The 1,086,491-nt window shown below is 44.3% G+C and overlaps 2 protein-coding genes, 5 long non-coding RNA genes, 1 other non-coding gene and 3 pseudogenes across 9 annotated transcripts in view; 8 read left to right on the forward strand and 3 right to left on the reverse strand.

The window, feature by feature from the left end:
• Nucleotides 1–33,574, forward strand: part of LRMDA (leucine rich melanocyte differentiation associated) — a 1,014,859-nt gene extending 981,285 nt beyond the window's left edge. For both annotated transcript variants that reach the window (XM_038534451.1, XM_038534450.1), the window contains one exon: nt 33,458–33,574. In XM_038534451.1, coding sequence (XP_038390379.1) covers nt 33,458–33,537 — 80 coding nt within the window. In that variant the 3' untranslated portion in view covers nt 33,538–33,574. The remainder of the gene's footprint in view (nt 1–33,457) is intronic.
• Nucleotides 33,575–69,399: 35,825 nt separating this feature from the next.
• On the forward strand, nt 69,400–69,484 carry LOC119876230 (annotated as a pseudogene).
• Nucleotides 69,485–122,641: 53,157 nt separating this feature from the next.
• Nucleotides 122,642–151,438, forward strand: LOC111095505. Its single transcript, XR_005357588.1, has 3 exons — nt 122,642–122,941; nt 141,410–141,503; nt 149,605–151,438. It is a non-coding gene; the product is annotated as an uncharacterized LOC111095505 (long non-coding RNA).
• A 51,818-nt stretch (nt 151,439–203,256) lies between these two features.
• Nucleotides 203,257–223,256, forward strand: LOC610258 (annotated as a pseudogene).
• A 22,016-nt stretch (nt 223,257–245,272) lies between these two features.
• KCNMA1 (potassium calcium-activated channel subfamily M alpha 1) lies at nt 245,273–956,755 on the reverse strand. The gene is given in 28 exon segments (NM_001003300.2): nt 245,273–246,028; nt 255,556–255,780; nt 257,479–257,597; nt 259,470–259,664; nt 278,770–278,900; nt 283,621–283,734; nt 313,036–313,228; nt 316,713–316,937; nt 321,161–321,284; nt 334,654–334,747; nt 373,267–373,343; nt 379,629–379,715; nt 389,110–389,178; nt 402,379–402,488; nt 435,133–435,288; nt 441,181–441,250; nt 445,033–445,115; nt 446,885–446,990; nt 449,524–449,634; nt 467,826–467,917; nt 469,522–469,692; nt 471,775–471,850; nt 480,611–480,686; nt 535,602–535,713; nt 536,520–536,613; nt 597,267–597,328; nt 739,614–739,775; nt 956,564–956,755. Coding segments are annotated over 28 exon segments (3,342 nt in total). The 5' UTR covers nt 956,747–956,755; the 3' UTR covers nt 245,273–246,003.
• Nucleotides 550,453–570,199, reverse strand: LOC119871486. Its single transcript, XR_005358006.1, has 3 exons — nt 570,142–570,199; nt 569,400–569,510; nt 550,453–553,463 (listed from the first exon to the last, which is right to left on the reverse strand). It is a non-coding gene; the product is annotated as an uncharacterized LOC119871486 (long non-coding RNA).
• LOC119871485 lies at nt 769,989–771,553 on the forward strand. The gene is made up of 3 exons (XR_005358005.1): nt 769,989–770,141; nt 770,524–770,566; nt 770,988–771,553. It is a non-coding gene; the product is annotated as an uncharacterized LOC119871485 (long non-coding RNA).
• A 30,156-nt stretch (nt 956,756–986,911) lies between the features above and the next one.
• Nucleotides 986,912–994,495, reverse strand: LOC106558686. Its single transcript, XR_005358007.1, has 3 exons — nt 994,190–994,495; nt 989,635–989,842; nt 986,912–987,200 (listed from the first exon to the last, which is right to left on the reverse strand). It is a non-coding gene; the product is annotated as an uncharacterized LOC106558686 (long non-coding RNA).
• A 15,677-nt stretch (nt 994,496–1,010,172) lies between these two features.
• LOC119871439 lies at nt 1,010,173–1,010,690 on the forward strand (annotated as a pseudogene).
• A 20,308-nt stretch (nt 1,010,691–1,030,998) lies between these two features.
• LOC119871657 lies at nt 1,030,999–1,031,105 on the forward strand. The gene has a single exon (XR_005358728.1). It is a non-coding gene; the product is annotated as a U6 spliceosomal RNA (small nuclear RNA).
• Nucleotides 1,031,106–1,061,481: 30,376 nt separating this feature from the next.
• LOC111095506 lies at nt 1,061,482–1,065,978 on the forward strand. The gene is made up of 2 exons (XR_005358008.1): nt 1,061,482–1,063,434; nt 1,064,521–1,065,978. It is a non-coding gene; the product is annotated as an uncharacterized LOC111095506 (long non-coding RNA).
• Nucleotides 1,065,979–1,086,491: the final 20,513 nt, after the last annotated feature.

A 1,086,491-nucleotide genomic window follows, 5' to 3' on the forward strand; every position in this document is an offset into this window, starting at 1 on the left:
AATGACCTTGAGGTCTCATCCAGTCTCTTTTTCTACAATTCATGTGCATTCTTTCTGACACTTCCATGTCACATCCACAAGCCAAATAACACTCCTCAAGCTGCATCTCCATGATGTGTGTTGACCTCACCCATTTCCCCCAAGGGCCTGAAAAGGAGTTGTGTGCTGTGGACTCTTACTTAGTGTTGGTAACTCCTGGGCTGGGAGGAGAAGGGCTCCAGATGGGGGCTTTTGTGGAGGGCTCCCTTTCATTCTTGGTTGTAAGCAGCCTGAGCAGTTATGTTAGGAATGAGTCATTTACAGCCTTCTCCCGAAGTCCTCTTCTGTCGGCTTTCATGGACTTGGTTACCAAAGGTTACCAGCGAGCCTGGTGCCTTTGATTTCTATGGACACTGTAGACCAGAGAAAAGAGTTGTTGCCTTGGGCATCTGCACATTGGCTTTCACACGTCCCACAAATGGGTACCTGCCAGCCCTCTTCCCCAGATGTCATTCTGACCATTGATTTTTTGCCTCTCACGATTACAGTTATTAGCCACAGTGAGGCCAGGACGCTCAGCTCTCCACTTTAATTATTCATCCTCATGAAGAAAAATTTCCCTCGTGTGCTTTCTTCTCCTCCTGCCCCGACCTGAGTGCACGTGGACTCCTTCTTCCTTGTCTTCCCAAGCGCCTTGTGTGTCGAAGGGCCTTTCACCAGGGTGCTCGCTCCGTTTATGCCTTTAATATGCATTTTGTGTTCTGCCAAGGGGGTCAGGGGGGCACGCGGAGAAGCCAGATGGCCTACCTCTTCCCTCAGGAAACAGGCCGCTCTTTAGCTGGGCACCTTCCCAGCTCAAGGCCGACTGAGATTCCACTGTTTTGGGAAGGGTTGGTTCAAACACCACCATCCCTGAGTACAAATCCAAGTTCCTGGGGCTATGCACTTTTCTACTCCACGGCCACTCTCTGTGGAGTTTTCTGCCAGAAACGGCATTTTAGGAGATACTAGAACAGGGTTGGGGTAGGAGTGGGGGTGGTGGTTGGAGGGGGAGAGATAGGAAAAAGCGACCTCTTTTATTTATGGCCTTTGCTCAGACACACATTTCTGTTATTTTAATCCAACTGAAATAAGAAACCATAATCCATGGATGAGAAGACAGTGGACAAACTCAGTTAAACCATGAGCACCCGAGGATGTATGATTTCCACCCCCCTCACCCCCACCCCATCCCCAGCTTTTAATGTCTCTTCCCTGCTGCTGTTTCCCCGACTTCAACTTTTGAAAAGCCAAGCAGTTTAACTGGCCAGGCCCAGGGAACTTATTTGTATGCAGCACAAATTTCAGAATCTGTTCTCAGCCTGTGCCGAGTGAAAAATGGCCTGCATCTTCTTGATAGCCCATGTGGTTGTAAAGAATAAATGGCTAATGAATTACAGATGAACATTGACGCAAATTAATCTTCCCGCTGTCCCTGGGTTATATGGCAGCCATTTAAAAGTTTAATCAATACACTAAAGTTGAAAACATGCAGGCACTGCAGTTGTTTGGATGTAATAAACATCAGAGGGAACCGGGAGGTTTGCACTCAGTCCATGTATCATAATGACAGCTATTTATGTTTAATGGACTAAATATTTTTTATTGGAAGGGAGCAAATGTCAGCTTAACTTTGTGAGCCCTGCATTCAACTTTCCTTTGAGGTTGGTGAAAGACGGCTGACGTGTCATTGGAAATGAAATGTTAAGGGGGACGTGGGGGGAGAGCACAAGGGAGACAAAGCGAGGATCAGGAGTCGTTGGGAGACGTGATGCAGCGCTAACATTCCGCAGCAATTCATTAACGAAAACGTAAACTCTGATATTTCTAATGTTGCTGTAAAATGGTTTACTAGGAACAACTTTAATGGTTATTAGGGAAAACAAGTGCCCAGATCTGCCAGATATCCCGTCCGGTACAGGCTTTTGTTTGAAAACTCCTTACCAGGTCATATTTGCTGGAGATTTATAATTAGTCCTTTTTCTTAATGTGAGAAGTGGGGGAGAACCGGCATGACGACTCTCAGCCCTTGTGTTCCATAGATCTTTCCATTTGAATGGTGTCCAACGACTCTAAATAACTATGTGCTCTCTTTTGGAATACTTATATCTTAATTACTTTTCAAGTCGATATTGTGTAGCCCTGCTGAGTCGGGTAGGACCACATTGGTGAAAAGGGAATGGCCTTTGCCAGCAGTGGTGCCATCTCACTGGACAGAAACAGGCCGAAATAAAAGGAGAGAAATAGCTTTGTCTGAGCAACAACAACAAAAATATATGCACAGTTCAGCTTTGCATTTTCTTTTTTTTTTCCTCCAAAAATAAAGCAAAGTATGCTATCCCTGTGGAGCATGGGATCTTGGAAAACAGCATCCCCTTTACTAAAATAATTAGAAACGTTTTACACAATGGAAGAGCATGTTTTTAATACCCTTTTGCAACCAGTTGTCTCAGGTTCTCTTCTGTGTCTGAGCCTCTGAGAAGTCCTCACATTTAATGCCAGAGTGTTGAAGAAAACAGTTGAATACCTATTGAGGTAGGGGCTGTACCAGGATGAGGAAAGGGGGCCAGGGTAGGATGTTTAGCTATCTAGTATTTGGACCTGTAAAAATATAGAATAACATCTGTGTATACATTAAATTTGTTTTGAATGACAAGAATTTGTATTCTGATTGGGTCTGAGATTCAGAAGAAATCACCCTACGTTAGTTCAACCAAACTCGTGGTTCTCTGGTCCTTTGTCTTCCCTTAAGCAAAATGAAGCAAAATGGGGGAGACACCTTTTGTTCTAAAGTCCAAAGGTTACTGTCTACTAACTGTGATGATTTCCCAGCCTTGACTTCTCATGCCTCATTCCCCTTGCAGTCCCTGGACCCTTCTTTATTTTTCTTCTGAGTTCTTCTCACTCTCTTAGGTAATTGATCGATTGATTTGTCATTTGTGCATTCTGTTTCTCCATGTTAATATCAGGTCTATGGTAGGGGCAGGTGGGTGGAAAGTAGAGAGGCAGGAACACAATTTTTTTCTTTGCTCTATGGCCCATAGTAGGTCCTTCAAATAGCAGTTAAGTGAATTCCAGACTACTATTTATGACTGTCTTTAATAGTCATCATTATAGCCATTTTGGGGGTTCACCTATTATGATTCCTAGTCATTGTGATAGTTGTCTTACAGATAATACATTATCTCAGCTTTAACCCAAGATGGTAAGAGCTATCTCCATTTTACAGAGGTAAACACTGAGGTCTCAAGCATTTAAGGTAATTATTCATGGTCACTGTTAGTGTAGCAATTCCAGAATTTGAATCTGGCCTGTCTGTCTCTCTTCCATTTATACAATACTCCCATGTTCCATAGTGGCTTGTGTTCTCACTGATGATTCAAATCTAACTAAGTCACCCTGAGTTTTTATTCTACTCCACAACTAGCTAGCTCTCCAACTAGCTGCTAATGGGCAGAAGGATTCATACCTTCTCACCTAAACCTTATGTCCTAAGGCCTACCTATGGAGAACATTGAGCCATTAACTCTAAAAAATTAGTTGTTGGCTTTTTGATGATGAGCAGTGTGACTATCTGATATGTGTCTTACATAATCTAGGGAAACACAAGAGGCTTTGGCAGATGGTGAGGAAAGTGTGTCAGATAAATGTATGTTCAGCTGCAAATGATAGAAATCCAACAAATAGTGACCTAAAATGTGTTTATTTTTTCACATAAAAGTAAGGATGGAAGTAGGCAATGCAGGGCTGTCGCAGCATCTAAAAGAGAGGTTGGTAAGCACCCAGGCTCTTTCTGTTCCACTATCTTTAGCATGTGGATTTCATCTTCATGTTCTCAGAATGGCTGCTATTCCTCTTGGCATCATTTCAGCATCCAGGCAGGACAAAGAGGGAAGGTTTTTTCCTTGCAAGGCATTCACTTTTCATCTGTGGATGGACAGTTTTCTAAAGGCATCTTCCTATTTCTCATTGCCTAGACCATGTCATTGGGAGGCTAAAAAATCAAGCATTTTACTCTTCATGTTCTCATAGTAGAGGAAGATAGGATAAAAGGAAGCCAATACACAGTGTCTACTATGTAAGATAAATCTCATTTGTTGCATTCTTACCAAAAGGCTTGAAATTTTGCTAGATGCCATATACACAGCAACTTACACAATCTTTATATTGACCTTATTACAGGAGAGTATTTATTCCCATTGCACTAGGAAGTGGTGGAGCTGGGATTTGAAAACCACATTTGTGTGCTTCCATTCTAGGCCTTTTCTCTGTTGCCGTATTTCTTTAGCTGCCATTTTGATTTCATAATGAAGGATAGTAGAGTTACTCCTAATTGTTCCAGATCCTGATATCTTCTGAATATGCTGTCTTCTGAATTCATTTGACACATTGGGTATACCTCTTTGATCGTTAAGCATGCACTGACCTGTGCCAATGTTTAGCCTTTCGTATTCAAAATGTAAAGTTGTATACAATGTGGTTAAGAAGGTGCGTTCTGAAGTCTTCTAGATTCAAATCCTGGCTCCATCAGTCACTACTTTTGTATGCTTGGACAAATTACATAATCTCTCTACTTCAGTTTCTTTATCTGTAAAATGAAAATAATAGTAGTGTCTACAGTGTGCATATTTTGAAAGGAGTAAATGCTTAGAACAGTGTCTCACCCTCAGTAAATGTTGGTTATGAATATCACCATTATTATCCACATTTACTGTGTTTCATTTTGTCTACACAAACAGATTGAACATTGGAAGACCAGGACCATGTTTTGTTTTTTTTTTTCCCTTCTTGACATCCCCAAAAGTTTCCATGCACATTGAAGAATCTGAATAGAAATTTATTCTAGAATTTCACTGTATAGGTTAAAATCCTTGTCCATTGATTTAACATCTCTCTGTCTCAACTTCTACATCCTAAAATAGAGAGGTTAATACTATCTACCTCACAGGGTTATTATGAAGGTGTAATGAAATAATGTACTTAAAGTTTTAGAACAATGTATAATAAATAGGAAAAGTTTGGTGTTAGCTGTAACTATTATAGTCCTCCATGGATCATCAGTATTCAAATACTAAAGCTCCACGGTACACAATCTAATTGGTAATAATTCCAAAAGCAATTTTTCTCAGGCCATCCCAGGTACAATGTTATCAAAAACAACCACATCTTTCTGGTGACACCGTATTGAGAATATCTTGTGATTCAGGATATACGGTAGATGTTGGAGGTACAAAGATGCATAAGACACTGTAGGAAACACAAGTGGTAGTGAGCATGAAGAGTGTTCACCATAGTAATGATCAAGTGCTTGAAAAGTAAAACAATCCTGGGATATAAATTTTCCACTTGTTATGGTAACTAGGATGATTATATAACCATATTTGGTGCTAATGAGAGGATTGAGTGCATACTGATATTTTGACCCTATGCATTGAAGCTAGAAAATATTTAGATCCTTTGACCTAATAATGATATACTTAGGAATCTGTCCAAAGGAAAGAATCTGAACTGCATAAACAAAGTATCTTTATACATTCAGATGTTCACCATGTTCGCCATAGTAATGTTTATGACATCAAAATGCAGAAAATAGTCACTATCCAACTAGATAGGAATGCTAAGTAAATTATGGCAAATTCATAGAATTTGCAATGTTATGTAGCATTTAAGAGATGTTTAAAATAATTTTTAATATGGCAGGCAAATATGCAACAAAACAAATGAAGAATGATGTATATGAACTCATCCATGTTTATAACATATGGATAGAAAAATGACTAGAAGGCAAAACATCAAAATGTCAGCTACATTTAGCCTGGGTGGTGGAATTGTGCATGATTTTCATTTTTCTTTGTATTTTTATTAGTTTTTACAATGAGGCTGTAGATATAATAAGAAATCAAAACAAACCTCAAAACAATAACATAGTGTTTTTGCAAATAGTTCCAGAAGGAAAAGTAGTGACAGTATGACAAAGGGTTTGCATGAGTTAGGAGTTGTGTTCAGTTGCAACTAACAAACGTCCCAAATAGCAGTGATTTCAACAAGATACTTTCTTATAACATGAACCCCATATATAGGCAGTCTGTAGCAGGTATGACACCATCGGGAGCCCAAGCTTCTTTTATTTTTGTTCTAACTTCCAAAAGACTAGCTCCCATCTTCAAGTTTGATTTATAGTCACAATATTGTTGCTGCAGCACCAGCCCTTATTTCCATGTTTCAACTAGCAGTAAGAAAGAAAAGCCAAGGTTGTAATGATACTCCCCCAAGCAAAGAGATTATATTTTAACAAGATGTTCCAGGAGCCCTTCATAACATTCCCTTTTATTTTATGGTGGCCATCAATGAGCTCAATGCCATGCTCCATAGCTTAGGGTGTCTGTGTGTAAGTTAAAGGGGGAACATGGATACTGACAGTCAACCCTGATTTTAATTCCAACTCTGCCACTCAATAGAAGGTTGATTTTAACAAAGTCTAGCACATTAGTGGCACCAAGAAAGTCTCAGAAACCTTATTCTGTTCTAGCCCGTCCTTGATCATCTCTGTCAGGGAGACTACATCCCATTTGAACAGATATTTTGGTAGCATGCCAATTGTTTGGGAGGCTTTGTCCTCTCACATGGTAAATGGGGCACTCATTTCTGAGATTATCCTTGGTATAGTAGTTTGGGAACCCTCAGAGATGAGAAGACTTTGTCCAAAAGGCTTGACTTTGTTGGTTGGATTTTTCATTCTTTTTCAAAAAGAAAATATTTGAAGCCAAGCATAAGGACTGACTGACCAAGGGGAGGTATATAGTTTTCAGAAGGATTTCCTGGTCCTATCTACATCTACCACCAGCCTTCCTTTGAGCTCTCCTCTTGGCCCACTAATAGGAGAGGTGCATGGAGGAGGTCTCTATGTCAATAGACAGGCTCCTCAAAAACAGAAGACAAAGAATGGGCCACTTAAAGCTCTCAGAAGACTTATTTCCAACTTGAATACAGGAAGAATGTGAGAGCAACTGAATTTTGTTCTTTTAAGACTGTTCTTTCTTACAGTAGATCAGAATGGTCAAATCAAATTATATGTTGTGGTAGATTTAAGGACTGAGGGATGCTGGGATAAAGAGAGAAAGGGAGAGAGAATGAATGCTATGGGCAAGGATTTTCATGAACTGCATTGTAAACTAATTTAGTGATCTTCAGGGAGAACACAAACATGACACCAAAAAGTAAGACTTGAATTTTGTTTGCATCCATTTTGTAGAAGAAAGAAAGGGCAAAAATAATATTAGTTATCTTATCAGTTTAGAGGATCAAGGGATCAGACAATCATGTAGAATGTTCACTAGAGTGCCTACACCTCAGAAGCTCAATGAACTTAGCTATCATGATGATGGTGGAGGAGGAAGAGAAAAAAGAGATGGAGGAGGGTAAGAAATCTGCTAAAGTCCATAAAATGTCTTTCAGTTGAAAATTCATATTAAAAAGGAGGAAGCTTTGTATTTATAACTGGAAAATTAATTTTGAAATTTTTATCCAGAACTTTTTGATAAAGAACTAAGTCACAGAAACATTGCTCATTTGCATTCTTCTTCCCAAAAGTGATCTTTTTTGTAATGAAAGAAACACTGAATCAGAAGACCTAACCACTCATGGTTAGGCTTCAATGGCTTCAATCATTTTCCTATAATAATTTTGTCTTTCCGAACACATTGTTTAATCTTTCTATTTGTCTTGTTTTTATTTCTATTTATTTATGTATTTATGTTTTTGTTTGTTTAAATATCTAAATTATATGCTTCATCTGTGGACTAGGGGTAATATAACCTACTTGTTCATGATGGGAGTTAAATGAATGATGAATTTAAAGCACCCAGTACAGTCTTGCACATAGAACGAGTAAGCAACTGATGCTGTAAAGGGCATGGATGTGCCATGTTTCTGCCTCCATCTCCAGGGACATGCCTGATACAGAAGACAGTTCTACCAAAATAAAACTCAAAACTGAGAATTTTTATTATGTTAATGGTTAGCTGGCCTAAGGACTTACTATGTGCAGAAGATATTTTGTTATGTCTTTCCCATATAATGTTAGAAATTCCCCCCCTCCAACCCCATTAGAATCACTCATTGTAGTGCTGCTCAACATGTCCCAAGTCCTTGTTGCCCTTGAGAATCTGCTCAGTGCTTCTTCTATAAGAGAAGGCCAGTCTCTATGCCATAGCTGTTAGGGACTGTAATTGCCTTTAATTTCCAAGAGTGATTGGTAGATATCATGGAACATGGTCCCTAGAATACATGGGCAGAGATAATTCAAGATGGGAAGATGAGATATGTAAATTGAATTGTAGAAGTGAGAGTGGATGTCCCATTTTGTTCCTAATGGAGGGAAAACACTCAGTCTTACCATTTTCAGTGATGTTAGCTGTGAGTTTTTGTAGGTGACATTTATCAGACTGAGGAACTTCCCTTTTCTTCCTATGTTGTTGAAAAAGTCCTTATCATGGAGGAATTTTGAATTTTGTCATCTTTTCCTGCATCAGTTGAGATGATTATGTTTTTCTCAATATGTTGATGTGGTATATTAAGTTTATTTTTAAATATTGAACCAACCTTGCATTTCTAGGATAACCCCTACTTGGTCATGATGTATTATACTTGTTACATATTGCTGGATCTGATCCTCTAATATTTTCTTACAGATTTTTGCATCCATGTACATGAGGAATATTGTTCTGTGTTTTTTTTTTCTTGTAATATGTTTACCTACTTTGGGTATCAGTATAATGCTGGAAGCATAAAATAAATTAGAATGTGTTCCCACCTCTTCAATATTTTGGAAAAGTTTGTAGAGAATTGACATTTTTCTTTGGTAAATCCTTGGTTGAATTTGCCATTAAAGCCATTTGTACCGGGGCAGCCCTGATGGCCCAATGGTTTGGCACCACCTTCAGCCCAGGGTATGATCCTGGAAACCCGGAATTGAGTCCCAAGTCGGGCTCCCTGCATGGAGCCCGCTTCTCCCTCTGCCTGTGTCTCTGCCTCTCTCTCTCTCATGAATAAATAAATTAAGTCTTTTTTTAAAAAAACCACTTGTACCTGGAATTATCTTCCTGGGTTGATACTAAACTATGAATTCACTTTATTTAAGAGACATGCAGTTCTTCTGGCGTTTTGTTTCTTCTTTAGTGCCTCAGCTTTTTTATGAAAGACAAATTGCACCCCATGAAGCCTCTACTTTTAATAATTGTGGCTATCAGATAATCATTCTGTTATTTATGGTGTGATTATGAATTCTACTCATCATCTCCTAGGCCTTCTATTTGGTAAACTGAGAAAGTCTGGCTCCCTTGTTCAATTCATTCATGCTTTCATTTGTTCATTTAGCAAACATTTTAACTACATTTTGAATTCCAAAACCCATGGTAGAGAATCCATAGATTCAAAGATAAATAAGATAGTGTCCCTGAATTTAAGTCAACTACATGTAAGTGGGAATAAAAATGACATGTTTGGCTATGATACAGTGGGGTATGTGTAATGGTTGTGTATCAATGGTACACTGGGAGACAAACAAGGAGCCACTAATTCTGCCTAAGGGAAATCAGTAGAAGCTTCCAAGAAGAAATGCCATTTGAACTGGGTCTTGAAAGATAAGGAGAAATTTATGTGGCACATGATATGTCATGGGATATTTGGGAAAAAGTCATCTCAGATTTTCTGAGGGTAGGAACATTTATTTCAGGAATTGTTTGGACCAAGGCAGTGAAAATATGAATGGCAAATGAAAAAGTTAAGTGCTTTATCCCAATTCTTCTATCTACGTGTTTTTAAAATACAGTTGGCATGCCTGATATAATATCACTATAGAGTGGATTTGGGTTGAATTGTTGCTCCATGGTGACTCACAGATCATCAGATTCTATTTTTATTTAAATTCTTATTTTCAAGGTTGCAATAATAAATTCACATTTTCTTCAAGGAAGATGTGGTCATTGGAATGGATCTAAATTTGGTGCTGATATTTTAGTAATGAAGGAAGAAAAACAAAATCATGTGTAGATAGAAGGGGAGAGGGAGGAAGCAGGGGAGATGAAAGAGGGAGAGAATACAAATATTTGTAAAGTGTGGACATTGTGGAATTTCTCCCCAAATCAGTTGATTGTGACTGTTTATAATTTTACCTTCAGTACGTTGATCATGTCAGGCCTACTTAAGCTGCTCTACCCAAATTCAACTGGATTCATTGGCCTCTGAATATATTATAAAAAACAAATTCTTTGTGTAAGTTTGATGAGGAACACCTCTTCCTGGCTGAGGTTATCTGCATCTAGATCTTCAAACAAGACCCGAGTTCCCATTTGTTGTTGCAGTTAAGGCTGGTTGTGTTGCCTCTGTAGAACCATGTTGGCTTCTGAGAACACCTCACTATCACCCAGGAGCTTGCAAATTCGTTGCTTTAATTAATTGATGGAGGCTTTTTGGAAGTTAGGGTCCCTTGTTTTTAATTTTCAGCTAAATGCACCTACTGATTTCCATTTAAAAAATAGATACTGTCTACTTGATTTGCTTATTACTCTTTGCTACTAAAATATAGCTATAATGGCTCTGTGGAATTGTCAGTTATTTAAGTATTCATGGGTATTTAGGTAAAGCCTGGATGATTTGGAATTATTCTGACATAACTAAATGTGTCATAAAAATATTTCCTCCAAGAGTATGCTATAACGGCATATGCTCAATTTGGGGAACAAAATAGAACTTTAGGTTTTAAGACAAATTCTTGGTATATATATCGCCCACTCTATGCCGAGCACAGTGCTAGGCACTCAAGAGACTGTAGTAAGCAAATCAGACACCCTACTCTCCTAGAGTTTGGCTTAGTGGATGTTCACTCATTCATTAACCTATGAATACACACTGAAATGTGCCAGGCACTGTGCCAGACTCGGTGATAGTACTGGGGTTTGCTGTACAGGTGAAACATCAGTATGGTGTTGTGCCTGGTACTTAGCCCAGAACAAATATTTAACTGACTGTAAAATTACCCTTTCTCTTCTCTTTACCATATTACATTATTCTACGTTAAGTAAGAATGTGGAAGGAAAAGCCATTTTAGTCATAATAGCAGAGATTGCTCTTTGTTCAATAAAATATACATTTCTTCCCTTTTTGGGACCATAAAGCTGGACTTCAGCTCAGTCTCCCTTGCAATTAGATGTGGTTACATGAGTGTGGCTTAGCCAAAGAAATGTCAGTGGAAGCGATACATGTCATTCCACAACCAAGACATTTGAAGAGTGCCTCTGCTTCCTTGGCCTTTCCCATTGCACTGGCCAAATGCAGATGGCAGGACTTACAGGAAAGGGCAGAACCACAGCAATTACATGTAGAGGAGGTTTCCTGCACTGATCATTGGTGTAAGGGATACATAAACTTCTGTTGTGTTAAGCCACTGAAATTATGGGGCTTTTTGTTATAGCAGCTTGCATCATCCTCACCAATACAGTAGTGGGACAGTTATATAGGACGGTTTATTATTATAAGAATTATGACAAATCATCACAAGATATGCTATCATTTGGCAATAATAAATATTATTCAGTAGCTGGAGTTCCTTATAGTCAGGTGATGGGGGAGTACATAGGCAAGGATTATGACTCCTATTTTAGAAATGAAATCAAGGTTCACATAAGTCATGTGACCTGCCAAAATTCACAAGCCTGAAATACAGAACAGTTGGTACTAACACCAAGGTATTCTCTTTCTTAGTTCTATCTTCTTACTCTTTAACACCTTCATTATATTTATATCTAAAATTATTCATTCACCTTAAATTTTGTCTACTTATTGCCTTCCTTCCATCACTGGGTTGTAGTGTCCAGGAGCTGAGACCTTATCCCCCTGCTGTATCACCATCTATAAGAGCACTGGTAGGCACATAGTAGGACCTCATGAAATAGCTGTGTAATGAAAGAAGACATGACTCAATAACTGAGTAAATAAATACTAGTCAGGCCCGTTGTGATGCAGATTAAACATGACCTTATACATTGTTGTGAAGGAAAAGATGGAAGGAAGGAATGAAAGGATGGAGTAGAGACTCCTGGGCAGCTCAGTTGATTAAGTAAGGTCATGATACCAGGGTCCTAGGATCAAGCCCCACATCGGGCTCCCTGTTCAGTGGGAGCCTGCTGCTCCCACTCCCTCTGCTCGCCGAACCCCCCACTGGTGCACACTCTCACTCTTTCTCTCAAATAAATTATCCAAAATTATCACTGTGAAAAATTTCAAGCCTATAGAAGTCAAAAGAATAGTACATTGAACACACATATAATCTTTACCTAAATTCACTAATATTTTGCCACATTTGTGCTCTCCCTCTGTAGGTCTATGAGTCTGCGTGTGTGTATACACTTCTTTCATGAGACATTTAGGTAAATTTCAGACATCATCATACTTCAGTCCTAAATATTTCAGCATGAATATCCTAAGATAAGGACTGTTACCTCCAAAACAACAAAGTGCTAAGAATATTAACATTAATTTAAGCCATTGCCTACTATACAGTCCGTATTTAAATTTCCTATTTTTCCAATGATGTCTCTTACAACTTCTTTGTTTTAATCTAATATCCAATTGAAGTTTTCATTTGGTTGTTATGTCTTTTATTTATTTTTCAGTCTAATATAGTACTTCTCAAGAGTCACTCCCCCACCCCACCTCACCCCACCCCACCCCAGACCAGCAGCATCAGGATCACTAGGGAAATTGTTAGAACAGGAAATGCTGGAGCTGCACTCCAGACCCACTACAAAGGAAACTCTGGGGGCTGACCCAGCAATTGTTTTGTAATAAGTGCTTCAGGTGATTCTCATGTATACTGGAGCACACCTCCTTCCTTTCCTGCTTTTCATGACATTTAGGTTTCTGTTTTTGCTTTTTCAAAAGCCAAGTAAGTCACTGTCACTGTGCAATTTCCCATATTCGAGATTTTTCTGATTGCTCACTCATAATTTGATTCAGGTTTAACATTTTGGCAAATGTAGGTGATGGTGAGTGTATTTCATGATGTTGAGAGACACATCATATTTAATGATCTCTTTTGTAGTAATGCTGATTGATCATTTGGTTAATGTGGTTACTACCATATTGATCCACTCTGAAGGTATATATTCCTCTTTATAATTAATAAGTACCCTAAAAAGTGGCAGTCTAAGGCTGTGTGAATATTTTCTTCTCCAATAAACTTTCACCCAATACTTATAGCATCTGTTGATAATACTTATTCGAATTATTGCATTGGAATATGGTGACTTTTCCAATGTTGGCATTCCTTCTTTATTAATTAGCTGGCATTCTTTAAATAAGGGCATTTTTCTCTATATTTATTTATGGACTTAAGTATTATTATCAACTCATAGTTTTTTCTCAGTTCATTCAATATGTCCGATTACTCTCATTATTCATTTTGATATCAAATAGTGCCAAATTTGGCTAGAGAGAGGATCTTCAAGCCACCTTCTGTGTTCTTGACCTGCTTTCCAATGCAAGAAGTTTCAGGCACATTGTACGTTTCCGTCCCACATCCTGGTTATTTTGGGTAGAAATATTTTGGGGAGAACCAGTATTGAGGTGCCAAATGTCCTATACACATATATGTATGCACACACATTCATACATATGTGAGTTTTAATAATTTCTTATAGATTCTTCTAGTTTAGACTTGCAGTTTTCATTACCATTATCATTGTCACCATCATCATCTTCTGTATTTAGTTTTCTAGGACTACCATAACAAATTACTACAAACCAAATGTTTTAAATAACACAGATTCATTATCTTTTAGTTCTATAGGTCAGAAGCCTAAAGAAGCTCTTTAATGAGCTAAAATCAAGGTGTTGGCAGAGTTATGCTCCTGTCTGGAGATTCACGGTGGAGATTCCATCTCCTTGCCTTCTCCAGCTCTGGAGGCCTCCCCCATTCCTTGGCTCCAGGCCCCTTCTACCACCTTCGGAGTGAGAGGTGTTGTTGCATCTCTCTGATCCTGGTCACATCTACCTCTGTGATCACAGCCTAGGGAGCTTCTTGCCTTTTTAAGGACTCCTGGGATTAGGTTGAGCCCAGAGAGACAGTCCAAAATAATGTCTCCAACCTAAGGTCCATACCATTTATCACTTCTGCAAAGTTCTTTTTATCATATAAAGTAATGTAGTACAAGTTATGGAGGTCAGAGTGTAGATGGACATCTTGGGAACCATTATTTTTCCTACTACATCTTTATTCATTCATTCTTTGATTTCCTTCTCTCACAGTGAAAACACCAACTGCCAATAACTTCAAGTATATTACATGTTTGCTCTACCTACAATACACAAAATAATTTGTGAATTATAACGGTAATAACACTAACAACAATAAGCCTACTAAGTAAAACTCAAGATTTCTTTGCTTTTTTTTCTTTCTCAGAATATATGTCACTCAGGTGTGCAGTTGAAGTACCATGTTCCAAAATTACTTGATTTTCTTTTCATGTGTCACTATGTTATTGATTTGCTATGCAATTAGGTTCATCTTTTCCCCAGTTGTATTTAGTTTGTAGGGTTTACTTTTTTCCATCCTTTTTTATTCACTTTTGAATATGTAAAATATATGAATAAAAAGAGATATATTCAGAGAAGTCTCAGCTCCATCCTGATGCCCTCCACCCTATTTTCACTCTCCTGCTACACATAGTCACGCTTCTAGTCTGTGGTTTATCCTTCACATTTTCCTATTCGAAAAACATAGATGAAGAGGTGTGTTTATTTATTTAATCTTATTTTTACTTCTTACTCAAAAGTAACTAAGTTTGTTTATTTTTTGGGTCCTTGCATTTTTACTTAGCAATATATCCTGCATCTACATCTATATCTATATAAATATCTATATAAATACATATATATATATCCACAAACCTGTGTCAGCATCTCTATCTCTATGTATCTGTATGCCTATGTCTACATCTACACTGTGTCTATAACTATATCTCTGTAGATCTATATATCTACATTAAAACCTACATCTTTATCATCTCTATAGCTCTATCTATATCTATCTTCACATTCTCCAGCAGTATATCCTGGGAATCACTGTATATCAGGTGATTATGGAAGCCTTAAGAGGAGTAATAAGTTTTTAAATATGCCTTCTGTAATGTTGAACTTATTAACAACAAATATATCTGTAGCTTAAGTAAAAAGAGAAATACATATAGAGAAAAAAAGTTATGCATTCTGTTCACCTCATCCCTCCCCAAGGTAGAGCTAATCTTTTTTCTGTGTTTGTGTAACATTTTATGCATATTATTATAGCAGATTTTATTGTAGCTATCTTTATTTGACAATCATCTCACTTATTGGCCTATCAGTACTTCAAATGTAAAAAGAATCTCTCCCTTCTTTTTCCTTTTCTTCTTAATTTTGGGTATTGTGAGTTGTTCCTGGCACATAGTGTTTACCCACTTACTTGTTTTGCCTGAAATTCCATTGAAGATTTATTCAGTTCATCTATTTTTTAATGTATCTGTATTTAAAAATAAAATATTTTATTGAAGTGATGAAACTCTGTTTCATCATCAACTGTTAATATCCTAACGTGAAGTAGTGATCAGAAAACTAGTTGATTCTTTGAAAAGTTGTGAAGGGACATGTATCTGAAAGAGGACAGTTATATTTTAATTCCGGAGTTGAAACCCCAAGAAAAGCAAGGGGGAGTATGAGGGTCATAGATATTCTAGGAGGGAAGGGGACAAACCAAGGAAAGGAAGAGAGGGACATGGAAAGAGAAAGGTCTCTATCTTTGGGTCCACCATATGAGCTATGTATAACATAGAAACATATTTATGGAGATGATAATAGGGATTATATTCATTGGAACAGAAGTAAGAAACATTTTCTCCAGACACTAAGAAACCAAGGTCCAGAAAAATTGAATAAGTTGCACAGGACACATACTACAGACACGGAGCTAGAACCTGATCTCTGGACTCCTCCACATTTCCCAGAGTTGAGATGACCTTTGTTGTATTTCTAAAAAGGGCCTTTCTAAAATCAGGCAAGTACTCCCACTGCCCTGAGGATGGGAGAGGGCCTGAGCCTTCTTTTCCTTTTAGAGTAGATGTTGGGCTACTAAGCTCAGTACTGAACACACATCTCTGTCTTTCTTGGCCTCCTTCAGTGAAGTCAGCTATATTTGTGGAGGTGCATTGTTCAGCCTCAGAGCATTGTTTAAATTTAAAATCAATAAAGAAAAGTGAGCCAGTAAGAGGCACAGACTGATTAAGTGCTGTCTGTATGAAGAGGTTTATCCTCGGCGATATTTCTGTTGCAATCCTAAGAAATGTGAAGAGGATGGAGTAAAGTGAAAACAGATTAAAAATTATGTCAGATACCAATTTGCAGTAAGGCAACTGCTTCTTTGGCAGGCAACTGAGAATTGGCAACTTTGAGTTGTGATCTGGCGTAATGATGTCAACATATTCACACTCACGTACACACCATGTGCACATATAAACAGCCATGCTCAAGACACACACAGACAAAAGTAATACATACAACATGTATAGCACAGTTTACTGCAAGACTACGACACACATATAACAGTGCACACACAAACACGCACATGTAACACATACACACAAAACACACCACACACATTTGTGTATGCCCATACATAACACACATAAACTTGCTCTTGACTGGTACTATGAAGATGTAACTCTTCCATCTGCCAACCTATCCCATATTTTTATTTTGATGAAAAAAAAATAGCAGTAGAGAGGAGAAAATCTCTTCATCAGAAAATTCAGTGAAAAAAAATTCCCAAGACATTGTCATGTATTACTGGTTATTTTTGGTGGTTAAGAGAATTATTTGAAAACAAAGGAGCCTTTCACAAAGCCTTTAAAATACAAAAGATCTAATAACATTTACATCTGTGTATCAGCCATGTCTGTAATGCAAGTCATGAATAACACATAAACCAGAGCACGGAAAGAACAGAAGTGCTCACACATCATTTAAAATCCAACCCACCCCATCGTCAGTGGAATCAAATACACAGCAGGAGCAGTTCCAGTTGATACACACACAATATAGTCATTGAAAATGAAAACATATTAATTATGTTCCTTAAGGTTAGAGGAATGGCAGGATTCACTAACCTGTTCAACTTCTCTGTTGAAATTCTGTACCAAAAAGTACATCACAGTTTGCTTTCTTATTTTTCTTAAAAAATTACAGAGTGAGCACTTGTATGCATTTGTCTTTTTTTTACTGTTCATGTACATCTGTACTTGGGGCTCAATCCTGCCTCCTTGCTGTGCTAAAAATGGGGAAACTTGGCTTAAGAAGATAGGTCCTTGTTATAAGTGAGTGACTTGCAAAAAAAGAAATTCATTGTTAAGCAATGATATTTTAAAGCGCCAATATGTGCACAACTCAGGGTGCCATATGTGGAAATCTACCCACTAGGAGAATGGCTGTGTGTTACCGAAACCTAGAGCTCACGTAGCAACGTGTTTGATAAAGAAACAGCAAAATACTTCCTCATTCTGATTCAGCTAACTCTCTGAGGCCCAAAATTGGAATTGTGCCTCTCTGGATCAGTTCATTTGGCTCCTTATAAATTTCCAGGGATCTCCTAGACTCTCCATATATGCTGTGAGCTCCTCCCACCCCGCCAGAGGAAAGCCTCTGGTGCCATGATGGAGAAGGACGGGTGTAGGGAGGTGATTTTCGTCTGGGCATTTGCATTTGACATCTGTTTGTATTGATCCTTTAAGTGTGGTTGTGTTTTATTTCCAAGAGTTAAGAGGATATTCAAACAATGTCAATATTTGATCATCACTTTTTGTTTGCTGGCTTTTGCTATGATATTTGTTTGTTTGTTTTCTGTTTGTTTAGCCTTCCCTCTTCTGGTCATCGTTTCCCCTTCTATCTTTTTTTGGTACCAGACTATTTTGCATGTGGGTCCTGAGCGTGAGCTCTGTAAATGTCAGAGAACCCCTTTCTCTTCTTCTACCATGTATCTCATTTCACTGTGAAATTCCAAGCCCTTCACAGTCCTCACTGCAGCAAAAGGTTAATAGTCATCTCTTTTATGTACTATAAATGCTCGATTCCTAAGGACAGTGTTTCAGGGCAAGTTGAGTGTAATTGCTAAATAATATAGTCATTCTCATTTTAAATGAGTGATACTTCCGTTGTTCCGGATGCTTCTACATGCGCGTGTGTATGTGTGAGCATGCATGTGTGTGTAGGCAGGCATGGGTGAGACCTCCACTTGGGGGAAGCCACAGCCATCCCATAGGAGTCTGCACATTCACGCATTTGGGTTTTAAATGTTGTGCCGCATCCCGGGCCTCTTAGGCTCTGCAGATTATGTATAATAGATGACCTGCATTTACAGAGATGTGTGCTATACAGATGTAAATGTTATTATAGCTTTTATATTTTATGTTCTTGTTGAAAGATCATTTTGTCTTTGAATAATATGGCCGTTCAATTTTTTTTGGAGGGGAGGGGGTTATCTTTAAAAGAGAATATGAAATGGATATTGCACATCATATATTTCTTAAAAGTAATTTGGAATTTTAGGGTCTGGGATTGGGGCTGACTGATACCACTGCCACGATGAGATATAACCCCTGGAAAATAACAGCACCCGCACATGCCTGCATCTGTCCAACCTCATAATTCACTTTCACATTGGATTATGGATGTCTGCGTTCAGTGAGTCTATCTTCCCTTTAGGTATTATTTCAGCCCTTTGAGATAATAAGGAAAGTTTAATTGCGTTGTTAATTGATTTTTTGCACAACATTATTACCTTGATTGATTGCAGAGTTGATGAAAATGTTAGACACAGGCAGCGTGGAGTATCAGCCCAGCAAGGAGTGGGAGCCTTGTGGAGAATAGATAACCTTGATGTTAAGAGCTATATCCTTCAGATATGTCTTCCCTTGACATATTGATGGCCCTTGAAAAGGGAAAAGCTGATTGTATGCAGAATGCAATCATTAAACCCACTTCAGCTCGCTGTTGATTAATTTGTTTTTTCCTGAAGGATCTAGTTATAGGGAAGGCCTCACTTGTACCAACAGCAGCCATTTCGTAGGCTCCAGCTTGTACTTAACCCTCTAGGTGAAGAGAAACACTGAGGCTGGTGTGGCTGAGGCAGGAAGACTGTCTTAGGGTGTTCTGAGTGCGCACCCGCTGCTCTCAGACGTCCTTGTGCTCAGCAGCTCCCTCTCTCCTCCACCATAGTGTTTATTTTCCCCCAAATACCAACTCTTTCAAAATTCCAAGGCCAAGAACCCTTTCACTGAGACATGGTATAGGATGCAGTGGAAACTTCTGGATGCCCAGGAAGATTTGTTAAGTAGGCTTTCAATCATTTCTAGAAAAGACCTGGCACTCAGAAGTTTTAGGATACTCCTGAGTATAATCAACGTAAAACCTGGCATACACATGCTCCCATAATTGGAGAATTTGGTTCTTATTGAGGTGTGTGTGGGGTGCAGGTGGAGACCTGTATGTGGTGGGATAAAAAGGAATTTCTGGAGACTGTTTATTGTATTTTCAATTACTACCTTCCCTGGCCCTCTTTAACTCTTTCTAAGAGATGTTTATTGATAGCTGTCAAGATTACTACAGTCCAAAACCATCCGCATGGTACCAAAACTCAGGTTAATTGATCAGCTATTTGATCTATTGGACTTCTGCCCTGTTTCCCTCTACCAAACCCAACTGTTTCATCCCTATCTGGCCAACCATGGACAGTGACTAAGAGGGCCAGCCTTATGGGACAAGAGGGCTGGCCTTGCTAGCTATAGAAGAATGGAAGCTCATAGAGGTGCAGTAATTCTTGAGAGGCTACATCTTCTGGGGAAATGGGTGGCTTCCCTCTTCCCCTCTCTCTATCCCAGCTTCTACTCTTATTACTCTGGAGCATCCTTACTTCTTTTGCCCTCTTTGTCCCTTTGTGACTGTCCTCATTATTCATTTAAACCAAATTTTAACTGTATAGCATTGTTGGAGGCCTACCAAGAATTACGTCAGCTTCCTGGAGTCCTGACCCCCCTGTCCCCCGCCCCCTGCCAGAGGTTCTGTGGACTTTAGGGCAGAAGAGAAACAGCTCACAGATCTCCCAGAAACACAGAGAACCCTGTGGATGGAATTCCTGCTCTGGTCCAAAGCAGTTTCTCCTCAGTCTGCCCCACCGCCCCCTCCATTCGGAGTCTTTCTTCTGCTGAACTAACGACTGGCGCTCGGGGAGTCTAATATCCACAGAGTCTTGGCCCTCAATTACCGTAATGGCTTATAATGAGATTTTGGCCAAGTAGCAGGTAGCAGGTTATTACTTCCTGCTCAGCGTGGGCAATGTCTACGCTGTTAATTTGTGTTGCCGAATGTGGCTCAGAGCTGGGCATCAAACTGTCAGAGCCAGATGTATTCTATTAGGTGCGAGGCTCACATTGGCCCATGGGCAATTTTTTTTCAATATGGAGCCATGTTAACTCACCACAGGGTGAATCCTGACGAATTCAAGCCAGCCAAATAAAAGGGGTAATATCCCAAGCCATCAAAGTAGTATGTTCCAGAGACAGATAACACCTGGTACCACCCACTGTCAGCAATGTCTCTCCAACACAGGCCATTCCACTGATAGGTAAAAAGCGCACCCCTCTTAATATTGTTGGAGAGGCTCTGGTGCCTTCATTAAGTTTTAATGAGTCTGACCCTAATGAAGGCCCTTATAATATGTTCTTCTGCTGTTTACTTTGTCTTTATCTTGGTTAAAAAAAAAAACGTGCAAGAGGTTCATATTGCTCTTATAAACTGCTTTCTACTATTAATTCTTACTTAACCTATTGTTTCTTTCATTAGCATTAGCATATATGTGATTTTTTTATTTTTCCAATGCAGGTTAGAGGATGGGAAGTTAAAGATCAGGAAATAATGAAAACATTTTGGCATTTGGCATTGAGATTTGCTGGTGCCCAAGAATTATGCTGTGCTTTCTGCAACAACATACTTTAAGTGGTTTGTTTTGTGTTTTGCTTTTTTTTTTTTTTAACACATAATGCAAACTTCTTTCAGTTAGCTCATATATCAGCAGATACCTTTTGGAGAAAGCAATTTAGAGTGTCCTGGAATTAGGAAAGATTATAGTAATATCAGGACAGGAAAGGTTTGTTTGGATTCTAATGAAGGGCAGATGGAGGCTGGACTGATGGGCCTGAGAAGGAAGGTCTTTCCCCCAGTGCTTACGGAGTTTGAATTATGACAAACCCAGTTGTTACTGGGTCTGTTTAATTTTATTTGAGAGGTGTTCTTTCTTTCTTTCTTTCTTTCTTTCTTTCTTTCTTTCTTTCTTTCTTTCTTTCTTTCCTTTTTTTTTTTTTTTTTTTTGTAGCTTGAAGGATTAAAAAAAAAAAAAAGCAACTTGTCTTTATTTTCATTGACTCTCTTGAGAAATTTTAGCCTGAAGAATTAGACAGAACTGTGGATGTTTTCCCCACTTTTGATGTGAGCTTTCTAATAGGAGCAGATCTGAAACCCAAAAGCAAATTTGTGCTTGAGAGCAAAGCCAAAATTCCCATTCAAACTCTGCAGGAGGACCCCCCACTGCTCTGATTTGTTCATTTAAGATTCTGTCCTTTTAGAGGAAAGCTAAAGACTCTCTGGGAAATATTTTTGGCAAGTTTTTTTTTCCCCTATACTTCATAAATTATGGTTTGCAGGTTCAGTTCCACTCATCCAAAAATCTCCTTTCTCCTTTTCTTCTGTTAATGTAGTCTACATGTCACCTAAGTTTAAACTTTTTTTTCTTCCTTATTAAAGAGCTGGAGCAACTATCATAATTATACTTATTAGTAGTATTATTATTAATTTTAGGGGCCACTGATTTTCAGACTGCTGTGTGGAGACAGTAATTGCATTTACTAAAACTCAATACACCAGGACCCTTAGTCAACTAGATTTCTGTTTTTGAATTTGAGTGATCTTAATTTTATAAGAATAAAAGCTAATATCAGGGATTTTATTTTTTAAAAAGGAAAAACGGGAGCCCCTTTGGGTTTAAGAAACAACTGTTTCTTAAAGTGGCACCCCCTAATCAGCAGTGTCCCTGTCACCTGGGAACTAACAAAAATGCAAATTCTTGGCCCTGTCTCAGACCTACTAATCAGAAATTCTGGGATGAGGTTTAGCAATTTGCTTTATCAAGCCTTCCAGGTGATTCTGGTGCAAGGGCAAGTTGTATTCTAGGATTCTTTCATTTTTTCCACACTAAAAAATAATCTATTGAGTACCTGCATGCCCTAGGCCTCATGAAGCAAGGATGAAAAGTTGTCATCTCTGCCCTTTTGGAACTCATATATAAAGGAGATCCTAAGACCTTGAGAAATGTTCAATGAACAGTCTTCCCACCCCAGCTAAGCTTCTAAACTGTATCATTCTCACTATAGATGCCCAGAGAAATCCTCATTTGTGGTCACTGTGATATACCTGGTAAGACAATGAAATTGACTTTGGTTTTACATAGTGTTGATGTGTGAGAGAAAACTCAGAAAGGTTTCTAGTTAGCCACGAGTTAATGAGATAATTTAATTAATTAACTGGAACCCAACATTCCCCTAGTGGCTAGTCAATCACATGACTGTTATATGAGGAAAGAAAGTATATGGGAAGAAAGCCTGTGAGAGCCATTTTATACTTGCTTCACTGACGATGTGAGAGGTCTCTCAGCTGAGATGGAGAGCCACACCTGCACTCAGCAATCCTTCCCCTAGTCTAGTTACACTGATTTTTGTTTACTCTCTTCTCTGATTGAATCTACTCATTGCTTTTAAATAGAAAATTCTAATTTAAAATGTCATGCCATAGAATGTCATATCTTTATTACTATTTGAAAAGTAATGATAAGCCTGAAATCCCTGGAAACCTCATTTCTCATTTCTCCTAAAGAGAGGTGATTATTTGATGTCAGGCATGGAAATACACATGGACCCAAGTACCAGAGACTAATGATGGGGGCCAATTAGTGGCCAAAGAGAAGCTGGAATTATTATTTTATTTTTATTTCAGTTGCTTCTGCCTCTCTTTTCTGATTAGTCTGGATCAGCTACACTAAGAGGGAAGATGATGGCTGGGTGAATTTTAGGCAGTTATGATTTGTGTGGATGGAGTGTACACACCTTTTGCATATTTTATTGATCCAGTTTTATTTTATCTTCTTTTTTTAGTTTTCTACTTTTTCTACTATCATAATGATTGGTAACTCCATACCATTGGGTAGCATATTTCCTTTTGAATTTCTGCAATAAAAATGATATTTTTCTAGGAAATGCAGGAATTTATCTTTGCTTATTAGTTTGCATACTTCTTTACATTTATGCAGCTATTATGTGAACATCCCCAACCCCTGAGCCTGGAAGATGAATTAGAGCAACTGATGGCAAAGAAAATCAGTCTTTGAAATCGAAGCTAAAGGAATCCAAAAGGGTGGTGGTGGTGTGGGTGGGTGTTTGGTAGCCCCATTTCCAGAAAGCCTTCAGCATATATTGAGCAAACGTGACATATTGATCATTACAGAACCTATAATTGGCGACCAAAAGCACAGTGTGGCTTTAATGGCCCTTCCTGAATAGTTGCCATCTTTTTTTTTTTTTTTTTTAAAGAAAGCTGCTGTTTTTCCTAAATTCATGCTGCCCTCTAGTGGCAATGCTCTTGACTTCAGATGGGAGATGGAAAAGATGAATATGGACCACATAATGGTGGAAATGGTGGAGGTGGTGAAGGGGTGAACTTTTTCTTTCTTTCTTTTCTCCTGTCTGAAATATTTCTGAGTTCTTCAGTGAAAAGAAAAAAAAGAACACTGAGAAAGAAAAATGAAGCCATACCACTTGACCGCTGCCCACTTTGATTGACAGCTTGGTTTATATGATGTCCATCAGTAAGCAGCACGAAAGGGAACTTCATGAATCTGAACAGATTTGCATTCCATCTTAGCATGCACTTTGGAATCGAGCCCATCTCAAATCCATTAAACCCCACTTAGAATACAGAGATGGGGAGTAGGGGAACATGCTCACACCAAACAGGCCTTGAAGATTCAATTTCTCCCAGTGGAAAAGTAGGTAAGAGTCGGCCTATGTCAGATGGATCTTTGAAGCGCTCCCCCATCTTAAAGGCAGTGTCCTATGATTCAGAGACTCGACAGGTACAGTTGCATGGATGTCTGGTCTGGCACTGTGACCTTGGGGAAACCACTTTGAACCTCATTTTCTACCATTATAAAACAAAAGATTTGACCTAAAATGAAGATGTTTGAATTGTGTCTCAATGAGAATTCTTCAGTACCATTAAGGAAATAATTTTAAAGAAAACTTTTCTATTCTGTGCTTAAGCTTGCTAGGAAGCATGGCAAAATAAAGTATTCTTGTAAGAGTTTATAAATAAAACATTGTTTAGGAACTCAAAATAAAAACTGTTTCTGGCTTCATTTTAACTGGCACACACACACACACACACACACAAATGTAACCTGAGAAGAAAACTCAAAATTTGGATTGCTGAGAAGATTTAGCAGGGTTTTTTTTTTTTTTTTTTTTTTTTTTTTTTTTTTTTAATGGGGGGATGTGGTTGGAGCGAGGAAATCTTTACTATGGCATTGACTTCTGATATATAGATAGATAGGTAGACAGATAGATAGATATGCATATATCTATCTCAGATATATATATGCATATATATCTATATATATTCTTATTTGATAGAAATACAGCATGTGTAGAGATAAGAGCCAATCATATTAATGGTGCTTAAAAAGGAGCCAGTAAGCCTACCCTCAGCCCTGGGACTCTTCCCATCAGTCTCTGTCTACCTGAACAACCCCTGGTACAACACGATTTAAAAAGCATTGACATCTGAGGAAAAGCACGTTGACTGTTTCCAGGATTCACATAATGGAAACATCTGCTGCCAGATAAATTTTAATTCCATCAGCCTAATATTTCCTCTATGTGGAGAGGACTCCGAATGGCCTGGTCAGGTCTGGGCAGGGCCCCGGAAGCTGCCACCAGAGGGCAAGGACCAGGGGCTCAAGGTGGGACAGTGGAGCTGGTTACTGAGGGGCCACTCAAAGGTGCAGTTATTTCTTGGAGTTGGACCAGCTTTTACATTTCCCACAAACAGATTCTGTGAGGGAAGAATGGGTCCTGCCTTTTTCTCCTCCTTTCCTACTTCCTTCCTTTCTTCTAAAATGACAAGCTTCATTTTCAGCTGCCCCGGGAGCCCAGAGCACATTTTCCACAGGCTCTGGCTTGTCACCCATCAACCTGTCTGCCCGGTCACATGATGGTTTGTGCAGCCTCCCCCAGGCCGGGAGGCTGGCGTCTCAGCCTTGCATTCCTACCACCTGCAGTGCCAAGATCCTTTCTCTGCTGACTGGTTTCCCTCCCTGGCTTTTTCTTCCCTGCAAACACGCAGGTGAGGCTTGACAAGGCCCAGCCTCTGTGTGGTAAGCAGGCTATGCAATGTGTCCTCTCTCAGTGCAACGTTTAACCTTCCAGGAGGCCTCCCAGACAGGACTGAGCACTGGGGCCAGGTGCCCTCTTCTCGAAGGGCTAGGTGGCCGGATACTTGGGGTCAGCTTTCTTTTGGGGTGTAGATGCATCCTAACCCTTGGATTGTGTGGCCCACACTGTGGTTTATACTGTTGACCAATGCTTGGTAGAAAGCAGCACATCATATAACCCCACCTTTCGGGTTCTCTCGTGCATCCAACGTATTGATCTTTGTCCTGCACACTGTTTGTGCTAAGAAATGAATAAAAACTATCATTTACTTTAACATATAACAAGCATTGCAAGTAGAAAGAGCCAATCCAAAATAAAACTGAGAGCAGCTAAAGCTGCACATAACATAATTTATTATGGATCAAAAAAAAAAAAAAAAAGAAAAGAAAGGAAAAGAAAAGAAAAGAAAGGAAAGAAAACTGACCAAGATTTATATCTTGTTGGTAGATTGAAAACTGTACATATTCATGGGGAGAAATTAGCCTTGGTGGAAATAGGGAAAACAAAATAAAACTGAAATGAGCCAAAACCACACACAATAAAGTGAGTTGACTAAACTTTAACAGAAGGCACAAGTCTTCCTGTCCCAATTCAGATCTGCAAAACTTTGCTCACGGTAATGTGACTTTGTGGAAATTGATGACTCTCAGATTTAGAAGCCATACCGGGTAAACTTTGATATCGGGCGAAAGCTGGAGAATTTTGCTTGATGTAAAAAATACACGGAAAAAGAACTGCTTCCATTGAAAATAAACTCGATAAAAGAGAAGTGAAATGTCAAAAGTAGCATATAGTTTCACTTTGCATTTAACAATTAAGGCATTAAATTGGCTAAATGGAGTTCGCTCTGAATAATTAGTGCTTTCTCAGAGAAAAAAACACCAGGCTCGTCTGCATGTTTATTATATTCATAAGCATGAAGCCAAAGCATCCTTGTGGTCAAAATGGGAGAATTCCAACGTCTCCGTCGCAGTGTATCAGGGGCAGCATAGCAGGGCACCCTACTCCCACGGCTCGTGGGGATGTTTGTGTAATAAAGGAGAAGAGGTCAGGAGTGTGCTCACTTGTGAGGCTAGGAGACGTCCCCCACACAGCTCTGTTGGAGGGGTGGCTGCAGCACTCAGCAAGGACCCTGTGCCCCGAGTCGATGCAGGAGGCAGCGAGGGCCCTTACAGGTGTTTGGGGGTTTAGCAAGCATCGCACAACCATGGCATCTGATTCCAACCCAAGAAGCAGATTATAATCCAAGACCCTTGCCTAAAATCACACTTAGCTAGTTTGGGAAGGAAGCCTCTCACTCTCTTCTTTGACTTCTCTCTGTTTTTTTTTTTTTTTTTTCTTTCCACATTTAATTGATCGTCTTACACATATTGCCAGGTGGTGCACTCCACCCTGGAGATTTTCAGGAGGTACAGTTAGTGTCATGACTTCTCCAGGGTCCCTCAGCTTAGTTTAAGAAGCTTCTCTCGCCCCTGAGCACAGATGAACAAAATAATGAAATATTGAGCCCAAGTATTAAAACAATTTCAACATGAAGGACAGTTTGGAGTAGTACAGAAAAGAAAAAGGAAATGCCAGTACAAAGATTAAATTTAGTGCAAAACCTGTAAAGTTTTGTTAACGGTATCTCCAAGTCCTTCTCTGACTCCTCTACCCTCTGCTGGGTGGAGCCTTCCCCCTTTCCTTCCCAGCCTGAGGCTCCTCCCAGGGGCCGCAGACAAAGGGAAGATCTGCAAGGCAGGGAGGATGGACTTTGTCCTCCTTCCACACAAACAGCTCCTAAGTGACCCCTTCCCTTGAGACCTTTTAAAATCTCTCTTCTTTTCATTTGGCCTTAGTATGTAAGTAGCTGACTGAAGGAGGATGTTGTGCTGGGGCCTGTAATCCTGCAAGCTCTGCTCAACCCAGGGTCATACCCACAGCAGAGCTGATAGCACGTCACACAGGCTGACCTCGAGGTTTGCTCCAGCCACTTCTCAAGATCATAAAACGTGGGCGTTTATTCCCTTCCAGCTCCCAGTTTACTCGCGGCCCACATGTAACAAAGACCCACAAATGTGCTTTCTGGGGGAATGTCCTTCCCCGTGTATGATGTTTACAGCTCTTAAGACTGGATGATAACATTCACTTCACTTCTCTCTTTCCAGCCAGATATTGTGATTGCTTTGTTTCTGTGGGAGGAGAGTGTTCAGCATAAAAACAACCCTGGTGCTCAGGAATTGAGACTGTTGCCTTCTGTTATTTTGCCCCCTTCTTGAAGAAGGCACATACTCAATGTGTACATAGTCTTAAGATGTTTCAGACATGTAGGCTTAGCAGAGGTGAAGGTATGAGCGTTCAGGAATTGAAATTCCTGACTTTGTGGATTCTGTTCAAATTGTGTATAGATAATAATTTCAGCAGTGCTAATTTATCCATTCAACAAGTATTTATTGAACACCTTCTCTGCACTGTTTCAGCGCCTGGGCATTAGAGATTGGGGAGGAAGGAGTATTGTAGAGGTGGCATATTCACAGGTATATATAGTGTCACTTGGAAGCATAGTTCTAGAATCTTCTGCAGTCGACCAGAATGACTCTCAAGATACTGTTTCTCTGTCCCTGGATCCACCTCTTTACAACACTGTCATCACTCCCCCCCTCCCGCCCCCCGCCGCAGAGGCCATGAACAGTCTAGTTCCTTTATTTGTACAGATTGGAAAATAGGAGTTCTGCAAGAACCTCTGTCCCTTGCCTGTGCTGTAGTGCTGCCTAATTGTAAGCTCCTAGTGATCACAAACAGATCAAAATCTGTTTGTCATTACACAGCTGTACTTACATTTGTGATAATAGCATTTTAAATGGTGATTACCAAAACTAATATTAATAATGATCATAGAGTTGATACTTTTTATTTTATTTAACAAATTTGAATTGATTGGTCCAACCTGTCCCCCATTATCAAATAAGTTTTTGTATTTGTATGTTTGTGTGTGTCTAGATCATTATTGTTTAACAACTAAGATACAAGTGGACAACCACTTACTCTGATATTTGGAGTTGAGCTTTGTTGAGTCAGAAGTTACTAAGTTAATGAGCTCCTATCAAAGCTAATGGGACATGGGCTAGTTTGCGGGACGTCCTTCCCAGCTCTGAGTGTGAAATACAGGTTGAACAAACTGTAGTAGAACTTTTCCTTGGGGATTTTGAGGTCCAGCAGAACTCCTCTTCTATGTATTATGGGAATGTTGGCTGGATGGATTTCAAGAACTAACTTAGTTGAAATCAAATTTTTGATTAACTGACCATTGGATTTGTCTTCTCCATCAGTCAGCATTGGATCTGACATCCCTGTCTTCATAAGGGAAGCATTTGAAAACACTAAATCACTTATTTCAGAGCTAGAATGAACTTCCAAGATCATCTGGCCCCCTTGCCTTCATTTTGCAAATGGGGAATGCAGCCCAGTAAGGAAGAGGGACATGTGCATGGTCCCATAACCATTAGGGTCAGAGCTGGATTTAAATGCAGGTCTACTCCCACCTCTCCTTAATAAATAGACAGCAGAAATGCAACTGGAAGTACAAGGCCATCTGGGAGATTGGGGAACCCAGGGGTCTTTGCTGGACTCCGGATGAGGGTGCAAGGAATTTCTACTCAGGACTCTCAGGGTCTTCCCCAGCAAAGTCTCTAGTACTGCCCCACCATCACAGCCTTGTATCAAAAGAAAAGAGGCTGCTTCTCACCCCTCAGGCAGCCCCAAGGTCATAACTTAACCTGCGTAATTAGAACATCCATTCCAGAGGGGGAAACATTTAAAAGATAAAGGACCTCTTTAAAACAGATTCTTCCCAATACATTTTTTTCATAATTATAGTTTTAAAAGCTTATGGTGATGGGAGAGCTGGCTACTTAAGAAAAATTAGGAGTCTCATTTGGCAGGAGAAGATTCCCCAGGGGACAGCACACTGTCATTTTTCAGGGCCCCTGAAAAGAAACCCCCACGCAGACAGATACACGTCGGCCTGATGCATGGCGAGGCTGCTTCACTTATTATGGCCAAAGCCAGATATTTTAATTAAAAACACTACATATGCCATTAAATGTGTTGTTCCCCCTGCAGTCCCAAGACGTTATAGTTCGAGGAGATACAAACAAGTGAATGCATTACAGATGTACACGGAAACCACCGCCTACTGAGTCACAACCAGCGGGTTCCCAAATTCTAGCCTCAGAGCGCCTCCCTGTCAAAATGTTCTTTGCAAGCAAACTGTTCCCTCTGTAATTTTCACAGTTTATGGCAGTTGCCGTGGCGGGAGAAAAGAGCCATGGGGAGGCAGGGAAGAGAGAAACACGATGCCACCTCACTTAATTTATAAGCAGATTCTATTATTTTATAAATAATCTTCATGATAAAGTCCTATGGTCACACATGAGATCATGAGGTTTGTTTTTTGTTTTTGTTTTTTTTTTTTAACCTTCCTTGTTAATGTTGGTTATTTATTTATTTACTTATTTATTTATTTATTTTGGACACTAAAGTCCCACGTGAGGGATAATCACCTCCTGCCTGTGAGCTGGGGTAGGATTCTCAACAGAGGCAATGCTTGCTTAATTTAAGCAGTTGTAGATGGTGTGAGTTCAAAACTTTCAGCCAATTTTAACTGTCGCTAGCCAGACTACCTTTCTCCCCAGGAGAACACCAGCAGCTGGATTTCATTTTTGGCTGCCAGGCTGTCTCTGTGCCTCCCAGGAGCAGCCCACAGACTGAGCGCCTTCCCTTTAAGGATTTTATTCAAGGTGACAGCTCCTCACACGTTGGCACTCTGATCACCTCAAGTAGCCGAGATATCAGGGGGATGAGTGCACTCCTCCTGCAAAGTCCAAATTTAGATTGACTGAGGTTATCCTTAGGCCCCTTAACCCCAAGTGCTCTGACCGAACGGGGCTGCCAGGAACTTAGAGGGTGAGTTTTGTAATGATGTCTGGGGAGAAATGCTCTGCAGGAGCGGACAGAGAAGACCCCAAGTGATAGGGAGTGATGTCAGCTTTCGTTAGAGCGGCAGACAGTGTTAGAATATCCTTGGCATAATATGGCACTGGTATCTCTGTCAGCATCTCTGTTTTCTGTCACTGCACACAATTCTGGGCCTGTCGCTAGCCCTGACAGTGTCTTTTCAGATCAGGTTATTGCCAGCACAGAGACTAGCTCCGCTCCCCACCACACAGCCCTTTGTTTGAAGTCTGCCCTTTTGTCATCAATGCACTTGATGCCTATTTAAATCTGACGGTGAGTGCAGTATCTGTGTTCCCGTCAAGAGATCATTGACAATATTAATACCTCATGTCCTTGCCTCATTCTCCAAGCTCTGACACCTTGCCAGTCTCCTGCATTCATCAAACAGCCCTCTCTCACCAGGACGTCTATAAACATTCTTGCTTCCAGGCCCGAAGGAACAGGGCAGGCCTTAAAAAGGACTTTCATCAGTGCCGACCAGAAAGGAACACTGGGAAACATGGCTCAGAACACTTCACCTCCCTCCACATTTGCAGCCCGTGTTCCAGGAGTAGCCAGCTTGTTTCCAGGATGGCATTTGCCATCCAGGTTGTGTCTAGGCAAGATCTGGAGTTGATGGTTACCAAGGAGAGAGGATGGAGTAAAGAAATTCAATCCCTGAACACACCGGAGGGTTTACTGGAGAGAATGCACCCACTAGTGGGTGGTGTGTGTGTGCACGTGTGTATGTGTGCGTGCATGTCTGCCTTTCATTCTTTCACTCAAGAGAAAGACTGTGTTCTTTATGATATCTGACAGCCCTATCCATTTCTTTTTATAAAAATTCATGCTGTCCTGGTGCTGTAGAAACAAATTAACATCCGTTGGCCTCATCCTTCCAGATTCTTGAGGGTTTATTGAGTCAATTATATTTAAGGAAGCCCTTTGTGGATTTTCAGAAACATCTGAGACCCTCCCACCCAGGCCTGTAGGAGATACTGTTCCTGGAATGGAACCTGACCAGCCAAGCCTGACCAACAGGCCAGTTCCCAGCATTGGTGACAATGTTTGTACAACAGCAGGTGCCACATTATACAGTGCAATAACGGGAGCAGCTCAGTGCCAACAGCCAGAGGAATAATTTTTAGCCCCAAGAAATGTTTCAAGGAGGTCTTATCCAAACTCAATGTTTCCAAGTGCCTAATTTCTGAAAAGCAGAGATTAGGGATTGGGGCCAAGGAGGAAGCATGGCTAAGTGGTCTGCAGTACCCTGGTTCATGGAAACATGACAAATAGTAGAAATGAGAGCAAGCCCAAGACCAGTTTGAGGCCATGAAACAATGTCACTCTCCCTCTCCCTTTTGCCAACTCTCAAAAGATTCTGTGACCCCAGTAATTCCCAACTTTGTCCCAAGCCATCCAAACTGGGGAGCCTCTGCCCTGTCCTTAAAAGTTTCTAAGAGTCATTTTTAATCCTTATTTAAGAATAATATCTAAAGTCCTGTAAATGGAGAGCCTTCTCTTGTACAATCACAAAAATATTTACTTAGAACTTCTGCTGTGAAGAACCTGGATAATTTCAAGTGCTAATTTACCCCAAATGAACAATAGATGGTGATTGTTGGTTCCACGCTAACAAACTGATAGAAAAAGTAATCATGCATATAGGTAGCTATTTTATAAGCAGATTTGTGGCCCGTGAATTAATGTTTTATGGATATTTCTTTGCTTTTTTTCTCGTTATGCACACTTCAGAGATGCAAGTACTTTTAGTAATAAGACAACTCTGTGAAGCTGGAGTTTAAGTTAGTTTTTCTAAAATTAGAGAGGGAAAAGCAATATGGCAAAAAGCAAACTGTCATCATAAATGTTTTCTTTGAGAAAAACTGATTTCCCTTAATGATCATACAAAGCTTTCATAATAACTGTGGCAGGTGATTTCTTAAAGATGTTTAGAATATATATGGAGTTGGTTAAAAGATTTGACCTTATTCTAGGGTTTTTTCTTACTTAAACTCTCCTACAATCTCCTTGAATGAAACAAAAACTGCACTTGGAGCTACAAAATTATTTAAAATAAAACCAAAGATGAAAATCAAAAACATTCCAACCTGAGAATTCATTTCAGGCAGCCTATAAAAAGAAGCCCTTTTGGGGTGCCTGGGTGGTTTGGTCAGTCAAGTCTCCAACTCTTGATAGCAGCTCAGGTCTTGATCTTAGGGTCATAGGTTCTACCCATGGGTTCAGGTTGGGTGTGGAACCAAGTGGGGAAAAAGAAAGGAGTGGGGGAAGAAGAAGCCCTTTAATGCTGGAGGCTCTTGTTAGTTTCCATGTGGCATTTTGTCACCACCACCACTGTTCCTTGATCATCCAGATGTGTTTGATGCCTCCTGGGATCTGGAAGCTTCTCCCTGGATGATAATAATCCTGATTCATGATAAAAGACTTGAAAAGAGTCACATTCTGGGAAAATTGTTTTACATCTTTTACTTGGGTGGGACCCATCTTGAAAGTCTTACTTTTCCATTTTTAGAAACTCTACTAAGGGAACCTAGAGAGAGAAAGGGTTATGCTTTATTTTGAGGATAATTTGGCCAAACTAGAAAAGTCTCTGAAATGTGAAAGAGAATTCATCCAGGAAACATGTTATTCCTAGGAGCCTATGCTCTGGTGACATTTTATTTGAATGCCAACTCTGAGGAGAGGAAAGTAGGGTCCTTCTCTCCTGGGGCTTAATCCATTTACTGCTACCCACTGGATCTGAGACCCTGTTGCATATGTTTTTCTAGGCCTGTGTTTCCTTGCTGTACCAATTGTGCCACTTCTAAAGATGTATTTCATTTTCTTTGCAGGTGTCCTGGGGAAATGTCGCTATGTTTACTACGGGAAAAACTCCGAGGGCAACAGGTTTATCCGAGATGACCAGCTCTGATGGCAAGTTCTGTATGCTTTAGCCTATGTCATGAGAATAAAAGAAAATGGGCAAGTAAAAATAAAGAAGAAACTGAAGGAAAAAAAAAAAAAAAAACAATGGTCCACATTGCATCTCTGTGGGAAGGCTATGACTTCAGCTTTTGGTACCTTCTGCTGACTTTGCCAGGCCTGTCAAGATCATCCTTCTGCCTTAGACTGAGTGGTCACATAGAGATTGACATGATTGCCCTTAAGCAGGTCTCATCCACTAGGGTGACAGACAGCGGCAGCGAAGCACCAGGGCTGACAGGAGGAACACCATGATAGATTGCCTGGTCCCTCCACTGCTCACAGGGGAGCAGAGGTCACACCTGGGGCCTCCCTGAGCATGCTCACTGGCCATAGTCAAGCGAGAGAGACTGTGTCTTCAACCTGCCTATTGAGTAGAGATCCTTCTGATGCCATTGTGCTGTGGGCTTATTTTTAGTGAAATAGTCACAGTTTAGAGGAAGGCTACGCTCCCTGATTCACCTTAAATTTTAATCCCTTCTCTTCTGCACAGCCCTTTCTCTCCCCCACCCCCACAACATACACCATCCTTTAGCAGCTTTGTTACAGGCAGTGCATTATGGTTTGCAGTTTTTCAGAGAAAAGGAGGTATCCATTCTCAGCCAGGTCATACATTTATGGCTGGCTTTGTGTTGTTACAGGTCCTGGATTGAAGTAAATAGCTTTCCCTAAATCCCTAACTGCAAAAGCGTGGACTCCCTCTTGTTTTGTATATTTCTAAATCCACTTCTTGCCCTGAATAGTAGGCAGTGTCAGGCATCTTTCCCAGCACCAAGCTCCGGTTGTACCAAGGACTCTGATTTAAGCATGTATGTATTTATTTATTTTTAACCACACACATGTCCAGCTATGCCTGTGGCTTGCTTCTGGGGGTGCTATTTAAAGATAGTGAGGGGATGAAAACAGAATGATAGGTCAGGAAGTTAAAGAAAGGACCGCAGAAAACACCCACCAGACCAAGCAGTTTTTATTTTTTATTTTTTTTTTTTAAGATTTTATTTATTTATTAGAGAGAGAGAGAGAGACAGAGACACAGGCAGAGGGAGAAGCAGGCTCCATGCGGGGAGCTCAACGTGGGACTCCATCCTGGGTCTCCAGGATCACGCCCTGGGCTGAAGGCGATGCTAAACCACTAAAGCATGGGGGCTGCCCCCAAGCAGTTTTTTTTTTAAAATAATAAATTGATTTTTTATTGGTGTTCAATTTGCCAACATACAGAATAACACCCAGTGCTCATCCCATCAAGTGCCCCCCTCAGTGCCCGTCACCTATTCACCCCCACCCCCCGCCCTCCTCCCCTTCCATCACCCCTAGTTCCCCAAGCAGTTTTTAATAGAAGGCATAGACCCTTTGAATTTTCCTCAAGACCTCTCAGAACAGAAATCCATAGCTCACGAGATGGTCTTTGTGTATCTTTGGCTAAATTCCAGCACTGATGTTACAAGGAAAAGAAGCAAAATCGTACCAGTTGGGTGGCTATAATTTCATTTAATGTACTGATACGCCAGTAAAATCACTCTAGGAGGCATTTGAAAGGTGAGTTGCTCTTGACACAACAGCATTTACTTTTTGCTTCTTCTGTTTTAGACCAGGTGTTCGTTGTCCAGGATCTCCCAGTACTAGGTTAGCTTGAGGACAGCAAAACCTGAAAAGAGAGTCCTTCCAAGTTATAGATAACACATAACTAGAGAGTTGCTACTGTAAAAGTCTTTAAGGACTCAAAATCCCTGAGGACTGAAAAAGAACCTACTTTCTCAGTTCTAGACCATTTACGTGGCCTCTGGCCTCTGAGTCAACACAGTCCTTGAATGACTTGCAGTGAGGCTGGCAGGAGGCCCTCTTGTAGATTATGCAAGTTAATCACTTATGGAGACAAATTTAGATCAAAATCCTCAAGGCCATTAATAATTAGGGGATATTAAATGTTTGCCTTTATCTCTCAAATCCATTAATAACCAGAGCTGAGTTTGATCTACAAAACAGCATTGGGGCAATGCTTTAAATTAGCTGCTTTAGGTCCCACCCTGGCTCTTTGTTTAGAAGCACCCACACATGTTTTGTCCATGGCATATTATGGGCAGCCAGATTTCTGTGCAAGGGCAGCTAGACGAGTCCAATGTCATATCCAATCTAGCAGCACATATATCCTTGTCTTTATAAAAGGCTTTAACCCTGCCTCAAACAATAAAAAAGCACTTGTGAACTGACCACAGAATTTTTCCATCTTTATTTTTCTTACTTGTTTACTTTTCTTAATGTCAGAACCATTTGTATCATGCGCAGGAATGTCTCCCTCAATGTGAGCTTTGGAGGCAAAAAATATTTTTGGAGTGAATTATTGACCACATTGCTTCCCTCTCTTTGGGTTGTTTATTTTCTTCCAAAATGGTGTAATAACTCTAATTAAGATTAGCTTTAATTATAATTTACGTAAAGGCCATCACTACGGTATATTCATCTTAATGATAGAATTATTACAAGTTTCGCTTCTCTTGAAAAGGGATAATGGTGATCACTTAGTGTTGGGTTGTTTACAGTTCCACTGTTTGTTAAGCAAGATTTGCTGTGTAGAATGAGTTGTTGATCTGAATCAGTAGAGCCAGAAATGACGTTGCATGCTTATCTTAAATCTGCAAGACTTTCCCAAACCTTGTTTTTTCAAAGTAGAAAATTAGAAGGTAATAAACTCAATCAAAGCTCAGAATTATTTCATATGTCCAATTGCCCCCTTGGTCTTTCTGCCTTTTACCCTCTTCCATTGAGCTTTTTCTTAGGAGGTCACAGTACTTGACAGCTTTGTATCATCTCTCCCAGGACACCAACCTGCCTTGAGAGCCCCTGCAATAGAAAGCCAACCGGAGTCCTCTGATGCCTCTGCAAAGTCAGGGCGGACTGTCTTTTTCCTAAGTAACACAATTTTATAGAACAATTTGTTCCTTGGGGAATAATGTTTTAGATTGTGGGGAATCCTATTAAAAGTACAACTATTACAATAATTTGCTTTTACTTTTACCAGCCTTGCTCATAAACCCTCCATCTGTTTGTTGCTTTAAATAGAGGCACATTATAAGAGATTATCACTCGATCAGACTGCAAGTCTGAGTGTTGTGCATTTTCACATATTCAGTATACGAAGGAATAAAAGAAAGCTAACCACAGATTCTGGATGAAAGGATTTTTCATTTGTTTTATTTTGTTTTGTTTTGTCTCTATGTGTGCGTGGCATGTGTGTGTGTGTGTGTGTGTGTGGTGTTCTAGCAGAGATGTATCTTGCACGTTTTTTTCAGGGAAAATCTTTCTTGCTGCTTCCAAGAAATAACCTGTCTTTTTCTTCTTTGTTAATATGCAGATCAAAAACAATCCACAGGGCTCTTTTCATCAAAAACAGTAACAGTGTTCAGTAGTTGCTACTCATAAAAGCGGCCTAAGTCAGACCTGCGTCACTGCCTAATGCCAAGGGTGGGCAGCACAGGGTCCATTGAGACTCTTCCATGGTGTCTATCCATTGCAGCTGATCCAATGTGACATTCACCATCTGCTTATCCCAATTCTGTTTCCAAGAAGCCTTTGCCGAATAAGGGTGTTACCATTACTTGTTCGGCTCTCTCTAACTTGTCCAAATACCATGTGGTAAACTACTATGACTAGGACCTGGAAAGAAAAATGAGATCAGAGGAGCACAAAACACATTGGTTACTTATTTGTATGACAAACAGACCATCAGCTCTTAGTGGAGTACTGTATATTACTTCCAATGCATCAGCAAACACTTAAGGGATTTGAAGAATATTAGAAGACATAGCCACTGTCCAAAGATTGTGTCTTCCTATATGCTTACTGGAAGTTTTCCAGCCTTATAAGTTCTTCTCTGGGGACTTATAATGTCCATATGTCACTTTGTGGGTGAAGTAGGTATTAAGTTAGTTATTTGGGACATATTCACATGTTAGCATGTGTTGATTTTTCGAAAGTGTCATGGAATGTGGCTTGGAGAACATACAACCTAGGAAAAGAGTTTTGCTAAGAGACACGAGAGGAAATTTAAGTGTAGAATGTGTCTGGGAGCGAGTTCCTAAAGTAGGGATGATGTAAACGGTAATGAAATTATGCCAAAGGGGAGCATGAGACAGAGCTGGAAGTAGGATTAAAGTGTGAGCTCGGGATCCCTGGGTGGCGCAGCGGTTTGGCGCCTGCCTTTGGCCCAGGGCGCGATCCTGGAGACCCGGGATCGAATCCCACATCAGGCTCCCGGTGCATGGAGCCTGCTTCTCCCTCTGCCTATGTCTCTGCGCCTCTCTCTCTCTCTGTGACTATCATAAATAAATAAAAAAAAAATTAAAAAAAAAAAGTGTGAGCTCACAGTGGACAGGGATTAACAGGGAGCTGAGGGAATGAGAAAGGAAGGGAAGATACCATTTTCTGCCCATTAGAAAGGCTGCTGATGTTCAGCTCTACAGTGATATTTAGTGACATCTTCTCCACAAAATGGAATTATCTTTAATATAAGAGAGGAGTGCCACTACTCAGTAATGTTTTATGACTTTTTCTGCCCAAGACAATGAAACAGTGAGGAAAAGATGGACTGCAAAGCACTGTGGGCATAAGCAGTCCTATACGTGATGGCTGCCTACGTGTAAAGATGACTATGGAGTGTGGTTAGTATTCAACAAAAACCAGCATCCTAAATTGCATTCCCTTGCTACACGGACTGGCTGAAAGGTAAGGGGAAAACTTCATGTATAAGCAGTTAGATCAGAGAGAGAAAATAGTTCCACACTCTTGCCAAACCTACAAATGTGCATGCAATTCAGAGGTAGAAGGATGCCTTGAGAATATGACACAAATGCCAGGATATTTAAGGAAAACAATGAAGACCTCTATGTAGGACTGAAGATGCTGGCCGTAGGATTTCACTGTCCCTGGGTTCAGGCTGTAAATGGTAACTCAACTCATAGGACTAGTAGATGATACCTAAGTTTAACTGGATAACCTTAATTAGCAAGTAGAACAATCTGGAAATCATTGATGTTTATGTTCTCTCACATCAATTACATTAAACCAATGTTTCCTTTTCCATGTTGGAATAATTCCTGCAAGCTTAGAAATAGAGATGAATTTGAGAGGTATCAGGAATAATTTCTTTAAACACCAACCTTTCGGGATCCCTGGGTGGCGCAGTGGTTTGGTGCCTGCCTTTGGCCCAGGGCGCGATCCTGGAGACCCGGGATTGAATCCCACGTCAGGCTCCCGGTGCATGGAGCCTGCTTCTCCCTCTGCCTGTGTCTCTGCCTCTCTCTCTCTCTGTATGACTATCATAAATTAAAAAAAAAAAAAAAGAAAAAAATTAAACACCAACCTTTCAACTTGACTCCTTGTCATGAGAGGGACAAAGGTGGCTCATGGTGGACTTACAATATTTAGACTATTAAGTTATGGAGTTTTGAAATAGGTAAGAATTAATACATGTTATCCAGTCAACAGAGATTATAGTTTAATGATACAGGCATACTTCATTTTATCATGCTTCACGTTATGGTGATTTACAAATTATACATATACAAATTGTGTTTTTTTTTTTACCATTGAACATTTGTAACAACTCAGCATCAAACAAATCCGTTGGTGCCATTTTTTCCAATAGCATTTGCTCACTTTGTGTCTCTGTATCACATTTTAGTAATTCTCACAATATTTCAAGCTTTCTCATTGCTATTATATTGACCTTGATGATCTGTGATCAGTGATTATGGCTCACTGAAAGCTCAGATGATGGTTGGAATTTTTCAGCAATAAAGTATTTTTTAACTAAGGTATGTACACTGCTTTTTGAGACATAATGATATCATATATTTAATAGACTATAGTGTAAAAATAATTTGTATGCGCTAGGAAACCAACAATTCCATTTGACTCACTTTCTCGCGATATTCCTTTTATCTGGAACTGAACCCATAATATCTCTGATGTGTGCTTGTGCTCACCTCTTCCGTTCTCTCCTTAAAGCATCAAAGCCCATGAACCCAGATTCTGTGCTGCATGCCCTCTGCTTAGTCCATACCTGTAAGTTAGGCCAGCATGTTTTCTCCAAATCCCCCTTGCCCATCTTGCTTCCGACTGATTTAATCTGTTCTTATCTCTCTGATCACATACTCCTTTCGATATGTCTGACTGTAGTGTCACTTCTCATTTTGGCCATTCATTCTCGTTTAGCTTTAGTAATTTTTCAGACATTCCTTCTGGCTTGACTCTTCCACCTTGGGCCTTTGCATTGCTACTCAGACCTTTCCTTTCCTCAATCCTTTGATGTCTCCAGTTGCCTTGGGTAAGAAATTCCATTTCAGGCTACTGTAATCCCAGCCCTGACTAGTTCACAACCCTTGGGGAAGATTGGAGGGAACTTGGACATTACTTGTTTGATGTATATTTTAAAATCCTTAGTCCTGTTAACACTCAACACTGGTTTAATTTCCAGCTAAAAATCCTAAACTGTGGCTTGTAGCTGGCTTCATTACTGAAGGCTAGGTTTTATCTGTGATGGTTTCTCTTATCTTTGCATTTTCCCCATTTAGCTATTAAAGCAATTCCCAGGGGTTTTTAGTTCTTCTCATGAAACGTGTGTTCATGTTCCTCTTCTGTACAGGTTGGCAGGAACTAGTAAGACTATGGCCTTCTGTTCATCAGTGCCTGTATTTGAGGAGAATGAAGCCCATGTTTGCCTCTTTCCTAGTTGTACAGCACTATTTCTCCCCACCTAACGGGAACTGAGAACTAGTATGTGTATAGATATATACATAATTTCATAATTTCTTCTTTTTATACAAATGGATCCATATGCAATGTCCTACACCTACTTTTTTTCATTTAACATCCCTTGAAGAACAAAGATGGATGATGTGATGGTTACTTCTTGGTGTCAACTTCATTGCCCGTGCCCCTTCATTATTTCTGGTGTCTCTGTAAGGGTGTTTCCAGATGAGCTCAGCATTGGACCGGAGGACTCAGTAGAATAGATTGCATTCCCCAATGTGTGTAGGCAGGATTGTAATCCCTTCAGGGCCTAAATAGCACCAAAGGTGGAGAAAGGATTTTTCCTTTTTTTCCTGCTTCACTACTTGAACTGAAAACTCCTCTTTTTCTTGGACTGAGATTTACACCATTGGTTCTCCTGGTTCTAAGGCCTTTGAATTCTGGCCTATGCCATTGATTCCCTGTGTCTCCAACTTGTGGATGGCAGATAGTGGATCTTGTCAGGCTCCATAATCACATGAACCAATTCCTCGTAATAAATGCCATATAATCCTGAGAAATACAGGCAGTATAATATTGCTAAAAGAAATGCTAAATCAAAAAAAAATAATAAAAAAAAAGAAATGCTAAATCAAAAAAGCTATTATTATCATGAGTATCTATACACATCGATACAGGCCCTCATATGTATAAAACAACATAGAGCAGTGTGGAGAGAAAAATAAGCAATTTTAGTTGGAAATTTGTAGGTCTTAGTGAAGTTTTATGCCTTAATGACTCTGGATGTTTAAATGCTGCAGTTACAAATATATCATTTGGCAGTGTACTTATTTATATTGCCCTTCTGCATATTTGCTTTTGTGGGTTTTAAAAGTAAATTTTTAATTTTAACTTATTTGGGTATAATAGTTTCTGAATGACACTTTCTTTGACAGTGGTTCAGTGGAGGAAATCTACTACTTGGCCATGTAGGTCATCTGATCTGTGTCCATTAGACTTTTCTTGGTGAGGTCATGTTCAAACTCTCTATCGTGTTTATCAAAACCTTCTTCTTGAGGATCTTGAGGCCAGCATTATAAACACAATTCTTTCTCTCACTGAGCAACAGCTGGGAAAAGTTTTTACAAGATTTGAAAATCGTCTAGAGTGATGTGTAGCACAAGACAGTAGTTATATTGAATTTTAATAAGAAACATATCAATATTTAAACATATACCTAGTTAACTTTTCCAATATTGTTAATGTAAATTAGTAGCACTCACACTTCTGAAAAGATTAAAGCTTAAAACTGAGCTAAGACTTTTGGGACTCCCTGAATAATCTAGATATAAAAACTTAGCTCTAATGTGTTAATAAATATCTCTGTGAGTCTATGGTTACCTTTTAATTTTGTTATCATTGCCATTCTGATGTGATCGAATTTCTTAATTTTTGTGATACACATATGAGAGAGGTCCAGGGGCTGTGATACGTCTGTGGACATTCTTTAGTACTTGACAAAGTTATTCTGCTCTATTTTCTTGTAAAAACTATAAAATCTTATACTTATATTTAGGATGCTTAATCCATCTGGAATTTGTAATGGTGTAATAAAGTAGAATTAGACTTTTTGACTACATGGCTGCCTTATTGTTCCACTTCAACTTTTCTCTTCTTTTTTTTTTTTTTCTTTTCTCTTCTTTTCAATGTCATCTCTGTCATTGCCAAGTTTGCATATTATACATGTGGAATTATTTTTGGGTTTTCCATTTTTCAGTGTGTGTAACTGGCTTTCCTTGTGCTGAGATTACCCTGTTTTTTATTTTTGTTTTTTTTTTAAGATTTTATTTATTTATTCATGAGGGACACACAGAAAATGGGGCAGACACATAGACAGAGGGAGAAGCAGGCTCCATGCAGGGGGCCTGATGTGGGGACTTGATTCCGGGACTCCAGGATCATGCCCTGAGCTGAAGGTAGCCGCTTCACCACTGAGCCATCCAGGCATTCCTGAGATTACCCTGTTCTAATTGGTACAGCTGTGCATTTTTTTCTTCCTCCCCTCTTTCCTTCAGTCCTATCATCTCTCCTTCTTTCCTTCCTTTCATCAACTTTATTGTATGTGTGATTTCCAGACAACAAGACACCAAATGCCTTCATTGGTAAGTCTGAAGTTCCGAATTGTACCAAATACAACTGTGAGTTGTAATTACCAAATACAACTGTGTAGTGACAATGCAGATCAAGATATGATTCATTCTCATCCCCCCTAATAGTTCCCTTATACTCCTTTACAGTCAGAGCCCCAAACCCTACTCAATGGCTAATTTATTTCTGTTACTACAGATTAGTTCTGATTTTTCCTGAACTTGATGTAAATGGAGTCATACAGCATATACTTATTTTGTGGTTGGGTTCATTTATTCAGTATTACAATTCTGAGATTTATTTGCATTATTGCTTCTTGCTACTAAATAGTATTGCAGCATATGAGGAGACCAGGATTTAGTTTTCTGTATTCCTTTGTGGGCATCTGCCTTCTTTCAAGTTTGGGGATAATTTTCCTTTTCTTTTATTGTGGTAAAATGCACATAACATCAAATTTACCAAGCGCCATTTTTAAGTGTCTAAGTCAGTGGCAGTAAGTATGTGCACAACATTATACAGCCCTACCACTTTCCATTTCTAGAACTTTTTCATCATCCTAAGCAGAAACCCCATACCAATTAAATAGTGACTCTCCCATTTCCCCTCCTCCTAGTCCCTGGTACATTCTGTCTCTATGAGGTTGTCGATTTCTAGGTGCTTCATATAAGGGGAATCATATCATAGTTCTCCTGTGTCTGGTTTATTTCATTTAGCATAATGTTTTCAAAGTTCATCCACGATATTGTGTGGAGCAGAATTTAATTTGTTTTTAAAGATGAATAACAATCCATTGTATGTATATATTATATTTTGTTTATTTATTCATCTTTGTGCATTTGGGGGCTATTTCAGCCTTTTGGCAATTGTGAATAACGCTGCCATGAACATAGGTGTACAAGTGTCTAAATCCCTACTTTCAGTTCTGTTGGGTGTATACCTAGGAGAGGAGCTGCTGGATTAATGGTAATTCTATGTTTAACTTTTGGAGGATCTGCCACACTGTGTCCCATAGTAGCTGCACCATTTCCAACCACAATACACAAGGGTTCCAATTTCTAGAATTTTGTTTGTTTGTTTTTGTTTTATACTCTCCATTTAGTGGTATGAAAGTGGTATTTTGTGGTTTTGATTTGCACTTCCTTATGACTGATGGTATCGAACATCACTTTTTGGCCATTTCAATATCTTCTTTGGAATAAAATGTCTTTTCAAATCCTTTGCCCATTTCATTTTTTTTTGTTCATTCTTTTATTTCTTTTTTTAATTATTTATTTAAATTATAGTTCATTCACATTCAGTGTATTCCAGTACCACACTTACTTTAATTACTATAGCTTGAAGTATTTTGAATAATGTTGCTATGAACATTCTGTTCATGTTTGGATATGTTTTTTATTACTTTGAAGTATCTACTTAGCTGTGTAATTTCTGAGTTATATGCTAGGACTGTTTTTTGGCTTTACTTAAAACCTCCATATTATTTCCAAGGAGGTTGTACCATTTCACACTCTTAATAGCATTGTATGAGAGTTCAGTTGCTCTACACACAAGCCAACACTGAGTGTTATCAGTCTTTTAAAATGTTTGCCATTATATCTTAAATGTTGTATTATTGTGATTTTATTTGCACTTCCCTGATGATGAGTAATTTTGAGCATGTTGTCATGTGCTTATTGCATATTCATCTATCTTTTTAGTGAAATTTTTTTGATTTTTCTTTTTTAAAAAAGATTTTATTTATTTACTTAGAGAGGGGGAGAGAGTACAAAGGGAGAGGGAGAAGCATACTCCTTGATGAACAGAGAGCCTGACCTGGGGTTTGATCCCAGGACTGTGAGATCATGACCTGAGCCAAAGGCAGACACTTAAACAACTGAGCCACCCAGGTGCCCTTTTTTTGTGAAATATCTATTCAAATCTTTCACTCATTTTTAACAGGCTTGTGTGTTTTCTCATGATTGAGTTGTAAGAACTCTTTATCTATTCCAAATATTTTCTCCTCATCAGTATCTTGACTTTTTGATTTCTTACAGTCTTACTTCTCCCTTCCTGGAAATTATCTTTTTTAAAAAAAATTGTTTCAGTGGCGCATAGGTGGCTCAGTTTGTTGAACATCTGATTCTTGATTTCAGCTCAGGTCAAGATCTCAGGGTTGTGAGATCAAGCCCCAGGTTGGGATCAATGCTGCTTGTGGAGCTTGCTTAAGATTCTTTCTTTCCCCTCCCCCTGCCCCTCCCCCCTTCTCTCTCCCTCTCTAAAAAAAATTAAAATTAAAAAAATAGTCACTTTGCAATAATTACAAAGTTGCAGAAGAGTCACCAAAAAAAGATGCAGAGTTTCTGTATATTTTTCATCCAGCTTCCCTAAATATTAACATCTTATATAACCATGAAACAATTATCAAAATTAGAAAATCAATGTTTGATACATTTAATCTACAGATTTCCATTTCATTGGTTGTCCCACTAATGTCTATTTGGCGATCTATGGTCCGAGAATTTATTAACAGTTAATTAGTTTTTCCTATATTTTCTGAGAACCAAGTTCAGTTTTGTTTATTTTTCTCTCTTGTGTGTATGTTTTCTGTTTCATTAATTTTCATTATTTTTTTTTAAATTTACTCCCTTTCACTTTAGTTATCTTTTCCTAGTTGGCTATTATGGAAACTTAGCTAATTGATTTTTAAAACTGTCCTATTTTCTAATATGAGACTTCAAAGCATTACATTTTTTTTCTAAATACTATTTTAGCTTCCTCCCGCACATTTTGATATGTAGTGATTTTTATGTCATTTAAAAAATATTTAATAAAATTCTTTGTGATGTCTACTTGATAGATTATTTAGAATTGCCTTAATTTCCAAATAGTTGAGTATTTTCCAGATAATTTTTGGTATTTATTTTCTGTTAAATTTGCATGTATATTTGAGAGATCAAACTCTCTATGACTTTGATCCTTCTAAATGAGCTTATCTTATAGGATAGCTTGTTGGATGTTTTATATACATTTGAAAAGAATGTGTCTACTGCTACTGCTAGTATATTGTCAACTAACACAAATTGATATACATTTTTAAGTCTTTTATGTCCTTACTGATTTTATATATACATTTTTACTAATTTCTAAGATGAATGTTGAAATCTCCAACTGTAATTGTGGTTTTTCTATATTTTCTTTTGGTCTTTAAGGTTTTGCTTTATGTGTTTTAAAGCTCTGTTATTGGATACTGCTTACCTATTCAGTTATTGTACATTCATGTTGAAATTGTTATTTTTAATGTCCTGCCATATTTCAGATAATATTCTTCAATCTAAAATCTACTTTGTCATTAATATTTCAGTGTTTGTATGATTTATCCTTTTCCACTTTTACTTTTAGCCTTTCATTTGAAATTATTTTTCCATTCATAGCATATAATTATTCCTCACTTTTAAAATAAGTTGAACAATCTCTGCCTTCTAATCGAGTGTTGTTTTTGTTTTTTAAGATTTTATTTATTTTTTCATGAGAGACACAGAGAGAGAGAGAGAGGTAGAGACACAGACAGAGGGTGAAGCAGCCTCCCTAGGGGAGCCTGATGTGGGACTTGATCCCAGGACCCCAGGATCACAAGCTAAACCAAAGGCAGAAGCTCAACCACTGAGCCACCCAGGAGTCCCAAAATAATTTACATGTAATGAAATTAACAGCATATTTGCTTTTAATTTTGCCCTCTGGCTATTTGCTTTATATTTGTACTTTTTTTTTTTTTAATTTGTACTTTTTGTTCTCTGTTCCTATGTGGTCTTTTCCTGTTTCTTTATCAATTAATTCAGTAGCTTTAGTGTTCCAGTTCACTCTTTATTATATATGTGATTGTTCTATTATTTACAATAAGCGTCTTCAACTTACACAGTATGTTTTTAATTTGTTTTTACTTCCCATGCAGTGTAGTACCTTACAACAAGTTATTTCAATTTCCCTACTCCGCTATTTTTTGTGCTATTTTTGTGGTATATTTTATTCATTCAAACATAAAATTCCAAATACATTTAGCATGTTTATTTAAACAATTAACTTTTAAAGAAAATTTTAAAATAAGGAAAAAGGTACACATGCACACACATTTTTCTAATTCCCATATTTACCACTTTTTGTCTTGTTTCTTTGTAGAAATCTGAGTTTCTATTTAGAAACATTCTTTAGCATAAAGAACTCCCTATAACATTTCTTATAGTATAGTATGAGTTTGCTTAGAATAAATTCTCTCTCGGCTTTTGCTTGTTTAGAAATGGCCTTATTTCACCTTCAGTTTTGAAGGATATTTTCACTGGATATAGAGTTGTAGGTTGACCCTTTTTCTTTCAGCACATTAAATGTCTCATTTTGCTGTGCACTGTCTTGTATCATTTCTGATCTGCAGTCATTCTAATTTTGTCCCTCTGTATATAATGTGGCTTTTTTTTTTTTCCTGGCAGCTTTTAAGATGTTCTCTTCATCACTGTTTTTCAGCAATTTGATTATTCTGTGGTGTGGTTTCTTTTTGTTTATTCTGTTTGGAGGTTGTTGAGCTTCTCAAATCCGTGAGTTTATAGTTTTCACAAAATTGGAAAATTTTAGGAATGTGTTTTATTTTTAGAAATTCATTTTTCCAGATTTTCCTACTTTTCTAATTAAAAAAAAAAGTTTCTTTCAATTTGGTTTATTACCTGTAGTTCTTGGGGTGTAACTTTCCTGTTTGTTGTACATGCTGAATCTGATTATGATATTTTTGTTTATAATTTTTCTTCTCCTCCTCATTCTCCTCCTTGTTCCTTTCTTCCTTGTCCTAGTTCTCCTCCCTCTTTTTATTGGTATTTGTTTGCCAAGATATCATTTGATTCTCTATGGTAAAGAATAGCTCTATTGAACAATTTCAAATTTGCCTTTGCTAAGACCCTGTGGGTATTACCAATTCCAGAACAGCTTTTAGGTTCATTTTCTGCTTATAATTCCTTCCTTATGAGTGGAGTGTGAATTTGAGCTCTAAATCTCTCATTGTACAGACTTGGATTTTCAGTTTAATGTGGATGAATCATTTACCACATATTTTTTATAGTAGTTAGTTCAGTCCTATTTCATGTTCTTCCAGGCTCTGAGCCTTGTTCATGAGCTCAAGTTCAGTTTACTATGCTTAACAGCCTGGATCTTTAAACCTCCTCTTCTATGTATTTAGCCTATATTCAAATCCAATGCCCCTGTGGGCCACTTGCCTTTTATTTTTATACTCGGATATGGTTTTGCATTTCTTTTTTATTTTTGAAATTTGCAAATTTTCAAGTTTATGTATGCATGTGTGTATTCTAACCCTTTATAATGTTTTAATGGTGGGACTTTTTTTTTCATGAGCTATTTTAACTGAAAGTCTTACATGTCTTTATTTTTAAATATGAATGAAAAAACAAGAATCACTAAATATTTTAACAATAAAGTATGACATAAGATTTATTATAAGGTAAACAAATAAAAGAAGGTTTCAAAGAAAATAGAGCTATTCAAGAGTAGAGAAAAAAAACACCCCCAAAAAACCCTTTTATTAATATGTCCAGAGACGTGGGAACTGACCTGTCATCCATAACCGTAACAGGATATTATGAAAAGGAAGATTCAGAGAATAAAAATGGTATCTTAATAATTAAAATATTATTGTCAAAACAAAACAAATATTCAGTAGAAGAACTGGGTGAAGGATTGAAGGGAGAAATTCCAAAGTACCTTCATCCATGAAGTAAAATAGAAAGGAAATAGAAACAAAAATTTAGCAGAAAAGATAAGTGACAGAGGACAGATCTAAAAGGTCTAACAGCCAAGTAACAGAAGTTGTAGAAAAATATATATAGAAATGAATGAAAGAAAATATTTAAAGAACTAACAGAATACAATGTTTAATAGCTCAAAGATATGAGAAATTAAAACAAGTGGAAAATCATGGTGAAATTTTCAAACTTTGAGGATAAATAACTAAAAGCTTGCTGATATTGAAAAAGTAAATCAGATAAATATGATTTAGTCCTTCAGACTAACCTACTATCATAATATCAAGTGCTAAATGATTGCAGAAAAATACTTTCAAAGTTCTGATGAAAATGGTTTTTAACTTGGAATTCTAGACTCTGACAAAATATGCAACAAATGTGAGATCAAAGTAAAGAGATTTTTAGATATGAGAGGGAGAATCTGTTTCCCACAATGACCCATTGTTTTTTTCTAGCTCATTAATAGAAAATAGTTTTTACTTAGACTTATTCCAGCTAAGCTTTATTTTTTTTTTAAGATTTTATTGACTTATTCATGAGAGACACACAGAGACAGGCAGAGAGGGAGAAGCAGGCTCCATGAGAGGGGCCGGTGTGGGACTCAATCCCAGGACTCCAGAATCATGCCCTGGGCCAAAGGCAGACCCTCAGTTGCTGAGCCACCCAGGCGTCCCTCCAGCTAAGCTTTAAAAACAAATATCAGGCAGGCCGGGTGGCTCAGCGGTTTAGCGCTGTCTTCAGCCCAGGGCATGATCCTGGAGACCGGGAATCGAGTCCTATGTCAGGCTCCCTGCATGGACACGGAACCTGCTTCTCCCTCTGCCTGTGTCTTTGTCTCTCTCTCTCTCTCTCTCTCTCCCTCCCTCCCTCTCTCTCTCAAATAAATAAATAAAATCTTAAAAAACAAATATCTTCTCCGCCTCCTTTGCACCTATGGATGGCTATATGACCACATTCTGCCAATAACTTATAGTGGATGTGTTGTGAGGGGAGTTTCATGGGAATATCTTTAAAAGAGAGAGAATGCTCCCCTCTTATTCTTATAATTTGTAGATAGAGTAGCTGGAGCCCTAACATTCATTTTTGTTTCTTTCACTTTCTTGAAAATGAAAGACACAGGTGAAAGGCAATGTCTCAGAGGACAATATGAACTCACCATAGCAGCTCTGTATTGCCTACCTCTAAAATCCTCTTTGTAATAGAGAAATAAAATTTTATCTTAATTTTCATTTAGCTTTGATTATTCTCTTATATGCAGCTACATCTAATCTAAGCTGACACAGAAAGAAAAAACTATTTGAGGATATATGTCAATTAATGAGGAATTGAATCTTATTTTGGCATCCTGTTGGCCATGTGACAATATTTTGGCAATGATCTGCAGGGGGAGTTTTGTGATGGGAGCTACAAAAAACTATTTGTATTTAACTCAAAAGAGTAATCAAAGAAAACACCAGGAGAATATCTGTGCAAAAGGCCTAAGGAAGATGAAAATAAAAACTTCAAGTATAAAATAAAGGCAACTAGAAACTCCAGGGAAAATATAAAGCATTTAAAAATGGCATTACTTTGTTCTATAATGAACTATAGTTACACAAGCAAAATCATTTAAACAATAATAAGTGCCTTTATGAGGGGAAGCTTTCTTCCAGAAATGATCACTATTTGCTTCTGCTAGGAATCTTTATTCAGACAATGACATTTACTAACAACTTAAATTTCTTTAGGATATTTAAATGTTGGCCTCTTTTCCTAAATTTACCTGATGTGGTGAGTCCTTTATAGGCACACTCTTATTCAGTTTGGGAAAGTTTTATTATGCATATGATTATTATTTATATTCCACTGATTCAGATAATTGATTCAGGAACACCAATTACAACATCTTGTAAATATCTCAATAATATTACTAATAAGCCTTTATTTTACTTGTTTGTCTAATTGCTGTCATTCCTACTAAACTGATTCTTTGATCATATAACAGTACTTTTAAGTTCTATATTTCCAGAACTTAGCCTAGCATAAGGCAAATCAGAAGTGCTCAATGTTATTAAATGAATTAACATGAGAAAACTTTATTTCATTATTACAAGAACAGGTTACTTTTGGGCTATTTCTTCAAGGAAGGAGAAAAAGACAACAGTGAGAGAAGATGTGATTGAAGGGGAAAGGAGAATACTGAACACATTTATTAGACGTCCCTTCTCCAAAGCACTTAAGCAGCAGCAAGCATACCCTCAGAGCATGTCTGATGATATTTCAAAGCTTCTCTTCACAGATCACCTTGCAATTCCAGGTCACAAGGTGGGAGCTGCCAGCAGTCCTGGTATTAAACCACAGCACCAGCTTCTAGTCCTCCTTTAAGTGAGGTGGCTTGCGATGGACTAGCCTAGGGTAACTGTGCCAACTTACAGCTGCCCTGTCCTGTCTCCCTGCCAAATGGACTCAGACTTCAAGCGAGTAGTTTCACAAGCCTGCAAGGAATGGATATTTATAAAGACAAGTTATGTCGTGGTCATATTCACATAGCATCACCATCAACTCAGCATCCAGGCAAACCAGAACCATATCTTCTATGAACAATTGGCTTTACTTACTGTAGGATGCTAGGAAGAGAAACACATGGGGAAAATGAGGAATAGGTAGGTCTGACCAACTTAACCAAATAGAGGCATGTAACGAAAACCTTTTTCGTTTTCTTTTCTTCTTGCTCTCTCTCTCTCTCTCTTTTACATAGGGCCTTTGTCAGAGGCATTTGACATATAGTGGAAAGAGCATACATCTTAGAATTAATGGACCTTATCCTTGGTTCAGTTTCTGCACTTACTGGCTTTGTGTCCTTGAGCAAGTCCCTTTCTATCTCTGGGCCCTGTTTCCTCATTTGGAAAATGTCAACTTCATTGAGTTATATGAGTTATATTGAGCATTATAAAGAAATAATGGATGTGAGCATCCTTTGTAAAATGTAAACTATATTGCTCTTTTTCAAACTCGGAGATGCCTCAAGGCTGTTCAGCATATTGTGTTCAACTCATATGTAAAGAATGTTAAAGAGAAATATTATCAAATCAGGAAGAATTGCTTGTGTTAATAAACAGTATGAGAAAAAGATTTGCTAATATTTAACATCCTTCTTTGTCTATTAATCCACTAGTCAAATTTTATTGAGCATAGCATCACCATCATCAAAAATATTTGAGTGTCTACCATTCATTTATTTGGTAGACATTTGTCAAGTGCAAGACACTAGGTTAGCCCCCATGAGTGAACTAGTAAGGAAAAAGCAGAAGAGAATCTACACTCAGAATTAGAAAGTTATAATAATTCAAGCCTATGCTGGTGAATAAGTGTTATATGAATAATTTCTAGAATCACAGCGTATCACACCTGGATATCTATATGATACCTCACCCCATTTAACTCTTACCTAATGCATGAGTTCTGTCTATACAATGATAACTAAGAACTCTGTAGAAGCCATTCTATTTCAATTAGATCTAGTTGTTAGAAAACTCTTCTTTATGGTTACCACTTGGGCCTCTTGCACCCATGCAACTAGCTTCCTCTTCCACATGATCATCACTTGGGTATTTAAAGATGGCCTTCATGCCTCCACTGGTGCCTCCTTTGTCCAGGAGATAGAGTGCTATTCTTCAGATCCCATCATCCCTTCCTTTCACCATCCTGCTTTGTCACCTGTGGGTCTGCCCAGGTTTCCTGTGTCCTACTCAGAGTGTCACATACAGCCTGGCCTCAGAATTCCAGAGCAGTTCCCACAGGACATAATAGAATGGGACTCAAAACTCTGTGTTTAAAGTTCTCATTGGTATTTACAATCCTTGAGATTATTAGCAAACCCTCATTTTGTTTATATATAGTATATCTCTCTTTACATGTAGCTACACGCTCTCATTGTGTATTTGTGAAGTTTGCTTTTTAGAACCACGTTCACAACTTCATGATTATATTTACTACGTTTTATTTGTTGATGTTGTCATAAACACCTGTCTCTAATACAGGTAATCCCTAATATAGTACAGTCCCTACTAGGATCATGAGAAAAATTACTCAAGGGTCAGTGCATAGTTTATAAGTCATGCATTGACTCTGAGAGTTTACCTGTGATTCATTTTTAGTCACTTCCCACAGTTGTATTTATGATGTCAATGTTCTCCCGCTTCCCACAGAAGTGGCCTGAAGAAAGAAAAAAAAATTGATTTATCCATAATCTTATTAAGATTTTGAATAACCCTTCCCTCTCGGAGTCAAGAAACAATAAAAAGTAGACATAGGAGTCAGATAGGGACAGGAATATTGGCTTTTATTGTTGATAAATTAAATTCAAGTATGGGGTATGGTGCCAGCCAAGACTATACAGCCTGTTTGCCAGTTGCACAGTAGAGGTGTTCTGCTCTCATGAGCTTACCTGTATCATGGCAACGGGAACAAAATATAAAATCAGTGTCCTATAGGCAAGCAAATGGGCAGCACACAAAAAGAGCCCAGAGGAGCAAATTTTCACATAGTAGGGCCAGAATCCAATTTCCCACATCAGATTCACTCCTCCCCTAGCGTAAGTAGAGGTGCTACTTCTCAAGAGTGACCTAGTCCATTTTCTGAGCCAAAGAGACACATGAAACAGAAGAGAGAATGGTTCCTGGACAAGTCCTTGCATTAACAAATAGGTGCTGAGTTCCACTACCCCTGTCCACTGCAGGATGAGCTGGCTTGTGTGAGTGCAGGTACCTCTTCCAGGGTGACCTACCCGTTCACACACAAGGTCCTGTGCCCAAACCTGTTTGTCCTTGGCCTTGTAAGTTTTTGTCTAAGGGGCTAATGGTCCAACCGTCAGCCTGGGAACAGCTCACATCCTTCCCATCACATCATTGCCTCTCCTTGGAATCTCACACTCTATAAGGGCTGGCGTTACTTGATATTAGACACCTGGATTTGGAGAGAAAGGTCATCCTTATGGGTTTGCTTTCCTCTCTCTGAAGTCCCTGTTCTCCAAGTCCTGCTGCACTGGATGTGAGCTGAGAGGAGCAAACTGCTGGCCAGAGAAGATGAGCATTGCTGTTGACATGCCCCTTAATCCCACCCCGGGGTGGAGGGTAGTGGGGAGGTTAAAGTTATATGTTCACATTCCTTTTTCCCCTGATTTCCTTATTACTCTTAAGATCATCTTCTTATCTCCTTGTTTCTGGGTACAAATAGTTCTCTGATCTTCTACAGGTTACCTGGAAGCTTTTGCAATCTCCTGTTCTAACTTAGAACAATGAAATATATAGAACATTTTTCACAATCACCCTACCCGAGCTGTGTATTCCTACTTCTTCACCTTCTAGAAATTAGTTGGCACTAACCCACACAAACATGGCTCCTGGGTTCATTTGCTTTTATGTGCAGTTGTTGAGGATAGGCCAGGTCCTAGAAGGCCATTGATAGTATTTGGAAGATGCATTTATACTAATTATCCAAACCCTTCCCATTTTTTATTCTAATAATACCCTTATTCTTTTCAAGTAATTCCATAACCATTATCTCACTTGGATTTTTAAAAGATCTCAGGAGTGAGGCAAATCATCAATTTGTCTTCCCATTCTATATCCAGGGATGGAGGCACAAAATGGTGGTTATTCGCTCAGGCTTAGAAGGGAGTTGGGGGCAGAAGTGGAATGATACCACATCTGTCCCCCAAGGCAACATACATTTTGCTGAATCTGCACAGGCTTTATAGGATTAGGATTTTCATATGGCTAACAAGATGCTGCCCCACAAGAAGCCAGCTCCGTCAGCTCTTGTTGAATGCCCAGCTTTGGCATAGTTTTTTGAGAAAGCCCATTCCCTGAGTCAGTGGAAAAAATTCTTTGTTGTGGGCAAAAATAAAAGTGTCACCACTGTCTGGTGACGGATGGTAACTACATTTATGGTGGTGACCATTGCATAATGTATAAAATTGTCACATCACTGTGTTGTACACCTGAAACTAATATAACACTGTGGGTCACCCCTACTTCAATAATAACAACTGAGGAAAAAAAAGAATCACAGAAGATTTGGGTGATAGTTGCAAAAGCCAGAGTTTAAGCACAGTAGAAACTAATGGGAGATGAAGCGGTTTCATGATACAGTCTACCTCTCTGCCACCCGTTTTGAGTGTTACAACAGCTCAGATGGACTAAAGGAAAAAGAAAACACTCATTTTGTCCTTATAGAAGGCACTTTTGTGCTATCTGTTAAAGCCACTGGAGGGAAAATTTGGATGGACGAGGAGAGCACTTTTGCGCCTACATATTTGTCCATATTATGATAATGAGAAGAGGGAATTACGGACATGCATCCATACAGAGCTTGCAGCACTGTGAAGTTTTGTCTTTAATTAAGATCCATAGTTTTGCCCCTCTCTCCTTTATTAAGATGAAAGCATTACTAAAAAGAAGAAGGAAAACAATAGACAACTGAAACCTCCCATCCAGAAAAATCTCTGCAATTTTAGATAACTCATACGCCAAATTATTCCACTTTAATGAAAAGCGAAAAAATGCAAAGGAATCCATGTGTATAGATGACTTGAGTGCATCCACCCATATCCCAAAGCAGCACGTTTCCAAAGGGCAGAGATAGCCTCATGCGATGCCTCTTTTCTTTGTTTAATTTCCTCACAACACATCCTTCTCAAAGGAGAAGTGCCCAAGTTCTCTCCCTCCCACGTTGTTTTCAAACCTGGTCACCACTGCATGCATTTCTAAATGACAAGGCGACTGGCTCTAAACTTTGATATGTTGAGAGAAAACCCAAACTGACAGGTGGAGGAGGCAGAAAGAGGAAGGCACTGCCCATTCCTCCCTCATCCCAAATGTCATCCCTTCCTTGTCCAGGCTAAGTAGGCAATGCTGATGAAGAAACAAGCAGACACTTGAAAGTTTCTGACAGGTGTCATGGGCTCAGGCACTGAGTGGCCAGGAGTGATGGAGCTTGACGTGACAGTGGCAGATCGATCGAGGCTGGCTCCAGGACATGCAGAGTTTGGTGTATGTCAATTCCAATTCTTGTCATGCCCCAACCCCAGAGTGGTAACTACAAATGGACAGAGCCAGTGGGAAGTGTTCAGAAAACTTAAAAACAGTCTTTCCTGACCAAGTCATATCACCAAGCTGCAATAAAGTAGAATCAGCCACCCAGTGTAGGTGTACTCCAGCTAGGGAGGGTCAGGAGGGGGGGGGGTGGAGCTGGTCACACTGGTTTGATGTGCTTTTCCCTGCCCTCTTTCTTTGTTCTCTGTGTTGCTCTCCAAGAAAAGAGTTTCAGTTATCCTAATACTTTCCCACATTTCTGCGTGTGACTTTTTGTGCTGCCAGCATTTTCCCCCACCAATATCTCCTGACGACTCTAATTCCTTTAATATAATGATCTTTGCAGCATTTCCTGTAGAATCTAAATATTTGCCAAACCTGCTCTTCTGACCCGGCTGGAGAGTGATTTATAATGGGAAAGGAGAACTAGCTTCTCGGTAAAACCGTGCAAATAGTTTCATAAATATTCCTCTGTTGCATTATTTTGAAATATTACTTCTTTTAACAGTCTGCCAAAGTCAAATATTTCTGCTAAATAAAAATCCATGGCTAGTCCTTTCGCCCAGCCAAAGTAACAGGTGGTAACCAAGCTCACCTGGTGGGAGAGCCCGGCTTGATTAACTCCAGCCCAGAAGTGATGGTTAACTGGCATTAAGGCATGATGGATGGCAGCAGATGTGTGTATAATCTTTAGCCCTGGCCTTCCAGCCTACTAACAGAGAATGTATTTACTTAATGGTTTTTAATTCAATACATTGGCCTGTCATTAAGCATTTTTAAATAACATAAGGACTTTGTAAGTACATTCATTTTTTTAAAAAATCCAACAAATAATTATTTGATAAAAAAAGTCTGTAGTACATGTAGGCTCTGAATTTGGTTTCCACTGAAAATCCCTTGGAGCCTCAGGCACAGTGATAAATCAACTGTGGTGTGACTGTCTGCCTCTACAAATGCCGACAGTCAATGCTGAAGTGAAAAGAGAATTCTGGTGTCACAGTGACCCAAGTAGAGCCTGAAATTTGAGAAAAGTAGGGCCCCCGAGTAGCTACTTTAATTGCAACCTGCCTGTGGAGACCCAAGGTAAGTTTGGGCCATATGTGCTGCTACATCTCAGTTTCAGCTACTTTCTGCTCTGGTTTTGTCCTTGGTGACTGGAGATGACCCATATAGCAGAGTAGCTCCTTCTGCCTGAAATCAGTGATGGCCAGTTTGTGTCAGGACCCCCAGGCCCTCCCTGTGCACACATCAGTCCTGGTGTCTCATCCTTTTCCATGATTCAAGCTCACATCTCTACAATGTTTACTTCTAAGTATGTTTTTCTCACTAATTCTGTCTTCCAGCCTCGCACCTTGCATCTCCATACTGACAATAACCCCTGGTATGCATACCTCCTAGGCTGAAGGAATCTAGATTGCTTCTACCAGTTATGTTTTCTGCTGGTTCCCTACTCTGCTGGTGGTTCTGCCATTGGTCAAGCCTCTAAATTTCAGTGGTACTTAAAATTCTCCTCTTCCTTTTCTCCCTGTAGTCAAGCAGTCGTTCAGACCTGTCAGTTCTCTTACATAAAACTTCCTCCATCTGCCCCCATTCTGATTTTTGAAATGTTTTTATAGCTTGCTTTTTAAATTATGTATTTTCATCATGAACTTTTCAAATAGTATAGTAAGACATAAGGGAAGAAAAATACAATCAGAACAAAAAAAAAAGTAATATTCAAAATCATACTGCCCATAAATATAAAATTAGATAACATTCTTCTAGACTATTTTTAATGCACATATATGAACAGATGGATGGAGAAAAACTAAAACAGGTTTATGCTACCAATGTTATTTTAATAAAATATAATATTAAGAGGAAAAAAAGAAAAATAATTAAAAATAAGGAAACTGCTTAATTTCAGCTATTTCTTTACCACAAGAGATATAAATGCCTAAATTATCTAAGGCTAAAAAAATATGAACTTCCAACTTTAAGAGATTATGGAAATATTACACTTCTTAAAATTCCACTTCAATTTTAATCAATAGTGACCAAATTCACACAATTAGGTAAGTGGGTGGCCTTTTTATACCTCCTGTCAAGACTCCTACCCCCACCTCCCAAATTTACTTACCAAGAATTATGATATTTATGTTCTACAATCACAATGTACAGGGTATGATCATCTTAGTTCTTTATTTGTATTAATTTCTTGCTCACTACCAGTCTTTTCTCTGGCGCTTCTCCATTCCTGAGTGTTTTGGTCTTGATTCCCTCCTGCTTGGTTAGATTTGATTGTGGAGTACTTTTCTCAAAAAGAACTTTTGTGCTGCATCCTCCAAGTTCTTTGTGTGCCACATCACACTATTATTCTATCAGCAAGATTTAGCTATTGTAGTACTGGTTTCTGGCATTGAACACCCCATGCTCCTTTTACAAGTCACTATTCTCTTGCATTAGGCTGGGTTTCATCATTGGGTGGTTGTATTCTCATCCCCCACCACCACCAAAAAGGGAAGGAAGGAAGAAAGGAAGGGAGTCAACTGACTTAAAGGGAAGGAAGGAAGGAAGGAAGGAAAAAGGACTGAAGCACCTAAAAGGTAATTGCCATATGATCAAGTTCTGTCACATTTGAAAATGTCTTCACTTTGCTTCTCTACTTGAGTGTTCTTTAGAATTTTCCATTCATTTTTTTCTCAATATACTTTAATTTCAGTTTCTATTTTATATTTGAAAAAAGAGATGCTTATGGGACTCTCTCATATTATTGTATTGTTACTAGTGCTATTTCATTGTAAGCATAATACATTTTTTGGTACTTTTAATTCTGAAGTTTATTGGGGACTTCCAAGTGATCTAATATATGGGCAAATTTTACAAATAGTCATACCTTGAAAACAAAGTATATTCTTATTCTTTTAAGATTTATTTATTTTAGAGAGAGAGAGAGATAGAGTGAGCAGGGGGAAGGGCAAAGGGAGAGAGAATCCTGAAGCGGACTTTCCGCTGAGCACAAAGCTCAACACAGGGCTCAATCCCAGGGCTCTGAGATCATGACCTGAGCCAAAATCAAGAGTGGACCACTCAACTATTGAGCCTCCCAGGCACCTCAAGAAGGTATATTCCTTATTTTCAGTGTTTGAAGCTCAAAATATATCAAGGAATAAATACGCCTTTTTTTTTTTACCTTTAAAAAAAAAGCGTATGAGGTGCAGGGGTAGGGCAGAGGTTGAGAGAGAATTTTAAGCAGGTTCTACTTTCAGTGCAGAGCCTGACAGAGGGCTCTATCTCATGACCCTGCAATCACAACCTGAGCCAAAATCAAAAGTCAGACACTTAGCCAACTGAGCCACCCTGGTGCCCTCCTTTTTAATTATGTTATTTGAGTCTTCTGTTTGTTTCCTTGTAAAGATAGAGGAATTAAAATCTTAGGCCAGCATCTTTTTGCTTATCCATATAACTATAGCATCCACATTCATAAATCAACATGATTTATGAATGTGGGTGCTATGTTATTGAATGCATATAATCACAACAGTTATGTATTCATTATACTATATATTATACTCTTTAGCCTATTATTTTGCCAGCATTATTTAAAGATCTGGGGCTGAATTCAATAAGATATATTATTAAGTTTGCTAATTCATTGTCTTCTTTATTTCATCTTCCTTGTTTATAGTTGCCTTTTTCTCCCCACATCTTCTGAGTCGTGATGTATTTAGGTATGTCTCCTATACAGAACATAGAGTTTTGTTTTTATATTTCTCTATCAATATTTATGCACAAACTTTTTTATGAAATTTTTCTAATGATTAGTTAGCAAAGTTGAAAGACTTTTAGAGAGGATTTTTTTTTTCATTCAACCTGAAATTCTTCATGTGTGTTTTTGTGGTGGTTAGCTTTATATTTGGCTAGTGTTAGTACCCAGTTATTTCATCATACACTAAGTTACTATGAAGATATATAGCAGATGTGATTAGCATCTATTGTCAACTGACTTTAAGTAAAGGATTATTCTTAATTATCTGGCTGGACCGATCCTGTCAGTTTCAAGTTCTTAAGAGCAAGAAACCTGAGGAAAAAGAAGTTCCATCTGTGCACTGCAGTGTTAGCTCTTAAGAGTCTCCAGCCTACTTTTCCTGATGGCCCGTACTACAGATTTTGAACTTGCCTAGCCAACCCCACCATCACATAAGCCAATTCTCTGCTATCAATCTCTTTATATATATAATCACTGGTTATGCTTCTCTGTTGGAACCTTGATTGAAATGGTGTCCTAAAATAGACAATAAATATGTTAGCTTAATTTTTATTTCTCACTCTCCTTTTCTACTACATTATTTTCTATTTCTATTCTTCCTAGTCTTATTAAAGTTTAGTGTGTGTGTATTCATGTGTGTGTGTTGCAAGTGTTGGATCTGCTGATGTCTGGAAACAAGGGACGAATACATAGTGATTGGAGAGTTATGTGCAATAATCCCTCAAAGATAGTGCACATGGAAAAAGTGATCCAAGAAAGAAAATATGGAACAGCTGTATGGTGTGTATAGTCCCATACTCTTCTGTGGCTTGCTACATTCAGCCATTATTTCCTGGTGGTTTAAAATATTGACATGGTGATAAATATCGTACATGAATTAATGATTTCCTCACTATACCAACACCATATCTACTAACTTCAAATCATGTATGGCCTAACTCATGTAACAGAAGTATGCGTTTTATAGGATAGATGATACTTGATTTGTGAACCTTGAATGGTATGCTTTGATTTCTAGCTGTTAAAGATGAGGAAATCAGTATACTTTTCTACCTCTTATCTTTTTCCTCTTTCATTGCTCAATTTATATATATATATTATATATAAATATACATAATATATATATAAACTATATATATATAGTTTCTGTATTATTAAAGTGTGTATTATTTTACTCTGTAAAACTTGACTCTGTTATCCTAATTGCCATTTTTGTTTATTTACATTTAGTTCCAAGTTTACAGTTTAATCCTTGTTATAGACTCAGTACTTAGTATCAGTATCACTATTTGACTCAGACAAAAAGTATACTTTAGCAGTCCCTGCACTGACCCTTTCCTCTGATTGTACCTTGCCATGGACTGAATGTTTATATCTCCCCAGATTCATTTGCTGAAGCCCTAACCCCACAGTAAGAGGAATTTGGAGGTTGGATCTTTGGGAGGTAATTAGGTTTACATAAGGTCATGAGAGTGGGGCCACTGTGGTGGGATTTGTGTCTTTATAAGAGGAAGGAGAGAAACCAAAGCTATCTCTATTACATGAGAACACAGCAGGAAGGCAGCCATCTACAAGCTAGGAAGAGTGTTCTCACCAAGAGCCAAATTTGCCAGCATCTCAGTCTTGGACTTCCCAACATCCAGAACTGTGAGAAATAAATATTTGTTGTTTAAATCACTCAATATATAGTATTTTGTTGTAGCATCTTGAGCAGACAACACAGTGCCCCTCCCCATGGGGTAAAGAATGTGTAAGAGCCAGTGGGATGGGGAAATACCCACCCAAAGCCCACATACTCTCATCCACACCATGTTTCTATCTAATACCCAAACCACTCTAAACTCAATTCTATGGCTTGAAAGCAACCAATATAAAGATGCATTACCTTTAAAAGGAACAATATTAGGATAGACAGCTAATATCCCAAGAGAAACAATAGTAGCTTGTGGACAACAGAATGGTATATTTAGAATACTGAAATTAAATGACTGCCACTTTGTAATTCCATACTCAGCAAAAATATCCTTTAATAGTGAAGACAAAAATAAGTTTCTATGGGATCCCTGGGTGGCGCAGCGGTTTGGCGCCTGCCTTTGGCCCAGGGCGCAATCCGGGAGACCCCTGGATCGAATCCCACGTTGGGCTCCCGGTGCATGGAGCCTGCTTCTCCCTCTGCCTGTGTCTCTGCCTCTCTCTCTCTCTGTGTGACTATCATAAATAAATAAAAATTAAAAAAAATAAGTTTCTAGACAAAGACAGAGAATTTGTTGCTTGCAAGAGTGAGCTAAATAAAGACTCAAGGGAGTTCTGGTACAATGAAAATTACTGATAGAATTAAGGGTATGCAGTAAGGAATAAAGACCACAGTAAGAGAGGGAAATATGTGGACAGCCAGAAAGGCATATTGACTATACAAAAAGAGCAATGTCTTCTGTAATTTAAAATACATATCCAAAATTAAAATGTATGGTAACAACTAACATGAAAAACATCAAAGATGCTAGAATAAATGGAGGTTAAATATTCTAAGGATTGTCTGGGAGGAGGTGAAAGTACTAACATATTAGATCCTAATAACTCAATAATCTATTTTTTAATATCTAGGAAAACCACTAAAAGAACAGGAAAAAACTTACAGAAAATAAAGAGAATATTAAAAATATTTGATGAATCAAAAAAACTTGAAGAAAGGAGAGGTAAAGGTACCAAAAGTAGGTAACAAATGAAAAACATTAAGATTGTAAATATAAACCCAAATAATATCAAATGTAAGTTGCCTGAATATTTCAAACAAAGACAAATATTCTTAGATGGATAAAACCTCAAAGTCATAGTTACAAGAGACAATTGAGATAAATTATAGAGAGGTTTGAATATTAAAGGATGGAGAAAAGATATGGAAACATTAACCATAAAAAACCTGATATAATATCAGATAAGGCACAAAACATTACTGGAGATGATTTCCTAACAAAAGGTCTATAGCCAAGAAGATAGAAAAATTTATATGGACCTAAAGATTACTTCAAAATACATAAATACAAAAACCAAAGAGAGATAAATCTATAAACAAAATGAGAGAATTTAACATGCCTCTCTTAGTAACTGGTAAACCAAGCAGACAAAAGATAGTAAGAATCTAGAATCTATTAACAACATGATGAATAAATCTGAGTCTAATAGAGGAAAATGAATTGAATATTGACAGAATCCCATTCTTTTCTAGTAGATACAGACCATTTATCAAAATTTGTGACAAGCTAGACTTTTTTTTTTTAAAGATTTTATTTAGTCATTCATGAGAGACACAGAGAGATCCAGAGACATAGGCAGAGGGAGAAGCAGGCTCCTCGCAGGGAGCCTGATGTGGGACTCGATCCCAGACCCCAGGATCATACTCTGAGATGAAGGCAGACACTCAACCGCTGAGCCACCCAGGTGTCCCACAAGCTAGACCGTATAGTCTCAACCTACTTCAGTGTCTCCCCCTTGATACTATTGACATTTTGGGCTTGATAAAATTCTTTGTTATGAGAGATTTTCTGTGCATCATAGGTTGCTTGGCAGTATTCCTGGCCTCTATCCACTGGATGCCAGTAACAGCTCCCCTCTCCTAGTTATAATAGCACTCATCTCCAGATATTGCCAGATGTCCTCTGGGGGGCAAACTCATGACTGATTTAGAGTTCTTCTAAAATTGTTTTATAGTTTAATGAAACCAGTAATCAATAACAAAAGATTATTAAAACTCCCCACAGTATGCAATTAGACAATACAGTTTAAATAACACAAGGCAAATAAATAATCAAAATGGAAATAAAAATATATTTTAAGTTGAATTGTGAGATAAGACTTATTAAAACTTACATGATGCAGCTCAAACTGTTCTTAAAATAAAATATATAGAATTAAATGCATAGGGATGCCTAGGTGGCTCAGTGGTTGAGTGTCTGCTTTTTGGCTCAGGGTGTGATCCTGAGATTCTGGGATCGAGTCCCACATGAGGATCCTGTGGGGAGCCTGCTTCTCCCTCTGCCTATGTCTCTGCCAATCTCTCTGGTCTCTCATAAATAAATAAATAAAATATTTTTTAAAAGAGAATTAAATGCATATATTAAAAAGAAGAAAATATAAATCCAAGATAGGAAGTCCAGGATTTATGGCCAAGAAGATTGGCAAATACTCTCCCCAAAAAGTAACTATAAAGCTGGACAAAATCAACAAGTAATATTATGCCACTACTCTAGAATTCTACCAAAGTCATAAATAACAATCTGGGATAAATTGTTGAATTCAGGATAAGAACAATGGGATTCTGTGGCATTCAGGCCTGGGGCTGTGGCTACTTCCATTACTACCTCCTCCAATAGGTGATGGGGAGATTCCACCAGGAGAAGGTAGGCCAGGAAGACCAGCAATTTTTCTGACACAGTTGAGGAGGACTCACTCCATTTGGGGCAGTAGGTATTGCCCATCTTCAGTGGAAATGACTTCTGTAAGGCAAACAAGTGGTAAGGTCAATGGCTTCATTCTAGTAGCTTGAGGGTATAGTCCTGATTGGGACAAACATATTTTTAGCTGAGTCTATACACATGGTCAGTGGAGACAGAGCACCTCCGAGCTATTCTCACACTCCTGGCTTACCCTGGAGATGCACACATAAAGTACAAGACTCAAAAGGAACTAGAGGACAATAAAACACAAGGCAGACTGAAAACATTCTGGATTTTTTTAATGCCTCCTATTTAGAATATGTGAAGAACTCCTAAAACTCAGTGATAAGACCAAAAATTCAAAAATACAGGTAAAGTATTTGAACAATCATTTCATCAAATGATATATAGAATTGGTTAATATGCACAAAAAAGTGCTTAATATAACACCATTAATTTCTAGAGAAATGCAGATTAAAATCATAATGAGATATCACTGTACACCCGCTAAAATGACTATACTCAAAACGAAAGATAATACAAACTATTAATGAGAATGTGGAGAAACTAGAAGCCTTACGCATTGCTGATGAGAATGTAAAATAGTACAGGAACTTCAGAAAACAATTTGGCAGTTTCTTTAAAAAATGAAGATAAATGTAGTATATGATCCATTATTTCTATTCTTTTTTTTTTTTTTTTTTTTTTTATTTTTTTTATTTATTTATGATAGTCACAGAGAGAGAGAGAGAGGCAGAGACACAGGCAGAGGGAGAAGCAGGCTCCATGCACCGGGAGCCCGACGTGGGATTCGATCCCGGGTCTCCAGGATCGTGCCCCGGGCCAAAGGCAGGCGCCAAACCGCTGCGCCACCCAGGGATCCCTATTATTTCTATTCCTAATAATCTACACAGAGAAATGAAAACATATGCCCACATGAAGACATGTACATTCATATTCAGAGCTGCACTAGTCATTTGTCCCTGATATTTGTAATTTGTGTCCTTTATCTTTTTCTTGATAAACCCTTAGGAAAATTGGTGAAGAAAAAAAAAAGATGGCATAGGTCACAAATAGCAGGAATAAATAAGGGAATGAAAATATAGAACCTAAACATTTGAAGGAAGATATCATGAATAATTTATGCCAATAAATTTTAAAAACTAGATGAAACCCTCAATTTTAAAAAAGAAACTCACTAAAATTGACAAAGGAAGAAATAGAAAGTCTGATTATCCATTTGTTGGATAAAAAAATGAATTTCCAGCAAGAGTAGCCTTTTTTTTTTTTAATTAAGAGTAGCCTTTAAGAATGAAGGTGAAATAAAAACATTCTTATATGAAGGAATACTATGAAATTTTGTTACCAGAAACAAGCCTGATCTAGAAGAATTGCTAAAGGAAGTTCTTCAGACAGAGGGACATAATAACAGAAGAAAACGTAAAACTCTGGAAGTAAAGGAAGAACAACAGAAATGCTAAATAACTAGGTAAATATAGGGGGCTATTCTTTCCCTACTGAGTTCTTTAAAAATGTATTTGTTCATTGAAATAAAAAATTAAAACATTGTCCCAAGGAGTTTTCATTTTATATAGATGTAATATATTAGACAACCATAACCAAAGAAGGGAGGATACAGGGACCTCTATTGTGGTACATTTCCTACATTACACACAATGTGGTAAAGTGTTGATTCTAAGTAGAATGCTAGAGATTAAGATTGTATTTTTTATTTTTTAGAAAGTATTTTTAAACTGAGGCATTCAACCACTGAGCCATCCAGGTACCCCAAGATTGTATTTTTTAATTCCTAGGGCAACAAATAGAAATTATATAAATATATTTAAAAACACAATATACAATTAAGTAGAATGCTGATAATATCTGAAAATCCCAAAAAGGGCAGGAAAGAAGAAACAGAGGAATAAAACCAGAAAACAATAAAATGGTAGATTTAAATCTAAACATATCAACATCACTAAATACTAGTGGTGTAAAGATACCAAGTAAAAGACAAAGATCATCAAAATTGATAAATATATAACTGAAAGAAACTATAGAAACCCTCTGGAACTATATAGAATATACATGGGTTAAGAGTAAAAAGCATAAAAGTCCAGCTTGCCAATACTATTTTTTTTAAAAACCTAGAACATTTATCATTTATATTAGTATCTGACAAAGTAGAATTTAGAGGAGAAAAAAAAGGATAAAGGTGGACAATGTATAATGACAAAATATCAATTTACCAAAAAGACATAATGATTGTAACTAGATATACAACTAACTACAGAGCTTTAAAACTGACTACTGTGGGTTGAATTGTATTCTTCCCAAAAATGTATTCAGTAAACTCTAATCCAATATAAATGGTGTCTTAAGAAGAGAAGAGGGATGCCTGGGTGGCTCAGCAGTTGAGCGTCTGCTTTTGGCTCAGGGCGTGATTCTGGGTCCAGGATCTAATCCCACATCGGGCTCCCCTGCAGGGAGCCTGCTTCTCCCTCTGCTTGTGTCTCTGCCTCTCTCTGTGTGTCTCTTAAGAATAAATAAATAAAATCTTAGGAGAAGAAGAAGAAGAAGAAGAAGAAGAAGAAGAAGAAGAACAGAAGAGACTCGAAGAGCAGAAGAGGAGGAGGAGAGAGGAGTAAGGAGGGAGGCGGTGATCTTCTTCCGGTCTTGTACTGCCTTCATCTTCGTCTCCTTCGCCCGTTCTTCTCCTACGTCCTTCGCCTTCCGTCTCTGTCTCGGGCTTCGTCTCCTTCTTCTTCCTTCTTGTCCTCCTTCTTCTTCCTTCTCCTTCGCTTCTCTCCTTCTTTCCTCCTTCTCCTTCCCTTCTCCTTCTCGCCTTCCTTCTCCATCCCGTCTCTTCTTGCTTTCCTCCTCTAAAACCCAATTGGAGGGGCACTGACTAGATCTGGGTGGTGGTATGGCTGTGTTCACTTTGTGGAAAATCCACTGAGCTCTACTATGTTGTACTTTGTGTATTTTGTGTTCTGCATATGTATCATATTTCAATAAAAATTCTATTTAAAATGTCTAAAAATAAATAATATGCCTGTTGTCATTATGCCCAAGTTGTATAGTCCTACAACACATTTTAGCTTCTATTCCAAACCAATAAATTGTATTCCAAACCAATAAATAAACAATAGGCATTTCGGTAGGTAGGTGGGTACGTAGGTGGATAGGTACCAGGTAGGTAGGCAGGTGTATGTGGGATAGGTATCCCCGGGACCCCCCTAGAGAATACTCATTACATGTTTGGGCAGGAGAAAATACCTTGGTATTGGCATATAGTAAAAATATCTTTAGCAGTTCCTGGGAATAGCATTAAAAATAATAGAGTGGTAGTCTGAAGAGAAGGATGACTAATTGTAGTAATATGGAGGCTTTATAAAATTTAAAAAGCTATTACTAGTTTGGAAGTGTTGAGTTACTGTATTGTACACCTGAAACTAATATAACGCTGCATGCTAACTAACTGGAACTAAAATAAAAAACTGTTTTTAAAAGTTATTATTTTAATTCTTTGAACTTATTAACCTCAAAAGGGACAGACAAAACATAAAATATACTCAGAACATAGACAAATTATTCGATTGATAATGTAATTGATTCATTTGATTGCTACCATACTTTACCTTTATTATGTAGTTCAAGTAATAATTGTATACTACACATAATAAAATAGAAGTTCAGAAAGATAAAACAACATAGAAACAAAATTAAAAACCTGAATGAACCAACCAAACCAAAAAGCTAAATCTACCGAAATGATACTGTGGGGATATTTAATGTTAGATCAGAGGGTTCATTTCAGGAATGGGCCTTATGCATGTTTGAAACATGGGCCCTACTGGAGTTCCCCATGCCCGGAAAATTAACCATTAATTCATTCATTTATGTAGTCCTGCAATAAAGAGAAATGTGCCAGGATATAAAGCATTTATATTTGCATCTGAAGAGAAAGCAGCACCACAGTCAGATACTTCACATCAGAAAGATGGGTGAGAGGAGAGGGAGACAAAAAGGTATTTTTAATAGTAGGACAATGACAAAATCAAGCTTCTTGCTACTGGTTGAATCTTCATTCCATGGAGTGTTTATCCACAGCAGCTGTTATGTTTTTGTTTTGTGTGTGTGTGGTGTGCGCGCGCGTGTGTGTGAGAGGGGCTTGGGAAAAGTGGAAGCCTCTCCCTGTATCCAGTACCTGGGTGTGAGCTGTCAACTCATGCTTTGTCAGAATATCATCTCTCATCCCTGATCATCAAAGAAACATCATATATCCTAATCATGTCTGTTGATGTCTTTCACTATTATTGTCCCACTGGCCAACCAGGCATATTGTTAAATTTTGCAGGATCTCATTGCCATTTTGAGGATGTTGTTCTTTATATTAAGTATAATGAGAGTTTATTGAATAATTTTATCTTACACTGACAGGATCATATTTGTATTTTGCAATGAGTACTCTAACTATTAGACGTACTCACTGATAAGGAATGTGGGGTTCTTTAGGAAGTTCTTAAAGAAGTCCAGTAAGAGATGGTTCTGGCATAAACTAGGAGAGCGGTCAGCAAACTATTTCTGTAAAGGACAAAGAGGTAAGTATTTTAAGCTTTGTCAGCCATATGGTCTCTAGCGAAACTACTCTACTCAAAATGGTCACGGACAGCATATTAACAAATGAGTGTGTCTGTGATCCCATAAAACTTGGTTTACAAAAACAGGAGGTGGGCTAGATTTGGCCTGCAGACCAAAGTTTGTTAATCCTGAACTAGAATGATAGTAAGGGAGGCACGTGGCTTTAAGACATGCTTAAGAAATAAATCAGATCTTTCTGAGAGATCTGATGTGGAGAAAAAAAGCAAGTGGGGTGGGTGATGACCCCTAGATATGAGTCAACTTTGTAGATTTAGTGGAGGCCCTTCTTACTCTATCCCCACTCTTCCTCCCATCCATATGTTGTCCTCATTAGTCGTTGTTTTTGTCTGTCCATCACATTTGAACACCTTTCCCATGCTTCCAGTGTTTCTACCTATGAATCCTCACTACCCTACAGTAAATGCCAAAAACTTGGTTTTCCAGTTCCCTGGCAGTGTAGGCATGTGACTTAGGCTCCACTGGTCAGATGTTTCTATGTAAGACTCTGATTTGGAACCTAGGGACTCAGTTAAGCATATACCAGCCAGACTCCACTCTGAAGGGATAGAAGGAGAGATGTCCCAAAGATAGCAGTGACTGAGACTAGTGACGTGTCCTAACTCAACATCAGGGCTGTGCATGAGCTGCCAGCCTGGGCCAGGTGGTAGTGATGCCCTCACTGACATAGCTCATGATGAAGGAGGCTATGTTTCCCTGAAGCACCTCCAAACCTGGCTCTCTGGCTCTCTCCCAGATACTCTGTGAGTCACATAACATGCTCTAATAAAACATGCTCTTTTCCCTCTTGAACTAGCTAGACTAGGTCCTGCTGTCTATAACTAAGAACATTCACTGGTTCCCTGCTTCAAGTCTCCCTCAACCCTCTCTCTGGGCAAGAGAGAATTCCATAGAAACTCCTGAACCAGGGGATCCCTGGGTGGCTCAGCGGTTTAGCGCCGCCTTCAGCCCAGGGCATGATCCTGGAGTCCCAGGATCGAGTCCTACATCAGGCTCCCTGCATGGAGTCTGCTTTTCCCTCTGCCTGTGTCTCTAACTCTCTCTCTCTCTCTCTCTCTCATGAATAAATAAATAAAATCTTTAAAAAAAAAAGTTCCTGAAGCATTCTTTCTATGAAGCATCTTTTCATCTCATCAGGGCTCTAATAGTTGCACAAGCAAAAAGATTTTAAAACCCAAATAAAAGAATCATTAATAATCAAGCCCTAAGTTGAGAGAAGAAAATAGTAAGCTTGAAATCAAGTTTTCAAGCTCTGTGCAGTGGCAGTATCGTCTCCAATGAGGTTTATCCTGAGGCGTGATTATTGCTAATTGAAATCAAGTTTTCAAAAATAAAGTTAATAAGGATGGCAGTGGATAAGAGAGGAGAAAGGCAAGCAGGCTGGAGGAAGTCCATAGTCAGGACCTCAGAGGCAAGGAGGAGACTGGTCTACTGTGTGTACAGTTTGGGTGGGGACACAGATCATGTGGCATACGGATGTGCAATGCCAGATCATGCTAGAGAAGCCTTGAAACGTATCTGTGCAAGGGAGGACTGTCCCAGTGCAGCACCCCCTATGACTGCTGACCTAAAATTACTTCCCACTGCTTCTCCTTCCTGGCCTTTGTACATGTTGTTCCCTTTACTTGGCTCATTGTAGGTGCTCAACCAATATTTGTTCAATGAATGAATGAGTGAATGAATACAAAAATGAAGAATCGATGCAAGAAAGCCTACATGGCTGACATTGGAGCAGAGCAGTGAGTCTGAGTGCAGCCTGGGCCAAGGAAGGAGGGGCCTGAATTACAGGCTCCCCTGATAACCCCCCAGAACTACAGAGAAAGAGATGACAATGAATGGGCTACCACAAGAGAGTGTGAGTCAACAACACACTGGACAAACCTATGTTTTATGGAAGACCTGCCACCTTTGATTTTGCTGACTGATGCTGAGGGACTCAAACCAATAGAGTTCAAAGCATGAACATTGACTGGAAGAACAATCATGAGATGCCTTGCAGAGGTTGGTGCCTCCCCAACACATCTCTAGAAGAATTTAGAGCAATTCTTGTCAAAAGATGGTTCCTTTCTCATATCATGGTGCTGACAAATGGCAAAATCAAATGTCAGCAAAACAACTTCCTTTGTGGGTGAATGGTTTCACGATCCATAATGCATGTTCACACGGCCATGATTAAGGGTAAGACTTAACATCAAGGCTAGGACCAGGTAATTAATCAAAACCCTGATACATTTCTACAAACCTGTGAACAGTGCATTGGACTGCACATTGTGGTTGATCCGGGACTTTCTATTCAAATGGGACAGGCCATATAGCTCATATATTTCAAGACAATATGCGGTGGGAGTGTAAAAATGTCATTAAGAGGAAAGTGACTTGAAGACTGAGGCCAGAGGTCTCATTTCACCCAAACTTGTGCTGCAAATTATAGATTCAGCCTCCTACTCAAGGATATGTTTAAGAAAAATATTTTAAAAATGTAAAACTTAACTAAGCTCATGGACAATATAAACACTTAGCTACGGTAAGTTTGAATATAAAATAAAGAATGAAGAAGGGATCTCTTATTGAGCTCACAGCTCAGAATTTGGAACTGTATTTGGAACAGTTTTGGACACCTGATTGAAGCCTTTCCATTAGAAACAGTGTCTGCAGAAGTTCGTCCTTTATATCCAGGACACACAGCATGGCGTTCCCCGCTCCCCCCTCCCCGACACCTTATCGGGTGTTTGTGTGTATAATCCTCAGGGACAATGCCTCTGATCCACTGAATCATCTTGGTGTCAAAAGAATAGGTCCTGGAAGCATAATCATATTCCTAAAAATTTACTTTTCTGTATGTTGATGTTCCAAGTATAGCTTTCCAATGAGAGGAACACAAGGCTGTGAACATCACAAGCTCTGGGAAAGAAACGGAGTGCTAAGGAAAAAGGAGAAATGTCTCAGTGAAAACTGGTGAAGTATCACTTTAGAGTTTTATGTGGCAGGTAATATAGCATCATGAAAGGAGCACAGGTTTTAGACTCAGATCCACCCAAGCTCCAATGCTGTGTGACCTTGGATGTATGATTTGTCCTCTCCAAGGCAGCTTCCTCATCAGTATGACAGAGTATTAAAACCAGCCTCAGAGAGACACACACAATGCCATGTACTTATCTTCATAATTATGATAGATACTGTTATGGTTGTTGTTATTACTCTTTCCACCATCTTGCCTACAATATAGGCAGTCTAGAAATGTGTTCCTCCCCTCAACAAGTCTCCCAGAAAATGAGATTTTTTTCAGGGTTCCTTAACCCTTTCACTCTCAGACTAACTTGTGGTGTCCTACCCTCATGGCTCAGTGGTGCTGCATCTGAATTTCCACAGGAAAATAGCTACCCTTGACAGACTATCCCCTTTGGGTCAGGTCTGTGCTTGACCCTCGAGGAATGGAGAGGAACAAGATTCCTGGGGCTCCTAGGCATTCAGGAAAGAGACAGGAAACAGATCTCTCACTGTGACATGTGGTAGAGAGGGGGTTCCAAGAATACCAGGATGTAGAGTCAGAGAACGCTTTCTGGAAAATGGCAGTCAGAAGAGTGTGCCTGTCTTAAAGGTTGGCACTGGCTCTGCTGTGCCTCAGTGTCCCAGGAAGTGCTTTATTCAGCCTCTCCTAGGCTCTTTCTCTCCTCAGAGTGTCTTCTTTAGGTCCCCGGTCACCTAGAACTCATCATGTCTTCAGGAGTCTTGCTCACATAATACTTACGAATTACATGAAAACTTGGGATGATTGAAACTTATGGCACTCTAATAAAGAGCAAGAGTGATGTGGGACTTGAGGGACTTTTCAAGATTAGATGTAGGGTCCAGGGGAGAGTCACCTGTTATGTAAGCAGGCTTTCTTGGTCTACCACACAGTGTCTTGGATACCTAGCCAACTGCTGGAACATATCATGGTCTCAGTGCTCTAGCTCTGGGTCAGCAGGAAGCCATAAGTTGCCTCAAAGAGAAAGTCCTTCCCCTACCATAGAGCCCTTGACTTGGATTTTGCCTAGAAGAATATTTACAGGGAATAGCACAGGTGCCACTTATGCAAATTCTACAGTGAATTCCCCAGAGATTCATTACCCCCTCAGCTAGACCTAAGACATCCTCCACATGCTATTTCCAGAGAGCAGGGCCTCAGAGTAGCCAGGACCCTTCCCACCCTAGGCCACCACTGCCTATTGATGGAAGGAGCTCATGACATACCCACATCTCTCATGTTTCTTGTCCCACCTTTTTATCTGGGATCTTTGCTCTACCTGTGTTTCTCATAACCTGGGATTCTGGTATCCCCCATGGTGAGTATATGGTTTCATGAAAATCAGAGTCTGGGAAATGAATCATCACCCCAGCTTTGAGTGTGGGAGGGAGTGGGGCAGGGCTGAGGATACAGCAAAAATCCCATTACTGGATCCAGAGGCAAAATATCTTGTTCTACACACCCTCAACATAGTCACGTTGGCCTCATATTATAAAATGATAGAGTACAACATGGTTAAATACATCACTGATTTGCCAATAATAGGTATTGGTGTATAAGTCTAACTGGTGGTGCAGCTGCCGGAGGTATTGATTTTACTGTCTAATGGTTGAGAGAGATGTTATCTTGATTAATTAGAAGTCAAAAACAAATGCATCTTCTATTAAATCTCTTGTGGCATTCACCTGAAAAAAATTCTACACGTGTCTTAAAAATGTCGGAAACCTAAAAGGACAGGGTGAGGAGAGAGCAAACCACCCCTTCCGCCACCTGTCCTGAGTGAAGATAATGTCTGTGAGTTCTGGGCAAGCTGATGTGAGTTTATCGACCCGAAGGAAAGGGGGGTGCCCATCCTTCTCTTCTTTCCAACTGCAGCCTTAAATTCAGAAATTAAAAAGAGAAAGTACCACTGAATATAACACTTTCCCTAGAGTTACATACTACAGTCTTTCGGGGTTTGGCTGGACGTAGACATTTCGCTTACCCTGCTATCCCAAAGACTGGCAGATTGTTGGGTGCAGGACTTCCTCCACAGGAAGAATTTTAGAAGCATCCAAGGGATAATTTCCGGAAGCCATGAATAGAGTGCTAACTAGTATTATTCTTAAAGATGAAAGACATATGCATATCACCTACATGATTGCTAAATTTTGCTCAAAGTATATGTTTACATTAAAAAATCGAATTTTAGAAACAAATATTACTTAGGTTTTTAGTGATCTTAAAAAAATATTTTTTGCCCTTACTATACCAATCCATATGGCATGATAAACCATAATATAACACAAAGATGTAATGAGGGTTGATCTTTTGGATTTGCAAGCTGATTTTTATAAAACAATCTACATTGGGTGGCTGTTGTTTTTCCACATTTTTCTTTAGGATCTCAAAGTTTCTTCTTTCTTCAACTTGAACATTGCCTCCATCAATGAAACTGAAGGTGAACCTACATGCCATTGTGGGTGTGGCAAGAAGCTGAGTTATGAGCACATTTGGAAAATATTCCTAACTACCTGTGCTGAAATGTAACTGCTCTGCCATTTATTAACTATTTGACATTGGGGAAATGATATGGCATTTCTAAGCCAGCATCCTATTTGTTGTCGTGATTTATACATCAAATATCTATTAACAACTATTTATTGAAGGGAGGAGAATACAGTGGTGAACAAGAGATGCCTGGTCCCTGCTCATATTGAAGATGTAGTTGTGCCATTCTGAATGGGATAATGTATGGAAAAGGACTTTGCAGTCTATGATCTGCTTACTAACTGTAAGATACTATTTCTATTTGCATTGCAATTGCTGGATGATTTCTCTCTTCAACAGGACTAAGCTTAAGCCATCCTATGTCATGTTGTAAAATGTTTATTTGAAAGTCTAAGCTACAGAATTTGAAAGACTGCCAAGTTCACTTTATTTTTTTTAAGGACATTTTTCTAGCTAGGAGAGAAATTTTTACCTGCAGAGCTCAGATTAAAGAACAGTCACTTGGGTCAAGGTCACCTTGCTACGGACCCCAAGAGGGATCCCTCCTCTACATTGACTCTGAATCTATTTTTCTTGCCAAGTGTCAGGATGCTACTCTTTCTCCAAATGCTTCTTCAATCTCCTTGCCATTCCTCAATTTCCACATGAGCCAGATCAGATCAAAGCAGATGTTGGCTTGAAGTTAATTTGTCCATTCAACTAGTTGACAATTCCTGAGGTCCCACTGTGGGCCCAGGCTCTGGGCCATGAGGTAGGGACACAGGAGATTCTTCTGCCCTCATGGGGCTCACTGGTTTAGATGAAGGTCTTCAGAAAAATCCTAATTTCCTCCTTTTTTGGCAATATTGAGAGAGAAGTACAGAAATGAAACCTTGGCTGCCTGGGGATGGTGAGGTAGGGGTGGGGGAGGGAACTTGCATAAAATCTTTCTCCTGATCCACCTATTTCAGCAACTTTATACAATCAGTGGGGAAAAAAAAATGGCCTAAGAAAGCTACCCTCAGCACCCCACACTTTATAAGCACAGAGTGATTTAAAGGATCCAATTTTTAGAGCTTCATGTTAGTTTTATGTGGAAGTTTCCAAGGAGTTTACCAGGAGAAAAAAAAAAAAAAGGTATAAAGTGTCCACAGTTTAGATGTTCAATTATCCCCTTCCTTCTAGTGGGGAAGCACTTCATAAGTGGGAAACTCCTTTTCTCTGACCAACTGAAATCATTCCCTGAAAATAAGAAGCACAAATTCCTCCTCAAGAAGCCAAGACATGTATGAGTCTTGCTCCTAGGCAGGCCTAATTTACACCCCATCATCTATTCACATCTGAGTAAATCTTCACTAAGGGAAGCTCTTAGTCCATTCAGTTAATGAGCAGTGACAATAGCAACCTGGGGAACCTACACGTTTTCTCCAATTCCCGTGGGATATTTGTTTGGCCATGGTTAATGGCAAGTGGCTTTTGATTCTTAAGTGTTCATCTTCTTGGGCATATTCAATTATATTAACATAATTCTTCCATGGGGATCATCCAGTCAAACCCATTATCTCATGGAAGAGGAAATTGAGGCCTGGCGATGAAAATAATTTTCCCAAGATCAGTAAAGATGTAAAAGGACCCATGACAGGAATTATTTCTCTGTGTCTATTGAAAACTCACTTCTTCTTCAAGACCCAATTTAGGGGCATCCAGGTGGCTCAGTGGTTGAGCGTCTGGGTTTGGCTCAGGTCTTGATCCTGGGGTCCTGGAATCAAGTCCCACATCGGGCTCCCCACGAGGAGCCTGCTTCTCCCTCCGCTTATGTCTCTGCCTCTCTCTCTGCATCTCTCATGAATAAATAAATAAAATCTTAAAAAAATAAAAGACCCAATTTAAGCCCTACCTCTTCCAAGACCCAATCCCTGAGCCCTGTTCCTCCCCCTGTGTATGGGCTGTACTTTCTTCTCCTTTTTTTGCCTGGCTGGCTCCTTCTCATCCTTCTGGACTCATTGTCCATGGCACTTCATCTGAGAACTCCTCTCTGATTACCCCAATCTAAATTAGATCTCTCCCCATATTTTCTCTGAGGACACTCAATTATTTTTCTCTCATAATACTCATTTTTGTGGTTGTGTTTTTTTTTTAATTTTTATTTATTTATGATAGTCACAGAGAGAGAGAGAGAGGCGCAGAGACACAGGCAGAGGGAGAAGCAGGCTCCATGCACCGGGAGCCCGACGTGGGATTCGATCCCGGGTCTCCAGGATCGCGCCCTGGGCCAAAGGCAGGCGCCAAACCGCTGCGCCACCCAGGGATCCCTGTGGTTGTGTTTGTATAACGTCTGACTCTCTCACAGATTCAAAGCCCCGTGAAGGTAAGAATTCATATCTACGTGCTTCATCAAATTAGACCTTCCACTTAGTCTTGTGCCTGCCCCAGAATAGAGTCTCCTTCAAATGAATGAATACAAGAACCTCCTGCCTTCATGTTGTATGTCTCCATGGGCCCTGGTAGTATGTGCTTTCTTCCTTACTTAATGCTTAATATTTGGTTATGTATGGATTTTTTTCTTATAATTTCACATTTTTGAGTATTACTCTTTCTGGTAATATTATTCGCTAGTTATTAGTAACTAAATATCTAGTATTTATTACTTGTCTTACCTTTATTAAAAAAATTTTATCCTCAAACAATTTTAGAGGTGGGGAAGCAGAGAGACCAAAAGCACTGGTAATGCTGGGCTGGCATGAAAAGTTGCCTCATACTTAAGGGAATCAGCCATCCCAGTTTGCCTAGAACTGTCTCTAAGTTGCCACTGAAGTTTCCATGACCCATGAAATCCCTCAGTCCTGAGTCAATTGGGACAGTCACCCTATTTACACTCCTTTGCAGATCAAGTTTCACAGTGTTAAGCCCTGGATCAGTCCTTATAATTGTAGATTATCAACCCTCTGCGTGAAAACGAAGTCCATTTTCTAGCTATACAAGTGTTTGGTATTTAAAGTCAAAATATTAGGTGGTGGTTAAGTATTTCGGGTTATAAAAATGGAGTTTAAATTTTACACAATTTTTCTTCTCTCGTTTGCCTTACACCAACATGAAAGTTGAATGGAGGGAGGCCTACTGATGACTATGTCTTTGTAGGCATAGTAGCCGATGCCCTCTTCCACATTTTGAGGAGTCTTCTACTGGAACCCTTCTCCCCTAGGGTTCTGGTCCTTGCACCAGCTGGGAAATAAGGAATTTTGAAGATATGGAGATCTATATCTATATAATAAAAGATATATATAATCATGAGATATATGGATATATATATATACAAACACACACATACATACACATATATATGTGTACCTACAAGGCTGAGTCTGAACTCAGGAGGAAAGTTGGGAATCCACACTGGTCTCTTATCTTCTATAGACTTCTGGCTTTGAAGGGGGGGGGTGGGCCGCAGGAGAAACTGGCCCCACATATCACGTTGGCACCTCTTCAAGGTGTTGGAAAAGCTGAAGCAGATGATTGAGCTGATGGAGATGCTGTAAGCTTGACATCTGTTCCATGCCAATCAGATATGCCAGCAGATAAGTGGCAATGTAGGACTGCCTCCCCTGACCCCTGGAGAGTAAAAGAATATAGCCACACCTCTAATGTCCCCTTCTAAATCTCATACAAAATGTCTCAAGTGGCATTAACTTGGGACTATGCAGGGAAGGGAATTCTAGGAAATGTGCAGCTTAGCTCAGCTGATACAATACGAATCCACCTCAGCCCACCCCTTGTCGACTTGGCTTCCATAGGTGGCCCTTTCAGCCATAAACGAAGACAATATCAAAATTACGTGGGAGATCACAATGCACCTAATACCATCCTAGGGATTGCACAATCTCAAAGGCCTTCTAAGATGTTTCTTGAAGCAAGCTGTCCCCAGTGACTTTTTGGCTCCAAAGCCCATACACAGTCCATCCTGTCCTTGTCACCGTACGTTTGCAGCAATCAGACAGGATTCTTGTTTATTCAGTGTCTTTATAATTTTTCTAAATTTTTCTTACCAAGCCTCGACTGGGAAGTAGCCTGGGGTTATTCAGTCCATGTTGCAGGTTTGGATTTGGGGAGTTTGTGTACTGTAAGGTCCAAGTGTAGGGACTTGAATTCTAGCTGCCTGACTTTCCTCCCAACTGAGCAACCGTGTACACGGGGGCCCTTCTTTTCTGAAGCTCTTTCTCTCTTAAAAAGGGAAGGGAGAAGAAATGTGTGGGAAGTATCAGAAAGGGAGACAGAACATAAAGACTCCTAACTCTGGGAAACGAACTAGGGGTGGTGGAAGGGGAGGTGGGTGGGGGGTGGGGGTGAATGGGTGACGGGCACTGAGGGGGGCACTTGACGGGATGAGCCGACGGGATGGGTGTTATTCTGTATGTTGGTAAATTGAACACCAATAAAAAATAAATTTATTTAAAAAAACAATACTGTAAAAAAAAAAGAGAGAATGAATTTTGCCAGTTTATTTCGGACAGCACAACATAGAGCAAAATACCTGTGGCGGAGAAGAAAAACCAGGTAGTATTTCCAAAGGAGAAGTGCTTCTTTCTGCCAGCACTTTCCATCCTTCTTTTAACTATAGGGCTTCCCCAGGGTTCCCAAATGCTTTGAGAAAAGGCTCCTCATGCCTGTTTGTGTGCATGCCTTGTCTTCCAAACTAGCCTGCCTGTCCCTAAAGCAGGAAGGACACCCCGTTTGCCCTCTTGCACCTGCCCCAAGTGTGCCACAGCGAGGGTCCCCACTCTCCAAAGCGATGCCCAGCAGAGGAGGTGTCGTGCCTGCACCGTGTTCTACGAAATCCACTTGCAAAATGAACTTTAGACATGAGAACAATTTACATGGTGAAATCACGAAGAGGCTTTGGGATAAGACACTCCACCTGGTCTTCCTAAAATGGGCCCTCACCGTGAGCCTCCCCCAAAGCCCCACAGCGGCCGTGTTTCCCCAGGCTCCGTGTCAGCCCCTGAGCTGGCCGTGGTGCTGCTTAAGGAGAGCTTGGCTAATTCAGCCAGCTCGGCTCTCTCTGCCCGGCTCTGACTGACAGCCCGGGCCCCTGCTCATCCCTGAAAACTAGCATCAGGGAATGACATACAGTTTGATAACATAAGATGCTTAGGTTTTTTGGCTCAAGTGAGATGTTCAGAGCTAATAGCCCTGTGAGCTGAGTTTTAGCTGCGATCTGCACCTTGAGATATCCGTTATGTCTGGCTCAGGAAAAAGGGAAAAGAATGAGAGCTTATTTCTAGAAAGGTTTCCGATGAGCAGCATTTGTCATTGAAGGGGAAGATGGGTATAATTAGCTTGTCAGTCTAGTTTGGGCTGAGCAGGCTGTCTCTGCTAAGAAAGATGGACTAACTGCCAGAGCCACTGACAGGCAGTCGATAGCGCAGCAATTAATGTCATAAATAATTCCAGAACCAATTACATCAAAATGGACTCAGAGCTTTAAAAAGGTACAGAATTCTCTTATTCTTCCTGCTAACAGCAAGAAACAGCTTTCATTTTTCTCTGTAATTACTTTTCATTGTATATAGCAATACAGCTGAGCTTTTCTGTCCATAGTTAAGCCTCGTCTCTTCCCCCACCGCCAGGCTCCCTCCTTCCCCCCACAGCACCGGCTGTTAAAGCAGTGGGGTGAATGTCTAATCTTTTAACTTGGCTGTTGCTGGAGAACTCCAGCTACACCTAAATGATTAAGAGCCAAGTTTTCGAAAATGTCATGGACAATGACAGCAGAGTGCCCCAAACAATGGCATTTGGAAATGAAGACATTTGTGAAATAAATGGATTTGTCTTATTATTTTAAAGGTTGCTGTGACTTTGCTTACACTGAATTTATTGATTTCCACCCCCCCCCCCTTTTTGCTTCTCCTTTTCCTTCTTCTTTTTCTTCCCCTCCTCTTTCTGTATAGTCGCGAGCACAGAAGGCAGGCCAGCCCATTCCCTCCACACAGGAAATGCGATTCAATACTGCCCATGTGGGCTAATGGGCATTTTTTTTTTTAAAGAAGGACGATCTGTCTCTTTAGCATAGCATTTTGCTTAAAAGCTATTCTCTTGAGCTGTCTCAACTCTGCAGCTCGTTCTCTATGCATTACAGTACATATGTAGATAACACAAAGGCTATTATACACATAATAGCAACGACATACCAGATACCACTGGTGCTAATAGTCTTTTTTTTTTTTTTTTTCTCCTTTTTGCTCTGTCCCCATCAGTTGCTTCCATGGCTGGTTTAGAGAAAGGAGAAGATTGTGAGAAAGCAAATTACTGTAGTATTCATTCACAGCTTTGTTCTGGGCCTGACAAACATTTCCAACTTTTCAACCATGGTGGCATTTACTCCAGAGGGACGAGGGTAAATGGCTCAGGAAGCTCCCACCGCTTCGAAACCAGAAACAGCTGCTGGTGTTGCTTGCAGTTTGCTGAGTGTGCTCTGGCTTTGAGCTTCCTGCAGCTTATGGCTCTCCCTTTAGCAGTAGGTGTCACTGCGGTGAGTGGTAATTACAGCGGAAGATTTTAGAGGACACGGGATAATTAGGCCAGCCTGCGCAGGCATAAACACTGACATTTACCATATTAAAAACTGGAGATGTCGGCATTTTCGTCCCTCCCAAGACCACAACAATAGCAACCTCCCCAACAAAGACAAGTTTTCAAGAGAACAAAGGGTCTTTGCGTTTGGGGGAGTTTGACTGGGTGCCTGGTGCTTTGCAGTTGGTCCTGGATGGGTTCTGCTGACCACTCAGAAAAGGACCCAGCTGAGGTTATGAGGCTCATGTTCTGCACTCCTGCTCCTGCCCCCTTGGATGTGCAGAATGTCATATCCTTGGTTTGAAAGGTGGAGGGGGAGGTGGTAGAGCATGATAAATGACACATGCAGAAAGCACCTCTCCCCTTCCACTTTGGGCTGGATGCAGGTAAACTCGCTCCTCTTCACCTGAGCCTGGCAATAACACCAGGTATGTTTCCTGGTTCTTTGGCAAGTGACATTCAGGCAGTAGGAAGGTAGATGACCTCAAATCCCAAACCATCCCTCTAAGGGCTGAGGTTGTTGGGATGTCCCTCAACCTCCATCCCAAATAGAAAGGGAACTAGTACCTAAAGACATGGTCAATAGTACCTGGGCTGCAGCTGAAACTTCAGTAAGGGAGTCCCTTCTGAAAGATACCAGGCTGCTTCAAGGGCAAAGTGGAAGAATCAGAAAAACCTGGTTTGAAGCCTGACTACTTTCCTATTAAAGGACCCTGGATAACTCAGACCTACAGTTTTCCCTTCCATAAAATGAAACAAACTGCCCAGCCAATAGGGTTGTTGTAAGGATAAAATAAATGCACACATATAAAGCATTGAGCACACAGGAAGAGTTTGAGAAAATGACCCATAAAAAAAGTAGGAAGCACTTGACCAAATGGTAAAATTCTTTATGTTTGCAAAAGTCCATTTGCCCCAAATTGGCAACAGTGCTTGAGGGTGATTCCCCAACAGAAGAGAGAAAGCTCAAGCCCAAACTGTCTCTGCTTGGGAAAAATGGCAACGATCAAATAAGGAACCCTAGGTACTCTCTTGACCCAAGACTCGGAGAGATGTTTGTACCAGATAAAGTGGTGTGAATTAGTTCTCACATTTGTTCCCTCACCAACCCTGCAGATAGAAGAGTGGACTTCCCTCAGGTTGAGACTACACACTAGCCTTTAGGATGGGAACTTCTCAATATGGTCCAGGTTTAAAATATCCTCCTAAATATGGAGGCCCTCGTGGTCTACACAAATTTCATTTTTCTTGAGGTGGGTTGTAGGGAACGGGCTCATGGAGCCTTGTGGTCCGGGAGAGTAAAACAGTGTGGAACTATGGAAAGACCTGGAAGCCTTGTTCCTTCCAGGTGACTATATGCTAACCCTGGGCAGATTATTCAACCATTTGAGCCTGAATATCTTCACTTATAAATGAGGGAAAATAATTTACCTCCGCCCACTAATGCTGTGGGAAGAGTAAATGAGATAGCTCAGAGTTCTCACAGGAGTTTGTGAGAACTGATGTCAGATGGTGTATAAATATGAAGTACTTTTTTATTGATAATATTCATGGCACCCCAGGGAGCTTTCTGGATGTGGCTATTCCCCTTTGCAAGACGTTGGGCTCTGAGTTCCTTGTTTTGACTCAAGCAACAATGCAATCCTGCAAGGTCAACAGCAACAAGTACTAGCAAGCTGAACTGGAGATGGGTCTTGCTCTGCCAGCTGTTTTTTCCAGATTAAAAATAAGCCCAATAAATTTATTTCAACTACTTGTAATAGTCAGCCGAGAAGTGTGTGGACACATAAAAATCAGAATTTCCAGAATATTTCAGTGACTTGTGAAAGAGTAGAACCACGAACTTTAAATGGTAACCATCTTGGACAATTTGGCCTCACTGGAAATACACATCTCCACAGCAGAATGGAGAGGTGGGTCCAACGGTCATCTGTACTAAGCAAAAGTTGACTTGTACAGGGAGGGTCAAGGCAAGATTTGTGGTTAAGAAAAAAACATATGACATATGAGCAGCCTTTGGGACTGGGGTGGTCTTTTTAGATAGTGTCTGAGATGGTCCCAGAGCCATGTTCCCTGTGGTCCTCCTTGCTCTGATAATATTTTCTTCTGTAATTTAGAACCGTAGGCAAACATACCACTTTCTCTCTTCCTTGGCTCTAAGGGAGCCAAATTCTTGTCCACTCTATAGGGATTATGGGTAATTGGGCAAGCACAAGGGTTTTGGAGTCAAACAAACTTGGATTCAAATTCTAGTCCCACTACTTCTGTGCTTTATAACTTTGGACAAACTAATAGATCTTAGTTTTGTTTTTCTTTTCTTTTTTCTTCCTTGTTTGTTTTTCTTGGTATAGTGTGTTTAGTAATACACACTTCATAAGGTTTTAGGGTAAATTATATAACATCCAACAAGGCAATCATGATAGTAGCTATACTAGTAGAAGTTATAGTTGTAGAGTGGTAGTAATAATAATAATAATAATGGTAGTAGAAGATACTGTTTTAGACTCTTAATAAAGTCATGGATAGAAGTGATCAGAGCTAGAATTCCAACCCATTTTCTGACTTTAAAGCCTCTTTTGAACATCTGGAACACAATAATCTATGATTATTGGTTTCCTTATTACTTGATTTGGATGCCAGTCCTAGGTCTTGTGATTGAATTTTGGAATTATTTGAGACATCTGGATCCTCTGTTGGGCTTTTCTTCCTCCCAGGGCTCTTCCAGGGGGACAGATGGAATTTCAACACCATTGCCAACTTCAGGCTCTCTCTACTTAGAGGATTAGGAAATGGGTCTGGTGGAGATGCTGGCCATGGTGTTGCTGAAGATGCATAGAGGTATGTGTAAAGCTCCAGGCCTGGACTCAGAGATACTGCAGAGTATTGGACATTCACATTTACTAAACTCTTTCATTTGTTTTACTTTCTGTATAATTCAGAAAGTCTCCAGAGCCTACTCCTATCCCCACCCCAGCCAGTCTCTCTCTCATTTTTCTCATCCTCCTGGTCTTTGTCTTCTTAATTCCCCAGCCATTAAAGGTGGGTACTTTTGGTATGATCCCAAGTGTGAAGGGAACATGGAAACCACCCAGCAAACATTTTTTGAGTGAATGAAAGATTTTGATTTAGCTAGAACATTTTGAAATATCACATGTTCAAAGATCTTCTTCTCTCGGGATGAGGAAACCCAACTTTTCCACGAGATAACACACCCCAACCTCTAAAGTTTCAGGTTAAATTTAATTCTCTTAAATCATCAAGATCTATTCCTACCAGAAGTAATTCAAATGTGTCTCCCTGTTGAGCTTGCGATAAGCTCTGGCTTCTGGTAGCTGATTAAAACTACATTTTTTTTGAGGGATAGAAAGGGGAGAAAAAAGGAGAGCTTACTATTCCCATTTACTTTTTGTTGTTTTGAAACCTGTTTTCACACTGTATGTCATATGTATTTTGGATTTTGAGGACTAATGGGAAAGCATTGTAGGGCTCTCTTTGAATATAGATTTCTTCATCAAAGCTTTGTGTCATCTATAGATTTAATAAGTGTGCCTTCATTGCCATCATTCAAGTCTTCAAAAAGAAGAATATCAACAAAAGCATTTTGAAAAGTTATCTTTTTGTATCACCTACGATACAATACTTATACATATAATTACACTGAGTATAAACATTGACTACTACCTATACATATTTTCTATGCTTCCCAACTAGGAAAAATCCAAATCTATGAGGCCTTGTTGTTGTTTTAAATAGTAACTTCTCCTCCTTTTTATTTTTTTAACCATCACTATCCAGGCACAATCTCATCATAATCAAGCATAAATAATTTATCTTCTAATAGAGTCAGCTTCTACAATGGCATCTCTCTGAATGGACACCTTAGAGTCGATACTTGAATTTTTAGCAAATGAAGATTGCAGCAGCAGCACCCAAGAACAGGAAGTATGATCCAAGCATCTCATGAACCTGTCATGGTGAGGAAGGGAGAACCCCATTTTGAGCCTATCAGTGATAAACAGAATACAGTTGAAATCTGGGCTTTCAAACAATTTATCTCCCAACTATTACTTGACTTTGCTGCTGCTTGTGAATTTCAGCTTGATTTGATCATATATTTTTAAGAATTAAGAAGACATCTCAAAAATTAAATTTAGAAATGTTATATTTCTTATACTGAACAAACTGTGTTCAGGTTTGAAAAGCGAAGAAGCAGTTAACAGGAAATGCTATGAAAAGGAAGGTAGACAGACATAGGGTAGAACAAAGTGCTCTTTCCTCTAGTCTCGAGGGGGCAGACATTCTAGATTCCTCATGACATTAGATGAGCCCTTAACCTAGCAATGTTGGAAGCCAATTATGTGAGCCAGTAAATGGACTTGAACTGGGTTTCTGTCTCTTGTGGCTGAAAATGACCCGATCTAGTATCAAATAACTCCCTTTCCTGTGTAACTTTCATCATCTTTCCTACTTCCTTTCTCTTTCTTTGCTCAAGACAATGTCTCACCCTTTTATGCCCTTAGGAAATCTGCAATTTCACTTACCACCATACTTTATATTATTGATAGTTTTGTGTCTACACTTGGTTTTTATCAATAAGTTGCAAGTTCATGGAAAGTAAGATTATATACTTGTTTGAATTACACATAGCATAATTTCCTTACATACAGTAGATGTTCACTGAGCATTTGGAAATGAGGATTAATGGCAGATTCAAGGAAAAGTTCCCATTGCCAAAGGGTTAGTGAAGTCTGCATTCGTTAGTTTATACATCAGATATTTATTAGATATTTACTATATATTTGGTATCATGATAATGAATTTAGCCTGAAGATATATGTGTTCTTCTTCAGAATTGTCACAGATTTCTGGAGTGATCACTTGGAGCAGGTAGGAGAAGGAGACTTTGGAAGAACTAGTTCTTGATATTATTTCACATTCAAATACAACATACAGCTCAGCCTATTGGAGGAAATACAGATGAGAATTCCCTATGTTTAATATCTGTCATTAAAATGACAGCAATAAAGCCTAAAACCCAAAAAGGGGGAATCAGCTGGGTCCTTATAGATTGTCGCAGCCAAGAGCAATAAAAGCTAAATCAATCACAGATCGTGGCAATAGATAATTTAGCTAGTACTGGAAATTAAATGAAAGGACATTTCCAGCACTCAGCCCCATTGTGGGAGAATGAACATGCCCTCAGAATTCAGATGGGCTCATTGAATAGTCTAGGGTGAAGATAGGGGGAAGAAAGGAAAATTATTTAAATGAGATTTAAATTGCTTTGTTTCCTTATTCCTCTGAAGGTTGCCTTTGTTATTACATTGCAATATTTAGCCATCAACATTTCTGACACACCATGGGTTTCTTGGCATTCCCACCTTTGTTCAAGACAAGGAAAGGTGGCTCTCCTGAGAGTGGGACTGCATCTGGGCAGCTGGAACCCAATCATCAGCTTGTTACTAGGGCCAATTTTGGAAAAGAGTTTTTTGAAACAGAAGCAAATGTGGAGAGGGGCAAAGAGCACCACCAGGAGCCAGGATAATCTCTGTTCCAGGTCTCTATCTGATACTATCAATCACAGGTCAATAAATCCGGGCTTCAGAATTCTCAGTGGCAGAGGGAAAATATCAGATTCAATGACCTCTCAGAAACTGTCTAGTGCTAAGACTCTATTATTCTATTATAAATGATCAGTGTGAAGAACAGAGTCCCAGTATCATGGCCTTGACCCTGAGGAGTCTGACTTTTGACACAGTGAATGCCCAGGATATAGGAGCTCCAATTTCTTCCCCCCTCCCAAGAAAACATTATATATAGAATTAATAGATGACTAGATGACCAGTGGGCAGTGTCACATTCGTTGTGGACTGTATCTACTTCACAGCCATGTTCTCAGTGAGGGATCGTTTTTCTTATTTCAAAAAGAATATTGTCTCATACTTTGGGCTGAGGTATGGGGAATCTCTGGATCTATTTCCAGTATTTGCTTTCTCTAAGGAAAACTGTCTTGTGTTTAATTCCTGGGTATGGGATTCCCACTGGATTTTAAGCCACCTTCCCTGACCCTTCTCCAATAAAGGCTATTCTTAATATCACATGTGAGAAAGAGGGTTCATACCCCTTTCAGGAGAAGTGAATGGGGCTCAGGGGTATTAAAGCCACCTGTGTAGAACATCAAAGGCAATATTTTTTTAAGGTTTATTTATTTATTCATGAGAGACAGAGAGAGAGAGGCAGAGACATAGGCAGAGGGAGAAGCAGGCTCCCTGCGGAGAGCCTGATGTGGGACTCGATCCTAGGACCCTGGGATCATGCCCTGAGCCAAAGGCAGATGCTCAACCACTGAGTCACTCAGGTGCCCCTCAAAGGCAATATTTTGAGGGACTAAACACCTGCCTGCTTCCTGTTGGTGTGATGAGTTGGAATAAGCCTGGTCATTTAAATCCAGATGAAAGCAATTACACGTACATAACATGTGTTGCTGCAAGTACACACAAGTACTACAAGTACTTCCTGCCCTTACAAAGGCGGGAAGCAAAAGACAGATTAGAGGACTAAATGAGAAGGCTCCTTGGAGAACGTCAGCTGATCATTGAGTCTTAAGACAATGTTTGAGGCAAATCTAAAAACCTAAAGAAACTTCTGTATATTCGAAAGTAAATGAAAATTAGTAAACTATCGATAAAAGGACATTGATAGTCCAAAGGGACTTAGTCTGACGAAGTCTAGGGGAGGAGCACAGTTTGGAAATAGAAAAGAAGTTAGGCTCTTAGACATCCTGACTTTCATTTCTAGCTTCAGGCTGGTGATATGTTTCTGGCAGCCAGCAGGCTTTCTGTTCTCCAGGATCCCCATTTTCTCCACCAGCCTGCTTTCTTTCTTTTCCACCTTAACTGCCATATCAGGTCTCTCCTCAGACATGAAGCCTTGCCGGCTGTTCTCAATGATATCTTCTCCATCTATTCACCGGATTTGGAATGATGGCAAACACTCAGAGAGAACATCAGCCCCCGTGCTAGGCACATTCCTTGTATTCTCAGTTGACCCTTCTCAACAGCCTCCAGAGGAAGCTACACTTCTTAAAAATAAGAAAGCTGAGGCTTGAAGAGGTTGAGCCAACTGCTCCATTGGGGCTAGGACCCAAACCTCTGAATGCTGAATCTGAGACCATGCCTTGAACCCACTGTCCTGTACTACATTACTGCTAGTGTAATGGCTAGAACTGGCCCTTTAGAAATGATGCTGGCTTTTGATCTACTATTTACTTGTGTATCACTGTAATGTTATTTAGAACTCTTCCAGCAGCCTGGCCCTAAGATCTAAAATCCAATGCTCATGACCCTTCCTTCCTCCCTACCTCCCTCCTGTTACCTCCAGCCTGCAACCACAACACCATGACGCCAGCAAGCCCACTCTCCCCTTGGGGCCCTGACTAATTGCTTATCCAAGACCAGCTTCCTTCAGAATTGTCCTTTTGTCCGCCTCCTCTCTGCCGAGCTGCATGGAGCCCAGGAGGCGATGTGAAGCGATTAGTCCCTGTGTGTACACACAGCCTCAGCACAGCTGGACAGCAAAGCCAGTTTATTATCTTAAGAAAGGATCTGGTTTAGCCTGAGTTTACATCTCCTGTGCCTCCCATTCATGAGATGGGCTCAGGGGCTCAGCTTACATTGCGTAAACTCAGCTGGTATGTATACAATGCCAGCAATATGGTGGCGGCTAACATGTGTTGAATACATCTACTGCATCTTAGGTCTCTGAAGGTCACTCACTAAAGTAATATATGGTGCTAGTGTTGGTGGCTGAAGGTCAAGTCATCTTGCTTTTCATAATGCATAAACCTGAAACTCACTCAGACACCAATCATATGACCTAAACCTTGGAACAAATATTTTACTAAGTAAATCAGTGAGCATGCTGGCATTTCTATTAACCTTCAATGCACTGCTGACAGAAAATGAATAATGATAAATAATAACTCAAGCCTGTAAATCATGCTTAGCATCAGAAGCAAGAAAAAAATGCTCATGTGTGCTACCATCTGTTAGGAGGAGAGCAGCAGGGACTTGAGGAGAGAGGTGGGAGAAGGAGAGCAGGCTGTCGCTGGCTCAGGTAAGCACCTTTTGGATTCAATAAACTGACTGACACAGGCTAGGCCACTCCTGGGCAGGATTGATGGAGCAATGAAAACCCCCCTTCCTCCTGTCTCCTGTCCGACGGGCATCAGTCTCTGACTTTGATCTGCCACCCTTGGGTGTTTCTTCTTTTCCCCACCTTTTGCCTCATTAACTCTGTTTCCACTGTACTCTCTGGGTTTCTGGGCCATTTGTAAAGGAGGCCTCTAACTCATCAAAACCCTCTTGGGAACACTTCTCTCCTGCCCCTCACCCCTCACTTACAGCACTTGGTTCTCATTGCCCTGCAGGCAGGGATAGGAGCTGGAACACTGCCCTGAAGTTCCTACACTCCTCGTAAACGTCTCTGCAGAGGGAGGTCCCAGGAAGAAGGACCTCCAGCCTTCCAGAACAAAATAATTCACTGCGATTCCGATTTCACAAAACAGAAATCTGACTCTCCTATCTTACAAGGTGTGTGAGACAGTGAGGTCTCCATTGAAACATTCCCGTTGGAGGGAAACCCTCAGTTTTTTTCAAGAAAGTCCTAGAAGTTGATGCTTCGCCTCTAGGTGCACCTCTTCCTGGGACTGTGAGTGTGCATTTGCTTTCCTCTCTCTCCTGTTTCTTCCAGCGGGGCTAACATGTGCCCAATTGGCATTGTCTTTAGATACCTTCTAGCCAAGAAACAGACAAAGGCATGTTCTATGGTCAAATTTCTTGGAATAAAAACCCATCCATACCATTTTTTGCTGATTCTGTGAACACTCCAGGTGCCAAGGCAGCTTTGGCTGCGGATTCAATGAGAAGTCAAACTTGAGGTCACACTGACCCTTTCTCATTTCCAGATGATTCCAGCCTACCCAGACAAAAGGCTGAAGGAAAGGAAGCCAGGACTGTCAACAGGCTTTTCATCTCAGACTCCGTGAAATGGGGAGCAACCGTTCCCGCAAGGATGCCAGCTCACTGGGTTGAAAGGAATGTTGCTGATTATAATGTGTGGCCCCTGGGACTCTGTCCACGCTGGCTACTTCACGAGTTAAATGTGTTTTCTTGGGAATTAAATAATCAAAGAGAGAATATATTTTTTTCTTTTTTGAAATGTGAGTCTTCTTTAAATGCTAGTAATTTAAAGTCATTCTGTACCCCTTGAGATCAGTTATGCTAAGTGAAGATAAACCAGATAGTGTAAATGGAAGAAAAGTAGTTCTAACTACTCACAGAAATTTTTGGCTTTTGCTTTTCCTTTATTTGCCACAGAAACCATTTCCCCATTTGGATTTGGGGCCTTGTCAAACGATTGGCCAGGAAATGCAGCCAAAGAGCATTGACTTTACAGTGGGAAACTTACTGGGAAATCCTCGCTAAACTGGGTAACCATGGGCATCGCTCTCTTGGCCTCAGTGTCCTCTCCCATAAAATTGTCAAACACTGTGAGTTTGTATAGCAGGTTTTCGCCTCATTGGCTTTCCTTCCCTTCCTTTCTCCTTATTTCTTTACCTTCCCCACTTTCTTAATTAGAGGGTAAAATAGATGAAAGAAAAAAATGAAAGGAAAAGCAGAAAATTAGCATTTTCTTGGCTGCACATTTCAGTTATTAATATTGCAATTTGAGGTAATGAAATTCACAAAATGCAAAAGGTTTAAGGTTTGCCTGGTGGGGTGAACTCTGCTGCATGGTATATGGCTTGAATTTCAAGGTGAGGTTCATTATGCAGAATGCACAATGTGGGCAAGCTAACAATGCCATAAACTCTTCACTTTTGCATTTCTTGACTTTAATGTTGCATTACTGTAGGTTTTGGGTTTTAATATGCTGTATAAATACGGAATACATATTTGTAAGTACAGGCGCTGTGAAAGAGAGGATTTTTCTTTTTTAAATCTCAGGCTTTGAAAGCCCAACACTGTTTGCTCTCTGGTTGACTTTGTTAGAAAGCTGGTGGGAGAAAGTAGGGCAGGGTGAGTTACCTAAGAACAATCCTCATTTATGCCCAAATCCATTATGAAAGGCACAGGCTTGCTTTTTGCCCTCACTGCAGTTTGCAGAGGATTTAGTAATGGAGCCCAAAGGCTCCTGGGAGGGGAAGCACCAGGATAAAGGAAAGATTTTGCTTGGCTCATCCCTGGCACCTGCCCAGGCCAGCACTTCCTCTGGCTCTGCTGATGGTCAGAGCCAGCTTTCTTCCTTGTTGTCTCTCCGATTAATGATGTTGCTCACACGAAGCAGAGGGTGGAAGTCTCTGGGCAACAGAAAAGATGAGAAGAACAGCACAGTTCATCTCTAACAGAGGATATGGTGAATTCCCTGCACCTAGCATGGACAGTGAGCAAGGGATGGATGCTCTACGAGGATAATGTTGAGTCCTCACTGCCAAGGACTTTTCAGGCCCCAGCCTATCTTTAAGGTGCTCTCCATGATCAGAGGCAGCAAAAGGACCACTCTTTTCTCCCTTAGGAGACATCATCACAGCCTCAGCACTCAGGGCTGTCCAATGGGAGATGGTTTGTTCACTGGCTGAGGTCATAGAGGTCTCTCCATTGAGCATGGACTGAAAGGGCTCGATTTGTAAGAGAGACTAATCTTGTTGGAAAGACAGGTTGGGGGAGGAAAGGCAAAACCAACTTATAAATTCAAAGAGAAGATGCCTTATACCCCAGGCATCATTCAAGCATGATGTTAAACTAAAGGTATATGTTAAACTCCAAATAGTTTAGCAGGTAAAGGTAATGTATTCTGATAAGAAAAGCTCAGACCTTTTCAGGACAACTGTCACCACCACAATCTTAACAGATCATACACAAGCATGCATCTCAGGGAGTCTAAGGCATCTAGAAAATACTAGGTCCATGCTTGGATGAAAGAAGCCCTCTTAAAGGGGATGGAATGGTGGCTCTAGAAGCAAAGATTGCTATTGTCCTGGCCTAGAGCATCCTACCACTTCTCAGAGTTCTTCTTCCCTGAGTCAGGACTGGGGACCTTCACTGAACCGCCCTGGGGAGCATGTTTGTGTGTATGTGTGCTAATAGGAAGGAAATTACACTCTCAGTGCTGGGATACAGAGGAGCTAGCTGATACATTAGCATCTTGATCTGACATGGCTGTCAGAAAAATTATCCATGACCCAGAAGGGGCCACACTAAAGGTGATTTATCCTCTTACTTGGCTTAGGCTGAGCTCTCCCCAGAGAAGGCCATGCCAATTAAGCAAAAAATAAGGCAAATAGTGTGTGTTGTGGTGCCTGGTGTTGACTACTCCCCTAGAGAGAGCTACAAATTAATTTTCTCATCGTATCCTTGTTCTGTAACCAGTTCCAAAATGGAAACCTCAGCAGTTTATCTCCTTAATCTCTTATTCCCTTCCTCATCCACTTTTTTCCAAAACAAAATTAAATCATTTAACAACGAATTTAATAAGCACTAAAAAGTGTAATGAACCAGATAATGAAGAAGAACTCATATTATTTTCTTTATCTACTTTGTACTTAATTTATTTTGTGTGTTTCCTTTGCTTGCCTCTTCCCTGAGAGTGTTTCCTACAACAGTAGGATTGTAGGTAAATGTTTCTTTTGGTTCATTGAAACCTGGTAAAAACTCTTATTTGAAACCTGCATGGACTCCTGTCCACCACCTGGGACAAGGCTTCAAAGCCCACGCCCAGGACCCCGCACCCTCTTTTGGGACTTGGCATCTCTCAGGTTCTAGTGAATTGCTTCTCAAGTCTCAGACGAAATGGATCCCTCCTGAGGCGAAGGAAGCCGTGCTGGTTTCCACTTTGAGTGTAGAGTACAGTCAGGATAGGAAGTGTGGCCTGGGCTGAACTGGACTTCTCCTTGTCTGGGGTTTTGATACTAGTGGGAAAGAGCCAATCTTACGGATACGGCCGAAGCAATGGGATCTAAAGCCCTAAGTCCAGGTACTTAGACCTCCTAGTGGTTCTGCTATGTGGTTGAGTATCATTTGCCCATCCTCTAGAAAATGTTCATAACTATTCCATAGCTTGTGATGCATATAGGTTGGGTACAGGGAATTAGTCAGGTATTCCTTTTTATAACCCTTCAGTGACTCCCTATAGTAATAGTCCAGGTGATGGAATAAGCAGAGTGAACAGATAAATGAAAGAAAACTCCCCTAAAGACACTGTCCCCATTCCTTATAGTGAGATAGGCTAATCAGCCTAGGGAACTTAGACAGGATAGATACTGGAGATTATGCACAAAAGCTGTCTTTCTCCCCCCTCCCCCGGAAGAATTTAATATTTATGTTTCCGTAAAAGGAAAATACAAGTGTATTTGTTAAATCCAATCTCTGGGGCTTAAAAAAAATATGAAGGAGGAGAGGAAGGCAGAAAAGAAGGGGAGAAGGAAGAAAAGGAGAGAGGTGGATTGAAGGGGTAGAGAGTAAGGTAATTCACAGATTTCGTTATATATTCAGACATTTTATAAAGGAAAACTAGCTATTAAATGACATCGACCATGACCCTTTCTGGAATAACCTTGAGGTTGGGATGAGGGCAAGGTTCCTGGAGAGTGTTCAGGTTGCAGGATTACCAGCAGCTCTGGAATAAACGTGAAAGAACAGGGAAAGGAGGCGCCAGGTGTTCGCCTCCCAGTGTTCGCCTCCCAGCGAGGGAGCACATCTGAATGGAGGAGGGGAATCTGCGTGGGAGGAGGATCCTGAGCTTGTGGCCTCTACGGGGAAGTGGACTGGTTGTGGGGACCTGTCCTTCAGCTGTCTCAGGGCCTTTCACGGGGGCCGCAGGTGGAGCACGGTGGGTCGCACAGGTGGGTCGCACAGGTGGGCTGGAAATCCTGGCTCTGCCTTTCCCTGCATGCTGCTCTCTCAGGGGCTCAGATTCCTCGTCTGCACAAGGGCGTGGTGAAAACCGGACCTATCACACGAGGTGGTGATGAGTGTCACATGACAGGTAAGCTGTGGCCCGAGACCATCCATGCCGCTGAGTCCTCAAGAGCCAAGGTGGAGCACCGCGTGGGTGCTCCCGGCCCCTGGGAGCCTGTCCCTCTCTCCCCCCTGCAAATCCTGCACGTCCTCAGCTCGGTGCTAACGAGGGGTTTTCTTCAGCGGGAATTGATTAAAATGTAGTGGCATACCCTCATTTGGCGTCACCATGTGTGTGACTAATAGCCACGGAATTCATGCCACAGATAAATAATTGGCCCTTCAGCTATCTTCCGTGTCTTCGGAGACGCGCACCCACGATCCATCACAGCCGCAGACATCTCAATGAGCATCATCTCCAGATCATAATAGATCATGTTACATTTGTATATGCTCAGGAACATAATTTACTATTAAACGGAGCCAAGATCAGCACCAAAGAAATTATCCTTCCGCGGGGGCGGACTCTTCGACTGCATTATATGCACGCGGTGGTTTTTAAAATATTAATTATATTGTAAACTAAAGGTTTACTTTATGTATCGTAAATCTGGATGTCCCTTCTTTCTGTGTGCCCAATAAATATAGTTCTCATCAACTTTTAATTATGCTGTTTGCATTATTCTGTCCTGAGGATGAGAGTGCATGCTAAATCATGGCCTTCTAATGTGGACTACAGCATAAGTTTAGTTAATTAAACCATATATTTTATTAGTTCTTGCACCTCCATCTTGTAAAACCATGCATTATTAGGTTGAAGTTGGGGGGGGGGCATAAAATCACATAGCGAGGGTCTTGTGTTTTTATTGTTATTGTTATTATTTATTCTGGAGATGCAGATAATGAAGGGAAAGTTGAACTCTTGTATCTCTGGGTAGTTCTGCTGTCCTATAGACTCTGGGCATAGTGTTGCTCCAAAAGCAGGGGAGGGGGAGACATGTTATCAAAGGGCCACCCCTCAACAGCTTTGAGACCATTTCCAGAGCCGATGAATGAAACGCAAGCACCTAGTAGGCAATAAGCCCCCCACCAAGTAAAGAGCAGACCGCCAGGCAGACCCACCCAACACAATGCTTTTCTTCCCTTTATTCTGAGCCTCTGAGCAAGTGGCCTTTGGTGTTTAGGCTCATTCATCTGCCCTTTAATTCAGGCACGAAGTAACAGGGGCTTTAAAATACGATAATTCTTGTTCCAAGTCTTAGAGTAGTTGACCATGGGTTCTAGAATGGAAGTCTGAGAAGTCCCTGAAGGCCAGAAGCTCAAGAAGAGGATGAAGTGATGGAGCAACTCAAAGCCCGATTGGGTGACATTGCAGGCCTGCCCCTGCCCTGCAGTTCACACTGCAGTGCTCACTAGGGAAATCTTTGGAGCCAAAGGACATTGAGAGTTGAAATCTTACTCTGCCACTTCGTAGCCATGTGACCGTGTGAAAAAGGGATGAATAAAACTACCCCTTTAAGCTATTGCGATGATTGAGACATAAGTCAAGGTCTTAACAAGGTACTGATACACAATAAATGTGTGACAGCGAGGTACCTGTTGCCCCCACTGCTGCCACTGTTGTTGTTGACATTCTCAGGATCTAGCAGGTCTGATGAGTGGACGCACAATGCTGACTTGTGCTGCAGTCCCAGGGGGCTGAATTTGAATTTGTGGGCCCACTCAATGGCAATACCACAACACAGCTTGACTCAAACTACTCTTGAGTAAAGCAGCTGACACTAATAGCTAAAACTATTGCTTCTGGCAAATTCCCTATGTTCTCTCATGTCCCATGTTGACCACTGAGTCATAGGTCCCAACTGCTCCATCAGCACATCCTGTGGCATTGTTTCTAGCCATTCCCCTGGATTTCCCATCTAGACACGCATGCCCAGGTTCCCGATGCCCTGTGCCTCCAGTTCCCTGCACAGGCAGAGAGAGGCCATGCACACAGGGGCAGGTGACTGATATGCCATCGCCATCCCGTTCGACAGCGAGAGGGTCCCTAAGCCATGATGGGACCCCTTCCGTTCCTGCTCCTTTGTAAACAACTCCCAAGGAATGTACTGGCTTTATCGGCTCCCTTGTTCTCTTCCCCTTCCCCCCGCCAAAAAAATAAATAAAGAGCAGAGGCAAGATCTGTTTTATTTCAACTTTTAAAGGCCTTTGAAGGCACAGCTATTTGAGAACAAAAAAAAAAAAAAAAAAGCATTTTGTTTCTTAACTGCTGCTCAGGTGGTGAAGCCCCCTTCGTCCTTTCCACAGGGTGGCGGGGGGTGAAGTGGTTGTGTTTTATGGTAGGCTCAGGCCCTTCTCCTGCACTCCCTTGGAAGGTCTTCATGTAAGCTGCCTTCCAGGACAGAGTCCGCAGCAGTTTGCAATAAACAAAGGCAGTGAGTCACAGCAACATGAACAGGGTTGACTGCAAGTGCTTTTGCTCGTGGCTCCCTACCCTGCGGGAGTGTGGGTGGGGACTGGGGAAGGAACTCCCAGAGGAAGACTTCTTGCCTATAATGGATCCCATATGCTATGGGCTGAGTTCTGATATTCTCCAGTCCTGAAGCACCTAGGCTTTGATTTTTATTTTATTTTGGATGGGTGGAGGGATAGAATCAGTATGCTTGGGCCTCAGATCTCAAGTTGACAGCTTGGCATTAAATAAAGCATTAAACACAAACGTTAATTTATTTTTTTCCCAGTGTGCTTGCGTGTGGTCTTACCTCCTCCTTCTGCCTTATGGCTCTCAACTCCCTTTCCTTAAGACTTTCTTTATCTCCCAGTTTTAAAAAATACAAAGAGGTTTATGCTCTTAACTACGAGAATGTTATTAGCCTCCCCTAATCTAAGGATATTGAAGGGAGGCTGACACTTTCCATTATTTATCTTCCTGTGGAGGAAGTAAAGCTGGAAAAGATAGGAGGATGGAAGGGAAGGGAAGAGACTTCATTGGAGGTCCCATATCCAAGTGTCGACATTGCTAGTCCAACTGACGAATTGACAGCATAAAAACCTAATTTGGGAATTTTCTGTGTCTTGAACTAAATGGTACATAGGATCCTCCCTTTTTTGTTGCTATTTTGTAGAAAGAAAAGCAAAAGAAGCTTTCAGCAAGATCTAGCCTGTTGACAAATAGAAATCCTCAACTATGTTCTAAAAGTTTCTAACTCCTACAGCCAAGCTCCCTTGGCTCTATTTTTACAACCTAATTTCAAACTCACACCCCTTCATGAATCCGAGGAATTTCAGTAATCAGGCTACAGGCAGAGAACTTCTGAGAGAATGTAAGCTTGAACCATCATAGACCGAAAAGCTCCCACAATCCATTCTTTGCTTGACGAATCCAAGAGGACCCGGATAGAGCACAGACCCGGAGTATTTTGTGTTTGATCTGATGGACTCTGCATCTCCCTCAAGACAAGGGGGCTTTGCAGGAAAGCAGAAGCCAAACTGAATTCCAGATGGAAAGGAAACCCAAGTGTCACCCTGGGATGCCGATGATCTGGTTTAGTCATTAAGGATGCCACAGCTAACAGAAAGCTTCAATCTGAGCCGTTAAGAATTTACTAGTTTTGTCTCTCAACCCCTACTGCGGGAGACCCCTGAACTTTTATTTTCCTTCGAGGCCATCCTGGGTTTTCTTCTTTAACATTGTCCCTGATTTATGGTATGTCCACATTTCCCTGGATAGTACCATCTTTTGAGTTATACATCATCAGAGTGACTCATTCTGATGATGTATGGCCCCAATACATCATCAAAGCTCCTTGCTCTGCCGTTGCACTAATGATATGTTAGTGTAATACATCACCGGGCTGAGCTGCAGCGGTGATGGATGGCACTGAGGGTGATGGGAGCCCATGGAGAGGGAAGCTAAGGAGCAGGCTCCGGGTATGAACAGGAGGAAAATCAGTCAATCCCAAGTCTACCTCCCTTCCTGGTTCCAATGCCCATATTGAATTAGTACTATGACATGAGTCTTGCAACCTTAAAGAAACACAGAAGCCTGCATTTTCCCCAAGGGAGTGTGAGCTCACAGCTCAGGCACAGATCATGGGTACCTTTGAGGTTATATACGTGTGGCTATAATTAAGAGGTAGAAGTCCATTGGATTAAACGGGGGCCATGAGGAGCAAAACAGAAGGTGGGCTCTGGACGAGGGCTTCCTGGGCAGGAGGAAAGAGAGTGCTTATAGAAAAATACAGGGATCAGGGATCCCTGGGTGGCGCAGCGGTTTGGCGCCTGCCTTTGGCCCAGGGCGTGATCCTGGAGACCCCGGATCGAATCCCACATCGGGCTCCCGGTGCATGGAGCCTGCTTCTCCCTCTGCCTGTGTCTCTGCCTCTCTCCCTCTGTGTGTCTACCATAAATGAATAAATAAAATCTTTAAAAAAAAAAAAAAAAAAAAAAAAAAAAAAAAAGAAAAATACAGGGATCAGAAATCTACTGCCTAGATTCATAACTGCCCAACAGGTTTTAGATGGGAACACTCCCAGGGTTTCTCAGCTGCCTTTCTCTTGAACCACCTTTCCATCTGCTTACCTCTGTCCAGAGCTATAAATGTTCATCTAAAGGGAACTTTGAGGTGTGAATATTTGTTGGTGGGGAGACCCAAGAGCTAGACTGAACCCATATCTACTGTTAAATGAGACTCAGTTTCCTTATCTGTACATGGGGATAATATATAATATAACCTACCTCACACAGATGGCCTGAAGATTATGGGAATTAATAGCTGTAAAGTACCCAAACAGATTATGAAACACTAATGTTAGTGATTACAACAGCTTCCCCGAGTTTACTACTGTTGCTACCGCGATTACCACCATCTGTGGCTGTCTAATTTAAAGGCGGATTTCCCACTACCACTGCCCCCTCTCCAAATGTCCATTTCTTCCATCTCTTACCTGAAAGGTGCCAGTATACATTAGCATATTATTATAGCTGAGGAATTCTTCTGTTAAAAAAAACCAAAATGCTCCTTCTAATTCCAGTGCAAAATGGACTAAGTACTCTGACAAATCCACCTGCGTTCTACACCTAGAACTGGCAAAATTACCACCAATGATTTTTTATTGAGCTGAAATTCACATTACATAAGATTAAACCGTTTATAGTACAATTCAGTGACATTTAGCATATTTCCAGTGTTGTGCAGCCATCTCGTCTTTCTAGTTCCAAATTTTCATCATCCCAAAAGAAAATCCTGTTCTCCTAAAGTGTTCATTCCTCTTTCTCCCCTCCCTCAACCCCTGGCAATCACCAATCTTCTTTCTGTCCTTGTGCATTTAATTATTCTGGATATTTCATATAACTTGAATCATAAGACCTTTTCTGTCTGGCTTCCTTCACATAGCATAATGTTTTTTAGTTTCAGCAATGCTAAATTTATTCATCCATGTTTTTGAGGTTCACCTATGTATTTTGTTTCTGTTTATTCATCAGTCCATTGATGGATGTTTGGGTGGCTTCTACCTTTTAGTTATTGTGAATAGTGCTGCTGTGAATATTGAATACAAGTATTTGTTTGAGTACCTGTTTTCTGTTCTTTGGGATACCCACCTAGGAGTAGAATTGCCAGGTCATATAGTAATTCTGTTTCTTTTTGAGACTCATCAGTTCTTTGAATTAATTGTCCATTGATGGAAATTGTCTAGAAATCTTTGTGTCATTTTCAACCTAGAAAGATGTTTTTTCTGGTTACATACTCAGCATTTTAAATCTATTACTCATCATCTTCAATTATTGGCTTCAATTATTGCTATTGCTTTCATCTTGTATCTTTTTAAAGTATCTGATTTTTCTCTGTTGTCATTTTTTTAAGTCTTTTTAGTTTTAGTGTAATGTAGACTATTATATTGTTACTTATTACTGTTAGTGTTATGTGTTCAAGTGTGAATTTCTACTATTTAGTAGCATATGTTATGTTCTTAGATATGTGAATTCCATTAAAGAAGATTAAATATATAATTATTGAACTAAATATATAATTATAAAATATAAAATTATTAAATTAAATGTATAATTATATTATACATTTAGAGAAAAATACTTGATTATGTTAATGGTTACAGAAAGATCATTTGATAAAATTAAACAACTATTAACAAAAAGGTAACAGAAACAATGAGCAAACAAAAAGTCATACAAATAGAAGTGCCCTTCCTATACTTTATGAAAGATGTTTAACAAAATACCCCATATAAATAGCATTCTAAATAATGAAGTCGGTTATTGCCTAAAAAGTGAGGGATGGGGAGAAATGAATCTGGTATCACTACTTCTATTAGTGTTCTAATAGTGTCTCCATGTTGTAATGGAGATCCTAGCTGGTACAGTAGAAAAAGGGTAAAAAGTAATAGTTATAAGGATGGAAATGAGAAAATAATATTGACAAGATGATATAATTGACTACATTGAAAAGACAAAAGAATTTGAAGATAAATTATAAAAACTAAGGAGAGCCTTCCAAAGTGGCTGGATATAAGATCAATATAAAAAAAAAACAGTCAATTGCATCCCCTTATAAGAAAAAAACAAACATTTAAAAGATGTAACTTTTAAAAAGTACAGTATTTATAATAACAAAAAATGAATACATAGGAATACCTTTAACAAAAGACTTGCAACTTCTTAATGTGGAAACATGAAAAATATAGTTGAAAGACATTAAAGAAACAAATAAATGGAGAATATTCCTTGGTTATGAATTGAAACACCTAAATCCCAAAGATGTCAGTTCTTCTAAGTTGACATGTAGATTTAATGTGATTCCAATAAAAATTCCAATTGAGATTTTAAAAGAATTGATAAGCTGTTTCTGAAAAAAAAAAAAAAAATGAAAGTTACAAATAGCCAAGGCATTCCTAAAGATAAATAGAATGAGAGGACATTCCCTACCAGATATTAGGACTAAGGCTAAATAATTAAGGTACTGTCACTATTGTGTAAAAAAAGTTACTTTGGAACAATGTAGAGTCCAGACATAATTACATATATGAAAGAATACTTGATATATGCCAGAGGAAACATGTCACATCATGGAGGAACTAGTAAATAATTGGTACAGGGACAGATGTCTTTACTCAAAAAAATGTTGAAAAAAATGAAATAAAGTTTTATACTTACCTCATACTGCACAATCAATTCTAGATAAATTAAATACTTAATTATGAATATTAAACTTTTAAAATTTGGAATGATATATAAGGGAATACTTTCATAAAATTGACCTAAGAGATTATTTCTTAAAACTTAAAAAGTACTAACCAAAATAGTTTAAATGAATATTTTTGTTCTACCAGAAAAAGAATAAATAAAAGAGAAATCATAATACTAGGAAAAGTATTTGTGTTGCATGTCACTAATAAAGTATCGGTATCTGAAAAACATAATGAACTTCTCCAAATAAAAAAAAAGATACATTTTTAAAAGGGTTGGAGGAAACCCTAAAGATTCCATGAAAAAAAGACTTAGGACAAAGAAGCAAATTCATCAAAGTTGCGGGATACAAAATCAACATGCAGAAAATTGGTTGTATTTCTATACACTACTGTAAACAATCAAATAGGAAATGAAGAAAATAATCCATTTACAGTAGCATCAAACAGAATAAACTTAGGAATAAACTTAACAATGGAGGCAAAAGACTTGTGCACTGAAAACTACAATATATTGCTGAAAGAAATTAAGACAGCACAAAGAAATGCAAAGACATCATGTTCATGGGTTAGGTGGCTTAATATTCTATGTCAATACTACCCAAAGTGATCTATAGATTTAATGTAATCATTATCAAAACCCCACTGGCAATTTTTTTTTTCAGAAATAGAAAAATCCATCATACAAATCAGATGGTATCTCAAAAGACCCCAAATAGCCAAAACAATCTTGAAAAACAAGAACAAAGTTGAGGGAGGAGGACCTGAGTGGTTCAATGGTTGAGCTTCTGCCTTTGGCTCAGGTCATGATTCCTGGGTCCTGGGATGAAGTCCTGCATCAGGCTCCCCATGGGGAGCCTGCTTCTCCCTTTGCCTATGTCTCTGCTTCTCTGTGTGTCTTTCATGAATAAATAATAATTTTTTTTTAAAAAAGAACAAAGTTGGGTCCCCTGCTTCCCAATTTCAAAACTGATTAAAAAGCTATAGTAATCAACAAAGTGGGGTACTGGCATAAAGACAGATATATAGATCAATTGAATGTAATAAAGAGCCCACAATAAGCTTTGCATATATATAGTCAAATGCTTTTCAGCAAGGATGCCAAGACCATTCAATGAGGAAAAGACAGTCTTCACCATATTGGTTTTCAATATAATTGTTGATTTTTTTTCAGCAAATTCAGTTGAGGAAACCAGATATAACATGCAAAAGAATGAAGTTAGACCCTTACTGCACACCATCAACAATTAGCTCAAAAGGGATCAAAGAAAAACCTAAAACTATAAAACTCCTAGAAAAACACAAAGAGGACGAGCTTCAAGACATTGGATTTAGCAATGATTTCTTGGTTATGACACTAAAAACCTGTGTATCAAAGGACACAATCAAAAGAGTGAAAAACAATCTACAGAATGGGAGAAAATATTTTCAAATTATGTATCTGGTAAGGGATTAATATTCAAACATGTGAAGAATTCCTACAGCTCAACAACAAAATAACTGGATTTAAAAATAGGCAAAGGACTTGAATAGATACTTCTTCAAAGAAGATATATAAATAGCCAGCAAGCTTATAAAAAGATACTCAACATCACTAATGATTAAGGTATTGCCAATCAAACTACAATGAGATATCACCTTACATCTATCAAAATTACTAGTACTAAACAATGAATTAAGTTAGCAAGGATTTGGATAAATTGGAACTCACATGCACCATTGGTAGAAATGTAAAATGCTGCAGCTTTTATGGAAAAAATATAGTGGTTTCTCAAAAAAATTAAAAGTAGAATTACTGTATGATCCAGAAATTAATTCTACTTTTGGACATATGCACAAAAAATCAAAAGCAAAATCTTGAAAAGATATTTGTACACCCATGCTTTAACAGCATTATTTACAATAGTCAAAATGTGGAAGCTACAAAATGTCTTGACAGATAGGCAAAATGTGGTAGAGCCATACAACGGAATATTATTCAGCCTTTAAAAGGAAGGACACGTGTTACAATTCTGACACATGAATCTGGAGGTCATTTTGCTAACTGGAATAAGTTAACATGAGAAGACAAATACTGTATTATTCTACTTATATGAGATAGGTAGAGTAGTCAAATTCATGTTAACAGGTATTAGAATGTTATCTACCAGGAGCAACAGGAAAGGGAAAATGAGAACATATTGATTAATGGATATAGAGTTTTGTTTTGCAAGATGAAAAATTTCTGGAGATTGGTCACACAACCAAGTATAGGCATATACTTGAAATGTTTAATAGAAGTGCCTGGGTGGCTCTGTCAGTTAAGAATCTGACTCTTGATTTCAGCTCAGGTCATGATCCCAGGGTTGAGAGATCGAGCTCCATGTCGGGCTCTACACTCAACGGGGAGTCTGCTTGTCCCCCTATCCCCTTACCCTGCCCCCCACTCATCCCCTCTCTTTAAAATAAATAAATAAGTCTTTTAAAAAATGTTTAAGATAGTAAATATTACAGTATATGTATTTGGTCACAATTTTAAAAAATAGTTAAAGGACTTCAAAAAGCACCTCATAGAAAAGTTATTGTAATGAAAATAAAAATATTTTTTAAAGATCAAGTTAATTAGTAATTAGGGATATGCAAATTGCCACCACAATGAGATCATTTCAAGAATGCTAGGTTGCAAAAATTGAGGAGTTTGACAGTACTAAGTGGTGATGGGATTGTGGAATACTGAGAAATTTTATACATGACCACTCCTAAAGTGTGTGGGCTTCTAAGCAAATCCATTTTTCAAAGGCTGTTTCTGTAAATAATTAGATCAACCCATCATTCTGGCAGTGCAGTCTAATATAATCCTGCAAATAAAGACTCCCTTAATCAGCAGAAGCAATGTGCTGGCCAGCCCAATCCTTGAAAGTGAGGCCGCCACCTTGGGGCCCCCGGACAGCCGCATAAATGGGAGTCTGGGAAGTTCTCGTGTATAGATGGGCAGGTATATTGGGGTGGGGGGTTAGAAGAGTAGAGAACACCCAGAAGAGGTAAACTAAAACTTGGAATGCCCTACCCTACCCAGACAGCATTCTTGGCCCAAGCCAGTCTTAGGTAGTATAGGAGAAGTTAGAAAATGTTCAGAAAGGTAGTCCAATGTGCACAACCACTGTGATACAGGCCAGGGCAGAGACTTCTTGCCTAGGTATAAAGGCAATATTATTCTTATATACTGCTGGTATATATTCTCTACTGCTGGTAGAGAATGCATCAACATAATCACTTCGGAAAACAATTGGCTTTTATCTTGTCAAGTTAAATATGCGCATTACTTGTGACTTAGTTCTACATGTGTATACTAGACAATTTCTTGCATATTTGTCATAAGAGTCATTTGTAAGATTTTTCATTCCACTACTGACAGTTCCATGATCTATACTTATATACAACAATATGGATGAATCTTAGACATATAATGATGAATGAAAAACCAAAGTCATTCAAGATTACATATAGTATGATTCAATTTTCATAAAATTACCAAAAATCAAAATTAAATGTCTAATACATACATATGTATGTATATATAGGTATATATACACACATATATACATATGTGGGGGGGAAATTGAGGGAAGCAGGGAAAATTCACAAGTAGATTCAGAGATACTGGCATTTTTTTTGTTTTTAAATTGGAGAAATATGTGGGTATTTATTTTACCATTAAGCTTCATAACTTATATATGCCATATATTCTTTTTGTGTATTAAATATATTTTTCACTTACTTTTAAAGAGAGAATAAGTAAACTTTTAAAAAATCATCTAACCAAGAATTTCCCAAACATGTGTGAAGACAGGATGTTCTTTCTGGGGGACCTTCATTAACATGCAGGACTAGTACCCTTGGAATGCTTTAAGTGCCTGATTTGAGAGTAAGCTGAGCTTTATTAATGTGGTTTCCCAAGAGAGCAGGCTGGGATAATGTGTGGTTTTATGTCTCCTCATTTCAATAGCAATGCCACCCAGGAGGGGACATATTCAGTCTTGTACCTTTTCAAAAATGGGAGAGGAGACTATTTGGGACTGTGATAAATAATCTAAGCTTGATTGTCCTTAGTACTTCACTCCTTTGCTTTACCTTCCTTGTGTGTATAAATTGTTTTCTATTCAGAGAAACATTAGTTCACTCTAAAACAATAAGCAGTTTTAGTGGCTGTCTGCCTAAATCTAATCCATCATGTCCTTGCCCCAAACCTATCTCATCTCAAAACCTAAACTGTGAGTGAGAAATTATGTGTAAATTGCCACCACACCTTCATGGTGAGCAGTGCTGGTGTTTGAAGACCCAATGATGTTAACCTAGTGCTGGATAAGAGGCTGTTTTGGCTCTTTGATCAAAATGTAACTTAAACTAGTTACACACAATCATACATCTCCCCCACATGAGAGAAGAAGACCTCCAGGGAATGTGGCAGTCATGTTCTCTTGGCTGAACAGTCTCAAAAATTTGGTTCTTGGCCGAACAACCGATGCTTACTCATTCCCAGTTGAAGTCAACAAATATTTATTGAGATTTATTGAGTGTTAGTTATAATTCTTGGACTGTGTGGCTGAAAATGAAAAAGATGAATTTGAAATTAGCCCCATCCTTAAGGAAGTTAAATGAAAGACAATGTTGAAAAAGAAAGAGGCCCTAGTTCTCATCTCAGCTCTGCCATTAACTCGCTGGGTGGGCTCAGGCAACTCACTTTGTCTGAGGCTCTATTTTCTCTTTCATAAATTAGAGTGTTGGGGCTGGATACTTTTGAAAGTTCCTTCCAAAGTTAAAAATTGACATTTCTGTGAATATGGTTGAGTAGATAAGATAATCACAGAACTATTTGATTACAAGCTGTAAAGATCATCAAGTGATCCAGTCCCTAACACTTGTGAATGTGGAAACTAAGGCCCAGAAAGATGATGGGACTTGTTCTATATCATGTAACTACAGTATGAGAGAGTACTGGAAGTGTGGGGAGGGGAGAGGAGATGTCAGTACTGGCTATATTTTGGATACTTTGAAATCATTATTTAGGTTGAACTATAGTCAATGTCAGAAAGCCAGTGGACAACAGGGGGATTGAGCTAACCCCCCGTCCCTCAGGTATCTCTGTTGTAGAAGGGGAGAGAAAATGTGAGCCCATAGGTAAAGGAATTACATGATGAATTGTGTCCAAAGGACCATGTTTCCAGACAGAGTTTGCTTTTAATATAGTGAAAGATCCTAAGGAAAATTAAAACAGAAAACAGACAGATATCAAAGCATTTACTGTCCCATTAACCATAGCCAGTGTGTCTGCCCCTCTTTTTGCCTTAGCAGCTCAATAGCATTTACATTCTATTATCATCTCATTTTGATTCTGCTAATGTCCTCTCCTGATATTAACCCGAGTTAAAAGAAGGCTTTCCTTCCCATGATGGATCCTGCCTACAATAATTTGTGAACAATAATCTTTGAACACGGGGCAAAGTAGGTCAGGTGAGCTCACCACAGGACACTTACAGAGCAATTCTGGAAGAAGGATTTATGGAGTTTTCACCAAGATTTATGTGCAGGACACACACAAAGAAAAAAGTAAGCAAAGATTGGGCCGGAAGCTATGCCTGCATTGATGAGTATCAGATCCCAAGGATCTTTCTAGAGATTTTAGAAGAGGCCATAAATTTCTCAAGTATTGGGAGTTGGATCAGTTAGCTATTGCTATGTAACAAACTATCCCAAATTCAGTGGCTTAGAACAATTCTTTATTATTATAGGTTGCATATGTGTGGGTCAGCTGGGTGCTCCTGATGAGGACTAAGTTTGCTTCATTTCACTGGGCTTACTCACGGTGTAAAGGTTGTTGGTGGGTAGCATAGGGGTGAGGGGGCTTTACCGTGAACTGGGCTTACAAGACACCTTGGTTGGGCCAGTTCAGGATTCCTTATCTTCTTGGGATCAGCAGGCTTATCCAGGCATGTCTTTCCAATGGCGATGACAGAAGCTAAGAGAACATGCTGAAGCACACAAGGTCTCTTAAGGCCTAAACTTGGGACTTACATATGAAATCTCCTCCTCATTATACTAACAAAAGCCAGTTATAGGGCTGAGCCCAGATTTAAGGAGTAGGGACATAGACTCCATTACTTTAGCAGCAAGAATTGCAAAATCATGTGGTCAAATACAGATGGGGGAAAGGTGGAACCTTTTTGTCATTAATGGAATCTACCATAGGAACCTAGGAAAAGCAATGCTTTCCAAACATTTTTTTTTTTAAATCAATAGACCATTTTGAGACTCAAATGAAAAAGAACACAGCCTCTCCCAAGACAAATCCGTGGTATGTAAACCGTATTTATGTCTCTGGGTTTATTAATCCTTTGAGGTCTATCCATGACTTCAACTTGCAAATTCCTGGCTAAGAGAGTCAAGATGGCTGACCAAGGGTCACACTATATTTCTATTATGGAGAGAAGGACAACTGCCCATGTGTGAATCCAGGAGGGTCCTCTGAGTATGAGATGTGCTGATCCATTAAGAGCAGAGATTTTTCTATCATAGGATTAAGAGGCTTGAGGATCAACAAGTATAAGATCCAGTCCCAAGCGTGTAGAGAAGAAAGAGCCCTGTGTGGGTGGCTGTTCTAGCATGTGCCACACTGAAATTGTATCTTGGCAATATTTTCATTAAATATGATACTTTATGAATTCCAACTTTATTGCTTCATTAGCATAGTGACAGGAAGTTATATTTCACTTTTCAAAATAAGATTATTTGTCTCTTTTTAATGGCCTACTGCTTCTGGAGAGGACATTAGCAGTGAAAGGCAGTTGAGCCTGTAGAACAGGTGGCAGAGCTGGCTTTTAAGAAACAATCACTGCTGTAGGCAGAGATTCTCTCTACCTCAACCCCCCCACCAAGCAAGGAAAATGTGGGCAGGCCCTACTCATCTGCCAATAATGCTGCTGTGTGCAGTTGACAAAGGAAGCTTATGTTATTCCAATGAACTTGTAAGGATCCCTGGTGAATGAATAGCTCCCCATAAATGCACGTTCGTTTGTCTATTTCAGCGAATTGACCTTCTGAGTAAAGTAAGTAAAATAACATCCATTTGATTTATTCATCTTTTCGTGGTTAATTAAGTCAACACAGATGGATTATTTATGAAGATGTCATTTTAAAAAGCAGGGAACCTAAACAAACAGATTTAGAGAAACAAAGTAGGAAAGACTAAGTGACAACATTCTGTTGTTTACCATCTTACATAGGAAGCTGCTTTATCTACAAAGCCAGAACTCAAGGTAGGAATGCTTGCTCCTTATAGCAGTCATCACGTTAGCAATTCTTTTATGTTTGTGTCCTCCCCTGGATCACAAGCATCATGAAGGGTTGAACCTGCACCTGCTTTTATTCCTCATTGTATTTCTAGAACGTACCACAGTGTCTAGCACACAGTGGGTACTCAAATCTGTCAAATGAACAAAAAGAATACTTTCCAAAGCTCTTGGAATTGTGCCTTCCATGCAGTAGGCATCTTATTGCATATTAGCTATTTCAACACTAATGAACCTGTATTTATAACCAAGATCAGTCTCCTTGGGCTTTGCTGTATTTTCAGAATTCCTTAGGGAAGATAAGGAACTTGAAAACTGTGGTATTATAATGGTATAATTCTGAGTCAAAAAATTTATAATGAAGCTGAATTCAATGAAGGATTTAAAATGCAAAATTTGAAAGCTGTTTTCCCACAGAGGCTTTATATGATGAAAATATTTTTTAGGAACTTTTTTCTTTTGACTCAGTGTTTAATCAGGAAATTTTAACGTGTTCCACTTTATATAAAAAGTTGAGCTTATTATTAACAATAAGAATATTAATTGATAGTCACTGTGAACCATAATACTGTCTTGCCTTTGGGATGAACAATTAATTATCATCACTTTTTTGTTTTTATTTTAATTAAGCACTTACGCAGCACTTTACATATTTGATGTATTTTATAACCATTAATTACAGAATTAATGCATAAACATAAATTATACATGTTCAGAAAAAAGAATCATCTTTAAATTACGAATAAAGGAGCTGTTAAGTTTGCATAGTTTTTTTCTCTTTGGGGAGAAAATTCTGCTCTTATATAATAGAAGGTTCAGAAAACATTTTCCTATAAAGAATGACTGGATTAATTAGCAAATGTTAACTAATAGTTTATAAGGGGGACTTGTGACGGATACCAAAATATGAATATGATTTCATTTTTTTAAAAAATCTGCTGTTTTAAGGAATACATATTTTTATGAGCTTAATGGTTGATAAGCATGCCCAGCTCCCCTTATGCAGCAGGGTTACTAAAGAAGAAGTGTTTTTGCATTTTTCCTCTTTATTGGAGCATTTTGGGGAAATGGAGGAGGAGAAAAGAGACATCCTTTCAGCTAAGGTGCATTGTGGCTTCAGAAACAGAGGAAAGACCTGGGTTTGGGATGCAGAGATGGGGCTTTATGAGGGTTCTGTGTATGAAACACCAAGAGTCAGGGCCAAGGGTTGCTGAGTTGAGGAGGATCTGAGTCCAGGCAGCCTGCTTATGGACCCAGGAAGGAAACGGAAGCTCTCAGCAGGGACCGGCCTTGGTTGTTGGAAAACAGTCCTCAGAGCTACCCTTTCTCCCTTCCTGAGCTGAGATAGAAAGTGTGGCCTCTAAAATAAGACCTTTGGAGGTCTGTCATCGGGATGACTTTGGGCAAGTTCCTCCACCTATCAGAAATTCAGTTTCCACATCTGTAAACTGGGAATAACAATTGTATGTACCCCCCAAGTTTGGTATGAAATGAAACGAGTCAATTCATGTGAAGCACTTTAAACAGTAGTATAGTAAATTCTCAATCAATGTTAGCTATTTTTATTTGTTGCTCTTCATCACAAAACAAGGAAATTTCTGGGACAGGATGTACCAGAGGTTACTGTCATTAGAGTACCTTTTTAAAGAAGTTGGTTCTGCACTACAGGCATCACAGCAGGTTTTAAATTGGTCTGCTGGCTACTGAGAACATTTAGTATAGGCAGAAGAGAGGGCGCAAGAAGAGAAAAGCAACAGAAACCATCCTAAAGAAGGCCTTTGGAGGAACTTGGGACATTTTGATTGAAGAACAAACTGAGCAGGTTCATCCTTGCTGTCTCCAGATATCTAAAGGAATTAGGGGCATTTGGGCATTTGGGCATTTGGGTGGCACAGTCGGTTGAATGTCCAACTCCTGGTTTCAGCTCAGGTTGTGATCTCAGAGTGGTGAGATCAAGCCCCCCATCCAGATCCAAATTCAACGCAGTCTGCTTGCGATTCCATCTCCCTCTCCATCTGCCCCTCCCATGCATTCATTCTCTCTCTCTCTCATAAATAAATAAATCTAGAATAGAATAGAATAGAATAGAATAGAATAGAATAGAATAGAATAGAATAGAATAGAAAGAATAGAATAGAATAGAGGAAATAGAGTTGCTGCATGACTCCAGATAGCAGATCTGGGAGCCCTGTGAATATGGATACATACAATCCAGTACTTGGAATGGAAAACCCATCATATGTTTGTTAGATGGAGGATGAATAAATGAGACAATAAATTTGTATGAGAAACAAGAGAACAGTGACGAATAGCTGGATTGTCTGCAGTCAGCCAGATTTGGGTTAAAAATTGCTATGTGACCCTGGGAATGTTACTAACCCTTCTCAGCTACAGTGTCTATCTAGAAATGTGACACTGGCTGTACCAACCTCACAGCATTGTTGTGAAGGTGGAATGAGAACGCGCACACAGTAAACACTTAGTTTATCATAATCATAATAGCATTAAGAGGAGCTGTTGTTTCCATCAGGCTGGGCAAATACAGGCCAGAGACATCATAGATAGACCTGAGGGATCAGATCAGAAAAGGGACCTAATGATTTTTAGGTTTTCCTTAAAATTGTAGGTCCTAGGCCTCTATTTTCACTAACTCTATACTCTATTTTAAGAAATTTTTGAGAGTATAAGTGTGTGTCTCTGTATTCAAAAAGGAGGGAGAAATCTTGCTTGTAGTAGAAAGGAGTGCAACCTGTAGCCAGGGAAAAATTGACAACAGTTGCATCTGAGAAGGGATGGGATCCAAGATGCTGTACTCTAACCACCATGCAACCGGCCACAGAACCGGTCACTAGAGATAAGAAGTAAAAGAAAGTGGTTTCCTGACAGCCATGAGCTTAGCTAACAAGGTCTGGGGCCCTCCAACTGTGGTCATTCTCCATCGTCTCTATTTCTAGCACAGGAGGGTCAACTAGAGACCCCGTCATTCTCTTACTGTTTTGCTCCAGGCTTCCGGGGTGCCAGACTCCAAACTGAAGCTTTTACTGCTGGAAGGAATCCCCTCATAGGACAGATCCAACTCAATGTAGGTGGTCTGAGATGGCATTACTCAGGTGCAGCTCACGAGGACACAGCAAGGTGATGTAAGGAAGGACTTTCTCACAGCCCTCCCAGGGCCACTGCATTGCATAATTCTGGGATGTGCCATAAATACTGTGGTTTTATATTGCAGCCTCCTGGGCTGGCATGGAAGTCTTCAAAGTAAATGCCTGCCTTGTCACCAGAGATGGCCCAGTCGAGGCTAGAAGACCAAGAAGTTGCAATGAGTAGATGGAATGTTGGCTCTCTTCAATCCAGAACTTTCGGATGCTAAAGCAATTTAAGACATAGCTCTTTCCCTCCTTCTGGGAACTTATGTCCTCTCTAGGGAGAGGACTCAGTTAAGACATAGAGCACATGACTACCTATGATTGAATGCCATCACAGTCGCACAGGGAGCGCCTTATGTATTATCACATTTGAAATAAAATATTTTCCTAATCTGACCAAGGCAGGAAATAGAGTTTGATAATGTAGTTTGTTTGGAGAGAAAAATGCTTATTAACAAAGTCCTATCCATGAAGAGAGAAAGAGGGAGAGTTCATCTTTCCACCTTTAAATATACACCTTTAAAATAGAGACTGATTAGACTGAAGCAAGTGCAATGTGGCACATACCACCTTCTGGTCACAATCTAAGGTAGTGGATAAAAATGAGAAGAGCAACAAGACAACTTTGTTCACTTTGGCATGTGTTAGCCTGGAGAGCCAGAATTGGGAGTGGAATCTCAATTATAAGAGGATAGTTACTTCTAACACAGCGGAGTTTATTTTGGAGAACTGTTGAGGCTTTCAGCAGACTATGGATTATTCTCCCTCAGAAAAAGAGCCTATATATGTGCGCATACCTTTACATGAAAATATCTCACACACACATGCACACATATGAACTATTACATACAGAATCCTGTTCCTGGACCCTGGAATTCCTGGGTTATATATAAAGAATGCATGCCTAGAATAGCCCTCATTTCTTCTTATTTATGCTCCTGCTATTTCTAGGGTGAAAATTTTGCTTCCGTAACTCATCTGGAATCTCCCCAGGAATAAGTAGGAACCTCATTTTCCTTTCTAGCTAATCGGTTGATACCTAGTGCAATGCCAGATGTAAGGGTATGTGTTTAATTACTTCAAGTCAAATAAGTAAACGTAGAAAGGCTAACTCCAAAGTTAAACCTAGAACCAGCATTTTCCCCAACCACTCTAAGCCTAAAGGAAAAAGTCATGTTTTAATATGCTTTTCTTCTCTTGTAGGAGGTATTCTCTGGACAAGAAAGACCTTTCAACACCTCTACTTGAAGAAGGACAGAAATTTCTTCCCTCTAAAAAGAATCTAAAACCTGCTTCCAAAAAGGAGTTTGTAAGCCAGGGAGAAACAGCCCCAAGCATGCAAACAAACATCCAAAATAGCAAAGTAAAATGACATTGAAAGGTGACCATGCCAGGAGTGCCAAGGAGCTTAAGAAAGTCGTCTTGGGGAGGCCTTGAAGCGAGGTCTCCTACCAAGTTCCCTGCAGTGCCTTGATCACATGGGTTGGATTTTGGAAATGTATCTGCCTCCTTGTTCCTGGCCAACCATCCCCTCAGCCAAAACCAACTGGGACACAGGAATGTCTTCCAAAGGAGTGTGAATGTTACAATTGGCCCCTTTATGAGCCTTCCTGGAAGTCCGGTGGTGCTCCAGCCCCCGGCTGGGATTCACAAGCTGCGATGAGCCTTTGACATGAACTAGTTGTTCTTCCAGGCCAGGACTCAGCCCCTGGAAAGTGGAAAAACACCCCTGAGACAGATGGGAGCAGTTCAAGAAGACAGGGTGGGATGCAGCCGTGGGCCAGATCCCTTCAGAGGAAGGACAAACATGGGGTCACTGATTTGGTGTGAAATAAGAGCAAAAGTACCTGCTGACTAGTTTCACAGAACAGTGAGCCTCTTGTGGTGGAGAGAAATGAGGAGAATTCAACTTCGCAGCTGCCCAGGTCTGGGTAAGACTTAGGCTGCCTGGGACCAAGAGGCTGACTTACTCGTTGGCATTTCTGCCATCACCGGGCTCTCGATAAACCCCTTGCAAAGCATATTTGGGATTATTTGAGTTCTCAGACTCTGAAAGACCAGTGTTTTGTGGCCCATACTAAGCATGACACTTTAGGCAAAGAATTGACTTAGCTATATATGGTTTATTCCCACTTGTGAATTGAATCATGGTTAATTTAGCTTATTGGCTTTTAACAAACATGAGTAAAACCCAGTTCTTTTCCTTTAGGTACGTACAGTCTGCGAAAGGTCGATGGATATGGACTCAAGCAATCAAAATGGCAGAACATGATGATGAACTCACAAAGGCCAATGGGGAACACAGGAGAATGGGTGCAAAATTCAATTTTTTTTTTTTTTTACAGTTTTATTTTTTTTTTATTGGTGTTCAATTTACTAACATACAGAATAACACCCAGTGCCCGTCACCCATTCACTCCCACCCCCCGCCCTCCTCCCCTTCCAACACCCCTAGTTCGTTTCCCAGAGTTAGCAGTCTTTACGTTCTGTCTCCCTTTCTGATATTTCCCACACATTTCTTCTCCCTTCCCTTAAAATCAAGAGAGCTTCACAGAGTTGGAGGTGTTTGAACTGAGATGCAAATTGTATCATGTGAGAGGGAAGCAGACAGCGCCTATCTCCCCCAACCTTCAGAGACTCCAAGAATGAATATACACATGATTATGTGGTTACAATGGTGGTGTTTACCTGGAAAATACATTTTACACATAAGACCTTGGTCTTTGATAATCACTTAATACCACGACAATGTCCAGGGATCTGATATATCTCAATAGTCTTGTGTTAGTCACTCATGAAAACCCAACTAAGGTGTGATAAACACTATGTTAACCTCTGCTAGAGAAAACACATAGACCGTAGACAGAAGTTAAAGGTGCTGGCATTGACTTTCAGACAGAAAACTTCCACAGCTTTGGAACAATTTTAACATCTTCAATATCCTCAAAACACAATGTTTTACAAAGGGATAGTCAGGCTGAACTGATTTCAGATCCTCATTCTGCCAATGTGGCATGTGTCCTCTGGAGTGGGCTACCAGATTCTCCAGACCTGCATTTCTTCAGATGGGAAATGGTGAAGTATTTACTCACCACACAGAGTTGTTATAAAGAGTAGACAGTGATGCTTGTAAAACCCCAGCACAATCAGGCCCACACTACAGGCTGGCACCCCTTCTAAAACATCAGAATTATGATTCATTTTTTTAAAGGTTTTAAGTATTTATTCAGGAGAGACACAGAGAGAGAGGCAGACACATAGACAGAGAGAGAAGCAGGCGCCCTGCGGGGAACCTGATACGGGACTCGATCCCAGGACCCCGGGATCACGCCCTGAGCCGAAGGCAGACACTCAACCACTAAGCCACCCAGGTGCCCCTTGACTCTTGATAGGCTTAATTCAAGCTATCGGTCCTGATCCCCTATCTGAGTGCTATTGTTCTTACTTCCTACCTCAACTTCCGCTTGTGTAGAAGTATAACCCAAACTCCCTGGATTTGTCTAAGTTTCTTGTAAGCTCTGGGCTATGGCTAACTGAGCCACACATGACTGTGTGGAGGCTGCAGCCACTAGGAAAATTAGCTTACTCCCTCCTTCACTCTCCTACCAGTTTCCCACTGGCAACTCCCCCAGATATTCTCTCCAGAAAGAGCTCTCATCTAGTTACTATAATACATTTTTATCACCTCTCATCACCAGAATTTGAGAGTAAAGAGAGCCAGAGCAGGTCAAAGGTTTTGATTTGTATAGGCCTAGATCAAGCTGTAGGAAAGTCCAGAATTTTATGGTATTGAGAGAGCCTACTCTCAGAAAGTTGGTCCCACAATGACTGTATCAGCCCACATCACCCTGTCAATAAATTTGTTAGTGCAGGCACTGCTGCCAGACACTGCTGCCAAGGAACAGGGACCTACTGGAGACAGCCTGACAAGAAGCATCTTTAATTTTTGAAGTGTGGACCACAAACACCCTTTTATCAAGCGTGAAAAGTCATTTGTGCTACTCAACAACAACAACAAAAAAAAAATGCAGATTCATGAGACTCATTGCAGACCTACTGGATAGGGTGGTGAATTGCTTTGTTTGACACATTCTCCAGTTGATTCTGATGTCACTATAGTTTGGTATTTGCCATTCAGACAAGAAGAACAGGGGCTTTCCGCCACCATTAAGTGATGGCCATCAATATGCTTAGTAGTTATGAAAAGACACAGTGGCTAGGCCTGAGGCAAGCTAGAGGGGCTGATGAGGTCATGGTTAGAAGAGAGCCAGAATTCTGGAAGAAAACGAGTAGTCTAGAGTGTGTTCTGTTTGGTGTGGAGGGGATGGCAGATACCTAAGGCCAGGACCAGACCAGAGGTCAGAATCATGCTGAGAAGACACCACAGAGCAAGCAGCAGTAAGAAGATAGGTAGTTAGACAAAAGCAATAAAACTATCCTGCCATTTCTAGAGGTGCCATGAGTCCTTTGGGTATTCTCGAAGGTGCTTGCTTCAGCTCCTAGAGGAAAAGAAAGCAAGATATAAGAAGCCCAACCAGAGAGGAATAAGATAACCCTTGGCCATTTGTTTACAAAATCCTCCAGACAATCCTGAATCTCAGTGTCCAGCTCCTGTTCTGTCACTTATCTGATCACGGGGCATTAAACACCAGCCACGGGTCACATCGGTGTAAGGAGCAGAGCCATACATCAGACAGTGTCCTCCACATTTTGGATATTAATCCTGACAGAAAAATCTTTAGCATTGTATGGATTAGTCAATGTAAATTCATTAACTACTTGTCATGACTATAATATAATCTGGCCTGACGGTAAAGACTCGACAGCACGGTTGTTAATCAAATCTCTGCAGAAAACAACGCATTTCTGTTTAGGCTCAACAAATGCTCCTCCTGCCAGATCAGAAGCTAGGGCCTTTAGGGGAGAAATGTTCTCCATCACACATCCCTGGTAGGGACCCTCCTGTCCTCAGAAGAGCTTCATGGCCACAAATAGTTGGAAGTCACCTTCCATTTCCTGTAAACCTCGCACCCTCCATGCAATGAAAGTCCGTCAATCTCCGGGCTTCATCAGTGAGAAGTTCACAGACAATAAAGCAGAATGTTTTCTGCAGGGTTGAACATTTTCTCCCAGGATGAGTCATTACCAGGTTTTAATCATGCTCATTAGGCAGCCATTAGAGTCCTGTCCAGCTTTTCACCGCCAGAGATGAGAGGAGAGAATGATTGTAGTAGGGGCTGCACCCTACTTGGTGAAATACTCACCATCTGTTCCCAGTTGTAACTCCCTGTGTGAAGCACCTTGGTTTATGGCCACAGCCGTCTTAGATCCCTAGCACCGAACCTATTGTTTCTCTAGAATGAGCCAGCCTGAGCCCACCAGAATTTGAAATGGCCAGATTTTGACATCCACTGAAATCAGGGGCAAGCCAGCACTGACTTACCAATCACGAGGCTTCCATTTCAGCAGAAAAATACATTTGAATTTCCACAGCTTGGAGCATGAAGGAGCCAGTGAGAATGTGGCTTTGAAACAAACAAGCTCAGTGGAAATTGCTATGAACCTGTTTCTTTTCTGTTCTGGAAGCAACTGCCACTGACACACAGGGTGAATATTCAAGATTTCTAATATCTTACCATCTGTATACTATTCTCCATCTCTCTCAGTTTGATTGTCTCTGATTGGACTGTTCTGTGTTCTTTTGTTCTCGTACAGATCGATGTTTCATTTGAGTGGAGTACCTGACAGAGGGCTTCATACAAAATAGGTGTTTTGTAAAGTTTTGTTGAATGATGGAACAGCACATGTATAGTTTCTTAGCTAAGCCTTGGAAGATAAAGTGATTTCATTTACTTCTAGCATGAGAGGTTTATTTTTTTGTCCCTATGTTTAATGCCCCAAAACATTTTACCTACAGTAACCTATTACCCTTCCTCAGCCTTTTCATTTATAACCTGCTCATTTAGAATTATGTCTCTACTGTAGAATAAAACAAAATTAAGGTTTTTACTGTCCTTCCTTGTTGGTTAGGTATTAAATCCAGGCTTCCACTTTTGTCTTTCTTTTCTTTTTTTTTTTTTTGTTATTTGTTTTTATTGAAGTTCGATTCGCCAACATATAACACCCAGTGCTCATCCCATTAAGTGCCCTCCTCAGTGCCCATCACCCAGTTACCCCAACCCCCTGCCCACCTCCCCTTCCGCAACCCTTTGTTTGCTTCCCGGAGTTAGGAGTCTCTCATGGTTTGTCTCCGTCTCTAATTTTTCCCACTCTTTCTTAAATTCGGACTCTAGTCCATGTCAATTTCAGTGTTCGATTTTCCTACCTTTCTTTCCTGCTCTTGCTTAAATAACTCCATTAGTGCTCAGTGCAGTAAGATAGGGCATCTGAGTAGGTCTTTGACCTCTAACTTGATGACCTCTTCTTCCAATGTGGGAAGTCCAGTCACCAGGTCTTTCACCTGTAGCTTCTTTTTGCCTCCATATCTGACTAACAAGACAAGGTTTATTACAGGATCAAGAGAGCATAGGAAAAAGGAAAAGAACCCACAGAGAGCTTCAATTCTGTGCCTGCCAGTTATTGGGTATTTGTACCATGTTCATACGTTTTGGAAGCTGTTGAGGGAGATAGGGAAAAGCCTGGGGAAGATTATCCAATTGAGGTATTGGATTCTTCGAGCAATGCATTTATTTATTTCTTTATTGATCCTCCATTCAGATAAGTGATAGAATCACAATATTCTAGGATGTCAAGGCCCTTCCTTTGGTTCGTAAGGAAACCAAGGCACAGTGAGTGAGAGGCAGAGGTAAGACTAGAACTCAGAACTCAGGTCTTCCGGCTCCTGCTCTGAGCCCTTTTTGCAACTGTTTTGTAAGGGCTTGTAGGCTTGTGAGGGCAGGCAGTACCAGAGATGATACCGTCTCTGTAGGGGCCAGCCCAGCCCTGGGCTCACAGAGATGCCAGACCTTGCCTTTTGGTAAGATGTTTGACTGGAATCTCTTCAATCATGTCTTCCCCATTTATTCCTAGCATTTCTACCCCAGCTTGGGCTACTCAAGTCACTTCCTCACTTCAGTTGTGTGGCTTCCCTTACAGCTCAATCCCTGCCACCATCAGAGACCTGGTCTCCCTTTTTGTGACCAGGTCTCTCTCACAAGCTTGTCTTTGTTTCTGTTGGGTGAACAGTATCAGGTAGTGACTAAGAGCTTGGGCCTTAGAATCAAGCTCACCTGGGGACACCTGGGTGGCTCAGTTGCTTAGGAGTCTGCCTTCAGATCAGGTCATGATCCTTGGGTCCTGGGATCGAGCCCCACATTGGGGCGGCGGCGGGGAGGGTGTCCACTGCTCAGCAGGAAGTCTGCTTCTCCCTCTCCCTCTGTGCTCTCTCTCTCAAAAAGAAAAAAAAAAAAAATCAAGTTCACCAGGATTCAAGTCTCACAGTTTAGTTCAGAGACCTCAGGCAAGTTATCAAACTACTCTCAGCATCAGTTTCTTCATCTATGAAATGAGCATAATAGTAACTTTGTGTTTATGGAACAGTGAGAATTATATCACATGAAATATCAACTTCTGTTAAATTGGATGAAGTATGAGGCATGTGTGGCTCATGACAGGTGCTCAAAATCTGATAGCTGTTCACTACAACATACATCCATACTCGACATGGGGGGGTGGGTAATGGACTCAGAGCCAGAAAGCTATATTTGAAGATGTCCTACTCTTTATCTAATCCTGTTTCCTGATATCAAGCATTCCGTATTTCCTATAATGTTTTCTCAAATCATCTTGTGCTCAGAGATGGAAATGTATCCTTCATTTTGTCCACATTTACCAATCACCTGCTCTGTCACTTAAGCTCATGGACAGTAGACACTCTGCCTCCAGCCCTATGTCCTCTATGGAGCTGACATTGAGGGTAGTTCACAGATTCTATGACCTGAGGGCTCCAGAGGTGAAATATGACATTTTTTAGTTATATGGAAGGTACATCATTCAGGGAGGGAATGTGTCTGTAGTCCTGTCTCCTGGGGACCCCATAGGCTCCCTTTGTCTCACTCTAGAGGGAGTTTCAGTCCAAGCAACAACACATTTACATCTCTTTTACTCTAGAGTCACCTATACTCACAACAAGAGTTGAAATAAAGGAGTTTCTCAGTGGTAAAAAGAGGGAAGCCCTCTGGTTACTGACCTTGCATTGCTATGACAACACCCCACTCCCTCAGTGGATCATCTATGCCTTAACCACTTGAGAGTCACTCCCATTCTCTAGTTAGACTCAGACTGGAGCCTTCATTGGGTGCAAAGCCCAGGGGATCAGGGTAGCTCTAATCAGAATAGGAAAGAAATCTGAATTGGGAGACATCTCCAAACCCAGGAAATAAGCCCATTTTTAAAAAGTAGTGACTTTTGCACTTTATATAATTTTGTATTTCCATTAGAATAAGGTGAGCTCCAAGGATCATCCCTGCCTTGTATTGATTTACATCCACATAGTAGACATTCAATAAATATTTGTTGAACAATTGATTCCCAGTGTCTAGAGGTTATCTTCCAAAAGGAAGGGATTATTATATGCTAGGTACCACTGTACACACCTTACACGAATTAACCTCTCTATGCCTCAGTTTCCTTATCTGTAACATGGATGAAATATTAGGAATAATATTTACTGTCACATATTACATGTTAAGTCACTGGTCCACGTGGTTAAAAATGATGAAGCCATGGCTTAAAATCAGGCAATCTGGATATGAAGTCTTGGGTCTGTACTAACAGGGCTGCAGAGCCACCTTAATGGAGAAGTAAGGCCTGGGCCATCTGTCCTTATGGGTGCTTATGTCTCCCTACCCCCGTATGGTATGTTCTGGTAAAATAACATCAAAATGACTATTTTGCTAGCTTCGTGGGGAAAGAATACACACCAAATTGCAAGCTTGAAGGAGGAAGTTAGTGCTAGTCTCTGCCATGTGACAGTCCTATGGAAAACTCTAGATTTGAAGTACTCCAGGGCTCTTCCCTACTCTCTCAAGTACTTCACTAAGTCATGAGCTAGACTAATCTCCACAAGCACAAGGACAAATTCTATCCCATTATCCTATAGCTTTGTTGCCCAGCCCAGTGCCTGGCAACAGCAAGGGCTAAAAAACAAACTTGCTGAATGAATGAATGAATGATGAGATTACTGTGTACTGGGTGGGGATTGTTTTAAAAGAAAGAGCACAAAGTGTAACAATTCAGGGTTCAGAGAGAACAAGCCAATAGATAGAGTGTTTGGTTTTTTTTGTTGTTTTTTTGAGACTCAAGTTTTGAATCAAATCCCAGATCTCCAATTCCAGAAGAGATGACAAAAATAATTATCTTTAAAACTCACATCAGGTAGTGTGACTTTTCTTTGGAAATTTTTGGTACACAGCTTTGAGAGTGCCAGTTGGGAGGGAAGATTTTTTTTTTTTTTTCCTAATAAAACAGTGCAGAGCACTTCAATTATCCCTGGGAAAAGGGCTGTCTGTACTTCCCTCCTCCAGCCTTTCACTGAACTCTGCCCGCCTCATGAGAAACTACGGGACAGAACAAGATGCATCTGCTTCTTTCTTTTTCCTCTAATAAAGTTTGTCATTAACTGAAAACTAAAATGCCATGCTCTTCCCTGAATGATTAATGCCCAGCTCGCCTCTCCAAGTTTTGGACTCCGAGCCCTCCCTGAGAAACGGAGCCCCGTTGCTCTCCCTTCCCAGGAATGCCACATCCAACACATGTGCAACCACACACACACAAGGCACGTGTGTGCAAGAGCACACCACACACACTCACAGCCATGGCAGTCTGCTCCATGCATGCTTCTATCAGCCTGGGCCAACATGCTCAGCTGAGGGAGGGGGATTTTGGCCTCTGCCTCTTTTAGGGCCTTCTGGATTGTGTTGTTGTTGTTGTTGTTGTTGTTGTTGTTGTTGTTGTTTTGGGGGGGTTTCAACCTGCAAGTGGCAACAGCGGAGATCAAAGTTACCCTTTCTCTTCTTTGGTGAATCTAGCAAAATGCAGAACATTGCAGAGCTAGCTATCTTTGATAAGAGAGCCATTCCAGCCTGCCTGGAAAGACATGGAGAGACAGGCTGCTCCATCCTATCCCTGAAGCGTAAGTAGCATCCCCGTGCACTCCACGAGGATGGGGATCTTTGCTCGTTTTGTTTATGGAGGCACCCTAAGTCCTTACAAGTATGCATGATACTTACTAGATGCTCAAGAAAGACATTTTTGAAAATTATGAATAATTCTGGGTAGTCGTTAGAAAAACACATCCTCTTCCCTCACATACACTGCCTGGAATATTCTTTGATTTCTACCCCTACAGAATGCCATGTGTATCTTGGAGCCAGCACACTCTCATCTCCTCTTTCCCATTTTGCATAGTTTCCACCCCAGGTGTAGGGAATACTCCCCCTTCCCAGTCCTCCTAGCACTTTACCTATTTGTCTTTTCTTAAAGAAATGAGCACACTTAGTTGTGTTTCTAACTTACATTTTTTTGTACCCTACTAGCAAAAAGGTTTTTCTAATGAGACATCCCATTTGTTCATTTTCATGTCCCCCCGCATTTACTAAAATTATTGCCAGTCACTATAGCCCAGTGACTGAAAAGCTCTGGAACCAAGTTACCTATTTGCTAACGAGGCAAACTTGGTCAATTTCTAACTTCATTCTTTGTTCCCTTTTTTTGTAACATGGTGATACTAACAGTATCTATCACATAGTACTTGTCAGGGCTTTAATGAATTAATACGCATAAAGCTCTTTGGACTTGGCTTTGAGTAAATTAAGCTCTCAATAAATATACACTTTTCATTTTTATTTAGAGTGGTGCTTATAGTTGGCATTTGCTCTGAATGTCTTTTTTAAATGGACTTGTCTTCAGTTGTTTAGTATTCAAACAATCTCTCCCAATAGTAAACCTTGATTTTTGTGAACCGATCTCACTCTCAATCAGAAGACCTTTCTGATAAAGTCAATCTGAGTTAGACTTTCCATCACTCATCACAGGAAGGATTCTAACTACACAAAGTTGATAAACATTTGTTGGACCGACAAGTTAATTGTTGAAAATCTGCTCTGCATTTTGTTCAGGGGGAGGAAAGCTAAATCTCATAGTGTAGGAAAGCCTAACAGTGGCAACCAAATAGATTCATTCAACTAATTAGCCTTGACGACCAGGTCATGCTCACTTCTGCAAAGCCTCAGCCCCGTAGCACCTGAGATGTATTTGCACAAACATTCTAGTTCTCGCGAAACACATTCATACCCTTGAAATTTCTTGGCCTGTCCTATCATGAGGGGCAGGTATTGTCAACTTTGAGTCACTTGACTGACTCAGGTAAAAGATTAACAAAGTTGATAGGTAGAGGGAAAAAATAACATTACTAAGTACTAGACTATAATGAATTTAATAGAAATTCTAAATAAAATGACCATATGTTCATACACATTTGGGAAAAGCCAGTATAAACCAAAATAAAACAAGAGATTTTTAAAATTTTAGTCCAGGATTTTCAATCCTTACTGTCATTCACCAGGGACTGTAGAATACAGACTATTTTGAGGTAATTGGACCACAGAATATTTTCTTCTAAAACCCTCTTTTCCATCCTGGTGTTCCTAGGAACACAATTTGAGAAATAATGATATTCCTAAGACAGATCTTGGAGGCAACAGTAAACCTTTTGTAATTTTTTTCCCCTATTTGTCTTTTTAAAAGTTTTTTTTTATTATTTTCTCTAGCCTATTAAATTTCATAGTTTTCATATAAACACTCCACAAATGGTGTCCATATGAGTATGACATCCTCTGATTCATTTGGGGGAATAACTGCTATCTTCCTGGGTGGGATAATGTCTTTCATCTGTAGAATGTGAAAGACCGTGGTGTGTGGAGCATTGACATGCCACTAGCAAGATAAGTCTTCCTGCCACCAAGAGAAGTGCCTTTTCCCAATTTAGGGGGGCTCTAATTCCTTTTGACAGACTCACGGGTGTGCTGTGTCTGGTATATATTTTCAAGCTCTGGAAATTGGATCCAATTCTTCAAGCCAAGACTTCCTTTTAAAGGCAACCTCATGAGCCAAAAAACAAATGGTGAGTATTCACTCTTCTTTACTAACAGCATTGCTTTGCTAATACTCATTTGTTGAGTTTCTTTACTTATACTTTGCTTGGAACTTGGCCATACTGTGATTGGTTATTCTAAGCAGAAAGGGAAGTAGAGCAGCTCTAGAAATGTTGACTTCATCACAATGTTCTTCATTTCCCAGTTAAATGCCCTGGTACTTGTTGCCCTATGTATTCTTATCAGGCCACTTCTCTGTGGTTTCACATGGTGTCTGGTACCTACTGCTATTAAATATTTACAGGCTGCCAGCACACAATGCATGACACATAACAGACCTACATTGGATTGAGCATCTACCCAGCAATTTACAATTCTCTTGTTGTGAGTTTCTGATGGAGAGAATATCACAAACAGCAGGAGGAAATCTTATCCACCAGAAGGATGATACAGAAGGAACACTCTCTTTCAAAGATCTCCCTCTTTAAGAGGAAATTCAGCCCAATAATACAGAGGTCATCGGTAAAGGGATTGTGATTCTTATTTAAATATATGGGCAATGATAAGAAAAGAGGGCAAAGTGCAAATGATGGGCAAAGAAGGTAGGTGCTTCCCTTTCTCCTCATCCCCCAAAACAGTTTTCTCTATTATTAACATCTTGCATTGTTTATTATTAACTGAAGTCCATAGTTTATATCAGAGTTCGCCTTTTGTGCTGTAGAGCTTTGTGGGTTTTGACAAATGCATAATGTCGTGTATCCACCATTAAGGTATCACACAGAACAATTTCAATTATTGTGCTTCAATTTCTAATCCCTCCCCCCCAGCCCCCAACCGCGGGCAACTACCTTTTCCAAAATGTCATTTACTTAGAGTCACACAGTAAATAACCTTTGCAGATTGACTTCTTCCACTTAGTAATATAAAGATTCCTTCCAGTCTTTCACTGCTCGGTAGTTCTTTTTATTGCTGAATATTATTCCACTGCATCAATGTACCACAGTTTGTTGATCCAATGACTTTTTGAAAGACATCTTGGCTCTTCTGGATTTTGTCAATTATGAATACAGCTGCTGTAAACATTCACATGCAGATTTCCCTGTGGATGTAAATTTTTAATTCATTTGGGTCAATGTCTAGAAGTGCAATTACTGGATCACACATTAAAAATACGATTAGCTTTGAAAGGAACTGCCAGACCATTTTCCAGAGTGTCTGCACCATTTTGCATTTTCAGGGGCAATAAAGGAAAGTTCCTATGCATTGACATTCCTGCCATCATTTGATGTTGTCAGTGTTTTAGATTTTAGCTATTCTAATAGGTACATAATAACATCTAGTTATTTTAATTTGCAATTCCCTAATAATATATACTGTTGAGCGTCTTTTTGTATTATTTGCCATTTGTATAATCTTTCTTGAAGTCTATTTAGACCTTTTACTCAATTTCAAAGTTGAGCTGTGTGTTTTCTTCTTAGGTTTTAAGAGCTCTTCGTATATTTTCTCCCAGTCTGTGATTTCCTTTTTTCATTTCTTAACAATGACTTTCATAAAGAAAGCCTTTTTACTTTTAAGTCAAGTCCACCTTATTAATTTTTCCTTCATGGATTATGTTTTTGGTGTTACATCCAAAACGTCATTGACAAACCCAAGGTCACGTAGATTTCTCCTGTATTATTTTTAGGAGGCATATATTTGCATTTTATATTTAGAACCATGATCCATTTTTATTTAATTTCTGTGAAAGGTATAATGTCTATGTTTAGATTCATCTTGTTGCATGTGAATTGTCCAGTTATCCTAGAACCATTGGTTGAAAAACTATAGTTTCTGCATGTAATTATATCTGCTCCTTTGTCAAAGATCAGTTGACTATATTTGTGCGGATCTATTTCTTGGATTTCTACACTATTCCACTGATCTATTTGTCTACTCTTGATAATACCACACTGCTTGATTATTGTATCTCTATAGTAAGTCTTGAGATTGGGTAGTAGGGTCATTCAGATTTGACTGGGATTGAATTGAATCTAAGATCAAGTTGGGAAAATCTGACAGCTCAACAATATTGAGTTTTCTTATCCATAAACATGGAATATCTTTCCACTTATTTAGATCTATGATTTCTTTTATTACTGTTGTGTCATTTTCTTCATATATTTTTGTATATATATTATTTACATTTTTATACTATATACAATTTATATATTTATTATGTATTATATATATATATAGTTGCTGTTCTTAAGTTTGAAATAGTTATTTCTCTATGTTTCTGGTGCCAATGTAAATGATGTTGAATTTATAAATTAAAATTCCAATTGTTCATTGGTGGCACATAGGAAAGTGATTGACTTTTTTTATATTACCATGTACTTGCTATAATTATTTATTTCCAAGAGGTTTTATTTTTCATGGATTCTTTGGGATTTTCTACATAAACTATAATACCAGCTTCAAAAGAATACAGTTTCATTTATTCCTTCCCAATTGTATACCTTTTATTTCCTTTCCTTGTCTCATTGCATTAGCTAGGATTTCTAGTACAGTGTTAAATAGGATTAAATAGGGTTGGTTAGAGGGGACAATCTTTCCTTGTTTCTGATATTACAGCAAAAACTTATACATATTAAATATATTGTTAGCTACAAGTTTTCTGTGGATGTGCATCAGTGGTGGAAGTTTCCCTTCATTCCTATCTTACTGAGAAATTTTATCATGAATAAAATGGATTCAGGATTGGATGAATTGGATTTTATTCAGTATTTTTTCTGCATCTATTGTTATGATCATCTGTTTCTTCTTTAGCCTAATGATGTTATGTATTACACAATTTGAGTTTTGTATGTTAAACTAGCCTTGCGTACCCGGGTACCTGGGATAATTCTCACTTGGTCATGCTCTATAGTGCTTTTTAGAGATTGATGGATTCAATTTGCTAATACCATGCTGAGAATTTTTGCATCTATGTTCATGAGAGATATTTGTTTATAGTTTGGGTTCTTGTACTGTCTCTGCCTGGTTTTGGTATTAGGGTAATGCTGACCTCATGAAAAGTGATAGGAAATGTTCCCTTTAATTCTATTTTTCTGGACAAGATTATTGTTTGTTTGTTTTTTTAAAAAGGCATAAATGTCTGGTAGAATTGACCAAAAATACCATTTGGGTCAGGTGCTTTCTATTTGGGGAAGGTTATTCACATCTTTCTGTTTTTTGTTGTTGTTTTTGTTGTTGTCTTGTTTTTTTCTGCTACCATCACCCATTTCACTGGCCACTCCCTACCCCCTGCCTCTGGCAACCACCAATCTGTATTTATGAGTGTGAGTTTGGTTTGGTTTGTTAGATTCCACATATAAGTGAAATCATATAGTATTTGTCTTTCTTGGTCTCACTTTTTCCACTTACCATAATGTCCTCAAAGTCCATCCACGTTGTTAGAAATAGCAGCATTTCCTTCTTTTAGATAAATGTAGACATAGCTATCACACAAATATATATACCGCATTTTTATTATCCACTCATTCATGTATCAATGAACACTTAGGTGTTTCTATGTCTTTGCTAATGTAATTAATGTAGCAATAAACATGGAGGAGCAGACACCTTTTTGAGATAATGATTTCATTTCCTTCAGATAAATACCCAGAAGTGGAACTACTGGATCATATGGTAGTTCTATCTCCAATTTTTTGAGAAGCCTCCATACTGTCTTTCATGGTGGTTATACCAATTTACATTTCCATCAGTGGTGCACAAGGTTTCCTTTTCTCTCCATCTTTGTGGAATAACATTTGTTATTTCTTGCTTTTTAAAAAAATAATAGCCATTCTAACAGGTGTGAGATGATATCTCATTGTGTTTTTATTTGCATTTCTCTGCATTTTCCATTGTTCATTCTTGATTCAATTTCTTAAATAGATATAGGCCTATTCAGGTTATCTATTTCCCCTTGTGTGAGTTTTGGTGGATTTGTGTCATTCAAAGAATTGGTTCATCTCAGTTATCACATTTGTGGGCATAGAGTTGTTAATAATAGAATTTCATTATCCTCTTAATGTCCATGGGATCAGTAGTGTTGGCCTTTCTTACATTTCTGATATCAATCATTTGAGTTTTTTTTTTTTTCTTCTCTCTCTCTCTCTTTTGTTTTTCTTCACTAGCCTGGCTAGCTGTTTATCAATTTTATTGATATTTGCAAAGAACTGGGTTTTGTTTTCATTGATTTTCCCCACAGATCTTCTTATTTTAATTTCATTGATTTCTGCTCTCATTTTTTTTTTCCTTCTCTTCTTACTTTAGATCAAATTGGCTCTTCTTTTGCTAGTTTCCTAAGTGGAAGCTTTGGTTATTGACTTTGATCTTTCTCCTTTTCTACCATGTGCATTCAATACTATAAATTCCCTTTCGACCATTGTCTTTGCTGCCTCCACACATTTTGGTAAGTTGTATTTTCATTTTCATTTGGTTCAAGATATTTTAAATTTTCTCTTGACACCTGTTTGAACCGTGCGTTATTTAGAAGTGTATTGTTTAATTTCCAAGTACTTTACTATTTTTCCAGCTATCTTTCTGTTATTGATTTTCAATTTAATTCTATTGTGGTCTGAGAGACTACTTTCTATTATTTCTATTCTCTTAAATATGTAATAGTATGTTTTATGGCCCAGAACGTGGTTTATCTTGGTAAATGTTCCACGTGTGCTTGAGAAAAATACATATTCTGCTGTTGTTGGATGAAATATTTTATAAATGTCAACTAGATTCAGTTGATTGACGGTGCTGTTCTGTTCAACTACACTGTCATATAGTTGACCCCCAGATCTGTTGATTATTTTAGAGTGGTATTGAAGTCTCCAACTATAATAATGAATTTTTCTACTTCTTGTAAGCCTATTAGGTTTTATCCAATGTATTAAAATACATACTCTCTGTTGTTAGATATATACACATTTATATATATTATATTCTTCTTGGAGAATTCACCCTTTTATCATTATGTAATGCCTCTCTTTATCCCAGATAAATTTCTTTGCTCTGATATTTGCTCTGGGTGAAATTAATGTAGCTGCTCCAATTTTGATTAGCTTTAGCATAGTAGTACATCTTTCTCTATCCCTTTACTTTTAATATAATACTATTTTTGTTATTTAAAGTTGGTTACTTGTAGACAACATAGAATTGGTACTTGTTTTTTTTTTTTTTTCAATTCACTCTCACCATCTTTCTTTTAATTGGTATTTTTAGATCACTCACATTTTAAATGAGCATTGATATAGTTGTCTTAATATCTACCATATTTGTAACTATTTTCAATCATTTGTTCTTATTGTTTCTTTTCTTGTCTTCCACTTTTCTCTGATTTTCATTGAACATTTTATATAATTCCATTTTCTCTCTATCTCAGCATATCAATTATAAATTTTAATAAATTTAGTGATTTCACTAGGGTTTTCAATATAAATTTACAATGAACCCAAGTCCACTTTCAAATAACACTTTACTACTTCATGACTAATATAGGTATTTTGTACGACAGTCTTTCCATTTCCTCTCTTCTGTCTCTTATAACCTGTTGCCAATTATTTCACCTATCTATAAATGACAGTTACTGAATACACTGCTGCAATTGTTGTGAACAAGCTGCCATCTGTTAGATCAATTAAAAATAAGAAAAATTTAAAATTTAAATTTGCTTCCTTTATTTCTTTTGTGGCAGTTTTTCTTTGATTATGCAGGACTGAATTTCTGCCCTATATCATTTTCCTTTTCTCTAAATAACTATCTTAACATTTCTTTCAAGGCAGGTCTTGTCGAGATGTTCCCTGAATATTTTTTTTTTTTTTTGAGAACATCTTTAGTTATTCTTCTCTACTTTTGAAGGATAATTTTGCAGGATACAGAATTCTAGGTTGGTGAGGGTTTTTCTTTTTCATTTCAACACTTTAAATGTTTCACTCCATTTTTCTTGTTTACATGGATTCTATAATTTTAACTTTGTTCCTTTATATGTAAGTTACCCCCATCCTCTTGCTTCCTTCAAGATTTTCACTATTTTGAAATTTTACTTTCTGTTGTTTGAATATGATATTCTTGGTTGTAGGTTTTGTAGTATTTACTCTTTTTCTTTTTTGCTAAGATTTCTGGATCTAAGGTTTAGTATATATCTTAATTTTAGAAATTACTCAGCCATTAGTATTCAAATATTTCTTCTGCTGTTTTTTTTTTCACTGGTTTCTCCTCTGGTATTCCCAATATGTACATGTTGTATCTTTTGTAATTGTCCCACAGTTCTTGGATGTTCTGTGCCCTTTTTTTTCACTCATAAAATGAATGAAAGACTTTATCTTTCACAAATTAAATCTTTGTGAAGTTTTGATGGATGTATCTGCAATTTACCAAGTCTTTTCTCAGCTGTGTCCAGTCTACAGATGACCCCTTCAAAGGCACTTTTAATTAGTGTTATAGTGTTTTTTAATTCTCACATTCCTTTTTGATTCTTTCTTATGGTTTCCATATTTCTGCTTACATTAGCCAGCTGCTCTGTAGTATATACCTTTTCCATCAGAACCATAGAGTATTAATCAAAATTATTTCAATTTTCTTGTCTGGTAATTATAAATCTCTACCATAGTGAGTTGGAATTCAGCAATTTCAGTTCCAATGCTTGCTTTGTCTCTTTAAACTGTGTTTTGCCTTTTAGCATGCCTTACCACTTCTTGTTGAAAATCAGACATGATATATTGGGTTAAAAAAACTGAGGTAAATAGGTCTCTAGGGTAGATTTTTATGTTTATCAGGCTGAAGTTAGGCTGCATTTGCTGTTTGCTGTAGCTATAGGCATCAGAGGCTGAAGTTGCTGTTTGTATCCTTGTTTTTGCCTTCCCTAATGTCTTTGAGTTTCCTGAGAGACTTCTTAAATAGAGTGTGAGCCTTGAATTACTTTTACCTATAAAGCACTCTTCTAGAGGAGCCTGACTAACATGGTGGTAAAGGAGATGGTGGAGTATTCTATAGTCCTGTAATTAGTTATCTTTGTTTCAGCGAACTGTGACCTCTAGAAGAGCTGCACATGGACATTTCTATTCTCCTATGTGAAAGGCTAGAGAGGCCTGGAGTTGGAATATTTCTTCTTTCAGGTCAGCTAGTTTCTGGTAATCTTAAATCATTAGGTTCTGGTAAAATAATTTCTTTTCTTTTTTAAATCTATTTTCTTTCTTTCTTTCTTCCTTTCTTATTGAGGTGTAATTATATTGAAGTACAATATAATTAAACATTATATTAGTTTCAAGTGTGCAGCATGATGATTTGATATTTGTATATTTTGTCAAATGATGACCACAGTAATCTAGTTAACATCTGTCACCATACATAATGGCTCTAAGGCCATTGTTCATGGCAGTACAAAATAGTTTACTTTTAGGGAAGGCCTTTGTTGAGGAGAATGGAATATTCTAGGGGCATTTCAATAACGCTTTCTTACTCACTCTCATTGCCAATTCCCACCAGAAGCTCAAGGACATTTTTCTCCAAAGTATATTCTGAGAATCTTGTGAGACTCCTGATAAAGTTCACAAAAGTACATGGTCTTCCACCTTCACTCTAAGACTTTGTCTTTCAAACTAGTCTGCACTAAGCCCCAGAAATTTTTAAATTATGGTTTGAGTGCTCCTACTAGAACTAGCTCCAGTGGCAACCTCTGCTCCAAGGCTTCTGTTCACAGTAAACTATGATTCTCTATAACCTCCTCTTTCTCCAGCTTTCAGGGCAGTGGTTTACCTTATAACTGCAATTCTCTGATGACCCAGGAAGAATTGCTGATTTTCACTTTAGTAGTTTTTTTTTTCCTTGTCATGAGCATGGGAGCGACAACTTCCAAGTTCTAACTTGACAGACTAGAAATTAGAACTCAATTTCATATACTTTGGAGGAAAGCATAAATATCACTGATACTTCCCGCATTTCATATGCTATCTATATGACTTAATTTCTATTCTACTAGAAATTCCTTCCCTACCTCCAATTAATTATGAAAGTCTTACCACTCAGTCAAGGCCCACCTCAAATGTTTTTCCATTACTCCACAGTGGTATTCTTGGCACCAAACTTTGTAGTACTTAGTCCCTATGCCATCTACCTGACTCAAACTTTTATTTTGCTTTGACCTTTTTCTGATCATTTTAGGACCTGAACTTTTTCAAGAAAGTGCATGGGAAAACCCTTGGGAGAACTAAAACAACCTGGGAGTTGATATCATTTCTTTCTTCCTGAGAGTCTCCTGAGACCTTGCAGAATAAGGTCAGAGACAAGAAAGTCCATGTCCTTTCTTCCTCTAAATTTTAAGCTTCCAGTCATCCATAAGGTCACTTTGTAAGAATAAGAAAAAGGCCGGTGTTCCTTCCGTAAGAACTTAAGCTCCATTTTTCATACACTAGCATAGTGATTTTGTGAGAACAAGTTATCTGTAGGGAAATCTTGTAATAATGCATACCTATGATCTTACATTGTCAATAGAATCCTCTTAGATATGTATGTGTAACCTATACATTCTGACTGAGATGCCCTGCTTCTAATTTCTTAAAGCATTTAAAAGTGATTCTCAGCCAGAACCATAAAATAAAAGATCTCTGAATCTCTTTTATTAAATTTAAAAGCTAACATTTAATTTCTTTAAATTTTGTCTTTTTTATGCCCATGTAAATCTTCTCTGTTCATTCAACTCTTATCTATTCTTTAAAACACTGCCTAAGTCCTACCTTCTCTAAGACTATTGCAGGAACTCCTACAACCCCCATTGATCTTCTACATCTCTTAAATTCTATACCACTGATCTATCCCACAGGGTTCATTATATATTGCCTTATCTTGTTCACTGTTATCTCAGAAATGTTAACTTTTCCATCTAAGGAGGTTGGGATGCCTTGAGTGCAGAGACAATGCCTTTATCTTTTCTTCTATTCTCCGTTACCTTTATTTGGGGGCACTGAGCAATCTTTTTTGTAAACACATTCTGGTTGGATGATAATATCTTCAGGAGACAAATGGACTGTAGATTGTCTTAAACTTTTATTTCCTCAACCTTGATGGTTGACTTCTTGAATATCAGCTATAACTAATTCTCTCCATTTTCTTTTTGCTAATTTTTAGCCTAGAAAAGACATAAGCAAATTCTGAACAAAGAATACTACCTTAGCTTGAGAGCTTGAATGAAACTTCTACAAAAATGTAAATATAAATAAAATGTAAAAATAAACAAAAAATAAACAAACTTATATATTTTAAAGTCTTAATTGTTTTATAATTCAAGACTACCTCTCACTGTCTGCCTTCTTAGACATCCAGAAACTGGTGTTTGTAAAATATGTGTTTTCAGGACACCTGGGTAACTCAGTCGGTTAAGTATTTACCTTTAGGTCAGGTCATGATCTCAAGGTCCTGGGATTGAGCCTGCAGGGTCCTGGGATCAGACTCCATGAGGGGCTCTGCACTTAGCAGGGAGCCTGCTTCTCCCTTTCCCTGCCTGCCACCCCACCTGCTTGTGCTCCCTTTCTCTCTCTCTCTCTCTCTCTTTCTCTCTCCCTTTCTTTCTTTCTCCCTAACAAATAAATAAATAAAATCTTTAAAAAATAAAATATGTGCTTTCTATCAATAAATCCATCAATCCCTCAGAACTGTTGAACCTTTCTGTACTAGGCCCTGATAGAGGCTATGTGCAAGAGATAAAACTGGATTGAATGTGGTATCTGCCCTCAGTGAGTCTCCAAGTCTTGTTAGTGAGTAAAGACAAGCTCACACAGCCCAGTGAACACAGGAAAGTGAAGGTAATTGAAGTGTTGTTCAAGAGTTCAGAGGACAGAGAGCAGAGGGGAGAGGGGAGCTAGACTAGACAGGCGGAGCTGGGCTTGGACCTGGATTAGAGACCCAGAAGAGAAACAAAGGAACTGTGTTATATTTGGCATAAAAAGGACACCAAAAAAGCAAAGACACAGAGAAAGGGAGTGGGAGTATGTGCTTGAATCCAGTGGAGGGTACATTTATAGTAACACTGAGAAATAGAAGGAGATGCAGGGAGGTGTCAAATTTGTAGAAGGCTTCTTACAGATGCTATGTATTAGAATATTTTTCATCTGATCCCTACTCAAATTTGTTTAAGCAAAAAAAAAAAAAAAATTAAAAAGGAAGTAAAAGGAATAGAGTGAGGGAGGGATACAAGAAGTAACTTAATAGGGTCTACATCTTCAGACATGCCTGGATCCAGGTGTTCAAAGGTAATGCCATCAGAAATATCCTTCTGCAATTTTAATTATATTCTCCTCTATATTAAACTCATCTCTACATGGTGGCAAATGGTTACCAGCACTCCACATTTCCATTTTGTTAACTCAGCAATCACAATGGAAAGGGAGCTTCTTTTTTGCGATGACCCCAGCAAATAATTCCGAGTGTCTCCGTGACACATAGACTTGTACCATGTGCCAATCCCTGTACCAGTTTGAGACCAGAGAGTTGCAGTGCTTTGCTTAGCCTGTTAGTGTGCACTCCTAGAGTCCCAGGATGGAGTCAGCTGTGCCCAAACCACTTGAATTATATGTAAGGAAAGAGAGAAGAGATGGTTCTCCAAAGAAAACTAGGAAGCTATTATGTTAAAGGAAATGGGTGCAGGATAGGAAACTCTAAAGGAAACACCGCAGAGGCTTTAGAAATCCAGGTAGAGGGCAGCTAATGGACTAGATTTGAGTCAACAATAGCTAGATTTCAATGGAAGCAATTCAAAGATCACTGGGAGGAGCGCAAGCCGGGCAGGAGCACCAAGAGAATTTGAAGCATGGAGTTAAGTAGCCTTATAGAAATGCAAGCTGAACCCCAATACTCTGAGAGCAGTGGACTTTGCTTTTACTGTGGTCTCTTTCCTGGGCTGTTCATTATAGTAGTCACTAGCTATACATGGCTACTTAAATTTAAATTAATTAAAATTAAATAAAATTAAAAATTAAGTTCTCACATACACTATCCACTTTCCAAGTGCTCAATAACCACATGTGACTAATAGCTACCATGTTCTAAAGCACAGAACAAGATATTTTCAGCATTGCAGAAAGTTCTATCAGGTAGCATTGGATTAAACTACCACTTCCATCATTTAGGTTAATTTTCCCAAGAAACGTATGCGCTCAGACATCACACTTTTCTTTTGCTGTTCAATTTAAAATAATGAGAAAATGAGAGTAGAATTATTCTGCTAATGATAGAGCCAATATAGAATCTCCAACAAGAGGCTTAAGCCCAAACCTGAAATCCAATTAAAAATGTTGATTATCTATCCATTGCTCCACCTTGCCCCCTGTGTGCTCTCTTTTACTTTTCCTCTAAGCATGTCTTGTGAAATTGTGATTATTGGAAGCCAAGCAGGTTGATTAACAGACACCAATTAAGTATCTAGTGAAAAGAGAGAAGAATATGCTGATTAATTCCGGCTTTGGGGCTTCATGGCCCTCGACTGGTATTATGCAGAGTTCCAGCGGGGTTTTAGGAAACAATTCTCCAATTGCTCTGTCAGCCACCCATCGTGCACCCTGGATGGCCTGAAGATTATGACGAGAAACTGGAGTCCAGGACTGAATCTTCCTGTAACTGATGGCAAATATTTACAACTGCCATGTCCCCAAATTGCACTGCTTCCTATTTTAAGGGAAATGTCATGCTTTATAGAAGACATCCTTTGGATTTTATAAATGTATTGGAGAGGAATTTGGAGTGTGTCTGAGCATCCATCAGGAGAGAAAAAAGAGGGCAATGGTATGGCAACCATAGTTTACTGAGCTCCTGCTGTAAGCAATCTCTGTGCCAGAGATATGACAACTAAGGCATTTAATTTAAGTACCACACAAATGTAGGGATTATGCCCATTGCTACTGATGGTGAAACTGAGGCTTAGAGAGGTCAAGCAATTGTATGAACATTTCAAATTTGTCACTAAGTGGCATAGGTGGGACATAAACCCATCACTGTCTGCTACTAATTTCAAGCTCCTCACCACCCTGCACAACCTGTAGTATTTGCTGTACAGATAATCAATCTTGGCCCTTTGGTTGGGACCACCTCCTTCACTTCATCAGAAGTCCACACAGACTCCCGTTGGCAAGTCCTATGACTTTGGGAAGTGCTAAAGTTGGAGGTTTGTTATCTTTGCCCAGGGTAGATATGCAAGGATCCTGGCCCACTTCCTGTCTGCATGAATTCATGGAGTCATTTTTCTTCCAGCAAACAGTTATTGAGAATCTACTATGCATCCGGTGTTGAAGATATAGAAGTGAATAAATAAAGCATGCACTCTGTCTTCAAACAGCTCACAGTATCCTGGGCTAAATAGATATTTCAATCAACAAAGCAGAGTGGCGGGTATAATGATAGAGGAAACACAGGATTCTATGCAGCAGGCAGTGTTCCAAAGGTGGGGTGGTGGGAGGAGCAGCCAGAACCAGCAATGAAGGGATAAAATTAAAAATAATAATAGGGATCCCTGGGTGGCGCAGTGGTTTGGCGCCTGCCTTTGGCCCAGGGCGTGATCCCGGAGACCCGGGATCGAATCCCACGTCGGGCTCTCGGTGCATGGAGCCTGCTTCTCCCTCTGCCTGTGTCTCTGCCTCTCTCTCTCTCTCTGTGACTATCATAAAAAAAAAAAAAAAAGTTAAAAATAATAATAGACTTGAGGCTCCTGAGTGGCTCAGTTGGTTAAGCACCCAGGTCATGATCTCAGAATTGTGAGATGGAGCCCTACTGCAGGCTCCACATTCAGCATGGGGTCTGCTTGAAATTCTCTCCCTCTGCTCTTCCCCTCTCCACTCACACTCTTGCTCTCTCTCTCTCTCAAATTAATGTTTAAAATAATAATAATAATAATAATAATAAAATCAACTAAAAGCTAGACTTCTTTGTATCATCACCATATGATAATAAATTCTAAACAATGTCACTGATAAAATTCTCCTTCCCCAAATCATTTCTTGGTCTAAGTTCTAAATGATTACTGGAGTCACCATTGAGTTTGAGTAATATATATATAAATAGGAAATCAGCATTTTTTTGTCCTTTAAGAAACATTCTGTTCTGTGTGAAAATTAATTCAGGATATCTTTGTTATACAGTCATCTTCCTGCCCCAACACAGACTGACAACACTCATGCACTTTGAGAGTTAAGGCCCTCCTGATCCAGACAAGCTCACTTCAGATGCAGCCTATCTCCAGCCTCTGCAGCACCACATATTACCAAATTTACAGTAGATTCACAATAAGCAATGATAGTGCAGCGATTAGAAAGATGAGAGGAGGGATCCTTGGGTGGCGCAGCGGGTTGGCGCCTGCCTTTGGCCCAGGGCGAGATCCTGAAGACCCGGGATCAAATCCCACATCGGGCTCCCGGTGCATGGAGCCTGCTTCTCCCCCTGCCTGCATCTCTGCCTCTCTCTCTCTCTCTCTCTATCTCTCTGACTATCATAAATAAATAAAAATTCATAAAAAAAAGAAAGATGAGGGGACTAGCGTTACTTATATAAACTACCCGTTGTAATAGTGTAAAGAAAGATTCTCATTTGTACGTGAAATATTTTACAGAATTTTGTAAATATCTTTTAAATTGACATTTAGTCTTTTAAAATGGCCAATTGCTTATTTTAAGCTAGGGAACAAATCAGGAAAAATAATGATGGCTATTAAGTCTTACGTGATTTCAGCTGAAGAGAATTTCATCATTTGGAAGAGGGAGGGGTTCAAGAAACCATCTGTTCTCGATGTCTGATGCACTAGGTTCAGCACTGGTGCTGGGAGCTCAAGAGGAGGCGCCCCACACCCATAGGCTTGAAAAAGACTGATGCATTCACAGAGTTCATGGTGACCATTAAGTCCATTGATAGGAGGTATGACCATTAGGCAGCAGGCTGCTGTTTCAACCACTTTATTATTTTTTTTTAACTTTACAGATTTTAACAACTTATCTTTTTAAAATAATTTCAGGCTTACATAAAATATGCAAAAAGATTTTTCAAATATCTTTCACCCAGAATCCACAGCAATTAAATCTAATCACAATTGATACAATATTATTGAGATACTACAATGATTATATCCATGTATCTTATTTAAGTATCACCAATTTCCCCACTGATAACCCTTTTCTTTGGTACAGGAGTCAATACAGGATCCCACACCATATTTAGATATTATTTCTCTAGTTGGTATCTCCTCCAGTTTGGGATACTTCCTCAGTCTCTGTTTTTCGTGACTTTAGCACTTTTGGAGGGCACTGGCCATTTATTTTGTACGCAGATGCTTAGTTTGAGTTTGTGCAATGTCTCCATGTGACTACATTCTGATTTAAATTTTTGCCAAAAATACTGAAAAGCTGATTTTGTGTCCTCTAAATACATATTAGGAAGCACATGGTTTATGCCATTCTGCTGATATTAACATCACTTTGTCAGGGGAATATGTGATAGGTGTCTTCACCGTGGTTATAATTTTTAATTGATAATTAACAAGTATACCATGTGGAGATATTTTGAAACCATATAAATATCCTGTTTCCCATCATACTTCCACTCACTAATTTTAGCATCCATGGATGATTCTCGTCTGAAATGATTATTACTGTGATGTTTCTCACATGGTGATTTTCCATTTCCACGGTTCCTTCTACATGTGTTAGCTGAACTTATGCTTTAAGGAAAAGCTGTTTCATTCACTCATTCATTCATTTATGTCAGTATATGTGTAAGTAGACATTTACAGAAATATTAGTATATAACTATCAGTGTAAAGCTATGAATTCTTATTTTAGTCAGTGGGTTATACTTATATTTATTTGGTTCCTCAAAGTTCCCTACATTCAGCTATTAGGAGCTGTTGGCTTCTGTGTCTTTCTAACATGTTCCTGTTTTTTGCTCTTGCTAGTGACATGTGTATTTGATTTTTAAGAAAACAGAATTTTGATATATTAATTAGATCTCATTTTCCTATTCTCAACATTAGATCATCTAACATTGGTTCATGGTCCTAGGATTCTGTGTTCCTTTCCCCCCACTCCCATTCACTTTTCCTCTTGTATTTCAGCTTGGGAAATTTCTATTGACCTACCTTCAGATTCACTGATTCTTTCCCCAACCATGTCTAGTCTACTGATAAGCCCTCAAGAGAACTATTTATATCTGTTCTCATATATTTTTTAAAAGAATTTATTTATTTATTTGACAGAGAAAGAAAGAGAGTGCAAGCAGGGAGAGCAACCAAAAGGAGAGGGAGAAGCAGATTTGCTGCTGAGCAGGGGACGCTGACAGAGGGCTCAATCCCAGGACTCTGAGATCATGACCTGAGCCGAAGGCAGACGCTTAACCTGTTGAGCCACCCAGGTGCTCCTGCTATGGATTTTTTTTTTTTTTTTTTTTTGTAGCTTCTTGCCTCAAAGGTCACCCAGCTGTTTATTATTTATAAATATTGTCCACCATTTTTCCTGGATCCCTTAATATATTGGCCATAGTTATGTTTAATTCCTGGTTTGATGTTTCCAACATTTGGTTCACTTTTGAGTCTGATTCTGCTGATTAGTTTGTCTCTTGCCAAGGTATGCATTTTCATGCTTTCCAACATCTTACTGTTTTTGACTGAGTGGCAGAGATTGTGTGTAGACCAGAGCAGCTGAGGTAAATAGTCTTTATGCCTGGCAATAGGTGAACTTTTTCTGTCGGGCCATTAGTGTAGAGGTTTAGTCAATCTAGGTAGGACTTGGGGTTGGGTTTTGTTTTTACTGTTTCTTGTATTACTTATAATGCATGCCAGCTTTAAATTCCTTAGCGCTGCCTTATGTTTATATTGGCGGCTCTGACATGGAATAGTGCTTCTCCATGCTCTTGCTCCACTCTCAACTGTCATCCCTCCCCCTGACACTGTGCCACAGGGTGGTTTCTTTCCATGCTCTTCCCCATTCTATACTTCAGTAACTTCTGTTTTTGTCTTTTTTTATTTTCTTCTTTGTGCTTTCTTGTATCTTTTTTATACTTTTGTCAAGCTGCACATTTAATTTCCTTATTTTCATTGTTTCATTTTTATGTATAAGATCACTTATGGTTATGCATGGTAACCTGGTGGCTATTTGGTTAAGTGTCCAACTCTTGGTGAAGTAGAGCCCCATCAGGCTCCACACTCAGCAGGGAATTTGCTTGAGATTCTCTCTCCCTCCCTCGGTCTGCCCCCCCACCTTTGCTCTCTCTAAAATAAAAACAAAATAAATCTTTTTTAAGAAAAAGATTCCTTATGGTTATGCAGTTCCCTGCAATCATTAATTTGTATGTATCCATAGATTCTGATAACCAGTGTTTTCATTATAATTAATTTTTTAAGATTCTACATTTCCAATTTATATTTTCTCTTATGCAAGGTTGTTTTTCGATTCCATGTAGAAGGACATTTGGGAGTTTTAATTTTCTTAATGATATCTAAGCATTTGTTTTTGTATTGTGATCAGTTTTATTTACATTTCTACTTTATGAGAATTATTGCCTATTTCTTTGTGACTGGTTATAGGTTAAATTTTGTGACAACCAATGAGTATTTTAGAAGAAGGCATAGTCTCTATTATCAGTGTGTTTTTCATGTAGAGTGTGTGTGTGTGTGTGTGTGTGTGTGTATACTGTTTATTCATGAAAGTTCACAGATTTTTCCTTTATTTCTGAGGTCACATAGTTTTATATGCTATGTCTCAGTGTTGATCATCCAAGGTTGATTTCCCAAGGATGAGCCCTTTCAATATATGGATTGTTTCTGGAAAAGAATATTGAATTAAAGTTTTAAATATTACGTATGTTCCATTAGTTTCCTTTTCTTGTTCTGAGCCTCCAATTATATGCATATTACTTCTTCTTTGCTATCTTCCATTACTAAAATTTCTTTCCTGACTTTTTTCTCCTTTCTTTACTTCATTTTCATTATCTTGGCTGTTTCCTACCTTTATTCAATACCATTTATTAAATTTTTGTTTGAACCTATTTCACTTGAGCATCTTATAATTTACACTTCTGAAATAATTTTGATTATTTTTGCTTCAACAAACCATCCGTTCCATTTTTTCCTGTTTTTTTTTTTTTACCTATTTCCATTTTTTTCTTTTTTGAATTTCTGATTCAAAGTGATTTGTTATGTTTTCAAATGTTCACCTGTGTATATTTAATTAACTTTGCAATGTTGTCTTGTGAGGTTTTTTCCTCATGATTTGTTTTTCTTTTTCTTTTTCTTTTTCTTTTTCTTTTTTTCTTTTTCTTTTTCTTTTCTTTCTTTCTTTCTTTCTTTTTTTTGAGGGACAATTTTCATCAAATGAAATGCTTTGGCTCTTGTTTTCTGATTTTTTAATAATAACTTTGGGTAGACTTTTTAAATGTCTTTCTTTGATTTTCAAAGTTTTGTTGATATTTAGAAGATTTCTAATTCAGTATGGCCCTCTTCTGCCAGTATAGCAATTCCTTAGTGGAGAGAAAGAGAGAGAGAGAGAGAAAACACATGATGTGGGAGATGTTCTGTGCCCATTATTTATTGGGTTTTTGTTTGTTTGTTCTCTGAAATAACCTTAAAATTTTCCATTCACCATTCAGTTGTTAAGGGGGTCCTCTCTCTTTTTGCATCTTCTTCTCCCTGAAGTCATGCCTCTCAAAAACTACCATTTCAAGTCATGTGCACTTTTAAGAATCTTTTTTGTTAATAATAATCAGATCTATCAATAAATATTTTTAGTATTTTTACACATAAGGTGAATTTTGTCTTTCTATGGTTTTAGAAAAATGTATGTCCAGCTTTAGCTCCCATCTTCTCTTTTTCTTATAGTCTTTCTCAAACTGCCTTTGCTTATGATAAACAGACTTTGGTGAGAATGTGAATGAGAGCTCACTGGGATTTTTTAATTTTTACTTCTGTAATTATTTTGAAGTTTGGTAAATCTCTGTGTATTAGCTATTCTGAGATTTTGAGTTTTGTGTACTATTATTTGTTCTTCCTGTTGTTCTGTATTATTTTTACAGATTATATGGCTTATATAGACCTAGGTAGCAGCTACTATTTTCAAGTACCCAGAAGCCCCCTATGTAATATTGTACAACACTACAGTTTTATTATCAAAGACAAAAAACTTGAGGGAATTTGAACAGTATATCCCAGCTCATACAGCTGGCACCTGACAAGCTGAGAACAATAGAGTGTAGTGATGGGAGCCCAAACTGTAGGGTAAAATAAATCTGGTTTTAAGTACTGGTTTTCTAGCTGTGTGATCATTCACCATTTATTTAACTGCTCTAAACTATCCATATCTGTGTTCAAAAAAACGGAGATTATAGTATTTACCCCTTGGTTCTTCAGTGCAAACTAAATGAGACAACTTTTTAAAATCTCAAATATAATGTGTCTCAATAGATATAAATAGAAGCCTCTCTTCCCCAAAATGTTCTCTTTACAACTTTTTTTCCAGAGTTCTACAATACCTGTTGCATGTCTAGTCAGAAAGCGCTTTGACCAACCCAATCTTGACTTGCTCCAGGGAAGAATTAAGTTCATCCCAGCATGTGAGTATTAAACATGGTTCTGATAGTTTTAAAACATCAAAAGTAATATGTCAGATTCAGAACGTAATTTGAGTATCTAATCTCCCATTGGATGCTTAAACTGCCCCAGAAGATCTCATCAATTGGTTATTCATTTCATTTTGGATCTCCAATTGCAAATAAAAATAATCACTGTTTCCTAAGCAGCTTATTTTTTTCTTATGTTAAAGTGACATCTTCCTCCCTTCAACTTCCAGTCACTGGATCCAGTTTTGCCAACTTAAAGTCACCACAATAATTCTACTTCTCAGTGATCCAAGGGCCTCCAAAATAGATCTGGCTCACTGGGGTTGTTATTTGAAACCAAGTGTTCTACTAAGCCTTTCTTCCAAGACCGTGGAGACTCCATTGTTTTAGTGGTTGATTCTGCTCTATTTGCAGAAATAAGTAGGCTTTTGCATGATTGTCCCTAGGATAGATTATAGGATGATGATGTTTTCTCCTTTCTACTAAGTGTACCAGACCTCTCTAAGAAATGCCTCCTTTGGATCTTTTCTAGTGTCCTGACCTTCCATACAGAGCACAGCATCTGTGGCAGTGGTTTCTCTTCTGGAGGCTTAAATGCATTATTTAATTATAGGATATAGACATGTCCCCAGCAGTACTCAGGACCAGTAACAAAATCTATTACTTATGATTTTCTCTAATGCTTCATCTTTTTAGACTTTTTTGGGAATAGATTTTCTTACTCTTTCTCTCATTCTCCCCATTCCTGGCAGCATTTTATTCTATTTGATTGAATAGGTCAGTTACATAAACTGATGGTGTTGTGCAGAAAAATGATACAAATATAAAGGAAGCTTTCAACAAGCAAGTTATATAATGCACCTAACTTTTAGATATCATTAGAAGTAGACATCATGGAACCCATTTTAGTAGTAAACATAACTACAAGACAGCAAAATAGTAGAGTTGTTAGCTCTAGCTTACCCATCATGATTTCATGCTTCACCACATCAGGCCACATGTTATATACATTTTTCATTTAGTCAACACAATCACCAAACCCATAAAGCATCTGATATTCAAATTTCCCCAAACCAGTGATTATCATCCACAAAACTTTGATATTGATAATATCAGTATTTTTTTTATTTCTTTTATTTTTATTTATTATTTATGATAGTCACACAGAGAGAGAGAGAGAGAGGCAGAGACACAGGCAGAGGGAGAAGCAGGCTCCATGCACCGGGAGCCTGACGTGGGATTCGATTCCGGGTCTCCAGGATTGCGCCCTGGGCCAAAGGCAGGCGCCAAACCACTGTGCCACCCAGGGATCCCGATAGATCAGTTTTAGTGAGGACTATGTGCCTTCTAGGTTAGATGTTTTGTACTCGTTTAATTTAATCATCACAAAAACCCTATAAGTATTCCATAGATCATGCCTTTTCCTAAATTTACCTTAAAATATCTCCTTCTCTTCACCCAGTTTCTTGGAAGAATCTCTACTCTAGGACTTTCTTTTGCAGCCCATTGAAATTTGGCTCCTGCCCTCACCATTCTGTTAAAAACTCATCACCAATAATCATTTTATTGACCAATTCTTGTCCTGTTGGAACTTTCCCAAAGACTGACATTGTTGACTACTGCCTTGTTCACATAATTTTCTCACAAGTATTATTACCCCCTTTTTACAGATGAAGAAATTGAGGCTTCCATGTGTTGAATAATTTGCCCAAGGTTACACAACTAGCAAGTCAAGGAGCCAGATTTGATAGACAGTTTATGCCCTTTGTCTCAACTAGGCAATCTCATATCTCAAAACTCAAACCATATAGTTCCTTAACCAACTTTAGTCCAAAGATATTCACTTCATTTCTGTGACTATTCTTTGAGATTGAGATTCCAAGATCTTAAACTAAAATTATGACTTACTACTCACAACAGTCTTCAGGTAAACCATGCCTTCTTAAATGATGTCATGTCTCCAGTTCCCTCAATCCTCTTTTCCCTGGTCACACTGCTATATTTTCCTGAAAACCCAGCACCAGATACAGAGTCAATTAGTCACTCTCCTTCTAAATAGTTGCCGTCTGCAGAAAAAGAGTATCATTTCAGCAACATCTTTCCGGCCCTTACAATTCATATTCCCATCCCTTCCCTTTAATTATTTCCATAAGTTCAATACTCCACCTCTGCCCCTTTACTTTCAACAGATGATGAAGCCTTTTTCAGTATAATGGAGGTCACAGAAGTATGAAATAAGCAAATTTACCTCTTTTTCCCCCAAAACTTATTTTCATTCATTTTCATCTTCCCATACCTACACTTCAAAATTAGTTGCATGTTAGAATCCCATCAGAAAATTATAAAATTCCCAATACCGAAGTAGAACTCTAGATCATATAAATCAGCATCTCTTGCAGGTGGGATCCAGACCTTGAGATAGATAGATAGATAGATAGATAGATAGATAGATAGATAGATAGATAGATAATTTAAGATTTTATTTATTCATGAGAGACACAGAAAGAGGCAGAGACACAGGCAGAGAGAAGCAGGCTCCCTGCGGGGACCCTGATGTGGGACTTGATCCCAGGACCCCAGGATCATGCTCTGAACCAAAGACAGATACTCAACCGCTAAGCCACCCAGGCATCCCACACATTGATATATTTTTAAAGCACCTCAGTTGATTCCAGTGAACAGCCAAATTTGTGGACCACTGCTCTAATTTCAAATATTCTTACAGCAATTTCCTAAACCAGCCTGATTATAAGGGTCACTTGTGATGCTTATTATATATTGACATCCCCTAGTCCCCCTGGTGGATCTTCTAAATTAGTAGATTTAGAAGATCTGAATTGGGGACAGTAATAGTTTTAACTAATACCCACAGGTAATTCTTGTTTATAGATTAATTTAGGAAATGCCACTCCAAATTTTTCTGTATTTCCTGTCTGATATATTTGCAATCTATCAGCTTCTCCTTTGAGTTAAAATATCTTTCAGTATTTTTCATTCTTAATCATCTTCCTTCTGCTATGTATCTTCTTAAAATTATAAATATGACTCTTATCTCTCTTTTTTTAAGATTTTATTTATTTATTCATGAGAGGATTGGCAGAGACACAGGCAGAGGGAGAAGCAGGCTCCCTGCAGGGAGCCTGATACAGGACTCAATCCCAGGACCCCGGGATCACTCCCTGAGCTAAAGGCAGATGCTCAACCACTAGCCACCCAGGTGCCCCACCTCTCATCTCGTTTTATCATCAAAAGTATTGACAGTGTCTCCCATTCAGTTTTCACCCAAGGATAATCTGGCTTCTATCCATACTGTTCTTCTAACTCAGGATTGCCAAGAATTACCCCAAAGGCTTTTCTGTTCTGTTTGGTTTTTAACTAAATTCACTTCCTTGTAGCATTTGCCATTAACCATCTCCCTATTCCAGAAACATTATTCTCCCCTGATCTTTCTCCTACTTCCTTGACCAGTCTTTCACTGTCTTTTTCAGTGATGCAGTTCTCTCTGTCCTCTCCATTAGTATTTTCTATAGGATTCCTACTTTTCTCCCTGTTCTCTTCTCAGCCACACTCTTTTTGGGTGTTCTCATCCATTCTGTGGCTTCAACCACAGCTACATACTGATTAGTTTCACAATTATATGTCCAGTTCTAAGCCCTGCATTATCAAATTCAACAAGCCACCAATTAACCTGTAGGTGTTTCCAGTTCATCATGTCCCAAAGTAAACTCAACATTACTCTGTCTATATCATCCTTGTCTCTGCTGCCTCTGTTAACATCACCCACTTTGAATCACCCAGCTAGAATTCTTGGAATAATTCCTGGTGTTATTGATTGCATCTGAGTTTACATGAGCCCATATATTATTAAATCTCTTCACACTGGCACCACACCAAACTGAGGAATGATCTCCTGCATACCTCGCCTCAACAATTTGCCCCAACCATATTTCCAGCTCTGTATTCTGACCTCCACCAACTTTCATGAGCTTCTCACCTCAGTGATCTGGTAGCTCACTCTTACCTTTGGATCATCTTCCATGCTTGGCTCTTACAGACTGTTTCCATGGTGATATTCTTGGCTATCCTCTTAGACTAAATTTCTCCCTTGGCTGTGCTACCTTAGTTGGCTCTGTGCAAATTTTTCTCAAAGTCCTACACTCCCCCAAGACCAACTTTCTTGGAACAGATGCCAAGGTAACCCTTCAGCCGTATTTGCCCTATCCCTAAGAGCAGGAGCTTGATCTATTATATTTATGAAACATTTCTCACATTTTTGTTCTTTTCTCTATTCCCTGATCAATCTTAATCCAAGATTTTATATTCTTTTTGCCTGGAACTATTATAATAGTCTCTGGCTAGTGTTTCCTTGTCTCCACATAGCCATCTGATTGCATTATTCCTCTGCTTAAAATAAGTAATTGCTTTTATTGCCTATAGATGAAAAAATCTGAATTCCTAAGCTTGCCATATAAATCTTTCCTTTGGTTCCCATGTAAATTTCTAGCCTTTTCTCCAACCAATTTGTCCCCTAAAGTCTCCTTCTGTATTCCTTGTCCTTCTCATTTCATTGATCTGGTCTGTTTCCAGACCTCTCTCTCTCTCTCTCTCTCTCTCTCTCTCTCTCTCTCTCTCACACACACACACACACACACACACACACACACACACACACCATACATTCTGGCTACACTGAATCTGTAATATCTTTACCCACCTTACCCACTTAAGGTTTCTTGAATGTGTAGCCCCAAACTTTCTTATTTTATCTGAACTTTTTTTGAACTTTTCTCTGAACTTTTTTGCCCTAGTAAGAATTTATTATGTTCATCTGTGTTTTTAACTATAGCACCTAACATACTATACTGCAGTCATGCACACAAATAGCTATCTTCTCTATTATACTGCAAATTCTTCAAATGCGAGGACTGTGCTTATTCCCTCTTTTTGCTCTAGCAGCTAGTTCTGTGCCTGACAAATAGAAAGCACTCCATGAATATTAGTTGGGTGAATGGAATTGCTACAGTCTTTTTGGCCAGGGGTTGCAAACTGCAGCTAGCAGGCCAAATCAGGTCCCCTGCCTGTTATTGTAAACAAAAGTTTTATTGGAACACAACCACTTCTACTCATTTACATATTGCCTGCAACTCTGTTCATGCTATAATGGTAGAGTTCAGTAGTTGCGACAGGGATGATAAGGTCTACAAAGCCTAAAATATTTACTATTTGACCTTTACAGAAAAGGATTTGATGACCCCAGCTTCTGGTCACTGAAGAGTATGCTCTGTAAATGTTAAATGCAATTTTATATGAAAAGTAAAATTTTTATCTCTGATATCATTGTTCCAATTTGCTGCTAATTTGTTCATGCTGGATCCCATGCCTTTAACTGCATCAAGGGTAGAATGTTCCTTACTGGAACAAAAAATATTTCTGTCCAAGAATCTCTCAAGCTTCTCATTTCCTTCTTTGGGAGTTCTGTTCATCTGCCATGAGGCCCTTCTCTTATTTTGCTGAACCACTGGATGGTTTGGAAAAAATTGCTCTGGAATCATAGGCTTAGAAGATTTAAAATAAGGCAAAATATTTCTCCTGGGAAATATATTAAAAACTTTGTGTATTTATGGCTTTCCCCAGCCCAGATTCATAAGTCTAAAATAATCAGCCAGCGCCACTGGGAAGAACAGGCTTCCCGGCTGATCCAGGAAGAGACGTATCCCATGAACGCCTTGTGTCCTTACACGTTGCTTTGGCAGGGTGTTAATGGGATTACCAACGCTTCATTTGGAGAAGGTTTGGCCCAGAATATATATCTGGATTGTACCTGAATACCAAAGGAGGGCTTCCTGCATCATAAACATCCCTGAGCCCTTGCATAGATGTTAAAACCTTGGGTGCCTTTGTTGTGGTCCTTAATTCTGTTAATCGCCCTAGGTAAAGATTAGCTGCTCTTGTCAATTTAATTCAGCTTCAAACAAAGCAACAAGGTCACTATTTTTTCCCCTTCTCTCTCTCTCTCTCTCCCTCTCTCTCTTTGCAGCACAGAGGATTGAGTTGTCATGTAGCTCTAATAGGCAGCGCGGGGAATCGTTAGCTCACCTCAACGCCCTGACTGATGGGCACTTCACTTCAATCATCTGCCTGAGCAGTAGTGGCCCAGTACTATTGACACTGTGTCAGCTGCGAGAGAAGATGCCTTAATCGGCCTCGACACCTTCTGCATTGATTTGACAAGTTGCTGTAATGACCTTCTTGTTTTTCTGAAGGATTACTGTTTACTCGGGAGGTGCTGCTGACTAAATATACTGCATCGTCATGGAAACGCTGATGGTGGAGGCTGCCTCCCCACCAGGCCCGGGGGGGGGGGGGGGGGGGGGCGGGGGGTGACATTGATAGCAGACCGAATATTTCCACGAATTGGTCTGTCCTGATAGGGCTAATCCCAGCCCCACTAATCGGACCTACTCCAAAGAGCCAACCGAAATTAGGGACCATCCTGGTCAGATCCCCTGTTAAAGATAGTTTGCTCCAAAACTCTTATTTTTCCAAAATTCATGTCTGAGCTCTCCTTTTAGAGAGAAGGCACTGTTTGCTGTGACCACCTCCTGAGTGCACCTGGAACTTATTACCATTTACATTTTATTGAAGGAGGCTGCCTCTTCCTGGACAGACGCACCCTTGCACTAGAAGAGGCCGTAGAATGGATACAAAGAGAAAACACTTTGAGCACCTGCCATGTACCTGGCAGTGGGTTCGCTCTGTTACGTTTATAAATAAGAGTTGCTCTATACATGTTAGTTATTATTATTATTATTATTATTATTATTATTATTATTATCCTATTTCATCAATTCCAAGGTACAAGATTTGCTCATCCTAATATTTCTGAAGTCGGAAATAGTTGTGATGTAGTTGGAAGAAAACATTCTATTGACACCTTCTGGTGAGAACAAAAAACAACAGCATTAGAGTGTCTTAGAGTCAATATTGCAGATTTTTGCAGTGAGCGTTTTATATGGATTACTTGTCTGAATCCTTACACAATCTTACACAGTTATCCATTGCATTTGGCTGCAAGTAACAGACACTTGACTACAGAGGACTAAGCACAACAGGATTTATTTGTCTCAAACAGCAAGAAGTCCAGAAGTAAGAAGTTGCTGGCCTTTTGCAACTCGATGTCAAAGCCAAGGTCCCAGCAATTCTCTTTGTCTTTCCTCAAGGCCCCCAGATAGCTGCTGAAGCTGAAGACATCACATCCTAATTGCAGATAGAAAGAAGGAATAAGGGGTATCTGGGTGGCTGAGGGGGTTAAGCATCTGCCATTGGCTCCAGGTCATGATCCCAGAATCCTGGGATCAAGCCCTGCATCTGGGCTCCCTGCTCAGTGGGGAGCCAGCTTCTCCCTCTTCTTCAGCTCCTCCTACCCCCATCTCTCACTCCCTCTTTCTCTCAAATAATAAAATCTTTTTTAAAAATGAAAGAAGAAAGGAAACCAAAAGAGTATCAGTTTAATCAGCCCCCTTCCTAAGGATTCCTCTACATTTCTCTCTTAAAATCTTTCCCTTTTCTTTTCTTTCTTTTTTTTTTTTTTTTTTTTTTTTATCTTTCCCTTTTCTTGACCACCCCTATATGCAAGGAAGGCCGGGTCTTTCTAAAATTATGCCATATTGCCACCTCTACCAAAACTGGCATTATGTTACTAAGGAAGAAGAGCAGAATGGATATTGAGTGTGTCTCTGACTTCCCCTATGAGTAAGTATTATACGTCCATTGTACATGAAATTGAAGCTTAAGAGGGGAAGTGATTGAAGCCTCACCCTTGTCTGATGAAATTCTTATTCTTATTCCTTTATTCTTATTCTTATTCTTGTTCTTATTCTTATTCTACAGATAAAAGATAAACCAAGCTTACAGAGATTAGGTAACTTGACCTCATTGTCTCACATTTAATTTACCCTTGAATTTTAGTACTATGTACTATATACCACAGGTCATTCTGGGGAAGGCTTATATTCAACGGCAAGATAATTTGGGGAGGAAAGGAGGAACTGGGCTAGGAAACATGATTGAGAGTATGTTTTTCTTCTTCTTCCAGGGATCCAGCCAGTGGTCATGGGTAGAACCCATCTTCACAGATGTCTGTGATTTGTTTGATGTTTATCAAGCGTGCACAGAATGTCTGGCTGCTTTTCCAAGAATCTTGGATGGAGACCATCTGCCCATCTTTTACTGCCTACTTTAAGACTTATTGGCCATGCAAGTGTTTTATCTCTTGGGCTTTTGTTGACTTCTGCTTTCCCTGGGAAAATCCTGAGCAACTGCAGCTGTGATTTAGAAGATGCTTGAGAAAAAAAGTGGTTGAGACCTGGGTAAAGGGTAATGGAGTGGAAAGTCCCAAGTGTGATAAAATTGGGAGAGATGATTAGCTGAGGTAATCTGAGTCAAGGTACCTAAGTAGGGAAGGTGGAGAGGTGGTTTCTACTTCTGATTCCCCTTTTCCCTCCCCACCCTACCTCTCAATACACACTACATTCCATGTGGTTATGATGAGGCATTAATCATGGAACCCCATTTAGCCCCTGGCCCTAAACTGGGCACAAGTCACTAGGCTAGACCCAAAGTGTGAACAGATCTAATGGTTATCCCAGTGATTTGGGGCGTGACCCAAGTAGAGCCAGTCAGAAACCTCCCTGAGCTTATACATGTTGACTGAAAGAATGGTTTTCTTTCTCTTCAATCATGGGCCATTAGTGTAAAGGCCTGAGGATGCTAAAAATCATCTTTATCACTACCTGGAAAGAGCCTATCTGAGAATGACACAATCATACAGTGGAAAGTGAATCCAGACATGGAAAGATAGCCAGAGAGCCCTGACAACATCATCAGAGCACCTGGATCTAGCAATGCCTGAAGCTATATATCTTATAACCCATTTCAAATTAGGTTAAACAAAGTAACAGCAACCGAACAACAAAGAAATTCACTGTCTGCTGTAACTGGAAACTTTCTATCATCTTTGATAAAAATGGTCCTGACTAATATCTAGGAATGAAGCAGCACTTCTAAATAAGCCCAAAACATAGCCAACTAAAAAGTTTAAAGGAACATCAACAAGGCAGTTGTGCAAGACTGTATGGAGAATAAGTAAAGAGTGAATTGGGAAGAATGGTTCAAAGTTGAGTTTGAGAACGTGGAAGATGAGATATAACTTTTTATTTTTGAGATATAACTTTACATAGTGACATATATATATACATATATACACATACACCTATATACACACACCTGTATATGCACCTGTATATACACACCTGTATATGCACACATGCGCATACATAAATATACACTGTATTATCTCAAGGATCTACATGTGTGTGTGTATGTGTATACCGTTATTTTTCAGATCTACTAGAGTACTGTTGCGATTGAATTAGTAGTGCTTGGAGACAAATATGAATTTTCTATACAATCCTTTTCATCATTTTCTAAAGCAACAAATATGAAGAAAAGATTCACACTACTTCACCAAAAGGTCAATGAACTTTTTTTTTTTGCTGTGGTCTGGTGGCTCACTGAAAACTCTCCCCATCTCTTTCTCCCAGAAGAAGCCTGAGACACGCAAAACCTGACGCTGTGTCCCTAGTTCGTAAAGCCACTTCTTTAAACTTTTTCCTTTAATGAGTTTAAAAATTCAATAATAACTATGCATATTGGTGCAGAATCAGCTGTGTCATCCTTGTTTGCGTTTTTCACTATTAAAATCATGTATTTATAAATATCTTCATGGAAGGACGCATGCATATTTCATATGCCGTCCTAGATGTGCTTTCTACCCAGGTTGTCAGGAAGCAAAATACAGGCATATATGAATTGTTCAACTAGATCATATGCGACTTAGTGAAATAAATACTAAGATGACAGACTCTTAACAGTGATTCACTGTAAAATTGCTAATAGACTGTACATTGTCTGTTATGCCCACATTGTGTTTCCACTGAGTCAAATTAAAGGGTGAGGAAAGTTAGATTTGTGTGTCACTCTAAATTGAAACATGCTTCAATATGCTACTTGAGCATAATAAAAGAATACCTATATACCACCGTATGTTGGCATGGTAATGTATTAAGCCAAGATAAATGGGGCAGTCATCTGAAGCAGAAAGTAATGATAGCCAAATCAGCAGTTAACAAGCTGGGTGCCTGACATCTATCAGGTTTTGAGAGAGAGAAAAAACAGGAACAGTCCTTCTGATCAACCTCTGATGAGGGGGGAAAAAGAAAGTCCATGGGATCTTGCTAACCCATTTCTAAAAAGAAGAGTCGCTTTTCTGAATGATTTAGAGGCAGCAACGGGTAGGAGGATTAGAACTCCCTACTCACACTCCTCCTCATGCCACCACCCCTGCGCCCCAACCGTGTCACCCCAGGATAACTGCCAGATGCCTCAAGGTACCCAGAGAACAGAAAAGAAAATTCAAACTGGAATTTATGTTTCAGAACTTAAGTGATATATATATATTTTTTTGCTTCCTGTGTTTTATTTGTTTGTTTGTTTGTTTCAGTGTGGTTTGGGTTTTGGTTTAGTTTCTATCTCAGTGAAAGATTTGCACTACTCTGGCATTCCAGACTAGAATGCTGTCTCACTTAGGGAGCACAGTAGTGATATTGTGCTTCTTTGGGGTTCACGACCGAGCTCACTGACCCTGCAGGGTCAGCCACTCTATCCACAAAGGAAGCAGAAGCAATTGTGCTTATGGTACCCCAGGGCTGCCCCATCTATTCTCTTTTCCCATCCCTCGGTGTCTCCCATCGCTCTTTGAGTTTACTCTACTGCTCTCATTTTCTTCATGCTGCATTTTTACTTGTTCCTAAGAGCTACCCACTTAGGTACCCATGCTCACAGGCTACCCCTTAGATGTGGCTCCTAGATTTTTGCTATCCATTTGTGATTGTGGCCATAAAACATTTCTGGAGACTGCATATGTCCACCTCTGTGAGCCCTGGGGCAACTTTCACACGGACCAGTCAATGAATGAACTGGTCAACAAAAATCACAATAAATATGTGCGTAGATTATGCCGGGCAGAGCTGTGGATGCATGTGTCTGTCGCAGTCCGGTGGTCAGAAAGAGCACAACCACTATGCAGGTGAAGACATTTTATCAGGGAATCCCAAGAGACCCCTCTGCTCCCCAAGTCCCAGGCCAGGTCATGGATAGAAAGTACGTATCCCCTTAAGCTCCTCCCTATGACTGTATTTATGAGGACCTATGATCACTATATATTATCTTTCCTGGGAAAACATTTGCATATTAATAGAAGTCTCATGATGATCCCATAGGTTAATAGGAATGCATATCATGGGATTTGGAACCTTCTGAGCAGCCAGTGGGATCATCTAGTTCTCAAGATCATTTGCAGAAACAGTCCCCTATGTGATTGCCATAAAGAGCTGGGTTTTATCATGGAGAAAGCCACACCATGGACTTGTGTGTGTTTATTATTCCCATGCAGCAAAAGAAACATGATGTCAATGCAACCTGGGACAAATTCCCCAAGAGAACATGGAAGAAGGCCCAATAAGTGATTGGAAATCCAACTTGCCTTTCATATCAAAAGATGACTTTACTTTTTGGAAACCACGAACCCCATGTGGTAGCTCTATGGAAGTTTTCTTGGCGGGGGAGTGATCCTTCCTGGAATGTGTGAGAGCTGCATTAAATTCACCTGGCCCCTCAGTATCACCTCCCATCCTTTGCTAGCCATACACTTCCGAGTTCTGACCATTACCTCCATTTCCCAAAGTGGCATCTGCCTGTTGCCTCCAGGCCTACAGACATTCTCTCCTCCTTCCTCTCACCCTGCAAACCTCTCAAAGAGAATCTAGATCTCAGTTTCTGTTCTTCTTATTTACAACACTATCTCTGAATCAGTGGTCCTCCAAGTGAGGTCCTCAGGCCACCAACACTGACATCATATGGGAGTGTAATCAAAACGCAAATTCTTGAGCCCCTGTCCTGTTTATCCCTTTCAGAGCATGAAGACAAAGAACCAAGCAGTTAACACTGATTGTGAGGCCTCACCCATCAGTCCAGTTGTCCTTCAGAGCAGAGAATGTGCCTGTTCTTGCTTGTATGCTTTGTGTCCAGGTGATGCTACTAGAGGACTGACACATAGTAGGGCCTCAATAAATATCTATGGGATGAATGAACAACTCAACAGTGAATGAGAGGCAGAAGCATCAGGTGGTGAGCTGTCCAGGCTCTGGAGCCACCTCAAACCCTTGCTCCTACATTCCTGATTGTGTAGCCCTAGACAGTTTACTCCAGCTCTGTGCAGCTTCCTAGAACAGGCACAGTAATGGCCCCAATTTCATAGGCTTGCCATGTAGCTGTGGTACATTAATACTGGTGAAGTACTTTGAACAATGCATGGCATCCAGTAAACATCTGCTATTACGAGTCTAAGAAAGGACTTTAACTCTCACATAGTCATGGTGTCAGAGGATTTCACTGGATTTCCCCCAAATACTTGGAATGAGAGTGTATAATCTATTGTCCTATTTCCTGATACTTTTCAACACAGCACCTGAAGAGCTTCTTCTAATGATGTACTTTTCCACCCAAATAATGGTTTTTTTCAATCTAAGGCTGACTTGAGGGGAGCAGGGATTTGCTGACCAGTCCCCCTCTCCTGGCCCTCTCACTTCCCTTTCCCCCAGCGCCTTTTTTTTTTCCCGTCCTTCCCCTCGTTTCTTTCTCGTCTTCTGTTCATTTCCTCTCTCGGCCTCCCCTTCTCTCTGTTCGCACGCTAATGACCCTCCTTGCTCTTCCTCTGTCTTCCCCTGTGCTCTGGAGCTCTCATAGCTGGTTTCTGTCAGAACTTTCACATGCCACAAAGAATCTGACATGTCCAACCAAGATATATAAATGACTCTTAACCGTTCATGGTTCCTAACCCAAATGAACATGATAAGAAAGTGTTGGGGGGAGGGGGACGGAATTAAGGCAAATGAAGTCCTCAAAGTGATTTTGCTCATCAAACCGGCAACTGAGCTTCTCTACCGTGATTTCAGCTGAGAGCATGTTGTTACAAAGCTGTCTGAACAGCAAAGGCAGGATGGGCTACCCAGGGACTGTCTCCGGGGTTCCCAGGACCCCAACCTACCACCTAGCCCACCACTTCCAGGCAGAAGGCCAGTCTCCCAGGGCGTGCAAAGCCAATGGGCTCCAGTTAGCTGGGCCGCTGCCTTGCATCAGATGATCCCACCACCCATGCAGCATGGGGGGAGCCTAGAATGGAAAATGCTGGTGATCTCCCTGTGTGCAGATACTGGGTCAGCCCCTCATGTGTCCTGAACAGATGATTCTCATGACCTCAGAGATTCCCTCAAAGTGGGAATTACATGACGAGGCTAATTCTTGACTCCCAACTCTTGTTGGAGGGACTTGGAATTCTGCTGTGCTCTAGGTCCCCCCACCTAATGCCTCTAACCAGGGAGGCCCTTCTCATTGGTCAGCCTCCTCTCAGCCTTCTGGCAGTCAGGCACGCCTCTTCTGGGTTCTACCTTGGGCCTGGACTCTATTTCCAGTATAAACAAGAAGCCAAAATGCCTGTCTTTGAAGTGGCTAAAAATGTGGGGTGTTGCTGACAGTGGGCTCAGATGGGGGTGTGGCTCAGCACAGGAGGGAAGTTATAGTGACAATGGGCCATGCCCTTCCTTGCCTTCCCTCTCAGCTGAGAAGCCCTCTCCTCCATCCCAGGATGCAGCCTCCTCCCTTAAAAGCAAAACCAGATCGGTGCCCCTTTCTCTCCCCCAAACAGGTGACTCCTGCCAGGGCAGAAAGAGGGAAAAAAAAAAAAAGAGCATTGTCTGCTTCTACCTCTGGCTCCCCTTCATTTCACTGAGCTTACACGTTCCCTCTTCATGTCACTGAAAATGTTATTTATCGATCCTGCTGACAGCAGCAGTAAATAGAGCCCGGGCTGTTTTACATCGCTGATGAGAAGGCAGCCTCCATAACTCATCAGGCCCAATCTGATTCCACATCAGTCCTCAGCCCTTTTTTCTCCCCTGTATCTCATTACAGAAACAGGAATTAATACACATGGACAGAAGAGAAATGAGTTCGGCGGCTCTTCAGGCTTTTGTGGGAAGGCAGGCATCCTCAGTGGCTCCTTAAGAAAAATTGACGGATGGGTCAGCCCGGTTGCGTGTGTAGACCCGCCCTCATCGAGGCCCATTAGCTTCGTCCTGATGATAATGGGCTGTGGGGGTCACCACGCATCCGGGCTGGAGCTGAGATTTGGGGATTACCATAGAGATAAAGAGCCCCCAACCATTCTTCTGAATCTCAGTGTGCAGCTGCGGGCCCTGGGTGCCCTGAACCATAAGATAAAATGGTGCATTTTCTTTCAATGCCTATTTCACTTCAAGATTTAAGCAGTAAATGTGTATTAAAATAAACACATATATTTTAATGTGGAGTTGACTCAAATGGATGTGAATTTTAATGGGAAACTTCAAAGAAATTTCCCTCTTATGATGAGCCTCTTGGAGCCGTGCTTCAGACCCTTGGTGACGGGCAATCACTTTACTCTGGCTTTGGGGCTTTCTCAAATAAAACATTCGAAGAAATGAGCCAGCCTATTTATCCTACTCTTCTGAAAGCACCGTACTGAAATAGGGGCCCTGCTTTGTGGAGTTCAACCCACAACAGATAGTGAGTCTCTACCGAGAGACAGGGTTTGGAGTGGGATCCCAGGTGGATATAGGATGGGAAGCTTGCAATTATCTTCCACACCCATCCTTTTGTTGCTGGATTGCGGGCACACAGCTCCCTTCCCCACTCCCAAAGCTCACTTTCCTCCTCTATTACATGCAGATGGTGGTAACTGCCCGCCTGGATCTTTGCGAGCATTAATTGAGACAATGAGGGGAACTTCGCACGTGGATATTCTTGTACGTGGGATTTTCTACAGTACAGAATCGGCACTGATTTCTGACGGCAGGTACATCAGCATTGTAGGGACGTGTGAAATCATAACTTGTCCCACTGTGTAAAACACAACTGGTAGCATTGTTGAGCACCTGCTAGTTAAATGAAGATCAGGCTCTGGGGATCACTAAAGTGGGACTAAACACGAAACTGATCTAAGGATCCCCACGTCCAACTGGGGACATTAGACGAGTGTCACCGATATGGGACAGCTTAGCAGGCAATAGCAAGAATGTCCACGTGAGCTGTATGCTCCGACTTTAAAATCCAGACAGTCACAGGGAAGCTTTGTGGAGACCTAATATATGCTGGGCTCCATCCCAAGGGCTTTACCTGTAGCTATCACCTCAAAACTCCTGACATCCAAAATTCATCTTTTTTTGTAAAACTGAAGAGTTGAGGCTTAGCAAGAAGAAGAGGCTTGCCTGCCATCCTCCAGTGTCCGCACCAGATTGTGTGACTTCAAATCTTTCCCAGGGAGCCATGCCATGTAGGGAGCTGGCACAGGAAGGTTACAAAGAAGGCTGGATTTCCTCTGCCCTCCACCCTCTGAGCATAGGGATACCAGACCCCTCATGGTGCCTCAGTTTCTTCATTTGCACAATGAAGGGATTGACTTAGATGACCTCAACTCTGAGATTCTACAGACACTGTGCAAAGGGAAACGAGGAGTATTTAAGCTCAGCCTAGAGAAACTTCTGGTATGACTTGAAGTCTTTATTCTAAATGGAATGAAGAAGGGCATGAGGCCACCCTAAACTAAGTCTCATTTATCCATCAGGAAATGATACCTTTATTTTGGACAAGTAGATGCAAAAAAAAGAAAGCAACCCTCAATGCATCCATTGTTTTGTTTTGTTTTGTTTTGTTTTTTTGCATCCATTGCTTTAAGTAAATGTTGAATATGGGCAGCCCAGATGGCTCAGCGGTTTAGTGCTGCCTTCGGCCCAGGGCATGATCCTGGAGACCGGGGATCGAGTCCCACGTCAGGCTCCCTGCTTGGAGCCTGCTTCTCCCTCTGCCTGTGTCTCTGCCTCTCTTTCTCTCTCTCTCTGTGTCTCTCATGAATAAATAAATAAAATTTTTATAAATAAATAAGTAATAAATGTTGAATATATGTATATTATGTATTAACATATATGAACATATAGGCATATATACACGTAATCAAATATGAAATCTAGATATTCATATATAATATATATGGTATATACATGCATAAGTCTGTGCACATGCCTACACACATGTATCATTATTATCCTTGTAATTTTTATTAACTTGCTTTAGTTTAGGGTGACTTCCTTCTCCTATACTTGGAGCTCGGAGCTCTGAGTGCAGAGACATCTGAAATTCCCAGCTTTTACTCCTTTCTTCGCCATCTTTAGAAGTTGTTGCTACTTGTTTTCCAGCTATTTCATAGTCCCTAACTTTGCTTAAAAGCATTTCTAATTCCTCACATTTAAAAGTGGATTGCAAATGAAGTTTAATACGGAATGTTTTGTACCACGAAAACTAATGCCCCGTTTTCCCCCCCTAATGAATGCCAAAATCATCACAGACTCAAGGCTCATGAATAATGTATATCATCCAATTAAGTGCAAATGCTGTTCCGTTCTTGCAACGGGTATGTGATGCCAGCTCTGGCCTTAGAATGGGCACTAGGCTGAGGAGGGGAGGAGGGGCTGGGGAGGGTGTGTGGTCGTGGGCATGTGTGTGTGTCTGACAGCTAAGCCCTCACAACTTGTAGCGTGCTCATTATGCCCTGGGAGTTAAACTTCCCATGCTCCAGTCCACAGAGACATGTTTTTTTCCGACCATAAATAGAACTCATCTTAAGTATCTAAATCCCCAATCCTTAGCAGCCTGGGAGCTCTGGCCTGGTCATGCTGTCCTCGGCCTGTAAAACCATCAACTCTAATTGGCCAGCTGACCCCTCTCCCCAGGCTGGACTGCTTCAGGAGGTCAGGTTTGGGAGGCCCCTTCTCCAAGGAAGCTACAGCCGTGCCTCTGTGGGTATCTCATTTGATTCTTTTGGCTCTGGATCAAGATGTCCTTCTTCACCAAGAGACCCTGGCAGCTTTTCGAGACTGCTGAATTGGGCGTGTTCTCAATCTTCCACCACCGAAAACACAGAGCCAGGAAGACATCACTTGTCATTACTTTCCCAAACCCAGGCAAGGTGGTCATACCACATTTCTGAGCCTCAGTTTTCTGATCAGAGATAGGAGACGGGAACAACAGTTGTTGTATCCCCAGGCGGGTGTATTAGATCTGGGCGGGTATTATCCGTCAATCCTGAAGCTTCGTGCAAATGTTTGTAATTACCCTCTTCGCTTTGAGTACGGAGACATCCTCACTTACAGCTTCATGACTGGACATGACAAATCTCCAGGACCTGGGCTGGCCTGAGCCTGATTAATGTTGTTCATAAAAACATTCATCCATCAAGATTTCCATTTGTAGCATTTAGTTGTGCCAAATAACAGAGCCAGCCACTGGTTTCTTAGAATTACACCATCTAATAATGAATGCTGGAGACAGATTTTTTTTTTTTTTCAGCCTGAAATCTCTTCGTATAACTCAGGGCTGATGAGTGCTGCCCTACATTTCTCGATGGATCCAATTTAACACCAGACGAAGCAGTGACTCACACTAACTTAAATATCTCAAGACGAGTTTCACCTTTTCCTCTGAGGCCGTATCAGTTCAATTGCATAAGTGCAAATTTATTGAAAGTGGTTTGGTGCTTAGCTTTTCTCTATTGGCAGTAATGGAGTTTAAATTTATAGCAGGCTGATGAATTTCAGATAAGAGAACCATTACCTTACAACAACATTAAGGAAAAATATATAACTCCGATTGCTGAACCTCGAATGCGTATTGTTTGAATGAGGGGAGATGGATGAGGTGGGCTGACATTTGCAAATGCAATTCCTTTCCATCCTCATGGTGCTAGTCTGGGAGTTTGAAAGCATGGCATATTCCAGAAAGGGCTTGGGATAGTTATGCATTACAAGTGCATTATAACAAAATAGCAGGAGTAGGATATCATCTAGAGGTGAGGGATTTTTCCTTCTCTTTAGTAATATAATTGGAGGTGTCTCTTGGCAATGCACCAAGGCTACTACAGGGCTTACGTCATTCATTTGGTACTTGTAATGTGCATCTCCCAGGTGTTATTTTCCTTTTACTACATGGCTTTGACTTGGAGATGAAATTGAAGGATGCCCAGGACAGATGAGTAAAGCCTCAGAGAGATTGAAAGAGGCCTGGGCTTCTCTGTTTTCTTAAAGCTCCTGGTATATGAAAAAAATATGAAAAAAATACTGGAATGGAGTTATGAAAATCACATTACATGTTTAATGGTTATGCTAAACAAATTAACTCTTTAAGTTAAAAAATATATATATTGTGCAGGGTGTGTAGGTGACTGAGTCAGTTAAGCATCAGACTCTTGATCTCAGATCAGGTCATGATCTTAGGGTCATAAGTTCGAGCCTTGCACTGGGCTCCATGCTGGGCATGGGGCCTACTTAAAAAAAAAAAAAGTGCTATGCCTAAGCTGATCACCAAATTGATAAAATGAGGGTTATGGACAATATTTTTCCAAAAAAGAACAGTAAGTTTCTGGTCATGGGATGAACTTTGTTTTTTCTCCAATTCCATCATGCATCTCGGCAGTTGCGTGAATAACCTCATTTGGAGACACAGTTGAAGTCTAAATACGAGATGCTTTATGGGTTTGTGTGTCACGTAGGCATTCCACTTTGCCATTTCCACCTCACTCCCCTACCAGGCCAGAGTTTTCCAAGAGGTGTCATTCTTGGGCAAGTTCTCCTTGGCTCTTGACCTCCTCGTGGATCAGGTGCATGTGTGTCAGTAGCAGGGGACGGTCAGCGCTGCAGTGGTACCAGTGAGACCCCAGACCCAAAGGCCTCCATCCATTTCCTCAAGGTTGGAGTGGGGGGTAGTTGCCCCCAGTCCCCAAGGAAGGTCATGGCTGGTGTATTTTCTGGACTCCATCTGAAGTCTGGGCAGTTTGCACTGCACAGGGCCGGCTAGCCACAGCCCATCCCGAGGAGGAGAAGAGATGAAGAAAAGGACATTTCATTTTCCCCATCTTCCTGAGGCTGGGACATGAAGCCAGAAAGGCTGCCTCTGTCCCAGATGGAGAAGCACAGGGGCCCGCATGGGGGCCTTTCTCTGTGGCTTGTACCCTCTGTTCTAGAACATCAGAGGAAGTCCAGCACTTAAAACGCAGTTAACTTTAAGGGAGAAACCTCAGCATTCTGTAAGTCATCCCAGGGGGATTTGTGTAGAATGAGACATTTGTTTTGTCGGTACACACACAGCAAATTCCAAAGACAAGGGACTGAATTCGGTTGGCTAGTTGTTTATTTTGAAAAGAACTGGCTATTAACTGAACTCAGCAAAGTTTGAATGAGGCTAAATAGGCAAACAACTTGATGTTTTGCCAGCAGTTTTCTCAGCGAACAGCTTTCGGTGGGGCCCAAGGCTTGGAAAGGTTCACACTGTCACTCGGGGCTGAGGCAATCAGCTGTAGCCCCTTGTTCTAACAGCCACAGAAAAGACCCAGACTAATGTGGGCATTCGTGGAAAATAGTATTTCAAATGCAAATTGCAGAACAGTGTCCAATGTTGCTCCAAGAACGTCAATTACAATCTTAATTTGGACTCTGTGCCTCTATCAATGACCCTACACTGTTTGTTTGGTTTTTGTTAACGTAAAGCCAATGGCACATATTGAAACTATAAAAATAAAAGGAACGACGATCACGTCCCATTTTGATTCACAGACTCCCATGATTTTAAAAGTGAAAGAAAAACGAGAGATCGCTTAGTTCATTTATCTATTTTACAGGTAGAGAAACTGAGGCCCACAGGGTGCCCCACGGTGCCGTCTCTGGGGTGCACATTCCAGCCCATTCTCCCCGCGTGTCTTGGCTCACAGAAACTGACATCACAGAGCTTCAGAATTAGGAAGGACACATTACTTTTTTTTTGGTCCCATTTTAATTTTTCTCCAAACTCATAAAATATCATTAGAGTGCTTTTTAATTTTTTCTGAAAAGCAGGAAATCGTAAGATTGATAAATAGTTTAATGTGAACCTGATGGCTTGATTAATTAATCACCAAGCTGAGGAACCACTACAATTCATATGTCAATTCAGACTATTTTCGGGAAATGATTTGAATCAATTGCTAATGAAATTGAGAAATTTAGGAGCCGCTTTCTGACTTCCAAATGACAGGGCTCATATTTAACTCAAGAGACATGACAGTTAATGACAACATAAAAAGTGCCATGAATTATTTTCCAGATCATGGGAAGATTACAGCATCTCTCCATTGAAACAGCTCTCAGCTCATCAGCATGAAAATAAACAGCCTTAATCACATGCTAACAAATCTTAGATGCTGTTTAAAATCTAGCTTCTTTTTGAAATAAACAAAGACCATAATCCTTAGGAATAATTGTAATATTTCATAACCTCTTCCTTAACACAGAGTGATAGATGAACCTAGTCTAACTGATATTACAGCTGAAGCCTATTGGGGAAAAAATTGGATCATCATTCTTAGATCTAATTACTTTAAACCCTTAAAATAGGTTGAGTTGAATTTTTCTTTTCTGCTTTAATTCATAGACTGAGCTTTCTAGTCCTGTTTGTGTTTTAAAAGGGATCTCTTTCCATAACTTTTCATTTACATCCAAAGTCTTTAATTAATTTAAAGTTTCATCTAGATATAACAAGACAGTTATTGTGTGGTAATGAAGTATCAATAAAAGTGCACTGATCAATATTTAATCTAATTAAGGTGTATACAAGGCAATATTATTATGTAATTAACTCAAAACAGCATAAGTAATGCGCACATGTTTAAATTTTTATTAATATATTTGTTAAGAATTTTTAGATCATGCTGTTTTATGGGCTTACTTGAGAGATATAAAATTAAAATGTTTGTCAAGATGCTACTGGAGCTACTATTAAATGTGGCTCTTAATCATCTTAACAGTCCTGAAGGTTCCCTTGCAGTTCTAATAGTCTCAACTAAGGATGAAAGATGATATTGCCACAAACAAGAGTCCACATGTAAAACCTTTCTGGAATTGTCTTTTGTTGTTTTTTTTTGTTGTTGTTTTGTTTTGTTTTGTTTTTTTAAGTTCCCATGCCACTTTGCAAGGACAGTATAGAATGGGTCTTGTAGATGCAAGAAAATTTGAAATATGTTAATATTTTTAAGAGCATTCTTTAAACAGCTCTATGTTGCTAGAGAGAAAAATATATTGGACGACAAATATCTTTGGATGACTATGTATGTCTCATGAGATTTTAATAACACAGTTTCACAAAAATTCCTATAGAATTGCAACTTGGAGGGGGGAACTTTGGTAGGACAGTGATCATCCTATACAAGGATCAGAATCAATTGCTATGACTTCCAGAGCTCCAAATACACACAGTTACGATATGGGAAAACATTTAAACAAGGGAGTCCTTAAACCAAATCCGGGAACAGGTCACTATGCGTAGACATTAACGTGAGTAGTGCTATAGAGTGTACATTTGTACTGAGTGAATTAGAGTAAAGAATGAGTCCAAAGTTACAACACTGAAGATCTTTTTTTTTTAGGATTGTTGCTCAGAAAATTTGCAGCATCTCGTCGTTCCCTAAATTCCATAAGCAAATCTAGCTCTCAAACCAGAACCTTCTGCTGAAATCTACCCATCTCATATACAAGTAGATGTGTTTAGAGACTCTCCCATTGGTCCCTTAGCTCCTGGAAAACCCAAAACACTGGGAGACTTTATCTAAATAAATATAAAGATCATATTTGATGGAATGATGATTTTATTCCAAAGGCTCCATTGCTTCTCTCAATCCTACCATTTTATTGTGGAAAGAATACAGGAGTTACTGGGACAATTTATTTTTTTCTGCCATTCTTAGTATGTATATCTTGCCTAAATGTTGGGATGGCATTTCTATGTTTTTATCTCTGTGAATGAGGGAGTGAGGGATAACTCATACCTTATGATCCCTCATCTCTCCTATGAGTGATGATAACAACAGGGTTGAGTCATCATATATTATATACACAACATATTTTTCTTCCTCTCTCTTGAGAAGGGCTGCAAATGCTGAAGATGACAGTTATGGAAGATGAAAAAGCCATAAAAGGTGTAGGATAAAGATGTTCCAAATAGAAGTAAACTTTTAAATACTTCCGTGTGACTGTGTTGGTAATGAAGCCATTGATACGTGCGTGGCAAGCTAACAAGGATGACTGAAAAAGATTACATTCACCTCTACGTTTTCATGGCGTTTTTAAACTACGGTTAGAAATACCTTGAATTCGCAATTCCTACTGTGTTACAAATCTCTAGCTAGACAGCTTTTGGGACTAAGCAGTTGTTAAGGAAAGTAAGGGAAAGATTCACAAAGCCCTTCATTCTATAGGCTCATGTCTGCTCCCAGCTTGATGGAGGGGACTATGGGTTCTGCAGGCAGTCTTGGAAGCAGCAGGCAGCCTGTGGGGGTGTATGGGGGAAGGAAGTTACCAGCCTCCCTCACACTGTCTCCTCACAGCAATGGTGAAATGGAAATAATGTGATTTGTTTACTCTTTGAATATCAAAGCTGAACTGTTAAAGGTTCTTTGCCAATAAAGGAAAAAACGATCTTTCAAGGAGAAGGTAACAATTGAAACCAGGAAAAAAAAATGAGAATTTTGGTCTGGAGCAAAGAACACAGCTAGGTTATTTGGGAGATTTTCCTCAGAGAGCCACTTCTGATTTAGACGGAATGAAAAAGTTTTCTGAGGGTTCTAGTATACTATCCTAAGCTTTTGTTTCTCAAAGAAAAAGTCTTCTTTATTTTCTCTGTCATTTCTGAGCCTTTCTTTTTTATTATCAGCTTTATTGAGATATATTTTACCTACAAAAATCACCAATTTAGGGACACCTGGGTAGCTCAGTGGTTGAGCATTTGCCTTTGGTTCAGGGGTCCTCGGATCAAATCCTGCATCAGGCTCCTTGCAGGGAGCCTGCTTCTGCCTCTGCCTATGTCTCTGCTTCTGTGTGTGTGTGTGTGTGTGTGTGTGTGTGTGTGTGTCTTTCATGAATAAATAAATAAAATCTTTTTAAAAAATCATCAATTTAAAACATAAAATTCTGAGTTTGGCAATTATCGGTTGTCAAGTAACAGTAACAGTCAACATCTGAATAATTTCACCACCTCCCAGTCCCTCCTATCCTAGCCCTGGGCAACCACTGGATTTCTTGGTGTCATTGTAGTTCTTTTCGCCTTTCCTAGAATTTTATTCCAGTGGCATAATATAATATGCAGTCTTTCATATCAGGCTTCTTTCACTTCGCATAATATTTTTAGGATTCATCACATCATTGATTATTTCAATAGTTGGTACTTTCTTTTTCTTTTTTTAAAGATTTTATTTATTTATTCATGAGAGACAGAGAGAGAGAGAGAGAGAGAGAGAGGCAGAGACACAGGCAGAGGGAGAAGCAGGCCCTATGCAGGGAGCCTGACGTGGGACTCGATCCTGGGTCTCCAGGATCAGGCCCTGAGCTGCAGGCAGCACTAAACCACTGAGCCACCCAGGCTGCCCAGTAGTTGGTACTTTCAAATCACTACATAATATTCCTCCAATGGACATGTCACAATATGTTAATGCATTCACCAATCTATATACCCTTGGGTTTTTCCAGTTTTTAGGTATGAAGAATAAAGCTGATGTGAACATTTCCATACAACTCTATCAAACATATGAAACAAACAGATGTATGTTTTCATCTTCCTTGAATAAATACTCAGAAATGGAGATGCCGGGTAGAATGGCAAAGTATGTTTAACTTCATTAGAAACTGCCAACACTCTTTTTAAAAATGGGCTGCATAACTTTGTGTTTATACCAGCAATGAGAGGTCACATCCTCACTGACACTCAGGTTGTTGTTCGTTTATTTTAGATTTTTCTACTGGATGTGTAATAACATTTCATCTGGTTTTAATTTCTCTTTCAATTTTGTAGGGATATTTAGCATCTTTTCATTCTTTATCTAGTCATGCATAGTCTTTGGGGAAGTAATTGTTCAAACCATTTTCTGTTTTTAAAACGTATTTTTTCCTACTATTTTATTGTAAGAGCTCTTTATTTATACTGAATACAAGTTCTTTATCAGATACGTTTTGCACATTTTCTCCCAGGATGTACTTGCTCTTTCATTTTCAAAATAGCATATTTCTAAATTTTGATGAAAATCATTTCATCATTATTTTTTCTTCCTAATGTTTTATGCTTTTTTGTGTCCTATCAAGAAAGCTTTGTTTAACTCAAAATCACAAAAATGTTCTCCATTAGATCTTTCTAGAAGTTGCATAGTTTTTGCTCTTTAGTTCTGTGATCCATGATGACTTATTTATTATATATGGTGTGAGATAACAGGGAAGGTTCATTTTTTCAGTATGAGGTTCAGTTGTTTCAGCAGCATTTGATAAAAAGAATTTTCTTTCTCCCTTTGAATTACCTGGCAGGTTTCTTGCAAATCAATTAACCATATAGGTGTGAGACTATTTCTAGATTGTCCATTTGATTACATTCAACCAACCATATGTCTATCACACTGTCTTAATTACTGTAGCTTAATAGTAAGTCTTACCAAAAGGTTACATACTCTTCACTTTCAAAATAGTCTTGACTATTCTTGCCTTTGCATTTTCATACAACTTGAAATCAAATCATCAATTTCCTTAAACATCCCATTGAGATTTTGATTGAGACCATTATTTCATTGAATCTCAAGATTAATTTTGTAAAATTTGATATTATTCGATTGCCAGATGCATAAACACTGTATAGTTCTCCCAGTAATAGCTGATAGTTTCAACACACAGCTCTTACACAATCTTACACAGATTGTTTTATATTTATCTCTAATGTTTATGATATTGCAAATGGTATTTTTTCTAATTGCAATTTCCAATTGTTGATTGCTACTATATAAAAACTCAATCAATTTTGTATATTGACATCATATCCTGGCATCCTACTTAAATCACTCCTTAGTTTGCTTAGGTTTTTGTAGATTCCTTGGATTTTCTACATATATGATCATATTGTCTGCAAATAAATATAGTTTTCTTATTCTTTCTAAATCTGTTCGCTTTTACTTCTTTTTCTTGCCATATTGCGCTGGTTAAGATCTCCCATACAATATTAAACAGAAACAGTGACAGCAGACATCTTTGTTTATTTCCTTTCATAATCATGAAGCATTCAGTGTTTTAAATGGATCGGCTGCAGGTTTTTTACCAAGCTGAGGAATTTCCTTCCTACAGCTGAAGAAATTTTAAATCATAAGTAAATGGAGAAGTATATCATATTCATGAACCTGAAGACTCACTATCATTTATGTATCGGTTCTTCCCAAATTGGGCCATAGATTCAACGCAATCAAATTTCCAAAATGCTTTTCAGTGGAAATTGAAAAGCTATTTCTAACATTGTCATGGAAATGTAAAATATCTAGAAATGCTAGAACTATGAAAAATTTATTTTAAAAAATTTCTTTAACGAAACATTCATTATAAAGGTGTAGTAATCAAAGAAGTGTGATATTAAAGTCAAGATAGATGAACAGTGGAACAGAAGAATAGAGAAACCAGAAGTAGAACCCCCCACAGATCTGATGCGTTGGTTCTCAAAAAAGAGGGAAAAGTTATTTTGTAGAGTAAAGAGCCATTTTAACGAATGATGCTAGAAAAAGTTGGCATCAGCATATAAAACAAAATAAAAACAAAACTCTAATTCATATCTTAAAATATTTACAAAAATTAAATCACACTGTATTTTTGACCTAAATATAACACCTGAAACTATAAAATTTCTGGAGGAAAATGTAGGAGAAAGTCTTTCTTAGATACAGTACAAAAAGAAGAAGCCATAAAAAAAAATGATAAATTAGACTATATCCAAATTAAGGACTTCTGCTCTTTGAATGATACTATTAAGAGAATGAAGAGGCAAGACACAGATTGGGAGAACATATTTGCAAATCACATATCTAATACAGGACTCATATCCAGAATATATAAAGAACTCCAAATATCTCATTGTAAGAAACAAATAATCTAATTCTAAATATCCACAGACAATTAAGAGGATAGAACAGAAGTCCTAACATGTAATAGATGTTATGGAGGAAGGAATAGGGACAATGAAGGGAAAACAATATTCAAAAAAATCACCGATAATTTCTAAAAACTAAAGAAAGACATGCATTTAAATTAAGAGGGATGAGAAAGTAAAACTAAAATACAAACAACAACAGTACCAACACTATGCTGACATATTATAGACTCACCTCAGGGCACTAGCAGTAAAGAGAAAAACTACTTATCCTAACAGTTTTGCCTCAGAAAATATTCTATTTTCTATATGGTTGCCACATGCACATTCTACTTTAAGAATTTGGGTAACGCTAGATTTGGTAACACAGCATTAACAATATTGGATACAAGAAGACAGTGGAGCATGTCCCAGTGCTCAGGAAAATACTTTAATTCTAGAAATCTATACCTATACACATTGTCATTTGAGGGTGAGTTTGGCCACCAAAGGTCTATAACTTGTAGATCCATTCTGAAAATAATGGCTTCTCAGAGGATGAACTACATCCAAAAAGAAAATGAATCCAGAAAAAAGCAGGAGTATGTGGGAAGACATTACAGAGAAGGGGGAACCACTGGTTATCAGGCCTAAGTATTTATTACGAAAAAAAAAAAAAAGAATCTTAACAATAATTACGAGCTAAAATTCCAGGCAGCTACCACATGGCTTGGTAGAAGCTAGCAGAAACACTAAGGAAAATGAAAGTGGTCTATGTTTTTTACATTGCTCAGGAGGAAGCAAAGTTACTAATTAATTGATTCAAGACGTTAAAATAAATAAAAACTATGACTAATTACAGAATTGCTTCTCATAGGGATTGCTCAGTTAATGATGTTTTGCCATAAGAGCTCTTGACAAAGTTTACCATTTTTTGGATATGATTTTTTTTGGTATAATGACTTTTTTCACCTAAAACACGCTAAGTATATATACTCTAAGATGTGACATTTCAATGTTATATTTTTAAGCAAAGACACATTGAGCAATTTATTAGACACACTTTCGAGTCAGAGAATATCATATGGAACAAATTTAAACTGCGGGTCATGGTTCGATGAACCAAAACATTTTTATTTGTGAATATATGCCAAGTGAGAAGGATAAAGAAGAGCTTCCTCTTCATCTCTTCAGTCTGTTGAGTATGTGTGCTTTTTCCATATGCTTCAATGTGCTTTTGGATTTAGCCTTCATTTTCTTAGATAGATGTTTTTCTGTCCTTTGATTTTACTTATAAGAGTTTTTAAGATAAAACATGAATTCCAAAATGTTAACTAAGAAGGAGGTACAGAATGATGAGTGCATCTTCCAAAAAGCAACTCCTTGCACCTCTCCTCTGCCATCCAGCACTCACTCTGGAATTTTCTCTTTATCATTTGGTCAGCACAACAAACCTGTATTATGTTATGTATCTTATTGGTTTTAATGATTGCTTCTATCTTATATAAAGTTACTTGACTTGTTCGATTTACATATCTATTTGTGCAGATGGTGTGCATCTCTAGGGTTAAAATAGAGCATATATATATATATATATATATATATATATATACATATTCCATTGAAAGAGGTAGACATGAGTCTTCCCTCTTTCAGCTCTGAAGCTTAAGGAGCTTGTGTGTCATCAGTCTCATCATTACAAGAAAAACTAGGCAAACTAAAAATCAACGACTGTTCTTAAACGTATCAGAGAACTGAGGTATTAGAGCAAACCACCACTCCAATCTCTGGAGAGACTGATGCATCCAGAGAGATACAGCACTAGAGATAATGCTTACCTGGAGCTGAAGCCACTGGAAGCCATACATTGTACAACTGCCTGCTTTACCAGTAGTTTTGACAGATTGTTTTAGTCCGAGTGCTAACTAGCTTGATCATGACAAATTCCTTGTGCTGCAATCAGAGAGCCCACACACTTTCTTGGGTTTTCCTTCCAGGAAAGATTCTTGCAATGAAGATCCAAAAAAAAAAAAAAAAAAAAAATCTCCTACGGTGCTGACAGGAGGAGGGGAAAAGCAGCAAGCGCAATCCTCTCCTTTCCTTTTCTATAACAAAAGCTTATTTAATCTCCGGGATAAAATACTTCACCACAGAGCAATACGGAAACTATCTCACCTGGGGAAAGAGATATCCTTCCCACTTCATTCCTTTCTGGTACTTGTATTTCACTCTGCAGGGAGAGGAAAAGTTAACAGGGACAGAGCTTCAAGAAAATGTCTTGGAAACTTGGTACAGGGAAGGTGGGAGATAGCTACACACCTTGAGGAGGGACAGAAACATTTGTGAAGGCCACACCCTGAGACAGAGTTCCACTAAATGACTGGGAAGACTTCCCTTTCCTATACCCAACTACCACACCAACAATTTTACCAATCCGGTATAACAGAATTACAGCGGAGAAAGCTGTAGGACGGGGACTGCCTCTGAGAAGTAATCCAAAGAGAAGGCTTAAGACCAAGGGAGGAAACAAAACCAACAGAGCTAGAGGGATCTGGTGTCTGTACTCCCTAGAGCTACAACAAACATTAAACACAGCCCAACTTGTAGCCAGATTAATATAAATCCTCCACCCGAAAGGTCTATTTGCTTCAGGAGTTACTATTGATACATGTCAACTTTCAGCAAAAAATCAAAAGGCCTATCAAAAGGCAAGAAAACACAGGTTAGGGAAACAATGCAATCATCATAACCATATTCAGGCGAATTAATAGATAAGGAATTTAAATTAACAGAAAAGGCGTTTTAAGTAACTATGATTAACTTGTGAAGGGTTCTAATGAAAAAAAATATATACATACCAAGATCAAATGGGTATTATTGGCAGAGTGGTAGAAACTATTTTTAAAAATCAGAAGAAAATGTTAGAAATAAAAAACACAGAAATAAAAAAATATCAGCTCCCAACTGGACTCAATACAGCCAAAGAACCAGTGAACCTAAAGATAGGTTAATAGAAACTTCCCAAGTGAAACACAAACAGCAAAAAAAGTTGAACAGAATATCTAAGAGCTGTGGGATCTAATTCTCACAAGCCAAGACTGAAAGAACATCCCAAACCTAGAGTCATATGTTTTGTGATCCAGTTAGGCTGAGCTGTTGGTTCCCAGACAAGTTTTCCATCCATAGACCTATGTGAAATCTTGAGTGCCAAGCTTTCTGAGATGGCTCTGGCCCTTCACTATCTCTGTTTGGTGCTCCCTGAAGATGTAGTCCCGGAGCTGATTCTAGAATCCATTTCAAAAATAAAGGAAGAGAGACAGAAGATGGACTCTAAGTGAAACATCCCTGAGGTTTCTTTAGGGCAAACTGCCTAGACAGAGAGGAAAACTCATTCCCAAGAGGCTGTTCTTATCACAAGGGGGAATCCAAGATTTTTGGAGTTGGAAGAGGCTATGGACAACATCCTTGGACAAGATGTGGAGACGAAGTCCCAGAGAGATTAAATGACTTGTCCAAGGTCATGGTTTGCTAGTCCCAGAGAGGAAACAATACATCTTTCCTAAATAGCATGCTTCTCACATTGTAGTCTTTCATCTCCTTAGCAAATTTAACCTTTTCCATACAGCTGTTGAGATAACCTACTGATCATACCAGCTAAATCAACACAAGGGACATATCTCAGAAAATGCCCCCAAACTGCTTCTCTTTTCATTGTTGAAAACTGTGAGATGAAAGTCTTTAATAACTCACTGCACAAGAGGACCATTACTGTCAGCATATACCACTCAGCCATATATTATAGCCTTTTACTTCTCCACACAAAATTGCTTTGAAATTTACATTTGCCATAAAGGATTCAAGTCCATCACTATTAATTTTCTTCTACAAATTATGTTTAATTATCACCTCTTTCCACCTAGGAAGAAACCTCTCTTGTACTCCTGTCTCCATGTAGCTCTCAAGAAGAGTTTCCTCAGCATGAATCTTTGATGCTGGTTTTTATATTCCTTACTTGCCCTTCCTCGTCAAACTCGCACAGCCTACTTAGAGATATGGAAATGAATGGTTTGCCCGGCTCCGCATTTCCTGCATACATATGAAATCTGGTCTCTCTAAGCAGGAAAAAAAGAAGGCTAACATTTTCTAGCTTTAGCCTATGGACAATTAAGCTACAAACATTCCATTTTAAGATTCAAAGCAGCTTTGAAAGTTGGTCCATGATTGATTGCCTAACAGCTCATATGCTGCTTCTACGAAAGAAACTTCTTAGAGATTCAGTTGTCTTTCTGATGCTGCAAAAATCACCTTTATTCTCACAGTCTTGGAGCCCTAATTGAAGCTACTTTAAAAGAAATTGAGAAATCCAAAAATTATATTTAATCCTTTTGTCATTTAATTTCTATGCTTCCTTACTACGTGGTATCATAAACAGCGTGGTGTTTGGAGTCAGAAACATCAACAGTCAAATCATAACTCGACCAAAAACTTATGTAACTTCAGGCAAATTGCTTAGCCGAGTCCCTGTCCTCTCAACCTTAAACATAAAACTATTTCAAGTTTAACTAAGTTTAACATGTATTAGGCACAGCACATTCGAGGAATTCAAATGGTAATTGTCCTCCCCTTTCAAATTCAATGAAGCAGTATTTTTGTTTAAAAACTTTTGTCTGCAACTGATCAAAACTCAACTCAAACTAGCTGAAGCAAGAGGGGGGAATTTACTGACTTACAGAACGAGAGTCCTGGCATTTCTCTGGCTTTCGACATCGCCTGCTTAAGCTTCCCAGACAATGTTGTCATGGCTCTTGATTCTGTTTATCTCTGCTTGCAGTTGTTCTGAACTGACCAAATGCCTGGCAAAACAGCCCCTGTAATTTATACAACTTGAGCCTCCTCTTAGCTGTCCCTTAGTCAAGAAAACTGTCTCCTACTATCTAGATATCAAGTGCAGGGAAGATTCTAATTGACCTGCTTGAATAGTGCACCCACCTCTAACCCACTCTCTGTGACCATGGGGAAGCAACTACTCAGTTTGGCGAACGTGGGTAAGGACCTGTCACTGTGACAGAGAGCAAAGTACCAGAATTTATAGTCTTACCAGGATTATGTGGAGTGAGGGGGTCCTGAAGCAATCAGAAGAATGACTATTGGAAACACTACAAGGAAAAAATAAATAAAAATAAATAAATAAGAAAACTTCCATTATGCATTGTTGTCAATCAACAGATGAGTATTTGACTTCTTTTTTCATGAACTGATTTTCTTTTCCTCCCTCTCGTCTTGTTCCAGGACCTATAGTTTATGTCAGGGATCAGCAAACTACAACCCACCAACCAAATATGGCCCCACTGCCTGATTTATAAACAAAGCTTTATTGAAACACAGCCACATCATTCCTTAACATATTGACTATGGTTCTTTTCTTTTCCCACTACAACATCCAGGTTGAGTGGTTGCAACAGAATTCATATAGACTGCAAAGCCTATAATATTTACTATCTGGCTCTTTTCAGAAAAATATTTACTGACCCCTGATCTATGTTATTAACAAAAAAGATAATGAGAGAGTCAGAAAAATGCTTACTTAGAATATTTGCTTGAAATAAAATAGAAATATTGATGACAATTAAATTTTTATGTGATTTGCCCTCACAGTCTGTTAGCAATAAAAATATTTTAGAAGTTAGAAGAATATATCTTGCCAGAAAAAGTGTTCTCTACATAGTAGATGCTTAGTACATATTTTTAATCCATATTTAACAGCACAACCATCCATTAAATGCACCCAAACTCCCAAATTAGGAGCCATCCTTGACTTATCCTTTTCCTTCATAATCTATCTCATCCATATTTTCAAATCCTCCTAGCTCTGCCTTCACAATATATCCTGAATGCCTCTACTTCTCTCAGCTTCCTCCCTAATACAAGCCAATATCATTTCTGTCTAGACTTATGCAGAAGTTTTGTTAACTGGTCTCCCTACTTTTGTTCTTACTCATCTATGTTCTACAATCCCCTCAACAGCCAAGAATGACCCTTTTAAAAACCAATCAGGTAAAATCCCTTCCTTCCCTAAATCCATCCAATGACTTCCCTCTTTGCTTAGACTGAAATTCATATCCCTATCCTTGTACTACTAGTCACTATGTGAACTGGCCCCCACTACCTCTCAACCCTGACCAGATTAACTATAACCACTTTGCTCCACTTCAGCTATGAAAGGCTTCTTGGAGCCTTCTAGAATATACCGTGCCCATTCTCATGATAGGACTTTTCCATTCCCTCCCTCTGCCTAGAACTTTCTGCTCCCATCCCTTACATGGCTGGCTGATTTGAACTAATAATAAAGGAATTGATTCAAAGGTCACTTCTTCGTTGGATTAAAAGATATTTTCCCATAACTTTTAAGGAACATATAATATTGTGGTATCAAAAGTGATATTCTATTTTCTATATGGTTGCCACATGCATTATGAGATTCACGTTATGTGAAAATACAAAGTAGTTGACATTCATAACTTTATTGTTTATGACTGTTTATGATTGTTAACAATTATTGGGTAAAATAGACTTGACACTGATGCGTGCTATCAAATACGAAACTCTACACTCTGTTTAGATCATTCAATGAAGTCGTGTATTTTAACCCAAGAGCTGTTGATTTCAGGTAACTCAGACAAAAAAAAAATCATCATCATTAAAATATTAAATCTCATGACTTTTTAAAAGATTGTGAGACAGGAAGCAGTTGCTGATTTTTCTGTTGCAGAACAGAGTTTTAATTAACCCTACATATGACCTTGGTCCATCAGAGTGTTAGCACTACATAACATAAGCTTTTATTGCACTATGACTGACCTCTGCTGGTTCATAGTTATTCTGAATATTCAGTTGAAATGAATATATTAATGCAGGTTAAAACTAATATATTGATTCATATACTTTGGATGCAATCCTTCAGCCACCTTCCAGAGTATGTCAACCCCTTATTTGTTTGCAAAGATATTTTGAGGACTTGGCCAAATGCTGTAAAAAATGAGTACATACGTTTGATCTGCAAACAATACCAAAAACAAGAAATGGAGTTTATCTGCATTGATTTTTTTTTAATGATCCTATCTCAGGTCCTGGTGGGAACAACTTTTTCTCCCCAGTACCCATAAAGCACCTTATAATTTTGATCAAAAATATCTCAGAAGTATAGCTTGTCATGTCTTTATTTTTTGGAAAACCAAAGGTCTTTCTGTCTTATCTATTACTGTTAGAAATCTTATTTGGAAGCTATATTCAGACCTTGGGATATAAATCCAGCTATTGAGGACCTAGGCTCTCACCTAGAACCACAACTCACTCTCCTACATTCTGGCTAATTAGAATCTCCATTGCCACACACCAGGAGCCACAGATTTTCGTCCAAAATAATTTCCTTTGACCAAAAAGACGAAAGGAAATGTGAGTTTATTATGGAAGAGTCAGAGAAAGAGTTCTAGATACTCAAAACAAACAAACAAAAAAACAAAAAATAAAAACAACTGTTGGCCTTGTTGCCACAGAATTTGTAGCATTTTCATGGAGTCTCATCAGGTAATTGTTACTCCCACTGGAGCTAAGATAAGCATGTCTACAACTCACTGATTAATTGTAGAAATTTAAAGACAAGCTTTAATTGTAGGCATTCCTGGAGCTTGAGTCATCTCCAAGAATTTCTTAGAAACATGTGGCCAGTTTTGGACAAAAAAGAAGAGAATCTCTCAATAGATATTGAATGTGGTTTCCATAAGTGGATTAAAGCAAAACTGAGAAATCTTTGGCAATTTTTCATCTCACCTTTACTTCCCCCTCCCTCACAAGTTTTTTGCCTTTCTTTTTCCCTAAGAGCTGGGTCATCTTGCTGCCCCAATCCCAAAGAGACACTTCCAAACCCTGTATATAAAACTTCATGTCTCTGATTTTTTAAATGATAGACTCCTAGAGCTGCTAGGAAATATTGTAAAAGCATTTTGAAGGACCTTAATATATATTGCCAGGATTGCATTCCTTTTTTCATCTCAGAATTGAGACTTTCTATAGCCACATAGCATAACTCTCAAGACTGAGAACTGAAGCCAGCTGTATCAATATGATTTTATTTTTTTCTTCCTGGCAATTATTGCTCATTAAGATAAGGCTATAAACCAATAAATAACTCAACTTTTAGCTTTAGAAATGTTTGAAAGCTACTTTATATGAAAAATTAATTTGTTCATCTGGATAAACAGATACCCTTGTCAAAACAATAGATTGTTCATGGGGCCAAGCACTCACATATCAAACTATTTTTATGTAGAAGACTTACTTAAAGGTCCTTATCTTGCTGTGTTCACCAATCTTAAACTATGACATCATACTTTGGCCATTCCCTATCAGCTCTTCACACTAAAACACCTGCCTTAAACCACTTGAGCCCAGATCCCTAAACCCTATGGATTTCTACCCATGACCATCCTCTTCTGAGACATGGCTAAGGTAGGTTCTCCTGCTATAAGCTTGATTAAATTAGCTTTACTTTGGCCTCAGTTCATTCTAGTGGTCTTTTAGGGAAGTCAGCCATTAAAACAGACAAAGAATATATATCAACTCTCTTATTTTCTGGCACCTTGCTGGATACTGGTGACTAAAGGTGACACAATTCATATAATCTTGGGAGGGAGAAATATACTAATAAAATAATGACAAATATATAAATCTCAATTGTGATTAGTGTATAAGAAAAAGTTACAAACTGCTTCTGAGAGCAAATAACCAGGTACTGTGATGCTTTTAGGGAGAATAAGGGGACTGTATTGAGTAAGTGATGTTTGATCTGAGATTTCAGGGATGAGAAAGTTTAGAAGCTGGAGAGGAAGGGAAAGAGGAAGAGAATGTATAAAAGGGAAAAGGGACAGGAGAAAGAAGGGGAGGAGCAAGGAAAATAAAGGGTGGGGAGGCTCAGGAAGGGGGAGGAAGCAGAAGAAGGAAGTGAGAGGGTGGGAAGAGAGGGGGATGTTTGAGAGCTTTCTCGGAATGTGGGAAATCTGCATGATAACAACTGAAAAGAAAACAAAACACAAATCCCCTTATTCTGAAACAGAGAGCAAAGGAGAAAGAATTGGAAAATAAGAGTAGAGAAGTCATATGGGACAACATGTAGGCATATAGATCAGAAAAGTTGTACAGTTCAACCATCATCCATAAGAGTATGATGGTCTCTGTTATATCATACTTTTGCTAGCGTTAAGTATTATGTTCATCTTTGCTAAATTGAGAGATGAAAAATAACCCCTTATCTTGATTTTTAATCTTTTGTTGACTGGTGAACTTATGAAAAAAAAAGTAATTTAATGTATTATATTCCTTCCACATAAATTCTCTCTTCAATCCTTGACCTCAATGTATCCGTTGAGATTCCTGTTTTTCTGATCTATTTGAATGAGACTTTATGTATTAAGTGATAGTGGTCCTTCACCTATAATTTTTGCAAATATTCCTCCTAATTTGTTTTTGGGTTTTAAAGTTTGTATTGTTTTGTAGATACAGAGAATTTATTTGTATGCATTAAATTCACCAATATTTCCATTCGCAGTGTTTCCTTTGCTTTTCTGTTTGCAGAGACTTTCTTAAGCTAAAGACTTAAGTAAAAACCTAAATGCTTTGAAGACTTTGATGCCTTGGATTTCCACATTTAAATCACAAAATATTTGGTATTTATTTGTAGTATGTCATATCTTCAGAATCTAAATATACTTTTATCCCCTTCACAATTTTCTGATTGTCAAGAGCTGTTTGTTTTCAAATCTTGCCATCCCCTCTCTTTAAGTTTTGGACAACTCCTTCGTCATATTTTGCTTTTTAAGACAACAGAGTCTGTTACAAAGCCACCTATTCTACTTCATTTGTCTGTTTGTTTATCCCTGGGGCCACACTGATCTAATTATTGGAGCTTCACACTAAGTTTTAATATCTGGTTGCAGCCTGTTCTGGCTCTCACCTGGTTATTCCTCCAATAGCACTTTAGAATAACAGTATCAAGTTCTGAAGCAACAAATCCTTTTGAAGTGTTAATTTGGAGTGTGTTAACAGACTCCTGCTCCTACAGTGGAATGCCTTTCCAGATACTTCATATAGTACACCTATTATTTGGCCTGCTAATTGAGGGTTCCAGAGCCGTCATTGGACATACTAAAATCCAAAGACCTGCATTTGAGGTCAGATATCACCCCTTTTGGCATCTACTTGGGGAGGTATCATGAGGGGAAGACAACATATGGAAGACTTTTCATGGGTAAGAGGCCAAAACTGGTCCTAGAGTCTGGAGGCCTCCACATTGGTGCTGTGACAGGGCCAGAGTCAAACCAGCTCTCCCATTTTATTTTCACGGCCCTCCACACCTCACCTCGTTTCTTCAGCCTAAAAGCTCCCAGTTTTCAGGATCAGGTGCTGTAATGACTATAGGAAAAGCAAATACCTCAATGTTTAAAAGATACCACAATATAATCCTGCTATAAAGCAGAGAACCTTAAAAGCAAACAAGACAAAATAATGGCCCTCTTTAACCCCAAAAAGCTTGGATCCCTTAACCCAAAAATCTCCCCTCCTTAGGAGCAAAGAGGAGAAAAATGAGTGAAGGAAGGGAGATAGCGAGGCCTGCCATTGGGTCAAGCAAACAGCTCACAGAAAAATGGAAAGAGAAACAAGAGTGGACCTTCTTAGAAATTCAGCAGGTCCTCTCACTAGAGAGTGGAGATGAATTTCAATGAGGATGAAAATCCTCATACTCACACTTTCCCTAGATGAGATCTCTTTTCTTCCAGCCTGTAAAAGCGGATCCCAGAGAGGCCTCCCTGAAGGCACAGCCGCCCCCCCCTCCTCTGAGGCTGGGCTCCAGGTTGTCACACACCCCAGCAAACCCCAACAAGTTAATTTGTAATCTTAGGGGGAAAATGATGGCCGCGCTGTGTCTGTCACTGAGCACTCTCCCTGCCAGTTTAAACAGCTGATTAGTTAGCGCCACTGGAATCGATCCGCATCAGTTCCACCTGCATGCACACACCAGGAACCACTTTATTGTAAATCAATCATTCTGAAAACATCTCACAAAGGGGCCAGGCTTTGCTAACAAGCCGTCAATTCCTGCTGCCTGTTGGCAGCACCCAGCAAATCAGGAGTGCAACCAACATTTACTCAAAAATTATCTCTTCAGGGTCTTTTGAGCCTGGACAGGAGGTGGAGAAGCAGGGATGGACTGGGGCTTCCTAAGGCTTGCCCATGCTCAAGGTTGTAGATTTGTCTCCCCAGAACAAGGGCCAAGGTTTGACCAGGCCCTCCCTTTAAAAAAAGGGGGGGGGGGTGCAAGAGAGTTGCATAGACATTTTACAGAAGATATGTGTATGCCCAAGGCCACAAGCATGTGACAAAGTGCTCAACATCATTAGTCATCTTGCAAATGTAAACGAACACCTCACTGACTTAAGTGCAGCACCACCCAAATGATTAAAATTAAAAAGACTGACAATGCCCAATGTTGGTGAGGATCTAGAGCAAACTGAATTTTCAAACAATGATGGCAAGAGTGTAACTCAAGATAACTACTTTGGAAGAAAGGTTTGCCATTTCTTATAAAAGTAAACATACCCTAGGGACTCCTAGGTGGCTCAGAAGTTGAACATCTGCCTTTGGCTCAGGTCATAATCATGGAGTCCTGGGATCAAGTCCCACATCAGACTCCCTACAAGGAGCCTGCTTCTCCCTCTGCCTGTGTCTCTGCCTCTCTCTGTATCTGTCATGAATAAATAAATAAAATATTTTTTAAAAATAAACATACCCTAGCTTATCACCCTAGCAATTCTACTCCAACATATTCACCTAAGAGAAATGAAAACATAGGGCATACAAAGACTTGTATACAAACATTCACAGCAGCTTTATTCACAGTAGCCAAAATCTGGAAATAGCACAGGTGTTCCTCAACAGGTGAATGGATAAATGAGGTGTGGTATATCCATACATAAGGCACACTACTCAGCAATTAAAAGGAATGGATTACTGGTACACATAACATGGGAGAATTTAAAAAACATGCTGAGGGAGGCAATTTACACAAAAGAGGACTCTGATTCCATATATGTGATTCTTAGAGGGCACAAACTAATCTATGGCAGAGAAGAAAATCATAATAGTAGTTGCTTCTGGGGAGGTGGGGTTGAGGGCTGATGGAGTGTGACATGAGGGAACTTTCTGGAACAATGGTCATGTTCTAAATCTTAACATACAGAATATGCATAGGTATATGCATATGTCAAAACTCAGTGAATGGTCCACTTAAGATTTCCACATCATATTGCACCTCCCAACTCAAAAGTCAGAGAGAAGCAGTATTTGGGGTGATGTGTATCCAAGGAAACTTACTTTAAATGCACTTTACTATAAGATGGATAACTGGATAGATATGGCATAAAGCAGGTATAATAAAAACTAAGTAGGGGTAGATGGGTGGTTCCCTGTAAAATCCTTTCGACTTTTCTGTGTGTTGGAAATTTTTCATAATACAGTGATGAGGGTGGGAAGAGACAAGATGGAGGGCCAGCCTTCTGGTCAGCATTATGCCCTGGACAGTTTTGTGCACTGTCTGAATGTCCCATGTGTCTTCAAATCAATCTTTACCCTTGTCCATTGGCTAGATAAAAGGATTCAATTTTGGCTCTCCAGAAGCAAATGTGCCAGATAACACAGGGAACACACCCCTCAGTGAAAGGATGTGCAGGGAATATTATAATTGGCTTCCAAGAGCTTTCTACAAAACACTGTTCAACTCTCTTTAGTTAAAGAGATAGGACAAAGGCATTTTGTCTTAAGATAATCTCCCCCTACCTTTGCGGCTGCTATTTGAATCTCAGTATGTGGGCAGGAAAGCCAAAGAACACTGTGCTCCCATTCTGGGTAATGGAGAGCTCTATTGTCTGCATTTGGTTAGAAGGCATGAAGGTAATAACCTGATTTTGCCAAGTGTGGTCCAGACAGCCTCACACAAGAATGGCTCAGCTCATTTGCTGACAGATGATTGCATTGTCAACGCTGCATGGTGGAGAGTAATTGTGTGATGATGACTCCCTTGTAAACCTTGCATCAGAAGGCAAAACTCCGGGAGTAGTTTGAGCAGTGGGGAGGAGTAAAATTGGACTGCAAGGGAGAGCAGCTGAATGCCTGTGGCCCATCCACTTCAGTGGGGGTTTGAGGAGGCACAGATGGGAGACCCAGCTTAAAGTCACTGGGGAGATGGTTATGGTAATGAAACATCACAAGGTAATGGTGACAAGATAACATGGTTAGAAGGAACCTTGGATGGATGACGACTTGGCAACCAAAGTAGCACAGGATTTAAGGATGCCAGAGGTACAGTGAAACCACTGTTTTTGGTGTAGGAGCTAAGTACCCAGCCACTAAATTAGCTTTGCCCAAGGTCAAGTCTCAGCTGGCCACTCAATAGCTCTGTGACCGTGGGCAAATGACTCCAACTCTCTAGGCCTTTTACCTTATCTGCAAAAATGGTTTAAGTAACGGTAGCCCACATATGGTCTCTACGAGGATTGAGAGTGGTATAGAAAGCTGAGAATAATGCCAGGCATGTGATGGCATCATGGAAATGTTCATTGTGACTGGAAGCAGACTGCCTTTCATCTGGGCCCTGCGTGGTCTTGAGTTACAGTAATACAGTATTAAGCTGGGAATATTATTCTCTGCTGCTTGGCTACTGTCTATCCTCCAGTCAGGGTAGAGATTCTTATTCTGGGCATGGGCCATCACTTATCACCATAAGCAGTATAAATGCAAGGTATGAGCTAGTTTGTTTTAGGCTGAGCAAGTACTTTTTGAGGATTCTTTCAGAGAATTAAGGCACAGAGTTCCTACACTTCCGGGGGGTTATAATTAACATTTCTAGTCCTTAGCTTCCTCTTCCTAGAATAGGAATAATAATGCCAGCTTCTGCAGGGTTATTGTGAGGATGAGGACAATATAAGTGAAGTGCCTGTGGCCATCCCTGGCACATAGTAGTTGCTCAACGAATGATATATGCTATTATATATGCTATTATATATGTGTTCACAATATCTATATCATACATATATATACACATGCATATATATGTGTGTGCACACATGTATGTGTATATGTGTATGTATATATATATGACACATACACATATACATATAGCTATATAATGTAGTCATATCTATAGTTAGAGTTGTAATAATAATATGATTCCAAACACTGTAACTACATGAATGAGCATTACAGATGAATACATATTTAAACATATGAGTCCCCCTTTTTTTTCAGGCAACTTAGAAAACACTGATCTAGCAAATGATCCACTCACCCACGTTTGGTAAATTCTATTTAATTCTACCTTATTCTATTTAAAAGTGAGATATACTATAGTAATAAATCTCCGAGCTGTTTAACACTCCATGTAGAGCAAGGGTTAAAATAACCATTTTCTGCGAAGCACTTACTAACAATAATCAACTGGTCATGATAGTAGCGATGTTGATGGTAACACTAAATATACAAAGTACTGCCAGTTTAACAGTTTATATTCATTTAAATCTTCCTTCTGAATACTTTAAAATCATCAAGAAAGCTAGCATGTAACCTAAACTCTACATTATCAGGGATGACCAAATTAGGAACCGGGAAACTAAGTAACTTCACTCATTCTTTCACTAAATGTGTTTGATGACATCACGTGCTCAGCTTAGTGCTTTATGTTGTGGGTTAAAAAAAGGGCTAAGACATTATAACTGTGTACAAGGAATTAAAATCTAGGTAAGGCAATATTTTTTAAGGTGCCACCTGAGGTGCTCTAGAAACAAAAGTTTCCAGTTGAAAAAAATTGTGTGAATTTCGACTTTCTGCTTACCCCTGGTGGAGATTCTCAGTGCACATGGGGTCTATTAAATGTTCTAAGAAGTCCTAGGAAAACTTCTTTATTCAAGTCTGTATTCCAACAATTATTTGACCACAGGATATCTCTGCCAAGAAGATACTAATTTATGTTATTTGGGAATCTGTAATAGAAGGGAACAGGCATGCAAATATGGTGATGGCCTGTGACAAAGGCTGGGACAGTTGAAAGCCTGAGCAGCCTAAGAACAGAGAGGACAGAGGGGTCAGATCTACCTTTGTGTGAACCAAGGATCAAGAAAGTCTCCCACATTTGAGCCAAGACCACTTAGCCAAATGATGGAAGCACCAGGTTTGTCCTAGACCACAATGCTTCTGAAAAGAAAAGACAGCCTTTCCACATTTATGCTTCCCATTCAGTAGAGGTCCTTCAAGAAGTGTGATGTTTTCAAGTCTTTTGTTCTCTTTGGGAAGTTCAGCACTGGCTTCTCAAAGTGTAAAACAAGGAGATTGAACTTGTCATTTCTAATTGCATGCTGGCCTTCCATGATTCTGTGCTTTAAACATAGAGTCTGCGTGGTCTGATTAAGCGTCAGTGGCCCACAGGACAGCATGGCAAGGTGTTTCTGTTGGAACCCCAACCTCAATGCAGTTGAAAGGCAAAGCTCTTCACAGAGGTTTATCTCATTAATGGCAAAATGTATTGATTGAGGTTGGAAAGGCTCACATACCACATCATAACAGATACCAAGGAAAAAGGAGCTTCTGGGTTAGGCTCAACTAAAATACAGCATTTGGAACTCAGAAAGCCATAGAGTAATTGCTTTGAAACTTCTACTTATGAAGGGCTTCATCATACCAATCTAGATTTCTAGATTACTCTAGAATTTAGAGTTTTGTCCAACAGAAATACAGAAAAGAGGTTTATGTGGGAGTGCCTATACCCCACTTTCATAGGCTGACCCAACCCTCTTACCTAGTCTTCACAGATATTATAAGCATATATGGGATACTCAAAGAGGGGTCTCTAACCCCATGGGTCTGAATCCATAATCCAAGGAGGTCATATGTTTAGGAGGAGATTAAAAAAAAATGACGGAGCCAGGGAATATTTTAGGGACGTGCTTACTCAGCTAAAGGATGAGGATAAGGAGATAGAAATCATGAATGGTCTTCAAATGTCTGACTTGAGCAACATTGTGATTTAGAGAACAATATCACGCAGGTTTCACTAATAATGTAATTTGACATTATCTTTAATTAAAATTGGCATTCCAGGACTATTCACTAGTATGGCATTGATAAAGAATGAGGTCTGATTGTCCTGACCTAGCAAACAAAGTGTTGATGGCATTCATAGAATTCTGAAAAGCTTACTTTGCATGCAGACTTCCTCTGTATTATTAAGTCAAAACACAGAAAAAAAAAATCACTGTGGAATAGATCTGATGCTAAATCTTTCTATAATTAACAACAACTTCTATGATTTAGTTTTAGCAAAAACATTATCTATCACGCTGAAGTAACAGTGTAAATTTGAATTGTATTTGTTTTATGGTTTTGTTTTCACTTCATTTTAAATTATTTTTCTTTATAGCTAATAGTTTTCAGATTGCTTTGTTTTATAGTTAAGTAGGAGCTATATACATAAAGAATTTTATTCCTAATTTTATGTTTATGCATTTATCAAAAATTGTATTTAACACTTATATAATATCTATTCTATGCCAGGGACCTGATATAAATGCTTTGCAAATATTAATGCATTTAACTCTCATAACAATATTATGAATATAGGTATTGCCATTATCCCCACTTTACAGATGAGAAGAATGAAGCAAAGGGAAATTTCAGTGATTTGACCAAGGTCACAGAACTAGTAAAAATCCAAGGTTCAAAGACTGGCGGTGCGGCTCTTAAGTGAGTCTATACTCTTAAATAACGTTAATAATTTAATGTAATATGAGGAAGGTCTGCGCATTTTTTATCCTTTTAAGTATATTACTCAGATTCCATTGTAATAGTCCATTGATTCCTTGATCAGAATTCAGAGAAGATTTAATTCAGTGTTTTTCTTTTTTATCTGTAAGGAAACATATGCCCAAGGGGAAGAAATGTGTATTTTGGGGGATGGTTCATGAATTTCTTTGACATGTTATTCCAGTTACTTCACCTGTATCTGATCTCCCAGTTCAGATTTGGACAGACAGGATTAGTGTCTTCAATCCTCCAAGGATCAAGGACAGCACTGTTCAGAATAGAGACCTACAGAATTCACCATGGCTCAAACAGGCTCAAATGAGATTAGATCAGTTAGGGATCTAATTGGCTGAAGACAACTGGACATATTTCTCTTTCCCAATTGTCACAGAAGGTCCTTAATATGAGGAGCACTGGCCTGCTGGGTTGATCCTAAATATCTAAAATGTCCATGCCTTTCCTGTCCTTCCCCATTGGCCTGGAGACCTCATGCTAAGACTGCAAGACCCAGAGCAAATACCATCTCCCTCCTGATGCCTTCTGTGAACTAGTTAAGCCGACTTGCCAATTTCGTTCTATGCCTTCCCTACATGCAGTATCTGCCTCTATCGTTACACTTCTTACAACTGCCATATAATCAACTTTATTCCTGTCTCAATCACTGGATCTTTGAAAGGCAGGGACTGTGTCCCATTTATTTTTATTGCCCTAGTACGAATGTTAGGTGCTAAATTGTGTCTCCCCAAATTCTTATATTGAAATTCCATCCCCCAAGGATCTCAGAATGTAACCATATTTGGAGACAAAGTCTGTAAAGAGGTGATTAAGTTGAAATGAGTCCATAATAGGAGGAGGAAGAGAAACCAGGGATGAGCACACTGAGGGTGAAAGCCATGTGTGTACAGAGCCACGTGCAAGAAAAGAAGAGAGCCTCAGAAGAAAATCACCCTGCCAACACCTTGCTCTTGCATGTAGTCTCCACAACTGTGAGAAAAGCAATGCCTGTTTTTTAAGTCCCCAGCCTGGAGTACAGGAGCTTGAGTAAACTAATGCACCTAGTATACTACATTCATATGTAGCTGGTACTAAAGATAGAGGTAGACACATATTTACATTTATAATGTTATTATTTATGCCTATATCTTAAAAATAAAAGTGACTTATCCAAAGCCATAGAGCAAATTTGTGAGAGACTATGATTACAAAAACAGCCTTCTGCTCATCTAGATCTCAACCTGCTTTCAACTTTAAATTTTATGTGATTATGCAATTCAATTATTTGTGATTTTCAACTTACACGCAGACTCTCCAAAAAGTACAGTGCATTGGCTTTGACATCATAAACCACATAAACAAATCCTTACACTTTGGGAGAAGATGCCTGATTGATTTAATTACATTAGGATCAATTAAAGTAAAGATTAAGGCAACAAAAGTGAAGTATGTGTGCTTGCAAGCATGTGCTAATGTGTGTGTTTGTGTAGGCACACAATAACACAATATGATTAAATTTATCAGAATTCCCTTGGGCTCTTGTTAGAACCAGGATCTCCTTCATACTTTTAGTATGTCCCAAATAAGTGCCTGTGCTTTGAACTACAACAGTCTAGGAGGCGGGGAAGGAAATGGTGGTTTTACAAGAACAGAATAAGAGACAGAAAATCAGCAAAGGCTAGGATTAGGACAACCAAATGCTGCCACTGGACTCATCTGGGGCACACAGGGAGAGAAAAGAGGGGAGAGAGTTGGTAGGAGCCATCAAAGCACATTGAGAGATCATCTACATGAGCACACCTGGATGAGTTCTCCGGCTACCCCTCCTCAGACTTCAACACAGTCTACGTCCTTCTCTGCAAGCTGTTGAGGCTCAACAAAGTGTTTGCTGAATGGATGAATGAATCTAAGGGCTGATTTCACTGGAACACACTTAAATGTTGATCATAGAAAAGGGAAGTGGGTTCACATTCTAGCAGGCAATAGAGAAAGCAATTCAGTTCCCCACACAAACAGACAGTAGACTCAGGCTGAAACATGGCAATTTTATGAGACTTCAGCCTGAGGCAACATTGTCTTTCTTTTCTTGGTCTCTCCTTTCCATTTCCACCCCCTATTGACTATTTGTAAGGACCACAGCATGGTAGCCTGGCTTTCTAATTTTTTCCTGAATCTCCTCATCACTGTGTGGGCCATGGGAAATCTCTATTGGCTGATTAGTCATTTGCTTTCCTCTTTTTTCTTTTTTCCCCACAGAGTTAAATAACTCATATGGTCCACAATCTGAAGAATTTGGCATGTGTGAACACCACACACACACAATGAATGGGAACCTTATTTGTTTGGGATGAGGAAATAGAGTGGGGAAGAAGTTTAAAGCACTGAAAAGGCCAGAATTTATCCTGACTCCCTGGTGGTTGAGGAGGTCAGAGAATAAATGTAACCTTGAGTTTCCTGGGTCCCAGCAAACCGGTCAAAAGCATTCAGATCAGGGGATTAGCTAGTCTGTTAGTTAACACATGAAAATGGCTTCAAATATTCCCCGCAGGAGATTGGTGAAGGGGTACAGAAGAGGGATTAGTTGGGAGGGTGGGGAAAAACTTAAGGAGAGAAGGATGCTGATTTTTGGAAGCAAAGAGAGAGGACAAAGTCAGATGCACATTGGAATCTGTCCTTCGGATGACTGAGGGTAGGATGGGGCTTTGATCTATATTTAGTCCCCAAAGCTCAGAGCTGCAAGGCAACCTTTGTTACGCCAGGGAGACTCATGTTGGAGACCAGAGCAAGGGCAAGAGAGGACAGTGGGAGAGAATTACAGAAGAGGGATGAGGGTACACAGGGAGGGGCTGCAGTGGGGGGAAGGGGAGCTCTCTCTTTCTCTTTCCCTCCTTTGTGAACATACAGACAAGTCCATCAAACCCGTGGCAGGCTGCTGTGATGAGAAAGATACATAATATGATAAAGCTTGGTAGCAGGCATGTGTGATTGAACAGACCAATGAAGAGATAACATTTGAAAGCTTTACTGCTTGGAAAGCTGTTAGCAAGCTGGTGTCCCCTTCATCATGTTTAATTTTACTTTTACTACCCTTCATTTGCTTTGACGGGTTGATGTTGCCATGGTGCGGTTGGAATTCTCATAAAAGTGCTGTTACCCTTTCAAGATGGCCATTTTTTTCTAGGGTTTATACCACATTTTATAGTTATGTCAGAAGGTTTACTTGGTTTATGAATTCTCCAAGCTGTAAGATTGCTCTCGAAAAACTCCGGGTTGCCTTCAGTTTTTGCCATTTAATTTGTGATCTTTTAACAACAGTCACATCTTTGGGTGATGTCCCGACATAATTAGAAATACATCTTTTGGTTCATGCAAGTAAACAAAGGGTACACAGAGAAACCAAACCCACTTTTCATAGGTTATAAGCCCCTGAATATATGTAACTGTCTATATGCTTCTGAATATTGCACTTGATGCATAAAATGGTAATAAATAAAATACTGTGACCAACTATGAAATCTAATGATTAATATCTAACCATATAACTTGATGACTCCTTTATTTCCTCTCTAACAATTCAAGGCTGGTAAACTGTGTAAGAGGAAAACATTCTTTATTAAATCCCTACAGAGAAGCCCAGTGAATAAGACTTTGAATGGGTCTTCAACTTCATTAAGTATTATAGTTTATTCACTTACTCAAAGAGATATAATTACTCGCTGAATATGTGTCTCAGAATTTTAAGAAAGCAGAGGAATTCAAGGCACTCTCCACCACTTTTCAAAAGTCATCCAAACTGAGATAGCCAAAGGCAGCATATAGCTGTGCTAAGGTCTCTTATAGAACATAATTTCAATGAATTGGAATGTGACTTTATGTTAAGATTTGAGGTCGGACGTCAGAAATGCATGCCCAAGTCTATCTTTCAATTTTATGCTGGTCAATAAATATTTACTGCATTCCTCCACATTGCCTTACAAGATCTGAAAAGTGAACATAGTTTTAAGAAGTGGCAAGCTACCCATCTGTATTGGTTTCCTATAGTTGCTCCAACCAATGACCACAGACTTAGTGACTTAATATGGATTTACTTTCATTGAGTTTTGGAGGTCAGAAGTCTAAAACTGGTCTCCCTGGGCTCACATCACAGTATCAGCAGGGCAGCATTCCTCTGGAGGCTTTAAGGGAGACTCCCTTTCCTCAACTTTGCCAGCTTCTAGAAGCTGCCTGTGTTCCTCGGTTTGTGAACCCCATCCTTCATCTACAAAGCCAGCAATGTCCCTCTGACCATAGTCACATCTCCCTCTGACTCTTGTATTTTCCTCTTTATTTTTAAGAACCCTGGTGATTAGAGTGGGCCCATCCAGATAATTCAAGAAAATCTCCCTGTTTTAAGGTCAGCCGATTAGAAGCCTCAATCTCATCTGCAATTTTAATTCCTCTTTGCAACATAAAATAATATCTTTACAGGTTTGTGGATTAGAAGGGGGACATCTCTGGGCGGGGGGCAGGGGGCATCTTTATTCCTCCTATCACTGCATCTATTGGAGGTGGCAAGCATGTGGGAGGACGCCTTGGAGCAGGCTACAGAAGTGTCGCCCTTAAACAAGAATGGGACCACATGACCAGAAGTCAGTTTTCCAGAATGGACATCTTATGACACTTTGATATTGTACAAGGAACTGAAAATCTCTAACTTTAGCTTCTCTGCTGGTATTATGGATGTGGCAATGTTTTACTACCTGCAAGCAAGTGGGTTTAAAGTTGCAGAGTATTAGATTATGTATACATACAGTGCTTATTAAACCTTTCTCTGACTATTTTATGCTTTAAAAACTTTGAATTTTGCTATTATAAGTAACCCTGCAATATATGTCACTAAATAGCACAGATTATTTCCCTGTGATAATGTCCAAGTTGTAGCCACCCTGGATCCAGAGGTATGAACACCTTTAAGGATATTGGCACTTTCCAAAGAGGATAATTGCAAGTGTATATCTTGGAGGAAGCACAGATGGGACAAATAAACCTGCTCATGCTCAGACCTTTTTGGTTTCTGAGGCCTGTCTCGAAATGTTTAATGATACATATTGTTATACATCATGACCACTAAATGCAAAGGAATCTTTTTTTTTTTTTTCCTGGCGCAAAGGAATCACTTTTTATGATGCTTAACCAAAGAAACTTCAGAAATAAAAATCCCTGTTGGAGTCGCTATGTAGAAACATGGTCTACAATGTCAAGGTTCAATGAAGCCTACAAAATCCCCCATGATATTCATTATGTGGTCATTTTTATGACACACAGCTCCCCTTACAAATTGACCTAAGAATCTAATATCTATGTGAGCTATGGTTTACTTGTCTCAATGTACAACTGTGCCAGCAATGTATATTCAATGCATTTACTTAACCAATATTTATTGAGGGTCAACTATGTGCCACATCCTGTTCTAGGCACTTGTGATGTAAGTCAAAGATACCTGCTTTTATAGGATATACATTCCAGTGGAATAGATGTGGCTACTATTAAGTACTACCGATTGGTAAAGGCATTCTTAGAACAAAATTAAGGTGAGTAATCTTGACATTGTCTTTGGCCTAACTTGACTGATTAATACACTATAGATGAATAACCATTATGACATATAACATAATCCTAGATTATGTTCCACAAATGTTCATTGTCCCAGCCACCCTTTTGGCTGAAGGTAGTGAGGTCTGTTGTTTTAATCTACTCAACATCACCTCTTTTAGGGAAATGCACCTCCCCCATCACATGTGGTTCTGATGGGACTGCCAATCATAATATTCTTTCCCCTTAACTACAAGGGTAGGATAATAATCCAACTACATGTGTCGTTGATAGTGGAAATCAGGGAGGTGCCTATAATTAATGATTGTATTCTTCTTAGAAGTATGATTTTGCTGTAAAAATTAGGAAGGTTGCTAACTGATTAGATCCTGGCTTCTAATTATCATATAGAGATTGGTCAAGTCTTGGAACCCCATCTGTCGTTGACTTATGATGACTCCCAATGATCCTCTTTATGTCTTGTTTTTCATACCCTGTGTAACCTGCTCCCCTTGAGTGACTAACCAATAGAATATGGGAAAGTAATATGGTTCAATTCATGACTAGACTACAAAAGTTTGTGAGTTTGCCTTGCTAGTACACTCTCTGGTTGGCTGGAGTTACTGAAACATGCTGCCATATTGGAGAAGCCATAGAGCAAAGAAGTAAGGGTGGCCTCTGGCCAACAGCCAGCAAGGAACTGAGTTCCTCAGTTCAATGGCCTTCAAGGCACTGAAGATTGACAACAACCAGAGTAAGTTAGGAAGCAGATCCTACTTTAGTTAAGCTTTGATTGGAACCTTATGAGAGATCATCGAGTCAATGACCCAACTAAGCCATGCCCAGATTCCTGGCCAAAAACCCATGAGATGATAATTCTGAATTTTTTAAAGCCACTAAGTTTTGTAGTTACACAGCAATAGATTGATTATAAAGTCCTTGAATACAATATTTTGCCTTCTTAGGAGACTAAGGCTTTTTTCTCATCATGATTACATAAGAAAGTAGGTTGGATCACTCTCAGGCTCCTGGCCCCAGTACATTAGTGGCTGGAAGTACACTATCTCATTCAGGCCAACCAGCTTTAGTGTAGGTAAGGATTGTGAAATGGGGAATTGGAATATGCCACCTTTCCATTGCCCACCTGCAGAATTCACTCCACCTTAGGGGAAATTTCTGCAAGAAAGAAAAATAAGAATCAAACGGCACTAGTAAGAGAGAGAGTTTTTGAGATATAGTCTCACTGGTGTCCTTAATTGCATATTTTTATTTAGTTTTAGCCAACTGGCATTTAAACACCATTTTAATTATGTTAGCACTAGGAAAAAGAAGAGTATTTGGTTTGAGTTTCTTGTTCCAACTTCCCTTCTTAATTGCCTTTTCATTCAAGCCAAAGACTTATGCTGGCAGCCACAGCCCAGTTGAAAAACAATTCATTGTATCAGTGACTGGGCCTCATAACAGAGCACCTTAATAAGACCAAGTTCTGCACTTCCTGACTCCCTAAGATGGATTATGTTCATAGTCCATTATTTGAACGAGGGTATCTGACTTATGGCAAATCTATCTGAAACAGCATTGTAGAACTGTATTTTATCTTTAAGAAATGTATTTTATAAAAGTAAGATATTTACTTCTGTTGCAGGAAGGAATTTAAGCAGAAAAATTTCTCTCTAATGTTTGTTGAATCATATGAGAATGATGAGGGGGAACAGGGTGATACATCAACCAACTAACTTGAAAAACTCAGTTGTATTTTTATTTCAGGAAGAAAGGCTGAGCTAAGGGTGCCCTGTGGTATTGCATGAAATACTTTTCTTCTTTTTCCAAGTCATGCATATCACCCAGGAATTCACAAGGGTAGCATCTCTGTTCTCTATTACTTAAATTTGCACAAGCATGCGATCAATTCTTCTTTCCTTTCCTTCCTCTTTAGGGCTTGTGAAAGGAGTTGAAATTTACGATCTTTGAGGATGGCAATCTTTGTTTGGAATCATAGAATCATAGACTGTAAGAACCAGAAGGGACCTCTGAGATTATCTGGTCCGACCCTCTCATTTTATAAGTGAGGTAACCAAGACCCTTTAGCAAATGTTCCTGTCTGTGACTAATGCTTTTAACGGCACCCGGAGCCCTGAACCCGAAGAGACCAGGGTCAGGATTCATAAGGAGCAAGGAAATCATGCACACAGGTGAGGAATTTTAAACTTCATTTTAGTACATTATTTGATGGAGGTTTGATCAAGGACAGAAGGCCAAAGGCACACAGACAATGATGGCAGAGCCCTGGGTTCTCAGCCTGGCTCCTGAGCTCTCTTAGTCTGTGACCTCAGGAAAATCTCCTGATCTCTCAATTTCTATATGGGTAACCATGGAGAAAAACAATAGGGACAAGCTCTTGGGTCGTGGTGAGTATGTCATGAGCAACTGCACGGAAAGCTCCCGGCCCGGGGCCCGACTCTTAACAAGTACTCATGAAACATGTGTGGTCATTATTACTGGTTCTTATGAGAATCATACCACCCGAACCTGCTAACCCTTGACAATGGCAAATAATCTTACCTTTTGGCCCTCAGTTCAGCCACATGTAAACTGAAGGAATTTTACCATTAGGACTCACTCAGTCTTGGGTTCTTCTCTTTGGCTTACCTGGTTTGGAAGCAATCTCCTCAACCTTCAATGACCTCCTCCATCAGCTTGCATCCTGTCTCTACACCCCTGGACCAAAAGTGCCATGAGGATAAAGCTCACAGTTGACTCTTCTGTACTTTTCCCTTGGACCTAAAACAGTATCTTCAACTACTAGGTCCCCATATTAAATCAACACTTTGCTATTTAACTTTTATTACTTCTAGAGACAAGGCCAGGTTGATAGGTTAATGCTGAAAAAGAAGAGCCTAGTTAAGTAACAGCTGAGGATAACATGTCAGAAAGCTCTCCAGAGAGCCCATGATTAGTGCCAATAGCTCAGGAACAGTGGGGCTGTCAGAGCACATGGGGCTGTGGGAAAGTTGATAGGAGGGATATGAAACAAGAGTTGAACCAAGACATCAATTTAAGAGTTGAAACTGAATAGAAAGATCAGTTTTAATGGAGAGGGAGTCTGAGGTGGGAGGTTAGGCTGGGTCTAGTGGTGGAGAGGGATACAGCAATATTTATTAGTTACTTTCAGTCACTTATCCCTGAGGCAAAAGAAGAAATGGTATTTTAGTTGGTTTTTAAAAGTACTTGAATTGTAGTTTTTCAGCGTAAAGCTCTTTAGTTACCAAGCACATGCTTTAAGGAGTGGCCCTGCCATTGTTTTTCACCCTTCTTGTCTGCCTTCCACAGAGCTTCCGTGACAGGCAAAGGCTTTAGAGAAAACAAAGTGCAGTGCTTTGCTCACTCAAATGGACTGTCCCCTGTTGTCAGGGCTTAAATTTTAAATCATTCTAGCCGCTCAATGTGGAACCCAGCAAAGAACCTCTGTCAGGAAAAGGTCAGATGCAGTTATTAACACAGAGTGACAGCCATACTTCAGAGAACAATTGCCCTCTCCCGTCCCTGCAACCTTCACGGAAGTCTTTGTTGACAATCTCTTCATTTCCTTACATTGTCAGCAAGATATTTAACGACACCTTGTTGTCCATCTTGGCTCTCTCAGAGGGGTGGGCCGGGAGAGTGCAGGGTAACTTGGGAGAATAAAGGATAGAAAGAATATTTTCATCTCTGGCCAGGTCAATTCAATGCCACTTCAGTGAATGCTTAACTTTTTTATACTGCTTTTTTGGCTTTGCTAACAAGGCTGAGGCAACTCTGAGGCACAGGTATGGCATTTTAGATCTGGGAAGCATTCTATCCATCTCCCCAGGAACCCTAAGGAACCCCAGAGTTTTTTGACCCCCGTGGCCAATACTGCACTCTATATGGGGCCATTCTCCATCCTTCTATCTGCCTGAGGTCTCAGTCACTACGGGGAGCTTTTGGTTTCAGGTGACCTTGGGCCAGGTCAACCAACACGCTACTGTGATTTGTCCACACTTTGCATCCTCGAGCAGGTTGTGGTTCTCTGTCATCATGAGATCAAATTGTACCTCTCCTCAATGGATGCATTACCACATTTCTCTAGACTTGCAGGACAGTGTCAAAATAGGCTAAGCTGTTAGGGAATTTTGCTTTACTGATGATGGAGAAGTGACAGGGTTAATCCTTCCTGAATAATACACGTGTGTAGGAGAAAGGCAGTAAAGCAAAATCTTGTAGCCATTCATGATTGTAAGAGTTATACATCTTGATCTTATGGGTAAGCAGGACTTTAGAAGCAGGACGGCAAACTGTACCGGCCATCACTTTTCTAAATATGCATGCATATGCGTGTATATATGTGCATACACATGTGAGCATGCTCATGTTTCCAAAGTCCATTATAGTTATGCATGTGGAGGGATGAAGAAGACCAAAAGCCATGGAAGGAGAAATGACATGTAGCCTATTGGCCACCAGCATTGTTTCATATAAGTACTCAAATCAAGTAATTGCTGTGAATTACCAGTTGCTGATCTAGATGCTAAGTATGGGTCAATCCACTGACTGCAGGTAGGTGGAGGGCCTCTAGGTCTTTCTGTTTTCTTTGTGTGCTACTACCATGGACCCTTGAACCAGCCCTGTCCTGGTTAGATTTTATAGAAAGCTCTTTCCCTGGAATGGAGGTGCCTGTGGAGGGAAAGGGAACTTCTCCAGAGAGCATGTTGAAACTGAGAGAAGCCGTGACATCTGATAAAATGATGAGCTCCCAGGGGAAATCTCCACAGGCCTGGCCCTAGCTCTGCGATTAGTCTTGTCCTCATTGGGGGATGCACATTGCCTTTTTCCAGCCTCTTGGAAGGAATAATATATGATTTGGATATTACTGTGCTATTGATGTGCTGGCATTTCTGCTTTAACAATTTTTAAAGAAACAAGTAGGAGTTTACAGTTCTGGGTACTTAATAATCCTGGAAGACAGCTGAGGATGGTTGCATGAATGTGTAGTACATTTCTCCCAGTCTTCCTTAGGTCCTTAAACATAGCCATAGGGATTCGCATCCCATCTAAGAAAATAGTTGTGGATGAGGGGGATTTTCAAGAAGATGGGGTTAGGGATTCCAAGTCAAATTCCCCCTGTACCCAATTTCCTCACGAAGACCAGAACTTTTTCATGGTTCGAGTGCGAGCTGATCTTTTTCATAATGGTTCAGTGTCAAGGACCATAATTGGATGTGAGCTTTCTCCAAATCTGTACAACAATAAGTCTTGACAAAAATGAGTCTACCTCTGCTTTACCCACTTAAGGGTAGACATAGGCACCACAGGCAGAGCTCAGAGCTTTTGAACCACTTTTTGGAGATGTTGTTGGGCATCACCTCTACTAATGTACTTATTCTGTAAATGAGTCTTCAGGTCAATGCCATGAATTTGTTTTGATTTCTAGTGTGGAGAGGTGCAGAATGAGAAAATATGACACTGAGTCAAGTAGAATAGAAAAGTAGACGCAAAGAAAGATTGTTTATAACATTTTCAATCATTTTTGACTTTTAAAAAAGATGGACTTGTTTATAAAGTTTAGGTTCTTACTTCTTACCCCCCAGTGATTATTTCTTTGCTTTTGTTAGGCGTAAATTCTAAAACAAAAACCAAACTCAAAACCAATCCAAACAAAACAAGCCCAACCTTATGGAAAGACCCACATAAAGGTAGAAAATATGGAGAGAACCAGTAGTCTAAGCTGATCTGTTGCCATACCGTCCATGTGGCATAGTTCTTTTCGTGGGGCTCAGTGTGAAGTGTTATATTAATATTTCAGAGGAGAAAAGGAAGATTCCAAAACTCCTAGGAAGTCCCCACTTGTGGGACAGAGGTATCTGGGAGTAACATGGGTGGAGAAGGAAATGGGATGCTCAAAGGCCATGCCCATGTACATACGACTTAGCTTCCCAAGAGAAAGTCAGAACAATCTTGAGTGAATAATGTGCCTCAAGGCTGAGACCTGGAAAAGGAGAGGAGAAGATGTGAAGATGAAAGATACTGTGTACCCTCACACACTGTTATGGGCTGAAACGAATCGCTCCCAACTTTGTGTGTTGAAGTCCTGCTCCCCAGTATTTCAGAACATGACCGTATTTGGAGATAGGCCTTTCTTTTAAAGAAGTAATTAAGGTTAAATGAGGTCATTAGGGTGGACTCAAATCCAATATGGCTGGTTTCCTTATAAAAAGAGGAAATTAAGGGGATCCCTAGGTGGCTCAGTGGTTTAGCGCCTGCCTTCAGCCCAGGTCATGATCCTGGAGTCCCAGGATCGAGTCCTGCATTGGGCTTCCTGCATGAAGCCCGCTTCTCCCTCTGCCTGTGTCTCTGCCTTTCTCTCTCTGTGTGTCTCTCATGAATAAATAAAATCTTAAAAAAAAAGAGAGAGAGATTAGGACAAAGACACACACAGAGGAAGACTATGAAAATACAGGGAATAGGTGGCCATCGACAAGCCAAGGAAAGAGTCCTCAGAAAGAAAAACTCTGCCAACACCTTGATCTCAGACACCTAGCTTCCAGAACTGTGTGATAGAATTTCTGTAGTTTAAGCCACTCAGTCTGTGATATTTACTATGAAAGTTCTAGCAAACCAATGCACACATGTGCAAATACACACACAGAGCCACTTTTTAAAGATTTTTAAACAAACGTGGGTCAGAGTATAAAGTTTTGCAATTCACTCTTGTTTTTCATTTTTTGTTGTTAATATGAAAATTTTAAGTATTCAGAAAAGTAGAAAGAAATAGTGTAAAGAACCTACTAATGTACCTACTCTCAAAATGTAACAAATCTTAACATTTTACTGCTTTTTGCTTTAAATCTTTTTGAAGCAAATAAAACAGGTACAATCGAAACTTCTTTTGTACCCCCACCCAAATCCTCGCCTCTCTCATTCCCAACCAGGAGAACACACTCAGGAAGTTTTGTCTATTGGTTCCAGGCATATTTTTGAAATTTTAATGCATCTGAGTATATCTGTAAAATTTATACTATTGTTTGATGTGTTTTAAAATATTAGATTTAGTGGCATCCCACTACAGTGATAATTCCGTAAGCTGTCTTGTAACTAAGCTTTTATGATTTCTCCATTTTGACACATTGATGGTAGCTGATTCATTTCATGCGCTAAGTAACGTGCCGTTGCAAGGATACACCAACGAATTTGGTTTATTCTAATTTGCTTACTGATGGACTTTTAGGACATCTTCAAACTGTGGTTATTACAAACAATGCTTCCATGATTATTGTCCAATATGTCTCAAGCACCATCTGTAACAGGTTATCTGGTAAGAGTACCTACAAGTGGAATTGCCAACATACCTTCCAGTCATTAAATTAATTTGGCTCCCAGTGGCAGTGTACCTGGGTTATCGATTTCTTTACTTCTTCCCAACATCTCCCTTTTGTTAAACTTCTAAGTCTGCAGATTGTGAAATATCTCAATTTTAAAATTTGCATTTTCTTTGTCTTTCTTGATAAGAGTGCCTATCTTTTCATAAGTATGGGTCACCTCGTCCATGCCTTCCCTTGAATCTGCCTCTTATCATTTCAAGAGTTATGAGTAGCTTTTTCTTATTGATGTATAGTAATTCTTTGTGTATTCTGAATTCTAAAACCTTGTCAGTCATATTTGTTGTGAGTGTCTTCTTGTTTGTGGCTTATCTTTTCCACTGTTTTATGGAGAGTGGTGAAACATAAGATTTTAAGTAACCTTTTTCTGTGTCTTATTAGGCTACTTCCCACAATCCTGTAAAGATACTCTTCATACACTTTTACCTTAAAGTTTTTAAAGTTTTGATTTTCATGCCTTTCATCTTCTAGGGTAAAAATATAAAGTGTGAGGTAAAGACCTGGTTTTGTTTCCATGCGGCTAAGCAGTTACCTCAATCTCATTTACTTAGTAATGAGTCCTTTCCCCCACTAACCTGTATTGGCACATCCATTACCCATGAAGCTTCTACATTTATTCGTGGCTTTAATGCTGGGCTCTTCTGAACTACTGCTTAATTTTTCTATCTATGCACAAATCCTGTAGTGTCTTAACAACTAATACTTTAATAAGACTTATTATTTGATAGGCAATCCCTCTCAATTTTTCCCTTAATCCCCTTTACATATTTTACCCATCTCCTCACCCATGTCCCCTCTGGCAACCAACTGTTCAGTTAAGAGTCTGGTTTTCATTTGTCTCTTTTGTCTCTTTGTTTGTTAGTTTTGTTTCTTAAATTCCATATATGAGTACAATCATAGGTATTTGTCTTTGACTCATTTCATTTAGTATTATACTCTTTAGATCCATCCGTGTTGTTGCAGATGGAAAGATTTCACTCTTTTTATGGCTGAGTGATGTTCATTGCACATGTATACACCACATTTTTATCTATTCATCTATGGATGGATACTTGGGTTGCTTCCATATCTTGGCTATTATTGTAAATAATACTGCAATAAACATAGGTGTGGATAGATCTTTTCGAGTTAGTGTTTTCATTTTCTTTGGGTAAATACCCAGTGGTGAAATTACTGGGTCATGTGATAATTCTATTATTTTTATGAAGAAACTTAATACCATTTTCTACAGTGGATGTACCAATCTACATTCCCACCAACAGGGTACAAAAGTTCCTTTTTCTCCACATCCTCCTCACCAACACTTATTATGTCTTGTGTTTTTTATTTTAGTCATTCTGACAGGTGGAATATGGTATCTCATTTTGGTTTTAATTTGCATTTCCCTGATAGTTAGTGAGGTCAAGCATCTTTTCAGGTGCCTGTTGGTCATCTGTATATCTTCTTTGGAAAAAAAATATCTATTCAGGTACTCTGCCCACTTTTTAATTTCTTTCTTTCTTTTTTTTTTTTTTTTGGTGTTAAGTTGTATGCATTTTTTTAAAATAAATTTTGGATATTAATCCCTTATTGGATATATCATTCACAAATATCTTCTCTCATTTAGTAGGTTCCTTGTTTTGTTGATGATTTACTTTGCTATGGAGAAGCTTTTTATTTTGGTGTTCCCTCTCATTATGTTCCCCTTCATTTTATTTTTTCAACTGACTTTTTAATCTTTTATCTTTTTAATTTTTTTATGTTTTTCTTTTTTACCTTTTCGTATGAATTTTAGAGTTACCTTGTTAAGTTCCATGACAGATCACTGCTTCAATTTTGCATTATTTTAGGAAGGGAGACCATACCCAGGAACTGTAAATCCCTGATTTGGTTATACAAAAATATCAAAATTTAACGGAAGTCAGGTGGCACTCAGCATATCATCAAAGTGACTCTCACTGACCCAATGACTCTGAGAAAGTGTGCAGTTGCAAGAGCTGCCAAACCCCCAAATCACTAAATTCTTGTTGCACTACCTTGCCTTTATGCTTAAAGATGTCATCACATGGCAAGCAAATGCAACACTTCCATCCAAGGCAGTATTTGTTGACACTGGCCTATCTTGGCACTTGAAAGCAGGTTCACAGCAAGCATCCTTGATCATTTTATTTGCCATCTGCTTTCCAGCATGAATAGAAGTTGTTTTCCCTCACACAGTTGGACTGAAATTACACGTAATTTATACATAAATTTTAGATAATATCAAAAATTTAAGAATATTGAAACTTCTAAAGAATAAACACAGTGTATCTCTCCATGCACTTAGGCATTTTCTGTCTCTACCAATAAAATTAAAAATTTTAAATCCATGATGTTCTAAACACTGTTGCTGTTGGGAATTATATTTTTTAAATTGTATTTTAATTGGTTATTGCTAACATATAAAGATATTACTAATTTTCATGTCGATTTTCTATCTAACAATCTTATTATTTCTAATACTTTTAGAGTCTCTTGGATTTTTATTGTAGAAAACAATACTTTTGCAACAGAATTTGCCCTTTTCTCTCCAATTCTTATACTTCTTGTTTCCTTTCTTCTGTTTATTGTGTTGGTTAGGAAGTCCAATAAAATGTTAAATAGAGACTGTGATAACAAGAATCCTAAATTTGCTTTTAACTTTAAAGGCTTCTAAAGTCTTACTATGAAGTTAGATATTTTCAGTAGATTTTAGAAAAATAATATTTTATCAGATTAAGGAAGGACTCCTTCATTTTTCACTTTGATAAGATCTTTCCCTTCTTGAAAAAATCCACAATGAGTGTTCAATTTCATTAAATTCCTTCTTAATATTTATTAAAGGCTTTATTTGCTGCTCTTCACTCTTATAATCTCATGATTTACATAGAGGGCTTTCCTGATATACAATTTTCCTTGCTTGGTTAAAATGGGTATAGATAAAGCAATATAGGTATCTTAATATATGTATTGATTTTATTTAATAAATATATAACACTATATGTTACATATTTCATACCTAAGTATAGTAGTTCTAGATACTTAATATATTCAATGATAATAGGGTAGATTATGTAGGACTTTCTTCTAATGACCTATACGTTCATGGTTTTCATAAGTAAATAAACAGGCAAGCCATATACATCACATATATCAATTTTCCTATACAAATATTTGTTGAAATACATGTATTTACTGTAAAAATTTGGTGTTATATATAATACAATACTGACATAAATAATATTATATATAGGATTCTTGCACCTATGATTATACATAAAACCAATCTATAAATTTATTTTAATTTATCCTTTTCTGGTTAGATTACCCATTATACTAACCTAATAGAGTGAGAAAGACATTTCCCCTCTTTTAGTATCTGAAACAATTTATAAGACATATGGTTTTTGAAAGCAAATTCCTCATAAAACTATTTTGTTGTTGTTTGGGAAAGAAAGTAAAATTAAAATCTTAAAATTGATTTGATTTTTGATGGTTACTGATTTACTCTGGTCCTCAAATTTTCTTAAGATAATTGTAGCAAATCTATAGTTTCCGTATCTGTTGTCCATTTCATCTATATTTTTCAAATTTATAATCATCATTATTCATCATACTTTGAAATGATTTCTTACTTTCAGGGTATCTAGACTTCAGTCTTATTTTACTTTCCTGATATCATTTATTTTGTTTTGTCCTGATCTATATAATCTAAGATTTGTCTGTTTGAGGCGCCTCAGTGTCTCAGTTGGTTAAGCATACAGACTCTTGATTTTGGCTCAGGTCATGATCTCAGGGTCCTGGAATCCAGATCCCTGATCAGCAGGGAGTCCATGATCAGCAGGGAGTCTGCTTGTCCCTCTCCCTCCCTGTCCCTTTCTCAGCACGTGCTCTCCCTCTCTCTTTCTCTCAAATAAATAAATAAAATCTTTTTTAAAATTTTGTTTATTTCATGATCAGTTTTTAAAAAGCTTTTCAGTGTATTATGTTTACTGTCACATCTTTTTAATTTTCTTTTTTTTTTAAAGATTTTATTTATTTATTTGAGAGAGAGAGAGAGAGCACAAGTAGAGGGAGTAGGAGAGGGAGAAGCAGGCTCCCCACTGAGCAGGGTGCCCAACATGGGACTCGATTCTAGGGTCCAGGGATCAGAACTTGAGCAGAAGACAGACGCTTAACCAACTGAGCCACCCAGGTGCCCCTGATTTTATTTTCCGCATCTATCTTTATTTCAGTTTCTATTTCACTTACTTCGACATATACTCATAATTTGTTTTATATTGTGTTTATTTTACAAAGTAGCAGGATTGCCTCTTTTATATTCAGTATCTTTTTATTTTAACATCTTCCTATATGCACATAAATTTACCTCTGAGTAATGCTTTAGCGGCACCTCGCAAGCTTTTACAGGCAATATTCCTACTGAGTTTCTAAACATGTCATAAGTTATTTGTGATTTCTTCTCTAATTCAAGTGTTAGTAAAGACAGGAATGCTCAGCTCCAAACTTATGTGTGCCCTTAATTATCTTTCTTTTTATTTCTAACTCTATTTTCCTGTGGTTAGAAAAGATAGTCTGTATAATATAGTTATTTTTAAATGTGTCGAGTTTTTCTTTCTGTGTTTATGGATTCCATTGGGTTGAGCTGAGAGTCTGAGAAAGGTGGGTAAGTGAAAATGGCAATGAATAGCAAAAGCATGAGGATTTGCTTTCATATTCAGGAAATAATTATAATTGTATTTCCATTCTTAAAATGTTAAAAGTAGGGGAACCTACTGGGTGGCTTGGTGGTTTAGCGCCTGCCTTCGGCCCAGGGTATGGTCCTAGAGACCTGGGATCAAGTCCCACGTTGGGCTCCCTGCATGGAGCCTGCTTCTCCCTCTGCCTGTGTCTCTGCCTCTCTCTGTGTCTCTCATGAATAAATGAATAGAATCTTAAAAAAAATGTTAAAAGTAAATACACATACACAATTATGATTTTTAAATAATTTATAATTTTTAGTGAGGAAAGAAAGATGAGCAGAGGCAGAGAACAATGTAAACAAGATGCAAAGGAAAGAGATAGGAAAAAGAAAGACAAAATGAGAAAGCAAACTAAGGACAAATACCTCAGAGTCAAGACAGTAGAGATAGATTAAATGTACTTATTTAAAGACTGACTATCTTGATAGGTGAAAAGAACCACTCAATTTTAAGCTAATGCCATTAAAAAAAAAAAAAGACACAGAAAAGTGAAATACAACTATTTGGAGAAAAAAATAAATCAGGAAAATATCACGAAAAGAAAACCAGTGCGGCTTTGTCAATATCAACAGCATATAATTTAACCTAAAAAGTTTGATTAAAAATATTACGAACTATAGAGAAGGGTGCTTGGGTGGCTCAGTCGGTTAACTGTCTGACTCCTGATTTTGGTTCAGATCACAATCTCAGGGTTGTGCGATCAAGTCCCACATCAGGCTCTGTGATGAGCATGGAGCCTGCTTAAGTTTCTCTCTCTCCCTCTCCCTCTGCCCACCCCCTGTTTGTGCACTCTCTCTCTTTCTTAAAAAAATAAAAAAGTTTAACAATTTAAGAAACTATAGAAATAAGCAGCAATTAATTAAGATGATATAAAAATCAGGAACATATAGGTATACAACATACACACATAGGTGGAGGTCGTTGGTGTCACCTGCCAGCTGCCAGGCTCCTTTGCCTGCTCTTCGGCTCCCCACCGCCCCAACCAACCATGCCCCAAGAAAACCAGGCATGACACGGGATGACCTGTTCAATACCAATGCCTCAATTGTGGCCACCCCGACTGCTGCCTGCGCCCAGCATTGCCCCGAGGCCATGATCTGCGTCATTTCAAATCCTGTCAACTCCACCATCCCAATTGCAACTGAGGTTTTCAAGAAACACAGAGCTTACGACCCCAATAAAATCTTCAGAGTGACGACCCTGGACATTGTCAGGGCCAACACTTTCATTGCAGAACTAAACGGTTTGGATCCCGTGTGAGTCAATGTTCCCGTCATTGGTGGTCATGCCGGGAAGACCATCACCCCCCTGATCTCTCAGTGCACTCCCAAGGTGGACCTTCCCCAGGACCAGCCATCACTGGGCTGATCCAGGAGGCCTGCACGGAGGTGGCCTCCTTTGAAGGCCAAAGCTGGAGCAGGCTCTGCCACCCTGTCCATGGCAGAGCTGGAGCCCGGTTTGTCTTCTCCCTTGTGGATGCAATGAACGGGAAGGAAGGAGATGTTGAATGTTCCTTTGTTAAATCCCAGGAAGCAGACTGTGCCTATTTCTCCACACCGTTACTGCTGGGGGAGAAGGGCATCGAGAAGAATCTAGGCATTGGCAAGATCTCCCCTTTTGAAGAGAAGATGATAGCAGAAGCCATCCCGAGCTGAAGGCCTCCATCAAAAAGGGAGAGGACCTGGAAAAAAAAAATAGGTACTGTATGTTTAGATTTCAGTATTAAAAGTTTCCTTTTCTACTGATAAATCACAAAATAAAGAATCTCAATCCTGGAAAAAAAAAAAAAAAAAAGGAGAGGAGTTTGTGAAGAACATGAAATGAAAGGGCAGCCAGCTAGCAGTCCGTTTCCCTAACTTATGAAGGCATCATGTCCCTGCAAAGCCATCTCCTGCCCTCATGTTTCTGTTGCGTTAACCACGAGTGTCATGTGAACCTCACTGCCCCTTCCAACCACAGGTCCCTCGATGTGTGCATCAATAAAAGCAGGCTTCCATTTTGTTAAAAAAAAAAAACAAAACATACACACATACAATCATAGTGGAAGATTTCCCACTGTATTCTCAGAAATTATTGGATAAAAAAGACAAAAAAGTAACATATCATGAACATTTTCTTATATCACTTAGATCTTTAATTTCATTTGTAATGCCTTTATGGTTTTCTTAAATAGATTGACAATGAAATTAAATGACGTCTTTTGTTGGACATTTACCACAATTCCAATTCCTTGCTTTGCAAGCAGCATTGTAATAGATACACATATTGCACTATTTTTAGACTCCTATAGGTTTGAATTTCTATCTGGTATCATTTTCTTTCAGTCTAAAGAACACTGTTGAGCATTTCTTATGGTGCAGGTCTGCTGTTGATAAATTCTTTCAGTTTTTGTTTGTCCAACAATTTTATATTCATTTTTGAAGGATATTTTTCACTGTATATATGTTTCTTGATTTCAGCACTTTAAATACAATATTGTATGGTTTCCTGGCCTTCATTATTTCTAAGAAGTCAATGTTAATTCATGTGTTTCCTTGTATGTGAAGATGTAAAATATTTATTTTTCTTTATGCATTCAAAATTTTTGTTGAAATTTTACCCAACAATTTTACTATGTTGTGCCTAGGGGTGTGTGTGTGTGTGTGTGTGTGTGTGTGTGTGTGTGTGTTTATCCTGCTTGGGGTTTTCTGAGTCTTCTGAATCTCATAAAAATACATGTTTGTTTGTTTTTTTTTAAACTACACTTGGGAAATGTTGGCTGTTACTCCTTCTAAATATTTTTCTGCCTCATTGTCACCATTTCCCGCCTCTGAGACTCCATTACACATAGTTGGGGCTGATATTATCCTACAGGATCCTGATGCACTGTCACTTTTCCTCAACTCTTTTTTCTCTTTTTTTAATGTTTGGATAATTTCTACTTATCTTTCTTGCTTTGTTTCTTTCTCTTGTCATTTCTAATTTGCTGTTAGAAATGCCCTTTTTTTTTTTTTTTCCATTTAGGTTTCTTTTTTTTTTCCACATCTAGAATTTCCAGTTGTGTTTTCTCTATAGTTTCTTTTTTCCTGGACTATGCGCCACAGCTTTCTGATTTCTTTTCATGTCTACGAGGCTTCATTCTCTACTAGATGTTGTTAATGATGAACTGGAGAGACTCTAGATTTCATTATATTCCTCTGGAGAAAGTAGATTTATGTTCAAGTATACCATTTAATCATTGTTATTCAACTTATATTTGTGTGGGCTTGGTTTATTACAATTTCTTAGGCAGACTTGTGAAAAGCCACACTTTTTCCTAAGTTTGTTGTTTTTGTTTAGCTTGAAAGGACTTACCTTTTAATCTCTGCCCTCTCTATAGGTCTTATCAGGTTTTTGTTTTAAGCTTGGTTAGGGAGACTCTATCGTAGGCTTTCTAGAATAGGTTTCTATTCTTAAGGTTTGGCCTGTTTGGCATATCAGTTGAATACCAGGGGTGTCAACAAGGAGTTAAGGATGCCTCCCCACTCCAGCCAGGCTGGACTTCCATTGTTCCCTCACACTGCTGAACCTTTTTCTGTTCTACTCTCATCTCTGGTCAACTTGCCTTTTGGAAATCCTGTTTTCTTGTCCTGTACAAGTATAGCCCAGGCATAGACATAGAGTTCCAGGGAATTCCCATAGATACTTCTGGGACCTTATCTCTGTACAACTTCCTTCTTTCTCATTCCAAACCACAGACTGTAGATTCTGTAGTGGCCCCGAACTCTATTCTCTACCTCTTCAAGTCATCAAGTTACGTGAACTGTTAGGACTTTTGCTTGCTGCACCATGACCTAAACATGGTTTTCATGCACACCTAGGACACTCATCCTTAAGTGGAACCTGCATCCTCCTGTTTCTTTTTCAGGAATCAGTTCTGTGCTCCCTACTGCCCAGGGCTTTATAAACTTTGTGTTTTCTATATTTATGAATAATGGGAGGGTTAGTTCAGTATCAGTTTCTCCATCATAGCTAAAAGCTAAATCCAGATAATCTATTTTTTATTCTAGAAATTTTACTTCATAGTTTGTATAGATTTTGATTCTCGGGATCCCTGGGTGGCACAGCGGTTTGGCGCCTGCCTTTGGCCCAGGGCGCGATCCTGGAGACCCGGGATCGAATCCCACATCGGGCTCCCGGTGCATGGAGCCTGCTTCTCCCTCTGCCTGTGTCTCTGCCTCTCTCTCTCTCTCTCTCTCTCTCTCTGTGACTATCATAAATAAATCAAAATTAAAAAAAATTAAAAAAAAGATTTTGATTCTCTAGCAAAAATCTCCATCTTCATCTCTATTGTCTTGAACAAATTAATTGCATTTACTGTAAAGACCTCACTACCCAAATCACAATGGGTTTGTTTCTATTTTTTGTATTATTTTTCTTTTAGGTTTTTTGATTAGATAGTCCTGTCTTTTTGTGTGACTAGTAGTGTTTTATTTTGTTTTGTTTTATTGAGGTATATAGGACACACCAAAAAATGGAAAAATCTTTAATTTACAATTTGATAAATTATTACATATGGATAATAAGTGTGGAAATCACCAAGATTAAGATATAGAATGTTTCAGAATCCTGAAAGGCTTGCTTGTACTTTCTTCCAGTCACTAGTTCCTAGAGGAAACCATTATTCTGGTTTCTATGTCTACATATTAGTTTTTAAACTTCATAGAAATGAAATAACATTTTATGTACTCTTCTGTGTCTAACATCATCCACTTTATGATGTCTCAAGGTTCATCCATGTCGTCCTGTGTATCAGTAGTGTGTTTTCTCCCATTTTGTGAATTATTCCATTGACTGAATCTGCCACATGTTATTTACCATTCTATTCTTGATAGACACAGAGGTTGCTTCCAGCTGAGGGTATTGAAGTACAGCTATGATTATTCTTGTTTATGATTTCTGAGACATTTAAGCTCTCGTTTCTATTGGGTTGAGAGTAGTGCACATAGAGTTTAGTTTTATAAGATATTTCCAAATAATCTACCAAATATTTTGTTCTTATCTCAGTGGAACTGCTCTTTGGAAGCTTTCCAATAACCTTGCCAGGTGTAAGGGCTGCCTGACTCTCACTCACAGATATTCAGGGCATCCCCAGATATAAGATATTCTAGTTTTTCAACCTCCTTTCCAATACCTGATATTATCAGTTCTAATTTTGCCACTCTCATGGGTATGTAATAGTATTTCATAACGGTTTTATTTGCCATCTCTCTAATGACTAATGATATTGAGTATACTCTTTTATGTTCATTCATTCTATTTATTTTATAAATATATAATGAAAGTAATGATGATGTAAACTGATACTAACTTTTTTCTGAAGAGGGTTCTTTTTCCTTCACAGGGAAGGTAGAATGGACTTTGAAGTGATAATGTCTCTTACAGATGTTGGGGGGCTCCCCTGACTGTAATCCTATGATGCAGAGAAGTGTACATCTTCCCCTAGGCTTTCCTTTCCTTAGTTTGTTGGAGACCTCCTCACAGATCTCTAGCTCTTAGAATCCTATCACCCCTCTAGGTGCTCCTCAGTGGCAAAATTTCACTTATATGTATGATACTTTTAAAAAGAGATATCTATTGCCTTTACTTATAATTAAATAAACTAAAAAGAGGGCAACCTGGGTGGTTCAGTGGTTGAATATCTGCCTTTGGCTCAGGTTATGATCCCAGGGTCCTGGGATCGAGCCCCACGTAGGGCTCCCTGCAGGGAGCCTGCCGTCCCTCTGCCTGTGTCTCTGCATCTCTCTCTCTCTCTGTCTCTTATGAATAAATAAATAAAATCTTAAAAAAAAAGAGTCATGAGACAAGCTCCATTATTTGCTTTGAAAATTTACATTTGGTGTGTCAACTCACTTTGAAATTTTATATCCATGGTACTATGGGAGGCTGATCAATTGTCCTGCAAACGTGTCCACATCTCCAGACCATGGTTGGTTATTACTGTCGCAAAAGGAAACTAGTATGGCTCTCTTGGTGCCTCAGGCAAAATTTCAAATTTTGCATTGTTACTGGAGCCCGAAATGCCCATAGAAGACTGGATTATTTGATTAGCTGGATTAATAGCACGTGCTGCTTCTAACTACAGGACAGACATGAAGTACTTAGGAAGGCTCCTAAATTCTAAGTTCTACACCCCCCGTGGGCCATGCTGGCACGGGTTAGCCTTTGGTTTTATTATACCTGGTGGCAAATACCAGCTCTCCCGGTTTCATTAGCCAAGTGACTTTGGGGATGTTACCGCACCCATTCTTATTTATCTATAGAAAAAGGGATAGCAATAATCTGCCTTTCCAGATTTGTCTGAGGACAGAAGTTAGCTAAAATTTGAAAACCTTTTAGTCAGTACCTGCCATGTAGCAACTGATTTTAAAAGCCATTGAACAATTAATAGTTAACAAATAATAAATACTTTTGACTGGTGACAAAATTGGTGATATTTGGATTCATGCTGAATTCAATTTGGAAGTGTTTATTGAGCATTTACTCAATGCTCAGAATAATCTTAGGTGCTGAGGAGCATTTAAAAATACTAACCCATAATGTGGTTACAAAAGCGCACCTTACCCTGACCAGCCCAGGATGTCAAGATGTCTCCCTGATTCCAGAAGACAGTGTCTTTGCAGAAGGTAGTCAGCTTTGAAATGTCAGTTTCCTCTTTGGTAAAAATAACTGCTCATCCAATATAAAATATATTTAGTAGGGCTATTGATGAATAAATCATAAAAGATACACACTTGAAAGGTTAATATTGACATCCTGTAAGACATAACTTTATGTGCAGCACAACTATTGATCAGGCTGTGGTGATAGGCTGGAATGTTCCAGTGCGGATTGTTTACAGGAGGAGCAAAGCCCGTGCTCAGAGGAACTGGGCTCTTTAAGAAGGTGAAACTGTTTAAGCCAGATTTTGGAATTTCCAGTCTAGCCCATCAGCTGATTAGTTTGTCTCTTGCAGCTATGATAACGAAAGCTACTCCCTGTGTCTAAGAAGAGATATCTGATGTACTTTGGGTAATTGTGACCCTCCCATTTACCCAGGTAAAGGAGTCAAGAGGAAGTTGCCATGGGCGTGAAAAACGCTCTTGAAGAAAGAATCTTGTGTTTGACTTGTTTAACCCACAAAAAACTAAGAAAAGCTTTTTGGTGATATATTGAGCCTTTACTAATTCCTCTCTGACTAATAGACATCAATGAGATTATTTTAAGAAAATAAGTCAACTAGGAGTAATGTTTCTTTCAATAATAAATTATTGGACCATAAATCAGTGAATGGCCAATAATTATCCCAGTAGAGGGTACAATGAGTATATTCGGCTTAGAGAGCTGAATGTACAGAGTACTTTTCATTTATTTTTTCTAACTGCTACATATCAAAAGAATGATTAAGGAACCACTGGCTAGATCTGGCTATTTCTGGCATAATTATGTAAATAAAAAGAAAAAATGTTATTGTATATACACACATATATAAGCATATGCTACTACTATACCCCCCAATTTTTTTATTTTACCCCCCAAAAATTTAATAATCAAATTTGTTTCTCTAACTTTTTGTTTCAAAATCATTTCAAACTTATATAAATGTTGCCAAAACAGTACAAAGAATTCTTGTACAAACTTTACCCAGATTCTGAAAATGTCAATAGTATAATTATCATAATGAAGAAATTAATGTTGATACAATATTATTACCTAAACTATAGATCTTATTAAAATTTCATCAATTGGCCCACTAATGTCCATTTTCTGGTCCAGGATCCAAGCCAGCATCACACATGACATTTAATTATGTCTCCTTAACAACCATTAATCTGAAACAGCTCCTCAGTGTTTGTCTTTCATGACTTGATGATTTAAAGAGTACTGGCCAGCTGTTTTATAGATTGTCCTTCAATTTGAGTTTGTTTGATATTTCTTTGATTCAATTGAAGTTATGTATTTTGGGCAAGGAAACAAAAAAGGGATGTCGTGTCCTTCCCAGTGCATAATTCAGAAGTTTTATCTCTTTCTCTTCTTTACCAATTCTTAGCAGTCAATTTGTCCCACAACTGGTAATACTGACTTTGATCACTTTGTTAAAACGATGTGGCCAATTATCTCACTTTTTCTTTTCTCTTTCTTTCTTCTTCTTCTTTTTTTTTTTTTTAGTCCTCTGGGGGAATTTTCTTCAAGAGTGCTTAAAATTCCTGTTTGTCAACCCACCTTTGTCCCCATCCCTAGTCTTAGTATTCATTGATGATACTTACCTGAAACGATCATTACTGTGGTGATTTTCTATTTCCATCATTCCTTTTATGTTTATTGCCTGGAATTCAACTGTAAGAAAAAAATATCCCCTTCTTCCCATTTTTAAAAATTTGTTCAACTAATTATTAATAATAATATGGACTAGTGACTTCTTATTTTACTCGCTATATTGTCAATGAGTTTCTGATTTATCCTTTCAGACTTTCCCATGCTTACCACGTATATTTTGTTATTTTCTCTGACAGCTTACTCAGAAGCTATCACAATATAGAAATTCTTTGGATCTGAATCCTGATACAAAGAAACACTTTGTGTAGCAGACATTCTTGTGTATGGCTGTTAAGTATGGATCTAATTTGACCTATTGTGGATGGGCTACTCAGCTGTCCCGGTGCCATGTATTACAAGTCCAAGTTGGCCCCATTGATTTGAGGTACCAGCTTTAGCACATACCTCAGCTACTCCCTCCCAGTGTCACACTCCCTAACTTGCAAGCATTAGTCTACTACCTTCAAATTCTGGATTTCTAATATTTCATTCTTAAGAAAACTTTCTATGCTTCCAGCTCTCACTTAAATAGTCCCTTAGTTCTCATCTGACCTCATCAAAACTTCAGGTTCCAATTAACAAATCCTACCCCTCTCTCATAATCCCTTACTTCTGTTTCCATTCTCTCTTCATCCAGGTAAGAGTCTGTCACCTACTATATCAGTGTTTGGGAATCTCAGAAGCTTACAGGAGCAGGCAAGAGACATTAATGATGGAAATTGGCAAACACAGCACATAAAGAACATGCAGGGGTGTGACGAACCAAATGGACTGTGCTCCATCTGAAAGCATTCAAATGCCTTGTTTTAATACAATGAGTGAACCCCCACCCCCACAATTGGTCTCCAGGTGAACTTTGTCCACTTGTCTCTCCCCTTATTTCTATTTATTGCTATCCTCTAAAACCTCAACTTTTGTTGAACCCACTGTCTGCTTTCCCCATCTCTGCACCCAGGTTACTTCACATTGCAAAAGGAAAAAAAAAAAAAATGTACTGTAGGGCTGCCCAGCTTCACTTTCAATTCCCTGTCACATCCTGAAGTGGGCGTTCCACACCCTTCAGCCACTCTTCCACATTTCCAGAAAGCTTTCTATTCCTCTCTCAGACACAACTATTTCATACTTTCTCCTCTTCATGTGCCTTCTTATTAGAATGCTTTTAGCTGTAGTAATAGAGTTGCCAACTAAAATGACTTCTATATCTAAGAAATCCACTCTCTAACTTTATTTATCCTGTTTATTTCTTCCTTAGCAATCATTACAATCTGCAATCATTTGGGGTTTTGTGTACTGTTTCATTTTTTTAATGTCCCTCAACCAAAACATAAACTCTCTGGGGACAAAGACCCTATGTCTTAGTATTCACCAAGTTCTCCAGGATCTGTAACAACATTAGGTCCTCAATACATTAGGTCCTCAATAAAACTTGTTAAATGGAGGGATTAATCGGGGCAAAGGTTCAGCACATGTGCAATTCCAAGAAATCCAGGACAAAGAGTTGCTGCAGGTAAAGTCTAGAGCAGAGCTTGGCAAACTTTTCCATAAAAGGCCAGAAAATAAATATGTTCAGCATCACAGGCTGTACAGTCTCTGTCATAACTATTCATTTCTGTTACGATACCAGGAAAGCAGCCCTGGGTAGTACATAATGAATGGAGGTGGCTGGATTTGGACCACAGTCATTGTTTGCAGACCCCTGGTCTAGATGAACATATCTTTGCACAAACCAGAATCCCCCCACTGCTACTTGTGGGTGCTCAGTAAACTATATATGAAAGTACATGTTCACATCTTTATTATTTCCTGAAAGGTAGCACATCAGAGTGGTTGAGAGTATGGACTCTAGAGCCAGATTACTTGGTTCAAGTCCAGGTCAGCCACTTATGTGATTTGTGACCATGAACAAGTCATGCCTCTCTGCCCTTCTGTTTTCTCATCCTTAAAACAGAGATAATTACAGTGTCCATGTCATAGGGGTGTATGAGGATTAAATGAGGTAATCTTCATGAAACACTTAGAGCAGAGCTTGGCACACAGGAAGTGCTTGACGTCTGTGTTGAGTAAATGTGGAGTAAGTCTTTGGTTAGTACTTTGCATATCTTGTCCCATTCTTTTCTCACAGAAGCTCAGAGAGGTCATATGTGTATTTTAAAGCCATGAAAAGGGATCCCTGGGTGGCGCAGCGGTTTGGCGCCTGCCTTTGGCCCAGGGTGCGATCCTGGAGACCCGGGATCGAAGCCCACGTCGGGCTCCCGGTGCATGGAGCCTGCTTCTCCCTCTGCCTATGTCTCTGCCTCTCATTCTCTCTCTCTCTCTCTGTGTGACTATCATAGATAAATTAAAAAAAAAATTTAAAGCCATGGAAAATAGGATTCAAAGAAACTAAGTAAGATTCCTATGGTCACACAGCTAGTAAGTGTTAGTAGTAGGGCCGAAGAAATACATTTAGAGATTAAGAGATCTGTGAAGAGATTAGAATGTTTTTCTCCTACTCAATATGAATTAAAAATAAAAGTAACTGATATGGATTCGCTTCTATGCTAGTTTTAAAAGACGGCCGCCAATCCTGTGACGTGTTTCTCCTCAAAAGCAATCCCTTTCTCTTGAAGCTGTGTGGATTTGAGACTGCTCTCACCAAGAGAGTTTGATGAAAGTGACACTATGTGACTTTCTTTCTTTCTTTCTTTCTTTCTTTCTTTCTTTCTTTCTTTTTTTTTTTACTATGTGACTTTCAAGGTTACATCATAAAGGGCCACTCAGCTTTGGAAGTGAGAGGAAGACAATCTCCTAGAACTCTGAGCTGTCATTTAAAAAGTCAAATTAGGGATCCCTGGGTGGCGCAGCGGTTTGGCGCCTGCCTCTGGCCCAGGGCGCGATCCTGGAGACCCAGGATCGAATCCCATGTCGGGCTCCCGGTGCATGGAGCCTGCTTCTCCCTCTGCCTGTGTCTCTGCCTCTCTCTCTCTCTCTCTGTGTGACTATCATAAATAAATAAAAAATAAAAAAAAAATAAAAAAAAATAAAAAGTCAAATTACCCTGAGGTTGCCATGTTGTGAGGAAGCCCAAGCCACATGGAGAATCCATTCATAGGTTCTCAAGCTTATAGTTCTATTTGAGCCTAGTCTTGAAGTCATCCCAGCCCAGGAGCCATACAAATGAGTGAAAGTCTTCACAAGAATCCAGCCTCTGGCCATGGAGTAACTCACAGACATTTAATTCTTCCTTTCTGAGACTCTAGATATCATCCATCCCCACTGTGGTCACCACAGAATCCTGAGCAAAAGAGTTGGTGTTTCATGCAACTAAGTTTTGGGGTGCTTTGTTAGCACAGTGATAAACAGGACATTTTTCCAGATTTTCCTAAACTACAATATAGTTCAGCTCATTAATGCTGGTCTTCCTTCATTCCTTAGTGGTCTTCCTTTGTACCTAAACTCTTCTGAGTCATCAAGCATTAGAAGGACTTAAGATTTAAACGCAGAAAGTCTTCTTTGAAGCAGGGCTGCTGACCCCCATGCTCTAATAGCAGATCACAAGCAAATCATTTCATGGGGGACGGGGGGGTTAGTTCTCTCTAAAATAGTGAGCAAAAACCTGTTTTGCAAGATTGCCATGAGAATCAAATGATGCCAGGGGTGTTAAACTGCTTTAAAGGAATTTGGACTGAGGCAGAGGGTAGTTTGAATCCCCCAGACTTCCAGCCCAAACAAATCAATAGTGTTGATGCCACAGCCATCAAAAGAGCAAGCACACTTCTCATCATTCATTGGGGGCTCCTAAAGGGTCTGTGTGTGTGCACGTGTGTGTAATTTAATAGTGGGCCAGCCTGGTGATTTTGAAACAACTCGAGTGTCTGACATGAAAGCGAGTGACAGTACTTGGAACGAAGGCCATGAAATGCAAGTATATTGCAAATCACTCAGTTGTGCTGTCGGGGGAATCATAGTCACCATATATATTTTCTTAAATGTAGCTTCCCAGCAAACCTTTCATAAAATTCATGACTATGACTGACCTCTGCTACATGCTTGCCTCCACAGCTTCCCCTATAACCCGGGCTTATAATGCATTGGTGGCAAATCACTGGTGATTGGCTGCTGAACAGCCATTCCCAGTGCCCTTCTCCCTTTCTTCCTCTTTCTATGGTGTCCTGAAGACCATTATTTGCCAACCAGGTTTCCACACAGCTAGGGGTAGCCCGTGTCCATGAGGAACAAGCAAAAGTCTTCTGGGAAAAGTCTTTTCATAAAATATTTCTCTTTCCTGATATAAGGACACATAATATTGGCACAGCTTTCCCCACTTAATCTTTCTATTGCCTTGGCTGTGTAATGGATGGAGTGATGGCAACCATCTTGTGACAATGAGGACAACTTCAAAAGAGGCACCTACTCTGAAATCTTTGAACCAACAACAACCTCTCTCTGTAAGGAAAATAGGTCCAAGTTTGTGTAAATCACTGAAGTTGTATTTTCTTTTACTTTGCAGATGCAGTCAATCCAGACATGACTTGTGCCATGTGTAGTTGAACACTTTCCACAAAGGACTAGGTAATAAATACTATTATATAATGCATGTATATATTCACATCTATAGTAACCATCGCTACACCATGTGGGCAGGTAACTTCTACTTTCCTATCCTTTATGAAGATGGTGGAAACAAAACTTCTTGAGTGTGAAGTCACTTAGAGGCCACACACTTCTCTTTCCCTCGACTGGTCCATGACTTCAGAGACACTCCTTCCACTTCTCCCTGTACTTTGTCACTCTGCTGGTTCAGGTCACGATCTTCTGCCTAGAACACTGCCACAGCCTCCCTGATTTTCTTTAGTCTTCCACTGTGGTGTCTCCCATTCTCTATTCTTGAGGCATCAAGGTCTTTCTAGAAGCAATGACTATTCATGTATTTCTGTGAACGCAGCATTCCAGTGCTCCTTTGTGAAAGTCTAAACTTCACTCTCCTGAGAAAACCTTCTATGACTTGGCCTTTATGTCCCCCTCCTGTGTTTCCTACAGCCAGTTCTTCTCTACTGCCCCCTTCTACAATGTCCTCAGCTCCTCACCTTCAGCCAGGCTGAACTGAAAAATCTCCTCTCACGCTATTTGAATCTCTCTGCCTGGGTCACTCCCTCTTCCCCCAGACCTCTCAGATGTAGGTACATATCCATGCTCCACTCTAGATTTGTTGTTCCTGTCATGTGCCCCCACAGTGATATACCCAATAGCTGGAGAAGCAAATATTCAAGATAAACAAATATTTTCCTACTAGATGGTAAATCTGTCTGAGAGTGAGGCTGGGGTTTGTCTTGCTCACTGTTGCAGAGTCAATGCCTAGAGAAGTACCTGGCATGTAGGTTTTGAGGGAGAAAAAAGGAAGGAATAGAAGGAAGGAAAGTAGGAGAGAAGAAAGGAAGGAAAAAATGAAGCAAACAAATGAACAAAAAGAAGGATATTTGTCTTTATAACTTGGCCTTACTCAATTCAGTGGTTTCTGTGATAGACTATTTCAAGCTCAGAAGGAAGACAGGGAGATTTTCAGTTACAATTTGGAGTACTCGTTGACTGGCTGACCCCAATCCCCATTTCCAACCTCCTTTTCTTTATCTACTTTCCAGGCAGGCCTGGTCATGGGTGAAAGTGTTGGCCAATGGGACACAAGCACAACTGTGTTGTGAGATTTCCAGGAAAGCTTTGCTTTGTTGTTTGAGGCAATACCCTTGCTTCCTTATTCCTGTCCCTTTGTTTCTGCTCTAATGTAGACTTGATGGCTAGAGCTACAGCCTCAGCCTCACTCTACCCAGGTGATGGTGAGCTTTTCTCTGCATTGATCTCTGTCTGGATTCAGTCCCCAGTTTATAATGTGGTCATGACCTGGAGTGTTTTGCAATGATATTCCTTCATGGGAAAAGCCAAAAGTAGGCGTTCACAGAATAATAGGCCAGCAAAGGACCACCGTGTAAATGTAAAAGTCAAGAACCAAACTTGACAAAACAGATCATGAGTACTAATTGCATTCAGGGAAGAAAAAATTAACATGAGCTATGTAAGACAGGGGAGGAGGTGACGGTGATGCCCGGTTTGGGCAGAGCCTTTAGGACACTTACATTCATAGAGCTTACTATGTGTTCAGCTCAGTCCTAAATATTTCACTACACAAGCTCGTTTAATCCTCACATATCCCAAGGGAAGCACTATTTTTGTGCTCACTTTGCAGATGAGGAAACAAGCTCAGAAACAGTAAGGAACTCACTCAATATCACAGAGTCAGTATTTGAACCCAGATCCATCTGACGCCAAAGCTTTTACCCCACTCCAGAACATGTGATTGGGAAGGCCTAACACATAGTAACTGCTCTGTCAGTATTCGATGAATGAATGAATGAATGAATGAATGAATGAAGCAACGATGTGAGGATGACAAGGCTCATACATCTTGGATTTGGATTATACATCCACAGTGGAGCAGGAAGCTTAAATGGAGGAGGTGTTTGTACAACCAACCACTGAATCACTGATATTTATTGAGTGCTTACTACGTGCAAAGTGCCTTAACACTTCATGACAATCCTCTTGAAGTTGACAGCAATATACTGAGCACTAAGACACTCTGCCTGGCTCTGCCCTGGGCCCTCAGGATGGCAAATTACTTGCAAGCATTCACAGCCCAAATGCAGTGAAAAGACCTGCAATGTTCTTCACGCCATAAATAGGGTTATCTCGAGCCTTAATTTACCTACTCTCCACTCACCCTCTACAACCATCAGGAGCTAGATTTCTTTGTCTCTGGGGATTTGGGAGTGATCAACAGGCTTGGATACTGTGGGAATCCACCCCCTCCTCCAGTTCTCACAAACTCCTCATAATAGGCTCCCATATAGTGTGAACAATTTACAATATAATGAATTTGTTTTATTCTGGTTCACCCTGGGCACCACAGCCCCTGCCTGCCTCCCTGTTGTTTTATTTATTCCTCGGCCATTCTCATTCTCATAGCTATTCCCTTTAGCTCTCCTTTTCTGTAAGGTCATTCTAAGGACAGGATGTTGCAATGGCCAAGATGAGTTGTGAACACGTGCAAGTCAGGTGTGTGCTGGTGATTCTCTCTCTTCTTTTGGGCTCTCTGAAATCTAGCCCATAAAGAAAAATATCACATGCTTAAGATTTAGGACCCAAATTCCGATTTTGAGGTCGGTGTCATTCAGATGAATGCCCCTGAGCAAGGCACAACAGAACAGTTACTAAGAGAGATAAGGTGATTCAGTGTCATACCTTAGTGAGCTGTAACTCACAAGGGGTGGGGGGAGACATTTTTGTAACCACTAAAATGTGTAAGGCCAGCCTCAGCCCTATATATTGCTGTTTTCCACAATGGTTGTTTCCTGGAAAATCCATCTCTTTCACCACAGGGTGCCAGGGGCATTGAAAATTAGTCAGTTTGCTCTACTGGCCTTGTTAACACTTGTGGCAGGACATTAATACAGGATAATAGTAATCACATTGGTGTTAAGTATCTGCAGTGTTAGGGCAATAGCTTTGAATCTCAACCCACTACTTCTGATTAATAGAGATACTGATGGTGGTACCAGGAAGATGGACTCCCTAGCCTTCTTGTCCAGACAGTATAAACACTCCAGAGTTAATGCTTCATTTATATGTGAATACAATCAAGATTGGTTTCTAATTATTTCTGGCACGTGCTCTTTGATGCTAGAACCTTTAAGTCACAGTGGTCAAAGGGTAATGCATCATAACAGGTTACAACATCCCCAAGGATTTCTTGATTGACATAAAAATGTTGTTTTTTTCCTCCAACTGATTGACATTATGGCAGGTGTGATGTGATGGCCAAGCTTTTAGCTGTCCATTAAAAGATATTAAATCGAGGGGATGTGGCTTCAATAATTAGCTTCCACATTGGCAAATGAGACCAGCTGGACTGTGGTTAGAGCTTTGGGGGGCTAGGGTACCTCAGGGATGTTGAAATAATTTTTCAGTTGAGTCAGAACAAACTACTTGAAAAATTTATTTCCAAATTTCTGGAGTGAGTATCTCTCTCTCTCTCTCTCTCTCTCCCTCTCTCTCTTGGTCCTAGAGGGACATAAATGGAAACCAAAGGTTTACAGTGAAGCAACAAGATAAACTCCAGCTAGAAGTAGGAAATCTGACAATGAGAAGAGTTTGTCTTTGCAAAAACGTTGTGCAAATAGGTAGGGAAATGTGTTTATTTTCAAAAATTGGACCATATGTTTCAAACATCCATTGGAAAAAGGAGCAGATGTGTCTCAAGAACTACGACACACTGTAACCAAATGAGTATGTTTGGGAAGGGTTGCAGAAGGACATCCCACTATGTTCTAAAATTTGGTGTGCCAGGAGGACAAGATTTCCTTGACCTTCTGTAACTAATCTCCCATAGTCCTGCTACTTGCGCCATAATGCTGCTTTGGTTTTACCAGAGGGTCCTCAAATACATATTTATTCATTGGAGTGTTTGAATTTTTGAAGGCAAGAAATCCATAGATTTATATCTTGCTCTCCCTTCAGGATTCCTGGGGAACAAAGACCTGGATTTTCCCCATGCCTGTGATTCAGGAGTCAATAGGAGGAAGGATGTATTACTAGATAAAGATGATTCTAAAATCCTAGAAAGGTAAACCACCGTGTTGTTGCTTAAAAATAAAACCCAGGCACACCTACTCAATGTGTTTGGTTGAGTTAACAGCTCTTCATCTTCTGGCCTTCAAGTTCACCACTCAACTAAACCAAACAAAAATTCAGTGTCTGCTATGCAGACTGATGCCAGAATCCAAAGAAAATCAGCTTTTTGAGGAGCTCACTTTGTAATGAGGGAATAGGACATAATACATATGCCAAATAACAAATCCGTAGTGCTAAAGCACTTGGAAACTGCCCTCACCAAATAGTGCAGAAGTACAAAAACCAATTCATTTGCCTGGGAAGGGAGAAATGATGTAGAGTGTCAACAAAGGCTTAAACGGAAGAGTTGATATTTAAGCTGAGCTTGAGAAATGAGTACTGTGGTGGAAGACAGAGTGGCTCGGGTGGGAAAGGGGCTTTCCGGGGCAGCAGTGTGCTTAAGGGAGGGTGTCACATGATTTCCACCCATCTTCACGTGATCTCCACCCATGATCTCACATGAACTCCCAGCAAGGCAGAGCAGCAAGGCCTTCCAGGGGATATTTATTTACTCAGGAATTGTGTATTGAGGATCTTCTCTACTCCAAGGACTGGACTATGTAATAAACATTATGATGATGAGGATAGGATATTAAGGTTAGCCTTTTTTATTTTTTTATTCTTCCTTTTTCACCTGCTGTGAATGCAACACTATTATAGAAACTCACTACTATATAATTTATTATATATCACATATATTATCCAATCATATTAAATACATTATACATAATATAGAAACTATTATATATAATATATAAGAAAGTAACTTATAAGAAAATAAGTTAAAGAAATCTGTATTCACAGTAATTTTTGTTTCTGTTGCCTGGTGGAAGAGGTGGGGAAAGGAAAGGATTGAGGTCTCTTGAAAGCAATTATAAATATATGCTATATATGCATTATATCATATAGATAATATGTATACTATATATTCACATAACATGACTTATGTATATAATATAGTATATATAATTATGCTTATATAATATATATTTGTGTAATTATGTAATTATATTTACCCAATTTTATATATACCCAAACCCTAACTTTTTTAGTAGTAATAAAGTTCTTGTGCCATGTCACAGTTGGCCATCCCCCCAAGCTTACTTTTATAAGATCACTGCTAAGCATTGATTTGAGATCAGAGGAGAGAGGGAAGGTCAGAGGAGAGAGGAGCAGTAGAGAGGAGGAAAGACGGATGTGAAGATTGGCACTAGATACTCAAGGCCTTTCAATGCCATTACCTGTTGGAAATAATGCAGCATCATAAATACTTAAGCTTGAGGTGACATAATCAAGTAAGTCAACTAAGTCAAGCAACTTACAACTAAGTATTAGAAATAGAATATTGTCAGCAGATGGCCTAAAGCAGGAAGGTAGGGGGCTGGTTCAGGCAGTTCAGGCATAAAATGTGAGGTATGATATTTTGAGGACCCCAGCTATACCAGTGGCTGTGAGAATTGATGAGAGGGTCAAAATGGAGAAATACTCATGGACTGGGAGCTGGTTAGAAGTGTCAGGTGTTAGCACAGAAGAAAGACACTGAGATTTGTGTGAAGGTTTTCCTCTTAAGCACGGTTGTGAATGTTGTGCTATTTCTGACTTAGGACATCCAAGAAGAAAAGAGAAATGGGAGGAGGTAACACCATGTACAGTTCTGGGCAAGAGGAGTATGAAATGTCTGTGGCTGTCCAGGAGGAACCACTAGATTTTAAAACAAAGGGATCTCTGGGTGGCACAGCGGTTTGGCGCCTGCCTTTGGCCCAGGGCGCGATCCTGGAGACACGGGATCGAATCCCACATCGGGCTCCCGGTGCATGGAGCCTGCTTCTCCCTCTGCCTGTGTCTCTGCCTCTCTCTCTCTCTCTCTCTCTCTGTGACTATCATAAATAAATAAATTTTTAAAAAATCTTAAAAAAAAGATTTTAAAACAAAGGTAGGAAAAATAATAACATAAAATAAAATAAAACAAAACAAAATAAAACAAAGGTAGGGAAAGGGTAGGAGGAGAAAAGCCATGGAGGAAAAGACACACAGTCAGAAAGCCAGGAGGAGCTAAGGGAAGGGAACCCATATTCATCTAGTATGTTTCAAATCAGACACCACTAGGACCTTAACCTGTGTGATGGAATGTAGTCCTCACATAAGCCTAAAAATAATCTTATCCCACTTTATATAGGCAGTTAAGATGTTTTGAAATATGAACTGACGTTTTTCCTGCAGTCTCTTTGTACCTATCAGTCTTTTCCCATGTGGCAAGTTAATTAATCCATAGGATGAATATTACAAAAGAAAGTAGGAGAAAAGGCATTTTGATTTTAAAGAGCCTAGGGCTTTAATTTTCAAAAGTAAATACCTTTAGAAGAGAATTTGAAAACCAAAAGAGTTGTGTCTCAGATTTATCGTTAGAGCCCTGGGAAGCAGAAAGGCCGGGCACAGGGGCTGTCCAGCAGGATGGGCCACAGCAGACTCACAGAGTTCCTCCTGTCTCAGCAAGAAGCAAGAGCAGAGGAAGGATGCAAGTTGAGAGTGGCAGGAAAGTGGGGAAAGGCCTTAAGGAGCCCCAAATGTCTTCCAGACCAATAGAGATGGGGATCAGCAGAGTGACCCCTGTATACTCACAAAGGGCATGAAACTAGCTCAGGTAGGGGTGAGCCTGATGAGGCTTTGGGTTCAGGAATGAGCTCTGGCACAGGGCAACCTGCAGGGACAGACAGAAAGGACCAGATGGGAATGGGCATCTCACAGGTGGGTCCTGACTAATCCAGGATCAGAAATCCTCAACCCAAATCTTAGAACTGTATTGAGTCCTTGAGACAAAGCAAGAATTTAGGGAAAAGAAAAAGGAAACCCTTGAAATGATGGAAATTGCCTCTTTGCCCCTAGCTAAATGGCAAGATCTAAACATTGGAGAAAAGTAAAGGAAATTCTGTTGCTTGCACTGCTGAATTTGTGGTCCAACATTCATAACTACAGTAATCAGTAAAATTGTATTTAGGAAAAAGGTTGAGGTGACCTCCAAAGGCCATGCAGGTAGACAATGATGGAGCTTGTATATAAGCTTGGGTTTGCGGCTCCAAGATCCTTGCTCCTGCTACAATTCCATTTGTAATGCGTATTCCCATTTTCAAGAGTCAAGATCATAATGATCAGCCATGTCAGGTTTTGAGGTCTGGGCAGGAGGAGGTCCCTAACCTTTCATGCTTTTGTTTCTCTGTAGTGGTGAGGGCAGATGATGGACTAAGTCAGCTGAAGACCAGACTCGGATCTTCGTCTGTAAACCTCCCATTGACCCATCTACTTCAAGAAGCCAGCAATGAAGCCACTACATCCTCTGACACATGAAGGTAGGAGTCGGAGTTGGGAAAGAACATAACTTTAGGAGGGAAAAGGTCAGTTAATTTTAGAGTTGTTTTTGTTGTTGTTGCCAAGTACAGGAGGTCTGTTGAAGTGGGGAAAGAAAAGCGTTGAGATCCTGTAAGGCAGTAATGGCATGAAAATGTACTATATGCCAGGGAGTGTCTATTAGTGCTTTGAAGGTGTGACCCATGGGCTAATATCATGAATGATATTCACCTGGAAGCTTGCTAGTTCTTAAGCTTTCCCCTCCCCATATCAACTAAATCAGAATCTCCAGACATGGGAGATTCTGGGCCTGGAGAATGTGTTTTGTAAGCCCCTCCACTGGCTATCACGTACACTGAACTTCATGAAGGGCTGCTATAGAAATATGGAAAGCAATGACCTGAGATGAGGAAATGGGTGATGGAGAAATATAGGCTCAAGTGAGACTGGAAATCCTAAGTATGTAAACGATCCCATCGCCATGGTTATCAGATTCTCAACGTGTGCTCTTGGCTGCTAGCTTGGAAATAGATTCAAAGAGAAAGGACCGGTGTGTTGACCCAGAATACATGAAAATTGCAGGTTACTTGAGCAAAAAGGTCAAGGAGAAGATGGAACTGAGGAGTCAAAGAGACTGTAGTTGATCTGATTAAGCCACATTAACCACACAGGTAGAGTGGAAATAATCCCAGGATGAAGACAACCGGTGGGGAGCCTTATCTGAGGATGCCATGATGTCTAAATAGTTACTTTCGTGCAGGGCGTGCCAGGAGAGGTGAAGGAGGTGGTCAGATAAAGGTGTGGTGGTACAAGGAGGTGGCTGACATGGAATGGAAATAAAAGGCAATGGAGCTTTTTCATCTGATTGATCCCGTGCCCTTTCTGATATCCCAAGCAGGCCCGTCATCAGCCATGTGGGGACAAATTACTTGGGGGAAAAAAAAACAGAAAAATAATTCCCTTTCTATAGCCTCTTGACTGGTTTTATGTCCCATCTCCCCTTGCCTTCCTGGGATTCCAGTGTTTTCGAAGGGTGAATAAATCCGCAATCCGGCTCCATCTTCCCCACCTGGGAATTAAAATGCAGCATCAGGATGTGTGCACACACAAGCCTTGCGGCTCCATGAGAGCTATTTTTTCTTTGGCCTATCTAGAGAAATCACTTGACTTCTGTGTATTGCGTTAGACCACTGTCATTAACAACAGTGGTGTCATTTTGATGTGCTCTGTGAGGCAGTGGGTGCTTTGAAGTTGAAAGATAGAACAGACATGGATAAATTGTACTCTGAGCAGCCTGCTCTTGCACCATTATTGCCAGCAATTATTTCACCGAGTGACACATCTGATAAAAAGTCAGCCACCTTCCTCCAGGAAGCATCTCAGTAGCTACAACTAGGGACTTCATTCTTTCATTCATTCTTTCACTCTTTCTTTCTTTCAACGGACAGAAGCTTGTTAATTTGCTGGCTGGAGCCTTCTGCTGCTTTTCGTCCTCCTCTGTTGGCTGTGTCTCCATTTCTGAGAGTGGGGGTTGAGGTTTTTGATGCCGGCTTCGTGGGAGCTAGCGCAGGTTAGAGCCTGTTTCCTGGGATGGGCAAGATAGTGGCCTTTTGAGGGATCCTCTCTGGGTTTCCTTTTTGCCCAATTCCTTCTCGGCCTGTCATTACCTTTGACAGTTTTCCTTTCCCGCTTTTGGAAATGCAGATGTGACTTCTTAGAAATTAAACAGCTGTGTCTAAAGAAGACCTAGCACTTGATGGGTAGTTATTTTGATCACTTACAGCGACTATGTGCAAGGCAGCGTCTTAGCACAGCTCCCAGTATTAACTCTCTCAGTCTTCGTTACAAGAAAGATCAGCATCCCCATTTTTTTTCCAACAGGGAAACAGAAGATTGGGGATGAAACAGAGGCCCCACAGCTATTAGTCAGCAGAGGAAGACCCAAACCCAGGCATTCTGGCTGCAGAGATGCCCCCAAGTGCCTTGTTGGCTGTGCCGTGCTCTGTGGAAGATGTGCCTGGCATTGGGATTTGGGTAGAGGACGTGGCATACGTCATGAATTAGAGGGGATGGAGTTGGGCTTTCTGAGGGTTGCCCTGGGACTTGTCCCTCAGTGCATGTTCCAGAAGGAGAGATGTTTCAAGTGGCTAACTCGAGGATCTTGACTGCTTGAATGGTGACTGCTACTCACACAGGATCCACTGTGTTAGGAGTCACTACAGCCAAGACTGGGACAACCAGCTTCTGGTTAGAAACTTGTATGTGGGAAGGACTAGATGCGCCCACTGATGGGGGGGCAGGTCCAGGGCCAGTGACGGACCACTGCCCCTGGACCTGCCACGCAGGTGAGTGGCCACGCAGGTGAGTCTATGCAACCAGGAGGTGCTCAGCAACATGAAGAATGTGGGCTGAGGCTTGGCTGGTCATACTGGGCCTGAGAAGATGGTTGCTGGCAGACATTCTTTGCAGTTGGCTGCCTAATGATTGGTCCTGTAGCCCTGACTCTAGTCTGGCTCAGTCTGAAGGGAAGAGTTTTCTAAAATCCCGACATCTCGGGATCCCTGGGTGGCGCAGCGGTTTGGCGCCTGCTTTTGCCCCAGGGCGTGATCCTGGAGACCCGGGATCGAATCCCACATCGGGCTCCCGGTGCATGGAGCCTGCTTCTCCCTCTGCCTGTGTCTCTGCCTCTCTCTCTCTCTGTATCTGTCATAAATAAATAAAAAAAAAAAAATATATAAAAAAAAAAAAAAAAAAAAAAAAAAAAAAAAAAATAAAATCCCGACATCTCTGTTTCCAAATTTGATGTCAAAGGAACTTGTAGTAGTCTATATCTGTGTGCGTTTCTTTTTCTTTTTGTCCCCCTGCAAAACTTATTATTTAGGAAGACTTCCTGCTTTAAGCAAGGATATCAGAACCTGCAAGTTTTGCCACTGCCTGATTCCTTGGTGTGACTTACAGACTATGTGGTTTAATCAGACGGTGTGTTGAAGGCAGTAACTATGGCTGTTATCTAGAATTGAAGAAGTGCATTTTTAAACAGCTTTGCACAATAAATATGGTAGAAACTGGTACCTCTTCACCTCCTTCTTTGCTTTCCCCATTTCTACTTCAAGTAGAGAATCAGGTTTTGGTAAAACTGGTGAAAGGGGTACATTACCATCCTAAGATGTTTTAATTCTGGTGAAAATACAATAAGGCAACGGCTTACCTGTCTTGTAGGGCTCCGAATGTCAGCCAGTTGCTGTGATGTGTGCCGTGATTCCCAGTAATTTCTACTATGGCTAGAAAAAAGAACAATCTAAAGAGTTGAACTTTCAAAAGCGTTATTGAGAAACCAAGGCAAAAAAAAGGTCACTGAGTCACAGGAAGATGGCAAATGTAATTTCAAGCTGCATCCTGAAACCAAAACAGAGACGATCAAGACATGTGGTACCCCAAGAAGTGAGCAGACCAGGAAGAGTAGAAGAATGTATTATACCTGAAGTGCAAGGAAAGTCAGTTTTAACACCAGCTTTGGGATCTTGAGGCAAAGGAGGGAGTGAAAATAAATAGCTGTTGGGTAAACAAAAATAGTGTCTACCATTGAGTGTTTTGGAACCATCTAAATTCATCCTTTCTTCTGTGGAACAGTCTTGAATTTTTTTTTTTTTTTTACACTTTTGGGCTCTGTTTTCCAAGGAGGTATAATACCCACCCCCAGATTTAGGGGTAGACACTTGATCCAAACCAGGAAATGGAATATGTATTCTCAGGCATTTCCTGAAACAGTCACGAATGGGAGGTTGCACAGCTGCCCAGTTATAAGCCTGGGGCTGCTGTTGGCCATCTTTTCCACCACAGTGAGAGAGTTTGCCTGAGAATGAAGTCAACACAGAGGAAAGCAGAGTCTAGGGACACAGAGACAAAATCCTTATGATAGCATGTTAGCACCTGGATCCTGCTGCACCTGAAGCCATTACCCTGGACTCTCAGACTTATAAACCAATATTTCACTCCTTTTGCTTAAAGGAATTTTAGTTATAATTCTTCCCTCTGCAATTAATATAAAATTGCATTTACTCCCTTGATACCATAAGAAGTTTCATAACTAAATGTGATTTTTTTTGTTTCTGAACCAGGATCACCCAGACTTACCAGGAAGCAAATGTTTAAAGTTCCAAGGACCAGCAAACTTTCTTTGAAAGTGCTGGATAGTAAATATTTTAAGTTTTGTGGGGAAAGAAAGAAAGAAAGAAGAAAGAAAGAAAGAAAGAAAGAAAGAAAGAAAGAAAGAAAGAAAGAAGAAAGAAAGGAAGGAAGATAGAGAGAGAGAGAGAGAGAGAGAGAAGAGAAGGAATGAAAAAAAAGAAAAAAGTCAGCTCCCTGAGTTAGCCTGAAGGCCCAGTAACAACAACAAAAATGACACATCTTACTTTGAACATTCTTTCTGTTTCTGTCTCTTAGAAGAAAGAGGTAATTTTATTTTCATCCTGCAAGACTCAGTACAAATATCCCCTCACCACAGAGCTACCTGTAACTTCCCAGGCTGGGTCTTTGCTCCCTCTTTTGTGCTCAGACTCCACCATGCTCGTAACCTTTATCTTATTCCTTCATACATTTTGACATTTAAAAATTCAGACATTACAAAATGATAGAAAAATATCAAAATGAGCACTTGTGTAAAACCAAGCACGTCAGTTGATGTATTACTAATATATTTGATGCCCATTTTAGACCCTTCCTCAAACCTATTACCGCTCTCCTCAGCAGGTACCAAAGCCTAGAGTTTGGCACCTGTCATTCTTTTGCTTTTCATTATAATTTTACACTATCTGCAATTATTCTTATACATATGTGAGTATAACATTGTTAAGTATGTTTAAAACTTTATATAAAATATATGGGTTCTTCTAAAATTGGCTTCTTTTCCCTTTCCTTTTTTCCACCTCAGGATTGTGTCTGTGAGAGTCATCAAAGTTGATTTATGTAGCTCTAGTTCATTAACTTTTACTGCTCTATTGAAATACATTTGATGAATATACCACAATCTGTCTATTTTCCTGTTGATGGACAGCTAGGTTGCTTCCAAATTTTTTCACATGCAAAAATGTGCTGCTCTGAAAACATTTTCCTACATCCTTTTATACATCTGTGAGGGTATCTATATAGTGTGTATATGTGTGTGTACATATATGTACATATACACACACATATATGCAGGAGAGGAAATTGGTTGCTTGTAGGTTATCCACATCTTCAAATGTTCTAGATTATTGTATTGCTCCCTAACGTATACAATTTCCCCTCCTACTAGCAGTCTATAAGAGTGCTATTCCTTATGAAAATTTGGTGTTGTCAAAAAATTTTATTTTTTAATGGAGAATTGCAAACACCTAAGTTGACAAAACAGTATAATAAACCCTATGTATCCATCATTCAGTTCCAAGAGTTATCATCTCACATCTAATATGGCTTCATTTGTTCTTTTATCCACCATATATCTCTATCATCTATCATTTTAAAGCAAACCTCAAGCCTAAGTATCACCACCATTTAATCTTTATTACATTAGAATTGTAAGAAGCATTTTAAAGAATAACGACAGTAGCATTACCACAGCTTAAAAAATACTTTCTTAATAGTACATTTCCAACAGTGCCATGAGGATGGCACAGGATTTTTTAATTGTTTTAACGACTATCAGATCAAATCAGCATATCACCATTGGTTGATACATCTCTTACATCTTTTTTAGCTAGAGATTCCATTTCCATTTTTTTTTGTTTCCCCTTCTGTGTTTGTTTTATTAAGAAAGTAGGTGGTTTGTCCTGTAGAATTTCCCATAGGCTAAATTTTGCTGATTGCCCCTTCATGATGTCTTGTGACACATTCCTGTAAATTGCTAGTTCATTCTATAGTCTAAAGGATTGGTGTTGTGTTTTTCCATCACAATGTCTGGTTGTCTCACTTTTTTTATTTTAGTAGTTGATGTTGAATCTCTAGATTCATTGATTCATTTGGTGTTGCAAAATACTGCATTCTGATTCTCTCATCCCTCCTTAATTGACTAGCTGGAATACTTTAAATGTATCCCTTCCTCTACTATTAACTTATTTAGTGATAGGGTTTGTATAGTAAAGATGAGATAAAGAGGACTCATTGCACCATTTACCAGTTCTTGAAAAATGACATGGTTTACAGCCATCCTTCAACGACAACTTGTAAATTTATTTTTTTTGTGTTATCTTTTATTTATAATGATAAAAAATGTATAAAAGCTCATGAATTCAAGTATATTTGATGGATTTCAATGCATTCTACTTCTTGTTCTTTATAATGCTCCAAGATTTCTCAATTTTGGGTGATGGGACCTTCTTGAATTGGATCCTAAGGGCCTTTGACAGTTTTGATATCTTCCTTGATACCTACTGTGACATGATATTCCATGTATTACCTTGTATTTATCTTTGTCCCCACCTGGAATCATCCATGTCCCCCAAGGTGTTCTGGCTTCTTTTAGTGGAAAGTGGTATTTGGAATCCAAAATTTGGGCATTGAAAATTAAGACATTTTAATTCTTATTAATCTGATGAGTATATAATGATGTTAATGTATAAAACCTCACTGTGGTTTTAATTGGTACTACCCAAATGATTATTTAGGTTAAGTGTTTCTATGAGTATTTTTACCACTTACGTTTCTTCTTCCACAAATTGTCGATTCATATCTATTGTTCATTTTGTTTCATCAGACTATAGTCTTTCTTATTCATTTTGGGAAGTTCTTTATATATTCTATATACCTGTACTTTGCTGGCTACATTTGTTTCAAAAAAACTTCTCCCGGGGTACCTTGGTGGCTCAGATGGTTAAGTGTCTGCCTTCGGTTCATTTCATGATCCTGGAATCCCAGGATCAAGCCCCTTTCCTGCTCCACAGGAAGTCTGCTTCTCCCTCTGCCCCTCACCCTACTCATGCTCTCTCACTCTCTATCTCAAATAAATAAATAAAATCTTAAAAAAAAAAAAAAGAAACGTGTCCCAACATGTACCCTATCTTTCTATTGTTGCTATACTCTCTTTAGTTAAGAGAATTTCTTAATTTTAATGCAGTTAAATATGTTTTTTGTTTCTCTTATGGTTTATACTTTTTTGTATCTTGAAGAAGTCCTTCTCGAAGAAGTCCTAAGTGGAGGTCTGAGAAGACTTGAAGACCCTCTCCTGAATGAAATAACTATAACTGGTAAAAATTATGAAAATAACGACGATTTAAAGTTTTCAGACATATGTTCCTAGTAAAGAAAGAAATATTTATTTCAGAAAGAATACAAAGTATTGATAAGAAAAGTAGGAATCTGTGGTACCAGAGGCATGGTTTTCTCTTCCTTCTCTCCTTTCTGAGCTTGACATGATGAAGCACTACTCTAGTTGGGTTTGGTCAAGAAGATAAGGGTCACTGTCCCACCAGTTCTCAGTGAAGGGCTACTGTGTTTCAGCAACAAGAGCAAGCAACCAGGGTTTGTTCTCCCCTTTCCACCTCCATGTAGCAGAGAACAATTTCCAGGTGAGTGTGACCAAGAGGTAAGGGCTCCCTTCCTTTAACCAGGCCCAAGTTGCAGGGCAGAGGGTTTAGGTCAAGAGTACTGATTGCTCTGATCACCCTTGCCTAAGCATGATTGTAAAGCAAAAGTTCCATGCTTGAGGAAGCAAGAAAATGCCAGGGGCAACTGCTTCCACCCAGCACCATGCTCATGAGGCAGAAGCGTCACTCAAGAGAGGCATAGCCACTGTCTCCATCCATACCCTCACAACAGTGGCTTTGGAATTTTGCTCAGTTGAAGAAGCAGATTGTAAGAACAAAGAACTAACTCCAAAGCTCTCCCCAAGGGAACTTACTTTATTTGGAACAGAATGTGGGAAAGTTCAAGACTAAGAGTACTCTTGATGATAAGCAATTAAGAGAGGGCTGGTGGCTCCATGAGAGCATCACCTAACTGTAGGCTAGCTGGTTCACTAGAAAAAAACAGAAAGAGATAGCTAAGTAGAGCCACCCTAGGGTTAAAACAAACCTCAACAACTTGCTTTCGAAAACCACTCCTATCAAAGGCTTTTATTTAATTAGATCAAACAATGGGGCAATTTAAACTCTAGGGTATATTAAAAAAACAATAGAGCAATTAGTGTGCAATTCAGGAAACCTAAACAGCTGGGTGTGATACCAAGAGAGACAGCTTAACAGAGAAACTGAGAAAGAGGCAGCCATAAAGCCCTGCTAAAATTGCCACAATCCCAGGGTGACATCAGCATGCATTAGGTTGAGTCCCCTGATGAGCAATATCCAAAGCTTCACACTTCAGGGAGCACTAAGGTCTACCAAAATAGTCTCTGCAAGTAGGTAAATGAATTAATGATCAAACAAAATTATCTAAGAAGGGACTGTATTCATAAGCCTCAAACTCTAAAAACTCTATCAATAAATACATTTGTTTTTCTTTCTTTTGGCTTCTTTCTAAGATATAAAATTATATAAAGTAATAATTATAGCAAGATATTGTTGGGAGGAAGAATTGGCACTCAGAGTTGCTACAATTTATTATCTAAAATGTCCAGTTTTCAACAAAAAGTATGAGGCATAAAAAGGAAGAAGAATGTGTGAACCATACAACAGAAGCGCCTGTGAGAGAGGGCCAAGATGTTGGACTTAGCAGACGAAGACTTCAAAGCAGTTATTAAAAATTCATAAAGGGGGGCACCTGGGTGGCTCAGTACTTAAGTGTCTGCCTTTTGCTCAGGTTGTGATCTCAGGGTCCTGGGATGGAGCCTCACATGGGGCTCCCTGCTCAGCAGGGAGTCTGTTTCTCCCTCTACATCTGTTCTCTCTCTCTCTCTCTCTCTCTCTCTCACTTTCTCTTTCTCTCATGCATGTGCATGCTCTCTCTCTCTCTCTCTCTCTCAAATAAATAAATAAAATCTTTTAAAATTTTTCAAAAAAGGGTATCTGAGTGGCTGTCAGTTAAGTGGCTGACTCTTGATTTTGGCTCAGGTCATGATCTCGGGTCCTGAGATGGAACCTTGCATCGGCCTCCACGTGGAGCCTGCTTTGGGATCCTCTCTCTCCCCTCCCCTCTACCCAATTTGTGCACTCTTTCTCTCTCTCTAAAAATTAATAAGTAAATCTTAAAAAAAAAAATTCAAAGAACTGAAAGAAACCATGCTTCCAGAAGTAAGGGAAGGTATGATGACAATATCTTGACAAATAGAGAATATTAATAAATATAAAGAAGTTATGTGTAAAAAAAAGGAGTGAACCATATGGAAATTCTGGAGTGGATAAGTACAATGACATAAATGAAATATTTACCAGAAGGACCCAAGAGTGTATTTGAATGGGGAGAATAGATATCAGGCCTGACAATTGTTAGAGACTTTGCAATATAAAGAAGAGAGAAAAATGAATGAAGAAAAATGAAGAGCATCTCAGAGAAATGTGGGACACCAGCAAGCTCACCAACATACATGGAATAAAACTACTGGACAAAGGAGAGAGAGGGAATGAGCCAAAAATACATCCAAATAAATAATGGTTGAAAACCTACCAGGGAAGTAAAGCATTCCAACTCTACCCAGCTCCTGTGGAAGTCCCATTAGCAATGTTTTAACTAATGTTTAACAAATATGTTCAGCTCATTTTATGTCTATTGATCTATTTCAGCTTCTTCCTACCACCTTAATTGTGCTGCTTTTAAAAAATTTTTCTTTTAAAAAATGTTTCTTTTAAAAAATTTTTCTGGCTGATTTCAGATTGATTTTTTTGTTGTTGCATTTTCTTCTCTTCTCAACTTCTCTACTCACTTCTATACACTGTTTCTTCTGTTAAATGGTTACTCCTAAATTTTACCATCACATACTAAGCTTAATAATGTCTAAGAACAGGAAATAATTCTGCCCTTCTTCTGAACAGTTTGAATATTTTAACTCTAATCACCACTCTGTATCTATTCCTCTTACATTGTTAACCTATTTTTTCTTAGCTTCTATTGCTTCCTTTAATAATAATAATTCCTTCCTTACAATAATTCCTTCCTTAAATTTACTCCTTTAGGGCAGCCGGGATGGCTCAGTGGTTTAGCGCTGCCTTCAGCCCAGAGCGTGATCCTGGAGTCCTGGAATCGAGTTCCACGTGGTGGGCTCCCTGCATGGAGCCTGCTTCTCCCTCTGCCTGTGTCTCTGCCTCTCTCTCTCTCTCTCTCTCTCTCTCTGTGTCTCTCATGAATAAATAAATGAAAAATCTTTTTAAAAAATTTACTCCTTTAGATTTATTTGCAACTGTATTTGTTCTCTGTATTTTACAATTTCCTTTTGGGATTATTATTCTCATTCCAGACCAAAAGTGGTTTCTTTGGAAAAAATTAATAAACTAATAACACTAACCATAAAAAATAAAAAAGTCACAAATTACCAATAACAAAATAAAAAAGGCATCTCTTCAGATTTTCCTGATATTAAAAAGAAAATAAGAGGATATGAATACATGTATCCTAAAAATTTTGAAATTTTACTTGAAAGATTCCACTCATTGTGACATTTCAGAACACCAAAGACAAAGATAATATCTTGTATGTATCCAGAAATAAAAGACAGATTACTTAAGAAGGAAACAATTAGATTAGTAAATCTGTCTAAACTAGACTAGAATTATATTCCTTACTAAATAATCATTGAAATTATCAGTGAAGGGGATCCCTGGGTGGCACAGCAGTTTGGCGCCTGCCTTTGGCCCAGGGCGCGATCCTGGAGACCCAGGATCAAATCCCACATCGAGCTCCCGGTGCATGGAGCCTGCTTCTCCCTCTGCCTGTGTCTCTGCCTCTCTCTCTCTCTCTGTGACTATCATAAATAAATAAAGAAAAAAATATTTAAAAAAAGAAATTATCAGTGAAAAATAAAGATCCTTTCAGACAAAGAAAAACTAAAAGAGTTCATCACCAATAGACTCTTCCTAATGGAAGTTTAAAAGGTGTTTATGTGAGGCTTAAAAACAAGACACCAATGACCAATTAGAAGGATTATAAAAAGAGGTACCTACTATTAGCAATACTGTGTTAGACTCTTAGAAATCTGTTAAGAGGATAGATCTCATATGAAGTGTTTTTATTGCAATAAAATATAAGTAAGTATGTAAGAAGAAGTAAGAAGAAAAAGTAATAGAAGAAAATATACCAGACATGAAAAGTAGTTCGCAGATTGGGAAAGGTATTTTAACTGACACGGTATTTAAAAGGCATTCCTATAAATAACTAAATCACTTAAAAACACTCACATCAAAGAGAAAATATCATGTATAACATCATAAATCTATTTGTCAAAAGACAAAGATGGTATATTTAATTCTGATCATCACTAACTGGTATATTGTTCCAAGAAGGCCATGGATGAAGTGCGACTGTTTAGCCACGAAACTCTAAGTCAAACACATAACTATCAGTCCTTTTCTGGTTATCATTCTGAGTGTGGCCATGGGATCCCATCCTGCCCTGTGGGATCTGAAGGGCAGTGTCCAGGGTGCCTCTAGAAAAGATTTCCTCTATTATAGGATGAGTCCCATCAGACTGAGAGCACAGTGGCCTTCAGTACGCTGAGGCAGTAGGGCACAAAAGGGAAAACACCCAGAGTCTCAGTAAAACAGCATCTACCAACCTGTGACCAAACTCTCCTCTGGACTGTGAATTTTATCAGATGGTAACCATGTAATGTCTTAGCCACCTTTAGTGGGGTACTCTGTTACTTACAGTCAAGAGTACCCTGGTTAATGTAACATCCCAATTGAAAAAGGTGTGGAAAACCAGGGACTCAGTGATGGGTGATAGGACATGATTTAAGGCATCCTCTTTAGGGAATAATTTGGCAATATAAAATGCAGTTAAAATATTTTCAGAAATGACAGAGCAATTCCAGTTCTGGGAATTTATCCCACTGTTGTATCTGTGCACAAAGATATGTACACAGATTGTTCACAGAGGCGGAGGTGGGGTGGTGGAAATAAAAGACACTGGAAACAACCTAAATGCTCGTGGGTAGGAGAAAGTTTATATAAATTACTCCTTGTACGGACTACTGAATAGCCCAAGAAAGACTGATGGACAGATAAAAAAACAACCTATATGTTATATTCCTTTTAAAAAGCTACACAGAAGGTATATAAAGTATATGTATAAAGCATGCTATGTTCGGAATATGCTCATACATGTGTGAACTATTTCTAGAAGGATAAAGAAGAAACTATTAAATATGATTGTCTGCAAGGAGGAGCTGGGTCACTAGATAGACCAGGTGAGAGGACTATTTGCACTGTTTACCTATCTCTTATCTTTAAAATGTGTGTGACTAGTATGCATGTTCTAGTATAATTGAGTTACTTCTCATTTTCATTAATTAATGGATAAAAGAGGCCTGAAAGGCATTATCTTTTCTTGGGAAGATGCCTGGATTAAAGAAGACTGTGCAACAGTAAAAGCCCATGATCCAGACCGGTGCTGCCCAGTTGAGGCCTATGAAGAAGGGCAGCCTTGGAGCTGGACTTGAGGAGCCTGGTCCTGCAGCTCCTCCTGCGAGTGTGCAGAGGGCACTGTGCTGGTGCTGGACAAGCAAGGTGGGAGAAAACGCATGCTTGCTAGCTGGGCAGGTCGAGAGCTCAACACTTGTGACAAACTCAGAGCAGCAGAGAAAATGTCTGAGTCTCACGCTTGCCCGCTGTACACAGGACACTTAGAAATGAGGAACAGTGAGATGCAGAGCCCTAGAAAGGCATTCCTATAAATAACTAAGTCCCTTAAAAAACATTCATATCAACGAGCAGAATGAGCAGAACTTCATTCCCATTCTGGTACAGTGACTTACATCCTTTGTGACCTTAGGTCCTTCATTATTCATTTTTTCCTAGAAAGAAGGATCCTAAGGATCATTTTTCTGATGATAATGATGCACGCCTAACCTACACAAACCTAAACAAAACAGACATGTAAAGTGAAAGCAAAAATTTCTCATACGTCTTGTAATATTTCCCCTCCACTCCTTGACAATTACTGTTTTTGATTTGACAAATTTTAATGAATCTAAGCATGCCTACTCATTTAACAGAAGTTGGATCCTAATATACATTGTATTTTTTCTCTGTGTGCAATATAGGCCAGAAGTCAGCAAACTTTTTCTGTGAAAGGTAAGATCATAAATATTTTAGGCTTTCTATACTATCCAGTCTCTTGTCATCACTCACCACAGCTGTTTCAGCAGGAAATCAGCTAAAGATGATATGTAATGAATGGACATAGTTGTGTTTCAATAAAACTTTATTTACAGTACAGGCAGTAGGTTACATGTGGCCTCAGAGACGAATTTGCCAACCCCAATATACCTACATAAATCTACCTCGTCCTTCTTCTTGGATGCCTAGTACTCCACCGAATGGATGAATAAATTCCCTTAACGCATCCCTCATTGATAGACACCTACAGGCGTTTCTGTTAGGAGGCCCCGTAATCAAGCATGACTCGTCCACTTGCTGGGTTAACTGATCCTCTCTCTCCGTCGCTCTGGGAACACGCTCACTGCTTCCTGTGGTGCACTGACATCTATGCCTGCTCCTTACTCTGCTGGTCTCCTTGTGCTTCCACCAGCCTAGTGACCAGCAGTCCCAAGCTGGTTTAAATGCCTGTACTTGTCCCCGGAGTAGGCAATTTAAGTAAATAGTATGCTAACCAAAGAAACAAGGACTTAAGACCTTGTCGCTGCTATAGAGTTGGTTATTTTTGAAAGACCAGATTACGGTAAATAGCTCTTAAGAAAATCAGTCAAATTAAGTAAGGGTGAAATAACTGGAACAGATAGAAAACCAAGGAGCATGAGGTGGGCAGTGGGTACAAAAGGCCCACGTCAGCAGTTTGGAAAGGGCAGGCCATGCCGCCAGGGTGGGTGTGGGCACAGACACTGCCCTGCTTCCTCTGGCATGGGCAGACGCTGGACCGGGCAGGGAAACTGCCTTCAGTGCAACGACACCCCCGCTCCCACCTTGCCCAGACATCTTTTCCAGGTCTTGGGGGACCTATTATCTCTGATTTTTAGCTTACGTTTCAGACTCTCTGACTGTGAAAGGTTAGTAAGCATGAGATCCTGTTTCTTCTCTAAAAGGCCCGGTCCATTAACATTTAAAATAGTGCCTATGCTTGTATTTACATTTTGATATCGTTCATGCTTTATTTCTTTTGCCCACTGTCTGTTCTGTTCCCCCCAGTTTTTCTCCCAGCCAGAATCTATCTTATCTGACATTGCAAAGCAGTTAACATTGATTCTGGTGAATGGTCTACTTTGATTTTTGCTACAGGGAGATTTTAGCACAAATTCACATATATTGTTTTTGCAACAAATAGAAAAATATGTTCCACGTTCATTGTGCTGCGTGTGCCGAGCCCGCTATTTTGTAACTCACTGTCTCATCACTTTTATTTGCTTTCTCTGTCACTGTCGATCTTTTCCTAATACTTCATCTTTTATGCAGACTCCTTCCTTGGAGCCGAATTTGGCAGTGGAGTTTGCCTAACTAATGGGGACCATATGCTCTGCAATTACACTCTTCCCAACAACATTCAGATTTGTTAGCAAATATTGGAGAAGGCAAGTCTAGAAACCGAAGCTCAAAGACTGGCAGGAACTGGCACATCCTAATAGGTAAACCTGCTCTTCCTGACCCCATGAATGAGTTCTGGTTTAGGTTGGTGTTGGCTTAGGTGGAACAGGGATTTGGTTTTGAAAGTAGCAATCCACTGGTAGATTGTTTTTCAAATGGCTGAGTGCCTCTTATGTGTTCCCAATGGCATATCGTGCTTACCCCTCTTGATCAATTTTTAATACAGGATTATTGCCTATTTATCTGTTGATTCCACACCTTCCCAGACTGGAGACCAGGATCATGGTGTTACTCACTGTTGTATCCCCAGCTCCCAGTAGAGGAATGTGAACATACTAGCTATTTGGTAGATATTTGACTGATGAACAATGAAATAATCCCTAGAATACATTAAGTGCCGATACGTGATATACATAAGTGGATATAATTTGGATGGCTCTTCAGCTCCTTCCCTTTCTCCAGTTAGACCAGCCTTAACCTTGGGAGTCCAGCCTCTCTCAATGAGTTCAAACTCACAGGATTCTGAAGAAGATTTAAATCATGGCCCTGAAACCACAGTGCTAATTTTTAAGAGGTCTCTTCTGTCTTGAGACAAAGTTCCATCTACTGCCCTATTGGGGGTGAGTGCGGGCAAGATGAGTCAAAACTTCAGGAGGTTGTCCTGGGCTTGGATCATCGAAATGCAGGAGGAATGAACATCACTTCACGGTGCAGATGTCAAAAAGGTGTAGCCAGCTTGGGAGCAGGTGGCTGAGGAGAGAAGGATTCAGCTGTCGAAGGGCCAGTTTGAAGGCTGCCTAGGTCCTTAGGGGCTTGCATGCAGGAGACCTCTGCAGGAGCATGTGGTCCCTCTGGCCATGGTGTGGCCCTGAAGGGTTCCCGGGCCCCACAGCTAATGACAGCAGTTCTCTCTCTCATCCACTGTCCATTGTAGACTTGAGCTAGTGCCCACTGACGGTCTCCTTGCACCTGTAGGGGTCTATTTGCACTTGGAGCTGGAAGGGCAATGGAAAGGCAAGCCCATGTCTCTGATGAACTTTGCCTTCATCAGAGAGAGCTCAGCTGTCCTACAGGGATGCAGGGACCTTGCCACCACCACCGCCCACCCCCCTCAAGCCCCCACCCCCACCCCTACCCCCCGCAAGACACGAGTACTACAGAAACACAAAGAACACCCGTTGTTTTAGAACACAAATACATAAATTTTTAATCTGCGAAAAATACAAAATGAAACCATGTACAAGTTATGTACAAACCCTTTTTACAAGACAAGAGAATTATCACTGGTTGTTACAGATGACGGAGTTGGGTAGATCATTTCAGAGCACCAGCATTTATCCTCCCCTCCCATCCCTGGTCAGTCAGAGTAATTAATCATAATCAGAATGCCGACAATCAAAAGTTTGAAAGACGGATGAATAAGCCACGCTCTTTTTCCTTCATGAACATGTAGGCTGACCTCTGTGTAAGTGTACTTTTTTTTTTCTTTGTCCCCTGAAGAAACACCGAGTGCAGGTCTGGGTGTAAAAGTGGGGAAAGGTTTCTTTTCAGCATCTGGGTGGTGGGATGTGGGCCAGAAGTCTTAGGCAGGATGCGATTGTGCCACCTGGGAATGGAACATTTTTAATTAGGAGTTCCAGGCCGAGTTTGGTTTATGTCTGAAATGTTGCAGTTCTGGTCAAATGTGTCTCAAGCCGTACTTAGCGGAAGGAAGGGAAAGGGAACACGCCGCTCTGGGGCAGCAGGGCTTTGGTTTAGCGTGGAAGTGGGGCTCTGTCAACCTTGTTGGCAGGGATCCCTTCTCTGCTGGCTGCCTCTCACTTTGACCCTGAATCCCGTGTGAGGAAAGCTCTGCTTTGCTCTGGCAGGCGTGTGTCAGTGCCGTGTGTACTTTCCCATCTACGATTCTGAACAGCCAGCCCAGTAATGCTTCCTAAGGCAGGCCCACTGGAGAGCTTTGGTGTCACGTTTGTCCCTGTTCTACTGAATAGCTGGGTGGAGGAGAAGAAGCACAGATGTCCTTCTGTTGGATAGAAGGGGATAAACAGGCCAAAGGAAACCTTTTTAAACTTAAAATCTACCTAGAAATTAGAGTCTGTTTTCAATGGGCCAAAAAAAAGCCTCTCTCCTCCTGCTGCCTGTCCAGAAAAGCCACCAAAGCAAAGTGATTGTCATATTTGTTTTAAGAATGCTGAAACTGAAGCTTCCAGTGTGTGCATTGTTTGGGGGGCGGGTAGGGGAAGACTAATGGGGTGACATGAACAGGTAGAGGAAAGAAGAGGCCCAGCACCTCTTTTGAATCCTTCTCCAGGAAGATGTCGGTAGCCTAGAAGTCCTGCCGACCCTGCATTTCCCATGGCATCCAAAGCAACACATAGCAGCCAACTGATTGCCCAGCCTGAGCCAGGACTCATGACAGGCCCGGGGGATAAAGACAAATAAGCAAAGTTCTTGCCCTTATCAAGTGAGTGCTTTTACTGAGGAGTCATCATCTCCGGTACCCTTCATCTCCAACCTCATAAATGCCTCATCCTTTCTTTCTCAGAGTTTCCCTCTCTTGCTTGACATTTTCCTAGTTCTGGAGTAACCTAGATCTCCTATACCAAGAGTATCTACTTACGGTGTTCCTTCTAGCACCGATAAATATGGCTGTAGCCTTCTAAGAGTCTTTTAGGCCAGATGGCCTTCCCGACCTATGCTTCCTCCTTTGGAAGACTCAGTCACGCTCCGTACTTCACAAGTACCTCTGTGGGCCTGACTTCCAAATCCACAGGGATTGCTGGAAGCCTCTTCCCAGATCTACTTGTGCGCTCCTTTTGCCTGCAAGGCCTTCACTTATGGAAAGCTCTCAGCTTCTTCTACTCTGAATGAATCTAATACAACATTGCTCTGGTGCCCGCATTTGCTGGCTCCCCTTCCTGTCTTCCTTTCTTCTTTCCCAATCCTCCACGTGGTTCTTCCCTTGGGGACCATAGTCACTGTTTCTTTCATAAGAGCAGTTTCCAGAACCAGTCATTGCCCCAACACCTAATCCACACACCAGTCCTTACAACTAAACTTCTATAACAAGTATGATCCATGACACGTATCTGAGGAAGATAGGTGCTTCCTATGCTATTTTAGACTTGGAAAGTGCACCCTTGAGAACTCCATGCTGCTAAGAAAAACGTCTAGCTTTGCACATGCGCTCCTGATGACTTCCAGGAGAAACTGACATCTCAAAACTTTCAACCTAAAAAATGCACAGGCACTGGTTTCATCACTCTGTTTAAAACTTTTAGTGGCTTTCCATGGCTTTCTAAATCAAGTCTCAACCTCTTGGCTTGCCTCTTAAGACGGTTTATTTCCTAAGGTCTCATCTTAGATTTCTTCAGCTCCCCTGCAGGATTGTGTCACCAGAGACAAAATGGCCTTATGTATTGAAATCACATTCCCACCAATGAGCCATGGCCCATTAAGTCGCCTCTTCCTGGAAAACCTTCATTCTCTATATTTTTCTATAGCCATCTATTTCCCATTGAAATACCTCCAAAGCCCATCAAGCACTATATCACTCTGTATTCTTCCCAACAGATATAATTCAATGCAACCTCTCCTTCTTTTCCACCCAAAGCACTAACTCTTGCCACCACATACTTGTACCTGGATGATGGTACTTGAAACTGCTGCTTATATCATTTTGTTTTTGTTCTTTCTTCCTAGCTCCTAGATGCATTCCTGGCTTGGCTTTTCTTTACATACTTAAGTCTCAGGTCCTTTCTCAAAAAATGAGGCAAAAAGGGAAGATTTGGTATAGAGAGTCTAACTCAACATTCCTCCCCTCAATCTAACCACATGAGGCTGTGGTATAATGCAGCCTCTAACTGGTGTTCTGCTAAAAGGTGGTTGTGTCAGGGCACACAGGCTCGTTTCCCTCATGTGTTCCAAGTGAGCTTGCCAGAGCAATGGCCAATTAGGCTCTGTAGTTCCTTGGGAAATAAAATTAAGGATAAAAGTATCCTCTGAACTGTCTTATTTTATGGCAATTAAAAAAAATAAAAAGAACAACTGGTATCGCATGGGCAACAAGCAACTACAGCAGGCTTCACTTAAGAAAACAATATGGCCATGCTCATACAAACTGGCTGGAAATTGTTTTTAATTACTACTCTCTCATTAATAAACCCAAAAGGTCGTATCACCACTTTATATGACCATGGATTAAAGTGCCATATCATCTCTGTTGGATAGAAAAATGAATGCACTTTGGGAACATAAAGTGAGTAGGGGAGGGGCAGAAAGGAAATTTGCCAGATAAGTTATAAGTGAAATCTCAGCTCCCTTTGCTTTTTAAAGAGGCTGAGGCAAGGCCTAAATAGTAAAGTCTCTTTGAAGGACCACAGTTGTTTTACCACCATTCCAAAAGCCACAAAGAGGAACAGGATAGAGAATAGGCAGACCACAGGGACAGAAGAGATAATGGACAGGTTCTGCAATGGAACACTATGTCCAAGTTGAATGGATTTGCTTGGTCTCCTAACAGTAGGCTCACATTCAAATCAATTGGTTTGGTATTCTTTTTTTCTCCCTCTTCATACCTCTCTTCCTCCTTTTGTTCTTTCCTTCCTTTCTTTCTTTACTGAGGTTTTCATTGAAAATGAAGAATGATAGATCAAAATTAGATAGGAATGTAAGTAATGAAGAAAGAGTGTACTAATGGAAGAAAGGAAATCAAATAAACAGGACAGGAAATGAAGTGAGAAGTTAGACAAGTTGCTTCCTAAAGCCCAGATCCACCTGTGGAAATAAAAATGAGGAAAAATGTCAGGAATCTGGGAGTCAGGAGACTCTAACTACATATTGAAAAGTGGAGATCTGGGTTAGAGATGAAGGGATTGACTGGAACTGAGCTTGGAGCCAAGAAAAAGGGCAGACAGGGCTGAGATGGAGACGTACACCATAGGAACACACAGAAAAATCTGACCCAATGTGACCCAAGAGAACCTGAATTTTGAAATTGCATTTTGAACCTAGGGAGACTCCAAAGTGCAAAGCAGAGGCATGAACCTAGCTTTCACGGGCCCAGGACAGAAACTGCACACCACTCTCAGGAGTATCACTTGGATGCTGCAGCAAGAGAACCATCATCCCAGCACAGGAGAAGATTGCTTCCAATGACTATTCCCACGCCCCTACTCCTAACCTAGCTTATGTCCTCCCAGATCTGAAAGACACCTTAGGACCATTTAGGTGAATCATTCTCATTTACAAATGAGGTCCTTGGGATTCCGAGGGTTTCAGGAACATTCTCAAAGTGCATAGCTAGTTATTTGCAGATATACCTCTTGAATGCTCATATTAAACCACCAGTAAGGAAGTTGCACTCTTTGACTTTCAGCATGAAAATAATCCCCAATTTTCTTCTGCTTTTTCAGTTTCCCCCTTTTTGTACCCTAACCAAATAGTTCTAATTCTCTGTTGTTTTAAGTCTTCAATTAAATTTTGTACAAAATACATCATAAGGTAACCCAAGCTTTGGAAGGAAAGAGCTCTGGGTGTTCCCCAACATGCCTTAGTCACATTTATATGTAAAGTATTTTATATTGGTTCAAGGTGATATTTTGAAATATATAATTGCCTGGATAAAAGTAAAAGTTTTCTTAATAAGAAAGATTATGGTGGTGATGATGTCTTTGTAAATAGGTGCTTTCTGATTTTTAAATACTGTCTTGATGAGTCTTTGATTCCCAAAGCACCCAAGAGTCTTTAGTTTGGATAAGGGCTTTCCTGGAACCCTAAAATGGGATAGGAGATCAGAGTCTTTCAAGACAGATGGTACCAATGATGACCATCATTGGTTTAAGTTTAATTTAGTCAGAAATATGGGTACTGGTCTATCACAGTGGGGTAAAATGATGACCTCTTCCCAGCCAGAGAGATCAACACATAGAAACTAATCAGGAAGCTCTAGGATTGGCTTGAGCCTTTCTGTGGTCTTACAACCTTGTTCTCACATCACTTTTAACTTACCCAGCACCAGTTTTTGCCAAAGGAGCTACCAACCAATCATTTTGCATACTTCGTCAAAAAAAAAAAAGCTTATTTTTATTTTCTGTCTCAGAACAATTTATTGTTGAATTGTTATTGAATTCGTTATCAAAACAGCATGAGCTCGGTCCTCTCCCATAGAGGAAAATAGATTCCTGCCAATTAGTTTTGGGGGTAGCACTTTGTTATAGGAAACCGTCTTAGTTGTTTGATCAAAAGAAAAAAAGAAGTTATCTATCAACAATACTGAAATGGAAAGGAGGAAAGAGAAAAGAAAAAAGAAAAGTTTAGATTTAAATCTCTGGCCATGGTGGTCATGGAGTTTATACTTCTGTTTCAGACTGACTTAGTATGGAAAGATGGGTTTGAGAGGCACAGGACACTGTTTATCTAAGGGAAGATCATTTAGGTGGCCACCATCGCCTGCCAAGGTTACTAAACAGTTCCAACAAATTTGGAAATGGTTATCGGGAAGAAGAGTGAAGAAGAGTCCACCAGGGTTCATGAAGGAAAGAAGAGCGTGGATTGATGTGAATGTACTAAGGTGACCCCAATGCAAAATCATTATGTAGAAGAAGGCCTAGCTTTCAAGAAAGTTGTGAAATCCTAACAAGGGATTCACCCCACAAACCCGATTTACTTCTGTTGGAAACCAGGAAATGTTCATAAGCCTGAATATAGACTGCTGACGTCATTTTAGTCTGCTGTGTAGACTAGTGATTGGTTATAAGTAGTTTTTAAACAATCCAATTGGACATACATTATATTCACAATACTTTTATAGAGCTACTTCTACAAAATGTGACAACAGGGTAACCACAGTCTGACAAGTCACTTCAGGACGGCGCCTACAAGGCGGAAGCACAACTACATTGGCTCTGCAGGAAGTAGACAGAGGTGGAAGCTCATTTTGCCTACACTGGTAATTGGAGTATTTAGTGGACGTATGTTTTCATGGTGATTTCATTGCGTGGCTCTGATTTGATTTGCACTAATATACTAAGTGCCACAGGGTCATGGCCTAAAGAATTAATGGAATAGATATCATGGGACTTTGAGGGGTATTTTGGTAAGTTTGGTTTCTTCAAGTGTCCACAGTTTACATTTTCAAAGAAAAGAAAAATCACTATCACATCCATGCTTCTCCATAGACCCTGATGACTGTATAAAAGATTGATCATTTTTGAAGTTGAAAGATTTGCTAAATCGTTTGGAACGTAACAGTTGCCGGGACGACTGTACACCGAGCATGCAAGCCACAGCAGAGCTCTGAGACTTGGTAATTGTGTCTGATGGCTAGAAAAATCTTTAAGCACAGTTGGAAGTGGCTGAGACATTTGATTTCACTGCTGGTCATTTTCAAAGGACTTTTCTAATAGTCTGTATTGAGGGCATTCATTGTTTTGCTGTTGTCGTTATTATGTTTTACACCGTTGCAGCAAGTTTGTGTGTTTTGTCCCAGCAACTAAAGGAAAGCCTGAAAAAAATAAAATCTGGGCAAAAGTAGTCTCCTTGACCGTGAAAATTTTCTGGCTTTTAAACAAAAACTCAGTGAGAAGAACGAATGCATTATCATATCCTATTGCTAAGTGAAACTATCCACTGGTGTTTACAAACTTTCAGGCTAAAAGCTCTGAGACCTGGGGAGTGGGGAGAAAAGTCCACCAGACCCTTACAGAGTTGAAATTACTGTGCTTGCGTGGGTGGTTTGGACATAGGAAATGAGAAGCATAACAGCATGGAGGAGTCCCCACCATTAGAACAACAAACAGAGCAGTATCTTGTGCGCATCTGGTCCTCAACTTTCACGTCCCAGGCGTGCTCACAACCCTCCTGGCATCGTTAGTTGGCTGGATAAACCTGATCTGGCAATTGTAGAAAAGCTGCAAGAAGGTCTTCCCTTTAAATATACGAACAAAAGGGTGAGAAAAACAGAATGAAAACTAAAACTACAAAAATATGACTTTCAACTGAGAAAATAAATAAGTTTCCATTTATTAAGAGCTGGTGTCGATGTAGCTAAAATACACACCCATCCAGGAAATTCACCTGCCCCCTTTTGTCTTCTTTTATGAATTTACTAAAATACATGTTTACATCATTGGACCATTTTAAAATTGTTTTAATAATCCATTTCCCTTCATTACAATTAACTGTGGTGGTGACCATCATTCTCCTCAAAGGAAAAGAGAAAAAGAAGAGAAATACGCATTAAGGAGTCTGGCCACTTACTCATTTTGATTTTGCATTGTTGAGATATAGGGAAGATATCTGACAATGAGAAAAAAAGAAAAAATATATTTTCTTTCTAATAAATAAAAATAATTTAAAATGCTAGAGGCTATACATGACTATTTTAGTACGTTCATTTATAAATGAAATCATTTTCTTTTCCAAAATACATGGAAGCAATATTCAAGGCAGACAAAGAGAAAGATCTGTCTACTTTATTTTTCTTGCAATTCTCGCTTATCCTAACGTTTCCACCAGTGATTCAGCATGTAAGAGGAAGAAAAGTCACATCACCATTTATGAAGTTTGTCAGGCTTTAAAAAAATAGTTCTGGTCTCCTGGGAGTCAACATTCATCTTCAACTTCTCTGATTGGTGGAATCAAGCTGCTTGTGGATTTATATTGGTTGATCTGGTTAGCCATGTGGGTACTCATGGGCTTGATTTGAATGTTTCTGGGATAGGCATTATCCGGTTCATCTGTAAACCATTTCTTTTCTGCTAAAGGGCAAAACGGATAGAGAACAAGAAGGAGAAATGAGAAGCTTAATTAGTCCTAGGGTAAAGCCTTTGGAAAGTTCATTGAAAAAAAAAAAAAAGCAAAAATGTAATCGATAGAAGCTGACAGTGAATAGTTGCTAAGAGATAGTGCAGTGTAGGGAGAACCACAGGACCTGGGGCAGCTCTGCTGCCTGTGACAAGTGATGACCAATGCACCCATGGGCCTTGGAAGCCCCGTAGGTGGACCTCTCAAAACAAAGAGTGGTTGGAAGAGGAACTCCAGCAATGCTCTCTGGGGTTCCTTTAGTGGCCTGGAAAGCTTTGGTAGGAAGGAGATGCTGAATATACCAAATATTAGGTGTGAACACTGTGCCTGAAGAGAGACTTGCGTGTTCACTGATTTGAGTGGAACGTGAGGGACATTGTCCCTGACACAGAGCCAGCGATCTAGCGTCTTATGCAGGATCTCCTCCTCCCAACCTGTACTTGGCTTTTTTTTTTTTCTTTTTTTTTTTTTTATAACAGACACACTTGGTTGTATCTCAATATACCACTCTTCTTTGTTTTTCTTTCTTTGTTTGTTTCTTTGTTTCTTTCTTTTCTTTTCTTTTTTTTTTTTTTGGCAGCCATTTTTGAGGGTCTTAAGCCCACAGATTTTGCTGGGCAATGAGACTAAAAATCAGAACAGTAACCAATATTTTAAGACGATTTTGAGATGGTTTTTATTTCAAGAAAGAAAACTCTGTGTTGGTAGAAAGTTATGAAAAGAATTCCCAGTGGCAGTATCTTAACCGACTATCATAACCCAAGCTGTTGACAAGGGAGCTCGACAAAGTCTTGGCATTTCATTTCCACCCTAAATACAGAGTTGCCTGAGAGAGAAGGCTGAGTCAGAGCGTTGGGGGGGGGGGGTGAGTTAAGGGGGGGCAAGGAAAGGGCCTAGCATCCTCTCTGCACTTAAGTGCTATTTTACAGGGCTCAGGCCTTGCCCCTGCCTTTTTTCTAGGATTGAAACTTTCTGGGTAATCGGCCTCGTATACAGACATGAATAGACTGGGCAAATAGGACATTCTAATTTGGGAATCGTATTAGTGGCTTAGGAAAAGGAGAGAAAAAGGGGAAAAGCTTCCAGGCACACCCACTGCTCTAGAGACAATGGCCTCTTTTCTGCTATCAGAACAAGTCACAACTGCCTTGTCAGCGGTCCTGGACTGATACGTTCACAAAAATTGCTCACCTGGCTTGACACCTGGCTTGTGTGTGTGTGTGTGTGTGTGTGCGCGCGCGCGCGCGTCTGTCTGTCTGTCTGTCTGATAGGCTAATGATCTATAAATTCAGCATCTGCGATCAGCTTCACAACCGCTCTGCTTGTGTCTCCTCGAGGCGTACTCCGTTGCCGTGTCAAGTCTGAGCCCTCAGCCTAAACACCGTCGGGGGAGCTGGGGTGTCCTTGGTGAGAGCTGCTGGCCCACTACCCTTTGTTCAGCAGCTCAGTTTACACCCAGGACACTACTGTCTCTCGGATCATTCTCCACTCCCCTTTCTCCTGCTCTGGCTCTCTCACCTATTATAATTAAGTTCACTTTGATTTGAACAGATTGGACGATAGGAATTCATAATGCTACATCCTCACAGTGAAGCTAACTGATTAAGTGCTTTAAATTATTCCCCCTGACAGAATGATAAAGTTACAATCTGTTCTGAGATGATCTACAGCTTGCCAGACTCGTACAGCTTCTTTCTACATTCATTTATCTTTTTGTCAAGCGGAGTTTTTTTTTTTTTCCTAAGCTTCAATTCCATAGATCTTTTAAAGTCATCAGCACATCTGAATTATTAATGAGGCTTTAGAGGCAAGGCTCCTGATGGACTGGTTAAAAAAGGTTGTATAGAAATCCAGGACTGTGTACACATCAAAATAATTTCAGCTCCATTTAAAAAACCATTTAGTTCAAGTGTGACATAGATGAACCATTATGCATTTGTGGAAACCAATTTTTTGTGATCTACGATTAAACTAACCTTTCAGAGAGGAGTAGCGTGTGATGGTTATCATGTTTTAAAAGCATTGCCAGGCCGCTGAAACAATTTCAAACTACGACTTTTTCCAATGGTTTATGTGTAAGGATGATTTTCAGAAGAGCTGAACCAGGCATCTGTGCTGTTTGCCTTAGCTGCCCTGGGTTTTGGCTGTGCCCCTGTGGGGACTGATTGTGCAAAGGGATTTAGTGCTAGGTTGGACATGCCAGGTTGGAAAGGAAACTGAACTCCGCTGATGGAAACGGGTAGGTCTTTTGGGCGAAAGACCTAAGACAGCTGCAATTTGCTGAAATTTTTACAACTGCTGCAGAGAATAATTGTTCAGAATTTAGTCTTTACAGTTCAATTCGAAGTTGGCATTTTGACCTTTCGCAGCAGAGAGAATATCAATTTCCTTCTGCTGTCGGTAAGAAAGAGAGCATTATTTCCCCGTTTAAGCTTCGTTCTCTCTTTCCTTCTATGCTTCTTGCCATAGAAGAAAATCTATGCAGAGTAGCACCTGTGTCTTGGCCATTCAGCTCCACACAAGAAGGAGCTGTGTTCAAGCACATCCTGGTGATGAGCTGAGGTTCTCGTTACGCCTGAGGAACAAGCTTTTTAATTTGGGCGCCTGGTCAGATATGAATATATATGTTGTTGGAGACTTGGTTGGGTAGGATGTCGAGGACGTGGAAATATGTTAATGCTCTGAGCACTCCGGTAAAATATCCAGGGGCAGAGGTATTTCACGGAGAGATTCTCCCAAAGGCCATCAGAGGAATGCACACTTTAACGGTCGTCAGCCACTTGTTTCAACAGAGAGTGTGCGGGGTATGATGAAGACACTTGGGTTTATGAATCTCACCTTCCAAAGAAGAAACTGGGCCAATGGGAGGCCACCCCATGGGCCATGAGGAAGAACACTCAGGGAAGGGATTCAAATGGATGCTGAAGTGGTCCAGAAAAAAATCCAGATCCCTGAGTTTATCTCCTCTCCCCACCTCATGCCACAGGCCAGAAAGAGATTTCCAGGAGCTTCGTTTTTGTCCCGAAGATGGGAAGGCGGGGGGATCTGGCTGTGAGGGCCTCCTTGCCGCCAGAGGAAAACCGCTCCAATGGGGGTCGTGTGTGACCCCCCGGATTCGGGAGGGGAGGCTTTGTGGTCTCTGGCAAGTGACTGGTAGGGCGAGATGCAACCTGGACGTGGAGCGCAAGATGCCTCTGAGGGACCTGGCACTGCCCGGGGGGGTGGGGGGCACGGATGGAGCCTGGCCGGGCCCTGAGCTGTGCGGCACTGGCCCACAGGGAGCTGGGGGCTGCCAATGGGGGCAGTGGCCTGGAGGGGGAGGTGGATCTGGGGACTCGCCTGGTGGCGGCTGGCTCCCAGCAGGCCACTACCTAACCAATCGCAGCTACGGATCTTCTGTCAAATGGGCTCGTGGGCAGATCTTCCTCCCGCTGTCACCTGGAGGGAAGGTGCTCAAGCAGGTGCAGCGCTAAGCACAGGCCCAGGCCCAGGTGCAGAAGTGCCCGCACTTTCAAAAGCCACTCTGCCACTTTCTGGCCGGTGGCTCTGAACAAATCTGTCCTGCAGATTCCTTGGAACAGAGGTGCAAGCTGCCCCATTCGGCGGAGCTGGGGGAGGACTGAATGAGTAGGTAAAGTGCTGGCAGGAGTCTGGCGCTAAGGAAGCGCTGGGTGTTAGCCTGTCCTATGACCTTAGCATTTACACGAGCACTCTCTGTACCCGAGGGCTACGTGTGGCTGCACACTGAGATCTAAGGAACATAAACCGGGGTGCTGGCCTGCAGAACGGGGAGCTTGGCATTAGAGATGACCCAGGAGGATTTGCTTGGGTTATCTGCATTGGAAGGAAAGGAGAGAAAGGGGTGGCCCTGCATTCTTTCTGAGGGGTCCAGGGTGGCTACCCTGCTGTGGGGCCTGTATCCTTACAGATACAGATATAGATAACGGCTTTGTGCTCAACAGGTGCCCTACCCCACCCATGGGCCCTCTGCGTCTTCCATCGCTACTTCCATTCCTGAGATAGAAGGGCCCAGGATAAGAGCTAGGACTTCCCCAAGCCACGAGGAGCCTGGAGGAGTGGGGCTGGGGGTGGGGGGGACGACCCCAGACCTGGGCTGTCCTGGCTGCCTGGGCACCTGCAAGCAGGGAAACAGGCTGCGCTGTGAAAACTGAGCCTCTCCGCTGGCTCTGTGGCTTGTCAGTACTGTGGGATTCAGCCTTTTCACGGAACTGCTCCCCAGAGAAGAGTGCATTAAAGGAGAGGCGAGAATACAGCAATGGTATTTGGAATAATTGGCCCTCCTCCTGCTGTCCCACAAGCTGAGGTTTAGAGAATGAAGGTTCCATTTGGAGAGACAACAGCTGAGGACAGGAAGCCCCAACCAGGAGCTGGAGCCTGCAAAGGTAATGCTGTCTGCTTTCCCAGCTCACCTTTCTGGGACGCAGTCTGGCGTTGGCCCTCTGCCCAGCAGACCCCAAGGCCCCCAGAGGGACCCCACCCGTGCATACTGCCGTCTTCCCCCTCCGTGGGCAACGGACGGCTATTTCATAGACATAAAAACCATTCGCACCAGCAGCAAAGCAGCTTCCATTTATGAAAACTGACACTTATTTGCAATCGTCCATCATGACTCAATTTGCCTCTTTTAACCGAAAGTCTAATGCTGCCATTCGCTGGGCAGAGCAAACTGCCCCCTGCTCTGGGCCTTTTCTGGGGCCTTTGCCCAGCTGACACCCCGAGGACAGACTCTTCACTCTTTCCTTTCGGGTGGCAGGGGATAATCCCTCTCACCTCCCTTTACAATAGGTGCCATCTCCTGGTGGGAGACAGGCCACCGGCTTAGTGACAGGTGCCCACAGCCGCTTCTTCGTCGTGTTATGACAAAGCAGGGATGGGTTAAAGAAGCTGGCTGAGACACTGATTTTTACCCTGTCTTGCCCTGAAGTTTCCATACTTTCCTCTTTATCCTTCAGGAGCCTGTTGCTATAGGAACCTGTCAGGTTGATTTAATTGTCTCTGTTGGGATGCACACACCTTTAGGCTTTTCCCATGCTGAAGAAGATCCAGTCAAAGGTTTTTTCTGGTCATCTGAGATCTTGACAATGCTGGAGGGAGGCACAGTCTGTACCTCCGTCTCACCGGACTTCTAAGGCTACCCCCCTCCTCAGGAGCCCTGAGCCTAGCTCGAGAGAGCGCCAATGGCACAGCAGCATAGGGAAGCACCTAGAGGCACTCTTGGATCTTTTTTAAAGATAAGCCAAGGGAGTAAAGATAATTGATAACATGATGAAAGGTCTGAAAATATTTAAGTTCAAGATATTTCAAAAGATTTACTGGGCATTTATTATAAGGTTCCGGGTCACAACCTGTAATATTCATACGGAATTTGAAACTTCTCCCAGTTGTGGTAGGACTCTATGTCCAAGGGTCCAGCTTTCTCTTTATCCATTTGAACTGGCTTCAGGAAGGCCCCTGGGTAGCAGTCCTTAGGGATGTTGATGATTTTACGATCATCCGAGCAAGTTGTTGAGGCTGAGAAGGCTTCACTACACCTCCTGGTCTACCCACTTACTTAAGGTTCAGCCCTTTCAAAACCTAAAGCAAATTGGATTGAATGGCTTACAAATTGCTTCTCTTCTAGAACGGTACAGATAATTGAGTTTCTAGCTGTTGCTCTTTTTAAATGCATATACTTTCTCTTCAAATAATTCTTTTGCTCTCAACCTTTACCTACTTCTTTCTTCTTTCTTTTTCTTTCTTCTTTCTTTCTTTCTCTTTTTTCTTTCTTGCTTTCTCTCTCTCTTTCCTTCTTTTTTCTTTCTCTTTCCATTTCCTTCCTATTCTTTTATTTTTTCAGGGGAGCAGGAAGGGGAGAGACATAATGCGAGAACTTTGTGTGCTTCCTTCCTAAAAGAGGCTGAAAGGGGAATGGGGAAGTTTGGAGTCACATGGAAAACAAGGGAGGAGACTTTGTTCTATTGAGGGCAAGTAAAACATAGTAGTTTCAGCTAATGGAATAGAGGTCATAATGATTACCTTTTCATCATTGAATGTATCATTAGCCAAATGCTACAGTCAACTCTCAGTTGTGTGCCTAAAGTCCCGGGAAAATCCCAAAGTTTCATCTCATGTCACAGTCTGTTCCCACCCTGTTCCTGTCACAACATCATCTCATCAGAGCTGCTGACAGATTGTATATAAAACGCGTTTTGGCATCACTTCTCTCTATCTGCCCAATCTCTGGTTGGGATGTAACAAATGCCTGAAAGGCAGGCGGCAGGAGAGACTTGGATGACGCAGAGCCTGAGTCGTGAGGCCCCGGATAACCGGGCTTGCTCTAGGAGTTGAGACACATAACTGAACAGTTTTAATTTGGGGGCCTATTGATCAAACATAAAGGAGACCAATGCTTTTGTCATTAATAAACCTCCTGGTCTACATTAAAAGGAGGATAAAATATGAACCGAGAAGCAGGTTTGCCAAATGGAATGGCTGCAAATGTTTTCCAGCAAAGTTTATCACCTGGCATCATACTCTGATTTAGTAGGTCTTGCCAAGATAAACACAGAAATGTGGACAGACTGATGGGGGACTGGGTTGGGGTGGTGGTAATGGGGAGGGGGAGTGGAGGAAGCTGGGTTTCTTGATGGGAAAATGCTTTTGGACTTGGAGCAAGGTACCAAGGTGGGCAGGGAGGCCACGTGCAGATTTAAAGGCAAGCCAGATGGAGAGAAGTTCCCCCCAAATTACCCAACCCCAAAACCAAGAACACCAAAACAAACTCTAAGGGATCTAGCAGTAGCAGCAGCACAGCCTCATCGCGCTGAGCAATTTAGAAAGTGAAGGAAGGAGGAGAAGTAGGGAAGGAAGAGGAGGGAAAAGGGGAGGAAAAAAAAAAAAGCAAAACAAACTAAATAAAACCACAAACAGAACAATATAAATAAAAATAAACAAACCAATAACAGAATAAAATTTGTAACTCCTTTTTTTTTAATTTCACAAAAGTTTTCACAAGGACAACGTTATAGAAGAAAACCCCCAGCAGTGGCTAGGTCATGCAGAACCATTAATTGTCATACCTTGGCCCATTCTATTCATCCTTGTTGCACTTTAGAGAGAGAAGTAAGCTATGTGAGTTTTACAATGCTTTTAAACTGTCATATTTCCTGTTGAGCACTTTAACTGGCACATTCTTATAGGTATAAATGTTCTATGGGCACAACTTGATAACCTCCTTTGCAAAGAATGCATGAAAAGCTCTTCATGATCCCAAACTGGGGTCTATGTGTGTGTATATATATATATATATACACACACACACATATATACATATAGTATACATATATATGTGTGTGTATATATATAGAGATATATATAGTTCTATATAAAAAGATAGATAATTATACATAATATAGAAATTGATATATAGGGACAAAAATAATTTGAAAAAATTCTTCCACTCATCGGGCTTTTTAATATACATGTATACATTTTTCCCCCACCCCATTCCTGGTCTGAATACTGCACTGCCCTGTCTTTGGTATGGGGGGCAGAGGTTCAGACTGAGCCTCACCACTCTGTCAGTAAAAGTGCTTGTCAACTCACACAGCAAGCAAACCTCCAAAACTATCATGCTTGGGGGGAGAGGGGATCCGAAATCTAAACTCAAAGCATTCACCATAAAAACACCTTTTTAGAGATGGTATAGCTGTGGCACCTTTCTCCTCCCCTCCACCCCTATTCGGCTCGATAGAATTTTTTAAAGGAGACATTTCAAATAGGTATACACCAGCCCAGGGCTAGTCCACAAGCACAAGAATTTGGTTGTGGTGGAGTCTGCCGATTTGTAGGAACTACTGCACTGCCTAAAGCCTGATTCGCATGCATAAGACATCTGACAACTGGATATTGAAAAAGGGATTCTTCTACCTTTCCTCTCATGCTTACTAACTTAAAAAAAGAAGAAGAAGAAGAAGAAGAAGAAGAAGAAGAAGAAGAAGAAGAAGAAGAAGAAGAAGAAGAAGAAGAAGAAGAAGGAAAACAGAAGAAAAAAATAATTGTACCAAAATGTGTTTGGCTTACTGTTGCACGCTTCTTCTCCCCACCCCGTGACGACAAGGAGCGGTTCGCCGTAGTTGTCATTCGCCTTCCTAAGTGAATTGGCTATGTTCAAGAAACTGGGGAGGAGGAATTTTTCCACCAGCTCTCAGCTTTGGGACAGCCAGCACCATGCAGCTGTGCCAGCAGTTTGGGGTGGTAGCTGGCTTTTGTCTTTGTTGAGTCAACTGTGGCTCGATCCCCCTACCTTCTGATTTATTTAGCATGTCGGCTCCTAGAAAAACATGCTCTGCTGCTGGGTTTATCTTCCTCACACTCTACCACGGCCCCAGCCCTTGCTCCTACCTGGCATTGGGGCCCTAGCTAATCAAACAAAGGGGAGTTAAAAAGGTCCCCTGAGAATGCATGGAAAAATACTCGCTCTTTCCTGAGCATTATTTATTCTGTACATAAGGTAAGTAATTCACCTTTTAAAAGATGTAAAAGTCCCAGGAAGGCAGTTTTTAATGACTTACATCTGATATTTATGATACATATGGCTTTTCATCCCAAATGTCAAAAGTGAAAGAAAAAAAATAGCTAGTCATATGGCATAAGGAGACAGAATAACAATTTAATATGCAATCAAACCTCTGTTCACTTAGATTAAATGACTAGAATTTGATACATCCACGAATAGGACACTATTCTTTCCTCCACAGTAAGGGTAGAAATGTTCATAGGAACTCCCAGAGGAAGCTAGCTAGCTCTGAGACAAAAAAGGCCTTGGTGAGTAAAAAAAAAATTGCGCATGTTCTGTTATAAAAGCAGGTGCTTAATAATCATCTACGCAAATGGCAAAAGCCTTTTAAATGCTTTGTGAGACTTCAGCCCAGAGAGTGGAAAAACAATCGATATGTTTTTGTTGCTTTTTGGTTGCTCGTTTCAAATACATGTGTATGTATATATGAGAAAAAAAAAAAGAAAGGAAGAAAGGAAAACAATAACAAAACCAAAACCCGGAGCACCCTGATAATCCTGATAAATCAGAACAAACTTTTCTTCTACATTAACTAAACTTGCTTTGCATAACTGACATCGATCACAAGGGCTCTCTCCTACTCTGCAAACTCCTTCCTGCAGTGAGCTATTTATGTCTGGAGCATGCCTTTGGGTTATTTTTCCCCTAGAATCATAAATAACTTTTGGTCCTTCTGCTTATTTGCTGTTGTGCTCAAGGGTTTTATGGTGGTGAAATAAAAATGACAACCACATGCACACTATCATACATATGCAAATATGTGTAAAAAAAAGGGAGGAGACTACAGGGGCAAAGGGGGAAAGTTACTGTTGGAAACACCCACTGGGGAACATGAGTGGCGGATACAGTTTCACACACGGTGGCAGTGGATACACATATCAGAGGCGCTCTTCCTGCACGTACTTCTGTTTGTCTCGGGACTCCCGGGACTTGGGTCGGTTCTGTCGGTTTGCCGTGGACGGGATGGAGTGCACGGAGGAGCTCTTCTTGCTGGAGGACTGGGACGAGTGGGAGGAATGGGAGAGGCTGGCCCGGGACTGGCCGGCGTTGTGGTCAAACTGCATCAAGCAGAAGATCAGGTCTGTCGGCACGAGCTCAAACTCGTAAGGGGGGTTGGTGATGACATACCTGGGCAGGAAAGCAAAGGGGTCACAGGTGAGGATAACTGCGGGCATAGTTCACCTGTCTCTGAACCTATAGGATCCTCTGGTCTTGCAGAGGACCTGGAAGATGGGCTTCTAGCTGGTTCAAGGCCCTAAGTATTATCTTCCAAGCTGATGCTCGGTTCAGGAGGCCAGACACGAGCCCCGGCAGAGATGCAGAATTAGTGCCGGTGATGGGAGAACAAAACCGCGCTTCCTATGGCCTATGAGCCCCTTTCCATTCACTATCAAGTTCACTTCTGATCCTGAGTAGCCCAAATGCATGCAGGAGGTTCATGGACTGTACTGCACCTTTCATTCTAGAGTGTTCTGAACAATCCCAGACACATATCGCAGGGTCTTTGTTTCCCATGATCTCACTTCTTAGTCCTTTCTCACTCTTTACCATTTAGAAAATCAACTCTGGTGGGGATTTTTCTAAATGAAAGAAGAAAAAGGACCTCCCTGCCTCTGTCTATGCTAGCCTTCCTTTAACTGTTCCCAATTCCATCCGGTTAACACCAGACACTTAAAAAAAAAAAAAAAATCACTGTTTCTTCCATAGTAGTACATGTCAAGGTGGGTCCTAAGCCAGACATACCAACATCACCTGGGAACTTAAAATGCAAATTCTTAAGCAACTTCACTCTAGATCTATGGAGTCAGATGCACTGGGGGTGGGGTCCAGTGATTTGTGTTTGGACAAACTGTGCAAGTGATTCTCCAGCCTCGCTAAACTTTGAGAACTCACTGGTTCTCAAAGCAATTCATCTCAACTCTGGCTATACCCTATATCTCTGTGCATTAAAAAATTATCTATGTTTTCAATCTAGACCAACTAAGTCAGAGAAATAAGAATATTTTTACAAAGCTGGTGATTCTGATGTGCAAACAGAGCTGAGAAATATTCAACTCTATAGCATTGTTTCTTGAGGTATATCATGCAAACACACTGGTTTTGGTAATTCTATAATGCACTTTTAATTTGCGGCTGCTATGAATTTATTTTAATGCAATTAGAAAAATATAACTAGTACACATAAACTGCTATTTTTTTCTGCTTAAGGTGATAATACATGATTTTCTCAAAGTAAATATATAAAAGTTTAAAAAGTAAGTCCAGGGATCCCTGGATGGCGCAGCAGTTTGGCGCCTGCCTTTGGCCCAGGGCGCGATCCTGGAGACCTGGGATCGAATCCCACGTCGGGCTCCCGGTGCATGGAGCCTGCTTCTCCCTCTGCCTGTGTCTCTGCCTCTCTCTCTCTCTCTCTCTCTCTGTGACTATCATAAATAAATAAAAATTAAAAAAATAAAAAGTAAGTCCATTAAAATATATTTAGTAAAAATATGGGCATCTAGGATATGGCAAAGGAACCATCTATCTTAAACACTAGCAATATGAAATATCTATTACTACCAACAGAATAATCCCTGCAGCTGGATTTTAGAGGAGACACTCCTATTCAGCAACTAATCTATAAAACTTGAATTCTTTACAGCTTCTATGGGTAATTAAAGAAAAACATCTCCCATGACCTCCAAACTCAGTGTTGGATTTAATGTGGGTAGAGTCATTTGCATGTTGAGAGCATATACATGGACCTCTGCCTGTACAGTGGGGGATAGGAGAGGATATTTCTGTCTCTGCATTTGGGTTGGGTTAGCAGCGTGGAAATATACTCACCTCTTCGTGCATTGGCTGGGGGTGCTGAGGTGAGCATCTCTCAGCCGGTAAATTCCAAAACAAAGCATATTATATGTTTTCAGAGCTTTGCAGAACAGATCACCATAACAACCACCATCCTGGGAGACAAGAAAAGAACAGAGAGCAACACTTTTATTTGTCTGGAAGTAGAGGTCCAGGGGGGAACAGAGCCTTCTCATGAAAGCTTGTTTTGGGGTCTCCTGAATTGGAGGGTCTGTTCCAAAGGACCAAGGATAAAGAAGTCACTGTGATTAACTGCCTCCATCCAATACTGGTAATTTTCAGGGATCAGATAATGATGGGGTTCTCCTCTGGTTCTCTCCAGTTTTCTATCTGTAGCAATGAGAACCCTAAAGAGAGTGTGACTCTCCCTCATTTGAAGTGAGGGTGTAAAGCCCGAAGGTCTCAGATACATGTTTGGCTGAGAAGAAACCAGCTTTGCGAAATGGTGATTATGTTTAGCCCCAGCTCGGCTGTAATCACTGTGATCTGACCGTGTTGTCAAAACTGCTCGAGTGATAATTAAAATCACTGCTAGGAGAAAAGACCCCACCAGGTACTATGGTGACAGACTCTTTCAGGGAAAGGACTGTGTGAAAAGCACAATTTACAGACCTCAGAGATGGCACTGGTGGAAGAGAATGTGTTTCCCCAGGAGGCTGAGAGCTGCAGGCTGAATAAGTGGGATTCACAGTCCCTAATCAGTTCACGGTCACCTTCCAAGGGTCTGGGGCCTGATGTGGAATGTGAAAGCAAATCCGTGCACTTGGAAATGCTGGTTTCATGCAGCCAGGTGAATTCAGGTGGGCGTTAGTACAGGAAGGGCCCTGAAGAATGGCTTCTTTGGGAATAAGAGGCTGCCTTTGTCCTTCCTGTCATTGGAATTTCCACATGTGCATCGTATGACAAAACACAAATGGGGCCAAATCTTACTGATATTTAAAGTCTTTATCCTTTTAAAGTGCATAAGTGCATAAGTCAATGATAGATGAAAGGGGACACTAGCTATGGAAGCCACCTTTCAAAAAAACCCAGTCTAACAAAGGTACTTGCCCATAACCACACCAAAGTATGGTGCAAGTCAACATCAGGGTTTCAGAAGAAATAGAGACAGTGACCCTTTCCCTGGGCAACACTACTGTTTGTGCAATAGCTTTATTGGTTCCCAAGACTTGTGGCTCTCCACCCCTTGAACAGATCTGTGGAGGTGGTAGGGCCATGAATAAGGGTCAAGAGTGCATACTTTTGCTAAAGTACGTGAACCCAGCTGGTGCATGGGGCCCAAAGGGAGGCACTGGTCATACCCTCTGTGGCAGGGAAAGCATGAGGAAGAGTGACTGGGTCCAGCCTCAGAAATGTGAGGGCCTAGATCTGGAATTAGGGACATTAAAGGATCCACATGAGATGCTATTTGTTTGACCAGTGGCTCTAGATGTATGTAACTACCAGTGGTGTTTAAAAACTTCCAAGGCCACAGTCATACCTAGATATAAAAACTTAGAATCCCGGGAATTGGGCATGGCCATCAATGGTTTTTAAAAGCTCCTCATGTGCTATGAACGTGCCTTTCGGGTGAAGTAGCCCTGAGGCATGCCAAGACTGTGTGGAAAGGGGATCCCCACCTTGGTTGCATGCTCTAATCACCTGATGCCTCCTAGCTCATGGTAGGAGTTTCCCAGGGGAGTAAGTCCACAGGCTCTGAAGCCAGCATTCCTGGTGCAAATTCCTGATTGGGACAATCCTCAGTCTTTCTGAGCCTCAGTTTCCTTAGAGTATGTCAAAGGATTGCCATTGGAATAAAAATGAATGACTAGGTAAAGCATAGTGCCTGCTATGCAATAAACCATAAACATCATAGTTATTTTACCACAGAAGACAGAAAAGACAGGTGCCTAGCTCCTCACTGTCCGGCACCCAGTTCACTCAGGCCAAGCTATTCCTAACCAGCGGGTTCTGCTCCATGGACTTACCCCCAAGTCCGCAAAGGGCCCATCCAGTAGCGCTAACTGGGCCACACGGCAGCGGTCCCTATTGGCCAGCGTCTGGGGGGTGCTGTAGCCCCCTCGAAGTGCATTCTCCTCAGCAATCAGAGCCTCCAGCTCTGGTGTGGCCCCTCCGGTCACCAGGGTCCGGATGAGGGTAAGGATATTGTCATTGAAGTATGTCTGGGGAGAGAGTTGGGGGAAAAAAGTCCTTTAAGCAAACACCCTAAAGTCACGACAACAGACATCCAAATTACAACTTTCCTTGGTATCTCCTGTTTAAAGTTTTGGCCTTTCTTTTCAAATAATTTTATGTGGGAAGTGAAAAGACAGCAGCCTCAATTATTCCATTCTTCTCTCTCCTACTTGGTTCTTCCAGGAGAGTCTGACTTTTAAAAACCAATTCAGGGAACTTTCATTAAAGGGCTGAAGTCTAAATGGCTGGTATTTACCATAATTGGTGTTAGTAGGGATGCAAATACTGCTTCCCCTCCTTAAGTCCCACATGTCTACTGAGAGACTTTGGACTTGTGACACAAAATGCAGCCTGCCCAGGCTGCTAATCCAAGTACGACTACCTCTGAGGTCCTGTCAGCCTCTGCCAGGATGCCGCCTTCCCCAAAATGGTAAAACTTCCTTCGGCATTGGAAAGGGATGCCGAGAGTGTCATTAAGGCCACATGTCACCAATTTATTTTATTACGTGCTTTAGATGATAATCTAACTCAGAAGTCTCTATCAATTAAATATGTCAGATAAAATAATGAGGAGGAGGATGTCCTGGTACGTACACTTTTGGTTTTATTTTTTTAAGTGATCTCAATATAGCATATTAGAAAAGTTTCCCTCTGAGGCAAATATAGCATATTAGAGAAGTTTCCCTCTATGTATACATTTGTCTCACACCTGAAACATAACAGACCTGTCAGGAACAAAACAATGGGAGTTTAAAAATATTAATAGGGTGTCAAATAAAAGAGCTCAAAAAGACACTTGTCACCCAGACTAATTTGAGAAAAATCTCAAGTAAGAGTCTATGTTCCATTTTCCAGGGTAAGAAGAAATCAAGCAGGCAAAATGAAATGAAACCAGAGTTTGCCTGTGGCTTCTGAGGGCGTATGGACTTTGGGGAGTCGGTTAGGAAACACAGCTGCATTTCACCCCAGCATTTTCTCAGATAGTTTACCTGGCAAAATGTAGTGGGGAATAAACCAGGTAAGGATGAGTTCTCTCATCCTGTGTAGCCATCACTAGTTCTTTGTCTCAGGGGTTGACTACTCAGTCTAGGCTTTGATCTTCTTAACCGTAAAATAAGCACAGTCATTAAGATCAAGTTCATATGCAAAGAATTCCATGAGAACTTCTGGGACACCTGGGTGGCTCAGTGGTTGAGCAGCTGCCCAAATTGGCTCAGGTTGTGACCCCTGGGTCCTGGGATTGAGTTCTGCATCAGGCTCTCCGCAGGGAGCCTGCTTCTCCCTCTCCCTGTGTCTTTGCCTCTCTCTCTGTGTGTGTCTCTCATAAATAAGTAAATAAAATCTTTAAAAAAAAGGAAAAAAAGAATTCCATGAGGACTTCAGAGTTCAGATGATAGCTGCTCATGGATGAGGCAAGATTCACTTTCCTCATTGAAATACTGGTGAAACACCCAAAGTGATAGAACATTCCAACAGCAAAGGAGACTAGGAATGTTACCGAGAAGGATTCAGACCCTAAGGAGAATGAAGGTATCCTCCACCAGAGCTCAGATGTGCCCTGAGGCACAGAAGCAGCACAAGGACAAGTACTGGACGAACTGCTGCTGGCCTGGACATGGATAAGACTGAGTCAGGCGGTGGATGTAATGCTGGCTTCACCTCTCAGAAGCTGTGTGACCCTGGAAAGTTATTTGTCATTTTTGTGCTTCAGTTTTGTTATCTGTAAAATGTAATAACAGAGTGGTTAAAAGGAAAACAGAACTAACACACTTGAGCCACGTAGAACAGTGCTTGGTGCACAGCAAGTGCTGACAGATACTTCCAGCCTGGTATCAGAGACTCAGAGCTTTTGCTAGGGAGAGGAACAGTCCTCTCATCCTCAGCCTTTCCTTTAAAAAAAAAAAAAAAATCCTTGATGTTTGGGGTGAAGGGTGGGCAAACCAAAGCCATGTATTTCACCCTTGAGTTTGTACTTCTCAGTCTGCCTCCATTGGAAGACCCTGTTTGGACTCAGGAATGACAGGGCAAAGGTCACCAGTACACTGTATCCTGGGATGGGGCAGGAGTAGCGAGAGGAGCCTCTGGAGGTATGTTCCTGTTCTGGGGCACATCTACAAGCATTTCCAACGTTTTCCATTTCCAGATCCTCTTCGCTACAGTCAGATAACACATCATGAGAAGCAGGAGACTCCTCCCTAGCCCTGTGGCACATTAAATATGTGAGTGCTGGGCATGGAAACGTGACAAGGACCTTTGTGCTCTAATTACCCATTTAGATCAAGACCAAGGGGAGGAATTTAACAGCTTGCCAAGTGGGCACAGAATAGTCATGACCTTGTACACTGAACTCTGTTTTTCAGTACAGAGAAATAAAAAGAGCCAGTATAAATATTTTTTATAAGGGAACCATAGTATTTAAGATATAAAGGAAAAGCATCATTTTGCATCATTTTGACTGATTAGTTACTGGAAGAAGTAGAAGAAAAAGTTAGAAGCATCTGTTTTGGAATCAAATAAAATTTTTCAAAATATTGTGTCTATAAGAAGTAAAAGATGAGACTATAAGAAAGCTGACTTCATACAACTCACCCATTTTTTATGCAAGATATTAAAATTAAAATGGATGTGATTAGAGATAACTAAAAGAATCCAATATGCTTTCATGATAAACACATTCAACAAACTAGGAATAAAGGGGAATTTCTTTAGCCTGATAAAGGGCATGTATCAAAAACCCAAAGTTAACAGCAGACTTAGTGAAAGACTGAATGCTTTCCCCTTAGAATCAGCAACAAAACAAGGAAGTCTGCTCTCACCATTTCTATTTCAACACAGCACTGAGGGCTCTAGCCAAGGCTAGAAAGAAATGACTATCCATATCAGAAAGAAAGAAGTACAGAGAACATGATGTTATATATAGAAAATTCTAAGTTATCTATTAAAATTCAATTATAGATATAAATGTGTTCAGCAAGTTTGCAAGTACAAAATCAATATACAAAAATATTATTTATATACCTACACACTTGCAATGAACAATACAAGAATAAAATTAAGAAATTCCTTTTATAATAGCATCACTAAGAAGAACTACTTAAGAAGAGATTTAACCAAGGAAGTACAAGACTGGTACACTTAAAACTACAAAATATTGTTGAAAGATATTAAAGAGAATCTAAATAATAGAAAGGTATCTCATCTTTATGGATTGGAAGTCTTAATATTATTAAGACAGTAGTATTCCCCCAAACAACATACAGATTCAGTACGATCTCTGTCAAAACCCCCAAAACCATATAGACATGGAAAAGCTAATTCCAAAATTCATATGAAGGGTGCCTGAGTGTCTCAGTTGGTTAAGTATCTGCCTTTAGCTCAGGTCATGATCTCAGGGTCCTGGGATCCAGCTCTGTGTTGCACTCCCTGCTGAGCAGAGAGTCTGCTTCTCCCTCTCCCTCCTCTCCTCCCTCTGCTTGTGCTCTCTCTCTCTTTCAAATAAATAAATAAAATCTCTTAAAAAATAAAAACAAAATAAAATTCATATAAAATTGCAAGCCCAGGGTAGCCCAGGTGGCTCAGTGGTTTAGTGCTGCCTTCAGTCCAGGGTGTGATCCTGGAGACCCGGGATCAAGTCCCATGTTGGGCTCCCTGCATGGGGCCTGCTTCTCTCTCTGCCTGTGTCTCTGCCTCTCTCTCTCTCTCTGTGTCTTTCATGAAAAAATAAAATCTAAAAAAAAATTGCAGGCACTCCAAATAACCCAGCAATCTAAAATAGATGAAGTTGGAGGACTCATACTTCTTGATGTCAAAACACACTACAATGCTACTATAATCAAGACAGTGTAATATTGACATAAGGACAGACATGGAACTGAACTGACAGTCCAGAAAGAAACTCATATGCATTTGGTCAATTGATTTTGGCAAGGGTGCCAAGATCATTCCATAGAGAAAGAAGATAGTCTCTTAAACAAATGAAGCTATAATTCTTAGACTTCTACATTCAGAAGAATAAAGTTGGACCCCTACCTCACACCATATGCAAAAATTAATTCAAAATAGATCAAAGATCTAAATGTAAGAGCTAAAACTATGAAACAGGAGAAAACATAGGGTAAATTGTCATAACCTTTGATTTGAAAATGGATTCTTAAATATGATACACAAAGCAACCCCCTTTATATCTGATAAAGTCTAGTATCCAGAATATATACGTATAATATACATATATAGTCTTCTTTTTATTTATTTATTCATGAGAGACACAGAGAGAGAGAGAGAGAGAGAGAGAGAAAGAGAGGCAGAGACACAGGCAGAGGGAGAAGCAGGCTCCATACCGAGAGCCCGATGTGAGACTCGATCCTGGGTCTCCAGGATCATGCTCCAGGCCAAAGGCAGTGCTAAACCGCTGAGCCACCCAGGCTGCCCCATATATAATCTTATGTAAGATTTTATATATATCTTTTATATACATATATAAAATCTTACAACCCAACAACATAAATACAAATAACCCAGTTTTAAAAATGGACAAAAAACTTAAATCAACATCTCTCAAAAAAAAAAGATATACAAATGGCCAACAAAATAAAAAGAAAATGAAAAGATGCCTGACATCACTAGTTATCAGGAAAATGCAAATTAAAAAACCATGATGAGATACCTCTTCACACTCACTAGGATGGCTACAATCAAAAAGACAAATCATAAGAGTTGATGAGGATGTAGAGAAATTGCACCATAACACTCTGCTGGTGGGAATATAAAATGATACCACCACTTCAAGAAACAGTTTAGCAGTTCCTTATACGGTTAGACAGAGATATATAACTCAGCAATTCTACTTCTATATATAGATCCAAGAAAAACTAAAAGAAATTATGTCCATATGAAAACTTCTATACAGATGTTTATAGCAACATTATTCATAATAGCTAAAAATGGAAATAGTCCAAATGTCTATCACCTAATGTATTCATAAATAAAATGTGCTATATCTATGCATGAATATTATTCAGCTATACAAATATTATTCATACCACAAAAAGGTATGAAGTACTAATATGTGTTCCAACATGAATGAACCTTGAAAACATTATGTTAAGTGAAATAAGTCAGTCACAAGAGACTACATATTGTATGATTCCACTTTTATGAAATGTCTAGAAGAGGCAAATCTATAAATATAGGTGGTAGATTAATAGTTGCATAAGGCTGAGGGAGGGAGATGGAGGTTAGTGGGAGTTGCCAAAAGGTATGGAAGGTTTTTTTTTTTTGAGGCAATAAGAATGTTCTAAAATTGACTGTGGTGATGGTTGTACATACTTGTGATCATGCTAAAAATTGCAGGATTGAACACTTCAAGTGGGAGAATTGCATGATTATTAATTATATCTCAGTAAATGTTTTAAAACAAAAGAGAAATCGTTAAAAGGTAACTAAACTTATAATGGCCAGACTTTTACCCATTAAGAAGCAATAGTTAACAATAGTGTATTGGACACTGAAAAATTTAGGTGGGTAGATCTCATGTGAAGTGTTCTTACCAAAACAACAAAAAAAAGGGGCACTATGTTATAGAACTAAAAATCACATATACACAAAATCAGTGATGTGGAAGTAAAAGTAAGAAGTTGGCTGAAACTACATGGAAAAATATGTAGAGTGGTTTCTTCCTTTCTTTCTTTCTTTCTTTCTTTCTTTCTTTCTTTCTTTCTTTCTTTCTTTCTTTCTTTCTTTTCTTTCTTTCTTTCTTTCTTTCTTTCTTCTTTCTTTCTGTCTTTTATGAGAAGGCTGGTAGATATTGAAGAAAGACAACAGAAGTCAAATTGATAAATAGCAAGTGTTCACAAGTTAATGCTATAAACAAAATTTGAGCAGGTAAAAATGAATAAGGAAGCAAGGAAACAAATGAGCACAACCTGCCCTGAGCTGAATGATGTACCAAGGATGTGGATTGAAATGGCTCACCAAGTAAGTGCTGCCAACATTTAAATCTGTACCAGGTGAATATTTAAATATAAAATATTAAATGAAGACAAAATATGGCCTAACACAAGGCTGTAAGGGAAAAAAAGTACAAGATCAGGTTAGCCAGAGACTTCTCTAGAAGATTTAAGAACAATATCAACTGAGTTTTGAGAGGACACATTTATTCCGATAATTCTAACGTGCATCTAGGTTACCAATCATTTGTGAAGGCAATAGAAATATTTTTAAAAAAACAGAAATATTTTTGAATCTCTGTGTACCTAAGTATTTATTGATTTACTTCATTAAAAAAAATACTCAGGAACAGAAATTGGTGTCCTTGAGGTCATTTTAAACTTTTAGAAATTAATAAATGAGCAAATTTTTAAAAATATTGGAGAAATATACCAAAACATGGAGTTTAAGAGATGGTTGTATATTTTACTACTAAACTAAATGCAAATGTCAGAAGTAATTCTTGAAATAAAAAAATGACACAAAATTATTTGTTAATAGTAATATTAATTTATTTTTAGAAGTCAGATAAATGAGGTAGGAGAGAGAAGGATGATATAAAGGCATGTAAATTCCTCCATCTTATAGAATGGCGACTCAAGAACTAAATTTTTCTAGATAATAATGCTTAAAAAATATACTTTCAAACATATTTATAGAATGGTAAACACTAAATGGAATAAAAAATAGAATATAGTTTACACATCACTAGAGAAAATAAGCATACAAAAATATAGCCTGTATACCCAAAGATGGATACTAAAAGACACAATTATAGAGGCATATATAAAGTGTAATGCAAAATTATAGCATTATATGTTAATAACTAAACATAAATGAGCTAAGGGATTTTATTCAATCGCAAAGGTTCTTAGACTTATTCAAAAGCCAAAATGAAACTCAGACTCTGATATTTTCAGAGAGAAATAGGAAAAAGCAAAACAAAACAGGCATAGAAAACTATATTTCAAGGGAAAAAATTTAAATATTACATTAAGCAAGTTAGCTTTGTATTGATAGTTAAAATTTACAATAAAGATATAACCTATTTATGCACAAAATAATACAACTGAAATATAGAAAGTAAAACTAATTAGCAATGAGCATAAAATAAATGTGCTGAGGGTGATATGTAAAATATCACTGTGTTTCTAGCTACCATAGCTTAAACAGACCAAACTATGCGAAAATTAAGGATATAATAAAAGAGATTTAGTAGATGTGTGCTAAACTTTGCAACATTTTTAGATAGCTTTCAAACAATAATTACCAAAAAATAATCAATGGCTCAAAGTATAAGCTCAAGGTATAAGCTCTAGAGTGCATTTAGAAAATTAAGATAATAGTAGAAATAGAATAAATATCCCAACATCTCTAAGTTTAAAAGAAGGGTATTCTAAAACCTAACTGCAGGTCAAGATGGAAATCAAACTTAGAATATAGAGTATTTAAGAATTAACTATTTGAAAAATGGCATATAAAAATGTCATGGATTGAGGCCAAAGCTACAGAAACAAATTCAGAGCCTTAAATGATTTTCTTATTAAGCACAAAAGAATCTCAATAAATAATGCTAAGCATTAAAAGAATTGTCTTTTATTGTTCTTTTTTATCTTAGAAAAGCAGAGGGATGCAATAATAAAGTATCAATTAATGAAATCACAAAAGGATATTTATTGAATTGACAAATACAAGAAATAATTCTTCAAAAAAAATGAACGAGATTGTGACAAACATAACTAAAAAATAAAATTAGAAATAAGAAAGAGAATATAGTGTCCTATGTGTTTAAGAATTAACACTCCTATTCTGGAAGCTCTCTTTAATATCATAGTTCCTGGTCATGCATAAGAACAGATACTGTTGTTCAAGGGAAAGCAAAGTAATCATTATCCACAGACATAGAAGATAATTAGGAAAAAATAAAAAAAGAAAAATGTCATGTTCCTTAACAGGTAAAGTGGATGTTATAATGTCATATTTTCTGGTAAAAGATTTTTATGTTTGATATATGCCTAATCACGGATGCAACTGGACTTTTGAATTTATTTTGTTATTTTATTTTAATTAATTAATTAATTAATTAATGTATAGCATGTTCAAGTGGGGGGTGGGGGTGGCAGATGGGCAGAGAGACTCTACACAAGCTCCATGCTTAGCCCAGAGCCAGACATGGGGCTCCACAAGGGGCTCTATCTCATGATCCTGAGACAAAGACCTGAACCAAAATCAAGTCAGGAAGCTTAACTGACTGAGCCACCCAGGTGCCCCTCAACTGGACCTTTTTTTTTTTTTTCTCAAGTGGACTTTTAAAAAACTTGATACAAATATGCTAAATTTCCTCCGTAAACAGTTTATGAAATTGTCCTTCCAGGCTCCCAGGTACTATCATAAATACTAGATATTTCATAACTAAACATTGTAGACAATAGTAAAAATGAGAGAAGCTCAACCAGAATAGATTCCTGAGAACAATAGTGGAGTAGTTCTTTGTAAAATACAGGACTTGGCAAATCTGGCCCTTGGGCCAAATCCAGCCTGCCACTTGCCATCTTAAATAAATTTTTATCGGGATGCAGACATACTCATTTGTTTATAAATAGGTTTTTGTGCTATAATGACGGAAGTTAAGTACTTTCAATGGAGTCTGTATGGCTCTCAAAAAACTAAAATATTCACCATTTGGCCCTTTACAAAAAAAGTTTGCTGATCTGTTCTTTCATATGATAAGGAAAGCATCATACACCATAGGGAAAAAAATGTTTATTCTACAAATGATTTAGGGGTAACTGGCTATCTGGAAAAAATTCTTCAACAATATGGTAATGATTAAATAAATCATGATACACTTATATTACTTACATTGTCCAGATATTAATATTATGTTTTCAGAGAATATTTAATGGCACTGTAACAATTATATGATATAATAAAATATGCAAAAAGGCAAGATCCAAAAAATAACATGATATAAAATTCATGTTAAAAGTGCAGAGCTAAAAAAAAGAAAAAGTGCAGAACTCAGCTGATATAGGTTTATTTTTGTGAAAATAATTATACTTAATACCCCAAAATTTTACTTGGTGATTAACTCTTGATGATAGACTTCTGATTGATTTCAATTTTTTCCTATAATTTTATTTATTTTCTATATTTTTTGACTGAAGATATATTTATATTAAATTTCTAAAAAAGGAAATGAATGAAATTCATATAATTCAGTAGCAAACACCACACACACCCAAGTACCATTCAAAATGGGCCAAGGAACTGAATAGACTTTTTTCCAAAGAAGATGATCAAATGGCCAACAGGTACATGAAAAGGTGCTCAACATCACTAATCATCGGGGAAATGCAAATCAAAACCACAATGAACTATTACCTCATACCTGCTAATTATGACCATTGTCAAAAAGGCAAGAAATAATACATGTTGATGGGGATGAGGAGAAAAGGAAACCACTGTGCACTGTGGTAGGGAATGTAAATTGGTGCAGCCACTATGGAAAACAGTATGATTGTTCCTCAAAAATTACAAATAGAACTACGATATCATCCAGTAATTCCCCTTCTTGGTATGTCTGAAGGACACAAAATCACTCTCTCAAAGATACAGCTGCACTCCCATGCTCACTGCAGAACTTTTTACAATAGCCAAGAGTTGCAAACAACTTAAGTGCCCATTGACAGAGGAGTGGATAAAGAAAATGTGGTATACATATACAATGGAATACTACCCAGCCATAAAAAGAAGGAAATCCTGCCATTTGCAACAACAGGGATGAATCCTGAAAGCATTCTGTTAAGTGAAATAAGTCCAGGAGAGAAATATGAATATTGTATAATCTCACTTATATGTGAAACCTAAAAGCAAACAAACAAACAAAACACACACACACACACAAAACAAAAAAACCCTGATCCTACAGTAACAGAGAAGAGATTGGTGGTTGCCAGGGGCTTGGATGTTGGGCATGGAGCAAACAAGTGGTTAAAGGATACCAGCTTCCAGTTATAAGATGAATCAGTTCTGAAGATGTAATGTATGGCAGGGTGAGTGCAGTTAACAATACTGCATTATATACTTAAAAGTTGCTAAGAGATTTTAAAAGTCCTCTCTCTCTCTCTCTCTCTCTCTCTCACACACACACACACACACACACACACACAAATGCAGCTATTTGAGGTGATGAATGTGCCAACTAACCCTACTGCGGCAATCATTTCTTAATATATACATATACCAAATCATTACACTATATACCTTAAATGTACATAGTGTTATAAGTCAATTATATCTCAATAAAACTCAGCCAAAGAAAGGAAGCAAGTGTTATAAAATAGTTAGAGGCAAAAAAATAAAATAAAATAAAATGTAGCCACAAAGAACCTGATGAGAATATAGCTGAATATTTAAGTGATCTCAGGATACCTGATAATTCTCTTGGTCAGCAGATACTTTTTAAGCATAAAAACTATAGAATAATTCACAAAACAAAATATGCATTTACATGATCACATACAAATTAAAAGGTTATATACTTTGAAACTATCATGAACACAATTAAACACAATTAAAGGGCCTCCTAGAGAAAATGATAATCGGTGCCTGCTAGAGCTCATGAGATGGCATTTACAAACCCGTGAGGGCAGCACGAAGTGCTGGAGATAATCCAGCAATATGCACCAAGAGCTTTAAAAATGTTCATATTTGTTAAAAACCCGGTAAGTTTGCCTCGAGATCATAAATTGCTTCTTGTTCAAAAATTATGTAAAATAATGTTTAACACAGGGTTAGTTATTGTTACACACACAAAAAAATATTTTTTTAAAACAAAAAATTTTTAAAACGAAATGCCCCATAATAGGTAGATAACACTTAAACAGGTTCTGGAATATCTATAGGTTAGAACCGCATGAAGTCCTATGGAGGCACTGCAAATCATAATACCCAATAATATGACATGATTAATGCTCTGGATAAAATACTAAGTGTTAAAAGGAAAACAAACAAACAAACAAAAAAAAAAACAAGATCTAAAACTGGGTGATCCATGTTTATTTATCCATCTGGGAAGAAATATACCAAAATATTAAGCATGCTTCTCTCTGGGTATTAGAAATACGGTTCACTTAAATGTTTTTCTTTATACCCTTCTGTGTTTTCAAAATATCCCACACTGAATAACTTTCCTAATGAAAGCAGTCAGTGATTTTTAAACAAAGAACAGTCTAAGTTGTGCTTTGCAATGATGATTCTAGAAGGTCAGCATGAAAGGTTATTGTTTTGTCCAATTTGTTCCAATCTCAAGGATTTGACCTTAACATGTTTCCCCTTCTGTGTTGAAATCAGTCACCTTGTAACAGCACAGACTTTTTGATCAATCCGTCGCTGACATTTATTGAGCATTTACTAATCCCTAGGTCTTGGTTTGGCTTGAAATTATATCCTTTTAAAAGAGTGTGTCACTTTCAAAACTTCCCATCAACTGGTATAATTTCAGGATAGGTCACAGGGTTTCATGGGTGCCTGACCAACTCTGGAACCATTCACAACCCTGGACACAAATCTCCACCCCCTGACCTGTACCCTAGATCTCTCTCCTTGATTCTCCCATGGGGGCGTCAAGGAGCAGCACTGCAGGCAGCAACACCTGCAAGGACAGAGACTAGTGATGTCTGTCTGTCAGCAGAGCTCTCTTGTTCCCATTTTGCTGCCTCAATATTCAGCTGCAGAGAAGTAACTTTGGGCATTTCGTGGGGGTGTGTTCTGAGCTCGTACCAAGGTTTCTTTGTGATCTGAGGGACGCGGTGCAAAGACAATGCTTTTCTTTGAAAAAGGATAACTAGCTGGTCATAATGGAAGGCACGGATTTCTTCACGTGGTTGGGATATCACTCACAGAACATAAACTGATTGGCCTGCAGCTAAGCACAAATCCAGAACTTTCTGCATTGGAAGTGGCTGTTTCAGTACCCTGCGGCAAACAGATGATGGGCCCTCAATACCAGTTATAGCAGACAACTCCTATGGAGAATGTGCCAGCTAGAACAAACTTCTGTACAACTCACCTGACCCAGAGGACATAGTTCTTTTCTGGATTAACAGAAACACTAGAATCGAAGGCAGACACGCAAACTTCTGAAGGTAGTATTGTAATATGGAAGTGCGGTCTTTGGCCTCCTGAACTATGCATGTAGGTGAAGGAATATGGGAGTCCATCTTCCCACTACCAAGGTCGGGGTTCCACCCCTCATCAGGGAAGACCTTCTTTCAGATAGGACACCATGGCACCCCGGGTTATGTGCACTGACCTCAGAATTCAGCTAGCATGGTTTTAAATCCCGGATTTGCCATTAGACAGCTCTGACAATGGGAAAGTTGCCTGACTCTTCTCTGCCTCGAGTTCCTCATCCATGTAATGGGAACAAAAGAAAAACCCCAGTGCAAGCCGGCTTATAGGATGGTGTTAAATGAGATGCTCTGTGTAACGTCTAATGTGCAATAAATAATAAATGATAGCTGATAAAAATAAAAACCAGCTAGCAATGCAACCAATGCAGAAAACCCCCTCTCCCTATGTTTCGGTGTTCTCATCTCTCATATCAGAGAGCTGGCCCAGATCACATGCGTGGCCTCCTCGGCCTCGGAACCTTGACGTTTCTCAGATCCCATATGTAGACGGAGTAACAGGCATCGTGCAAGCTGAGAGATGGTGGGCAGAGGACCTGACAGCACAGGGAAATCTGAGCCCGCACTGCCACCTAGCCTGCTCTGAGGACGCCCCTCTGCGCCTGTGTTTCTAACTGGTGCATCTTCCTCTTTTTATTTTTTTAAAGTATAATTACCAGAGCTTATGTTTCACAGTTAATGCTGTCAAGCCTTTTAAACTAATTGGTCTTTTATAGAAAATTTAACTGAAAATTAACACATCTTTTAATAACATTGCCTTAACTTTAATGGCACTTTGCCTTTCGTTTATAATTGCTCTAAAATTGTCATTTTCCATGCCATAGCTGCCATTTTTTAGATTTGCTAGTTTTCATGGTGTAGATTTTTATTTTTAGTATTTTTCTTTCATGAGGGATGAGAACGACTTGATTTTTTTTTTTTTTTTCTTAATGCCAGATCTGCTTGGCCTGATGTGACAGCAGGGGAATGTTCTGGGTGCAACAGAGCACACTGCCATTTGCCACATGGACACTGGCGCTAGCTCATCTGCCTCGGGATGGCCCACGGCCCGTCTCTCACCTTGTGAGCAGGAGAAATGAGGCTCTCGAGTGTAGTGCAAGGAAGAGGGCCATGAGGAGTCATTTGTTTATATAACACGGCACTGGATTAGCCTGGGCTGACTACGAACTTGGTCTGCTCCATAACACCCTCCCGGGGTTTAGCCAAAATGCAAGTACAATTAAGAGAGTGAATCATGTGAGTCCATCTTCCAGATGGTCACATTCTTCAGTTACAACATAAGCCTCACTCATTTCTGGCAAACAGAGACTAGCTCTGATATTAGAGAATAGAATATAGAAACATATAATACACACATACGCATATATATGTACATGCATGTATAATAAATCTACTTCTTTGTAGTTACATTGGATCTGAAGAAGTATTTGCTGATTCTGTGAAAGATTTTCATATACCTCTGTCTTTACCCAGTTACCCTAACATGATATCATTCCCATTGACAGTGGGACCCAACTTTCCCAGACAGTGGAAAAGACATGCACTGGCTGCTAGTGAGCTGGGACTGAGACCAGTCCTAATTCATGGCCTAATTCATGTCCTAATTCATGGGCCAGTGCCATATTGTGTCTCCTATAAGTCCTTGCCTTTGTTATGAAATATTAATTCATTGAACATGCAAATATCCACCCTGGGCATTGGAGTAGTGAGCAAAGCAAAGACAGGCCTGGCACAAAATGGTCATATTGAAATTTCTTTGGGCTCCTGGGGGAATTCAGTGGTAGGGGTCCCAAAAAAGGTGGAGGGTCCAAAGAAAGTGGACATCATGTGCTCATCCTCCCAATTCAAAGGACAGGCACATGGCCAGAAGTCCAAGGGTGTTGTTGGAACATAGTCATGCAGGTTCACAAAATTAGAAGCAGGAGGCCTGCAAGTCGGGTTCAGTGGGATGGACAGGCGGCGACCAGTGGGGTGAGTGAAGCAGGCCTGGGAGAATTTAACAGGAAACAGTGTGGGCTCCAGTTAAAGGAAGCACAGCTCAGCTCTAGCCGATGGGTGCTTTGTGGGTATCTGGGAATCTGCTTTGTCACTCCAATCAAAATAAGCTGGAAATCCATATTCTAAGGGTAATCTTAAAAGTTTAAAATATCGGCAACAATTCTAGTTAAAAATGAAAAACTTTGGGAAATACAGAACTGTCTACAGGATGGGTGTTGCCTGCAATGTGCCATTTTGAGACTTCTATGAGAGACGCTTCATTAGAAGCCAGATATCAATCCAGGTGCTCATGCCAACATATCATGCTGTTTCTGTTCCTTTTTTCTCTTAAAACGAGTGCACTAGGATGGAGTGTGGGACAGAAAAATAATTCAAGAGTCAACTCAGTGATGGGTTTGTCCTTCCAGCAACACACACAGGAAGCAGAGGCCTTAGGAGGATCCTGGTGGTATCCAAAGGAAGATGCATGCATTTTCTAACCAAGACTAAAGTGTTTAGCCCCAGACCTAGAACTTGACAGTACATGGTCTTTGTACTCAGAATACTCACAGTGTGGACGATAGCTCTGCCCGTCTGACTGCTTCTTGCATGTCCCTCACCTATATCTACAACATTCCAACCACGATGGCCTTCAGCTACCTCCTCAGGCCCATCAAAGTCAGCTCAGCACCACTGTTTAGCTTTAGCCCTGATCTTGCATCTGCCGTGGAAAGCTGATCACCCTTACCCCCAGGTGCTCTCTCCTGATTTTTCAGTGTCAGTTTCCAGGTCTTCAGCTAAGACAACTTCACTCTGATCACTGTGGCTAACACACGTCTCCACACCCTCAAATCAGTTTTGCCCATTTGATATTATTCATTGACTACTACTGATAAGTAGCTGTCATTACTGATTTACATAATCATTTACATAATTATTGCCCATGAGAATGAAAGTTCCAACAGCATGAGGGCCAAGGTCTCCCTCTTTCTTCTTCACTGCTAAATCCCTGGCATTGAAAGAGTGCCTGGCATTCAGTTCAGTGCCCAAGGAAGGCAACGATCAATAATGATAAATACAATATCGAGCTTGTCATGTGTGAAGCACTGCACTAATCACTTTACAGCCTTAACTCATTTGAGGATCTTCGACAATTCTGTGAGGTAGGTACTATTATTATTCCAATTTTAAAGATGATAAAACTGAGGCACAGAGAAGTTAAGTGTATCCCGCCCATAAATGCTGGTTCTGGAATCTGCATCCGAGCAGTCTGGCTCATAGTTCATGACTTTTCTGCCTAGGGAGGGGCCAGATACAACTCAAACTGAGGCTGCAGGTGGGAGAAGGTAGTGGTGTGGAAGTCAAGTCCAACACTTGAGCACCAGTTTCAGCTCTAAATTCAGAGAGGCTTCCTTTCATCTTTTTCGTGTGTGTGTGTGTGTGTGTGTGTGTGTGTGTGTTGGTGGTGGCGGGGGGGCTGGGGGCAGGCTGGTACCTTTTGCTGAATACACTGCTTAGTTGTGAGCCTCTTCCTAGAGGCAGATACCCACAAGCATAATTATTCCCTCTGATCATGTGTCTCTGCTGTTGATTAGCAGGAGAAAGCCACGAGGCCATGTCTGCAACATCCCTATCTGTTTAGGAATGCCTATGACGAATCAAAACACTGTTCTTTTAACAAATGAAGCAGCAAGCAGCAGGAGTTGAGTTATGAAGGACAATATTCAGGGGACGGTTAGACACATGATTAAGTGGCAATTTTGGGGCTAGAAAAAGCAGATCATGGACATCTGAGGAAGTGTGTGTGCGAACGTCGAGACGTTGCTTGTAAGCAACTGTCTGAGATGGAAGCTTACCTCTGGCTCCCGCTGCTTGGAGGAGTCTCAATTTCTCAATTTACATTCCTGCCAACGTTTTCAGTTCCTTCTAGTTACTGCCTTGGTTTTTGACTAATCTCTTGTTGTTGTTGTCGTTGTTTTTCATAAATTAGGGTTGGGGTGGAATGCAAAGAAATCACAGGTAACATTTTTGTCTGAAGGCCCAGATTCGAGTGAGTCTGTTGAACCAGATCCAATTCAAGACCTCACTGTGGGGGTGGGCCTGGGTGGCTCAGTCGGTTAGGCTTTGGCTCAGGTCATGATTCCAGGGTCCTGGGATCGAGCCCCGCATGGAGCTCCCTGCTCAGGGAGCCTGCTTCTCCCTCTCCCTCTGCCTCTGTCCCTGCTTGTGCTCTCTCTCTCTTTCTAGAGAAAGGGGAGGAGAAAAAAAAAAGACCTCACTGTGGAACTTGCTCATCCCAGACAAGGAAAACCAGGCCTGGAATAATCGGATGGGCTTTTTGACTAATGATTTGAAAAGTCCCCATCAGCGCATCGGTTAAATATGTGTTGCTTCAGGTTTATTCACATTATTGTCCAAAAGATCAGACACTGTAGCTGAAGTGCCTCGCAGAGTTCTGGGCCCTCAATAAATGAAGCCGATGATGATTACAATGACAGTTACTAGATTCTCGATACTCTTTTTTTTTTCCCAGGCTGGAATTCAGAAGGAATGCTGCTGGCAGACCCGTGGCATCCATACATGCTTTTAGGCACTCTCTCCCAGACACTTCAGTTTGCATTTCAAAGGAGATTAGAGATGGCTTTTTAAAAATTTCAAACCAACCCACTTTGATTTCTCATCTGAGTTTCCAAAAACTGACTCTGTGGTGGGGCTACAGACAAATAGCTGTGCAGCTCAGATCCAGATGTGCCCCCCTAGCCCCACCCCATAGCCACCGAGTGCCCCTTCTGTTGTGTAGGGGTGAAGTTCTTTGCTGCTTAAAATCCATTTTAGCGGCTCATTGGTACGAAGGGCTGGCTTCATGGGTGTGTAGACTGTGGGGTCACCCACGGTCCATGCTCAAAGGGGCCCTCGCTTGGCTTAAAGCTCTGCACTCAACATTTTGAAATTCTTAATCATGTATGAAAAAGTGGCCTTGCTAATTCCTGCCTGGAATATCCTGAATGTCTGATACATAGAAACAAATTTTTATAAGTTTGGATTTTATAAAATGTTAACAGAGTATTTTGCAGCTCTTGGAAAAAAAAAAAAACACAGTTTAATCATCTTTTAGGGAAATCAGTCTTCTGTAATCTCTGTAATTCTGATCCTGTAGTTAAGATCAGAAGTAAAATGAAATTTCTAAAAGAGATGAATTAAAGAAATCCCTTTGAAACCGAAGACCAGTACAGACAGTTTGGCACTGTATGAGCACATCCTGTAGCTTCTATCATTCCTTCTGGCTTGCTTAAGGAGTTGGCCCAAACTGGGCCCAACATCACTAGCAGGTAGAGAATGGTTGGGCCCAGAACCATCAGGCCATCAGAATGAAATCCCAAATTCTGGAAAACCAGGAGTGCCTTGTCTAGTGACCTTTTTTTCTCCTTCTTGACTAGGCATCATGCAAAGGTATGGCATGATGCCTAGTAGTCAACCTTCATTCAGATGAATAGGGTTTCATAATTATTTTTACATCCATAATTCTAATTTTTTAAATAAGATATGCTTAGAGTTGGACCACATTCAGGAAAACAGAGTAACCTAAATTAGTCTTTAAAAGCTTTATGTTTTTTCTTTCCTCAAATAGAAGTTCTTCTGGGATTAGTTTTAATGAATAGAGAAGAATAATGCATAATTAGCATATCAGTTGTTTAACACATTCAGGAGAATAGCCTTCTTAAGCACTTTAAGATATGTATGTGTATAAAAACTCTCTGAGCTATGTTTATGGCTTTAATGTGTTCAATAAAACTTTTTCATGGATTCCTCAAAGGTCAGTTTTTATCCAGCTTATGTATGTATTTTCATAAGTGGTGAATTTGAGAATTCCAAAATAAAGAGGCTTTTCTCTATGATAAATAAAGACACTCAGTGGGAGCACCTCACAATCCCCACTTATAACCTACTCAAGTGTCTGCTTTTTGCCTTTTTTCAGTTCAAGATAGCTCGATGAACTAGTGCCTACTTTTAATTGTTATTCATTTTTGGTCTTAAAAGTGAAAAAAAAACAAAACAAAACAATGCCTTGTTTGTTTGGTACCTATCAAATTATAAAAGAAATTAATGATGCCTTTGATCCCTCAGATAACCCACTTTCCTCTCTTTACCACCACGTCATTCCTTCCCGGCAGCAGAGAACTGGCCAGGCCTGATCCTCATGCATGGTCCTCTCCCAGGACTTATATTTCAGTGACCTGGCTATGACGTAAGAGTCACCCTTCACATTTTGTCCTCTTCCATCTTCTGCTTATATTTATCTATCCCCAAGTCCTATCAGTCTTCCTGACCAACACTACTTAGATGCTCCCATCTCCCTCTAGCCCTGCTAACCCTATCCTCATCCAAACTTTAGTAGCCTCAGACTTCCTGCTGCCATCTTGCCTCCAGAGCCATCCTCCACACACCAGCCAAGATGATCCTCTTAAAGCATACACCTGATCACATGACTTGCCAGCTTAAAACCATCCTTCAATGCCTCCTCATTGATCTTAAAAAAATGAAGCCATGAAAATGGGTTTCTTGGTCGTATAGGTCCAACCTTGCCTCATCCTCTCCTCTCCCTTTCTCACTATGGCCCAACTACAAAGTCTTTCTTTGGCCTCCTTAAGATGGTCAGTTTCCTTCACCACCAGGCCTTTGCATTTGCTTTCCTTCTTTGGGGGTAGGGGTGGGGTTACTCTTCCTCATAAAATCTCCCCTCTTCCTTTTCTTCCTCACAATTTCAAGAATTCATAATCCAACTTTTATTTGCACAAGAGTCTGACTAATGTTGGTATCTGCTTCTAGATTGCAAGCTCTGTGTGGTCATGCTCTTCCCTAGAGTTCATGCTCTAGTCTTGGACCACCGATGTTGGGGGTTGGAGGTGCTCTACTCCCACATCCCGCACCCACTCACCGCACTCATAAGCGAGTCCAGGACACTGACTGCAAATGCTGTCCCACATGCAAATGGCTGCGTGAGGTACAGTTCTGTGTCGGGGTCGTCATCATCGTCTTGGTCCAAAAACTGAACATTAGTATCATTCACTAGAAAAAGTGTAAAATGAGAATTAGCTCAAAAGACCACATACAAACAGTGAAGCCAGAGAAAGAGCAGGCCACTGGCTTAGCAACACTGAAGTCACTGAAAAGGAAAGAAAAGCATGGGAGAAGCTGTAGATGAATCTTGGGGGTGGGAGCCAGTGGACTCAATGGACTGCTCCTATGTGATTGTTCAAGCTTCCCAGGCCCAGAGAGCAATGAGTTCAAGCAGCCTTGCTCCATGGCAGACCTACTGGAGAACTGCTGGACAGTGCTGGTCAGTCCTTTGGTATAGTTTTAGAATCATGACCAAAAAACACCCTGAGGTGTTTTTCGGTAGCCAAGTCCTTTGAGACATGGACACATCTCAAGGATGAGTAGCCATGAGTAGCCATGCTGGGATGCTAAGTTTAGGCACAGGAAAAGAAAGCGACTTATTAAGACCGAAGAGCAGTAGACTAGGAGCACAGCAAAGGAGCATAGCAGGGAATTCACCTGTAGGCTGGACCTACAGGCTGCCCGGGGTTGGCTTGGGTAGGGCCTCGTGTCCCTAGCCTTGAATCCAGGCCCACGCTGACAGGTCCTGTTTGATAGAACAGTGACCCCAGGTGGGATGGATCCTGGCTGTCTCTGGCTGCTTGCTGACAAGGACTTGCTGTGCATTCCGAGTTGCATGGGGGACGCCCACGTTCTCCCTTTCCCCTTCTAAACAGCTCAATCTTTTATGTGCTGCAGCTCAAGTAGAAGGAGCATTTGATGCTGTAGTTCATTTCTATCTGAGGATTCCTCAAGGACTCCTCCGGCGGGCATGTGCAGACTGATTGGCTGTGTCACTGAGATGTCTTTAACTTATTAAAAATTAAATGACAAATTAATTTCCATTCCCATCTTGGCTTCAGAAATTATCAGTTTTGCAGAGCAAGTAATAGAAAAGAAAGTGTGTGGTGGGGGAGGAGATGAGTGCTCGCGATTTCTGGAATAATTATGGTGCTTTTAGGAAAAGAATAGATGAGGTTTCCTTTTTCTGATTCCTTTTTAAATGTATCAGGAGTGAATTCTCTTTCCTAGAGTTATTGTTTTAATTTTTTTTCCTGAAAGTAACTTTTTGGATAACTTTTTTCCCAACTTTTGGTTGTTTATTGTATAAAGCAGAATAAATGATAATAGGATAAAAGGCAAGGCATGGAATTAGTTCTAAATGACACCATCTTGTTTCCCCAGAGAAAAAATTTAATGGGGGAACATCTTTGCCTCAGCAACACTTGAATCACAGCTGGTGGGTAAAAGTGCAAAATGTGGGATCTGACAAGTAAGCTTTGAATCTAGGCTGTGTACAAACTCTGTACAGGCAATGCATCTCGTCATTCTGCACCTTAGCTCCTCTCTCTGTAAAATGGGAGAAATAATAGCAGCTCTCACAAGACTGTCAGGAAGCTCCTACGAGACTGTGCTTGGAGTGTGGCCCAGGGCCTTGGCAAGTGTAAGCTGCTCTCAGGATTGCCTTTCTGATTAAATGATCTGTCTACCCTACTACATTATGAAACTTCCCAGCTTCCTTCCGCCTCTCTCAGAAGCAAGGCTCTTGCTTGCTCAGGGACTCTATAGAGTCAAATGGTACCTCCATTTACCCAAAAGTATGTTGGATGCCACAGTTTAGGCTTCCTGCTTGGTGAATCAGAAAATATGAACTCTGGACAATACACAGAGGAGCATGGTTTTAATTACTTAGGCTAGCCAAGGATGGCGTGTGCATTGACACTCCGAAAGGTATAGCGTTGGTTACCCCTTCTCAAGACCACCGGGAAGGGCTGGTGGTAGACTTGGAGGGGAAGTGGCCACAAGGAGGGAGAGATGACACGACTGTCAGTGAGCCAGGCATTTCAGTCATTGGGAAGGCACCCCAAGGCAGGAACCAGGGGGCCAGTGAAAATCCTGTGTATTGTTCTGGGAGAGTCTCAGAGGGAGAACAGACAGTGTTACCCAAAGCCTGTATGTATCACAGAGCAGTCATTATGTGGATGCTAACAGGTGATTTTTAAATCCTTCTCCCCAAATGTTTTATGGTCATAGATGACTAGAAACCAGGTTAAGTAGGGCTTTAAGCAAATATCCTTCTTGGGGAACTTCTAGAAGCCTCTGACCCTCTAACATCAATTGAAACTCTCCAACGGGATGAAGACTGGAATATACCACACAGTTTTAAAAACCTGGTATCCTCTGCTTTTTAGAAGGCATTTTAATGGCTTGGCATAATGCAGAACACATCTCAGAACATGTAGGTAAATAGTAAATATTTGTGGGATGCAGGGAGGCGAAGTGGTCGGACGATGACGGCTTGCCAAAGGTGGTATGACCACCAGGAAAATAGGGCTTAATGCAGAAAGTAAGGGTGAGGTGAACACATGGAAGGTTCTCTGAGCTCACAGAAGAAATCTCGTGAGGGACAAAGGCTTCAGGGGATTCGGTTTTGCTAACTGAATGCCTGAATTGTTGCCTCAGATTTGGGGCACAAGCCTTCTCTTTTCTCTTCTCCTAATCACAAATCGAGATATCCTGGTTAGTTGGCAGCACATGAACTCCAAACAGAAAAACAAATTCCTGGCAGTAATGATTTTGAAATGCCTCTGAAGGTTTCTGAGATGGAGATATTTGGATGAATTTTCCAACCAGTGGTCTGGGCTGCATGAGCTCCCTGCGCCTCATACAACCCTAAGGTCCTGAAAAGAGCAATCCAGAAACCTAGGCTTTTAGCCAACTTCTCTAAACATGAAAAAGACACCTCTCCTACTGTTGGAAACAGAAAATAGTGCAATACTCCTTGACCTGAGTGAATTTGTCCTGATAAATAGCTATGTCTACAATAATGCAGTGCCGAATGGTGGACAATTTATTCCTTAGTTTCTAGACACCTCACAAGCAAGATTACTGTGTTAAAAGCCTGTTCTCTTATTTTGAAATATATTTTGGGGCCAAGAGAATGGCATGTTCGTTTCATTTGTGAGTCATTCGAAGGCAGGTGCTCCCCACCTCTCTATCCACCCCTCTGCAGAACAGCACTTTTGCTGTCTCTATTTAGAAGATCAATCCCCAGTTCTGAGACCTGCTGCTGATGGGTGCCTTTTACAGAGTTATTAACCAAGTCACGGGGAAGTGTGGAGGGCCTGACAAATGTAGTCATGACCAGAACCTTTCATCTTCCTGGTGAGTCCACTCTGAATCTCTGTGAGGCTCTGGGACAGCCGGGTGGGGGTCAGAGTGCAGGGCTGTGCCTCAGTGGCTGCTAACCTCATCTTTGGCACCCTTCTTGAAATCTGGCTTTTGTAGGAAAAGATCCCATAGGATCTGGCTGCTTTTATGGCTTCAGAACCAGAGCCTCTGAGAAGGGGGGGAAAAGGCAAATAAAGTCAGAATAAAGGAAAATAAACAGCTGGAGGAAAGGCTCCGTCTTAGGTTTCTTATCTTAAAATTTTTATATTTCTCCTTTGACTTCTCTGAGAGCTGTGAAGACATGTCAGTCAAACTGACAGTGTGTTGGAAAAGGAATATAAGGGAGAAGGCGGGAGAGCAGGGGGACACATGGAAAGGAGGGGGAAAAAAAGGCCCAGGCCAAAGAAAATGAATTAGAGCAAAGATGCTTTGGAAACAACTGCCAGGTCAGATGGGTGTGATCAAAGGTTTACTGATGCTGTGTGGGGAAAAAAATCATTAAAAAAGGCCAGAACAAGACAGTCGATTCCAACCAGAGCCACAAATAAAACACATTCAAAGCAGTGCCATGGGGTAGTCTTTCTATTACAGCCCGTGAAATAAAAAACAAGCCGATGATAGTTGGAAACACCAACAACAGAACAAAAGGAGATACTGATGTGAAGGAAAACAGTGCTTCTTACCCAGTTCAGTTATCATTAGAATGTGCGTCCCACTGTTTTTTTCCTGATTGACTGATACCAAAGGCAACTTGCCAGGTTTAGCTAATTGGATACAGCATTTAAGGGTTGGGGAAAGGGAGTGGAGGAAAGTACAGAAAAAGAAGAGCGTGAGGGAATAACAGAGAACACATTGTAAGGTAAGGGGACCCAGCACCAGAGATGGTTAGTATTGTCTTGGGGTTTAGGGAAGAGACCACTCAGCAGCTTTGCAAATTCACAAATAGTAGAAGGAGTGCCATGGCCGGGTTAAAAGTTGGGTTCCACTGGCTGGTAATCATGGCCCTTCAAAAACCATCATATTTTAGGTCAGAATAGCATTCGCTGAAAATGACCTTTAGCTGAGAAGTTCAGCTAGGATGGATTAAATGCCCATTGCCCATTCTCAGAATGGGTCTGGCTTAGACCTGAGGCTTTGTACCTCAGTGGAGGGCTCTGATTGCAAGAGCTGTCTGGAGGTGCTTCCAACGTAAATCACCAGAAGAGTCCATGGATTATGCCTTTCCTCCTTTCCTCCCGCTTCCTTAATTTATGCCCCAATCTCAAATCCATCATCTCAAGCTCCTTTGAGAACAGTTACCAGCATGAAGGAAACTGTCTATTCATGTCAAAGGAAAGATAGATCAGTTTTCCTTTTGGTAATCTGTCATACTACTACCCATACTTCTCTCCACCTCCACCCAAACCAACCCTACTAGAGCCGACTATGCTGAAAGAACTAAGAAACAGGGTAACCTCATATCCTACATGGTTGGAAGAGAGGACAACGAAATCTTCCCAAAGCTGACATTCATCCCTACCTAGTTCAGTAATGATGGGGATGTTGACTCCAGTTGTGATGGATGGCTGGCGTAACATCCCGTGCACTGGGCTGTTATCTGGAGAGGATCTGTCCATTCCTGGAGGTGTAAACCCTAGTACAAAAGAAAGAGAGAAGGGAGAAAAGTCAGAGACATGGAGAGCTTGGGAATAACATAATATACATACACACTCAAAGAAAGAGTTGTTTATGCATTATTTACAGATCAATAATTAGCACTCCCAGGATAAACTCTGTGTTGCTTTTGTGAATGACAAAGTAAGAGGCCAGGATAAATAATTCTAACCTGCCTTGATAGCTCCCTAAAAATGAGTCTCTGCATCAATTATTGATTTTGCTCATAGATTTTTTTGTTCCCCTCACCTTCCAGGCAGACAACAGGATTGTACCTCCGTGCCTCCATGTGGCATAGGAAATGCTTTGGCCCATGAAAAGTGAACAGAACAGTGTATTCCACTGCTTCTGGTACAAATATTTGACTTTCTGCTTCTCCTCCCAGACTGTGGCAACCATGAGAACATGAGTTACTATGGAGACGAAGGCTGGACAGCAGCCTTGTACAGTAACCCAGACCACAAAGCATTCTGAGTGAGTGAAGAGGTGATCTGTGCTGCTTTAAGACACTGGGGATTGCTTTGTTGTCGCCACAGCATAGCCTAACCTATCCTGACTATTACCATAAACCAATTGATTACTTCTTCTCTTGTCAGTGGGTGACTCAAGCCAGGGGTTTTGACAGATTCTGGCCAAAGGGAAGTGGGAGAAAGTTTGCTTGGAGACTTTTAGGAAGTGTTTCCTTGCTCTTAAAAAGAATCACATACGAAGAGATTTCTCTAATTCACTGGACATTGCTCTTGCACCTGTAGTGCCTGGAACTGTGGTAGCATCTTGCAACTACAGTGGCACCAGCTGAGACAAAGCCAGGTTAATGAGACTGGCTCAACTGAATACTGGAAAGACTTAATGATAGAAAGAACTATCCTTGAGAAGTGTCTGGGTTGCTCAGTCTTTTGAACATGCGGGTTTTGATTTTGGCCATGATCTCAGGGTCATGGGATCGAGCCTGCTTGATTCTCTCTCTTCCTCTTCCCCTCCTCTGCACTCTCTCTCTCTCTCTTTCTTTCTCTCCCTCTCTCTCCCTCTCAAAAAATAAGTAAATAAATAGATAAACAAATAAATAAAATAAAAGGAACTATCGTTGAGTTACTGAATTAGCCAGCCATAGAACCAAAACCAACTACCAACTAACCATTTCTCACTACATGAGATTTTATATACAGTATATACAAATAAGATTATAATATACAATATGATAATTATGTATATTTTACATATAATGATTATATATAATATATAAATATATATATATATATATATATATATATATATATATATATTTCTTATGGTAAAAACTCCTGAGGTTGGTTAGATTGGTTTTGTATACATACACACACTATATGTACACACACACACACACACACACAATTTTATATATACTCTTCCACACACAGGTTTGAACTATGCAAGTCACCTTATAAGCGAATTTTTTTTTGATAACTACAATGCAGTCCTTTCCTTATGATTTTCTAAATAACATTTTCTTCTCTCTACCTTACTGCATTGTAAGAATATAGTGTGCATTGTAAGAATACACACAACATACCAAATGTAGGCTTCATGACTGTTTATCAGTAGGGATTCCAGTCAACAGAAAGCCATCAGTAGTTAAGTTTTGGGAGACTCAAAAGTTATACATGGATTTTCAACTGTGCAGTGGGGGGTTGGCATCCCTCAACTCCTCCATTGTTCAAGGGCCAACTGTACATATTTTTCCTTTTGTGTAATCCCAAATGAAGAGTTTTGTTTTCTTTTCACATGCAGCTGACGTCATCCTGACTGCTGCATATGCCCCCTGCTTGTAGGGGTCCTAAAGCCCCCCCAGTGTGCCTAACACAGACCTCACATGGTAAACATGGGCATAGTAAATTGGAAAGTAGCTTACTTGGTTTCTGATTTTTGCCATTTGGGTGTTTCAGACCCAAATCCCAGCATATATTAGAACAAACTTGGCCTAACTATAACCTCAAGGCTGAATGGCTGCTTCTTTGAGGATGTGCATAGAAATCTATAAACATGAGACATTTATTGACCTCATATATTCATTTGGTGAAAATTAATTGTATCAAGTCAAGCACATGGCAAGGTCTACCATCAAATCTGATGGTTGCAAGACCCAATTTGCTCCTGACCCTAGAGGAGAGGCAGATAGAAGTTCACATTCACTTGGTTTCTCTTCTTTGCCCTTGGGGGATTGGCTACATGGGTTTATCAGTGAATTAAGGGCTTACCGATATAAAGTCACTTGCTAAATCTCCAAGGACAAAATTCCAAATAGACTGTGTGGCCAGATTCCTGACTTACTCTCCAGTAATGTGGCAATGTTGGATTGATTCTGGTTTATGGTATGTGTGAAGCTCTATCTATAAGGAATGAAATGACAGGTGCTTAATAATTGCTTGTTTTTTTGGAGGTGCATAATGCATGAAATGCCAGCAAAATATAAAAGGGTTTTCCTATTTTCTGCTCTCCTATGTATAAATTTCATACTACTGAATGCCATACTTTCAGAAAGAAAAGTTTTATTTACTATTCATTCTCTGATTGCACTTAATTTTATTCTTTGTGTTGATACACTGTGAATAGGGTAAGTAATTTCGAGTGACAGTGTAATGTCCATCTTTCTAAACTTTGGAATGTCTATTTTTCAGCCAACCACATAACCAAGAACATGCATTTTAAATGCTAGCTGTTTTCTTCCCCAGAATAGCGAAGGGGAAAACTAAACTGTTTTCATCAGAAGTTTCATTCAAAAGCATGAAAAACTGCAAGTGACAGCTGTGCAGATTCAGTGGAGGTGACGTTTTTGAATTTCTTCAACTTGACAAGTAAACACCTTAAATCGGTAATGCTATATGCATAATACATGGCCTGTATTTTGACATCCATCATCAAATGCTGACTTGAGAAAATACGGGTTTGTACGTCAAGGAATAGCACCCATAAAACAGGGAGAAATGCAGGTCACACGGTATTAGGAAAACTGTATTTCATTACAGAACCTGCAACAAGCCAAAGCATCCTTTTATTTTATCTTATTTAAAGATTCCATTTTCAGCTGTGAAAAGACTCAACTCCTTTGCATGAAACCTTCATTTAGAAATGACATGCTTGCCTCATAGGCCTATTTCATTTTGCTTTCATATTCCATTTTCCCCTTCAGTCGTCAAGCCTGGTTCCATTAGCATCTGCAACTGACAAACTATGGTGAGTGTCCAAAGACATCTCTCCATTAAAAGTCCCTTCTCTCTCCTAGGCATGACCCCAAGAACAGAGTGCTTTTGTTGGCAAGGAAACTTCAGCAAAGATAATCCCTCTTTTCCCTTTGCTACTTTTGTAGCTACATATTGTTAAAAGCAAAAGGCAAAGACAAAAGAAAAAGATTTTTTTTCTCTCCTCCTATAGAGTTGTGTTAAAGATGAACGGAATTCATTAACATTGTTCTCTTAGATGTCCTAATATGGGGAAGAACCTGTAGTTTGAAATGGCAGGGCTGATCCAGATTCCCTAAGTGACCTTGGAGATAGTTAGGATTTTCTTTGGGTACATTGAAAAGTGGGACCAGTTGTTAAGAAAGACTAAGAAAAGTTTCTTAATTCCTTATAGCAACTGAAGAATCTCTTTGGAGCTTTCTTTTTTCAGAGCTAATCTCCCACTATTCTTAATTATTTGGGGATATAAAAGTTCCCTCTCGAGTTCCAAGGCTCCTAAAACGGTTTTTACTACTCTCCGGATTCTTTTCCAGCATTTGTGTTCCTAATCATATGTGCCACTGTTGGGTTCAGGTGACAAAAATCGGCAGTGTCTGATGTTCTTTTCATGATACTGGTTATTCCAGGGGCTGATAGCACTCAGCCCCCACCAGGGAAGTTACCTTAAGTAGCTTATGGGTTGTTTAGTTAAATGAGACAAGGCCATTTCAGATAGGATGGCTTCAAGTTAAAGAATTGAACACAAGTATTTGGGCCATTCCTAAGAAGTTCAAGGAGAAGAGGTAGAAGGGGACACAGAGGAGATCACCAAGGTTTCATTTTTTTATTAGTTTTTTTTGAGTATCTGCTGTATGCATGCATCTATGTGCAGCACCCAAGAGGCATCATGTGGTTATAGGGGAGGAAAAAAGGCTATGGCTCAGACAAGATCTATACCATCGGGAATCCCTAGACTTCTAGATTTGGGTTGGGTTCCAGGGTAATGCAGAGGTGAGTGCATTAGAAAATGAGACTCAATATCACTGTCTGTATGGAACTCAAAACAAAGGCAAGAGTTTTCTAGACCCAGACTGATTAAGGTAATTGGGAATGAAGAAGATAGCTTTAAATAGAACCCCAAGAAAAAAATTAGCCAACATTTATTGAGTACTTATTATGTACTGAATTCTGTTCATATAATAACTTTAGTTCTCAGAACCATCCTATACAACTATTTGTAGATGAGAAAACTGCAACATGAAGTTAAGTAATCGGCCTCAGGGCACACACTTAGGGATTAGCAGATCTCATATTTGAACCCAGGCAAATTGGCCCCAGGTCCCCTCTAAACCACCATGTCACGGCTTTTATTATGTGTTAAAACTGCACTAGGGGCTTTTCATAGGCCACCTCATTTATTCCTCTGAACAACCTCATGAGTGTAGGCGCTGTTAATATCCCCATTTTGTAGATAAGGAAAGTAAGATTCAGAACAGTTGAAGAACTTCCTCAAGTACAACCAGTTGGTAAATGGCAGATCTGGGATTTGAGTCTGACATCAGAGCCCATGGCTAACCATGTCCATGCTACCCTCCACCTGTATGGGATGTTCTCTCCTTCTCAGGGGCTGACCCAGGTAGGCAAGTTGGAGGCCTGAGCCAGTCTTACTTTTTTGTTTTTGTGGTTAAGTCATGGGGCTTGAACTCATGACTCTGAGATCAAGACCCGAGTTGGTATCAAGAGTTGAATGCTTAACCGACTGAACCATGCAGGTGCCCTGAGCCAGTCCTCCTCTTTTGCTGTTTTCACTTTTAAACAATAGCAGATAACAACTGGGACCCATTGTAGTTATGCTTAACTTGCTTTGGTGCAATAGCATGCACAACTCAGTACATATAATAAATGCTTTATTACAGTACTTTTCCATGGGGGAAAACACAAAGTACTTTCTAAATCTTTCCTAGTTAAATCCCTAGGCCTTTCCAGGGAGAGAGATATGGAAATTCTTATCAGTCACCTCCCCCAGAATAGATGGAGAAATGAAGGTAAGTGCCTCTCCCACCCCCATAGATTTAACATAAAGGAATTGGTTCAAATGGTGGGCCAAATTATCTTTTATTGTGTGCATATAAATGATGGTTAGAAATCCATATGCTATGTTAAACTAGGGAAATAAATTAGGCCGAGTCATCTAGCTTTGCTGAGACAGGTATTCAATATGAAGTTGTAAAAGGAAAAGATCACCGTTAAAAATGATCTATAAAGACATGTTAAAATCAAGAGAAACATCTCATATTACATCATCTAGGAGATGAATTAAATTTCCTGTTAATGCCAGGAAAAAAAAATCCCAAAGTGAAATGTCACATGAAGTGAAGATCAATAAAAATATTTTGATGAGTAAATGCAACAATGCTATTTAACACATGATTGGCAACTGCTGAAACATAAATTATCCAAATTTCCCATTGCTGCTTATGGGAAAATTATGCAGATTAGAACTTGATTAGGCTTATATCATGAGACTCAATTTGGACTTTTAATCTATTAAGCTCCAATAAATGAGGCATCTGAATAGCTCCCCTGAGCAAGTACAGTAATAGCCACAGTAGTCATTTTGCAGTGTGTATTCCAACAAATTCTTCAGCAGCTGAAGTCAAGAAAATTCCATGTATAGAAGCATGACTGCTTTCTAACTTGTAACGGGAACATACACACACAGAGGCTTGCTTTGGAAGACAGATTTTTGGAAAAGTCTATATGAACGACCCAGTCAAGGGAAAATCTCATTTTAACCTTGTAATATTTTTTCATAGTAGTTTTTGGGGCCTCCCACAAAGTTGCAGTTCCAGAGTCATGAAGGCCAGGCAGCTGACCTGTGTTGATTCAGTAAAAAAAATGATGATTTACCAAGGCAGCATCTTCTGACAATGTCCAAAAGGCACTCAAAACCAACCCTTTCTGCTTAGGATCCGGAGGCGCACTAGCTGGAGACACGGTGCTGGAGGCAAAGTTTGAGGAGCTATGGGGGTAAGGGCGGGGGCAGGAATGCTCCTGCCAAACTCCACCAAATAGCTTATGTGCTGGGAGTCGATAACTGCTCCCAAGCCAGAGCCTAAAAACAGAACTTAGAAACCATATAAATTGACAATTCTGAGAAACCTAAACCACATCTTTGGGTCTCCTTTGCCTCCTTACCGATCACTCTATGTTAGAGACTCAAGGGCTTTGGAAATCCTCTAATCAATCTGTCCATTTTGCAGATGAAGAAACTGAGGCTCAGAGAAAAGAAGTTATGCATCCAAGGTCATGGAACCAGCTGGTGGCAGAAGCAGGACAGATGATTATTTGCCCCTGTCCAAGTCCTTCTCCATGCAAGGAACATATTCCACAGTGTTTGGTGGAGAGAGGGGGAGGGCAACCCTGACACAACCCAGACAGTGTGACTTCACAAGGTCAGCAAGATGGGCCCCTGATATCCTAGGCACATGACTGGTTTAAGATGAGCCTGTCCCCTAAGGTGGGGCCAACCTATGTTCCCCCAGGCCCTGGTGTAAAAAACTGTGGTTTTTTGCTGTGGCTGCAAAGCCAGAAGAAGGTAAGTATGGGGCTACAGGTGACCATTCAGCCCATCATGGGGCAAATGAGTCAAGACATGAAGAGAATTAAGACAGAGCTCTGACATCATTCAAGCTTGTGGGCTCACATGCATGAACCCACCAGAACCTCAGTTCCATGATTCCTTTTTTATTTAAGCCTTTTTGAGTTGAACTTCTATCTCTTACAACTAAAATGCCCCAAACAGAAAATCCATTTGCTTGGTGAAATAGCTCATGCATGTCTGATTTTGTATTAAAACAAATTACTGTATCTTCATTTAAGCTTTCCTTTTCACTTCCAGTAACCAGGCACAAGATCTGGGTCAGTGCAGCTTCCATTTCTTCTATTTACAGTATGTAACTTTGATATTGGTGACAGTACTTTTTTCTAAAGACCATATTTGATGAATGCCTTGGGAAGTTGGATCCACCCATTGTATAATATACCTAATTTCTTTTAGAATTTGTGTTTTGGGTCTAAATCAAACCAAAGCAAACCAAACCAACCAACCAACCAAAGTGCTCTATAGCTGTTTCCTCATTAAGTTTCATTAAAATTCATAAATCTTTCCTTAAAGTAAGCCTGAAGAGCTTACTGTTCCAATATCTATTTCTAGAAGGAAGGAAGGAAGGAAGGAAGGAAGGAAGGAAGGAAGGAAGGAAGGAAGGAAGGAAGGAAGGAAGGACTAAATTATCACAACTCAAACACAACTAAGACCACAGATTTGAAAAGCAATCTAATATTCATCTGGTCTAATGTCTTCATTTGCCCCTGAGCTCATAGTGTAACTTCTCAATTGCTTTTCTATCCCCTCTGCATTCATCTCACAACTTAAAAATAAGACAAACTTTGGCAATACAAATCAAATGACTTAAAATTGTATGTGCCCTTTGGCCTAAGCAATTTCACTTCTAAAAATATGTGTACAGCCATAATTTCCTTATGTTTAAGACTTGGTTATAATAGTCTTCATTTGTAGTTATTAAGTAACAATATTAAATTGAAACAACAGGAATGTTCTGTTTCAGGAAACTGATTCTGTCAAGTATAATCCACTAAACATATGGCAGAAAAATATTTAATGACATGGAAAAATATTTGTGGAAAAACACAGGTTATATACTAATACATACAATCCCTTTTTGAGGGGGAAATATTTATATCTAGAGAAGCAAGACTGAAATCATAAGACCAATGCTAATATGTCCGAGTGGTAAAAATATAGGGAATGCGTGTTTTCTTCTTTTTGCTTATATGTACTTGCTAAATTTTCTGAAATGAATATATTTTATTTGTGCAATGAGAAAAATTGTCAAAGTTATAAATCAATAAAAGAAAAAAGCTTGAAAGCTTGAAACCTCATGTGATCATTATGAGTTGAGATATGGTGGATGGACACACCTTGTTGAGCTCTAACAATACTAAATGTTATTTTGAGATCACACTTGATTGGGAAGTTGGTGGAACTAAGGTTCTAGGATGGAAGTAAAGTTTACACATTAAAAGGTAAGTCTTTAGGGCACCTGGATGGCTCAGTCCATTGAGTATCTGACTCTCTTGGTTTCAACTCAGGTTATGATTTCAGGGTTATGGGATTGAGCCTTGTGTGGGGCTCCACGTTTAGCAGGGAGTCTGCTTGAATTCTCTCTACCTCTCCCTCTGCCCTGCCCCTCCCAACTCTCTCTCTCTCTCTCTCTAAAACAAACAAACAAACAAACAAACAAACAAACAAATAAAACACCAAAGTGAGTCTTCGAGGTTCCCAGGTCTCTGCTACATCAACCTCCAATCACTTTGTAAGAGCCACTCAAGCTCAGAGAAAAGGATGCCAAATGCTCACGGCTATAAAGAGCACTGGGCACGTGGTGGGGAGAGGAGAAATCAGAGCTGGTTTCCAACACAGAGGAGTGGCACCTGCTGCTTCTCATCCCAAGGCTCCCCTACCTCAGAAATGTGGTTTCCTCTCTTCCCTCCAAATCCACATCCTACCCCTCCTTCACCTCCTCCAGGAAGCCTGCTTTGACTAACTTCTCTCCTCCATTCAGTTACTTCACAAAGATATCTTTTTCTGTACTTTTTCCTTGTCCTTATTATTTTAAACTCAACAAATAAATTACTACTAATTACATACTAATCACTACAGTCTAATGTTTAAATGTTTTCTCAGGGTCTTTTTTTTTTTTTTTTTATAAATTTATTTATTTATTTATGATAGTCACACAGAGAGAGAGAGAGAGAGGCAGAGACATAGGCAGAGGGAGAAGCAGGCTCCATGCACTGGGAGCCCGACGTGGGATTCGATCCCGGGTCTCCAGGATCGCGCCCTGGGCCAAAGGCAGGCGCCAAACCGCTGCGCCACCCAGGGATCCCTGTTTTCTCAGGGTCTTAATGTTTCCTTTCTTGGTATTCATACTTGTTAGGTTCTTCATGTCTTTCTTTTTTTTTAAAAAAAGATTTTATTTATTTATTCATGAGAGACACAGAGAGAGAAGCAGAGACATAGACAGAGGGAGAAGCAGGCTCCATGCAAGATCCTGATATGGGACTCAAACCTGGGTCTCACCCTGGGCTAAAGGCGATGCTAGACCGTTGAGCCACCGGGGCTGCCCTAGGTTCTTCATTTCAATATAGCATAGACTATGTCAGCCTTTTCTTTTATTATTATTATTATTATTATTATTATTATTATCATTAATTCCAAATTCCCGTTCTGGATCCTCCTTCTTTGCTGCCACTACAAGAGTATATTTTATTTGTGCAATATTGTCCCTAATATGGGGTCTCTTCTTTCATGCTGGATCACATTTCCAGTAAACTAGAGGCATGCTAGCTACGCCAGGGGAAAGGTAGACATATACATTGCAAGACAGTGAGATGCAGTGGATACTAATAAAACACACAGAAACCTCCCCTGTGCTGCCAAGACTATATAGCATTTTGTTTCCATTACATCAATTTTTTTCTCCCCCTTTTGTGAGCATTAATCAAAGAAATGCAAAGAGCTCATTAAAGTGATAGATTGACTGAAAACGTAACCACCTTTACATTATAAACAGTTTCTTTATGTTCTCAGTGCTATGGGCTTTGTTTTTCAGCATTTGTCATGTAGTTCAAATGTCCTTTTACTTTTAAAACACCAAATGCCAAATGGGCCCCAGTTGTTTGGTTTAATATGAACCAATGGCCAGCGTAGCAAAAACCAGAGCTATGAAATCCCAAGCAAACTAAAACATCCATATCTTAAGGGCACAGAAAATTAAGTAGCTGTAAGAGATGGATTTGCCAAGTGATCCAAGGCATTGCCATACAATTCAGGAAACGCAGAATCCCATCCCCGACAACTTTCAACCAGCTGTCTCTGAAAGTTTCTCGAGACAGGATGCCTGGCCTGAGACAGCAGCCCAGTTTCCAAACATTTGATAGTCCTTTAACAGAAAGCCCCGTAAATTCTTTCTTTTAAGTTTTAAAGGCTTTCCTGCATACATGTTTATCCTGGCAGATGAACATATAACTGGGATCAGATATTCCTCATGCCCACAAATCTTCACTAAGGAAGAGGTAGGTTGGTGCTAAGTTAATTTTGAAAAGTCATTTACACTATAATCAATATCCCTTGACCACAACCTGAAATGAACCATAACGCTGTGGTTAAAAATTTGAATTCTGGAGCTAGACTGCCTGAGTTTGAATGCTGCCTTGTTCAGTTTCTACTTTTGTGATTCGGGGAAAAGTTTCTTAAATTCTGTGTCTCAGTCTACATGTGTAAAATGGGAGAGTAATATGCCATGGAGAGTAGATAAGTTAAAAAATACAGGAAAAACGGTTACAACAGTGCCAGGAATAGAGTAAGCACTTCATACAAGTCCTAACCTATTTGATGATGATAATGATGGTGATGGTGATGTCAATAATAGACTGAACGGATAATCAAAAGATATGGGTGTTAAGCCCAGGTCAACCCTTAACTCCCTATTAGAACTTCGAAGGACTCAATGTCTCACCCAAACTCGGTTTTCTATACGTTTGAGGCAGATAAGGCAATGCCCAGTCCTTCCTAGTTCTCCAAAATCTATCATCCTAATTCTGAGGCATTATATATGAAAATGGAACCCTGATAGCTCTGGGTTTAATCACTTGCTATTCAGAAATGACCGCAGAACCATGCACGGGGTTGTTTTTTTAAGGAAGTGGAAGACATGAGCCCTTTCTTCCAGAATCCTAGCACATAGTCTATATCAACAGACACATCAATATATGGATACTAGAGGCACACACTAAATGCACTGTATCATGGCAACCATGTAGCTTGCACATCACAACTCTAAGCATGACATACTGTCTTTCAGGAGTAACCCATAAGGCATGATCCTCCTTTAGGAGCTTTGGATCCACTATACTCAGTAACAGTCAATCCAGGTTCATCTCTTACTCTGCTCTGACTATAGTTATGGCAACCCTTTGGTCCTTAGTTTCTTCATCTGAAAAATGGGATGACTCTAAGGTCCCTTTCAGCTCTGAAGTTTATGTCTCTTTCATGACCCCAAATTTTAATAGTAACCGTGTACACAATACACTAGTAAGGAGAATCAAGAGGATCTCTTTTCAGAGGCCCTAGTCCAGATCCTGCCTTCCAATTGTATTTTATATCTTTGCCCAGAGAATGAAATTGCAGTCCTCAAACCAATGAGAAGGATGTACTTTCTCCAAAGTTGCTATAATGGCCAAAAAGGCCATAAATAACCATTTATTAAACAAACAGTATGGGCTAAAGGAAGAGAAACCGCCAGAATTAGGCCCCTGGGGCCTGCAGGCATGGTACATAACAGTGGGACTCTCTCATAATCCCAGCAATATGTTACCAGTTGTTCCATTTTCTTGAAGTTATCTTCATAATCAAGATGCTATCCCAGCCATTGTGGGCTTTAGAACTATTTTTAATTTTAATTTAAAGAGCAATTAAAGAAAGACAATGGATACTCGGGATAATAAAGTAAGTGATTAGCAGCATGCAAATGACAAAGGCTTAATGATAATATGGTTCTAGTCTCCAAAGGGCTTGTCAAGAGAAAGCCCTTTCTACGTGTGGTTGTTCAGCTAATGTGTCTCAACCCACAATTACAACATTGCTGACACCATTAACCAGTGAAACAACATCACTTCGCGAAATCCTTGTTGTCTCATTAAAATGGAAAGGGTCAGGTAATTTCCCAGCGTTGTATGTCTAGTTTTGTTGTTGGTAATTAGCAAACATTACCCAGCATGGACTCCCACTGGGAACTGGAGAAACTTGGTGAAATATTAAAGAGGAAAGTCTTTATATTTCACTAGAAAATTGAAAAGAGATGCAGTAATATTGTCCCTGTCACTCCCTTGCATTAGGAAAAGTAAGGAGCAAGCTGGAACTCTTTAACTTAGGGAGAAAGGATCCGAAAGCACTAGGAAGTCACTGTTCAAATCAATACCCCGAATCAGGCTGTAGACTGGCCGACAGGGCATACAAGAGGCGGTAGGGTGGGGGGACAGGCAAATTGCAAACTACATCTTTACTGCGCTTGCTTAGGTTTTTTGAATTAATCTCCTTGAAATAGAAGAAAGGGGCTATAAAAAGTTCTCTCTTTGAAAGGCTTTGTAATTTAAATAAGCTCCAGAATTGTTTACTCGAAAAGTTATTAATATATATTTTTAAATGTAGACATTGAGGAACTATCTCCCAGTGCCCTGACTTCCTGCCTTTCTGCTTCTTAATGAAAGCCTCTACAGACATTGGACCCGAGACCCCGCCCGAAAATGCTGGCCAACACTTGGTGTGTGTTGTCAGGAAGCAGAATGGTATCTTATTCTTTAAATGGAACTTTTGGAACATAAAACACATTCCAATAAATGTGAACAGAAAATTATGAATTCATTAAACTACTTTGGTATCTTGCGCTATATATAATATTTATATTCCGACTACTGTAAAATATGCTTTAATATCTTTAGGCAACTATAAGGACTTAAATATTTATAAAATGGCTAAAGATAAAGTATGGCCCTTTTATTCCTACATACAGATGATGTAAGGCGTGCAATCAAAGACAATAACACTCTCTGCCCATTTGTCATCTTAAAGGAGCCGATCAGTGCGCCATCCCTCGTGTGCCATCTACATAAGAGTTGTTGCCGACATAGGCAACTCCAGAGGAGTTTGCGTCTTAAAAACTACCTAGAGTGCTATACTTCACAGAAAACAGGGCTTTCTGAAAATGGAGACAAAACAATAAATTTGCAGGCAAAACAGCTCCAAGAGGGGCTTCAAAATACTGCTGTATTTATCTCTGGGACATCTGGGAACAGGAAGCATTTTGATTTAATATTTCATAACATAGAGGCAATTGCTTCCTTGCATGGTATATAATTAATGCTCATAAAAAGAGGGTTTTTAAAAAATCTACAGTATCCTAAATGCAAATAAACAAACAAACAAACAACACACCTGGACTTCCTTTCGTGATGTGGAACAGCCTCATATAATTCAATAAAAAGAAAGCCACCATGAATTTATAATCACCTGGGGTCGTATTAAAAGTAGGTTTATAGATTAAGTGTGAAACTTCAACCATGACATTCCCGTTATTTACTGTCCTTCTTTGTCCTTGTACCCAGGGTTTGACTGGTTTTCAAAATTCCTCCATTTCCTACGCTGCTGATTAGGCATTCCGAGAACTACCTGCACCCACCTGCCTTGACCTCTCCCATGCACTCCCATGGTTGGGAACCACCTGGAAGTGCATGAGTCAAAGTTCATTTCTCATAGAACTTGCATTTTTATAGTGTGCATTACATGTCTTGCAAACTTCCCCACAAGCACCCTTGGGAGGCTGCTGCCAGTTCCCATGGAGATGTAAGCTTACTGAATCAGCAGCCCCAGAGGAGAGTCATAGACGGTTACCTTGAGTAAAGAAGAGGCTAGGTCTGTGCTTCTCAACTCAGGCTGCACCGTGGAATCTCTGTTGCCAGAGTCTGGTTTAATTGCTCGGAGATGTGGCTTGGGTGAGGTTTAAAAGTCCCCTGGTTGATTGCAATGTGTTCAGCTAAGGTGGAAAACCCATGGGCTAGGGCAAACTTGTTGAACCTGTATGCAAATATTTCTGCATACAACTAGAGGGAGCTAAGGGGAGGGGCTAAGAGAAGATCCATCATTTTATTAGGTACTTAAAGGGATCCAAGATCCCTTCCCTAATTAAAAACTGGAAGTTCCCCAGGTCTCCTGGTTTAGGGCCATAAAAAATTATTATTATTATTATTATTATTATTATTATTATTAGAAGAAGAAGAAGAAGAAGAAGAAGAAGAAGAAGAAGAAGAAGAAGAAGAAGACGGCAGCCAAGGTGGGAAGAGAGGTGTCACCTATCATTTAGCTGGAGCAGCATGGGCCCTTCTCTGCCAGTAGCAACCCAGGATAGTTTCAATGAGCTGTCTGAGGCCTAGCCTCTCTGCTTTTCAGAGAAGCCCCCCTGTGTGGTGCCACACTTGCCTGCCTATGGAGGGGCCATTTCAGTGGGCACTGTCAATCAGCAGGTTTTCCTCACCAACTCTGTAGACTTCTGTCAATCTACTATATCCAGTTTTTCCCCCCTCCCAAAGATGTTTTGGTTGCCACTATTATTTGTTTTCTATGCATGTCTACTGACAAGCAGAATCAACCTCCTGGCTGCTTGGTACACATGGATAACCCTATCTTGCTATTTGTTATTTTGGGGGACTGAGTGAAAGAAAATAGTAAAACTATCCGAAAAAAATAAAAACAAAATAGCTAACATTGCTTGATCTCTAACTACATCCCAGTTACTAAGTGCTTTACGTCTACTCATTCAGGGATGCCATCTGTGGTTGCGAAGGTCCTCTAAGTAGGCACCATTCATACCATGGACATGGTATATTTTCATATTTATTTTAATATTCTTTTCAAAGCAGATAGTAGACAAGTGTATTGTTCAAACACAATCATATTATGAACACTTTTCAACAGATGGAAGTAACGTGTCTTGGAAAGGAGTGACTTTCTCTGACACATGTAAAGATATTGGATGGAATACAGAAAACCCTATGTCCTATTGACTTCTCAGAGCAATCTGATAAGCCAGGTGCAATTTGTATTTTCAGAGAAAACTGAGGTACAGAGAGGTTAAGTAGTTTGCCCAGGCCTCGTAGGTGGCAGGTCTCACATTCAAATCCATGCTCCCTGCTACACACCAGCATTAAACTTGACAGCAAATCCTGTTTCTACAGCTGTTGATGTTTTACAAAACTCCTCTACAGCCATCATCTATTTAGATCCACACATGATCCCTCAGGGTACTTAGGTGGGGCCACTGGAACAGACCTTACTTTATAGATGAAGAAATGAAATCATAGAGTGTTCATCCAAAGTCAAATAACACATTGACAGCCACAAGGAGGATTTAGAACCTGGTTCCTGACCCTACATGATTGTGTCATCACTTTGACAGCCCCATATGTGATGCACCATCATAAATTAGAGCGACAAAACCCATCTGCTGAATTCTTGCTGCCCAGGTGTTCGGGTGCCACTGGCTAGTCTGCTGTAAGGGAAATGTCCATCTCCACATGGCCAAGAAAGCTCTCAGAAACCATTCTAAGCTCCCTGGAGCAGAAAGCAGAGATGGCTTCTGCCCTTCATTGAACTTTGGAGGTCTCAATCCCACAGCCTCCTCAGGCAAGAGCACCTGCAATGAGCCCAGTGAAAGGCTGAGGACTGGGAGCTATTAGCGAAGGTGAAAGGACTGGGGTAATTTACTAAAGAATGTCCGGATGAGTCTGACAAGTTCAATGTCCCGGATCTTTGTAGCCCTTGCCTGGTGCCCAACAGTCAAATGAATGGAGAGTGACTAGAGCCTGGAAGGAAAGGATGTGGTATTTAACAAAGTATCCAGCTGCTTTATCTCATTTGAGGTCAAACGAAGTCAGCACAGACTACAAACAACAGATATTGGGATTAAATCTTGCATTTGCTCACTCCACAAACTTCTACAAGCTTCCACCAGGTGTGAGGTGCTGTATATATTAAATATATTCATATGTATATGAATATATATTATATATTTATATATTATTTATTCATATATATGAATATGAATATATTCCTGATGGTTGGTGGGAGTGGGGAAATCAGTGAGATGATAGACCAGGCCGTTGTTTCGAGAGCCTATCCAGGTCAACAATGATCTCACCTATAATTCTTTCCTCTGAGACCTTTAAGGTCCCTCTGTTCTATCATCAGGAGACACATAGCCATGTGCCCCTCTGTTACACTACACTTGGCCCTTCTTGCTTACAAGCCTTCTCTCACTCAGCCTCAGCCTCTTCACCTGCCTACAACCCCTTTACTTATCGATAATCATTCCTAGATTCAAATTCAACTCCGCTTACTCTACAGCCCCTGCCCCCAACACCACAGCCCAAAGCAGTCTCTGCCTTCTCATGACACACTGTGTGGGGACATCCATGTGGCTCTTATATCTGGTAGAAACTCTTTACTGGAGCTATGCAACAAGAGGCTCAATGACTCCTACACTGCTTTCCTAGAATTTGGGGGATGACTTCCATCAGAACATTCCATGAAGTATAATTCAAATACGTAAGGACCACTCATACTATTAAATATTCTATAAATCCAGAACTGAATCACTTATAAATCAGTTGGTTTCTCTGCAGGGCACTTTTTAAGAAAAGAAATAAAGGTTGGAAGACTTTGTATGAGTTTTTGGTTATAAATAGATGGATAAAGACAGAAATCCATTGGATGATTGGTTAGGCTCGTTTGCTGGCTCTCGGCTCACATGTTAATCTTCACAACATGTGGATTAAACTCATGCCTCAGAAAATTACAAATGAGTTTTGTCACTCCATGCATTTTGCAAGGTACTCCGGAATGTTCCAGACCCTGTGTTGTTAAGTGTGTGTGTTCAAGTTGTGCCATATAATTTATTTTATATGTCTATGTCATTTCTGCCTGTGGATCCCATTAGCTCCAAGACAGCATGACCATGGAAAGAGTGGGAACGCGAACCTCAGCCATGGGGTATAAACCAAAGTAATGTTCAGGAAAAGAACACTTGATTGACTCATCCTTATCCAAAATCTCATCAGGAGCCTTAGAGAGCCCATAGGATGACAAGACTTCTTTTACTTTTCTTTGATTATAGAACCACACTTTGCTCCCAAAGGACAATTTATCTGGACCATTTTCCGAGGATAACACACCACCTGAAATCCTAGGCTTTGGGGGCTCGAGTGGTCTGTTTATTCTCACCTACTGCTTTTTATGGAAACTTCCACTTGGAGAGTGGGATGGATCAATAAAACCTGGAAATATTTTGTAAGTGTCTGGACAACAGAGAGTGATACCAGAGTCCCAAACTTTCCAACCTCATACTGACAGCTCCAAAAATCAAATCTATACTAACAGGGAAAAATTGCTCCAACAAATTAAGCTGCTCACAGAGGCAGGCAAAACAGAGCTCTTCATACGTCTCTCAACTCTACTCCTGTTTGTCTAGATCTTGTAGCAAGGAAGACTGGGACCAAGAGAATCCCAGTGTCTCTGACTGTTGGGGCAAGGAGGGCCAGGGACCTACAAAATGGGGATTCGTAGACCAAGAACATTAAAAAAAAAAAAAAAAAAAAACCCAAAACAAAAAACTTTAGTCCCTGAGTGCAAGAAGTTGAGCATACCCAGGGATGCTTCCAGGACTCTTAAAAGCAGATGTACAGATTCAGGCCTATTCTTGAAAGAATAATACTTGTCTCCTCTATAGAGCTGATTGATATGGTGAAGAAAGCACAGGCTTTGGAATCAACTCCATGTGCTCTTGACAAGCTATGAGACTTTGGGCAGGTTGCTGAATTTTCCTGAGCCTTAGTTTTCTCATCTGTAAAATGGAGATATATGACCTCTGTCCTAAACAGTCATTGGGAAGATTAAATGAGATATTGCATATGAAAGTGCCTGGTGCATGACTCACCTGAAAAAAAGCTTACAATTCTTAAAAAGAAGCATGAACACCACATGCAAGTTTTAAGGAGGAAAGCCTGATGTGAGGACAAGGAGCTGGGCCCAACACCAGCACCACCCCACATCTGTTTTCTGTCTCTAACTCTAAGATTTCCTTTCACTGCCATTGTCCCAAGCTGGGCACAGCCCGAGTGGGGAACTGAATCTGTTCTGCATGCAGTTGGAAGGAAAAGGTGATTTTTTGGGGGTGGGTGGTGTCCGTTTTTATTAAGATCCTCATTGACAGAAGGCCGAAAAACCTGCACAGGTTCAGCAAGGAGCTCAGGCTTTCCAGCCTCTTGTTACAATTATTCCTGGGTCTGTGTCTCCTTGTTCTCATCGCTGGGAATCTATTATCAGAATAGTGAAGGGCCGTCTTAAGAGGATCCTTCATGTGGTAAAATATGCTGTGTAGGAAAAATTCTCCCAAGTTGAAGTCATTTAGAAAGCAGCCGCACATGCTGCTGTGCCGACATACATGTGCACCCCTGTGCTGAGATTAGTCTTGTCATGTCCACCGAGGAGGTGCACCAGGGCCGGCCCCTCTCCGTACGGGAGACCTACTCCAGCCCTAAGCCAGATTTTCTTTATTGGTTAGTAAGCTCTTTTAATGAAATGTACTACTCTTATTATAGAGGACTCAAAATAAGATCTAAATCACAAACCAATAAAAGAAAATTATTGGGCTGGGTATCTAAAGTTACTACCTGGAGGCTACTCCAGCGTGGTATTTATAAATCTCTAAACAGTTAAGTATAATTGTCTTTCTGGTTTGGGGGACTGAAGCCAACAGCAGTTTCAGTTACAACTGAAGAAAAATATTTTAGCACAGAGCTTTGTTCATTTGGTGGGTAGAGAGAAATGACTTCTCCGCCACCACCCTTTCAGAATTAAGGGAGAATATTGTGGCAACGAGCGTTGTGTGGGAGCAGCTGAAAAAAAAAAAAGTGCTTCTCTGGTTTCAGGGAGGATGTGTGTGAGGATATGTGTATATAGGTACGTTTGTGGGGTGGGGGGCTGGAGGGCGGCCTGGGTGTGCAGGGGGGAGGCTGGGAGGGAGGACACAAAGGGGTAACACTGGGAAGGAGAGATGCTGAGGGTGACATGGGAGTTTCTGTTAAATTAACAGAAAAGCCAGATGTGCAGCTGCTCACCCACTGCCTCCTGGAGACAGTGTCATTCTGGAAGGACGTGAAAGCTTCCACTAAAAGACCCAGTTATAACCCCAATCCCACCAAACGTCATAGCGCTCCCTCTGGAGTAAGAATGTAGATCATTGAAAACACAGATCCCTGTGTAATAAAAGTAAGGAAAATACCAGACACCCTCAGTTATAAGGGACCAGAGAACTCATCTGACCCAATGTCCCTCTCATCACAAAGACCATGTCAGTAACTTTCCCTTGGTATATGGACACGTGGTAACAGAATGCTCACTACATTTTCAGGCAGTCCATTCTGTTCTGGAAATGTCTTCCTTATGTGGGGCTAAAATCTGGTTCTCCTTAATCGTTAGCCATCGGTCCTGGTTTTTCCAACGGAGCAGAAGACCAAAAGGCCCTTTCAGTCCACTACCCCCTGTTCTCTTAACTGCTTGGCAAGTGACAGCTTGTCCCAGCATTTTCCCATTCTGACCATCCCGTTGGTGGCAGCCTTGAGTTTGTTAGTTCTTCCTCTCAAACCTTTGTAGCTCCTAACATGCTTCCTCTCAGACCGACCAGGATGAAACAACCACTACTCAAAATAAATTATACTTCTATCAACAAGGTTTCGGCTGCCTGTCTTCACAGATGACTTGAAACCTAACGCCCAGGGGTCTTCATTACATTCCATCCTGTGGGTTTTGTCCTGAAGTGCCAGGTTGGGAAGGTCCTTTAGAATCCTGACTTCCGCCATCCAATAATTTCGAGGTCCTAATCCACAGCCTCCCCCAAAGATAAAAGAGAAGTCACATTTTCTTCTTTTGGAACAGTAAAAGAAATCTCAGACTTTAGGAGATGCCCTATGCCCGCAATTAATGCTGTCTCTCCAAGGACCATGGCCATTCCTCCAAAGAAAAATGTCATCCCCTACTTGAGGCTCTTAACCTTTGTTGAAATGCAGACAACAGAGAGCATCTGTTCATGTGTGGGTATCAGTTAGTGTCACTGTGGCTGAGGGTCACAGGGGGCTGGAGGAACGTGTGTGTGTGTGTGTGTGTGCCCACATGGAGGTGTGCTGGTATGCACACACATACATGCTTGCATACCTACTGGTGTGTTTGTGTAAGCCATTGTATAATTTTTTTTTAACTTGGTGGCTATAAAGAGGCCTAGGATATAGAAAAATAAACATAGAGCTGTGAAAAGCAGCCAGGGGACATTCACTCTGGGTTTGTGACATATGTTCCTCTGTCCCTTGGGAAATGGGGAGCCCAGCTTAGCTTGTGGTTTCTCTGCTTCTGCCAACATTTCCCTCTGCCCTTTCTAGGGTGCTCTTCATCTTTCTGCCTTTCACCTCTTTTTCCTCAGACCTCTCCTCAAGGCTCTACTCCACTCATAGGGCACAAGCAGGGGGGCGGACTTAGCTGTGACCCTCTCCCGGATGTAGGACTTCATCTCCACCCATCTCATCTGCCTTTCATGGCCACTGGGGTTTTCTGCCAAATGAGAAATGAGCTCTGGCGAGAACCCACCACTACCAACACCACTTTCTCCCATAGCCAGGCCCCCCATGCCGAGGCCTCTTCCCATGAAACATCTCTGAGAAGGAAGGTCACGCTCACACAATGTGTTATACGTCTACTACGTCTCCAGTTCAAGGCTCCTGGTCTCCCGGATAACCACCGTTCCTACCCAGACCCCTGCATCCTCTCCTCCGCTCTAAACAATCAATCACCCTGAAGCTCAGGTCCGATCCCATCACTCTCTTACACTGAAACCTGCTGTAGCTCCCCAGTGCCTGCTGAATTGTTTATAGCTTTATAGCTCAAAATTTTTAAAAAATCCCTCAATGCCTAATGTAAATTTCTGCCTCGGGTCTCCCAGATGCCTTACACATACCCTGTATTCCAGCCAAATTGTACTCATCACTGTCTCTTAAACACATCTCCGGGTACCCCTGCCCCCTTACTTCTATTCTTTTCTCTGACTGCATCGGCTCTATTTGTTTCCACCTGCTGAAATCCTATGCATTTTTCAAAGCGTCTCTCAAACCCACTCTCTCTTCCTGTCCCATGTTGGCCTCCATAGATAGTAATTCTTTCCTGGTGATGGACCGGCATTCGGAAGCAGAGCTACACATCTGCATAGGAGGTTGCAAGGACGGGGAATGTGGTTCATGCACCCCTGTCTCCCCAGCAATGCCTGCCAGGCACAGTCTGGGCACACAACAGGTGGTTAATAAGAGTTTGTGGAATTATATTGATACCTTCAGAACAGGTGGCATGAATCTGAGTTGTGTGGAGCATATGACAGGGAAGGGAATAACCACAGAGGAACCTGAACACCAACGTCCAAATTTAACCCCAAAGTTGAAATACACATGTCCCATCTTCTTAAAGGAACCCAAGCTCTTGAGGGGAGCACATGGCTGGCTCTGGGGGGTGAGCGATGTTGCTGTTTAGTGGCAGCGTGGTCCTGAATCTCTGCATGGCTCTTTCTCAAAAGCCGTGGCCAGGAAGAAGGCCTGTCCACTGGGCAATATCCTTCACTTATCATCATGACACATATGACAGAGATAAGACGGCAAATGCAAACAGTTGGCAGAAACCAGAGCCTGGTCTCCAGCACATCCCCTACCCCCTTTCTCTCCACGTAAGCCTCTTTACTCTGGGGAAGCTAATGAAAAGAGAAAATAGGAAAGAAAGAAGGCAGACCAACAAACTGAGCCAACAGCATTGTCCTAAAGATGTAAAATAGTTTAAAGTTTGGGATCTCTGAGAGACCAGGAGGCCCCAGTTTAACTATTATCTCACTCCTCAAAGCTTGGTTTTCTCTTCTTTCCGATTGAAATGGTAACCTCCTTACCACATACACCTCCTCTGAGGACCAGCTTGGGCAGTGGTTCCTAGCCCCGGCCACACATGGCAGCATCTGGTAGTTTATAAAACTTCTAATGTCCAGGTTGTACCCCAGACCAATTAAACCACAGCTGCTGAGCTGTGACTCAGCAATATTTTTTAGAAGTTTCTCAGATGAACACAGTGTGCAGCCAAGGGTGAAAACCAGTGATCTAAGAAATGCATATCATCTCATTTGGCAAAATGCCTACCACAGGATGGTGGCAAATGTTCATGAACATCAGCATCATTATTACAGCTCTTGTTGGTGCTGGTGCTACTGGTGGTGCTCGCCAGAGTCAGAAGATTTGGACTCAGAATCCTCATGCAGATGAACTGTTTTCAACATAATACCACCAAGCTCTGCTCTGGCTCTGCAAGAAATATTTTGTTCTCTGAGATCATCACATCTTCCTTTCTCAGATCAAACCTCCCACACCCAGCTCTCCCACGCCTTTGCTTCACATCTTGTTCTTTGACCTCATGGGGATTTATTTCCTGCTTTGTATGGCTTCTCAGTCTCTAAGCCCCAACACCAGTTTGCCTTGTCCATCTACCACCTTAGACCTGGTGCCCACTCATTATAATATTCTCTCAACAGCTCCACAGGATCCTTAACCTCCTCTGAATCTCCATCCCAAACTAAAGCCATTTTGTACATTTTCTGCTGTTTTTGTCCAGAACTGCAGAGAAAAATCACAGAGCTGTGTTGACCAGCATCATGGCACCTTTGTAATTCCAACCACAGCTGGCCCTTACTGATGCTCACTCATGCTCTCATCTCACTCCAGTCATCTCCCCTACATGTATACCATAATGTCTGCTCTGAACCTTTATCACCATTAATTCCCCATCCCAGCTGTCCCAGCTCCTTAGATCCTCAAGGAAAACCAACCTGGCTGCTTTATGAAGGAAGTAGAACCATCAGATTGAGCTTCCTCTGGCTTCATGAACTTCCTCATCTAGCCTTCCATCCCAGAGGGATGAGAGTCATTCCTTCTCCTTTTCAAGGCCATATCATCTTCTCCGGCTTGTCTCTGTTCTCCTCTTTATCATTTAACAACTCTCTCATAAAGCTTCAAACTTGACCTCTCAGTGGGGTTTCATCTCAGTCTACTGTACCCAATAAATATGGTATCTTTCTTGGCATTCTAAAAACACAAAGGAAATCTTTTCTTTGACAAGATCCTCTGAAATACTCTCTTTCTCTCCCTATCAGCACTTGAAGGAGTAATATATGGTTTCAAATTCTCACCTCCCATTAGTGCTTTAGACCCCTGAATGCCAGCTTCTACTGGCAACAAGTTACTCAACTGTTCTTGCCAAGTTCATTAACAACTTCCTAAGGGTCAAATGCACCATTGCCATTTTTAGGACCTAATCTATTTGACTTTTTTGTAGTATCTGACAGTGCTAATCAACGCTTCCTTTCACATCAGTCAGCCCAACAAATTCTTGTGGCATGTCACCTCTATGTCAGATCCCGTGCTAAAGGCACTGGGGACACAAAGATGAGCAAAAGGAGAGTCCTTGCCTCTCAAAGAGCTCATAGTCTGCTCAAGGAAACACAGGTATCAACAAATAGTTAGAATACAGTCTAAATTGCTACTTGGAATTTATTCAACTCTCTTCCCCTTTACCTTTGACAGCGTCCCCTCTTACTTCTTTTGGTTTTTGCCCTTGGCCCCTTTCGCTGGATTCTCTTCCTCCATTTGTCCCTTCAGTGTTGACATTTTTGAGGTTCCAGGTTTGGCCCTTTTCTCTTAGTTCTGCCTTTTCACCCTAGGAAATAACCACACTCAAGGCCTATACGCTGTCCATCACCAATGATTTCCAAGTCTGTAATTTTAAAGCTAACTTTATCCCTAAAGCTAGCTGTATGTTTGTATGTCTTGTTAGATATCTTGTTAAGTATCCTACTTTCAACTCAAATGGACCAGGACCAAATTCTTTACCATTGGCCACAAGCCTATTTCTCCTCCCGAGTCCTTGGCTTATTTCATCACTTTTATATCCACCCAGTAGCCATTACCAACTCCTCATCCTTGCTCATTCAAACCTCCTTCCCATCCAACTGGCCTTCAATGGGCCATCTTTTCTGTTTCAAATCCACCTCAATTTCTGCTTTGCCCTTGTGACTAACACCACTATAGCTGTCCTGTCAGTGCTCATCCATCCCGTGAAGTCTACTGCAGCTGTCTCCACACATAGCTTATGTTGCCATCTCCTTCTGCATCTAATCCATGCTCACATCCTTCCCTGTTATCTTTTTAAAAGATGGATTTAATCATCATCTTCCTGTCAACACAGCACTTAACAAGGCAACATGCCTAAGCTCTAGATCCGCCCTGTCCAATATGGTAGCCACTAGCCACATGCCTGTATTTATAATTTAGATTTATTAAACTAAATAGAAGGGGGAAAAAAGCAGTACCTTAGTCACACCAGCCACATTTCAAGTGCTCAATAGCCACATGCATTCAACTCATCCACAAACATCACCTCTTCTTGGAAGCTTTCTCAACTCCTCAAAACATATAAAATGAGGAGCCTTCCGTGCTTTTGTATTTCTAGCCTTGTCCTTGTCTCCTTGCACTGTAACTGTTTATGGGGGTACCTCCTCCATTCACCTGAACCCCTCAAGGATAGTGAGTGTCTGAATCCAAGTCATCTTTGTGTTCTGGGCTTTTAGAGTGCCCAATGTATAGTGGGCACTCATTTATTCTTCTTTCTTTCCCTGAATATTTATCCTCAGTAGAAGGCTAACCAGGAAGAAACTATAAAATGCTCATTTCATAATGTGATACAAAAGCACAAAGGGAAACTCAATCACATGCTCCCTCTTTTCAGGTACTGACTCAAGTGGCTCTCTGAGAATGGACCCTTTCTTCCTCTGCGCACCCTCCCTTTCAAGATCACACTCAGTTCTTGTCTTTTAGAACCACAGGGAAACAGTCTGGCAAGAGCCACTGTTGTACCAGTTGATTTAAATTGAAATGTTTTCCCCAGATAAATGCGTGCTAAATAATACACCAGCTCTCCAGCCAAAGGGAAGTGACAGGCGCTCTGTAAATAAAGGCACTTAGTTGCTGGTAAAGAGCTGTAAAGTGGTTCTGAGCTGATGTTTGCTGACCAGCAAGAAGCAGCTTCACCTGCTTTATATAATTGTCACCGCAGTCTTGCCTGCTGTATATTAAAACTGCATCTCATAGACCCAAGTGTCACATTGGATATACCATCCAGCATAGGGTATGCCACCTTTCTCCGTAATTGTTTTTGACAACTAGGCATCACATCTCAGATCTTTCAGAAAGTGTCTGGTCCAGAATCCCTAGGCTGGGTCAGTTCTGACACCATGTGGGCTAGAACAGTGACATAAAAGGCACTGTGAAGAGAGAAGAGGGAAAAGGGGGTTTTGTTGGTCTCAGAGACCAAGTAATGCACAGCAGCAAGTGTCTGAACACAAATTTCAACAAAGACTCTACCTCCCCAATGGTAAGACACAGTTTTCATGTTACACTGTATCATGTTAGAAAAACTTTCCCTAAAAATGCATGGATACTTTGGCTCCAAAGCACACAGGTTTGTCCTGAGTCCATATTTCTGTCCTGTCAAGCTCTGGAGAGATGGTAACACAGCTCTCAAGACAAAGCAAAGGATAACGTTTCATAAAGACTACAGAATAATACATCGTGATGAAAGGTGGGCAGCAGTAGCCAGAAATCTATGTCATTATCACTCGGGGGAAGTTAGATTTGCTTCCCCAATGAAAAGAGTAGCACGAAATCCATTTTGTGCTCTGTAATTCTGATCCACCTGGAGCGTGGTCATGACAAATGCGCAGATGAAGGGCAGTGAGAATATCTGAAGCCAATGAGCATTCCAGCTGGTCAAAAGGGTCTCAAGGAGAGACAGTGGCAGGGAAACCTAGTTTCTCCCTCTGGTCCCATGGGCTCGGACGAACCCAGGGAGGGGGCTCCATGATGAGCCGCCCAAGGTGAACACAGAGCACTCGCCTATCAGAGAGAAAGTCACTTCTTGTGCTTATGGCCACCACTTTGGAAAGTCAGAGTGTCCCCAGAGGAGAGTGTCAGAAACCAAGGACAAGAGAATAAGAGACAAAATAAGAAAACAAGAGGAAATGTGGGCTCGGTGTGCCTATGGTTCTGGCAGTCTCTCACTGAGAGCAGAAAAGACTGCTTGCTGGCTGCTGGCAGCCATGGGCTCTACTCCACCGCTGACCACGAGTCTGAAAATGGTCACTGGCCAGAGGATACATCCTCTGCCTTCTTTGGGGATGTGTGTGTGTGTGTGTGTGTTTGGGGGGGTGGTGGATGAAAGGAGTGCCCTTCTCTTTTCTTGCAAGAAAAACAAGCTCCCTTTCCTTTTTTCCTTTTCTCCCACCAAAACCTACTTTCCTTGCTTATTTCTATGCAAAAAATGTTAAAGAAGGCTTTGGAGAAATGGGTATGTGCAGAGGGGAGGGGAAGCATTTTTACCACTTTGGCCATCATATAGAATCTGAGAGGCTGGGATCTGGTCTATGAGACCTGGAAGGAACACCCGCATCACACGCAGATGTAACTCAATTATGCACTGAGACTCTGATCTGTGGACCTTGACAATCACAGTTACTGAATTGGGAGAAAATAGACATGTTGGGGAGAGGGAGTGTTTTCTTGCCCCTCCCGCTCAGTTCTATCTCCTCCGCCCCAAGGGAGTGCTTCTCCTGCTTCCATTTCTTTCCATTCCCCTTGCTAGCTCCTGCCACGAGAAGAGGAGCGTCTAATCGGGTTGGTCAGCGTGTTCACTGGACCAGGTTTTGTTAGCGTGCAGATTATTATGCCTTACAGCAGTGAACAAGAGTCACCTGGGGACTCTGTTAGAATGCAGATTCTGATCCAGTAGGTTTGAGGTGGGCATGAGAGTCTGCATTTCTAACGAGATCCTCAGGGGATGCCCATGCTGGGCCAGAGTCAGGAGACACACATGGAACAAGTACTGAAAGGCAGGAACCAAATGGTGGCTTGCCTCTTCTTCTTCCTAGAGGGTCAGCTTACTGTCTTCTCATATCCTTTGTCACCCACACTCCCGGAACAGGCAGGGTAGGAGGTAGGCTCTGGCTCCCTAGTACAGAGCTGTGTAGATAAGACTCTCATTCAGTTCCTTGACCTGTTGTTCTGGCCCGCGGCCCAGCTGAGCAAGTGGAGACCAAGATTTAGATGTAGGGGAGGGGCAGAGGATGGCAGAGTGGAGAGGTCAAACCCAGCTTCCGACTATTTCAGTCAGGGTCACATCAAGCCCATCTAACAGAACACATGAAAAAATGGTCAACATCACTCATCATCAAGGGAATACAAGTCAGTACTACAAAGAGATACCACCTCACACTGGTCAGAAAAGTGAAAATGAACAACTCGGGAAACAACAGATGTTGGTGAGGATGCAGAGAAAGAGGAACCCTCTTATGCTGCTGGTGGGAATGCAAGCTGGTGCAGTCACTCTGGATAACAGTATGGAGGTTCCTCAAGAAGTTACAAATAGAGTGACTCTACTACCCAGCAATTGCACTACTAGGTATTTACCCAAAGGATACAAAAGTGCTGATTGGAAGGGGCACATGCACCCCAATGTTTATAGATGCACTAGCAACAATAGCCAAACTATGGGAACAGCCCAAATGTCCATCGACTGATGAATAGATAAAGAATATATGGTATATACCTACAATGGACTATTACTCAGCCATCAAAAAGAATGAAATCTTGCCATTTGCAACAACATGGGTTGACCTAGAGTGTATTATGCTAAGTAAAATAAGTCAGTCAGAAAAAGACAAATATATGATTTCATTCATATGTGGAATTTAAGAAATGAAACAGATGAGCATAGGGTAAGGGAAGGAAAAATAAAGTAAGATAAAAACAGAGAGGGAAGCAAACCACAGAGACTCCATGGTTAAGAGAACAAACAGAGTTGCTGGAGGGGAAGTGGGGGGATGGGGTAACTGGGGGATGGGCATTAAGGAGGGCACTTATTGGGATGAGCACTGGGTATTATATGTAAAGTGATGAATCAGCACATTCTACTCCTGAAACCAATATGTTAACTTACTTGAACTATAAAAAAGAAAAGAAAGAAAAAAAAGAAAAGACTAGAAGCCACTCTATTCTAAGTATGAAGAAAATTAGACATTGATGCAACCCCTGGAAGGGCTACAAGAAAAAAATCAGAGGCCACCACTGGCCTGTTTCACTTGCAGCAGCAGGTGGAAATTTCCACAGGAGGCGCTGTAGACCTGAAGGCAACTTCAAGAAGTCCATACACACCCACATCAGTCCCTGGCAGCAAAGCCGGTGATGCTCAGAAAGCTCCCCTAAGAGCTGCTTTGAACCTCACATCTGCTCAGGGTCTGACTGTCACTGCCTCCAAAGAACCAGGGCCTCCTTCCCCTTCCAGATTCCAGATCGTCCCTGTGCCTCGCTCTCATTGGCAGACGCAGGCCAGAACTGTGTGGAGAAGAGGATTCCATGGGCCGTGCTCCCTACGCCTTTGGTCCTGGGCTGATGGGACTCAGGCCCCCATCAGGCCCCCAGTGCCACCCCTCCAGTAGAACACTTGTGGCAATGATCCTGGGATTCACAGCCAAGCCTGCACAAACGCCTCACACCCCATCCTCCCAGGGCCCTGATTAGTGAGGCTGTTTGTTACGATGTTTTGCTGTGCTGCCTCTCTGAGACTTCTGGATGACATCTCCACTAGCAGCTCTCTGCCCAGGATCCCAGAGTAAATGACAAGGAACATGGGGGCAGAGCGGAGAAAGCAGATGTGGATCATTTAGCTCCGTCATGCCTCCTGTAGAGAATGTGTGGGCTGATGAGCAACACCTCTTGCTGAATGATTTTCTGTGTCCTTGTCGTCCCCACTGTCCAAGGGTCACCATCCCATAGGTCAGCATATAACAAGGCAAAGCTTAACATCCCCACGCAGCTATAACAATGGCAAAGCTTAACATAGGTCAATGGCAAAAATATAAACTGGAGAGAAACATTAGGAATTGTTCAGCCAGCATCTCTCCAGTGCCTGACTTTTAGCAGGTAACCCTGGTCATAAAGCCACTGTTTGGGAAGACGAAGGGGATGGCAATTGAAAGACCGCTTTCCTCTCTGGGGTGGCAGCCTATTCTGAGTGTGGGTGTTCAGGTCTCAAGCCCGCTTCCCACGATGGTAAGAAGAGGCAGCAGATGCCCCTTTCAAAGCCATCCCAGCAACCGTGGGTTTCACTGCCAGGCAGGCTGATGTGAGCCTCTTTGAATTACTGAGTGAAGGATATCCCTCTTGCCAGCCCCTGTCCCCCGCAGGCACAGCAGAGAAGTATTACAGGCTGTCCTTACCTTGGGAATTAGCCTGCAAGACCCCGATGCTGTCATCAAACTGCATAGATTTGATGTTGAGTGACGCCAAGATGCATTCCTTGTCCTGCAGCGAAGTATCATCAATATTATTCTGATTGGCTGACAGGATAACGCACATGTCACAGAGGTTGATGTTGACGGCCCTTAAATCAGCCCGACTTAATGGCGTACCCTTTGGCATAGAGGAAAGAAAAAAAAAAAAAAGAAGAAGAAGAAGAAGAAAAGCAAAAGTGAGACCGAGGCACGAGAGGGAAAGAGGGGAAAAAAATAAAAACAAATTAAACATTGAGCCGGAGCTTTGGGAAATTATTTAACAAGTATCTTTTTTATGCCTTGACATTAAGCTGGCCTAACTACGTTCAAGGGAATAGGAGCTGTGTGCTAATCTAAAGGGTAGTCGGTGCTGATGGCGGCATTTCAGGCTTGCTCTCCCCACTCAATCAAGCCGTTGCTAACAAACGAGGGAGAGGAATAATGCCAGGGTTCTACATCTTTTTCTTGCCTGGAAATTGTCTTGATTTAAGAAACTGTCCTGTGGCAACCTCTGGCTTTCAGAACGTAACGAGGGGGTGGGTTTCAAATGCCTGTTTATTTAATAGCAGGTCACTTCTGTCTCGGGCAAAAACAGCAGCTCCAACTAGAATTTCCAATGCAGCCAAGGGGAAATAGCCAGTGAGCACTGTGTGATGAGATGGGGGTTGGGGGGTGGGAGGCTGATGGTGCTGCTCAACCTAGCGGATGTGGGAGGGTTGGAAGGAATGTGAATCTTGCAAAGCGAAGGGGAAAAGGAGTTCAGCTTCAAGTCATGTAATTTTATTGTATTTTTTCAGCAAGAAAAAACAAACACAAGAGGGACGCCTACGTGGCTTAGTCAGTTAAGCATCCGGCTCTTGGTTTCGGCTCAGGGCATGTTCTTGGGGTCGTGAGATTGTGTCCTGCGCTTGGCTCCACACTAGGCATGGAGCCTGTTTAAGATTCTCTCTCTCCCTCTCCTTCCAAGTACCCCCCCCTTTTCTCTCCCTCTCTAAAAAAACAACAAAAAAAATTTTTAATGAAAAAAAAAAAAAACAAGAAAATCACCTAATTGGCCAACACCTAGGAGTGGTTAAAAATACCACTGGACATACATTCAAGGGGAGTCTATGCAGCAGGTTGAGAGACCAAGACAGTTCTCCACGTAGGCATAGCCTTGGAAGGATCTCTAAAATAAGTGACAGGGATAAGTGACAGGAAAAAACATACACACACAAAAAACAAGTTCTAGATAACTCAAAAAAGTATGATTTCATTTATGTAAAAAGAAACTCACAAAATAAAACTGTATATTCGTGAATAAACTTATAAATGCATGTACATTCAGAGAGAGATTTCAGGGAAAATATACACAAACTGATAATAGTAATTGCCTCTAGGGAGGAGAATAAGATTGGGGGGTAAAGGAAGAAGTTTTTGAGTTTATATACCTCTATCTTGTTTGAATATTTTATAACAAGAATGTATTTGTATATTACTGGTATAATTAAAAATAAATAAGCCAGTAAACAGATTTTTTTAAAATTCCATAACAACAGAAAGCAGTGAGGGAGGAAAAAAAAAAAACAGAACAAGGAGGTGATGACAGAGAGGTGAAGAATGTAAGCTCAAGTGGAATAGAGGGATTAGTATTGGAGGGGAGGGGGTGACCTCCACATGCTCTGTGTCCCTAGGAGAGACCATAGCAGAACCCACCAGGCCATCCTATGTCAGGGCTCCCCAGGGGCCATAAGGCATCATTTTGGAGTCTACATACTTGGTTCTCCAGCCTGAACCCAGTGTATGCTTGGCCTACATGGAGATTTGAGTTGCCTTCAACTCACCGACTGTAGTGGGAGAAGGTCGGCCAACCACATCCATCCCTGGATACCTTCCTCTCATTCTCCCTCCTGGAGAAGGAAGGGGCCTTGGGATGATGGAATTTGGCTGCACATAATGAGACCATCGATCCCCTTTTATGACCCAACGAGAGTCATGATTCTGCTCTCAGCCCCCAAGATGCTGCTGCAAAGTGGTAGTATGGAGGAGGAGGCATTTAGTGCTATGGGGCTGGGAAGCTACTAGTTCCAGGCTCTGGAAGCAGTATCTTTTGAGAGGAGAAGAATCCCTCTTTTCCAGGGATCTCTTGGTACAAAATAAGTCAGACCAACTTCTTGAATCATTTTCCCAGTGCCTAAGCCTCAATTGCCTACATCTATATTCTTTTAATTTTCACCTTGTAAGGAATCCAGCAGTAATTGTGATGTAAGACAATCCATGCACAGTTATATACACATGATTTCAAAACTCAAGAAATACAATGACATGCTTAGAAACATCATGTTTCTTTGGGCTGGCTTCAGATGTAGGGCACTGTTTAAACCATGAAATATATGAAGACATAGATGAAGGCCCACGTTGTGTCAATATAGTGTGCTTGAGTGCACTAAATTTTGGAGGGTTTATAAAGGACCTGCAAACACGAGAGCTTATTTGTATACATACCAGCAGGTGAGTACACGTACACAAGGGCACACAGACAGAAACACACATATATATACACACAGCATGCACCCACACACCAAACATTACACACACACCCAACACTCCACACACACACACCACACACATGCACATGTACACACACACACACACACACACACACACACACACATAGACACACAGACTTGTGTAGCCCAGTAAAATAATAAGCTCTTTACAAAATACTTTTAGACCCCAGTCCGTGTGTCCCCAGGGGACCATGTGGAAAAGCACACATAGGAAGACAATTGTGGAAATACATAATCAAATCCATCATGACAGAAACTAGCAAGGTACATATCTGTTTATGTTCTTCTATGCATATGACTATTTTTTTTTTTCTTCAGGTGACTCTTCTTAACGACATGTGCTTACTAAATAAGTGTACTGAACCTAGAATTGTTTAAAAGTTTACGAAAAGCATATTGATTAATGGTTAGGAAGTAATTAAATGACTCCCAAGCCATACATCCCACATCCTTACTCTACATTGTGGAATGTCCTAAACTGTTCTTTTTAGATTTGGGTCCTAGCATTTTTTTAACTCAAGAATAGCACAAGCACATATGTGCATGCACACATGAAAACAGTGCTAGGCTTCTAAGTGAATGGGAGGCAGGGAGTGGCCAGCAGAAGGGGTTGGCCTTCTGTACAGCAAGAATGGAGAAAGAACTCTGTTAAATCCACTTAGTTAAAAACAGAAAGTGTTAGGTCCAAGATTTACAGAAGCACTAATAGTGTCATAAGTACAATGATAAAAGTAGTTCCATGAGTAAATTTTGCTATAAGCATCATAATATCTCAAAGCGCTAGGTTTAGGGTAGGCAGGACAGAGTATATAGACACTGATATGGTAATGCACTTGATACCAGCTAACTTCATGCTTGATGAGCAGCTGATCTTGGCTGCAAATTCCTTTTAATAAGGTCTCCCAGGGTTTAGATATTCCTAGACAGAGCACAGGGGAAGGGCTGAGTCCTCAGGCCCATAACCAGATGAAGAAGCAGATGCTTGATCAAAGCTACAACTATTATATCCATCTGGGATTTTCTTTTGTGAATGAAAAGAAGGAAAAAGCATCAATAACATGATCTTGGACTTACAGGCAATATGGACACTTTGGGGAAGTTGTGAAGCGTCTCCCATTCCCGCTTGAGGTACTCAATGGAGCCCACAAACACGATGTGCTTGAGCTCGTGGTAATGAAAGTTGCTGGCACGGAGCGGCATTACCAGGTTCCGGAGGCCAATCAGGGCTGAGCTGACGTCGCCAAAGATGCAGACCACCACGTGGCCGCTCAGGACGGTCATGGCGGCTTCACTGCGAGTCTGCAACAGGGAGAAGTGCACCAGCATTGAAGAAAAGACCTCAAGGTGGTGGTAATGATTTTTTAAAAATCACCTTCATAAAGATAAACATTTGTTGAGTGCTTTCTGCGTGCTTTTTAAAAATTTCATCCATGTTACAGACATGTCATATATATTTATAATTTGAGTATGTGTGTATGCATCGTACTGGTGTAATAAACATATATAAACATATGTCCACACATAACGATGTCTTCTTCGACAAAGATTTAAGAAAGTTATGCCATAATACATATGAGCTGGTGGTCTTTCCTGATGATTATTAGGAGGAAAAATAAGAAGGAATAGCAATATTTATGTTGTTTAGAAAGAGGAGTCTTCGTTTCCGTGAAATTGTCAATAAGCTAAGCTGCCTCTTTTGGCTCTCTTGCTGAAATGATGATAAAATGGTAAGATCTATGCCAGTCTCAGCTTGAGAAGTTTGAGTTTTGAGTTCTGGACTCACCAATGGGGTTTCATACTACATCATTACATCAGTAGGTAGACCAGGACATCCTAGGCCAGGAGCTGGCAAACTATGACCCACAGGCCAAACTTGGTCTATAATCTGCTACTGTATGTCCATGGTCAGTGAGGCAAGATTGGTTTTTACATTTTAAAATGGTTGGAAAAAAATGATAGAAGATTTCATAATATGTGAAAAATATATAAAATTCAAATTCTGATGAAATTTTATTGCAACATAGTCAATCTTATTCATTTAGGTATTGCCTATGGCTGTGGTTACATTACAGCAGCAGACCTGATTAGCAGACCTGATTAGCTTGACAATGACTGTATGGCCAGCAAGATCTAACTCATTTATTATATGACCCTTTCCAGAGTCTGCTGACCCCTGTCCACTGCTGCTTTGTGGTTTCCAGGGACATGCCTGGAGTGGCCCACTGTGTATGTCATCAGAGGAAGACTCCCAGAGAGTAACTAAAAGGATTGAGAGATTGGTCAGCAAGAGCAACAAGCCCATGGCTTCCCCCAACCCTAGGCTTGATTTCAAATGAATGAATAAAGTCACTCTAGTGAGTAGAGGACCCCAGCTTCCTATGCAAGCAGGAAGCCACTGCCTTTTGCTCACTATATTAGTGAAGAGAGCAACACAGGAGGAGGCCAGTTAGTGGGTCTTTCTCTGCTCCTCCTTCTGGACGCTTCTCCAATACCTCCCATTCTTGCCTTCCTTCCTCTCTATCCATCCACTGCATGCCTGGATGGCCCCATGTGACTTACAATGCTTTAGGTGGAGGCATATTAATGTCCACTGCACCTATCAGACTGCTTGATTTAATCCCTAGAATTGACTGGTGTATTGATTGTTTAAATGCCAATATTACAATTCACGACAATGTCAGGGTTATTACAGTAACCCCCAAGGAGGAGAAGCAGCTAGCTTTCACGCCCCGATCGTTAGAATAAAGCAGGGGCTGTCACCATGATCAGTTTCCCTCTGCAATAGTACAGAACACCTAAGACAGGGGCTGTAAGAATGTCTTAGAAATGGTGATCAAGGAGGACCCACTGGGAAGTCAACATCCCACATCCCTGCTTCATGGAGAAGAGTTAAAGTTAGTTAGTTGGCTGTTTGGAAGTCTGAATGCCTGGATACCACTAGTAGAGCATCAACTGGTCTACAGTATGCTGTGATGGGGTTTCTCATTACTTTTATTTTGTTTAAAGATTGTATTTATTTATTTGAGAGAGAGAGTACCAGAGCTAGCTGAGAGCACAAGTGGGGAGGGGGTGAGAGAGGGGCAGAGGGTGAGGGAGAAGTAAGCTCCCCTCTGAGCAGGGAGCCTGATTCAGGCTGGGATCATGACCCAAGCCCAAGGCAGACACTCAACGGACTGAGCCACCCAGGTGCCCTCTAATTCCTTTTAATTGGCCAGGTCACCAGGGAGTCAAGCTCTCTTCAGTGAGCCTGAGGAATACAAACTGGGTCCAGATTAGGGGCTGGAGTGTGACACTGGGAGGTGGGAAAGGCTCCAGCTAACAAAGTGGCTGACCATAGGAGCTTAGCTCTGGGGACCAATACATCAATCCTTAGACCAGCCATGGTAACGTCACCTACAGAATCCTGTCAAGATCCCAGTTCCTAGAGTCTGATTCTGTCAGGCTTAGGACCCAACGGAACAACTACTCACATGCACAATCCTCTGCTTCCTACACATCCTTGAAGGCCTAGCCCAAGCTGGGCCTTTGTGGCCTTAAACCCTTCAAAGCACAATCTGTGTGCATCCACTAAGACTCCCCTGGCCAGTCAGATGCATCCTAGTCCTTCTCCCCTAGATGTGAATAGCATTTTGTGCCTCATAACACGCAGCATTAAATATATTATTTCTTGGCTGCATTTTATGTCTTCTAATTAGATGACCATTTCCTCAAGATTGAGGCTACTTCATATTTTCTAGCCCCCAGGGCAGTTAGTTAGCCCCCAGTGGATGCATGCAACCCCAAAGCATCTTCACATGGCTGGCTCTTCTGAGCATTCTCATCTCTGCTCCAGTGTGACTTTGGAGGAGGCTTCTTGGACCACACTGTCTAAATAACACCTCCTGGGTCCCTTTCTGGCCCATGGCCCTCCTTGATTGTCTTCATAGCACTGTATCAGTGTCTGAACTGTTTTCCTATATTCAGTTGTTCACCTGCATATCTTCTCTTTGCCTTTCCTAGAACATAAGCTCTATGACAGCAGTCATTGTCAGGGGCTGTACCCCTAGTGACAAGAGCAGCACCTAGCACATAAATGGTCTATTATAAATGTTTTGTTAAACGATGTTATTTTTCAGATGACAGAAGCAGTAACTCACTTCCTTAAACTCTTTCATGCCAGAAGGGACTTTGTTTGGATGTCAATTAGCCATACACTCTTCAGGAATAGAGGTAAGCCATTAAAACTCTGGATTCCAGATTTGATACCAGCCCTTTACCGGCTCTAAATGGGTAGCGCCAGTCTGAGTTTGGATCAACAGGGCAAAAGTGCAGTGAATACATCAGGATGTAAATACACGGAGCACCTTTGTGATTAGAACCATTTGCGCTCTTGGAAAATTGGACAATAGCTGTTTCTTGAGAATTCTGACTCTCCGTGCTTTTGTCTGCAACATTCACACCTCCAAGACAGCCTCTAGAACAACCCTGTATTGGCTCTTAATTGCTTGATTATCATTAAACTGAGAACACACACACATAGACACATTCAGATAAAAACACAGGGAAAAAATCTAGTGGATTAGAGTATGAAGTCATTCTGAGGAACTGGGACAGCCCTTTTCTGAGAAGGGTGGCCATGACATCAGAAGTGATAGGATTTTCCTGGCTGACATAAAGAAGCAGGGCACAGCAATCTGCAATGAGAAGGCATAAAGGAAAAAGAACTCTTCCATTTGACCTTCCTGATTATTAATCCATTTTTCATGGATTAGCAGGACAATAAACTGTAGGGAAGCTGATGTGGGCATTAAAACCTAAAGCTGTTAACAGGACAAGTCCACAGAGTAGAATGGATTGTTATATAGGCTGACATTCCTAAGAGAGACCAGAAGCAGCCTACTGCTGCTACTGAGATGACCTAACCATGAAATAGGGCTCTCAGCCCCCACTTGTCTGAGGTGGACCCATGGCTCATCGCTGTCATCAGCAAATTCATTTTGCATCATGTGCTAAGAAGGATCCCAAATATGCAAGGCTATTATCTAGAAGAAGACAAGACATTGTTATAAACAAAAAATATTATTTATTATATTGGTAGCATTCATATCTCTTCAAAGCATTTAATAATAATAAGTAACTTTATTGAGTCCCCTGTGGGTTTTACTCTTCACTACCACCCTAGCAGTTAGGGTCATTCTCATCCCATCTTCTCACAGATAAGAGAACTGAAGTGTAAAGAGGTCAAGCACAGCCACATCCATAGGAATTACATACATACTGCCCCCCATGGTGCCTTCTACACAGCACATGACCACCCCATATTGTAACGAGCCAATAAATATTCAGAGATTAAAAATAACATCCTTGGCTCATATTCTGATAGGAGTTCCAGTTGCTTCAGTCTGTGTCCCAAATTTTCGTTATCAAAAATAATTAGGCCCAGGGACCCTATCATCCCACCAGCCAGTTAGAGAAACCTCATTCCTGGCCATGGTAGTTTGGGACAGAAGTGGATAGCACGGATTCTGTGGCCCGCCACTCACCAGAATGACTTTCTCTATCTCCTTGGGTGCACACCAGTGAAACATGCCAGTAGAATCGTACTTCTTCACGTTGGAGTCCATGTTGTCAATCTGATCATTGCCAGGAATTAACAAGGGGTCATGCCTGGGGAGAAAATGACAAGAAAACCTAAGTGGAAAATGTAATGAATTATAAATGGAAAGTGCCCCCTGTGTAATATCTCAGAGGAGTTGAAAGACACGTGGTAAGTGGCCGCCACTGAAGGCCATTCTTTGGTTTGCAGAACCCCTTCTTTAAAGGACAACTGGCCCAACCATCACAATCACCTGGAAATGCAGGCTACCTTTATCATCTAGTAATTCTCTAAAATGATCTTCATGTCATTTTGTGGACTTAGCCTCCTTTCATGGATACCTCTCCCTCCAATTCTCATTTTACCAACCATCCAGTCTCCCCAGTGTGTGCATGTGTGCGCGCGCATGCACACACACGTGAGTGGGCATGCACACGCATGCGCACGCACGCACACACACACACACACACTCAGACCAAAGGGTTGTTATTAGCATTGGCAATGAAGAGGAAGGAATAGGAATAGAGCCTCATGCTGACTGACTGGCATGAGGATGGAAAGCCAATTACTTGCTCTTTCTGACTACAACTTCTGACGTGATGCTCTTCGCAGTAAAAGCTTTAACAGGCTGCACTTTAAATATTTTAGCAATTTGCCCAATCAGATTTTGCTCTCCCCGGCTGAAGCCCTTTAAAGATTCAGCAACATGTCACTTCAGAGCAGATTGACTACCAAATGCCCACATCTGGAATACATGATTTCAATACTAAACAACACCCTCTCTCCTTGCCTTGACAACTGTATTTGCACTCACCATCCAATGACGGTCTCCCCCCACCCCCACTGCACCTCCCAACTATAGCCTTCCTTGGATGAGAGCTCAAGCTCAGACGCATCTTAATAAACCTGTCTTGAATTCATCCTCTTGCCTTGTTTACTGGTGGAGAGGAACGATGCTGCTGCAGAGGCCTCCCCTCCAGTGGGCTGGCAAAGCCTTACCAACAACCTTAGGAATTACAATAAAATCAGGCAGGTCTAACAGGTTCACAGCATAAGAAACATACTCCTACATCTTGGGTCATATTCATTGTCCTATTCCATCTCTGATAGCGATTCCATATCTCAATTGGGGGGAGGTCTTTTAGGTTTCTACAACATTGACCACATATAATTAGGACACTGTCACGGGCATATCTACCTGTCCTTGCAGGGGAATTATCTTTCCTAAGTAATATCACCAATTCAAGATAGAAAATATAAAAAGGTTCGAATTCCAAAAACTTATTATAAAGTGATTTTACCTTTATATGATTTATTTTAAGCATCAGTGGGTGACTACTTAGTTTTTAGTATTTTTCCCTCTGAAATTTCTCTGACACTTCTCATTTATATGTCCACTACATAGAAAGTGGGACAGAAATCTCTCCTACATGATCCACAGCCCTAGAACTAAGCTTTTGGGATATTAGGATACCTATCATGAACTGTTCCCCTGCCCCCGGTATTCACTCCACCCCGACTTAAGATGGGAAAATTCTCACTGCATTTATTTATTCCTGAGAATTTGCTTTTAGGCTATACCAAATGACAAATACCATGTGAGCAATTCTGCAAAGTTATCTTCAACAAACATGCTAGATTACTATAGGAACTGTCATATCTAATCTTCAAAAGAGAAAAACAATCCACCTTGGAATAGCATCTCAGTAGCTGAGCTGTTGGTAGATCTTTAGGTGTTGTAAACCACCAGGCCACCTTTCAAATACTGAACTCAGTCAAAAATGCTGGAATAAAAAAGGCAGTTGCTCCTAAGAACAGGTCACAGATCAGAGCAAGAGCAACTTTTGATTTTTTTTTTTTGTCCTTGAAGAATCTTTAATAGTTTTCATAGATATCCATCTGTGATAGGATATCTAACCATCTGTGATAGGTAGGTGGTTAGAAACCACCAAAGAGATTTCAGAAAATACCAGAATGAAGTCTTCCCAGCCCTAGAAGAATATATTTTAGTTGCAAGAGGATCTTAATACATTTTCTCTAAAGAAATAGACCCAGCTTCAAATTCTCTTGCCCAGTTTATTGGTTAGAGAGGGAGTATTATCTCAAAGGGGCTTGAAACTTGCCTATAATACCTCCAACCCTCATCTTAGAAAAGTAAATAAACAAGCCTGATGATCAGTCATCCCTCAATGAGAAGAGAAAAGACAGTTGTTTAATGTCAAGCCTCATTAACTGGGGTGAGGGTCTGGGGAAAGCAGGTATAATTTCTTCTTTAAAAAATCTTATTTATTCTTGAAGTGTAGTTGACATACAATGTTATAGTAGTTTCAGGTGTAATTTGACACTAGGGTTGCAAGCCATGATTGGCACTGTAATATCCAGAAGCACCTGAGAAGTCTCAGTGGTATGTCATGCTGCAGTCTGTACTCCCCACACACCTCTCACCCTGGCCTGGATAATTTAAATGTATTACCCAGGATTTCCCTCAAAGGGTCTGATCTTAGGACCATTAAAAAGTCTCCCCAAACAAAAATAGTTCCTTTTCTGACCAGTCATTGATACCTGGACTTTGAACTTTGATTTCTTGAATCATCAAAGCAGCCAATAAACATGAATTTTCTATTTTGATCCAGGAATGGAGACTACCCTGATGATTAGGATGCAGTCCCTAGTCAAAGAGAGGGTCATAATATAGCAAGAGAGAGAAAACGTCAATCAAGAGTTGTGATACACTGTGATGAGTGTTATAGCACACAAGGTGGCATGAGAATACCAACAAAGAAGCTGTTAATTGCCTGGTATTTGAGTAACATTAAGGAAGGCTGCCCAGAGAAGGTAACATTTTATCTGATCCCTAGAAATGAGGAGGAATCTCAGCTTATTTTAGTGTCCTGGAGGCCTATATGAGCCCAAGGATGGCACCCCAAACCATAGCTGATGATGTTGGCTGTGGTATTGTCCAATCTGAGGTATAGAAGACTCAGGCCAGGGGGATCCCTGGGTGGCGCAGCGGTTTGGCGCCTGCCTTTGGCCCAGGGCGCGATCCTGGAGACCCGGGATCGAATCCCACATCGGGCTCCCGGTGCATGGAGCCTGCTTCTCCCTCTGCCTGTGTCTCTGCCTCTCTCTCTCTCACTGTGTGCCTATCATAAATAAATAAAAAAAAAAAAATTAAAAAAAAAAAAAAAAAAAAAAAAAAAAAAAAAAAAAAAAAGAAGACTCAGGCCAGTCACAGTAGCCAGTCCTCTGATGTGCCATTGTGGTCCTCAAATGGAAGATGGACTCCATTGATTGCATATGACTGATTGGGAGCAGGTTAAGAACCATGTGTGGAATTTAGATAGAACAAAAATCAAGTTTCCAAACATGAAGAATGTTATAAAAATGGAAAGGGTTTTAAAAAAATGACATGAGTTGTTTCCCAAGAGAGTGGATTTCTCATCATTTGAGACATTCCAGAAAAGCTGGAATACAGAGATTTCATTGTAAATGTTAGTTGAACCTAGAAGACCTTCAAGCCTTGAGGTACTGTTCTCTCGCTGAGAAAGAGGTGGGTAGAAGGATTCTGGAAATCCTTCTGGGCCACTTCTGGGAATCCAAACGCCAGAGGTAACTGGCGTTACCTCTAGAATTAAGTAACTCTAGAAATGTCAGAGCAATAATGGGAGATCAGAAGAAATAAAGACTGATGACTTTAGAGTTCCATGAATGACCATGAGTGTTCCTCATTCACTGGGTTCTACCATCTGGAAGAAAGCTTAGGACATGGTTTATTCCAGTAACTACTTTGAACCGGACAGGGTGAATTTCTTTATGATATCTATTGCTGTAGTGATTTCAAGTGGCTTAGGTTGGCTTAAACTGCAGAGGTCTCTGACATAGGTGAATAGTGAAGAGCCAGTTGGCCATAGGAACTTGTGCTTCTAAATTGAGGTTGATGGAGTTTACATCAATAAAAGAAAGTCAGAGCATTTGCCACTGAGCACAACAACTAACATTGTTATGGTCAGGGGAGGCCCAGGAGAAGAACCAGACAGTCTGCTGTAACTAGAAAGGAAGTCCACCAGAAACATCCCGGAACAAATCATCCCAGCATCATTTGTTCATAAAATGATTAAGAGAACCACATTCAAATGTTCTGAGACAATTACCCAAAAGCCCCTTGGTTAGAATTAAGGAGAAATACTAGATATTGTCTTTCCTATCTTACTTATTTTATAATTTCCCTAACTCATGAAGTAATCTCAACTCCCCTAAAATACACCATAATTGATTCAAGGCTCACTTGTCATTTACCACTGAGCCGATGTACATGCATTATTTTAAAGTAACAGAATCTCTCTGAGGTGAGGTCTATCTGCTGCACAGCTGTTAAGTGAGCATCATTCTGTCCCCCACCAAGTCTGTATATCAAAGTCCGAACTCTCAGTACCTCAGGATGAGACTGTATGATAGAGTCTTTAAAGAGGAAATTAAATTAAAAAGAGGTAATTAGGATGGGCCCGAATTCAATATAGCTGCTGCACTTATAAGAAGAGGAAATGTAGACACAGACATGTACAGACACGTGAAGACACAGAGATAAGACAGCCATCTAGAAACTCAGCAGAGAGACGTGGAACAGAGCTCTCCTTCATCGACTCAGAAGAAATCAACCCTGCTGGCAGCTTGATCTTGGACTTCTAACATCCCCAACTGTGAGAAAATCAATTTCTATTGATCAAGACACCCAGTGTGTGCCACCTGGTTATGGCAGCCCCAGGAAACCCATACAACAGTCCACCTTGAAAAGTGGGCACAGTGTATCAGCTGTCGATCTCTAGAAGGGACCCTAGCTGCCCTTCTTGCCCTCGAGTCTCACCTGTTCATTTCAGGAAGAAATGCATCCTGCCACCTGTTTAGGAATCTACAAAATGATACCAGAAATACACAATATCTTATTCAAAGAGTTCAGGCCAAAGTACCTCCCTCCCTCAGCACCACCCTACCCCACCCCAACATACATATCTGCTCTGCCCCGAGAGGGCACTTCTCTTGAGCCTTTAACTCGCAACCACACTTTTGGGTTGATACCTATGACAACTAGTTCAAAGGAAAGAGGAAGCCTGGACACCTGCCACTTAATTGATTCATTTGACCCAAGAGCTGTCTCCAAAAGGGATGTTTTTGGGGGTAGAAATCACTGAGGGGGAAAAAAAAAAAAAAGAAATCACTGAGGGGAGGAAACCACCTATTTCCTAAGTGACAATATAGTATAGTGGCTCCACAACCAAAATATCTGTCTGCAAGTTTTGGCTTACCTCCTACTTGCTACATTGGACCTTGCCTCGATTTCTTCATCTGTACAATTAGAGCATGAATCACCACCATGACTTAATGGATTCCATTTAAGGATTACACGAGTAAAGCCCTGTCCTGCACTTAGCATAGAACATGACACAGAGCATGCCCTCAGTAAATGTTAACTACCATTATTATTATTATTCTTTATTGCTAAAAAGCCACTCATATATTTGTAGCTCTTATGAAAGGAGATGGTAAGGGTAGGGCAGTTTAATAATACACATATAGGATTACTATAGTTATTTCTACTAGTATCGCCATTATAAATGGTGAATTGCCATTTATAAGTATCGCCACCATGAGTTGAATTGTTATAAAATGTTTAGGGGTGGAACTGTTACCTAGGTTTTATGATTTACTCATGACTGTAACACTGGCAGGTAATTTCCACTATTATTACCCATTTGCATGGTTGGAAAAGAAAGTGGTTAAGTAACATGGCTAATATGGCACAGCCAGTGAGAGGAGAGGCAAGGTTTGAACAGGTCTTGACTGGGAGCCAATGCTGCTTGGCCCCCTCTTCCACCCCCTCCCATTTGTAGGAGGCAGCTGGATTTTGTTCATTCTCCCTGGCTGAGAATTTCTCTCACATTTTATCCAGCCTCCAATTTCCCAGGGAGACCACTGCAGGGTGGGCCTCAACCTAAATGGGGTGCTTGGAATGATAGGAGAAGCCTTAGGAAATGAGAAATGAGGCCCCAAAGCTCAAGCAAAGGACGCAATTAAAAAAACATGCTGTAACTTTCCTCTTTCACACTTTTTTTTTTTTTTTTTGGTTTGTTTACTTGTACTTTAATGTAAATTTCTGAAGGCCAGTGTTGAACCCACTGCCACAGAAAAACTGGGATTTGCTGTATTTGCCTGTAAGCGGAACTGTGCTCTTTAAAATATAATACTGGCTTCCCCACAGCAGGTTTGCTGGAAGAGGGATTTGTGGTTTTGCTTTAGGCACTTGTCTTCAAGGCAAGCTTTTTGTGTTTCTGCTCTAGCAGGGCATTTAGTTCACTTCCTCAGATTAATTGATGGCAAGTGGCATTCCTTGCTCTGCAGACCCTCAAAACAATGATCTTTTATTCTTTATTTGAAGTCAGGCATGCTTAATTTCTAGCTGTGGACTTTGGAGGTGTGAGCTAAGATGCAAGAAGCATAGATATGAAAAATTTAACTCACTGGGGCTCCTCGGTTGCTATAAAAATGTGGATGTTCCTGAACGGAGTCTTCAAATATTGGAACACGGCAAAAGCTTTCCCAGGCTTAATTGATTATTGAGGCTCTCCTTTGCACATTGTCCTGACAAAGGCCCATGGGGTAATTTCCTTTCCTACTGATTATTCATACAAGCTGTGCCTTCCATGAATGCCCACCGTGCTAGTCTGTCTGTCTTTGCAGCTCAGGGCACTGTGCTTCAGGGCTCTGCAGTGGAGAATGAACAAAATCCAGCTGCCTCCTACAAATGCAAATTATTATCTCTGAAGGAACATCTCTCACCTCTTCTGGTAGGAGTTCCTAAGAAGGGAGAAAGCGGCTCCTGTCTCTGGTTATGGAGGAGGATAGATTCAGGAGGAACATTTGAAACAAAGTGTGAGACCTCAAAAATATCCCCATAGCCCCACAGTGGTGCTTGACACAATGGATACACTCCACAGAACTAGTCTTTGCCACTGGGACTACAAGCAACTATTCAGTGATAAAGTGAGACACTAACGTCTCTTTCTTGCTGACCTCCATCCCATGAGCTAATTAGCAAATAAACATTAAACAGCCAATAAAATATTAGTTCTTGTAACGTACATTTAAAATTCCATTTTTTGTTTTTTGTTTTTTGCCCTCCTTTCTCTTCATTTCTTCTTCTACTCCATTTCTTCTTCTACTCCAAGGCAGTTAGTAACTAAATCCTTGAATGCAATGCTCAAGAGGGGCAAGCCAAGCAAGTGAGTCACAGGCTGTGCCGAAGAGGGTCTCAGGTGGTCTCTTCAAAAGGACTCATATTTGGGTTATTTGGGTTTTCGTACCATAAATAATCTATCTCATTCTGGGTTACATTTCATTTCAGGGTGAATACTATTTCCCGTTATGTTGCAAGGCTTTTGGTTCCGGCACCTACCTTCCCTCATCCTTCAGCACTGCCCCCACCCTCCTGTGTAATGAGCATCTCTCCTGAGACACAGCTGCCCGCATTGCCCCCCACACACACACCCACCTGCATCTCCCACCAGAAGGTCATCCCTGGAGCCACCTTGACAAAACCTTCAGGCCAGGCTCTGGCCACTCTACCAAGACCCGAGTCCTTTTCAACTTCTGTATCTATCTCCTTACATCTTTTTCCCTGCCTAACAAGTAAACAGTCAAGAACTACTGCCACCTCATATATCATCTCTTGTTAGGCAGCCACCACTCTAAAAGGAAGAAGGAAATTACTGCCTTTATGTCTGGGAGACAACCTGGGAGAACTGACATGTTCTTCAGTCCTAGAGAAGAGCATGCAAGATGCTCTTGAAAGGAGAGGACGGGATAATGACCCTCTGCTGAGCGTGCAACTTGTCCAGAGACCTGTGTCAAATCCACCCCAAGCCCTGGTATGATGAGCCCCACTATTTCTTTCTTCTCCAGTCCCGTCGGGGCCTGTCATTTGCTATTTGTTTGTGCATTCTGAGGTGAATTTACTTAGCTAAGCTGTCCCTGCCTTCCTTCTTTATTCTTCCCAGTTGGAAGGAATGGCGAGAGTGGCATTCCATCCCCAACTCTGACTGGGCTCAGGACATCTTGCCATTTCCTATTACTAGACTCTTTCAAGTTGGCAGTCCTAACAAAAAGACCCCATGGAAGGTATAAGTCAAAAGAGAAGAATGGGACTTAACAAGCAGATGAGTTTATTTCACTTAATGATCAGGAAATGGCCAAGAGGCTAATCAGTTTTCCTCAAATCCTCTTTCCTCTCCTATTCAGGCAACCAATCTCTAATATTTTCTGGGTCTTGTGACGTGAAGCTCCCTCACCATGCTCAATTTCTCTATTTTCACTATTGTCAATTATCCTTGCTAGCCTGGCTGGGGGCCATCTCTTTGGTAAATTGTCTCCCTGAAACATCCTCCATGAATCCTCATGGCTCATGGGCCCTCTATCTGACTCTAAGTTTCCCAGGTCCTGGAGAAACCGGTGTAACTTGGACTAATGTCAGGAATTCTGTGTGTTCTTCTTGGGAAGACTATGGCCCACTTCTGGTCCACTATTCTACAGCAGAACCTGAGTGGTTTGGCACCCAAAGGACCTTGGCAGAAGCTGGGGCTGGCTGGGCCTTCTCCTCACACTTATTTATGTAACATATGTTTCCAGAAGGCTGCCCTGATGGAAGGTTGGTTCTACACCTCTCCTTACACTGCCACCAGTGATCCTCCTAAAACACGGTCTCCTCAAGAACTTGCAAGCATTTCCCAGTGCCTATGATGGGCAAGGGCCTTCGTGGGTGGATACAAGAATATTCTCATATTTCCAGTTCCAGTTATCCTCCTCCAAGAACCCCTTGCTCCAGCCACATTGAGCCATTTACTATGGCCTGAGCACTCTCCTTATTTCCTCCAAATGGACAGAGCAGTAAAAGAGTTAATAATATGGGCTTGAAGCTAAACCACCGGGGTTCAGATCCTCCTAATTGGGTAAGACACATCAGATTCACTAGACTTTACATCTCTGCTACTCAGCTTCTTCATCTATAAAATGGAGGAAAGCATGATTCTTACTCATGCAGTTATAGTTAGGATTCAGGGAGTTCACAGGCATAATGTTCTTGTAATGATGCCTGGCACCCAGTAAGTAATGAACACGGGTAGGCTTGATATTACTAGAAAATTCTCCTCATCATCCAGGGCTAGGTTTAAATGAAACCTCTTTCACAAACTGGCCTCAGCCTCCCAAACCAGAAGTAATGGCAGCTCTTTCTGTTCTCTGTTCTCACAGCCCATGCTAGTACATCTCTGAGCTGTTTCTACTCTATTTTGCCATATACGCTTGCCTGTCTCCTACATTAAACTGTGATCGTTTTGAAGACAGAGACCTATTCTAACCCATCTTACTTTACACTCCTCAAAGACTTTCTATAACCCTGAATACAGTAGGCTTTCAAAAAACATTTGTTCAACGAGAATTAATCTGAGAAAAGGAATTGAAACAGACAGCTGAAATGCACCGCCTTTTTGGATCCTATTTGAGGATACAGTGTGAGAGCCCAGGCATTTACTCTCCACTATCTACCCGCTGGAGAAATATTCTTAGTATCCAACAGCATTTGTGAATACAGGTCCTTGAAGGTGGCCAAGGAAAGAACCAAATATGATTGTAAGCTGGGCAGGGTTTGAGGGAAATCCATGGATCTGCTTCAATTGTAGTCAAAATGGTGCCCAATGTGCTTTTTTTTCCCCCTAGAGAAACTTTCTAGAGAGCTTTCATTTGAAGTTCAGTGGAGTCTGTGAGCTCCCCCAAATTAAGAACACTTGACTCGGTTATCTAGAGACAATGTTCTTGCCCTCTGCAGCCCTGCAATGGAAGAAACACAGCCATCCTCTCAAGGTGTAGACTCACCAGCAGGGACAAGTGGGCAATGAGTGGTTGGTGACTTTAAAGGGAAACTAAGAGAGGTTCCTTAAATCATTCCATGTTAAGAGATCAACAAGGAAGGCAAATAACATGAGTCTGGGAAACTCCATGGCCTGCTCCTCCTGGGGGGTTTGTGAAGCCAAAGGTTATCTGTCATGACACAGGACTACCTGGCTTAGAGCACAGACGCTTGCCATTTGGCTCAATCTGGCTGTGAGAGTTGTTTTCTGTCAGGGCAACTAAAAAACATAGTGCATCAGGATCCAGACACACAAAACGAGGCTGTTCACCTAATGGCTGTGCAGAGAGCTAAGTGACACTGAAAAACCAGGGTGAGTCTGATACCAGAACAAAAGGGAGACAAAGACCATTAGTGCAGAGTCCCGGCAGCACTTGATGCTGGCAGATAGTTTGCAAGAAACCCTCGCGTAGGAGCCTGTTTTATTTGCAGAAGCCACAGTGGTAAATTAAAGCCCATCCTCTCCCATTCTGGGCTCTCTGGTTTCTCTTGGAGCTATTCCTATCACTGCCCATAGGCCACTAAAACCTTTCCACATTCGGAATGATTGATTCTGCTCAAACAAGCAAGCCACAAACTCATGTCGAAAAGCTCACTTCAAATAAGTCATTAGCTTCCTTTATGGATTTTTCAGGTCAGAAGGAATAGGACCTAAGAGTCCTATCTTCTGCAGAGTCGAAAGGGAGTGTTTGAAGAGGTAGGGTGACCTGAAGAAGCCACAAGATATGGCATGAGCCCCCGCTCTTTCTTCTCAATCAACAAGAGGAATATAACAAGAATAGGTCCCGGCAGCCTCACCATCAGTGCCAGATATTCAAACCAAACGAAGCTGCCCATGGGTTCTTCACTCACATGCTGGAAGTGAAGGGGGAAAGAGGGCTCAGCACCCGGTCTTTGCTTCCACATCAGAAGATGCTGCAGAGCATTTGGGGACATAGAGAGTCATGGTAAAGGAAGGGTGTCGAAGACTTTCCGACTTGTCATTGGACAGCCCGTTTCAGCTGAGCTGCAGTCCAGACCATTGCAGGCAGGTGGGGTGAAGCAGTAGTTGTGGCCATAGAGTAGCCCAAAGGCACCAACACCAGAAACCCAAGTTCTGTAGCTTGGCAAGCCTCAGCTCACACCGCCTGACCCCCGTTTAGCAATTCTGATGTACCACGGGGCAGACAGCTCCAGCCCAGGATGACTGCTCCCTCAGCCCCTCTCCAACAGGCAATGAAAGCAAGACCCACTTTGAAAATTCTCCCCCATCATGCAAACTGACATAGGCATGCTTTTCAAAAACCCACAGCCAATCTGTTGATCATTACTTATTTACAAAGGCCTTCGGGCAGAAAGTCCTGTAAAAACCATGCTTGATACGGTATACACTAGCTTTTTCTGCTTGTGGAAAAAAAGTCCCCCCAAGGCTACCTCAAACCATCACTTTCTATTGCACATAAAATGTAGCGTGTAACACTAAAGTATTTAATATATATGGTATAATATATCTACAGGAAAGGCATTTGTGTAGAAGTATGTTACCCTGGATTTGGTAATTTGATGTTTTGCTGAAGGCTACGACTTAAAAAAGCTTCCACCTCGTACAGAAGACCTGTCATCTTGGTACCCAAGAGCCAACAGAATAAAGAAGTACCCTTAAGCAGCAAAACTTTGACACAGCTTTGAAGCATATGAAAACAGTATAACGCCTCAGAATTATTATTACTCAAGATCAAAGAAATGAGCCATACTTTACATAGCAAACAGGGACAGGGAATTTGGCTCCAAAGGTTTCAGATTTTTCAGACTTCTCTTTATTTATTTATTTGCTTCTCTAAATTTAGGCAAAAGGAAGTGCCTGGGCTTTTCTCTACTTTAAATGGATAAAACTATTAGCATTAGATAAGGCGATTACCTAAAGATGAGTAAATAGGAAATGAATGCTAGCATGACAACTGGCATCATAAAAATGAGAAGCTTGGCAGTTGGTCCTTTTATTTCTCCTCATAAACTGTAAACAAGCATGTAAATCAGCAACACCCCAGCAAGACTGAGTGGAGGGGCAGACAGAGGACTGTTAAGGAAATATCCAACAGCAAGAGGTGATCATAATGGAGCAGGACATGGGGCTGGGGGAAGCTTCCATGGGAATCCCTGTCCTCCAGGGCAGGGAGAAGGATGGCCCCATCTGCATCCTAAAAGGGTGGCCTCGGAGGGCCTGGATGATGTGAATGTATGCAGAGAGGAAAGGGGTGGTAGGGGTGGGGTGGGGGTGGGGATGGCCATAATCTTATTTCAGTAATTAAAGAGAAGAAAGCAGCCAATGTCAAGAAAGAAAGAAAGAAAGAAAGAAAGAAAGAAAGAAAGAAAGAAAGAAAGAGAAAAAGAAAAAGAAAAAGAAAAAGAAAAAGAAAAAGAAAAAGAAAAAGAAACATCAAGCATCAAGATGGCAGGTGTTTCCATGGCAGTGATCATGTAGGGATCACTCCTATTTCATCCCTGAGGTGCTACAGAGTTAGGATGTTGGAGGAAATAAGCCCTGGGATTGGCAGATGAATCAAAAACAACCGGGGAAAATGAAAGATGAAGAGGCCCAGAAGAGAAACCTGCAGAACTCTGTTGGAATTTGGTTTCATTTACCATTTCCAAGAGGAAGCCATAGTCAAGATGGAAGGAAGGGAGGGAGGGAGGGAGGGAGGAAGGGAGGGAGGGAGGGAGGGAGGGAGGGAGGGAGGGAGGAAGGAAGGAAGGAAGGAAGGAAGGAAGGAAGGAAGGAAGGAAGGAAGGAAGGAAATGGGAAGGAAGGAAGGAAGGGGGAAGGAGAGAGAAGGAAGGGATGGAGGAAGGGAGGGAGGGAGGAAGGAAGGAGAGGGAGAAAGAGTACCCACTACGCTGTATTTCATAATTAATATTGCTTTTAGCCTGAGCAGAACTGGATTACTTTTGAACTTTGCTTTGGCAAGTCCGCAGATTATTAGACTTTTTTATCAGTCAAAATCAATTAACGGAAATTTGATTTCAATCGACAGGATAAAAGGAAGGTAATCTTCAGGTTCATTTTTGATTGTGATGATACATCTCACATATGGCCTTAAGTACAGCAAACAGTCCTCGGAGGGACTCCAGCAGAAAGAGACTCGCCGCAGGCAAACTAACCACACGAGTCCCTCTGATTGGTTGGCGCCGTCATTAGTGCCACTGCTGTTTAGGAACTACACAGAGACAGGACATGGTGACAGCTAAGACTTTAAAGCCTATGTATTTTTCAAACAGCTTTTCAAACTGTTTTTCATGACAGAATTTTTTCAGCTCTATCATTAACTGCTGACAAGCTGACAGAATAAATACTCCAGCCTTTAAGAAGCCACCTAACGATCGGTCCCCTCCCCCGCCTCGTGCTTGTAAGGTGGGGGGGTGGGGGGACTCTGGGCCCGGGCCTGGGCAGGGTGGGGAGTAGAGGATGGGGGGGGTGGCCCCCACGGGTGGCCCGCAGCCCCTCTTCTTACCTCATCAGCTTGGGCGAGGAGCTGGGTGAGTTCCGCATGCCTCCGTTCCGCTGCTTTTTTTTGGGGGACAGCGTCGATGGCTGCTCATCTTCAACTGGAAAGACAGGCAGCTCATGAGATTATGAACAGTTGGAGGGCAGGCTGCGAGATACAGGCAAGATATCAAAGGACACACACTCACGGCTCAGTCACTCACTAGGAACTCATGGCTGTCTTTTAGGACCCAGTGACAAAGACCAAATGTGTTAGTCAAAGAGGCCGCCTTAGAGAAGGTGAACTCATCACCTCTGAGCACTCCAGCTTTTGAACATGCACTCGAAACAGACTAGACCAGTTTGTAAGCGCCCTGCCGCAAGAAAGAAAAGAAATCATGATTCGTCTGTATATAAAATACATATATATGTATGTATATATGTGGGGGTTGGGGGGTGGGAACACTCAGTCGTTACTCTTAGAGTTGACTGTAGTTGCTTTGCCGAGTAATCGAATGGGGTTTTCCATAACCACAGTCAGAAATGAAGTCGTATGGGGAACAGCAGCAGAATCACGGCCAGCTCGCTGATTCCACGGAGGAACCACCTTAGCTGGTGCCTAATCCCTGCACGCCAGGGGAAGAGCCTTGCAGAGAGGCAGGGATCGGAGCCCCTAACAGCCAATGTTTCAATCAGTCGGGACTGGGAACATTGGTGCCGGTTGGCTCACGGATCTCCAGCCCAGCTCAGCTCTTGGCCCTGCACCTCACTAGAGGGAGAGCACGGGGATGGGGGGCGGGGGGCTGCATCCTTCTCAACTCATTCAGACTGGGCTGTGAGGTTGGAGGACCAGCCGGAGAAGAGCACCCGAATGAAGGAGGAGGTTGCCACTGAGTGATATCTCTGATGATGGGGGGAGGGTTGGCGAGAGGGGAGACAGCGAGGGTTGGAAACCAAGGCTGTTTTCCAAACGTCTAAACCACACAGATCGCTAAGCAATGTGAAGGTTCGCTCACAAACAACACAGCACACTTTACTGCTTTTGCCCAAAGACACCCACTAATAAGCTTTATAGATGTATTAGCTTGCATCATGCTTTTTTTTTTTTTTAAGAGAGCTGCTTCATAATTAGCAGATGCGCACCCAGCCTGTCACCCAAGGGCATCAGCGGCAAAATCCTAGCCCTCCTCTCCCCACCCCCCACAATTCAGGCTAAAGCTGTAATGTCAAGAAGGAAAAATATAGGATCCTTGGATTCTTAGAGTTGACTGCAACACAGACTGGGAGGAAGCACCCTTGAAACCCGGAATGCACGACAGTCACCTTAAAGCTAAGAAGAGAAATATTAGCAGTGATGACATCAAAAGAAGCTTGACATATGTTAATGGTGTACAAGTCTTAGGCAGGTGGGGGAGGATGCCATCTCAGCTACTCGACATTGCCCAGGAAGACCCATATCAGGACATGCATTATATGGTACTTCCCTGAAAACCCTAAATAAATTTAGTACGTTACAATACATGGTTCCAAGGGATTCTAATAATCCAACTATTTTCCAAACCTGCTTCAAAGTATCCCACTTGGTACATTCCCCTATCCCACTGTTAGTCGGAGGTGGTCTCTAGTCTTGTTGACACATGGAAAGGGAACAAGAATGCAGTTTGAGGTGAGAGTGTTTCCAGAAGTGATGAAGGCAAGAAAGCACCTACGAATGCCTACATCCCACTCACTCTACCAGCTGCTCTCTCGCCCCGTCCCCCCTGAGGCCCAGGCTCAGGCTGCGACCCTATCAGTCACTTAGGGCTCCAGGCCTAACTATGTGGCTGGGAGGATATCGCATCTTATCAGAAATGAGTATCCACAGCAAATCACACAGAGACTAAACAGCACTTAAAAGATTAAAGGAAATAAATACAAGCCACATAAATGGTATTGAAAAAAATCACTTAGAGTTGATATGCATCTCTCCGCAAGCAAACAGGCACTCTGGGCTTGACCTGAATTCATCTTCCTTTCACAGCACAGGGGGGCCAGGCATCCCAGGTTAATAATGGGGTAGAAAGGCAGTGAGCGAAAGAGAAAGGGAGAGAGAGACAGAGAGACAGAGACAGACGAGAGAGAGGTATGTGGATAAGTATCCTTTTGCATTTTCCCCATCTAAGGATTGGGGAGAAAATCCTGCATGGATTCTACCCGTAATACAAGGTCATCTTTTAATATGGACCACTTGCTATTGCTGTATTGTGTTCAGGGTGACCTAGATTAGTTGAGTCACATGACAGACTGAATAACATGTGTGCATGTGAGTGGGGCTAGTTGGGGTGAACATTCTCTTCTTCTCTGTCACACAGGCCTCCTTATGGTTAGAGTGACACACCCAGAAAGGTCTTTTACCTAACCTAGGCTACTATGCCTGACTTTATTCAAGGCCACCAGATGTTGCCATGGTTTCATCCGATTTATTCAGTGAGTCTATTTTAGTAAGGACCTGAACAGAAGTCCCACTCACTGGCACTTCTATTGGATTCTTTTGCTTACCTATTGTCTCCCCGTTTGCACTGGACCTATAATAAATAACCCTCTTTGGTTAAGTGCCCATTATCCTTGCACCTTGTCACTGTTTGTTTACCTGCGGTGATCTTCACATGGAAGATGTGTAAGTTAATACCTGTTACCCAGCTCCAGGGAGACACTTCATTCTAGTGCTAAAGTCGTGCCTCCTTCTATGCAAGGAAACTATTTATTTTCATTGCAACTCAGAAAGATCATCCATCATAATCATACTGCATTTAAACCAGGATTTGTTCTCTTAAATGAAACTCATGTTCAAAGGTTTCCTCCTGCACTCACAAGGCCTGGAAATGCAGATCTGTTCCCTGAAGAAATGGGGGGATGGGGGGGAATGTCTTCAGCTTAAATATATGAACATTGTGTAATGGAGACCATTACATATGGCTTAGATCCCACGAGAGAAGCAGCGATAACTTCTTTCTCTAAGTAGGTTATAAACCATATTTAATTATTATCCTTTATATGGATTCTATCAATTTCTGCATATTTAAAGAAAGCAGATCTAGAAAAACTTTTAGTTAAGCTATAAAATATAATTTTCATTTCATAGCTTCTGTGACTACATGAAAGGAATAAAAATTGAATTAAAAGGAAGACTTACTTACTTTCATGAAAGACAAATGTATTGAAGTAATTGGCCTCTACTTCATGCCAACGCACATTTACAGGCTCCTACTTAGCCTACTTTTTGGCTAATTACAATACACCTCTGTCTCCAGCATTTTCACTTGCATCATGCTGTGGAAGCACATGAAGATACGATCTTTGAAAGGAACCTGACTTACCGGCTTCTCTAAAACACAAATAAGTTCAGGAATCCAATGTGGAATTTTTATAGGAGCTGAACTCCATCCAGTCTCCAAGTACTCATAAAATTCAAGGGCTTGTTTTTGCACATCCCTAAGTATAACACTTAATGTGCTGTTGTAACTTCCCAGCGCTCACTTGTCTAATAGGCTCTGAATCTAACAGTTTTACAGTTGGGGAAGACTCAGTGCTAGAAAAATGTCAGGCAAGTCTAATGAGGCTTCAGATCCCTTGGTTTGCGCTAGAGTTTAATTTAAAGTTACAATGATGTTTTAACATGTTTGCTTATACTTGACTAAAGAGGATTCATTATTTCAATGACATAACCTCCAGACAATGTTCTGGGAATTGATTTAAGATGTGGTGGTAATTCCAACAGCCTTAATGCAGAGTCGAACATCTGTAACAACATTTTACTCGACTTTTCATCGGCATTCTGTTTTCAAGCAAAAGCTAGGCAACATCCACCAGAAACACTGGCCAGAACTCTGGGCTTATTTCAAGATGATCATATACTTTACTGTTTTTTTTTTTTTTTTAATAGAAATCCCTTTCTTTATTGTCCTAGCCAGCTTGCAAACACCGTGTCAGGGTTACCAATGCCTCTTTGTGGGCCTTTTGAATAAAATGGGGCAAGGATTCCAACTTTCAGCTTTCCCAAAATAGCTCAATGCTGAATGTGATGGACCCAGTGCTTGGGTCCAGCCGGGGGCACATCCCCCCTTCCTTATGTCCTCGACAGGGTTTAGGGGGATGAGGCCCTTTGACACTTAAAGGTGAATTTGTTGGCTGGAGTTAAAAAAAAAAAAAAAAAAAAAAAACGGTTCAAAGCAAATAAACTCGGAAACGCAATAAAAGGCAAACAACCTATAAACATGAGTCGACCGGCTATCTCCATTACGTTATGAATCACCACATCTGGAGAAACCCACATCTGCACACACTTAGCAGGTCATTAGTAATGTCATATTCACACTGGAATCACTCAGAGTGAGCAGCATGCAAAGTGGCTTGAACGCAAAGGCATCTAGCTAATAGGGCTTCCGACGAAAGTCTTGAGCAAGCTGCTAGTTTGGAGGCAGGGTCATTTTAATTGTTATTTCTTGTTGGCTATGGCATTTCTTATTGGAATTTTGCTGCCCAACAAGCTGAACGCATGCTGAAATCAACAACAGTACATCCTTCTTCTTCAACTGAGCTCAGCATGTTAGGAGAGAACACTGAGGGGTGCGGTTATTAAAAGAGGAACGGGCTCCCGAACTCCTTCACCTGGCTCGGCCACAAGCCGAGGATTGTGAGTTGTGTCCTTGAACTCAAATGGGTCTTTGGGATAGCGCGATCTAGCTGCAACCTTGACTGCCAAACAATAATGAGAAAAGAAAATGGAAATGAATCCTTTGCGAAATTTTTCATTAGGGAAGTTCCAAATGAGTTTTACCATCGAATGAAATTATAGCTTTACATGAAAAGGGGAGTTTCTTCCTCTCAGCTGAACTGCAGTTTTCTCTTACCCCGATGGCTTCTTGAAATTCTTTTTGCTGTGTTTTTGTCATCAATGTCAGAAGGGATAATATGTCAGAAAACAATCTTGTTTGTGCAATAATTTCCAAAAACCTACAGAGTACCCTTCTCCCTATGACATACACAGACCGAAAACTCAGTTTGGCAGCAAGACCAGACCCATTATTTCCTGAAGTCTGTTGAATGCATCCTACTGAATAATCATTATATTCCAAGTCATCAATCCTCAGTGTTAAACTATCATTTTCATCTCAAACAGCAGGCTTGGTCAGCTTGGTTTTGATTGCTGCCTAACTTGTATTAAATGCCATCGGGTTTGCCACTCCTAAGAGAGAAGGATATATGGCATCTCCTTGTATCATGAGTGTTAAAAAAAAAAAAAAAAGACAAGTGGGTATGTGTTTTCCATCTTTCAGAACAAAAATCTTGAGGGTAAGGAGAGAGGGTGAAGTTGCCAAGCTAGGGATGTAATAGTGCGCTTCCTATTCTCTGTGAGTTTACCAAACTTTCTCCTCAAGAAAAATCATGTAAGTCATAGTAATATAGTCTTTTCCCAATATGCAATTCACAATGGACAAAACTCCCAAGCTGACTCAACTTTTCTCTCTAATATGATGGAAAGCCTAAGACTTTCACCAGAAAATATGGGCTAGTTAACTCTTGAGGTCTTACAATGTGGCCACCAAAGAGCAATCCTTGGATGGGAGCACAGAATGGCACCTGTTTTCTGGAGGAACGTCTTCTGTCTTGTAACCATACAGTACCAGAACCTTAGCTGCCTGTCACACAAACCAGATGGGTGAGAAGGTGTAGATGCTTCTAGAAGCAATGAAGGAAAACAACAAGAACAACAGATGCCAGATAAATAATCCATACTGTGAGTTTGGTTTTGTAATTGCTATAAAGAAGCACCTGGATATTGGTTCAAGATGAATACCATAAGAGGGAAATGTCATGTGCTCATTAGCGAGGTTGAGCAGTTAAGAAGGCTAGGACATGGCAAGGCAGGCATCAGAGCCAAGTTCTATGCCTAGAGGGTCATAAGCAGCTCAATATCAGAACATGGGGACTTACAGTGGGTGATATCCTTGAAATGAGAGTTTCTGGTCTGAAAACCTTGGGATAGCATATATCCCCCCCTGAAGATTGGTGAACACTTTGCAGTATTATTGAGACTGTAATCGATAAACCTATAAAATCAATATTTTTGAAAGATCATAGAGAATATTAATGCACAGGTAATAAAAATATGAAGGATGTTGCCTCTCAAAAGCAATGCCAAGAATAATAATATTTCCAACATATAACATATATAACTTGTCTACAATTGAACAATTGCTTTATTATTTACATTATCAGGCAGGATAATTTCACAACTTCTAGCTGAGAAATAGGAAATACATTTATTTGAAAAACCTAGAGGTTGTGGGTTGAAAATAACACTAACCTGCCATTATGTAACATAGGATGGAAGGTATCTCTAAGTGGCTCTGTGGGCCAGAGCACAGGCACAGGGGTGCCTGTCCCCAGGTAGGCTGACGGGGCAGGGAGGGGAGGTTTGTTGCAGCTTTTTCATTTCTAGGCTTTTGTAGAGCTAATAGGAGAATGGGGAGGGAGACTTTAAGGAACAATAGGTTATGTAGAAGTTAATCACAGGGTGTATTTCTGGTTCTATTCACTGCCTGGGAAACCTGAATTGTGTAAGTTTGAGTCCATCAACACAGAGTAATGAAAGAATTCAGCTCCTACATGGGAGAGAGAAAAAAATACTATATAAATATACTAACAGAACCCACATGACCTGGATTGCAATGTTCTCTACGGAAACACTGCAGGCCTAATGGATCCTCTGAAATCAAACAGGGTGGATTAGATGTTACCTACTGACCCCCCCACATCCCCCCATCTCAAACTGTAAGCCTCATGTTCTATATGCATCCTGGTAGAAGTCCAACATTCATCAAAGTCCCCTGTATCTAGAATCTCAGCTCATATATCTTCACTAAAACCCTGACCTGCTAGAATAACTCGCCCAATGCTCTGCTCAGTATTGGGGAGGAAATTCCTTTTGGAGATCTGGTTGCCTTTAGCTCTTTATTTATTTATTTATTTTATTGGAACAGATTGTTTCTATCATCTCAAGGGCAAAGAAAAGTCTCAAGCTAAGACTAGATATTAGCTTCTCAGAGATGAGACACAAAGATAAAACAACGGAATTCTAAGAGCAAATACACGACTATAATGAGAAACGCAAGAATTTCCTTGAATTATTGCTATGGAGTGGAGATTGGGAAGGCAGTACAAGATGGAAGATAACTTTTACTGTGTATCAAACTGAGAAAAAAAAATGCAGGAGTCCAACAAAACTGCTCCTTTTCAACTTTTCTTTCCTTCTCTCCCTATTCTTTACTCCAACCAAGGAGATGCTAACTGCTCTGAAGCTAAAAAGTGAATCTGACTCCTTTTTTCTGTAGCCCTGGCATGTGCAGCACCTGTTTGTGGGGGACGAGTTGTAGTGGAGGGATGAGACTTGCCAACTCCCTGGCACCAAGAGCTGCTTTCTTTCTTCTTATACTTCTCAAGTTCCAGGGTCAGCAAACTATAGTCTGGAACATGTTTTTGTATACTCCATAAGCTTAAAATGTTTTTACATTTTTAAATGGCTGGTGAAAAAAGGAAGAAGAATATTTCATAACACATTAAAATGAGAGGAAACTCAAATTTCAACAGCTATAAATAAAGTTTTATTGGAAAAGGACCACAGTTGCTCATTTACCTATTGTCTGTGGCCATTTTCACTGTACGACAGACTTGAGTAGTTGCAACAGAGACCCAGGGGTCCACAAAGTCTGAGGTATTTACTAGGTGGCCCTTGATAGAAAATGTTTGCTGATCTCTGCTCTCGTTTATCTGTTTATCTTCTCACATTTTCCTAGCTGGCCAGTTTTTGAAAAGGACAATGTTCTTCCCAATTTGCCAAGATGGCCAATCAACAAGAGGAACACAGATGGAGCCCACATCAAGTGCACAGACTTGGGGAGGTAGGAAGGGGCAGAGGTAGCTTAGCGATCCAAACGACCCTATTTTCCAATCTGCTAGGAGTCCGGCAGGTGCCCTGGTATTGGGGGAAACCAGTTAGGTGAGTTTCCCATCTTCCAACTCAAGTGAAGTCAGATTCATCTACCTTGCACTTTGAGAATCAAGGCAAACCACATCTACCATGAACAATTCCTTGAAGCTGTCAGCGTGTGCCGCAAGTCCACCCTGAGAGAGCCCGCACAAGACAACAGATTAACCATTAGACTAGATATGTTGAAAATATACAGCTTCAACCTTTCCCCAGCTAGCTCAGAGCGATATATAGATGATTATTTCAACCGTCAGCTGCCGCATAGATTTAAACCCCTGCACAATAACTCCTGGATTCATCTGCCCCTTGTCAAACTTGCACGGCTTTAGTTGGAGGATACATGGTGTGGCAGTTTCACTGTGAATCCAGAATGATCCAGACGGCTGCTGTCTCTTTGTTAACAGGAAGCCAAACTGATGAGTTTGTAATGCATTTCTTATCAAAGGTAGTCTCAGAAAAGAAAATGTGCCCCATCAGTTTGGTTAGAATTTCACATATAGTAGATTAGGGGCTTAATCAGAATATCTCTGTTATTTTCATGTGGAAATAGAAAATTCTGCATCCCTCCCATTAAAATCACTTTAGGCTGATGAAGTAGGTATTTGGAAATTTATAATTATCTTTGATTTTTCTTCTCCTTCAGTATACTTCATAAAAATCATCAGCTAGAGCCCAGAAAACAATGGTGGTTCATAGATACAAGCATGCGAACATATTTTTTTAAGTTCATGCCAATCTTTCTGAGCCGTGCTTCTAAAATGATAATAGTGAATAAAAGGATTGTAATTTTCAACTCATATGTTTAACAAAGACAAAATGGACTGTAATGGAGTTTATGGAGCCTATAAAGGAACTCTTCCTCTGATATGGTTTATTATCAAATAGATTTGCATTTACCATTGGATAAATCAGGTCCCTCTGCACCGTATCAAGAGTGGCTGTATGCTACTGAACACCACTCCTGGCACGTGGAAAGTGCTGCCAATTTCTTGTTGTGCTGTTCAGTATGGAAATGCCAGCATTAAAATTGCTATTTGTCCTGTCTTTATTTAAAATTCTGACATTTTATTTATTATGGATTTGTTTTTGCATTTTGATTTTTAAAATACTGCATGAAACGCTCTCTTGATTCCTGAGGCTTTCAGTGTCCCCTTAAATTTGGTGCCCAAGGCAAGTGGCTCACTCTCCTTACTCAAGCCCTGGCCCAGCCCTGCCCATTTCTCCAGAGTGTTCTCAAGAACCTGCTGGTTCTGCCACCCTGCCTGTCATTACAAAGAAGTTATCTTACTTTGTATCTGCGTGTGTGTCTATATACTCCCTTGTTCGGAACTGGGCAAGGCAAATATAAAACAAGAGTTACTCTTTTGATCACTTCATGCTGTTTGCATGAGATTGTTAAGGAAGACCCTTGCAAGAAAGGTTTCCTTGTGGATTTACAAATTGTCAGACATCCAAAGGAGTGGAGAAAAGATCGGGCTGCCTCAGGAATCTGAGATTTGCCACCTGCCTGGGGTGAGAAACAGAACAGAGAGAAGGGGTCAGGTCTCTCATGGACTTAATTTCACACTTCACATCAAATTCTCCTGGTTAACACAATGTTGATTTACATTTTCACTTTGGGGTAAAAGTTTTTACTTGCTTGTGTGTTTTGATTCAGATGTTACCTCCCTTCTCTTTTTGGTTTTTCCTCCCCCCTAAACAGCTTCAAGCAAATATGACTGGCAGCAAATGTCCACATTTTCATTTCCATTTTCACTTTACTATGTACACTTTAAAATATCAATGTGTGCCCCCATAATTCTACTTGAAGACCAGCCTACTGTCTAACTGGGGGTACGTGTAATTGCTTTCTAAACCATAAGGTGTTATGCAGCTAAAGACCATCATTATTATTAATATTATTAATATTACTGGTTCATCCATAAATACCATATCTTCCTTCAAGCCTGTTGTGTCAAGAGCCACCTAGAATTCTAATATGTATTCCAGATGGTTGCACTGATACTTTCTCTGAAACTCAGATAAAGGTAAAATGCATGGGTTTTTAGTGCAAGCTAGGTACACTCCATGGCCCCATGAAGAATGTCCTGCCAAAACACTTTAGAAATACTGTATGTTTTTAACCTTGGGAGGTAAGGACCGGTCTGGATTGTGATTTTACACTAAACACAGCATTTAGTATATTTCTTAAGGGCATAGTCACCTTCTAAAGATGCTCTTGAACTATAAAATCATTATCTGTGTTCTACTATAATTTATCTTCAGACATATCCTGGGCAATATTTTAAAATGCTTGTGCATGGGAGGCCCCTTTCTGGTCAACACAGAGAACAAGGTATAAAATGCAGGAGCAGGGTTGGAAGGGGTTTAGAGATATTCTGGTCTCACTCTCTTTGGGCTCAAGTCTACAGTCCTATGCAGACAGAGAGCCAGGGCCCAGGTCTGCAGACTTCTAATCCAGACCAATTGCTGTCAGAATTCTGCTCATGAGAGTACCATGAGGATAAAGTTTCTAGTCAGGCCACCTGCCTAAGTCTCACCTCTGACTTTGTTAGAGCTCTGATCCCAGGCAAGTTACTCAACGCCTCGATGTCATAAGATCCCCTGTCATCCCTGCTAGACAGATGTAGACACTGGGATTTGGAGTCGCTGTGGGTTAAAAGAGATAATTAGGGGCCATATGCTGAAAGCCTGAGGAGTAAATACTGTCTCAATGTGCTCTGCTTGGCACTACTCTGCTACTCCATGGGATTTTATGTGTAGGGCAATCTTCAAGTCTGAAGCTTATCCATAAAAATGTGCATTTCTAAATCTGCAGAAGACTGGGCTCCCATTCCAGGAGGGTAAAGTGTCTCATGGGACATGAGTTCATCAGCTGGTCAAACACCCTGGTGCTGCCTACTGTACCCCAGCCACATGGCAGGCACCCGTCTTGTTCATCCTTTGCCCTGGCTCCCATGACACTCAAGTACACCATCCCTGAGAGAAGGATTGTAAGGTGTGGGAGATCCCTCGACATAAGTCAACTCATTGAGCTGCAAGAAGAACAACAGCTAACACAGGCCTTGTGGCCACCCTGCTGGGTCCAAACCCAGGTATTGACAACTTAGCTAACTTCAGTTTTCTCACTTGCAAAATGGGAATACTCAGAGTACCTTTCTCATAGGTACTCTGATTTTTATGATTAAAAATCTTTAAAATGCTTAGAAGAATTCTTGGCAAGCTCAGGATAAATTTTACCGATCATTATTACCTTGGCTTTGAGTAATCAAAGTAATTAGAGCTCTCGAGCATTGGTTCCTTCCCCACAATGCCACTCTGCTCTTTTGATTTTGTTCTGCTCAGATGGGTTCATGCTCTCTCCTCTGCCTGGAGCAACTGATCTAGTATCTTCATACTAGAACAAGGTGAGATTCAACACCCACCCCACATTGTCTGCTTTTGCTTGGTTGCCACCTTTGTCTTGTATTTCATATGGCCTCAATGAACTGCTAAGGTCAAAATAATTAGGCTATGCCAAGTGTCATAAAAACCAAACAAAACAAAAAGCCAGAAAATGTTTAAATGGGCCTCAATTGGAGGAGGCTGGGACTATTCAGAGCAATAACAAATGAAAGTCAGATGGAAACCTGGAGAAACCCCACTGTTCCCTCTAAATTACAGGAAATTTGTGCTGTCTGATTACAAGGGGCTCTTTCCTTTGAATTTCTGGTGGGAGGTCACAGGATGGGGGCATGCATGTGGACAATGGTGGGGATCAGGAGAGTGATGAGAGTCAGAGTGGCAGTGACTCTTCCACTCTTCCTTCCCACAGGTCTTCTTTTCATCCATCTACTCTGTCCATCCTTAAAGAAATAGGTTAGCTTGCCTCCTCCAGGAAGCCTTCCCAGGCAACTGTAATAAAACAGAATCCCTCCTACAAATCCCTTGGCATTTCTCATCTCACACCCCTCTGACATCTCCTTATTTTTTGCATTATAATTTGTTTTCCATTTCAATATGTCCTATTCCCCAACTAGATTCACAAGCGCCTTTACTGTAGTTTACAAATCTCTGAATCTCTCACAGTGCTGAGCCCCTGGTAAGGTTCCTAAGACATAGATTTTAGTTGCCAGGGAGGTGTTGCAGAGGGAAGAAGCATAAAGGGGAACCCAAGTTTGTCACAGTTTGGATCAAAGGCATGGCCTTGGAAAGACACTTCCCCTCCTAGAGGACTGGCATTCATTACATACAAGGGCCTTCTCAGCTCTGATTTGCAAGAGTTCTGGGCTTAATGCTCTCTTCTGTTACTTGACAAATATCACAGGAACCAGTCATGGATGGAAGGCCTCATAACTCTTCAGGCAAAAATAATGATCCAGCACTTCTTACCAGACTCAATCCCCCAAAGTGCTACAGAATAGGAAAGCAGAATTCCTGATCCAAGGAAAGTGTGGCCTAGCTCAGTGGTTCTCAAGCCTGCCTTTCAACAAAATGAACTGAAAAATTTTACACAACACCAATATATGTATATAATATACATGTTACATGAAATAATAGTACAAAGGTGCTGCATGGTAATGTCAGGGGAGGGCTAAAAGAAATGCCTCATACGGTGAGTGCTAGAATGTACAGGGTGGTCAAGTCAGACTTGAAAACAAGGGTGGGGTGGATAGAGCTGTTAATCTTGTTCAGCTACATACCCTCTGAGCCAAACACAGGGCCTTGGACACTGACAGCACGGAAGCCACAACATAGAAGCAGCTCGATGGTGGCAGTACCAGGTGGGAAGGGCGCTCTAGGTGGAGGGGACCCCTTGGCCAAAGGCAAGGAGATGGGAAGGTCGTAAGCTAGGAACTATAAGAAAATCGGTTTGGCCAAAGCAGGCAGATTTATCCGAGGGCATAGCTGGGGGTGTCTAAGGGACAGACAGTGTAAGGCTTTAAATTCCAAATGACAGAATTGTGATTATTAGATGCTAATCTGAGTCCTCTGCAAATTACTTTTTCTTCAGTTTAAAATACTCAGATTCCAAGAGGGCAGCAGGTGGTTTGCATCTAGGCAGGATCTATCGAAAGCCCCTCACTCAGCCTCCTTTCTTTCTGCCCGCTTAAGAATTATAAGGGTCCAAGCTAAGGTACACACGTGTGTGCATGAAACTAAACACGAGAAGGAGGCCCCTGGCAATAGTCCAGTTCCCTTGGAGGTCTCGTTTTTACTCTGGAGAGTGTATCTGACAGGAAAATAAAGTTATTTAATGCCTTGGAAAGGGGGCCTATGAAACTCACAGGGCTGCTTCCTCAGAGCCTGGCCAGGTCCATCCGACCTTTTACTCTGGGACAGTATCTCCCATCTTCAGCTATTTGAGATGATCCTGTCCCATCTTAAAGGAACTGGGAGGAAAATCATCAGGGTTTGACTGTAGTAAGAACACTGATCGCAGTCAACAGTTGGGAAAACATTTTCAACAAAACTCATGCTTTCAAGTGGATTCACTGAGAAGGAAATGTTTCTCTACTACTAGAGAAACTCTCTACTCCTTGGTTTTACTTAAACAATAATACTTCAGCGTTTTCTCTGTTAAAACCACAGAAGTGAATAAAAGAAGAATCTGGATCCCTGTCTGGATCCCTGACCTGCACCCCTTAGGCCAGTATACCAAAAATGTTTATAAACTCAAAAGATAAAATTCTTGGGGTGCCTGACTAGCTCTGTTGGTGGAGCGTGTGACTCTTGATCTCGAGGTCGTGAGTTCGAGCCCCGGGCTAGGGGTAGAGATTACTTTAAAAAGAGAGAGAGAAAAAAAAATACAATACAAAATTGGCCTTCCCGAATTAATGGTTTCAAAATTTTAAAAAAGAAAATAAGAAAAATACTTGCATTCAAAGTTCCCCATAGTCTGATAGGTAGTACTTAATAATGAATACGATGAGCAAATAAATGAGAGGTCCTGGGATGTATTTTAATTCTCGCCTTCCAACACCCCAATAAATCCACTGTCACCTATTCTCTCCTGTCCCTGTTCACAATCAAACACCCTGAATAAAAGAAATAGTGTAGGTTAAAAAAAAAAAAAAAGGAAAAAAGCATAGTTCTGTCTTTCAAAACAATGAAAATAGGCTGTGTGTGGACAAAAGAACCAAAAATATAGTTTTCCTTGTACATTTGTTGTTTTGCTTCATCAATGTCCAAACTGATGAACTGATCGGCCTTTGTGTGAACGACTGTTCTGGGAAGACAACCTAACACCTCTGATCCTGTTTGTCAGAGATTCAGCTTCAGCCCAGTGAGAAAGCAAAACTCTTTGGTTAACTTGTATTCTAAAGTAATTCTTGATGAAACGTTAAAATGATTTTTATATTGCACCCTCCGATCCAGTACCTAAGCCACCTTTATAAAAATGTCCCTCATTATCCTAGTGTGGAATAAAGCCTAGGGAATTAATCTGTATAAATAGGTATTAAATAAAAATGGGGCCTTGCCACATAATAATCAGATGGTGGAGGTAATCCAGTCTTAGGGGCAAGAATCTGACATAGAGTGGTTACCTTTTAAAAACGAAATAACATTTATTGAACTAGGATTTGTTCCACACTAGCATTAAATCAAGCTAGTTAGTTGTGGGACGCCTGGGTGGCTCAGCGGTTAAGCATCTGCCTTCGGCCCAGGGCGTGATCCTGGAATCCCAGGGTCGAGTCCCACTTTGGGCTCCTTGCACGGAGCCTGCTTCTCCCTCTGCCTGTGGCTCCTCCCTCTCTCTCTCTGTGTCTCTCAAGAATAAATAAGTAAAATCTTAATAAATAAATAAATAAATAAATAAATAAATAAATAAATAAAGCTAGTCGGATTTAAAGAAATCTTAGCAATGGAGAGGTGTTGTCTTAGTGGAGGTGTATCTCCTCAATAAATTGACAAACATACAAACTCAGTGTTAGAAAGTCATTCTGGAGAAATAAAGGAATATCTGGAAAAGAAAAATGCAGAGTGTATGGGGGGGTACCTTGAATACATCCAGGTAGAGGGTTTCATTTCTAGAAAAGCAGCGCCACCTGCTGGTCGATTGGCCCCTCCGGCCCCTCTGTGGTTTGCCGGCCAACATCTATCTTGTAATCTATGCATAAATATACAGCAGTATTTTTCAGCTGCTGTTATACATAAGAATTTTATTACCAGTCGGCAGATTTCTAACACACTGGTTGCAGTTTAATAATCCTCTATTACCTGAAGTATGGGTTATATAAAAACCTAGAATGTTAATTGTTGACAAACCAATTCTAATATGTAAAGCACTGTAAGTCACCCAGTAAATATCCAAATAAATCGAAAGGGATAGCTCTTTTTCCTCTAACAACGTGTTATTAAGCAACACAACTTGATCACTTACATAAAAATAATGTTCATGCATTTCGATGTACTAAGAAATCAGGAAAAATGCATTATAATCTTACTAACTGAGAGCTTTCCCTTCATTTACAATTTAGAGGAAAATATTTTTGCTGTGAATATTTTTCCCTTCCTTAAAAAAAAAATGGACCTAAACCCAGGTGTCATTTAGGAAATTTTCCCATATAACAAAACCTGAGTTATAAATAACTAAGATTACATCTATAAAATGCTATATTTTTTAAATGGCAATAGAGAAGTCATGGAGAATATAAGTCACTGATACAGTGAGCAGAGAAACACTACCTGTCATTTTTCAGAAAAAGATCACACAAACGCGATAGCAAAGGAACACAATAAAAGGAAGAAACAGGAATGTGATAGGTGACTCTGATTATATCTGCAAAGGAAACTGTGATATAAATTAACACCCAAGCACCCACGAAAGGCATATTGTATGTAGCTTCCCCGGAGTGATCGTTATGCAGCAGAGAAGACTGGTGATTTTGTACGAGCAGAAATAAAGTGTAGGCTGTGAAATCTGGTGGTGATAACTAATGACCACACAACTTACAACTCTGATTTGATCTCTAACAGAAAAAAATAAAAAAGTACTCTACAGGATAGATGTATGCAATAGGGGCCATATTTTTCACTTGAAACAAATAAACCCCAAATGGGATCAAAGGGCCCCAGCAAATGAAAAATGACAGTTCCTATGTTGCCCTGATTTGATCTCAAGCAAAACTACCATGCTGATAACATTCCAAAGCTTAGGAGGAAGGCAGGGCATGGGTAAAGCATTTGGGCCCCATTTGGCCCCAGTTCTCACACTAATCTCACTAATGAGAAAATCAGCAAGAAGCAGAGCCCGACTATTTATAAAGCAGTTTAGGGAAGGTGATGATGTGACGTCTCAACACCAACCAGACCTCAAAGATGGGTTGAGATCAAGATCATCATCAAGAAAAGAAATTCTGATAGAATTTGAAAGGAAAGAAAGGCCATCCTTCCCCACCATCTGTTCCCCTCTTGTTGGTCTCCAGCATTCCTTCTGTCTTCCAGGAATGCACTGTCCATGTCCATAGAAGAGATGGAAAAGTCATAAGACAGTTTCAATAAGAGAAGGAATGAAGAGACAAAGTCACAGGAGCTCTACGAGATAGATCCCATTCTTACCTCCTATTTTACAGATGGGGAAACTAAGAGACAGAGAAGTCCTGAAGCTTGTCCAAAGTCCCACAGTAGTAAGGGTTGATGTTTATTCTGGGTTCGTTTAGATGAAACGAGAAGAATAAAGATTCATACATGTGCAAACCATTACTCTTATTATAGCAATTGGCACGCACTGAGCACCCATTTGGTGAACATATCAAAACATGACTGCTCCAGGAATGGTTTCCAAAGTCCCCAGAAAACACAGAAATCCCACTTACTTCCCTCCCTTTCCCTGCTCTGAGGTTCCCTAGAACTTTGGGCTTGAATTGCCAAGGAGAATCACTGAGCTCACCGCCCAGTGAGATGAATGGCTTGGGAATCCCCAGCTAGATAGCTGAGAAAAGACAGGAGATGTCTGCCCACTGGATATCCATCCTCATCCTCAGTGAAGAAGTGGTCCTTCCAGCAACCAGACCCTTGCACATTTCACAACCTCCTCTCAAGACTTCCAGGCCACATGACCTGAGCCCCTTTCTCTACCCCACCTGCATGCCTAGCAAGCTTCATTCTGTCATTTTTGTGGGGTCTTTCTTTTCTGCGGGTCACCGTACCTCCTTTTCCAGTAACACCTGTTTAGGGCTTTGGCTTTGAAGCATCCCTGCTGGATGTGTTCTCTCGGTTGGATATGTTACAGGCCATATGTGGAAATTTACTCATCTGCACTGAAGAAATAGCCAGATCAACCTTGACAAAATGCAGAGAGCAATTCAAAGCCACTCAAAGGTAAGAGAATGAATGCTTGGTGCAGGCTGAGAGCTCTGCGAGCAATCTGGAAAGCTCTCTGCCCTCTCCTTGTCTCGAGCAGAATAAACAGAATAATGACACTTAATAGGAAATTGCCAGGAGACACAGTCAGCCTTTGGATACCTTGAGGTGGGAAGAATTGCCACTTGGGTGCTGTTGGATTCAGCCAGCCTACCTTAAGTCAGAGTCAATGATCCTAACAGTCATGAATGGCCTTAAATCTTTCTCCGCATTTGGGCAGGCCGACATGGCCATGCCCAAATGGTCACAGCACTCTGCAAACAGGTATCTCTCCTCACACTGGCCCTACCCGGTGCATTAGTATTTTTGTGCCACCCTCACTCACAGGACAATGATCAGGCTTTTTGAATGCCAAAGTCACAAGTCCTTGATTTTCTAGGACAAATGTCCTACATACACATGTATCCTCTGTGTGGTGATATTCCTCTCTCTCCTCATTTGATACTTTGGGGGGGGGGGTTGCCTACTGCAATTTAATTCTGTCTAGATCTTTTTAAATTGGGATCTGATTGAATTGCTTCTAGATTTTCTTTCCCCATAATCAACCTTCACAAAGAATATGGATTGTACCTACTATTTGATAATTTTCAAGAGCCATCAGTTATGTCCTTGATTTTCTTTGCTACATTTCCCTCTTTTAATCTTCTTGTGTCGTGTGTGTGTGTGTGTGTGTGTGTGTGTGTGCATGCATACACACGCATTGCTACAAGTTGTTTAGAGAGTTTTAGGAAACTTCATGGATGTGGGTGATCCTGCTTCTGACATACCATCTATTCCTTTAACTGATGGTTGAAATCCCTTCATTTATTCATTCTTTTTACTCTTCAAATATTTACTGAACTGGAATCCTGCAGGCCATTTCCTATCCGGGTATTCTTGCCAACACATGAAGCCCCGCCAAGGATGCCAGCATCCTGCATTTCTGACCTTGGAGGGAAGGAAGGCACCCCTATCTCCTTTCTTGACTGAGTACAATCCAACAGGCTCTGGCCCAGAAAGCTGCCATTGGCCAAAGTGGAAATCACTTTAATTCAAGCAGTCAGCTCCACTCCCAAAAGACGGCCCACACTCTGGTCTACAAATGCCCTTCTACGCACCGTTGATACATCTTGTGTGGCTCCAGCTCCAGGAAGCAGTCTTTCTTACTTCCCTCAAAAGTCTCTTAGTTAAGCTAACAGACCATCCCTAACATAGATCTGCTTCGGAAACTTCCACTTTGAGTTCGCCTAGAGTTTTCTCTAGGAACATTTAGAATATTCTCTAGGAATATGTGGTAGTATTCACCCTGCCATATTGCAGGGGATAGAATGGGGGCCTTCAGGTTCACCAGAAGAGGTCGAGGGAGTTTCTCTATTGCTGTTTCCCTTGTTTGTGGGGGGACAGCTCCTTCTGCAGATGACCAAGTGAGATGGTCTTAAGGAGACATGCCTCTGAGTCTCCAAACCCTTCACCCAGTTTTTCTGAGCTGGAGTTCAGAAGACTATCTCCCCAGAACAAGAATCTCTGGGCATGTCTAGAATCTCCCTCTAAACCAGGCACTAGCTATTTCTAAAAGCATCTCTTTAGTGCTCCCTGAGATTTTAAATGTGGGGGTCTGACAATGCTGGACTTGTTTCTGCACATTTGGTTTCCTTTTGGGAAAATGGTTGGCTGGGGAAGCAGAACCCTTATATGTAAATGTGGGGATGGAAGATTCCCTGATTATCTACAAAATTCAACATACTGGTTTGGGAGAAAGCCCCTGAGAGAAGAGAAACAACCCACAGCCAATGTGCTGGGTGCATTCTGCTTCATTCCATTTCCAGAAGTTGGCATGCTCAGCATGCATGTCCCAACACTGTCAGGGAGCCCAGGACTCTATGCCACTTTAATGGCCCTTTGAGGTCAATGCCACGTACAAATCCAATAGCCAAGGATGGCCAATATACGGTCACAATGAACACAAAGGTCTTGTGCACAGAGAAAAAGGAAAAGAAAACTATACCGTGGTACTTAGAAATGCCACATGACTTCCTCAGATTTTGTGTGGCAGTACTTCACAGGAAATGTGTTTTGTATTTCCACTGGAGTAGGATAAGTGGTTGGAAACTACAGTGGATTTTCAGTGAATGGGATGTGAAATACTTTATTATTTTTTTCCTCCATAGATGTAAGGAGACATGCTGTCTCCCTGAGAAAGATGGGAGGAGAAAAGTCTCCTTGCCAGACACAGGGATTTGAAAAATAATTTTCATGAGCTCTAGCTGAAGCTACCACATGCAGCTTGAGCCAACACCCTCAGGGCTGGTCACATGTCCCCGCTGGTGGTGCCCCCTTGTTGCTGCTGTCCAGCCTGGGCAATAGCATTCGTGGCAATTGGGAGCTGCCTGCCTCTGTCCCCGATCAACACACTCAAGATGTGAATCTTATTAGAAATGGATAGCATGATGAGGGAGGAAGAAGAAATTAGGGATAGAGAAAGAAAATAGATGGAGAAGACCCCAAGACTGGGTATAGTAGATACAGCCTGATAGGTCTCCAGTCCCAGCTGAGACTTTAAATTCCCCTCCAACTGAAGCAAACTCCACTGAGCCCCAACAGGAATCACAATGGCTGCTGGGTCAGCTGGGGAGAATTATGCTCAAGAAATCCAACTAATGCAACTCAACTGCTTCAGAGCCATTAATTAAACTTTCTTTAAAAAGATTTTAACTTCTCGGAGCTGCATGTGGATAATGTGGTTCAGCTGCAGTGTCCTGGTGGCCGTAGCTCACGCCTTCCTTCCTAGAGCCCCGCGGAGCAGCCTCCCCTCTGCAGGTCTTCTCCACCCTCAGGGAGAGCCTCCCAACTGCCCCACCAGGCCGGCCCCTTCTTCCACAGCCGCCCCGAAAGACTTCCTAGAACAAAGCCTGGGTGGTGGCAGTTCTTTTCCTGATCAGACACCTCGAATGCATTCGACCATATTGCAGATTAAGAACAAAACCCATTTACAGCTCTTCTCTCTGAGAAGAACAGGTTCCAAGGCTCTAGCCGGACAGGGTAACCAGCGGTTCAACTTGTAAGTACCTGAGTAACTCAACTTGCTCCACAGCCTGTGGAGCCATCCAGCTTGTTTCGGTATCTCAGGCCCACGATGACGCAGGCAAGGCCCAAGGCAAGTTCAGGAACCTTCTTTGTGCCTTAGTTGTCTCATCTCTAAATGGCACCACTTACAGCTGCCTAGGCTTATAGCTGCTTCCACTGCCAAGAACAGTTACCACCTCAAAATAAGGATTAAATTAGTATTTGCAATCATGTCTGTAATGTGGAAAATGCTATGTGTTAAATTTAACAATACACAACACACACAGCCTTGCTTTGTTGGCAGAGCACCTGGTTCACAGTAAGGGCAGACACTACACCAAGTCTAGTCTTCATGGCCTTCTAAGTTAAGCACTAGCCACCTAATACCACCACATTAAGAAGCCTGGAGTTCTGCGTGATGGAGGACAGATATAATAATAGATCTGCCTGGAGAATGGGCCTTTACTCATATAAAACAAAAACCGCAACCGCTCCTCAAAAAGGGAAAGGATCTTTCACCAAATCTTAGCAAGCCTCACCCTTCCCACCGATGCATCTGATCTGTTTATAATCTCTACCTCCACTCCATTCTGAAAAGGGTTCTCATCACGCTCATTGCTTCTAGGCTTACATGCGAGTCAAAGCTCTCGAACTCTAAGACCTTTCCTATGAGTGTGATGGCAAACGTCCTGAATTGGTTGGGCCAGATGACAAATGTCCATCTCAGATGAAGGAAGCATCCAAGTGAAGTGATGGGCACCATCCAAGGAGGGAGAACCCCAGGGCATGATGGAGACCAGGGAGGCTGCACATCAAGGGCTCATTTCCATCTGGATGGGACTTGAAGGCAGGATGCAGTAGGGCCCGTGCTGCCGCCCAACAAGACTCTCTCCAGTGACTTTACACCATTATTGGTCTGATACTCATTTGAGACGATGCCCAATCGCATCACAACAAATTAACCACAGACACGCGATGGCAATCAACTCAGGAGGCTATCCTGAAAGCCGGCTGGGGGATTCCCTGTCTCCACGAGCCGCACACTCCCACAGATGTTTCTAAAAGCCTCTTCCCAGAGGCCCATTTAGAGAGAAATTAAATGCAACTTTGACTTAATTAACGTTTTAAAATGATAATGAATACAATGTAGATTCATAGGAGGCATTTACGTTGTGTTGTAAAATTGATAAAAATTTAATAACTCTTTGTTAATAAGTTATGTCTCCCCAGACCCATAAAGCCTAAGGCACTGCAAAACTCCAGACCGGGTCTGATCCAGGCTCCTGGTGCAGGTGGAGGAGGGAGGCAGAGATGGACTTGACATTTGCTCCAAGCCTGCTCTAATTCAAACCTCGGCTTGTTCATCAGTACTTTATTTCATACAGTAAAGGTCAGGATTTGGGCTCAAGGCAGAGACTTGACAAGAGAGCTCAAGTGAAAGGCGGACTGGCCCTGGCATCTGTCGCCTGAGATAGTGGAGGAAGGGGGGAGATGGAGAGCTAACTGGCCACATCCGTCCTCCACCACGGAGGTAAGATGGGGAATCTGCTGCCCAGTGCTGGGAGCTGTCAGGCTGAGTATCGTGACAACCGGCCACTGTCCGGAGTAAAAATGCAAACATAATTTCCATGTCACCTTGCAGAAGGACCTCGGCTCAGCCTACTTGTGGCATGCTGACATCTTTCCTAGTTTGTCCTTGAAGAGCCGAGTCCCTTATTAAAGTGTCGTTCTCCTGGGAAGGGAGGTGTCCCAGTGAGAGGTACACTCGAGGGGCCCTTCCGTCTTTCCTCCTTCTGACCTTTCTACTTCTTGCCTCCTAACTCGGTTTCAAAGGATTTCTTTTGAAAAGCTGGTTGCCTTTTGCCCAGATGGTCCCTCTTCATCCTTACGAGGTGGCTCTTCATAGCATATTTATTGTAAAGAATTCAACAATACTTTGGGGGGGAGCATAACAAGGGCCCCAAGGACAAGTCAACTACTTCGCCTGACGCTAACCTGAAGAAAGCAGCTATTTACTACAAATGAAAACCTTTAGAGACAGGCATTTCAAGGGATCCTTTCCAAAGAACATTTTGGCTTTTTGCCCTAGGATCCCAACTTAACGAGGTGACCACTGTGTAAGCACGTGGAAGGTGTATTTCCAGTCAAGCCACTGCTAAATGTGCCCACCGCAGACCCGAAGGGGAGGCGGTGGCTTCTGTAACCTTGCCTGCTACCGACAAAAGTGCCCGAAGTTGCCCTCCCAGGTACACCGTTCCTTAGTCTCTCGGAATGATTAGATGGCTGTCTGGCCCTATTTGCCTTCCTGTTTTCACGTCCTGCAATGAAGTGCAAATGGCCAATTCAGGGAACGTGGGTCAGGGCTGGCGAAGAGCTACAGTGGGAATCCAAAGGCTGCTTGAGTATTTGCTGTCATGGATATAGAAAAGGAGAGAGGGAGAGGAAGAAGGAGAAAGATTCGGAGAGATCATACCAGCTTGCACACGAGAAATGGGAGAAATTGCAGACCTGGAATGAATGGGCTTCAAGAAAGCATGGAAAACTATGATTAAATTGATTTAAGCTGAGTTTCCTTTGGCTCTCCTTTTTCTATCTTTCTATCACTGATCATTGTGGTGGGAAGAGTCTTTGGTTTCAGGGCCCAGAAGTAAAATAAACAAATACAATTTGGGGGGGAGCTTGAGGAAGTCACCCCAAACTACACATAAAAGGAATCAGATAATGATAGGCTGTTGATTTTTAAATACAGCTTATTAACTCCAATGCCTCTCTAACAGGCAGTGGAGACTGTCAGTATAGGGTGTGTCCTATTATAGACATTTCCTAGAGCTATTTCCACCCCTTGCCCTCGTATCTGATTTTATGTACTTCAAAATGCCATTAGTTCACTCGAGTGACTTTCGTTCTATTGACAATGTTAATTCTCTGCCCGTACAAACCAGAGGCTACTCGGGATAAGCTGATTTTTGCTTATTATATGACAAGACTCAAGATTACACTAAACTGATTTGGGTATGTGTCCCTTCAACCTAATGGTATTGGACGTCTCCTCTCAACTTAACCATTGGAGTTGAATGCCTCCTCGCATTATATTTATACCCAAAATAAAAGTCATGCGCCATTTAAAATTAGCTACAGTAGTTTGCAAAAGGGTGTATGTAATTGTGCAGGTTTAAACTATTAGTAAATTGAAAGGTTGGTGTGAGTGATCGCACATGTACTTGAGCTAAAACTATTTCCAAGTGCAAGTCTAAAGATCTGTTTCTCTTCCAGCACATGATTAATTTGTTCATGCCAGGGCTGCTGACGGTTTGCGGCCGGCATCATGTCACACGGATCTCGGCAGGTTTGAATCAATAGGGTCCTATGTTGTCGCTGCTTCAAACTTTCACTGTCCCTTTCTATTAGACTGAGCAATTGGATACCAGGCAAGACTGAAATAACAAGAATAAATTCTGGACAGAGAAAAAGCACTATTTTATAAAATTATATGGAGGCAAAGTAGAACTGATTGGAACTTACACCTATATTTATGTGTGTGTGTGTGTGTGTGTGTGTGTGTGTGTGTGTGTGTTGCTAGACCTCATTTTTAAAATATTTGATGGTCCCAGAACATGGCTACTTGTAAAACGTCTGTGCCCATATCAACCTAGCGTCTTTTAGAAGAGCTGCTACCCGGGATCATCTGGAGTAGAAACAAAACCAGGACGATTGGAAAATGAAGCTTTTTTGTACACCGATTCCCGTCTACCATATGGAAAAATTCAGTCTTGCCAAAAACATAGTCTTTGATGAATCTTTACTGGTCACTATGTGCTTTACTTTCCTGACACTGTTTTTTTAAGTCTGTTGTAAAGGAGTCCTTCTTCTCTGAAGAGCTCTCTGTTGGCACCGTCTGACCTCACATCTCTTGAGTTCAAAAGGAGACAACTGTTAGAACGTGACTTTGCAAGGAGCAATCCTCAGTAACGGGCCACACCTCCAAGGAGAGGTGCCCTGGGGCGGGGGGGGGGGGCTGTTGCTGTAGGAAGGCAGATTTTTAAAACTGTTGTGAACACTTTTAATATATTACTACTCCTCCGGGAACTGGCTACTTTTCTTCCCACTTCAGAAAACACATAATGGGACTTTGTGTTTCAATTTAACGTCCCTTGAAAACGGAAATCTTTCCCCTTATGAGAAAAAAAAAAAAATAGCAAGGAGGGAGACTAAAGGCAAGAGAGAAATGAATTAGGCAGTCTCCAAAGCACACTGGCTCAACTGGAAAACTGCGACCAAAGCAAGCTCCATAATAATATAATGACCTTTAATGAGTGTCTTGGGAAACAATACGGCCCTAGCATAAAAGACAAAGGGCAAAACCCATCATGGCTCTGCTGACACTAATTCAAAATGATTTTCAGAACAACTAAAGAATGTACGAGAAGTAATCTGATCCGCCCATCTGACCTCACTTTGATTCAAGGGCCCTTCTCCTGCCATTTCTAATTGTCAAACCCTCTACATTTCACATCTGCTCATATTTAATGAAAAGCCCACTCTCACCACTGCTCTTTGAGTCAACCAGCTCTGTCAAATGGGCACCACCCAACCCACCACCAGCAAGGGAAGCCCAGGGATTGCTCTTGGAGCTCTGCCAGTGGAATTCTGCATAGAGATAGACATTTTTTAATTGGAGAAGAAGGGCTTACGTGGGTGCACGGAGGGGCTCAAATTGGAATGGATTTTTCTAACTTATTATTAATGGTCAAAGGTGAGAGGACTCACACAGGGGTGGATGAAATCTGCTTTCGTTTGATGGCGTGAGGACGGCAGGGAGACTGATGAAACAGAGGAGGCGACCCCCCCACCCCCAAGCTGTCAGTACCAGTTAAGGCTTCAACATACAGCCCAAAGCTCCATGTTTTCCACGGAGGGGCTGATTTGGAAGGGTAGGAAGGACAACAATCTCAGGGACAAGATGTTTCCGAAAGGATGGGACAATCCCACCCTAAGTTTTTTCTTCTCTTGGCCTCCATCAATGCTTGGATTAAATTGCAGAGCTGAGAAATCCCTCCAATTATGGTTTCTTCTGGATGAAATGGAAATCACACACACTGGGTATCACGGGCCTCACACAAGGGACACACATGTTACTGTGATTGGTATGGGCGGCTAATGCCAAGACACGACCACATACAGCCCAAATGGCTCCTTCCTTTTCTCCATTGAATCCCTGGCCAAAGTTTTAGAGCCCAGTGGTTATCTGTAAACAGAAGAAGTTGTGCCTTAGGCCGATGGGTAACCTCGGTGGCTGGTGGTTACATTCAATGCCATCAGTCAAAGATGTGGCCAGACTGTGCCACCATAGCTCACCATTTTGCTCTTTCCTCCTAGCTCCTATCTTTGAATCTACTGTCTTGTCATACATCTTAGACAAATTCGTCATGTGGTTACCACCAAGTTCACCTTATAGTGTCATAGGAAATAGCAAGAATTCTCGGGATAAGAATAAAGAGGTAAAGTTTCATACTGTGGCGGCAGCTGTACAAAAGATTTGAAAGGAACTTCCCCTTTCTAGGATTTTAGGCTAATGGGGTTGGGACAGTCCAAAATCCCTCAGTACAACCTCTACTAGGTATCACTTTTAAAAAACGAATCCTGTTTCTTGGCACTGTTCTGGGAGAACAGTGAATTGTGAATTAGAAAGGATGATTCTCTGGTCCCAGATAATAACTTTTCCAAATGACTCTAAAACAGTTCGATGCACAGATTGTGCCTCTGACCTGAACAGCAAATTCAAACATGAGCACCTGGCAAGGCACACCACTCCACTGCATACAGTGAAGTCAGGGCTCCCTCAGCCCTGAGAGCCTCTGTGGATCACTGTCCCACAAGCACCCCATGCTGGGACCACCTCCAGCACCAGCACAGGTGGGTCAGCAAGTTCTTCACAGGAATAGATGCTCGAGAGCAAGTGCTCTTCCTCTTCCCCTACACCCTCGTTACCAGTGTGAATTAACCCCTGCTGGTGAAAATTTAGTTCATCCAGCTCTGGGCACTGAGAAAGGGAGAGGCCAGATGGCAATATGGTTACCAATAAATGTGCCGGGTGCTTTCAAGAGGAAGGGATGAAGCACAGAACAAGGAACTGTCTTCTACCTTTTGTGTTACCAAAAATGTGACAATAAGGTTAGAGCTACACTTGAAGACATCCAGGTCTTCACATGGAAACACAACCTCATCTGCCATTAGAGGAGGAACTGCATCCCAGCACCTCAGCAAACACACTGGAGCTTTTAGTAACATCACCCGAGAACCATCAGTAAAATACCCACAAAGTCCACGCTGCAGACAAGGATGAGGGAGATCTCAGGAATCTGGTGTGTTTCAGCTTTGCCAGCTGCCAGCTGCTAGGCCTTGACTGGTTCTTTAACATTTCTGACCTTGTGGGTGACAAAGAAGACTGACCTCAAAGTCCTGTGCGGTGGAAATCATGGCAGTTTGTGGCTTATAGTTTTTGGAATCACAATTGCTAGTTAGATGGGAGATTCTATTTTGAGAAAAATAATGATTCTTTGAATTAGTTGTCTTTCTGAGGAAAGCCCAAGACTGCACCAGTCAATATAGGTTTACAGATTTAGAATACTCTTTTCCAGAACATAGGACACAACCTAGCACCGGAGGAATGAGACACAGGTTAAAAAGACAAGGTTAGAAAGAAAGAAAGAAAGAAAGAAAGAAAGAAAGAAAGAAAGAAAGAAAGAAAGAAAGAAAGAAATCCACATTCATCTTAACCCTGTTGTATTTTGGAAGGTATCTACACTCGCTACAAGCAATTTAATGGTAGTGTTGGCTTGTTCTCTCTCCTTCCTCCCTGCAACCCAATCCAATGTATAGCCTTTACCCGAACATTAAGATATGCATTTCCACACATCTTTGTATTAGCACAGCATTTGATATGCTGTCACATGAATTTCCATTTATGTTTATTTAAAGGAGAAAGAGGGAGGCTACCACTAGACTCCAATACCACAATCCCGCACGCCATCACCAGAAGCGCAACGAGTTAACAGAATGGGAAGAAAGGCCTTCCCCAGGAGGTGGACATGGACACAGGCAGCGAGGACAACATATCAACCACCACACACAAGGTCACACTGGGAAGAAAACATCAGCCCAACGGACTCACCAGGACCACAGGGTACACAACACAAGACGGGGATGGTACCACGGACAGCACAGACACGGAACTCCGTGTGTCGGGGGTAAACTTACAGGCACGGAAACTGGTGGAGCAATCATTAACAGAGACAGAAGAAAGTGGGAAGGTTCTCTCAAGGGTGTCCATGTTAGCACGCACACGGCCTGACATGCACGAGCAGTCACGCTCAGAACGGCCGCAATCAAAACAACATGCCCGTCTCATTCTCTTGTAGATGGACATCTTGGCTATCACCATGGGTTGGATGGGAGGAGAGGAAGAGCGGTAGTTAATGGCAAGGTCACACACAGCAAGGCAGCTAGAAGGCAGCTACAGGGATTTAACACAGGTCTTAGTTCACATTAACAGTCTTGACCCAGAAAAAAAAAAATGCAGAGTGACTGCTGGTAACAGTTTGGTTGTACATAAAAAAAATTAAAAAAATAAATTAAAAAAAAAGCAGTGAGAATATAAATTGCCTGTATATTCCCCAAAGGCTGTGGTGTATTATTTTTCTCCCCTAGGTAAAGCAGGTGACTACAGGAAGCGGGCATGGCTGATTACAATCGGGTTCTTGGATGAGAAGAAGAGCACGTTAGAGACAGCAAAAATGTAACCAACATTTGTCCCCTGGCGCAATTAATACGGGAGGTCAAAATATACACACAGCCAATCAATTAATTGCTGATTTGGTACGATAAATGGTTTTTGCGAGATGCAAAATATCTAATATGTAGGCTTTCTAATTTCCATCCATTTCTGAGCATTAGGCAGAGCCTAGGACAAGCTTTCATCAAATTAGATGTGAAACGATTACATGTTAATATAGAATCTGAGGATGCCTCTGCTGAACTTCCCCAGAGTGAGTTTACATGATGCCTACAGGAATTTAAATTTACTCTTGACAGAACAAATATCCAAATCTGTCCATATAAGAAATGCAGCTACTCAAGGCTAACGCTGCGTATTTGACATTAAAGGCAGTTCACAAATAAGAAATCACCAAAAGCATATGAGATGTTGGTCTATTGGAATGCATTTAGCTACTCATGGGTGTATTTTCTGCTTAAAGCTGGGAGAATCTGAAAATCGCATCTGCTTTTCTCTCCCCACCCACTGAAAATTCGGAAAGCCATCGGGGCTATTGGTTAATCATAATTTTTTTTCTTAAACAGAAAATACTGGCCAAAATAGATTAGAGATTCTAAAACATGAAGTAAGAGATTAGGTCCCATGTAAAATATCTTATTTATATTTGTGTGCAGTGTTGATAGCTCTTCTAAAGCTGATATCATAGGATCGGGACTGCCTGGGGATCCAACTTGAGGGCCGACCTACAAAACTTGCTGGGCATCACCACAGTGGCTCTCAATCTGCTTCTTTCTTATCCTTCAAGTTAATTTATATTTCAGCACAAGGAGCTTTTCTGTGCCCCATTTTGATGCTACAACAGGCAAACGTGTTTGCTTATCACTTAGCGTGAACCAGCCTGCTTCTCTCACAGGATTGGAGAAGAACTCGTATTTATTCCAGGCATCATAGCCAAATGATAAGCCGGGACTGGAGAGGTGTTATTCCCTGCGCCCACACCTTCCATTTTAAAAGTCATTTTTCCCCCTCTTTCTTTTTCTTTGTGGAGAATGGTTGCACTCTTAGTTTAAAATATGGCTTGTGGTTTTGCCCTCTTTGAATGTTACAGTCACCAGGAAGAGGGGTTTAAATCTCTCAAATGGGTCAAGTCCTGTTCTAAGACCTTTATGACTTGCCATACAGTATATTTGTCAAGCAGGGGTAACGTTAAGATTGTGAGAAACAGGCACTGGGGGAGATGGATGAGAGATCCATTCCTGTAAACTTGGCTCCCATTTTTAGTGACATGTTCTTTTAGCATCCTAGCTAGCTGGTTGTTCAGATCATCATCATCATGCAGCCCCAGCCCTCTTCAATGCGTGGTACATCATTCCTGAGCTGAACGTTGACCAAAAAAAAAAAAAAGTTCCACTATAGCATTTGAATTGGAAGACTTTAGAAGGCATGGTGTGAATGCCCGGACACCCCAAACAGTAGTAGTTGAAGTCAAGAAAGGGGAAAAAGTCTTCAGCTGAAGACACAAAAATGAAGTTATTTTACATGCACCCAGATCTGATGTATAACTTGTAGACTGCTCGCTTATTTTTGGCTCAGTTCTTTTGCTGGAAATACTGATTTGTTATTTACACAGAGGAGAGAAACAAAGATAATTTTTTTTTGTTTCACTGTAAATAAATTATTTTGAAGAAAAATTTAATCAAATGCTGTAGCAGAAGAGAAGCCCATCAAACTCTGAAATGCTATGCTTCTCATTAGCAACAGTCCCTGGTTTTCATTTCCATACTGCCATTTTGGGTTCATATACAATAATAGAATCTGACACATTTATAGGGAAAGAGAGTTTTTCTATGTATGCCGTCTTTAAGGACAAGGGGAGGGAGGATGAGCGGAATAACTTTTGAAACGATTCTGTCAGAGGTAAGCCCATCATAACGGGGGATTTTTAAACCTCGTAGTTGATGAGGCCTTCAGGAGGAAACACAACTTCAACCCAGTGCCTCTCAGGAACTGTTTGCAACTGTTATTGCTGGCTGTTCTGGAAACCATGCATTGTTCTAAAATTTCATATTGTTAGCATGCAGGAACAGGCTGAAACTGGTAATCGAAGCAGCAAAAAAAAAAAAAAAAAAAAACCATTTGCTATAAGAAGATTAAATGTTAATTATAAGCAGTCACATTCCAAAGCAGCATATGCATAAAAAAGCAAACATGCTATTACTCGTCATTCCTCCCCAGTCATCGTTTTTTACACTCACACCAAATACAAAATAGAAATCTTAAAAGACAAACAAGCACCACCACAAAAAAAAAAAAAAAAAAAAAAAAACAACACACAGCAAAAATGATCAATGAGAGGCTCAAAGACAAGACAGAAACAGTTAAAAATGATTGAGCCCCAAGTGTTGACAAACCTTTGTGAATTACAATGTCTAGACCAAGGTGCCACCGACTGGGAGGGTGGCTCTCTCACTCTACTTCTGGAAGAGTCCATTTTCATTGACAGCCCCCACCCCCAAGATGTCTTCACCTACGCCTCTGGGTCCACCTTCTTAAAAGGTGAGGCCCATCAGACCTCCTTTCTGGTGGGGAGAGTCATCAGGCTTGAAGGATGTGCGTCCCGGCCAAGAAGAGCCCTCCTCTGGGCCATGAAATGAATCATGAGCAAGCGCTCTAACTAAAAACGTCTGAGGATTTGCCCGTGTGGTGGTAGCTGTTCCAGAGGATGTGAATACTCCGTGTGTAAAATTATACTCTCAAGTTGTAAAACAAAATTATATCAAAATTAAGTCAATGGACCTCCTGATTTGGAAACCACCACCCCGGTCTCCTTCAACTCTCTCTGGCTTCCTAATCCTCTGGTTTTGTTTTAGCGAATCCCAGATATTCAGAACCGCTGGCGTTTTATTTCCATTTCCCCGTGACCGGCTCCTTTTTCTAGAGCTGATGTAGGTTAGAAGGTTAATTTTAGAGAGCAGAGTGCCACTTAAAAACTCCCAAGGTTAGGTTTCAAAGAGCAACTTTGAAAGTTTCAGTGTTTATTTAAAACAGAAATAAGGTTCTTAATCTACTCCCTGGACACCTAACGTGCCCTCTCATCTTTGGCGTTTGCTGAGCTTCTTTTTCACAGAGTCCCCCAACGCTCTCTTCCCAAATCCCAAGCCTCAGAAAAGGAAATTTTCCCCAGGATGTGGACGGTAATACAAAGTAGATCTGTGAGGACATCTAGTGGATCCATGTGGAAGAGCAGCTGGTCAACAGACCACCCCAACTAGCCGGCCTTTCTCTGAAGGGCAGCAGAAAGGGGACCCTGCGTGCCTTCAAGGATCGAAATCTGTGCAGTGTCATTTCACTTCAGTGGTTCTTAGGATTCACAGCCGATGTTTAGAGGGCAGTGGGGATGAAGCGGTGAATTCTAGGAGATGGTTCCAGAGTGGCGGACTTGCGGACACCGTGGCTCGGCCGCCAAGGCCAGCAAAGTGGGGCCACTTCAGCACCAGCTGCCTGGGCCTCCCTGAAGCCCTGCTGCAGCTTCCGGGGACAGGGAACAGACAAGAGTGTGTCTCTGGTAGGTGTGAATACTGTAGCTACTTGTCATTCCATCTTAGGGCTTTTGGAACTTTATGCTCAATTAATTGGCCCCATAGGCCAGCTTAACTCTGGGAAAGCAGAAATATAAGCCTGCGGGGACTCGGTTTTGTCTTTGGCCCACATGACAAGGTTCTTGTTCTTGGACCAGTGCCACTGATTCAAAGAGGTTATGTGGTTGCCAAGAATTAGACCCTGGGTCTCACCTTCCTCCAAAGAACTCTGCCTTAGCACTTTTACAATTTGAGAAAAAGCTTTCATCTGCCTTCCCTCACCACAATGAAGTGGATATTCATCCAATATTGCCATTATGACTTCCTAGCCCTATTTGTAGAAATAAAATAAAAGTATTTCCCTAATGGACATCATCAGAGCTACCGGTTTACTCTTCAGTGTTTAAAAATGGGGGATTCCTCAGACGTACTCTCGGACCACTTTTTCTCTACTTTCAAAGGTCGTGATCCCAAGAAAGGAAACCTAAAAAGAAGTGGCTGCTGTCGCTGTGGCTCCGTTACTGCGCTTTCCATGCGTCGGACTGACAGTCAGCTGTCAAACTCAGGTTCTCGGCCGGTTAGCCCTTCCAGCCAAGCCTGGAATGAAGAGGGAGTTGGACTCCATCCTGTTCTCAGCACCATCTGCCTCCTGCATCAGCAACCAAATTGCCAGCCAATTTCCAACTGCAGAATCTTAATTTCCAGGGTGGGTTTGGAAGGGGCAGGAAAGGCAGCGCTGGACTGAGAGGCTCAGGTGGAGTTTTCCAACTGCTGAAGAAAAAGTATTCTAGGTTCAAATGGAGCAAATTCAAAGGAAGACTAGTGTGGAAGAAGACAATATCTGCCTTTCAGTTGGTAGATACTTTTTAGATCGCAATGACCTGTCTAAAATCAATCCAGTGAAGGAAGGGTGAATTCCAAGCCTGAACTCTGAAGCTGCACGGCAGCAACTAAAATGATATGTAGGTGCATCCACAGAATGAAAAAGTTTCCACCAATGTATAGGGTTGAGACAACTGTTTGGCGTGACGGTGGGAATCAGAGAGCATTCTTTCCGGTCCTATAAATGAGGAATGATGTCTTCACTTAGCAAAATTCCTATTAGCTTCTGCAGGGAGAAGAAAGATCTTCCAGGTGGTTTTCCAAGAACAGAGAGAGGGGAAAGAAAAAGCTAGTTAATGTCAATCTCGTTAAGTACCCAGAATTAGTTGATCCTGCCCTCAACACCACACTGCGGTTGCAGAAGGTAGAGGAATTTGGCACCAGAGTTGTTTGTGGATTGACATCACCTTTTCTGTTTGAATCTGAAGGATCATGAGGTGCGGTAGGTGCCTCTGCAGGTATGAAAGTGGCACATGCCCTCGAGCCATCCTTCAAGTTGTTCTGCAGATAAAGGGGGCCACAGAGTCAATTTTGGCGGTGTTGTGTGATGAACTGAGGACGTCATTGATTTGTTTTGTTTGTACACTGAGCATTCTACAGCCTCAAACTCTGAAGACTAGCCAAAACCAGATGACCCACTTGCACGGTGTAAAGGCGATGAGAGTTCTGAGTGCTGAGATATCTCCAAATTCCAGGACCGCTGGACTGCACTGGTCTGCAGTCTCGCTTTCTATGGAGTCTCACGTACATGAGTAGAGACCTGACGATGCTCATCACTGGTGCCACCGAACGTGGCATTGCTGGGAGTCACGCACAGAAACACTGGCCCTTGGGGCACCTGGATGGCTCAGTGGTTGAGTGTCTGCCTTTGGCTCAGGTCATGATCGCGGGGTCCTGTGATAGAGTTCCGCAGCAGGCTCCCTTGCCTATGGCTCTGCCCTTTTCTGTGTCTCTCATGAATAACTAAATAAAATCTTTAAAAAAAAAAAGAAATAAAGAAACACTGGCCCTGAAATTGCCACATCTTGTTGGGTGAGAGGGCTCCTACTCTGTAAGTTAGGGGCTCAGAGGCTTAGTTGACTTGTTCCGACTTCTGCATAGCTCTCTAGCAAAATGGAACATCGTTCTTGAACCACCTTTTCTACCTTAAACAAGTAAATGGATCTTCCAAGATGCCTGACTAATGCCCAAGGCAGAACTGCCTATGTCCTAGTGGGTACTGACTGAAAGAGAAACTTTATTTAAAAGCAAGGGAACTTCATAGACTGTAGGAAATAATTACCACTGTTTCCACAGAAGACAAGTACTGGGTACTTGTCTCCAGTAAGGTGGCTTAAGATACTTACAATCCCAAAGTTTGGTGTCCAATTAATTCTCTAACAAGCACTTTCTCACATAGAGAGGTACGTATATTGTAATAAATGCATCACTCTCTCTATAAAATATCTCTATGCTTATATATAAAAATGTTCATTTTTACATATAAAGTACTGGTACATATCATATATATATCACAACACAGGAATATATATGTAGCATATGTGTTTCCTTCAGGATAGGAATTCAAGCTCAGTAGCAGACACCAGGTCTAATTTATCAAAGGCAAGCATGACAATGACTCCCAATTGACGAGGCATCTACAGCTATAGTGGTAATTACCTCAGCCTACTCAGCGTCCCCTAAAGGTCCTGAGACAAGGCCTTCAAGAGAAACACTGTGGTCAAGGTCTTATTTTCAAATGGAAAAATAAGACAGCGCCAGAAGCTGGCAAGAGGCTGGGAGATGGGAAGATGAACGGAGGTGGGGGTGGGTTCCCTGCTCTCAGGGGTCTCCAGCTCCAGGCTACTCTGCAGACTGTGCTGGATGAGGGAGTTGGGGCATGATGTCACTGCTACATGCAACATAAATACCAAAAGAAAAAAAGAAACTGAAACTGTACAGAAAATAAAAGAAGTATCTCTTCTAGAGAAAGACAGGGGGAACTGGACTCCGGGCTACTGGGAACCCGTTTTACTCACAATATATCACTACCAGTGTGCAGTTAAAATAGAGTAGGGGCCGTATTCCAAGGCAGCAAAGAGAAAAAAAAATAAATCAAAAATACATCAATGATTAGAAGTTCAAGAAAATTCCTTCAAATACATCAATTCAGACATGACTTGTCCCCTGGGAGTCCACCCTTTGGCAAACTTCTACAGGCTGGGGGAAAAAATGTAAATCATTAGACCAGGTTTGTTATACAAAAGAAGAAAATGGGTAAATAGTAGATTCTGAGAGCTTGCTCCTTGGCCAGACAGCTGAATTTGACTCTCTTCCTTGATGGAATGCTATGAAGAAATGGAAAGAAATGCAAAAGTTAAACTATACTACCACAGAATTTCCAGAAATGGAATGTCCACACTCAATATTTTCCCAGATAGTATGGCATGAAATGTTTGAGGTGAATGGGGAGGTGGGGATGGGGTTGGAAGGGGAAGAGCTAGGTTGGGAGGGGAGGGTTAGGAAGCTGCAGATAAAGACCAATGACTGTCATCAGCTCTGCCCTGGTGGAGATGTATCATTCTAGAGTGAATTATTAACACCTGGCCTAACATTTTGGACTAATGACCGTGTGAGTGAGCTGCCCTCTCCAACTTAGGGCACTAGGCAATGTGCATTCAAAGGCACAGGAACTCCCCAATGCATTATTTACAGTTCTAACTCCTTCTAATGAAAGTTTCTTTGCAACCAAAGCCCATCTTCCCCAATTTCCTGACTTGCCTGGTATGCACAGGGAAGTTCATGTTTAATAATTCACTTTATTCTGATCACCCCTTACACATACACATCTGCATCCTGCCCTCTGTAACACAGGCTGCTATGGCCTTTTAATTAGGAAGAACAATATTTGGACAATTTTGATTGTTATCAAACATTAACCTCACAGCCGGGGGCCTCTATGAGATGAAGAGCTCAAGAGGGAAGGAGGTACAAAGAGACAGGGGCAAGACCCCTGTCATGTTGGCTGGGCTTTGGGGGCATTCCTTCTGCGGCAATCCGTGCCATGCCGCGTGGTAAGAGATCACACACTTCCATAGCTGAACCAGCTTTAAGGGGAACGAAAAGAATAAAATTCTTTCAAACGATTATGTGCCTCTCCCTCTAGGATGAAGTTAAAGTTAGCTGCTGTTTGCTTGCCTGGAATCAGGGTGGAAAAATATCTTAGAGGCCAAATGCTCATTTCTAGGGACTTGAAAGCTTTCTGCTGAGTTCTGCTACATGCCTATGAGGAACATTCCAGTATCAGAACAGGGGTCAGAGACACTTTCTCTCCATCATTCTGCCTTCTACCCTTACCTTCCTAGAGTTTGTTCTCTGGCCAGGCACCATGGAGGTCATCTAATACAGGAATTGATGATGCTGTACCCTTGCTCAAAATCTCCCAACGGCTGTATCAGTTACAGGACTAAAACCTGGGCTTCTTACCATGGCCCCTGGTTTCCTCTCTGACCTCGTCCGGCCTTCCTTCCTTCCTTCAACATTTCAACTTTTCAACATTTCAAACTTATTCCTGCCTCTTGACCTCTGCCCTTGCTCTCCTACCAACCTGGACAGGGTCACAGCTTCAATGTCACCTTCCAAGGCAGGCCTTCCAGACCTTTCTGGCTAAAGCAGCATCCTTACAAGTTCCCCATACCCTCAGGCAGTCTCTTCTCTCTTCATAGCATTTGACTCTATCTGAATTTAATGGCTTCTATGATCATTGTTTGTCTTCATTCACTAAAGTGAAGGCTTCAAAAGAACAGTGGTTATCTTGTTCACCCTTCCATCCCAGGCAGCAAGAAAGTACCTGCAGAAATATGCAGATGCCTAGTCAATAAGTGAATTTCAGTGGTACCCCATGGGACCAGATTCTTTGTCAGATATCTGGCCATGGATTATTGGCCTCAACACTCTTGCATTTCTTAACCCCCTCCCGCTACAAGAGTTTCCTTATAAAGGAGTTAACCCTTTCATATTTGTAACTCTCGTTTACTTCCACCTTGGGATACTGTGTTCCTCTGATGGAAATGGTCTGGGGGGTGCCTGGTTAGCCAAGCTGTGTTTCTGTGTTCACAACCAACCAAGCAGGACTAGGGTGGATGCCCTGGTAAGAAGGGCCTTTGGCATCAATGAGTCCCAGGGATTGGAAGTGAAGTGGGTTTGTTGTTCCTTAGATGTTCCCCTTAGGTTGTCAGAATCAGAATTTTTAGACCTCAAGAACTTAGAGTATCTGGAGTGCCTGGGTGGCTCAGTCTATTCTGCATCTGCCTTTGACTTGGGTCATAATCCCGGGGTCCTGGGATGGAGCCCCGCACAGGGCTCCCGGCTTAGTGAGGAGCCTGCTTCTCTCTCTGCCTCTGCCCTTCCCTCCTACTCATGCTGTTTCTCCCCCTCAAATAAATAAATATAATCTTAAAAAAAAAAAAAAAAGAATTTAGACTCTCTTTGACTAAGTCATCGATAAATACTCACCTTACTTGGAGTAAGGTGTCAGAGCTGGGGGGAACAGGGCCATGTGTGTTGAGTCAGTGGAGAAAGCAAAAGCAATGGGCCTAAGTTGCCCCAAACTTGGGAACCAGCTTCAGAGGATTTTTACAGAAATTGCTCTGGACCAAGAGTGCTCCCATGGGTATTTGCCTAAGAGATCGAGCGTCTTCGTGCTCCAGCAGAGTGGTATTTATATCTTACTGGTTTTACATTACTGTGTCCCCCCCTTCAGGAATGCAGGGAAAAAAGCCCTTGCTTCAGTTGGCATATCCCAGGAATGTGCTCTTCTATCTGATTTCTGCTTAAGAAAAAGTATTTTGTGGGGCGATCTTTCATAATTGTGTTTCTACTCATCAGACCCAAGGTCATTGCCTTGCCCTCCTCTCTTGCAAAAATGATTAGAGCACTGAGTGCACAACATGGAAAGGCCTTTGGGTGAGCCTGAACCCCCGTCCGTTGGGTCTGTGTGACTCTTAGCAATCTCATCTTCCCACTAAACTTGGAGCCTTAGTTTCCTCTTTTTTGTAAAATGGAATTAATAACATCCCCTGCCAATTACCCAGGGTTAGGATGAGGATCAAAGAAAAAAAATGATCATAAATAAAGAGCTCAGAAAAACACTAAATCACCACAGGAAGGAAGGCATCATTATTATTGTTTTCTTTAAGGTCATGAACAATTTCTATTAGGCAATGCAACATAATTACTGCAAGAGGCGTGGCCTTCTCAAGGCAAGCCCACTTTAAGTCCTGGTTTCTCAGGAGCCCATGATACAAAGTCCCTGACTTACCATATCTTTCTCCAGAGGTCCCGTTGGCAAGCTGCTTTGGAAGAGATTTGAGACGGCATATGCCAGAAGCTACCGAGCCCGATCTAGTCTACCCCAAGGAGCAATGGTGTTTGAGGTTGGTTATTGGAGCAACGGCAAATAAAGGTGATTGGTGGTGGCCAAGTCCTCTTCCTGGACCAGTCTGAGGGTACCACAAGGGAAAACTCTGGACCTTGGTATCAAGGCAGCAGTCCCAAATAGAAAGAGAGTCAGCTCCCTTTTGGGTTACAGCATCCTCAGACTCAGTTTCCCTTTCAGCCCTAGTACAGCCATCTTCACATATGGCGGTCCCGCCTCCACTGGAAATGACTATGCAAAAATTCTCCCTCCTCTATGGTCTTAGCTGTCCTCCTTTTTGGACACCATACTGACTGTGTTCAAGTGGACACACCACCTCAGCATCCCTGCAGGGTCCAGAGATAGGGATTAGGCACTAGGTTCTTTCAAAGGTGTTGATGGTGGTGATTTTTCCTCCCCTGCTCTAGAAAGCGAGGACAGAGCATTTTTTCATGTCTCTTTAAACTGCTGGGTGAAACATAAACATATTCAAGAAACCTCTTGATGTTTAGTGTTTCTTTAATAGGAAAAGGAGAAGGGAAACAAATTTGGGGGAAAGGGTGGGAGGGGGGAAGGGGGAAAGAAACACTACTTACGCCGTTTGCAGCCGCATTTTTTTATTCTTTTGGGATCTGTGATGTCATCATGACAGGCCTTGCAGTAAAAAAATGCCCTGGAGAAAGAGAATGGAAAAACTGACACGTTTCATAATCCACCCGAATGAAATGAGTACCACATTTCCTCCACCGTGGTGCCAAATTAATGAAACACGCCAGCACTAATTTCCTTTAATCTTTTGAAAGGTTTAGACGTTTACAGACGGAAATGTTTGTTGCAAGACCTTTTATTTCAAACACAAGATTCTGCATTTTGAGTTAGTGCTTCTTTTAATAAACTTTCCTTTGAAAAGGAACTGGGGGAATGGCTGCCGATGTGACACCCTGGGTCTGCTTGCTCGTCTTTCGTTTTTGGGCACAGTATTCAGTGCCGCCCATCGGAACACGTAGGCAACCAGCCCCAGGCCCCTGGTGGGGAAGTTGAATGCATCTCCGAGACCCTTGCTGTCTGGTCAGATAGCTATCAAAGGGGCTGCAAGGATAGGGTTCCACAGTCAAATAAAAACATTAGCCTTGTCAGTCTGAAAGCACATTTCTTTCCAAAGTGAGGGAGATTAAGGAGGAAGGTGACAGGGAAAGACAAAAGTGGTGAGTCAAAGGGGTCCTCTGTCAAATTTCTTCTGGCATTTCGTAGCCCATATTTGTTTCCAAACTGGAAAGATCAACTCCCGTACTCTCCAGCCCCAAGAACACGTAATTAATGGATGTTTTCTTCTCATGGTGAAGCACAGCTCAGCTGAGCACTGCGATGAGGTGGGCAGAGGGCACTCTTGGGTTGGGTACCCAGTGGAAGAAGTCAACAAGAAGATCCCCTCAACTGACAAAAGTGTCAAGCTGTGGTCACAAAGCACATTGGCTGTGTCAAAGATATTCTGGATGAGACAAAACAAGATCATTCAAGCACAGAATGCATAAGACCTAGAAGAACAGCACTGGAGGCCTATATTCTTTTAGGACAGGGGATTACTGGGATAAAATTCCCTGGAACAACCTTACAAGCTCTGGAAATAGGGAATAACAAAATCCTTGGCTTTACCACTCCCAACATAATTGAATGCCAGGGATAAACATGGTCTTCCCTTCACCAAGACTATAAAGAAAGAAACACAATTCCTGACTACTCTATTCCTAGGCTCCTTTTTATATTTTCACAGGACTTGCACATGTGATTGGCACCGATTAGAACCAATGTTAAGACTTTGGGATCTGGAAGACATCTTAGAGGTCCCCAGGACTCTTCCCATCTGTAAATTGAGGGGGTTGTCACAACCTGTCCAAAGTCATCCTGTGCTGGGCTTGGCCGGCCCCAGGACTTCTAAAATCCAAGCTCTTTCTGCTCTAGTCACTATTTCTTCAAATAATAAATTTCTTTAAATGCCAGTGTTTATCCATGTTGCGAAAGAAAGAAAGAAAGAAAGAAAGAAAGAAAGAAAGAAAGAAAGAAAGAAAGAAAAGAAAAGAAAAGAAAAAAACAAAAGAAAAAAGGTAGCTGATTATTTGCCTTGCCTGGCAATGTGGCTATGAAAGGGGGAGGACAGGAATGGAGGAAGTCATCTTGTTTCCACTTCCCTTGGCCATCTTCTCTCCCACCTGATGCTGTTATACATGATAATAATGACAACAACTGCAGGGAACACTTATAGAGCATAGAGTATAGGCCAGGCGCTATTCTAAACATTTTATTAGTATTAATGTATTTGATCCTCAAACAATCCTTTGAAGGAGTAGTGATTATTATCTCTGTTTTACAGATAAGGAAACTGAAGCACAGGGAGGTTACATGACCTGCTCAAGGTCACACAGAGGCAGGATTCAACTGCACACAGTCTAAGAGCTCAAGGTCTTAAACACATCTCTAATGAAGAGATGATGGAACGGTAATGAGTCTGAGTAGACTATTGGGAAGATCAAGTGGATTACTTCATGAATTAAAGCTGATTCTGAAGATAAGGGTAAAGTTAATGAGTGAGATGCAGCTGGGGAGAGGGTGTCTCTGGTCTGCAGTCCTGGAGACACATCCCCAACCAGAGGGAGCTCAGTAGCTAAGCTCCAGCTGAGTTTTGCCAAGTGTCACTTTTTTGCAAGCACCATGCTCTTCCCCACCCATCTCTGCCTTTCTCATGCTCACCTGGCAAAGCCCTGACCTTACGGCACACTTGCACCTGAGCAGCTGAGCTCAGGAAAGGAAACACTGATCTCACTTCAAATCCAGGGCCATGGATTCCAGAGGACTTTTCACACACCTCAGGCCTACTCCATATCCCTTCCTTCTACTCCACACCCCTCAGGCCTACTCCATATCCTTCCTTCTGCTCTCCGCGACCTCTTCCTCTCCCGCCCACCGCAGCCCTTCCCTAAGTGGCCCTCAGCTGGTGACCTTGACACACACATCATCAAGAAGACCAGATCCATACCCCAGAAGGCTGGTCTTTAGGGTCTCCTTATCCTCTGGTTTCCTGTTGTGTTCAGCCAATGGGAGGAGCCAGCAGGAGACTGGAGGATGGGAAAGAGAGGGTTCTTCCTGCTGGGTCATGAAAAGGTGGTGGCCACATCTCTACCCTAAGAGGGCTCAGCTCCTGCCAGGCAGCCTTTCCTATGATACAAACTCTCTCTACAGGTTCCGATAGCTCTCCTTCCCTTTGACTGTAGATTCAGGGCTGAGAATGGCTCCCCTCTGTTGCTAGCTCTCGGATGCTTCACCATCCCTTATTGGCTCTCTTTAACTCTCTGCCCACAACTTTATGTGGTCTCTTCATAAAACTCTTCTCTCTTTTCCCATTTAGGTGTGTCATCTGTTTCTGGCCAGGGCCCTCCCATAAATGACACCTCCAGCTGTCATCTTTCCCCCAGACTCCAGAATCTTATATCTAACTGCCTTTATGATATCTCTATGTGTATGTTTAGTGCAAATCTCCTATTTTAACATGGCAAAATTGAATTCTTAATTTCCTACACCTCAAACTTGCTTCTCTTCCAGCTTTCCTTCTCCATCTCAGTAAGATGGAGAACCAACATCCACCCAACTGCACAAGCTCCATATCTAGGCTCTATTCTTGATTCCTCTTTTTTACCCTCACTTCCTATATGCAGTTCACCAGTGTGCTCTATAGACTCTCTAGTAAAATATATTCTGAATCAGTCTCCTTTCTCTGCACCTCCACTCACCAGCCTAGCCCATATTATTCTCTGTCACCTACACTATGCAGTCTCTCCACCTCTGAGCACCCTCTCCTGTTGCACTATATCCCATTCTTTATAATGGAGAGGAAAGACCTTTCAATAATATAAACCAGACTACATCACCCCCAGCTTAAAACCATCAATGACTCCATCTTCTAACAACCCAACCCCTGTATCAAAACCTCTGGGAGCCAGCCCTGCCTTTCTCTTTACCTTGTCTCCCCACACTACTCCCTCAGACATACTTTCCTTTCCTTGGCTCCCTGCACACGACAACACTGTCCTCACCTTGTCTCCTCTTCCCTTCCAATCTTTGTATGATGGACTCTTTCCCATCACCTCCATCTCTGTTCAAATGTGGCTCCTTCAGAACAGCCTTCACTTACACACAATCTAAATCAGTGACCCAGTTGCATTAAGACTTTGATTAATGTATTGTAAATAAACAAAACTGCTATTCTCTCCTCCCCAGAACTTGAGGCCCTGAAAGCAAGGACTTTGTTGTTCACCACTGCTTCCCTGGCACCTGGTACAGAGCGTTCTAGAAAGTGAGTGACCTGCAGACATCTGATGGATGAATGAGTGTGAGAATGCTACCCAGTAATGCTAGATCTGCAAGTTTTTCAGGAGAAACCAGAAATAAAGATTTTTAAATAAAACATGATGATGTCTTCCTCTTGGCGACTCATCTATTTGTTACAATTGTGAATCAAATGAATCCTGTCTGCAAGCCAAACTGAGCCAATGAGGCACCATTTTGTGGCTCCTACATCAAAGACTATATGGGCCAAGGTCATTTAAGAAGGAAAATATTTAGTGGCAAGGAATAGTGGACAAGTGACCAAATGTTCATCTAAAAAATTGACCTTTCAAAGACTGGAATGGATGGTTTCACTCCTCTTTTCCTAAAATGCCGCATCTGAGTTTCTGTGAGCTAAAATCCATTCATTTCTTTGGTTGCTTTTTTTGTAGGAGAGGTACAACCTCAATCCTGGATCATCATAATCAACTTTTCCATTTTTACAAAACTTGTTTAGTTTCATTCAAGTCCCCAAGGCCCTGTCTGTGGTTTTCTGCAGTCTTCATCTATTTGAAATCCTGTAACTGACAGCATTTGCTCCAACACATCACACACTACGGAAAATTACAGGCTGGTGTTGTAGCTGATTGTGTCAGCATGTATTTGTGAATACCATAAAGCACAGAAATGAGACATATTGCACTCCCTAATACAGGAGGTAATTTGTTTTTTGGACTGCCTGGTATTTGTGACATTCATTAGCGAGAGATGTAATAGGAAATAGAATTACACAAATGGGAGCTTCATGTTATATTTGCTATCTGGGAGGTACACGTGATCTATGGTGCCGCTGTGCTCCCCAGCCCCCCCCGTATGTGGTGCTGAGATGCTGCTTGTGCGTCTTACAGTCTGGATATGAGCACAACCTTTTATTCCAGGGGACCTGGAGTAGGCTTCAGTCCCATTCATGCCCACTTTCCGCTCAGGTGAACCCAGTTCTTGAGGTATTCCCGAAGAACAGCCAGGATCCATGAGCTGGATAAGGAGGTTATCTTGTCCCCATCTGAATAATGGCAATTCTTTCCCAATTTGTAGAAGTAAATTTAAGCCATTAGATAGCTCAGTTTAAAGAATTTTTCTTTTTTGTTGTAGTTTTGCTTTTTCGGGTTTTTTCTTGGTTTGTTTCCTGTTTTTCCCCTAAAAGCTTTTATAACTAGTATGGTTAGTTTGCAGGAGTGGGTGAAGAGGAAAAATGTAATAGGTATCAGTTGTCAAACATCATTGTTCTGTGCTCAGCACATCAGGCTTACTTCTTGGCAAATAATTAAGAACGTAAGCCCTGGAACTGGACTTCCTGATTTTAAATCCTGGCTTTACTACTCATTTAGCAGTGGGGCTTTGGGCAAGTTAGTTAATCAGTCTGCACCCAGTCTCCTCGTGTGTAAAACGAAAATAGTAATGCTACCTATCTCATAAGGTTGTTGAGAGGATGACGTGAGTTCATGGTACCTGATACTTAGAGCAATGCGGGCACATATTAAACTCTACATAAGAATTTGCTAGTGTTATTAAATTTGGTAGAAAGTGTGGGTTTGGGAAAAGGAAAGACCATTTCCAATCTGGGCTCTGCTACTCGCTTATGTGCTGTATATCCTTGGACAAATTATTTATCTCAACTTTACAGATGAGGAAACTAAAGCCCTTAAGGGTTTTAGAAGACTTACCTTATGAGGTTATTTTGAGGACTAGCAAGAAAGAATGTAGAACACCTAGCAAAGGCCTGGTTTGAATAAGAACTCATTAAATGAAAGCAATAGGCTTACATAAATAATTGGAGATCTTTCACAATTAATAATTTATTTGAAATATTTTAAGTAACATTATTGTTAAAGTGAGTGACCTGTCTGACTGTTTGAGCCACATTTTCTGCTAATAAATTTTTCATAGTTCCTAGGACAGAATAAAATATAACAATATTCCATGGTGTTCTCCAAAGAGCCCTATGATGCCTAGGCTGCTTAAACAGGTTTAAGGATACTAATAAAAGTGTCATAAAACATTGAGGTCAATGAAATCCAGGGCTGTACCTACACAGGCTTAAGAATTGAAACTGACAATTTCAACTACTTACCTAGAAGGCCACAAAGAGAAATATAGCCAATTTAGTATTTCATCTGAAATTAATCCAAACCTTTTGAGATTCCACTTGGCATTTAGATTAGAAAGCGGATAATACTAGAGTAAATTTGCCTGGATATTAGGTCAAGAGTACTAGACAAGGAACCAGTTGTCTTGTGTTATGTTGTTCTGAATCAGGATGACCCTGAACAATCACTTCAGCTCTCTGGGACTCAATTTCCTCCCTTGGAAAATGAAGGAGCAGTTAGCTAGGCCCTCCTAGTTCTAAAATGTTATTACTCTAGTTCAAAGATGTGGAATCAATTATGTGAAGAGGAGTTCACAGAAGCATTTGAAAGCATGCTCTCTTTTTCCTAAGACTCAGTACCATTGATACCTATGGACACATGGTTAAGCAGTTTTGGGGTTAGGGACCTATACATATTGAAAGCAGGCCCATCATGGTGGATCAAGATGTCTATGGCTGGGCCAGAAAGGAAGGCAGATATATATAAACACTTACCTTTTAACTTCTTTGGCATCACTTGCGATGAAAAATCCTAAAGTACCTTCTTGGATCTTAAGATGGTTTCCAGGATTAATTAATATACTGCTCAGTGAACAAAAACAAACAAAGAAGGCATATTTGTGAGGTCATGTTCTGAATAAAACCTTGAAGGCTACACTGTAATGTTAATTTTATAGGGGGCCCACTAGTCTAATGCTTTTCCCAAAGATGTTGTCTAGAGCTTGATGTCCACAGTCCCAGACATTTAAGTGGATAATGCCAACATAAAGCTCTACTGCTCAGTTCCCAGGTTGGCATACTCCCAGTTGCAGAAATCAAAGCACATCTAGGTTTCAAGGCTGAGGGTATATAATGGGGTTGCCATCATGGGCTTCTGATCTGATATGTAGCCCTTTGGAAACTTCTGTTGATGGTCAACATTGAATGTTACTCATCTAATAAAGCTATGCTATAACAATTTTCCACTAGATGACAGAGCATTAATGGGACCCCTATATACATCCAGAAACATACACATATACATATATTACTGCAGGGAATGGTACACGACACCTATAACCAATGCAGAAGCAAACGTAACATCTGCATGACATTGGTAAGTACATGTAAGTGGACTCCACGTGCAGCCTATGTAGAAGGAATTGGATCTACCCAAACAGTGAAAAAGAAAAATGCCAGCAGTTAGAAATGATTCCAGTCCACCTTTCCCAAAATGCATGGGACTGTTTGAATAATGTGTGTATCTGGTACATCCTGATCAGGGCAAACTGTAATCATAAAACAAATGTAAATTATCCCTAGAAAAACCTTCCCCTTGTAGGGAAGTATGGACCTAAATATACACTGTTCTGTTTCAAAGTGTTAAAAATGCATTAGCTGACCAAGTTGTGTTTGGACTGACAAAAGAGATACATGTATCTTAATCTAATAAATGGGTGAAATAAATAAGTTTAATATCTGCAGATCAAGAACAGAATGCAGGCATGTATTATAAAGAGATTGACAGGCTTTGGGCTTAATGAACAGGGTATTTAGGTACCCTGAATGCAGCAATAGATATAACAAAGGTGTTCTCTGATCTGAAAATCTGGCTTTAAAGTAATAGATGTTTGGAATTAGGCTAAAGGAAGTCCTCAAGTGTCTAAGGCAATCAAAATGGAGGATGCTAATTAACAAGTTGTGTTTTGTTTTGTTTTGTTTTGTTTTTTACTGCCGGCAAAACCATTTCAGGGAAGGGCTGTGGCCAACAGAGTGACATGTCTGTGGCAATACAGGAAGGACTCAGGTAAACTTTTGTTCTATCGGGAAGCCTCAGAGTGGATTAAAATGGCAAAATGGCAAAATTATGTCTGTTATGGCAAAATAATTGTCTGTGGTTGCAAGAACATCCACTATTACCCATAACGGGACCTGACAGAAGGAAACCAATCCTGTGTCGTCACTGTTATTAACACTTAAATAATAGCCACAGACCATGATGATTGGTCTGTTCTTCCCTAGAACCACAGGCAACAATGAGATTCTTCACAAATCGGAAGAAGCAGGCCACACTAAGAGCAACAGCTTGCAACTGGCAGCAGCACTGGACAGATACCTCCTAATTACCCCTCTGCCAATTCTTTACATTGGCTTAACTGCCCTCTGACTTCTCATGATCACGAGGGGAAAAAGGGTCAGAGCTCATACAGTTTAGATGGACTCCTTTTTCAAAGCCAATTAAATGTGATGGTCTAGAAGGGGAGAATTCTGGATTTTGCACATTTTCTTACCCCTTTGCTATCAGGCAGTACTTGTCTGCCCTAGCTCTGCAATCAGAAAATGCAGCATCACCATTTAGTAGCTGTCTGGCTTTGGGCAAATTACTAAATCTCCCTCCAACTCAATATCCTCACCTACAATGATGATGATAATCATAGTCTTTCTTCAGAGATAATGCAAGATAATGCACAGAAGGCTCACTGCATATTGGTTATGGTTACTCTTATTATTTATTAGTGCAAAAAAAAGCCAAAAGTGTATTTCATTTTCAATGGAATTATCATATTTTCTTTAGCTGGCCCCACGGAGTGGAACACAGGGCTCCTTATCAAAATATCCTGTTCATAATGAGATGAAGTTATAGGGTGAAGAACTGTACAGTCCACAATAATGTACAAGGACATACATGAAAAATTCTGGGTACTTATGGCATCTGACGAAGCTAATTCCTTAAAGTTGGAAAATCTACATTTTGATATGTATTTATATAAGAGTGTAAAAAAAGCTTCTGAGTGAAAAAAAAATCCAATCATGATTTCAACAGTGCATTTCAAAAGGGGAAATTTGACACTCATCAATGTCTTGGTGACATATATGTGCAAAACAAGCTTTGCACAGAACTCTTTTTTACATTATGTGCTTCTCTAATTGCACTCCAGTGATCAAGCCCACTGTGTCATGGTAGGAAGACAGTGATAGCAAGGTTCCTATCAATGAAAAGTTTCTTTTCATTTACTCTGTTCTTTATCAGCAGTGAACAAGAATTGGCTTACAATGAGAATTTGGGATTATCATTCCAGAGACTGCAGGTTGAGATCATTTATTACAGCCTTCAAGCCTACTTTAGTCAAGTTAGCGTGGTGGAGACGAAAGATCTGGGGCACTGATAGAAGGCAGATTTGTGTTCAAATCTGTTTCACTGCCAATGCTAGTTAAGCTAGCAGGTGCATGTGTCAGGCCTAGGAGTTCAGACTCTGGCCTGGAGCATGTGGGGGCCACTAAGCCTCACTCTCCTCATCTATGAAATGGAGTGAATAATCTCCAGCTTATAGTGTCACTAAGAGAGCTAAAGTATATACTAGGTGCTGAGTGACTGCCACATAGTAGATCCTTAATGCATGGTCACTATTAATAGTAAGCATGGTTATTAAAACAACTAAATAAGAAGCAAATAATCTGTCACAGGGGCTAGTTCTCCATTTTGTTCTTGGTGCTAATAAATCACCAGAAGGCCCCCTATTGGCATTTGAAAGACCTTTTTACTGACTACAGTATCTAAAATATTATATCCCTCTACAACATCTGGAGACGGGCTAATTTGGACTGCCTTCTGGCTGCAGAGTGGAGTGTCTCTGTGTTCCTCAAACCTTATGCACCTCCAAGGACATCAATGACTATGTGATTCCAGGGTGCCTTCTTGTTCTCTTTTAGAGAGGGCTTAACAAGGAGTAAGAGGCTTTGAGTCATCTCTTTAAAGCATGTGTGAGGCTTTATGCTCACATTAGCAGCTATCAAGCCAAGGCAGCTTTCTGGGTGGGAATTGAAAGAACAAGCCCAGATCTTGAGAATAATGAAGGAAAGAAGTCTAGATACATAAGAATGTTCGCTGTGCTGTATTCCATTCATATATTTAGCAGTTTGGTTAGAGAAGCATGTGGTCCTGATTCCATGGGCCCACTGCGTATAATACTCCCTATGTAAAGGTACAGGCTTCAAAGTCTCTTTGAGGAAATGCATTACTCTTTTTAATACTGTAGACATTAAGTCTTCTATCCACATTCCGTATCTAGAAAATTTAAATAAAATGTTAATCCTCCTCTTTTTGAAAAACAAATATATATATATAAAAAGTATCCTACACAGCAGTAATTTTTTTTCCCCAGCAAAATTCCTACTACCCTCAGAATATGTGATTGACCTCCTACTGGGAATATGTAAATCTTTCCAAAGGTCTTTGTTTGATCTCTTAAAAGAATATCCAATGTTAAGTTTGTTTTGTTCTTATGACTGCCAGACATCTCCCTCCCTATGCATCACGTTAAATCACTCCCTGGCTCCAATTGTGTCTAATTCACTTGCTTATCAGAGATAAACTTCAAGATGTGTCATGTGAAGAATCAAGAAAATCTCTAAGAAAAAGTCCATATATCAATTAGTAGAATTCCAATAGGGACATCTTCTTGGCAAGGGATGGACTTTCCCTCATTTCAAAGAACATATAAATTATCCTCTTTCCTCTATGACCTTGCTAATTTCAACAGAAAACATTCAGTGGCAGCTGGAGGCTAAGGGCTTATGTAGCTTCTTCCCTAAGGCTTCTTGCTCTCTCTTTCTTTGGCTCTCAGACTACTTTTGCATTTGGCTGATTCTCTGGCTCCTCGCCCACTCTCAGGAAACAAATATATATTTTCCATGGGGAACCCCTAGTTGAAAAAAGGGAGTGAAAAGCATGCTCATATTTTATTTGTTTTTGTAAATAAGTTTCCCATGGTAGCCCGCTTAGGGCCCTGTATGCAATAGGCACTTTTCAACTATTGGTGGAAGGAACGAAAAATATAAATCAATGGTCTCAGTTCCAAAAGTGTTCCTCTCCCTCTCCAGTGAGGAGAAAGGTAGACACAGCTGTTCTTTCAAAGATTGAGCCAAGTTCTTAACAATCAGGCCTACCAAAGGAGGGACCTCACCTTTTCTAGGGGGTTGGCACATAAGCTAACCATCTCCTGGATGCACTAAGTACAAAAATGTAAATACACAAATATATAAACAGCTAGCCACTTGGGGAGTAGCAGCAATTGATTTCAATATTGAAAGTACGACTCAGAGTTGAAACACAAGAACCTAGAACTGGCTAGCAGGGCTCACTTCAACAGAGAAACGTCCCAGACGGGTTCCTCCGGAAGGAGAGCTCCAGGCCTCAAGGTACAATGCATTTCATTGTGTATGTCACGCTGAATTTGAGTCAGGTTGGAGATTTGGGGCTTGATGGGGCAAAATGATTTATTCCTTTTCTCCACCACTTATGCATAACAACTAGGAAACATCTACTTATTCCTTCTTCCATCATCATAAACTTTACTTGTTTGCTGTTTTTGGAGACAACCAATGATGAATAGTTCAGCTGAACCATATTTTTTAAAGGAATCTTGTATCTATTATGGGTAAATTAACAGGTGTGTATTTCTCCTCCCACCCCCCTCAGTTTTTGGTAGGTGTAATGTACCATTCCCCGAACAATGACAAAATTATCAGTCACATGAGAATATAATTTGTACTTGAGAACATGATAATTATATCTGTGTCTAGCAAGCTAATGGGACTTCATTAACTAAAGCAAGGGAATTAGAACCATCTAAAACTTCAGTTCACGCCTTGCCCAGATGAATCACACCACTGGGAAGTGGCCTCTTTGAGCACCCATGGTCATATATGATTGCTATCAGGTGGAACTTGGTTTCAGCCAATTGTTTAGCATTTCAGGAGTACAACAGCCCTGCAGTTGATGGGCTAGATTAGGGCACAGCCTACAGGAGCCCCAAATCTCAAATATTATTGTCCTTCTGGAACTTTTTATTTTTTCTGGGCTTTCAATTATATGCTGCTGGAGTCCCACACAACTAGACACACACACTTTTGCTTATAGAATCTATGTAGGAGACACAGTGTGTATTCCATGCTTCAATATATTTGAGCCCAGTTCACTCACACAGAGACAGCATAGTAAAGATTGCTCCCAGTTGATCAGACTCAAATGCCTGCGACTGTGGTACGCCAATGATATGGGCAAGGAATTATTGGGCCTGAACCCATCACAATGATTTTAGAAATGTCATTTAAAAATATATTTTGCACATAAGGAAAACAGCAGCCATAAGGGATGGGGAAGAAATAGTTCATTTGGAAAGGAAAACAGTGGCTATTTGGCTCTGGGAGCAAGCCATGTCACTTTGTGGTACACTTTAGGACAAGTCATGCTATGTCACAACATGCCTCCACCACAAGATAAAAGGACTCAAAGGCCAAAAGCCAACAGCAGAGGTGCAACCACTGTGGACCTTTGAAGATGCAAAGTGTTGCAGTAACTTCTTGCAGTTGGATCATATCAATAATACCAAACTGACAGGAAGCCACCTCTATTGTCACACATCTACTCCAAAAATCACAGAGGAATCTGACTTTGGAAAGAGTTCCAGACAAATATCCCCACCACACACACACATACACACACACACACACACACACACACACACACAATTACAAACATGAACAAGTGACAAGTGATTCCAACCACGGAGAGAAACAACTCTTGAGAAGATGAACACAAAGGCATCTCAATAGTATGTTTTCAACAATACTGTTTTAGAGAACACATTATTGAAAAACTACACTGGAAATATTAACCAAAAAAGTTAAAAGAAAATGCTATCAATGAGGATTTGGTCATGCTTCATGCAACAGAGAACAGCAGCATAACAGGGTGATGCCACATGGTGAAAGCTGAGATACTTCACATTAAGAAATATGCCCAAACACACTGGGGAAAAAAATAAAGCCATGAGTTCATCTCAATAAATGGTACTCATTCACTAAATCAGATGTGATAATCTGGCAATTAGGTAGCAGTGTTCTAAGTCTGTACCGAGTATTGCCCAGGAAATAAAATATGCAAAATATTATCATCAAAATAAGTGTAAGGGAAAGAAAGTTGAATGTTAGTTGAGCTTGGTCTCTGTTTTGTGGATAAAAGGACACGAATCCTGCTCTACAAACTGGAAAGCAGACACGAGGAGGAGGAAGTCACTGGGAATGTGGATGTGGTATGCAGACAAATGGCACCACAGAGTCCGGTGGACACCAAGACACGTCAGGACAGGACAGAAACAGACACCAGGGGCTAGAGAGAAGCGTCCTCCTTCTCAACATTGTTGGCACTTGTTCCCATCATTGGTGCCATAACTGAAAACAGGGACTTGCACCTGTTGGTTTTTTAGGTCTCCTGCAAAGAAGTTAGTGCGTCATCCAAAAGAATCAACAAACTGAACAAGAAAAGCAATCTGCTACTTTTCAATGTTTATGTGCTCTAGTTGGAGAGGGGTTTAATTATAAATATACATATATATATATATTTACATATATATATATACTAGACAAGGGAACGAGATTATATGTATGTGTATACATATATATAATCTCTATCTTCCTGAATTCTTGGCAAATGGTTAGTCCTGTGGTTAGCAGTGAAGATAGCGGGTGGGGTTGGGAGGAAGGTTAACGAAGAGCGCATACCGCTTTCGGCTTCTGCAAAACGACAAGAAAAGAATTTAAAATCAAACAATTTGATAATAAATTGACTGACACCAGAGGGAAAGAAGGAACAAAACCTTTGTTTCAAATTATTTGAAGGATGCATGTGAAAACAAGGTTTTTCAGCAGAGCATGGAAACAGCGTCATGGGGTCAAACAACAGAGGAGGTAGTTCAACACAGGCTGGGGGGCAAAGGGGTGGAGGGAGAGGCTGGGTTCTTCTAATTGTAACGCCCAGCCACTTAGAAAATGGGAGAGGAAAGGAAATGGGAAATTCTTCAATGAAGGAAAAAAAACCAAAATTCTTAGCTCAGGAAGGGTCAAAAGTTCGATTCTTTTTAACATGGATATTGTGTTGGAGAAGTTAAGTGTTTTCTCAGAGGCATGATCCACATTCCATCCCACACACCTTTTTCCACAAGAACCAATGTGTTCCACACTGAGACCAAGCCACATGAGAGGATTAAAGTTGGCAAAGGCACACAGAAAGCCAATAACAAAGCCAAACAAGTTCTTTTCATTCTTTTCTGAAAGAAAAAAAAAACCTAAAAATCTGTATCTATAAATATGGCTTTGTTGAAAACATCTCAGCTTTGTGAGTTAATTGGAGGGTCCATCAAAGAAAAGACTTTGTCTTCAGGGAAAGCTCTTAGTTATTTTTCTTAGAATAGTGACAGCAGATTCACACTGAACCATTACCAGACTTTTTCTCTCCCTCCTTGTGACCAAAGGTGGCAGGTGGGAGATGACTGGTCAAGGTTCAGGGGGCAGACTCCTGCCATGAAATTATACAGGAATGGTCAAGAGACGCTATTCAGCGTTAGCGCCACCTACACCATCACACTTTTTTGAGAGATGCACCGAAGTGATAAAGAGAGAAGACTGAATTACACAGATTTACTGACGTGGCAACATGAAGAATGTCATTTGCAAAAACCCAGGACACATTTTCCCCCTCCACAGGCACAGGTGATACTAGCCACCATGTGGGAAAGCGGCAATCTCAGGAACACCGACTCTGTCTGTGGAACAGCAAATAGCCAGGGCTCTGGCTCCCCCTTCTTTGCACATGATATTCTTCAGTTTGCCATCACAAAAAGGAAAACTGTATCTATACATAATTACTAACTGCTATGGCCACGCTTTACATGTAGCTACCAAATCTACCATTTTTAGTTCCTCTTGGTTGATTTGGATTTTCCAAATAGCTTAGCCTTTGATCAGATTGACTTTGTGAAAGCAATCTGATCTGGTGGTTAAGGTAACAGGGAACATTGGATTGACTTGCTGACAATCCAGTGTTTTTTGGTTTTGGTTTGTTTTGTTTGCTTTTTGTTTTGCTTTTTGTCAGAGACGCTGACTGTATGTTTGGAATTCCAGTCTGGCTTTATGGCATTAATTACCCAGTGAGAGCGTCCATTTGGAAGCCCAGCTTTATTGAGTTATTCATCTAGATAATGAAAACTCCTTAGATGGTGATAGCGAGCACCTTCTAGTCCTGCCCTGCACTTAATGTACTGAGGCACACGTTGGAGGGTATCTGTCCTCTACACTTGGGCGGTCATGGGAAGACTTACTTCCTATCACTAGGAATACACCCAGATGTCATCCTAGAGGACGAAAGCCCACGCATTTCTCTGTAAGCTCTTTCTTCCAAAAACCATTGATAAAAATTGGGGCGAAAAAAAATCATCTCTATTTTATCGGTAATGCGTATGGTCCTTCATCAACAAACTCCCAGGTTAATGGGATGCTTCCTTCGTCCGGCGAGAACTCATGTATCGACTGGGCTGTTATCTATTTCAACCAGACCCCGTCCCTCCTCAGTCTGATGTGCACATAATTAAGTGCAAAATAAATAAATAAAGAGGGCTCCTGCCTCTGAGCCCTGCTCTCCTGGCTAATTTACATGAAGCTGACATTGTGCCACCTGGATTTCGGTTTCACCGGGAAAAGCACATATGGTACACAATAGGCTGCTTGTAATTTGGCCATCAAGAGGGCTGGTGCGTCCCGTCACGGCCCTGCCCTATCCTTGCTGTGGAGGGGGCCAGAATCCACCTGCTTCATGCTCACGGCAGTAAACAGGGTTTTGAGGACGGGGCCTGTCCCTGGTTTTGTGCAGAGAGGGTGAAAAGCCTAAATTGGCACAATCAGACCTCTGGATGCCTCATCGCCCTCCTCTGGAGACACACTTTCTGAATGTCCAACGGGGCTTGGGATGCCAGGGGTCCGCAGCGGAGGTGGCCGCATCTGGCTGGGCATGCCCTGAGATGTGCCGAGGCTCAGAGGCGCATCTACCAGGGGCCCGAGCATGTTAATCACGTGGAGGACAGAAGCAGGTGGGCCGAGCTCCCTGAGAGCACGCTCATTGCCTCGCAGGTGTCAGCAGGCCACTGGGTGGTGGCACGCTTACCGGCTCTCTCGGTTGGCGGACTTGTACTCAATGGCTATCATTAGGAGCTTGAGCTTCACGAAACATAGCCTGCAACGAGATGGAGAAACCTCCCCGTCAGTGCTTGTGGACGACCGGAGCCACACAGCAAACACCACTACGACCTCTCTATCACCCGATGCATTCATTATCCCAGGGACCCTTAGCCCACAGTCGCCGGGCCGAAGGGACGGGGTAGGGGCGACACCTCCCCATCTTCCCCATTAAACCTGATTTCTCATAAGCGATAAGGCACTGAATGTTCAAAGTGCAAATTGCACTCGGGTCTGGATGTCTAGACACAGACCCCAAGCAGGGATTTGTGCCTGGGGATTTAGGCTGGGCCAGATTCATTAGTTACTCGGTCGGGTAGTAAAATGTTAACTGCAGGGGGAGGGAGGTATTTGGAGCAGCTGGACCTGTTATTTGGATTCCATTTCGGTCTTTTGTACAAATGGCTCATATTGTTGTTCTGAGCAGACCCCTGTGCGCTCGGAATGATGGTAATAATCCTTAGCCTCCATGTAACTGCCCAGCACATGACTGTGGCACCATCACTTCTGGCCCCATCCAGACGGCCTCACCTCATCTGCCCGGTGCCCTCGCCTGCAGCCCAGGCTGCTCTGAGGCTGGCTTGTTCCAGCCTCCGTGCCTTCCCTGATGTGATTCCTATCCCAAATGCCTTCTCTTCTCCCAACCTTCCCTTCCAAGTGCCCGTCAAATCCAGCCTTTGTGCAGCTTTTCTGCCTCCACTGCCACCCTCTGGTTTTCTGTTCCCAAAACACCACCCCCAACCCCTGCCTGCAGCACCTTGTCTGCAACAGCCTCCTTCAGTTTTTAATCAACTGCATACTGTCTGTGGTTGCTCTCTATTGCATTCTATGTCTGAACTTTAGCTCCTCAACCAGCGTGACTTCTTTAACAGTTTGGGACTTATGGGAATTCCCCATAGTACTGTACAGGGAACCACTGGCACACAGAAATTCAGTAAATGCATGATTTCCACTTACTGGTGTTCTAAGAAAAGAATAAAAGGTCCAACAAGGCATTTATGCATAAAGATGTTCAAGTTAGTGAACTTTATACAGAGTAAAAAAAAAAAAAAAGGCAACCCAAATGTCCAATAATAAAGCAATGGTTCAGTAAAGTATGGTACAATATGTTTTAGCATTCAACATGACTCTGAGGAATATTTCAAGATATAAGATTAACAATGTTATATAGATACAAACGTGATACACTTGGGTGAAAATATATATTTAAATACTCATAGAAATGAAAGTACACACACAGAAGAATTACATAGATTATATATTACAAGTTTCCATAATGAGCATATGTTTTAAGGACTTTTTGGATATTAAGACACTAGCTGATGGATAGGTTGAGGAGTGAGTAGGTTATTGAGCTGCAACACTATAAAGAGGAAGATGCACTGGGTCACAAGTCGGGGCCATTCCTGGTGCTCTCATTTGATCCCCTCAAAGTCTCTGAGACAGAAAGATGGCTCCAGTTATTCTTTTATTGATATCTCTATGTTACTAAGGTGATGAACCTAGGCTCAGAAAGCCCATGTCCCCAGCTAGGACCTGGTAGGATATACATCTTTAACTCAGGGAGGTCTATTTTGTACTGGGACAGATAGATAATAAGCAAATATGCAAGTGAATAAATATTAAATTTCCAGATGAGGAAAAGTGCTATGCAGAAAACAAAACAACCCAAGAGGACAAAGAGTAACTGGGAAGGCCCATAAATACGGGAAAACAAACTGATGATTGCCAGAGGGGAGGGGGTGGGGGGAGGAGAAAAATGGGTAAAGGGGAATGGGAGGTCTGGGCTTCTAGTTATGGGCTGAATGAGTCTGGGAACGAAAGGCACAGCATAGCATGAATAGGCATGCTATTGTAATAGCAACGTATGGAGGCAGATGGAAGCTCCCCCTGGGGTGAACACAGCATAACATATATAATCATCAAATCACTATGTGTGCACCTGAAACTAACATTAGGTGTCAGCTATACTCCCATAAAAAACCAAAAATCCCAAACTGACCAAACAAAAGAGAGTAACTGGGAAGATGCGTTATCTGCAATGGTCCAGGAGGACCATTCTGAGAAAGGAAAGCTAGAGCACAGGAGGTGAGGGGAAGAGGCAAGCAATGAGAGGATCTGGAGAAAAATTCTTCCAGGGAGTGGAAGCAGCAAGTGCAAGGGTCCTGAGGCAGGAAGGAACTCCAGGTGTCTGAAGATCGGCAACAAAGGCAACTAGACTGCAGCCAAGTGAGCAAAGTCACATGTGACAGTAATTAGCTCAAGGGAGCTGGGCAGGAGCATATTTGTGAAGACCACTGGTCATGGCAGCAAGTCTGCCAGTCTGCCGTTTATTCTAAGTGAAATGGGAGGTTTTGGGATGGTTGCAAATAGAAAAGCAATGAGGTTGGTGAGGGCCTCATGCTCTCTAGCGGAAGTAAGACCAATTGCTCACTCCTACATATGAGGTCATGGTCTCCCGTGTTGCTTTCAACAGACAGTCAGATTTCAAAGGACCACTTCATCTCGGCGTATTTGGGCTCTCCTGGTGATTTGCAGGTTTGCTGATTCCTGCCAGCAGACTCTAATGACCTGGGCTTTGTGCTGATTATGCAGTTTGCTGAAACACCAACCCAAGTATCCAACTACAGCTGGAAAAATGCTCTTCTTAATTTATGTCCCATAGAGCACTGCTAACGCACCCTTTATGGGGCTGTTACTCCTGGAGCTTAAATTGTTTAAAATATCATATGGCTTATACAATATTTGTTGAACCAAATTACTAGATTAGGTAACTACTTTCTAATGTAAATAGCAACTAAATGCCAAAATCTCAAGGAGAAGGCCGATCTTAATTTAGCACAAATCATGAAGAGGCCAGTAGGCTGATATCCCCATGAGTGATTGGCCACTCTGATTTGGGACTCTGTGGTTCATGGGATCACAGATCTTTTTTTTTTTTTTTAAGATTTTATTTATTTATTCATGAGAGACACACACAGAGAGAAGCAGAGACATAGGCAGAAGGAGAAGCAGACTCCATGCAGGGAGCCTGATGTGGGACTTAATCCCGGGACCCTGAGCCAAAGGCAGACACTCAACCACTGTGCCACCCAGGCGTCCCGGGATAACGTATCTTAATTGCTCTAATGACCTGATCCTGTTGGTAGAAGCAGGAAATAGTCCATAGTAATGGTGAGTTACATCTTTCTAGGTACTATGACACCATTTACCAACTAGATATAAAAAGAGAGGAGCTCTCTAAGGCAGGAAAGCCAATAAAATCTACACAGCCTTGTGCACATTTCTTAACCTAGCAGGGTGGACCAGGAGATCTTTGAGTCTTCTTCCATAACTTCCAAATCCATATCTAAGATGACTACACTGCTTTATAGAAGCCTTTTTTAAGGAAGCTCTTTGATCCAAAGCCAGCCTTTACTCTCTGGCCAGAGGGGCAGAGAGGAGGACAGGGTGATGTCAACAAAGTGATAATATGCAAACAGCACCACAACCATGGATTATCAGATTTGGGCCTTCCAAGACTTGCTGGGCCTGCCCTCCTCATAAAGATGACAAACTGAGGTCCAAAGAGGTACAATTTGCTCAAGATCAAATGGCCTTTAGGAAGAAAGACCAAAAAAAAAAAAAAAAAAAAGAAGAAAGGCCAAAAGTGGAAATCAAATCTCAATGCAGTGTGCTGCAAAAATGCTTCTTATAACAGCAAAGCCATCGAAGTGGTGGCCAGAAGCCCAGCATGGAACATTGGTCAGGACAGCGTTTTTAAAACCCAGAACTAGATACTAACAGGTGATTTTGCAAAAAAAAAAAAAAAAAAAACTAGCCTTTCAGCTTTCCTTGATAAATCATAAACGGCCACAATGGAGCCACATTCTGCATGGCTAAAAGGGACTGGAGCTTTGAAGCACTTACCCCTCTGGTAGGGACATGTGCTCCCCAATATGCTATAGACCCCAGCACTCCCTAACTATCTATCCTGTCTCCTCATTCTTCACTCTTTGTGGCTCACTCCTGCCCCCTAGAGGCACCTAAGTTTTTAATTCCTGCTGTAACAAGTATCTTCTGAGCCAACCAAATTCAAATCTTGAACTATATCCCTTCCTCTTAAAAATCACAGTTTTTTTGTTAGATCCTGGCACAGAGTTAGCCAATGTCCAGACTGCTGAGCTTAAGGCCTCAGCAGAGGTACCAGGAGGTAAGAATAGACCAAGGCCAGGGAACAGAGGTGCCAGTGAGTGGTGTGCTGTGATAATCACTCGTTTACTTGTCTCCCTGCTCTCTGATTGAGCTTCTTTGGTGCAAGACACGTGCTTTGCCTCCCTGGCATTTTGCAAAGTGCAAGAAGTAAGCATTCAATACACGCTGATTAAATAAATATATGAATGAATGGAAAGCAAAATCTCATGAGTTGCTGGAAGCACACCTAAGAGATACAGTAGTAAACTAGGAAAATTGAAGTAGAGAAGGCTTGGGAGTTGGGTATAAAATCATGAAACAAGATGCCTCTTAACTTGTTCACAAGAAGCAGAGAGATTGGAAAAGAAGGGTGTCGAAAGAAATAATACCAGTGACACGCTTTGGGAATCTAACATTTGCCTCGAATCAATATGCCAAAATGCAAATGTAATTTTAAGATACAGACATCAGTTTGTCCTTGGGAGTCTCCACAGCTCCTGGTACAAGGGGTTCCCTCCCCGGAACATGTCTTCAGACTACTTAGAATGGATATCTTGAGTTTAAATATGTATTTGTATCATCAACACTATTGTTTTTGGTAAAGCAAAATAGGCTTTGCTCATCCAGTTCTTAGAGTCCCTTGTAGGGCTTTACTCAGTGTCTCTGCATATATAGGACTAGGGTAGGATAGGAAAGGGGCTTAGGGAGAGAGAGGGTGTAAGAAAGAAGCAAGAAAGCCTTCACAATGTGATAAACCTTTAGCAGGAATTTAATTCTTGGTTTCTAAAATAAAATGTCCCAATATGTCCAAAGCAGGAAGTTGTTGCTGGTTGTGAAAATAATTACAGAGGAATAGAAATGACTTTTTTCCAGAAAAAAAAAAATGCCACTTGTCACAAAAAGGTCTTAAACCAGCAATCTGCAATAAAACTGTTGTAATAACAAGTTAGATTGCTTTCTTGATAATTATTAAGTAGAGGTCTACCAAATTTGACAATGACATTATATAATGCCTTTTTTTTTTTTTTTTTTTACTGCTAGCATCATCTGTTAACTACAGTAGTTTCAACCCAGATGTTCCTGAACAAAGGCTCTTAAGAATTAGAGTCCAACTGTTTCTACCTACCCAGAGGGACATAAATTGTTCTTGCCATTAAATCAGCCCCCTTGACTACAAAGATTGCTTGCTGATGTGAATTAAGCAGAGAAACCCCTCGCAGAGCCTGCACCTTCACATGTGCTCAAGAAGGGTAAGTGAAGATGTGGTTTGGGGTTGTTGAAGATGAGTCACCCAAGAGTGAGAGGATGAGGAGAAAGGGGGCAGCCTGCATTGTGCCCTCCAAACCCAGTTCCTCCTCCAAGTGAGAGGCCCCTCTTCTGTTATCCAGAGGGACCCTGGCAATGTCAGGCGGATGCATGCAATCAGAATAGATGCAGATGTAAATACCATGCATTGGGAAACCAGATCTTTAGGATCTAGGGGCTAGAATGGAAAAGATTCACATTTAGGAGCTTTGATTTAAAATGATAGGCTCTTGAAATGGAAACATCCAGTTAAAGGAAATTTGAAACAGCAGGATTTATAAGACTCAGGAGCAAGAAAAAGGAAGTGATTTAAAATGTTCATGGAGATGTTGTTCAGATTTCATTTCCCAATAGCTTTGATAGAGGTGGAGTGGGGAAGGCTTCAGAACACCCTCAAACACACACACCCACACCTCACACTCACAGTATCTCCACTAGCACACCTAACACACTTGAATTTAGAAATAATTACATTCTCTGATATGAACAATTAGCATTTGCCCAAAATATGAATAAATGCGTTTTAGAAATCTTTGCTATCATTATTGGTCAGAAACAAAATGTAAACTCTGTGTTTGTTACGTGTAGCTCACGTGTGGCTAACATCAAGTCAAGCCCCTAGCATCCCATTTCAAACTGGACTGCCTCCTCGAGTCTCCTGCAGAGAATTTTAGACGTGCCACTGCCTCTGTAGCCTTTGGTTAAAAGTTTAAATAGATTTTAGGGTCATTTGTTTATTCACTAAGATGTAAAAAGATTACCGGTCATCTCTGGGTCCCTGTAGTAGAAATAATCATAAATATTGCATTCCTATCTGTGTTCATATACATTGTCTTTTTTTTTTTTTTAAAGAAAGATTTTATTTATTCATTCATGAGAGAGGTAGAGACCCAGGCAGAGGGAGATTCAGGCTCCCTGCGGGGAGCCCGATGTAGGACTCGATCCCAGGAATCCAAGATCACACCCTGGGCCGAAGGCAGATGCTCAACAGCTGAGCCACCCAGGCGTCCCCATATACATTGTCTTAATTATAATAACCCCCCTCAAGTAACTAGAGGAATAGGGCCAGTTCTTTGAGGAAAATATTTTTTAACGGTGAGACGAGTCCCTCCACAGATGGTCATAAAATGCTCATTCCTGCAGCCCGGCTAGGTAAACCCATCACATGACTATCAGGTTTGCCAGCTTCTCTCTGCTCCATGTTCACATTCAGAAGTCTTTCTCTAAAATCTAATGACTCTGTAGAACTCACGTTAAACTAGCTGTAGTTTCCAGTCTCTGTACAGGAGACTTGGGTTTTTCTAGGCCGTCTTAGATTTTCCTCAAGGGGCTTCACTGGAAAGATCTGTCCATGCAAAACAACACAGCATGAGAGCATGATTTTCTTCTTGTATCGGGGCCTTGAATGCAGGAGGATGAGGGGATGGAAAATCCCTCTCCAATCCCCACACTGTCTTAAACCAGCACAGAAGCATCCATGCTTACACCTGGGCTGAGGGGAGAGCCCCTGCCCTTTAGCACAGCAAAGATCTGATCAGAGTTCCCCAAGTTACCCAGGCATTAAATACTCCACATGGAACCTGAATTTTAACTGCTCCATCAGCTGCAGGGGGGACAGAGAGAGAAACACTGTATTTTAAATACATCTTTTGTCCTAATCCCCTCTGAGCTGTAAAGCCTGATACAATTAAGCTCTTATATTTGCAAGTGATGAATGGCTGACTAATAGCCTCAGGGTGAAATTCAGGGCCCTGGAAGGTGCTGTTCTGGCCACAACCCAACCTCTGAACTTGTGGGTTTCCCTCTGCTCCTCCTTCCTCACCTCTCACCTCTGACCTCACTTCCTTATCTGGAGGCAGAGGGAGGGGTGAAGCCTCTCGTTTACTAGTTCTTAGGATCAAAACACTATTGCTGTTTCCTCCCTGAAAATGTCACATGTCGAAAAGGACTCTGATTCGTCTCCTCCTCCCATCTAAAGGAGAAATCCAGTTGCTCTCCTTGGAAAATCTCAGAGACCTGGGCATGGAGAGAGGGTCCGCATGGCTCCCAGCCTCCTGACTGCCTACCACTTAGAATCCCCCCTTCCCTCTTTACTCCCTCTCTAATCCAGTATCCTTACAAGGCACAGCTCAAATGTCATCTCTTCCAGGAAGCCTCTCCTGGTCACCCCAGCCTACAGGGAGCTCTCTCCCCCTGTAACTCTCAGCTGCTGTCCTCTAGGATGTGCACTCATCAAACACTTATCCATCAAACACTCATCCACCATGCACTTATGGGTGTTTGGCTCTCCCTGAGGATGGATATTATTTTCCTTAGCCAGACTGCAAACTCTCTGAAGGCAGCTGCTGTAGGGAAACAGAATTCTTTATTTGTCATTATAAGTATTGTTATTAACCTTCTAACATGCATATACTTGATTAGACCTTGTTGCAGTTTCCTCTAGAGAGCCTGGCACCACGGTACAAATATCCTAAGCTTATTAGATATCAAGTTGATTGGCTGCTGACTGATGCAGGGCTCTTCTAAAGGGTAAGAGTAAATATAGCTTGGAAATACCACAATGGGTCCCTTTCTTTCCTGTAGCTTACATTGCATTGGATGGGACAGGACTGATGGTGGGAAAAGGAGAAGAGAAAAGGATGTTAACTAGTATTGAGAGATAAGTAATATTTCTATCTCAAGTCCAAAGCCAGGCAGCGGGTCACTATCAAAGGAAGGAGGCAGGCAAAAATCAAATATCTTGTCTCTGATGACATATTCACCAACCGGCTGACCTAGGGGTTTGAGCCTGGGCCTTTGCAATACCACAGGTCATACTGTGTGACATCATGCAGCGTCCTACTATGAAAACTGCAAAAACAAGACCCTTTAGTGGCAACATGACCTCATACCACAGCTCCTCGCTTCCTACAGGCCTGGCATTAGCCTTTCATACCCTCCATAGTCACTTGCCTCCCTGCGGAAGGTGAGGAGTGGGAGGCAAAGGGAGCAGGTGGTTTTCTAGTATTGAGAGAACAATGGATGGCACATTCTCTTTCAGATCCCAAAGCTCCTTTGCCTCGATCTTACTGTCACACAAACCCAGGGGTGAGCCAGCTATGCAAAATGAAGGGGGGATGCTCAGAAGTTGCTGGCTCTTAAAAGGAACATGCTAAGGGCATCCTGGGGCAGGTCCAAGACATACCCACCATGGTGGCCCACAAAGCCATGTGACATCTTCCAGGGTTGCATCCTGAATGGTAGGTACCTGTTTTCCCCTGTGCTTCTTGGTACTTAGCACTGATCTGTTTTCTCCAGCCTCAAGTTGCTTTCAGCATCACAGGGCTCAGTACCCAATGCCTTTTTCCTATACTGATTGGGATTAGGCAGGAAAGGGGGCAGAGCAGTCAGTGGTTTGCCTGCTGTAGTAATGTGTAGACTCATCCTACCTCCCCAGAGACTGTAGAAGGAAGGATGGCAAGGAAGCTCACCCAAAGGCCCCAATCTTAACATTAGCTTGTGAAATGTGGCCTACCTATACTTCTATACTTTGGCTAAAATCAGAGAGGAACATTCCAGTGACTGAGCCCAAAGTGGGGAATGAGGGGAGTTTATTCCAGCCTGTGATGAAGAAGGATGAGCTAAGAGGCAGGCGGGTGGGCCCGGTGGGGAGGGGGAGGGGTTTCCAGTCATCAGACTTTGTATCAGAATCACCTGCCTTGCTTATAAAAAGTACAAATTTGGGAGTTCCTCCTAGACACTGAAATCTAGAGATGGAGTCTAGAAATCTCTCCATTTAGTAAACTCCCCAGGAGATTCTTAATTAGCCGGCTTTCATCCAGCAGCTACTCCAAGCTGCTCTCAATTACACAGGCCCAGCAGCAGAACCCTGGCTCTGTCACTTGTGTGCTAGGTGCCTTTGGAGGGACACCAACATCCTCTGAGTGTCAGTGGCCTTGTTTGAAAGCCAGGGACAGTGATATTAATAGAAACCATAAGATTAGGGTGAGGATGAAATGAGAAAATGTAAATCAAAATTTTAGAGAGAATACTGCATTTTGTCTAAATTAGTTACTGGTTTTGGAACAAAGCTGCATCCTCTGGTGATACACACAGTGAAGCCAAAAGGCTGGTGCAGAGAAGTCCAGGGATAGAGCTGGTGTGAGTCTCACCTAGATAGGAGAGAGCATCTCTGCACTTGAAATTTGTAAAATAAAATAAAATAAGATAAAATAAAATAAAATAAAAATTTTTAAAAAGCTTGCCTTGCGGGGGCCTTCTTTCCCTCCTGCCTCTCCTTCTGCCCCATTCTGTTCTCTGGGGAAACCACTTCAAATTTCAACCAGGCATCCTGCTCCTTTATCTTTTCATAAAATGGCTCTCCTGGGGCGCCTGGGTGGCTCAGTCAGTTAAGCATCCGAGTCTTGGTTTCAGCTCAGGTCAAGATCTCAGGGTGGTGAGACCAAGCTCTGCACTGCATGGAACTGCTTTTAAGATTTTCTCTCTCCCTCTCCTTCTGCCCCTCCCCACCCCACTTATTCTCTCTCTTTCTCTCTCTAAAATAAATAGATAAATGAAATCTTTTCTAAAAAGAAAGAAAAAAAAAAGGCTCTCCCAGCTTCTGAGAAAACTCCAGGCTCTCCAACACAGTGATCCCACCCTGCAAGGGGGCACTCTGCAAGCCCAGGGGAAGAGCAAATTTATTTCTTCTCATGCTTTAAGACGTTATTGGCTGCATATTGTTTTAATGCAGTGCATAATTACAGAAACTGCTCTGAAAATCTGTATATTTTATCTGCGCTTTATTGTACCCAGAATATTCCCCAATTCTTTTTTCTTCTACATGAACCAGCTTAAAATATATTTTGGCGTCCTTTTTGTCATCTTGAAATTGAATAGCCAATTCGTACTGTAATGAAAATACTTATGCGCCAGCCTGGTGATATACAACACTACACTCTAATTACGGCTGTGCTTTAATTAACCTGAATTGAAGAGTGTTATCATTAAACTGCTGGTAACTTTGAGTTATGGCTTTTCTTTAATTTAAAGTAGAAAACACAGATAATTAAGCCTCCAGATAATCAAATGCTTGAGGAGAGCTTCAATGTTTTGGGATGTTCCTAAATCTCATTAAACGTCCTTTCTTTATTGATTATTCCTACCTCTGCTGTATCATTGTGCTGAACGAATAATAGCACTAAGTTGAACACATTCTCACTCACATCAGAAGTTTGTTTTTTTTTTTTTTTTTTTTGTATTCCAGAAGCTGTGCTGAACACATATTAAATTCTCTGACAACAAGGTATGTCTGAAAGATTCTCTCCTTGCAACTGTCCTAAACATGAAAATCAATCAAGGGAAATATCTATAGCAGGCACTAGTGTCCAGCTCTTGAGCTGGCTCCAAAGGGCAGTGAAATTTTCATATCACCCAGTGAGTCAGAGTTGACCAACTCACGTGTCTACAGGGCCAGGGCCAGGATATCAGTGCAAGTCTGGCCTGGTTTGAGACATCAGAGAGGGGAGGACCTATATCAAACCCTTCCTTATAAAAACTAGCGCCAGTTAGCATCTGGTAGAAATGCAAGTCCTGTGTTGCCTCATCAGATTTTCAAGAGATGCCAGAAATCTAGCTTTTATAGTGAAATATAAAATAGTGAAATCCCACTATTTTGAAATATTGGCAACTTATTTTTAAGAAATGAAATACTGCTTAGGGCAAACACATGAGTCAAATGTAGCTCATAGGTATCCCAACGGCAGCTTCTAGGGGACTGGTTCTAACCTTCCAGGTTAACACTCTTTTTTTTTTTTTTTTTTTTTAGATTTTATTTATTTATTCATGAGAGACACAGAGAGAGAGAGAGAGAGGCAGAGACACAGGCAGAGGGAGAAGCAGGCTCCATGCAGGGAGCCCGACGTGGGACTCGATCCCGGGTCTCCAGGATCACACCCTGGGCCGAAGGCAGTGCTAAACCGCTGAGCCACCCGGGCTGCCCCCAGGTTAACACTCTTAAGATGAACTGACTTAGTTCCCAGGAGCAGAATAAGAGAAGCAGTGGGAATGCAGGCTTCTGAGGAAGCACTTACAATAGACAAACACCAGTCAAGCCAGGAAAAATCAAAAGCCAAGGTGAGGGACGTCTTCACACACTCCCCTGCTAATGCCCCCAGTGCCATAGGACCCCTCTGGGTATTGGTGGCTTTGCAGTGAGCTCAGACCACCCCTACACTGTATAGGAGGCCTCAACTGTTTGTTTGTTTGTTTTTCATAGGATTAGCTTCTATTAAAAGTCCTGAATTCTCCTGGGCTTTCTATCGTAGGCAGGCCAAACTCCAAGGTGGAGAAAAATCCCCTGGGACAGGTTCAATGTTCCAGGACCCAATGCCTCTGAATGGTTAACTCCTTTCTGCAGCAGAAAGAGAAATAGCTCTCAAATAAAGGAGCACATGGGAGTTACAATAGGGCATCCATTTTCAGAAAATAACTCCTTCCGAATCAATTACCTATTCACTTTTCCAGTCCATTTAGCGTTTAAACTTTCGCTTAGAGACAGGGTGAGAAATTTCAGTAAACAGCCAGACCATTTTGGATTGCTTAGGGTCTGGGCCCAGAGACAGAACACACCTGCTGTGTTCACTGACAAGAGTCTCCAGGTAAACACCAAGCTCCCAGGCCCGTTGTCTGCTCTCCGTTGTGCATAGAACAGAAAGCTTATAAGACAGAGGAGCCCAAGGGCCCCCAGGACATTGTCTTTAGACTTCCCCTTCCAGAAGATAGGTTTTGTTTGTAGGCATCCAGATAACTCAAGGCAACAGCTTTTCTTCCGCAGCCCAATGGGCTCCCAGATTCCCCTATTTCCTCTCGGTCTTTATCAGTGAGACTGAGGTTATCAAATCTTTTGCTGAATAAATCAGGCTTAATGTTTCAGCATTCCCAGGGAGTCTGTGTTTTCATAGAGGACAAAGGGCCTGTGTGACTTACACCCAACATCTGGGATTCTAAGTGGGAAATGTGAGGCATCATCATGATGGAAGTTTTCAGGGCCAGGACCCTTGGAACTCTTGAGGTCATACCTCCTAAATGATCACCTGTTCTACTTGCAGTGGCCATAGCAGGCTGGGGCTGCCCTTTGCTCAAACCCCTACTGCTGAGCTCACAGAAGGAGAAGCTAAGACTTCTCATTGTCATAACACGCCAGTTATCCATATCGGGGACTAAACTGCTAAGGGCTTTCTCAAAGCCTGCTTCCATACACTCGGTTCCACATTTCCTCAGCAAATCATGAACGCATTTTGAATAATGGTTTCTCTGATGTCTCTATGATCTGACTTGACTGAAAAAATATTAAAATTCCTTTCATCAAGGAGATAGCAAGATTTATTTTCATCCTGGTAATATCAGAGACATGGGTTCCTACCACTCATCATAATTGTGTCTACACGGCAGGAGCATAATCCAGACATGCAGGAAAACTGTAGTTCATATTTTAGTGCAAATGATGGATCTAAGCATCAGGTTCTCAGAGCTGCAGGGAAAAGTAGGGCCAGCAGAAATCCCCAAGGTGGGGACCACATAATGACCCACCTTCCTGCTTTCTACACAAGACAGAGCACACAGGACACCCTCGGTAATTGTTGAGTACCTCAACTGTGCTGGGCAGAGGTGAGGTGTCTTTCCTAAGGGCCACAGAAAATATCCCTGAGGGCCAAAGAGCACAAGGTTAATGATCACTTACTCACAAACAGTAGGGAAGGACAGACCCACGAAGGCACTGGAGAGATATTCTGTATACATTTCATTTGAGACTCCTTCCAAGTAGTATTTCTGCCACGTGTCTTCCTCAATCTAGGAGAGAAGAACATAGGAGGTTCAATATATGACAGTAAACTATATAAAGGAAACCAGAGTTTACCAGCTGGCCAATAAATGAATGCTGTAGTTTTTGTGATGGTGACCATCTTCAGCAACCAGGAACACAAACACGCCGTCTACATGAAGCTTGCATCACCCTAAGCTCATAGAATGTTAGTACATCCCCTCTAAAGCAGCACTCTTTTCTACCCTGTGTGGTTTCTAAGGGTGTGGAGGCGTGGGCACTCACTCAAAATCCTGGTGGGCACATAAATAGATAAAACAGACCTAGAGAGCAATTTTGCAATCATTAACAAAAATTTTTAAAGTACGTGTTCCTTTACACAACAGTTCTATTTTAACTATTCATAGCAAAGAAACGGATAAACAAATGGTACATTCTTCAATGGAATACAAACAATTGAAAATTATAGTGAAAATTCGTATCTGTTCATATAGAAATTATATAAAAAGGCACATTGCTAAATAGTGTTTATAGTCGACCCTACTGAAAAAAATACCCTATAATTATCTGAATGCTTGTAACGCCATAGAAAAATCCAGAAAACTGAGATGCCTGGGTGGCTCAGTGGTTGAGCGTCTGCCTTTGCTCAGGGCATGATCCTGGAGTCCCAGGATAGAGTCCCACATCGGGCTTCCTGCATGGAGCTCACTTCTCCCTCTGTCTATGTCTCTGCCTCTCTCTGTGTCTCTCATGAATAAATACATAAAATGTTTTTTTAAAAGAAAAATCTAGAAAACTTTACACCAGAACACTAGCCATTATTTTAGTATAAACAATTTTTCTCTATAGATTTTTGTGTTTTCTGAAGACTTTTACAATGAGTGTGTGTGTGTGTGTGTGTATAACAATATATAAATATCTACTTTGGGGAAAAAAATATATTTTTTAACCACACCTTGAGTATCCCAAAAAGGAAAGTGTAGTTTCAGAGAAGTCTTACTCCAGATTTCATTAAAATGTGTAGTCTTTTTCCTAATTAATCAAGCTCAACTGGTTTTCCCAACAACCCTCTTCACACTAAGCACTTCTGGAAGGATTTTACATTGGAATTGATCTTTAAAAATTACAAAGTGAATAACAACAAGAATGCTGAGCCCCTCTGGGAGCTCAGGGATCTCAGGATTGCCAAGGCAGGCAGGCTGTGTGGTCCTTGGGAGCCTGCAGCCTCCCAAGTACACCTCTGCTGGAGGCTACAAAGGGGGGCATATGAGAAGCAGCTTTCCAGCCAACAGGAAGTGCCTTTTGACAATTTCTTGTGCTGGTGTTGAATTAAAGCCCATCTTGTCTATGGCCCACTAGTCAGTTAACTAGGGGAAACACAATGCTGGAAGAGACTTGGAAACAGTGGAAAATGGACACCGACCATCTACTTGGTGACACTCTGGAATACAAAAATGGCAGGAATCATTTAGAAATAGATGGAATGCTCCCTGCTTCTATGCTATTTGTCTGCTTTGTGCAAGTCTGGATGATTAGAGTATGTGGGTTAACCTCATTAGTTTGAGCTGCTTCTAACCTACTCCCACACTTTAGACATTAGTTACACAATGCTGCTGGGTATGGGTTGTTTATCGACAAATTGGTCTTCCCCAGAGTGGGGTCTTTAAAAAAAAAGTCACTCAACCATTTCTACTGCTAAACCGTATGATTTTAAAAATTAACTGCAATGTATCTAACTAAGCATAAACTTTTTTAATTTCCCTGAAGCTTAAGATTTCAACTTTCTCTTAAAATAAAAGATATTTTTGACTTTATAAGCAAAAGTCATTAATTCTAACTAATTTAAAGAAAGCCTAATCTGCATTAGTAAATAATCTGAAATGTAAAATATTTGGGGCATTAGAGTACCATAATTTGTTTTATTGGCAAATAGGATCCTATATGAGGAAGTGTCAATTCTAAATCCTCATGATAGAGCTTTATGGGAAAATTACATTTTTGAAGTGTAGGAAGTCAGCCCATTGTTTTAGCAGAGATATCCCGTTTATATACTTTGCTGTTTATGTTGTTAATTTAATTGCACTTGATTTTTAAAAAAATGAAAATATGAACCTTTATCTCATTTATTATTGTTGGTTGTATTCCTCAGTGAATATAGTTTTAATATGGTTCTTTTAGTTATGGTCAGTATTTTCCTGCCTGTGTGTCCTAATGGAACTACTCTTTGGACCAAATTTTATTGTCGGTTAATCATTAAACATTTTTACTAAGTAGAAACACATTTTTGCAAGATAACAATACTATTCATGTTTGTTTTGAACATGGTAGATATTCATTCATTCAGCAAATATTTATTGAGCATATGCAGTATCTCAGGATCGATTATAGCGGCTGATTAAATCTTACTTTAATCGGTATTTATTTTCCCATATTTTTCTCCTTGCTGGAAGAAGCACTACATATGTCTGGCTATGATATATCTGACCAGCTATATCTGACTTTTACTGATTTTTTTTCCATATTTTTTTTCCTGCAAGTTTTGTCTTTATGGCTAATCTAGAATGCCTAAGGAACTCAATGTCAAAATAACTGGAAAAATATACAGAGCTTTTCTGGAAAGTTCAATGCCTCTTCTACATCTGTATGTAGATTCTTAGGTGGCATCTACAACATTAGACATAGTAGCACCAAAGGGACGGTTGAAATACTGACTGGTTTCAATTCATTGTCGTAACCTTTTGTTTCAGTCATCAAAACCTTCTTTTAAAGATTTTATTTGTTTGAGAGAAAGAGCATGCATACAAGTGGGGGAAGCAGCAGAGAGAGAGAGAGAGACAGAAAGAAGCAAACTCCCTGCTGAGAGCAGAGCCCCACAAGGGGCTCGATCCCAGGACCCTGAGATCATGACCTGAGCCAAAGTCAGATGCTTAACTGACTGAGCCACACAGGTCCCCCAAGATTCCCACATTTTTAACGCAGTTTCCATCCGGATAAATCAACATGCTTTTGAGGTTTCTGATAAAGGTGTTACACAAACATATACACACAAACTTAAAAGGGATTAAAATGCTAAATTTTATGTTATATGTATTTTACCACAATTTAAAAAGTTAAATCCATATCTATAATTATAAGAGCAGAAGAATCAGTAGTTATAATTAATACTAAGACCTTTTAATTCCTAAGGGCAAGAATGAAAAGTTGGGACAGACTGATGACAAGAACAGGCCAATCACATCAGGAGAAGCAGGGAATGAGCCCCAGACTGTGACAGGGACACAGCAGCACACCACAGGCTCAGAGAGCAGAGCTTCGATCTTTATCCAAGGCAAGGCCTCAAACTGTCACTTCTTACCACGGTTTACCTTTCTAAGTCTCAAACATGGTATCTTTAACTTTGAAAAAGCAAAAATTAAAGTGCATATTATTTTTTCCTTTGTCAGCAGTAATGACATGCATTTTTTTTTTTTTTAAGTAGGCTCCATACCCAGTGTGGAGTCCAACATAGGGCCTGAACTCAGGACCCTGAGATCAAGACCTGAGCTGAAATCAAGAGTTGGACATTTAACCAACTGAGCCACCCAGGTGCCCCTGAAATGCATTCTTAAGAACAACAACAAAAAAAAGGTGTAAAATATGTGGAGTTGAAAACATTTATGCTTCACACAAGAGAAAACGGGAGTGAACAAAGAGATCTAAAAACGGTAGAGCAAGTTATTGTCACTATGATTTCTTTTTTACAGAGGATAAAACTGAGGCACAGACAGGTTAAGTTGGTGCTGTTAATCACCCATCATGTCACCTCTTGCTAGAGAGGACAAGGTAAATATATAAGGAAGGAATGGTACTAGGATTTGGGCAGGGGGAGTAGGAAGGGGCAGGGAGGATTTGCTGCACAATCAGTACCTAAGGGAGAAATAGTAGAATTGAAGCTCACTAAGGACTCATATAATGTTAAACCTTGGAGCCCATGATCTTGTGTGAAGTCAATGGGAAGTAACACTAATTTTAGTGCAAGCCTCCTCTCAGAGCATGGCGGCATCTTTTCTACGCTTCAAAATGGAACCATCCCAGCCTACAACTTCATTCCTAAAATGGTACATGCTATTCTCTACATTTGTGTTGTGTAGGTATTTTTAACTGTAAGGTAATATACACACTTCCCAGCAGAAAAATGAAGGAATGGGACCAAAATGACTTAAGCAAAGGTGCCAAAATTAATTTGCCAGCCATTCAGCAATCAGTCAAAGGCAAAGCATTTCCCGAGGCAGCAATCTCTCCTTTGGCTGTCACATCAAACTCCAGCTGTTTTAGAAGAGCAAAGATGAGCAGGTGATGTGCTATGTCTCCTGATTCATCAAATGCTCACAGAATCTTCAGTGAGAAAGGAAATTGAGCCATTGGGCTAGCTTGTCTACACTTCTTGTCTGCTTATTTATGCTCTCTCTGTTATCTAATTTTTCAACCAGTCTAGTCCAACCCCCAAGTAAATAGGTTGTACATCGATTCATGGGCAGCTGGCTCTACCATCAAAGGGTACCTTCCAACTGGAAACAAGAGCCTTGGCTCCAAAGGAAGTAACACCTTCTTGATCCTAGATTCTGCATGTGTTACTAATGGTGGGTCGGTAATGACACCTTTTATTTTTTATGCTTTCTCTGATTAGAGTGAAACTGTGTTTCTCTAATGCTAACAACCCAGTGAATGTGAAAAATCAAACATCCTGGCTGGAGTATGCTCCAACTGTGGTGATTTCTGTTCCCAGAAAAGAGTCTGAATAACTGTGGTGATTATAGTCAAATAATTTTGCTAATGTCTATTCCTACCTCTGGAGTCATGTAAATAATTTGAGAGATTATCATATGCCAATCCCTATTTAATTGAAAACAAGTACACTGTGTTAATCTAAATACTGTATATTATGCACATCAAAAGTAAGGAACTAAAAGGAAATTATAAAAACTGATGACCATTATGTTAATAGCTATAATAAGAAGGGGTAAGTCACTGGGGTGTCTAGGTGGCGTAGTTAGCTGAGCATCTGATCCTTCATTTTGGCTCAGGTTGTGATTTCATAAATCATGAGATCAAGCTCTACAATATGCTCTGCACTCAGTGGAAAATCTGCTTGAATTCTCTCTATCCCTCTCCTTTCACCCTTTCCCTTGCTCTTGTGCACACTCCTTCTCTCTCTCTCAATTAAATAAATAAATCTTAAAAACAACAACAACAACAAAAAAGAAGACAAAGAGATGAGTCGTAACATCTACACTAACATTGCCTAACATTGGTGATAGGAGACTAGTGGATTAGCAGGTATTTATTGCATTACTGTTTTTATAATCTATCCAAATTCTAAGTGAATATGTTTTCTGTAAAGGATGCACAATTTTATTTTTTATTTTTTATTTTTTTTAGGATGCACAATTTTAAACCATAAAACTGCTTGAACAAGAACTAACCAGCCACATCTGAATGAACATTTGTACATATAAATTACATAATGCATTGTCACTGTCCGTTATGATGTGACAATCTAAAACAGTACAGTGACATAAACTGACCGATGTGCCTTAGATCTCATAAAAAAAAAAAAAACAACATATTTATTCCTACAGAAAAAGAAAAAGAAAACACCCACAGGAAGTGTCAAGTCCTTGACTACAATAATAAACATGGGATCAGCATTTATGGTCCCTACGCTGATGAGTGTGTGAGTGGTTATTAAAATGTGTGGGGTCATTTATCCACATTCCTCAAGAGCATGCTCTGTCACTGGGGAAAATCTGATTTAATGTTGCATCTAATCATTTCTTGCTGGAAAGAACAATGTTAAGGACAATTGAGTGCTAAGGAGGCTTCATCATTGGGCTTTCTGGATTCTTTCTCTCCTCATTTCCTCTATGTTCCAATCTTAACCCACTTGCATCAGTTTTTATCAATGGGCCCACGGCTCTCTTTTGCCCTCCCTTTTTCAACATTCTTCAGTATGATGACAATTCCTAAAATCAACTCGTGGAATTAAAAGACAAAACGTTTGCACCTTGCTAGCTTGGAGGTGGCACCTCACAGGTGCCAGAACAGAGAATGCCTGGTTGCACAGCTTTTGGGGGATGGCGGTGGTGGTAACAAACTGGTGATAAAGTTGAAACCACCGGAGAGAAGCAAAGGAGATGGGGAATGAATGGTGATGTGCACCTTTTCAGAATGTATTTTCTCTCTGTGCCAAATTGCACTTCAACACTGTGCTTCTTGGACGTGGAGTCAGGTAGGTTGCCCTTCAGAGAGCAGCGTTGGATTTCAGGGACTGCATAACCATTTGGCATCCCACAATTATGGCCTATTTCAGATTGCATCCTCCTGAATGTGAGAACCGGACGAAAAGGATTTCAGACTCGTCCAAAGGCTTCAGGACAATGTCAATTAAAACAAATTATTTGGGGTTTGATGGAATGCCAGATAAATGGTTGCTTCAGCACTGAATGAATAAATAAACAACTCCAAAGATTAATTTTGGGTGGACTTGAGCCAAATCTCTTAGTCCCAGACTAGTGAGCTGCAGACTATCAAAAGAGATTTCTTCCATCAGGCATTATGAGAAAAAAAAAAATAGCCTACATGAAATACTCTGAGAGAGATTAACAGACCATACCACATGCAAAAGTGTAAGAATATATGGCATTTCCCCTACTGTGTTACCCCCCCAGCCCAGATTATTCTGAAGACACAGAGAGTGCCAGAGGGACTGAGGCTAAAGGAAAGGCTAGTGCAAAGAGTGACATGAGAACTTTTTAAAAGCATTATTATTGGGGCACCTGGGTGGCTCAGTGGTTGAGCATCTGCCTTGGACTCAGGTCCTGATCCCAGGGTCCTGGGATCGAGTCTCATATCAGGTTCCTTGCAGGGAGCCTGCTTCTCCCTCTGCCTCTCTCTGTGTCTTTCATGAATAAATAAATAAAATCTTTTTAAAGAAGAAAAGCATTCTTATTTAGAGAAGTGATTTAAGAAAGTATTGCTTATGTGGCTATAAATTGGTATTTTTTTTCAATATATAGAAGACTTCTCAACTCTCTCCATATTTTTCTCTCTAGTATAGAAAAGGTGTTTATGCTTAAGAGATGTCAGACCCTGTTACAGGCTGGCCTTTTCACTCTCTGTCCAAATAGGACTTTGGTTTTGCAATCTTGCTAAGGGTTAAGAACATCTTCATTTGTGCTTCAAATAATAAGGTTCTTAAAATATCACTAAGAGAACTCTAATCTGAGTGGAGCAAGCAGGAAGTAAATGTTCTCAAGCAGACGCCTGCTGAGCAATCCTCAGGAGGATGATTCAGCCCCCAGCATGCAGGATTATCCAGAATGGAGTTTCTCAATCCACTTGAGGTAGGAGAATGGGTTTTGCTTTTATTTCTAATATCCACTGTTTTGCAGACTCAAACTTCTGCAAAATCTAACAAAAATGAATTCTAAAAAAAAGAAAGAAAGATAAGAAAAGAAAAAAAAGAAAAAGAAAAAGAAAAAGAAAAAGAAAAGAAAGAGAAAAAGAAAAAGAAAAAGAAAAAGGGGATCCCTGGGTGGCGCAGCCGTTTGGCGCCTGCCTTTGGCCCAGGGCAAGATCCTGGAGACCCAGGATCGAATCCCACATCGGGCTCCCGGTGCATGGAGCCTGCTTCTCCCTCTGCCTGTGTCTCTGCCTCTCTCTCTCTCTCTGTGTGACTATCATAAAAAAAATAATAATAAATAAATAAATAAATAAATAAATAAATAAATAAATAAATAAAAATAAAAGATTTTTAAAAAAAGAAAAAAGAAAAAGAAAAAGAAAAGAAAAAAAAGACAAGACCTACAAAGTACAGGTCCAAAATATTTCTCATTAGATTCAACCAATATAAAAATTTTTTTTCAACCAATATAAAATTAATCTATCAAACTGCTCTAAAATTTCCTAAGAACTTACTCTCATTTTCTGTACTTCCTTCCTCACAGCAAAGTAGAAGTATTCTCAACCAAGATTTCCCATACTAAGCTCATCAGAACTAACAGGTGTTATGTCTCGAATATACAGAGTAGAGAGAGGGTCCCCATGAAAATGTAGGTTGAGAGCAGAAAATTCTATCTGAACCTCTAGTGCCTGAAACAGTACATGGTACAAAGCAGTAGCTCAATAATATTTGAATGGATGAAATAAATTTGAGATTTAACAAAGCCAAACTGGGCATATTCTTTTTTAGTACGATGGCTAGAATCTTAACATGTTCATAGGAGTTGTAAATCTCCAGGGGTGAAACACAGTATTTGGTCACACAACCCTTTATTTTAAGGAGCAGCTCATGGAGTTAGGCAATGCTAATTTTAAAACTTTCTCTCTTTCTGATTTCCCGTGATCCTTCTGTCACAAATATATATTATAGCTCCAAAATATCTATTTTTCAGTGGTCAAATCTAATTCTTTTAATAAAGGTCACATCAGATGCCCCCTCACTGATGAGGCTTTTCCTCATTTCCCCAGCTTGATGTGCTCCTCCACACCTTACTGGAAATACTAATCAAGTCCACCTCTAGGGGAGCTGGGAGGGCTGAGGTGATCAATATAGAATGATTAGAACACTACCTGGCTCGGGCACCTGGGTGGCTCAGTGGTTGAGCTGCTGCCTTCGGCTCAGGGCGTGATCCCGGGGTCCTGCAATTGAGTCCCACATTTAGCTCCGAAGGGAGTCTACTTCTCCCTTTGCTTGTGTGTCTCTCATGAATAAATAAATAAATAAAATCTTAAAAAAAAAAAAAAAAAAACACGACCTGGCCCATAGTAAGCACACAGCTCATGTTAACCATCATTAGCTACCATAATGGTATTGGAGTCTTCTGACATCTGATGAGAGCTACAGCAAAGTGGAATTGGGAACATGAGCCCCTCCCTTACACATTCAACTCTTTATCTTCCAGAAAAAGCAACACAGGTGCCTATATAAGAAGTGCTTAATTAATATTTGTTGAACTGAACTAAGTAAGACAAAACTGGAGAAAGAGACACAAAGAAACAAGCCATTTTCCCTGGGCACCTAATCCCAAGTAAGCACTGATCACTTCACAGCCTTTAGTGTTGCATCATGAAATGAACCAAATCCTGCCTCCAAATGCTGAAAAATTCTGTATTCTCGGGTTTTAATAGGGAGAAGGAAGAACTAGATCATTTTTAAACTTCCCAGAAAACTTCTTACTAGGAGCAATATTTTCCTGGAAAATGTTGTCATCGCGGAACATCTTGGGCTACTTAACAAGTGGCTTATGATTTTCTAAATTCTAAATCCAGTAACTTGGAGGCCTGAATTTAGAAGAAGAGATTCTCAAGAGGTGGTGTACTTCCACCAGTCTAACTCAAGTCTTTCCTCCTACTAGCTAAGCAATCCATTGCCATCCTAAGAAAAGTAGCTTCCCTTTCAACCTTGCCTCATGACTATGCTGTCTTCCCCATGGGACTTAGCCTTCTGTCTTCTCCTTGCCTTCATTTTTTTTCTTTTTTTTTTTTTTTTTTTTTTGGCTTCCAGTGTAGAGTCAAACAACAATTCAAAAGGACATGGACCAAGCCCCACAAAGGCTACATTTGGCAGTTCCATTTCTCCCCAATTCTAGATCTGAGGCAAAAACAACTGGGTTGGTTGGTTATTTATTTGTTTGTTTATTTCTGGATGAATAGGAAGAGAGTAGAAAAGCATTCAATTCAATACAGGAACTATGAGTTTGCTTTTGAAGAGACAAACCCCTAGAGCATCACCTATGCCTTTGCAGGATCCTCGGTATTTTAGGTAGTTTGGTGTGAATCTCACTACATTCACTGCTGCTATCACTCGAGAAAATTTCTTGCCAGTGGACACTTTGGAGGCATACTTAAGAAAAGTCTTCTGAGGCTCTGAGTCCAGTGCTTCCCAAACTGTGAGGTGCATGTAAATCATGCAAGGGTCTGGGTCAGATGTGGTTTCGGATGCCCTAGTCCTGGTAGGGGGCTAAGATTCTGTATTTCTAACAGGTTCCCAGACAATAATGATGCTGCCCAAACATGGACCACACTTTGAGTAGTAAAGAGCTATTCCCAAAGACAGTAAAGAACAGAAAACAAGTATTCTCCATTGTGCTTTTGAGGACCAGAGATTAAGGAGAATCAATCACAGTCCAAAGGATTTAAAGTAGGGATGAAAAAGAATGCTTTCCACAAGTATCCTAAATACTGGAGCCAGTTACAGAGAAAGCTAAAACATAACTAAGCACTGAGTATCCAAGTATTTGGGTTGTTGTGGCAATTAGTCTAAACACTATTTCAGGGGTCCAGATTTATCTACTTAGTCTCTCTCCAATGGTTCAGTGACCCCAACGATAGTTTAGTCTCCATTTCAATGTGGGCTGTATAAAGACAGAACAATGAGATGACTATATTAAGTCAATTAAAAATAAAGTTTCAAAAAATGCCCTGATTTGTATCCCTAATTCCTATTCAATGTCTGCATTTTAGGACACGGTGTTGAGTATGAGGACAAATACGCTTGCCAACTCAGTCCCGTTTTAGTGACAGCAGATTCTGGATACTTATGTCTCCTATCTCTGTACAATACGGCCTAATAAAGTTGAGCCAAAGAGACTAGATTTCATTTCAGAGCAAAGGGTTCGGCCATAAACTTTTGCTTTCTGGCTGAACAGAGCCATTCCAGCCACAAGCATAAATTCTGCTAGTTTTAGGTATCAGGGTGATTGGGAAGCCAAATGGGTTATTTGTGAGCCAGGTACCCAAGGCAGAGGCACCCGCTTTATTGTGTATTCATTGTTATCTGGAAAAGAGTGCCAGCTACAGAATATTTTCACAGGAAGTTAGAAATGACTTCGGAAATTCCCTTCTGAGGCTTCCTAGAGTGGATTTTAGGCCTCATCAAAAAGACATTTGGTTCAGAGCTTGAAAGTGGGCAGCCTATAAATTGCTGAGGTATTTAGCTAGGCTTAGCAGTTTCCTTTTAAGGGGGAGCCTGATCCTCAGTATGTAGCAGTGTAGAAAGTACCAAAGCACATGCAGACTCTGGGTTCAAATCCTAACTTCCACAAGTGCCCCTGAGCTAAGCTGTATAAGCTCTCTCCAAGCCTCAACCCCCTCACCTACACAATGAGGGCAACAATAGCACCTACCTCCTAGGAAGACAGCTGAAATGAAGTGATGCATATAAAGTGATTAACATAGTGCCTGGCAAATGTGTCAAGTGCTCTTGTGGTTTAATCATGCTGAAATATGGCACTTACTGGGGGTGTACCTTGTAGAGTTCTATAAATGTCAGCTTTTGTTATAAGTAACGAGTGACAATGATGATGGTGACAATGATGATGATGATGATGATGATGATGGTGATGGTAATGATGATGATGATGGTGATGATGGTGGTAATGAAGACATTCTCCTGCTCACACAACAGAACATAGGCCTGTTAGTTAGATGTTTGTTTTGTGAATCATGGCTTCCTATTGCTTAGCTGCTGCTAGAAAAGCCTGGAACATCACTGACTATCAAACGATCCTCTGGATTAAAGAGAAAAATGAAGCAGCTTGAATGTATCCCTAAAAGATAGCAGTGTTCTCTAGAGGTCATCCCAACCCCTCCACCTTTCCTAGTGGCTAGCAAGTACACTCTCAATAGATATGATGATGAGATAGAGGTAGGTGTTTGGAGGAAATGATGGTCTCCTAAAATAGGAGAAGGGTCATGTATCAATGTTACCATTAGCTGATGGAGGAAAACCCAGCCCGGCCTTCTGAAAGAAGTCCCAAGCCAGCACAATCCTGATGGGTAGACTGGGCTAGCTCCTTCCAGTCACTGGACTTGACTTTTGCCCACATCTTTCAACTGGGAAATACCTACAATCTATTCTTATTTCTTATCCTTCTTCCTAGCAAATAGCTTTACTCCTTATTTCCAGTCTCACCTCCCAGATTGATTTTGAACTGACCTGACACATCCTTGGTCCACAGGATGGGCATACTAATAAACTGGTGCTTGGTCAAATATTATTTTTTAAAGTACTTGTTCAACTTATATTTTGAGGAGATGCTGAGCACTGGTGGGGAGAAAGAAAGAAGAATGACTGCTGGCCAGAGCCTTCAGACTCTATTGGCCTCATAATTCAATCCTGGTCCCAATTTTGCATATTTCCCTCATCAAAGGAAAAAAAAAATGCCGTGTAGTTCTATGGATTCAACCTTTTCTCTTTTTTTCAGATTTATTTATTTATTTATTTATTTATTTATTTATTTATTTAATGAGAGAGAAAAAGAGAGAGAGAAAGAAAGAGAACAAGCAGGGAGAGGGAAAGGGACAAGCAGACTCTGCACTGAGTGTGGAGCCCGATGTGGGGCTCAACCCTATGACCCCAAGATCATGACCTGAGCTGAAACCAAGAGTCAGAAGCCCAACTGACTGAGTAACCCAGGCACCCCTGGATTCATCCTTTTTAGAAGGCAAGTTAGAAATATCCATTGTTTGAGCTCCATGCTGGGTATGGAGCCTACATAAAGAAAAAAACACAAACCAAAAAAAAAAATTAATTAATAAAAAATATATATATATCTGTTGTTATTTAGGGAAAGGAAGTTCATCCCTTCCTCTCCAAACAGTTTACTAAAGCATCCCTTCCAATTGCATACTTTATGATTCCTGTAATTGGAAGAGTTCTGGAAGGCATGTTTTTCCTTCTGGTAGTATTTCTAGGAAGATATTAGCATTTATTATATAGTTCATTATTTTCCAAAATACTGCCAGGCTGGCCCTTATCTTACAGTTGGAATGGCCTTGTGATGATCCTATTTGAACAAGGAGCAGTCACTGTTCCTCTATGTTCACTGGTCCCATGAGCAAGGTCAAATTGACAGTACATTTCAAGCCGCCAGGCATGAACTGGGAGGTTGCTACTCTCTGAGTTCTTCCCAGGTTACTCACTCTAGCACACAACTGTTCTTCTGTAGGTCACTCCACTGCAGGGCTTGCACTGACAGGGATGCACTAGCTAGATGGGCTTTCATTACACACATGGAAAAAGAGTTAGTAAATCTCCATCCAGTGCAGAGGCCTGGGAAAAGCCAGACAGATGCATCCAAATTTCATCTGTAAAATCTTCTAGCTCAGGGGGTTGGAAGGTAGAATTTTTGATGCCAAGGCTGAGAAGGTTAAGGGAAGCAATGTCATTTAGACTGATGAACAATGCTGCTGTCCTAGAAAAGGCATTCAGGCAGAAAATTCTGCTAACCCTGTATCTCACGACAAAGAGTTCCAGAGACCTCCCCCAGCATCAGTTATTTACAAAGATGTTGATAACACAAAAGTAGGAAGCAATATAGGAAGCAATATAGGAAGGAATACCTTTATTCCACTCTGGAGATTGGTTTTCTATCAGGCTCATCCCTCTATCTTCTCCTATCAGTGACTTAATCCTAACCCAGTCTCAAGTCTCATCACAAATAGAAACCAAATGGTATGATCCACTAAGAAGGAAGGAAGGGGTTAGGGGATTTAACACACTGGCAATAATTCCAATAATCCTCTACACTCTTCCACCTTTTATAGTGGGTAAATATGAAGCTCAGAGAAAGCTTGAGTAAGCAGTCCAAGGTCTTATAATCAGCTATGTCCTAAGTCAGAGTCTTACAGTTCTCTCCCTACACAGCCCTCTGCTCACTATACAGCTATACAAGTCCCTTCAAATTTCACAAGTGAGGGACAACAGGCAGAGTGAGGGCTGTGCTGGCAAATTTGGATAAGATAGTGGTCCATGGGTGTATCTGAATAGGGAGATACCATCCAACATCTTTAGCTGATCAAATCTAATACTTAATCTGAATTCTGTAAGGGTGCCAGATATTCTCCTTTCACGGGTTCTTTCCATACTAGCTTATGCAAAGAGAAGAAAAAAATATTCAACCACTGAAAGAAATGGTCTTCTCACTGCCAAACTCTAGCTAAAACAAGAAACCAACAAGAAATTCCTTTTTAAATGATACTTACTTTGTCACAGTCTAGAGAAAGGAGAAACTGATTAAATCCATTGTCCTCCAAAGCAATGCCATAAATATGAAGGCTAGGAATAAACATAGACTTCTCTTGGTAGAGTGTCAGCAAAGAGCTTTTACACACCAAGATCAGTGGGCACAGATACAGATGTTATTTATCAGTGGGCAGAGATACTCTACCTACTGAAACAATTTGGGGGAAAGGGAAGAGGTGCTATCTTTTATTCATATATGCCAATTAATTCTTCTACTTCCCACCCGACTTCCCATCCCCTATGGTACATAAAGTGCAACACTGAGGCTGGGCACCTGTATTTCTAAGAACTTCAAACCCTAATAAGTGGGACCTGAATCACTCTTATTACCATGAAATACATGTGGCATTAATGATAAAAACTAAAAAAATTACACCCAGTTGAAAAGTTTTATTGCACATCATTTTTCAAGATGGCAGATGGATGCCTAAATTGATCTCAGTGTCATTTTACTGTTGTCCCAAAGTTTCTCTAAATCAGCCAAATGAGCTAGAAGTTGAAATAGCCACCTCATATTGTTCTACCAGGAAAGGCACAGGATTTCACTGTAATGCAGCTTGCCATGCTAGGTTATTTACAGCCTCTGATGGAAAAGTGGATAATCTCAAACCATCCCCTCCCCCAAAGAGAGTCATTACTTCATACCTAAAGGACCTGATGATGACAACACTGTCATATAGCCAATAATCCCCTGGGTCTGGCTATAAAGGAAAATCTAAAGCAATATCTGGGTTTTTGGTTCTGGATCAGATGGAATAAGTTTACTCTACCCTGTTCATTTTACTAAATGCATCTATTAAACCTGGACAGAATGCATGGAATAGCCATTTGAAGACTGAGAAGTGAACAGAAGCAAACAGAATTGACCAGAATTGGAAGTACCCCCAAATCAGCATTGAGTTTACTGTTCTATTTCCTCTGTATCCTCTAGCTTGACATCAGAACCTGTAAGTGAGGACCAGGATATGGACAGAGAGAGCTCCAAGAGAAGCTCCTGTTCTGGCTCAAAGACCAGTAGGAAAAATTCTTAACACTCAGAAAGAACGGGAGAAATCATGTTTTCTCTTTTTTCTCTTTTTCTTTTCTACTCTTTTCTTGTACCTATACCCCTAAGGCAACAGTGGTAGTAGTAGTAGGGGTGGCAATAGGAGCTGGAAGGAGAGTAAGAGAAATAGGAGAACCTTCACTGGATGAAGGATCTGAGGTTCCAAGAGAGTGAGGTAAAGTCTTGTTGTTTTTTGTATTTGTTATCCCATTGGCTTGCCCCATGTGGGCACATAAGAGCAGGAAATATATAGTAAGCAGGGTAACTAAAGTCCCAGCTTTCTGGTCGGAGGATAAAAAGGAAGGCCCTATGGAAGCTGACAGTTCTTTGGTGATAACAGTGAAAGAAGACTTGGGAAAGTAGCCCCTTACAATTGTTTATAACTCCTGGGCCTACCCTGAGCTGTGCATGGATAAAGCTGACCCTACCCAGCATATATAGATTTTGAGAACAAACTATAATAAAGACTGAAGCTGATGTGGGACAGATCCAAACAGCACTGCCAATGCTTTAAAAACTCAACTAACACTATAATCAGAACCCCTAGAAGCCTGGTCAGAAGGCACAGCCCAAAATCAAAGAGGGTAATTACGTGTCAAAATTATAAAACTTTTGTAAGATTAAAACAAGACCTGAAGTTTCAAAATAAAATAATCAAGATATCAAGGATATAATAAAAAATTACTTGGCTTATGAAAAACCAGGAAAATCTGAAATTGCATCCAATGCCTAAAAGACACAGATATTAGAATTACCTAACAAGATCCATAAGGCAGCTATTTTAAAAACATTCCAACCACTAAGAGAGAACACTTAAATAAATAATTAAAAGACAAAAAAGCCTTAGTGAAGAAACAAGATAAAAATAAGAATCATATGAAAATTCTAGAATTGCTAAATGCAATAACTAACACACTCACCAGATGAGCTCAGTAGCAAAATGAAGATGGCAGAAGAAAGAATCAACAAACTTAAAGTTAGGACAATAGAAAGAGTGCAGTAGGAACAACAGGGAGAAAAAAAAGGAATGTTTTAAATGAATAGAGCCTCAGGGTCCTGCGGTCTACCAGAAAGAGGTCCAACATTTGTCTCCTAGGAATCCCAGAAGGAAAGTAGAAAGAGTATGATGCAGGAAAAATATCTGAAGAAATAATGAACAAAAACTTCCCAATTTCCACCAAAGACAAGCCTAGAGATACAAGAATCTCACGAGCCCCACAGAGTAAGTCCAAAGAAATCATGTTCAAACGCAGTATAGTTAAATGACAGAAAACCAAAGACAAAAAAAAATCTTAAAAGCAAACAGAGGAAAAGAACTTCTTACTTATAGGTTCATAACAATTCAAATGATTACAGAGTTCTCATCAGAAACAACAGAGGCAAGAAGGAAGTAGAATGACACTTTAAAGTACTGGAAGAACAGATTTGTCAACCCAGAATTCTGTGTCCACCAAAAATGTCTTTCAGGAATGAAGGTGAATTAAAGACATTCTCAGATGAAGGAAAATAGTATTTGTTCCCAGCAGGGTACTCTAAGAGAATTGCTAAAGAAAGCTGTTCAGACAGAATGAAAAACGATACCAAAGGGAAAACCGAACTATCAGGAATGAAGAAAGAACAGCAGAAAGGAGAAATATCAGGATAAATATAAAAGACGACACTTGTATTGAGTTCTTTAAAATATGTTTAGTGGTTGAAAGCAAAAACTTATAACACTGTCTGATGTGATTGCCAGTATATTTAGATATGATATGTTAATACAACTACAACAAAAAAATGGGGAGTGTGAAGAGACCTATAGGTTCATAAGATTTCTACATTCTACCTACAGGGGGTAAATCACTGAATCTAAGTAGTCTTGAAAAGTTAAGTATGTGCATTACAATCCCAAGGGCAATCAATTAAAAGACTACATAAAGATACGTAATAGGAAAACTAGAGATAAAATGGAATACTAAAAATGTTCAAAACAGTCCAATTGGAGAAAGTAAAGAGGTAAGAGAACTAAAACAGAGGAAATAGACAAAAAACAAAGAGCAAAATATTAGACCTACATTATAGTTAAATAGTCTAATGCACTTTTTAACAAACAGATTCACAGAATGGAATTTTTTTTTAAATGACCCAACTACAAGAAAATCACATAAAATTTTAAAATATGGTTTTGTTCAGACAGAAAATAATGAGAAAGATTTTTTTCCCATGAAAACACTGGTCAAAAGAAATTTTGAGGGGTGCCTGGGTGGTGCAGTTGGTTCAGCGTCCAATTTTTGGTTTCAGCTCAGGTCGTGATCTCAGGGTCATGAGACTGAACCCCATGTCATGCTCTGCACTCAGCAGATTCTGCTTAAGGTTCTCTCTCTCTCTTTCTGCCCCTCCTCACTGCTCTCTCTCTCTCTTTCTCTCTCAAATAAATAAGGCTTAAAAAAAAAAGAAAGAAAGAAAGCTTAAGTGAGTCTTTGAACATCAGAACTGAAGTCTACTAGACTTTAGAAAAAGAGAATTACCAAGAATATTAGGGACAATATATAATGATAAAAAAGGGTTGATTCACCAAAAAAAAAGAAAAAAAAAGTGCAAGAATCCAAATGTATATGCATTTAACAGAGTTTCAAAATACACAAAGCAAGTCCTGACAGAGCTAAAATAGACAAATCACTATTATATGTGGTGACTTCAGCATTCTTCTGACTATAATGGGTAGAACCAGCAGACATAAGATCTGCAAGAGTATATAGAAAGACTGAGCAACACCATTCACCAAGTGGCACTAATTAATGCTTGATGGTCATAGAACACTCTACACAAAAACAGCAGAATACACATTCTTTTTAAGCTCACATGGAACATTCACCAAGACAGAATATATATAAAACACACTTTAACAAATTTAGAGAAATGGAAGTCATACAAAGTACAAAGTAGGTTCTTTAACTGTAATGGAATCAGACCACAAATCAATAATATCAAAATAATAATATATCAAAACACTTGAAAATTAAGCAACACACATTTAAATAATACAGATCAAAGAAGTCTCAAGTGAAATTGAAAAATATTTCTAAATGAATGAAAATACCTATATCAAAATTTGTGGAATGCAGCTAAAGCAGTGCTTAGAAGGAACTCTATAGCATTAAATGTTCATATTTTGAAAAAAAAGAGTCTCAGATCAATAACTTAAGCTTCATCTTAAGAAGCTAGAAGAGTAAAATAAACCAAAATCAAACAGAAAGAAAATAGAAAATAAAGAAAATAATAAAGCCAAAAGCTGATTGCAAAGACCAGCAAAATTTACATGTAGTAAGATTGACAAATTAAAAAAAAAAAAAAAGATGCAAATTATAAAATCAGGAATGAGAGAAGGTATCACTACAGATCCCATAGATGTTAAATGGAAAACTATGAACAACTCTATGCATATAACTTGAGTAACTCAGATAAATTAGAGTAATTCCTCAAAAACCTCAAATTGCCACAACTCACCCAAGATTAAATAAATAACCTGAATAGAGCTATAACTATTAAAGAAATTGAATTAGTCTTTAAAACCCTTTGGAAAAAGAAATTCAGGCCCAGATGTTTTCACTAGTGAATTCTGCTGAACATTTAAAGAAAAAATTACACCAATTTCTATACCCTTCCAGAAAACAGAAGAAAGGGAAAGGCTACTCCACTCATTTTATGAAATCAACCATTACCCTGATACTAAGACCAGACAAAGATAGTATCAGAAAATCTATGGAACAGTATCTACTCATAACAATATACAAAATATCTTTATAAAAATATTAGCAAGTACATCACACTATGACCAAGTGGAGTTTGTCTTGAAATGCACAATGGCTGTTTCAATATTCTCAAATCAGTCAATGTAATTCACCATATTAAGAGCCCGAAGAAGAAAAATAACATGATTCTATCAATTGATGCAGAAAAAGCACACACACACACACACACACACACACACACACACAAAACAAAAACAAAAACAAAAACTCTCATCAAGTTATGAAGGGAAAGGAATTCCCACAGTCTCAAAATAAGGGCATCTACAAAACATCTACAACTAGCATTACACTTAATGGCAAAACACTGGATATATTCCCCCGTAGGACTGGGGAAAAATCAAAGCTGTCCACTCTCACTGCTCCTATTCAATATCCTGCAGGAAGTGTTAGCCAGTGCAATATGGTTGCAGGATACAAAGCTAACATAGCAAAATAATGTGTATTTCTACATACCACCACTGAACAATTGCAAACTTAACTTTTTAAGATGCCATTTATAGTAGCTCCAAAAAATTATAATTATGTATCAATCTAACAAAAATGTACAGAATCTATCTGTTGAAAATTACAAAACATTGATAAAAGAAGTTAAATATTATCTAATAATGGAGAGACAATGTTCATGGATTGGAATTCATGTTCATGGATGCCAGTGCTCCCCCAAATTGGTCTGTATGTTTAACATAATTCCAATCAAAATAGAAGTAGGATTTTTTTGTAGATATAGACAAATTGATCCTAAAATTTATATGAAAAGGCAAAAACACTAGAGTAGCCAAAGTGATTTTGAAAAGAAAATATTTGGAGGAATCACATTAGCTTAGTCTAATTTTAAGCCACAGAGGATTATTCCCAGATGTGAAACCTAATGGAACTTGTCTGATTGGATTTTGAAGGTAATTGGGGCTAGTAGAAGCTTTCTTTCTTCCATATTCTTCCCTTTGGAATGGGAATGCCTATAATTGTTATCCTATGGTTGTCCTATCAATATATTTTGGAGGCAGAATGCTTGCCTTCCAGTTTTACAGATCTGTAGGTGAAAAGGAATTTTCTCCCAGAATGGATCATATCCAGAATCTTACCCTATAGGGTTAAGACTTAAAAATATGGGGTGGGAGCACCTGAGTAGCTCAGTCAGTTGAGCATCTGACTCTTGACTGCTCTCAGGTCATGATCTCAGGGTCCTAGGATCAAGCCAGGCATGGGGCTCCCCACTGAGCAGGGAGTCTGTTTGTCTCCCTCTCCCTCTGCTCCTCCCCCCACTCATGCATCTCTCTCTCTCTAACAAATAAATAAACCTTTTCTAAAAATTAAAAAATAAATAAATCAAAATGTGGGATGAATGTATTTTGCATGTGGAATGGATGTGGATTTTTGAGGCTAATGGGCAGATTGTGGTAGATTGAATAATGGCCCCCAAAGTATACCTGGAACCTGTGAATGTTTTGTTGCATGGCAAAAAGGACTTTACAGATGCAATTAAGTTTAAGGATCTTGGGATGGGAGGTTATTCTATATTATCCAAGATGGCCCTAATTGTAATGCCAAGTGTTCTTATAAAAAGGAGGCAGGTGGGGATTTGATTAGGGAAGAGGAAGTAGGAAATGGGACATTGGAAGCAAATGCTAGAGGGATATGAGGAAGGAGTCACAAGCCAAGAAATGCAGGCAGTCTCCATAAACTAGAAAATGTAAGGAAACAGATGCTCCTCTAGAGCCTCCAGAAGGAACCAGCCTGGCCAAAACCTTGACTTTAGTCCAGTGAAACTAATTTCAGATTTTTGGCCTACAGAAAAGGAAGAGAAAAACATCTGTGCTGTTTTAAGCAACTTTTTTTTTTGGATAATTTATTATAGCAGCTATGGAAAATTAATATACATGGTTTCATTTCTCTTAGGTAGACACCTAGGAGTGGAATTGTTGGATCATATGGAAACTCCATATTTAACATTTAGAGAAAACCCCTAAAATCTTCAAAATTAAAAACTTACCCAGGAAAGGCAGGGTCAAGAAAATGCAAACTCAAGATACAGACTGGGAGAAAATACTTACAAATCTAATAAGATAACCAGAACATATAATAAACTCTTATATTCAACAGTATAAAAGCAAAACAGCCCCATTTTAAAAAACAGGCCAAACACATACAACACCCCATGCTGGCAAAGACGTGGAACAGGAGAAATTCTCATTCATTGCTGGGTGGAAATGCAAAATGGTACAGTCACTTTGGAAGATAGTTTGGTGGCTTCTTATAAAATTAAACATATTTCTGCCATACAATCCACCCTCCTTAATATTTACCAAGAGTTGAAAATGTATGTCTATGTAAAAACCTGCACATTGATGTTCATAGAAGTTTTATTTATAATTGCCAAAAACTTGGAAGCAACCAAGATGTCCCTCAGTAGGTGAATGGATAAATAAATGGTGGTCCATCCAGACAATGGAATATTATTCAGCACTAAAAAAAAATGAGCTATCAAGGCATGAAAAGCCATATAAGAATGTAGAAAGCATACTACTAAGTGAAAGAGGCCAATCTAAAAGGCTACATACTGTAGGATTCCAACTATGTAACACTCTGGAAAAGGCAAAACTATGGAGACAGGTCAAACATCCATGTTAGCCAGGGATCAACAGGGAGGAAGGTTGATCTGTGGAACCAATGTACCATGCTGGTGGGAGATGTCAGTAATGGGGGAATGCATGGGAACCTATGGGAAATCTCTGTACCTACACTCACTTTTCTTATAAACCTAAAACTGCCTTAAAAGTAAAGCCTATTTTTAAATATAGGCCAAACACTTCACCAAAAAGAAAAGAAAAATGATACATCAGCAGATGAATAGATGTTCAACATCATTAGTCATTAGGGAAATGCATATTAAAATCACAGTGAGACACTCTAACACACCCACTCGAATGGCTAAAATAAAAATACTGACAATACCAAGTGCAAACAAGGATACAGAGCAACAGAAAGTCTCATACAGGGCTGGCAAGAATGACAAATGATATAACCGTTCCGGAAAAACACTTTAGTGATTTCTTTTCAAGGTAAACATATGCTTACCCTCTAATCCAACAATCCTACTTCTTTCCTCTAGAGAGACTAGAAGAAACTTCTACACAAATGCTTAGATCAACTCTATTCATCATCTCTCCAAACTGGAAGCAACCTAAATGCCATTAAAGGAATGAATGGATAAATAGGGTCACCTGGGTAGCTCAGTCCATTAAGTGTCCAACTCTTGATGTCAGCTTGGGTCTTTTGTTTTTTTTTTTAAAGATTTTATTTATTTATTCATGAGACACACAGGGAGAGGCAGAGACACAGGCAGAGGGAGAAGCAGGCTCCATGCAGGGAGCCCAATGTGGGACTTGATCCCAGGACTCCGGGATCACGCCCTGAGCCAAAGGCAGACGCTCAACCACAAGACACCCAGGTGCCCCTCAGCTTGGGTCTTGATCTCAGGGTCGTGAGTTCAAGCCCCATGCTGGGCTCCATGCTGAGCATGAAGCCTACTTAAAAAAATTTTTTTAAATTAAAAAAAATAAAGGAATGAATGATAAACTGTGGCAAATCCATAAAATGCCAAGCTATTCAGAAAAAGAAAGGAATGGGGATGTGGGTGGCTCAGCGGTTAAGCGTCTGCCTTTGGCTCAGGGCGTGAGCCTGGAGTCCTGGGATCCAGTCCCATTTCGGGCTCCCTGCATGGAGCCTGCTTCTCCCTCTGCCTGTGTCTCTGCCTCTTTCTCTGTGTCTCTCATGAATAAATAAGTAAAATCTTTTTTAAAAAAGAGAGAAAGAAAGGACTGAAATATTGATACAATAACCTGGATGAATGAAGATATTGAATGAAAAGAGCCAGTCTCCAATGGTTAGATCCTTTATGATTCTATTCACAAGACATTCTGAAAATGACAAAACGATAGTCACAGAGGACAGCCCTGTGGTTGTCAGGGGCTAGGGGAACAGGAAAGATATGAGTGAATTTGGGGTATCTTGAAACCATTCTGTATCCTGATTCTGGTACTGGTGGCATGACTCAACATATGCGTTAAAATGTATAGAGCTGTGTACACGGGCATATACGCCCACCAATTTTACTGTAGGTTAATTTAAAGAATAAGATTAAAGAACAAGATAGGCAGACAATTAAAATTACTTCCACATCTTCGTGGGCCCACATACTTTAAGCATTTTTCCTGTAATGGAAAATGGCCAGAAGAAAGGCTAGGTAAATGCAGGTGGTTTTATGTACCAATCTCAAGGACATCAATTCAGAGCCCCACCACTGTGCCCAAATGGTTTGAGTTACTTAAATACTTTGATCAGAGGAGCCTTCAAGGATTAGGATTAACTATACTTTTTTGCCTTAGAAATTTTCCTTTCTTGCTTTTATCAGCACTTGTAAACCCTTCTAGACCTCACGCCCTCTTTACGGATACCCCCTCCGTGCTGGAAGTCGCCACACTGCATTCTGACCTACTCATTCATTCGTCCTCCAACAAATGGGGTCATCCTCTCCCTCTCCAGCTCAGCCGCAGCACTTGGACAACAAAGTCTCACCTAACAAGGCATTAAGGTCCAGGGAGGACACACTGTGGTGTGGTCTGAAAAGACCGACACACTGTGGAGAGAATGGGACAAACAGGTGTTTCCTACCTTTGAAAAATATCTAATTCTTAGATCACGTAGTTTGGCATGGCTGGGGAAACTGAGGATACGACTTCTACAAATATCACAAAGGGATTTCTGTTCTTAGAAGGTATTGATTTGAATACAAAACCAAGCAATGTCTCTATCAAAACATTTCTCTCAGGGAAGCCACGTGTGATAGATAGCAGGGAAAGCACTGAGCTGAGAACCCACCGATCTAGCGGAGTTCTGGCTCTTGCTCTACCATCTTCCATCCAGCTGTACAACTAGAAGTCAGCCATCCTTCTGTTTCCCCTTTTTCTATTTCTTCCTCCTCTACACACGAGGAAGGGTCCGAAATGCCAGCATCCTTCGAATTAGGCACAATTCCTGAATGATACTCAATAAAATGCTTGTGTATCTGGTCAAATAAAAAGTAATTTAAATAAAATATGTATACCTTGTAAACTGTAAAGAGCTATGCAAGTTTAGGATATTATTACAATCTTAAAGTTCTTGAAAAGATACCCACTGTATCAAATCAATGGTGGTGCTTTGCTCTGCCTCCCCTAGATATGTAGTCATTGCTTCAAAACGTTATGTTCCTCATCCTTATTCTGGGCATAGATTTATACTCGGTATCACTTAAGGGCAATGCTTACCAATAGATTTAACCAAGGAATCTGAGACTCATTCCTAATGGTTTAACGGCATTTTGAGACTTTTGCCTGAAAAAAATCACCAACAGTGGGTGGTGCCCATAATTAGAACAGTGAAAGTGGGAGAAGCCAGGAGGATGCAGCCTGTGGATGCCCAGGTGTATTCGGAAATGCATGCAGTAATTAAGGTCTGATAATCTCCAAAAGAGATCATTATGGTGTTTGCGACTTGGTCAAGAGGGCCTTACTTCACACGCTTGACAATATCCTGCCAGCTGATAAGGGCCAGGGTGAGTAGAGGCTTCTCCTGGCTTTCAGGGTGAGTCCTAGCCACTGCAGCTCTTAGGGCTCCATCAGCGCATGGGGCTCTGTCTGTAAGTTACATAATTTTTCTGTGCTGTCTTCCCCTTTTGTTCAGTCTGTGCCAAGAGCCAAATAAAAGAATCCATATGTGATTACGGCTATAAAACCGAAAGGAAAATATTAGACAAAAATTTAACATTTTGGGGTTTCTAAGTTTGTTTTACCTTTAATGCTAGGCAGACAGTTTACACAAATCATTTTGCTGCAAAGTAAAGAGTAATGAGTTAAATGTGTTCCCTGTCACCATCAATCATGTACGTTTGCCTTTGATTGACCAAACATATAAGACACATGAAATGACTTTCTAATCATGTTAGGGGGAGGGAGGGAGGGAAAAGGGGAGAAAATGGGGAGGGGAAGCATAAGCCTTTTTTATTTTATTCAGAAATTCCATTGACATTTTCTGGCAATCTTCTAACATGCTGTATGGGCTTCTCTTTGCTAATAATGTTTGCCTTGAGAATTTGTAAAGGTCTAAGAACTCTTTAATTCAATGTTCTAGAAATTACCAGGGCCAGAGGGGAACGAAATCCCTGTTAATAGTTCATGGATTAATTCTCTCTTCATTTGAAATCATTTTCGGGGAAGTTGCTCGGCTTTCAGGTGGGCGTTAGTCATCTCGAGCAGATTGGATGGCATTGGGGGAGGCAGGCTGGGCCGCCGATCTGATGAAATTCACGGAGGAAAAAAGAGGATGCACGATGATGTCGACCCAAATGGAATACTGAGGCTTAGCAAATTCATTTCAATGCATGGGTGTTTATTTTGATTTGTGAATTTAAGCCACACACTGACTGGATTTGCTGGCATTCGAAATGGTTTATAACCAAACGTAACCAGCCTCCACGCGTCCTCGCCAAGCTCTGTAGTTCGTTTCCACGTGGAGTCCTAGCCCTTTAATTTGGCAAGGGAACTATACACAGTAGCCACGGAAGAAGTTTTCAGCATCAAAATCACCCCAGATTGTAATTGCGGTCCTGGCCCTACCCAGCTGTCTCTGTAATAAAGGCTAGCCAGGCGAGGCTGAGACCAGTTTATTCATTTATTTGTTCAACAGGCATTTATTGAGTACCTATTGTGCATCATCAAGGGCTGCTCCAGGCACTAGGGATTCAGCGAGTAGCCCCAGGCTCCACGGTGTTTACACTGTCTTAGAGAAAAGAGGCAATAAATGAAGCCACGGAGGAAAACAAAGCCAGGAACACTGGGAAGGAATAGACACAGGGGGCTGTGGAGGGAAGGGTGGTATAAATCCTGAAAATGTCATTCTGACGTGTTTAGGTATGGAAACGTTACCCACCCCATGAAGCCAAAGAGAACCTTTAAATCCCTGCTGGAGAATGTGTTGAAGTGGGACTTCTCCTCCCTCTAGGGACCCTCAGAAGCCTCTGAGGGAAGGAAAGCCCCAGAGAAGTATAGGAGCTTAGTCACTTCCTTCTTGATTCTCCTGCATTTGCCAGGAAAACTGTTGAAGGGCAAAGCATGTCTTTCTCAGAGATATGCTACATGAGACTGGAGAACTCAACATCTTGGAGACGTCAGTTCTCCCCAAGACAGCCCTGAAACAGACCCACACATACACTGATATTTAAATCAACGGGCTCCTGGGGTACTGATAATGTATGGCTTCTCAGTCTAGGTCCTCAAGACATGGGAGTTCTAAGTCTGTGAATAAGTAATAAGTTGCCCATTTATTAGAGACACATTTTTATGTTTGTATATTATACTTCAATTAAAAATTTGTTTTTAAGCCTTTCTTAAAAATGCAATCCTAGTGTTTTAGAGAAAGGTCTCACTGAGAAATTAACACTAAGCAAAGACATGGAGGATCTGATAGAGGGAAGCCAGGAAGCTACTAGAGGGAGAGTGTTTCGGCCAGAGGAACAGCAAGTGCATAACCCCACAGACTAGCCAAAGACGGTGTGGCTGAGGGCAAGGAGCAGAAGAGCACTTATGAGATGAGGCCAGTGAGTATTGCTTAGGACCTATAGAACTTTGTAAGAACTTTATTTTGGTGAGATAGGATGCCATGTAAAGATTTATACAGAAGGGTGATAGGATCTGGTTCATGCTTGTGAAGGATTGTTCTGGATGCTTTACTGAGGACAGACTGGAGTGAGGGAGGGATAAAAGCAGAGCAAGGAGGCCAGTTAGGAGACTGGTGTAATGCTTGAGGAGACAGATGAGGTTGGTTTGGATCAGACAGGAAGGAGTACTCAGATCCTGGCCATATTTGGAAAGTCAAACTAAGAGGATTTCCTGCTGGATTGAACATAGTGTGTGAGAAAAAGAAGCTAGGGATAGTCCAAATAGTTCAGTTTGAGCAATGGGAAGAATGGCATCTCCATTAGTACAATGGAAGGACCAGGCTTCCTGGCAAAGAACAGGAATTCAATTCTGGGTATGCCAGGCCTCAGATGAGATGAGACACTCCGATAGAGATGCTGAGTGGCAGTTAGATGATATTGGGTTTGGGGAGAGGTTCTGAATGGAGATACAAATTTGAGGATCCTCTATACATCTAGGACTTATGAGAATAAACAAGATTATAGGAAGTGAGTATATTTGTATTGGGACCTGCTCTCCGCTGGTAAACATATCTGCAGAAGTCCACTGTCATGACACAATTTGTGACTAGGATGACATCACCCATGAGTGTGGAATAAGCAACAGCCTGCCTCTCACTATCTAACTTACTCTATGTAGATTGACCCCAACCTTATCAGTTGCAGCTCTAGACCCCTTTCAGAGGTCACCCACCTCCCTCCCACTCCACACAGGGCTGGGTCCTATTTCTAGTATGTCTCCCTCACCTGGATGAACACCTCAGGTCTGCAGAGCTTATACCCATCAGCCAGTAAGAACTGTTTATATTCTCCTAGGAGCATCTACCAAAGCCAATTAGCTTTACCCCCTGAATACACCAGTGAATTATGTCACTTCCTTCTGGAAAGCCTGGATCATATTTCCCTACCCTGACTCATCCCAGCCTAGGTTCACATGCATTAATGCAGTGACTTCTGCCTTTATAGAGCTGGCCAGAGAGAAAGGCCAACAAGACCCAGAGAATGGATGTGCCCACCCATCCCAGTCATAACAGAAGCTTCCTGAAGCTTCTGAGTGCCTCCTAGCCATGAGGATGACAGTGTGAGTAGCACCCTCTCTGGAATACAGTAGGTGCCCAGGGAGTCTCTATCAAAGCAACCATGTCTATAAACTACAGAAAGCTAAGATGCTAGCACTAGCTAAGGTTCCCCCTTATGATTTATCATATTTCCTCTTTTTAAAAAAGACTTTATTTATTTGAGAGCTAGCCAGAGAGAGAGAGAGAGAGAAAGAGAGAGAGAGAATGAGTGAGAGGTAGGGGCAGAGGGAAAGGGACAAGCAGACTCTCTGCTGAGTAGGAAGCCCAACGTGGGTCTCGCTCTCGGGACCCTAGGATCATGACCTGAGCCGAAGGCAGACACTTAACTGCCTCAGCCACCCAGGCACCTCTACCATATTTCCTCCTGGTATACTCAAAGACCTAGAGCCAGCTTGCTTGTTTTGAAACGTGCATTTGTCAATTCTAGGTGTTTTGTCCTCATGCAGGTTGCTGAACTTCTCATAACCCACAGTGTCTGCCACTGGAAAGTGGGTAATAATAGAGTCAGTGGTGGGTATGGCCACTGTGAGAATTACATGACCGATGTCTATAAAGCACTTAACACAGGGCTTGGCACAGTTAGAATCGCAGATAGTTCAGCTGTTAGTAGAGTCTTGATTTGTATTTCCAGCTCCTAAACCATAATTTTTTTAGACATGCATATAAAAAACACATAGATGCACATAAACATAAACCCAAAATAGAAGTATTAAAATGATTCCCTTGCCTACAAGTGCTAGGACTATGTATTGTTGAAAGTTTATCTTAATGCGGTAATATCAATAACGAACAGATGGTTTTCATGTCCAGCAAAGTCCACTTCAGCCAAGATACACTCTGAATAATACGGACCTGATTTTCCTATGGCTTCCTCACTCAGAAATAGAAAAGGTGACAGAGGAGGCCATGTTGTGATCAATATTAAGTAACATTTCACCCACAAGAAATAATTACAGAGTACATGCCACGCTCCAGGATGTGTGTGTATTTATGTATGAGTGTGTGCTTCGTAGCTTAGCAGGGTTAAAATAGTTGGCAATCCTGAGTATAATTTAAATCTGCTAAATTTTGAAGTCTCAGTACAGACTAAAATGAAATGTTAAGAGTTAATCACTCTCTAAATTATACACAACACCCCCACACACAATTTATCATGTCCAAGGACAGCTAATCCTAGTAAGAATAATAGCACAATTTACCAAGATGGCAGGTCAAGCCCCAACGTGAAACCACATATGCTGAAGAGAAACTTAAGTATTACATGCTAAAACTCTCAAACCAAAAAAAAAAAAAAAAAAAAAACTCAATGGATCTTAGAATACATCCAAAGGAGGAAGCCAAGTGGAGGGTAAGTGTGGCCACTTATTCAGGGACTCAGCTACGAGGCAATAGCAGATAGGCTAAATAAGTTTATTGTCTCGGTCTTTACAGGAGGCCTCAGGAAGATTCTCACTTGACCCTCACAGGCAGGTGGCAGGAGATCAGAGAGTGTAAATAAACAGGATGCTCCAGACCTGGTTGAGGATGTAGATACAGACAAGCCACAGGAACCAGGATGATCACCTTATCTTCTTAGAGGAATTCAGGGCAAAAACTGGGTACTCGCTGCAGAAAATGCTTAGCCTGCCATTAGCAATAGGCTTCTGGGTCCGAGGACCCGAGGGGCCAACCTGTGTCTCTTTCATGAAGTCATTGGCTATCAGGTTAGCATGGATCTGTTAAACACATCCCAGCACACCAGAAACTGCAGAGGGCATGCCTTAAATGTTGAGCAGACCAAATTCAATACAAATAGCCAAGAAAAAGTCTTTAACAGTAGTTAGCACACTTGAATTCATTACCCCCAAAGACGTGGGCTAAAAATATAGATTCTCGAAAAATTAAGACCAATTCGGAGATGATACATCCAACATGGGAGCGAGGCTTTCAGAGGGCAATGAAGGCCTATGGTAAGGGACTTTGAAAATGATATTGCTCAGGGGATAAACAGGTGCTCCCCATATTTTCCTGGTATCCCTGGGCTGGGTCTCTTTTGTAACCCCTGCATACCAGTAGCCCCTCGCTCTTGCTGAGCTTTGAAATCCTCACTTTCAGTCTTGGCTTTTGGTCTCATGGCCACTAAAGGCCTGGTGGGCAGCCACCGTGCTACTTCCGCCTGTGATATATTATCGCAGTGTCAGTCCTCCTTTCTTCTCTGCTCAGCAGAGACAGAGTACAGTGTATTCTGCAGAGCCAAGAAACAGACACTGTACCTGCCCAGGGCAAAGGAGAGGCTGAGCTCACACTCCACCTCTTGCTTCCAGAAATGCTAAGTGTCCTCAAGGGATGAAATCTACCAAAGCCCCATCTCACCTCCCTCCATCCTCAAGGCCTGCCTGTCCCTGTGGAAGTGCTGGTGAATTCTCTGCTGGAGGAAAATGGGGGATACTGGGGAAGGAAGCAATTTTTGTAAACAGTCATCCATTTCTAGATTCCCTTTTCCATCTGCCCCCGCAACACACACCAAATAAAAATAAGTGAAGGCTCTGTGACTTCTGGAATGGGAGATAATACACAAAACAGGTCAAGGAGAATATCATCATGGTGTTTATTGTGACCCAAAAGAGACAAGGATCAGGGATTTGGAGGGTAAGTGCACAATGATGACACTACAGAATGAGAGGCATATGCTTCAGGCTGTCCTTATTTTAAATGAAAAAATAATATTTGAAGGGAAATCTTGCTATTTCCAGGTCATGCACCTTAGCAAATTCCAACACAAAGACCACCTGAATGTCAGGAGGCCATGTTCAGAGAGCTACCTCCAAACACGGAGGAGCTGGCCCCGGGGCAGAAATAACATGGTAACATAACCCTAGGAGGGAAATGTGCTTTCAGTTACACCAGGGCCCAGCCCAGTCTCTTCCACAGGCTCTTCCTAAATAGGGACTTGGCAGTGGGATTAGTTGGGCTGGAGGGGACGTCCTTGGCTCCAGAGGTGAGGCCCTCCAGGGTCTTGAAGAAAGTTGGACAGAAGTTCTTTATCCCTGCTGGTAATAACACTGAGGAATCAGCGTCACATCCATTTTATTAATTTTCTTGACAGGCAGCTCTAGTTTCCATGCAGGCACCACAAAATCAAAACATACGCATGTCAAGTGCCCCATGTGCGGTAGGGCCCTGCCAAGACCGTGTTACATCAACATAAGGAAGCAGAGCCCAGGTCTCAGACCTTGTGCCTGGGCCTGTGGGTCATTCCCTGCTGGAGGAAACCACCAGAGCTTGGTTGAATGAGCCAGAGGAGCTCTCTTGGTGACAGTCCTTTATCCCAGGGTCTGGGTTCCTTGTGTTGAACACAAGAGCCGTGGGAGACACAAGACTACATCTGGCTTTGGGGCATGTCTCTAAGTCCAGCCACACAGAGCCCCCTGCCAACTCCATTTTGCCTGCATTCAGTTTCATCCAGGCAGGAGAATAGCAGCCTGGATTAAAGAAGCCATTAAAAAAAAAAAAAAAAAAAAAAAAAACCCACAACGTCCTTATTTGTGAGCTGGGTCTGAGCCTGGAGTTCTGTGGAGTTGGGGTCTTTGGGCACATAGTGAGTTGAAGGAATTTTTTGACCAAGCCATCCTTTGCTAAAGTGATTGAAGGGTCTCCAAAACAATTTGTTCTTTTACATAAAGGATTATTATCCATGAATTGCATAAGTAATGTAAATTAGGTGGGTTCAGAGGGTAAGAACCTAAAGAAGAGCAGAGCCCTGCTCTAACCACACGGCTGTGGGTGCCCAGGGTGAGCACTCACATGGAACCAGCCCATCACCTGTAACCTTACTCTTCTCACTCATCCTTCCCACGGCCTCCAGGGCCATTGCCTCGACTCCCCCGAACAACTGACCAACCACTGGTGCCACACACAGCAGTAATGGCAGCAAAAGGCTGGAGGTCTCACACTTTCAATTGCAGAGCTTCTAGCCCCACTTGTGAGACCTCCAGGTAACTCACAAATTTCCCACCTCTATCACTACTAATGCAGGAAGGGGAATGGAAGCCTAGATCCTGAGCTAATGGCCACCAATGCCAAGTCAGAAAGGCCCAAACTGGGCAGGTTTTACTGTCCTGATCTGCCTCCTTGACAGTCTAGGCTAAGAACAATCTAAGGATGGGGACTGGTATTATCATTATCCTGCACTCCAAAAGCCCTCTCAGTAGGGGCCTGGACTCTCAACCCAATGTCCTGGAAATGGGCCTGGCCTGGTCTGGAAAATGTGCTGACCCAGCCTGTGAGGACAGAGTTGGGTCCTTCATTGCCTGGGTTGGACCAGCAGGCAGGGGCCACTTTGGAGACTTTGGGGTGGCTGCCCAGTCAGCTCTGTGGGGTGAGCCGGCTGACGAGGAGATGAGCAGAGCCAGACTGCCCGTCTCACGGCATATGGGGCGCCGCTGCTGAGGGTTCGGTCCCTCATTTCACTCTCCATTCAAATAACCATGGCATGTCAGCCCTGCTGGCCTCCTTGATTGTGCAGAAATAAATAAATGAATTATGTTGTTGGGGTTTGGGCTTCAGCACAAACACATGGTCTGCATTTATCCGCACAGTGAGAGGTCCACCAGCCACTTGATGTAAAAGAGCAAAATGATAATTCTTTTCTTTAGGCGCTCTGGTGCCATATGGAATGCATATAAATCATATTTTTGTTTTAACAGCGGAGGCTTTGTTGATAGATAAACATGTGGTTTATCTAAAAAAAAGAGAGGATTGTTCTTTGAACAATCATTTAATGGCCGTGGATGTGCCAAATAAAAATAAAAACATAATTTTAAAAGAAGTTGGCCTCGTGCCCAAATCTGTAACAAGGAATCTCTCCTTAACCAAAGTGGTTAAAGCCCGTCGATCTGTTTTGAGTTTAAGCTGTGCTCTCTACTCAACCCCATGACAAACTGAATCTGGGGCTAATGTGCTCTAATAGGACAAGACGTTACCTTTATGAATGACCTCATGGAGAAGAGGTTGGCGAGCATGGTGGAGAGGCCTTGAGCCAGGCAACTCTGAGCTATGAACCCCAGCTTCAGCTCCGCGAGGCAGATTGCATCATCCCCCTCTTTCCAATTCCAGCTTGGGATGTTTAGCAGATGGGCCTGTGGAAGCAAAAGTGAGGTATGAGACCTTACGTTGCTAAATGTTCAATTGTTGCAAATCTCCTCTGGGAAATGCAGCATGGCCCAACTACTCAGAGGCATTCAGATTCATCCTTTCTTTCCCTCGCCCGAGCCTGGTGTTTGGTGTTTTATTTGACTCCTCTATTCGGTACACTTCAGTCTTCAACGTTCACTCTGGAACATCGCTTCTGTGCCTCCCAAACCCAGGTTCTCCCCTCAGCCCACACATCGGCCCACGCTCTTGGGATGTCTGGATAGGTCGCTCATAAATTGGCTCCTCAAACAGACCCAGAGTGTCAGATGCCTGCATGTTTTAGAATTCTCTTTTCTCTGCCTCCCCAATATTCCAGGCCAGTGGCCCCCAAGCCTAAGTGGGCATCGGAATCACCCAGAGAGTTGATAAACATACTGCTGGCCCTTCCTCCAGAGTTTCTGATCTAGTAGGGTGCGAGGTGAGGCTGGAGAATCCCCACTGCTAATAATTTCGAGGTGCTGCTGAGCTGCTGATCTGAGGAGCACATTTTGAGAAGCACTGATCTAAATCATCAGGCAAATCACAGTGTAGACATGTTACAATCTCTTGCAGATGGACTGACCCTATTCAATAGTTAGGTTCCACCCCCAGATAAGGACCCAGACATATGCTCATCCGATTAATTTTAAGTGGCCTGAAGCAAAGAGCCAGAGATCATACATCGGATGGAGGAATCAAGATTCAAAAACTACTCCAGGGTTGGAAAATGGGCAGAAAACCAGCCAGGAAAGATTTTAAAGGCCTTAATGTCAAGCACAGCATTTAGGTTGAAAAAAAAAAAAATCAATTGTATAAATTCAAAATGAGAAGACCTAACTTGGCAACAGAGCTGAGGAGAAAGGAAAAAAGAAAAAAGAAAAACCTTAAGTGTGTGGCTAACTCAAACCTCAGAAAGAGGCCAACCGTGTGACAGATTACAGAGAAAGCCAATGCTTGCTTGTTAGAAATGGTCTCCAGATCAAGGGAAACGAATGTTTCATTCTGTTGTGAACTGGTCAGGCTAGTTCCAGAGTACTTGATCCAGTTGTAACAGTCAGATTTAAAGAGGAAAACTGATCAATTGAATCACTTCCAGAAAAAAAAAAAAAAAATGACAAGCACAAGGAGAGGTGGGGCTTCTGAAAAACATCTTTTGGGAAACAGGTAAGAGAGCCAGCAGTGTTTGGCCTCCAGAAGGGCCACACCCTCACGGAGACAGGCTGGTTTACCTCTGAATACCTCAGGTGCTGTTGTGATGAAGAGAGATGGGCTTGTCTTGCTTTGTTCCAGGGGCCAGAATTAGGACTGACTCGTGTACATTACAAGAAAGCAGTTTTTTGGCTTGTTTCATAAAGGAACTTTCTAAGGATGTAATTTGTCTAATAAATGGAGAAAGCTACCTCCAAAAATGCAAGGTCTTTGTCCCAAAAACTCAGTAAGTGTTTTTCCAAGTCATAATAGAAAGACCTCTTGCTTTGCGTTTGAGGTTGAAGCGGTGAGCCCTGCCAAGGCCCCGCTGATGCCAAGGCTTTATGGCTCTGAAATTACTATTTCTCTGCACGTACCAGCAAACAGCAGGAGCACCCAGAATGCTTCCCTTCACTGTCAGGACAATACAACTACAGTGGTGCTACTAGAAAAGTAGAAGACACCATCATGGAAACGAAGAGCAAGTCCAATGGCTCCTTGCTCTGCTTTTGGAAATAACCACTCCTGCAAAGTCCTATGACAGTCTCACAAGTCCTAATCCAGCAGTGGTGACTCCTGGGAGAGAAGACTGTATCCTCTCTAATGATAACATGGTTAAAAAAGTCTAGGGTGAGGGCGCCTGGGTGGCTCAGTAGTTGAATATCTGCCTTCAGCTCAGGTTGTGATACTGGGGTCCAGGGATTGGGTCTCACATCAGGCTTCCTGCAGGGAGCCTGCTTCGCCCTCTGCTTGTGTCTCTGTCCCCCTCTCTCTATGTGTGTCTCTCATGAATAAATAAATAAAATCTTAAAAAAAAAAAAAAAAAGTCTGGTGTGTGGGCCACAGGGGATGGTAATTTCTCTCAAGCTGGGTATCAGAGACCTTCTCACATCACAGTCTTGATTCTAGCAAATAGTCTTGCCCTTTACCCTGTTTCTCTGCCTACTCTTCAGCGGCTTGCAAAGGCCACCTTCCCTCTTTACTGATACCAGAGGGAAGACACCAGTCTCAGGGGAGAAATTCTCATTTGTATTCATATCATCTGGGAAGAATAAGGAGAAAGGAGATCTAAGTGATGAGCAAATAAATCATTGAGTGTGAGAGGAGATTTGAAGGCCACATAACCCTTGTGGCATTTTCAAACAAACAAATAAAGCCTTTTCCAGAGTGTTCCATATCCCCATGTGCCAGATTTTTGAAGGTATGAAGTCCAGACCCTTGGGCTTTGGGTCCCCTATGTCCCCATCTGGTTTGAGTTCCTTAGACATACTTTACACGTGATTACATGGGAAACTCAAGTTTGTTTCATTTCTCAGGCTTCCATATGGCCTCTTTTTATTGGCCATCATATCTTCCCCAACTGTGGGGCAGGGAGCAGGCAGGGATGTACCAAAGGCTAGGAGGAACATCTGTGTGTGCGAAATTTCACCAGGAACTCGAATCCTCTGTCCTTCATTTGAGGGACATTTGGGCCCAGAAGAAAATGCCAGTATTTCTGCCCAGGAGTCTAGAGGCAAATCCTCTCTAGAGAATGAGGCGTGATAAAGCTGGTGTAGCAGGACCAGAGTCTCCCTCTGATCAGCCACAGGATCATTCCCCATCCCAAGAAGGAATGTGAAAATAGGCTCTCCTGGAAAACCAGGAGAGATCAACTCCAGTCCCAGTTCCAGCTCTCCCCTCTACACACAACGTTGAGGAAGCCACCATAATGAACAAAAGTCATTTCAGAGAAAACACTTTAACACGACTGCCCAAGTGTGTAAGGGGTTTTAGTGAGAAAGCTCAAAGAACTTGCACCTCCATTGGGCCTTTGGGACTTGGCTTCCAGGTCCCAGACAAAGAACTCTTGTTCTAGAATCTGTTTGGAAAATAAAAAAAAAACAAAAACATTAATAGCTAAGTCAGTAGAAGTGAAACTGAAAGAACAGGCAACTGTTCTTTCCTTGAAAAGCTTCAAGACATTTGCACTCAAATAAAAAATGCCCTGTACCATCTTCTTCCCGTGTTCAGAGATGGCTGGGCCGAGTGTTTCTCTCCATGAATTCAGATCTACTTTACAGAACATCAGTCCTACTATATAAAGCCTGCTGTGAGGAACCACAGTTTGGTTCAGTGGGGTGTGGCTCTATTTAAAGAGAAGGTGACAGTTGGCAGTTCTGTCCTTAGCACTGCCTGCCAAGTGACCATGAGTTGTACACACCAGAGCTGCTCTGTCTGAGACAGCGGAGACTCCCAGTATGAAGTCACACTGGGATGCTAGCATGCACAGATGGTCAAATGAGGACTAAATGTGATAATGGATGTCAGGCTCTTTAAAAACCATAAAATATGACACAAACGTCTGAGATTACTACAATGACAAACTTAGGACCAGTTTCACACAGAGAGAAAGTAGGCAGCTTGCCTACATCCCTCTAGGCCCTGGAATACCAGGATCATTAGAGCACAGGGAATTGCAATTCTTTATATTTTAAGTCCAGTATCCAATTATGGAATTAACCATCTTGTAGTTGCAGTACTTTGTACTGTAGTACATTGACTGTAACATAAGTTTACACACACATACCAGGGTCTTTGAAGAAAGCAAGTTTTAATGCGTGGAGCTCTCTGGGCATTTAGTCATGGTGAAGAGGAAGTACAGAGAGAGGAAGAAAAATAATATTGTAAGCAATGGGAAGAAAAACATATTTAAGGGAGGGTGGGAGCATCTCATGAAATAGCACAATTATAAAGCAGGGTGGCAAGTGTTCATTTGCAATTCCATGAGGAATGAGATGACAAGACCAGTGGACTTTTTGCTCTCTCGATAGAAGAGAGAAATGAAATGGTAGAGAAAAATGTCTTGGGCCAAAGTCACTCCATCGCTTGTACCCTTACTAATCTTACAGGAGCGAAGTCTCACACATAATATTGCCTGACCCTGAAACCCCCCTGAAATTGGGGTGGTTCTACATAAATATGTTTTCAGTAAATTATCATGGATCAGTTGATTTCTTCATCGTTGTTTCTGAATAAGTACCATGAAAAGGTTTATAAAAGACATTTGGCTTGCTATGGTCATGTGAGCACTGACCAGGTTCCATCTGGATCCTAGGTCCATGGAGCTACTTCAGAGTTTGACAGGAATCACAGCTGAAACCCTCCTGAATTTCTTGAAGATGTGGTATCGGTACTCATTGGAAGGAGAAAAAAAGGAACTGACAACCTCTTCTAAACATACAACATTCATTTTCCTATTCAATCTAAATTCAGCCAAAAAACCTAAACAACAGCTTAAAGCATTCCCACACTAAATGAAATTTCAAATCATAAATGAAAGAAGAGTTTATTGCCTTAGGAGCTGTCACCAGCCACAGCCTTGCTAGTAAAATTTACCTCCATCTACAGAGGCTGCTGTCAAAAAACTCCAGTCCGATGCTTCTGAGTACCCAAAATCCTCACTTTATCTCTTCAGGGTCCTTGGGTTTTCCAGAGACGAACAGGACAATGAGACCTTGGGTGCCCACCAGCAAGCCCACTGGCTGGAGTGCAACATGTTCTGCAGTGGAACCACCTGCCGAGGGCTGGGCAGTGGGCAGCAGACCCAAGTGGTAAGGCCAGTCACCGACAGCAGGCTCCACTCAACAGCGGCCTCTGATGGGCCTCCACGCAGCAAAATGGGGCAGCACTTGCCAGCAATTAAGAAATAATGGCATGGCACTGGTGCATTTGGCAGAACAGGGTCTTCTCTGGGTCACCTGACTGCCTATTTCGTTGGGAATATGGCCTATAAGATGGGACACACACTCACTCACAACCCAGCAGGGAGTTATTGTGTTCAGACAGGACACCTGGTTCCAGGTACTGAGCAGCCTCTGTTCTCTGAGCCTCATTATGGGGAATAACCAGTTCCATATCAAACAGAGAAAGGTGCCACCTTCCCTCCCCCAAAGCTGTTTCCCGGGGAGTTTAGTGACAGGCCAAGTGGAGGAGCAGTGCCTTTGAGTGAGAGACTGAGAAGTCATTGCAAGGGCAACAGCACAGACTCCTGTGCTTGTTTTCTTCCCAATCCCCTTGTAAACTAGAAGACTGGGAAGACTCCTTCCTGTTTAATCTCTGGAGAGCAACTCTTTTCCTGACTTCGACCAAGCCAGTTCTCATCTTGAATTTGAGACTGCCCGTGTTGCACATTCTCCACCTGCCACATGTTCTGCTTCTCTGGGTCACCTGGTTTCTGGTAGGAAAGCCCTGCCTCTTGCCTGGGACACTCTCTACCCCTTGTCCCTGAAGGCACGAAGTAGGACTCCTCACTTATCCCTGTGTGGGTGTTGGGGAGGCCAGCTGACATGCCAACCACAGGGCAGGATGTCAGTAAATACTGACAGAAGTGAGTGGGGCACATAAAAGGGGAAGTTGTTGAACCAGGATCAAAGATTATATCGGTATTTCTGATCCTGGGGGTCCAACAGATGCCTCTTCCCAGTGACTAATGGTAAATGGGATGTTTGCACTCAAGAAAGGCCCTGGGGGGCGGGGAGGATTTTACCCAGCACCCCCTTTTCCAGGCCTTTGGGTTGCAGCAGCAGGTGTATGTGCGTGTGCGCATAGGCAGCTGTGCAGCGAGAGGAAAGAGACCTCGCACACTCGTGCACCTTTGAGCCTGGGACGGGCTCGGGCTGTGGCTGGCCTACCTTGTTGTGATACTGCAGCATCTGAGTGATGATTCTTATCTTCGGATGGTAGTTCTTTATGGAGATTACTCTGTGGAAGAAAGAACCAAAGCTGAGACAGGGTCCGCCTTACTCTTGGAGTCTGATGGGAACGTGAATTTGATTGTGCCCAAATGGAGTGAGTTTGGCATCCTGAGGGCTTGCGGGCACAGACCCAAGTGAAACTGTGTGTCCATCACCCTGCCCCATGGCAGTGTGAAAAAGACATCAACGAAAAGGTCACAGACCGTGTCCTGGGCATAAGAGGAGAGCGGAGAGCAGTCCTGTCCTGTGGTGCCTTGGTGTGGGCATGTGAACATGTGTGTACTGGAGCAGGGGCTCCTGAGCAGGGGTCACAGGCTTACAGCCTACATAGGCATCTAAATAAAGCAAGCCTAACTCATGGGGCCGAAGGAGGATTGCAATCTCACATACCCTAGGGACGAGCCTAGAAATAATTTGCTCTGAGTCCAATTCCCCAAGTTAACAACTTGAGACAACAATGACAAATCAAACAAGCAGCCTGACAAATGATACTAATTGGCACACACACATGGCCACTCACAAAAAGGATTTCTGAGCAGGGCTCTTATGATGCGATCAATGACTCAGCCTTCGCTAGATAATAGTGTCTAAGTGATGACTTTAATGCTGGTTGGAAATGAGCACCAAGGCCTGGAGGGGGCCACAGTCTGGTGGAAATTCCACTCCCTCTCCCGGCTACCCACCAGCAGACTGCCCTCAGCCATACCCCCTATGAACCACTGCCCTCCCCCACCCCACCCCACGATTTGGCTCCCTGACACAGTCACTAGGCTACAAGGGGAGAAACAGAAACACCTGGATTCCAGTTCCAGTCTTGTACTAAGGAACTGGGTGACCTTCAGGAAATCCCTGGGCTCTTTGTGACTGTTTCCTCATCTGGACGCTGGGGGCAATGGTACCTGCTTTATTTATTTCACAGGCTTTGGTATGAGTAGCAAATGAAAGACCAGATGTGGAAATGCTTTGAAATCATTAAAAGCTCTCTCCACGTGTAAGTTATGGTTTTTGTCATTACCGACTCTGTCAGAGGTGACATTGCACATTTCCTTCTGTGACAAGGAAGGCTAAAGAACGGAATTCCACAGAAGGGCCCACCTCCTAAGCCTAATCAGAAATGCAAGTGCGTTTATTATGACTACCCCCACACACTTTGCACCAAAAAGTGCAAAAATGGAGAGAAGGCAGCCAGGGAGCTGTTTTGTCTGAGAAGGTACAACTTGTAAATTTAGGAAACGGATCACACAGAAGCCTCTTCCTGCACAAATTCAGCCTGGGCTTTTGCACTTGAAGGAATTCATTTTATTTTTGAAAAAGTGTGGTGTTGGCCTGTGCTTGTAACTCAAGGACTTTGAGCCATGGTTCAGCCCTCAGAATTCAGTTCACAGCCCGGGCCAGCTTTCTGCATTAGCTCATTTCAAATGGGTCTTTGACATTTTAATTTCAAAAGGGGCAGATTGGTCTCATTAAACTAAGGAGAAAGGAGGATTATACAAATAAGGGAAAGACGGAGCCCAATTTTTAACCCTGAACTTCCCGTTGTTGCCTTTTGCTGCCTGGGCCTTAGTTCTGATTCTGGTTAATGCGTGGCTCAACTTCATTTCTGAAGCTACCTGGGCCCTGTAATTTTTATGCCGTGGCTTCATTCCAAACACTCTGGTCACTTCCATGTCTTCGTATTAGCCCTATCGCAGCCAGGGCTTAAATGAAATATTGCTAGTAAGAGAAATGCCCATTTCAAAACTATTACTCATTTTTCAATTACTCGCTTTTGGGGAAATAAAAAGACACTAGCCCCAAAGTTCTCTGGGGGTCAAAATATTAAACTTCTTCTTTTGTTTTTTTATGTTTGAAAAATCCAAAGATGAGGACGCCTAGGTCCTTAAAGGCTACATTTTTATCACCTCAAATGATACAAAAACCTGGTGAAGGATAGAAATCCTAGTTAAGGAAAGGGTCACTGAAGCCCTCTCCTCCACCCCCCATGCTGAGCTGTTATAGTCACTTTCCAGCTGTGACTAGTTAGGGGGTGGGCCCAGGTGTGGACACATGTCCCCATGCCACCACTTCCCTGCAGGCTGGCAAGCCCCCTGCGTACAAGAGTTCATGCATCAACTTCCTTAAAACAACGGCACTAAGCATGTTGCTGAAGAAAAGCGAGAGGAAAGAACACTGTGCCAGATGTCGCTTGCCAGACACAGGGACCAGATGGTGAGGGGAAGACGTGCTCATCCCCAGTGCATGGGAAGAGACCCCCCACCTCGGAGATGTCACTTGAGACCACTGATTAGAAGCAAATGAAGGGAGATGGGAGCATCCTGAGGAAGCAACTTCCCAAGCCCTCACCCCAGGTAAATTTCGGAGCCTTGTGGAGCAAACCAAGCTGTGAGGAGAGGCTGGTCTGTCTGGACCAAGGGTGGCTGCTCACAATTAGGCAAGAGTTCTTAGGAACGCAGTGGGAGGGAAATGTCTTCTCTTCCTTCATCTCTTCTCCAGAAGCATCTCTTTATTATTCCCTTCCAGCTCTCTTGACTACTCTGCAATGTACTTAGGAGGGGAGAAGAACCCCAAGGGGCTTTAACTCTCCGGAGCCAAATATCTTAACTTTTTTGTCATTAAGTTGTCACAGAACAGTTTTCTTCTGACATGAGAAAAGAGTGAAGAGTGGGGGGGGCGGGGGGCGTCGGGCACTTCAGGGCAGGCCAAGCCATGGCCTTTCAGAGGCCTAGCAGGTTTACAGGAGGGCATTGGATGGTGTGCTCCCCACCTTCCCAGAGATGTTCTGTAAAAAACTGGGGGGTTGGGGGATCCCTGGGTGGCTCAGCGGTTTAGCACCTGCCTTTGGCCCAGGGTGTGATCCTGGAGTCCCAGGATGGAGTCCCACATCGGGCTCCCTGAATGGAGCCTGCTTCTGCCTCTGCCTGTGTCTCTGCCTCTCTGTCTCTCTATCATGAATAAATAAATAAATATTAAAGAAAAAAAACCATGAACCTTTAAAAAAAAAGGGTGGGGGTTTGAAGACAAATAGGTGTGATAACTTCTCTGTAGAACATTACCTTAGAAAGTTCTCTGTAGAACATTATCTTAGAAATGCATTTTAGTATTAAAAGCACTGAGAAGGCTTTCAGTGAAGACACTGCTTCATCCTGGGAAACTGGCTGAAACAAGCTCATCAGTCCACCAACTCCTCTTTGTGGGGGCTATTAATCAACATGTTTACAGACACAGTCAGAAAGCTCCAACACGGAGCTTCTCAAGCTTGGCACTATTGACATTTGGGGCCCGATAATTCTCTGCTGTGGGGAACTGTCCCGTACGTCGTCGGATATCGAACAGCAACCCCTGGCCTCTACTTTCCGGGATGTGAGCAGCATCATCCCCCCATTATGACAACCAAGAACATCTCCAGTTATTTCTAAATGTCCTCTGGGGGACAAAATCACCCACAGTGAAGTCAATTCAGGTCCACTCCCTCTTAGGGAAAATAGTACTTTACTTTAGGCCTACACCCAATCTCAATCTGTCTTTCCTAGTCCTGTCTGAAATATCTCAAACCCAAGACCAGTTGTGAGCCCCAGGGCTCCCATGTGCCAAGGATAAGCCTTGTGTCCTTGCCCTCCACAGCCACCAGTGCCTCAGCTCCCCCTGGACCTATGATTGTGGCAAGGTGGTAGGGTACATATGGGGGAGAGAAGGTCCCACAGAGATGATGCTCTGCAGGAAACTCAAGAGGGCACCCAATGGACTGCAGAGCACCAAGCCTAGAGCCTCCCCTGGCCTCCCTAGTGTTACCTCATTATGTTGGAGGCGTCTTCAGCATCAGGGTCAGCGCAGTACTTGTTGGCAAGGATTAGGCACGCATCTGCTGACTCTATCTAAGACACCAAAAGGAAAATCACAAAACACAAACATATAAATAACCATGCTTGGTTGCAGTCTTTCTCTGTTGACGGCTTTTGGAGAATCTGGTGCTTTGCAAGGAAAGAAAAAATAATCCTGAGAGATTATAGTTTTTGTCAAAAGTGTAAGTTGCAAGTTCTTGTTATGGTATAAACATTTTATCTTGTTGTTGTTAGAGGGTACAACCTGTACCTTGGTAATCAGACTTTTCATTTTGCATAGTCACTTTGATGTAATCTTTCCAGATTTCTTTAAATAACAATTAATGAAGCCTTTCAGTCCCCTCCCCGCCTCCTTTCCCAACCAACGGATCCACACCATCATCCTAATTTTTTTAGTCGGGAAATGGTATTAGGTGAGCTAAATCACTTCTCTCAGGTTACCAAGTTAACTGAATTGTTGGGGATTCAGAAATTGAGACTCCAAAGTCCTTCATCTGACCTTTTTCACATCTTAACTTTGGAACAGAAGGAAAATAAGAGCCCTAAATCAGATAACAACTCAGTATTCTTTAGTATTAAATTAGCATTCAGATATTCAAAAGACAACAAATCTATGTGTATGAAATGATGTGTTACAGATGACCTCAAAACCTACTGACTTATCTAAACATGAGCCAAAATAAGATTTAGGCCTTTGAGGGAATGATGAGTTATGCTAATAATTGCTTGCATCTAAATTAGGTCCTTGAACAGTAACTATTTTCTCCAAGTTCTCATTAGATTTCACATTAGTCATAACTTGGATCATGTCTGGATAATATTAAGATTAACTGGACTCTATAAGCATAAGAATTCTTGTGCTGGCTCAGGTCTGCAATCTGTCCCGTTCGATATGTTGTACTTAATAGACCATTCCTGCATTTTGGTGGGAGGCCATGGTTTCCTCCATGGTATGTCACAAATTGTCTCTACTTTTCTTTAATAATCCAAAGAATTTACCCAGATCCTTCTGGCTTATTCATGTTTGCCAGTGACATTATTGACTAAATTATGTAGTGACCACAGTTAACATTTAGATGTCAGTGGATTCACAATATTAATCTATACCCAATATTTGTAGTGAACATGCTTACAAATATTGAACGTGCTTACAAAATCTATATAAAACGAGCCAAGTAGCAGATGCCACTTTGCTGTATCCCTTTCCTTTATAAGCCTCAGGTCTGTTTTATAAGAAGATTCTAACTTAATAGATTTTGGAATGAAAGATTACCCTATTACCCAGTGATATCAGATATCTGCATGTTTAGTTTTGTGCTTTTAGTCTTTGGTGGTGAATAAAAAGGAAGCTCAAGATGTTTTACGGCCTGGTAGAATTTTATTTATACTTTATCCTTCATGTTCCTTTCCAATGTAAATAATAGATTTCAGAGCTACACTGAATCCAATTTAAGTATTTAAGATAGGAATTATCTTAAATATTATCTTGATTATTATGTTATATATGCATCTACTGAATCCATACAACTGGTCTACTTCCTTGAGGAGTGCTGATATTGAAGGAACTGGCAAAATAACTTTCATTTTATGACTAGTCCAAGTGAGGGAAGTGGTCTGGCAAGTGCCAGCAGAATGAAGCTCTGGGGTCAGTGGAAGGGTGATGTCAAGGCTGGTGGCATCAGACTTATCTTATTAGGGGTGTGCAGGTGATGCTTGGCCTTCCTAGGAGGCATATGCCCTCACCACAGAGTCAATCCCCCTCTCAGTTGGAGTAAAAACAGAAGTCACCTCTTCCTTCTTACCTTGACTCTTGCAAGATCATGTGGGTTGAGGACTGAACCCTGATAAAATTCCACCTGAGTAAAATGTCGTTTGAATAGAGCCTCAAGCTCCAGGTTAGGGGAAATGCTGGCAGGGAGAGAAAGAACAACCATTAATAAAACAGACTCAGGTATTTCTGCTTCCATGGCCTTCTTTCTCTCTGACTTCCAAAGAGAAAGACCTAGGAAAAGGCTTTCACCTTCAAGACAGACCCCTTTCTTGCCAGACATAAAAGTTTCAAACTTGAGAAAAATAAAACCCCTACCCACTGAAAACCAAAACCAGCACCAAGAGATTCACGGTCTTCACAAAGTCTGAGGCCTATGAGATAAAATGTCTTCGACTTTGTTAAAAGTGGAATCCCCATCTGATGAATAGAGACACTGGGCTGTGACATCAGAGATTAGCCAAAAATGCCCCTGGTAGAGCCTCCTGTCATTCCCTCCCTCAAAGCCTCTTCTCTGCTTCTCAGCCACGTGAACTTTTCATCCCCCTGGGCCTGGATCAAAACATGTCCACCTGTGAGCGGCCACAGACAGAGTTAATTTACTCTTGGTACTATTCTTGATCCACACATGTGTACACCATTCATCATTCTTAGTGTTGAGCTGTACAGACATCTTTCCCATTGGACGACAAGGATTAAAACACTGATTGACCTATTCATTCATTTATTACTTCTGCAGAGATGAAAAATATCTTCTCTCTATAAGGTATTATGGCTAGGCCCTGGGAGATGATATTTCGTTCAATCTGCTAGGTACCAAGAACTGTGTTAGTCAATGCTTGCCTAACATTCATTAAGCACTTAGAGCAAATTGTTAATGTTTTTGAGCATTTCCTATGTGGCAGACACCATTCCAAGCACTTGACAAGTATTAACTCATTTAAACCTCAAAACAACCCTAGAGGAAGGGATGCTATTAACCCAAAGCTGCAAGAGGTTAATTAACCAGGCCATCTACTACGATGCTGATGCTGACAGATGCTGGGGACACAAAAGTGAATCCCAGTAAGTGAAGTATGAGCTGCCAGCTTGTTGATTCAGACTCAAGCGGTGGGTGAGAGAGAAACAGAGCCTGTGCAAATTGGACCAGTTTTTGAGATCCATTACTGGTCAGGCCCCTTGGGAAGTCGGCCGCGGTCTCTCCCTGATGCAAATGCTCTGTGCAATTGTGCCTCTCGACTAAATAGACTTCAGTCAGTGAATACAGGCTAGATGTTGAGCTCTAATTATTGCACATGTGCTCATCTTGAAATGCCCAACCAATATGAGGGCAGAACCTACGCACTCTACTTCTCTGGAACCTTCCAGAATGCTCTGCAGAGGACAGGCCCCTCAGATGGTAATGAGAGGCCAAGCCCTGCATTGGATCTGTGAGCTCTGCTCCTGTGCTCACGACCCGGCTGGTCTTTTCAGAACTTGGAGAATTCAGTGCTGAGAAGCAAAACGCTAGCACTCAAACATGGCGGGCAGTTTGGTATTCTGTGAATAAGTGTCAAACGAAGGAGATGCACAGAACAGAAGCTTATAGGGAAATCAGCTTTCATGGGATCTCAGAGCAGGATTGAGTCCTGAGCCATCAACCCCCTCTGGAGCCACACCAATTCACAAGCTTTGTCCTTTGGTAACTTGGGGCTAGTGAAGGCCCTATGATGGCCCCATTTCCATCAAAATATAAGATGGTGCCATGCCCGAGTCCCTGGACTCTCTATCCCTGTGGCAGGCTAACTTTTTCCTTAAAAGGGGATCAGGCAAAGCTTAAAATCCCAACAACATTGAGCAGAGGGAGAGATCTTGCTTTCCTCCACTGTCCAACAAACATGATAAGACCTATCTTCTAAGTTGCTTATCTAGCCTAATATATTTTATCTTTCACCATAATAGCTAACATTTGTTGTGCACTTCCTGTGTGCCTGACTCTGCTCTGTATACTTGACGTGGACTATTTCTTTTCATTCTCTCTACATGGTAGAATGAAACCATTGTGATCTCCCCATCTTAGGAATATGAAAACTGAGGCCCAGGGAGGCTAAGTAACTTACTCAGCAAGATTCATAAGGAATCCTCTGAGTTCACAGCATGTACATTGACTCCCTGTGTTGATTAGAGATGGGACCAGCACAGGGTCCTACACTGAGGTTTCTAGAAATAGTAATTGCTGTTGCAGCTGTTGCGAGCACTTTATACCCTGCTTCCTCTTATGTTTGGGTCTTGCCTGGCCACTATGTCACTCCTTCAGTTGTAAAGAATCCATCCACACCATACAGCTCATTCTGCACCAGACACTGCAAACACACCTAGATCCAATAGATCCAGACAGCTGATGAGACAGTAATGACATGTTTGCCCCATAATAAACTTCACTCGCATGTGCCTGAATTGCCTCCATGGGGGCAGGTGCCGTGCTCACCACTGAACTAATGTGTCGGTTCCCTTTCCATTAGCTCCATGGTGTCCTCTCTAAGGAGGCCACTGGTGGGGGGAGGGTCATGGCCAATTCAACTCTGCACTCCCCCCAACATGGCCCCTTCACCACCACTCCTATGGACACTCAGGGAGTCCTTCTCGGGGTGCCTGGTTCGCATGGAGGGTCTTGAAACAGCAGGGGCCCCTTACTTGTGAAGAAAGACGATCTCCACATTGACATCGTCCCGGTCCTTGTGCAGGAAGTCCTTCAGGAAGTTGGAAACACTCTCCAGAGTGATGTGTCCGCAGACCACAATGTGCCTGAACAGGAGAAGCCAGTCAGATGGGGCCAGCTTGGCACTGACCCAGCACCCACCCCACGCAAGACAGAGGAAGCGCACAGCTGCAGGGAAGCATTCATCTCCTCCCGAGGCCTCAATTAAAGCCCAGCTCCCATCCCCAGAGGGCTGTGAGGCAAAGCAGCGGTGCTGGCAGGTGTTCAGAGACTCCTCGGCAGAAAAGGCATATGGCTTCTCACCTGATGCTGCACAAAATCCTATTAAAAGCCCAACCGTTTGGCCAAGTGGTTTTATGCATTTAACAATAAGTGACATTATGCTTGTGCTTAAATGCTGCATTATCAAGTCCCTTGCAGATTCATATCTTTCCCTTTCTGCCCACAAAGCGTCCTCTTGAGAGATTTACCGAATGAGTCTTGGTTTATGACATAGAGCTTATCAGGTAATGAGATAACAAATCTTGCTGAAACGATGATTTTGTGTGTAAGAAAGCGGACTTTTATCAGGGTGGCTAATGTGCGGCTTGACACGTTATGGGCTCTGCTGGCCATAAGCAGTAAAAAGGAAATTTTGCATTTTTCCACCATAACTCCTCCGACAATGGGGGCATGTAACACTTTACAGTAAGTGAGCATTACTCAGGGCTAAATGAGGATGGGACGCCTATGGAATCGGAGATCATGCCGCAGGCTGTGTATCCCCAGATAGCTGCTTCCCTAGGGTGTCTGAGATTTCCACGAGGGCCAAAGCATTTTACTTCAAGATGGGGAGAAGCTAGAAAGGAATGAGGCTGGAATTGTCTGCCTTGATCCAGGGAGCTTTGGACTCCTGTTTCTGGAGATGGTGGTTTCCCTCTTTTCCAGAACCTCTAGGACAACAGTCCCCCCAACATCTTTGTGCTCCTGGACCAGTCTGATGAATCTGAACCAATCTGGCTACCCCGTGGTAGCCAGACATTTGCTATCTGATGCTCCATCAGGAGTAAGCCCTTTCGTGCAAGGGTTAGCCCCACAACCCAAAGCCGAGGCCTGGCTGTGGGGAGGAAACCTGCTGGCTTCTAATAAGAAGACTGTGGCAAGGGGCTCAGCCCGTGTCTCTGTGCCTCTCAGACTGCTAGTAACAGAGGCCGAATCCCTGGCTGGGCTCTGAGGCATGGGCAGGTGGTGAACACTGAAGCACGGTAATTTCGTGGGAAAAAATTTAGAATGGCTAGGCCCCTTGCACCTCATAATTGCTCTGTGCACATTCCAATAAGGCAGAAAGCTCATTGGCTGGAGGCAGCTCATAATGGGAGGAAGTGATGATCACTTATGCAATGTTCCATTAGATGCCATTACAAGAGCCTGCCCTTTCGTTGTAATTTGGTGCTTGACTAAGTATGTGAGAATAAGGCAGTAAACTCATTGGTGAAAGGATAATGATGCAGAACAAAGAGTAAATCAATAATATGCACAATGCAGTTAATAATATCACTATTATGGACTGTTATTGTTACGGTGCTGCACTTAGTGGCCGGGCAAGCGCCAGGCCATCACAAGGAGGAAAGACCGTCAGGGGGCTGCCTCAGAAGGGACGTTCCAACACGATCACTTTGTTCTCTAGCCAGTACCAGCCAGGTTCAGGTTCTCTAGCCTTCACCACCCATCCAAATGCTCCAAACCCATATGAGTAGCTCCCTCCAGAAGTACGCATTGTCAGGACGTGGGACATGAACAGAATGCTTGGGTTATATACATTTTTATCATGTCATATTTTAAAATATTTCTTGTAGCACAAGTGCATTTATATGGACAAAACAGGCTGCAAATGAATTTGCACGTTTTGAATAAGATTTCTGATTTTGAATTTGCCAAGTGTATTCAGAAAGTGACGGAGAAATGGATCTCCCTCCTGAACTGACATCTGGAGCTGCATGGGGCAATTCTCACACTTTCTGCCTGCAGACTTCCATGACTAAGAACAAGGCCAGCATGAATCCAACGTAGGGTTCCTCCACAGGACATATGTGTGGTTGGGGCCCTCCCTCTCACCTGGATGTGAAAATAAGCCAGACTGGATTCTTTGCTCTGCCAACCAAGGCTGTGTGTGATCCTAGGCAAGCTCCTTATCCCCATTCAAAGATGAGGGAGCTGAGAGGTTAATACCACCCAGCCAGCTCCCACCCCAGGCACTGCAAAGCTCAAAGTTCTATACTAGTAGAAGCCTGGTGATTATTCAAAGCTGGACTCAAATCAATGATAGGTCCAGGGAAATGCCTGAACATTCATCCTTCCCATCCTGTACGCAAAGGACTGAATGAACATCTGCCAGCATTCCCTCTCCCTGTTCTGAAATCATTCATTTCTAGGACAGATGTGTGAGAAGTGGAAGGGAAGGAGATGAGTTCACCCTCTCACCCTTGAATCAAAGGCCCCGCCAGCTGATTTATTCAGCCTTAGAAAGAGTCAGGGTTCTCTTAGTTGAAAATGTGCTGGGTACATATAAAATATATTCCAATGCAATCAATATTATCCCTTAAGCCTTTAATTAGCTTTCACTTCTCTTAAGAAGTAGACAAATGCAGGCAGGAGAGGAGAGACAAAAAAGGATTGACTTTCCTCATTTGAAGCTAGCTGTCCAATACCATTCTAGACAATTGAGAATATATATCTTTTAGCTACAGCATGATTTCTGGGGTGGAGAGCAGCCTTTATCAAAAAGGAAGAAAAAAAAATCTTCCTTCAACATAATTGGTATTTTTGCTCAGAAAAAGCGAGATTGATTGAAAGCAGATTGCCTTTTTGCCCAAGGAGAGTTATTAGGTACATTATCATGGCAACCTTGGAGAACCCATATTGTTCCAATCTGTCCTATATCTGATTTGAAGATTTATGACTTCCCCCTTTTGTGCCAATAATCATTTCCCTCCATTTTGTTTTCCATACAGTGGAAGTTATCAAGAAGCCCACATATTGAACATGTTTGAATGCAGTTAGAGTTGATGGATGGGGAGAAGTCACCTCTCTAACTCAGCATCTGCATTAGAAGATCTGCTCCCATCAGCCTGTGTCTGAGGGAACCGGGAGGGGGTGGGGATGGGGCCTGCAGGAGCACAAGGGATGGATGGTGAAAGGGGAAAATTTAATTTCCAGAAATATTATCAGGACTTTTGAAAATTCCAGGGATGGTAGTTGGGGGAAGGATGTTATTGCAGGGAAAAGAGAAGCAGAATTTCTTATATCCTCAGTGATTGAAAATACAATTGAAAATATTCTAAGACTGCGAGCAGAGTGTGCCCTCCTTGGATGCAGAGTGATGGTTATTCACAGTGTACGATTTGAAGGATGCCAGAAAGATCCTCATCCAAAATTATCTCTGCCAGATTCCATGACACCTACAAATCTACCATGTGAGATTCGTACTTTGATAGCCTCAGACACTAAATAACTAAATAGTCTTAGGTAAGGTACCAATTCTGCATTTTACAACCATAACGTCAGAGTCTCAGAGGGGCTGGAGCTAGTACCTGATTCATGAGGTTATCTTGAGGATTTATTTAAATAGATAATATATGTGAAGGGCCCAGTGAAGGGTTGGGCCATTGTAAGCATTATTAAATGGTAGGACTCAAGTGTTATCTATAAATCAGTAGGTAAACAGATGTAAAGTGCTCTAGGGCCCCTGGAATCTCACCTAATCCTCAAACAACCCCATGTTCCTACAATCTGCATCTTTGCAGATAACCTCCCTTAACCTCAATTTCCTTAAGTCGCATGCCTGACATCCCAAAGCAAGAAAGTGACTTGTTCAGGATGTGACCCAGGTCCCCGGCTCTAATGCTCACTAAGATGAAAGTGATGGAGTGTAGAGAGCAGAGGCTGGAGGATTGTAGCTTCCACTCCTCTATGGCGGGCAGGGCTGGGCCAACAGGATGTCCTCCTGGTCACTCAGTGGAGGGGATGCTGGAGGGGTCTAACAGGAGAGACGCTTAGCCTGGGGACTAGGATAGAAAGAGATGATTCTCACTTAAAACATCCCAATGTTGTGGCATCACTAGATGCTGGCTGCATGTGGTCGAGAAAGAAAAGGCCGAGTGATGGCCGAAACTCTAAACCAAGTTTTTTACACTGAAGTCACAATGATTTGTCAAGCCAAGGGATGACAAAGTGATGCAAATATCCATGTTAGACATTATATGCTATGTCCAGCCCAGGACTACCTCACCAGCCCAAGGATCCAGATGATAAATGATCCATTTATGATGGAGAATATTTAGGAAAGTTTACACTATGAAGGTAACTAACACTGTTCCCAGAGTGGCTCTAGATTAAACTTCTTTAAACTGTTGGCAATCTTAATGAGAGATTTCTATGGGGCCTGGCCATGTGGTTTGTGAAGATGGCCAACAAACCTAAATCAATAACCATTTCTGATCCAATGGGACTTCTTTGTTTTTAAAATTTTGTCGAGTTCTGTAAATAAATCTTTCTTGGGATAAACCAACATTAATGACTGGATTAAAAGATTCTTCTCAGATGCATGAAGAAGCATCTTAAATGCCAGAATAGTAGCAGATGGCATTCTGTGTAAAAGAGTTACTCATCCAGTGTAAGCAAGTATGCAGGGCTCCATAAACATAGACTGGACTGAATTAGGGGTGGGTAACACTGAATTGAGGGTGGATAACACTGAATTAGGGGTGTCATGGAGCAAGCCTGGCGTCAGTAGATGAGTGTGACAACCAGAATAAGAATAATGCTTGACTATTACAAACTCTAGCAGGATTCACCAGAAAACTGCCAAGTGCTTTTATCATGGGTACATCTTCACTAAATGAATATGGATGTGCCTCCCCCATCATTAAGCATCTTCACCTCCAGAAGGAAATCCCATGCACTCTCCTCAATCACTCTACTTCCTTCCTGGAGATGGTGGAGGGAAGCCAGGATGGCCCAGTTGAGTTGGGATCTGCTTCAGAGCTCAGTTCCACTGCTGCCTTTCAGAATGGACAACTTAGGGGAGGTGACTTAAGGCAGCAGGCATAAGAGAATGATGTTGAGGGGGCCCCCAAACTCTGAAAGGCTCCAGAGGATGCGGCCTCCAGAGACGCACTGATGTTGAGTTGAGCTGAATGAGAACAAAAGCATACATGCTTTTAAGAAGACTCGGGTAGCATTGCTTCAAGTCAGTAGCCTTGAAAAAGGGAACCATGACGGGGATGGGCTCCACTCCATAGACTCATGTTCATCTTAGTATCAGAATGGCCCTTGGGGAATGTTTGGTCTAGTGCCTGCATTATTTTGACGTGGAAACTGAGGGCCAGAGATTTAGGACATGCGGAGTAGCACAGCAAGAGCAGTCCTACCTCCTGGCTTTGATGACTTCTATCTAGAGAGAAGAAAGGCTGATGCTGCTGAAAGGAGCCTGAGCAGGGAATCGGGAGACTGGGGCCAGTCACTACAAAATGAAAATGAAGGGGCCCAGACTGAGTGGGCTGCACCCACAGACACTGATGGATCCCCGCTGCCCCCCGGCAGAGTTCCAGCTCAATGTGCCTTCTAGTTCACGCCACCATCCTATCTTGTCTAGACGTCTGCAGTGCTTCCTAATTCAGCTCTCTCTGCTCACCCTCTCCGCCACCCCCACCATCCTCGAAACAGCTAAAGAGCAGAACTGAGGCAAATCTGACTGCATCAGTTTCTTCCCCACTACCCGGCCCCCCACCTCCCGGGGCAGGGAGGTCTCAGATCTCTCTTTAGCAGAGCCTCATTCTAGGAAGACAATGTAAAATGCACAGCTCTGGGCTGTTTATTTTTAAAGATACTATATCCATTTTTACTGGAACAAGTATAAAGAACTTAAAAAACCCATAGCTATCCTGTCACAATAAATCACACAGAGTAAATTGAAAATCCTATACAGCTTTCCCTGAATACATTGTGCTCACTTTGTCAGAGAGGTAGATGAAATGTGGCATATATTGATCTAGATGTCTCTGTAAAACTATAATATTTATATCAAATACATATGCTAGAATCTCTTCTGTCTTTCTGCTGAGACTTCTAATCATGCTCTTTCCATCCCACCTCCCCACAGCAACCCCCACCACGGGTAGCCAACTACTTGATGGGGATGAATTTTAAGAAGGACTTGTCCAGGGCATTCAGCGGCATTGTATCATGTAGAAAGCAAGGTTTGGGTGGCAAGAGACCCCACAACCCAAATCACACAGTGGTCAGCACTACAAGTTCATGCTGTCCCTCCAAGGTTGAATTTGAACCGTTCAGTGTCTAATAAGTATCTTTCCAAGACTCTTATGCAAGCTGAGGTTTGGGCAGACTCTGGGCTTGACATTCCATTGTCACCTGGTAGGGCTTTCTTTGGCTGCTTTGTTACACAGCTTCCCCTGGTTTGGGTCATGTCTTTCAGGGTGGCCATTACCCAGGTTTTCCCCTGAGGTGCACAACCCCACTGCCCAAAAGGAAGGAGGCTGATCCAACTCCCGCCTTCCCACTTCCTCCAGTGCTGAGAGATTGTCCCAAAGGAACTGACTTCCACGTAAGGGAGTTCACTTTTGGTCAACAAAAGCTAGCTCCAGGCTGAATAGATCCCATCCTTCTACCCTATCTTGGGACCTGGCTCAGGACTCCCAAAGCACTAGACTTTCCAGAACTATCTGCTGCCCAGTAGACCGGTTGGTAAGACATGCTTGTCTTGGCCAACAAACCATTAATCGTGAGACTGTCAGATAGATCATTGGCTGACTCTGTTGCCTCAGATCTACTATCATGTTTCAAGCTTGTGAGAGAACAAGACATGTAAGGAGGACAAAAATCAAAACAAAACAATGAATGTGTATTGAGGTCACAGTCTCAAACCCTGGCTGTAGCCATTTCCGGTTAAAACTAATGAAAAAACAAAGCCAACAAAAGAAAAGCCCAAGGAGGTTTAGAGATAAGAAAATCTCCTACACGGGGCCACAGCTAGTACTTTGCTAATTACAAAGAAAGGAAATGCCTTCTCCCTCCTAGTGAGGAAGAGAATAAAGTAATCATCTCATCCAGCTGTCAATAGAGCTATTCTGGAAAGAGACAGGCTGTTTTGCTGTTTCCCTAAACAGGGGCAGAAGGCTGAGCAAATAGATCCCAACAGTGCAGCAAAGGCACCTCTGTAAACAGAGCCCCAAGGTCACAGGACAGACTACTGGTGGCGCCAACAGTGAATACTGAGATGTCCTGACCAGACTAGAACTTTCTGCACAAAGTGGGTACATCTTACCATATACAAATAGTCAGGACCTAAACTGTGGCCTGTATCTGTACCTTCACTATCCCAAATCACAATTAGATCTCCATAATTAGATCACACACATGGAGTGATCACACATCTTTTGTAGCTTATTGCCTAAAAGGTGCCTCCATCCAGGCCTTAAAAATAAATTCTGAAGGGTGCCTGGGTGGCCCAGTTGGTTAAGTGTTTAACTTTTGGTTTCACCTCAGATTGTGATCTTGGGGTCATGTGATCACACCCTTCCTGTCCGCCCCCCATCAGGCTCCGAGCTCACACAGACTCTGCTTGAGACTCTCTCCTTCACCCCTCCCCCAACTCTCTCTCTCTCAAATAAATAAATAAATATTTAAAAATCAATCAATCAATCCTAAGAACTGCAGTGTAGGAAGCATTGGTTGTATCGACCTATCCAGCAAGCATCCTCTCTTCTGTCGATGGCACTTCATTTTTAATTTGGGAAAATTAAAATGCCCTCCTCAGTCAGATATAGTCTTGGGACCTTGAATCAAGGTTCCCTGCCTGAGCTAGGCCAATCAATTCTTGTCAGTCTTGAATGGAGTGATCCTGATGGCAAAACCCTGTAATGACTGTCCCTGAGTGCCAGATCCCAGGGTGGCTTGGCTGGCTCAACAGTGTCCTTTCTGAGATCTTGCTCTTCAGCTTTCCTCTGAATTTCTTAAGGTACCCTAACTTTCAAAAAAATTACTTTTCTGCTTAAATTAGCAAGAATCAGTTTCTGTTGCCTGTAACCAGAGAGCTCCTGACTGGAAGAGTTGTTTACCCTCACCTTAGTTTCTCATTTAATTTTCACATGGACCCAGCATGCTCATGTTGTTTTGGTTTCTTTCTCTCCCCTCCTTCTTTCCTTCCTTCCTAGAAGAGGACCTGTATGGCAATTCTTAAGTAGGCAATTCCATAACTGCCCAACTCAGAAATTACACTGTGTCTCTCCCCAACCCTATGCCCCTCCACATTTTATTCATTCCCTTACTTTGGGTTTGGTGGCCTTTGGCCATTTTCAAGCACATCAATCTTCCTTTGACTTGATTCTTCCGATCCTAGAAGGTGCTCCACTCTTACAGAGAAATCAGGGCACTGAACATCACTTTCCTCTATGCAGATCAAAGTAGATTTGCCTGTCTCTTCTGGGTGGTGCTGCTTCTGAACAGGAGGCACCAAGAGTAGGGAAGACTAAGGCAATGGTCAACCACACCCTTCGGGGATGAAGGTGGAATAGAGGGAAAATGAGTCCAAGTAAAGAATTGGTTCTTACTTTTGCCCTTGTAGAGGGGAGGTATGTTAGCATTGATCTGCAAAGTGAGGCCCACCTCCCCACTAACACCCATGGAAAATCATGCCTCATGACCCTAGAGCATATCTTGTTGGGACTGCGTTCCCATACAATCAGGTTAACACATCCTGGCCTTGTTCCCCAGTCATACAAGGGTATTGGCCCAGTTGGCATACACTGCTAGCTATCCAATCCACTCTGAGTAGACCCAACATAGTAGCCAGCCTCCATCATCCATTACACACATAAGAACTAGGAGGAGTCCACAGGTTCCAGGGCTTGCTGAGGCATAACATACCACCAGGGGACACTATAAGGGATGACAAAGAGGGGGCTTGGGGTTGCATCAGCAGCTCTACCACCCTCCCAAGTCTCTCTGTATGCCTGTTTACTGGGTCCATCATTAGAACCATGGATTGTTAGGTGTACAAGTCACCCTGCTGTTACTTTTGCCCCAAACTACTGCAATGGGTACATTTTAACAATATGAATTAATCAACTGCTTTTAGAAGCACTCCCCTGAAAGTGCTTACAGCCGTCATGATTTCATTGAACAAAATTCTTGCCAAAAAGCATTTCACTGGGATGATGCTCCTACATAATCAAGCTTTTGTTTAGCTTGATCCTTGGATCGTTCTGTTGGTCAACGTCTCAGGTAAGCTCCAGGAGATCAGAATCACAAGTTCTTGCTTGTCCTTCAACCACAGCACTTAGCACAGTGACTGGAACATGGAAGGGGCTCCCAAACTTATTAGCTGAGCAAACATGTTGGGATGGGAACTTTCCTAAATCTGTTCTACAGACTAGCTGGCATTTGCCTTTGAGGTCAGAGGCTAAGATCACTAAACCTCTCGCAGAGATGGGCATGAATCTATCTCTGAACTGCCTCCACGTCCCCTAATTAAGAAGGTATACAGAGGGGAGATGAGATTGCTTTTACTAACAATCGGTATCCCATATCTGGAGCAGTCCCCATGGTTCTGCAGTGGGAGCAGGTCATTGTTATGCAGCACTCATACTAGATGTGAGACCGCGAACCCTGAGAGACACAGAATCAGGTTTCCATGAGTCTCATGTTGCAACAGCATCTAAAGTTCTTTTTAAAGAATCTCTTTTTAAAGAGATGATAGGTTTGGACAGTTAGAAAGTTTCCTGGTGTATGATGGCAGCATCAGTGGGACAAACCCCAAGTCTAATAGGAATGACTTTGCACAGTTCTGGAAAGACTTCTATCGCAATGAATGACATAGCAGGAAGACAGAAAACACAGTGCAACTCATTCTCGGATGATGGCATTTGTTCTTTAGATTTGGAACCTACCCAGCAAGGATTCACCCAATCAAACGTGAGGTTGTGCTGAAAGACTTTTCAGGGATTATAATTAGAAAAGTCATATTTGGAATTCTTTTTTTTATGGAAGAAAGACTTCTCTGAGAGCAAAAGTCTAGGTTTGAATATGACTTTTTATTTTTTTAGGTATACAGTTCATCTCCCACCTACATTTCTATTCTTGTTTTCAGAACAATAGCTGGAACATTTTGATAAGTATGTGGAAGAGAAGAGAGATGGCAGGAAAGTAGAAGGGGGAGGGAGGGACAAGCCTTCATTCCATTAGTATTATCAGGAAATTGATTTAATATGCATCCAAGTCTCTTTAAATAGAGCTTCAAGTTTGAAAGGGACTGAAGATGTGGCTTACAAGAATCCAAAGCAGATGCAAAGAAAGAAGCGCCCACATCCACACCCACCAAGACCCCTCTCATCAGAAAGGAATACCTAGCATGTTACATTATACGATACAGCATCTAATGACACTTGCTTTTGGTATCTGCGCCTCAGTTCTGAATTTCAGAAGTAGTCAAGGGGTCATTTTTCCAAAGTATTAGGGCAATCTCAATTCTTTTTTCCTCCCCCAAAAGTTTAATGGTAATCAAAGCAGAATGTCTAATCAGTCCAAGATGATCTGTCAACTTGAATTATCTGTTTGTCTTCCTATTTACTGTATCTGTCTGTCTACAGTTCTTCATATCTTTGCGAAGATCAGTTATTGGGGCCTGTGTTTCCTTCTGACTAGAATGGCTACCAGATGATCCTTCCTGGTGATATGTTGATGATTTGCTAATTTATGGCTTTTAAAATCTAGGCATCTGAAAACATTGCTGGGAGTTCAGGCTGGGAATCACGTGGTTCATGCAAGGAGAGGGCTGAGTGGCTTCCTGTCAAGGGATGGAAGTTTGTGTGAAATGCAAAGCCTCAGTCACATTTCAACCAGAGTGATGTCTGTGATACAGAAATCATAAATGGCATCCTATAGGAAATGCTCCCCACAGGAGTAGCCCCAACCCCCCTGCCCTACCGGACACATCAGGTTGTGCCAAAGGGAGAGGTAGTGTTGCCTGAGCTGTGCATAGAGGTGAAAAGAAAGATGGCCTAAGACAACACCATGAATTAACCCCACATCCTATTCCCAAGTGCTGGAGTCAGCCCTTATCAGAAAAAATCAAGATGGAAATGTTATTGTAGGAAGACGGTCACCTCTGGGAACCAAGAGGGAAGGTTTAATAAGCTCTGAGTTTGAACTCCCTGACCACGTTGGTGGCCAAATATTATAATGAGTAGGTCAAGAGAGATGTAGTACATTTGGAAGTCTCTCTGGGTGTGAATCAATTTATCCCCAGTGCCTGTGTGTGGCAAGTCCTCAATAATCATGTGTGGACTGGATGGTGATGAAGGCATGACTCAAGCTAGCTCTCCTCAGGGAGGGGGTAGACTCTGGGGTAGATCCAGTAAGTCTTTGTAAGGAAATACAGTTGACCTGTGAACACCTGGGTTTGGGGCACCAACCCTGGTGCAGTCAAAAATCCACATGTAACTCTGGAGACCCCAAAAATGTAACTACTAATAGCCTACTGTTGACCTAAGTCTCACCAATGACATAGTCAATTGACACCTACTTCATTTGTTACATATATTACAGATTGTATTCTTACAATAAAGTGAGAGAAAAGAAAATGGGATTAAGAAAATCATAACAAAGAGAAAACACATTTACTGTACTGTATTTATCCAAACAATCCACCTGTTCAAGCCCATTGTGCTCAAGGGTCAACTGCAATGCCAGCTCTGGCACCATAATTCATTTAAGATTCCAAATCTTTAAACAACAAAATGTAGTCTAGAAACACAGCGGGCAAAAGTTGAGTGTGGTAGAAAAAATGGAGCGGCATTTCAAGACAGCTCGGCAAGAGGGAATAGAAAGTGGTCTCAGAAAGGAACAAAGGACACACAGAGAGAGATGAGGAAAGAATGTCTGATATGAGAAGAGGTATGGAATTAAATAATATCCCAATAATAAGAGGTCAGGGAAGGATGGCCTCTCCTGATAAGTCAGTAGAGGCTACTGTACAGGCAAGTAGGGACTGAGAGGAAAATAAGATTTCAAGACTGAGTCCCATGGAGGTAGAACCAAAGATGGCTGCTTATAAAAGAGGCTCATGTGATATGAATTTTATTTATTTATTTAAAGATTTTACTTACTTAGTGACAGAGAGAGAGAAAGAAAGAGAGAGAATTAAGCAGGGAGAGCAGAGGCAAACAGAGGGAGAGGGAGGAGCAGGTTGCCCGATGCAGAACTCGATCTCAGGACCCTGGGATCATGACCTGAGCCAAAGGCAGACACTTAACTGACTAAGCCATCTGGGTGCCCCATAATGTGAATTTTAAAACTGGGGTGTTAGCTCTCCTCAGCTTAGAAGTAACAGAACTGGGGTCAGCAGCCATGGAACAGGCTGTAACATGCCCTCCTCTGAAATGCTGCCTCCCAGGACTTCATTCCAGTAAGTCATCTCGTTTGGCTCTATAACAGAATTTTAGTCTTTCTTTTTTTCATTTTTGCCACACGCACATTAAAGCTTGTACTTGGTATTGTCGTCAGTCATAGCCTGGCTCGTAGCCTGTAACTGCCTGGCGACTGCAACCTCCATGAGGACAGGTCCCACGGAGATAGCTGGCTCGCCACCGAATCCCTGGCACCCAACACAACCCGCATCGTGCCGGGCGTGGGGGGCATGCGGTAAACATCCACAGACTGAAAATGAGCCAGTGGACATGGGAACAGGAATGGAGAGGGAGGCAGGAAACTAATTGTGCTCTAGTACTTCTTAGCTCCTGAAATTCTTGTCTTTATTATTGAATGTTCCTTAAAATATGCCCGCTACATTAGCGAACGTATTAAAGTTATCTGTTTTCAGTAGATAAATGGAAAAACGTGATAAATGCTGCCGACTTCTGTGGCTTCAGGGACCTCTTTTACAATCCCAAGGCCACCCCTCATGTTGAAGGCAGACTGCCCTAACTCCCTCCCGGAAGACCCAAGCCTCCTGAGGCTTAATGCTGCCAACCCAAAACTCCGAGATGAACCCAGAGAGGGTATCTAATAGAGGACTTTCCAGGAGGGGCTCCTGCTACGCTAATCCTCATGACAGTTAAGAAAACCAGCACCAGAGAAGTGCTCTGAGCTGGGCTGCAGACCAGCCAGGAAATCGAAGGGAACAGGTGGCTATGTCTGCCAAGGCAGGGGACGCTCTTCTTAAGATGCTACTCAGGCAGGCCCTGCCTGGGGTGGAGATGCCTGCATCTGGCAGGTCACTACAAGTCACCATGTCTGGTAGCCTCGAAAATGAATTCCCCAGGAAGGGGTTGGAAGTGTGGAGACCCACAAATAAGGCACAAATCATATTTCCGTCATTAATACCTCGGTCCATCCTTGCGAGCCTCTCACTGCTGCAAGGGTCCAAGAGGTAAATACATTTCCAGTCTAACCGAATGAGCAAAATCCAGGAAGAAATGGTTTGTCCCCTCTCCAGATTTTTTTGTCCTGGACCCTGGGGGGGGGGGGGAGGGCATGACCCTTAGAAGCAATAGGCAAGCGTACAGAAGAGACAGGCCCACAGTGATACTCATCCATTTCCTCTTCTTCTCATGTGCACAGTGGTGTGGCCCCACTTATGGGTCCACATGAATAAAAACATACAACCACGGGATGATCATGGGGTTCAGAACAGAAAGGGATTCTAGAAGATGATCTCTAGGTGATCTCTATGGCCCAGTGAAGCAGATTGCCCCAGGGTTCAAACCCCAAATCCACCCTGTGTTCACCGTGTGATGTCAGGCAAGTTGCGCAACCTCTCTGTTCCTTAGTTTCCTCACCCACTGCAAAGGGAGATAACACCTTCCTTGTGGGGTTGCTGTGAGGATTAAGAAGCATGCAAGTCCGTAGGTATTACTACTGTCAGAGACAGCAGTCTTAGAGCTTTGAGCCGTACTGATTCGCTTCTCATCTGCAAATACGTGGACTCCTCTGTCTACATAAAGAAGAGTTCTAAGAGGAGCCATAGCATTTAAGTTCCACAGACAGCTTTCTTGCATTGGGACCAGAGACAGGTTAGTCTGTGACAACTCTTCCCCCAACCACAAGGGGGGCCCCAGTCTCCTCCTCCAGATATGGGACCTTTCCTTCACTCTCCTTTCGCCTTCTTCTTGGCCTCCATTATTAATTCTCCTCTCTCTGTGTCTCTCAGCATTTGGCTCCCAGAAATTAGGAGAATAATCTAAACTCATCCCATTCTCCCCTCTCCCATTCATCTGGCCTAGGACCACCTCAGTCCTAGAAGCCCATTATGGGAAACACAAGGTCTAGATGGCTCCCCTAGCCTGGCCACCTCTAGCAAGGGGGTTACAGCAGATGGATTCCTCTCTGTAGCTGATTATTTTCCATGGCCCTTGGCCATGTGACCTCGGAGCATGATCTTGTCAGTTCTCATAAACTGAGGAGGAGTGGCTGAGTCACACGCAGAGAAGAAATCTCTGGGGGAAAAGGCAGGGGCTGTGGGAGGAAGGAGAGCAAGCCGGGATTCCAAAGGCCATGGGAGCCTCACCCTGCTTCTCTCCCACCTCTGAGCAGCTTTGATTTTACATGAAGGGAAGGAGGAGGAGGAGACAGTGCCCCAAGGGGGCAGGCTGGCTGCAGGCAGGCTACTCTTTTGAATAAGATCTGGAGTCTCAGCCCAAGAGGCCAATTGTCCCCAAGACCTCCAACCCACAGAGACTGCCTGCGTAGGCCATTCATGGAACCCCTGGTTACTGACACCCAATTCCTATTCTTAGGAGCCCTGATACATCATAATAAGATAAAGCAGAGAACAGCTGACACTCACACACATCCCCTCATCTATGGTTGGCTCTGGATGTCCTGTGGGAGGTCAAGTGATGAATACCCATAGGAGCGCTGGAGGAAGTCACTCCAGGCGCTTGATCCCAGGTTGGTGGTGACAATGTTCTGGGGATGCTGTGTGGAGTATTTACTTCATGCCAAACACACAGATGAAAACCGAAAATGACGTGCCAGCAAAATCTTCATGTTCTCCAATATCCTGAAACTGGGTGTCATGTAAACAAAACCCTAAACTTCTCTGCCTGGTTTTTGTGTTTTTGTTTGTGTGTGTGTGTGTGTGTGTGTGTGTGTGTGTGTGTGTGTGTTTACTTTAAATTACCTTTAGATTTTGAAGTTGTGTGCATCTATAGCTTTGGGTCACAAGTTACCTAAAATTCTCTGACAAGTTAATGCATTGTTAGAGAGGTTATTTCGGAGTAAAATATGCACATGTAAACAATCCCCTTAACGATGTATATGTTTTAATTACATTCTGGGCATTCACTTGATGAAATCCTAGGGAGAAGAGTATAGGTACGCACGTGTGCCCCTGAGTCTAGTGCGTATATTTTTGCATACACAAGAACACGGGGCAAAGCATGCTATTTAAAGAGTCTGAACTCTATCTTTCAACAAAGTTTAGCTGCTTTCCTTTTGCAAATGCATTTAATTTTATCTGGAAACTTTTTGACGTTAGAAATAGAACAACTGTAGTTTCTCATTATGTTTGCTGCCAAAATCCATGCTTGGTTGCTCAACTAAAGACCTTATATTGCTAATTACTACCACATGCCCATATCCCAAGCGAAAGAAAACTTATTGATTCTGACAGCCCATTCTCTCAACACTGAATTCCAAATGAAAACTCAAATTTTGGCCAAACATAACATTTCATCAATCTTGTTCTACTGACTGGAAAACAACATCAAACAAAGGGTGCTAATGGCCCTTTATTACCGTTCCTTTCCCGAGCTTATATTTTCTGATGAAAGATCTAAGTGACCAAAGGGCTTCTTTAAACTACTTAGTAATTAGCTTTTGAACCAGGAAACAATGCGTAAAGTAAAGTGAGTGGTCCCAGTGTTGATGACAGGACCTACTCTCCGTCCTCAGGGTCGGGGGACATTGGAGACCCAAAGAGAACATTAAAAGCAAAGTGTGTATTTTCATAAAGGGAGAAGAAAAAATAGAGAAAGAGAGAAAAACCTAGGCTAAAAGGCCGTGATAAAAGATGACAGAGATGGATCCAGAACAAAAGCCGCTGGAAGTCTGTGATCTGAAGTCATCAGCACTCAAGGGTTTGAGTGGAAGTGCCAAGGCAACAAAGATGACCAGATCAGACCCGGGGTGGGTGAGCAACTGCAGCTCTGAGGCCCTATCTGGGTCACCCACCGACAAAAGCCACCAGCCACCCGGCCCACCCGCAGTGGACTAGGGAGTCTAGAGGAAAAAGAACATTTTTTACCTGGAGTGAGAGTCAAGAAATATTTTCAATATAGACTTCAGGGCAATTGACTTTATGTGCTTCTTCAGGGACAGTGATAAGGAAACCCCGGCTGAGCAAGTGGGGTGGGAGGCCATAAAGAGAGCCCAGGCTCTCAGAATGCCTTCTGCTTTATGGCGACCTGTTCACACCTTAAAGGCAAAATGGACAGAGGAGCTGTTTTCCTCTTGGCAATGGAATAAATGACCAGTGGGAATCTCTGGACTTATCTGGCCTTTTGGATCCAACCAATGGCCCAGAAATCAGAACAGCTTGGTTTTCATCTCATCCAGGGCTGTTAAGGTAATAGGAAGAGGAGGGCTCCATTTAGAGGGAAGGTGGAGGAATGTGCTGCCTCCACGGAAGAGACGCCAACTGGCCTCCTCTCGCCCACTGTCCTTTGTTCCTTTGAAAGGAAACTGGTGTCCTGTGGGTAGTTCAAGAAAATGAGTCCTTTTTTTTCTACCTCCTCATTTTCTGAACGAAGGACTGGACACCTGAGCTCAGGATGCACCCGAATGACCAACAGAAGATGAGGTTTGTTCCGTCCAACAGAACTGTCAGGCAAGGAGGAGGCGAGAGGGGAAGGGTAGTGCTATTGTTTTATCTTCTCTTAAAAAACAAAACAGCCTATTCAAGAGTTCATCTGAAAAATGTATTAGGGGAGGGGGACCCAGTTCTGTGATAGGAGCTTCTAGCACTGAGAAGGGGCCTGAGTGATAAAAATATTCTCATCTCGATCTGGATGGTAATCACTGGCTGTGTATGTAGGTACCAACAAACTCCTTGAGCTGTACATTAAGGCTGTGAACCTGTTACTCTATGGAAGTTAAAACAAACACAAAACGTCAGAAACAAAAACAACAAAGCTAAGGACCCAAGAAAAAGCATTTAAAAAAATAAAGAAAAGAAGAGAATGGTTGCCACCGGCCCTGCCTCCCCTGCAACATTCTCCTCCCAAGATGGTAGTCTGGCAGAGGACAGAGATGGTAAGGCCCTGCTGTTCACATAGGAGTCAGACTTCTGGTTGATAACAAAGCCATCCATTGATACTGATATTGATAAAAAATGATCTGAGCATGGAACGAAATAGTCCCCAAAAAGAAAGCACTGATGTTCGGAAAGCCAAACCCAAGACTCCTCAGGAATAGCATGCAGTGCCCTGACACACCATAAATGGAATATATGTTGCCCAGAAGGAATCTCAACTGAGGAATGAGTCCCTTTGAGGACATGCTCGGTGCCTCCTGGCTGAAGAGAACTGGTTTCCGGGTTGCCACAAGGCCCTGACGGTAGGCAAGGTGACCTTGCCCTTGCTCTACCTAAGACTTCCCCGCTGGAGGACAATCCCATGTCACAGCTGCACAGAATCCCCCCCCATAGGGTGGCATCACAGTAGTCTGGGGGACCAGAATGTAATCCCTGAGCCAGTTGATGTAAAGAATGAATGAACTTTGTTTACTGGGTAGGGATGAGAACACAACATACAGGCCCCATGATCTAGGGACCCCTTCCAGGAGAGATGCAGGGGGTCTCTCGGGAAGGTGGGGGGCGGGGAAAGCCACGAAGGGGCACAGATCTGCGTGGTCCATCCTCGGGTGACAATTTACTGTGGTAATTCTGACGTTGGGCCCCACACAGAGCGTGGCCCTTGCCTCACGGAGGTTTCTGGGTGGGTGAGAGGGGTGAGGGGCGGGATTCAGGTGTCACTGCCAGACGGGCTCTTGAAAGTCACTCAACCACATCTTTTCTGATGCAACTGACTTACTTTCTGCCTCCATGTTTGTTAAAAGTCCCGCCGAATTTATTCCGATTCAGGATGAGAGCGGCAATTTCGGGCACGTAGCGGGCAAACATTGCCTACATGCATGAAACAAAGAAACAAGAGCCAAAAAAAAAAATGGCATGCAGAGAGGATTCGACCCCAGTGGAGGCAGCACAACCTCTTGGCATACTTACTTTCTTCCACTAACCGCACTATAGGAGCCCCCGTATTTCTTGCGGTTTCCTATTAATTCTATGATTTCAGGGACGTAGCTGGCAAACATGGCCTGAGGAGAAGACAGGAGACAGAAGAGAGACTGAAAAGACAGGCCAAAGAAAGGGGGTGACCTTTTCAGAAGTGGGGGGGTGCTAAGATTCGAAAACACAAAGGGGTTCGAACCGCCAAGGTGTATACTACTATGGGGGGAGATTATAAAAAATAAAAGCACAAAAAGGGCAAGCTCTTGAAAATACATGGGACAAAACAAACATCAGCCAACCTGGACAACGGAAAAAAAAAAAAGAAAAAAATCACAGTCAAGAAAAATACAAAGGAGACAGGAATACATAAGTCGACATCCTGTGCTTCCTGTTGAAGGGAAATCAGTAAAGGGGGTGCATGCTGGTGAAACACACACACACAACTGCAAGAGAAGACCTTTCTTTCTGGTTAAAATTCACAGGAGAATCACTGCCTTTGTGAGTGATGAAAGACAACCAACACCAAAAGATCAAAATAATATAAACTTTCTCCACTTAAAAAAAAAAATCACTAAAAAGCACAAAAGGTGAATTTAGGAAATCAGATGGGAGGAAAGAATAGCAAGGAGGAACACAAATCTGCCATGTTTTGTCCAACAAACATTGTGCTTGTGGCTGGATGAGTGGGTGTCCTTACCTACAGGGACCTCCCCGATGCCCAGGAAACACTCGCATCAATGGACACACGCACATGTACATTTATACACATTTTCGAAATGTATATATGCCGTATGCATACAGAACAGAGAGATGTATATGCATCATATAAATGTATGCGCGGTGTACATATGTGAAAGCTGCTTGTGAAGTAGGATCCTAATCACTTCTACTGCACATGTGGCAAAAAAAAAATCTTAAAATGAGCTACTTTGAAAGACAAAATGCAGCAACCGCCCATGGGTTGCCAGAAATCCCCCTCGAAAATTACATCATGACCGACCGTTATGATCTGCAAAGACCAGAAAAGCAAATAGCCAAACTTTCTGACTTACAAAGGGGAAGGAAATCTATCCCCCGGGGTCGCTGCTTCGGGGGGGGGGGGGGGGGGGGGGGAGTTGGTCAGCTGTGTACAAACCCACACTCGGCTCACATACCGATGTCCACCTGCGTGAGACTAGGAGCCTTTCTGTCCTCTGTGGGGACCCTACTCTTCAGGGCAGGCCCCAGCCACAGTGTTTGTTGGAAGTTAGGGGGGGATCATGAAGGGTGTTGGGGGGGAAGCTCTTGAAACCGCAAACTGTCTACAGAGGATCCACAGCATCTACGGGGTCAGGTGACAGCAGCTGTCCTTGCGGAGTATCAGCTGCTGAATCACATTACTAAGGGGCAGACACTTCACGTAATAAGTGAGCATCACTTTCTTAAGACAATTAGGTTTCCTCCGGGCGGCAAGGCTGACCCTGACAAGGGCAGTGTGCCTGGGTCTCTGGGAAGCCAGTCTAACATACCGAAGAGATACGCACAAAAATCTACCTTTGCGTTTGGGTCTCCTTAGCCTGATTGTAACTCTAGGGCCATATCCCCTGCTTGTAATGCAGAAACACAGAATCAAAATACAAAGCTTTAAAGAAATGGATAATAGAAAATATTAATGACCATAAAAATCAACATCGTAATAAAGAGTTTTTACCAGTCCCCCGAGGATGAAGAAGACCATGAAGAGGCGCCCAAGCGTGGTTTTTGCATAAACGTCCCCATAGCCAACGGTGGACATGGTGACCATGAGTAGATAGACACATTCCCAGTAGGTCAGAGCCTGGTTGTTTTGGAAATTTTCCCACGGGTCCCCTGAATTCTCCACCTAAAGCAAGGGAACAGGGAAGAGAAGAGATGACATATATACGTAGGGTAAACCCAGACACAAGAGCTCAAGCAGGCTGGTGCCACCTGCACCGGCGCCTCAACACGAGCTGCCTGTTGCCCCCGGGTGAGTCCAGCCAAGACTCAGAGCCTCCCGGAGAAAGTGGGGAGGTAGTAGCACAAACACGCCTTCCTCGCCTTCCTCGCTGACTGCGGAAGAAACGGGAAGAAACAGAGACAAACACCCCTAGTGTGGCTTTCTTCTCACTGTTAAGGAGTGGAAGCCAGCTGAATTTTAAGGCATTGCCCCTGGCCATGTTTTACAGCTTTGTCTTCCAAGGAAAGAGCCAGAGAGCCCTGCCCTGACCTTTCTCTGCTAGGGCCTGGCTCATGTGCTCCCCAAAGGAATTCTAGACTCTCCCACAAAGGGCTTCCTCTTTTCATCATTTTGACCAAGGGGATGCCTGGTGGGTGTCGCCCATTCAGACCTTACACCCGAACCCCCAAACAGTATCTCCTGGGAGTCTGCTTCTGCTCTGCGGGCTTTGCAGAATGTCGAGGGTGGCTCTACCCTGCAAAGGGCAGGCAGGCGTTTCCCCGAGTGCACGACAACTGAGCTCAGGAGAGCAACTTGCTTTTGTGTAACTCCTCAGACCGAGGGTCAGCAAGCTTTTTCCATAAAGGACCAGATAGTAGATATTTTCAGCTTTGCACGACATACGCTTTCAGATCTCTGTAGCCACGACTCCACGGTGCGGCTGGTGAATCAGCCAGAGGCCACACTTCAATGGAAAGGAGAATGGGTGAACTGGGAACCCTCTGTCCCCGAGGGGTGCAGGGTGCCCATCTCTTTTCTTTAGACTTTACAAAACACTTTCCGTCTTCCCATCGAATTCGAGCCACAACAAAGCTGTGAGGTAGGCAGGAGAGACCCTTCAGATACTACTCTCAAGAGAGAGGGAGGGATGTGGGCTGGATCTCCAGGCCTACCCCAGATCCCGGCCCTGCAGCCTGCGACGTGGGCAGTGCCTGTCACCCACCAGCGCGGCCCACTTGGGCAGCCAGCCTCCAGGCCCCCAATCACCACGCCTCTGGCTCTTCGTCCGCAGGAAGTTTCCAAAACCTGGCATCTTTCGCACATCCCTTCTTGGCCTCAACGTGCCATTTTCATGGAGGTTTCCCGGTGGAATAGAAGCTAGTTCACAAAATGTAAGGTGAGCTCATATTCGTGATTAGGATGATTACCCAGAAGGAGTGATTTCACCCAAGAATTCCATCCGCAAAGGGGGTGGGTAGATCTAGTGGGGGAATGAAAGCCCAGGCTTCCAGCCCGGGGCACCTTCCTTTGCAATGATAAATCCCCCTGACAATGGGAGGTAATGAAATGCACCCTCCACCCCTTAACCCAAACAGAGGCTCAGCCTGGGAAAGGCGCCCTTACTCAAAGCTTCAGAGTTAGAGGAGGCTCCTTCTGGTTTTAACACTTTGTGTTTGCAGGAAGCACGCTTTCTGACAAAAGCTGTGGTCCCTAAAAGCAGGAATAAAGGTCGGCCTCCAGGAGGTGAGACTAGCTTGACTTAACAACGTCAGCCTTTCAAAGAGTCATTAATTTGAAAGAATTAACGTGCTGGAGATACAAGATAACTTGCCATGTCATCAGGCGAGAGAATCAAAGGTGGCTTTTTGTAAGGGGGAAGCGGAGAGAGATGGAGGGATCTGAATTTGTTGTTTATTAAGAGACGTGGGTCAAACTTCCAACCTGGTAGCCTAGAGCTTTGCAAGTGTTAGCTGGGGACGCATTGCCATCTCGTGGCTCGCTCGGGATACTGCAGACAGAATGGAAACCCCACCAAACCAGCGAGCAGAACAACCCAGGTTAACGAAGCGAGCATTATTCACCATCCGAGCTAGTTTGGGGTGAAAAGGTTGGAAACCCAGACCATCGTGCAGTTGCTTCTCCTCCTACATTCCGCTGCGGGGCTGAGGTTTCTCTTCAGGGAGAGAAATCTCAAGTAATGAAATGACACAGGGACAGACTTGGGGCAGAAAAGCCAGAGGCCGGAGCATCTTCAAGGATACTCACCAAATGGATAAACCCGGCTGCTGTTAGCCACGTGCTGATAAATATGGAGAGCAGATTCACCAGCTTGATGGAATTACTGTACAAAGAGACAACAAGCAAAATCCCCAAGTTACAAAAGCAGAGCATGTTGGGCTGCCTTCCAGACTGGCGGCAATCTTTGGGGGACACGCAGCCCACCTCTACCCCCCATGTATCCTCCATCCTAAGGGAAGGTCCTGGAAGACAGCATCAGTACGTAGGGCCAGAGCCTAGAGAAAAATAACAGCTGGGCCACTGAACGTGACCCCTAAATTAATCCTTCCATTGGGTTTAAATTTTTTTAGTCAGATTTTATTTTGAAAATTTTTATATCTATAGAAATATGGAAAGAACAGTATAATAAACACGTATATGCCCTTCATCTAGATTGATCAGTTAATATTTTGGACATTTTTCTTTGTATTCTTTTCCTTTTCTCTTTTTCTATTCTTTTAGTTTGCTTTTTGGCCAAACCATTTATAAGTACATCGTCATCTTCATGACACAACCCTTAAATACTTTAGCATTTAACACCTAAGAAGGAAACCGTGCAGCACAATCATGCTACAGTTGTCATGCCCAAGAAAATTCACATGAATTCAGGAATGTCATGTAAATTTCTCTAATTTATGTCCCTTTAAATTTCTCTAACTTGCCCTGAAATTGCTTATTGATGTTTTCTTTCTTTCTTTTTTTTTTTTTTTAACCTTGATGCAGGAACCAGTCAGGATTCAGGCATTACATTTGCTTATTATGTTGCTTTCTTTATTCAGGGGTCAGGAATGTGGACACATCTGTGTTCCAATAAAACTTTATTCACAAAAAACAGGCAATGGGCCAGATTAGCCCTTGGACTATATAGTTTGCAAATCCCTGCTCTGTTCTCCTTTAAACTGCTCCTCTGCCCTTTCTTTTTGTTTCGTTTTCCATGACATTTAATTTTCTGTGCATTCAGTTCAGCTGTCTTTATAGAGTACCCCACATTCTGAATTTGTCTGATTTTCCCCCCATGATTAGATCCTGTTTAAATGCTTCTGTTAAGAATATCTGCCTGGGTTGGCATATATCAGGAAATCTCAAGTCAATTACCCTAGGTCCGGTCGGTTAAGGTGGGAATGGGAAATCTTGCCACTAAAAGGAGCCCACTCCCCTCTGTAATTAATATGTCATCTACAGTGTGAGAATCTGAGACTATTTGTGTATCCTCTTCCTTCACAACCTCATGCCTAATAATTTCAGCATCCATAAGTGTTCCTTGAATGAATCAGTACATTTTAAATAGCCCAGAGGTTGGAGGAAGAGTCCCTCAGTGGAGGTCAGATCAGCAGTTCTAGAATAGGCATGAGGCCAGAGTCCAGCTTGCCTTTTATATCAATCTTCTTTTCTTTATGTAATTGAGCAGAGGAACCGTGGTCTTAGTTTTCTAGAGCTGGGTTTGACAGTTCCAGGAAAGAAGAGCCAAATATTTAAAAATTTTGTTTGATACTGATCTTTTGAAATATATGGAAAGATCTCTTTCTGGTTCAAAAACAGAAAAACAATGAGAATGTCCACTCTGTCATTCTTGGTCATCTCTTGGGTTGCCAGAATAGGAGTTGCCTATAAAAATTGCCAATATTTACTGAGTCCCTATTATGTGTGAGGCATCGTGTTGACTTCTTGATTTTCTTCAGATTTTTACCATTCTAACCTTTTGATTCAGGTACTATCATTGTTCCCAGTAACCAAATAAGGAAACTGAGGCTTAGTGTACTTAAGCAGCTTGCCCAAGAAGATGTGATCGGTAAGTGATGGGGTTAATATTCTAACCAGGCCTGTCTGATCCAAGCCCTACTTAACACAGTAATTTGGAGAAGTAGTACAGAGCTCTGTTTCTATTGGGTGGGTCCGACATCCCTTCCTCAAGGACAGCTCCATCCTCAGCCTCTAACCTGGGTGGGATGTCACTCACAAGCTCCCACCTCTCCCTCTGTCTGGGTAGCCTGAGCCACACTGGCTGCTGGAGGAACTCTTGGCTCTAAAGGACTATGAAGTTGGGCTTATCAGAGACATTGCTTGGGAACTGAGTGGGAGAGAAAGAATCTATCTCCTCCTGAGATTTGGGTGCAAAAAAATATAAGTCTAGAAGGCCATCTGCCCTGGAGAAAGCCTGCCTGAGAATGGAACCTAAAAGAGATGAAGAGAGAAGCAGAATCCTGATGAAAGAATCTGAACCCCTGGATCCAGACATGTCCGATTCTGTCTTAAATCCCAGTCATTACCAAGGCTGGTTCAAAGTACACTCTGTCACTCAATATTAAAGCCATCTGCCTGCAGCAGAAGGGGTTGATTATCAAAAATGATCTCGGAGAATCTAGCAATTGATCAGGTCTATAAGGTAAGTCTGGGACGATCTCCATCTAAGAAAAGAGGGCAGATCCTGTACCACCACCAACTGTGCACGACAGGATGATTAGTTCCATGGCTTTGCAAGTTCTGGATGGATGGACCTGGCATTTACAAAGGCAAGTACAGATCTGCTAAATCCTGGCCTTTGTCCCTTTTTCCAGATGCTACCTTGGGTCATGTAACCACCTCTAAGTAGTTTCTATAGCTGTACATGGAGATCACCAGCTGACCAAAATAATGTTTAAAATCTTCTCTTTACGCCCCTCCTGAGAGAAGAAAGATACTATAACTCTTGCCTTTCTGTTTCCTGGAGCAGCCTGTCAGCCCCAGAGGCCTACACCCTGGACTTCCAGAGTGTTCTCCCCACACACAACCAGAGACTGTCAGAGCAGAAATAAAACTCATAGATATAAGACATCCACCCAACAAGCCATTAGGAGAAGCAACTCTGGGGATCAGTGAACTGAACATTGTTATGGCTGGAACATCACTATGTCCTACTCCCAACTAGTGTCTCAGTGGGAAGCTGAACTACAGCAAAACCTCCAAGCCTCTGCCTTGTGGGTCCTCCAAGGTGTGAGAGTAAGAAGCAGATGAGGAACAGGGAGCTGGTCACCAAGGGAGAGATCTCAGAGAAGCATGTACATACAGTCCCTGACTTAACAGTAGTTCAACTTACAATTTTTGGACTTTACAATGGTGTGAAAACCACACGCATTCAGAGAAACTAGATTTTGAGTTCTGGATTTTGTTCTTTTCTCGGGCTAGTGATATACAGCATGATTTCTCTTGTGATCCTGGGCAGTGGCAGTGAGCTGCAGCCCCCGGCTGGCCACGTGATCATGAGAACAAACAACCGATATGCAACCACTCTGGTTTTCACTGGCAGTAGAGAATTCAACAAATTACATGAGATATTCAGCACTTTATTATAAAATAGGCTTTGTGTTAGATGATTTTGGCCAGGTGTAGGCTAATTTAAATGTTCTGAGCACATTTAAGGTGGGGTAGGCTAAGCTATGATGTTCAAGAGGTCAGGTGTATTGAATGCATCTTTGACTTAAAATATTTTCGACTTACAGTGGGTTCCTCCAGCCGTAACTCCATTGTAAGTCGAGGAAAATATGCATTATTCATTTTTTGAAAGGATAATTAAATATCAAGCTGATTCACTTACATACTCCCAGATCCTTGGAATCTGAACAAAGCAGTGCCCCACCAAACACCATGGGAAGCCCTATTGAGTATTAAAACTATTGCAGCCTTTGAGCCTCTTGGTGCTTTGGAAAAACAACCAAAAATGATGATTATTAATTTCCAAATGATTGTCATAATGATATTAATAGTGCTTAAGGGAGTTCTCACTGTACATAGAACAGTTCATCATTGTTGCTGAAAGAGTCCATATTCAGCACTGAAATCTGATTATTTTTATGGCATTAGCATGATTACAGATTGCTAGTATTAGGAATTTGCTTTCCAAATTAAACTGTACAACCAGGCAATCACCTAAAAGCTCTGTGGAAAAGATGCAAGATTAACTCTTAGTGGACTTTCTCCATACTCTGAAATTTGAACCTCACCAGGTTGCACAGGGCTCCTTGAGAGGAGGGAATGGGTAGCAGGGGTGAGTTTGCATCCTTGGCACAGCAAAAAGGGCCACTGGAAATAGGCATAGGTTCACAGCCAAGGCCATGGGTCTGAGCCAAATGTGACCTTCCCCATGGTTAGAATGATTGGAACCATTCAGATTCATGCCCCTTTCCCATGCCTTGAGGGAGGGATGGAGTGGGACTCTATCATGAGAACCTAACTCCTCCAAAGAGAATCATTTTCATGTTGTCCGTTATCATTTCTGGGTCCCCAGCTCATGAGTTCTCAATAGCCACTAGAGAAATTTCCATTACTGGATACAGTGAATTATCCAAGGGCAGGCACAGATGTCTTTCTGTCCCTGTAGATCAGAGACCTTTCCGGGACCATGCAAATACTGGAAGAGAGAAAATCTGTCTCTTTCTGAAAGTATAGCTACAAACCTAGAGCCAGTGCAAGCCATCTTTGCTCTCATCGTATTTAACAAGACATGTTTGGGTTCACACTGGAAAATGTCATCCATCATCTACAAAAAAAGGGGGGGGGGGCAAATCTGTCCCTGTCCGGCTTATCCACTATTTTCCTCCTTTATGGCTGAGGGTATAGCCAGATGTCCGTGCCTTTATTTTGTTTTATTGTTACCTTTGCTGGATAGATGTAAGACAGCCACCCCTGAAAAGTCAATTAGATGATACCACATTGAGATGAATGGTCTGAACTGTGAGGAAAATCAGGTTCTGTCAATCTACCCCTGAAAAACCTCTGCACCCCTCCTGCTCCACCCTGACCTGCACAGCTCAAGGCCATTTCCTGATACCGCCTTCCTGGGCAGCTGCCCTCACTGGTCTCCAGTCTTAGATGCATCAAACCCATCGCACAATTGGTGGACTAGCAGATCTTTCTAAAAAGCAAATCTGACCACATTCCTGTCCTACTTAAACACTTCAGGGAGTCCCTCTCGCTCCCTGAGTTAAATCCATGATGGATAAGTTAAATCCATAATGGATAAATCGGGTGTGGCCTCCACCTGGACACTCCCTTGCCATCTCCATAATGAACACTCTTTTTAAAGAACTTAACATGAGAGCCATTTCTGAGGTCATATTTGTAGTAGAGTGTCTTTAGCTCTCCACTCGTCCCCCCAAAATGTGTGGGTTAGGTACATGATGGTGCACACGTGTCATGGAATACTATGCAGGGAATAAAAGTGACACAGGAGAATATTAGTCATGTTTGTCTCAACTGTAGGTGGGGTTGGGGAAGTTTTACTTTATCCTTTGTGCTTTTTCTATATTGTTGAAATGTTTACAATGAGCATAGTCTATCTTACTATAATTATTTTGTTTTAGGGAGACAGAGAGCACATCATTTAAATGGCTATTGCCAGTTAAAGCAAATTATTGGATGACCCACGTTTGCATCATCAACATGTATATAACCAATGAGATGTGGAATGATGGCCTTGAAAACCAAGCTGCTCATTTTGCTCTGAGTGTAGGGTAAGTGTCCTCTCAACTGTGAGTCTGCCTGCCAGTTTGTAGGGCCACTGAGGCACCACCAGAAGTTCAGACAATGACATGGAAGGGACCCTGTCCCCTCTAATAGGCCATCTTCCAGACATGGTAGGTCCCCCTGTGGGCTGAGAGTTTAAGGAATGACTCTGGTGCTGTCCCATCTGCAAGATGACTTATTTCTTTCATCTGTTTTCTGTGTCATCTTGTCCACTCTGGTTTTCTTTTACTGCCCACTTAATTCTCCCCCCCCCCATATATGTCTCTGCTCTGCTACTTCCAGCTTTTTGCCAAGCAAAGCAGCCAGAGGACAGAAAATGAAACTGCAATTTCAAATCATTATTTCAAATCACATTTGCAACGTCTCTATCCCTGTGTAATGCCACAGATTGATGGGGGATTGGCCACCCGAGAAAGCCAGACAAAATCCCCCCTAAAGATGATTACAGGGCTGTACCCAGCCTCCTGGAAGGTCTCTGTGAACACAGCAGAGAACAGAGGAGTCACTGGAAAGTTGCTTTGCATCCAAAGCCCTACAAAAACCAAGGCTTCCAATTCTCTGCATCAGAGGATTCAGGATCTGGGCTCAGAGGTGCACAAAGGAAAAGCATCCAGAGAATAGGCTCAGACAGTTGTTCTAAAGCCTCTAGAGTTCTTAGAATTAAGTCGATTCTTCTGTGCCTGGGATCTGGGCCTAGCCTGACCTCCTAATGTCGTCTTTGCTTCCCAGCACAAAGCCCCCAGTATCCAGGAGCACAGGATTACTCAGAGCTCCCCCAAGGAGCATGTTCTCTCACCTGCGTGCATTTGCAACTTCGTGATCGGAGGTCGGCACCACCCTCCCTGACCCTCACAGGCCCAAGCCAGCCCCACATGGACAACACCTAGTTTTCTAGGAAACTTCCCTAAGACAAACCCTTTTCTTTGAAGAGTCCTGACTAACCGGCATTCACATCAAGCTTGGTTTCATTCCTCTCCTCCATGCCTCACCTCCCCCACCCAGCAGCACCCCTCCCCCGAAGGTACCTGTGCCCCAGCACCAGCACCAAGCACACGGGTTCTGCTGGCTGGCCCCCTTCCTCTTGTGCTCTCTGGTAGCAGGATGCTACCCCAGCACCCACCCAGCTGCTGGTAGGAATGGACACTCAAGTCAGGCTTGTTGAATTAACTCAGTCACCCACATAAGCAAGAGGAACTGGGACAATCCAAGTTGTGGGGTTGTGATGAAAACCCCCTCTACCATAGAAAGCATTGAACTGAGTGAGAAGTGGGGTGCTGGGCAAATGCTGTTTGGGCCTCAGGACAGCAGACACCCAGCAGCCTGCCACCCCACGACTCCTCCCTAAGGCTACTCTCTCCTGATTTCTAGTCACCTCTTTCCCCAGCTGGCTGCTTTGACTCTCTCCCCTGTGCACTGGGAGAATGAACCACTCTAACTAGACCTAGCAGGTGGACAGTTCACCAGGGATGTGAGTGCTATTTCCTGCACCTAAAGGAAAGGAATCTTCTCCAAGGAATGGGGAATTGGTAGGTCTCTTCATAAAAGCCCAGGAAAAGATTTTTTATCTACTTGGCTTATCGTTCTCCCAAGTCCAAAAAGGATCCATATGGAATGCAAGTAAAATAGAACACAGTTTTCTTTCCACATTATTCTTTGGACTAGTGGCACATTCTTAAAACACTGGTGTCAGAGGATTCAAATCCCCCAAATTTATGATGTAAACACAAAAGAGGGAATGAGGAGCCCTATACCATGTTCGAGAGTATTGACTCCACATAACACCTTCCCCCACTAGAAAAAAACATGTGTCTCTTAAATACACTCCCTCTGCTTGGCCCCTGGGTACAAACCAGTTCTACCCTCAAAAATATCTTTGAGTGGAGCAATTATGACATGGGTAAATATGGAGAGTTGCTAGCTTATTGATCATTTTAATTTCAAGAGTAATATGAGTCCATTGCACAGAAGAGCTATTAAAAAGGTAGAAAGAGTCAAAAGAAAAAAAAGAAACTATCACTCAGAAGAATACAGGGTTACTGTCACTCAGAAGAATACAAAGAATAATAATATTCACTCTATATTAATAATATTACATACTATTAAATGGAACATTCATAAATGCTGACCCCAGGCTAATGAAAGTGCAGGGCAGTGAGACACACTAGACGGGACTCCTGCTGAGTAGAGAGATGCTCATTGGGTTTTTAACTTGGTTAACAGAAAGCAAAGTTATCCCACAAGCACACAAATGAGTAGTTAGCGAGGAGAAAGCAAGATGGAATTAAAACAAACCAAAATAAAAGAAATAAATAAAACGTAAAACACGAACCCCAAAGAGGGAGGCCAATAGCTTGTCACATTTGTTAGGTGTGACAGGTTCGGGAAGCTGAGTCCCAGCTCAAAAAATGTGGAACCCAAGGCCCCACAAATGCAGGTGTATTAATTATAAATCACAAAATCCAGAAGTGTCCTGTTTTTAATCATTTATCAAACACGTCAACCTCAGAGGAAATGGAACATTAGCAGTGAGCTTCTTAAAGTGTAATTTCCTATAAGAGAAATTTATGGCCTGTACTTATTCTCCATTAGAGGACGTCTAACCTCTTTTATTAGTTTATTCATCAAGGCAGCCTGGTTTCAGGCCAGCTCTGCAAACCCGCAGGTCATCAGGAAAGGCATCTCGGGGGGATTTTTCCTCCTGGTCCAGTAGTGTTTTCCAGATCATAACACAGTTAACAGAAGTAGTCATGGTGCGTTCGGCAGGAGGTTTTTAGGTATTCCCCAAAAGGCAATTCACAGAGCAAGCCCCAGGGACTACACTGGCTATAAAGTGAACATCTAAAATGTACTTTGAAATGAAATGATTTTCTGTTTGCCGTATGAGGTCTGTGATTGCCTCTCAAAGAGCACCGCTTCCATTGCTTTTACGTTCAGGTTCAATTTCTTATTTAGTGATGTAATAAAGGGGCGATTTAGAACCTGGGAGCAAGGATTTCCCAATCAATGAGCTGCTCGATCCCTCATCCACCAGGCACCATCTCTCCAGGATGCTGCCACTGATTTCCAAGCACCCCAAAACTGTCTACTTTTCCACATGCGCAGCTCTTTCTCTGCTTAGCAAAGTGTCCCCAGTCCTGCAGAAGAGAGCGACCCAAGCCCTACTTTGGGCTTTCTCCAGATCTCGGTGTTAGATCCCTCTTTCTGAGACTAACAGAACTCTCACTCTACAGTGATGAAAACAAAGACACAAAGACATCTGATATTTACAACTTGGCATTGAGGGGGGGCGTGGAACGTGTTAAAAATGTGAATAAGAACATCTTACCTTGTTTTAAGGATATTCAGAAACTGCAAAATTTCTGAAAACTGTATCAGTCTGAGAGCTCTTAAAAATCTCAAACCTGGAAAGAGAAATGAAATAGAGACACATTATTCTCACTGCGTGGTTTTAATGTTCACACTCTGCCATTTGATCTACAGCTGCCAGGGTTGAAGGGATATGAAGTTCTTGCAGAAGATTAAACCATCCAGTACCTTTGACATAGTCCTTCATTCTGATTCTTGACTGGTTCAATCTCCACTGGTAAACTTTCTCATTAAAAGGAGGCCTGTTTTGAGCCACTACAGAGGAAGGTCTGGTGGGGAAAGCCTTTGCCCATTCCAGATTTAAAGCTCTGTTTCTAAGTTACCTACTTTTTTGAGAGGATTTTTGTCTCTGAAAAACACTGGGAATAGGGCAGGGTAACCTTTATGCTAAGAGCAGATTAGGAACAAATCGGATAACCTGATGTCTTATGAGTTTTGTTTTTTATTTCAACTTTATCTTCAGCTGATAAAATGAAGAGTATAGTCCACGGTGTTATCTGTTTTCTAGAAAACTTCTATATTTTTCTCCCAACCAAAAAAAAAAAAAAAAAATTCAGATCAGTAAGATCTCACACTCCATAACCTCAGAAGCCAAAGCATATATATTTCCACTTTTACTAAGTGTCAAGATAAATGTTTGTCCTTTCTAAATTGGCAACCTCTGCTGAATAGAAACCAAAAGCCAGCATTTCTAGACAGCAGAAGAGAGATGGGTACCAGGAAGGAAGATACAATCAAGGACTAGAGAAAACACAAATTACTGTTTTGTTTTAATAGCCCAGGGTAAAATAGATTTCTGTTGAGATCAAATTTATGAGCCAAAAAACATTCTGAGTCACTCATGGGGCTTTCATGCTTGGCCATCAGTAAGAGAATTACTTACAAAATACCAATCATCACAGCTTTGAGATATTTTCAATATTACACCCTTTGCTAAGGGGATTTTCTCTTACAGATTTTCTGGAAGCATTTTGTCAATGCCCCCTCCCCCCTTGCTGTGCCACTTAGTGGAATACTACGCACAGAGCCAGCTATGTTGTTGATAGGCCGCTCTTAGCCAGTGGGTAAGACTCTACTCAGGCCCCTGTACATGAGGTAGAAGTGATGGGGAAAAGGTGGTGGAGTCACTGCAATGGACCAAGGAAAGGAGATAGACGGGTAGCTTTCACTGTACAGCTCCACATCGGGCCTGGCTAGATTTCGCCTTGTTCAAGCATTAAGGGGGACAATGAGGGACTAACGCAAAGCCCAAGAGGGGAACACAAATCCCACTGCACAAGAAGGAGAAAGGGATAATAGCTTGAAAGGGAAATTTCTTATCTAAAAGGGATTTACCTTCATGAACAGAAGATTTTCTCAGAAGACGTTGGCCTTCTATGCCAAATGATATTTATATTACTTTTATTAAACCAGAAAGTACAGAGATGAGAAGGGATATTGATGAACTGAAGGCCCAGGAGCCAAAATATAGTCCTAACAGAACTGATGAAAGGTTCACTTAGCGCAGCCAAATGCCACAGAGAACAAAACTGAGGAGTAATCCCAGAAGCCAGAGAACGTAAAGAAAAGGGAGAAAAAAAGGATGAAATCTAAAAAAATGGAAATGGAGGGGAGATCACAGAAATCCAACCTATGAATAAAACATGTTCCAAGGGAAGTACAAACAATCTGTAGGTCATAAGTAATGGCCGGGACAAAATCAAAAAGAACTTTCTAGAAAGGAAAAAAGGACTCAAGATTAAGTAGCAAAACGAACGACGAGCTCTTAGAAACTCATGCCAAGAAGTATCTGCCTTTGTTTTTCTTCAAATATTAAGTATTAATATAAATTAAAAAACAAAGTGTCAGGCTGGGGAGAGGGTCACCATGAACACCACGAAGACCCCATGATGTGACAGTATGTGTGGATGACAATGAGCAACACTCAGAAATGTTAGACAAGGAGAATCTGGCCCACAACTTTGATGCCCATCAAGCACTTGTGCAACAATAGAGACAACAAAAAAGGTCTTCAAAAACCCAGGATCCTGGGAAATATATTGTGTATGCAAAATATTTTCAAAGTTCTCTAACTGTATTAAATCAAAATGAGGGGCACCTGAGTGGCTCAGTCAGTTAAGCATGTGCCTTTGGTTCAGGTCATGATCCTGGGGTCCTGGGATCGAGCCCCATGTCATCATTATAGGGCTCCCTCTCAGCTTCTCCCTCTCTCTCTGCCTGCCACTCCCCCTCCTTGTGCTCTTTCTCTCTCAGTATCAAATAAATAAGTAAAATCTTAAAAGAAAAATCAGAATGAGTAGCAGGGGCTGGGAGGCATATTTTTAATAAACTCCATTGTTAGTCCTAAGCATCCAGTCCACCCTGGATGGCTGGTCTCAGCCCAGGACCATTAGCACACACTGCTGGGAGATAAAAGTAACACATTTAGAAACTCAAAGAAGAAGACTGGCGACACTGAAAGGAGTCAGGATACATAAGGATGCTTTAGTGATGTATTAGCTGCTGTTTTAGCCTGAAAATCCTGGGAATCCAATCCAATGTGTGTGTATGTGTGTGTGTGTGTATATATATATATATATATACATATATATACATATACATATACATACATATATGTAGTTTTTCACTTGTGGAAACAAAGCTGGAATACAAATGACCCAAACTTTGAGCTGGATTTCTTTCTTTTTTCTTTCTTTCTTTTTACTGTAGGTGATATTGTGTACATGTTACTTGTCTGTAGCTTCCCAGATTTTAAAGTGACTCAGAAAAATAGAAAAAAAGCTTCTCTTTTAATGGGTCTGTTTGAAAATAAGGGTGGGAAACACAGTGAATGCAGGCGCCATAGGTCCTGTACTCTTGCTGGAGGTAAACTGTAGACCTAGCTCTGAGCACTTAGTCAACAAAAAAGCAGGGAGACATTAGAAGATTAATAACGTACAGGAGAGAAAAGCTGGTTCTTAGGAAAACAGTTTTTCCAGGATGGAGACAAGAAAGAGCTATGTCTCCCCAGCAAAAGCGACCCTAGCTGAGGCAGGAACGACTTTCCGCGACAGTGACCTTTATTTGACTGCCTTGTGCGTGTCATTTTCATGGCATTGTCTTTCACTAATGCAAGTGGCTAAACAGGTTTGTGTGGGTTAAAAAGAAAAAAAAAAGCAGTCTACATTTTATCCTTAGATCAAGCCAAACTGACTGGAGAAATGGTCATCTGAACCATGTGCCCTGCAGCTCCCTAACTGCTTCCTGCCTGGACTCTGCTGGCCTATTCTCAGCACAGCAGACAGTTTTTTAACCTTTCAAAAGGTAAAATAGATCACGCCTCTCCTCTGCTCAAAATCCTCCAATGTCCCCATTTCACACAGAGTAAAAGTCAAAGTATTCCAAAGACCTAAAGCACCACCCCATTCCTTTTGGATCTGATGGCCTCCTCCTGCTCCTGATATTATTCTCCTTCCTTCCTGGCTGCCTCCCTCCGTGGTCCATCTCTGCTGGGACAGGCATGCTCCTGCCTCGGGATCTTGCACCTGCTCTCGGCCCAGAGTGCTCTTCCTCACATGGCCACGGGATGTGCTCCCATACCTCCTGCAGGTGTGTCCTGAATGCAGCCACCTCAGTGAGACCTGCCCTGGCTTCTCCACCCAAACTTCAAGCTCTCTTCTTCTCCGCCTCCCAAACTCCTACTCCTTGTACCCACTTTACTTTTCCCCACGGCATGAGAAAACACTCAGGTCTTACTTACTCAAGTGATTTACTTTCTGACTCCTAATCTATACCATCAGCTCAAAGAGGGGAGGAACTAGTGTCTTCGTTGTTCATGGCTTTATTTCATATAACTTAATTAATGCCCAGCATAAGGTGAGTGCTCTATAAATACCCACTTGAACTGAATCAATGAATCATCCTTTTGAAAAAGAATGAGCAGATAGTTAAAGGGTACATGTTCTGCATTCAGAACTCTGAGACCATCCAGGGCTTCTTAAAGAGAAAAGCCACGAGCACTGAGGGGGCTCACCTAAGAGGTGAGGACTGACACCCACAGGAAATCTAAAGCATCCTAACCAGGGAAGAGCCTTAACCAATGGTCCCTCTTCCAGAGAATTCCTAAAGAAGAACAGATGGAAACTCAAACTACATAAAGGAGACCAGGGAAAGGGAGAGGTGGGATGGGCAATGTCTAACTGAAAAATCATTCATCTTCTTTGCTTCATAATACTGTATTCTTATCATTTATTCCCTATAACTTAAAATCTCTGAAATAAAATGATATTCTAGGAAAATTTAAAATGACTATAACAAAGTTGTAAAGAAGAAAATGTGTGTGTACCAAAACCATGAATTATGCCCCCACAAAGATCCAGGTGAGTTCAGGTGAGTTCCTTTAAATATTAAGAAATAATAAACCTCTCTATTATATAGTCAACTAATTAAAATGGACTGTCCCCTCATTTTCCATACTCTGCGTTGGTTTTGAAAGCTGGAATTATATTGGTGGAACAAAGATAAGCTCACACACTAACTATAAGAATCCTAAATAAAACACATCTAAATGATATTTGAGACTACACTGAATGAATAACACACATGATCTATAGTGGATGTTGTGAGGCACAGACAGGTCCCTTCTTCAGAGATCTTTATGCTTCCCTGACTCCTGAAGAGGTCTCACCTAAGGTTATGCCCTGGCCAGGGATGGTCCCCAGTGACCAGTACATGTGGTAACAAACACTTGCTGCCCTGCCTCCATCTGGGAACAATCCTAAAGAGCCATCCAGCTGTAGAGCTCTACAAGACATTGGCTAAGCCTCTGTTGCAACTGTACCAGAGCTCTCCACCTAGTCTTAGTACCTTCATCTCTCAGGTCATACCTTGAAGACACAAAGGTTCAAAATCTTTGGGATGCAGCAAAAGCAGCTCTAAGAAGGAAGTGTATAGCCATACAGGCATATCTCAAGAAACAAGAAATATCTCTAATAAACAATCTAACCTTACACCTAAAGGAACTAGAAGAAGAAAAACAAAAAAGCCCAAAATTAGTAGAGGAAGAAAATAATAAAGATCAGAGTGTAAATTAATGAAATAAGAGACTAAATAGAAAAATAGAAAAGATCAATGAAACTAAGAGCTAGTTCTTTGAAAAAATATACAAAATTGATAAACTTTATCCAAATTCATGGAGAAAGACGGGGGTGGGGGTGGGGGAAGGAGGCGAGAAAGAGAGAGAATGCAAATAAATGAAATAAAAAATGAAGAGGGGGGGCACTTAGCTGGCTCAGTCAGAAGAGCATGCAACTCTTGACCTTGGTGTCATGAGTTTGAAACCCCCATTGGGTGTAGAGATTACTAAAAAATAAGCAAACTTTAACTAAAAAAAAAAAAAAAAGGAAGTGTTGAAGTTTCAACCGATACTACAGAAATACAAAGAATATTACTATGAAAAATTATATGCCAACAAACTGGACCACCTAAGAGAAATGGATAAATTCCTAGAAACATATAGTCTTCTAAGACTAAATAGGGAAGAAATAGAAAATCAGAATACACCGATTACTAGTAACAAAATTCAAGCAGTAATGAAAAAACTTCCAACAAAAAATCCAGGACCAGATGGCTTCACAGGTGAATTCTACCAAACATTGAAAGAAAAGTTAATGACTATCCTTCTCAAACTATTCCAAAAAAATAGAAGAGGAAAGAATGGTTCCAAGTTCATTCTTCAAGGTTAGCATTACCCTGATAACAAAATCAAAGATAATACAAAAAAAGAAAATTACATACCAATATCCTTGATGAACCTAGATGCAAAAGACCTCAACAAAATATTAGCAAACCGTATTTAAAAATACAAAAAGGATTATTTACCATGATCAGCTGGGATTTATTCCAAGGATAGTTCACTGTCCATAAATCAATCAACATGATATATCACATTAACAAAATGAAAGATAAAAATGATATAATCATCTCAATAGATGCAGAAAAACCATTAAATTCAACATCCATTCATGATAAAAACTCTCCACAAAGCAGGTATAGAGAGAAATACCTCATTATAATAAAGGCTATATATGACAAACCCACAGCTAACATGATACTCAACCATGAAAAGCTGAAAGCTTTTCCCCTAAGATCAGAAAGATGACAAGGATGTCTACTTCCATCACTTTTATTTAATATAGTACTAGAAGTCCTAGCCATAGCAATAAGGAAAGAAAAGGAAATAAAAGGCACCTAAATTGGTAAGGAGAAAGTAAAACTATCACTACTTACAGATGACCTACTACTATACATAGAAAACACTAAAGACTTCATTAAAAATCTGTTAGAACTAATATATGAATTCAGTAAAGTTATAGAATACAAAATCAATATACAGACATCTATTGTGTCTCCATATTTTACTGAAATTGCAGAAAGAGAAATTAACAATCCCATTTACAATTGCATCAAAAAGAATAAATGTTTAACCAAGGATGCGAAAGACCTCTACTCTGAAAACTATTATATATTAATGAAAGGAACTGAAGACAACACAAATAAATGGAAAGATATTCCATGCTCATGGACTGGAAAAATTAATATCATTAAAATGCCCATCCTACCCAAAGCAATTCACAGATTCAGTGCAATTTCTATCAAAACATCAGTAGTATTTTTCACAGAACTAGAACAAATAATCCTAAAATTTGTATGGAACCACAAGAGACCCTGAATAGTCACAACAATCTTGAGAAAGAAGAACAAAGCTTGAGGTACCACAATATCAGATTTCAACATATACTACAAGGTTCTAGTAATCACAAGAGTATGATACCAGCATAAAAACAGACAGAGATTAATGGAAAAGGATAGAGAGCTCAGAAATAAACATATGCATATATGGTCAATTAATCTATAACAAAGGAGGTAAGAATATACAATGGGGAAAAGACAGTCTCCACAATAAATGGTGCATGGGAAATCTGGACTGCTACACGAAAAGAAATAAAACTGGACCACTTTCTTACACCATACACAAAAATAAATTCAAAACTGATTAAAGACCAAAATGTAAAACTTGAAACCATGAAACTCCTATAAGAAAACATAGGTAGTAATGTCTTAGACATCAGTCTTGGCAATATTTTTCTGGATATGTCTTCCCAGACAAGGGAAACAAAAGCAAAAAAAAAAAACCAATTGGGACAATATCAAACTAAAAAGCTCTTTACACAGCTAAGGAAACCATCATCATCATCAACAACAACAACAACAACAAAAACCTCCTGAAAGGGAGAAGATATTTGCAGATGATATATCTGAAAGGGGTTAATATCCAAAATACATAAAGAATTCATATAACTCAACACCCAAGAAAACAAATAATCTTACTTAAAAAATGAACAGAGGACCTAAATAGATATTTTTCCAAAGAAGACATAGAGATAAAAAGACACTCAACGTCACTGATCATTAGGGAAATGTAAATCGAAACCATAATGAGATATCATCTCACCCTACCAGAATGGCTAGAATAAAAAATACAAGAAATAACAAGCACTAGCAAGGATGTGGGAAAAAAGGAACCCTCATGCCCTGTTGATGGAAATGTAAAATGGTGTAGCTACTGTGGAAAACAGTATGGAGTTTCCTCAAAAATAAAAATACCACAAAATCCAGTAATTCCATTTCTAGGTATTTATCCAAAGAAAATGAAAACACTAATTTGAAAAGATACATGTACCTCTATGTTCATTGCAGGACGATTTACAATAGCCAACATATGGATGCAACTGAAATATCCATTAATATATGAATAAATATATATATGTATATGTATATATACATATATATCACATTTCACATTATATATATAATTATATAATATATAATATATATAAATATATATATAATTCAGCCAAGGAAAATAATGAAATCTTGCCATTCATGACAACAGATGGAGAGTATTATGCTAAGTGAAATAAGCCAGAAAGAAAAAGACAAATACAACATAATTTCACTTATACACAGAACCTACAAAACAAAGCAAACAAACAGAAACAGACTCACAAATACAGAGAACAAACTGATAATTGGCAGAGGGGAATTGGTGTGGGGATTGGAGAAATAGGTGAAGGAGATTAAGAAGTATAAACTTCTAGTTATAAAATAAGTCACAGGGATGAAAAGTACAGTGTAATAACTTTGTAGGATGACAGATGGTAACTACACTTATCGTGGTGAACATTTCATGATGTATATAATCGTCAAGTCATTATGTTGTACACCTGAAACTAATATATTATATGTTAGCTATACTTCAATTAAAAAAAGAAAAGTACCCTGGAGATTATGTACCAGAAGAATAAGTATTCTGATAGTACAATGCAGGCACATCGGAGGTACTCGATAAATGGTAATTTCATCATATGAAACCATAGAATTAAAAAGTATAGGATTGTATACAACTCAGCAGAAAAGTCAACAAGAAAAATAGAAAGTCCAGAAAGACACACACATACACACACACACACACACACACACACACACACACACACGGTATACATTATTGATATTTAAATTATGGGTGAAATGATGATGTTGACAATGATACAACCTATAATTATTGATTGTCAACTATTCTTAATTACTTCTTGCACACCAAAACCTTTAATTATTGTTTACAAGGACAACAGAAGAAAATAGCTAACGATAAACAGACTAGACAGTGTGTCCAGCAGATAGTTTGTAAGCAACAGAGCCAGGTCCCAAACCAGATTTGTCTCCCTGCGGAAAGCCCCAAGCTTGTAAGCGATTCCCTGGCACAGACTTTTCAGGTGGTGGTCAGTTCCAATTGCAAACATCAGTGCTCAAGTCAGCACTTTCAACACTGAGATTCTCTTGCCAAAGTCTGCTAGCAATTTGCATTTCTACCAGTATGTAAATGGTCATCTGCCCACATCCCCACCAGGTTGAGCACTGTGATAAAAGAAAGAAGGCAAGGGGGAAGGGTGGGTGGGAGGGAAAGTGAGCCTCACCTTTGGAAAGGCCCAAGTAGAAGTTCATCACTATTTCAGGTTTCTTTTCTTTTTTTTTTTTTTCTTTAAGATTTTATTTTTATGTATTTATTCATGAGAGACAGAGACAGAGAGAGGGGGAGAGAGAGAGAGAGAGAGAGGCAGAGACACAGGCAGAGGGAGAAGCAGGCTCCATGCAGGGAGCCCGATGTGGGACTCGATCTCTGGTCTCCAGGGTCACGCCTTGGGCTGAAGGCAGCGCTAAACCACTGGGCCATGGGGGCTGCCCCTCAGGTTTCTTTTCTAATTCAACAAATGAATTTAAGTGTTTTCACATAATTATTAGTCATTTTATTTTCTACTTTAAAGTGCTTTATAGCGGCATTTGCCAGATGACCTGTGTCTTCATCTTATTAATATATGTAGGCTTTGTTGGGGTACCTCAGTGGCTCAGTCAGTTAAGTGGATGGCTCTTGATTTTAGCTGCGGTCATTATCTCAGGGTCCTGGGATCAAGCCCCGTGACAGACTCTGTCAGTGGGGAGTCTGCTTGAGGACTTACTCTCCCTCTCCCTGTGCCCCTCTCCCTACTCATGCTATCTCTCAATCTCCCTCTTTCTCTCTCTCTAAAATAAATAAATGATGTGTGTGTGTGTGTGTGTGTGTGTGTGTGTGTGTGTGTGTGTGTCTGGGCTCTATTGTACTAAGGACATTACGCTCTCTATTATCTCCCATAGTTCATCATTCTTCTTTCAATGTTAAAGGATTTTTCTAAATCTATAATTTTGTTTAAGATGGGTTTTTTTCCTTTTTTTCTTTTCAGATTCTAAAGTTGTTTACATGGTCTGATACATCAGTCTTCTATCACTGTTTCTTTTTGTTAATATTCAACAATGGCCACCTCCAACATAAAAACAGATTTTTTTTAATGCAGTAACATTTCCTCTTTAAGGTAGTCGTTCTAAACCTTGGCTGCACATTTCAAACACCATAACTGCATCTATTCTGACTTCATGGGCCTGGGTACAGCCAGGCGGGGGAGTTCTAAGAGCTGAGATGATTCTAAGGAGTCATCCACACTGAGAAGCACTGCAAACTTTTTCTGAAAATGGGCAGATAGTAAATATTTTAGGATCTCTCACAACTTTCCACTCTACTGTAAATGTATGCAAATGAATGGGCATGGCTATATTCCAATAAAGTTTTATTCATATAAATAGTCCAAGGGGCCTAGTTTGCTACACCTGCATTAGACATTCACTATTCGAAATGTCAGAAAGGGAGACGGAACATGAGAACTCGTAACTCTGGGAAACGAACTAGGGGGGGTGGAAGGGGAGGTGGGCGGGGGGTGGGGGTGACTGGGTGATGGGCACTGAGGGGGGCACTTGATGGGATGAGCACTGGGTGTTATTCTATATGTTGGCAAATTGAACACCAATAAAAAATAAATTTATATTAAAAAAAAGGAAACACTTAAGTTCATGTTAAACACTAAAAAAAAAAAAAAGACACTATTCAAATTCCACGTGCAAATGAATCACCTAGATTTTGTTAATATTCAGGTTCTGATTCAGTGGGTCTGATATGGGACCTGATACTCTGCATCCGGCTCTAACATGGTGCAGATGCTCTTGATCAGAGACCACACTTTGAGAAAACAAGGCTGCAGGGCAGTGGTTCCCTGACTCTGCTGCCAATGCAATCAGCCAGGGATTTTAAAACAATACTGATACCGGCCTCCCACTCCCAAAAAATTCAGATTTAATTGGTCTGGGGTACAATGTGTCAGAATGTTTTAAACTCCCCAGATGATTCTGAAGTGCAGCCAACTTTGGGAACCACGGGTTTAGGATTGTTTCTTCTTTTAACCTTGTTAATCCATCTTGATGTATTTACTTATTTTGGTCAATAGTATGCCAATGGAATGAAGCTTTATTTTTTTCCTCAAATAGTTAGCAAATTTCCCCTTCCTAAGTAATCACTTGAGTAATCTAAAATCATTAATATACCCACTAAGCATGCTGCCTCTCTACTTATATTAAATTAATTTTAAAGAGCATACTTGTTAACTAGAAGTTGGAAGAAAACTATAGAATAATAAGAGATTACCTATAAAAATTGCATTCAGCATAGGGTTCCAAGGCGGCTCAGTCGTTTGAGCATTCAACTCCTGATTTTGGCTCAGGTCAAGATCTCAGGGTTATGAGATCAAGCCTGCTTATCAGAGACTCTGCTTAAGATTTTCTCTCTCTCCCTCTTCCTCTGCCTCTCCACCCAACTCCATGAGCATGCAAATACTCTCTCTCTCTAAAAATAAACACATAAATCTTTTTAAAAATGCATTCACCTTAAGATCTTGAGGAAAAAGTCATCTTAACAGCATGAGGAGGTAGATGATTTCTATTTCAGTGTTTATAACTGAAGAATCAGAAAACCAATAAAGAGTAAAAGTGATAACAAATTTATCAGGTCAAACAACAACAATAAAACAAAATAAAATAAAGTACTGGCTTAACCAATAAAGAAGCAAATATAAAAAAAAAAATCACACACATTCCTATACTAATAAAACTGAAAAACTCAATAATAGGGGACAACTTTCCAAAAAAAGTAAACCTTGAAAGTTGATATGACCAAAACAGGAAAATTGTTACCGAATCATAATTGATATGTAAATAGAAAAATTTACTAAATGTTCCCCTCAAAGACTTTGCAATCATGTAATTTATTATTAAATTCCATAAAACATTTATATTTTGTTGAAATTATAAACTATCCCATAATAGGAAAAAGACAGAAAACTACTAAAGTTGTTTTATAAAGCAAATCAACCTAGTACCAACCTGGCTTTTCAAAGCACAAAAATAAAATAATCTCACTAATGTTAGAGATGCCAAATTCCACATAAAATACCAATATACACAAAATATCAATATATATATAATTCATCAGTAGATTAAAATAATAATCTAGATTATTATTTTATAATAATCTGGTTCTGGTTAAACCTATAACAGTTCTGGTTAAACATAGCTTTATCGCAAAACCTCACTAAAGTAATACAAAAGGGGGAAATGGTAAAATCCCCCAAGGACCAAAAGAATAGAAGAGAGACAATAGCACATAAGAGAAAAGCACAAAATGTTGGTAGATGAAAAGTGGATATTTGGTTGGACATTAACTTGGCAGAGCTAAGAAACCTAATTTCACATTTGCATAGCACATAAAGTAATGGAGTGTGTGTGTGTGTGTGTGTGTGTGTGTGTGTGTGTATAAAATTACATAATATTAAATGAATTTCCAGAAGGGGAAAGTAAAGGTAACTGGAAGCAGGAAAATTTCAAAATAATATTAGAATCAGTTTCCTCGGACCAAAAGAATGACCTGCATCCTCAGATTGGGAAGGTCTGTTAAGTGTCCAGCAGGTTGAGTTTTCAAGGACCCAACTGTAGACATATCATGGTGACATTTCAGAACATCAATGTAAAGATATAATCCCCTCAAAGCAGTGGGAATCAAATTATTCTCAGAATTCCCCTGGCTGCACTGGATGACAGGAGATATCATTTTGAACCAAGAAAGATATACTTAGCCAGCTGGAAGGAAAATAAATCCAAAAGAAGTGAGACACAAGAACCAATGGGGGAAAAGAGTTAAAAGTAGTTGATTGGTTTATGTGTTGACTGAATACTATAAAACATAATAAATAATAGCAATGACCCCAAATTTAAAATTTCTGAATGATACTACATGGAAGGTAGATATGGAGGGGAGGCAGCAGTGGAGGTAAGAAAGGTATGCTAAAGTTCTCATCCTGCTTCTAGGAAAGATTGATTATTTTTAAGTTTATTTATTTTAAGTAATTTCTATACCCGACATGGGGCTCAATCAACCCTAAGATCAAGAATTGTGTGCTCTTAAAAATGAGCCAGCCAGGTACTCAAAGGGGAAGATACTATTAATTAACAGAAAAATTTAAGGTTGTGTATCAAAAACTTAAGAATATATTTAGAATTATAAATCCAAAATCTGAGAGGGGAAAAAAAAAAAACAAAAAATTGGATCCGTCTAACCAAAGGAAAAGAATTGTGAAAAAAAAGAAACCAAAGAAAAGCATATTAATTAGAAAATACTATTGTTACAGCAAAAACAACTGAATTATATTAGTCATCACAAGAAAATAAAATGAGTTAAGTTTATCTATTGAAAGACAAAGACTCTCAGATAGTATAAAACCATCAATAACACATTCCAGATGCATGCTGTTTGTAAGAAACACATCAAAAACAAAGTATAAAGAAAAGTTAGAAATGAAAAGCTGAAAAATATGCACTAAATACTGACCAAAAAGAGAAGCAAACAAAGTGATAACGGTATGAAATAAAGTGGCAGCTACTGTGAAAAATTATGAAACAAATAAAGGATAATACCTATAAAACTATACACACCTAAGAATATACCTTTGAGATAGAACAGAAAATGACACAAATACATCAAACAAAAAAATGGCAATGCCACAGCACAATGGGAGACATTAATGGTCCTTTTCCAGAAACTAGCCAAAAAATAAGCGCAAATAAAGAATATTTGTATAGCATTTAATTCCTTGGGATATATTTGGATGCTATATACCGGAATGGATGGACAGACACATCTATTACTTGCTAAACTAGGAACACACATTCTTTAATAACAACTACTGAATAGTTACAAAAACTGACTATGTATTAGGGCACAAAGAAACTTTACCAAATCCCAAAATGCAGAAATCATAGAAGCCATTTACCACAAGTCAATAGAATAAGAAAGTCATAAAAAGAAGCAAAATAGGAGCGCCTGGGTGGCTCAGACAGTTAAGTGTCTGCATTCTGTTTAGGTCATGATCCCAAGGTCCTAGGATTCTTGCTTAGTGGGGATCCTGCTTCTTCCCTGGCCCTCCCTGCTGTTGTGCTTTCTTGCTTTCTCAAATAAAATCTTAAGAAAAAAGATAGGCAAAATAGACTGCATTATATAGAGAAGAATTTAATATAGGAAAAGGGAGTGATCACAAATTAAAAGAACATGAGCATTACGCATTCATGATGGAACAATTGGCAAAAAGCAGCAATCAATATAAACAGCCATCTCATACCATAATTTAAATTAATTTGAGGTGAATTAAAATGAAATATAAATAATAAACCATAGAAAGGCTAAGGAAAATGTAATTATGTATTTATTACCTCTCTGCAGAGAGGAAGAATTTCTAAATTCAGATGTGAAAGGAATCATAAAAATTTTTAAGTATCAGATCAGCCACCATAAAAATATCAAAATTCTGTATGTCAAAAAAAAAACGGTACTGAAGATGATAACCTACAAGAAAAATAATTTAATAGGCTATAACAAGGATATGATATAATAAGGATGAACTCTTTGTAATGTTAAAAGTATGTATGGAAAATATCCTGTCCCTAGTTCACAAATAGGTAAAAAATCATAAAGAGACACCTCATGAAATAATAAACAACCATTAGAAATCATTAGACTTGGTTGAAATAAGAGAAATGCAAGTTAACAAAAAATACAGTAATATTGTTTATTCTATTTAAATACCAGTATATCTGAGCTTCACCTCCTAGAGATGACTCTACAATGAGATGATCTTATAATTTAATGGTGGAATTGTCAATTGATTCAACATTTTCAGAAAGTTATTCTGCATTATGAAGTAAACTAATTCCATTTCTGGAAATATAGCCTAAGGAAATATTTTTTAAAATATGGGAAAATGCCACAGAAACAAAGATGTTAATTGCAAAATGACTCATTAAACAAGAAAAGCAAATGGAAGCTTAATACCTAAACATAGGTTTTCTTCAATATCATCCATCTTCTCCATGAGGCATTTATGATACAAATTTGAGAATAATGTAACCAGGAAATGCTTATGACATGGTGTTAAATTAAAGTAGGCTATGGAAAGCAGAATGGTAGTTACCAGAGCCTGAGGAGTGAGGGGAAGGGGAGTTATTTAATCGGTAACAAGTTGCAGATTTACAAGGTGACACGTTCTGGAGATCTGTTTTGGTTTTTTTTTTAAGATTGTATTTATTTATTCATGAGAAACAGAGAGAGAGAGGCAGAGACACCAGCAGAGGGAGAAGCAGGCTCCATGCAGGGAGCCCAATGCGGGACTTGATCACGGACCCCAGGATCACGCCCTGAGCTGAAGGCAGATGCTCAACTGCTGAGCTACCCAGGTGTCCCTGGAGATCTGTTTTTACAACAATGCTGATATACCTAACACTACTGAACTGTGCACTTAAAAATGGTTAGGATGGAAAGTTGTATGTTCTGTTGTTGTTGTTTTTTTACTATGATTTTTTAAAAAAGCAAACAGGATACATTTTTTTAAAAAGCTATAGTATATAAAAATACATGTTCTCTATGACAAGACTAAAAAAACTACAGGTATATGAAAAACAACAATTAGAAGAAAAGCATAAAATGACAGTGGTTGTGTTACAGAGGCAGGATTTTGATATTTCTTTGATTTCTCTAGAGTTTTTTTTAAAAAATTGTAGTAGGTATATGTACATTTTTTAATTCATAATTTTTAGTTGTTATTATAAAGTTGGTGGCAAGTTCAGGACTGAGCTCAGGTCCTCTGGCCCTGAGCCCTGTGTCCCTGTCAAAGAATCAGGACCCTGAAGCCAGCAGCTCCTAGTGGGAAGGACTCCCAACCCTGATGTCCCTTCAGAGGGTCAGACTTGGAGCCCAGGACCTGAGCAACCAGGTTAGGGTAGTCTTGAGAATAGGTGCCCTGGCATCCCTGCTTCGGCCAGCTAACCAGTGGAGCGATAAGCACCTCTTCCTCAGTTGGAAGCAGCATTGCTATTCCAACAGACTTTGAGGGACATGGAGGCAAATGATAAATGATTCACCGCTCAGGGTTCCCATGAACCCTGGGCAGAAAGGACTCGGGAGTTTCCTGCAAGCAAGGTCCCAACTGAGTAGAAGACCCAGGAAACACACAAAACACACAACCCAGCCTGTGGAGGAAAGCCTGCCTGCGTATTCCAATTTGCTATTGTCCATTCTCTTTAACGCCTTAATCCTTAAATGCAAAAAGTTGAAAGTTTCTAACAAACCTCTGTCCTTTCCAATCCTTCCACCCCCATGTACATCCTAGAGAGCAATTATCTTCATAGGGTCTGACAAGGTCATAATCATCTGGCCTTGCCACCTGAGAGCTCACACTGAGGCCAGGGGTCCTCCGGGTACCAGTGGGGCAGACACGGGCGCAGGGAGGCTTCTCCAGGGTGCTCCCCTTCTCAGGGTACTCCCCTTCTCCAGGATGCTCCTCTTCTCAGGCTGCTTCTCTTCTCCAAGTTGCTCCCTTCTCCAGGCTGTTCCCCTTCTCCGGAGTGGTCACCCAGCCGCTGCCACCCAGGTCTCACTTCCCATCCTCAGCTCTAGGCCCACGTGCTTCTCAGACCCAGCAGACTGAACCAAGCCTCTTCTTTCTAGCTGGAGGGAGGGGACCATCTTTCTTGCTGTCAAATGCCCCTAAGCTTTTGTTCCTCTAGGCAGAGGCTGGTGTTTTATAAACAGTGCTGCCTTGTCTGACCTTTTCAAACCTTTTCCCTTGGTAATTGTTCCAGCTGTTTTGTTATCTACCTTATCCAGTCCTGCTTCTTTTGTCTGAGAGACATTAAACATCAGTTGATATTCAAACTGGGATTGTCATTCATTCATTCATTCATTCATGCCAGACATGTGCAGCGAATGCCTCTCTGTACCAATCTCTCACTGTTCTAAACACTGAAGGCACCAGGGGTGATGCTCCTGCTTCAAGAGTCTCCCATTTGAAAAGGGGAGCCAGAAAGTAGAGAAACACGTTTTTTGAGTAAACACGTACATCTTATTGATTTTATCTCTTGAATACATACATATATATATATATATATATATACATATATATATAGAAACAAACTCATCCTTTCCCTCTCCACTGCCAGAACCATGGTCCCAGCCAGTGTTATCTCGAGCTAGGCTGACAGCCCTAAGCTGGTCATCCTGCTTCACTTTCATTCTTTCGGCCCATCCTGCCCCTGACCATTTCCAGACATCAGTCAGGTCACATCACCTCTGGCTAAGAGCCGTCTCACGAGAAATAAATTCCAGATTCCTTACCTTGCTCCAGAAGGCTTTACATGATCTGGTCTGTATTTGTGTCACTTCCACTCTCCCCGTCCTCACATCTCCCACACTGTGCCTCTACTTCTTGAACATTTCCCACTTCACTCTCAGCTTCCATTCCTCTCTAGGATGTCCTTTCCGTAAATCATGGCAAGGCAGGCTCAACTGGACACTGCCTTAGAAAGAAGTCTTTTTTGGCCACCTAATCTGTAGCCTCCTTACCCCTTACCCTGTTCTTCTTCAGAGTACTTATCACTATCTACTATGATCATATTTGCTTGTTTATGTGCCCATTTTCCCTCCATAGAATGTCAGCTCCAGTGTAATAGGAGCCTCACGCATTTGCTCACCACCATGTTCATTATCTTCCAGAATAGCGAGGATTGGCACATAGTAAGCACTCACTGCTGAAAATGAATGAATTTATGAGAAATCTTTCCAAAGGAAAGTAAGATGATTGGATACTAAGTTAAACCTGCGGTACTACTCAGTTACTGAACTCTTACTCAGGAAATGGTCTATTTCTCTTAGCTTATGATCCCATCATTCCTGCTCATCTCTCTAGTTGCTTTCATGGTGGTCCTTGCCAATACTGGAAATTTTAAAGCATGAAGCAGCTCTTTCCTGAAGTGAAGGGCGAGGGAAGGTAACAATCTGGTTGCAGATGTAGGGTCCCACACAGGGGGCATGAATATTTAGATTCCAGGTGAAGTCCATGCAGATGTTTCAGCCCTAAGGAGCCTTTTAGGCCAGTTCTAATGAGAAGAATTGACCAGGATTCACCCATCCTTTGCTTGCTAGTTGGAATTTCACTCTACATAATTATATAATATAGAGGTAGTCTGAGCAGTGCCTATCTGCATAAGAATCCTAAACTTGGCTCCAAAGGGACAATACTTCATTTTAAAGAAGCTCCTGGTACCACTAGCCTCTCTGGAAATAAATGATATCTCTTCCTAAGTCTGGGATCCTTAGGTCCGGAAATGTAAATTTAAGTCATTAATTTCAAACTCCTATACATTATGGATGACCAAATAAAGCCAAATCCCTCTCAGAAAACTGTTGAGAGAGAAGATTCTTCCCAGAGGATGCCTCTTTGATATCTGCTGGGTAAGAAGAATGAAGTACCACCCAAGACAGGAAAGATAGCATCCCCATGGCCTGCTATGAGGACATAAGAAAGGAAACAGAAATGGGATTATTGTCCCTGAAAAAAAAAAAAAAATACTGTTCATAGCTTCAAAAGCCTCTTCTGAAAATGCTGACTCACTGGAAATTGTTACCACTTAATAAATAAGAAGGAGGCTATTGCTGCCATTTGCCAAGCTTTCCCCAACATTTCTGAAATATATTCTTTAATAGCCCAAAAACATTTGGGAGCACTAGAGACCAGCCACATTCATCCAAAAAGGAAAGCCAGGATTCCTGCCTGGCCTGAAACATCTGAGGTCAGGGGTATGCCAAGCAAAGGGGGATGGAGAAGGCTATCGCCTGGCCGCTGGACAGTACCCTAAATCCAGCCTGTAAGAAGGGCACTTCTTTCCTGGGCAGCCTCCAGGAACACGGGATATGTGTTGGGGGATAAATGCTGGGGCTGGGAGGGACCTTACCCCAAGAGGTGCAAACCCTGCTGCAGGACACCAACGACTGCCAGAAGCTCTGCTGTTCTTCCTTCTCAGGGGTGGCGAGCCCAGACCTTACCCGGTAGCCATTATGGAACAAGTCCCCCAGGGACTTTCGGCGGCGCCTGGGGGGTTTATAAGCCACTGTGCTGGTGCTGTTGGGTGGGTGATGGTAGACCAGAATCTTACTGGGGATCATGGTGGAGGCAGAGAGCTGGGCTGGGCTCCGGGTTCCCTTCAATTTGCGTCTTGCCCAAGCTAATGTTCTGCAAGGATCTGGAGGAGCCTATGCTCCTTGGGTTCGTGCTGCCAATGAGTCCTCCTGTCTAGCACAGTGTGGCTCACCAGCATTTATGTCCTGGTGGAGCTTCCCTCCTCCCTCCCTCATCAGCACCCTTGCAAAAATCCCAGCACACTCCAGGCAGCAGCAGCAGCATGAACCCTCCTCTGAGAGGCAGCTGGGAAGGGAGGGGAGCACTCTGATCCATTATGTCCTACAAGCTGATCAATCAGCTTCACTCTGTAAATTACCACATAAGCTCCTTTGGACATGGTTTAGGGGGATGGAAGAAGAAAAGGCTATAATTCCTCAAATGAAGGAGTACAGAAGAGGCTGTGGGGAGGGGGCGGGGGGGAGCTGCAGTTTGCATCCTACTGGGCCATTTCATTTATTTTGTTGATCCAGTCTGATGATTGAGGGTTCTTAGGGAAGACTCCTTCACAGGATAGGATACCCTACTAGTGAGAAGAATTCAATGGCCCTACTCTATCCGTCCACCTCCCACCACCAACATAATACAGCCATGTAAATCCTCTGCTCATCTTATATGTACAACTAAGGTAGAGGGGGATCTCTAGGCTTTCCAGAGGACAAGAGGAGACACTCCATTGGAGCTCCTGCCCCTACATTTCCTTATTCTGTGCTTCTCAGCATTTCCTCTCATTACCAACACCAATCCCCTCTTTCCCTGAAGGCAATGAGTGCAAACAAAAATATAGCAGGGACAGAGAAAGTATTAAAAATATAGACAGGGGGATCCCAGGGTGGCTCAGTGGTTTGGCGCCTGCCTTTGGCCCAGGGTGTGATCCTGGAGTCCCAGGATCCAGTCCCACATCGGGCTCCTTGCATGGAGCCTGCTTCTCCCTCTTCCTGTGTCTCTCATGAATAAACAAAATCTTAAAAAAAAAAATAAAAAGAAATAAAAATATAGAGAAATACCTATATTCATAAATTGTTAGTCAAGGCTTCTCATAATCTGGCCCCCACCTCTTTTTCCAGCCTTTACACTGCCTTCTATCAGAGTTAAAACAATCAAATGGAATTTTTAGGGAGAGGAACTTATTTTTCCTCACTGTAGATTAGTCTATTTCCCCAACCATGACATATTAAGCACCTATCACGTGCCAAGCATTGTGATGAGTACTGGGTGTTTAGCAATTAACAGGAACAATACAAGTTCAGCCATGATGGAATTAAAGTAATATAAAATTAGTAATATAAATATAAGTATAAATAGTGAGAGAGAGAAGAAATATAAAATTCCTATCAGAAATCTATCTAGGGGCACCTAGGTAGCTCAGTGGTTGTTGTCTGCCTTGGCTCAGGTCGTGATCCCAGGATTCTGGGATCGAGGCCCACATCCAGTTCCCCTCAGGGAGCCTGCTTCTCCCTCTGCCAATGTCTCTGCCTCTCTTTCTATGTCTCTTGTGAATAAATAAATAAAATCTTAAAAAAAAAGAAATTTTTCTAATTAATACTTTGAATAAAGTGCTCTGAAGGAAAAGCATAAGTAGTTATCTGTATGAGTGTATGTGTGGGTATGTGTGTGTGCATCTGCACATGTGTAGTGCATACTTGTGCATCTGGAGGAGTATGTGTGGATAATGTTGTGATCTGTATATCAGAAAGGGCTTCACACTGATTATGAGTCCTAACAGTTGAGTAGCAGACAGTCAGCTGAGAAGAGAACAGTTGTGATGAGGGGATTTTTTGTTTGTTTGTTTGTTTTGGCTGAGGAAGCAGCATGACAAATATCCCAAAGAAGGAAGAAAATGGCCTGATCCTGACTTGAAAGGAACTCAGTGTGTCTAAAATGAAACAACTGATAAGAGACTTTTTCAAACTTACAGTTCTCCGGAAATGATCAATGTAACTATAGGTCCTAAAGACAGACATCAAGAGGATAGTGAAAGAATATTTTAAATAATATTATGTCTACAAATTTGAAAAGTAAACGAAATAAGCAAATTTTGATACAAATACAACTTTTCCAAAATGACACAAGAAGAAATGAAAAATCTAAACAGCCATGTATCTGTTAAAGAAATTGAAACTTCAATGAATAGCACTCCACAAAGAAAATTTCAAGTCTCAATGATTTCCACTGGACAATTCCACTAATCATTTAAGAAGGCAATAATATCTAGCTTATAGAGGAAAAGGAAACATTTCCCAAATTATTTTTATGATGTCAGCCTAACAATGACACCAAAATCTGACAAAAGCATTACAAGAAGAAAGAGGAGGTGGAAGAGGAAGGGGCAGGGAGGAAGAGGAAGAGGGGGAGGAAGAGAATAAGAAGGAGGAAGGGGAGGAAGGAGAGTGAAAGGAGAAGGAGAAAAAGTCACTAAATGCCTTTGGATGAAAAGTTTTTAATGTTAATTATATTCAATTTAGCTAGGTTTTAACAGGCAGTGCCTTTTGTGTCAAAAGAACACAGTGTCCTCAAGATACTTTCTAGTGTTCCTTTTTAGAAGCTTTATGTTTAGCTTCTACATTTAAGTCCATGATCCCTTTCAAACTGATTTTGTATATAGTGTTAGGTGAGAGTTGAGGTTTATTTTTTTCTGTTACAGAGATCTGGTTTTTCCATCAGCATTTGTCAAGAATTTCTTCCTTTGCATTGCTGCTTTTGTTGTCAATCAATGAAATTTCTTTCTCCTCTGGCCCCATATCTATGTATATCACCCCATATGTATATATGGGTCTATTTCTGGAGTCTGTTTTCTTTCATTCATCAGTTTGTCTTTGTTTAGGCCATAGCATACTGTCTTATCACAAGTAGCTTTATAGTCTTTATCATAAAGCGGGTGTTGTATTTTGTCAAAGTTTATTCTGATGTCTGTTTAAATCGTCATATGATGTTTCTCTTTTACTTTGTTAATGTGGTGAATAACATCATTGGTTTTCATTTCTTAAGCTAATCTTGTACTCTGAGAATAAACTCCTTTGGTCATGATGTATTATTCCAGATTGATTTTACTCTAAGGGTTGCTGTGCTTACGTTGATAAGGTATATTGGTCTATAATTCCTCCTCTCCTCCTCCTCCTTCTTCCTCTTCCTCTTCTTCTTCTCCTTCCTCTTCCTCCTCCTCCTCCTCCTCTTCCTCTTCCTCCTCTTCTTCTCTTCTTCTTCTTCTTCTTCTTCTTCTTCTTCTTCTTCTTCTTCTTCTTCTTTTCTTCTCCTTCTCCTTCTCCCCACCTCCTCTCCTCCTCCACCTCTTCCTCCTTCTCCTTCTCTTCCCCTACCTCATAGGGTAATTGTAAGGAAAAAAAAATCACTGATCTATAACAGTTAAAATTGTCCTCAGTACATAGTAAGTTCCACTGAGTGTTTGCTGTTATTATTACTATGAGCCAGATATTGAGCTAGGCATACTGGGGATACAAATGTGATGAGTTACAAGTCCATCCTCAAGGAATTAATGGCATTATGGAGCAGCTTACAATCTATACTTGTATTTAGTTAGATAGGAAAGATGACTCCCTACATCATTGTATTTTAGGAGAAAACCCCCAAATTAGCACTTTTCTCTCACTTGCTCCTTGATGCCTGAACATCCACTGGAAGACCTGTGCTTCTGGTATCAGATAGGTGTGGCTTTGAATGCTGGCTCCCTTCCTTATGCAATGTGAGAACTTGGGCTGGTTATTTGAACCCTGCTAACCTACCACCGCATATCCCCATAAAGTAGTAATTATGCCTCTTAGGGTGCATCCAAAATGTGCTACAAAAACACTCATTCCCAGTTTCCTCCAAAGCCTCTGCTCTTTGGTCCCACTTCCTAGGATCTGAAGGTCTGGTCCCTATTAAAATGCACATTTGCCTAGAAGTCATTGATCCCCCAGTCAGGAAGAAGGGGTTGATGGCACTCTTGGTTGCAAGGAAACTATGAAGCCAGCTGGGCATGGGGAAGGGGAGCAGGTGTGGAGAAGGGGTGGAAAGGGGCAAACTGTGGACCAAATTGAGAACTGAATCAACTCCACTCGCTGTCAAGTCATGGCCCTGTTTTTGGCTGACAAAAGAGTACTCCAAATGTCTGTGATTCGAAATAGGAAAGATAAAATGTTAAGGCTGAGGCTATGACCAGGCATATACTACTGTTTATTTCCCCCAAATCCCAGACCATTTGAATTAAGTGCCTCAGGTCACCTACCCACACTCAACTCTTTTTAAAATTGGAGACCAGAAGCCTGCCAGTTTTGCACAGGGCTTGAGGCACAGGGGGAATGGATGCTTTGGTTTGGTCCCTGGTTTGTCTATTCAAGAAAATATTGCCTCATCTCCAGTTAATCTGCCTCCTCCAACCCCACTCCATCTTCTTCCCTCCTAAGAACTAACTGTCTGAAGGGCAGAGTCTGTAACTCGCCCATCTCCCTCTCCCCCTCATCACCAGCTAACGCTGAACCTCACTAACTTCTTGGGCCCTATATTTTCCTCTCATTTCCAAAGTAACAGCCTCTGCCTGTCCTGACACACCATATGTGATGCTGGAGACAAATGAATCCAACTACATTCAATATCCTCTCCTTTTCCCCCAAATGAAAACCTGAGCTCCATGATGAGAACTGGAATAATTCTCCCTAATCCCACTTCCCACGCTGAGCCCCAGCTGGAAAGCTGACGCATGGCCCCGAGCTTCCCTCCTGCCTGACATTTGGACCCACAGGAGACAGATGGCAGTCCCCAGTCACTGAAGTGCCCACAGGTTGGATGATTGAGATTTGTCCCTCCATCTATTGCAGGGAGGACCTGAATCAGTTTACATGGTCAAGAAATCAAAACAAAACAAAACAAAACGCATACCTAGGGATAAATGAGGACAGGGCTCCTGCCAACTGGAAAAATAGGGGATGAATGTTACCAGGCACCTGCGAGCCACAGGACATGAGTGAGGCAAGAGAGGCACCTAGTGCACGGATTTTAAGGAGGCAAACTTTTCTAAGGACAGCTTTGCCCTTGTGCTGCCCCAGGAGTAGGTCATTAAATTTGCACCCCACGTCCCTTTCCTGCCTCACCCTAGTCCCCTCCCTGGCACCTGCAATGAGTCTATTACTAAGTTCACCTCTGAAAATGGTTCTGCATTTTGTCACCAATGGCAGAGAGAAACAAACTGGGTTACGACAGTTATGAGCTGGGCAAACCTATAGAGTCGATTCAGAGATCAATGTTATCCTAAAATTAATCTCAAGCAGAATTTTTGTGCCAGCGGCTTTGAATAAAGACTGAGGAACACAGTGAATTATATCTTCAATTATAGTTTACAAAGAACAGAGGCACTTCTTCCAAATGGGTGCTCTTGATTTAGCTCTCCATAAAGGCAGAAAGCAGAACACTGAATCTCAGGTCAGTAAAAACATTTTCACAAGGGCCTCAAGGTGCCACAGGATTTTAGCTATGCTTAATTCCAATGCTCAAAATTAATTTAAGGTAAACCCAGACGATGGAAATGAAGTGTTTGTTTTGGGGAGCTTAATCTACCACCAAGTGCGCCTCAGTTACATTTTGTTCTAACGCTCTAAACTAACACCAGGATAAACTTGGATAACTGACATTAGGGGTCAGCAAATTTTTTTCCTGTAGAGGGCCAAGAATAAATAGCTCAGGGTCTGGGAGCCATATAATCTTGTTGAAACCATTGATCTTGGCCACTATAGTGTGAAAGCTGGCCAGAGACAATATGTAAGAAAATGAGCTTGGCTACATTCAATAAAACTTTATTTCCAAAAATAGGTGGTAGACCAGATTTAGCGTGCAGGCCAACTTGCCAACCTCTGACCTACTGACACTTTGGAGGAGGAGGGAATGCTTAATTTGCCAACAGGTGCTTTTTCCAGTTAGTAACCCTTGGCTGTTCCTTCCGTTGCCTGTAACACTCATTTTAACTCTCAAGATGCTGTTTCTCTTTTCCTAGCTTAATTCAGGTATTTAGAAACCATTTTGGACTAGGAACTCCTTGAGGTCAAGGTCTCTATCCATCCTCTTCTTTGTGTATAATCTGTAACATCTAGCACAGCCAGGAATGTTGCGCCTGCTTAAGATTTTTCTCTTGGGGGACAAGGGCGATTCATATCTCTGATTTTGAAATGTGAGGACTTGGAGATATTTTTAACCTACCAAATGAAATAGTTTCATCTAAAGGACAGATGATCACCCCTCCCCAACTGCACCCTTTTTCTAATAAGTCCTGAATAAAGCTATGTTAAAGGCATAAACTAGTTTGTTCTGACCAAAAACAAGTTTGCAAGTCCCATTTTGTGATTCCTAAATCCTCGGCTCAGGTGCTGATTTCAGCCTTTTGCCCTATAAATAAATGGTGATAAACCTTCTGTCTCCTTCTGTCCATGTCCCCGATGTCCAGCACATAGTAGTGGTCAATAAACACGTGTTGAAGAAAAGAGGAAGTGAGTTGGATTCGGGTTTAGCTCAGAAACCCCTTGTGATGTGAGAGGTTTTTGACTTTGCCAACTAGTTGAAGGCAACAATATCTGCGAGGCAAGACTTTGTGCTGTTGTGCTGCCTAGTTGAGACCCACGTTAGCACTGCTTAGTGAACTAATCCAGCTCCGATCTCAGTCTGCATCCCTAACCCCAATTCATCCCTGAGTACAAGGAGGTCACTGATCAGAATCTGAATGGCAGGCCTCCCAGACCTGCCAGTTCCGCTAGCCTCATCCATTTCTGCATCTCACTCTGAGTGACAGAGGATGAGCTCTAAAATCCCTACCCTTTCACAGAACCAGAGCAGGAGGGACAAAAACTATCCTCTTATTGGTCACGTGGCAACAGATAATGTCTGGAAAGTCCTCACAGCATATTACTTCACTGATGAAGATGGATCACATTTAAGCAGTGATTCTTGATCTCTACGAAATAGCTCCTACGGCACAGGAGCAATCTCACAGATAAGACAAAACAGTGGCAAGCTAGTCTCAGGCTACGAAAATGCCTGCCAAGATGTGATTTATGTGAAAATAAATAAGGTGGGTCATTGCTTTATCATTAGCAATAAGTGGATTCTTTCTTCCTGCCACAAAGTGCGGATGTAAATGAACAACACACTCATATTGTTGCTTAGGCTGTTTTTCTTTACCAACTGCTTGATGTGTGGGTTTGCAAATGAAATCACCCTGCCATTATTTTGGACTGATTTTTTAATTAGGGGGCAAAATAGGCCAGCTCTTTCCTCTTCTGCCATCGGATGCCGTCCTTGTGGCCATTTCACGAACTGCATGAGGGGATGGGAGAGGAGAGAAATGGGCACAAGTTGCAAACCCAACAAACAAAGGGGAAGAATATACATAAAAGGAATGAATTAATCAGCGGCATGTCACTGCATCCCTACTGCATGTTTGGTCCTTTTCCAGGAGCTGTTAGGGCTGGAAACACTAGGAGACATGGTCTCTACTCTAAAGAAACACAAAGAATAACAAAAACTAAAACCCAAAATCAAAAAATAGCATGTAACTAATCACAATGATTTATTGGAACAGACTGAGATTTTAAGAGTACTGAGAGCATGGTCCGCAGGCAGACATCCGCAGATAACGCGAAATCTATATTGGTTGGCAAATTAAACTTCCTTTCATGATTCTTATACCAAAACTGCTGAGAGGGACAAAAAGGACCACAAAAATAAAAATTAAAAAAAACAAACAAACAAGATTTCTTGTGGCTTTGAAAAGAATATCTATATGACCGTTTGAAAAACTAAGTGGGTTCTAGTTTCAGGAGTACTCTAACACACTGCATTACCTTAGACAAGTCCTGCTTCCATCTTTGTGCCCTAATGGGTTCATCATGGGAAGAATGGAGGTAAGGAAGGAGGGAGGGAGGGAGGGAAGGTAGGAAGGAAGGAAGGAAGGAAGGAAGGAAGGAAGGAAGGAAGGAAGGAAGGAAGGAAGGAAGGAGAGAAAGGAGGAAATGTGTTTACTAGCAGATAATCTTTAATGTCCCTTTCAAATCAAATTTCTATAACTGTGTGGCTCTGTGTTTCTAGAGGTCACTTGTGAACATAGAAATAATACTTTAAAAATAGCCCAAAGAGAAAAAATAAAAATTATTCTCATAAATCTGCAATTTCTGTAGCTACTTTGCAATGAGTAACAAATGCTACCACATATGGAGGCCTGACTCAACCCATTAAACTCCCCAAACCTTCCGCAGGCCCCGCTTGCCCAGCTGGACCACATGCATTTAAATGCTGGAGTGCTGGGCTTATTGAGATGCTAATTTCTGAATGATCCCACTCACACCAGGAGGACAGCTTTGGAACAAGATGTTACATCTCAGTGGCCTCACCTTGCAGAATGATTTCTTTTTATAAATGCTAATTGCAACTCATTAATTAAGAGAGATGTTATACTGGGCAGGGAAATCACAGAGTCAGCAAATCCTGCAATTCTCTCCAGCATTTATCATGAACCAAAAGCCTCTATCTGATGCATTTCTGTATGGCCTGGAGGGCAGTACAGAAGCTGAATATTACAGCTTCTGACTGGGAGGTCATCATGGGTCTGGAATAGAAAGGATGTCTCAGTTTAGAAGGGGTCAAGCATCTGACCTCAGTGCATTTGTCGAGTACTGTAGGTAAAGTCAGAGTCCTGGAAGACAGGCCTGGACTAATTTATTTCTGTCTATTGTTCAAGACAAAGAGGGTTTTGTTGTTGTTGTTGTTGTTGTTTTTCATCTTGTCATCTCATCACTTAGGATAGTGCTGGACATACAGTGGGTGCTCAGTAAAAGTGTTGATTAAATTTAAATCCTGGCTTTACCATTTGTGAACTATGTTTGGGGTGCCTTCTGTAGCCTCTTGGAGACTGAGGGATCTTCTGTTTGTTTTTTGTTTGGGTTTTGTGTGTGTGTGTGTGAAATGAAATCTCTCAGTGTAAATTCCCTAGGAAGCAGAATGTGAGCAAAAGATTCAATTGTGAACAGTTTCTTTGCGAGGTGATCTCAGGGAATACCAGTAGGGAAGTGGTGACATAAGAAAGGGATAGGAAAGAAGGGAGGAATAAACAGTTCATCAAGCAAGTATTACTGTGGATGACTGGAGCAGAAGCCCACTGGAGGACTGGGTAGCCAGTGTGGAAGGTCCGAGTAGTGGACTCTCATTGAGGGTTGGAGGACCAGAGGATGGACCCATCACCTTCTGTAGGTCACTGGTTGAGGGGAGCATTAAGGTCCCAGCACAGGTGCCCTGGAGGCAGGCCAGCAAGCAGTCTTCAGTGAGTGGAGAGGAGCCTCAGGCAAGGAAATGCTGAAGCTGGTGACTCAAAATCAAGCCACCTGCACAAAGGTGAGGGCGAGGGGATACAGATGGGGCACCAGAAAGGCCTGCCTCACCAGAATAATAAAACCTACCTCTTGGGTTGTCAGGAGGCTTAAATGAAACAGTATTGGGAAGGTCTTGTCATTATGACTACTCTCTGCAGCTGAGGACTTACTGCTGGGAGGTCCTGGCCAGTGGAAAAACATTGCCCCAGGCATGTCTGAAGACACTACAGGTTCAAAGCGATGCCACATCCTGACCTAAGGACACTGGCAATGTGTGCCAGCATCCTAAAGCCTCTGAGAATTCTTGCAGTTAAGAAACCCTCTATTTAAACTAGGATTTCAATTGAACACCAATAAAAACTAATTTATTTAAAAAATAATAAAAGGAATCTAGAGTAATAACAAAAAATAAAAATAAAAATAAAAATAAAATAAACTAGGATTTCCCAAACTTACTTGACCATAGAGCTCTCTTTCTAGAATGCCTACTAACTTTCTGTGTAATCCACAATTGCATAAAACACATTTTAGAAAAAGGAGGCCTGAGGCTGGTGGATTTCACCGAGGAAAGCATTCCATAATTTCCAGCTCACTACCCCCACCCCAAATCCTGCTCCTAAATATGTTTTCTTAGGGCCACCTAAATCTTTTGCTGTCACCTCCTTTCTTAATGAACTCAGACCCACACTGGTGATTCCCTCACTGTTCATTTCTCAGACTCATGGCTGGTACTCGCTTGCAATCCAAAATTTCTCTTTCTGGGAGGGATGCATACGTATAGCTCATACCCCTAAAGGAAGGACTCCTTGCTGTCTGTCTGGAGTTGGTTAGCAGCTACCATGTCACACTTCTTTAATAGGCAAGTGTTCCCTGATGGAGGGGAGTCTGCAGTCCCGACTCTACCACTTACTAACTTTGACAGATCAAATAACTTCCCCAGCATCATTTGTAAAAGGGGAAAATGAGTTCAGCTCACAGGTTGCTAAGAAGTTTGAGTAAAATAAAGCACAAAGGATCCAGTACTGTGCAGCACCCAGCTGGCACTCAGTGAATGCACTTGCCCCTCAAATCTCTTCCTCTAGCCACTCCCACGAGAACCCGGACTCAAGTTCTTACTGACTTAGAGAATTGTCACGTGAAGAGAGAATGAAATGATGAGAGTAATGTGCCAGTAGAATTCAAGCCCCTTAGAGAGTACATCGGTATCAAGTCTGCCTGCTACTTTCTGATCTCCAAAATGTGTGTGTGTGTGTATATGTGTGTGTGTGTATATGTGTGTATATGTGTGTGTGTGTCCCTCTGTACCTATAGATAGGTCACTATATGGGGAGAGAGAGAAATTGATAGATCAATCTACCAATACCCATATAGCTACCTATCTACAGGTATATAGATTAATTAATAACCCATTCCATCCCCACAAAACCCCAAAGGAGGTGGCTCAAGTTGTATTCGTGTTACAGATACAGCAGTTGAGGCACAGAGAGGTTACCCAGTTTGCCCAAGCTCACTTAGCCCCCAGGGAACAGAGCTGGGCTTCTAGTGGCCGGAAAGCCGTCTCTCCATTGTTACTCTCTGAGCCGACACTGAACCTAAGCAAATAAAGGACCTGGGTGAGGACTTCACAATTCAAAATACTTAACTAAAGGGAGAACTAAGGGGCACCTGAGTGGCTCAGGTGGTTAAGCATCTACCTTTGGCTCAGGTCATGATCCCAGGGTCCTGGGATCGAGCCCCACATCAGGCTCCCTGCTCAGCGGGGAGCCTGCTTCTCCCTCTGCCTACCCCCACCCTCATATGCTCTCTCTCTCTCTCTCAAATAAATAAATAAAACATTTTAAAAACTACCTAAGACTAAACAAAAACTCTAGGAGTGCCTGGGTGGCTCAGTGGTTGAGTGTCTGCCTTCGGGTCAGGGTATGATCCCAGGGTCCTGGGATCGAGTCCCACATCGGGCTCCCCAGAGGGAGCCTGCTTCTCCCTCTGACTGTGTCTCTGCTTCTCTCTGTATGTCTCTCATGAATAAATAAATAAAATCTTAAAAAAAATGAAAACTCTAGTTCCAAAAGAGAGTGTTATGAAACCATGATGAAATGAAAATAAGAAATAATTCATGGGGTGGAAAGGATGTAGCAGAAACATACACGTGGTCATTTTCTTTCTCCGAATCAGACCAGTGCATCCTAGGAAATGGAAGTCGCAAAGTTTAGCAATTCCTGCATTTTTCTTCAAAGTTGTTCCTGTTACCTTCAAATAAATTTTATTTAACATTTTAATTTTAAAAACTATGGATAGTATTAACTCATTTTATATGAATTTCTGTTTATCTAACATTCATACATGTAAGGCAGAGAGAGATGGCTAACACAATCTTTTTTCTTTTTTTAAGATTTTATTTATTTATTCATGAGAGACACACACACAGAGGGAGGCAGAGACACAGGCAGAAGGAGAAGCAGGCTCCATGCAGGGAGCCCGATGTGGGACTCGATCCTGAGTCTCCAGGATCACGCTCTGGGCCGAAGGTGGTGCTAAACCGCTGAACCACCAGGGCTGCCCGGCTAACACCATCTTTATGATCTTTATCTAGTTACCAAAATTTGTATGCTGTCTGTTTTAGTTTGTTTGACGGATTTCTCTTTGCATTTTCTGTGTTGCTCCACTTCTTTTAAAATGAGAATGTGTCATTTTTGTGAAAAGTATGAAAGAATTACTTTGAAACTAAGATGTTCTGACTTCTTTGACTCTGTCCCATAAAATAGAATCTTTTTGTGTTGGAATAAATTCAGAACTTCCTTATCCTGGAGGGACTGGAAGCATCTTTATGGGTTTTGGGATACAACATAGGACATGAGAAACAAATCCCCTCCTCCCGCCTTGGGGCTTGGCAAAGTTCCTCCATGTGGCCAAAGTCAGGGAGGTTCTGCGTATATATAGGGCTGTAGTGTCCTCTAAGCCTCACTGACTTTAATGGGAACAGAGTCCTGGCACCTTCTTGGGGACCACTGCAGTGAGCTCTGGCCTCTGGTCACCTGCATCACACATGCCCCAGCAAGGTCCCTCTGTTCAGCACTGAGATGCCTTCCTTCTGTGGCTTCTGGTGCCCTCTGGGTCTCGGCCAGGCCGGAAATGAACCAGGAGCATTAAGACTCTGATCTAGAGAAGTATGTGGTCACATCAAAGAAAGAGTATAAACAGGTCCTACACAGGGAAGTGATTAGATTTCTAACAGGCTCAGAGAAATCAATCAGGAAAAACTGGAAAGACAGAAATGAGACTGAACAAAAGAAAATACATTTAGAGAGAAGGAAGTCTCAGGTCATCATCCTCAAGAGTCTTCTTTGAGGTAAGAGGGTTGTACGCAATGAGGGGGAAATGAAACGGGCAGAGCAAGGGAAAAATAAGGACCTTGGCCATTGGCTTAGGATTAAAAGATATAATATTTCCTTTGATCTTCACAATAACTCACCGAGGAGTCGCCAAAGCAAGAGCTCATCTCTTTTTTACAGTTGAGTTGTTCAAGGTCAATCAGAACCAGACTGGTGGGGCTCCTGCCTGGACCACAGAGGGGTCTCTGGACTCACAGCTGGGGCTTTTCTCGCCTGATCACTGGGCTGTGGGGTGTCCTCTCTTTCTCCCTCCACCTTCTCACAGAAGTGAGAGTTGTAGGAATCTAGTATTCCCCATAGTTCAGTATCACCATCCCCCAGCCTGCCCCAGCCCCTCCCCTCACTAGCTCTGTAACAGGGCTCAAAACCATGCTGACTTGAAAAGCTTGGTGGAAATCCCATTTAGGGCTTTCTAAGAAGCTGTCCTGCAGAGCTCCTTCAATTTCCAAGGAAGGGAGGACTCCTTTCTTGCTCAGGTTGAATGTGATTCAAGATAATGCAAGTCGAGCTTTGGTAGATGCCCAGGTATAATTTCAAGGGAAGAAGGGGTTCAAGGTGACCGCTCTCTTTTGGCGAGAGGTGGGGCAGGATTGCGCAGCCTGAGTATCACAGCCTGGCCAGCCCGTGTGGGGGTGTAATCATACCTTGCACACCCCAGCCCGCTGCAAGAACTGGACGGTAACCTTGACCGACAGCACACCACCCATCCTATCAGTGCGGATTTAAGCAAAAGGCATTATACATTAAAAATAACAACATTTTATAAACTTCCTGTTGTGTGAGTTTTTTTCTCTGTGCTTTTTCAAAGCAACTGGCTTGGTATATAAATCACACGGTGTGCTGGAGAATATATGACACAGCTGTGAATTACAAGGTCATAATTTTACCAGCAATTTTAGATGCTGCCATAAACCATCCAAGGTCTGAAGAGAGCTCTAATACATTTTGATTTTTTTTCCTGAGCCCCTAGACTGGCATTCTAGGCCAGCCATTAACAGACACTTCATTTCTCGCTTTTGTTTTAGGGAAAAAAATAGTCTAGTACCACCATCCTCTCCCTTCATTTCTTTTCTTCTACAGCGTATCACTGCCTTTTCTCTTTCTTCTTCAATTGCTGGACCTCTAGCCTCAGACAGATGTTCCCTTGGCCTTCTTAGGAGAAAGATGAGTTTAGCGTCAAGCTATGACCTAGTAAACTTCCCAGAGCAGTACTATTTTTGCCGAGGGCTTGCCTAAGGGGATGCGGATGTGCCCTTGGACCAGTGGTCCTGTTCGGTGTGATACAGAGACATTTTCCTGCCATGACCTTCCTCCTCTCTTCACCTTGGGTTACACCACTTTCCTCAAATGTTTAGGTCTTTGTTCATTTGCAGACAGAACTTGGTTTGGCCTGCCTCTCCTCCTTCTCTAGCTGACACAGCCCAACATCAAGCTCCTAACACCACCCATAATGCCACTTGTTTCGAGAGCCTTCCCTGGCCCCACGAATCGTTGCTTCTCTACTTGCTCCAAGTAGCACACTGTCACGCTTAGCCCAACACATTGGAACCCAATTTACCTCTCTCTCCCTTACGAATGAGCTTGCCAGCCCAAGTCCCATTTCTTTTGTTCATGTACCAATTCATTAAGCATTGAGGGTTCCTTTCAGTCACTTTGCTAAGACTTTATGCAGTGCCTGGAACACAGCAGGTGCATAATAAATGTCTGTTGAACAAAACAAGAGGAAGTGAAATGAAGGAATGGGTGGATGCATATGTGGCTGAGTTCCATCTACTGTGAGGCTGGAAGGTGGTCAAAGAGAAGGACTGGAAGGGGATAACAAGTAGGCTCTCCTCCCATTCCTCGAACTTCCCTAAAGAGCTTCAACTACCCTGCCTTCCCCAAGATAAATCAACTCCAGTTATTTTTACCACCAGCACAGATCCACTAGCTACCTCCACACAAACACTAAAATATCCACACTAGTCTACTTACTGGTTCCCCAAAGCAGCATCCAAATTCCTCCCCCTGCTTACCTTCCTCTCTTGTCTGCAAAATCCTTTCTCCACTCAGTTTAATCCAACCCTACCCACGCTTGAAACCTCAACTAAAATCCTATTCCCCCAGCCAGGCCCTCTGGCACAGCATCTCCCTGCCTGCAACTCACAGTGCTGCACAGACCTTACATGTGGCTCCCAACCAGAGAATAATTCACCCCATCTGAGCATATACCTAAATTAACTGATCAGCACCGAGAAGGCAGGGCCTGTCATAGCCTCTCGTATCCTAGTGGGAACATGACGGATGGAAAGACCCCTAATTCTAGACCCGGCCATGCTACTTATTAATGGTGTGACATTGAACCCATCACAGACCTCTTGAAAAACCCTTGTCCACATCTGCCAAAATGGAGTGAATAATAACACCTACCGCACAGAATTGATTCAATACAATAATGTTCACATAATGTTTTCACAGAACTGGAACAGCTGTAGAAATGTTGTATGTCTTATAAATATATGTAAATAAACTCAAGCAGCCCCGACAGGCCCTGGTTTATTTTCGGCACCAAGGCCACTCCTTTTCTATGTTACACTCCCTTGGCAGTGAGCTTCCTTTCAAATTAAGAATTGAACATCCAAGCAGGAGACTCAACAACTCATGATTTAGGTCTGCTTTCACTCTCACCATGAAATACACACAGGGAGCCGACACCCTGCTCTTGACTTACAAGCCTACCTGTCTAGGAGGGCCCATCCCTCCAAGGCTCGCTCTTCCACTCAATATGGTCAGCCCATTGATGGAAACATCGTCTACATGTTCCGCAGCCCTTGCCCACGTGATGGCTTTCAAGGACAGATGTTGGATAGGGAAATAAATAACCACTATTCTACAGATGCCTACATTCATTCATTGAGGGCCAGGTGAGCAGAACAGGGGGGATTTTACAATTAGACTTACGGGCATGTTCCACTGGTTCTAGTATTAGTTGCTGCAATGTGCCAACAAGATACCCAGTCTGAGAAAGTCAGGCACACCGGCCTCTATCATTCAATTACTATCCTACTGTGTTGAATTCCCCTAGAGATCATGTGTATAGGTAAGTGTATGTCTCATGTCATTAACACGTGGACAATGTGTGAATTATGTTCAATGTAAAGAGTGCATTTGCATGCCTTCCAATGCATATCTTCTTATTTTTTTACTCTTTAGTTTAACTACTTACTCATGCCTCTGTTCTGTTTACCTATCAAGGACTTCAAAGTCCCGTTGTAGACACAGTATTTTGAATTCCAATATCCATAAGTAGGTTAAGCTACTCTAGGTGTGGGTACCTGGGTGGCTCAGCCCAGATTGAGCATCTGCCTTTGGCTCAAGTCATGATCCCAGGGTCCTGGGATCGAGTCCTTCATCGGGCTCCCCAGAGGGAGCCTGCTTCTCCCTCTGCCTATGTCTCTGCCTCTCTCTGTGTGTGTCTCTCATGAATAAAGAAATAAAATCTTAAAAAAAAAAAAATACTCTAGGCTGAAATTGTCTTAACTTTCACAGTGTACCTCTCATGACAAACAGAGTGCTATAATCAAAACATTATCTATTGAATGAATCATTTATTAATCTCAAATTGCTCTTTTCTCTCTCTGCCGTTTTTTTTCCAGGCCTCAAGAGACGCACTGATTCTGCTCAAATTGTTATTACCGTGGGCCTAGTTACACGGACCCAAAATCAGTACTCTGGGTGTCCCAGTTCCAAGCATCCTTTTATGCAAAAGGAACTATAATCCTATGGGCAAGGAACAGTAAAACTGACATGCAACTAAAGGAATTATTCCCCAATGCAGATAATGCTGTGGTCCCAACAGTTCTCAATAAGCAAATAAAATCTCTCAGACAATTAAACTGCTGTTTAAGGCTATTTGCTCTGGAATCCCCAAAAGTATTCTGAAAGACTGCACAATGTTGGTGATGAAGAAATAAACTTCATCAGTGGAGCTGAAGAACACAGTGGAACCTAATAGATTATGGAATTAAAACAGGCCAGAAACAAATAAATGAGAAAAGTACTATGCAAAATCTGTCAAAGTTTTCAAGGTTCTAATTTTATCTTGTTTCTATGTTCATTAATATTTTCCTGGGCCACTTTCTATTGTCAGGAAATAAAACAGACACAGGGTTTTATTGTTTTCTGACTACAATGTAGAGATCACATCTTTGCCTCTAGTTTTGATTAAGATAAAAATGGGGAAGATCCAACCCAAATGGGAAAAGTTTGGAATGTTTTTTTCTAAGGTTTTCTTTCTAATTTGTAAGGAAGTTATCTAAAAATCCACGGGCACTCTCCAATGGGCAAAAAATGAGAGAGAAAAAGAGGGGGGGGGGACTAGCAGAAAGTTTCTGAGCACTAGATAGGCAAATTGACCCAGAGATAGTGGGGCAATCACTCCATCTACATTGACTTACTTTCCAATCTCTAAATAGGGGATATCTGAAAGAAGCTTGTGACGTTGGAAGGCATAGTCTAGAAACCTCCAATTACTTTTAGTGCTTCACATACATTAACTAAATGAACCGTGGGGTTCTCATTTACTACACAGTCATGACTCACCCTTCAAAGATCAGACCAGCTGAGCATAATGATCTTGTCTTTGTACAGGTGACTAATCATCATTATGACTGCCAAGAGAGGTGAGCCATACCAATTCTGTCTCCCAAAAGTACAGAAATAATTATTCCTGTCTTATAGATTGAGGGATTAAGTCTCAGAAGGAGAACTCTTTAAAAATCACCAAGGAAGGAAGCTCCAGAGATCCAATTACCCTCTTCTAAAGTATGCTCTCCTTTACTATTCTCTGTGTGAAGGATGGTACCATTCATGAAGAGAGAGCCAAGCCGAAAGCTAGTCATTCTAGACTTTTCCTATTCCTTCATCTTTCACATATCCATCAATCACAAAGTGATCTCTTAGGATCTTCTTCCTTGCCATTTCTCTTGATTTTCACCTCGGTCTCCATAACTCTGCTGCTGTCTTAATGACCATAAGCCCTCATGACTTCTTCCCTAGATTCTGAAGTGGTCTCAGGTAGTTCTATCCCCTGTCTCAACCCAATTCCCCCATGATTTCTCCTACAGGATGCTCTCCACACTCTTTCCTGAAGACTACAGCATTCCAGAGGATTCTCAAGGAGACAATTCCAAGATCAGACTTGCACATTTCGAACTCCCTCACGTAATACCAAAGTCCTGGCAGACATGCCCCTGCCTCCTGGGGTCACCTTTGCAGGGCCTTGTCCCCATCACATTTGGGTTTCATAGAAAAAACTGCTTCTGCACCTTTCCACAGGTGGCTCCTTCCCTAGCTTTTCCCGGCCACTGCTTATGCAGCATTCGGGCCTTGATGCAACCAACACCATCTCCATGAAGGTCTCTCATGCTTCTAGAACAGAGCTGACCATTCCCTCCCTGCCAAACTTAGATCACTTCACTGTATTTTTATTACACTTATTTTTTTTTTTTTACATGTGTCTTCTTCAGTAAGGTGCTAAACCAACTGAGGACAGATACTGTATCTTATTTCTGCTGTATGTCTAGTGCTGATACAGAGCCTGGCTCAGAGCATGTACTTAATGTTTAAATTAATCAATCAATTAAAAATCTCACAATTAATCTACTCCTATAGCAGGGATGACTCCTGGCCTGTTATCTCTTTCTTTACACCCTGCAAGCTAAGAATGCTTATTTTTTCCTTTTTTAAATAATTGAGAGCTATTGTAATAATATTTCATGGAACAGGAACATTGTATGAAATGCAAATTTCAGTATACATGAATAAAGTTCTGTTGGGATACAGCCATACACATTCTCTCACGTATTGTCCGTGGCTGCTTTTGTGCTCCAAATGTAGATCTGAGTAGTTGTGCTAGAGACCGTATGGCCCCTAGAGCCCAAACATTTACTCACTGACTTTTTACTGATGTTGGCTGATCCCCATCCTATAAAATGGAACGTGGGTAGCCAAATTCAATTTTGTCATTCGTTCCATTGTTCATTCCATGGATATTTACTGAGCATCTATCATGTGTCAAGGGTTTGGGCAGGTTTGGTGGATAAAACGTAGAGCCAAGAAAGGTATCTGCATGATGGAACTTGCAGGCTGGGTCTGCAGCAGGAGAAAAAGACTAATCAAATCATCTTACAAGTACCTTTGCAATTACAGCACTGATGGGTGTCAAGGAATGGTACCGGGGTAACCTCCCATTATGCACTGAGAGTTAGTGTAATTATCAAAGACTGTTAAATCAGTGTTCACACTTACAGCACTAAGGTGGTTCTCTTTTCTCTCTTCTGTCTGTTTCTGCCTCAAGAATGCTTCGTCCTCAACCAGGTTTTCCTTCAACAGTGACTTGTGACACATTTCTGCTCCCTCTTTGACCCTCATCCTATCACCCCAGCACCAGAACAATGCCTGACATGTGAGAGACATTCAGGCATGATCACTGAATAAATAAATGAAAGAATCAATTAATTAGTGGAAGAAATATAAGCAAATTCCTTGGCATCCCTGGGTCTCAGTTTTTTTCATAAATGAAGTAAAGGACAAGATGTTCCCAAGCTCTTCCAGTTTTGTGCTCTGCAATTCCTCATGTCCTCAGAGCGGGGCCCCCATCTGGCTTTCTGATTCACTCATCTCCATGGACATAAGGCAGCCTCCCTCTGTCTCTGCAGCCTGATGCATCGTCTCCTGAATGACCCATGAACCCTGCCCAAGGCAACACAGCCCACACCAATCGATGCCACAGATCACTGCTGACGGTGACCAGGGAGTACACCTTGGGGTTTTGGCCAAGGTCCGCTCAAGGTCTTTGGCACGAAGGGTGGCCAGCTGAACACACACCAGCAGAGAAGAGAGATGACACTGGCGTCATAAAGTGGCCTATTTGATCTAAAAATCATGAAGCTCTTCTTTCCACACCCATGTTTATATTGCAGTTTCAAGAGGGGTGGACATTGCAAAGCACAGACAGACACATTTACACACAAATCACTCCCTGTGTTGCCCGTTCCCTACCCCCAACATACATTGACTTGCTAATGATAATTTTTTAAGGCTCCTGGAACACAAGGAGCTCTGAAAACCCAATTCCAGGATTACTTGGTAGCTCTTCCCCCGCCCCGCACCCCCCCCCCCTCCCCTGCGCTGGAAGCAGTTGCTTTCCTTTGGTATCTAAATCCCATGGAAGTGGTATGAACAAAGCACATTTGCTCCCATGGGTCATCTGTTTTTCTTGCCCTGTTGGTATGGTTCTACAGCTGCCACTGTTAGATAATTGAAGCGCTCCTTGACTAACCACAAATGCTTCCTAGATTCCTGTTAGCCCTAGAATAACAGAACCAACCATTTGAACATGTTTCCTCCTTGAAAACCCTAAACTTTCCATATGGCCACAGGACATCCAGACTTCTGCTTCTCCTTGTGTTGTGGCTGTCTCCCTTCTTCTGGTTCCTTCCCATCATTTTTCCCCATAACTAAAATATTTTTTTTGCAACTTTGCTGAGATAAAGTCCAGCCAGAGAGTCCAAAAAAAAAAAAAAAAAAAAAAAGAGAGAGAGAGAGAGAGAGAAATGTCATAACATTTAAAAAAAAAAGGCTTTCTCTTCCCTAAAAATGAGTTGATACAAGGAATGACAACTCAGGATAAAAATATACACTACTTTTTTTGGTCCCTTTTCAGATTATTCTGCATCTGCTAGGCGGCTGAAAGTATATCATATTAAAAGCTCTATTATCTTCCCCAGAAATGACCTTTGGGACCCACCTGAAGGCAGTCAATGGTAATATTATGCTAACTCACCTCCCAGGAGGAAAGACTGAAGTATGAACACAACGCTAACTCAGTGCAGTCCTTCCTTAAACACTGCCTTTCTGGCTCGTAGATCAGAGCTGCCTTATTGGGATACATGTATTATATGATCACACTCAAGCTTATTAATAAAGCTCCCATTTCTGTGTAGGCTTGACAAACAGATTTATTCAGGATCTGCACATTCTTCCATTTTTCAAAGCTGGCCAGCTTTGACATGCAAGAAGGAAAGTGACAGATCCTTCACTATTTCTTCCAAAACCAAAACCAATTCAGTCAAAGGACAGAAGGAACATACCCTACTGGGCTTAAAAGGATTATATAAACAATTGAGGGCAGGCCTTCATTTTAGGGAAATGGGTAATATCTTCCCTCTGGAGTCAAGTTAGGGCTCCACTCTCCTTGGCCTGCCTGGGAAGCCCACCGAGGTTTGGCTTTGTATGGGCAGTGGTTTCAGTGCACGCTTAACCTGAATACATACGCCTCCTTTTCAAAACCCTAGCTATTGGTCTTTTCCAGGCTTTTCCATATTGTCGGGGGACCTTATGAGGGGTATGTTATCTCTAAGAGTTAAGAACAGAGCCTATTTCAATGGAGGTTAATTCACTAGAATTGAAGGAAACACAATCCTGAGAAGGGCTACTGTCTGTTTCATTCCCACTTTCTCCCACTAGGGAGCAGAACTACACAACAAATCCTTTCAGAACGGTGGCCTGGAAAATGCAGTCATGTTCAAGTGTGGGACTGGGAGGGCCTCCGAGGGCCAGGGAAGAGGACAGACATTTGGGGCAGGTCACTGCAGGGAAAATAGCCTGTGACACCTGAGTGTCCCCCTGGGCTCCCTTGTGCTTGCGCTGGAGCTCGGATCCCTCTTCTTCACCAGACTAGAAGCACTTTTACTAAGGGGTGAGGGTGGGGGTGAGCAAAGGCCACTGCCCAAAATGCATAAAAACCAAAAATAAGAATAAGAAGTCCTGAGACAACGTGCATCTTGCTCCAGACGCCGTCACATTTGAAAAAGGATTTTGTCCCAGTTCGCAAATTCAAGTGGAGTATTTTAAGTCACCTAAGATACTGACCTACGACATGAAGAAAATTTATTGGTTAATCTGCTGTAACCTGTTTAGTGCTGTCCAAGTCATAGCCTTTGTAAGGATGCTGGCCACTATTGTGGTAAGTAGGAAAACAGTCTAGTAGGACTATTTCTTATAGAGGAGACGCCAGAATTTCTGTATTCCAAGCAGAGAAAGAATATAGCGCCTAGACCAGTTTTTAAAGGACAAGTCACAGTAGCCAAAAATAATTGTTCTCAAGGAGGAGGAGAAGGAAAAGGATGAGGAGGGAGTAGAGAGACCCTCGTGGACACTGAGGAGGTATCCACCCAGCAAGAATCAGCCAAACGGGATCAACAACAACCCTTTTAAGAGGGGCATTGGCTCCGCAGCTAGAGACAGCCTTCACCTGGCATGCTTCCCTCATCTGTTACCTTCCTGTCCCTGTAAACATTCGGGTTTGCAACTTGTGAACATCTGGATTTACAACCTGGGCTTTATTGACTTGCCTTTCCCACAGCAGGGGAAAAATGCCTCCCTCACAGTTGAAATGCCAAGCCCTGCACAGCAACTAATACCTGGGACTGGTTTTAAGGTTTGTGGAATGAATGAGTGAGGACGGTAATAGTGGTAACAATCATTTAATAGTCTCCCCTAACTGGAGCTCAGACTCAGGACCAAGCACCTAGAAGGGCTAGGACTGAAGCGGGAGGACCTAGCAGTAATAAAAAGCTCAGGCTCTGAGATCAGAGAGACCTGAGTTCCAATCCTTGCTGAAGTCACACAGCAAAGAAGACAGCTCACCTCTCTAAGCTCCAGGGTCTTCTATCTGGGGCTGTTAGGAGGACTGAATGAGAAACATCAAGAGCACAGTCCACTACCTGCTACATAATACTTGGGTAGCCATAATAATAATAGCAATAACAGCAGCAAAGATAAGATGTTATTTTATTACTGGTACATTTCTTACTGATTTCAGAGAAGAGTTCATGCCCTGTTTATCAAAACTAATTAGTAGTTTGGTGCAAAATTCCATGGCAAACATTTAAAAGAATGGAAAGGGATCTATAACATAGCTGCTATTCTAGGGCAGGAAATCAGATCCCACACTTCCTACAAAGAGCTAGATGGTAAAAATGTTAGGCTTTGTGGGCCATAGATCTCTGTCTCATTGCCAAAGATAAATACATGGGTGTGGCTGTGTTCTAATAAAACTTTATTTACAAAAATAGGCAATGGGCCAGTTTTGCCAATTCCTGATCTAGTCAATCAACCAGGACATGTACTTACAAGAATATTTTATACATTACTTATAAAAATACAGCCAACATCAGCAGAGAGGCCATGAATGATTCGGATGATCATAGTTTTAGAAGAGGCAAGATCATAACTGGTTGAGTTCAGGGGAGTAGAGAGGACGGGTGAGCACCTGCTAGACCGCAGAGCTATCAGAATCACAAAGCTGGGATATATCTACAGCTGGGGCTGGGGATGGCTGGTAGGTAGGCTGCTTGGTGACAACAGGGAAGAAATTCACAGAAAATAGGTAGAAAGGGAGATGGCGTGAGACTATAAAGGACAAAGACTGTGAGATTGAGTTTTGACAAAAAGGAAGAGTTTGCTCTGCCCCTTGTCTGGTCAGGGGGGGGCTTTGCAATCCACCCAGGAAATAATAAATGAATGGTACCCTTTGTGAGATGGGTTGCTAAATTCTTGTCTGGCCTTAAAGAGAAAAGTTGAATTTAGCAATTGTCATATGGGAGCAAAGTGTCATCCTACTGGAATTTGGTATTTATTTCTAGTGATACGATGTTGTTTCTTAAAAAATAGAGCTCTGCTCATCATCCATCATCTGCCCCAGCAGCTGGCCCAGGTCCAGGCTGGGGCATCTCAGTGTCTCCAGATAGGATAACTGGGAAGGAATGTTTGTCAAAATAAATTATCCTGGGGGTGGAGAGGGGTCAGGCGTATCCTTCCCGGGAGGGTTGGGGTGGGGGGTGGTTAGTGGCTCTGGCCCAAGGGGAGGGAGGAGGTCAGGCTCCAGAAAAGGGATAGGAATTGGGTCTGGGATCTCTCTCTCTCTCCCTCCTCTCCCCAAATTTCCAACATACCCTCCTCCTATTTTTCCTAATAAGGCAACTCTACTCCAATTCCAAGGGGGTTTAGAAAGAGATATCAACCCCAAATGACTCTGGAGGAAATATTAGTGCCTAACAAACACAAGCAAAGGTCCTCCCTCTCGGCGTACCCCAGGACTTGGAATGTCTTACAAAAGGACTACATATGTGAGATCAGAAGTCTTTCTAAAGAGAGCTCCTCTGTTCCAGTTGAAATTATAACATAGAATATCACATGCCGGGTATCTCTCAAGATGTAAATGACTCTCATTTTAATTTCAAAAACATACTAAAATAAGGGATTACATCAATAAATATATTGGAAGTTTGGTACACAAAAACGGTAAGGTTTACTGGAATATGAGAATCCTGGAAACTGGCCAAAAAGCTACTACTAGAATTCAAGGGGAGCCTCATGTGAGGTGAGACCAGCTGTTCTCAAAGTGTGGCCCCAGTCCAGTCTGACAGCATCAGCCATTGCCTGGGAACTTGGTAGGGATGCAAATCCTCAGGCTCCCCCCACCAGGTATACTGAATCAGAAACACAGTTCTCTGTGGTCTCACCAGCCTCTCAAGTGATTCAATGCAGCTCAAGTGGGAGAATGAGTGGATCTTTCTAGAATGCTTTAGTGTTTTGTTCCTACTTTTTTTTTTTTTTTTTTTAAAGTTTCTCTGGTATTCAGGTGTGTTCCTGAGTTAAGAAACACCACTGCAGGGCTTCTCAATCCTGGCTGCACACTGAAATTACCCAAGGAACTTTAAAACATTCTGATGGCTGAGTTCCACCTGGCAATCCTAATGTTCTTGGTCTGAAGCATAATCTGGCCAAGGAGACATTTCAAAGCCACTCAGATAATCCTAATGTACTGCCAAGGGTATTATAATTTACATTCATATATTAGTGTAGCTAGTATATACTTTAGCATGTATCAGAATCACCTGGATAATTTATCAAACCCAATCCCTTAGCCCTACCCCAAAGAGACTATAGGTTTGGGGTTGGGCTTGAGAGTTTTCATTTCTAATGAGCTCCCAGATGATGTGCTGGCCTGCAGACCACACCATAGTGGTGTTGCCCTCGGAGGAATAGGCTAACTTTTTAGATACCTACCATCTACCTTGGGTTGGGATGACCAACTTTCCTCCTTCTGTTCCTCCTCTGAATTCCTATACGTGGATTATGCTTCCGTATAAAGTACCCACCCAATTAAATTATCAACATCTTAAAGGCAAGATCTAGGTTTCCCCATTAGTGAGCCACTCTTAGGAATCGGTGGCTTGCACACAGTAGGTGTTCAGTCGAGTAGCAGTGTCTCAGAGCTGCTCCCCAGTGTTCATTTTCTCCCTACCCAGTTTGCTAGCCAAGTCAATCCATCACGGCCCTATCTCATCGAGAAGAATCAAGGCGTCTATTTTTTGAAGATGATGCAAAGGTAAATATACGTCCAGTCCTAGAGATTTAGGTTGCTTGAGCAGGCTGTTCCAATAATACCCCAGATGAAGTACAGCCATCTGGAGAGGTTTTGGCATCTACGAAAACCTACTGCTGAATTTGTTCCTTGAAGACATTCATTTTGAGATGTTATTTCCAATTTGGCACATAACAGAGCTGTACACGTCAATGAGGATTTAGAATCCCTGCTACCTGCAGAGGGCATCTTATTTAAAGCATGTCCTGACAAAGCAATATCAAGGGAATACAACCGGAAATCTCTTTCAGAGGAATAATTTCTCTAGAAGCAGTTTCAGCCACAGCAGCTACCAGGGCAGCAATTAGCTCCCTGAAAAACAGCTAAACTTCCAGCGAGCCACTTTGCTGGGGCTGCCTTTCTTCAGAGCTCAGTCAGAGGGATGGGCTCAATGAGTTTATTTCTCTTGCCACACTATAGAAATCTGGTCCCGGTGCTATTCCCAAGGAACATGAAGCCACTGAGGACCACCCACCCTCGCTGCCCCAAAATAAGCTCAGGCAAAGAGCAAAGCCCATAGTCTCCACCATGACACTACTTCAAGATGGACTAATGATGGTAACATTGGTTTTATTTATCTGGTACTTGTAGGGAAGAAACCAAGAGACTCAGAAAAGGGGGGACTGGGGAAAAAGGGGAAAATGCTTTAAGGTTAAAAAAAAAAAGTAGTTTGAAGGCTAGTAAGTTATAGAAATTATATCAACTCAATTGTTCCAAAACATAGATTGAGTTGTTTTTCTTCTTAATTTGCTTTTCTTACCCAGGAGTACCAAAGAAATTCTGTTTGGCATTGGGGGAGGGGGTCACTCACCTTTTGTCAGGGGATGGGAACAAGGAGGAAGCTGCATTCAGTATTTGATCTGATTAGATGGGGCTGTTGGACTGATTTTTTATAAGTGTAACTATAACGGCTAGTTAGTTTTAAAGCTTGAGAGCCAGTATAATAAGACCCTGAGGACCATAAACTGCCTGGGTCCAAAGCTGGCTCACTATGTGAGTCTTGGTGAGTTACAGAACCTCTCTAGACCTCGGTTTCTCCAACTGTAAAATGGGGCTACAAAGGATCCCTATTTCATAGGATCGTTTGGAAGATTACCTGGGATCATTATAAATTGTACCTGTATATGCGCATACACACATATACACACGTAAACGTGTGCTGTGAACACATCCAAAACTATCCTGCTAATGGAAGCACTTTCTCTTTTAGAGCACACATCTTCTCTCTCCCTCTCCCCATCTCCAAAGACATTTGGCTCCCAAAAGGGAAGCCACATTTTTTTTTTCTTTCATTGTTATTATGTTAAATTAAACCACTGACTATAGGGAGGAGTTACTTGAAAGGCTTTGGGCTTTAGAGCATCTAAGTCCGGCCACCTCAGGTCATGTCTGGGGGCTCTCTAAGGCCCTTCCTTCCAGACCCTGGGCAGTGGGACCAGCAACCCTCTTGGGGTGGTGGGCAGGATGGGGAGTTCACGGTCACAGCAATTGACTCAAGTCAAATTATTAGATGCCAAATACCTTATGGGAATGCAAAGTGAGCCTGTCTTTACCTCTACCAGCCACCGACTACCCACTGAGTTTGAGCCAGTTTGTCTCCCTTCCCTTCTCCGGCCTACTTAATCTCACACTGATCCAGCAAAGTCCAAGACAGTCCTGTAGGGGGAACCAGAGACCTTTCCTTTCAGAGCCCAAAAGGCCATTTCAAAATCAGCAGTAGAGTCCTGGAGGAGAAGCTAGGGCTGGAGCCAGTCCCAGGGCCCCGTTTGTGGTTTGTCTGTCTGTCCATCTGTCTGTCTGTTTGTTTGCCTACAGAGACTTTAAATAATTAAATCTGGATAGGGTGGTGGGGAGTTTCCCTTCGATGGTGTATTAGTGATTTCTCTACAACTGTACATTGGTCCTTTCACTGGAAATCGCTTCAGTAAACATTTATTAAGCTTCCACCGTTTACAAGAGTGTCCCAGACATACAAAAAGTAAAAATTCATGGTACGTTCTATCACAAGCCACATTCTAGAGCAGCGCAGTCCAGCAAAACTTCTGCGATGGTGGAAATGTTCTATATTTGTGCTGTCCAACACCACAGCCACTAACCACACAGTGCTAATGAGTGCTTGAAATGTGGCTGGTGTGACTGAGAAGCTGAGCTTTTATTTCATTTAATTTTGATTAATTTACATTTAAATAGCCCAGTGTTGCTAGTGGCTACCTTATTGGACAGCACAGTCTTGCTACTAAAAATACAGTCTCCAGACCAGAAGATGAGCATCACCTGGGAACTTGGAGAAATGCATAATCTCTGATCCCACCCACACGTCCTGAATCAGAAGCTGCATTCTATCAAGATCTCCTGGTGCTTCCCTGCACAAAGATGAGGAATTAACTCAACATTCATAGTCAGAATGTTGTATAGATGTATATACATGGTTCTCAACCTTATTGCATTTTAGCTGGAACCTGAGAGCACTAAAAAATGCTGAGCCCAGGTCCTCTACCCCAATCCAGAGACTCTGATTTAATTGGTTGGAGGTTTGGTCTGAACATCATGAGTTTTAAGTTTTAATTCTCTCTGGAGAATTCTCGTGAACGGCCAAATTTATAACCATCCCAGAATAGCCTCGGACAGTGGTTCTCCAAATTGGGTGAACATCAGGACCACCAGAAAGCCATGTAAAACATAGATTATCAGATTAAACTCTGGGAGTTTCTGATTCATTGGGTCTAGGCTGGGTTCTAAGAACTTGCACTTCTAACACATTTTCAGGTGATGCTTGATGCTGCCAGACTGGGAAGTACGCCTTGAAAAATGACTGGTCTAGTAATTTTAAAAGCATGGGCTCCAGAATCAGGTTGAACTGGGCTGAGTCCTGGATCCACATTTCCTACATGGAAAAGTTACCTAACGCTCCAAACCTTAGCTCCCTAAATTGTAAAACTGGACCAAGAGTATTTACTCCTTGGGCTACTGTGAATATTAAATCAGATAATGCCTATGAGATGCTGAGCCCTGTGCCTGCTTTTAGTAAACATTCAATAATTTTTCATTATTATCCTTACTGTAAGAAAACATATTCATTCTTTTAACAAGGACTAATTATGTGCCAGAAACTGTTCTAGGCACCAGGACAGAGCACAAAAAAAAGATAGTCAATGTCCCTACACAAGACCATCGTGAAACTTGCATTCTAACTCATAATATAACACAGATTATATATATAAAAGAGTAAAAGAAACAAAAGTCAGGGAATCCATTCCAATTGGAAGAATGTGAAGGCTTCACATGGAAGGTGGAGTAAGAGCTGTGCCTTAATGGGGGGCGGGGGATGCCAACCAGCGGGCAGAAACTGACTCTTGGCTCAGCACAAGGTGACACTCAGCAGGGCAGATCCAACTTGCAGCCTAGTGGGCCTGGGGCAGGAATTTTAGGGGGGAACGTGGAGGTTGGGAGTCGAGGCTGCATGCCTGGGGTTCCCCACAAGGGCTACCTCCCCTGTCTGCCCAAATCACATCCTGTTTTGATGTTTTTGGTTTTGTTTTGTTTTTTTAAATTTCAATGTATGGAAAATCCCTGATGTCCGGAAACAGAAACCAGTCAAACGCCTTCACCACTGAGTATTCTTATCAAATGCAGAGGCTGGTCAACAGAGGCTGGATATTAACCTCACCTCACCTGCAGTGGGACTCCTCAAGCAAAGGAGTGGCCCTGGGGCCAGACACCCTGTGATGGAGAGGGCAACAGAAGGCTCCTGAGATTGCAGCTGAGCCCTGAGAGAATGACCATTCGCAGAGGAAGGCCGTGTTGTGACTCCACACGCTGCCTTCCCTGGGAAGACGGTGACATACGTCACAACTCGTCACCTCGGATGGCATTCAAAAATTCCAGTTTCTCGCCACTTTTTAGATTAAGAAAAGCAAGAAAGGGATCCCTGGGTGGTGCAGCGGTTTGGCGCCTGCCTTTGGCCCAGGGCGCGATCCTGGAGACCCGGGATCGAATCCCACATCGGGCTCCCGGTGCATGGAGCCTGCTTCTCCCTCTGTCTGTGTCTCTGCCTCTCTCTCTTTCTCTCTGTGTGACTATCATAAATAAATAAAAATTAAAAAAAAAGAAAAAAAAAGAAAAGCAAGAAAGAGTGAATTCTAACGAAAGGATGCTTTTAAGCAGGGGCCATTGCAGACCTGACATGTTCCCTTCCGGTGCTGCAGCCACACAGGAAGGGGCACCCAGACTCAATGCTTAGGAATGGTGAAGGGCAGGCGTGTCTGCCTAGTAGCTCACCTGGTCCCAGAAAAAGATGAAGAAAAGGAAAAAAATCACTACATGGAAGTGAGGAGAGGGAGAAGGTCTCAGGCTCTAAGTGAGATCTCCCTAAGTGTCTCTTCCCCATGACACACTGGAAAAGTATGACAAGGCAAGGGCGCAGAGGGCCCAGAACACCTGCCAGAGCTTTTGGATTCTAGAAGACTGTGCAGAGCCACGAGCTCTATGATTTGGGGCAAGTTACTTAACTCCTCTGGGCCTGTTTCCTTTTTGGTGAAATGGGAATATTAATACCCCTTTGGGTAGGCAAACAATGGCCCCCCAAAACAGTCCTGGCAATGCTCAGGACCTGGGAATACGGTAATGGCAAAAGGCAATCAAAGTAGTAGACAAATCAAGGTTGCTGACCTGCTGGCCTTCATATGGGGAGATTAACTTGGATGATCCAAGTGAGACCCCAATGTAATCACAAGGGTCTTTAGAAGTAGAAGAGGGAGACAGGAGGCAGAGTCCAAGATTAACTTGGATGATCCAAGTGAGACCCCAATGTAATCACAAGGGTCTTTAGAAGTAGAAGAGGGAGACAGGAGGCAGAGTCCAAGAAAGGTAATGACAGACAGCAACAACAGGGAGACATAATTCGAGGACCCATCCCACGGCCAGAGGGAGAGGCCTGGGGCTGAGAAATGTAGGTGGCTTTGGAAGCTGAGAGAGGCAAGGCAACAGACCCTTCTTCCGAGCTTCCAGAAGGGAGCACGACCCTGAAGACACTTGCACCTTAGCCCAGAGAGACCTATGTTCATTTCTAACCTACACAACCGTAAGAGGTGAACCTGTGTTGCATCAAGGCACTGCATTTGGGGCACTCGTTTGTTACTGCAGCAAGAGGAAGCACACACATCCCTCCTGCAGGGTTGGGGCTGATGCCCAGCACGGGAAAGGTCTTTCTTATCTCGCATGGCAGTATCATTGATGGGCACCTGCCATCTTCCACACAGGGTAGGCTGAGTTCCTCTCCCCCAAGAAGCACACACTGCTCCCTGCTCCAGCCGTCTCACCCACTACAGCAAGCCTGGGCCAGGCCAGCGTCTTCCAGAAGCCTCCTCACGTTCCTCCGCCCACATAAGCTCTTTCTCCTGTGAACTCCCAAGGCCCTGACAGCCTGTACCTGGCAATTTGGGACTTAATTATACAGCGGGCAGTGTTATCTGCTGTTGCTGCATGCGCGTTTATTTTGGTTCCAAATCTAGATTGAAACCTCAGTCTCAAACAGGAACTACGTTTTGTCCTTTTGTTGTTGTTTTTAAGGACCTGTACTTTTTTTTTAACAGTCCTGTTTTTATCACCTTTTGACACAAAAAAGGAACTGCCTGGCATATATTTATAAGCAGATATCCTCAATCATTTTAATTGCCCTGTGGCTGGCCATTTTTCTATTTTTTAGGAGCGTTTCTATTTTGTAGCACTGTTTGCCGAAGGCACTGAAGTCTAACATGGGCTAGAGGAGCAGGTAGGTTTACAGTTTATAGTTTTTCCACCCTGGGTTCAAGGCCTGGGGCTCCTTACCATCCCATGATTTCATTAGTCAGAGAAGAGGGACAAGGTTGGAAATCATAGCAAGACTAGGAAAGAGGGTGGCCAGACACACTCCCTTTGTCTCAGTGCTGAGCACACAGTAAGTGCTCAATAAAAGCTGGTGAGATGACTGGCCAGGAAGCACATCATTATTTTTTTCTCTACTCTCTTCTTTTAACCACACAAAATGACCCTTGATGAAACCATATAAATAAATACACAAAGGAGGCACTGCCCGTTGACCTACCTTGGGGATACAGTTCCCCAAAGAAGGAGACAGACAGAAGAGTTCTCCCCAGAGAATGTTATTCTAGTCTCAAAATAAAATACATCTCTCATTTCAAGGTACATTTATTTTAGTTAGGTAGGATAAGGATTTTGTGAGAGAAACAAAAATGAATAAGCTGGTGTGTGGGAACAGGAATTAAAATAAGCAGCAACTTGCCGCCTGCCAACGTGGATGTCCTCACATCCCACTGCCTTATTTTTGGTTCCATTCTGGTTTGTTTTCTTCCTTGGCGCTTTAAAATATGATAGGTAGGTTAGAAAGAGAAGCCCAGGATAATCACGAAGCTCGTCTTATGTACGTGGTGCTTTACTTCCTCTTCCTCCCTGAATCCCCTCAACAACCTGAGGAGGTGAATAAACAACCTGGCTCAAAATGACCCACTGGCCAAGTCAAGACGTGAATTGAGGTGGTAACCCAGAACTTGGCTCTGACCCACTCTGCTCTACTGACAGCATGTGTGGAAGTCCCTAGTCTCTCCCTCCCTCCAGGTAGAGCAGATCTGACCCCCAAGGTACTACGAGACCTTGGGACTCAGGAGACACCACACAAGCTCTGCATATTTCCCAGGTCCTAATGGCAACTCTAGATACTGGAGGTGGACAAGGAGTGGGAAGGAGAGAAGGAGGCATGAGGATGTGTGTTCTGAAGTAAGATTGTATTAACTGTTGTTTCTCTCTCTCTTTTTTTTTTTTTTTTTTTTTTTTTAGTGTGAAGAGGTGGGGGGTGGAGAAAATCTTAAGCAGACTGCATGCCCAAAGGGGAGCCCAACACAGGGCTTGATCCTATGACCCTGAGATCCCTGCCTGCCTGAAGTGAAGCTTTCTGAGTAAGGAGAGATGGAGAATGGCCAGCAGAAATGGGCAAAACCAGCTCAGTCACCCTAACCCCGTCCTCAAAATCCCCAATCTTTTAAGGGTAAGGACAGAGGCAGAAGAACAGCATGTATATGGGCATAAAGTTAAATCGGAGGTACATCACCCCTCCAACACTCCCAGGCTATGCGACCTAAGACAGGAATTAACGTATCTGAGTCTGTTTTGCAAAATGGGGAGAGGCCATTCCCAGCTCACAGGTTTGCTCTGAGCATTAAGTGAGTTCAGGTGTGTTGGGGGCCTATCAGAGTGCCCAGCACACAGCAGAACCAGAATTAGCTGTTAGTAACTAGTAACACGCTGTCCAAAGCACTAAGGTAATGCATACAGTAAAGTAAATGAGTACTATCCCCTATACAACCATACTCAATGATAAGGAGTCAAGCCCAGTGTATGCTATGCCCTGGGAAATGTACAGGTGGGGGTCACGGTGCTCATCCTGTGTTGCACCTGCATGGATCCAGTTCCAGCACAGCCCCCTGGGTGGCAGGCCTCAGCGGGCATGGGGGGGGGGGGCGGGGGGCGGGCAGGAAACAGAACAGACTGAAGTTTCCTCATCTTTACCAAACTTCTGCCGGGAAGGGTAGCACCTTTTCATTTTCCAGGAGGAAGGGAGCTCCTCCTGAAATGCCTCCACTGAATGGGATTATTCTTTCTACTTTATAAGCCCTACCTCACGAAAGTGTTCATTTTATCTCTGGCAGCTCATCGGCACGGTAATTGTTTCATGAGGTGATAACCCATGTGTTAAATCAGACGTGGGAGCCTCCCTGAAATATTATTATACTGAATTCTCCTCCATAACAGGCAGACCAGTTGCAGATCTCGCCCAAGAGGTTTAGTTACCAAAGAGCCAACTGTATTTCAGGGACAGTGCCTTCTGCTATAAGAGAAGAAAGATTATTTGTTGTGGTTATTTTTATTATTATTTCATAGCCCAAAAGTTTGTTGGTCTGTTTCCAGTTTCAAAATATTTCTGCTTCCTAACATACTACATAATTTGCTTATTTATTAGGCTCATTTCTTCCTATTCCTTCCCCACTGCAATGTCACAGGATAGGACACTGTCTATTGTATTAACTGTTGTTTCTCTCTCTCTCTCTCTCTTTTTTTTTAGTGTGAAGAAGTGGGGAGGGGGAGAAAATCTTAAGCAGGCTCCATGTCCAACGGGTAGCCCAACACAGGGCTTGATCCTATGACCCTGAGATCATGACTGAGCCAAAATCAAAAGTAAAATGCCCAAACAACTGAGCCACCCAGGCACCCCATTATTCACTGTTGTTCCTTAACCATCTGGAAAAGTGCCTGGCACATAGTAGGTGCTTAATAAACAAATCAAAGCAAATTTTAGAGCTGCTTCTTCTTCTTCTTCTTCATCATCATCTTCTTCTTCTTTTTGAAGAGCAACCACAGTTGATACAAAAGTGTATCTCATTTCTCTTCCTTTCTCTTTTTCTTCTTTTTGTACTCATTCTGGTGGATTTTCACTAGATGAGAACACAACTCCAAAAATCAGGATTAAATCAGTCACAAAAAGACGCCAATTTTTAGCATCCAAGTTCTGCTGACACTCCTTTTAGCCTCACAAGGAGGCTCAGCTCCACATCCTTAACCTGGTCTCTTTCCTTGCCTATCTGTATTTCTGGAGTTTTGCAGGGTGCATGCATGCATGCACCCATCAACGGGCATCCAGCACAGGATGCTCTAGGACGAGACCTAGACGAGCATTCGGGGTTAGCAGCCCGAATGTTACTTTGACTCAGGACTGTTGGTGATTTGACTTCATTAACCCTCCATTCCTTCCCACAACCTAGATCCCAAATTTCCCATTAACAATGCAAGAGTCTTAGAGACATTTTGAGCTGAAAGTATGTGAGAAATCAAATAATCTAACCTAACATTTATTTTACAGATGAAAAACAACAGGCTGAGTGAAGCAATGTGAGCTCCCCAAGTCACAAACCCAGTTAACAGCCAAGCTGAGGTAGCTGGGACCTTCAACACCAGAGCACGTTCAGGTCACAGCTAGGACACTTCTCAGATTGGTGAGTGGCTCTGACAGTCCCGTCTTACTGGCTGGGAAACCCAATCTAAGCAAACATGTCTTGGATCAAGGATAAAAACTTTTCCATTGAGCAAGTGAACACAATTCTAATGAGAAAACTAGTAGAAAATAGAATCTTTATGGGATACACACACACACACACACATAGATACACACAGATATGTGCATATATGATTACTGCATGCATCATATAAAAAGGGGGCTTCTTTTTTAAATAGTTGATATTAGGCATGTAATAAATTCACAAAGCTAGCAAGGACATCAAAAACATATTGCTAGTGGAAGCATATCTTGGCACAACATTTTTGAAAAATGAGCCATCGATATCTGTATAAACTAAAATATACACATTGTTTGATCCAGCAATTCCTCTTCTAGGAACCTGGAACCATCTAGAGAAATAGAACTATATAGATATGTGGATGAGGGTGTTTACTAAACCACTGTTTACAGCACAAAAAGAAAATAATCAAATGTCCATCCTTAGGGTTATGGCCCCATGAACCATAATACAACCATTTATAGAATTTTGTGTAGCTAATAAAATGAATTATTACAGAGCTGAAGGGATACTCATTATTTATTAGTTAGTAAGAAAACCAAACTGCAGTGCAATGTGATGGACACACTCATTTGCACGAAGACCACCACCTTTACAATACTTGTATGTGCATCCATGTTTGGGGCAATGGGACATGAAGGAAAGATGGAAGTTTCTTAACACGGGGCATCCCAGGGAGAATGCAGTGATGGGTGCAGGGGGAAGACATGATTGCTGTTTTCTTCATACATCTTTAAATGTTTATGCTGACTACAACAATATATATTATTTTGAAAAATGTTAAGACAAAAAATTTCTAAAAATAAAGATGGAAGGAACCCAGAAATAGTCCTCTGAGCCCCGTTTCAGCCTCCCTTTTCCCCTGTAGACCCACAGTAGCAGGAACATTCTGAGAGAATTATTCAGTGCAACCAAAAGAAGCTCAAAGCTGTCTGTCTATGCCTCTGGCTGCCATGACCATCCTCTGAGCTAGTTACTTCTCTCACCAAAGTGTCCTGGTTCCTGATGCAGGAAGTGGCCTGCCAGGGACAGACAGGAAGTGACATGTTGGGCAGATACAGAAAGTGAGATGTGAACACAGCAGCAGAGAAAGCTCCTCCTTTAACGCAGGAAGGAGGTCCCATCTCCTTCAAGAAGACGGTGGCTCGAGATGTTTGACCCCTCCCTGCCCCACAGACGAACCCATAGCCATAAACAAGCCAGGCAGGACCCACTCTTCATAAAACTAAGAAGCAGACAGAAGCTACATTTGGCAGGCAGAGATCTAAGGCACCTGAAGCAGCTCCTCAGAAAGTTGGCCTCATCCCCATGGGTTTCTTTGTCCAGTCTTCCCAGCAGGTTGAATGAAAATGAGAGAACCATGAAGGCAGAGGTCCTGGCTGTGACAGTGTGACTAGTAGGCTTCAACAATAATAAAATCACCTTACCTGAAGCCCCAACTGGGCACATCCTGCCAGGACAGGACTCCAAAGAGAACTGTCATCACTAACTCCCCAAATGCCAAGAGTTGTGCCCATAAATCCATAAAACTCCGCTTCTGTCGGGACAGTTCAGGCCTCTGACCCCCACAGCTCAGAAACCAGTAGGAAGAAAGGAAGAGATGAACTCACCAAGCCAACTTCTGTTTAAGTACACAGACACAAACACGGGGGGCACCGTGAAGAAATCCACCACGGAGTTCACTTCCAGCCAGAACCACAGCTTATCGTTGGCTGCAATAAACTGAGGAAAGAGAAAACGAGAAAAACATGAGAAGCGTGATGCCGGCATTCTAACTATACTCTTCCACCAAAGGCTATGTTTTGTTTTTTTTCCACAGGGGCCTAGAGGGAGATGGTATGTCCTTCTCAGGTCTATACCAATCACAGGCTGTTTCTGCCTTAGAATTTGGTTATACAGCCTTTTCTAGAGAGTGACCGAAGACTGTGTTAACCTTCGAGAAACATCAGGCCAGCTATTTTCCTGTGGTTTTCAATTGCACCATGGGGACAGTCTGAGTGGTCTCACCTTCATTAGAATCTAACAGAAATATAACTGGAAGTACAGCATATGTGTTCGCATCCACTCATGCACACACAATCTCTGAATACACATTCTGTTCGGCTCCCTTATAGACAGGCTCTACTATAAATCCTCCAAGCCCCAAATTCTACCAAGCTACTGTGCCTCAATTCAATCCTCACAACCACTCTCTCAGGATTCAACTAAGTGACCCCCGATAAACATAAATTTTAAGAGAAGGGTTTTTTTTTTCTCTATTTAAGACAATAGCGCATTAGTATTTAGAGAGATGAGAAACAGTTGGCCATAACGATTATTTCAATCCCTGTGTCTCCTCCTTGGGAAAAGATTTTAACAAACACTTCTGAAAATGCTAAGTTAAGGAAAGAGCTGAAAATCGGAATGTGGGTCTCTTGTCTGCCCTGGAAGCACTGGGCTTCACCTGTGCAAGAGCAGATGCTGCTGGGGCTCGGCCTGTGGGCACAAGAAGCCCCATCATGATACCGCGTAGTGGGGATGAGACTTACCCGCAGGCCAAAGTAGAGAAGGAAGAACACGTTGAAAGCCATGTCGATCTGTAATGTGAAATCTTTGTAGAAATTCTGGCAGGATTCTATTGGGCTATTAGACAGGAAGAAGAAAAAAGCAAGAGGTAAATGAAAAGCATCATCAAGGCTTTCCGCATACTGTGTAGTAGTGGTACTCGGGGTAGAGGACAAAATGAATATTCGTTGACTGAAACATTTGGTCTTTCTACCCTCTGTGATAATCGAGCAAGCATCGCCAAGGGGTCTTTCCATTCAACCATTCAGTCTTTTGTTCTTTTATTCATTTTTGTACTTATATGTTTATATATACATTATTCTTATCATTCAACAGTTGAGCTAAGAATCTAAAAAAGGATCATGCAGACACCTTGGAGGAAGGACAAGCAGGAGAGACCATCAAATTCCTTAATTTCATATTAACCCTTAAAGAACTGACTTCTTTCTTTCAGAGGACACATACCAAAGCTAAAACAATCCCTCATACCCTCTAGCATGTTGGAAAAAGAGCCCGTTTTCAGTTAAACCCATGGTTGCATTTTAGACCTCTGTAAAGCCATTGGTTGATTAGGAATAAAAGACCCAGGAGCATCTCAGGAAAGCTGTGGAGGAGAGGATCCTGGTTGATGTTCCGGCTAGACTATGTATGGACTTTATGTACAGCACTCTGATCTGGAGAAAGAAGCGTTGCCCAACTGGTAAAGTTCAAGACCATTAAACCAAAATGTTGAAGCAGTACTCTAAGGGTTAATTTTTTTTTTTTTTTTTGGCATGCAAGTTTACTGGTTTTGTGTGTGTCAAGCAGCCAATGCGAACCCCCAGCAGACTCTACTTTGTTCAAGAGTAGACAGTTCAAAAGGGTACTACTATACAAACTGGTACATGGCTTCCATGTGCTTTCCCGCGTCAAACTGATCAGAGGATCAGTGTGTGAAAAGTCCCAAGTTTGGGGCTGGGTGGGAAGCAGGAAAGCCTCATAAGCATCTCAAAGCTGTGAATGGAAATTCATAGTATACTGTTATCAGTAAGCAAATGGTAACTCTCAGGCCAGAAACATAAAGAAGGTGAGGTGAGGGAAAGGATGGGGAGTTTGAGGAGAAGCAAAATACTTCCCCTGGATGGAAAGCAACGTGGACCTCTGGACCAGGAGACGGCTAGCTTGAGAAGTACAGGATGGAGGATTTCCGAGTACCTCACTTTGGAAATCGCTGTACGCAATACCAGTTAGTATAGTTGTACTTGGGCAAGGACAATGCTTGGTTATTCAACAGGCAGGAATCTGTGCAGTTTGGGAATGCAGGGCCCACATAGAGGCATGATGGGGCAGTCTATGGGACTCTCCAATCATATGACATGCACTGGATTTATCCATTCTTGATCTCTATTACAAGCCAAACATGCCCTTTGTCATCTCCCAAATCACAAATAGGTGGGAAAACCTCCAGACAAGCATTGGGGGTGGGGGTGGGGGTTAATCTGTATTTGCATTTACCAACTAGGCAGACTGAAGAAAAAGCAAACACTGAAAAAACATTTCTTTTATAAAGGAAATGACAACTTATTGGTTTTCACTAAGGTGGGCAAGTGGGAGGGAAGATGGCATGGAATTTGCTTAGTTCAGTGCTGAAAGGAGGCAGGAGCAGAAAAAGCTAAGCCACTGATCTTTACCTCCTCCCCTACACGGGTATTAACTTAAATGAAAAAAAGGAAAATCCAGGCCTAGAGTTAATAAGTGACACTTCAGCAATCCCCAAGCCAGGATGGTGTTTTGTTTCATGTTAAAAACAAGACCCACAAGGTCTGCAGGCGTCAGGGCTCTTAGCTGCTCTAGTCACAGTGAAAAGAAGTACATGAACTAGGTTGACATAAATCCACTATAGATTGCAAGGGTTGAAGAGACAATGCATCTCTAGGCTATGTAAGCCACTGGTACGATATGCTACTGAAGAATGAATGGTGTGTGTATATGCGTGTGTAAGAGAGTGAGGATGGGAAGCTCTGCTGGTAAATACTGCACTCATGGTTTTACTTGTATGAGTAGTGACTTAGATGTACATTTAAATTCATATTCATCAAGACTGACAGCCATAATCAAAGGGACAGAGAGAAAGTTTTGGCTCCCAAGTCTATCACGGAAAACCCACTATCACTTCACCAAGGTCAAACAATAACCTTACTATGGCCCACACAACAGGTATTGGTTATATATTTGGGGGTCCCCTGAATTTCCTAGCTCCCATTAATTCCATGGCCTTTGTGGTTTATTTGGTAGTAACATTAAAATGTAGCTAATAGGTAAAACATTCGCTAGGTGTCCAAGAGAATGGGATAATTGGGGGGCAAGGTGTCAGCTCAATGCCACTGAGGATGTTTTGGTTCCACATAAACAGAAGCAGATGTTCAAAAGAGCATAAGGAATCAGGCTGTAGCAACTTCTTCCCATTGATCCTTTCCCTCCTTGTCATTTCTGCTGTTCCCTCCTATATTCCCCATACCCGATGGCAGCAATGAGAGGGCTCTCTGCTAAAGGGCCTGTGTTGAGAAATACACCTCAACAGCACTCCTGATTTAGACACAATGCTAAAACCTATCAAACCTTTCCTTTAGTACTTCTTTCAAAAATTTTGAGCTGATTTTAATCACTGTTTCATAGTATCCCTGAATCCTAAACTTTGGACTGAAAAAAGAAAAGGAGTACATTATGCTGCTGGTGCTAGCAGCTTTTCTTCTGGCAGAAGTTCACCAATGTTATGAGCATGCTCTGCTAGGATGGAAGAGTTGAAGAGAAGCAGGAAACCCTGAAATAATAAAGGGCCAGCCTCTGGCCCTACTTGGGACCCAGGTAGGACCTGAGTGATCAAGGAAGTCTGTTTTTTTGTCCCTTTTAGCTCTTTGCTGCTTGCCATAAGGGCCTAAGGAGAAAGGTCCTGCCTAGTTTTCTCAAGTGGCAGGAACTGTTTATCAGGATGCCCTCTGAGATAAATCCTCTGAGTGCCTGCAGTCCACAAACTCACACAATCAGAGACCACAGAGCAGAGATTCTAAAGCCCCATCATTTCATTCCCCAAATGGAAACAACCCATGGAGAAGTTCATTGATCTTATAAAAAGAAAATATATAATTCAACAATAAAAGGGTTGGCCATATCAGCCAGGATTTATTTTCCTCCCAAAGAGATTTTTATCTTAATGATTAATGCTCATTGTAGAACAGAAAATGAAATACAAAGCCCTCTTCCTTCTCATGTAAAATTAGAGACTTTCTTGTCTAGATACACAGAACTTTCAAGAGCTAGAAATCACTTTTTTTTTTAATACAAAAGAAAGTGACTCCGAATTACACAGTTAAATTTTGATTGTCATTCTGGTGAGGCATGCCCACATCAGAATGGCCTTTATGTGGATATATGTTGCCAGTAGAGAGAAAAAAAAAAGAGAGAGAGAGAGAGAGATGGAGTTTTGAGAACTGAAATAGGGATACTAGTTCTGGTCCTGAAAGAAGTAAATGGACTTTCCCTAAATTGTTCCTGGTTAACTAGTGACCTAGCAATTAGGGGACACAAGATAGTTGGTAAGCTGAGGGACTCTTCATTCTTAGACTCCCACAGTCCATGGGTCAAAGGTGAGATTAAAACCTTAGGCAAATTTAGTGTTTTCACTAGGACTCTAGGATTGAGACACTTCCAAAAGAACCTCAATAAAAAGTTGCTTGTGGTTTAAATGTCCAGTGTAGGAGAGAGGTCTTATTTCCTCTTGATCATCCAATAGGCATATCGTCAGTATTTAGATGTCTATAGAAGAAAAGAAGATTTACCCAGAATGGCAAATATATCTTTCTTCATTCAATTAACATTGTAATATGCAGTGAAAACCCTTGAGCAGGAAGATCCAATAGTCCTTCCCGAAACTGACTTAAGACCTTGTCTTTCCAAAGCACAGGGCAAGCAATGGCTGGCCACGTTTTCTTTCAAGGGGCAGGGACTAGGGACCAAAACAATCTCACTTCCAGTAGTTGTTCCTCTGGAAATCTGTATCATCTCCAAGAGGATGGCAATCACCCTCTGTTCTCAGCCTCTAAATTCCCCTGGTGTTTTCCAAAGTCTGTTTTCCTAACTCCCTGAATCTGGCTGCCCAACCTTATGAAGATATTTCTCCAGGACAGCGGTTCTCAAACTTTAGCTTGTACCTAGAAGGCTTACTAAAACATTGGCGGGCCCCTCTCAGAGTTTCTGACTTAGTAGGGCTGGGCTGGGGCCCTGGGAATCTGCATTTCTAACAGTTTCCCCGGATACTACTGCCTGTCTGGGGACCACAGTTTGAGAACCACTGTTCCAGAAGAACTTTCTTGCAATGACACACTAATTACGGGTTTTGCTGCTCGGGAAGATTCCCATTCAAACCTGAATAGAGATGATGAAACATTTGAACCCATCCCCAGATAACCAGCTGCATACCACTTAACTAATTGCTGAGATCAAGAGGGTGAACAGATATTTTCACTTTCAGGTGGGAACAAGGGTGGGGGGGAATTAAGACGATACAGAGAAGTAATTACAACACCACAATGCGAGCTTCACCGACATTCTAATTAACAGAGTGCCTTAGGAGCACATTTTTAGTTTAAGATTAAAAGCAAAAATGAAGTATAGATGGGGAGAGGTTATGGAGACCATCGTTTATGAAAGATAACAAAATGTTAAGCGGTTTTGGGACGTGAACAACAGCAGCAAATATCTGAGATGATTTAATAAATAACCACATGAGAGGGAAGGGACTAACTGAGGAACAAAATAGCACTTTGTGAAATAATTTCCAACACTTAAATTTTCCTTGCTCTTGCGTCTAGTCCCTTTTTAAATTGCATGGAGCCTTCTCAATTCCCACCAGGATTATGGACCACCAGAGTGCAGGCCCACAGCACCATAGACATGAATCAATACAATGAATTTAATGATTCCACACTCTTCTCTTAGTCTCACCTCTGCAATGTTGCCAGATTAATTTAATTAAAAGATGTCATTCATCTACCATCATGGCTCCCTCCTGCCTCATATATCAGCTCTAACCCCAGCTGTGAAGAATCTCTGAAACCCAACCTCACTACATGCCCCATTTTATTTTCCACCATATGCTCCAGGCCAAGCCCTTTGCTACCATGAGCTGGTACCTTCCTTATGTCATGAATGTGACCCACGTATTCCTAATTCTGAATCATTGCTTTTGCTGTGGCTTCTTCAAATGCTCTTCTCTCTTTGTGTTCAAACCTTTGGCAGCCTTCAAAGCTGAAAGAAAGGCTCAGCTCAGTAAGTTACTTGTACCCTCACTGACCTCTCCCATCTCTGAATTCCTATAGCATTAGGAGTGATGAATTCTAAACTGTCTTATAATGTTGATTCTTATCTAATCCAACATAATAATACCTGGCAATTGTATGGAGCTTGCACATACTGTCATATTTGGTCCTTACAACTTGGCAAAATAGATAGTTTGCTATAATCACCATTTTGCAGACTTCTGAGAAGTAGAGGCTCAGAAACTTAGGCAAGATCATGTAGCTAAGTGGAAGGGTTAGGACAGGGTTATTAGGACAGACCCAATATCCTTTTTGCCATACCACCTTACTTCTCCAGAAGAATTGCAACATCCTTGGAGAGGTAAGAGAAACATGATGTAGCATCTACTATCCACAGACCCTGGCATGGAGTTTTTTTGAAACAATGATGGTTGACTGATTTATAGACGAGGTAAAACTGCCTGAGAAAAATTGAATGTGTTTGTCAAATGGTCTGGAAAAATTGAGAGGAAGCATACCTATCCAACTTGTATCTAACCCTGCTCTGTAAAGACGGTCATACAGGATGTTACTAATACCCAGAAGTGCTTCCAGGGCACCTGGGGGGCTAGTGGCCTCATGAAGACTGACCCATCTGCTGAGGGTAAGTTCTTCTGCTTATGGAGAAATAACTCCTAGCTATCCATCTGCTTAAAGATGGATGACCCTCAAGATGCCCTGTTTTCTCTTACCCTCTCTTATTCTAGAAGAACAAGAATGTATGAGGTTTAGATACTTTAAACACTTTCAGTTATGGACTAAACAGTAAGTTTTTCATCCCATTCCATTCGATTGAAATAAAGAAAAATGATAACATCATATAGTCATGGATACTATGGAACTTATCTGCAACCAAGAGGGAGGAAATCTAAATGATTTGAGATTTTTCTAATAATGTCTGGATATATTGGGTAAGCAAAGTGCCTACAAAACAGAAATAAAAGTACCTAGCTGGTCAGAATATTATGAGAGCAAACTATTTTTAAAAGGAGGTAATTCTTTGCAATATACTCCAAGTTATCGATATTATTATTCAGATAATTTTAGGTTTCAGAAAAATACCTTCTAAGTTAATAGTAATAGTGGATTTAGTGCAAATGACACAATAGTAATTAACCACTGAGAAAGTAATAACCTTTATTTAGAACATTGTCTTCTAACCTAGACAGCACCCTAGGTCTCGAATAGATCCAAGGATAGAAAGCTTTCTATCCTTTAGCTTTCATTGGTGCCTCCATTGTACCTTGGCAGAGTTATCCACTTAAGAGCTTAACTTTCTGATGTTGGTACTTCTAGTATTTATACTCAGTGGAGCATACATATATTCAATAACTTGTGTAGGTTTTATTACTTTTATCAAACAAAAAGCAGCCTCTTCTTTTGCTCATCATTTTGACATTATCCCAGAACACCTGAGTAGCTATCTTCTAAGATGTTATTTTTGTTGATGGGGGAGTTTGTGTTCAGTCGTCAATCAATACTAAGGACAATGACCTCAAAAGGCACCTTTTCTAAATCTTAAAACACTTGTTTTGGACCTTGCAATGGTTCTAATGTGAACAGAAAACATTTTTGTTACTTGATCCCAAGGCAGTTGGTTAAATGGCTTTGTTGGGAAATCTTCAGTTATGGGTTTGTATCAACAGGTCTATTAATCTTTCTGACAGCATCAGGCTTCCAATTACGCCTCCACTCAATTGACAAGATGTGGTCCAATAGCCACAAACATATGCCTCATTAGGGTTGTGTTGCAATGAATGGGAACAAATGAAAAGGTGGCATATAAATCCTTACTATTCTGGGATCCCATGTGCTCTGTCTTCTTGAGCTCTGACTGTTATGGAGAATCCTGGAACAATGAGAGCTGTAGACTTCAGAGCAGTTGTATGGCTCAGGATATCTACCTGAATAATTGGTCCTAATAACTAAACATTCTTCAAGGAGACAAACAAAATTACATAGATCGCTGATGAAGAGAACAAAATATGTCAGTTGCTTACACCCTGGATTTCTCAGTGAAACACACTGATAATCTGTTTTCATAAAACTCGATGGTGAAATCTCTATCACTATCTGATGGAATTCCTCTAAATTTTCTCACAAGATTTCAAGATGCTATCTAAGCTTAAGGTCCCCTTCTCATTTTCATTCTATATCTTTTTATCCACTTAGGCACCCAAATAAGTAAAATAAGAGCAAAATGTGGGTATTACAGGATATTACTAACCCCCAGAAGTGCTTCTGGGGTCTCTGAGGGGTACTGGCATCATGGAACCTGACCCCATCCACTGAGGAGGTAAGCTCCTCTGCTTGTGTTATCCATTTGCTTAAAGATGGATGGCCCTCAAGATGCCCCAATTTTCTCTGTTGAAGTTGAGAAGTTGACCATAAGCATGGATAGCAGTTAGGTAGTTTTGGAATTCAATGGAAGAATTAAAATCCCAGCTCTAGGGCAGCCTGGGTGGCTCAGCGGTTTAGCACCACCTTTAGCCCGGGGTGTGATCCTGGAGACCCAGGATCGAGTCCCATGTCAGGCTCCCTGCATGGAATGGAGCCTACTTCTCCCTCTGCCTGTGTCTGTGCCTCTCTCTCTCTGTGTCTCTCATAAATAAATAAATAAAATCTTAAAAAAAAATCCGGCTCTATCATTATTAACTGTATATTCTTAGGCAAATAATTTGACCACCACGCCTTGATTTTCTCATTTGTAAACTGGAGATAAGGATACAACCCTCAAAGGCTGTTGCAAGAATGAAATCAGATATTGAGTAAAGACTAAGTGCTGAACAGGTGATAGTTATTTTTAAAACTCAGTTAATAACAATAGTGATAAATAAGAACTATTTATAGAAAAATGCCAAAAAAGGCAATTATCCAAAGGAACAAAAACTGATAGAATCAATTATTTCACACTTAATTTTCCATTTGTACCTGCTTTATTGCCTCCTTATTGAGTGTTGTAACACAGTTCAAATGTCCAATAAGTTGTGCAGTGAGCTAACATCTGCTGTCATTCTATATATTACAGTATTACATTTGGGTAATACTAAAGAGGAAACACCAGGGAAATTATATTTCCATGAAGGCAGCCACATAGTCTCATAAATACTAAATAATTAACCAAGATTTCCTGACAGAGAAAGCCATGAGTCACTTTAATGAGTGGTCACAGGAGGTTGTGTATTCTTTTCCTGGGTCTTTAGCAGAAGAGAGAGTTTCATTTGCCTGGTTGGCTTACCATGAATTTGGAGTAGAGGCAGGGGATGAACTGGTCATATGTCTTCTAAATATCTCTTCCAATTCTACGTCTGTAAGATCATGTATTTCTTCACTGTTGGACTCTTGGAATGATGTCCAAGACAACCTGCCCACTAATGTTTGTTTTTTCCAATTTGTCTACAGACTACAATTATTTCAATCACAGTTGTTACCAGACTAGAATTAGTGTTCATATTTGCCAGCAACTTTTATGTAATAAATCAGAGTTAAGCTACTACATAAAACAGAGTCTTGCCAAATGAGTGCTGCTTTGGTTCTCACTGAACTGTCTGAGAACCCATGACTGATTGCTCCTTACTCTTATTTCTCTACCTCCACTGACTCCAGCCTTCTCTTCTTTAGTAAATTTATTTATCTAGTAGAGGGATGTGATGAGTAGAGAATTCAAATATACACACACACATACAAATACTACAGAGCAGACTAAGAATTTTTCAAGGGCAGGATCAATGAGCATGTACAGTTGTAGAGTGGTACATGTGGGTGGTACATGTGCACACACATGTGCACATACCCACAGCCTACCAGCACAAGTGTATGCTCTCTACTCCAACCTCACCCTGGGGCCATCCACAAAATAGGATCACTTGGGTAAGGTGATTAGAAATAGGGAGAAGATGGAGGTTTCAGGTCTGAATGAAGAGCAGGGAACCAGACACAATGCCTGGTATGGGGAGTGGGGGGCTGCAGGAGCTCTGAGCCCTGGAGCCAAACTACTCTCTGCCTACAAAAAAGGAGACCTGAAGAAGCAAGAAAAGCAGATTCATCCTAACACCACTGGATATCAAATGTTGTCACACATGTGCCAAGAGGCCCATAGACAATCATCTCTTGCCAGTAATAACCACTAGTCAGCTCTTAGGCACTGGGGGGCAATTGCCTGCTGTCACCATTTCTTAAGGAGAGAGCAACCATGAGGAAGCAGCCTAGGGGCACAGTTTCAAGGTACTTTGGGCTCAAGGCTTCCTAAGTAAATTATGAAGGTCTCATAATTGCATAGAGAATGGTAGGGGCTCCTAAGGTAGAGCAGGTGGGTTGGGATTCCCACAGTATAACAGTCTTTCACATCACTATGGGGCCTCTTTAAACTGTTATTGGGTGCAGGCTTCAAAACTCCCATGTTTGAGCCTTCTTCTCCTGATGTCTGTCTTGGATTCTTCTGGGTATTCCCTGGTCATCCTACTAGTCTCCTACTTAGCTTATGCCCTATGCTCCCACCCCGTCCAGCTCCGTGGCTTTACTGTAATCCTGACACACCTAAATAGCCTGACCTTGGCAATGCCTCCTTGCTATGGGTCTACCTACAAGGATTTAGAGTGGGAAAGCCAAAACTACTTAACCTATACAGCCAAACCCAGCCTGCTCTGGGACCCAGACTGACAGCCTAATCAGATGGGGGTAATGAAGATGCAGGAGACAGATCCCTTTCCTATTCCCTTCATGGAACTCCAATTTCCTGACAGCAGGCTAAGGCACGTAGATCTGCTAAAGTTTCAATCCTGCAATCTGCCAGCCACATCTGACTAAGCAGAATGGCACACATCTCCTCGGTGGTCTCATCTGAAGAGCTTCAATGACAAAGAGCACCAATGCTAGAGGCCTGCCTGGTACTGATCTGGGGAAGCTCAAAAGCATTAGGGGAAAAAATTACATAAAGAAACAATGGTTCTGTTTATCTGCTTTGTTTCACTTTGCAGAATAGAAAACACTGTCACATAACATATATATACTCACCACCAGGACACTGGCATTTGTTAAAGGCGCCCCACGAATTTATATGTGATGCTAAAGGATAATTATGATAGTTTTGTTTCTGACATCCTGAGGTTGGGTTTTTTTTGTTGAGAATTTTTTTCTAAGAAGATACTGAGAAAGACCCGGTACAAGTTCTTCTGATATCTGGCATAGAAAACAATTATACCTTTATGTTACACAAGAAAATAAAATAGCTGTGTCTTAGCTCTGTCTTTGGCTGACAGCTGAGGCGTGGAAGTTTTGTAAGTATTCCTATTTAGGAGTTTTGTTGGGAGCCCAGCAGCCTCACAGCCAAAAAGGAGAGCCTGAGATGTTGCTGATTAGAAGCCATGAGTCTGCTGAGTCCAAAGCAGGAGTCATGCCTTAGGAATGCCATAAAGTGACCTGAGCAGTGGGGACCAACATCACCACGGAAAATCAGATGTGACAAATTACCTTTAGAGACAAATTGTCATCATTAACACGGAAAATCGTAATGGCTTGTTAAACCCTATGATTATACAATCATAACTTCAAGTGTATATTCTTCTAATTTCCTCTTTAACTACTTCATGAAAATAACTTCTTACCTCCAGGAACATTTCCTTCATTTTTTTCTTTCCCATTTGCTTCTGGTTAGCACTGGAAATCACTTATCAAAACTGTCCTGCTCATAGCTCAGAAATAATAGCACTTTCCACCATATTAATGGTGTCCACCTGACTTCTGGATTCACAGTCAGAAAGTAACAAATTGTACACTCATCAGGGTAAAGTTTCTTTTTCCCTGCTTCCTTCTGCAGTTCCCCTTCTTAATTCTGTTGCCATATCTTTGATTTTCTCTAGAGTTGTTTCCCCCCTTACTGTAAAAATAAAAGCTCTCTGAGGGAACCAGGATGTCCCTAGGCAGCTGATTTCTTAGGATTCTCTTTCGTCTCCATAAATGAATCCATCTATTCCACCCCCCACCCGATGTCGGGTTTCAGAAATCCTTTCATTTTATCTGGAAGCACTGTGTTTTTCTCAGAACAAGGGGTGGGTCCCTTTACTAAAGAATCCCAAAGAAGAGAATTAGTTGTTTCCTTCACCAAACCCCCAGATGAAGGAAAGCTCTGGTAAAGTGAGAGCATGTCATCGTGCTGGTCAGGATCACCTGCTCTGCATAGGTCTACACTATAATTCCATCTAAGCTCCTGTCAAAAAGGAAAATGGTTCCATTCAAAGGGGCTTTGTACTGGTTACCAAAAGAACAGGTTATTAAATTCTAAGTGAAGTCTATCTCTATAGGGTGAATAGGATATGTTTAGCAGACTAGGAAGAAAAACATTGTGGAAAGAACTTTAATCTACTAAATCCCTTGGATATGAGAAAATCAGGATTCATGAAGAAAAATGAAACACAAGATATGAAGCTTTCAATTTTGTGTCATTATGACTGCTTAGTGCAGAGTTTTAATCTAAGAGGCTCTAGCAAGCTGGTTCCACCAAGAATTCTCTAGGAACTCTCATTCCTGCCATAGGATTATCAGAGTTTGGGAACGCCCATCTGTCATTATTCTCAAATGACAGCCAAGGTATGTATAAAATGTAAAGCATCTATTTATGGGAAATAGTAAAATATCCAGTTCAAAAAAAGATCTTAACAATTATTTTTTATTAAAGTTTATTCTGAGGATAAAACAGAGCAAAAAAAAAGAGAAAAAAAAGAAAAAAGAAAACCAGTCCTAAAAGGAATCATTAGACACCGCTAAGGCAAAAATATATCTTAATGAGAGAAAATGATCACAATTACTAATCAGTAATACTGAATGCAATGCCAACATGTTCCAATGAATATGGTATTCCTTTATAGTACTACCGCTTTACATCTTTTAAAGTTGAATTAGTGGCACTCCTGTTTGCACAATGAATAAACACAAAGGCCACCGATTGTATTTCTCAGGACATTTAGCCTAAGAGGTTTTTGGCTTTTCTTTTAAGGATATACATTTAGATTTTTATTAATCTCATTAAATCTAAGCAAAACCAAATGAGGGAACAGTGTTCAGAAAAATGTGATAAGGTACCATAATTCGTCATTTGGAGCACATCCATGCAGAGTTGGGAATTTGTAGGGCTGATCATCAGCTTAGTGGTTACTTGGAAAACCGACCCTTGCTTCTAAATTCCATGGTAGCCTTTGCTCAGCATACATCTAAAAACAGGATATTTATTTTTCTGTTTCCCATTGTTTTAGTCTTGAGTCTTCAAGGGACAGAGTGGCCTTCGTGGTATCACAGCAAACTGAGGACCCATGAAGATGTCCAAAGAAAACACTAAATCCCAGCGCTTTAGTGTATTGGAATGCTCACCGCATCAATTCCACACATGCGCCCAGTGCTCACTACATTCAGGTCCGGGCCTTGGTGGGGAAGCTTGCAGCATGCATGGGCAGTGCAGGAAAAGGATTTGGTTAACCTGGAGGCGACAACCGAAAGGGCAAGGTTGCATCATGCAATGAAAACCACAGCTTGGCCTTAGCTGCCATGCAGAAAAGACCTACATCAAAGAGTCTGCAGTGCGGCTCCTGGGTAAGAGTCGATATGAGAGAGGTGAGTTACTTTAGCAATGAAAGACACGGGCAGAAAAATGTTCAAACCACTCTAAACAGAACACTGTACAGAGCACTGGCATTACACGCGAGAAGAGGCAGCGTAGGGGACAGGAAGGGGAGAGACAGAGGAGGAAAGGTGAGGACAGAACTGGTCATCACGCTGATGAGATGGTTTCCCTGGCCATCCTTTCGAATGCATGTCTTGTTATAATGTATGTTGCTTCAACAAACAACCTCATTAGAGTCTTTAACATCAACCATAATTTTTAAGATGTTCTGAAAATTCTGAAAATTCAGGAGAAGCAAGGCATCAGTTACATAAAAATACACACCATGATTTCCTGTGGTTACAGTTTGTTATACAAGCAGAGCTCAGCTGGTCAGATAAATAAGAGACAGTTAAGTGCCAACATCCTTAACACTTTGGTTACAGAACTCGTGGTGACTCTCGAGGTGTAACAAGGCAGCGGAGCAACCCAACCAGGTCATGAAAGCTCGGGGCAGCGCAAACTAGGTAACTCTATGCCACTACAGCCCCAGGAAGGCACTTACGACCCTTAATTTAAACGCACTCCCAAGGGGTGCCATCTTTTCTTCATGCCAGCATGGATGGCTGGTCAGAAGTGAGTTCTTCCACACATACCTTAACCATTTCACAAAACCTTAGTTACAGGTAAGACTCCCCAAACACACCTTTTATCAACATTGATCAGAAAAAAAAAAAATTAAAGTTTTTCCTAAACAAAGAAAAATAGTACCGATTCAGCAGGAGCCCATCAAGTGCCCCTCTGATGTCAAGGCCACATGGGGTATCTGAGAACTGCCTTCCTGGGAACTGCCTCCTTCACATCTGCTTTCCTTTCTCCTCCCCCTTTGTCTCTTGTGATCTCTGACACGTTGAACACAATGCAGAGGATGGTGTGGTCTAGCCCTAAGTGACGATTTTCCCCCCTGGTTCTGATTGGAAATAGTGGGAGGAAAACAGGCACTCATCTCAAAATGGCTCCTGGAGCTCAGTCTTCTCCTCTATAGGTATGATCACAGCCCCAGGGTGGGGATTGGGGGGGACATGGGCTCCTCGTGAAGGAGCAGGGTGCTGTCTCGGCCTCACATGCTCCCTGAGAGCTGACCATCCATCAAGACTCGAGCACCACTGCAACATGTGAATGGATGCAGGTAGGGAAGGAGTACAGGGCTGCTCCCTGCACCAGCCTCCCCGCGCCTGAAGGTGCAGCTGTTTCCACTTGGTCACAACTCATTCTCTCTGCTTAAAAACCTATAGGCTTAAGTTGAATGACATGTTTTCAAAAAGATTATAGTTTGAAACAAGACTATAATAGTCCATACATTCATTCAATAAATTTCTCCAAGGTTCTTTTTTTTTTTTTTTTTTGGCCATATTTTTATTTACTACATATTTTTTTTTTTTTTGGCCATATTTTTATTTACTACATATTTTTTTTTTTTTGGCCATATTTTTATTTACTACATATTTTTTTTTTTTTTCCAAGGTTCTTTTGAGATAGGCACTATGCTAGTTTGGGGGACACAAAATTCAATCAAACATGGTTCCTGTTCTTCGGTCCTTTTCCATGTAGTAGAAGAGCCTACCTAGATTTTAATTTCTGGAAGCATATATATGCAACAGTGCGTTGCTTCAAAAATCTACCGAAGAACCGTAGGCATGTTGTTTAATCTCTCTGGACCTCAGCCTCCTCGTGTATAAAATGCAAAGAATATCCACCTCCTCAGATTGTTGAGAGGAATAAATGAGTTAGTCAATGCTAACTGTTCTGTTAGTCGCTGGCACATGGAGAATGCTGTGTCATTTTAGCTATTACGATCATTAGTAGTCAAATACAGATAAGAAACCAAGGGCTCTGGAAAAGGTGGCCTCTGCCAAACTTTTGAGGTGGATTATGAGTCATGAGTAAAATCTGTCAGAGACAGAAGGCAGGATAATATACTGAAGCAGAGGGATAAGTGTGGGCAGAAACGTGGAGGCAAGAGAGCACACAGTGCATCCTGGGAATGGAGGGAGGGGCCTCCATATGACGGGAGACTAAGTAGACTGTAGGATCAGCAAGAAATGGGGTCAGACAGAGACTGCAAATGTACCTTGGTGGTAGCATGTCTAGGCTTCATCTTATCCTACAGAAGCTTAAATGCAGGAGAATAAGGCCATGACCTTTCATAGGAAGTCAACCCCGGTAATGATGCGGAGAAGGAATCAGAAGCAGGAGCACATGGGGGCGGGGGCAAAGAGGTTAATTAGTCAAATTAAATTCCAAAGGAATAAAGGTCACCTATGGAGATAATAAGATAAAAACTGTTGCTGCAGTGCAAAGCATCCTAAGATCCTGGAAAATGCCCCTTCTTCAGGGGAGGATGCTATCAGGTGTCCTGAGGGAAAGGGGTTTTACCCCCAGTCTTACTATGGCAGGCACCTAACCACGTGGCTACGTCTCCTTCTGTGGCCCTCCCCGCCATTACAGTCTGTGTCACAGGGCATGTGTCTCTTCATTTTTGGAAAGGACCTACCCTATTAAGAAGCCATTCTCTCAGCTTCTTTGGAGAGCAGTCTCTGAATTAGGCTTCAAATCTATATACACTGGACAGATTTCAGTACCTTGAATGCAGGAAGGCACGTGAACATCCTAGACCCTTGTCAAAGATTCTAGACAACTTACATGTGAGCACACCTAGGCAAGAGTTACAGCTAACATCTCTTCTGCCTTCACCTCCTCTGCTCATTGTCTAAAGACCTTGGTTAGCGATACCACCACGCATCCTACCCCACTGTCTTCTAAATGTTCTATCAAACCCTTTGTGCATCTAGGCTTCTAGGAGCATCATGATCCAGTCTTTCTTTAGAGACCTAAATTCCCTCAGATCTCAGACGGCTGCTGAGAACATGAGGGTTGAGGGGTGCGGCTTTCTTTCAGTTGGAGTCAAGACAGCAAGAGGGAGAGAGCCATGTGTGAGCATGTGCTCTCCCTTTAGAAGTTATTAAGTGTGGTGCTTTGTTAGCCCAACTTTCAAGGACAAATGTGGTGGGACGTTGTACCCTCAGCCGATGAGGCAGACACAGAACTGGTCTGCTTGTATACTGTTGTGACCCTGTGGCCCTACTTCCTTGGTGGGTTCTCATTTGTTCCAAGTGCATTCCAGTTGGAAGCCAGGACCAGAGTACAAATGCTGACCTGGGGGGACGTGAGCCCTCTGCACTGGGAACTTGAGAAGAAGAAAACATGATGAGCTGAACTCAAGGCAGAAGGCCCGACTGGGACCGTCTAAAGTGACTGCTGCTGCGTAATTAGCAGACACTCAAGGAAATGGGCAGCTCAGCAGGAAGGCATCTTTGTGGGGCAGCTGCTGCCGCAGGGACAGATTCCAAAGAAGACTGTAATAGGTCTTAACTAAAGCTAAGATAAAAGGTCCCACCTAGGGGTCTGTTGCCTCTGAAGAACGGAGGAAGGAGTAAGTATGTCTTGTCTGGGAAGAGGGTGAATGTTTCTCAGCTACCTAATGCCTCTCCTTTTCTCTCCCAGCTGAGTAAAAAGATGATTACCCAACACAAGCTGTTCTCCCCCTACTGCCGCCCCAGTAGGTAAAAAAACATACACACACCCAACTCCACAAAATGGTGACAGCATCAAGCAGCATCAGGGAGTCATCACCTCTGCCCCATTACTCTCCCTGTTGTCTATCAGACAGAAACCGAATGGGAATTTGCAAGAGCTCAGGGTGCCTGTTCACGTCCCCGCCGTCTTTCCTAGCGACTCAGGAAGTTGATCTGCTTCACCTGCTCCTTTCAAGGTCTGGGCTTCTGCCAAGAACAGGGATGACTGTGTGCACCTCCGTATGTATGCATCTGGGTGCGATTTCAGATGAGCATCAGAGTGAGAGTAACTTTTTCAGTAGGTAGCACATTTACAGTGTGATCAACAGAACTGACCAAGGCTCTGGAGGATGCTTGTATTTGGAGAAGCTAAAAAAAGAAAACATGATTTTTTTAAAAAAAACCCACACATACAGTATTTACAAGTAGTTTGCTGAATAACAGTTGGTTTTTAGTGGATTTTAAACCTCGGTCTAAGTCATTCTGAAATTAATGCCATTTTAAAAATTGATTCAATGTGACCTTGTGTAAATTCGGGGGTATGTTTTTCCATTTGTTCATTTCTCTTCTAAAAAATTAGTTTTTCACAAGGGAGTTTCTTAGCGCTGATGGGAGATAACTATCTTCTGATCGGGAAGGAAAATGATAAATCCCAAATGATAGGATGTCCTCAAACAATACAGAAAATAGGGGGCTTCTAAAAATGGGCAAAACCCTAAAAAAGGTCCACACCTGAGTACAGTGTTGTGGTGAAGTCAATTTCCTGGTTTCGACAATGTGCTGTGGCTATGTAACATGCTACTGTATGTTGGAATAAGGGTACGCAGAAACTCTGCATTGTTTCTGCAACTTCTTGAGAACCTTAAACCATTTCAAAATAAAGTTATAAAAACAAAACAATCAGTTACTTTGCCTGCTTGGTGTTACTTTAGTCAGGTGTCAGGTTAGTAGCCCATCAGTGGTGATTACGAGCCTCCAAAAAATATATGAACGGATTTCTTTAAAAAATATTTATTTGGCACGTTACACGCACAGTACCATGTCCAATCCAAAAAAGATATAAAAGAGGCATAAGGTAGACTGGAAGTATCAATCAATATTAACTCTCTTCCTCCCTTCTCAGAGGAACACTAATTGAAGCAGAGATGTCGTTTATTAACTTTGCAAATTATCATAGACAATCTCTCAAGATAGAATGAACTGTCAATAAGTATAGGTCATTAATGTGATAAGGAAGCTCCTAGAATTCACCCATAGAATTCATTCACATAAGCAGATGTCAGGTAACAAGCTGTATTGAATAATGCTACTGATGTTATAATAATCATGTAACGTAAAGCTGGTCCCAGACAAAGCTACTCTTTATCTTGATTTTTCCACTTCTTTCCTTTCCTCGAGCTCAGCGCTGGCCTTACTTAAGGAGCCCATAACTGATACCAGCTTAGTTAAGGTACAAGGGGATACTAAAAATTACTCAGATTTTTAAAGACAACCAAAAAGACTTCAAGAACGAATTTATAATTACAGATTTTCAGATAAGTCACAAGTAAGAAAGAGATATTTGGGGTATAGGGGTCTTTGCAGCACGCCCAAATCACCCAACAGTTAGCCATCCACTCTACCTACTACGATAATGCTTGTTCATGGCAATTCTATTGAAATAAAGTCAAGATCAAAATGAAGCAGTAAAGCTGGATCCTTAGAATGCCAAAGACTTCATAAGGAACATGTCCACTGCTTTATCTTTCCGAGAAGCTTCCTCTACTAGGAACAAAAGAAAATTGGAGAAATGTGCAAAGAATAAAATCTCCTGAAACTGAAGCCTCATAAATGAAAACCCGGGAAGAGCCACTTCAATCCTTCCTGAAATAGAAGATGTGGCACTGCTGTTAACCTAACACTGTTATTACCTGCAGTGGTTTGGGTTTATAAGGAGTCAGGAACCTCCGCCTTTCTCAAGCTGTTTAAAGGATAAACAAGTAGATCAGCTTGCCCTGGAAACGCATGAGTTATCAAACCTCTTCCCCAAAGAGCTGGGAAAATCCTACTATGCACAAGGATCCTATCCTAACTGCAATAATTCTTTTAGGAATTTCTTAACCAGGAGAAGACAGAGACTCACAGAATGACTCACTGGCATCTGTAAGAATGAACACCAGCTAAGGAAGAACAGACTGCTGAACTCACTCTCCTGGTTCACATCCATGCTATTCCCTTGAAAACTCCTCTTCATCCACCTTTGAACACTCAGATCAGTAGTCACTGCCTCCAGGAAGACTTCCCTGATCCTCCCTTCACCTGGAGGTAACTAAGCCCTTTCCTGGGTTTTCCCTCTCTTTATGAGTGCTTCTCTTGTGGTACCTATCATTCATGCAGTTGTCATTTATCTGTTTGTTCACCCCCTTCTCATCCTGGCTAGAGTGTGAGCTCCCTAACGGGACAGGCTTTGTTTGTTATGTCTGTGTTTCCATTAACACCATGTCTGTGCAAGAGGTCCTCAACAGATGTTTAGGGAAGAGAAGTAAAATACAAGGATGGAGAGAAGAAATGGAAGGATCCGGGGAAAACTGACTACTAATCCACAGCATCAAGAGGAGGTGCCAAGCCTACTAGAGAAATCCCATCTTCTGACATGACTTTAAATGGCCCCAAGATCCTGTATGGATTGAAAACTTAAATCGTATGACAATTATATCAGCTACAATAATCCTACAATCCTTAAAGGGTGCAGTGTCTTCAATGGACTGATATACAGACACCTCCTGTGTCCCAGGACAGTTACAGGTTATCTCACCTAGATGTGATTCTCACCCAGGAGAAGATTCGAAGCCTTAAATGGGGATGGTCTTGGAGATAGCAAGATTCACCACTCAGTGAAACCAGCTGATCTATAAGCCGTGAAAAGCCAAAGCCCCTGGAGGGTTGTGAGAGATTTTGAATCATGTAAGAGAAAAATTCCCACTAGGGCATTTGATTTCTCTGTGTCATTAGACATCACAAAAATAAATGCTTAAAGCCAATTAAAATTCATTTCTCTTAAACTAATGGATGTGTTATCTTTTTTTCTTTATATGAGGATGTAGATGATGATTCAGATGATTAGTCTCCATTCATCTCTCTTTTCTTCAAATGGTAGATGTTTGTGCTATAGATCAGAAAGCTTGGTCCCAACACGACATGAAGCATAGTAGCAGCATAAACTAAAACTCTAGAGATTTCTGCCAGTCAGATGTTAGGAAGTAAACTCAGCTCTCTCCTGCTGGTCTACTTCTCCAGGAAACAACCCGAAAAATCAACTGTTGAAGTAACAATGGAAAGAAACAAATTAAAGGGTCCTCATAAAAACACAGGGGGCAGGAGTTGAGATGAACATCTGAACCTAAAAATTCTGCTTACCAACAGACTAATCTTACTGTTTAGGAATCAACATGCTCCATTGTTCAAGTAATCTGAAAATAATATATTCTAACTTTCAAAAGCTACAGTAATGTTTAATGCAATCTTACATCAGCGAAGATGGGTCCTAGCACAGTTTTCACCCCATGCTGTACATGTGATGAAGGTTCTATTTGAGATCATCTCTGAACCAGGCATTTAAATCAGCTAACACTGACTTTCCTTTAATTTGTCCTCTCAAATCAGCACATATTTTGATGAACAGCTCCTTCTAGTCATCATTCTCCCTAAATATTAAGTGGATTAAAAAAAATCAGCATTATTTTCTAAAATGGTATGAAATTGTAATAATTTTCTAAGTTGCCACGAGCTTCTGAAACATCATGCTCGGTGTAATCAATTCTAAAAAGATGATCTGCAGTTCTGTGTGAGCTAACTAATAGTAGAGAAGCAAAGATATGATAATATTTGTTTATTATGAGTAGCAACGAATTTGTTGGCATCAAAACACCACTTCTGCTCAGATGAAACTATGAACAACATGATACCATAGTGTGAACAGAGAAAAGACAAAGCCGTTTGGTGGACCCATTTACTAAGGAGCCAGTTTCGCCAAAAGGAGGGAGAACACTAGTTAAATTTAGAGCGTAACAAGAATCCCATCAAATATAAAATACCTTTCCTCAGCTAAATAATTATCTATTGGTGCTAACGCAATAAATTAGAACAACATCATCACTGAAACTGGAAAAAAAATAATTTAAAATTGTCGCTGTGTCCTAACCTGCTGAATACTTAGAGTTCTTAGAATTATCAACCTGACATTGACTTCATTGTTTTTCAACTTAGTAGAGGTGTTTTAAAATTCCTGGAGCGGAGTTGTGATGTTTAAATAAGTTAAAATATGACAAATGCTCAGACGCGGTTGCTGGCACCTAGTAAAGCCTCATTAACTGCTACCTGCTGCTGCCATTGTTCAAAGTAATGCCACAGACCAAGCTTCTGTCTGCTCTTGGGTAGGTCTCCCTGCAAATTAGACCTCTTTTGCTTCTTTTTTTTTTTTTTAAAGATTTTATTTATTTATTCATGAGAGACAGAGAAAGAGAGAGAGAGAGAGAGAGAGAGAGACTGGCAGGGGGAGAGACAGAGACACAGGTAGAGGGAGAGGGCGCTGTGGGAAGCCCAATGTGGGACTCAATCCCAGGACCCCCAGGATCACGACCTGAACCAAAGGCAGACACTCAACGGCTGAGCCAGCCAGGCACGTGCCTCCTTTGCTTCTAAAGAAGTCTCCTTTACTGCACATTGCTCTCTTTCTTGCCCACCAAGCTCCAACCACACTCCCCTTCTTTCTGTTCCTCCAAAGCCCCCAATTTTTGTCCATTTCTACTGGAAGCTCCATGAAAGCAGAAAACTTATGTGTCTTGTTTATTGCTTCACCAGAGCCTAACCTGGTGCCTGAGACATGCATGGTAGGTACTCAGGAAGCTTTGCTAAATGAATTTAAAAACAAATGGAGGATCAAGGGAAGGAACAAAAGCAAACAAGGAATTCATATGCTGTTTCTCTTGCCAGACCATGATCATTAGCACGAGGTTGCTTCCACGTCAGTCCCTACCTATGTATGGCTTCTGTACCCACGTCAAGGGATTTTTCATCTCTCTCTCCAACAGGAGTCTCTTGATAACTTAATATTCTATAATAAATGCACCTGGGAGGATGTTTAACATATAACTTTTGATTTACCACATACTTCCAATCTTACTTGAAGGCAAAACAGAACATTTTCTTGTCAATTGCTTTTCTAGGTCGTTTGAATAAGAAACTGGCAGCCTGTTCCGTGTTAATCCAAAGATCTTCTTACTATGTATATTAATAAAGGAATACCCCTAAATAAATTTGAGCCCGCCTATGCAAATCTCCCACACTCCAAGTGTGCTACAATGAGGAAATTGTCCAAGACTCCATATATATTGGCATACAACAGGACGTATAATTTTGGAGTTAAGAAAAAGTGCCCTGGATTCAGACCAGGGGCTTACATTCTGATCTCAGTTAGTAACCATATGACCTTGACAAGTTATTTAAACTTTCTGAAGTTTAAAAAACACAGTAGAGCTACTGAGTAGAATAATAAGGTAAGTTTATAAAGGGCTTATCGTTGCACATAGTAAGTTCTCAATAAATTAAGAAACCGCTTATGGGCCTAGAGAAAGCAAACCAGAACTGAAGTCAGGATCCCTTAATAATAGCTATCTAAGCCAGCACCTGACCTCATGACCATCTGATAAATACTGAATGAATGGCTGTTTCATTGGCCACATGGCGGCCTTCCCCTCCCATCTTTGCTGGTAACCATTCAAGCTGTGTGGTGCTCCGTACATTTATGAGGTGCATTTTGTAGACTCTCTTTCCTTGAGCTTCTTCTAGCCAGGATTACATGCATACCATGGATGCTTAAACGGGGAAGCACCTCTGTAGGACTGATGCCAGTTCCAGCTCATGCCTGTATACATCAGTATGTTCCACTTCCATCTTTGCATTGGCATTTCTGTTTAAAAGGGCAAGCCAGGGATGACCAGCTCTGGGCTAAGAACCTGGAATGCAGATTATAGCAGCTCAGCAAGTTGACTTGTTTGTGTAAACTGCTTATGCTTCTTTCACTCTCATTTAGAAAACAGCTCTGGCTGCACATCTTCTGCTTTACATGCTCCAAGTTTCTGACAAGGGAAGTGGAGAGCGAGATGCAATGCCATTGCAAACCTGCTGATAAGCATCGGCTTAACCTTACTTGATCTGGTGGATTTGGGGAGATGAGGAAAGAGATATTTGGGCTACAGAGCTCCAGCCCAACTCTTCTCTCTTAGTTCCAAATTCCCCACATAACTCCACCACCCTACCTTAGGTGCCCTCTCCCATAGCTCAGGGTTCCCCACAATAGGCATTGACCCTCCACGCAGGAATGAATGTCCAGTGTAACAGAGCAAAAATGAAACACAGTCCGGGAGCTATGGAGAAACCGCAGGACAGGTGCCCTTGTTTAGATTTAAGGTTCTTTAGCTTCCATCTCAGAGGCTTCCACAAAAGAGGCTTCCACAAACTCACCGGCGAAGGCATTAACATGCCTTCATTATATCTTATTTTATTTTACTTTAATTATTATTTTATTTTTTAGCATTATAATTAAGGGCTTTTAAAAAATATTTTATTGGGGATCCCTGGGTAGCTCAACGGTTTAGCGCCTGCCTTTGGCCCAGGGTGCGATCCTGGAGTCCCACGTCGGGCTCCCGGCATGGAGCCTGCTTCTCCCTCCTCCTGTGTCTCTGCCTCTCTCTCTCTCTCTCTCTCTCTCTCTCTATGTCTATCATAAATAAATAAATAAGTAAATAAATAAATAAATCTTTTTAAAAAAATATTTTATTTAAATTCAATTTGCCTACACTTTAGATTTAAAAGCACACTTTTCCTCATTTGTTTATTGTGGCTGTGCGCTTTGTTCATTTTTAATGTACAGGAAAAAGCTAACCAAGTACATTGAACCTCCAACCTGACCCTCAATAGCATAGAGACTTATTTTTATAGCTGTGTTAAGTACTCACCCCAGCCATTATGTGTACTTTTGAAGTAATCCTCATCCTGTCAACTGCTGTAGGATCCTGGGGCAGATGCTGAGCAATTCTGGTGCTCAGTGGTTACTCAGCCAAGCCCAGTGGGTAATTTTCCCTAAGTATATATACGCTTAAATGGCACCTACCAATTATATCTCTTTGTAAGAGCGCAAATGCGGCGGGCCCACTCTCCCAGATGCATGCACGGTCCCACCTCCCCAGAGTGCTCTCTGCCTCTCCTCTCCAGAAGCCCTAGGGTAGCCCTTCTCCGAGGCATAGACGAGCTGAGAAAACTGATTGGGGTGCAATAACCACTGGTCTCTCCTCTGGCTCTGTGACCTGCGTCAGAGAAAACCTGTTCCCAGACAAGACCACCCCTCTGGGATATCTCCATAGAAACAACTGGTCCCTGTGATACAACCTCAAGTTTTTGTAGGCACTCCAATTACCCTCCAACCAAGGGCAATGTGCATGAGGAACCATGACGAGGATGGTACTTATTTGCTGCTCCGAATAGTGAGTTTCTCTCCTATTATGTTTTGGTCTCACAAATGTAGTCTCGAATGTGACAGATGGTCAGTCCTAAAGTTCTAGCTTCAGGTAACAACCTCAGAAGGAGTTTGGGGAACTAAACTAAGGGTAATGGACAGAAAAAAATCAGAGTGGGTCAGATAAGGACTAAAGTTTATTTTTTTATTTTTTCTTAAAGAATTTAATTTTTTAAAGTTTTTTTTTTTAATTTTTATTTATTTATGATAGTCACACACACACACAGAGAGAGGCAGAGACATAGGCAGAGGGAGAAGCAGGCTCCATGCACTGGGAGCCTGATGTGGGATTCGATCCCGGGTCTCCAGGATCGCGCCCTGGGCCAAAGGCAGGTGCTAAACCGCTGCACCACCCAGGGATCCCAAGGACTAAAGTTTAAATAATAAATATGAATTCTCTTAGCACTGATTCTATGCTCCACCTTAAGTGATACTATATTTTTCTTTTGAGAGAGAGAGAAAGAGACAGCACGAGCAGGAGGGGCAGAAAAAGAGAGGATCTCAAGCAGGCTCCACACCCAGTGTGGATTCCATCCCATGACCCTGCAATCACAACCTGAGCTGAAGAGAGTTGGATGCTTAACTAACGACTGCACCACCCAGGTACACCAATACTGTACTATTTTTAATTACTAAATGTCTAACTTGTTCTCTTTCTCCCCTCTCCTGGCTGTCCCTTTGCTCCTCCCTCTCCCCTCTTCTTCCTTCTCCCTCTCAGCTTCTCTCCCTCCCTCTCCCATCAGTATCTCTTGCTCTTTGCTCACTCTTTCTCTCTCCTCTTCTTTATTCAGGAAATAGGGGCACCTCCTCTTCCAGACATAACAACAGTGCATCAGTATTCTTGACTTCAACGACCTCAATTCCTACCACCACTCTGTTGGAGAGAAAAATGACAGGAAACTTCCAGATCTCCTGCCAAGATCCTTAAAGATCTGCCCCGATCACATCATTCCTTTCACTTGCTAATTGGTTCCATAAAGCCTTCCCCCTTTCTTGTTTCCTATTCTTGTTTTCAGGGCGATTGCCAACGTATGCACAGTTCTGGATTTTATTTTAAGTAATTCGTAGTTGACTATCGTTTATTTGTGCAATTGGTATAATTAAATGTAATTACATAATTTGGTGAAAGACTGAGTAATCACATAATTAGAATGTGCAATAATAACTGTTGAAATCCCATTGTTATGACGTGCAATGATACAATTATGATGTGTAACAATGTGGTATAATTCGCAGGGTACCCTGCAAAGAGGAAGAACAGCTTTAGTCCTGCATGTGGGAAATGCAGCTAAGGTTGAAGACCTGGAAAGTAGTTGTCAGTATCGAGGCTTGGAATTCTTATTCATCGTCATCTCATTAATCTAACCCTCCATGCCTATGCTCTGTGTTAATCTGAGGCTGCAGCAGAGCTAGCATGAAGAAAGTACTTGTGAGAGCAGAGACACCCACATCTTGAAGGACCAGGTCATCAAAACAATCATCCTTAAAACAAAGCAGAAGAATGGGGGCGCCTTGGTGGCACGGTCAGTTCTGCACCTGACTCTTGGTTTTGACTCAGGTCCTGATCTCAGGTCCTGATCTCAGCCCCGCATCAGGCTCCACACTCTCTCTGCCCCTCCTGTCCATTCTCTCTCTCTCTCTCTAATGAATAAATACATTTTTAAAAAGAACATAAAGCAGAAGCTTCAAGGGACCAACTTGAATCTCTGACACTTTCATTCCCATACGTCAATTTTAAGTTCAAAATTGTAATCGGGACATAAGAACCCCACACTCAATTAGAAGTGAAGCTAATGATCATGGATGGGGCCCCAGCTCCCAGTTCACAGTCTTCCCCATCCTCTCCAGCTCCTATCATCTTTATAATTACGACATTGATGAACCATGGGAATGCTGGACTCTTGGTTCCTTGCTCTGCTAACCGTCCATGACCTACACCCCCTCTGCACGCCCCCCACCCACCTCCATGGTCATGCTCTGGACCTGGTCAGCAGCAGCAGCAGCAGCTACAAAGCACCCGCTGTCGCCACCTCAGATCCCCAGTCCTTCACCCACAGCCTCTCACTCTGTGGGCTCACCTGCTCAGGAGCTCCCCTCTGGCATCTTTCTTCAGCCTCCAGGAAACCTCCAAATTGTCAACTACATTGCCAACCACCCCGCCAGGCATTTGCTCCATGCCCTGCCTCATGACTGGGCTGTCCAGCCTGATTCCCCCAGCCCAGCATTATCACCACCCTCCGCCCCTTCCCCAAGATGGGCTGGACTCTTCCTCTGTTCCAACCAGCCCCCGTGGGGCTAAAACCCCTGGATAAAACCACACAACTGAAATGACTGTTTTTACTATAAATTCATGATCTCACACTGCAAACTGACACTCAGCACTAACTGGCCAGCTGCTCCTTTTCTTCAATTGGTTTGCTTTCCAATTCCCCAAGGCCACTATTTCATAGTTTCCCTTCTCTGGCCTCCCGTGCCTTTCTGTGCATCATCGTGCTCCACCCACGGCCTCGCTTCATATTGTCATTAGAAAGAAGACTACATGAGATCAGATCAAGTTTGACCATATTCCCTGCCCGCAGCCCTCCAAACCTGTGTTTGCATGTATGCACCCCCCACCCCTCCACCCCCTGTGCCTCCTCATTCCCAGGAGCCAGGTTCCCTCATTCCCCAAAAGGGCATGCCCTCCATGGATGCTCTATCAGCTCTGGCCTGCCTCTGCGCTCTTGCCATCTCTCCCCCACCACTGGAGTGCTGGCATCAAAATAAACACTTGCTCAGCCATCTCCCATTATTATACAAAACAAAAACATTCCTTGATCTCACATCCCACTCAGACATTTGACTCTTCTTATTTTCATAGCCAGCCAAATTTCCAGAAAAGCTCCTTCTCTCAGTCTACCTCCCTCTGACCTCCCCCCTCACTTGCTAATTCTGCACTTAGCAAGGACACCAGCAATGCCCATGTAGCAAACTCCACACGGGACTCTGGGCCCTTGGCCTCCCTGATGTGCATTTGGCAGTGGACTATCTCATCCGCCCCAAAACACACTCCTCCCCAGGCTCCCGCCATCCCAACCCTGCAGGTGATGTGCTCTTTGTTTCCCATCCAGGTTGTTCCTGCTTTACCCAGCCTCTACAGGGGGGTGCTCCTCCCTCCCGCACCCCACCTCCCCCGCCAACCCCAGCCACATTCTTCTCTTTCTCCTAAGTGATGCAATACATTCCCATGAGTTCAAACTCATCTTTATATTTTCTGAAAGTATAACTCCAGCCCAGACTTTCTTCCCAGTTCTGGGCTCTCACATCTAACTTCCTATTCCATGTCTCACAGACTTCTCAATTTTAACGCATCCATGAGATCCTAATTTCTCAACAGACAACTTATCCTCCAATGCAGCCCTTTCCTTCTCAGTAAATGGCAGCACCCTTAAGTTGTTAATCAAGTGAAACACCTACAAGGTCCCATGATTCCTCCTTTTCCTTCACTCTACATCTAGCCCATCAGTGAGACCCACCCAAAATATCTTTCTCATTAACTCCTCTGCTTTACCACCCATTCAGTCAAGCCACCACCATCTTTGGCCTGTTGTTCTCTCTTGTCTTCAGAGCATGATTACAGATTAAAATTGACTTTTAATATTCATCTGTTTTAATTTGCTTTTTTTTTTTTTTGCCTGTCTCCCCTACTAGATTATAAGCATCCCCTGATTACGTTTACTGGCTCACTGATTTACAGCCTCCAGCACTGATCAGATAATTAAGTTTCCATTGAATGAATAGATGAATGGCCACAGTGTTTGCATCTGCAAGCTGCGGAGTCACCACCTCATAGTAAACTCATAAAGATCACTATAAAAGCTGGGGACAAAACAGAGTTCATAATAAAAGAAGCTAAAAGTTATTTCGAATGTTAAGCAGAGAGCACACCACAGACTGACTTGCGATTCCCCAAAATTCCCATGTTGAAGCTGATGGTATTTGGATGGGGGCTTTGGGAGATAATTAGGTTTCGATGAGGTCATGTAAGTGGGGTTGTCATGATGGGATCAGTGCCCTTATAAGAACAGACACAAGACAGTTTGCCATGAGAAGGTCTGCAAGCCAAAAAGAGGGCTCTCACTAGAAGCCCATGTTGGCACCTTGATCTTGGACTTCCCAGCCTCCAGAAATATCAGAAATAAATGTGCGTTAAGCCACCCAGTATAAGGTATTTTGCTATGGCAGCCCATGCTGATGAAAACATCAGGTGACCCCGTAATTCCATTACTAAGTATGCACTCAAAAGAAATAAAAGCATACATCCACACAAAATCCTATACACAAATGTTCACAGAAATATTACCCATAATTGACAAAATGTAGAATCAACCTAAATGTCCATCAACAGATGAATGGAGAAACAGACTTTGGCATATCCATGCAGTGGAATATTATCTGGAATATTATCTGGAGTGGAATACTAATACATGGTACAACATGGATGAACCTTGGAAATATTATACTAAGTGAAAGAAGTGAGTCACAAAAGGCCATGTATTCTAAGATTCTGTTTATGTGAAATATTCATCATAGGCCAATCCATAAGAAAGAAAGTAGATTAGTGGTTGCCTAGGGTTGTGAGGATTGAGGGCAGGAAGTGGGGATGAGTGATGATGGATACACAGTTTCTCTTGGAGGACTTGAAAGTGTTCTAGAGCCAGACTGTGGTGATGGTTGCACAATTCTGTGACTATACTGAAAACCACTGAACCATTTAAATTGGTAAATTTTAAGGTATATGAGATACATCTCAATAAAGCTGTTAATATGAACAAAACAATAGAAGACGACAGAGAAGGAAGACAAGGAAGAAGAGAAGAAAAAAGAGGGGAAGAAGTTATATATTACACATGTAATGTCTGACAGGCTCACCTTCAAAAATATAAAGACCCCATTTTATTGAACTTAAGTTGTCATCTCTAAGATGGACCACTGTTTTTTGTAGCATCAAGAAGGGAAACAAACTTCGTGAATTATAGCCTTAAGAAGCCATCAGTTTTAAAGACACTTCTTGCTTTTGGAAATGTTGAAATACCGTTTTAATTTTTGTATCTGAAAATGGAATATGGTACCTTTTGTACGGTCTAAGCATCAGCCTCCTCATGCCTTCTAAATAGGAATTACTTCTTTGAAGGAATTTCTTTAACTGTGAACTCACTTATTAAAAAAAAAAAAAAAGGAACTAGCATTTACCAAATGAGTACCATAAGGTGGATACTGGCTTTGCACACACCATTCATTTAGTTGTCAACAATTGTCTTTCAAGGGAAGCATAATGCTCCCATTTTACAGACAAGGAAATGGGCAGAAAGTCAGTGAGCAGCAGAGCCAGGACTCTAAGCCATGTCTCCCATTCCACCACATTAGAGGAGAAAACCTCGTGAGCAGAGGCCTTTGTTATGGGCTTTTTCAATGAGCCCGATTTGTTTCCTGTACCAGCTACAGAGATGTATATGCCAGATCCATCCTATCATCCCCCACCATCTCGTGATCACTTCCTCCCAACATCAACTGGTACCTATTAAAGGAATGGGCATTATGATCCATTTGTGGAAAACGTTTTGGGGACCACCCCTGAGCTCCCTACCTTCGACTCAATATGTGAGTTTGCTGTGAAGTCTCCAAGAACTGCAAGACTGAAAATGCAGAGATCCTTAAAGATGACACAGACAGAAAAAAAATGGAAAATGAAAGACACTGAAGGGGAAAAAAAAAAACGGTAGGAAGTGCAGGTGCACCTCAATTTGTGCTGCAAATGTTTTCCTGAAAATTATGTGTAGATCAAATTGATTTATAAACTAAATCCTATTGTAAATTCAACCAGAACACTGTGATGAAAGCTTGCAGCGGAATCTTTTATAATGAGAAAACTCCTTTTGTGCTGAGAGCAGTCAATTCCCAGTCTCTGTTTTGAATTCAGTTTTTTTTTTTCTTTTCAAGTGGGACCAACCTATATATACACAACCCCCTTGGACCTTTGGTGGGCAGGAACGTCAGGAGACTAAAAGATTGTTTAAAGCCTTTAAAAATGTGCCCAGATTCAGGACACTTAGTGGCTCAGTGGTGGAACATCTGCCTTTGGCTCAGGTTGTGATTCTGGGGTCCTGGGATCAAGTCCCACATAGGGCTTCCACGAAGAGCCTGCCTATGCCTCTGCCTCTGTGTGTCCCTCATGAATAAATAAAATCTTTTAAAAAATTGCCCAGATTCTACCCTATGTATAATAGTCATTTCCATAATGCTTTAAATATATATATTTCAAACCCATAGGAGAGCTAGAAGATGCTTCCTAGAAGAAGCTAGAGGATGCTTCCTAGAAGAGATGAGGAAGTATAAGCTCAGGAATGGAATTCTAGGCCCACCATTGTCAGGGGGGAGCAGAAGGCTTAGCGGAGCTGAGTATTTCCCTCTGAGTCCCCAAGAGAAAGTCTCCTTCTCTCTTGACAGCTGAGGGGGCTTGCCCCATTGCCAGAGGACACCTCTGGCCTCCTTGCACATACAAAGTAGGTAGCTCCTTGGCTTCTTCTACAGCCAAAAGTTGCAAAATGGCCACCCACATGTTTTGTTTTGTTTTTTAATTAGAAGGGTTACCTTAAAACAAAACATGGATTTCCAGAATCACTTGAATAAATAGAAGATCTGAAAGACCTGCTCCATGTTCCCACTGGGGTATAATTCATTAGAGTTGGCCTACAGACAGGTCCCCCCAGGCCCCACTGCCCCTTGCTGCATTCCGTCCAGCCTGACTCCTGTGGGCATTTTCACATGAAGCCCTGAAGGAGACCCTGCAGGGGGGTCTAAGCCCCACCACACAGTTGGACTGCTTCAGCCCAGAAACAATTCCACTTCATGCAATCCCACAAATCACCCATAAATATCCATGACTTCAAGAAGGTCCTTTCTCTACTGTAGGGTCAGTTTTCAACATTTATGAGACTATTTCTTTTTCCTTTTTAAAAAAAGGTATTAAATTTTTTTTCATCTCAAGCTCTTTCATATCCTCTGCACTCAAAGTGCCCACTTGCCTGGTTCACCTCATCTCGGGACAATCAGTACTCTGTATCACTGCCGTCCCCTGAATCAGCCCTGGAGTCACGCCTCCAGAGCTTTTACTTCACAGACATACTTAATAAATTAATTTTACCCTTTTAGCCCACAAGGCCTAGAGAGAGGCCCTGATTTCTTTTCGCTTCCCATCAGCATAAGACAATCTTGATGCAATTTGTCTAAGAAGAGCCTAATACATTCATTTCTTCGAAGCACTATTAGCAGTAAAGCTGGCACCAGAAACTTAATATACAAAGGCACATGCACACAGGTTCACTGTGCTTGAATGGGAGAAGGACAAATCCTAAACCCAGGAAGTATAAGCTCAGGAATGGAATTCTAGGAATTCCCTGGCACCTTGGGTACCACGAAGTGTGTTGTTCTGGGCCTTATACACGTTGACACTACCTGAAGCTACATAGGATATAGCAGGTAAAGAGCAGCATTTTTAAAGCTTCTACCCCTATAAGGTTTCTCAGTAACCCCAATCTATGTGGGAACTGCCAAGATCCCCCAGGTCTGTTTCCTGTCATTGGAGCTACGATCCACTGCTGCCAAACACTGGCGGAACAGGCATGATCTACCTCACACTCTTTTAAGTACACTCGCTGCTTTATCTCATTATCCTCATGACAACCCAATATTTTCAGCTCCATTCTACAAGTGGGACACCTGAAGCTCAGAATGTAAATAACTGTAATAACTCTCCCTGAAGGCACTGTTCTAATCCCCTAAACATGGCAGGTACTTCGACACCAAAACTGTGCTTTAATTTAAGCACTTGCTCAAGGTCACCCTACTGCTCCGGACCAGAGCTGAGAGTATACCTGGCGTGCTCAGAATCTAGAGCCTGAGGAGTAGCCATGTGCTCTGGGGCCTCTACATCACCGGGGAGCCCAGTATCTCCAAAGACTGCCCAACAGGGCCTGAGATGGATGCTCTACCTTCCTCAGGGGTAAGCTGGGAAAAATGTTTCATCGTATTTATTTCTGAAACTTCAGGAGATTAAAAATGTCTAGCAGAGGAGATAAGCCCTATGAAGGAATTCTGGTCACTCCTGTGCTTATAAAGTGGTCTCAAGGGATCTTCCCCAAACACAAAGAATAAGAGCTTATATCAGAGGGATCCTTCTTGGGTTTGAAATTCTATCTAGTTTTTTAATAGAAAAATCCCCAAGCTCTTGGATCTAACCCTCCCTACCCACTTAGCCATGTATCCCAGTTTCCTTCCAGAAGTCTACCTAAGGACAGGGACTCCTGGGTGGCTTAGTCTGTCGAGCATCTGACTCTTGATTTTGGCTCAGGTCATGATCTCAGGGTCATAGAGCTCCGTGTCAGACTCCATGCTCAGTGCAGACTCTGCTTGAGATTCTCTCCCTCTCCCTCTGCCCCTCCTGATGCTCCTCCCCCTTCTCTCTCATTCTCTCTCTTATCTTAAATAAATACATAGATAGATAGATAGATAGATGATAGATAGATAATAAAATCTTTTTAAAAATTCTACCTGAAGACATAAATGACCTTATGAGGCTACCTGCTTTTTCTTTTCATAGAAACTGGAGCTTCTGCTGCCCAGAGAAGTCTCTAAGAGCCACTGATCTGGCCACCAGCATGAGTGTCTTACTAATAATGGCCCCAGGGAGCTCAATAAAATTGTCAATCACTCACCTCCACTGATCTTAATGGAGAGTGGATAGGTAGAAGATTTATAAATCAGGATGAGTCATTTGGTTCACCAAGGGAAAAGATAAATAAACCAACACTCCAATTAATTTTAACCTGAAAAGAAAATGCTTGTGAATAGTGCTTCAACCAAGTCCGTAGGGTCTGAACAGCCTTAATTATTCACAATGCAAATTGCTTTTACTGCTTGCTGGATAATTTCTTAATGCCTTCCATCCTGTTTCCTCTTCTCACTCATCTCCTCTCCTCTTCCTGTCCTGATCCCTATTCTTTCTTCCTGAAGAGCTGGAAGGAAATTTCTGGAAATGGCCTCCCCATTACCCAATGTTTTTCTTTAAAAATGTTTAATGAATAATTTTTTACTTTTAATAAATCTTCCCAAGATCCTAATTAGCTTAACCTGGGATCCTGAGACTTCCCTAGGTCTAACTAATCCCCAGGTGGGCTTCAGAGGCCCCATGGACTCCCAGAAATAATATGCAAAATTGTGAAGTTGAGGTATTTCCCAGTTCTCTGCCCACCCAGAGGAACATTTTCCATGAAATTCTCAAGGAGATCTATGTCCCTCACTGCTCTCCAAAAAAAAAAAAAAGAAAAAAAAGAGTATTATGAACTACTCCATACCTGCCTAACCACTGTATCACCTGGACCTTTATGATGCAGAGTGGGAGAGCCTGGATTTTAGAGCCAGACAAATTCAGGTTTGAATTGCAGCTCTGTCACTTACATTCCTTTAGACAAGCATCTTCACTTCCCTGTGCCCCTGTTTCCTCAGGTGTCCCAAGATGATCCTAAAAAACAACTTCGTTGCAGCATTATTGGTGATTAAACACATACATGAAAACATGTGGCATTCATCTACAAAAGGGGCAAAATGAAAATCTTCTCTACATGAGAGATAAAAAGGTAAAATCTAGGCTCATCAGTAAGGAACTTGCTGTCCAGTCTTTGGGAGAGGCATCTTAGGCTTTGTTACAGGTGAAGCTCGTGGTTCTACAAAGACAATCAGGTTGGTATGGTCCCTGGAAAATCCACATGAATTAGACAGCAGGAGGATCTTTTTTGAGCATCATATTGAAATATCCAATCTGAATTAAATAACATTAAATTAAAATAAACTTCCAACACTCTGCTTCCCCATCGACTTTACCCACTGCCCCCTACTCCCAAAGTAATATGACAAGCAGGTCTAAATATTTCAATCCGTAAAAGTGGAGCTGCATCACTGTACGGTGACTGACATGACCTGAGGGAGCCTGCACGGCCGGCCACCAGGTCCTGCTGCAATATCCACATCTTCTCTGTCCCAAGAGCAGCCTGGTCCTACCTGGTCTAGTTGGCTGCCCCAGGGTAAATACCAATGGGATGATTCTAGAAGCTTTGGCTACTGGGGCTTCTAGGATAACAGTAATGATTCCAGGAACATCTTGATTAGTTGGCTCCTGTTCTATTGGCCAGATTCCAGATTTCAGGGAGATAGGGAAGGGAAACACTGGGGAAAAGAAGACTCCACTCTGCATTTCTGCTTCCCAAGGCAAAGTTGCCCCAACCCCCAAGAAAAAATAAATAAATAAAAAAAGTTAGCCTAATAAGCCAAGACCAGGTCAGGGATTGGAGCTGATAGCCATTCTCTAGATATCTCATTTTACATTATAAACTGGACTGTAGGGTATCCTACTATAGGATTGCACTGCATTTAAATAATTATGCCACTTCTCTTTAGCTTGAAAAAAACTGTAATTCAGAAGCTGTTTAGAGTGGTCATGGTTTTTCTCATCAGACCATGTTGTAACAAAGAATGTGTTGGTTTTTCAGGTGGCATTGATCCAGCCACTTGCTCATCTTGATCTTCTCAGGTGATCTTTGCCCATCTATACTGTCATCCTTAACATTCTTTACTACCAGCCTCACTCCCCAGTTAGAGAAGCTACTGTCCCTAAAACAAATTTAAAAGAAAGTGCAGGGGCACCTGGGTGGCTCAGTTGGTTAAGCCTCTGCCTTCAGTTCAGGTCATGATCCCAGAGTCCTAGGACTGAGCTCTACATTGGGCTCAGTAAGGAGTCTGCTTCTCCCTCTCCATCCTCTCCCCCAGCTCATGCTCTCTTGCTCGCTCGCTCTTTCTCTCAAATAAACAATAAAATCTTTAAAAAAAAAAAAAAAAGAAAGCAAAATGAGAACCACAAAGCAGTGGTGGCCTGTTGGGACACCTTCTTAATTGGACTTGCAGACTGGCTGGCAGGAAACCCAGAAAGGAGGATGACTGGACTGATAGCTCTAAGAGCCATTGCCAGGGCTAATGAAGATCACTGGCCCACAAGTCCATTTTCTCAAATGGGGGTATTTTGCCCTTTCTCCTGGTTCTGACTGGTTGTCATGCCCCTTTCTCTTCCTCAGTTCTGGGGGGTAGTCCCCTACCAAGGATAGCTTCTCTAGGCAACAGAGTTTCAAACAGCACAGGTTCAAAGAGGGTGAACTCAGGCCACAAATGTGGTCACCTGTCCAAAGTCATAAGCAACACATGGAGGGAGGTGAAAACCTTCACTGCTGCTGGTTCACTTGCAGAACCAAAGAGCTCAATCAACCAGAGATCTGGGGCAGTGAGGAAGTGTGTGGGAGTCTCCACTACTTGGAATATCGCCTGACATCAGAGAAGTTCCAGAATAGAGCAGTCCCTGAGCAAGCTGACTATGCTCCACCCAGCATGAATCGGATGGCTACAGAAGTGTTGGGAATTTCCCTGCCACGCTTCTGCTATTGGCTTGCTGCTGAAGTTGGGGTATAACGAAAGGGATACTTTACTTTCCCCTGCCTCTGTCTCTCTCCTTTTGCCAAATTTGCTGAATATCTGGGATGTTACAGTTCCAAGGACCCAGACACACCTGGGGTTTAACTGATCTAATTAGCCCTAGATGTGTCTGCTCCCAAAATAGAGAGGTAATTATTCTAATTTCTGCTCTAACCAACAAGGCATGGCCTGGGCCCATGGCTCATAGACCCAAATTGGGAGAGGAGCCACATTCCTTCCGACTGGCTCCTAAAAGGCTTTGTATCCTGCATGACTATAACTTTGAAAGCTGAAGGTCCATCTGAACATGGAGCTGAGCACGTGGATCTATGCGCATATCTTCTCTCCTTTGCAAATAGGTCCCAAGTCCCTGGATCTAAATGGAGCACACTGGTGAACCTGCCTCCACTGCAAAGGTCTGCACACTACAAGAAAGGGCTGTGGGGCAGTTCCAACACTGGAGACCAAGCCCAGAGATCAGGAAAGCAGGGCTGCTTCTCACCGATGTTGAGGACCTGGATGCCTTGAGAAAAGTTCGGACCCAGCTCACGCATCAGTTCCCTAGAACAGCTTTCCCGTAGCCCGTGAAGGTGCGGACCACTCCTTCCCCTCACATCCACCTTGACCTTGACTCATCCCCACCACAGGACCAGTTGAGGGCATCTGTTCCTGGAACTACAGCTCCCAGGATTCAGATCTCAGTGGCATCATCCATTACCTGGGTGACTCTGGGAGAGCTCCTTAGCTTTTGTGAGGCCCAGTCTCCTCATCTATAAAATGAGGATGAGGATAGTTGCAAGGTTCAGAAGAGTTAGTAAGAGGGGAAAGCCTAGAATGTGGACTAGAACATACTAGAACATAGTAAGCACTCAATACACTGGTTGCTGCTGTCGTTACCACTACTACTACTTGTCAGATTCCACGTGAGATGTGAAAGGGGTCTAGAATCTCGAGGGCAGAAAATGTTCTCTGTTTCCATCTCTGGTCCCAATACCCAGCACAAAGCATGATGCATAAGGTTCAATAAATGTTTGATGGATGAATGAATCCGCAGGCAGTGCTGGACTCTTGTACTCAGCTTTGCTAGGCCACGGATGCCCTACTGAGTCCTCTTATGCTGTGTCCCAAGTGACAGGAGATATCATGGGGCATGCCAGGCAGACAGGATCTGAGCAAGGTGAGGACAGACCAGGAGAATGAATGTGGCAGCACTAGAGTTGACTAACTCTATGTTCTTGGGCACATGCATGTCCTCTCAGGCTGCAGTCCATCTGCTGCCATGCCTAAACAGAGGCTGAAACTATGAGGAAGATAGGATTATTACTGCAGGAAAAACAATGTGGGGAGGAGAAGCATGACCCATCTTTCCCACCAGCCCCAGAAGATTCCACCATGACTAGGAAAACCAGCAAGCTCTCAACAGACCTTGCTTCTGAAGTCATGGCGGAAGTCACCTCGAGGATGTGCTGTCGCTCCCAATACCACCGGAAGGGCCAGTTTCTCCCCATGACAGGCCCTGGCCTTGCAGCATCACACTTTGCCTCTCCCTGAATCCATGCAGCAGGAAGTCTGTGACACTCCTGTAGCTGCTCACTGGCGCCTCACAGAGGTGGCCTGGGCTACTGGCCACTGAGTAAGCATCACCGAAGGGGCATTGGTGGCCTTTCTCCGGGGGCCTTAAGAGGAGGCAGGAGCTGGGGGACCTGGCAGGCATCTGAGGATCCATGGAGGCCACAGGTCTAAATACAGGAGAGTAAGAATCCCCTTTAACACTGGAGCTGCTGAGGTCCATCTGCAGCTCAGCACTGTGGGCCCCTCTTGCAGGCTCATCTCACCTGGGCTCTGATACCCCAGAGCCTGCCCTGGTTATGCTGTGATGCTGCAGGCTCTGCCTCCAGATTCTGGCTCTCAAGGTATCCTCCTGCCAATGCCCTGGGGCGTCTCCATGGCCGAGCCCTGTACGACTGCCCGGCAGGAGCCCCCCCCCACCCCCACTCCCCCAGAATCTAGAGGAGGAAGGGGATCCTGTACAGCTGGAAAAGCCGTGTTCTAACAGGCCTTTGTGACTCTAGACATGACATTTAATCTCTTGTGAAATGCCAAATAATACTGAAAGAGGGAATGCTATTTTTGTGATTTTTCAGGAGGGGTCACGAACTAGTTAGAGTTTGGGAACATGGCCTGGAGGGTGCCTGCCCCTGCTGTGTGTACATATCGCTATTCTATTTATAACTGGCATTAGGCTCCTCACCCTAACAGTTACACATGGAAACAACACAATAAGCCAGCACTAACAGATGCACACACATCCCTCTTCCTCCCTCTGATCTAGAATATTCTGGACCCGCAGCAATAGCTGGAAGAAACTGACCAAATGCATCGCCCAGAAACAAAGGCCCCCACCCCTCTTTGTCTGCATCGGGGAGACACCCTATCCGACCCATCCCTACCTCCCACTGCACCCCCACCCCTCCCCTCCCGGAGCATGAAATGGCAAGGAGAAGCACCCCTCCACCACCACCACCACAAACATTTGTCAGGGTGATTTGGTGAGGTTCGGCACTGAAAGCAATTTCTTACTCGGAAAATCATTTATCATGGACAGTCTGTCGAAAACAATCTCATTTCAAACCCTTCCCAGGGAAAAAAGAACTGACAACTGGCACTAAGTAATCTACAACACGGCCACTGGGACTCATTTATCTTTCCCTCGCCCAGCCCAGGACTGGATGCTTTCGGAGGGACGAGGAATAAATCATATGGGCTCTAAGGAAGCTTGTTCACCCCGCAAGGAGGGGCTTCAGGTGAAAGGAGGAGCTATGGGCCCGCAGGCCACCGCTCCTGGCTGTGCTGCTGGACATTCGCTGTGGTCTCCACTGGACTAAGCCAATGTCCAAAAAAATAACTTCGGGGTTCTAAGAGAGAGGGGTACCTCCCTCACTACAAAATGGGCTCTTTTTGGACTTTCAGTTCATCTTCAAAGCCAGAATCCTCCTTCTTCAGGAGTAACAAAGGAGAGGCTTATTGCTTTTTTATATATATATAATCTGAGTTCCCCTTTGCCTGGAGCAATATTTCCTTTGCCAGACCATAGCATGGAGTTTATGGCATATTAGATAATTATTCTGTGCATGCCGTTTCCACTGACGTCAACGCCCTGGAAACAGCCAGAATATCAAGCAATTTGAGGTCCGCAGAGAAAAGCAGAAGACGGAAAAATTTCCCTGTGAAGTTCCGGGCATTTTTTTGCAATTAGTTACAGATAGGAAAAGCGATCAATCAACGTCCCTCAATGGGGTGTCTGGCTAATCCAGGTTCTGGTTCTGAGGTTCACCAGGCCCCAGAAGATGCCTGTGAACTCCATACTTCCATCATTCTAAGGCTTTGGCCTGTCAGTGACTTAGTTGGAAGGTACTGCCAAATGCAAATTATGGCACAAATGCTCTACTTCCTGGGAACCAAATTAAAACAGAACCACCTTCAGAGATGGGTAGCTCCTTCCAGTTCTCGGAAAGATTTACATTACAGATACTTATACTTCATAATTATAACAATTTTGATTCTGAAATAAATCACTAGTGTTGGTACGTGTGATGTTTTAGTCTCAAACTGTCCCCAAAATAGCTTTCATTTTGCTGTCATTATCAGGGGGTCTGAAATCCTGACTTTGAAAGAAATAATATATGATTTTGCCCAAGAAAAACACAGGGGTTAAAGTTAAAGGTATGGATTCAAATCCTCCTTCGGCCACCTCCCAGCCGTTACCTTAAGTAAGACACTTTCAACACCCTGTGTGTTGGTTTCCTCACCTGTTAGTGGGGATGGCACAGGTACACACCTTATCAATCGTTGGGAGGATCCAGTGACGTGATCCTTACAAGGGGCTTAGCACAATGCCTGTCACAGAGTAAGTACTTAATTCAAATTCTTTTTTTTTTTTTAATTAAATTCTCAGCCAGAAGTGAATTAGGGAGTGGCTCAACCAGGCAGTTTCCTGGGTGTCAATCTATAAGGTGCTCAAGGGATCACTGGAAAAGTAATAGGATGGAAAAATGGGATTTTTTCAGAGAGTAGTTATAACATGTGAGCCAAAAGAATATTTGGAAAAGCTACTTGTGGGGAGGTGAGACCCTGCAAGGACAAATTTGAAGAGCAGAGGGTCTCTGAACTGCTAAAGCAGCTGGCGAGGGCCTCTGAGGCACCCTAACATCATTTATTCCTCCTCTTCTTTCTCTTCACCTGTAAAAGCTCAGTCTCTCCACTAACTATTTAATAAATATGTAAAGAACACTGATTTGAAGGGATACAAAATTAGTTGCCTGCTAGGGCGTCTCCTTGGTCCACCATTTTCTGAGCTAACTGGTCACTGGGCCCAAACACTTGCTGCTTTTCCCATTCTCTCTCATTATTTCACCATCTCTAGGGATCAGAAATTCTCACAGTGACCCCTCCTTAGTCACATCCCATGGGACAAGTCCAAACCCCTTACTATCACTGGGGCCAAACCCCAAGAGAAGAGTGGCCATCAGGGCTTACTGAGTGAGGACCTACAGTGCTTAGGACCAAGAAAACAACAGTCCACCATGAAAAATGCACCCCTAGGACATAACAGTGGGTGTTACTTGGGAGATGTGGCTGAACCTTGAATGTAGGGATCATATCACATCATAAGCCATATAAATAGTTATTGACTCCTTCAAAGTTAATGAGGCAGTTTGTGACCAATGGTTGCATATTAAAAAAAAAAAAATGGTAAGCAGGCCATGTTACAGAAGGATCACAGGGATCAATAACCACTCCAATAGCCAAGTCCATCCTCAAACATGGACAGAATGGAAAGTAAATAAAGGTGGATCATCCACCCAAGGAATCTCAAGATCATGTCAGCTTACTCTATCTTCCTGATTTTGTCCCGAAGATTCATCTCCCTTGCCCCATCGACTAGCAAACACATAGAAAATAAATATATTAAAATTCTACTATTAATTGAACCAAGCATGATTTGGCAGCAAAAATAATAAGAAGAATTTAAAAGCAGGTTGTTTAAAACCCGCCTATTCCACTCTACTTTTATTCATCATTGAAAAGGAAGAGCATTTCTTCAGCCTACCTATCTGTCAGGCATGAGCTGGCAAGTTACTCATCCCTTCACCGCAGCATTAAGGCAGGTGGTATCATGGCCACCTCATAGACAAAAGATTCACAGAGATTATAACTTGTCCAAGGTTATATTCCTAGAAAGATGTAGACCTAGACCTGAATCCCAAATCCGTCTGAGTCCAAAGTCTGTGGGAAACAATTTGGTGATTCCTCAAAAGGTTAAAGAGAATAATCAGATGACCCAGCAATTGCATTCCTAGATATAAAAGAACTGAAAGGAATTCAAACAAATTCTTGTGCAGAAATGCTCATAGCAGCATTATTCAAAATAGCCAAAAAGCAGAAACAAGCCCAATGCACATCAACATGGATAAACAAAATGTGACAAATTCGCACAATGGAATATGATTCAGTCATAAAAAGGAATAAAGTCCTAATACAGGCTACAGCATGGATGAGCCTTGAAAATAAAATGCTCCATGAAAGGAGCCAGACACAGATGGATGATCCCATTTATAAGAAATATCCAGAAAAGGTAAACCCATAGAGACAGAATGCAAGACTGCTGTTTGCCAGGGGCAGGGAAGTGACTATTTAGGGACATAGGGTTTTTTCTGAGGGTGATATAAGGGTCTTACTAAAGAAGTAATGGTTGCCTACCATGGCGAATATATTATATGCCACTGAATCGTAGGCTTTAATACTCTATGTGAATTTTCAACTCAATTTCCAAAAAAAAAAAAAAAAACCTCCGAGAGTCGAAAAGTATAGAGGACAATTTCACAAGTTCTCTATTCGACTCTATCCTCTGCAGATGAGGAAATCGAGCCCATGGGTCTGTCGAACCTCGAGTTATACAGCAAAAGGCGAAGTTCTGTTGGTGCAGTTGGAATTAAAACTGAGCCCTCGGTCAATTAATTTCACGGAGCTGGACACCCCAGCTCCCAAGGGACCCTGGAAGAAGAGGGAGAAAATATTGAGGAAAATATATCCTCCTCAAGCATAAATGAGGGTATATCAACTCCTGCATCTCTGTCTCAGAGCTAAGGTTCCTGGGAAGTCTTCCTCTAACCCCACCACAGGGGGGACATGCCTTCTGTTCCTATATGAAGATGAGCCATAGAGGACTCAGCATCATGGAAAACCCTTGGCTCCCCACAGCAGAGTCATGTACACGTTCAGGAGGCGTCCATTCCATTTGCTTCTGCTTGAGGGGAAGCGAATAATCTCAATTAACAATCTGATTACTTCTCTAATTTCCAGAGCTCATTCATTACTGAAGCCACACTGTCTCCAGAGAAGGACCTTAAGTAACAAGGGTTTTAACACGCTTATACTGACAATTTACTTAGCCTGGGCTCCAGTTGGGACCAGGTGACTGAAGCAATCAGGGTTATTTTATCCATTATTTTGCTAACATTATCAAAATCCTATAATACCCAAGGCCCTAAAATGACATTTTCTTCTCCTTTGCTATTTGTACATGTGATAGGGAGAAAATTATGCTTGATGGACATGTTTAAGATACATAAATTCTTGAATAGATTCTTTCCTACTTGCTCTGATCACAGATCTCTTTCCACTGAACAAATTTAGCATCGGAATGAGGAGAAGTTGTGAGGCTGGGGGTTCATTCTCTCTTTTCCTGGCTCGGCTTTCCAAAGCATGTGGTTTTTATGTTCTTTCTTTGCATGCATGAGAGTGCCTGTGAAGATGTGGTGTGTATGCCTATGCATGTGTATAATGAATATTCTTCTCTGTTAAAAGCTACAGTGAAATTGATAATTATGACATGGTGAGATCCAGCTCTTCAAAGAGTTTGTAGTGTTTCAGTATTCTCTCAACATTTCTATAGCTCGTAACTAAAACTCCAAGTCTTCTAGGACTAGTCTTAACTAGTCTTAATAACCAGTTATTAAGTCAACAACCTAGAAGTCACTCTTCATTTTTCTCTCTTTCCAACTCAACAGCCCTGTCTGTCTGTGATACCTGCAGCGTGCGCTCGCCGCCTCCACTGTCTCCCTCTCAGCCCAAGGCGTCATTCTCTCAACTGGACTAATGGAAACCACCTCCCAAACATTTTCTTCCTTTAATTCTGTGCCCCAGTCTCTGTTCTCCACATCACATCAGGATGGGGTTTTTTTTTTTTTTTTTTTTTTTTGGTAACAGGTTTATTGAGTTATGATTCATGTACCACATAATTCACCCACTTAATGTATACGACTCAATGGCATTTAGTATATTCACAAAGTTGTGTGACCATCACCACAGTAAACTTTAGAATATTTTGGTCACCTTGGAAAAAAACCCTGTACCTTTTAGTCATCATCCTCCATCTTCCCACTCCTACAGGCCTCTCTGTCTCTCTCTTTTGCCTATTCCAGACATTTCATATAAATGGAGCCATATAACATGTAGTCTTTTGTGACTGGCTTCTTTCACTTTGCAAACCTTTTCATGGTTCATCCATGTTGTGGCATATATCATATCTTGTTCCTTTTATGGCCAAATAATATGCCATCATGGATATACCACATTTTTCTGATGCAATTGTCCATTGACAAGCATTTAGGCTGTTGCTGTTCCTTGGTGGTATATTCCTAGAAGTAGAATAGCTCTGTTTTATGGTAACTCTATGATTAACTTTTTGAGGAATTGCCAGACTGCCCTCCAAAGCTGTTGCGCTATTTCCACTCTCACTAGCAATGTACAGGGTTGCAATTTGTTGACCTCTTCATGCTTATCAACACTTGTTACAATCTGCCTTTTTTAGTATAGCCATAGGAGTGAGTGTGAAGTGGTATTTCATTGTGGTTTTAATTTATACCTCCCTGATGATGAATGTGTTCATGAATATCCATCCCTTGCTCATTTTTTAATTGGGTTGTATTCTTATTACTGAGTTTTAATATGCTTTTTAAATATATTCCAGATACAAGTTTCCTATCAGATATGATATGCAAATATTTTCTCCCATTCTATATGCTGTCTTTTCATTTTTTGGTAGTGTCCTTTGAAATCCAAAGTTTTCAGTTTTGATGAGGTCTAATGCGTGTATTTTTTTCCTTTGTTGCTTATGCTTTTGGTATCATATCTAAGAATTAATTGCAAAATTCAATGTCACAAAAGTTTACCCCTATCTTTTCTCCCAAAAGTTTAATGATTTCTCCTCTTATATTTAAGTCTTATATCTATTTTGAGTGAATTTTGCATATAGTGTGAGGTAGGGGTCTAACTTCATTATTTTGCATGTGGCTCATCTAGTTGTCATCTCAACACCATCTTTTGAAAATGCTATTCTTTCCCATTGAAAGATCTTGGCATCCTTATCAAAAATCAACCAACCATAGATGGATATGTTTATATCTGGACTCTCAATTCTATTCCATTAATCTATATGTCCACAATGGCTTTTTATTTTATTTTTTTAAAGATTTTTTTTATTTATTTGACAGAGAACGAGAACGAGAAAGGACAGAGCACAAGTAGGTGGAGTAGCATGCAGAGGGAGTGGGAGAAACAGGCTCCCTACTGAGCAGAGAGCCTGAAATGGGGCTTGATCCAGGATCTTGAGATCATGATCTGAGTCAAGGGCAGACTCTTAACAGATTGAGCCACTCAGGCACCCCACTTTCTAAAAGTAGAAATCACCTTATTCATCTCTCAGTAAAATGGCTCAACCCCTAGTACAAGTCACTCTCTATCCTAAGGGTTTTTACCTGGTGGCACAGATTTCCATGGGGGCCCTTGGATAATATTCAGGGATGCCATGACTTTAAGATGAGAAAAATTACAGCTTTACTTTCATTAAACTCTACCTCAAATTTAGCATGTTCTTTCATTATAAATGTGGGCAACAATCTAGGATAGTATCAATGACCCTTCTGACTCTGTTAGCAATGAAAATCTCATGTATTTATATGTAAGACTACGACTGATACCAATATCTCAAAATATCATTTACATTAATCCTACTTTAAAATTAAAGAGGCATATTAGAACTGTTGCACTTGATCTGGATAAGAATGTACTAATAAAGAAGCACACATATTCTATCATGAATTTGATTTTTATATCCTGATAACTGTATCTCAATGTAACCAGTTTTCTTATCATCCAGTGTTTTTACATTATGCATTGATAAATACTCTCAAAAGGGAGTAACAGTATCCACTAGACTGCCCAAGGAGTCCTCAGCACAAAACTGTTAAAGAAACCTGCTTTTCCCATTACCAGTTTTATCTTCTTCCCAGCACTGATCATCAACTGAAATTATCTTATTTATTCATTTGTCAATATGTTTATTATCCGTCTTCCTCTGACACTAGGGTTGGTAAGTGCGTAGAGTTTAAAATAGCGCCTGGCACATAATAACCATTCAATAAATATTTATTAAGTTAATTACCAAGTCATCAGGCATTTTCTAAACAAGAGCTAAACCATCAGCTTAATAAAAATAAAAACCACTGGTACCAAGTTAGTGATGTATAATTCATACTGAAAATAATTTCACATTCATATCATCCAACTTAATAAATGCCAATATAGTCTATGTCCCATACTAGATGCTTTATGTGGAGTATTCATTTACTGTTCTCAGTACTAAGGAGCAGAAATTATTAGGACCCATATTGACAGTTGTGGATATTAAGTCTTAGAGAGGTTAATTTCTTCCCAAGGGCACACAGCTACTAAATGACAGCATGAGAATTTGTAAACAGGTCTACCTGCCTCCAGAGCATCAGTCTTTAACTACAACAAAACAAAAAATGGGAATTCCAAAGAAAAAGAGAAATATTTTTCTTATTGTTCAATTGAAAAAGCTGAGATCCGGTGAAGTTAAGAAATATGCTCTGGGACATAGAGTTCAGCAGAGATTTCCAGTAAAAAATTCTTTCCACCGTCCTGTTTATGAGCCACAGCAGGAAAACCCCTTAGCAAAACTAGCAGAACTGGGTGCTAACAGATTGCCTGAATGAAAGGATGAATTTTTAAAAAGGTTGGCTTTGCAAGCACAATTAATACTAGCAGCTACCAACCAAAGTCTGTTCTTTCCTTTCCTGGGGTCCAGCTTGCTTCTCTAAATATTAGGACTCGGCCTCATTCAGGACATTAAGCACTTCATTAAGCTGAAATCCAAGTTAATTTGATTGCACAATTACAAACTGTCCCTGGCTGGAGATTGTCTCATTTGTCAGGTGGCAAGGGGGCAGCATGGCCTGATGGCATGCTGGATCTGCATTTTATCCCCAGCTTGAGGTCTCGGCATTTTCTGATTTTGACCTCATCAAGCCTTACAGTGGGGAAGTTAAACTGGAGCAGGGAGACACATGTTCTTCTTACCAAAGCTGCCCAGGGTACCTGGAGGCCCATCCATTGGGTCTGCAAAGGAACAGGGCACAGGAAGAGTCCTGATCACCTAGAAATGGCAGCAAATGGGCTCCAACCAAAGGTCTGTTGTGCCCTGGGCAGCTCACTTGCATGCGGAATGTGCATCCAGGTGGCCTGTGCCCAGCTTTACTTTACCAACTGTAGGCTCACCTGTTTAGTTATTCAGCTTGCATGCACACGGGGATGGATAAATCCTATTGTTTTCAACAGTGATTTTGCTGACATTAACAGACCCCAGAAACACTAGATTTTGTGAATTAGCATTTCCCTCTCCTCTGCTATTCATGTATGTGCTCAAAGGACCCAGGAGAGATCCCAGGAGAGAACCCAGGGAACCTTCATGGTTCCCTCACTGACTCTGGTATAAAGATGCTGACCCTGCCAGGAGAGAAATCCGGCCTTGGCCCTCTGTTTCTGATGATGTAACCTTTAAGTCTTTGGGATGTTATGCCTGACTCAGTCTTTGCCTGAGTGTCTTGCATCAGCCAGAGAGTAATGCTGTGATTGGCAGATGGGGAGGAGTGATTAACCACACCAGAAAGTCTAACAATGTGATATATGGTAGGGGCTTTGGGTCACATGATATTTGTCAACTTCCAAAAAGATTAGAGCCTGAGGTCAGTCTATGGACAGTCACCTAAGTTTGTGTGTGGAGGCCCGGAAAAACCTACGAACACCTGGCTCAGTGAGCTTCCTCCACAGGCAAGATTCCCTGCGTGTTGTCACACTTGGATGCTGGAAAAGTAACACTCCCTGTGACTCCATAGGCAGAGAACAATGGGAGCTCCGTGTTTGGTACTTTGTTGGCTCGGCCCTCTGGACCTCTTCCCCTGGCTGCGTTTAATCTGTATCCTTTCCCTGAAGGAAGCCATCTTCGAGCATGAGTGTTGTGGTCCTTCTAGTGAATTATCAAAGCTGAGGTGGTTTGGGGAGTTCTTCAAACCCACGGTTGGTGTCAGAAGTAAGGGTGGTCTTGTGGACTGTTCACCCTATCCCCTCCTTCCATATTATCTAAATCCTACCTGTGCCTGAACCCATCTTCCCTGAAGGTGCCCTAAATTACTACAGCTCAGAAAGTGTGCTCTCTTCTGGACTCAAAGCAAGCACTACTTAGACCACTTTCTCAGGAAACTCGTAGTAAGATACGGATTTTTACATCAAGAGCCAGTACAGACATACATCGACACAGTATACACAGCTCTATGGAGATAACTGAGACAAATTTTCATCAAATCACAGTGACCTTTTGGAGCAGTATTTTCACCAAAGGCTGTTCAATCTCATCCTTTAGAAGTGCTCATTTTGACCCACTCTACCGCCTTCCCAAACCAGTAATGAGTTGAGAGCTGCACTTTTAAGGAGCTCAGGTCTTACGCACCCCCTTGATAATGAACCACATCACTGCTTTGCAAACTCTTGTTTTGTTTCCTAATTTTAATGTGTTTACATCTTGTCTCTCTAAAGACCTGATTAAAAGCTTCAAAACAAACCTCAAAAGGACAACAGAAATATCTAAATTTGGGGGGCTGCCTTCACGCTGGGCACGGTACTCACAGCCTTTTACAGACACCATCTGATTGCTTGCACCCACGGCTGCAAGGTAGGGATTTGCTGTCCCTCATCACCATATTCACCCCATTTCACACACACACAAAAAGACCATACAGTTTGGAAAGGTTAAGTGGGTTGCCCAAGGGCAAGGACTATGAAGTGATAGAGCAGGATAAGCCCAGAATTCTGCTTCTAGCTCTTAGGCAGCGCTGTCCTTCCTTTCCATCCATTCCCATTCCAGGCCAGAGCCCCCTAGAGACCTCTCTGCCCACCATAGTCAAGGCAGCAACAACACACATGAATACACAAAACTGGCCAAGCAACTCGGGGTAGAAGAAGCTGGCAAATGTTTCCTCCAGTGGGCACTGTTTTCAAGCGAGGGTCATGGACCCTCTGCCCCTACACAGCGCTGCCAGGCCTGCCTGTCACGGTTCCCCTCACTCCTCTCAGGGGAGTCTCCTTCTTCCGGAACGCCAGTCACCCCTGACTGCTTCCCCCCACCCTACACCAATTAAACTGTCACAGTTGGCTGGCTTGGAGACAGGTGCAGGCAGGAAGAGCTCTGAAAGAAGCAGGGAATTCAGGAGAGATGGGGCTTCTCTCCGGAAGCTGCTCTTTGGTTTTCTATCAAACTGGTCTGCAGACTGGTCGGATGAGCCCACGGAGGGCCCCAGAGACTCTGCAGCCACAGGTGAGAGATGCGGCTTTCTGGAGAAGTGGCAGCTGCCTGCATCTGTTCGGGGCACCCCAGAGGTGCCCAGGTCCTGGTGCTCCAGAGCAGTGTCTCAGATGGAATGATTTTGGCTGGGGGTTGTTTGCATCCTGAATCACAAGCCAGGAAGGAAATTTTCCTCTAAATACAGGTGCTAACCCCCAGTGTGTAAGAGAAGCAGAGAACAAAGAGTGCTTTGGCTCTGCCCTGTAGCCCCGTCTCACCTTACACACTGCTTTCAGTGTTGCCCAGGATTAAAGCAATGGCCAGGAAGCCTAGGGCCTTCCTTCCCTGGTTTCATTAGCACTGCCCCTCTGTTTTCAAGATTTCAAATGCAGTGAGGGAAAGGGGTCTGACTGCTGGAGATGAGAAAACACACTATGGAGAGTCTCACGCTTGGACGTGTTTGATATGCCAGGAGAGGAGGGTTCCCAATCAGTCTCTGCTTAACCTTCGGGTAGGAGGACTGCCCTCTCTCTGTTACATGATCTTCATGGCAGAAGAAACAGTAGTGCTTGAGCCAATGAACTCATCGTACAGAGCAAGAATCTTTAGCTTGGGGTCCCTGGAGCAACTTTAGGGTCTCGGGCAAGCAAAATTCCTACAGCATTCATCAAATTTCAAAGGGGTGCTTGCCCCACAAGAGAACCATCACCATGGCACATGGCAATCTATACACATTACTTTCTCTAATTGCACTTGCGGTAGGTACCAACTCTTACTCATTCCTCTTCTAAGCATATGCACATGAGTGCACAGGGACACACAGCCACCAAATGCCCCCTCCTTGTCTACTCCCCAGCCTCAGCAAGTACCTGATAACAGATTGTGCTCCAAGGCACTGACAGGCTATAGGGCTGCCTGAAGCATATCTCAATTATTACCGCAGCTCCTACAGACCTTGACTTAGCATTCTTGTTCATGCTGTTATGAAGAGGGCAAAATCCTTATGCACCCCCCCCTTCCTCCTGATGCTAGATAAAAGCATGTGCAGGTAGATGCCTGGCATCCATGTCCTTCATCTTTCTTTACATATGGTCCCTCCAGTTCTCTCTAAGGCATCAAGATCAACTGTGTCTCAAACTAGGCCATGGGTTCATCTTTGGGTGGGAGGTAGAGGGTAGGCAGAGAGAGATAGAGTTGAAAAGACCAGCTCTCAAAGGAAGATACAGGGGCTCTCTGCCTGGGCATAAATAGGAATATGGATCAAAAATCTTTAAGAAGGACATGTGCCTTACAGTAGATTCCAAAATCTAATTGGTAGTCCCTGGACTCCGCCCTACATTTTTCGTCCTGAGAGTATCATGATAAGTGAAAGACAGTATGAATATTTTCCATTTGAAAACCAGATTGATGAAGCAGTTCTACTGGAATTGGGGTTATCATAAGGGAACAGCCATCTTTTTTGTAGTTCTGAAAACATCTGAGCTCTATATTCCAGCAGAGTCTAACAACGCTACCTTAACATTAGCTGCCAAGTTTCTGTGTAAAAAGCAAAATATGAGGGGATGAAAATGTAGCTCAGACTTGGGACCATGTGTAGGAAGAAAGGTCCAGAGATGCTTCTGATTTTGTTTTTGAAGCGGCCATAGCATAAGAATTTTATCAGTAAATGTTGAATTGACTGCTCAGCAAATTGCAAACTTTAAGGTTGATAAAAAAAAAATACAGCCAAGATTTATCTGTGCTAATCCATCCTTTTATACCCGCATATGCTAGAAATTAAACCACTTTCATATTATGTGTCCATTTAGACAAGTCAGTCAGAAGATAGTGTCTAATAGTTATCAACACACATGCTTCGTATAATCAACTCCATTTTGGTCAAGTTAATACACCAGCAGAACAGACAGATTTGGGCCTCTTTTCTTATAAAGAATCTGACAATTTAAGGGGGTTGTGTTCACTTCCATTTATGTCCTGGAAAATACACTCTTGTGACTTAGCAACCATGTTTAAAAAGCTCTTGCAGTTCTTAAACAAACAGAGTGTATGTTTATGAGGTCCTAACGACGTTATTTTCAGGGATGACGTCGAGATCATGATATGCAGCTGTAGGGATTTACAGTAAATTGTGGGTGATTTATTGCTGTGACATACAGTATTTGCCTAGAGAAGAGTGGACACTTATACCTAAGCAGCATCTGCAAGTGTGTTAGATAGGAAATAAGCCAGAGCACCTGGAGACCAAGGACTCCTCACTTTTGAAAGTGAAGGGACCCTTTCTAGGGGATGGAGAATCAAGAGTTAAGAAGATTTTTCTGGCACTCCGAGAGCAGAGCTAATTCAAGACCAGAAAGAGAGACAGTTTAGAATAAAGATTGAAAACGGGAGGCCCAAATCTGGCCTGCAGAAGTGTTTTGTTTGGCCTGCAGAGTACTTTAAAAGATCTGGAGCCGTGGGCAGGATTTTAAAACTGGAGATTCAACACAAAGCCTGGTTTCCTCTCCTCTCTCTGAAACACAGGATGATTGGGCCACACGAGCCTGCGCTCTGCTTGGGGACAATCAGCCAGAGCTGGGAAACCACTTCAGGAGAGGCTTGAGCTCTCACCTCAGCTCAGTCCTCACCAGATCTGCTTCCCTCATTCCTATAACATCTCCTCACCCTACCCCACTCGGTCCCATCTCTTGGAGCTTACAAACCTTGCTGTAGGGAATGTTATTTTTCACTGTGGAGCTCTCAGCAAACAGATCTCCTAAACTGGCAAGGCTCATTTTCAGATAGGAGGATGGACAAAGCACATATTTCTCTCTAAAACTCATCACAAGATTATTAGGTTTTCTGAACAAAAACTGGACATATCTACAGGTGCCATTTTTTTTAAGGATGGGCTGCTGGAGTTCATATTTCTCAAAGCCAAGTCAAAAGACATGGTTTGAAATGGAATGTTTATTTTTAATTTCCTCATCTGAAACAATTAGATGACACTAAGATGGATGGGATATTAGGCCTCTGTCTCTGAGCTTGTTTTGTTATCTGTGAAAATTTCCAGATGGATGGGGCTGACAGGAAGGGAGGAATCAGGGCCAACTTTCCAACAGGCCATGGCAGGCACAGTGCCTACAGCCCACCAGACTTCCAGTGACCTACAAAAATGCCTTAATTTTCCTTTCTTTAAAATCAGAAGAAAAAAAACAATAAATACATAATAATGAATCCAGCCTGGATTATATTCATCTTTATATGAATGCAGTCACAAAGTGTAACTTTTAATATGCTGTACAGAGAAAGGGACCCAAGAAAGCACCCATGAAAGTCATCATGTGACCTACAGGCAAACCCCGGTCACCAGCCAAACGTGCCGTGACCACTTCATCAGTAACAGCACCTTCCATGGCCATAACTTTCTTCCCCACTATGTCCCTGGATGCTTAGCATGTGGCAAGTTCACAAAGAGGGCCCCTGAAACTACACCCTGACCTTGCTCTCAGAAAGGTGGAGTGGATGCCTTTCAGTCAGCCACTTCTGGAAATTTCCAAAGAGAAGTTTCCAAAGATTTTCATCACTTGCAATTGGAGAACAGGTATTACTGCCACCAGGGACAGTTTGCTTGTCTGGTTCTGTTATGCCACCCTTGCAGCACTCTCAATCCTTTATTTCAGGGGCTCATGGCAAGGCGGGGCTTTGCCGGACTCACCACATACCGAAAATAAAAGTCAGAGAACATAGTGCAGGCCATGAGAGGCCCCTCTGTGGGTTCTCAGAATCAAGGGGAGACAGAGTTTTTACCTCCTCAACTCAAAACCTCCCCAAAGTCAAAACACTTCCAAGACCCAGCTGTCGTCTTGGCTTCTCTACCTTCAGCCCTGACCTTCTGCAATGCTCATAGTAGAGAGTGATGACACACTTCCTGGGGAGATCTCAATTGTTACCTTGTTTTGGTACCTCATTTCTCCTGTCCTTTTGCTATATTTATGCCCATTTTCCCTCTATTTGCTATATGATGGCTATACTTTCTGGCCCTTGTAAAAATATATATAATTTAAAAGTCTTAATGGAAAAGATCTAGTCTTACACGTAGTATTTTCAGTCCTCCATACCTAGCAAATTTCTTTCCTGCATTCAATACTTAATAGGGATCTCTTACCTGACGGTATCTTTAAAGGCATAGGTTCATGGCTCTCAGCTTCATCTCTGTTGTTACGATGAGACTAGTGGCTAACCAACTCATACTATGCTCTCTCATCAATCGAGAGTTGGGACAAGAATGTCCCCTACACAAATACACATACACACACACACACATTCCCTTCTCCCGAATTCTACGAATAGTGACATGTGCATCGAAAAGCCCCAAGGGCATCTTTGCTGCAAGAAATTCTATTTTTAAACCACAAATGACTCATCACTGACCAGGGTCTCCCCAAAGCTACAATTTGTCAGACTGTCAGGAAGAAGGACGAATAAAAGCAAAGACAGAGGTCACATCTCCATTCTCGTCTGCAACCCAGAAGACCTATCATAAAGCTGTAATAGTCTACACCAAACCTCAGCACAATCATGGTTGTGTGAAGCATGAGCTTTGCCCTTGTGTTTGGATTAAACTGTTCTGAGCGCTAACCTTTCTCTCCAGCTGGCTCCTACTCTGATCCCTTGGCAGTTCTGTGTGCACTTCTGCCTGTGACTTTACGTAGAGGACCAGTGCTGTGCAACAGGGACAAGATCCAGCCCTCATGCACTATAAACACATGTTCATTGCAGAAGACATAAACAATCAACTGAACCTACAAGGGAATGCATGTTTTTCATTTTCCCTGAAACAATCATTCTTTTTAAAAGAAGCAAGAGGGCTGAAACAGTGTCAGATAATCCAAAGTTTTCCTTTGAAATTCTGAAGAGTGTTGAGAAGAGAAGAAATAATTCATTCTAATTTTGGAGAGAAGAGTAAATACAGATTTATAGACATAGTCATCAGATAGTGTTTTCACAGTGAAACAAATGGAGCCATTGGGCAAAATATCCTCAAAAGTCATGCATAACAAATTCCAGGGAAAAAAAATCTAAACAAGCCAAACCAATGCATTCAGGCTTGCTAATAACCTTCCACAACACAGTTGAACACTTACCTCCCCCTCCAAAATAGTACAACAACAACAACAAAAAAAAAAAAAAAAAAAAAAGGAAAGGCTCATAAAATCAAGTAATTCAGGGTCTCTTGCCAAGGAGATTGAATCCCAAGTGCCTACCTCTCATTATCTTTGTTCTTTTCTATGACCCTAAAGTTGCCCCCATGATGACAGCCTGAAACTCCCAGAATAGGTGTAAGAATCACTATTTGCTTTGCTATTCAATGGATAATATTTGTCATCACATCTTAGTTTATTTAGTATTTGGTAGGAAGAACCCCAAGGGATCAAGGAGAAAGGGGCCTGGACTAGAGAAAATTGCTCTGGTTCTAGGTCAGCCCCTGGCTACGTGGGTGCCCTTGAGTATATCCCTCAACTTCATGGGGCAGGAGAGGAGGTTGAGGCACAGGGGATAGTGGCACCAGTTGGACTTGAAAGTCTCTGCAAATTCTAACATGTCATTCTCTCAAGTTACCTTTTGGAGCTAGGCCCTGGAAGGTCTAGCTCTGTCTTCCTTCCCATTCCTAAGAGTCTCTGATTTTTTCCAAGGAAAGGCCAAAGATGACCAGGTCCTTGATGTTTCCAGATGCCAACGGATGTGATACCTATGTATCACAATACAGGCAATGAGAAGTAAGCCAGGAAGCTGAGCCCGCCTTACCCAGATGGAAGGGAGATGGATGAAGAGGAGTTACCCTCTGGGCATATCCTCCACCTGTCTTCTCTCCTGATTAAAAAAAAAATTGGCATTTTGGAAAGCTAGATGAAATAGAACAGTTGAGTCAGAGAATCCAGTGTTGCCATTAAAGGTTAAATTCTGCAAGGGGACAAAGACTTCCCATTGGGAGGTATTTACAGACTCTTTGCCCTGAAGGTCTGTTCCCCTCCTCCATCCCTCTGTGGGCCCAGTGCCTCCACCATCTGACATTCCATTCTCTAAACAGCTGCTGGCTCTCCTGTTGTGCTCCCTTCACAGATGTGCAATGCTGTTCTGAACATCCTGCCCTTGAACTTTCCCTACCCATAATTTTCCAAACCAAAGCCTCGCAATAAAAATGTCAGTGAGGGATAGAGAAAATTAGGGTGGAGCATGTAAAAGGGGGAAAAAAGAATAGGGAGATGCTTTGCACACACAGTGACTTGTGTTGACTTCCTCAACAAAGGTTAAAAGCATACAGTGACTCCTCGACAAAGACATCACGGCAGAGAACGGCAGGGAATTTCCCAGCATGCCACCTAGAAAGACCACGTTCCATGAAGGAGCTGGGCACAGGGGAAGGTGGTGAGCTCCCTTCTCTATGCCATGGGCTACCCGACTGTTCTTACTGCCAGGCAGGGGGCGAGCTCATGGTGGAAGTGAGAATGGCCTTCATAGTACTTTTTTTACAGTTTATATCATGTTACCGTGGAGGTGACAACGCCATCCTCACAGCTAGGCCAGGTGTCTGCTACCAAGCTGCCACTTGGGAGGCACTGGGTCAACACCTATGCATACAGCCGGGAAGAACGGGACCAACCGGAGGAGGAGGTCAGGTATCTTACCCTGGTCCAGAGACCTCCACAGAAAGCTCTTGGGAACCAAATTCTCCTAAAGTCCATTGCTTCATTGGTACTAACTTTCTAGGCACACAGTGCAAAGCTGTAACAAGTTAATGAAATTCTGCAGCTCTCTCAGAGACAAAAGAACCTGTGTCATGGAGTAGTAGGGCTTCTCTCATTACCTACTGTAGTGTGCCAAACGACAGCCACAGAGGACGAGGTGAGCATGGTGGGAGGAAGCCAAGGGGCTTTCTACTGGGAAAGAACCCCTTCATTGGGAGAAGCCCTTGAAAACAACCAGCTTTCCTGTTCTTTGCAACCTTGACCCTATTCCATCACCAAATGCTGCCACTACCCTGAGATAAAAGAGAAGAGTCTTATTACACCATAACTTAGGAAGAAACACACCAAGACCTAAACAGACGGCAGACACAACATGACCCATCCCACAAGTCTTGTGTCCTAGGGAGGAAGCTGTGCTAGGACCCCCGTTGGCACTGCTGACTTGTGGACGTGGCCCCAAAGATAGGAAATGGGAAGACGGAGAACGAATTGAAAACAGGACAGAGGAGTCAGCTAAGGAGGCTCAGCTACTCCTCGTTCTTGCAACTCCTCACTCGACCCACGGAGGCACTTCCACCATCGGGAATTACACCTCGAGACACTTGGGAGAGAGATCCCTTTAGACGTGTTGGGCTCGAGTCCTGGCTCCCTGACCGATGAGCTACCTGGTTTGGGGGTTTGGGACAAATGCGGCATGTTCGGGAAGGTAGAGCACTCATCCGATCAGGTTGTTGGGAGAACTCAGGGAGGTCCTGTGTGGTGTGCATCACGAGGTGCTCAGCACAGTCTCCGATCAGGGAACAGTTCTCCCAGCCACCTGCCCCATCTCTTCCTTTTTTGAGAAGGATTTCTAGACTGGGGGACTCCAGGCCCGCCTGTGTAAACACTCACTGGGTACAGTAGCTGGTGACTGGCCGGTTCTGCGACGGCTCTGGGTATCCCCATCACATCAACGGTACCACTTTTATTTTTGGAGACTATGAAAACCATCAGGTCGATTTCTATTGCGATCTTAAAGATAATCTCCCTTAACCATACCTAACCCCAAGCAATTTTACTGTGTGGTGGAAAATCTTCAGTGTGAGACGTCTTAAATGAGCGAATGAACACAAGATGAATGAGCCCGTGAATGCAAACGTAAAACGTTAAATGGATGTTAAAGACCAAGGGAGGGCCATTTTCACATCATAATGCCAGCATTGCCCTGGAACCCAGCCCTTGGATTAGATGCTTTCCAAAATTTGCACTGCTCTTCCCTCTTCCTTCCTAATGTCCATATCCCCCCAAAGCAGCCTTGCTGATACGAGAAGCCAAGAGCAAAGACCGGTGAAATCAGCAGGTGCCCCCACTGTGTGCCAGCAATTTTGGAGCTGATAAAGTCATTAAGGAAAATTTTAACAATGTATAACCTTTCAGCTTTACTCTGCTAACAGCGGGTAGCCTCCCTTGCAGAGACGTGCGCCTGCACTGAAGTAACCAGTGAGCAGGACTTGACCTTCATTTTCAGTATGCGCAATATTAAATATTCATAATCCACGTAACTGTAGCATAAGAAGTAGCTGAGTTTAAACACGAATCAAAGGAATAAATATCTCCCCAAAGGTGAGTCATCCTTTCCAAGAATGCCCCTGGAAAAAATGCAAATATCCAGGGCCCGGAACCCCTGTCTCTTCCAACTTTCTCTTGAAATTCTAGAAGCAGCAGGAACTGCTGCATTATGCAATCCACGAATCCTGCCCTCACACTGACATCGTTGGGTCTTTTTTTTTTTATTATTTTTTTCTTATCTATTAGAGAAGAATTACTGTACCTATGTCAAAGAGAGGAAACAGACAGGGATGGAACCAGCCATGGTGACATTATCACCCACAGGGTGTCTGGGGTGCTTTTGACTCGGTTGTACAATTTTTTAAAAGTCTTTGCTTCACGGAGTATTCAGAGTGTGTGGGAGGAAAGGGTCAGCGGAGATCAAGAGACATCAGAATTAGGAGCTGGAGTGGCATATGCCTTAAATTGGACAGAACACCTTTAAAAAGAATGAGAAAGAAGAGTTCTTTTGGGCAGTACCTGCCTTGTGTGGCTAATTTAATATCTTCTGAGGGATAGGATTATTGTGTTTGGAGGGCTTAAATCTTCTCCGTGTCTGGAAGGAACTGACACTTGTGCCTATCCAAAGTCTTGGTAGAAGAGCTCCTCTGCTTGGCTGCTTCTAGAGAGTCTACCGCTGGGATGATGAAGCATAATTTTAACACAGTTTAACGTAATTCTCTTTGGCTTTCAACTCCAGGAGCTCGGAGCCACAATCTGTCTTAGCTAGATAGCAATCACTTGAGGCTGCACAAGTGATTCTTCTGTGGTGATCACTCCAGGAAAATTAAGACCCAAAGAAGCTCTCCTCAAATCCTTGAATGAAAAAAAAAGAGCTGCTCCGGGACCTATCTTGGCCTAAGGATGGGAAAGGAAAGATGCTTAGGGGAGGCTGTCTTTGGAAATGACTTACCCACTACCTCTTGAGAGTGAACTAAGTTCTGAAAGGTTAACAAGATCAGAAAGCCACCAATTATGACATTTATCTGGACTGCCTTCCCCACCTGCTGCCACATGAAAGTGGAATGACCAGCCACCCCACCTGCCGGCCCATTCATACAACCCCAATAGGCCTGTCTGACACTGAGCCAGCAGGGCGGACCACCAGAGCCTGTTTTGTATATTAATCTGCCTTCCTTGCCCTCTTCAAGGGGCTGGGTGCAGACACCCCCATATCTTGAACTTGTGCTGCTAGAACATTCCTCACCATTTTGGGGAGGCCAGCTCTGATTGAAATTCATGGAGATGAGCCACTTCACGACAATGTCCGCCCAACTGGGCTCATGCGAGGGAAAGCCTAGGGATTTGTTTATTTGATTGGTATATTTGAAGGGCTAAATGCTAACAGAAATTTGTCTGAAGAATACGAGGTTTTTCCAGGGTGGTAATATAGGATAACTTTCCAAGAGAAGTTTAAGGCCCTCTTTCCAAGTCCCCCACATAGCCTGCCAAACCACCAGTGTATATAAATCAATGAGAATTTAGGATGAAAAGATGAATTTTAAGAATTTACATTCAGCTTTCTTACATATTTTCCATTTGCTTCTTATATGTGGATAGAACTTTATTTTCTCTTAGTCTGCTTGATTACAATGTCTAATAGGTTTTTTGTTTGTTTTGTTTTTGTTTTTGTTTTTGTTTTTTATTCCTAGGAATCTGTGGACTTGCCATAAAGGTTACTTTACAGATTGTACTTCTGCCCCTTACTTCATGTGTGCATGCTTTGCAGGCTTTCCCCAGGAAGATGGAAGACTCCTTGGTTATTGGCTGTGCCGATCAGGTCACCCAAAGGACAGAACCTTGGGAGATGGCTATAACCAAACATACTAATGCAAATGAGAACCGGAAGGGCTGACATAAATAAACATCAAGTCTTCTTATAAATCAAGTCTCGTTATGCCAAACCACAGAGGTTAGTGACACAGAAGAAAGACTAAGGTTAGGGCAGTCCCCAGGGAAAATGGGGACAAGTTTGGTTCTAAGATTATTGGCATTTTTGCTGAAAAATTGCAGAATAGGACTAAACTGTCCATCTTTGGAATAGACTCTTTGTAAGTCCATAAAAGAAACCGGAACCAGAAAAGGGTCCCAATGCTGGCTTTCCCAAGACTGAGCAAAATCATAACTAAATCCGAAGGACCGGGGGGTGGCGCAGGGCATCCAGAGTAGGGGCCCTTTGCTTTGGGGAATTCCATTCCTTTCCATTCTCCTATATGGAGCTGTGAACACCAGAATCTACCGAACAAAAGTCTGCCTTTCAGTAGACACTGTAAAAAAGGACACAATTCAAATCCATCTAACAAGAGCATTTTATTTCTGAGAAATACAAAGGAGCAGAAAGGGAGGGGAAGGGTAAGAAGGTGCTGAGGCATCTCTCCTAACCGATCACCACACTCACCTCCATGTGAGGGTTTGCTCTGTCTGGGGCACACATACTACATGCCCAAACCCATTTCCTGAGCCTGGCATGGAAGTGGACAGGATATGCACCCCCTGACATGTGAGAACAGTCCTCACTCCTGGGAAGAGAATGGAGAAATAAGACCAGGGCTTTAGAAGATCTTTAGTTCAATCCAAATATGGTCCAGAATCATTTAGAGAAGATATTTAAAAGAAGCTTACCTTCAATGACATACCAGTTGGAGATGTCCAGGCTTAAACATCTCTTCTCTTTCTTGGCCAGGAAGAGCTAATGGAAGAGGCGTGTAGAATCTTGTCTCCTGGAGTACTTTGAAAGGACTCTCCCCCTGAGGCAGGTGAGGGCAGTCCAGCCTTGTGCATGGGGACGGGCTGAAGGACCTCTGATACTCTCAGACTTGGCTGATTCCCAGAGGCAAGTGATTAAAGGGATGTTTGCTTTATTTTCCCTGACATGGCATTTTGGCCTCAGCACCCAATTGCACAAAATCCTTTGGCTGGTGACCAGATGCCTCTGAGAAATTCAGAATTTAGGCGTGCATGAAATTACTACCATCCCGACACATAGAAAAGGAGCACTAAGCTCAGGACTCAGGCACACCAGGGTCCGTGCCAACAAGGACACAAAGCAGGTTCCTGGAATCAAACTCTAGTGAACAGTCATACCAAGGATAGAGTTCAGAGAGACAAAAACACTCTCACAGTGGACAACGCAGGCAAAGAGTTCAAGGTCACCGCCCAGTTGTCAAGTTCACGGTCACCACAGAAAGGCGCGTCAGACCAGCTTGGCTCCAGCTTCTCAGCCCCAAGCTTGCAACACAATCGTTGGAACAAATAAGGTACCCCGGGGTGAGACCTGCTGGAACCAGGGCAGAGCTGGCCACTGCCTAGCAGCTCTGCTCGGTGACCTCTTTTGACCCCTATGAAGCCTTAAACTCTGTCCTCAAGAACCGCCCCCACCTCCACCTCAGGTTCAGCCCAGAGTATCAGTTCACTGAGCTGGTACCCCAGGGCTCCACACAAATGTCCACTCTAGGAAATGCTAGATGGCCATGGGCCTTGACCTCTGGGAGTCATAAAGAACTCCTTCCTCCCATCTGTTACCTTCACAAGTCAAGAAGCACCAACGAGCAATGTTTCCACTGAATATTCTGCTTGATAGCTGCAAAGGACAGAGCCATGCTTCCTAATCCGATCCCCAACAAGATTAAAGCATGAGAAACCCTAATGAGAAGAGGACCTTACAACCATGGCAAGAATGGCTTGGACCCTCATTGGCTGGATACCTGTAACCCTCCCAGTGGTTGGACATTCCTACCAAAGCCCTCCTAGCTTCTTGACATCTTTAGTGCAAATATTTCAACAGGAAACAGGTATTTGAAAACAAATTAGACCCAGCAAAAAGACTTATCCTCAAATACATCTCCCTCCCTCTTACACCAGCAGAATCCGAGTAACCTTCCTGTGACAGCTTGTTTTCCCATTCAGAAAACCAGCAGAGTAGCTTTGCCTTCCTCTGACAGCCTTCCACCCTCAAAAGACTTGCAAATTTTGGTGTTAAAATAAATCAACTCATCGACGCAGAGGCTCATGATTGTTTTAGAAAAGAGGGCAAGACAACGCATTTGAATACTCACTTTGACGAATCTATGAAGTATATTACAAGGGCACCAATGCTGAGAGCAAAGACTAAGACAACCTGCAAAAGAAGAAGAAAATGCCATCACTTAAAGCCAACACCAGGAAGCTTCGTTCTGGGGGGCTTTGTCGGGGTGGGGGGTGTTGGACACAAGTGGAGAAGCAGATTTCCAACTGCTTTCTGGGGCCCTCTTGGGAATCTCAAGCCCTGGAGGCCCCCACAGGACGCCCTGATGCTGCCTCCACACCTTGCAGTGGGCAGCAACCTCTGTGCTGGCCAACAGGGGTCAGGGCAGACTCTTGTTTCTATGGTGCCGGGTCCCATCTTGCCCTGTTAGCAACAGGGTCCAGCTTCTCCGCAACTGAAGTCCGCACACTTCCAGTGAGGAAAGAGCAGGTAAGAATTCAGAGCGATACAACTGGTCGTTTTATGGGCATCCTAGACCCAGAAGAACTCAGACATGGGAATATCAATTTTTCCAAGTTCTGACAAGGATTTACAGACCACAAAGTTGACCCATTTTAAGTGCACAATTCGGTGACTTCAAGTAAACTGACCAAGGGATACAGCCATCACTGCAATGAAATGGCTTCAACCATTTTCATCAATCCCAGGAAGACCCCTCACACCCAGGAACAAGCTAAGCCCGCTCCCGCCCCCAGCCCTATGCAACCCCTGATTGACTGCTGGTCTCCAGACAAGAACCATCAATTTGAAAAGCACAAATTTGCTGCTTGTACAAATGTGTGTGTGTGTGTGTGTGTGTGTGTGCACATCCACGAGCGTGTAGTTACAACACTTCTCAAGTATTCTGGAAACGGGTTAGGTGCAGGGAGCCAAAGCCGCTAATACATTAGGCCAGCTACACGAGAAGACTTGTTCATCTTTACACTCTTCACTCAGAATTAATGCCTCTGATATAAAAGACAGTTTGGCATCTCCTCCAAAGGATACCTGTCACACTGACGTCCATCCGAAGCGTATGCGGCAGCTGACGCCGCCACCAACACTTCTGTCCCCGCTCTACGTTCTGGTTTGTTCATTTAGTCTTTCACAGAGGAGACCAGTAGGGCAACTAAACGGATGCTCAGAAATGAGCAAGACGTGCAGAGCCAACAATTAAGATTGAAAACAGAAAGCAAACACTACCGCTGCACACTGTGCCAACAAATACCTTTCCGACACACTAATATCCTAAAAGGACCACGCAGAAAGAAGTGTCAGTCTCTTCTCAGAGTATCTGCATATTGACATCCCTCTGGCATCGGCTGGTGGATAGAGATGAATCCCAATTTATGTAATGACTGCACAGCCAAGCTGTGTGTGCGTGTGTGTGTGTGTGTGTGAGAGAGAGAGAGAGAGAGAGAGAGAGAGAGTCGAGGGGATCACACATGCATATCTGTACTGTGTGTGTGCATCAAACTGGCAGATAGGAAATGCAATCTGCCTACTGTACTCATTGAAAACATTGCAGAACCCCACGGAGCTACCGGGACAGACAGCAGACCACACAGTAAACACTGACAAACAGCAGAACACTGAGGAAGAAAGACGCAGCCTCATAGCACCTGACAAATCATCCTGATGAAAGAAAGTGGTAAAACAGTACATCACTGGGGCTTGTTTTATTCTTCCATTTTGTCTCAAAAACTAAACCGTGCTGCAGCTGAATCCAAGGTAACCCTGCAGTCTGCTGGCAAATCACCATCTATCCGGTGCTAATCCTCCTGGCAGGCTCACCCCAGGCTCTCCCCTCACGCTCATTCACTCCTTCATCCCTTTGCAAAGTCATACACACAAAAAAACACAAAAATATAAACAAGCCTCTTCTTTTCCCTCTATTATCTGAAGGAGGCAGCAAAACAAATAGCTTAAGATTAATTTTGATCTGTGTTGCTATTTACGAGACATAAGCACTGAAATCCTGGCCCCGACCTCATTCTCAAAATGCTGCAAAGAGAAGGGGCGTGGCCAGGGCACAGGGGAAGGACCTCTTCTTCATTCATAAACAGCTGACCCAAGACTAATCTCTGTCAGCTGGGCTCTGGGTGTGTGTGTGTGTGTGTGTGTGTGTGTGTGTGTGTGTAAGGATGCTGAGCTTTGGTCAGAGCTGACTCTACAGGCCAATGAGGGGATGGGAAGGGAGGGCAGGGATGCAGGGGCGAGGAGAGGAAAGAGGATAGAAGCCCTTGCAAATGGCATCACCATCATGAAATGAGCTCAAAATCTAAGCTCTCTTGCAATGGTGAGGATTTCCCAGCACTGGGGGGCCAGATGAAGTAGCTGACACTAATTTGTCCCAGCTGCCTTCACTTGGCCTCTCAGACAGGGAATAATGTGCAGCTTATTTAAGCAAATCAGCCAGTGACAGGAGGGGAGGACTCCTGCTAGCTTCTTAAGATGCAAACTCAAGTATCAGCATCTCTCTGATAGGATGAGGGAGGGAAGAAATTCAGGAGGGAAATGACCTCCAAGAACTGAAGACCTTGGTGAGAGAACCGATTCTTGGGTCCACATGTTCATCTGGAAGGCTGTCTCTTGAGGAGGTACAGGGCATCCAAACTGATCCACCCCCCACACCCTCCACCTCAAGGACTGAAATGATCAATGAGGAAAGGACCAGCTTCTCAAAATTAAGGCAACTGGGCATGTGGTTTTTAAACATGCTAAATGGCTCTTTATCATGTTGGGCTTGATTACATTGTCAACCTGGATCCAAGTGCTGCAGAAAATGAATCAACCCCTTGGATTAGGCCGTGGAAATAGGAATCCAACAAAGATTCATCTTCTATAGGCCCTGACAAAGGATTAGCACTCTCTCTCTTCATCTCTTATCACTCTCTCTGATAAGCCCCCCCATTGTCTGAGAACTCTGCTCTACATATGAAAAAATTCAGTCTAGCTACACAGAACAGTCAGATTTTTAGCCTAAATGCTAACGGTTATGTTACAGAGCACCTCCAAATAATTATCTAAGTATTTATTTCACGAAATCTGCTAAGGCCCTAGGAAAAATAACAAAAGTCCACTTGAAGTCACGAAATAAATTTCTTTATGGAATAATCCTTACATAGTAATCCATGTCATGTTACACTACTACGCAACTAGCACTCAATGGTATGGCACAGGTATAGTCATTCTGTACTAAGGTACTAACTAGGTCAAGATATGAATGGGAAAAGAGGTTGAGATGGGCAGGAACAATATGTTCTTTCTTCTCAAAGTGTCCCTTCTTCCTACCTATAATGGCTTCTAGAACATCCCTTCAGTAAGGGGGAAGTCTGCTGAGAGTTCTTCTATGTGCCTCGAAAGTCCCAGAGATAAAAGGCACTCTAGCCCAAGGGACATGTTAAGATGAGGCCAAGAAAAGCATAATAATATACCTGAGACACAGAAACACTAGCCCTCCAGCAGCTGAGTCACAGAAGGCTCCCTACAATAACCAAGCTCTTTACAAAGCACTGTCACAAACAAGACCTGGTACCACAGTCTGCCATGTGAGACGAGATGAGCATTCCCTCTCGGGGCACACACTGTGCTGACCTCCACCAGCGCCTTTCTAGCTTTTCACAGGCTGGGAGGTAGGGTCACCAAATCACCATGGGATGGCTACCTGGGAGGGCGCTAACTGCCATAGTCTTAGGTTGATTGAAAATACCCATATGCTACGCAGTGATACCAGGTACTGAGTGATATTTACAGAGTGCCAGATATCTAACAAAAGTGATTTGATAAATGTCATTGAAACAATGGTACTCTTGAGTTATCTGTTCCCAGAAATGCAAGATCAAACACGACATGTGTTTGCACAGAAGAATGCCAGGAACACAGACACAGACACACAGAGACACACAGTGTATCAAAAAAAAAAAGTCTCTCCATAACATCTGGCATCAGGAGCCTGATGAATAAATGGAGAATGAAGAGGGTATAGTCACAGATATTTTCATGATGGACATTCCAGCAATCCCTGAAGATCTTTCAAATGTCTCAGAAAGTTCATAAAAGGGGTGCCTGGGTAGCTCAGTTGGTTAAGCGTCCGCCTTCAGCTCAGGTCATGATCCCAGGGTCCTGAGATTGAGCCCCGCATGGGTGGGTTGGCGGGGGGGGGGGTGGGGGGGTGGAGCCTACTTCTCCCTCTCCTCCCACTCCTGCTCTCTCTCACTATCCCTGTCTCTCTCCCTCAAATAAATAAATAACATCTTTAAAAAAAAAGTTCATAAAAGTGGGAAACATGATGGCAAAGCACAGAATATCCCCCATCAAGTCACTGAAGATCTTCAAGGAAAGGACAATTCCAGTGAGATGAACACAGAATGAATGAATGGGGAAGGTGGGCTCTTAGACACGCTGTCTGTTCTAGAAACTGGTTTCAAGTTGTTGAATTTGGCCCAAGCGCTTTCAATAGACACAAGTCATGAGTCTATGAGGGCCTCCAGACACTGATTGGAGTAGAGGCTCATAAAGGCAGCTACCACCACCAACCCATCACTTGAGCAGCATTTGTTAAAAATCAGAGATGCCCTCATCCCGCCCTGGAACCAGAGAATGGCAAGCTGGGGGGATGGGGAAGCTGGGCACCTCTATTTTTCAGAAGCTCCTCCAGTGAATCTGATATATAGCCAAGAATGGGAGTCACTGAATTAAAGCCATTAGGGGAAACCACTTAGCTCAAGTCAGAGATTAATTTACAAATGTCGCCTTAACAATTAGCCCATTAGAACATATGTATGAGGCCTGCAGGCTTTGAGAATCGTGCTAGAAGTAAAGTACAGAGAGGAGGATGAGTTAATTCTCTCCTGAGCAGGTTTTATACATTCTGCTCAGCTCACAGCAGAACAAATGACCCTAATTAATGATTCTGCATGTTTGATTGGGGCCTAGCCAGCCCCTGGCAGCAGCGACCCCTCTGAAAATGGACCATTTTCTACATATAATCCCAAGGGCACATCACTTTTTTTTTATTGAGGTGTAATTTATATACAATAAAATTTACTATGTAAAAACAATAGACATGAGAACTCCCAAGGCAAAACAACGTGGGGACATTTTGTTTATGAGTGATAACATCATTCCACCATCCAAATTAAAATGTTTGGTCTGGTGAATTTAACAACTCTGACAGACAGGACTCCTGTGTACAAAGCCCAGAGGGAGAGAGAGAGAAAAAGAAAACTAAAAGAGCAAAGTCAGGCCTGGACTTTGCCCTCAACGAGCATGGAATTCAGAAGTTTAAATTACTCAGGAGTCCCTTGTGGCTTTGATAAATACCACGCATACAAACAGACACTTCTCGGATGTCCAAGGAAGGAAAGGATACAGAAGTAACACCACCACCATCACAAACCTCCAAAGTGGAATAGGAAGGGGAGGGTGGAAAGCCAAGGGAGAAGAAAGGAAATCCCTGACACTCCAGATCCACCTGTCTGATGCAGGGAAGGGCAAGGCACCAGGCGCGCCAGCAGACAGACTCATGGCAGAGAGGGCACAGACCCAAGTGATGTTGAATCCTGACTCTGCAGTACACTCTTGAGCATACCACTTAACAACTCCAGGACTCAGCTTCCCAATCTGTGAAAGGGGGGCCTGGAAGAGATGATCGTCAGATCAGGACCTGGATAGGTTATTGCACAGGAATTGCAAAAGGATTCAGAACTCTTAGCTTGAGAAGGCAATGCTCTTTTATGTCAGGGGGTGCCATTTGTGGGTATCACTGTAAATTCAGCATGATGAGCATTATGCGTGTCACTAATCTTGTCAGAGGGGCTTGTGTCTTGCAGAAAATCATAAGCAGGAATCCTACGGACACTCGGATTCATAGTTTTGTGTTTCCAGTGGCACAATCAATTGCTCGTGCAGCTGGCCATCCCACAAAACTACAACACAACCTACCAAGGCTACTGACTGGCTCTCTCCTGGCCCTGTGCCTCGTTCTGCTGTTGCTCCAGGGAATTGAGTGGGGGTCTCACCCAATCTCCTTTCCGCCTGCCTTTGTGATTCTTTGAAAAGCCCATGTTTCCGTAGGTTTTGTATAGAGGAGCCCACACTCTGAGTATCAGTGTTTTCTTAAGGGAAAAAAGTGAAGGATATTTTTTTTCTTCAGAATCTGGCCAGTATACTAATGTTTCCCTCACCCTTCAACCACTCTCAATAGAAGACATCATCTTGCTACCAAGAAAGGTATTTTTGTTATCCTAAATAACAAAAGATTTGTAAAATATAAAACCAATATTTTGACAGTGCCATTTAAACACCCAAAGGTCCCCAAAGTTTCCAAAGTAACATTCTGGCACATTACTTTTGACTTATGAAGTGCTTACACAAAAATGCTGCAAGTTGATTCGCTAAAGGCCAAGACTCCAAACAACAGTTTAAGTACAGATGCATTCAATACGAAAGAAAGGGAGGAATAAAGAAGTGCTTTCAGTAGTCAGTGTTTAGAATTATAAAATACATGGGACTCCCAGATAAGAGTAAAACTGTGCTTTATTCAAATGTAAGGAAGGCCAGGAAAAATGTCATGCTTTTAGGGGCATTTAAGTCTGGTACTTCCAAAAGTGCAAGACTTAAAGCCATACCCAATATAAAATGGACTGAATTTTTAGGACATAAGATATAACTTGGAGAGGTCCCCCCACCCCTTAAATTGCTTCAAATGACTTTGAGTATGAAGAAAAAGAAATCCCTAAAAGAGCTTACAAGACCCTGAAATTCCAGCCCTTTTCTGCTGCTGAAGATTCTAATTAATGGAAATTCAGTTCTTCTTAGTCATCATGTGTCGTGCCTCCCCACCCCAGCTACCACAGGGCCTTTGCACAAGCATTTTCTTCCTCCTGGAAGTCGTACCTCTCTTCATAGACTATTCATCCTTCAGATCGCAGCTCCGCTATCACATTCCTAACACTTACTGCAGGGATGTACCCCCATGAACATAATACTTTATAGCACTTAGCATGGCAAAAATTTTAAATTTTTTGTACAATCATTTGATCAATTCCTCTCTCCTCTGCTGGACTGCAAGTTCTATGAAGACAGGGTGCCTGTCCTTTTTTTTTTTAGTATTTTATTTAAATTCAATTTGCCAACATATAGTATAACACCCAGTGTTCATCCCATCTGCCTGTCCATTTTTAGTCATCACTAAACTCCCAGAAGCTAGCAAAGTGTCTCAATCAATATTTGCTAAATAAAAGTGTATTTGAAGAAAAGATAAGAGAGTAAGTTTGGAAACTGGGTGTAATGAAAGCAAGAGAGTTGGATCCTCATGGAGCGAGGCTTTGGAGCTTAAAACCTCAGAAAGAGGTGAGGTATAGTTCCAGGGAAGGCAGGAGCCAAGGGACTCATGGCAGGAGTGGAGTAGGGCTGGAGAGCATCATGGTTGAAGGGACTGAGGATTTGAGATGCAAGGGGGCTAGCAAGCAGAAGCATGTGCACATACCAGAAGGGGATGGCTCGAGTTGAGGTGGGGAGAAGAAAGAGTCAGGGATGGAGCCACCTTGAATGGTGGAAGAGCCTGCTGGAAGGGAGATGCCAGCATCAGGGAGAGTAGACAGGGTGAGGATTCAGCTGGATGGCAGGAGCCTCAAGAGAAAAGGTTTTGCACAAAGATGGAAGAGGCTACGGAGGACCAGATCCAGGGGCCCATGGGCTATAAACAAAGAAGCCACCTATGGAGGTGTGAAGGAAACTACGTCTCTATGAAAGGTTCAGTTAAGGTGGTAGATGTCAGAGGGTGAGAATTTAAGTTAGGATCAGGACTGGGAATGTGTGGAAACAAAGTGAAGTACATGTCATAAGTAAATGAGATGCAAAACAATGTAAATATAAGTGTATAAGTAATAAACGAACACACACACACACACTGCAAGAGACACAGAGATAAACTGATACTCCAATAATTAATCACAAATACTGGGTCTCTATTACTATTTATTGGCCAACTACAGTCCTAGCAAAGTGTCTCTGTGATTTCCAAATTAGGTAATTTCAAAGTGACTATAGATAAAAACAAAGCCCTGGAAAATAATAGGATTCCTTCTTAATGTAAGCTACTAAGAACAATTTTATTGTAAGTCACGCATCTACTGGCATACAGACAAATTATGCACAATAATGAGCTTTTTATAGAGGGCAGAGGAGCATTTGACTAATATGGAATAGATATAAAAGGTCTGGATCCTTCTTTTTTTTTATTTTCCCCAAAGAAGAATTGGGGGCATAATTATAAGCCAGTTGCCTAATCTCTTCCCTCCTGGGGGACCATGTTGATATACTCCAGGGCACAAAATTGTGTGGATCTCTGCAGGTCAGTGTTTCTCAACTGCCGGGAAGGTGTCAACGATCTAACATCTTGGGTTTTGTTGACCACGCTTGTTTCATTTTGCGTAACACAAAAATATAGAAGAGTTAAATGTGATCCTCTAACGGTCTCAATTTATTATAATTGAAACAAGAAACCGAAATGATGGAAAGCAACTGTAACCCTGAGTCGGAAAATTTTCCCTAAAACCTGTGACCTTAAGAATCAAGGTTTAATGACACTGAAATCTTATATCATTGCCTCGTAAAACTTAAAAGGTTGATTTTCACATATTTCTACCAATAGCATGAAACTGGTGCATTGGCAAACAAGATATAATGTTCCATTCGAGGGCTAAAGTTTGAGAGACCTGTCCTGTCTAATTACTGAAGAATCTAGGGGGAAAATTTCCATCTGCTGCTAGAGCTCCCAAGTTTGCAGCTAATGAGCTTTTGGGGGACACCGTGTGGCTTAAGTGCATATGGGTCTGGCCAACTAGATTTTTAATTTAATTAGATTCATAAGATGAGAAAACTTCTGTAGCACACTGTCTGGTCAACAGTTGCCACTTATCATCACCAAGGACTAAATTTATGGCCATCTTTGCCCTACTTCTCAAATCTTGCCATAGTTAGAGTATATTGAAGGCAAAAATGAACATGAAAGCAGAGACTCAGATACTTGTACACCCAAGTTCATAGCAGCTTTGGAAGCAACAGATAACAAAATGGGGTCTATGTGTATAATGGAATACTAGCCTTGAAAAGGAAAAAGATTCCGATACATGCTACAACATGAGTAAACCCTGGCGATGTTATGCTAAGTCACACAAAAGGACCATTATTGCATTATTTCACTTGCATGCAGTACCTCGAGAACTCAGTCAGGTTTACGGAGATACAAAGTAGAATGGCAGTTGCCGGGGTCTGGGAGGAGGCAGGAATAGGGAATTATTGTTTAATATGTATAGAGTTTCTGTTTAGATTGATCCAAAAGTTCTGGAGATGGATAGTGGTGATGGTTGTCCAACATTGTGGTTGTACTTAAGCCACTGAACCATATGCTCACAGATGGCTAAAATGGCAAACCTCACATGAAGTTAATCACAATTAAAAAACAAAATAGAAGGAAAATTCTGAGAACCTGCAAGCAGAATCCAGCAGTGTATTTAAATTTCAAAACTCAAACATAATCATCTTTCCAGAAAGATACTTATATCTCTCCTTTTAGTGGCAATGGGTACCTCTAAGAGAGTTACATTACATACGAGTCACTTTTGCCTCTCTGGGATATTTGATTTTATTCTTTACTAAGCTGGCATTTCCCCCCTTATTTCCAGAATCTATCCCCATTTAGACACAGAGAACTTACCTAGGTCTCCACTTTACCCTCCCACTTCCAGTCTCATCTATTACTGATACAGGAAGGGGACTATGAATTTCTCAGGGATCTAGAGCCTACTATGTCTTTTGGATCTAGAGCTACAGTCGAACTCTAGCTAAAGTCCCAGATATGACTGGGAGTTTTAAAAGAAAGTACCGTTTACCACAATAAAAAAGAAAAGAATGTCTGCCTTTGGCTTATAACATTTTCAAAACATTTAACAATGCCCTCTAAGATAATGTCATGGACACAGAACATTTGGTCCCCAAGGTCTAAACTTCAAGGCCAAGCCGCAGCAATGACTTAGGTATGGCCACTTAGTGGGTTAGTAGGACCCCAGAGTCACCCCTAGAACAACCTAAAATTTCCATCTTTTACAACAATGAGTTTGCCATCAAAAAGTGTTGCTTTTAAAAAGGATTGCCAATGCAACCTGGAAAGTAAGGCCATGAAAAGTCAAGAGAGTTGGCCAAAAATGATAAATAACCATTCAACTAACAATAAAACATTGACACCAACTTGGACCAGGCTTCAAAATCAGTTACCCGCCCCACGCCAGGCTTGACCATGAAGACGCACGTTCGTGTGCTTAGTTCCAAAAGCACAACACTCCATTTCCTCTTTTGTAGGGCCAACAGCTGACCATAATAAAGGGGTTGGGGGTTGGCTTTGGCAGATGCCATCGAGATAAGAATGAAACCAGTAAGTCCCCATGCTAAGGTTTACAGTAGGTTGAGATTCCAAGTCTCCAAAGAGAAGGTACTAGCTTGTCCACTTCTGACATCTCTCCCTCCTTCCCTCACTTCAGAGAAGAATTTTTTTTTTTAATTTTACCATTGCATTCTTACAAACAAGCTGCCTCTCCTGAAGGAAGCAGGAATCTTCCTGAGCTAGCATTCCTCATGCTCACAAATTCCGGCCCCAACAGCAAGGAAAATCAAAAGTCAGGGTCAGTGGCAGAAATCTCAACATGTGTAATGATGGTTGTCCTGAGTGAGGGTGGATGCCCCACCCAACATTGCATTCATTTGAAAAGGTTGGATCACATCCCCAGCTACTCCCCTACTTCCTGCATATCTCACACATCTCCCTGTGGCCCGGTGACGATCAGATGCTAATAATGCTGCACAGCCTAACTACAGCTCTGGCAAGCCAGAGATCAAGTCAGAAAACCACAAGCTCCCCTTCCATGGGACACATGTTAGGGGTGGAGGGATGGGGGCAAGGTCAGGTAATACAGCTTTCCTGCCTCTCTCAGCCTCACCCTTACTTTGGAAGCAAAACAGGAGAAAGAAGACTGTCTACATAATGCTACTTGTTGTCTTTTGAAGGTCATTTAAAAAGAGGAAGAGCATGTGTATGATGTTCAGGCCTCCTTCATACTTCGGTCTCTCTACAGGCAGACCAGGCACGCAGGCTGTCTGCAGCATGGCAGGAGCCAGAAAATATGGGAAGAATTTTTTATTTCCTATTTTTAAAAGCTTTGACACAGTTATCATAAAGGAGAAATCAGAACTGAGGTGGACGTCCTTAAGTCTTTACGTGGGTTTCCAAGTTTTCAATGTATATATGGGGGAGAACCATCGCCTTCTCGGGGTTTGGGGGCTCTTGTCATAATCCGGCTGTGTATTTCAGCAGAGCCCCAGCCTGACTCACTGAATTCCCCTCCCTGTCCACTCCATTAGAAGATCTTCATGCACAAGAATTCATTCCTCTGAACTCCCCACACCATTCCACAGCTACCCACTCATTCATTCATTGCATGCAGTTGCCAAGTACCCCCTACAGACTCAGGGTTGAGCTGGCATGGGATACGGAGTAGGAGAGAATGCTTCTGCTTTATAGAACTTGAACTCTAGTTAATCTTGGCACAAGATTCTTATGCAAAGGAGGATGACAGATGCCAAGATGAGGTTCCCAACATCAAAAACCTTTCCAGATATTTATGCCATAGCCTGACAGTGGTTGTTAAGTGTGAGTATGGATCAGAATTATCCATAGGCCATGTTAAAACACATATTGCTGAACCTCATCCTGGAGATTCTGATTTGATAAGTCTGGGGGAGCCTGAGAAATTTGCATCTCTTAACAACTTTCAGGTGATGCTGATGTTGCTGATTCAGGGACCATATTTTGAGAATCACTGCTTTAAGCCATCAGAAAAAACTTAAAAAGTCAATCCTTTTAAGACATTCTGGCTTCTTTGAATATGGGTGTAAAAACATCTTAAATTGGTTGTTTTGGGTATGTGCTATTTGGACAAAATTCTCTGTAAATATCCATAGATTTTGAAGGCTTCCAAAAGGGAGAAAACTGGCCAGAACACTATCTTGAAATATAATCCAAAATCATTTTCATACACTAGTTCAATGTGCTAGACAATGCCAGCAACATGTTTTGGTTTTGTTTTTAATTAAGCTGATATATCTTGTCCATAGAAAGGTACGTCATGAATTTAGATATGTCACTATTATAGCTAATAAAACTATTAAAAGTTCCATTTCCAATACGGAACCTTAGATTTCTGAAGACATACTTCAACTAAGACTTGTAACGGCATGGCTGAGAAGACTGGTTTCCAAAGAAAGTAATCAAAAAGTACCACAAATGGAAAATGGGAGCTCCCATTGATAAACTATTTCCTTTCTTGGTGGAAAGAAGCAGTGCTAAAGAATAGTTGCCCACAAGGCTTCCAGAATGATAGGAACCAAGGACCATGCTTCTGCCCATTTTTCCCAAACATGTCTAAGGCAGAGGAAAGACAGACCAACTCCCTTAGTTCAAGCTTCACCCCCTGCAAGAAACTTCTGGCACTAATTTGGCTTCCCTGTGTGCTCTGGGCTGACTGACCTTCCTAAGAATGCAGGTCTACTTGACATGTTCTCTCCAGAAGCAGCCACAATTATCATTTTAACCTGCCATCCTGTATTAGGTTTTAAATGCTATTTCAATGACACAGGGGGGTTGGATTTTTTTAAGCCTTGTTTCTTTTTCCTTTCTTCCTTTTCCTTCCTTTCTTCCTTTCTTTCTTTCCTTCATTCCTTCTACTGAAAAATCAAGCCATTCAGAAACAAAGTGACAACTTTTAGCCTTCTGTAACCTCATCTGCTGCTTCACTGAAGGCAACTCCTAAAAGACTCTGAGTAGACTTTCTCAAAGCACTTCTCTCATTCTTCACTATAGTCATCCGTTTTCCTCTCAATCTCTTGTCCGTGTCTCCTTAAGAGCAGAATGTGTCATTTGTGTCTCTGTCTCCACCATCCATCCATCCATTCATTCCACAAGCATTTATTGAGTGACTACTGTATACCATGCTTTGCACTAAGCCTGGATATACAGCAGAGAACCAAAGAGGGCCCTTGCCCTCATGGAGCTTACAGTCTAGAGGGAAAACAGACACTCAACCAGAGGTCACACTACAGAGTAAAAAATGCACATGGCAAAGAGGACTCTGAACACAAGTGGAGAGTTTTGCTGACTGTGGGGTTAAAGGAGTTTTCCCCAGGGAAGAAGGATAAGAAAGAGTTAACTAGAGTAAGGAAAGCATTTCATATGCAGAAAACAGCACATCCAAAGCTTCTTAACCATTGTCCTATTGATGTTTGCTGAGTGAACAGAGGACCAAGGTGGTGTTATGCACTCACCATGACAGGGCAGAGTGAGGGCAGGGTTAAATACTGACTGAATTGAATTGAACAGGGACCCACTGTTCTCAAGAAGGAAGATGGAGAAACTGAGGCGAAGGGAACTTCAATGAGTATGTAATTGGCATGGCTGGGCCTCAAATCCAGGTTTGACTCCCTATTTTTGTTCTTTTAAACTAAGACACCAAAGCTGCTGTCTCAATTTTAGGTTATAAGGCCGTCGGTGTCCCCAAAGCCTTTATGTGGGAGAACTCTGGAGTTTCACCAGCTTTTTCAGAGTTCCTTGGTGGAGAAGCATCAAGGCTGGAAGGTTTTCTTGGATAGCTATGATGGTAGACAACCCCTCCCAAAATGGGGACACAAAAGTAAACATTGGCCCCATTTGCCCCCCAAACCATAAACAACCCTCTCTCCCATCCCCAAGGAAATAGCAGGTTTACCACTTTATGGATACATGATAGGCATATTTTCCAGTCTTATACCACATAATGGAAAATTCTTCTATGAAGTCTAAATTTAACAGTGAGAATCATCAGAGATTACTTCCTTTGAATTTTGCATTAACCTTCTTTCTTGGCTCTTTTAAAAAGCACAAGGGATAATAAAAAAAATATCCATACAAAGTTGTTAATGATTTAATACAGTGGTGTTGACATCACAGTGTACCTGTGATCCACTGGGGCTATTTGTCAGAAATTCTGTTTTCGTTAAATATTTGTTTAAAATTTTCCAAATATTCTGATTCCAAAGGCTTTAGAGATGACTCAGAAATCTGCATTTTCAACAAACACACCGTACCCCCTTTCCCTGTAATTCTGACACGTTTTGAGAAAGGTCCATTTAAGGCAGTGGTTCCCTAATGAAGAGGAGAACTTTGAAGTTTTTAAAAAGTTTTTAAAACTCAGATCACCAAGTTACATCCCAGAGCTATGACACCAGCATCTCAGGAAGGTAGGACAAGGCATCAGTAGTACTTGTCTGATGTATTAGAAAATAAAGTTCCTCAATGTGCAGCCTGGGTAAAAGCACTCATTACAAGTAGAGAAAAACCACCTGAGCAGTGGTTGGCGAGAATGTTAAGGCAGAGGCAAGTGTAATGTGCAAAAAGAGTCAGGAAGCTAGGTAGATGGAAGCCCAACCCAGGGAGGGCTGCCAAAAGGAAAAACCACCTGGTTCCCCCAAATCCCCACTTATGACTCTGAAAGAGCAGTCCTCAGGCCACTCTGTCGCTGAGGAGCCCCACTCTCTCACACACCCACACAATCCTCCTTGACACCAAGGCTGATGGGAAGGCTGCTGCATGCCAGACCTCTGGGGGACACAGATGGCATGCAGGGACAGGGACTGGGCCTGAGCTGGAGGCCGCACCGATTGGGTCATCTGTAGCCCACGTGTCTTAGCAGGTGGTTTCCTGCAAGCACAGCCACCTTACCCCCGCTCCTTGGCACCGCTGGTCCCAGGTGCAGAGTTTGGCCCTTGTGGGAGGGGATGGGCAGATAGCTATTTCCTGCCAATGGCAACACAGGTCCCCATCCTGGCCAAGAAATAGGCAAGAGTAGAATGGCAGGAGTATGATCTGGTTCAAAGATTCCACAACTCCAACCAAATCCACATCTTTTTTAGCAAAATGGAGGTCATGTGCAATGTATGAGTTTCCATAAACCTGTCTCATGGTGCTCCATCTGCAAACCTACATTACAACGGTTCACACTGGTCCCTGGGAACAGGAATGAAGAGGTGAGGGTTCCATGGAGAGCTAGTCATCAGGATGATGGCTCAGCGTCCACCAATAATATAATAGGTACTTTCCCTTTGACCAAGCACCCTATCCAGGGGCCTGAGGGTGAACTTCAGGCCAGTGGCATCCAACAGACATAGAATTCAAGCTATATTTATAATTCTAAAGTAGCTACATATTAAAAAAATAAAAATAAGTGATATTTATGTCTCAGATATTTCACATGTAACCCCATATGTGCAAAATCCTTTTACATCAATATGCAATTAATACTGAAATTTATTGAAATTGATTAAGGGACTATTAGAAACAACCTGGGCACCCACCACACCTCTACAATACAACACTATCTTATGTGATGCAACAGTTGTGGCATTTAGTGAAAATGAGTCCTAGTAAGCAACACAGTTGTGTTTCGCAGAAAAATATTTTATATTGCTGCGGTTTTGAGATTCATATTGAAATGAACCAAAGGTAAATAAAATTTGAAAACTCAGTTCTCCACATTTCATTTTACAAATTATTATCAGTAGAAATAGTCCTGTATGTGTGACCGCTAGCCACATTTCAAGCGCATAACAGACACAGGCTAGTGGCTACTGTATTGGATAGCAAAGAGAGAAGGTGTTCATCTTTACATAGAGTTCTGCTGAGCAGTATAGCTTTCGAGCCCTTAGCCAACTGAAAAGCTCCCTCTTTCTACCAATCCAGGATAAGGAAACTTCAAAATGCCCCGCTGATATGGGTGATCCCTCCTCTCGTGGAAAGGGAGCACAGTGGTGGAGGGCTAGACCGTATAACCAGATGCTTATCAGCCATGTGACCTTGAGTAGATCACTCTCTATGGCTTGGTTCCTACATCTGCTAGAGGGGAGTAAGAAGAGCACCGACCTCAAAGAGTTATAAAGATTAAATTAGTATCTACAATGCACTCAAGACCGTGTCTTCCATATAGTAAATGCTCTATAAATAAATATTAAATACAAATTTCCAGCATGATGCCTGGCGATTGGCACTGAGCACAATATCGCTCATTCCAGAATGATCTTACTGAAAGATGGAAATCTCTCACCTGTCAATAGCTACCAACTCGGTGATTGCCAGAATCATTCACTGATTCACTTGAGAAATACTCAGTAAGTTCTCACCTTATGCAGAGCACTGCAGCTCCACACCTTAGGGGAAAAGGAGCTCAGATAGTCTGAAAGATTCCATGATGTCTGTCCCTTTCCCATCGTCCAAATCATGTCTTCTGGTTCTTCGAGGCAAGAATAGAATTCCACTTCATTTGCAAGCTTCCTTTCCTTATCAGGCCTGAGTTCAGGCCAGCTCCTCACAGAAGCATTCCCTGACTATCCCTCTAAAGTTGTATCATGGGTGTGTGAGTGAGTGTATGTGTGCACACAGCCCTGGCCTGTCCCCTCACACAGCTTCATTTCCCTCATTGGCTTATCATTCCTTGACATCACTTTCCTTACTTGTCTATGCTTGTCTGACCTCAAGAAAAGATAAACTTGGAGCACCTGCGTGGTTCAGTGGTTGAGCGTCTGCCTTTGGCTCAGGTCGTGATCCTTGGGTCCTGGGATTGAGTCCTGCAACGGGCTCCCCACAGGGAGCCTGCCTCTCCCTCTGCCTGTGTCTCTGCCTCTCTCTGTGTCTCTCATGAATAAATACATACAATCATTTAAAAAAAAGATAAACTCTGTATGGACAGAGACCTATATGTCTTGTGATGGAACATAGTAAATGCTTTATGTAGAATTGCTAAATGAGTGAATGAATGAACGACTGAGTGAATGAATTAATTAATGAGTGAATAAATGAATGCCCTCTGTGATGTATAGATTCCTCTACTTATCTTTGCTTAGCATTCCAAAGCACATTTGGTTCTTCATATTTTGAGGACACTCCATTCCATACTACTTGATACATATGGTTAACTATTTTTATGTACATGTCTTGTCTCCTCATCTAGACTACAAATGCCTTGAAGTTGTGTCCAAATGTCACCTTCCTCCCGTGGCCCTCTTTTTTTTTTAAGATTTTATTTATTTATTCATGAGAGACACAGAGAGAGAGAGAGAGGCAGAGACACAGGCAGAGGGAGAAGCAGGTTCCATACAAGGAGCCTGATGGAGGACCCGATCCCGGAACCCCAGGATCACGCCCTTGGCCAAAGGCAGGCGCTAAACCTCTGAGCCACCCAGGGATCCCCTCTTGTGGCCCTCTTAATGCCCAGCATAAGGCACATCCTCAATGAATAATTACTGAGAAATGAACGGGAAGGATAAAGCAGAGTCCCTAAATGAATCTTCTTGGTCACACATACAGGACTATTTCTACCAATAATAATTTGTAAAATGAAGTAAATATATAAATACATACATCTATCTGTATATGCTATTTCTCATTCTAAATAAATAAAGCTATTTTTGTAACTACTTTCCAGTCTAGGAGGAAAACTGTACAGAATAATGCTAAATGTTAGATCATTAAGTCGGTTTTCTTTAATTATATGGCAGTGTTTCAAAAAAGCTTTGAGTCATCTTTGAGATTCTTTGCCAGGGGTACAGCACGCTACGGTTAAAACGGCACTTATCTCAGTAAACACATTACTATTGCAAATGATTTGTTCCAATAAAGCAATTTCTTGGCAAAGAACTGCCATTTCTTCTAAACCCCCTACCAAGAAGAGATACATGGAACCATTATAAGCACCAGAGACAAGAAAGCTTGCAAAGTTCCCTTTATCAGAAGTCACCAAGATATACCCCCTAAGGCAGAAGCAGCACCAATTTGCCCTCTTCCCCAATTTCAAATCCCATGGCACTTACTTTGTCCAAATATTTTCTATAAGACAGCTGTAAATAAGCCCTCAAAACTCACACTAAAGTAAGCTATAGGCATCAGCAAATATCCCTATGTGCTTTCTCTTTTGTTTCTCTATTCGCTTTTGTTCATTCTCTGCCTCCCTCCTATTCCTTTTCTCTTCTTGTCTCTCTAAGACAAGAATCAGGAGGTTGGTCACATGCAAACATAAATTCCATTTCTACAGAAAGCTGAGTTCTTGAGCAATTAAGCATACAGACCAATCATTTGAAGTGGGGGAAAAATCCCATAAAGGCTAAATTATTTTCTGATGTACTTATTATATGAAGGGTCTATTATGATAAGCTATTATACTTGCAAGATAAATTGAATTCACATTTATGCAACTCATCTATTCCTAGAGAAACGCAGATAAAAATTTTACAGCAACCTGAAAAGGTTTGTGAAAGGGATATAAAACAGATCGATACTAGAAGAGTTTAATGTCAAATTGAGACAATAGAAAAGATGGTCCAAAGCAAGGACTCCATTTCCAATTCTTTTCTTCCAAAAAGAAAAGTACAGCTAATCAAGTAAGTGGAGGAGAGAATGGCCATTCAGGCAGGAGCTGTCGGGAAGGAGCGGTGTAAGGGTAATTAAGCTGTGAAGAAATAATAGGTAGAATGTGAAGGGTGGGAAACAGGCCACTTATATTTCTTTTTTTTTTTTCACACATAATTATTGATCTCCTACCATATGCTGAGCAACATCCCCAGCACGAGGGATATTGCGGAGAACGAGGGACCAAGACCCCTTATGCAGCCAATAGCCAGGTGGGGAGAGGATCCTTTCTAGAAATTAGTTATGATAATACATGCACAGTCTGGTGTTTACATGTACGTAACAAGAAAGGGAAGGATTTGCTTTTTCTTTTCTGATGCCTTTGGCTTGAGTCTTGAGGATCTTGCTTTAGGATGACGTCTGGAATTTCTCTGGGCTTTGCGAGATTTGTGTTGCAAACAAGAAGCTTCCTCTCACAGAGTCTCTTTTTCCTTTCTCCTTCCCTCTCGCCATTATTAGCCATAGGATGCAGTTAATGACCATGACAAATCATAAGATTCCTCCTAACTCCTTCAAGTGTGACTATCCTGATTATAGCCTGCAGGTACAGCCAGCCGTGAACCACACGCTATTTATAGGCTTAAAACCCGGGCAGAATTTGTGTCACTCGTGACGAAAATGCAAGCTTCTCCCTGGACCCAGGATCCTCCTCCTCTTCCGCAAAACCCCCACAGGCAGTGAGGATGCCCACACAGTTCCTCCCAGAGATGTGTTTAATCAGGATCCCCTCCCCCACTCCCAATCAAGGAACCTACACAATTACTGAGCTAATCATTTAAATGATGCTACTGAGAAACAAAGCCATTTTCCTTGTTAAAAATGTGTTTGCTGTCCTATCCATTTATCTCTTTCCTTGGCAGTGCTCTGTATTAATTTATTGCCCAATAAAGCACAGACACTAGCAGGTTTGCTGAGCCATGCCCAGTGGAAGGCCCACTATTTCATCCTAGCAAAGGCAGCCCGTGAGCCAAAAACACAAACACGAGCATACCAGGCATCACAAACCTTGGCTGGCTAATCCTGGCTTCATTTGCTGTCCCAGAGATTTCAAAAGAGAGGAACATATACAGCTTTGGGAAGAATGCAGGTGATTGATAATTACCGAGTATCAGAGGAAGTGGAGCTCGGTTTGGTCTGCTGGCCAAGGCTAAGTGCCCTTGGGTTTCCTTTCTATTGGACGGTAAACCTCACTGCCACAAACAAGCTTGCAGTGAGCTCTGTAGGGAGAGAAGCTGAGAAAAGAAGTGGTAAAGATAGAGATGGCAGTGGGACTTGGCTTGCCATGGTGTCCACACTCTCAAGAGACTATCTCTTTTTAGATCAAAGGGTGAGGTCTGTTGCTTCCTTTGCAGTTTCACAGCCTGTGATTAATCATCAAGTCCCTGTTCAGCTCTGTGCTTCAGTGCAAAACCTTGGCAATAATTATCATGCACATGGAGGGTTTATCATCTGAGTCTCTTTGGTGGCTGGTTACTGGATGGTCATGGATGGTCAACAATAAAGATAGCAGGTTCTTCCTATTTGGAAAAGTTTGATGTCAGAGAGGCCTTTACAGATGGAAAGTTCATGGACAAAGGTTTGAGAGAATGGCCCGGGGCATCAGGATTCCCTTCTCAACTTCAGGACTAGCTCCAGTTTAGCAGGAGGTTCAAAGGCGAACGAACCCAGAAATCTGAGCTTGCTCAGAAAGTGAGCTCAGGTAGTGGCTAAGAGTGAAGGAGGAAGTCCTCAAAGCCAAGAACACTGAACACCAAGGATGGCTCCGAGGATTCAAAAAAGTCATTGAATGCTTCTCTGGGAAGGTATCTTAAAGGACATCTAGGGCTAGGCCTGCATTTTAGGGGAGAAAACTGGGACCCAGTAAGGAATTCACTTGTCCAAGGCCCTACTGTGAGCAGAGGCAAAGGCACAATTAGGAGGTTGGATGATGGGAACCACTCATCATAGATCCCGTGGTCGTTCTCCCAGAGAGGGCACACCTGGCCCAGCTGCTCACAAGCACAAGGCTTCTAAAACTACAACAAAAACCCCAAGCAGATGCACAGCAGTGGCTTCTGCAGGAAGTTCTCAGCATCCAAGATCTGCCCCTGACAGCTCACTTCTTGGGATGAGAAGTATCTCCAGAGGAGCATTCTTCACGGGACTCATTCTCTGGACTTCCAGAATTACTAAAAGGGCCCTGATTATTTATCCATGTAACTGGCTCTACCTTCTAAATAAACACAGCACCTCACACTTCTCTCAACTCCCACAGCACCAGACCATGTCCAAGACACCATCATCTTTCACCAATTACACTGCCCTGCTAACTCATCTCCCTGCTTCTACACTTGACCCCAAGCTCCGTAGGTCAGTGGGAGGATGCTGGTGCTCACAGCTGCCTGCAAAGTCTATACTTATCTCCACTGAAATGGACTATTGAGATTTTTCAGTTTCTAATAGTTCATTGAAGGGAAAAGAAGAATGCTAGAGAAGTTTCCTTTCCGTCCAAACAATTAAAGGTTTATATCCTCCCATTAATCAAGGCCAGGATCCAGGTAAATCACCACTGTCCTCACCTCCATTCAAAAACGAGCATGACTTATTTCTCAAGCTAGTCCTGCTGATTTTATGTATGTAATCAGTGCGCTCCGTTTTAGATCTTTGTGACAATCTACGTAACTTAGCGCAAGACTAGCCAATGCCATTTGCATTTAGGAAATTGGAAAGAATTTGCTCAGCACCCATGGTGACTCTGGCCACCCGCTAGGTGTTAAAGAGGACAAAAGAGAAACATAAAATAGGATTGTCTCCTTTAACAAAAATGTATGTCTCATAGAGAGACAAAATGAATACCCAACAAATAGACTGACAATCATATCAGATTGTTATGGTTAAGTGGAGCTATCAGTAGGAGAGATAATAAAAACCTTAGGAATTGAGAAGCAGAGGATCCGTGTGGCTAGACTGGCTGGGGAAATAATGTATCAAAAGTAAGTGGAGTGATAAATGTGTGAAGTGTAATTGAGACCTAGCACTGCCTCCCAAAAAGCAACAAATACCTAGTCCCTGGGATTGAAATGCTGCTGTTTCCTACTCCTGCATTCGTCTAGAAATAACAAAGCACTCTTCAAAACTCAGCCTCATCTGAGTATTATAGAAACATGTCATGACAGTGAAGACAAAAATAATCTTGCCTGTCATATTGGGTCACCCAAAGGAACTCAACGGTAGAAGTGAGGGATCTAGGGATGCCTGGGCGGCTCAGTGTTTGAGCGTCTGCCTTCAGCTCAGGTCCTGATCCCGGGGTCCTGGGATTGAGTCCCACATCAGGCTCCCCACAGGGAGCCTGCTTCTCCCTCTGCCTATTTCTCTGCTTCTCTCTGTATCTCTCATGAATAAACAAAATCTTAAAAAAAAAAAAAAAAAAAAGAAGTGAGGGATCTAGGATTTGGTGTCTTAGAGGTTAAGAATCACATGCCTTGGGGATCCCTGGGTGGCGCAGCGGTTTGGCGCCTGCCTTTGGCCCAGGGTGCGATCCTGGAGACCCGGGATCGAGTCCCACGTTGGGCTCCCGGTGCATGGAGCCTGCTCCTCCCTCTGCCTGTGTCTCTGCCTCTCTGTCTCTCTCTGTGTGACTATCATGAATAAATAAAAAAAAAAAAAAAAAAAAAAAAAGAATCACATGCCTTAATTTGTAAAAGAATATTAGCTCAGAGGAGAAACAGGAATAGTAAAGTCATTAAAATGTCACAGCTAAAAGGAAAAGTAAGTCTTCCAGCCACTATTTCCCTTTCTACTGCTAGTCAGTTTTGAGAAGTGAAGCTGAGCAGATACACAACGTATCACATTGCAAATGTGATAGCACACTCCTATATAAAAGGTTTTTTTTCATAGAGTGAAAATATTCCTGAAGACCCCCTCATGACTGATAGGAATGGAGTCAATTCTGAATATGCAGATCTCAGAAACATTCCCACGTTTTTTTGTTTTTTTCTCTCGGGAAGATCCTGCATTTTCCTTTCCACCACTTGCAACACTGGTCACTGGAGCTGCACCTGGCATAGCCGAAGAAGTCCACGAAGCTCTGGCAAGACTAATTTTGAATTTATAGCAAGTTTTATAAGACAGTCTGATGCTCTACTACATTTAGAATAATTATCCCATCAACTATTTACTTAAACATTTTAAAGGAAAGGAAAGAAACTGGGGTGGATGTTTTTGGCTTTTTTATAACAGACCTTTTTGGAGTCAATAAAAATATCCCAAAGCAGCCATTGAAAATCCTTAGTCTCATGGTGAGGGCCCCACCTGCTGCAGGGAAATTAATGGTGGGAAGAGAGAAGAGATGGAAGACAAATCTACCCAGAGCATCAAAATCCCAGCAGGAATACAAAGGGCAAGGCTGAACAAATTAATAATACCACTCCACAGTTAACTGGTACCTTTCATCAGAGAAGCTCAACATACTTTACAAATAACACTTATTTTCCTGTCTCAAAGAGGCAGGGAGATAAATGGCAAGCCTAAAGGTCACACAGGAAGTGTGTAATGATTTTAAGAAGAAAATCCAGTCTCTGGTCTAACTGATTCCTCCTTTCAAGCCCCCCGAGGGCATCTCACCTTTGCTATTTCTACCAACTATGGTGTCTGAAAATGTCCAGATCCTTGCTCCTCCGATCGAGAACATCACATACCAAAGACTGTTTGAAATCTGAAGGAAATCTCGTGCTCCTGCTAAAATTTCAACTGGAACAGCAAAAGCTTGTCTCAATTCACCAATGTGCTAGAGACACCACAAATCATCAGTGTGGTGGAAAGACGTGTGGTTTCATAGAAAAAGTTGCGTGGTCAGACCAGAGAACGCTTCTTTGGGCCTTCTGATTCTGATGGTATGGAAACTCTTTTACCACTCTGTGCATTCAGACACATGACAGCAGTGCAAACAGTTCTTGTCTGTGGATACGTAAACTCCATCCTGTCCAAGAGAGGTTCAACAGATTTCCCCCCACTCTTGTGGAGAAGCAGCCTTGCTTCCATGTGTACATGTCTTCTATTAGTCCTGATCTGTAAACGTGTCTGTTCTCTTCCACTGGTGCCCCCCATCGATTAAGTAGGATAAAAGCTTTAACACGTGTTCATTCTGACAACTGACAGTCATGATTTTACCCTTTCTGTGAAAATTAATTTTTAACACTAATCTAACCTCAGAAGCGCTCTACCCCAAAGTTAGAAACACAGATGGGAACAGCAAGAGATTGTTAGAACTCAGAAGAGAACTGATGGAGAAAACAGAAAAGTTGAAAATTTCCCTTGCTCCTGGTAGAACTGTAGATGTCTGAACACAAGGCAGGGAACATTTTTCTTATGGGAACAAATCCATAAATTAGAAAATATCTGTAATTTTATCCTTTATCTTGTCAATACCTAAAGTCTTATTCACTCAACTATAAGGCATGGTACCTGGGCCCAAGTCCTCAGCTCTGATACGTGCCAAAGACAGCAAAATGCCAACCAAAAAACTGCCAGAGCCCTGACACAGCTCTGGGTTAGAAAGGCAACCTAACCTCCCTGTCTGGATGGACACAGCTCCATTCTGGATCTGACTTATAGCTTCGCATGTGGAATACAGACTGTATTTGAGCCCTTTCTTGTGCCTTCAGCTAAGCACCCTCGGGCAGTGCTCAACCTAACAGGCATCCGTGCTGGCCCTGGATAGAAGGAACACTCAGAGCTCAAAACCCAGAACCATAATGGGAATGGACAGCTACAGCATGGCTGCTACTCAACAGGGCAAAAGAGAAATGAGGAGGCCTGCTTCCCGGCTGACCCGATCCAGACCACTGAAGTCCAAATGGATTAAAGACAATCACTGACTCTGTGGCGCCCTGCTCTCACCACACACTGGAACTGGTGACTGCTCCATGACTGGACGCTTTTCTCAGGAGGTCAAGAAGTGCTTGGGCAGCAATAAAAAGGAAAAGAGTACTGATGTATGTTTACAACATGGAAAAACCTTGAAATCAGTATGCTAAAGGAAAGAAGCCTGACATGAGAGACTGCATTATTACATGATTTGATTTATATTAAGTGTCCAGAATAAGCAAGTCTATAGAAACAGAAAAACAGACTCGTGGTTGCCTAGGACTGGGGAGCTGGTAAGGAGGCCAAGACACCACGAACTTAGATGTTGTGATTCTGATGCCTGGTCATAAAGGGACCATGAGTTCAGGGCAGGGCTTATCAGGAAGGTTCGCCTCAGTCTCCCAACCCTACTACAGGCTAGTTCTACGACTCTCCTTAAAATACGCTGTTAGAAACTCTTGTTTTCTATTCCTATCACAGCCTTTCTCCCCAGCCTTTCCCCACCTCCATTCCAGTGTAGATCCTACCCCTTATCCTCCTTATTCAAGACAGGATGGCAGAGCAAAATCTGCACAGGTTTGACCCCTGTCATTGCCGTGACATCTGGCATCAGGCCCCTTCCCCCTCTACAAGCTCCAGTCACACTGGCCTTTCCACCATGATGCAGGTGTGCCTTCCCCCCATACCCCCATGAGGCCTTTGCAAATGCCCCTCCCACTGTCCAGAACATCTCCCTGACCCTCCTCCATCTAAGACTCTTCCAGCAGATGACTCTTATTCGTCCTTCTGAGCTCAAGCCACGTGTTGGTCTGAAAAGCCTTTCCTCACCTTCAATCTGTTGGTTCTCATAGCAACACTGCTCATGTGTGTGTGCACACAGGCAGGTGTATTTGAACCCTGTCAACTAAGTTCACATATCGCAGGACACTGCAGACTAAATGATTCCCAGGGAATCAGAGGAGGACAGACTTCTTGTATGGCATAGCTGTTCATCCATTCTCCCCTCGAGCAACATGACAGTGTGGTCCAGCCTGTCATTTGGTGTGGTCCAGCCTCCCGTGTGGTCCAGCCGTGTGGTCCAGCCTCCCGTGTGGTCCAGTCTTAAGAGAGAGCTAGATGGCCTGATGAGAAACACAAGTGGCTGCATGGTCCAGGCCCCTGAGGCCGAATATATTCCCACCTCTGGCAGGATGAGCTGCCCTACTTTTGGAGTCAGATCAGGGAGGGCCAAAGACCCTTTGTGGAAGCATGTGGCAATGGAAAATACAGGCTTTGGAGTCAAACAGGAGTAGTAGGTTTACGCACCAGCCCTTGCTCTGTCTGTGGGTGCCTCAATTTCCTAGTCTGTGATGATGGAGGAATGAAAGGAGATAAGGGGTGTGCAGACACGTGACACTGGCACAGGGCTTGCAGTGCAGTGAGTAGTCAGTAAATGCCCATTTTCTCTCTTTACCTGCAACTTCTTCTTACTTTGTCAATAATTTCAATTAGACTTCCTATTTCCTCTTCTTCCAAATGTCCAAGCTGTCTAGACAGAACCTATTTTGTTTCCAGATTGGCCAGTCTACCACAGCCTGGCAGTCCTGCTGCCCAGAAAGAAAGCCCAGCCACCTCCCCCCACCCACCAACCCGGCTAGGCCAGGATGGTGCTTATCAGGAAAGTGACACACATGGCCAGACAGGCAGCTCCACAGGGAGGGCTGTGCTCGCTCTCTCTCTCTCTCTCTCTCTCTGTCAAGTTCTTGATAAATTCCACCAAATGCCAGGAAGCCTCTGATCCCCCTCACATACTTGTCATGCTGGGTCAGAATCAGAGGCCACATCAGTGAGAACTCAAGGAGGATGGTAAAGTGCTGGGTTTCTTGGCATCGAGGGCAGAGCTGCAGAAGAACACAGAGGTGGGCGCACGCTTCTGTCCACAGAGATAGTCCACAAATACTTAACTGAGCGCTCAGGTGCTGGGCACACAGGTGGCTGCTGGGGATGCAACTCTAGCAAAAGTCACAGATATCAGCTGCTTTCAGGAAGTGTCACAATGCAGCAAGGAGGCAGACACTCAGTCGGTAGTCACCCCCAATGAACCAGGGAACCCAAACTGAAATGAGAGCCTGAAAGAACCGAACACAATTCTGGGAGAGCTGCTCACAGAGGAACAGGGAGAAGGGAAGCTGCCCGGGGAAGCAGCACTGGAGTTGACACGGGAAGTGGAAGTAGATCCTATCCAGGGGAAAAACACCCAACGCAGGGAAGGGAGACCAGAGAGGAAGGAAGTATGCAAAGAGAGCAACAGCAGGTGCAAAGTCAAGGGCACGAGAAGACTATGGACATGGGGGAAATTGGACAAAGCCAACGTGACTGAAGCCCAAACATGAAGGGGAAGAGAGAAACACAGCGCTTGGGAAGAGGAGCACGATCCTAATAGTTGTGGAGAGTTGGGTGGAAAAAGGTGTGATCAGAAGAAACGGGTACCCTGTAAAACCCTGTGTTGCAAAACGCCCCCGTGATAAACAACTAGAACCAAAGTGCCTGGAACAAGATCCCGCCGGCCTCCCAGAGAGCAGACTAAATTGCCACAGGACAGAGGCTGAGACTTATCATGGATCATCTTTTTTTTTTTTTTAATTTCTTAAAAGGGATACAGGTATATTAAAATGTTAAAGTTCGAGCGGAACCAAGTCCATGGTGGCACCGTTTTGTCATTCTCTTTCGGGGGAGACTCTGTGAAGCTACAAACACAACTAAATGGTGGTGTTATTTCTCTACAAACATATGTAATTGCCTTTTAAATAATTCTCAAATGAAGGGTATAACAACTAGTGACAAGCATTCATTTATTTCTCACAATATCAGAGAACGGGACCAGTATTAACAAACTACCTTCTCCTGTTTGCTCATGAAATGGCCTTAAGTGTCTCATTTATCATGAGTTTCTGTAAGCACCAACAATTTGTAAAATGAGCTAATTATGTTCTTGGAGGTTTAATAAAATCTACTAACTTAGGAAATATCCTGATGGCCTTGAAATTTACCCAGAAAACTTACCAAAAAAGGAGTAAATGCATGCTGCTGAGCTGAACGTCATGTATATTTACAGACAGCGTTTATTATCCTGCAGCAGTCGTGCTAAGAATACTACTGTAAGAGTGTTAGATGGACTCTAAATCAAGTCTACTTGCAAAAGGATCCCTCCCTTAATGTAAAAAACCTTCACAGCAATGTATAAATATTGGCATATAGACAAGTCAGGCATTCCAAATCCAGAGGCTTCTGTGATCCAGGCTTCGAGAGAAAGAATCACAAAACCTAATCGTTAATGAGCAAAGTAGAGATTTTAAGAACACCCATCAATCGTTAATAGTCTTTGGCATGTGGGAAGCAGAGAACGCACAGCAAAACAGAGGTGATAATTATGATGTCACACGGGGATTACCCATGGGTCCCAACTCCCCACATTTAGGTTGGTGTTTTCTCGCTCTCTTGCTTTAAAATGTGTTTTTCTTTTTCCTCACCAGAAATTCAATTTGCCAACAGTTAGCAAACTGGAATGTGTAGAGTGTTCTCTTATTCCATTTCCCTGGTCATTTGCTGGGGGACGTTATTAGGTGTGAAATGGGATGTGGCATAAGAGGGAAGTGCCAGTCTCCAGAGTCATACTGCCTGTGTTCAAATAAATGCTGGCTCTGCCCCTTACCAGTCCAGCGTCCTTGGAGATGTCAGCCACCACCCCTACTCTTTCTCCCCCATCGTCTAACAAAGGGATTTTAATAATATATATCTTGTGGCGACCTCTGGATGATTAAATGGGGTGTATGAAAGGCACCTGCTTAGCCTCTGCAAAGGTGAGCGATCAGCATAGCTCTCTCGGAAAAGACAGCAGGGTTTACGAGGAGGAGGAGGAGGAGCTCATCCCGACTGCCTCCCCACAGTCAGAACACTCACCATTGGGCAGCCCGGGTGGCTCAGCGGTTTAGCGCCACCTTCCACCCAGGGCATGATCCTGGAGACTCGGGATGGAGTCCCACATCAGGCTCCCTGCATGGGGCCTGCTTCTCCTTCTGCCTCTGTCTCTGCCTCTCTCTCTCTGTTTCTCATGAATAAATAAATAAAATCCTAAAAAAAAAAAAAAAAGATGCTCACCATCCCCTGGGCCAGGGTCTCCTAACTTGTCCTGTCCCTGCAGACAACATCTTTTAACTGGGTTCCACACCTGCACAATTAATTATGTAGTGTTTTTCCCCCTTTAAACTGCCTCCTTCCAAATATATTTCTTAAATGGAACTTTATATTACCCCCAGAAATGGAAAGCCCATCTTGCTTGCCATAACTAGAAAGTAACCCTATACCACAAAAAAGAACATCCAGATGACGCAGATCCTACCTGGATATGGTTATTCTAGCAAAGACTCAGAGCCTGAGGCTTGAGGCTGATGACCGAGGTTCAAAAGGGTGTTAAACACGTGATAGAACCAAGCAGGGACGTCCTGCCTGTGGTGCTCGGAATATAAAAGGAAGCATAACCCTCTCACCACATGAGTCTATATCCTGTATCATATGATGCTGGGTCAGCCCATCAGCTAAAGTCCTGGTAATACCCATCGCTCACAATGTCACCTCGGCGACTTCCGTTGCAATTTGTGGAATTTTATGGATAAACAAACAGTGCTCCACAGCAGTGAAGAATACTTCCAATATTCCCTTGGAAGGAAGGTTCCCAATTAATTCTAGCCCATCCGTTTCTAAAAGTGCAGAGTGAGACATTAGAATTCATGGAATTTGTAGACCAGTGAATTCCTCTGGCATGCAGCAACGTTATTAGCTCACCGGTAAGTCTTTGCAAATGTGACTGGAGATGGTGTGTGTGTGTGTGTTTGTGTGTGTGCACATATACACCTGTGTGTCCACTCTATATATATACATGGGGGTGCTACTGAAACTTTATGCAGCTTCAGTCAGACCCCCATCTCTCCTGAGGTTTGGCTTCTAAGCTGATGGCTCATAGCTTCCATCTCTGCGTGTAAGCGCCTTTGACCCAAATATTATGTGAGTCCACCAGTACACATGTCTCTTAAAACACCTTAAGTGGAAAACCTTGCCTGTTGAGGATTAGAGTAGACATGTAATCACGTTTCATACTGAGCTACGGCCTTCATCCAATATATATGCCACATTCACTTAGGAAGGGTGTCTGTACGCCATAAACAGCAGGAGAGTAGAGGGCGGTTTCCTGAATGAGCCTGCTCAGCAAATCTGAACTCATTCAGCCATAGACTCAGTTAATTCACACTTCAGGGTGGGCACCCCTCTCATAAGATAAATGGAAAACCAGAGACGTATACACGGAGGGGGTCCCTTTATACTGTGTGCTATCACCTCGGGCTTCCTCACACTTGAAAAAGTGGATGCACTGAGCAGATAATTCAGAAGCACCCCACAAACAATTGTCGCATTCACGGAGCCTGCACAGGAAAGCACAGACTATGTATCCACCCAGAGAGGCTCTGAATCAATGTTAGTTCCAACTTTCCTACCTGCCACGTTGAGTTTAACAATGTTAGATGATGTCGCCTACTCCAGAAGCTCCGTCAGTAACAGGAAGCCCCAATTTAGGATTCTAAATTTGACTACAGATCATTCATACGGACAATGGGAGTCACCTGATTTGCAGGCTGAGCAAAAGCCAAGACCCTAAACACCTCTGCACATCTAAGAAAATGTATTTCTAAATCAAAGGCATTTGTTTTCTAGATGGGAGCTTTCACCTACAAGGAGAAAGGGAGGTTTCTTGGAAGGGGTGGGGTGCTGGCATGCTGAATGCTGAGCCTGGGGACACATGTGTAAGCTGAAAGCACACCAAGTGCTTCTCCTAACTCCCGGCACCTCACACGTCAGCTCAAAGGGCTGACAAGTCCCTGGATCACTCAACAGGCAGGCAGCAAACTCTCAGGGCAAAGGGAGTTAACACTGCCTTATCTTGAGCTCCACTATTAACAAACTTGTCATCACTAAACTGGGTTGTTAGTTGCTGGAACAATTTGATGGAAAGAGTGAACACCAGAGAGAAACAAGCTGACCCAGATGGGCTAGCCGAGATCAAGTGGCAATAAACTGTTAACAACTCTCCTGGTCAGCAAATGACAGTTCTTGCTAAGGAAACATTCTGGGTCACTAAAAACTACTCCAAATCTCATATACAGTAGTCATTATACTGATAAATAAGCACTGCAAAAATATGCTTAACACTAAAACTCTACCAGGGCGCCTGGGTAGCTCAGTTGGTTAAGTGTCCTACTGTTGGTTTTAGCTCAGGTTGTGATCTCAGGGTCATGAACTACAGCCCCATGTCGCACAGGCTCTATGCTCCTCATGGAGCCTCCTTGAGATTCTCTCTCCCTCTCCTTCTTCCCTACCGCTAGTACACTCTCTCTCTCAAATAAATAAATATATATTTTTAAGACTACTAAAACTCTATTGAAGGAAGTGACATCTTTCTCCAATGACTTGGGTTTATTGAGCTGGAAATTCGTTACAATTGTCTTGACAAAGTGAGAGTCCAAGTTACTAGAGACTTGCAGTTAATAAAGTGCCCAACAGCAAAAAGTTTACATAGATCATCAGTTTTCTGTTTTGAAGAATGAAAAAAAAAGGGGGGGAGTAAGAGCCAAAGGATATCTCTTCTCCTGGTTCTGCCATCAGGCACGATACTAAACCTTCATAGGCCTCAGCTTTCTTCTCTGTAAAGTGAAACTATTAGACTAATCAACAGTGCTTAAACTGAATGGGTAACACTCCAGTGGAAGCATCCACATATGGAGCCCTGAAAACTAACTGGTATTTGGTAGTTGCTTTACGCATATTGACTAATTTAAGCTTTACACATAGTATTGTCATCCACACTTTACAGATGGGGAAACAAAGGCCCAGAAAGGTCAACGATTTGCCCAAGGGTCCCACGAGACTGGGTGGGACCTGTGGTCTGGTTCCAGGGTCCTGCTGTTAATTCCTCCACTAGAATGTCTCTCAATAATGGCAAATAACAGCTATCAGTTATAGCCAATTGATTGACAAGTAGCGAATCAGGGGAGAGTGGAGGCTTAAGTTAAAAAGCTTACTCCCACTCCCATTTCAAGACACTTTTCTGAAAGACAAGGAGGTGGAATTATATAACACAGCCTGAGGCTTATGTTGCAAAAGTGAACGTCTCTCATTGGCTAGACCAGAAGAAAGGCTGACCAGACAACCAACATGCTTGGTTCCATACTGTGTAGCCATGGGATCTGTGATTCCTTGGTGCTTTGAAGAAGAATGCTGCATCTTTCTGGTTCCCCTTTTGGGAGGACCAAAGCCCTGCCTTGCAGCAGGACCTAAAACAGCAGAGAGGATCTTGACAGGCTTATCTCCTCCAGCTCCTTGGGAAGTCTCCCGTTGGTTGTCAGATGGAAATCACCAAACTGATTCTCCCAATTATCTCCTTGCCAGGCAGTTACACTGAAGCACTTCCTTTGCCACCTTGAATCAAGCAGTCTCTTGGCCCCTGCAAACAGCCCCATTCTCCTAGCAGAGCCCAGCCCCAGAAGCATGGGGCTCCCGAGGACATGGATGTGATTTCGCGTGCGGTCAGTGTTTGAGAGGGCCTGGTGGCTCTGGCACACTGGGCTAAGTGGATAGTATTCTGATTATCAGCAGGCATCTGGAATTCCAGCTGGCTTCTCTGCAGGCATATAACCCACACTTATATTTATATAAGAGAAATGGACAGCCGTTGGAAGTTACAGCCCTGGGAAGTTACCTAAAACCACTAGGTGTCAGTGTCTGGGACAGAAATGAAGGTCTCAGAGCTGCCCTTAAGTCTTGCCACCAATTTCCTGTGGTGAATTCTCTTTTAAGGAACCATTCAAATTCTTCCAAGCTTGCACAGAAAAGAGTAAATAATGAAATGATACAGATGACCCTAAAGGATGAGGATCTGCTTCAATCAAAAAAGACCCAGAAGAGAAGCCTTTCTCAAAAGGTCACATGCTATGGGTTCTATGTACTGACATTCTCAAAAAGACAAAATTATAAGGGGCACCTGGGTGGTTCAGTGGTTGAATGTCTGCCTTCAGCTCAGGTCATGATTTCGGGGTCCCACATTGGGCTTCCCGCAGGGAGCCTGCTTCTCCCTCTGCCTATGTCTCTGCTTCTCTCCCTGTGTCTCTCATGAATAAATAAATAAAAATCTAAAAAAATAAATAAATAAAAGATAAAAGATAAGATTACAGGGATGGAAAACAGACCACTGGTTGCCAGGGGTTGTAGGTGTAGGACAGGAGTTTTATGCGGTGAAGTGAGGGGATAGTTCTGTATCTCGATTACGTTGGTGGTTACATGCATGTATGCACATGCTCAAATTCAGAGAACTGTACACAAAGGGGGGGGAGCCCATTTTACTGTACGATACTTTAAAAAGCAAACATGTTTCAAGGGCCCATGAGTAGATTTTTCTCCAGAAGATGACTTTTCTTCATTTTTAAAGAATTGGATCATACTCAAGAAGGCTATTGAGTATCTAATAAGAACTTGAAGTGGGCATAGTTGAGGGGAGATTAAATAAATAACACATCAGAGCTCTCTTAAAATAAAAAGAGCACAGAATACATAAGGGGAGAGGTAATGCCTGGGGAGACAAGTCAAATTAGGCTTCCCAAGCCCCGCCCCAAGGGAGGATCCAGCCCCCCTGCTCCCCTGCCCAGGCAGGGACCATCCTTTCAGGCCCTTCAAGCCCCCCACACAATTACTTATGTGCACCCACCCAACCTTGGGAGCCGGCTGTTTTCCTCCAACCGTGAAAACAGGCCAGGTTTGTCCTTTAAAACTGGAAGTCCTAAGGTCATGAATGAAAGCTGATGGAATTCTGGTCTTGTGGGAAATTCCACTTTCTGACGGCCTGACAGTGCCTCTGAAAAAGAAAAACACAATGACTCTGCTTTTCAAGCGCGGGAAGCAAAAGACTTAACCAGTACTTTTCAAAGCGAGGAAAATTCTATGTCATCACAAGCTTGACCAAGCCCGGTTCTGTGAAATGATAGGGAAGGGGGTAACTGTTTTGAAACCTGCATCATTATTTTCCTTCGGTGTCTCCCGAGGTTGATGGGGAGTGGCAGTGGAAAGAAGACCAGGACGTTCAATACACAGGATGTTCACCAGACACGCAGTGTTCTTTAAAAGGCGCCCTGCACCTACCGTCACACTAGCAGCTTAGACAGAAATCTTGGAAAGTGAACACATTACACACACACATACACGCTCACCCCACCCTCCTTTGGAACCACAGCTGCCCCAGCATTTCTTCCCCGTGACTGTCACCCCAGCCTCCGTGGGCTGTCACCTTCTTTTCTGCAATTCAATCGAAGTAACTTCCAGAAATGCTTAATTACAGGGCGACAGCGTTGTTGTTACATTAGAGGTTTAAATAGAAGTCCCTGGATTCCAACCTGCTGAGATTTCCAATAATACGAGGTACTTACGGAGCTTTGATAAAGCACCAGTCAACCCTAACACCGAAATGGGAAAAACTGTTGCAGCTCCAAATTCAACCCTCGAGCAAAACTCTGGGGACAAGGCAGCAAAGGCACCATCTCAGCAAAAAGGAAAGAAAAAAGAAGGAAAAAGAGAGAAAAGAGACAGGCACTCCATCAATTACCCACAGAAATCAGTTTCGGCAGACTATAATTTTATTTTTTAACGCAGACAACCTATAAGGAAACATTCATATAAACCCACAATTACTCCTTTAACAGGACAAAATGTCAAAATGAGGAGATGTAGTGGAAAGGGGCCAAGACGCTGCCTTTGCTCCAACCACACTCTTCCGTGGAAGGTAATCAGCAGGAGGAAACCAGAAAATCCATACAGAGGCTGCACCGAGCCCTGGGAGGGAGCAGGGCTGGGGACATGGGGGCCACCTGCCAAGGTTTGGGGAAAGGAATAGGAAAGCATTCAACATCATCAGGCCTCGTCCGTGCTGGGGCTTTATCTTGGCTTATTTCGCTGCCTCACACTCCCTCCGAGGTGTCCTTAACTCTTCCTTACAGACAAATCAAGGCTCCCATACACTGAATCAATTCTCCTAGGTCACCAGACAGAGGTCATCAAGACTGTGGAATTCGGCTCCAGTCCCTTAGCACCCCAGGCCTGAATAAATCCAGAACACTGGGAAGGGTCCCAAATGTTACAAACTCTAAAATTGAACGAAGGAATGAAAGTTTAAAATGGTCTTCAAAGGAATTCCTCAAGCAACATAACCCTGCACATATAAAATTGACAGTAGGCTCAGATTAAAGGGATCGTGAAAGAATGTTATTTCCAGAAATAAGAATCTTTCTCCCTTCCCCGGGGTTGGGCGGCAGAGAGAGGACACACCGAGGCTTAGAACCTGTCAGGGCCACAGGGTGTTGACTATCAAGTCCAGGCCTCAGACAGAGCCCCTCCCTCTTAGGTCCTGGGATTTTTATGGGGGTCAGCCCCAATAGAATTGACACTGGGGGCACCTGGGTGGCTCGGTCCCTTAAGCATCTGCCTTCAGCTCAGGTCATGATCTCAGGGTCCTGGGATCAAGCCCCGCAGGCAGGCTCCCGGGGAATCTGCTTCTCCCTCTCCCTCTGTCCCTCCCCCTGCTCATGCCCTCTCTCTCCAGCTCTTCCTCTCTCTCTGTCCTAAATAAATAATCTTTAGAACTGACACTGGAACGGACTTGTGCACAACGGTACATTCAGACATCTGCCCAACAATTACATACGGAGGACCTATGATGTGCCAAGGACTTCCAGAGGTGCTGGGCACCTGCCTGTCCTCACACCTGCTCCCCACCTCCCCCCTGCTCTGGTCCTGGTAGCGGAGGCTACCTCCCACAGGCTACGCTACCTGGGTGGCACTCCTGCCAATGGGAGCACCGGGGGAGGCGGGAGGGTGAAGGAAGGGAGAAGCTGAGGGGCTGCTCCTCTGTGACTCATCTCCTCCCTCTCTCAGGGGGCGCCTCTAGTCCTGACAGGAGCTCCTCCTTCATAACACCACCTCCTTCCTTTAGGCCTTTGGCTCCTTTCTCTTCCTAACCTCTGGGCTGCCCTGCAGTGGCCTATTTGGCCCCTCCACTCTTCCTAAACCCAGGTATCTAGCTCCCACCCTGAATTTCCTCTCTTGAAACCCCTGCTTTCCTGACTGGACTCTGGCCCCTACAGGCACTGAGGATGACTAACCAGATCTCCACCTTCTTGGAATTGACCTTCTAGTGGGGAGAAACCTATAGGGCAGGAAAGCCATCAAATAAACAAATAAATACCTGTTCCTGGTCCTATGAAGGACTGTGAAGGAAATCAGCAGGAAGGTGGCAGGAGGGGGGGAGGGGGCAGGGTGCATCAATCTCCCCCAACAGCCAAAGCGTGCAATGGTATCCAACCATGAAAGCCAGGGGAAGAGGATTCCAGGCAGAGGAAACAGCAAGGCAAAGGTCACGAGACACTAACCATCTAGGTGTGTTTAAGGAGCTGCAAGAAGGCCAGTGTGATGGGGGCATGTGAGCAAGTGGTAAGCAAAGAAAGTGGACATGCAGTCACGGGCTGGGTCATGGCAGTCCTTGGAAGTCATGGTAAGGAGTTCAGAATTTAACACTGATCAGATTTACATTTCAAAGAAAATCACTCTGGCCAACATATAGAGAATTTTCCTTTTGTCTACAGAGAAAAAAATATTTTTAAGATTTTATTTATTTATTCATGAGAAACACACAGAGAGAGAGGCAGAGATCCAGGCAGAGGGAGAAGCAGGCTCCATGCAGGGAGCCCGATGTGGGACTCGATCCCGGGTCCCCAGGATCACACCCTGGGCTGAAGGCGGCGCTAAACCGCTGAGCCACCCGGGCTGCCCCCCCCAAAAAAAAATTCTTAATCCTCCCCCCTACCTCTGCAAATTGTATCCTTGTCCGGATGTCCTTAAAGGGCTATGAGAGAACTAACCGTCCCCTAAACAGCTTGCTCAATGATGGACAGAGGGGACAACCACAGTCCCTGAAGCATGCTTCTGGGGAGACAGCTTGGTTCCCTTGATAACACTTCCATCATGTGCTGAGGCCAGAGGAGAAGAGAGGTAACCACTCAGGTGCATGACAGCTCCAACATTCAATGGCCCCAGGTGGGCCCCCCTTCAATCATTCTGGAAGTTTCCTGATGGAAAGTCCAACACGTACCGGCATAGCTTGGCATTCCGAGCCAGTCCACTGGGCTATCCAGACTCTTACTTCAGGACTCTGGGAGTCAGAATCTCCAACCTACACCCCTTTTGACTACCAGAAAGCTACAACAAGCATCACTCTTTGTTTCCCAGTTATTTCTTTGCTACATCAGCTGGTCCTCTTCTCATTTCCTCAAAGTGACAAATGTATACTGCCAAGCAAGGCTGAGGGAAAGGAGAAAATAGACATGCACTCCCCATTGAGCATTCTTCCCCCAAATGCTACTAATCTGGCATTTAGGTTGTTTGCTCCTTTAATCAGAATGCCATTAAGAAATCTCTGCCAGGTTTCTGTACACAGTTTTTCTCTGATGAAGCACCAAATCTCTTTCACAAACAATAACTGTCAGAGGCAAGCACTCTGGGGCCAGCCAGCACGGCTGCAATCTCTGGCAAAAGCAGTGCATCTTTCAGACCTCTCCCTCCCAGAACAGCCTGCCACTGCGGTACTCCAGTCAGAGCCTCGAAACTGTCTGCCTCCAGAAACAGGAAGACAAAAGGAACTCATAGTTTTCAAGGAGACACAATGTTGAATCTCCAGCATTTGACATGGGATCTTGGAATGCGATGCTTCGAGAATAGCCTTTTGAGTGAACATGTCTGTCCTGCTTGCAAGTCTGGGTCTAGGTCTTCGGTGGCTTGCCCCGTAGGGGACACTTGTAATCCTGGACTGAACCACCCCCCGCAAAGTGACGGTAGGTGTGGTCAGAGCCAGGGCTATGATGAGGTTCCCCAGGGGTGACCAGTGAGTAACATGGCAGGGCCCCACCGAGCGTGGCATCTGGCTATACCCAGGCACCACAGCCTCCAAGAGCTTGCTGATACATTCTTCTTGGAAGGCAATGTGGCATAACCAAGGTTCAGGGAGCACATAACCTGAGATCTGGCAATGCCACTAACAGGAGTTTCTCCCATAGACACACTGGCACGTGTGTGTAAAGACAAATGCAAGAAGGCATTTTCTATTGCGTTGTGTGCTCCGGCGAAAGATCAGTAACAATGACAAGTTGTCTGAATAAGGAGCTGGTTACATATATTCTGATACTTCAATGCCATGGAACACTATGTCGATGTTAAAAAGGGCATCTACGTAAATCTTGATATGAACAGATCACTAAGGAATATAGTTATGTAAAAATGAGCTATCGTTGGTTTTAAAAAATGGGAGAGTTGTACATATATACACATGTCTGTGTGCATATATGCCTGTCTATGTATGGATTCTTGTTGGAAGGATACACAAGGAATCGTTAACGAACATAATTTTCACCTCTTGGCAGGGAAAACAAAGTACTAGAAACCAAGGGTAAGTAACATTTTAAATTATATCTGTTTTGTACAGTTCCTTCCTTTTTTTCCTTGCAAGTACATATTCTCTCTCTTAAAAATAGTGCTTTAAATGAGCAAACGTGATGCTCCCTGAAGCTTTGGGCAAATAAAACGGAGAAATCACTGATTGGAAGTTGAGGTAAACAGAATAATAGCTCCCCAAAGAGGACCACATCTTCACCTCCAGAACCTGTGAATGTTACCTAACATGGCAGGAGAGATGTTGTTGACGTGACTAAGGACCTTGAGATGGAGAGATTATCCTGGATGATCCAGGTGGGTCCAAAATGTAATGACAGGATCCTCATTAGAGAGAAGCAAGAGTCAGAGTCAGATAATGAGATATCACAACAGACACAGAGGTCAGAGTGACGTGAGGAAGAGGCCAGGAGTTAAGAAATGCAGGGGCTTCTAGGAGGATAAAGAGGCAAGGACGTAAAGCCCCAGTCCTGGCAACAGTTTGCCTTTAACCCAATGAGACCAATTTCAGACTTGTAACCTCCAGAACAGTAAAATAGCACATTTGCGTTGTTTAAAGCCACTAAGTCTGTGGTTAATTTGTTACAGCCGCAATGGCTGACCAAGACAGGAGCAAACCTTTAAAACAGCCTAATTCATGTTTCAGAAGGGGGTCAATCAGACAGGTTTGGCCCTAACCACAGCTCATCAGCCCTGAATGAAACTCCTGCTGGAGACACACGGGTTTTCCATAACACTGCCCGTTACAACAATGTCTGATGAATAAGACTTCTCTGTCAGTTGGTCTGATAGCAACAGAGCCACCATCCCAGCCCCACGCTGGGGTGAACTCAGCATCCATCTGGCCTCTCTGAACAGAATGGCATCTCTGCTCAAGCATGTGTGAGTCCCATTTGTTCAGGCTGGTGACATGGCATTAGAAAGGGAACAGATGAGAGGCCCTACCTGCCAACCTGCTTCATGGGAACTATAAAACGTAAGAGGAGTTCTAGAGGGCTGATGCAAAGAGGAGCAAAGCTCTTTCTGGGGCTTCAGAAAAGCCTCACTGTGAGCCTGAATTTCCCTGTCTTTGAACCATTCACCAGATTGCACCCAAGACATCTAAGGAAGAAGCAGACTTGTCTCCTTCTTCCAGAAGGTAAGTCTACTCCTCCCCCAACCTCCTCCCACCCCTCACACTACGAAGACAGAGGACCCAGTCCCCGTGAAGAAGGTTCTGGTGGGATACAGACCAAACTGTGAGAGGCGAGGTTTATAATCAGAGCCTTCCCCTGACTACTGGAGAACTACAAAACCAAGAGAGTTCCACTCTCTCATCTCAAGACTAGAGCCAAACCAGGCAGCCCTCTCACACCCAACGTTGTACAATATGGCACCCAAATCAATGGTCTTAACTCACATTTCATCTATAGGACGCTGTTCCCCAAAATCCTTAGGTATCTCAAACAAGAGGTTATTAAAGAGCTTAAGACACAGTAGCAAGAACCTCCATGGAAAGTTTACAGCTGTTTCCCTCTGCTTGGGGAATACAGGCCTTTATCAGCCTCTTTTTAAGTGACAGCTTCGTCCTAGCTCCATGGTTGTCATGCATGGTGCGCGGCACTGCTCTAGTGATTTATAACCCATTGAATCATCATCTCATTAAATCAAAGGAGATTAGTATGTGAACCCATTTTGTAAACTGTAAGGCGCTACACACATGTCTGGTGGCAAGACTAGTAGAGCCCTAAATACACACATAATTAATTTGGCTGCGCTCTAAGACAGATGGTACAAAAGAGACAGCCTTTACCTATGAGAGGAAGGGGAGAGGAAAAAAAAAAACACATTTCCTTCTGCAGCCAGGTTATATCTGCTCTCTCATGCCTCAGCCTCTTTATTCCCAAGATCTGAACAGCATGGGAGGGGAGAAAGGAAGATGCACTGCATTCCCTGGCTAATTTCTCCTGCCTGGAGTCTAAGAGAAGAACCCAAATGAAGAGATCTGTGCATTAATTGGCCCCCAAATGAGTACACACAGCAGTCCCAGCAGTGACACCAAACAGTACTGATAACCCTCAGGGCAGCAATTGGTATCCATCCCAAAGGCCTTCGGCTTACCATTTCCTCCCAAGGCAGGGCCTTGAAACTGTCAGGAAACTAGCAGTCTTTACTTGTATATCCAAACCAGCGTCATGAATTGAGTCATAAGGATCCAATAGTAATTGTAACCTGGTGTGCTCCACTGAGCCAGAGAAAGATTGTCAAAAAGAACGGAGTGTCCATAAATATCCCCCAAAGAGTCGGGGGAAAGAGGTTTATCCAAGGGGCAACTAGAACCATCAGAAATATCCAAGGAGCTTATTAAAAATGGGTGTTTGGGCTCCATGGCAAGCCTACTATAATATAAGGGAAAAGAGGGTATACTCTAGTGAAAAAAATCTCCAGATGATTCTATTACGCTGCTGAATTTATTCCCTACCATGACGGGGTGACCTCCCAAAGGCCCCCTAATTTAAGGCTCCCTGCCTGAGAACCAGCAAGTCCAGAGAGGAATGGCCCTCAGCATCCAGTGGGGTTCTTTCCAAGGCCAGTAGAGTGATGGTCACCAACCCACAGCCTGACGGAGCTCCCACAGTGTGTGGGGCAGGAAGAGAACATAGGAGGTCTTCACTGCAGACAGCCAAGGCAGGTGCTGGCCTGTGTAGACAGAATTTTAGACACCCATCCTATAGGCACCCAAGGAGTCTGCACCCCGAGTGTCAGGCGGGCCTCTCTGGTTATGGAATAATAAGTTAATCTTTGGAACAACTGATTTTCTGATTTTGTTGCTGCCGTCTCCCCACACATATATATGTTTATTTGCACTGGCTCTACAATCATGCCCCCCTACTACATGGGGCCCTGGGGCCTTTCCAAACATCCATTTATTTGCAGAGCCAGCAGACTATTAATTTAGACTCTGAGCTGAAATGGAGTTGGCTTTTGGAATGATAGGGTGGCAGAGTTACAGACCACACCCGGCCCCCTAGCACCGGCCACCCAACCCCACCTGACTTAGTGCTGCGACCCATGCGTGTCCCTCTTCTAAACAACCTCCATTCTAAGGCTGGCTACATGCTGCCCATACTTATTAAACCTTTCCTCCCCTCTGAAAGTCTCCCCATGGAACAATACTTGAAGGCTTACGGTGAGAGTCCTAAGGAGGCTGCTGCCCTCACAGCCCAACTGAGCAGCAGAAAGGACCTCCTTCACCAGGCCAGCGTCTGGATTTCCCATCTGGCCCACGCCCGGAGCTGCAGAACCCTGGCCCTCCTCCAGGGAGCCACGAAACATTATTCTCGCTCCAGGTCCAAATGAATGCTTTCTGAGAAGTCACTGTAGCCCATCAGGTTTTGGAAAGCAGTTGAAGTTGTTTCTGTACTTTCCATTACCCGGGGTGTTCTGGAATGCAGAGCCTGAGAGGTGCAAGCCTGCCTTCCCGTCAAGGAGCCTGAGAAAAGGGAAAAACAGAAGAGGCAAAACCTGCAGAAGCCGGGCCGGGTTCAGGAGGTCAGAGCAGTAGCTTTCTGTGGTTCCCAGGTCAGCCCACCCTCCCGTCTCCCACCTCCAGCGTGCGTGGTGGAGCAAACTGCCATGGAAAGCAGAGACTTGTGTCCTCGAAGCAGAGCATCAGCGGCCCCAGAGCCAGAGGGAGCTCAAATTCCTTCTCCCTGGTCCTCTGCCACCACACAGGTCCCCTACAATGGTCCTTCTGGAAGCCAGGCACAGGAGGCCCGAGAACCACCGGGAAGTGGTGGGGGAGGCCTGCTCACTGCTCAGTGATCTCGCCTCGGTCCCATCACCCGGGCTCCCATCCCTCGGGCAGGCCTCCACCGGCTCACGCTGAGCCTTTGCGGAATTAGGAGAAGTAAACCCTTGAGTTCGGGGCCTGGAGAGGGGCTCCAGTGGGATTTCGTCCTCACTCAAGCCCTCAGCCAGGCACCCTCATGCAGGAGGCAAGAGAAGTAACTATAGGATGCTCCTGTTCTGGGGGATTCTGGGTCCTGGTTGTGGAAAAGCCACCCCCCTGGGCTCTGAGAAAGTGCAGCCTTGGTTCTCAGGACACTTGAGCTACCTCTGAAAATCAGTCCTCAAACTCCAGTTCTACTGCTGCTCAGCTCTGTGGCATTGAACAGATCAATCAACTTCTCTGTGCCTTCAGTCCCCTCCCCCCCTATAAAGTGGGGACAATTGTAGCACCTGTTTAGGAAGGTTCTTGTGGGTATTAAATGTAAAGCACAGGATCATTACGTTATTAGATCAATTCCAAGGGTCACATTTCCCAACATATGATTGTAAAGTTAAAAGGTATCTTATAATTGATGCATATTTTTTAAAGATTTTATTTATTTATTGGAGAGAGAGAGAGAGAGAGAGAGAGAGAGGGAGCAAAAGCAGGGGGAGGAGCAGAGGGAGAGGGAGAAACAGACTCCCCATCAAGCAGGGAGCCTGACCTAGGGCTCGATGCTCCCAGGACCCTGGGATCATGACCTGAGCCAAAGGCAGACACTGAAAACCCAGGAGCCACCTGAGGCACCCAGGAGCCCCTTGATGCATACTTTAATACATATTTAATCAGAGTTTTTTCCTGCCCCCATTTTCCAAAAAAGCAGTTATTAAATCAGTGGTGCATCTTACTAATCAATGTGTTTTAGAATCAAGAAAGTAATTTTTGAATTACCATCTCATGCATAGCAACTAACTCAATGTTCACGACACCTTTCTTCTCAGAGAATTTTGCAACTTAGTCTTTACAAACACCCCTGTGGGTGTAGGTGTCATGCAAGCCAACATCTCCTTCCTTCCCCAGGGCTTCTGAACCCTGCCTGTGCTCTCAAACCCAAACTCCAAGGAGCTCCACTGGAGGACCCAGGCTTTTCAGCCTTGACTACTTCCTGGGATCCTAGGGAGCTGGACAGTCCCGGAGATTCTGGTTTAATTAGTGGATGTGGGGACCTGGGCATCGGGGTCTTTGAAAACTCCCCAGAGGATTATAATGTGCCACCAGGATTGAGAACTATGGCCCCAGCCAGTCTCCATCTCATCCTCATGTCTAATTCCCCTCCAGCCCAGCAGCTAACACGGAGCTAGCAGCCTCTTCTGAAATTCCAGGAGAATCTCAGCCCTCACTAACTCAGGTTGCAGAACACCATAAGAAAGGAGGGGTTCTTCCTCAGGCAGGGCCTTTGTTGTTTTGGGATGGGAGTAAGACCTTGAAGGCAATTTTAAGCTGGGAAATAAGGAAACCTACCTTAATATGATCCCCCTTCTTTCTAGCCAGCGAAGCTCAGATACCTGGCTTGGTAACCTATTTTGAATTTTATAGAAATCTTTTGACTTACAAATGATCTAATTCTCGAAACCAACCATGCCAAGAGGGAAAAATAACTTCTTTGAGGGCTCGATTCCCTACGAAATGGCAAACGGTGAGAATAAGCATCAGAAGCAAATGTCTTCTAACAGTGTCAAGTAGGAAAACTAGATCCATCTTTGAGGGATCTTTTCTTCCCCTTTCCTTTTTCTCTTGCAACCATGCGTCAAGCTTTTCCCTTTCTTGCAGACATTGATTGCCCTCCATCTTCTACTTTCGGAGCCACACTCCACCAGATTACACACATTACTCATCTCACCAACCACAGAGATGCTTCCCTACGTTGGAGAATTAGTGTGAGTTAGCTTTCAACTCCACTTTAATTGACCCCCTAGAGGGGTCCTTGTACACTTGTACATTTGCACGTGTACTCAGCATTGGAAACTATGTGATTGGGTGCTAAATGTTTAATTCTCTGAGAAATTGACAAAAGCTACACCAAGCATCCAAGATGCTTTTAAATCACAATAATGGGAACATCTCACAGCAGCTTGGATGTTTTCAACCCACCTGAAAGCAGAGGTCCCAGTGAACCTGAGAGCACGGTGGCAAATCAAAGCCAATTAAAGCCAGGAGGGGTGACCTCCAGTCCTGGGAGGGACGTTGCCTGGGAGCAAAGTCTCAAGTGTCTAAGTGGAGAAGAGCTACTGAATTTGAAGGGTGCACTGTGTGCCAGAAATCAGGTTGGGTCCTTTTCATGTACTTTCTCATCTAATGTCCTTCTCACAGTCACTGGGAGGCAGGGATTATATTCAGGCTCCCGCAAGGTCCCAGTAATAATAAACAGCAGACCTGGGATTCAGCAGACCTTTGACTTCCAAGCCTCCTTCCACCAAAAGGCAGAGCAACTTGCCGCCCACCAAGGGGTCCAGATCTGGGGAGCAGAGGGTTCTTCTCTGAATTCCAGAAGCTCTTGACTGAGGATTCTAGTTTTTGCATCCTTGTATTGCCCCCCTATACACTACTCCCTAAGCACGTACGTAGCTAATGCTGCCCTGTGACCAATCCTGGGTTCAAATCCCCATCCTACCACCTATAAACTGTGCAACCTTGGGCAACACTTCTGGCCCCAGTTTCTTCAACTTTGAGTCAGAAATATTACCTACAGCTCTCTCATAGCTCCATTGTTTGCCCTTTCAAGGGTGTGTGTCTTATAAATCCCTTTAGGGCAAGTCTTATCTTTCTCTCATCCCCTCAGGCCTAGCTCACTCTAAGTACTTAATGATCATCATCTCGTAATGGATTTTGAAGGCTACTAAGGGCATTTTCCTAAACTGAAGGAATTTCTGACAAACTTCTATTACTTACCCCAGCTACCCATTTCCCCACCTGTAACCTCCATTCCAGGAAAATCCATAAGTGATGTAAATAAACTAAATACCGTGCTGCCTCTTGGCCTCCACAACTGTGCAGTGTAGCATACTCCGGGCAGTGCTATGCTCTACCCTCACCACTAAGTATGTCCTGCAGACCAGGGGCACCAGCACCCCTGGGAGCTGGCTAGAAATGCCAATTCTTGGGCCCCAACCTATGGAATCCAAATAGCTAGGATTGAGGCACTGAAGCTATTTGAATAATACTACGAGATAATTTTTATAAGACTCATGAAGCTGTAGACCACTAGTTTAACACCCTGCCTGCACGTTGGAATCATCCAAGAGAGATTTTTTTTAATACTGCATGCAAGCACTGGGACTTTTAAAAGTTACCCTGAGTGTTCTGGTGTGCACAGATACAGATTTTTCTCACCAGCCCTCTTTGGTCCTCGCCACACCATCAAGAGGTCTTGATCACATTCCTTTATAGCTCAGTCACCTTAAAATCTATGTGGTCCTAGCAATATGTACAGTTCTGGCTTTAGATCTTCAAAGACAAGCTGTGTAACCTTGGGCAATAAGAATTTTAGCAAACACTTCTGTAGGACTTACTATGTTCCAGGAACTGTTCTAAGTATATACTAACCCAAGGATTTTAACTATTAACAATTCTAACATAGAAGTACTAATATTGTCCACATTTTATATGTGAAAACTAAGGAACAAAGAGGCCAAGTAACTTGTCCAGTTTAGCAAATTCCAGACATTGAGCCCATGAGCTTTGCCCCAGGGTCTAGCATTCAACTATACTATTTCTCTTTTATTGGCAATAAAATGGAGGATTACAATTCATTTCCAGCCCTGTCTGTTGACTTTAAAACATGATCAGCCCTTTCATATTCAATTAGTTAATCATCCCTTCTTATCTTCCATATCAGAGATAAGACTGGCAGTTTGACAGATGTCTTCATCCCTTGACCCAAAGGAGCAACATACATGGACATTTCAGGCCAATGCTGGGGAATCAATGGAACACGTTGATGGTGCATGGGACCATGATGGGTGCCTCAAACCACATCCCAGCTGCCCAGTCTTCCCACTCATGGAGCTGGACCACCTTACCTACCAGAAATACAGGAAAAGAAAAATGGTAAAGGGAGAAATGGAAAAGAGAAAAAAATGAGGCCACATTCTTCACCCTGAAGGCATCTTCTTCAATTGGGAAGGTCTCTGAGAATGACTGTTATTAGCAAGGGACTAGGAAAAGAATATTATCTTGCCATCTGTTACTGCTTAGGAATAGCCAATAAGCATGTCTTAGAGACTCTGAGGTTTCCAGAGATGATCCCACCTAAACTCCCATCCACTAGGAGTCACAACTCCTGACTTCACCTCCACAGGAGATGAACCCTGGTACCCAGGATCTCTAGCCCTCCCTGGTCCCCACACACTCTCTGCCCTGGTCCTTCAGATGTCAGCAGTCAGTCCCTGACTTTCTTCTTATTTGCTTGGTTCTGCAGAATGAATCTTCCAGACAGGGCCAACATGTGCTATGATGGTGAAATGATATGGGGAGAGCATTAGGGAGTGAATGGTCAAAGAAATGTTTGCTTCTGTGTTACGTCATCCAGAAATGAGTCACTGGTTGCCAGCTGCCTGATCTTGGCCCTTTCTGGCTCCTGAGTAACTCAGTACTGACATCCAGGGCAGCCCTCAGTAACTAGTTACTATGTGCCCAAAGGGCAGGTTGGACTTCAGCTACTTAAAGATGTTACTCCCGTTCTTCTGGCTCTAAAATATATGGTGGGAGAGTTTCCAGAAACACCAATTTACATCTGTCCTCCATGGGGGTTGCTCATATGCATCAGGTGGTCTAAACGAGGGGATTTCTACAGAAAGAAAACAAACAGCTTGATGACAAAGGCTCTTCTTCTACGTCATACGGTGGGGTCCCATGGAAGAGATGAGTGCTAGGAAGGGCACTAAAGGAGAAAGGGAGAGATTTTTCTCCTGACTAAAGAGAAGTAGGAGGTAGAGCTTATGAGCAAGAGATTCACATCCTGAGGCAGTAAGAGGGCACAACCTCAGAGGGAGCAGGGAAGATGTACCAGCAGTGTAGGTTTTCTGCCTCCCAAGGGACTCCGATGCTGCATGTGCAGCGCAGATGCAGCAGAGCCCCAGACCCAAATGGGCCTGGATATCACACAGCAAGCATCTCAGCAGGGACCAGGTGCACAAAGCCCTCGTGGCCAGAAGCCCGTGGCTGGGCTCTTTCTCAGACTCAACAGCTATGCACAACCCAAGGTAGGGGAAAATCCCCCCAACAGACATGTAGGTGAAAACTCAGAGTCACACTGGCTCATTAGAAGGTTTAAAAAATGAAGTTGACGTTTTTTGCACAACCGAGTTTGTGAGCTGAGCCACACACTACAAGGACCATGGACGTGGATTAACCAGCCACCTGGGTCTGCCTGAGTTTCTGTCATCCTCAAAAAGTCTACCCACTTGCCTCTCCATCCAGGTCCAGCCACAGTGTCATGATTTCCACAAAGTCCTCCCTCATCCTCAGCCTTCAAAGTTCTCTCCTCTCACCTCTGCCCAGATGTCTCAAGTCATCAATTACCTTCCACCTCGTGGAAGGAGACACCCACTTAGCTCTGGGTTGACAGACAGAACAGACCATGGCTCAAAGCACAGAGGCCACCTGAACTCAGAAGGAGCTCTTTGGAAGGTGAGCTGGGGCAGGGTGGATGTGGCCATCACTGCCCTTGCCCCAGGAGGACCTGGGTTCTCAAGGCCCCCATGATTGGTAGCATTGCTGTAGCTCAGAGGAGGCACTGAAGGACGGTCATTGCCTTTGTTCTCTTGCTGCTCAGAGTTCAACCACAGGCAGACAGGCTGAGGGTGAAGTGCAACTCTCCCAGTAAACATTCAACATACCTTCTCTGAGACAAATCCAACCACCACCACCCTAAAAGACCTGCCCATCTATCCCTTCCCCTCTGCAGTTCCAATCACCTGCCTGGTACAAAGACCAGGTGTACCTAATTGGGTGCCCCCCAAAACACCTCCAGGATAGAACATGTGCAGGCGGAGAAAAAAAACTTCAAAAAAGACCTGGGAAAGGCAGAGATGGGCTCACCGCCACATCGGCTTTCTGTGGGACACGTCAAATGACTGCCCCAAATATGGAGGGAGAGTCCACCCCTTGGAGGGCACAGCTGTGGGTCAGACTCTGAGGAAGCAGGTATATCTAGCACTGTCCAGGCAAGGCCTCCTCCTCTCTCTCTCATTGGTCTATCAGGGCCTGACCCATAGGAATAAATCTCCAAAACTCTGCACAAAAACAGTCGACACCGTTTAAGTCCACAATATACTTTGCAGATACCCGTGTTGGTAAAATGATGATGATCAACAAGCACGATAGGCCTGCTCATGTACTATCTATCTCATTATATCCCACAACGAAGTCAGGGTTCAGAGCGGGTGAGGGGTTGGGGGGCAGGGACCGCATCTGCCTTCCTCATGACGTACTGTCAGGGCTTGCCCAGCATCAGCACTTTGTAGACATTCAATAAATACCAGCAGAAAAAAATAAACATTCCCGTTTTAGAAATGAGGAAATTTTACCTCTCCGAGCTTAAATGCGTTGCTCAAGGTCACAGAGCACAAGTTTCCTAATTGAAACTTGAATTTGGTCCTTCATCTTCCATTTTACCCCCAGTCCCATGGAGTCTTATTTTGGAGCATGGGAAGGACACTGATGTGACATTAATTAGCACACCCCATACTAGTTACATGTAGGCCCTAGAGGCATTTTTCTCATGTAACTCATGTCATCCCCACAATGACCTTATAACATAGGGTCTAGCATCCTTCCCATTTACAGGTGAGGAAAAGGAGCCTGGTGAGTTTGAATAACTCAGCCAAGGTCGCTAGGCAAGAAAGAGGCAGAGGTCATACTACTGAGAGGTAACCAAGTAGTGGCTATACACGCAGATACTGCATCAGGATGAATGGGTTCAAATCCCAGCTGAGTCTTGATTTAGGATCCTGTACTCATTCCTCTACTCCACTCCATTCTCCTCTTGCCAAAGGCCACTGTGGTCCAAGACCCTAAGGAGGAAGGCTCTTGGGGTGTCTGCTGCTCAGGGAGCCAACATCAGACATGATATTAGCGCTATGGACACATGTTAAAATGCAGATGGTTGGGCCCCACCCCCAGGGTTTCTGAGCTGGGGGCCTGGAGTGGGAACTGAGAATCTGCATTTCTAACAAGTTCCCATGTGCTGCTGGTCCACAGACCATGTTTTGAGTAGCACCACCACTGAGATCATTTGAGCCAACCTCTCATTTCACTAATGCAGAATCTGGGACAGAAAGGATGACTAGTTTGCCCAAGGTCACCCAGCATGAGAGTGACAGAGTTGGAACCAAGTGTCTTGCCTCTTAGTTTTCACTCTGTTCCCCTTATACCATACATTAAAACAGTGATCAAAATAATCACTTTGTTACCTGCAACTCATTTTGAGTACCAAGTGCTTTTTCGATTTCATTTCCTTTGTCTTTAGAATCATCCTTTCAGGCTAAGGGCAGTAATGATTTATAGAGAAATAAAGAAAGAGTCAAAAAATTAACAACAACAACAACAAAAATTGGCTCACGGCTGCTGCAAGCAAGCTAAGGGGTAGAGTTGGAGTCCACCAAGTTCCACCTGATGAATCTGCTACTTCTTAGGTCTTCTGAAGCTCTAATAAGGGAAGCTCTCTCTGCCACTTGTGAAGCAAAATTCCACAGTCACTTAGCTTATGAGAAGGAGGGGCCTGGAGACCAGGGTAAAAATTAAGATAATAAAGCAGTAAACAGCTATTTGTAAAGACACTTTAAAATTGCATCCAGGAGGAGCTAGTGGCAAGCCTCCTGAGTCTCTAACCACTCAAGGACTGTTTATCCTTCTCTTTCCAAATCCTTTCAAGGGTTGAAGGCCTAGATCCACGTGTCTGACACCACAGCCCTGTAAATTCTGTCCCCAAGAGTCCTGGCTCTCCACAAACAAAATTAATAGCCTGCAAACTCTAAATGGGTGATTACAATCTATAAAGCAGCCCATAAAATGACATCATGGGGATTCATATTTATTCTCTCCCACTGATTTCCACTATAAATTTGCTCGGTTTATGAGTCGAAAGAGTTTCTTCTGCTACACGCCTGGGCATAAAGCATATCAAAAGACAGAAACATCTGGCTGAGTTGCCTGAAGCTCTAGTGGTTCCCTGGTCAGTAGGACACCCAACAGGAAACTCTGAAGAAGCTCTGAAACCTAAAAGGCCCACCACCTCTACACACATATCCTGAAACCTACTAGGTATTAGGCCCTGTGCTAGGTCTTAAGCAGTAGCCATCAAGATAGGGGTAGGGATTCTTGCCCTTGGGAACCTTGGGAGTGATTGGAGAAAAGACAGAAAGACATTAGACATCAAACAACAACAACAACAACAACAAAAATCCTACACAGATGATAGATGGTAATTCAAAAGGTGCTTCAAAGAAAATTTATAACAAGCTGTGAGGTATAGAATGGGAGTCACCATCCTGGTCTGGTAAGAGATGATGTCCGTGAGGGGTGACTAGAAGGGAGCGAGGCCAAAGGGGAGACATGAATGGAGAGGCCAGACATCCCCAGTACAGAGATCCATGTGGGTAGAGGCCAGTTGTTTTTTGTTCTGAAGTTACATTGTGGAGGGCACTTAGGGAACAAGAAAAGTTCAGGAGTGGACAATCCACGACGAGGAGATGAATTTTCTTCTATGTACAGTGGGGACAGGTGAAGAGCTTTTAAAATGGAATTGACATGATCAGAAAACCATTTCAGGAAGGTCCCCCTGGCCATTGTTGGAAGAATGGATTTGATGGGAAGGGTATGGCTTGGAGGGAATATCAGCGGATTTTTAGGCCACCACCGCAGTCATCTGTGCAAGAAGTGATGGCAGCCTGAATTGGGTAAGAAGCAAATAGACCACAGCCATACCTAGCAGGCAGGACTGACCGGGGTTTTGTTGGCACTCAGCACAACACAGTGTGGGGCACAGAGGAGGTCACAGGAGCCTACTGGTGACCATTCAGCATTTGCAACATATTCTGAATCCAATCTCATTAACCAGGGTCACAGTTCGAAGCCACTCATCAACCCGTGTTGGCACTACGAGCCCACCTACCCTGGCCACCGTGGCGGATATACGGCAACCTCAAGCAGTCCCCAAGCTAGATGGGACTCTTAGCTTGCAAAAAGACACAGGAGCAGAACCCTCTTCCTTCTATTTCACCCAGGCTCTGTTATTGCCTCAGGTTCAAAGTTCATCAAACAGGGACTCATCAGAGAAGGCGTGGCCCCCTGTGTGGGTGCATTTCCCAATAGGCTGTGCAGGGCTCATCCAAAGCCAATCTCTTGCAGCCTTCTGAAGTTTCTCCATCTTCTAAGCTCCAAGGACATTTAGATCAGCCCTAAACATATCTACCCTGCTTAGACTCCATTTATAACTGTAATTTGTACTATCTTTGCTGTTGTCTAATAATTGAACGTTCGTTCATCACATTTCCCAAGAAGACTTTAAGGCCCTGGAAAGCAAGCGCAATCCACCCAGCCACACGATGCCATGCGGGAGTGCCAACTCAGTATCAAGAAATGGAACCAGCTGACATGAGAGAAGAACAGCTGGGTCGGGAAGAAGACACTTAATGAGTCTACCATCCTGCCAGATAAACAGGGAGGAGCGAGTAGGGGAACAGGCTCAGAGTGCTGTGCTACCCACAGTTGTCCTCACGTCCTGGCCAAGACAGCTGTCACTTCCCAGGTGCCTAGAAACCACAGCATCCTTGAGCATTGGCTCTGCAAAAAGGTCCCCCGCATGAGCCAGTTGTTCATTTTCACACACTATCCAACCTGTGTCCCATGCTGAGTACAGCCCCGATGAAATTACTCCCCATGGTTCGAGCACAATCACAGGCCAGACCTTCCTGTGTCTCCCCCACTATGGGAGGAAAGACCCTGCTCCCAGACGCTCAAACATTAGCTTGGCTTACAGAAATGCATTCCCATTTCTTAATGCCTGCCGTGATTCCAGGTAATTCCTCTAAGTGCACTAATAAATCCCAGCAGCTGTTCCAGAATACCAGCAAAGAAGAAGACTCCAGCTGCTCCCTTGTCAGTACTCCGGAAACGAAGCCGGCCAGCTGGCAGATTTCTAACCCTGAAATGTGGCTAAAATGGCAGCCTGTGGGGTCATTTTATGTGTGGGCCTCTCCATCACCATGCATCCCTCCCCTGCTCTGAGTCCACTCTGATGCCTCAGGCTAGCGGGCTCAAAATTACAGGCCATCTTCCTTTCAGATAGCCATTGCAGTTATCCTTGAGGGCCCCACAGAAGGGAACCGAGAATTAACACTGGGCCCCTATGTACAGTGGGGACAAGCGAAGAGCTTTTAAAAACTGCCCTAAGGCCACGCAGCTGGAAGGCAGTAAAGTCAGGATTTGAACTCTGGTCCTACAACCTCCAAGCCACCATGCTTCGTTACCCCACATTGTCCCCTACTCCTCTGGGAGCCACTCCATGTCCCTTCACCCAAAGGAGCCTGGCCATCTTAACAGTATTTTCCCCATCTGGGCCAACCGCGTGCCAAACCAGTGCATAAATTCCATTGTTGTGACGACAACTGTGTTTTCTCACTGGATCCAACATCAGCATCTTTGCACCTGCTACTTGCCTTACTTCGGAAGGATTTTTCCATGATGCAATGACAGAGTTTGCAGCCAGCAAAGGGGATCATAGACACCCATGCACAGACATACACACAAACATTTATCTCATAGCCTCTTGACCTAAATGACCCCTCCAGATGTTCCTGAAATCCAGGTGCTTCAGAGGCTGGCCAGCGTCTCCTTGAGAGCAGACCAAGTCTGACTAAGGAATTTCCATTTGAAAACAAGTCCTATAAACGTTAAGCCAAGCAAGGTGTCTAACCAACACTGAAACTTTGCCCTCTCAGCACAGGGCTTAAAGTTAGCTGTCCCCCACCCCCACCCCACCCCTGTCAGGTGGGTAAGAAAGACACAGATGCTTTCCACTTCCCCAACACTCCCACCCTGGCCTGCGCTTTGGGGTGGGGACCTAGATGGGAGCCCTCCTCCACATGGACTGCCCAGCTTCAGTTTTCCCAACTGGTGGATTCCCCATCTCCAAAAACAGGGTGCTTTCCCCCCACCCACCTCCCTTCAGAATAACTCAGCAAGCATGTGTAGGTTAGGAGGGGTGCTGCACAGGGTGGTGGCTGACTCTGGTCTAGTTCCAGGCTCAAGGAACAACCTCAGACATGGGGACTGGACAAGAAGCCTGGGCAGTGAGTCGGAGACTGGAGTTCTAGACCTGTTCTTGAGGACTGCCATGACCTGGGGCAAGTCCCTCTTCCTCTGTGGTCTCAGTTTCCTCGTCAGTGATTCTCAGGCCAAATGCTCTGTGATGGCTCAATTCTGTCAGTGGCTCAACTGGCCATGCAGGAAAAAAAACCTCCTTTTTCTTCCCTCTGGATAAAACCTTGCACAGGGCAAGAGGTTTATAGTTTAGAGCTGAATCACAGTCATGTGTGAGGTTGGGTTTGAGCTGGATCTCACTGATGAGCGAGATTTGATAAAGGAGAAAAACACGGAGGGTTGAGTGGCACAAAGACATGGAAATAGGGCTTTGCTTGGCTTTTTTTTTTTTTTTTTCAAAGTAGGCTCCATGCCCAGAATGGAGCCGAACAAAGGGATTGAACTCACAACCCCCAGACCAAGACCCCAGCTGAAATCCAGAGTCGGACACTTAACCAACTGAGCCAGCTAGGCACCCCTGCTTGGCATTTTTGAAGGAACTACCAAGGCCGATACTTTATATAATATGCACAGACACAGCCAAATGGGCCTCTAAAATAGGGAAACCTTTGTACTGCTTGGCAAACGGGCACTGACCAACCCCCCATGAGTGCTCCCTCAGCTTCCCCTGCTGCTCCACTCCTCCAGTCCCCTAACTACCCCAAGATCCAACAACCGAATGGTCAATCAATGCCTGAGGTGTCGATCCAATAGCTGCATGGTACCCCTAGGCCAACCCAGAGCAACATGGCATGTTATTAAACATCACTAAATGTCAAGTAGCACGGTAGACACACTGACATTTACTACTTCCTATAACCTTCACATCAACCCCTTCAGATTAAGAAACAGTCTTGGAAAAGTTAAGTGACTTGCCCAAGGTCCTTAAGCCTATGAGTGGAAATGGCCAGACTTGAACATCAATGATAGGACCAAGTCCTTGCTTGTTTCATAAAACCTCAGTGCCTCCAAGCAGCCTTGGCCCACAGACAGACAAGCTTTGGAGGCAGCAGGAGGAATCTGGCCTTGCCATAAGGAAGATGGTTTTAAGATCAGGACTTGTTAGACAGTGGAACAAATTACTGTGAGAGCTTATGCAATCACCTTCTCCAAAGAGTCTTACAAACAAGAAGGATTAGAATAGGCCAGGGACAGAGGGATAGATGGCCTGATAAGGCCCTTCCCACCCCTGAATTTCTCGGTCCCACACGAACAGGAATGCCTATTGATCTTTAAAGTCCCAATTTACCTCCTGGAGGACTGACAAGACTTAAATATGTCTGAAAGTAAAATAAATGCCCTCTTTTTCCTCTATCCCCAACTCCAGCTCTTTATTTTAGATTTTCTCCTGGCAGGTTTGACAAACAGAGCCTTTTTAGCCAGAGCTGCTGTCAGTTCAAAAGTTGAGTTCTGGCATCTGAAGACCAGAGTCTGCTCAAGACTGATCTCTTTCTAAAAAAGATTCTGAAATCCTGTCGGAGTCTCTGGCAGGGGGGAAAGTGGTGTAAGAGAGCGAAGAGGATGGCCGCGATGCACCCGCAGGCCCACTTTCTGTTAGAAGCTGTCTGCCGCTCCTCCTCTTGTTTTCTCTCCCGGCAAATAAGGTGACTGGTCCCAGCACCCCCATCGAGGCCCAGCAGTGGAACCAGCAGCAGCCCTTGTCAGAGGAACTCAGAGGAACGACAGTCACTGGGGAGAGAAGCCTGCTCTCTGGTTGCCATGGCAATGGATGCTCCTTCCTTCCTGTCTCTTGGCTCCAGGGAAAGACAAGGACACCCAAGAGAAGACGGTGGCAACTATGGGGAGGAGAAGCAGCAACAGGCCCCCTTCCCTTGTAGCCCAGACAGCTGTCACCCTACATGCTAGTGGTGACAGCTCTTACTGACCTTGGGCAAGCCACAGCCCAGCTCTGGACCTCAGTTTGTTCAGGTGTAAAAGGAGAGAACTGGACAAGAGAGGATCGGCAAAACCTTTCCAGCTCCAAACACCCAGGATCCAGAGGCCCATCTCACCAGGCCAGTCATTGGAAATGGCCTTGCCTTGACCTGCTGCCCTCAGCATAAAAGATAGAAGGAAGCATGGCATTTCATAGAACTGGAATCCATTTTCCTTACTCAGAAACCACGGCCTTGTTCATTCTCCAAGCCATGCTGCCTCCCCTAAGGGGGTCTGCTCTTCAAGAGACCAGCTCTGTGGATCATTCTGGAGAGTGCACACACTCATCATCACACACATTCCTGGGGGTTCATGAAAGCCATAGTCTGGAAGGTGAGTCAACATGTCATGGTACCCTATCCAGCAACTTGCATTCCACCTCACTGACATCACTGAGTTCAAGCCTCAAATTCCAGGGTGCACAGCTCACTAGGTGCTGGCCCCTATTATGATGCTCAAGGGGAGCAACTCAAGACAGAAGAACGCCAAAAGAGGTCATTCTATCCAGTGTGGACTGTGCTGGACAAGGTGATTGTGGGGGATGTAAGGGAAACTCCTGGGCAAAGGATAAACAATGAGCAGAAGCAGGGAGCTGTCAGGCCAATAGCCCCTCGGGTTTGGGCAAGTATTTGTAATTCTGGTCCACTGGCCTAAAGTGGAATGAGGGGTGTGGCATGAGGTGAGGGTGGGGAGGAACAATAGAAACAGGGATAAAGAATGTCAGGAGGTTCAATGACATGGTGGTGTTTCTAGGGCTGGACTGAGGGGAGGACAGGGGACTCTGGAGTTGGAGGTACAAGCCATTGCTCAGCGCTGGCTTTGGGGAGCAGCAGGCGCCCTGGAGTAGAAGATAATTGCCCTTACTGGGGGCCAGATTGTACTCAGCCTTCCCCAAGGGTCTGCTGGGTGGTAGACTTATTCCATTTAACCATGAGGAAGAGTAACTCAGAACCATGGAATGACCGGTCCTACCAGCCAGCTGCTCCTTTCCAGCAGTACACAATCTAGCTGGGGAGCAAAATAAATAATACCGAAAAATTAGCACATGATTCTAAACCGACATGTGGCCACTCTCCCTATGTCCTCAGAAGTCCCACAGTTCAGGAGGAATCAACATTGAATGGGACATCTGAGGAGAGTTTCTCATTAGAGGGGAGCTGTAAGGAACATTTAGCCACTCTCTATACCTTGGGCCCAGTTTTCCTCTCATTCATCTGAGAAATGGTCAGAGCATTTCGGGGGTTGAGTCAGGAGCATCCTTAAACCCCAGCATAGAGCTGGTCTAAGCATAAGAAATCTGATTAGCTCCCAACACTGAGCAATCTCATTTACTCGTCCCTGCAAGTCGGTCCACAGGATTAGTGATCTATATGGGACACTAATCAATACACAACATGTAATTAGGGTCCCTAATACCTGTGAGAGAGCCCAAGAGAGAACAGGGCCACCACAGCTCCACTGGCCTTGTTTTGTAGCATACATTCATTTTGATTTTGGTGTTTATTAATTGAAGTGTGTTAAACTCTACTGGACTAAGACTTTGGGACTAGATACTTTGCCCAGAAACATCAAGAAGAATGTGCTAGAAATAAAGCTTCAAGGGTCCTCTTTCCCATGAGAGGGAGCTGCTGGAACCTTCACAACCCCAGGAAGCCCAATCAGTATCCCTATATTTAGGCACTCACCCAGGGCAGGGGTCATGTTTTATCTACCGTACATCACCATGGCCTAGGCAGTACCTGGCGCATGTAAGTAATGAATGAGCCAGTGAATCAATGACTAATTAATAACAGATAGTTTTCAGCCGTCAACAACTTTATATGGGAGCCTGCTGTACACAGAATTTGCATCCTAATATAATGGTGATGATTTACATTGCATTCACAGAAGTTTGGGGTTGAAAGGGAATTCGAAGGTAACTTAATCCGGTGTTACTTTTTACCTTTTTTTTTTTTTAAGATTTTATTTATTTATTCATGAGAGACACACAGAGAGAGGCAAAGACATAGGCAGAGGGAGAAGCAGGCTCCATGTGGGGGGCCTGATGCAGGACTCAATCCCAGGACCCTGGGATTATGACCTGAGCCAAAGACAAATGCCCAACCACTGAGCCACCCAGATGCCCCAGTGTTACTTTTTAATGCAACTCATGAATGGATCATGAAAATGATCTACCTAATAAGTCCTGACCATCATTTTACAAATGAAATGGGAATGGAATGAATGGAATAGAATGAATAGAATAGAATAGAATAGAATAGAATAGAATAGAATAGAATAGAATAAGTAGAGTCAGTAGGGCAGCCCAGGTGGCTCAGTGGTTTAGCGCCACCTTCAGCCCAGGGCCTGATCCTAGAGACCCAAGATTGAGTCCCACATCGGGCTCCCTGCATGGAGCCTGCTTCTCCCTCTGCCTGTGTCTCTGCCTCTCTCTCTCTCTCTCTCTGTGTCTCTCAGGAATAAATAAATAAAACCTTTAAAAAGAAAAAAGAAGTAGTGTCAGTAAAGTTCAGTAGAGTACAACAGAACTGAGCACAGTAGAATAGAATGGATCAGAGCGCATCACATGTAGTAAGGGTCAGCACAGCTCAGCCAGCCTTGTGTTTGTGGGATGGGTGTGTGCCGTTGAATGTGCCCTGTCCTAGCAAGTCTAAAAATCACTGATGAATCAAACTTTCATCCAGTGATTTCACGACCCCAGAGACCACATCCGGGACAAGTGATTTTTCCAGCCTTTCTGGGCTCCTCTTGTTATGGGAGATGAATTGCATCCAGAAGCAGCCTGTACCACTTAGAGACTGTCTGTCTGGCTGTGGGAATTGCAACACAGTTCAGAATACACCACGGACACCCTCACACACAAACGCACACCCAGCAAAACTACCATTTCATGAGGCCAATACTTACTACATGTAATGAGATGCACTGTATTTTATTTTATTCTATTTCATTTTTTAGTGGTGTGAGTGATGACCCATTAAATAGATTTTATAAGCTGCTAATCCATCATGGCCCACACTGACACTAGACTGGGTGGTGCCTAATAATCTGAAAATGGCAGGATGGGGTTCCAGGAAAATTTTCACATCAATCCTGTTTCTTTTCATTACTTTCAGCTGTGCGCCTACAACTGGCTATGTGTTAAGATAACTGCTTGGTGAGCTGGAGCCCAGTTACTTTGGGGGCTCACAAAGGAGTAGTTACAGCTTCTGCCTGTCTCTTATTGCCCCTATGGACAAGCTCATTGAGAGAAGACTGTGTGAGTCTTGTACAGAGCATGCTAATAGCTATTGTAAATGCATGATTATTCTTGGTTCTCTTGCTGATGGCAACATAGCGGCTATCCTGGGTTTCCTCTTAAGATATGACAGCAAAATCATTTCAAAGATTAAAAGTTAGAAGCAAAGTTGAAATGGTGTTTTGTTTGTTTGTTTGTTTTCCCCCAACCCAACTTGGAAGAATTTGTCTTTGGAGAACCAACCTAATCAAATAAAGTAGAATCAATTTACTGGAGACATAATCCAACTTGCATAATTGTCCTGGCTGGTTAACACCACAGCTGTTCATAAGGACATGGTTCATTAAATAATGAAGTCTTCATCAGACTCTCCTTCACTGGGCTGCGGTTCTTTTCCCCCATACCACCAAAGAAGCACTGCCTTCATTAGTACGCAATGTCATCGATCGCCAAGGGGATAATCAGGGGATTTATTTTTATGACATTCTACTCACCAGACCTCATCAGCTGCATTAACCAAAAGCCACTGTATTTCCCCCAGTGGAGGATCCTATCACTAGAGAACCTCAATAGACTGTGGGTTCCCTGTGGGCAGGGACCACATCCCTTCATCTTTCTATTCCGTCCTAGGTAGGCAAAGTGCCTGGCATTTGGGGGGTGCAAGATAAACAAGATAAATGTCTGTTGACTCAAGAAGAAAACATCTCCAGTGTGAGATTCCTCAAGGCTTTACAAGAGCAAGTTTAGAAGTCTGGCAGCACCCTGGTTGCAATGAACATTTGGTCTCAAATTGTGTCCCCTTCCTTTCTGGTTTGTTAATTTTCCACTTGACTGAACCAAATTGTCCAAGTTCTCATGAAAGCAAACAGGACTCTCAAAATCCCCTCTGGCCAACAGAAGGTTCAGCCATGCCAAGTTTGCTGTCTTCAAGCTCAGAGACACACTTAACCTCTCTGGGTACAGGAAAACCTGTGCCAATCCCAGGCTTCCTAAAGAATCCTACTGTTAAAAGAGGGCACCAGAAGCTGGAAGGCTGAGATGTAGCAATGACCTTGTACATTTCCTGAGGCGCGAGAAGCCAGTCATTTGGTTTCCAAAGCATGGGAAGAGGGACTCACTATACAACCAGCAGATCTGTGGCTTAGACCAACTCAAACGTATTCAAACACAGATAGCCAGCCCCACTCCCAGAGTTTCTGATTCAGGCATTTGCATCTCCAACAAGTTTCCAGGTTGGTGTTCTCCAGGCACCCCACTTTGAGAAGCACTGGTTTAGACTCCTGATTACAAGTAACCTGTCTAGATGGGAGCCTTGAATCCACCACTTAGTAGCCTGTAACTTTAGGCAAGTCCTTTAAACTCTTCCAGCCAATGGCACCAAGGGTCAAATGGAGGCACCCAGAGCCTCTTTCTCACAAGGTTGTTGTGAAGGTCATTCATTACTTAGCAAGGCGCTTGGCAGGTAGGGCTCAGAGTTAACCACATAAGGAAATAAGTTCGGGTAGAAAGACTGCTGGACGGGGAAGCCAGGCACCCATTCCAGTTCTAGCCTGCCACCACTGCTGTGGGATCCTGGGCAAACGGCTTCCCCCATCTAGGCTTCACATCCTCATTAGTAAAATGAGCTCATTGGACATTTTATCAGGGACAAAGGGTACCTCTGAGCTAGAAGCTTCCAAAGCCCTTTGCTCTGCCACCTACCACTCAGCACCATACATTGGGTCAGCCTCCCCAAACACTCCCTGCCACCTCAGGCTTCCCACTGCCAGGTCTCCAACAGGATATTTCTAGACTGCCTTAGAATCACAGCCTGAATTCTCTGCCCTTGGAGGGTCCTCCTGCTTGGCTATACACCCCTGATTCAGCTAATATAAATTAAGGGGCCCACTTCCTCAATAGCTTAACCTGGGATCCTTGTTGCTGAAGCCCTATCACACGCCACCATGATGTTTTCTCTCATTTGTAGCCAGCTCCATTTATGCTACTCATTGGAATTCTCTGGTGGCGTGCACTCTCCACTGGAGGATAAGCAGGACCCACAGAAGTCCAGAGGGGACAAGTGTAGTTGCATTGGGAGCACTGTGTTCAGATGGGGAATTGGAAGATGAGGCATGCACTCTCAGAAGGAGGTGCAGATCTGAAATGTATTTATTTTCACAGCCCAGTCTGGGGGCGAGAGGCCTCGGGAGGCGGTTTGAAGTCCAAGCTCTGAACGAAAGCTACGAAACTCATTTCCCCCTCTATATTTCCATTAGCCCCATTCCAGCCTGCTGTACTAGCTTTCCGCTAACAGCTGACGACAGGGAGAGGGCTCTTGTTGGCACCAGGCCACTGTGCATTTTGCTTTTATCAGATACTGGCAAAATTTCCCCATCAAGGAAGATAAATTCGAGGTGTTATTAATAAACCTCTGAATGTGGAGATCAGATCTGGCTGGCACTCTTAATGATCCCATCAGCAGCGAGCCATTTCCAGCCTGAGGAGCCCAGAAATTTATGAATCTATGGAAGGCGACCTGAAGGCTGGAATCTCCTTGTCTGGCTCCTTGGGGGAATCTTGAGCCCAAATGGGGCTCTGGCTGGGGCGGGGGGCACTCCTCCATGCCCGCAGGTGAAGCAGGAGCTGAGGAAGGAGGCACACTGACCAAAAAAAGAAATGCCAAGTAAATGTCACCCATCACTGTTTTGGATACAGAGAATGCTAAGGGTTTTGTACCCATCATCTCATTTAATTTTTTTTTACGATTTATGTATTTATTTGAGGGGGGAGCGGCAGAGGGAAAAGGAGAGAGAATCTTGGGCAGACTCCACGCTCAGCACAGAGCTGGACACAGGGCTCCATCTCATGACCCTGAGATCACAGCCTGAGCCAAAACTAAGTCAGATGCCTGACCGACCGCACCACCCAAGTGCCCCTCATTTAATTTTGTTAGGCTCAGCAAGGGAGGTGCTATTTTTAGACAAGGACACTCCAACCAGGAGAGGTTATCACTTGCAATACAGGCCTCATCGTACTGAGTGCCTTCCCGGTGACGGAACTTCGGGTTTTGCCCACATTTCACAAGGATCCTACCAGTTAAGCACTGCTCTCCCCACTTCTGAATCAGCACTTAAGGCTTACAGAGGTGAAATGTGTTGCTCAAGGTCATACAGCAAAGACGCTTAGCCTGTCCTGGAATCCATGCCTGTCGGATTCCGAAGGCCACACTGCCACACGCTGCCCTTGTTACAGGGGTGTGTAGTGGAAAGCACTAGAGAGGACCCTCTGGCCTCTGTCATCCCACCCACTGCTCCCTGCTGCCATGCATGGCTCACCCATGGTCCTGCTGCCTTCCCACAAGCAAGCCGCCTGAGCTATTGGCCACATCACGCTGGAGGCTGTGGCACTAGCTTTTGGTGTAGGGTTTGGCACTAGTAGGCATTCTTTAAATCTTCTATATATAAACCAACTGATGAGCAGTCCCCACTCATGTCCTAGAAGACTTTACAAATGTGCCTCACCCACTCTCCTTTGGGAGAACTAAAATTAGGTGCCAGAAAAAAGTGAGTTGCAACGTTCACTAAGAGACCTTAGAGCAAGACAGCAGGGATGCTGAAAAAGAAAAGAAAGGAACCCACAAAAATCCTGTAGTCGGAGAGCTGAGCACCAAGGCGGCCACCTGCACAGGGATTGTAATCATAGTAACAGCACAGACATGTCTAAGTCCTCAAGTCCTTCACAGTTGTTAACACAGTTCATCTTCGTGGCAACCCATCTTACAGATAGAAAAGCTAAGGCACAGCAAGGCTGAAGTAGTTGCTCAACGGCCTACAGGTCATGAGTGGCAGAGCTGGGATTTGAACTCGAGCCACTTAGCACGAGAGCCTGTGATCTCGACCTGTCTCCTGACGGCCTCCCAGGGGCTGGCTGTGCACAGGGACAGTGAGACTCTTCCGGGCAGACAGACTGAGCTCCCTGACAGTCCACCACCCCAGGCCTCAAGCGCAGGCTGAGAGGAAAAGCTCGGCATTTGCAGCAGCTGGAGGTTAAATTCTGAGTAATTAACGTGTTTATCCATCATAGCAGAATTGTTCCCAAGAGAATTCAAGTGTCATTTCACTGTGCCTTTAACTCAGGAATGCTTTTGCTCGGTCTTGCCAACAAATACTAAGGGGGAGAGGGGTTGGCAGCTCCTTGACAGAAAAGGGAGGGGGGCGGAGAGCTCCGGCCTGAACCGAATGGAGGAAACGAAATGCTTCCTTGGGGAGGGGCATCCAAGCAGGCCCCCGTCTACCCATAACCCTCCTGTGCTCCTCAGGGCCGGCCACACCTTCCAGAACCCAGAACCGAACTGCCAGCTCCACTCTTTCACTCATGTATCCATACAACAGACCAGCATATAGTGGTTATCCGTTCCCAGTAGTGCTCGAAGAACTTTGCAAGCTGTTAACTCTTACCGGCCTTACGAGGCTCTACAGAGGAGGAAAAGGAGCACAGAGAGGTTAGGTAACTTGTCCACAGTCCCAACGCTAGCAGGAAGGAGAGTCACTTGCAGTCACAATCCAGCCCCTTCGGCCCCTCTCCCCCAACCCATCCCTAGCAGAGCCTTCCCTGCCTTTCTGCCCTGCCAGAGCCCAAAGCCTGCCACCCCACACACTCCCCCACTTGGGGACCAACAGCCCAAGCACACAGCCCTTGTCCCCACCACCCCCCACCCCACAAGGCTGCCTTGCCTCATGGTGTTTATATTCTGCGTGCACGTGTCTTGTCTCTCTCTGGTTTTTCATCTCCCCTAAGAGTGAGGCCATATTGTCACTTTCCATGGATTCCCAGAACATCAGAAGTATTTCAAAGTAATAATAACAACTGCTATTCAGCCACATGAAGGCAAGCTCCACGAGAGCGGAGACCTTGGTCTGTCTATTTGTTTTCTGCTCTGTCCCCAGGGTCTGGTAGAGTGCTTGGTACAAAGGAGGCACTCAAAAAATATTGCTGCTGAATGAATGAGCAAACACATTAACTTAGCACTAATTATGTGCCAGGCATTGTATCAGGAGCTCCAAACACACTCTGGTTTATCATTGTGGATGATAGAGGGAATGAATGAAATCACAGGTAAATAAGTGAAAGAGTGAGTCAACCACTGGATGAGTGGCGAAGCTAAGGTATTCCAAGGCTGGCATCCTGTCCATGGCCTGTGACACCCAATCCTCACGGCTGTTTTGCCCCCCTGCCTGCCACCCCCCCACACCTATACCAGCTCCTGGTGCAGAGCTCTCAGGCTGCCATCACCTCTGGGCATGTTGAGGGAGGCACTCTTCCAGAGCCAACTGCTCATCAACACAAGTGAGAACGGTCAAGGAAGCTTTCTACATCCTACTTTGACAGCACTTGGAGCCTTCTATAAGGCTTAGAAGTCAAGGTTAGAAGTCAAGGCTGGATGCAAAGTGCAGAGAGCTGCTGTTCTGGGTGAAGACAGTGCTGCCCCCCTCCCATGCCATCCCTTGGCTACCTGCCCAACACAAGGCAAAAGAGGCAGAAATGCACTCACTCATGTATTCATTCACCCACAAACATGCCTCCAAGCAATTGGGCACCTGCTGAGTCCAGAGTGGTTCTGTGCTCTGCAGGGGACATGCATATAAATAAGAAATAGTCCTTGACCTTGAAGAATTTATGATCTAGGAGGAAAAAATAACAGGTATATTAACTCAGATGTTGGCCATGTTGGCCGTCTCTGGCTTATTCGGCACCAGGCTGAGATGTACAGCCTCTGATTTGGCCCTGAATGACTTATATCCTCAATGTGGTAGCTGTTTGAGACCCTCCCTCCTGCCCCCACTCCATCCCAGGCTCCTAGGCACAGGCAACAAGCAACAACCCAAACTGCTGGAGATTTCCCAGGGAAGGTGAAGAAAGGACATAAATTGCATAAATGGATCTAATAGAGGATTCTGAATTCACTTCAGATCCTTGTAGACCATGGTACAAGCAAGGACTACTTCCCTGACCCTTCCCCACTCAGCCCCTCCAGGTAGAAATGCAGTCCTGATAAGACAAAGTTCCTTAGTCTCTCTGCAGAAGCCTTTGGACCCTCACCCCTCTGCTAGCATGGGCTTCATCCCTATGGACACCAGCAGAGATATTCACAACTAGTCCAATTCTTTGCTGTTTGGGGGCAATTGGTGGAATACTTTCCTGTCTCCTTTGAAGTTAGGTATGGCCAAGTGGTTTGCTCTGGCCAATGAGTCATGAGCAAAGTGTGTGCCATTTCTGGATGGAAACATTCAGCCATGGCACCACTGTCTTGGGCCACGATGATGTTGGAAGCAAATGTCAAGATGGAGCTTCTCTCAGTTTGTTTCACTTTCTGACTTTGACTTTTTTTAAAGATTTTTATTTTTTTATTCATGAGAGACACACACACACACACAGAGAGAGAGAGAGAGGCAGAGACACAAGCAGAGGGAGAAGCAGGCTCCCTGCAGGGAGCCCGATGTGGGACTCGATCCCAGGACGCCAGGATCACGACCTGAGCCAAAGGCAGACGCTCAACCTCTGAGCCATCCAGGTACCCCTCACTTTCTGACTTTAATGAAGAGTCACTCTCTTCCCAAATCCCTGCCCTTCCTGACTGATATTATATATGAACAGAACACGAGTAAACCTTTTCTGCGTTATGCCACTGTTGGGGTTGTTACTGCAGCAGAGTCTGACTGGTAGAGCCTGGCTGATGCAGAACAGTTCAGCTCTGTCCTAACCTACAGTAAAAGTGCTATACTCAACTAATCTATCACTCTCCAAACAAACAAACAAAGATCCTCCAGGTAACAGAATCCACATTCCACAAAACATAATTTATGGCTTCTTTTGATAGCTTGAACATTCTCCTTGAGGTCTCACCTCTCGCTCTTAAAAGATTCACCAACATTTTGTTCTAAACAAAATGGTGGAGACTCCAAGAGGAATTCTGGAGAAGAAGTATCTAACTGGTACAAAAGAAATATGTTCTGGTAAGTGCTGTGAGAAAGGTGGGTGTCAACACAGTGGGACACAAGAAATAGTGGAATCAATTTGGACACAAGACGCCTTCAAGAGGGAGGTGATATCACACAAATCGTCATGAAGGCTGTTCTGGAAGAAAAAAAAAAGGGAACAATTCCCTAAGAATCAAACTTGAAAGTGGCTCTGAACTCTAAAGCTGAGGCTGAGGCCCCAGGAAAACATGAAGAAAGAAGGAGCTCCAGTGGCTTTCAGGGCTCTATGTCACTGGGCTGAACCCTTCTCAAGTTCTCTGACAAGTGTCAGAGTCTTTGCAGGTCCCCCCACTCCTGTACCCTTCCCAGCCTGCTGCCCAGGCCAAGATGCACAAAGGCAGGTATTTCCCGATGTGGATGCTGCTTCACTTCTGTCTCCTTTGTACCTGCCAACTCCTCCACATCTGAGGATAGCAGATAGTTCACTGCACCTATGTAGGATAGGACATGACTCTAGTCTAAGGGTTACAAGAAAACACATGAACACAGCTAAAATGTTCAGGAAGCATGTGTTTAATGTGATAGAAATCAACCCCAGAGAACGCACCAAGGCAGGCAGGCGCTCATGGCCTACCCTGAACAAATGCTGGCCTTTCACCACCCAAATCCATTTCATTGTCCACATTTAGGGTCAGAGCTCTCAGGCTATGCAGGTTTTCTGCTCCAGCACCAGACTCGCACTCACTCTGCTAATACTCTGTCCTAAGTGGCTCATCTCTACCTCACATCCCCCAACAAACTGGGTCTGACTCATGTCCCATTCTCTCAGGGTTTTCTAAGGAAGTCATATGTATGCTGTTAACAACTTAACTATTTTTCCCTCCGTAGGAAGGTATTCATATTTAATCAAACCACTTCTGCGATGACATAGCTTTAATGTAAAGGCATGCGTTACTCATAATGGAATTTTTCGGTAGATAATCAGTCATGATGGACAGAAGACCCTTTTGATGTTGTGATGGACAAAAGACCTTTTCCTGAGTACTCACCCTCTATGTCCTTCTATATCTCACATAGGCCAAATAAGCACAACTACAAAAATACATGTAAGTGTCCATTCTCACATAAGTGACTTTTGCCATTGCCAGAGGAGAAAGGATCAGATTAGTTAACTCTACCAAGTGATAAAAGTCCCTCAGAGAGGCAAACATTTCTCCCGCAGACAGAAAAGCAGCGCTAAGAAGCCCAAGTCCTGAGGAGATTGTCAGTGAAAACATACACAGGCTGCAGACTGTTATTAATCAATTAATTCTTAGCTAGCTTTGTCCCAAGTCATCCGGCAGACAGAATAACAAGAGATTTACAAGCTGTGTGCATTTAAATTAATATTTTTAAATGGTAGGAGTGTGTAATTAATACTTTCGAAGAACATATCCACACCAGATCAAGCAGTGGTGGTGTTTTTATCCATGTCAATATGCCTCTTTTTAATTCCTTTCTGGGAGGAAAACAACAGCTCTAAGTTTGTTTTGTTTTGTTTTTCTTCTTCTGAGACTCAAAATAACCATGTTCTTTCTGCTTCAGTAAATCACTACTGCGGCTTGAAAGAGTTCCTAGAAAGTTCTAGTTTCATTCAGTCTTTAGGAGGAGAAGCAAGACCCAAATGCCAAGAACTAGAAGCTTCGTGCACCAGGAAGTCTGCTTCAGGACAACAACCACCTCATTAGTCAGGACATACAAGGTTGTGCTGCAGTAACAGAGAAACCCTCAAATTCCAAAGACTTATTCTTTCATCACTTATTTCTCACTCATGCAAAGTCATTTTGGGTCTGGTGGCTCTCCAAGGTAGCTTGTTTTAAAAAGATGACATCCAGACTGGTTTTACCTTGTGGTTCTACCTCTGAATACATGGTCTCTACAACTGCCATGAGACGGCAAGGAAGAGTACGGGGAAGCAGGCAGGGGCTTTTAACTGTCTTTGGCTGGAAGAAATGCACATGATTTCTGCTCATGGTTCACCCAACTGCAAGGGGTCTGGAGGAGTGGGAGAGTCCATGGTTATTTGGTGCTCATCAAATTTCTCACCCTACTAGTTAACTGGTTATCAGTGGGCAGTGTAGGGATAGTTTATCTACTTAGTAATTCTTGAATTCCAGCTCTTTAAGTTTGCGCTCCAAGTTCATTATGAAATCATCAGCAGAAGTGACAAAAGGATACAGAACACCATGCAGCATGCCAGGTATGTGGCACAGGTATGTCTATTAGAACCTGACGTTTCCTTCTTCTTGTCCACTAAGTATCCCAGGAGTGCCAGATGGAACTACATCCTGTGCTTTGGGAAGAGAAGAATAAACCAGAGGAGGGTCACCTTGAGTTTTGATGATAGCTCTGCTCCTCCAAGGCAGAAAAAAAGCTGTCGGGTGGAAAAGGGAATGAGAACTGGCCAAGAGCACCCACACTGGGTGATTTCATCACTAATTTTCCTTGCCTGGTAGCTGGTAGATAAATGAGATTGGTGTTCCCAAGCACTGGAAGGAGAACTGGCTTTTAAAAAATATAGTCTAGAAATTCTAAGGTGGCCAATCTAGTGTGGAATCCAGGAATCTGCATGTTAACAAACAACCCCAAGTAATCTGATACATAGCTATGTTTGGTAGCCATTGCCTTGGAGAAAAATACAAGGTTTTACTAGCATCAGGACTGACTTATTCAGTCTCAAAATGAGGACGAAGACAAAGCAATCGGTTTGTAGCCAACTAAGATCATCAGACCACTAGGTTCCCATCAACATCTGACAGAGGCAAAGAGGCTGAGGCTGGTCTGCATTGAAGAACTGATTGGTACATCAAAAAAGTGATTGGTGGGGTTCCTGGAGAGCTCAGTCAGTTAAGCATCTGACTCTTGGTTTCATCTCAGGGCGTGATCTCCGGGTCATGAGATCGAGCCCTGCATCAGGCTCTGCACTTAGTCCAGAGTCTGCTTGAGAATCTCTCTCCTTCTCCCACTGCCCCTCCTGCTTGTGCTCTGTCTCTCTCAAATAAATAAATAATTTTTTTTAAAGTGATTGGTCCCCTCATTTGCTAACCAAGGCTCTTAGAGTTGGATTTTCACCTCAGTGACAAATAGACCTCCCTAGCAAGATGTTTACAGGCTTGGAAAAATGAGTTTGGGATGGGAACAAAGCTTTGCCAATAGCAGGAATGGCCTTTCCATCCCATGCCAATTTGGGAACCCACTGGGACACAGGTATATAGATGGGTCTAAAAGAATAGGGCTTTTCTCTGGATCTGTGGGTTGGCCCTCCTCAACTGCAGTCAGGTCCATCAATAGAAAAATGAATAATTTTGTGGCAAGAAATTTGTCATCCTACTGAGCTGTGGGAGGGGTGACATGAACATGTAGATAGCTTGGGTAAGCTGAGAATGCTAACTTAGCGATTGAAGAAAAGGTGAATAATATATAATAGGTATATTTATATATGTTTTCTGCTTCTCTCTCATGCCTCACATATCACTATCAACTCTGAAGGTCAAGTTATCAGGTCGGGCCGGTGGCACCTTCCTTCTGATGTAGAATGAAGGACCTGAGGCAAGTGAATTCAAGGAAAGGGGATTGAGGGATAAAAGTGTTCCAGACTTGAGGATGGGCTCAAAGCAATAGTGCCATCCACCAGCTTAGGGCCATCAGAGGAGATACATAGAGGCAATTTTGGAGAGAACATTCTATGAGCTTCTGAGTTATCCTGGGTTAGACATTCAGATATTAAGTTACTGGATCTAATTGGGAAAGACAAGAGTTATAAGAAGCAATGTTTCTTCTGAGGATTCTGGGAGTAAGGCAAAAAAGGAAGCAAAAAAAGTGGTTCTCTAGAATACCCATGACACCATCATAGACCACTGCAGGTTACTGGACTGGGATAGGACCAGATAGTGTAACACCCACTGGACTCTACACACCCTCCAAACTGACCCATGGCCCCTAAAACAACAGTGTACTGCTTTAAAGTCAGGTACATATGGCCATTTACCAGCTGAAAAAACTTTCAAACCCTTCCAGCTTCCTCATCTATAAAATGGGACAACTAGACCCACCCCACTAGGCCTTGGTGAGGGCTAAATGATGCAATGCAATTAAAGAACCCAAGACCAAGCCTGGTGCATTGTAAGTACAAAAGAGCCTAGGTCTTAGCTTCCTCACTTAGAATGGCACCCACCCTGCCCATCTCCCTGAGCCCCTGGGAGATGATAAAAAGGCAAAAGCCCTATAAATACCAAAATCCTTGTGGCTATGTAAGCAATTTTTGTCATGTTCTTACTGTTCCTGAATATACACAGCTAGAGTTCAATCCATGCTCCACCCTGTCTGGAAATGGTTTTTGTCAGGAGCTGGAAAGCCAGGCCAAGACGAAGGCATTTCAAAGTGTCCAAGTTGTCTGGACTGAAGTTGCAAGTTTAGGGCTCACAAAGAAGGAACCAGAGAGAAGCAGACTTCTGAATTATCAGTATAGATCTGGGGACTCTGCACGCATGCACGGGCATGTGTGTGTGTGAGAGAGAGACAGAGACAGAGACAGACAAAGAGACTGACTTTGAACTGACCAGAAGGCTTCCCTTCATTACCATGTGGATGTAAACCACCAAGACTATGGCCCGGCCAGACCACCGCGGAGGAAAGACAATAGGAAAACAGAAGGCCACTCAGGATGCAAACACCTCATCGTTGCAGTGCAATAAATGGATTCACCCTTTTGCTAAATGTCAAGTTAATATTTCTCTTGGCACCAGCTGTGTTCCGCTCCCCCCCGACCTCACCCCAGCAAGCTTGGCCTCCCGGAAGCCTGCCCTTCGGCAGCCGCCCAGCCTCAGCACCGGGAATTGAGGAGGGCAGGAGTGGCTGGCACAGTGAATGCAAACACACCCAGTCCAGCAGCGGAGGGGAAACAGCCTTTGTGTGGAGTGATCTCCTCTGACAGCCCTGAGCTCTGGCTGTGGGGAGCTCTGGGCTTCAGGCTGCAGCTCTGGCAGCTGACCATGCCAGGCAGTGGCACTAACAGAAGTGCCCCCTGTCCTGCTCACAGGCAGGGAAGAGGCAGTCAAGGAAAGAAGGTGACCTTCAAAGCCAGTTGGCAGCTGGGACCATATGCTCACCTGTACTGCCCTAGGTCTCCTTGTCTCCAGGCCACCCTCGACAGTGTCAGGAGTGTAGCCCCAAATGGAGCAGAGGTTGGCCCCATTCCTCTGAACTCACTTGCCCCTTGCCCAACTCTATCAACCAGGATCATGGTTGTCTATTTTGGGGTCTTCTCCCCTATTCCTTAGTGCAGGGTCTGTGTCTCTCACTTCTGCGTGCCCACTGCCACTTTACATGGGGCCTGGAACAGAGAATGTACTCTGTAGACTAGGAGGTCATTCATTCATTCATTCCTCAGATCACTCTACACACTGTTCTCTTCTAACTTTCCACCTTCTTCATGGCAAGAACCATTCAAGCACTCCCTAGTCTAGTATCCTCCCCATCCTGTTCACTCCCACTGTCCTTATCACTCTTCATAGCTTAGCTCAAGGCCCCCTGCAAGTCTCACATTCTCCATTAAACCTCTACGCTGTTCTGTTTTTTTCTAAGCTTCTATTGTACCAGATTAACTGCATCCCCCATATGCCGCTTTGTAATAGAAAGCTTTGTAATAGTTATTTTAACACCTCTGAACCTAATCTGTAAGCATGCTTAATAATAGGTTTGTCATACATTTTAAATTAAGACTAACATTAAGCATGTAGCACAATGCCTGGACATAGTAAGTGCTCCAAATAGGTTTCTGTGATGGTGGTGGCAGTTTAAATACACATGACAGTGATAGTGACAATGGTGGTGATGGTGACAGGGGTGGTGATGCTTCTTTGTTTTATATCTCTGACCCAAGGCTGTCAATCCTCTCTTTGAGAGGAAGGACCACTGCTTATTTTGCCTTGACAAACTTCAAATCTTAATCTCAACGTTTTTATCCTTGACAGAAGTTTTATCAGTAAGTTAATACTACTGAAAATATTTTGTTATTAATATTAATCATGTTTGTAGTTTGATAGTATAGAGACATGATGAAAACATTGGATTAGGGGTCCTTTTAGTTCTGCTTTCCTGCTCTGGACCTGTTTCCTCTTCTATTTAAAAATGACTTTTCTACAAGGATCTGAACTTCAATCTAGTGATGATATTGCCATTCTGTGGTTATTAATGAGATTAGTTGACACCAAAGCGAGCCCTCCCCCCATCCATATGCTCATCCTTACCCAATATGCCTTGGCACACAAATGTAAGCCTACCAGTGGGGAAATGGAAGAAACCGGGATTTGTGTCAGCCAACCAACAGAACACCAGTGCTCACTGAGACCTACAAATGCTTTCTGTTTCAAAGGTTACTAAAGGCAGCATCATGTTTGACGTTGCCCCTCCCAGCAGCAGGTTAGCAGCAGATGTCACAACAAAATGATCCAGACTGGAAATGCCTATTAACCCTTCAGCACGGCACACCCAATTTTGCATCTGAGCTCACTCTTTATGACTCCTAATGCAGCTTCCTACTGCCATTCCTGGCTTCTAAAGTGTCACTACCCTCTTGTGTAAACAAGCTTGGATCGTAAGCAGAATAAGGCACTGAGTATCAAACTGTACCAAATACCAACCACATCTCCTACATCTCTACTCAGAAAAGGTTATCCTTCCTTTTTCACCCTATGGACCCCCTGCAGATGGACACAGGATTACCCTGAAGTTCAGAGTGTAGGCTCTGCTCCACTAATTACTACCTAACTGGGTTATCTTGAGCAATTTACTTAGTCCCTCTGTGTCCCATTTTCTTCCTCTATAAAACTGTATTACATTGCATAGGACTATTGTGGCTGTGGGAATTAAATAAAATAATACATGCAAAGCACTCAGGACAGAGGCTACTTCACCATAAGCACACAATACATGTGTATTGTCATCACCCATGATATCATTATCATATAATGATATTGAAGAAAAGTTAAATGAATGTCTTTACTGGATTTTGACAGCAACCACACTATAGAACCAAACTCTCAGATAGGCAGGTCATACTGGAAGGCAAAGTGTCGAGCCTGTCAAGTCCCAATAAGGCCAGAGAAAGTAGAAAAGGACCAGTACCAACTATGCAGACTATTATTGGAAAATGTTTAGAGGATTATACACTCCAATGTCAGCATGTGTATACTCAGACAATGCTAATGCGACTTACAACAACGCTTAGACGTGTGTCTTATGGAAGATGGAAGATAAACTGAGCCAAGAAGACAAGCGTAACCTAACTAAAATGTTTTCCCATTCCAACACCCGGGGCCCTGTCCATGGTCCTGAAACAGACGAGTGGACAAAGGCTGATGGGAGTCATGACTTCTGAGAAACTGCCAAGGAAAAAAAAGACAGACTCTTTGGAATCATTCAAATAAATGCAGTTATTGAGAATTAATGTGTTTGGGGTTAATAATTGGGCTTCCTCATCTATTGTGCTCCTGATTCTAAACTTATCATAGAAAAACCACCCACAAAACCTCATAATGCAGACCAGAGCTAAGCATAAATTACTTGGGGAGTCATTGGCTCCCCTCTGTTGGCCTGGATAATAAGAAATCGAACAACATAGATCTTCTATTCTGAGATGAGTTAATTCTTCTATTCTCTAATTTACCTACTGCAAAGAGGTGGCAGAGAATATTTATCGAGAGTGAGGCTCTGGAAACAAACTGCCTGGATTCCAATCCTAACTCCTCATTTATCAGGAGGCAACATTGGGCAAGTTCCTTCACCTCTTCATGTCTCAGTTCATTCATCTATACAAATGATCATAAAAACAGTCCTCAGCTCATAAAGTTATTTTTAAAACTAAGTAAAAATAATACACCTAAATTACTTTGAAAGTGCACATATCATAATAAGAACTGAGTAAGTATAATTATTATTGTTATTATTATAATTGTCTTTGTTCTGATTAATGTCAAATTGGACTAAACAAAGATAAAACCTTCTATTTTTCCTCCTATAACTTGGTTTGCATGGATGCCCTTTCTCCTCCCCACTCCTATTAATTGCTCCCTTCTATCTTGTTTTGGAACAAACTCTGGAGACAGATCAAGTAAAAAATGAGGAAGGTTTAGTCATTCATCCACTGAGTTCAACATAAAAAGAACTCAGACATTCCTTAAAATGGGAGACAGCAAAAACACAAAGGCCACAATTCCCCTAAAAGCCATGGAGAGCTTAAATATCCTCGGTCCATATCACAAAACAGCCACTCTCCACCCCTTGCTCAGCCATGCTTGAGGCCACCCACTTGCTTCTCCATCAGTCTGTCACTTTCCAGAGGAGCCCAGGAGGCTCACAGGGCTGACACCAGCTGTTCAGATCACCGAAGCCAAGGCCCCAGTTGCACAGCTTCTTTGAAGAATGGTCAATGCTAACTCAATGTTCTCAGCCCATGACCCAGAAACGGCTAGAATCTCAGCCCACGACTCAGAAACTGTAGTCATGATGGAAGACAAACAATGATAATGATAATGACCCCATCTGATACTGAACTCCCAATACTTTCCTAAATACTGCCATGCATCTAACTTCCTTCAATCTTCTTAGCATCCCTCCAAGGTGGACAATTAGTGTCATCTGCACTAAAAAGCAAAGGTAGCTGAGGTCTAAAGATTGATGTGCCTAGGTAAAAGTCACATAGCTCCCAGTGAATGGAAAATTCAGGACAGCCCAGGTTGGCTCTTCAGGCAGGAAGGTTGGATGGGAAAAACATGGAAAAGCAGCCAGATAGAACTCTGAAAACCAGTTTCACCACTTGCTAGCTACATGACTCTGGAAAAGTGACATATGAGGACTCACTTTCCTCATCTGTAAAATGGAAATAGTATCTTCCCTTTAGGATGTAGGAGGGTGAGCAACAATGTGAGCAAAGCACCAACATTCTTGTTATTATTGTCACTGTCAAGCCAGCCAGTTCTCTTTCCAAGGTGCAAAGACACACAGAATCTGTGCTAAAGGAGCCAATAACATACCCTGGCTTCAGACAAATGCCAACGTCCTACTGTCCCCTCCCACCTATGCTCTCTGATGTACTTGCCAATCACATGCTTGAACTGAGGAAGCTCAGTTATCACATGTGGCTTATCTGGAAAACTTTTAAATCCTAGACCAGCCTGGTTCATCCCACTTGGCATATTCCCAGGCTCCCAACACTGACTGGCAGCAGGTCTGAGCACAAGGAATAACTAATAACTTAGAAAACCCAGCTCAAGCTTACGTTCAATTTATATAATAGTGTTTTATGATCTACAGCATCAGGGGCAACTGCGGTCAATGAAACACATCAATTTCCATAAACAACTGTTCGTGTCTTCACTAGGTAGAGCCAATGAGGATGAAACAATGCTGAAGAGGGAGGCACTGAAAGGCATTTTAGAATATTGATATTCAAACACCACCAAAATTCTCATTTTTATCTAATAAGTATAAAAAGTATCAAGAAGCTGCATACTTTGCTCCCCTCCCCCAAATTGCCCTATGGAGTACCACAAAGAATGCCTTTTTTAAAAAAGAAAAGTATATTTTGGATTAATTCCTCCTCTGGTTTTTCCAGGCTGCTAGTTTCTTTCATTTAGTGGATAATCAAGAGATATCTATAATCAATTAAATGATACCATGCACGTAGATGGGATTCACTCTAGGCTATAAATATTCACCACACTGGGTATAATTTTCAGAGCCCTGGGAATACATTGTGGGACAAGGCATAGTCCCAGCCACCAAGAAAATCGCCACCCAGTGTGGGAGACCATGTATAGAGGTGATTACAAAGCGATGTGGTGAGCCCAGTGCTTGGGGCTGGGGGAGCACCGCGGAGGGGCACTTTCCCTGAACTCTGGGCATTTAGTTCAGAGCTGAGACTTGAACGGGGCCAGGGGAGGAGAAGGGGGAAATGAGTGGATGTTGTCCAGGATCAAGAAAACACTGAAGCAAAAACCCATTTGTCACAGAGTGTGGGGACCTCAGTGGAGCTTCTGGCCTGAGGTAGTGAGTGGCAAGTGATAATCCATAAAGGCAGCAGATCCCAGTCACCCACCCAACATTGTTCTTCACTTGCTCAAGAGCTGCAACAGCCCCCAGCTGCTGCCACCTTCTGCCAGCAGGGCTGGTTCCAGGTGAGCTGTTCGGCCCAGGGGTGGTGAATGATTCGGTGTCTCCTTCGGGTTCAGTCTTGAAACCTCAACTCCCCACCTGCTGCTGTAACCCTGGCTGCCCTTCCACCTGCCTTCCTGGGTGCCAGAACAGAAGCCCTGCCATCTGCTTCCCTCCCCAGAGCAGCAGACACGGGACACTGGGGATTTGTGGGGTCACCAGGCAGAGCTAGCAGAGTCTTGGAGCAACAGGGGACTATGAACATATCTGGGGGGATGGCAGCGAGGAAGCCGGGAAAGACGGGTTAGCAATCCAAAGGAAAGAAATGGAAACAACAGAAGCACGTGGCTCTCAGAAGAAAGTCATTGAATCAGGCTTCCAAACTTCAAACCCAGAGACCTACTGGACTCATCTAGCAAATTATTTAGTCTAGGTGTTAACCTCGTTAAAGGCAACTTTTCTGGTTTCAAAGGTGAAATGAACAGATAGGAGATTCTTCTCTGTCACCAAGTGGAGCCCTTACCACAGAAAGACTCATCAGCCGTGAGTAAAATAAACACAAGTTTTCATTCTGCTTCCTGTCGGGAGCTCCAAGATGACCTCACCAGGTCAAGGTGGGTCTCAATCCTGCCAGCCAATTCCAGAAGACAGACCAACAATAGCATGGATGATACAAAGCAGGATGTGAGTCACATCATCCTGGACCTCCCTGGACAGAGGGCCTGTTGGCTCTGATCTCAACAGACTAAACAGGTGAGACACCGCATGTTCCAAGAAGGGCCTGGCAAAAAAACACACAGTCCTCCCAGACCATGTCACCGCAAACCAGTTCCATGCCTAGAACTCAAAAATAAACCTTATACCTAAATTGGAACTACCACACTGCAACAAGATGGCAGCATTTCAACTCCTTTTGGGTTCAGGAGGCTAACCAGAGCCTCAGAGCATTTGCTCAAAGGACCCAGGCTTCTCGAGAGGGATCTCCCCCGGCTATAGCTCCAGGATATTTCTGATGAGGCATAGTCTTGTTCCCTGAGAACGTGATAGAGTGACTACAGCTGCTGAGAAGTGTTGCCTAATTGAGGATCGACTTTTAAGGCGATGTGAGTGGAGGGATAATTGGCACATTTTTCATGCTTCTGAGACTAAGCTGTGAGCTCCTGGGGAGGCAGAACCCACTTCCTCATATCACCCATCGCCTGAAGTAAATAGAAGAATTGCACTACATGTATGTGTCGAGTGGATAAACAACTGAAATGAAACCAGAAGATAAAGTGAACTCTTCTTCAGACACTTGATCAGTATTTATTCGATGTTGCCCCCACGGAAGATCGCAAGTCATCCACCTGACCCCACCACAACCCCTTTCCTTTGTCTTGTGTTTTTCTTCTCCTGGCTGCTAATTATACTGTCCAAACTATAATCATTTTACTGGATATGTGTTTATTTTCACATATATGGAAGGAAGGTCCGAAGAGCAGGGATATTTAGCTCTTTGTTCACTGCTGTATCCAAATCACCTAACATGATTTTACTAGATACTTTAGAAGGGTTTTAATCATTAGACTTTTAAAACTTGCTCCATCTCTAAATAGAAATGACTGAAGAAGAAAAATAAAATAAAATAAAATAAAATAAAATAAATTTTAAAAACTAAAAAAAAAAAAAAAAAGAAATGACTGAAGATTTTTCTGCTCCATGTGCCAAGGCTCTTTATACGTGTAAATTAATCAAACAATTTAGATACATTTGAGGACCCTTATTCCAAGCAATGTATACATTTCATCTTGCATGTCTTTTCAAAAATCTTTGCGATTTGGCCCCAATGTACCATTTGAGCTTTGTTACATCCTCATCATTATCTTCATCACCACAACCACCAACACCATCACCATTATCAACAATTACAGAAAACATTACTGCCTGCTAAGTACGATGTGTTTTGATGACAGGTGTTTGGGGGACGGAAAACAAATAGGATGCTGAGGTCTCTGTCCTCAGACTGCCTGTCCGATGGACACATCAGGACATGCTTACATACAAAACGTATACCGAATGTCAAGTGAGAGGTCCAACCAGTGCCGTCCGATAGTGCAAGCTACCTAGGTAACTTACAGTTTTCTAGTCGTCATAGGAAAAGTAAAAAGAAACAGGTGAAGTTAATTTCAGTAATATTTTACACAACTCGATGTACTAAAGTATTATCATTTCAACATACACTCAATATTTTTAAAAATTCTGTCAATAAGCTATGTTACATTCTCTTTTTATAATTATTCATTGAATATATATGACACAGCACATCTCAACTCAGAAAAGCCATATTTCATGTGTAACAGCCACACGTGGCCAATGGCCACCATACTGGACAAGCTTCAGGTTAGACCAAGGGTTTCCAGAGCACAGAGGAGAGGATGTACCTTAGAGGCAGGGAAGTCTGGAGAAGGCTCCATGCAAGTCACCCTCCTCCTTCCCTTATTTTTTCCCTCTCCCCCTGCTGTCCCCCTATTGGAAGCAAGAGTGTGGATGTCGCCACAATACAGACATCCCCAAGAGAAAAGAAGCAAAGGGTGTGCCTAGTGTCACCTGCTGAGAAAACCCCTACTCCACACCCCCTCCCCTTCTCTTCATTCTCTCAGGCACAGTCAGAAAAGGTACAACCCCATTCCAGCACTAATGAGAGATCTGGGTCTTTGCCCACACGCACTAAAATAAGTTCCCTATGATCTCAAAAGAAAAATACATTTCGGCTTCAGGCAACCCTGGGGACTTAGAGTTGTTCTCAGCCCTTGCATGCATCAGACTTACCTGGAAAGAATTTTTAAAGTAAAGATGCCACAAGCATACACCCCCAGATTCTGATTTAATTAGGCTAGAGTGGAGCCTGGGGATTTGAGCACCTTTTCAGGGCTCTTAGGTGATACTAATGTGTGTCTCAGGCTGAGAATTGCTGGGCTGGGGGGAGAGGAACTGCAGGGCGGAGGAAAGGAAAGAATGGCCTGGTGGCTATCGATGCCAGCATCCATGGCATTGAGCATTGTGCCTTGTGGGCAGTTTCCCACCAACTCTGTGCTATCACCCTGTGAGAGAGGTATCATTAGCCCCATTCTGCAGGTAGGAAAATGGAGGCTCTGAGAAGCTAAGTGACTTTACCAGGAAAGGTTAGCAACTGGCAAGGAAAGAAATGCAACCAGCTATGACTCCAAAATCCATGCTCATCCCTTCTTATCTGTCCTTGCCTGTCCTCATTAGCAATCCTGCTCCCCATCTCTCCCACCCTAGGCTTGGTTCAAGGTGAGAAACTGGGATGGGGATGAGAAGATAAAGACAACCAGGCAAGAAAGGGTTTGATGGCAGGGGAGAAAAAAGAGTAGCAGATGCATCTCAGAGGGGACTAAGGGAGACTTCCAAGTCCTGAAGAAGGTGAGCCTAGAACAAGCGCATTGGGGAGGGTACCCATATTGATAACTACACTTGTTTGGTATCCTGACAATAAGGTAATGGTAAGAAAAGATGCTTGAGAAAAAATAAACATTATCCGGTTTCCACAATGGAGGAGCTTATCTTCCCTTATCAATGGCTAGACTGGAAAGAAGACCAAACAATAGAAGAAAAGAATAGCTAGGCCGGAGCAGAGACATGCCCTCTTTCTTACTTTGTAAAATCACCAAGTAGTAAAAAATCAATCAATCAACCAATCAATCAATCCAGTACTTTAAAAAAAATTTTAAAATAGGAAGAAAAATGAAAAGAGAGACAAAAGGAGATAGGGAGGGAGAAGGAAGGAAGGAAGGAAGGAAGGAAAGAAGGAAGGAAGGAAGGAAGGAAGGAAGGAAGGAAGGAAGGAAGGAAGGAAGGAAGGAAGGAAGGAGAGAGGGAGGGAAGGGAGAAATCTCATAATACTAGAAAAGAAATCAGCCGTGCCTGACAGTATTTAAATTGAATGTCTCTGAGCATGGCTCATAATTTTTAGTGAAAGTAGAAGCTATTAAAAAGTCGATGCACAAGATTAAAATTTAGAATGCTATTTTAATAATACTGAATTCTACTCAATTTCAAATGGCTGTCATTTTTAAGCTCCACCAATCTGAGAATGTTTGATTGATGGTGTTGGGAGCTGAGTGATGGGAAGCCTGAACTCAGCAGGTCCAGCTCAGCTGACACAGCCACAGAGGACATGAGCCCTCATCCACGTGGAATTAAGGGGACCAGTCTGAAGGGCCAACTCTGAGACTGTCTGCCCATCTGTCAAAGGGAGCAATAATATCTGTCCTATCTAAAGGAACGAGTGGGATGAGAGGATAAAGAAGCATTGTTAAAAGCAAAGTACTTTGAAGGCCAAGAACGCATGACACACCTGCCCCATGCGGAGCTTGGACGAGGTCCTCACTCACAGGTCATCTCCTTCTGGAAGGTTCTTCCACTACACCTCCCATCTCTACCTTAGAGAGTCAATCAACAAGCCATGGCACCAGTCAATGCTAAGATGGAGGCATGCCCAGGATGTTCTAGAAGTCAGAAGCAACTCATGTCACTCCCCGAAGACCCACCACTCTGAGACACTAGGATTTTGTTCTGTGCACCAGCACTGTGCCTGGCATATAGTGTGTGGGTTCTCGATAAATATTTGTAGGTCTCTCATTCAACATACTTCTTGCCCTTAGGAGTTCTGATTTTAGTTGCAGCAACAAATACACATTTACCAAACGGTATACTATGAGCACTAATGGAGAGATAATCAGAGTGCTACACAGAACAGAGGGAAAAAAAAAAAAAAACATTTCTACTTGATCTTGAAAAGTCAATTTAATATCTTCGTCATTTGTTATCACTGTGGTCATCCTCAGTGCTTTCACAAGTATCTCCTGCTCCTCACATCCGGGTCACATGACAGGATTATATTTCTCTGCTTCCTTTGAAGTTAGGCTAAGCCATGTAACCTACAATGGCCAATGAAATGTCAACAGAAGTGGCATGAGTCACATCTTGGCAGAAACTTTAGGAGCCGTGCACAATTCTTCATGTTCTCTTCCGCCGCTATAGCCATAGCGGAAACACATGTGAAAATGCAGTCTCCAGAAGCCTGGGTTACAATATAAAGCATGAAGAGCATGAAGCCTGAGTGGGAAACACACCTTTGTTGCACTGCCCTGCTGAGATTTGGGGGTCGTTTGTTACTGGGGCCTGTCTTTATTGATACAGTCATGTCCATAGGAGCTCCTGCAAAGTACCTGTCAGGGAAGGGGTGAGAGAACCGGAAAGGTCTTGGGAGTAAAAGGAAGCAAGAGTCTAGTCTATCTTGGGTCACACACTCTGCTACTTTCTTTCAGAGATTTCCTTTGGATATTCTTTGAAGACTGTTCCATTTCCAAAAGCCAATGAGTTAGGAACCCCACCTCCTACCCTAACCCAGGAAGAAAACGTCTTTGTGCCTCGTGACAACTGTGTGAAGTATCAGGGCTGGGTCCCTGGCTCAATACCATACTCTAACCAGAGTCCACCGAGTACCAGTCTTACCCATGGCTTCCTCTCATCGCCTGGATGGCTCCACCTTCATCTCCCTTAGCTCCCTATCCTCTGCGTCAGGCAGGATCCGAGTCCTAAGCCTTCAAAGTTCCTGTCCCTGCTGCCTGGAACTCTCATTTCTAGGTCTTCAAAGCCCATTGCCATCTGCTTCCCCCCAGAAAGGACCACCACCGATTCAGCCCCTTCTGTTCTCCTCATGCCACTAGTTCTGAACCCAGCTGACACATGATCATACTCGGCCATAGGAACAGCATCCCCTCATTCATCTGGGCAAGTCTGGTCTCTTCGAAGAAGGGATGAGCCTCTGAAACTTGATGCCCTTGTTTATAAAATGGGGTCATAGCTCTGACACCCCCCCATCAGGTGAGGTGATGTATCTAAAGCAACTGCCTTAGGGATCCCTGGGTGGCTCAGCAGTTAAAGCGTCCACCTTTCGGCTCAGGGTGTGATCCTGAAGTCCCGGGATTGAGTCCCACATCGGGCTTCCTGCAGGAAGCCTGCTTCTCCCTCTGCCTGTATCTCTGCCCCTCTCTGTGTCTCTCATGAATAAATAAATAAATCTTTATTAAAAAAAATAAAGCACCTGCCTTGTTGTGTGGCACATAATCAGTGCTCAAGAAATGTGAGACTCCCAGCTCCCCCTCTCCACAAAAATGTCTGAGCTGGGAGGGCAGGGCCAGCTCTTCCCCTCCCCCTGAAGCCCAGATGTGCCCCCAGAGACAAGCCCAATGCATATATTCTCAATGGGGAGCAATATCTCCTGCAAGGGGGCAAACACGGATATTGGGGGGGGGTGTCAAAAACGTTATCCCTTTTATGTATAAACACAGATATCCATACAGCACATAAAGACATATATAGCATATTTGTGATATTAAAATTTCATGGGCGGGTGGGAGGATGATTAGGAAAATAAAACGTCTTCAAAGGCTCCATAGACGGGCTCTAATGAGAAATCGGTTGAGAATCACTGGCCCGATGTTACCTCCAATCCAAAACCAGGCAGCCTCTCTCATGCCCACCGCGGCTGAGCCTCTTATCACCCGTCTCTCACACTTCCTCTCGTGTCTCTTCCCAAATCAATAATATGATATTTTAGAAAATTCTTCCGAATCCTCATTCATTCCTCCTCCACCCCCTCCCCGGCCTCTCTGCTCCTCCACTGATCTAATCTGCTGCCTCTCCTGGGACGTGAGCCGTGCAGCTGGCTGCAGAGAAAGCAGGCACGAAAGAGCTCAGAGACTCCGGGCTTGGTTTTGCAGACACGACAGACGTGACTGTGTTGACAGCTACCTCCAGCCGCTGCCAGGCAGGAAGGAGCTGGGTGCCCCTATCTGCACCCCCACCTCGGCGACCCTCCACTCACGATGGTCAAGGCCTGCTTAGGTCTTCCAGAGAACTAAATGAGCTTGCCCGGGGGGTGAGGGTTACTGGTGAGTTTGAGCTGTGGCCGGATTGTTGGAATACAGCAGACACTGCAGTTTGGCTCACCCAAGGTAGACCCTCAGCCTGCCCGTCCTGGAGGCTGTAAAGCTAAAAAATCCCTCCTATCGCCTCCCTCACCACTATGGATGGCCATGGCATACACTCTGCATGGCAGGAAGCCCCAGAGGGAGGAGGGAACAGCTTACCCTGATGTTTCCCCTTCCCCTCTTCTTCCCACCTCAACATACACACAACATCTGAAGCTGCCTGTTTGTCTTGTAACCATGAGCAAAAAGCCAAGAGAAGCTGACATCCTAGAGAGGTCAACCTTGACATGACATAGCTGAACCAGCACCAGCCACCGCCTCTGTCTTGATTTCTTTTTTGTGTGTGTTGTAGAAAAATGCTTTGTTTCCATTATTACCCAAAAGCATCCCAAGGGACAAAGGGGTCAAGGGTGAGATGCTTAATACTCACCCATCTGCCTTCCCTGAGGTCTCTTTGCAAATGCATCTCAACTACAAAAGAGCATGCCTTGTGCCTCGCAGTGTCTGGGCATGCACCGGGGCTCAGATGTGCTCTGCCACAGTCTTGGGGTGATGGCCCTCTGCGGTGGCGGGGGAGGGTAGGGGGGGGAAACACATGCACTCTGCAGTCAAGTGGGCCTGGGTTCTAGTCCTGACTCTCCACTGAAAGCTGTGTGAGCTTGGATAAGACGCCTGACCCTTCTGAACGTCCACTGTTTTCACCTTAAAACAAAGTTGAGAACAGTACTTACATCACAGTCTGGTTGTGAAGACTAAACGGGAGAATATGTGGAGTGCTTAACTCAGTGCCTGGAACACTCTAGGTTCTCAGCACCAGATAGTTCCCATGACGAGTTTCTACTTTCCCTTCTGTTTTCAAGAGTTCTCTCACTTCCCAGTCTCACTCTGCTTCTGTCCTTCTCCAGGGCTCTGTCTTGTTCTGGCTTTTTCTCCCTTCTCCTCCACCTCATTCATTTTCACACTGGAAGGATGTGCAATTTGCCTCCTTTGCCCATGATTCGAGAGCTCATTGCGCACAGGCACAGTGCCAGGTCCCCACGCACAGCAGGCCCAGGCTCCTCTGGAAATAGTGGCTCTTGTTGCAGTGACTGGGTTTGGCTGAGGCTGTGGGCTCGGGGGCTGGGGGTGGGACCCATGGACTTTGGGTTCCCCTCGAGAGTGAAGATTCACTGGTATGCCTCATGTTCTTGGAGGCAAGCAAGGGCAGCCATGAAGGTCAGAAAAGAACCCAGAGGTCGTGCCCTGCTCAGCCCCTGAACCTGAGGTCAGACCAAAAAGGCCAATGCTTTCAGGGACCTCATGGCCCATCCACACAGGGGCTCTCCCCACTAAGCTGACTCTGCCACTGGGAATTCACTGGGGACAGGAAAGATCAGTGGTTGAAAAAGGGTTGTTAGTTAATGTTTCAGAAGATGTCCAGGGCACCTGGGTGGCTCAGTGGGTGAAGCATCTGCCTTCAGCTCTGGTCATGTTCTCAGGGTCCTGGGATTGAGCCCCACGTTGGGCTCCCTGCTCAGCCAAGAGTCTGTTTCTCCCTCTCCATCTGCCTCTCCCCCTGCTTGTACTCCCCTCTCTCTTAAGTAAATAAAATCTTGAAGAAGAAGAAGAAGAAGAAGAAGAAGAAGAAGAAGAAGAAGAAGAAGAAGAAGAAGAAGAAGAAGAAGAAGAAAGGAGGAGGAGGAAGGAGAAGGAGAAGAAGGAGGAGAAGGAGGAGAAGGAGGAGAAGGAGGAGAAGGAGGAGAAGGAGGAGAAGGAGGAGAAGTCCTCTCCCAGACCCAAGGAAAGCCCTTCCCAGGCTCTCATAGTTCTTCAGAGGTGAGTCCGCAGGGATTTCATGTTCCCCAGTGGTGGGAGGGGGGTGTTTTCTGTAGGGACAGCTGCTAAAAGGGTCAATGCTCCTAGCAGAGAGGGGATGGGTCAGTGAAGGAGGAGTCTGCTGCCTCTTACCGGAATTATACTGTTTTAAGGCTGCATTGATCAGCCCCCTATGAGGGTTTTGGAAGGAATAATGGATCCACGGACTCACTCCCACCTCCCTTCAGGGCCTGCCCCAGGATCCCAGAGCAGAACTCGGAGTTTAGCATGGCTGGACAACTTCTTCTCTCCACAAGGTCACGGCCCCAAATGGAAAGCAAGACCTCGGTACACAATACTAACCCACCATGCTGAGACTCCTCTCCCCTTGCCCTGCAGGTCTCCACAGCACCTGACCTCCCCCCCACCCATCACAATCCACAGCACCTAACATCCACTAAGCATTTATCTGTGCTGGCGCTGTTTGTTCTCAATGCTTTCCACACACTTCCTCGTTGAAAGGCTCCCAGCAACACCAAGAGCAGCAGCGCTACCCTTTTCTGACTTTACAAACAGGAGATAAAGGCCCACAAGGGATAAGGGATGTGTCCAAGGCCACACCTTTACTAAATGACAGAGATGTGTCTCAACTCTGGGGAAAGCCTTTTCATAACGAAGACAGCAAGAGCAAAATTATTTTTTAAACGATTTTTCAAGAAAAGACAAACCCATGCAGCATTTACCATATGCCAAGCCCTTTTCTAAGTCCTTTCCATATATTAGGTTATTTCATCTCACACCCACCCTGTGAAATAATGACTCGTATCACCCCTATTTTGCACATGGAAGTGGAGAGACAGACATCTGCCCAAGACTTGAGTGATTCAAGACCCGGAGAGCATGAATTCTGGGCTCTGTGCTCTGCGGTGCCAACGCCCTGTGAGCCCAGGGGCCACCGTCCTGGTGAGGGATCAGCTCCAGCCACCTCCAGGCTTGACCATGTCGGCCACCAAGGACTGGCTAGCAAACGTAATGTTTCCTCCTTGGTCTCACAAAACATGAAAGGTGTTATTATCACAGAAGCCAAGGCTGCTTGCAAACTACAGAGGTGACACGAGGTAAATTCATTTCCTTCCTGTCAAGAGACACACAACAAGGGTATAATCAGGAGCTAATGTGTTTGCTCGTGACTGGGCCCATCATCAGGGTGGCACATAACTGAACAAGCTCTCTGTGCCCAGAGGAGCAGAGCAAAGCCCCGCCACTGCGAAGTGTCACTCATCTGGCCAGCACACGTCGCTTTTTAATAACATTATGGAAATCTTGCTGAAGGACTCTGGGAAGGACAGAGCCTTGGGAAGCTTCAACCTTGAGAAAGGACCTTCCGTCCCCACACTGGTCAGCTGTTTTCCTCAAGGATCCCTCCTCTAGGCTGGGTGGGTTTATGCACTTTGAACATAAAAACTGGGCCAGGGGACACCTGGGTGGCTTAGCAGTTGAGTATCCGCCTTCTGCCTTCGGCTCAGGTCATGATCCTGGGGTCCTGGGATACAGTCCCGCATCGGGCTCCCCGCAGAGATCCTGCTTCTCCCTCTGTCTGTGTCTCTGCCTCTGTGTCTCTCCTGAACAAATAAATAAAATCTTTTAAAATAATTTGGCTGGACATGCTTGCTGAATAGACCCCAAGGGGGGCAATGAGGCCAGGTATCCAGGTTACTGAGGGGGCACCCAGGGGCCACCAAGGGGACAGACCCCTCTCCTCCCCCAACAATTGGCAACCAGGTAATTCTTACAGGCATCTTCACAAGAGCCAGGCACTATTCTGAGTATTTTACAGATATTAAACTCATTTAATCTGAAAAACAATCTTATGCAGTAGGTACTGCTACCATCCAGACTATAAATGAAACAGAGGCACAGATGAACTTGCCCAAGGTCACACAGGTCGTATGTTGTCTTTAAGGCCAGGCAGTCTGGTTCTGAAGTCTATCTTCCTAACCAGACAGTCTATGGCCTCAATGAGCTGACCCTGCAGCCGGGCCCTGAAAGAGGGGAGAGAGGATGGAAGGAGTGAGGGTAGGAGCAGAGGTGCCTCCCTGGCGACTGGCACTCATTCATTCCCATTATTGCCAGGCACCTTCTTTGCACCAGGTACAGTTCTAGGCACTTAGGATACAGTAGAGTCTCAGGCAGCCCGGGTGGCTCAGCAGTTTAGCACCACCTTCGGCCCAGGACCTGATCCTGGAGACGCGGGATTGAGTCCCACATCGGGCTCCCTGCATGGAGCCTACTTCTCCCTCTGCCTGTGTCTCTGCCTCTTTCTCTCTCTCTCTCTCTCTCTCTCTCTCTCTCTCTCTCTCTCTCTGTCTCTCATGAATAAATAAATAAAATCTTTAAAAAGAAAGGATACAGTAGAGTCTAAACAGACATGAGAACACAGTCTAGTGAGAAGACACAGATAATATATAAACATATAAATAAGATAATGTTGTAGAATGGCAGATATAATAAAGAAATAACACACAGGATGGAGCACCTGGGTGGCTCAGTTGGCTAGGCGTCTGACTCTTGATTTTGCTCAGGTCATGATCTCCGGGAGTCTGCTGGGGATTCTCTCTCTCCCTCTCCCTCTGCCCGTCCCCTCCTCTCTCTCTTTCTCAAGTCAATTAAAAAGAATAAGAAAGAGCACAGGAAAGTCAGAGTGACTAGGGCAGGAAGAGGTGTGGAAGTTATTTTAGAGGGGGAAAGTTAACTTTAATAGGAACAGGAGCAGACCTGATGGAGGCTGAATAATTCATTTGGTAGAGTTTGTCAAATGCCTACAAAACACAGGGAGTAGGCAATCCTACTTGAGGCCCTTGAGAAGCCAGAAGTCAGAGACCCATGGAGACAGAGTGAGGGTTCGCCCACCCAGTCTGGGGCCTGGATCAACAGAAGCTCTGCCATTTTGCACCATCAGAAGCACCCAACCTCCTTGGGTGCCATCACAGAGACATGATGCCCAGCTCCTGGGTTGCCTGTGGAAGCTGGAAAGTTGATGGGAGCAACTGGCATAGTCGATGAGTCTTACTGCCTCAGCCACAGGCCCAAAGGGACATTGATGGAGAGAACAGAGATGCACAAGGGCTCATGCCCTAAGAGATGGAACTCAGCCAGGCTGACTGGATAGTGAGCCATCTAGGAGCAGGGAGTTAATAGGTTTTTCCAAATGAATGGTCCTTAATTTCAATTCGACGAAGTGAAGGGATCAGGTGAAGGAAGCCAGGTGAAAAGGAGGATTAATCCATCTATCAAGGACCTTTGGTACTGAAAACATGAAAAGATGAATTCATTTGTGAGCCATAATGATTCAGTACCAGGGAAAATAATTATCTAGAAGCTTGTTTGGCCCCAGAATCAATCTTTATTTAACTATATTTATTTTTGGCTGCTTATCCTGCTTGCCTCTCTTGGAAACTCAAAGTACTCAAAGAGTACTCTCTCTCTCTCTCTCTCTCATTCTCTCTCTCTCTCTGGTAAATTCCAAAGATTTGCTTATCTCAGAATGATCTCTGTGTGCAATGCCTGTTTCCCTCACCCCTGTCCTTTCTCTGTATTATTGGTCCTCAGCTCCGCTCACTCACTTCCTGGTGTTCTTTCTTGTCTCCTCCAGAGCACTTATCACTACCTTAAGATACATTATTTGTCAATCTGTTGGCTTTTTAGATACCCTGGCTCTCCCACTAGAATAGAAGATGGATAAAGCAGAGACCTTGCCAATCTCCACTGCCTTGATCTTAACACCAGACCAATGAATAGCCATTGAATAAATAAACAAAAGGATATTTATAATGAACACATGGAGCTCTTAATCTTTTTTAGTCATCATGACAACCTCCACTTATTATTACTGATTGTTCCCATTTTATAAATGAGGAAACTGAGGCACAGAGACTAATTAAATAACTTACTACGAAGGTAGTAAATAAAACAGCCAAGGGTTGAACCCAGGCAGTCTGGTTCCAGAGTCCATGCTCTTTTGACTTAGATATTTAAGAAATATTTGTAGATCAGATGAATGGCTGCCTTCCTGCTTTCCTTCCCAGGCTTATTTTTTATTTTTATTTTTATTTTTTTACTGGGCTCCTATGTGTCAGACACGGTCCTATATTCTCTATTCAGGTTGTTCTGTGGAATTGTCACATCTAGCCTGCTCTCCCTGGCACCTGCTCCAAGTCCCGTTCTTAGAACCACATCTTATTATCCCCATCAGGGCTCTCGGCTCCCCCTTTGCCAGGCAGTACCTCCCTGATCTGAAATCATGGACTCAGTCTCCGCCCCCCCCCCCCCCCAAGAAAGAAAACCCAAACCAGGATTCAGGAGGAGGTGTTTCCCCTGAGAAGCATGTGGCTGGGTCTGTAAGACCCTCTCCCTCTGTTCTGGAACTGAATCCCAGACAGATGAAGTTATGTTTTATACCTATATTCACCTTTCGGCCAGAGGGATAAAGGCAAAATAAATGGCTATCAATTGCTAGATGGAGGAGGGGAGGAAGAGGAGGAAGAAAGTAGTGTTGTTCCTACTAAGTTGGCTCTGAGAGTGGAGAAGAATCCGGGCAGGTTAGTAAGGAAGCACAACTATACAACACAGACTCACCCCCAATCCAGTGCTCCCTCCTCCACCGTGCTGCTCCCATGGCCCACACTGTCCATGACAGAACTGGGTGTGGTTGTGCTTGACCTCACTGATCACAGCTTTGTGATCTTGCCTTGAACAATGCCTGGCACACAGTGGGTACTCAGTCGATGCTGCCTGGGTGAATGAATGAAGGATCCCCATTCCCTCCCTGCCTTGGCCCTGCCTTCATCCCCACCGCCATGACTGCCGGGCTGCACCTGGCCCCATCCCCTGGGACCCAAGAGGATACATTCATGTACTGGCCAACCTTGTATACATACTCCCTTTCCCCCACAGGGATGCTTACAGGACCCTGAGCCAAAGAAGGTAAAACAGGGAAATCCTGGGAAATGTGCCTTCGCTGAGCAGTGGAACCTGCTATGAACAGCCCTAAAATGCAAGTGTGCTGCAGTGACTGTCCTTCCCAAGCTGCAGGACTTTGTAGACTCAGGCCAGGGCCAAGTGATGCTCCACTGAGCAACTTAAACCCAATCATGCAAAGCCAAGTGCACTTTCATGTCCTAGGAAACAAAAACATTCCAACTGCTTGGCACATCCAAATCAATACTCCCTTAAGAGCCCACCTTGGCTCTTCCCCTGGACTCTGAACACCAACTGAGTAGGAAAAGCATGGAAGTAATCTTGGACTCTCCCTTGCTTTCCTGTCCTCCCCCTATTCTAGTGTCTTGCATCTGGTACCTCAGGTTATTTGTTTTACTCTTGTCCCTCAGGCTGAAGGGCATCCATGGTTCTAGAATTGTTAACGAGGATTTATCTGAGTGATTCAATGATTAAGGATGCATCCAAACACTCTGTTGTCCTGCAATGCGCTGGATTGCGTCCCCCAATCAGCCGGAAAACTGGCTGAGTTCTCTCTCGATTCATCTTGCAGAAAACCATCTCTTCTGGTACCTGAGCTGTTAAGTAGGTAACCGGATTCATTGAGGTCAGTGTGTCCTGTGCCGTGGCACAGACTTTAACCTTGGCCAAGCAGGCACCTATGAATGGGCCACCATCTCCGAGGGAACTGCTAGACCCAAGAGTGGAGTCAGTACATCTCTCCTGGTGAAACAGCACTAAACTTCTGCCTTACTCTCCTGGCTCAGGAACACTGTCCTCAAGCCCAAGTAGGACAGTACTATCCTACACAGACATGGTTAAAATGCCCATTTCCAGACCGCCCTGCTGACCAAGGAGCATGACCATGCACAAACCCTGCATATAGTCCAGCACATCACTCTACAGAAGAGGAAGCGGAAAGGTGTTTCCATGGAGTAAGGCTGTCAGGGTTTGAACTTTGACTTCACAACTTTATGACCTTGGACAGGTCACTTAACTGTACAGAGCCTCAGTTTCCCCATCCAAAAATATGAAGAGTACAAATCTCCTGCTGGGGTTGTGAGGATTACACGAGATCTTGCATGTGAAGCAGCCTGGTACAAAGCCTGATGCAGAGTGTCACTACGAGCTAAGACATACTGAGCACTAACCATAAGTCGGCCTTGCGCTTGACCCTCGCAGACGTTGTATCATTAGCCTTGTTGTGTCCACGAGATATGGGTATTACTGTCTTTATCTTACAGCAGAGAAGACTGAAGATCAGAGAAGTCAAGTGACCTGCACAAAGGCAAGGAGCTAGAGAGGGATAGAAATAGGATTTGAACCCCAGATCCATGCAGACGGTGCCTCCTACCAGAGCTGACACCAGGCCCATGTCTATAGGTCCCCATGAGGGTCTGACCGACAGGCAGCTCTGCAGAGGTGATGGGGGATCATGGGCTCGGAGCCAGCAAGACTGGCTTTGCATCCTCCATGTGCTGTGTGACTTGGGACTAGTCTCTTTACCACTCAGGTATGCTCCACCATAAAAGAGGGACAACTGCATGTTTCCTCTAAGACGGTCATGAGGCTTCAATCAAACACTGGTGCCTTGCAATCTTTCATCCAAGGTAGGTTTGTATCCTATCCTGTGCTCTACAACATGAGGAGGCAGCATTAGCCCCACTTGGCACAGTATCAAAAGCCTTAATTTATAATATAATAATTAATAATTAAGTAATAATGATGTTAGTCATAATAATAGCTAACATGTACAGAATACATGATATTTAAAAATTGATGCTAGAAGCTTAACTAAAGCATTTAATCTTCATGACAGGGCTTAAGGAGGTGGGTACTTTTTATTAGCCCGTTTTACAGATGAGAAAACTGAGGCATGTAAAGCTTAGGTAACTTGCTGAAGGGCACAAGACTACAGGCTGAAAACTTACAGCCTTGCTATTCACCTGGCTGCATTCAAACCTTATTCAAAGGATGAGTCAGTCCAGGTAAGCAACACGTCCACACTGTGCCCTGCGGAATCCCAGCATCCTGGGCTCACTGGAAATCACAGGGATGAACAGATGCAAGCCTGTCTGGGTCACTTTACTATACGACTTCCATGGTCTTTCACGGAAACATGTGCATGGGAATCATCAAGTGGGAGACAGTATGCAGGCTTCTTCCAAATTTGAGGGGTATCAGTATGTCCTGAAATAGGATTTCAGAAATACCACTTCTGAGTCATTTACTCTAGTCATTTACTTAGTGGAAACACTAAGTACAGTAGTACTTATGCACGGCTTCAGTTACCCACGGTCAACCGTGGTCCAAAAATATTAAATGGAAAATTTCAGAAATAAACAATTCATAAGTTTTAAATCGGGCACCGTTCTGAGTAACATGATGCAATCGCAGGCTGTCCTGCTCCATCCCGTCCGGGATGTGAATCATCCCCTTGCCCGGTGTACCCACGCTGCCTACACTACCCGCCCACTAGTCACTTAGTAGCCACCACAGTGAGCAGACCTGCTGTTGTGGTATCACAGTGCTTGTGTGCAAGTAACCCGCACTTGACTTAACAACTGCCCCAAAGCACAAGACTCGTGATGCTGGCAATTTGGAGATGCCACAGGGAAGCCAGAAAACGCTTCTTCTAAGTGAAAAGGTGACGCTTTTTGACCTCATAAGAATAAAAATCGTGTGCTGAGGCCGCTAAGATCTATGGTATGAATGAATCTTCTTTTCCATGAAACTAAAACAGGGAAAAGAAATCTGCACTAGTTCCATTGCTGTTAACCTCTTACTGCACCCAACTTATAAATTAAACTTTATTATAGGTATGTACGTATGGGAATAAAACATAGTATAGATAGGGCTTGGTGCTATCCATGGTTTCAGGCAGCCCCTGTGGGTCTTGAAATTAGCCCCCGAAGATAAGGGGGGACTATTCTATAGCAAAAGGGGAGAGAAGAAAATAGTGAACAGCCCATAAGGGAACAGTCCTTCATGTAGATCTTTTGCCCTTTTGTCCAGATCCATAGAAGTCTGTCCGCCTACAGGACCTGGACATCCACGCGCTGAATGGAAGGCCCTCGGACACCCCAGCAAGGGGTAGGACCAGGGAAAAGAAGCCAACTTGGCACAGTCCTGGGAAGTGAAGGCTGTGGTCAGAGCCTGCTGGGAATCATTGGCCTTTTTAACACAGGCGTGACATTCACCTGCGCTGCTGGGTCCCATCGGGTGGAAAAGAAGGAGGTTTTTGTATCTCTGCTTTTATCCTCAGCAAGCTCCAGAAATATATTTCTGTAATTCCCTTAGTTGATAAGTATAAGAAAGGGAATACTGAATATTCCTATAGGAACCTGACAGAACAGGGGCACATTCATTTGCTGCTGAATTTCCCAGTGACACCTAGAAATTGAGGCAAATTAAGTGCTTCCGTCCCAACTATAGGCTGCCAGTGTTCTTTGGGGCCTATCTCTGCACTGCTGGCCTTGCAAAGGAAGGTACTGGGATTCCAGACAAAAGCATCATCTCCTTCCCTCTTGCTCTCTGAGCAAATCTAAAGTCTGGTGCCAGATTCCTTGGAGCTAATGCTAAAGCCAGGAAGGCTTTTCATGAGATTACTAAGATTGTATTAACCTTTGAAGAGGAGTTCCTTTGCTCTGCTGACTCCCTTTCTCAATGCAGTCCTTGGAATTTTCTCCATTCTCCCCTTGGGCAAAAGGGTAACGTCTGCCCCATCTCTAGGATGGATACAGAGAGCAGAAGGTTACTCCCAACCCACCTGGTGAGTCAGCATGGAAACCGCGTTTAGAAAATAAATTCAGTCCCTTTCCTCCCCATCATCTGCTTCCCCCTCTAAGAAACTGATCAGCAGCTCTTCTGAATCTAGAGTCGATCTGAAAACCATCAGCAAAGGTTACACAAGAAGCCACAGCTCTGGTTTCTTTGGTTTCAGAACAAGAACAGCAATGACGTTTTAGGGAGCATGGCAGGAATGGCCTCTGAGATGGAGGCCAACTATTCCTACTCTCTGGCTTTACAACCAGCATCTATTTGGGAAAATTTGTGGTTAGCCAGTTTTTCAAACACCTTGACTCTTCTAGGGAGCCTTAGGTGGATTTTTTTATATGCCCATTTCACAGGCAAGAATACTGAGGCACTGGGCAGATGACACGCTAGAGACAAGAGTCGGTGGAGGATGAGTGCTCACTCATCTGTGTGCAAGAACCAATTGTACCTGTGGACACTCTGGCTGCAGCTGTTTTGTTACAGGTGACAGCCTGAGAGGCAGAACAAGCACAATGGGCCTCATGAGCCTCAGGTGGAAACCATAGCAGGCTTCCAGGTGCTCTCACCTGAATGTGCAAAGCAAAAGGAACTGGAGCAACCCAGAGTTTGAGCTAGGCTGAAAACCCTCGTGAGGGTCTTCCCAGGAGAATCCCTGAGTGGAGGCTGAAGACAGGCTGCACGGAGGCCAGGGCTCAAAATCTCCAGCTTGGCCTGAGAAACCATGAGCCAAGTTCTATTAGGACATGCTCTGTTCTGGAAAAGAGTCGATGGAGAATCCAGTCCCTCCCCCAACCAGTGACTTTGGATGAGTCCCTTCCCCCTGCAACCCTTTCACTACAGACACTCCTTGAATTGGGCCAAAGGAGGCCACTCTCTCCTCTTTGGCTGCCATCCTAATTCCAGGAGCAGCAAAGAATCACTGCAGTGACAGGAGGACACACTCGCAAGGCTCAGTGGGCGACACTCTGGAGTGGCTCGAAGACTGGAAGGCCTGGAGGACAGAGGCTCAGTGAGCTCAGTCACCGCTCCTCTTGTATCTGGATGGCCTGATGGGTTCTAGCCTAGGAATCACTAGAACAAAGATTTTTTAAGGACTGGTCCCCAACCCCCACCAAGAAAAAATGAGTTAGTAAACCACGAGGATAACGCTTCTGGGGGACTTTATTCAAAAGGCTACAAAAGGGGCATCTGGGTGGCTCAGTGGTTGAGCATCTGCCTTCGGCTCAGGGCGTGATCCCGGGGTCCTGGGCTCGAGTCCCACATCGAGCTCCCTGCAGGGAGCCTTTCTCCCTTTGCCTATGTCTCGGCCTCTCTGTGTGTCTCTCATGGGCAGATCTTTTTTTTTTTTTTTTTTTTAAAGGCTACAAAAGTGTAAAGAGGTGTTATTACATTTATTACTCTGATATGTTTAGAGTATTATAGATCTTTTAAGAGTTTTATCAGTGACAGGAGTTAAGAAATTGTCACCTTAATGTCACCTGTCAACTCTGAGGGGACTAAAGGTCAAAAGGCACCAAAAAGATGACCCCTAACATGGGTTGAGATTCCCAGGATGCCACAATTAAGACTACAAGGACATTTGGGGGAAGATTACCTCCTTGTCCTCGGACTTCAGGTCTCTGGAAAACCCCACTGATAGTCTCCCCCAGACTGCAGCCTGTCTGGTAAGCCAGCTGCAGACAATTTGGAACACAATGACCCCCATGCTCACCAGAGGCCCTGGGTGCTGCTGGATAAGCCCATCTCACGCAGGCACATCAACCCTTTCCTGCACGTGCTCTGTCAATCAGACCTCAGATCTCGGGGGCAGCCCTAGATCCCTCTTCCCCATGCTTCCTGTTAGTTCCAACAGCCACTCTATGCCTTCCCTCCCCACACCCCCACCCTCCCAAAGGACTGAAGGATTCAGAACCCTTGCCCGAGTATGTGAATTAAACTCTGCAAACTGATTAAATCAGTCATTCTCAAAACTAGGTCTGGGCGGTCCCCGCAACGTCCAGAGATTTTTTGCAACATTCATGCAATAATGTTGCATCTTTTTGGATCTGGTACTACTGGACAACCTACTGATATTCAACAACAAGATAGCAGCAGGCGCCATCCTGATATTATCAAACGCAAGTGTGCTCTTACAGTCATTTCTGGTGCCTGCTTTTTTGGAGACAAATGAGTAGACTGGATGGTCCCTAAGTGGATTTGCAGAAACAGCGTGGTCCACAGCCAGAAGCATTAAAGATCAAATTGGACAGAAGTATTTAAAAGTCTTAGACTAGTACTAGACTTGCCAGGCAATGCTCAAAAACTGTCTTCCTGAACCCCACCCTCACCAAGAGATACAAGGTTCTACACCGGCCACTCCCATGCCAGTCACGGATGGGATGAAACACCCGTGAGAGGCTGTCAAAGTTCACTGTTCATGGGAGGTGACAAAATAGGCATTTATATGTTTCTATAAGATTAAAATAATCCAATTTTTAATGAATGGTTTCATTGAATGTGTCAGATCAAAGAACAATATAGTCTCTTGTTTCTCCTGGCATAAGTGTCCTTGGAATCGCAAGGGAAATACACAGAGTGAAGAAAGAGGAATATTTAATATTCCTTGGTCTGGGGGGTATGATGTCATTAATGCTAACACTCATGTGCCAGTTCCCTCTCCTTTTCTCTTTTATGCCAAACACTGTCTAGCACAACTTTCTGCATGAATGGAACTGTTGCCCAATACAGTGGCCACTAGCCATGTGTGGCTACTGAGCACTTGAAATATGGCTAATGAGACTGAAGAGCTAAACTTGTCATTTCATTTAAATTTAAAAAGCCATATGTGGCCAGTAGCTACCCCATTAAACAGTGAACTAATAGAGAATTCAGGGCCTTGGAATGTGTGTCTGTGTGTGTGTCTCTGAGTATGTATATGTGTGTATAATGCGTGTGTGTGTGTGTGTGTGTGTGTGTGTGTGTGTGAGCACAGTTAAAGCAAACGCTGCTCCTTCCATAGTGAGCAATGCTCTGTGGTCAGGGCCTAATGAACATGTACAGGGAATGACTGGAAGCTCCAGGCTTCTTGCTTCTCTAAGGTCTTATCATAAGAAATTTCCTTGGTGCTCCCTCTGGGCAGTATAGTAAAACATCCATTAGGAAGAAGAGCACATGCAGATAGAGACACAACAAAAAGTACAGACACATTAGAGGCAAAATATAGATGCAACCTTGTAAACTGGTTGATAATTCAGAAGGTGACAGCTCTCCCCGACTTAGCTGGAAATCCAAATGCCAAATGGGAAACATCAGTCTCTTCACGTCCATGGAAAACAATCCCCTGAATGCAGAATTAGAACTTGGTGACTATTTCCTGATCCAGCCCTTTGTATTTTTCATGAAGCTTAAAGGAGATTAATGGGGCAATCAGGATATTACTGATGAGAACCGCATGCATTTCAAAAGAGGCTATGACAAATGGCTGGGAAGCCTCCAGGATGGAGAGAAAGGGGCTATGCAGGAGCCGTGGACAAGGAAACTCCTCGCCATGCATCCTGTCCTTGTCCTGACAGAGGCCACTTGGCCAGGACATCCTGGGAGGCATTCAGCCCTCCCCTGAGATCCACTGGCCAAAAGGAGCCCCATCCCTGAGCAGCCGTGAGGTCCAGGGGGACAATGCTGGAGGCAAGCACTCCAGCCACAAAAAAAAAAAAAAAAAAAAAAAAAAAAAAAAAAAAAAAAAGCTCTACTCAGATGACTCACATTATTATGAAACAGTCTGATCAACCTAATTATTATTAATAATGGCTAACATTTGTCGGGCATCTGTGACATGCCAGAGAGCATATATGCAATGTCTCTCTGGCTAACAGCGACCTTACAAGTTATCTAGTTATCCACACAGTTAGTGCTTACAAGATGCCGTGTCAATCGTCTATCATGTATTAATTCATTTAATCCTCACATCAACCCTCTAATGTGGATATTATTTGTATCCATATTTTCCAGACGAAGCAGCTTGATGTAAAGTGACAGTCATCGCCCTCCCAACTAAATTGGAAGGTCAGATGACAAGAGGAAACCTCAGAAAACAATCCCCTGAATGGAAGATTAGAACGTGGTGACTATTTCCAGATCCACGTCTAATATACGAGAAAGCTGGGACAGGAACCCGAGCACAGCTTGTCAACAAAATCCTAAAAGCCAGGATTTAGACTCAGGCAGTGTGACTAGTCTGTATTCTTCACCCCCATGGCACGTTGCCTCTTCAAAAGTGCCTGCATCCAGACTTGAAACCCAGGTCTCTCCACCTCCGACTACCCAGCCTTTCCTAGAGTTGTCCTATGTGCTGTATAATCCACATGCCATTTGCCAGTTCCGGCTAATAATGGCCATGGGTATTTCTTCCCCTTGTGGGTGCAGGACATCTTGGGAAGCCTTTTCTTTTTTTGCCATTCCCTAACTGAGAATAAATTTAGCTACTTCAGTAGAAAGGAGAAAGTAGTGGTCTTGGAGTTTGGGAAGAATTTTAGAAAATGCTGTGTCAGATTTTTTACCCTCTTCAGAGAAAGCAGCTATTTAAAAGGCCTAAGAGACGATCTGCTATAAAGCTCTAGACCATCCTGTGCGGTACTTATGCCATTATGCCGGGAGCATCCTGGTCTGTGCACAAAGTCCACTGTATGTTACTAGAGAGTGGGTGTTCTGGGAGTTCTCAGACAAAGTCAAAGCAAGCTTGTCCAGGAGATAAACTAGGAAGGGACAACAGAGAAAAAAAATGGTGGTTCAATGGCTGGACTACTCAAGGTCAATCTTGGAGTTTGAGGTACCAGAGATTAAGCTTCAAAGGTCATGTGTAACAGGTACATGCCACCTTTACTGCTCAAGAGAGAAGGAATATCCAAACTTAAATGCAGTGGTGAACATTTCTTTGATGACTTCCCAGCATCCATTGTCACTTCCTCCTTCCATCAGTCCCCAAAATTCCATTTGGGGATCCATGTGCTTCCAAAGAAACTAATGTCATCCATGTCCCTTGGCAACAAAGACTGGCTCAGGATTGGGCATGTGACCTGAGCCAGTCCAATCTAAGTGCCTCGGGTCTTTGGCTGGGAATGCTAGGACAAAGCCGAGCATGAGAAGCATGACAAAGGAGCTCTGTCAGCCATCTTAGCACTCTAAGAGGAGGGAGCCAGCCTCGGATGAAAAGACCATTGCATAAGACACAACAGAGAGATGGAGAGAAACCAGACCCCTGGTGATATTAGTGAGCCAACGGATCAAGCCTCACTCTAAGCCAGCCCTAATTCTGTGCTTTTCAATTAGATGAGACAATAAATCCCCTTTATTGTTTGAAGCAGCTTGTCTTGGGGTTTCTATTCTTTGCAAATGAAAGCATCTGAACCAACACAATTGAATCACTTTGGTCATCCAGTAAAATGAGAAGACAGAGGACAAAGTGATATTATATCCCAACACTGGCACCTCCATCTCAAAACTCATGTATTACTCAGTTCAAGAACAAATTCCCTCTGCACCATACCCACATGGAAACTCCTACTCACTCCTGAAGGCCTAGCTCAAATGTCCCTTCCCTCCTCCTAGATTACACTCAAGGAAAATTAATCACTTCCTTCTGTTTAATCTTTTACTCCCATTGAAACATATTACTCATTCTTTTATGTAACTGTAAACACGCAGCAATTCCTTACTGTTCAAGGACACAGAACATGCCTTACACATCCCTCTATGCATCAAACCCAGCACAACCGCAGAGATATGTAGGATACTCCAGGTTGCATGGCCTGTGACAAGCCACATGGCACTCTGACCCTGTTTCCTCTCCTGTGACGTAGGACGAATACTGTATCTCATGGCATTACTGTCAACATATGACAATATTTATGAAGCATGCAACGGCCTGATACGTGGTACCCAATAACAGATAGCTAGAGATATTTAATAAAAACTTGTTCATTTAATAAAATCAACCAGTTCCAATCATAAAGTTAGAGATTTTGTTTTTGAATCTCCAATAGCTATCAGCTCTCAACTGATGGCCATAAATTAATAGTAAACCTAGAAGGTGGAAGTGACTTCTTAACTCTTACAGTTGGGGAAGAAGTGTGGGCACAGAGCATGCCTTACCTTCTAGAGTGGGTCCGAGTTGGTAAATTAGGCTCTGCATACTCTTCCAATGTCAAGGAGCAAGATGGCAGAAGGATCATTTCAACAACTGAGGTAGTTTTTAGGAAACCAAAGAGGAAGAAATCACCTAAAAGGATCAGTTGGTGAACATGGGTTCACCCCCAGGCTGGCCCCATGGATTTGAGGGGCCAAACCATATCACAGTGGATAGCTATTATCTTATCTGCCTCGTACTTATTGCCCCTTTGGTAACAAAACTCCCTCGCTCTCAATCTTTGTGGTTCAGGAAGGGCCCCAACTCTAACCCCCAAGTCCAGGAGCAGGTGCCCCCCAGGCTTGCCCAGTAGGAGAATTAGATCCATCTTCCTGGCCATGGTGATTGGCTCAGGAACAAGCATGTGAACCAACCTGTTCTAATGAGAATTGATTATGTGATTTCTGCTGGAGCTTCTTTTTTTTTTTTTTTTTTAAACTTTTATTTATTTATGATAGGCACACAGTGAGAGAGAGAGAGAAGCAGAGACACAGGCAGAGGGAGAAGCAGGCTCCATGCACCGGGAGCCCGACGTGGGATTCGATCCCGGGTCTCCAGGACCGCGCCCTGGGCCAAAGGCAGGCGCCAAACTGCTGCGCCACCCAGGGATCCCTCTGCTGGAGCTTCTGTATACAAAACAGAAGTCATTTCTCCACTGAGAGCTTAGGGTAAGAAGCAACTATGATATGCATTTGAGAAGGATATATGTCTGGGTGTAAAACCATATAGAAAGAAACAGAAGTATGAGATATGAGGAGAAACGAGTGAAAGAGTGGGAGCAAGGGACCTCCAGACATCACTGGAGCACCTAGAGTCAACTGAAACCAAACCTAACCCCTAAGCTTTCCAGTTCCTGGATTTATCAAACCCACCTCCACATTTTTGTTTTGCTTTGCTTTGTTCTGTTTCATTTTGTTTTGTTTTGCTTTGCTTAAGCAGCTGGAACCGGATTTCTCTCACTTGCATACAAAAAAATCCTGGATGATACATGCAGTTACCCTGGTGAAGCTTTCTATCACAGATAACAGACCCGGGCTTTGCACCCTGACACTTGGGACAGTCCTTCTGGCAGCATCTTCCGGTGGTCCTAGAACTGAGACAGGGAGCATCTGGAGAAGGTCTGCTTAGTCCTGCTTAGCTAGAGCCCACTGGAAAGGAGAGAGGATAAATTCAGCCTTGATTTCAAAATCTCATCTTATAGATTCTATTCAGCACTTTGTATCTTCCTCTATTCCCCTGGTTCCTCCCTAGCTGAATAAAGAACCATTTTTTTTGAGCAAACATGTTCATTGTTTATCTAGCAGAGCTTTCCTCTTTATTGGAATGGAGGATTTATTTTAAAAATTAAATTTCCCATGAGCTGTAGTCATTTAAGTTAAGGGAAAACCTAGTCCTTCTTTAACTGGTATGTTATAGATTCCAGAAACTTCTAGAGTTATGACGAAGGTCTTTGGTTTTACTGCTGGATTCAGGTTCTCTTCATTACTTAAAACATCATGAGAAGGATTAGTCACAACCATAATCTGGGAAAACCCAGAAAGAACAACCTAAGATTTCAAATGTCAGCTTAAGAAAGAGCGAGTAGCTTCAAAAAGAAAAAGCAGGATGAAGTGAAGTGGGCTGGGGTCTCCGGAACACCAAGTCACAAAATCGGCTTAGGGAGCTTGCAGATGATCAGACTTAGGGTATAGAGAAGTGTTTTGGTTCTTGATGCCTTTCTCCAAATAAAATATTTAAGCACAAGCACAATATGAAAGCAAAAGTGCTTTTCAATGAGGGAGGCTTAAGGAGGAGCAGTGAGGGTCAGCCAAGAACCACGCTCAGGATTCCCTGCAGCCCAGCCCACGGCCTCAGACCTGGTCCTCTGACTCTGACACTCTTCAGCACCTGGAGCTGCACACCTCTAGCTCAACAGGGGCCTCACTAGCTTCCTTCCATGGAAGCTTCCAGGACTAGTCTTTTTCAGCTAGTGATCCATTATTACAAGCATACATAGTAAAGAGTAGGACTTATCTTATTGGCTTGTCTGTAATACGTCTGGTCAAATACACTTAACAGTCTCCTGCCTTATTTTCCCAAGCCCGACCACCAGAGCAGGATGGTCATCTATGGGCTGATAACTCCCCTACCCTCCCATCTGGAACATGGCACCAGGACACTGCCCAGGACCCAACCAATGGTTGTCCCCCTGTCCCCAGACACTGCTGGGCTCACCTCTTCTCTATAGGCCTCAGTGACCTGACCCTTCAGCATCTTTTGCCCAAGTCACCCTCTCCATGCAGGAGCCTGCCCAGGAGGAGGATATGATATTCTCTACCGTTCCTAAACTTCTTAACCCAGCCTTCTCTAAAAACAAATCCACATGTCTTTCAGGATTACACCACTAGGACCCACAGTGAGGGAGTGCTAAAGTATCAAAAGGCAGGGTGATTTCATAAACTAAGAGGAAATGATCTACATCCTGGTTCTTCCTTCTCATCCCACCATCCCCAGCCCTCCTTCATCTCTGTAGGTCTCGCTTTGGAAGCCATCCTCAGTCAAGTCTTCTCTCTCTTATGAAACTGAGCATCCTCAGCTTCCCCTTGATACTAAGAGCAAGTCCCACTGTAGGTTTATGCCCTCCCCAGTTCCCCAAGCTCTCACTCCTGAAGCTAACAGGAGTCAAGTGTGGCACTTCCTAAGGAAGACTCATCCTTATCCCTGGGGAGGTGGTGTCCTACCTGCTTTTCCCATTGTGTTCACGATCAACCCTCCAAACCCCATTCCAACCCACAAGCTGAGAGATGCTCATTGTCCAGCAGGTGCTTACAACACTACATCTCAGGCTCAAGCCCTCTTGCTCAATCTGCTGGGCGTCATATTGCACACAGGTACTGTTGATTCTGTACCTGCAGTGTGGGGGTCTGGGCTGGCAGGAGGGTGCAGGAAGGTGTACCCAGCGGAAGGAAGGGCAAGCCACAGGATATGGAGACGAAGGTACAGTGTCTGAGCCAGGGTGGCAATGACAGGGCTCCTGCTGCTGCGTATTTAAATGGGTGCTGCTTTTTTGAATGTGGCATCTGTCAAGGCTCAGTGAGGATGACAGATGTCTCTCTGCTCTAGGAACAAACAACACAGCCCTGTGGGGGTGACAAAAACAGTCTCAGCCAAACCAGATCAGAGAGGTGCAGTTCTCCGGGAATAATCAGAAGACAGCCGCGTAGGAGTCCAGAATCTACCACACACCTGCTCCCCTAAAAAAAGCATGTTCTCATTATGAAACCTTAGAGGGTAGCTCCAACTCCAGGAACAAGTGTGTGTGAGCCTGGGTGGCCTCATTCACTACCAGATGAAACACTCATTCAAGAAAGACCTGATGCATGTCCAGGAAAGGGTCTCTAGATACTCAACCCACAAAGTCAGCTCCCACAGGATGTGCACCCCAGTGGTGATACTGTTGAGCCTCACCCTAAGTGACCCTAATCCTGTGCCTTTCAATTATATAAACTGATAAATGTTTTGTTCACTTTTGTGCCCCCAGTACCTAGAAGAGTGTCTGACACATAGCAGGTACTCAACGGCTTACTCAATGGCTGTTTGTTGAATGAATAAATAAATGCCAACATAGGAAAAGACAGCGTGAAGCAAAGCTGTTAAAATTAAAAAAAAAAAAAACTAAGCAGAGTAAAGTGATAATAAGAATGATTAATAATATCAACTACAAAGAAAAGGGAAATGATCTAAATACCCAAGAGTATAAACTCACTCTGTATGCTAAATTATGCCAGTAGTATTTTAAATATTTCATGAAACTGACTATGCACAGAAGGGACCACCCCAGGCTAGAAAATTGCTTGTGGCCTTATCTTGGAGAAAAGGACAAAAAATACATCAAGCATTTAGATAGACTACAATGCAGTAGCTGTTCTGGAATAAGATTCTGGGGTGGCCAGAGAAGACTTCCCAGAGATGTCGATGAGTGGGCCTTGGAGAAAGAATGGGAGCCTAGGAAGAAGCAGGATAGCCAAAGAGGACAGACAGGACATATTCCAGGAACTCTCCCCTCTGGGGACCTAAGGGACAGAGAGCCTCTGGGCTTCCCAGCCCTCTCAGGAATGAGGAGGCTGGCCCCTGGTAGAGCATGAGGCTCTATCCAGGCTGGGGAAGCCCTCCCTGCTTTGTGATCAGATGGTCTCAGGCAAGTAGAGTCAAGGCTAGCAAGGTCTCACTCCACCTTGACCCTCTCCACCCCTTCAGGCCACTCTAAAGATAAATACATGCCTGAGCTCCTGGGAGATGCGTACCCTCAGCATAGGTGAAGTCTCCAGCCTTCTTTTTTCCAATTTTGCTTGCTTCTTTTCATCCTCCCGTCCGTTTTCCAGATGCATTTCTTGGGGTTCCAAAGGGAAACTTGGAAGAAGCCAAGTCAAGCTGTTTTGAATTTCCTTCCTCCTTGGCACTTTCCAAAGCATCCAGCCCAGCCAGGGCAATTTCAGAGAGTCGGGCCCTCTGCAAACACTCAGAGGGTGAGAGGAAGGAACTCAGGAACCAAGGTACTAATTTAGTAGAGGCCTGAACCTCTTCACTGCCAGGGTGACAGAAGGATCTGGAACCCTGACAGCTCTGGGTGGCTTCTGAGTTAGTGACCCTGGGGCTCATGAAGTCATGTGTCAGGGCGCCCAGGAGACACACAGGGCTTTGGAATCACCAATCTGTGGACATAAACTTCAGCTCAGTAACCTTCCAGCTGTTTGACTCTGGAAAAGTCATTCGACCTCTCTGAACATCAATTTTCTCCTCTGTAAGGTGACTATAAGACCAGCCTTGCAGGTCTAAATTGCTTCTGGTGTAAATTGGCATCTGGTAAATGAGAGCTATTTTGACTATTATTAGTATTAGTATCATTATCCTCACCATCATCAAGGTTAGACATCTCTCAGACCAGGCCCCAGGCTTCCCAAGTCTGCATCCAGAGTCTTCTGCCTTAGCAGACAATGAGGGATGGGCCCAGGAGTAGAGCACACCTAGAGAATCACAAACGGTGTACGCTCCCAGCCAGGAGAACTCCCTCCCACAGAGGCCACTTGCCTGGGGTTCCATCGGCCCCCCAGCAACAAGGTGGCTGGCCCATGGATTTGCTCTCGACAAAGAACAGGAAGGCAGAGCAGAAGAACACAGGAGCTAACAAGATTCTGGGAGCTCGAAGATTCTAGGCAGTAGGAAGGATGTTTCCACCTAATTGCTCCAACACCTCCCACTGAAACTGCAGAGTAACTGTGAAGATGAGGTAAGGGCAGAAGTAAGGGGAGGATTGAGGGGGGCTAGTAGTTCGGAGCACTGGCTCCAGCCAGGAGTGGCCCAAGGGACTTTCTGTGGCCAGGCAGGACAGGTGACCCTGGGCCAGGTGACCAGGATTGGCCCACGTAGTTTATCTTGTGGGCCAAGAGCCACCCCTGGCTACTGTTGGACTCTAAGCAGCAGGAATGAGAGGCCCCCCACATGCAGCCAGGTGGGGAGCAGGACGCCCAGGCACCTCCTCAACCATGCAAACGAAGGCTGTGGGCTCAGGCAACAGTGGGGCTCAGGCAACAGTGCTTCTGACCCAGCACAGGCCAGCTGTGGCCCAGTTCTCCATTGCCTGGGAGCTGAGCACACTGGTAGCCAAGCCAGGTCCACCATCTCTCTCAGCAGGTAGTCTTGCCTACCCATTAGCACCTCAGCTTCCTGTCTTGTGCTCTCTGTTACCCAAAGACCTTTCACCCATTTTCTCACTCGGGCTCCCAGCAGGCCAGCAGAGGACAGGCCAGCAGAGGGCAGGCCAGCCAGGTGGGCAGGCCGGCAGAGGGCAGGCCAGCCAGGTGGGCAGGCCAGCAGAGGACAGGCCAGCAGAGGGCAGGCCAGCCAGATGGGCAGGCCAGCCAGGTGGGCAGGCCGGCAGAGGGCAGGCCAGCAGAGGGCAGGCCAGCCAGGTGGGCAGGCAGGTAGAGGGCAGGCCGGCAGAGGGCAGGCCGGCAGAGGGCAGACCGGCCAGGTGGGCAGGCTGGCAGAGGACAGGCCGGCAGAGGGCAGGCCAGCAGAGGACAGGCTGGCAGAGAGCAGGCCGTCAGAGGGCAGGCCAGCCAGGTGGGCAGGCAGGTAGAGGGCAGGCCGGCAGAGAGCAGGCCAGCAGAGGGCAGGCCGGCAGAGGGCAGGCCGGCAGAGGACAGGCTGGCAGAGAGCAGGCCGTCAGAGGGCAGGCCAGCCAGGTGGGCAGGCAGGTAGAGGACAGGCCGGCAGAGGGCAGGCCAGCAGAGGACAGGCTGGCAGAGAGCAGGCCGGCAGAGGGCAGGCCAGCCAGGTGGGCAGGCAGGTAGAGGGCAAGCCAGCAGAGGGCAGGCTGGCCAGGTGGGCAGGCTGACCCTGCTTCACAAGGAAGAACATAATCGCTTGCTGACAAATCAGCACCGGGCCCCTCCGCAGCCAGTGACCCTTCACTGCACCCCCACCGAGGACGATGACTTAGCACCAGGACACATGCGTGGGAGAAGGGCATCACTGACCCTGTCCCCGACATGCACAGGCACACAAGAAGCTGGGACAGGCTGGGAGACAATGTGGAGAGAGCCAGAAAGATTGGCGTTCAAATCCAGTTCTACCCGTGACTTAGTCCATTTGGGCCACTAGGACAGAATGCCACAAACAGGTGGCTTAAACCGCACACCTTTACTTCTCATGGTTCTGGAGGCCGGGAAGTCTAAGACGAAGCCTCTGGCAGATTCGGTGTCTGGTGAGGACCCGCTTCCGGGTTCACAGACAGGCGTCCTCTGTGTCCTCACAGGGCAGAAGGGGTGCGGGAGCTCTCCGGAGCCATTTATAGGGGCACCCGTCCCATGCAGGCTCTGCTTTCGCTACCCAGTCACCTCTGGAAGGCCCCACTGCCAAACACCTGCCCGTGAGGGGTTAGTTTCCAACATAAGAATCTAGGGGGAGGGGAACGCAGACATTCAGTCTCAATCAACCCCTTCATGCCCACGTGGCTTTGGGTACTTTATGTAACCACTCTGAGCCTCGGTGGCTCCATCTGAAGACGTAAAGCATCACTGGGAAGAACACAGGGGCCGGCATGGGGGAAGGGCCGAGCTCAAAGGACAGCAGACTCTCAGTAAATTCAAGATGCTCTTTGGATGGACCTTGCCTGGTGCCTTGCCTCAGACCCGGCCACCCGGGGCGCGGGGCAGCTGCAGCCTTGCAGGGCATGGGAGCTGCAGTCCATCTGCCCAGGCTTCTCGTAGCTTCCTCTCCATCGCCCCTCTTCTTAGTTAGAAAGGACTCTCCCCTGGATGGTTAGCTTACGAAGATACACGCATCAGTCAAATGGGCCTCTCACAAATCTCTCCCCACATGATGTGCTTGTATAGGGGAGGGATATTATGACGAGTCCCTGCTACTCCCCAAATCGGGCAGAAATGGGGATGAGGGGCATGTGTCCCCCTTTCAAGTTTTTATGGTCCTCCTGTCAGTGGGAAGAAAGACAGAGGCATGGCTGGCTTAGCTTGAACAATCTCCCAGTGGGACCCATGAGCACCGGGATGGCTAGGCCAAGCAGCAGACAACTCTAATCCTTGGGCTGTCAAGGTGACTTACAACACTGAGAGTAGCTTCCATTTTTGTTTTGTTTTGTTTTGTTTTGTTTTGTTTTTTCTGAAAAATACATGGTGAGCTTCCTCATCCCGGTTTATGCCTACTGACACCACAGCTTCCTTGTTTTTCTTCCAATCAATAGTAGAACTAAATCAAGTTGGAATTCCAGTTGAGGCCACTACAGCCAACACTTTCTGGATTCCCACTCCTGAGGATTCTCAGACCCAAAGGTGTCATGGGACTGGGTCGTGGGAAAGTCTATGGCTTCAGATGGGCAGGAGCCCATGGACCCCAGAGAGTCAGCCCATCCCCAGCTCCACAGCAGGGGCCAGAAGCAGGAAGAACCAAAGACGATCATCAACAGCCACCCTTGCCTTATGCCAGCCCTCAGCACCGAGTGCACAAGCTCTTCCCATAAAAATGGCATCTGTATTCTTAATAACCTTTGATTCAATTCAACCTCATCTGGTCCTAATAAAGAGAATTACATTAATTCCGTGCTCAAAGCCTACAGCTTGCAGTGGCGCCCAGATAAGATGCAAAATACTTCCTGTGGCCTGCGAGGCCTGGGTGCTTCTGCCCTCCTCTCCAGCGACCTTCAGCCAAACCCGTCCTTGCTCACCACACTCCCACCTCCCTGGCCTTATTTTTCCTTCCTTGAGTATGTGCAGCTCTCTCTTGCCTCAGGACTGGACACATGCTTTTACTCCTTTTTGTCTAAGTGAATTCCCGCCCTGCATTCTGGTCTCAGCTCAAATGCTGCCTCCTCCAAGACGAGTCTCCAGACTACTCACCAGTGCAAGCTATTCCCACCCTCTTCTCTCCTCTTCTCTCTTCCACACCTTTTAAGAACAGACTTATTAATATGCATGATTATACATTTCTACGCTCATGTCCTCTCCTTCCCTACCACGGAAGCTCTGTGAAGCCGGAGATAATATCTCATTTTCTCCACCAGCTTGCATAGTGTCTGATGCCTAGCAAATTCTCAACAAATCTTTGCTGAACAAATGTGTTCATTCATTCATTCAACTCCCCAATGTCCAACTTCATTCATTCAAAGAACTTCCATGGACCATGAAGTAAGAAACCACTGTCTACCAATCACAGCACTGGAGGCTTACATTAGCTCATTTATATTTGTAGTTATTAATGCTACCATCTTAAAATGAGTAAATCCGGGGATCCCTGGGTGGCTCAGTGGTTTGGCGTCTGCCTTTGGCCCAGGGCATGATCCTGGGGTCCCAGGATCGAGTCCCGCATCGGGTTCCCTGCAAGGAGCCTGCTTCTCCCTCTGCCTGTGTCTCTGCCTCTCTCTCTCTCTCTCTCTGTCTCTCATTAATAAATAAATAAATAAAAATTTAAAAATGAGTAAATCCTGGAGCACCTGGGTGGCTCAGTCAGTTAAGCATCCAACTCTTGATTTTGATTTTGGCTCAGGTTATGGTCTCAGGGTCATGAGATGGAGCCCTGCATAGTCAGGATCCATGTTTAGCATAGAGTCTGGTTGAGATTCTCTTTCTCCCTCTGACTCTACCCTCCCCATACTTGTATGCATGTGCTCTCTCTCGCTCGCTCTCTCTCACTCGCTCTCTCACTTTCTCTCTCTTTCTCAAAATAAATAAAATATTTTTAAAAATAAAATAAAATGAGTAAATCCTGACTCCAAGAAGCTAAGTAACTTTTACAAGTCATGGAGTCAGCATGTGGCCAAACCAGAACTGGAATCTCTGGTTCATAACTTCTTGCTTTTTCTACCAAATGACATAAATGACAATAAGCTGGGTGGCCAGGTCCGGTTGGGTAGCAACTCCTAACCGTGTTGGTCCTCAACCCTCTGGCAGCCAGGGTCAGCCAGCATGGCATCATTCCTCCACCCCAGCAGAGACGGTGGCTTAGGCAATGAAATGGAATTGGCATGTTTACCTGCCTCCGATTAAACAGAGTTTTTACTTGACAGCAGTTGCTGAAATAACTTGCACTATAAATAAATAGGAACTGGGCTAGAATCTGAACCTGCTTTCAAAATGACTCCTCTTTCAATGGAGCTGCACAAAATCCAATCTGCTCAGGAGGAAAAAAGGAAACAAGGGAAAAAAGCCTTTCAGTCTCTGTGGCATTTTAACTGAGGATTAATTGAAGTTGCATGCAGCAGGGAAGGTACTGTCGAGGAGTAATTGCCAGGAAAATTGAGGTTCGAGAGCCATCTGCATAAAAGAATCAACTAAGGTTATCAACCAAAGCACAAGTGAGGGCAGTGGGTGCTCGGAGAAAATGACAGAGACATCACAAATTCACACCCTAAAACCCCAACCGTAGGGAACAGGTGCCCCTTGTCTTCTGGCTCCTCTCGCTGCCTTCCTCAAAGGCACCACAACCCACTGAGGGGCTATTCACAGATAACTTCCTCTCCCAAACCTTGAGCAACCCAGATACTATTTCCCAGGACCTTCCAGAAACAAAGCTTTTTCACTGACTTGCTCAAGATCTCGCAGTAAGGTAGGTGTCAGCTGAAGCATACTGAAGCCCAGATGTGCTGACTTGAATGCCTCTTACTCAATACAGGAATGTTCGAACACGATCTCCTCTAGTGGGTGGGGGAGAAAAGGTAACTAGGAGTTAGTGATAGCGTGGTTTCCCACAGACCCGCCATTTGACAAAGATGCACCCTCAGACCTTCACTGTGTATTTAAGCCAACCCATGACCATCAGTTTTGTTTCCTCTCTCCTTTTCCCTCCCCTTGCTTTGGACTGTATCTCCATCCAGCATTTTATCCTGCCACCAGCACCCTGCTGTTAGCCTCCTCCGCAGAAGAGTCCTGAGAACCTAATTCCTGTGCTTTGTGTTCTGTGATGGCTCTAGCCACTCGACATGCCTCTCATGGGCATCGTGGGCATCCTGGTGGGTAAGAAACCAGCTTCCTCCTTGCTCTTTCACTAACACACTCTGGAGGCTTACATTAGCTCATTACACTAATGTGTATGGTTATGGTTACACTCTATAACCATAACCTCCCACAGTCTCAGCAGGATTACCTGCCAGATGGGGAAAAGAATCCCTTCCCAGGACCCCATATAAATGCAGAGTATCTAAAAAAAATAATAACAATACATAAGCACTTGGAGTAAAGAATAAAAACTCTGTAAAACTGGGCTGAGGTGATAATTCACTCTATCTTCCTTAGGACCCTCCTGACTTCCATGGTTCTCAGGAAGCACTTTGCAAACTTGTCAAGCACTGACAACTGGTGAAGTGTTTGTTCAAGTCTTTTACCCATTTCTCATTTGGGTTGTTTTCTCACTGTTGAATTTGGAGAGTTCTTTATATATCCTGACTATACAAAGTCATTTGTGTGACATGTGATTTTCAAGCATTCCCTTACAGTATGTGGCTTATCTTTTCATTCCCAAATAGTGCCTCTCACAGAGAAAAAGGTTTTCTTTTTAAACATTTTTTTACTTTTTTTTTAAATTTTTTGAGAGACAGAGAAAGTGCACATGCAAGCAGGAGAGAGAAGCAAAGGGAGAGGGAGAGAGAGAATCTTAAGCCGGCTCCATGCCCAGTGCAGAGCCTGACACAGGGCTCGATCTCCTGACCCCGAGATCATGACCTGAGACAAAATCAAAATTGAGACGCTTAACCAACTGAGCCATTCAGGCGTGCTGCAAAAGTTTTTAATTCTGATGAACTTCTGATGAAGTCCAATTGGTCCATTTTTCTTTTATGGATCGTCTTTTTGGTGTCGTGCCTAAAAATTCTTTGCCTAGCTAAAGGTCACAGAGATTTTCTCCTAGGTTTTCTTCTAAAAGTTTTACAGTCTTACTTTATTTCTATGGTCCATTTTGAATAAATTTTGTATGAGTGTGAAGTTAAGGTCAAGATTTTTTTGGTTTTTTGTTTTGCCCTTGAATATCCAATTATTTCAATTCCATTTGTAGAAAAGACTATCCTTTCTCCATTGAATTGCCTTTGCACCTCTGTCAAAAAACAATTTGGCCATATTTGCTATGGGTCTATTTCGAGGCTCTCTATTCTGTTCCATTGCCTTTGTGTCTATTCCTTTGCCAATGCCACCTTGTCTTAATTACCATAGTTTCATAATAAATCTTAAAATCAAGGTAGTGTGATCCCTCCAAATACATTATTTTTCAAAATTATTTTAACTATTCTAGTTACTTTGCTTTTCCACATATGTGTCAGAAATTGGCTTGACGAGTCCTGCTTAGATTTTGATTCGAATTGTATTAAATCTATAAGGAAGTCTGGAGAGAACTGACGACATCTTTACAGATGAGTCTTCCAGTCTATGAACATATGTCCTTCCATTTATTCAGGTCTTCATAACCATTACTTCAACATCCCCAGGTAACTTCCCTGCACATCAGAGTTTGAGAAGCATGCTACTCTACAGTGGAAATCACAGTGAAGTCATCTGGAAAGAGTTATAAAATATGGATGCCTGGGTTCCACGTAGACCAACTGAATTAGAATCTCTGAAGCTGGGCTAAGGCACTGGAAATTCTTCTGATGATTCTAAGTGTCAGCCAAGTGTGAACCCCTACTCTAGACGCAGACAAAGGCATATGAGAATCTGGGCTCGCCTCCCATGGCTCTGGCCCCCTGCTCATTATGTCAGTCTGCTTAAGGCCATAGGTTCATTGCTTCCCAATCCCATTGCACATTATAATAACCCAAGGACAGACGTTATCTCACTGAGAATTTTCAAGGAGGAATTTTGACTGATGGATTTACCAAACTCTCTCTGTCAGCCCAACACATCCCCTATACTTGAGAACTGCCTTTCCCCACCCAACTCAAGAACCGGAGCAAGATTCCAGAAGCCCATCTTCTGGCTGTCTTCAGTCTTCAGAGGTCTCTCTGGCAGTTACTGGAACAGCACCAGACAGAAAATATATGTGTGCATAAGAGAAATGTCCAATTCCATAGGTCTGATCAATAAGATCCATGACCCAAAATACTTGCTTCATGGCAAAGGAACATCTTCTGCTTTCATAACCACCTCCTTCCCCTGCTGAGTCAGAAAAACAGTTCCATATATAACAGCTCCAAGAGAAAAACCCTCCTCTAATCTCTAAGGGCAAATGGAAGTTTTCCTCTGTCTTTTTCTGTGGCTCCTCGGAAATGTTACATGCATGTCTCAATTACAGCAAGGTGGGGCCTGACATATTGGCCCCCAAAATACAAACCAATTGAATGTGGCGTGAGGAAAGTTCTGTTTCTGTTATCTTTTGATGAATTTAGGGGAGAGAGGAGCAGATGTAGATAAAAATGGATACAAAACTTAATGCTTCCGTTTTGGATGTGCACCAACCCCAGCCAGCCAAAAATAGACTCAGTGCATCAATAATATTTCTCTTTGAAGCTGCAGGTCCTGGGGTGGGGGGGACTGTGAACATTCATAGAGAACAGAAGGGCAGAAAGATAGGAAAACAGCAAAAGCTGCATTCTAGGCCTCCAGGCTGGGGGCCTCTGTGACAGCCATGCTAGAGTGCCTTTTTTTTTTTTTTTAATATCCATGTGCCTATTTCATACAAAAAGCCCTTCCAAGAATGATGAGAATGCATCCTTTCTCACAGGGCTGCCAAGTTCATTCTCAACCCTGCTGCCCCTGGCTATCTGAGGATGACACATCTCTGATTCCTAGCTCTTTGTTTGAAAGGAAACATTCAAAGACCTTTAGAACCATAAAATCCCAACAGGCAAATGGCTCCAATGCAGAACCACAACATGCTGAGGTTGGACCAGACAAGCCCTTGGTTTTCTCTCTTGCCCCTCTCTGCAAAGACAGAAGTGACCTATCCAAGGTCACACAATGGGTTAGATATAGAGAATGAGGAGAGACTCTGTAGGGCCAGAGCAGCAGTCCATGAGAAAAGTCCTTGGTCTTTGGAATCCAACTGATCTAGATTCCAATACCAGCCTTGCCACTGATCAGCTCTGTCAAATAAGCAGACTTCCAACACCCAGGCTTCTTAAAGACAGCAAGTAAGAAACTGGATTTGTACTATTCACCCAACCCTGCATCAGGCACCTCACTCCCTTTCCTTTAAGCATCCTTCGTTCTAGGTCTGTGGTTCTTGGTCAGGGTAAGGCCTGCTCAGTATTAATTGTGACCTCTGGTCATAACTGCCCAAGGGCCTGACCCTGATGCTGCCCCTCCTTGCTCAGTTCTCCTGCTCAGTACCCTCATCTTCCCTCTGCCATCTGCCTGGTGACACCCAAGCCTGGAAGGACCTTCAGGGACCACACTACCTATTGAGAAGTCACATGTTTCTTGGCCCATGGAGGGATTTCTTTTTTTTTTTTTTTTTTTTTTTTACTATTTTTTTTAACTGACAATAGGTTAAAAAAAATCAGCAAACTTCACAAAAATGCAAATTTCTGACTTCCCTTGAAATATCATAAACTGGCCAAATGGCCACAGTCAGCCAGTTCTCCAAGACAACTTCCCTCAGCTGGGAAGACTCTCACTGTGCTGACCAGTCCCCCCAACCAGGCTCACTCCCTCATCACATGACCCTCCCAGCCTGTTTGGACATCTGAACGCTCAACCCCTGGGAAAATATGGACTTAGAGTTTCTCGGCTGGATACTCAAGGTGCTCCACCACCTGGCCCACCACATCTATCCAAACTCCTCTCCCAAGAACCCTGGAAAATCTCCCTGCTTCCAGGCCCTCTGTGGGCAGGTATTCCACTCACTGCTTAGAATGCTCTGTCTGCTCTTTTGTTTCCTCAACTCTTGATCGAGTGTCCCCCTCTCCAGAAACTCCTGGTTACCACCCATGCCACAAAGAGCTCTCCCTCCCCCCAGAGCTTGAGCAAACAGTTATCTTACCCACCACTGTACATTGTTACCTCTTTCTGTGAGTGTGGCCGGTTTTTCCACTCAAACCATCAACTTCTTGAGGACTTCACCAAGTGCTTACACTTGTTTGCCTCACCCAGGGGGTCAGCCACAGGCTTTGCATTAGAGAAGGTTCTGGACAAAGATGAATTGTTTGGTCAAGGGTTACCATCTATATCATCACTCAGCTAAAGCCTGGGCTTCTCTTGCTTCTCCAGCCTCACTTGTCTCCATTCCACTAGGTCCTCCATTTCCTCCTCCCAAATGTACCTAAGACCCCAGTCTCCTAAAAACATTCCAAAAGGACTAGGGCTTGTTTTCTGCTCCATGGATGAACGTTTCCATCTCCTCCACTCCCTGCACACATGACCCATGCTAGGGTCCAAGTACGGAACTTGGCACCTGACAGATGCTCAACAAATACGCATGAAGTAGAAAGCATCTTTCCTTTTATTCCCACATCTTTGCTTATGCTGCTTACCTGGCCAAGCTGGCCCTGTGCCTTTCCACGAATGACACCACTCTGTGGGGCTTGGAGATGCCCTACTCAACGTTCCTGTCTCTTCCCTTACTCTACACCAAGGCACCCCTCTGCCTAGGCTCCTGCAGCTCTTTGCTCTTGCCTTCACGGCCACTACCAAATGGTGGCACAGTTATTTGCACAAGTCTGCCTCTCCTGTAGACATCAGGGTCCCCCAGTCCGAGGACCAGGTGACCTTCCATGTGCCTGTCCAGCTCCAAGCCATAAGTCAGCACACCTGGCCAACGAGGGAGGTGGCGTAATTAATCCTCATGTTGCCAACGAGGGAGTGGAAGCAGGGACCCTGGCTCCATTTACGCATGCATGTGTAGGGAGAGTAGAAAGAGGTGGGGAGATGATGAGTTTGGTGGGAAGACTTGGTTCTATTGTCAGGATTAAGGCACGAGCTCTCTCAATGTCATAGTTAGGGTGTGGTTTGACAGCCCTCCCAACGGATGTCTCAGCATCTAGGGAGGAGCTCCTTTGTGTGACTTGTTTAAAGGCTCAGAATCTGAGAAGCTGTATGTTCATGTTCAGGGTTTTGCCCAGTAGAAAGACAAATGATTTCTGTTCAGTAGTAAAAATAATCCCAAAGTGATGATTTTACTGCTCTGCAAACCATTCATTAGTGTCTAATCGGGACACCTGGGTGGCTCAGTGGTTGGGCATTTGCCTTCGGCTCGGGTCGTGATCCCAGGATCTGGGATCAAGTTCCGCACTGGGCTCCCTGCGGGAAGCCTGCTTCTCCCTCGCTCTGCCTGTGTCTCTGCCTCTCTCTCGCTCTCTCTCATGAATATATAAATAAATCTTTAAAAAAAAATCTATGTCTAATCTAGCAATCTCATCCCAACATTCCTTCTCCAGCGCCTATGTAACTCCACTTTGCTATCCTGTGGATTCCCTCATTAAGCAGATAAATGCAATCTTTGACATGTGCACAGTCTATATTTGTCTGAGTCACATTTTTAACTTTCAAAAAATTCTACTTTGACACCAAGCCTGCCACCAACCCTGACAAATGTGGGCAAGTCTCTCCCATCCCTCTTTCGGGCTCAGACTCCTTGTCAGTAACATAAGGAAGGAGGTCTAGATGGTGAAACTACAAGCCCTAGGAAACTTTGCGTTTAATACAGAATCCTAAAATAATTTCCTCAAAGGGTGGAACATCTCCTGGAGTTATTTTCAACAACAACAACAATAACAGCAGCTATCCTCCCCAGCCCCGGGTATCACACACTATTCCATCTAATTCACACAGCGCAATGTAGGTGCTGGCACCACCAGTCCCGCTGACAAAGGAGGCTAAGCAAGCTGAAGCATAGTGCTTTTTAAGCAGAAGACACTATATTCATCCCTGGGTCTAAGTTTCCTTCCATTCATCTCTTCCCTTGTCTCCCTGTCTCCTCAGCCAGCCAGCTAACCCAAAACCAAGATGGCTCCCACTCTCACTTTGGATCTGTCCAGTTGGCTGAAATGACATTTGCAAGAGGTAGTGATCACTTCTAGCTGTGTGGTTCAAGAAGACTCGGTGCAAAAGATGCCATTTTGAGCTTGCCCCTAAAGGCTCAAGCAGAGCTATTTAGAGAGAGTCACGAGAGCATCCTTGGCTGAAGGATGGCAGAAAGGACAGGGGGGCAGGAGGAAGGAGACATGCATGGCGACCAGGGAGCAGTTTGGGCGGGCTGCTGAGAAGGCTGTGGGGAGGGTGGGTAGTGGTAGACAGGGATGGAGAGAGACTGGCCCTGGTGAACGCCAATAGCTGTTTAAAATCATGATAAGCTTCCTTGACCTGATGCTTCTCCACACTCACCCAGACTCTGAGTACCACATGTGGTAGCAAGTGAGCAGAGACAAATGTGAGTCCTGAACTTCTGGACAATAGACTTGCAAACAATGATGGAGGGAATCCACTCCAACCACTAGCCTCTCTTTCCCAACACATGGCCCTGAGCTAATTTAAGCTAGTCTGAGCTCACTTTGCAAGCAGTTGTCACACGGCGCTACATCAAAAGACTCCTGAGGCCCAAATATTTAACAACCAGGACACTCCCTCCATCCATCAGTTTGGTAATTCTATCCAAAGGAGGAGAAAAAAAAAGCTATTGGGGTTTCTTTTCTGGCCTGCTCATTCCTTATAAACACGCCAGGGCCATTTACAGCCCACAACCCACTGCTTTCTAAACATTTACATATTTCTCCCTCTTAACACATCCTTGACCATCTGATTAAGTGGTAGGTCATAGAGGCTCGATGTCAAGGCCCTGGAACCTTTGGGTCTTGTCCAATTCTGCTTTTGGGTGGCTTCAGTGCCAGCTGCCCCCTTCAGCAAACATAGGGAGAGTCAGAGTCCCTCAGGCTTGCCGATGCCCTGGTCTGCCCTGCACCTTCTCTCTTAGGTACATGAGGCAGGCCAGGTACAGACCCACAAGAAGGCGTAGATGTGAGAATTTTTACCAGTTGGGCTTCTGGAGGGCAAGACGGTGACTTCGCCTGTGATTCCTAGGGCTGAGGGGCTGCTGGCGTTTCACAATCCCCTGATTCCCAGAGACGGGGGTTAGGGTGTCTCTGGTGGAAGAAGGAAGCCACTCACACCACACCTCTTGACCATGAGCCCAGAAATCTCACAGAAGACCTAAGTCAGCACACATACAGCAGCCCTGCCCATCGGAAGGGCTCAGTGCTTCCTCCAGTGCAGCAACCAGAGAATGTAACTCTGGCCAGCTGAGAAAGGTCAAAGCAAGGAGGAAGCCATATGGGCTGGAGAAGGGGGTAGATCTTCATGGAGGAGTGTGGGGAAATGGGATCATGGCTCCTGTTGGCCCCACCTCCCATCTCAGGGCCAATTCTGAATACAGAGAAGCACACAAGCTTCTGGGTTGGACCTGAATTGGGATCCCAGTACGTTATCGGACTGGCTGGCTGTCCCCTGTAAGCTACTCAACATCTCAGAGCCCTGCCTTCCTTATCAGCAAACAGGGTGTTAGCATACACCCCCTAGGGGTACCAAGGCTGCGGCGGAGCAGGTATGTGCCTGGGGCACCAGGTACAGCCCTCCATACCTGCATCCCTCACACCAGCATCTGAGCCACAATACTGCAAGCATTTTAAAGACAGAGACCAAGTCTTTTGACGCCATCTGCAGTGACTTGACACAGTGCCTTAGCCATGAGACAACCATGATGAACATAGACACCCCCCCTTCCTTGCTGCCCAGCTACTGGGAGGGCTGTCGGCAGCCTCTTTGAGGTATGCTCAGCTGCAGAGAACTGTCTGGCCCAAGCACACCCTTGGGGGGACAGCCTTCCCCCTCTGGCTGACTAGGGCCCATTTCAGCTCCTGTCAGGGCAACGCTTACAGACCTTGCAGACCACCTCCGTTCCAGCTCCCTCCGTGGGGTTGGCCGAGGCTGCCACAGGCCTGCATCACAGCTCACCTCTGTGCAATGCAATGTTGCCTCTTCCCACCCCTCACACAGGCACTGGTCCTACAGACACTTCGTAATAAACATCCTGCACACATTCGACTCCACCTCAGAGTCTGCTTCCCAAGAACCCCCCACCTACAGCAAACCCTGAATTTGTTGATCGAATGAATGTCTGAAAATAAGACTCTCTGCCTTCTAAATCCAGAGCATTACCCAGACCTGATGTGCCCAGCCACGCTGCGGTCCTGGCCCTTGTATGTCCTAGGCACTTTTGCTGCTGGCACAACCATGAGACCAGGGGAAGCAAAATGGCATGTGTGGGGGGCTGTGACCACCCTGATAGCCACGCTTGCACACGGGCAAGTCTCCCTTCTAGGAAAATCAGGTAGCCGGCTGTCTTCCAGCAGGGTCTAGGAAGCTTCAGGTAGAGAGTGAGCTCTGTAGACCTTCTCCACCACAAAAACCGTCAGGTTCACTTTCCCCATGTAGCTGGGACAATCAGTCCTGGGTGGGGAGACAAATGAAGCAATAAAACACACCAAGGGGAGCCTGCAATGGGACGGCACCCACTTTTTTTTAATCCACGGAGTTACCAAGGGCCTTCAGTGGTTCAGATAAATACAAATGAGGGAGAATGTTCACTTCAAGGCATGACCTGGAAGGTCACCCTGAGGGAAGAGGAAGCTCTCCCCAACAGCAAAAGAAACAGAAACATGTTTTTGTCCTAGAAGATAAATGGCCAATTTCAAAATAATTATTTCATCAACTGCTGCCTAAGCTTTTTGTTAAAGTTAATTCAAAACAAAACAAAACAAAACAAACAAACAAAAAAACCCAAATGTGAAATTCTTCACGTTTCAAATGATCAAAAATGCCCGTATGTTCTTTTTGGCAGTGAGGTGAAGAAGCGTGGGGGCTGGCTCAGCCCACAGGTCCTCAGGCCTTCCCAGAGCCGCCTGGCACAGAGGGGGCAGCCAGAAAAGAAGGGGGCACCAGCGGACCTAAGGCATGTCCGTCCACCACACGCTCCAGGGCAGCCTCCTTGGCCCAGCCTGCCTTTCCCAGGCCCAGGTCACCTTTCCCTAACGAGTAGCCCCCGCGGGGGAATGGCACTTTCTACTTCAGCCCACTCCCACCTGTGCCTTCTCCAAGCCAGGGGCTTGCTGCAAAGGACCCGAATCTCCAGCAGTCTCACCCGCAGCCTTACCAAGGAGGCCTGCGTCCTTTCTCACTTCCAAGGACGAGGACAATCCCTCTGCAATTCCCGTTTGCGGAAAAAGAGGTAAGCCAAGGAGGAATGGCTGCTGGTCTTCCCTACCTAGAGGATAGGAACCCCTGATCTCCCAGAAGGCAAGTGGAGGCCTGATAGACACCTGCCTGGGCTTCCAGAGAAGGGGGCACAGGTGGAGCTCCAGCCTCCCCCCAACCCCAACCCTGGAATCAAAGCAGCTAGGTTCTTGTCAGTTTACACAGAGCTCTGGGCCTTCACGAGTAGGAAAGCAACTGCCTTAAGAGATCTCCCTCCCTAGAGATCCTGGGGAGCAGGGGCCAAAAGTCAGACCACTTAGTGGCTGTGCAGCCATCAACAAGTTACTCAACCCCACTGAACCTGGCATAAAACAGCAATTTTAATGTGTCTACCTCGTGGTCTGGGTGTGAGGGTACAAGGAGGCCCACTAAGGACTTCATCCCATGCCTGGTGCATAATGAGTTCTCAATAAGTGTGAAAAGCCTGATGGCATACAATATTTTCTTTAAATGAGCATCTGCCCCTTTTAGTGCCTAAAGCAGATGAGCTTCTATGAGCTTCTAGAACTCCGAGGGTACAATGGCAGAGAAGCTTTATTTCTTTTGCTAAGTTTAAAGATGTCCCCCTGTGTTTAAATTGCTTGAAGTCAGGGATCCCTGGGTGGCTCAGCGGTTTGGGGCCTGCCTTTGGCCCAGGGTGTGATCCTGGAGTCCCGGGATCAAGTCCTGCATCGGGCTCCCGGCGTGGAGCCTGCTTCTCCCTCTGCCTGTGTCTCTGCGCCTCTCTCTCTCTCTCTCTCTCTCTCTCTCTCTCTATATATATATATATATATATATATATATATATATATTTATATATATATCTCATGAATAAATAAATAAAATCTTTTTTTAAAAATTGCTTGATGTCTGAGAAAATAAGCCATGGTTCTACACATGCTCTGTCCTCATCCACCTAAAGCCACACTGGTCACCACAGCCCCCGGGGTGTCCAGAAGCCAATGAGCCATGAAAATAAAATCCACTGACTGACCTCTCCAGGAGGAGGGGTTCACAGGGACCTTGGCAAGGTGGTGAGGGAGCTGCTTTTCTGCGGACCATGTGTTTGCACCTCCCCACAACCCCATTCTCATCTCACAAGTACCCAAAGTCTGGGGCAAAGGCTTAGCTAGGAAAACTTCAAGACATTTGATTTTGCCTTGAGTCTTCAGGGAGAGAAAGAAGACCTATCTAGGTGAGGGCTACCAAGCTAGAGCGCTGACTCTGCCAAGTTCCCCATTCTCTGGCTTCAGCACAATGGCTAGTATGAAATCCCCCTCCAGCCACATGCAGTCAGGAAAAAAACAAAAACAAAAATCACCCTGGCTCAGGAATCTGGAGACCTGGATTAGGTCAACTGTCACTACTGGTATGCTGTGTGTCGTCAGGCAACTGACATAACCTCTCTGATCTCCAGCTTCCACACTGTAAGAAAGGTCTTAGTTCCAGGTCTCACCCCTCGTAGGACATTTCAGCTGTTCAAGTGCCAAATAAGATAACATTATGAGAGAGCATGTTGACAATTGAAAAGCACTGTGTGCAAATATAAGGCACTATTATCTCCATTATAAACTAATCTATGGTGATCATTTGTCAGGAAGGATGTAAGGAAGTAATTTCAAGACAGAATTATTATTCATTGTAGGACTGGTTGTGTAATGTTATAAATGACAGCTCTTGGCCCCATCCTCTGATTCAAATTAAAAGCCTTATTGCATGGCCCCTCCATGTACCTTCATTTTCATTGTTCAATTACAAACACCAAAATGAGGCACAGATGACACCCTTGGTAATTGTCTGGTTTCTATTGAGAAGTTCTTGCTTCCAAAGCATTGTTTCATTTGATGTTTGGGGAATGACAAGGCTTTCCCCTGACACTGTAGATGGAAAACACTGTCTGTTTAATGATCTCTATGTTAAACTGAATAATAAATAACCGAGAAAGAAAACAGACCAAGTAAGAACCCCTCGATGCAAGTGGTTCACAGGAGATTTGTGATCCACTCGCCCCCATCGAGGACCACTGTCCAGTAGAGAATCAGAATATTCTTTTGCTTCTAATGAAGTAAAAAAAAAAAAAAAAAAGTGATCTAATGTTATTGTATTTTAAAGAAGTATCAAAATCATAAAACCCTCTCCTATTCAATAAATAAGAACACAGAAATTCTTTTTCATGGGCATTTCAGAGATACTAATAGGTACGGGGGGGGAGGGAAGGAAAAGGAAAGACAGATGAATAAATATATAGGCAGAGAAAACAAGTGATAGAAAAGAGAAGTGGAAAAAAAAAGAAAAGAAAAGAAAAGAGAAGTGATTAAGAAGGCAGCTAGGGGGCAGAGATGAAGAGAAAACCAGACAGAGGAAGGCAGAAAAGAAAACAATCAATCAACCAAACGACAACAATAAAGTGAGAAGTAAAGAGCAACTGTCATAAAGTGACCTCTAATTTGGAAGATTGTCACTAAAAGCTTTTAAAGCTATGTAACAGATTTACAATTACAGGAGTTAAAGGGTATGTAACCTCTCGCTAACTGCTTCCTTAATGAGGTCAAATCACGTCAAGACTCCATCCAGCACATGGGCCAGCAGCAGTCCCTCATCCCTGCCCCAGAACGCCACGCCACCTGATTTTTCAACAGAAAACACCTGATGTCTACAAAGGCCAGCATTTCCATCGGGCCTGCCACCAACCAAGGCAATTTCCTCACGTGTAGAGTCCTTAGAATGGGGATGAACGTGGTACCCAGTCCACCGCAGGAATGTGAGGATTATAGGCAACGTAGGGAGAGCACCTGGCACCAAATGTGGCACTTAGTAAATCCCTCAGAAATAGGAATGTTTGTCACCGGCTGGGGTTACAAACAGAGGGAGAAAAGAATGACTGTGTGTGCAAACAAAAATATTTGGAAATTTTGTGACATATCTGAAAGGTCTTTCTTTATTAGGTTAAAGGTAACCTTATCAGCACCATGGTCTTCTCATGCCCGAAGCAAAGAGCACCCTCCAGTCTCCATCAGAGACCTAAACACTGCACCTCCTTCCTGCCTCTGGGTTTCCGCCTGGAGCCCTCCATCTCGGTGGGTCCCTCTCCCCATGAGTCTTCTTTAGAAAGCCCAGCCTGGCATCTAACTTTAAAGCATTCCCCTTATTCCAGGTCATCATTCAGCCTATGGTTCAACCACAGAATCACTTCTGTTTCCTCCCTTCATTTCCCTCACAAAGGAGTCCTTTCATCAGGAGCCCCAAGGCCTGGCTGCTTTGAAGAGACAGTTTCCCAGCATTACTTTCTTGTTCAGCCTACCTCACCAAAGAATTGAAGGCACATTTCAGAATCTGGCAAAAAATATGCATCCTTCTCTCCCCAGTGTCCTACTCATGAATGCTTAGTCCTTCAAAAGTACTCACAACCAAGCCATGGATCCACAGCCAGCCACAGCCAAGCCCGTTTTAAGTGCTCCGAGGAATGTCAGCTGAAGGAAGGATCATGTCTGCCTTCACAGCTGTGCTTCCAGCACTCCTTTCCTTCGGGACACCTGCTTCTCCCCCCTTAACCTAGTGAAATCCTGCTGGCACTTCATATAAAAGATGCCTTCAGGGGTGCCTCGGTGGCACAGTGGGTTAAGCGTCTGCCTTGGGCTCAGGTCATGATCCCGGGGTCCTGGGATCGAGCCCCACCTGGAGCCCCCTGCTCAACGGGAAGCCTGCTTATCCGTCTCCTCTCTGCTCATGCTCTTTGCCACTATTTCTGTCTCTCCCTCAAATAAATAAATAATATCTTTTAAAAAAAGATGCCTTCACTTGGAAGGAAGGATGTGCCAAGTATCCACCCTGTCTATTTACTTCAAGCAGCCTAGTGGGCATGATGACATGAAGTGACTTGAGGGCACTAAATTCCAAACCTTAGGATCTCTTAGAAAGTCAATATTGATAGCTTAGTCTTGAGCAACTCTATGAGTTTTAACCTTAGAGTTCCATTGGGGTGAAAATGGCTTTCATATTTCTCTTCGAGGGACTCTGAATTAGACAACCAAGGAAAGCTGACTTCCACCAAGATGGACCTAAAAGATCTCATTAGGCTCTCACGTATTCATTCAACATTCATTCGATCTGCACCTACTCTAGTCTGGCAACTCGATGTTAACGATACGACAGTGGTCCAAAGAGATAAAAATTCCTGCTGTTGGGATCCCTGGGTGGCGCAGCAGTTTAGCGCCTGCCTTTGGCCCAGGGCGCGATCCTGGAGACCCGGGATCTAATCCCACGTCGGGCTCCCGGTGCATGGAGCCTGCTTCTCCCTCTGCCTATGTCTCTGCCTCTCTCTCTCTCTCTCTCTCTCTGACTACCATAAATAAATTAAAAAATTAAAAAAAAATTCCTGCTGTTATGGAGCTAGTGTGTCTTCTAGTGGGGATGGGAGAAGACACTTAATAAATAAAATGAATAAGCAGTATATACTATATTAGAGAATTATGAGTGTTATAAAGCAACAAGAGAAAACAGGAAATAGGAGTAATTTAAAATAGGGAGAAATTTACTAAAAAATGATGGAAAGTTACAGAAAACACAAAGAAAGCTCCTTCAGAAAAAGTGTGACTCTTGATGCTAACTTGCTATTTAACCTTGGACACATCCCCTGTTCACCCTCAAGCCCCATCCCCTTCTGCACAGTGCTCCCTATGCTACCTTCCAGCACTGACACCACAGTTCTCTAAGTAATGGGCAGCAATTCATATTTTTTTTAAATTTTGTTTATTTGTTTGAAAGAGAGAGAGGGAGCACAAGCAGCAGGGGGAGGGGCAGAGAGAGAGGGAGAAGCAGGCTCCCCACTGAGCAGAGAGCCTGATGTGGGGCTCAATCCCAGGACCCCAGGATGATGACCCGAGATGAACGCAGCCACTTAATCGACTGAGCCACCCAGGCACCCCAATAGGCAGCAATTTGAATTGAGATAAGAGTTTGTCAAGATCTAATAATTGCAGTCTAAGGTTCAATGACATGAAGAACATCCCCAGATGCCCTGGAGATCCCAACAAATCCTCCACGTGTGTCTTTGGTCCCAGATAATTGTGAAGGCAATCACGCATTTCCTTGTGATTTTATTTTCTTCAACTGTTGACTTAGAAACAACTTTAAATCCAGGCCTTCCTTCCCCTCAGATATCCTTGAGACACCCTCCTGGTCAACACAAGCCCCTACAAAGGTTCATAAAGTGGGACTCTGAGAGCAAGGATGCTGGGTAACCTGGCTTCCTACACCCGCATCCCCTGGAGCCACGTTAAGTGAGCACAATGGGCTTGAGTTCAATTAAGTCAGACCTTGCCCAAACCCAACAAAAGGTTTCCCATTTGTGGACCTTTTATTCCATCTTTACTTTCCATGTTGCCGAGAAGCCTCAGGAGAAGGCTATTTATCTAAGAAAAGTCATCTCGGGACCATCCGGAGAAAGAACCCATCCAACAAGCACTCACTACCACTTCTGATTAAAAGCTCCCTCGGGAACGACGTCTTTGTGTCTGAGAGTCAGCATTCTCCCTGCCAAAGAAGGGGTGGTGTGCAGGTTGGGGAGGGTCTGGAGGCTCTGGGAACAGCCACTGGTCCCCACGCAGTCACTCAGTCACTGATGTGAGCTGATCTTCATTAGATTCTTCGCATGTGCCAGACCTACAGTGCTAAGTGCCCTGCGCGTATCGACTCAACTCATAACCCAATGAAGTGAGTGCTATTCCTGTTACACAGATGAAGCGATCAAAACATAGCAGAGCAGCTTGTCCAAGGTCACAAAGTTGGTAAATGGGAGAGAAGAGCCCAGACCCCGCATTTAACCACTAATACTACAGAGCAGCACTGTCAAAAGCAATATAATGCATGCCACATATATAATTTTAAATTTCGTGGGAGGCACATATTTTTGATGCTTAACCAATTTACTTACAACCATGAACAGATTTAAAGACAGTAATATCCCAAGTGGGGGAGGAAATCTCCAAATTGCTTTCACCTACTGCACAGATACGTTGATTTTCTTATACATTTGCCTTTACAGTTGCAGTGTAGGCTGCTATTTCCCCTTCTCTTCCTTCTTCAGAAGCTTTGGTCTCATTCTAGGACACAGGTAACACCACAAGAGGTCCTAGCCTCACTCCTGGGTAGGAGACTTAGTCTGAGCCAACCACGTAGTCTCATTCCTCTGTCTGCAATTGGCTAAGGATCACATATGTAATTCAGTCCTGACCCATAAGATAAATAGGGAAGTGTCCTAGGGGCTTCTAGAAAAATGATCAAGACTACTGAGAAACCTGGAACCATTTTCCATCTTTTTTTTAAATTTTTAAATTTTTTTTTTGCTTTTTGCTTTAACTACAATAAAATATACATAGCACTTATCATCCTAACCATTTTTAAGTAACAGTTGAGTAACATTCAGTCCATTCACACTGTGCAACCCTCACCACGATACATCTTAGAGACACATTTCTAAAAACCACAAAGAAACAGGTAACATTAACTTTAATAAGGAAGTTTATTTAACCTAAATTAGGTTCTAGGTCACTTGTCCAAAATGCTATCATTTTGAGATGCAATCAATTCAAAAATTATTAAGTAGTCATGATATTTTCCCGTTTCTTTTCATACTAGATTTTATACTTACATCACATGTCAATTTGGACTGGCCAAGCAAGTTTTGAGTGCCCAATGGCCACCTGAGGTTAGTGCCTCCCATGTCAGACAGCCTAGATCTGGAGCTTCTCAAGCCTACACATGCTGGGCCAGCTCACAGGCCTCCCCAGGGGAGAGCAGCAAGCCATCTGTTGATGAAAGGTATGTGCACCACCAACAGCCCTCCAGAGCAGCCTGTGATTCACCGCAAGCCCCACACAGTGTCTGACTGTAATGGTTCTAGATCTACATCTCTAATGTCCCCACCTCAGGGATCTCCATCATCATGCTCACAGACAGCAGAGCTCAGAGGCCTAAAGGAGAGCTTTACGTGGTGGGACAAATCTTGTGTCTCTAACCGCCCACCTGAGGGTCCATCTCCAAACTGAGAGAGTGACCTCAGCAATGGAAGCATAGAGACCACCTGCACAGCCACTCGGGCACTTCCGGGTGGAACCAATAATAAATAAACACATGCCTACGTGGAAAGAGAGAAGTGTGTGTGCGCAGGGCTGAGGCAAGCGCAGGTTGCCATGGAAACCAGCCAGCCTCACTCCTGACTGTTCCCTGACGCCTTGATCACTTAGTGGCTGATGAAGCCCAGTGGACAGACATTGTCCCTGTACCTACAGAAGCCTTCCCAATGGGCCCATTATGATGAAAGCAGATTCAGGAGCGAATAGTTAAGTACTTTTTCTGTCCATCGTCACATTCACTTCTTGTCCTCAGCATGACCCAAAGGGAAAGGAAATAAAACCACCTTTGCCTCAGAGAAAAATGGCAGAAGGGTATCAAGGTGTGACCAAAGGAGTGAGATGGCCCCAAAAAGGGAAGCAATGAAACTATTCCACTTGCCCACCATAGTAACTGCTTGATTGGATGGATAGTTATGGCTTCAGGGGTTCACCACCCATCCAACCCGACACGGAACCCATTCTCTCTGGCAAATCCCTGGTTTGAGCTTCTCTTCCTGGAGTCATGTCTTTAGGATCTTTCAGTTCATTTTTCACACATTCATTCCTGCACTCATCTTTTTTTTTTTAAACTGAGATATAATTAACATACAGTCATATTAGTTTCAGGCATACAATATAATAATTCAACAATTCTAAAAAAGAAACAATTCTATACATGCCTCGGTGCTCATCAGGATAAGTGTACTCGTAATCCTCTTTACCTGTTTCATCTATCTCTAACTCCCCTCGCCCCTAACTAACAACTTCCAGTTTGTTCTGTTTTTTTATATGTCTTTTTTTTTCTTTGTTCATATATATCTGTGTCTTGGTTTTCTCATCTATAACATGAAGGTGAGATCAGAAAAGTGTCTGATCTACTGGTCTTTCATATAGTTAGAGCCAATGTGTTCAGATACTGACTTACATCTCTGTCCTTTCCCCTAGACTGCGAGCTCCTTGAATATTGAAACCATACTTCATCCCATTTTGATCATTAGCAACCACTGAGCATTGAGCCTGGTACTTCCAGATACTCAATAATATCAGTTGAATGAACAAATGACAAAGTACTTTCACATGTATTCATTCTTGCTCTCGTTCCCTCTCTCTCCTGCCCTCTCTCCCCCTTTCTCCCTCTCCCTCCCTTTCTCTCTTCCCCTCTTTTTCTCTCTTAAACTTCATTCTCACAGCAATCTGGTTCAGGATTATCTTAGCCCAGTATAAGACAAAGGTGATTATAATATTAATACATGTTTCCTGTTCTTAAGGAATTTGAAGTTTACTGTATTTATTGAACAAACAATTTATATAATATTCAGTCTGTGCCAACTATTGTTCTAAGCACTTTATAAATATTAGCTTATTTAATCCTCATAATATCCTTTTGAGGTGGGTACTATTACTGGCTCCTGGCACTGGCCCTTGGTCACACAAATACATGGCAAAGCAAAAGTCAAACCCAGCCAGGCTGGCTCTACTGCCAGTGCCCTTAACCATTCAGCCTGTGACTCTATTAGGGTGCACAGGCCACCTGCACGAGTGTAAGTGAACAGTGTACAGGAGTGGTAGGTTACACAGGAGGGAAGACCCTGCACTACGCCATAAAGGTGAGCAGGATTAGAACATATGGAGTGTGTGGAGGAGAAGAGTGGGAGGACTGGCTGGCAAGAGAGTGGAGGCCAGAGGATGATGAGCCCTGACCCTCAGCAAAAGGAGCCTGGGCTTGAGGACATGGGAAGCTACTGAAGGTCCCTGAGCCATGGGGAAACCAAAGCAAAGCTGGCTTTAAGGATGCAAATGGCATGCAAGGTGGACCAAAGGAAGGGGATGGGGCAAATGAGGAGAGTGACACAGGAATTGCTGTAAGTGGAGGAGGGAGGATGTCACAGGGCCTCAACCAGGACAATGGAGGCAGCAGCTTTGGGGGGTAAGTCACCAAGGACTCTGCTCTTGCCAGGGTATAGGATGTCTGTATCAGTCTTCCACCAAGCAAGCATTCAGATCAGAAGCAAGTTCCAGGGAGCACTCACAGGGTGCTTTCTTGCCCACCCAGCATGGCACCTGAGCTCCTTGCAGCACTGGTTTCTAAAGAAGGTGAGACATGAAGGTCCCTCAAGCAGTGCATGGGAATGGAAGTAAAAGCCTTTTGCAGTTGTGCATGGCTAGCTACTGAAGACAGCATTCCACGCTGACAAAGGATCCCAGCCACCCTAAACGTGAAAGATTGCCTGGTACATGCAACTGCAGTCCCGTAGGTCATACCGCCTTATCCATCACAATCCCAGAATCCCAGCCCCACCCAGCCTGGGCCTCCTCCCAGCTAATTCAGCTCTCTTCGCCAATCCCCATTAAGCCGGATGGGAAGCATGAAAATGAGTTATAGCCCAAGAACATGATTTATCAGCCTTCTTCCGAGTTTTACCAATTGTCTGAAATCCTCTATCCATTCTCAGTTTTGCATAAATTCCCAGAGAAGGTTCTTCTGTCTGGCATCAGAATGAGAGATGCTGAGGTACAGGCACAATAGGAAGACTCATAAAACTGATAAAGACAACTTGGCTTTGACAAAAGCTGGAGTTTTCCTTATTATTTATCTATCCTATCTGAAGTCTTGGAATCCCATTTTCATCTTGATGGAGGCAATAAAATCTTTGCCAACTTTTATGTCTCCCAGGATAAAGCCAAGGACTCTACCCTTGCTCCCATCCAGCCACTCTTGCAGACTTTTCAATTCAAGTCAGGGCAGAAAGTGCTCTTGGTCAGAAAACGTATTCATCTTTGTAAGCACAACCATTAAGATGTGAGCATGAATACCTGAGAGAGAAAACATTAAGGGAGAAAACAGGAAGAAATAGGAGGTAAGGCTTCTGAAAGCTAGAGAGGGAATGATGATGCATGAGCCCCCACCAAAAGCATTTCATAGAGTGTTGGGAGCGGGGTGGGGGGGGGGCATCCACAAAGATGGGGAGGGTAGGACCTGGGAGTGGGCCGAGGGCAAAGCTTTGTAGTGGGAAAGGCAGTGACCAGCACGTGTTCTGTGCCTAAGAGAGTTTTGAGAGTGAACCTCACAAATGGGAAAAAGGTGCTTGCATTTCTGTCTGCAGAATCACTATGGACCTGAAATCTACCCACTCTGCTTCTCCAAACACGAAAGCAAGTCTCCAGATGGAAAAAACTGAAATCAGGCTACAATATGAATTAAAAAAAAAAAAAAAAAAAAACAGAGAGAAGAGAAAGAAAAGAAAAAGAAGGCTCAGGCGGGAAGCTGACAACCTTCTGCTCCTCTGGGGATTTAACCTATAGAGCTGGGGTACCAAACGCTAGACAGTCAGGAAATGTGGGTTCTTGTCCATATACTGCTTGGGACCAACTATGTGACCCTGAACAAGCCTCACGTTAATCACACATAAAGTGAACTTTAGGGAAAACGATCTAGAACAGAGACATCTAAGGCATAACAGGGCATAAATCACCTTAGGACTGCCCCCATTCAAGTCACTGCTCCTGTTGGGAATCTCTAATCAATCACAGAATTCTGGAGAGCAGAGCCTCAGAAAGTTAGTCTTTCCTGCTGAGCCTTGAATCTTCAGCAAAGCGTTCTTGGAACTGCCACCAATTAATCAGAGTGGGCCCAGGAGATGACATGTTCACCAATCCCTGGACCAGATCTCTTCTAATCCTTGAACACCAAAGCCACAAAATGCTACACATCACACATATTCTTATTACAAATACCCTTAACTAAGTTCTACTTCTCTCTCTCCTTGGCTTTCTCCCAAGTCTTAGCAACCAAGACTATGAAAAAAACACCAGCTTTTAGGCCCTCGCTCCGTGTCTGAAGCTCTGAAAAACGACCTTGAGCATTTTCCTTGAGCCTCTTTACCTTAGGTTCCCTCAATTCTGCTAAAAATCACCCCCCCCCAGGCCCGATGTCCCCTGTACCCTCTTAAGGAGTTCATCAAGGTAGAGAATTCCATTTCTTTCCCTATGCTTTGCGATCATGGAATAGAAGACAGCCTAGGGAAGTTCAAAGACATTTAATTATTACTGTGGGTTCTTTTGAAAATTATTAAAAAGTCTGAAATTAGAAATTCAGATTTCCTCCAGATTCCTAAGAACAAACAGCTCGATTATAAATGGCTTAATATGTCTGTTTAATGTACACAAAATTATCTTTCAGGAAAGCGGGTTGTTTTTCATGTCATTGTGCATCTTAAAAAATATACCACCTATGGCAAAAAAGAGAGGGATTCAAGGTCTGACAAAATCTACCACAGAAATAATTAGCACCAGAGGCTGTGTCTGAAAGAGAGTTAAATGAAAGAGAATCTAGTTTCTTATTTATTTCTGGTCTCTCTATCTGGATCTCTCTATCACACCCCAGGGAAGAAGAATTGTATCTTTGAGAGCTGGAAGGATGGCTTGAGTAGTTGCCTCCACAAGGTCTGTCTGCTGGAGATGACCCTGAGCCCCCAGTAAGGCAACTCCCTCTGGGCCAGGGTGTTATGAAACCTGCGTTAGCACTGAAACTTTCTGGGGAAACAACCAGATAAACCCACTGGTTTGCAAAGTGGGCATAGGCCACAGGAACAGTGACGTTTCGTAATGCAGCATCCAGGAAACCGCTCCGCCCTTACTGTGAAGGATTATTCGGACCGCCTTTGCTTAAATCGTATTCATTAAATCAGGAGCACTTGAAAGAGTCGATTGAGGTTTTCTTTAGAAATTCATTGAAGTTTACCTAAAATGAAGCTCCGTTTGGGGAACCTCCACGGCACCAAACCCACCAATCACCCACAGTGCTCGCACCCTTGCTGTGAATGTGGGGTCAGCCTGGTTGCTCCTGCCAGCCTCCAGGGTACACCACCGCCTTGCTCCAGAGATTTAAAAAAAAAAAGACTTTCATGACAATCATGCTTCCCCACTTCCACCTCTCCTGGGTGCCTCTTCCACTCACTATTTCCTATAAATGTGCCTCTTATGAAACGTTTACAGGTACTGCTTCTACCTCCAGAAGAGGAATGGACTTCCAGGAACATGGTGACATGCTTCAACAGCAGTTCTGTTACAGCAAAGGACAGAGGCTGTATCTCATCCAAGGTCTCCCCAAACAGAGGCTGCTCGGCTGGAAGGAAGGCTTCTCTTAAAGTCTGTGTTGGTGCTCGTGTGGTTACCAAGTCGGAACTCGATCCCCTTGGAGGTTTCCGACTGCTTAAAGATAACTCAAGGGAGATCCGAGATGGAGATAGTTTCAAAGAAGCCCACTTCCCCTGGGAGGACCTGGCCTTTGGGAGGTGACCCCCCCCCCCAAGGCATCCTTCCTCCTGCCCGACCCCACAGTCACATGTCCTGCTCCCTCTGCGAGCTGTTTCCCTTCCTGCATATGGAGATCTGCCTGGAAAGGAGTCCATAGGTGAGTGTGAGACAGAGGCCCCATCACACAAGGAGACTTGTAGAGTTTATTTTAAATGAAACATGAAGCCAAGGGGAGGGCCATGCAGAGATGCCCCTGGACTATTTCCTGCTTCTCTTCACTTGCTCCAGCAGATGGGAGAAAGACGACTCTCCTTTATCCTTTGACCAACTCAGCTCTCCCAGTGTCTAGCACGTTGTCAAGAGCACAACAGGTTGGAGGTGAACCCTCGCTGCCTTTACAGGTGGAAGGACAGGAGAGGGATGAGAAAACACAAAAACACTTGGGGCCTTAAGGGGACAAACTATCGCTACCCTCTTGTCTCAGTCATAGAGACGCCAAGACCTTGAAGGGGAATGGACTTGCCCAAGGTCACCAGGAAGGTTACAGCAGAGCCAGGATAAGAACCCACTTAGTTTGCTGCTGGCCACAGTTCCTCAGATGAAAGGAAGTGACTGTCACCTCTACTCTTATTTCCCAAATTGATCTTGAACGCTGTCACTAATCCCCAAAGCCCAGAGAGATACGCCGCATGACCCAAGGTGAGCAAAATGCTTTTCTTTTTCCTGATGATCGACGCTTTCCTCCTGGACAGGTCAAAGGTCCAAGAGCCCAGGGTGCCCACCTCATGGCTCGGAGGGAGATATATAGCAGCCTCATGGCAGCTTCCCCAGGAGCCCAAGCACGTGCCTGAAGACAACCCCCTTCCCTTGCAGGAAGTTCTTTCCCACCCCCGGGGCACGATCCCAGGGAGAAGGCTGCGTGAGTGCCCCGCTGATCCAATTAGCTCCAGATAGATCTAGCCTGACATACAAGAAGAAGGGTCTGGAGCCCTCTCAGTGGGATTCCAAAGCCCACGCCTTCCTGTGCAAGTCAAGGCCCTCGCAGGCGCGAGTGGCAGCCAGGCAGCCAGCAGACTGCCCTCTGAAATGTCACTCTTCTGCAATTCGGCCTCCATTTCAAGCTATTTTTAATGTCAGTGAAGCCAGAATTTAAGAGAAGGTAGTGTGGAAACAGGGTCTTTGCTTCTTCTCCCCTTTTCTGTAAGCTGCTCCCTATCTCCCTTAGGACAGTCACTTCACCAAGAGCCACCAAAAGGAAAAAAAAAAAAAAAAAAAACGGCTAAAAAAGAAAAATGGGGAAAAGATCAAAATTCAGCCTCTTTGCTGAGGCAGGCTGGGAACAGATCTTGGAAGGTGTGGGTTTCTCAACCCTTCAGAGCAATCTGCTGGAACCTGGGATTCTCCACAGGTACAAGAAACCAGTAGGACCAGTGCATTCACCTTCTGGATTCACCAGCATCCAACAAACAAGGAAAGTCCAGAGGTGTGCTTGCTCAGGGTGGAGGCACCTAGTGCTGCAGGTAAACCCCACCCACCCACTACCCAGGCAAAGACCTATGTCCCAGTAGGCTGGGGAACTGGGAACTCAGCTTCCACGCAGACAGGCCCCCGGCTTCCCAGCGTTGTCATGATCTTCTGCGTCCGTACCACACCAATTGTATGAACTAAAATTAACTGGATGAGCAAAACCATGGCCCTGCTGCTTAAAAGGCCTGCATGCATTTAATGGAGTTTTCGAGTGCCCTGATTCCTTAAGAAAGATGACAGACAAGCAAATGTCCTGCCCTAATTCCCTCACTACTCAAATGCTAGAGAACATTTTTTTGCAATAAAATTTTTAGGGCAAATGGTGGATTTCTGTTGTTGTCATTTCCCTGAAGTATTTTTTTTTTTTCTGGAAAAGGCCTCATTCTAGACCCAGACCCTAAAAATGGGGCTTCTAGTGCACCAAATCGGGATGTTTGGGGCCTTGCAGGCACGAGTCAGTCTGCCTCCTCCTAAACATAGCCTAGTAAACTAAACTTGGAAGCATCAGCTTGTGTGTGGTCCCGAGTGTGACTTTCCGAGCACGTGCCCCCAGCAACGACAACGGCTGGCGACTTTGTCATCCGCGTCATCCCTATTTTTGAGTCTCCCTGCTAAACAAACTTCCGCAGCTGAAATGGAGGCTCCAAGGAGAGTTTCAGCCCACCAGGGTATTTTTCTGGCAAATAGAGGCTGCTAAACCATTGGCACTCTCTGAAGGCCCTGGGGGAAAAGCCAAGTGAGAAAACTCTCCCAGCACAAGATGGTGGGCATTCCATTTCCTACAAAGCCTCCAGGGGGTGCCAGCTTTTACTGATGGAAAAGGAGAAGTTCATTTAACATTAGTCATAGAAACACATTTGCTCAGGCCCCTTGGGCCCAGCAGCAGAAAAACACAGGATGTGTGATCGGGACTAGAAAAGTCAGGCTCCCAGGCCTGTCCAAGGACCGATGGAGAGGCCATGGGCTCTGATTTATGACCAAAGTCCTTCAGAAATCTTGCCTCCCAGAGCACTGTAGCAAAACGCAGGCATAACATTTGCACTTTCAACATTTTGAATGATTTCACTTTGCAGATTTTGCTAGAAGAACTAACATGTGTCCAGTGCCTTAAATAACATCTGACACCTGGTAGATCTTCCAGGAATGTTCGAAAGAATGAATGAATAGCTCAAAGGAGACGCCTTGCATGTACAGCAGAATCTGTGTCCTCTTCTGGTGACAGCACAGTCTCCTGAATCCTTCCAACAGATCTGTGGTTGCTGCCCGCCAAAATGAATGTTAAAGACACCTCCCCGTGGACTGGAGATGACGTGTTCTCTGAAACCAGCTCTGTGTCTGTCAGCCCCCTCCCCACACCCCGCCCCACCAAGGAAGGATGACATGGGGACTACAGTAATAAGAAAACTTGACCCTTGACACATGCACCTACAATGTATGGCTCCCAGGATGAGCCCAGTTTGCCCTCCAGCCCCTGGGCAGCTCCGGGAGGCTACATGAAGTGAGAATTTCCTGGCTGACTTGACATTGGTGAGTCAGGGGGGCATGAGGCAGCCTCAGAAATGACAGGGCCTGAATTGTGTGCATGGAGCAAACCTCATGAGCTGCCTGGAGGCAAACCAGGGCCTGCCTGGGACACTCAGAACCCTTTCAAATGGCCATGCCCAGAGCTGGCTCGGCTCTCTGAGAGGACATCTGAGTGTGGTGAAGTCCAAGGGCTGCTCCACCTCTGCTGCAGGAAACAATTTATTCTCCACAACCTCCACACCAGCGCATTTCCTCCGTGACATGTCTCTGGGCTCACACAACAATGACAAAGTAATAACAGCTAATGCTTAGCAAGCATTCACCATCTAAGAGCCACTATTCTCAACATTGTATACACACTGATGAATCACATTTTACAACGTGAAGAAGCAAGGACTATTACTATGCCCACTGGACAGATGAGGAAACTGAGGCACCAGAATGGAAAGAACTTGCCCAGGGTAAAAGACCGAGAGAGGGCCAAGCTGGACTCAGCAGAAGGGCCTCAGGGACTGCACCCCTAACAGGCTCGAGACCATCCACAACAGCCCTCAGCATGCTTTCCTGGGGATGCACATCCCAGGGAGAGAGGAAGACTAGGAGCTGGAGAAGCCGGGGATGCTGAGCACTCTACCAATACTCCTGGTTGGTTCCAACCAAAATGAGAAAAAGACACAAGGAGCCAGATGGAGATCAAGGAAGTAGGAGCCTTGCGTCAGAGAACGCTAGCTCAGCAGAGGGGCAGGGCTCCTGTCTCCCAGCCCAGACCCAGAAGCTGAAACAGAAAGAACAGAAGCAAGAGCGACTGGCAGGGGAGAGCCCTGTAGTGACCTACCTCACTGATCAGGTGTCCACTGGGTGCTACATTCAGTTCCATGTGCCAGGGAATACCAACAAAGGTACATGGGTGGTGCAGAAAGGTGACTGGATATAGAGGAATGAATGAAGAGCAGATAAATGGGAGGACAACACAGGCACCTCTCCCCCCAGAAGCCCCAGAGGAGAGAGGCCGTGGGCATCAGCACTTGCCACCAGAGCCCAGAGGCTGCCCCTGGGAGTCAGAGACAGTCAGGACGAAGCAGGCTGCTCCTGGGCCAGGATGCTTTTCCTCTCCCCAGAGCTGTCCGAGGATTTGTTTCTGAAACTCTCCTTCATTTTCACAGGGGAGGCCAGGGGCGCCAACACACCAGCTAGTAAAATTAACAGCTGCTTTACAGAATGTGCTGGAGAGGCTGGCCCACGGAGCACGTGGCCTGCAGATGGGCAGTACACACAAGCGGCCGGTGTGGCCGAGGCGCAGGGCCTGCAGGCCCAAACCAGGCGTGTCCTCCGTGGTGGGGACTGGACTCTGGGCTGCTGGGCTGGGCCCGGGGTGGGCTGACCTGCAGGGGATGGACGCAGGCAGGTGGAGATGCAGGGAGCACCCTCTGCTGCAGGATTCCCAGACACACTCCACTGACCTTGGGGAGGGGAAATCCGTTAACCAAGCCAGCTGGGAACCTGCTGTCACACTTGGCTCTGGCCTTTGTCTCCCCACCTCTACCCTCATCACTTGGTTGAGGTTGTGGGAATAAACGTCTGCCCAAGGGGCTAGATGGTACCTGTGGCCCATTAGCTCGTGCTACGGGGAACCACGAAGGCAAATCTCGCGGGCGGCTTAGAAATACTGACAGTCACGGAGCAGAGGGGAACTTAATGATCTAGTTCAGGGGCTGGCAAACATTTTCTGTACAGGGCCAGACAGTAACTATTTTAGGCTGGCGGGTATCTTGGACTCTGTAGATACTACTCAATTCTGCATTGCAGTGCAGTACAAAAGCAGCCATCGACAATATGTAAATGAGTGAGCATGGCTGTGTCCCAATAAAGCCTTGTTTATGAACACTAAAATTTGAATTTCATATAACTCCACATGTCACAAGATATTCTTCTTTTGATTTTTTTTAAAACACCATTAAAAATGTAAAAACCCTCCTTAGCTTGTGAGCAAAACAGGCAGGGAGCTAGATCGGGACCCTGGGTGACAATTTGCTGATCCCCAGACTACTTCCACATTCTTTGTTCTTTGTGACGCCTACAGGTGCTTCACGAGGAAAGGGTTCCATGGTGACACAGGAATGGGAAACGCTGGGCAAAGCAAAGTCTTTCTGCCTTTTTACTGCGGGACTTCTTTGAGCCTGACACACTGATACGCGTTGACAAATCTCAAAAAAAAAAGGAGAGAAATGAAGTCTGTCCAAGTTCCAGGAAACCATTTTTATCCTAGAGCAGCTCCCAGATCTAGTTTTCTGTAGAACCCAATTAAAGCAGTGAGGAAAAAGTCTAACCAACTGGCAGCAACGGCACCAAATGTGATCCTGCCCATCTTTGAATGTCTCTAGTGACAGGCAGCTCAGCACCTAGCATGAGCACCTGCTGGATTCAGCAACTTCTCCAACTCAGTTTTCCCATCCCCTACCAACGGTGCCAGGTCACAAATAACGAATCTATGGCAATCTAGTGTGCCCTTCAACAGGTGAGGACAACAGGTGAGGACAAACCTCTCCTGTTCAATGATATAAAGAAAGCACACCTTTCTGGACTTATTGATTCATATCCAGAATATAAACTCTTTGCACGGGATAAAATGAAGAGCCATTATTAAGTCCTGGAGAGGGATTGCCATGCATTTCCTTTCAAAGAAGCCTCCCTCAGGGGAGTTAAAAAAAAAAAACCTCAAACAAAATCTTGACTTACTCCCAAGTGCACAGACAGCAGGATCTACCTATCTACTGTAAGAACAGTCTTCCTAAGAATGTAGGCCCATGACACCTCTGGTCTTTCGGCTACATAGGTCATTTGTAGGTGATATAAAAATTTTAGGTAGATATGCCTAAAAGGTAATAAAAAGGGGAGCGGGCATGAATGAGAAGAGAGAGGAGATGGAAACGTGAGCTGTGCGTGAATTTGCCACCAGGCAGCCCTGGAAATGAAAAGTAGAGGATGCTGATGAGAAATGTCAGCAGCACCATGAGTCACCTAAAGGGGGAAATGAAAGCAATAAATGTCACATATTTGATTAAGCGCATGCCCACGTGCCCCTCCAATTTTGTTCAACTGGTCCCATCTCATGCACAGATGACGCAACAGAGAACACGTCTATCTAAATCTATTAAACCAATAGGATTATTGCTATCTGAAAGGCGCTTTTGATACATATTTTCTTTGGAGCCCTAGGAGATAAAGATAGAATGGCCCAGCCTGTGTATATAATGTGAATGTGAAATGCCACACATGCGATGAATGTAGGACGATAAAGGGAAAGACTGGTGGTTTTCTTTCTCCTTCTTCGACAAATCATCCCGATGACGGTAAAGCAGGTAGCATATCTTCTCAGTTCATGGATTAGATTTAGATGTTTCCTGGAGCAATATTCAAACAGAGTGGCATGGGAATATGGGGGAAATAACCGAACAGAGAGCAGTTCTAAGAGTTCTATTTTTGCTTAAGGAGCTGATCATTGTATGGACAAAACGTGTCTTTGAAGAGAAGCGCAAAGCACTGAATGTGTAAAGGAACCGGGGTGCGGTCGGAGCCCCGTAGAGCCTGCTTCCACCTTGAGGTGAGGCCGGGCTTGGCCATGAGACACAGTTTTTCGTTAGGGAGATAGCCGCTCTGAGGTCAATGTAGGAATTAATATGAATGTTCAGAAACAAGATGCTTAACAAAGATGGGGTGAGTAGTGTACGTGCGTGCCTATGTTTAGCCATGTGTGTTTCTATGTGTCTAGAACTTTCCTCATTACAAATGGGTTCTCTGGTACTATCCCTCTTGCGCTATCTTACCTTAGAAAATTCCTTCCTAAGGAAGTTCTTCCAGTTTCTGCCTTTTGCTTTCTTTATTTATTAAATAGGGAACTGAATAGACCGTGGGTCAGCAACTTATGGCCGTGAAGAACAGTCTGGCCCGCCACCTGTTTTTGTCAAGCTTTACCAGCACAGCTGGTAATATTGGCTGAATATTGGCTGTGGCTGCTTTCAAGTTACGATGGCAGAGTTGAGTCACTGCGACAGAGTCCCTGTGGTCTGCAAAGCCTACAACCTTTACTATCTGGCCCTTTACAAAATCCCTGACCAACCCTGAACTAGACCATCGCGCTTCCTGATTTTGGCTTATGATTCTGTAAAGTACAACCGAACAATACAAAAGCCTATTGCTTTTGTAGGTCTTCCTGCCCTCTTTGTTTATCTACACTGCCTTATTCTTAGAAAGATTTAATTAGCTCACAAAACCCCAATGGAGCATATATCCACATACAACATAAAGTTTGAGGAGGAGAGTGAGGAAATAGGGACAAAGAGAAAGTGAGCCAAGAGACACAGAGACGGCGTCAGGGGGGTGTTGAAGGTGTAGAATGCACATCCTGAGATGCTGTGTGTTTTCCGTGGGCCACGAACTTGGCTCGCAGGAGCCACTATGAGAGGAGGGCCATGATCTCCTTCCCAACGTAAAGTGCTCCCTGAAGGTCCACTAGGAAGACCACAGCAATCCCTGCCGGAGATAACTACTCATCTCCTGAGTGTGCGCATTAAAGGGATGACATGAGATGTAGCGACCAAAGCCCCAGCAACCCCCAAACAGCTGGGAGGTACCTCCATGGCATTTTCTGCTACACTGAACTGTCCCGTGGCATGCGCCAACTCCACGTCCCAAAGTGGACTTTACACCAATTCTCCCAGAATATTCCCAAATTTTAAATAAGCATGTACCCCCTTTAATAATCAGAAAATAATAAAGATCTTTAATTTTAAAAGATAAATAAAGGATGCAGCCACTCTGGACCACCTGGTGGTCATTTTGATGCAGAACCTCTCAGCCATGTGCTCCAGGAGGAGACCCTGTCCAGTCTTGCTCCCGTCCTGAAGGTAAGCCTGAGTGCCACGGCGGAGACAAGGCAGGCTATTCCGAGAGCCGATGCCAAGGCTCCAGGTGTGAAGTATAAAAAGCTACTGGTGAATGGTGACTGTCATTTCTCCTTTTTCACACTGAGCTCTACAAATTTATATCTAGTTTATCAATATAAATAGTTCACACCCTGCATGTCTGTTGCTCGTGGCTTTATGCCCAGGGCCTAGAATAGTGCCTGGTGCAGATGAGAAATAAGTACTCAATGAATGAATGATGCGCTCGCCTGAGAGATCCCAGACAGCAGGTGTGTCTACAGATGTGCTGGGGCGGTTTTGGTGAATTCTCCGCAACCTAGGCCTCACCCACAATGCCTAGCTTTGAGACCCTCACCTGTGACAATGAGACAGGTAAGAAAGCGGCCGAGGTGTGAAGGCCAAGCTCCTGAGCCATGTGTAAAAAAAAACCAACCATATTAAAAACTGAACAGGGAAACTCTGAACAGCTGGATGTCTAGTCGTGCTTAGTCCCCCTGTTGCAAGGATAAACATTTGGACAGCTCAAGACAAACATAGCTCTGGGTTCTCAACAGACAAAGCTGCATTCTCGTGCGCACTGAGACTGCCATGTGGAATCTGCTCCTTCCTCAGAGCAAAGTTCTGCCTTCCCCTAAAGGAGAGGCCTGTCCTGAAGCACCGCCCGGGACTCCCGGACGCCTGCTCTCTGCGCAGCAGGACCTGCTCGGCTCTGAGTGAGCCAAAGCAACCCGGGCAGGATTTTCTCCAAGGAGACCTTCAGAGAGCAGCTGGCATCATGGGGAGGCTGACGTGGACTGTGCTCGTCCATGCAAATGTTAAGAGAATCAGGCCAAACAGCCTCAGGACCCAATTGGCTCAGACAGGAATGTCAAAGTGTCAACAGCCAAAGAGACAGCTGACAAGGGCTTAGAAAAAGAAGAGGAATTATCTTCGACTGGGAAGTAATGACACAGAAAGAGCACTGGACAGGGAGTCCAGAGGAGCACATATAAGGGCCCGGTTGTGTCACCTGAGGCTGCATATTCTTCAGCAAGGCACTGCCCCTCCCAAGCCTTGGGCTCCTCAACTCTAAGATGGAGAGGAATCCATCAATAAGACTGGCTTGCTCACTTCCTTGTCATGGACCCCTCGACCCAACAGCAAAACGAGAGATGTGGATCAAACACAACACGGTCCTTGCCCTTCAACCTGGTCATAATGGATGCGGCTCACACAGTGCCCGGCTCACAGGAGGCTGGGGGTAACGTTCCTGTGAGCAGCAGTATCAAGATGACCACCGGTGCACTTGGCCTGTGAGCTCTGCTTCCCCCACACCACCCACATCCACCCCCCTGCCTGCACCGCTTGGTGCTCGCTCGGGCCTTGCTGCAGCAGGTGCACACTACGTGCCTCACCGCTGCTCTACCACCACCCTCTGCTCACTCTGGGATGATCCCCTCTCCTCAACGGACCTTCATGATGCTTGCTCACAGTTCAAAGCTCAACTCAAATGCCTTCTGTTTTATGGTTTATGATTTAGGTATTCTTCTCAGCTTCTGGCCCACTAAGCAGTCCCTTTCTTGTTTTCAAGCTTTTATCTTTGTTATCTTCTCTGCCACCGAGCGTGGGTTCAGTTCATCTTGAAATGGAGTTTGAGCTCAAAGGCTCTCCTCCCTATGAAGCGCCATGAAGGCTTTCTTGATGGTTCCTATGTCCCCATGCTCAGCGCCCCCTACACACACCCATACAATGCTTGTAGCCCTAGCGTTTCTCCTCCAGACATTCCTTCAAGAACTTCCATCCATGGTGCAATGGAATGAGATCATTCCTTGTTTTCAAAAGGGTTGGAAAAAATGCCTAGCCAAGTCATCCTCAGTAAGTCTTGGCAGAGGCTGATGAAGAGGATCCGAGCTGCCTACTGTGGCCACGTGGAAGTGACAGGTATCACATTCGTGCAACCAAACAGTGGGCTGTGCTTCATCTACCATCACTACCACAGGTAGAGAAGGCACTGCTTGCATTTCTTCTCACATGAATGGCCAGACCCAGAATTCAACCTCCGCAAGCTCCCCACACAGAATCCACTCATACACAAGCACAAAAGAGCAATGGAGCCTTTACTGAAGACCCTGCAGGGAGGCGAGGACGGTGGTAACTCGGCACAGCCCGCGGCAAGCCACCTTCAATTCCTCAGACGCTCCACACTGCCCTGTCTCTCCTGGGTCCTCCCCATCCAGGTTGTCTTCCTCCAGGCAGCAGCAGGCCTCACCAGTTCCTCTGGCCTCCTCTCCAAAACCACAGCTTTAGACTTCTCCCTTTCCTATGTTGCCAGCAGTTAACATCAGCCACAGTTTCACATCCAGACTCTCCAGAAGGCTCAGCTCCCCAAGCTCCCTGGGTTAATAGAACCTCATCCTCCTTGACGGCTATTTGGCTGCCACCTTTGTGACATGAGCATGGCATTCAGCGTCTCATTCCTTCCCTCAAGCAGCCTGTGAGATATTCATTCCAAACATAATGTAGAGCTCTCCCCAAGAAGGATTCTGATGGTGGAACTTTCACCACCTCCCTACACCTTTCATCACCTCCTCACTGAGCTTTTGCCATGAAACATCACGGTTTCCAATGTCCCTGCCCGATCTTTGATTCACCCAACTGTCAGGACATTTCCATTCATTCTTTGAGCCAAATGTGTCTTGACCAAGCCCCAGCTTCTGGCCCAGGAAGGGCAGCTTCCAGAATTGCAAGAAGAAATCATTTGGAATGCAGCATCCTTCTCGGGGAAACTCCCGTCCCAGAATAGACCCAAGAGAGCCGATGGGCACATACGGAGAGCTCTACGGATCCTGGCATCTATCGTTTATTGGGCTCTCTGCAGAATTCTGAGCACACATTACTTTGACTCCCTTCTCCTCTCCAAGATTACCAAGCTGCATATGTAGTGTGTGTGTGCATGCTCATGTACATGTGCACACTTGTGTGTGTGCGTGCTTGTGCACACCTGCTCTGCTGGCAGAGGAAATGCTCTACATCTTCCCCAACACACCCTCTGTGCCCCAGATGCCGGTCCACTCTGCAAGTCCCCCCTCAAACCACTGGCTTATGCACACAGGAAACCCTGCCTCTACTCCATGACCTGCCATTCACCCCCACTTCCCAATAGCCAGAGGCCTGGAGAAGCCCCAGGAAACACGGCATCCCTCTACACAGAGGCATCATGGACCAGACAGCGGGCCTCCCCGAGGAGGAGGGAATTGTGGACTCACCAGGACTCTGCCGGTCAGCGTCTGGGCAGAAATCATCACCCCCGCCCAGTCCTTCACAGAGGTCATCCAGCCGACCTCGGCTGCCACCGCCTCCTCTTTTTCGTCCACTGGCTTGAGAGTGCCATCCGCCTGGCTTGAGCCATTGTTAATCTTCTGGGCCTCCTGGCAACAGAGAGAAAAAGGTTTAGAATAGGAACCAACTGGATTTATTAAACACAGCTTACCCCAAAGAACCAAAGTTGAAAGGGTCCTGGTGATGTGGGAACTGGCTTGAAGGTACGAGGGGCAGGGAGATGGGATGTACTATGGCTTTGGTTTTCTTTTAAATCTTTTTTTAAAAGGATCTTTTCTTTTTTATTTTCCTCTTAAAATATCTTTGTGAAAGAAAAAAGAATGAAATTATTCTCTTTCCACTTTAAAAGGGGAAAAATCACTAAGCTCAGGAGAGAGAGCATCTTGTCTAAGGTCATGGAATGATTACAAAGGAGGTGAGGTTAACACGCTGTGGTGTCCACCTACCCAGCCTTCCTATCTTGCTCCCAGAAGTGCTCTTTCTTCAGGAAATCCCCTATCTCTTCATCTCAATCTGTATAGTTCAAAAGGAACTGAAGGCCCACACTGGCTCCAGGAATAGAGACTGATTAATTAGACCATTCCATCCCTTAGGCAACAGCGATTGGGTCAGTGATGGTTACACGACCTGTGCCAACCCAATACAATTCAAGCCCGGGACCTTTGTTGGAAAGAGTAGGAAAAGTAATCCTTCCCTGAGAATGAAGCCACCACACAGGAGACGGAAAGCAGTGATAGAATACTGATGCCATCATTTGAACACCTGAATCCAGCTGTGCCTGAAATCCACACTAGACCTTTTTAATTACAAAAGGGAATAAATGCTCCTCCATGGCTAAAAACATGCTTGAGGACACAAGCCTGACTTCTTCAGATAAATGAGCCCCACCTCGGGCCCTAAATTGCATGCTTTAAATGCAAGGTGCCCTCTGCCTCAAATATTCTTCTCCCGGAGAGAACCCAAGCTTAGTTCCTCACCTCCTTCAAGTCTCTGCTCAAGTATCACCTTTTAATGAAATCTTCTCCAGCTACCCTTTCAAACTTCCAACTCTGCCTTCCAACAGCACCACCTTTCTGTTTTACTTTTCATTTACAGTCTGCCTCCCCCTCCCAACTCCTATACCCTGAGGGCCTTGGAAGAGTGCCTTGCATACAGGTGGCTCAATAAACACGAACGAAAAAATATAAAGAGCTATACGTATCAACCCCCTCCACCCCCCCCACTGGGCTTAGGATTGTCAAACAAAATTCAGGGCACCCAGAGAAATTTGAGTTTCAGATAAATGAAACCCAATTTTTTTTTACACAGCACACAGTTATACTGAAAACATATTCACTATATAAAATTTAACCGCGCCCCCTGCTCAAATATCCACTGAGATTGTTTTTGCAGATACAGATGTATAAAAGACGCCAGCAAATTATGTTCAGCACTTAAAACCTTAGAATTAAATTTCAAAGCAAATAAGACAGTAGGGAATCACTGTGAGTCGGAGCAAGGGAGAGAAACCAAGGCAGGGGTGACCACCTTGGTCTGCAGTGAGTGGGGGTGAGGCAGAGAGAGGAGAGGCAAGCTGAGAGGCACGGATGAGTCATCCCCTTGGGGACTGCGGGCAGGCAGGCAGGAAGCTGCTCCTGACACAGGGTTCTCGCCTTCTGGCCTCCATGGGCTCCAGGAAAGCTGGGAAGCCAAAGGCGCTGGGTACTCACGCCGTCTTTCCAAGTGTATTGGGCCCCAGGGAGCTAGAAGAGTCTAAGAAGAGGTGTGGAGTGGGGGGACCACAGGGTGGGCACACTTGGGGACCACCTGACACCTGTGGGGTCTGCTGCCCAAGCCAGCTAAGGCCAGTCTCAGTCCAGAGACCCCGAGTCTCCATCACACGGAGATTCGGCACAGGTTGGTGTACCGAAAATCACAACAGCCCTGATCCAGAGGCCCTTCCCCTGAATCTTAGAAACCAAAGGTGTGGATTCACTCTCTTGCCCCTACAGCATCCCCCTGCCCCATGAGATGGGGACAACACAGCCGGCCCCGTGGGTGCTGGTGGGGTTAAGCAGCGCCCAAAGGCACACGACACACTCAGTTAACTAGTCCCACCACCTCCCACCTCTCCGCGAGCCACTGAGGCTCAAAAGCAGTGATTCTCAAGTTCAAGTGGGCATCAGAACCACTTGGAGGCCTTGTTAAAACACAGAGTGCTGGGCCCCGGGCCAGAACCTGCATTTCTTTTTCTTTTTTTTTTTAAGATTTTATTTATTTATTCATGGGAGAGGGAGAGAGAGAGAGAGAGAGAGGGGCAGAGACACAGGCAGAGGGAGAAGCAGGCTCCATGCAGGGAGCTCGACGTGGGACTCGATCCCGGGACCCCAGGCTCAGGCCCTGGGCTGAAGACAGCGCTAACCCGCTGAGCCACCCAGGCTGCCCAGAACCTGCATTTCTAGCACTTTCCCAGAGAATTCCGATGTGGCCAGCCCGGGAACCCCACTTTGAGAACCACTGTTCTTAATCACACTGGCCCGGCTTCATCATCCCCGCCCTGATCTAAAATGGGACGTGGATCTTAACGCCCAGCTCTCGCCCAGCCTCTCCCTTCACCCAGGACGGAACCACCGGCTTCTTGCAGAAGGAGGGGTTGTGAGGGGACAAGGGAGAGGTCGGTGCAAGGGCAAAGCCCTCAAACCAGAGGCTCTTGTGTCTCCTTCGGAGCGGTGCCCCGAGCCGTGCATCGGAGCTGGAGGCTCAGCCTCCACAGACCTCGGAGGAGAGAAGCAGTGTGAAGAGGGCCAGGAGGCAGGGAGTCCTCCCCAGTCTCGGTGGTTTCAATGCATCAATAATTCAGAGCACAAGAGGTGTACTGCAGATAATGCCCTTTTGCCAGCCCTCTTAACTATTGTTTTACAAGGCATTCATTATTTTAATTACTTTATGATAGGCAAGGAAAAACACAGACTAAAGAAAGATAATGCCCGTGTTATTATTTGCTTATACTCGATGCCGTGGGCTCAATTACCACATGCGGGAGGCAGGACTGGGGCAGTGGCAGGGCAGCAAGGAGGCCAGAGCTCTGCAGAGCCTGATGCCAGCCGTCCAGGTTGGCCCCACTCGGCCTGCGGGGAAGCAGCCCCCTCCACCTTTGACCTCACTCTGGCCAAAGCATCCCTCGCTGGCAGCAGGTACAGCCCCACGCTCTGGAGAAAAGAGGGCAGCGGCCCAGGGGGGCTGGGTTCTTGTGGAGGCACACAGCAGGGAAGAAAAGGTAAGGGACAGCACCCAGTCTAATGGTGACTGGTCACCATTTATGAAGCCAGAACTGGGTGCCAGCAACTAAAAATTAAGTGTTTTCCATGGACGAACTCGCTTAGAACTGATGATAATCCAACGGACAGCTGGGGTTACCAACAGGGTAAGTGGGAGCAGGGATTTCTCAGAGGAAGGCACAGAGCTTGCAAGGGCTGGGGGCCGAGGGCCCCCTGGGCTAAGTCAGCTGTGCCACTTACAAGCTGGCTGCACTGGGCGGGTTACAATTCCAGAACTTTACCTCCTGCACAATAATGGGGACCAGCACGCCGACCCCACCGAGGTGGGGGGCACAGCTTATGTCAGATAAATGATGCACAGTGTTTGTCCCGGTGCGAGGCAGTTAGAGTTGCCAAGACAGAGCACCCACTGACGGGAGGGATTGCCTCCAAGGATGTTCCGTTAAAACTGCACCACCCCATTGACTAGTAGCCCCGAAAGGGACGCCGATGATCCTAGGTGGGACCCTGAGCCGGAGAGAAGCCTTAATAAATCATTACAGGATGGAGGATAAGCAAGCGTAGGTTCTAACAGTTCTGGCTTTTCAACGAGGCAACGGGCCACTGGATGGGAAGGCACCATGACTTCTGGAGGGGCTCCCGCAGGAGCTGGGTGGCACCTCCCCAGGCCGGGGGCCGCAGGGCTTCCTACACAGGGTGGGCCTTGGACCAAGAGACCTCTTAGATTCCTTCTGACTCTGAACTCCATCAGATCAACCTCCCACTCGAGATGAGGAGACTGTGGGCCAGAGGGAGGCTGCCTCCCGGGTCCCAGGACACCACTCCCTCCCCTATCCTCCCAGGATACTGGGGGGTGGGGTGGGAAACTGTTCTGAATGGCAGAGTGGGCATCCATCGAAACTTCCACTTCCCACTGCAGGGAAGGACCCAGATGTTCTTCCAGGAGGACTTCTGAGCAGGGTCAGGCAGGCAGCCCTGGCATCAGGAGGGCCCTGGCCCTGATCCCTTCATTCATCCTCCACGGAGACCACTGTGTGTGTGTGTGTGTGTGTGTGTGTGTGTGTGTGAGAGAGAGAGACAGAGACAGAGACAGAGAGACACAGAGAGAGAGAGATCCCATAAGCTATAGGCTCCAGCTACCTTAGCCTCAGACAGGACAGAGATTTTCTGAAATGGAGAGAAGGATGCCTTGGGGAGAAGAGAGGAACACTAAGGAAGAAGGGACGGGGAAAGAATGAGACTGGGTAGGGCTTGGGGGGGGGCATGTCCTGGAAGATGCAGACATGCTACAGCCACCCCCCTTGATAAAAGGGCTCCGTCATACTTGGGAGGCTCCCCTTCCTCCCAGCCCTGCCCTCTCCCACCACCAGAGTCTTCTGTAAAACAAGCCACAGCTCCCTCCTGCAGACAACACAGGACAACATGTAATGCCAGTGCCCAGACCGCAGGGCAGGGGTGCAGGTACAGGAGTCTGGGGGCACCCTGGAGAGCACCGTGGCCAGCTGGCCCCTCCACCTGCCTGCTCTCACAGGCCTCACCCCTTCTATGCCCTCCCCCATTCCTTTGAGCAATGTCCCCTTCAGTGACTTTCTGTTGGCGTGATGCGGAGGGCGTCATGCCTCCCGTCACCTGTGGCCAAGGGTCCGACCGGACCACACTCACCTGGTGCTCACTACATAGAGCACGCATCTGTTGGATATTTAGGCATTTCTCCTGAATCATAGGATCAAACACCAAAGCCTGAGAAGGACCTCAGTAACCCCTTGGGATGCCAACCCCCCTCACTATGCACATGGGAACACTGCGGGCAGGAGGGGAAGCCACATGCCCAGGGCCCCCCGGCCCAGCCAGGAAGGAACCCCCAGCTGCCTTCGCTGCTCTCATCCTTGGTTGCCTCCTGGACCAGGTGAGTCACCCCCTTGAATCCAGCCCCAGGGAACCAGCCACTCCCAAGCATGTCCCTCCGCTGCACCAGCCCGCAACGTGGAGTCTGAGTGTTCCTGGGACTGGAAGAAACCGCTGGTCCAGGCTCTAGGCCCAGGTGGAGGGGCTGTGGTGGGAAGCAACCTTCCTTGTCTAAAGGGCCTGGCTTTCCCCAGCCATGGGAGCGGCCCTGGCCCAGCGCTGGAGAGCAAGCCCGTTCTAACCCCAGGACCCCACGGTCCCCAGTCTTCAGTTCCGGGCCCTCTCTCCATCTCTCGTCCTTTCTGAATTGGACCCAGTAGACTGCAAACTTCAGATTTGTGGTGTGGCGGGAAGAACTTTGAGCATCAAAATACTCAAATCCAAGTCTAGGTCTTCTGGATGGCCCTGGACAAGCCAGTTCATTTCTCAAAGCCTCTTCTATCAACAGCAATGAGTAGTGCCTTGTAACCTGATACAGAGTACAGCACTTTCTGGAAGCACCAGCTGTCCTATTTAGGGTGGGCAACAGCAGCATCGGCGCCCTCTGGTTTGGACCGGAAACAATGCTGCTCTGGAGAAAGGAATCCCAGACCCCAACGCCAGGCCTTGCAGAGCACATGGCTCGACTCTCAGATCCCCATGGAGCTGCATCACACGGGGCAGGGCCCCCACCATCTCCCCAGGCCCCAAGAGGATGCTGGCCACCTGTGAGCTGCCACCGCACCTGCTCCTGCCTGGTGGGCCTCACTCTCCCTGGGATACCCTTGCACCCACACCTGTCGGGCCGGGCCAGGTGCCAAGGCTACGGTGGGCACCACACCTGGTGGGTGACCTCAGAGGGGCCGTGGCGGGGGCGGCCAGCTGCTGGGAGGAATCCAGAGCTGCCTCACTGCGCTCTGCTGGGGCTGCCCCCAGGGGCTCCAAATCTGGCTCGATTTCCTCTCAGTTCCTTGGACAACAGCTCCTCGTCCCAGATCTGGGAAGTTGCTTAAACAGTGATCATCTGGGAGGAAAACTACTCTTGAAAATGTAAGTCGGATAGTGTTGGTGCAGTGCCAACACCCTCCTGTGGCTCTTCGTCCCACTGGGAGGACAAGTCACAGCCTTCACACAGTCCAACGCACCCAATCTGTCCGCGCCTGCTGCCATCCCTCAAGTCTCCCACTCGCTCGCTCACTCCAGCCGCGTCAGCCTCCTCGCGCTGCCAGAATGTTCCAGGCCTGCTCCCACCTTGGGCTAACTGCACTGATCGCTCCCCTGCCGCAGAGCCCCAGGCGGCCTCCCTCACCATCCTCAGGTCATCGCTGCCTTACTACCGAGAGCTTCCCCGCCCGCCCTGTGGAAAACAACACGCACCCCCCCACCCCGGCCACCCCCCACCCTTGCTCAGGGCATTTATACGACGATCTGCTCGCCCGCCAACTTGCAGCATCTTTTACCATCTGTAAGCTCCATGAGGGGAAGACGTGACACTGCTTCTGCTCACTGCCATGTCCTCAGCAACATCTAGAACAGGTAGGCTTGCGAACCCGTCCCCATTGTAACGCTACCCCCAGCAGCTACTGACATTGAGCACGACTGCAGCAACTCTCTGCACAGCTGAGGGCCTGAGTAGCTGGCCCAGGGGGGCGCACTCAGAAGTTAGGCCCAGCTCTCTGACACCCGTAAGACCTGAGTCCTGTTCCGACATCCTCCCAGGGAGGAGCCAGTGGGTCATGTGTGTGGACGCATTGTGGACAACTGCCAAGTGCCCATGAAGGGTTTATGATCATTATGAGGACTCAGTCTGCCCTGCTCCAGGGTACCGCGTGTACCGCAGAGACCCTTCTGCGAGGTCCCTGTGCCTTGAGAGGGTGGTTAAATCAAGGACAGAGAAAATATGATTCCTTTATCGGCCAAAAACCAGCTCAGAGCCATAAATCACCCTTCGTGGAGCAAACCCATCGAATCAGAAATGAGCATGGGCAAGCTGACAGGCCGCGAAGCCTTCCTCCTAAGCAAGGAGGCAGGCACCCCATGCAGATGGGGCCGGAGGAGATGCAGGTGACCCGGGCTGAGTCCTGCAGGCCTGAGGCACCTGTGGGGTGGGGTGAGGGGTAGGGGGGTCCTCTGGCCAGGAACCATCCCCCCTCCCCTGGGGGCACAGCGGAGGCAGGAGCAAGCCCCCTCCCTGTTAGTCCCACGCCTGCATCCTCTGCCCCGAGCCTTGCACTCGAGCATCCTTCCTGTACGCTCAGCTTCCCCAAGGCTGTAGGAGAAGGAAGGACTGGAAGCCTCCATCTGTCCTCTCCTTGGGTCTCACTACAAGTCCCACGCTGTCCTCACATCTCCCTGGTCACCGTCGGAAACTCATTTCCCAGAGTCTGTATTGCAGGATGCTGTTCCCAAGTCGTCCCTTCCCCCTGCCTGCAATGCCAACCTTCACCCCATCTCCAGTGGCAGCCTCCCCACCTCTCCTGCACCCTCTTGTCTTTGAGACTGACCCCAGCAGCCCGGCACGCAGCTGCCCTCAGTGGGGCATGGAGCAGGAGTCTTTCTCTTGCCCGAGGAATGGTGGCGGCCTGAGGAGCTCCGGGCTCAATGCTGGGAAGCTGGCCTTGTAGCCCTGCTCTGCCAGGAACAGGCTGTGGGGCCTTGGCCGGTCACCCAGCCTCTCTGAGCAGAGCCCTTGTGCAAGAGATGAGAAGGAGCAGTGGGTTAAGCCCATAATTTTCTGTTCCTGGGGCCCAGCCCCCTGCATTCTATGACACAGAATACAGAGAGCCCCAAGTAACCCTAGGACCCTAGGGGGTCAGCGAGGGAAGGCCGAAGGCTCAAGCACCTTTGCACTGAGCCTGGGCGAGACCGCGTTGGAATAAAGTGGTTTTCTGTGGGGGAAGCAAGTTCGAAATCCCCTGGCCCATTGTAGCTTTTAAAAGATGCTTTATTCCATGGCAATGATCATGACATTCTGGGGGCACAGCCTGGCCTCAGACCCAGAAATGCTTGAACTTCAGTGTCCGCAAACCCACGGGGCTACCAGGACCTGGTTCAAGGCCTCAGGCCTCGTGCTGGGAGGGCCCTCCAGATACCCGCAGCCCTTCCCAGCAGGCCAGGGGGAAATCCCTCGGTGTGGCCTCCTTCACGTCCTGGGCGTGGGCCCGGCCCGGCAGTCTCCCAGGAACTGGTAATCCTACGTATTAGGGATTAGACCGATTATCTAAAGCAGCTCAGGCAAATAAAGCATAATGTGGGCACCATCCGCTGGGATTTTCGTGGCAAGAGCTCTGCAGAGGAGAGAAAAGCAAGAGGACGCAGCCCTGATGCTCAGGGGTGGGGGAAGCAGGGCAGCAGAGCGTCCGGGGCCCCCTGGAGCTGGCGGAGGGAGTTTTTGCCAGACTGGCTTCTATCCCGGAGAAGCTCTGATTATCCAACCCCTCCCTCGCAGGTCAGAGCCCCCCCTGCACCCCACGGCCTCCCCATCCATTCCCGGGACCTCACACGTGCAGGCAACTCCACGTCCAAGCCAGATGGACCTACCCAGGAGCTATCACCTTTGCTAAAAACTACGGGCTACGCCTCCAGAGAAGGGGTACAATGCCCACCAGAGCTTGCAAAGAAGCTCGGACAAAGCCAAGTGCTCTGAGGTGTCAGAAAGCCATCCAAGTCTCCTGGGTCTCTCTGTGGGTCCTAAGAAACTTCATCAACACAGGCATCTTTAGCTCTAGCTTCCTGGGTGCACTGTCCAGTGTCTCACTGCTAAGACCCTCCCTGGGCTGTGTGTGAATAACTGCTCTTCGTAGGTCTTTGTGGGGGAAAAAAAAAAAGGTGACAGCAGAAAAAGGCTGGGTGACCTTTAACAAGGCACTTACCATCTTTGTGCCTTGGGTTTCTTTGTCTCAGACTCAAAGGGGCTGTGTAAACGCTCCCCAAGGCTCTGTCTGGCTTGCAAAGCACCTGACCCTGAGGCCTGGATGGCAAGCCCCTCACTAGCACGTGTCCCCCAAGGTGAAGTGCTGGGGGAGCCCGGGGCCCCTTCTGGCAAACACCATAAGCGGCTGGTCAGTGTCCGGGGGCGTGGGGCAGGGCTGCCCCTCAGGAAATCCTGTGTTCCCTCCTGTACCCACAGGCCATGTCCTCTACTGGGGGTTTTACACCATCTTATTTAATCTTCACAGTAAGGCTGCAAGGTAGGAATGTCATGAGACGCAGAGAGGCTGAGTAATTTCCAAGATCACTCATCTCATAAGTGGCAGCACTGAAATTTAAATCCAGTCTATTCTAAGACTAAAGGCCATGTTTTTCTTCTATTCCTTGCTGCCTCAGGATAGGCAAAATGTACAAAGAAGAGATGGGATCGCCCCATAAAATGCTGTTTATCACTACTACTGAAACCATCATCTCATACCCTATGGCTTCTCAATAACAAAATTTTGTAGTTCAGACATCTAAATCTGGTCATGCTGTGTCTGGATGGGGAGTTGGAGAAAGGGCCTGGGGAAGAGAATCCAACCTGGGAACAGAATGACCCATGAGACACAATGTCCCATAGTGAGATGTGTTCTCCAAGGGCCACACTTGCTGCTTAAATCGAAAGGCAACCCCCAACTTTCAGGACGAACATGTACATCTCAGCCACTACTCCACACATGCAAATTCATAATCTCCTTCTCCCACAATTAGCTTAACAAAATGAGAACATACGTGACAGCCCAGAGTCCACCACCGGGGCCTCAGAGACTTGGAATTGTGTTAGCAGAGACCTCAGCTCTGATCCCTCAGCCAGAGTGACTCAGGCCGGGCCCAGGTCCATCTGTCCACCTGCAAAGACACGGCAGCTGACCCTCGAGTCTGCAGGAGAGCCTGTCCCTGCCCGGGGAGAATGTCTCATGAACCCTCAGATGAGAAAACTATCCCGGGGCCGAGTCAGAAGACAAAAACCTCATTTGTCTTTTAGTTGAGGAATCACCTGCAATCACACCAGGCAGGTCTGAGGCAGGGCCAGAGAAGTTCAGAAGGATGAAGAACGAGTATAATTTTCTGAATGTAGCATCTTGGTGAATCCTGTTGACAAGATTCCAAGTTAAATCCTATTATCCCCATTGTGAAAATGGGAAACTGAGGCACCGCGGCTCTCTGAGGGTCTATGGTTAGCACGGGGACCTTCCAAACCCCATGAGGACCATGAGCTCAATATAAATCCCTTTCTTTGTAGCAAGACTCTTGTATTTCAGGGGAAGGCAATCTGGCAATCTAGCATGCCTTCTTGCTTCAAGGAGACTACTCCAACTCCTTCAATTAAAAAAATTTTTTTTTTTTTAATGAAATGAACCTCAGGGTCACAAAACTGTAGAGGTCAACATTGCAAGGTACTTTGGAACCCGGGCAGTCTGATTCCGTCCCTTCAGAAAGGACGAGCCAAGGGCCACGGAATGGGGGACAGGGGGGCTTTTCAAGGAAATGCAGCCTGTTCACAGAAGAGACTGTGTAGAGCCACACGTGGCTGAGAGGCGGCCTGAGAAGTGTGGCACGCACAGGTGCTGTTGTCCGAGAGCCGCAGTCTGACTCCTGGCTTCCCCTCTTACCGACTGTGCAACCTAGAACCTCATCCTAGCCTCCTCCGTTTCCTCGTGGGGAAGGAAACAGGCTTACAAATACCTTCCTCGGAGAGCATCTATGAGGATCGGCCATCAGGACGAACGCAAAGCAGAAGGCGAGGGCTCAGTAAACAGCAGTTATTATTACCAGCCGAGTGCCAGACGGTGCACTTGGAGGGCCTCAGAAGCAACCGGCTCGAGGTCCCCCCGGCTAACAGAGCCGATCAGGATGTGAATCCTTATTTCCCCAACAGCAAACCTCCTTTCTGTCCACTTCACCAAAGCGGAGGCCAAATCTGGCTTCTAGTCAAGATAGACTAGAGATATGTATAACTAAGACCCACAGGAAATCCAAAACCCTCATTTTCATAAAAGAAGGCAGAAATCTCCATATCCCAGCCAAGTTAACTTTTATGACTCAAGTTGGTGGGGGGAAGGCAAATGAATCAAAACAGGGCTGTGGACGTGGTTGGGGGGGGAACATGAATGTCACCACCAAGACAAAGAGTTCAAGATGTTTGAGGGACCGGTTCATCTGGTCTCGATAGCAAAGGACCCTGGCAGGTGGGCTCGCAGGCCCTCTGGTCCCAAGGTCCCCGTGTGTGGGGCCACACAGCCATGCTGCTCCAGGAGGAAGGATGGAAATGAAAAGCGGCGGGACAGTGTAAGGATGGATGTCAGTGAAGGACGGCCAACATTCCTCTCCAGGGAAGAACTGTCCTTTTCTTTGACATTATGTCATCACTCCTTTGTTGAGTATTAATATGCCCTTTTAATGAAATGACAACGGTGGTAGAGCTGGCATTTGACAGTTTCTTTTTTATGCTCCTGCTTCTCAAAATGAAAAGGCTGGCAACCCTGTGATATTCTCTATGTCTTTAAGAGTAATTGAGTAGCTCGTGGAAAATCCAGGAACGGCTCACCTGGTCCTCACTCTACGGATGGGAAGTGAGGGCCGCAGAGAGGCTGTGCATGAGCACAGTGGCCACAGCCCCTACATGGAGCTTAGCGTGGGCCCGTCACACCCATCGGGGACAGCCTCAAGGCCAGGAAAGGCAGGGCGCACGGGGCAGAGGCGAGGTCCGGAGGGACTCCAACAGCGCCACCAGTGCCCATCAGAACCAGGAGAGGAGAACGCATCCGCTTTCAGGGCTCGGGGCCACACCAAGGGTCCTGATTCGCAGCGTCACTGCCAGGTCCTCAAGTCCTCACTCGGACGGCAGGAAGCGCCCAGAACCCCAGTGACCCCCGGGGCGGGGTACACCTGTAGCCACAGCCCCACCCGGTCACCCAGGGGACCCGCTGGCTGCAGGTGGGAGTACCGCTTGGCTAACCACTGCCCCCCATATCCGCGGACAGAGGCAACCCCGAGTGAAGAGGTGAATAACTGGCAAACATCCAAGCAACAGTCCAATGCCCCGAAGGACACAGGCCTCTTCCATCCCCTTAGCTCGCCATGCTTCTCCTGGGGCCACTTTTGAGGCGGGGAGGAGGGGGGCGCTCCTTCTCCATCAACCCCCGCGACTGCGGGGACGCCAGGGTCTCGGCCGGGGGTGAGACCTTGTTCACTGCATATCCTCAGAGCCCGGGGACCTGATGGTGCGCCGAAGGAATGACCGCACGAGTTCTGGGTTTTGTTCTATTTGCTTTATTTTCCTTCTGCTCATGTTTTCTGGAATCTCAAAATCCTCCCCAGTCCCCACTGCCCACTGCCCAGAACCCCTTGGGGCCTGCTCTTCAGGCCTGCCTGCGGCTTTCCCCACGGTGCACTGGGCTCGCTTCCCCCCGGGGCCTCCCTGATAGGACCTGGTCCTCAGCACCAACCTGTGTGCCAGCTGCTCCCAATCCTGGGACGCCTACCCCACTGCTCTCCACTCAGCTGCACCCCCCACCCCCACTCAATCAACTCCCGGGGGTCCAGTGAAGTCCTCTCCCTGGCTCCATCCGGACAGCTCTTCCTGCCCTAGCTCTCTGTTCCTCTCCCTGGTCACTGGACACGCACAGGCCGGCAGTCTTCGTTGCCTTTTGATCCACACACGTCCCCTTGCCCCCATCAGCCTGAAAGCAACTTGAAGTCAAAGGCTCAGGGTGTCTGGCATCCAGCAGGTGATTAATAGATAGGCACTGGAAAAGCAAGTGCTTTCCTGGGCACCACTGACATCCTGGCTAAAGCAGGCCAGTTTCCACAGCTTGAGCCTTGCACCGAGTGCTGGCTCCCAAACTGCTGTTCCTCAGTGCAGCTACGTTTTCAAACACAAACACCAAATCCCAAACAAGATCAGATGTCATGGGGCTTCTGAGAGGCACATGCTTCACCAGACACGTCAGTCAAAAATAAAAGATGAATGTTCTTGTTTACAAAAGGATTTGTCCCACTCCAGGAAAATTTCCACCACGATTTAGGACCTGATCCAGCATGTGTCTATAGACCTCTCACTCATCGAACATCTTTCTGCCGCTTCCACGTGCCTGAACGTGGGATGGTGTCGCGCTTTGGATCAAAAGAGCTGTCGCAGTGAGGTGGTCCTACCGCCTTTCCCAGGGTATGACATGACCCCCATTCGGGAAACCAAGGCCCAGCAAATCAGAGAGGCCTCAGGAGGCAGAAAGATGGCCAAAATACCAGGCACACGATGCACTAGGGACCTGGCAACGTGAACGGCCGCCCAGGGAGGGTGCCCAGGCTCCGCAGGGCTGCCCACTTCCCCATGCTCCGGCTCTGCACCCGCCTCGGAGGCCGAGCTGGAGGCCCAAACCTCAGCCTCCTATGCTCCTGTGTTCCCACAACCCTCGTCTGGATCTAGGTTTCCAACACAGCATCCAAATACAAGACAGTCTGGACTGGCTGTTAATGTGAAATAATAACAATGATTCAACAGCCGGGGGAGAAGCGAGGGGACTTCTATTTCTAACCAGTTCAGATGACTGTTTCTCCTTCTGGATCCCCGATGGGAGTTGGGAAGGGTGAGCACCCCAGCACTGCAAAGCCTCAGCTCTCTGCTTGGCACCCCTGTGCCCATCAATCTCCTTCCTGTAGCCTGGGACCCCTCCAACCCCGGACGGTGGGGAGCGGCTCTGCAGCTGTGAGAACCTTCTCTCTCAAAGAAGGTTTTTCCAAAATTATATCAGGTTTCCTTCTACCCCAGCTTGTCAGCGGGGGACTCTTTTGCCTAACATGGTTGAGGAATGTCTTAGAAACTGGTGTGATTCAGTCTGGCTTCAGAGGAGGTTTTCCACCCAGACAGAGCACACCGAGTGTCTGGACGTGGCGGCTCACCACCCCCAGGGGCACCCACACCCTTTCCCCGGCTCTGGACCTCAGTCAGCAGGGCACGCTTGAAAAAGTGGCAGGTCTGACCCCAAGATGAAATTAGATATAGAAAACAAGTCAACAGAAAGCCAAAAGGTCTTGCTCACACACCTGCATACACAGGGGCTCCTTCCCAAAGCATCCCTCCCTCTCTCTTCCACCCAGGATTCTGAGTTTGCAAATCTAGTTGCAATGCACCCAATATAAATATTGAGGAGCTGCGGGGGGAGGTGATTCAACAGCTGAAATCTCAAAAGGCACACACCTTTCTCCGAGAACAGGGGGCAAAGCCATCCCGCCTTCTCTTCCAATGGAAATTGCTTTTCCCCTCCTGCCTGTTGAGACTAGCCTCCTTCTACAAATACAGACTGTAATCAGAGGGGGGCCCAAGACGATTGTTAGAAAATGCAGTTTGCAAAAATGTCCATAACCTGAATGTCAAGTTTACTAATGAATTACTACTGAACTGTTGTTAGCTCTGCACATTCTCCCCCTGAGGACCCACCATCTCCCTTGGACAAAAAGAAAACACGCTTTCCCTCCGTTCGCACCCCATCTACTGTGCTCAGGAGGGCCACGCCAGGTGGGCATGGGGACGAAGATAACCCAAAGGGGAAGCTTCTTTTGAACCTCACAAGTCTCTTACTGTAAGGATCTAACAACCACGATGAGGGCAGGGGCCCCTGTGTGAGCACTGTGGTCATCACCGGAGCAGGCATCCTGCAAAAGCCCTGAGTTTCCATGGCAACGGCCAGTCCAGCCCCTAGAACTCATGGAGATGGGACCTCCTTTGTGCAGGCAGCTCTGGAAGGAAGGTCGGATTGTTGCCTGAATCCCAAGATTGTTTCTCTTCTCCTGCTACAGCGGCGTTTTCTGACCAGGAGCCCTGACAGGGGTAGTTGTTAGTATTTCTTAACATTGACACATCAAAGGTGAGAAGCTGGCCAAGGAGAAGCGACATAGAGAGAAGCTGTGGGCAATATTCTATTTCTTGACCAAGTTGGTGGTTATCAGTATTTTGTCATCATTATTCACTCTTTTGTACTTTTATGTTTATATACTTTTCTGTATATTTGTTTTATTTCACTATTTTTAAAAAAGGCTTTAAAAATAAATCAGCCAAACTGTTCTTAAGGGACCCATCATCATCACTCACATTTATTAAATATCTCTTGGCACAGGACAGAAGACTCAGATTACAAATGACTCTGTGTCACAGCCCCGGACAACGGAACCAAAAACCAGAGCAAACTCCATTCAAAGTCATTGGTCTTGGGGCACAGCCAGGGGCTAGGCATCAGCCAGAAGGAAGAAGTCAACACAGAGGTCAAAGGCAATCAGAAATACCCATTGAAGGATGGGCTGCACCCCCCAAGAGGACCTGTTCCTGTGGATAACAGTAGTTGTTGGTTCAGGTGAAAGGCGGTGCCTAGAAACAAGGTCATAGCGAAGGACATGTGTTTCATGGTTTCTACTTGCCTCAGGAGGTCATAAGATGAAGTAGGCAGGGCCCTGGCCATCAGAGAAAGAGTGAGCCTTCCACTACCCTGCACTGCTCCCAGCCCTCCCCTGCACACACCTCACACCACCATCAACTCATCACTGTGCTCGTGTTGGATTCATTACCTCTCCCCTCCTTCCCAAATCCCACAAGTTCTTCAAGATGCAGTTTAAAAGCCACCTCTACCATGAAGCCTCACCAGGTCTCTTAATTAGAATTAATATCTCCCACCGGGGTTTCTTCAACACTTACTCTCTGTTCCTTAAGAGAACGACTTGCACCTCTGGTTATGAGCCCTCATTACATTCGTGTACTGTGGATACATCCATCATTCCCCTGGCTAAGAATCTCGAGGTCAGAAATCTGATCTTACTAGTTCTTAAATATAAGGAATATAAACATATTATACTTTTTAAGATTTCATTTATTTATTTATTTGAAAGAGAGAATAAGCACGAGCTGGGGGAGCAGAGAGGCAGAGGGAGAAGCAGACTCCACACCGAGCGGGGAGCCCAACATGGGGCTTGGTCCCAGGACCCTGAGATCATGATCTGAGCCAAAGGCAGATGTTCAACTGACTGAGCCACCCAGGTGCCTCTATAGAATACATTCTGTACTGTGTGTGTGTGTATATATATTCTTATTCTACATCTAGCACTCTGCCAAATGCACATGTGGTAGGTTTGCAACAAGCAATCAGTGTTGATTAATAAACAGGGTTTAAGAGGAGGCATGCCCAGCACCTAAGAGACAGGTTCTTTAGGCCGTCAGGCAGTGCACAGAAGGAGGGAGGGTGAGTGTCATAGATGTCATGGAGATGTTACGTCCAAAATCCACTTCTCTCCATCCCCATTCTATCTCCCCTGATGGACAGCCAAGCTTCATAATTATCTGTGCGCTGTCCACTCTTGCTCCAGTCCTCCATCCATTTCCACATCAAAGCCAGAGAGATGTCACAAACTACAGATCACTCATACCATTCCTGTGCTTCGACTCTTCAATTAGCTCCCATTGTTCTTCGGGCAAAGTTCAAAATCCTCAGCAGGGTCTTCAGAGTTGCTCTTCTATGTCTGGCCTTTGCCTGGCACCTAGTCACATATGGAACCAGTCTTGGCCTCACCTTCTTCATATTCCAGCCATGCTGGGCTTTCTTCCACTCCTTCAATGAGTGGTCTTCTTTTCTGACTCTTGGATTTACATGTACTATTTCTTATAACAACCATCTCCACCCTGTCATATTCCAGACTTTCTGTTCATCCTCAAGATTTTTTCTCCGGAGAGCCTTCCCTAATGTCCCCTCCAACCTCCATCTCTATGTGGTCCTCCGTAACACTCACGGCACCTGCAAAACTTGTTCAGAGCCTCTTTGCTTTACTAGACCAGGGGTTGGCCAACTGTTTCTGTAAAGGGTTAGACAGGAAATATTTTAGGATCTGTGGGGCATACGTGGCACGGTCTCTATGGCAACTACCCAACTCTGTCATTATAGAGCACAAGTGGCCATAGGCAATATGCAAACAGAAGAGAGAGGTTCTGTTCCAATAAAACTTTATGTATGGACATTGAAATTTGAATTTCATATAATTTCACATTTAAAATAAATAAAATGTCCTTCATTTAAAATTTTTTTCAACTATTTAAAAAATGCAAAAACCATTCTTAGCTAGCAGGCCATACAGAAACAGATGGCAGGCCAGACTTGGCGCACAGCCCGTAGTTTGCCAACTCCTGCACACAACTATAAGTTCCATGGAGAGAGAAACTATGTCTTGTTCACGGATGTATTCCCCTAGCACAGGGCCTGATTCCTAGAAGGTGATTCATAAAAATTTGTTGAATGCCTTGATGTGTGGATGAGAGCAGAGTTTCCCAGTGTGTATTCTGTAGAACACTTGTCCAATGGGACACACCACACAGAAAGGCTCATTCTTTTGTCGATGAAATCCGCAAACATTACTGTTCCCCTTTCTGGAAATTTTCCATGTTTAGTGCATAGAGCATATCAAAAGCTCAGAACTAGTCAAGGAACTTGTTTGACTTAGACCAATACAGTACTTCCCAAACTCATTTCACACCAAAGAATTTTCTACTTTAATCCAAACCTAACACTATCCATGGGCAACCCCATTAGAAAGTATGACAGTGAGGACAAAAGGGCAGAACTTAGAAGAACAGTCCTCCAACTTCACTGTGCATCAGAATCCCCTGCAAGACCTATTAAAACAGAGATTCCAGGGCCTTACCCCAAAGTTGCTCCTTCAGGAAGTCGGGATTGGAGCCTAAGAATTCACATTTCTCACAAATTCTCAGCTGATGCTGATGCTGCCAATTTGGGTCTCCATTTTGAGAAACATCTATCTGGGCAGGGTGGGAGGAAGGAGGCCAGGGAGGGCCTTCAAGGCATAAGTCCTCCATCTGAGGTTTCCTCCTCCTTCCAAGGACCTAATTCCCAAGAACATCCCAACCTGTCCACTTCCTCATGCTGGTAAAAGAAACCCTGAGCCATCTTCCTAGGATCAGAGCAAGGCATCCGTAATGGGTTGCATTGTGTACCCCAAGCCCTCCCAACCGTCAGTGCCTGTAAATGTAACTTTATTTGGAAATAGGGTTCTTGCAGATATAATCAAGTAATCCAGTACCACTGGTGTCCTTACAAAAGGAGGAGAATGAGACACAGGTCGGAGAATGCCACGTTAGGGCAGAGACACAGGAAGAAGGTCAAGTGACAGCAGAGGACAGAAACTGACATGAGGCAGTCACAAGCCAAGGAATGTCCAGGATGGACAGCCGCTACCAGAGCTAGGACAAGGCAAGGAAAATTCTACCCTACAGGTTTCACAGGCAGCTCAGCCCTGCAAATCCCTGACTTTGGACTTCCGGCCTCCAGAACTATGAAAGAATCAATTTCTGTTGTCTTAAGTCACTTAGTGTGTGGCAGCCTTTCCCTCAAAGAGGGTGTTTCTTGCCGTCACAGATATGAGAGTCACATACACACACACATACACAGGATCCAGATGAAGGTCTGGCTAAGCCTTAACATTAGAGGCTGTCCACAGAACTTTAGGGGAACGACAGGCCTCGGCCCTCAGATCGTGTGACCATCTCCGCATCACTGCTAGCTGATGGGTGTTTGAGCTGGGGTCTCTCTTTGGAAATTAGATGATCTAGATAGTATTACTATGATGTTTCGTTGGATTCCTGCCGTGGGGCTGGTTTTGGCAAAACCCATGTGATCCTTTTTTTAGTCTTAAAAAAAAAAAAGTCAATGAATAGACTAAGGAGACTTGGCTTTTCCCCATCCTGGTTCCACTGGTCCTGTCTCTTTCTTATCGGGACACACTCACAAAGAACTTCACAATGACAAACAGCTTCTTTTCCTCTGGGTCTGAGCTAGAAATGGATATTTTCATAACCTGAGCACCCTGGTTTTAGCCACAAATTATATCCTTCTCCTGTTGGAAAAATAAGGGGTATAATGTTTATTCTCAAAAGAGGCAGACATAGTTTTGTGCCCAAGGAGGACATAAGGGAGCCAAGAAAGGGAATGTGGACACAGCTTGTCATTGTTGATGGAGAGAAAGGGGATGCCACGGGATGGGGACTCTGTATTCTCAAGCTCAGGGGCCACAGAATAGAAAATCAGAACCAATTAAACACCTTCCTTGCCTCTCCAACCCCTGCCAACCCATGGCTGACTGCTCACATGGAGTCGGTGTGAACTTGAAAGGCTTCGAGTGTTTTACACATAGACCAAGGCCATGTTTTCTGCCACCATGATAGATTATGAGATTTTGGGGATACTATCTCCTACCTTGAGTCCCTTGAAAAATAAGAGAGAGGCCTGATTCTTTGAGACAGGTGGAGCAGATACACACACACACACACACACACACACACACACACACTGGAAGTTAAGTACTCCCTCTCTCATCCCTTCCAAGGACAGCATCTACTCTCAAATGTCCAGTCATTCCATGAACAGAACATTAGTCTTTGACCGGGAGAGAAGACTTCTGGAACATCCACATCTCAGCCAATACCTCGATGTGAGAATTAAACCAGCTAGAGGAATGGCATGCTATTGCAGAGTACAAAAGTCCTGGGTTTGCAGATTTTATATTTGTTTTGTTTCATATCAAAATCTCATTTGCAGCAGGTTAGTAAACCTTTCAAAACCTCAGGTTTCAGAGCTACAAAATAAATATCATAAATACTTATTTTATAAGTAAAATAAGAGCCAGAGGTTTAGGAGAATTTTGTGAGATGCTGAATATCTCTGGCACGTTACTACCAACTTGTAAAGCAGCTACCATGACCGGGTACGAATCTAAGAAGTACACATGTCCTAACATCTTTCAGCATTACGACAACTTTCCTAACATCTCCCATTCTGCAGATGAGGACGCAGGGGCACAGGGAAGTCCAGGCCCTTGCCCATGGTCACGCAGCCAGTAAGCAGCTGAGCTGAACCCAAGCAGGCTGGCTCTGAAGCCTGCACTCTCGTCACAGGGACTTGACACATCCCCCTGTGTGTCTCTGGGGTAGGAATGGAGGCCTATGCTCATTCACTCAACAACACTCTACCTGTACCCACTCATAGAGGGAATTCTCATAGTGGGTTCTCACACAATAAAACTCAGCCTCTCCTTCCACGAGTTGAAGATCTGTCAAAGCAAATAAGACAAGTGCCCAAAATTAAGCAAAAGTAGAATGTAGCACGGGAGGGGAAGAGAGAGCATGACACAGGTCTGTTAAGTGGTGGGAGACAGTGTTCCCAGGAAAGGCTGATGTCATGAAGGCAGTGGGCTGCTGCCTGGCTTCGAAGGGTGGGCACAGTGCTCCTGAGTCTAAATGAGCCCCCCCTTCTCCTTTCTCTCAACAACCCATTAGTTGCTTCTGTCAGACTCTCTACAGGATTAATTTCAAAGATGTTTGCAGATTTATTTGTTTAATGCCAGAGGCCCTCGCTAGACCATGAGCTCAGGAGGAGAGGTGGCATGCTACTGTGTGCACCACTCTACACCCAGGGCCTGGAGCAGAGCAGCCATGGGAGAGGTATTTGTTGAACAATGAATGAATGAGTGAGTGAGTGAGTGAGTGAGTGAGTGAATGAATGAATAGGTGAGTGTTGGAGTGCCGGTGGTTGCTTCCTAAAAGAGAAAATGTTATGTGTAAAGACACCACCCAGACCTACCTACCAGTGTAGTAATTCCAAACCCTCAGTTGCCCTGACCTGAGTTTACTCTCCCGTGGGAAGTTCTCAAGACCACGACAATCCCCCTAGACTCCCTTCCCCGATTCCTACAGTGCTTGGGTTTAGGCTTATGCACCGAGTGTCTCCCCAGCCCAGCCTCCTCCTTCACGTTTATTCAGTGTTTGGGGGAGACCTGGACATCCAGTGGGTGCCAAGTCCAAGTCCACCAAAGGCCTGTAGCTTAGAGCCACTCTCACTGCCCTTCTTTCCCATCAGTCAGCTGCTAATCGGTCCACACCTACCTGGAAGCACAGGTCCAGGGGTGGGCCCACCTGCCAAGGCAGTGTGGGCTGCCCTCCTGGCTTCCTAGGCAGAAGAACTTTTCCTGCTGAGAACAGAGCCAAGATCCTTAGTTCCCCAGTGCTGAACCAGATGACTAAGAGCCCTAATGATTCCAGCAGTTTCCAAAAGCAGGAGGGCATTTAAAAATGCATGAGTCTCTGCTGAGCCACGCATCTTATTTGGAAGCCTCTTTAACACAGCACTTCAAATAGGGGCTGGCATTTGTCACAGGCTCTCTGTCCAGTCAGGGTCTCGACTTCTGAGATGGAGAGAAGATGAGCCAGGTGTGGGGCACAGAGAGCTGTGACACAGCTCTGACCTCAGCAGAACCAGACAAGGCCATCAAGAGGTCAAGCAGCTGCAGGAGCCACCAAGAAAACAGGTCTCTGTAGTGAATGGGTCACCTCACAGGGTAGGTCTGGGCTATCCATAGAGCCGCCATGCTTCCAACCTTCCCTCTGCCCAGTGGAGAGGATACTACCCTTTCTCAGGACCAGGAAAGGACCCTAGCTGCCACATCTTCAAAGGAAGCAGTAGTGGCAGGTCAAGGACAGAATGTGTCCTCTGGTTCAAGAGCACAGGCCTCTGAGCCAGACCAACCTGGGTCTGGGGCCTGGCATGGATCCTCTTTATTTTTTTTTCCTCTTTAAACACTCATTTCCCCATCTGTAAAATGGGCATAAGGATTTCCACATCATTGGATTACAGGGCATACATGGAAGACTCTGTTGGGTGTCTGGAATATGTTTGTTTGTTTTTTAAGATTTTACTTATTTATTCATGAGAGACAGAGAGAGGCAGAAACATAGGCAGGTGGAAAAGCAGGCTCCATGCAAGGAGCCCGATGTGGGACTCGATTCCGGAACTCCGGGATCATGCCCTGAGCTGAAGGCAGACGCTCAACCACTGAGCCACTCAGGCTGCCCTATGACAGGAAAATGGTAGTTATGATGATCATGATGAAAATAATATTAAATGGGGTGAGCTTCAAGCCCTGCTTCAAGTTTGCCTTGGTAAAGCCTTCTGTTGGCACTCCAGTCAAGCTCACATGACAAATGAGGCATATAGTATATAGGTGTAGAAATGTAGGTGGCCCTGTGCCAGGCATTGTTCTGAGCATTCTGCAGCTACTAACTCAATCCACACAACAACTTGACTCAACTGTGTACCATTATCGAGCTCATTTTACAGATGAGAACGCGGAGGCAAGAGCGGTCATCTACCCAAGGTCAGGGTGGATACTAAGTGAGATGACCGAAGACTTAAATCTATTATGGAGTTCATGCTTTTAACCACAGCTATGTTGCACCACTAGGTTTTTATTCTTATAGGGTGTTACCTGTTACATCCTCTTGTCTTGTTGGGCAGAGTTGTCTTCTCTGACGGGAAAGGAAGAACCTTGAGAGCCAGCAGGGGCCTCCTCTCTAGCATCTCTGAAGCTTCCAAGGCACCTAAGAGAGCCCAGCTCAGAGTGAGCTCTCTGCCAACCCCTGCTCACACACCTGCCAAGACATGTTCTGCCTCCTTCAACCCATCCCTCAGCAGAGACTCAAGAAGCAAACATTACAGGCCTCTCTCTGGAGTGTTTGCTGCATGCCCAATTTCCCTCCAGGGCAGTACTTTCAAACCTGTGACCTTCACCCACAGAGAAATACACTTTATGTTGTGACCTGTACGCACCTAGTACCTCAGTAATTGCAACAAAGGACTCATGAAACAACACTGAATCTGAGTACCAGGGATTTACTGTTATATCTTCTTCTACTACTTTTTTTTTTTTTAAGCATTGGTTGTGACCTGCTAAATTAACTTTATAATCCACTTACAGGTTGCAGCCAGGACTTGATAAATTCTTCTTGGGGGAACTCAGCTCTATCATGTGGCACATGCGATTTCTGAGCACAGTGCACAGCAATTCTTTCCAAAGGAAGAGCTAGACAGCTCATCTACTCCGTGTGAGCACCATGGCGCTGTCACAGCCTGGATGGTCCCTGGGACCCTCCCCCAGAGCTTGGAGCCTAGCTGGAGCACTGAAGTGTGGAGACTGGATACCAGCTGGGGAACTAAGAACTCAAGATTCAAGATTCAGCACTCATGGGAGACAAAAATTAAAAAAAAAAAAAAACCTAAGAAGAGCATGGCTTTAGAGTCTGCTGGAAATGAGTTCAAAGCCTAGCTTTGCTAGTTACTAGCTTGGAGTTACTAGGTTACTAGCTTAACCTCCCATGAGCCTCAGTGCCCTCACCTGGAAAGAGGACTGTTCATATCTGCCACAGAGGGTCGCTGTGAGGGTCCACAGGGATGCCGAAGGCATATCAAGGCAGCGCCGACCGGCGGTAGGAGGTCACTGTTGTCCCCTCTAAGCCTGACCCAAAACCCTATAAGAATTTTCCCTGCCCCTTTCTGTGTGTCCATATTTTACAGATTCTGCAACCCTCAAGAGAAATAGCAGGACTCCCTAGCACATGGCTAATACTCAACAAATATCTGAACCAAGCAGGCAAAGGCCTAGAGCTTTCCCCAATAAGTCATCCATCACTGAGCGTCCTTTTGAAAATGGTGTTTCATACAATCCCTCCGGGGCCAGTGGTCAATAAAGTTGGCTGCATAAATTTCACTCACTCAGTCTCATCTGGTATCTCTGGACACAGGATGATGCTCTACTCTCTATCGATGGGAAAGACATAGACGGCAAATCCCAACACGCTTTCCCCAAGGCCTCCTAGGTTACTGTTGGTGACAGAGCCTGCTCATCATTGCCTACGCTGTCTTCTGGGAAGCAGCAAGTTCTCCATAAATGGCTCTGGCCCCTAAAGGTGATGAGGCCCTCTGTGATGAGAATAAGCATGGGGTTGATGGGGCAGACAGGGCAGGCACAAAGTGAATTTCCACCTTGGGTTGCACTATTCACACGGTGCACGGGTGGCAGGGCATCTGTGGAGAGAGCGCACCTCCAAAGCCTGGGGAGGAAGGCCAGGAAGCTTACAAAGAGTGCACCTTGAGACGCAACAGGCTGATTTCCCTGATGTTGTCCATAGGAAAATTCACTTCTCTAAGAGGCTAATTAGTCATGACAGTGCCTCGCTTCAGATATAATTGCACCAGTCCCATCCGGGTCTCTGTGGGCCAGCTTGTGACGGAATTTCCATTACTTAGTGTGTTTTGGTTACTGGAGAAAAATGTGTGTTTGGAGAAGTGGGGTATGGGGGTCAAGAGGAAGCAGAAAAAGCTTGGAATACCTTGAGTATCCATAAAAACCATCTGTGATTTTAAAACTTCATAAAGTTGATGAATCTGTGAGCTGGAGATTCTTCTTGGAATCTCAGCTCCATCTGCAGGAACAGCTCCTGGCAGGCAGCGGATTTTGAAATCCAAGTTTCTCGGGCAACAGAGCAAAGTGAGCTCCCCCAGCTTGGCCACTGAGGGTGAAAACAAGACCCAGGAAAGGGAGACTTTATGTTCTTCTCACCTCGCCACCAGCCTCTGAGCTGCCAAAAATGCCAGATCATGGTTACTGAGCATATGGGTGCCCGGATATGCAGCTTGGAGTCAGTAGCGTCACCTCTCCTGCCTTCCAGAGAGCAACGGCATTCAAGGGCCAGAGATCTCACAGGGCAAACCATGTTGGAGAGTGTCAGAAAACCACCCAATTCCCTAAGTGTTAGAGCTGGGAGAAGGGCGGGAACTTTAGGGACCCCACCCCCTAAGCCAGGGCTTCCCAACCCCACCCTATGACATTTGGACCAGGTAAGTCTATGTTGTGGGCATCTGTCCTGTGTGCTGTCACACACATCCCCAGCCTCTATCTACTGCATGCTAGTGGCATCCTGCCTCCCTCCCTAGTTGTGACAATTAAAATGTCTCCAGACATTGCCAAATGTCCTCAAGGGGCCAAAATCACCACCAGTTGAGAACCACCCATCCAGCCCGACAATTCCCAAAGTAGATTCCAAGGAATATTAGTTCAGTAAGCTCCCCTATAACACAAGTATTTCAGGGTTTCCCAACTAAAACTGGGAATCATGGCATATGATACCTATACCCGCCCCCCGCCCCGGAAATGGTGATCCCTGACATTAGTAAATTAAAGGTCATGAAAAGTTCTACAGTAGAAAAACCCATGGGATAACTGTTTAATCTAGTATTTGGCAAACTTTACCAAACAGACCCCTTTATTATCTATTTCCATCTTTCAGAGTAATGTTTCAAGGACCATATTGTGAGACTTTGGTACATGTGGTAATGTGTACATGTGGGGGGCAACCACCCCCCACAAATGACCAGATGAATGGAGGCAAGAAGTGGGTCATGTTTTTAAGCATCATTAACAGATGAGTGGCAGGGCCAGAGCCACGTCTAGCAGCCTGGAGTCTTGAGTCCCAGTCTACAACCTCCTGCATAAATGATTTGGATGCTATTTTATAAGATAGAAGTCCAGCTTCTCACTACCATGTCACAATTTGGTTCTACCGCCACCATTCGGAATATCCAACCAGGAAGCTAAAGCTAGTGAACTAAGAGCATGAATATTTCCCAGGAGAGCAAACAAAGCAAGTACTTTCTGCAGGCAGAGCAGAGGAGGACCTCACATTGGTGATGACCTTAACCACGGGACGATGCAGGGCGGCACCACTTAATATCACATCCTCGTACCTCACCAGCCCAACACAGTGCTAGTCCCACTAGAGCCACTCAACCTAACCCATCTCCGCATCCACACAATGCACCTCTGTATCATGGCTGGCATAGAGCGGGCCTCGATGAAGGCTGGTGGAAGGAATATGTCAGCCAGGAAAGGTCAAGGCCTCCACCACTGCCATGCCTTGATTAAAATTCACAGATCATCGATAACATTGTAAAGCCACCCCAGTTCCCTCTATCCTGTCTCATCATTTTCTTGGGTCATATTCCACCCCAGGCTTTCCAGGCTGCAGAGGACTGCTCTTTAGGGAGGGCATGTGGGCCCTCCAGTGAAGTGTCCACTGTCCATCTGGGGACTTGCATCAGTTCCAAGACATAAGAGATCAATTTCCAGCTCAGATCAGCTGGTCCAGTGTCCTTCCTAAGGGCAGCATGTCAAGGTACCAGTGTCCTGTCACTCTTGGCTCCACCACATGCAATGATTGATCACTCACTCCCCTGATGGTCTCAGCTTCCAAGACCAAGTGCTGGACGAGCCACAGGTTGGCTCCCATTCTCAGATTGCAAAACAATCAAAACAATATCCAGAAGGAAAGTGTTGATGGTGTGACATTCTACAGTTTTGCATGAGGACTGAAATAGAATCCTACCTCTAAGCTTCTGGTGTCCCAGGGCTCCTCTTTCAGCCCTAGGAGCAGAAGAGGGTCCTAGGGATTGCTCCAGGCCCTTTGGGGCTTTCCAAGTAGAAGGGTGTTAAGGATTCAGAATGGGGGAAGGGTTTGAGCTGGAGGGCAGGCCTGGGACCCCTCTCCTGGTTTACTGTGGCTCCAGCTAGTCTGAAAAATATAGAGGTGACCACAGGCCACTGAGCTCAGCCAACAGCTGTAACAGGAATGCAACAGCAAATGCTGGATGTCTGCGGCTTCCTCCTGGAATCTGTGCTGTGAGAAACCTGCCAGCAAAGGGCTCAGAGGCCGGGGCCCTCAGGACTGGAAAAGCACTCGGCAGGTCTCTCTCACTTGCAGGGTTCCAGACTCGGAGGGCCACACCTTGACTCCTCTCCCTTCCCCTTTCTCCTTCCCAGCACCGTCAAGGTACAGTGATAATGCTTAACCATGAAGCCAAAGGGACTTTGCCTTCTGGAGGCTTATTTACTGCTTTGCACAAAGTATAATCACCTCGTGTTCTTTCCCTGAACCCATTTGTCTCAGCACCACACTTGGCCTTCCTTATAAAGTGTCCTGATTTCACTGCCTCACCCCACAACTATGGAATTTAAGTATAGTCCTCAGGGGTCCGACTCAAGAACTTTAAAATGGGAAGAGGCCTTGGAGATTAGCTCTGGCGTCACTGTCCCACCGAGGAGCAGACTGACATCCAGAAATAAAAAGACTTGCTCATCTGGCCCAAATCCCTGTGGCGGCCAATGAGGAAGCAGAGCCCCGGGAAAGTGAAAGGTATCATCACACGTGGAGGTGGTGGCCAGGCCAGGCCCAGAAGGAAGAAAACTCAAGAGGCCCCCACGGTCAACCCAGAGTTTTCCCGGCCCTGTCATTTTTAAGGTGGAACATTCTGATACCACTTAAACAGCCAATTGCCAGGCTTTCAACAGTTTTTAAATTATCAAGCAAGAGGCAAAACTGACTTTGCTATTGTATCCCTGGGTGGGACAGACACAGAGGAACAAGGGGTGAGGTGAGGAAGAGAACAGGGCCAAGACAGGTGTGAGGCCAGGAACTAGGCTAGGGTGATGAAGGGGCCAACGTCAGGGATGGAGTCGCGTCGGGGTGAGAAAAGCTCAGCCAAGTCTGTTCACGGTAAGAAAGAAGCAATGACTTCGTATTTCAAAACAAAGGAAGGCCAACCGCTCAGAAATCAGGCCACAATCATTAGGTCTGCTTTTATTTTTTGTTGAAAAAGTGACTTCGGTCACTGTTTTTGACAGATCACTTTGCCATCCCAACCCAAAGAGCAGCGACAAGCAGAGGGTGGCACAAGGTCATTATCATCCCAAGCCCGAATCCCAGGCTCCAGGGTTAACTGCAGCACAGTCAGAGCCACAACCAGCCACGGAAGCTCAGCACAGCCATCCTCCTCAGGACACCAACATGCCATGGCCTCGAAGCTGTCCCTCCCTCACCAACCCAGGGCTTCTCTCCCCACCGTCACCGGCTGGCTCCGAGCTTCCTTCTGCTCGGCCAGCCATACACCTGCCTCTGGGAAGTACCGCACAAAGGCTAGTCTGAGAGCCGTGTTGACCACAGTCGGGGCAGGGGGTACTGAGGCACGCTCAGACATTGGCAGCAGGACCCGTCTCACCATCTGGGCCATCTTCCCCCATGGAAATGCTGACTGCACCAGCACCAGGTGTCTCCTTCCTGCTACATGGGGGAGACTGGTGGGCCCCGGGGCAAGGATCCCGGCTCTGGACAGTGCCCAACAGGCTTGCACATGAGCAGCACAGGCAAATAGCATGCTCTGCAGGAGCAGCCACTACTAGGAAGCCCTGTCTCCCCACACATCTTGAGGCCACCCTCAGGATGCCAGCTCCACCTCTCCTCGGTCTGTGCCAGGCGTGTTTTCAAGTCATGACGAATGTGAATGTTTTCATATGAGACATGCCACAGTCAACCACAGCAGCTACCTGTGTCCTCGAAACCCCAGGAGACTGGGGCGCGTTGGCCCCCACTCCCAGACCCCCAGGCCCAGCGCAGGCTGCCAGGAAGCAGGTGGCCCACTGACATGTGTGTCATCAAGCAGATGAATAAGGGTGATAGGCCAGGTCCCTCTGTCGTGCGCAGGATGACAAGCAGGGAAAAAGACACCATTCTTGACTTCAGAGAATCGTCTGGTTGAGAGAAGTTGCCCCGATGTTACTTGTCAGTGGTGAGGTCAGAAATGGAGTCAAGGTCAGCAGTTTGGGGACCAATCCAGGAGACTGGCTCAGTTGGTGCCTCCTGAACATGCTGTTCACACCCCACACCCCATCCTAACCCTGCCCTATCCACACGCCACCTGCACCACTAATTCAGGCTTTCGCTTTTTTTTAATGGAACCTTGTAACACTGCCAAATGTAAAAAACTGGTATCATGTCTAAAACACAGACAAAAGCCTTCGAAATAAACACAACGCCAAGCAAAACCCAGTCACATAATTCCAAGGAGCCGCTGCTTGCTGGCCGGATGGCTGTGCCTTTGTTCCAAAGGAACAAGGGTGAGCGTCAAGAGGTGCTCAAAACACCAAAATGAGGCTTTCTCTCCCAGATCTCCCAGGAAGACTGGAGGAAAACTGAAAAGGAGCTGTATTCCTCCTGGAGATTCAAGGTCTCGTACCTGGCGCGCTCCCCATGGTGTGCTTTCCACACTTGGGGGAACCCGAAAGCCGGAGCTAACCCGAGCATTTCTGGCAACGTCCAGATTCCGTAATAGCATTAAGGATACGGCTCATGCCAAAGAAACCAGGGAGAGGGGAACGGACAATGCTGAACAACACCGGGCCGCTGGCTGAGTTGGGTTTCCAAAGTTCCTGCCCCTTCCCCCTCCAGGGTTAAATATATCCACCCTCTTCAGGTTACAAACATGAACATAAAAGACCAGAGAGGGTGGGACGCCTGGGTGGCTCAGTGGTTGAGCGTCTGCCCTTGGCTCAGGACGTGACCCCGGGGTCCTGGGATCGAGTCCCGCATCGGGCTCCCTGCAGGGAGCCTGCTTCTCCCTCTGCCTGGGTCTCTGCCTCTCTCCGTGGCCGGGCAGCAAAAACCGAAACAGGCAAAACTGGAGGCTCACCAGAGTTAAAGGCTTAAATTGGAGTTGACTATTTACATTACAGGAAGGTTCTCCACTCTCCGAAAGCCACCCGTTATAGTCTGAGCTTCCCTGGAACACGTAAGTGTTTGTTAACAGATTATTAACTCCTTGGCAGATTCTCAAGCTCTGAAGAAAATTAGCAGGGGAAGGATGGGGGAGGGAACTGGAATCCCTGCTCCGTTTGGTTGCCAGGCTTTCTGCTAAGTGCTCTGCATACAGTATCTCATCTAATGAATCCAACCCCGGCAGGGTTGGGAACGGTCATCTCTGTTTTACAGAAAAGGCTACGAAGCGCAGAGATGTCGAGTCACCTGCCCAAGGTCACACAGCTACTCTGGCACCCAAAGCATGGGCTGTCTCCAGCAGCACAGGGCACAGTCGTCCCAGGGATGTACCGTTTATATTTTGTTATCACCAGGTGCTGAAATATGCCCCGTCGGACACAGTTAACTCTTGGAAATGAATATACATAAATGCTAAGAACGTCATACCCAGGAAAGATGACCGTATTGAGCTTAAAACTTAGCGTGGGTGAGAGGCATCAAAAGATCTGAATGTCCCAGGCTGGAAAGGGAGGGGATTCCTGGTGCCTACAAGTTTTCCATTCCAGGCCTACCTCTTTACACATGCACACAAGTGCACACACACACACACACACACAATCCTTCCGCCAAAATGTTCTACTTTAGTAGATGGAAAAGTAAGAGCTAGGAGACTTTCCTAGCTCGTCCCAATGCTTAGCTTTCTCCCTCCTGCCCCCTAGGCTCTGGAACTTATCTGGCCAGCCAGACGGCAAACAGACAGCTCCTTTGCCACGGGTGGGCCTGGGCTGTTCTTTGAGCCAGATTGGGCGACTGTGTCTCCTTCCAGCAAAAAACTCTGGAGGTAGAATAGAAGCATTGTGTTGCCTCCCGGTTATCAGGTAGGGAAGGCTGGGAGGAAAGGGAAAAGAAAAGACGGGGAGGAGAAGGGAGGGAGGGAGGCTGGAAGGCGGGAAATTGGTTAAAATATATTGTCGGTGGCACAAGATAAAAATAAGAATAGCTTTTTTTTCTGAGATTTAAAGCACTTTTAAAAATCAAAGACAGGGAGAGCTGCTGTGCTACGCTGGTGGGATCGTTGGCTGGTTTTTTCATGTCTTTTAAAGCTCTTATTATATAGTTTGACAACAGGTAAAAGTTTGGGGTGCAAAGATAGAAGAACATTCATGGATAGAAAACTCAGAACGACTCACCAAGGGGAGCTTGGTTTGTGATAATTTTATATAAAATTATTATTAACAAAGAGTTATCTCATCCCTTTAGAGCCTGCCTCACAGGTGGACGGACCCAAGACCCTCTTGACCAGGTTAATGGGATTTCTTAGAATTTGCATGAGGCTTCTGATGGGAGGGCTACAGAGAGAGGGGCCTCCGATATGTGTGGGCCGGGGAGCCAGGACCTTGCTCTGTGGACAAAATGCATGGCTTCAGGCAAATCCCTGAACCTGCCTCGCCAGTGGCCACTCCCCTAAAAGAAGGAGCTGCATTAGGCCAGGCTGACAAACCCAACTGCTCAGGAGGGTGAGCCTGAACCATAAGCCTGAAGGGACAGGGGTGACCTAAACATCCCATGCACCTGCCACTCAAACCCAGATAATTGCTAAGATCTGATAGATCAGTAGAACTTTTTTTTTTTTCTTTTCAAGAGAAGCTAGGAATCTAGACCTTCATGTGGACTCTCAATTTTTTCTTGGCATCTAATTTTGCAAAAATGTCAATCCCCTGAAGGTCAGTGACACAAACCCTGGCCGTGATCTCTGGTTTAGACGTTCCAGAATTTCCCTCGAGTGTGAGGTGTCAAGTAAGCTTACTGCCTGCCCCCCTGCTTCATTACCACATGGCCCTGACATCGCTGGCCCACGGCTCCTCTGAGACACCACTTGGCAGAGGAGCCCAACAAGAGGAAGAGCAAGAGAAAACTGCTGGGTGGACCTAATCGATTCAGTTGCTGGGAGTGGGGAAGAGCTACTGCAAAGGTCCAGCTGGGGCCCCATCAAAGGTGCCTGGACCCCCAAGAACGGTGACAAAGAGCCCGGCTGGACCATTCGACTCCGCGTCCTGATGCAGGCCATGGGACTGGGCACCTGAGCATGCTGCCAGAGACTGGCAAGGCCCTGCTGGTCCTGCAGTTCAAGTGGGTATCCAGCCCCACGCTTCTCCGGCTTCCACAAGCACAAACTTTCTGCTTTTCCAATGAGCTCCCAGGTGGCGTGGCTGCTGCGGGTCCCAGGACCCCACTCTGAGGAGCCAGGTGGCGCCATCTACAACTTTCCTCCCTCCTGGCCCTCTTTCTCTCTCCCTGTGCCCCACAAACAAGTCTCCTCTTACCCCACCCCGCTTCCCTCCCCTCCCCTCCTATTTCTAACAAGCCTTCTGAGAGTGGAGTCTATGCTTGCTGCCTTGACTTCTCCACCCATCCCTGGCCCTCTCTGTTTAAACCCCTTTACCAGGCTTCTTCCTCCATATGGGACCACACTCCTAGAATAATTCTTTCATGTTACTAATAACCTCCTAATTGTCTAATTCAATGCCCTCTCCTAAGACCCTATCCAAACAAAACTGATAATAATCATGATGGTGGATACTTACCAACTAAATAAATGTATCAGATTCCATTCCAAGTCCTTGCCCAAGATGTACTTCAAATGCATTAGCTTACCACCTATGACACTGTTCTAGAATTAAGCCCATTTTTGCAAAGGAGGAAACTGAGACTCAGAGAGGTTAAGTAACTTGTCCAAGATCACCCAGCTAGAAAGGGGCAGAGCTGGGACTGGCCACCTAGGCAGTCCACTGCAAAGTCCTCACTCCTTCCCCCACATTTGATAACCAAAAAAAAAAAAAAATTCAAACATACAGCAAGGTTGAAAGACTTTCACAGAGAACACATGAATATTCACCACGTAGATGCTAACATGAACATTATTACATTTTACTATTTTGTCACAAATCTATCCACAGGCTAACCTTTGGTTCCATTTGAAAAGCAGCCTGGAAAACACTTTGGAGGCTCAGGTCAGATGTTGCCATTTCTGAATCAGAAATCATTTGGCATCTTCTGAAGCCCCCTTATCCCTCCACTCTCCCGGGGCCAGGGGTGGGTTGGGGTGGGCCAGAAGGGAAGCAGTGATCTGGGAACACCCCCGCACATCATCACACCCCATGTCCCAGCCAAACTGACATCCCCCCTGACACAAAGCAGGGAGGGAGGGTGTTTGGGAATAGCTCCTCGAAATACCTCCTGAACCCTGAGGGGTCTTTCGGAATGTGGCCAAGACACAGCAGGAAGAGCAGTTCACATCAAGGGCAGCTGAGCCTACCTTCAGAGCCCTTCCTTCAAGAGGGATTGGAACAGCACCCTTGGCTCCGATGCTTTTGTGTTTTTCCAGCTACAGGTGGCCTCGGGCTCCATCACAGGGCCCAGGAGTGAGATGGGAAGATTATCAGGGAAATTTCCCATCCAGCGCCCTTTTGCACACCTCAAGGGGAGGCCATTCCCACAGAATACAACGCAAACGATCCCCTGGGACTCCTGCAGGGCTATGGCATCCCTCCCACTCCTACTCCATCTGCCCCAAGGAGAAGTTGTTTAACCATTTTAATTAATTAAAAAAAAAAAAAAAAAAAAAAAAAAAAAAACAGCTTTCTCTCCATGCTCCTGGCAAAGGAAAGACCCTCAGTGGGTTAGCATATGAAAAGAAAGGCCTTGGAGCTCTGGGAGCCCTGGACTCTCAGTTCTGTCCCCTTAGGCTCTCCACTCCTTCCTGCATGTGACCTTAAGAAAGCCTCTCTCCCTCTCTGGGGCAGAGCTTTCTCATCTGTACAAATGATGCTACATCAAATGGAAAGAACGAGCAAATCTGGCCCATCTCCTGAGTCCAAGGCCGGGGTCTGGGGGCTGGGTGGAGGGCAAGCAGGCATCTCAGCATGCACCACGGAGCCCTTCTCGAAGCCTTCTCTCTTTGAAAGTATGAGCTCACTACATCCTTACAACAATTCTGAGGTGGGTGCTAGATTTTTATCTACATTTTACAAGTAGGGGAACTGAGGCACAGAGCCGGGGAGGCTTTCCTAGGTCATATGGTTAGTAAGAGGCCGAGGGAGAATGAAAGGCAGAGGCAGGCTCTGGCATCGTGCAGGTGACCAGCGCACATCACTGTCTGCTAGGGAGGCCTAAGCCCCTCTCTCTGCCCTCCAATGACACTCCATCCAGTCCAGGTGGCAGGACAAATATCAAGACTTAAATGCTGATGATATATTTAAATAACTCTTTGGGATAATAGTGGCGAAGATATTGCCGGCAGAACATGATTAATTGCCAAATGAAACCATTCAGACAGAACTGCTCTAAAGGTCTGGGGGAAAAAAAAGAGTGAGATCAATCTGCCATTGTAGGAAGCCCAGGATATTGAATGTGAACTGACTTTTGCAGGGTGAGCAAAATTTGAACAGGCAAAGAAAAAACATTCCAGCAAGAGTCAAAATTCAAAGAGGCAGCCCCCCGTGTTTGGAGAGGTGGAGAGCCCCAAATGACTGACTAAGGCTCAAGAGGACAGGGTAGGAGCTAGAAGGATGGGCTCAGGCCAGGCCTCGAGAGCCTCAAGCGCCGGGCAAAGAAGTCTGGACTCCACCCTGTAGGTAATAGGGAGGCTTGGAGGAACTGCAATGAGGGTGGAGAGGAGAGGTTTCGTGACCGCAATGTCTACAGGTGACCCACTAGACCCACTAGGCGGTGGCAAGGGGCGACCTTGATGAATTATCACAGGTATTGGCCAAGGAGCCCTTGGGTCTTGACAAAGGAAAGCAAGAAGTTAGGTCATGCCTCAGCCCCTGACCAGGTAGGGGGGACACCTGAAGTCTTCGGTTGGGCTTCTTTTCGAGGCTGTTCAGAACTCAGCAGCACACTGTGCCATCCGCCAAGTGAGTAAATGTGACCCAAAGAGCCCCCCAGGACCACATCCAGGACCACACTATTTTTAATCCTGCTGACCAGAAACACACTGGGACGAAATGAAGCATAAACACCGACAGGAGGCTCTCCAAACTCCCCCTCTCTCCTCCTATTAGCCACACGGCGACCCTGCAGACTCACCATATGGCCCACCAGCCAGGCAGCCCCTTCTGAGCCCAGACACGTTGATCTGCTTAATTATCTGGTGGCTATAAATAGAAGGGCTGGACAATAAGCTGAGGATTTTTTTCTTTCTGTCTTGCAAGAAAGGGCCCCCAAGCGTCAGAATGAGGACTACAAGGGTTTCACGTACTCGATCCAGGCCATTTTTCCCCTCCGTGTGAGCCATAAGCCTAAAACAGCTTCAAAAATGGCCTAGGTCCTCTGTGGATTCTCCTCTCTCCCAGCAGAGCCAGTAGTGGAGACTGCTTGGCCACTCACGGTTCTGAGAGGAGGCATGGGATCAGGAAAGAGACCATCCAGGAGACTCAAAAGGTCCTTTTGTCTTGAGGTGTCTCCTTGCATATAGGGTCAAGATCTAGCTCCGGTCATCCAGGGCCTTTCCTACCTTATCACCCACTGTGCCCATGTTCAGCCATCACCCTGGCCCCAACCCACTCCCACGCTATTGCAGTTGCCCCAACGAGTAAATGCTCGGGACCCAGAACCAGGAGGGAACTCAGTGAATACTCCAGGGTGGGAACACCTGTTCTGGATTCCCAGTGCCTACCACGCCTAACACCAAGTACCACCACCCCTTCCCTTGACGCCTAAACCTGTGCCACACTCCAGCCCATCATCAGCCACCGCTCCTGCCCACTGGTCTCCTCCCCCTCCAGGCGGGCTTTCTGTGCCCTGCACAGTAGGCTTCTCTTGCCCCAGCTCCTCAGTTGTCTCCCAACCCCAAAACCCTGCGGGCAACCAAGTTGGAAATCAGATAAACCCGACTTTGCCTTCTAGAGCTGCTATTTACTACTTGTAAGAACTTGGCCAAGTGGCTTAAATGCTCAATGCCTTAATTCACTCAACTGTACAATGGCCACAATGGTACTGACGTCCCGGGATTGCTCATGAGGAAGAGCAAGAGAGAGCACGTGAAGGGTTTCTCCTGGAGCCTGGCCCATGGCAAGGCTCCCTACAAGAATGTCACCAGCAGCTTTTATCTACACCTAGCCCCCACCCCAAGATGCACCAGACTCAGCACGTGTTCCATGAGTGGCTGGTTTCTCCCCCCCCCACCTTCCTTCACACCCCAGCAAAAGGCCCGGTGACAGCAGGAGTCTGCACATTCGGCTTCTGTAGTTGGGGCTCTTGATCCTGGCCAGTGTGAATCTGAACACCTTTTTGTACATGTCTGACACCTACTGTTTACCCTCTAACATTGTCCCTCCTCCCATCCTAGCGAGGGGGGCCCTTACTCCCACAGGTGGTCAAAGTGCAAGGACAGTCCTCTTCCAAAGCACAGGTTTGGTTTTCAGCTAGCATGTTTGCCCAGCAATATCAGGGTGATAGCCCTGGGTTGCCCGAGATCCAGGAGTGGATGGGTACACCCAACAGATGTGAAACCAGGTGAGAGAAAGGAGTCCTAGAGGTCACCAGTCTCCCATCAAGGGGCCAGACTGCCTCTACGTGAATGTTTTCCCAAAAGAAAGGTCTTCTTGGTGGTTCCAGCTGGCTTTTGGGTCACTCCTGCAGACAGGGGCACAGATGCTCTTGGTCTTCAAGCTCCTGCACTCATGCAGTCTGCCACAGACACGTACCTTCATGAGATCCATCGCTAAGTCCCCTCATGGGCATTCAGAGACACTTAGGGATTGTGGTCGCAGCTAGGAAAATTCGTTAGGGAAGCTGATCTGGGCTGGGCTTCTGATGACAACAGAGGACAGGGTGAGATGTCTGCTGGTCAGAGAGAATGGAAGCCCCTGCGAAGTGCAGAGTTTCTAGGTCCAGCTGGCCCCACATGGACTCAGGTGTCACATGGAGGCAGAGGCCAGGGTCAAATCCCAGCTGAGCCCCTTCACAGGTAGGTGACCGCTGGTGATACGTGTAGCCTCTCTCAGCCTCAATTTTCCCATCAAAGAAATGAGAATTTTTCAAATGCCTTCTGCAAGGCACAGTTTTGAGAGTTCTAAAGATATAATTTCAAAAGGTCATGGACACTTAGTAGGAGCTTGCTGAAGGGGGCTGAGACTTGCCAGCACGCAGAATTATTGTGGTGCTTGTCCAGACTCCATCTGCTCTGGGGAGAGACTTAGCCCTGAGAATCACCTAAGGTTTCTCCAAAGTGAATTCTCCAAGGATGAGTAGCAAGGGAAAAGAAAAAGACCTTTCTCTTCTCTCTCTTCTTCAAAAACTGCAGGCATCCAGAGGAAGTAGAGTGTAGGTGGCCAAGTAGCTAGATCCCTAAATAGCAACTAATGTCTTTGATGGGAATTAATAATGAAAAGGCACCTGTTAGCTGACTTGGAGTCACTTTAATTTGCCACACGGCAATGATATTCACTATCCTATCAGCTGATCCGTGAGATGTAAAATGCCATGTAGTCTGCCATTGGTGTCTCCATGCTAAGAGGCAGAGGCTGTCCCCAGGGTGGCTGTCAGCCCCTATGTCCCCAACCACTCCAGAGGTTTTCCTGGGCACCTCCCAGCCATTCCCAAAGGCCCAAGCACTCCCTGCCCCAGTGCTGAGCCCGGAGGAGTAGCTGGCCAGCCCATCCAAAGGTGAAGACCCACCCTGCCCAAGAGGAGCACCAACCCTCCAACAGTTATCAACTTCCCCCTGAGGTCACCATGGGCAGGGCCTGGAAAAGCCTCACTGGACGGCCCAGGGAATTCCCAATGGTCCATGAGCAAAAGTGTCACCATCATCATTTTTTTTCCCCAGGGCAGAGGCAGGACATGGAGAAATAAACAGGCTCTATATGGTACTGTGAGCCTTGGTTTCCATAGCAACCCACTGTGGCTGCAGGAGCACCTAGGAGAGACCCAAGGCAGGGCTGGAATGCCAGGGTCCCAGCAGCCAAGACCACCCAGCAGTATTTAGAGATGGAAAACGAGATTTGTTCAGGTTCAGAAAAGCCCAAGAAAACTAAAGAGGGGTAGGGGATTTGGCTACTCTCTTAGCTTTGTATCAAGGCCAGCTCCGAGAATACCCCGTGTGCAGAGCTGATGCAGGCCCCGTGGGTTAGCTCTGCCAGCGAGGTTAATGTCAACAACCAACCTCTAGATCTTCTGCAGAAACATTCCTTCTCTCTCTCTCTCTCTCACACACACACACACACACACACACACTGCAAGCACATGCAGGAAAATAAAAGTATACACAGGTCCCTGCGGTTAATTTGCAAACGAGAAAAATATTGATGCATGATCAATTTCAACAAAATCCTTTCATGAAAATTTCTGATTCACTTTGCCCTCGGACATTTCCACTCCTGTGCCTTCTGTTCCTGCGTAGAGTCCTTGCTACTCTAGCCACGCACCATGTCCTCATCTACTCGGGACTGAGTGGGAGGGCCCTCGAAACCTAAACTCCACGCCAGGTACAAGCCGGCACGATTAGCAGCCAGCGATCTGGCTTCTTGACTGCTGATATGGAATAACTCAGGAAACTCAATCGCACAGGGCTGCACCAGGGACCTGCCTACTGTCCACAGATGTCACTGCAGTCATTAGTCAAGGCCGAGGGCAGTTACCACAAACAGGCCACGGGGCCCATCTATCTCTGCTCCTTCGTCAAATCCCAAAATACCATGACAACACCCAGGCTAGGGCCTCTGAGGATACTCGGGAGGAAATCCAACTTCAAGGGACAGGGACTCAAGGTGTGGCCCCGGTCAGCCAAGTGGCAGCATGGGCCAGGGAGCCGAAGGAAGGCAGGAGGCTGGAACAGCTGATGGGTAAGGCGGGTGTCTGGAGAGAGCGGGCTGGCCCCGGGTACCTGCCTTCATGGCCTGACTCGTCTGGTTCTGTGTTCTTCTCATAGACACCCTGCTGCCAAAAGCACCTGGCTAAGGAGACACCCCCCTCCCCCGTCCCAGACCACCAGGGAAGCTGAATGAAGTCGCTGCCTATGAAAATCCCTTCACCTCAAGGGCTGTCTCAGAAATCGAAACAGACAAGCCGTCAGGCCAAAGACCAGCCTTTCTTCATCAGAGGGCCTACAAGATGCCCAGCTTCCCAGAGCCAGGCAGAGGCTGAGGGTAGCCCCCCAACACTTAGGAGCTGGGGTGCTACCCGGATCCCTGCACCCCTCTCAGGAGAGCTTCTGAATAGAACTGGGTGACCAGGCTCAAGGAGGCTCTCAAGGTTCTGGTCAGCTGCCCTAGCAGTCACCTCCACCTTCCTCCAGATGAGCCCTGAAAATCCAGACTCTGTGCAGGAGGAAGCACAGAATCTTCCCTGTTGTCCGAGGTGAAGCGGCCAGAGGACACGGAGGAAAGGCCACTCCGGGTCACTTGGGAAGACACATCACCAGGTTGGCTTCACTTCCCTAACGGTGACAGGAAAAACAGGCTTTGGGGGCGAGGGGACGGGGTAGAGGACCAACAGCTGGGAAGGTCACTCATGCGCGTGGCCCCCTGGGCCACTTCCAACGGTGGCCACGTCTCCGCCCGGGTAGCCAAACTCCGCCGCTGCGCACACTGGCTCCCGGTCAGACGCACTGTCTGCCTCCATAGCTTCGCTCACACCGCTGTGCTCACCTGGAAGCCCGCGCCCCACCCACTCCTCTGTGACCACCAGCCTGAGGTAGCCTTCTGGATTGAGGGGGAACCCCAGCTCCTTCATCAGGCCGTGCCTGCCTGCGGACATGCCCTGACCCCATCCTCCTTCTGCAAGGCGGCTTCAGGGAGAGGGGTCAGCAGACCGACCGCCTCCAGCTGTTCGCTCCATCAGGGTCAGCCTCCAGTGCAGGTGCTGGCTTCCCCCACGGTCACAGCGTTCCTGGGACTGTCAGCACCGGATGAGGGCCTGGGGTACAGAGGCGCAGCCTTCCAGCCAGAAAACATCATCTCTGTCGGGCAGGGTCCACCCGAGCTCCCTGCTGGGCTGCTGAGGGCCTGGTGGGGCCTGATCGGCCCTCCACTCCACGTCCCCGTGGCCACGGCTCTGCCCCCCACCCCTCCTTTCACAGGTGTTGCTCCCCCGCCAACATCCTATGTCCAAACTCAGGTCTGTTTCCCAGAAACCCAGTCTGCACCAGTGCTCACCCCCTCTTCGTCTTCACTGGCTGGTCATTATTGTACAACCTGACATTCCTCCATAGAAGATGCTCGAGGCACCTTTGCCCGACAGATGGAATCCCGTAACGTTTCTAGCTGCTGACCAAGCTCTCGCAGAGCCGGCCAGTCTTCCACGCACACTCAGAGTAGCTGTTTGTCAGGTGGGCTGAATGACGTGGAGGCCAGCAAAACAGACCATCTCCGCAGCAAAGCCTTCCTCTGGCCCCCCGGGACTTGCACAGTACACCTGCTCTTCTGTCTTGCACACAAGGCCTGAGGGCCACAGGGAGATGCTTCAGCTGGGACGTGCTGGAGCCCGGGATCCAGAACAGTGGCCCACTGCATCTTGTGCGTCCTAAGTGATGGCTCAGCCTTTTTTTCCTGGAAGGTCAGCTTTAGTGGCACCTTCTCATCAGCAATGCTGCCACTGGGTGCGAACAGCCTTGCTCGCCACGGCACTTTAATCAGGGTGGCGTGACAGCACGGTAAATGTTAAAAAGGTTATAATTAGAGATGCTGTTAGAACAACCCAGGGCTTAGTGTTACTAAAGATATTTGCAGAGTTTAGTGCAATATAAATAGGAGGGTTTCTGGTCTCATGCCCACAATTTTGAGCAGGCTGACGTTCCAAGGGGACACTCAGGCAAGGCCATCCCAAGCTGGGACTTCTCATGCCTGATTCTTCTGTCCTCAATGTCAAGGTCCTCAGGGATAGTCATCCTGGGTGTGTGCATCCCAATAAAGGAGTGATGATCTCCTGCCTGCCCCTCAAAGAGCCTAGGCCAGCACACTAGGACACAAGCTCAACGCAACAGCTGCCGGAAACCGTCTCCTGCACGTGGAGCTCACGGCACTGTGATTCCGTTGGGCCAGATTGAAAGCAATCTTGGAGAGAAGGGCCAGCACTCCACAGAATGACAGGACCACTTCCCAGCACGATTTCAGCCTGAGTCTGTGGATTCCGCATCCCACAGCCATCCGTCATTCAACAAGGGTGACACTTGTAACGATGCCTACCGCTGGCCGGGCTCTCTGCACACACCCACGTCATCCTCACAATCCAATAGGGTGATGCTCGGCACACCCATCTTACAGATGAAGAAACCAAGGCCCGGCAGCTGCGTCACGAATCCACCATCACACAGCAACATCCAAACTCTAATTCAGGCCTGCCCCATCCGGGCTTGGCTCTAACAGGGCTTATTTCTGAGCTGAGGGGAGAGAAGCTGAGGAGGGGCGCCCCTTTTACTTTTCACTCCATGAACTTGCATATTGTTTGAATTTTGCATAAAGAGCAGTTCCCCTTTTATTACTTCTTTTTTTTTTTAATCTTCAAGACAGCAAAAAGAATGTATGGGCAAGAGAAATAGTCCTATTTCTATAGAAGAAATGTATCATAATCAGACAGTATCTACCAACAGCCAGAGAAGCTTCTGTCCTTTGCTACAAGAATTCCATTTTGGGAATTCTGTTCTGAAAAAAATAAAAATAAAAATAAAAATAAAAATAAGCAGAGGTGGTCACAATTGTACCTAAAAATGTTTTTATTTTAAAGTATTGCTTTTAATAACAACCTGGAAAGAAACTAAATGCCCAACGAAGAGCAGAGATGGGACAGCTTCGTGACGGACTGGGGTGGTGCCATTTAAAATATTTTTGAAATATCAGTAGCAACAGGAGGAAATGCTCCTTTACCTGTTTCTACCCTAAAAGCCTAACCAGTCACACTTATGAAAGCTAGTATATGTGTTCTCCACCCTACCCCTACCACCCCTGGGAGATACAAAAGAATATTTGAAGAGCTGGTACCTTTGGAGACAGGTTTCAGGGATTAGGGCCAGTGGGTGGCCAAAAAACTTATATTTTTCATTTTATATCTTTATGAATTATTTGAATACCACATGTGCTACTTTTATTTTTAAAAAGCATTATTTTTAAAGTTTTATATGTCTTAGGATCCAATTACATTTTCAGAATAACATTTTATTGTAATAATAAAATACACCAAAATATGATTGCTGCATTGTAGAATTACAAAAGAAATTGCTTTGGCCACGATAGCCAAACTGTGGAAGGAGCCTCGGTGTCCAACGAAAGATGTATGGATAAAGAAGATGTGGTCTATGTATACAATGGAATATTACTCAGCTATTATAAATGACAAATACCCACCATTTGCTTCAACGTGGATGGAACTGGAGGGTATTATGCTGAGTGAAGTAAGTCAGTCAGAGAAGGACAAACATTATATGTTCTCATTCATTTGGGGAATATAAATAATAGTGAAAGGGAATATAAGGGAAGGGAGAAGAAATGTATGGGAAATATCAGAAAGGGAGACAGAACGTAAAGACTGCTAACTCTGGGAAACGAACTAGGGGTGGTAGAAGGGGAGGAGGGCGGGGGGTGGGAGTGAATGGGTGACGGCACTGGGGGTTATTCTGTATGTTAGTAAATTGAACACCAATAAAAATAAATTAAAAAAAAAAGAAATTGCTTGCTCTTTATAATTTATTATTCCCCATGTTTTCTCCCATAAACACATAATTTTATTATCCTAAAAAGCCTCTTTTTTACTTTAAGGTATCCTGTTAGTAAGACAATGTACTACGTGTAATAAAAACCTTAGAAATTTCAAATTTCTACGTGATGACCTGCCTCAGATCCACTCAAAGGATCCCAGTGTCCTGAGTCCGGGAGAGGGAAAGTGCAGGAGACCCACTACAAGAGGTCAGCTCTAATGTAGCAGACCCCAAATTCTTAAACCTTAGCCTCAAATCCATCTGAAGCCACTTCCCACCAGCCCTGAACCCCTAAAATATAAGGGCAGCCTTACCTAGAGGCACCCCCAAAGTAAATGGGTATTTTTCACCCTGTGAAATACACGGGCTGGAGGACATTAGGCAGATGACAAGGAACCACCAATGAGAGGTAACATCTGCTCTGTGCCAAGCACTGGAGGGGTCACAGAGATGTCTCAGACCTCCTGTCCTCCAAGGAGGGTACAGTCCAGCTGAGGAAGTAAGAAGGTAACTAACTCAAATCCCAGGCAGACAGTGACCAGAGCCCTAACAGCAAACATATGGGTGACGGGCAGCTGGGGCTCAGAAGAGGAAGCTCACCTCCAGCCTGGGCTACGAGGGTGGCTTCCCAAAGAGGTGGCATGGCAACTGGGTTAGAATCTGGGTGGATTCAAATAAAAGCCAGGTGTCCACCTGCCCAGGTGTGGGCAGTCACTACATGGCATGTGGACCACATATGCTAGTGACTGTTCCTCCTGCTTATGGGCAAGGCTGCCAGCCATCACCATGTGGGGCATCTATATTTTCAGAGACCCTATGTGCCCAGGTTTTGCCTCCTGTGTATACAGCTCAATTACAAATCCACAGTAAACAAAAGTTTGTGGATGTTCACGACATGCTTTTGAAATTCACAACTCTTTTCACCATAGGAAACTAGGCCTAACAAGCATTTTCTATGGAACACCCCTGGGTCTGACTAAACTCTGCACCCCGATGTCTCCTTCCCATCAAACTTTGCTAATAGCAGTGGAAATAAAACATCTATCCTATGTTTGATCGCTGTTCCAGACATGAGCTGGCATGCCAAGACAGCAAGTGTTCTTTTCACAAAATTCAGCAAGACTCCCCTCCCCACCACCCACTGATGATCACATGGAGGGAGCTAAATTCGGACAGGAGAACGAGGTGGACACCCAAGGGAGTTAAAGGGTGGTTGACATCTAATTAGAGTTCTTTTCTAGATGGAGGCAGAGGGGTTAACTTTTGGAAAAGTTCATTAAAGAATGAAGTAAGTGGGTTAATTTAATTGGAGCATGAAAGACATTTTGATAGTGATGGAGAAGAGAGGTGATGATTTATTTACAATTGACAAGGTTGTACCCATCCAAGATTGTGTTCCCATCCAATCATCCAGGGGTAATGGTACACTTTGGGAATGCACAAGGAAAAGGCCTTTCACATAGTAGAGACCCAGAAAGTCCTGCCAGGGAGGCTTCCTGCCTGCCTGTGAGCTGCCACAACAGCTACTGGCCACTGGCCACCACTAACACCAGCTGTAAGGGGGGGCCTGAATAATCTCTGAGCTCCCTTCTAAAACTGAGGCCTTTTGCAGGAATAAGTTTTAGCCTCCGTTTGCTTCTGGGGATCTTTTCTGATTTGCATGCAGGGACCAGGGAGCGAACTTCATCTTGCACCTGATCTGTTGTTTCTGTTCTGTTCATTGAGTCGAAGTTCCAGCTCTTGGATGCTCCCTAATCAAAATGCTGATGAAGGGGCCCCTGGGTGGCTCAGTGGTTGAGCGTCTGCCTTTGGCTCAGGGCGTGATCCCAGGGTCCTGGGAGGTTGTTCTGCATTTGAGCTCCCCGCAGGGAGCCTGCTTCACCCTCTGCCTGTGTCTCTGCCTCTCTCTGTGTGTCTCTCACACAGAGAATAAATAAATAAATAAATAAATTTATTTAAAATGAATAAATAAATAAAATCTTTCAAAAAAAAAAAAACCTCTGATGAAGATATTGGACAATGCAGCATCTCATTTAAGGGCCAACAGAACTGAGTTCGAACTGCAGATTTGAGGAATTTCCAGAGGCCCTCTGCAGTTTCCCCCTTCTGGAAAACAGGGATGATAGCACCTGCTTGAGGGGGTTGCTATAAGGAGGAAATCCTCGTGTGCAGCAAAACCTCCCTGACACAACTTCAGGTTAAGTCATGGTAAAGGAAGCCCTACAGGTTGACATCAGTTCTTTAACAGCTGGTGGTTCCAGCATGACCTGTTTGAATGGAGTGCAATGTGACTACCTCTTGCACCTCTAAAGGCTCTAGGCACTCAGCATAATACTCTGATCAGAAATTATTCCCAAGGATAAGCCACAGCATCATTTGAATGGAGACTCCAGAATCCATCTTCTAGCACGCACTGAGAAATACTAGCAAGGATGAGAAGTTCCAGAACACTACAGGTGTTCCCCACCATTCAAAGGCTCCCCAAAGGAAGTAGGAGGGACCAGATTTAACAACATCCTCCTCAAAACAGCTAAAAACTCAGAAGCAACACTGGCAACAAGAGTTTGCAGACACTGGAGCTCAGGCACAGCAGGACAGCGATCCTGAGAGACAAATGAGAGGAGCCTATGATTGGATTCCTGGAGGGGGGGTCTGGACTGCAACACAGAAAAGGGGGACCCAGGCAGAGCCCAGAGCCCTTGCCGAGTTGATGGGATGGGCTGGGATTCCACGGAGGCCAAAGTGGCTGGAATTCACAGGGCAAGGCATCAGATTGGAGAAAGCTGCCAAGACAGCACAGCAGAGATGAGCAGAGGGGCCTCCTTGAGTCTAAGTATTGATCAGCACAGGCCTGTGAGGAAACTGCCCAAGGTGGAAGAGAGAAACATCTTGAAGGGGCACAAAGAACAGCCTGGAGCTCACACAGGGCTGGAAATAGGTCATGTCCAACCCGCCAGAATAGAAAACCTCAAAATTCATGAGGCACAGGCTATGGACTGAATCATGTCCCCACCCCCCCAACATTCCTGTGGTGAAGCGCTACCCCCTAGTGCCTCTGAATATGACTGTTTGGAGACAGGGTCTTTAATGAGGTAATTAAACCAAAATATAGTCCTTAGATGGGGCCCTAACCCAGTGTGACCAGTGTCCTTTTTAAGAAAAAATTAGGATACAGGCCACACAGACAGGGGGATGATTATGTGAGGACACAGAGATAACATGGCCATCTGCAAGCCAAGGAGAGAGGCCTCAGAAAAAAAAAAAAACCCTGCCAACACCTTGATTTCAGACTTCTAGCCTCCAGAACTGGGAGAAAATGAATTTCTGTCGGTAAGCCACTAGGCCTGTGGTGTTCTGTTATGGAAGCTCTAGCAAACTCATACAGGTACTCAGAATAGCATGCCTCTAGGGTGGGGAAAAAAATCAGCCCTACATTGAGGTAGCTCTGTTCCCACCTAATAAAGTTTAAAAGCAAGACCCCAAAGGGCCAGACTGTTTCCATGGAACTTAACCATGTCCCAGAACAAAGCTCAAGAATATTTATATTAGTACTAAAATATCTAGTACCTAAGAAGTAAAATTTACTGTCTGGCATCCAATCGAAAATTATCAGGCATGTAAAGAAGCAGGAAAATATGATCCCTAATGAAAAGAATAATCAATCAAAAGGCTCCCCACACAACCCTACAATCATATCCATCATATCCGAAGGGTATGTCAAGACCTTGCCATAAGATCCACTTGATCCTAGAAACACCTTTTAAGAGGACTCTCTAGTTCCTTACAAGAGACTTGTTCTCTTTTTCATTCCAGAGAGGATTCACTCCAGGTGGAGAAGACAGAGAGAAAAAACAGAAACACTCACTTTTCCATCTTGCTTCTCTGTCTGCTAACAGTGTCACCTTTCCAGAGTAGTGATACTATCTGGTCTCGCTCACCTTCTAACTCTGAGGCTATTAGTTTACAAAGGTCTATGGCTATCTTTAGCTCTTTTTACCAGCTTCAGTTGATTCTCTGTTTCAGCCTTCCTGAACGTCTCTCGGTCAGCCCTAAGTCAGATGACTCTTCATTCCCCTTCACAAGGGCCTGTTACAATCAGAGTTTGTCAGTGGTCACTGCATATGAACACGCGCTCTTCTTTCGATGCCTTCCCCTTTCCTTCTTCATGTGGGGATTAATGATGTGATTATTTCATTAGTGAAGCACCCTCAAAATGCCATGGCTAGAGCCCTTTTTCCATCTTGGGCTCTATTCCCTTTTACTATCCTCATATGAACAGCGGTCTAAAGCAATCTTGAGGAGCAAGAAATCCATAAACAGACCCAAGTCCCCCAGGGTTGTGATTCACGGTCATCCATCCTATGGGAGCAGGACAATCTGCGTTATGTCCAGAGCATGTTCTTCCTGCTGTAAGGAAACTTGATAGAACCGGCCAAGCCCTTGGGATGATGGATCCTCATGGATACCTTGCAATAGTCCATCTTAACTTCCTCCTTGTCACTGCCACCTCAAAGCTCATTCCTCATAGCCCAAAAGTCCAGGTAATATTCCAGCTTTGGTCTCTTTCAGTTACTTCTGCATTCTTTCAATTAAGCAAACTATATTTACAGAGTATCTACCATGGGCCTGGCAGTACTTTCAAAGCCTACAATCCCTCGGGAACCCCACACCAACCCGGAGAGGTGGGACGGACAGGTATCAACACTTCCATTTCAGAGGGGTGGAAGCTGAGACCTCTAAACCAGATTAGTAACCTGCTGGGCCACACACCTACTGAAATGCAGAACCAGGAATGTGAACCCAGGACTCCTTGAGGCAAGCCCTTCATGGACATGTCTTATGCACTGCAATCACAGCGCTAGACCGGTCACAGCAAGGGGGAGTTGGAATGTCCCCTGCCCTCCCTGCCCAGCCAGCTGCGAGCCTCCTGAGAATTCCCCATTGTGATTGCCCCTTTGCAGCCCAGAGGAGCAGTGATTTCTCTCTCCCGGTTCAGTTACATCACAGAACCAATAAAATGACCCCTCCTCCAATAAAAATTAAAAAATTAAAAATTAAAAAATTAAAAAATATATCTGCATATATAAAATTACATTTATCTACTCATATGCACATCACCTATCTTTCTTTGTGCATTACTAACAATCTATGTACTTGGTTATCTATCAGCCATTAAATCAATTCATTAACCAAAAAATTAATTAATTAACTAATTAAAAATGACCCCTCCTCTAAACCTACAGCTGCCCTCACTGCCAAGGTCATCAGCTTCTGTCAGCCAGGCTTGAAGGGTCCACCATGAACCCGGGCAGGGCACGAGGCCGCTGTACATTGTGAGGCTCCACTCCGTCTCATGAGCTACCTTCAAGAACACTCCATCAAGCCTCACTTGCACAGAAGCCCTGGCCCCTGTGAAAAGGCAGGCTAGAGAAGTGACCAGCCCCGGGGCCAGCCCAGAGAGAGCCGGAATGCAATTTCCTCTCCCATCACTGCTGTGCTAGATGGAAAGTGGGTCAGAGCTGGTCAGCCCATTCATTTAATCCGAACTCCCCCTCTCCATTCAGCTTCTAGTCTTCAGAGCTTTCACTCCAAGGAAGTGCTATTTCCTCTGCAAAATAAGCAAAATAAATTAAGCCCGTGCTCTTTGCTCTCTGGGCTTTTGTGTGAATGATGGTCTGAACAGAAACAATCTGCCATCCTCCTGGCATCTCAGAGACACCAAAACATTCAGCCACTGCTCCGGGGAGCACAAAACGGCTCCCACCACCTGCCACACACCCTGCTGAGAACAGAGGATGGTGAAGGAAGGGGTATTGACCCACCCATTCATGCACAAAGGTAAGAAGACACATGAGGCACGGCAGGGTCAGTCAGAAAAGTCGGAGACTGTCAGGGTGGGAGCTCTCATTTGGCTTCAGCCACATGAGACCATTTTTGCTTTTTTGTTTTTATTGGGGGCCCCCCAGGGCCTTTGCACTGGCTCTTGCTCCCACTTGCCAGGCTTTTTCTCTTGGAAAGCAGACTCCTCCTCCTTCATATCTCTGCTTAAACATATCCTCCTAGAAGAGGCCTTCCCCATCAAAAATAGCTCTCAGACTCAACCCTCGTTTCCCTGCTCTGTTGTCTTCTTGGCACTTATCATGGTCAGAAATTATCTTGTTTGTGTCTCTGTTCTCTTGTTTATTTTCTAAGTCTACCTCTACTTCCATGACAGCAGGGTCATCGCCTATCTTGATGGGCACTGTCTCCCCAGCACTTGGCAAAACGCCTGGCTCACGGTAGGTACAAGGTCCACGTGTACTGAACAAGGGAGACCAAATGAAGGAGAACCAGGTTTTGTTCCCGGTGCGAGCTCTGCTTGCATCACGCACGGTGTGGCACACCTGGCCAGGACCCAGGTTGGGGGCACACCGGCCACGGCTGCAGGAGCAGGCTGCCTGGAGCCGTTTGGTGTGCCTGAGTAGGGAAGGCCGACCAGCTAGGGGAGCCACACAGCCAGTTCTGGAAAGGCAGACAGTGGACGGGGGATGTTCCTAACATACTCACATAACCAGGACGAGCGAAGGAAAACATCCAGTTAGCAGAGAGGACCCCGGACCAAGAGCACACGTGTGTTCTTCTGCACCCACAGATTTCCCGTAAGTAAGACAAGGTGTACATTTATCAATTGTGCAGTCTGGCCCCTGGGCAACTGGACGATCTGAGGAAAGATACCAGCTCTCTTCCTAGAGAATGCGTGCACATACGTGGAGACAAAATTGTGCCTGTGTTCGCTCGAGGTGCTTGGGCTCCCTGGAGCTCACTCATGGCTCTCCCCTGAAGGCTCTGGTAGGGCCCCATGCCGGTCATTTGCCCTCAGACCCCATCCTGACTCCTCTTCTACAAACCACAGTGCCCCCACCCACCCCGCTCCCTTGCCCTCTGCCTCCTGACAGATCTGGCCAATGAGGAGAGGCAAAAGACCGTGTTTCCTCCTGGAAGAAGGAAGAAAGAAACCAGCACACGTCTACCCACCTCTCTCTCTGCTTTGGGTGGTGTCTCCACAGTGACTCTATCACCTCTGGGTCTCCAGCTGTCCCCAGAGACTCACTTGCTCCGTGATGCTGCCCCACCCAGCAGGCCATCCCCAAGTGCTGCTGGATCCTGAGCGCCAGGCAGCCAGCTCTCCCTGTCCCCCCAGCCCTAGGGATACTAGCAGCTTCCTGCTATGGCTTTTCTGGGGTCACCTCTCCATTCCGTGCTTAGCTTTTTATCCCCTCCAAGACCTCTATACCTCATTCCCTCTATAAAGCCCTACTGCACTTGTTAGCAGGAGCCCTGGTTTCCTGAGTGGCCCCTGATGGCTCAGCCTCTCTCCAGCCTGAACATTCTGGGAGGCACAGAGCTTCTGGGCAAGGCGAGTCTGAGCTGAAGGCAAACCCCTAGGAAGTTCAAGAAGATTGAGGGAACTAGGAAAATCCACACTGTCTGCAAGTGCAATGCCTCCAGCCTGTCTAGGTCCATTGCAGGAAAAAAACCTAAAAAGGATAAGCCTCACAATCACCACTAATTCAACTGCTCACTGCCTTTTCATGGACAAGGGAAACAAATGTGAGGCCCTCAGCAGCCATCCAGTAATGCATGCTCTTGCTCTGATCAGATGGCAGGCAGGGTGAGTTTCCTCAGCGTCCCTGCTCAGGAGCTCACGCTAGCGGCTAAGTGCAACCTGCCAAAAGGACAGGAGGATGCAAAGACGGCTTCAAGGCACTGGCATCCCGGGCAGCTAGGAATGCCCATCCTAGCATCAAAGATGCCCACCGTCCGGATTCCATCAGCCATGAGCAAACATCCCTCCAGCCAGAGCCTGGGTGCAGCTGGGGCACGGCACCTTCGAATGGCACCTTACAGTCTCACTGTGCTCACTTTTTTAAAAAAGATTTTATTTATTTATGGGGGTGGGGGGAACACAAGCAGGGGGAAGGGCAGAGGGAGAGGGAGATACAGACTTCCCCCTGAGCAGGGAGCCGGATACAGATGTGGGGGTCAATCCCAGGACCAGGAGACCATGACCTGAGCTAAAGGCAGATCCCTAACCGACTGAGCCACCCAGACGCCCCTCACTGGGCTCCCTTTTAATGAGTAGCCCTGTCTAGGAGCTCTCTTGCTCCTTCCAACCAGCTTGCAAGGCAGGTAGGGCAGGCGCCGGGCCATGGACGCAGGCAGGATTATCCTTATCAAGGATGAGGACAGACAGGCTGAGTGGCTTGCCCAAGGCCACACAGCCACTCTGAGGCAGAGCTGGGCTCAAACTCCAGCCTGGACAGGGAATGAGTTCCACTACCCTCCCATCGCTCATGCACACAAACCAACATGAACCTCAACACCCCCATGAAGTTGGGTGTCCCCCAGATGCTAACCCACAGCGGGGATGTCAGTGCAAACTCAATCACATGAAAGTACCAACATTCGACTATTTTTTTACCTTAAAAATGGCCATTTCAAATGGCTGGAATCAAGAGTTTATTCGGATGGCAATTCCAGGGAAGAATCAGTTGGAGAGTGGGGAAGGGGAGGAATTCAGTGCAGGGTTTGTTAACAGGAAGGACACTGCCGAAGGCAACAGAGTCAGCAGGCCTGCTGGGGACCTCTGGGACCCAGGGCAGGCACCAGCCACATCTGGCTACTGACATTAAATTACTTAAAATTAAAGATTCAGTTGCTCAGTCTTGTCACATCTCAAGAGCCCAGTAGCCACCTGTAATCAGTGGCTACCATGGTGGACAGCACCGAGGCAGAGCTTCCATCATCACAGAAGGTTCTGTGGGCAGCTCTGGCACAGAGCAGGTCTCCGAGCCATGCCCGCCTGACGAGCCAGATGCCAGGGGTCCGTGGCTGGGGCCACTCCTGCAGGCTGACTCTGTGCGGGCTCACCTTGGCTCCGAGCAGGGGGAGGGCCCTGAGCCAGGAGCAGCGGCTCAGGGCAGGAATGAGAGGGCTGGGGGACTGGATGGGGTAATGGACGGCACCTGCTAACATCATCGATCCTCCCTGCACATAACTCCCGGCTCCGGTCTAAGCCTCTCGAGGGGCAGGCATGTTGACAGCTCCCTTCTGACACCACTGTGGCCCTAGAATCCTCTGGCCTGATGAGACACCATTCTGCCCCCGAACAACACACTGTGAAAAACACAACACAGGCCTCCCAAGTATTTATGACCTACAGCAGGCCACTAGGACACAGGCCACAGCATGTGGCAACGGTACAAACATGGACCAATAATCTAAATGAGGAAGACTTTATGGAGAAGTGTTGTTTTTTTAAGATTTTATTTATTTATTCATGAGAGACACAGAGAGAGAGAGAGAATGGCAGAGGGAGAAGCAGGCTCCCTGCAGGGAGCCCAATGTGGGACTCGATCCTGGGACTCCAGGATCATGCTCTGGGCCAAAGGCAGGTGCTCAACCGCTGAGCTTCCCTGGAGAAGCTCTTATGAGCAGCGCCCGCCTAATGACATGCAGGTGTTGTCTCCAAGAACTATCAAGAGCTTAAGAGATATGGCTGAGAGACTGAGTCTGTCCAAAGGCAGGGTGGTCCCTGGATGTCCACTTTACGGCAGTTTCCAAAGCACAGCTTTGACATATCACTACTCTGGACAAGAGCCTGGCGAGGTCAAGGTAGTACCCTGGAGGTCAGCACCAACATCCTCTCAGCTGATCCTCCCTCCCCAGGGTCCTCTCGCAGTGCCGCAGAGTGGCCAGCGCTCCAGCCCTCACATCCCATCTCCTACTTCCTAACTGCGTGGCTTGAGGCCCGGTATCTGATATCTCTGGGCTTGAGTGTCCTCACCCGTAAAGTGGGCACAATAATAACACCTTCCCGATAGGGCTGTTACGAGGATTAAATAAGTTCCTGTTTACTAAACACTTAGAAGAGGGGTGGCAAGCTTTTCCTGGAAAGGGCCAAAGAGTAAATATGTTAGGCTTTGCAGGCTAAATGGCTCAGATTGCCATTTGTGGCGTGACCCATTCAGCTGCAGGATTTACGGATTTCTGTAAGATAAGGAGATGATCTAGGGTCTGCATTTCACAGGTAGGGAAGCAAGGCCCAGAGACGCCAAGTGACTTTCTCCAGATCACACAGTAAGGGTCGGAATGAGACAGTGGGTGCCCGGAATCTCAATTCGGTGTAGTCTCGGGCCTACCAAGGCTACAGTGGCGAGGGCAGGAGGGTGTAGATGCCTCGTTTCCAGGAGCCATTCTTCTAACCTGCATCACCGGCTGGCCTCGGCCACCCCTCCTCTAGAGGCTCCTCTTGCTCAGTTTCCCTCCGGACAGAGCACAGGAGAGGCCTGTCCCCCGCACCAGGCAAGTCTGGTGCACGTCTGGGTCTGTCGTGTGCCCTGCACGGAACCAGGCATACCCCGACCGAGGCGAAGTTAGGCCCTCTGTTTACCTCCTCTCTCTTCACTTACGAGCTCCGCCCAGTGGCTTCTGGGCAGAAGAAACATCCAAACATCCAGGACAGGACCAAACAGAGACAGCGCACAGGGAACGGGTCCCCGGCCCATCCACTGCCCACGGCGTCGGGGCGCTCCCACTGACCGTGGGGCCCAACGGGCCACAGCCCACAGCACACTCACCGACACATGCACACATTCACACGTATGCCCACATACATGTCACACAGATACTCACAGACACACAGAAACACACCCACTGCCGCACAGGCCACACACGCACGCACCAGGACATATGCTCACACATTCATACACGTGGACACACACTGACACTGACACGGGACACCGTACACACGAGCACACAGGTCCCTAAACGCAGACGGGCAGACACGTGCACGCACTGATACGCACATGCACACACATTTCCGGATGCCTTTAGCTTTTACTCTTCCAGATGGACACAGCATGCCTTTCCAGGAAGCAGCCTAAGGTCCCTGAGGTCCCTCCCGCTCGGAGCCCCGGGCAGCCCACCTGGGGCCCTACACGGCTGTGCTCACCTATCCTGGTGGAAGAACATGGGACACGCGGGACGTTGCACCTCCAAGGGCCTTGGGGCCAGAGGCAGAGCCTGGCTCAGAAGGGCCAGCCGCTGCCCACATCACCCTCGTGTGCAAGCGGCCCTCAGCGACCCGGAGCAGCCCGGCCAGCCCGGAAGGGAGCCAGCTTGCCTGCCCCAAGGCCTCTGCACAGCTTCGGCCACAGGTGGGAGACACGGGGCTGAGAGGCAAAGCCGGTCGTTTGCTAAGACTCGTCTGGGGCCAGAGTCAAAGGTCCCCCTAGGGTGGGGGGCGTGCGACAGAAACCTTTGGCTGAAGTGGCCTTGGCAGCCTTCTCTGGCGTGAGGATTTTCCAGCTGAACTTTAGAAATAAAACCCATTTGGGGCCCCTGGGTGGCTCCATGGTTGAGCGCCTGCCTTCGACTCAGGTCGTGATCCTCGGGTCCTGGGATCGAGTCCCGCATCAGGCTCCCTGCAGGGAGCCTGCTCCTCCCTCTGCCTGTGTCTCTGCCTCTCTTTGTGTGTCTCATGAATAAATACAATCTTTAAAAAAAAAAAAAAAAAAGCACTCTACCAGAGGACAGCACAGGTCATGTCCCCCTCCCTGGCTTCCCTTCAGACCAGCAGCTTGCAAAACAGTGGCTCAGAAAGAGTCCCCAGCCCTGCCTGGACTGGCACAATGTCCCTTTTTCGTGACCTCTCCCCAGCAGGGAGGTGAAGGGCTTAGGGGGTGGCCTGCCTCTTGGGACGGTCACACTGCACTTCTGAACCTGGCCTGGTGCTTGCTCTGGGCCCGTGGTACTGCCACACGGACCAAATGGGGTGGATAATGTCTCCATCCTGCACACGGAGGATCTAGCACCCGGGGAGAAAGCCTGACTCCGTGAGAGATGGGAACAAGGAGGGGACAGCCCAGGGAGGCCTGAGGAAGAACTGCTGGCGCCTCCCTGATGAGCAGAGAGAAGCCACTCCGCCAGTGAAGCAATTGATGGAGAGCACTCTAAAAATACAAACGAGGTTAGCACTCAGGGTGGTTTCTTGCTCCAGAGGGAGTTAAATCAGGCATCGAGTCTCCCTGGAACAGGGACTGTGAGCCTACGGCAAGCAGGGCCCTCTCAGAAACCAGCTGAGATGAGACGTTCACTTCAATCGCAGCGCAAGATGCAGCCGAGGCCTTCACGGCGCAAGAGGAAGAAAACTCAGGAAAAAAAAAAGGTAGGCGCACGCAAGTCGGTAGGAGGCCACAGGACCGAGGCCTCCCTCCTCTTCGATCAGGCTGCGAAGACCCCAGGCTCCCAGCTTCTTCATCAAGCCCCCTGCTGCTCCAGCGAGATCCCCAGACCTGCAGCGTCAGCACCACCTGGGCCCTGGTCACAAATACTGAACCTCAGGTCCCATCCCGGACCTGATCTCCATTTTCACAAGATTCCCGGGAGACTCCCGAGCAGACCCAACTTTGAGAAGCACTGGATCGGAGTCAATACCCCTGAGTTCTACTGCCTTCGAATTGCTGCGTGACTTTCTGAGAACCATTTGACCTCTCTGCGTGCTGGAGTTTCCTCATTTGGGCTATTGGACCAGTGGGCCTGGTTTCTCTCTCAGAGGTTCCAGGAGGTTCAAGTCAGACCCACCAACTGCAAGCCCTTGGAGAAGGAGGAGGGTCTCCATAAAGAAATGATTCCATTCCCACCAGGTTATGCCCCCCTCCCTCTTCTTGATGTTGCTAGTGCACAGAGAGAAAGGTGGAGAGATGATCCCTGGAGTACACACTGAGGCCAGGAAGATGGTCTCTTAATTCCATTTTAAACCTAACAGTTCTTGGGACGCCTGGGTGGCTCAGTGGTTGAGCGTCTGCCTTTGGCTCAGGGCGTGATCCCGGGGTCCTGGGATTGAGTCCCGCATCAGGCCCCCCCACAGGGAGTCTGCTTCTCCCTCTGCCTATGTCTCTGTCTCTCTGTGTCTCTTGTGAATAAATAAATAAAATCTTTTAAAAAATAAAAAAATAAAAAATAAACCTTATGGTTCTTAACTGCCAAAAAAAACAAAAAAGTTAAAAAAAAAAAAAAAAGAAAGAAAGAAAGAGAAGATACTGTCTCTTGCTAATTTGGGGGGGGTGGGGGCAGCAAATCTGAAGCATGCTAAGTAAGCCAGAGTATTGCATCTGGAAATCCCAGGTCTGGCACTGTCCACTGCCTTAAGGCAATTCAGTTATCATACCAGAACTCCCATTTGAGACAGGAGACCTCCTCGGCTCAAAGAGGTTAAGTGAGTGGGTCAGAGCCACACAACCAATGGCAGGCCGGGCCAAAATCCAGAACCTGGCGCCCTGCCTTCCAAGGCAAACTCTCTTCAGGGCTTCAGGGCACCCAGGCCCTTGACAGCCAACTCAGACTGGTACACAGACAGAGAGGAAGGGGGAAGCCATTCTAACATTGGTCTGAGTTGCACAGGATTGAGGAGATAAATCTGCCACGAAAGGAAATTACATCACAGAGCTTAAAAAGAAATTTTCTAAATTATTGCTTATCTTGTTTCATCAAAGTCATCGCTTCCCTCCATGAGCTCCGGGGGCTGCGATGGCCAAGCACCTGTCTTCTGCACAGGTTGCGTGTGGGGTGGGGAAACAAAGAGATATGGCCCGAATTCTAAACCAAAAGCAGTGGAGGGACTGAAGTACACCCAAAATGGAATACACGCACACACCAGTAGTTTGGATGGTCAGCTCTGAGAAGGCCGGGCCTGGGTGCCCCAGGGCTCCCACCTCTGGCCCAGTCACAGTCTCTGATGAGGCTGGGAGACCCCAGCAGAAGCCCCACTCCTTGCCCACCGCTGGCTTCCGAGAGCAGCGAGAGGAAACAGCTTGGCCTTCCAGGCTCCAGGAAGGGCCCCGGGGCTAGAGATGCAGCTAAGGGCAAAGCTGGTAGCTCCTGACCCAGGGACACATGGCAGTCTGCAGGAAAGAAAGGGGTCCTGGCTGAGCCTTCTGTTCTCCGGCACCTCCTGTCTCTGGAGCCGCCTGGCTCTTCTCAGGTCTTAGAATCCATCATGGTAGCAAAGAAATACTTGGCAGTTGGGGTTGGCGGAGCCCGAGTTTGAATTTGGGCTCTGCTACTTACTAGCTGTGCACACCCTAAACTTCAGCTTTCTCGTCTGTAAAATGGGGATAATAACAGAATTAGCTTCGGAGGGCTGTAGTAAAGATTATATAAGATACCCTATACAAAGCATCCTATTAGTATCTGGCAAACAGTAGGCGTCTAATAAATGTTGGCACCATCCTTCAATACAAAACAAACAAAACTGCTCAAGGACGGGCCCTTCCAGGGAACAAGCTCTTCCCTTATATATTATACTAAGAGTGAGCCAGACTCCCCACCCCCACCCCACCCCCGCCACCCCGGTCCCCAGCTCCATCTCTCAGCCACCACACAACTAGAGGGAGCACTGCCCACATTGTGGCCTTGGCCCTGCCTCCGTCTGTGGAGATGTCCAAGGGATACCGGGAGGGAAAGGACAGACCCGCATCCACCCTGGCAGGGAATGGGACCACCCCCAGAAAGCGCTCCTGGCAGGGGCTCAGCTGGCAGGAGGTGAGAAGTCCAGCAAAGGCACACCCTTGGCAGGAACATCCAGAGTGCACCACAGCTGCTGAAGGTGGAGGCAAAGACCAGCTGCGTGGCTCGGGGTGAGCCACCCGTCCCTGGCTCGGAGCTCCCTGCCCCTTGGAAGCCTGGCTGCCTGTGTCTTGCACGCCATACTCCTAGCACGGCTCCTTGCACGGCCCTCCTCCGCCTTCCCCTGCCCCCTTCAACTAGACAGTAGGGACCCCACGGGCAGGAGACTGATGGGTGTGGCCGTGGTCCCCTTGAACTGAGTGCAATGAGAGAGCCCAGGTCTGTGTCAGCTGATGGCCGGCAGAGATGTCGGGACAAAACACCTAGCTACATGAACCTGCTTCTTCAGCTCCAAAGGAAGACTCTCCCAACCACCTACCGCCCTCACCCATTCAACAAACAAGCATTGGGACGTACTGTAAGCCACTAAGACACTGTGCAGGGCCTGGGAGCGCGATGGTGAAAGAAGCAGATGGGATCCCTGTCCTCAAAGAGTTTATCCTCCAGTGAGACACACACACACACATTATTTATATCACGTATGTGTAAAGTTGTGATAACTTCCAAGAAAGGAGTCGCTACACTTTCCAATCCATCACTGAAAACTTCAATAGTCAGAGAAAGAGTAATGCATGAGACAGGCTGAATGTAGCCCTGACAAGAGAGTAAGGGGTCAGAGAGGGACGAGAAGGGAAAGGCCACCAGCAAATAACCCCTGGGTGTGTGCACGTTATGTCACATGGAACGATGATGCTCACAGGAGGCGAATTATCACCTTTGATTTGGAAGCTCTCATCAATGGTACTTAAGGAAGAAAGGAAAGAAGGAGGGAGGGAAGAGAGACAAATAATGGGAAGGGAAGGAAAGGGAAGAGAAGGGAAATAGACACCTATGCCGGGAACACGCAGCTGGAAGAACACAGAGCCTGTCCCAAGCTCTCAGGGTGACCTCTAGGCCACGCTGGGAAGGACGCCGTGGTACACAGCTATTGCCACCTCACTCCGACACGCATCATCACCTCCCATAGCTCTTGGCCTTATATCTCCATCTGTGAAAACTAATCACACGTTGCAGAGGCCATGGCTCCGCATCAGATCAAACAACCACTCCTTTCCGGATTGTGTTCCCTCATGATGGAACGGGGCTCTGACACGGCGGTCTGCAACCATGTCAGCTGAGCAGCATTCCGTGGATGTGACGCTGGGCGATCAGAAGACCCCAAGGGCTTCTGGGTGCCATCGGGGACAATCTGATAGGGTTCCAGACACTGCCATTTCATTTAGCTTAATTTTCAGCCGTAGAATCAGGTGACGGAGCTCTCAGTCACAGCATCGAAGTTGTGGGGATACGTGGATCTGCCGAGACTCATAAAGGTCATCTTCTACTTACAACACCTCCATTTGAGATAGGGAAGGTAAGCTTGAGACAAATGACCTTCCCAAGGTCACTGCTGCTTCCTGGAGAGTCCAGAACCCTTGTTGCCAGACTTGGGAGGAAGCAGAGCACGGTGATCCAAGACGAGAGACTGGGGAGCTCCAAAGTTTCAGAAAGGCTACCCCGAAGAGCCAGGGAGGAGCTGGGGACCACTAGGAGAGTCTACATTCACCCAGGACCCCGAATTAGACCTCAAAGTGATGAGGTTACTTACACATCCACAGAGATGCACCCACAGGATGGGAAACACATACCACTGCCCATCGACTTTACACTTCTGTCCAGTTACCGGATCTCATCCCTGGCAACACAGTAAGAATTAACATTAGGTTTACATAGGAACTAATTGTCCTCCGCATAGCATGGCCATGCTGTATTTGGCTTTTTTTCTTTTTAAAAGAGCTCCTTTATGGGACACCTGGGTGGCTCAGCGGTTGAACGTCTGCCTTCAGCTCAGGGTGTGACCCCAAGGTCCCAGGATCGAGTCCCACGTCGGGCTCCCTGCATGGAGCCTGCTTCTCCCTCTGCCTGTGTCTCTGCCTCTCTCTGTCTCTCTCATGAATAAATAAATAAAATCTTTTTTAAAAAATCTAAAAATAAAAAAATAACAGAGCTCCTTTATTTGATTCATGTAAACATTTCAAATAGACCACAACTGCATTACCTTGCTTTGGCATTTCTCCAACATTTTTTCAATATGTACAGAACCAAGGGATTCTTGGAGTCAGACTACCTGACTTTGAATCCTGTAGCTGTGCAACCTCAGCCAAGTTACCTAGTCTCTCTGTGCCTGTTATGGGCTGAATTATATCTCTCCCTCAAAAAAAAAAAAAAAAAATTGTGTTCCATTCCTAACCCCCAGTACCTCAGAATGTGACTGTATGTGGAGCTAAGGCCTTTAAAGAGGTGATTACATTAAAATGAGGCCTTAAGTTGGGCTCCAACCCCATATTACCTGGGGTCCTTACAAGAAGAGGACACAGAGAGGTACTGAGGGAAGACGATGAGAAGATGCAGGGAGAAGATGGCCATCTACAGGCTAAGGCCCTCACAGCCTACAGAAGGAATCAATCCTGTCTGATCTTGGACTTGAAGCCTCCAGAACAACAGAAAACCTCTGTTGTTTAAGCCCCCCACCCCACCCATACCCCGCAGTGTGTGGTCCTTGTTATGACACGTCAGCAGGCTTGGCTTTCCTCATCAGGAAACTGCAGAGAGCAATAGTCCCTTCCTCACACCATTGTGTCGAGCTCTCCGTTCCTCACACTTGGAAGTGCCCAATAAATGTTTCTCACACCTCTTACTACTAACAAGTAGCCTTAAGGCAACCTGGTCTTAGCAAACCGATTAGCCTCCTCTTCTGTGTAAGCAAAGGGGCTTACAATGAATGCACAGAGCACTAAACTCTGCAGGCAAGTCCTGACTCTTCACGGCCCCCCAAGTACCTCACAGCAAACCAGTCTGAATTCCTGGACCTGCACTCAGGCCGCTTCTGTCCCTCCCTGCCTGTCCATCTCCACCTTCCTCCCACCCAAGGCCCAAGTAGGAAGCTTGGTGGTTCTCCTCCAGTTTATCAACGTCAGACCAACGCAGGATGCAGCTCCAGAAAATGGCAGTGACAGAAAAACCCTTACAGGCCATCCGAATCCCCACAGCGTGGGATTCAGAGGCCTCCCTTTTGGCTCATTGGAGATGGAGGATTCCCGGCCACGATGGTCTAACCTACTTGGAGATGAGCCGGAGAGCTGACAGGGCGCTGGACAGCGCTCCGGGCCACCCAAGGGTCACGCGGCCTGTAGGAGGCAGCCTGAGACCTGCCCCTGGTTCTCCCTTCGTCCCACAAAGGGCCCCTGAACGTAACGGCCGCCAGAGGGGGCTCCTGAGGGCCTAGGCCAAGTTAACCTGAAGGTGGTAGGAAACTTCCCAAGGGTGTATGAACCCACCTAAAGCTGAATGAGGCCAATGAAGGAAGGGGCGGGAAGCCCTTTAGAAATCAATAAGGCTTCCAGAGGGATCCCCCAAGCACCCAGAATCTTGGCAAGGCTGTGAAAACCCCAGCACTCTGCTGCCTCAGCAAGGAGCAAGACATCCAGTGACTGTGCGGCTTCCAAACCTGCATGGTATTGGTGCTTAAAATTAAGGTCATTTAAAAACCCAGAAACCAAAGCCCTTCTGACTCTGTAGGGAATTTTAATTTGTTGATGAATTTTCCTGCTGATGATTGGGGGGGGAATGATACCAATTCACAATGGATTTGAGGCCAAAAATAGGGCCACATAAGCCAGGAAGTCATTGATAGCTTCCCAGTCTTTCTTCAACTGCATCAAGAACAAGCTGTCCCAGGATGCAGATCTTTCTTTCTCTTTCTCTCTCTCTTTTTTTTTTCCATTTTAATCAGCTAATAGCAGATGAAGACCTAAAAATGCTGCCAAAATTCTTTAATCTCATCAGTCACGGTGAGCAAGGAAGCAAAGGTTGGCTGCCCACTTGTGCCTCTGGCTCTCGGCTCTCTGAGTCTCTTCTGGAAAGGTACAGGATTTGGGGGCTGGGGCAGAAACTCCAGGAGCCGTCTTCTCCACCAGGCGCCAACTGCTTAGAGGGAACCGGGAAAGAGAAGCCAGTGGGATTCTCTGTCGCCGGTGCCAGTTCTGGAAAGACCTTAGAAATGGAAATCTATTCATTTATCCCACAAATGATCACAGCCTGCACTATGCCATGGCTACACTGAAGACAAAGATGGACCCAGCCCCTGCCCTCATGGGGTTTATGGTCCAGCAGCAAGGATTCAGACTGAGCACACCAAGGGTGTGATGCTGCAGTCTTCTGTCATTAAAGTCCCTCCCTAGACACTACAAAGGCAAGACATGGGGTAGGAGACCGCAGGTGGAGTGTCCATCCGGGGTAGGGTGAGTCAGGAGATGAGCTTCCCCCAAGGAACATAGACCCAAGGCCACACCAGCTTCTCCTGAGCACCCAGAGCAGCCGAAAGAGCTTGGTCAGCACGTGAGGCCTCTGGGCAGGGACTCCCCTCAGGAAGAAAGCCAGCGCTCACAGAGGATGCTCTGTGGTGAGGACAAAAAAGAAAAATCTAATTCCCGAGCCTTATTTTTAGCTGCCAGCCAGGCAGAAGAGTAGAAATAAGCCACTTGACTATAATCCTGATGAGAGTGAACAGGTAATTTCATCATTCTTAAAAGCCTGCCCACAGAATCGACCATCTTGTGGGGTCTAACCTGGAAATTCTCATCTTGTTTCAAGCTATGAGGGTGTCTCTAGGAGAGCCACTGAAAGTGATCTTCCGGAGAAGTGCAATTTCTAGGCATTTGTTTGTCCCAAAACCTGGGCTCTTCTGTTGGGTTCCTTTAGGTACAAGCACAAGCATGCCACCTGACGCGGGGAGCAGGAGCAATGTGGGGCGGGGACTGGGCATGAGGGTGGCCCTGTCCACAGAGGAATGCCCCTTTGTCCAAAGAATAAATACACACGCTCACTCACACATACACACATACGAACACACACACACACACATACACTGTATTCTTGTCTTTAATAGAAAACACAGAATTTTTAAAGGAAACAAAAAAAATGGTGTTTGGACAATTAGGCCAATCCTACTATAACAGCTCCAGTGAAATACCTTCTAAAGTCTGGTTTGCCCACCTCAGAAAACTAACATTTCTTTTTGTTCTGCAGTTAGTGTTAGTCCCTACAATATCAACATTTGTGCAGGCAGAGGCAGCTTTGTGGAGAGCGTTGGGGCCGGTGGGGTTTTTTGCAGGCGTCACCCCATTTCATCCTCCAAACAGCAAGGGAGGCAGACGGAATCTGAAGATGAGGGAAGTGGGGACATTTGCTCGAGGTGTCACAAAAGGTAGGTCAGCCACAGAGCTGAGTCTTGGGTGCACACAGTCCACTCAGTGTGACCCTGAAGGTGTGCCCAGTATGAGCCAGGGGACACGGCCCTACACAAGGTGCTCCCCAAGCTCTCCCTGTCAGGAGCACCCACAAATGGGGCAGAAAGGACCCTCCATTCTCAGGCCTGGCAGGGTGAGGTAGGCAAACCAGTGGTGCCCAAATGCTGGTTTTCCAGAAGGACCACCCACCCAGATGCTCTGGCTTCTCCTCCCATCCCATGGCCTGATCTGGGTCTCCAGAAGAGGCCTAGTGCTGCCCCCCACATGGGCAGACCCCCTCTATCAATACTTAGCCTCCACCTTTCTCCTGGCCAAACCAAGAGCACAGGTGTCCGTTGAGTGATTTCTTTTTAATTTTTTTTTTTTTTTTTTTTTATGATAGTCACAGGAGAAAGAGAGAGGCAGAGACATAGGCAGAGGGAGAAGCAGGCTCCATGCACCGGGAGCCCGATGTGGGATTCGATCCCGGGTCTCCAGGATCGCGCCCTGGGCCAAAGGCAGGCGCCAAACCGCGGCGCCACCCAGGGATCCCCGAGTGATTTCTTTTTAGAGTGGTCTCTTTTCCCTAAAATTTCTCAACAAAGGCCAGTTGACTACAACTGCCCAAGTTTCATCTGGACCCAGAATTACAGCAGCCCCCATGAGGCGGGCAATGGGGAAAGTACTGGACCCCAGAACTGAATATACACATTCCCTAAAAAACAGGGTTGAACTACATCCTGAGAGGAACTGCTTGGAGCATAAGCTGGGGCCTTTAGCCTGGAGCCAGGAAGGCCAACAAGGCCATTGGCCCCGTATTCAAGACCTCTGAGGAGCTGACAAATGGTTAGACACATTCTGTCCATCCCCGAGGGTGGACCAATCCAGCAGACAGATAACTGAGAAAGGAGAAAGCTGCTTCTATCTTTCCTATGATAGGATGGGTCCCTTGGAGAGAAAGGGTTTCCCTGGCACTGGAGGCACTCAAGAGAGGTGGGATGGTCCCTCAGTGAGAACACTGGGGCAGTGACAAAAGCGACAGGTGGAAGGATGGGCTGACGAGACCTTTCAAGTTTCTTCAACTTTGAGAGTCTCCAGTTGGACAGAATGGCCTCAAAGCCCCTGGAGATCTGGTCACCTGCCTGCAGGGATCTCCTCTGGGCCTAAAAATAAGATTCCCAGAGTCTGATCCAAATTAGATTCCTTAAAAATGTGTCGCTGAGGCTATAAATATGTCTCTTTGAGGGCCAGTTGATATGATTTTAATCAGGTATGCTCCCTAGAAGAACTGTCTGCTCCCTCTGCTCCCTCTTAGGCCCCAAACGTGTTCTGAGTCGGCTTGGTCCTCCCACCCCCACTCCAAGCAAATCCACGGAGCAGCCACCATGGGATGAATGCGGAGGTGGCCACAGGCAGCCCCTTCTGCTTCCCCATCTTTAACATTCTCAGGACATCCCTTCCATTCTGGAATCTCTCCTGATCATTCACCAAGGCTCCCGAAAGAAGATAGGGTTGGGAACGCAAATGCCCACACGGGCCAGACAAACAGCAAAGGGTGTAAATCAGACACAAGGTGACTTGGGAGAGGGGGTGCTAGGGACGGACGAGGGTCCCCCCCGCGAAATCCATATGTTGAAGTGCTAGTTGCCAGCACCTGAGAATGAGACTGTGTTCAAAGAGGGGTTAGCTAAAATGAGGTCCTTAGGGTGGGCCCTAAGCCTATCCAGTGGGTGGTCTTGTAAAAAAGAGAAGAGGACACAGACCCACATGGGAAAGACCACATGAAGACCCAGGGAGATGATGGCCAAGGGGAGAGGCCTCAGAAGAAACCAACCCCAAGGACATCGTGACCTCAGACTTGCAGCTTCCAGAACTGCGGGACAGTAAATGTGTCATCTAGCCACATAGTCCGGGGTATTTGTTGCTGTAGCCCAAGCTGACAAATACAGGGAGGGTGGGGCATTGTCCTGAGGCTTTAAATTCTTTTTCTCCCCCTCTGGCTCAAAGATCAGCCAAATACAATGGAACTCTGGACCTCACTTTCAGCAGTACAAGACTCTCTGATGGAATTCCAGGGAAAGAAAGGCAATGAGGTGTGGGAGAAAGGGCACTGCGATTCTGGTCGGGAGGGCTGGTCATCCCCAGGCTATCTGAACAAGCTACGTGTGCGGCCTTGACTACTCCATCATCTCAGCCCCCATTCCAGCATCAACTACCTACAACAGTTGAACCTAATGCCATCTAAGGTCCCTCTGGCACTAACAGCCTCTCCTTTCCAGTCTTAAGACTCAAGCATCACCCCCAGTAAGGGCTTTGGGGCCCAAGCCCAGATGGGGAGCGAGGCAACTGCAGGAGCAGCACACAGAGGTGGGGGTGCTGTGGCAGGGCAGCGGCGCTGATCCTTGGAGCTAGAAGCTTCAGTTCCTGTCCCGCCCCATCTCCTTCCTCCGTTTACCCGTTGCATGGCCTTGAGCATCCCCCCTCCACCCACCTCCCATCTGTGAACAACTCGAGCGTATGTGCCAGGGACCAGTAACACATCCTGCCACACCAAGCATGCTCGCTGCCACTAGCAGAGAAGACGGAAGGACAGACACCTGGGGGTTTCTCAGGACTGACATCCACTTCCAGCCCTCCGCAAGGCGACTCCCCAGCAAGGCAGAGTGAGTCTTTGGCAAGAGCCGGAGCCGAAGTACCCACCTACCTTCTCCCCACCACCACCCTGGGTGCCAAATTACTGCAGAGCCCTAGAGACACTTTCCGATTGCAGCCCTGTGTGGGTTGAGACAGTAAAGCAACTGCACTGCGCCTCTTCCAAAAGATCCATGGAAGGTCAGAGTGACAGTGTAGAGATCCCTGTGCTTTGCACTTGCCACAGAGCTTCACCAATACCATCTCCCAAGTAGGAGCATTCCCATTTTACAGATGAAGAAACCAAGGCTCGGGGAGGTTAAGCAAGACAGTGTGGAAGCAAGGAAAGAAACACACGGTATGGGCCCTTACCTTGACCTTGAGTGAAGTTATTTAATATCCTATTATCAAATTACGTGCCAACGAAGTCAAGCAGCTAGCCGTGGCAGCATCACTATGTGATCCGGGGACTCTGAACACCCCATTACCACATTTCAGAGATTCAAATAATCCCAGAATTGAAAGGGCCCTGGGCAATCACAGCTCTGATCCCCTCGGTATACAGGCAAAGGAAACAGATTCATGGAGTGTCTTGCCCGGGGTCCCACAGGGAGGCTCTGGCCAGGCGAGGATCAGAGCCCAGAGGCTCCTCCTTAGACCACCCTGCCCTGTCCCATTTCCCTTGAAAGTATTCCTCTCTAAAAACGAACACGCCACAGAGAGAAGTTCTTCCGGGACATTGGGTTGTGGAGAGAAGTTTCCATCCCTACTCGCCGAATCTGGATCCTTCCTCCAGGCTGCACACTGCTGGCCCTCCTGCAGTGACTTTGAGCAGGAGAGCAAATGTGTCAAGTGCTCCTCTCACAGGATAAGGCTGCTGGGAGCAGCTCACAGGACTGGAATTAGAAATTCTAATTATTAGAGCTCTCCGAATGCGCCAAAGGACAACTTATAATTAGCACATGTCAAAAGGCCATCCCCAAAGGGGACACATTATAAATCAGAAAACAAAGATGGTCCGGAGAGGGATTGGGGAGCTAGGCTACTTGGCCTCCCGCCTCTCCCTACAGCCCTAAATCCAATCTACTTCCCACCCTCCAAGTCCCGCTTTCTCCTTAGTGCCGGCCTCTCTCCTGCTGCCTCGGCCTGAGCCCGGGGGCCTGGGGGCGCCAGCTCCCCAAGCCCTCTGCCCTTTGCAGCAGAGGTATTGCCACCCTCCTGGAAGGCCTGTTGCTCAGGGATCCCTCTATTCGGGACCCCTGGTCTTGAGCTGGTTAGCGGCTTGTGGCTCCTGCTGTCAGAGCCGCAAATAAGGGTTTAACGACTAGCCTCTTGGTGGGAAAGAAAGCCCCAGTGGAGTGATAATGTCATTACCTGCTGCACAGGTGCTGTTGTGCAAGGGCGGCCTCGCAGTCAGAGCTGCTCCTGTGATGACAGCTCACGGCTCTCCCCTACCTGGAGTGGGCAAGGCCAGCGTGGAAGGGAGGGGACATGCTTCTTACTGGAAGGCAGGAAAGAAGGTAGAAAGAGAAGAAGGGAGGGAAGAAATGGATCTTAAAATCTCCTAATCACTTCCTGTGTTAGTCACGATACTGGAGATTGTGAGGAAAAGTCATCAAAGACACAGCAATAAGACATGACCCTGCCCTAGAGGAATTCATGTTAGTGCAAACTCAAAAGGTTAAAAATTATTTTTAAGATTTTATTTATTTATTCGTGAGAGACAGAGAGAGAGAGAGAGGCAGAGACACAGGCAGAGGGAGAAGCAGACTCCTTGCAGGGACCCCGATGTGGGACTAGATCCTGGGACCCCAGGATCATGACCTCAGCCAAAGGCAGACACTCAACTACTGAGCCACCCAGGTGCCCCCAAAAGGTTAAATTTTTTTTTTTGTTAATGTTTAAAAGGAATACCAAAGACACCTGGTTTCTGGGAAAAACCCCTAGCTGTGTGACTTGCCCTGTGCAGGTCATTTCTCTTCCTTCAGCCTTTATCATCTGTTCCACGGAGATAATACCAACCTTGCTCATCCCACAGGTGTTGCTATGGAGAACACACGATAAAACACAGCGACAAGTCCTTCGGGAAGTGCCTACAACATAACTCGTTATCATAACACGAACCAATCTTCATGCTGGTGGCCAATAATAAAAAGGGTATCTGTGCTTTCCCATATTCCCTGGTTTTACTCAAGATGGCCCCCAGTTCCTTGGACAAACGTCGCTGGAGTACAGAGAAGCAATTTATCAGGCCACCATGTATCTGTGCTTACTGGGGAACCCTCCAGATGTTGATTTATTTTCCCACACAGTGTTGCCCATAGGAGAAAGAATGCATCTATGCCTGGGGATGACAAGGATGTTTTACTCCAGGAGCAATGGGCCCCATTTGTTTGCATGGGGCTGCTTGGAGCATGGCGTTAAGAAGGATTCTGAACCTGCATCTTGGCTCAGCTGGAAAAAATATCCTGATAGATTAAGGATGTCTGTCATGAGTAAGGGATAAGAGGTGGCACTTCGTCATCTATGACTTAGACAGATGATGCTCCCTCCCACTCACGCCCCTCATGACATGCCTTTATAGTCGTACCCCCACTTGCTGGAGAGTTAGCTGAGTAGCAGTCAGTTCTGTGGACCTGATTCCTGCTGTGTGAATTGTCAAAATTAAGTTCTTTGAGACAACAAAGCTAAAAGCATGACCCCAGCAAGAAACTGCAATCCTTAATAAATTAGCTGGTCTTCAGTCTCAAATGTGCTGGCTTGTCACAATCACATTGAGTATAAACTGAGAACAAAGCCTCATAAATGTGAATGCCATTATCCGGGGTCTGTGGGACTTGGGCATGCACACTCATCCAGCTAGACTAGAATGCCCTGCAGGTACCAGATGTCCTGTGGCCTTTCTTTCTATGGCCATCTTTTTAAAGTCTTTGCAGTGCTCTGCCTTTAACACTTCTCAGAACAATACTTTCTCTGAGTTTATCACAACGGGTTTAATGGGGTAGGAACCCCTCCCACTTACCCTGCTTGTGTTTCAAAGGGGAACCTCTCTGGCCATATGGGCATCTGGGGAAGAGTCTTCCTTCCTTGGTTGCTCTGCTCACAGTTTTACAGAACTCAATGATGTCTGCGCTAATTCCCAACAGAGTTGGTCTGCAGTCAAGCCCTGAACAACCATGCAAAAGAAGAGCTGGGCGAATGGACACGTGATCATGACCAAGAGGGGAAGAGAAGAGGCTATGTCCAGGCCCGACAGCAGCATCTGTAGACCAGGAATGCTCCAAACACCTAGAGTCTCAGTGAGTCCTCAGGAAAGAGGGACCCTTGCGTGATCTTCCATTTACAGTTAGAACCACAGACTGTTGGAGGCAAGAAGCAACTTCGAACCCATCTAGTGACTACAGATGTGGAAACTGAGGCCCACAACAACTAACCTGCCCAATGTGCTAGGATAAGCCAGGAACAGTGGCTGTAGAAACAATATCACAAAACCGTGCATGTTCTCAAGTAATTGAGAAATGCATGTGTTTGTGATTTCAGGTGGTTTCCTCTTAAGTCATCCCATGTCATTCTCAATATCCAACAGTATGCCTAAAAGCCTTTTCCTTCTTAGGGCTAAGAGCACATTTCTTGCATATGGGAGGTGTTCAAGGTTTTTTAAATAAATGAACAAATGGGGAACATACATAATTCTGAAGAACGATATTCAGGGCAACTCCATTTATAATAGAAAAAAAAAGATGAAACTAAAGGAAAATCTAAGGAAAAGGGGTGAAATCTATATCATGAGATATGAGTCATTTAAAAATATGTTTATGGAGTCCCAATGCATGTGGAAATACTGATAATATGATGATGCTAAAGAAAAAAACAGAACACGAAATTATACATACACCTTGATGTCAGCACCGTAAAGAAAAAAAAGTATGGCAATACTGTTGAAAGAAAATAAAGCAAAACATGAATGGTGGTAATGTTTCTGATGGGATTACAGGTGATTTCATTTCTGCTTCTTTGCAAATATCTTACAATGTGTCCAAAGGACTTTCATAAGCAGTGGAAGGGGACTAAGAAATAGAAAAAAATGTCCAGAGGTATTACTCATCCGCATTGGAGTTTGGAAAGGAACAGAATTTATCTCCTTTCATGTAAATAAGTTCATGAAGCAGAAAGACACAGAGGCTGGCCAAGGAGGCAAGCTCCCTGCCCCCCACCCCTGTCTAGAGGTCACCCCCCACCCTAGACATGTGTGTCACTGAGCAGATGCTGTCTTAGGATGTGTCCTGAACTGCCACCCACGGTCTTATCTCTGAGGGTGGTACAAATTGTAATTCCTCACACCCCTCCAGGGCCAAGCCTAGAGATTTTTTTCAATACTGGACACCTCGAATCTCATCGATTGCTCATCGATTGACTAGTTAGATAGCTTAAAGAGGAGAATGGTCCCATGGGGCACCTTGACCTTCCACCAAGGCAAAAGCTGGTGCACCTCCTTCAGGACCCACAGACTTCACCAACCAGGACGTCAATGCATGTCAACTGTGATGCTGGCATCTGCCCCCCATGGGACTGAGCCACCGACTGACACATTACAGGGCATTCAGACCTCAGGATGTGTCCTCACTTCCCAGCAGACCTGGGCTGGCTACAGGCCTGACCAGGAAGGGCTGGCCTTGCCTGCCTGCCTCCCATCTGGCCACAGGAATCCAGTTCCAGTTTCTGACCCAAGGCTGGGTCTGGCACAGTGACCCAGGGCTCCGGCAGGCAAATCACAGTTGTACAGCTCTGGTCTGGTGAGATCCGATCCTCAGTACACCTGACCCCTCAACTGCAGCAGAGCAGATCTTCCTCCAGTTGAGCCAAAGGCACTCAGACAGGGCCATGTTGACTTTTCCCATACTCTTAAAGCATCCGGCAAGTAAGGAAAAAATCCCCCTCTCCTGGAGCAATTTTATCTTTAAGCCTGAATGTTCCCCAGAGGTCCTGCACGTCTAGAGCCTTCTATGAGTTCTTCTGAAATCCCAGGAACTACCACAGGCTTCTTCACTCCTTCTCCAGCACAGCACAGGCTTTACAAGACTTTTACTTAGCAGTAAAGCCTGCTAGTGAAAGCTCTCCCTAAGAACCCTACCCATAGCTCCCTGCGTGGAGCCTGCTTCTCCCTCTGCCTGTGTCTCTGCTTCTCTCTGTGTCTCTCATAAATAAATAAATAAATAAAATCGTTTAAAAAAAGAGAGAGAGAACCCTACCCATAGTAACCTCAACTTTTATGAACCTTCTTTTCTCCCTGTATGATGAACATATTAAGACACAGACACACACACACATACACACATACCTAGTGTATATATGTGATGTCTCCAACGAAAGCATATTTTCCAGATGGGCAGGATCTGATTGCTTACACTTCCTAGCATGAGCCAACAGCCTTAAGTTAGTGAACAGATGAGCAAGTAGGTTTGCTAACATAATGGTCAGGTGATAACCAAGGAACTGCTGGCAGCAGCCTCCGTAGGGACATCCTCCAAAATCATGCCTTCCCAAATTGAAGGAGAGATGCGACTAGTCATGATATGGTAGAAACAAAGTAATAATGATAGTGATCATTTCTTAGAACCTGCTAGGTGCTGGGTATAAGGAATTTGATCTGTCTCACACAACAATCTTATAAGTAAGGTATCATTGGGGCACCTGGGTGGCTCAGCGGTTGAGCCTTCGGCTCAGGGCATGATCCCGGGATCCTGGGATCGAGTCCCACATCAGGCTTCCTGCAGGGAGCCTGCTTCTCCCTCTGCCTGTGTCTCTGCCTTTCTCTGTGTGTCTCTCATGAATAAACAAAATCTTTAAAAAAAAAAAAAAAGATAAAGTATCATCATTGTTATTATTAATCATCGTTATTCCCATTTTATAACAATCAGAGGGCTATCCAGAGTTGAGAATATAGAAGTTGGGATCTACTAGGATAATGTCATAAACCATAAAGGGCTGCCGGTCTTAGAACTGCCCCTCTGGACCACAACCGGGGTAAGTCCAAAACTCTGGAGCACAGAGATGGTGACAACACAGTGGGTTATCCCAGACTCTCGCTGCTCCCAGGAACCAGATCCTGGGCGGAAAGAAACGGCCATGCCTCGTCCTTTGCTAAAGTGCTGAAAAGACAACTCCCATCCTTCAATTTTATTTAATCAAAGCAAAGAATTCATAAGAATCTGCAAGCATTCATTTATCAGACCGATTAAATATTTGATAGCCCTGCAGTTTAATTTTTTATGGCTCAGTGCGTGGTGGGAACTGTTCCCAGAGAGGCCACCACTGTCCCCAGGATGGAGCAGAGCTGGCCCAGGCAGCCAGCAGTGGAAGCACGATGGAGCTCTGTTCCATTCCCATTCATCTGCCCTGACCTCAGTAAAGTGCACGTTCTGGAACCCTGGACCAAAGGGCCACAGCTATCACTATCTATGTTCTTAAAGAGAATGTGCAAAAAAAAAAAAAAAAAGAAAGAGAGAGAGAGAGAGAGAGAAGTTATGAGAATTCAGGGCTGAGGACCTCAAGAGGTCAGGGAGGAACCCAGGTGACCCCAAATATCTAGGTCCCAGCACAGGGAGACAGCCTCCTCCTTCTGTCTCTTTCTGAGATCACCCAACCACATAGTGGAAAAAGCTTCTAGACAAATGTGCATCAGCATAGGGGTAAAGTAATCCCATCCATCCTCCGGCCAACTACGGGCACCATGGGGCCACCTCACACCTTCCACTGCCTCTTCCAGCAACAGGCCACATGGGTCTTCTTCATAGCTCACCTGAGCCCTGCTTCCAAAAAGCAGCATTTGGAAGCAAGAGTGCGTCACAGCCTCCAACTGTTTTCTCCAAGGCTAGAGATCTCTCTCCCAGCCCTCTGATTACTTCCAAAAGGAAATTTCAGCACATTTTGTCTCTTAGACCCCAAAATGCTTAATTCACATGCAGCATGCTTTCAATCTCTGAACTGCCCCCCTGCAACCCGTACCACGCCCCCAAGCCCCACCCTCCATCTCTCTCTCTCTCTCTCTCTCTCTCATACACACACACACACACACACACACACACACACGTTCCTCTCTGCCCACCATAGAAAGAACTGGTACCTAAGCCTTCAGCTGATACCCAGTCAACATCCATCCAATTAATTTGTTCAAGGGTTTAAAGGGGCCAAGAGAGAAGACTTTTGCATTCCAGCAGCCTTCAGAGATTTCTGTTTTAATTTCTTTTTAATTGGCTGCACCACTAACAGCATATCAGAAATCTCTCTGCTCTGACCCTTCCTCTCTCCTCAGCAACCTTCACTCTTACAGGGGAAGGACATCCTGGCAGTTTGCTAGAAAAGTAAAGGGATGCCACAGCAGAGCCCAACTCATTTTTCCTGCTGTCCCTATTCATCAGCAGCCTAATGAGGATGCGTGGTTGTGACACAAGCTTCCATTTCATCAATGTGTGGCTCACTGAGGCAGGAAGAGAAAAGGGAGAAGACCTGCTGCACCCCGACGATAAACAGCAGGGTCTTTGGCTCTACTTCTTCTCTGCAGACCCCCTCCCAGGGCCCTCAGTACTCTCTGGGAAGCCAGGAGCCTTCTAGCAGCCTGTGCTGGCCGGCTCTGGGCCTCTCTGGTGATGGATGTGTTGTCATTGGACATTGCCATGGAAAAAGTAGGAGAGTAGAGCGAAAGGAATGCTGCTTGCCCATTTTCCTCATTTAAGAATCTGGTGAAATTGCAAGCAAAGCTTATCTCTACACTGAGACGTTTAAGGGGAGGAGGCAATTTATTTGATGTCTTGGCATGGCCACCCAAGCAATCATCATAATGGCAAAAGGATATGGTGGGCAGTCCCCTCCTCCAAGAAACCAGACAGTTTTCATGATTTGTGGTTGAGATTTTAATAAAGGATCAACATCAGGCCACAGGGGGAAACAAGCTAAGGACAGGATCTGGCCTAAGAGGGTCAGGGTGGGAGGGAAAGAAACAACATAGGGAAAACAAACACTCTTGGGGTAAAAAAAAAAAAAAAAAAAAAAAAGTCCCTGTGTCACCCAGCCTGCACATCCAGCAGGGTGAGATTCTGGATTGTATTTCATCGTTTGCGAGAAGGGAAAGGATTTTCCAAGAGGACAAAGCACAAGCCACCCCAGTCAATACCTATGCAGCAACTTCACATGTTGGATTGGTAGCTTACAAATTACAAAGGACTTTAGGCAACTTCTCTCTTACAAACAAGGAGACTGGTTTGCCCAAGGTCACAGAGCTAGTGAGTGAAGGAACTGGGAGTCAGATGTTTCCGGGGACCCCCACCCCACCCCACTTACAGAGGCTGCTGCTGCCCCATCATAATCCAATGAATGAGAGAAACAGTCACTGACACTGTATGCTCCGCCTGGCAGGAAGCACTTTACATCAGTTATCGCCTATGTTAATCCTCGTATTGAGGTTAGGAGAGAAAGGCTATAGCCCTCGTCAATCAGGTGGGGAAGCAAGGCTCAGGGACGTTAGTAACTTGCCCAAGACTCCAGAACCCACCAGGGCAAAACCCAGACCCAACTCCGAGTTCCTGCCATTGTATCTCAGTGGTTCTCAGTTTTGCCTGCACATCAGAGTCACCTAGAGGGGCTGCTGGTTCAACCAAGGCATGTTGGCCGCCCCCCAACCCCAGACTCTCTGATCCTGAGGGTCTGGGGTGAAGCCAAAGAATGTGCATTCCCAACAACGTCCCAGGGGGGTGCTCCTGCTGCCAGGCCAGGGACCCCACTTTGAGAACTGCGCATCTAAGTAATACTGGCTCCTGTCACTCATCAGCTAACACGCTCATCCTGCTAGATGTGATAAAATGAGGGGTGCGGAACGTGAGTGCAGGAAGCTACCTCCGTGGTGCAAGGACTGCTCTCCTGACACTGGATCCCATAAGTAGCGTCCACAGCATCAACAGAGACACTTAAGCACCAACCACCTGCATCAGCTGAACATCAGCTGAGGGACGTTCTATGCCAATTTACACTAAAACTCACTCTGCTCTTCGTCTGGACCACCCCCTGCTGAAAATAATTCCAACATCTATCCTCCAGCCAAGAGATCTCATTATCATTAAAATACCTCTTCTTGGGCAGCCCGGGTGGCTCAGTGATTTAGCTCTGCCATCAGCCCAGGGTGTGATCCTGGAGACCCAAGATCGAGTCCCAAGTAGGCCTCCCTGCATGGAGCCTGCTTCTCCCTTTGCCTGTGTCTCTGTCTCTCTCTCTCTTTCTGTCTCTCTAAATAAATAAAATCTTTTAAAAAATTAAAATAAAATAAAAGGGAGCCAATTATACTCCAATTTCTGAAGGTTGTTTTAAAGGCTGAATGAAGTAACACATGCAGAACGCTGCAGAACACTGAGAGCATGCGCTCCATCAGCATGGACTATTCTTAACCTTTCGACCCTTCCAATCGCTTATGAATCTAAGGTGTTTGTACAGAGCAGTGCTCTGCACACAGCAGACGCTCCACTAGCATCAACTGTTATGAATACTTTTGTTACTAATGATGCTGACAGTGAGCACAGTTCTGCACTTGCCTGGCACTCCTGAAGCCAAAGCGGACAAGATGAGGGTACGTGGAAGAAAAGTCACAGGGAAGCCAGCCTCAAGCCCAGGCAAAGCCTGACGGCTTCTCCCAGGCCCTGCTCAGAATAAGCAGCAGTTTTTTCCTTTCTCAGCTTCTATTTGGAGCCCAAAGCCCCGAGCAGTCACCACGGAGGCGCTTCCCTCCCTCCTCAAACTCCCAAATTCTCAAGAAGAGTACCCAGGCCTCTTCCTCCTGCTGCAAGGGCATGTCCCCTCAGGCCATGACAAGCCCCTGGCTAAGCATCAGCTCAGGACCACGTAAGGCTCTTGGAAATTCTCTAAGAGCATGGTAGGTTCTAAGAATCCCTACAGGTAAATGTCTGCAGTATTTTTCATAAACTCAGGGGGCAAGTTGACACTGGGGACCAGTGTTGAAGATGGTCTCCATCCAGGACAGCCCAGAAGTAGGTATATATAACAGAATCCAAATCAGTAAAACTCCCACAAACACCTAGGCCTGAAATTCCACCATTAGGCATTCACTTCTTTAATACTGACATGTTTCTTTGGGCAATACAGTTTTGGGGTTTTTGTTTTGTTTTGTTTTTGGTTGTCTACTATGTCCCCAGAACTAAAACACACTTAAAAAAGGAAAACCAAGAGTTACCTCCATCTCTGCCCTTCAAGATCTCACTGGACAACTGGAGACACAAGCCACAAAGCCACAAAGAAGTGCAATACAGAGAGAAAAAGAGACCTGTCATACTCATCTTCAAAGGGATCCTACCTGCGATGCCCTTTCTCCTACACTCCCCCTGCACTTTGAACATGGTACCCCAGGAACAGCAATCAGATTAGTTGGCAACTGTTTTGTATGCAGTTGTTCACTGCACTGTGAGCTCCCCAAGGCCACAAGTATCCGTTCGTGCCCCAAAGGTGGTACACGGGGACACAGTAGGCACTCAACCAAGATTTGTGTGACTCCCTGATTAACGACTATTTAAATAAAAGTAACATTGAAATGCAAAGCATTTGGGAAGGGCAATAAGTTAAGACAGTGGTTCTCAAAGTGTGACCCCAGGCCAGAAGCATCACCTGGGAACTTGTCAGGACTGCAAAATCTTGGTCCCTACCCAGACCCACAGAGCCATGAATCCTGAGTTGGGGCTGGTCTCTGTTTTAACAAGTCCACCAGGCGATGCTGATGCCTACGCAAGTGTGAGAAGCAGTGGCTTCGACCTTGATCACCAGATACCTTCTGTGAAATAGAATTACTACATACTTTTCTTTCATGTGTTCACTCAACATGCACTTATTAAGCACCTACACAAACAAAGGCCAGGTATATCCACTGGCTCCCTCGTGGCCCATGGATGCCCACAAAGTGGCAGCCAATGTGGTAAATCCCCTAAGCAGTTGCTCCCCAATGATCCTCAAAGGCTGTTCCCAGTCAACATCAAGAACGGCCACCATACTGAGGCACTGGCCAGCTGACTGCCCATTAGGAAGTACTGTGGGGACGAGCTCCCCCAGCAGGAAGCTGCTCTGGGGTGGGAGGACAGATGGCATCCCGATGCCCAGGAACAACAAGCCTGGACATTGGTGGGAGGGATGGGGCAGGGCGGTGGCCTCACCCCCAACATGGGCTGTTGAACTGCTCTTGAGCCCAGTGTCCAGGCTAGTGAAGTAGCAGGGCTGCAAGAGGGGGCAGGCCAGGGTGAGGCTGAGAGGGCAGGGCAGCTAGGCCAGCATCCCATACTCACCCCGCTTGTTAACAGCCTCCTCTTGCAGGGGCTGGGCCTGCTGGCTCAGAGGCAGTTCAGTAGGTACATCCCCCTGCCCTTGTCCTCTCCCGCTCCCGAGCTGATTGCAGCTGCCCAGCTCCAGCCCCAGGGGCAGGCCCAGACCAGGAACTGTGCAGGGACAGCACTTCCATCCTGGAAGATGCTGGGGCCCAGGTGCCCCTCAGGCCCAGGTGGTGGTGTTCTGTGGAAGCCAGCAAGATAGAAAGGACACTCTGTTCTGATTTAGGGGCAATGTTGCCAGACCTTCCCCCCAAGACCCGGTGTTCCAGGGACACAGCTCACCTGCTGACACTTCAGCTGAACTATTCTCCAGTTATAAAAAAGGGACAGCTCGGCCACCCTCTCAGCTTACAGTTTGTAGCCCAGAGTGGACGGCCAGTCCCTCCCAAACACCTGCAGGCCAGGAGCTACAGACGCCTGCTCAACTCTCTGGGCCACTTGTCCCTTTCCGCCTTCACCCTCCAGGCAGAGAGGCCTAGGAGTAATGCTGGAAGCCTCAGGCAGGAGCGGGAAAGGTCCCATGGCCTGTGTGTGATCTTGGGACAGCAGGTAGAGGTTGTAAGGTTACCAGGTCAAAAATAGGATGCCCTGGTCACATCTCAATTTCAGATAAATAAGAAATAATTTATTAATATAATATGTCCCAAATATTGCAGAGAACATACTTAAGAATTGTGTCTTGGGATCCCTGGGTGGCTCAGCAGTTTAGTGCCTGCCTTTGGCCCAGGGCACGATCCTGGAGTCCTGGGATCGAGTCCCGCGTCGGGCTCCCGGCATGGAGCCTGCTTCTCCCTCTGCCTGTGTCTCTGCCTCTCTCTCTCTCTCTCTCTCTCATTCTCTCTCTTTCTCTGTGTGTGTGTGTCTCTCATGAATAAATAAATAAAATCTTAAAAAAAAAAAAGAACTGTGTCTTATTTATCTGGAATTCAAATGTAACTGGGCATCCTCTCTTCTAATTTACTAAATCTAGCAACTCTTCTGTATCAGCAAGCCTGGAATAGGAAAACCTGGCTCTCCCAAAGCAGAACTCCAGAGATGACAAAACAAAATGCCTTGAAAATGATCAAGTGTAGGGTAAGAGCTCAGTAACGTGATTAAAGTTAATGATGTGCTTCACACAACGAGATGAAGGCACCAAGGTACATTAGGAGAAGGCCTGGCAGCTGGTCAACTAACTCAGTTTTGGGTCCCTGCTCTGACTCGGATGTGCTGGGTGACCTCAGCAAGTCACTTCCCCCAAAGAGGGGTCAGTTCCCTCATCCTTAGAAAAGGGCAGGGCTTTCTCAACCCTGACTCTTTTGGTCTAGTTATTTCTTGTGGGGGCATCCCGTACACTATAGAATATTTAGCATCACCCCTCTCCCCCTACCCCCTAAATAATAGTAACCTCCCACTCCAGTTGTGCCAGACATCCCACGTGAGGGCCAAGCCATGTCTGGTAGAGAATCACTGGGTTCAAAGATAGCCAACTTGATGTATGGGTTTGCAGAAAAGATTCTTCTTAAACATCCAGCGCCCAGAATGAATGCATCATATTAAAGTTTGGTTACATGCAAACTTTTCTTTTTTTTTTTTTCATGCAAACTTTTCTAAATATATCCCCACCTCAACCCTGACTCCAGCATTAGAAATCGGCCTAACTGGTTTCCAGCTTTTTGACAGCCACACCGACAGCCAGGACTTAGTACTCAAAACTCAAATCTCCATCACCTTGATTGAAAGCAATGACTACCGGAACTTCGCAGGCAAACACAGTTTATTAGTTTAATGCTGATGTAACTACTGATCTCTATAACGTGTGGAGGCTCCCACTACACACCAGGACCACACGAAGCACTTTGGATCGATTATGACTTTTAATCCCCTTAAATATTGGTGCTATGGTGACTTCCATTTAGCAGTGAAGCGACAGGTTCAGAGAGGATAAGCAATTCGTCTGCAGTCGCAGAATCCACCTGACCTCAGAACCTATGATCTTTCCACTATAGACCCCTTCTACCACATGCAGCTTCCACAGGGAATGGGAAATTCATTTTGTCCTGGGCCTCCATTCCAGGTAAATTAAATTAAATTAAGTCAAATTAAATCTAATAAATAGGTAAATAAATGCACAGGATTCATTTATTTGGGTTCACAGAACCCAACTCTCTAGGGGCAACACAAGGCCAGTGGGCATGGGGATGCAGCCAATGTGTACACAGCGCATTTCTCCCCTTGGGCCACAAAGAACCCAAGCCCTAGGGTGCTGCCACTGGCTCTCAACAGTGTCCTGACCTTGCTTTCACCTTACACCTCTCCCCATAACTCCAGTGCCTACCACAGAGCCGGCCCCATAGCAGGTGCTCAATAAATAAATGAATCTCTGAAAGCTCTTCCATGTGGAAGATGGGGATACTGGCCCACCTCTTTCCAGGCAAGTCACTACCCAAGGAAGAACAAACCTCTGGCTCTCAGGTTCTGTTTGTCCTACATCCAAAACCCCTCTCCCCTCCAGGACTGAGTCACTTTGTTTTTGTCACTTGCATTCCCTTCTGCATTCTGAGTGAAAGGAAAAGACATTCTGAGTGAAAGGAGAATTGGTTGCGCTTGCATGAGCCCATTGCCTGGTGGCCCAAAGGACTGGCCCGGAAGGCCACTGAAGAGTTCTGGAGCCGTGGCCTGGAACGAGGGCTTGGCAATCGAGTGTCCATGCCCTCAGTTACTAGGGCACCTTGAGTGGGGCTGCCTCTCTGTTCCGTGGCCCAGTTTCCCCCTTGGACAGCAGGCTGAGTGAGATTCCCCCCCACAGTGTGCTATTATTACCTGGCACACCGAGGAATGAGGCCACTGCTACAATGAGGCCACCCCACACCCCCTCCAAGATTCTTCAAAATCCTGCTCTTTGGGGCAGCATAACTGGGCAATGTAGGGCAGCAGCCGCCCCAATTTGCCAAGGTCTGGGGGATGGAAATGGGCATTGCGGGGATGAGCTGGTAACCATGGCTCTGGGACACCCAGTGACGACAGAAGGAGCCACAGAACAAAAGGGCACAAACTGTGGGCTTCACCCGGGGGAGAGGAGTCTAAAAATCACACACACACACACACACACACACACACACACACGCACACACACACACGCACACACACACGCTCCGGGGAATCTAATTTTAGTAGCCATTCGCTCTAGCAACGTACTTTGCAAGCAGTTATTTTGAGAAATGCTATTAGCCACTGGGTTATTTTTAATACCCCTTGTGGGACAGGCATTTGTGACACAAACAGCAGCTGAAAGGCAGTAAACCCAGGGCCTTGGATGTGTCCAGGGTCTAGGGCTAGCCCCTTGGGATAGCAGATGGAAGGACTGGGCAAGCATCCTATGTGCCCGGCCGGGTCCCTTCCTTTGCGATTACTGCTCTGTTCACCAGGGACGGGCAGCTGGATTCGAATGAATGAGAAGTCTCTCCCATTTCTAACAACTGAGCTGCTAAAAGGCCCTGAAGTGACCCCCATGAGCCTGCCGTCCCACAGTGTCTTCCCACGGTCCACAGGTCGAACCCCACACCTAAAGTTCCCAACTTCCTGAACCCTGCTGGTACCTGTCCTCCTCACTCTCTGCTCTCCCACCTGCTGTTGGCCAGACCAGCATCCTCACTTGAGCCACCCCCTCCCCGTCTCTCCCAATCAGCCCGTGCTGAGCTCCACACTCTAAACACCTACAATAAAAGAGCTGCATGGCCGCATTGGCATTCTGCCTTGAACAGCTTGCCATTTTGGTCACCTGTGCACATGTGCTCCCCATCAAAGGACCGCTGCCACTCACTGAGTGTTTATGATGGGCAGGCATCCCGCTAAGCCCTTGACAAAGCTCAAGGGATTCTCCTAAGGGTCCTGGCTGGTACCCTCCTCGTGCCAACTCCAAAGATGAGGAAATTGAGGTACAGGGAGATTGTCCAAGATCTCACACATAGGTGGGTCTAAGCAAGGCCACGCGGCCTGGCAACTGAAGGCACAGATCAGGGGCCCAGCTCTATGCCTGGAACTTCAGACAGCTCCCCGCAACCAGCCTGTGGTCAGCCAGCAGGCGCTGTCCGCGGGTCAGCTCTTATCACCGTAGTGGAGGTGGAGGGGCCAGCGTTTTGAGCTAATATTTACCGGGTACCTGCAGTGTGCCATGCGCTATGCTAATGCTCATGAAAACCTCGTGAAAGTATACAGAGAAATTAAATCAAGAAAAATGAAGCCATCTGCCTAAGGTCAGAGCTAGTAACTGGGGATTTGAGCCAGTAGTTGAATACAAATCTGAGTTTTCACTAGAATCCTCTGTTGCTTGTCCAAGTCTCTGGAAATAGTGATTTTGTCTTCACATTCTCCAAACTACCTGGCCCTGTGTCAGGCCCTTTAAATCTACTCAGTAACTGCTCCAGGTTTCTATCAAGTCCCTCTGGCCACAGCTCAGGAGCCCTTCCCCATCCCAGGGTGCCCTAGCTTCTCACCCCCTTTTCCACCCACCCACCCTGGCAGGCATGGTGCTTCGAAAGCAGAGGAAAAAGTAGCGGAACACTTGACGAGGCCTCACCAAGGGCCAGGGCCTGGTGTTTGGATAGCAGTAAGCTGCCCATGGGGACCCAAGGCCTAAAGGTCAGGAATTTGGGACAGGCCGGACATGCCACTGTGTACTGGAGAAGTCCAGAATCATAAGGCGTCAAGCGTGAGCTGGAGGCAGGACGGCAGACAGAATGCAAGCCCGACTGAGCAAGTACATGTGAGTGAATTATGTGTGTGGTTCAATTTTAGGCACCAGGCAGATTTATAAAGCTCATCGCCCTCCTAGAGTTCCCTGCAAAAGGCCACACGTTTAACACCACACTCATCAATCAGCACAGGAGGAGAACATGTGCCCAAGCCGGGTCTGGGAGCCCGGGGGCTGCTGCAGAGAGGCTATCCCTGCCCCCAATGGCCCGCGCTGCCTTAGCTGAGGACCAAGACTGGCCCCTCTGGACCACTGGGGCCACCATCACACACAGAACTCTCAGGTGGTGCCTACCAAGTTATCAAGCTTCCGATGCACCTACTGTGTGCAGGGGACGCCCGGTCTAGCTCTGCATGTGTGACATGGAGCAAATCACTCCAGCCTGGAGTCTTGCTTTCCTCCCTTGCACGATGAATGGATAAAACAGCTCACACAGGCCTGCTGAGCGGGGTTCCGGAAGACAAGCCCTCGGCAAATGTTGGCTTCCAGTGTGCAAGGTGAATATAGGGAGAGGTCTCTGTGCTCCGGGAGTCTGTAAGTAATACAAGATAGTCGGCTCAAACAGTCCAAAGAGAATAACCACTGGCTGGGGGATAAACATACAACCAACCGTGCCACTCAGCACAATGGGACAACCAGAGGACACCCAACACCTCAGAAACTCACAACACCGCGCTTGACTTTAAAAGGTGGCTTCTGCTCAGTCTGTGCGTCATACCAAACAGACCGTGCACAACCCAGTGACAAGGTTTTCGTCTTCATTACCCTGGCCCTCTCCAGCTTAGGGCTAAGGGCAGGACAGGGGCTGGGGGCATCCCTCGGTGGGGCTGGGCAGGGGCGCAGTCGGTTGCCCGGTTGGGCTTAGCACACAAGGTCCCCGGCAGGGGCAGCATCACCCACCGCCGGACCCTACAAGCAGTTTCAGCAGGGTCTGGTCTGGCAGGTCCGTGGGGGAGGAAATGGGGAAGAAAGTCCCCAGAGGCAGGCGGTGAACCAGCAACCTCTGCCCACAGGAGCTCCCCAGCCTGTATGCAGCTCAGAGGGCAGCTCCTGCTTACCATCAGTGAACTCCCCGGGGTCAGCTGGGCGTAGCACAATCCTTTGGCATCAGTGGGAGCAGTTTTCCAGGAAGTGGGAAAATGGGATCTGGAAAGCACGGTATACTCATTTGCCAAGGGCTGCCATAACTATCACGAAATGGGGGGGCTTAAACCAGAGAAACGTATTCTCTCGCAGATCTGGGGGCCAGAAGTCTGAGATCAAGGTGTCAACAGGGTCAGATGCTTCTCAGGGCTGTGAGAGAGACTGTTTCATGGGAGCTTCAGAGGCTTTGCTGGCAGTCACTGGCGTTCCCTGGCCTACAGATGCATCACCCCAACGTTTCCCTTCATCTCCGCACACATCCTCCCTGTGTGCCCATCTGCGCTCAAATTTCCTCCTTTTGATAAGGACACCAGTCATTGGAGTAGGGCCTGCCCCAATGACCTCATCTCAACTTGATCATCTGCAGGACCCTATTTCCAAATAAGTCACCTTTACAGGGACGTGGGTCTGGTATTTTGGTATCTTGGCAGGGGACATAATTCAACCTATAATACTTGGGCTCTCCAAAGGAAAAACAGTTAAAAAAAAAAAAAAAAAAAGCCAAGTTAGAATTCATAGCATTACTAATGTCCTGGAGCAGAGTTCTGAGAAGCAGGCTAGATGACTAAAAGGACTTCCAGCCCAGCTTCTGCCTTTGTAGCCTCATGCCTCCATCCACTGAGATGGACTCCTTGCTGGGTGCCCTAGCTTTGGTCAGTCTCCCTTCTACATCCCCCAGCATGCTGCGGCCCGACCATGAACCCTACCATCAAGTCCCACCTCTACCAAACCTCCAAACCCCCCTACCTCTGTCCTGCTCTACAGCCCCAGGGGCTGTCCCACCTGGGGGACAGAATGTGGCACCACTGCCTTCTGCACGATGATAAGCACCTTGGCTTCTCAGGCCATTTTCTCATTCATGAAAGGAGAAAGAGCAAACTCCCCAAGCACTGCTCCTAGAATGTTCTCCTGAGACACTGGCAAGGAAGCACACTGGGAGGCCAAGTCAAGGCTGCCACCTAAGAGGCTGGCACATGTGGACATAGCCCAAGGGGTGGGCACAGGATTGAAGCAGCCCTGTACCACACAGAGGCAAAGGGGAGGCCCTCAGACTGGAGACGGACGTGTCCTTCCTCTGAGCGGCCTCTGCTCCCTCCCTGTGGTCTCTCACAGAGGGCTGCCTGTCTCTGGGAGTCATCCTGCTGGGGACACTCAGCTGGCACCAAGGGGCCCGAGATTCTCAGTGAGAATCAGTCTGATAAAGAAGCAGAGCTGGAAGTGGAGAAGCCCCAGCCTCAGAAGGAAGCAGAAGGCTTAAATGGTTGTGGACAGTCTTCATCTCCAACGAAGGCTGGCCTGAGGACTCTCCTGCCTCCTCTTCTTCCTTGACCCCAGGGCTCTTATATCAACTTCAGTGCATCTGTACTCACCTGACCACACAGCCTGGTCAGCCCTCAATACCACCCTGGATGCCAGACCCTTCCTTACCACCTTATTGACAACAAAATCCAATCTGCCACTTTCTAATCAAGACCCTCCTCATCGGGGGACAGGCTTTCCAATTAGGAGAGCACCTCATGAATGTTACAGAGAATATTCCAGAAAAAGCACCCTTCGAGGAAGAGATTTTGAGTACCCTGTCAGACCAGCATCATCGCATTTATTGACTTACTTGATTTCACAACAGCACCGTGAGCAAGTTGTGAATGTTCCAATTTTATGGGTAAGTGAAGCTCAAAAAGGTTAGGTGAGTTTCCTAAGACATGGAGCTAAGGAGAGGCCCGATGTCACCCTCTGCACCACCATGGACATGTTCTCTCCACTCCTGCAGTCTCCTGGCTGCCTGACCTGGCATCTCCTGAGTACCTCAAACCCAGCCCCTCCACAGTTCAACTCATTGTCCTCCCCTCCTCACACTTCCTGCTCCCCTTCCTCACCCGCCCCACACCTCGACCTTGCTCTTCCTCTATTCTTTCTCACTAGATCATCACCACCTGTTCCACTGGCAAAGCAAATGAAAACAGCAGTGTCCCCCAAAGTCTCTGAAGAGGCCAACGCATGGCAGCCAGCAACATCTCAGAAAGCAAACCTCAAATTTGCCTAGGGACTCAACCACCAACCTGTCCTAACTCTCACTGGAAAAGCCCCTCAGCCTCCCTTTTTTTTTAATATATTTTTTTTAAAAGATTTTACTTATTTATTCATGAGAGACACAGAGAGAGAGAGGAGCAGAGACACAGGCAGAGGGAGAAGCAGGCTCCATGCAGGGAGCCTGACATGGGACTCGATCCTGGGTCTCCAGGATCAGGCCCTGGGCTGAAGGCGGCGCTAAACCGCTGAGCCACCAGGGCTGCACCCTCAGCCTCCCTTAATGAATTTTCCGAAGTAGAGCGTGCTTTATTATCAATTGTCATTCATGAATAATCAAGGTCCAACGGGGAGAGATCATCCTTAGCCTGGAAGGGAAGGCTGTTTGCATATCACATTTGATGTGTCTGTAGTGTCAAGTACCTTAGTGACTAGCCTTCAAGTAAACCCCAAGGATGTGACTATACCTCGCACCAAACACAGATCTGGAAGTGACGTACCAAGTCCATGCTGGTTGAGGGTGAGTGAGCTCACATACTCAATCTACTCCTGACACTGCTTCTCTCACCTTCCAACAATGAATCAATGCCACATTATTGTGTCCAGACCCCCAGACAGTCTTCTAAAAACCCGAGTTCCCAGCCTGAGACCATGTGATATATAAGGATGGCAACAGAGGATCCCCTCTTTACTATAAAGTCTCTTGATCTCCTAACAGAGAGCTTAGTTTAGCCTGACCTAGATCACCAGGACCAATGCCACAGAGTCATAGAAGCTGTGATGGGTCACCCAAACTCAGTGTGAGAAACCCAGAAGCCCGGGTCTCATGCTAAGACTTGAAATCTGAGGTAGGAGGAAGTGGGAAAGGAGGGGGTGTGACCAGCAGGTGGGAAGTCAGGGACAAGTAGTGACTTACCCCCATCCCCACCCTCAGGAGCATGGGCAGTACAGAGAGAAAAGCCCTGCCACTGGCTTCAGAGGGAACTGTCCATTTAGGAGTCACCATGGTGACATGAGCACAGGCTTGCAACAGATTCCTACTGACACAACCAAAGGAGTACAGCAAGCCTGGAAAACCTACAACAGCTTGGGAAACTAGGAAAAGGTGCCACCCCTGTGCCAGCAACTTAAAAGAACATCTAGAGAAATATATATGATGAAGAAAGGAGAAAAGACAGGGAGGCCCCTGGGGCAGCCTTACTTTGGGAGAAGTAGGAGAAAGATCACGCCACAAGGAGAGGAGGTCGCCGAGGAGCTGCACAGCAGAATTGCCAAGATGAGGATGACAGAACAGGACAGTGAGGCCAGCATGGGCAGAGATGCTGACCACACCTGGCTCCCTCTTGTCACCAAAGAACGACAGCAGTGTGTGTCAGCAGCAGCCCTGGGAAGCCCCAGGAATCACATGGCAGGTACAGCAAGAAGAAAACTGGCTGGGGGCAGGGCCTTGTCCCTGACGTAGCAGGTGGCAGCTCCAGGAAGAAGGGCAAGTCCAAGCACAGTTTGTACCTGGCATGGTGGCCAGGTCAAACAGCCAGCCAGATGCAAACAGTTGGCTCACAGTGCAATGGGTTCACCAAACTCTGAGAAGAAATATCATGGGCATTAAGTTTCCCTTCTGGAAGTCCTCATGGTGGGAGTTCACTTGCCCTGCCTTACAGTTCGCTGTAAGACTTCATTTCAAGACTTCATTCCGTCAGCCACTTCATTCCGTCAGCCACTCCTGTGCGTTAAGAGCCAGGGGGGTGTTTGCTCCGCAGCAGGGTGGATGGGACCAGGACCCAGGAGAACTGACCCTTCCTATTTACAGGCAAACACCGTCTGCATTCAGGGATGAAAATGAAAAACCTCCCACCAGACCCTGCGGAAGCACGCTTAAACACAGCAGGTCGAGAACGTAGCACTCAAAGTGAAGAAGAGATCTGAAAAGAACCATGGTTGGAAAGACATTGTGGCCAAGGGCATGGACACAGGCTTGTTGTGAGCCCTGGCCCCAGCATTCACTACCTGGGTGAGGCTGAGCAGGGCTCCATCTCTCTGAGCATCTGTATATCAACCTGCAGAGTGAAGACACTCAAAGCCCAGGCCTCTCAGCCTTGTTCTAAGGCTCATCTGAGGTCGTGCACACAAAATGCCTGCCACAATGCCCAGAGCATAATAAGTGCTCCGTTAAAGATAACTCTGGGGATAAGTAAAGAACCAAGAAACCATCTATTCCATGTCTGCAATAAAAGCCGAGAGGACTTACCTCTGAAACAAGATGCGTTGTGAAGGACAAATTTAAAAAGCACTCCCAAAAATGAAGAGAAGGACAGACATAAGCAGAAATACTGTGATGTCGAAGACTGCAGGTTATATAAAAGATGACAGCTAGAAAGGACCGGCAGTCAATTCAGAATAAACTGAACTGAAAACGTATGAAAATGCAAGAAAACTTTCCGACACTAAAGACAGACCTAGGTCTGAAGATCAAAAGGCTCACTGAGGACCAGGTGCCTACAAATGTAATTATTCATTTCATGGTGAAGAAGTATAAGCACCCCACTGGAAGATGGTGGATGACCTATGAAAGGAAGATAACTCAGGCTCGTAGTGGGCTGCTCCCCTGCAGAACTCAACAACGGGGCCAAGTTGTCCTTCACATTAGAAGAAACAAGGTGCAAAGAATCAGAATAAATGTTTCAGAAAGCTTATACAGATGTTAAGCTTCTCACGTATATGAGAAAGACATTAATCAATGTAAGGGCTTTAATAATGGGGAATGCCCGTGGTAATAAAGATTTGGCACTGAACATGAAGATCCATTTCAGCCTCAATAATTGTTATAATTGTGATATATCACGACACAAAATTAAAATTAAAAATTAAGCTTCCTTCAAGATAAGATAAAATGTAAAATCAAGTAAAATACAGTAATACAGCAGAGGCTTAAAATACCAGAATATACAATAAAAATATGAATGCGATATGATAAGAGTAGAGGAATAAGGAAAGGGAAAACTTACCGTTATTTACCTTACACGATAGAGAGGCAAGAGCTGCTGTTTTTCATTCTGTACATTAGCCATAAGCAAAAGATGACTGAAGAATATTTTTTAAAGATTGATTGATTGATTGATTGATTTTAGAGAGAAAGGGAGCACGAGCTGGGGGAGGGGCAGAAGGGGCGGGAGGGAGACTCTCAGACTCCCAGCTGAGCGTGGAGCCTGATGCCAGGCTCAGTCTCACCACCCTGAGATCATGACCTGAGTCAAAACCAAGAGTTGGACGCTCCACTGACTGACCCTCCCAGACGCCCCTGAAGAATATCGTTAAATTCCTGAGAAGCAACAAAGATAGAGCTAACCTTGCTCCACAGAAAAGTATAAAATTAAATTTAAAAAATGGTTCACCATAGCCAAACAAAGGGGACTGCAAAAGGAGCAGTTTTGAAAAACAGAAGAGAGCCAGAAGGGTCAAAACATATTTGGATAAAAAACACATATACACGTAGCACACGCACACAACAGGGATGATGCCAGGTTGGCGGCATTGGTATTCCCATCAAGAAAAACTCAAGATGAAAGACATCAGACAACTCAAGAGCGTTTGTGTCCATAAGGACTATAATCCAAAATGGAGTCAAGGACGTTATGCATGAAGTAAGAAAGCATCAAAACATATAGCAGTGAATTTTCTTTTTTCTTTTCTTTTTTCAAGTAGGCACTACGCCCAACGTGGGGCTTGAATTCATGACTCTGAGATCAAGAGTCTCATGTTCCACCAGCTGAGCCAGCCAGGCGCCCAGCAGCAACTTTTCCAAAATAAAAAGAGACAAGGGACAGAAACACAGTAGCAATAGGAGAGTTTATCAAACTGCTATTGCTCTTTCATAAATTAAATTGGCCCAAACTAAACATAATTACGTGTAATTAAAAGAATGGCATTCACGGTGGGAGACTCCATCCCTCCTGCTTCACAGGGGAAGAGCCTGGGGTGGGGAAGATGAGAGGATACAACAGTGGTCCTCGAAGTGTGGTCCCTGCCCCCTCTCCCTCCACACCGGCATCACCTGGGAACATGATAGAAATGCACATTCTCAGACTCATCCCAGACTCAACCGAAATTAGAAACCATGGGGTAGAGCCCAGCCCTGCAGGTGGCTCTGATGCAGGTTCCATGCTGAGAATCACTGATGCAGTGATTAAGCCCACAGGCTCCCAAGGCCCCGGTTAGTCATTGCTGGGTGACTTCAGGCAAGACGCTTAACCTCTCTGTGCTGCAGATTAATCATCCACAAATTGAGAAGAAGAAGAAGAATGGCTCCCTCTTGGTCTGGCTGTGAGAGACGATGAGATCAGCTCTGTAAGGCACTCACTGACCTCTCTCACTCTGATTCAGGGATGCACAGCAGGGCCCACCTCGAACCCCCACTGCTCTTCTGCCCCCGGGGTTCAGGGAACCTTCCGTGCCCACTCCTCCGCGACTGTGCCCAGGAGGACGGCCGCCCCCTGACGATGAATCGATGCCTTCTCGCGGTTGGTTCCTACCCTGCTGCATGAGGCAATGCCATAACCGCCCCCCCTCCCCGACTCTCTCCAGCTGGAGCAGACGCTGAGTGACTCACTGAGCTAGTCATTCCAGGGCCTCTTCCCCCCGCCCACATGGCCCTCCCTCCCGGCCTCCCAGCTCCATTCCTCCTCCCCCTGGAGAGGCTGCAGAGCTGGGCAGAGGCAGGCCCAGACCCTGGGCCCTGGTCTCTCGGCCAAACAGAGAAAGCCAGCACACGAAAGAGCCCCAGGCCAGTCCCAGGACACGGTCGTCCAGGACCAAACAGGCAGCAGGGACGGGCAGGGGCCTTGGGCCACACAGCACATTCTCCGTGTCCCTAGGTAGAACCAGAGGCAGGTGTGTCCTAGGGACATGAACGTGTCCCAGGAGGCAGGAGACGATCTCTCGGCTCATAAAGATGTAATTCAAACTTGAGATGTGCAGTCATTTCGCTGCTGCTGACTGTGTGTCGTCACAATTAGACCATATGCTCCAGCATCTTGGAGCTACGAGTGCCCAAGGAAATCAACCAGTGTGACCCCTCCTCCACCAGGTGAGGCCACAGGGCACAGGGAGGCAGCCCCAAAGTCACACAGCAGAAAATCCTAACGGAGGACCAGAACGCACCAAGGACAGCTGAGGGCGCCAAAAGAAGCTTCTTCCTACTACATCAGGCTGCCATGAAACACGACAGCCACAGCGCCGGGGAAGAGAGAAAAAGTCACAAAAAGAGAAGAAGTTTCCAGTTGATACTCCGCTGATGATCGTGCTCCTGCCACCAGAAATGCCCCTCTTCTACAGCACTTTTCTAACATGGAAAGGATGCATCGTGTATCACCTCATTCATAGGTAAATGTGCCCAGGAAGGTGGGGAAACTGAGGCCAGAACACGCTGAGCCAGCCACCTCTGAATCTTTCCTCAGGTTACTGCTCTCACTCTCAGAGCCTGCCTCTCCTCCTACCTGCCCCCAAAGCTTCCACATTTCAGGCCCCACACGGAGCACTGTCCTCCAGGAAGTCCTCCCTCCGCACGCTGTCTTACCCCTGGAGGAATCTGATCTCAGGTTCACCTATACCGCCCGGGGGGTGCTCAGACTCGCAGCTGTGTCTGACCTGGAAGGAGCGAGCACCACCCCTACGTCTCTCATACCCCACGGACATCGAGAGAAGGACCAGGTCTGTCTGATGGCAAAGCCCAAACTCTCACCTCACCGAGGTTAGATGTCACCTCCTCCACTCAGCCACCCTGTGGGCAAGTCACCTGAACTCTCGAAGCCTCAGTAATACCTTCCTCCTGGGTTGTTGGGGGGATTAAGTGAGATTACGTGAGTAAAGTTCCAAGCACCAAACAGAAGTCGCTATAATAAAAATGACAATGACAACGATGATAAATAGCATCGGTGTATAATAAGTACTTTTTGATTTAGTTTGATGTGTCTGAGACAACTTAGCAACACTATCAAAGAAATGCAGATAAATCAGACCCTTTTTGGCTTCAACATTGCAGATATATCAAGTCTAGTCCCCATAGGTCAGAGATGGAGAGTGCAGTGGTAACAGACTTCTTGGTTTAAAATGTCTTAATAAGGGGCACCTGGGTGGCTCAGTGGTTGAGCATTTGCCTTTGGCTCAGGGCGTGATCCTGTAGTCCCGGGATCGAGTCCTGCATTGGGCTCCCTGCAGGGAGCCTGCTTCTCCCTCTGCCTGTGTCTCTGCCTCTCTCTGCGTGTGTCTCATAAATAATTAAAATCTTTTTTAAAAAAATAGATAAATAAGTCATAATAAAATCCATCTTCCAAACAGAAGCCAACCCAGCCACCTCAAGAATCCCAGGAAAGTATACAAAGGACAGTTCAAGGGTGAAACCATCACCTCTTCACCCTAGGAATCAATGTTTCCTTTTTTTGAAGCAATGAATATATAGTTTACAAAAAGGCACAAAGGCCACATCATATGCAGGGGTGTGAAGTCTGGTAGAGAAGTACGTCCCACTTGTACAAGCAAAACACATCAAAGGTAATGTACAACTGAGTGTGGCAATGATTCACTCATAAATAGTTGATGACCTCATGACTAAGACTAATTACTGGCCCAGGTAAAGCCATCTACCTGGAGAAGAATCACGGCAGCCTTCCCACAGACTGATTTCTTGATCCCCTCAAACACTGTGTTAATACACATCGAGGTTTTTCCTTCCTTTCTTCCAAGGCTCCAAGAGTCTGTTCAATCCCTGAGAAAGAGAGCATACTGACCACTCCCCTGGCACCGATGACTCGGAGAGAAAGGTCACTTCACTTCTATCCTAGACACATCTATATGCCACCCAGCCAGGCAGCATATGACCCAGGGTTCAGTTTGAGGCTCCCACAGAAAGATCCAGAAAAGCCTGGTAGCCTTATTTCCAATGGATGAGGTCATGAAATTCACAATATTTTAGCAACTAACTTCCTCAGAGATTCTGAGCACATTCTCTGGTACCTGTCTGCCCTCAGATGTTAAATGGATCTCCCTCCTGCATCCGACCATCCAGTATTGGTCCGGGACCTACTGAACCCCAGACACCATTCCAGCGGGTAGGGAGATGGGGGCAAATCAAGCAGGTCCCCGCCTTCATGGGACTGCCATTCTTTAAACTGCTTCTCTAAAAATTTAAGGGAGCAAACAACTGGCCTTTGCCATGTATGAACTGCAAAGATGCGGATGGATTCTCTAGTGCAGGCCAGGAGGCCCAGGGTGGGGGGTGGGGGGGCCTTGCCATATTAATCACACGGTATCAGACCCCAAATCTTTGCTGGCCTCTTGCAGGACTTGTGATTACAACAACCTTCTGGACCAGGTGTTGACAGTCACTTAACAAATGAGGCACCAAGGGAGTGGACGTGTGACCTGCCCAAGGTCACATAGCTAGACCAAGTTCATCATGATGGGGGGTGCAGGGAGGGGCAAGAGCACAGGTTGTGGCACTGGAGGGTCACTCCGCCAGGGGGTATAACTCAGTAGCATCATCAGCTGAAGTGCTTCCCACTGTCCCTCATGTGGGTTATACTCCTGCCTGAAAGAGTGTGTTTCTCCCACTGATCCCCGGGTGGCTTCTACTGCACTAGCTACGAAATTTATTCCATGTGTACCTTTTAGTCTTATCATGTTTCCAGGACTCATGTCTCTCTCCTCTGGAAAGGCAGAGGGGGAGTGTCCCTCCCCCCATCGCCCTCTGGATACAGCGTCTATGCTGCTGGAGGGATTTGAACCCAGCTCTGTGAAATCTCCAAGTTAACAGTCTACACCCTGCTTAAGATCGGCCATGGGGCGGGGAGGCAAGTGCTGAGAAACTAGCAACCAGGTGGGGCAGGAACTACAGAACTAGCCCAAATCCTTGCAGACCTTTCCATCACAGCCCCTGAGGGTGAGAAGAGTGAACACCCACCTCCCTCCTACCAGGGGAGCCTGGGTGGGAACCTGAAGCATGCCTTCAGCAGGCAGGAAGCTTCTTTAACGTGTTACATCTCATCTTTTAAAATGCAAGCATTATTTGCATTTCTCCCCTGATAACTCTGATCGAATATTAAAGAATATTTATTCCCAAACCTCCAAAAGGAACTAGTTCTGAAGGAAAACATGCCGTGTTGATACAGAGGTTTCCAGCACTCCCCATGCGGCCCCGGGCTGTGTACTTGTAAAGCTGGGAAGCACAGATCCAAGAGACCCGGGTCCCCTGAGAGTCTGTGGCCATCTGTTCATTCATACCATCCACTCATTGATTCATTGCCCAGAGGAGCCCCAGGTTAGCGGCTGGTGGCTGAGTCAGCAGCTCTCAAGGCGATCACCTTCTCCACCTACTCATGAATCACTAACCTGCTGCCCCTCACTACGTGCCTGGAAACACACAAGCGTGTTTCAGTGAAGCGGTACCTGGGCTGCAAGCTGCTCACCAGCAGGAACCAAGTGCGAGTGAGGGGGGAGGGCAAGCAGGACAGGGTGAAAACACAGGCTGAACACCACCGAAAAGCCTGGATCATTTGTTCGTTTTCTTCATCAGCTACTGCTGCATATTTGCCGTGTGCAACGTGCAAGGTGCCGCACCCTGGCAATGCCGGCACTCAGCAGTGAAGCCAAGGTCTGCAAAGACTGAGGAGACAAGAGCAGCAGTCAAGAAATTCTAACAGAATGTACAAAAATTCAGGGCTTTAAGACAGGGAACAGGGGAGGAGTATGCTGAATAGAGGAGAGATTACTTCTCGTTGGAGCATCCTGGAAGAAGAGGATTTGGCCCCAGGCTATAAAGAATGAATGAGACCTAAGAGTACACAGACCAAAAAAAAACCAGAAAGGATAAAATGAACTACCACATGAGGCAGGGACAGAGAGTAGTTTTGTGGGCTGCCACCCAGAGACATAAAGGGAAGACAGAGAAGAGATATGGAGATCTCTGAATGCCAAGAAAAAAAATATATATCTGGACTTTCTCTTTTCCTCCAGCTAATTAGAAGCCATGAAAAAAATATTTGATGAGGAAATTGAAATATTCGGCTAACATTTAGAACATGTAACTGGGCAGTCAGAGGTAGAACTGATCAGAAAGGAGAGAGTCGGGCAGCCAGCTGGAAGTCTACTGCAGTGGTCCAAGCAAGGAGCAATGGAAGGCTGAAGTGGACCAGAGGCAGCAGCAGTGGAGAGGGCGAATGCACGCGGGCAATGATAGCAAGAACCATCAGCATCTGGCAACAGACTAGAAAAGGGTCAGGGAAAGCCGGGCCCTGAAACCATGGCCCCTGTGAGAGACACACACTCTCTCTCTCTCTCTCCTCTTAGAGAATGGTACCATGGCTCCCCCATCCCTCCTTGGTGACTTTAACCCCACTGGCTCACGTGTAGAGCTAGCTAATCAGGCTTTCTTCTGAAAGTTCTGAAACCATCAACAGTGTGCCTCCTCGGTCGGACCCTCACCATCAGGCCCATGCCTCATCCTGCTTCCTCTCATCCTACCCACACCTGAGGGGTACAGCTCAAGGGCATCCCACTCCTCTGGGTACCGTGAGAGCCCGCAAAACATGTCCTTTCGAGAATTAGTCCAAAATCAGAAAGAATCTTCAAGGGACCTTGTCAGGGTATCCTACGCCAGAAAGAAACTAAGGCCACAGAGTTGAGGTTCCCAAGGAGCTTGTGCATGTGTGTGAGAGACAGACAGACACAGAGGGAAAGCTTTTAAATGTGTGTGTGGGGGGGGAGAGAGAGAGAGAGACAGAGAGACAGAGAGGGAGGGAGGGAGGGAGGGAGGGAGGGAGGGAGGGAGGGAGGGAGGGAGGGAGGGAGAAGGAGCCAGAAAGAGAGAAGGAGACAAGTCTTCCTTCCAGAGCCTTCCGCTGAGTCCCAGGCTCAGGGCTCGCAGCCCCTCCCACCGCCAGCAGAGCTTAATTCCAGAGGAACAGGCCATTCATTCCAAACCTGTGTTTATTTTGCCCGCTCAGAATGAAGAGCAGCACACTATTTCCCAAACGGGAGAGAGCAAGCAAACATTTGTTTCTACGATCCACCAAAATAAATAAATAAATAAATAAATAATTTTCAAAAATAGAAAATGCTTTGCAGCTTCTACATTAATTTTTTTTTTTTTCCATTCAAAAGGGAAAGGCTCTACCAGGGACCACAGGGAAGCACCTATTCCTGCAACTTAGTTTCAGTCCCTGTGGAAGAGAAGAATGCCTGTTAGGAAGGAGGCACTATTTTCTCCCCCCTTCAACTGTTCAATCAGGGTACCCTAGAGAAGAGCAACACAGAGACTCTCAAAGGTCTCCCCCTGAAATGAGGTCTGAGGGCCAACTCCCGAAGCTCAGGGAACTCCGCCTGAGCAGCTCAGCCGACTGCCCAGAGCTGGACTGGCAATCAGCCGGATAAAAAATCTCCAGACTGGAACCAGAGCGCCAATATCAAGGGATTATCCCTGAACTGGCTGTTCTCTCCCGCAGGCAGGCTCCGAACCCCGGGCTGGCCAGAGCACTCATCAGCCCCGTCCCTGGCTGGCTAAACAGGCGCCCACTGACTGCCCGAAAGAAAACTGCGTGGGCCTGAGATCCAGCTCTGGGAAGGGAAGGGATCAGGCTACCTTGCTCCTTCTCCCTCTGCATCCTCTAGGCTCCCTGTAGGGAAGGTGATGAAAAAAGACACTCTTTCTCACACACTTCTGGTGGGACTGCATGAAAGCTGCATGACCTTTCTGGAAGGCAATTTGGCAGTACGCACAAAGAATCTTAAAAACATGCACCTTCTGGCCCAGCAAATTCCACTTCTAGGAGTCTGTCCTAAGGAAACAAGCTGTGGTGTGAATAAAAATGGACATATACAGATCTTAACTACAGCATTGCCTAAAACAGTGAAAAATGAGAAATAGTGTGCAGAACCAACAACAGGGAGATGGTGAAACAGACTGCAGCGCATCTACTTGAGGAACTAAGGGGCATCACTAAAGAGCACGTATTTGGGGCGCCAGGGTGGCTCAGTCAGTTAAGTGTCCACGTCTTGGTCTCAGCTCAGGTCATGACCTCAGGCTTGTGAGGTCGAGCCCTGCGTCAGCTCCACGCTCAGCAGGGAATCTGAGATTCTCTCTCTCCCCGCCTCTGCCTTCCCCTCACTTGCTCAGTTGCTCTCTCTAAAATAAATAATTTTTTTAAAAAAAGACACTTTCAACAAATTATTGATGACATGGGAAAAGATCTACATGTGTGTCTAAATGCATAGAGGAAAGACTGATAGGCCATGTATCCAAATATTGACAGCAATTATCTCTGGGATGGAACAGTTACTTTCATTGCTATACTTTTAAAATACCTGAGGTAAGATACACGTAACACAAAATATACGCCCCTGGAACTACCTGCAGCGTACAGTTCTGTGGCGGAACTAGGTCTATTCACAGCGCTGTGCAGCCAGCATCACTATCCATCTCAGGCACTTCTTCATCGCCCCAATCTGACATGTTGCACCCACTAAACAGTCTCCCCACACCACCCCAGGCAGCCACGCTTCCCTGGCTGTCTCCCTGAATGTAAATACTCTAGGTCTCTCATAAAAGTAGAACCATACGGTATTTTTGTAACTGGCTTCTTTCGCAGAGCGTAATATTGTGAAGGTTCATCCATGTTGTAGCAAGTGTCAGAATTTCTCTCCTTTTAAACAAGCTGAATAATAGGGGCGCCTGGGTGGCCCAGTTGGTTCAGTGTCTGACTCTCAGTTTCAATTCAGGTCGTGATCTCAGGGCCATGAGCTCGGGCCCCACACCGGGCTCCACACTCAGCGCGGAGTCTACTTGAGATTCTCTCCCTCCCCCTCTGCTCTTCCCCACTGCTCCCTCATGTGCTCTCTCTCGCTCTCTCTCTCTCTCTCTCAAATAAAATAAATATTTTTTTAAAAAGGCTGAATAATTTTCCGGTGTGTATTTACCCATTCTTCAATCATTGGACACTTGGGATGATTCTACGTTTTGGCTACTGTGAATAAGGCTGCTATGAAGACGAGTGTACATGTATCTGTTCAACTCCTTGTTTTCATTTCTTTTTGGTGTATCCAATAGTGAAAGGGCAGGATCCTATGGTAATTCTATGTTTAATTTTTCAAGCAACTGCCATACTGTTTTCCACAGCCTGCTGCACCACGTTACAGTCCCACCAGAAAGGCACAAAGGTCCCAATTTCTCTACATCCCTCCACACTTGTTATTTTCTGGATTGGGGCTAATAGCCATTTTAATGGGTATACATTTATGTATTTTCAGAGTTTCCTAACAGAAGTACGTGTTATATGTTTATAATCAGAAAAACAATGTCGCTTTTTTAAACTGCACTGGGGACTGGCTCACATCCTCCTGCCCGGAGCACAGCATACTACCATGTCACAGTGCAATGTGCATGGGTCTGGTCCTCTGTTCCCCGAGTGCCCCGTCTCCCTCTCCAAGCTCCACGAGGAGATACAGAAGTAGAAAGAGAAGAGATGTGGGGATCACCGAGTCCTGGAGTATGATCCCAGTTCCACCATCTACCTGCCGAAAGCCTGGCAAGTTTGCCTTTCTGTGCCTCCATTTTCCATCTGCCAACTGGGACTAAGGATGTCAACCCCTTAGAGTTGTAGGGCCTTGCACTGTGCCTGCCAGGAAGCAGGTGTTTGATAAATAATGATCCCTGTTCATTTCTGGGATTGCTCACAGCTTCTGCCATGGGAGGGAACACAACATACCTATTAGCAAACACAACTGATTTGATTAAAACTCATTATGGTGAAGATCCCAATTTGATCATTTGTATCTCCCCCAGAGACCCCTACGGACTGCAGTGTTTCACAAACATTAGTCCTGGTATTTGCTCCCCACAAAAGGAATTTAACAGTCAGATAAGTTGGGGAAATACAAACATTGCTATCTCCCAAAAAAGCAAAACAATCATCACCATATTAAAAGTCTGCAATAGAGAAATCTACTGTCAACTGGGGCCTTTTTGGCATAACACCTGTTCGTATCCCATGCAACTGACTCTGAGAGATGCTGCTCTGTCCCTCATCCCATGTACAGTCCTGAAATCTGGACATCCAGCCTTGGGTTTCTCCATGCACATGCCTGTATGTTGAAACTGAAGTGAGCCAGTGGTCTCAAAATTTAGCAAGCATGAGAACCTGGAGGGCTTGTTAAACCAGAAAGGGCCAAACTGATACCAGCCTCAGTGTCTGACTGAGGAAATCCAAGGCAGGACCTGCATCTCTAACAAACTCCCAGGTGATGCTTCTTGATCCAAAAACCCCACCTTTCCAAACATTAAAATAGGTAGTAAAACAAACAAACAAACCTTGGGATGCCTGGATGGCTTGGTGGTTGAGCATCTGACTTTGGCTCAGGGCATAATCCTGGGGTCCTGGAGTCCTGGGATTGATTCCCACATCAGGCTCCCCACATGGAGCCTGCTTCTCCCTCTGCCTGTGTCTCTGCCTCTCTCTGTGTGTGTCTTTCATGAATAAATAAATACAACTTAAAAAAAAAAAACCCTCCACACCTACAAGGTTAACACAGGACATAGATGAAATGTGTATATAGTTGATCCTTGAACAACATGGGTTTGAACAGCAGGGATCCACTTATACACAGAATTTTCTACAGTACAGGACTGTAAACATATTTTCTCTTCCTTGTGATTTTCTTAACATTTTCTATAGCTTACCTCATGGTAAGAACACAGTATAAAATACATATAACATACAAAATCAACTGTTAATCAAATCTTCATGTTATTGGTGAGCCTACCAGTCAATGGTAGGCTATTAGTATTAAGTTTGGGGAAAATCAAAAGTTATGCATGGATTTTTGGCTGCAGGGCATTGGCATCCCAACCTCTGCACTGATCAAGGGTCAACTGTACCTCCGGCAACACCACAGAAATCAAGTCTAACTAGAACTGAAAACTTCCATTCTCTTCTGGGACAAGTTGTCAAAGGAAGCACGTCATAGTAGTTAGCTAATCAGATTCTGGAATCAGAAAGAGCACCTCTGCACATCCCTGCTCCACAGTTACCTGGAAATAAGCACAGACAAGTTACTAAAACCTTCTAAGATGTAGCTTCCTCATCTCCCAGTTCACAGAATTTCTGAAAGCATGCATCCCAGCATGCAGGATGCTAGTGAGAGGGCCTACCTCACTCGGTAAGTGCTCAGTGAATACTAGCTGTTCTTTTTCAATTACTTTGTTATTTAAACACCTGATCTAGGAAGCAGCGCATCATCTGTGTGCTGTCAGGGGACACCTTAAAGTCAGTGACTAGGGCAGATGCTATTGTCACTCCTTCTCCCACTCATCGCCTTGCACAAAGTACATTTGCCCTCCTTGTGGACCTCCTTGTGGACCCTTCCCACACTTGTGGCACTGGACTCCTGCACACGGCCACCTGCAAATACCTGCTCCCAGTGGTCATCGTCCTGGAGACAAACCAAGTGTGGGTCCCAAGTGTCACCACGCATGAACTCCATGCCAAGGAAACAGACTGGGAGGAGCTGAATTGCATCCCCCACAAAATTCATATATAGAAGTCTGAACCCCTAGTACGATCATCCAAAGATGATCCTATGTGGTGGACGGGGTCTTTAGAGAGGTGATTAAGCTAAAGTGGGGTCATTAGACACCTCAGAAGAAGAGATTAGGATGCATCCAGGTACAAAGGGAAAGCCAGGTGAAGACGCCAGGAGAAAGTGGCCAGCTACAAGCCAGGGAGAGAGGCTTCAGAAGGAAGCAACCCAGGGCACCTGGGTGGCTCAGTGATTAAGCATCTGCCTTGAGCATCCTGCAAGGAGCCTGCTTCTCCCTCTGCCTATGTCTCTGTGTCTCTCATGAATAAATAAAATCTTTTAAAAACAGAAGAAGAAGGGTGCAATCCTGCTGACACCTTGACTTCCAGCCTCCAGAACTAGGAGGCAAGAAATGTCTGTTGTTTAACACCCCCAGACTGTGGTATTTGTTACAGCAGCCAGAACAAGAGGATACAAGGACCCACAAGGACTGCCCTCACCTCACATCCCAGCATCACGCCATGTGAGAGGGAGGCAGGCGGCCTCTCAGACACCACGCTGAGGTGAAGATAATATGCAAGTCCTTAAACTTGGGGCTCTGATTGCAACTGTTCACCGTACCAATGGCTGGCCACAGGACAAGTCATTGGTACCCTCTGAACCTCTGTTTCTTCCTCTGTCTCTAATGGGACTCCTCTAAGGCTTGAGGCAGTATTATCTGATCTAAGCCTCAGAGTCCAAGCCATGGTTGCACCCTTAACTCTCACCAGGAAAAATGCAGTAGCCCTCCTAACGGGCGCTTCTGCTTCTACTCCTGCCCTCACTGCCTGGCCTCACTGCTGCAAAAGCAAGCTTTTACAGAGATCCATCACGTCACATGCATGGCTACGTAAAGCCCTCTGATAACACTCCATTGCACCGAGGAGGAAATCTAGACTCTACACCATTGCCTATCATGCCCTACAAGAAATGCCAGCCTCCTGTTGTAGCACTTTCCCCTCCATGCCCTAAACTCTGTTCAGAGTGGCTTTTTTGCTATTTTGGAAATAAGCCAGCTTATTCCTACCTCGGTGGGGGGTGTACACTAGCCATTCCCACTGCCTGGAATGCTCTTCCCCCAAATTTCTGCCCAGCTAGCTTCCTCTCTGGATAAATGTCTCCTCCTTGAAGAGGCCTTTCTCCCCATCACAAAGAAACCCTCAGGAGCCTCTCACACTGTTGTCTTCCTAGATGATAGCAACAAGCTCTCTGCCTCCCTGAGAGTGAGCACCAAGTGCCTGCCCAGTCACTGCTGCTTCGCCAGCACTTGTCCAGTGCCTAGAAGCAGCTCAATAAATGTGGGCTGCCTACTTTGCAAACTGTAGAGTGCTGCATGAAAGTGTCACAAGTACCCAAAAGAGCCAGCCAAATAATTCAAAGAAGGGATCCCTGGGTGGCTCAGTGGTTTACTGCCTGCCTTTGGCCCAGGGCCTGATCCTGGAAACCCGGGATCGAGTCCCACATCGGGCTCCCTGCAGGGAGCCTGCTTCTCCCTCTGCCTGTATCTCTGCCTTTCTCTCTGTGTCTCTCATGAATAAATAAATAAATGTTTTAAAAAAAAATAATAATTCAAAGAAAACAGGGTAAAAGTAGGGGGATGGGCAATTCAGAGTAAACACGGAGGGACTCCAAGTGGTGATTTAAGAAATAAACCAAGCAATCTGTTTTCTTAACTAGGTGAGGCTTGCAGGCCAGAGAAGCACAAATGGCACTGACGTTCATCTACTCGGTTTGTGCTTTATCTGCTCCAACCAGTCATAGGAACCACGTAAATTACAGGCGGATGCAGTCCTCCCGGAGCCAGGCAGCAAAGCCCCCCCTTGCGGGTGGCCTGGGATGAGTCACCCTCATTGCACTGGCCCTCCCCTCATGCATCTGGGTCCTTCTCACTGCAGCGCTGCCTGCCCCGGGCCTGCACTCCCGCAGCGGGCGGGCCTGTGATTCACAGATGGCCCATCACTCCCGGTGCCAGCAGAGCACCACCCAAGCCTATCTTTAGAAGTTCCGCAGGCTGAAAAATCAATTTACCCGCCTGGCACCTGGGCCTGGAGCCTCCCCACCACCATCAGTGGCTGGCAGCATGTGGCTGCCCCCAGCCTGCCCTGGTGCATCAGGCCTTGCTCAAGGTCCAGAGGGCCTGGCAGTGCCACCTTGCAGACTTCTGAGCCCATGTGTGTGCTGAGCTGCCCTCAGAGGTAGGCCAGGCCTCGTCAGAAGCTGCAGGCAAACACCGGACCTTGGAAAGTACTGGCAAAGGGAAGCAAATCACTCTGTCCTGGCTGCCCAGCTGGCACATTCCCCAGGTGGTCATCTGATCCTAATCCACATGTAGCCCCATCAAAGCAGCTTGCCCAGGTGTGAGCTCAGTCTCCTCAGAGTATGGAGCAGAGGTGAGAAAACAGAACATGACTCCCCACTTCAGTAAAGACTCAAGAGGCAAGTTCCCAGTGCCCCCTCTCAACCCACCCCGAGCCTTTCCACTGTCTGGAAATGGCCCTGTGCATCCCAGAGGCTAAAGGGGACCCACTGGGAAGGGATCACCATCTAATTAGACCCTGACCATATCAATCATACCTTCTTTTTTTCTATAAAGACTCCCCGAGGATCTGGCTCAGTGAGTAGCCTAGGTGTGAAGGGGGGCAATGAGGGCAGAGAAAAGGAGGCCTGGCCATGTCCCTGCCCTCTGCATTCATGAGCTCTCCATGCTCAGCCTTTGAGGTTTCCAGAGGGCTTCAGGCCTTCTACCTCTTTACCCACATCTGGACACACCATTTTCACAGAAGCCGGGCAATGTGGCCTGTGTTTTCCAACAATGCCACCTAGGGCCTGCCCACCCCCACATCTCCTCTTTCTTTCTTTCTTTCTTTCTTTCTTTCTTTCTTTCTTTCTTTCTTTCTTTCTTTCTTTCTTTCTTTTTTTTGTTTTTTTTTGTTTTGTTTTGTTTTGTTTTCCTTAAAGATTTATCCATTTATTTGAGAGAGAGAGAGCCTACGCGAATGGGGCAGGGGCAGAGGGAGAGGGAGAATCCCAAGTGGACTCCCCACTGAGCATAGAGCCCCATGAGGGGCTGGATCTCATAACTCTGAGATCATAACCTGAGCCGAAATCAAGAGTCGGATGCCTAACTAAGCCACCCAGGTGCCCCTCCCCATTATTTCTGCCAGACAGTGACACCCAGCTCTCCTGAAGCAAATGAAAACAGAGAGTGGGGCTTCACCTTACTGGCTTCTAGTTGAGAATGAGAATGATCCAGAAGAGTTTAAGGACTCAAAAGCCATCCCTGAGAACTTGCAGAAACACAAAACTATGTTTATTTCCTAAATGCAAAAAAAGGGGCAGGGGGGCTCCAAGCTGATGTGCCCGCTGGAACCAGGCTGCTATGGTAAGTAAGGGACTGTCCATGGCAAGGGCCACAACTCTGCCCAGCTGATCGTCACCATGAGGAGACCCAGGCCTACAAAGGTCTGTCTTTAACCTTTTTTTTTTTTTCAAGAAAAGTTAGAAACCCAGCTGTTGTTTATCTTAATCCCAAACTTCCCATTTTGTAAATGTAGGCAATTAATGCAAAAAAAAAAAAAAAAAAGGAAGAAACGAAAAACCCACAAAATGGAATTTTGAAACCACACAGGCCAATCCAAGCACACTTGGGGACCACCAGCCTGTCCCCTCTGAAAGCGAGGGTGATGTGACTGGTTTCTGGAGAGCACATTCAGAGGATTCCATCCCTCTCTGCTCCCCACCCAGGGAGACCTTCCTGGCCTGCCTCTCAAACAGCAGCACCAGCCAGAGGGGGAGGCTTGACTGTTGAGCCAGGGAATGTGGCTCCCAGCACCCTGAGGGGACCAGGAAGATGACCAAGAGAAACAGAGAACAGGTAAGTCAGGTCTTGCAGGTATTCTCAGTCATGGGGATCGGGAAGCGGCCACGCAGCCACAGGGCTTGCCCCCATGACAGCATCAACTCGAGGGTGAAGCATCTGGGCCCTGTCTTGCTGTCTTCTTGGCCCAGCACAAGCAGAGCATGAAGGCAAGAGCAGATGGCACCCCTGGAGCTCCCAACTGCTGGGTACCCAGCACCATACACCACGCAGGAGGGTGTCATTTCCCTAATCCTTGTCACTCACCCGTTTCCTGCGATATCTCTTTCCTCCTCCTCCCTCTCACCCTGGGCTCATTCCTCTTCTTCCTGAAGATACAGATCAGGAATCAGCTTCTTCACAGAGCCGTCCCTACTCAGGGCCACTAGCACATCCCTCTCGGGGGCCGCTCAGCATTCGTGCATGTGGCTGGCCGCCTCCCCAGCCGGGAGCTCCTCAAGGGGAGGGCTGGCTCTTTACATCCCATTAGCCCCGGTGGCCAACACAGGTATCTTGGAACACGGAAGAAGTTCTGTGTAGAACTGAACCAAGCAACGTGTCAAGGGGCAAGCATTTTCAGAGCACCCATCGGTGCCAAGCACCCCACGGGGTCAAGCACACCAGACCATGGAGATGAACCCCACCCATCCAGCGGCCTCAGGGGATCACCATCTTTTGGGGATGACGGATGTTTAAGAAGCCTCCATCGGAAGGACTCCCCAACCAACTCCCCATTATCCGCACCCATAGCCACACCCCTGCCCCCCACCCACCCCTCCACACCTCTGCACTTGCTGTTCCTCCCTCCCACGGTGCTCTGAAGACACCCGCCACTCAAAGCTCATCTTCCAGAAGAGTTTGTCTCACTGCCCTGTAGGAAAGAGCGCCCTCCTCATCACTTCGTTCCCTGTCCTTCCTTCATTTGTCCTATTGCCCCATCACTATCTGACTTACCGTGTTGGCCTAATTATCCTGTGTATGGCCTGCTCCACCCCTAGAACGTAACCCGAGACATCAGAGCCTGTGTCTGCTTTCTTTCTTGTATGCCCACTGTGAGTCCTGTATCTGCCGAGAAGCAGCTGAGACCCCTGTCTCCACCCGCCTCCTCTGGTGTCAGTAAGCAAGACACTTGCACAACTTTCCACCTCTCACACCTCATCGTATTTCTGAACCCGCAAAGGGCAAGAATCCCTCTTGTGTAAATGTAAGAGGAGGTACCAGGTGAGGGGAGGGGGGGGGGGGGGGGGGGGGGGGGGGGGGGGGGCGGGGGGGCAGTGAGTATCTTGAGTGCATAGAGGTGGGCTGAGGGGTGGAGGCATGTTTGGGGAGCTACAGGTGTGTGGTGTGTGAGCAAATGTGTATGATGGCGGAGTGGAAGCAGGTGGGCCTGAGCGGGGGGCAGGGGCCAAGGGGCGAGAATGTTCATGGGGACGTGTAAAAACACGGCGAGGGAGGGGAGGCAGGCACCACATGTGGATGTATGCAGGTGTGCACAAATCTGGGTAAGCCTGCGTGCACATCTGTGAACGCAGGAAAAGTGTGCTGGTGGGAGACGGTGCTGGTGCTTCCTCTCCCTGGTGCAGCCTCCAGCTGAAGAGGCAGAGATGGGGACCAGGTGGCCAGTGCCCTTGGGTCTTCCACAAGAATTCCTCCCTCTGCTGTCTGCTGCCTGGCCTGATGAGGCTGTATTGGACAGGACACCATGGAACTGGAACCCAGGCCTCCTCCATGGAAGGACCAGAAGACAACTACAGAGCAGCAACCAGACAATCAAAGCAGCCCCAGGAAAATGGGCCAACACCGAGCATGGGTGCCTCAGGCTCCCCGGGGATGGGGTCACCAGTGTCCCTCAGAAGGAGGCCAGGCTCCTGGTGGCTTTACACCAGGACTGAACATATAGATCTGGATTCCCTGGAGATTCTGGAAAGCAAACACGTCATTAGGGCAATGTGGGTGCTTTTTCACTGGCTACACATCTAATGAGAACATCTCAGCTTCTGGGAGCACCATGCCTCGGACATATAATGACCAGATGGTCTCTTGGCTGAGCTGGGGCTCCTGGGGCCAGAGGCTTATTCCCTGCCCACCCCATGTAGCAGGCCGTGAGACAAGGGTACAAATACCTGCGGAGTGTTCTCAGCCTCTCCTCCACCCCCTGCATGCTCTGACTCCTGCCTACCCTGCCGGTCACATCTTCACGGTCCACTTTGCTCACTGGCTCCGAACACAGGATTCCATCCATTTCCTCCTCTGACAAGAAGGTACTGAGCATCACTACCTCCCAGACATCCTTCTGGGCACCAGGGACACTGCAGCCAGGGAAGCAGACCACAAGCCAAAGCCACAAAGCAACATATAAATCCAAGGTATATCGGATGCTGACAGGTTCCCCGGGAGAGACAAAGCTAGGGAGGGAGGCAGGAAAGGGGCCGTCAAACAGAGCGGGGGCAGCGGGGGGACTCTCCAGCAGCCCAGCTCGCTCCCTTCCCAGAGGCTTCGCAGCTGCTATTCCACATGCCCAAAGCACTGTTCCCCCAAAGGTTCTCCACAGTTTCCCTTTTCAGGCAGGTCAATGCCATTCCCGCGGTAATGGCTCCCGTAGACACATCATGCCCTTGCGCGGCCACCTATTGTAAAACAGATGCCCCTTCCCACTCATGCCACCACTACCTCTTAGCCTGCTTTCATATTCTTAAAACACATATCTGAAGGTAAATTATCATTCGATCTACTATGTTCCTGCCTCCCCCACTGGAACATACGGCCCAAAAGGAGAGAAGATTTGGGTCGGCGTCACCCCTGCATCCCTAGCACCCAGAACAGGCCAACACCCCACGGGCCACACGGGGCCTGCAATCCTGCCTTCAGCTTTCCCTCGGGTTAAGCGATGCCCTCCCCAGGCACCTTTTCTCAAATCCTCAGAGTGGGCTGTGGCGACACAGGAAGTCATCGATGCCAACGTGAACCCATAGTTTCTCTTTGTGGGGACCGCTGACAAATCTAAGACAGAGCGTTGGTTTTGGGGGAGGAGGCCAAGGAGAAGGGAGAAAGCACAGGGCCACTTTCCAGAGCACAGGACAGAAACGGGGGGGAAGAGCGGGGTGCTGGTCCCAGCCCTGTCCCAGCTTCTGGGTAAGCTCACGAAGCATGGGTTCCTTCATGACTTGCAGCCACGAGGGAGTTCTGTGGTCACCTGAGGCCTGGGGTTCCCGGGGAGAGGCGCCTCAACGGGCAAAGGACACAGCTTCGGCCGCCTGCCCCCTCTGCCGTCAAGGGCGACAGGTGTGGTCGGGTCTCCCGGATGGCTCTCCCCTGGATGGTGATAGAAACAAAGGGGAACACCCAACAATGGTAAGCAGCCACGTGCCCTTGTATTCCTGCACACTCGGTGAAGATCAGCTCCCCGTTGCTAAGCGCCGGCTGTACACACACGGTTACTATTAGAAAGTTAATCATGGAAAATGCTGAGCTTTCTTTCCCCAGCCGGGCATCTCTCGGCTCCACACTACAATTTCATCTTCCATATAATGTTACCGGACGGTGCCATTGGCTCCGTCCGCTCGCTCCCTTGTCCCAGGCCTCTATGACCTTTCCATTCCCTTCAAGCTGCATGCCACGTCAGCCCCGCAGAACTCGAAGACATGCTGGCCTTGGCCTGAGCCTGGCCCGGGACAGTGCGTTGACATTTTCTCTGCGGCAGCACCAGCCCTCGAAATGCTCCGGGGTGGGGGGGATTAAGGCAACTCCCTCCATCACCCAAGTTGCTTTAGGAGAAGAGAAAACATCACTAGCCCCACCTGGGCTGCTGATGCTCCCCGTACACTGTCTCTACCCAGAGATCAAAGCACAAAGCTGCTTCCCCATCCCTGCCTTGCAAAGTATGGACTATTTCCCACCTCGCACTTTCCAAAAGCTCGCCGGAGAAGGGAGTCATGTTTGAAGGCCAGCCTCATAAAAGGCTTAGTACCTGCTTGTCAGTCAACACCCCACTGAGCACATAATTGATTTTCTTGTTTTATGACTATTTGTGGGCACTGCTTCCCATTCCATTAGCCTGGATAATCGAGAGGAGACTGCAAAGGAGTATTAACATCCCAACCAAGGTCACCCGGCTCCCTCTGGCTGCCTCCCTAACCCAAAGACTGAGTTATTTTGGCTTCTATTAATAATAGCAAGAACAATAAATAACCTGAGCGCTTATAAAGTACATTAATTCTGCTAGTACCTCAACAGTAAAGGCCTTTCTTGGCGAAACACAGAATGGGAAATATGTTCTAAGGCTCGAGTGAAGAATCTTCTGACAGTGTAAGAGCTTTCTGCTGGGGGACACTAAAAATAAGCCAAGAGACTTGCCTGAGGGTGTACAGTGTGAGGTCTGGGACTGGCTTGGGTTGGGTTCCAAGCTCCACCAGCTGTGTGACCTTGGGTAAGTCACTTGATGAGCAAATTTCCACATCACACAGGGACTAGTAAAGACTGAATGACAGGGTGCCCTTCAAAGGCTTGGCAAGGGGTCCGTGCACAGCAGCACTCCCTAAACATTAGCTCCTATTTGAATCCTTACTACTACTGATAATGATGTGTTCTCGTTGGTCCCCACACCAACCCAAGAATGCAGGTGAGAATGCCGTGCCCCCACTGTACCTCAGCCCGTCTATGTGAGGCACCCAGGGCAGGTCACCCCATACCGCACAGTCCTCTGCTTCCGGCAGCAGCCGGCTGATCCCTCGCCCTCCTCAAAGGAGAGGAAAAGGCAGGATCATCTCCATTTTAAAGAGACCGCCCTCAAAGCATCCAAGAGACTTTCTCAAGGACTGCCCTGAGGGAAAGGCTTAGACCACAGCTCAGCCAGGGTCCCTGGGTCACGTGGACATCGTCTGTCCCAACAAACCCTGGCCTTTGGAAGACATCTTCAAAGGCCCAGCTGCAGAAAATCCTCCCAAGCTTCTCAGTCTAGTTATCCCCCCAAAGTCTAAGAGCTTCACTTCTCGCTCATTTGCTCAATGAACACTTACTAAACATCCAGTGCATGTCAGGCTCCGGGCTGGGCACTTAGCCAGTGGTGACCAAGACACCCAAGGTCCCCGTCCCCAAGGGACTTACCCCATATGGGAGGTAGGCAGACAATGATCAAGTAAACAAAGAAAATCATTACAAAATGTGGTAAGGGCTTTGAAAGAAGCAAACGAGGTGCTGAAACAGAACAGCAAAATCACACACTACAAAGTTTTACTTATATATTGTGTTTATTGCATATTTTCTCTCTCTCCCAAATAGAACTAAGCTTCTCACGGGCAGGGATTTACATCTGTTCACTAGTGTATGCTGTGTACCTAGAATAATATGTATGGATACACAATAAATATTTGCCGAATGAGTGTTATTGGATGGTCCAAAAGGCTTCTCTGTCCCCATGGCTTTAAACTAAGACATGACAGATGAGATGGAGACAGCACACAAAAAGGAGGCAGAACAATGATCCTACTTAGCCACACACAGAGGACAGCACAAGCAAAGGCCCTGAGGTCCGGAGAGACTAGCATCTTTGTCTCATCCTCTTCCAAAGGCAACCTTTAAAAAGCCACAGGGGTTGGGGGGTGGGGGGGCACTCCCTTCAGTGCAGCATATATGTCTAAGCCCCATCTCCTGCCTTCCACTTACACATTCTTGCTCTCATCTGGTTTCCTCAGTTTCCCGGTGCCTTATGCCTAGTGGTAGCAAAATGCAAAGTTAGAGGCATGCACACTAGTGCCAGGAAACCAGGATTTCAACCCCAGCTCTGCCATTTAGTGCTTCAGGGATTGGGGGCAGGTTACTTGTCCTCTCTCGGTGCCTCAGTTCTGTTATCTGTAAACAACAGATAATAGAGAATCAGTTCTGTGAGCTGCTGTGAGCAAGTTAAAAGATGGGGCGCTCTCGGCTCCATCGCCGACACACAGAAGGCACCCAATAAATGTGAGCATTACCATTGTCTATTTTTAGCACTGTCATCGTTATTAGATGTCCCGTCTCCACCTGGCCCCTTCAGAGAGGTAACTGGGTAGGTGAAGGACACCCACCCCAGCAACTCGTCCAGATTCCCAACCGCCTGACCGCTCTTGCCTTGGGGTAGATGGATATCCCCGCACAGTCTTATGCAATACCATGACTCCTGAGGACTCTAAGTGGACCATGAGCCACTCCAACGGACTCCTCGAGGCCACCGCTAGCCCCTTGGGGCAAAGTAGAGGGTTTCTATGACCCACAGAGGGGTTCTGCAACCATGCCTGAGATTGACATTCCCCCGGCTAATAGTCTTCCCTCTATTTAACTGCGTAAAAAAAAACACCTGCAAATGTTTTGCCTTTTCAAATCACCTCTCCTCCCCCTCAACACCACCCCCTGTCCCCAAATCCCAGTAGTTTCAAAACTGAGTAACTGTTGGGAACTGCAGTTAAAGATGCTAATTTAAACACACACGTCAGACAAGGCAAGCTGGGATCGTTTTCTTAGCAACAACCCCTCACCCACACCTCCCAGCTGTCACTGCCCAGGAGCAGGGCTCCAGCAAGCTGGCAGGGGAGCGGTACAGGCAGGGACAGAGTCTGGGGGGCCTGGCTTAGGGCCTCCATCTAGCCTGTACCCTCCAAAGGCGACCTTCAAAGGCTCAAGCACTGCCCAGCTGCCAAGTGAACAAGAAACAGGTTCCAGGGCAACCAACTGTTTAAGCAAACCCGTTGGATGGCATTTTGAACTTACAGAACTGCCTGCACAGAGCGCTCTAATTTCCTGTAATAAACCCAAAACCTTCCCTCTGACTAAGCTTCATGCATTAAATAGCAGCATCTACTATCAAAGCACATTAAGACTCCTTTCCTTGTGGCTCATATCATAAACATGAACGTGGGTCCCATCGAGGGGCAGTCACATCTCCAAGTGGCAATGTAAAATGTTCCCTCCAGGGCACCTGGGTGGCTCCATTGGTTAAGCATCTGCCTTCTGCTCTGGTCATGATCCCAGGGTCCTGCTCAGCAGGGAGCCTGCTTCTCCCTCTACCTCTATTTTTCCCCTCACTGGTGCTCTCTTGCTCTCTCACCCTCCCTCTCTCTCTCAAGTAAATAAAGAAAATCTTTTTTTTAAAAAAAAAAAAAAAGTCCTCTCCTTCACAAGGTCCCCAGAATCCTCCAGCCCACCCTCAGATGGGGGTGATCCCCCCAACTCTCTCAGCCTCTTCAATATCTCACTGATGTAGCAAGTCCATGGTCAGGCTAGCACACATCTGTGCCCCCCACTTCCCACCCCAGGACTGGTGCATCTTTGAGAAGACAAGCCATGTCTTGGTCAGCCTTGGATCTTGCCACCACAGCACTCACATCACAGGTAAAGACACACACTACTTTGCCAGAATGTCTGGCGTGTAGCAGGTGCCTGATGAATAGTTAGGGGTTGTTAAGATGCATCGCTCTATAAATGCAAGGGAAGACCTGACCCGATTGAAGCAACAATCGAAGAGGAAGAGTAAAAAAGAAAGCAGTAAACACACAAGAAAATAAAACAAGAAAAGCATTAAACAATGAACGTGTTAAATAAGACTGTCCCCAGTTGGTCTCATTGGTAAACATGGCTTTCTCATATGCTGAGTTTACTTAACATGGAAGTGTATGAATCCTCATTTTTAAAACAAAGTCCAAAGCTAACACATAAGAAATGCAAGCCAAGTAACCCGTCCATGGGAGAGAAATTCCCTGGGTTTGGTGATGTGGATGTAGGCCAGACGGTGTTAGAGGGGATATGCTGTGTGTAGAAATGCTAGTGATAGAACATGCATGGGGGCCTTGTATCTCTAGGTAAGGGCGTATTTCAAGAAATTATGGAGATGCTATGTTTCTTGATTTGTTGGTTGCACAGGTAAGTTCTGTTTGCAGAGATACCTAGACTTTACGGTCTGTTGCTTTTTTCCACATCACGGCATAGTTCAATTAAAAAAGTAAAAAAGAAACAGTAAGCAATATTTCCTCCATGGAAACTTATCTTCACTGCCCAAGTGAAGTCAATGCAAGAAAAGGATGTGCTTTACAAAAATTCACTATTCAGAGAACTCAGCTGTCACCGTGTACAAAGTAAGATAAGTCTCCAGTGCCTAAAGGCAAGCAACAAGGGTATGGGAGATGTCAAAGGGGGACATGGAATGCTTGAGTAATGAAACAGATGTGGAGAACTGCCCATAAGCATAACAAGAGGAGTAGCTTTGAAGGGGGTGCTCTGCATCCCCACATTGACCAGGTTCCAGAATCCAAATGTTGAGGAAGCCAAGAATGTGCAAACTATACTCTCTCTATACTCTCTCAGAATAATAAGAAGGCTATTCCTTTCTCCTCTGGGAACCCTCAAATATGCTGGAGTTTCTGATACTCTCAAGATGGCACAGGAGACAGAGCCTGATTTTAGAAACCTCAATATGATGGTGTGTGTGGTATTCTGAGTCCTGAATGATTTACAATCCCGGTGACCTGGTTCTAGAAGACAAAACACACTGGGCTACTTATTTTGCTTTGTGTAGGGTGGTATCTAGGGACCAAGGGACCTGGGTCTAGTTGTCCACAAGCTACTCCCCACTGCCCTTTCTCTCTCTCTCTCTCTCTTTTTTTTTTTTTTTTTTTTTTTTTTTTGCAATTGACATCAGATAATAATGGACAACCAGAGCTTCCCTGCTGGTAAGAGAAGGCTCCAAGAAGTACCCTGAGGAGGTTATGCAGGAGCCAGGAAAAGATGCATGTCCTCTAGACCCGATGGCCAAGGGCAGTTATGGATGATCTGCATGGATCCGAGCTCAGCCTCTCACTGCACCAGCTGGCTCTGCCACCACCAATGGCTGATTGCCTAACCCAATCAATACCCAATTACCAAGACCGTAGTCCTCCAATAAGGCCAGACATATTTGCTCTCAGGAGGGCATAACATTCTTCTTTGGACAATCCTGTCTAGAGATCTTTAGCATGACTTCATTTTATACTTACCTTGTACAGGTGAAAACAAGATACCATTAACATTTGCATGGCTTCATGCAGTTTTAATCAACACAATTTGACATTCATTTGTGGAGTACTAGTTGTGTTCCAGACACTGTTGTAAGTCTTTGGAATCAGGCAGTGAGAAGATGAAAAATGAGAACTCTCCCCAGAAGAGAACACATACTCAGCTTTGGCTATGCCCTCATGGATTGGAACCTGTTCTCGTATGGATGCCTTGAAGCGTCTTTACTGCACTTGGGCTCATAACACCCAGAGAGGGCAGACTTAGAGACTCAGTGGTTGATCGATATATTTATTGAAAGAAAATGACAGGCCCTACAAATGGTTTCTAGAAGCCCTGACAGTAATCTCCCACCCTGAGTTCTGGTACTCTTCCATAACTGTGTAACATCAGCCAGGATAGGCCCAACGACTCACCATGCTCACATAGTTGGAGCATGGGTTCCAGGATGGGTCAGGTGACTTTGGGCAAGTCACCTCCACTGCGGTGGCTCGGTTTGTTCATCTGTAGAATGAAGGGACTGGAGCAGATCATCTCTGATTTCTCTCCCAGGTTGGAGCATTCCATACTGCCTTGTGGATCCAGGTGAATGGGAGTTGCCTTTTGCTATTTGTGACTAGAAGAGACAGCTAGACATGTCCCCTTTCCTCTTTCATAGCATGGCCTCATTTTATTCAGGTTCTTACCTCCTCTCTACACTGCCTTGGGCCTCAGGTAAGCTCCTGTCTGGTCTATATCTAAGAGCATTCCTATTTGACTTGCTACTCACTGACTCAGTGGAGGGGAATTAGCCTACTTCTGGTCAACTGGACAGATGGAGAATTTGCTGGAAGCCTTCCAGGAAAGGTTCCTCTCTCTGTCAAGCCTCCCCGGAAGAGATGGTCCCACCGTGCCTCTGGACATTGCCATGTCTGGATGTGATGCCTGGAACTGCTGCAGCCATTTTACAGCCATGAGAGGAACAAGCTTTAGGATGAAGCTGTAACTAAGGACAGTGGGTAGAGAAACAGGAGGAGCCAGGACCTCAGACATCACTGGGTCAGACCCAGCCACACCAGAGATCCCCTACTCCCGCCCCAGCCATCTCTGTTCTACATTTCCAGCTGGAGTCCGTGTTGCCCATTACTTGCACCCAAAGGCATGCTAGCTACCGTAGTGGATCACCAATTTGAAAAGGATGAAAAAAATTCCGAAACACACTTATCACTACAACTATACTGCACGCATCTGAGTCTTCCTTTCATGTCTAGGATATCATCTGGATAGAGGTCACCCTTTCACAGAAATCCCTGACATCTTCTCTTCCATTTCTTCCTCAGAAGCCAAGAGCATCCAGGTATTTATACTTTATTGTTGCTTTTGGTTTCCAGACAAATGCAAGTGGCCTGCACATTCCCACAAGAAACAGCACTGACTTGCCCTTCTGCATGGAAACAATGAGCACAGCCATGAACTCAAGCACAAGAGCAGAAGAATCAAAATTGGCACCTTTCTGAAGGCAGAATTATGTGTCATGTTTGTGATTCTGAGCTTGCAAAGTGTTATTATTCATTTTGTTCTACCTGTGAATGAGTCCCGGATTTCTCAATCTGCTGACTAGCTGAGATAGATTCTAGCACAGTATCAGGGAGACACATAAGTTCCCTCCTCTCTCTCCCTCTCCCTCCCTCTCCACCACCTCCTCCCCACCTCTCACCAAGGTAACAAAAGAAATGATAATTAAAGTCAATGAGCATTACATGGTGCCATCATGTGCAATAAAATACGCCTCCCATCTTACATTGTCATTTCCTTTTTAAACCCTTCAGGGGCATTGTGTGCAAATATAGTAAACAGCATAGAGGGAAATAATGCTGCACATACTTCTGGGAGCACGTCATGTCCCTTTAAGACAAGGCCCACTATGCAGTTCCATTCTAGGCCAGAGCTCCGGTTTCAAGCCTGCGGTCCCCTTACTGCCTCATGCAGTATTAATATGGCCCTGGCATGCTCCCAAATTTGCATTGTAAACCATAATCTGGGCCAGCTCCCACAGGACAAACTGGTTTGGGGCTCCCAATTCACCTCCCAAGAGGGGACTCCCCCCTCTCCAAGGCTCGGCCACCCCTTTCCCAGGATCCTCCACCTCCAGCCTCAGCCAAAGGAAGCCAACAGAGGCTCTTCTACTGGCAGTTAGCTGCCCCAGCATGGTACATCCTCTGTGGGTGCTACTTACACAACAGCAGATGCAGAAGGCTGGCCTGTGGCGATCACAAAGAACATGGGTGATGCTCAGACACCAAAGCCCAAGCCCAACTCAGGGTCACCTCTGCAGCCTGCAAGCACCATGAAAACCCCCAGCTGAGGTCACCTGGGTGATTCCGTGGTTGAACATCTGCCTTTGGCACAGGTCGTGATCCTGGGGTCCTGGGATGGAGTCCCTGCAGGGAGCCTGCTTCTTTCTCCCTCTGCCTATGTCTCTGCCTCTCTCTGTGTGTCTCTCACGAATAACAAATAAAATCTTAAAAAAAAAAAAAAAGAAAGTAAAGAAAAGAAAAGGAAAAAAAAGAACCCATGAGACTGGATGGTCCCATGGGTTTTCCTCAGATGGGCTACAGGAGCATGCTCCCTGACCCTTCCCACCACTAACCAGAGGGCAGGGGCTTTCTATTCTATTATTTCTAGGAAAGCACATAAAAGCATCTTCATTTATTGAAAGAGAAAGAGGGGAGGCTGGTGGCTGCGATGGGGGTACTGGGGAGAAGCAAGGTATGAAAAGAACAAAGGGCCCAGGGTACCGCCATGGGGGCCCCAAGGCAGCCCTCAAACCCAGCGGCTCATGTGGGCTGTACACAGAGCCCCCCACTGCAAGTCAGGCTCAGCCTGCAGCCTTGCTGACGAATGCTCCCACGTCTGAAGCATCGCGTGGGGTGTTGGGGAAAGACCAGGATTGGGAGACAGTCTGTCTGGGTTCACATCCCCAGTCCACTACTCAGGAGCTGTGTGACTGTGGGTACGATCTTCAACCACCTTGTGCCTCTGTCTCCTCATCTGAAATCTGGGAACAAGAATAGTGCCCACCACCTGGGTTGCTAGTGAGGATGCAAAACCATGCCTGGCACCTGGCAATTGCTGGGTGCACTCCTCGGAGCTTGGACCCAGTAACGCACATGAGAAGGGCACGGCTCTGAGCAGAGGGTGGAGCCAAATGTACCCTCAAGAATCCAGCCATTTCCTCAATGTGTTAAATGCAACATTACCACCATAACCCAGCGATTTCACTCTTAGGTATGTGCCCAGAAGAATTAAAAACAGGTGCTTCAAACAAACACTTGCACGCAAATGTTCACGGCAGCATTGTTCACCGTAGGCAAAGATTGAAATGACCCAAATGTCCATCAGCAGATGAACAACAGACCAACACAATGTGGAATATCCATGCAATGGAGTATTCTTTAGCCACAGAAAGGAATGAAGTGGATGAACCTTAAACAGTAAAGAATGAAGTCAATCCATGGATGAACCTTAAAACAATATGCTCAATGAAAGAAGCCAAACACAAAAGGTCACATATTGTATGATTCTACTTCTATGAAATATCAAAGTAGGCCAATCCATAGAGGCAGAAAGTAGATCCACAGCTCCAGGGGCTGGAGGAAGGAGGAGACAGGGAGTGACTACTAATGGGTATGGGTCTTCTATTTGGGGTGATGGGAAAGTTCTGGAACTAAGAGGCAGTGATGGCTCCACAACCTTGTGACTCTATCTTTATTAAATGGTTAAAATGGTCAATTTTATAGATATGTATTTTACCTCACACCGAAAAAGGAACCCAGAAAAGGCACAGCAGACAGACCCTTCTCCCCCAAGACCTCTTACCTCATGGGGGTTTGGGAGGACAGAGGGACCAGGGTCCTGGGGGCCGAGGGCTGCTGTTATATGCAGAGTTCAGCTCCTGTGCTCCTGCCAGCTCCCTCCTTCCCCACACCACACTCACACAGGCTGCATATCCTCTCCAGGCCTTTCATATGCTATTTTTTCCACCAGAAGTGCACCCCTGCTGCCTCCAGGACACTGCCAACTCCCCTCATGTCCCAGGACCCAGCTCAGGCACTGCCTGCTGTGTAAACCTTTCCCCCCAGCCGCCTCTTCCTCCACTGGATTAGGTGGGCTCCTCCCCTGGGTTCCCACCTCGGGAACCCTGCACTTCCCCCTTTATCAAGCACTGTGCTCACAAAGTCCCAATATTGCTCCTCAACTTGACTGTAAGTTTGTTCCAGGCACAGACTATAGCTAATTCACTCTCAGATCCTATAACCCAGGACACAGTAACTACATGAATGAATGAGGGAGTTGAAATTACAGACTAGGGGCATTTGGGTGGCTCAGTGGTTGAGCATCTGCCTTTGGCTCAGGTTGTGATTCTGGGGTCTTGGGATCGAGTCCTACATTAGGTTTCCTGCAGGGAGCCTGCTTCTCTCTCTGCCTATGTCTCTGCCTCTCTCTGTGTGAGAGAATAAATAAATAAATTTATTTTAATAAATGAATAAATAAAATCTTAAAAAATAAAATAAAATTACAGACTACTTTTTAGAAATCAAGAGAAAGGAAATAAGTAGTGTAAACAAAGGAGATTGGGTTCCTAGATAATCTAACCCCACCCCCACCCCAAAACCTCCCCAGGGAGAAGGACTACAAGACCCCAAGCAGGCAGTGACCAGGCCACTTCAAGGCACCAGAGTGAGCCTCTATCAGCAAAGTCATGGGCGAGGCCCTGAGCTCAGCTTAGAGTGAACAGCCTGGTCTCAGCCTCAACTACATTGACCCAGGGAGCCAAGCATTAGGCCTCTCTCACCTCTTATCTCATTTAAACCTACAGAGGTCAAAGCATCTGACAAAGAAGAAGGAAATTCAGGCCCTGGGAGGTGAGCCACAGCTATGCAACCCTGCAACCACAAAAAGCCAAACGTGATTTTAAAATTCATTTCCTTTTTTTGGCTCAGAAGTGAAAGAGCAGCTCCCCACCAGGAGAAACCCAGAAACACAGGCAATGTTCAAGAAGTAGACCCTCACTGTCACCAGGCTTACACGTCTGAGGTCTGGTGGGTTCCGTTCTAAGGACACACTCCAAGCTATTGCCCATGATGGGAAGCCCGGCGGAGGAAAGAAAGATCTTTAGGGAAAGACACATAAAGATTTGTCCTAGCCACTGCACTATTTGTGTGTTCCCGAGTAACTCCACCTCTCTGTCCTTCGTTTGTAAACTCATTTTTTAAAGAAATCCCGTGAGTCTAATGTAAAATGGAGTGGATTGTCTCTGAGATCCCTTCTAGCTCTCAGGCTCTAATTCTGAAATGAGTGACATTTGCCCTGGAAAAATGTGGAAAAGTGGTCATCTTGTCCACGATCACTTAGCGAATCCATGGCTGGAAGCAGACAGCATCCATCAGGTGGATACAGTGTGTGAAGTTGAGCTACCAGCAGCTTGTCTCCTTGAGCTTCTTACACCAGCACCCTACACCGCCCTTGCACCGGTACCAGACAAGAAGGCAAAGATGCACTGACTCTGGCCCTACCCCTGAGTCTGCGATCTTTGGTACAACATAGCTCTGTCGTACCCAGATTTCTGTCCTCCTCACCCACCCTTCTGATTTCTGCCGTTGTCTGCATGTCCTGCACTAAAATTTACTGCACACTGTTCTTTAAATCAACTTTAAATTGTCTCACTTCTTTAAAATTAGCATTGTCCTGAGCAATAATATCTGCGAAAGCACGAGCTCTGATGTGCTAGTTCTATTTTTTCACAAGCACATTCGAATACATAACTATAATAAGAAATTCGTCTGTGTCCCACCTAAAAGCATCCCACCAGTGTGGGGATGCTGCAAAACACAGCCTTCCCTCACTTAGTCTTTCCCAGCCAACCTCTTAAGTCGGCTGTTTTCTCTCATTTTCGAGAAGGTAAACTGTGGCTCAGGGAGGCCAGTTTCTAAGGTGACACGGCCAGAAGCACCACTGCCGGCTTCAGACTCGGGTGTGCCTCATTCCAAATCCCACGTCTCTGCCACCCTCATAAGAAACCCGCTCCTCTGCAGGCTACGGAGGTGAACAAAAGTCCAGCGATTGTAAATAATGCTGACGACCTTTATCACCTATTCTCCTTAATCCTGTCCTAAGAACTTGACAGTAAGATTTTCCATGATAATTTGAAACAAGAGTAATTCATCTATGCATAAGCAAAGCTGACAGCCAGGGTACCAGGATAGAGCAACGCATGAGCCCAGACCGGTTAGCTCCATGGGCAGGTGCCCCTCACCCACACCAGCAAGGTCACGGTTATTCCCCATCTGGGCAACGCCAGGCTCAGGCTGTCCTAGTCCAAAGGCTTCACCACTGGCCCTGCCAGTCCTCCTGAAAATGCACAGCTTAGTCACAAGGGACTCTGGCTGTGCGTATGTATGACTCAGCACACACTCATCAGGCCTCCTGGGAAAACAATGGCAAGAGCACATGGGGTCAGTGGTGTCATCCATGAATGCAGGAGTGCCCGAGTCTCCACACACCAAGCTACCAAAGAAAAGGGCTTCCATCCCATCCTGGAGGATGTGAGAACTGGGAGGGCCAGCACTCATTGGCATCTGGTCTGACCCCCGGCTGGATGGCAAGAAAAAAACAAAGCCAGGAAAGAAACAGCAAGGGACTTGCCCAAGGGCACTGAGCTGTGTCGGGCCAGGGCTGGACAGAAGCGTCCCCGTCTCAGGCGAGGACCTTGGTCCTGGAATCATACAGCTTCTGGCAGAGTCAGCATCCACAGATACAGTCCTCTTCTCTGCTCAATGCTGGATGGAGGAAATTGCCTATTACAGGCCATCCCCTAAATTCAGAAATCAATAAAGTGTAAGTGGAGAGCCCATATGAATTCAACAACAATAACAAAGAAAAATGAAGAGGAAAATACCCAGCTCATTATCCCTCTGAAGCATTTTCCACTAACAAGTCAATATGCATCAGAAATAATCTCCTACAAAAAGCAGCGACTGGGGGGTGGGGAATGCACTAAATTGGTGCTCAGAGAGAGAAGAGGCTTGCACGCATTTCAGCATAATGCAAAACCCCTTGTGTGTCATGTAATATGTCAACCGCAGAAGGATTCCCCAAGCAGGCATGTGATAACACGTCGTTTGAGTCCAACTAGATGCCTTTAAGCCTCCCCAGGATGTGTGCAAAAGGGGCAGGGCACTGGGCTCTCTGGACCATCTGACCAAGTGAGGGCAAGCGGCTACCAGTACATGAGGGACTGAAATGAAGCCAATGAAAAGAGAGATGCACCCTATACGAAGCATGCTCCTACTGGGTAAGAAGCAGCAAGGGTCAATATATTTCTTCCCAGATCTTTTCTTTTTCTCATTTTTAAGCCTGGAAAATACTCCCCTCTGAGTCTTACCCATCAGGAACTAGCCAATGGCCAAACCCCACTCAAAAGACAAAACACAAACACTAAAATATTGCATATCGTGACTATTTTTAAGATAGGGTTAGGATGTGTTTCCACCACGGTGGTGGTGGTAGAGGAGACGGGGTGGCTCTGTTATTTATAGCAGAATTTTACAATCTCTTCATTCGTATAATCTCTTGCTTTTAGATAAAGCAAACAAAACGTAAAGAAACAACATGACTTTTTGAAAGCAACCCAGCTGGTCAACAGCAGAGCAAAACAAAAGTCCAAGTGGAAAACATCTAGTTATTTTAACAAAATCCTCCCCTGGCACTACAGGACCCTGACTTCTGAGTCCAGGGCATCTGGGTAATGCTTATAGGTGCTTCCCAAACTCATATGTTCTCTTGGCAACCTGAAACCACTCTCTTCCTTGGCTCTTCTGCCATCTGTAATTAATTAATTCTATAACTCTTGTTGACAACTTTCTCCTCTGCAAGAATAGAAGGTCTACTGCTATGCTCAGGACAAACATAGCAAGCACTTAAAAATATCTGCAGACAGAACACATATGCATTTCTGCTGGATGGATCAACACTCATGCATTCACCAAATACAGGCTCACCATCCACATCATGACAGGCCTTGCCTTCTTCACCCTGGGAAGTCACTCAGGGTTACCAACATGCCCATTGAGTCCTAACAAGGTCATGTCACACATGCAGAGATTTAAGGAGGTAAGACACAACCCTGACCCCCAAGAAGCAGACACCCCAAGGGAATACAAGCCAACACTGGCCTGGTGCTGCATGGCATGGTGGACAGGGCACTAGGAAAGCTGGAGCTCTCTGGTCTACTTTTCCATCCCCATTCAATGGCTATACAGCCTTAGGAAAATAATTTTAACTGCTCCAGGACTTGACTGCTTCATTTGCAAAAACAAGACAAACAAAAGGAGGAAAACCATCCCAGAGTTGGGAATATCCAGGTTGGAAGAAGGGCTCCTGAGGATCATAACCTCCTTGAGTGAAGGGGCCAGTCTTTCTTCCATACCCTACTCCATCCCTACTCCTCATGCCAGGCTTTGCCCCTCCTTCTCCCCTCCACCATCCTTTCCCCTGAAGGTTCACCCAACCCTATGAAAGGATCACTGCTCCGGCCACTAACCTTTCAAGATCCCTCTCAGGAGCACCAAGCAGTGTTTCCCAAGCCCTGACAAAGGAGGGTCAATTGTCCCCTGTTTAGACTTTAGTCTTAGTGGGAGAGAACTTGCTTATTGACAACTCAGGGCAGAAATACCAGAGAGTATGGTTATTCCCTCCCACCCCATGCCCACCTCTACTGGCTTTATAAACCCAAATCTCTGAAAGGCATCCATTTTTCTTAGCTCTGTGCCTGCCCATCCTTACTCTTGTCTACAGAAAGGAGAAACCTTCCCTCTATTGCTCCATCTACCCCAGGGCTGGCCCACTACACTGCCCAGTGCTGGCCTCGGGGCCTGCAACCACTGCCAAGGGCACACTTGAACCAGGCAGCTGTGTAAACCCAGGCCAGGCTCCCCATCGGGGAGTTACCAGCCGTCCCCAGCCTCTCCAGCTCCACATTCCCCCTGGAAACCTAAAGATACCAGCTTCAAGAAAACTTAGCTCAAAGATGACTGTTGTTATCTTAGTTATGAAGCCAAACACTACAAACAGCCTAAATATCTCACACTGGAGAAAGGCTAACAATGAAACGGTGGTACAGCCATCCTGAACAGCATGTAGTCATAAAATAAAATAAAATAAGTAAGATAGATAGATAGATAGATAAATAAATAAATAAAACAAAATAAAATAAAATAAATAAAATTAAAAATAAAATAAAATAAAATAAAATAAAATAAAATAAAATAAAATAAAATAAAATAAAAAAGGTTTACAGACTTACAACAGCAGGGAAAATGTTTATTATAGTAATAGGGGCAGCACACAAAATTGGATAAATCACAGCTAAGGAAATTGAAATAACTTGAGTATCTTGACCAAGAGGCTTGAAGGAAATGGTCAACAGGTAACCAACGGGTGTCTCTAGATAGAGAGACCAAAGACAAATCCCTCCTCTATGTTTCCATATATTTAAAACAGCAAATATAAACAATATCTTTGAAACACATCTCATCATTTCTCATGGAGGAACATATACTCAGAAAGATCTCAGGGATCTTGGCATCAAAAGATCTGGGTTCTAGGTTCAGGGCTTTCTGTTTCCGTGGCATGTGACCTTGAAAAGTGAAAAGCCCTTTGTTTCTATTGCGTACTTATAATGACAACTTCTACCTACAACCTCCACCTATAATCTACAACTTAAATCCGACACTTACAACCTACATCTACAAATTATATTTATGACTATACCTGCACCACACCTATATCTACAACCTAAATCTACAACCTACAGGGTTGCTGATAACAGTTGTGGAGCTCGCCCAAGTACCAGGCCTTATGTGAAGATGTTATAGGAAGTTAGGCCATAAAATTGTGATGATTTCTTGAGATTGACACTCATATACACACTCTAGTATCAAAAACATATCAGTTCACAAAGTGAGTCTTGATTCCAGGGAAAACACTAACACACCAGAAAATTCTTCTCAGGGCTCAAGGTCAAAATCAACAACACGTGACTCCTGTTCACCTACACAGAACTCCTCAAGGCCGAATAAATTTGATTCAAAAAGTTTATCACTGGGGATCCCTGGGTGGCACTGCGGTTTAGCGCCTGTCTTTGGCCCAGGGCGCGATCCTGGAGACCCAGGATCGAATCCCACATCGGGCTCCCGGTACATGGAGCCTGCTCCTCCCTCTGCCTGTGTCTCTGCCTCTCTCTCTCTCTCTGTGATAACTATCATAAATAAATAAAAATTTAAAAAAAAAAAACAAAAAAAAACAAAAAAAAAATTAAAAAAAAAAAAAGGTTTATCACTTGGGGCGCCTGGGTGACTCAGTCGGTTGAGCGTCTGCCTTCGGCTGAGGTCATGATCTCGGAGTCCTGGGATCAAGCCCCAAGCCGGGCTCCCTGCTCAGTGGGGAACCTGCTTCTCTCTCTCCCACTGTCCATCTCCCCCATGCTCTCTCTCAAATAAATAAGAGCTTTAAAAAAAAAAAAAATTTATCACCCTTTTGTTGAAAAACACAGATAAAAGAAGCTTTAATTCAGTTTGGGTTTTTTGTTTTTGTTTTTGTTTTTAAGACAAAGGAAACATATTGGCAGGTACATTTTGTGTAATTATTTGGTTTGGCAACTACCTCTTGGTCTAGAAACAATGGTTTAGAATTTTCCCCCAAGTGAGGCCATGGTAGTTGGCGTCCGGGAGCAGAAGGAAGCCAGCGCACTTTCTTATTAAAAATTAGAGAACACGGGCTTTCCCAGAGGGCTATCCTACTGTGGTCTTTCTTCTCAGTGTGGTTCAGGGCTCACTGAAGTTACTGCACCAAGATTCTAGAGTCTCCTAAGACAAAGGGCCTCTTTTCTCTCTAGCAGATGTCACTTCAAAAGTCAAGAACTCTAGTCTTCTCTCTTACCTAGTTGGTTAGGTCGCAAGAGGTGGAGGCCGAGGCTGGGGCGTGACCCCCAGCCTCCCACCCCCTGACACTGGATTTGACTTCCAGCCCCACCACGTAAGTGACCACAGGCCAGTCACCTCACCTCACCAAGCTTCAATCTCCCCACTGGTGACAGCGATACCAACGTTTTTAAGCTCCTTGTATGTACCAGCCACTAAAGCTTACACCCAAGAACCCATCTCTTCCTTGCAACAACGCTATTATGAGAAGAGCACTAGGTACTATTACTATCACGCCCATCTTACAGATAAGGAAGTGGACACACAGAGAGGTAGGTAACGTGCTCGGGGTCCCACGGCTAGTTGGCAGTAGGATGGGACTGAAACCAGGTGGTCTGTCTCCCACGCTCTTACCACGTACTCTGTGACATCTGTTAATTGGGGAGGGAAAAAAATGCCACTTGACAAGGTCATCATCCGGACTTTAGAAGCCAACTACCTAAAACACCACAGTAGACCCTCCATAAATAGTAGCATCGCTATTTCCTCCCAACACAGCCGAATCTGTACCCATCTCTCAATGGCCATCTTGATGGCGTTTCCTGTTGGATACGGAAAGGATGCACAACTCAACACAGCCAATGACCTGGAAAGAGAAAACAAAATCCAAAGTCCACTGCAGCAAGGGTGAGGTCCTAGGGGCAGAGGCTGAGTCCTGCTGACCTTTGAGCCATCTGCACAACCTAGTAGAGAGCCTGGCGCGGAGCCCCAAAGCCAAAAAAGCTTACTGTGCCTCGTGCCATTATTTCAAAGGCACCCCCTCTTAGTTTCTGTTCATGCCTGTTCCTCAGAGACAGCCCTAAACACTGGGCACCACTGATCCTGAAATCTGCAAGGGAACACGCAGAACCCCAGAGTCGGGAGGAAGCGTGTCCCCTAACACCAACACCCACGAGATCTTCGAATTCTCTCTAGAACCTAGCTTCCTTCTGTCACCCTCCCCCCTTGGCTTTTACCTTCACTGGCAGGAAGTGCCTTCCTTTGGGTGGGTGCAAAGCCATGCGTCACCAGGTGCTAGCTCGAGGGACGGACTTTTCTGCCACGAGGGCCACTCACTCCGCAGAGCCAAGGGGAGTCCGTGGTACCCGAGCCACGCTGCAGGACAAACCCCACCCTTGCCCCCTCCATGGCCCACCCTCCCTCGTGGGCCGAGGACAGGGCCCAGAGCAGGGCCTGGCCAGCGCTCTCCCAAGCTCTGAGACACGGGAGCTGGCCTGGACCTGTCTTCCACGTAAAGATCCTCCCGGGAGTGCGCAAACCTAAAACGCACTCCCAATTATTTTTTCTGGCTTAGAGAATGTCCTCGATGATCCCTAAAACCTTTCAATCTCCCTCGCTGCCTGCATCCTGCTCTTTCTCTTTCCATTCTGCTTGTAAAAGAAGAAATAATTCTAAAAAGAAAAAAAAAAATACCCTACCTACCGATGAGACACGGCAACAATCTGTTATTAAGAACATAGCAGCTGCTCAGGAGCCACTGGGAGTCCGAGTGGCAGCGCTGGTCCCGCTGTCACCCCAGGTGCCACATGGGCCATTCGGTCCCTAAGCGCTGCCGCCGCCTCTGCCACCCAGCGACCTTCGGGCTCCCCACCCCCACCCCGTACCTGGGCGGGACTGGGTGGGACGCAGGCCGTCCTGGGCCGCGGCTGGGCAAGGGGCTCACACACACAGATACACTCACAGACTCTACACACAGACACACACATATTCACAGACTCTATATACACACACAGATACACTCATAGACTCTACACACAGACACACACATATTCACAGACTCTATATACACACACAGATACACTCATAGACTCTACAGACACACACACACTCTTGCTCGTAGACGCTATACACACACACACCCACACATAGAGTCGTAGATGCCACACACACACTCACTTGCTCATAGACGCTGTACACACACACAGATACACTCATAGACTACACACACACACACAGATACACTCGTAGACTCTACACACACACACACTTGCTCGTAGACGCTATACACACACAACTCACAGATACACTCATTGGCCCTCTACACACACACTCGCTCACTCGTAGATGCTATACACACACACAGATACACTTGTAGACTCCACACACACAATCGCTTACAGATTCTATACACACACACACAGATACACTTGTAGACTCTACACAAACACACACACTCACTCATAGACTCTACACACACACACAGATAGATACATTTATAGACTCTACACATAGACACACACACACTCACTCATAGACTCTATACACACACACTCCCACAACTCCACACAGACACAAGTCCCTACCTGCACATACACTCAAACACACTAGATACAAGCTACATTGTACAGCCTCCTCTCATGTATTCTATATGTATGCCACACCCTCCACACACACACAGGTGCCCACACACACTCACACTCTCACCCTTGGCTGGAACCCCCACAGTGGTCTTGTGGGCCAGCACACCCTGCTATGTTCTTTGGCCTCTGAAACAGCCTTTTCCTGTCACCACTTCCAACTCCAGAACCTTCGCTGGTATCATTATCCCCATCTAGATTCCTTAAGCCAGACCCAAGTTCAAATCCCAGCCAACTAGCTGTGTGGCCTTGGCAAAGTCACTTAACTGCTCTGGACCTCAATTTCCTCCTGCGTGTCTTGGAGAGTGGCAGTACCAGACTCCAGAGCTAATAGGAGGTCAGTCCTCAACAGCTCAGCCAGGTCACGAGTCCTAAGTCTACTGATCCTCATCCCTCTGGTGATGGGGATGGAATTAAAATCTAGGTTCATCTCCTGACCCTTCCACTAAAACACCTGCCTTTCTAATTTTACATCTTAGGAAACAGACACCCAGGTGGGAAGCGAGTGGCCTAGGGTTTCCCAGATAATGGATCGCAGCAGCAAAGCAAAGCCAAGGCTGGAGGGAGAACTGTGTCCTCTCAAGGGCAGATCTGGGAGACATCTTCAAGGAGGGGACCTGGCTCTGACAGCGTCCCTCATCCCCAAATGTCCAGGCTTACATTACTCCCAGGCCTTGCTACTTCTGGAGCCATCAGAGGAGGACAACCTAGGCACTGGGGAGCTACGGGCTGGACTCTCAGCCATACTTCTCTGTTCTGAGCTCAGTCTGTGGGCACCAGGCATGAACAGCACCCCCTCCTAGAGTATCCGCGCCACCTACCTCCAGGAACACCACAGCCGCCGACAGAAAACAAAGCATAGTTCGTTGCCAGCCCAGCCCTGCTTAGTAATCTGCCCTTTGCATCGCCGGGGGAGCAGTGGGAATGCAGCTTCAGTACCTGATGGTACAGCCAAAAAAAGCGAGCTGAGGGGGCCCATAGACTCCCACCTGTCCTCTCCCACCCGCCATTCTGGGACAGCGTTGAGGAGCCGCTGTTTCTTTTTTCTCCCACCCCAAGGAAATCAATATGTTGTGCAAAAACATCTCCATCCAGCAAAGCTCTACTTTACACCTACCTCCATCTGGACCATCCCTCATAGCATTCCACTAATTCACCAATAATTCCTCCTAGAATCATCCTGATTGATTTCACAGTGCGGGGCCACCTCCTGCCTGGCTGTGCCCCAAGCAGGTGGAGCTGAGCAGACACATCCATGCTCAACCCACCGGAGCTCTGGCTCAGGAGGTCGGAGCCAGAGGGACGCACACCAAGAACTGGCTTTCAGGGAAATAAGGCAGGGTAATGCATCAAGGCGGGTGTGTTTGAAAAGGGAAGTTCAGCTTTGTATCCATATGAACGCTACCAATTATTGAACACCTACTCTGTGCTAAGTGCTTTGCAAAACTTAACGAATACTCAGTGCAACACTTTACAAATAAGAACAAGTCATATAAAAAGATGCTGTCATGAGCCTGGGGACAAAGGCACCAGGATGCAATGCTATCTTCCCTAATAGATAGGCCTTCCTTTGGGAAAAACTGTCACTATTCAGACTAACGATTTTTCTGCATAATTTTCATAATGTTCAGGTTCTTGATAACATACTCATGGGTAAAAATAATATTTAGCAGCTCTCTGGGTAAAATGATGGTATTAATATTAATTGCAGTGTTGGCAGTAGTAAGAGCAGCACCAGTAACTGGAAATTATCATGCATTTTAATGACTATCAGGAACTATGCCCGATCTTTACATATAGTATTTTATTAATAATCCTGTATTGGGGCACCTAGGTGGCTCAGTTGGTTAAGCATCCAACTCGATTTTGGCTCAGGTCATGATCTCAGGGTCCTGAAACCCAGCCCCACAATGGGCTCTGTGCTTCTCTCTCTCTCCCTCTACCCTTCCCCCTGCTCATGCACTCTCTCTCTAAAATAAATAAATAAATCCTTAAAAAATAATAATAATAATCCTGTATCACTTTTAATGTTCTTAGAAACATTTTTGGCTAAGTATGTACAGGCATGTCTTGGAGATATTGAGGGTTAGGTTTCAGACCACCATAATAAAGTGAATATCACAAAAAAGCAAGTCAGTGAATTTTTTGGTTTTACAGTGCATACAATGGTTATACTCACACTATACTCTAGTCTTTTAAGTGTGTGATAACATTATGTCTAAAAATGTCTACCTTAATTTAAAAATCGTTGATTGTTAAAAAATGCTAACCATCATCTGAGCTTTTGGTGAGTTGTAATCACTGGTCATAGATCAAAATAACAAATGTAACAATAATGAAAAAGTTTGAAATATTGTGAGAATTACCAAAATGTGACATGGAAACACAAAGCAAACAAATGGTGTTCAGAAAATGAAGCCAACAGATTGGCTCTACCCAGAGTTGCCACAAACTTTAAATTTGTAAAAATCACAGTATCTGCAAACCACAACAAATCAAAGTGCAATAAAACAAGGTGTGCCCATACATTAAAAATATTAAGAGTAACCACTAAGAGGATAGAATATGATCTACTAATTAGGAAGCAGCAAAGGAAAAAAGGAGAAGATGTGGAAATATCCATCAACATAGAAAAGGAAAAAGAGGAGCAAAGAAAAGGGTTGGTAAAAAGAAAACAGTAGGGGAAAAAAACTCAGAAATTATAGCAGCAATTATAATAAACATAAATGGATTAAGCTTACCTATTTAAAGACAGAGATTATCAGACTACTGTAAACGACTAAACAAAATTCAGTTGTGTTATGATTACAGTTGTGTTATGCATAGCTTAAATAAAACCTTACTAAAAGATTAAGAATAAAGGAACAGAAAAGAATGTATCAGGCATTCTGATGCCAAAACACTAATGGAAAGAAAACCATTGTAGCATGTAATTAATGTCATTCAAAACTACTACAGGTCCTCAAAACAACCTTCAAAATAGTACAAAATAGATTTCAGTAGATCTGAAATCCCTATATTACATGAGAAAACTGAGGAACAGAGAAGTTAGGTTACTTGTCCAAGGTCACGCAGGCAGCAGGGGCAGAAAGAGGATCCACATTCAAGTTTCTATCACTCCAAAGCCCATGTTCAAAACCACAACACACTACTATTCTAAGTAATGTTACCTTGGGAAATATTTAGTGTGCAGAAGATACATGTTTCATAACCAAGGCTTGGAGTATGAGTAAGGAAAATGGAGAAAGGATCATGAGTCACTAAAAAAATAAGAAAGAACAATCTACTGGTTCTCAATCCTGGAAGTAGATTAGCTAAAACATCTAGGGCGTTCTAAGAAAGGCCAGTGATTTAGGCCTCACCCCAGACCAATTAATATGGCATCTGTAGAGCAGTGCTGCCCAAACATCAGTATTTTAAAAGCTTCCAAATTGACTGGTGTTCAGGCAGGGTTAAGAACAATGTAATTGTACACAAACTCAAAGACAGCCTGTTAATAGAGGGTACTTTTAGGTTGCTGTGGAAAGCAGAAATTAAATGACCTCCAACCTCATCTGTCCAACCTACAGATCAAAAAATAAACCTTCAGAACACAGGGAGATACGTGATCCCTTCTTCCATAGATGAGGGAAACCACATCTGGGAATATCTGGTAAAAGAGCTGACAATCCTGTACTAACACCCCCTCCCTGCTTCTTAAAGAGAACAGAATGAATCACAGAATCTTAGGGGTGGAACCTTAAAATGGATCCTAGACCTGACTGTTAGAAATGCCTTGCAAACTTCATAAAAATATATAGTTGACATTTGAACAACATGGGTTTGAATGCGTGGGTTCACTTATACGCAGATATTTTACGGTAATGTACTGCAAGTGCTTTTGCTCTTCCTTCTGCTTTTCTTAATAACATTTTCTCTAGCTTACTTTATTGTAAGAATTCAGATAGATAGATATAGATATAGATATAGATATAGATATAGATATAGATACAGATACATATAGATAACAAAGAATGTGTTAATCAACTGTTTGGTCATTGGTAAGGCTTCCAGTCAACAATAGGCTATTTGGAGTTAAGTTTTGGGGGAGTCAAAAGTTATACCCAGATGTTTGACTGTACAGAAAGTTGGTGCCCCTACCCCTGCACTGTTCAAGGGTCCATTATAGATCTGTGCATCCCACTGATAGGGGAGTGTGATTCCATGAGTCTGGCTCAATACTGAGAGACAATATTTTTTAAAAGAAAGTCAAAGGCTTTCGGAGAAAGATGGTGGTGGAGTGAAGCCACATCACAATAACTCTATGTCCCAACACATAATTAAGCAAAACATACACCTCCCTCAAAAAAAGGGGAGTGGGGGTAGGAACTGAAAGTGATCAAACAAGGAATGCTATCAACATCTAAAAGGGAAGAAAGATCTAGGGTGAGGGTAGGGGGAAAGGATTTGACATGTCTTGTGAAACTCCTATCCCCACACCGTCCTCTCCAGAAGCATTATTGGTGAGGCCACAATGCTGAAACTTTTTACCAATTACTATCATTATTATACTACCAGTCTCTGTACTCGAGTGGTACAGACAAGTCATCAATATTTTGCCAATTACTATTAGAAAGAAGCAGACCATGGTTTAACTTACTTTTTTGCCCTTGTCTGACTTGACAGGAAAGAATTGATAGCCATAAAGCTGTGGTTTCAATAATTCAGGGTCCCTCTCTCCATCTCAGATGAACATATGCTCCAAAGTTCAATGCTTAATTCAAGGGATCATCTAAATGTCAAGGGCATCCCCTCACAGAAGACAGTACCTTTGCCGTGAGTGGAATGAACTTGGAACAGGATATCGAGCAAAATCTCAGGAGAGCAGCACATAGTCCTAGCTGAAGGAACATACCTCTGACCTTCCCTCATCTGTATGTTCCCTATAAGGCTCTTAGGCATCAGAAATCATCTCAAACTGTAGCTCAGATACCAAGGTAGGGGTTTTGAATAAGTTACAAAAGGCATCATTAAAACAAACAAACAAACAAACATTAAAAGTCATTTTAAAAAAAGCATTTGCCTAATATCAGAACAAATAGAAGAACCAGACAAAGCCATCCAAGTTCAGCATAAGCAAGATAGTGTCATGGCACCTGTATACATAGACTAAGAAGGGTAAACATAGGGAACACAGCATAGAGAAGATGAAGAGCCCTGTCTTGAAGAAAATAGAACCAAAGAAACCGAAGAAATTTCCTACAAGTGCTTAATGTATAGGAGAATTAATCAGAATATATATTCCAAAAAAAAAATAACAACAACAACAAGAAAAGTTAGATTATCAAGAAGTTAGATCAAAGAAAACAAACTGAAGACCAAAATGACACCGTTTCAGATTGCCACATAAATTGGAGACAGAAAGACTATAAATAAAAATTGAATTCCTACATGGGGGAAAGGCTCGAGACCAGACGGCTCTGGGACTTACTAGATATCATCAACCTAAAGCCTGTAAAAACAACAGTAGTACTAATGTAAGGCAGAGGCAGGTGGTGGGAGAAAGTACGTGACTGCATCCTTCTGCATCTTGTATAGCAGACACTATTATAATTATAATCCGTCGTTGACAGAAAGTAATGACTGCAACCTTTTAATATTTTTCATCACCTCAGTGAGATCTTTTAGAAAATGTGTTTCAATGAAGAGATATTAATGCAGAGCTCACCACTTCCTTCAGATGCTTCCTCTTAGAAAAATCAAGCAAAGTAAGTGAATACTCTTTGTTAAAATTAGAATGGAGAGTGTGATCCTATTATTCTAAAATTATTCCTGTCAATCTATGGTCTATGTATCTTTTCAGCCGTATACATCCATAGAGAGACGCTTTAGTGATTTCCTCCTACTGTTGAAGATGCTTATTCCTAGGTGGTGAGATTTTGAATGATTTTTTAAAACTCTCCGTGAATTAAAAAAAAAAAAAAAACTCTCTTGTGAATTTTTGGTAGTGATTATTTCGCAAAACCATTATTGTTTGTAGAGGAAGAAACTCCCAGGTGGCTGAGATGGTCACTGCCAAGTTTGAGGACCACTGAACGCAGCCCAGGAATGCGACCCCGCCATCTGGCCCAGAAATCTCCGGGCAGCACTCCTGAGAAGCAGCCAGCCACCCAGCCCACCAAAACCTCTCCCGCTGCACAGTACAGCTAATTTTCTCACTGCTGCTCCCCTTGTGAGCATGTCTTCTAGCAGTAATGCCTACTTTTTATTGAATTGCCCTAACTAGGAGCTCATCATATTCTTCTACATTCTCCTTTAATCTGCAGAGCAAACTTAGGAAGTTATAAGGTTTCATGAGTTTTCCCTCATTTCCTGCAGAAGAGACGGGGCCCTGGAGAAGTGAATTTCCCCAAGGCCCCACAGCCAGGAGGTGGTAGGTCTGAGCTCCAAAACTCTAAAGACCATGTTTTTAACCAAAATGCTTTGCTAGAATGTGCTCCCTTGGAGCGCCTAGCTGGCTCAGTTGGTTGAGTGTCCAACTCTTGATTTCGGCTCAGGTCATGGGTCATGGGATCGAGCCTCATGTCAGGCTCCCCAGTTGGTGGGCAGTCTTCCCAAGATTCTTCCCCTTACCATTCCCCCCCCACCCTTTAAAATAGGTAAATAAATCTTTAAAAGGGGCACCTGGGTGGCTCAGTCAGTTAAGTGTCTGCCTTCAGTTCAGGTCCTGATCCTGGGGTCCTGGGATCGAGCCACAAATGGGGCTCCCATCCCTGCTCATCAGGGGAGCCTGCTTCTCCCTCTCTACCTGCATGCCCCTGGCTTGTGTTCTCTCTCACTCTCTCTCAAGTGAATAAATAAAATAAATCTTTAAAAAAAAATAGTGCTCCCCTGCATTGATCCAAGGCTCACCTTTCTATAACTTCTAACCAGTGGCACACACTGTGCTCTCTGAGGACACACCAAAAAAAAAAAAAAAGGCAGACCCCTTTCCATATGGCACTGCCTTCCAACATAGGAAGGCAAAAATCCCAGGACCCTCATCTGTCCAGGCTTCTTCCTCCCCAAGCGACCCACCCCAGGTGCAAAAGGTACAGGAAAAAAAAAAAAAGACCCTGCATTTTTTTTTCTGACCTGTGATGAAGTCACTGAATGATGAATTTAAATGGAATCATGAGGTTTCCAAGATGCTCTTATCTATATGCTATCATTTAAGTTCCATTTTTAAGGAGTTCCTAATAGCTGGGCTCCCTGGGAAAATCCCCCAAGAGAGTTTCACACCACAGACAACTCCCAACTCTGCAGGTTAATGGATGGGTGTAGCGATGTGGATAAAGTAATTTATATCTGGCACGGAAGTGTATTATATGCATTTTCCAATTTATCTTCCTAATTATATTTTTTCATAGACTCATATTTAAATGAGTTTCTACTCCCCTAACACTCGCTGACTGGCAGTGAGGGGAGGGAAAGCAGGATGAAAATGCTAAGATTTTCCACCAAGTGTGAATCTTCCCTATGCCATCCCTGAAAACTCTCTGGGGTAGGTGGGGGCTGTCAGGTTGGGATGCGGAGGGCTGTCTTTGGTTTACAGTCTCCCCAAGTCTGATTTACACACACACATACACCAGCCTGTCCAGCCAGCAGTTTATACTGCCTGGCATCTCCCGTGCCAGGAGTCACAGGGCAGCCAGGCGCAGGGGCCCCCCAGGCCCTGCCTAGGATACATCCTCCTAGGAGTGTGCACTTCCTAGCAGGGCCTTGTTCCAGGGAAAGACTCTGCTGCCTTGGTCTTACACAGAGGTCGGCAGGCCTCCACCAAAATGCACACCTGTGTTGGCAGTGGGGCCGTGGAACGGGGCCTGGAAAACATGGATTCATGCCTCAGCGTAGGAACAGAGACCCAATATAGCTCAGCCCAGACTGAGTCAAGCTGCTGACCCCACCACCCTGTCCCTACATCCTCTCCTGCAGCGTCCTTGGTGCTCTCCTGCAGTGACCTCGATTTCACCTCCATGTCCTCAAATCCAAGTCCCCCATGCCCCTTGGGTATAGGCATTGCTCCCTACTTTCTCCCCATTGCTTTCCCCCAAGCAAAATCTGAACCCACTTATCACGGCCCGTCTGTCCTTTGCAGAGGAGGGGAGACACCCAACACCACAGCCCAGAAGGAACCTCCGCAGGGAATCAGCCAAAAGCCAGACGCTAAAATTACATTTTCTCACTCCCTTCTCATTTGGAGGGAAGTCTGTGTAGGGCTGGCTGTGATCACACACTCTCTGCCGTAAATGAGAGAGCTATCTCAACAGCCTCCCTCTCCTCCTCCTCTTTCTTCTCCCTATCCTGTCTCTTCTCTGTGCCATGAAGGCTTCCCTCCTCCACTAAATTCCCAGCTCACTGCCTCCCTCTCACTCACAGTGTGCTACAGGCACGCAGCTCCACGGGGAACGTGCAGAAAGCTCTGGTCCACCCATCAGGAGAGGGTGATCATTGCCACTACCCAGCATGGACATGCGGGACGCAGGAAGCAGCAGGGGTACACTGTTTTGACAGAAGGAACCTCATATAAGGGAACAATGGAGGAACATTTCAGCCTCAAAGAATCCATCAAAACACCAGTACAAGGAGAGGGGCAAGACAAGCTCTTCCAAGCAGGTAGGCTGAAACACCCAGAGGCCCAGGCCAATCCTGTCTCCTTCTTCTGGAAGAGTTCTCACAAGAAGGTTATCTTCCAAAATTCACAGACATGTGCCCCTTCCCCTTGGTGCTGCCTGGCCCCAAACTGGCTGAATTTTTCCAATGTGTAGAGAAAGGGATAATCTGACTTTCAAAAACACCTGTTCACCAGGTAGCAGTCTATCCTTTCAAGGCCTCCTTCACATTTTAAAACCTTACTGCTGGGTGGTCACCCAGGGAAGCACATAAACAACCTCAAAGATGTTGAACCCAGCCTAGATAGTGGAACTGAATTTTTGTTTTCCTTTACAGGGCACCTCCTATGAGTCACTGTGCTTGGGGCACTGCACACCGACCCTCAGTCTACCAGCAACAGTGGGTATGGTATCATCACCCCCTTGTGCAGGTGAGGTCTGAAGCTCAGAAAGGTTAAGGAACTTGCCCGAGCCCATTACAAGTAGTAGCACATGGCCAAGACATAAATCTAGAGTCCCAGAAATCATGATCTTCCTACCACACCAAATGTTTCCCCTAAAGAGTGCCCATAACTCCACACAGGAACCCAGCCCAGCCTGAATAATCCATCAGGGCAGAAGAAGAAAACTCTTCTGTCAAAATGAAAGATGCTAATAGCGAGAGTATTTAGCTGGGAGTGTTCAGATTTCCATAAAAATCTCCTTGTGCAAAAATGAGTTGAAAAAATCATGCTGAATCTGCCTCTCAGAAGCCAGTACCTCCTAGAATCCAGACATCTGTCCTAAGCCAGCTGAAGAGCTTCACTGCTTTTCCCACCAATCTGCAATCCCCACCAATGAATTATTAAGGAACCATCCAGGGCTTGGCTACAGGAAAAAAACTGGTCAATTATATTTCACCCTACCCACTCAATCTTAAATATTATGCCCAAGATCAAACAGCCCTTGCCTTTCATTTTTCTTGGCTTGAGGAAGGCAGTGAGGAGGGTACAGAGCCAAGAACCCAAGTGTCTGAGCATTTACAGTAATCCAGCCTCACCCCAGACTGGCCCCCCCATCCAGGCCCACCCCTGGGTGGCTTTTCCAGATCAACTGGAATTTGGGGTGAGAGCCAGTCTTTCCCATCACAGTAAGCCTTCTGCATGGAAGGCACATGTTTCCAGGACCTCTCCTAAGCAGGTATTCTGAGGAGAGTTCTGAAGTGGAGACTGGGAAGTAAAGTCAACATGGAATTGCCTTCCCTTTGGATTACCTGACTCAGGCGGCACCCACGACCGGCAAAACCAAAGGAAATGGGCTGACCCTAAAGATGGTTACTCAGACAAGGGTTGGCAAACTTACAGCCCATGAGCCAAATCTGGCCTGACCTTTGTTTTTGTAAATAAAGCTTTATTGGAACTAAGCCATGCTCATCTGTTAAGTGTTATCTATTGCTGATTCCACGCTACAAAGGTACAGTTGAGTAGTTGCAACAGTATGGCCCACAAAGCCTAAAATATTTACTATCTGGCCCTTTACTGGAAAAAAAAAATGCAACCCTCAATTTAGAAAAACCTTCAGAAGTGGTTGGTCCTATTTCCTGAGTCTTTTTAAAAGCAAATAATACCTCTAGGATATATTTGGTTTGGTCTTACATGGAGGTAAAAGGATGGGGAAAAAAATAGCCCTGGAAGGCCCTTGTAGCCCCATAGGAAGCCAAAAAGAGACAAGATGCCTGGTACCCAGGGCCTCCGATGACTCCTATTTAGAGAAGGGCAATCTGTAACCACCTGTGGGAGGCCAGATCGACAGATCTGCTACAATCACACAGTCTCACCCTGCACCCCTATCCACACCTGAAGGCCTACTGTAGGCAATGCCTGCTTCGGGAAAGCAAACAGTCATTTGCTCCATGCCACTCAGCTAGGGACCAAAGAAGCCAGCCTGAGGGCTGTCCCTCAGCAGGATCCATGCAGCAAGCACCTCTGGGCTATAAGCTCCAGAGTGTCCAACATGTAGGAGACACACAAGAAGCTGACTTGAAAGCAACCTATCTTTTATTTAGCCCCTGCTCTGGGCAACCTATGGGCATGGCTCTTAATAAAGACAATAGCCCATGGGAGCAGGAGAACTAGGGCAGGACCCAGGAGACAGGGGTCCCACACCAACTCAGCTGCTAACACCTCATACCACCTTAGAAAGGTCAAGTTACATCTCAGGGCCTCAGCCTTTCCTCCTGTCAAATGGACTAATACTACTTGCTACGCCTAACTCACAGAGCTCAGGCACAGGGCAAGTAATTATTGAACATCTACTACTGGCCAGACATTGTTTCTAAGCATGTGAGATATAGTGGCAAACATGACAGACAAAAGCCCCACCTCATGGAATGTACCCCCCATGCAGGGTTGGGATGGAACCTCACAAGAAATGCATGCAGGAATACTTTGAAAAACCATGATGTGCTGCACTTGCATCATGGGTGGTGACATGATCCTCCCACTCTGGACCAATTACGGACTGGACCTGCTGGGAATCGATCACTGACCATAGTCACTGACTAGGAACTGTTCTAAATGCCTTGCATGGGGATGCCTGGGTGGCTCAGCGGTTGAGCGTCTGCCTTTGGCTCAGAGTGTGACCCCGGAGTCCTGGGATCAAGTCCCACATCAGGCTTCCTGCAGGGAGCCTGCTTCTCCCTCTGCCTGTGTCTCTGCCACTCTCTCTGTGTCTCTCATGAATAAATAAAATCTATAAATAAATAAATAAATAAATAAATAAATAAATAAATAAATAAATGCCTTGCATGTAGTGACCCTCCAATCACAAGCAGCCTCCAACACCAAGTAAGGCTCTATAAATAAATACACACACTCCACAAACGAGCCAGCTGGGGCCCAGAGCAGTGAAGCCATCTTCCCAGGATAACACCATCAGTAAAAGGCAGAGATCGGAGTAAAACGCAGGCTTTCTCACAATGGAATAGTACTCGGCCATCAGAGAGGATGAATACCTACCATTTACATCCATGTGGATGGAACTGGAGGGTGTTATGCTGAATAAAATAAGTCGATAGGAGAAAGACAATTATCATACGGTTTCACTCCTATGTGGAATATAAGAGATAGTGGAAGGGACAATAAGGGAAAGGGTGGGGGAACTGAGTGGGGAAAAATCAGAGAGGAAGACAAACCATGAGAGACTCTTAACTCTGGGAAACACACTGAGGGTCCCTGGAGGGAAGTGGGTGGGGCGGGGGTAACTGGGCAATGGACATTAAGGAGGGCACGTGATGGGATGAGCACTGGGTGCTATATGCTGGCAAACTGAACTGAAATAAAGATAAATAAATAAACTTGTCTTTGTTGACCCTTCTATCAAAAACAAACAAAACCCGCAGGCATTCAGACACCAGGACATGTGGACCTAACCACTATGCCGTCCTGCCTATACTGAGAAGGAAATTAACTGTCCTACCCCTCTTGATACTCCGACGCTGGCTGGAGGTGTTGAACTTACCGTGTCCAGTTCTTCTCTCATGAACTCAGGAAGTAAGGCCATGCGGCTCCAGGCTGGCAGGAGTACCCCGTCCTAGGATGGACGTCCTCTAGGAGAGGACAGCTCCTAACAGGACAGGCCTTCAAGTGATATGGTGGAGATGGCCCTTGCATCTCCCTCTCTGGGCCGTTCTCCTGGCCAGGCAGCTCCAAGCAGGCAGATAATGAGTTGTGGGCTGCAGTGAAAGCAGTGACCCTCCCCCCCCCATGGAGGCAGCCAAGACTAGGATGTGGGCAGGGATATGTCATGGCCTGTAAGGCAGTTTATCTGGTCCTGTTGCCCTCTGTTTATTTCCCTAGTGCCAGCCCCAAGTTTTCACCTGTTTCAATGTCCCAGGCCAGGTGTCCAACAACACAAGGAATGAAGGAAAGGCTGAAAAGCCATGCCCCCAAGCCTGGGCCACCGTGGTTAGAGGAAATTTGTGCCCCCTTAACTAGCACCTTGCTGTACTAGTTACTAATAGTAAGTACTAATAGGTGAGACATTCCTCAAGAGAAGGGTAAAATTGGAGAAAGTCAAGGACATGCAATTACCCTTTGCCCATTTTCTCCACTGCCCATGCTGAAGGATGACAGTCTTGGCTTAGTGAGGCAAACAACAGCTTCCTTTTCAGAAGAGGAGGATGCTAAGAGGGGCAGAGAGTGGAACATGGAAGAAAAGGGTGAGATTCAGGGACTGTGCAGGGACCCTCCCCCCACCCCCTACCCCCGCAGCCATCCAAGACACTCCCCTGAGCTGGGCCATGGTCCTCATGTCTAGTGTGCTCACCACCAAGGCCAGGGTGGAAGCAAAGTAGAAAGGAAAAGAAGGCAGAGACAAATCCCCCTCTTGGGGCAGTCCCGGTGCATCCAGTCGGGAGAACAGAGCATCAGAGAAGACAGAAGGGAGCCCTGCTCCCAGGCCAGATGGGATCATCACGCCTCAGCGGCTCCCATGTGATACCGGTTCTAGCTGGAGCTGCGTCTCTCTCAAAGCCTACGGTGCAGACCCAAGAGTGCTGGGTCCCGAGAGGTGGCACAGCATCCGCCGCTGTCTTCCTCCTGCTGCTGGAAGCACTGGGAACCCCCGGACCTTCGCGGGTTTCACACTGTTTTCTCCTGCCTCGCTTTCTCTTCTAGCTCCTGGATGCACACGCTGCTGTGTGCGTGGACGTCAGCCTGCCCGTCTTAGCTTTCTGACCTCATGCAGACGCACAGAACATCAGAGCTGGAAGGGGCCTTGGAAAACATTCCCAAGCAAGCATCTCAGCCTCGGGCACGCCTCTCCCCCGGAAACCGGGCTGCGTCTGGGCAGAAGGGGGGCTGGGGAGTGGTGAGGCCTGGGTGTGCTGCTTCTGAGCACATTTTCAAAAGTGGAGCGTTTTTAAGGTAACACGTCTGCATCATCGCTTAGTCCATGAAGAAAAGATGCTGGAAGTGGTGTGTGAATAAGACCCTGAGACAAGCAGAAAGGTAGGGCATGTGGGGTACTATTTTTATATCCTGCCCCCCTACCAGAGCATGACACAAGCCCCCCAAGCTTTGCCTTCCAGATATAAGGCCCCCAGCAAGGTTTTGGTGTCAGGGTATATAAAACCAGCCACGGAATACACTCAAGGAGCATAAAATTGACCCAAAGATGTAAGGAGAGTACTATTTACATATTTTTTAAAGATTTTATTTATTTATTATAAGAGACACAGAGAGAGAGAGAGAAGCAGAGACATAGGCAGAGGGAGAAGCAGGCTCCATGCAGGGAGCCCAATGTGGGACTCGATCCCGGGTCTCCAGGATCACACCCTGGACTGAAGGCGGCGCTAAACCACTGAGCAACCCGGGCTGCCCATATTTACATATTAAATAAAAAAATACACATCATGCAGTGACAAGAAAAATATGCACGACTTTATCAAGTAAATGTGGGCATGGAGTGGATAACTCTGGACTATGCTCCTATATTTTGAGGGAAGAGATGGGAGAAAGGGCCCACTCACCTTCTCTTCTTTTCTTCCCTTAAAGAACTTCAGTAGAAAATCCTCAAGAGCACCAAGTTTCTTTTTTCTTCTTCTTTACTGAGACGTAAGTGACATTCAACATTGTGGGAGTTTATCACCTTGTATACCGAGTTTCTAATGGCCCCACCTTATAGATGAGAAAACTGAAACCCAGAGAAAGGAAAGAACAGAGGCAGACTAGAATCCCAAGCCCCTGAACCCCGTGATCAATGCTCTTTCCAGGAAAGTGTCACCCAATGTTAGGAGGAAGACACCAGAAATGGTTTCCAATTTAACTCATCCTGCCCTGCGACGGGGACAGCATGCTACAGAGATGCATCCCTAACTAATTCTTCCAAGCACAGCAGTGCTCTGGGATTCCAGCCAGGGTTCAGCTGACACCACAGACTTGACCCTTCAAGGAAGACCCTGTGTCCCCTGAGCATGGCATGTGTGGAGCAGAGACCCTACCACCCAACCTGGCCAGCACATCTCTTCCAGCCATCGTTAAGATGGCAGATGGGTACCCGGAAGTCACCCTCTCCTTCTGGAGATTCTGGGCAGTTGATTCTGCAGAGGGACACTCTGCAGTTCTAACAGGATAGATCTACCTGCACGGTCGACCAAAAGACCACACAAGTGCTAAGGAGGAGGTCAACTGTCAGCGACAGATGCACAGACCTCCCTGGGCCTCAGTGGGCAAATACCCCCAGGACAAATCTGCAATTTTCAGGCATTTCTGAAACCTGGAAGGAACAGGAAAAGAGTCTGGGTACAGAAGGCTAGAGAAAAAAAAAAAAAGAAGAAGAAGAAGAAGAAGACTAAAGAGACTGTATTCAAAGAGATAGCAAAGCCCTGGGAGCAGAGAGCCCAGCCAGCACACAGGGTGGCAGGAAAGGGGACGGCACCAAGTAGAATGTGACCCCAGCCAGCCTCTGCTGCGGAAAGGCAGCACGTGTGGTGGTTAAACCAGGGGCCTCAGGTGGCTCAAACCCCTGACCAGGCTTGAATCCTAACTCCTCCATGCACCAGCTTTGTGACCTTCATATAGTTCTTTAATTCTCTGATCTGTTTCCTCATCTGAAAACAGGGACAGTAACTATGTACAGACATTATGAGTGCAGGGAGGATGAGGAGGGCAAATGCAGGCTGAGCACTTGGCACTCTCCAGGTGGTGGCTAAGACAAGTACCCATGGAGGCCTCTCTCTACTTTGGTGGGCAGACAACCCGTGTACATACATGCTACAGCTCCCTGCTCCCCGTCTATGTTTCAGACATTGGGTATTGGGGTGCCTGGGTGGCTCAGTCGGTTAAGCATCTACCTTTGGCTCAGGTCATGATCTCAGAATCCTGGGATCAAGCCCTGCGTCAGGCTCCCTGCTCAGAGGGGAGCCTGCTTCTTCCTCTCCCTCTGCCCCTCCCCATCACATGTTCTCCCTCTCTCTCTCTCTCTAACAAATAAATAAATAAATGAATAAAATCCTTATTAAAAAAAAAAGGAAACATCAAGTATGGGGAGTTTTCTTTAGGAATATATATATATATATATATATATATATATATATATATATTGCTCTTATATGATTGCTCTTATTTTTTTCAGCTTCCTTGAGGTATAACTGACAAATAACATTTTAAGATATTTAAGTGTGGGTCGTGGTATTTGAGTACATACACACTGTAAAAAGACTTCCACCAAGAAGTGCTGAGATCTGACACCCCAGAGGGCAGACGAAACTCTTCCTGCCTTTGCCACAATGTGCATGGTTTTCTCGTCACGGACACACTGGCGGGCCATGATGCAACCTTGAGCTCATTTAAGAATGCAGAAAGTTGGGAAGCAGCCTCTGTATTATTGCTCCCTAAACAGCACAGACACTACTAACATTTTAGCGACAACAAGGCAAGGTCAATTTTCTCAATAGCATCCTATAATTGAGTGAAATATGAAATCTAATTTTTTTTTCATTTTTTGCCCCTTGGGTCTCTGTAAAATTACTTCTGTTTTGAATTTTTGAGAATGTAGCCCATCAATCTTTTAAATGTTCCTGAATCAGCCCTCATGAATAAATGGTTCTTGCCATTGCCCGAACTCTTCCCCTCCTCCTTGCATTGATGTTCATCCACAACGCACACCTATCCAGAGCCTGAGTGCCTCTGGGGGCTTGGGGGAGCCACCAAATTGCTCAGCAATGAACCCACCTGCAATGTTTCAAGTGCATCCCACTCCCAGAAAGCAGCTTCTGTCTCGGGGCTGTTCCAGGGAAATGCCCACTCCAAGTGCAGAGTGTCCCACTGACCCCACCCTCAGCACTCAACGTCCCAGCAGGCTATTACCATGAAGGTGTGGGTGGCCAGGAGAGGAGCTCAAGGCAACCACAAAGACACAAGGTCCCACCTGAGGGTCACCTCACCCCTCATCCTGTCTTCCCCCACTGCCTAGTTAATGAGTGGGGAGTCCAGCAGTTCTAAAGCATGAAAGGGCATCAGAAAACCCCATAGCACTGGTCTAAATAACACAAATTTCATATTCCACTCCTAGATATTTCAATTTAGTAGGACTGGAGTGGGGGTTTATTTATTTTTTTAGGTTCTAACAGGTGATTCTTGTGGCCATGACTAGAAACAATTGGCCTAAGCCACTCACTACAAATAAAGGACCCCCTTTGTGTGGCAATCCAAGCTCTTCAAAGCAAGCTGAATAATTTCCTCAGTCAGAGCTGGATTTTCCACATCTGGGGGTGAGTCTGCTGTTTCTTCAACCCTCCAAAAACCCAACAGATAAACTAGCTCAGGCGCCCTGAAGATGTTTCCTGAGAACCAAGTCCTCTCTGAGGAGGCGAGGTGGACTCCACAGAGATTGCTTTTGCAATTTAGAAATGAAGGAGACCAAGAAAGAGCCCAGAGGAACCTTTGCCTCCATCAAATGAGCACACATATTTTCCAAGGTCCTCCTGTTCCTGGGAATGTTGCCATCCACAAAGCGTTCTAGTATTTGAAAGGCCCTAACTTCACAGTCGTGGCACAGAGCCCACGGAGAGTCAACCCCTATGGTGCATCCTTGTGGACCAGGTAGTTCCTGAGGGACTTGACGATGGCAGGAAAAAAGGAAGATGGCAGGAACAGCTCATCACAGAGGGGGTCAGGTGGGGCTGCCGGTGACATCGTACTAGCCCCCCTCCCATCATGTGAAAGGGATTTCTCTTCTGAGAAAAAACATCCCCTAACAAGAACCTTATTGAAGACACCTCTTCACCCACCATTTCTTCACTCTGTGTCTGCGCGCTCACACGCGCGCACACACACACACACACACACACACGCACATAAGTGTCCACCACAGAAACATCGAGGAGATGAAGAACTCCCCTGATCCGGTAGGGGAGGGCATTCATTCTCGGGAAGGGAGAGATGGAGAGACGTGTCTGATGTACTTGGGAAAGGATCAGCCTGGCCCTTCCTCACAGGCCAGGGTGATTATCACATGACAAGGTCACAAGGCCTTTGGTCCTCTGGAGACTTGATTTGAGCCCAGATAAAACTGGATCAAGGGCCATTTCTGACTATTATAAGAAGTGAGTCTCCAGGGTTTACGATCTCATATGTCAGGAAAAAAAAAAAAAACAGAATTATATATCTTGAAAAAAATAACACGAAAATTAGAATCCAGAAACAGCCAACCTCCCTTCCAAGAGAAAACAAAAATCATTTACTCAAATGACACTTCGGTGTCACCTGTTCTTTCAACCTTGGCTTTCTGAACCGAACATACAAAACGGTTGTAAAACTTGAGTTCAGCCAACCTCACAACAAAACAATCTAACAGCTTCTTGTAGCTTTAAGCAGAGTCCTGTGCTATGCATCTTGAAGTGTTCCAAGATCCCAGCCCCCACGCTGGAGTAAGAATGATGTATGGAACCATATAAAAACATCATTTTCCATTTGGCACAGAGAACATGGTATAAGGCTTTGGAGGTTAAACTAAACAGATGAAAAGGGAACAGTACAGGGATCCAAACTTAGCTCCCCCGTGCCCCTTGTGCACACATAGGCCTCACATGGGTGGCATCTAGAGATGAAGTCAGTGCTGGAGAAGCCAGGAAGTGTGGTTGTATTTTGGGGCCTCTGGTTCCGAGCTGGAGTCAATGAGGAATGATGAGATTCTTGATCACTACTACCTAAGAACTGACTGAAGCAAACACTGACATTCTATAAATAAGCAACAGCAAAATGCAGGTTTTTTTAAAGCATTCTGAGCTCTTCTCAAAGAGGGCTGGGCAAGAATCCAGAGTGGATACATGGTGTGGCAAAAGAGAAAGAGCTTGGGTTTCAGATCGAAGTTCTTTCTTTCTTTCTTTCTTTCTTTCTTTCTTTCTTTCTTTCTTTCTTTCTTTCTTTCTTTCTTTTTTAAGATTTTATTTATTCACAAGAGACACACAGAGAGAGAGACAGGGACATACATAGGCAGAGGGAGAGGCAGGCTCCCTGCAAGGAGCCCAATGCGGGACTTGACCCCAGGATCCCAGGATCACGACCTGAGCCAAAGGCAGATGCTCAACCACTGAGCCACCCAGGCGTCCCTTCAGATCGAGGTTCTAAGCCACTTTCTACTACCTGTGATCTGGGGGATGTTGGCCAAGTCAGCCAACCTCGCTGAAGTCTGTTTCTCTATCTATAAAAAATGGAAATACAGCCACCGGGGTGGCTCAGTCAGCTGAACACCTGACTTGATTTTGGCTCAGGTCATGATCTCAGGATCCTACAATTGAGCCCTACGTTGGGCACCACGGTCGGCTCAGAGTCTGCTTGTCCCTCTCCCTCTGCTCTTCTCCACACTCGCACTCTCTCTTTCTCTCATTCTCTCTCTCAAATAAGTAAATAAATAAAATAAATAAAATCCTTAAAAATGGAAATACAGTTTTTCAAACTGGGAGAAACTGAAAGTCATAATTCAGGTGACAGAGCTCCGTCTCCTAGGGAAATATCAGTGTTGTTGATGACAATGAAGACAGTGATAGAACAAGGCCGCTCCTCACTTATCTCAAAGCCATAATCAGGCTGATCAGGTGGAATCCAGGACCCTGGAGATATGAACCAGATCCATTGAACCAAGGATCACGGTGAGCACAGTTCCCAGGATCCTGGGCACACCCATCCAAGTGCCTCAAGTTCAACACCAGGGGACCATCTTTCATCAACACCCAAAGGTCCTGCTGCAATGATGCACCTGTGTGCCAAAAACACACTAAGAAAATGCAGTCACTGGGGCATCTCCACAGCTCCAGCCTCCAGCCCATTGATCACAGATCAATCAAACTCATCTCCCACAGGCCCTCTCAGGGCCAAGACCAAAAGGCACTGAGGCAAATAAGCATGTGTTCTGTTTGTTGGTCCTCTAGCTATAATTGCTGGTTGGTAGGAGACTAATATAAATAACTCACTCAGATAATTCTGGCAATTAAGTCTGGCAAAGAAGTGGGAGATGGATGTGACATATACTGAGCATAGAGGAGTAAAGGCGGCAGGTTTCTGAAAGGTAGGGAGAGGTAGGCAAGGAAATTAACTCCAGAGTGGTTTGCAGACAATCAGGCACTCCGGGCTCATTAGTTCAATCTTGGCAGCTGTCAATCACGGCCAGAAGGCAGTTTAATCCGGCCCCAGAGCTTTCAGGAACACTATGGATCAAGGCCCACGATTAGCCCTTCAATGTTGAGTTCATGAGTTATGAGCATCCTCCAGCTGGGAGGGCACAGGCTTCTCCTACACAGCAAGCGCCCTGGGCATAGAGGGTGTGTGGATAAATACAAATACCCAGACAGCCAGAGGTGACAGAAACAGGCCTATAATATTAGCCCAACTGGGTTTATGAGAAACAAGTGTGCAGTTCATTCCTGTTTATATGGTTCATGGGAGACTCTTGAGCAGTGACAGAGAATATAATTCTCCTGCTCTTTAGGGTTTCCAGAGATGAACAGGAAACAGAAAAGGTAGTAATAATGTGCTATTACCAGAGGGGCTGGGTTATTCTGGGTCCCCCTCCCCAATATTTTCAAAAAACTTTAAGCTGTCTGACTGGCCAAGTTACAAAATTCAGCCTGCCAGGGAAGAGTGATTTTTTTTTCATCATTCTGTAAGCAAGTAAGCTAGCATCCCAATCTGGAATTATAGAAAGATTGCACCAAATAAGGCATTAGGGTGTGCAAATTGTAAGAAATTCTAAATAACAGCAACATTAATGAATAAAAATTCTTTTTTTCACCTTCGGCCAAATAATTTGCAAAGTTCTATCTCATATGATCTCCACAACAAATCTGTGAAGTGGGTATCTTATCCCCCCTGCTATGGATAAGAAAAAGGCTCAGAAAATGGGTTCTTGCCTCTCCAGATTCCAAACGATCCCTGGAATGTTCATAATTCTGGTCTTACAAAAATAAGAACACAGATGTCAGGACATGCCTCTTGAAATCGCGTGATACCCAAGTGGCACCTCACTGAGAGTGCAGACTTGCAGGGGCAGAGCCTGAGTAGATAGCTATTTCATGAGATCCATTTGACCAGAGTGATACCAGGGAAGGAGAGGACAGAGAGGATCAATCAAGGCCCTGAAAGACAGGAACTGAGAACTCCGACCCATGGTTCACCAGCTTAAATGCAGTTCCAGGAAGGGCCTGAGATGACAGGTGTCCTACGGAAGAAGAGGCCAGGTTCCCGGCCATGCCCAAGGAGATAGGTTCCCCCTTTTTATTAAGAGCCTATTTATTTGAGAGAGAAAAAAAAAAAGCACAGAGGGAAAGGGAGAAGCCGAGAGCCCAACACAAGGTTCAATCCCAGGACCCCAAGATCATGACCTGAGCCAAAGGCAGATGCTTAACTGACTGAGCCACCCAGGCATCCCAGGAGGTAGGTTCCTACAATAAAGTTGCTATCAGGCATGCACCTTTGGTCCAAAGACCTGCCCCCACTAGTCAGAAATCCTGCTGCATCTCAAGGAAGGCCTCAACAGCAGCCCTGGAATTCCAATAAGATCTCTGCTTGTCCAGATGGAAGAGGGCAAAGGCACAAAATAAACCCAAGAAGCAGAGGCTTGGAAGTTGGCATCAAGCAGACATCTTGCCATGGAACCTCTGGCACAGTCTCCATTTGCTGGGCCTCGAGGCCTCTCCAATTGACACCAGGTTCTAATGAGTCGTGGTAAATGGCTGCGGCCTGTAAGTCTTAGGCGGAGAGCAGGTGATACAACTTCATCTTAACACAGCTGTGTATAGTTAGGCTCCCATGCTTCACTGGGAACGTGAGGGACTTCTGGCCATGGCAAAGGTCTGATGGGTGTTGCTGCCTGGGGGCTTTGGCCCCAGAGGCCAGCCCCTCTCCATGCCTTTGCTCAGCCCAGCCCCTCTTGCCTGCAACATTCAGTGAGCCTTCAGACCAGCTTCAGCTGGTCCGTAATAGGTGGGATCTACTGGTGGTCTCTTAGGGACAACGGCAGTGCCTAAGAGTGGAATTTGTACATGTTAGTAAATAGGTGCATCTCTGAGCATCTGGGTGCCCACCACTATCATGCTGCCCACTCCACCCCACAACCCCAGACCTCCCCATGATTCTGTTACTCACAAGCTGGTGCCCAGTGCACAAGCTGGGCACTGCTCCAGGACTGCACAGGTGCACAGGCTGTGCAACCTCAATGTGATGGGGCTGCAGCCTGACCCACAGCACGGCCCTGACGGAAGGGCTACAGGACCCAGCTACGCCAAGAACCATATGAAACCACACCATCTATTGTTCTCTACCTGGTGAGAGGCCTCCCTTCATTGCTGCCAGGACTGGGGACTAGTGAAGGAATTACAGCCCCACATGTGTTAGATTCATACTTTTGAGTTTATGGAAATATCCACTTGATTTCAAGGAAAAGGGGGAGAAAAGCGGCAGCTGGCTCCACCTCTGGACCTGAAAATCTGGCTGCTATTTCACACCGTCTCTGGCCCAACAGGGAGAAGCCACCTTCTCCCCGATCCACCGTCCCAGCAGAGTCACAGCACAGCAGCCCTCAAGGGCTCATGTGTTTTGTTTTGTTTTTTAAGATTTTATTTATTTATTCATGAGAGAGACAGAAAGAGGCAGAGACAGAGGCAGAGGGAGAAGCAGGCTTCCTGCGGGGAGCTGGATGCAAGACTCAATCCCAGGACCCTAGGATCACGACCTGAGCCAAAGGCAGACGCTCAACCACTGAGCCACCCAGGCGTCCCGGGCTCGTGTGTTTCAAATGCACATGATGACCCATAAGCAGCTCACAGAACCAACTTCATAGCTCACAACTGGCATTTTTCAACTGAAATAGAAAACAACGTAACAGCACAGGAAACAGAGTCTGACCTACAGAAAGGCGCCATTGTGTGGAATTTTGCCTTAATTCTATTCACGGTTGTAGGTGATGAGTTGAGGAAGAAAAAGCATCTCTTATTGTGGATCTCAAGGGGGAAAACAGAGTGTGAAAGCCCCAATCCAGCTCATCCCAGCTGGCCACTGATGAGGAAACTGAGCTGAGCAAGGCCCCTGGAGGGCGTGACACAGGGAGGTGGCTGGCGCTCCACACTCCACAGGCCTGCTGCCCTCTCTCCTCTTGGAAGCGGCCCTGGCTCTGGACACAGATCCCCAGTTTCCTGGATTCTAAGGAGCCGGCTCTTCAGCCCCCAAGAGCTGCACTCAAGTGGTCTCTAGGGCGGCTGGGACTTGCCCCAGCAGACAAAACTTCAGCACCTGAATTCCTGACCCCGGCCAGGAGGCCTTGACAGAGACGCAGCTGCCAGGGCCTCCCATCCGCCCAGCCAGGCTAAGCACTGTGAGCTTCATGCCCAGCCTCCACCATTTGTTGATGAGAAAAGGCATAAATCCTGGAGGAGAGACTACTACAACCACATAAAAGACATAACTTCTTTTTCCAACAGGACCTGGTTAGGTAACAGCTAACATTCATTGAAAATTAACTATTTGGCAAGCATCGTGCCAGGGGCTTACACACATTCTCTCGCTCGGTGTATAATTACGTTATCTCACTTGATATATAACAAAGCCTTAAGTGTTAATATCACACACACACATACACACACACACACACAGCCATCGTTTCTACCATGCGTGTTCTATTCTAAGCTTTCCATATGCATTGTCTAATCCCACCCTCAGCTCCAGACAGCAGGGGCTATTATAGCTCCCATTTTGCAGGCAATGAATTGAGGTATGAAAGGTCACATGACTTACCCGAGATCCCACACCAATGGATCACAGAGCCAAGACTGGAAGCCGAGTGGTCAGGCTTCAGGGCCCACCTTTGTAACTACCTCTACTGTTTATGAGAAGCCCCATTTCCAGGTGCAGAAACAGAGACCCAGAGGAGTCCGATCGTCATGGTGTCTCTACCCAGAGACTACCTGTAAGCCAGGAAGATGTCCACCATATTTAATAGTGGGTAAGGCAGGGCCATGACCATCAGGATGGACGTGGGCCTAGGCTGAAGACCCTCTCAGGGTCAAACATCAAGGTTTTAAAAACTGCCTCCTGGGAAGGTCCAGAGGCTTTCAGGGAAAAAGCCAGAGTGATAGAGTTACTCACACAACTTAGGACAATGAGCTATTATATTTTGGTTTTAACTTTTTTTTATTTGACTATAGTTGACACACAACGTTAACAATAGTTCCAAGTGTACGACACAGTGATTCAACTTGAGGCCATGCTCACCACAAGGGTAGCTACCATCTGCCACCATACGATACTACTACAATACCGCTGACTACATCTGACAACGGCTACTTTAACCAGAAGGGAAGTTCCTGAATTATGTTATCACTTTTGACTACTACAAACAGCTCAGCTAAGAGAGAGCTAAAGCTCTTACTTGAATCTTTGAATTTTTTGTTTATGAATTACAGGGTTGGGGATCTGGAAAGGACTTAAAACATATACAATCCAATACCATCATTTTGCTGATGAGGAAACCAGGGCTTCTATGTGAGGCGTCCTGCCCAAGGCCACACAGCTAGTAAGTGACAAAGTCAAGATGAAATCCTAGGACCCCTGGATTGACGCTTTCCGGGTCTGTCCATGGTGGCTTGTCTTTTCTCCATCCATGCTGACTCTGCTCAACAACTGTTTGCTCATGCACATGTCTAGAGCCATCCCACAGCTGACCCAGCACTGCCTGACAATCCTGGGATCCTAAGACACAGGTTCAGTTGCCCAAATTTCCACCAGCGACTATGCCAGTCTCGTGTGTATTGAGATTTTTTGAGTAACTACCTGAATTTTGTGTGACTGATTTCAGCATCCATGGGAGGCAGCTTCTAAAATTAGAATTAACATCGCAGGCAGTCTGTTGCACAAATGCATACTTCTTTGGAAGATGTTGTCAGAAACAGTAAAATAGACTTACATAAAACAGTTTCTTCATTCCTTAATAATACTGAGCTGTAAAAATAAAGTATGCCAAACAAACAAAGCTTTAACCACAATGCCCTTCAAAATTAGCTACAGTAGTCAAGAACTGTCTAGATTTAATCTTAATGAAAATTCAGGGCACCTGGTGGCTCAGTCGGTTGAGGCTCCGGTCATGATCCCGGAGTCGTGGGATCAAGCCCCACATCAGGCTCCCTGCTCAGCGGGGAACCTACTTCTCCCTCTCCCTCTGCCTGCCTCCCTTCTTGTGTGCTCTCACTCTCTCTCTCTCAAATAAATAATTAATTAATTAATTAATTTCTTTTAAAAAAAGAAAATTCAGAAGTGTCTCCATCATTATTCTCACTTCCATTGCAGCTCCTTAGGCCTGGCATTTATCTCTAGACACTTGTCACTACCCAATCTAGAGCATCAGTAATTGATCATTTGGGGGTGCCAACCGGTACTCTATGTGATAAAACCACATTTGCAGAAGCTGAAGCATCTGTTAATTTTAATCACCACCTTCTTTGTCTGTTCCAATTAGTTGCTTATATTCACTTACACATGTCTCCCCTGTCCTCTGCATATTCAGCGGTGCCAGGAGAGGGAGAAGCCTTTCATTGAGGACATTTGAACCAAGCAGACATTGCAAAGCAACAATGGAGTGGGACTCCTAGTCCACGCTGACATGCAGCCTTCCATCAAAACACCTTATCGGCCCTTACCAGAGCAGCTGGAAAAAAAATTTACTCTTAAGCCCTGAAATTTTCCATTCTTGATCTCAGCCCAAAGGTGACTTTTTTATTTTTAAACTTGAGTTAAAAAAAAAAAAAGAAAGAAAGAAAGAAAAAAAAGTTCAACTATTTTTGATTCATGCCCAGGCTAAAGAAACACACTTTGTTCTTGTTAAAGCAAGGTAAGATTTTTTTTTTTTTTTTAACACATAGGTAACTCACACCACTGAGCTTCAAGAGCCCAAGCATTCCAACTAGCTAGTGTTCACAGTGGTAGCACCTTTGCTGTAATTGGAAAGCCAAAAATTGATAGCCAGAGCGAGAGGGAGCTGGGATTCCACTCCCTGTATACCCGGTCCCCAGGTCCACTAACCATGTTAAGAACCACACAGAATTCTGAAATTTTTCAGCTGGGTGGCTGAGCCTAAAGTTCTTCCTAGGTGATAAAGGATAGGTCACCTGACTGCCTCTGCCCCCACGCCTTGCTCACCTGCCCCCTCTTGCCATCCATCCTATATCCACTCCGGCCCCCTCCCACACTGTTCTTTCTCCTCTCGCTCCATCCAGCTACTCCCATCTCCATGGACGAAGAGGGTGGGTACAGCGCCTAGATGAGAAGCATTAGGAGTGCTAAGCACCCTTTATCTAAGCAACCCGGCAACCTCGTGTACCTCTGCCACTCGTTAACTGTGTGCCTGTGAGCAAGACGCATCCATTCTGCAGACCGGGCCGGATCACGTCTGTCCTGGCTGCCCCACAGTGTTGTTAGGGGAGCCAGGGGCATCACGGAAGTGAGTGTTCTTGGGAGTCAGCCCTCAACATAAACGTGTATTCCTATTAATAGGCGCATACTGCAGTACAGTGCGGTATGTTCCTTTAGGATAATGTCCAAGAGATACTGGCATTAAGGGAACAACACCAGGCAGAAAACAAGACACTGAAAGAGAAAGAACAGAGACCGGGATCTATAGAGCTCCTACTCAGGGCAGGTTCACAGTAACACAGCAATCAGTGAAGGCTTCCTGGAAGAGGAGCCTCTGTACCCAGCCTAGAGTGGTTCTCACCAGGTTGATCTAAGACCCAGAGCTCTTCAAGGGCACTGGGGCCCGTCTCGTGTGCCTTGGTCTTCCCACCTCTTCCCGGCACCAAGTCACTCAGAGGAGCACTAAGTGAACAGAAGCATGAACAGAGCCCCGAATGGACAAGCAACTCAGACACCTGGGAGGGGAGGACGGAGTCCCAGGGCAGGACGCACAGGTCCCAAGGGCCTGTTCAGGGCACCAGGCAGATGGGTCGGGTGGAGCAAGGCTCATGGAGGGTGGATGAGGAAGGGGAGAGGGAAAAGCGAGCGGGGTCCAAGGGCAGAGGCCTGAGCACCGGGTACCGGAGGAGTTCGGGCCTCCGAGCACAGACAGGAGCAAAGGGAGTTCAGGGTGATGTCATAAAATCAGCATGCGGGGAGATGGCTCGGGCAGCTGCGCCAGGACGGCCGGAGGAGGGAGCGAAGCAGGCCTGGCAGGGGCGGCAGGAGGCAACTGCAATAATTCAAGCAGGTGGTGAGAAGGGCCAGCGTGCCACTGCCGCCCCAGCCCAATCACGCTTCTGGCAGCGCCGTCTCCAGGGCAGCGGGAGCGCCATCAAGGGCCACCCCACCACTGTCCTCATTAGGCTGGGCCTCGGGCGTCCAGCAGCCCTCCCGCCTGACGCCCGGCTCGGCTTCCTGCAAGTGGTCACCTTCCCCCTCCTGAATCCGCTAGGGCTGAGCCAGTCCATTTTTAGACGCCAGCTCCCATAGTACGCTCTCCCTTAAAGGAGCTAAACTGGGGGGGGGGGGGGGGGGGGCCGGGAGCGCTTCCACGGCTGAGTGCCTCCTCCCAAAGCCGCATCTCCGCAACGAGTTCATTAGGCAATACGCCCATATGACAGTTAAGACTAAGATCTTAAAAAAAAAAAAAAAAGGTAGGGGGCACCTGGGGGTTGGCTCAGCAGTTAAGTGCATCTCCCTTCAGCTCAGGGCACAACCCCGGGGTTCCGGGACTGAGTCCCGCATCGGGGTCCCACAGGGAGCCTGCTTCTCCCTCTGCCTGTGTCTCTGCCTCTCTCTCTCTCTCTCTCTCTCTCTCTCTGTGTGTCTCTCATGAATAAATAAATAAAATCTTAAAAAAAAACTTTTATTTACTCATGAGACAGAGAGCGGCAGAGACACAGGCAAAGAGAGAAGCAGGCTCCCTGCGGGGACCCCGATGCGGGACTCAGTCCCGGAACCCCGGGGTTGTGCCCTGAGCTGAAGGCAGACGCACTTAACCACTGAGGCTCCCCAGACATCCCATAAATAAAATATTTTTTAAAAAAAGAAGGTAGAAAAAAAACTGCAAGAGGGAGGGCCAAAGGGTTAATAACCCACATTCAAACACCAGTGAGACCTAACTCCTGGTGGCTAAGAGCCGGTGGGGAGGGAACTCTGATGACAGGCCGCCTTGATTCCAGTCCAGCCACTGTCGCTTCCTAGCCTGTGACCTTGGGCACCTGGACTCTGTGAGTCAGTTTCCCATGTGTAAAATGACGTTAATGATAGTTCCCACCCAACAGGGCACTCATGAGAATTAGACAGTTGACCAGTGCAGCACTTGGCGCTCGGCCTGGGATCGATCAGGGGGCTGGGTAGCGTGGTTCCGGGGGCTCCATGCTACAGGCCCTCTCCCCAAGCACAAGTGGCTCTGACACCCGAGGCCTGTGCGCAAGCCCGCTGCGCTGTGTGTCCCGCAGCAGGTGCGCTGCTGTGAGCTCCCTGCTGTCACTGGGATTCCAAGATGAAATGTGTCTCCCCACAGCCCTGGTTCCCTTGTCAGGGGCCACACGGAACAAGCTGATGCCGCTTCCCCATCACGGACCTTCAGACAGGGGAAGGCCAATGCCTTGGCTCCACAAAATAGTCTCTCCTCTACAATGTTTGTGTTTCTCTCTCCCTTCATTTCTCTTACACTCACCTGCTGTATAGAGATTAGGCATCAGAGAGAGCTAAATAAGAAGACAATGTTCTTTGAATGGACTAGCAAAACAAAAAGGGCTTTGAAAATTATTCTTAGGGGGCGCCTGGGTGGCTGAGTCGGTTAAGCGGCTGCCTTCGGCTCAGGTCCTGATCTCAGGGCCCTGGGATCCAGCCCTGCATTAGGCTGCCTGCTTAGGGGGGAGTCTGCTTCTCCTTCTGCCCCTCACCCCAATTCGGATGCACATGTGCGCTTTCTCTCAAATAAATAAATAGATTATTTTTTTTGAGAAAAGAAAATTATTGTCTAAGAATGCATCCCACGGGCTCTGGAGGGCTATATAAATGGAATCCCTTTGACATGAAGCTTTAGCCCTCTGGGGAATGTCCCTGCATCCTACCCCCAGGAGCCCTGCACCAGAGATAATAGAGGTTAGCTTCGGGTCCCCCTGATTTCCCAGGGCCCAGCTCAGGACAGCCACCTGAAAAGCCCAGCAGCAGGAGCACTTCTTCACCATGCACGAATGCTGTGGGAAGCATTTGAAAATAAAGTTTCCAATTACTGCTGGCATTTCTGGAGTGTCCTGCTGCTGGCTGCAGCTGTCCCACGGAAGGCCAGTGACGTCACTGCAGGCCTGACTCTGCTGAGTTCCAAGGCTGGGCTGGGCCCATGTCACTGGGGAGGGGGAACCTGCCGTTTCCTCCCAAAGGCCAACTCTGCTCAGGTTCACTTCTTCCCTTCCTGGGTAGAATTCCATTGTCATGACTTGCATTCACACCAGGAAAGGTCCAGAAACGATTCCAAGGTCCAGGACAACCCTATTAGACAATTTCTAAAATCTTAGCATATGCCAAACATTGTTGTGGGTCTAGGCACGGCCAGATGAAACCTACTCCCCAAATTCTCACCTGTACTCATTTCACAGGATGAAAAAAAAATGGTCTCTTTAGCATTCCTCTGCTAAAGAGAAGAAGAAAATATAAAGATAAAAAAGGGAAGAGAAAAAAGGAGTGAAAGTCAAAGCAAAAGAATAGGTGCGGAGAAAATGAAGGGGGTCAGGGGAACAAAGCAGGGAACGGGGAGGGAGGAGATCTACATGCGAGCTACCCTACAGGTACCTCCCATTCCCCTCCCTCCCCACTGTTCTGGGAGCTCAGGTCTTGTCCTCTGCTAGAGCTGACCAACAGGACAGGGTGCACAATGCCTGTAGGAAAATGTAAAATTGAGCCCGAGCCCAAAACTAGAGTCCAAGCTCAATGCAAAACTCAGATTTCCCATGGGTTGGATTGGCTTAATTGGGAATAGGATTTGCAGGCTGAAACTGTGGAAGGAGGCTCGGTGTCCATCGAAAGATAAATGGATAAAGAAGATGTGGTTTATGTATACAATGGAATATTACTCAGCCATTAGAAATGACAAATACCCACCATTTGCTTCAACATGGATGGAACTGGAGGGTATTATGCTGAGTGAAGTAAGTCAATCGGAGAAGGAGAAACATTATATGTTCTCATTCATTTGGGGAATATAAATAATAGTGGAAGGGAATATAAGGGAAGGGAGAAGAAATGTGTGGGAAATATCAGAAAGAGAGACAGAAAATAAAGACTCCTAACTCTGGGAAACGAACTAGGGGTGGTGGAAGGGGAGGAGGGCAGGGGGTGGGGGTGAATGGGTGACGGGCACTGAGAGGGGCACTTGACGGGATGAGCACTGGGTGTTATTCTGTATATTGGCAAATTGAACACCAATAAAAAATAAATTTATTATTTAAAAAAAAGGATTTGCAGGCTGTGCCTGACCTAAGATCCATATTTGCCACCATATTAACCAAATTCAGGCCCCACTCAAAGTCAGAGCGCACCATCCCTTCCCGCCTCGGGATGGGAGTCCTGGCCAGAACGTCCCTACCTGCAACTGGCCCCACTGGCTAAGCACCCTGCCCTTTGGCCATCCTGGCTGAAATGATCATTACTAAATTATAATTTAATAAATTATAAGACTCTTCCCAAAGGAGAAGGAAATAGGAGAGACTAGTATTCTTCAGAATCAAGAGAAATGAAGGGAAAAGGGAAATCAAGACCTTTTCAAAAACTATCTAATAGAACCTTCAGAGCAAATCTGTGGAGTCAGCTTATATGAGAGGAAACTGCATCTGAGAGGTCAAGAAGTAACCCAAGGTTACATAGTCATTAAATGAAAGCCTGCCTGGGTCCCATGTTTTTTTTCTAATATATTATAATGCATTCAATTCTGCAAAACTGCAAATATTTTTAACGTTGTATCTGATATACTACTATAAATGAATTATCTTTGTTTCTAATTAAAAATAACCTGTAAAAGTACGTGCCTAATGCTGAAGATCATATTTTCAATTTTAATTATTATATTTTTCATTTCTGGAAGCTCTATTTCTTTTTCTTCAAATAGCCACACATTTTTAAAATTAGTATAATGCTTCTTACTCATGTTTTTCAACAACTTATTTTTTCAACATTTGAAATACATTATATATCTAATTGGTCTTAAACATGAAACCCTGGGGGATCTGATTCTCCTGTTTGCTGTTTCTGCTGACTTTTACTCATGGTGACTTGTTTCCTTGTCTGTTTTGTAATTGGAGAGTAAAGGCTCATTGTCTGACTGGCTGGGTTTTCTCTACAGGAATCTTTCAATGCTTGAGCTATGAGTACATTCCTCTAGAGAGAATTTTTCATTTGGTTTTGACAGACACTATAGAATGCTATCAACCCAAAACTACATCAGGCTAATTTCACAGTGTGGGTTGTCCTGGGTCACATGGGGGGTACAAATTCAAACCTGAACCTGCATGAAGGCAGATCTATGATTACAAATTCTCAAAAAAGACATTGTTTCACCCTCCCTCAACCAAATGTTTCCTGGACCACCTGTTCCTGAGGATGTAGCCCCTCTCCAGAAGGGCTGGCTTTATGCAGGAATCTCATTTCCAACTCCCCACCTGACAAGGGCCCAAAGTCTGGTCTACCGGGCCTTCATAAAGACCATGGCTTCAATCCTGACTTAAAATCTGACACTCCCTCAGCCTGATTTCTCTTTAGACATATCAAAGTGTCTCTGAGGACCTGGGTCCGTGCTCTCTCTCCTGCACTTCCCTAAAAGCTGGATATGCCTCTCTCTCATCTCAGGAGCCTGGAGTTTCTGGGGCCCTCTAACGCAGAAGCTTTAAAAACTCTTAAGCTTTAAAAAACTTCCCCACCCTCCTACCTTTATTAGGGTAGGAGGGTGGGGAAGCAGCCTCAGCAAGGTTTTAATGACCTACAAGGCTAATAGTAATGAAGAAAAGTGCATTTCACTGTGCAGTCAGCAGTTTCTATTAAGAGGCATCTGAACTATTATAAAGAAGAGAGAACAAAGAAGACGGGAATATTAAAACCGAGCCAAGGAGCTGTGAAAGGAATCTACAAAGAACTCAGGGACATTCCTATCTTTTTTTTTTTTTTTTTTTTTGCTTGGTTATTCCTCATTTGTGGCACTGCAAAATAAAGGGGACACCTTCTTAGCATGTGCATGTACACATGCACACAATGTGGGCCTTTGTTCAAGCTGGAAATAAGTGCATCATTTAGAGAATAATTCAGTTTTCTAAAGAAATCAGACCACACCAAATACCTGATACCAGTACAGGCCACTAGAGTTTCCATTGCTTCCATGGCCTGCACCCAGGTCATCCTCACAAAAGCCCCTCTGTTTTTCACAGGTTGTTGACAGTCAACTTTCTGATAACTGGTCCTCCTTCACTATCCTCCATCTACCACTCTTTCTCCCAAAAGTATTCACTGATTAATCAATAACACATTCACACACACTTCAATTGTGTCTGCAGGTCCAAAATTTCCTTACTCAAAACCATGGAGCCAGATGTGTTCTAGAATTCAACAGTTTCAGATTTTTAAAAATTAATCAGGTAAATCTTTTGGGGTTTGGGCCACAAATCACTGTTACACTATAGTTTCTATAGGGACACACAGGACTCTCCAGACTAAGCTGGATGAATAAAGACCATCAACAGCCTCATATCAGTTCCAGGCAGGTTTGTACTCCCCCACCCCCACCTCCAATGAATTATGTGAAAACCTTCACTTTTCAGAGCTTTAAGGATCGTGGAATTGTAAACAAGGGGTTGGGGAGCCAGATCAATGCGTTCTCTCTCAAAATCCCTCATACTTCAATCTCCAGTCCCAAAACTCTTTGGGACTCAGTTGCAAAATCCATGCTCTGGTTCTCAGAAGAGGAAGAAAAGGACAGTGACCAGGAAAAGGAGCAAAGCATTGATATGGGTGATGGCCAGAGAGAGCCCGGCCAGGCCTGGAAGCCAAGGTTTTGCAGGCATAAAACCACAGAATATGCCAGGAAATGGGCCCACAAGGTCCCCAGCAAAGTCTCAGGTGCAATGGTCAGGCTTGGGCAGGGTGGATGGTGGCAATCGGTATAGCTGGATTCTAGTCTCAGATACGTGATGAAGAGATACGCAATGTGAAGCAAAGCTGCAGCTTCCTCCCGTACTGAGTGAGGAGCCAGATCTCACCAGTAATTTGCAAATGGCAGGAATTGGTCCACTGGTTGATCATGAAATTTACTTAATGGAGTATGAGTAATATTTTTTAAATAAAATAGAGTAGAATAAATCCAATACATCAAGTTGGCCCATGTGGTAAGAATCGTTTCATGAATTTTTGTTCTGTGAGACATATGTATGTAGGTAGTATATATATATATATATATATATATATACACGCATATGTATAATTTAGTACATACATACACACGTATGTATATATATGGGTGTGCATATATATGTATTATATATATGTGTGTGCATATAATACATATACAACGTCCAGTGTGTTTCTTCCTGTGGGACATGGTCTAAAAATTTCAAATTTAAATGTACTTTCTAAAGAATTTCTTGTGAATCTTTCAGAACGAATATCCTGTGAGGTTTTCTTTTTGGTGTTACATAATCCAGGCAATTCTGTATTAAAGTCATCCCAGCCTGAAAATCAAGAAGAGACTTGGGTAAACCCTTTGTTTTTCAAGATGTGCTGGAATGACGAGGACTTGCACTTCTTATTTTGTCTCTGCTACTTATTCACTATGACCCCCTTGGGCATACAGCTACTGTGTGGGCCTCAGTTTCCCCACTTGTAAAATGCAGAGGTTGACCATCGCAGACCCCCCCCCCCTCCAAGAGCAACTGCTCATGTAAAATGAGAGGAATAATGGTCGTGAAGATCCCATGAGGTATAGTCCCTCGGGCACTTGGGAAGTGCCATATAATTGCATTTATAAGATTAAATTATGATTACTTTCCACATCTGCTGTTTCATGATGCTTTTGAGGCCAGCATTTATAATGCACATACAGCTTCACCCGGTGGTTGGAGCCAATGGCTACTTTCAGAGGCCTTCGACCCTGGCCACTGCAGAGCCTGGGTCTGGACACGGTAACCACCACCCTTTCTCCTGCCTCGTCTTAGCCCTTGGAAGGCTCAGCTCATCCTCTCTATAAATTATGACCAGAACTCTGTGTTTGTTACCCAGCCTCCTGGGAGACGGGCAGTGGCATAGCAGAGGGATTACTCTGGGTAAATATTTTTCTAAACTTCATTCTTGCCACCACCAGTGTTCAGGGCGAGGGGGCCAGGATCCCAGCAACCCCCCATTCTAACCCAAGGGAGCCAGGGATGCAGTCTTCACTGTGTCTCAACCCAGAGCGAAGGGCCCCAGGAAAGGTGAGCTCCCGCAGGAGGCAATGGTGGCGGCAGGTGGACAAGGAAAATCCCTGAACTGGGCTCCCTTGAAGCCAGTGAGTGCCTTGTCCGGAACCTAGCTACTGCAGCAGGCAGGGTATCGACTTTACAGCACTTAGTACTTGATCGGGGAACCACTGCGTTATAATTCCACCCCTTGGCCCATGCCAGGTATCGAATCCCGCCCCTACCAACACAGGAATCTCACTGCACCTTTCCTGACAGATGGAAGCCCACCTCCCTAGGCACATTTCCAGACCCCAGGGAGCTCAGTGAAAGGCTCCCCGAGGCACTTTCTTTTTTCTGACACACAAACTGGGGTAATTCTCCCCAATTCTTCCCAATTTACAGCTGAGAAAACTGAGGCTAACCAGGGCACGGGCCTAGAGCCCTGGGCCTCCATCCATCTGCACATGAGAATCCCCCAGGGAGCTTGCAGTGGCTTTCCCAGTGTCCCTGCCACGTGCACATGCTCTGCAGCGACTCAAGTATTTCCTTTGTTTATCTTCCCAAGGGATTCCACTGTGCAGCCGGCGGGGCTGCAGGCCAGTGCTCCGGCTTGGTCATCCATCTCACCGGTTGCGCAGGGCCACCTGGACAGCTCCACCCCCAGGGGGCTGATGCACTGGCTGCCACTTCTAACAAGCTTCCATGCTGCTGCTGCTGCTCCCAGGACAGAATCGGAGCTTCCGGGGATCCAGGGAGAGCCGCAGGACTTTGAGAACTGGTACTCAAGGCCCATGTCATAGCCTCGGTTCTCTCAGCTGTGGGTTGTGAAGAGGGACCCCTACCTGAAGCAGCACTGGTCTAGAGCCGAGCTCCTCAGACTTCCACATGCACCCCCCCCCCCCCACCCTGGGAACCTGGCTGAACTTCAGATCTGGGCTCAGCAGGTCTGGGGGGGACCCAGGCTGCTGGTCGTCTAACCATGCTTGGAGCTGCAAGCCCCGACCAGGGAGCCTCACACCCAGGGCCGCATTCTTCCCACGCTTCTCACCTCAGGCAGATTTAGGGCCAGGCAACTTGCCCTTTGCCTAACAGAGATTTGTCTTCCCCACACTTCTACTCTGATGTCCTTGCTCTTTGGCACAGGATAAAACAAATAGGCTCCTCTCCCAGGAAACCTCCTAGGTATCTTGTCCCTCCCCCCACCCTTTGGCCTCTCTCCATACAAATCCAACAACTCCGGGGTGCCTGGGTGGCTCCGTCGGTCAAGCGTCTGTCTTCGGCTCAGGTCATGATCTCAGGGTCCTGGGATCAGGGCCCCAGTCATCGGGCTCCCTGCTCTGCAGAGAATCTGCTTCTCCCTCTCCCTCTGCCCCTTCCCCCACCCCAATTCACACACTCACATTCTCTCTCGCTCTCTCTCAGATAAATAATAAAATCTTTAAAAAAATAAATAAATAAATCCAACAACTCCTGTCTTCCTCTGTCGCGGGCAAACACGGCTCTCTGCTAGGGGTGTGCTTCCTGGGTGCCCACCATGAGCCACGTCTGGGGCACAAGGGCAGAGACACAGGAAAAAACTGCATGACTGTAAGAGGAGGTGCCATGGGGCTCCAGAGAAGGGACATTTGCACCTGTGAAGGAAGAAGCCCCGGCCACCCATCTTCAGGCCCGGGCACCTCAGGACCAGTCCTCTGCCCTCAGAGGTACAGGCCCCATTCTCCAGGTAGGAGGACGATGTCAGCCTGGAGGTGCTGCCAAAGGCAGATGAGAAGAAGAGGGTTAACAATACCTCCATTAATAGCTATTATGTGGGGACACCTGGGCAGCTCAGTGGTTGAGCATCTGCCTTTGGCTCAGGTCATGATCCCAGGGTCAAGTCCCACATCAAGCTCCTCACAGGGAGCCTGCTTCTCCCTCTGCCTATGTCTCTGCTTCTCTCTGTGTCTCTCATGAATAAATAAATAAAATCCTTAAAAAAAAAAAAAAAAAAAAACAGTGACTATGTGCTAGGCACTGTGCTCTAAAGTGTTCTGCAGGTGTTCTCTCTTTAATCCTACCAAAACCCCAGGACATGCTCATTAGTGTGGTGTCCCATTTTCCAGATGAAGAACGGACACAAGATGGGAAGTAACATGCCTAACAGGATACAGTAAGAGAGCTAAAATTGAACTCCAGGTTAAAAAAGCTACATTCTTAACTGCTACACGCTAGTGGTCACATAGAAGGAAGGCGCTTAGACTCAGCATTCTTCCAAGATCAAGGTTTCCGTGCAAGATGGTCACTCAAAGGCAGGTTGTTCCTGGAGCTGTCCTCATGCAGCAATAAATAACCAGCAGTTTCATTTGACTCAAGATACTAGGCTATTCTGAATAATACACACATGTATACTCATAAATTACTTATATATCAATATAAAATATACTGATAAGTAATAACATATACAACAGAATATGTAATTACATAATTATATAAAGGTATCTGTCAAATGAGTATACGTGTGTGCACACATATATTTACTCTTACAACATCCTTACTAAGCAGATATTAAATCCTCCATTTTATAGGTGAGGAAATGAAGGAAGAGAATTCCAGCAACTTTCTCAGAGGCTCCCTGCTGTGAAAAGCCAGGATTTGAGCTCTGATAGCCTTGTTTTCAAGTCATGCTCTTGATACCCCCGCCCCCGCCACCTCCGCTGTTCACACTGGCTTCCTCTGGCTAAACTAAAAAATTAAGAGCACAGTTCAAGGCTTCTAGGTGCCTTCTGCACCCACGCCATGCCCACCACCATCACCGAATCCTTCATAGGTGCCTTGATAAATGCCTACTAATGACCAAACAGGTGCCTCCCGCCCTATTTATAGCTCCCAGCATGGTCAACTGGCTATAATTAGCACAGCCTCCCTCAGGACTGCCGCTAAATTAAACCAGTGGGATTAGAGGCAAGAGCCTCACATAGTGCCTCCGGACACCTCCAGCAAAGAGCACTGCTGGTGCAAAAGAGTCCCAGCCCGTCAGCCCTTCTCTTGGACGGTGCCTTGATCCAAGGGTTTCCCAATGGCCTCTAGTAGCCCTATCTCAATTCTGGGGGCTGATGTCTCCCTTAATAAAATCAAAAGAAGATGAGTGATCCCTTTCTTTGAGGGTCAAGGAACCAGGAGTCTGATCTTCACTCTGCCTCTGAGCCCCGCAGTGGCCAAGGGACTCTGCTTCTCTGGCTTTCAGTTTTGCCTCTTGAAATGAAGAGGCCAGATGGGTCCATTGCTGAAGTCCCTCCAAGCCACCTCACAGATCTCGACGTGGCTGCTAGTGATGTCCTGGGGTTGGGATAGATGCCAAGAAGCTCTAGAGAAGGGCCTAGGGAAGGTGCAGCCCACACACAAGGGAGGGCTCTGACCTGAGAACCTGCTGTGACTTCTCAGGCCGCTACACGATGGACTTGGGGAGGAGAGATGCATGGCCTTTCACCATCTCCTCAAGACTGAAGAAGGAATAGAAGAGATAGTTTTAGAAGAAAGCTCATTCTTCCCTGTCACTCTAGAGCTCCTGGCTGCCAGTGTCCTGCTCAGTCAGGACTTAGACATCACCTCCTTGGTGGCCTTCCTGCCTCCTTATCTAGACAACCCACCCCCTCTGTCATTCCTACCACCTTTCCAGAGCACTAATGAAGACTGGAAACTCTTTCTCACTTAATGTGTTAATATGTGCACTGTCTCCCCCACTAGAATGCTAGCCCCAAGGGGACAGAGCTCAAGTCTGTCTTGTCCACCTCTAGAGTACATGGTGTATACCAGTCACTCCATCCATATCTCCTGAATGGGTGAGCCACTTCCACCCCAGGCCCTGCTTGCCCTGTGCTGAGCATTTGGCTCCCAAGCTCTCAGAGCCTCTGGCCTTCTCCCTATTTTTCCTAACTGAACAGTAAGACCCCAAGCAGGGAACCACTAAACCAGAGAGCTGGGTCTAGAAGGCCTCCTGGAAGAGATAATTTCTGCAGGGATGAGTCAGTGACATTGAGCCCAGGAAGGGGAAAAGATGGGAAAAAAAAAAAAAAGAGAGAAGGAGCAAAGCACAGAGGTGAAAATGATGCATGCAGGAGACAGAAGTTCCTAAGAGAATAAGGGGCAAGAAAAGCAAGGTAAGGTGCAAAGGTAGGTAGGTGGCAGTGACCGGAGCCCTAGATGCCATGCCAAAAAGCATGGGTTTTATACAGCTTTGGCATCAGCAAACTTTTCTGTAATGATCTGTGCAACTGCCCAACCACCACTGCTACATAAAAGCAGTCACAGAAGACACATAAGTGAATGCACAAGCCTATGTTCCAATAAAACCTTATAGACATTGAAATTTGAATTTCTCATAATTTTCATGTATCAAAAAATAGTACCCTTCTTTCATTTTTTTCCAACCACTAAAAGATGTATAAACCATCCTCAGCTCATCAGCCATACAGACAGAGGTGGCCAGCTGACTCTGCTGAAGGCATTGGGGAGGTTTAATTAAGTGAATGATAAGTCTTGGTGACATTCTCAAGGTCCAGGTGACATCGTGGACCTCTCTCACGGTGTGTGAAGAACGGGCCAGCAGTTTCTCCAAAGGCCAGGTGACCCTTTGGGAGGCCCCTGGTATGGGTTAGGCGAAAAAGAAGGACCCAGCAATAGCAATGAGACACCGAGGCTCCTCCTGAGAAGCGGTTTTCATTCTCACCCAGTGGGGCAATGAGGCAGGTGTCCCCACATCTTTCTTACCAAAATGATGAGCCACTACCTCCTATGAATGGCAATTAAAGGTAAACAAGAGGGATGCCCGGGTGACTCAGTGGTTGAGCGTCTGCCTTCAGCTCAAGGAGTGATCCCGCGGTCCCAGGACCGAGTCCCACATCGGGCTCCCCTTGAGGGGCCTGCTTCTCCCTCTGCCTGTGTCTCTGCTTCTCTCTCTCTCTCTCTCATGAGTAAATAAATAAATCTTTTTTTTTAATGTAAACAAGAATGCAGAGCTTGAATCTGGATAACAGCCCTTCATCCTAGCAAAGCAAATCTATACTAACCACTTTACCTCCCCACAAATACCTAGCTAAACTTTCCATAAAATGCTGTTTAAAAAAAAAAAAATCTCGATATCTATAATAATGTTACTGTGCATATATAAGAAAATGCCCTTGGGGCACCTGGGTGGCTCAGTTGGTTGGGTGTCCAACCCTTGTTTTGAGCTCAAGTTGTGATCTTGGGGTTGTGGGATCAAGCCCCCCATCGGGCTCCACCCTCAGCAGGGAGTCTGCATAGGATTCTCTCTCTCTCCCCCTCTATGCGTTCTCTTTCCCTCCCTCCCTCTCTCTCTCAGATAACTAAATAAATAAATCTTAAAAAAAAAAAAAGAAAATGTCCTTATTTTTCAGAGAGGCACAGTAAAATCTTTGGGGAGAAATTCCATGATGTCAGTAATTGACTTTTTTCAGCAAATTAAAAATGAACGCAGAAAAAAAAAAAAAAAGCCAGCCCACGTTTCTCCTGGCCGCCCTCCAGCCCATGGCTTGCGACATGCGGGGCAGGGCCCACACATGTGGGAAAAGCCTCCCTGCGCCCTCAGAGGAAGCTTCTGTGCTTGGCAAAGCGGAAGGTCCCAAACCATGAGCTGGTGAGAGCAGAGAACATAGCCCAAAATGCCCCTTCAGCTGAGCCATTACCAAGGGTCCTGCTGCCCTCCACATGCCTTTGCCCAAGGCCCAAAACAAGGCTGTCAACGCCTGACACGGCACTCGTGGAAGCTGACTTTGTCCAGCCCTGATCACGTGGCCTCACGCTCAGGCCTCATGATGAGCCCCTGAGGGACATACTACTACGTATCACCTCCACGTCCCAGGGGAAGAACCGGAGGCTTTACACACACACTGAGCAAGCCCACAGGTCCCCAGCCTTGGCTTAATGCTCTGCTGTCGCCATCTTAAAATAGTCAGTAATTTTTTTTATTATTTAAATTCAATTAATTAACATGCAGTATATTATTGGTTTCAGAGGTAGAGGTCAGGGATTCATCAGTCTTATACAATATCCAGTGCTCATTCCATCAACATGCCCTCCTTAATGCCTGTCACCCAGTTACCCCCTTCCCCACCCCCACCCCTCCAGGGACCCTGAGTGTTTCCTATGATTAAGAAGAGTCTCTTATGGTTTGTCTCCCTCTCTGATTTCATTTTATTTTTCCTTCCCTTCCCCTATATTCATCTATTTTGTTTTTTAAATTCTACATGTGAGTGAAATCATATGGTATTTGTCTTTCTCTGATTGACTTATTACCCTCTAGTTCCATCCACATCATTGCAAATGATAAGACTTCATTCTTTTTGATGGCTAAGTAATACTCCATTGTGTGTGTATAAAGTATGTGTGTGTGTTTATATATATAAATCGTATGTATTACATAATACATATTACATGTTTATATTATGTATTTATACATAATCTTTGTATAAGGGACCTGGAATTATCACTTGGCTCTGGCCCCCCTAAGTTACGTAGCCAGCTCCACTGTAAGTGGCCATGGTCACGTGGCTCACTAGGAGCCCAACCATCAGACTCCAGCACCAGCCTGCTGGACCACAACATGGTCAGAAATTACATTCATGAAGCGCCTCCCTGACCCCAGGCTCCTCAAGCCAAAGCCAGCCCAGACATTAGGATTCGTATGACACCCAAGTTTGGGTTTCTATCCAGGTGGGATGAACACTCAGTGGCCTGGTTCAGTCAGCCCCTGAGCATAGTTCACTCTCTCCTACCGCCCTCTCCCTCCTTGGGGAACACATGGCTGTCCCCATTTACATCTCTCAAGCCTTGGGCTGGTGACAGAGCTGCACAGGGGATGGCCTCAGAAGGGACATCCTGCTTGGCCTGGTCCAACCTTGCTGTCTGGCTCTGACTCCAGATGCATGAGCCTCTTGACACTCAAAGAAGGACTTCAAGGAGCAGCTGAGTTTTAGGAGGGGTGGAAGACAGCCAGGACAGAGGCAGTTCTGCAAGTGGTTATCAGTTTCCCATGACTGGGCAAGAAAGTCTGTTGTAAAAAAGAAAGTAAAACTTCTCTTTAAAAAATTCAGCAAACCTGGAGACATGCCCTTGGGATACAACTTTGAGGTCCCACTTGTCAAACTTTCCAAAGTTTGAGAAGATTGGTGATTTCTCCAGCAAGATCAAATGTATGTCAGCCCAGCTCCACCCGGGCAAGAGTGGAGTTCATCCCCGAGGTCACCGATGCCATCACTGACACGGAGCCCATCGGAGCTAGTGAGCCTGGAGTTGAATCCCTGGCCCTGATGCTCACTGGCTAATTAGTCTTGGCGAGTCACTTGACCTCCTTCACCTCAACATCCTCCTCTACAAAACAGAAATAACAGTGGGTTATTGCCACACAGGGTTGCTATGAGGCATAAACACATTAATATATGTGGAATAAGGATTTACCAATCACTAGCAATCTGTATTAATAACATCCTCTTCCAGCTGGAATTTAGGAACATGAAGATATGCTCACTCAGTGGGAAGCAGTCTCTGCTGTGCCATACCCTAAATCTCTCCCCTCTGGAATCTCTAGAACGAGCCATCAGGATTGCCCTCTCTTGACCAACTGCAAGGAAACGCCTGTTCCCGGCAAGACACTCACAAGGGCAGGCCTCAGAGCCACACCCCTCTGGGGGCCTTCTTGACCCCAGCAGCCACGGCCTTGGCAGACACCCAGGTGTTTGGTTCCATACAGGCTTCCTGATGAAACTCTCAGCCGCCTTTATTTAAGAGACACGTGACTGCTTAGTTATGGGCATGGTCCCAAAGCACAGGGCAAGCAGCCAGCTAGGGAGGCCCCACTTCCTATGTGATTTGCCTGCACCCATAACCAGCCACCAGCTCCATCTGCCAATCTGTAGGGCAAAGCTGGCCCTGGCCAGGTGAGGTGAATCCGGCATCTCCAGCCCCTCCTGCTTCAGTCAGCAGCACAGTGCGCCTCCAACCTTCTTTTGGCTACAAATACTGCTCACAGGTCCAGGATTGTCATGGCAAATGGGCACCCCCATGCCAAACTCATAAGCGGGGCTGCTCTTGCTGACCTCCGACCACTCAGAGCCTGGCCCTCCTGGTTTTGCCCACTTCTCCATGGTCCTGACCCTTTGCTCTGCTCCCTGGACTCCCAGTCTGGGCTGCTTCCTGATCAGCCCCATCCTGGCCTGACTAGACCTGATTCTACTGTGAGCAGTTGAAGATCATCAGAAATCAGGTCAATGTATCACTGGCCCAATTTCAGAGAAGGATGGATGAGGACACAAATGGCCACTAGAATCCAGGCCCTGGCAAACAGAGGCTCCATAGAGCCTGGGTGGGTATCATTTCTCACACAGAGACACCAGTCTGGAAGGCGTCATTTCCAGGGACTGGTCTAACACCTGGAGATTCTAGGCCCAAGAAGAAATGACTGTAGAACGTTTAGCCTTTGGAGCCTCTGCTACTATAATTTTCTGAGATCTGAAATCTGAGTAATATGATAGCTTTACAACAAAAAAGTCCTATCCTTGAAGGAAACTGGTCCATCCTTCTCTGATCAATGACCTAACTCTCCACACAGGTGGAGCAGGGTCAAAGTTTGTCCTGGGTTTGGGGTAACATCCTTGGTTTTGTGGCAGAAGAAAAAAGAAGATGGAGAAGATGGGGTGTTGACTCCTTACGGGTTTGGGGCTCTCCCAGAGACAACCCATTCATGTCACCCACCTTCCATGCTCAGCCTCTGTGCTGGCTCAGAAGGAAAGACCAAGCATGTCCAACCTCATCTCCTAAGGGTATAAAGGTAGGGTCTGCAATCCCCAGCCTTGACCATGCCCAGGCAGGAGACCCTAAGGAGATATAGCCCTATATTCATTTAAAAGGAATTCTGCATTTCTGGAAAGTAAATCTCATTCATAAATGACACAATTTCAGGGGGCTAAGGTAGAGGTAGGTTGACTCACCTCTGTTTCCTCCTTCATGTGTCATGCTTTATCATACTTTATCAAGGACCTGACCTGGTGACAATTTGTTGATTTCTTCGGTTGCTCAGTTCAGTTCCCAAAACCTAGAGAGCAGGACTTGGGTAGCCTGCCAGGCAGCAACTCAGCACCAGAGAAACTGTCAGACCACAGTTCTGGCTCTTTCTCTAAGACCTGACACCCCCCTGGGCCAGGCCTTGGTCCCCACCACCCACCCAGTTTTCCCTGGCAACAAACACCAATAGCCCAACATGCCGACAAGAGCATTAGCCCATGAGCCACCCTTCAGGGCCTCTCCAGCCACAGAATGTAGTACATTTAAGTTGTTCGATACATGTTTTTAACCAAGTAAATGATCCCTGGAATCCAGGCCATGGGCCGTTCGGTCCCACACTCTGTCTCTGATACAGACACCAAAGGGTGAGCTGGGGGAGAGAATGGTCATCTGATACCCCTTGGAGGCCAGAGGTCCAACACAATCCTTCAGGTCCAGAGAGGTCCCGCAGAGGGGCCAGCACTTGCCAGTACTCAAGGGCTACACCCTCCTTCCCAGGTCACTTCCAGCTCCCCAGATGCACCCACACTCCTGTCCAAGGGACACCAGACCCTTCTTCCCCTGAACACTCCTCCCACTTAGCCACTCTGGCCCTTTGCTCACATTCTTCTCTCATCCTGAAATGCCCTCCCTTACCTTCTCTAAACAGTTCCTCAAAACCCAGAAAATTTGATTGCTCCCTCCTTAAAGACCCCATAGCAAATCTTTGGCACCCTACACACCTCCTTGAGCTCAGACCACACGCCAACAGTTGGCTGCATGACCAGGACAAGGGGTGAAATGCGTCCCTGCTCTCAAGCTGCTCATGCTCTGCTGGTGGAGGTGAGCAGAGAAATGAGTCACTGGCGCTCAGGGTGAGAAGTGGCAGCGTGAGGAGCCACAGCCAAGAGCACAAGCTCCACGGTCAGGCTAGCAGGTGGGAATCTCCGCCTCGTGACATACTAACGGCAGGAACTTAAGCAAGTCACTCAACTGCAAGCATCTCGGTTTCCTCTTCCATAATTTGAGGACAATTGTGGTTCCTCCTTCATCGAGTTGCTGTCATGGTTAAATGAATCACCACATTTAAAGACATTTATTATACTCAACAATTCCTGTAAGGAGTGAAGATAAGCACAAGGAACATTGCTTGGTTTGGGACCAAGCCCACACCTCATTCCCTTCACCAGATGGGAACTCCACGCACAGAGAAGGCTCTCAAAAAAGATTCATTAACCTGCCATGAACATGCTCTGTACCCCATCACCTTTCTCTGTTCCATTTACTTCTTCAGTCTGTTTGTTTATAAAATATATATTCTTCAAGGATGAGCTCAGATGCCACCTCCATAAGTAGTGGGTCTCTAGGTAAACAGCTTTCCTGCTCTGTTTTTGGATTTCTTGGGCAATCAAGCATGCAGGTCCTCACCACCTTTAGTTACCTCCTTTGTGGAGAGGCCCTGTATGCCACAAGCTCCTGAAGGATAAGATTGAGTTCACTCATGCTTTCATTCTTCAGTGCCAAGCCTCTGGTGACAGAATGATTACAGCAGTGCAATTTCTGTGGGGGAACACACCAAAACTCCTTTCTGAAATCTCTTTCTCAGAAGCAGAATGGCCTTCGGGAACCTCATTTTTATCAAAAATAGAAGCCCATTTGACCAACCACACTTTATATCACGATGAAATTGGCTGTCCAAATCAAACAATGTATTTATCAACACTCATTTTCTATCCCCTCTATACACTAAAGGGCCCCAATTTTTATCCAACATTGTATGTAACACTCTCCACATCTGAATCTGAAACCAGGTGGTTTCTCTCATCACTGGCGAGACTATGCTAGGCCTGTCTCCGTTTATAACACAGGATCACATGGTCACTCTATTGAGCTACTCTGACCCATGCTCTTGGCTCTGGGTACAATGGAGGAAGACAGATTCTAGCATTTAGAATGCTAGACCCACTGCTCTATGTTTGACAGCCTCTGCTTGTGCTCTATATGAAACGTGCTCTGGATCCTGCGAGGGCCACCCTCCACTGTCCACATTGATGGTCATCGAGTCTAGTTTGGGGTAGGTAACAGTTTCTGTTCCATTTCATGAAGAGAGTACAGTCATAAATTAAATGATTAGAGCCCTCATCAGTAGATAGTAAATGTTATTGTTTATTAAAAAGCTAATAATCCATTCAATTTTTAAATTAAGCAATAAGCCTCTCATATAATAAATTGGAATAATTAAGCCTAATATTAATGAAGTAAAATCATAAGGGAGGAGGGGAGTAAGCTCTAGAACCTACATTTTTTTTCCCCACATACCATGTGCTGGTAATGAAACAACAGGAGAAAGAAGTTTTTATCCACAGGCCATTGGTTGTCAAAGCCAAGGTTCCCATATATGCTCACATGGCTGTGAATTTCTAAGGAAATACAATCTTCCTAAATCAGCCCTCACCAGTGACTCCTAACTGTTTTTACGTTATCTCTTTTTTTGTTTGTTTGTTTGATCTCTTTCCATCACAGACTTAAGAATTTTCAACTCCAGTTAGAGAGTGCCCTGACCAGAGCCCAGGCTCACAACCTTGATGGGCAGTCTATGCAACTGGTCTCTCCCCACTGCTCTATAAAATGACAGCATCCTCGTGTTCTAAATAACCTTGCACGATGGTTCTAAGGAAAGCTCCACTTGAAATTATTTCTTCTGAAACATAACATTGCTGCCATGTTAACAGGATAAAAGACACGAGGCCTGAGCACTGTGTCTGCTTGAAGAGAACATCCAGGCAGCACCACCACACCCTGAAGAAGGCAAGGAGCACTTTCAGAGGCAGAGCACAGGCTTGTGTAAACAGGCAGTATAACTCACTAGGCAGAGATGAAACATTTGCACTTCTCTCCGAGCATGCTAAATGGGAAAGCAAAACTCATTATACAAGCTAAACCTCTTCTACATTCTTAAGTGTCCAAACAAACTTCTCCCAAGCAGCATGCACTTCTACAGCTTGGCATTATTGGGATCAGCCATAGGGGAAAGAAAAAGGAGTGTTCTTGCATAAGCCCAGGGAGATGAGAGTAAAGAAAAGAGCTCTGGAGAAGTGCAGGGAATCTGCGTAGTGAGCGTTTCTCGGGGGTGACTTTCTGTGTCCAGAGCTCTGAGGACGTCTTCAGCAGAAATCAGTCAAAGGCACACATTGATAATAATCCCCTGCTTCACAGATCCTGCTTTGCTTTCCCGAGCACTTTCATATCTTGTACCGATCAACGAGTAAACATTTCCTGAGCGCTTACCAGATGCAGGCTTGATGCAGGAGATAATCTCACCCACAAAGCATCTCACAGACTTAATCATATATATATATACATGTGTGTGTGCTATTCTAAAAAATGAGACCCAGATCCGCCTTCAAGATGTTTCCAGTTTATTTGAAGAGATAAGAATCTCGTAAAAAGATAAATACTACCACAGAGCACCCTGTTCCTACTTACTGTTCCTCAAACTTCGGTCAAAATCATAACCACATGAGGAGCTTGTTAAAGAAAAAAAAAAAAAAAAAAACAGAGACCTGGCTCCACCCTTGGACATTCTAGCCATTCCATGAGTCTGGGGTCCAGGCTTCTGGATTTGTTTGTTTCTTTTAAGATTTTATTTATTTATGAGAGACACACAGAAAGAGAGAGAGAGAGAGGGGCAGAGACACAGACAGAGGGAAAAGCAGGCTCCATCCAGGGAACCCGATGTAGGATTTGATCCCAGGACTCCAGGATCACACCCTGGGCTGAAGACGGCACTAAGCCTCTGAGCCCAGGCTGCCTACCTTCTGGGTTTCTTTTAACAAGCATCCATGGGGATTAAAAAATAACAAAGAAAAACACTGCCCTGAGTGGCAAATCAGACAGTCACTCATGTTGGCCAAGGTCCAAAGACTCCAGCAAGGTCGGACACAAGGGGGACCTGCAAGGACAGACAGTAGAGAAACAGGAAGAGTAAAGGTCGAGGTGGGGCGCAGGGTCCCAGCAAAGGTGCAATAAATATGTAGGGGACATCATGCAGAAGATTCTGGATGCAACAGTAGGTTACACTGGAGAGGGCAGGTAGTGGCCAAAATAAGGAGGGTCATGAATAAGTGTATACTGTAGCCTGCAGGCAAAAGGGAGCCAAAGAGATTCAGAAAGAGAAATCAAGCACTAAGCTGGTTTAGAATGTTCAGGAACATCAGAATCTAGGCCTGTGGTTCTATTAAGACATGTCAATATCCTATTCTATCCTCACCACAGGTCAATGGACTCAGCAAGACAGACGATATTATCATCTTCCTATGGAAAAAACTGGGGCATGGGGTGGTCCAACAGAGGGATGGAGGCCTGGGAAGCCGGGACAGCCAGGTGGTGGCTCCAGCCTGGTACAGTTAATCATTGATAAATTGGCCCCCTACACTTCAAGCCTAGCCAACATATATTTATTAAGCTCCTACTATTAAGCAAGAAATGGAAGATGCAAAGATAAATGAAACTCCATACCTGCCCTCAGAGAGTTCACCTTCTACTGCAGGGGCTGGCAAACTTTTTCTGTAAAGGGCCAGATAGTCAATACTTTAGACCATTCAGACCAGAGAGTCCCTGTAGCAACTGCTCACCTCCGCCACTGTAGTGCAAAAGCAGCCGTGGCCAAGAGATGAACAAATGGGCATAGGCTGTGTTCCAATAAAACTTTATTTACAAAAACAAGCAGTGGGTTGGTTGCAAGCAGTGGGCTGCCACCTGTAATTTGCTGATCCTTGATCTCGTGGGTCAAACAAACCCATACGTGGCTACTTATAAAACAAGAGATGTGTGCTACAAATAAAACAACTTTGGAACACAAGAGAAAGAGAGAGCAATCTGGAGTGGCCTGGGACAGTTGAGGAGGTAACATTTGAGCAGAACAAGTCTCTTAGGCTTTGAAGGTCCCAACTAAAATGAAAGGAATGAACCAAAAGCTCCTCGATGTCCCTCTTGTTCCAACATTCTGTGATTTGAATGACACACTACCTTCCTGCCTGGAGTCTTCCAACTACACAAACAATACACGGCCTCTCCCAAGTTTCCTGATGCCTCCCCCTCATCTCTAACACCAATTTTTGAATGCCACTTAAAGGAATAACAACTTGTAAATGAATCTGGAAGTTTAAGCACACACGCATGTGTGTGTATATATTCCTACCACTGTTGTGTGTGAAGTCCAAACATAGTTCAATTATTTATCTCCCAGCTTTCTCCTACCATCACAGAACGTCTCTCTCCCGAAAAGAACCCATCTGCTCCACAGCAGATACTCTAGTGAGACTCAAATGTTCTACTTGACCAAGTGCTGGCCTCAAGAAGAACATGGAGCCAGGAAGAAAGCAAGGGTGGCCACACACCTCATCTGCCCCCGCTGAGCTGGTGCCAGACAGGAAAACAGAAATAGAGCCACGGAGCCCAACAGCAACACCTCAAACGGTGCCAGCAGGCAGAGAGTGAGGCCCAGGCAAATAAACACATTCAAACAGCCTGTGCAATACGGACGCATCCAGGCCTCAGAGTGACTTCATCCAAGCCGGCCAAGGTCAACTCCTCTCAAAGGCTTAGTCAGCCTCCTCTTCTAGGGGCTCAGACTCCCCTGGCCAAGACGGCCCACTATACCGAGAGGACTGGACAAAACCACAATGAGGCCAGAGGCCAATGTGGCAAAGGTAAGCAAAAGGCACCCACAGATTGCAGGTGGCAGCAGCAAGGCAGCCAGGTGTGCTTCAAGCCCCCACAGCCACCTGGGTAAATCCTATCCCACTCAAGCCTGACCTTTTCCTCCATGAGGTCTTCCTGGCTTTTGCTAATTGGGAGTGGACTATTTCTCCTCCGAACAACTAAAGAAGTGGTTCTCAAAGTGGGGGTCACTGTACCAGCAGCTTCAGCGTCACCTGGGAACTTGCAACATGTGTGATTTCTTAGGCCCTATCCCAGACCAAGCAAAGCAGAAACCCTGTCAGTGAGACCCAGCAATCTGTGCTTTGACCGAGTCCACTGGGTGATTGTGAAGTCAGTCGGAGTCTGGAAACCACTGATCTAGAGTCCAGATGCTAGACCACTAACTGTCGGCAGCATGGTCACCCGCTCTTCCCATGCATTTCCCTGGGGTCTTGGTCCACAAGGAAAGTAAACCCCTCTCAGAGGCTGGATCCCAGGTGCCCAGTACAGGGCTCCCCAGCACATGCTCAGCTAACACATGTGGAATTTCATGAGTTTGAGCTCATATACCACCACTGGGTATGTTCTAAAATCACAGAATATGAATGGAAGAGGCTTCAGGGCTCACCCAGCCCAGTCACCCACCAAGGCTCAACTACTACCCAGCTGCTCTGGGTCTCTCTCACTCCAGATCGGGCACTCTGCTAATGCTGGGCAGGTTTCCACCTCAACTGTTCGCTCGGCAAATACTGACTGAGCGCTCCAGCAGGCCTGAGGCATGGCAGTGAACCAGATGGGCAAGGACAATCCACCCCTGGAACAGACCCCATCAACAGGAAATAAAAGCCATACACATTAACCATAAAAAGATATCAGACCAACCCAAACTGGTAAATAGTCTACAAAAATAATTAAATAAGTGCTCTTCACAAATGCCAAAGTCATGACAGACAAAGTCAGTTGCAGACTGGAGGGGACTCAGGAGACACAACAGGTAAAACGCGAGGTAGGATCCGGGATTGGATCCTACAAAAGGAAAAGGACCTTAGTGGAAGAACTGGTGAATCCGAAGGTCTGTGGCTAGTGAGTGTCAGTAATACGAGACTCAATCCCCAGGCGCTAGCACTCCCATACCAGGGTTCCCTGGGGTGTAGACAGGAGGGGAAGCTGGGTGGAGGGTAGATGGGAACTCTCTGCACTAACTTGCAACTTTTCTGTATGTTTCAGATGGTGAATCCAATCCAGAAACAGGGATCAACACGTAGGGAGTACAAGTCACATGTTCAAAGAGAGGCGTTCCCAAAGGCCTATCTGGAAGGTGACATGTGAGCACGACCTAGAGGCAGGGAAAGGGCTGACCAGCGGCATGAATGGAAAAGGAGGACAAAGTTAGTCTTTCCAGGACCTCCACTCATGGGTCTCTCTTCCATCTGGACCAAGCCCGGCTGCCGTCTGAATACTTCAAGCATCGCTGGGTGCTCCAGCCTTCTAGAGGCACCCTCCTAGAGGCACCCCCTAGAGGGCCGTCCAGTCCTGCAGCTGCGTGTGCCCTGGTGGCCGGCGCCCCCTGGAGAAGGCAGGCAGGGAGTGCATGGGGCGAGGGTAAGGTTAGGGGGCGCCTGACAAGGACCAAAGTCAGGAGCAGGGGCACCTCTACCCTCCGTATTCGGGAACAGCCCGGGCCTCCCTTTCTTGCTGGCAAACTACTTCAGTTCCTACTCTCTGCTTCCCGGGACCCTGTGCCCAAGCATCTGAGCTTCCCTGAGCACTGTCCAAATTTGCCCAGAACCTTGTACAGCAGAGCTCAGAGTGGGGTCAGAGTGAGCAGGCAGACATGAGTCAGAGCTGCAACTCCACCTAATGACTAAGGATAAACGTCCCACCCAAACCTCCCAGTTTCTAGCATTTTCAGAAGCAAAGACCATTCTAAGGCAAATAGCCCAACAACCCACTCTGTGGAACTTAAGAGTATGCAGTCCCAGGTTCTAGGGACCCCAGGCAAGCGTCTCCCCTCCAGGTGTCAGTTTCACCATCTATCAAGTGATATGGTTGGATTAGTTAAGCCCCAAGATTATTTCCAACATTCCATGATCGCTAAGTATCAAGTGAAATTGCACATGCTAATTGCAGCTCTGAAGTACCATGTGGGGTAGTAAAGGTAGCAGTGATGAGATCTATGGTCTCCTACCCCAAGTGAATCACCAGCGTTGCAAATACCTGTTGTTACTATTAGTAATATCTCATATTACAAAGTGCTTTCCCATTTACGAAGCACTTTCATACAAATTATCTTGTGTGATCCTCATAAGATCCCAGTGAGAGTAGTAAGAAAGATGTTATTTCTGTCATAGAGATGAGAAAACCAAGTTCAGCAGCCATTCCATGAGAAGTAACAGTACTAAGCCCCAACCACTGGCCTCTGGATGCTTCTTCTTTCTGTTGCTTGGTGCTGACTTTGCTACCACAACACATGCAACCACCTAGTATTCTGTCTTTATAGGCTTTGAGTAGGTTAGTGAAGGCATTCTCATTACAAGGAAACCCAGGTGTCCACCCTGGAGGGGAAAGCATGGAAAGTATGCCAGGAACCACCTTGACTTCGCCCATCTAATGAGGTCTTGGAGGCACAGTCCTTACCCAGAGGGCAGGTGAGAACATCCCACATTTGTTTCCCCACTGCTTGAAATAGAACAGATGAGACATCACAGCTCACATGTTGATCTCACTGCAACATCAGATGTTTTAAAATAATTAAATAAAGGGAAATGGGAGCATGAAGAAGAAAGCCCCAATTTCAATGCTAGTGCCCCACGCAAATGATAAGAAAGGGATGATGGCCAAAGTCAAGGCAAAGAACATCTCCCCTGGAAGGGCCAGGTTTAATGGCGAATCTATCCTAACATAAGATACTCTGGCCAAACTTCCTACCAGTACAAGTACAAGCACCCCTCGCCTTTCGGGTACCATTTACAAAGGACAAGAGACACCTTCCCCTCTTGCCATACCAGGGTAGAGGATATGCTCTGACCAGCTTCTACTGCCCCCTAACCAAAGAGCCTGTTCTCCCATGTGCAGGGGGTTGGCCCAGGCATGCCCAGAGTGGGTGACTGTGTTTGTATCATGTTAGGAAGGATGGGCCAGGAGAGAGCTTTTTCCTCAAGCTTACTCTGAATGCACCTATGTCCATACCTCAGTACCTCACTTTGTGCAGGATACTTACCTCCCTCAGCCTCCTCGGCTCCAAGTGGGGGTTAAAAGCATTCATCTGACCTCTCTTTCACAGAGCTGTCAAAGGACAGAGTGCGATCACACTCCAGATGCTTTGAAAACTTACAGGTTCCACACAGTGTTAAGAGACCATGACACAACAAGCTCCTGGGGTCAAGACTGGCCTCCACTGCCCAGCCTCCCTCCAGTTAGATGGGACATAAGACCAAGTTCTGGCCAGAGGAGCACGGGCACAGCGACCAGCCTGTGAAACCCTCCACACATAATCCTCTTCTCTCCTGTCCCCTCTGCTAGCTGAGGACCTTGAGGAGGCCTCTGGGGAACTAGAAAGGGCAGAGTCACAGACAGGAGTCTGGATCCTTCCCTGGACACCCAGGCACCTACTTCATCTGGAACACCCATGTTGGTTGTAACCCTAGTATTGTGTTAAGTTACTGAATTTGGAGGTTGTCTGAAAATAGCAGTTAGACCACCTGGACAAGAATAATGACCCAGTGGAGCACTTGCTTTGAAAAGCCCCACAACAGGGTTGTAAATTCAGGCAAGTGGAGAAAGAAGTTATAGTCGCAGACAGCTAAGTTTCTTCATTATTTCCTCAAACCAATGAAGGATAAAAATGAGACCATATAAAAGATGTCCCCAGGCTTAGGGACTCCACCATCCCACAGTTATTTTTTTTTTAAGATTTATTTATTTATTTTAGAGAAACAAGAGAGAGCACGAGTGGGAGGGGCAGAGGGAGAGGAAGAAACAGAACCTCACAGGACTCCATGCTGAGTGCAGAGCCGACACAGGGCTCGATCTCACAACCCTGAGATCATAACCTGAGCCGAAATCAAGAGTCGGATGCTTAATGGAGCCACCCAGGTGCCTCCCCCCTCACACACACACACGGCTCTCTGTTTTGTCTGAGTTTAAGCTGTTTCAGGAACAGTCGAGAACTGTTGTTGAGAAGGTATTCCTTTCTCTCCAATACCTAAATTTTCCCTCCCGAAAATAAAGACAGTGTGGATTGACCTCTTAACTAGTCAGATAGGTCAGGTTATCTGATCATAGTGTCAAATGTCTTCATAATGTGGACAGACCATATCGGAGGAGGGCGGATAGGGGACTAATGATCCAACAGTAAAATAAAAAAGTGCAAAGAATCTGAAAGTTCAAAAACATAAAACAGTAATAGCGCTTGAACATCTGAAGGCGGGGGTTGTCCTTGGCGACAAATAAATACAAAATGAAACAAATACATAATAGAAATGGGGTACAACTCACCCACCAGGCTGGGAAAAATCAATACATGGGACAAGACCCTGAGTTGCAGAGGGTCTGGGGAAGAGGGTGCCCTCTCACACTACCTGACAATGGGGACACCACTCCCTCTCCCGAGGGAGGTCAATTTGGCAGTGTCTATCACCACGCAAGCGGCCAATCCCTTCCAATTCAGCCGTTCCACTTCTACAAATCTACCTAACAGATATCCTCATACATGTGCAAAACGACTCACGCACCAGATTATTCATTGTTTGAATTGCGACAGATGGGAAACAGCCTAAATGTCCAACGGTACAAATCACACAAGTACATACAGACTATCAAACAGGTGAGAATCAGCTTCAAAGTTTACAACATCCCACTCCGGAACGTCACGGAGAGGAGGGGGGCCAAGCGAGCACACGCCCACTGCCGCGCTACCCGCATTCGCGAAGCTCACAAGACCCCCACGCCAGGAGGAAGCCTCATGGTTCAGATGCTGCAGGAACACCACTCCGTATTTGACAAGGTGTGAATCTCTGTCCGTGTGGCTTCTCGCCATCGGGCTTATTTTCAGCATACAGAAAATTAGCCACAACACAAACACAGCAACAGCTGTGTTTTCATCTTCTTGGTTATCTTGACGTCACCAACATCAAATACAAGCTCCGAAAAAGAGCTAATGATAATGTTCCCAGTAGCGCACCCCCAAAAGGCCACACACCTTCCCACCAGCTGAAGGATTCCAAAGCTGTCCTTTTTTTGTAGGTGTGACAGGGACAAAGCCAGCCATCTGAGACTTAGGAACGGTTCTATCAGAAAAAACAAAAACCTTTCTGGGGCAAAATCTGACAATATGTATTAAAATAAAACACACACACACACACACACACACACACACACACGCACACACCCCTTGGCCTAGAAATCCCATACTCCAACATATAAAATAAAAGCACCCATCTGGAAGGCAACATAATACAAGGATATTTATTACAGCACTGCTGGAGTGGGGAAAGAAACAACCCAGAAGTCCATCAAAAGAGAAAAGAGAATGGCTGAATTTATCATGGTATATAAGTATTTTGCAAATATTTTTGAAAATGAGATCTCCATCTGTGGACCTGGAGGAGTGTCCACGATGTATGAGTAAACAAGGAAAGCAAGTTACAAGGAAAAAGCATATAACAAGATCCTCCTTTTGCTACACAACCGTAAAGTCCTATCCGATGCCCAGGAGGCCCTACACAACCTCCCCTCCTCCAATTCCATCCTTCTCCCTCCACGAATACATTTCCTACCTCTTTACCCATCTCACGCCCTACTCCAGTTGACGGAGCATATTACCAGGCACCATCTTGCCACAGGGCCTTTGTACTTACCCTCTGCCTCAAAGCCAAGAGATCTCATGGCTTTCTCCCACAAAAGCCATCCTCTCAGTCAATTCTACCCTGACCTCTTCTTGATTCAAAATTACAAAGTGGGGAATGGGTGGGAGCTTTCTTCTGCTTTATTTTTCCCTGTAGAACTTACCTCCGGCTGGCACTTTAGACATTTCACTATCAGGTATTCCAACCTTCTAGCTCCATGAGAGCTTTTTATCTCCTGTTCCCCGTGGTATCCCCAGCATTAGCACAGTGCCTATAAATTCTTATCAAATAAACGGAAAACCTGCTTGTGCACCTTGCACTGTGCACCTGGAGAAGTGAGTGGAAGAGTCTACTACACTAGGCTCTTACCACTGGGTGATGAAGCTAAAGGAGAGAAGTGTGTTGCAGCAAAAAGCTATCGAGGAAGAAATAAAGACTACCTTTGCTTCTACATTATTATTCTATTGGTTGCAGTGAACATGTGTTGCTGTTACAATTGAAGAGGCATTTAATAAAATAAAAGGCAAAGATGGAAGTCGTACTAAGAGGAAGCCAGCCAAAACGAAGACAGAGGGAGCCTAGACCACGCCCAGCAACCACTGGGCCCTCTCTCTTCCCTCCTCACGTCTCAAGCCAGGTGCCCTCCGAAGAAAGCCAGCCCCGCCCAGCAGCCCAGGTGCGAGTGTGTCAGGACAAGCTGTTGCTCGTAAAAGAAATCTGAGAGTACATTCTCGTCCAAATGAAAATGTTTCCAGACCAGCCTTCCCACCAAGGTCATCCACTACCAGAGATGAGTAACAAGGGGCAAGGCCAACTGGTAGAGATGGTAAGGCTCGAAGAAGGCAAGTGGAGAGTAGTGGATGGGAAGGAGCCTTTGTTCTGCCTCCTACTCACTTAGTGACCTTGGACAAGGTCACTGACACCTGTCAGAGCCATAGGTTCTTCCTGCGTAAAATCCAAAATAAAGCTACCTGTTGGGCCCAGTGGGCTGGGTGTGAGTGACAGTGCCTTATCACACTCACAAATATTCACTGGGAGACGTCACCACTGCGGCTGCCACGTGGTGGGGAACGTCGAAAGCCTGCATGGGGAGAGCCAAGGCTTTCTCAACCTCGTTTCCAGTGAGTTGCCATTGATCTATGAGAAAGCTGCGTATTCTGTACTTGACTTTGGCCCCCTGGCTGAATTCCATTACTTCTAATAATTTATAGATTCAGAGTCTAAGATTTCCTCTAGCCCGATGATCAGATCCCCAGCAAATGACACTGTTATCTCTACCTGTCTGACGCTATGTCTCTCTTGCCTTTCTCTTGTTTACTGCACTGCCTTGGACCTAGGGTTCAATGTTGAACAAGCAGAGGTGATAGTGGACACCCCTGTCCTGTTCTTAGCTTACAGGGAATGCATCTCGTGTTTATCTGTTAAAAATAGCATTTGCTATAATTCTCGGTGCTATCCATCACCAAATAAGCAAGTCCCCTTCCGTGCCGAGTTTGGGATGTTTTCTCATGAAATGTCAACTGGATTATACTGAAAGCTTTTTCTGCAATCACAGAGATCATCACGTGTTTGTGCCTCCTTCACCTGTTTTAATAGAGGACTGCTCGGCACTGGATATCCCACCCCAATGCTGACTTTCAAGGTCAAGGGCAATGAGGTCCGTGACCCTGGACAGAACGATGTCATCCTACCTCAGCAGCCAGAGCTGTCCTGCTGGTCGCCTCCACTCTTCAACACTGTAACTCTCTGGGCTAATCTCCATCCTCACTAGTCCCTCAGACACCCTGGCCTTCACCTGTATGGAGGGGATGTCAACAGAAAGTTCACTGCCAACCCATCTCCATGTCAAGGAACATCACCCCAGGTCTGCACTGTGAGAAGTGGGCTGATCCTATCATGTTCTCAAGATGAACAGCTCATCGTTTTTGATGTAAATAGTTCACCACCCACCTTGGCATGTTCTAGGATTCATGTGAAACTATTCCAAAACAGAACAAAATGTATGCCTTAGGGGTAGTAAGCTCCCCTCTCCCAGGGGCATGTAAGCAGAGGTGGGAATGCCCCCATGATATTGGTACAGAGGGTCCATCCACACAAGATAAAAAGTGACCCGAGTCTCCTCATCTGTAAAATGGCGGTGACAGACCAGTCAAAAGGAGGAGGAGGAGAAGACAGTGGTAGTCCTGTGAGTTGAGCGGCAAGTAAGTCACATTGAGCATTTCCAAGCATTGAACACATCCCCTCACCTAGTCCTCAGCTGACCTCTTATGTAATGGGACACGTGGAGAAGTTACTACAAGATACACACACACACACACCCTGTTCAAGGTCACAGAGTCAGCAGGTGACAGAGCCGAGGGATGCACCAAGGGCCTCAGGCTCTCTCCCCTAGACTATCCTGCCTCCCTACAGGGGATGAATCTGCTTGTTAAACAGTGACAGCCTAACACAGTGACAGCCACTTAATGATTTACCCCCCAGGGGGAGATGACCAAAGATCCCTGCCACTGAGCAAAGGCCATTTTCTCATTGGCAAAGCCAAGAAGAGACTTCGTACTAGCCCTTCATGCACAGGAAAGTCTGACTGTGTGGCTTTTACAGCCAGCCCTTTCCACCTTTTCAAAATATATTCAGAAACATGATCTCATCTAAGCTTCACACCCCTGAGAGGCAGGGACTTGACAGAGAAGGTCACTGTGGCTCACATGTGAAGGTCCTGCCCAGGGTCCCATGGCTGGACGAACATGCTCGTGTCCAGGGACACCAGGGACCATCATTATCTCCATCCCAACCAAAGCCTCTTGGATAAAAAGAAGGGACAATTATATAAACTCCATTAAAAGAGCAGAGCTACAATTAAACATATGTTGGAATCCAAATTTGTGATGTTGATTAATGTGTGATATGCACTCCATAGCTCTTTGGTGACATGAATGAGGAAGCCCATGATCTGGCCAATCAAGCACAAATAATGCCACTGTCTTTAGACTCAAGACCCTATGATCTTTATAGTCTTGGTATATACATTTGTTCTCCTTTCACAATCTGGGAACCAAAATATCTCATAGTGGCTCACTCCCACACCAGCCCCAAGATGAAGAAGCTCTTGCTTTTGGTCCCAAAACAGAAGGCAGCAAGCCTTTGGAGGCTACAGGCTAGTTCCAATGGTCTGTTTATCATCAGAGGTCATCGCCATGGTGCCTCCCTGTCCCCTGGGCCCTGCTAAGCATCAAGGCCAGTTTATTTGCTAATGATTCAACCAGAAACCATGTGGGCCTCAAGGCAACCTCCTGGCCCTGAAGAACGTGGCCATAGTCAACCTGGTAAGGGGATGTAGCAAATTGTTTGGACCAAGAGCCAAAGCAGGTGGCACAGACCATGCTAATATTCAGTTCCAGGAAGTGCTGAGTTCTGAGCAAGGGGGCAATAGATGTCCAGCCCTCGCTCCTTTGCTTACGAGGAGATCCATGCCACCTAAGTCATTAACCTTGCCTCTCACCAAAACCGTATTCTACTAAAGTGCACTAAGAGGCCAACCCTGATACAATATCACCATCCCAGGTAACACGAGGGGCCTTCTGAACTTAGTCCAACCTGCAAGGCCCGTGAAACTCACCAGTGGGTGGCAACAAAATTTGATGGAGGCATCCCAGCCATCCCATCGCCACCCAGGCACTGAAACTGAGAGAGATGCCCTCACCGTAGTCATGTTTCAGACTCTGATGAGTCCTGTGTCCACGGACACAAAAGTGCTCAGAGAAAAGGACCGAGACGCACTCTTGTAGCGTGACACGGAGATCAAAGAAGCCACATGTCGTATGATCCCATTTACATGAAATGATCAGAACAGTCAAATCACAGAGACCAAAAGCAGGTCAGTGGCTGCCACGGCTGGGGGGAGAGGAGGGGATGGGAAGTGGCTGCTCAGCACTAAGGAGTTTCTTTTGGGGTGATGCACATGTTCTGGGGTTAGATAATAGTGAAGGATTCACCATCAACTCTATGAATAGGCTAAAGGCTGTTTTCAAAGGGTGAGCTTTATGCCATGAGAGCGACACCTCAATACAGCTGTTATTATGTTGTTAAATTGTGTTGGTGGACACAGAGAATCTGAGTGTACCGAATCAGGAGGTGCACCTCGGCCCCCACATCTCCTTTGCTACCCCTACACTGATACGGGTCCTCACATCCTCGGCACCCCCTGACAGCCCACAGCGGTGGGACCAGCGCCCCACGCGCTGTCCTGTGACCGTCCAGCCCTCAGCAGGCCCCTCCCGCCAGGAGACCGCCCTCACGCCATAGGCTCAGGCGTTCTAAGCAACCAAGGCAGGCCTGGGAACATTCTCAGAACATTCCCAGGAAACACCTCTGGGAATACCCATTCATCTGGTGGGGAAGCTGTCTGCTTTCAGAAACCCGAGCCCAGGATGAGGAAGGCTGCGAGACAAGACGGGAGAGACGGCCACCTTCCTTCTGGAGAACCTGGAGCTGGGAGGGAAAGAGCGGCGCGCCCGACAGTTGACACCAACGCTGTGTTACTCCAAGCTGTGCCGGAGGAGAGCACTTTGGGGCTGCAAGCCCGACAGACTTCAGAGGAAAACAAATCGGGCTAGAGGTTCCATTAGCAAGACAGCAAAAAATAGGATTCCCACATCCCCCCTGTTGCCCTCAGGGCCCCTCATACCGCTAAAAATAAAGCAACAGGCCCTGATATTTGCGATGCCAGAGTTCTCAGGAGTCCCCGCAGAGCCAGCCTCCCTCTGGGCTCCTTTCAGTGTTCCCTGCCTCCCGCTCCCCTCCACCTCAGCATGGATTTCTATAGCATGGCAGGGGTGGGAAGGGGGGTGCGTGGGGCTGCGAGGACAGCAAGGAGTGCAGGACAGAGAGAAATGAGGCTGGGACAGATCTGCTTCTGATGTCCCACTTCAAAGATGTAGAGCGAAGCTTGGGAACCAAGCACCTGGACAGGTGCTATGCCCCTTTGGGTCTGAGCATCTCTGTTAGCAGGAGGAGGGTTCAGATCTATTCAATGAGGCCCCCCTACATCCCCCACCCCCACCTTGGGATCCCGGCAGGTGTTTAGGGGAAGGAGTCAAGAGTGCACAGGCAGGCAGATGGCCGGGGCAGTATGTGGGCCTGAGTTCCCACCCACCCACTCCCATTACACAGCCGGAAGTGCCACCTGGGCTCCTTCCGAAGACCAACCACCCCCAGGACTGCTCAATACTCATGCAGAACTCTAGTTCCTCAGAGGGAGAACAGCCTCGTAAGCAAAACGGCTGGGTGATCCTGAATGAAGACTATGTCAGATGCTGGCATTCCCATCCTGGCTCTACCGTTTGGCGGTGTGACCTTGGGCAAGTCACTGACCCTCAGCTCTCCAACTCCAGAATGAGGATGATAACCTTTCCTACCTCACACGGTTTATCTAGAGCTCTTACGATAGCGCCTGATGCAAAAAGATGTGCAGTGAATGCAAGACATTGATGGGGACCCACTAACAATGTCTCCGGGAAACCACTGGCATGGGGGACCAGGCAACTCCTAACTGTCTGGGGCTGCCCCACATGCGGCAGGATGTTGACTCTTCCAGGCCTTGGGAAGCAAGCGCTGGCAGTGCCTCTCCAGTCAGGTGACCGTCAAAATGGGCGAGCGGTGAGGACAGGATTCAAACCAAGATTTGTGTGACACTAAGCCTGTACCTTTTTTTTTTCTTACAGATTTTATTTATTTATGAGAGACACAGAGAGAGAGGCGGAGACATAGGAGGAGGGAGAAGCAGGCTCCCTGCAGGGAACCCGACATGGGACTTGATCCTGCGACCCCAGGATCACAGCCTGGGCCGAAGGCAGGCGCCAAACCGCTGAGCCACCCAGGGATCCCAGCCTGTACCTTTAACCACCTACACCAAACTGCCTCCTGCAAAACCCACACGAGGCCCCAAGCAAAAGCCTTTCTCCTCAAGGACAGTGGGGAACAAGAAACTAAGAAACGGAGAAAGTAAAATAAAGCAATCAGCAGGCACGGCATTTATTAGTGTCTGAGTTACCAAGTTCTCCTCTCCAGGTCCTCTGAGGTTAACTTAATGCCAGAGCATAGAAACCGGGCTGTCGTTCCCTTCCTAAAGATGAGCAGATGGCTCTCGTCGGAAGTGGACACCCAAGGAAAACACGTTTCTCTGAGGGCCTGGTGGGGAGGGGGGGGTCACTGGAAACCCCAGGAGCTGGGCCCACCACACCCAAAACCCTCCTGTTCACAGGCAGCATGGGGTACCCACCACACACCTCCGCGGCCCACAGAGTCTCTGGGACTCTCTGGGCCCGGCCCTCCAAGAACACGGCAGCCCATAAAACAGCCTCTGGGCAGGAACCAGGAATAGCCATAAAACCCCATGGTTGTTAACAGCAGACACCCTTGTGGCTGGAGCACAGAAGCCAGCTGCTGGCACCCCGTGAACCGTGGAGGGAGGCTCCCTCCCCACCCTGCACCCAGCAGCAGCCCGGGGACCGGGATGGGCAGGTCCAGAGAGGCCACCTGGCCGAAGAGGCCCTCCCTGCGGGCTCGCTAGCTGCCAGGGCACCAGAGCCCTCCCGAAGGAGGCCACGGAGACAGTGCAGGGAGGAGCCGGCACCCTGCCTGCCACCAAGAAGGGCTCTGAATAGGACCCTTCATCTCTGCTGAGGCCGAGAGCGCCCAGCTAGTGGGGCACCAGTCCCATCTTCAGATGGGGACACTGGGAAGTCCTATGACCAAGAAGTGACTGCCCTGGGCTTCGAGCCAGGTCTGCCTGCAGACCTCCAGGAGTGACGGGCTACCTGGGATGCCAGCGGGGGACCAGTGGCTCTCTGCTTCATGGCCTCCAGACACGGGGCGGCGTCCCGTACGTGCCCCGGACAGTCCACAGCAGTGTCTCAGACAGGGAGCCCCAGCAGCCGCCCCAACCAACCGCGGCTGCCAACTCCTGGCCCCCTTTCCAGGATGCTTCTCCATGTCACAGGCCCTTGGGCCACCGACACACGGTAACGGTGACAGAAGGCGGTTCACCAATAGCAGGTGCTTCCTGGATGCCACAGGCTTTACCCCCATTAGTTCACTGCATGAACGCAGATGCTCTATGAGGGAGGTGCTCATTTCGCAGAAAACTGAGGTTTATGGAGGATACACAGCTTGTCCGAGGCCTGCAGCCATAAATGGCAGAGGTGGGACCGAGTCCCCACTCCTCACCACCCACCCCGCCCCTTGGGGGTCACACCCACAGAAGGATGTACTCGGCCACCATCTTCCCAGACACACCCCAATGGCTGCAGCCTGACTACTCCCTGTAGGCTCCACCTTCCACCCTTCGCTCAAATCCCCTGGCCTTCCTTGGCCACCTATGCCTCAGGCCCTTTGCAGGTAAGACTGCTGAAAGGCCAAGTTGGTTCTAAGTTAGGGTCACTCCAGATTGTCTGGAAGGAGGGGATGGGACGGTCAGGTACAAGTAGCTCCTCCAGAGAAACACCCAATCCAGGAAGGTCCTTAACACAACACCCCAACCTGGAGTCAAGAAGGACATATTTGCACCTGGCCATCCCTTCTTCCTAAGCCCCTTCTGGGGGACCCCAAGCTGAGGGGTGCTGAGCAGGTGATATTGCCCCATCGCTTGCTCTCCCTTGGTGGCACGAAGCTCCCTTTTCAAAGCAGGCAGAGGCAACAGGGATTTACCATATGCACCCAACAAACCCTTGCAAAGAGCCATCTTGGTTGTCCAGTGCCACTTTGGGCCCCTTGACCATGAGGAAGACCCTATAAGACCTGTAGGGAAGCCAACCTTCCAAAGACCCTCATCCCCACCTTGGCAGTGGCCTTGCTCCACTCTCCCTCCCCGTGACTATGTGCCTATGTACAGTAAACCATCCTGGCCCCACCTGGGGTTCTGACTCCGCTAACTGGATGGGGCAGGAGGGACATGTGCCATGCTGGTTCTGGGATGAAGAGAAGACCGGTAGGGAAGGAACAGAAGTCAGGAAAGGGTGTGAGTGGGATGTCTGGGGCTGAGGAAACCAGCTCATGTCACTCAGCAGTGAGAAGGGGGAAGTCAGGAGGAGCAGCCACAGAGGACAAAGGACAATGCCGCAGAGTCAGGCCAGCCAAGGGAAAGACCCGTCTTCCTTGATGGTTATCAAGGTGCGGCTCTCCTGCTGAACGTGCTATGGCCTCCCGTACCCTTAATACCCCCTATAAACATCATTCATTGACACACTGTGGTCGGCAGAAGCACAAGATGTCTTATCTGGCAGAGGGGGCCCTGCAGGTATAATTGAGTGAAGGATCTTGAGATGGGGTGAGTGTCCCAGATTATCCCTTGACATGAGCAAAGGGTCCAGAGAAGAGGGAGGCAGAGGGGCGCCTGGGTGGCTCAGTAGTTGAGTGTCTGCCTTTGGCTCAGAGCATGATCCTGGGTCCTGGGATCGAGTTCCACATCGGGGTCCCCACAGGGGGCCTGCTTCTCCCTCTGCCTGTGTATCTGCCTCTCTCTCTCTATGTCTCTCATGAATAAATAAATAAAATCTTTAAAAAGAAGAAGAAGAAGGTGGAGGAGGAGGAGAAGGAGGAGGAGGAGGAGGAGGAGGAGGAGGAGAAGGAGAAGGTAGCAGAGAGAGAGCTGACCACAAATGAGAACGCTGAAGATGTCGTGATGGAAACAGAGACCACAGCGACGGGTTCTTAAGATGGGGACAGGCCACAGAACAAGGGCCAGGGGTGCGCCTGGACACTGCAAAAGGCGAAGGAAGGGGGCCCCATCAGAGCCTCCAGAAGGAACCATCCTGGCGGATGCCTTGACATTAGCCCCGTGAAACCAATTACCTACAAACTTCCGGCCTCCGGAGCTGGGGGAGAATAATCACCGGTGTCCTGAGCCACGAAGTTTGCGGCAATTTATCACAGCGGTGATGGGAAATGGAGACACAACTTGCTCCACCTGAGAAGTCAGGACGAGCTCTCCATGCTCAGCACTGTGCTGGCCACTGGAGGTGACGTAATGAACGAGACCGTCTCTGGCCTCCCAGAGCTTATGGTTACTCTCTCCTCCTCCCCTCTCCTGGGGCCCGGGGCCTGGCATACGGTGCCATCTGCCTCTCGACGTCTCCGTGCCCTTCCCGCTTCCAGCCCATGGCCTCCAAGCCACTTTGCTGGGGCCCCCAGCACACTCTTCACCACCCAGGCCTGCCTAGCACCTCCTCTCCTTCAGGCCTCGCTTCTGCAGAAGTCTTCCCTGAGCCCTGCCTCATCCACGGCCGGTCGTCACTGTGGGCTCCCACGCGTGTGTGTGTGTGCATGCACCTGCGTGTACAAGGGGCCGATTATCTATCTTCCTATCCCTCTGTACTCTCACCGGAGCACAGTGAACAAACAGCTCCCATCGGTGAGTGACAACAGGTGTCCTGGCTGGCCGAGGTCTACGGTCCCTGAAATTCAGTGGACACAACATTTAAAGAGAAAGAACATGAGGGTCTTTGAATAACCAAATTTTTCTTTAAAAAAAAAAAAAAAAGACCAAAACAGGTGATCGGCACTGTCAAGCCTGAGTCAGAAACAGGAGGAAGGCTGGGCTCAAGTTTCAGAAACAGAGAAGGGGATTAAAGCCCCAAATAGCCTCCAAAGCCTTCAGGGACGAATCTCACCATGACCTTTGGGCAGTGGTAAGACCCTCCCAGGGCACAGGCTGCAGGTAAAAAGCCCCAAAGAGGAAGGGACCATTCGGGAAAAGCAGAAACGAGGCAGCAGGCAGTATATGTCCAATTAGCCCGACTGCCACCCAGTTCCCACCTCGGACTTAGCCCTGGCCTCCCAGGCCTGGGGCATGCTGCCCCCCATCCTGCACGGCCACCTCTCCCCTCGGGCAGGGCTCATCTCAGTGAGCACCTCCTCAGGGAGGCCTTCCCTGGCCACCCACCGAAGTAGCCTCTCAAACACCCTCAACCCCATCACCCTCTTCGTTGTGTCCTAGAAATGATCTCATTAGTTCATCGACTGATTGATTATCTGCCCCCCTCCCTGCTCCCCACCCACCCAGCCCTTTCCCTCACTTTCTTCCAGGGTTTCAAATAGGCCCTGGCACACGGGGGTGCTTGAGAACGCACAATGAACCCTCCCTGGGCATATCCAGGAGACAGGGGACACAAAAGCTCACACCTGTCCTCACAAAGCCCCAGCCCGGTGGCTCCCCCCAAAAAAAGCCTGCCTGCCAGTGTCTCTTTGACCTGCCAGAGTCTCTTTCTTCCTCGGCCCAGCAGCACCATCCTCTCCCTGTCCATTTCAAGATGGGAAGGATGGGGCTGGAGAATCCCTAAGGTCAGGCACAGCAAACCCCAGTCAAATAGAACTCCCTGGCTCAGTGACAGAAGCCAGACCCAGAAGGCCACCTATACCGTGATTCCCCATCTAGGATTCCAGACTGGGTGCATCCAGAGAGCCAGAAAGTAGATTACCCAGAGGCTGGCAGGAGGGGAAGGCAGAGTGACCATTGAATGGGTACAGGGCGTCCTTTTAGAGTGGTAAAAACGTTCTGGAATTAAACAGTGGTGACAGCTGTGCAACTTCGTGAGTATACTAAAAACGACTGAGATGTACACCGTAAAAGGATAAATGTTACCTAAATTAAAAAAGAAAGGACTCATTGAAGAATGCAATGGAGTGGTCAGAAATGCAGGTTCTGGAGTCGGGCTGTCCAGCCTCCATTGTGAACTTGTGTGAACTCAAGTAAATTACGCAGTCTCTCTGTACCCTGGCTCCCCTACCTGTGAATGGAGGTAAGGATGGTGCCAACCTCGAAAAGATGTATCAAGGATTAAATTCAACCACTGCTTGTATGGAACTTTGGCTGACTGCCTTCCAGATGTCCATCTTCTCTCTTCTTTGTAGACCCCTGTTTTCCATTTAGAGGTCTTCAAGGTTCTGAGGACACCAACCATACAGCCTGGCCTCTCCCTGTCCAGGTAGAGTGACCCTCAGGACCTGTGCAAGGAATGCCAAACCAAGGGGGCTTTATTTCCTACAGGCATGAACGTAACAGCACGTGCTCTCTGGAGCTATGGCAGCCATCCTGGAACCCGGAGGCAAAGCAGCCTCAGGATGAGGCCACTGGTAAGGAAAGTAGATTGGAGAGACAGAAAGAAACTGGGTCCTTGAAGACACTGAGCCACTGGATCAAGCCTCACCTGAAGTCACTCACCCTTTCAATTATATCAGCTAATGACGTCCTTTTAACGTTGAAGACAATGAAAGCCAGCATTCCTACTACTTACTATCAAAAGCATCACAATTGATTCAGCTACATAAAATCCTTCACTCTGGGCCTGGCACATAATTTTCTAAAAATGTGAGCTACTGTGACTTTTTCCCAAATTCCTCCCATGCTATTCACCAAGGTCAATGTTCACCCTAATGTCTAGAGATGAACACTACTGGCTTATAATCAGATGCTGGGTTTAACCTCACAATTCAATTGCACATCCTTCTGATAGCAAACCACGGACAACTTCACCAAAGACCCTAAAATCAATGCACATGACAAGTAATCACGAGGTGCTTTGCCATGTGCTCAGACGAGATTAGGTATAGGCAAGAGGAAAGTGTAAGAGAAGAACGAGGCGCTGTGGTTTATAAACCAACAGGGACTTTACAATCTAATCTGGAAGGCAGGATCCAGGGCCACAAGACAGTAGAGTATATATCTGCCTTCTTATATGATTAAGCAATTCAGTGTGAACACTAAACAGTTTAAGGAAGAAAGAGATGAAAGTCCTGGGGGCTTCTAGTGTCTCCTTGCTCCCTCTGCTCCCACACACGGGCCTACACAGAACCACACTCCCTCCAAGAACCTATGGAAGAAACAGCACACCTGAGCCCAGCTACCAGGCCTGGCCTCACTGCCACAAACCCCAAAGATCACGTACACATGCCATGTACACGGCCAAAGACCCAGACACATTCCCAGCTGTGCACAGCAAGCTGGCTAAACTAGTCAAGGATTCAATCAACTCCTCTTCCGCCAACTTCCTTCTTCCCAATGCAGTAGGAATGTGATGCATGTGGGGCACCTGGGTGGCTCAGCTGGTTAAGTGCCCAACTTCCGGTTTCAGCTCAGGTCACGATCTCGCAGTTGTAGGATCGAGTCACACATCGGGCTCCATGCGCAGCATGGATTCTCCTTCCCTTCCCCTCAGCTTCTCCCCCTGCTCTGCTCATGCTTGCTCTCTAAAATAAATAAATAAAACTTTAAAAAAAAAAAAAAAGGTAAAAAACAAAAAAAACAAAAAAAAAAGGAAAGTGACACCATCAAATACTTATTCTGCAGAACCCAGGGGCAGGTGGGGAGCATCAAATCCAGAGAAAGCAAAATGTAATGATGCAAAAAGAGATCAAGATACATGAATATTCATCTTCCTTTATCTTATGATTGAAACCAGAGTTGTGAGAGTTCACTGGGCTCCATTTCCTCTGAGCCCCCAGAACGCTCAGGGTGTGCTCATCACTCTGCCTGAACACAGCACGCAATGTGTGCCTCCAAGACCTGGTGACTCCAAGGGTGCGTTTCATATGTAAAAATCCACCAACCTGCAAACTTGAGATCCATGCATGACCTATTATATATTTAGACCTCAGTTTAGAAACTGAAAGTCAAAAGATTGGTAGAGTTCTTCTCATCTTTCCAGGCATGTTTCCAGTGTGATATTCTCGGGGGAGCCTTCCTGGCTTCACCGCCAAGACTAAGTCCTCAGCTCCTCACCTTGCGTGCATCCCTGACACAGCTCTTGGCCCCATAACCAAACAGTGAAGGTGAAGAGTCCCCTTGAGACCTTCCCAGGAAGCCAAAGCTGAGGCTGACTTATTTCTGGATCCCCTGCCCTGTGTAGACGTACACAGTAGGCACCCAACGGTTGTTTGTTTCAGGAATAAATGACAATCTGGAGCTTTTGCCCATACAACAGGACAGTCAGTTCTCAAGGCCTGTGTCTCCCACCCCCGGGGACGCCGATGTGACCCTGGGGCAATTCCTTAACCTCTCCGAGTCCCTCTTCCTAAACAACATCCACTGTCCGGGGTTGCAGCTATTACGCAAAGTGGCCAGCTCAGAATATGACACATGGTAGGCCCTCAGTAAATGGCAGCTGCCCTGCCTCAACCTCCCCCCATCACAGTACAAGGTTTAAAACTTCCAGGAGCCCGATGAACTGTGGTTGACTAGAACTGACCGGCCCCACCCTTGGGTGCTCTGTGCCTCTTTCCAGTACACTCTGTGCCTGGCTGGAGAACTCAGAGCTATCTAGCCAGAACAACGCTTTCGTCTGAAGTCAGGCCCAAAGCAGGTGAGAAGCTGCCGGAGACTGGGCCAACCGAGTTTGTGGCCACCAAGGGTCCTTCCCTACAGACGGCGGGCCAGGCTCCGAGCTGGCTCACACAGCGAGTGTACACCGAGGGGTTAGTTAGCAGCATGCGAGGCCGAGCTGCACCTCCGTGCTGTGATTCCCCACGTGCAGCAAAAACCATACATGGTTCTGTTCCTTGACAGGGTGTTTGCAGTTGAGCTGAAGTTACCTCCTCCGCCCAATGTGCTGCAGTTCGGTTCCACACGGCACGACAAGGGCCTTGGCTTGTCTCGGTGGCTGGTGGCCGGCCCGACACAGGCCCCTTCATGTGGGGAATGGAAGAAAGCGATGGGTGCACGGAGGCAGGGGGAGAAGAAAAGGGTAAATCTGTCATTTTAGGGATGCCTGGGTGGCTCAGCGGTTTAGCATCTGCCTTCAGCCCAGGGCATGATCCTGGAGTCCAGGATTGAGTCCCGTGTCGGGCTCCCTGCATGGAGCCTGCTTCTCCCTCTGCCTCTGTCTCTCTCTCTCTCTCTCTCTCTCTCATAAATAAATAAAAAAATTTTTTTTAATCTGTCATTTTATCAAACACAGGCAAAGAGCGTCTGCAGGTGTCCGACACTTACACAAACAGAGAGTACAAAATACCCTTTCTTCTGGGGACGCTGGCCAAGCCACTGGCAAACAGAGCGGGGACAGGCCACCTCTGCAGCATCCACACCCTGCCCTGCCCGCCTGGCCAGGGCGGCCTGAAAGGCTCAGGCTCAGCATCCGGAGAGAAATACCCTCAGCGCTCTAGAAGCCACAGACAAGAAAGAGACTCAGTGCCCGAAATACAATTTTAACCAACGTGGAATATTAGTCGATTCATCAGCAAGAGTTTGTTAACACCCGTTTGTTCATTCATTCAACCCGGGTCTACCGAGTGGCCACCTTGTGTCATGCGTCATATGCTTGGTTCTGGGGACACAGAGGAAATACCACAGGCCCCCTGTGTGCCCACTCCTGAAGGACCCACTGTTAGAGGCTTACAGTCTTTTTTTTTTTTAAGATTTTATTTATTTATTCATGAGAGACACAGAGAGAGAGGCAGAGACACAGAGGGAGAAGCAGGCTCCCTGCAGGGAACCCGATGGGGGACTCGATCCCAGGACTCTAGGATCATGACCTGAGCTGAAGGCAGATGCTCAACCACTGACCCACCCAGGTGGCCCAGGGGCTTACAATCTCATCAGAGAGCTGGGCAAGTGAAGCAACACAGAACCCTACAGGGCTATCTCCACCCTCCACCTAACACAGTACTTTGCATAAGGGGGTGAGGGTGGGGGTCCTCAAAGGCAGACCTGAAGAGATCTACTTCTGCTAAATAGCATCGCTCCATGTGCTCCATAATAAAAATGGTGGCCATGATGTACTGAGCATCTGCTACGTGCGACGTAGAACTTTCTCTGTGGTCTGTACCTTACAGGCAAGGGAAGCCAAGGCTTGGGGAGACCACACAGCCCATCAGCGGGAACGGTAAGAGCTAAGCCCAGATCCCGCATGATCCCACACCTCCCCCTGTCACTTGGCAAACAGGAAAGAGCACCCATGTCTGTCCCTTGCTCAGGCCCAACTCAACTGGGGGCTCCCCCAAGGAGGCACCGCCATGCCTACTGTCCCTGGGATCCGCTTCACAGCTGGGACCAGTGGGGGACAGCTTACTGATGATGAAGATATTTGCTTACCTGAGTGACTGTGGCAAGACAAACTAGAAAAGGGGGTGGGAGGTGGGGAAGATGACCCGGAAGTCTTCCTGGAGGAGTTCAGTGTACAGAAAAATGTTTTTGGTGCTCAGAACACATAATCCCCAGTCGAGGAAAAAAGCCCGAGAACAAATACCAGATATTATGTAAACCTTAGAACCTCACCTCCCTCGATGTACCAGAGTAGCACATGTTCCTAAAAGGGGGAACCTGCCAGGTAAGAAATCAGCCTACTCAGGTGAGGCGGTGGAGGCCCAAGAAGGCCCTCTCCTCGGCCCTTCCAGCCCTAACGGTCCCCTGGTCCCTTCATGGCTCCCCAGGCCCCTGCAGGCATTCACAGGACAGGAGGGCCACCCAGGGCGGAAGGCAGATGGGCCCACCAGACTCAAAGGCCTCCTGGAGAAGCACTTTCCAGGCTGTCCCTCACTGCCATCCCTTCCATTCCCTCCGCTCTGGTCTCCGTCTACCTGAGGTTATGGAAGTTGGTTGGCCCAGCACAGAACATTCAGGAGCAAAATCAAAATTCTTATGAAAACATGGGGGAGGGGATCCCTGGGTGGCGCAGCGGTTTAGCGCCTGCCTTTGGTCCAGGGCGCGATCCTGGAGACCTGGGATCAAATCCCACGTCGGGCTCCCGGTGCATGGAGCCTGCTTCTCCCTCTGCCTGTGTCTCTGCCTCTCTCTCTCTCTCTGTGTGTGACTATCATAAATAAATAAATAAATAAAAATTAAAAAAAAAAAAGAAAACATGGGGGATTAATGGACAAAGGGACCCTGAGAATCACCTCCTCCAACCTTCATCTTGCAGGTGAGCAACCTGAGGGTCCCCGAGAAGTGACTCTTCTAGAGTGAGGCCTCGGGCCACCTGGGTGGCTGAGTCTGCCTTCGGCTCAGGTCATGATCCCCAGGTCCTGGGATCGAGTCACGCGTCAGGCTCCCTGCTCAGCAGGGAGTCTGCTTCTCTCTCTCTCCCTCTCCCTCTGCCCCTCCCCACCACTTATTGTCTCTCTCTCTCTCTCTCTCTCTCTCTAGGTAAATAAATAAAATCTTTAAATAAAATAAGATGAGGCCTCTCATACTCCAAAATCCTTCCTTTCCCTTGGCTCCATCCCTTCCCCCTCCTCCCTACAGTGGGTGGGGGGTGATGCAGAGGTAGAGGGAAGGGAGTATTTCTGACTCCACTTTTCCTTTACCCTAAGCTCTGCCGTCATACGTAGATGCTACCAGCCCCCGACTGGCCCATCTCAGTACTCGCTGCTGGCCCCTGGTTACCACGCTCCCTTGAGGGAAGCCCTCCTCCTACCTCACTGTGGCTGTTGACGGAGGAGTGAGGGCTGAAATAACTTCATCAGACGGGAGCTCTCTACTGAGCACCTAAGAGGTGCTGAGTGCTCATTACGATCACCTCATTTTACCCGCACAAAAACTCTATGTGGCAGATATTTTTAGTATTCATATTTTACCGATGAAGAAAGTGAGCTTGGCAAGGCTAAGTAAATTGTCCGAAGCTGCCGAACTAGCGCAACGTTAAGCTGGGATTTCAGGCCTGCTTTTGTCCCTCCTCCAAGGCTAGGCTGTAAAGTTCACAAGCCTGAATTTAAGAGACCAAAGTTAATATTCGAAATGAGTCCTGCCCCTCCATGGTGGGGAGGGGGTGCGAGGGGACGGGGTGAGTTACACATCCGCTCCAGAGCTGCCAGGACTCAAAAGCACTTGGGAAACTTTTCTTTGGAAATCTCCTGCAGAGGTCATGGACATGCCATCCAGAACTTTCAGATTCAATACATCATAATTACACATTTGGGTACCCACACTGGCTTCCTCTCTTATTCATTGGACTTGCTTGCGAACTACCTCTGTTTCCCAAAATCACACTGGCTTTCAAATGTCGAGACATGTCACCCCAGCAACATTCAAAAGAACGCTCCGATGCCATCAACAAGCCTGTTCCCAAAGACGGACCCTCATTTCCCAAGTAAGAATGAAACCATTTGTTCTTTCACTTCTGCATTTATTCAAAAAGCATCTTGTGATGCTAGACACTGTTGTAGGTTGCTATGGAAACAGAGATAAACATAAAAAGTTTTCGGTCTTGGAGTTCTTGACGTGGGGACAATACTTCTTCAGGCAATTTTTGCAGAGGACCTCAAGTGCCCCCGATACTATGGATGCAAACAGGGACATAGAGTCCCAGACTTCAGGAATGCTACATTCCAGCAGGGGGACAGGCATGCCAGCCAGCCCTCTGGAAACTGAACTAACTAGAGAGTTATGGGAGACGGAGTGACCGCCGAAGCTAGTGTCATGGTCCATGTTAGGAAAAGAGTCAGTCCCCAAAGTTGACCAAAGTGAAATAACAATCACAATCAACACTTACGTGGCATTTGTTATGTATCAGGTGCTACTCTAAGCAATCAACGTCTACTTTATCCTCCCAACAAATCCATGAAGTGATTACTATTATCAACCCCACTTCCCAGGTTGAGTACACTGAGGCCCAGAGAGGTTAAGCAACATGCCAAAGGTCTAAAAGTCACCAAGTGGCAGACCTATGATTTGAGGCCGAGCCGTCTGGCTCCAGAGAGGAAGCTCTCGACAACGACACTGAGTTCAGCAGGATGAGAGAGGTTCACTTGGATGTGTACGTTCCGGTCCACTGGGTTTTAGACAAGCAGCCACGTTGCTCCCATTATTACTCACCTAATAATCCCATTGTCTCAGCAATGAACTCTTGAACTCACTCTGGTTAAACACGAAATCTGCACGGGGTGGGATGGGGTAAAAGGAAGTGACCTTTCCAAGGGAGAAGTGCTTCACTACACGGAGGACAGTGAGGGACCGGGGACCCAGCCTCCGCCTTCACCGCCGTCACGCTCTTGATGGTCCAAAGAGCCACTCAAAGTAATATTCAAAGTGGAAGGCAGCTAAGGGGCAGACGGTGCTTTCAAGCCACAAGGCGGAGCACAGGCACCACTGTCAATGCAACCCTCTAACCATGGCGGAGAATAAGGGGCGATGCCAACTGGTGACGGCCAAGACGCCTTTGATCTCTGTTCTCCTTGGAATGTGGAGAGATGGGGCAATTCAGCCCCTTGGTCCCATTGCTCTAGTGTTGAACAAGGAGAGTAGCTTGCAAGTTGAAGGCAGTGACAAGGTTTTCTGGAACCAGAAAACTCTGGCCGGGAACGGAGCCCTGCCCAAGTGCCATAACTACTCCAATGATCAGTGTTTGCCCATCTCTAAAATGGGGATAAGGGAAATAATACCTGAACATGGGCTTCTTGAGAGGCATAAGAGACACAAGGCATGTGGAGTGCTTAACCCCATTTGCAACACCTGGCAGCACCCAGGAAAGATCCAGCAGTATCAGTAATCCTGGCAGATGGTCATATAATCAAGGCAGAGCCAGCTCTGGACAGCTGAAGCCCTCCCCTGTTTTCCCCCAGCATGGCCACTCGGGAGCCCCTTCTGCAGTATGGGTAGGCTCTAAATCCATCTCCAACTCCTCTTGGGTGCCCTCCTACATTTCCCAGGACCCCTTGCAGTTAGGGTACCATGTGACTAAGTTCTGGTCAATAGACTGTGTAGGCAGGAGGGATGTGGACGGCCTCCAGGACTGCTCCCACAGTCACACCTCACGGGGCTTACTTCTCACCCTCATCTGTCAGATGGATACAGAGGATTCAGCAGAGACTGTAAGAGACCCCTAGAAGATGGCAGATGCATCCACAGGCACGAGAAGCCAGGGGCCCTGAATGTGGAACAAGGCGCCACCCCATCACACTCCACACACACCCTTAATGGCACTTTATAGAGCAATACATAAGCTCCTACTGTATCAAGTCATGGACATGTTGGGGTTGCTTATTATAATAACTGGCCTAGCCTCTGTGTTCTGTGACGTCACGCTGGTATCTTGACAACAGCCACGGTGGGCATATTTACCCCACAGGAACTGACAAATGCCACAAATAGGGGCTTTCTCCCTAGAGAGTAAACACCAGCACATAAGTGGATAAACAGGAGTCAACTAAGCGGAACAGGAGAGGAAGGATAAGGAAAGAGGACACCTGGGTGGTTCGGTGGTTGAGCACCTGACTTTGGCTCAGGGCGTGATCCCCGGGTCCTGGGATTGACTCTTACATCAGGCTCCCTGCAGGGAGCCTGCTTCTCCCTCTGCTTATGTTTCTGTGTGTGTGTGTGTGTGTGTGTGTCTCATGAATGAATAAAATAAAATATTTTTTTTAAATCTTGTATAAAAGAGGATAAGGAAAGAGAATTCTAGGCAGAGCGAAGATCATCTATGACATGAAGGAAGTCCCATGCAGCTGGCTCCAGAGGGTTGGGGAAGAGAGACTAAGAGGAACCCACAGAAGAGGCTAAGAGCTGGATCCAGTAGAAGGACTGTCCAACATGACAGCTATTTGTTCTAGTTATCTATTGTTGCATAAAAAATCACCTCAAAATGTAGTGGTTTACAACAATCATTTTATTTTATCATTTTTCAGTCAGGAATTCAGGAAGGGATGAGCTAGCTGGATCATCTTTGATTACATCAGTTGGGGTTCAAGGATCCATTTCCAAGATGTATTCTTCTCATCACGTCTGGTGTCTTGGTGCTCCGTGGAGCGTCGCTCACCCACCCCCACCATCTCCATGTGGCACCTCAGCCTCCAAGGCTCTCCCTGTAGCCTGGACTTCTCACAGCACGGTGGCCTCAGGACAATCAGATGTCTTATATATGATGGCTGGTTTCTCGAAAGCCAGTGTTCCAGGAGGCCAAGAGGGAAGCTGCAAGGGTTCTTCTGACCTAGTTTCAGAAGTCAGTCACGGGATCCCTGGGTGGCTCAGGGGCTTAGACCTGCCTTCAGCCCAGGGTGTCATCCTGAAGCCCAGGGATCAAGTCCCACATCAGGCTCCTGGAATGGAGCCTGCTTCTCCCTCTGCCCATGTCTCTGCCATTCTCTCTCTCTCTCTCTTTAATGAATAAATAAAAATCTTTAAATAAAATAAAGAAGTCACAGTCACTCTGACTTCATTCTACTGGTTACGAGCAAGTCAGAGTCTGGATTCAAAGCCAGGGAATACCCGAGAGCATGAATACCAGGAGGCTTCGTTTGTCGAGGGCCTTCTTTGAGGACTGGCCACCACACTGTCACTGGTTGGCCAATACTCACAGCCTAATCTCTAGGACCCCTGTGAGGAGCCACAGATCAAAAAAGGAGAACTATCAGCCCTGTCCACAAGGAGCAGCAGATGGGTGATGCTCACGCAGGATGGGGAGGACAAACAGTGGGGAGTGTGGGAGGACAGAGCGAGGCCTGGCTCAGACCGTGCAGAAGGCTTCCCAGGAAGGGGAGACTCCAGGCAAGTGAGCTAAGCCTCCTCGCAGGGTGGGGGAGGCAAAGTGGAGAGTTAAAAGGGAAGGAGGGAGCCATCCCTGAGGTCACACCCAGCCTTCTAGCACACCTGGCCACCCCTGGACCAGGCCAGGCCATCTGCACATTTCCCAGCACGGGCACTGGACGCCGTGCAGCAGTGGCCAGGCAGCAAGAGAGCCAAAGCGGCTCCCGACTATGCCAGCTCATCACCACCAGGCCCACGAACCCGTCCAGTGCAGCGGGGCCCAGGGAGGGGCCGTGAAGCGTAGACCTGTTTACTCTGGCTCGACCTCCTCACCCAGAACCAGCAGGCACCACGACCAGCAGAAAGGCCAGTTATGCAACCACCCTCGCAGCAGCCTGCCAGCCCCAGAGATCCGGCCTGGCCGCCGGGCCCGGTGGGGAGACTGCTGCGGCCTACCAGGCCTGCCTGGGCCTCAACTGCCATTTTCCACATAGGTGTGGGATGCTCTGTTGACAAACACCTGGGGACAGCAGGGGCCGTGGGAGGGAGCTAAAAATAGCACGGCTGGCCACAGAGAGGCCTTTTCCAAATCCTCCGAATCCTGTTATTCCCCATGCACGGGCCCTGGGGGGCACACGCAGGCTAGCACCCAAGCAATCACTCTTTCCAAAGGCTCTCACTGAGAACAAGGGTGGGGGCCTGGGAGCCCTCCTACATCACGTCAGGAGCGGCACCGTCATCAGAAGTCATGGCAACCGGTGCTGGACCTAGGGATGGGAAGGCCAGGTCCACCTTCACACCTCCACACATCCCCAGGGTCTCTGTCTGGCCACCCTCTGACCAGTTCTCCATGTCCTCCACCTTCTCCGGACCTCAAGTTCTTGATGTTTCTCTTACTTGTTAGGCCGTTAAGAATTAAAGGCCTTGTACTGTTTTTAATTTCTTACATAGGTGTATACAACCCAGCTGGACACTTAGAAAAGCCACGTGTGTGGACATGGAGGGTGTACGCTGCACAATTCCAGGGCCATCATTCATGATTCTGAAGGGGAGGGTGCCCCTGGAATCAGGAGGCATGGCTACTGGCCCTGCCCAGGAGGAAACAAGCTGCCTTACACAACTCTGTATCCCCGAGAAAAGGACAGCCATGCTCATGAAGACTCACAGACTGAACCACTTCGTCTCCTGCTTCTAAATATTCGTGCACGAGATCTGGCTGACGAAGGCCACAATATCCACTGGTCTAGAAAGAAATCCATATTGTGATACAATAATGTATTTCCAGGAGGTGGAGGTGGAGAGTGGCAAGGAATCGATCTTTCTAAGGCCAGGGAAGATTCATAACCAGCACTACCTTCTTCAGAGTGCACAGATTAAATTCTCTGCCCCACCGACACCTGAAATGTACTTTATTTATAACAGATTGGGAAATTCAGATATAGTTATGTGCTTTTCATACAACTCCCATTCTTTTAATAAAATAGGTTCAGAGTTCCAGATATGAGCAAATAGCATGTGGGAATAATAAGGCATCATGTCACACCAGGATACTTAGGTTCACAGTTTAATGATAAGGCTTGGCTGGTGGGTGTCAAATTTCTCCACTCCTCACGCCCTCCTGCAGGTGTGTGCACAAATACACACATACCACACACACCTCAAGTTTTTAAAAATATGTTTGAACTCTGCATCCTACTCCTAATATCTCCTGTGTGTGTGTTAATATCAGAAAGAGTGGTTTTAGGGGATCCCTGGGTGGCTCAGCGGTTTAGCACCTGCCTTCGGCCCAGGATTGAGTCTCACATCGGGCCGCCTGCAGGGAGCCTGCTTCTCCCTCTGCCTGTGTCTCTGCCTCTCTCTCTCTCTGTGTGTATCTCCCATGAATAAATAAATATAATCTTTAAAAAAAAATAGTGGTTTTTTCCAAAACTTCAAGGAAGACCAGTACTCAGAAAAATGCCCCATACTTATTCTGTGCCTCCAAATCCCTCCTCCCCAACATAGAAATATGGCACATGTGCCACGGTGCATAAAGTCTGATTATGTATCAGATATGAATCTCAAAGCAGCCCTAGGGTTGTGCAGTGAGCAACCTATACAACTGCACACAGCACACCTGCCTATCAGGTACAGAAAAGGTGCTGAACCCATGTTCCAGCAAGGAAAAGCAAGACTCAGAGAGATTGAAAGGACTAGTATCCCTTAAGGGTCACCTCTATCCTCATGGTATACAATTCTCTGAATTTATCTAAGAGGTTTCATGCCTCATCCTGGGATGATACGGGAGTCTCCACATGCCAACTCTTCTCTTACGCCCTGTTTTCCCTCCCTCTGTGACACGGATGACCTGAGCAGAGCTAACCTACCGCTGCTACAGGAGGTAAACCTGGCAGTGTACAGGGCAAGGGTGAGACGTGCGGGCTCCACCGCCCACCTGTCTGCACTTCAACCTGGCCCAGCCCCTCACTAGTGTGTTACCCTGGGCAAGTTACTCAGCCTCTCTATGCCTCAGTTTCCTCATCTGTAAAGTGATGGCAATACCACCTATTTTGCTGGGTTGTTGCGAGGATTAAATAAGATAATACATGCGAAGAACTTGGAAATCACCAGACACATAGTAAGCACTCAAAGTCTGTTATCCAAAAATTTATTTATATATATATTTATAAATATATATATACATATATATATATATATCCTCTGTACCTCAGTGTTCTGATCTATAAAATGGATCAATAAACATGATTATTCCATAGGACTGTTTTGAAGGTTGGCTAACAGAAGAAACATATGGAGCTTAAAACAGGGCTTGATGCATCGTAACTGCTCCAAAAACAAAAGTTTGTGATTAATTTTTTTCCCTAAGAAGTCAGTTACCCCAGTTCACAGGAGACTTACCAAAACGAAAGCCCGAGTAAGTGTAGGTAGGGATCCATGCCACATCTGGGGAGGAGCAGCAAATGGCCAAGAGAGACTGAGTGTCAACCGCTATTTGCTACAACAGGTGACAGACAGGATGTATTAAGGATTAGAGGTCTTTGTTTTAAATGAATTTTCTTCCTGAGGTCAGGAAGTTACAGAGGAGCGTAGGTGCACAGGCGCCTGAGAGGTAGGGAGGAAAGAAGGGGCCCTGCTCACTTGCCGGTTTCTCTTCTCACCATTAGAATCCTTTGAAAGCCCTGCCTCGCATTTAAATAGCATCATCCCCTGGAGATGGCTGTTTCAGCTTCATTACAGTCTGTGTTCATAGAGTACAAATAGAAACCTTTGTGATTTTATTAGTTTCCATGCAACTCAGGAGAGATTTGCATGATAACATTTCAGCTCCTGATTTAAAGAAGGGACCAATTAAAAATATAGCGCTCACACTGCCTGTCATCGGAAAATGAGAAGGTACCCAGAGTTTGAAAAATCTCTGCCGTATCTGGTTCATGGCTATAAAGCAAACATTCAGTACGGCAGATACAATAACTCCCATCTCATTTTTAGTGTATTTTGTAAGAAATACTTGCAGGATGTCTGCACCCCCTCATATGAGTGTAACTACACCTACAGAAAAATCTAAAGCAGTATTTTTGCCCAGGCTTCGTCAAGTCCTGCACAATGACCAGTTCACTCAATAATACCCAAAGGCTACTTGGTACCCTGTGGATCTGTGAAGCACTAATGTAATGTGTCTGTGACAAGTTAAAATGTAATATGTGGGGACGCCTGGGTGGCTCAGCAGTTGAGCATCTCCCTTCGGCCCAGGGCGTGACCCGGGGTCCCGGGATCGGCCTCCCTGCAGGGAGCCTGCTTCTCTCTCTGCCTGTGTGTCTGCCCCTCTCTCAGTGTCTCTCATCAATAAATAAATTCTTTTTTAAAAATAAATAAAACAAAATAAAATGTAACACGTGGCCCCCAGTAGCAAGATCTAATTGATGTTATGTAACCTAAGACTATTTGGTCCAGTCCGTTCTGATGTAGTCGATGCTTACAATTTGGAGGTTGGGGGCGGGGGTGGATTTTATTTCAAAAGTTATTGAGTGTGCGGGGATCATCCCTTCAGACACTAGCTCCTTTGCCACAGAAGCTTTGATCATCTCCTCCCGGCTTCTGGAGGCTGAAATGCTCCATGGAACGGAGCCAAGATGAACATTCTCACTCCAGGGTTGCCTTCTGGGCCAAGTCAAGGAAAAGCATCAAAGCAGGTTGATTTGCGTGACCTTCTCTTTAATGAGATGTTTCTTTTTATGCCCAACCTCCACAAAGCCAGCCTATCATAGCGCACCACTTACAGCCTATAATCTAAGACGTCGCCAACCTTGCCTCCACACCAAAACTTAAAACTAAAACCCCAGCAGTGACGTGGCTATTTCCTTAGAAGTAACAGTAGAGTCACAAAAAAACCTATTTCTAAGACTTTTTTTTGGTCTCGTTTTGCTTTTTTTAATCACAAGTTTGAAGATACTTCCAAAAGGGCCTATGTCCTCAGACCGTAATTCTTAACTACGCCATCTCATCCAAGTCAGTATGGACGTTTCGGAGACGCATCAGTCAGATTTCACTCTCGTGATTTATAATAGAACCAGGACTGCCCGATTGCCCTAAATGATTCGCTCCTGGGTTCTTCATCGGGTACCAACGGTAACTTTAGAATCTGATTTGAAGAAACAGCTGTTATACTGAAATCACTGAATCAGAGAACACGTTACATGTAAGAAAACCGAGGCCCAGGGACAATGACTTGCCTAAGGTACCAGAGCCACTCCTATGTCAAGATCAAAACTCCAGTAGCCTTTAACTTCACTCTTAGAATAGATGCCATTAAACCGGACTCCACAGACAGAAGCAGGGTTGTGGTGTCTGTTCTGCTCTCAGTACGGGCACCACCTAAATCCAACAAGGCCAGGCTGGGTACTTCTCACAGGATTGCCATTTACCAACCCTTAGAGGAAAATTACTAGCTGCCCCAAGGACAAACATGAGTGCCACGGTGGCCACGGTGAAGAATGCGAGAGGAAAATGAGTCCAAAGATAATGGGGGAGGGGGTCATCTCCAGGAGGTAGGGTTGGGGGGGGATTTTCTTTTCCTTTATTCTATTGTGGTAAAATAGGAACAGCATAGAACTTACCATCTTAACCATCTTTAAGTATACAGTTCAGTACTATTAAGATTATTCAGCGTTGGGCAGAATGCTTCCAATCTTGCAAAACTTACACTTTGTGCCCGTTAAACCCCCCCCCCGTAGCCCTTGGTAACCACCATTCTACTTCTATCTTTATGAATTTGACTATTCTAGGTACTTCATATAAGTAGAACCACACAGTTGCTGTCGTTCTGTGCCTGACTCATGTCACCTAACATAATATCCTCAAGGTCCATCCACGTCGTAGCATGTTTTACAATTTCCTTTCTTTATAAGGCTGAATAATACTCCATTGCAAGTATATGGTACATTTTGTTTTTTTTCATTCATCTGTCAGGGAACATTTGGGTGGCTTCCACCTTTTGGCTTTTATGAATAATGCTACTATGAACACGGGTGTGCAAATATCTTCTTTTGGATTTGTACCCAGAAGTGGAATTGCTGAATCATATGGTAATCCAATTTTCAATTTTTTTTTTGAGGAACCACCATACTTCTTTCCACAATGACTGCATCACTTTATATTCCCATCAACAGTGCAAAAGGATTCCAAATCCTCACAGCTTAGCCAACACTTGTTATTTTCTGGGCTGGTTTGTTGTTGATGTTTTTAATAGTAGCATCCCAGTGGGTATGAGGTGTTCTTTTTTTTTTTCTAATGCCTTGCTTCGACAATGAACATATCGTACACTTAAGATGAAGGACAAAAGTGTAACACATTGATGTTAAAAAAGGAATCTTAAGAATGAATGAAAGATTGAGTGTAAGACCAGAAACCATAAAACTCCTAGAAGAAGACACAGGCGCTCAGCTTCTTGACATCAGTCTTGGCCATGATACATCAGATTTGACACTAAAAACAAAGGCAACAAGAGCAAAAATAGACGAGTGGAACTACATCAAACTAAAAAACCCTTGTACAACAAAGGAAACCACCATCAAAATGAAAAGGCAACCTGCTGAATGGGAGAAAATATTTGCAAATCATATATATCTGATAAGGAGTTAATACCCAAAATATACAAAGAATATATACAACTCAATAACAAAAAAAAAAGCAAACAATCTGATTTTTAAAAATGAGCAGAAGAGGGGCGCTTGGGTGGCTCAGCCAATTAAGCATCTGACTTCGGCTCAGGTCATGATCCCAGGGTCCTGGGATCCAGCCCTACATCAGGTTCCCTGCTCAGTGTGGAGTCTGCTTCTCCCTCTCCCCTGCCCCTCCTCCTGCTCATGCTCGCTCGCTCTCAAATAAATAAATAATTTTAAGTACAATGAGTTCTCTGTCTCTCATGAATAAATAAATAAAATCTTTATTTAAAAAAGTAAAAGGAAAAGAAAAAGTGCAATGAGTTATCACCTCACATCTGTTAAAATGGCTATTATCAAAAAGACAAGAAATAGGGCAGCCTGGGTGGCTCAGCAGTTTAGCGCTGCCTTTGGCCCAGGGTGCGATCCTGGAGACCCAGGATCAAGTCCCATGTCAGGCTCCCTGCATGGAGCTTGCTTCTCCCTCTGCCTGTGTCTCTGCCCCTCTCTCTTTCTCTCTGTGTGTGTCTCTCATTAATAAATAAATAAAATCTTAAAAAAAAAAAAAAGACAAGAAATAACAAATGCTGGCAAGGATGTGGAGAAAAGGCAACAGTATGCACTGCTGGTGGAAATATAAACCAATGCAGCCACTGTGGAAAACAGTATGGGGGTTTCTCAAAAAATTAAAATAGAGCCACCCTATGTTACAGCAATTCCACTTCGGGGCATTTATCCAAAGAAACCAAAAACACTAACTCAAAAAGATATATGTACCCCCATGTTCATTACAGCATTATTTATAATACGTAAGATACAGAAACAACCTAAGTGTCCACTGATAGAGGAACGGATAAAGAAAATGTGATTGAGGGATGCCTGGGTGGCTCAGTGGTTCAGCGTCTGCCTTTGGCTCACGGCGTGATCCCGGGGTCAAGTCCCACATCAGGCTCCATGTGGGGAGCCTGCTTCTTCTCCCTCTGCCTATGTCTCTGCCTCTCTCTGTCTCTCTCATGAATAAATAAATAAATAAAACCTTTGAAAAAGAGAGAAAAAAAAGAAAATGTGATTGATAGACAGATAGATAGAAACATTGACAATTTTTAAAAAAGAAAAAAAAACAATGTATATAAAGCTGTTGCCAGCTAATGTTGGTCATGAAAATCCCTAGCACTTCGGATAAACCCTGCCATCTTCCGAAAGAACCTTCCCACAAACCTGAGAGCCTTTTCTCCGAGCTCTTCACTTGATTATCATTGGATACCCACTTTCTCCTCTTCCAGAGCCAGAAAGGGTCTATACTCCAAAGCAAGTTAATGCAGCAACTGTTCCTCAAGAGGGATAGGACTCTGCTCCCGTATAACGGGCACGCAAAAAAGATCCCCACGGGCCACAGGCCACCCAGTTAACTAGACAATAGTTCTCACTGGAAGAGCTGAAATCTTCCACAAGTGAAATCATTCTTTCTACTGGTCTTTACATAACGCTTCACTCTTGGGGGGTGAGGTCACTTGTCATGACTTACTCATTAAGACAAAGGTGTAGGAACTAAAAATCCATCTAATTATATATTTACCCAACATCTAACTCCCAAAAGAGAAATTCTGTTTTTCACTGTGTGAACACCTCCCTCTACCCCTTACTCTCCCTCACCTTCTCCTCTTGCACGTTCCCTTTTCTGGTTTCTTTCTGTTCTGCAGAATAGGGGACATGGCGACGATAGCATATGGAAGCCCAGAGAAGAGGTAAGATGAGCAGTTGGGAGGAACAACCCTCGATCCCAGAGAGCAGCTATACTTAAATGGTGCAAAAAGAGGCTCCAGATCACTATCTGCTCTCTCTCGTTTGGGAACAGCTGACACCTAGAAAGCAGAGACCAACTCAGGCATCTTCACAAAGGATCCATGCTCTCTACATCTGGATTCTTGGCGTGGCCTCAGAATCACATCTGCTCCCAGCCAAGCCCAGCGCTAAATGGTGAAGGAAGCTAACCTTGGAACATAGTACATGTGTCATTGACAAAGAGGCAACTCAATGGCCAAGGGACAGCCCACACCTCCGCCCACAGCTTCCAGCAAGACCAGACACATCCTGGAGGGCAAACCATCAGAACCAACAGCCAAAATGGACCCTTTCCAAACTTTGGGGGACGGGACAAGGAGAAACCTCATTACCCCAGGTGAAGGACACTGGGAAGTCATTAAGAAAAAAAGAAAGTGGCCTGAGAGGGGTAGGACTATGGGCATTCTAGCCCTCAACAACACTGCTGACATTAACCACCACCCAGCTCTGGGCCTTCCTGGGCTGGACTTAGAACCCGAAATCTACTATCCTCCAAGATTTGTTCTCTGTGTCATGGGAACAGACCAGAAGCAAAGAGGGGTTCACGTAAGGAGAAAGATCTTTCCATTCATTCCAAGGTGGGTTTGTCCTCCGTGTGGCCTCAGATGATCGTGACACCCCCATCCCCTATGATGACAGGGCTTGGGGTTCCCAGCACTGGCCCTGGGGAGGAAGTACCCAGACCCTAAATCTCCCTTTCACCTCTATGACTTCGTAATGCCCTGTGATTCTGAGCTGGCGAGAGCAAGTCCCTGTCTGCTGTCCACTAACCTGCCAAATCCAGTCTCTGCTCTCAGATGCCGGTGAAGTCACTATGGAAGAAGTGGAGGAAGGAAAGGGTGAAGAGCAGCAGGAAGGAGAGAAAAGAGAAAGATAGGCGTTTCTGCTAAATGCCCAGAGTAAGCCAGATCTGGGGCCCTCAGAAAACCAGGCAGGCAGGCCAAGGAAACAGCATAGAGAATACCAAGTGAATGAGATGTCTTAAATAATTTCGCCTTTGGCCATGTAAAGAAGCATTAGTCATACAGGTAATGAGATCTCAAAGGGAGATGAGGATGTTCAGTATATCCATTCTGGACCTGGAGTGTCAATTACATTTCCAAATTGGCAATTAGACAAAGACAAAGACAATCACCAAATAATGCCGAAAAAAGCAAATCCCATCGTCCATTCTTCTGAAGCTGCCCTTCCATCCCCTGCCTGACTCAGCCAGCTCACAAGCAGCTACTCATCGTGAACCAAATCCTTGAGCTGCTGGTCAAGAGAGACCTGGGTGGCATGAATAACCGAAATCCAGGAATGACTCAAACATCGTCAGGTCACCAAATCAGGCCCATCCCTTTCACCAGCCTTTTTCCATAGCTTCTGACAAATTACCGGAAAGAGCAGCAAAATGTCCTGGCACCTACTACGCTCCCACCCGGACCCCAGCTAACCAGTAGGGAAAGGACCCTCCCAACACATATGTGCGCCTGTGTTTATATGACTCAGCCCCTGCCCTCAGGGGGTTTGCAGGCAACTCAGAGAGCAGACGTGTGCACACCCCATGAGAACACAGCTGTTTTTTTCCCTCTCACCCTGTCCAATAAAAGTCACAACGGGGTCTTATTTTTCCCCTGGTACCAGCTCGGTTTCAGGCACATAGTATGCACTTACTAGGTAGTAAAAGCCAAATCTAGAACAACAATCATAACCATAATATTCATCCGAGGATCGGTTCCATGCTGGACACTGTGCCAGGCCCTTCTTCACCCTGGCTGCCGAAGACTCTTTTGGCTGAGAGTTTCCTCCAGCTTCTCCTCTTCGACAATGGAAAGACATAAACAGCACATCTCAAGGAAAAAGTCCCTGACAGTATGAGCTGCAAACAACCGTGCTAAGGTGACAAAAGGAGCTACTCTCAATTTCACCTGCTAGGATCATTGAGAAGAGCAGCTGGAGGGCGCACCGTGCCAGCCAGCCATCCTCCCCACACTCAGGATCAGCGTTGAGTCCAAACCTTTTAAGTCGAACCCTCCATTTGGGAAGGCCCACCCAGGACCCTGTGGCAAGTCAGGCTGGCAGTCTTGCTGCCCACTGACTTCAAACACTCCAGAGGGAGTGGCCAGCGGCTGGCTCCCTGGAGCATCACCACAGCGCAGCCCTGGCTACACCACGAGCCTTTAATTTTGCAAGAAGGTGGTTTGGCTGAGCTGCCGTCCTGGACGTCTGGAAGCCTCGCCCCTTGCAGGGTGACCAACTGGCGCGAGGGACAGCCCGCACGCCGACGGGCAGACAGCACACAGGCCACACCCTGTACACCCATAGAATGCTGCTCAGGCCCCCACAGGCCAACCCCAAACCAACAGCGCTGGCGGGTGCCTTGGGAGGGGGCACCCGAACAATCAGCTCCAGCAGGGAGGGCCCAGACCGAACCACGCAGCTCGGAGGGGGCTGCGCGGAGTCTTCTGGACCAGACTGTCCTGGCACAGGGAACCTTCCTTGTCTCACCCCTCCTCACTGCTCAGGAGCTGGGAATTTCCATATTTAAAAATAGGCTCCTTTTCAGGGAGGGATTGACTGGAGGCCGAGGAATGGCCAGAGCCTTGCTACTCAGTGTGGTCTGCACAGCACAACACACCTGCCCGTGTCTTGTGGGATGTGCGGAACTTCGGGCCTGACCCTGGACCTTCTGAATCACGGGCTGCATTTTAACGGCTCCCCAGGTGATTCGTATGCAATATTAAGGTGTGAGGAGCCCAGGACTAGACCAACAAATGCTGTCTCCTGCGCTCGGAAGCAGAGGTCTGACATCCCAACTCAACATTCCTTGAGACTTCTACCCAGAGCAAGAGGACACCCCTGCCTCCGAGGCTGAGATTCCTTCACTGTGCGCCCAGGGCCAGGATTCCACCCACTGCAGAAGCATTTCAAAAGAGGAGGCACTTTTGGTCTGCTGCCCAAGCCCAGAAAGGCCCTGGAATTTCAGAGGTCCTGCAGGAGGCCTGAGCTCGCCCGACCCCTAGATATGTATCCAGGAAGGGTCACGATTCCCAGCAGGGCCCCGGAGCCGTGGCATCACGGCATGAACACAGCCCTTTTCACCAGAGCCACAGAAGCGGCCCTCCAAGGGCTCCACAGCTCTGAAGTCCCAAGAAGGCGTTGGCTGCCGGGACTTGCAGATTACTGTGGTCACTGCCACTGTGAGCCAGGACCCCCCCCCCCAACCAGCCACCCACTTTGGGAAGGAGGCCCTGGCACTGCAGTCCACTGCCAGCCCGACCATCTCAACAGCACGTGTCTTGTGCCCTGGTGAGACAGAGAGGGACCCAAAGCAAGCACTTACTCCCTGCTACCAGGCACCCCCAATGAATGGCCCTATGCAGGGAAGAGGACAGTAGCGAGGCAAAGAGGGGGCCCACTTGGCCTTGGCATTCTTTCTGTCCCACGTATGTTTGGATAAGTCTCCAGAGTCAGCCCAAGGCCTTAGGTCACCTGTGTCCTCCTAGGAAAGTCTATGAAATAGGGCTGGAGAGAGTACCTACCCCATAGGGCTGTGCTCTGTTACAATCCCCAATGTGCAGATGAGGAAACTGAGGTACAAAGCAGTAAAGTCCTTGCCCAAGGTCACAGGCAGACTCTTGGGTACCACACAGCACGCCTGACAGCTAGGCGAGTGTGCTCAAAGGGAGCACAGGTAAGAGCAGTTTAAGGGATTTCTCTACTACAGGGCTTCTCCAAGCCTGTGATGTGACTCTCCAAGGTTGGTTGGGGGGGGGGGGGGGGGCGCTCAGGTGTGCCACGACTCACAATGGTTTTCACACGGTAAGGACAAGCGCTCCACAGAACACACTTTGGGAAACACTGCTTTCAGGAAAGCTGGTGCCAGTACAGAGAACCCTGGCCAGGAAACTGTGACATAATCGGGGGAACAGGTCTGTGAGCTCTGGACTGGGGTAACAGGGAAGGACGTCGTCCCTTCTTGATGGTATGATGGGGGCCAGCCTGCCCTCCTACTGAATAGCTCCCATCCTCTCCGGCTGCCACTCCCGGAGCCACACAGTGTCAACACTAGTCAACGCTTAGTCCACTGACATCCCCACCCTCAAAATAGCAGCATCCGAACACAGAACTTCCCCTGGCCGCCCCTCCCCAATCCTCCAGCCTTGCAACAGCCAAGAGCCATGAACCCAAACCTCCATCTGACCCTGAGCGGCTATCGGACCCGCCTTCCGAGTCTAGTGGTTCCTTTCAACTCAAAAGTTCTATGTGTTATAGTCTGTGCCCCTCTGGGGTCAAACTCAAGTAATCCAGGAGAAAATAAACTCACCACTTTGCAGAACTATTTACGGGAAACCTGCCTCGTGCCAGGCCTGTGCTGGGTACCATATACCCATTATTGCTATTCCTCAAAGCATCTGACAAAGTAGGCATCAATATGGTCTTTTTACAGATGAAGAAATCAAGGCTGGATGTGGCTGGCAGCCAAATACGCCCCGCTAATGAGTGTGAGATTCACGATTTGCACCTGGGTCTGACTGCCGAGTCTCTCCTGAAGGGTGCACTTCCATTAGGAGTGCCAGGAACGAGGAGCAAACGCCCCCTGCACGAGGGCAGGTCAGCAGGAACCCCGCCGGTGACCGGACCTGAGAGCTCGTCCAGGGCCAACCCTAAGGGCTCTGATCGGAGAGAATTATCTGAAGGCCACCCGACGCAGGCAATCCCCAAGACGCGATGAGGCAGCGGGGCCAATCTGGAGTCAAGAATTCTGAGGCACTGAAGCTCCAGCCCCGATTGGACGCGTCGGGCCAGACCCTGGGTAATTACCGAGCCATAACAGGATCTGATATTTATATTACTCACCAACCTGACAGAGAAAACGTGTTGTTTTTCTCAGACACACAGCCATGGAGACAATACCTCAATAATTCATTACATGCAGACCAGGCTTGATCAAGCCCGAACTTCCACGGGGAGGACAGCTCAAACTGAGGCCAGGTGCGGGCCTTTGCTGGGCCGCATTCGGGTCCCCCAGCCAGCCACAGCTCCGTCAGAAAGCTGGCCTTGGTTTCCCCAGGCTAATCTGAAGAGATTACCCTGACGTGTGCTGGAAGAGGAAAGAGCGGCAATAAAGACGCAGAGGCACCATAAGGCTGAATTCCTCAAGAATTTGCCAAAAAATTGCAACACACATTCTGAGCTAGAAACTTTCCCCGTACTCTCTCGACTCCTGCCAACCACGGACACTAAATCCCAGAGCAGGAAGGGGCATCAGAAGTCACAGAACTCAATCTCCACATTTTAAACACAAGGAGAAGGAGACTAGAGATGTTAAATGAGTTCTTCAAGGTCACGGCCTTAGCCAGGCTGCCTGCGCTTCTCACTGTTCACTACAGTCTGCAACTGGATTGGACCTCAGAACGTCACAGCCTCGTGAACACAGAGCTCTGATGAAACCCAACAGAGGAAAACAATACTGTGAAAAAAGTACAGCAAAGAACACAGTACTGGATGATGGTGCCCAAGTTCTCAACAGGGGGGAAATGTGACAAGGTCTCTTACTTCCCCCCAAAAAAGTCCACATACCATTCTTTTCAAAATAGTAAAGTCACTCATCATTTGAGATTCAGAGGCCAAAGTGCTAATGATGAGATGCCCCATGAGAAACACCCCTAAAAAAAAAAAAAAAAGGAAACATCCCTAGCCCTGGGTTCCTTTGATCACAAGTAGGGTCCCAGAGGCCAAGTACTTGTGACATCAGAGCACCTTGCTAAAACTTACCTCCTACGGAATTTCAGATGCTAAAAACCAGCCCTCCACGGGACCCCAGCTCCTGGCGGATCATCCTGGGACTGAATGAGGGCGAGAGTGAGCATATCTGACGGCCAACAGAATTCTGGGCAAAAGCAGTCTAGGTTTGCTTGGGAAGCGTGGCGCTAAAACAATTATTCCAAGCTTAGGCCAAATGCATTCTTCTGTACGGATCTCGACAACTACCAAATACTTGGAAAGCAAAAAGAATGAAGGACAAAAAAAAAAAAAAAAAACACCAAGAGGGCAGTAAAAATACAGACCTCAGGGGCAGAAAGAAAAGCCTAGGAAAGGCCTAAGTTATTATTTAGGGGTGTAATGAGCTGGCTACACATGGTTCAAGTGAGAAAATCAAGGGGCAGTTATCAAGAGATTCTGGGCATGTTTTAAAGTGTGCTCCAATGGTATCAAAAGTGACCCGAGACGGTCCTCCATTGGCCTCATAACCTCCCAACCAACTGCAGACACCTCTTGTCCCAGGTGGATTTTTGGTAGAAACTTCCAGTTATGTCAACTCAGCCGGCCTCGGAACTACAAAATACAGTCTAATAGACAGGGATCTTTTTTTTTTTTTTCCAATGATCATTGCCAAAAACCTATTTTTCTCGAGAAGGCTGACAGAAGTTATGCTTGGTCATCGTTTATGAAAGAGATTCTCTATAGGAACGATCCCATCAGCATTTCATCACAGGTAGTGCAGTGGCATTGGTGAACCCCTAGAGTAAAAGGAGGTGGGAGTGTGTTTAAAACCACACGATCACAAAAACACCCAAACTTATTTGGACTTACTGAAAAAGTTTTCATTAATGATCAAGAATGTCCAATTCCTTAAGGATGAGGAGGCTGTTAAAAACTACACCAAAAAAAAAAAAAAAAACTTCACCAAAATCGCTCAGGGGGGGATCCCTGGGTGGCGCAGCGGTTTGGCGCCTGCCTTTGGCCCAGGGCGCGATCCTGGAGACCCAGGATCGAATCCCACATCAGGCTCCCGGTGCATGGAGCCTGCTTCTCCCTCTGCCTGTGTCTCTGCCTCTCTCTCTCTCTCTCTCTGTGACTATCATAAATAAATACAAACTTAAAAAAAAAAAAAATAAAAAAAAAATCGCTCAGGGGCCTCAAACATTTTAGATGCCCATCACGGGGAGCTATCCCTCCTCCGAGGACAGACTCAGACTCTCTCAGTAAAGGGAAAAAAACAAACAAAACTCCAGGACTGGACTGTGGGAGGAAGAGGAGATGAGTGAATGTGTGATCAAGAAGGCTCCATGAATAATCTGTTGAGAGGAAGGCAAGAAACACGGTCGCACGGTCTCGGGGTTCAGACTCTGCTTAACCTGTTTGCTTCTCTGGAATACGAGAGGCTTCCCACCTGGACAAGTATGGGAGACACCTCTCCGGAGGAGAAGGTAACTCCAAAGAAAACCGGCTGGCCAACATCTGGAAGCCTCCAGAGAAGTGGGAGGAGGAGGAAGAGAGAGAGAGATGGCTTTTATTCTTCTCCCTTATTTCCAACACACCAGTATTTTCCAAAACACAAATGTGCTGCCACAAAACACAGCTGAGCTCCAGCACCCAGCGCGTGTATAATTAATGATGGGGAGAGAGCGCCTGGGGTCACCCGGTGCTTCACCCACAGCCCCTTGGCTTCCCTACTCGCCATGGCAACCGAGGAGGCTGCTACAAGTTGCCGAGCCCTGCGCGAGTTCCAGGGGTCCTGGGATCAACTTTACTAGGAAAAGGTGTGAACATTCCCCCCAAGACCTGCTTCGCCCTCCCCGGGTTCCCCTCTTCTCCTTCATCTCCCCTCCGGCCGACCGGAGAGAATGCTGGCGCCGTGAAGTCCCCTAGGATGCGAACTGCTCAAACACAAGGCGGCTGGATCCCTCCTTTTTCTCTCTCTCTCTTTTTTTTTTTTCCAGTTCTTTCTTTTTTAATTCTGCTGTCTTTGATGAAAAACTGCCCCAGCCCCTCACCTTCGGCCAGTGGGGGGCGGGGGGGGGGGTTGAAGAGGACATCTCTAGGGACCCGGCGACAGACCAGGCAGTGAGCCTAGCAACCGCACTTAAGGTGTAGCGCGCCCGGGTGCAGGTGGGCGTCCCCGCGCCAGGAATAGCTCCAGGCGACACCCAGCCACCTCGAGAGCCCGGGGAGCGGGGAGGAGGCTCCCGCACGGACCTCCCGCGCCCGCTCCCCGCCTCTGGCGGCATTTCCGGGGACCTAAGGAGGGTGGCGTGGGGGCGCGAGCACAGAGGCTGGAGCGCGGGGTGGGGTGCGTTCCACCGGCACATCCAAGGGACGGCGAGGCAGGTGGCACCGGCTGCGCGACCTCGCACATTCCTAAAGTGGCGGCCTCCGCGGGTTGCCTCCAAAACTGGGAGGCATCTCCCCAACTTTCCCTCGCGGTCCCCGAAGTCCCCCCCTCCACTTCCCCTGGCCACGTTCCTCCCCCGGGATTCCCCCGCCCGAAAGGTTTCCCCCTCGCTGCCGACTCCGCCAACTCGTCTCCCCAACAGGTTTCTCGAGTGCGGGCTGCCGTGCCGCCCCCCTCGCCCGCCACCCGGAGCCCCCGCCGCCCCCGCCCGCCACCCCGGGCCCCGCGCGCCCCGCTCCCCGGCCCCGCGCCCCGAGCCCCCGGCCCGCCCCGCCCGCACCCCCGGCCCCCGGGCCCCCCGCCCGCCACCCCCGGCCCCGCGACCCCGAGCCCCGCGCGCTCCGCGCCCCGCCCGCCCCCCCGGCCCCGCGCGCTCCGCTCCCGGAGCCCCCGGCCCGCCCCCCAGCTCCCCGCGACCCCGGCCCCGCGCGCCCCGCTCCCCCCGCCCCGCCGCGCCCCGCCCGCGGCCCCAGCAGGAGCCAGGGGCCGGGACTGGGCGCCCGCGTCCCGGAGCGCGCCGGTCGGGGGCAGGTCGGGGGCGACTCGGGGGCCCCGGCGCGCCGCCCTCCGCGCCGAGCGGGGCGCGGGGAGGGCGCAGGGCAGGGCAGGGCAGGGCAGGGCAGGCGGCGCGGGGAAGGCAGGCAGGGATGCGGCGCGGCGCGAGCAGGGGTGGGCTGGCGCAGGGGGCGGGCGCCCGGGGCGCGCGTTACCTTGGTCTTGCCCCCGCAGTGGCAGCACACGGTCCACAGGTACTTGAGCGTCCGCCAGAGCAAGATGATGAAGAGGCCCCCGAAGAAAGTCACCATGGAGGAGGCCAGGAAAGCCCACCACATGCGCTGGCCCCGGCTGTCGCACGGCACCTCCATGGTCACCGGGATGATGAGCGCATCCATCTTGGGCTCGTGGACCGAGGACGAGGAGGAAGAGGAGGAGGAGGAGGAAGAGGAGGAGGAAGAGGAGGAGGAGGAGGAGGAGGACGCGTCTAGGCTGAGATGGTTCGCGTGGATATTGCTACTCATTCTAAGACTGCTGCCTCCGCCGCCGCCGCCGCCGCCGCTGCCGCCGCCGCCGCCACCATTTGCCATAGCTAGCAGCGGGCGGCCGGCGCAGGGGCTCGGGGGAGCTCCTCCCGCCGCCAGCGCCACCCCGAACACCCGTCAACAGCCATGTTGCCGCTGCTGCCGCCGCCGCCGCCGCCGCGGAGCGCGGGGAGGGGGCGGGGAGGCGCCTGGGCTCGGGGCGCTGTGCGCGACCTGGCGGGGTGCGCCGAGATATATACGGCGGGACGCCGCCGCCGCCGCCGCCGCCGCCCTCCCCCGCCGCCCGCCGCCCGCCGCCGCCGCCGCCGCCCTCCCCCGCCGCCCGGGGGGAGGGGATGCAGCGCGCCCGCCGCTCCCGCCCGGCCCGCGCCCCGCCGCCCAACGCCCCGAGCGCGCGGAGCGAGGGCGCACCGGGGGTCCGCGCCGCCCCCGGGCCGCCCCGGCCCTGCCCCTGCCCCTGCCCCTGCCCCTGCCCCTGCCCCGGGCCCGCGCGCCCCCCGCGCCCCCCGCGCCCCCCGCCCGCCGTGCGCCACGCGAGTGCGCTGCGCTCCGGCCCGGGACCCTCCCCGCCGCGCCCCCGCCGCCCCGGGCTGAGCCGGCGGCAACTAGTGCAGCGCGGGCGGCCCGCCCCCGCCCCCGCCCCCGCCCCCGGCGCCCCCGGCCGCGCTGGGCTCCGGCTCGCCGCCCCCGCACGCGCCGGGCCACCCCCGGGACCCCCGCGCCGCGCCGCCGAGCCCCGCGGCCTCCGCTCGCGCGGCCTCCCCGCCTGCGCCGGCTCCTCCCGGCCCCTCCCGGCCCCTCCCGGCCCCGGCCCCGCCGCCCGAGCCTCCCGGCGCGCTCCCCGCGCTCCCCGCGCTCCCCGCAGCCGCCGGCGGCAGCAGCTGCAGCAACTGGAGCGGGCGCGGGCTCAGGCCGCCCGAGGCGGGAGGGGAGGAGGCTCGCAGCGCCGGCTCGCCGCGGCTCGGGGCTCGGCACCCGGCGGGAGGGCCCTGGGCGGCCGCCTGGCACGCGCCCTGGCCCCCGAGCGCGAGGAACGGCGCCCCGAATCAGGCTCCGGCCCGGGCGCCTCTCTCCAAGGTGCTGCGCCCCCAGCCGAGCGCCCGACCCGGGGAGGGGAGCCCCCCTCCCCCCCACAGGCCGTTTTTACCAAAGGAGCCCCCGTGGGGAGGGAAGGAGGGACCAACTGTCGACACCGCTGGCCGGACACCCCCAAATCCTCGTGCTTCGGGAGTGAGCAGGACCCTTCTCCAGGATACACACCCTACTTCGACCCTCTCTGGCCTCTAGTTCGCTCATCCCTACCCCTTTCCTAGGTGCCCGGTGCCCCAAGCATGGCTGGAGGCCGGCGGGTGGTCTGTGGCCCTTGACAGCAGCAGGTGGTTTTTCTGTGTTTTTCTTATTAAGGGGCAGAGACTGCCCAAGAGAGAGAGAGGAACAAGGGGGACCCGGCCTCAGGGATGGTGCAAGCTCCCATAGACAATGGAGTTCCCCCAAAGTCACTCCCATTTTATTTAGCCCCATCGTGTGAGGAGGGCAGCTTGGAGGAAGGACGCTGTAGGTGCCATTCAAGTCTACCCCCCCCCCCCCCCCCCCCCCCCCCCCCCGTTTAGGGCCTTCTCTCCTACCTCCACCCTTAAAGAGGAGGAGGAGCCTGGTTTTGTTCAGCAGCCTCTAACCCTATACCACAGGGGAATACCTCTTGTGACACTCAGAAATGTTGCTTCCTCTGTTCATGGCCCTTCCTCTTGGCTACCAGCTGGACCAGAAGTTTTTCTAGTGCTAATTAGAAGGAAGATGGTCACACTCTCCCCTCATTGCCCACAGTGGTTTCCCCAAAGTTTCCAGCTCATTAGTTTAAGCCTAATTGGAATCCTCAGGTTCCTTTCAGCCCTTCCTGTGGTGAGGGCCAAGTTAGCATCCTTTACTGCATAGGCCAAGCCTGCTTCTGCGGGAGCCAGAGCTCAGCCCTGCCCCTTGCCCCTGGAGGCCCTAGGATGCTGGGGAGGACCCAAGAAGGGAGGCCCAGCTGGGCAGAGAGGCTGAAGAGAATGTTTGCAGCTCCTCCGGCCTCATCTGGAGTATGTTCCTTGGGTTCAGGACACACATACCCTTTAGGAAAAAGTCCAGGCCAAGGTCAAAAGGGAAAGTAGAATGAAATCAGGGTTCTTGAGTATTTGGTAGTCAAAAAGCAATGCATAAAAGGGAGCTACAGACAGTATTTTCCAGAAAGTGAAACTGTCACCCAGAGAGTACCTGTAGCCTCATCCTTCGTGTACGGCAGCCTCTCTCAACATGTCTGTGCTGCGTTAGTCCCTGCAAAGACCCTGGGTTCTTCCCAGCACTGGGTTCAGGGTCAGCCCTAGATGGCTGTGGCGACGTTGCAAGAAGGTAACAGTGACCTTGAGACTCCTTCGATTTATTAGCCCTCTAAATGGCTGTACTTTGCTACCTTTGGGCCTCAGCATATGCCAGGGAAGTTAAGGACTTTCCTTAAATCAAGTACAAGATTTGAAATTTAAAAATAAAAAGAGCAGGGAAAGCTAGGATTGTCTGCCCACAGGGATACGAAGCCCCCAGAATGGATTCCCTCCCTCCTAAAACTGAGCTTCCACAAACCATGAATCCTCTCCAGGCCTTCCTGGGCAGCCCCCACAACCTGAGTTCCCTGAAATCACCAGTCTGGGGCTACCAGCAAGAAGACACTGGTTGCTCTGACTTCCGTCACCCCAACTGCAGAAATCCCAGCTGTGTCCAGCTGTGTTTCTCCACTGTCCCCGTCACTGTCCCATCGGCCTTCCAGGGTGCTGGGAGGGCCTGTCTCCTACTGTCTTCATCGCCTCTGCCCGTGCTGGTGGAAGCTTTTAGCAGCGTCTGTGTTATCCAAACCTAGGCTGAGTCGGGGTTCATCAGAGTCCCTTGCCATCAAAATCCATATCCTACCATTCCTGCAACCAGCCAGTCCCACACCAGCTCCCGGGACGGCCCAGCTGGAAGGCCGTGGACGAGAGTGCTATTGTCCACCAGAGAAAGCCCTCATCGGGCCTTCGCCCACCTCTCCTGCTACCACCTTAACGTCCACCAGCTTCAGCACCAGGTCCGGCAAACCTGCATCTGGCCTGACCAACCGGGGGAAAGGTCCCATCAGACAGAATGGAACCGTCAGTGCCTTGCATTTATCTTGTTTCCTCGTTTGTAGAGTTGGAATAAAAACAGGAACTGCTCTGCCTCCCTATCTGCAAAAAACAAAGGGTGATTTGTAAGGATGAAAAAGAAAACATTATACAGGTCTTGGTTGTAACTGCCGTGACCCAAAAAACAGCCAAACTCTAACCACATCTTCTGACCCCCAAATCAGTACTGGTTGCGTGAGCACCAGACCGTGGGGGAGATGCGACCAGTTAAAACTATTGCCCCCTGTCCCCACCTGGCTGTTCCGCACCCAACGACCCCCTCAGTTGGGATAAGAAGTCAGGCAAAGTGTCCCTGCTGTCTGCTGCAGCCGTTAGGGCCTGGAGGGCGCCCCAGCCAGTGGGTGGACAGACTCCAGGACAGGATAGAGAGGCCCGCTGGCGAATAGCCCCGGGCATTTGCCCTCCTGTAGGTGTGTCTGCAGCTGGGCACCGAGGGCCATCCATCGCACACGCACTGAAAGCCTAACCACAAATACAAACCTCAGCCTCCTCCCTGTTCTGAAAACAATATAGGCCATTTGTTTACTTCTAAATACAATTATAAACTTCTCAGAGGGGAGGGAAGCCTCTTGATCATGTGAACACGTGCCTATGGCAGCTTTCAAAGCAAATCAGGGTCTCAAGCTTCTCAAGGATTCTAATCTGGACAATCTCAACTGATGTAAAAGAAATAAATAAAAATGCATTAAAATGCAAACTGAAAAAGTCGAGCAACTAAAGTACTAGTCAAGGAGAAAAAAAAAAAGAAAAAGAAAATTGTATTTACTTAAATGTTGGCCCAACACCGTAACGAACACTGGGTTTCATTTTTCCCCCAGCCTGGACCCAGTTCCAACAAATCCTGGGGATTTTGCTATGGAAGCCGCGGGGACACCTAAGTGATCTAGCGCCCTCTGGTGACCCTTTCTGGCACTTGACATGATTTGGCAAATGCTTGAAGAAGGGGCCTATTAAAACAAATTTGGTGCGAAAAATTCCCAAAGATCCTGCAACCACAGCAATAAGAATTACCCAGTTGCCAGTCCTACCATCATATAAAGCAGTGTGATAAGGGCGGCTAACAGGCTTGATACTATCACCCCTGCTTTGATGTCCGATCTCCTAAGCTACAACTACCATTGGTGACCCATACCTCACCAGTGCATTCCGTTCTAAATGGTTAAAGTACTCTCCCCCTCCTTGTCCTCTCCAGTCTTTATAATCTCTTTGTGCTATAAGAGAGGGCAGTAGTCATTCTCCCATTTTACAGGTAAGAAACTGAGTCTTGGATCTGCCAAGTTACTCGGCATGACTAGAGGGCCTAGACCTTTGGAGCAATTTCTCTCTCTGTGACTTACCATGGACAAGGATGAGCATAGCGGCCTACTGCTCAAACTCTGCCCAAGAGCCTCTGAGTTCCAGAAGGGACCGCAGAGAACAAGCTCTGAGCAGTTTGTTTATAGTAAATATCTATTTTATATTTACTTCTGCTTATAAGAATAACTCAGACTCAAAGATTTTGTCAAATAAACATTTCATAAAAGGATATAAAACTTACCTAGAATCCCATGGCCCACCAGTAATCATTATTAATATTTTCATATATTTCTTTCACATTATTTTCTTAGCGGGGGGTGTATTTTTGAAAAATTAGGGTTAGATTGAACATCTAATTTTTAAAAGGTTTTATTTATTTATTTACTTGAGACAGAGAGAGGGAGGGAGAGCACCAGCAGGGGTAGGGGCAGAGTGAGAGGGAGAAGCAAACTCCCCACTGAGCAGGGAGCCTAAGGCAGGATGCCACCCCAGGACCCTGAGATCACAACCCTTGCCAAAGGCAGATGCTTAACCAACTGAGCTACGGAAGCGCCCCTGAACATCTAATTTTTGTCCTATTTTCCCTTAAAATTACACTGTAAGTATTATTGTCCATGTCATTAAATATAACCAAAAAAAAAACCACTTTTTAAAAAATAATTGAATAATATTTCATTAGATGGCATACTGCTGACGTTTAGGTTGTTCCAAAATCTAACATCTTTTTAAATAAGTCTTAAAAGTTTATGTAAATGATCCAAAGTAGTTGAAAAGATGCCCTGAAGAAGATCGCTGATATTTTTACATCCTAGACCCAGTAGCCGTCTTCCAGGGCTGGAGCACGTGCGAGCCAACCAAGCCGTGGGATACCTCCCAGCCTTGCCTTGCATACTGGCGTCAGATCAGCCAATGCTGAGTGGGGAATGTTAAGAATCCGTATCATCCTCTGTCATTGTCCCCAGCGCCAGCCAGGGTACAAACTTGCAAGAATATAGTCATCATTCCCTTCAACTACATCCTTGGCTGAGTCAAAGTAGACCTCGCTCATGGACTGTGGCCTGGTTTGAATTTGACTCCCACTTGCATTCCACAGGACTTCTGGAATAACAACTGTGCAAATTCCCATCTCCCTGTCATTCTGTGATCGCTGTCACTGCACCCACATGCCAGTTCTATAGACCTTGCTTCTGGGAGGTAGGCAGGGCAAAAACTAATCCGCTCATTTTTGCTGGTGGCCAAAGAAGGAGTCAAAGGTGAAGAGATTCTCCTTGATACTATCCAACTTGTTCTTACTTCCAGACCAAGAGATTTTTTTTTTAAGTAGGCTCCACACCCAACAAGGAGCTTGAACTCACAACCTCAAGGTCAAGAGTTAACATGCTCTACAGACCAAGCCAGCCAGACACCCCAAACCAGGCAGAGACTTTCTAATCCTTTTCTTAGAGGATCCCTAATTTGGTCTTTGCAAAAGCAGTGGTTCGAGATCTGGGTACTCTAGTATGTAACTCATCCCTCGGCCCACGGGTGCCTGAATGACTACACCATAAAAGGGACTGTGCAGATGAGCTGAGGACCTCCATCCTGCCTCTGCTCAGAAGCTCGTATCACGTTTGCACGTAAGGACAATGCTGAGATCATCCTTCCCACTTGTAAACCCTCCTGAGAACAAGGAAAGATGAGTCGAAAACCAGACATCCTGTGGGTTTCATTGACTTCTAATTCCGACTTGTTCTGTCCGTGTCTGCTTTGGGCACATTATCCAGAGCAGGATCCATCTCTTCCTTTCACACTGATGACTGGCCTCCCTGGAGGTCACATCCTTTCTTCAGCTTTAGTATTTATCTTATAGTTGTCAAGCTTTTTACTTCCCAAGGATGAGATCATGCTTTTGTATCTTCAAAAATTATAAACTATGGTGTTTTTATGAGAGGTAAGGCCATCTGTGCAAAACCAAGAGATCCTGCTTCTGCCATGTTTTTGCAAAAATAAAAAAGGCAAGACAAAAACCCAAGCTATCAATATCCTGGGAGTAGCAGAAGAATAAGACATAAAGGAGATGGACCAATACCTGGCCGCTGAGTTAAAAAGGAAAGTTGATTAAACATTTTTTTTTTCCTAGGAATTGTGGACAGGAAGGAGAGGTAGATCCTCCCCATCAGCCAGGACTTGAGTCCTTGAGTCTGCCACCAAGCAAATTCTTCCCCAGTGACCTTTGCCAATTGTCTGGCCAGTCTAGCAAATCCAAGCACAAGAAAGGAGGGGCCTCTGGTTTTTCCAGGTGCTGAAGCCACTGCTGTTTGGAGGCATCCACTGAGTGCTTTACCAGCTCTTCCTCCCTGGGGAACTCCTGAGATGGGCTTGTATGAGCACAAACTTTAGATACTTGAGATAGTTCTAGAAAGACATCTTACACTACGTATCTGGAACAGAGCAGACAGGTAGAGGCAGACACTACCAGGTATGTGGCTGAGTCTTTGCTTTTGGAAAGCCTCCAGGAACATCAGGATTCTGTGCTGAATGAATTTTCTGCAAGGTGCTACACTGAATTGGAGACTTATAAAAACGTCCTTATGGTTATCTATAAATCTCATTGTGGCCTCCCCTCCTTATAACAAAACTGAGGGGATCCCTGGGTGGCTCAGAGGTTTGGTGCCTGCCTTTGGTCCAGGGCGTGATCCTGGAGTCCCAGGTTCGAGTCCCACATTGGGCTCCTGGCATGGAGCCTGCTTCTCCCTCTGCCTGTGTCTCTGCCTCTCTCTCTCTCTCTCTCTCTCTCTCTCTCTCTGTGTGTGTCTTTCATGAATAAATAAAATCTTTAAAATATATATATAACAAAACTGAAAACCATAAGTTGAACAAAGTAACCCACAAGCTGCCCTAAGCTGTCCCGGGAACTCCCTGAGTGATGGCTAGTCATGAACTTAGGGCTTTTTATTTGACTTGCTCTTGGCTCTTCTATCAAGATATGTCTTGGTGACCTATACTGAGACAGATTGGCTGGTACGCATAAGTGGCTTTTATTTCAGAAGGTAATACACATTCTGTTTAAAATACAATGGCTCAGATGGGAACTCCAGCCCCTTTATCATCATTGTAGAAGTTCAATAGTTCATAATCAGGTGGCTGTTGCAATGGCTTTCCATTAAATTCGATGGGGGGAGACCATTTAAGTCAGAACCAATCTGAAGACTGCACAGTCCACACTGCAGTGTCCAGAGGGTTTGCTCTGCTCTATCATCCATGGGTCTTCTGGGGAGACTGGCGTCCCCAGCACTACCTGGGAGCTGAGATCACAGGCAGAGAAATGGCATGTGGGCAGTACATGCCCTTCCTTCTAGGGCATGTCATGATTACCCACGTGATTATCACACGACGTGTCCCCAGATCTAATGCAAGCCCTTCCCCAACTCTTAGATCGCCTTCACAATCTTACCGTATCATCATGCTGCCTTTACTGGTATTTAATATTTGGCTCCAAGTGACTCCTATGATTTACTCAAATTTATTTCAAAAGGAAATTTTAATAACACTAGCTTTGTGGAAAACCAGCCTTGCTATAAATATAAGGTAAATAAATGATAATAAAAACACACAAAAAAGATAGAAATAGAAATATACAAATGCTAAATAGAAGAAAAGTGTAAAAACATCTAAACAGGATAAATAAAAATGAAGGCCCTCACCCTGAGGCCTGGGCTCCCTCTGCTAAATGGAGTAATTGTTGAGGGTTATACAGGTGGTACAGGCAGGCTGGCTGTCTCCGTGGCAACTAGGTTTAAGAAAGAATTGAACAGGGTATGACTTTCTCATGGAACATCAGGATGGAATCTGAGATAAAATCATCCTTTGCACTACCTGGAGTCACACAACTCATCCTTTGAGCAATGCTGTACTTTCCTATTTGAGGCAGTTCTTACAGGATCCTGTAAAGCAAGCATCACCCTCACCATATAGATGTGGAAACTGAGGCTCGGATAGGTGAAGTGCCCTGTCCAAAGTCACACAAAGCACTAGCATTTGTTCTGAGGCCAGAGGACAACTGCTTTGGTGGTCCTGACCTTCACCCCTTCACTGGGCCACCATAACTCTAGAGCTGGAAGGATCTCCAAGGTCTTTCTGTTTGACTTTTTCTTTGGAGAAGGGAGGAAAGTAAGACTTGGAAGTATTCAGTAACCTGCTCACTCTTTGCTTACCAGTGGCTGAGCTAAAGTTGGAATCCAGCGCTCCCATTCCTTATCTGGTGCCTTCTCTGCCCTCTCAAATGCCACCTGGTCAGCAGATGGGCCTGTGGAGGACTGGGGGTGGTGATGATCTTTCCTCACCAACATCCCTTATGTTCCCAGCAGGTCTCAGAAATTCTTTCTTGCTGACCTTTCTTTAAAATGCTAATCTGGGTCTCAGAGCTTCAGGGGGCCCTTTACCCCATGGGGACCCCACTGGCCCAGTGAGCTTCCCCCCACTGTGGGTCAGTATAGAGGACCTCAGAAGTCTCCTAAGCCAATAACAGGCACCAGGAAGTTTGCCCCCCATGGCCTCTGGGCCTCTGTGCACCCTGCAGGGGCCGGGCATCCTGGTTAGCCCACCAAAGGCTCCCCAGTGGGGGATGTTCAACGCAGCAAGTGCATATGGCAGCCCCACTCCTGGGCCTCTCACTGGAAGCCAGACCCAGCCTGAAGTCAAGATGGGAACTTTGAAGAACCTCTGAGAACCTCTGTGGAATGAGCCCTGGAGTTGCAGGCAAGCCAGAACCTTTCAAGGCCATGCGGAGGCTGGCGGGGATGAAGGCAAATAGCAGGAATGGGTGCCCCTGTGGAGAGAAAGAAAGCATGATGGGGTAGAGCTGTGTAGAAGTTCACAGGAACAAAAGTGTGAGACCTGGGAGAGAAACTTGGGGATGAGAAGGAAAGGGAAGAAATGAAGTGAAAAGCTAAAGGAAGGAGAGGGAGAGAGACAGACACAAAGTCAGAGAGAATTAGAAAAAGAGACGTGAGACCCAAGACACAAGGAAGACATGGAGACATGCAGCTGTCCCCAGCCCATTGCCTCTTCTGGGTGCTCCTATTCCCTGGGAAAGCACAGCCAGCTGTGGCTGTAATTCAAGGGGATTTGAAAGCCCCAAAGCTTCAACAGTAAGAAACAAATCATTTCCCCTGTAAAGGAAAGACACAGAATCCTGGTGGCAAATCCCGGCTGGTAAACCTCCCCATCCTCTCCAACCACAGCCCCCAACGCCCCCCCTCCCCCGCCCCCGCCGAACATTCTGGGCTGTCTCACTGTCCAGGAACACAGATCCCTGAGATGCTCAGCCTCCCTGTCAGGGAGACCCTGCAGATCTGTAAAGTCTCCTGGTTTGCTGGGGGGGAGCCTGGATTGTGTGAGTAGGAGGTGAGATGAAGAAGGAATCCCTTCATTGCGTATATTCCCCTCACCAAGATGAGGAGTGAGAATAAGACTCAGCAGGATTGATATCTAGAAAGTGCCACGCAGCCAAGAGAAAGAAGCTTCAAACACCCACGCCACAACTCCTCGTCACCATTATCAGCCCGCAGTGTGACACACTTCTAGAGAATTCCACCCAGCCCAGCCTCCTTATCAGGGAAAGAGATCAGGACACTGGTCTCTCTGGGTGACTGTGAGTACTTTAAAGCCAAGGGCCAAGCCAGAGAGGGAAGAGTCACAACCTAACATGTCCTAGTCCACTTCTCCAGGGCTCAGCTCCCCAACTCTGCGAAGGAAAAAGCATTATTTATTTATTGGGTAAATATTTATTAAGCACCCACCATATGCCACATACTGCGCACTACCAACAGTTCCAATGAACAGTCTTCCCATCCCTAGCAGCTCTCCCAGCACCACACAAGGGGGCCCTGGAGGCCCTACAACATGTATTAAAGTATTTTATATCATAACCAGGGGAAGTGCTAGGTCAGCCCTGAAGTGGCTACACAGGCAGGCTCTGGAGTTGACAGAGCTGGGTTCAAATTTCAGCTCTCCTCCTTTCCCTGGCTGTGGGGTCTGGGTTAAGTTTCTTAGCTTCTCAAATTTCAATGTCCCCATCTGTAGAGTAGGGGGGAAGTGCCTCCATGATGAGTTTTTACAAGGATCAAATGAAAGAATGCAAATAAAGCCCTTAGCATAGTACCTGGCACAGGAAATGTCTGGACCCTTTACTGTCATTTGCTATTATTAATAAAAGCAGAAAGGTGGTTCTATAAACCTATTCCTGCTTTCTCAGAGGCTCCATCCTCTGAAACATACAATGAGATACTTCCTCTGGTCCATCACCTGTTACCTTGTCATCACACCCCTGTCTCAACCCAGGAACGATGGTGTTTCTGTTTACCTGTCTTTGTTTGCTGTTCAATGTGGTCTCTTCTCCTGTGACTAAAGAATTGTTCCATCTTCTTTTTCCCCTTTCCAAAACCTTTGCTCATTTCTCTTCTCCCAAGGCTAGCTGCGTTCTCTGGTCCCAAGAATGCATATCTCAACAACAAACAAGCAGAAAAGCTTGAAGGGAACACATGGTAGAGAAATAACTGCTCTTCTAATGAGGGGGTAAAGAGATTTAGTTATCTTTTTTAGAAGCTTGTCCATATCATCAGCAGAGATGAGTATTTGCTGGTCACCTAATATGCTCATGAAAGTATATTAATTGCTGGGAAAAAAAGATACATATCTTCAACTGAGGCTGAGAAGGATTCTCAAAGATAAACCCACATTGAATATGAACTCACAATCCAAAATTTCAAAACCCATGAAAAAGCCATCACATCATGAGCAAAAGTCAATAGACAGAATGAAGCCAAACTCATATACAACTGCCAAGAACTTCAGGTAAGAGAATAATATGATGGAGACCATAAAATTAATGACTTTAAATTATTAAGAGCTTAAAAGAAGTAAATAGAAAATGAAAAAAAAATCTAAAAATGGAACAGCCACAACAGAACAAAAAATAAGTGGATTTGGAAAAGAACCAAAAAGAACTTATGGAAGATTTACCTTAATGGCCACTGAATTTTTAAAATTCAGTAAGTGAGAACAAATAGCAGATTGGACTTGATTGGATTATAAGAATTAGGCAAATAAAAATAGGTCTGAGAAATATACCCAGAATGGAGTGCGCGAGAGGGAAAAAGAAAGAAAGAAAAGCATTGACCTGGTGGACACAGCAGATAGAATGAGAATGCCTGTTCTGTAATATATCTAGTGAGAGTTCCAGGAAAAGACCATAAAGAAGGAGGAGAGATAATATTCAAATAGGTAATGGCTGAGAAATGATGAAAAACAAGAATTCACAAATTAGGAAGCACAGGTTCTAAGGATAAAGAAAAACCCACCTACAGATGCCTTGTAGAAAAACTGTAATTCACCAAAGTCAAAGAGGAAAATATTCAAAGCAACAAGAGAGAAAAGTGAAATTACCTACAGAGGAATGACAATTAGCGGACTTCTCAACAGCAAAACTGGAACCAGGGACAGCAGAGTAATATCTTCAAAGGACTGAATGAAATAACTGTCAACCCAGAATTCTACTGAATAATTCTAAATATCCTACCTTTATTTTAACCATGAGGCTGAAATAAAAAGGGTTTTAGACAAATGAAAACTAAATCTTTCATAAATAGACTCACCCTGATTGAATTTCTAAAGGGGGTGAGCAAGTGAACCCAAAAGAAAGTCCTAAAGAAGCATTGATGAGCAAAGACACTGATTACCATATAGGGAATACTAAACAAGCTTGAATTATAAAACAACAATGATTATATTAAAGATAGGGACACCTGGGTGGCTCAGTGGTTGAGCGTCCGGCTTTGGCTCAGGGCATTCCAGAGTCCTGGGATCGAGTCCCACATTGGGCTCTTCGCAGGGAGCCTGCTTCCCCCTCTGCCTCTCTCTCCATGTCTCTCATGAATAAATAAATAAAATCTTTAAATAATAATAATAATAATATTAAGGACAAATTTTGGAACCCAAATACTAGACACAATAACTTGTGAGTACATTAGCCTTAGGCATATTGTTATTTGTCAATTGTTTGTAGGAGGGCAGAGGTATAAATTAACTTGAGACTGTGACATTCAAATGAACACGTTAACATTTTAGGAGTAACCACTGAAAGAATGAAAACCAAATGGACAGCTCCCAAATCAAAGAAGATGAAGAGGGAAACGAAAGCAGAAAAAAAAAGGAAGCAGCGTAGAATAAACAGAGATAATAAAAGAAAATGATGGCTATGATCCAAAAGACAAAAAACAATAAGTGTTGGTGAGGATGTGGGGAAAAGGGAACCCTTTTGTGCTGTTGATGGGAATGCAAATTGGTTACAGCTACTGTAGAAAACAGTACGGAGGTTCCTCAAAAAGTTAGAAGTAGAAATACCATACAATTCAGCAACCCCACTTCTGGGTATTTATCCAAAGAAAACACAAACACTAACTCAAAAAAGTATGTGTACACCCATGTTTATTGCAACATTATCTACAATAGCCACGACATAGAAACAACCTAAGTGTCCATTGATACACACACACACACACACACACACACACACACACACAAAGGAATACAGTCAACTATAAAAAAGAATGAAATCTTGCTATTTGCCACGACATGGATGTATCTTGAAGGCATTATGCTAAGTGAGATAAGACAGAGAAAGGCAAATACCAAATGATCTCATGTATATGTGGAATCTAAAAAAAACAAAAAAACACAACAGTATAGAGAACAGATTGGGGATTACCAGAGGCTAGAGGTGGGAGGTATGGAAAATACAGTTAATAATATTGTATATATGAAAGTTGCTAAGGGAGTAGATCTTAAAAGTCCTTGGCATAGGGAAAAAAAAAAACAAAACTCTGTAACTATGGGTGGTGATGAATGCTAACTAGACTTATCGAGGTGATCACCTTGTAGTATGTACAAATATCAAACCATTATGTTCTACCCTGGAAACTAATATAATGTTATATGTCAATTGTATGTCAATTTAAAAAAAAAAAAGAAAGGGATCCCGGGTGGTTCAGTGGTTGAGCGCCTGCCTTCAGCCCAGGGCGTGATCCTGGAGATCCGGGATCGAGTCCCACATCGGGCTCCCCGCATGGAGCCTGCTTCTCCCTCTGCCTGTGTCTCTGGCTCTCTCTGTGTGTCTCATGAATAAATAAATTTTTTAAATAAATAAATAAATATAAAGAGAAAATGGTAGAATGTATTCAAACATACCTAAAGTTACAGTAAACGTAAATCGATGCAACTAAACAATTAAAAGAATTCCCTGATTGGATTTAAATTGTTTCAGAATGTGTGTGTCCTAGAAACACATTTGTAATCTAAGGACCCAGAAAAGTTGAAAGTAAAGGACTGGAGAGAGATGCCCCAGAGAAATTCTCACCAAAAGAAAACTATTTTGCAGTTTTATCATCAGACAAAATAGACTTTAAGATAGAGAATGAGCAGAACTGATGTACCTGGAACGGTGGGTGAAGAGGGGGAGCCATGGAGGTCCAGCAGATGGAATTCCAGAAGCAAAGACACCAAGGGAGGGTGTGTCTAGCAAATTGCAGTGGCCCAAATTCAAATAGAGGGTAAACAGGAATTCATAATGGTACCCTTTTGTTCTGCTATTTTTTCAAACGCGTATTTTGAGCATCATGGTGCGAGGCATCGTGCTAACTGGTCTGTATCCGTTATTTCTTCCCCTCCGGTAAACCCCACCATGCAGCATCTTGCTCAGATGCATACTGACGGTTGCCACAGGAAAGAGAAACTACCCACAGCATCGACCAGTGGGAACGACCACTGTCAAGTGTGTCACTAATCAGGGGACACCTCCAGGCCTGGCTGACCGTCCACAGCTGGGGCAGCCTCCGAGGCCTGCACAGGTGCTGGTGCCTCCGACACCCCTTATGGAAACCTCCCCTGGGATGATCAGTCTGGTTGCCTCCACTCCTTTGTCAGCGTTCTCCCCACCATGGCACAGGCCACCCAGGACACTCGGTAGAAAGCATCGCTGTTTCCACATGTCCGTGGCCCAGGATAAAGGTCAGCTTCCCATCAACACGTCTTACCAAGAAGCACTCTGGAGCCCCTGAGGGGTTTGCTCTAACCAGGGAGATGTGAGCTGTTAACTTCCTGCTCGGATCCTCTAACCCAGCCAGAAGGGAGGTGATTTCCTGGGTTCCTTGGCTGCTGGTTATGACAAAAACAAAAACAAAAACAACCCAAAAACAAAGGTGAAACAAAAGACTTTTTCCTCTTCCTAGCCCCCCACCCTATGCTACACCCAAACAAATGAGGGTAGCTGTGGGAAATCAACTGATAAGAAAAACAGAATACAATAAGGCCATTTATCCTGAAGCAAACCGGCCCTTCAATTTCCACGGGACATCCCATAACTCATCCCTTCAGGGAAGCACTTGCACGCCAGTTGCCTTGCTCTCTGGGCACAGAGCACCATTAATTTAAAAAATGGATCAAGTGTTGCGGGAGAGACAAGTCATCAAGCATGGTGCTGGGGAAAGGGTGCGGTGGGCTTCGTTCATGGAAACACAAAGGCCACTTGAAGGCTGCAAACTTCCCCAGCGGAATCTTCTGGAGAGAGCAAGCGTCTTCCATCGGGCAATCCCACCAGCGGCAGAGCCAGGCCCTGAGAAATGAAGCCTCAAGTTTCAGTCTGCCAAAATGCCAGTACTTTTTGTTTCTCAACTTACTCTCAACTTGGGGTCCCTTCTCTGAAGGTAAATGAGGATAGAGACCGCAGCTCCACTTCTGGACCCTATTTTTAAATATCCTGCGATCTAATTATTTTTACAACCAAATTTTTGTTGGACGGCGGGACCTCCTCTGGGACTATGTAATTACCTGGCCCCATTTGCAGGCTGAAGCCCATGGCCATGAGGTTGCCCGAACACAGGAAAAGGTTTTGTTGTACCTACATTGCCTTCGTTGCCAAGTTATGCGTAAATCATTAACCGGTTTTAAAGACATGTTCCATAAAAACCTTCTTCTGGGCTCCATCCAAGGCGGTGGAGCCAGCATGGTCTTGGATGGATATTTCAGGAAAGCTAGGCGCAACCGCAAGGAAGTGTGGTGCCTCATCATGGCACTTGTCCGGATATTGTAGGAAAATTGCGACCAAAAATACCTCCTGAAGACAGAATGACCACAGGGCCTAAGGCACACTGGCGGTGTCAAGGTGTTTGGTTTTTTCCAAGAACGGCACCTAGACTACTAAAAAGTTGAGCCTTCCTTGGAAAATGCCTATGTGGATCCCAGGGGATGCTCCGGCAGCGTGGAACCACACGCCCCACCGCTGCCACCAAGAAAATCCCCCCAGGCCACGGCACGGAGGGGAGCAAGGCAGTCCAGAGCCAGGGGAGGATCCGGGTTCAAACCCCAGCTCTGTGCCTTTCTAGAAGCCTGGCCTTGGACAATCAAACTCACTCCAACGATTGCCGGTTTTCCCATCCATGAAAATAAAAACCGTTGTGTCAGGACCAAAGAAGATCATAGAAAGTCTTTAGTGCGATGTCTGGTAAACACTTGAGCAATGGTAGCTATTACAGTATGATCATCGTAATTGCTTTCTCATTATTAAGTGCTTTTTGTCTGTAGGATGTCTTGGAGTTTGTAAAGGGCCTTCCTAGCCTGCCTCCCTCCCTTCCTTCCTTCTTCCTTCCTCTTTCCTTCTTTCCTTCCTTCCTTCTTCTCTCCCTCTCTCTCTCTCTCCCTCCCTCCCTCCCTCCCTTCCTAGAAAAGGACTAGGTAATTTATTCATACAATTAAAAAATCGGGAACCCTGGGTGGCGCAGCGGTTTGGCGCCTGCCTTTGGCCCAGGGCGCGATCCTGGAGACCCAGGATCGAATCCCACATCGGGCTCCCGGTGCATGGAGCCTGCTTCTCCCTCTGCCTGTGTCTCTGCCTCTCTCTCTCTCTCTCTCTGTGACTATCATAAATAAATAAAAATTTAAAAAATTAAAAAAAAATCAAAACAATATACAATATGCAGCCTTCTGTCTGTCCCCAACCCCCCCCACCCCCGTTCCTCACTGAGGACTCTCAGGCAACCACTGTGTTTGGTTTATGTAGCCTCTGGTATTTCTCTACACACTTCTAATACATATATATATTCACATTTCCTCTTTTCTTACATGAACGTAGTGTTCCATTTGTACTATTCTGTTCTTCGATGTTTTTACCTTACAATAAATCTTGACTTACAGGCCGGTTCCACTGCAGAACTTTCCACATTAACATAGGAAACTCCTTCTCTCTCTCTCTCTCTCTCTCTCTCTCTCCCCTTCCCTCCATCCCTCCTCCTCCCCCGGCCCCCAACAGCTATACTGTAGTGTGGCTCTGTCATTGTTTGTCTAACCAGCCCTCTAGGTGTTTCCAATGCTGGTCTTCTCTTGTTCTCGACACCACTGTGGTAAAGAGCTCCTGCATCATCATTTGGTATGAGAGCAGGCCCCTACTTTGAATAGTGGTGAGATCGTAAACTCCAAGGGCCTGAGCCGCTGTGATTCCAGTCCACGTGGCCAACTGCTTCTCATCAGGTCTGTGTCAGTCTTCACCCCCTCCAACAAGGGAAAGCATTCCCTTTCTATTCTTTTCATTGTTTCTCCTGCTAGCTAGTCCTGCCTCGGCCTCTCCACTTGTCTCCAAACAGGCCCAGCTACGGTTTCTTTTTTCTTTTTCCATTGTAACCATTCTTAAATTCGCAATTCAATGGCATTAAGTACACTCAGAATGTCCTGCAACCATCACCACCATCTGGCTCCACGGATTTTATCATCAGCAGGAACTGGAGCTCTGTCCCCATTAAACAATGATTCCCAATCCCCTTTCTATCCATCTTTATCTGTCCATGCAGCATGGTCCGAGGGGACCAAGCCTCCGGAGATACTCCTACTTGCCTTCAGAATCATAACCTTCCTTTAATGATAAGGGAACAAGGATTTCCATTGTATCAGGAGAGATTGGCCTGACAGCAATAATTGCTCTGGAAGAGGAAACCAAAATCTTTAAATTTCATATAAACTTGTGAATAATTCATTTCTGTATGAAGCTTTCCATGCAGGGGGAGGGGGAGGGTGACAGGAAGGGTCATAGCTTGCGGCGTGGGCAACAGGGCTCAGATGGAAGGCTGGGTCCCCGCTTGCCCCACCAAGGATGAGGCCTACTTGTCAGCTACTGAAGGGCAAAGTCATTGTTTGCATCAAGCAAGTGCCTGGCTTTCGAGGCCCTGGCCCATGCTTTCCCAGGCCTCCAGCCTTGTCAGGATTCCTCATTCCAAGCTCTAACCTCCCGAGGACCACAAGCCAGGGGGCTCAGGAGTGGGGAGAATGGGGCTCAGAGAGAAAAGCGGGTGGCAGTAAATGGAAGAGGTACTACGTGAGACCACGTGGGTGAAGTGCCCGGCAGGGCGCTCAGCTCTGTAAGCGGTCAGGAGGACACAGGTGTTGGATACAGGGTAATGCTGACATCCACACACTTCCTCCAGCATCAACTGCTGGAAAGGTGGTGCAGCTCTGAACTAATGCAGCTACTAACTTCCTCACTCTGACCTGGAATCTGTCCGCCCCCAGCTCCCCTTCGGGGATCTGAATTCCAACACTTGGGCCATCCAAAACCTGGCACTTCTTCCAGACACACATGCCCGGGCCAGGGAGTTAAAGAGGGCGACGATGGTTCTTTCTGGCACCTCCTCTTCTCCACCCCGAGCATCGCTCCCTCCTTCTATCCTTCGCAGAACCTGGGCTCCAGAGCCTCGTGTGACAGGTGGAATGAGGGAGACAGGAGAGGGAGCCATCCCTATCCAAGCAGCAGCCAAGGGCACAGCTGAGGACTAGGGCCAATTGGAGGGACCCTGGAGGGAGGCAGAAAGAAGGGGATGAAAAATGAGGGTCTTCTGGGGTCAGAGGCTCCACCAAGCCGTTCCTCAGGTCTCCCTGCAGATCCATGAGGCACCGACGCTGGACTGTCAGCTGCATTAGGCCTGGGCTGGGGGTGCCAGGACTTGATGGGGCACCAATTAATTCGTATTTCTGAGGTTAGCCTCTGGTGAGCCCTCTAAGGAGGGCATTGGGGAGGCTTCCAGCATCCTCTCAGAGCCACCGCCTCTATCTTCAGGTGGAGAATGAGCTGTGATAGGACAACTTGGAACTCCACGTTCTAGGAGTCAAGGACCATCCTGACCAGATTTCTCTCACGTCCCAGTGACCACCTGGTTGCAGCACAGGACAGAGCAGAGGACCCCGTGTGGAGTGGGAAGGACACACAGTGCAGATTTCTTCTCTCCCCCTGGAAGTCCCTGCAGATTCCAGAGCCCGAGGGGAGCCACAGCATTAGCACCACGACCTAGTAGACCTAGTGTCAGGCAGCAGTTCATAGACCTGCAGCCCGGAGGGTGGAACTCAGTTAGGTTGTGCCTATATGCCTGGCTTTTTCAGTCTGATGTTGATTTTTCAGCTCAAACCATCCAAGAACCTGCTCACTGCTTGGATAGTAATAGCTGAACTTACTTACTTACTTACTTATGTACTTACTTACTTGTTCACTGTAACAGCTGAACTTTCTACACATCCTTTCCTTCCTTCCCACTGAGGAAATCTCCTTTGTCCATTTCCCTTTTGCTCCTCTTTCCCTCTTTACCCCCAAAGACCTCCCCGGAGCAAAGACCACATCAACACCAGCTTCTCTCTGAAGCCCAGCAGCAGTTTCAAGAAAGAAAGCAGAAGTGGCCTTTGATACACGGAACACAACTCCAAGAAAGAAAGTTCATGGCCACTGGTGTCCCTCTGACAGGGTCACCACACAACCATGACCAGAACAGTGATGACTTCTCCCAGTTCACGACCACAGGGCCATGCAGCCAGTCGCCAGATGCCTGGTCGGTGTGAAGAGCTCCCGTTGCAGAGTCCCCCAGCCTGGTGACTTCCGCATGTGCCTTCCAATGCCCCCCGCCTGAGAGGATTCACCTTCACCGGGTATGGATGTGGAGGTCAAGTGCATTGGCCCCAGGTGGAGGATCTGCGTGGCTGCACGTAGCCAGCCTTGCCCCCTCCCAGGCTGTGGCTGCAAGATGTTCCCAGCAAAGTAGCATCCCCTTATTGATGCTGCCCAATTTCCCGCCCAGCCTCCTTCTCTTTGCTTTTTTGGATGATAGCGACTGCCCGAGTTAGCTCTTCTATGTCAATTCCACCTACTTTTGGTCAAACTCCACTCCTGGCTTGGTCATCTTCCAAGACAAATTCAGAAGCCACAGGGTGCTGGAGAGTTGCCCTCGCGGACAGTTGCCCAACAGAACTTCAATTAATTTCTCAGGTTGCCGGCAGGACCTCCAACATGGGAGGGGAGTTCAGCATCCAAGCATGGCGGGACACTTGGCTGGCATCCTGGGTGGACATTTAGATGCCAGAGCCTCTTGACTTCTGCCTTTTACCATGTGAACCCGTTCCTGATTCCAACACACACACACACACACACACACACACACACACACGGACAAAACTTTTGAATTTCACATTATTTACCAAAGTCAATAGTCAGAATGAACAAAAGGTGAGAGAGGTGGTGAGGTGGGCAGAGACAGAAGCAGAGAGAATGACATTAATCATCTGGCTCTGGCCCACCTGTCACACTCAGACCCCTGCCCAAGCTCAACCCAGAGTTTTGAACTCTCACCCTTCCTGTTCCCCAGCACCTGCAGTGGCTCTAGAATTTTCATACGTAAGAACTTGATGATCTGCTTGGAAGGGGGCTAGGAGCTTGTTTTGCGGCTACTGTTAGGGATTAATCATGCTGTTTTGATTTTGAATAAATACTGATTTGAGGTGGCTGGTGGAAGTGAACAGGGCGTTCCCACTGCCCAGTTCAATGTTCACTCCAGTTGATGGGATTATTTTCTTTCCCCTTAAATCCTGATGTCCCTGCCCATGTACCTAGCTTTGCTCTAATCCTTCCTTCCCTTTACTCAAACTGCACAGACCTGCCAGACTCAATGAGAGCCAATCACAAACCATTCAATGCCCATTACTTACTTACCTGGCAGCTGGGTATGATATATGAAGAGACGCCAGGCACTGCCTAATAAAGCCTTGAATCCATTCAGGACTCTACAGTTTGCAAAGCTTTCATCTCCAGTATCTTACTCAACATTCACAGTTAATACTTAACAGCAGCCAAGAGGGAAAGGGGTCATCATCCTGTCCAAAAGACAAGAAGAGAAACAGCATATGCACAGGTTTTAGACACACAGACCCAAACCTTCAACAGCTATTGCTTTGTGTGAGCTGGGACAGGCATGTGCTTCAGTTTTCCTATCTATAAAATGGGACTATAGTCACCCACTTTGCAAGATTTTTGTCAGATCTAGAGAAAACCTATTTAAGGTGCCTGCCAAAGTGTGCAGCATGGAGTATTAAGTCCCTAAGTGGAAGCAACTTTGATGGTGAAGATGCAGAAGATGATGGTGATGAGAGTGGTGGTGTTGGTAGTGGTTTTGTTGTTTAGATTTTCTGTTTTTTCTACAGATAAGCATGACTGGTATCGCTTAAGGAGGAAAAAAAATTGATCCAAGTCCTTTCAGGTACTCTTGATGAGCACTTTATTCTCCTCCTCTAGGGCAACATGTTAGATGTGTGGAAAGCCCATTATGAAGCCAGCGGCCATGGGCAGGTGCTGTCTGAATGCCCTGCCAGAGCTTCATTCCCCTTACTTGGTCTCACTCACCATGCATTCAAGTTCAGGTAATTGTGCCCAGCAGCCACTAGTTCCCATGTAATTGTCCTCAAATTGCTCCGGGTGGCCTTTCCAGGCAGGAGCTCTTCACAATTAGTCCACACATCGAGATGTTGAAAGACAAGTGATTATTTTGGGGAATTACTTGTCAGCAAGAAGATGCAGCTCCGATAGGACATAATAGAGGCCGTGTGTTAATTACAATCAGCAAGATGCTATCACATCATTTCTTAATCCACAGCTCATTAGGCATTCCAGCCTTAGCTCCTGTCATTACCCAGGGCTTGTTACAATGTGCAAAAAAAAAAAGGCATCTCAAATGAGCACAATTTAAGGATGCACCCACATGCAGGTGGTCAGCAGGCATCTTCATAATGAGCCTAATTTTGCCTTGGATCCAAACTACCACATATATCCCTATGAGGGCAAGCACACCCATGTAGACACACACATGCACGCATGCACACATGCACACACACATACAGACATGCACACACAGAAGCAGGCACTCTTAGAACATCTTGTGGAAAATGTCCGAATGCTTCCTGATTACATTCCTTCTGCTTCACTTTCTTTGGGTTTTTTTTTTTTTTTTAAGGAACTAGGAATTGTTCCTTGAGACCAGAAACCAAAACTCTCATTTATTTAATATTCAGTATTTCCTGAGGGCCCACTGTGTGTTGCACCTGCTGCAGACACAGGGGAGGGAATTGGTAACAGACAAGAAGAGTGCGTGTCCTCCTGCAGTATTTTAATCTAGTAAGGGAGAAAGGCTCAGTGCCTGCAAAACAAGGAGCTAAAAAAGTGACAGAAGGCGGAAAATGAGGGTATAATCATATTCTAAATGCTCCTGGCATTCTGAGAAGCAAAAGTAGAAGCTGGGCTTAGCCTGGAGGGATGGGTCAGACTGCACAGGAATGGGGCAGATGCAGAAGGAAGGCCTTTGTGAGGCGAGAGGAAGCCTGTGTGTGCGTGTGTGTGTGTGTGTGTGTGTGTGTGAGAGAGAGAGAGAGAGAGAGAGAGAGAGAGAACGAGAACCTGGGTGTGTGGGCAAGAACTTAGCAGGGGCAGGGGTGCGTTACAAAGCAGTGAAGACCCAGAGAATGATCTTGAATATTAAATTAGCTGTGAGAGGTAGGGTGAGAGATGGGGACACTGCTTTAGGACCTTAAGCAAAGACTATAAAATGACAATAGGAGGTAAAGTATTTTTGAAGCTCAATCCAGAGGCTGTTTATGGATCCCCTAAAACCCTGTTCTTTCCAAGAAACTTCACCAAATTAGTTTTGTGAGCCTCACAACATCTTAATTTTCTCTAAGAAATAAAAGAGAGGGTGCCTGGGTGGCACAGTTGGTTAAGCGCCTGAGCATCCTCGTTATGGTCCTGGGGTTCAGGTCCTGCCGGCCTGAACACCTCCCTGCTCTGCAGGAGCTCCTCTGCCCCTCACCCTGCTCTTGCTCTCTTGGTCTTGCTCTCTCTCTCTCTCTCTCTCAGGTAAATAAACAAAATCAAAAGAAAGGAAGGAAAGGAGGAAGGAAAGGGGAAAGGAAAGAAAGGAAAGGAAAGGAAAGGAAAGGAAAGGAAAGGAAAGGAAAGGAAAGGAAAGGAAAGGAAAGGAAAGGAAAGGAAAGGAAAGGAAAGAAAGAAGGAAAGGAAAGGAAAGGAAAGGAAAGGAAGCAAAGAAAAGCAAAGGAAAAGCAAAGAAAAGCAAAGAAAAGCAAAGAAAAGAAAAGGGAGTTGGGATCCCTGGGTGGCACAGTGGTTGAGCACCTGCATTCAGCCCAGGGCATGATTCTGGGGTCCTGGGATCAAGTCCCACATCAGGCTCCCTGCATGGAGCCTGCCTCTCCCTCTGCCTGTGTCTCTGCATCTCTGTCTCTGTGTGTGTCTCTCATGAATAAATACATAAAATCTTAAAAAAAAAAAAAAGAAAGAAAAGGGAGTTGACTGGGAAAGTGAGAGATAAAGAGAGCAAGTGTGTGTGTGTGTCTGTGTAAATCTTGACAAGAAACCTTATCTGTCTTCATAGTGCTAATCTGATGTTCTCTGAGCCACTGTGTTGGGGGTAAATAGACAGGGAAGGAAGCCCTTGGCCTCTGGAAAGTTTATGAGAAACTGGCTCCCACAATCCTGTTTAGAACTTAGAACCCTGGCAGGCCCCGTGCATGTCAGTGTGATATTTGACTAAGGGTTTTTCATGCTTGCAGAGAGCGTATATCTTTGTGGATCGCCTGTCACCTACATTTCAGGGGGGCCCAAATCTCTAAAGGTAGTGGCCTCAGACTTAGTACCCGTTGTCCATTCCGTTAAGTCCGAGCTGACGCTTCCCTTCCTCCCCGCCTCCTAAGCCAAGTCATTTTAGGAACTAGCCGCGGGGGGCCAGTGCTGGGTCAGCTCTGAGGGATGGGCAGGAGGCTCACAGGGATTAAGGCAAGGCTGGGGACACCAGATTTGGTTTCAAAGTCATATTCACTGGGATATTGGATTGCGTTTGAAGGAGTCACTAATGGAGGTGACCAGCCCCCTGGAAGATAATAACCCCTGAAGATTTTCCATCCTGATAGTGAAATCGAGTCGCCCAGCAACGGGCTGCCACGCGGGATTGCTGTTCCACTTTGCCTGTGTCGAGGGGAGCCAATGACATCTGAGGGCCAGAGAAGGGAAAGCCACTGCCCCTACTTTCTCTAAGTCAGCATTGAGGTGGGACAGCCCAGCTTCCCAAACCCACAGAGACACGTGTGGAGCAGGCAAAGGGTGGCCCCCCAGACAGTGAGGGGTGCCGGGAGACCCTCCTGCCGGCCTGAACACCTCCTGCAGAGCCAATGGTAGCCGCTCCGTGTCTACAGACAGCCCGGAAGGCTCCCGGGGCTCCGGGAACACCAGCCCGAGTGGTGTAAACATGTGCGGGGCCCAGGAGGGGAGCTTGACGCGGGTGGGGGCCAGAGGGGGTGCAGTAGGGTTGACCTGTAGCTGATTGAAAGGACCCCCGTGGGGTCACAAGCAGTCTGGGCCTGGGGAGAGGATGGAAAAGTAGCTAAACTTACTGACCTCACCGTGTCGCCAAGGTCAGGCCTTCAGGGGAACGTGGCCTCCAGCATGGCGGACTCAGAAGTTACCCTTTACCGCAGAGCCGGAGTCTAATCCCTGTGGCCTCTCCCCACTGCCAGACCACACTGCTTGCCCATCCGTCTCAGAGCCCGCCGCTGCCTCCTTTCTGACTTCCCCTGAGGCCATTCACAGCCTCCTACGCCTCTCCCTCCAAGCAGCTGCCCTGATTCTCTCCCCTGACGGGGCCCAGCGCGGTCACCCAGGACTTCCCTGTACGGTGCAAAGCTGTGGGTGGGTGGCGGGGTGCCCAGAAGGAGCAGGGGGGTTGGAGCCCCCACCCCCAGCTGGAATTCAGCTCAGCCACAGCGAGCTGGGGCCCTCTCTGAGACTCCGCTTAGGGACTTCATTCTACCTCAGCCTGGACTGGTGGTGAGGACCAAGTGGTGAGGAGTCAGCATCCAGCCAGGCACATAGTAGCTGCTAAATTCTCTCTCTCCCTTCAGAACAAGGGCCTCTAGGGTAAGGACTGGGCACTCTTGTTCTCTCCTTGGGACCATCCCAAAGTGGCTGACACAGGATTGTGTGTGTAGGGAAGGCCCCCAAGTCCCCACAGGGGCCAGTGCTCCGAGAGCTGCATGACCCTCCATGGGACCACCAAGCAAGAGGACAAGAGTCAGCCCCAAGGGGCCAGCAGACTGTCCCCAGAGTCTCCGACACACCAAGTCTAGGCTGCTGGACAATGAGCTGAAGGATGTGCAGGCTCTCACACTACCTCTCACATTCCCACCCTCACTGCCCCCAGCCCTCCCCTCCTTGCCAGACTCCCACACAAACCTACCCTCTGCCAACAGGGGCAAAATCAGTAGCGACTTCTACAGGACACAGTTCCCTCACTCCCTTCTGCCTCCTCAGCTGACAGCTTTCAAAAAGTCACATTTCATTATCAAGATGGAAAATCTTCAGAGCTGCTTTCCAAGGGATGGTCAACCGAGCGGCAGCACAGCTGAATGGAAAGAACCAGAAGGCTAGGACAGAATCCTGCTCGGCCATTCGTTAGCCAAGCAATTCCTGGGCCAGTCACTTAACCTCTCTGAACCTCCTTTTCCATATCTGTGAAAGGAGAATCAAGAAGGAAAAATGTACAGGATTTTTAATGAGAGGGTAGAGCAAGTATATTTGAAAGGAGGGAGCAGATTTCATACGATTTGAAGATGATATGATTATATATCCAAACCAGCTGAAAAGCTTTAGAAACATTCAGTATTGATTTAGGTGGTTTCTTCATATGCAAACAACAGCCAGTCAAAGAAAGAAAAGATCTCAATTATAATAAGAATGAAAAATAAAGCCCCTAAGAGTGAATTCCACAGTAACTGTGCAGGATCTACATGAAAAAAATTTAACCTTCCTGTGAGAAATTTTAATAATATTTGAATAAATTTTTAAAAAAGATTTTATTCATTCATTCATTCATGAAGACACAGAGAGAGGCAGAAGGAGAAGCAGGCTCCCTGCAGGGAACATGATGTGGGACTCGATCCCAGGACCCTGGGATCACGACCTGAGCCAAAGGCAGATGCTCAGCCACTAAGCCACCCAGGTGCCTCAATATTTGAATAAACTAAAAGACACATATTCTTGAATACAAAATATTAGTACTGTAAAAAATTTCAGTTTTCTTTACTCAAAGCAGTTCCAGTTAAAGTAGCAACATAATTTCTCTTGACTACACAAACTTATTCTGAAGTTTCTCTGCAAAAGCAAATATGACAAGAGCCAGGAAAATGATAGAGAAAAATGAAGATAGACTTCCTCACCAAGCATGTTAAAGTATTTATCATAGGAGTGCCTGGGTGGCTCAGTCAGTTAAGCATTCAACTCTTGGTTTCAGCTCAGGTCCTGGTCTCATGGGTCGCAGGATCGAGCTCTGTGCTCAGCAGTAGTCTGCTTAGATATCCTCTCCCTCTGCCCTTTCCCTGCTTGCACATGTGTGCATGGTCTCTCTCTCTCTATCTCTCTCCTAAATAAATAGATCTTTTTTTAAAAAAGTATTTGTCATAAACCTGCAACAACAAAAACCCTTTGGCACAGTATACGAATTACCAGGCAAATCCACAAAATAGGGAAGAGTCCATATATAAACCCAAATGCATATGGGAATTTGGTAAATGACAAAAGTGTGATTCCAATCAGTGATGAAAATTAGACTTCAATATATGGGATGAGAACAAACTCCTAAGAATTTAAAGGGGGAGGGACCTAAGCTAGAAACCCACATTATATCTTACACTAAAATAACTTACAAATGAAGCAAAAAAATTTTAATGAAAAATGTAAACCCTAAATGTTCTAGAAAGATACATAAATGACTTAAAAAATAACCTTGGGGTAGGGAGCTTCTCTCCAAGCATAACACAAAATGCAAACATCATTTTTAAAAATGAACATATAAAAAAATTATAAATCTGCATGATTAAAAAATAAATCTCATGGAAAAGGTCAAAAAAACAAACACAACACATATTTGATACATAAGTTAGAAGAGGGTACTTGTTAGGTATTTCCGGTACTAGAGGGGGCTGGCTACTATTAAAAAAAAAAAAGATAAATTGTAAAATGCTTAATGGTTCGATTAACTAGTGGTTTCAATCAGCAGCGCAGAACAGAACGGGTCCCCTCCTGCACATCACCCAGATGCTAGGCTGACAGAGGTCTTGCCAGCTTTGACCTGTGGGATCACGGAGAAGGTTGGTGAGAAACTCCCCAGACACCTGTAGCATCTGTCATCCATGCTCACAGCCCATTGGTTCAGTCACGTGGCTCCACCTGCCTTGATGGAAAACTGACCCCAAAGTGCAGTCCCTAGCTGGCAACCTCTTCACAGAGGCAACTCCACACAGTGGAAGGGAAAGCGCACATTTCTGATGAACAGTCATCCAAACCTCGCTGTGAATTTATGTCACACAAAGACAAGCAAAGGGCAAGGACTGTTAAATTAGAGTTTCATAAATCTACTTAAAAAGACAAGCGGAGCAAAGGATATGAACTCACAGTTCATAAAAAAAAAAAAAGTAAGTCCAAATACCCATTAAACAGAAAAAAAAAAAATGCTAAAGCTCACTCTAAATAAATAAATAATAAAAGAAAAAGAACAACAGTAAGATAGCACTTTCTATTTATCAGACAAGTAAGGATAAAAAAGGGTGGTAATGGTTGCTGAGAAGGTGTGCAGTAGACACTTTTACATGCTGTTGGTAAGAGTAGAAATTAGTGAAATGATTTTGGAGAATCACTTGCAGTATCAATAAAAACTTTAAATATATATACCTTTAAATATATATATTTTTTGTTTAACCCAATAATTTCACACTAAGAAATGTATCCTGTAAATATGCTGGTTAAAGTACAAGGTAACAATACCCAAAATATGGAGAGAGCCCAGATGACCATCTACAGATGAATGGATAAAGAAGATTTGTAAAAAAATGGGGGCCACCTGGGTGGCTCAGTGGTTGAGAATCTGCCTTCAGCTCAGGTCATGATCCTGGAGTCCTGGGATGGAGCCTGCTTCTCCCTCTGCCTATGTCTCTGCCTCTCTCTCTCTCTCTGTTTTTCTCATGAATAAATAAATAAAACCTTAAAAAATAATAAAAATAAATTAAAATTAAAAAAGAATAATTAAAACAAAATCCAAAACCTGAAACCACAGGTTGTAGATCATGCATTAGGGATGTGGTTATCCCTGGGAGGCCGCACAGACTTCCAGGGAGCCAAAGCGCAGGCAGGAGAGGAGCCCTGGCCCCACATGAGAAGTTCACCTACTGTTACCTGCTGATACCTGCTGAAATGAAGGAGTCAACCATCCAAGGTTGTAGATGCGGTAACATTATTGTTCTAGTTGCTTGTTTTAAACAACCTTTGTCTTTTAAAGGTGCTGTAGTAGCACGAGCTGCTGAAACAAAGTACCAGGGACTGGGTGGCTTACACAATAGGAGATTCCTTCTCAGGGTTCAGGAGACAGAAGTCTAAGCTCAAGGTACCAGCAAGGTCGGTCCCTGGTGAGCGCTCTGTCCCTGGGTTACGGATGGCCACCTTCTTCACTGCGTCCTCATGTGGACTTTCCTCATGGTGGCTGTGGCTGGAGAGAGAGAGGGAGCAAGCCTTCTGGTGTCCCTTCCCACAGGGGCACTGATCCCATCACGAGGCCCCCAGCCTCGCAACCTCATCTGACCGGAATTATCTCCCAAAGGCCGCATCTCTAAAGGCCGTCGCTTCAGGGGCCAGGTCTTCAACATAAGAATTTTGGAGGGAGACAGTTCAGTCCATAGCAGATGCGCTCTGAAATGCCAGGGATTAAGCAAAATTACATCCGGGATCTGCTTCAAAGTAACAGCACGTTGGAAGGACAGATATAGACAAAATGAGCTCAGCCGTGATTCAATAATATTTGAAGCTGGGTCACAAAGCACATGAAGGTTCCCTATTCTCTTCTGCCTGTTTTGTACATATTTAGAGTTTTCCATCATTAGTTTAAAAAAAAAGCCAGATTATTGTATGATCATCTTTGCAAATTAGAATAAAATATTTAAATATGTATATGAAATTTTTATAATGATTGTCTTAACCTGCTCTTTAACCAGAAGGGATGGCACCAGATAAGAGAGAGGGCTTTGGCTGTATCATTAGAGGAAAAATAAAAAGGTATAGATCCCCTATTATTACATTACACTTAAATACGCTGGTAACACGCATCTGTGGCATGTGTAAGTATTGCCCCAAAACTCAAGTGGAGGAAACATTACCTTTTTTTAGTGCTTTTCTGAAAGCAAACGTAACCTATTCTGAGTCCCTATTTGGCAAAGGTAATAAAAATGTTCATCTCTGTCATTCTGGGACTCCACACCCCGTCCTGGGGAGACTGTGACCACTGTGACCCTCCCAGCATCTTCCAAGTGGTGTTGAGACACCGCAGTGCAAGACCCTTAAAGCTGCAGACCCCACACCCTCACCCTGGTGCCTGAGACCCCCGTCTCCTTCCTCAATTCCACTCCCAAATCGCAAGCCCCCACTGCCCATGCCTTCCATCCCCAGCCTTCGCACAGGGCACACGCAAGGGGTGCCCTGAGCCCCGAGGGGTTCTTGCCCAGCTACTGCACAGGTGTCCCCAGACCTCAGGATCCCCATACAGAGAGAGGTGGCCCAGGAAGGGGGCGGTCAGGCCCTTCAGGGACCTGGGGGAAGCCTCTCTACTCTACCCCCCACTGTCTCTCTCAATTACTTTTGCTTTTTTTTTTTTTTTTAGATTTTATTTATTTATTCATGAGAGAGAGGCAGAGACACAGGCAGAGGAGAGGGAGAAGCAGGCTCCCCATGGAGAGCCCAATGAGGGACTCGATCCCAGGACCCCAGGATCACTCCCTGAGCCGAAGGCAGACGCTCAACCGCTGAGCCACCCAGGTGCCCCTACTTTAGCTTTTTAACCAACTTTTTTTTTTTTTTTTTTAAATCATTGACAGCTTGGGAAACTCCTTTTCAGCTCCACAACTTATTATCAGGAATTCTTCAGGATTGTTACCAAATGTGGGGAAACTTCTTTCAAGGTTCTTTCATATATATATTGGCCAGGAAACGTCACGACATTTCAAGTCTTCTTTTTTTTTTAATATATTTTTTTGTAATTTTTATTTATTTATGATAGTCACAGAGAGAGAGAGAGGCGCAGAGACACAGGCAGAGGGAGAAGCAGGCTCCATGCACCGGGAGCCCGACGTGGGATTCGACCCCGGGTCTCCAGGATCGCGCCCTGGGCCAAAGGTAGGCACCAAACCGCTGCGCCACCCAGGGATCCCAAGTCTTCTTAAGTGTACAAGTCCATGGTTCTTCTGTTGCTCCCAATTACCTTTGGCAATGCACTTCTTGGAGCTTCCAAACACAGTGGTTTCTAAAAGTCATCAGTTAAAATGCTGATTTCTTAGAAGACGGTGCAAGGCAGTCATCTTTCTTGGAAGTAGACATCGGCTTGCTGCAGCTGGAAGAGAAAAGAGAACTAACAATTACCAAACACCTACCGTGTGTCGGTCCTACCGACTGGAGATCCTTTTCAGCCGGTGTATTTAATCCTCTCTCCCCAGCCTTTCAGTGTGAAAGGGCACCACTCAGTTGGGTGTGGTGGGGCTGGGATTGAACCTGAGACCGGGAGGCTGCAGGCCCCAGGACCACAGACAGCCCACAGCTCATGAAGTAGGAGCTTTTGCCCTCTGCTGGGATGACCACAAGACCCCAGAGCACCTGACTGGGGTACCTGGGCCCACGCATATTTTTTCCCTTCTGTTTAAAAATGTTTCCATCAATTGTCCATAATTTATTTTAGGAATGTTGAAGAATTAAAAATAATGCACACAAAAAGGCCTGTTCACAGTAGTAGGTCTTCAATGAGTTATGGCCAACCCTGTGATCCTAATCATCATTCTTCCCCCCACCCCCTCTGCCCCACCGCGTTTCCCCCCCTGCCATAAAAGCACTTTGAACTGCAAAGGTTAACTGGCTCCTCCCCACCTCCTGGCTTTCCAATTTGGGCTGCTAATGAGCAGATGTTCCTGGAGATGAGAGCAAGTGTGGGGGAGAGGAGAGGCAGGGACTCCCCGTCCCCTCTAGGAGAGGCACCTGCACACCTAGGCCACCCGTGCCCGGTAAAGAACACCTCTGCTGCAACTCGAGGCCTGGCCTGGCTCTCTGGGTCTCCCGTTTTGTGGCTAGAAATACTGGCTTAGCTGAGTCTCCTTTCCTTGCTGGGCCTGTTTCCTGCTTATAAAAGGAGGGAGTTGGACCAGGTGGATTCCCTTTGCTCTTCAGCCCTTTCATTCAGCATTCCCTGGGTGCCCACTGCGCCCAGCCTGGCCCAGGCAGGGGAGTGGAGGGTGAGGGAGACTCCGCAGGCCCTACCTGCTGGCCGCTTACCGGGAAGCTCTCAGAGCCTAGGTTCTTGGAGCCTGAGGCTCCTCAGCCGTGTTTCCTCACCTCCCAGACTCCTGCTGTCTCTTTTTAAATGACAGAACCAAAGGTGTCCAGATCAGCCTTTGAAGGACCACCCACCCTTTACAGGGAGACACCCAGAAGTCACTCACCCTATCAGAGAGAAAATGTGAGCCAACCCCAACAGCCCCCCAATTCCCCGCCCTCCTCCCCGCTGCAGCTTCGGGAGGCTCTCTGCCCTGCGTGGAACACTGAGCAGGCAAGGCCCCGGAAGCAAGATGCCTGACTCTCAGCCCCTGGCCACAGCCGTGAGGTCACCCAGCAGCTGCTGGGCATGAGCACGGGCTCCTGCAAAGACACCTGGGACAAAGCCAGCGGGAGGGCTGCAAGGAGCGTCACTCTGGGAGGGTCAGCTTCCAGAGCATGAGGTCACAGGCTTCATGCGCTGAGGTGGTGGAGTGTGTCCTGAAGGAGGTCCTTGCCTCTGCTCCGGTGGTCTGGCTGGCTTGCCACCAACCCAAACATCCCAGGCCCACACCAATGAAAGACGCTGTGGCAGCCAGCCCTCAAAGCCCAGGAAGCCAGCTCATGCCAAATTCCTATGTGCCTCCTGCCACCGCACAGGGCCATAGCACAGCGGTCAAGCACACAGGGGCTGTGGCCACGAGCCTGGGTTCCAGTTCTGGCTTTCTCACCTACTCACTGTGTGATCCCGGGCAAGTTCCTTAACCTCTCTGTGTCTCAGTTTTCTCTTCCGTGACGTGGAAATGATAATAATAACCTTCTACCTTGTAGGGTGGTTGGGAGGATTAATGGATTCTTACATTTTGTGTATGTGTGTGTCTAACATTCTATTGAATCCTCATGTACAAAAGCTTCATATACACGAAGTAGGTTGACTTATAGGAACTCAGCTCCCCAAAGGTTCAGCCCCGACCACAGCTGGCCCTCTGGCTGTCCAGTGTGGTGGGATCAGAGATGACTGGACACCAACCCAGGAAGCTCGTCTACTTTGGATCTCCCTGCAGTCGCCCATCTCACATGGCAGGGCACAGTACGTTTACACCGTCTGACCCGTTATGTTATTTTGTTTAGTGCTCTGCTCTTTGTTAAAAAAAAAAAATTATATTGCAATTTATTTTTATTTATTTATTTATTTATTTATTTATTTTTATATTGCAATTTAAAAATTTGGTTAGTTTTCGGTGGGAGGGAACAGCGACAGAGTGGGTCTTCGGAGTCACCTCTGGAGCCAGAGTTGTGGTGTCACCTCCCCTTCCACTTCCCATTACGAACAATAAAGGCAGTTGACACCATAAAATCAATGAATAAAAAAAAATTTTAAAACCCTCGAATACCTTATGTGCATATCTTCATGCACATTAAGTATCTAACCCTCATATATATTATGCACATAATCCTCATCTATATTATACACAGTCTTCATATTATACTTTAGGACAGGGACTGGCACTTAGTGCATCACGTACCTGCTGTATTGTTGTATTATCACCACTTCTTCATGCATAGAATCCTTCATTGTCCATAGCATGCACAGCTTACAAATTCCCTTCATATTCATTGTCTCAAATACAGGTTTGTACATTTTATTCTTCAGCCACTAGAATGTAAGCCTCATGAGAGCAGGGAATTCTCAACCGTTTTCGTTCACTGTATCCTGGAAGCCTAGACTAGTACCTGGGGACAAAATGGATGCTGCATAAATATCTGTTAAATGGGTGGATGAATGACTTCAACAAACATTTCTGGAAAGCCAACTTGTATGCCAGGCACTGAGGATTCAAAGGTTAAAAACTATGGTAATCGGCCTTTGAAAAAGACTCAAGTCAACCGGTAATTTACTTGTAGAGTGATCAAATGCATGACCCTGTGACAGACCAGCCCCAAGAGCAGCGGTTCTCAGCAGTATTTTCGCCCCAGCATCCCCGGGGGACCAGACTCAGCCCCAGCAGAGATGGTGGCTCTCCAGCTGGGGAAGCCTCCGGGAGAGGGTTGGAGGGAGGAAGGGAGGGGAGAACACACACTCTTGAGAATCACTGTGCGGGGTTAGCCTACTAGGAGGATCAAGGTCTGCTGTCCACTGGGTACCATTATGGGTTTGGTTTTGTTTTTTACAATTACATCTTAGATAAACTGGTCCCATGTTTCCATGGAGTCTCTCTGTTCTCACCTTTTGTTGGTAAGATTTTATTTATTTAATCATGAGACACACAGAGAGAGGCAGAGACACAGGCAGAGGGAGATGCAGCCTCTCTGCTGGGATCCCGAAGTGGGACTCGATCCTGGGACCCCAGAGATCACACCTTGAGTGGAAGGCAGATGCTCAACCGCTGAACCACCCAGGTGCCCCTGTTCTCACCTTCTTAAGGCTATTTTGGGCATCTAAGACAGACTGCTGGGGCAGTCTTATCATGTTCAGTATAGTCTTCATACGGGGGGCTTGAACAAATCCACCTCCCTTAGACACAGTAGGAGGGAATGGTGGAAGAAGATGCTTTCCTTTCCCCCATCATGGCTCCTCCTCTTCTTTCTTTGGTATTGGGGATCGAGCAATGACTTGGGAATTGAGAGACGTGAGTTCAAGTCCCAGGTTATGTCGTAGGAAAATGCAAATCAAAATCACAAGGAGATTCCACTTTGTCCCCGCTTGGGTGGCTAGAGCCAAGGCCAGCAATGAGCGTGGGTGAAGATGTGGAGAAGCTGAAGCCCTCATACACTGCCGGTGGAAGTGTAAAGTGGTGCGCGTGCTCTGGAGAACAGTGTGGCAGTTCCTCGAAAGGTTAAACCTAGGGATCCCTGGGTGGCGCAGCTGTTTGGCGCCTGCCTTTGGCCCAGGGCGCGATCCTGGAGACCCGGGATCGGATCCCACGTCGGGCTCCCGGTGCATGGAGCCTGCTTCTCCCTCTGTCTGTGTCTCTGCCTCTCTCTCTCTGTGTGACTATCATAAATAAATAAAAATTTAAAAAAAAAAAAAAGTAAACCTTTTAAAAAAAAAAAAAAAAAGGTTAAACCTAGACTTACCATATGATGTGGCAATTCCATCCCTAGGTGTGTCCCCAAAAGAAATGAAAATGTCTGTACACAGATATTCAGAGCAGCATTATCCACAATAGCCAAAAAGTGGAAGCCACCGAAATACCAGTCCACTGACGGATGGCTGGGCGAAACCTGGCATAGCCACCCAGTGGAATATTCCTTTTCAGCCACAGAAAGGAATGAAGTTCTCATGCACGCTGCAACACGGATGGACCCTAGAAACATGCATGTGAAAGCACCCAGACACTAGAGGCTACATATCGTGTGATTCCATTTCTGTGCAATGCCCAGAACAGGCAAATCTACGAAGACAGGAAGCAGGTTAGCGATTTCCAGGAGGAAATCCCTCCCCCAAATGTATCTGGTTGAGATACAGTCATCTTCTTAAGTCCTTACCATACCCTCAGAAGAAATAGGATTGTAATTAAAAGTCACGGCGGGTGCGGGGGGGGGGGGGGGGGAGGTACACCTGAGTGGCTCAGTGGTTGAGCCTCTGCCTTCGACTCAGAGAGTGACCCCGGGGTCCCAGGATCGAGTCCTGCATCGGGCTCCCCGTGGGGAGCCTGCTTCTCCCTCTGCCTGTGTCTCTGCCTCTCTGTGTGTCTCGTGATTAAATAAATAAAATCTTTAAAATAAAAAAATAAAAGTCACAAGGGATTGCCTGTTTAGAGGACTCCTGGAAACCCATCCTGTGTAAAGCGCCTCATTACCTACTCATTTGCCTCTCCTTCCTCGGGCCTGATTGTCACGTGGTGAACTTGCTTCAGGTCAGGCCTTGCTATAGTGGGGAATGGGTGCTGCGCCTAACAGGGTGCTGACGGCCGGCCTGCCGGGGAGAATATTTTAAAGCACTTTTCCAAGTATAAACAAAGCTCCGGATGAAACCTTCCTCTCGTCGATGTCTAACTCTCTGTGATAAATTGTCTCCCTCCCACCGCCCCCACCACCCCTTCTTTTGGAAAGTGCCCCTGAACCAAATCAAATGAGGACAGGCTCCATCTCGGAGGCCTGAGTAAGGAAGCAGACAATAATCTTTTAATGGGATGCTATTTTTCAAACCGACATTTAGCCTACGCGAAGCAGCAGACGTGGAAGCAGGGAGGACAGGAGGTGTCTGGAGCAGGAGGGACAGCTGCAAGGCAGGGCTGCAAGGCAGGTGCTTATTACGGCGGAGCCAGCGAGGACCTCAGCTCCCTCCCTGGACTAGGGCTGATGAAAATTAAAATTTTTTAAATTTAAAATTCAAAAATTAAAAAATCATACGGGAGTAGAAAATCCTTAAAAATGAAGTTGGAAGGCATTTTAGAGCTGCAAAGAACCCTAGTGATGGTTTTCCAATCAAACACTTCCTTTGACACATTGGGGTGAGCCCACAGGGGTAAGGAGCCGGCCCAGGGGGACCTGGTCCAGGTGATTGGGGTGGGGCCCAGGGAAGAGGCCCTGGCTCCTCAGCTCCTTCCCAACCATCCTGATGACCTCCAGGAGGAAGCCTTACAGGGGGCAGGTGTGTCTCACCATCTCCCTCTGGATCCAGCCGACACGGCCCAGCAGCAACATCAGGATCTTTGGTTTGTGGTGGCGGCAGCGGGGAGTTTTTAAGCGTTATTTTCTATTTATAACATGCAATTCTGGCTTTCCTTTATGATACTGATTTCAAGTTTTCTCGAAATTTCAATGTTTCTCGAAACATACACTTGTGTCCAAAAGAGTGAATTATTTAAAGAAAAATAGTGTATAAATAAACAGGAACCAGATATGTCAAAAATCTGGAAGACGACACATGAATGAGAAGCATTCATCTGGTGCAAACTGGCAATAATCGTGTAAATTCGTCCCTGAAATACACACATACACACACACGCACACAATCCCTGGCTAGTGTTTAGCCAGTCTCGGCTTACATATCACCGGTGACAGGAAGCTTACTACTTTTCTGCTGAGTCTCTACCAATGTGTAGAAGGACATTGCTCCATGGTCAAAATAAGAAAGCTCCTACTTAATACTTCCCAGCGTCAGAACCCCTTCCCGCAGCCCCAGTGCTGCCCCGCCGAGACTGCATAGGTTCTGACCATCCTTCCTGGCAGGTCCAGGACTGAGCTCTGTGGACGACTGGTCCCCAAATACAGGCTTCCAACTCAAGTCTGGGGACGGTTGCGTGAGGACTCTGAGGTCCCAGCGGAAGGGAGGCAAAGAGCTTTCTCTCTCTCTGAGTCTGTACTTGGGTGGAGGGATGGAGAGGGCTGGGCATGTGGCCCTCCAGACCCACAGGCCTCAAAGGCAGCACCGGGAATTCTGGGGCTGCAGAGAGGAAAGGAAGGAGAGGCCGGGACCCCCGCCCCCAAAACAGACCTCTAGGACTTCGTAAATTTGTGGAAGCCTCTGATGGAGAGGGACCCTGAAGCCCCCGGCTCGGCCTCTGAGGTTCTCACTGCCACACTCACATGCACACACACAGTGACTTAGGGAACCCTGCCCAGGAAGCAAAAAAGGTCTCCCTTTCCACACACGACCTCTGGCCCATCATTTTGTGGCCTGGCCACTGTGCATTTTCAGGGATCCCCGCGGTCCTGTTGGCAGGCGAGTCCCAGACACCCCACCATTCCAGGCCTGCTTCCTTCCCATCAGCTTCAGGGATGTGCTGCTTCTAGCAACTCCTCAGCCAGCTCCCAGACACAACCTTGCTGACTTTCTTCCCAGCCCCAGTGTCCTCAGCTGCCCTCCCTCCCCCTCCTGTGGTGCAGGTCATCAGTCCCTTTTCTTTCATCCTGGCACAGCTGCCAATCAGCACACAGAAGTGAGAAGTGAGCAGACCAACAGACAGCAGGAGGTGACTGTTTCCAGGCTTTGCAGAGAGGTCCCTCCTGCGGGGTGCTAGAGCCAGCCCCCATCCCCTTTGATGGCTCAGGAAGTCTCCAGCACTGTGCTGCTGACATTTATCCCAGCGCCCTCCTTCCCACCTCCACCCCCAGTGGGGGCCCTTCCCTCACCCAGGAAAAGTCAAGTGAGGTCATTCTGTGCCAGCTCAGAAGTCTCTGGAATCACAGGTCCTGTCCTTCTAGCTGGCTCTCTGCACACAGATGCCTTCCCTGGCCACCCTTCCGGCATGGCGGTTACTGGGAGAGGCTAGCCGGTGGGCCACCCTGAACACCTGGGGATTTTCCGAGCCCTGGTGAGAACAAATATGGAAAGAGTTGCATTTGGTTTTTCCTACTTGAGACTTTTTTCAACTGATCTGAAGCAAAAAGGTAAAATGTGGGGGCACCCCAGTGGCTCAGTGGTTGAGCATCTGTCTTTGGCTCAGGTCATGATCCTGGGGTCCTGGGATCCAGTCCTACATGGGGAGCCTCCCTCTGCCTATGTCTCTGCCTCTCTCTGTGTCTCTCATGAATAAATAAATATAATTTTTTTTAAAAAAGTAAAATGTGTTTCCTTACCCCAAATTTTAAGCAAAAAGTAATTTCCCACTTTCCAGCTCAAACTTGATTCAAATCTCCTGTAATCCGCTACCCCCCCACCCACCCCCAGGACAGGGGCTGCAAGTGGCCACCTAGCCCCGGGGCAGGGGTGACCTGGAGCAATGTCTTCTGGGCCAAGCCCCTCTCTGACAGTCCTCAGAAGGTGACAGCCTCTGTCCTCCTTGCCGTTCCCGTCTGCTCGGCAGCCCTGCACAGGGTGGCAGAGAGCCCACCCGGGAACGACAGTCCATTCTCCCAGAAAGGGCCACAGCCCAGGCTCCACAGGCCAAACGCAGACCAAGGCAAGTGGAAAGGTGTAGGTTCCCCGGAGCTGAGGGCAGACCATCCTCAAGTTCCCAAAGACCAGCTCTGTTCCGTGTTGCTTGTTGAATGTAGAAGGCAGGGGAGCAAGGAGGAGAGACGGTGGGGACCGTCCGTCTCAGGACGCTCCTGTTCTCCTGAGAGGAGAACGTTGCAAAATGGTGCAAGCATTTGGGCGCCTTGCCCTGCCAACCAAGGTATTTCATAGACGGGCAAGACGAATTCACGGTTTGAAAAAATAACCACGGGGATCCCTGGGTGGCTCAGCGGTTAAGCACCTGCCTTCAGCCTGGGGTGTGATCCTGGAGCCCGGGATCGAGTCCCACGTTGGGCTCCCTGCATGGAGCCTGCTTCTCCCTCTGCCTGTGGCTCTGCCTCTCTCTCTCTCTCTCTGTCTCATAAGTAAATAAAAATTTTAAAAAATCTTTAAAAAATAAACATTTATATTATTAAAAAGAAAAAATAACCACAAGAGCGGTTACCTCAGGGGCCGGGGTCAGACACTGACTGAGGTGGACGTGCAGGAAATTTCTGGGGTGATAGGATTCTTTCTACTTCAGAAGAGAAAACCCGTGAACAAATACCAAGCTCTCGAGCAGCGCTAATGGAACATTTCTGCGGTGATGGAAATGCTCTGTGCCTGGTTCATGCAGTACAGCTCCCGGCAATCACTGGGCTGTGTGGCCTTGAAACCAGGCATGCAGGCACCCCAGCCCCCCAGGCCCGCGGAGGCCAGGCCAGGGCCTGCTTCTCCGTAGAGACAGAGGGGGACTCACCCAGGGCGGCACACGGCCACCAGCCGGACGGGCAGGGAGTGCCAAGTCTCCGGATTCGGATCCGGAGGTGTGCACTGGCTCCCCTGGCGCCCGGAGGAAGGGGGCAGCCCCAGGGTCGGGGGCAGGGGAGCCCTGAGGGTGGAGGAGCAAGCCCCAGATCTCAGCCAGACGCCGGGAACTGCAGCCCCAGCCCTGAGAGCACAAGCTCCGGGGGCTGCCTCTGGGCCAACGGGGACAAACCCCAGCCCGTGCCGACACTGCACACTTTACAACACGCTTCCACGCACGCTCTCCTTCCTTCCTTCCTTCCTTCCTTCCTTCCTTCCTTCCTTCCCTCCCTTCCGTCCGAGTGGTGGTCCGCAAACACGGGGGAGAGGCAAGAGGTCCAGACTCTGAGTCAGACTGCCGGGGTTGGAATTTGGATATGCCGGGCCCAGACATCTGTCACATGGCCCATCTTAGCCTCTCTGTGCCTCAGTTTCCCAACTTGTAAAATGGGAATAATAATAGCAGAGGCCTCACTGAGCGGTCATGGGAATTAAATGAAACGATCCGCTCACACAAAGCCCTCCTCATTAGTATGATCATACGGCTGCTGCTGCTCTTTCCGGGCGGTCATTGTCAGAGAGCGGGCCAGAGCTGGAGGGGGGCCAGGGGGTGCGTCAGCATCAGTGCCAAGCCGCCTGGCCGCCGCAGGCGGGGCTGGAGCTACAGCACCCTCTCCCCTCCCAGAGCCAACCCCGGAGCTGCACTCGGCTCTGAAGTGGCTGCCCTTAGAGGGAGATTACCTTTGGCTCCTGAATCTCCCGCTTGGAAGTGTGTCCTCTGGAGCTGACTCCCCAGGTCCAGATTAGTCCCCAGGAGCATCACTGCCAGAGCTAAGGGTCCGTCTCCTGCTGCCCAGCCAGCAGCTCCTGGCCCTTCTTCCCAGAGGCCGTGGTCAAGAGGGGAGGTTTATAGGATCAAATTCATGTAGGAAGAGAGGGACCCTCCCATTGTACCACCAGCCCACCCGGGGGTGGGGGAAGGACGGGCAAAGCCCCCACTAGTCAACTGTGTGTGTGCACATTTGTGTGAGAGTTTTTCCATTTGCAGAGCATCACACTCGAGAGCTAACTTGGTAGTTATGAAAACCTAGACGGGCAGGTGTTTTTTATTCCTAGTTTCAAGATGAGAACTGAGTCACTGAGGGGCTAAAGGACCTGCCCAGGATCAGCTGTGTTAACTCTTGCGGAGTGTTACCAGCATCCCATCAATGATTACATTTCTGGAAAGTTCCCCGAGGGCACCACCTATAATCAGAACAAGCACTGCTGAAGTCAGGGCCAGGGGTCTGTCCAACCGGGTGTCATGGCTTCGTTTTCCTTAGCCCCACACCCGGGCATTGCCATTGTGCCATCCCCCAGAAACAACCCACACACCCCCACCGGCTGGTGGGTGGCATATTGGGGTCCAGTACACAGACCGTTTTGCAGCACCTCTGTGCTAAGCACTGTGTCTGGGGCAGCTAGGCGGCGGGGTGATGATAACGGCGACACACGAGTTGCAGAGGCTGGCTTTGCAAAGGTAATAGGCATCCAGTTGCTTAGACACCAGGGCTCCAGGCTGAGCTATGATTCATGTCCACAACTGGGGAGAAAAATCTGTTGATAGTTGGCTGCAAAGATAATGCCTTGTAAGTTTAAGTGACATCCCGTGTCTTAATTATGGTAATAGCTGCCGTCACGGAGCACCTCCGGCTCGCCAGGCCCTGCACTAGGTGCCGTAAATAGCACAGCCTCAATCAAATCTCACCTTAATTGATAGACACCTTGTGAAATAGCCCTATCATCAGAGCCTTACACATGAGGACGCTGAGGCCTACCAAAAAGCCACCAGCCCAGCGTCCTGATGGTCGTGCCAGGACGTGAACCCGGGCCGTGCGATTCTAAAGTCTCATGCTGAACTGTGACTGTAGGTCTCTCACTACAAAAGACACACAGCACATGCCACGTGAAATATCCCATTTAAAACCCATCTGATCGGGATCCCTGGGTGGCGCAGCGGTTTGGCGCCTGCCTTTGGCCCAGGGCGTGATCCTGGAGACCCGGGATCGAATCCCACATCGGGCTCCCGGTGCATGGAGTCTGCTTCTCCCTCTGCCTGTGTCTCTGCCCCTCTCTCTTTCTCTCTGTGTGACTATCATAAAAAGATAAAAAAAAACCCATCTGATCACCTTGAGCCACAAATATATAAATAAAGTTCCTCCTTATTCAATTTATTAATCCTCTGTCTACCCCCAACCGAGGACTTTGGCCGCATTTTTGTCCACAGCGGTGGCATAAATCGAATAAGCCAGTCTTGGCCTATCTGAGCATACAGGGTTCCTAGGCTGAAACCTGGGTTTGAACCTCATTGTTCCATTTTGTGGCCAATTCAGATGACCCCTAGGCTGGACGTCATGCTGTGCCCAGGACACATCACCTAGGGCAGAGGTGCTTGGGGCTTGGAATAGGGCTCTGAATTCTAGCAGCCATGTGTCCTGGGGTAGGTAGTCCGTTCACATCCCTGTAGCCAAGCTTCACCTGTCAGATAGGCTCCAGGACCCCACCTTCCCAGCACAGCCGAGATGACGTCAGAACAGATGGTTCTACCGCTGACTGGCCCCTTGCTGTGCACCAGCCACTGTGCCTACCTTATCTAACTTGATCCACACAACAGCCCTGCAAGGTAGGTACTATCACAGCCTGCATTTTACAGATGAGAAAGCCGAGGCTCAGAGGGACAAATGATTTGTGCAGGGTTAGACAAGGAGTAAGGGGCATGTCCATGTCCATTCTATACATGGCCTTGCTCTTGAGCCCCTGGCAGCTCTGCGGGTGCCCTGCAGCCTGTAGAGCTCTGTAGAAGGTAAAGCCCAGCTCCTAGCACCTGCTCTCACCAGGTGGCCTCGTTTCCTGGCTAATCCTGTTCTCTTGATCTTAGGCTCACTGATTCAGAAGTTATAGAAGAACCTCATCTCCTCCAGACTTAAAAGCTGACTTGTGCCTGATGGTGCCCGTCTCTGGAACATATACTCCTTGATGCATCAGCCAGCTCTGTGCAGCTCACAACACAGGGCAGGGGTTTGACTAATGTTGACACAGAAACCCATTAGTGTCCCATCCCCGTCTCGGTGGAGTCCCGCACTCATGACACCTGGTGGGCTCAGATGAGACACTGCATCTCCGGGCATCAAGGCGGAACATTTGGCATTCCCCAGCTGGCTCTGGCAGGTCTCTGCAACTGCCTGAAACAAAGCAAGTCCTGACACAAACGTCAGGCAGATCGATGTTGAGCTGCCTTGGGTAGGAGCTCATTAAGGGTTTGCTGCTTCCAGGACTGCTTGAGAGGCCCCCTCTCCCTAATCCTCAGCACGGTCTCATCCGTCTTTAACCATCCCCATTCCCGACGCCCCTGTAAGCCCACTGATCTAGTGCGAGGGCCTGTTCTAAATGCTGACATGTACTAACACATTCACTCTTGTGACAGCTTTTAACCACATGCTAGGTTTGCTGGGAAAAGCCCTGATTTGTACTGTTACAGCATTTCACATCAGATCATATCATACTGTTTGAACCAGTAATACAATTTCATGGTAAGAAATATAAAAAGAATACAAGGATCTAAGACGGCCTGTTCCCAGGATGAGCTGTCCTGCAACAGCTTCTAAACAGGAACAAGATGGGGTCTGCTCTCTCCTCCAGCGGACAGCTCCCCACTGACCCTGGCTGTGGCCTGGAGCAGAGCTGAAGACTTACCACCCTTGGGTCAGAACCATGGAGCTGATGCTTTCTGAACTTGGATCTTCCAAGGACCCTGTCCCAATTTTTGCCCCATTCACATAGTGCCTCTACTTTTTAGTTCTTTACATAATAATTATCTTTAAATTAGTTCACTTTGATTTAAATAATCTTTAAAGGAAACACTAGCCTAAAAGAGACAGTGTGGAGTGACTCCTAAGAATGTGGGCTCTGGATTGGAGCCAAGCATGGCCCTTTCCAAACTGTGACTCTCTAGGTAGCTTACTAAAATTCCCTGAACCCCAGTTTCTATACACAGAAAGCGGAGTACTAGAACCCCTCTCATAGGTTGTCATGAGGATAAAAAGAGCTACTAATCAGAAAGCATTCAAAACACTGCAAACAGTGTTTGAACTTGATATGTGCTAGCTACTGCTGAGGCATATTCCTTGCCATAAGTAGGACATAACTACAAAAATAAGCACAAAGGAAACCAAACAATTTATGAAACATTAACCAGAGACTGCCTGCCTGAAGCCCAGTTTTCTTTGTTAGAACTGAGATGCAGAAAGTTTAGAAGTACTGAAAACCTATAATCCGTAAATGAGATATAGTCACAAGTATTGAGGAGAACTGAGAGGAGAATCACTGTCTCATCCTGTGATACACTATTGTCATTGCCACCCCTGTGTCCCATCTACAATCAGCTTGCATATTATCTATGACAGTCCACACTCTGGGACCAAGTCAAGCAGGAAACTCCTGGGGGAGTTACGCCTCTCTAGCAAAGGGGCTTGCTGATTTGACAAAGTGCTTTTTCAAACTATTTGTCCTGGATCCTTCTCCACCTCCACCCTCATCCTGCTGTGTCTGTCTTCCCCAGTGAGAATAACTATGTCCAATGTCAGCTGCTCTTCATGGAAGAGTGTGCTTGTGTGAACAGCCTAGAGGCAGAAAAGAGGTTGAGCCCAGTGTGTGAAAATGCACCTCAGTGGAGCCTCAAGGGTCCCTTGCACACACTGCAGAATTTGAGGGAAATTTCATATTTGCTTTATTAAGTTCTTGACCAACCCAGTGAAAAATTCAGACATATGATGCTAAAACCAAAGAAAGCCACAATTAGCTTAAACTGCACAGGTAGTAGATGACATTAAGGAATTAAAAAAAATTTTTTTTTAAAAAAGGAATTAGTATTGCTAGGTAGGATGATTTTGTGCTTATGATTTTTTTTAAAGTCTGTGTCTGTTAGAGAAAAATATGCCAATGCCTTGGATTTGCTTTGATTACTCCAGTAAAGAATAAAGAGAAGGAGGAGGAGCAGGAGGAGGAGGGGGAGGAAGGAGAGGAGAATGAAGGAGGGGGAAGGGAAGGAGGAAGAAGGAGGGGAAGGAGGAAGGGGAAAAGGAGGAGGGGAAGGTCAGGAGCAACAGCAGAATGGGAAGAATATATTTTTTAAAGGGTGAAAGAATATTGATATTTAGTGAAGCAGAGCAATGAACACATAGGAATTCATTACATTTGTTTAATATGTATGTGACCCATATGTATTACAATTCATATGTATGTTTTGATACATAGATTCATACATACACACATTTCTCATAATAAAAAAGTTTTCTTAAAAATTTATGCTTAGTATATTCAAAGAGATAAAAGGAAAAAAATATCAACAATGCTAGCAAAGAAAGAACTAGGAAAAAACATCCCAGACTTGAAAAAGAAATCTAGGAATCCTAGGACTGAAAAACACAGCAACTAAGAGGAATTACTCAATGGATAGGCCGATATTCCTAAGCAGAGAAGTAATGAATTGAAAAATTAGTTAGAAAAAAAATCTTGGGGATCCCTGGGTGGCACAGTGGTTTAGCACCTGCCTTTGTCCCAGGGCGCGATCCTGGAGACCCGGGATCGAATCCCACGTCAGGCTCCCGGTGCATGGAGCCTGCTTCTCCCTCTGCCTGTGTCTCTGCCTCTCTCTCTCTCTCTCTCTCTCTCTGTGTGTGTGACTATCATAAATAAATAAAAATTTAAAAAAGAAAAAAAAGAAAAAAAATCTCCATTGGGACACCTGGGTAGCTCAGTGGTTGAGCGTCTGTCTGCCTTTGACTCAGGGTGTGATCCTGGGGTCTGGGACCAAGTCCGACATCAGGCTCCTTGTGGGAGCCTGCTTCTCCCTCTGCCTATGTCTCTGCCTCTTTCTCTATCTCTCTCTCTCTCTCTCTCATAAATAAATAAATAAAATCTTTAAAAAAGAAAAAAGAAAAAGAAAAAGAATCTCCGGAAAGGAGCATAGAGAGGAAAATATGTATGGAAAAATATTTTTTTAAATGTTAGAGACTTAGACAAAACAGTGAGAAGGTCCAACATATTTGTAACCAGTCTCAAGAAGAATGGAGAGGAAAGGGGACAAAAAAAATATTTAAACTTATAATGGGTGAGAACACTGCCCTATACATGAAAGCCATCATGTCACAGATTTAAGAATCCCTACAGCCTCCAGGCCAGCTATGTTAAGGAGCAGGGGGAGAAAACACCCAGCCACATCAGAGTCAAACTATAGGGAACAAAGGACAAAGAGAAAAATCTTAAAAGCAGGTTAAGTGAAAACAAATGAGAAAATGAACAGATTAACTTCTAAGAAACAGCAATTAGACAAACAACTGACTTCTCAAAAGAAACAAGGGAAAGTAGGAGTCAGTCAAATGACATCTTTCAAAACTGAAAGAAAGGACCTGCAACCTAGACTTCTATACCCAGCAAAGTTATCCTTCAAGACGAAGATAAAATAAGAGCACTTGCAGACCATCTGGGGAAATGTTTCACCAAGAAGTGAGCAAAAGGAAGTACTAAAGGGCGTTCTTCCAACAGAAAAGCAGTGATTCCAAACTGAAGTTTGCAGATGCAGGTTGGAATAAAAAGCAATGAAAATCATAAAAATACGAGTCAGTATAAGTGACCACAGACTGTGTAAATAATAATAATGTATAGACCTGCCTGGGTGGCTCAGTCAGGCCAGTGTCTGGCTCTTGATTTCAGCTCAGATTATGATCTCAGAGTCATGGAATCAAGCCCTGTGCCAAGATACGTGCTCAGTGGGGAATCTGCTCAAGGTTCTCTCCCTCTCCGTCTGGCCCCCCCACTCCTATAAATTAATTAATTAATTAATATATAAATAGATAAATAAATAAATAAATCTTTTTTTAAAAAAGGAATAATAATGTATTGTTGAGTTTAAAATATTAAGAAATTTAAATATGTGTCATCAATGGACATGTAAGTCAAGAAAAGTGTCCATGAAATCACAATGTTTTAACAGCCTTCCACTGTCCAGAATGATGGCATTACTAGTAATCACTTCTAGGTTTTTGATAAGTCAAAGATGAAGGTTCCAATTTCTGAAGTGAACACCAAAAAAATATTGAATTTGTATAACTTCCAAGCTAACAGAGAGTGTGAAAGGAATGATAATATACTCAATATATCCAAAAGAGCAAGAAAAGAGGAAAGGGGGAATTAGACTAGGCAGGAAAAATAGAAAGAGCCTGGTAAAATGGTAAATTTAAATTTAAATATATTAGGAACTACATTAAATAATTAATATATTAGTCATTTATTATTAATATAAACTGTTAGTATTTAAATTTACACCATAACATGAGTAATATATTAAGACACATGCGTTTGAGGCTATACATTTCTCCATAAGCATATCTTTAGCTATAACCTACATATTTTGATATATAGTATTTTCATTATCATTCAGTTTCAAATAATTCACAATTTTCATTGTGATTATTCCTTTGGTTTATGTTTATTCAAAAGCAAGGTTTAAATTTCCAAATTTATGGCAAATTATTTTTTCTAGCTCATTTATTTTTAAAGATTTTATTTATTTATTCATGAGAGACACACAGAGAGAGGCAGACACAGGCAGAGGGAAAAGCAGGGTCCCTGCAGAGAACCTGATGTGGGACTCAATCCCACGGCCTCAGGATCACGACCTGAGTCAAAGACAGGAGTTCAACCACTGAGTCACTCAGGTGCTCCTCTAGCTCATTTCTAACTTCATGACATTGTAAGGGGGAAAAAACCCCTCTGTATTATTTTAGTCCTTTTTTTTTTTTTGTACTTGCTTTATGGCCCAGGATATGGTCAAGTTTTTTAATAAATATTCTACATTAGCTTGAAACCACATGTGTTCTAAAGTCATCAGGAGCTGTATTCCATATATCCATTGGTTCTGTTTTGCTGATTGTGTTTAAATCTTTTTTACTTTTGTCTAATTTCCTTATCAGTTACAGAGAAAAGTATGTTAAAATCTGATTATGATTATCAATTGTTTCTTTGGGTTTGTCAGTTTTTTGTAGGTGTTTGAGACTAAGTTATTAAACATACAAATTTTAATTTCCTCAATTTTCTGGTCCATTTGCTTTCTACATGGAACTTAAACATTGACAAAGAAAAAATGCCAAATTTTCCCAGATGTTACAAAAAGAAACACAGTCCAACTCATAATATGAAGCCTACAGAATTTTGATACCAAAAGTGACAGAAACACGAAGTGGAAGAACTATGAGCCAAATCTTGTTCTTGAGTTTTATATTTTATTAATGCAAAATTCATTAATAAAATATTAGCAAGTTAATTTCAACTGTCTCTAAAAAGGTGGTCTCTAAATGCCATGACCACACTGAGTTTTATTCCAAGTACAAAGATGGCTTAACACTATGCCATATAGCGCAATAACGAAATAAAGGATAAAAATCATGTTGTCTCAATAGATTCAGAAAAAGCATTTGATAAAACTCAACATTAATTCATTCATACTTTTAAAGAAAATTCAGACAAATAGAAGTAGAAGGAAACTTTGTCATCTGACAAAATATACAGTAGACTTCAATTATTCTAGAGACTCAGTAGAAGGTAGATAGCACCCTCAGATGCGGTGACCTGAAGAGTTTAATACAATAATTGCTTAGAAAGGTGGGGGAGCATTTAAAGAAACAAACAAGGTGTAATGTAGTATCCTAGAGCTAGTAATGGACAGGAGGAACTACTATAAAATGGGGAAAGTTGGCTATATGGAGGGGGCTACATGACATAAGCTGTGGCCTTTGGTAGGACACACCTAATCTATATGACATGGCAGTGAGGTAGTCTGGGGAATAAATACCTCCAAGCAATTCTCCTCCCTACCCTATCTCATATCAGTGCCTATAACTGGCCACAACTAATCTAAACCAAAAAAGGTAGTGGAGCCCATTGGTTCAATGCCTACAAGTTGCCTCTTGGGGTACGGTACAGCTGGAAAAGTATAGAGAATGGATCTGGAGAAATAAACAAAAAGCATTCAGTGTAATATAATTTACTCATGAAATGTGGAAAATTTGTCTTTTTGAAATTTGGAACAAAACCAATATGTTTCCTCCTATTCAACATGGTAGAGGAAGTAGCCAGTGCAATAAGACAAGAAGAAGACATAAAAGACACAGGATGAAAAAGGAAGAAATAGAACAATCAGGAAGAGGTAATTTGATTGTGTACAGAGAGCATCCAAAATAACATGCAAATAAAATGTCAGAATTAATAATTGTTGGGCTGGTGAGACTGGGGACCTCAAAACAGCGACCCCAGGCCAACAGCCTCCCAATAAGGCCACCTTGCTGCCCTACCCTACTTTAGCACACAAGGACCTGTAACCCTTGCCCTAACTGGAATGCAGCCCTACCTCCATCTCCCCACCAAGACCACCTTGCCACCCTACCTTAACACACAAAGACCTGTAACCCTTGCCCTAAGTGGAATGCCGTCTTACCCCCATCTTCCCACCAACACCACCTTACCTTCCTACCCTAACTTAGCTTACAAAGACCTGTAGCCCTTGCCCTAATCGGAATGCCACCCTGCCCCCATCTTCCCACCAAAAACTCTTTATAGACCCCCCTGCAGTTTGCCTGGGGCAGCTTCCCTGACTCAAGCCCCTCTGAGTCACGGAACCTTGCCCAGGAGCACTCCCCATTAAAGCACTCTCAAACCTACTGCCTGGCTCTGCTGTTTTTTTAAATTTCTCCGTTGTTCATTTGGGAAAAACCTAACAATAATAAGTTTAGGTTTTTCAAAAAAGTTCAATAGACAAGAATTGATTGCATTTGTATATACTTGCAATAAATAGCAAAATATATATATATGATACTTAGAAATTAATCTAAGTATAAGACCTTGCAAAAAGCAATGAATAAGTAAGAAGATCAATAAAAGAAGCCATAAAATATGGGGTGCCTGGGTGGCCCAGTCGGTTAAGCATCTGCCTTCAGCCCAGGTCATGATCCCAGGGTCCTGGGATCCAGGCCTGCATCAAACTCCCTGCTCAGTGAGCAGTCTGCTTCTCCCTCTCTTCCCTGCTTATGCTCTCTTCTTGCTATCTCTGTCTCTCTCTCCATCTCAAATAAATAAATAAGATCTTAAAAAAAAAAAAAGAAGCTGTAAAATAAAGCTGTATACCAGTTTCATGGATTGGGAGACCTATATTTTAAAGGTAACAATGCTTCCCCAACTGATCTGTGTATTTAATTTAATCTTGATCACATCCTAATGAGGAACTCTTCCAAAGCTGTGTGGAGAAATGAATCTCCCTACCACAAGGGTGGACCATGGCAGCCACATGTGTGTCCTGTGGACCTTCAACTGTAGAGAAAATAACCAACCAAGGACCTCAGCGACTGTGCATTTAGGGATACTACAGCAGACCTGTTCTTGGGAGACAGGGACCCTTCTGATGGCCAGCTTTGGTTCTAGGACTTTCCAATAGTGTCGATACTTTCTTTGACTACACAGTTGCTTTTAACAATTCCACCCAATTTTCTCTTCTCCTCTTTACTTGGAAGCAGACTTGTGGGTCAGTCTGACAGCTCTCCTTGCCTTAGCAAGATCCCTCCCTATTTTTTTTGCATATAAGCATTTCCCTTAATGAAATTTATTTATTAGTTTTTCGTGCCATTTTGGGGTCTGTCTCTTGGAGGACCCAAACTAACACAATAGCCAAGATGTTCAAGAAGTTGGGGGAACTTGCTTAATTTCATATCAAGATTTGTTATAAAACACAGTAATTAAAACAGTGTTTTGACACAGAGTTGGACAAATAGACTCAAAGAATAGAACAGAAGGCCCAGAAATCTTGCAATGCATGAGCACACACACAGTTTAACAAATGTGGCTCTCCAACAGAGTGAAAAAGAGACTGTATTTTAATAAACAACACTAGATATTGGGTATCCATATGGAGAGAGAAAAATGAAACATCTACTTCACACTTTACATAAAAATTAATTTCATTATTTGTAAACCTGAATGTAAAAAAAAACAATAAAGCTTCTAGAAGATAATATGGGAAACTATTTTCATGGCTACAGTGTAGAAAAAAGCTTCCTAATCAAAACACACAAAAAAACTAACTAATAAGGAAAAGATTGTTATTTGGACCCCATTAAATTAAGAACTTCATGTTCATCCAAAGCAGCCATTTAAAGATTGAAAGACAAATCACAGAGTGGGAGAAGATTTTTGCAACACATATAACTGATGATGGGATCACATCCAAAATATCAAAAGAACTCCTACAAAACAGCAAGAAACAAACAGTTCAAGAGAAAAATGGCAAGAGTCTTGAACAAACAATTCACTGGAGGAACTCAGCCCCATGCATTATAGGACAAATGCAAATTAAAATCACAGTGAGATATCACTATATGCCCACCAGAATGCAAGAAGTACAAAAGTACAAAGGCTGACAAATGTATAGGAGTTACAAAAACGTACCAATGGGTACTGTTTGAACTGATGGATCCAAGTGTGGGTGAGGCCGTGAAGCAATGGGAACTCTCGTATTGAGAGTAAAAGCACCATTTTGCTATGACCACTTTGGAAAAGAGGGTGGCACTATGTACTGTAACTGAAGATAGATACACACTAGAACTCAGCAATTTGAAATTTGACTCTTGTTGGGAAAAAAATGCATATCCATTGCAATGTGATTCTTACAGTCCCAAACTGGAAATTACTCAAATGCCCATTAATAACAGAATGGGCAAGTATTTCGTACAATGGTCAACCATACCAAAATGAAATTGTAGCATACATGGAAGTATATGCATGAATTTCTCAATGTTAAAGATACACATTTCAAAAAAAACACACACAGTAAGATTCTACTTATAAAAATTCAAAAGTAGGCAAAACTGTATCATTTAGGAATGAGTACATATATGGCAAAATTATAAAGAAGAGCATAGATACTATAAAAGTCAAGATAGTGGTATCCTCTAGAAGAAAGGCATAGATGGTTGTTGCTTTTTTTAAGTAATCTCTATGCCCTAATATGGGGCTCAAACTCATGATCCCAAGATCAAGAGTCACATGCTCTACTGACTGAGCTAGTCAGGGATCCCAGTACCCTCTAAGAGAACAGGAGGGAGGTGTCAGTGGGAAAGGGCATGAGGTGAGGCTTTGGAGACGCCGGCAAAGGGTAATAATTACATGGGTTTGCTTTTTTATTATTTACTGACCCATAAAGTTTTGCTTTGTAGACTTTTCTGAATGTTTGTCATATTTCAAAATAAATAAACTTGACTGGGCTAATTGATTTGGCAACGAGAACTAGCTTTGCCACCTCGGATGTTTGGTGGACATTTTCCAAGGTTTGGGTGAAAATGTTTAAGGCTTGCGCTGAGACAAAAGCATTTCATCAAAAATATTATGTTGATAAGGGCAAATTGAAATTTATGTTTGGATTTTTCCCAACTCCTTTTGTGAATGTCAGTTTAAACAAATGTCGCTCTGTGAAGGAATGAGAGGGTAATTAATAGTCATTTGATAGGTCTTGGTACATAGGCTTTGTGATATACTTCCCAGAAACTGAGAATGTGAATTACTCTAATGACCGAGTTGCAAATCAATGGTTTCTAATTCTTTGGCTTCAAGAAAACTAAAGAAGGATTTAGCTTAGAGGATTAGCTGATAGAAGGTTATAAATGTTTTTTGATGATATATCATTGTGATTTTTAGCATGTAACTCAAAAATAGTTCAAAGAATTATATGACAATGCTATATAATACAACGTATTCCATTTCTATCTACCTGCTTATGTGAATGAGATTTCCTAGTGCTTACCTCTACAAAAACCATCAACAGCAAGAGAAATTAGCTGAACGCCGTCTCAATCTGACAATCACACTCAGCCATAGATAAATGAACCAATTATTTTTTAAATGCTCAATTCACATTATTGAGAAGTGGATTTCCAATTTTTTAGTTATATGTTTATTATTTAAAATGTTTTACTTTATATTGTTTTGCTCAATTGTATATTCATTAAGATTGCAATGTACCTACCTCAATCCCGGTCAAAATTTTCAGTCTGTAAAGATATGTGGTCACAAGATCTAAATGTGTATATGTGTGTGTGTGTGTATGTATAATCTAATTGCAGAGACACAAGGTAAAATAATCTGAAAGACTTTTAACCATAAAAAACACATTAGGGGACGCCTGGGTGGCAGGGATCAAGTCCCCTATCAGGCTCCCTGCGGGGACCCTGCTTCTCCATCTGCCTATGTCTCTGCCTCTCTCTGTGTCTCTCACAAATAGATAAAATCTTTAAAAAAAAAAAAAAGACAAAAAAGTTAGGATGAAATTCTATAAGATAATAGAATGGAAATAAGAGTTCAAGAAAAAAAATGATCTAACATTTGACTGCTAAAGATTTTATTCATGTGTTTTTTTATTTGAGTATTGTTGACGTCCAATGTTACATTAGGAATTTAACAAGTTTGGGGGATCCCTGGGTGGCTCAGCGGTTTAAGGCCTGCCTTCAGCCCAGGGTGTGATCCTGGGGTCCCAGGATGGAGTAGCACATCAGGCTCCCTGCATGGAGCCTGCTTCTCCCTCTTCCTGTGTCTCTGCCTCTCTCTCTCTCATGAATAAATAAATAAAATCTTTTTTAAAAAAAAAAAAGGAATTTAACAATTTTGTATGTTATGTTCACTGTAAGTGTGACTACCATGCGTCCCATTATGTTGCTATTACGTCATTGACTGTATTCCTCATGCTGTGCCTTTTACTCGTGATTTATTCATTCCGTAGCTGGAAGGGTGTCCCTCCCCTTCACCCATTTTGTTCCACTCTTTACCCCTCTCTCCTCTGGCAACCATCAATTTGTTCTCTGTATTCATGGGTCTGATTCTGCTCTTTGTTTATTCATTTGTTTGTTTTAGATTCCACTTAGGAATGGAATCATATGGTATTTCTTTCTCAATCTGACTTATCTCACTTAGCATAATACCTCTAGGTCCATCCGTGTTGTCTCAAATGGCACAATCTCATCTTGTTTTACAGCTGTGTAATATTCTGTTGTATATCTGTACCGCATTTGTTCATGTATTTTTTTTAAATGATGGTATTAGATTACTGTGAAGTGTTTATTTCCTTAAATACATTTTAAAGTGATGTGACAGCTTTAGAATGTTAACGGTTTCATAAATCAGAATTACATTCTTTGCAGCTACTTAAACTTACAAAAAAAAAATTTGATGTCAACTTAAAAACCTCCAAAGGTGGTGGGCTTCCCATCCCTCACACCAGCATCTCACTCTGCACTTTACCATGCCTTTCACCCGAGACCCTTTCCAGCACCCTACGTTGGAAAACTATGATTCCTACCTGGAGAAACTCCGGGCTTCCAAGAAACTGCCATATAAGAACCCAACTCACCTTGCTCAGCAACAGGAACCCTGGAGTCAGCTCAGCTCGACTCCCACAATCACCTCCATGAGGCAAGATATTTATTTTTTTGATCCTGAGATACCAAAGGATGACCTGGATTTCCGCTTAGCAGCCTTGTACAACCACCACACAGGGACATTCAAGAACAAAAGTGAGATACTTTTACACCAGGAGACCACTCAGGATATCCACCGTATCATCAAGACCTAATTCCCTGGAGAACTTTTACCCCCTCCTCCGCCACCTTCCATTACTTCCCGAGCTAACATCAGACACTGGATCAACCCTAAGGAGTCTATCCACAGCATCCAGGGATCATAGTGTCCCCTCACACTGCAGCCACCAATGGAGGCTACTCCCGAAAGAATGATGGTGGCTTCTTCTGTACTTTGTGTTAACAGGCCCCTGGACTAATTAATCAGAGTGGAACATGCTGCTGCCTGCCTCAATTAAATAGATTTGTGCTGGAAAAAACAAACAAAAAACAAAACAAAACAAATACCTTCACAGGGGCACATGGCTCTTCAAGCCGATGGCTTAAACAGACTCGTGGTTTATTCTCTTACATAAGAGAAGCTAGAGACAGACAATCCAGGCTGGGATGGCAGTTCCTTGAAATCCATCAGAGGCTCTGGATCCTTCGGTGCTTGTGTTCCGCCGTCCTCGGAAGGCAGCTTCTACCTTCCAGGCCAGAGTCTGACTCCTGGAGCTTCAGCCATCAGTCCTGTGGCCTGGAAATCCTGGGGAGGGGCCACCGCAGCTTTGCCAGGAGCCCCCCCACCGGACCGCTCCTATTAGGGAACCTGGAAAGAGAATTTTCCAACTGGGCATAATACCCAAAGCCCTGTGACCAGGGGAGAAGATGAGAATATAGATTTGGCAGGCAATTAGCTGTCTTAGTCACATGGAGTATGATCCGTGCCCATTACATCGCATACAGACACATGTGTATCTGTGCCTTGTTACCAGTTATGAATGATTTACCCCTGGGGGGGGGTGGATTTCAGGTTATTTTTACTTACTTCTTAGCACGTTCATACATTAATTTTTATAGTCAACATGGTAATTCTTACAAAAACTTTATTGATATTGTCATAAGTTAAGAAGGGACAAACTGGGGAAAAGAAAAAAAAATCAGACTTTAGAGTCAAAAGACCAGAGTTTAAACTCTACTGTACAGAATGACTTAGGCATGTATCTTCATCTCTGGGAGCCAATTTCCTTGTCTACAGGAGGGTTGCTTAGATGGTTCCATTTTCTCTGGCTTGCATTGTTGCTGATGAGAAGCCATGGTCATCCTGATTTTCTTTTTCTTTTTTTTTTTTTTTTAAGATTTTATTTATTTATTCAAGATAGAGAGAGAGAGGCAGAGACGCAGGCAGAGGGAGAAACAGGCCCCATGCAGGGAGCCCTCATCCTGATTTTCATTCCACTGTATGTCATTCTTTTCCTCTGGCTGCTTTTAAGATTTTTTTTTTTTCTCCTTATCATTAGTTTTCAGCCATTCTCGGAAGTGCCTTGTACGGTTTTCTCTGTGTTTGTTCTGCTTTCCGTTTGTTGAAATTCTCACATCTGTATATATTTCTCATCTGACTTGCAAAACTTTCAGTTGTTATTTCTTCAAATAAAAGCTATTGGCAAGTCTGTGCCTGCTAATTTTACCATCACGGCTATTTCTAGGTCTATCGACTGTATTTTTTTTCCTTTTCATTAAAAAAAAAAGTTTTATTAGATGCTGGACATTATGAATATGTTTTTGAGTACTGGAATTTGTTGTCTTTAAAAATATCATTTTGTTCTGAGAGTTACTTGAGGATCTGCTTGTTACTTTCAAAACAATGTTTTAAAAACATTGTCAAAAAAAATTAAAAACATTGTCAAAGTACATCTAGGACAGCCTTTGCTTTGGGAATAGTTTAACCCCTCGTCTAAGGTAAGATCTTTGTGAAGTCACTACTGAGAGCTCCCAGGGTTCATGGAGGTTTCTCTATTCTGGTTGGTCAGGACTCAAAAGTCTTCCAACCCTCTCCGTGTCTCTCATGAATAAATAAATAAAATCTTAAAAAAAAAAAAAAAAAAAAAAAAGTCTTCCAACCTTGTGTGTGCTCTGGTCATTATTCAGCTCCCTGCTTGTGGTTCATTGGCCAGTATTGCCCTTTGTTCTCCTGGGGTCTCACCCTACCCATGACCAGCTTAGTACTCAGCCAAAGACTTAAGGGGATCCTCTTTGCTCTTCACTTGTTTTTTATTGAGATGTAATTCACATACCTTAAAATCCACCCTTGTAAAGTGTACGATACGTTGGTTTCTAATATAGTCACAAGACAGGGCAACCATCACCACCATCTAACTCCAGGACGTTTTCATCATGGTGCGGGGATCCTTCCAGATTTCTGGAGCCCTAGGTCTGCAGAGCTCTCTCCCTGCCAATGTACTCTGCCTCACATATTGCAGATGCCTCAGACCCCTGCACTCAAGACTTAGCTTGGCCGGCTCAGTGAGACTGCGGAGCTCCCTTGGACCTTCCTCCCTGTGCTGGCTTCTGGTAAGTGCCTCCAGGCAGAAAGCCAGGGCAATCGCAGGGTTCCACTGGCTACTGTCCAATGGCTGAAAACCCTTATTTCATTTTTTTTCCAGTTTTGTAGTCATTTATGGATGGAGGGTTACCCTGATACAATTACTCCATCACGGCCAGAAGTGGAAATCTCAGCTTATTTGATTTTTTAGATTAAACCAGCTTATCATTGTGTTTGGCTGTAATAAACACTAAACTAATCATAGTTATTAAGTTACTATTTTATGTTACTGAAGTGGAGGTTATCCTCTCAATAGCTCTTGTACCAAACTCCCATCGTCTAGTACCCCTGGAACGGAGGGGTGGGGGGACGTCACCTGGGCTACAGCTTCACACTGGCCCCATGTTGTTCCAATCCAATTGGTGTGATTCCAGCACTCCGCCCCCCTGCCATCCTGATTAGTTCAGTTAAATCAGGACTACGCTAATTAGTGCATGATACTCTTCTGGCCACATGGATGGTTCTGGAATGGAGATTTGAGGGGCGAAGGAAAGAGGAAATGTATCTTTCTCTCTCCTAATATTCTCTTCCCTTAGAAAATCCATTCATGTAGTTTCTGACTTCTCTCTACCCCTTTACCCACTGTCCCCGGGAGAGGCAACGTAATCTCTCCAAATGAAAACCAGGGAAGAATAAACTGGGCAAGCTCAGCCCAGCTCAGCTCTTCTTCCTGTGGAAGTGAGCTGCCCACGTAGAGCACGCGGTCACCTCCTCTTCTCCATGCCGGGAGACTTACTCACCTGGCAGGTTGCCCACAGGGGAGACCCCAACTGGGTGAGTGGCTATCCCAGCTGTCCCCTAGGTAATAAGCCTCCAGCAGTATCAGTACGAAAAGTAAGATTTTGCTTTTTATGACCCAGATAGAGACAAGCAGTTATCATTTACTGGAGGGCCCCTCAGAGACCATAAGCATATATGGCCCATTTCAGACCTGTGAGGTGCAGCAGCAGGCTTGGCGGATGATTTGGGGTAACGTCCCCCTCCTTCTCAAGGATCTCTCTTTTACTGTGTGTGGGGCGAGACCACGTGCATCCTGCAGCCGCCTTGGCCAGGCTGCAGGACCAAGCGGCCCCGGGAGGGGTACAGAGCTAAGAGAAGCACAGGAAACCCCAGTGCCAGTGTCCGCCCAGGCTTTGGGTTTCTCAGTAATGGGAATCAATACGTCTCCTTTATTACTTAAGCTTCTGGGGTTTTGCTTTCTCTCACTTGTGCACTGAAAGCACCCCAGCAGACACGATCCCTATACGGTTTAAAAGTGCTTGAACTCGCATCTCATTTGATCCTCTCACTGTGGCCAAGAGCTATAGAAGATGAGGAAATAGAGAGCCGGAGCCAGCAGTGCAAAAGGACTTGCTCAGGATCACATGGGAGAAAAATGGCAGACAGGGATGGGACGCACACCCGGCTGTCCCCACGCTAAGCTCAGTGCGCTCTCCACTGGGCCACATCACCAGGCAGAAGGGATCCTGAGGACTCTGAAGGACACTATCGGTGTCATTCCACAGATGCAACCAGGCTTTGGGGCTCACATCAAAGAGGGCATGGTCTCCCCAAGTCACCCTCCTCCGTGCCCATCGGGCCTGGGATCTCAGAGTGGATGGCCCTCACAACTGAGCCCCCAGCAACAGGGATTTGGATGGGGATCCTGCTTGTTAATAGAAAGACTCCTGGAGGAACCAAGGAGGTATTTCCAGAATACAGGGATCCCAGAGGACAGTGATCAAGGCAATTGGGAGTGAGACTGATGAGGTACCACTGATTTATGAGCCTGAGGTCGATCTTGTTCTCTGCCTCTAATCCAGGGGCTCCTCTCCACACCCTGCAGTTGTGGGCGTAAAGGGAACACACTCGTATGCATATATTCTTCCTGTGGAGAAGGCTGGTAGCTCTCAACAGATTTGTAATCCTCTGTGCAGGACGCTGTAGTTCACGTGGACAGATAAGAGGTGGACTTGCTGCCTCCCCCAACAGGGGTCCCTGAGGTGCGAATGACCAAGGAGGGACGGGATGGAGCCAGGCCCTGCTCCTGAGACACAAGTTTCTGAGGCCCAGTGTCCAATTCCACCCCTCACTTCTGGGGCCCAGCTAGCTCCCCTCACCTTCAGGCCCCCGCTCAGGGGCCCCTTCCTCCAGGGAGCTCTCCGTGACCTTCACATCCACTTCCCCATTGGGGCACTTCTCATAGCGGGCAACGGCCTTCTCAATTGTTTCCCTGCACTGAACCTGGCATCCCCCTGAGGCCCGGGACTCTTGTCTGGAGGTGGGGAGTGGCAGAGGGGGTAGGGAGGAGGGGGCCTTGGCCTTGCCTTTGGCAGCCTGCCAGGGAGGCCTGGCCTGCGGCTGCACCTGGTCAACCCCAAATGAATGAACAGTAGCCTAAACCAGGTGGCTGTCAGGTGCCCCACATCTCTGAGGAGGGCTCTACATTTTGAGTTTTTAAGTAGTTACAGCTAGAGGGGAACTTGGGGCCACTTGGTTCATCCCTGCCAGCTTACAGGGGAGGGGAGAAGCTGCAGTCCCCAAGCAGTGGGTCCAAGGCCGCTGGAGGCCTAGGGCTGGGGGGCAGGGGGATGGGGGGGCCTCTCGCATTGTCTGAAGGCCCAGGCCTGTACAGAGACGAAGAAATGCGGACCCGCCCTGAATGTTCACATTCACCAAGCGGAGCGGTCCTGGCCTCATGCTGCATTGGGTCCCGGGCCCTCCCCGCCCCCATGCGTCCCCAGCCCCGGGCTCCTGGTGCCTCTGCAGGATGAAGGTGGCACTCAGGCCTTGGGAGGCTCTGGCCCGACACCCCCGCCAGGCTGGCCGGGCTCTGGGAGGCCTGCGCCTCCGCCACCTTCGCTCCCTGGTAGCCCCCCGGGCCTCCGGGTGGGGAGCACACCTGTCCTCTGGAAGGGAGGTTGAAGCACAGGGGCCACCGCCAGAGCTTATTTATCATGCAGCCTGGGGGACCCCGGCAGGCCAGAGCAGCACAGAGGGGAAGAGGCCCAAACACCAGTGCGCAGAGGGGAGACGTACTGGCAGTCGGGTGGCCTGACTCAGGAGGAGGATGAGAGAAGCAGATGGGAAGGCTGGCCAAGGCTGCCAAGGCCTCCAGGGGCCCCCAGGGGTCTCCAGGGCCTCTAGGGGCCTCCAGGGGCCACCAGAGCCTCCAGCAGAGGATGCATTGGAGACTGGCATCACATGGGCTTCGGGGCAGGCCAGCAGGACTTCAATATGGGGCCTCCCTAAGCCAGGTGCGGGACCCCCCTCAGGAACCACCATTCTTCTCAGAGGCACGTTTCCCGAATCTGCAGGCGAGGGCTACAAACACTTGTCTTGCTGTGTTTTGCAACAATTACATGAAATGCCGGTTGCGGGCACTCGACGCGGTGCTCAGAATAGAATCTATTCTTAAAAGCGATCCACTAATAATAGGGAACCAAGGCTGGAGAATGATCACTTTTTAAAAAACACAAATTAAGACAGATTCGAGTTTATTCCTCCAAGAACATCCCTCTTGGTTCTTACTCACATTCTTAAGCGGAAGAGAAAGGAGCAGAGTGGCTACCAGCAGAGGAGCGAATGGCCCACGGCTCCCCCTCCATTATGTCTACACTGCAGCCCGTGCAGAGACCCTGTAGAAATGACATCAAAAGCAGTGGAGATCTCAGGGATTAAATGCTCTCGCCAACTGCTTGGGAGATGCATTCACTGCTCTGCCCTCCTTTGGTGCACAAGCTCATTTTCTGCTCGCAACACTCCTGCTAGAGGGTGCGATTAGTCTCCTATCTTAGAGATGCGGAAGGCAGGACACCCAAGGTCACACTGCTTCTAAGTAGCAAAACCGAGATTGTAGCGGGGCGGCCTGGCCCCCCACCTCTCCTCCCAGCCACTAGACAAAAGCTGCCTCTCTAAGGTGGGCGCTAGGCTCAGCCCCAATTCTCAGACGAGAGAAGACAGGTGAAGTCGCTTTTGCAAGGCCACCCAGGTAGTCACTGGCAGAGCAGGACAGTCACCGTCATGAGCTGGGATTCTTAATCCCTGGAGCGTTCTCTTCAATTCAACGTGGAACCCGGAAAGTGAAGGCCGCCCCCTCCCCTCCAGTAGCTGGAACTGTGCACTGCATACGCCCAGCCGTCGGCGGCCCCACTCCCCACGTGCGGCGGGAGCTGATCTGTGGTGAGAGGCCTTGAGACCGTCACACAGGGACAATCGAAGGGGTGACTCTGCCAGCAGATTCCAGTCATTTCTGCAACCTGACAGGACTCTTCCCTTTCAAAGATCTGCTTGTTCAAAGTCAGGATTTTATTCCACAAGCCAAGAAAGTGCCCCCGCCCCGGGTCCCCAAGTTGTGCCAAGTTGGTATCAGTCACTTGTAACCCAAATGGGCTCTTGCCTGGAAGGCAACATGCAGAAACGAGAAGCTGAAACCAAAAGGCAAGAGGGCCAGGCCCACGTACAGTGGCAAAGAGACGCCGAGAGGGGCAGAAAGAGCAGCAGGGGCACGAGGCCAGCCTGCCAGCGCCGCAGCACCGGGTGGCTTCTGAGCTTGGTTCTCTCCCCCGGGCTGCCCCAAAACCGCCGAGGGAACCACGTGAACTGGCACTTTTGAACATTTCCTCTCCCAAATGCACGTGAGTGTCCCAGCCCCCGGAATTCCTCGTGTAGACACTCACGTGTGCCCCTTGGAAAGGGTTCACTTCCAATCAACGTGCATCCAGCTAGGATGAAGTCCCCGTCCTTCAGAGCCCCTGCAGACGCTCCCAGGATGCTTGTCCAGCCCGCCCCCTGCCCACCCCCAGTGCACCACCCTAGCAGGGCGCTTCTGGAAAGGCAGATGGCATTCCCTCAGGAAGCCTGGTAAGCCTCAGAGCTGCTGGTGAGTCAGCGGGGTCTGCGCAGAAGCATCTGGCCCCAGGAGCCAAGATTAAGCCCTTCTCCATCTAATTGCACACAACCCCACAGGCCGCACCCCATGCCGGCCGCCCCAAGGCTGCTGTTAGTCACGTGTGCACTTTAATTTAGCTACACGATGGGGGGGGGGGAGATGAGCTAAGAGCACAAAAGAATCCTTCTGTTAGAGAGAAAAAAAATGGGGTCTAGGGAGGTGACATGACTTCCCTGAGGTCACTCAGCCAATCAACCAAGAAGCTCTCCCTGGGGACCCGTTTCCTGGCTCTTGTTCTAATCCTGCTCCGGCCAGAACTCCAAGTCATTCCGGGATCGGAATCTGGTCACATTCCTCACCTTCCTTTTTCTCCCAAGCTCTAATTTTGCTGTCTCTCAGAGCTCAAACTCAGGGAGATCTGGTGTCAGCCCATCAGTCAGTCATGCATGGACCCTCGTTCAAAGTGTGCCGGCTGGAAGAGACCTTACAGGTCATCTGTCCAAATCCTTCCTATCCGGGGTCAGCTGGGCCCTTTGGTTCTAAGAAACAAGAAATTGACTCTAGCGAACTAAAGGGGAAAAAAGGTTTTAAATTTTTACGAGTTTGAGGAAGTTGGGAAGCCCATAAAATTGAAGAAAAGCTAAAAACTTGGGCCCCTGATAGGACAGACTCCAGGGATCTTCGGAGCAGGAAACCCTGGGCAGTCTCTTGAGGGCCACCCCTTCAGCCTTCTTAATCACCTCCCTGCCCCCAGCAGACAATTAGGTGCTGGTTCTTTTCAAAGTTTTGGGGGAATCGACAGTCAGACTCTCAGATGGTGCTGGGACCCACCTTTGGCATCAGAATCACCTGGAGCGTTTCCTAAAATGCAGATTGTTGGGTCCCGTGCCCAGAGTTTCTGATTCTGAGTTGGGAGTCTGGGCTTTTGCAGGCAACGCTGGTGTTGCTGGGTGTGGGGACCACACTTTGAGAGCAAACCTCTGTAGCTGGGGATCCTGGGGAACCTTGAGAAACGGTCGCACCGAGGCAGTAGTCAATGGACTCAGCAAATTCCACAGGGCTGCACTCATTAGGATTTCCCAGACGAAACCAGAATGCTAGGACTACAGGGGAAATGGGTGTTAGTGAGGCAGGAGAAAACAGATGGGAACTATTAAACACAGAAGGTTCCCAGGCTTCCCTGGGTCCAGTGAAATAACCCCTGGTTACTTCTGCTGCTCTCCACAAGGTGTGCGAACAACAACCCTCCTTATAATCTTGAAGGACAACAAGCTCTGTTGGGCAGGCAACATGGTTTTTGCAAGCCTGGTACCTGATCAGCCCAGTGCTTTTACTGGCAATATAGCAGCAAAAAAAAGAAAGAAAAAAAAAGGCAAACAAGGTTCCGACTCTCATGCAGCTTTCCTGGGGAATCAAAATGAAACAGTTCTACTGAAAAAGCCTCTGCAGCATGCAACATGTTATCAACATCACCTCCTTTATTCCAGTTAGCATGCTTCTATTAATGCAACCTGAGAGGACATTAAGTTTCTCAGCAGCCACATCCTACTATTGACTTAGTGTCATTATTCAAAATTATTTAGTGAGCATGTATAGTGCCCCCCAGCCCTCTGCTGGATATCACAGGGGTGCAAGAGAAGCAAGAGGCCAGCCTCAGCCCCTTGGCAGCTACCAGCAGTCTCAATGAAAGGCTGGTTAGCTTGCAACTGGACAAGATGTCCAGATCTCCAATTAGACACCCAAAGAGTTGGGATGCCTGGGTGACTCAGTGGTTAAGCATCTGCCATCCTGCTCAGGGTGTGATGCTGGAGTCCTGGTGATCGAGTCCCACATTGGGCTCCCTGCGTGGAGCCTGCTTCTCCCTCTGCCTGTGTCTCTGTTTCTCTCTCTGTGTGTGTCTCTCATGAATAAATAAAATCTTTAAAAAAAAAAAAGACACCCAAAGAGTCATCATTACCGATCCCATTAGGAGCACTTGGATCTTCTGCATCAGTGTAACCACATTGGGAGGCAGGACACACAGGCTGAACAACCTGGCACGATATCTCTGGGCAGTACACAGCCTGGTGCCCTCTTTGAGCCTCCCCGTCGACTGACGCAGATGGGGGGGTCCCCCCGCCACTCCCTTAAAGGGGTTTATGAATGGTCAGCTCTAAATCAGGAGCAGGGAGAGAGGTGAAGCCTCGAACAATCCTGAGCTGGAAGGGTCTTTACTGGTCACCTCAGTCCAACCATCTCTTTTAGCGAAAGACCCTGAACCCCAAGAGGTAAAAGGTTTGCCTAAGTTCACACAATTGGTAGGGGACAGTCGGGATCCAGAACCCAGGCCCTTCTCTGCCCTATAACCCAGTCCCCTGCCCACCGCACCACCAGAAACAGGTGGATGAGGCAAGGGAGGGAGAGCAGAGGACATGTATGGCTCTGGAACTAGAGCAACCAGGACACACTAGCAGCAAAAGTGCCCGAAAACGGAATATAAATAATAGTGAAAGGGAATAAAGGGGAAAGGAGAAAAATGAGTGGGAAATATCAGAAAGGGAGACAGAACATGGAAGACTCCTAATTTTGGGAACTGAACTAGGGGTGGTGGAAGGGGAGGACGGTGGGGGGTGGGGGTGACTGGGTGGCGGGCACTGAGGGGGGCACTTAACGGGATGAGCACTGGGTGTTATTCTGTACGTTGGCAAATTGAACACCAATAAAAAATAAATTTATTATTAAAAAAATAAGAAGGAAAAACATTGCCAGAATGCTTGGTATTCAAATGGGAAATAAAATGCGTGTGAAATCAAAAAAAAAAAAAGTGCTCGAAAATGCCCTGCACACATCTAGTGTTACACCAGCGGCGAGATGTGGGCAGCGTGGCGGGGAGAAGCTTCGGTGCCTCCAATGGAAGAGGCAGGGCTGCACCCCAGAAACCGTGGGCTCGCGGGACTCCAGAGCTCAGAAAGCTTCTTGTTTCCAAACGTGCGATGACAACCAAGGAAAGGGGACAGAGGAGCTAATCCTCCAGAGACGGGGCACGGGGGCCAAATGCATTAAGGTGGTCTGTGGGTTACAGGGTCCTGATTCAAAGACTCTGAGAGCAAAGGTGGCTGGGGACCGGGGAGGGGGGGCCTCCTCCCACAGCCAGAGCTCCGCAGATCCCTGTGGAGGTGGGGGGGGCATGTGGGGGGGGGTGAGAGGATGACCCCCCTAGCACCTGATTTCATGGTGGTGTTCCCAGAAGAGGAGCTTTGTGGGGACTGGCCCCTCACTTGACACCGCCTGGGAGGGCTGCTTTCTTACCCCATTATTGCCGCAGAGGCTGAGGAGGCCGACCTAGGCCACAAGCTCCTGCAGCTCAGCTGAGGGGGGGGGCAGGTGCTCCGCGGGCTCCCCGCAGCCCCGCAGCCCCCACCCCCCTCCACCCCCCCCCACCCCCCCCACCCCAGGGCTCTGACTTCTGAGCTGCCCCTCGGGCCGCCTAAGCTTTCCAGCTGGAACTGTTTCTCACCGATACCCACACAAAATAATAAATTCTGGCAATAATCTTTTTTTTCTTCTGTTGATTAGAGAGCTACTACGTGTAGCCAAACTGCGGTGTTTTAGGCTTCTTATAGGACAGAGAACTGGCACACCGGTGCGGCGTGTAAGGGCCTGCTGTTCCCTTCCTGCGCGTGTCTAACTTCCCACGATGCACTGAGGGGCTGCGCCTGACCCTCAATCCAGGGAGAGGCCGCCTCCTTATCTTAACTGATCCCCCAGGACCCCGACACTTCCTAGCCCGGTGCCAGGCTGGTCACCAAGGGGACACCCCTGGTCACATCTGATCTCTGCCGTCAGTGAATTCGGTCTCCCGGAGGGGCTGAGGGCCAAGGATGGTGAGACGTGGTGCGTGGTCCAGCGGGAGGCCTCGATGCCAAGAGCCTGGCCCTTGGGAGCAGGACGGCGAGGGGCTCAGCCACGCACGGAGGTCTGCGCGGCGCCAGCAGGCTGGGCGGGCTCGCGGGACGGGGGGGCCAGCGGGCTCCCTGCGGGTGCGTTGTAGGAAGAGCAGCCTTCGGGCCCGTGCAAGGGCTGGGGCTGCAGGGGGAAGGGCCAGGAGGAGGGCGCCGCGTGCAAGGGCGGGGGCTGCAGGGGGAAGGCCCAGGAGGAGGGCGCCGCGTGCAAGGGGCGGGGGGCTGCAGGGGGAAGGGCCAGGAGGAGGGCGCCGCGTGCAAGGGCGGGGGCTGCAGGGGGAAGGCCCAGGAGGAGGGCGGCCCGTTCCGAGAGGACGCGCAGCCCCCGCAGGAGGCGCGACGGGCGCTAGACCAAGGCAGGGCCCGGGGCGGGAGCGGGAGGGGATGCGCACCTCCCGCGGGGCTCGGGTAGGCTGCAGGCTCCTGCGCCGTGAAGACAGCCCGGGCTGTGGCCCTGCGCCTCCCCGAGCAGCCACGCAGACGGGGGGTGCGGATCAGGTCCCCCGCGGCGTCCAGGAGAGGCGAGTCAGAGCGGGCTCTGGGGCACGTGGCCGCGTCCCGGGAAAGCAGGTGCCTCACCGCAGCCGCGGCCGCTCGGCCCGCGCCACCCCTCCCGGGCGCTCCCCGGCTGCCGCGTCGCCCTGCGCAGTCCCCGCCGCCCCGGGCCCGCCTCCCCCAGCTCCGCCTCCGCTGCCATGACAAGATGCCGCCACAAGGTGTCGCTACAGAGCGGCAATCCCGCCAGGTTGGCCGGTTGCCTGGGCGCGGGGGTGCCTTCCCGGGCGGGGCGGGAGCGGGGGGGTCCTACCCTGGAGCTCCAGCCCCGAGGCTGGGCTTCTTCTGTGGTTCCCGCCTCGTGCTGACCTGTTGTTCCTCTAATCACGCTGGGTGCGGAGGACTCTGAATCCAACAGGGCTTCTGGAACGTTAGGGGTGCAGCACCACCAACCCAGGCGCACCCCCTCCACGCACACCTTTCCGTTCCGGTGACTCTTTCCTACCAGAGTGCCATGGGCAGGGCCGTGCCAGCTGAGCTCCCCAGGTCCCCTTCACCTGCTGATTCAGGAGGGAATGAACTGGTGGTCCCAGTGCCTTTACACACACCAGACCCCTTGGGCAACTTGTGCAAACTGGCTCACCCCCTCCGAGACCCAGCACTAAATGAGAGCAGCAGCATTTTCTACATACCCCGCCCCAAGTCTGTTACCGATGCATAGCTAGCAGGGCCCCCGCTGACTGCTGTCTGAGCAAAAGCCTACTCCAGAATACACAGTTCTGTTGACACCTAGAAATGCTAGAAGCTTCTTTCTCTATGTCTGACAAGGCTATTATTACCTGCTTTATGGCCATTGGGAGCCCTCTTGTATACCAAGTGAGAGCTTCCTGCAACAGACATTAGGGCCGGCCAAGGGGCCACCAGCCTTACAGAGTGTCATGAAAGTGTCTTTGTGGACTTACTGCAGAAGGTTGACGAAGGCGGCTTTCTGTCCCAGGCAGAGAGAATCAGAAAGAAACACAAACCTCTTCATAAAACAGGGTCCCATACCAAACCGCAGCAAGAAGAGGAGAATGCTGCAGAAAATCACATGTACCTGGAAGTGGGACCATGATTAGTGCACCCAGATTTAGCAAATAAATGGACAAGATATTCAGCTAAATTAAATTTGGATTTCAGACTGTAAAAACAGGGGTAGTTTTTTTAGAATAAGCATATCCCTTGCAATATCTGGGACATACAGTCAATAACCATACAGTTACTGGTTATTTATCTGAAATACAAATTTAACTAAGCATCCTGTAGCTTATCCGTCAACCCTAGTTCTGAAGCAAAACCACGATCAGGAGCAAACCCACCTTTCCTAAGCAGGCAAAGATCAAAGGCATTTTAAGAGGTCAAGAGTTAAAATTCACTTGTTTACTAAACACAGACTTAGATGGTCTTTTATTTTTAAGCAGTGGTCCGTAAGTCTGACTTTGCACTGGAACTTGCTGAGGAATTACAAACACAGATCTATAGATGCCCATTGGTGTTCCTGGGGATTCATATTAAACTGTTTCAAAGGCGTTCTAATATGCAACAGAGGGGTTAAGGACCACTGTCTTATTTATTTATTATTTTTTAAAGAATTTATTTATTTATTTATGAGAGACAGAGAGAGAGGCAGAGACACAGACGGACGGAGAAGCAGGCTCCTCCCAGGGAGCCCCATACGAGACTTGATCCTGGAACTCGGGGATCATGCCCTGAGCCAAAGGCAGATGCTCAACCACTGAGCCACCCGCTGTCTGAGAGCAAAAAGTTGTCTGTACCTGCCTATTCAGCAGAAAACTTTTCTCAAGTGGTCAAGGAGGTAAGAGTGATGCACTTTCTCTGCACCACTTACTCATAACTCACGGTGAGTTTACAGTGACAACAGCTCTCAGTGTGCTGAGGAGAAACTGGCAAAAGATGGATTAGCTGTGGGTAATTCTTGTTGCTATCAAAATAACATTTCTAGTCATCCTGTCCAAGTAATTCTATGCTAGAGAATAAACCTAAGGGAAATACTCAAAAGTCAAGAAAAATATTTATATGAGGAGATGCTAATCATACTATTAAAATGAGGATAATGATAATTTTTATAAAACTCCAAAAGTAGGAAATGGCTAAATTAATTTTGATATACTCATGTTAGGATATGACAAAGCCAGTAAAACCATTTTTCCCCACAGAATATTATTAGTGAAAATACTGGCAATATGATTTTAAGAAACAGAAGCAGGATATTGAAATGTAAATGCATTAGAATTCATATACTAATTCTATTTAAAAGGGAAAAAGAAGAGTGAAATGAAACACATCCTCACAGTAAAAGGTATTTATATCTGGTGGTACTCCAAGGGCAGATATTTCTTCATTTTTATTTTTCTGCTTGAGCTTTCAAAATTCAATGCAATGAGCAGGTTTAACGTTTATAACTAGGGAAGTCAGGGACACCTGGGGGCCCAGCGGTTGAATGTCTGCCTTTGCCCCAGGGCATGATCCTGGAGTCCTGGATCGAATTCCACATGGGTCTCCCTGCATGGAGCCTGCTTCTCTCTCTGCCTATGTCTCTGCCTGTCTCTCTGTGTCTCTCATGAATAAATAAATAAATCTGAAAAAAAGCAAAAACACCCCAAAAAACTAGGGAAGTCAGCGTTTCTTTGATTAAATAAAAATATTTATTTTAAATGTCAAGTGTTAAAACTTAATCCTCCTAATAGCAGACTAAGTGATTCAGACCAAACTCTTAGCAATATAGCTAAAAAGGTGAACAAAATATTTTTAAAATCTTTTTAAAAGCATTACAGAGCTCAAAAGATAATTGAAAAAAAAAAAAAAAATGACCTGGCTAAAATCCCAGAAAGGCCTGGAAACTGGAGAGGCTAATGAGATACTTTGGACTCTACCACCTGAAGCAAAGCTGCAATTTGGGACTTTTGGTGGCCTTGAGGGGCCATGGGAGGAAATGTCAGAGTCCAGAGTTCTCAAAGTACAGGGCCAAATAAAAAAAAAACTTCTGGCTTTGGGCTGTGGCCTCCCAAAGCCATACACCATAGGTAAGAGTCAGCAAAAATAAACTAGCCCTCACACAGATGAAAATCTATCTTCAGATTATTTGGGTTTCTGAGAAAGTAACAAAGCCTGAACTTGGGATGAAGAGACCCTGGATTGGTCATGCTCTTAGACCCCTGGCTAAAGCAATAGAAAACCCACTCTCAGAAGAAGATGAGAACACGTCCTAGGCAATAGTTTTCCCACCACAATGCCTAACATACAGTCAGAGATAATCAGGCATATGTGACGATAATACTATGAGGCCTGTAGGGATTTAAAATAATGGAACTGTCAGCAGAGACTATAAAATGTATATGTTTACTATTTAAAATAAGTCAATAAATGAAGTTTTACTAGTTATTTTATCTCAAGGAGATAAACTATTTGGGTAGAAAACTAGAAACTATAAAAAGTGACGAATATGAAAAAAAAAGTGACGAATATGTAAAGGAACAGAGTCATTTTTAAAAGGGCAAATTAGAATAATATGAAAATTAAGAGTAAGATTTTTCCTGCCCTATCTTTTTAAAAAAGATTTTTGAGCAGCCCCGGTGGTGCAGAGGTTTAGCGCCGCCTGCAGCCTAGGGCGTGCTTCTCCCTCTGCCTCTCTCTCTCTCTCTCTCTCTGTCTCTATGAATAAATAAATTTAAAAATCTTTTAAAAAAATTTTTAAAAATGAATGTTTAAAAAAAATATTTCTAAAATTTATGTATGTATGTATGTATTTATTTAAGAGAGAGAGAGAGCACGAGTGGGTAAAGGAGTAGAGGGCAGGGGACAAGTGGACTCCACGTTGAGCATGGAGCCTTATGCAGGGTTCCATCCCACAACCCAGAGATCATGACCTGAGCCAAAATCAGGGGTCAGATGCTCAAGCAACTGAGCCACCCAGGTGCACTTTCCTTTTTATCTTTTTACCAGTTTTACTGAAGTATCATTTATATACAATAAAATCCATTCATTCACTGTATACACTCTGGTGACCTATACTTGTGCAACCACCACTGCAACAGAAAAAAAAAAAATTAACAGCAACAAAAAACAATTAAATGAATGGCTCAATGGTAGATTACAAGGGCTGAAGAGAGAATTCATGAACAAAAATGTAGGTCAGAAGAAACCACGCAGAGAATAGTCAAGACAAGGGGATGAAAAATAAAGCAGGAAATCTAAGTGGTAAGTTTTAAATACCTCTAGTTACGTCTATTATCCTGACTAAAATCATAAAGTTCTGGGATGAGGCCGATTATAACTTACACAAGTAACTATATCGGTTCCCTATTCCTGACTTCTTCTGCCTTCAGAGTCACGCAGTGAGAGCTATGGGTTAGAGCCGCATGAGCAAAGCGTTTTTTGCACTGCAGGAGAGACACCTGGAAGTTAGAAACCTGGCAATGTACATAGGTTACACAATGCCCAGCTAGCACCCTCTCTTCCTAAGAGGATGTTGGGTGGGGGGGAACATTCACTGGAGTCATTTACTGTCCTTTGGAATGTAAACAAATGGTTCCAGGATTCCAAATTTTATCCCCCTCTGAAATGTAAAGGATTATCTAAGAAGTATAACAGGGAAGAATGCAAGAGTCTGGCTCTGAGAGGCGGGGAGCTCAGAGAAGCTACGTTTTGTTAGCCTTTGAATGGGAGCAGATGGCCTCCGTTCTAACACTCTTCACCTCAGGTATCAACCTTTGCTCAGAGAGTCCCAGGTGTGCAGAGACATGGAGACATCCACTGGATCCCTGGATGGCTCAGTGGTTTAATGCCTGCCTTCCACCCAGGGCATGATCCTGGAGACCTGGGATTGAGACCCACGTCAGGCTCCTGCTTGGAGCCTGCTTCTCCCTCTGCCTGTGTCTCTGCCTCTCTCTCTGTTTCTCTCATGAATAAATAAATAAAGTCTTAAAAAAAAAAAAAGAGAGAAAGAAATAGACATAGAGGATACCATGAGAAGGTCTGACCCATATGTTTTTTGGGGGGTATCCCAAAAGCAGAGAGAGAAGGAGGGACAGAGGAATGTGTGAAGAAATGGTCACTGAGAAGTGTCCAGAATGCAAGATGCTGCGAGGGTCTGGATGTGCCCCGCCCCCAACAAATTCATATGTTGTAATCCTAACCCTCAAAAATTGTGATATCAGAATGTGAGGCCTTTGGGAGGTGCCTGATCCAGGAAGATAGAACCTTCCTGAATGGGAGTCATGCCTTTTAAAGAGGCAGAGGGACCCCCCCAGCCCCACCCACCGTGTAATGACTCAGCCAGAAGGCACCAGCTGTCAACCAGGGAGAGGGCCCTGACCCCATCATGTTGGGCCATGATCCTTGGACTTCCAGCCTCTAGGACTAGAAATCTACTCAGTAGGTGGTATTTAGTTATAGCAGCCTACGTAGACTAAGACTAAGATACCAGAATGCATGGTTGAGAAGCCAAAGAGATCCCAGGGAGAAAGTTTTAAAAAGAAATCCAGGGCAGCCCGGGGGCTCAGCAGTTTAGCACCTGCCTTCGGCCTGGGGTGGGGGGGTGGGGGTGAGGGGGGTAGGGGGGTGATCCTGGAGACCCAGGATCGAGTCCCACGTCAGGCTCCCTGCATGGAGTCTGCTTCTCCCTCTGCCTGTGTCTCTGACTCTCTCATAAATAAATAAAATCTTTAAAAAAAAAAGAAATCCATGTTTATACATTTTATGGTGAAACTGCAGGAAACCAAGGACAAGGAAAAAACCTAAGAGAAATCTTTAGAGTGTACCAGTTAGGCTGACAGCTGAATTCTCAAAACAAAAACAAAAACAAAAACAAAAAAACAAACCAACAAACACAATGGAACCTGGGAGACAGCAGAATGACCATCTCCATGTGCTGAAAGAAGAGAACTCCCAACATAAAACTCCTTACCCAGGAAAAAAAAAAGTGACCATCAGCATGAACTGAAACTGTAGTCAATGAACAAAACCTGAGAGCATCACCACCATATACCAGTATCGGTCCTTAGTAGAGAGCAGAGGTCACCCCAACATGGGTAAGTCTAAATACCTGGTGGGTAAATTAAAACAATGATTACAGCTACACACACACACACACACACCTTCCCATTTATTTTCCCTTTCTAGTGTTCTTTCCTACTGATGCAGGCTACATCTGGTATCTTTCCCTTTAGCCTGAAGAACTTATGATTTCTTGTCATGAAAGTCTACTAGAGTCAAGTTCTTTCAGCCTTTTTCTGTGGGCAAATGTAATTTATCTTTCATTCTTGAAGTAGGTATTTTGAATGACTTTTTTTTATTTCAGCATTTTTTAATAATAAATTTATTTTTTATTGGTGTTCAATTTGCCAACATATAGAATAACACCCAGTGCTCATCCCGTCAAGTGCCCGCCACCCAGTGCCCGCCACCCAGTCACTCCCACCCCCTGTATTTCAGCATTTTGAAGAAGCCATGCCACTGTGTTCTACATTCTACTGTTTTTGATGAGAAGTTAGCCCTCATTTTTTGTATTGTTTAACTTATGTGCCTTTTTTCTCTGGCTCTGCTTAAGACATTAAAGAGAATTTTGATTTTTGGTATTTTGACTACCTTGTCAAAGGTATGCCTTGGTATGGTTTTCTTTGTATTTATTCTGCTTGGGTTTTCCTGAGTTTCTAAGATCTGTGAATTTTTTTTTTTTTTTTAAGATCTGTGAATTGATACTTTTTGTTATTTCTTGAAAATCTCCAAGCATAATCCCTTCAGATATTCCCTGTGCCCCATTTTCTCTCTTCTCTTTTGTAGGGACTCCAGTATACATGTGTTATGGTGTTTGATATTGTGCTACAGTTCTCTGAAAGTCTGTTGTAATTTTATTTAAATTTTAATTTTTCACAAGACACCTGGGTGGCTCAATGGTTGAGCATCTGCCTTGGGCTCAGGTCATAATCCCAGGGTCCTGGGATCAAGTCCCGCATCAGGCTCCCTGCATGGAGCCTGCTTTTCCCTCTGCCTGTGTCTCTGCCTCTCTCTGTGTCTCTCGTGAATAAATCAGTAAATGAATCTTAAATTTTATTTTTTCTTTCCTATGCATAAGTTTAGATCATTTTTTAAAAGATTTTATTTATTTATTTATCCAGGCGTCCCCTGGATAAATTCTATTAACCTATCTTTAAGTTTTGTTGTTAAATCCTTCAAATGGAATTTTCATATCAGTTCTAGAATTTTCATTTTATTCTTTTTTGAAATTTCAGATTCTCTGTTGCAATTTTGCACATTTTTACTTATTTTGCTCATATTTTCCACTAGACACTTTAACAGAGGTATACTTATCTTAAAATTTTTGTCTGCTAGTTCTGACATCTGGGTCATTTCTGGTTCTGTTTCTACTGGCCATTTTTTCCTCTTGATTATGGGTCACATTTTCCTGCTCTTTTACATGTCTTCTACCTTTAATTATGTGGGGTTCCTTTGGAAAGGACTGATGGGCAGGTGTACCTTAAGGGATCTCTGTCCTTCTTCCATGTCCCTGTTGCTGTTATGTACTCAGTGAAGACTCAGGTAGAAAAAAGTAACAAATGAGTGCAGCTAGGAAATCTCTCTTCACCCTTTACCTTCACCAGGCCAGAGCCATACTTTTGGTGAGGTCTTATAAATGAGGATTTGCAGGTGGGTGCCACTTTGCAGTTCGGTCTTTCGGAATTTTAATACATCATGACAGCTCATGCCAATATCAACTAGTTCAACTAGTGTCTCATGCGACTCCAAAAATCCTGTATCTATAATAGGTTTGCTATTCCAATACCCTTATATGGAAGCAGACTCGCTCTCCTAAAAAGGGCTCTTTACACTCTGGAATTAGGTCATTTTAAATTCTTTGCATCCTCAGCTCTCTCACTAGTTTTTAACAACTATGATTTTGTAGCTTATTGAGCCTACCTTGTTACAGTGAGAGTAGTGGTCTCTTGCAAATTTCTATAGTCCATCTGGAAGTGGAAGTCCAAATGTTTTTCAAAAGGCTTATTAATTGAAAATATAGAAAAGGTGAGAAGAAGCCTCTTACATCTTAGCTAGGAGATTATCCATCTCCTCTCCATATCTGGAACCAAATAACACTAACTGGACTCAAGGAAAACACTTGGATCACATGTTAGGTCTGTATCCTGCTGAGAAAGCCCAGGAAGGCTAGTAATGTATCCAATGCCTACTACAACAGAAGCATCTGCCTTTAAAAGGTCACCTGCTTTAAAATGGGATTTGGAGAAAATGAAGTAAAAGAAGAATTTACTCTGATTTTACCAAATGGGATTCCTGATATCATTTAAAATGCCCTTTATCCTCATTTCAATTTATTTCCACTTCTTAATCCATCTGGTCTAGCACCAAATTCAAAGCCAGTTTCTCTAACATACCTGCTGAGTCTGAAGAGATCCTTTATGCTTGGCAAAGAGTTTATGCAATTTCACATGAGGAAAAATAGAGAAGGGGGCTAACACAAGAGGCCCTTTGCAGCAACAATTCCTCTGAAGCAGGAGAGAGGATATAAGGCAAACAAAGGCAAAAATGAACTATTGGGACTTCATCAGGATATAAAAGCTTTTGCACAGCAAAGCAAAACCAAAAGACAACCGAATGGGAGAAGATATTTGCAAATGACATATCAGATAAAGGGCTAGTATCCAAAATCTATAAAGAACTTCTCAAACTCAACACCCAAAAAACAAATAATCCAATCAAGAAATGGACAGAAGACATGAACAGACATTTCTCCAAAAAAGACATACAAATGGTGCTCGCTTCGTCAGCACATATACTAAAATTGGAACGATACAGAGAAGATTAGCATGGCCCCTGCGCAAGGATGACATGCAAAAGACATACAAATGGCCAACAGACACATGAAAATTGCTTAACACTACCTGTTAAGTTCTCATCAGAGAAATACAATTCAAAACCACAATGAGATACCACCTCACACCAGTCAGAATGGCTAAAATTAACAAGTCAGGAGGGATGCCTGGGAGCTCAGCCATTGAGCATCTGCCTTCATTTCAGGGTGTGATCCCAAAATAGTTGGACCAAGTCCCACATCAGGCTTCTTGCAGGGAGCCTGCTTCTCCCTCTGCCTATGTCTCTGCCTCTCTGTGTGTGGGTCTTTCATGAATAAATAAAATCTTTTTAAAAAATAGTAAGGAAATGACAGATGTTGGCAAGGATGTGGAGAAAAAGGAATCCTTGTATAATGTTGGTGGGAATGCAAGCTGGTGCAACCACTCTGGAAAACAGAATGGAGGGTCCTCAAAAAGTTAAAAATAAGAGCTACCCTATGACCCAGGAATTGCATTACTGGGTATTTACTCCAAATATTATCATCCAAATCCAAATATTTGTATATTTACTCCAAATATAAAAATGCAGCACCCCAGAGTTATAGCAACAATGTCCACAATAGCCAAACTATGGAAAGAGCCCAGATGTCCATCAACAGATAAATGGATAAAGATGTGAGATACACACACACACACACACACACACACACACACACACACACTGGAATACTACTCAGCCATCAAAAAAAATGAAATCTTGGGCAGCCCGGGTGGCTCAGGAGTTTAGGACTGCCTTCAGCCCAGGGCCTGATCCTGGAGACCCGGGATCGAGTCCCATGTCGGGCTCCCTGCATGGAGCCTGCTTCTCCCTCTGCCTGTGTCTTTGCCTCTCTATCTGTGTGTTTCTCATGAATAAATAAATAAAATCTTTTAAAAAATAAATAAAAAATAAATAAACTTCTGTATTAAGAAAGTAGAAAGAAAAGAGCAGCTTAGGGATGCCTGGGTGGCTCAGCGTTTGGGCGTCTGCCTTTGGCTCAGGGCATGATCCCAGAGTCCTGGGATCGGGTCCCATGTCAGGTTCCCAGCATGGAGCCGTTTCTCCCTCTGCCTGTGTTTCTGCCTGTCTCTCATGAATAAATAAAATCTCCCAAAAGAAAAAAAGAGCAGCTTAAACCCAAAATACATGGAAGAGAAACGTGAAGGCAAGAATAGGAAAAATGAAATAGAAAATAGACAAACAGTGGAGAGAGATCAATTAAGCTAAAGGGTGTATTTTTTTTTAATGTAATAGATTTGATAAACCTCTAGAGTTATCAAGGAAAACCACAAATTAGTAATATCAGGAATTAAAGAGGAGACACAATTACAGGTCCTACAAACACTAAAATGATTAAGTAATAATATATGCAAAGGTATGTCAATATAGTCATCAACATAGTGAAATTACCTATTCCTTAAGAGAGTCAAATTACAAAAACTGGCATAAAAAGAGAAATCATTTAAATGATCCTATGTCTATGAAAGAAATTGAATTCATAATAATTTTTTTAAGAAACTCTTTTCACAAAATGCCAGACCAGATGGCTTCACTGGTGAAGTCCATCAGACATTTAAGGAGAAAATAGCACCAGTCTTACACAAAAACTTTCAAAAAAGAGGTGAGAGAATATCATTGTATAATGTCAACATTATCCTGATGAGAAAAAGTCATTATAATGCAATTACAGATGAAGATCTCTCATGACCACAAATCCTTAACAACAAAAAATCAGTAAATTGAACCCAGCAATATTAAAAAGGGTGATACATGCAACATGGTGGGATTTATCCCAGGAATGCATGGTTGCCTTAGCATTTGAAAACTCAATGTTGGGGATCTCTGGGTGGCTCAATGGGTTAGTGCCTGCCTTCAGCCCAGGGCCTGATCCTGGAGTCCGGGGATCCGGGCTCCTTGCATGGAGCCTGCTTCTCCCTCTGCTTCTCTCTCTCCCTGTGTCTCTCATGAATAAATAAATAAAATCTTAAAAAAAGAAAGAAGAAAGAAAGAAAGAAAGAAAGCTCAATGTAATCCACAACAATAATAGCACAATTAAAAGAGACAAGTTATAAGCATCACAAAAGACATAGAAAACAACAACAAAATTAAACAACTGTTTATGATTTAAAAAAAAAAACCTCTCAGCAAAAACACTGAAGTAGAAGAGGACTTTCTCAACCTAATAAAAAGTATCTATAAAAAAAAAAAAAAAAAAAAAACCCTAGAGCTTCTGCATCTGAACAGAAAAATAAGCTGAAAGAGGAGAGAGTTGCCTAAAAAAGGAATAGGACATTTCCCAAAAAGGTAGTTCATGTACCAGAAGAAGTAAAAAAATCTCAGGAGCAGAGAGCCACTTATGATGCTAAATGCTCCAGTGAAGAGACAGAGTCTGCAGACAAAAGTACTTGGAAGGATCATAATAGAAGGAGCAAAAAAGAAGCAAGTGGCAATAAATTAATTTCTATTCTTAACCTATCAGACACACAGATATTGAAAAAAGAGCAAGGAGCAGGTGAAATGACTAGAATCTATCCAACCTAAAGCCTCGCTATCTACTCCTCTCGACCTTCCTCTGACTTAGAGAAAACGACGAAGAGCTTTTCAGCCAGACTATAATGACGGTGACAGTGAAAGTCACATTATCTGTAAAAAAAGAGAAAAATTCAGCAAAATGTCTAAGGACCTAAACAATGAAGGATGCAGAAGAGCCTGGACACAACAGCAGTCAAGCAAAGTGGTCCTAGTTGCCGTCCAGGTCAATGTGACGGTCTTTCTAGAAGCCAAGCCCAAAGCCACAATGGCAGTGCCAGCTCAGCAGGAAGTCAGGACAGCAAGAAGAAATACAAGAAACGTTTTTTAAAAATAAATACATAGGAAGCATACAGGCATTGGCACAGAATTGGGGGCGGGGGAAGCCAGAAACACAAAAACAAGAAAAAGAGGCCAAAGAGCAAAGACAAGGAAGAAGAAAGATGACCAAAAAAAGAAATTTGTAGAACTTTGTATAAAAAGAGGGATTCTTTAAATTGACTTGTCATCAAGATGGGGGAACAGGGCTAGCTGAGGACAAAGCACGGCTGATATCTACAAACGACCCCCACCCAGGGTGGGAAACGTGTGACATTCCTCAGGAAGCTTCCAGTTGTCTTAATGTTAATACCTTGCTAGAGGGAAAAACTATCTTTAACATGAAGAAGGCAAGGTCTCCAGGATCTGTAGGTCCTCCTTAGCATATGAAAACCCTTTTGAAATCTCCCTTTTGCTCGACTCCTCCAACTCCACCCTTCACAACCCTGGGGCAGCAGTACTTCTGGCTCGTGGGTCCTGTCCCTGTGCTTTAATAAAACCACCATTTTGCACCAAAAACCTCTCAAGAATTCTTTCTGGGTCGTCGGCTTCGGACCTCACCTATATTCCAAAACTTCATCAATCATATTGAATTTAATGTTACAACGTAAGGAGATTCAAGCCTTGGAAATAATGGAAAACCTGTCTGCACTTAAAATATTACTACTTAATTATTTGATGCTTGCCTCAGAACTTTATAATGCAGACTTTAGTATAGAATTGAGAGTTATGGGATCCCTGGGTGGCGCAGCAGTTTGGCGCCTGCCTTTGGCCCAGGGCACGATCCTGGAGACCCGGGATTGAATCCCACGTCGGGCTCCCGGTGCATGGAGCCTGCTTCTCCCTCTGCCTGTGTCTCTGCCCCCCCCCCCCCTCTCTCTCTCACTGCGTGCCTATCATAAAAAAAAAAAAAAAAAAAAGAATTGAGAGTTATAACCATGTAACATGAGGGGTTTTGCTAGGGGTGGAGTTGACTGTGAAATTTTCACATCTGAATCTTTCAAATTGCCTGGCAAAAGCTGATACCAGTTCTAAAATATTAGAATGATTTGCTGAATTCGTTACAAACCCCATGGGTCATTTTTAAAATTACAAGTTTTCAGTGAACTTTAAAAACACACACATAGGGCAGCACGGGTGGCTCAGCGGTATAGCGCGGCCTTCAGCCCAGGGCGTGATCCTGGAGACCTGGGATGGAGTCCCACGTCGGGCTCCCTGCGTGAAGCCTGCTTCTCCCTCTGCCTGTGTCTCTGCCTCTCTCACTTCTTGTGTCTCTCATGAAGAAATAAATAAAATCTTTAAAAAATAAAAACACACACATACAAAACACAAAGCTATCATTACACTTAATGATAAAAGGCTAAAAAACCCTTTTTAACCTAACATCGAGAAAAAGGTAAAATTGTCTTATTTCACCATCCTATTCAATGTTGTACTGGAGTGCCATATGACAAAACAAAAAGAAAAGAAAGGTATAGATTAGAAGAAGTAAAACTCTTTTCAGGTATATAATTATGTATGTAGAAAATCCTAGAAAATATACAATGAAATCACTAAAATAAAAAAATTTGCAAAAATTATAAAGTATAAAGTCAATAAATCAATTGTATTCTTAAATATTGACAATCACCTGTCAGAAAATTAAATTTTATTTTATTTTTATTTTTATTTTTTTTAGAAAATTAAATTTTAAAACATGCTATTTATATAATAGCATCACAGGCCAGATAATAATTAGGAAAGAATTTAACAAAATAGGTACACAAGACTTGTTACAAAAAAACATTGTTAAAGAAAGTAAAAAAGACTTAACTAAATAGAGGAATATGCCACACTCATGGGTTGAAAGACTAAGTGTGGTTAAGATGTCAGTTATGTCGAAATTCATCTCTAGATTGAACACAATCCCATTCAAATCCCAGCAGGGGGCAGCCAGGTGGCTCAGCGTTTTTGTTTTGTTTTTAATTTTTCTTTTAAAGACTTTACTTATTTATTCATAGAGACACAGAGAGAGAGAGAGAGGCAGAGACACAGGCAGAGGGAGACGCAGGCTCCATGCAGGGAGACATGGGACTCGATCTTGAGTCTCCAGGATCACGCCCTGGGCTGCAGGCAACTGCCCTGGCTCAGCAGTTGACAGAGATTGTGCAGAGGCTCAATGCCTTGGCCTTGAGCCACTTTGGTGCCTTGGCCACTTTGGTCTCTGAGGCCTTTGGGCAAGGATGGAGATGCTGGGGAAAGAAGCTAAAGGAAGTCCAGAGAACAGACCATTTCATCTACCTGATTATAAAAATCCTTCTCTGCTGTAGCAACTCTTAAGCGACCATTGGGATGCAGATCTTCCCATTCTGAGGCCATTTTTTTTTTTTTCCTGAGGCCATTTAGAGAGGTCTAGCCACACATCTTTTCCTCAGAATGCCCTGTGATCAATTTTTAATTGTGCCCTTTCCAAGTCCCTGACCAGCCAGCCAAACCACTGTGACGAGTACATGGGGGTTCATTGAACACTCTCCGCTTTTGTATGTATTTAAAACTTTGCATAATAAAAAGCCTAAAAAAAAATTCTAATGAAAGCTACTGACAGCCGGCCCTTGTAAATGCACCCAAGAATGTAATCTAAATGTCACCTGGCCATACCAGCCTTTAAAATAGGCTCAAATTTCTCTTTAGGCCCAACTTATAATGACTGTAAGCCCCACCCACCCATCCCCACAACCTAGGAGCACATTCTAGAAGAATGCCATTATTTCACCAAGTCCTCAAAAGGTTCCACATATTGAAACACAAACAAGGCTGAAGCTGATAGCCATCCCTAGGGCCTCCATCCTCTGGCTCTCCTAGTCTAGCTCCCACCTGTCTACATCTGCCACCTGAGAAGCCACTTAAAGAGGCTTAATCATTGTGACGCCTGGGTGGCTCAGCGGTTGAGCGTCTGCCTTCCACTCAGGGCGTGATCCCAGGATCCCAGATGGAGTCCCACATCTCTGCTTCTCCCTCTGCCTGTGTCTCTGCCTCTCTCTCTGGGTCTCTCATGAATAAATAAATAAAATCTTTAAATAAAAAAAAAAAAAGAGGCTTAATCGTTGCTGCTGTTGACAAAAAGAAAGACAAAGAAAGGTGTAGGAGCCATTGCAAGGTAAAGGAGACTAAAATACAAGACAATTAGTGTGACATGTGATCCTGAGTGGGAGTGAGGTGGGGAATGGCTATGAGTCACTATTGAGAAATTACAATGTGGATTGTGCGTTACATGATAGTGTATTCACGTTAAATTGCCAGATTGCGATCATTGCACGGAGGTTCTGTAAGAGAATATCCTCACACTTAGGAAATACACACTGAAGTATCTGAGAGTGAAAAAATAAAACATATACATTGAAGTATTTCCCCCCTAACTCAGCCTCTCAGCCACATGATTTTCTCTTCCAAATGTTATCTCATTTCTGGATATATCTGTTCAGAGTATTTCACACTTTTGCAAGCCAACACATTTTAACAGCTCCCTTATACCAAAAACCAAAAACGGGAGCATTCTCTACATCCTGTTCTGCATTTGGCTGTCTTAACAATATGTCTCGAAGATCATTGCATGACAGGACACGAAGCGCCACCTCATTTTCTCTTACAACCGAGTAGCATCCCACAGAGGGACGTGACATGATATATTTAAGTAGTTTCCTTTTTACAGATATTTGACTTGTTTCCAATCTTTTGTTGTCCTTTATTAAGACGAGCAAAATAGCCACCTTCAAGGGAATCAGGACAATTTGGGAACATAAGCATACAATAAAAGTATAATGTTAATACATCAATACTCTTGTCAGGGATTATATGTTAAATGGCTACTAATGAATGCAAAATTTGAAGTTATTAATCAGGAAAATAGATTTGCGAAAGAATGATTTGTGGTTATGATAAAACGAGGATGTATATGGGAATGTCGGCAGCCCTCGGTCTTAACCATTAAATGGGTCTGAATAAAAGCATTTTAACACAGTGGGATTGTTTTTACAGAACTACATAAATGATAAATAACAATCAGTAGTAGAAGTAGAGCCCCTGATAGTGGTGTTATTCTTGAGTCATTAATCAAAGTATTGACTTGAAAGAGTAGGTTTTTGGGTTCCTTAATGAACGACCCAGAAAAATGCAATGTCTTAAGAGTTAAAACAACAAATAAAGTTGCTTTTCACTTCATTCTGCCAAATAAGTCTATACTGGAAGGGGAGAAAGTTAACTATGAACCAAGGGTCAAGTGCAGGGTCTAAGGGTATCCCTCCCTGAGGGATATATGAGTATATATGTTTTGGGGTTGCGGGATTTTGTTGTTGTTGTTGTTAAATATAAACTCTGTGTCCACCTTTTCTTCAACATTTTCCCTTCGGTTCTTGAATTGCAACAGATAGTAATTTAATTTAAACTAGCCTGAGACAATATCCCCAGAACCCAAGTGCACGGAGTCAACCATCCTGACCTAAATGCCTCTTCCTCCAGGAACCAGAGCCCAGTACCCATCCTTTCCTGGCATACGTACCACTTTCTGTTCCATCACAATGGCCTTTATGGGTTTTTACTCCTCCAACTGGACAGTTCACTGTCTGAGGCTAGGATCCACATCTTACACTTTTGGGCTGTGCAGAGTCTGCCCAAGCTGGGGTCGCGCCAGCCCCCCGCTTCCCAGAGGCGGCCCGGCAGAGATTGGATCGGCAGTGCCTGCTGCCCGGTGCCACAGTGATGGTCACGCAAACCATGCCACCTCCGCCAGCAGCAGGAGCATGGAGGCGCCCACGGAAGCAGCTCGGGCACCTGATTCAGGGCATCGTGCCTGGGTCTGGAGCCGCCGAGCCTCGTCTGCTGGCTTTATTGGTCACAATAGGCTAGGCCATTCCAACCAACCAAGCCTGACAGCTCAGCGGCTGGCGCACCAAGGTTTCTTGGCCAGCCACAGGCAGGCCCCTGCAGGGTGGACAGCTGGCCTGGGCAGCACTCCTCCAGCGTGGCTCCACCGTCTCAGGATCCTCCTCTTTCATAGGAGAGTAGAAGGTGAGGCCCTGGCAGAGAGACTTCAGGCTGGACACCAGCTCCTGCCGGGTTCCGGGCTTGTCTAGGCAGGAAACACCGCTGCCCCTACGCTTGGGGCCAAGAAATGGAATGGGCGGCATCCAGCTGGAATCTACCCTCTCCTTCCGAAATCCATTACCTGGATTTCCATTATCCTGGACCCTCTGGACCCCAGCATCAGGCATTCAGGCAACTGGCCCGGGTCGGTTCTCTGTCTGCACTCGGTGTCCCCGACTGACGTCGAAGTTCAAGGCCTAAGAGAACGAAGAGGTCAGAGAGTGTGCACCTGAGCTCAGGCGCCGGCCCTGCCCCAGCACCCTCTGTGCCCCCGAAGCCCAGATACTAGAGATCCACCTCGCAAAGCTGCCGTGAGTGTTAAGTGAAAGGGGGACAGGGCCTGGATACCGCTGTCTGGCATTCCTCTCCCCCCACGCACTCACCCTCAGAGGCTGCCCACCAGGAGCTGCTCACCAGGACTGGGACGGGCGGAAATCCTGACTGCAGAGCACCCGGACCAAGGAGGTGGCCTTCCAGGAAGGGGAGTTTCTCCCAACAGGATGGCCCTATTCTGCCTGAATGCATGAGAGCTGAGCCCCGCAGGAAGAGCCCTCTGGGGACCCGAGCCTCCCTGCCCCAGTCCAGCCACGCTTCTCCTTTTCCAGTCACACGGCTGGACATTGGTCTGTGGCCAGGCTTCCAGCTCTGGGTGCGGGTGGAGTGGCCAGGCTGTGGGAGCCACCTGTGTGCAGAGAGCAATGCCGCCAGCCAGCACACACCAGGCAGGGTCTCGGCCGGGGCTCAGGGTGCCCAGAGGGAGACCGGCCACTCTGACAGCCCAGATCAGCCCAAAGGTCTTCCTCTTAAGTGGAAAGACACCGGACTCCCTGAGAGGACAGGGAGAGGGCATTTGCTGCACAGCAGCGATGGACAGGCCTGCATTTACTCCCATGTTTGCCATGTGGCTTGCTGAGGCTGTGGAAATCCTTTCCCTAGCTTCTCCACCAACACCTCCTCTACTAAGGCAGAGACTGCCCGGCACAGGAGGGAGTTTCCTTGGCCAGAGCCCCCCAGGCCTGGGCCCCCAGCCTCTGTGCTCCCACAGAGGACCATGCAGCAATGGCCCAATGGTGGGGAAGAATCTTTTCTCGGGGACAAGTATGAAATTCCCGGGGATAAGTCCTCCCCTGGAATGTGGCCTTTCCACCCAAGACCAGCTCCAGGAAATGAGTGTGTTTTCAGACAGAGTCCTCTTCCTCTGGAGAAAGATTTTCCAAATATGAAAGGATGGAGCTTCTTTTTTTGCACAGGTCTTCTGAAAGGGTGACAGCCCAAGTTCTCCCTAAATTAACAGCAGCGTGTGGCAGAAAAAACGGTGCAGAAGGTCTGGGGAAGTAACCGGGGATATGGACCCAGGGACTGGACCCTCTGGACCCCAGCATCAGGCATTCGTTCAATAGGCTGGGCCAAGGGTGCTGGGAGTACCTATCCCCTACGGGCATCAGGATGCTGAAGCCACACCAGGCCAGTGCGGACACTCTGGATCTGCATTTGTCATTTACTAGTCACGGAGCCTTGGACTACATGAACTGTCTGAGCCTCAGTTTGTCAACCAGAGATAAAATGCCTTGCCCAGACTGCTTCCCAGTTTTCCTCTGATGAACTAAGAAGAAAAAGCCCATGTAAACACTTTATAACCCAGAAAGAATTGTTTTAAAGGCAGCATTGTTATCATTGTTGTTGTTAAGGGAAATGCCAGCTCTCCAGGAACCTATAATCCGCTTGTGGAAATAAATTAAAATACGTGAGGCAGTTAAAGTAGCGAACCATGAGAGTCTGCACTTAGCACAAAATAGTGTTATCAAAATTACGTGCAGTAAGTGTTCTGAAAAAGAGACAGGTGTAGAATGAAGCAGACGGAACAAATTTTATGGAAGTGGTGGGGATAAGAACTGAAGTGAGTCCTCGAAAAAGAGAAGGTTGTAGAGAAATTGGCAGAAGAGGAAAGGCTTTAATAGTATGGGTGTGTGTTTAAGCACAAAAGCTCAGCTAGGACATGCATCATGCAAAGCTAGAGACACCCACTCAAGACTATGGAAAATGGGAGATGGGTCTAAGCCAGGGGTTAACAAGCCATTACCCCACAAGACATTTTTTTTTTTTTTTTTGGTGCAAAAACTGTTTCTTAGGATGCAAACTAAGAATGATTTTACATTTTTAAAATGTTACACACCCATCTGAATGGCTAAAATCAAGAATAGTGACAACACCAAGTGCTGGTGGGGATGTAGTGCAATAGGAACTCTCATTCATTGCTGGTGGCAATGCCAAATGGCACAGCCACTTTGGAAGACCCTTTGGTGGTCTCCAACAAAATTAAACATATTCCTACTATATGATCCAGCAATGACACTCCTACCAAAGGAGTTGAAAACTTATGTTCACAAAAAAACCTGCACACAAATATTTACAGCAGCTTTATTCATAATTGCCAAAGCTTGGAAGCAACCAAGATGTCCTTCAGTTGGTGGTACATCCAACAATGAAATGTTATTTAGTTCTAAAGAGAAATGAGATATTAAACCACCAACAAAACAAAACAAAACAACAACAACAAAAAAAACCACCAACAGACATGGAGGAAGCGTAAATGCGTATCTCTAAGTGAAAGAAGGCAATCTGAAAAGGTTACGTATTATAGGATTCCAACTATGTAGCTTTCTGGGAAAGCCAAAACTATGGAGAATGAAGAGATCAAGGATTACCCAGGGTTAGAGGGGAGAAAAGGATGAATAGGTGAAGCACAGGGGATTTTTTAGGGCAGTGCATGCTCAGTAGGGTACCAGAATGATGCACATAGGTCCTTACACATTTGTCCAAACCCATAGAATGTATGACAGTGACAGTGAGCCCTAATGTAAACTACGGACTTTGGATGAGTATGATGTATCAATGTAGGTTCATCAACTGTTAACAAAGGTACCATCTGGTGGGAGATGTTGATAATGGGGGAGGCTATAACATGCGTGGATATTGGATATACAGATGATACATAGAAAACCTCTGTACTTTCTAGTCCGTTTTGCTGTGAACCTAAAACACTCTAAAAATTAAAGTCACTTTTAAAAATGTTATGAGGGAAAAAATGTTATAAGAAAGAAGAAAGAAGGAGGAATGATACAGACTTTATATATCCCACAAAGTATTTAGTATAGTATAGCCCTATACAAAGAAAGTTTATTGATTCCTGTCCAAAGGACCAACAACTAGACTAGAATGAAAATGAAAATACAATACAACCAAGGCACCTGGGTGGCTCAGTCAGTTAAACATCCGACCCTTGGTTTTGGCTCAGGTCATGATCTCAGGGTCATGGGATCAAGCCTCCAATCAGGCTCCAGGCTGAGCATGAATATGGAGCCTGCTTGAGATTCTCTCTCTCCCTCTGCCTCTGCCCCTCTTCCCACTCATGCTCTCTCTCTCTGTCTTTAAATTAATAAATAAAATATTAAAAGAAAAAACCAACAACATAATCAAATTTGTGTTATGTAGCTAAAGCAGCGCTGATAGGGAAAAAGAGGAAAAGCCTCAGGTCCGTAGTCTGATGTCCCACAATAGGAGGCTAGGGAAAGAACATCCTAAACCAAAAACAAGAAGAACAGAGGAAATAATAATGGCAAGAGCAGAAATAAATGAAATTGAAAACAGAAAAATGAGGTAGAAAAAAAATCAATGAAATCAAAAACTGGCTTTCTGAAAAAACTGAAAAACCTCTAGCAAGACTGGCAAAGAAAACAAGTGACAAGACGCAAATTACCGTATCAGCAACAAAACGGGCTGTCAGTACAGACCCTGCAGCGCCAGGTCCATGAAAGGAGTAAGAGAATACAACCAACAACTCTACACATAAATCTGACAACTTAAATGAAATGGACCAATTCCCTGAAAACTACAAACTACCACAGGTTACCCCATACAGGACAGATAACTTGAACCACTCTACAACTATTAAGGAGATTAACGTCATAATTTTAAAATTCCCCCAAATCTCCAGGCACAGATGGCTTTACCACTGAATCCTATCAGATATGTAAGGAAGATTTGACACCAATCCTACACTGTCTCTTTATAGGTGTGATAATTCATTTTTTCTAGCTTTCTTGAGGTATAATTTACAAAACATTGTAAAAACAGGAGGTATACGATGTGATGATTTGGTAGATGTATACCTTGTGGAATGACTGCTACAATCAATTTAATTAACATATTACCTCACACTGGTACCAGTTTGGTGTGTGAGATGAGAACACTTAAGATTCACTCTTCTGGCAAATTTCAAATACAGTACCATATTACTATGGTCACTGTGCTATGTATTAAATCTCCAGAAGTTACTCATTTTTTTTTTGTTTTTGTTTCATTTTTTTAAAAGAGCCAATTGGCTTTATTAAGGGATTTATGAATTGGGCAACATTCTACCTAGCAAATAGAGGGGACCTCTGAAGAGTTGGAAGGTTTCAATAGGAAGGAGGGTGTGGCAAAAAAAAAAAATGTTGTAAGGAAAAAAAAGAAAGGACTGTTCCAGGGAAGGTGACTTTCCCTTCGTTGGGGGGTGGGGGCAGGGAGCAAGGGGCAGGGAGCAAGGGGGTCTTATAATGCAGATTATTTTTTCTTCTTCTTTGGGGAAATAGAGAGGGTCTAGGTGACCGATTACCTCATTGGTGCTTACCAGAAAATTCCTGACTGACCAGTTAAGACTACTTTTCTGGGGGATGTTGAAACCATAATTAGGTTAGGTATCAGCCCCAGTTGGGAAACTTGGCCAAAGTGACATCATTTTGGGCCTGTGGCTTTCTACCAATTCCTCTGTTTTGATCAGACTGTTTAACTGAGAGAAGTGATCCAAATGTGAGGCATTAGCGCCACTCTCAGCTCCTGCTCTGAAGTTTTCTAGAGTTGCTGTTTGTGTGGTATCTGTAGGTCAGAGGGGTTTTGTTTAAACTCTGTGATATTCACAGCTCACAGCTTTAGGTTCACATTCTGCAAGACAGTCGCAGGTTCTTTTGCAGAACTTATTCTATAACTTCAAAGTTGATACCCTTTGACCAACACCTCCCCATTTCCCCCAACCCCTGGTCCCTGACCATCACCATTCTACTCTGCTGCTATGAGTTCTACTCTTAGATTTCACATATAAGTGAGATCATGCAGTGTTTATATTTTTGTGTCTGGATTATTTCACTTTTCATGTCCTCCAGATTCATCTATGTTGCCACAAATGGGAGAATTTCTCCTTTCTTATGGCTGAATAATATTTCAGTGTGTGTGTGTTTGTCTATGTGTGTGTGCACACATCACATCTTCTTTACCCATTCACCCATTGGTGGTCACAGGATGCTTCCATATCTCAGCAGTTGTGAATAATGCTGCAGTGAACAAGGAAATACAGATACCTCTGAGATCCAATTCATTTTATAAAGCCAATACAAGACAATTACATTATAAAATAAGACAATTACATTACAAGAAATAAAAACAAAAAACAAAAAAATGGCAAAGCACTAAAGATCAGTATCCCTCAAAAACCCATAACAAAATATTAGCAAAGACAATTCAGTTAATATATTAAAAAGTATTATACAACAGGATCAAGTAGAGTTTATTTCTGGGATACAAAACTGGTTCAAATTCTAAAAATCAATGTATTCTATCATATTGACAGGCTAAAGAAGAAAAATCACATGATCCTATCAACTGATGCAGAAAAAGCACTTGGCAAAATTCAATGCTCATTCATAAATAATCTTAGAATACTAAAAATAGGGAAAAAAACCTCTTCAACCTAATAAAGAACATTTCCAGGGAATACTTCCAAACCCATTTTATGAGGCCAGCATTATTCTCATACCAAAACTGGATGACACTATAAGAAAATTATAGGCCAGTATCGCCAATGGCTATAGATGCAAAAAACCCTCAACAAAAGACTAGCAAATAGAATTCACCAGCACGCTAAAAGTATGAAACATCATGATCAAACGGGATTTATCCCTGAGACACAGGATAGTGCATCATATGCAAATTAAGAAATGTGACACACCACATTAACAGAATGAAGGATAAAAATCATATGATCTCTCAATAGATGTAGAGAAAGAAGTTGACAAAATTCAAGATCATTTCATGATTAAAAAAAAATAACTCTCAATAAATTAGGTGTAGAAGGAAAGTATTTCAACAGAATAAAGGTTATTTATGAGAAGCCAATAGCTAACATCATACTCCACTGTGAAAAGCTTTCAGATTTAAGATCAGAAACAACACAAGGATGCTCATTCTCCTTTTTTTTTTTTTTTAAGATTTTATTTATTTATTCATGAGAGACACAGAAAGAGAGAGAGGCAGAGACACAGGCAGAGGGAGAAGCAGGCTCCATGCAGGGAGCCCGACGTGGGACTCGATCCCAGGACTACAGGATCACACCCTGGGCCTAAGGCAGGCACCAAACTTCTGAGCCACCAGGCGTCCCGTGGGATGCTCATTCTCACCACTGTATTCAACATAGTGCTTGAACTCATAGCCAGAGCAATTAGGAAAGAAATAAAAGGCCTCTAAATTAGTAAGGAAGAAGTAAAATGGTACCTGTTTGCCCGCAATACAAACGTATCCCTAAAGATTATATTTTAAAAATTGTTAGAATAAATCTAGTAAAATTACAGAATATAAAATCAATATAGAAAATTTGTTCGTTGGGGATCCCTGGGTGGCTCAGCGGTTTAGCACCTGCCTTTGGCCCAGGGCATGATCCTGGAGTCCGGGATCGAGTTCCACGTCAGGTTCCCTGCGTGGAGTCTGCTTCTCCCTCTGCCTGTGTCTCTGCCTCTCTCTCCCTCTATCTGTGTCTCTCATGAATAAATAAATAATCTTTTTAAAAAATTGTTCACATTTCTATACACTAAGAATGAACTACTGGAGAAAAAACTATGTAAACATTCCCATTTATAAGAGCATCAAAAATAATAAAATAGGAATAAATTTAACCAAGAGGGTAAAAGACCTATGCTATAACACCTATGAAAACTATAAGACATTGATGGAAGAAATCAAGGAAGACACAATTTTTTTTTAAAAAGGAAGACACAAATAAATGGAAAGATATCCCACTTTCACGGACTGAAAGAATTAATATTGTTAAAATATGCATACTACCCAAAGCAATCTACAGATTCAGTACAACCCCTATCAAAATTCCACTTGCCTTTTCCACAGAAATAGAAAAAACAATCCTCAAATGTGTCTGGAACCACAAAAGACACCATATAGCCAAAGCAATTTTGAGAAAGAAAAACAAAGCCAGAGGCATCACACTTCCTGACTTCAAACTGTATTATTAAGCTATAGTAAACAAAACAGTATAGTACACTTAGACCTGCAACAGAATAGAGAACCCAGATACAAGCCCAATTGTATATACCATTAACTAATCTTTAAAAAGTGTGCCAAAAATGCACAAGGAAAGAAGAATCTCTTCAACAAATGGTATTGGGAAAATTGGTTATTCACATCAAAAGAAGTAAACTAGATCCTTATCTTACACAATACACAGAAATTAACTTGAAATGGATTAAAGACTTAAATGAAGGATGTGAAACTGTAAAACTCCTAGAACATAGGGAAAAGCTCTTTGGCATTGTCTTGGCAATGATTTTTTGGATATGAAATCAAAAGCAAAGACAACAAAAGCAAAAATTAAAGCAAGTGGGACTACATCAAACTAAAAAGCTTCTCCACAGCAAAGAAAACAATCAATGAAATCAAAAGGCAACCTATGGAGGAGAGAGTCTGCAGATAGTATATCTGATAAAGCATTAATATCCAAAATATATAAAGAATTAAAAAAAAAAAAAAACAAAATATATAAAGAATTCAATAGCAAAAAAATCCCCAAATAATCTCATTTTTAAAAAAGGCAAAGGGGATGCCTGGGTGGCTGAGCGGTTTAGCACCTGCCTTTGGTCAAAGGGCATGATCCTGGAGTTCTGGGATCAAGTCCCACATCGGGCCCCCTCTGTGGGGCCTGCTTCTCCCTCTGCCTGTGTCTCTGCCTCTCTCTCTCTCCCTCCCTCTCTCTCTCTGTCTCTCATGAATAAATAAAATCTTTTTAAGAAAAAATAAATAGGCAGATGATCTGAATAGACATTTTCCCAAACATATACAAATGGCCAACATATAAACAAATGGTGCTCCCAACTTCACTAATCATCACAGAAATACAAATAAAAATCACCAATGAGAGATCACTTCACACCTGCTAGAGTGGCATTTATCAAAATGCCAAGAGATAAGTATTAGAGAGGATGTGGATAAAAGAGAAACCTTGTGTACTGCTGGTAGGAATTTAAATTCATATCACCATTATAAAAAACAGTATGAAGTTCCTCAAGAAATCAAAACTACCAATCCCCCTTCTGGGCATGTATCTGAAGGAAACAAAATCAGTATCTCAAAGAGATAAATGCACTATCATGTTCATTGCAACATTACAATAACCAAGATATGGAAACTCCCTCAGTGCCCATCAATGGATAAATGGACAAAAAAGATACGAGCTTTTATATGATGGAATATTATTCAGTCATGAGAAAGAAGGAAATCTTACTACTTGCAACAACATAAATGAACCTAGAGAAAATAATGGGCTAGATAAAGACAAATACTGTATGATCTAATGTATATGTGGAATCTTAAAAAATAAATAAAAGTCAAACTCATAGAAACAGGCTGTAAAATAGTGCTTACTAGGGGATGAGAAGTGGGGGAAATGGGCAAATATTGGTCAAAAGCTACAAGACTTCCATTATAAGATGAATAAGCTCTGGCTATCTAATACACAGCATGGTGACTATAGTTAATATATTGTTAGGTACTTGAAATTTGCTGAGAGAGAAGATCTTAGCCATTCTTACTACCCTTACACACAAAAGGTAACTATGTGAAGTGGTGGATGTACTAATTAACTTGATGTAACAATCATTTCACACAATTTACATATGTCAAATCATCACATTGCATACTTTTTTAAAAATTTTTATTTATTTATGATAATCACACAGAGAGAGAGAGAGGCAGAGACACAGGCAGAGGGAGAAGCAGGCTCCATGCACCGGGACCCCGACGTGGGACTCGATCCCGGGTCTCCAGGATCGTGCCCTGGGCCAAAGACAGGCGCTAAACCGCTGTGCCACCCAGGGATCCCCATACTTTATTTTTTTTAAGATTTATTTATTCATGAGAGACACACACAGAAAGAGAGAGAGAGAGGCAGAGACACAGGCAGAGGGAGGAGGGACTCGATACCAGGACCCTGGGACCATGCCCTGAGCCAAAGGCAGACGCTCAACCACTGAGCCACCCAGGCGTCCCACAAACTTTAGATATTTTAGTTGTCAATTCTACTCATTAAAGCTAAAAAATTAAAGAACATTTACAAAAAACCTATACTAATATCATACTAAATGGTGAAAGATTGTTTTTCCCTAAGTTCAAGTACAGGACAAAGATGTCTGCTCTCACCAGTGCTAGTCAACATAATGCTAGAAGTTCTAGCTAACGCTAGAAAAGACAAATTTGTCCTATTTGCAAATTACATAATAGACCTTATAGAAAACCTTAAGGAATATACCAAAATAAGACAAAAGAGAAAACACCCAACTCTTGGAATGGATAGTAAGGTTGTAAAATACAAGTTCAATATACCAAAATGAATTGCACTACTCTATACGCATGGAAACTGAAATTAAAAATACAATGCCATTTATAGCTAGAAAAAGTTGTTTACAGGCTTAGGTATAAATATAACAAAATGTGTACAGGACTGAATACAAAACATGACAAAATGCTGATGAGAAAAATCAAGGAAATTCTAACTAAATGCAGAGATACAGCATATTCACAGATTAGTACACTCAACATAGTGTCAGTACATATATATGTTTACTGCAACTCCTATCAAAATCCCAGGAAGATTTTTTTTTCATGTAGACAAGATTATTCTAAAAATTTTTTTTAATAGTTTTTATTTTTTTTACGATTTTATTTATTCATGAGAAACACACAGAGAAGAGAGAGAGGCAGAGACACAGGCAGAGGGAGAAGCAGGCTCCATGCAGGGAGCCCGACATGGGACTCAATCCCAAGTCCCCAGGATCATGCCCTGGGCTGAAGGCAGCGCTAAACCGCTGAGCCACCCAGGCTGCCCGATTATTCTAAAATTTATACGGAAAGACAGAGGAACTAGAATTGCTAAAACAATTTTGAAAATGAGAAGAAAGTAAAAGAAATCACTCTACTCAAATTTCAAGACTTATTACAGAGCTTCAGTTATCAAGACTGTGCAATATTGATGAATTGAAAAACACAGATCAATGAAACAGAAGACTCAGAGATAGGCATGTAAAAGTACAGTCAACTGAATTTTTTTTATTTTTTTATTTTTTTATTTTTATTTATTTATTTTTTAATTTTTATTTATTTATTATAGTCACAGAGAGAGAGAGAGAGAGGCAGAGACACAGGCAGAGGGAGAAGCAGGCTCCATGCACCAGGAGCCTGATGTGGGACTCGATCCCGGGTCTCCAGGATCACGCCCTGGGCCAAAGGCAGGCGCCAAACCGCTGCGCCACCCAGGGATCCCCCAACTGAATTTTTTTTAATGTACAAAAGCAATTCAATGCAAGAATGATGGTGTTTTTAATAAATGATGGAGCAATCTGACATCCATAGGCAAAAAAAACAAAACAAAAAGAATTTTGACCTGAACATCATACCTTATTATGAAAATTAACTCCAAATGGGTCAGCTTTAAATGTAAAACTTAGAGACTTCTACAAGAAAATGCAGGAGAAAATCTTCAGCACTTAAGGCTTAGTGAAGACTTCTTAGTCATAACCAAAAGCACAATCCCTAAAAGAAAAAAAATTAATAGGACACTATGAAAAATGAACTTTTGCTCTGTAAAGACCTTGTTAAGAGGATGAAACGGCAAGATACGTACTCGGAGAAAATATTTGCAAATCACTTACGAGACAAAGGACTCATGTTCAGAGTATATAAAGAACACTCAAAATCTAACCCCCAAAAAGAAAAAAAAAATCTATTAGAAAATAGGCAAAAGACATGAAGAAATGTAGCAGCAAAGAGGAAATAACAGGTGACAAACCGGCGCATGAAAAGACATTCCACGTCACTAGGCATCAGAGAAATGCAAAGCAGGACCATGATGAGCCATCACTGCATGTGAAGGTCGAGGCAGAATTGGAAGCAGGAGCTATTAGGGCAAGAATTCTGGAAGTCTGCAAAGGGATCCACTCAACTTTTTGGCTAAATGCGAATCTGTGCACACAGGGTATAACTCAATAAAACTGGGCAAGAACAGTGGCCAGGGGAAGAATATTTCCCAGGGAGCTTTAAGCCAAACCTATTCATTCTCAGAGATCATACAGTTAGTTATCATTTTAATTCCTCCAAGCCAGAGTGGAGAGACTTTGCTGAGTATGTGGGGGATTTAGTATAAACCCCAGAAGAGTCAAATCTTAATAGTATTCACTAAAATAACCGGAGACTACAAGATAATCTAGACCTGCCCTTAAAAATCTTAAAAAGCATGCTTACAAAGGATTGAGATGAACCAACAGTATCTTAACTGCCTTCCAGAACAAAGCGAACATTCTTTTTTTTTTTTTTTTTTTTAACATTCTTAATAGTAATGCGACAAAATACAGCACTGCTAAGCACATGATGAAAAGTACCCTGCACACTAAAGAATTGCTAGGTATATGAAGAGGAAAGAAAGTGCTACCCACAATCAGGGGGGTAGGGGTGGGGTGGAAAGCTAATGAGAAAAAGAATCCAAATCCCACAGATGATGGGAACATATCAAAGTGACAGGAGTCAACTTGAAGAACCCGGTGAGTAGATCTGGGTCAATATTTCATTTTATTTTATTTATTTTATTTTTTAATTTTATTTTATTGGAGTTCAATTTGCCAACATATAGCATAACACCCAGTGCTCATCCATCAAGTGCCCCCCTCTCAGTGCCTGTCACCCAGTCACCCCCACCCCTCACCCACCTCCCTTTCCACCACCCCTTGTTCCTTTCCATCTGGGTCAATTTAAACAAGAAAATAGGGCAGCCCCTGTAGCGCGGTGGTTTAGCACCACCTGCAGCCCAGGGTGTGATCCTGGAGACCCTGGATCGAGTCCTATGTCAGGCTCTCTGTATGATACCTGCTCTCCCTCTGCTTGTGTCTCTGCCTCTCTGTCTCGATGAATAAATAAAATCTTTTAAAAAAATAAAAATAAACAATAAAATAAAATGACAGCAATGGATTACAAGATATAAAATAAAATAAATATCCATGAGTCCATGTTAATATAAATAAATAGAAGAGAGGGCAGCCCGGGTGGCTCAGTGGTTTAGCACCGCCTTCAGCCCAGGATGTGATCCTGGAGACCCCGGATTGGGTCCCCGGTCGGGTTGACTGCATGAGCCTGCTTTCTCCCTCTGCCTGTGTCTCTGCCTCTCTCTCTCTCTCTCTCTCTCTCTCTCTCTCTGTCTGTCTCTCATGAATAAATAAAATCTAAATAAATAAATAAATAAATAGATAGATAAATAAATAAATAAATAAATAAATGAAAAAGATTGACTCTTCTTTTCAGTAAAATTCCAATTTATAAATATAGAATGATAGAAATTTAAAAAATCATCATTTGGGAAATACCACAGTAATTATTATTGCTGGAAAGAATTTTGAATGCATGCTAAAAGAAGTGGGCCAAAGTATGATGAAAAAGGATGATTTGATTGGTCTCAAAATATGTCCTCAGAAGGTACTTATTGATAATAAAAGAAGAATGGTAACTTTACAGTGGACAAATCTGGTGGACCCTACATTGAGCAAATGCTGAAAGTTAACACCACGAGTAGTAAGACATACTGATATCTTGGTACCTCATGATGATATATTGGAGAGGGCACCACATGACTTCTGGGGTGTTCTTGCCAAACTTGCATAACCTCAACTGTGAGGAAATATCAAAGCCACTGGCTGTAAAGAACATGCTCTGGGACTCTTTCTAGTCTTCTCAAAGCCTGCTTTTCTCTCTCCCTCTGCCCCTCCTCTCATTCATGTGTGGGCTCTCATTCTCTTAAATTAAAAACAAAATTTTTTTTTAAAGATTTTACTTATTTATTCATGAGAGAGAGAGAGGCAGAGACATAGGCAGAAGGAAAAGCAGGCTCCATGTAGGGAGCCCGATGTGGAACTTGGTCCCAGGACCCCGGGATCACACCCTGAGCCCAAGGCAGTTAAGCCACCCAGGTGCCCCTAAAAATTTTATTTATTTTTAAATTTTATTTTTTACACTATTTTTTTAAAGATTTTATTTATTTATTTTTGAGAGATACACGAGAGAGAGGGAGAGACACAGGCAAAGGGAAAAGTAGGCTTCATGCAGGAAGCCCACTGCAGAACTCGATCCTAGGACTCTAGGATCATGCTCTAGGCTGAAGGCAGGTGCTCAACCGCTGAGCCACCCAGGTGTCCCTAAAAAATTTATTTTTTATTTTTTTATAATTTTTTTAATTAAAAAAACGTTTATATGGAAAAGCAAAGAACATATAATAGAATCTGGAGGGCTTAGACTACCTGATTTTGGGGACACTTGGGTGGCTCACTGGTTGAGCACCTGCCTTTGGCTCAAGGCGTGATCCTGGAGTCCCAGGATTGAGTCCTATATCAGGCTTTCTGGATGGAGCCTGTTTCTCCCTTTGCCTATGTCTCTGCCTCTCTGTGTGTCTTTCATGAATCAATAAAATCTTTTAAAAAATTTTTAGACTAACTGATTTTTATCATAAAGCTACAGTAATCAGCAGAATGGGGAATTGGCTTAAAGTTGGCCATAACAGATTGATGGACCATGAAGTCCAAAAATGGGTTCCATTTATATGGTCAGTTGACGTTCAACAAAGATGCTGAGATAATTCAATGGAGGAAATGGGAGTCTTCAATAAATGCTGCTGAAACAACTAGATACCCTTAACTAGTTGGGTTTAAAAAAAAATCTCAACTGTTACACTACAAACCAAAATTAACTTTGGCTAGATTACTGAATGTTTATAAAAATTTAAAAATTTTACTCATAATAGTCAAAATTTGGAAACAACCCAAACCAAAACAAGTAAATAAAGTCTTAATGTATTCAAATAGAGTATCACTCAGCAATAAAAAGGAACTAGTGATAAGTGTGACATGAAATTTGAAAATATTATGCTAAGCAAAAGAAATCAGACACAAAAGAGAACATACCATATAATTCTATTTATATGAAGCTCTAGAAAAGGTAAATCTCATTGACTGTACCAGACAGCAGGCCAGTAGGGCTGAGGTTGGGTGGTGGGCATTAACTGCAAAGAGACGTAAGGAAAATGCCCTTTATCTGGATTGCAACGATTGCAAAAGCATAAACATTTGTCAAAGCTCTTCAAACCGCAAGCTTTAAATGAGCATATTTTACTGTTTGTAAATTATACCTCTATAAAGTTGATCTCTAAAAATTAGCCAGAAATATTAGTTTCCTGCTCATCCTTGCAACCTCATCCCCTGTATCTGTGGTCCTCAAGACATCAGTGTGCATCGGTCACCTGGGAGTCCTAATTAAAAAATCATCTTCCCAGGCCCATGCCCAGGAGTAGGTGGACAACCTGGGACTTGGCATTTGCAACAAGCATCCTAGAGGATTCTGATTCAGGTGTCCTGAGACCACACTTCGGAAAACTGGCCCTTAGTGGACTTCGGCATTAGATTTTTCTCCTGGATCAGACTCAGGCCATATTTGATCATCTGGTAAGAGCCCTGACCTGCCCGAAGGCCCAGCATTTCCAGTTGAGGGCCAGAGCTGCTCCTGGAGCTCATCGTGGCAGATAGTGTGATATGTCTTCTCTTCATAGAGAGGCTGCCTGTGTTTTCATTCCAGTTTAAGTGACTGATCAAGCCATGCCCCTGGTCTCAGAAATGCTGTTAAATATTTGCTGCCTGGAAACCCCTTCTAGTTGGCACAGAGGACCAACGGAAGTTCTTGAATAACTGTCATCCGCATTGGCAGTTGGTGGCTTAGCCCTGCCACGTTGCCAGGGCAACCGGGGCACCTCCCAGAAGCCTTCAGGGGTGCTGCTCCCCTCCCTGAGGCTGGACAGACTTAAGCTGAGCAGAGAAAGTGAAGCAGGCAGTCCAGTCCGTTCAAGGTTTAGGGAGTCGGGCCCTAACACAGGGTCCCATGAAACGCAGGAGCCTCTTGAAGCTGTCTTTCAGAAGCTGGGTCACAAGGAAGCCTCAGAGCTGTTGCCAGAGCTGGCAGGAGCCACCATCAGAAGCGACCACCGAGAAGAAAGTCCTTCTGCTCAGTCCTAAAGGGAAGGATGCTTTGCCACCATGGGTCCCCGCCTGGGTGGGCCCTGGTTTCTCACAGAGGGAATAGATGTAGTGCCATGGGGAAGGGGAGATGGGGATTCAGCAGAGGCTTCAAACGAATCTATATAAATATTAAAATAGAACAAGACCAAAGCTTGTTAGCACAAAAAGGGAGTAGAGGGTGGGAGTCAGGGAGTGGAGAGGGAGGAGAGGAATAATGGTCCCAAAGAATCAGCCTTAGAAGGTCAGAGTAACTTCGCACAAAATGTTAACTCTGAGCTTGTTGGCAGCAAAGGCAGAGAAGGGAGTTCATGGGTGATGTCAGACCTTTGGGCTGGTAGAAGGAGCGTCGGTACTGATTTTTCAGGAAGCGAAATTGATTTCCTGACTCCTGAGGAAGGCAGCAAGCCAGAGCCTCCCCATATTTCCTTACACTTGAGGTAGGGATTCAGCATCCTCAGCAAAAGGAACTCTTAGTTCCAAGAGAGGATAGTGAGGGGTTCCAAGCCAAGGAAATGAGGAATGGTTTAGCTCAAAAGGTAGGAGGAGGTTGACCTGAGGCTACTGCCTTGAAGCCAATAAAGCGTAACCTCAGCCCCCCCCCGCCCCCCCACCCCATTCGCAGGACCTCTCCGAAGGTTCACTCTGTTTTTTCTGCCCATCCAGGGCATGCTGTCCACATTTGATTTTCTGCTTTTACTGATTTTACAAACTCAAACCATTTCTTAGGCACAGACGGAAATTTAGAAGCAAAAGCAAAAGCAGTGAGCGCTGTCCTAAAAGCACTGCATGTTGGGAAGTTAGCCCTGGAAGCACCTGGACCCCTTCAGACCATGCATTGCTGGGGAAGCCAGGAAGGAGCTGGCTATGGCTAGCAGGATAAGCAGCACAAGAAATGCCTCCTCAGTAGCTGGAGGGGCGTGGGAGGATGGGCGTGGGGGGTTGTTCAAGGGTAGAGGGTGGTGGGTCAAGCCAGGACAAAGCTTAGCCTCTCCTACTTCTTGACAATCTTGAGGAGAACTGCTGTTCCCTCTGCTCAGCACATCCAGGATGACCCGCTGGGATGTGGGGATGGTAGGGTAAGTGCCCAGTACAGGAGAACCCTGTACTCCTATTAGGGCACTTAACTGCCTCCTTTTTCATAGCCCTTTGGACTTGATCCTCCCAGCAATATGTACCTTGATGCCAAGGACAAAAGCTTCCTTGCCAAAAAAATAAAAGATTTAAAAAATTAAAAAGAAAAGCTTCCTTAAAAAAAAAAATAATAATAAAAAAATAAATAAATAAAAATAAATTAAAAAAAAAGAAAAGCTTCCTTGCCTCTGCTCTGCCCAGGAACTCATCAGGTTTGTACAAAATACACGGCAATAGGCTTTTGGGGATCTGATCCAAATGGGAAGTAAAGAAAATAGGAGCCAAGAGTGAACTCTGAGTGCCTTTCCAGTCCTATTATAAGAAAATAGTAAGCACAGTCAGTCCCCAGGGTCAGCGAAGCAGCACTTGAGAGTTATCAATGGTCAGGAGCAGAGATGGGTGTGGGTTTTAAGTGGGCTGGAAATTTCCAAAAATGGAAGATCCTTAAGAGAGCTAATGCGGGTTACAAATATAAAATATTTTATATATATAAAAGAGCTTGGGAGCAAGGGGGGAAGGGGTGCCCCTGGGTAAATAGCCTGTGGCCTTGAAAGTGGCTGGTGAAGGTGTAAATGAGATGGGAAGATGGGACTTGAGTCTGGTGAACCTCGAAGGATGGGCACGTTTTGGAAAGACCTAGGGCCAGCACTTAAGTTGTGGCTGTGTGGAAGGGAGTAAAAAGGAAATGAGCGCCTTGATGTGCTTTGGTGGTTTAGGGCCCAAGAGGGGAAAGACTCCAACATGACGAGAGTTTCTGCTGAGTGCTAGAGAAGAGCTGTACCAGTAAGGGGATGCCAAGGTCAAGAACAAGGGGAGATCTGAAGGGGAAAATAGGAGGATTTTAGGCATTTGGACTTGAGGTGTGATGGAAGAGCTATGGATTTTGAGATGGTCATCTGACACCTGGGAAGTAAGGGATAGAGAAGTCTCATTCAATAATTGGAGCATCCATCCACCCATCTGCCCATTCAACATGCATTTGTTGGTAGCCTCCACCATACCCAGCCCTGTGTTAGGGTCAAAGGGTATAAAAGGTGAAGTATTCCCTCCCTTTGAATAATTAAATTTAGGCTCTCAAGAGAGAAAAACTAGTTGAGTAAGGCAGGGTCTTTTGGGCACAGAATAAGTGACCCAGAAGTGAGGGAGCTGGCTGTGACATCTGTCACCCTGTTGTCTTCCAGAAAGTATTTAATTCCACTGACCTGTGGATACCTTTACCATGTGGATCCCCCTTTACTTCTTCCCAACTCCACTTGTGGTCCTCCCCAAAGGGTGACTTGTCTGAAGAGAACGGTGTTCCCAGAGCCCACAGCTGTACTCTGGTCAAGGGTCCTTGAGTAAAATGGGTAGTAAAGACCAGGAGAGGGGTTCACAGAACGGAGAAATCCTCTAAGAAAGGAGGGAAGTTAGGGCCTCCACACTCCTGGATTCCAGAGGAGGTGGGACCGAATCTGAATCCTAAATTGTTGAAGCATTGGCCTAAGTGAAGCGGAAGCAGCTCTAAGAGATACAAGCCAGCTTCATCTAATAGAAAGTACCTGATGTCAGGCAAAGCCTCCTTAACCGGCCAAACCTCAACCACGAGGAGGAGGAAGCAGCCTTCCCTGTGGCCGCTGGGTTAAGGTGAGAACCATGTCCCCCTGGAAGGTGGCGTGTGCCCATGGCATTGCTTGCCTGACCCCTCTGGTGCTGTTCCCTCCATCTGGAATTGGCTTCACCAAGAAGCAAGCATCAGAAACTGAAGCAGGGGAAACAAGTCGAGGTGGGCAGACAGAAGGAGCAGCTGGGACCAGGGAGGAATAGGCGACAACACCAAGATATTAAACATAAACTCCCAGATTCACACTGGAAGACGTGTTGTGGGCAGCAAGCTCGTCTAGAGCTATTTCTTCAGGGCCTTACAATTGAACAAGTGACCTTGCGTGTGTGTGTGTGTGTGTGTGTGTGTGTGTTTTTAACTTCTATCACTGAAGTGTATGTTTCAATTTCCTGGCTCTCAGATGAAGTTTCTTGAACCTTTAATGTGAATGGGTATAATACCTATTTTGATGTCGCACGTGAACGTCTAGTATTTCAGATCAAAGCAGCCACTGCTGAGGGCCATCTGAAATGCACAGGGCTTGGTTTCCCTCTTAATTGCCAACCAAGCAGTGCATCTCACACTTTTACGAAAAAAACTGTTGACCGCCTACCCTCAAAGCGTACCTCAGAGATGGTCATATCTCCAGAGACGCTATGAACTACCGTTACTCTGTGTCTCCTTGGCTGCCTTTTGCTCTTGAGTTTTCTTTGCCTCCCATGAATAAAGGGAAGTCAGGAAACGTCAGAAAAAAAGAAGTAGCAGCAATTGAGTTACTTTTGCCACTTGTTCCCACTCAGCTGCCAGGGTACAATATGATGCTGAGGCTGCAAGTGTGCCGTCCCTCCATAAAGGGCCGTGTCCCACACGGGCGGGCCAGTGGCCCATGTGGCAAGAAGAGCTGGGTATGGCTTGGTCAGGGCACGGGACTCCCTGTGCCAAGTGCTGAGTCAGCTCACATCACTGGGCCTGAGATAAGGGGAGGGGACTAAAGCCCCAGGGGCTTTGCCTGTAACTTCTCTTGCCAGTATGAACCGAGTGAAGCTTCTTGTCCTGCCCTGGGAAGAGTTCTCACACCGAAGTATCCTACTCTCCTCACTGCCAGGAGAAGCTTGCTCACATTTAAAACTACTCCCAACTGGAAACGGGAAAGAGGCCTCAGATACGAAGTAGGTTCTCTTCATTCATTGATTAGGAAAAAATCCAACAAACTGAAAAAATAGAGGATAAATGCCCATATAGCCCCTTACCTAACTCAGAAAATCCTACTATTTTCCTTTTCTGCTTCAGATCTTTTTTCCAGAAGTAAAATGCTACTGATGTCTATGAGGCTTCTGTTCTGGTACTGGGGCAGACAGGATAACCTGAAGAGCTCCTTGCAGCCAAACACCTAGAAAATACTAGGTACTATCTATAAAATTTCCTTTTAATGTGTAGTGGAGGTTACAAGAAGGTAAAGGAAATTCCCCTGGGCCACAGCACCAAGAGCACAGAACTCTATAAGCAGCTGTCGTTGCTGCCTATGGTGGGAAAATGTGGTAGCGTGGGGTCACGTTTTGCAATGCCTGGTCTTCTTATATCCACACGTGGAGGGGAAATCGTGGGCTTGTTAGGGGGTGTTGGGAGTAAGACACTCCTCACACAAAGTTGGGGTTCTCTAAAAGCAATACTTACCCCCAGATATAGTAAAATTAGACAAAGGAATCTAAGTCTGGGTTCTGCATAGAAAAGTCTCCCTAGGAAATTTTTAATTAATGTCTAGGACTCCTAGGCTTTGGAGTTTAAATATATATTCCACTCATATGTGAGGAACTAAAAAAATTGACACTGAGTTGGTGATATCCTTAGGTTACCTGGCATAAGCAAATGAAATATCTCTGTACAGGACCCACCCAGAGGTCAGGGCTCACAGGGGTCCCACAGATAAAACTCTTCTAAGAATGAGCTCATAGTCCCAAGAGGTAATAATATATTTAAAGGAAAAATTCACCCCTTGGCTTGTATTTGTTTTTTCTCCACTCTTTTCAGCTACAAGATACCCCTGCTACAATGATACCAACTGTTCCTATTAACGCAGCAGAACGAGGCCCTAAGAACTGTGTGCCCCTCTATCTTGTACCTTCCCTCCCTGAGAGTAAACACTGAAATTCCTGATAAATCCCACGTATTCTTTTATATTTATACTACACTGAGTGATTCCATAAGTAATATATGCCTTTGTTTGCAACCTCAAGCTTACAGATTAGGAAAACCATGCTCAGTTACAAAGGCCTGTGAGCCAGCTAATGTCAGAATTTTTTTTTTTAAGATTTATTTATTTATGATAGACACACACACAGAGAGAGAGGCAGAGACACAGGAGGAGGGAGAAGCAGGCTCCATGCTGGGAGCCCGACATGAGACTTGATCCTGGGACTCCAGGATCGCGTCCTGGGCCAAAGGCAGGCGTTAAACCACTGAGCCAAAAAAAAAAAAAAAAAAAAAAAAAACCACTGAGCCACCCAGGGATCCCCTCATGTCAGAATATTGAGTAGAATACGGGACTGCTATTTCTGGGCTCCTACCCCCCCCCTTTTTTTTTTTAAGATTTTATTTATTCATAGAGAGAGAGAGAGGCAGAGACACAGGCAGAGGAAGAAGCAGGCTCCATGCAGGGAGCCCGACACAGGACTAGATTCCAGGATCACACCCCGGGCCAGGCAATGCTAAACCGCTGTGCCACCAGGGCTGCCCTTTTTTTTTTTTTTTTTAAAGAATTTATTTATTCATGAGAGACACAGAGAGAGAGAGAGAGAGGGAGAGACACAGGCAGAGGGAGAAGCAGGTTCCATGCAGGGAGCCTGATGTGGGACTCGATGCCGGGACTCCAGGATCTTGCCCTGAGCCCAAGGCAGGCGCTTAAACTGCTTAAACCATTGAGTCACCCAGGGATCCCCCATCCTACCCTTTGTAATTCATCATTTTGCTTCAGTCCCTTGCAGCCAAGGTTAAAACTAGTCTCACTTCTCTGATACTATGCCAACAATATTTGAGAGAAAGCACCGAGAAGTCAATGTGTTTTTATTTTTATTTATTTTTCAATGTGTTTTTAAAAGTATGACTAGTTCCCAAGACAAATGATCCCCGATTGGATGATTGTCACTTGACTGTCCATTAGAGCATGGTTGATGTAGAGAATTGGGGAGGGGTGTGTCGGGATTACAATTTGAGGTCCACTCAGAGGGGAAAGCCCCATGTGATAGAATGAGCCAGTGAAGAATCTCCTAAGTCACGTGGAAGCTTGAAAAGCCCAGGAGTGGTGGGTGGTGGAAGGAGCGGCGGGAAGAGGATGGCATAAAGTCAAGGACTCTGTGTTTTGCTGGGAGCCCATGGCTACACGAAGTGCACGTTTCACAGTCAGGACTGCTCCCCGTGACTAAGTGGAAGGTGAGGGACCCTCCTGGCATCAGCATCACCAGGTGGCTGTGGCATTTCAAGGGCAGGGCACATTCTGATACAATACCCTTGTATCCTGAGCACTCAGAAAAGACTATGGCACACTGTCAGCGTCCACGAAAAAGTCCCTGAATGGTGCTCTATCTGGGCAACACAGCAGGGTCAGGCCAGAGGTGAGGGAGCGCCGGCTGCTGCCCTGGCCCAGTATAACCAGCAAATCCCCAACTCTTAGAACACTTCCAAGGCAGGCAGGTGGGAGAAGGCCAAGGGTGGGAGACAGGAGGCTGGGAGGCTCTGAGCTCTCCACCCACAGCTACAGGCCTGGCGGTCCAGCTGAAGACCCTGGGACGGCATTACACTGAGGCGCTGCCCCCAACCCCCCCCCCCCCCGGGCCCCACACATATCCCCACCTCCCAGCTCCCATTTCCTCCCCACACTTTGCAGCATACACAGCTTTGTGGTGTGTACCGCAGCACCTGCGCCTGCCCTGCAGCCTTCTCCTCGCCTGATCCACAGCGGCTGCCGGGAAGGCTCTGCCGTCACTGAGATGCTGAGGCTATGTGCCTGGGGAGCTGAGCCCGGAGCCCGGGGCCGCCCCAGGGAGCATGCGGCCTGCAGGCTAAAGTGGGGTGGGTTCTGGGCCGCTCCCTGTCACAGACTCTCTCGGCCGGGTGACTGTCCCGGCCTGGGCCCCAGGTCTCCTTGCTGCTACTGGGTCTCTGAGAGCCTGCCCTCCGGCCCTCAGAGACGGCCCCTCAGCCACACACCCTGGCCTCCTTCCAAACATTGTTCACTGATGGGCCAGATGGGCAGCGAAGGAGAGCAGGGGTGGGGTGGGGGTGGGAGTGGGTGGGGGGTGGGGGGGTCAGTGGGGAGCGATCCTGAGTTCTGAAGTAGCCAAACTTAAATATCAGCTCTGATCCAACTTGAGCTTCTCTACAACATAAACCTGAGTTGTAGGAAACAGCGCCCCCTCATCACCGTGAAATCCTTAGACTCGCTTCTAGGGGAAGAAAAAACCAACCCACATCTCCGTCTGTCAACCACGGATTAGCCCGTGTTCTCCCTCCCTGCTACACCCTACAGTCCTGCCATCTCTACCCAATCCGCTCCTTCCTGGGCCTTCCGCGGACCCCGTCCTGGCCTCACCCACCCCCGCCCAGGGCCCCTGTCCATGCAGAGCACACCCTTGCCCCCCTTGCTGTTCCTCCCCCAGGACGTGGCAACTCCCCTGGGAATGCTTCTCGAATGGCTCAGGCAGACGGAGGTAACTTTTTGTCACCACACTCAGCATCTCCTTTTGTAGCCTTTGTCCTTTGGCGGGGAGGACGGCTGAAGTGACTTCCGAAAACCGAAGAAAAGACACAAGCCCCTGAGACTTGTGACCCCTTGGGAAAGTCCTGCCTCAGGACTTCAGGGCAGGCAGACCTGTCTCAAAGGGACACATCTGGCCAAGACTCAACCCAAATCACAAGGGCTGGAGAGGAAAGGCTCTCTGCAGAGATGGGCTCCCGCACTTGCCCCCAGCCACACTGGCTCTTTGTTCCGGGAGGTTCTCACCCCCATCTCCTGCCTGTGACAGACCCTCTGCCCAGGCGCACTGAGGGATCCTGACCACACAGGCCGCCCTGACACTTGGGTCCTTGTCCTATGTCCAGCATGAACAGGACAGCAGGAAAATCCCAGAATTGGAATTGGGAGTTCCTCCTCAGCAGAGGAATGGGACAGAGCATTCTAAACCCGGGGAGTGGTGCCACACAGAAAACTCCCGTCTCACAGGGAAGGCAGGAGGGCAGGGAGCTGTCTCCACAGAGCTCTACCATGGTGCCCACGCTCTGACGTGCAGCCTTCTGGCACGCCTGCCTCCCCGCAAGACTGTGGGCTCCTGGGGACAGGGACCATGTCTTATTCACCTTTGTTTCCCTGCGCCCAGCACGTGCAGGTGTTCAATGAATAAAAGCAAGGAGCGGCCCTGGGAGAGAGGTCCACTCAGGAGCCAGTGAGGGCGGGACCTAGGGAGGACGGACTTCTCTAATCAAATCTCCACCATCAACTGGGATTGAGTTGGAGCTCCCCATTTAAGATGCAATGGGGATTTGGGGGGTGCGGCCACACAACCGGGTCCGCCCAGCCCATCATGAAGACAGGCTACCTCGGACACTGAGGAGAGGGAACTCAGCTTCTGATAGTCACCGGGACCAGACTCTCACTTCCTGTACTCTTGCCTGAGCCCTTCCCACAGACCAAGGCCTGTTTCAGCACACTTCTGCTGGGAAGCCTACCTGAGCTCCCCTGCACCACTAGTCTCTGATGGCCTATATCTGGCCTCCTGGAGCCTGGGGCCCAGATGGCCCACTCAGGGGTGGGGACAGGACAAATGTCAGGAAACAAACCAATCAAAATCAGCAAGTTAAGTCACCAAGGAATTGGGGCACATGTCTGCTTGTTGCCTTTTGCATGCACTCTTCCTGGAAATGTAACCAGTTCTTCTGGTGCCATAGATGTGTCCGGGAAGGGAACGGAGAGTGGGCTGGGTGCTAAGTGTAAGCAAGGGAAGCTTATCTTAACTGGATATCCTTCATAACATTTGGGTTTTTACCATATGCATGCAATGCTTTTTTTTTTTTTTTTCAAAGTCAAAACTATAGTATCAAACCACAGAGAAAATCACAAATTCCAAAATGCAGACGTCCTCGGGGGCCATAGTCACAGACCGGGTCCAGGTTAGAAACAACTGAGGTTCCAACAAGATCAAAACAAAGCGGATGACAATGATTACTGAACGGAAGACTGTAAATCTCTCCTCCAACAAGAAATGAAATGGAGAATACCGTGAGTGCAACTATTCTGAAAGTAAAAATACTATCAATTTACATGAGATGAAAGCAGGATTTTTCAGAGGTTTTTTTTAATGCTTACATATCAGGAACTATTAAGAAAAAGATAAAGGAAGAAAATAGGCCAGAATGAGAACCGCTGGGAAACCAGAGGGGAGGAGATTGTCAGCCACCCGGGATCCACAAGAAATTTCATTTCTAGACAAGTTCAGACCTGAGGTGTCACCATTAGGAACACTCAATTCATCCATGCCTTACCAGTAGCTTCTTAACTGGCTCCTTCCTCTGAACCAGTGTCCCTTGCCTCCAATCCATTGGGAATTAATCTTCCCCCCAAAATCTGATTCTGCCTTATTCATTTTAAGGCCATAATAGTTTCCCAAATGATCTCCCGTGGCACATTCCAAATCTTATCCTGTGTCTAGCTTCATCCTCGGCCCCTCTCTCCTGTGCCCTTGGTCCCAGCTCTGTGGGCCCGACTATAAAACACACCCCATTCCTCCATACTTCTAGATCTGTCAACCAGCGGCTCGGTAGGCCCAGACCTACTTCCCTACATGGCCAAATCTGACTCTTCAAGTTTTAGCTCAAATGTCACTTCTTCTGTGAAGCTTTGCCAGGCTTTCCCTGGAAGTTTCATTTCCACAGGGCTTTGTTCATGCCTCTAGTGTAGTGATTTCTACGTGTTTTGTCATGTCTGCCTCACCCAAGGGGTTAGGGCAGAGACTATGCCTTGTTCATCTTTGTATTCCTACCTCCTCCCACCCCAGCATAGAGCCTGCTGCCTAGACTCCCCTCAGATGAAAGTCGAGTGCCTCAAGTTTTTGTAAGAAGCAAAAAAACGCTAGAAGACCTCCCAGCCCTCAAACACCCCATATATCCATCCTAAAGTCTCCTGCCCTCTATGGATCTCAGTCTACCAGATGGTGCTGTTCATGATGGTACTCAGACAACCCTTTTGCTTGGCTGAAGCTTATTTTGCTCATTCTTTAGAATCTAGGTGCCCTGCTGGGGATATCTGGACTCTGTTCACAAAAAAAAACAAACCCCTTCTCCTTATGATTCTCCTTCTCTTCTATAGGTCTTGCTCAAATGGGTTCCCAGGTCTTTTACACAAATGTCAGCGACTCCATATCCTGCTCCAGGACCTGGGTCTTGGCTGAAGCCATACTTAGCTTCTTTCTGATGCAGTGTCTCAGACCTAAAGGAGAAAAGCAGATGCATTCAGTTTTGCATCTGGTTGTTTTTCTACATTGCTCCTGATTGGATAGCAAACTGAAGTCTTACGTTTGGATGCTCTTTCACAACCTAACGAGAAAAACACTGTTGGAGCTGCTAAGCGCCCACCACAATTCTGTGTGTGAAGGTGATGGGCCCTCCCCGCATCACCAGCACCAGATAGCTGTCAGGATCTTCAGGGCAGCCCCCTGGCATTCTGGGCACTCAGAAAAGAACTTGGCACAACGTCAGCTCTCCATCAAAAAGTCAATTGGATGATGCGCTATCTAGGCCACGCAGCAGGGTCAGCCCAGAGGTAATGAGTGACACCCACTCCCCTGGCCCAGTACAACCTGCAAATCCTAGCTCGGCAAACCCACGTTCCAGGCAGGCAGGTGGGAGGAGAACAGTCGGGACCTGAGATGCGGAGGCTCTGAACACTCCACCCACGGCTACCAGCACATGCTCTATCTTTCCGGAGCCTAAGTCCAAAACTAGCTTTCTGGTACACATTGGAATTTGAAGAAAATTAAACATTCTTCCATCTTCAAAAGAGTTTGTTTTAGAGCACGAGCTTCTAGAAAGCAGATTTTCCTTTCTGCATAACAGCAAGCATAGCACTTTTATTCATAAATATTATTTGATAAGGATGATACTTTACAAAATGAACAAATACTTCCTGTTTTAGGAAGTAACCCTTAGAACGAGAACTCTGGGTGTCAGAGGATTCTTTATTACCTCAGTAGAGGGTGGTTAATGTGCTTCCAGTGCATAATCCTGAAAGAAGAACCCTTTTTCATAATGGTAAAATCAGTATCCTCTCAAGACTGTATACAGTATTTTAATTTTAGATCTAAGTTTGTTTGCTTGGGGAAGCTCAAAGAAACTTAATCATTTCCCTATTTTTCCCATTCAGTGTTTGAAATCCCATCTAAATCTGTAGAAGGTTTGTAAAAAGCTTATTAGGACCTCTCAAAAAATCTTACCCCATTTTCAAACATTTCTATTAGAAAACATTTCCTTGAAGCCAATCCAGTTCTTTGTCTTTCGAATACTGTTTGCTACCCAAAACTCCCCAAGACTCAGTACCAGATGCTAGCATCTAAACTCTCCTTCTGCTTTGTGCCCTACACAAGGGCCATGTTCCAAACCCTACAGATGATCTCTGCTGACGTCATTGGCACATTTTTGAGTGAGGAATCTGACCTCCGCCTTCTGTAAAGAATGTCTGTTGGGGTTAAGCATGGGCCCTGGGGCTCTTAGCCTCTTGCATTCTGAATTTAAATGGAAGATGTTGTATTAAAAATATTTTAAAATGTGAGTCATGAAAAAAAAATGTGATTCATGTTACATATGGCTGACTATATTTTGGTCAAAACTTACCCAATTTATAAGAAATCCCTTTAGCTCACCAAGCAATCCACCGGGTCCCCCATCCCCGACTGCCACAGCACCCACCACAGGTGGGGCTGGCGAGGAAAGGCTCTCTGCAGAGATGGGCTCCCACACTTGCCCCCAGCCACACTGGCTCTTTGTTCCGGGAGGTTCTCACCCCCATCTCCTGCCTGTGACAGACCCTCTGCCCAGGCACACTGAGGGATCCTGACCACACAGGCCGCCCTGACACTTGGGTCCTTGTCCTATGTCCAGCATGAACAGGACAGCAGGAAAATCCCAGAATTGGAATTGGGAGTTCCTCCCCAGCAGAGGAATGGGACAGAGCATTCTAAACCCGGGGAGTGGTGCCACACAGAAAACTCCCGTCTCACAGGGAAGGCAGGAGGGCAGGGAGCTGTCTCCACAGAGCTCTACCATGGTGCCCACGCTCTGACGCGCAGCCTTCTGGCACGCCTGCCTCCCCGCAAGACTGTGGGCTCCTGGGGACAGGGACCATGTCTTATTCACCTTTGTTTCCCTGCGCCCAGCACGTGCAGGTGTTCAATGAATAAAAGCAAGGAGCGGCCCTGGGAGAGAGGTCCACTCAGGAGCCAATGAGGGTGGGACCTAGGGAGGACGGACTTCTCTAATCAAATCTCCACTATCAACTGGGATTGAGTTGGAGCTCCCCATTTAAGATGCAATGGGGATTTGCCCATCATGAAGACAGGCTACCTCAGACACTGAGGAGAGGGAACTCAGCTTCTGATAGTCACCGGGACCAGACTCTCACTTCCTGTACTCTTGCCTGAGCCCTTCCCACAGACCAAGGCCTGTTTCAGCACACTTCTGCTGGGAAGCCTACCTGAGCTCCCCTGCACCACTAGTCTCTGGTGGCCTATGTCTGGCCTCCTGGAGCCTGGGGCCCAGATGGCCCACTCAGGGGTGGGGACAGGACAAATGTCAGGAAACAAACCAAACAAAATAATATCAAATAAATAACCAAGGATCCAGTGCCTCCTTGTTATTTTGTTTGAGTATCTTGTTTCCACAGCTGAACTAAAAGCTCCTGAGATTAAGACCACGTTCTTCTCCCCCCTTGCCTTCCCCACAGCTGCCAGCCCTGGCCCGGGCTATGTGGTCTGCAAAAGTCACTGTATCTCTTGAGCAAAAGGCCCCACAGGCCTCTGTCCCCGTGCAAGGTCCTGAATGGGAGCCTACCATATGCAAGTGGCCCTACCACATACCCCCACTCCTTATTTGAGGAAGAAGCATCTTTCAGGTTTCTTCTTTTTGCAAACAACAGAGCTGGTCTGTCTGTAAAGAGGGTGACCCCCATAACTTCAAATCCCAGCTTTAGCACTTTCCAGTTATGAGATCTAGGGCCGAATCATTTCTGTTTCCATTTTCTGTTTCCTTATTTGTTAAATGACAGTAAGAAGCAGTTACTTTTCTAGGTCCTTGTGAGAATACAAAAAATATATGTAAAGTACCTGGCACATATAGTAGACCCTGAACAGATCAAATACGCTTGTCATTAATTCACCATTAGACCAAACAGCATCAGCTAAGCATGCTCACTGATCAATAAAGCTCCAGAATGCTGCTTCCCCATCCTGATTTCCCCACCAGCACATCCCCACACTATAGGTTAGTAAGGCGGCCTTGCTTTACTAACCTCAAGAAGTGGCAGGAGCCCTCATTGGTTATGCTAAGTCAGGTAACCTGGACCACTCTTTCTTCTTTAGCGATTTTTCTATCTAATGTCTTCATATTGGGCTTAGTATATCTGCCCCAAACAATCCTCTCCAAACCAGAGTCCAATTTCCTGGCAACTGAAAAACACCAATAATAAAATGTATCTATGCTAAGAACCAAAATATGTCCCAAGTGCCTGGAAGGGTTTGGTTTTTTTCATGCAGTGTCTTTAACATTAGTGCATGGGTTCTGGAGCACCTACTTTGATTGTTGCCATATATCCCCCCTGACTTTTTTTAAAGAAAAATAATTTTTGGATAACTGAGGTTGCTAGGTAAAAGAATCTCTATACAAATGAGGTATTGCTGCTAAATATTTTCATCTATGATAAAGATACCCTGACCATAAAAAAAAAAAAAAGGCCATAATAACAGGTCTGATCCTATCACAGAGATAAAAGGTGAGGTGTTCTCAGAATAGCACAAATGGGAAGGTGCTCCAAGCAGAGAGAGCATACTTCCAGCTCCAGGCCACCAGAGCTGTGACGAGGAGGCTCTGCACTGGACTGGCAACATTTATTATAAAGGAGATATCATAGAGGGCAGTTCAAAAGGTATGGTGAGAATACTATACAGTGGTTTAGGACATAGAATGGAAATGTCACCAAAAAAAAAAAATCGATTAAGTAACAATTTCTTAATTTTTCCATACCAGAGGTATACATCATTTTTAAAAAATATTTTTTAAATTTTATTTATTCATGAGAGACAGACAGAGAGAGAGAGAGAGGCAGAGACATAGGCAGAGGGAGAAGCAGGCTCTATGCAGTGAGCCCGAGGTGGGACTTGATCCCAGGTCTCCAGGATCAGGCCCTGGGCTGAAGGCAGGTGCTAAACTGCTGAACCACCCAGGCTACCCCATACATCATTTTTTATCAGAGGTCTTTTTACTGTTTGAACCCCTCATAACAACAAAAGGGTTTTCTTGTTGTTGCTGGTTTTTGTTTTTGTTTTTGTTTTTTTACTAATCTGAAAGGTCAATATAGTAAGTGAAAAAAAAATCAAGGAAGTCAGTTTTTATCACAACTTTAAACCGTGCTTCATTCAGGCACCCCTGGGTGGCTCAGTTGGTTAAGCACTCAACTCAATTTCAGCTCAGGTCATGATCTCAGGCTCGTGAGACTGAGCCCCGAGTCCGGCTCTGTGCCCAGCAGAGATTTTCTCTCCCCCTCTCCATCTGCCCCTTCCCCGACCCCCAACTCGTGCTTTATCTCTCTCTCTCTCTAAAAAACAAAACAAAACAAAAAAATAAACCATTCATTGCCCCATTCATCCCAGAAATTTCATTCTGAGCATCCATTCTAGGAAAGCATTCACACATAGACAAAGTAACTTGCACCATTTTTATGATGTTTTATGGCACAAATGTCCATCAGTGGGGAAATAATGAGATTAGGTCACATCTAAACTAATGGAATTCAGCAGAAAAAGCAAAATCTCTTAAACTCCAGACCCTGTATCTATATGAAGCATAGGTCTCTTACCACTGGAAAGAACAGCAGGAAACTTTCCCATCCAGGTCCAACTGCAGATACACGGCAGAGTTTCGTTGCCATGAGGGGGAGAAGAGATGCTGAAAAAAGTCCAGCCCCAAGACCCACACATGTAAAGCTTGCCTAAGTTCAAGGATGGTCAGGACAACAAAAAACCCCTCCCACTTCCAGCATGAGCATGTTAGCAAGTAGGCCACCAGAGTCTAGTGCAAAGAGGCAAGAGCATAGGGAGACCCCCTCTCTGTGTATGGGTATGGACTTCTAAAAGCTGGTGGTGCAGCTGGAACATAAGAAAAACCCTCTGACATCCCCAGGCCCACTTACATCCCAGACCCTACTTTTAGCACCCCACTTCTAAAGGAATTTGAAGTCTGTGGATACACTGGGATAAAGGACATCACCAAAGAAATAGAAAACTACCCATCTCATGACTAGACTGATTCCACTCTCCATACCAACAACCTGACAGAGGAGGCATGTCCATTTCTGGGCATAAATAGTGATTATCTTAGTCTCCTCTAGTCTTTCAAAATGATGTCCTGCATTAAATTAAAAATGTCCCGACAAATTTAAAAAGCAAGATAAAACAACCTATTGTCAAAAAATATATATAAAGCAATAAATACAACTGTATTCAGAGATGATCCAGATCTTGGATTACTACAGAGTTTAAACATTAAGTGATCCAATGGAAAAGGTAGACAATCTGCATGAACAGATGGGAAATTTCGGCAGAGATAGGGAAACTATAAAATAGGGTCAGACGGAAATGCTGGATATAACATGATGTCAGAAATGAAGAATTACTCTGACAGGCAGGTCAACACACTACACACAGCTGAGGAAAGAATCACTGAGCTTCAAAGAACAGATCGATAGAAATTATCTAAATTGAAACATAAAGAGAAATGAGTGGAAGCAAAAACAATATCCAGAAAAGAACATTCAAAATTTGTAGGATAATACCAGTCTAGAGTCAATGAAGATGCAAAAGAGAAAACAGAATAAATACTTGAACCTAATGGTCAAGAAGTTTCTAAAATTAAAGGAAACTAATAATATACCTAAAAAACCCATGAACCTCAGAAGGTAATGGACTGACATCTTTGAAATACTAAAAAGAAAAAAAGACCAAAACTGCCAACCCCAAATTTTATAACAATGAAAATATCTTTCAAAAATGAAGGTGAGGGGGGATGCCTGGGTGGCTCAGTGGTTGAGCGTCTGCCTTTGGTCCAGGGCGTGATCCTGGAGTCCTGGAATCGAGTCCCACATTGGGCTCCCCACAGGGAGCCTGCTTCTCTCTCTGCTTATGTTTCTGCCTTTCACTCTGTGTCTCTCATGAATAAATATTTTGAAAAAAAAATCAAGGTGGGTTCATCAAAAAGTTAAGTAGAGGGGCTCCTGGGTGGCTCAGTAGTTAGGCATCCAACTCTTGGTTTCGGCTCAGGTCATGATCTCAGGGTTGTGAGATCAAGCTCTGCATCGGGCTCCACGCTCAGTGTGGAGTCCGCTTGGGATTCTTTCTCTCCCTCTGTCCCTCCTGCTCCTGTGTGCCACATGTGTGCTCTCTCTCTCAAATAAATAAATCTAAAAAAAAAAAAGTTAAACAGAATTACCATATGACCAGCAATTCCATCCTCTTAGATATCTACTCCAAATTCTAAAACCAGGTATTCAAACAAATACCTTAAAAGAATGTTCATAGGAGCAAAATTGGCAATAGCCAAAAGGGAGAAACAACCAAATTTCCTTCCATCAATGAATAAATGGATAAGTAAAACATGGCATAACCATACAAGGGAATATTATTGAGCCCTAAAAGGAATGTAGTATAGGGACTCCTGGGTGGCTCAGTCTGCTAAGTGTTAGACTCTTGATTTTGGCTCAGGTCATGATCTCAGAGCGGTGAGATCAAGCCCCGCTTGGGGCTCCGTGATCAGCACAAAGTTTGTTGGAGATTCTCTCTCTCTCTCTCTTTCTCTCCCTCCCTCTCCCTCTAAATAAATAATTTTTTAAGAAAAAAAGGAATGCAGTACAATAGATACAATACAGATAAATCTTGAAAACATTATGCTAAGTGCTACGTTATAAAACTCCACTTAGGGATCCCTGGGTGGCGCAGCGGTTTGGCACCTGCCTTTGGCCCAGGGCGCGATCCTGGGGACCCGGCATCGAATCCCACATCGGGCTCCCGGTGCATGGAGCCTGCTTCTCCCTCTGCCTGTATCTCTGCCTCTCTCTCTCTCTCTTTCTCTCTCTCTGTGACTATCATAAATAAATAAAAATTTAAAAAAAATTCCAAAAAAAAAAAAAAAGACTCCACTTATATGACCTACCCAAAGTAGGTAAATGCATAGAGAGATAGAAAGCAGATTAGTAGTTTCCAGGAGCTGGGGATGAGTGGGGGGTGGGAACTGACCACTTGGGGGTAATGAAAATATTTTAGAACTAGACAAGTGGTGATGGCTATACACATTGTGAATATCCTAAATAACACTAAATTTAAATTCTAAATGGTTAGTTTTATGTTGTGTGAATTTCACCTCAATTTAAGAAAAATACACTAGTGGGATGCCTGGGGGGCTCAGCAGTTAAGCGTCTGCCTTCTTCGGTTCAGGGGTGTGATCCTGGAGGCCAGGGATCGAGTCTCACATCAGCCTCTGTGCATAGAGCCTGCTTCTCCCTCTGCCTGTGTCTCTGCCTCTCTGTCTCTGTCTCTCTCTCTCTCTGTGTCTCTCATGAATAAGTAAATAAAAGATTTTTAAAAAATACACAAAAAATCACAGACAAAAAATAGTAATCATCTGCTTTAAATTAACTATGGCAAGGCACTTACATTGTATGGTATGGCCCACTATAAACAGATATAGCTATGTCATTAATAGGTAAGTCATTCTCAGAGATAGCTTAATAAACAGCGACTGGCTTTAAAATCACTACAAAGAAAACATGACAATAAGATACACTTAAATTTTTTTAAAGAAGAGGAAAGACTTTTTCATGCTACACAAAGCTGAAAAAAAAAAGTCACTGTCATCAGACCTATACTACAACAAATACTAAAGAAAATTCTTCAGGCAGAAGGAGTATGATACAAGATGGAAATGTGGATGGAAAAAGTGTTAGAAATGGTGAAAATAAAGGAATTCCCACAAGTCAACTTATTCAAGTCAGCTGTAAACTATTTATAATTTACTTATCAAGAAACACTTGAAGACTCTCTCCTCGCTGGTACCAATCCTAAATTACAGTATCATAAAATTTTGCCAATCTCAATCAGCTTCCTGTCTGCCTTAAACCACTTGAGCCCAGACCCAAAGGTTCACAATAATCCAACTTCCTACTTTCCCTTTCTGGGACCCTGCTAAGATCTTCAGGTGTTCTCTCTTATTACAGTGAGTTTGGATAAACTTATTTGTTGGGTTTTTTTTTTTAAGAGCAAATAACACAATATATATAGTATGACCCCATGTATGCATAAGAAGACTAGAGGTCTATAAATGCATTAAGACCAGGCAGGTGCCACTAAACCCTTACACAACCACAGGGGGAAAGGAATGTGCTAAAAGTTTCTGGAAACAAAGGGGGACCTTCCTTCTTCACACTATATTCTTCTGTGTTATCAGAATGCCCACAATAAGCAAATACTATCTCTGTGATTTCAAACTCCAGTGTTGAAAAGAATTAAAAATTGAAGCTATGAGTTCAAAGGAATATGTCTGACTCCAAATGTATCATGGGTTCAGAACTAATTTTTTGCTGGTCAGTATAACCTAGGCAGGGAAGTGTTTTAGTTTTATAAAATGTTGTCTAAGTCGGAAAGTATAGGAGTCATAATCAGATCTGTTCAGCCCACCCTTAGGAGAAAATTAGCCAGTAGGGCGGAAAGGCTTGGCTCTACTGCAGAAAGGCATTGGAAGCAAGGCAGTGGAGTGCCGGCCCTGCCCTAATGCTTGGGAGCCAAGGACAGGGGACACCGAAGGAAGGCCCAGCCCTAGTCAGCAATCCCAGTCAGGCCCTCTTCTGCTTGGTTAAATCACACTTTGAGACCCAGACAAACTCTGACCAACTTTCCTTATGGTCCCGGCTCAACCCATCCTAGTCCAGGCCAAGAGGCATCGCTTCCATCGCATCAAGTGCCAGCTTCCCTATCCAAAGAGTGGACAACCTGCATTAGCTAGGCCATGGTCTCCTCCCCAGACTCCACATGGTCAAGAGGCTGACTGCTCTCCTAGGGGGATCTTCCATGATCCTTTGCCCCACACCCTATCTTTCCAGATGGGAAAACTGAAACTCAAAGAACTTGGGTGACTCTGACAAGGTCACAGTGATTTAGAGGCGGTAACCTTTTAATGCTGACTCTCTTGGCTTGAGAAAAAGAAAACACTCTGGCACTTTGGAGAGATTTCTATACTCAGAGACTACCTTAACGCTATATACAAGAAGAAAATTCCAATGGCTTACTCAAGACACCTGCCCTAAGTGAGTTAGCATTCCCATGAGCTACAAACAAGTAGCATAGTCAGGCTTTCTAAGGAAGCCAGGAAAGCAGCTGTCACTCTGAGTCTCTCGGGAAGGCAGCCTTGGGTGGGATGGCACCGACAGCCTCTCGTGCTGCTGCTCCTCGTTCCAAGGAGTGTCACAGAGACTTAAGAAGTCGTTTCATTAAGAAGTGTTTTAGTTGTCGTTTTGAACAAGTAGGCATTAATCGGCCATCCTAGGCCTGGCATCTCAGGGACTCATCACACCCTGAAACAGGTGCAGCGGCCAGAAAGCTCTTCCCCAGACTGAGCCACAACCGCCCTCTGGGAAGTTCTGTCCACAGGCCCGGTTCTGATAGTCCTTCAGATATTGGAAGCGAGGCATCACGTGCCTCTTAAAGGTCTTTGGATTCATCCTCAGGGTCTGCCATGTGGCTGAAGTGTGCAATGCTCAGGGATCTGGCCGCCTGTCTCTTCCCTCTGTGTGAGCACTTGGCCTACTCCAGGGGTCAAGGTGACAGCACGTAGTGTGGTATTTTCATGTAGACCTACTCCTGATTTTCTGCCTTCTAGATTAATAGGCCAGCCCAGGATCTGTCCTGGGGACTCCTTAGGCTGCCCCAGACTCCCTGGAGGTTGCCCAGCCTGTTGCTCTGGCCTCCTGGGGCAAGCAGCAACGGGAACCAGCCGTAGCATTTTGCTGCCATTGCTTCTACTGCTTCTATACAGTGTTGCTGTTGGCCTCTGACCCTGAACGGTGAGACACGCTCTTGCCCACAAATAGGATGGTGTTCTTGATGGTTCAGATCCCCACTAGTGTCGCAAGCTGGTGCTGTGATTCCGCAGATGCTCAACCACTTTGTCCCTCAGGATTCTCTCAGAGGCCAACCAGATTCCTCGCCATGACAACGCCTCCCTGGATGCCGTTTCTATGCGGTGGCCCTCAGCTGCCGGGGCTAAGGCTAAGCACTATTCCAAGGGAAACCGCCTCCCCAGAGGAATGCACACTGAACTACCCCTCCCCGGGAGCTGGGAGTTGTGTTCGAGAACGTTTACCCCCATGAGGCAAGGTTGCCCATTCAGCTCACGTGGACGCAGCTTAAGGGGGGCTTCTCAGGAGATCCTTCCGCAAGCGAAGAGCCTGGCTCCCGCCTACCCACAGAGGTAGCAGGATCCTTGAAAACTGCAGCTTGGCTGGGAACACATTTGAAAACTACATCTAGTCCCCCAGGCAACACCTACAGGTCTTTATTTCTAGCAGGTCCCTTCTAGGTGAAGTCTAAAAACATTTTCTTGAAAGTGATTCCTTAAAGGGAATCTCTTACAGTCAACAGTGTCCACTGTGGAAACAGACGGCCCCCCAATCCTGCCTGTAGGGTATGGGGAGCCGAGGGGGCGGGAGGAAGAAGGCACCACGTTTGGCAAGTTCCCAAAACTGAGGAACCTCCCATGAGATGACATCTTAAGTACTGGTGTCCTTGTCCTAACTGAACAGATGCCTCCCTGTATCTGCAGATTGGGCCACAAGTAGGAGTCAGTAGGGTCATGGTATAGTAAGGGGTCCCACACCCCTGACTGGTCCTGCCCCCGTGGCTGATGCCAGCCTCGCCGCTACGTTGAAGTGGACAATGGCAAGGCTGGCTGCCTCAAGCCTCCAGCTGGGGCATAAACGAGTCAGCACAGAGACTGTCCCCAGGGCTCACATGCCCTCTTGGGAGGGTATAGGAGGCTAGAAAGGCAGGTGCTCCTGCCCTAAGGACATCCTCCAGCTAAGCATGACCTCAGTGACCATGGTGGCCACCAGGCCCGGCTGAGTTTGAGGATGGGCTCCACATCTTGTGTGGGTCACCCTTTCCTCTGGCTCCCATTCCCCTCAGCAAAGCTACGTGCCTGGTTGGATCCGCGCACCCACCATCTTCTGTGGCTACTGGTCCTCCTCCCAGGCCTGGCCCCGTCACCCAAGTCTGGGATGGGGATGGACTCCTTCTTGGTTGCCTGGCAGGCATTCTCAGAAAGGAGTTGAGAGCACAGACCCTGGTTAGCTGTGTGGCCTTAGGCCAAGTTTCTCAACTCCTGGTGTCTCAGTTTCCCCATCTGTAAATCGGGACACTAGTACCTACCAAATAGTGTTGCAAGTTTTAATACACACGAAGCACTTAGGGAAGGCTGGCACATAGTGAGGGCCATGACGCTGTTACCACTACTGTTGCTATTCCTGCTTCCTCAGGACACCACAGCTCCTCACCACCTCAGCTGTCCACGGTTGAGCTGTACAACTAGCTGAGCATCTCTCATTGGACGCCTAGAGACCAGAGACGCGCCCACTCTTACCACCTCTCTCACACTTCTTCCTGTCTTGGGATAGAAGTGTTGACAAGGGATGGGAGGCTACACCTGGCCTCCGAAGGCCCACAGGCTGACCCAGCTGACCCTGCAGTCACAGTAATGTCAAGGAGGCAGGGAGACCATGCGTCTGGGGCAGCAGAAGCCCCTAAAGGTGTCTGAGGGCTTGGGCAAGTCTCAGTGTCCTGATTTCATAACTGATAAGCTGGGACCAGGTAATCTCCGATTTTCTCAAAGTACAGACATTTTGGGATCTGGCTTATTCTAAAGGGTCCCTGAGTTACTTACGGACCTTTATAATCCACAGAACCTAAATTTAGGGACGGCAGAAAATGCTCAATAGAAGAAGAAACCCTTGGCAGGTATGAGGGTTTAAAGTGTGAGTTAATTAAAATCAGAATCATAAAAATGAAGTCCTCCACATAAATGGGCTGGCTTTCGGGATGACCGACCCTTATTTTTCTAAAGCACCCAAACTTAGAACTCAAAACTGTAGAACGGCAGGAAAAAAAACCAGCCCTAGTGTTTTTGGCCTCCTTCTCCTCCTCTTTTAAGGCAAAATTTCAGGGAAACCATGTTACAGACCAAATTTTAAAAAGTTGGCAAGTGGAGGAAAAGAGCAGCACAGTTGGGTGACAAAGTTATGATGGGAAGCACCGAAGCAGCTGCTTTAAAGGGGGATATAGGTTCCCTCTTCGGGGGCTCCCACGTGCCCATGCAAGGGGGACTGCACAGGGCTGTGGCCCCAGAGCCACTCGAACCTTGCTTACACTGTCACGCATGGCCCATATATTTGCACTTTACATGCACTGTGTACCTGCGCGGCGCTTCCCAGCAAGAAGGGATTCCACAGGGCAGCAAACAAGTTACTTGGGCAGTTTTAATAACCACTGTTTGCCAATACCTCTTGTGTGCAGAGCACCCAGCTCGAAAGCGACCCCTCATTTCATTAACGAGGATGGGCCACCCAATCCTCAGGAGAACCCTCTGGGGGCACAGCTCCCCCAGAAGGACCGCTTTCGGCTACTGTCCCTGCAAGCCCCAGCCCCGAGGCTACACCCTGGCAGTGACGAGCACAACAGAGGTAGTCGTGCCGAACGCAAGGCTCTTCTAGCACCTTCCAAATGCAGCTTCTCCTCAGGAAGAGTCGAGATTTGGCCCAGGCAAGATTTTCTCAGAATTGCACTGCAGTTTGAGGCTCTTCCTCTCTGCCCTCCCTTCCCTCTCTCCCCCACAGGAGTCAGCCCTACCTGCCCCCAGCTGGGCTTCTCTGGACGCCCAGCTCCCCCCCGCATTTATCCTTCACAGGCGTTTTCCCCAATAAACCTCTTGTATGTCTAATCCCATGTTGGCACCTGCTTCTCAGAGGATCCCCAACGGGCACCTGTATTGAAAAGCTTTTGCCCCTTCCTTTTAAAAATAATGAGACCGTCCTCGATGTATGGTTTTGTGTATCTTTTCATAGACCTTATTTTGAGCATTTCCCCATGCCATTAAATGTTCTTCAAAAATAGGCTTATGAAATGACTGTACCACGTCTATCATAAGATACTTAGATTCACGATGTACATTTGTCACTTGAAGCCGCCCAGCACCTTTTGAAGAGCCTCCCTCCATTTGGGAAACCCCTCACGTTAGGAGGTCCTGCCTCCCCAAGCTAAAAACCCACATTTGCTTTCTTGGGCTCCCTTACAGCTAGGGTACGGACAGCTGACTCTACCAGACGTGCTCCCAGGAACTTGGATTAACAGTGCACCGTGTGGGAAATGTTTTCTATTGATGGTAGTGACAGAGATGTGCGGCTTTCCGGGCAGTGGTCCCTGCCTGTTCCTCATCCTTCGAGGACATTATCTTATTAGTTATGAGGAAGTAGCAGCCCCTTGCCCTTATAAAAAAGGATCCTAAAAATCAGAGACAAGGATTTAAAGTGACTCACCCATTGTTAGATACAAATCAGTTGAGGTATTTTGGCTCTTGATCGAATGCCCCAAGATTATAGACCATGTGACCAGAGATCAGTCTCTGAGAGGCCAAAGACAAACCAGTCCCAAAGGAGGATACTGGAAGAAGCACTGGTTTGACGAGCTTGGTGTGTAGGGCTCTAGAAACATGGACGTGGCTTCAAAGCCTGGCCTGCTCTCTCTCTTACTTGGCTATGTGTCTTCGGGTAAGCAACAAACCTGTTTCCTTTCATGCCTCCTGCACTCTTTCTTTGAGAGTAGAATTAGATAATGCTTTTAACAGCAGAAAAATGACTTTTAAAAGGGTATATTTAATAAGTGATGATTCATTCATCCAATAAATATTCTCACTGCAGTCATAAAAAGAATGAGGCAGGTTCACATGTTTTGATATGGAAAGAATCCCCACGGTATTGGTGTATGTGTGTGGGGGGGTGAGGGGGGAATCAAGCAGCTAGGTTATGATTTTATTTTAGGTAAAAACGTTAAGAAAGAATTTACAAGTCTGTTGCTTGCTTGTATAGACACAAACTGTAACAGTGGTTATTTAGAGGAAGCAAGGGGAACCGAGGGTCAATCAAAATACCCTTTTTCTAAGCATTAGTGTTAAGAAGTCCACAGAGAAGTCTGCTTTTCTGTGATGAAAACCCACGGTTCACCACCCAGGTCTAGACCGACAACATTTTGTCCTGCTGCATCACCTTGATCTTGCTAACCCATTTCGAAGGAAATTACACGAGACACTTGTATTCCTGAAGAGTTGAGGTTGGCAATGCCACGACATATTCCCCTTGCACCCTAACATCCAGACCCATTCCCTGGTACAATTGCATTCTGAATCCATATTCAGATCTCTATTGTTCAAGTGTCTCCTACAACTTTTTTCCTTATAGTTGGTTTTATGTCTCTTAAGACATTTTTCTTTTAAAATGGTCCCTTCCATACATCTACTGCCCCCCCCCCCACTTTTGTAGACCTAGCATTGAAGAGACCAGGTGATTATCTTGCAGACTACTCCTCGTAGATTTGCCTGTTTCTTCATTCCCTAAATTTCCTATAAGCCAGTAGCTGAATTTTGTGGCTTGATGAGATCCAGGTGAAACATTTTTGGCGCGAATGCCTCACAGGTGATGCTATGTCCTCACTTCACATTGCATCTCATCGTAATAGCTGGTGATTTCGTTGTGAGATGGAGTATACCAATTGGACAACTGCCAGGCCATTTATAAAAATAGGACTTGGATCCACAGTCTGTCGCCACCAGTCCAGGAAGCCAAACCACCCCCCTAACAGTTGGCCCCAAATAGCCAAGATTTGATCCATCCATACCTGCCAGCTTTCATAATTTTTGCCCCAGCGTCTAGCTTAGTAGAACCAACCACAGAAAGCCAAATACGCACCCCTAACCAATCATGCAGGACGCCCCACTGCTAGTTAGTCTGCCTCTAGCTTCTCGGGCCATCAGACTAATCAGTGCACACCTGAAGCCTTTCTTCTTCCCTACACTGCTCTCCCACGACCCTGCCTGCCTTTGAGTCTCTGCCAAAGGTGGGCCATGGGGGCCAACTCCCTTCCTATGGCTAGCTGGGAGTAGCCCTTGCTTCTTGTCATCTGAGTGGCCCTCATTTATTTCCACAGTGGTTACTGATGCTAAGTGTGGTCACAGTTCAGGTGGGAAGAGTTGGACCTCTCACCATGTCAAAGACCATGGAATCTAACATTTCAATTCATGCTCCTGCCATGTATCATTGGCGGTTTCTCGCCGTGCGCCTATGTTAATATTTGGGAGAAAAAGATGCTTTGATTTTTCACCTAGAATGTAATATTCTGAACAACAAAAAGTAAATGCTTCCAAGTATGCAATTTTAAGTTTTGCATATCTGGCTTAGTAAACAAAAACAATGTCCTGTTGTGTTCAAATGACACAACATTTGAAAAAATTGTGTACAGAGTCCAGAGCATATGACAGTCGCCTAGTAAACGATATGGCACAGAGTAGGTGTCCTGCAGTATGAGGGCCCATCCCCATTGTGGCACCCTGGGCACATGACCAGCCCTCTCTTTCAGGTTATGTTAGGCCATGACGGGCACCACATCCTAGAAACAGCACTGTCACCCCCACAGCACAGTGGCATTGAAAGAGGGCCACCAACCTCTGCTGGTGCCCAGCAGAAAGGGTGCCACCGTTTCCCTCCCTGGACAGCGTCCCACGCTCCCTCACCTCCCAGGACCCGAGAATAACACTTGGTGTCCCTTCACGTCTCCAGGTCCTGGCCGACACCTTAGGCTCAGAATATCCTACAAGGATGGCGGAGGTGGGGCAAGGCAGGTGCACTTACCTGTTGAATTCTAGCAGAAAACCTCCCCCCATCACCCCAGGGGACCCAGGGTTCGTACCTGCAGAGAAATTACCTGTATTAAACCCCAAACAGGGGCTGTGCCTTCTCCTGGCACCCAACCCGAAAGTGTGGGAACACGGCGGGACTTCCAGTCTGGCTCGATGTAAAACGTCTCTAAACCTTTCTTCTTCTTGAACCGCATTCCCTGGCCTCAACTGCCTAAGAAAAACAGGGAATGCTGGTAGCCCGCACAGCCTCAGGAAACTTTACACCCCAGCCCCTCTCCCCGAACGTCTATCCCCATCTCTGGCCTTTCCTGAGGGGCCGTGTGGCATCTTAGCAGGCGCCCTGTGTCAGGGAAACAGGCTCCACTTGATGGCACGCGACCCTTGTGCCCCCCTCCCATGGGCTTCTAGTTTCCTGCCTCAAGGCCTGATGGCTCCCTGTTTCTGTCCTAATGGTCACAGCCCGTCTGCTGGTGCAGTAGCGTGTGCAGTATAAGGCCAAGGGCCCCACCAGGACTTTGGGTTACGTGGGAAAAGGCGGAACAGAGTACTCTGTGCTGCTTCTGAGTGAGAAAGAGTCTGGGGGGCAGGGGGTGACTCACATCTGATTTAGCTGGAATCTCTACCAGAATGCCACAGGGACAGACTGATGAAAGTGAGTCCTCTTTCTGGGATGAGGGGTAGAATGAACCTGAGATGAGACCTCTTGTGTATTAAAAGTATACATTTTTATGTCTTTTCTACTTTTGAAGAGGAAAAAAAACCAAACCAAACTCCAGGAAGCTCTGATCACCAAATCCTTCCAGAGAGAGATCTTCTAAGCCGAGGAGTCACTTTCAGCCCCGCCTGCTGAAGTCCTTCATTCGCCCACCCCACCTTGTCACTGATGGGTTGTTTTCTGCCACAGACTTTCACATGTCCCCCTGGTCCTGGGGGGTCATCTGAGGCCTGCAGTGGCGAAACCACAGCAAAGAGTCCGAGCTTTTCCCCCAGGCGGGCCGGCTCACAAGGGAACCAGGACCTGCACCTCCCACACTGGGGGGTCTCTGGTTTTTCATCCCTGCACTCCCTCCCCCCCCCATCGATGAGATGTCATCTCTGACTATCCCAAGTAGCCTGAGGGCACGGGGTGTACCCTGGAGGACGTCTTCACCGTCACAGCCCACTTGTGTGAACCTGCCAGCTAATGTAGTAACAAGCCTGAGCGCTGTGGCTGCAGTTCCTGGTGTCCTTTCTAGGGCTGTGGACCCAGCACATGATGGTGTGTGTGCTTTCTCACCAACTGGCTGCTGTGGGGACATCAGAAAATGTTTCGGTGAGAGTTGAGCCCTGTGGGGTAACTGAGCCAGCCGACTGAGGGGCCTTCTTTACCCCTTGGACCACAGCAGGAATGGCTGAATGTCCACTGCCACTTGGGGGCTATGCTCCCAACGCTGGCCTCGGATCCCCCCGACAGTGCTGGCTGCTGTTTTATGGGCACGTTCAGCCGTGTCTTAACTTCCTCAGCTAGCCCCTACCCTGGGGACGTGAATGACCCCGTCGTGACAGCCAATACAAGGATCCCACCCAGGGCCCCGCAATGACCCAGTAGGTATTTGGAGCAGAGCTGTAAGTGATCAGATCAACGACTCAGTCAGTTCCTGTTTAGGGACAGAAACCTCACAGGCCTTCGACCTCTTAGAACATGATCAGCACCTCTTAGAACAATTATGTCGTCTGTGGATCCAACGATGCCATAGTGTCCCAGGGACAGGAGTGCATATTGACACAACTTTGATCGCAGCAGTCTGTCCTCCCAGGCTCCCTTCTTGTGATTGCTGCACCCACTTTTGTTGGCTGAGTAGCTAGATGGTAAGCAGTAACCCCCGACCTCCTGTGGGTACCACCGTCATCAAGGACATCACAGAATCCATCTACAACACAGCACAGGGAATCCAACCATCCAGCCTGCTGTTACAGGATTGAAGGATGGACTCCAGTCAGGACAAAGCACTGCTTTGGCACGGAGGCCAACATACTGCTGTCCACTGACACCTGGGCCCTCCTCCTTGGACTCTTTGTTGGGCAAACAAGTCAGCAGCCTACAAAAGACCCAGAGAAGTTCTTCTGCTAGGCTTCCCTCCATGTTCTTTTGCATTTGTAGGCATTTTCGATCGGCTCCTTCCCTGCTTTCTTAAGGGTCAATTACCTGGGCTTTGACCTGAAATAAGGAACCTGCTTTCTGATCTTCCACGATATGTACACAGACACACACCTTTCATATTCAACTCTGAGATTTTTGGTTTTAAATAATTGTTTTCCCCACATATGAAGATGACCTCAAGCTGCAGTCTCCTAGGCAATCACTTGCTTAGTCTGGACCCTGTAACATGTACAAATAGATTATTCAGAATGCCATTAATTAATTTAAAAAAAGACGCTGATGTCTAAGAACAAAGGGAATTATTTAGAGATTATAAAATGTTATCGAAAGTAATATATTTCAAACACGAAAATGTAAAAACAAGTTACTGCACTTCAAGAGAAATGTCAACTTGTCAAATGCCAAAGCATACAATACCTTCAAAGTATTAGCAGATAATCTTAAAAAATAAGCTGTTTGTCAAAAAAGAGACTGTCATTTCCAGCAAAATGCCGTGCAGTTTTAGAGTTATCATTCTTCTTATTTGCACAAAGAACACACACCAGCATGCATTGTTGCTGAACTCAGAGGTCCACCTGGTTCTGTTTTTTATTGTTATGTATTCTTGGATGTGTGCTAGACACCATCCATGTGCCACCATGTGCTGCAGAGCCCTCTTGTCTGCAGGTGGGCCCTGGGGGCCCTACTAGGTCCCCCTTCTCTCTTCACAGTCACTTAGTTCTCAGAATCTCTGTCCATCTGCCATGGACTCAGGCGGGTGTAAAGTAGCTGAGATGGTTAACGTCCCCAGAGCAAGTAGCATCTGTGCGGAGCTAAAGAGAGCAACTCCAAAATAGGAACAAGTCTGCTTTTATCCCAAAGGTAATACGGCATGAGAAAAGGGCTTAGGGAATTTGCTGTAACCCTTAAAGCCTTGGTGTTTTTATCTGTGAAGCACAAACTCCACACAGAAGATAAATAAGTCTATATATATATATATATTAAAAAAGTCTATAGACAACAACAAACTTAATCCAAATGCCCGTTTGTGGGAAACTGGTTAAGTAAATAATTGGCAAATGCCCCAGTGATGCTTTCTTTTTTTTGATGGGACAACGTGGCTAGGCCACAGGCCCATTATTTCAACACTAACTGTGAAGGCGTTTTCCATTTGCATTAAAGCCCCTAATCAGCTGACATTAAGAGCAAGGGAGTGTCCTGGACAATGTGGGTGAGCTAATGCATTCAGACCTTAGAAGCAGAAGCCTGGAAAGGCTGGGAAAGCTGAAACCTCCCTGGAAAGGGGGGGGGGGGGGGCGGGGACTGTATGTGTAGACAGCTGCTGCAGTTCTCCTATGGAGTTCCACTCGCTCACTCTTCCTTTGTCAGTCGGTGCCCGGAGAGCCCCACCTGCCCGTGACCCTCCGTGCCTGCTAGCCATCACTCACACTCACAGGCGCCCACTACTTGAAAGAGATTTCTGTTGTTACACACGCCTCCTCGTATTGGCTCCTATTGGCCCTGCCTCTCTGGTAGAGGCCTGACTCCCCACCCACCAACTGGCAGAGGGCACTGCCGTTGAAGGAAACGAGTATGTGTTTTAGGTCCTTCCAAGAGCCCAGTGAGAGTAAAAACTAAAGGAACACGAAAGGGTGTAAGCCTTACTTCTGGGATTAAAAAAAACAAACTAGAATTATACATACACTTAATTTTGTTTATTAAAACCTCACTAAAGCAAAGTAAATATAGGAAAAGGATTTCTTTTAAAAAGACATAATTCCGGAAACATGGGAAGACCAGAGAAACAGCCATGGCAAAATCATTTTAGAAGATGAAAGGAAGGCACCTGGGTGGCTCAGTTGGTTAAGCATCTGCCTTCGGCTCAGGTCATGATCCTGGCGCCCTGGGGTGGAGCCCCACCTCAGGCTCCCTGCTCAGCAGGGAACCTGCTTCTCCCTCTCCCCCTGCCCCTCTACCCTGATCATTCTCTCTCTCTCTCTCTCTCTCACACACACACACACACACACACACTCTCTCTCTCAAATAATCTTAAAAAAAAAGATGAAAAGGAGACAGACCAGTGCCAAGTTATGTACCCGACCTGTGCCTGCCAAATCCTGAAACATGAGAAAGCAAGGAATCCTGGAAAGCAAGGAACTGTGGCATTGCGCCTTCTAGAACTTGAGGTGGAGAGAATGGCTTAAATGAGGAATTCAGGAAGGCCAGAGAGAGACCTGTTTCTAGACTGGAAGCTGCAGGGCTCCTGCATCTCACTCATGTTGTCAGAAGTCAGGAAGTTTTCTCCCTGGAGAGTGTGAGAGAGGATTTCTGGACAGAGCAGAGGATTGGTCCCCCACTGAAAACAGGAGTAAACGGCCTTGTGCTGCTGCCATATTGAATGCTGACTGCACAGTGCCAGCCTTTCCCCAACAACGGCTGCACACCTGCTGCCAGGCCAACCCTCCTGGTCGGGGCCCAAAGGACTCCTCCAGGGAATCAGAGACACCTGAGGCCCAATCCTCTGATGTGCAAGACTGAGATCAGGACAAATTGGGGGTGGGGGTGGAGAAATTAGATGTATATGAAAGGACAAAGGAAAAAAAAAATCTTCAGTTAAAACATCACACCCAGGAGACAAATACAGAATGACACAAAGATGGACATTCAGAGAATAAAGAGTTCTTGGAAATTAAAGACATGATACCAAAGATGAGAATTCATCAGAGGGCACTGAAGGGTGACGTTGAGTAAACCTCCATGAAGGCACAGTGGAAGGACAGAATGGAGGTCAGAAATGCTGGACCCAGGCCAGCATCCAACACACAAATAACCGAAGCCCCAGGAAGAGGGACACACCCAACGGCGGGTGTCGATGCAGGCCTTGTCATCTGGGCTTCTGGCATCAACGCGACCCCCACCCCCACCCCCGCCTCCCAACCACCCAGGTGTACCAATCTGTAAACTGTGGGGCATATGGACGGCTCCTTTTTTCTTAATGCAGAACTTTTCTCGAAGACAGTGTTGGGAGAAGGTAAACCAAGTAAGTCATCCTCCTGGGGAGAAAGCATTCCCAACAGGGATTGAGAATTTCCCCTCACAAGTGGCACAGGATGCAGGACAGCCAAAGAGAGAGAGGAGAACCAAAGAAAGAAATGGTGAAAATCCCCAGGAAACTGGGAGAGCTGCTGCCAGACTTCATGAGCAACAAGTCTGCTTTGGGGCAGGGACTTGAGACGGAGACGCGAAGGGCTGTTAGCACCAGGCTCTCTGGCTTGGTGTGGCTCAGCAAGAGGAAAACATCAAGTGACCCTGGTGCACATTCTTCATTGCCACTCAGCTTGTCTTGACGTGAGCTGACAAGCTTCCTGCTCTCCAGACCGGCGCTCCATCCCAGGGAAGCGTCCTTGGCTTGCTGGCAGAGTCCAGATGATGCTGTAGTCAGCGTGCAAATGGACAAGAGCAGCCCAAGCCCTCTGACCACGTTTCTGCCAGACATTGAGGACCTGGTGTGTGTGACAGCAGTGGCCTCGATGCCCCCAGCACCTGTGCCAGTCCTTGCTCACAGTGAATATTTGAGTATCTGACCCAGGTGACCCCTGCCCTGTCCATCCAAGGCGGGCAGCAGTGCTGCTTCCTTGCACCAGCTCCTCTGCACCAGCCTGAGCCTCTGGGCCAGCGCTCGGCTCCTACTCCAGTCCCTTTTGGTTTTCACTCCTAAACATGAGGTGTTGAAGGGCTCCTCCAGCCTCTGGAAAGGCTCCCCAGAGCTGGGGTTCCGCTGAAGTCCCATTCCTCACCCCTATCCCAGATGTCAGCAAGGGAAGGGGCCTTAGAGATTATCTAGTCTGCACTACCTTCAATGGCCAGGTGCTGAGCCCACGAGCATGATCTGTCCAAGGCCTCACGGCTGGAACTAAAAGTCACCTCTGCCTTTCCAGAAGGATCTGAGCCTG

The sequence above is a fragment of the Canis lupus genome, chromosome 4 (genome assembly GCF_011100685.1).
Source record: "Canis lupus familiaris isolate Mischka breed German Shepherd chromosome 4, alternate assembly UU_Cfam_GSD_1.0, whole genome shotgun sequence".
Classification (NCBI taxonomy): domain Eukaryota; kingdom Metazoa; phylum Chordata; class Mammalia; order Carnivora; family Canidae; genus Canis; species Canis lupus.